This window comes from Struthio camelus, chromosome 7, assembly GCF_040807025.1.
Source record: "Struthio camelus isolate bStrCam1 chromosome 7, bStrCam1.hap1, whole genome shotgun sequence".
NCBI lineage: Eukaryota > Metazoa > Chordata > Aves > Struthioniformes > Struthionidae > Struthio > Struthio camelus.
Window position 1 is genome coordinate 21,350,774 of NC_090948.1, and position 1,124,147 is coordinate 22,474,920.

Genomic DNA, 1,124,147 nt, shown 5'->3' on the forward strand with positions numbered 1-1,124,147 from the left:
ACTGCATATAAGTGACAGCAACAAACACTACAAAGGTTACGTCCATGAAAAACTGATGGGTGACACCTGTAAGTATGGCATCCTTGATGACTTACCTATCTTCTGCCCAATGGATGGCCTGGATAAATACAGCTCATTATTTACCAAGGTTTACTCTTGTATACAAGTCCCTGCATGCCCTGGCCAGTGTCCTTCAGCCAAGCTTAGGGCCATGCTTGCAAGATCCCGGACAACGTGGTCAGCAAGTGAACCCAGAGAACAGCCTTTGGAGATCCATCAGAAGCAGTACAGACACATCCACTCTAAGACTCTGGTCCCTGGGACAGGTCAAGGCCAGGAGACAACTTTTTTTTTTTTTCTAATCAAATTGTATTTGCTTTGCATTCTGAATTGGTTCTTCTTTCAGTTCTTCTGCTTCAGAGTTTTTGTTTATTAAACTCTAACATTCAGTATTGGCCCCAGAGACTACCATTCGCTATAGCGGCAAATCTATTAGGACTCCCCTAGGTATTGAATAGACTGAGTTTTTTTACTGTATACACACAGCTTCTTTACACCCGCACTGTACATGAGCTGATGTCTTAAATAAGATCCAAGACCCATTAAATGAAGGAGCCTATCTGTGCAAAGAAGAGTCCCCAGGAACCTAAACTCGGCCTGTTATATTGCAGCTGGCTCACCCTTGCTCCATCATGCTGGCTGAAGCTATCAGGTTTTGGCAAATGCTTGAGAACCAAGCTGCTGATGTGATCACCAGTCCTTGGCACAACAAGGGATAGAAGCGTCCCTGGGAGTTGTTCCATTTTATTAGAAATATCTCTGTAACAGTGTGCAAGAAATTGGCTGCTGGCAGGGAAGGAAGATCTACAGGAGAAAAAAGCTGATCCTATCTCTCCTTTGAAACATTACTTGTATTTAGAGCTAAACCTAACTGGGTCTGAGCCAGAGGTTTCCCAGGGAGGCCTTCACAGTTACAGCCTAACTGGGATCTAGAAAGGAAATTCAAAATCCCACCCAGAAAGCCAAATACCTAAGTACTTCTGTGAGGCTTAATCCGGGAGTAAACCAGATTAATGTTGCAGCCTGATGTTCAGACAGCTACCACAGGTAACAAGCAGACAGGCATTTGGGGTGGTTTAGCAAACCACAGATTCAGCCCTTTTTGAGGAGCTTTCCCTTAGATTTAGATGAGTCAACTTCATGCACCCCATAGAGCCGTTTATCTGTTTATCCATCAGCAAAGCCCAGGATTTGCCGTACAAGTTTTTACCCCTACCTCCACAATGAGGATGCTCAGGATAGGGCTCACAGCTTGTGTTCAAGCTGGAGGGAAAGAAAGGAGGAAGGTTTCTTACTCATCTCCTTTGTGATCCGTTTGCACCAGCCATCCTGAGCTCCACATTACTGTCTGTCAGCGCAGACGTAGCTGCTGAGCCATCCGCGAGCCTGTTGTGCTCTGCTCATGTTGTTGCTCAGTGCCACATCACCGTGGCTGTCCACTATCGTGTTACCAGAGATGAGATGTGGTTGAGCTGAAGATACAGGTGACACTGTTTGCCCCACAGGAATGAATCACTAGATCTGGACTGAAATTTTCTTTTGAAGTAGTGTTGGCTGGGTTTGATATGTTTTGTCAAAATGTCTTGGTCTGCTGCTCTGCAAAAGAGTCAAGTGTCTAGAGAGCTGCTGAGGCTAGGAGGCTTCTTGTTTATGGGAAAATCTGGAAACATCCCAATTTCTATCCAATTCAGATCAAATCAAGCTTTCTAAAATATCCTTCAGTGAATTAGAAGCTCTACTTTTGCATCAGCTCTATGACTCAGATACCTATTAAAATGCCTTTAGTCACACTCATTTTCTTCTCTCTTTAATTTGGACTGCAATATACCGTTTGCCTGAAAGTGTTTGTGAAAACAGGAAAGGAGTGAACAAATGAGAGTCATCATTATCAATTAGATCTCAGAATTCTATTAACCAGCAAAAAAAAGGAAGAGCCAAGATACTGGAGACACCTTGCTCCTATTCCCACCATGTGGGCAGGCAATTTGGTCTTGATTTCACAGTCTCTGTCTCTAGTCTCCAACTAGAATGATGTCTGCACGGCAGGGTGCGTATATTTAGAGCACAACTTAACAGTGCACATAAGAAAGGAAGTGTTAATCCCTGCTACAGAAGAGAGCTGCATTGGACAGATATTACTTTCATAAATAACTACATCTGTTAAACGTATTGCTCTCTTTCACGTTCTCCCTCCTCCCCTCTATTACTGTCCTCCTTCTTTAGATCAGCCTCTTGCATTTCTGCCAGTAGGATGGAGTATTTTGGGCAGATTCATCTTGGTTTGCTACATGTGGATTGGGAAATTATTATGAAGGGCACCTGCAGCAGAGCCACGAGGCCAGTAAGAAGCAGCAAGGGGCGGTATTGTCTTCAAATAGCCCAGCCTGGCATGATGTCTGGTGTGTGCTGAGCTATTTAACATGGTATATACATCTGTGTGAGTATTAGCTATGGATTAAGAGAGAGTTATCTCATCTAATTTGATTTGGGCTGGATTTAGGATAAGCTGGAATAAAAAGTCCTCACATCAGGATCTCTGTGGGTTTAGCCATAGCCAGATGAACCTTACAGGCTGCCTCCTGCTCAGCTGTGTCAGGCGTGCGTGACCCTAGGCTGGCAATGTTCATCCAGCCAAAGCCCACAGTACACGTGCAGCCACAAGTAAAAGCTCTACTTTACCACTTGGGTCAGATTTGGTTACAGGATGGTCTTACTGTCACGGTGCAAAGCTCAGTTTTGCTGTGCATCCCCAGAAGGAGTGCTTCACAGCACACGACAAATGTGCCATTGCTCTTATACTAGTATCACTGTCACAGGCTGGATGTGGCCAGAAGCTGTCCGAAGATCAGGCTGTTGTTTGGGTTTTCAGATGAGAAGCTTAAACATTGTGAAACATAAACCACATGGCCAGTATCCTACTAAATATCATCAGATAACCCCTCTTAATACATTGCAGGGGGGGCAGATATTGCACACCATTAGACATCCTGGATACCCAGAAGGATATAAAACTGCAGCCTCTTCCCTCTCTCACTTGAAAGCACAGTTAGCAGCAATGATAGCCTCCTATGAGCTGAAAAGCAGCCCATCAGGACTGAGCCAGGCTGCAGAGCAGCTGTGCCCAAAGATACAGTTGGGCCAGCGCAAGAGGGAGCTCTGCAGTGGCTTGGCCAAGGTCGCAACCATGGAGCGCCTGTCTGGGCCTGGACCAGAAACTGCTTTCCCCTCACATAGTCATTCTAGTGATGCTGACATCTTTTTTCCTTACTCCAAACTGAGAATCCTCCCCTCCCCCTAAAAAATTGTAATCTAACAAACTGCAAAGTAATAAACTAACTGGAGCTAATGGAAACATTTCGAGATATTTGAAAACTTTTGTTCCAGTTTCAAAATTTTAATAGCTTTTATTTTTTAAAAAAATCTTTTAAAAAAGACTATTTCAAGCCAAAATAAAAGTTCTAGGACTTTTCACTCTCACACACATGTAAGTGTCAAATGAAGACGGTTCAACAATTTAATTACCCAGGTCAAAAGACAAGTAAAAATAAAAAACCCAGACCACGCATTTTTTACCAGTAGTTTCAGTATGCTTAGAGTATCCTTTTGTTTTCCAGCAAATAAGCTGTTTTACTGGAAAGATCCAGTTGAGGTGTGATTGGGGGATACCGTGCCCAGGGGGCCTTGCTGGGGGCCGATGTGCCCGTGGTCCCAGGGGCAGATTTCTTGCTGGGGTTCAGGGAGTTCCCCAGGGGACAAGATGAGGCGTTTGCTAGGAGGAGCCCGCTGGGGCAGTGCTGCTGGGTAAGAGGCTCAGACCAACTGCCCGCGGGTGCCAAGGTATCCCTGTAGTTAGGCAGGGATGTTTGTTGCTGCTAGAATATTGTTGGGGCCACTTTGCTGTGTCAATAGGTTTTTGGGCTGGTATTTGATCTTGCTTGGTTTATGTTAGGGCTCATCTTGTTGCTAGGGAAGGCAGTTTGCTGTCAGTAGGGTTCAGTGCTGGGGCTGGTTTTGCTGCTAGGTCGGAGCATTAGGGCCAACCCTGTTGCTAGTTTGTTGTCTCAGTTTGATAATGAAGCCAGTCTCATAAAGGGAGGGTGTAAGCAATGGGGTTTCTCCATTTCCCTTTATAGCCCTGGCCAGCACAGCTTGGGAGGGACTGGTAAGCGTTCACTGACTGCACTGTCACTAGCCAGAGGCACCTGTACGTCCACACCAGGGAGATGACTCGCCCTTGCAGCAGGAGGAGATGGGCAGCCGGGGTGGTCCAGGTACATCTAGCCCTCCTGGGCAGGAACAAGGCAAGAGGCAAACATACATCTCCCCTGGGCAGGGGAAAATGTGCAGAGCATGTGGGGAGCCCTGGGGAAAACAGAGCTCTCTTGGGGCAGACCTGGCATGTAACAGGACATGTGGAGCAACAGGTGGGAGAAGCAAAGGACAGCTCAAGGACATGGTTTAGATCACGTCCAAACACTAAAGCATAATATAAATACTATATCTATAGCTATATATAGATCTATAGACATAGCTAGATATAACTATATATAGTCATACATACATGTATGGACATAGTATCAAAAGTAACACTGTTTTATGTTATAATGCAACATGACATTCCCCTTGCATTTTATTCTGACTTTTCCCTTTGGGAAGCTGACAAAGCCACAACTAGTTTGGGTGCCAAACAATTCAGAAACGCTTCCACTTACATTCCTTGGGAAAGGATGGGAGACCTGATCCAGGCAGGCAGTGCTCGCCAGCAGAAACTGCTTCTACCATCAGGCTTTCAGCAAGCTCAGTGCAAAGAAAGGGTCTCTGTTGGGCCAGATCCATTTTGCACCCCCTGCAGCTTATCAAGGCTGGGGACAGAAAGAAGGGTCACTGCTTATCTCAGTCTGTGCTACCTGTGGCCTGGCAGTGTAAGATGATGTATAAGGCCATTCAGCTTACCTGAAATGCTTCATGCCATTGGTGACTGCACTGGCTGTTACTAGTGTAGCAAAAAAAGCAGGGTGCCCACCTTCCTGTGCTTGAGTGCCCCTATTCCCTCCCTATGCTGGTTTTAGGCAATGGGGCAAGCAGGTGACAGAAGAGCCAGCTCTGACAGTGAGCGCCAGCAGGCAGGAGCTCACACACACTGGGGAGCTCCCGGATAAGTTAGAACGGTTAGGACTGTGCAGGCAAACTTGACTTCAGCAAGCCTACCTTTTCAAAGCCTGCCCTTGACTTTGAACATTTTTTGTTTTTTTGTTAATGTTCAATCTTTTTTCGCATTGCTAGAAAGATTTCAGAGCTTGTCCCTGCTTGTCCCCCCTCCTTCTTTCTGAGTGCCTCAAGGCTCAATTTATTCATCTTTGTGGGTGGACTTTGACATGGGAAGGTGCTGAATTCTTAGCACTGTGAGCTGCTTCCCCAAAGGCTTGAGTTAAATCTGCTTTAATAAAAAACATAGAGCTTTAAGCAATTGGGACATAAATGATTTCTCTTCTGCACTATTGAAATGCTGCTTTCTAAGTATGTTCAACAAAATAATAGAAACAACTCTCTAGTTGCCCATAGAGTACCCAAGACCTGACTACCTAATGTAAAAAACCAACATCATGAAAACTTTGAGAATATCAAAAAGAAGCAAAGGATGACCACAGGTCATTTTCAGCCATTCCCTATCCATTTAAACTACGCAATTCCAATATTATCTTTAATATCAGGGAACAGTGGTGAACATAATAGCCAGAATAATCATCTTAAAGACAAAATAAATTAAGCATTGACCTCTGTTGTTATAATGGGCATTGCACATGCACACACAAAAATTCAATTTACTCAAGTGTTCCATGTTCTTTCTATCTCCTATAAGGCTCTGAAGCAGAATTTCCTTAATAAAAATGACTAATGTACGTCAGTTGTTCCAAATTACCCATGTGTACGCTTTCACTAGAGCCCATGTAGTCCATCCCACACAGTATCACCACGCTCTGATGCTGTTTTTAAGTGAAACAGAGGATCAAATTTAGAGTTCTTTATTTACTCAGAAAGGAAACAAAGTATATCCTTCAAATGCAGATATGCAAATCTGTCAGAGTATTTCCAGTAGGCACATAACAATTTTTCTGTTTGTGCTCAGTTATATTCAAAATACGGTAACACTTTCATAGTCAGCAAGGACAGCTTGGTTAGGTGGGGATCAAAGCAAGGAATTTCCAAAGGCAGTTGCCAGCCTGGAGAACAACTGAGCTGAAATTACTTTGACAAGAATCTCAGCTGTGTTTCACAATGTAAAGGACAAGAAGATAAGCTGAAGAGAAGTGTAACACCATCATTGACAGACGTCAGAGATTACATACAGTCTGTAGAGCTGGTTAGCAATGAAAAAGACAAGTTACACCAAATTGCATGCCTGGTTTCTGCCAGATGGATAGGGCAAAGGGAGTGAGACTCCCCAGTTTCCTGCCCTGCATGTTCAGGGGGGAGGAAGGGGTGAAAAGCCTGCAACCAGCACTTTCCTAGCTCCTTTAAGCATGTACCTCCACCGCCACATACATGCACACACTTCTCTGTTCTCAGCTTTCTCTGCTGGCATAACCAAAGATGCAATTACAATGAAAAAGCTGGCTAGAAGTCATTCCAGTATTGTAAAACAAGTCCCATTTATTTTGTTACTAATTAATAAATAATTATTTTGTTGCAAATACAGTTCAATTGATAGACTGTGCCAATGACACACATTGTATTGGACAGATAGTACAGGAGGGGACTGAACAACCAAGGAGGAGTTGATAAAAACCCATATGTCTAGGCCATTTCAACTAAGCTGCACTCACTAAAATAAATCCAGCATTTTGCAGGAAGAAAGAGTTCTTGGGACTGAGGGATGGCTGCTGGACGGCAGCCCAAGTCTGCCATGGGACAATTGGTGGAAGGTGTTGTGGCTGCCTGGAACAGACAGAGGTTCAAAGGGAGGCAATTTTGACCCTAGTGCCAAAGACTAGGGAAGCATGCGCCCCTTGCTGGACTTTGCTTTGCCTCAGTCACATCCACTGCAGAAGAACCACCAAAAGGCAAAAGGCAAAAAAGCCTCAGGGCACCAAAATATGCAGCATGCAAAAAAAGGCAACTTCCAAGAGAAGGGCATCCCTGAAGGTGATGGCCTAAACTCCCTTCCTGCTGTCTTTCTGTGTATGCAAAGATTTGCGGTTTTCTTTCATCCTGGCTGCTGGCTGCTGGCAAGGCCAGAGCTCAGCTTTGCTCCAGATGAGCTTGTCTAGACCTCTTTTCACTCTATGCCTTAACATCACTATCATTTGTGTCATACAACAGTGCTTTTCTACAACTATTTTCATGAATATTGCACATTTCCCATAGCCAAAAAAAAAAAAAAAAAAGATCAATTTACAGCTGTCATTTTGCCTTGTAATGACCTCTTCCATCCCAGATTTCCCATGGCAGCAATTGCAAAAATCAAACAAACAAGAAAAGGGCAAAAAAAAAAAAGGAAAGCCTTTGTTATTTGATGAAGTGTCCTTTGACTTCCTTTTAATGCACAAACATTTTGTGATCATCATCACAAGCATTACTGCTGTCTCACATTGCTATGCAAATGGCCACAACCACAGCATGCCTGTATATAGCTTTAAAAGCTACAGAGCTATTGTTTCCTGAGCAGAGGAAAAGAGTTCTGCTTCATTTGTATGACACCAGCGCGCTCAGCTGACTGAACTAGCCCCAGCTCCATTAGACTCAGTGGACCAGTTTCTTTGCATTCCATTTTACGATCTAGCTTTTTATTGTTACACACATCTATTGTTCTTTTCCTGATCAGATGAACAACATTAGCTTTGCTACAGAGAAGAACCACAGCAAACTACTGCTCTTATTCTTGCTAGACTCTTGATTTAGGATCTCAGGGCAGTAAGGGAAAGCACTAAACATCCTGATGTAACATAAGCCAGTCTAATCTGAAAAATATATAAAAATATATATAGATATAGATATCCTCCTATTTCTGAATATGGCCTAGCAAGGAGTTGGCCAGCAGCATGGTGCAGGCCGGAGACAGGTTTGCTGATGGGTTCACATTCAGGCAGAATCAATACTGGTCCGGGACCTGGAGCAACATTTTTATAGCACAGGCATCATTCATTCCCTGTGGCAAAGTGCTCTAGGGAAAGTTCTGGATACATGACAAGAATAATTTTCATGCTTGTTTTCAAAACTCCCCGGCTCTATGTTTCACTTTGCTACAAACTCTCTAGGCCAAAATTCCCTCTGTGGCACGTACAAGTTTAGAGACTCAGTCCACCTTGAATGTAGCTCCCTCAAGCTAACAGAAATGATTGGCCAAAATAAAGAAGTCTTATTTGAAATATATGTGGTATCCAAGTTAGGACTGGCTTCACTCCAGATCCTCAGGGCTTCAGTTTGCCTTTACCACGAGCAAAAAATACACTCTGCTTTCCTAGCCAACCTAAAAGTAGCATATTGGAGGAAGTCATCCTCCACAGTAAGCGCTTAAGAAGCACCTTGAAAATATGGTGCAGAAGAGTAAGTGTGCACTTCTACAAAACAAACATACTGTTAACCAAGCGCAAAGGATTCAACTTTTTTAAAATGCAGATTTTTGTTTATCAAATTGCCATTTCTTATGTCTGCGCACAGAAATATTGTATCCAGAGTCTTCCCTTGGAAAGTATGCCTTTACGTGTTCTCTGAGAGTCTGCCTGCTACCTTGACTTGTGGCTGTAAAGGGCATTTACACCAAAAAAACCAAAAAGAGGCTTGTGCACTCTGCTGGGATTTTAGATTACATCGGTTGCTTCTAAATCTACCATGGAAAACTTCAATAGATCTGTTTATCTGTACTTTAACAAGTAGATGGCATTTTGCCCTATGCTGTGTAGGCAGTTTTGTTGTATAAAGTGAAAGCAAACAACAAAGTGCAACATGAAGAGGTAGTGTGTCAGTTTGGCAAAACATTTGTGACGTAAAAGAAAAGAAAGGAAAAATATTCATAATGGGAGCCATTTCCCTTACTTTAACAACTTGAAAATATATCCTTGCTCCTGAAACACTCTTGTTTTTCAAATTCTTTTTTCTTTTGTTCAAAATGAGCCCTTTCCCAAGGGAGATTGGATTGCATTTTCTGAATTTCAAGTCAAAGCTGGCTTAGAAATTTAAATGTTTGCAGAACAGGATCAGAGGATAATTCAGGCTGAAAGGGGGCCTCAGGAGGCAACCTCCTGCTCAAGGCAGGGTCAGCTACGAGGTCAGACCATGTTCTTCAGGGCTTTACCCAGTCAGATGTTGAAAACCTCCAAGGATGGAGACTGCACAACAAGTGCTTAACTGAACATGGGCATTTGGGCTGAATGTGACAGAAAACCAAACTAAAGCAGTACAAACCTGTCCTTTTTCACCCCATACCTCTCCCACAAATATCCCTTCCCAGCCACAAAATGGCAAGTTTGACACAACTCTGCACAACAAGTAAAATGGACAACAGCAGATCAGTTAGCAGGTCACATTCAAACGCCACTGAAATCATTGAAGAGATGCCATTAGTGTCTCTTTACCCCTTCTATGGGGAATGTTTCAGTAAATGGCATTGATGAAAGGACGTGCGTGATTTGAACCATATGGGTTCTGCATGTATGGCTGTTGCTAGGGATAGAGGAAGATTGGAAGCTAAGTTCAGGTTAGAGAAGTATGCAAAATGCAAAGCTTTTGTCTGTGTCCTGTGAACAGCCTCAGTCATGGGAAATCAAGTATTTACTGAAAATAACCTCTATCACAAATATTAAAACCTGGGAGGAGGGTGCCTTGTGTCCCATCCCCAATTCATATTTATTAAAAAAAGGCCCTTCCCTTTCTTTTCTGGAAGCCAAGAGTAACTCCACTGAAAATAATCCTGTAAAAATAGCCTTAGATGTGAATTAGGCCCAAAGTCATTAGTATTATTCTTTCTTAGGGCTTCTGCACTTCAGTTTGCATTGGGGAAGACAATACGAAAATGAAACAGAAGAAAGAAAATCGGTACTCCAAATATGGATATTTATAAGCAGGCCATTACATTCAATATTACCATCTTTTCGCCTAGGTTTTCTTATTATGCAGTTTTGGAGAAGGTACCATAAAACAGATGATTAAAAAAGAGCTTAAGCAAGGGTGAGTTAAAGTTTGCTACAGATCCTTCCAAAGAAGTTTCTTTTTTAAAGCCCTTTTCTAGAAATTAATACTTTGAATGTTTTATGTCTTTATTTCTTAAATGACAGAATGCACAAGTCCAAAATCAGGAACAACATTTTTCAGGTTTTGAAATTTAGCTCTGTATTTCACTGGGAGCCTGACCAAAAAAAAAAAAAAAAAAAGAAGAAAGCATTTGAATTATAACAAGCAAAAGTCTTCTCATTCTAACCAAAATATAAATACTGCGATGGGATTTGCTCCTTTTACCAAGATATATCAGGCCAAGTTTTCAAAATGAGTTTAAAGTTGAATTATAAACACCACCAGCTCAGGGGGACCATATTTGGAGACTGTCAATAAAATCAAAGAATTGAGCAGCAACTTAGTGGACACTGCAAAGGTATATGAGAAGTCTTGAGCAGCTGCAATTGCATTCTGGTTCTTAAAGGGTTTTTTTCAATATGAATGTTGCATTGCACTGTGTATCCAGTATACAATCTTCTTGTCAATAACATCTGGGCAATCAATGTGTGCAAAAAATGAATCCTGGGTTGATGGCGTATTTGTAGCCACATACTGTCAATATAGTTTAAAGGCAGTGAGTGAGGAAAGCTCAGTTGATGCAGCATCTGTCCTAATCTCATCGGATAGACAGGATGGTCTCACAGGTTTTACTTTGTGTCACATATCATGCAACACATCTGGGCAAAATAGCACTTGCTTTGGCAATCCCAGGCACCATAATGGCAAAGCAGCAGCAACAGCAAGCAGGTGGCTTCATATTGTCATATGTATTTGTTTAGCTGGCATTGCCCCCTTTGTCTCACTGATGATTTGGAACTCACTCAGTATCACACTTTTTCAGAGTGGTCATCACTTCTCTTCTTGCAATATGTTCAGCTTTCATTTTCCTTTCCACCCAAAGCACAGTGAGATTCAGATATATAGTGTTTTACAAACATCAAATCTTCAGGTGCTTGTGTGTGCATGTGCTTGTCTGAACAGATCTTAAAAATAGTAGGTGGCATATCTTTTAACTTCAGCTTTCAAGATACCCCTTCAGCAGCAAAATCAGCTAAATCAGTGAGGGACACTACATCTGTAGCTGGGGTTGGACTCATGTCCTTTCCTAAGTGAATTTGAGTTTCTTCAGCATATTGACTATGGGAGTAAGAGGCTGGATTAATACAGGGCTGGGTATCTACAGGCTCAACATATCTGCAGACCTGTTGGTGACTTTCAGGAAGTTCTGCTGGCTCTCCTGGTACAGTCTGCATTAACCTGGTAGGTTCAGAGAGCTGAGACGGTGACTTCAGCGCTGCTACAGACGAAGCTGGTAAAGGCAGCACTCTAGGATAGGAGGCATATGGAGAATTTATAATTTCTGAAGAGGGGGGTTGGTATAAGTTCCCTTTTGAGGAAGGGACAGAGACTTGGATATATTTGCCAGTTTCTGGATCATAAAATGTCTTTACATTAACTTCAGCTGGTAAATCAACTACATAGTATTGGCCAGAGTCAGGGTCTTGGAGGAGTTTACGCTGGGTTGAAGAGGGTGAAGGGCTTACTGCTGATGCACCACTGAGTCTTCTTATACTGGTTTCTGTAGGAGTAAAAGCTGAGTGAAGGGCAGGATGGAGAGGAGAATCTCCTGCGGGTGAGGGAAATGCTAGCATTTGCCCAGAATGAGATGGCTCTCTCCCAACAGCAGCTGTATGCTCTGTCTGATGTTTTTTCTGCTGCTCTTCTATTTTCTTTCTCTTGCTTGCCAGCTTTTTGGCTCGCCGCAGAGCCTTTTCTGTTTTCGGTGGCACAGCAGGAGGCTTGCCTGCTGCTCTCTCCCCAAGGCCCCTGAGCTCCAATCTCTCAGCTGCCCCTGCAGAAGCGGAAAGCAGATTCCCCTGCGCTGAATCAAGTCTCTCTTCAGCAGATATATCAGCTTGGCTCTTTAGTGCCATGTTTAGCAAGGCAGGGTTTATAACATCCTCTGCCTCTCTGCAACTAGAAATTGTTGGTTTCTCTGATGGTGAGCTGGTAAGAAGGGAGTGCATCGTGCTGCCTGACCTGGGGCTTGTTACAGCAGAACATGCAAGATTGTCTAACAAAACTGGTGTGCCTTGCATGGGTAGGATGTCCTCTAAAGCTTCATGAGATACAGGAGAATATGCGTAGTCCTCTGACAGAGAGCCTACCACAGGGGAACTTGTCTCCCTAGTGATTATTTTTTTCGCACAAGAGCCACCCTTGCGATTAGATAAAAGATGATTCTTAAAGTAATTAATCTTTCCTTCTGCAGGATAGCTTGGGTTGTTTAGCGCTCGGTTATTTTCTAGACCTAAATCTGGCTGTGTTAACCTGTGTCTTTCCTTCCAGATCTTGGGTTTCTCTTCACTTCCACAAATGCTCTCCTTGTTCTTTTTCCCAGCTTTATTCAATGAACCACAGGTCTCTTCATCTTCTTCCATCAACTTCCCTAATGAAAAGCTCTCTATATCTTCCAAAAGACTGGGGTCCAGCACTGTTGAAGTAGATTCAGGCTCACTGGCATCTATCTTTCTGCTAGCTGCTTCTTCCCTCACGTTCTGTTGCACTCTGAGTCTTGATGACAACCAGTCTAGCTCTGGGACATACAACATATCTGGGCACTGCTTGTTCTCTGCTGTGGGCACAAATCTACTTTGCATTTCCCTATAACTGCTGCTCACTGTATCATCTAAGGAAAAGGACCTGAACAGGGGCAGCTTGACAGCCCTTATTACCTGAGGAGACCTGAATGTGTTATCTTTAATCATGAACATACTGGGTTTGGATGAGCTTGCAGATGGTGGTGTTTGTGGCTCCTCAGATCTCAAGGTGGATGTGTCCTTTATACTGTCCAAAGCGGAATCCATGCTGTTGGCCTCTTCCTTTTTCTCTTTTCTCATTTTCTCTTTCATCAGGCCCCTCTGTTCATTTCCAGTAACCTTACCCTCACTCCTCTCTGCTGAACTAGTACCAGAACTCATACAAGCGTAATATTGCAGTTCATCTTCCCCAATTGCTTTCTCTCTCTCCCTGTGGCTTTTCTTGCTGTCTGCACTCATTTCATTCTTATTCCTCTGGCTTTCTTGAAGGCATCCCTTCTGGATCAGTGGCACCAATGGAAACAGTTCCTCCTGAAAGGGTTGCTCTACTGTGGACACAAAAGACTGCTCGGAAGAACTAGTGCTTCTTTTGCCTTTTATTTCATTGCCAGTTACTAGCACACTGGTTTGGTTATCACTGTAAGGCACATCCTCTGCTGGTGAAAGCTGGTTTGGGAGTGTTTTGAAGGCAAAATTTTCATTATCAGTCTGTCTCTCATTTTCCTCACCTTGGAAACTGAGATTTTGCATTGACTGCCCAGCTGTTTTATATGCATTGTCTCTACTATACGGTTTCAGTGTTGGATAGCACAGACTTTTTCTTAAATCAAGTTCTTTTGATTGATGTCTGAACAAGGGGAAGCTTTCATTATCCCTAGTGTTTTCAACAAGATCTTCATATTTTGAATCACCTTGCTGCAAATTGTCTCTGGTTTGGTAAAGTAAAGGATCTGCTGTTGTTTGGGGTGAACTCATTTCTTCTTTTTCTGCAATCTTTTTGTTACTTTCTTCTTGCAAAGTCGACAGTGAGTCATTCATTTTTACACTCTCTTGTGTGTCATTAGTCTTATTTCTATCCTCCAAGGCCCTTAACAGAGGAGAAGGGGTATAAATGCTTTTAACACGTTTACGGACATCCTTCAAGTTGAATAACAAACTTGTTGCTTTAGATTTGTAACTATCCCGAGATCGGTAATCAATAAACCCACTCTCCTCTTGCTCTCTCCCTGCCACGCTCTCGGTGGGAGGAGGTGTCACTAGGATCAGCCCACTTTCCACAGGGTCTGCCTCTTGTTTTGGTGGTATGATGGGTGTTAAGAGTTCAGTGATGTTGAAAGAGGGACTGCTCGATCCCAGGGTGTTTACCTGTTTAGCCCAAGGAGTTGTGTCCAGGAAAGGTTCAGCCGCAGCGACCTTTTCAGATAGCGAGCATGTCTCGCTGCTGGCCGTGAACGTCTCCTTTGAAGTCTGTCTCCTCTCTGCTTTGCCTTTTGCAATCCTCTGTCTCCTCCATGGCGGACAGGTACTACCTAGGCGGGGACTGAGGGCCTCCTCCTCAGTCAATGCAGCCGGGGGTCCTGGGGCGGGCAGGTCAGGTGCCTGGGAAGGGGGTGAGGGCAAAATGGTCCTGTAGGACACAGACTGGGGTGAGATGGAGGCCTGGGACATAGCAGGGGGGGAAACTGGGACTGGAGGAACAAGAGGGGCTTCAGGGACAGGGGGTGTTGGAGGAGGGCCCTGGTGTGTGTGGATCCTAGAGGGGGGCGGAGGAGGAAGAGCAGCATGAAAATCAGTTCCTGATGGGACTGGGAGAGGGCCCTGAGGTATATATACAGTTGGGAGGGGGACACTGAAAGCAGTTTCTGGTGGAGTTGGCTCAATCTGAAAATCTTTCTCCTGCTTTCTAGCAATAGCGGTCTTGACAGGTGGTAATTTATGTTCACGTGTGCGGGATCCTTTAATAAGTGGTGCTTCTTCAAGGTACATAAAACCTTCTTTTTTTGTTATTTTATCAACAAATTCCTCTTTTTCAGACAGTTTTTTATGATGGACATTCCATGATTCAAAAGCACTGTTCTCACTGTGAAGAAAATTACCTTTTTTGGTTGGCTCATTAACTTTCACACTTCTGTTTTTGACAGCCTTTTTAGAAAAACGGGAGAAATTTGACTTGGCTACTTTTGACATCTCAATCAGCACCGGATAATAACTATCGGGACCACAATAGCTCTGATCGGTTTTATTAGGCCTTTTCTGTGGCTCATGTTTGCCACTGAGACAGTGGCTATCTCGACAAGCATCAGAAAATTCAGAAAGTTCCTTCTGGATGCTTAAAATGGCTGTGTCATCCCAGCAAGCCATATCATTTCCATGATTTAACTTACATTTCTGAAAGCTATTTTTAATGGGCTGCTTACTGCCTACCACGGAACTTCCTGACCCTTGGTTTTCAGTCTTATCAAATGTCTTAATCAGAGAGGACACTTTTGAAACATGTTTATTGTTCCTCGGCCCAGGGGCTGGCAAATTCAGCTTTCTCCTTTCTGTGCCAAGGGTGCTAACTTTAGCAGCCTTTTTCTCCTCCTGAGCACACTTTGGTAACTGCTGGAATGTCGAAGCCCATATTGTATGTTCATTCTTTCTGGCTGTTAGCTTGTTACAGACATTGCTCTTCTTGATGGCATGGTTTAACATCCCTGGGTGAAATTTAGCAGAGAACTGGCGAGTGAAGTCAGGGGAAATGGCAAGATCTGGTTCATTGTAAGAGTCTTCAAGTTCTGCCACACACAAACTTTTGAAAGCCCGGGCTGTGAGGCTGCTCACCTCTCTGTCTGTGTCATCCAGAAGACTCCCAATACTCGAGGAGTCACTATGTCCTTCCGTATGTTTCTTATTTCCCTGCATTGTTCATGAGAGTCATGAACGAATTATCCAAATGACTGTTTTCAGGTGTCAAATAGGCAGGTGACGGTATTGGGTAGTTCCAGCTGTTTGCAATTCACAAGCGTAAAGTGATTCCTCCAGATAGCGCAGCTACACATTGGTTCATCTTATGGAATAGCTGAAGGAAACTTTCTTCCCTGAAAAGCCAAAAATTACAAATTATCGTTTTTATATATTAACCCTATTAGACAAAACGTTTTCTAGATATATCAGTCACTGGCTAATTTGATCCTACATGTATTCTGAACAAAATGTTAGCAATGCAATAAACAACAGAAAAAGCAGTTCAAGTAGTTATCTGTAGATAGCTTCGTTATTGGTTAAGTGCCATTAAAAAAGTGGTCTCACCTCAGAATCTTTATTTGGGCTCTTAAAAAAGGATTTAAGAGCCAGATTTCAAGTACTTCTGTTTATATACCTCCAACCATAAACATTTCCAAGTGTTGTGGATTTGTTTGGCTAACAAGGTTAGCCATTGTTGGTCAGGGAGAATTATGTGTAATAAAAAGGAAGCAAACTAATTTTAAAAAAGAACGTTGCCAAGTACCTTATAGCACAGCACGTCCTGCTGTTTAAAATGAGGGAAAAGGCAGCAAAACTTACTTGGCAACACATCGTAACTATAATTAAAAAGACTGTGTGAAAATTAAAGTTGCCAAAGAAGATTCGATTCTCACGCTTTTGCTAGCCCATGACTGTGGAAAATGAAGTCCGTCACGATGAACCTGCTCGTCTGAGGCTGGAACTTGGCTGTGACAATTACCCTAAGCAGGACTCTTGCTTGAGAAAGCAGAATGGCCCCACAGGTAAGGACGGTTTACTGTACATTAGCATCTTCCAGGCAAATATTGCTGGGGTAAAATCTTTCAGCCGCCCATGTCCAGATACGTTTGGGTTGGTATATTGAAACTGAAGAGGCTGCTAATATCAGCTTAGCCAGCAGAAGGCAGGAGTGCCTAGGGGACTCTAGCAGACCCATTAAAGGAGCATTTGGTTTCAGTTCCAGAAGCGATCAGAGCAAAAGGCAACCTATTCAACACAACTATAAAATATCACAGCCTTCCATTAATCCTTGCATACGATGCAAAGGCAGGGCCCACAGCCCTGTAGTTTTTATCTATTTCCACATCATTCTGAACATAGGATGTGAGGTCCTTGCATGGAACGAGGCTTTACAGGCAAAATAAATCCTTCAGCTGTACTTGAAATATATGCTCTACAACCCCTCAGCATTTACTCTGTAAAATCTTTAGATGCTTATTCTGACACTCAAAGGCTTGAGCAGGCTATTGACTGAACAGTGAGACTCAATTTAAAACTGTATTCAAAAGCCAGCTAAAACCTACTGCATAAGTAAAGTCTGATCTGTATCTCTATTTCCTAGTAGACTGGCACCATTAACTTCTGATGTGCCCAGACTCCAGAGTTCACATCTACAGCAGGCGGAGGTTGTCCCCATCCAGACCTTGGATCCACCCTAGGGCTCAGCAGTGAAATCTAGATCCAGATTTCAGGCCCTCCAGCATCCAAATCCATGATTCCACTTTGGCCTGTCTCAGTGAGACTCTTGGAAATGGCATGCTTTTTTTCCCCAGGATGAGTCAGTGCTGGCCAAAGTATGAAATGTCAGAGGAACTGGGCTTACTCAGCTGAGTTACTCAGACAGCTCTTTCTTCAAATGAAAACATTTCTGACCTTCCTTTTCTATTTAGAAACTCAACCAACCTATTTTTAGATTCAAGTTATCATAGTGAATCTTGATTCTGTCCTCACAGCCATATAATTCAAATGACTTATGCAGAACTATGGCAGATTTACACCTGAAATAAAACAAGCCTAATAGAGTTTCTCTATTTTACTTTGTATTACGATTTTTCAAGAGTGAGTTTCACACACACCCCCATACCCCCACATGCACACTCTGAATATAATCCAGCAAGAAAAAAACAGAATATAAGTGAAAGGCCATCCTAGTCTTGGTAGGATTCTTAACTGTTATATGAGCAGGTAGCACTGGTGCATACCTGCCATGTAATTTTGACTCTCATCTTTAGAACTTCTCCTCATACTTGCATTTCACTTCATCTCTGACCATCTTTAGTGAGGAGGTAAAAATAGTCCAATGATGTAGTCTTGACTGAAGTAGTGTCCTGGGATGTTTTCGACCTTGAGCATTTTTGACCTGAAGCGAGCTCTGCAATTTGAAAACAAAGGCATTTGTTTGTATGAGACGAATATCAGCTAACATACTGTATTTATTTGTTCACATCTTACAGTCATTTTAGGACTGATTTACAGTATTTCTCACCAAGAGACACAGGTATCCAGCGCAGAGTGACAATAACCAGATAATGTGAGGGCTCAGTAGCTTGTGGAGTTCAGTCAGTTGTCACAACTCCAGCAGAGATTAATGGCTGGGTGAGCAATAGTTTCCCAGCAGCCTTCCCACCTGAATGGTGGGTGACATCTCCAGGTTAAAAAGAGGGGTTTTGCTGGATGACTTCTTCCCTACTGCTGTCTGCCTTCCTGCTGTGCCACCCTTCTAGCAGGACTGCAAAGGAAAATGCATGCCTCCACACCACCTGCATAGGACTTCCTACAGAACATGAAGACAGACAGATGTCAATATGCTGGACTGTGAGCTAAACTGGCTGAGGTGTGAAAATCTTTCCTTTTTATTGTCCCTGTTATAAAGGAGAGGAAAGGTGGGCAGCTGGGAGGGTGATGGGCAGTAAACAAAACAACTCTTTTTCAAAGAACCAGAGCCAGAAGATACTAAAAAAAAAGCTTTGCTATGGTGGACACCTGTTGCTGCTGCCCTTCTGCTGTGGAGAATCCCAAGGATTTCAGGCTAGTTTATGTGTCCTTGTGAAACAATATCTACTTCCTGGAGGGAGAACACATAAAGAGAACGTACGAATAGATACAGAAGATTTTCCTGAACCAAGAGACTCCTCTGAGAAAACTTGTTATCATCCTGCAGTATCCAAAGTACATTGGGAAAAGCGGCAACAAGGGCTTACTTGCTGGGACGGTCTCCTACACATCTTCTGGGGATGAACAGGTGTTAGTAAGCTGGCTGTGACTGCTAGTTTAGAGAAAGCCTGTATCACTCAAAGCTTTTTGTGGTCTTTTTAAGATTTCTGATTTAAAAAAAAGTAAAAGCAAAGAAACAGGGAAAAACTCTATCATTGCTTGCAGCCAGGAAGTAAGCATATGAAAAGGGCATCCTCACTGCACAGAGCTGTTCTCAGTTGTCTCCTTGCTCAGAGGTTAAATTAAAATTTTAGTGCTTCTGTGGTACTCCTAACTGTGCAAAGCCAACACCGCAGTGAGAGACCGTGCTGATTATGTTTTGGCTCACTCATCAACGGAGCTGTTGACTAAATTCCAACAGCACAATGCTTATCACTATTTATTGGTGATGATGCCTGAACTAGGAGGAAGCCTGGCTTTCAAATCGCATGGATAGAGGTCTGAAGAAACATCTTGTCCCTTGTAAACTGAGAACATTTGCTGAAAAGTGAGTAGGGTAACAATAAGCATGGAGATGATGATGTAATCTCAGCAGTTATTTTCCTAGACGGAGTCACTATAATAAAAAACACTCAGCATCACTGACTAAAGAAGAATAGTGACCGTCACTGTCTCTGAAATCCCTGTGAAGATCCTTGTCTCGCCTGGCCATAATACTAATACTTGGGTAGTGTAATGTTTCAAGCTGGAAAAACTGTATCTGTACAAGTGTTTAAGGGGCAGATCACTACAAGGACTGTAGGAAAACAGCAGCACTTTAGTGATCTGCCAATCCTTTGTACAGAGATGATGGCAGCTCCTAAACTGTTGAGCAAACTGTTCATAACTGGCTGATGGCAAAGTCACATTTCTCTACCTTTCTGGAGAAGGAAGCAAAGTACAAGGTTCAAACTTAGTTCCGGATTCAGCTAGTTCTACAATCTAGGGGAACTGAGTGTAGTCTATTTTCAAGATGGACAAAAAGCAAGGCTCTTGCATTTGGAACTGCTTGAGAAATGCTGAGAAACACGAGGTGTTTGCAATAGGTATGATCTGATCCAAGCTACTGGAAAAGCTTGCGTGAATGTACAGATTTCAAGAAGCTTAATCAGAAACCAGCCTCCCCTCCCTTTAAAATAGGAGGCTTTTTTCAGTGTCTCTCTTAAGTGCCTAGCAAGTTGTGACGAGGAGGTTAAGTTACAGAGACTATTTCTGGCCTGGCACAGACTGAATGTCAACTTTTTTTCAGTAGACGGGAGCTACAACGAACCAGCAAACTTGGCTGGAGCGTGTGACATCACTGCTGCTGCAATATATAAACGGCTGGTTGGTTCCCCCACCTCCCTTGGGTTGGTATTTGGCTGAAATGTTGTGCCATGAGGCATCACAGTGGCATTTTGGCAGCACCTCTGGGAGTTGCATTGCAGTCTCAAGTCAACAGCACTGCATTCCCCTTGAGGATGGGAAGGAAAGGAGGAGGGAGAGGAGGATTTTTTTTTTTTTAATCTTTGTGAGCTGGTTTCTGCATGTGATGCTCACTGCATGGCAGTCTTCCACAAGGAAGCCCAGAACCTGGAGCTCTGTAGTGACTGCGGCTGAGGTTTGTTTAGCAGCGTGCTTTACTCATCCTTCCACCCACCCTCTACTACAGCTTTGGGCTTTCGGGGGATCGTTATTACAAAGAATAACTAGTGCTTCTTACTCCAGGAAATAGGAAAATCCCAAATGGATTGATGAGTTTTGTGCGTGCATGTGTATTTGTCCGCAACACACACATGTAGGCTCATAATTGAGCGAGAAGACCAGATGAAGTAGACCTGTTCAGCTGTGTGTTGTCCAGTTTAGACAAAGATCACAGCTGACAGCAGCTTCCCCCAGCTCAGTTGGGGCTAGGTCCAGGTGCCCTGTTGGCCATAGCTAGAAAGTCCTGCATGGCAGCAGGTTCACTATGTGAATGGCTGTTGAGTGTGCTGTTGTCAGTTAACAATTGTGTTTGGGGAAATTGAGGCACAAAGGTCTCAGAGAGTTAAAGGTCACCCACTGAGTTCTTGTCAGAGCTGAGAAAAGGAGCCAGAGCTGCCTTACACGAGAAAGAAGACATACCTGTATTCTGGTGCGGAAACATCCTGAACATCCCCATGCTGGACTGCTTGGTGTACAAGGAGCGTATGAGCTGGTCGTACCAGGCTGCATTAGAGCTAAATGCTACCTCCATGCTTCGCATGCACTCTCCAAAGCACATGGATGCAGGGGAGGATGAGAACACCCTTGCCAAGGAGGTGAGCTGCCTGGGAAGGGCAACAGCTGCGCTCCAGCCATATTTCCCTCAACTGTGAAGAAAGGTAATTTCTGGAGTAAGGTAACAATAAGGGGAAAACTATTAGCATAAGTCTCCATGCAGCCATAACAGGCAGCCAAAGTGAACTCTCCTGTTTGGGGAAGAGGAATCACTTTCCTCAAGTACCAATCCCTGCTCCAGCTGGTGGAGGATGGAGAACTGAGCCTGCCCAGCTTAGAGTGAGGATCCCAAATGCTGACAGAAATGACTAGAATAGAACAAGGTGACTTTGACTATTCCAATATCAGATCTTTGATTTTTGCATGGGGCAGCAAGCAACCATGTGTCCAGTCCCCAATCAGCATAGGCTGGGGTCCATTCCCCTCGAAAACTTGGTCCCGCAATTGTGTCTCGGACAGCTTGTCCTCGGCCAGAGAAGAGGAGAGACTGTTCTTGACTTTGGGCCAAATTCTGTTCTCAGTTACATTGGTATAAATCTAGAGCCATTTTATTGACGTCAGTAGAATAACTGAGAACAGAATTGGAGACTCAAAATACATCTACTTCCTAAGCCAACACTGGTGCTTTATTCAGGCTACATAAGTAACTGTAACCATAGTAAAGTGAAATCCAACATCTCTGCAGAGCCAAATCTCACACCCATGTGGCACTGGGACCAACATGTGAAGGAAAGGGATTTGGAACCTATGTAGCATTGCTATGCCACCAAATCATGAACCCTAGATAATTCTGATTTTCTAACCTGCATCACTCACCACTGAAAATGGTAGTGCACTTGGGATAAAATAATTTTGCTCTTTTCTACAATTGTCACTAGAATATCTAGGCCTAAGAACCATGTGTTAGATACTGCATAGTTGCATCCTGGACCAGCAGAGCTGGCTGGAAATCTGAATTGTCATTCTGTAGAGAATATCACCATTTGGAAATGTCCTTTTATGCCTGTGTGCATGATGGGAGGATGTTCTGATTCAGATGCCTTTTGAAATTTCACATGGAATAAAAATTCTGAAGAGAAATTCAGTTCAGAAAACTTTTCCCTTAAGAAATCTTCAGAATTTTTTTCTGAATTTCAAAAATTCATTCAGAATTTTGCACAAGTTCCTTTCATTTTTTTTAATACTTTTACCTTATAGGTCATGAAAAGTAGTGCATAACAAATATCGTAATAGTTAAAATAGTCCCTTCTTATCTTTAAATTAGAAAGGGCACATGCTATTTAACCTAACTGAAACTTTTCATTTTATTTTCTGTGTCAAACAGTGCTTTGATGGTATTGTAATAGAGAGTGTGAGGTTGTTTTGAAATTTCCATAAGTAAATATTGCAAATGATCAAAAAAATGTTTTTTTTGAATGATCTTTTGAGGGGAAATGTTGTCAAAATCAGTATAATTGATAGTGATTTTTTGCTTAATCAAAACAGGTTTTCCTGAAGAAAAGACAGCTGAAGTCATTTTCTCCCAGGGAGCTCTACTGAAGTTGGCATGCGTGTTGCTGGGAGCTGGATCTGGGGCTTCTCAAACTCATAACTCACGGAAGGTCAGTGCAGCTTGGCAGAAGTAATCTAGCTGATGACTGCGTGTTATGCATTCTGCTCTGTGTCTTCTCCCCAAAGGACAGGAACCTCTTCCAGACACCAGCTCGAATGCTTACCTCTTCTGCTCAGCCCACAAAGCTTCAAGCATTGGAAGACAAAGACCTCACGTGAGGAAAAGTGGAAGGAAGACAGATTGCTTGTGACAGCTATGGAGAATCATGGTCAGTCTCTCTACCTTTCCCTTTCTGGTTCAATGGCAAAGACCGAACAGTTACTTCCAACTGCTGTCTGGACTGCCTTTCCCAATGTCCTCCAAATGCCCCATCCTGCCCAGAGGCCTGTTAAGTCTGGAAGAAGGAGATGTCTCTCAGAATGGGTTGTATCTAGACTTAGGCTTTCTTGCATCTCCTGTTTACTCCCTCCATTACCTTAGCCCTACCCACTGCCTCTGAAGAGTCAGTAACATGCAAAAATGATGGAGGAAGTCAAAGGCATAAAGAGCATTACTAATACTGGCAAAGGGCAGGTGCAGCACATGAGAAACAGTAAAACTCTATGAGAATCACGGGGCAAAGGCCTGAAGTCAGCACAGACAAGTGACATTTAAGCAACTGAACCCAAACAGTGCCATTTCTTGGCATTAAATAACTGACTGGAAAAGGCCACCATCTGTAACTAGGTCAGTCATTATATACGGAGATATTTATACAGCTCCCCACTAGTATGGTACATGAGCACCTCGTGGCTATTTATGCTTACAAACTCTCCTGCAAGCAGGATTTCTGTCTCATTTATAGATAAGTAGCAAAGGCCCAGCTACAACTGACTGACTTGCCCAAGATCAAACAAGGCACCTGTGGCAGCATAGGTAACCAAATTATGTATTCTGAGTCCTGCAAGAAGAGCTTAACCTTTGGCAGTTAAGGCAAAAGGTGCCCTCCCGCTTCCTCCATGGGGCATGGTACTTTATCATGAGCCTCTGCAAGAGCAGGGAAGAAGCTTTATGCCATAAAACCCTTCAACTGAGTATGGTGGTGTAGTTTGGCATTACATTATATAGTGAAATCTGTACAGATTTCCAGGTAACATATTGCAAAGACTTCCACTCCTCAAGCTCCTGATACCTTTCTTTGAGATTATGAAGGCTCAAACCTTCCTCACGAGTCTGAGGTGACAACTGACATTGCATTGGTACAGCCCCTCTGCTGAGCACTAACAGGATTTCGGCTTATGATATGGGTTTTCATTTCCTTTCACTCAGTCTGAAGCAAGTCCTAGAGAATGAAAGCTGAGCTTCTGCTTCCCCAGCGGAAGAAAGAAAATTATCTCACAGTAGAAAGGGAGTTGCAGAGTACTGAAGCATTGCAATGGCTAGAGATGAGAGATCACATGGAGGGACAGTAAGAAAAAGGTAAGAAAAAACCACGGACAGGAAAACAAATGTAGTGGCCTGGAGGCCTTGTGAAGGAGCACCCCAAACAATCCCTGCCCTAGTCATGAGAAAATTGTAATGATACCAGCAAGTATGCTAGACGAGCGAGGGACCCTGGGGTACTCTCCCCTGTGATCTACACAAGGAAATCTGCAGCTGACATCCAGCCATGTTGCACTTTCCAAGCTGGGGGATCTGAAACTTTTCACCACTTATGCTGGCCTTCCTTGTTGAATGCTGGGGCATTGGCATCATTGGCATCCCCAGCATGCCAACACCCTCTGTGTTGTCAAGTCCACACTTAGACCATTCAAACTTCTTGACAAGGAAAGTCTGACTCACACCCACTCACACAGGACAGCCTTAGGAACTCACAGGCTTGCAGAAAACAAGTATCATTCTTTCACTGGTAGTCTCACTTGCTTCTTCTGCATCTTTTTAAGAGCTTGGGCAAGTATTTTGCTGATTCTGTTTTCCATTTAAAAAAAAAAAGACCTCAAGTCACTTCTAGGTGCTAGGTTTGCAATAGTTCTAGTGCTTTTATCACCCACTGAAGTCTATGGGATTTAGGGACATGCAATATCCTGAAAGATCTGTCTGATGTTACCATAGAAACCTTTCAGCTATGTCCATCATGACTTGTGAACAATGCAGAACTTTCTAAAGAGATCCTTCAGGACACAGAACATCACAGACTTTTATAAAACAAAACTTGTAACCCAAAATGGACATCAAGATTTGCAGCTAGTGTTTCAAGAGTTCATCCAAAACAGTATGTAACACACTAAAGAATTCTTCCCTTTATCCCCAGAGTCCAGTGCAGCTAGTAGTATCCCTGTGAAACACATATTCGGAAGACATGCCTAAAGACACAACACAGTATCAGAGGATCCAGAATGACGCTTTGAGGAGTGTATCAGCACACGAAAGTCTGTGAGAGGCACAGTGCCTGCAGGCTGCATCCTGTGCCTTGCTGCCCAGGGCCAATCTGCCTTGACTTGCAGCTAAGGCAGTCCCTCTGGGTGCCGGGGTGCAAGTCAGTGAAAAAATTGTCCGTAACTGGATGACAAGAACTCACTTACCCAATCTTAGTTCATCTTCACATGCTCATGTAGCAAAGTCTGAGGCTCCTACCCAGTGAGACTGTCTAAGTCGCTAAAACCAAGCCCTAGTTTAATTTTCTTTACTCCAAATTTGCACCAGAATGAATTCATCAGCTCTAGTCAACCTCTACCAGGTTTACAGTAGATTAAGCCAGGACCAGACATGACACAGAAGGGTCTCATTAGCATGACCTCTTAATAATACCCAACATGATGCAACACAAATCTAGAAAACAGAATTCTAGAGAAACAGAGAGCAGAAACTCTTTACTCTGAATTTTCATGCTATCTGTGCTCTGCTCTAGTAATATCCCTGCAAACATAACCAAATCCCAAAAGCTGAAATGGCCAACAGCTCCTGCCAGCAGATAGGGATATGTACCAGAGCGGGGAAGAGAAGGTGGAGAATTAAGTTTAAAAGGTTTTCTGGCTCAGACTGCAGGAATACAGTTATTTCTTACCTATGTCTTGCTGTAGCTTTCAAGTGCAGTCAAAAGAACTCAGTTCTACCCACCAGGCTGTGCAGCACAGAGGGAAATGCACATTTATACACATGCCAGAGTGTGTGACTCAAACACAGAGCAATCCATTCGCTTAACATCTTTCTCCTGATGACAAAGTGCTCCTCAACCATTTGTGATGACAACAGAGCCATTCCAGCTGAAGGACAAAAGCTGTGGCTTGCCATACTCCTGCCTGCCATCTAGAAGATGGTCATGGGACAGCTACCCCGCCTTGGGAGGACGTTAAGAGGACAGGAAGGGGGGGGGGGCTCCCCTCTTTTCTCCCCCTCTTCCCCTGCAGTTATTATCTCTGGAGGCCACATGACTTTCTCTGTGGGAAGTAAAACCCAGCCAGCAGTCTCCTGAGTGAGAGGGAAGCTCCTTCCAGTCCCCTCTTCAGAGCGCATCAGGGTTCATTTTTTTCCTGGGAAATGAAGGCTTTTTGTTCCTATTCAGGGACTGATTCATGGCTGATTTCATAGTGTGTCCCTGAGGCACTTCCTCATTCTTGTACAGTTAATGCATATGCTAAGGCTTTTCTTGTGATTGTCTGGTAAAGGATATACATAAAAGAGAGAAAGAAAGAATACAGGAGTTCTCGGCAGAAATTGCATCGGTTCCCAAAGAGGCCACCGACCCTGGCTGAACACAGAGTGGCTCAGGTAGCCTCCTCAGAGCCCTCTGCTACCTCAACGATACTGTCACCACAGTGCTTTTCCAGACCTGCAAGGCCCTCTGCAGAGCCCTGCAGATAGGCCATAGCACAGCCCAGAGCCCAGTGCTGTCACAAGCCACTTCATCTTGCCCTCATCCTTCTCCTCACTCTCCCCCACACCCCAAACAGTGAGTCTACCTACCTGTCTACCGCTTCATTCAATTCCCAGGCCTGGTCACAAACCCCTGTAGCTCATTGAATCATTTCTCCGTTTTGGAGAAACATCAGATGTCATCAAAAGTGGGCTAAATTGTACGAAGGTCTAAAATAAAGCTGACAGACAAGCTGAGCAGACCTTAAGGTATGACAGCTTATGCATGATCCAGCTAAAGCTGACAGACAGAGGCACATCTGAGACTGAGGATCTACAGTAGCTGTAAACTGCCAGATACTGCTGTTTGCTAATTCCACGTGTGAAAATGTAGCCAAATGTTAATCACATGCACTTTTTAAAAATACTCTTCCAAAAATTGCATGGATTTTCGCCTCTATCTTGTCTAAGTAGAAAATTAGAGTTAGGTGGTGTTCATGTACCCATCTCTGTCAAAATTCTAGCACAGGTCCCAAAACAGCTTCAGACTTAACGCGTAAGTAACAGGGAAAACATTCCTGAAGCTACAAGGAGGTAGCTAAGTGAGAGCTCAGAATAAAGATGCATCACTATTAGACTGGCTTTGTTCATGGGGCGGTTAGTCTGGCTCTGTTACTAAATGATTTACATTAATCACTACTTGTTAATGCCTTCGTGTACATCATTATTCGCAAGCACAGGAGATGGATGATAGAGAATAATTAAATATCTGCTTTCTATGCTTCTCTAAAGAGGATCATTTAGGAGGGGAATCCAAGGCAGAGGGAAGCCTCCTTTCTGGGGAAAGGTTGTCCTCTGACGGCTTCAGTGCTGCCTCGGTTTCCCTGAGACTGCCAAGGGTCTCAGTGGCACTCGCTGACCATACAGACTTGACAGCCATAAAAACCTGGCAAGCAGTAACATAATCACAAAGCACTAGGCTTAATACACACAAATACATGTAAATGTCTATAGATATGTATGTATAGGTAATCACCTACTCACCCCAAACCCTCCCACCCAAAAACATATGCAATCTAGATTCAGGAGGTTCAGTATATGCCCAAGGGTAAAATTCCCCTACTAGTACACACACACAGCCCCCACCACACTCCCGTTCATCGCACACCTGTCAGCTAGTTCACAGACTGCTGGTCACAAAATGAGACCCTACCCTCAAGCCACGTACACTACCTCTAAAAGCCATGAACTCCCCCAACTGCTCAGAGCAGCCAATGTTGTGTGTGACCTGGCACCCCGGCTGTACACAGTCTAGCGCAATGGAGCCTACAGCTAAAAACCACTTGCAGAATTTGCCTCTGCCAGCAACTTTCTGTATGCATAAACTCAGCTAGACTAGAGAAAGGAAAGGCTAATGCAGCTAAGTGGCATTTTCTTCCGTCCCTGGCTTGCAGGTTTAGCCTGCTTTTTTCCAGCTCTTGGTGGGATTTGCATTTCTATTCGTCTTTTACACAGCTCTAGTAACACAAGCATGGACATCATCAAACCCTGAGCAGAGATAAGACAAACATTTCAGGAAAGCAGAGAGGAATGAAAGGCTACAAGATGAAATTTCCATGAGTTTTTGGTTGGTGATGCAGGGATGCAGTTATAGCTTACCTCCTTCTGGCCGTGGCCTTCAAGTTCACTGGAGACTGCCTGTTATAACTGTTTTCCTAAGTTGGGAATATGCATGTAATTTAAATACTCTCCCAGTGAAAAGCATGGGAGGATGAAAAGATTTAGTTGTTTGCGGGCCCCAATACATGAGCAGTCTTTCATTTGTTAGTATTTCCCACAAGCCTTATCTGTCAGGCATTTAACCAAAGCCATTTGCTTTTTACATGGTCACCTCTCTGAAGAACTGAGGGAAAAGAGTTGCATGGCTTTGATCCCGTTTGGAAAGCTTATTTCTCCTTCTTACCTCTTCTCACTTCTCCTTCTCTCCAGCCTTTCTCTCAGCAATGGCAGAAGATCAGCGAGGGACCCTCTCACTGATACTGTTACAGAGTCAGTACGAATGGGTCACTTTGGCCTGGCGCTAGAACGTTTTTCCCTATTCGGATCTAATTGGATTGCTTGCTCATAGACCATTTGAAAAAACCATAAGCAGTTTGGATTCTCAAGCACCATTTCAATTATTTCTGTGTTTTTACTTTGCTGCTGAGTTTTGCGGTTGGGCTGATAAAACATAGGTCCTTGGGATGGCAGATTAAGAAGTTCTGCAGCAACTGAACTCAGAAAAGCTTATGCCATTTAAGAAATTTTCCAGTGATTAAAATTGGATACAAGTCATAGTCACAGTCATTTATACTGGCCTCTTAGCACTGCCTAGGTATTTAAACTATTCTACTTTTTCAGGCCCTACAGCATACTAATTGCTGCCTATGAAATATTTAAATTGTTCTCTTCCTGTTTGTTCCAAAAAAAGAAATAAAAATGCCTTCAAACTCCTACACAAATCACTAAAGTTTTTAGAAGTATCTTATTTGTAGGCAGTAATATCTGGAAAATAAAATCAATGTATATTTGCTTAAAGTTGCTTACAGCACAATGTGCAGGACAATTAAATGGAGCTTCCTAGTGATTTAATGGGCTTTTTAAAAGATTATACTCCTTCACCAAATAATATAACATTACATATGTCATAAGCAGTAATCACTGCATACAAATCTGCATGTATGTCTCTTTCTATATACAGAATTTCAGACATAACCCTGCATTTTTGAGAGTGGAAAAAGTTGGACAAAATGAAAGGACTTTCCACCTCTAATCACTGAAGAAAAAAATATCAATGCTGTTTGATTCCGTTCATCCAATCAATCACACAGCTGATCCCTGGGTGCAAACACATTCACATACTCAGATACCACCATTCTTAATCATTTCCCTGTTTAAAAATGCCCATACACTTCCCCCTTACCTTCTGTGTTCCAGTTTCCTGATCAGAGACAGTACAGGGCTGAGCTTTCTTCCCTTAAGTTAAAGCCCCAGCACATTTTACAGCAGCCTGCTTACTATTATCACTTCCCATTATTCATGTGTTTCGGACTCTCCTTCTGAACATGGTTATCTTAATAGAAACAATCACTGAAAAACAGGCAAGCAAAAAACAAAGTGGAGCAGCTAACCCAGGAGCCCTCACAGACCTGCCCAGCCAGGTGAAGTGCAGTGAGCAAGGAATCCAAAGTTAGTAAAATGTATTTAAATAGTTATCAGGCAAGGGGAAACCGAACAGAGATCATGGTGGGGAAGAGGCAAACATACGTATTGGAATAACCATGCGGTGTCAAGTAACAGACAGATGAAACAAACAGTCATCAGCTATTTTTACATTCAGATTTGCCATTGGTAATGCTTCAGAGATAACTAATACAGAAAGTAATGTGTGATTGGCTTGCTACTCACAGTGATTCAAACCTTAAAGCACTGCATTTTTGTATCTGCAGGTGGGAGTGAAAATGTTTATTAAGGTCAGCATTAAAAATACAGCATAAAAAGTATGTTCATGAGTAACACATTGCTTTCCTAACGATACCTTTTCATAAATAGCTCATTTCATCATCAAGGCTGGACAAATGTATCCAGTGTTGTTAGAGTAAGGACCCCATTCCAGCTTCCTTCCAAAGCAAACAACACCCGCAGCCATCCTGGGAGGCACATGCCAGCATTGGGTTTCATTGGGCAAACTGCAATAGGATATTCAAAAATAGGGGAAATATGCTGTGAAGTCAGCAAGCTAAGTTTTTGTACAGCAAATATAAACAATGGATTGCATCCTGTGCGATGCTGAGGGCACAGAGCCCCTTACTGAAGTCATGGGGATCTCTCAGGGCTCAGCATCATGCTGGACTCGATCCACAGACTGCAGCAAAATTAAGAGCAGAATCTCTTGTGATTATGGCCCAAATCCTGCTTCCATGTCAGAGCTGGGCTCAGGGTGAGCCCAGTGCTCAGACCCATTTTAAAAAGAGCTGCTAACTATAGTATTACAGCATGAGCGGAGTAACAACCCTCCAGTATCCTCTACAGAGAAGCTCCAACCACCAGAAGGACTGGGATGAACTAATCTTCCCAGTGACCCAGGAGCAGTCTGAGCTCACATCTTCAGAGGGCAACAGCTCATGTTCTCCAAAGCAGCCTTCGGCACCAGATTCCCCTCTGCGATAGGTGCATTGATCACCTCAGCAGGAAGATTCTGCAAAGCCTGTCCTCCCAGACTCCAGCTTTGGACGTCAGGTGCTCGGCTGCTTCTCCTAACTCATCCCAAACCAAACACTGGTCTCGCTGAAGGCCAGGGCACATCTGTTCAGTTCTGGCCCACAGCGGCACATCTCCAACAGCCGCTCGCCTCCTGTGCCTGGGAGAGTGCATACACACTAAGTGCTGGTGCAGGTGTGAGTCGCAGCACCTCTAAGCTGAGCCACCTGTGAGAATAGGTGTAAAATTGGTGCCAAAAAAAAAAAAAAAGACTTCATGATAAAAACAGATAGTGGAAAAGTTGTTTTCAGGCACCCAGTGACAGTAATGTAGGCAAAACTATCTGTATATGTGTGTCTGTCTTTCCCACACATTTCTGAAGAGGGATGGAATGTATTTCTGGAATACTTGTGCTAAAAATAAACCTATCCCTGCTGCCTATGAAAAGAGGCAGGTATAGCCTGGTTTCTGTAAGCCCATGAACTTCTGAACTATTAAGAGGCTGAATCACAACTAAAAAGACCCCTAGGGAAATCGTTATGACTACTGGTGTGGGAAGGGTGGTGGATTGCTTAGAAAATCCAAAACAGGCCTCTCCCACAAAAGCAGCTGGAGTTAATGCTACTACTAATAATGAATATGCTTTTCAGACTCATTTTTGAAAGGGCTCAGACCTTGGGATAAGCACTTCATTTGTTCAAATATGCTGATAATAAGTACTTATATTTGCAAATTCAGTGCTCAGATGAGACTTTTGGATCAGATGGCCTGTCATTAAAATAAAACTACTTCTGGGGGCAAATACTGAATAACACAGGGCAAACACAACCCAGTGGCACATAGATGTTGTTATCCTGCTCCCAGGAAAATTAAAAAGCAAAAATTTCTGCTGCTTCCTTTCAGTGAATGTGGAGCAGTAACATATCACATTGAACTTTTGTAGACAGCGATTTGGACTGAAATTCTAAGTTTACATGAAAAGAGCATACAATTTACACAAACATGCCAATGGAAAATGAAAATATGTATGTATAATGAACTGTAGCTTTTGCAGGTGCACATTTGAAACTTTAAGTGCTTGTGAGGCTGAGAATACAGACTTAGGCAAGAGCAGTAGTTTTTAGCCTTTTTTGATTTGTAACCCATCCCTCCACACTTTCTCCAGGGCAATAAATGGAGTTCAGTCCTACTGAGACAGCCATTTTTTTCCTTTGTTACCTTAGCTGCAAACCCCAAAGAAGTAGTATGCAGACCCAGAGAGGTCAATGGATCACATGCAAAAAGACAGTGGCACATGGAAGCCAGAAAGCGGAATTTATCATAAAGGAAAAGAGGCCGCTTTAGACCATCAGGCAAACAAAGGAAAATGCGTACATTAAATTGCTTTGGTTGTAGAAAGCAAACGGTTTATAATTCTGTTGGCATTAGTAAGCAAAGGGCCTATTTAATAACCCATGAGACCGACATGGCTGTATTGAGTTTTCAGCACTCCTTTGCCCAGCAGAGCAATGCAAGCTCAGTTCTTACCTGGCAGCAACATACTGAATGATTTGTTGACTGCTATCACAGTCAGCACAATAACTTGATTGCTGGGTACCAGAAAGACGAGTGCAGAGCATCACCGGACAGAGTAGCCCCAGGGCTGAACGTACACTACAAAAGAAGTGAACCAAGGACGAGACTACGTCCCACACAGCAGAACACAGCACCTTGGTCTGGTCTACATGGCAGTCACCAAATTCACAGGTAGATGATGCTCAGCCCCACAGGACGTCTTGCAGGCCCTCTGTTTCTCTGGAGGAGTTTTCTAGCACCTGCACATAACCAGGAGTGCAGCAGCACTACAGTGCAGGGCAAGGAGTTACGGCACAAACCAGGCCCTGTCTTCCTGGGCTTGTTTCCCAGCAAGGGGGGGGGCTTCACCTCCCCGTGTCTGGACGGGGAGGTGGAAGTGACAGTCCTGTCCCATTCCTGCAGCATGTCAGCAGCCTGGACCCATTTCCTTTCCATGCTCAAGCTGATCTGAACATGCACCGCATGTGATGATTGAAATGCTCCCGGTTTCTGGGGAAGGGGTGCTACGTTTGTTCTTCCTGTTGCAGTCACTGCATTTCAGACCTTGCCAGAGGAAAAAGAATGCCTGAAAATGAGTTTCTATCTTAAGTTTGGTGTTCTCCTCTAGGACTCAGTGGATGAGTATTTGCATGTTTTCTACTAAGTGTGAAAGCATCACCACTTCCTCCTGCAGCTGAATTTTACGCAAAAGCTCTGGTCAGACCTAACCACCCCCCAACTCCAGCAGACAGCAGAGGCCTGAGGGAGGACAATGCCTCACTATTGCATTAGGTATTTTCTCACCTAAAGAAGAACAATGCCAAAGATGCATATTCTGCGGAGCCATGTCACACCTGGTACGGGGGGGAACGACAAGTAGACTGCTGCCATATTCCTCTCTGTCTGTTTCCTCTTTTGCATCCAGCCTTGAATGAATGATATAAAGCCATCCATATCCAGGTTTAAACCAACTTCTGTCCTGACAGATTGAGCAGAGCAGATGCAGGTGACAACGGAAGGAACCCCTCTTCCTTTGCGGCCGTTCTTCTGCCTTGCTGGACAGGCTGCTCATCCACACCTTCTCTGCAGAGCCTGGGCAACTGGACAAATTCAAGATTCATTCCACAGACTCACTCCAGGGCTACTGCTCTGGGATCACTCCTTGCCAGTAGCTGAGGTTTAGTGGTCCTACCTCCAGGGACTCCTAGCGCTCTGATGAGGAGAGAACTTCTAACTTATGAAGCCTGTAGAGGTTTTTCTGTTTGTCCTTATTCTAAACTGGAATGAAGCCTGGCAAAGTGAAAATTCTCCACAGAAGGAAGCTCTGGAAGAAATTGCAGCATGGATCAAGCCAAAAGAATATTTCCTTGATTTCATCTTTCAGAATTTTATAACGCAGTATTTAATGTAGCAACAAAATTATTTCCAGCCGCCGTCTGAAAATATTAAAAGATACTCTTTTCTCACAAATGAAATCCTATGGTTCTTCTCCAAAATAAGACTTCTTATGAAACCAATGAGCTCTGCTACAGTTCAGCTTTGACTGCATTTGTGATCCCTGGCTGACAATATTTCTACCACTGTCTTTCTTCTCAGCTCTACAAATATGACCTTGCTTGCAATTTTAAAAGAACTTCCTCTCTGCTGCTGCCCTGTCAACAGCACCCAGGCTCAGCTGACCCAGAGATGATTCTTCTAGAGTCCGGCCCTGAACACTCATCTTAAAACTCAGGGAGGTGCCTAGCAGCTGCTCTGCAGGTGGGGGCCTTAGCAGTGCTCTTACAGCTTTTAAAGGCAGAACTTAAACTAGAAGGACTCTGAAGCTGCAGCTAGAGTGACAATTTTGGCAAGGATCAGTCCCAACCGCATCCTATCTTATTTCCCCAAAACTACACTGACTCTGCAGTTAGGATCTAAAGCCTTGCTTTTGTCAGTAAAAGAGCAGCCTTCCATGACGATCAGCCTACCTTGATTGTTTCTGCAGAACCCCAGAAAGGTATTTTTGCAAAGCTCTTTCACTACTGAACACTACCAAGAGCAGGAGACACATGTGGCAGAAAAGAAAGTTACTACAGGAAACGTTTGTACACCAAGAAGACGGCTAACTTATTCTGCAACTAAGGGTTCAACCCTGCAAAGTGCTACACTTCCTGGGCTGAGTTTTCAAAATAGCAGAAATAGCAGAAAACTGCATTAGGTACCTATCTTTCAGTTTACTGCAGATATCTAGCCCTTCAAAGCCATCAGGAATTGTGAGTGAGATCAGCAAGAACTGACAGCACTTTGCATTTTGCAGGAGAGGTTCAGCCTATTCCAGCATTAGGAGATGAAGCAGCCTTTCAATCAAAGGTTAAAAAATGAGCACACTTGTTACAGATCAGATGAGGGAAAAACGCCTGCGAATAGCTTGAGTGATCTAAGAATCAGTCCTCTTTAAAAATGTTATTTAGGAGCCAGCGACATTTAGAGATGTTAAAACAAACGCATTAGGCATTTTATAAACATAACCCTAATCCAAGTTAAGAAAAGAGACTGGTGGAATGCAGAGTTACTGGCCTAGCGTAAATATTTCCTATTTACAAATCACAAAGCGAAAGGGGAGACCACAGGCTAATTAAAATAGCTGGAGAGCAATGATGGGAAACATAAGGCACTATTTTTAGGGAATCATATGAGAGCCTGACCAGCTAGAACTCTAGTCAACTTGGAGGTGTCACATGGCTGCTCTCAGAGTCCTCTGCACGGTATCACTCCACTGAGACAAGCTGAAATAGTCAATATGCTTTCTGTTCCAGCCCCCATGTCCCCCACCCAGATTTCACACAGTACTTTACATTTTATGCAACATGTTGGATGAATTTCCATGAAAGTTTGCACAAGATCATTGCCCTGTCCTGTGCCCAGATTCCTTTGCAACTGAGAGATGGGTTTGGAGAGGAAATTGTGTTATGCTGCAGTACAACTGGTTCTGCAGTTCAAATGCAAGGCTTACCTCCAGATGGGAAGGAGTCAAGCAGAAAAAGATAAAATAGTAGAACTTCTTATAGGCTAATGGGCTTTGCCTGAAGCACGTGGTTTTTCATTTTGTGGTTTGCAGAATAAGCTTGCTCTGGGCCAGGAAGAGGAAACGGTGCAGCATAGCAGAACAAAAGATGAGAGTTTTGTTCCCCAGCACACACTGCAGTTCCAAAACACTTGTGCCTTCTCTCCAAAGTTCATAGTACTGCAGGATGCTTTCAGAAAATGCGAGGATGCAAAATGGCTGTCGGTGTGGATTTGTGCTAGAGCACTGGCAAGCATAAGGGAAAGACCAATTTGGTTTAGGAGAGAGATTTCATCTCAGATGAGAATCAGACAGGGAAGGAATTTAAATTTGCACTTCCTCCTTTCCACATCAACTCTCTCTCTAGCTCAAAACCCTTCCCAGAAAAGGACTACTGTAAACCACTAGAATTTTTGAAAAATATTTCAGCGTTACGTATCTTGGTGATGTTTCAGTGCATGAAAAATAGTACAAGCCACTTCACTGCAGGATTTCAGTCCACTAAACATGAACACCCCCCCCCTCCAAAAAAAAAAAAGAAAAAGAAAACCCATGCCAATGCCATCAGTGCTCACAGCTCTGCTAACACCCAGCAGGCCTGAGAAAAGACTGGGTATCTTGCCCTCCCTAGAGCCTGCCCCTTCTGCCACACTCACTGCCAGGACAGGATGCTGCAGAGCTAGTAAAATGGGTGCTGCTAGGATGCAAGCCACAGCAAAAGAAACTGCCTGTTTCCAATCCGCCAGCAGAATGGTGCACACCAGGTAGCGAGTGACAGCTGGGAAAAGCAACATAGCTTTTGCCTTTTTCCCTTTCCACTGATAGGAGGAATTTTAATACTGTATTTCTAAAATGATATGACTTTAAATCCTGTTGAAGAGGAGTAAATAATCTAAATTTGGCATTCAGTAAAACATGAAACACCAGTGAGAGAATGAGAACTTGATGACCAGCCTTTTAGAAAAAGCCAATTTGTAATTGTTCAGGGTTTTGCTGAATGTCATGAATGGAAGATTAACAGGCAAACAGATGGTGACACAGTGAGATTACCACTGTTAAAGGGAGGAATTCAGGCAAACCTAGAAAAGCCAACAACAGCTAAAAACCTGGTCTGAAAGATAGCAAATGTTCTTCCCTGCAGAACAGCGCTAAATAATGACTGAGAGGAAAGGAGTCAAATGAGGAACAGTGAGAGACTGCTGCAGAAAAGCGAGAAATAGAAGTGCTTTTTACTGCACAAGTCAGTCGCAGCCCCTGTGGCTGCTGCTCACCTTCGTTGCTTGACACAGTCCCAGACTTGGCTGTAAAGCCCTTGGGACAGTCTGATTAGGAAACTGGGTGGATTGGAAATCTATGGAGGGATCATCATCCTTTCTCTGCAGCTGAATTTGCAGTCAGACTGCATCAGAAAACCTCCTGATCCCCAGGCCTGAACTTTAACATCACTGCCCCTTAATGGGAAGGGCCCCGAAGGGTCCCAGGTAATCAGAGTCTACTTCTAGCAGTAAAGTGATTCCTGGGACTGAAACTTACTATACCCAATGTGCTAAAATGGCTACAGTTAATAAACTGACAAATGCAAATAAAATAATTTTTCTTTAATATCATTACATTAAGGAAAGGGCATGTGATTTGAATTATGATGATATAAACCACTGACTTCAAGCGCTCAGTTGTGGATTTTTGAAGGGCTGTAGTGCAATATTCATTAGAAAATTTGTGCTATCAAATCTTTGAATAAAAATATACTAGGAATAAAGAAATAAATATCGTCAGGGTTTTTTTTAATGTCACAACTGGTTTCCTTTAAATTTTACAAAGGCTTTTTAAGCCAAAAAGATAAACATAAACACATAATAGAATGATTACTGGTGAAAGCGCTAATCGTGCAAACATGCACGTGACTAATAATCTTCTGACAGAGTTCAGTGGCCCTTCTCTTAGGAACAAAACTAAGCATGTTGGCAGGATCAGGGTCATAAGCAAATCTGTAACTTCGCTCATACAGATATTGATTTCCGTAGAAGCGCTTACACAATTAATGTAAAGCACAGACTGAAGCATTTAAGCACTGCAAGCTCAAAGCACGTTCTTATTATAAGCTTTTTTGCTAGTGGCATAATGCATTCCTGTTTCAGAATACAGCAGGTGTATCTCCAACCCATTAATAAAATGTCTGTGTATGCTGACGGCCAAAATGAGGGGATAAAGTTTGATGACTCCACTGATGACATTTGAATCGGCGTCATGTCATTTGGGAGCACAAATCCCACTGACTGCAGTATTCCAGCGCTGCTGGAGAACAATAGCCCCTCAGAAGTTTCGACTTCCTTGATGTGTGGAAGCTGAATATTTTGGAAACTGAAACTGACTGCAAGAACAGCCTGGCAGATATGGCTGAGCCAGCTCCAGTCGACAGAAACCCTTCCAGAGACAAGAGTGGGAGCTGGAACATGCTTCAGAGGTAGAGTCTATTTTGCTGTCACAGAAAGGATGTTAATGAGACCTTGGGCTTGTCTTTTTCCAGCCTAGTTGAGCACTACAAGTATGTAACACCTCAGTAAAAAAAACAAACAAGAAACAAAACAAAACAAAAAGTCTCTAAGTCTAAAACCCTACCAACTTTTAGGAAACCAATTCAAGAAGCAACTTCCATGTTATTAATTCAAGACCAGAATGCAGCTCTGATGTATGGTTAATTCTAGAGTTCAGATTCACATTTAACTTTGTACATGGCTCAACTATTTATGTTGGCGTCAATGTCAAAAGTGATACTCACCAAATTGTCTTAGTCTCCTTCAAAAACCATCTGCAAACTCACTGCTTCCACAAAATACTTCAGCTATAATCACACAGTCCATATGTTCACTATTTGAGTTATATTTGCATGCAAAGTCTTTTATCCATTCACTAGATTTTAATAACAGCCATTATATATCTCAGGGGTTTCCATAGTGGCAAGTACCAGAGTAAGGAAGCACCTAAACTAGCACTCAGAATAGAAACTCTTTGAATCCAGGCCCCCGTATGCCTTGTCCTTAGCTTAGGGCAAAAAGAAACAGTGGTCAACTTGAATTAAGTCATTTTGCAAAACACAGAGATTTACACTAGGCAGCTCTATTAAAATGATTTACAAATCTCACCTTCAGTTAAACAGATAAAACATTCTTGTGTAGACATGTTGTTAGATTGAGAGCAACTAAACTGTATGCTCAAGGTCACACTGGAAATCTATGGAAAAGCCAGGAAAAAAAAAGCCATCTCTCTCCTCTTCCAGCATTATGGACTATTCATCAGATTATGCAGAGTCTTAGAAGGGAAACTCTCCAAGGGAGGATTTTCATTAGCACATTCTGCCTTCTCCAAATTACTATGGTATGATCATAAAATGCTTTTGCGCTTTTGTATACCTGCTGGTAGTATTTAGAAAGTGCCTATTACTCTTGAGTTTAGAGCTGCATTAAACAATAATAATTAATAACTTTTGCAATTATGTTCTGCCAACCGAAATCTCATCTTTAGTTTCAACTGGATACATTCATCTGTTTTAAGTTGTTGTCTAGGGTTGCTGTGCGCTATCTAACAGTTGGTATGTTCAATCCCAAAGGTGGCTCTTTGGGAAACTTTGACACTCTATAAATAGAACATATTATTATTATTATTATTATTGGGAGGGGGCAGGACTGCAACAACTCACCCTCAGGGGAGAGAGACACTCAAGAACTCTCATTTCAGCATTTAAGTACATGCATGGTTTGCAATTGGTGACATGAGGGAGAGAAGCTCTAACACACACAAAAATCCCATAAGAGCAAGAAGATGAGATTCAGTGGATGGAATTAATCACACCTAACACTGGCTGTTTAGAAGTTTAAACTGATCATCTAGGCTTCCTTTATCACCCGTGGAGGGTAGTACTCCTCTGGGAATGAGTCAGTTCATCTGTTTTAAATGTCTCTCTTCCAGTAGGAGGAATCGTGGTCTCAAGGTGCCCGGTTTTCTGCATGGGTGGGAGAAGAAGCCTTCCTGAGCAGTCTAGCTTGGGCACCTGGTACTGGGACAGCTGCAGAGAGGTGGCAGGACTCCAGCCCCATGAAAGAGGACTGAAACCTAGCAGTGGCCGAGATCCCTGGAAGGAGGAAATAGAAATAAAGTACACACAAGAGGACAGATGTAAAGAAAGGGAGGATATCAGGGCTCTCCTGCAAAAATAAAGAACAAAGGGAAAACTAAGAGCAACAAAACCTCCCCAGAATTGCCTTTCTGGCTTCTAAGCCTTGTGTGTCTGATCTTATTTCTGTTTATTCCTTGGGAATTCTCTGGCAGAAAATATGAACTGCTTAAGATTTTATAGGATCAGAGCAAAGGAGCCTAAGTGACTTAAGCATTCGCCTCTATGCTCCCTCATTTCAGACTTCCTAAGTCTGACTTGCATGACTTCTTAAGCAAAATACACCAAGCTTTCCGTTTACTTGAGCAGCCCTGTGAGCAGTCCTGCTGTGCTCTCGCTGTCTGCCCTGCTAGCACAAGACAAGCACAGTACCACTGGGCTGCTTTGCCTAAGTTCTTGCTTTCATACCAAAGTGTAATTTCTTGACTACTCCAGCTAAATAGAATTTTAGAGGAAAGCTAAAAAAAAACGAGAGAGGATGGGGCAACTGAAACCACAGGCAGGTTTGAACCAGCCAGGGTGTGACTGATTAGCAACAAGTTTACATAAACAGTGTTACATCTCACTTCCAATACAGGCAGGAAATGCTAAGCCACCCAGAAAGATGAACTGAAGAGATACATACCCAGCCCTCCTCAGAGAGGAAATCTGCCCATCTTGATGCTCTCCTTCCCCACCCTGGCTAGGAGAGGGGCTGTGCGAAATGCTACGCCGCTGCCCAGCGCCCCACGTTGTGAGGGGTGCCGGGCAGTGCTCGCAAGCGATATCCCTGAGGACTGATACTTAACCTGCCTTCACTCACCCCACGGCCTGCCAGCACTTCGCTGCTGCGGGTGTTAGAGCACAGGAACATAGCTCCCCCTCCCACATAATCAGGTGCCTAAAGGGCCTTTCAGGCAGAGCCCATGCTGCTGACAAGAGTGACAAGCAAACACTGCTTTCTCTTAAAAAGACAGGTGCTGTTTTCCAGTTAACTGAGCCTTTAAGTCTGTTTCCTTTCGCTGTTCATTTGACAGCCCTGGAAAGAGTACACGTCCTTGGCTCTCATTGCTGAGCACAAGGGCTGGAGGATGGAGGAGAGGGTGGCAGAGGCTTTGCTCCACTTTGGTAGCTCCCTATGTCTGGAAGCAGTGAGGGGGCTCAGTAGTTACAATGCAGCCCCTCTGGCTGCCCCATCTTAGTGCGTGGGCAGATCTTAACCACTGAACGGCTGCATCAGGCGTAAAATGTGAATGTCTCCCCTGGGGAGCTGGCAATCAACCTCAGCTGACAGTTGCCGCCTGCACAGTAGCACTGGCGGGGCAGGGCACCAGTACTCCTCCACGCTGCCAGCAACTTAGGCTGCTGGTGATGGTGGGGTTCATGCTGAACCGCTTGGAGAGCGCTCTTCTGTCTTATTCCCCTGTCTCTGCTGCAGGGGCAGTACCTGAAGAAGGCAGGCAAACATTTCTGAAGATGTCTGTGGTGAGACATCTGCTGTGAGAAAGCATGGCTGGCCACATAATTGCATTTCACCACAGCAGCTAGGGCATTTGCCCCCTCCCTCCCCATTTCACTTCCCAAACATGCTTCCATAAACACACCATGTGACAACTCCACAGCATCACCTGCAGAGCCTCACTATGCCTCAGATATTCCCCAAAGGCTGATTCTGACTCCCCCAAACCAACATAAGCAATTTGGCTTAACTATACCGCATTCTTCTTCAGAAGAAATCCAACAAATCCAGCAATGCAACCTGCTTGTACCCAGCCATCAGCAATGAGAACACCAACAACCTCTGCTCCTGCTTGTGCCAAGAGTCAGGGAGCTCAACTGTCAGGCAAACGCTCATGCAGCTGGCACCAGGGCTGACAGTCTGACCAGCAACGCCTGAATAGAGGGTGAAAAATGAATAGTTCTAAGAAGTGCCCATCAGCAATCTGGCTTCTAAGCAGTGCTACTAGTTAGAAAATCTTTGGTTAACACTACTAAAGACAAGACTCCCGTCCCACCTAGAGCTGGACATCTGCTACTGAGTGGAAATGCCGGGGTAGAAACTACTTACACAGCTTCAACCCCAGAGTCAGATTTTTTGCAGCCCTCTGGAGAGGCTGCACTGTCCACACCATGGGGACAGGCCACCAAATCCAGGTGGATGCTGGTCCAGTGGTTCAGCCCCATCTTCCTCACAGGAGTCTGGCATCTGTCAGAACGTGTCTCAGCAAGTTAGCCAAAGATAAAGATGCGAAGAGGTCTGTTGTGCACTGATACAACTTGTCTTTGCATCAGGTGACCAGAGTAAACCCCAACCCTCTCCCTCATATAAACCCTATTACTCAGTGTCTCTTAAGAACATCATGAAAATGGACTAGGCTGCATCAAATATCCTGTCTCTGACTGTGACCAGAATTATCTTTCTTCTGGTACTCATTGCATGGCTTGCAGTTCCTGGATTGTGAGAATAAAAAATCATTCCCTGCCAGTTGCCTCTCTTTTGGGCTAAAGAGTCCTACTTATTTAATCTCTCCTCATGGAAGAAGATATTCTGTACCCCTCCGCACTTCTGTTGCCCTCCCTCTGTACCTTCTCCAGTCTACCATTACATCCTTTTTGAGATAAGCATGATTACCATCATACAGCATCCAGCATGGATTTGCACAGAGACACAGTACTACTCTTGATTCCTTTCCCAGTCTTCCGTTTGCCTTTTTGACTGCTGGGCACTAAGCAGACATTTTGGAGGGATGAATCCAGCCCTACCAGCACAGAGAGGCAGACATCAAAGCTGATACAGTAATACAGTTCAGAAAACTGTAGTTGAAAACCTGACTCTTTCTAGTTCTCTACAAAGACAGTCTCTCCAGGGTACTGCATGAGTGCGTTGCACCCACAGCAGAGTCGAGGCCTCAGTAACCCCGGTGCCTGGTGTGGAACATACCTCCCAGCTTAGCATGTCCATGACCTCCTTAACTGCGCACATTCCCAAAGCCTAATACTAACCCTGGCACTAGTCCAAGCACTAATAAAAAACCTTTTTCTTTTTCCTATGTATTTGCCCTTCATTGCCAAGGCCCCACAGACAGGGAGGACTGAACTTGTGCCCAGTAAACTGCATCCAGTGGAAACTGTGCCACAGATGTGGGACTAGTCCTACAAATACTTAAGCACAGAGACAAAGGAAGTCAGATGAGGAAAGTCATTTTGCAGGTACCTGCAGCCTAGCCTGTCACTAGTGATTTAAGGGCTTGATCCTACAAACACTTCAGGGTGTAGCACTCAGTACACTGAGTCAGCCTTTGATGACTCACCTTCCAGGTACAACGTGAAACACGGGCACAGTTGTTTCTAGGCCCACATCTTAGTCCTGGAACCATTTGCAGAGTTAGAATATTTGGTCTAAATTGCATTGAACTGAATCCAATCCTGCTGAATGCTTTTCAGCTACCTGCTGCTGGGTTCTGGGCCACCCAGCTAAGACCAGTAACAACCAGGTCATTTAAGATCTGAGGTGCCATTTTACCAAGTGACTTCTGCCAACGTACAGAGCACTGGGGGATGTGCTGCAGGGACCTCAGCCTGGTACTTCGCATACTCGCTCTGGGACAGGAAGGCATCCAGGTGCACCAGTAGCAGTGCTGTTCAGAGTGAATTAGCTGTGCTGAGTGCCCACGGAGCAGGGGCTGAACTGACTTAGATGGTGGTGTCTGCAGGACTCTGCACCACGCACTGCACAGTGGAGACATGCTGTTGAGAGCTGGAGGCTCACGAGACCCAAGGCCACACATCATGGTAAGACACCGGAGAAAACCTGTGCATAAAAGTTTTTGCATATCTGTCATGCTGCTAATCATTTTAACCAAAGCAAATCATTTTAACAAAACCTGGAACTCCGAAATGCCTTCCATTTGTGGGCTTAATTCAATGTCTTAACAACACTAGAAGGCAGGTTTTTGTGGTCAAATATATTGCCGCATTAATAACCTCAGAATATTATATGAAGCACAAAAAGAAAAGAAAATAATAAATTAACAGAAGAAGCCTGCATGGCACACTAGAGAATTAAAGTGCCATTTTATTACACACACCTCAGAGTTAAAGTTTTAATTTTCTTTTAAAAGATAGCAATATATCATTTTCATCCTCCATGTTCAAAAAAATACTTAGGGAGGATGATTTGTTCTTAGCTGTAATCTATGGGAAAAACAAAACTGTGGTCAAGTGACATTGACCAAACCCCTACAATTTCACTGTGATAATGGAATTATTATTATTGATCTTACTCATTATTGCTCTACTAAAGGACCTTCCTCCAAGGATTCTGGCATACTTTAAATACAAATAAATGAATCTTCCCTAGTCTCTTGTGAGCTGTTATATAGCCCCATTTTACAAAGGTGTTACAAAGGGGGAAACTGAGGCACGGAGGGGTTACTGGCCTTATTTTCACAGGAACCGACTTTGAAACAGTTCCTAGTTAGCGGTTTGACTCAGGTCAAAGCTCCAGTCAGAGGCAGCTCCAGGAATAATTCCATAGCCCCCTATGTCCCTGTCTCGATGTATGGCTGTACATATTCATACAGTACAAGAACAGTGAAGGCTATCACTTGCGGGTTTCACTTGCTCTGCTGAGCCGGCACTGGGGAGTCTTTAAAAGTGGAAAGGCATTCAGAGGCATCTTTTTCTTTTACAAGCTGCAGACATTTGTCTCTTAGCAAAGAAGGTCACCACCCAGGCAAAGAGATCTTGGAGGATATCACCCCAGCACAGTCTCCAAATGGCTCCTCGGTCCAGCAGCTCTCCCCACTGCCTTATTTTGCAGGCCAGCAGGGCTATATTTGGAGACAGGCTGGGGGATATGTTCCCAAGAGCCTCGCATGGAGTAAGTTCAGAGCGTGTTGTCATGATGGACATGCACACGTGTGCCCTAGCGGAGTAGAGGTCAGCCATCATTCATGAATACACGGAAGCCACTTACAGTCTCGTTACAGCATATACTAGTGACACGCGTTCCCCACCCACCCCGCTTTCTCCCAGTAAGCTGCTACATTTTTAATGCCTGCATTAGCTCTCCCATCAATTGACAGCTCCAAGCCTTTCCCTGCGAAGAGCTTCAGTGTGGAAATGCCATGCCATGAAGCTTTCAATCAAATGCCAGATGGCTAAAGATTCTGAGGCAATATTTCAATTCCAGAAGAGGAAGCCTGCCCAGTCAACCCTACACCTTCAATATAATTATTAATTATTTATAGACAACTATAAATGCACCCGGCTCCTGCAGTGCCATTCGTCTTTGGAAAATGCAATTGGTGAAGTCATAGGACTGTGGGTTTTTCTCTTTCAGTGCATCCACATCTAAGGCAAGGTTGCCAGTCCTAATGCCTTTATTGAGTCACAAAATTCACTGTTTAGTGCAGAAATGGCACCTGTGCTAATTTTTACATTTCTTTCAGCACAATAAATGACTCTCTTATTTAAGGAGATGACCGTGCAGTTAAATGGCTTCTACACAAGGCAGTCAGATCCCACTGCCAAAGAAAACACCCAAGTTGCTGGCATTCACAGTTGCAAAAGAAAAGCCTTAAGCTGGATGTGTTGCAAAGGTTAAAAACACCAAGGAAAGTAGAAGGAATCTGCTTTTCCTAAAACCTCATATTTTTAAAGAGACACTGCTGAGTTGTAGTGTTTGGGGCTTGCAATGAAGGATGTGCTCTGTTATGTGATAAAATAGTGTTTCATTAAGTGGCACATGATTTAGTCTGGGAGCAGAAAGTCTCCCAAGGCTCTTAATTGAAACATCACTGACAATTATGGTTTTGTTATCAAAAGTTGACTCGGTTTAGTGAAAATGCCCAGATATGGAGAGACTCGAGGTTGGCCCTTCTCAGGTGGTTCAGTTCTGCGGAGCTACCAGGAATCAGAAGAGGTGCAATCATACTTCTGTCACTGAAGGAAGACACACACACAGTTTGAACACCAATTTAAATCAATTTAGAACACAATTTTGTTAAAACAGATCCCTCCCTTGGTATAGTTACTTTGATTTTAGCTTGACAGCACTATTTTGGCTAAGGGGCTGACTGAAGGAAGAGCAAAGCAGGTCACTCTGAAGCTGCAGCTACACATGCTGTGCTACTTGCTGCCAAGCCAGTCTGGAAGTTAGAGCCCAGCAGTTTTCTGGCTTAATCTTACTGCCCCATCTTCCCCCTCTGGATTTTACTGGCCACTTTCCCCAGCCTGATTCCTCAGCCTGATTCTGCAAAAACCAGTGTAGGTTGAGAGACTTCCTAGTAAGAATTTAAGCTAAACCATATCTTTCTGATAGAAATAGATTAGGGAGAGATCACATACGTAGTTAATATAATTATTACATTAGCAGACCTCAGAGGGCAGCAACTCCCTAGTAAATAAGTAGTGATATGTAGTAACCCATAAGCTATAGAAACTCAGACCTCAGTCTGAGCCCTAAGCTATATGGCTTAAAACTTTGTGTGTTGTTTACATCGGTTCATTCTCCTGCCACAAGCCTTTGTATGTCACACTAAACCTGTAGTCAGATGTGCTCCTCTGGCAAACTGGGTTACAAGTCTATCACCGCCACCATCACCACATGTCAACTGAACCACGTCAGCTAACCTGCTCATTTGTAAGCTTACAGCAAACATGAGGTTAACATGTGTTAGCTTAAATTCCAGTGAAATGAGTGACGTTAAACTCGTTTAAGCTAGGCCAGGCTGACCTTGAGGATGGACATATTTGCATTAGTTTAAACCTTGCTAGCATGCTCAACCATAAATACAAGTGGGAGCTAGGATGCGATGGATTCACCTGCAGCTAGCAGGCACCCTCAGTGCACTTGTTGGTTTTGGTGAACTGTTAACTTGAGCTCTTGGGAGGCACCAGTGGGCTCCCAGAGGTGGAGAGAGATGTTTACTGATAGGGAAAGGGAGCACAGTAAGAGAGATGTGTTGTGAGCTATGGATAGCTGGATGTGATAAGAGAGCTTAAGAAAAAGAATTTTAGTCTTAAACAACAGTTGCATTTGGAATAAGAAATGTGTCTAAAATGCTCTTCTCCACACTGTGGTTCTGCCAAACCTAGCAAGGCACTACAGGGAATTCTAGCTACATGAAGCCTTGGATACTTATCTCCCTTCTACCATTGTGCTCCTTTCCCAACATGGCCTGGCAGCAAGGCACTTCTCCAGGCTGGGGGGATGGGACCTCTGTCACACTGCATGCCTGCAGGGACAGGCTGAGTGGCTCTGCTCCTGCTTGCATGGGCTTCTCAGCCCGGGGCAAGGTCACCCAGGATGTTGGGTGTCCAGGCTACAGGCAAGGGAGAACACACCTCTGCTAAGAGGGATTGGATTTGGCAGGGTAATTTACAAGCTCTGAGGCAAGCTGTATTGTGCTTTGGGGCAAGAAAAGCTGTTTTTTGCTAGCTAACACTGTACTACTGTAGCACCTGTCCTACAGCCCTCCAAGGAGAGTGCACGAGCTTTAAACCTGTCATGCTGGCAGGATACAGCCCTGGTACTGTTTGCAGCTCATGGAAGGCTTATCTCCACCTTTTTCAATGGTGCAAACAGATAGCATCCTTCCTTTCCCTGTCTCCATCTCTTCCTCTTCCACACTCACAGAATTGCTAAAGGGGTAACAAGTGCTCTTGTTCTTTTCCTCTTGGGAGCAAACAAACTGGTTATCTACAATTGCCCAGAAGGAGCACTTTGAACAAATATATTTCAAGTTGTGGGCTGTTTGCTTTGGCATGTTACCATTTATTGTTAGCCTCCAGCACAACAACTGAATGACAAACTGTCAGAAAGAAAATCAGTAAGGAAACCAGCACAAGAGCATTTCCAAAACCAGTTCACTGATACGAGCCTTGAAGAAACTTCTGCTGTAAAGGAATGTTCTGGTAACCCCATCCCCCTACACCCCAGACTGAAGCCTTTCTGCTGAGAGATGACAAAAGCTAAGAAAATGGATCATGAATCCCATCAGCCGAGATACTGACCCATTCTCTATTCAGTCAGCTGAGAAGATAGAAAGACTCTATGGCATTTAAATACAGACAGATGGAGGCAGGGACTTTTACCTTTACAATTCCACACAGGTGGAGAGAATCTCAGGACAACCAGGCAAAGTTCGGACCCTCGGTACCCAATCTTTTCCCCGGGTAATTCTCCCAACTCCAAGAGCATGTTGGGGGGGGTTAGATGGTGATCATGCAACTCCTTTCTTGCACATACCTAATCATTCTGATTTTCAAGTAAATCTCCAGTAACATAAATGCTTGATTTAGGCATAACAGTATGGAAGCAGGCAGATGTTTAGCACACAGCTGGCTGGATGATGTGATAAGGGGAGATGTGCTGTGAGGACACTCCTCTTTGAGAAGGGGTGAGTTAGGGATAGTGCACAAGGAAGGATTGTCTGCCAAAGCAGGAATCCTCAATAAGGCACTTCTGGCTCCTCACTGCCTGGGTCGTTGGGCTGGCACTCTGCAATCCAGTCACTCATTGCTCTCTTGAACTCATACCCTGCAGGCAGCACCAAAGCGAGCAATCAGACCTCAGCCTTTAATCTTAATGCTCACACTCCAAAGTCCTATTTTCAAAAATGATGTGAACACTTAGAGTAAGCCTCAATGAAAATGAACCACTGAAAGTGGCACTAAATCTCTTGGGCATTTTCAACACTGTACCTTGACCTCTGTTTGTGTAATAGGCCAGGTAAACCCTTTTATCCAGTTGTTGACAGTCTGTGTGGAGCACAGCTCCTTGGGCTCCTAGAAGAGGTTCATTTCTGAGCTAGACAAAACCATAACTGACCTGGTCTAGTGTTGGGGAAAGTCCAGCTCCAAGCAGAAGGTTGGGCAAGAGACTTCTTGTGGTTCCTCGCTACCGATTTTCCTATGATTCCTATAGCTTAGGAAGAAAGCGCTGGCAATGACTCCGTCTCAGTCCTTCAGCACAGGAGAACAGTCTTCTCTAGCATCCTTCAGCATGAAGATCCCCAGACTATGTACAACCTACTTTATTTCAGTCTCCACAAATCATGATGAGTCCAGGAGGTAAAATGTGCCAAAAGGTGACAAAAAGACTGTCCTCTCCAAGTCTATCAGGGATTTCAGAAGCAACTGTGAGGTGCACCTAAGTCCATTGTGGTGGTAGAAGACTTTAAGATGTGTAGTCTCTAGACCTAAGCTGGAAAGGGCAGGGCATACCCTTCTCACAGAGGAAAAAAAAAAAGGAGAGAAAGAAAGTATTATTGTTAACAGCTTAGACATTTTTGTTGCATTATCATGGAGTTCAAGACATATTATACGTGTGCTCAGAGGAGTGAGCGAATCTTTGTAAATGCTAATACACTGTAAATAAATAAATGAAGTATTAATCATCACTGTCATCAAACTCTGGGAGAGATCTATCTTTGTATTATTTGGATGAGGCTCCGATTAGTTCAACCCTGCCATTTTTAGAAATTATTAGAGTTTTATAGCAGGTCTGAAACTCTATGCTAGTGAGACTGTGATTTTAATGCATATTAATGGGACAAAGAAGGGAGGGGAAAGGAAGTTGGTGTGATTCCCTTATAGAGCGGAATGCTAAATAAGAAGATTCCAGCTGTGCAACAGGAAAGTTAAAATGGTTTGTTTGGATCATTAATATTGCAATGAAAACTAATTAAACCTAGAACTACAAGGAGGAGCTCATTAGAGATTTGAACATAGGCAGCACTCAGCAGCAGCCTCCAGTTTAGCAGTTTCTTTTATCACACCAAGTGGGATAGCAAGAGTTCATTGAACAGAGGTAGAGACAGTCTGAAGAGCCAGTGGGATATGGCTGCCCAGTCCAGAGACTATAACAGCAAGCAGGTACCCAACTGCTGCCGGCCTCCTTCGGAAAACCCTGCACGAGTTTTGTAGCTCGCTAGACTGAGCCAAGCCCTTTCACCGGGTCTCTGCTCAGATGAAAACCAGTGTGCTCTCTGCTTTCACCTTCAGCTCCAGTCTTGCCTCCTGCAGTGTTATGTCTTTGCCCCTTCTCTGACCTGACGCTCAAAACCTATGGCTTTGTTTAAAATTTCCTTAGCCAAAGACACCTCCCCCCCCGAAAGGCTTCATCCCCAGAAACATCTACTGCGTATCATTGACAACTAGCATATCCCTGCACCCGCTGTGCCCCCCTTGCCCTGGGACTTCACGCTGTATACTTTCAGTGTCACCCCTCAGCTTCATGTTTCCTTTCTTATACCACATCATGCTGCTTTTGCTATAGCCACAGAAGGCATCCCCATCTCTGCTCTGTGAACACCAGCATCCTCCTACAGCTGTTTAATTTGCATCACCTCCAATATTGCCTTTTCCTTCCCCCTTGGCCTCTGAACACCCCAGACCACCCAAAACCCTTCTCACTGCTCCTCACAGAAGTCCAGTGGTACAGGATTATACCAGCTTCTTCTTTAGGCATTTGTCTTGGGAGTGAATACTGATTAGATTGGGCCTCCCTAAATCTGCCTTGCACCCTCAAAGGAAGACTGTTGCTTATCCTGGCTAAGTACTGGTAACAGTGGCTGTGTTTCAGCCCAATAAAGGCTACAAGGATGAAAGGATGACCTCTTAATGCCATTCAGAAAGGACTTTGCAGGGAGGGTCCCCACAAATGGAAGATATAACTGTAGTAGTGTTGTCTGAATACTGGGTTGGGCTCTTGCTGGTGATCTGGAAGAATTTTAAAATACTTAAGTCATAAGGGAAAATATAAGACACTAAACTAGTGACACACTAAACTGTGTTCATGTTACTCAGACTATAATTTTCCTTGGAGAGTTAGGTAACCAAATGCCAATGAAATGTGATAGGATATGAACCCTCACCTCCCTTAATCTCACTGTCAGACCATTTGAACAAGGGGAGTAACCAGAAATGCTGCAATTTTCAAGTCAGAACTCTCCTACCACTACAGAAGGCACTGACTCAGGGGTTTATTAATTTTCCCCATCTTTGGGCTTCAATGGAGTAAATCTTGAACAAAATCTTCTGCTAGAAGACAGGACATCCAAAGGGATTGGCAGGAATAAAAGCTCAGAGAAGGAAAAAATTGATAATTAATAGTGAAGAGCCTGAGAGATGAAAACGGACCCAAGCAAGTCTGCAAGAGATCAGTTCCAGACCAGTCTGCATTTCCAGGCAGGTGTTCAGCAAGGTGTGGACTTCCCTAGATAACCAAGAAGTAGAAAAACACAGAAAGAAATGCTGCAGAGGGAAAAACAAAGTCACTGCAAAATTTGCTTTCAAATATGACATCTAGGCATGAGTCCAATCCAGCCCTACCGACGAAGACCTTCAAAAATGCCTCTGCAGCAGCATTTCAGCGCACGAGGCGCACACAGGCTGTGGGACAACAAAGGATATTCTACACCTTGCAGAGTCAAATCCATTACACATTCCCAGTCTGTGCCAGCAGCCATGGGGAAAAGGGATTTCCATGGAGGCACTAAAGAGATGACAGACGTCGCCTGTACATTTAGCACTGTGCAATGAAACAAGTTGAAATGCTTTGCAGAAAGGCTGCCAAGCAGAGCCCAGAGCTGTATGCTATAGGCAGAAAATAGCCCCAGGGCTAGAGGATTGGCGCCTCCATGAAGACCTTTACCCCTGGCATCCCAGGAGCGGATGGCGGCATTTTATGATATGCATCACCAAAGGGGGATAATTTTGATTTTCTGTGGCCAATGCTTACATAAATAGAGGTGATCTCTTCCTTAGCCCTGCAGTCTCTTTGCTTTGCCCAATGCATCAAGAGACTTGCTGTCCATAGGCAGACTCAAGTTACAGCAAGCCCACAGACAAAGTAAGAGCCCAAATGAGGCAAGAGTATACTTCAGATTGCCCTTGGACACAGGAGCACCAACCTAAATTTAGATGTCTGGATTTACACTGCACCAGGTTTATATGAACCCTGCAAAATTCACCCCAAGAGACCCGAGATAATGTTATCTCTACTATTTCCACATCATCCTTGAGTGAGAAATAGGTTAGTTTGTAATAGTGGCACTTCTCACCCTTATAGATTGGGATCCTGAGGACCTACATTCCACTTTCCATTTTCCCCTTTCTGCTGCTCTCCATCAACCAAAATCCTCAACAGCATAGTTTTGGGATGACAAATATCTGCCCAAGCATGAGTGACTGCAGTAACCTCACATTCCTTTTTCTGCAGTAGCTTGCATAGTATGAATTCACATAGTTCAAAGTCAGCCTTTGAATATTTCACATACTGGTTCTGCTCCTTCCTCCCCAGACATCAACACGTTTAAACCACCCAGCATTGCCTGATGTGTCCGATATAGGCTTGATTGAAAAGAAGAGTGACAAATAAGGAGAAAGAAAACAAGAAATGTGTTATGACCAAGAGCTTGTTTCCTGCAGAGCAACGAACAAAGAACACTACCTTCATATAAGCAATAATCAGTGGCCAACTTGTGTTACATGGGACATTTTTTGTATATCACATATGGGTTTTAAGGAGAACTTCTTCAAACGCATTTATTTCACAAGGTGCTCTGTATAAGGAGAAGAGGGAGAGTGGGGGATTCTCTGCAGGCTAGATATGGATGGGGAATGCAGGGAAATGGTATCTACCTGAATTTGTGGGGATTCAAGGATTTCACGGGAAAGGCAGTTTCTTCTCAGATTGCTCAAAAAATTAATGTTGCCATGCAGGTAGAAGTTAGCAATGTAGCCAAAGTTGAATGCCTTGACTGTCACTTGGTCATGCATAGTGATGATTTTACTAGCAAACGGACTATGCACTGAGATGCTGCTTCTGCTAATTGCCCACCGTTAACACTGCCTCCTTCGGAAAGACCTCAGGTCTGATCATTCAGAAAGAAACAGCACTGGTTAGATTTTCAAATCTAATTTAAGTATCTAAACCCTAATATAGATGTTTAAATTCCTGCTGAAGAAATTAAAATAAAGTTGGTTTATGTAAGTAAACATAAAGTGCTGAACAAAAGCAGAGAGGTCAGTAGAAGCATGTTTGTGTCTCATTTTGGCCACCCAGATTTGGATTTTGGTGCCCTCCTTCTTCATCTGTCCATGAACATTCCTCCACTCACCCTGCATGGCATGCCAGGGTGAGGCAGGCACAGCCCCACCATGCAAAGAGAGGCAGATTTTTGAGGAGCCTCTGCCAGAGGCTGAAAGCCTTCAGCATTCCCCAGCACTATGCCTGTGAGCAAAATGACCGTCTCTGCAGGCAGACAATGTATTAGGGGAACCTGCATGGAAATGAATGATAAATGGCTGTTTTATTTTAACTTGGTGTTCATGAAGATTGTCTAATGACTTCTAGTGCTTTTCAGTGTTCGTTAAATGTAAAAGGAGAAAAATCACATAATTCTAATCCCAAAGCAGGGCAATTGGCTTGTTTATGCCTATTAAATCCCATTAAAGAGGCAATATCTGCTTTGTCTCAAGAGAAGTCCCAGCTTATTTATGCCTAGTGTTAGGGCAAATATTAGTTAGCATCAAAACAGGATGCAGTTAAGTCTAATGTGATGTCACCAGCATGGCTCAAATTATAAACAAAATAAGTGGCAATTACTTTGAGGTAGAACGGCACTGTTTGTTCAAGTGGCTCTGTTTTATGTGCATTCAAAATTTCCTCTTTAACAACAGGATCTCAAGAGGAAAGTACAAAGTATTCATACATTTCAGGAATGTAAGTGTGCTGGTTGGTTTGTAGGAGCCAGTTTCTTTACTATCAGCTAAGAATGGCTGCCTTTGACCAGCAGTCTGACATCACATAATTCCCTTATCCTTTGATACATAACCAAGCCTGGTCAAGATTTTTTTATTATTATTTTTATCATAAAAAATGTGAAAAATTCCAAGCTGAACATTTCTGCTCAGAAACTTATCATGCTTCCTTGTGGAAATTCCATCAGATGCTTCATGTCCCTCTCTCTAACTCACTAGTTAGAAATATATCCCAGGATGTACCAAACCTCTGTTGCGCCAGTGCAATGCATCATACTGTCCTCTGGTTACAGTACGTCATGAGAATACAATTCAGCTGGTGAACCAGCCAAGAGAGGATAACAGGGATATGAACTACCTGAATCACAATTCCTATGAGGCACTGCATCTATATTCCCAAATAGAAACAGCTGGTGTTTTTCAGACATTCATTTATGATAAAACCTCAGTCTTTCCATGTTTTAGACACGTTTTATAGAAAGATTTTTTACACTGAAAACCCTATTTTATGTCAAAGAGCAGTAGAGACAGAAAACTTTCATTCAGACCAATACCCACATTCTCTGGTGGGTCACTTGAAAAAAGCAAACTGTAGATCTTCGGACATAAAAAGATTGACTTCTGTCCAGAACAAAAGCAACAGTAGACTCAAACCTCCATACATTGCCTAGCCATTAAGGCTATAAATTGACTTTGGAAAAGCATCATATACCTATAGTGCTACACACCTGTAGCAGCAGGTACTAGCTATGAGCAGTGTGCTATGATCTTATTTCCTAAAAGAACATATTACTGAATACATCTGTCACTTTTATATTTAGTTATGGCCCTGAATTTCCTAGTCCATCACTGGTTATAAGTTGCCAAGCAGTCATGTCAGCCATGATCACATACCCTTATTCTTATCTTAGTGAAGTTTCAGGTTGAAGATGAGGTAGTCAGACAAACAACAGACAGTTTTCTTCCTAGGAAGCTAGAGAGACATATGTGCAGCTGTGCTCTGATAGGTACATCGGTATTAAGGGGAACTGCTGTAAGCACAATTTTTATGAGAGAAATCGATAATCTCTCATTGAAGGACATAATCATTTACAAAACCCTCTGCCTTCAGAGCCAGATGCCAGATAAATCTTCTGATGCCATGCCTGTGCCACCATTATGATTGAAATAGTAATTAACCATTTAATCACCACACCACAGAGTTGCTTCCCCCATGTTCAACAACCAGCACAGCAAACCACCTTTCTGCCATCTGCAGAGGCCATTCAATGTAGATTCCCTCGGACGAACGTGGGGAGAAGCCAAACAGGAAATCCCCATGTCCTGCCCTCCCCTCCAAAACAATGAGGCTGTTCATTCAAGTGCCTCCCTAGGCAGCAGCTGCTGCAGGGGAAAAAACGGTCTCTCTGGCTGTGGCTCTCTTGATTAACGAAAATGGTTAAACTAAGGCTGGGTTTATCACCACAGAACCCATGCTCAAATTTTGTCCTGATTTAAAAATGCTACAACAGAGGCAGCTTTCTGTCACTACAGTTACACAAGTCACTTAATTATGAAAACAGTTCTATCAGTGTAAAAGTGCTTAATACCCATAAAGCCTCTTTCTTCTGCTTCAAAGGAATAAGATACATGTTTATAAACACGTTTATCCTGTATCAATAGGACAACTGCAGATTTTCCAGGGTAAAAGGGGATATGAGGACTATAGCTAGCCCAGGAGCTTCTCTTTCTTGCTTCCCCACACCGTTGCTGGCAATGCTCTTGTGCCTGTCTTCTCTCCGACTCTTTGATCTGCCAGACATCAACACTAAAAGGCCTGCCACATGATCTAACACAGCACTCATTGCATACGATGTGACTGTGACCATGAGTTGTACACACCGTCTCCTGCATCCCGCTTCTCCCACCATCTCCAAAACTGCACCCTGCCCTATGCAGGACTCAAAGGACCTACTTCATTTTCACACCAGCATTATTAAAATAGAACAACACTTCTGTGCAGACAAGAGCAAAGCATCAAATCGCTTCCACTGTGGCAATCAATAGCAAGAGCAAACCAGTCCACTCTGCCTCCTTCTGCTTCCATTCACATCCCTGGATTCTTCCCTTCAATGCCCAACTGATATTTTAAAAATAAACATTACTATAGATGAGCAATTTATTTTTGTCATCCTCTTATTGCTCACCCTTAAGAGAAAGGATGCTCTAAAGGACCCTCTAGAAACTGTAACTATTCCCAAAACATTAAGAAGCTGCACAATTACAAGTTAACCACATCAAGAAAAGGCAAAGCTTTTTTTCACAGATCACAGGAACTCTCTCTACATTGGGTGACCTATCTTGCTCATTTCACATCCTCCTTTAAATAAGGTAAGTGCTAACTTACTAAAACACAAGTGGTTTAGAAAAACAGTCACAGAACAATTCTGTTCTGGTGCTGTCCCCACAGTACCGTTACTTTCATATCATTTGACTTTCTCATTTCTTTCCTGGGCACTCTTAGCTTTACCATTAAGACAGCTATTTATGTTCATATTTCTGTAACTGTTAGCTAAAGATCATGCTCCATGTCCTGAGTGATACAGAATACAGATGGACAGGAGACACAAGAATACTGAATGGGAATTGGTCATACTTTATCCTTTCTGTCTCCTGCCCTGAATTTTCCTGGGCAGTGCATTTTGCCCCACCACCAAACATGCCACCTGCAAAGAGTGAACATGCAGCCATTTTTGGAGGCTGCTTAGGAACTTTATAAGTTATCATCGTATACTTCAAAGGTATTTTAAGAAACAGCTGGGTGTATGAGAATGTGCAACAATGACAAAGCCAGGCTGCCTGGGATGTTTTGTTCGTGTCATATGAAAACCTGCATAGGAAAAATTCCAGTAATGTTGCCTCAGTAAAGGAACTTATCAACACAGAGCCCTCCAGAGATGGAAAGACACTTGATAATCAGAGGAACAGACAACATCACCCAGCGAGTACTGCAGCTTCTGCTTAGGGTCACCCAACCCTAAATTCACTGCTCAGAGTAAACATCCAAGCTCTTCCCTAAGGACAACTTTCATCCAGCGGGGCTGCGCAGCTCTGTGCGACTGTTTTTTCTTCTGGCATCCTTCCTGCTCCTGTAGCTCCTTTTCCAAATGCTACAGCATCTCTACTGTGAGTTGTAGCATTTCAAAGAATATACAACACATGGAGCAACCTCCTCCACCAGATAGGTCCAAGCAATGAGACAAACACAGTACAAAGATTTTCCTACAGGATGCCGAATGTATGGAAAACCATGTGGTCCCTGAAGAGGGTCCCTTCTTCCCTGAGCACCGACTCTGAACTCCAGCCTGGAGCTCCCTCGTACAGAGAGCAGCTGTCAGCCAAAGCCCACCAAGGAAAACGTACAGACATCGGCTACTTCCATGACCAAACCTAGTTTTTGGATGGAGTTGGACAAACTGGTGAAAGGCACCTGCCTGTGACAGCAGGGGACTGGGCTCAGCAATGCATAAGGGCCCCTTCAGTCCTGCTCCCTCCTGTGGGTTCAGCTGCAGAGGGTGCTGCCTGCACTCACTGGACCTCATCTGCCAACGTAAGGTGCAGCTTTGCTGGGATTAGTACAAGCTTGTTCTGTGCTCAGCACAGGGGTTAGATGATAAATAAGACATGGGCTCAGCACTGAATGATGGGGATAAAGGCATATGCTGAATAACTGCCTCCTTTCTCTGCCCCGTTTGTCGTGTGTATCAGAGGAGGTGAGGATCTGCTCTGAAAGACAGGCAGGAATGGGACAGGGAAGAGGGGACATGGAGGACTGTATAACATGAGAGTATGTTACTAAGGTCTCTGCTGTCATGGATATACGCGTGAGGTAGATATCTTACATCTGAAATTTCACATGATAGCACAAAACAGCATTTACAGAAAGTTTATCTTTGCAATACAGAGTTCTTCTAATTTTATTTTTGGCAATGTTTCCTGGGTTTTTGTTTTTGTTTTTTAATAAAGGCAAAAATATCCAGATCTGGTTCTTTGCCTTTATAATAGCATTTATTCAGGTATCAACAGCCAGGTTAGACTATTGAATTTTCCACACTGTAATTGATATTCTTCTACTCAACACTAGAAATCTGTCCAGGCAGTTGAGAAGGACAGACGGTCAAAAAAAACCTTAACAGGTTATCAATATGGGAGTAGACATATTCTTCAGAATAACCAAGCCAGAAGCACTGCATGTTATTTCCAAGAGGCAGTGTGGATGAGTGGCAGGGATAGAGGTTCTTAATAGTATATTTCCCTACAGTGACGAGGCTCATACAATTGTGGTGTCTTTGTGTATGCATCCGTTTCTCAATCCTCCCCAAAGCATCTGAACTCACTGAACAATTTCAATTAAATTTGAGAGAGGGATAAGATTTTTCCAGTTGGTAATTTTTGTATTAGCCTTCATTTCTTTTCCATTTATTTGTGACTGATTTTTTTAAAAGAAACTTCCCATCCCTGGTCCTCTGAAATGTATTAAAGATAGGTATAATAATCCTTTCAGCAGAAAAAGCAAGTCAGGTCCGATGGTCCCAGCCTGCTACTAAAATGTGGTCTGGTTCAACTGAAAACAAAACAAGATCAAGCTATGAAAACAGATTAGAAAAGAACAGGCAAGACAAACTGCAGCCTCAGTCTCATTGACTATTATTTGCAACCTTGCTGTTGGAAAAACACAAGTCTAATTCCTGGTTTTATCTGTTCCTCCAACTTGGTAAACTTGTGCTCTGTATGTTCCCACACTAATCCTTCCCAGTGACTCATGGACCCTACATCTGAGGCAGGATCCTGACCCCTTTCCTTTCTCCTTAGCTAACTGAAATACTTTCCAGTCACCTCAAGCATGAACACATCCTCCTACTTCTAGGCTTTCATAGCTAACCAAGAGGCCAGCTGGTGGCTTTATGAAAAGCCTAGAAGATTCAATATTATTAATCTTTTAACCTAAATAAACTACTTGATACTAGACAATTTGTCTCCAGCTTTTATAAACATTTTATACAAGAGGGTACAGATGGGAATACTGCTGTCTAGAGACAAGTAAGAGTACAAGTTTCTGCAGAACCATTCCTTTGAGCCGCAGGCTACAAATACTTATGAGGCTATGAACTATATTTAAGGGTCAGTAAAGGTAATCCTAAGTACACACCTATTGGCTTAAGTGCACTATCCTGAGATTGATACCTCCGCTAGAAAATTTTTAGTTCTTCAAAACCAGAAAGGAACTGAAATCCTCCACTCTAAAGCAGAACCTGGACAGTGGGAGATGGGAAAAATCACTGTCATCGATGGTGCTCGCTGTATCCCACCTGGAATCCCAGCACTGTAGGAAATGATAATGAGACACTAGCGGGTGAGGCAAGAAAAATGCTAGGGCTCCTTGCTGCAGTGGCCGTGCACCACAGGGTCCAGATGGGAGAAAGAGGTTTTCAGCTGCTTGTAACACAGCTAGCCCTACACAGATCTTTTTGCTCACACATGAACAGTAAACAAAAACAAAAAAAACCCCCAAAACCTACCTCCCTGACCATAAGATCCCCTCACTAAAAGCCCTGCTATACTATGGGTAGATGCCAAAGCTCTTTAGCAAACCTTTCTCATCCAACTGAACGGCATCATAGCATGGGAAAACACAGGGGACAAGAGGAACCATGAGCGCTCCTGTCTGCACCCAGTCCTGAGCTGCAGAACTGTGTCTGCAGGGAACAACACCAGCAGGTCCCCATGTTCTCAAAGCATGCCTATGGCACAGTGGCAGCAATCTGAAACACAGCTTACAGTAAATTTGACAATTTTCATTCAAATAAGAGATATGCACTTTTCAACTAGATATATTAGCCATGTGGTTTCCTACAAAAAAGCTTAATTTTTCATATCAAATTTGCATACCTACCAGTGCCTCATCGCAGCACATGATGTGCTAGTTGCTCTGTGATGAGCTGAAAGACATAAAGCTTCCCAAAACGATGGACAGACACTTTCCTTCGGCATGGAATAAATTGCTTTCTGCTTCCTTCTGAAAAGGAAAAAATTCCTTTTTTCCTGATGCAACATAACACAGAATCAGTCTAGTTCAGAAATGAAAAAAAGCTTTCTATTCACTGGGGAACAAGCAATAATGGCACATAGATGTAGACCAACTGAATGAATAACCCAAATCCGTCTAGTATGGAAGAAATTAAGCAAGAGATGTACCAAGTCTCAGTAAGTTATAACTTCTGTAAGGGATCCCACAAAATTTGATAAACCTTGTGAGATCAGAGAAAGATCTGGGGCAGGACCTCTGCCAATTGAAAAGACTGCCCAGCTGAGACTTGCACTGCTTTGGCATTTTTCTTTCCTGATGTTGCATGAAAGGGACTTGAATACCTGTGTCCCAAGGCTTTTTTCTTTGTCTCCTTGCACCTCTCTGGTTTGGTGATAGCAGTGAGCTACAGCGTCCCTCAAGTAAAATCAAGAAAATGCATTTTTTAAAATGTACCAACATCTCTGTAACATAGCATGGCCCTTCATATTGAAAAGAAAACAGAGATGGCAGAAAAAAAAAGAAATGAGTAAGACTGAGATGTTGAATGATTTCCCGCAGTATTCCTCAACGTCAAGAGAAGAAAGCACTAAATAGTTGGGGTGGGCGTGTTTCCCTTTATCAACATACCCGACATCTGCGATTCTGTTGCCCACTAAGATGTGGACTCCCTCCCAGTTGTCCCAGCAGCTCAGAGTCCTGACAGAGGAGGAGACTGAGAAAATAGCAGAGGAAGAGCAGCTGTGAGTTTTCAAACATAGTTGCAATTTGTTCCGGATGCCCATAGCAAAAGAACCTCAATTTTTGGCAGTAACCAGCCTGAATATGTTTTCTTTAATTTGTTCTGTGATGTGACGTGACAGATTAATGGAAGGCAGCACATCCACACACGCCGAATCACCCTGAGATCGCCTAAGATGCATTAATATCCATCAAATGGAGTGCATAAGCATTTCATCTTTTTCTTCCTACAGTGACTCCAAGCCTCACTTGGCCACACTCTGACGGCAGGCTTCGAGCCTGAGGCTCAGATCGGACAGCTGCTAATGGACGCAGGAAATAGCCCTTTGCATCAGATCAATGAACCATCTTACTCCATTTTCTGCCTGCAGTAGCCAACACAAGCCTCTCCAGAGGATGCTATCAATGGTTACCTGGAGCGGTCAATCACAGAATACTCTGACCAGCCTGGGAGTTTCTTTTTGATTTTTCACATTGGGATTGACACATATCCCATTGCATGGAAGTTTCCTCTGGTGTTCTCTTCAATTAGGTTGGACTTTCATTATTTAAAGAGCATTTTTTTGGCTGTTTTGTCTTACTGAAATTCTTCATTTCACAGCACTTGCTATGTCTCCCCTTTCAGTCTAGACATATTCTCTCTTTTATTCACGTTGTCTATGGCTCTGCTATGGTTCCTTATACTGTCTCCATGCTGAAAGTGAAAATTGGAATTTCCTCTCCTCTAACTCCTCTGTTTGTTACCATCCCTAAGTCCATGCTAGTAATTTTGCCCTTTAACGGAACCAGTCTCACACATGCAGATAGTCTTCATACAAGTAATTAATCCCAGAGAGAAAACAGGTACAACAATACAAGTAAAAGCTTTGGAGGATATACTCCTAAAGGTATAATACCTTTTAGACTTAAGTAGTATAAATCAGGAGGTCTCCACTGACATGAACTGCGTTACACCAGTTAAAACAAAAGGGGAACAAGCACTTGTACATCCAGTCTTTCAGAATCTTTTAAGAAGATCCCATTGCTGAACCCCCTCCAACTACCCCAGAACCTCACACAAATATAAGCTGCTGCACCAGTCTTTGCTTCGTCCCATTCTGGCCAGGCAGATTCCATTTTTTGCACATAGGGACAAATTGCACAGAGAAACAAAGTTTTCCAGACAGACAGATTTCTTTTGAACCTCAGATGGACGGGAAGAAGAGGCGCTTTAGTATACCTCTAATTACAGCCACCATGACGGTTCATATGTGCAGCGATAGAAATAACCATAAACCTACCTAATCATTACAGTAAAGCAAACAACTCCTCTCTGTATCGTCATACACAGGTACTGGAGTTGCTAATAAACCAGGAAGAGCACTGAGGCACCGGAGGAGCATCTTTCCTATCTCCACAGTTTCTTAAACAACTTTAGAGGCATATTTTTATTAAGTATATGCAAGCCAGATGATCTTAAACCTCAAAAAGAGTCTGTATAATAATTGTGTGCTCTTCTAATGCTCTCCAAAGACCTATTCAGAGTCCATTCTGAAAGACAATAATATATCAAGAACTTCTGCAAACTTCCTCCTAATGAACACATGCCAATTTGAGACCAAGAATTCTGGCCTCGGAGGACAAAATAACCACTGCTCTTAGTCTCTGGGTGTTTTGCTACTTTATTTCAGAGTGATTCAAAATCTAATTAAATTTCTAAACTCTAATGAAATTACAGAAGAAAAATCATTTAGGATTATATTATATACAATTACTCACAGCTGAAAATTACAGTTAGCCCCTTTCACCAGCATATGGTCTCCAGAGAAATCCTTGTTATTCATATAACATATAAATCTGACTACTGCCATTATTTACAGGTCAAAGGTAAAAGCAGAATTAATTAAACATATACATCCTGCCCAGTGGCCAGAGGGCGGGAAGAGGGTAATGGAGAAAAGGCCAATAATGATGACTGTGCTTGAAACCACATTTCCCAGTTTGGTCAAGAATCAGAATAAAACCTACTACAAAATAGGAGTTTATGAAGCCTGGCTTATTCTGATCAGTGCTCTTCCTCATTGATGGTATGCTGTGAATGAGCATAGTGAAGCATCCATAGTCAACAGTGCACAGTCAGCTAGCTGAGCTGCCTCAAGCATTTTGGGAAGAAGTAGTAACAGAACAAATCAGGCAGCTTTAGAGAGTTCAGCCAAATACTCAGATATTTAAATGCTTAGTTGCTTCTCTGACGCACGAGAACCCCCTGAGACCACAGAGCTGGGACTGGAAAAACAAGAGTTGACATTCATGTTATTCCTTCCATCAGAGGTTCTTAGGAACCTTGGAGCATGGGTTCATTTGCCTGTGAATCACATGAGATATGAAAGCACTGGGGTTTCTTATAGGAAGCCTAATATCTTTTCCCCTCATCTGGTCCAGAGATTTTTGTGTGTGTGTGTGTTTTCAATTCCAATATTGGAACAGTACAAGAGCAGCAACAAATTATACGCAGTTTTTATATATATACACACACACACACACTATATATATATATATAATATTGTATAGTATATATAGTATTTAATATATATATATTCACTAATTCACTATATATATATATATATAGTGGGTCAGAGCATCAACAAATACTTTGTCACATCTATCATATTCCATCAGTTCTACCTATGCTCCATATAGCAAAATGACCCTGGAATTAAGATCACTTTGGAGGGTTGATGAGTCATCTTTATTTGTATTTTAGTGCTCCAAGAGCCTTATTTGCATGATAACACCTTATCTTGCTTACTCCCCCCCAAAAAAGGAAAAAAATAGGACATAAAAATGTTCTCACGTATAGCTTGTCAGAGCAACTAAACTTTCGTGAACAGCTTGCTCTTCTGTAGCCATTTTTCAGTCAAGGTGGCCATACACATGCAGTCACCAAAACCCCTTAATATTTACAGTTGGTCCCATTTAAAACAGGCTTCTGGAAGGATGACTTTACAGTTCTAATTTACTCAACAAGACAGACATTTAATCCAGCCTTAAGACGCAGGATCCTTTGGAGACCAGACTGGTCATACATGCCCTTGCCAGCTGGAGGAGAAAGAAATACCCAAGAGTTTTTTCTCATAAAACTTCTCATTCAGGATGTGTGTAAGATTATTTTGACTGGAATATATAAGCATCTACATGAGATGAAGATACCAAGCAGCAAAGGGCTCTTTAGCTCAAGGAGGAAGGCGCATCAAGAGTCAACAAGTACACGTGAAACAGGGACCCTCCAGCCCATGCCCCTCCAGAGGCCTCTATTGCATAAGTGGGGCTCATCTTCTCAAGTTTACCATTCCCGATGGATGGATCTGAAATGATTTGGGAGGGAGGATTTCACTTAGGGGGAAGCACTAATATTTACTTACGTTTTGCTGTCATTCAATTTTGAAACATGTGAACCTGTTTGAAAGCGTGAATTTTCTTGAAGAACAGAAAAATATGTTTTTTGCTGTGGTCCAAACAATAAGCCCGACTCTTATCAGAAGCATCATTTGCCAGTAAGGGCCTGTTTTTTAAAAAAAGCTCCTACTAAGTCTGGGCATTTCTCTAAAGTAGAAGTTGGAAAATGTGGCTTTCTTTTCCAGGGACTGGCTTGCAATACTTTTGCCGCCCATGGCGAGTTTCTTCCAATGTCCTCCTGAAAGAACTAGTTGTGAAACGGAAGTGTTCAGCCAAGTACTCCTTCTTGTAATTCAGAAATGCCACTAGCATCTCTCCAGACATAGGAGGCTTCAGTAGAGACCAATTCACTACAGTAGGATGTTTTCAACTTTGTAAAAATAAACATTGGCATTTAAAGTTATATCAGAAAAAAAAAATAGCTGACTGTTGGCTGTCTGTCTCCACAGAACATTTTCAAGCAGGGAGTTTATTTCTACATTGAACTTAACTTAAACCCAAAAAAGGGAACTTCTGTTTGCAAAGCAAGTACTCAGGATGTGACTGTTGTTTCCTAACATAGCCACGTGACCTGGCCCCCCCTTTTTTTTTAAGATGCCGCAAAAGAGCTAAATCCAGAGAATTTCAGTGAAATCACTCAATTGCCAAAAGCTCAAAATGGTCTTGTTAACAAGCTGGATATCAGTCCTAACAACATTTCTTCTTCTCTTACGTAAGTGATCTATTTTATTGCTTTTCCATCCACTTTGAGAACTTACTTTTTTGATCTCCTGAGGTTGTGAGGTTATTTATTTCTCAGTCAGATTGCATGTATGTTGGTTTAAACTTTATTCTGAACACTGTTCCTTGAAGAAGGAACATTTGTTGAGACAGTGGGGTATTCTGCTGAGCTTTCTAGCTAGTATTTCTTAGCTTTAGTGCTAAAAGATCGGCTCTGTGCAGTCCAAAAGACACCATGAAGTTAAATACCTGCATCTTTACTGGCGAAATGGCAAAGGCTGCTGAGCATCCTGTTTGGCACTGCGTAGGAAACACTATTTTGGTACAGTATAACAGTATATGCTGACAGTATGTTCTGTGTGCGTACTATCTGCAAGTCACTTTTGGTCTCCATGGCTCTCGCCTAGAGGCTCCTGAGTCAGGCTGCTTCTAATGCTTCCCGTTAGCCCAAAGGAGGGCTTTCTCATCCGCACAACTTGCCTCTTACTTCATGGTTACTCACCTGCAGTTTGTGCAGGGAATAAGGGATGCACACAGACAGCAAGGGCCAGCGAGAGTCATATTAACATGGGGACTGAAGGGGAGAACAGACGTGGCAGCAGATACAAACACAGGATTTTACATCCCTTACTGTGGTCTCCGAGAGGTTATGTATGGGGGCAGGCACCCTCTGGTGGCAAGAACCTCATTTTTACCAAATGGACAACTGCCACACCACAATCTTTTCATGCAAAAACTCATAGAAAATCCTTGTCTATCTTTGGGGAATTGCACAAAGGCAGTTTGCCCCACCTTAGGCATGCAGACCAGCTGTTTCAGCTTGCATCTACTGGATATCTGCTCCTGCTTTGGCTTCTGCAAGCTGAACTTTCTGTAGGTCTACAGTAGTGCTCTCTCTTTGTCCTTCTCAAAGTCCACAGAGTAAAAGGACCCAAACAGGTCCTTGCCTTCCCTCTCACAGAGTACACATGGGAATTTGTCTCTCTTTCTCTCTCCTTCTGTTGCTACATCAAGTCCTCTGCACCTTTCCATAGGCACTTCCAACAGTCCGAAGGAGCGGAGACTGTTCCCTACACAGGACAGGGGCATGGGTAACCAGCTTCAGTTCTTACAGATGTGAAGAGAAAGTCAGTAACAATCGTGCCATATGTCCTCATTCTTGTTATTGCGTAGAGAATAAATCGCGCAAGTCCCATTAATGCAATAACATTTGCCCAGAGAAAAGGGATGGATGCAGACTCAAGAGCAGCAAGACATGTTCTACAGCAAAGGCATTTACAAAGGAAACAAGCAAACTGCACTAACATAGCCTATAAGTGTCACATGGAAAGGCGCAAGCAATGCCAAATCTATGGTCTTTCGACGGAAGGGAGCCTTGCAATCAATAGAGCTCAATAAATTCCTATCTCCATATGGGAGTGACTCCTATCCTCGTATATTACTACAGAGAAGGATTTCGCCTTTAATTTGACGACTAAGAAAGGACCCTATTTGCCTGGCTGCTAACACTGCCTATCTTACAAAATTTATGAATAGCTGGGGATTTTGCTGCACTAAAGAGCCAAAACAGCCTTTTCCTAATGATGGCTTTCAGGAATGGTTTCCAAAAGAATCATTTCCTCTAACCTCTTTATTGTCATTGGTGCTCCATATTCAACTCCGGAGTTGCTCAAATACTCACTGTCAGTCTTTTTTCACCTTGACATAGGGCTTTCCCAGATATTTGTTTCCTCATCCACCCATTTGCCGCCCCCAAGGCAAACGGCACAGAACCCCCGGCTGCTGCAATGGCACAAGACCTGCCACTGGCTGCTGTAACAAGAGGGCAGAGGGAGAAATCTGAGAAAATGAAGAAGGGGAAAAATATGTATTTTTACATATACTTTTATTTATATATATATATAAATACATATTTTATAGGCACGTATGTATGTAAGTACCAGATAGAAGTAGAAGGCAGAAGAAGAAAAGGGACAAGGTAAGTGCTGAGCACTGAGAAACACAAGGCACATGTTGTCACTGTTTACCTCTGTAGGTCAGGGCTAGGAATTGTTCACAACACTTATTAAATACAACGGGGGAAATGAGCTATTCCTGCTCCCTGCAGGATCCTACACCCAAAACGTACTCCATGCCACATTTCTCATTGTCATGACCCAAGGACGGGACCCTGCATTAACGCACTTACACAGCACAAACAGAGCAGGAGACTCCTCAGTGTAGCAGTTCCCAGTGCAGGGTACTTAGTTCAGAACCTATTTTCTGCATAACCCTACTCCATACACAGAGAGCCTGAAGAAAACTAGGGCTGCCCAGGGATTCTGATGTATTTATATACCTGTTGATCACCCACTCAGCTGATCCTGCCCTGGCAGAGGTAACCACACTGGCAGAGGATTGTGGTGGGCTGACAAAAGCAAATGCTTCCTCAGCTGTACACCTGGATCCAACATGCCTTGACAAAGCCTGGTTCCTCCTTGGATATGCTGTTATGGAAAATTTGCATTTACTCTTTCCCTGTTTTCTTCCTGACTCTAATGTGAGACCTGGCAGCTCATGTCTCTGCCAATGACACACACACACACCCAAAACATTTCCCAGGCCAGGGGGAGGCACCCCCTGGCATTAATAGCCCTTAATGGTGCTAACTGGCCTCACCTGGGGCCTCCCCAGCTGGAGCAGGGACTGATGGCCCCAGGCTGGGCTGAGGTGGGGCCTGGGGCTGGGCAGGATGGGGCCCAGGGCCACCAAGTCCTTCTGGGCCCTGACAAATTCACAGAAAAACTCACTGTGTAGGTGGAGGGCCCGAAGTCCTGTAACACTAACCGGACATATGAGGGTGCGGCCGCCATTCTCAGCCCTGCGTTCACCAGGCAGCCCGGTTCAGACATGTACCAAGGCTCCTTGTTACACCGCAACACATATAGTAAGGACAACACCATCCGTTTGTGTTACTGTGCAAACTGTGAGTTAACGCACGAGTCAAGCATATGGGAGAGGTGAGAAAGCACCATCAGTTGCCTCAGGACTGTTCAAAAATGATCCACAAGTCACTCAAATACCAGTATCGAATCCATCTGCAAAATTCTTTGACTCAGAAGCAAATATTCTCCAAGTTCAGAGAGTTTATTTAGGAGATAGGATTTATTCTAAACCCAGTATACAGAGAAGAGAGCCAGTCAGAAAGCTGGAAAGGGGGTAGGAGTGCTACAGAGCATTAGCCATCATTTCTAATGGCTCTGTGCTGGGATGTTTGTATATCTCCTCAGGAGATCTAAACTGAAGATGTGGTCTAGATTAAACAGTGATATGCGTGTCCTGTATTTGACCATGTTGATCCATTTCTTTCCACCTAAGGAGAAGCGAAAACAAACAGAAGCTGGCTATTCAACACACGCAGTCCTCAAAAGCAATCGGTATTTAAGCAGCATCCAGTAAATGGTATTAAACCTTAATTAAAACCATATTGAAACTATGAATTGAAAACATTCTCTCTAGTCCTGTGGGCTTTCAGAGATTTCCCTCCCTCCCTTTTTAAAAAGAAACTAGTAATTAAATCCCAATATATTAAACTGACCTACATAAAATATTCCATGTAAAATATTATTTCTGCCATAAAACACATAATCTGTCACTGGTTTAATTCCATTAGAAAGCATACATTAAGGTCTATGTATTATGATCATTAGGATAATAAAAGTAATACAATATCACTTTTATTATGTTTGAATTTAAAACATTCTTCATATGATCACAAAGAATAATTAAGGGGATGGAAGAAAGAGGATTTTTTAAAATTTATAATGAAATAAATTCCTAGACGATAGCTAAGAAATCATTTTTTAATCTGGAAAATCAGGAGCTATGGTTTCACATCCGCTATGTATGACTTTTTTATAATTTCCTTTTCTTGTAACTTTGATTTTGATCATATAGAGTAGTCAGCTTTTGGGAACATATCTGTGATTGGATTCCTTTCCCTATGCTCCAGATTCCCATCTCTGAGCGTCATGGAATGGAATACCTTTCTGCTTGTATGAAATATGTTTCCAGGCATTTTGATTATGAAGAAAGTTTGGGGAAAAAAAGACTTTCAGCTCAGAACTATAGCTCCCAAAATATATTTGGTTTAAAACTCATGATTTTTTAAAATTAGTCTCCAGATTTTTGGAGCTTGACTCATAATCTGTGAAAATTCAGGATTAGAAATGTAACTATGGCCAGGAAATAAAAACAAATCTGTTCTGAGCCACCCAAATTGTCAGACTTTTCTGACATAACAGCAGAAGGCTCAGACCCCGTGCTAAGTTTAAGAGAGATTTTCAGCATTTTGAAAATTAGATTCAAGATGTCTTTCTAAAAGGATACCCCAAAAAGGCTATTTTGTAGCTTTCAGGACTGAAATGATTATGCTTTATGTTTAAAAACAATTATGTTTCTAGCATTCACATTAATGGAAAAATAAGTGAAAACATAGCCCCTCAAAGCCTTAAGAAGACAGAATTATTTCTCAACAAGGAGTGGAGGAGACAGAGAAGAGGGGAGCTAGGAGGGACAAAACTTGACTTACAATGCCTGACAGCTCAGAATTGGGAAAAGTGGATACGTTCAAGGCCTTAAAATTCTGCCTGCATTTTAAACAGATAATACTCTTTCAAAGTTCCCCACCAGAGACTAAAAAGCATATGAAAAGAACAGAACAGCGCTCAGGGACGGACGGGTGCACAGCCGGCACAGTGACACAGGAGCAGATCACCCAGCTCCAGCCAAGATAGGTTTATTAGGCTCTTGTACTGCAAAAGCACAGCGTGGGCCTTTCAGCTTTGCACAACAAGAGCCCTAGTGCAGAGGGACAAATTCCACTCATGTCGATCCGCTGTCAGCCATGACACAGACTTGGACGTGGAAATTATTTCTCTGTTGTCAGCCCAGCAGTAGGTGTGGGAAAGAACTTCACGTTCTGCCTGAAGCATATGCAGGAGACAGCAATTTTGTAGCATGCTGTTTTAAAAAGTAGGGCCCATAGTGGAATTTGAAGCCATCTCATTCTCCGTGTACCTCATACAGCTACGCAAGTTACATCATTTGGAGCCAACTGAAAAGACTCTGATAAAAAGGTCTATGCCCATCACTGAAAAACATTTGAGTGTACATTTTTAGCAGTTTCCTACAATAAGCAAGCACCTCTAAACTTAAACTTGAATCTCCTATCTTTTTTGACTGCTTTTTTTGGTGTGGAAAATTTTGAATTGGTTTCCTTCAAAAAGTGTGTCAGCATTAATTGTTTGTTTCAAAGCCACTCCAATGTGAGAGTCTGCTCACTCCAAGCAGAGGGCAGCACAGCTCAGTAGCTTTGTGGGAAAGGGAAGGGCTGGGAGGGTGGCCTTTTGGTGAACAGGGACCTTGGCATAGGACTCTCAGAAAAGGTCTCTTCCAGCCCATAACTTCTTACTTGCAAGAGGAAAAGACTGCCAGCAATAAACTACTTTTTGAAGACTGCAATTACAGTACAGGCAGGATTAGGTCTCACGTTTTCTGGAGAGGGGTGCTAGGGTGTGCCATATCCTCTCAGCATATCTTACTAGCTTTACTGCATCTATAATCTTTTTCTTGGTTTATAGCAACTTTTCAGCTTCGGGTCTCTTGTATGCAGCTCCCAGGCTTGCAGTGGGGAAACTGTAGAATGGAAACACTACTATCACACCATAAAAATCATGTTTTCACAATTGTCCAAAAATTGGCATGCAGTGCACTCTTCCAGATTCCTAGGATTTCCTTATTAACTTTACTGATAACACTTCACTACTCCAGGGAGCCACAGATCTTTTTTAAGCTTTACCAGGATCAGCCATTCGCCTGGGAACAGTACACTCAGTTTTTAGACCAGGTAAATACAGGGCATTCTATGTGATATCCTAACCGGGCTGCAACATTTCCATTTCAGATTTTTGGAGAGCACAGGTCTATGCCTCTGGAAATTCAGAGGAGGAAATAGGTGAGTTCATGGAGAGATATTCACTTCTAGACAGGAAGAGACACTAGGGGCAAAGAAAACATAACAAAAATGAATGTACTTAGAATGGAATTTTATGTATAGAAGATTATTTGCCTGTTGTGTGTTTGCCTAATGTGGCAGAATCATGCCTTGTGAGTAGGAACTTTAAACGACTTTTGAGTAAATATAATGAGCATAGCGATGGCAGAGGCTGAAACCCCACAGACCTTGAACAGAGGCACCTTTCAGTCCGACAGCTGAAAGCGGACCCTGGGTTGCACATAGTGATGCAGAAATACAATATGGTTTATAAGTTACACTTAAAAATTCTCCTGCCTTCTCCCAGCAAAGACTTAAGGGCAGACTAGTCAGGCACAGCAGGATGGTGAGGACCAGGCTAGGAAGATGAAATTTTGCATATGTGGGTCTGGGAAGCAGGAAACAGGTTGGGAGGATAGAGAGTGGCAAGGGAAATCACTTCGGGGAATATGTAGAGCCCTTGCTCTGAAACTCGGCTGAGGCCTGTATGCACCAAGGGGTAATCCTACTTATGAACATGAAACTGCATTGAGCCCCATAACCACTGGTTCACAAGGCAGTTTCATGGTGTGCAGGGGATGGGAGACTGGTGTGGTATGTGAGGCTTCTCAGTTAGACAGTCTGGCTCTGCGTCAGCAGACCCGTCTGAAGATATGACCTCTCTTTTCAAAAAAGGAGGAGGGATCCATTTGAACCTTGGAATCTTGGTCTTATCACACCTAGAACACAAATAGCTATATTTACTATTTAATGGTGTATATTCACTAGTTTGTTTTCAATCTTTTTCAGATTTCACGTATGTTATCATAGGAGTTACTCTGGGAGCCTTTCTAGCAATTGCTTTTGTAGTAGTAATAATCTGTGTGATCAAAAAACAAATGCTTGACAATGTCTTTGGAGGTAAGAAAAACATTCTCCTGATTTCTGGTCCAGAGATCTAGACATCCTTGTGTTCTGATACAGCAGATTTGAGCTTCACTGCTAGGAAATTTGTACATGCTGCAGCTCTGGTTTTCATCTAGAGAACTGTTTTAAAAGCATCTGAGGTGCTGGAGTCCCTAGAACTGCAGATTCAAATTTTAATATAATCAGCTCAGCTCTTTAGCCTTACAAGAGAAATAGAATTCACTTTAGCTTACTGCTTGGGTATTCTTTTGAATAATTATTTTTTAAAACTTAAACTTTAAACTTCAGGATACGGTACTTAATGAAATTTCCATCAGAGTACATAGTGAAACTCCCTGTAACTTGTTAGTTGTGATTAGGTTCTCAGGTTGCCAGAGGAAAGCTAAAACAAAAAAAAGCTCTTTGATTTAACATCATAACTGGTGGGACCAACACCTACCTTTGCCTCTGGACCAGGGGTTTACAACCAACGGTTCTAGATTCAAACCCCAACTCTTAAAAGTGAAACTGAAAAATGTGCTTCATTTCAGTACAGAGGAGTTAGTGAGAGGCAGAATTTGTCCCAGGGACCTCCCCAGAGGTAGCATTGTTCAATGGTCCTACATCCTCTGCACAGAACTTCTCCCACCTGGCCGACTCCAATGCACTTTACAGAGCGCTGTAAAGCAAATACTGTGATGATTTCTTCCACTGCTGAATTACAACTATTCTCCTCGGAATGAGGAGTAACACAGTAACACTCAACTGCAGTCCAGAGCTAGAAATAAAAAGCATGCCAAATACAATAGCAGCAGATAGGGGTAAATGAGGAAACACAGTGTACTAACGCTTACTGAGGTTTGACCAGAATATCAGAATAAACTGTTCTTTTTTGCAAAAAGAGTCCTGAGACCTTTACTGAAATCAAATCCTTACAGCCTAGGTTTTGCTTTTTGAGAGAGGTCTGTACTTTTGGTAACACATGAAATTTGGATCATAAGGAAATAATAAAACAAAATGGAGCAGAGAGGCAGTATAATGAAATATGAGGGGAAATTATCCCTACTGAAAGAAAAGGGGCTATAATAGAAGAGAGAGTTTGGAGACTGAAAACATTACTCTCTGTATGGCATTTCCATGGTGAATTTTAAAAAGCTGCTTTGCAGCTCCAGTTGCATGCAAAGTGCCAATTCTGTGCAGTCTGACTTTAAAAACAAACAAATTTTCATAAATGTAGCCAGTTTCTACCACAAAAAATGTGACAGAAATTAAACAAAGAAAATGCAGTGAGGGAACCATGCAGACAGGGTGCTACAGCATAGGACTAGGAACTGTCTGGCCATCCACTGTCTCCAGACACATTTGCTTCTGTGACTAGATCTGCATTAATCTTCATGTGACAAATGACAGGTGATTTCCTAACATGCCAGAACTGTCTAACCCTACTAACTCAGCAATGCACCATGACACACAACTTCAATAGCAGTCACAGACTTTTGCTTAGGAAAAAGGAGAGTAGAGTGGTCTTAACCATTAAGGTTGGTGTGAACTAGACCACCTGAGCTCACCCGGTCCAGTACTGCTACTACTAGCTCAGCCTTTCTATCATGATCTGATTCCATGCTACTTGGAGTAAATGCAGTATCCTTTCAAAGGATAATTTTGTAACTTGAACTCCCCAAGTACTCCATGAAGATACCAATGACAATGTAATGCCACTTTCTGTAGGACAAGTGGCTGACGCTTTCTTTACTGGCACTGCACCACGATGCTAATAGGAGACTGCTTCCTCCTAATTCTCATTAAGCATCTGTCCTCATAGTTGTTCCTCATGACACTCTGGGGATGTACCACAAACAAACTCTAAATAGCCAAAATATTAACAAAGATATAATCTTGAAAAAAAATGATGTCAGATATTCCAGCTGGAAGAATTAAGAAAGGCTTTAGGAAGGTTGCATGGCACCACTGATATCAAAGAGTTGGGCCTCATAAAGCATGGCTGGATCTTTAGCCACTTTACCTACTGTAACTAAGTTCTCCTGGTTTCATCCTCACAACTTCTGAATAGGCTTATCACTGATCTGTTCCTGGTTTCTTAACTAACCACATTTTCCTATTCTCTCTTTAGAGTCAGATGGCAAAATGGATAGAAGGTAAGAGTCCTTGCTCCTGGTATTTCCCGAGGTGTAGTGGGACATACAAAACGTAATGTTTAATTGCTCTCTCTCTTTATGCATAATGTTTTACTCACAATTGTTATTTCCATGGTATATAAAATATATATAAGCTTCTGGAGGACCATGATACCTAGTGTATGTAGTGGAGCTGCATGGAAAAAAGAAATTCCATATAACAAAGGATCCTGACATTTCAGAATTAGGAAAGAAATCTCAGCAGACTGAGATTCTTTATGAAATGAAAATCCATTAAACACTTTTGATCTTGATTTTTTAGTTAGTGCCACATATTACAATAGCAAGCTCACAGAAAAAGCATTTTTGAGGGCTGCTAGCCAAAGGCTTTGTTTCAAAGGTGCTGAAGTTGGACATTCTTTGACATTGCCAGAACTTTTCAACATTTTCTCTAAAACAAAGTTTGACTAAATTGACACATTTAACTATACTGACACTTTAGCTTTCAACCAAAATGTGTAATTCAGGTCAAATGGCTTCATCAAAATTTTCCTAAATGCTGTAACTGGATCTCAGTTCTGGCAACTGCCTTCAACCAATCTTACAGAGCTAGGCCATGCATTGGTCATTCCTGCTGGAAGGGATGCATTTTTGCCCTTCACCTTCCTCCCTCCTACCCAGATATGGTGAGCTCCTCCTCCACAGGCACAAGAGACAGTGCTAGACTGCCTAGACAATTGCTGCTCCTCATCTCCTCTGAGGAGCAGGCAGTAGGGTGGAGATGTACAGAAGGGGTCTGCAAGTTGTCTTTTGGATTATGATAACCCACACGTATAGATACTTTTTGCTTTCCTGTAAGACATGTTATAAATGAGTAAAAAAATGCATGAACTAATCAGCATTCTCACGAACTGAAAGCAACACCTGTACCCAATAACCTGAGAAAAGGATCATGGCCTCTGCTGGGGAGGTGGATAGAAGCATTAATGGGCTTGTCCCTATCAGGACCATCCTTCACAGAGGCTAAACACATATAAACACTCAGATGAAGATCAAAACAAGAGCTCTCTACAGAGAACTCTCCCAGCCATGGAGCATCTGTCATTTTCCCAGGGAGACTGTTTCACAGCCTAACACAGCTAATTCTCACAAAATATTTTCTTTCTACTAACACATTGTTCAGTTTGTTCTCCTACGAGAAACTCAAATTTTCAACCTAAAATAAATCAGGACTTTCACGTGGCTAGGAGAAAGAAAAAACATATTTCTACAATGCCAGTAAACTGTTTCTGATGTATTAAGGATAATATAGACACAGAAAGGAAAAACAACAACAAAAAAGATCAAAACCAAAACAGAAAACTCAGAGATTAGAGTCCAGAGGGAAAAGGTCATAAAGGAAGAGACAAAGACAAGAAGAGACATACAAGAAAGTGGATTTATCATCTGCATTTCATCCAAGTTTACTGCTATGATCTATGAAACTGTCCCAGATTAGACTTTGCTTTTCTACCCACCTTGCTGTTTATTATGTATGATATTTTCCTTCACAGGCATTTTGAGCATCTATCATATCATCTTTTCTTCTTTCTGGAGGAAGTGGCTGACTTTGTCATGGTAGCGAAATTTAACATCTTTAATGACGACCTGACCTTTTTGATGATGAGGTGTTCTAATCTACAAGCATTTGCTATAAGGTAGAGAGAAGTCCCCAGTTTCACATTAAAATTCTGGTCTAAAGGCTGGAAACATCACACAACGCACAAACTCTTTCACTCAGAACCACCACCACAGAGCAAGGAGAGAAGCTGCAATCCCACAATGTTTTAGGGCAAAATAATGTATGCTAAAGATTTTTTTTTTCTATTAAGTGGAAGACAACTGGAAATCCAACATCTCTTCTTTAATCAGTTGTACTTTTCAATTCTACTGTGGCAGTGAGTAGTTTACTGACAAATCTTTGTTCTTGTTTACCTCAAGACATCTCCGTATTATCTCCTTGGTGAATCATTAAGGGATTCTGTAGTACAGATGCTAATCTGAGGAAACAATATAGCCTTGTACTGATTTTGAGGAAAAACGACACTGACAGTAGAAATATTACCAGGCCCATAGAAAATGAATTTAAAAATGCGGCTATATCTTAATCCATAGTAGGTTGGTTTGTAGTAAAAAAAAAAGAACTGAATATGTGATCTAATCTTTAGTAACCAAAAAATATACGGCCAATTCCTATGGGCTGCTATAATGATGGAATGGTTTAACCTTGATAAAGCAACACCATAGATGATGCAAACATGTTAATTAGGATCTCAGAACTTACAAAGAGGGTATGATGGGGAAGGTTAATGGTAATACTGACTATGAAGTTATGAAGTGCAGATATCCTTGAGATAGCATCAATTTTAGCACGGAAGTACATATAGCGTACTGTTTTATAAACAGCAACACTGTTCCACATTTCAGAACTAGCTTAACTGTTTTTGCACCATCATTCATCTGTTCTGCAACCCAAGCAACCAACTCACAGAAAATCAAGGGGAGCTAAAGCATGCAGGATCCCAGGTAGTATTTGCTCTTTTCTCCTAGTCTTCCTCAGAGCAGGACCTTTCCATATAGTAACATTTGTGTTGTCGTTATCCTGGCCTTTACCCGACTGCAGTATCTTAAAGGTAGGAACTGGACCTTTATAGTACAGGTAATAGTTGGAGTATATGGGAGTTTTCCATGGGACTCTCAGCAATCCCGGCATCTCCTCTTTGTAGGACTAAACTTGACACAAGGATATGGTTGTATATGCTATGTTTTGGATACCAACAGTGTTAATCTAACTTGTTGAGGATGTCTGTACATCTCTCAAAGGAGATGCATGGGAAGTAGCTCCTCTTCTAAAAAAAAAAAAAATCAAACAAAAAAATCTCCAAACCAAAACCACTAATTCCCTGAAAACAGCACTGAAGTATTAATTGTACTGAGCATTACAAGTGCTGCAGTATTACAAGTACTAAGGAGTCTCCTTAAGAACATCCAAGCTGCATGTTCATTTTTGTCTGATTTATTTTTTCCCATAGGCCAAGGGAATAGTTTCCCATTTATTGAAGTCACTGGAGAGACATGATAATTAGGTCTAAACCAATTTTAACTACTCGCTTCCATTCATAGCATTTTTAGGCCAGAGGCTAGTCCTGGAAAACCCGTTGATGAAGCGAAGCCCACCATCTGAAATTACCTAGTTTGAGACTTACACCAGCCAATCATACACGCAAATGAATACCTGAATCCTTCAGTGATATCTAATAATCAAAATATTACCATTTTAGGACTGGAGAGGAGAACTGGCATATCATCTGCAGATGATTTTCTGCCTGACTAGTGATAATTACTAGTGTTTGTTCAGAAGAAAAGCTTAATCCAACTGATAAAGCACTCAATGAGTTCATGTTCAGCCAGATTTCGCTTTAAATTCCACCCGGTAATTCCCTAGCTGGGACATACGCCGAGTGGGTGTCACCCAGCACAGCACCATCGCTTTCTGTGGAGTCACACAGACTCATACAAGTGGAAGGCCTTGATGCAGACAATCTTCACTTACCTTAGAATCCTGATCAGCTGATACTGAACCTAACCAGGATATGGTAAGATCATGTTTACACTTAAACGAGGAAGCATTTTGATCAGTCTCCGCCTTGATGGTTCCCAAAATACTTGAAAGAAGAGAAGTGTTTCTAGCCCCACATGACATTAGCAGCTCATTGTGAAGTAATTAACAGCATTTCCCGTTTTATTTACTCAGCTATATAACGTTATGATTTAAATAATCAGTTCATAATGGGATGCCCTTAAACTCAATGGGGTATTTACTAATACTTGAGAAGAGTAAGAGATTTGAGGCAGGCTGCTGTCAGCTAACAAAACAGTAATTTAGATGTCAACTGACAATTATTTAATGTCCTTTTTTTTAATTAATAGCTCATGTCAGTTTCAAATGCCATCTTGGCGTAAGCTTGGTAAATTATAATGCCTAAATTTCATGCAAGTTTAATGTATTAATAAAAATGTCTGGGCACATTTAATGTTAGCAATATTTTGAGTTAACTACATGCATGGCAGCCAGATTTATTTTGACAGAAGGAGACAAAGAAAGAGGCATACGGAGGCAAGGGGAAGGATGGAGAGACAGGGACATAGAAGTTTACTAAAAAGAAAAGGTACATATTTTAAACCTGCTGCAATAGCAAAAAGGAATCTATAGCCTGAAAACATCTTGAGCAACAACAAATTACAAAGCTGCCCATGCAGCTCACTGGGTTCCACAGTCACCCATGTAAATCACTCAGCATGAGATCAGGTTTTAAATGCAATGCACAAGTCATTTTGATATTTGAGGGAGAAGAGAAGGAGCTTAGGAGCTGCACAGCCCAGGTGCCAAGCATATCAATGATTGTCTTTTGCTAGCCAGAGTAGCATCTAGATAGTCTCTTGTGTTTTTCCACTAGACTTCTTCCAAGGGACTGACTTCTCTTTCCTTTGCTAGGCTCTGCTGGTGAAACACAGAGTATTCTTGTGAATCAGAGCCTCTTTAGACAAACAGAGGAGGGCTTGGAACTAATTTAAGAGCATCTTTTATGCTTTTTTTCTGCATGGAATCACAACTGCTCAGCTGCATGTCACGGTCCTTGCACCGTTCTCAGCTAATGGAGAACTTCCCTTGGGTTGGAGCAGGCTGTGCCTTTTGGCAGGAAATGCTTTCTTTTTTCCTCATTCTGACCACGGAATATCTGTGCGTTCCAAGCATGAGCAACGCACTGAGCTTGTAACAGCAAATATTTGTAACCAAGGGTAATGCCAGCGGGTAGGTTCTAGCCTGTAACATACTTCTTAAAATACTATAACTGAAAGCAGCTTCCATGGAAGGCAAGTCTCCTTTCTCCCTATGCCCCCATGAAACAGACACAAGAGATCACTCATCAGCAACATATTATATAACGCTGCACATGATGACATTGTGAACTCCCATGTGCGCAAGGGTGCACCAAGAACATGCAGTGACTTCTGGTGTGCTGCCCACAGCCACTGGCATCTCCAGCACAGAGGTATTTCCCTGGGAGATCAGGTCCAGAATGGCACCCTTCATTTTAGCCAGCTCAGTTCCACCTCAGTGGATGGTGCATGCAGTAATGGGCCTGCTGTTCTCTTCCCCGAGCCTCCCTGTTTAACAAAAGCAAATGACAACTGCAGCGTGCAACAGCCATTCTGCATAAATTGACTGGGACTCTCAAGCTACCAGCAAACTGCAAAGGGCCTTCAGCTGAACTAAGTCTGGGAACCCGTGTGAAACGATAACCTTTGAGGCTGAGACAGAGTTCAAAGTCATGGCTCATTTCTTCCACCTAACCTCCCCCTCAGAAGCCAAGGAGAAACAGTCATCTCATTCTGAAAGCCTCCAGTCTCCACGTTGTCTAACTCCAAAAATAGCACTATATATTAAATAGGAGGTGAAATCATCCACTTGGAAAATATAAACATCAGAGATGGATGACACTGCAAAGCCTAGGTTTCGACAAACAAGCGCAAGCTTAAATGTTGAGCTGCAGTTTCTTCCAAGTAGCAGAGCTGCCTCAGGCTACATATCTGAGCCAAGGACCTTTCTCCTAGCATTCGGCCTTGCCTGGGTCTATACCCAGCTGCACTGACAGGTAGAGATAATGAACATAACAGGATCTGATCTAACAATCTCAGAGCCTTCAAAGCAGGTTTAGAGTGAGGCAGAAAGAATACCCTCCCATTTTGGAGAGGAAAGCAGTTCTTAGTTTTGTTTTGATCTACATAACCCAAACTGGTTTATAATACTGTGAGCTTCAGAACGCACCAGCTGCCAAACAGGAAGCCAATCAAGTAGGCATAAGTCATATCACTGATATTATTAGCTGCAAATGAGAGATACAGCTTTTCTAATCAGTGGAGTTTGAACGCTCAAATAAATTTAAGTGGAGACCTAGTTTTGATACTAGGGTACCTGAGAGAGTCACAGGGGGAGTTCTTTGGAAAGTAGGACCAATATTCATGAATTCAAATCCATAAGTAAATACTCATTTAAATAAAAGAGACCTTGTCCTTAGCTGACTCTGTCATAGGAAGAGTAGTGCACAAGGAATAAGGATCAGGATTTACAATGCAGTCTGTGCGGGACACAGGGCTTTGAAATGCATCACATTGACTCAGATATTGCAGAAACTATTCTCATGTAGCATTATACGTTCCCTCTGCACCCAGTGAGGGATACTGTCTCAGCCACTCTACTCTCCATTGAAATCATATCTACTTAAGATGCAAACACATACCACTGCTGTACTATAGGCAAGTTCACAGGCAAAAGTACTTGAAATATCAGGATGTCAAAAATACATCTGCAAAATAAATCTCTTTTTATCCAATTCCTAATCAGAATAACTAAGATATCTTCTCCACAGAAGACTGTTGTACAAAGGGAGCCAGAAACAGTGACTGGTATTGGTTATTCTAAGCCATGCTCTTCCAGATTCACGGAGCTGGCCAAACTGAGTTTCAGTTCTGTGGCTCCTCCGAGCAGGAGCTGTGACCAGTCCAAAGCAACCTTCTTACATACCTTCTTAAAGCATCTGAAAACAGCAGAATTGCAGCATCAAAGGGGAAAAGATTAGCAGTAACCTACACGTATGCCTGTTCTCTCTGACGTTTTAGCAAGCCACAGTAATCTAGGCAGGCCTAACTTCCTCAGGGACACTGAGTGCACCTGTCTTTGTTTTCCTAGAAAAAAAACCTTTCTTTGTCTCCTTTCCCAGGAATACTCTTTTTAAAAAAACTGTGATAGTCAATGACTTTTTCTAGGATCTGGAGAAAATCAGTCATTAGGTTCACCAGAATGTTTGACACCTCTGGAGTCAAAGATTGTAACGTTTTCCTTGAACATCCCTCAGCTATATCCTGAATCATTTATCATGAGCTTTTCTTTTACTTGCCACTCATTTTTCTCCCTTTACAAAGAACCCTTCACAAGGTCTTTCATTCTGCAAGTAACATACTCCACAAACACCCCAATCAACAGGTCAACATACAGTTTTCCTAACTTATTACAGGTTTACAAATAAGGGAAAGCAAAGCCGGCAAAGACACTTAGCCGCTACACTCTAAATAAGCACTGCAGAGAAGGCCTCTGCTTTGCCAGACCAATCAAAAATGTTTTTTCTGTGGCCTGCTTTGACCACATAGGTCCCCCTCTCCTTGGCACCATGACCAAACATCAGCAATAAACAGCTATCGGGGGAGTGGAAGTGGAAGATAACTTGGAGAGCTGCTGAACGCTTAGGCAGAAGCACCAGGGTTTGCACTTCGCTAAGGAGCAGGTACAGCCTGCACGAGGTGACTCCATCCTCCTGACGAGACACCGGAGCAGGCCTGATTCCTCGCTGAACACTGTAGGGATTGGTGGGTGGCTGACAGACAGCAGGCTGTAATCACTGCAGCCACGGTTTGGTAATACAGGTTTTCTCAGTATGCATCCTGGAAACAAGGTTCAATGACAAATCTTTAAAAGCTACCCAAATGCCCTGTGTATGAACAGTCAGAGATGGTCTAAAGGATTCCACATGCATTTGTGTAAATGTAAAGAAATGAGCAAATGCCCTCAGAAATGGCTGTCTCAAATCCCTGCACTGATACATTTGCAGAAACAAAGTGTAAATATTCATTCTGTGTTGAGGCAATAACCACCCACGGACAGAGCAATAAACTGACTTTTCTACCTGGCTCTGTCACTGTCCTGTCTAGCAGAACTTGTTCTTCTGAAAGACCTTCAACATGTTACTTTGTCTCAGGTTACCCTTTTGGTAAAATGAAATTAATCTTTATATAATACACTCAAAACCAAAGACACTAAGCTTTGCACTGCGCTGGGAATACAGCCCTTTAAAAAGCAGCAACACACACACACACACACACACACACACACACACACACACACACACACACACAGAGGCAGTTTTATATATATACATACATATATATTGGCTAGACTTCTAGGGTGAGAGTAATTCATTACACCCCTTTCCAGGATACAGCATACTTCACTCATGCTAGCTACCAGCCTGAAGGGCAGAGCCACACTTCTGGCTATTTTTGCTCCTGCCTGGCCACTCTCCACATGCTCTGGGAAAGCATCTGGCCCAGGATTCCTCTGTGCTCTGGAGAGCTGGGGCTGACTTTGCAGTTGACCTTTTCACAGCTGCCAAACGGAGAGGAATCCTTATTCCTTCCTACTCCTCTGCACAACTGCTTGAGGCTAGTCTTGAATAGCTCTAAATCATTTGATTGTGAGAGTTGGTCCCAGACTGCTGAGTCAGGAGAATGCATTCGTGGCAATATCCAGACACCTGTTGGAGGCAATTCCTTCCACAGCCATCCTGGTCTCTGCTGGCAGTCATGCTGGTGCCACTGATTCCAGCAATAACTGAGTAACCCTACCTTTTCCTGGAGCTGCTGCAAAACAGAAATGCTTCTGAACACTATCTACCCACTTTGCTCCTGCTGAGAGATGCACAGGGGAACTTTGATACTAAATGCCACCGAGTAGGTAGCCTCCTGCCCTCAAAGAGTTCCCGTTTGCTGTTCAGATCCAGCAGCTTCATGCTGACTTGTGCTGGTCAGGAGAAAAGAGAGGTGACAACATGGGATTACCTAGGAATGAAAGTGCTATCACCACTAAAAGATAAATAACTTTAAAACAAAACAAGGCATCCTGAAGCAAGAGGCTCAGAGTGCCACAGGTCTTAACCAGAAAGAAGCGCCACCAAATCAGAGCTCCTGTCTGTGAGTCTAGCTCACAGAATTTCCTGCAGCCCATTTTAGTTTCTGGATAAGTTCACACTAAACAAATGAAAAAGGGAATCTTTAATTTCAGATTCACTCTGGAGCTTTTTCCAGTGACGTCTCAGAACTGAGGATTATTTATAAACCCTCTTTTCAGGTCATGTATATACTCTATCAGACCATTTTCTTTCAATTCTATGGTCTCTTACTTTCCAAGATTTATGCTCTGAAATATCTGTACCAGGTATCAGCAAAGCTAAGTTATTCTTTCTTCTGACTGTTGCTAATAACCAGCCACCTCCACATTCCACCTGGTAGGTACGCTTTACAGCCTAGTGTCATAGAGCAAATAGCAAGCTAAAATAAATGAGCAAGTATCATAGAAAGCAATGCTGACTTTTAGCCCATGGGCTGAAAAAGCTTGGGACTCCCTAAACTATTTCTAAGGGTTTATAGAAGTTAATGAGCTTAAAAGCTCTCGATATGGGTGTAAATTGAGTTTAAAGCCACTTTACAGAGCCCCACAGTTTACATGAAAAATTTGTAAGGACTTGTATATAGAAAAAGACTGAAAACCACTGGCTGAAAAGTAAAGGTTTTTTTTTGTTGTTGTTGTTGTTAAAAAAAAAAAAACCCGACACACTGCCAAATCTGCAGTCATAGAAATGCTTGTGCTGGCACAGGAAAGGAGGAGGGGGCTGGGAGCTGGAGAGAAGGGGAGGAGTATATATTGCCACCTCTTTAGGTGCCAATGCTGCTTTTAAAGTGTCTGTAAACGAGCACCTTTGGGTGAGCTTTCACCTCTACCTGCAGGAGAGCTAAGTGTGAACACTCCTAAGGATGGTACCACCCCCAGACCCAGTCCTGCTCTGTCCTGTCCCACCTGGAGCCTTCCCCTTCCTCCCAGCCCAGCCGCATGTTCTCATCAGGCAGCCACACAGCTCCATGGCCGTGGTAAATGGCCCTGCTGAAAATCTCCATGGTAAAGAAGATTTTTAGGGAAATCAGGCTATTTGAGAGCAGCTAGCACAAGGGAAGTGGTGACGTTTTACAGTCAAGATGGTGGGGAAGGCTGAACCATCCTCTTCCACAGTGGCTGGCACTGTAAACTGTGGAAGAGGAGCCTGAAAACATGAGCAAGAAAGCACCTGTATTTAAGTGACTTACATGATTACATTGGGCCGCATGGAAGAGAGCATCAGCCTCCAGAATAGTCTATTTTACTCCTGTGTCTGCACAGAATTAGAGTTACTTAGGATCAGGCCAGAGGCACACAGGCGCTTGGCAGGGCAGCCACACTGAGAGACAGCAGATCTCTGCCACTTCCTCCTGCCCCAGTACAGGCAGGGGAAGGTGTCAAGTGAGCGTCCTTGAACCTGCTACGTTGCTAGCTCAAATCAGCTTGTGCTGGCCTTGTTCTTTCTTCCGAACTCATTTGGCAGTGGACTGCATGTCCAGTTTAAACTAGAAAGGTGGGAGAATCAGGTCTTAACTGTTTCTTAAGGACGCTAATGGTTACTGCAGTGAATTTCATATTAACAGAAAATTTCAGTATAGCTTTCAAAAAAACACACGACAAATTTTCTCTCAGAGAAGGAAATAAGATTGAGGCAAATACAAGAAACATGTCCCTGCTTGCCAAATCTCCTAAGAGTTCTCTTTTTAGCAAAGTCATCAGAAAACACTTCAGTAGTATCGAAGGAAGGGGACTACGATGAATACAAATTCCCAGTTGAGTCATGAGATCTAATATTAAACAAGTTGAAGGCTGAAAGGCACAGAAAGGTCTTACTTCCAGGCACTGACACTAGATGGAGTAAAATTGAATAGAAGATTCAAGAGCAGTGAAGAAAAGAAAGGAAGAAAAGAAAGAAAGAAAGAAAAGTTCCTGTATTTTGCCAGCTCCTAACCTGATGATGTTGTGAATGTTCATTTTTGATTACTGCTCCTAAAGTCATAATTAATGTCTCACTCTCTATACTTTGCAGGTCAAATATGGGATCAAGTCAGAACAGGTATGTTCCAGAGAAAGGGTGAGTCTGGTGGAGCAGGAAGGGTGGAGTGACAGTAGGAGGTAGACACACAGAGTTGGAGAGTATTTGCAAAACCACATTGACCAGAATAACACAGAGAGGCAAACAGAAAATTCGCCCAGCAATAAGGGCTGTGGGGTTACCCGAGTTCCTAACAGGGTAGGTGCCCAGAGCACCCAGATCTGCCTGCAGCTATGCCACAGACACTCCACATGGCCTGAGGTAAGTCATTTAATAGCCTTGTCCTCCTGATTCCCAGCTGTAAACCTGGAATAAGGTAACTTAAGGCCCAGGCATATTGCAAGGCTCTCTGCTTTATGGCTTGGCTGTACTGCAAGGCCACTACCCCCACATTAGTGGCTGCTCCAAGGAGTAACCTTGCAGCCACGGGATGGATCGAGGAGCTGCTGAGCTGCTCCCTCCCTGTGTGTCAGGGCGATACCAGGGGAGCAGAGGAAACGGTGATGCGTCCTGAGTCTGTAACACTGCTGTAGGATACAAAGACCCCTCTAGAGGTGTTTCTCTCCACTGATTACTGAGGAATCCTAGATAAAATCTAGGAATCTACATTTTAGACAGCTAAGTTCGAAGAGACGAATCCCTTCGTACTTCTAAAGCATTCTAGAAACGTTAACTAACCTTCACAATCTTCAGAGGAAAGCAGATCAGCTAGTACTGTCACCTGCTGGCTACTGGAGAAAAGGAAACCCAGAGGCAAAACCATACAGCAAAGCCACACATCGAGGCAGCTTCAAAGAGGCGGTCAGGCCACATGACTTCCCATTTTCTGCCTCTGCACTGTAAGCAGTCCTCCGAGCAGGATGCTGCCTTAAAACGCACTCACTGCTCACTGCAGGTGGATTCCTACATGGTAGTGAAGAGGGCAGCTGGAAGTCACCACAGCCAGAATCATACTTTTGTTCTGTTAGTTCACTTAGGAAAAACAAATACTCCAAAGATACAAAGAAACATGTAGGAAAAAAAGTTAAGCAAAAGGAACTTCATGAACGTAACTACAGCAGCTCCAATAACAATTTTGTAGATTCCCTGTGATTTTTATCTCTCTGTCTCCTAATTCTACTTTTACAATGATGCTATAGATCATTCCAGGTTAAAAAAAAAAAGCCAGAAGTTACTGTTAACTTGCAATGTTTTTTCTTTTTTCTTTTCAGAGAAGATGTCAACATATCAGGGCAAAAAAGTACAAATGATCAATAATCCTTTTGCAATCGACAGCTACCTGGTCTGAGGATCAATGGAAATCTCTTGTCCACAGGCAGGAATCTCACCAATAACAATTCCTTTGCTTGTTCTGTAATTGAAAGACTGACTGATTACAGGAAGAGTTTATAGTGTATGCTAACTTCAGTCAACTGCACACAAAAAGCCTGCAATCCTCAATACCATGTATAGGAACAAAATGTATGAGGGAAATAGAAAAGACGAGCTCTGCTCATTAATAGGCTCTGTTCAGCCTGGGATAAGTGTATGATTGATTTATAAAATCAATTAAATCCAGAGTAATCAAGAAGCTAGCAGCATATTTCAGCAGCAGAATTCAAAGCCAAACTTATATTTCCTGTAAGGCAAATAATGAATGAAGAGACTCAGAAAATCAGTTATTTGAGGTCAAGCAAAACAAGATTTCTCAAGTTTTTCAGGAAAAATGTTTTGTGTTGATCTAAAAATATTTCATTCACGCTAAAGTGATATCTCTTCTTAGCTTTAGAATTTGCTTCTTTTGTTTAACTTTAGCCTGTGATGCTAATTTCAGTCATTTTAAATGACCTAGGGTAATTTAAAATGAAAAACACTGCTTTGAAATGAAGTTTTAATGTCTTAGTTTTAGAACCTTGAAATCAAAATAGTTTTGTATACCCAAAATAAAGAGTTTCTGGACATCTGAAATGAAACGTTTCATCTGGATGATCTCCAGAGGTCCCTTCCAACCTCAACCCTTCTGTGATTCTGTGATCTCAATGTCCTACAAACAAGCTAAGCTGACATTTCCAAAATCCTCCTATCCCTATTTTTAATATAAACAATTCACAGAATCACAGAATCGTTTAGGTTGGAAGGGACCTCTGCAGATCATCTAGTCCAACCTCCCTGCTCAAGCAGGGACCTCTAGAGCATATTGCCCAGGATCACATCCAGATGGGTTTTGAATATCTCCAGGGAAGGAGACTCCACTACCTCTCTGGGCAACCTGTTCCAATGCTCTGTCACCCTCACAGTGAAGAAGTTTTTCCTCAGGTTCAGATGGAACTTCCTGTGGTTCAGTTTGTGCCCGTTGCCTCTTGTCCTGTTGCTGGGCACCACAGAGAGGAGGCTGGCCTCATCCTCTTGACACTCCCCCTTCAGATACTTGTACACGTTGATGAGATCCCCTCTCAATCTTCTCTTCTCCAGGCTGAACAGGCCCAGCTCTTGCAGTCTTTCTTCATAGGAGAGGTGCTCCAGTCCTCTAATCATCTTTGTAGCCCTAATTCACTAAATTTGATCAGAATGTGTGACTAAATTAAGTCTCCCACCTCCTCCATTCCTGTTTTAGCTTTGTATATTGTTGAATTTGTTTTCATCAAAATTGCTTTGTCTCATTCCAATTTCAAGCCTCTTTCTTACAGCAGGAGTGACAAGAAGAAAAACGATAGCTTTGTCTCAGAATATTTCAAATAGCTTAAATAATTTTAAATTGATTAAATCCATGTTATTTTGTAAACACACCCCAACTTTTACAAAAAGGCTATGGTTTTAGTCTCAGTTAAGAAAATAATTCTACAGATGCAGATTCTTCTTATTCTGTTTGTCCTAAGCCACTTTTTTCAAAAGTTCGGCAATTCACATAAATGCTTTATCATAACAGATATTATCAGCACAAGGTTCAAGAAAAGCAGTACATTTTTTATATTTCAAACCAGGTTTTACTTTCAGCTCCTAAAGACATGGCAGCACACGTCCGCTGTGGGTGCCCTGGGAGCACAGCTGGCACGAATTCCCCGCTGAGCGGCCTCTGCTGTTCTCACTGCTATTCTCAGGAAACCCAGCAGGAACCAGAGGCTTGAAAGACTCAGGTAGTCGGCTTGCACAAAATTAAATAATGTCACAATATCATACGGGCATAGCTGCAATACCATAGCATTGCAGGATGACTCCAAATGGGACATGCTATTTTATTGAATCTCTAGCCAGATCTGAAGACAAGACCAGGAACTGCAAATAAACCTAAACTTTTAGCTCAAGCCGATATCTGTGGGCATGTGGATTTTTTAATCTGTCATCCAGCATCTGTTCCTTGACCAAACCTGTGAGTCAGTTTCTGCTCAGTTACACCAGTCTCAAGTCAAAATAAATTTTTTCCAGTTCTTTGCCACTGTAATATAGCAGAAGTTATTCAACTTAAAAAAAAAAAAAAAGTGAATGCTAAACTGAAGTCCAACCTGGAAGCTGTGTGGCTTAACAAGAAATAATTTGTAAGAAATGTGGAAACCCAGCCCCCACGGAGTAACTTTCAGACTGTGACCAGCCGCAGTTAGCCCTGCCTGCTCGAGGCAGAGCTGATGTGCTGAGCCAGGGGCTCCGGCTCAGCGCACCGTCACATCGTAAGAGCAGACATCTCAAGATTTTGTTTCCATGAAGCATAAGCTACTGTACTAACCTGCTACTGTAACTGAAAGGGTTTTTTCTTTTTTCTGAGCTTGGCAAACCAGGTAATTTTCCAAATGTGAAAAGGAAGGTATATTATTTATTGGGATTATAATTTTCCCTCATATTTTAGACAATAAACTGTGAAGTTTATTTCACAGAAAAGTGATATATGGGAATAATTTGCCTGTATTCCCTAGGTGTCTGTTACCCAGTTCAGTAGCACTGCAGTTCATTAGCAGCATTTGCTAACAGATAAACTAAAGCTGTAATGTGATACTTGTAAGTAATTGTGTATGTGTACATGTGTAAGTGAATAAACCATCTTGTAAGGTATCTGTTAATTGATTTGCTTCCTTTAGTACCATTTTAATTAAGACATGGAACAGAAGAGAGCATGTGGTCAGAGAGGGAAGCTATTACCTTCACTTACTTGCGTGAACAAATATTTCTTTCACATTATTTCAGTACACTACAGGAAATAAAGATGAAAATAAATAAAAAATGGTAAGTTCCAAGCAGTGCAGGGGCAAGACCTGGAGAATTAAAGTTAATAATATTGATCAGGCAAATGCAGTAGGCTGCGGAATAGATTATGAGGTCCCAAAACCTTTATCTGTGTGCCATGGCTCCACGGGTAAGGGAAAAGGACGGGCAGAGATGAAACACAGAGCTGGGGGCAGGGGGCCTGCAGCATCTGTGCTGCTGCTTTTGCGGCCACTGAGAGGTCTGGGCATGCTAGGCAATTGCCAGTTCTGCAAGGGGCTGCTGCGCCAGCAGCAATTAGTGCCCCATAAAGCCTAACCCACAACTGCACAACTGTAGCTGTCAGCCTGGCCCTGCACAGACAAAACATGCCACAGCCGTTTTGCCACCCCACAAAAGTGCCAGTTTTGCCTGCTCTGACAACTGGCTTTATTAGCACCACTTGCAGCATCAGCAGCTCTTGGCTTTGGGCCAAGCCCCACAGCGCTGCTTGGAGATAATTGGTGGTGGAAAACTAGATAAAAGGGGAGCATTTTGGAGGCAGTCAGTCAGAAGAGAAAAGACATTGTTGGAGGGCTCCATTAATTCTTTATGGAGGATACAGCGTGGGCGATCCACAGTCAGCATCCAGGACAGCTCTGCGCTCGCCTATTTGCCTGTCCAACACAGGCTACCTCTGCCCGGCTTCCCAGCAGGGCCGGGGACCCTCAGCAAATCAGGGCTAACTGCTGGAATCACACAGTTGGCTCGGTGCTTACTCACATGGGGATAAATCAGGCAAAATCCCACCGACCTCCATGGAACTGCATGGGTGGAAAAGCAGTCTCTGTGGGAGGACAAGCACGTTTTGCAAATCAGACCTCGCTGATAAGTCTGCTCTGAGAGGTGCAAGTGAAACGAGTCTGGTTCAGCTCCTCCCAGATAGAAAGGATGGCAAATTTCATAACAGTCGAAACATTCTCAGCCTGAATCTTCCTTAGCTTTCTCTTGTCCATAAGAGAAGAATCAGTTCACTTTATTCAAGAGCATTATTTTTCATTTTCTTACAACTACATTTAAACAAATGCAAGAGAAAAAGACCAAAAAAATGCTTTCATTCACCAGCCAAAGATGGGAAATCAGAACCAAAGGAAAATGCATACCTAACAAACCTGGTAACAAAGGGATGTTTATATTCACCTACAAAGAGAAATATAAAGGGACTGTGAAATAAACAAACATCAAATAAGTATAATACTGTATGAACACCAGCCTCGAAATACAAAGTGCCTGTAATTGAAAAAGGAACAAACAGGACCTGTGGAGATGCCAGACTTTTGAAAATTGCATTCATTACACACATACATACAGTGGACATAGAAGAGCCAAGTTAGGACAGTCTAAAAGTCCTTCTGCTCCAACAGCCATTTTGCAACAGCAGCTAATAGCAAACATCTAGAGGAAATCCAGGAACATTTCAAGCACATGCTGATACATCCCCAGAAGACCCTACTGGCCTCCAGCAGACTTCTGCCTAGCACCACTAACCAAAAGTGGTGCTGTTGAATTTAATAGCTTTTGATAGCTTTTAGATAGCTTTTCTTCCATAAACAGAAAATAAGGAATTGATTCCATAGATATTATATATTTATACTTAAAAAACCCACAAGAGCCTTTGCCCTCCCTGGCGCTATGAATTTGCATGGTCCCTACTACCACAGTATGAGAGCAATTTACATACTCCTGAGTGGTAGAAAATGTCCACATTTTATAGAGAGGGGAAACGAGATATGGAGCAGCCAAAGGGCTGTCCCAAAGGCCATAAAGGAAATCTTTAACAGAGCAGATAATACTGACAATGTTTTCCAAATCCAACGTGGAGGACTTTATTGTTATTATTACATTATCATTCTTTAATGCTACCTCCAAAAAAAATGCTGCCTTCGAAATGGTTAGGTGTTCCATATTTCACCTTATTGAACATATATGCTCTTTATTGTCATATTTCAGCTTTTAAACTCTAAACGAACCCTGTACTTTCGCTCGCAACTAGAACAAGCAGGAGTCTCAGCAAAGTCAGTGACATTACACTGGGGTTGACCACTCTGCGGAAGAATAAGTCCCAAACGCTTCACAGGCAAATGGGCGCTGTGCACAGATTCTGTCCTCTCCTCTCCATTCAATTAAAAAATACCTTCCCTCCTACAAGCCACACAGCACTCATAGGAGGCTGGTGAGGTTTCAACTGTATCCCTCACGCCACAGCTGACTGGGGTCTGTCCTGATTCAGGAAATTCACAAGGCCTTTCACTTTATAGATTACGTTCCACTTACTGCTATCAGAAATCCTCCTGAGTCAATGGGCAACTAAAATAATTACCTTTAACCATACTCTTCAATTACTCCACAATACTGAGAGAACACTCACAGGACTGGGACCAGATGTGAACACATTCTGTTGTGACTAAAACTGGATCAGATGTTCCAGTGAATATAAAACACTGAGCATTCACCTCATTTGGGAACAACCCTGGTATTTTTTACACTGCTCAATTTTTAAACTCATCAGAGTATTGCAAGGCAACAAATGAAAACCTGTGGAGAATGTACAAAAGCTCATGTAGGGCTCTCCTTGAAAGAACTGCCTCCTTGAAATTGATATAAAAAACACAAAAAGGCTGCTTCAAGGACAGGCTGCTGCGTGCTGGCAGGGTGAGAGGCACCAACAGCAACCAGCCAAGCTGGGGCCCACAGCTGGGCGAGCTGCTTGGCCAACCTGGCCCTCACACACCACATACCTCCGACAGCTCACCGCCACTGGGACCCTGCTACTTGCCCAGGTCTCTCTTTGGGAGATAATTAGCATCTTTTATCCTGCGGGAGAGCCCCAGACCTCAGGTCTCTAAGGTTACAGGTTTCCAGCAGTTTCCCCTGGGGCTGTCCCTGCAGGAGGTCACTGCCCCTCTCCTGCCAGTGGGCCCAAAGCAGAGCAGGAGCGACTCTTGGGTGCCTTAAGGGGTCCTGGAACAAGGAGTTGATTTTGCATGTTCGGAACGGGTTTGGGGTAGAGGCAGGAATGTAGAGGGGACAAGGGACTTGGCTTGGGGATGCCGGGATAATTGCTTTTTCAAACAAACAAACTGATGATATAAAGGAGAACTAAATACAAAAAAAAGAACTAACTGATGCTGGGGAAGGGAAAAAGGGGAAAAAGACAGGATATGTGAGCTTATAGTCTCCTCAAATCAGTGCTTTAGCTGAGCCTGGAAAAACAGAGAAAGTAGAGTGCTGCGCAAAGTACTGCCAACAATCATTATTTAATCTGAAGTTTTGTACCAATTGATGCTTTACTTGAGACACTAGGTCTTCAAATCATGTAGCTGTAGAACCCCCACTTTAATTTAAAATACTGCTTGTCCTTGAGACTACAGAATAGTTAGAAGCTCTGTCTCTGCCGCATCATAAAGGCTCAGAAACCAGGAAGTCAATAACAATAACTGAAAAAAAAAATTTTTTAATGTGAGGATTATTTTGGGCCTGCTTATGGATTTTGAATGCCAATATTGCAAGCACAAGCTCAGTAAACAATAGGACCATCTCTGCTTACTCCTAGAGAGGCAGTGTCTTTCCCGTGACTGACACCAAGCCCAAGCAGTTAACACCTTACAAAGGGCACAGATTTAGCCCTGCATCTCCTCTCAAAATCACTCCAAGATGCAAGTCAAGAAAAACCCACTGTCAGTACTGTTGTATATTGCTGGGGATTCATGCACAAATGCTCTCCACTGGAGATAGGCAGAGGTGAGTTAGGGGTGTATGGTAGATGAAAAGTATAAATTGACTTGTAAATGCAAATGTCATGTATATACCCAAATATGAGGTGGTACCAATAGTAATAAGTTTGTCCATCCCCTTTTCCATTTTCCCCCACTATATTCTGAGACCTGTCTTAAACTTAGCTGACAAGATTGTTGCCTCAATCCTGCATCCTCTTACAGAAATGATTTCTATGTTGGGTTTCCCTGAGTACTATCGCTGTCATCCAACTACCCCTGCAGCGTATGAATAAATAATTTAGATCAAATTCAAAACATTTTACAAATACTGTTAATGGGACAATAACTGAAATTGAGTTCCTGTTAACACAAACTCCTGCATAGAAGGGGATGCAAATGGGAAAATTTTCTCAAGCCTAAATGATGTAACATTGACAAAGCCAATAAACTAGTGTGTTTTAATTCATTTTGACCACCTACCAGGCTTTTGAAGCAAGATAATGAAAGCAAGTAGCATTATACCCAGAGCTCAAACATTAAGACCACAATTTTAAACCCGTGACCTATGCTTGTCATGAGTCAGACTGAAAGACTGTCAGCTTAGATACTTACAAACTGTGGGGAAAAGCTTTAAATCTGGATCTAAATGAGGAATATTATATTTTGCACTAAAGAACCCGCCTCTGCTTTTAAGACTATAAATAATCAAGTTTCCCAACTGGGATGAGCAGCTTTTTGCTCCTACTGTAAAAATGCTTGTGAAGAACCCATGCTCTCTGTATCTAAACATGTATTTGTCTGTCACAAACTAAGACAACACAAGGCCTGCAGCCTCCGAGTCCCTTTAGAGCCCGGCAACCAAGCCAGGAGCTGGTGGAGATGTCTGTACATCAAAGGCTATGTCCACACTGTCTATGGTTCAGAGGAGGTGAGAGGGGTTTGTGCCTATTCTTCATGTGCTGCACATCGTCCTCCAGCTCAGGGAAGGAGTGACAGTCCCCAGAGGCCCCTTAGCTACGCTACGTTGCAGGGGTTAGACATGCTTCGTATTCAGAGCCATGCACAGCTACAACTGATTTTAATTCTTCCATTGAGTTTAATGAAAACAAGATCAAGCCATGGCTGGACCTTCTGTGTGAGCCATAAATGCCTTTCCTTGACTAAAGAAAAACCAAAAATTAATCACATGCTCTTGATTACTCAGTAACTGAAAATCTGTCACTGACCTAGAGGCATGTGGCCTTTTCAGGCATCTTTCCCAGGAAGATGATGCTATTGATCTGAAATGGATAGAGGCTCAGGGAGTACAGGGGAAAGGACCTAATGGTGGGCTGCTGCTGCTGGATGTCTTCCTCACAGGGAACCACACATGGGTCAGGGTGAGTCCAAAAGCAGTATCAGGCCTCGAAGCAAACAACAGCTGCTAGATCTCTGCTCTCCAGCCTTCCTACTGACTTATTTATTATCTCCTCCTGTGTAATTTGTCATAATCTCTGACTCGTCAGGCCAATTAATCATGCTTCAGAAAAAATGAGATTTCTCACAAGGAGATTATCCGTCTCTGACAAACGAGGGATAATTCAATTAGCTTCCTTTTCTAAACATTTATTAACTGGTTTGGGTAAATTAGTGCATTTTGTAATTTAGCTATAATTTAGGAAGATTTAATATGTCATTAGGCACACCAAATTCTGTATTAATATAACATTATGGCTGAGATCTTAATTGCCCCAGAATCAGGAACTGTACACATAAATGGCCTGATTCCCACATGGAAGAGGCTGATAGGAAGTACACAGGACTCTAGAGGAATTTTCCTTAAAATCCCCTTTTTCATGAATTAAGCACATGCTTAAGGACGCTGCAAAGCAAGATACCTTCTCTGACTTGGGTATGAACTTAAACAATTCAGTCAGAAATAGAAATATTTACATATTTGTTTGCAGAATTTCTACATTCTACAGAATTGTGTTGTATAGATGGGTTTACCTCTCCTCACAGTTTTCAGCTTTCCTCTTTTCCATATTGTAGTTCCCAGGGAAAATCCTACTATCTAACAATAATACCTGACTGTGACCTACCAATTGAGAATCCCTTATCTGTTTCATTCTGGAAGAAAACCTAAAAGGGGATTATGCTTTTTAGTCCTTTAGGACAGTGCCAACTGATACTAATGTAATTCCACTAATGAAATCAATGCAACTTTACACTGAGGGTAAAAATTAGCCTCTTTCATGCTGAGGAAAATCAAAAGCATATCAAGACAACTGAGTTGTGTGGATGTTAAAAGGCATAAGAGGAGAAACAGACGCTGTTTTAAAACAATATTAATTACTTTCCTATAGCAGGGTCATATAGACTTTGTCTACATGGAAAGTGAAGAGCAGACTTGAGTAGAATAATCCCCATGACTTCATGTGCTTTCCATACATGTTGCTGGCTGCAGCCCCACCGTAACTTGGATTCAGAGCATCTTCATTGTTCTTTGGAACAGCTGAACTCAGGATATTCCCTGGTGCACCAGACAGTAATCTGCCTATGACAGATCCTTCCACACCTTATAAATGAAAGCATGGAGCCACCATAAAGTGCTGGGGCTTTTTGGAATCTCTTCTTATAGAGAATTTTGGAGCTCTGGCGAAGGCAGCCTCCTCCCACCAACTTTCAAATACATTGAAAGTTTCAGTTGGGTTTTGGCAGAAGGGCAGAAGCCTCTGAGACAGTTACGCTCCACTAAGCTTCATGAAGACAGGAAGCTACAAAAAGATATTAGTACCATCACTGGTTGAAAGAATTTTGTGAGCATCACCATATTAGACAACAGATAATCCAAATAGGAGATCCTAAAGAACCTGCAGGAAGAGCTTCAGACAGGTGATGACCCCTAATAGACACTGAGGAGCCCACCTCTCAGCTGGACCATCCTACAGAGTAGATCCTGGTATCTAAGAAAGACATAAAATTCCATTGAGGCTTTTCCTAAGGCTGGGGCACTCTCCCGACCTCTCTCATTTATATATTATCTGACACCTAATAATGCTGTAGCCTTATTTAGCTAAAAAGTCAGTCAAATACATGATGCAAATCTGTTGGGAACAGCAGTTCTGCTGCTCACAGACATATTTGTTTACACCTAAAATACACATCTCCCAGCATATGTTGTAGTAAAGCAGCCACAAGTGAAGACAAGCCAGTACAGCCCTTCAGACTGGCACAGCCAATACATGCTGACTCTGTGGTAAACCACATTTAAGAAAATTGAAAGATTTTTGTCACGTGCAGCTGCCTTTCTGACCCCCCAGCTGGAATGACTAGTACCCATTTACAGCTGGGTTGACCAAGAAAAACCTTGAAGAAGCAAGATGTGATTCTCTACCTAGGCTGAAAACACTCATCAAGGGAACTCACACCTCTGGTGCAAAGCCAGGTGTTGTAACCACTCTGCCATCACATCCTCATTTAGGGGAAAAAACATTTCCTTAACTTTATTTTATTTTATGGTTCAGATACTCCAGGAGTCATTAGATGTCATGCTGTTAACTAGTTTAAGTCATAAATTTCTATTATTTGAAATAAACTGTATAAAATGGAGACTTTTTCATGAGTTATTTCAAGCAGCAACAGAAGGGATGGTTCTGCATTCAGCTATACTAGCAGACTAGGAGTAACTTGGTGAAATTACTGCAGGAAAATGCGGTGCAGATAGAAAGACAATACAGCCTATTTATTTTTTAATTTAAAACATTCCTATATTTAACTAGATACACAAACTCAGTAATTATTACCATTAAGGGATCTATCAGGAAAGGATTGCCCTCGAGAAAGCCCAGCTGACCTCAGTGGGAATTTTGCCTGAGTAAACTTCCTATTGAATTGAGCAAGACTACTCATACACTCACGCTCATGAGCACTAGCAGAGCCAAGACCCATCTATGAAAAGCCTTTTATTAACTCTCCAGGGTACCATTAGCTACAGAGGTGAAGCTTTAAAAACTATTGGGACTTCTGTCCCTTCGTGGTCTGTACAGTGTCCATTAACACTCTGCAGACACCTTGGGCTATGGGATACACCAAACTCTCTGCATTTTTCTCCTCCTCAATCCCAATGTGGGGCATAGGAAAGGGGAATGAAAAGGCAAATGTCCAGGGCAAAAAGGAGTGTTCAGCACATGTGTAAAGCTGTGCCTTTAAAAAGTTCGCGTATGAGACATGTAGAACGAAATGTTCAGCTCGACAGGGGCTCCATGCAGAGCAACGCTGGCGAGTCTGGACGTCACAAGTAGAGAGTCTGTCAGACTCCCAGGCTTGGCGTGACCTGAGAGCAAAATATGGTATCAGGAGGGAATCGAACTAGAAAACCATTCTGAAAGAATGAAGAATGGAGTGGGTCAATTCCCCACTAGTGAAAAAACTCTCAGAGAGACCTACACAGTGCTTCACTCCACAGCTACAAATAATGAATGCTATCAGAAGGATATTAGGCAGAAAGTCAATTTATTTCTGATAAAAGTTGGATCTGAAATACTTGAGGTTTTTAATAGTTTTCGATTAACCCAGTCAAGAGCCTAACTATGAAAATAGATTGCAGAAACCCAAGGAGTACTGTGTTCCACGCAAAAATGGAATGTATGAACAAGATTTTTTAATGTACGGGGAATAACAAGATTAAAATACTAAAGAATTTGCAACTGATTTAAGACCTGAAAGTAAGACACACTTTTTTTTGGAGGGAGCAGAAAAGGAGCTGGGAAGGATGGGAATTGACTAACCAAGTCTCTGATAAGAGAACAGTTCTTCATTAGCATCTAAGACAGACAGACAGACAGACACACACACACACACACACACACACACTCACGCAGACACACACATGCACACACACACACACACACACACACACACACCAGAGACATACTAATGGAAGATCCAGAAATAAACTCTGGCAAATCATCTGGAATCTGCCAAGCAAAGGAAGTCACTCAGACTAGGCTGAAGCTTACAGAGTGCAGACTGCTCTGATTCTGTGGCCATGATAGGAAATAAAAAATACTGCAAGTGAAGAAATCAGGACAGGGCCCGCCTATGCTATTCAGAGTCCAAAACATCGGTACGTGACTCGGCACACAAGCCAAAACCATGCCCAGAGTTTAAAAAGATGTGAGAGCCATAATTCTCTACAAGTTTGCAGTCAAGGCTGGGAAGTTCAATAATGGTAACACCAACAGTATAACTTCTGCAGAAATCTGGACAGCATGGCTACAAAACATGATTTGGCTGCCAGCTGTAGGATGCTTACTAATTTTGTCTCTGATGTGCAAGTTAATGTAATGCCAGAAATAGTTATGTTAGCACTACACTGAGGATAACATAGGCCAAAGGCAAGGCCCATTAAAGAACTGTATGAATTAGATGTATGGACAGTTAACAAACTGGAAACAAGACAATTTTCTAAGACTTGGGGAAGAAGGAAAAATTTATTGCTGGTCTTAATATGGCAAGTCTGCTAAAGACAGAGCATCAGAGAAGGATCGACCGAAAAACCTGAGGAAGCTTTGAGGACACCTTTAAGGAAATAAGGAAGCTCTCAAGAGCGCTCAACAGAGTTGAAAGGAAACAATTCCAAGATACAGGCCCCCCAGGAAAGCCACCTTCGCTCTAAAGGAGAGGCTAGCTAGGCCCATTTCTTTAGGAACAGGGAACAAGTGGAAGAACCAGTCCAGTTGGTGAATACCCATCCTGGTTGCTGTAAGGGAGGAAAAGAGACAGAACTTATACAAAGTCCTTGACAGTGCACACTGACATATGTGAAATCATATTATGGCTCAGGGTATTATCCTTTTTAAGTACTTTCACACACTTCATTAATCCATAGAATGTGCAACATTTAAAAATGGAAATACCATAGCTGGAAAGAACTACAGATGTTAGTAATTAGTGGCACATTACTCACATTTCATCATAAAACAGATATGTATATTATTTTAATTATAATGACTAATAGAACATATGCCTTAGACATATATAAAAGCAGAATGTTTTCTGTGCATCAGTGCTTTAAGTATGGTTTTGATTTTATTTACTTTCCTAAGTTTAACACTGGAGAAGAAAAGTATGGTTGTTACATGCGAATAGATCAAAAGAAACAGAGAAAGTCTCCATGTGTTATCAGAAACATGTGTTTTGATGGTAGGCATTTGCAGCTGGCAAGTGGAATGTTATGATCTCCATCTTTACTCAAATTACTCCTTCTAAATGATAATATTTCCTTACCCTTGGGCTGTACCACATATAATTATGGAATATTTTGGAGCCTTCACTGTGTGCTATTACTTTTAAAAGATAGTATCTTGCTCTCCCTTTTTTCCTCTACAAACTTTTTTCTCAGAGTAGTGTTCAAATACACATCTTGAAAATGACTTGCATATGCCATGGCTTGCATTACGGTTATTTACAGAATGGGCATTTTACAGTATAGTTTGCTTTTCTTTTCAGTCAAACTGTTGACTGCCTTTGCACTGACAGTCGGAGAGGAGTTTGTATAAAAAAACATCAAGCTACAAGAGCTGAATCATTGGCACACATTCAACAAGCCACTGATATACCTAATGTGACATTCAGTCAGAATTTAGATGCATTTTCCCACCTAATCTGCTTAATGTTTGAGGTTCCCTAGGCTCATACAGTTTCAGGTACAGAATTCCCTAAAAGATCCGCACGATGTGTACTGCGAATCCTAGAGAAGGAGCCAAGTTCTCTCCCCTTTCCATTTGTGCCTCTACACATGCACAGAGACGCACAAACCTTTGAGCCCCTCCATTAGCTAAAGTCCAACCTCTGAGCGGGACACCCTGCTCAAATCCTGCAGCAACAGCCCTCCCAGCTGGAAGGCCTTTGCTCAGCACCTGCTCTGTATGCCTAGATTTTGATATAATCGCTACTTCAAGTAACAGCGTTGCTTTTCTAAACATAATCTCACAGACCCATAAAACACAACAGAGAGGCAAAATGCCTATGGAGTGATTCTTCCCCTAACCAAAGGAGGATTATTTCAGAGAGCATGAAATGCTTCACCTAAAAGCACTGTATTGAACTCGCAATTACAAGTTTCACCCTCTGACATCCCCCCCTTCCCTATTCCCAAAGTAAAAAGGAGATGAAAGACCTCTATGGAACACCTTCTCAAGACTGCAGTAAATCACTGCAGTGGTAAATTGGAATGTGACACTGCTGTTTCTCAACTGCTGCCCAACAAATCACAACGTGGCAGGAAAAATCCCTGTCCTGCTGCAACTACCAATGGTCAGCAGAGACACGAAGCCAGGGATAACCAGCTCATCAGCATAAGCTGGTTAGTATCAGCACTGCTGTGGTTTTCAGCATTGCCGTTGTAACCTTTGCTGGCAATCTCCCCAAAGTTCTTCACAACTGACCTTTTTTAGAGTTATGCTCACATTGCCATATCGCCTCTCCCATTGCGTTTAGCCATTGCCTACCATTCCCCATCATAACCTTCAACTCCTATCATTAATTATCTTGTATAGACTTTAACCACAGGAGTAGAAGTTTTCTATGCATGGGCTCTCCACCAGAAGTTTTTTTTTTTTAATGGCTGAGCAAATATTAGTCATCTATTTGAAAAACAGGGAGTTTTGCCAGTAAAAGACTTAAAATCAAAACAATAAACTTTTAGTGCCTTCACAGGTGGGAAAGATCATTTGCCATGTTTCCAGGAAACAACCCTGAGTTCAAAATTATCTTGTGCAGTCCTAGATAATCATTCATACAGGTTTTCTGTCATTTAGAAAATGCAGAGAAAAAAACACTTTTTGTACTTGCCGAAAGGAATTTCAGGGATTCTTATTTGTAATTCTGCTCACGTCCCAACTGCCTGCACATACTATTGTTCCATGTAGCCATAGAGCCAGCAAATTAGACAGGACACAAGCAAAATGGATTGTGCTGTTACTTTACATCAAAGTGACTACATTTAATGGGTCAGGATCTCCCCTCTTCCACCAAACAGTGTAAACAATTCTGCACAATTCCAAGGCCTCCTGTTGAAGCTCTAGGAGATATGCAAGTAACTTTGTCTATTGCCTTGTCATATGAGCAGTGGAATGCAAGAAAAAAAAAGACCAGACTGGTTATTTTTTTAAAATATGTAGTGAGAATTTGAGAGTTTATACAAGGTTACCTTTGAGACAGAAGAAATACAACCTAGTTTTGTGATATGGAAACCCTACATCTCACCCATGTGGCCAAAAGAACACTGCTAAGAAAAATGTTTATGTTTGGTTACAGGCTGTATCCAAGCATACGGTATGTACAGTATGCAAAATGTGGCTTCTCATACTCCCTGCAAAGAATCATTTAACAAACAGCACCTGAACTTCTGTACTTTAAAAAATAAAATAGATAAAACATTTATTTTGCTCCTTATTTTTACCTTTAAAGGGATGGAAAAACACACATAATATTCTGCACCCAACAGCCATCTTAAGCAGATGTCTTTAACTTGCTAGAGTATCAGCCTATTTTTCTCTTAAAGGCAGGCACTTATACATCCTCATCTACAACATGCGACAGAATATATCCCAAAATATTTTTGAAATACGAATGACACGAAAGTCAAATATTTTGTTTTTTCAAAGCTGTACCAAAAATTCTTCAGAGAAATTGTCTTAGAAACAGAAGAGAGGTAACTTTTTAAGGAGGTCAGAGAGACCTGACCTGCTGCTGGTGCTTCTTCCTCCACATCCACACAGATCACGGGGGCCCTACACTACAGCACCAAGCCTGTCTGGGCCCCTCTGTTCTACAGAATGCAGATTTGAGGGTTCACCATGTAGATGGTGGGTGGGTTTAGTCTTAAGAGTGGACTCATATTCACATTTAACTGACAGCATAGCCATATGAAGAAGGATTGAGCAAGAAGGAAGAATAAAGGAGAGAAGGGAATTTCTTAGAATAATAATATTGTAACCTCAAGTGATAAGCTGAATCAAAGAAAAATTAGGCTCCCATCCACTTTCTTCCAAATACCCTTAAGTTACTTTTGAAGTTGGGACTTAATCAACACTAGTCACCACTGCTTGAGATCTCCTAGCCAACCAAAGACACCTGACAGCATTACTGTAGAAGTTGTTGAGGAAGAGAGCAGCAGCAGTGAGGAATCCAGAAGCATGAGCAGAGCAGACCACTTTAACCATATGCTTACAATCACAAAGAGCTAGTAGCGTCCATGCTCCACAACTCTGCAGTCTTCAGCTGGAACGATCAGAACATTGTACTCATCCAAAGCATGACCCACAACAAACGAATGCACACTATGAAAATTCATACAGCATGCACAACATACATCTGAAGTAGAAAATTCCTCAGCACCTGGACCATTTATTTTTAATTAATCAATAAAAATGGTTTCACTCCACTGCTGCAGACCTCAAAACATTTTATTAGCACTAACCAACTGGCTTTCATAACAAACCAGCCTAGGAGGCGGGTAAAGAACAAGCAGGGATTGTATCACCTACTGCTAAGTTGCAGCCAGTTGGGTAGAGCAACATGCTGTCCATCAGCTGCATTATTAAGCACTGAGCAGTCTTTCTGTGCACTGTTACCTAAGGACACCTTTGCAAAATAAGTGTCAGGAGCTGTAAAAAGCATATAATTATCCCAGTAGTATGCTGTTAAAGGCCTTGGTCTTAAAAAAAATAACATGAGTTTTTATAATCATAAACAGTTAAAATTGAAAATCTTACACAAAACCAGGACATATCTGCTAACACTGTGTATGATATTAGTTCATTACTTCCCTATTTAACAGGAAACATAACCACGTCTCTCACCCATAATACTTCCTGAAGCTCAAGGGTCCAACTTCTATGCCTTCTGAATCCTATATAGCATGCAAAATTTAACTGCAGCTTGCTGATTAAGCTATTTCTGCTAAAGATCTTTACTGTGAGAATTTGTTAAGAAACAGCAGGTTTTTACTTCTGTTTTAAAGTTTAAAGGATCTGTTTTAAAGCTAATGGCTGCCAAAGTGTAGCAGAACCATTCCTTGCTGTCAACAGAGCAAAAGGCTCTTCCAGGGACATTCCTGAGGTTAGGGAAGGATTCCCTACTTTTCTGACAACAAATTCTGTGCCACGCACTGTGCGGGTACTTTGTTTGCAGTTTGGAATGTTTTAAAAAATGCAAAACAGAGAGATGTAGGATTTATTATCCAAATTTAAGAACAGCAGGAACAGCAGAAGGTCTTGGGGGAGATGATAGACAATGGAGATAGGGGACCAAGATGTTATCTATGGCTGAATAAGACAAAGTAGGTCAGAGACAAAATGTTATTCCTTGGGATGTGAACAGCTTAAATGTCTTTTCTATGACGTGTCCAAGGATTTAGTAATTCTACTAAAGGAGACAGCATAGAGATAGCATAAAATATCACAGAAAATAAGGCCAGAAGGGCTCTTCAGAACTCATTTACTCCAACAGCCTTCTGAAAAGCTGATCAGCTATACTTAAAGCATTCCTGATAGATGCTTCTCCTACCTATTCTTAAAAACCTTCCATAATGAGGACCCCCAGCCTCCCTACTCAAACCCTTTACTCTCATGGTTTGAAAACATTTCCTAATATCTAAATCTTGCTTCCTGCAATTTAGATCCACAGCTTCTCATTCTACTGTCAGTGGACATGGCTGGTTGTTTATTCCCTGTCTTTGCAAAAGCCTTACAATACCTGAAGATTTACTTTGCCTCCCTATCTTGACTGAGAAATCACAGCTTTCCTTTGTTTGCTGATAGATCATGTTTCCTAGAGCTCTGATCATCCTTGCTGGGCTCTCCTCTGGCTCTCCTCAGTTGGTCCATATGTTTTTTTAAGTTTTGAGATGCTCAGAACTCTGCTCTGCTGGATGTCAATCTGGCAGTTACACATACAATGTGTATATAATTATAATCATAATTATGTTGAGTGGAGCAAAATATCACTTCACTCATCTTTCAGAGATGCTGCCAGTTCTATAACCCGGTATGATGTGTGTTTTTTTTCCCCAGTATGGCTAGCACATGGGTCTCAACTGTGAAGTTCAGTTCTTTCAAAGGTGAATTAGCAATTTGACTTGCCAATCAATCAGAAATAAATGGTATCAAGTAAATCAGCATCAAAGGCCCAAACACAGTGAAAAGCCTTGTATAAACCTTCAGAGACCTGAAAAGCATGATGCTGACACTTTGGAATCTCTTATATAGTCTATTCTGTTGATGTAAGGCTGAATCAACAAAACAGTCTTTCCCACACACCAGTCCACAAAGTGTTCAGGGAAAAATACCAGGGTAAATCTTTATTCCAAGCCATATCATTCAGAAGTTCTAGACTGTTATAGTTCAATGTTAATTTGGCCCATTCAAGGTATAGGAAAATCTGAGTATAGAACCAAATTTATTCTATGCTTGGCAACACTGTATCAGTTGGGATTTTAGCTATCTCTAATCACTAAACATTGGTTTATAATTAGGATTCCCTTGGCCATGGGAGCTACCAGCCACTGGATTCTTAAGAAAATCTGGCCATACTTGTCTCCATGACAAGGTTCAGGTAGGCAAGTGGCATCTCTGTACTCTATCTCAATGAGGTGTGGAGACAAGCTGTAGCTGTCCCGATCTGTCCAGGTGAAGAACAGAAGTTCAAAGAGAGACAGCTTATTGCTGCAGACAGGTAGCAATCTCCCACTCATCACTGTGAACAAGCACAGCTCTCCATAGCAGTGTTCCACATATGAAAAAAGCAATCAGCCCTCTTACTCAGTCTTTCAGTGAGAGCTGCAGCCTCACAGAGCCATTTCTCCCAGTGCTACAGTGCAGCCAAAACACCCCATTTGAGCTGTAGCAGAAGTTACTCTGTCCTCCCACTGTATTGCAATGTTGTTATAAGGATAATTCTGCTCACAGCAAACCTTCAGAAGTTTTTGGACACAGATTTGAAGGTGTTAGTAAGACCTCTCAACAGAAGACAGGTTAAGAATAACAGCTGGGGAGGGAGGACGTGACCGCCAAGAGGCTGTGGTTACCTCTCCTCACAGATATGCCTTTGCAGAGAGGCAAAAGGGATTTGCCGTAACAGGGAGTGAGGGGCTCCAAACTCTGCGTGAAAAGGCTGTCTGAGCTGTGTCAGCTGCACTGAGGAGTGCTGAGTAGGCACTTTCCATGTTGGAGCAGACCCGTCCTGACAGGAAGCAAGGCCACATAGGTGCTGCTAAAGCTGCGAAAGCCATATCCTGCGGGTCAGACACTTGGCTTGTGTGCGTAAGCTAAGGGAGCCGCACTGCCTTACAGAGCCATGAGACTGGCCTGTGGGGGAAAGAGAAAAAAGAACTGTACTGCCCGCTCATTTGGGCTTCTAGGATTTTTGGCGCACGGACAAACCGTGACCATCTCAGGTAAGAGGAACGGACAAAGTGGGATAAACATTTTAAAAAAGCAGACAAGTCTCCACCGCTACAAATGAAGGAGGGAGCAATTTCAACAGTGAAATAATGCAAAACATAATTGCAACCTTTCATCCAGGTTGCTGAAGTTCCAGGCTCACTAGCAAACCCTGCCAATCCAGGCACAAAGGAAGTTTATAGATCACCCAGCTGCAGCACAGAGCTTGGAACTGATTTGCATAAAATCATCCAACAGCTCAGCAGCAAATCTGGGAGGTCAGCAGTATGTGCTTCTCCCCAGCTCACTAGCCTGACTAGTGCAGTCTGGTCCATCAGGATTTCCCCAAACACTGGCAAAATATAGAATTATTCAGATACTTTAGCTGCATAACAAATGCAGCTGGCAAAAGAGGTCAGCGGCAAGGGAGAGGCCTGTGCACAGAAGCTCACAGGTTCTGCTCCTAGCTGTGCACAGAGAAAAATCTAAAAGGATAGTGTCACCTGAGCTTATTTATTTAGTGACAGATCTAAAAGAATTTCAGCCTAAAGCACTTTTAAAACCACTTTCTGAAATTTAAAATAAATGACCCTTTAAAAATTAGGAGCATTTTTCATATTCTTATGTTAATGAAGGTATTCTCATCAGGGTAGAAACCAACTGAATAATTTTATAGGAAACAGAGAGCCCACAACAAACAGAAAACTGTCACAGGTACAGAGATCACAAGCTGCAGAACAGGAAGAACAGTTTCTCACTAAATTCGTAGGCATATAAGACTGGAGCAGTCCACCTGGGCCACTGACTGTACTCTCCTATCACAGGCAAAAACATCGTATTAAGCCTCTCCATCAATTGCTCAAGCTTTGTCCCCAAACTCACTAGGGTGCACAATGCAATTAAAGGAATTGATAATGTCACCAGTAACTAGAGTGGCTGCAAAGACACAAATGTTAATACTGTTTCTCGTGGAGCATCTTTAAGCTCTATAGGGCCCAGACACTCACCCAAGATGGTCTTTATTGGTATCTTTACATCAGTATTTTGTGCATACCATTTAAAGATTAGTAGACTGAAGGAATTCATAAGAAAGACACGAGGTGAGGCATGACTGGACCTAACAGAATTATGTAAGAAGGGCTAAAAAGTCCATCCAGCTGAATATCTTTTCTGCAACAGTTGCCTGCAGCAAATACTTTGGAAAAGAGCATTGCAAAAACAGTCATCCTTGGTTTACCTCTCAACCAGCTCAAGGATTTCCTGAGCTAGAGCTTCCACCAGGACCATCAAATTTAATAAATGTTGGTACACTTTTTTGTAGATTTCTCTTTTATTTCTTCTAATTAGCTTAGCTGTTTGATAGGATATTCCTTTGCTAGGTAAAAGGGGGAGGTTTGGATCTGCAGATCTTAATTAGCTCCCCAGGCATTACTTTTAACAACAGGTCTGTTAATTGTTCTATGCATAATACAGACCCCTAATTATCTTACCAGGAATGTTTGTTTGCCCTACTGACACTGTCCCTGAAATAAAAGAACTGCACAACGGCCCAAACAAACCATGCAGTCATGAGGTCCTGTGCGGAGCACCTTTGTTCCCATCCTTGTCTATCAATGGCAGTGCTCAGTTTCATAAGGATCAGACTAACGATGTGCTAAATTTTCTGCGACTCATAAAAGCACACATGTATTATCTTGCCTCATGGACTACTGGGAGAGGCATGGAGCAGCTAGATGATACTAATTGCCCTATCTAGGGAAGCAGGAATGCCAATGAATTTGTATCATCCACACTTCAGGCAAGATGGATACTAAAATCAAGAATAATTACACGTAACTGTCAGTAAAAGCTTTAAGCCTATGTCTCTGGAGATTGGGGGGTCTCAAATGACAAACTCCAGGAGGAGCAAAGGGGAAGGGTAGCAGTAGACTGGCAGGTATGACTATCCTCCTTCCCCAAATGAAATCTTAGCTGAACCCCTTCTGCTGTGGAGAGGCAGTGTTCAGAAACCCCACAGGATGACAGTGCTGAACTAGGAGGGTTAGTAAAGTGGTGATTATGGTCCCATCTTCAGCCACAGCACAGCACAGTAATTCAGCAATTCAAGTCTCCCCAACACCTGTCCAGCAGCAACCTGCACCTAAGCAGCCCAGGCTCCTAGAGCTGTGACTAAGGATTTTGGTCTCCCCCTTAAGGCAGCTGGAGCTCTTAAACTACCGGTCCACCACTAAAACTTCCTCATCCATTTTAGAAGGAAACTGAAAAAGGGTGTAAAACCAATGTCTTTCCCTTTGGAAGAGGTGCCTGCTGCAGGTGAGTACCAGCTCCTCAGAGGAAAGCAGCACTGCAACTCCTTGGTCTTCCCTGTACAGCACAGCACCGCACCTTGTGGCGGCAGACTCCCCATCAAGACCTTCACAGCAAAGCCAATTTGGTTAACTCTCACCCTCTGTCACCCAGTCAAGGTGGTGCTGGCCAGCAAGCTTTAACAAACTTGTTGCCACTGTTTTAAGATTGTTACCACCCTGAGGTATCACTGTAACCCATGCACTGTGACTGCCATCCTCGCTGAAGTTAAGCTGGGTTAGCAGACTGCACATTGAAGAGGCTGGTGCAAGGATACACCATTTTCCACTACCGCTATCACTGTCTTACCTGGCATAGAGATACCCAACAGCTGGATGGCATGACGGCAGAAACAGTACAAAGGAGTCTAGCAGCACATTCATACGTGGGTGCCCTTAGAGAATCTTCATGCAGGAGTTAGACTGAACAGTCCCTTCTAGCTTAGAAACCTAGCATCATTCAGCTAAATAAACACAGTAGCCTTGGGGTGATGCACTTAAGCTGCTGTATCAATTAATTTAGGATTTTTTAAAGAGGGTGACTGCCGGTGGCCAGTAGTTGTGAAGCCACAGTGTACTCCCAACACCAGAGTACTGCGTGTAATGTCCCAGCACAAGCGCCTGAATAGCCTGCAGCATCCATCCCTACGACTGCCGAGGGGTCACTCCTGCCTCCTTGTGCCCAGGCTGCTTCCAGGAGGGCCCATAGAAATGGAGGTAGTTGTTAACTAAAACTGCATGGAAATGGCAATCTTGCTTCAGTTAAGGAGTGGGATGAGGGGAATGGGCATGAGGGCCTGCCAAATTTCAAACGTCTCGAGGAAAGGGGAGGGAAGCGTGACACAGCCTTTCTGTCCCACCATCTGGACCAGCCAGCCGTGGCTGCAGGGCTCTCTATCATCCACAAAGGGCCTTTCCATGCCTACAGCGGGGGAGCATCGCCTTACGATCCTCACAGACCGCTGTCCTCTGGGCAGCATGTGCGGTGCACAGGGGGAGTTAGAGCAGCTACAGACAGAGCAGCTACAGGCGGCAGAGCTGCCTGGGCCCTCTCCGGAGAACGGGCCACAGGCCTGAGCACAGCGAAGAGAAAAGAAAGGGGAAGAAGGCGAGAAAAAGAGGAGGAGAACAGAAGAGGGGGCAGGACGGTGGGAAGAGCAGGGAGGGAAGGAAGAGAGCGGAAAAAAAAAAGGAGGAGAAAGGGGAGGAGATGAAAGGCGAGGGGAGAAGGGAGGATCAGGCGGGAGGAGGAGAGAGGCCGGGGGAGGAGAGGACGGAGGCAGCTCGGCAGAGGGACGGGACGGGACGGGACGGGACGGGACCCCCCGGGCCATGCGCCTCCTGGCCGCGGCGCTGGCCGCCCTCCTGGCCACGGCCCCGGCCCCAGGTAAGCGGCGGCGCGGGGCGCGCAGCGGGCTGCCCCGTCCCGGCCGCCGGGCGGCCCTGCTTCCCCTTCCCTTTCCCCCGCGCATTGCAACGCGCCGCTTTGGCTGGCTGCGCCCGCCCGCCGCCGGCTCCCCGCGACCCCCGGGGCGCGGAGCCCGCCTCCCTCCCAGGCTGCAACCCGCCGCTCGGCGCCCCGCCTCGGAGCAGGGTCGGGGCCGCTCTCCCCCATCCCTCCGCCGCCGCGCAGGGCGGGCGGGGGGAGGCGCGGCCCGGCCCCGGCGGCCGCCCGGGCTCCGCAGGGCTCCGCGCTCGCGGCGGGCCGGGGCTCCGGGGCTGCGCCGCGCCCGCGCAGCGACCCGCCGCTCCCGCCCCGCCGGGCCCGAGCCGTGTCAGCGGCGTCTGTGCACAGCGACCCGACGCACAGCCGCGCTGTCAAACGCACCTTCCCCTTCAGCCGTTTGTGGAAACGTTTCCTCCACGTCCCTCCTTCACCCGGTGGGACAACGCTTAGCTGCTCCGTGCAACTGCTGGCAAAGTTGAGGCAAAGTGGGATTGAGCATAATTTATTTACGGGCGCCTAGATCCCATAGGCATCCTGTGGAAATCGAGCCCCTAGGTTACCTGCAAAAAAATCCCTTAAGACCTTTACGCTTCCAAAATAGCAAAGGTCTATCGGCCACATTGTGTTCTGCAGCTGAAAAACGGACAGAGTCCAGATCTGAACGTCAAGGCACAGTGAGGGTCGGGGGGGTGGGGGTGCCTGCTCGTTCCAGGCTAATAGAAGAATTGGATCTGTCTCTCTTCATCAAAGGGCAGGAGGTGTAGGCAAAGGTCTGGTTCAAGTCCATCTTCAATAAACATAGCTTTCTCAGAGAAGGAGCCTCTGACTTGTAAAAGCTGCAGACGCATTCGTTCAGCTGAAAACAGCTGGCTGCCTTTGGTGATCTTTCTAGCCAGCTCCTAATTATTTTCATTTAAACAAAGGGCTTTGCTTCTTCCTGGCTCATCTGCTCTTCTTACTTTTTAACTGCTGAGAAGTCAAAATTAGGCAGGCTATGACAGTAACACTGTTTCACAGAACAAACTACACACAGATAAAACCCACCCCATATGCTTCTGGATATGCAAATCCAAGATAAGAAGATAACTATGCTGATGACACGCCTCTCCCATCCCTTAGCTATCCCAGCAGGGGCTGAGAAAAAAAGTCCTCTCTTTCTGCAACCCAAAAGCCTGCCTGACAGTACCCATGAAGGAAGGAAGAGGGGCCTATAATCGTAAAGCCAAACTGTAAGCAGCAGTGCACAACAGCAACTCCTCATGTGTGTATTTCCAATGAAATAGCTGGGGTTCATGCACATGAACACAACCACCCGAAAACTTCCAGCTGGACCTAAGGACCCAGTGATAACTACTGGGTAACTGCTGCTGTTCCAGCACAGACGGTTGGGATAGCCCTGGCACGGACAGGTTTCCAGCTGCTGAAAGTGTAATGCTTTAACTCCTGACAGTTGCAATGAAACTGTTCTGCAATGTAACATGGCAGACAACAAGGTCCAGACTTAGCTAATACATAGAATTGAACCAGTATAAGCAGAAGTAGACTATTTTCACAATAGGATTTTTAAAACAGGGTTTAGTTTTAGCATTTCAACTGATACCCCTCCCTGTCTCCCAACAGCATGGCAGGTACCAAAGAAACAAAACAGCTAAAACACTGCAATGGGGGCAATTACATGAGTTGGTTGCAAATACAAGAGACACACATGTTTGATGATTAAGCACACGGCAAAGGAATCCTCAAGTCTTTGACTCACTCTCCTCCCCTTCTCTATAAATAGCTTCCATTTTCAAGCAGAAGCAAGACTAAACTCTTGTGGTGAGCTCCACCTGAGTTGCAACGTCATCTATGCTATCCTAGGAAGGCAGGAGAATAAAAACAGTGATTCCTTGCTTGAGGCACTATTCTGAAGTCTAGAAATTCAGTGCTGTATTGGCACATAAGCCTGTTCTCAAGTTGTGGAGGAGTCTCCTCTCTTGGCAAGGAGCCCATTACATGATTAAACCTCATGCTGGGGCTGAGCCAAAGGCAGCTAAAGACAGAAGAAACATTTCCACTAGTGTCCAGGAACCCTCAATGAGGCTCTTCCTTTCCACATAAGAGGTAGATGACCTGTTCCTCCAACCAGCCACCACTGTTAGTGCTCCAATGGCAGTAGTGGGAGGATAGAGTCAAATGGACACCGTTTTTGTGTTTTATATAAAGCATCACCCCAACCCTGCTCAGCATAAGATGAGATGAGATCATGGTAAAAGAATTAGGAAATAGCCAAAGCTGCACTCATACAGCTGCACCGATCGGAGCCACAGAAGGAAGATAAGCACATGTGATTCTCCTGATCAGTCAGACCTTCAAGCAACTGGCCCTCTGGAGTAAATTGGCTTCCCTACATGAAGGATGCAGAATTTGGCATTTCCTTACAAAAGGGCACATCCCCAGAAGAAAAGCAGAAGTCCTAGGTATAAGATACCAATGTTTATATAAAGTGTAAACAACTCACAAGGGATCAGATGCTCCACAAACCGTGCTGTCTATCGTCTTGCAGAGGCTTCCAACACCAACGTGTCTGAACTCCTCTGTACATTCTCTTATGTACTTTTTGGCACTATGTTCTGCCTAGATTTGAATTAAGCAATGGTGCTTTTGCCTTTTATTTTGGGATACTATTCCACTATCAGTCCTAGCCAGCTTTTTCAAACAAGAAGTTTGCATGTCAGAAAAATGACATAATTGTTTTTCTTAAAAGTTTTCATGATATGTCAGAATTTCAGCAGAAAAAACTTGTTTTTCATTTACCCAAACAGCATGTTTATAAATGATTTATTAAACATTTGTAATAAAAATAAACCCATGAGAATCCCAAAAGTTTTGAAATCCTTAATGAAATTTATTTCTTATTTTCTGACCAGTACAACTTCAAAATTTAATCTTATTTTGATGGCAGAAGCAGCCACCTTATCTTCACATCTGCCTGTAAATCACCAAGGTCATGTAACTCCAGCAAGTAATAACTGAAGTCTCAGGGCTGAAAAGCTTATGGTGATATTCTGCCTTAACTTTTAATTTCAACATCCTGTTCTACTTATGTGCTTTCTACAATCCAGAATGATCTTCTGCTTTGGGACTCACATGAATTGTACACATAAACACACACCACGCACAGATAATTACATCAATAATCTCCCACTCCTACTGGTGTTTTCTTAAAGAAATTTTAAAAAGAAAATCATTCCTCATACAACATATTTCATTTTCTCCTTCATAAAGAAAAAATAGTGACTACTTAGAAAAAGTACACCAATGAGTAGAGCTTTCTGTTGAAGTGATCCAAAATAATTATTATACCATTCATTTTAGAGGGTTCTTCTCTCAAAAAACTGCAATGTAACTTCTTTAAATTAATAGACTTAAGTAAAGTGATGCAATTTATCACTCCATTTCACAGCTTCACTGGAGCCATAAAACTAGCACCTCTTCCTCCAATACTCCTTCAGAAATACATGGAAATACTTCTTGCTTATTTTGAAGATAAGTATATGTTTGTGTTTCAGGAGCTGATGTCAGACAAGAGTTTCTGCCAAAATGCTCATCCTCTTCGTTAACATGTTCCTAGCTTATGTACTGGAAAAGTGTCCAGAAATGAAAATCCATTCTCCCAGATTTGTAATTCTCATTAGTATTTGAGCACAGTATATTCATATAACAGGAAGCTTAATATTCACATTTTAGATGGCATTTCATGCTTTGCAGAGTGTACTGTGGGGAGTGCTTGGTCACTATTGAAATATGGTTCTGTCTAGTGCATGCCAGGAAACTGGTAGATTACACATTACAAGTAATTTAGGGAACACATTGTCACAATATACCATTGGTCAAAAACAGATCAGTCTTTGATATGACTAATAAGAACACTCTTTAAGGTACATCAGATAGGAAATAAAAGTGTTGATTCTCATACCTCAGAAAATCAGTCAAGCATAAATCAACCACGTCAGGAAAGAAAAATCTTTCTGTAACACACAGATACAGACTTCTTTCAACCTTCATCTATACTGCCTCTTGTTAGAAATAAAGCAGAGAGACAAACAGCTGGTCTAAGCTAGCTTCGTGATGCAGAACAGAAAAATAAATAAATGAATGGAAAAATGGGATAACCATTTACCCCAATATAATCTCATGTCATATTTTGTCAGGCACATAATGTCAGATTAAATTGAATTTTAATCAGAAGGACTAATCTGACAGATTTAATCCAGACTTCAGATAATCCTTGGATTATAACAAGGAGACTATTACTTGAAACAGATGATACAGGGAACTGTAAAGTAAGGAGTTGATTTTGGGGAGATACGGAGGTTAGTAGAGAAAACTATCCTTCAAGGATCCATCTGGGGAACAGTATCATTTAAGGTTTGCACTAATGATTTGCACTAATGAAAAGAAATAAATGTGAGCATGCACATTGAAGTTAGGTGACTTTATCAAGTCAGCCTAAGACTGGGATAGCATGTAGGAAAAATAACGAGTAACAAAAATAACCAAGTAACAAAAGTGGAATGGAACTTAGTAAGGCCACGTCATGCACTTGAGGGATTAGTAAGAATTTCTTTGATAAACCAGAAACTGAACCACAAATGTCAAAGGAGGAAAAACACCCAAGTATATTATTTAATTATAAACTAACATACAATCCCATACGAAAAAAATCAAGAAAAGGACAACATAATTCTGGGATATATCAGGCAAGGTCAAATCTAGGAAGTATTATGTCCATTTCACAGGACTTTGAAGAGCTGATTTCTATCTGTAATTCCAGCAACCCACACTAAAACAAACAAACAAACAAACAAAACTCAAACTGGAACCAATGCAGAAAAGGCCTAGGAAGAACAGCGGGGAAGCGGAGAGCCTAATTTACTACAGGAGACTAACAAAGCTTGGCTTCTTTAACTCAGTAAAATGAAGGCTGAGAGACCAGATGATTTTTTTCTATATGGAGTCTGGAAGCAAGTGCCAGAGAGAGAAACACTATTTAAACTTAAAGAGTAAAGTTGGCACAGGAACAAATGGGCATAAACTGGCTGTTAAAACAATTTAGACTAGAAATTCTTAGAAGGATTCAAGTCACTAGCAGAACTGGGTCACGGAACAGCCTTCCAAAGCCATTCTTGGCTCTGTTACTCCAAGCTACCTTTAGATGAAGCTTCTTCAGACTGAGGAAAGATTATGTGATGTCGGGCCTATGACAGCAGGGACATGTCCATTTCAGTCCTATCTTATTATTTAGAGAGAGAAAGAATAGTAGAGCAGACTCATTGGAGAAGGGCCTTACACAATCCTTACCATTCACAGAGGGGCAAAAGGTGTCCACTTCTAAGAGCTCATTAAATTGTTTCACAGTACGCTCGTGCAATCAGTTTATCTGCTGTGGACTTGCATGCTGCGACAGATTACGGAGCTTTTGTGCTGGCATGGAGGATTCTCACAATCCCTATTCTTTCCTTTGCAGATATTTGTGAGGCTTTAAATGTGACAGTCTCTCCAGGACCAACAGTGCGATACGTTGAGGGAGATAATGCTACCCTTTACTGTCACATTTCTCAGAAAAGAAAGACAGACAATTTGCTGGCTGTGCGGTGGGTCTTCGCTGTATCACCTACCCAGGAGTACCTGATGATCAAAATGACTAAGTTTGGGTCTGTCCAGTATTATGGAAATTACACTCACCATTTTCACAAGCAAAGACTTCATCTTCTTAAAGAAAAACATGGAACTATGTACAAATTTCTTATTCTAAGCCTTCAGCAAACAGATCAAGGACATTACATATGCAAAGTCCAAGAAATTGGCAAGCACAGGAATAAGTGGACAGCATGGTCAAATGGCACAGCAGCTACCGAAATAAAAGGTGAGAAATTACTGATTTCAATTACTTCATTTTTCTTGTCCCATGATCTCTTTTCTCCTCTCTGTCAAGTTCATCCATAAGACATTTGAACTTAGGTTATTTTTAATTGTTATCTGTGAATCTGACAAGAAAATCTAATACTCAGTTTCTTTATACACTTTACAATTTAAACATGATTCAGTCCCTAATAAAAAATAAAGAAGTGACAAGACTACTATATTTCTAGAAGATAGTCTATTTCTCTTGCTTTTCACCACAAAGGCAGTAATTAATACTCTTTTACATTCAGCTATGGGTCTGCAGAACTATGCTAGTGGGAATAAACAAATGTCATTATTATTTAAATACAAAGAAACAGAAGCAGAGAGAAATTAACTTATTTTCCAAAGAATATGCAGTGGGTCATCCAGAAATAGAAGCTTTATATTTTAGATCTATGTTTTGCCTCTCAGTAGGTTCATTACTTTTACTTCTAGTCTAGAAGTAATTTGTGAGTAGCATTCCTAGTATCACTTCTGTACTTTTGTTTGTACCACTGTAGTCAGAAAGTAGAGTTGGAGAAGCAGTGACTAGCCCTTTTGTTTTGAACTTTAGATAAACAAATGACCAGAGAGGAATGAAGGTTTCCAAAGGATTCCCCACAGGGCCTACTCTGAAGATAATGCAAGAAAGCAAGTGTGACTGCTTGGTCTGTGGGTCTGGAAATTCAGAGGTCATTCAAACCAAAATTCCTTGCGTTCAGAGGTTCATCCAGCAATCATAGAAGAACTTGTGGGAGGAAACTTCACTTCGTGAAGTTTCCTCCATTGATTCTGATGCTAAATTTATTACTGTGTTTAGACCACAAAGGTTACCCCAGTAGATGGAAATCCTAATCCCACTTATCTAACTTATGTTTTGGGGAAAACGGCCCTAGCTGACCACAGGCCTTTTCAAGATGGATTCAGACACGTATTTATGCAGTCTAAAATCAAAGCACATTCCCTCAAGTGCTAACTGCACTGGTGTCATTAGGGTTTTGGTATCCCTTTTGGATTATATACACAGCAGGGAGATAACAGGTGACTGTAAAAGGCAATCTTTGCGAATGTGTGATCTCCTCTGGATAGCTCTCAGATGTCACAAGCTTTTGCTTTGTTCCATCAGAAGTGCAAAAGCATGTGAAAAACAATATAAAAAAAGATAAATAGCAGCTTTGTTTTCACCAGCAATGTTTAAAACTCCCTTGGTAAATCATGGCATTAACATAAGGTAATTAGGTGGTTATTAGTAGCAATGATGAAAGATACAAATCATAGAGAGCTGAAGTTCAGTTTGGATTAGTAGCAAAGAGCATGGATCAGCTTAAATTTAAACAACAAGAAAAAAATCCTAGTCTATACTCTGTGATCTTACTGGGTCTGCAAAACTTGTCTGGGAAGCCTCCGAGACATTCAAACAGGATTTCCTCTGCTTCCTGTTTGCAGACAGCCAGAAATTATGCAATAAAGCTCTATCCCCTCTGAGTGACAGAGCAGGAACGAGGTCTAAACTGGGATCTCGATCCCCTGTCTGCTTCCTCTAGGGATGAGCCCAGCCCTCCGGCACCCAGATCACAACTCTGCATCAGCTACATTTCTTTGTATAGAAGACTAGGGAGGTGGGACTTTACAGAAAACCTCACCAAACTTCATTAGACTCCTAAATACAAATCACCAAAGCAATTAGTGCCACAGATCAAAAACGCAATCGGGCAGTCGAACCTCATCCATAATCCATAACCTTGTATCCTAAAAAATTAAAGCCTTTTGAATCCATGGGCTGATTTTAAGCAGATGTGACAGAAGCATAAAGTTCTTAAAGATGCCAAGTTTGTACAAGTCATGTGAAATTGACTCGGGGGCCGGAGGAGGAAGGGAGAAAGGCAGAAGATCCCTATTAACTTTCTCATTGAGGGAAAGCTGTGAGCAAAGCAGGTAATTGTTGTTGTTGATCTGCCATGTGGCAGTTACCTCTCATGTCACAGTCAGCACTTAGGGCTCCTGGACATACCACAAGAGAAGGAGAAGGCCAGTACTTAGGTCACTGCGGAGGGGGTAGGTCACTAGGACATGGGACAGAAAATTTATTAGCTTCATATTTCTAAGAACAATTTCTGGTTAGATTTTTGTTGTTGCTTTCACTCTTTTGTTTTAAAATGGAGAAGAGTAAGAGCACTAGAGCCCAACATCTCCTGAACTCAGCCATTTTCCATGTCTAGAGAGCATTAAGTTTTACAAGCACTGACCCCATGGTGGGTGGCTGGACCCAAGACACAGTGGTTCCTCTCAACTACGCAGGGCTATGAAATGAAACTTTACTGTACCCATGATGTAGCCCTGCAGACTTTAGGCATTAGTTTGCTTAATGCTCAGCAGAAGTTCTTCCCTGCTGTTCCTCTTGGCGAGGAACCGGCTCCTCTCCCTATCTCTTTCCCCTTCTCCTCTCTGGATTTGGCCAACTGGAGAGATACAGGAAGTCAAAAAGGAACTGGGAAGAAGGAGGACTGAGCAGTCCACCTGCCTCAGCCTCACATCTTTGGGAAGGGGCAAAAGGGCAGGTGATGGTGGGGAGGGAAGCTAGGGGCTGTAGTCTCAACCCCAAAAGAACTAGTGGTTCAAATGCTCTGCTGGAGGGAGAAGAGGAAGAGAAGCTGAGCCTCACAGCTGTTGTTACTTCCTATGGCATCTGGAATGGGTGGGCAGGGTTAAGTGCTTGGTGCACTGAAGCTTGCAGGCCTACTAGCAGGACTAGAAGGCCACCATACAACCCCAAAGTCTCCTCAAAGGTGGACTACACGTTCACCTCCATCTCAGGCTGACCATCATCTCAGAGAGTACCTTGCTCCAAGCACTGACCTCCTCTCTTCTCCCAGGACCCCATGCTTCTACTTCCTGGGTTGGAGCACACTCAACACTTGCTTCTGTCCCCTCCAGAGGATGTAGTTCCAGCTTCTGTCCTCCCTTCACACATTGCTGGCTCTAGGCACACGCAACTGCCTGTTTTACTCAAAGCAACAGAATTCCCATCGGAAAGCCAGGCTCCTCACTGCAGCTACCACAACAAAAGAGAAGGCTGGATGCCACTGTAAGACATCAAGAGAAAAGACAAAGAGCACACAGAAGAGAGATTTAAGTACCAGTTTTGGGGAAGAAATTCTGAAGATAACTTGAGGAAAGAGAGCCGAGAGAGGGCCAGATCTGGTGCTAGGAGATAAAAGAGAAGCAGTGAAGAAGGAAAGGACTGCCTCATCTGGGGGCTTACACTAAAACATTTCCCCTCAGAGCCTCTGCAGCACACCAGGTAGCCATCTCCAAAAGTAGTATATCAAAAGATAGAGTGGATAGCTAGTGCATTTCTTGCATGAAGGATTTGCAAAATAGACTGACCAATATACCGAAAGAGTGCAGAACAAGTAGCAGGCTCCAGGTGAAAAAAAAAAAAAAGAGAGAGCAAATCAGAGGCAGGGTCACATTTTATTCCTTATTTAGCCAATTCTGTTTTATTTTTTTTCTGCTCGTTTCATAAGCCAGGTCAGCAATTTAAAAAGTGTTTCTTCATACACTGAACAATAGAATTTCTTAAATGTCTGTAGTGGAACATATGGATTTATCTAGAGTGCTTGGAAAAGGAGTGACGTGCCAGGTAAGTGGCAGCAGAATAAAAGGCAATCTAAAATTCCTCTCCCCCTTCCCTCCCCTTGCAAAAAGTCACTCTGCATCATTCATAGCTGCACAGGTTGTTGATAGCTATAACAGAGAAATCTCTCATTGCTCTTCCTAGCTAAAGTCTGGGGTTCAGATCAACGCAGTTATTGCGAAGAAGAAAAATGGTTACTCTACAGTTCAGCCCTTAAATACTGAATTATTTCTTGTTTTCCTGATTTTTACTGCTATTCATGAATACAGAACCAGGGTAGGGACTTGAGACTCATAAATTCATCTTTCTGAAAGTGTCTGGAGAGCTGCATTGCTTCTCTCTGCTTCAAACGTAACCCAAAGCAGAGCAAGACACTTGAGATAAGAAAGGAGGGCAGGCCCACCTGTAGACTAAATATATTGACACAACACCCTGTGAGGATCCAAGGCAAACCTTTGTAAGAAGGGGTATTTCACTTGGATTTAGAATTAGAATAAAGATTCTAGAAGAAATCTGAAAAATTACATATATTTAAAGGCCAAAGCAACTTTTTAACTGCTAAAAATGAAGAACTATTGGAAGAAAAGAACTGACTTAGCTAGCCGTGAATTAATGCACTGTAAGCATAAAGGACTTACTCCACATGGGAGTGAAGGCAACTCTTTTCACAGTAGTGCTAACGACAACAGTTTCCCCAATAGTAACACCTGGGCTTTTCAAGGACATTTCCCTCCACATGCTGTACTTCACATTATGATTAGTTGCACTTTTCATTGCAAAGGAATTTAGTTATGTTACAATTAGTTTCAGGATAAAAAAAAAGGGTGCAATACAACTTGCCTGAAGCATGTATATACTTAAATTATATACTTTTGCTTTATCAAATAAGGTAACAGTATTCAAACACATTACAGACGCTGTCTTATCTAGCGTTTTGTTTCAATGAACACATCTGAAGTTAGGTCCAAAACCAAGATTGGTATCTTTATGCGAAAGTGCCAAACAAATTTCTAACAAGCTTGCACATCAAGTGGATGCAGAAATAGCATTTAGGTCCCTTTTTTGGTTCGCATAGGAGGAGGTGGTCACTGTGTAAGTTAGCAAATTCCAGAGGGAATGGAGAAGGAGTATTTGCACGGGAAACAGGAAAAAACGGGGACAGGTCAGTATGTTGCCTTTGCCTACCACAAAGCATAGCACTATTCTAAGCAAAAGAACTTGCTAAATTATGGCTTAGTTTCTACTATTTACTGCTATTAACTTACATCCAGCTTTTGTTATTTGCTAGCAAGTTTGTTGGTGTGAATTCGTGTGGGCTATAAAGAAGTTGCAAATAAATTTTTTGCAATGCATGTAATTTTTTTCCGTAACTGCTATATGTTTATCTATAAATTTGAGTTACAGGCAATAATTCCTTTTTATTTAATGATGACAGTTAAAAGATCAGCTACATATCTCACCCCCTTTTTGGGGGCTGAATCACCTCTTCAGAAAAGGAGCCTCATTTAATGGAGACGGAGTCCTTACAGTCTTACAGTTCATAGACTCACCTGTGAACTACAGTTCACTACTAGTATTTTCAGAAGGCCCAGCTGAATTTGAACTGCTATAGTTTGCCCCTTTAAAAGCAGTGAATACAAGACATCAAACAGGCTCTATATAAGAAGCGTACTATTAAATCTTCATAGTACAAACAACAGAAATCCATGTCCTGATGTCATCAACAAGTGTCTCTTACTCCAGCCTTGCAACATCTGCACTCTAAGCTAAGTTGGACCTCTTCCCCAAGCCCCATCTTCCACTCAAAGACTTTTCCTGGGCTTGTTTGCTCAATGTTAGCCTAAAATCAAGTTAGTGATCTGCATCATAGTCCAGAACACAATAAAGAAAAGATTATTTGAGGAAAAAGATGTCAGAAAGCTCCCCCACTGCCTTCCTATCACAAAACTCAAAACAATGCCTAGTCTGCTTAGAACAACATGCAGAACCTCCAAAGCATCATTTACACTTGGATGATTCCTCATAGCCCGTTATGCCAGGTACTGTGCATGTCTTAGGAAGATTAATCAGCCCAGCAAAAATCTTACTAGCATCTACAAAATCAAATAAGTAGAGATGATCACAACAGTCTGTCTTATTGGGAAGTTTAAGCATCAATAATTTCTCACAGAACAAATTTTGAATTCCACAAAATATTAGTAGCTTGTGATACTTTCCAGTGGTAAAGATGTTGCAAGATATAGAAATGCAATATTTTTTTTTCAAAATGAACAAAAACCTTTTCTTTCAGAAAAGATATTCCAAAAAGCTTAACAAAAAATCTTCATGTGTGATGTTTTTATGTAACAAACAATAGATTTGTTAAAATACTCACGGTGAACTTCCCTTCACTACTAAATAACTGATTTCCTTATTCCTGAAAGTAGTTCCATATCCACTGTTAAGCCCATACATCACATTCCTACAGGACCCTGCTTAATTATTTTCCTTTCCAGTAAGGCACTGGTTCTTTAATGGTTAGCCACATGAACATCTCTTGGAGGTTCAGACCTCACTGGCGAGCTGGAGAACATCCCCAAACTCCTATTCCATTGCAATGATTGCTAACAAAAAAAGAAAAAAAGTCAGTGGGTTAACGTAAGTCAGATCATCTAATCTGATGTCATCAAACAATGTCAGCCTGCATAAGCAATCCGACTGGGAAAAGCAGAGAGGGGTTTGAACAGTAATCTGGCAATCACAGCATTTGGATCTCAGTTCTAGGTTGCACAGCTGTTATAACATTGACATCCATCCATTTGCCTACAATTCTGTCTTCTGCTCTACTATGTAAAACACAGAGGGCAACCTTGTGCAAAAAACTGCAGCTATTTTCTGTCTCTGAATGAGAATCACAGAACCGCAGAATGGTTGAGGTTGGAAGGGACCTCTGGAGATCATCTAGTCCAACCTCCCTGCTCAAGCAGGGTCCTCTAGAGCGTGTTTCCCAGGATTGCGTCCAGACGGGATTTGAAGCGTCTCCAGGGAAGGAGACTCCACAGCCTCTCTGGGCAACCTGTTCCAGAGCTCTGTCACCCTCCCAGGAAAGGAAATTTTTCCTCACGTTCAGATGGAACTTCCTGTGTTTCAGTTTGTGCCTGTTGCCTCTTGTCCTGTCACTGGACAAGACTGTTCTCACCACGGAGAAGAGACTGGCCCCATCCTCTCGACAGCTCCCCCTCCAGATGCTTGTACACACTGATGAGATTCCCCCCTCAGTCTTCTCTTCTCCAGGCTAAACAGGCCCAGCTCTCGCAGCCTTTCTTCATAGGAAGAGATGCTCCAGTCCATTCAATCATCTTTGGAGCCCTCTGCTGGGCTCTCTCCAGGAGTGCCATGTCTCTCTTGTCCTGGGGAGCCCAGAACCGGACACAGTACTCCAGGGGAGGCCTCACCAGGGCTGAGGAGAGGGGCAGGATCACCTCCCTCCACCTGCTGGCAACACTCTGCCTAATGCACCCCAGGATCCCATTGGCCTTCTTGGCCACAAGGGCACGTTGCTGCCTCATGCTTCACTTGTTGTCCACCAGGACTCCCAGGTCCTTCTCTGCAGAGCTGCTTTCCAGCAGGTCAACCCCCAGGTTCCTCTCTGCCCAGCTCTCCAGCCTGTCCAGGTCCCTCTGAATGGCAGCACAGTCTTCTGGTGTGTTAGCCTCTCCCTCCAGTTTAGTGTCATCAGCCAACTTGCTGAGGGTGCACTCTGTCCCTTCCTCCAGGTCATTGATGAATATATTGAACAAGACTGGGCCCAGGACTGACCCCTGGGGGACACCGCTAGCTACAGGCCTCCAACTTGACTCTGCGCCATTCACCACAATGCTCTGAGCTCGGCCATCCAGCCAGTTCTCAAGCCACCTCACTGTCCACTCGTCTAGCCCACACTTCCTGAGCTTACCTAGGAGGATGTGATGGGAGACAGTATCAAAAGCCTTGCTGAAGTCCAGGTAGACAACATCCACTGCTCTCCCCTCATCTACCCAGCCAGTCATTCCGTCATAGAAGGCTATCAGATTGGTCAAGCATGATTTCCCTTGGGTGAATCCATGCTGACTACTCCTGATCACCTTCCCGTCCTCCAGATGCTTAGTGATGACCTCCAGGAGGAGCTGTTCCATCACCTTTCCAGGGAGGGAGGTGAGGCTGACAGGCCTGTAGTTTCCTGGCTCCTCCTTCTTGCCCTTTTGGAAGACTGGGGTGACATTGGCTTTCTTCCAGTGCTCAGGCACCTCCTGTTCTCCAGGACCTTTCCAAGATGATGGAGAGTGGCCCAGCAACAACATCCATGAGCACCCTCAGCAGTTGTGGGTTCATCCCATCAGGGCCCATGGATTTGTGGATGTCAGGTTTGGATGAATGATCTCTAACTTGATCCTCCTCAACCAAGGGAGAGTCCTCCTTTCTCTAGACTTTCTCTCTTGTCCCCAGGGCCTGGAATTCCTGAGGGCTGGCCTTAGCAGTGAAGACTGAAGCAAAGGCAGCATTCAGCAACTCTGCCTTCTCTGTATCCTTTGTTACCAGGGCACCCGCCCCATTCAGCAGTGGGCCCACGTTTTCCCTAGTCTTCCTTTTGCTATTGATGTATTTGAAGAACCCCTTCTTGTTGTCCTTGACATCCCTTGCCAGATTTAATTCCAACTGGGCTTTAGCCTTCCTTGTCACATCCCTGCACACTCTGACAACGTACTTATATTCCTCCCAAGTGGCCTGTCCCCTTTTCCACATTCTGTTTGCTTCCTTCTTTGTGAGTTTTGCCAGGAGTTCCTTGCTCATCCGTGCAGGTCTCCTGCCCACTTTGCTGGACTTCTTCCTCAGAGGGATGCACTGATCTTGAGCCTGGAGGAGGTGATACTAGACTATTAACCAGCTCTTCTCCCCCCCTCTCCCCCAGGGTCCTACCCCACGAGATTCCCCTAAGTAGGTCCCTGAAGAGGCCAAAGTCAGCTCTCCTGAAGTCCAGCGTTGCAATCCTACTTATTGCCCTGCTCCCTCCTCATAGGATCCTCAACTCCACCATCTCATGGTCACTGCAGCCAAGGCTGCCCCCAACCTTCACCTCTCCAACTAGACCTTCTTTGTTTGTTAGGACAAGGTCTAGCAGCGCACCTCTCCTTGTTGGCATCTCCACCACCTGGGTCAAGAAATTATCCTCAATGCTCTGCAGGAACCTCTTTAACTGTTTGTGCCTAGCTGTGCTGTCTTCCCAACAGATGTCAGGGTGGTTGAAGTTCCCCATGAGAACCAGGGCCTGTGATTGTGAGGCTACTTCCAGCTGTCTGCAGAAGGCCTCACTGATGACTTCTTCCTGATCAGGTGGCCTGTAGTAAACCCCCACAACAGTGTCACTCATTTTACCCTGCCCTTTAATCCTTACCCATAGGCTCTCAACTTGCTCTTCGTCCACCCCGAGGCAGAGCTCCACACGTTCTAGGTGCTCCCTCACATAAAGGGCAACTCCACCACCTCGCCTTCCTGGTCTCTCTCCTAAAAAGCATGTGAGCCATCCATGACAGCATCCCAGTCATGTGAACTATCCCACCTCGTCTCTGTAACTGCAATGAAATCATGGCCCTGCGACCACACACAGATCTCTAACTCTTCCTGCTTATTCCCCATGCTGCATGCATTGGTGTACAGGCATTTCAGAGAGCCAGTCAAGCATGCAAGCTTCCCAGGAGAGGTGCAAGAGGATCCTCCATAGCCACGTCCCATGCTGTCTCCCCTGGCTGCATGCACCCGCTGGAGGCATCCTGACTTGAGTGGTGTTTTACTGAGTACCGTGTCACTATACCATTCCCCTTCCCCCATCTTGCCTAGTTTAAAGCCCTCCTTACCAGGTTGGCCAATCTGTTGGCAAAGACACATGTGCCCTGCTTGGTAAGCTGGATCCCATCTCTCCCCATCAGCTGTTGATCTTCAAACAGGGTTCCATGGTCATAGAAACCAAAACCCTGCTGCCAACCCCAGCGGCGCAGCCAGTTGTTAACTTGGAAAACTCGTCTACTCCTCCTCCCATCCTTTCCCCTCACAGGCAAGACTGAGGAGAAAACGACCTGGGCTCCCAGACCCTTCACCACCATTCCCAGAGCTCTGAAGTCCCGTTTGATGGTTTCCAGTTTGCCTTTCGTGTCATTAGTGCCCACATGGAAGAGCAGCAGAGGGTAGTAGTCTGATGCATGGACAAGCCTTGTCCGTCTTTCCACGACATCTCTTATTCGAGCCCCTGGCAGGCAGCAAACCTCTCTGGACAAGAGGTCAGGTCGGTGCCTCTGTCCCCTGCAGCAGGGAGTCACCCACAACAATCACTCGCCGCTTCTTCCGGGTGTTCCTGCACGGCACAGGGTCTGCCAGGCCAGTTGCCTCCCTTGGAGCCGTGCCCAGCTCCTCCTCAGCTTGGAGGGCGCTAAACTTGTTCTTCAGAGGCAAATCTTGAGGAGGAGCAAGAGCCCTTCTCCTTCTACAAGGAAGGTCACCAGTTTCCAGCCTTCTTCAACAGTGTTACAATGTACTGTTACACACCGTACAGAGCCCTCTGACAACTCTGCTGCAGCGGGGGGTGGGGACTCCTGGAGCTGCGCAGTCTCCATGAATACCCTGTCAATCCCCTGCTCATCTTCTCGGATGCTACGCAGCCTACTGACTTCCTCCTGTAACTCCTTTGATACAACTGATCAACCACAGCACACCTCGCGCAGGAGAGAATGCAGTCCTTCAGTCGGCCATTTTTCTCAGCTATAAAGTTGACCTGGTAGTACTTGAGGTCATGCAGTCTTTCTTCTAACATGTCAGGAAAAAAAAAGTCATAGCAAGGGGAATTACTCCAGCTGAGAACTTAAGCTATATTGCACACAACAGTCAATGGCCGTTCATATAGCAGTGACAGAGCAGTTGACATTAGTCAAGATGTTCGGCCTGGCCTGTTTAGATCCTAGCTCTTAACCAAGGACACTGAGTGTAAGTAGATGTGTTCTGTTTCCCAGCTCAAATATGCATTTTCTGAAGTATTTTTGACAAGCCATATTTTCGTGCAGATAAGCAAGTATTGTACCCACACATCTTTAAAAGGAAAGATATGAAAGGGCAGAACATATAAGCCAACTTTTGAGGGAAGTAACAACAACAACAAAAAAGCTCAGGAGCAGTGCTCTCACTTTAATGGATTATATGGATACTACTGTGGGAACTACAGGGCAGTTCAACCAGTCAAGCCCCTCTGCGAGAGCTCTGGAAGGAAGACAAGCTGGACAAAATCAGAGGCCTACAGAATCAGTCCTGAAGTCGGGGAAATGCTATCATGACTGCAGGGACTGCTTTAGCGCCAAGCATAGCTAGAATGACTTCACTTAAAAAAAAAAGCTGTGCATTATGTGGTTGGCTCCAAGTCAACACTCAGGAAGCCTTCAGTTTTTTTTCTTAACTCCTAAGAGTTTTAGAGAAATAGACTACAGTGCTAAAAAGCCTCTTTAATATATGTAATTACAGGGAAAAATAAATTTCCATTCTCTTGAACAAGAGTTGGTCAGCTGTTCTCTCCAAAGTAGCCCCTTTTGTGATAGAGACACAAATTACAGCCCTAGAGCCAGTTGTTCTTGGTAACTGAGAACAGAGAGTCAGATGAAAACAGCAACATACAGCATTAATGGTAGCTTCTTTCCTGTGATGTTCAGACCTTCCCCACAAAGCTGTTATAGACCTTACAATCACACAAGCACCCTACTCTAGAGCCTAGATTCTTCTGAAGTGTGTTTCTGTCCTCTTTTTGTATTTCAGTGCATTTAACTTTCCAAGATTGAAGAGCCACTCACTGCATCTTCCCAGAATTAGATGCTAACAGAGATGCAGTCTTGCGAGCGATATGGCACTCCTTGTGGATGCCAAACCAGATGAGATTTGCTGGCAGATGGTTTTATAATGACATTTTATAATCAAAGCATTTTGCCAAAAGGTAATTATCCATGAGATAAAGTAAGATCTTGGTGCACTGAAGTCCAAGGCAGAGCTACTATTTACTTCAAGCGGGTCCAACATTTTATGCCACATATTTTCAGTTCTCATCATGTCCTCTTTGTTTTTTGTTTTTTCCCAGTGATTTCACCAAAAGCTTCAGATGATCCCAGTTTCAAGAAAAACCATGAAGCTTGGAAGTTTTTTGAAGGTAAAAATATATCTAGCATTACTGGTTGCACACAAGACAAATGTTAGTTCAGTCCAACGCTACAGTACAACTATTAAGTGCCCCAATCAGGCCTAGTTTTGCTAGTTCCTGTACAAACTCAGGCCTTGCCTCAGAAAGCATTTGACAAAGTACAAAGAGTGCTGGAGAAAGGAGAATATAAGGCTCCTACTGCAGTTTCTCATACATACGTTATAATCAATGGGGAAATAACCCTTGTACAGGAAGGTGCTGAGCATGTCTGAAGCACTCCATGCTCCCAGTAGCCTTAGAAACTGCTCACTGAACACAGTCAGCACTGCAAGAGCATCTTAAAGCTCCCTTGAGTTTCAAGGCAAGCGGTATTTTCTATGTAGATTAGTGAATACCTGTTCCAGAAGACTGAAATGCAAAACCTGCCCCCAGATGGGATTCCCTCCTCCTCCCGCCCCGATACGAAGTGCCAGCAAAACGTGAGCATGGCTGGTTGCAGCCGCTCCGCTGCATTGCCTTTCAGGTGGGAGAGTTCACTTGTAGGCTTGCATCGACTGTGTGGGAAGCCTTGCTGTTTAAACCACAATATACAAACTATATTGTTTTACTGTTGTAAGAAGAGATAGGTTGTAAACGAAACACACGACTGTAGGTCAGGGGTCTAGCTCCAGCATTGCTATTTTCTACAAAGCTTGACCTCTGAGGTTTAGTTTCTTCTTCGTAAAGCAGGAAAGAAGCCAGCACACCTCCCTAAGGACATTTCAAGACATTAATGGGTAGAGCATCCCTAAACAGAGCACTCTAAATAGAGTTCTAGAAAAAGGTAGAAATAAGTCATTACAAATTTCTTCTCCTTTAGTATAAAATATTCTGTCTTGATCTCCAGTGGCAAAACTGCTGTCAGCTTCAGGAGTAATGTGTTAGGCACCTGACTGAAAGCCATAAAAGGGGCATACTGATGCTGTAGGTTGAAAAAGGGAAGGAAAAAAAGTGCGTGGGAAGGGGGAATCAAGCCAGTACTGCTGCCAAAAGAAGCAATCACAGCCTTCCTTTCTCCTTCCCCCACCTCCTTTTTATTTTCATAAAACAGCACAGCTGTTTGAAATGAGGAAATGATCCAGCTGAAGCTCTTTTGCTTTTTCAGTAGCCCCACCAAAAAAACAAAGATCAGCCCTCCTCTCTCCTCCAAGCCCCCCTGTAACTACACTTATTAGCACTTTCAAAGACTACCCAAATTTTAAACTGAGCAGGACAGCATATGAAAGTTTCAAGAAGGTTAAATGACTTCTGAAATGTTACCCTAAATCTTTTGGGCAGGGGTCTGTTTAGGTCCTGTACATAGACCTTTTTTCTGTCCTGTAAGCATGAAGCATACAGCCGCAACGTTGAGTCTAATCTCTGCTTGGCTTTCAGATCTGTATGTGTATGCAGTGTTTGTGTGTTCAATAGGAATCATCAGCGTCCTCCTTTTTACGCTTGTCATTCTCTGTCAATCACTTCTAAACAAGAGGAGATCCACAGGTAAGTAGAATGTCATTCTTGATGACTGTGGGACCCTTGATAGAGAGGGAGAAGGGGAAAAGGAGAATGCAGCAAATGCCGGAAAGAGAAATATCTCCTTGCCTTGATTTTAAATAAAAGCAACAAAATTATTGGTAGGAAAGATCAGTTAATTTCTGCCAGGAAAATGGATTTTTTTCTCCACAAAATAATTAAACAAAGGCACTTTGCTTCTTTTGAATAGCTATTTCACTTTGCAGTTGCATTTGACTTTTCAAAATCTTTCAGCTTTTCATAAATGTAAATCCAAGATTGTTGGAACTTTTTTCATAGAGCAAGCAATGTAACATTAAATTGCATTCTGACTAGATATATTTAACATTTTGCATGAATGACATATATTCTGCTGACATGTTTAGAGGGGCTTCAAGGAGGTTTGCTTCTATTTTGTTTTCTTATCCCTTCTTGAATAGCTGTCAATATTCTGGGGGAAGCTGGAGGGGAGGGAAGGAGCTATTACTTCTCTTGTTTATGGTATTCTTTGGGCCTGAAGTATCATCTCATGATTCAGATGTACATTTTCACAATAATATTTCAAGATCATGGATTGCCATTTCATTCTTCTCTTCCTCAGAGAGGGTTTTTTTCAAAGAGGCTCAAAAAGCAAGGAAGCAGCCCTGTTCTAATCAAAAATGTTATTTCAGATCTGTGAAGTAACCAGCACAAACCCTACTTTCATTTCAGTATAAGAGTGGTTCACGTGAAGACACTGCACATAGTTAAAAGCTGTGAGGATAAGATACCAGCATGCCTAGCAGCCAGCATGTTCAGAGATGGTTCTTACATTTTCTCCTAACAGAAGGTTTGAAAAAGAGTTTGCTTAGTCATTTGTCATATTAATGACAGGAGAGAATCACGGCTTTGTTACCTCTTCAGCACTAACACATGTGCCATGAAGGAACGCGTGTCTCAGACATAGAAGGAAGAAGACATGCAAGACAAAACGCAGATTTATACAGAAGCTTGTGCCTGACCACAACCTTAATTCAGGCTGTGGCTCCATTTTTCTGGTAGCACGCTCAGTAGAGTAACTCTCCTTCTAATGTAACCCAAGAACTCTGCTTGCCAAGAGGAAGAAACAAATTCAGTGTTACTCTTCCTACCCTGCTAAGTGGACAAAAGTTTTGTGCCAGGAGAGTACCCACATTTAAGTATGTTGGTCATAGTGAGTCACCCTGAAGCCACAAGCACTAGATGCTCTGATTTATTCTAGTTGCTCTTTAGCAGACGTTGGGCTGCATTTTGCATCTGGTTATGCTTATTTACACTGGTGTAAGTGCATGAGCAGCTTGGAGAAAAATTCCCTCTTTAGGCTGAACTAACAAAAGTTGAATATAAAAATAATACAGAATACAATATTGAATACATATATACAATATAGAAAAAATATTTTCTTCTGAGTTGCTAAATCCTTTCTTCACTGCCCTGTTACCTGATTAATTGCAGGCCTAACCACATTTTTATTTAGATTCTGAACATCATCCAGTAAACAATGGCAACACAAAACTTACAAATTCAGTGGAAAAATAAGAGAGAAAAGCTTGGCCAAGAGTCACTCAGTATGCAACTGATTAGATTTTTAGGGCAAGACGTTCAGCTAGAACCACCTAATTGAAGTATTTTCCTGAGCCCACATTAATTGGTTCAGCGTTCAGTTAAGCAGTAGGGAATTAAATATTCCTGGAGCAGTCCAGGAAGCAGCCTCAGCGACGGGTGCAGTCTCCACCAGCCCTCTGCTGCTGTTTCTCCCCACAGCTGCTGAGCCAAGGCAGGAAGCTCAGGCCTAAAGCTCTGCCTTAGGCAGCAGCAGTCCTTGGGAGCTATTGTCCCCACTCAGTGACACAGACCCAGAGCACAATGTGACCCTCACTCCTCAGCATTTCTCTAATCCCCTCCAGAGGCGCCATCCAAAGATTATAGTCTCAAGACACCTGCTCTGCCAGCCAATAGCAGCACTCTCTCATTGATACTATTAGTGTAAGGCATCACTCCCCAAAACAGTACTTTCATGCAAGTGTTATGTTACCTTCTCTCTGTCCATGGCATTCTGTATCTCCATCCTGGCCTGCAACAGGCAGATCCTTGTACTTCCTATGAAAAGAGTCTCTAGTGAAATCACAAAGCCCATCCTTCCTTGAGGAGGGGAGCAAAGAAAAAGCACAGCAAAGCAATCATCCTTCAGCCTCACCCGGGCCTTCAACTAGACTCCACATCCAGTCGTCTTCCACTTTCAGATCAAGTGATTATCACACCATCTTCCTCAGAGGGCCTCCAAGAGAAGCCTAGCACTACTGTTCTCCTGGAGTTAGGGACCAAGGGCAACCAAATACATCTCCTCGCTGGACGTATTTCTATCAAAGCTTCTTCCTGAACCTCTCCTGCCACTCAAACCCTGTCACAGGAACACATCTGGAACAAAGCAAAGTGACACCAGCAGCTCCCTCTATTCTCTGCCTCCACCACCTCAGCACCCATCACCCTTACACTACCCCCTCTCAAGCTTCCTCCTGCCCTCTGCTCAGCCTCATCAGCTCTCAGCTTCCTCCCCCATTCCTTCACTCTACCACCACAGGGAGGATCACCTGCCACAACCCCACCTTACACATAGGGAGGAGAGTCAAACACCCAAACAAGCACAGGGGAAAAGCAAGGGAGATCTCTGCCTAACCACCTACAAGGGTAGCCCAGCCTGGGAGAAAACTTACCTCTTACATGAAACTAAGGGTTGGGATTTGCAGCAGATAAGCTGGAGATGATCCCTCTGCAGCGTATGTGTTAAAACATGACCAAACGTGGCTAACTCAGGGCTCCAATGTGAAAAGGGTGAAATGGTCCAGTTCCTCACTGATGAGACTCCCTCAGTTTGAGTGGAACTGCACTGCAGCTGGAGATGGCCCATAGCATACGGCAGCTATGGGACACTAGAAAGCAGCAATGGTTGCAGCTAGTAAACCTTCCGTGGTTTTGATAGAAGCCTGTGCCCATGCTTTTGTTACAGGAGAGGCGGCTCTTCATAATCCCTGGTTCCAAGGCTTGAAGAATCCTCTCTAGGGCAGGGCAACATAACACAGACCTAGAGATGGTCAAAAGTATTCTAATGTTCATGAGCATCATCTCCTTTGCAAAAAAAAATGATAGACTCTTGGCCGAAAAACTAAAGGTCTGAAAACCGAAGTTCCGTGTAAGATTGAAATCTTTTGGATTAAAATCAAAATGGGAGCCAAAGCACCAGTGCCTTAAGTCTCCATTGTCAATGGGATAGGATATTGCAGCTGATTGTATTCCCCCAGAAAGTACCTAGGGCTACTACCAGGAGAAAGCAGCATGTCGTGGAGAACGTATCTGGACAAAGAGCCTGGCTCAAAGAGGAGAAAGAAGGATGGAGCAATGGAATGACTACTCCTGAGTGGTACTGTGGTGCCACTTTGAACAAAGGCAGTTCTGATTTTAGCTAAAATATTTCAACTGCTACTATTTTGCCATTAAAAGCAATGGGAAAATCCTATTTTCTGCCCAGAGAGCTCTGATTACAAGACATAAACAACAACTTTTGATAATTGTTCACTTGGGCTTGAGATTTCTGTAATTTGAAGTTTCCTAGGAACGTCCTCTCTTCTCATCCAGATTTCTTCTTGCTGAACTTGAGGACATTGCCCATTTCTCCAGGATTTTAAGCTATTAACCACCTCAGTTGGAGTAGCCTCCAGTTGCCATAAACTCAAAGCCAATAGTCAGTACCTGTGTAAAGAGAGAGACGGAAATCGTGCCTTGGCCAACTTTGACATGGAGACCTGGCCATGGTGTATTAGCTCCAGCTCTTAGTGCTTTCAACTCCCTTTTTCATTTAGGACTAAAATACAGCCTTTGAGGAGGCTTAGAATTTCCTTAGAATGGGAGAAGTTATGTAAGACCAGATGTGAACATTTTCCTGTACAGATGGGCACAATTATCCAAGTGCAGTGTTGTTTGTTTTTCGTGGTCTTTTAAGGAACGGAGAAAATTAAGAGAGGGGGTCTGTGTTGGACTAGACTTTACATCGTGGCCCAGGGACGCAGCCAATTTTCCTTCTGAGAAATAAGTTGGCAGTAGGTCAATAAGAAGAGTCAGAGTCTCTCCTCCTCCCTGCATTTCTCCACAATAGCCATGCAGCAGGGCTTGGGCTGAACACAGAAGAGGCTAAGCCACAAAAGAGTATCATCATAACACTCGCTCTAAAAGGCTACAGGGAGAAAGCTGCCCTTGCTCAGGGCTACTGATTCAAAACAGCATGAAGGATCTATACAGCTCACATACACACTGTGAGAGACAGGACTGGCCTGAGTAGACCTCTGATCTGATCCAGGGAGGCAATTCCTATATGCCTGAGGCCACAGCCTAGCCCTACATTAGGAACAGCAGTGGCTCCTGTGGGCGAATGGTTTATTTCAGGCTTCTGGAAATAAACAGAGGCACCACAAGGGAAACAAAAGTCTTTAAAGTAAAATTACTAGCCTGCTGTGCTTTTCCTTAGCAAGCTGTCTTTTGGTTGCGCTGACCACTGGCATGTGAGTTGCCCAGCACTTCCACAGCAGATTTTTGATGTTGTTTGGTACATCCACCATTCCCAAGCCTAACTATCTCTTTGAGTTAGGCTTTAATTCACAATATAATATAGTTAGGATTAGAAGCTCTCTCACTGAAACAAGCCGGCATCTCCCCAGTCTCAGGAGCACAGGTTTATCCGCAGTGTCCATTTGTAATTCATAACCTCTGTCAGTGTAAAGCCACATTTTCTGTTTTTGTTTTTCTTTAACAGTGAAGCATTACCTGGTGAAATGCCCCCAGAACAGGTAGGAGATTACATTTCTCTTTACTCTAACCCAAGGCACTAGTTCTGTTGTGGTTTTGCTACGTACAATGAATAAGATGAGTGAAGTTTTCCAAAATGCCTACATGAAGAGTCCCAGGTTCATGACTCATGCCTGAAAGCCAATAGCCATCTCCTTCTGTGCCTGATAAAGGGGATCCACACAGACTATCTAGCTGTAGGTCCTGCAGATGCTTCAGTGACAAACCTTGCCTTCAGGCTCTGAATTACTTTTTGGAGAAGCCTACTTTCATCCTGTGTGGCTTCCTAGGGTTTTCCACCACCTCACCAGATGGTAATGAGTGACCTAAACCATCCTCCTACACAGAATAAACCACAATGTTACTGAGTAATTCCTGCACCCAGGGGGAGAGTAGGGGTAGAAAGCAGATTTTCTAGGCCCAGGTCCATTCCCAGATGAAGATTCTAAGTATGGGAAAGATACTACTTCTGTTGCAGTCATTAGTCATTATGTCTGTTATATTACTGATGGCCAAAAGGTTTGATTTGCATGGTGGAAATTAACTGGTTTCTAACTTAGGACCTTCTTGAGATACCAACTATGCTGGAACTGCAGTAAAAGAAAGATGAGAGTATTTTACAAATAAAAGAGACTAAAGAGGGATGCCTGAAAATAATGCAAAAGAACAGCTGTTTCCCAGTTTGCAGTAACATAAAACGTGCTTCTAGTCTTGCAGTTTAAATCCAGTATCACTAGGTATCACAGATACTATTTCTCAAAGTATTTTTTTAGCATAGATTCTAAGCCAAGCATAGCATGTCCTGGATCCTGAACTAGTGTAATTTTTAGTGTATTCTCATGGAAAAGTCACTCTATTCATTCTAACCAACACTAGGGTGTAAGTGAAGTCACAATAAAGGAACAGAGAGTTCAGGAGAGGCCAGTACAAACTGAAACTTTGATGTTATTCATTGAAAGGTCTATGACCCTGAGCAGCCATTGCACCACACTACAATTTTACAGAGACAGCTCAGCAATTTTCATTTTCCCCTGAATGTTGTTTTTTTCTCCTTCCTTATTAGCTCCTGGGACAAAGCTGATATTAGAAAACAAAAGAGAAAGGGGCAGGGGGAAGGAAATCAAAGTAGATTGATAGAGAACACAAGAAGAGGAGGAAAATGAAACCAGTTGAAAAGATGACTGTCAAAATGGTGAAAAAATAGAGTGTGGCAGCCAGATAAAAACTCACCATATTACACAATTTGCCTCTCTGGGAATATATGTCGTGGTAGTGATACTCCTGCAAACACTAAACACAGTAGACTGAACAGAAGGGGGAAAACAGCCCAATATGGTTTCTTCACTGTAAAATGGAATCTCGGGAAGAAAAAGTAATGCATGACCCTATAAGGATATAAATATGTATTGTATTTTAGCGTGGCAAAATGTCCTAATGAAAGCCCTGATCCTACAAATGCATGTCTGAAGTGCATTGATTTCAGGGCTTTAAAATAAAATACCCCTCAATGTGTTAGCAGTATCATGATTTTTAGTTATTTCACACTCAGTACCTTTTATTTTCCATCCTCTGCTCAAAATATGAACCGTTAAGTCCTTTGAACTTATTAGAATTGTTCCCATGCTTAAAGTTAAGCCTACGCCTAACTACGTTGCTGATGCCCTGATGCAGTGTAAACACGTTTGATCCACAGTTGAAGCAAAATATCTGTTTCTATACATTCTTAGCCCAGGAAGTGCTTCAAGGCATCACAAAACCAGACTCGGAATGCCAAGTAAATAATATATTCTGGCTCACCCAGATGTGCGACTGCTATAGGTAATCCCACTGAAGGGAAGATGTGGTTGTGTGAGGCAGTGCCACTTCTAGGGGAGCAGGATATAGCCCATGTGAATTTGCTCTTCAGTGCGGCCATAGCACCGCACAAGACCAGGGCATCAGGCCCAGCCAAATGTCAGCAGTGTCTCAGCAGTGCCACAGTCAGGCAATGACAACATTTAGAAGTTCAGTGACAGTCTGAGGCATCAGAGGACATGAGAAGCATAAGATGTGCTCATCCATCTGCAAAGCAAAACCTGAGAAATCCTATCAGTGTCCCCAGATCGACCTAGAATCTCAAAAAGTTTCATCAAATCTCATTTATGCCCTTGGCCAAATGGGGGATGCATTTCAAGCTAGCTTCTTTTCACCTGCCTGTTCTTGTAGAAATATTTGTTAGTCTCAGACCTTCAGCACATTCAGACACAAAAGCCACGGTCTAAACGTCCATTAGGCCAAACTGATGAACTAGTTTGTATGATATTCCTGCAACTCAAAATGACTATGCTGTGCAAAACTCAACCTTGATTAGAGAGGCTCAGCTCCAACTCCCTTAGTGATATTTCAAACTCAGAGCAGAATCCAGTTTCAAAATTACATTAATAGTCTAGCGTCTAAGAAATGTCTGTGCTCCCACTGCAGTAATACCTGTGCATCTTAAAATATTTCATGTCTTGACATCATAATGGTGTTTTTACTTAATTGGAATCTAAGGCACAAAGTGCTAAGTGATTTGCCCGAGGTCTCACAGCATGGCCTTAGTAGAAAAGAAAATTAAATTCAGATTTCTTGAGTAGAACAAAGCAAATGGTTGAGTTTTGGTTTACTACTTGCCCAATAACAAATTAAAGAGAAAAATAAGTCAACCAAAAACCATTTCTTTCCCACATTTTAAAAATAAATACCTAAATAAAAAATACAGTTATTTCGGGTCTTCCAAACCGCATAATTCTATTTCCTAGTGTGTGTTTTTTTTTTTTTTTAACTTAAATATCCTCCTTGTTATTATCTCGTTTGTTATTAGATCATTTTGTCAGTTTTCAGAACCAAAAACTCCCAGGAGGTATAGCTTTGAAAATGGGAGTTTTTCTTCTGTCTTTTATTTATTTGTTTTGGCCTGAACTCTTTGGTCATTCAGCAGCGGCTTTTCTGCAGACAAATAATTTGAGGTGAAAAAACCATTCCCCTCTGAAAGTTGTCCGTCTCAATGCCTTGTTGCCACAGTAGTGATCTAACAGCATACAAGCAGATTCTGCCAGACTGAGCCAGATGCGAGTACCCAGCCCTCCCTTGGCTCGTTTACACAGCTCCCCCATTTGGAAGATATCAATGTAGCTCTCAGAACTTGGGTGAATTTTCTGTCATCCCCATACAGGCCCTTGAGGAAAGGGCCTCATCCTTGACCCTACTAAGGATATTAAAGCCCCAAATTACAGGAGTTTGACAGCTCTTGCGACAGTATGGTCCAGAAACACCAGTTGCTACCTCTGGGGAAACTGCTGTTAGCCACCTTCCACAGGTGCTTTTTTCCCTGAACTCCTGCCTTTTTCTTGCTCTCTAAAAATGTATCAGATACTTCCAGAAATGCACAATGTGACACTGTTCAAATACAAGCCAGGAGGCTGGAGGAGGAGCTTGAGATAGAAATGTGACTTTCCTTTTAACCACAGAACAAGACAAGCTCACAAAGATGCAGTGTTTCAGAGCCAAGAAGTCTTCTCTGAGCCTCCTTGTTTGATTTGAGGAGCTCACTTCTGAGACTGCAAGTACAGTTATCCTATCTCCCAGTGTTAGTTAACCCTGCATAGCCCTAGTATTTAAAAGAAAAGTGTAAGGCACAAATACATTTCTCTGTAGCTTCTCTTTCTCAGTGACAAAGCAGGAATAATAACTAATGTAGTGAATTGACACTAAGCCCTTTCTATACTGTGCTTAAAGAAGCAATGTCAGAATAATAATAACTGTAAGCCACACATCTGCCTTAACGACCTTGGATTGTTAAAATTAAAAACATTAAAAAAATTCTCATTCCCTTTTTGGTATTTTTTGTTCTTTGCAGTCTGCTGTGTTTGGGCAATGGAGCTAGGCAGGACAGTTTCATTTCCTGCTGGCTTTAAACAATTTTACTTTCTGATTTTTTATAGTAACAAATGGTTGTTGTGGGATGGGTTCACAACAGTTCAGGCGGACTTTCAAATTACTTTTGAGCAACATAGCATAGTTTACATAATTGACATGATTTATTTATAAATCATGAAAACATTTTACCTTTCAAACACTTAAAGTTTGGCAGCAAACTTATGTTTTGGACTGAATTGGACTGAATACATGCAATACTCAGCAAAATCAGCAAACCACAGTTTTTTAATCTATGCAAGTGTAAATCTAGAGTGATTTCACCAATGGTAGTGACATTCATTTCGACTTACAGCTGTGTAAAATGATAATGTCTGCTAGTTTGCTATTCTTTTGTCGGCAACAGCTGAGACAACTTTCATTAAGACTTTGGCCCACTTTGAGTATTTTGTTCTACTAAGGTAAAACGAATGTTTCAACATTTCAAAGAACCTGGAGAAAAACAACATCCTAGGACAAATGATTTAAAATTCACAAAATTCAGTTGTCAGTATTATTACGATAGAGACCCTGGTGGGATCCCATTGTGTGGTGTAACTCACTCACCAGCATAGAACAGATGGATCTCCAAGACTATATTGCATTAATCACTCCCGGGATGAGCCCATAATCAGATGCATCTCAGTGACAGCTGCTTACAAAGCCACCTCCATCATTTGAGTTATCATAACTGACCACTCACCCCAGCTGTAAGTTAAGATTTCTTTCTTTACCAGTTAAGCCAATACAATTTTACCTCATTAGTTGCAAGCTAAGCGCACCTTACCGCAATCACTTACTGCAGCGCTGCTGATGGACGGTAACTAAATCAAATCACTGCAACCTGAGTGCATATCCAAGCCCTTAAATACTCAAAGCAGGATATACTACCTTAGACTTTGGGAAATGCTAAGGGTAAGAAAACTTTTAGAGGACAATTAACTATAATAATCCAAACACAGAAGCCCTCTTGGATAGGAGTGGGTTTATAACGTAACTGCTGTACTCTTCTCTCACACCTGTTAGTGTTTTTTAGCACAGAGGTCCTGGAGAATGTGAAATACCACAGTTAAGGAACTGGGACACTTTCTCCATTTTATATGCACTGAATGCACTCGCCTCTTTTTAAAAAATTAGCTTTTTCAACTACAGATTTGGAAGCTATCTGAAGGACTGCATCTCACTCAGGGCATGCTGCGCACTCTCCTATCCTGCTGACCATTTGGCCAGTTTTAGCCCAGAAACTGTGTTAAGGTTTCACTTTGCCATGTGCTTCCTGTGTGAGCTTATGCAAATCACTTAACCTGTGTGTGCCTCTGGCCCTCAAGAAAAGAAGGTTACAGCATCATCTTGCAAGCAGCAGTAGGGTCATACATATTTCTAAGGAGCTGATCTCTGAAATGAGTCTTGTTTAAACCTATAAAGACATTTTGCCTTTTCTGTGCCAGGACAGATCAGATAAAATGTTGAGTTTTCAGCCAGGCTGTATAGCTGAAAAAATGCAAGGCTTAGAAATTTCCAAGCTCCTGTAAGAGGCTTTTCTGTATATCCCAGGGTCAAAAAACAAGACCCTGGTCAGAGGCTCTCACAAGGGGACAGTGATATGTTCGTGTGAACTCACAGGGACAAACTATCTTTCCTACCATTGCATTCACTTTTCACTCACACATGGATCTCTGATTTCCAGTTCAGGGGAGACAGTTACCAGCGTGACAAGCATGTCTCCTTTACAGCCCAAGAAAATAAAGAAAAAGAAAGAGAAAGAGAAAGTGGAGCAGCCACCAGCCATCCCAGCAAAAGGTATGAAAAGAGGAGTGCAGAAGTACTTCAAATCCAGAGCATATCTGTGCAGGCACAGTAAAGTGCGGGATGTCAGGACTCCCGCACTGTCACTGACTCTGCCCACGGAGCACCCTGCAGTCACTCTTGTGGGGGAAGAAATGGCTAGCGCCTACTGCTGCGACCAGGCTCTCACCTCTCATTAACTTCAGGTATTTAAAGGTTAAGTCAGCTAGTCCAGGCTAGAGGTCTCAGCTCCCACTATAATCAGTAGAGAGAGAGAGAGGAACCTCTAGCACAACATTCACCCCTCCCAAAGAGAAGATTAAAGTTAAGCGAGATGAAATCTCACATTGGGGATAGACGGGTGAGAGACATCAGCACATTGCACTTTTAAGAAAGGGCAGGTGCACTCATAGGGGTTGTGCAAGCTGAGCAGATAAAGATCAAGCTCTTGAGGACCTCCTTTTCCAAGAGGATTTACAACTGCCTCCAGGAGCAGTCACACAAACTTCTGAGCATGCTTTCTGAGTGCTTCTTACAGAGCTGCCCAACGGGAGAGGGGAAGGAAAGGAACTAAAGGTTTACTGTGCATTAGCTCACAAGTGATCCGTTCTTAAGAAGTGTATTTGCACTGGCTTTTGCACACAAACACCCATGTTTTGCAGCTCAGATTCCTTAGTCTTATGAATTTTTCTAATTCATAAGCCCTGTACTTCACTGTAAAATATGTTATCTGGAATACAGTTAAACTTGGGGATAAATATATGGATTTATTTGCTCCTAATCTGCTATTAATCTGTAATTTATAAATTGCCAATGCATATACTAAAAGTAACAGTGAATTATGATAATATGAAATGATCCCTTAATATTTATTTTCATAGCTCCAATAGCCAATAATTTTCCTAAGCCCAAGCTGTTGAAACCTCAAAGAAAATTGGTCCTGGTAAGTAGTTTTCTATGACATTATTTTCCCCATATTTTTGCTCAACATAATTGCTGTAATGTTGCCAGAATTCTAGGCTCGGAAACTATTAAGTTGGCTTAAAAATCACACAAGCCTTCCTTTTAAGTAATTCCTTTTGAAGTGATGGATTGTCTTGGCCCTTTTCATTTTGAGCGTTAGGTTACACTGGATTATGTTTTCCAGCTTTCTTGCAGTCACTGTGTCTAGAAATTTAGTCTTTTCTTAAATGAAACCTGCCACTGATTCTCACATGCTTCTGGGATCTGTTGCTCTGGGAAAAGTATCAGTTACTGACAGAATCACAACTGTATTGATCACACTCCTTTTGAGATTTTTCAAGCCAGAAATATGGGACCCGAACCTACCCTACAGTGGTGTAAGTCAGCAATAACTGAAGCTACAGGCATAATAGGTATGTGTATAGCTTATATAAGGAAAAGAACTGGCATGGCAGTTTCTGTTTTATATGAGTTTCTGTTTGAAGAATCTCAGGATTTTTGCCAGACAAATCAAATAAATGGACATACCTTTCTCTGCCTCAGAAACCAGTACCTGGCCAAGATAACTGGGGGAATAGAGACAGTTTCATCCCGACTAACTTTAGCTACCTATATAAAGAGGCAGGTCTGCTAAGCTCCCTATATAGTCGATAGAAAGAGAGGTGAGTCAGAGCAGGGAGCCACAGCAGCAGCTCTAAATTGCCTTTTGGGGACCCCTTTTCCCCTCTCTGGCACAGAGAGAGCCCTGGCTGACTAACTTCCCAACTTAGGCTCCTGAGTGAAGGTGGGTGCCTAAAGTTAGGCTGTGAATACCTCAAGCGCCTCTGTGATGGCTTCACTTGCAGATAAGGATTAGAATTGGGAACCAGCCCAACAATAGTCAGTAAATATTCTCTGCCCTTTTAAGCACGGTCAGGGTATAAACTAGGATACCCAGGCACAATGCCAGGTGACTTGGGAACAGCTCAGCTAAAATCTTACGCAATATGGCTGCATGGGTACAGAGCTCACCTCCGCTCCCCCGGTCATGCAGGGATTGCGCCCGGGCCAGCCTCTCCTCACATAGGTCACGTCTCACTAGAGAAAGAGGCAAAGTTTTAAAAGTCCATGAAAATAACCTGTATTCACATAGGTGATTGTGTCAGAAAACAGCTATGCTGAGATTAGAGCACTCACAGTCAGAAGGTGACAGTCACACTTTGCTGGGTGAACACAGCATTAAGCGCTGTGCCCAGGCATCCTGCTACACTAGAAATCATTTAATTTTCAGCCCTCTCATCGGTTAAAGCATTCAGATTCTGCCTGCAGATTAGTAAAGCACATTAACATATGCTGAACTTGAAGCAAATTTGTTTCCAGATGCTTTCTTCTCTCTGGAATAAATCCAGAGATGTGGGCCACAAATAGCTATTTGCTCTTCCCTTCCTGCCATGCAACCCCAGTTCAAACTCTTTGGAGAGCAGCAGGAGAAAAGCCTTTTGAAACAATGAAATCTGCTGTTTCCCTAATGCAACTGATAATCCCCACCCTGTGTGCAGCCAGCAGACTCAGCTTTAATGCCTTGCTGTCGGACTTGAGTCTGGCAGCTGTTTTCCTATTTCACTCTTCTCCCTTTCATATTTCACCTCAGAGTGCACCTGGAGAGACATTGTAGCCTGTAGAAAACACATTATCTACAGGCATGAGTTAGTTTTCCGTCAGAAAATCACCCATGAAATATGATCCAAAGGGTTTTCAAGCCCCAAACTCTCCTAGCAATACTTAAAAGGACAAAGTAAACTAAACTCAAGGCAGTCAGTAAGGCACACGCAGGAGCTGGGTAGGACAATCCTCAGAGCTGTTTGTCATTTGTGTTCCTCTTGCCATTCTCAGAAAAAAATTCCATTTCTCTGCTTTTAAATGACCTTTCAGTGAGAAACCTAAGCTAGCTGAAGTAAAAGAAGTTTCAGCAATGATACAAAATGGTAACAACTACAGAAAAAAAAACCTATCAAATTTATCTAAATGAAACATTCAATTGATTTTAAGCAAACTTGTCTTCCTGTTTTTTTAACTGTCAAAAAATTCTCACGTTTTAAATTTTCAGTCTGCTCGGGGTAGGGGGGAAATGTACCATCATCCTGCCAAATTTCTGCAGGATAAAAAGAACTTATTCCTTCCAACTGTAATAACTATACAGCTGATCATTTTTCATTGGTGGTGCATAGTTACTAGGTAATAATCACTAGAGAGACAGACTTGGACTGTTAAGCTTCTGGACATGTCCTGCAACCCAAGGGCAACCCAAGGAAGGTACCACATCATGGCACAAGGAGAATATTCTAGAAAACCTAGGCAAATTAACTAGACTTTAAGGAAACATTACAAAATAATTCCAGTGTTTGGGGAAAATGTTTGTAATAACCTAAATACCAGCAAAATTATTTCCAGAGGACATGTGCTTCTGGTTTCTTGAAAGATGTTTATAATAAGCTAGAGAATTTCTTTTGTTGTTAACATGCTGGAGTAGGTTGCAGTATAATTTTACAAGAATACAATAACCTGCATAAAATATGGACATAATCTCAATGAAAATTAAAAAACAAAAAAAAGAAAGAAAGAGCCTAATATCAGGTTCAGATCCACAGCTTTGAGTAAAGCCTTTCAAAAACTCTGCTCAAGTCATATTGCTTTTGCTTTAGCCAGAATAACAATTCTATGCTCCCCTTGCTGCAAAAATATTCCCCATCAGTGTCATTCTCTATTAGCATCAATGAGAAATGGATATAGATCAAAAGAGAGAGAGATGCTGAACTGCAAAAAGGGATGGTTTTTATGGCATACAAGAAGTACAGAGAGTCATTAGGAAGATAAAAATTCTAGGGGCCCACAAATTCTGTCTCTAAGGGCTGTTCAGCTATAGCCATAAGTGCTTCGCTTAGTTGGTAGAAACAAAACTTATACTTCCTCAACCAAATTTTCTGGTAAGCCTTTCATTGCCTCCTAGAGATTAGCTGGGGTGGCCCAAGAGTTTCAGCCTTGGAACATCTTCTAAATAAAAAGGTTTCATTGTCTTTTCAAGGCTTGTTACCCATTGCGCAATGCTTACTGGCCCTCTGTGATTTCTGAAGCAGTGTGGTTTCAGTGACCATAGCTGGTCTATTTAGGAGGAACATCCCACTCCTTACAGCTCATGCAGCATAGACAGCAGTGTTCATCTCAGCACGGATTGGATCACTGGGCCTGGAACCACGTGGTTCCTGGGATTTTCCTTTGACGATGCCAATGATGTAAAAGCTGCTTGAGAAAGAGGAAGGGCTTATGGCTATCCAAGACTGAGGCAAATTTTTGGAAGCCATTTTGGTAAATTTGAGTGAGTGCATCTTTCAGGCTTATTCTGCCTCCATGCCTTTTTCAGGCCTCACTTACATATTTTAGGCTGAGATTTGCAAAGCCAGCTCAGAAATCTGGACTCCTAGTGTTCTCACAGATGTAATGGAAACGGGAAGCCCAAACTTCTTTTTGCAGCTTTGAAAACCCCATCCTTTATTACCATTATGGGCTAAGCGCTGACAATGTGCCGAGTGCTAGAGAGTACCTGCCAACACAGTCCCTGCATTGAAAGTACGTATTCTGTAATGAGTAACGTGTCTGAAGGCCTACAGCTTGCAACCATTCATTCAAAGGACAGCCTGTCTGCTCTTGCCATGTCTGTAAGGCTTTGTGTGTTGCTTTGAGCAGGCACCTAACGTGGGTTTGACACCTGTGAAAGTATCTGAGAAGGTCTCATTATGTTCTCCATGTACTTCAGCAAAATTAAGCTTTAAGCTTTACACATTTAGCTCAATATTCTACATCAGCAGAATGCTCCTGACTTCATATTCCTGAATGAAGTAACAAACGCAGAAGCTCCTAAATCTTCGCAGGAGCTTAGGTTTCCCTCACTTAAAACATTCTTTCAACTTTTAGCTTTCAGGAGTCCATTTCCCATCATTCACTAAGCCAACTAGATCCACTGCATGATAGAACCAATGACCTTGGAGTCCTTTTGGAAAGGGAGTTTAGAAGCGTGCGTGAATTGTCTGCAGTCTGATCACTGATTCACAGTTGTGAAATGTAAAGGAGTTGCTTTCAATTTTCGTTTGCTAGGGAATTTGTGCATTCTAAGCTGCACTCTCACCTGCTGTAGTGTATGTTCAGCCTCACGTGAACATGGGAACAAATTTACCCATTGCAAGATCATGCTTCTGAGTTGATTTTTTTCCTGTCCTCTTTTTTTGTGTTATAATTAAGCACTACATCAGTCAAGACAATCTTATATCATACTCATCACTAACCTAGCTAGGAAAGGTAATAGTCTGTTCTATGCATGATTAGTAGAATTTCAGATTATTCTGAACACATAGGTGACACTGGCCCTTTCCTTAAAAAAAAAAAAAAAAAAAAAAGCAAAACACATCTATTTAGTACTTTGTGGGTCCTGGATCCAGGAAGACTCGGGTCTCTCTTCCTCATGGATGATTTGAAATTAAAAGCTATACCAGTCTCTGTTAGAAGAGCTGTTTCCTGCACAATATGTAACAATGTGTGATTTAAGTTCCCAATTTCTCAAGGCATTACTGTTCTCCACAGACTTCAAGTAACCTTGCACATACGATATACAAAGAAGAACTGAACATTTTTTTCTGGACTGCCTGTGATTTTTGACTATTTCCATCCAGTCCACATAATTTATCTTTCTGTCCAGACAAATAACCCGTTTTTGCTCTTCTTAGAATGTAAGAGGTCCATGGGAATACTTCTTTATGAATATCATTTCCACATTCAGGTTGAAACTCAGAACATAACACATTCAAAACTGCTGAATTATGTCTGCTTTCACATTCAGATAACAATCTTTATCTCCAAGGAGGAACAGTTTGTGTAAACACAGAAAGTCTTGTGCTAGAATTGTGCTGAGACTTATGTATCTACAAAACCCCACAGCAGATGATTTGTGTGTGATGTCACATTTGGAGTAACAAAAGTGTCACCAGAAAACTGAAAAACTTTGTTTGCCTCCTTGGGCCTTTTTCGAGGGATAAGAAGAAATCAGCCTGATTTCCAGCAATGTTGGTTTAGTTTAGAATCTAGAAATAACTCTGTAACTGTAGGAAGAATAAAGCAATAGAAAAGGTGAGGATATTCTTCCCCAAAAGCTGTCAAAGCAGGCTGGACAAACATCTGCCAGGTATTTTTAATTCTGTTAAGGAAGAAAGATGTATTAGATCGCCTCTTATATTCATTACCAGCCCTATTATTTCTGCGATTCAGTTTCTTTCTTTAAAACAAAATGATTCAATGGGATTCAGTGAATCATCTCTGTCCCTGACTTTATCATCATAACTTCCGTGGGATTCCATAGTAAAATTTAGCTTAAGAGAGGCTTCAAAAATTGTTATAAACATTTTTCCCAGTGATGAAGGCTTTCCTGTGGAGTGAAAAACAGACATGTTAGTGGAAAGAAACTGTCCTTCTCTTCTTTTTTATTGATAGTGCCACCAAAAATCACACTTCCTACTCCAAGAATTTTCCAATGTCATATTTCTCGGTCTTGGCTGACAGAACACAATGGCTCTCTTGATATTTCAGAACTCTCAATGGCGAGCAGTTGCATTTTGCTCTTCATTTCTAACGGCTAATTCATCTTGCAGTTCTAGCTTCATTTTTTCATGAAGGTCTGCAGAAGTCATTTTTGAAGTTCCTCTCTTCCAGGGGAATCTCTGACTTTCTGCCTCATTATCTGTCCTTGCACATGGCAAGTTGTTCTGTGGCTCACACAGGTGAGGGAGAAATGGTTCAGCCTCCTCCAGCCTTTGATCTTACAGACCCTGCCTGCCTGCCCATTATGCTTTTGGGCAACACTCTGATATGTCATCATTGACCTCTATTAGAGAAGAAAGCAAACCTTTTAATCCTACTTGGCAAACAGAGAGGTCAATAAACAGACTTCTCAGTACTCACATTAGACTCCCTAGGGCTGATTTAGGCTGATATAATTGTCTAAAACAAGTTCCAGAGACTAGGCAGGAGCCACAGATGGAGAAAAGTGCTTTTGTTTTGTCATCTAGGTTTCAGTGTTGGGCCCAGGTGTTTGGGAGCCAGGTGGGCACCAAGCAGCACCAGATGTTTCTCACCATCCCAGGCACCATTAAAAGGCTCTCTGCTCCCCAATGCTTCCCACCTGCTATACAAAGCTTTTGGGTAGGGCAAAGGTCGGCCAGGCATTTCCCTCCAGGGTGGCTATGCTCACCACAAGGCTGTTCAAGACCTGAGATCTCATTAGATCATGCTCCTGCCCCTTCCTAGTGAAGGGCATCCAGCAGGAGACCTAGAATGGCTGCACCACTTCCCTCCAGCTATCCCATCCTGAGAAACTCTGTGTGCAGCTCCTTATTTCCCACTACTGATACAGAAAGGCCTGTCAAGCATCCTTTCCCTATTGCCTTCCTTTCAAAGGTACCAGTGCTCCTGTAATTGCAGTGACACAGGTGAGCAGGAGCTGAGGCATGAGCTAACAACATTGGCTTGCTGGATACATGTCCTTTCTCCAGACTTCATTGGCAGAGAGGTGAACCCACTGTGGCCAAGCCACCAAATATGCTGAATCTTCATTTCAACACGCTTTCACCTTCATCTCTGTAGCTGGCTCCCCCAGCACTGGCCAAGCTGGAAGCCATACTGTACGGTCCCAGACTCCATCCCCTCCCGCAGCTTCCAAAAAATGGCACAGTTTTTTTCTTGCTGACCTAATACATTCACCCACAAGCATGTGCCTGCCAATGAAGGTACAGTTTCAGTTTTTAAGTACTTTTGCAGGATATTCGAGTTAATAAAAATATTATAAAGCTCTGACTGGAACTTTCTTGGAACGTGTATCTCTTAAATCCAGAATATTCAGAGATGACAACACAATTTGGTCTATAGACAATTTTCTTGCCTTGGTGCCTTGTTAAATTCAGTCTGCATCGTATCCCAGACAACTCTTCTCACATGTGATCATGTATACACTGAATTCCATGGCAAATGTCTGCAGCAAGAGTTGCTAAAACATGAAGATTAAACTGAACTGAGAATTGAACCCTTTTTTTGCTTGTTTTTCTTGGTAAACTAGAATCAGGGGGAAAATACTTATTATTTTTCCAGAATTAAAAATTCAGTCATTTTGTCATCTTTATGATAACTGATGAGATCACGAAACAGTGAGTGTGCAGCAATTCGTAAGTGAAAGCTGGCATCAGGTGCTTTTCCAGACAAGCTGAAATTATGAGGCTATTATTTGCCTGTGTAGTCTATTATTACAATCCAAGTTATGAATTTGGATAAAAGTGAATTTAGTTAAAACTTTATGAACTTTCAGTCTGGCAGTGCTCACAGTAAACATCCTCGAGGCCTCCTAGAAATTATCCAGCTAATCCTGGGAAGAGCAAAATTGACATTCCTGTTAATTTTGACACAAAGATCACAGCGTATTTTCATTAAAAAACAACCCTTACAGGTCCTTTCCAGCACCTTATGTATGAGAGACAAAGCCAATTAAAACAAAACTATGTATAACATATTTTTGGGTTTTTTTAATATCATATGATAGATTTTGCAGACTGTTTATTGAGAAATTTTGCTATTAGTGAGCTCTTTCGTATAGTTGCCCATGGGAAGCTCTGTCACCGGAACAAAGTAAAATTAAACTAAAGGAGACCTGGAAGACGAATGATGTTTTTAACAGCCAGGAGATACACTGGAAAATGATGATTCTTGCTAATTTATGTTTCTGCAAAGTATATGGTCCCAAAACCAGAAGAAAATAGATGTGCAAGATAAAGAGTACATCTAGAAATGTCACTTTGGAACAGAACTGTATCTGAAGAAATCATTCAATACCATTTTAGGACAATGATCTAATTTTTCAAAAAGGATATCATAGCCATAGGAATCCCAATGACCTCCTAGGTGGATAGCCAGGATGGGAAGAGAGAGGTGAACAGCCAGTCATCACTATCTTTTCCTCTTCTGTCCTAATATCTGTCCCACCTATAACATTAAAGTCATGCTATTGTTCCAAAAAAGCAGGTGGTGGCAGGATTCCAGGTTTACATTGCCAAAATGCTATCCAACCCAAATGAGAAAAGAAATTGTAGATTTAGTTTTGTTTCCCTGCCTGTTCAAAAAATTGTTTTTGGACAAACAACCAGCAAAATTAAATTAAACATATGGCTGATAAATGAAGTACAGAAGAGCAGATGGAAAAAAACCCTGGCTACCATAGGTACTTTAAAGCAGTGTTGGCTTCCATGGACTGTTATTACACATCCTTTGCTGAAAACTGTATACCCTTCACAATTTTGAACCTCCTGTGTGTTTCCTCATATTTTCAATCATATTATTACATACTAGAAATATGCATAAGGGAAATTATTCTACACATTTTATGGTGTGCTGTTGCTTGTAGCAGTAATTGAAGTACCTTTTCCACTTATGAAAGTACTAATTTTATTTGGTTTTATTGCTTTTCTAGATGCAATTATTTATTTAGTGTGTTTTGGCTTTATTAAATTATGTTTACTATAGGAACATCATAAAAATGTATGAAAGCAACACATCAGCCACTACTGCCCAATGACCTGTTTTGGGGAATCTAGTGTTATTTTTCATATCCAAACATAATAGAATAAAGTAAGAATAAAGAGATAATCTACACTAGAAAACAATGCAATTTTGAGATAATATAATAAAACACCTGGACAATATGATTTCATAAATCTTAGTTCTAAAATTTACATGAGCTGGGCGTTGGGGCAGCTATTTTTGGACACGCAGCATTTTCTACATGGAAACCTAACACAAAATGCAATTAAACGGCAAAGGGGAAAGTATATACAGATTTAGTTTGCCCTGAGCAACTGATTTGTACAAAGCAATGAAATATTTCCACTCCAAAAGATGCACTGGCCTGTACTGGTTTTAGGAAATGTAGAGTCTTACTCTGGCAGCGACCAACAGCGTTTGTAAAGTTTCATGACATTTGTTCTTAGGAGGCTTTTCACATGTAGCATCTCATTCTGTTTGTAGGGTCTGAGTTAACTCCCACTGAAGTTACCAGCAAAATTCCCGATAGCTTCAAACAGAGAACAGATTTTCTATTAAACACTGTGAATAAGATCCTGAATATTTTCAGGTATTACCATTATTGTGTTCAGCCTCAGCTTAGCTCCTCTATTTAGGTTTCGTACTACCTACTAGATAGATGGGCACAGACAGTTATGAAATCTCAAAAGGAGTCTTTAACAAATCAAAAAAGCAAGCAAGTTAAATACCTAGAAACTGAGGGTAGATACATTCAGGCTAGAAAGAAGAGGGGAAGGCTTAATTAAGCATCAGAGCAGTTAACCAGTGTTTTTTCTAACTCCTTAATCCAAAGTTGAGATGGGACAGATATCTTTCTAAACATTGTATCTTAGTTCAGTCTGAACATATAAAGAAAAGAAATATGTGTGATTTTCTTTCTGTGTTACAGATGAGATCAGGTTATGTGACCCATAGCAAGTCCTTTTACATTGTAAGGCCAGAGAATTCCTTGAAAACAGGAACATTTTTGTCTATTTAACGCTGCAGAATTTAATAGTGAATGAGGACCAGAAGCTGAAATCAAATGGGATTACCCATGCAAGGGGGGAAGAGCATGTGAATGATCAAAACCAAAGACTACAATTTTACAGACACCAAGCCCTGAAAATGGCCTTTACTCACATGCACAGATCAAGTGACTTCAGCATTACCCCTTGCATCAGCAGCTGACGAAAGTCTTTCAGGATCAGATCTACAAAGGAGAAAAGAGATTAAATTCATGCTTGAAAAGTGTAAACTGATCCACCCAGAGGGAAACAATCTGAAATGCAGACTGTGAGCAACTGTCAAGGCAAAATGAAAGGATTCCAGAACAGTGCAAAAGACAGGAAGCAGGGGAGCCCAGGGACTGATTTCAGAGGATATTAGATGTTTATCTTTTTAGCCAGAAGACAATGTAATAATTATTCAAACACATTTCAAGGAAACAAGAATCATTCATGTTAAATCAGAAAGGAATAAATAGTAGTAAATAAAACAAAATTACATAAAGGAGATGCTTGGTGTTGAAAAATGTTGATTGTCATTTTCTTCATTATAACAGTTAAGTACCTTATAGAAATCTTTTCTGTTTACAAACTTCAAGTCAGTTTTCAACTCATGACTGGCAAAGTCTTTCTTGAGGATTAAGAGCTTGGTCTCAGAGATGCAACCCTTTCGGTAAGGTATAGTTTTGTGACTGCAACAAATTATATGGCTGAAATGTTTTTTTAAAAGCATGTCCTTTCTAGGTTTAAACCTGAAAACGTAAGTTATATTCACGTAGAGTATGGCACCCAAGAGGATAAGAGAACAAATTTCCCAGTTCTTCACCTGCATAGAGCCTTATTACTTCACCCTTCTTCATCCTTCGGCAGATGAACTGAAATCCATTTCAAGTACTAGGGCCCCACATACACACCCAAAGCAACTCTGTTGCTAGGTTTTCTAAGGTGGGTTTGACACTAACAACTGACTCCAACTGATAAGCCAACACATATATAGGAACATAAGACAGGACCTTCCTCCTCTAAGCCATCCGAGTCTGGATGAGGGCCCAAATAGCAGTAGCTTGCAACACTTGGCAACTGTTCCCTGACCCCCATTAAATTTGTTCGGTAAAACCTCTTGGTAATGTATCTGTTAGTTAGGTATAGTTTTAATTCTAAAACTCAACTAGCATAATATATCAGATGGTGCTGGTGGTATGACCCTTGTTCCAAACTCATCTCATCTACAGCGTGGCAAAAGTGTTAAAATCCCTTCGAGGTGACAGTAACTCAACTCCACCCATTTCTGCTTTGCTCTGCAGACCCTTAACACATTTTTTGATGCTGCTAAGAAACATAAAGGGAGGCACTGTGAGTGAGTGTGATTATAGATGTAACTGTTCCAAGGTTTACACCTGAGAAGCAAATCTGGTATAAGTGTTTTAAATTGTGAAATCTGCAATAACTAAAATTAAATTGGAAAATTTAGGATTAGATTAGAGGAACTGAATAATTTGCTAATACACTTCTTTCAAAATTGTAATATGTGAATTGTCAAAACATTCAATACATAATTTTGAAAAACAGAGAAAAACTGCAAGTGAAGCTAAAAATCCTACTATTCTGTTTTTTTTTATTTCATCTTCTATGAATCAACTCTAATACAAAGTAAACTGATTAATACCAGAGTAGAATTACTATGTGTGAGAGAAGAAGTAAAGCCTCTTCCATAGAATATGTAAGGTGTCTTTTACATTCAGCCATAACAACTTTATAACTGTAATTTGTTGGTTCTGTTTCCTAGCCGAAAATCACAGAGGAGAACTTAACGTATGCTGAACTTGAACTTATGAAGCCAATGCAGGAAGCCAAAGGCATTCCCAGTACAACAGTCTATGCACAGATACTCTTTGAGGAGAACAAGCTGTAACAGATCTCATGCCTGTATAAATGTCCTTTGTCTGTGTTCTATTTAATTCTTGCTGTGCTGTTTATTTATAAAAAATCATACAAATATCCTCATTTGTTTACTTCCATTCATGCGCTTCTATATTTTTATGAGACTTTTAAACAAAATGCCATTGAAAGTAATCATAGAAAAAGCAGCTGGTCTAGAAGTGACATCCCAGAGATATCCTCTGTAGCGTCTGGCCTCCCCTTTTTAAGGGACTAAAGTTCCACCTGGCCAGGAAATTCATCAAATTACTATTGTTTTCCCTATCAGAAAATATTAATTCAGTAAAGCTGAGACTCTTTCACAGCAAAGGAGAAAATTTAATTACTTTTTCTGCATTTTTCCCCTAGAAATAGTTATCAAAGTTTGGTTTTCATATTTTCATTCCAAATTTCTCTTTCCAGATGACATTATATTTAAAAACTTAAGTTACTTTTAGTAAAACTGCTTTTAAGTGCTTGAAATCAAACATTTTAAAATAATCCAAATGAAACATTCCAAGTTAAACCAAATGGATTGCAGGAAGAATAGGGAAATAGATATCAAATATCTAGGGATATAGATATAGCTTAGCAACATTTTCCAGCATTTGGTTTTTTTTTTTTTTTTTTTTAAACTCTGATTTGGAATAGGAAAAAACTGACAGTGAATAAAAAACTTCCACAGAACAAGGACACTACTCCTGGCCTTGCTCGAGATTGGAGCTTCCAAACCTGCAAAAGCTTCCTCCCGTGTCCTACATGACTGAGCCCCTGATTTAGAAGAACAATTACAGAGCTTCCCCTTTAGCTTCAGAGCAGACTCCATAATGTCCTGCTTTCTTGCTTTGGAGTTATTTCTTTGGAAAGACCAGGGCTTGGGAGACAGGGAACTGAGCCTACTGTGAAAGCAGAAAATATTCCTTCCTCTTTCTTCCCCTCAGTCTTTGAGAGGGGATTCTTCCTTTTCTTGTGACATGTTTGAGGAAATGGGCTTTTCTCTGGTGTCCTGCATATGCCCCTTGGGAAGGGCAGCTGGACTGGTGCTTCCAAGCTCCTGAACTTCCAATGCCCAGGTCCCATTAAGGAACAGGGAGACTTAGGCACTTGACTCCTTTCAGCCCTTGGAAAGCTTTAGGCCTTGAGTGACTACGCAGCTGATGGGACATAAAAGCATGGGCTCTTTAGTTCACCATCAAACCCTGATGTTGGGCAAGTGCTAAATCCTCTCCAGGTCAGTTTGGGGTTGGATGGAGCCCCTGGACAATTCAACCTATTTAAAAGTCAGGCCAGTTACTGGGCAGGAGTTAATGTGGATTTTGGAGTAGCATGTGTTGGCCTGTGGCTTTGAAAGTCCTAACCAAGGTGATCCAAGTTGCTTCCTCCTTTGCTAGTTGGGCACTTTTAGGGATACAGCAAAAGGGCAGCAGGGCTCAGTGCACAGCTGGGAACTGTCACAGGAATTGTGTCCTTATCCCCAGTACTGAATGACAGTAGAGGAGAGGAGGGCTGTAGCGACAGGGCAGGGGCAGGCCTCCCACAAAGGGAGAGAGCACACCACTGTCCTTCTGAGGGTTTCACTGGAATATGTTACTTTGTATAAACTGATCTTTTACTTTTTCTTGAATGGGGGTAGAGATTACCTAGCATACGTAAACTGTTATCTTCTAACCATGATGTATAAATGTAAAATGCAGCTGCCTATTTCCATGCTTGTATAAAGTTCCATTGTTGTATAAAAAAGAATTTTAAAAAAAGTTTGTTAGGCTGGTTGTTTTGTACAATACTAATTCCTACTGTAGTCCCTTTTCAAAGTAATTGGTTTCAAACTAAGCCCAGTTTCTATCAACAGGTTTATTGCTAGAGATTATTTGCATTAATAATGTTTGGATTTATGAGCTACCAAGAAAGTTGGTTTTACCTTCTCATTATCCCAGGAGCTTAATCATCCATCAAAATGTCATGGTATCTTTCCTTGTTTTCTGATGGGGTGATGGCCTTTCATGCAAGATCAGTTATTTGACCAAAAAGAAACTGGTGCTGAGAGCTGTCAAACATTCAGGGATCAGTTTTGGAACAACGAGTTTGAACATTCACGGAGAGGACAACATCCCCTCTCCTTCAGACAGCTGTAATGAAGGACTTGGAAAGGTATAAAACATAATAGGTTCTCCTTCCAAATTAGAAATACAATCCTAATACATTAAGTACATCACTATTACATTGAGCTGGTCACTTAGTTGCAAAAACTTTCTAAAGTTAGGTATATAATCATTCCTTTTATATATAATTGGGCATTGCATTCATTGTTTAGAAAAATCCTCTACAGTATGTTTATGCCCAGCATTTTAATGAATATCCTTCTCTGTGTATTAATAGACTACACATTCATGTTTATGTTTGATATCTATTTCCCCAAAATGTTAGTTTATAGAGCTAAATTAATTACCTTTTTGGTGAAAGAAGTCCTCTCAGTTTGTGTAGGATTTATTGCTTGCTAGAGAACGATACGAGGATATGTGTTAATCTCAGACTAAGCACTCAGTAAAATTCAACTAGGTGGGAATTGAGTTTTCCATTCTGCAGAACATTCCATGATTTTAAAATGTTTTCCATTTGTGACTGACCTCAGGCAAAAGCATAATCCTGAAAGGCAACAGAGCAGCTGAGTGAAAGAAGGCCAGAACTACTACTTAGGAGAACACCACATCTTCCTGAGCAGACATTTCCTGAGCCTTTTCTCATGCAGTGTCCACCCAGATTTAATAATTTCAGAGCATATTATTGGAGGAAGAAAAACACTATGCTTCCTTTTCAATGAACCACACATCTTCAACTACCAAAGCAACTGGAAATATTACAGAGAAGAAAATGTCATTGAGTACAATGTGCTTTAATGGGAGAATGCAAGATATTCTGGGTTTAGTGCCTTTTAATAGGAAATACTAAATTCATGACTGTCCTAACTCCCTCTGGCTTCAGCAGAACAGCAACAGAGCTGAATGTGGCCCACTGTTCTCTAACATGACAGAAGCTCCCATGAAGACTCTTAGTATCGTATTCAGCAGCACTTAAGAGTCTGCAGAGTCATGTTATTTTGGTTACTCCTGTTGTAATTGGCAAATCATAGCCTAGTGCTGAAACTTTAACAAATACAGTTCTATTAGCTTCACACCAATTTAGTGTCAGGTTGTTAAATGTTAATATACTACATCCTATAGCTTTAAATAGGCTTAGAGATGCTTACAGCTTTGGTTAGATGCACCTTGTTCCTCCACATTAAATTTTATTACCAGAATCCTCCATCAGCAAATAGGAGTAAACCACATTAGTGTTGTGAGCTGCGTGGGGGTTGATTCTGCTGCCCAAGGAAGGGGTATTTTATTACTCTTTATTACAACTTTCTAATTGATAGGTGTGGTTGGAATGCCATTATCTCTGTACTCACAAACAAATTATTTGTTTTAGAATAATTGTAACATAATCGTGAGGTTCTCTTCATTAAGAAGTTGAAACAACTTGTGTTCTTAGCCAGGGTTTGGCCAAGTTCTGGCACAGCAGGACTCAGACCAGATGGGGTCTCATTTGATGTATGATTTGTATGTCAAATTCTGCTTTCTTGAGAATTTCTCTGAAACTTCTCCAGTGAGTGACATCATAACAATCGTTCTCCCATGTTTCTTGCACTAATCTGAAGTATACTCACTTGGTGTGTTTTGTTCCACACCTGGTACAGCTCCATTTTATCAGCTTGGTTGGGAGCTAGAGTGATGACCGCATGTCAATAGAAGACTCGGAGTTTGTGTTATTCCTCTCAGAAAAAGGGATTCTGAGATGTTAGCTAGTCCATCACCCCATCTCAAGGTTGGACTGACTCAGCCTGACTTAACATGCCTCAACCTGGCAGAGATTGGCGTAATCTGTTCTTAAAAACATGCAGTAATAGGTTTCCGTGCTCTCCCCATGATCTATTTCCACAGCCTGCATTATTCAAAAAGTCAAAGACATTTCCCTTTCTTCTTAACAGACTTTTCCGTATTTGAAAACTGTTAAATCTAGTGAGGGGAAGGCTCAAGAGAGAATTAACCTCCATTCTGTCAGTCTTTCCTCTTGTAAAGATCAAATGATTCCTGAAAATACTTCCTTGGGAAAGATTTACCAGTTAATCCAGAGATTAGTTAATCCCTACATACGGGACCATGGGAATTCGGAGAATGGGAAGGCTGGTAGATGGTTTCCCAGATCCCATTTGGAGCCCAGTCCACAAGAGAAAAAGCCTGATGAAACACCTGCACAAAATATGCTATGGCCCCAACTTCTAGCTCTCAAATATCTCCTCCCTGTCTGCCCCATCTCTGTCAGCCAACCTGGCAGCTGTTGTATATTCCAATACTTCTACTCAGCAGCTAAATACTGAAGCAATGGGCTCCAACAACTGCATAGCAATAGATTGGCCAAGAATCCTATCTGTCCTGCCACCATATTTTGTTAAGTCCCTCCTGTTCATCACCAGCATTGCTGGGGTGTTTGAACCCCTAAGAAACTTTTCAGGCTTTGACCGCCTCAGTCAGATACGCTCTGGAAGCCATTGTCAAATTTTCAGCTTAGCGCTGGTCAGGCTTTCCTTTTAATATATAACACAATCAGTCACTACAACCGCAGTTCTCCCTGCTGGGCAGAACCTGGGACTCTCCTGTTCTTAACAACAGGGAAGTAGGCAACTGCGCAGACAGAGTATCTAGGCAAGCTCACATGGTTTCTACTCCTGGCTAGGGAAAAGCTTTGGTAAAGTTACTTCATACCTCTCAGTGCTTGTTCCTTGTGCCCTTCTTGAACACAAGCAGTTAAGTGAAACTTGGACCCTCCCTCTTGGATTTCAGTTGTTAAAACAAGTTAAAATCCTATCTATCTTGCCTACAGCAACATCTTACCATAAGTAAGGGAATGAGATCTAAGAACCCAGCAACGCTTTACAGCTCTGTACACTGAGGACCCTGCAGGACAGGACCACCTTTGGGGGCTTTTGCCTTCCTATTCTGGGCTGGCATGGTCTTGGGTACAATTCCGAGCAAGTACACTAGGTACCTACAGTATCACATAACAGCCTCTACATCTTCCCTTGAGAAATTAGTCATTGATGCTTTTGAGTTATCCTCAGGAAAGAGGAGGCCTGCAGTAACTTCTCTGGCTGCTAACAGGTCTCTCCTGATACCAGCGGGAAGACACAGCACAGAACAGGGCATCGCACAAATATACAGGGCAAACAAATATGGGAATTGGCAATGGTTGTTATATTCAGACAAGGCAACTGGATATGCATCCTCTCCATGCCATACAAGCAGACAATGATGCTGCTGGATGCTGCTCAGCAGTTCTACACCACTTCCCCCAGCTCCAGTTCTTCCTGCTATGAATAGAAACTAGAAGGAATATTGTACAGCACCATCTGTGAAGGGAGTTTTTACCCAGTCAGCTAAGCAGCTTTACAACCCTTATCCACCACACTGGTCCTGGGAGAGAGAGGCAACTACAGAATCCTAGACTAACTCCTTGGATCAGAGACAATCAACAGGGTTGATAGCCAATCATGCTTACCCTGTATGGCACCTTTATGGCATGAATGGTCTTGTCTTTGCAATGGGGCTCTGCTCTTACTGGAACATGTCCTTCAAATCCCTCACACAGATAGAGCTACACTCACCTCAACCTCCACTTCTTCCTTGCTTACTCTCTTAGAGCAGTCAGAGAACAGAAGGACTCTATCCTGTCAGGGAAGTAACTCAAAAGCCAGAATGAATAAATCAGTGTGCACATGACAACGGCAAATAGCAAAGGCCACTTCTATGTATCACTATAAAAAATAACATTAATTGGGATGCTTTGCAATTTCCTGTACAACCCATAATTAGGTTAGATAAGAAACTAGCAGTGTCTAAGTGCTATAAATGTCTAAATTAAGTTATTTTCAAAGTGCCCGGCACTTTGACATTTGAGAGTTCAGAGTAATTGGGGGTATTGAAATAAAATTGCTTCTGTTATTTAAAAGGTCATTATCTTCTTCGGGTAGATATATGAGGACTATTTTCCACTCCACTGAGCCATTCTATTTGGTACAATTAGAGCTGCTTGAGTAAATTTCTAGCGGGCCTCCTCCCACTTATCACAGTCCCAGCACTGCCTCAGGGAAGGGCCTGCAAATATACAGCCCAAATATGGAGTATATATTCTGCTCATAATCGGGCACTGGAGATCTGAGAGCTACTCAGAGCTTCAATCAGACACCCACAATAAACACCACATTGCTACAACCAGCAAGGCTAAAACTTAGTCCTTAAACCATTCAGGTCAACAAATACCAGGTTACGGGCACAGGCCAGTGTGCTAGGCAGACAAACAATGCTGACAAAGGCTTTGAAGCAAATAAGGATTTCACCTTCCCAGCTAAATTGCCCACAGCCTGGGCAGCAACTCTAGTTATTTCAATAGCAGCACTGAAATCCCTTGAAACATGACACAGGCTCAATGTCACAACAGAGACATGACTGTTGTTTACTTACCAGATCTGCTGCTGTGTGAGTGTGATACTCAAACCAGGCTTCAATAACTACATCTTCACTGCATTTTATTTCAGTCCTTAAGTGCTAGTAAAATAAGGGGGAGTATAAAGACCTAGAAACTGGCTGAGGAGAATTAACTCATTACCATCCCTCCACTGGAGACTGCCATGTCCAGGAGACCCTGGGGAACAGACCATGCACAAGGGGCCAAGGATTACTGTCCCTATTCATTCCACAGAATCACAGAACGGCCAACGTTGGAAAGGACCTCTGGAGATCATCTAGTCCAACCTCCCTGCTCAAGCAGGGTCCTCTAGAGCGTGTTTCCCAGGATTGCGTCCAGACGGGATTTGAAGCGTCTCCAGGGAAGGAGACTCCACAGCCTCTCTGGGCAACCTGTTCCAGAGCTCTGTCACCCTCCCAGGAAAGGAAATTTTTCCTCACGTTCAGATGGAACTTCCCGTGTTTCAGTTTGTGCCTGTTGCCTCTTGTCCTGTCACTGGACAAGACTGTTCTCACCACGGAGAAGAGACTGGCCCCATCCTCTCGACAGCCCCCCTCCAGATGCTTGTACACACTGATGAGATTCCCCCCTCAGTCTTCTCTTCTCCAGGCTAAACAGGCCCAGCTCTCGCAGCCTTTCTTCATAGGAAGAGATGCTCCAGCCCATTCAATCATCTTTGGAGCCCTCTGCTGGGCTCTCTCCAGGAGTGCCATGTCTCTCTTGTCCTGGGGAGCCCAGAACCGGACACAGTACTCCAGGGGAGGCCTCACCAGGGCTGAGGAGAGGGGCAGGATCACCTCCCTCCACCTGCTGGCAACACTCTGCCTAATGCACCCCAGGATCCCATTGGCCTTCTTGGCCACAAGGGCACGTTGCTGCCTCATGCTTCACTTGTTGTCCACCAGGACTCCCAGGTCCTTCTCTGCAGAGCTGCTTTCCAGCAGGTCAACCCCCAGCCTGTCCTGGTGCAGGGGGTTCTTCCTCCCTGGGTGCAGGACCCTGCACTTGCCTTTGTGGAACTTCGGGAGGTTCTTCTCCGCCCACCTCTCCAGCCTGTCCAGGTCCCTCTAGAATGGCAGCGCAGTCTTCTGGTGTGTCAGCCACTCCTCCCAGTTTTTTATCATCAGCAAACTTGCTGAGGGTGCACTCCGTCCCTTCATCCAGGTCACTGATGAATACGTTGAACAAGACTGGACCCAGTACCGACCCCACAGTAGGCCCCCTACAGGCCTCCAACCAAAGACTCTGTGCCATTGATCACAACCCTTAGTGGCTTTTTGTGGTGAACAAAGACAGGAAGCAACTGTAAGCTTCATTATAGGACTATTTTTAGCTGTTACACTTGTTGCTGCTGTTGCAATCATCTGTGCATGCCCTGAGAACGTGTCTTCCTGCTTGAGCATCAGCAAGACTGGTCCAAACAGTCCTTAGAGCCACCAGCAGGTGGGCGTAGGAAAAAGAAATAGCCCAGTCTGGCCTCTGGTGTCCAGGATGAGTTTGCTGGGCAAGCACCTGATAAAAGGAAAGCTTTTTGCTGCAATCTGAATACAAATCAGACAAAAGCCAAGGCAACTGCAATGCCCTTTTTCAGAGTCACTATTCCATGCTAAATGATGCCTCGCTACAGTAGTGGTAGAGAACGCATCCATTTGCCCCTCAGAGTATCTGAGAGAGAACACATGTCGACAGCCCAGACAGGACTGTTCTGAGCTGAACACTCCTGACTAACAAAACCCATGAAAATTTTCCTGCACTAATCCTAACACTTCCAGTGAACCAGAGCACCTTCCAGAAAGGCCCATATCTGAACTCAGAAATGCCAAAGATAGAGATCCCAGTTGGCTCTGTATAAACCACTGGAAGGATTGCTTATCCACCCTGCCAGAGAGCTCTGCTTTATTTCCAGGTGGAGTTTGTCTAGCTTCTCTTCTGCTTTACATCTGAAAGACTAAATCCTTTAGTACCAGGGTGTTTGCAATAGCCAAGTTATTTGTATTGGCAGGTACTCCTGACTCCTCGCAAAACGCTGGAAAATCCCAGCCCTGCCCCCTGGCAAGGTGTGATATATCAGTACTGTCCTCACTGATATGGCTATGGTTCAGGGATGGCCTACGCTAACATTGCCAAGTTGGACATAGCTGTGGTCTGATGTTTGTCCAGGGCTCTCAGGGCTTTGGTGCGTCAGCACGGACAGGGATAGCAGAACCATATCTGGAAGGCATATACGTGGTGCTTATACCAAAAGGTTTTGGTGAGCTTTCCCATCATCGGAGCTGAAATGCAGAAGCTTCCCAGCAGTGCAAACTCCTGCCTCCCTAGGATGACTGGGTTGGATCTGTTTTTTCAGCCTTCCTTAGCAAGCCAGCTGAATCCCCCAATAGCTGTTTTGAAAGGGCCTTTGCAGAAAGCCCCAAATTCTCCTCCCTGCTTGTGGGCAAAGGAGATTTGTACACAGGGGGACAGGAGAGGTTAGCTGACCCTACAACTTTCCCTCTCCACCAAATAGTATTGCCTGTGCCCTAAGGAGCAGGAGAGGGCTGAACTCCAGGTATGGGGGAGAGAGAAGCCATTTTCTACTGCATCAGTCTTCTCCCAGCCCTTTCACAGAGAGGATACTAGACATGGCAACTCCCAGCAGCTTAATGCACATGCTCCACCACAGCATCTGAGCATCCTACCAAAACTGAAGTAGCTATGGCAGCATTACTCTTCCTTGTCCCTCCCGCCCTGGGGACAGCTGTATGAGGAAGAAGTGCAGTCCTCAGAGCCTCCTTCCCAAATAAACAAAACAAGGTGACAACTTCTGACCTGGAACAGGGACAGTTCTCAAGCCTCTGTTGCAGTCATCCACACAGAGATAGCTTCTCTCCCACTGTACACAAGTAAGAGGTCACAACGTTCTCCTCGCAGCAGACTCATCTGGCATCCTCAGCTCCACCCATCCAGCCAGCACACAGCTCACCCTTGGCCCCTTGGATGACTGCTCTGCACTAACAATCCTCCACATGCAGAGGGCCAGCGCTATGCTTAGGTATGAAACATACTGAGTGACCACTGAACACAGGCCCAGCTTTCCCCATCACAAGGCCCACGCTTGCTCAGTGCTCACTGCAGCAAGTATTACCCATAGTCCCCAAGATCCTGATGTACTGCTGAAGCCTGTCTGGTTCCATAGTATTTAACTCTGGTGTAGGGTATGAGGAGGTTCCTTTTTAAGAACTTCATGCAGCAAATTTCTAGGAGAATCCTGAAGCTTGGGAAGAGCTCTGATGACCTGTCATTTAAGGCAAAAAGCACAGGGAAAGTTGTCAGTCCTTCATCAGCCCTGTCCCCTTTCGCATCTCCCCATCAGCCTGACTGACTTCAATGACAGTAATTATGGCGTGCGCACGCCTGAAGACTGACAGTGATAATACAACAATTAGTGTGAGCGCTATGTGATGTGTGTTCGAGTGTATGCAAAAAAAATCACACCAGCTATTTGGCTCAGAGTTGCTTTCAGGTGCACAAGAGAGCTGTGGCAGCCCTGTCTCCCAAGGGCACTGAGCAACAGCCATCGTTGCTACAGGTGCCACCCACCATCCAACACTTGTAACCTCAGCACTGGCATCCATCCACCACCACTTAGCATCCAGCTCATTGGGCTAGGAGTCTCAGACAGGCTAAAAAAATGCCTGAGACTGGATATAAGGTTCCAGACTTTCCTAGTTCATTGCTTTCCAAAAGGAATGAGCTTGTATAAGCAACTGACCCAAAAGGTAAAGAGTATCTTGCAGGATGAGGGAGACAATCAGGACTTTGTAGCACTGTCCACTTCTCCCCCACCATGCCCTGGATGATCTTTCGGCTGCAAGTCTCCTCTAGTCCTTCCTGCTGCCAGATAGCTCCAAGAGTTTGGGATTAGAATGACACTACCTATTTCTCTGAGGTCCTCAAGGTCCCTGTGGTTCACCAGTTTCTCAAGTCCCCTCCTAAGAGCCTAAATAGCAAAGTCAGTTTGTGAAGAGCAGATTGCATCAACACTCCTGAAAACCTGGCTCCTCCTGGGACTAACTACTACGTAAGAGGAGACAAGACGGCCAGGATCAGGTCCAGAGCTTTCCTGGGCTTCTTTTTGAACTCTCTTGGGACGTCCCTCTCCAGAGATGAGGGAAAGATGGGCTGCACTTTCAGGCAGAACAGAGCACATCTCTGCTAATGGTTTTAGCTGACAAGGCCTTCAGATACTTCCCTCGTGACAGCAATATGAAATCCTGAATGAGATGATCTGGTTACCAACTCTCTCTTGCAACAAGCTTTGAGATCCACGTACTTCAAAGTACTTGGGAGCAGCCATACCGACAATCAGGGGAATTCTCCTCTGGGAATTACAGATCTGTTTGCATGGATTTTTCAAAGAAGGCTAGAGCAAATTTTTTTTTAATGAGGATACAAAGGCCCTGCAGTACACAGGCAGCCCTGCAAATATTGCTTCACTAGCCTTTATTAGCCAATAGAAAACTACAGAAATCAGACAGTATTTAATGCTCACTGTAACATTTATAAGACTCCTATTGCCGAACAAGAAAGCAAGATGGTCTGTGCAATAACCAAATAAGTGTGATTAAGGCATTTTAGGGTTTATGGTCCCTGATTAGATTAAACTGATATTTAAAGCCACATAAAGGTTGTGCTGTTCCGTATTTCTCTTCTTAGTTCCCTATAGGGCAGAGTTAAGATTGTGTCTTAATTCTGCATTTTTTTTCCTAATGAGATTGAATTTCTTTTAAGGATAATTCTCACCCTGAGCTACTTACCCCTTGCAAAAGTTGTTTCTGAGATAATTACAACACTGATGATGTTTTTACTGAGCCACTTACTTTCGGTGCAACTCCATCTTTACTGTATTGCTGTGGAATTGCTCTGCTTGCTTAATTTTTGAGCATATTCTAGATGTACCATCTCTATGTTCCACGTGGCCACTAGATAATCAGTATTACATCAGGACGCTCACTGAGTAGGTACCATTACTGCTCCTGAGGGCTGGCAGCCAGCTAGCTCCAGGCCGTCTATGCCTCAGCAAAAGCTGCCTCCACATCTTGAGTTGATAGAATTTCACCGACATTCGTCCTTTACCAAATACGCAAGAGCCCGGCACAAATATAAAAGTAGGTGCTGGCAAGAACTTGCTGCTGCTATCTGTTCAACTGTATTTTAGAAACCTCTCGCAATTACTTCACACCACAGGGACTTGCCTGCAACATGATGATGAGGTGCATTCTATCACCATCCCCCAGGATCTCTGCTCTCCACTGCACCAGATCACAGCTATTAGCTATCACACACACTGGCTACAGCCGGCCTGCGAAATCTGGTAACTGTGACATGCTTACATTTGTGCCTTAATTCTGCCAAGCAAGGAGTGGTGCTTTCAGTACTCACAGTATGTGCTTCTTCCCATAACTTATGACTCAGGGCAAAATCTGGAGCTAAACAGGAGAGAAGAAACTGAGAATTCCTCCATACACTGGAAGACTCCAACAACCTTGAGAGATTATGGTCCCGACCCAGTGCTCTAGAATTCACAGCTTTTCAGCAAAGACCAAAACTCTGTAGGGTAGAGCAGCACAGCAGAACTTGCCCAGGTGCTACATAGATGGCAGTCTCAAAAAGGACTTGTCACTAACCAAAGGTTGGATTCTATTTTCCTTCATACTCGAGGCCACAGTTACATCTGCTGGGTCCACTGGGGTCAGTCAAAGTGGATGGACTCCAAACAGGCCTCTGCCAACTATTATCAGGCTGTGCAATCTGTAAGTGCTATTTGCAATCTTTATGCTTGCAGAAACGAGTGACTCTTCAAACAGGGGGAGGTTTGGGACAGAATCAGAATGGGGGCTGGTGCAGATAGATGATCCCAGCACTGCCCCACACAGCAGTTCACATAATGGGTGGAGAGGGGCTCCTCTGAATGTGAGGAGCAATGCGGTCAATGCCTACTGCACCCGCCTAAAACTATCCATATCCTCATCGAGTAAAGAGGTTGAGAATACATAGCGCTGTTAGCAATTCACATCATAATGATAGTATCACTTTTTTGTTACCAGCATTAACATGCCAGTTCTCAGCACGCTCGTCTCAGAGTTATCTAGCTTCCTCTGGACAGAGCATTGTTGTACAACCAATCACTCCTAATTAGATTTTTCCCCAAGAGGAAATTTCAATTCATTTCTATCTTCTTTTTTTTATATTCTCCCAAATTACAGCTCCTTGAACAAAAGGACAAGCTTGACTCAGGAAAACTTTTAATTCTTAACCTACCAACTTTCATTCATGCATGCACACTCTGGATGTGTTCTGTGCTCCAAAACAACAGTTGGTGCCTCCTATTCCTCCTGAATACGCAAGACACCTGAGGCTGGGTATGATGTGATGAACCTGTCAAATCCATGCACGGCTAGTGTGCAATTACAAGTGGCCTGCTCTTATGTCAAGCAAAGTCAGGCTGATGTCCAGAGCACTGGAGCGGTTAGTCTTGATGCACAGGCTGCAGAGTGGGTGTTGGCTTTAGGAAAGGGAAGATCTGCTATTGACAAAGACAGACTGCATGAAAAGGCTAAAGGAGCAGGTATAGTTAACAAGCTATCAAGAAGCCTCTAGGTAAATGAATATACAGGTAGTCAGCTTCTCCCATAGCTCTGATCACCTTTATGATGCTTTTGCAAAACTGTATTCACAACTGATTATATAGTCACAGTCCAGGTCCTCCTGTCCATGTAGCAAAATCACAGCTTGTTTTTAAGGAATATGGGGAGAAGGAAGAGGAAAGAAGGAATTTAATTAATTTGGTAAAATTCTAGGACAATTGACCTTTCTCAAGCGTCACTTCTTAAGAAAAGGAAAGATGGGCATGGTCACCTCTCTACCATAAGGTTACTTTGACTGCAAAAAAAATGGTCTGTTTGGTCTATTTTTAGTGAATGTTTCCCTGAGCACAGGGAAGGATGACATTTAAGTCGTCAAGTCATACACTCAGAGGTTAGGAAGGAAAACCAGCTAGGTCTTCTGTGTAGACATAATGCAACCTCCTTGTACGCCTGTATCATAAGATTCTAGTCACTACATTTTCCACAGGCAATTACCTCATTCACTGTGGTGGTTAGACAAGAGCTTGAGGAGGGCCATGGCTCAGCACTCTGTAAAGAAGGAAGCTGTTTGCCACAGAAAGTCTTGCTCGTTCAGCAACATAATTCAAAAGAAGAGTCATGAACAAAGCAGGGCCCTCCAGGAAGAAGAAAGTTGATGGTGCAATTAGAGGAAGACCAGTAATCCCCTCTGCATTCTATTCTTGATCCTTCCTAGTGATGCTGGCAAGTATCTTTCTCTGAGGCTTTGGCATGAGCAGTTCTTTGTGTTCCTCAATCTCTGGTTGCCCACAGCACACCAAACCACTCTTGCAGTGTTAAGCACTCCCAGTCCAGTGGAAATCAGGGAATTCTTGTGGCTCTCGCTGCCTGGGGGTGTGTTCAGTGGTATGAACACATGGTCCTTTGTGACCACGATGTTCTTTGCGTTCCCCTAGGCTCTGCCCTGATGTAATCCATGGTGTTCGGGAAGCCACTGTGCCTAAGTGGCTTCTCAGACCTTCTGTTTGTAAGATAAGGTGCTTTATTTCCTTACCAGATCAAGGGAGGAGTTAAGTTATCATCAACACAGTTTCTTCAAATTCTTAGAAAATGTAAAGGAGCTTGATTTTTCACATCAGCTGCATCTCAGTCGGGGACCCAAAGGGCACACAACTTTGTTGGACTACGGTCTCAGCTTTCGTATACTTCAGACCCCCACTTTTACCATGCAGGGTAATTGTGAAGGTAAAGCCTGAAGCACATGCGATATGCTGATATTCCAGAGAGCATCAGTGCAAGGCTAGAAAAGAAGGCAGTGTAAGAGGAGAATTAAAGACGACATTTACCAGCTGTGCCAGATCCTCATCCTCACCCCTTCCACGCATCTTGCCTGCCTTGCTCACCGTGAAAAATCAAGTCAGAGATTAGGTAACCTAAGACTGCGTGGTAACAGATGTTCACAGTGCAGCTGGATGAAGGCACCACCATCAACCTGCAATCGAGTACCTCCTACCCTCCCTTTCTGATCTCAGTAACTTTTTTGAAGGAATGTATACATTTTTCATGCAATATCCCAGGTTCAGGGAAGGAGGAGTGGCAAGAGCAAAGATACTAACATCCTTGGGTGTTGGCAAGAACAAAAATACTGCAACAAATGCACTTTACATCAGCTTGAAGCCTCAGTATTTTCTGATCTCTCAAACTAGAATATGTTAAACTTAATAAGCTATGCTGCTCCTTGGCATCATCAAGACAGTTTTATTTGCTAGCTTGAACTGCGATGTCAAATATAGCATATTATGCCAAATTCAGTATTTAAAATAATCTTTAAAATATAAAAGTTCTCTCAGGACAAATACTGCAAATTCTTATAGCATATGTGCATTGCATTGTCTGTCAGTATCTTTCCCATAACTTTGGAGTCCATTTTCTGATTTCAGCCAGATCTGACTGCAGAGTCAGTCCAACAATTCCTTTGAGATTCATTTCCCCCCATAAGCTTCCTGGTTCCTCTGAATCTTGTGTGCTCTGAAGGGCAATTTTCTCTCCATCCAAAAGGCTGAGAACAAGAGTTCCTGATTATTTCTTCCTACTCATCCACAGACCAACAGCAGATTCTTCCCCAGTCATCACCAACTAGGAGCTTGGAGGAATTTCTTGAGAAAGAAAGGTAGAAAAGAAAAAGAAGAGAACAATGTTTAAGAAAAAGATGTAAATATGATCAAGGCTTTCTCTTGCCTGTGCAACAATTAGGATGATGCTACAATCAAGGCAGCAGGTTATCTTTAGTTTTAAGTCTGAGGAAGAATGATGTCAACTAGACAAAGATTCATACTGCAAAATCCGAACTTGGAATCAGATCCAAACTTCCCCAGAGTTCAATGCGTCAGCTTTGGACAACCTAGCCAGATCTGGAGCTCTAACCTTTCACTGACACTGACCATCTACCAGAGTTAATTAAATCTGCTTGCCAGACTCAGAATTTAGACTTGTTGACTTTGGCTTCAGACACCAAAATCTCTGCTGCCTGCAGTGCCATCAACACAGTGAAACTAAACCCCTCAAACTTTCGCACTTTCCAGGCATATAAGCATCACACCCTGTAAGCGCTCTAACTCTGAGCATCCAGAACATGGGAACCATTTTAGTGACTATCAAAACACCAGCACTTCTGAAAAGTAAGACAGCAGCTGTTTAATAGCACAGCGTCCTGGGGTAGAAGATGAAGACAACTACTACAGCCAGAAGAAACTGCCGGAGTGGGATTTAGTAAACTAAAATGTTGCTGGCTGTGCAAACTGAATACAATTTAACAACAAAGTCCTCTTCTGGCCAAAAACATCTTGTTTACATTTCATTAAGGAGCTGGCATCTCCAGCAACTCCTAGGGTAGTGGTTTTACTATGATGTAGAAACAGGGTAGTAGCTACTTACTCATTTCTGCAACTATTCTGCTCAAAAGCTGTTATTTCTCTTTCAGTGTCCCCTATCCAAGTGCTGACCATCCCCAAACCCTTCACTTAATATAGTTGGCCAGGCCAGCTTCCAGAGCGGCTACATTTGGCCAAGACATAGCCGTTGTACTGAGATTTTAAGAAACAATAGAAATATAAACTTCATAAGATAAATTAATCTGATGATTTAGAACAGACCCGTGGAAACACTGAGGCTGATTTGGTGCCCTCTGCTGGACAAACGCTGCAATGCAAAGGAAAGGACAGTACCTGGATACAGCAAGTGCTGTCACTGCTGGGCTGTTCTTACTTGGTTTTCCAGTCAAGGCAAGGCTGGGATTCAGTTCCCGACAGAGAACAAGATGTTTTCCACACTTGTTACCTGTTGGGTGGTTTAAAAATAAATATTTAGAAAGTGTCTGGGGGCAGCATGGAAGGGATTGTTATTATTTACGGTCAGCAAGTTGTTAAGTTGAGAACAAATATATTTAATCTCAGCCTGTGCTGTTGCAAAATAGGCCCACCCCAATTTAATTTGTGGCTATGATAGTTACATGTGCTGACGTGCGGCTGTATCAATTGTGCGCTAAATTGGATTTGTGTATTATTGCTTTCTAAATTGCATGCCTAGTTCAGCAAAATTGTTCATCAGTTTTCACTGGCTCTATGCTTAATAAGATGCCCCACAATACCTTGCTGCCAGGATATAATACAGCCCATAATTGCCTAGTAAAAAGAAATTACATAAAGCCCTGGTATTATCAACTTATCTAAATCTGCTCATAACAGAACGAATAATTAAATGCTGAGAACATTTCACACACACACACACACAAACGTGCACACACACACACACACACATCCCCCCTCAACAACATAACTCAATCATAGTTACTTCAGTCTTTTTAATGTTTGTGTTTTGTATTAATTTTATTTTCTTTAACGTATAGAATGAGCCGTGGGAATATTTGGCCATTTAAAATAATTCTGAAGCCATCCGAGTAGTTTAGGAAAGCACATCACTGCTCTGATTACACTTCTCTTCTCTTTAAGAAGAAATGGTGTTGCCTTGTATGTGTCTGTGAGAACATGCATCCTTATGCTCCTGTGCAAGAACAGATGTGTGTGTTTGTATACATCAGTGGATACCTGGTCAATACATGTCTTCCTTCATGATCTTCTCTGAAAAAAGTACAAATAGGAGTTTTACTCTGCTGTGCTCCCATGGCCAGTTTTTAAGTCCTAGTTTGGGAAACCATTTAGGAAGACTTAATTTTTAAAAACAGCTAAAATCTCAGTTTGCTCAAAAACATTGCTACACAATTACACTTAAGTAGTTAGCACATGGAAATCTTTGCCACAGGAAGCTGTTAAGGACAGAAATTCAGGAAAACTCTTAAACAAATTGGACATTTGTATATGTAAAAAGAATCTGCAAAATGACTACACCATGCTACATGATTTTTGGAAGGAATGTCCAACCTTGGGCTTAGAGCAATCTCGGATTAAGAGACCAGAATGAAGCTAACAAGTAGTTACCACTGTAGATTGTCTCACATCTGGCACCTGTGATACTCTTGCACCTTCGCTAGAAGCAGCTGGCTCTACGACAGAGAGCAGGATGGGCATCTGGTTTGGCATTTCCAATATGCCTCCGTACATATAAATATTTTCACATAACGATCTAAGCAATGTAGATGCCAAGTTCAATGAACAGCACTTCTGAAGATCTCACTGGTAATGCCCAATTATTGTATAATATCTTTGTATGCAGATGTTACATCTATAGCTCTATCTTTATGCAAATTGTGTGCTTAAAATTGAAGCAATAGAGAATGTGTGTAATGAGGATTACAGCAAATAAGTGGTATAAATTATACATACTAACAACATAATTCCTTCCTTTTATAAAATGTGCTGCGAACAGAAACAAGCTGTGCTATTAGGACGTGCCTTTAAAACTCCCTGGCAGGTTTCAGCTGCTTATTTGTTAGATCAGAGAACTGAGTTCAAGTTGCTTTTATTACCAGTCAGCACCATAGCCCCATTATCTTGTCAGCCTCAGCTCTGCAAGAACTCCAGGACATCAGCTTCAGCTCTGCACAGCTTCCAATAAACAACTCCATGCACCAGGGCCTGCTGCTGCCCTCCCACCACTATGGAAGGCCTCCAATCTCATTCAAGGTGGCGAAGACGACAAAATTCCCTGTCCCAGCCCAGGGTAGGATTTGGCACTGCTCAGGCCAAGACACTTTATTACCAGCCACCAGCAGAGGTGCTAAGGGAAAAGCTTTCTGGAGCCAGGATAGTTCATTTGTTTCATACGTTTACGCAGCAGGGTGATCTATCAAGCTTGACAGAGCCTATGAAGAAGCTTTCAGCTTCATCCAGGCAGGATGTGCCCCAAGGACTGGTGGCTCAAGCTGCTCCTTGTCTCCAAGGTAGAGCAGTGGCTACCCTGTTACTCCAGCTGTTATAGTAACACTGTACCAGTCACGCTGCACCATCTCCCCTTCATATCACTGTGCTCACACACATTCTGCTGCCTCACAAAAGAACAAGCTCTGCGCCACATAGCCACACTTCGGTTCATTGCCAACTCAGTGGTCCTACCTGTGCTGCCTGGTGTTTCCATCGTGCCTCTCTGTGCTTTCAGTCCAGCAGCTTGGCCTAGAGCATTGGTGTATTGAGTCTTCCATAGCTGTGCCAGCAAGGAGGCAAAAAGGTAAAAAGTACGGATTATAACAACGCAGCATGAGAGAGACCTGGCTGCCTGTTTCCCAAAAAGGGTTGGAAATTGGACATTGCATTATCAGAGCAGGACCTGGCAGTTTTGCTCCCTGCGCCGCTGTGCCGCAAGGTGTCACACTGGAGACCTGTATGCAAGGAGCCGGAGGGGTCTCAGGCTGACAAAGCGGTGATGTGCTAACCAGGAGCTCAGCAAGCTCTCCTGCCAGACTGAGGGCAGAGCCAGGAGTGAATTCCTGCTCCTGAGAAAGTACGGCTTAATAAACTGAGTTATGAACTCAGAAACCATGAATTCTGCTGAGTTTTGCTACCAATCTGTGTAAAAGTGAACCTCTGTAAGCGGCTTCCTCACCACTACAACCTCAGTGCCTTCACTTGTAAAATGGAGGTAATAGACACTGAATTCTTTAGGCAATGCACTGAGGTCCACTAACCAGAACTGCTGCAGAACGGCCACGTGCTATTTTTCCCACAAGAAATTGTTCCTCACAGGAGCTCAAACATATTTCTGATGGGTAATGTAATTTTTGCCTTCAAAATAGACCAGAACAAAAAGCATATTTTCAAAACTATTCTTGAGTAGCAGAGATGACTGCTTAAAACTCCTCCCTTCAGGAGGATGAAAGCTGGTAGGAAACAAACCTTTTCCTCCAATTTTCAGCTTTTGCCCTGTGCTGCCTTGTTGAGAAAGGGTTGGTGCTACTAAGAGCACCTTCCACTCCAGTCAGTATGCAAAGTTCTGCCTCTGGTCTACACTGAATTCAGAAAAAGGATTCCCTTCCTTCTCTCCCCTCCATGGAAAACACCTACCCTCACCACTCCATCTGTGCTTCCTGTGACAATGATGCTGCGCGTATCCCAGTCCATCACTTCAGCAAAGCAGCAGCAAACAATTCGGCTTTCTAGGTTGCAGGCAGTATTAATGCTTACAAGAGGCTGGCCATTGACTGTCCACAGGCATAAGGAGGATCCAGCACAAGAGACAATATCACCCTGTAACACAGCAGAAGGTAATGTTTCAAGATGCTACACTCACCCTCCTGCGCTGATTGTAAATTACAGCGTGGCCTAGGCTTAAATTCTTACCTTCGTTTTGCTTCTCAGCAGAAAATTAATGCTAGAGATGGTAAAAAATGACATTTTTTTTCTCATGAAGAATTCTGACATTTTGACATTGTTACCGCGTTATTTTGCTAATCTGAGACAGTTGTTTTGGGTTTCTACAAAGCTTTCTGTGCTGTTCACTGGTGAAAATATTTATTTCAATGTTTCATTTCAATTTTCCAAAACATCCAGAGCAGCTTCCACAGACTTTTTATTACTTTTCTTTTTTTTCAATTTAACAAACCCCAGAAATGTTGTGATAAATAGGTCATGTAAGAAGCGGCTGTAAAAAAATTCATCAAAAATAGTTGAATTAAAAGTATCTGAAACATCCAAGGAATTTTTGTACAGTCTGCTCTTTTATTACATTCTGCTCTTGAGAGACTTAAATGAGATGAACTAGCGCATACAGAAAAACTTTATGCATCAGGGTAAGCCTAATAATAATAATAATAATAATAAAAACAGTATCTGATCAGAAAGTTAAGGCTGTCAGGTACTACTTAGACAATAGATAAGGTTTCCATCTTGGAAAGATAATGGTCTTAGTTTTGGGTGACAACTGTTTTTGCTAACTGACTTCAATATTAAGTCCTATTTTCAAACCCCATAAAACACGAACTACTTAAGTACAACAAGGCATGACCATTCAAACATGCACACATACCAGCAACAGATTCTGATATTTAGATCCCACAACCAGTGGAAGTTGATTGCCTGAATGTTACTTTTTTTAAATTTTATTTTATTTTATAACTGACCTATCAAAGAAGAGTTAAGCAATGCCTCAGCAGGGAAAAGAAATTCAGTTCTGGCTGAACAAATTCCATCCACGTTCATCCAATTCTATTAGATCAGACCATGGGCTTGTCTGCTTTAGTACTGTGGTAGAAGCATCTACGTACCAGGACTACTCTGTGCTTTTTGCCAGTACTGGGAGGCAGTTTCTAAAGGGAGCAGAAAGGTGATACCCTGGCTTCCTCACATGAAATCTAGACTCCCAGTTTCTCCAGGAAGATGCTTTTTCTGACAGAGAACTTCTCAGGATGGATATAGAAAGTAGACACTCAGCAAAGGTGCTGTAGTGCTAACTGCCACAGCTTTGTCATGCAGGCGGGCAGACTAAATCAACCAAATTAGATGATCCCAAGGTACCCTTTTGGTCTTCAACTCTATGAAAAAAACCCAACACTGACACGGAAGTGGGCAATGGAAGCAAAAGAGGAAAGAGGAGGAGAAATAACAGAGTTGTGTAATAGAGCCAAATCAGTAAGATAACTTTTGGTCCAATATATGGAGAATTTCATGCATTTTGTTGAAATTACTCAGTAAGTCTCACTGGAAAAACGGTGATCATCCATAAAACAGAAGAAGCAGGATGACATTTTAAAAGACATACTTTCTTTTGCAGAATTCTTCAAGTCTACAAAGATCTGCAGAACACTGCGCATTCATGCCCACCCTCCCCACAGCAGTCTTGCTGGTCTGGCTGGCATTTAATTACTTTTCTTATTTTGTTCAAAATATCCCAGCTTCAACATCTGCTTTTTGGTTTATGTGCTCTAGCCTTGCCAAAACTAGACTGATTCAAACTAGTAGGGACAATCTGGAGACAGGTCAAACGCAGGCAGTCTGCAGCTATGTCAAAAGATGGGGGGAATCAACATCCTGACTCATGCCAACTGCAAATGCAGCCTTGACATCCACTTTCTACAGCTGGGGAATGGGGGGCCAAAGGAGGCTCTCAATATTGTTCTGCAGTCCCTAGGCACTCACTGCAGCCAAGCAGCCTGTAGAGACACCAAGATCACAACATTCTAGGCTAATCCTGAGGTAAATTCACTGAAGCTAACAGCTTGTTAAGACAAGCAATCAAAAAATTCCCCTTTTTGCCCTCCAAGCAAGCCAAGCCAAGCATGGCAAAGGATTCAAAGGAGAGGCACAGAGAAAACACAAACACAGAAATGAGGCTAGAAAGGTTAACTGCTCTGCTTTGCCCTTAGCTTTCAGTCAGTGGCATACCCCAGGAGAACGCCTACTGATTTACCTAGAGAAAGGGCAGTGTCAAAACCACCCCATCCCTGAGGTGCTGTTAAGAACAGAGACTGTGCAGAGTCAATACCTGGGACAGGTTTTGGGCCAGGCCTAGCACTTGCAAGTCTTGCTGACATACAAATAAACATTCTCTTAAACGAGGACATGGCGTTCACCTGCTTCGCTGCTAAACCTTTGGTGAATTCACAATCCTCCTCTGCCCCTCACAGGGAGCTTAATGTCATCGCATTTTTAGACTGTTTTGCATGTATCCAGTGACCAGCTCTGCATTCAACACGAGCTGTGCTCCCGAAGCAGAAAACATCCTTTGCAACTGAATCTTCCCTCTCCCTTCAGTGCAGGTGCATAGTCTTACCAGGGATTGCACATAAGGAACAGCTACACAGGTAATCCTTAGGGGCAGGAAACGCACAGATCTAAGAATCAAGAGCTGATGCTGTAGTTTTAAATGATCTTATCAAAAACGCACTTTGATCAAGTTCCTAACTGGAATTCCACCCAAACTTTCAACCCTTGATGCAAACTAAAAACTGATCAAACAGAACAGCATCAGCAAAGTCATCCTCTTCTGTCAAAGGCCAGTGTACCCTTAAATTGGCAGCATGCATCTGGTTCAAGTTGACTATCACCGTTCTTCTCCCCTGCCTGATCTGGGGGGCAGAATTCCAAAGATAAACAAGGACAGTGCATTTGAAACATAGTTGCCAATAATTCAAGAGATCAAACTCAGCCACCTTATCTGCATGAGAGCACATGGATGCCCAAGCATTTGGCAAGAATCTGCAGTGTTTTTCAGATCCAGATCAGGGATTAAAACTAACTGAAATCATTAGTTGGAGCAAGCTTTTACAATCCCACTTAGCTTGTAAACTCTTTGGGATAATATTTTATTTTGTGTCTATGTGATACAAACACCATGAGATTGGGATCTATAAATGAAGCTTCTAGATGCTAAAGCAAATGTAAGACCCAATAATCACATAGCAAAGAGCCGCATAAGACTCTTCAGAGGAAAATATATGGTTTAGAAATTCATTTCCTTCAAAACTTTGCTTCAATGCAGAAGAAAACCCAAACATTCTGGATTTTCTGAGAAAACAAAACATGTTGCCAAAAATATCATTCCATGTCAATCAAAATGTTTTACTAAGCACAATGGAACCATTTTGTTTCTATCTTAATGTTATAATGTATATATTAAATAAAAATACATTTCACAATGAAACTTTGAAAGATCCTATTCTGCTAAGGTCAAAAAAATTTTTTTCACGCACAATATATGGACCCTTCCTCTTTTTTTCCTTGAAAAGGAAAGTTTCAGTCACGCTCTCCCACAGTTGTTTTTTTTTTTTTTTTAAAATGAACCTTTCTGTAGAATAGTGTCCAATCATTTCAACTGTCTGCAATCCAATAAGATGGAAAATTGCTTGTGGATCAATCAACAGCCTATTCCTGGCACAGACCATCTCATTTTTGGACAGTCCCAGAAGAGGGGCTACCAGCTGAACAAGCTACTGACAAAGGTGAGCTGGTGTACAAAAAGGAGAGAACCCCATTCCCTTGGGCTCTGGTGCCCACACTCTGCATCAGCTCTCCCATCCATTTCTGAATGCTTGGCACTGCCTGCCTCAACTGACTTTCTAAGGGACCATCGGGACAATCTGCGCTGGCCTGCTGAAGTCACTGGCCATTTTACACTAACCAGGATCCCTGCAACTGCATGATGAGCTGGCATTGAACAGACCATTGAATTCCCACTCCTAGTTACTAGCGATCAGACTGCATGGTTGGTAAAACTCTTGTATGAGACAGTTATTTTGGCATACACTAAGTACAGAATGTCTGCCTGGTTTCTTAACTGCTGTGAACTCAGTATCGCCTCTCTTAGCTCCAATAGTGGATCCAACCTCAAACTGTGCAAGAAGCTAGAATCCAGGTCTTGCGTATAAACAAGAGACAGAATATACAAATACATGAGCAACATTCTTGGGAGGTCGAAGTTCAGGAAAATTCATACCCACAGTGTTTACAGTTATATCCAATAGAGTATTTTCCTATCAGTATGCACGCCATTGTGGCCAGGCACAGACCACAATAGATCTTTCATTTCCACTGTTGGCAAATGAAACCCCAACCACTGCTATTAAAAGCCCCCTCTCTGCTGAGATTAGAAGGGAAAGCAAAACAATAGCATTGCCACTGCAAGGGTATCAGAAAGTTGCCAGCTGAGGTGGCAGACTGTCTAACACATCTCAGCTGACATGGCTCTGCCGCATCAATGTCAGGAGAAATTAATGGAAGCAATAAGGTTATGGGTAAGCCAAATCCAGGAGCTACCAGAGCAATACTTCATGCTCCTTAAATTAAAGAAAGGAGCTTAATCCTGCTGTCTACCTATGCGAAAGATGCTTCTACTTAGCTACTCAGTCTACGATGTTGCTTTTAGTGCTCCTTTCTCATCATTAAGAACACTATTAGCAATCTCTGCAGAAAGAAAAAAAATCAATGCATCAGCCTCTCAGGATGTTTTTATGTTGGAAAGAGCACCCATTAAATTATCATGAAATGTTCATGGATGCATCAGAAGAAAGATGATAAATGAAGATCTTACCGTTGAATCGTTGATGACAACTGCAGAGAGACTTGCCCCATGGGCAGGAAGCTGGGTTATGAACGTTAGCCGGTTCAGGTCCCAAACGATGCAAGTTTTGTCATCAGATCCACTCACAATGATGCTGTAGGTCACAGAGGCAGCGAGGCAGGTCACTGCCTGAGTGTGCCCATACAAAGCCTGGTGGAGACAAATCAACCAATAAACCACAATAGAAGCTGGCTGATTTCCTAGTGAACCACAGTTCTACTGTTATTTGCTTAGTAAGAACAAGCAACCTGATTATTCTTTGGAGAACCAAAAAGATATGAAGCAGAATTCCCAAAGCATCCTGCAGAAGAATCCATGTCCTCAACACAGTTGGGAAAAGCTGAGTCTCCAAGAGGTTAAATGTCTTGTCCCATATTGCACAGGTGGAACAGCTGAACTCTGACCCTCGGCATACATTTCTGACTACTACAATGCTTTGTGCTCTAAACATAGATATGTATTCAGCACAGCTCAACGACATGAAATCACCTTTCACTTCAGTCCATGCAATTTTATAATCAGTAAAATTCATGCTTGCAGACTACTATTTCTCAACATTTAAAAAAATATTTTGAAATAAAACTTATCATGATGTACTTCAGTGACTTTCTCAGACTTCTCCTGTTTTTCTGAACAAATACTAGAATTTTTCCAATTTTAGTTAAAAACAGCATTTGGGGAGAATTTTTACTTTAAAGCCACATATGAATCCCCTTCTCTTTCATCGTTATCCAGCACCCTTTTTTCTGTCCTATATATTGCAGAACGTAAGACCTGCCTAGTTTAATCCAGTCTTGTTTATGCAATTTTATTCAAAAAAAATCTATATTTTTTTAATTAATTTACTCTTTATTATTTTTAATCAATTTAATATTAACGATAGAAACATATCCATGACAATTCTTTTATGCAACATTCTGAAGTGTCAGCAGTATACATTTATGCTACACAGCCACCTATGACAGTACATTCTTTAGGGCAACAGAGAAAAAGTCCTCACAACTTTCTTTAAAAGCCTTAAGGGGCTTGATTTTTAGGTGCCAAGAGGATGGAGCCAGACTCTTCTCCGTGGAGCCCAGTGACAGGACAAGAGGCAATGGGCAGAAACCGATACACAGGAAGTTCCATCTGAACATGAGGAAAAACTGCTTTCCTGAGAGGGTGACTGAACACTGGAACAGGTTGCCCAGAGAGGTAGTGGAATATCCTTCCCTGGAGATATTCAAAACCTGCCTGGACATGATCCTGGGAAATACGCTCTAGAGGACCCTGCTTGAGCAGGGGGTTTGGACTAGATGATCTCCAGAGGTCCCTTCGAACCTCAACCTTCTGTGACTCTGTGCCTTACTGTGAAAAAAAGCAGGTCTACTAGTTTTAATGTTAGTTTTAAGAGTAAATGCATATTCCCTGCTGGCTTTCTCTGCACGGCATAATTCGTACATCTTCAGGGTCTGTCTCAGTTAAGCATGGAGCAAAAGAACCACGCGTCCCAGATGCTTTCTGCAAACACGTGTCTCTCATCCTTCTCCAGTGCATGATTCTCAGACTGAACTCTCGCTGGCTAACACGTGCTGCCACTTGCCAAGGTTATTAGAACAGCATTCCAATGTTAACCTATTGGCCAAGAAGCTGAATCTCAGCAGGCTACATACTACTGAAGGAGAAAGATGATTTTCAGCTTGAGATTTAGTCCTTACAAAAGGACTATCAACTAAAATCCTGGCACAAGATGAACTTTCCAACAGCAGTTTTCAGAGGTCAGAAGCACTCTCAAATGTGCTCTAAAAAGGGAGGCTCAGCACTGATTTTGGAGTGGCTGTGGAACAGCATTTTTGCACAGGGCTAGCCATAACCTAGTAACGCCTGTGCTTGAGAGCAGCACAAGACCTCTGCAAAAAGGGCCGGGAGAAGGCAGGTTCAAGGGCTCCAAATTTCCTCTTCTTCCTCCAAAGCAGGAAACAAAATGTATCCACAGCATCTGTACTGCACAGTCAAGTCAACCTCTTACACAAACTTGAACCAAAACCCTCTCTCTCCTTTTTTCTGAACTCAGAAAGCCATCCCATCTGGCAGTGAAGAGCTTTAAGCGCAGGTCGAGTGTTGACAGAAAGGGCTAGACCTGAGCTCAGCTATAATCTCAGCTTCAATCCACTTGTGTCTCAATGCATATTCAGGCAAAAACACTTGAGTGCTGGTAGCTTCATAAGGCCTTCTCACTATTCCTCTGCAAAGTCTGACAGGTTTTTCCCTCAGTGGAAAAACTACAGCTTACCTACAAAAAGAATCTGCCTGTCTCCAGACAAAATTCACCAACATCAGAAAACAAAAAAGGGTCCAGCTTCACTGCGGCAATGCTCAGACCACGAAAACTGAACTCGAGTTCTGACCATCCAGCTTAACTAACTGGCATGGGCTCAGACATCCTCCCGACCCATCTGCACAGCAGGATATTGCACTCCTTGCCTGGATGCTTCTTCCAACCCATTCAGTGTTTCACTGGGCTCCCAAATTCTGGAGGTTGGTTTGCCCAGATCGCTCTGCTCACAAACAGCAGAAGAACTGGCAAATTGCATGGATCGATACTGAGGCTATTATGCTCAATCTCCTGTGTTCACAAAACTGTGGAAGCAGCCCCTGCTAGAGAGGAAAAAGGGACTTTTTCTGCTGAAATATAGTTTCTGTACTTTACTGCATTCCAAATCAGAATGTCGCAGTCCCATGAGACAGCTGATAAGTGAATACCATCCACTTTACAGCACATCAGCTTTACTTAAGCAAAGCTCACTGTCTCAGGAAAGATGATACAATAGTTCTGTTCAGCAGAAAAAACAGCCAGTATGAAACAGTGAATTACAAGAAAGCAGCATGTAATTCACTGGAAGACATTTAGAACCACAGTTCAAATTTACATCTATGCCAGTCATTAAAAAAAAAAAAAAAAGAAAAAAAAAAGGCGCCTCTGCTAGCAAAGAGAGAAGAAAATAACACAGCATGATCTCACACCACTTTGTGGATTTGGATAATATCTGATTAATCATAGTGGAATACACCAGCAAGGCTGATGCTAGACAGTTAAGGAGAAAGGCATGATATTGTACATAAAAGATAGCCTCTTCAAACAGCTGTCTGAAATTCAATCTGAACGCCGGACCTGAATCATTTTGATGTTCATGAAGATTGCTGCTTAGACTTTTCTCTAGTGCTATTTCTGTGTCCAACATCCTAGTTTGGAATACTAAGCAGCAGGATTGATAGGTCACCACTAAAGATCTTGTCTCCTATTTCTTGCTTCTTCTGAAGCAAGCAGCATTATAAATCTCATAAGGGAGGCGGCTCCAAACAGTTTCCCTCCCAACTTCAAGACAAGAAGTTCACATAAATAAAGTTCTGGATACTGTTCTGGCCTCCCCACTGATACTGAAGTTTTCACGTTGTTAATTACAAATAAAATAGATTTTTGGCTCAGGGTAAGGAAGGCACTGAAATATCTCCCGAATATCCCTCTGGAGCAAATGAACAGACCATGCTTCTAACACTTGGAGACCTTCTTGCTGATCAATGCACCCTTTATAATTTTGCCTAAGAATAACATAACATTTTTTGTCTCTTGATTTGCTAGGAAAGAGTCACATGCTGCCTTATATGGGAGAGGAGTATTTCAGCTTTAACTGCAAAGCTGACTGAGAACTCACCATAACAGAACCAGACAAATCTTGCATGCAACTTGACTTTTGCAAGTGAAATAACATTTATAAGGCTACACAATGACTGCAGATGAGCCTCAAATCAGCAAACACTGAAGGACTTTGAACACTCTGGACACGAGCCACTCCATTTCTGTTGGGTCCACCTCTACACCTCATGGAGTAATAGGTAAACCTTTTACGTTCTGCATTCACGTTGGGAGAAAAGTATCAAGTCGTCCAACTGCCCAGCTGACCCTTCTCCATCAGCTAAGTATAAGTCTAGGAACCTAAAGAGAATGGCATTTTGCAGGGGTGTTCTGAAGATCCTGTCCACCTACTCTAACAACATAAAAAAAACCCTGGAACCATCTCCTGATGACACTGGGTTTTGAAAATAACCTAAAGTTTGACTGCATTGCAAGTGGGGGGAACAGCCTTATCTTCAGTGTTTCTTTGATCATGATAAACTATGGAAATGCTACCAGAGTGAGGGGAAAAAAAAAAAAAAAAGCAGAACATATGAACTATAAGCCACAAGTATAAGGCATGCTATCAGCTCTTGACCTGGTAACAGGTTGTCATTAGTATGACCCCCATCTCTATCATCTTTTTCTGCCTTTTTGAGTCATCTTAACATGTTACCTCTGCCATTCATCTGAGAGAAAGAAATTCTCTGATTTTCATTAAGTTTCTATAGCAAAAAAGCCATAGTACTCACCTGTCTCAAGTTTAGATGTTTCACTTTGTCCTTGACCAAAGAAAGTTCCCATACACATACAACAGAGCTTGTTCCAGATGTGATTATGGTAGTTGCTGAAGGACATACAGCACAGAGGCACTTTCCCCAGTCTGCCATACACTCAAATGTAGTCACATTCTGTATAAGAAAGCAACTTTCAGTCAAATGCTTATCTGGTGACACCATGCATTTATTTATACCAAATGGCAGATTTAGCTTTTAGAATTGTGTCCCCATTTCTTCAAGTCAAGGAAAGAAAAGCTCATCTTATCCAGGCTTTTTATGATCACAGCACCTCAAAGGACGCACATACACACACTATGGTAGCATGCAGCTGTGCAATCCTCCAGGGGCCAAACAGGGAGGATGGGTTAAAGTCAACATCTTAGATCATGTCACAGGAGACCTCAGCTCTGACCCCTCTCCTGCTACAGACGTCCTGTGTAACTTCAGGCAAGTTCATGGTGCCATCATACAGCAGGCAAACATTCAATGTAGACGAGAAAGAAACAGCTGAGGGACTGACTGCACTTTATCGGTGCACGAAGAAGTTTGCCCCACACTCAGCCAAAAGCCACAGTACTAAACTCCACTCTGTGCCAACTGCTCTGCTAGCAGCACCCAAGCTAGCCTAAACTAACCTCGGGTTGGTTACACGTTGCTGCAATCACAGCACAAACATCCCTCCACTCACATTCTGTATCAGCTCCCTACCACAAAATGGGGACAACAGTATGGTGCTAGTGATTGTGAGGAGCCTGGATGCCACAGTGGCAAAAATTATACAACAGACAGAACAATCTGTTACCAATTTACAATGACTGCAACATTTTCTTTTAAGTTCAAGTCCAAAGTCCAGAGGCTACCAATGCTTGCACCAGAGAGGCTTAGGTTGGACTCCCCCTATTGTTTATAGTGACTGTATATTCACAATAAGAGGCTCAGTGACACCCTGAGTTTCCTGGGTTATCACAATATCTTATGGTACTTTGATCTTTGGACCAAAAAAACCCAGCTGCAGAAGCTCCTTTCCTCTTGGTCATCCAGAAGAGAGGAAGCAAGTAATTTACAACTATGGTAGCATCTATGAATTGCTGAGCAATCATTTTTATCTATGATTTTGAAATCAATGAGGAAACGCTAAATGACTTTATAGGGAGCAGAAGCACGCTACACCTCATGGCTTTTTCAAATCCAGAGACTGGGTATGCCTGTAATACACAATGATGGGGCATGCAGAGATACCCAAGCTTATTTCTTCACGAATGATGTGTTCTGCTCCTTCTGGTACCCAGGCTAACTCAGGTGTTTCTACATGTCGTAACACTGTGCCAAACACATCCAAAATCAGTATGTTTGTGGTAGAGAAAGAAACTGAATCCGTCAAATGTTCTAACCAGCAGCATGGTGATATAGACTGTTGATTTCTTACAGCAAAGTAAAAAGAGAATTGACTTTCTAGAACAGGATACATTACTATGTTGAATGAATGCACTGGGCTAAGCATGAGAGCCAGAGGGGAATTGACAGATGGCCCTATCTTAATTCCAACAGAAAGTTCTGCACAATGAAATTTCTAATCAGGGGCCAGAAGACCTTGTATTGCCCTTATATCCTATGAAAGGAGGTTTCTCCTTCATTGTGACAGACAACACAGTCACTGGAAGGAAAATTTGGGATCAGTTAGAGGGGAAATGCCACAGTTTCAGGAGAGATGAATAATTTTTGCTCTGTTGGGATATCCAGCTTGATATTCCTCAAGAAGGCTGACCGTAAGAAAGTTCTATACAGAATCCACTGAAGATTAGGCCCCTCAACAGCCTCTGAAGTGGATGCCTAAACTAGCCAAAGAACCACAATGTACCAGCCATTTCTGGAATGCTTAATCTTTTTCTTATTTACCTTCTCAGATCCATAGTTGCCAAAGCAGCAGGTGAAGTCTTCAAATCCCCAACAGAATGTTTTGTTCCAAAGAGGAGGAATCAAAACTTTGTTTTTCTCAACAGCCAGAATGCCTTTCTCAGTATGAACAATGTGCCCAATGGCTCCCTTGGGAGAGTCTGACGAGAAAGAGAATATATTTAATTCTGTTGTTTCTACAGCATTAATGTAACTTTCCCACTTATGAATCTTGTGCACTGAGGCTGGCAAGACCCACACCTGGGATCAGGGCTGTGGCCAGACCCACAGACAAAAACCACCCTGCAAGTGAGATTCCAGATGGAACAGTGGAAACTCCTCTCTCCAATGGACCATATAAATCCATGCAGCGGGAGTGACCCAATCCAGAGAAGGGGATTTAACAGTGGTGTCATTAAGCTTCCTTTCACGGGCAGACTGCCTTATGCCCTGAACTGCAAAGTATGCAGGGCATGTCAATGACAATCTCTCTGCAGTAGGGCTACGGGAGAAAGATGTGTAATGCTAACCCCACCACCGAGGAACCAAAACGTAGACACACTGCGATTTTCCACGTTTCTTCAGGTTAAGAAAAGTAGCAGACTATGCAAAAGATGAAGAAAGAGAAAACACTTGGAGATCAAGCAACAGGGGTAAAGACAGACTATTTATTTTGCTGCTGAATATAAAGAGAGAATGAGAAGAGAAAATAGGGAGATCTATGTCTTAATTTGACATATTCAGAACTTAGAAGATTTTGGTGTCTTGTAAAAGAAAAAAAAATCTGTTCTGAACTCTACATGAGAAGTTTCAAGATTTCTCATGAGTATTTTCCTGTTTTCAATGCCCTCTTACAATACACACATACACAAATAACAACTGGCAGAAGAGATCTTGACGATACCAACCCGTGTTACAATAAAGGGGTATGATTGTTTTTGTGCTCTTAAAAAATCCAGATTTGGGATTTTGGTCAAAACAGATTTTGGTTAAAAATTCTGCACTTATTAGCTCAGAAAAGGGAGCACAGGACCTGCACCTTTGATTGCAACCGGTGAGAGCTTCACGTTTTGCAGGCTGCTGAGGGATGGAGGAAGAATTCCACTTGAGTGAAGAGACAGCATAGCCTCTTTTCCTGATGAACTTTTCCCCTGGGCATTCCTGGATGGATGTGGTTTAGTGAAGAGCTAGAACAAAGGCATGGCATTGAAAAATACATCTTGGCCTGCCAGACCACGCCGAAGAGACATCTATTTAAAAACTAATTCAGACGCTCAAGACTGTTATACATGAACCTCTTCATTAAAGTAAAATCTTCTTAGGCATTTATTTCACTACACTCCCACTAAACTACCTCCTTTCTTCACAGAGATAGCAAGCTAATCCCCGCGATTCAGTGGAAGAGAGAAAAGTATAGGTGAGACTTTAAACTGCCTTTATGTACTTAATCCCAGCCTGGTGGTTACGCAAGTGACCATACTGAAAAAGCAGAACCCGGATCTGATACTGCTGCTGTTATGATACACAGCAAGAATAGCATAATTAGAGTGTGGAGTCACACACACCTATGTGGGTGTGCACTGATGTAGTATACAATCTGGAGGAGACTATGGCCCAACTTTCAGTAGATTCAAGCAAGAGAAACAGTCTCTGAAACAGGTTTCTTCTCTTGCTTTCCAGTTAAAACATTACAAGATCAGAATAAATTGTCCTCTCTGTTTTCCCTCCTAGAGTCATGATAAAGTGGTACCTGCTTTGGTATCTGTCCAAAGTTGCTGATAAAACCCAGGATAGTGCTCTTAATCAGAGGATCTTTGATGTTGTTGAGGTCCATCTTGTCTCCATAGAAGTAAGGGTGGTAGGTGTTAACTGCCTCCACTGCAGCTGAGCCATGTTGCTTGTGGCCAAAAATTAGATCTATCCAGCGATGGAGGTGGGCACTGACATAGTCACTTTCTAGTGCCTGAAACCAAACAAAGTCAATTCAGTAGAGCGTGTCCATTACAGATGCATCATTACCCTTCATTCCCTGCTGAAGACTTAAATTCTCCGCAGCGCTCTCAGCAAGTGAATCCTCATGCTTTCAGTTCCTTCAGCACCATCATTCACAGCACATTCTCACAAAATGTGACCAAAGAGATGAAGGGTGGAACCCCACAGGAAAAGAAAGGGCAGACTGTAGCATGCCTGTCTTAGCAGACACCAGCAACAATATCCCCAGACACAGCACAGGCCGCATCAGATTCTAGTAAGCAGAGTACAAACACTATCCAGATCCTGGCACATTCTCAGTTTTCCAACACACATTGAAACCTGTGCTACCACGTCTTCACTAGTACTGCTATTGACACAAGATGGGTTAATTGGGCAAAACATTTGCTAGCATCTGACACCACTACTTTGCTCTATAGACAAACCACAGGTGAATTAAGGTATTAGTCTATTTGTAGACACCTGCCTTAGTTATGGACCACACTAAGTGACAGAGATTTCATTTTAGAAGACGTATATAAGTACACACAGGAAAGGGAGATGACTGGCAGAGAGGCTTTAAATCAAGAATCAAGTCTGAAGGGTATGGTAGGAGAAGGTATGTGTCACGAACGGGCAAATGACAGTGTACAGCTTGTAGTGAAATGGCTAGGCGTGCTGCAATTCAAGACAAGCAGAGCAGGACGGAATCCTGCAATAGCAGTGTTGGGGAGTGGCACAACAGCTGTGTATCAAAAGCTTCAAAACTACCTGGGTTTGATCAACAAACATATTTTACAACCCTCACAAGGCTCAGGCAGACAGAATTGCGGCACCCGATTTCCTCACCCTGAAAAAGTTCAAGGTCCCATCTGGACTTTTCTCCCAGCATGAAAAGCGGATAACTTTGCTTGAGTAGGTCTGCCACCCACGCTCACAGGCATATAAATTAATGAAATCAGAACAAACAGTTACCACTGGAGAAGACCGCAGAGACGTGCTAGAAGGGAATATACCTAGCCCAATGTGGGCTCCCTAGAACGCTCCGCATAGAGCGGAAAACTAGGCTTGCAAGACAAGCAAGTTCACGGGCAGTAGACATAAGTCGAGTTGGAACTTTTCCCACCTCCAAGTCTCCTTATCTATAAGGCTTTAGGAAGTGCTATGGCCCCTAACATCACCTGCCTAACCAAATCTTTGGGCATTCCCAAAGGGCCTTGCCCTATGATTCAATCAGCAGTGCTAAGCATTATTAAAAATACTTTTCTATCTCCAAATGATTTGATTCTGCAGTGCTCTCTGATGCTCAGTAAAAGGTCTCCCAGGCAGAGCATCCCACCCAAAGCACAGCAGAAATAAATAAGCTAATGGGAACCAGAACAATGGCTCATTTCACAGAGCAGACACTTAGCCCAATGCAGCTGGTTTAAATGACTCTGCCCACAGCTATAATGATCACAGGGCAGCTCAGAGAACAAGCACGGCACATAATCTGTCCCCTGCAAACAACAAGAAAACACTTATGACCAGATTCAGAACTCATCCTCATTAATAAATCTGTTAATGCATGAATTACAAACTGTAAATTTTGCCTGGTACCACTTCCAGAGCGAAACAAAACCACCAATGGACTGAGCTGCAACTGGGTAGCCACTCAATATTTCACCGAGCACCACGACATTATGCAGCCCAGTCACGGTGGGGAGAACCTGTGGCCAAAGGAGGGAGTAAGAAAATTACTTTACACAGATAAGATTCCTAACTTATTAAACATGAAACAGAGAACTAATCACAGTTTTATCTTACAAACAATTATTTGCTCTCAGATTGCTTAAAGCAATAGCCAGGCTTCAGGATAACGATGACCTGGATCTGTTTTAATTGTCCAAATTCTCTGTGAAGCCTCATAAAAAGGACCATGATACCAGTAACAAGTACATCCAATGTGGCAGGTGATTTCAGCAGAGACAGAAACCCTCCCACTTCAGAGTTTAAGATCACTAACTCTTCAGGGTTAGGATGAAACTTCCTTAGGTAAGCTGATCAACTCTCTTTCCACAGCAAGATTTCTTGCACCCTCTTGTGTACCATCGGGCACTAGCCACTGTTGGAAAGAGGATACCGGACTGAATGTGCTTGAGGTCTGATTGAGTCTATAAATCTGATTTTCCAGTTGTTTTAACTGCTCCTATTTGAGATTTGAATTCTGGCTTTATCAGCTGTGCCTGTACTATCAAACAGTGCAGCTCAGTCTGTAGACCAGAACAGCGGTACAGAGGACCAAGTATGCACATTATGTGCACCTAGGGAGCTTTATGTCAAACTAGCTCTAGTCTACTTCCGCTGGCTGGAGTGCCTTAGGTGCACACGTAGAGCATAGATTTTGGTTTAGTTTCGTCCAAGAAAGAAAAACAGCAGTTGAGTAGAACAGTTCACACAATCTGAGATTGCTCTCCAATGGGAGCAAAATCAGGCTAATCAGGGATGACTGGGAGATTCATTTGAAAAGTGCACCCTGCAAACTACAAGGCTAAGGCAGGATGTGCCCATTGTATCTAACTGCATAGAGCACACGGCGCTATAAACACTTTAAGAAGCGCAGCTCAGTCCTTTACACTCCAAACAATCCACAATAAGAGAAACAATCCAATAAGAGAAAGCATTTCTTCCTACACTTTTCTTTAATAAACATCACTGTAAAATTGCAGCAGCTCTCAGCCATCCACAGCTTGCTTTCTGCAGCACCTCAGTAAGGGGAGGGTGGTGTTATCATCCCGATGTATGGGAAACTAGAAGACAGAGACTAAGTACCTTGGAAGGTCACAGAGAGAGCCTGAGAAAGAGCAGAGAATGGAGCCAGAGGGCCCCAAAATCCACATGCTTTCTTTGCAAGCACTAGGCAATGTCAGGGAATTGTTATGCATTCGACCACAGTGGTCAAAACCTACTTCCAGTGAGTAGCACTGAGCTGCTGACCTGCAAGGGAGGTACTCCCTAGCTCAATTCTTCATTTTAACAGGGACTGTACTTCAACCAGTCAGCCTGCAGTACACACAACACTTATAATAAGGACCTCCCGCATCACTGCGGATACACTGTCCATGGTGATTGGCACTGACCAAAACTCAGGTCTCTTCCTTTCCACCACCTTCCAGTGCAACTAGAGCTCTGAGCCTTTGAATCGCTCCCTAAGAACCTCCAGAGGTGCCCGACTCAATAATACCTATCATTGTGCATATATAGGAGCTCAGGCAGCCTGAACAATCTCTCTGCATCTCAGCTCTCCATCTGGCAAAAACACTGTCTCCTTTCTTCACCCCCTTAGGCTAGTAGATTGCAAACGTGCAGGGGACAGAGTGTTTCTGCCTGTTAGCACTGACTGAAGACTGGAAGTTACACTCCGGGGGAAACTCAGACACTGAATTGTGTTTTCTTTCCAAATCAGAACAAAAAGCCCAACTCTCAAAATTTCTCATGTCTTAATATTCAAAAAAATTAAATTTTAAAATTGGAAAAATTACATCATTTTACTGATAATGAAACTATACACTACACAATATTAACTATAATAGCTGCATCATTAAAATAAAATCTTTTAATTCAGCCTGTAATCTAATATGAATGTTGTAATGAAAAGGTCATTCGAAAATGTTTTGATAACAAAGGCAGAAAGTTGAAGTGACCTACTGAAAGATTTTCTTGGTGCTACTGATACACTCCCATTTCAACCAGACTAGTTTTCCAGAGAAAAACTGTTCCATATGTTTTTTCTTCCCCAGCCAGATCTACACACTGTGTGCTTGTCTGCCTAGTAACACAAGGCTGTGATCTAAGTTACACATCTAACTGAAACGGAAATACAAGTTAAAACAAAGAACAAGAAGATTGATACAGCTTCTGTCAAGGGACTGATTAGGTTCTGAATATGCTGCAAATTCAATGTAGTGGCTTAAGTTACTAAATGGTGCGACAGCACACCACTGAGTCAAGTTACTAGGCATGGAGACATTTGAGACTTACTACTAATAGTAAGCTACTGTTCTCCACACCGCATAGCTTGGAATATCATTAATTCACAAGCTTGTATGTATTAAGGCTACAGACCTGACTCTGGGGAAACTAGTGGTTGGTGACTATTTTCAATCACATTTTTAAAATGAGTGAAAAGAGTATTTTTTTAAAAAGCATATACAAAAGTCAGCCATTTCATTTTTAACTTCAAGTAGGTAAGAGTAGCAAGGTAGAAATTTAACTTCTTTTATACAACAGTTAGCATTTACTGTTCTCACACAGCCTTAAAATGAAGTGTTCAGGTCATGAGTTCACAATAGAGACCAAAGAGTCTCAAGGAAAACAAAAATGAAATACCCAGTACCCTCATTATGTGCTCAATAGTCTCGAAACAGAAACAAAGGCAAGACTACTGCACAAAAAAAAGCACACAGGCTCAGATCACGCCCATGTTTACTCACAGAAGTAACTTGAGCACATGTGAACGAACCCACTGAGTTCAGACTCACTCTTACAATCAATGTTATCCACAAGCCAAAGTGTTTGGTGAATCAGAAACAGAGTATGGGAAGCAGACACTACAAACCACTGAGTCACCTTTAGAATATGCTTTAAAGGATTCTTTCTTTGCAAGATATGCAGATGACCAACACTATCAGCAGCCTGTTTTCTTGAAACAGGTGTCATAGCAGAAAATCATCTTCAGACTGGATTCACAGCCGACACACCAGCTTATGAAGGGCTTTTTTGGAAACATGGATAAAAATGGAATTGCCACACGTGGGACTAAGGCTAGATTACTGACAGCACCCAGGGGGCTGGGGGGAGAAGGAGATGCAAGAAGACACGAGAACAAATAAACCAAACAGATGCATAGGGTATCAAGAGAGAAAGGAGACACATGTAAATATGAGGAGTGCAGTCAGACAGAAATTCAAAAGGTAAGATTCTGGGGAAGGAGATTTATACAGAATGCCAGACAATGAAGATTCTGCCCTCACAGTTGTCTCTGTACTGTCTTGAAAAGAGCTATCAGGGAGGTTAAAAAAGAATGGAATGCAGATTCAGGAGACAGTCCCAGAAGAGTGTAAAAATAATTTGGTACTATGGACAACGACAGAAAGCCCGGGGTCTGAATGCAGCACAGAAGTGCAAAGCAAGGGACATGCAAAAGTAATGGAAACTGCATGGAAGCATGGTGGTTGCTATCAAAGTTTAAGAGAACAGTGGAGGAAAGAATACTTACAGGAGGAGAATATGAGTCTGGCTTTGTTTAAAATGGGGACAAAACGTTAGGCAATCCATAATGAAGGTCAGAGACAGGATTTAGGAACCAGTAGTCGGAGAGAACAACTGAGGAGAGGTTTATTTGCAGACAACAAAACAGAGAAGATAGTTGTAGACACAGGATTGAATGCAATCACCTGCAGAAAGATTAAAGAGAGTGAGACTTGAACCTCCAAAGGCAGGACCCTGCATGGCTTAGTAGAGGTGAGCAGAAGAACCCACTGAGGAAGAAACTGAAGGTACAAGCGACAAACCAGGAGGATGCAATGCCTTGAAACTCATGGGCTATTTGCTTAGTCCTACCAACGCTATATATAATCAACGCACAGTCTTGTATACAGCAACAATCTGCATGACATTCACAAATACTGATTGACTCATCTGTTTTCTTATGGCAGAAAGAGATGATGTAGTTACTTTCAGTAAGGGCTCTGCAGTACAGCCAATTTCCTTATTACCTCTAACAACAACAGAGATCTGCCTCAAGACAGTCAGCTGCAAAGTCTGTGTTTAACTCAACAAACTTGATATGGAATTGCTTTTGCGCTCATTATTAGGTAGTTTCATCTTTGCCAGGTGACTTCTTACAGAAGTAAGACTTTCATTAAGTTGATAGCACTAATTGTAGTAGACCCCTAGACCTTAAAGCTCTTTGCTTGCAGATTGCCAAGGGTGACTTCGTGAAAGGCAGCAAATCGCATTTGATTTTACCCCCCAAATATATCCCCCAAATAAATATAAAACCCCCTCATTTTGCTCCTGGCATGACTCAGAGATGGAGGTAGATAGCTTAAACAAACAGGCAGCTGGTTGGTGATAACATGGAACTGTATACATGTAAAGGCTGTGTGCATGCATGTGTTATGTTCACATGCACTTACAGGCTGAGATAAATCCATGCTGCAGACCTAGATACAAATTCCACCCAGTTTGGAAAGTTGGCCTTGATGTGGGATAAACTGTTCTGCAGACAGGTAGATATGCAAAGTTCAGAACTTGACATGAACTCTGCAAAGGTAGGATGTGTTTGTATCTAACATTTTGGTTTATACCCCAGGCCTTTAGGATTTCATTGTCAGTGACGCCCAGACCATCACAAAACTCGATACTCACTGACCTGTCTGTGCAGGTGAATGAACTGATGGGGATCCCCATCCGCCCAAGGAGGGAGCTGCACATCTCCCAGCACCGTTCCATCCTGCATGCAGCCTGCAGGAATTACAAAGGGAAAATTAGAAACAAGAATCACACACATTGCACATGGGAACAATCTGTCGGAAACAGCGACGTCAAAAGAAATTCAGGTGATTTTCACATAGGCAATTTCAGGTTCTACATGCAATACAGTGTCATAAAATACTGCAGAGGCAATTTCTCCTGGGATTTCTGATCTATTAATAAATCACTAAGAGGATGTTCTAGCAACTATCATTAATACAGTAAAGAAATACACATGCTCTCAGCAAGAACCATTTTAGCCACAACTGCAAACCCAGACAAGACAAAGCTGTTGGCACAACTTTCTTCTTGCACGTGATCCCATGGGCTTAACTGCCAGACACTGCTGCTAAAGCAGTCTCTGGGAAGGACTGCGCTCTCAAGTTCTTTGCAATTTGATTCATTTCTGAAGGTAAGCCTATGTTCCTAAATCAGGGCACGGTATAACAAGCCTGGACAAATTCAAATCTAAATTGAGGCTCAGGTCTGGACTGCAGGTGTCCTCACAGTGTAGCAGTGAGATTCTGCTCTTGGCACTGTCTATCACAAAATCTTTCTGTACGTTTGCTCTCCATCTGTGACTTTCTAATGCCTCTTTTATTTCCCTCTGCTTGGTTTCATTCAGGTCAGTCTCTGGATCTTGATTTCAGCCAGGCTCTGCTACTTGGCCTCCTCTCAAGATAAAACCAACCTGAATCTTTACCACCTTTAACAATGTTTTAACAACCTTTTCCCATCTTGCCATTTCCTTAGTGTAGGTCTCAATTCACTGGAATCTTAAATACAAATGATTTATAGCAAGACCTCAACACCACCGGTTAAGTTGCCTTTGTTGTCATTGATTTAGGAAGATTCTTTATTTGCCCTCTATCTTAATTGTTAACCAGGCAGTGCCCATTGGAATATGAAGCTTTGTATTGAAAATGATGTGGGTTGCCTGTAAAGTGAAGTGCTGTCCACAGTCAGGGCTGTAACACTGCACTGCCTCTTTCTGAATACTGATTTGTCCGAGTTCTCCCTGACTGTCCATCACCAATACAGAAAGGGTCTAGAGGCAGCGTACATTCAGAATGGTTTGGGATACTTCTTGAGGCCAGGGACTACAGATAAGTGCATGAGGACACATGCAGAACTTTTCAAGGTGACAGTGAGGACAGATTTGGCAACTTTAACCACCAGAGCGGTGGATACCAGAAGCTTTTATTCTTGAAGACTTCTGACCACAGGAATCGGTCTTGCATCATTAAAGAGCCTCATCAGTCAGCAAAGTCCAGGGACCAGTTCCCAACACACGATTTGGATCTTTTCTCTTGGCAGCATGCTGGGGAGTGGAAGCGGAGCACTGAAGTTCCTTCTAGCACTTACCAAGTTCAAAGTGGTTGGCATTGGTCAGGAACTCTGGCAAGTAGAAGAATTCAGGAATGAGTTCCCTGACATCACTCATGTTGTCTCTCGATGCTGAGTCCCACGTGCTCTTGACACTGTGAAACATCCTGTCTGCAACATCAAAGCTCCCGCCCTGTGACATGGAGACACGACAGTCAAGCAGACTACAGTGCAAATATTCTCTTAAATATCCAGCAGATGCAGAGTCTTAGCTAATTTTGTAATATGAACCTCATCACATATTTGAGTAGATGATAACTCAAGATCTGACACAGCTCTATTTACCGTGACCCTGTATTAGATGCTGTCTCAGTGCTGACTTGTAGATACACAAAAAGAAAATGCCATAAAGCCTGGAGACCTTATCTAGCTTGTAGTAACACAGGGGCAAGCACAAATGATCCAGGGCAGCTTGAGAATACCAGAGTACTCAACATTAATGTTTCTAGAGGTAACTTGTTCCTTTCATCCCAAAGTCCTTTGCAAGCCGAGGACACAACCTCAGTGTATTTACCTCAGCTGGGACTTAGATAAATAGGTATGTACAACCTTACGTGCAATCCTCTGGGGGGAGAGGGGGAAGCCTTTGAGAAAGTGGCTGAGAGCAAGAGAGAGAGAGAGATACCACTGAAATAACATTAATTGGATTCAGGCAAGCAGCTTGGGCCCAGTGGGCAGATGCCAGCCAGAACGATTCACTCCTCATGGGGAAGAGGGATAATACAAAGAGGGAGTGAAAGGGAATGATATCTGAGTTCAATGCCGAATTGGTATAGGAACAAGGAGAAAAATTGCCTCAAACAGTCCTGAGAGCATTTAAACCTGTTTTAATTTAATGAGAGTCAAGCACTAGCTAATAGTGACCTTCCTAGACTAGGACGTTGCTCTGAATCGAAGCCTTAACTGGAGAAATCAATCAATCAATCAATCACCAACTTAATGAAGGGTATGCCTTAGATTGGAGTCATATTTCCTACAGGATTCTCACTGGGATCTCAGACACTACATGCATTTTTGAAAATCCCATGCTCCTATTTATATAGGGATACCTACATCAAGCACCAACACATTTATTTTAGCATAAAATTACTGTAATAACAGAAATAACTAAATAGATTATCGGTTTTTGGAGATCTATTTCAGCACGAACAAGCTGACTCAGAAGACAACTGCCTTAACTGTGCCAAGTGACAGAACCAAACTGTTTCTCAACATCTAGTGCAGGTACTAGCAGCAGGATAGCTGCCCAATGGCAGCATGCTCACAGGCTAATGTATGTATTTCTCAGTGGGGTTAGTTAACTTGGATTATATGCCATGGGATACAAGACTACATCCCATTGCCAGGGCCCAAGAGAGATTGTCAGAGATAGCATAATTATCTTTAAACAATTCTGCAGTGCAGTATAAATATATGCATGGTTGCTCATCTTCAGTTATTCAATCCTTAAAGCTGCTTCATTAGGTAAGAACAGGCCAGTGGTAGGAACAGAGCCAGTAACGAATGAGGGATGCTCAGGTATTACAGAAAGGAAGGTCATACGGGTATTCGTGAAGACAGAAAGGCTTTATTTTCTGTTTTGCTGTTTTCCTGCCCGTTTACACAAAACGCAGAAGGCTTCTGGGACTGTGAGCCCTATGCCCACTAGTAAATGACACGCCGAGTTCCTGTCACAGGCAAAACAGGAATATCGGAGCAACCAGCAGCTCTGATATAGCTGTTTTACACCAAGTCTGCTAGGTTAAACCTCACAACAGGCCCTTGAACCTTCTTATCAGAAGAGGCTGGAAAACAGCTTATACTGCTAGGAAGAGAAGCTGCTAGACAGAAACGAATGTATCATGCATACTCCCTTGGCTAGTCAGACCACTCCTAAATGAAAAGCTGCAAGTTTGGCTTCATGCACGTGAGCGATGGGTAGATTTTATTTCGCAAGAAAGCATCCTCTCTCGTTGGATTTAAGTATGAGAATTCAAAGACTCTGCAAGACTAGAGGTGACCTGAGCACCTATAGGAAAAAAAAGAAAGCTAAACTTCAGATGACAAAAATCTTTGGGGACAAAATTTAATACAGGATTAAATCCCTCAACTTCTACTTTCTTACATGCAATCTGCTTGCTGTGTGTTGGCACCCATGGACATTAGCCCAAGTAAGGACCAATTTGTAGTCAGGTTCTGTCTATGGCTGACCTCTTGGGAAAACTTGAGAGCCTTTGGTTAGTTTTCTTTCTGCTGCACGTGCTAGGCTAGGAGCACACTGCCCTCTGTACAATGACAGATGAAGCTTTGACCTTCAATCTGTTAAATATAAAAACAGCAGCTAAGCATCCTCACTCTACAAGAAAGGTATCCCACTCCCAGGGATCAGGTGAATCCTGAGCAGTAGCTCTCACATTGGTTTCTGACTGCAAGCATCACTCCCCATATGAAACCCAATACCTGCATGCTTATGATGCAGCTCCTTTGGATATACAACCCCCACTATGCCTGAGAACTGCAGGTCAAGAAATAACCGACCTTTTGCCCTATCTGTTGGTAGGGAGAAAATAAAGTCATGGATAAGGAAGAACAACACAGAAGTCAATAAACCTTAGGTTCTGAAGCCACAGTTCCCTACCTGTCTTTTGAGATAAGACTCCCACCAAAATCCAGCACATCTTCCAGATGGAAAGACCTCACTGCACTTTCCCCCAAGGTGAATTCTGACCAGGCTTTTGGTCCAGCCTCATCTCTAAATGACAATAGAGGGTACTTCCTGCAATACTTCTTTGTGTTTTATGTCCTTCTTCCCTATTCCACTGACAACAGTAGAGCCTTTCCACACTCTCTCAGGGGACTATAAGAGAAAAAGTGGCTAAGATCACATGAGTAAACCTAGTTGGAGTTAATCTGATGCACAGGGTTATCTTGCTCTTGATCATTATTAGGCAGGGAACCTTGGAGTCAAATTCAAATTGAAATTAAAACAGAGTAGAAGGAAGGCTATAAATAAATCAACAGTTAACAAGTATCTCATTGAAGCATATTAAAGGGTCTGTATATTTAATCTGCACACAGCGCGCTGTGTCTGGTGGTGATTGATGCTTTTTCATCTTTTTTTGCAGCTTTTATGAGAGCTGATGGTAATCTCCTGAGAAACAATATGATTTGTAATAAAAAGATTACCTGTATTAAATAAAAATAATATATACATAGGAAATGCTGTTAGCGCGACAAATCTGGTTAAAGATATTACCACCACGAAAAAATGTGATTTTTTCCCTGGCTGTCTAATTCACTTTAGGGAAAAGTAATATCTTTAAAACTTAAACCTGTATTATTTATAAAGGAAGCAATAACTGATTTTCCCATTTCCTATATTAATAAATTTATTTGCATATATTTATATCAGAATTAATGAGTTTTCTCTCTCTATGAATGCAAAAACCGCACTGAAAGGGAAAAGGAGAATCCAGAATTGCTTTTTGCCTTTAGAATGCAAGCCAACATAAACTCTTACAGCTTTCAGTACAGACCTTACTGTGATCAGGGATACTGGTAAAAATAAGCTTTTAAAAACTACAGCTCAGCAGGGTATATACAAAGCAACTAGTCAAAGCGATCTCTGGAGAGAAGTTAGATCTCCCCATGTTTATAGATCTAAGCATCACTGAGTCTTGATGTTGCTTTAAATCCAAAGAGCTCAAAGTGTTTCTCAGAGATGCTTATGAAGGTGCAAAGACTAACCACAGCCCCAGAGATGCTGAGAATTAATTACCGGCATTTGCAGATGGTGCTTAAATGATTGTTCTGGAGTCAGTGATAAAATAAAGGAAAAGAACCCTATTCTTGATAAGTACATCACAGAGAGAAACACCAGGAAGGAAGAAGAGCCTGCTTAGTTGAAACGCAACATTGGCATAAGAACAAACAGGGATAAAATCTGAGGTGAATCAAAAGCAGATGTCACTAACCATCAAGGGCATGAGGTCCTGGAATGCCTTCCAATGGAGATGCTAAGTACAGAAACCCTTGCTGCTTTTAGGTGATGCTGAGACCAGCTCCTGAAAGGAATTTTAGGAGGTTGCTGCCTAAGGGCAGCTGGGGGAACTCACCAAAGCAGAGAGTACCATCCAACATCTGTCCAATGGCCGATATTTCATCCATTCCAGTACAAAAAACAAAGCACATACAGACCTTTCTCCAGAGTCAGATCACAACGTTCTTAAATGAAATGTGAAGTAATAATGTTTTGTAAACTTCTTATATGACGTTTACAGAGAAGACTGTTATAGAGACATTGCTTTCTCACTGCCACCTTCTACGGCTGGGTGCAAATCAATTCTTTGACTCAAAGGAAAAAAGGACAGTATGCCAACATCAATTTCTTACAAGGCATGCACCCAAGTTGTTGCATTTTCTCTTCTTGTGCTTTCGGACTGGCAGTTTGGGGTTGTAACTGTGGCTTTTCCATTTTTTAAGATGCTGTGAAGCTTTCACAGCTCCCATCTCAGCACCCTTCCAAAGGCTTAACTCTAGGAATACTCCTCTTCCAACTTGCTCCTCACTGACCATATGGTTCTAGGGGCTGCTGTTTGCCTGACTGTATCTCCCAGAAAGCAATTCCTAAGCCACTGTAGGACCAGACACCTGCTGAACACGACAGCACGAGCTCAGCTGAAGACGCAGCAACATAAGAGCAAAGGAATAAGAATGAAAGAAGCAGTCAACAGTTTTAGTCAATCTACCTCTAGACAAAATTTTCAGTGCTTCAGGTTTCCGTAGCCTTTGAAGATAACTACCCACAAAGAAGTGTCAGCTACCTGCCAAACACCCATAAACATAGCCACAAAGCAGCCACCCACAGTGGGGACTTGTTATGCATAAGTGTGCCAGTGAGATGGAGCAGCCTGTGTTGTTTACAACAGCAATAGCTGTTCTACAGTCATTCATGACTGCAGCTAACATATGGCTCACAGAGCGTCATGGTAAGCACTGCCTCAGGTGGTTTACTAACCCATCATCTACTGCTAGTAACAGCCAATATCATAGGGCTTATTACTTAATTAGCACAGTGCTTTGTTTGTATTAGTTCATTTAAAAAAAGAAAATAAAAAAAGATCAGAATAACCGAAAAGCACTTAGAGAGCTGTAAGAGACATGGCCAGCCCTCACTGCATGTACAGCAGTCTCTGAGCAGTGGAATATCCTAACCTAGCTACCTCTAACACAGTGCTCCATGAAGATAGGAGGTTTCATCTCAGTGACAGAGGCTAACGTTCAGAGAGGAAGGAAAACATTGTCTAGGTGTTTACATGTCCCAACTCTCACCAAATGCATCACAGGACCAAAACTAAATAACTCTTCTCCCTCAGGAAAAATACACAAACAAAGAAATAAACAAACAAAAAACAGAAAACCAGCAGGAATCAATCCTACTCCCATTAAAATGTTTCCACTGAATTCAACAGATACAGGACAGAGCCTTCAATGAGCCCAGAGTTCACACAGGGTACAGAGAAAAATGTCAAGCGAATTAACCCCCCTTTATTAGCCAGTCACTATCATGTGCTACGTGGCTCATAACAAGAAGCGTAGGAGTGAAGCCAAATGTCTTGCCCCCTTACCTGCAGGGAACAGAAGGTCTGTGTAAACGGCTCCATTCGGACAAGGTAAGATGCCACTATAATTGCTGATGAATAGTGAGTACAGTAATGGCACTGGGCTGACAGGTCTCCTGGAAATTGGACACAAATCAGCTTTCAGTGCAGAATTTCACCATTTCAAGTCCATAACATCCTGTTATCACAACACAATTAAATAGGGAGTAGGTCTTTAAAGCAGATTTCTTCAAAGATCTGTGAGCAAAAGCATACCTTGCATGTTTGCATTTAATGTGCACAATTATCACCATCTCTGTATTCTCTTTTTTTGCCTTGCACATCTCACTTTCTAAAGAAGGTGGCCTTTACCTTTCCAGACCATCCTCCTCCCTGTTAGTCCTAAAAAATATCTTGTCTCCAGAGGTCAATAGCCTCAATGCTCTGTTTCATTTTCTTGCTGTAGCTGTTAGCTAAGTTGCATGCAGCAGTCTTCTCTGCTAGCTAAGTTGCATGCAACAATTTTCTCCAGAGAACACTGATTTTTGCTGCAGCATCTTTTGCCCAAGGGAAGGGGACAGAATGCAGCAGTACAAGACACATAAGAAGGTAGTGCTCTGTGGGAGTCACTTCTCTTTGAATCCTCAACTGCTCTATGTCCAGAAACGAGAGGATTTCCTTGACATGCTGATACTTCAGCCACAGCTTTGGAAAGTCTTTGGATGATCATTTCCAAGGGATTCACCAACATCACCAAGGGCCTGAGGGGACCCACACCTCTGATGTATGAAAGTCTCCTAAATCACTCACCCTCACTCTTCTCCACCTCATTGTAGCGCTGGATGAACTTGCGTTTCCTCTCTGCAGTCTGAGCTCCCATGGGCTTTGACAAGTCCCGAAACGTATGAGGATTAGTAAGGTTTAGAGTCTGAAAAGCAAAACACAGCAAAGGTGGGGTCTAATAATCCCTGGAGGCTCAATCATCACAACTAACTCAGTGACACTGACTGAGGCAAGGCTGCGCTAGGAGTTTCATCTACTCAGGAAGGCCACAGATTCAGTGCTAACAATGCATCCATTTCTAAAACTGGGAAGGGACTATGGTAACAAGAGTGGCAATGAGCGTCACTTAAAGGACAGAATGTTCAAGGAACTTCAAAAACCTGAATAAAGGATCCAGCAAGTTGCACACTGTTCTCAAGGGCTGCCCCTTGCAAGGGCTGCCCCTTGCAAAGCCTGCCTTGTCAGGAGTCCCAGACACCTGCCCCTGACTATCTGCTGAGTGGATGCAGCGGGCCCATAACTAGGAGTGTATTTAATTGATGTTCATCCACCTTACTGAGGCAGAAGGTGTCTCAGCATCCTGACTTGAAGGCAAGGTTATTCTATAAAGGATCAGTCTGGTTCAAACTATATCAATTTTTGAATCTTAGATCTAGACCCCTCTGCTTCAGTGCCATCACTGAACAAGCCTATATATGGTTACTGTCATAGAAAGCAGAGAATACTGCTAAGTAGCAAGCACTAACCTGGGAGTGATAGTCAGCAAGGACCCACGGAAACACAGGATACTGCATGTAGTCATTGTAGCTGCGGCCAGCCAGTGTGTTCAGGTACATGAGGTAATCAAAATTACTGATCTCCCTCTTCTGCCAAAACAAGGAAAGAAAGATTAAAGCTTCCTAACGTCGCTCCTGCAAATCACGTCTCAAAGTCACCCTCAGAGCTCCGTGCTTCCCTTGTTCACCAGGGCAGGAATTACAAACAGTGTAATGAGTCAGCCATTGCCATTCACATCAGCATAATATTTCTTGTACAATAATCCATTCATGAGAATCTCAGTCGTCTTTTTTGGCTCCTCTTCAAACAGGCCATTTGCATTTGTCTATAATCGCCCAGTGCTTTTATATTGCATTTGCATAAAAGAGCGTTTTCTCCCAATTTAAGAGTGAGCAAAATGCATGCAAATTGGTATTGGCATATCCTGGACAACAGCCTGTAGGGAAAAGCTGCACCAAGCGTTACATATAAACATGAGGGAATAGATTTCTTCAATGTGTCTGGGGCCAACAAATCAGGGATACAGGGAGGTAAGTGCAATGGATCTCAGCTCAGCATGACATCTGGGAAATCAGAAGCGGAGCACTGATTTACACGGACAGATGATCTGTGACTAGAGTCATTCAACTAGGTGATCTTCTTTGGGATCAGCTTAAAAATGGGCATAAGATCACACTTGATCTGCCAGACAGCAGCATCATATGTTTCACAGTAGGAGGAGGAGAAACTTCTGCAATAACAAGATGAAAATACTCCTCTATTGGCTCCTCTTGCCAATATCCTCACCTCTAGCAGTGAGAGAATTGCTTAGGCCTTGAAGCGCACGCACACACACAATCTGTGTGCAGACACACAGGTGCCAAATTTATTCTCTTTTCCATATAGAGCCAAGACTTAGTTTACCTGCCACTTCTGGAGCATTGTCTTTTCCCCTCCTGTGTGTTTCCTGTATGGAATAAACATTTCATTGAAATAATCTGCTTCAGAACAATAAGAGAGAGAGTCAACACACTAGTTTTCTGTGCAATGCTCCCCTGGTTCTCATCCTTCAGAAACAAAAGATGGCCTACACTGGGAGAATATTAAGGTTTCATCGTGGACCAAATCATTCCAAAATCAGAGAGTGTCAGTGGTTACGTTAGCGCTAGAGGATACAAGTTTCATTACCTCTTTCAGTAGGAAGCAAGAGATTACGTGATGAGCAGGGATGGTGAATGAAATTATTGCAGTCAGTCACTCCATCTATACTACCTGGAGGTCTGAGCTGCTTGCCAATCTCCTCCACCTAAAGCATGATATTTAATAAAGGAAAAAAGAATGGGGGAGGGGGGGGAAGGTTGGGAGGATGGATTCTGCTTGCCTTAAGACCTTAAGAAACTGCTGCAAACTGTGGTGGTGAAGCCACATGGTCATCTGCAACATTTCAGAAGCTGACCAACAGGCAGACAAGAGACCTGTGCAGCAGAGGCAGCTGGGACAGCAACCTTCTCAGCTGCTCCACTCTAAGCCATGCTGCTCATCAGTTAGTGCTCCCACTCTCATCCCACTGTAGACCTGGAGTGCTAGTGACAGGTACCATTAAGGCAATCTATTTCTATTCTGAAGCCTTATTCTCAAAGGCTTGCACTTTTCTGAAGCTTGGTGAAAATACTGGCTTGAAAACAGAAGCCTCAGTCTCGAGACATATCAAAGATATTATTTTTGCATGAAGTGCTTTGAAACTAATTTGGTTCCAAAAAGTGGGTTGTCATTTTCATGTAATTTTTTTTAAATAATAGGGTAAATACATTTTTCCACTTTCTCAAAACGCAGAGCAACTTTTACTAAGATTTTAAATGAAAAAACAAGCCAGCTGAAGACAGATTCCACATAGGGAAATTGGCTTGAAAATGTGAACATGCCAAAGGTTCTGAGCAAATAAAAGCAACATTTTGACTAGACTGAACTCGAAGGTGTGCCAGTATCTGGATTCTGTAAACCGTGGACTTGCTCTTGTCAATTCCAACAGACTGAACTGAGACAAATGACAGCTTCTGGATTAAAGAAATTTTTGATCTGCCAAAATTAACAGAGTTACTGATATGGTAAGATATAAGTGGTTGCAGGGGATGCTTTTCCTTTCAAGTGTCTGGCTTCAAACTAACTCTAAGGTGCCAGTTCAGAGACAGGGTTTCTAACTTCCTGAAGCGAAGAGAGATCTGTTTGGCCATGGACTATAAAACTGCTACAGGAATAACTAGCTGCAGTCTTGTGCTCTGTACTGGATCACACTAGAAAACCACAAAGCTAGTCTTAAAGCAGCCTCAAAGACCTAAATGGTCTAGGACCACTACAGATTTGCCATACTACTAATTTGCCATAGTAAATTATTGTAAACTAACTCTTATGATTATCTATCATTATTTTACTGCCTATTCACTCCTTGATCACTTAACAGTGTACATTAAGGATAAGCACTAATGGTATAGGTAGCACAGTATTTTATTCCTTGCTTAGACCCCCTCTTCAGAAAAGAGTATGTCTCTGAGGGAGGGATTGTGCAGTCTAGGGAAAAAATCTACTTCACGAACAAACAGTAAAACCCAGGAACAATTCTGTCTCATGGCCTACAACTCTTTGCTTACTTCTCCTGGCTAAGTATATGAGAGGTAACAATTATGATTTTAGCAACCAGGTAACACATAAAACTGTCATTCATATCTGACATGGGAAGATGGCATCTTGACTCTTTGTCCTAAAAATCAATTGATTAGATGATGCTTTCAGTTGCATAACGTAAATCAGGAGAAAGTCCATTGAATAGAATGCAATTAGAGTGGCTTTACACCCCAGTTTTTGAGCCACACGTGGCTCAAGAACACAGAAATTCCAAAGTGGAAACTGTGGATACCATGAGCACTTACTCTTTGCAATACCGCCCCTCTCATCCTAAACGTAGATTCCATGGAGCTTTGCCCCACTGGCCTTCCTAAAGTCTCAGACATTTGCAACTCATACAGGGTATCTCGAATGGAAGGAGCAGCATTCCTGGTGTTGATTGAAGTGTGCTTAGATTAGGGCGTTTGTCACAGAGGGATCAGATTCCTCCCTTCCCACTGGGGCTGACAGACTCCTAAAATTAACATGGGTTGTTTTTGTATTTGTGATAGGTTAGTAGGTAGGGAGTTATGAAATGTATAAACCTGTTCAATCCATCAGCTCTCTAATATTTTAAAACGGGAGCATTTTAAAGGATAGAATTAAAAAAATACACACAGGACTAAACTGACCCAGTCTGTGTGTATGTTATGTGAATACACAAGATATATTGAATTGGGTGTGCTATTATGCTCTATCGGAACTTTTCCTGTTTGTCAAAAGCCTGAAACTGCTAGGGAGGTCCTCTCCAAGGGCTGAAACAATCCTCATTCTTCTGACTTTGGAAGCCACTATGTAACTCAAAGAGGTTGATGAGTTCACCGTGTCGTGATAACGTACAAGGATAAATGCAGTCATACCTCTCTAAAAGCCATCCTTCTGTTTCTCAGGGCACCAGGCAGGATGTCCCCTCCAAGGCCCCAGAGATCTGGAATTCTGCATTCTCCCTTGTCACCTCACAGGAGCTCAGAACATTAACCACACTACAGGCAGCTCAAGCCTATTTCTCCCTTTTCCCAGGCAATCTTTAATCAATGAACATTTCTCCAGCCAACACTTCTCTAGCCAGCACAGCAAAAGCTCAAAGCGTATCAACAACTGCAGCTATACAACATCAGTAAGTGCACCAAAAAAAAAAAAAAAAAAAGGCTCACTGGAAAAAGAAAGGGGAAAAGTACTTTATAAATGTAAATGACTAAACTTCAAGAGGGGGTGCGGCTGTACAAATCCAAGAGAAGTACTTAGGCATCTATCTACTGTAAGGTATTTTTAGGGTGCTAGCCATGACACAGTCTAAGCATGATGTGCACTAATGATGACCCACCTTTAGCTACACTACACATAAGTGATTTATGAATCTTCTCTCTTCCATTATCATCAGACTATGATCTTACTCTTGTGATAGCCAGTGCTCTCTATTTGCTGGAGATAGGTGGACTTCAACCCATTTGGAGATTCGCTACATATAAGAGGATCTCAGAGGATAAGCTTTGCCCCCACTAAAATTAATATAAAATTTCAATGAACCTAATTGGGTTCTTAGATTTCACAATGCTGCTTTCTCTTTTTGTCTTCCGTTCTTCAGACATATTAAGCCTGCAAACCAGGGCCGAGATTCTCCTAAAACAATTTTTCTTAAAGAATCATTGCATTCGCAAAAAATATTATGAGGAAAATCCTCCTCATGGTAAGCCACAAGCCAGGTTCAAACTCTACCGTTAAACAAGGAAAGCAGAGGTCAAGCAGAATGTCAGCCTTCCTTGTGAAGCTCTACAGTCTCTCTCAGACCTCAGGAAATTATCAGATTACTTTTGAGCAAAGGCGCAGGGTCCTTCTTGTTTGAACATACCAGTTTACCTTCCTCAGGTGTTCTTACACTATGCTTCAAGGACAGAGACATAACAACAACATATAAATAAGAATAATGCTAAAGTAGGACCGTACCATGGACATGGTCCATACCTTGTCCTCTCTCCAACTGAGGAACACTACTGCTACATTTCTGTAGGACCCTGTACAAATCATTAGTGTACTTCATTTTAATTCCCAACACAAAGGTTGATAGCATTGTCATACCTCACAACAATGCTCTGAGCTTCATCAGCTTTGTTCAGATCAAATGGCCGCACCCGAACAGGGGAGAAAGAAAGGAATCCCCCACACTTACAGAACACTGTTTGCACCACATGTATTTTCAGGCTTAAATCAGACAAGGGGATAACTTTTTCATTTCACAGCACCCAGACACAATTTAGGTGGTAAAAGAAAAATACCATGTAAATTCAGTTCATTGCTTGAAGTGGGCAGAGCCTCATCTCCAGCTCTGGAATCAGGCAAGCACTTCAGCATTATTGCCCTCTTTAGGTCAATAATATCCTGGACTAGTTGATGGCAAGAGAGGGACCTCAACGTTGTATCGTCTAAGAACAACAATACCTGCCTCAGAACACACAGCTATTTCCCTTCAGTGTTTTTTTTTTTGTTTGTTTTGAAATTATTGCAGCCAGTTACTAAAGGCATAAAGCTTGGTAGCCATAGCCATAGAGATGAATTCCAGTAAATTCACATGGTAGGACAGAAAACTATCTCCCAGAGAGACAGAGCAACAGAAACCAATGGCACTTTTGGAGGATCAGATAGATGAATACAAACTGCAGCTCACACCCTCTGCTGCACTGTTGAATGAACCTTTCCTCCTGTGTCCATATCCATCCAAGCTGGTTCAGGCTAAGAAGGATTATATCATTAAATGTTGTGGCATCTAACATACACATGCAAGTATCTGACACTGCCTTACAGCCAAGTAAAATGAAATAATTAAATGAAATAATGATTAAAATGGACAGCTAAGGCAACAAACAGCTTCTGATAAGGTCTAAATGCTTTTTCTCTCTGCATAAATTGAAAGCTAACACTTGCAGGAACTGCATGCAGTTCGGTTTGTTTCCCTCCCGCCTGAACTTGTATGCTGGAACCAAATATTATGCTAATGATCTCCAAGGACCTAGGATTCCTGTTGCTTAGGAACAAAAGTTTCACAGGCTGCGGAAGGAGAGTTGAACAGAGAGGCATTGTAGCTGAGGAAGTCCTTTTTAGCACTCCTTTTCTCCTACACAGGCACTCACATTCACAATAGTTTCTTGAAGGGCTGCCATTTTCTTTCAAGGAAGAATGTACCGGTCTGTGAAAAGGAAATCGTCCAATACTCCCCCTGCTTACAGGGGTTTGTTTACAAACGGAAAGACTAACACATTACTCAAAGGAGAGAAGACAGAGGGAGACTGCACAGTAACAGACCATGGAGGCTCATTCCACACTCCTGAAAAAACAAGCAGCTTGTGACATCTGTACCTCGGCTTTTAAGTCTTCCTAGCTGCTAGCCGGTAAGATCTTATGCAGGGGGAGAGCCCCACAGAATTGCTTAGATGAAATACTATTTTTGTCTATTCTTGGTGGGCATCAGTTTATAAGTGACTCTGCACTATGTGAGCATAGTGGCTTTGAAGTGATCTAGAAAAGTAAGAAAATTAAGGAAGGAGACTTCTCAGTATCTAGTTGCTCATGGCAGGATTTAGTTTAAATCAGCCTGTTAGCAAGAGACTGCATTTCAGAAAGTCAGTGAATTAATCTCTCTTTCATAATAGGTGGTATCCAACAACAAAGAAATCGTAACAGGCTTGTGAACAGGGAAATAAAATTCTACCCTAGCTGGAAGTGCTTTGCTTCATGGAAAATCATTAGTGGTATCAAAACCTGTTTTAAGATGCACATCTGTTCCTATAAAGGCATCCCATATGTGAATCAGAACATAACCCAGAGAAGTACAGAGCATGTGTAGCTCCACTGGAAAGGGCAAGCCCGCTCTGCAACAGACAGGAAAGGTGTGCCTGTGGCTTCAGGAATACTGCTGCCTGTCATTTCATGTCCACTCCTCAGAGCACATCCTCAGGGCCAATGCTGTCTTAACAAATCTCAGGTGAAATCAGCGCAGAAAGCAAATAGCAGGGTTCAGAATAAAGGCAGAGCAGAGTTCAGAATAAAGGCAGAGCAGAGGGAAAGGCAGCAAGGGAGCAAGAATTAATCCATACAACTTCCAAGAGGAAAAACAAAGGAAACTTTTTTCACCAGTCTAGTTCAAGATGGGATCAGATGGTTCCATCTAGCTTGTGGAGCATGGAGAACCACTGGGAAGGAGATCCTGAGACACCCAAATGGTACTACGGGCAGAAGGCCTGTTCTCTTCCTGCCAGCGCTATGCAGAGAAAGGAGGAAGAAAAGTTCAGGCAGAAGAGACTGCATCAAGGTCAAAATCCATGTTTTTCTGGAACCTAAGCTACTGCGGGTCATGACAGGTCCTTGCGCAACAGCGTAAGTGCATATAAGGAGTAATCTCCAATCCCTCCTTGCTTCAAAGAGACACTGACGGTCCTAGTCCTGATGCTTAAGGATCTGTTCCCTTCCTGCAGTGTTCAGTGACAAACAGCACCAGAGACCTAGATTTTCTATCCTTTTCTGTATCAGGTCAGCCTCAAAGCTCTGTGCTTATGAAATGCTCCTAGAGCTCTAGTTAAGTCTGGGCTTTTAAAAGCCCAATCCAGACCAAAGGTTTTACCAAGTGTGGATAAAAGAGCTTCTAAAAGACAGGTTTCTAGTCAAAGTCCTCCTTAGCAAGACTTTATCATCTAGTAATGCAGCACCCCCACCCTTGGGCAAAGGTTCACCACCAACTCAGAGGCTGAACCTAGGTGGGAGTATTTGAGAAAATAGGTAGAGAGAGCTCCCTCTTGGCATCATCATTCCTCAGGTAATGGGGTACACCTGTACCTCTCCCTCTGCTAGCCCAGGAGATGCATTGTGAGCATGAGATCAAACAGGTATAATTAACATTTACAGCAAGGAGGCTCCTTGGATTCCTGAATTTTTAGTTTCAGTAGCTACAGAACTGGAGCCCTCTTATGCGGAGCTGAAGAAAATGAGACACAGCTAAGTAAGCTCCATTATCTCCAGCTATAGCCTTGTGAAACACTGACAGTTAGTTTACAAGCATGCAGAGACAAGAGACCTATTCATTCCCTTTGAGTTGTCTGGTGTGCTGCACTGTTTCCCACTCCCAACGCTCACCCTCAACTCCAGGCGTGGAAGTGACCTTCTTTGTAAGTTTGAAACCTGCCTCCCACTTTTAACCCAAAGGAAATAGTATTTGGAAAATGTGAGCATTCCCTAGGGACCCATGTTTTCCTGGTCAGTGCATTTTAGAGGTCCAAGGCTAGGATTTTTAAAAATCTAACTTAAGAGAGAGCTGGCCTTACCTTCAGGTGGTTAAATCTCTTTCAAGTCTGGGCATTATACAGTGCATCATACAAAGAGGTCTGTGTTATTCAGGTCTACGTTATTCTGCTGTCTTCAAGGAAATTAAGCTGATCTGTTTGCTTGGATTTCTTAAACCTCTGAAAATCCCAGCTTCAAGCTGTGCAACAACTCAGCAGAGGCCATTGACAGGGAAGTACCCAAAAGGTTAAATTGTCCTGTTATTCCTCAACCAGTGTTCGGCATGCAGCCTTCAACCTTCTACACCAGGCTCCCTCTAGCGTTCCCAGGAACAGATAGCACAAAGTAACACCAGCATTGGGAACCAGCATCAACAGAGAGCTGATTTTTGGCTACCTAGCATTTTTGGATCAAACCAGAGCAACCTTTTTCCCCCTGCATTTTCAATGAAAAGTTAAAGAAAAAAATACTAGGTGTTGAACAAACTGTTTTCTTTCTGAGAGTCTTAAGGATGTCTTATCTTATTTTTGAGCTTAAAAAAAGTAATTATTTTTCTTTGAGGCCCCCTCCTTCACTGACCAAAACACATTGAACTTTTTGGTCAACTTGCTCAACCAGAAAAACAAAGTTCACACAAGAAAAACGTTAGACCCAAAAGTCACCAGTTCACTTCAATTGCTAGAAGTAGGAGGCCCAGAAAGTCTCCTTCCATCCTGCTAAAGCGTTAGGCAGTTCCCTTGCAGGTCTACTTCTTTTGTAGCACGTTAGCTACTCTCTGTTTCCCAGTAAGGGACTTGGAGCATCCCGTATTAGAAGGGCTCTAGCAGCTCCCACGTGGCTGACCTTTACCTTCACAGAACTGCCAACAGGAATTTTGCATCAGCTCCTTAAGATAACAGAGAGTTCAGTTAAACAAACAAACAAAACAAAAAAATTCCATTGTTTTGATCTCCAGAACTTCCTGCACAATCCTGGACAAATTATATGAGCTAACATCCATATGGATAGAGAATTGCTTAATTTTCCACCATCGAGTGCTTCTCTGCCTCAATTCCCCAGCTGCTCTATGGAGAGAAAAGCATGGCTAACGCTCCTGGGGCACTGTAAGGATAAACACAGTAAAGAGTGAGAGGCCTTCAGATATTACAGTGATATGGCCCTCTAAGTACTGGAAAGAGAAAAATGTGGAAGTGACATAGAAAGATTTCACTGTGTTTAAATACTTTTTATAAAAAAAAAAAAAAAAAAAAAAAAGAAAGATTGAATTTTGGAACAGAGACTCAGGGGCTGGTTTCAGTAAAACTGACCCCTTGCCATGCTGCTTCCAGGACTTCCTGAAGCATCTGCCTCATTACAGAAGCCTCCAGGAGGGCAGGGGGTAACTGGCACACATACCCCTTGCTGTTGCATTATTTTTGGCTATGGCATGTAATGGAAAAGCTGAAATGCCTTATCTGTAGCCTGAGCTTCCCCTTCATGTACTTGCACATGATTAATGAGTAGCTAAAAAGCCTGAAGGGTTTGTAACGAGGCTTTTCTAATAGAGAAGTGTACTGTAGACAAATCCGTATTTTGTCCCAAACAATCATTCATCAAAGCTGTGATTTGACTGTTCACAATTAAATGCCAGCGTGCTCGGACCATCCAGAGATTAGCCAGCTGTAACCCATGCTCCTCTCTGCTCTCTGGCTGTGACAGACATTGTCATCCATTTCCAGGAAATCAGCTTATTTCCTTTGTCACTAGTCATAACTATGAGCTGTATTTGCTGACCTTTAATATTAGGGACAGTTTCCCCAATCCTGAGATTACAGTGAACTAGTACTCATATAGGCCTCAATTCAACCAAGTACCTAGCACATGCTTAGCACCAGAATGAGTCAAAAGTCTGACCAGAGCACCTAAACATGTGTTTCGAGGGCAAGGCCCCATCCATCGGTCCCAAAGCATGTGTGGAAACACAGCACAAGGGTGTCCAGAGTGTGTCCTTGAATGCACAGGAGACGCCGACCAAGTCACGGTTTTACAGACCATTAAGCAGCATAACACTGACAGCCTGTTGCAGTCAGCCCTGCAGGCAACGTGTGGACTGTAAGCAGGTCTGGTAAATCTGGGAGCCCACCATGTTTCTGAGGTCCTAGTTCAAACAAAACTCTTTAATTGCTTGCTTTAAATATTTAACTGTTTTTTTTTCCCAGTAGCGTCCAGAGCCCAAATCCTAGGTCTATGAAACAGGATGTTTAACCAACCTATTTGCAGATGCCAGGCCTGTACAGAAAGCAGCCTGCTGATCTGGTAGAATGAGAACAATTTTGGATGGCTCATCTTAGTACAGTCCTAAGGACTGGATTGAGACCCACAATACATTTCATTCAGGTCCTCAAACAGCTAATGGATGATAACACATTTCATTTAGTTTGATTACATGCTGGGCTCCAACCAGTATCTAGAGAGGAAAGACAACAAATTTCTCCTACTTGTAATACTTGTAATTTTACCTTGTAATACTTGCATTGCACTGTAATACACTATTATTTTACTGTGTTATAACACTTACAATGTAGATTATCATAATTTCACTACCTCAAAATACTTCCGGGAAGAGTTACAGTTCCAGGGCTAAAAAGTCCTGACCCAGAAAAAATGACTTCTCAAAAGTCCAGTGGTCACTCATTAATTCCTGATCAAGTCATTATTTTGTTTTGAATTAGGGAGTAACAGCCACTGCTTTCAAAGGCTTCATAATCTGGCACGTGTGTGTGTCCCTCAGTGGAGAAATGGCGAAGGGGAAAGCAAAAGGCCAAAAAGGGAAAAGGATCACCTTGAAAGCTGCCAAAAATTCCATCAGGATCACTTTTGATGGAAGGCGCCGTCTTGACTTAAGCAAGATGGGGATCACCACCTTTCCCAAATGCATTCTGAAACTGGCTGATGTTGATGAACTTGATCTGAGCAGAAACATGTTAAAAAAGATCCCAGACAGCATACAGAAGTTCCAGAAACTGCGCTGGCTGGACCTGCACAGTAACCAGCTTGAGGAGCTGCCCGAGGCAATAGGCATGCTCCAGAACCTCGTCTATCTGAACGTAAGCAACAACAAGTTGACCACCAAAAACCTGCCAGTGGAACTGAACCTCCTCAAGAACCTGCGCACTCTAAACCTTGGCTTGAACCGCCTTGACAACATCCCCACCACCCTTGGGGCCCTGAAGGAACTTAAGGAGGTAAGTCTCTTTGACAACTTCTTGACTGCCATCCCAACCAGTGTGACAAAGCTCCCCAAACTCAAGAAACTGAATGTGAAGCGAAACCCTTTTCCTGATCCTACACAAGAAGAGCATGTTGACTCCATAAAACGCATAGAAACTCTTTACTTAGTGCAAGAGAAAGACCTGTGCTGTTCCTGCCTGAAGATGTGTCAGGATGAAAGGGACAAGCTGAACAAGTTAAAGAACATGATACCCAGCTCCTCAAAGAAGCCGAATTTCCCTTCCCTCCTTACGCCCAATTCCACTGCAAAGGATAACCAAGAACAATGGAGATAAGACGCTAACATCCCTGGTATCTACCAAGGCACTCTGCAGACCAGTCCTGTAAAATCCAGTCCAAGCTAATAAACAGCTGCCCTCCTTCTGCTTCCCTTTTCCTGCAGTTCTCTTCATTTAAAGACTTGCTCAGTTTTAGGAGCAGCAGATCTGCGTGATCTCTAAAACTAAACCCAAAACTATTGAAACAGATGTATACTTGGGAAAAGATGCATCAGAAGGACTATTCCCTAGCATCTAGGCCTGTTCCTACAACACTTTTTGTGGTTTTCTTAGTCTCAGGTGTGGGTGCACGCGTGACTATAAAACACAGTGAACATATCCACTGAAGGGATCTTCTAAAAGCTGTGTTTTTCTAGTAACTCCACTGCTACCACTGAGCTCCACACATTAGTCTCTCATTTTCATAGGGTGAGACGCAACAAAACTAGTCTCAGTGAATACCGTTGGGAGGAAAAGGAACAGACGCTCAGGACTGGCTCAGAGAATCTCAGATAGGTGCCATCGGTGTAGGAACCACGAATCAGTTCCAGTTCATCACAGGCAGCAGTCATAAATGCACTCTCACGTAGGGCTGTTAGGCATAGCAATAACTAAGCAGTGCAATTGCAATGCGCAGAGCTAAACAACTGATGCTCCTGGTTGCTATCAAATATGCTATCACTCTGCATAAGCAAGTTCTAGGGGACTCAGGGGCACGCAGGGCACCACTGTACCTGGGTGTGGTGTTCTCTGAAGTGCACAGCAAGACCGGGACCCCTACCTGTCCTGATAGCATTTTCCCTGCTTCTCAGTATTCCTTCAAAGAAGGTGAACAGGGGAAGAGGGGAAGGAGAAAATTGCTCTTTTGAAGGTTCCTGAGCATATCACTGAGGCAGTGGCTTCCTGTCCCTAATCTCCTCCTTCCAAGACCCAAGTGTCAGCTAGTGAATTGATGATATCAAGTCAAGGGTCCCCACTGTATTTTTAGCTATCTACTTGTACGCATGCATGCACATGTGCGCACCTGAGTGTGCACATTCACTTGCTCAAATCACACCCCTAGAGCAGAGAGTGCTCACAGGCTGGAGACAACAATATACAGATGCAAGCAACAAATCAAAGCAGCCAAGCATGACGCAAGAAGAGGTGCTGGCTGTGGCCGCAGCAACATATGGTGATGGCAGAGATTTAAGTGTATTTAAATGAAGAGCAAAATGCCAGGGGTGAAGTACTCAGCTGTCCAGTAACAGCCCATTATCATTTTTAAATGGCTACGGCAGAGACTGGGAGTCAGAACTCCTGCGTTTTATTCCCAGTGACCAGGAGGAAAAATTGATATGGGGTTTCCCAGAAATGCTATTTCATATCATATGCTACACTGAACAAATCACCTCCTCTTTCCATATCTCAGCTTTGTAGTTCTCAGTGCCGTGTCTGGGCAAAGACCTTAGTCTGGCCTGCCTCCTTGGCTCAGCTAGGGCAGGAAGAGCTGAGATGTTATGAGAGACAGGCATTGCTCCCTAGGTGGGGAAGCAGCCCCTTGTGTTGCCCTTGAATTCTCCTGACTCAGAAGTGGTTCCACAGCATGCAAACAGGGACAAAGTAAACTCATCAGGTTCTCAGTCCTTCAGTTCCCAGAGCGGAGCGTGGTAAAGGGAAGCACGTCACCCAAAACTACTGAACGTACCAGTTAGGTATTTAGGGCATTCATCAGACCTCCAACTTGAAAAGAGTTAGTTATGCAAGTAACTCATGGTTAGCATAGAACATGCTCTCAGTCACATCCCACTTGCTGGAAGAAAGCTTGCTTTTTCCTGCAGTGGTAAATGTGAGTGACAACGAGTTGGAATCTCTACTGCACAGATACTATAAACAGTGCCAAAAAGTCTGTATGTGCGTATCTGTCACTGTCTGCTCTAATCACGCACTAAAGAGGCCATTACACAGATGCATTATGGATTAACTCTCTAACCTCAGCTCACTGACTGTTTCTTTCCCACACTAACCGTGTATATAGAGTTTGCCAATAAAGTCATACTGAGGAAGTAATAATTAGTAATCAACTGTGTGCAGTCAGCTATATAACACATTCCTCATTTCTTCATATTGAGGATGCTGTACAACAGAATGCTTTTCAGAATTTTGGGGATACTTCTGAATCTTTAAAATAGGGGGTACAAATAGGTAAGAGTTTCTAGAAGCTTTTTTAAAAGTACAAACTATTCATACAATTACAGTTTTTATCTACAGATATCCAACGTTTCCTGTGTTTTACCTTATATTCAGGGACTCTTCTGTTATGCCCTTGGACTTCAAAGCAGGTTGGAAAGAACAAAATCTGAAGGAGATACAAAAGAAAACATTACAATCATTTACATGGTTATCCTGTACTATTGCACATTACGTATGTATACAATTTTATATATGCATATAATCTATTAGATAATCTATGTCATGTCCTGACAGCAACGTCCCTCCTGATTGACACCAAAGGATTTCACACCAGGGCAAAGCTGCAAGACAATGCAGCAAAAACAGATATTTAAGAAAGTGCCCACAGGCTGGATAAAAGCAATTTCTTTCCTGAATAGGGCCTTGAATTAATATATAGGGCTGTGACTTCTTGATCTGCAGTAAGGAAAAAAAAATGCAACAAAATAAAGTGCAAATTATTCACTTTATAGTCTTGTATACAAATTCCATCAAACAAGACAAGCACATATGAAATGAATTCCTTCCTAGATTAAAAAAAGTCCTAGTTAAATCCATGCTAAAGATACAAAGTCAGGACCAGAGAGCCAAAATCAGTTTATTCCTAAAGCATTTAATGTCACTTCATGTTTTGGAAGAAAGAAGGAAGAAACCTTTCTTCACACAGTACTGTAAAAGTGAGGTGAAGGCAGCTCACTGATCACAATGAGAAAAAAAAGGGCTACACAGCTGGAGCTGCAATTCCCTGGGATGCAAGGACATACAACACACCACTGGATGCTACAACAGTCATAGAGATGCATTAGCTCCCCTGCCAAATAACGGCTATATAACCCTCCAAAGAATTTACAGCTAAGCAAAAGGAAAGTTTCATAGGTTTGGCTTAAGCATAACCCATTGTAGAAAGAGCCCCTGGGGAAGTACAAGGAAGACATCTAAGACATCTGAAGCCAGGATAAACAAGGTAGTAGACCAGCAGCGTGACCTAGGTGCTTACTTGGTATTAAGAAGTAGCCATTACCTCTTAAACATCTTATTTCGGTCGCTGTCATGGAAGACAAGAAACTTTGAGTAACCATTTCTGAAGAATATTTCCAAGGCAATCTCCTGGAAAGGGAAATAATTTACAGTGTGAGGATCTGTAGAGCAAAACCTGGTACTGCAAGGAGATCATCACTGTCTGCCCAATGCTTCAGGGCTTTATATACAAAGGCCTTGACTTTGTAGCAACCGTGAAGAGTCCACTCAGCACTCTTTGCAGGAAACGGGCCTAACATTCCCATTTCTCATACTGTAGGAATGGTCCTGTTGGGTTGACTAGGAGTTCAAATACTTTTCTGATGCAAAACCAAACTCCAGATGTTGGTCCCATCACCCACCACCTCCTGCCTCTTCTGATGTTTTTTTGCATTGAAATCTCAGTGTCATTTACAAGACACTAGTCACATTAGATTCTAAGTAGGTGAGAAAGCTAATGACACGAAGAGGGGACAATAAATGATGTAATTTTTACAAAGCAACCACCCTTCTTTTTAAATGAATACTGAGCGCTACAGAAACGCCACAACCATTTCTTCTGACTAGGAGAAGTGGAGGAAGAAGAGGAGTTTATGACATTTCTCACTGAAGCTCTAAATAATCAAAGCTGAAACATTTACCCCCTTTTCCCATCACTTCTCCCACACTGTTATGTTGGGCGTCTACATATAATCCTATTATTTACCCAGTGATCAGTTCTTTTTTGCCAAAGGCAGTCAAGTGAAAAAAACTATAAAAGATTTGTAGTGCCAAGGAACCCAGACATGAGTTGCAATCCAAGCATGGCAGATGCAATACAAACCTAGTAGAATAACAATGGCAACTGCCCCACAAGATTCACAAGCACAACATAAAGCAGAGAGGTGATATGAGAGCAGCTATGGCAATAAATAGCTTGCAGAATTTGCTCTGAAGCTTGGCTTTCCAAACCAAGTCTGCTCAGATGCTGCCATTACAGAACCAGGATGTGTGGTATCACAGAACTCTGCTCTGAGCTGGGCTACGTGCATGAACAGGAGATCAATAGGTCCTTTCAAAGACAATTTTTACTCATCTCAATTTTTTCACTTTGGGATACACAAAACATTCCATTTCACTTGTTTTAAAAAAAAAGAAAATGGGTGTGTGTACCCATACACACACACACAAATATATGAACAGTGGCAAGATTCCACGGCCAACTTTGACGACCTCCACAACACTGAGCAAGAGGAAGAGGTGACAGTTCTGTTGCTCAGGCTGCTTATTGGTGATGTGAGAAAATAAGCTTCATGCATTGACTCAGAGCAGGCCTTAAGACTCCTAAGTAGTTGGAGACTGCTCTAACCACTGGAACATACTATATTCTGAAGTAGGTCTTATCTCCTAAAACTGTCCATTTTGCACATATAATTAAATATAAGATAAAACAGAGCTGAGTCGCAAATGACTGCCACACTACATGACATAAGAGCATCATCAGCATAATCTTCTCCACCTTTTGAATTTTATGAATGATTTCTTAATTCTCTGTTGAATCTCAGCCTTCCAAAAATAGATTCTACCTAACAGGTAAAAGTTATGGCTGCTTCAAAATTCCATATTTTTGTCAAACAAAATCTGCAAGTTATTTTTTACCCTATACCAAAATGTTCTAGAACAAGTACAGGCTCTAGTGCTGCAAGGAGCTCCTCCTACAACTCTTCTGTGATTCTCCTCATAGGATTGTCTAAATCAGACAAAGCTAAATAGGTCCAGGGTCACTGCTAACAACTAGCTTTTGGGTAGTGCAGGAGAAAATACAGAGGACTCAAATCCTCTACTCAAACTTACGATTCACAATTGACCCACAGGCACAACCTGGAAGTTATTTCAAAAGACTCAGGGTAAACAGGTTACACATATCTATAGTCCGCTGACATCTATATCTACTGAAGTCTGTGGGAGCTGAGTACTACTGGAAACCAAATACCTGCTGGGAGCTTTGACCAAAACATAGGAAATTGACTCGAAGACTTATTTTCAAAAACACTGAGATAGACTAATGACGTTCTTCACGGTTTTACAACTAATGAGCCAACCACTCCAGAGAGGATGCTTAAACACTCTGATGAATACAGGAAGGAGTTTGTATTATTGAAGGCTAACGAAGCAGCAATGGGAGCAAAGCCATTTTGGGAAACGAGCAAAGAAATCTCAGTAGCCTAAGTAGAAATTGTGCAAGTAGTTCTCAGTCATGTCACAACTCCTGTTGCAGCTTTCACTCACATGACTGATGTTAGTTCCCACCTGCAGAAGAAAGCGCATCAAGTGAATCTCTTTTATGTCATGATATGAATAACGGGAACACCTCTGGTCTCCCACAGCATGATCTTTATGGCATAAGTTGAAGATGAATGGATCACTGATGCTGGAAAAGGAAAAAATAAAAGAAAAACAAATAAGTTTGAAAAGAAAAAGCATCAGGACCCCCCTCATGAACATGCACATCTTTTATAACTTTCTAAAGAACAATAAGAACACTAGGAGATCTGCAAGGTTGAATAATTAACTAATTAAGTAATAATTAAGCCATTAATTACTACTTTAGGTGAGTACATGTTCTCCAAGTGCTATCTACAGCCTAGCCTACAGCGAGCAAGTCCCTTAGAAAAACAACCAGTCCTCGTCCAACTGATCCTTAAGTCACCTGACCAGATTAACTGATACTGGATTTAGTAAGAATCGGATACAGAACAGACAGTCAGGGAGTAAAAACACTGAGTTACTCACTGTCCCACTGGGCTTTGCACATGAACACGCAGTAGGAGCAAAGAGCTAAGTCTGACAGACCCATTTTCAATATTGATCGATATCAATAAATCATGACTCAAAAATGAGAGCAGTGCCAAATATTAATTATGATTCTCTATGTCTTGGAGAAACAAACAAGAACTTATCAGCCAATGATCCGAAAGGCTCTTGTACAGTAATGACTGTTCCATATGAATAAAAGATGGGAGTCAGCCAGAAGGAAACATTAACTCTTTAAAAGAATTGGAAAAGCAGCAATGTATGTGTTGGACTGAGCCCATCATGTCCATGCGTTGGAGCTGAGAGTCCTTGCTGCCCCTCCAAAGCCCACGGACAGGCACCTACAGTTGTTTACACTAAACAGTTCCGCAAAGAGATGGAAAGGATTGCAGTGTTAATTATCCCTCTTGATATCTCCCAAAGTCTGTGTGAGTCCTAAGTTTGCATGTGCCAATACCAAAGTTAACCAAGCAGATCCCCGGGAAGAAAGAACGACTCACCTGGACAAGCAGTGTCGTGTACAGTACACCTCTTCCAGTGGGGATAACACAAAGCACTCACAGATGTAAAAGTGTGCTTTGCCAAAGAGCAGCACACCTTCCAATGCTGTGTGCCCCTGCACAATCGCCACGGAGCATTTGAACGTGACCTAGTATGGAAGCAGAAATATTGAAACCAGGAGTGGGTAACACAGGTGACACGGAGCAAGATGCAATGGTCCAGAAGGATCTATGTTCTGTACCGAAACAGCTGCCATCTTAACTGGCAGGTCTACAGGGATGCAGCCACAAAATAACCACGTGACTGGCAGTGCATGCTTCAGTGGTAGGGGGAGAGTCTCAGGCCGCCCTTCTTCCCCAGTTAATCTCTCCCTTCCCGAGCTACCCAGGGCTGTATAAAGCAACACCACCACAGAACCTGAGGAGCTTGCAAGCATTACAGAAGTTAGTACTACAAAACCCTTTAAGATAGCCAAGTGTGACCCCTAGTATATAAGCAGACAGTTGAAACACTGACAAAAGCAACAACTTGCACAGGATCATACAGAAAAGTAGGGGTGTAGCATGGAATAAACCTCAGCTCTCAGGAGGATGTTAGCTGCAAGTACTGATATCATAACAATAAGGCCTGCTATCATTAGCAAAAGCACCTCATAATGGTAAGTCTTTACATTTCATGGTGGTGAGATGCAAAAAGTTTCACATCTGCACAGCATCTCTCACACCATCCTGTCAGCTTGCATCATCCTTAAGTTAAAGGAAAAATCTCTGCTTTGGAAAACCATTGCAAACTTGCCTCCACATAGGACTTGGATGGTCATGACTTTTAAATGGTAACACTGGGGCATGTACAGACACATGTGCCATGCTCAGACACCAAGCAGCAATGTTTCTGCGACAAACAAAAGGAGGTTTCAAACAGCCATCTGTTTCAAATTTCTTCTTATCTCACACTTGGGATCAGCACTTTTCAGTGGAACTTCACATAAGCCTGGCGAATACCCAGTGGGATCTTCTGCCTCTGGCACAATGACTGAGCAGCCACACACTCAGTTCATTTAAATGGAAGTTTCTTCACATGGGAAGCTGTAGTTGTACATCCTGTTATAACAAATGCACACGCACACACACACGTGTGCGTGAATACACACGTATATATGTTTAGAATACAGAGAAAAGGCAAATACTTTCATACAGATCCCAGTGAAATCTGCTTGAAAAATTCCTGCAAAAGGATTCTGGTGAGTAATAAACAAGGAAAGAATCTCATACTCCAAGTATTTATTTCATCATGGCCAGCTGGATCAACATACAATCAATGGAAATCTCAGTATACAATGGTTTAAATCTCAGTAACACCACGCTCCTTGCATTAGTACTTTTCTTTCCTGTATTATACAGGAGGCCAGTCAAAATATATGAATCTCTGATTCCAGTTATCTTAAAATAACGACTTAGCTAAACATTCTGGAATAGTTAAAAACCTTCCCTGGCATCCTAAGACTGAGCCTAGGTCCCATGTATTTTTTTCCTCCTCTTGAGCCAATTAACTCAGCCCTTAAACCAGAGCAATTTCTAACCTACAGGTAAAACATGCCGGGAATTTTTCAGCAAAAATAGTTCTTCAGTGGTATATGCCAGTTCACAGAAAGTCTTCTTGAGAATTGAACAGTTCTGATAAAGAGAATAAAACCTTTCATCTGGAACAGTTTTGATGGCTGGGAGATGGGGTAGGAAGGAAACAGACCAATACGGAGACTAGAAAAGGCCACTGACTTGGACACTTGTCTGGGTTGTAGAAAACTAAAGCACAAAGTTCCGATTTTAAAATCAAATGGGAATTCATTGAAAAGAGTTGTCCTAACAGCTAGAGGCATGAACATACTCACTTTTCTTGTCTGTTTATTTAATCTTCCATTTATACAGAGCTGAGAAAGAGCTAACAGTCCAGTGGTTAGCGTAGTCAATTGGAAGGACTGAGGTCAACTTATTGCTGTGCCCAATCTGGACCAGGACTTTAAACCAGCATCTTCCATATCCCCAGTGAGGGAGACAGGAGCTAATCACCAGCCTATTAGCCCAGCCTGAGATAGAGCACATTCATTCTCTTCGCAAAAATCCCTTCAAACATTCATACTAATAGATGATGTTAACATTTCCAAAATTGTAAAATACTCCTTTACATACCAAAAAATTGCTTGCTGCCGAGCTCTTCCCTGCAAGTCACGACATTCCTAAGCTACATAAAATCCAGACGTGAGCATAAAATTTTGCAAGCTGAGTCCGTTCCAAATTGCAAGGACCAGAGCGGGAACATACAGAGGAACTAGATCTGAGAGGTGTTTACATGACAGCAGAAGTTTGGTGGTTCAGAAACCTTGAGTAATGTTCTAGGCAGAACTGAGTCACAGGTATGCAAAGTATCAGAAAGTCTATTATTCTCTTAAGACCTCAACGATTTTGACCATCCTCTGCCAAATTTCTTAAGAACAGAAGCCCTGTATTACCTTATGCAAATACAAGAACGGTCCCAGAGTTAGCATTGGTTCTGGTAAATCATGTGAGAGTCCATCTTACCGTGATGAGGTTACAAAGAGTAGGTCTAGTTCTCCTGAGCCTGCATGTCTACTTTGCTTTCTGCCTTTGCTCCTACTTCACTTCATTTCTGGAAACAAACCCAAAATCTTCCTTGCCTCCACTCCAAAATGCACACAGGCTGATATAGGTCAGCTGAAACAGATCTGCACTGTTATGCAAGCTTTTAGTCTTGGATGTCAGAGCAACTTGGTGAAGCTATTATAAGTTTTTTTCTTTTTAGATTCAATTCAGAGTGAAAACTGTATGAAATGGGAACTCAGAAGGGTGATTATTATTTTGATCAATATTTAAAATGGAAATAAATATTAAATACCTTTATAAATAATTGAAATAAAATATTGTTTCTACATTTACAAATTCTTACTGAAAAGCAATCCTTTTCACGAACAAAATGGGGCTTTTATTTTAAAATCCAGTTGTGACGGATTGGGTGGGAACAAAAGGATGGTTTCACTGCAAATACAGAAAAAATCTTGAAGATTTCTAAGGGAAATTTTGAAAAAAAATCTCTCCTCTCTCCTCCCCTTTTCTCCAAATTATTTCTAGGAGGAAGCTAGCATTTTTCAGTCACCTCTCCTGCAGATCCCACGGGAATGCCTGTCTCTGCAGGGACACGCCAACCACAGAACTCTCTGAACTTGAGTGCCTGCACACCGTTGTGTGGTTAGAGATACGTATGCTTGCACTGAGAATACCGAGGAATTCTGCTCACATTAGCAAACCACAGGGCTTCCTGAAGTAATTAAATAGCAGAAAGATCGCTTCTTCCCAAATGGAAGGTAACTGAATGTTGAAACATCAGGCAGCTGTGCAGGATAGATAAATGGACACAGAAAGCTGAGATCCAGACCTCTTAAGAAATTTACCTAAGCAAATCCAGCATTCTGTTCTGCGTGAAAAAGCAGTTTACACAATTTAGCTCTTTAATTCCGGAAGCTTTTTTTATCATTTTGTTTGGTCGCACATATGGATAGCAGGGGCCTCTGGGCAGACAGAAGAAGGAAGGGAAAGATAAAAGCAAAGTGAATGAGAAGAAAGGAGATTCCTGAGTAGAGCTAGGCAGGTAAGTGTAGGTGAAGGAATGGGCAGGGAGGGACAGAGAGGCAGATCAAGAGGGGAGCAGGAAGGTGCTAAGAAAGATACAGCAGAGAAAAACACAGAAAGGCAGGTAGATGATGATCACAGACATGACTCAGTATGGAATATGAAGGGGGAAGAGCAAAGAGCCAGCAGGAATGGCCATAAGGGGCAGCTCAAACCACAAGCATGGTATTGAAAAGCACACAGAATAAAGCTCAGGAGCAGTCAGGTCAGTCTTAAAGCTGTACAGGAGTGGGACTAATACACCAATGAAACTAAAAGCTCTAGCGTGAATTCAGCTCTCCTGTATAACACTGTCCACAGCTTATGTCACTCTGAATAGGAGTGTAAGGCACCAGGCCCAGCAGTTTGACTCTCTAACCATATAGTTGTAGCAATTAGGTAAAGTATTCCAGCGGAAATTCTTCAGCTGCATGGATAGTATGAAACTGCACAATGGGGAGTGCAGGGCAGGAGACAAAGTTGACTGCTGCTAGAAAACAGCACACATAAGACCAAAAGAAAGGCTAGCAGGGGCTGGGAGCAGAAGAGGCAGGCACGGAAGAGCTGGGTAGAGTCTGATGTCATGAAACAGGCTGAACGCCACTAGAAGAAATGCAGCTGATCGGCTAGATACTTTGAAGGAGGCAACAGAAGTCAAACCCTACAGTTCCTGGAGCTTTGTCCTGGATAAAGGAGGCTGCACAACATGCAGTATGGAAGGTCTGCACACCAGCCTGAGAGAGAAAGCATTTCCAGCATAGCATGAGCACTGCAATACCACAGTCTCAGAGCTCTCCACAGAGCTGTATTAGAAACACTGCCCAAGTGAGAAATTCAAACTAGACGTGCCAGAGATCACGCGTACACGTCTGGGAGGCACCAAGGATTGTGAAGGGGGCCTGCTGGTGACCACTGGCATGGTCTGGTACAAGGACTTTAGGACTACACTTGAGGCAGGACTGCGACACACTAATAGGCCTGCAAAATAGAATGGGGTCAGGGGAATGAGAGAAAGCACATACCTCTTTCTCCAAGCTTAAACTCTAAGCCCAAGTATATGCTGCCTCCTGCACTGTCAATTCAGTAACAGTCACCAGTGCCAAATCCATTTCTTCATTTCATGTTATCATCCCCAGGAGCATCAAATATGTCTGCACTATTAGAAATAGCAGAGCCCGTGGGCTGAGTCAGTTCTTCGAATTTGGAGCACAGGGTTCATTTTATTCCAGGTGACTAATAAAGATCTAACAAAGAGGTATATTAAAGAACCTCCACCAGGACAGTCCTGTACCTACAGGGTCTTGAGCTGAAACACCAGTCAGCCTGAAATTACCATAGATTAAATAAAAACTTTCATTTTTTGTTGAAACAGAACACAATCCAGTTCATCAGCTACTAGAATCATTAATCAATGATGTAAAGGTGACATAAAATAATTGAATAATTACCTTCTAAGGTATTGCCTAAGGCCCTGCTTCTCTTGATTGCTCTGTTCATTCAGATGTACGAAGGAATTAAAGCTACAGGCTTGGGGTTTGGGTTTTTTTCCCTCCTCCTCTTATTATTTTTTAGAACAGTTGTTGTTAACTGCATCTAGTTGCATTTAAATGAACAGCCATAAAGGCATACCCACTCTGGAATTCAGGAGCCAGACTTCCAAAGGAATTACATGTCTGAAGAGCTGAATTACAGCTCTTACAGGATTTCTGAAAACAACTCAGGAGGTTAGCCACCTATTCCTACAGATTCTAGCAGGGCAGTATGGCTCCTCCAGGCAAAAATACAATGCAAGAAAATTATAATCACTAAATCATGTCACTAGAGCACACTTCCCCTAGTCACACAGCCTCCTGAGCACAGCATTTTACAGAATGAGGACACTAGAATGGCTACTCCAAGTCCATTCAGAGGTCTATCTCGTACCTCTGTAACGACTATCTCGTATCTCCGTAACAGAAGCTTAAGGAAAGAGCATAAGAAACACGCTATGGATGGAGTGATTTTTACTCTTCATGTAGCCTCTCAGCAACCAGTGGCTTAGGGACTTACTGAATTCAAGCATCTTCCTCATCCTCACTGCCACATCTTGCATTTCTCTATCAACACTCACAGCCCTCTCTAGTCACTTGCTCAGAAAGCAAAAGCTACAAAGGCTTTGTATGGTGCTCATAAAAGGAAGACACTCAGATAACACCATATCAAGAATCACAGAGATAAAACCTCCCACAGTCCCATGCTCTTTCTACCCTTTCTGTTGCGTATCAAGGAATCTCAGATTGCATCAGCTACAAAGGACCTATCAATCAAATTGGGCCAGCGCCATTCAGGGCCACAGAGTTTAAAATGACTCCAAGTACGTGAAACAAAACATGTTGTTTCCACAAGTTTTGCTAGGGAAACAGATACATGTTATCAGTGTAAGTGAGAACCACACAGGTCCAGGCCTCAGTGCCACTCACAAGGCCTTTCCCGCAACGTCTGTTAGTTTACTTGTTGTTAAAGACTCATCTTACTTTGAAACTGTGGCACATGCATCTCATTAATCACTGCTTAAGAATACATGACAGGTTGCTTCATTCCCTCCAGCAGTTCAATGACCACAGGAAATTAAATCCACTTGACCTAGTGGTAGAGGCTCTAGGGTCAAGTTTGGTCATGCCTGAGCTGTCACAAACATCAGTTCAAATTTCTTTTGCTGACTTCAGTGAAACCAATGCAATCATCACAGAGACAGGGACAAGGTCTGTAGTCACAGATTTGCTCTGGAAGATCCAAGATGCGTTCTTTTTTTGCAAGTAGCCAATGAGTCTCCTCCACCTGCCCTCCCTCACAGCACCCACTAGAGCAGAAACCGCATGCAGGAGGTGTTCCTTCAAGTGTGCAGGTATCAGGTTTTAACAAGTTCCCAAATGCTGCAAGAAAATGATATCAGATATTTGGGAGGGAGAAGGGGTGGAAGAAGAAGATTCTTATCTTGTACATGGCCATCGGCACTGGGACTGCTCTTTGTCCTTGCTTTCCATGCTGGAAGCTGCCATCTGTCCCGGCCCATCTCCAGCCTGAGAGGCCCTTAGCTGCTGATAGCATCTGGAAGCCAGTTTTAATAGGATTGTTCTCATACCTCTTGCACACCCCCAGACATCTCTGTCTCACTCCAGGCTCCTCTCAAACAGAAAATGCTGCCAAAAACTAATGTGAGCCTTAAATCTCCCATCAAGTCAGTTCATTCAAGTTCATGCCCTTCCCACAGCTCCCATGACTCTCAGAAATAACGACAGCAAAGTTTGCTTGCTCCCTCCCCTGCTGCATCACTCTACAGAAAGGGACTGTTAGGGGATCAGCTGTGGTAACTTGAGGTGGCAGTCAGGGCCCTGAGGTGGGGCAGGAGCTCTGCAGAGATTCAGACAGCAGCTACAGCCTTACAAGTCAAAGACGTCCTTCATCGAGGTGAACACCAAAGAAACAGCAGTAGGGGTGTGGGTGTGAGTGTGCGTTAGGGAGAGCAGGGCGTAACATGGAGGTATCCAGGAGCACAAAGAGTCATGGCACAAGAGCACATCTAGGAGAGCAGAGATCTGGCTGAAGATGCTCCAGGCTTTGTGCAACACTTACAGCATGACCCTGCCCTTTGCACCTAAGTTGCTCACTGTGCCATGGTGGTGGGGCTGGGAAAGGGGCTCCCAGCAGCCTCTCCACGCCAGCAGAACACCCAGACAAGGCAAGTCACATTAGAAATCATCTGCAATGCCCTGCCTTTCTTTGGGTGCTCTTGTCTGAAAGCACGTTGCAAACCCTTATTAATGCTCAGCACTGCTTCTTCCTGCAGCGGGGCAGCCATTATAGTCCCTGCTCCTGTAGCAAGGAGTTAAAACTGAGGCACAGGGAGGGGAAATGGATCGCCCCAAAGACCTGACTTCCCAACCCCTGCTTTGATCACTCCCTGCCTCGTTGCACTTCAGTACAGGTAGAAGTTCTTTACTGCTGCATCCTTGCATTGGAATAAACCATAACAGCGCTCCTGTGAAAACATCCTGCCTTGGAGTCTTGCGCAGCTAGGAGATATATGTGCAATGCCCCTAAAAACACTGGTTCTGCCAAGTAGATGCAGAGCTGGGCAGCTCCGCCTGTCCCAGATGAAGAACCTTACAGCTGCTCCCTCCTTAAGTTGCACCTACTCTTCAATGAGCAACTTTCTTCCAACCATGCATCCCTCTCCCTCTTTAACTGATTTATGCTAGTCACTTCTATTACTGTCCTTGGCATTTCCTGTGCTCTCCCCAATCCCTCCTCTAAGGAAAGGCATCGTTTCTGCCAGATTTCTGTTAGGCCATGCCTCCTTGTTAACTTCAGATTCATTACCCCAGCTGCCTGGATTTCTTACTGTCTCAAACGACTTGCTGGCAGACAGAGCTTTACTTTCCTCCAAATTTCAGAATTTTTACACCAAAATCAATCCTCAAGCCTTCCACACCTTCTCCATCTGTAACATGCTAACTGCACAGTAACAACTTGGCAGGAGTACTTTAGACTTGTAAAGATCAGAGAAGCAGTCTTGCAGTTGGGGGCTCAGGTTGCAGATACAGGAATCCGATCTCTCTGTGTCTGCTAGTAAGCCAGGGTTATTTAAAGGGCTGGGCTTGACTTTCGGCTGGCAAGTTGATAGATGAGGTCAGGACAGGTTCGTATTTGCATTTCTATTGCACAATTCTTCCAGAGCACACGTTGTGTAACATCACCCGTGTCACACACACAACCTCTCCTTCAACGCTTGTGGCTCCTCTTACCATCCACCTCCTTTTTATGTACCACCGCAGAGCCAAAACACAACAGTGACCTTCTGTACCTTGTATTTCATCAGCACTGCATAAAAGATTTTTGGCTTTTGGATCTGGCACCAGCAGATCGTTGAAAGCTGATGGAGGACTAGGGGAAACTGGTGCAGAGCAGGTAAAGAAATAGGGAAAGAACAGCGCAAAGCCTTGAACGACTGGAAATGACACTACATCTGGAATAAGGTGTCTTCAAAGGAGAAACTAGGGCTCTCTGAGGGAACGAAATATGGCAAGATTGAGAATCCTGAGAACTCGCTACATAGGTAAGGATAATGCGATGGATAGCCCAGGCACAATAGGACTGTGCAGGTGCAGGTGAGACGGGCAAGACAGCAGAAATTATTTGTCAGGAATGCCTAGAAAGGTTTTGTACTCTATTCTGCAAGCAAAATAAAACAAATGACCAGATGATATTAGCACAACAATACCCCACCTGCACCCATGCTCTCCTGATTTAACTTGCTGGAAACAGAAACTAAGCAATAGATAACATCACCAACATTCGATCTATTAACTTCTACAAAAAGCCATCTCACATATCTGAATATGTACAGAAATGCTTATTTAATGGTAATGCAAGAAAACAGCACTGGGTGACATTATAAAGCAACAACCGCTTTCCAGACGAGGGCTGTCCTTGTGTTTCAGAAATCAATCTAGCAGCTGCCAAAGCACTGCAATGACTTCTCAGTTCAGTGCAGTAGGTAAGATGGTTCCGGCTGCCTGGTTAAAGTGCAAACAGCTCACGAGGCAACCATTTACAAGGCAGGACCACAGAGCACTAAGTGAGCGCAGGACAGCTAATGTCACCCCCTACTGCTTTTTTTAATACTTCTGTCAGTTTGGCAACACAGTGACTGCTGCTGGAAAAAAAAACACGCCTGGTGTTTTTGATGGCTTCCCGTGGAGTTACACAGAGAAGAGAAAGACAGCCTGAAGGCTCAGAATGAGATCAGCACATGGAAAACCCGCCTCACATATTCATGCTTGTCTCCTTCTGCTGGGGAGATGTACGTGTGGGGGAAAAGGAGGAGGGGCAAGGGAATGAGTTATGTTGTATAGACATACAGAGTACCAACAGCTCTAATAGGATGAGGAAAACATCATGCTGGAGGACAAGAATGTGATCCTTGGATGCTGGCAAAATGACAAGAAAATTTGGCATTGACATTGAGACATAAAAATAAAATGTTTATTTCTATATCTACATGCAGCCATCAAAGTACTGTGACAGCAAAGTCTGTATGCTTCAAGTCTACTAAGCCTTGCCTTCCACCATGGGATACTAATTCTTGAGCCGACAGGGCAAAGATGCCACTGGAAGAAAAAGGTACACTCCAAAAGATCACAGAACGCGGCCAGGTCTACTCTTTGTGACAACCTCTTACAACCCCAGGGGAAACAGCTTCATGTAGCGTATATCCACCATCAAGGACATGGTTTTCAGTAGTCACTGTGGGGACTATCCAGGCAGTGGAGGACAGGGGGTTTTGAGAAAAAGGATTAAGTTGAGAACACCAGACTGAAATTACCGTCCCTCTAACCGAGCTACTCCCATCTACTCCACAGCTCACAACCTCCCAGTGTTCTTGGACTTGCCTCTTCCTCCTGCTGGGAAGAATCCTAGAAGAAGGGTATCCAGTTCAGTACAAGAGCAAGGAAGTACCAGGAGAGTACCAGTACTGTTTTGACTAGAGGAGATGCTATTGAACCATCAGATAAACAGGACGCAGGGAAGGCCTCTGTGGTTTCAGAGTGAAGAGTCTGCTCACTACTCACAAGGGGCTGGAGAAGTACAAGGCATGAGAAGAGAGAAAGAAAACATTTAAGATCTCTTCCTGCTGAATACCACTTAATGTCACTGAACTAGCACCTAGAGAAAACTGTCACACGTTTCCAGAGACGATAAACAAACTGGATCCAGGCACTGCTCAGGCCATGAAACAGGGTAGGAACCTCAGGTTCTCAGAATTTGCCATGGCTTAGGCAAAACCTGAAGATACTGTCTCTCAGGTACCAGCATCCCTTGGCCACGTACCCGACATCTTTGTGGTTGCTTCAAAGAGTGAGCGTTATACGCTCTTCAAGAACAAGTCTTCATATGAGTTTGAACAGAGGCTGGAAAACTGGAAGTGCTCTAAGGAAACAGGTATTGATGACGCTTACTGTAGACTGAATCCAGCTGATCCAAAATTTAAACTGAACAGATAGGCCTTCACAACCAACTCGCCTTCTAAAATGCTATCTCCCCAGAGAAAAATTTCCAGCACATCTTAGTACCTTTTCACTGTCTGCAAACTCCTGCAATATAATCTGTCTCTCCACACACAGCTCCAAGAAGTCTTCTGAATGGAAACTTTCATGCAGGGCAGGGAAGAACGTTAGCTGGTTACAATCCATTCCCTTCTCATCCATCTCCCTTTCTGCTCCATTTAACGTCAGCTCTCCTATATCAATATAAAAGAGATCACAGTTTTAGTGGCAGCCGGATGACACCAAAAGCATTTGCGATTTAGATTTCATCCAATCTGTTCTACCTTGGGAAATAACACTATTTATCTGCAAAATCCAGGCGAGAGAGAAGTAAAATCTGTGACTGCTACAGAAGGATGTTTCGTTCCGGGAACTAAAAACAGGTCCCTGCATCGTCATAATTTAAATCAAATTCTTATAATCACTGAAGATTCAAATATTTTGACTAAATGAATTTATTCCCATTTTTGCACTGTATTGGGCTGATTATCTAATAATGAAATAATTTAAAAAGAGGCTGTTAAAATACTCAGACCAAAATTAGGAAGAACTAAAAATGGTAGTCTTTTGGGGACATGCACTGAGTAGGACCTCAACAGAACCTAGGGAGAGACCATCCACTGATAACTTGCCCAAGCTGTCCCTCAAGTTTTGCAAATTCACGCAGTACTGTACAGACACACATAGAGTGCAGCCATGATCAGCCTTCTCCTATGCTTATTGATGTAGACTGCAAGCACTTTGATGGGTTTGGGTTTTTAGGTTTGTTCAGAGCACAGAACAATGGATTCCATTCTCAGTTAGTTCCTAGGCCCTATCACAGTAAAAAGGATACAACAGTACTGCACGTCTCCAGTGTGCACTAGAAGCTTGACCTGGAGCAGCCATGGAGACTTAGGCTGACCCTTCCTGAACTCAAAATTTTTTCCTCATATTTTTTTTCTTGTGAAAAAAATAGCAAATTTTCTACCATATTTCACATTTCCAATCATCTTTCATTCTTTTACCATCTCATGTAATGGAAAACCTGGCATTGGAAAATGAAAAATTTTGACATAATGATCATATTTTGAAAAACATGGTTCCACTTTGAACCCTGAAAAACAATACGATATGTTAATTTTCTTTTTGCCTCACTCTCCACTGTTCTATCCACATTCTTGACAGATCAAGATTTCCTATTATGATTTCCCTGAGTCATATATCATCTGGTTTTAAATAGTATTTTAGAAGTAGAACTAAAGCGTCTACAAAAGAAGTGGGGAGCCTGCACTTCTCCTCCTGCAGTTAAGCAGTTTGGGAACTTTCCAGATGCCCAAGGTATCATTTCAAGATAGCTTTTTTACTTCCAGCTCTTTCCAGTGGCAACGTGAGATCAACAAATTCTGAAGTCAGTTGATACATCACCTATAACAATTACATCAGTCTTCTCCAAAAATCTTCAAGTGACCTTTCAAACCAGAACACTGACAGTAAGTTTTTCTCCCTAGCCTAAATTCTAATCCAGAGCTCCATCTGCTCATTCCAACTCTTTCTTTGGCTCTTTGTGTCCACCCCCTTCTATCATGTAATTTAGCCTTAAATTTTCACCTGGATTTTCTTCAGCAGCGAGGGCTGATTCATTTCTGTTTGCTAGGAGAACCTGGAAAGAGAATAGATGTGACCAAGGCGGAATATGTAGACAGGTAAACATAACATAGAACCTTGTTCCAAAGTACAACACAGATTTATAACTATTTTGCAAATAAATGCCTTGGAAATTCAAATATATACATTTGAAAAGACCCAAAGGAACAATTAAAGGTAGGAATCAATTTCAACAATTAAGCAAAAGGGAAGCGACTACTATCTTTCTCAAAGAGGACCCTGAATGAAGCCACTTCCAGAGTGAAAAAAATCACATAACCCTGTCTACAGAAAACCGGCAGAATCCAAAACTTCAATATAAGACTTGAAAATGTCCTTGAGATGGGAACCTCCTGAGAAAAGCACACTAAGTCGTTCAGCTTCCGGCTGAATGAATGCCTAGATCAAACCACTCTTAATTCCCCTTCTTTAATTATCACCAGTTCTAGCAGCACTAATATGCATAAGATGAACAGGACAGTGCAAACTTCTAACTGGATTCTGTTTGGTATATTGGGAAGTGCTGTACCTGTGAAATATTACAAGCAAAAAAGCATTGCATTATACTGCATTATGCTTTCACCTATCTAGGGATATCTCATACCACAAAAGAGGAAAAATCATTCTGTGGCTGCTCAACATATTGCAGGCCCTCCTACTCCCTTGAAAGCAGACGGGTTCGGTGGTTTCCCCACATATGGTGCAGCACGTTGAAAGTCAGGTGATGAGAATCAGAGAAAAGAGGGAGTTCTGAAGTCACTTGCAACAGTTTCAGAATTTGTGCCCCCCCACGCCCCCCCAACACCCCGGCAAGTGCTTCCTACCTCACTCCTCATTTGCCTCGTTGCTGCTCGAGTGCTTGTGTGCTGAATCCTCCTCCTCATTCGTGCAGGCCCTTCATACCAGTCAAGAATCCATCGTGGCTCGAAGGACCGTGATGCATCCCGCCATGGGCCCCTTCTGTAGAAAAGCTGTTCCTCGATTATCATCCAGTCCTTGGCTGCTTTGCTGTAACCACACTGCAGCACCTGCAGGACAGAACCACTTTGTGCTACTCCTGCACACTTCCCTGCTCCTGTCTCCAGGGGTGGCACCACCTCAGTGATCCAAACAGGTCTACCCACCCTGCCAGAAGAGATTGCTCCAGAGGGAGCGCTGCTGACTCAGCAAACAGATCCCACTGACCACTGAAAGAGTACTGTGGGAGATGCCATAAGCCAGACTAAGATACAATGACAAACATGAGCACATAGTAATCTGAAACCTCCTTGAAAATGGCTTTCTTCGTTACATTTCCAACTCAAAAGCAGTGAGCTAGGAAAAGAGTGTCACGGGTGAGCATTCAGATTTACTCACTTCAGGTTTTCCTGGACAATGTTTTGTTAAATGGCAACAAACATGCTCGCTGAAAACACAGTCTGAAAGTGTGAGTCAGAAGTATATGGTCCTCCCTCCAGCATGGCTTTATTTCTACAGGGGAGAGAGGGGGGTCCTTAAAGTATCAATCTAAAGGGAAGAGAAGCATTTCAAAGAATGAAAAACTTGTAGGTCCTGATGGCCAGCGCTGAAACACAAATGTGAGATTTTACTGGCTATGAGCTTGAGCCCTCTTGAAAAATTTTACTAGCTGCTAAAAAAAAAAAAAAAAAAAGGTCAAAGTTCTCATTCATTTCTGCCACTGTAAAAATGGAATAATTCATTTAAAAAAGGTGGGGGGGAAGGAATTCTTGACGATAAAGTGAAGATCTACAATCTGATTCGTGAGTAATGCTCACAAAGCACATCACATTTCAGTGGTGAGGCCAGCAATGAGTACTGTCATTAGCTTTTACCTTTCTTGGGCCAAGAATTCCCACTATGCCCACTACAGGCATTTTATTCATCTCACTTCTGAAATGCCTGATCTCTCGAGGTAGTCCAAAAGACGTGAAAAAGATGCTCTTCCAAATAGTGGTGTCACATGATATTCCCGTTCTTTACCTGTATGTGATTCTTGTACAAAGAAGCATACAGCTCCTGCCCACTTCTTCGGTACCTTTCCATACACGACACAAATCCCTAGAAGAAACATCAGAACACGTACAAATACCAGGTGCTGCAGGTGTAAACTCTGTGAGGGGTAGAAGCAGATATTAGTTGCTCTTATTCTTTTGCAAGAATAATTAAGGAATATAACCTGTGCCTATGAGCTGTCAAGTTCCAGGCGGCACAGTGGTAAGGTAATCATGTAGATTGCTCTCAGGTGTTCTCTTTGCAATTTGCATGCCTTTACCAGTGAGATAAATATATCCGACCTTAACCATAAGTCATCAGTGGAATTGCTCAGAAGGAGAAAGAGAACAGTAAATAAGATTGTAAGGCTCCTTCTTCTGGAAGTGAATTAGTTAGCACTGCAGGTAGCATAGAAGACAATTATCTGATGTAGAGACCCCAAACCGAGGTCAGGATCCAGAGTTTGTAACTATATTCCTGTTCCTTGCTGTATAAACAGAAAGTACAGACAAAAGAATGGTCAGAGTTCCCATTTTGCAGATAGGAAATCAACTGTTTCCAAAAACGTCTTTGATATTTGGGAGCCTAAGTCCACTGGCAACAAGAGAATAAATACACTGCTTAATGGGAATGTGATGCAGAGATCTCTGAGCTAGCTTGTGGAAGCTTGTAGAGCTGCGCCAATGCAAAGAGACACCCAGACTGTTTCTGCTCCACTACACAGCACAGACATGGCCCAAACTCCAGTGCTACTCAGATAGCTCTGGCAATGCACGTCTCCCAAAGCTGTCTGGCAGGACGTTCTGGCCACCTTTCCGTTCAGAACGCATTAGACTCACAGAACAGTGAACCCACATAACAATCAAACATTTCATTTGCTATTTTATTTGAATTAACTTCTCAGGAAAAGAGATTTTGTGCAAGTCTAAGACGCTGAAGAATTGCTGTCAAGAGATTATGAACTGCCCTCCCCATTCTGCCAACAGCTTGTTATATGATCTTCAGCAAGATGTGCAATTGTTCAGAACTTCTACTTCTCCAATCATAAAACAGAGACTACAATACTAACCTCAGAGAGCTACGCAGGCTAAGACCATGAACAAATGCCCAGTGTGGTGGGATCCTTAAATTCGGGGGCTAGGAAAATAAAACGGTTTTGATTTTCCTCTCAACTACTCCACAAAACCAACATTTTTACAGACTTAAGGTGACAAGTTTCACAGTTAAGCCTTTACGTAAAACAAACCAAGAGAGTTTCATCCAGCAATTCCTGTCTGAGCCTGCTTTTTGAAAAGATTTGCAGAAACATTGTGAAACTCAATAGAATCTGTCAGGTGCCAAACTAGCACCACGCACAGAAGAGCAAAACTACACCTAGAATATTCATTATCATACTAATTCCTCAAATCATCTGTTAAACTTAAATCAAAGACAAGCTTCCAGCTTTGAAAAGACTGGGTTGGTTCCCTCTTTCTCCTAGCCATCTATGAACTTCTGGGTCCCAAGGAGACTTGAAGCAAAGCATTTGTTCTCCTTATATTTTTGGCCTGACTAGAGACATAAAGCGTACTGAAAGTCTGTGTGTACAGCTGAAGCACTCAGCAACTGCTAAGTAAGCTAATGGCTTGTTTCATCTTATTGCACAAAGACTGCTGAAGAACCACCTCAGGATTCAGCTCTAACGAGCTCTCTGACTCTCGCAGTACTGTTCTACAGTGTCGTATCTCACACATTTCTATGGCAGTACAAGGATAACTGCTCTGTCCATATCCTCCCCTGCTCTTCACCTGACTACTGACAAAATAGCTCCTGGGGAGAGTTCAGTACCAAAGCCTTCTTATTAACACAGTCACAGGTAAAAATTCTCCTGTTTGACAAGATCTTTCCGGGAGAAAGGTTCTAGCTATCCTATTGCAACTACCAGATGTCATTTTTCATCTTCTGGACATGTTTGCTTTAATATCTTCCAAACAAAAGCTCTCTGGAAAAACAACTATTTTTTCTCCTGAAGGTAATGCACATGGGGTCCTGACTCAGAATGATGCTCCTAACCACTACTGAAATCCAGAGAATTCCAGCAGTCACAGTAATACCCACATAAACCACAAATATCCATTCCATGAGCCCGTCAAACATGTGCAGGGAAGACGCAGCCTTACTTGAAGATGATTCTGAAGTCAGTAAGAGACTGCTGCCCCTTTCCGGGAACTTGCAAAAGGTACATCACAGCTATAAGATGGAAAGAAAAGGAGTCACAGTGGCTGATCATCATCTGCATTGCAAAGAGTCCCACAAGTATCTTTTCCTTTGACAAATTTCTGAGGATTAGTGGTGGCAGGGAAAGCAGAAACTGTTCAGAGGTTATACAAGAGAGGTTACAAAGCGCCCCCACTGCCATGCAAAGGTTCTTGCGCTCACCAGCTTCCCTGAAGGGGCTCTGACAAAGGTCAGTAAATCAGAATGCTGTGAAGAACAGCACCGAGCTGAGCTGGCTATGGAAGTCCCAGCCTCTCACTACCCAAAGCCATGGATCAGATGGGTAACTTTTAAATGCATGGACTTTGTGCCATGCAGGCAGTGATTCCTCAGAGCAAACTGTCTAGCTGCTGCTTGCATTGTGCTATAATTAGGTTAACACGCAAGGTCTACGTGGTATGCTGATTACTGCTGGCTGCCAGCCAGGTCTGTACCCCTACTGTGAAGTCACATTTATTGGTGTTTCCCTGCAGGAAGCTCCTGTTTTACACTGATGAAAGTCATTACATTTTTGTTTGTTTAAAGCATCATTAAACCTGTAATCACAGTTGTGGCCTCACAAAACTATTCCATAATTCATACAAAACTCCCACGAAGACTGACCTAGAAAGCAACGGCATCTCTGTGCTGTTGAGGCAGGCTCAGTACAAGAAGAGAGCCGAGAGCGCAGCTTTATGCGGACATAGGGTAAAAGCCATTCAGAACAGACAACAGATTCCTCCATGTATTAGCAACCACTACAAATACCCACAGGCTGTTCATGCCAGGTCAGCGCTGCCAGCTGTTTCAAAGCTGCTCATAGTTTGTATTTCAGTCGTGGTCACTGATCAGATCCCTAAGGTCAAAACCTACATTGAAAGATTCTCATCAACTTTACTGACCTGTCCCTAAGCCTTTGAAACTCATGCAGGGCCCTAAGAGGGAAAAATTCTGCTAGCCGCTTCTGGTTAACTGAAGACTGACCATTTAGGCTTCTAAATGAGCTTTAGCTAGCCATCTTCAACCAGATAAACATTTCCAAGATGATCACTTCTCCAAGAAAACCATCCGGTTGAAAAATGAAATGAAGAGTTAATAAGATTAGAGATCACTGTAACAAGACAGAGAATAACCAGAACAAAGATATTCAATAAAGACAGAGAATAAATGTTCAGTGAGAATAATTACACTGTACAGTAATGTTTCATGAACAACTAGCATAAAGTTTGCTGTGACCTCCTTACAAATAAAGTTTCTATTTTAAAAATAAAAAACCTGAAATCACACATTGTAATGGTTATCCTTTCAAATGCCAACGCTTTATGCAACAGATAAAATACAACGGTGCCGCACTGTAATATCTATCTTAAACAAGAAGGGATACACTACCTCTGATAATTGTTAATACTGCACGGTATAGTACAAGGTTTAGGTGTCATCTACAGAAAAGTAAGTGTCAGTGCCTGAAATACAACCTGTGTTTTAAGGAAGATCTGATTAAGAGGCTGTGTCGATCCATCTTGACTTCAAAATCTGAGTACGGTACCAGGCTTTCAGTCTTTATTTCACATCCTAGGCACTTATGCTGTAAGTATAACCAGGTCATTTTGCTGCCTCAGATTCCCCAGCCAATATTTATAGCTTGAAAACGTGATGGAATTTACAAGCCATTTCCTTATTAAAAAAGAATGAAAGAATCAAAAACCTTTCCCCTGTTGCTGCATGGAGACCTTACGCAAATAAGAGAGAAAGCGATTAAAACTGGGGAAAGGTAAAACAAGCAAGGAAAAAAACGCTGGCAAACAGACAATATTAACATGCTAAAAAAAAATCCAGGGACTGGATTTCTATAATTTCTTTTAAATAAAGCAACTGAAGGGTTGTTTGAAATAAGAGATGATCAAAAAGAAAAAAAAAGTTAAGAGGGGTGACTTTTAAGTTAACAATTCTCTGTTGAGCTCTGGAATGTTTCAGGCATAATTTTTTTTCCCCCCACTCCTGCAGTCCACAAATATTCAGGCCTGCCATAATAAATTCACATTTCATGATACAGACGCCAGATATGCCACAGATCTTTCCTAAAGAAACATTATGCCATTGGAGCGCCGGGGTTTGAGGCTTTCTTTAGGAAATTACAAACTATGTGTTATATTTCAGAACACCACACACACGTAAGTACATACAGGCTAAAGCTCTTAATAAATAAAAATAAACTTGATAACAAAATAATTTTAGACTTGGAAGAGCCAAAAGGAGGACAGCCCAAGTACACATATCCCTCAAAGTACCAAGTATACTGGCCCAGTCCAAGGAAGTGCATAGTCCCACAGATGAGAGGGAGAATACCCACAGGCTTATTTTGAAGCATACGTTTAAGTCATCTGTTGATGAGGACTAGAACTAGTGACATTACTGATCTGAGCTAAATAAGTATTATAAATATTTATACCTGTATATATAAATGCATACATGGTAAGAGCATTCATACAACACTGCAGCTGTAACAAAAATATCTGTTCTTGTACAGTGCTTTTCATCAGCACATCTCAGAGGTCCTTTTGAAGGAGGTCTTTATTCCTAGCTTATAGATAGGCAAATTAAGACAAGAGAGTTTCTGGAACATCCTGCCACCACAGCTAGGTGGAAAGGGGTTGTGGATGGGGCAAAAACAACCTGAACTGACTTGAAACAGCTTGGTAAGCAGATTAAGAGGATGTACATGGTGATGGTATACAGTAGCGGGGTGGGGGGTGGGGGGGTGGATTTTAAGAATCAATCTAGGAATCCCTTCTAGTTTGACTGCTATATTCCTTGTGCCAGATTGTATTCTAATATAGTTCATTTGACAGATATTAGATCTCACTTTGCTGGAAAAGCCCCTCTCCCTCATTCCTCCCAACCTGGCTTTCACAATTCTGTATGAAAGGTTTTTTAATCAGATCACAGCTATTTACACAATCACTAGGTTTTTAGAAAGGACTCCATGGACACAGCAGAAAAACAGAACAGCAGTTAAGGTTCTCTTAGGGACATAGAAAAAGTACATGTAAATAGCATACATGCTACAGGGGCAAAGAGGCTGTGCACGGCAGAATCAGAGTTGATGGCCCTGAGTCAAGAAATCACATTGTGTTTCAGGATATATTTAGGTGTATACTTACACTTGAGCAATGCAACACTTTTTAGTGATTTCCTATGGTATGTTCACAGAAAATAAATATCAAACCTACTTCCTGTTTATAAAAATCACAGAGATGTCAACAACATAGTTATAACTAGGCTTGATTAATGGGGCCATTTACAGTTATATTTATGAAAGAACAAGAGACTGGGGGTGAAACTACCCCAACATATTATTTCTGGGTCTGATATCCAAAGTAAAAGAGGTTTACAGGTAAAATATGTTTTTAGCGGCCAAGGCTCTGCTTCCGCAGCAGAGTTTAAGTATCAATAACACTGCTTTCTCTTCAGTATCAGACACCTTCTTTTGCAGCTTTTACATACAGAGTCTATTACTGAGAGGGGGGTCAGATTTGCCTTTTATCCCAGCATTTAAGATACAAACACAAAAATATACAATGCAATACTTAGACATTTTAACAGCAGCCACCAAACATGCTTAAAACCTCTGAAGGAGATAAGCGTAAAATTTATTAATAGAAAATGAGAATCGTTAGAATGAGAAAAATCACATGAGATATTAATATAAGCTTGATATTTACACCATTCTTCCCATCTAGAATCAAATAGAAAAGCTGCATTTTTAATGAAACAACACTCTGAGAAAATGTTATTTTACAAAGGGTGAACTGTCCAGTTTTACTCAGTTATATGGTTCCCAGTGGTTCAACATTAAACAGCATCTACCTGCGGTGCCACACTGCCCTTCTTGGCAGCCCCATACCCCAGCTCTGTCCTCTAGTTCGCACCCCCTAGCCAGAGTGAATCTCCTGTTGCCCACAGTGTAACTAGGACAGGCAGGAGACGTTTTCTCACAAAAGAGATCGATGTCTACAGTCACCGTCTAAAACCAAAAATATTCTTAATGGAAAATTCCTAAACCACTGCAACTTAAATAGTTACAGAGCTAGACTGGCAGCAGTATGTTTTGAGTCTGAGCTCTTCTGAGATGGGGAAACTATCTTGTCACATCCACTTCAGTTGTCATACTCACCCAGAGTTTTTTGCTCCCTCCTAACCCAATATTTCCTGTCCTTTTCTGCTAGATCATGGAGAATAGATCAAACCCTTCTTCTTAATCAGCCTCACAAGCAGAAGATTTTACAGTTAGCATGGCTGTTTTACAGAAAAGAATCTGAGTGTTACACCAAATTAGTAGAGCTGACCGAGGTTTCCCCGCTCACCAACCCTGTTGTATTCAGCTAAACAGATAAAGTGGTTACCACCTCCAGCAACAACCAAGCTTTCCACTGCTATTAAATCTAACAGGGATGGTGAATCAGAGGCCAGGTATTCTGCTACCCTATGCAAATGGTAAGCCACCCTTTTTTTTGACCAAACTGCTTTTGAAGTAATTGACTATGCACTGGGAAGCCCATAGGTTCAATTCATAAGAGGAAAAATTGTTTCATGAGTCACCAAGTAATAAACATTAAGCTAAGACAGGTAATGGGTTTTTTTTAAAGCAGCTCAAAGAGCATTTTGTCCTAGTCCCTAGCACGTACTGTCAATATCAAGGGTTGTTTGCAGGCTCTTATGAATCACAACATTGTCATTGCCATGTGGATTTTATTGTTACTTTGCCAAAATTCATTTAGATTTTTCAACAGACTGTAGCTCCAGCAGTTAAGTGTTGCATGTAAGCTTCGTGCCTCAACCCGCCAGGAGGCTAATGCACAGTGCCAACTGCTCCTAAGGATCATGGATGGATTCCTGGCATTGCCAGTTGGCTGGGGAATAGCAAACTTAATGAGAAAAAGTTCCATATTTCAGTGTACCATAAATGCACCCGCACACTGGGGTGGCTTTCAAGAAGATAAACCCAAAGTATGATGTACACATGATGAGACTTTCACATTGTATTTATCAGCTAAACTCACACAGCATAGAAGCAGTTCTACTTCAACAGCAACTATATATAAGTATGTATACATATACATGCACACTCCTATAGCAGCTAATAGAACTAGAAATTAATTCCTGTGAGAACAAGTTAGTCATCTCCTAACAGCAGGGGACACACACAAACACATACACTGGGAGATGAGACATCTTTCTTCTTTATTTCTCTCTGAGAATGACTTCTTTTGTGACTTGAGGCCTCAAGAGGTTGAGTGTTTTATCCGCACTTTCCCCCCTTTAACAGTGTAGGCATTACCTCTTACTTCTAGTGAAGGGTGAAGGTCAGACTTTGGCGTTACTAGGACTAGCAGTGGGGTCCCCTGCTTTCTGACATTTGTTCTTATTCACCACTTCCCTACTTCTATTGAAAAAGATGATCTTCTACGAAGTCCTTCTACAGCTGTATGCAACTTGGGGCTTTATTATATACTGTCTCAACATGTTTATCTTAAAGCCTCACTGGAGTTTTCTGAGTATATTTGAATTATGGCTTTTATTTCAGAAGAATGTACAATTCTAATCCGTTTAGCTGAAGAAAGAATTCTGCAAACCTTAGCGTATCTTTACAGCTCGGAGTCCAAAACACAAAATATTTCTCTTCCCTCACCCTCCAAATTATCAATATTTCCCTAAAATGGCATACATTTAAAGGTGATATCATTACTTTTGGAGCTTTTTAATGCCTGTAAAGCATTCCTGTGTGTACAGATTAAGAGTATGGCTATTCTGCAACAGAAAGTATGAACGGAGCAGATAAATAAAGATAGCTTCGGTGGTGCCTAACAAAGACGAGAACAATAATGAATGAGTAATTCACAAGACTTCAGCACAGGCTAGCTACCTATGCCCTCCTCTAAGAGGAATCTAACTTCATCTGGCAGAGATTTCTAGGACCCCTCCTGATTTCCTGTTCTTTACTTGGACATATTGTCAGGGTAGTTCTAGCTATTTTCAGGTCCCTGCTCTCTCACAGAATTTCATACTCAATTTTCCAGTTGGCACCTGGACTCCCATATGCATTCCATACTGCTCCCTGCATGAAAAGAGACATCATATATAAACCTATAGCCTATACATAAGTAAAGTTCGTCATAACTCTTCTCCTTTAAAAAATGTGCATCCTTTTTCTTCAAAAAAATCAGAATAACCTAATTATTAAAAAATAATAAATAATGATTTTCATATGGGAAAGGGAGGATGAAAATATTTATTTGGCTCAAAGTCTGAAAACAAAAATGAAAATTTGATTCAACCTGAAATGCCATTTAAGGTTTTGGAAACAAACAATCCATATACAAAGCAGTTCAATTCAAATAATTTTCTTCTTATTGTAAACAAAATGTTATGTCAAAATTCCTGTTGAAAAAGGACATACCTGAACCAAAAATTAGGAAAATTATTTTTCTTTCTATATATGTAGCAGAAAGAAAAGTAATTCTGTTTCAGTTGCTAGCAACTGCTTCTAGGGTTTCTCCTGATCCAAATAAGGCTCTGCTTTCATGCACATAAACACTATTCAACTCATTTGGCATGGTCTCTGCTACGTGAAAATAAAACTCTGCAACCAACAGCTCTTGAAAGATGAGAGTTCAATGACAACAGCTTTAAACATTAAACTCCACTGGCTGAAATCCTAGATCTGAGCTTAAAACTGAACCAGACCCAATCTCTAGCTTAAAAAGTAGAAATACAAAACCCATAAAAGATATAGGAAACAGACAAAAGAAAACATCTTTTCACACAATGTGGAATTACATGGAGGGACTTCACTGCCACAGGATGTCAATGAGTCTAAAAATACTGAACATCTCTATCTGAATAGAGTTCACAAAAAGTTTTGGAAGGGATATTACACCTTGTGCTTCAGGTCTTAAGATGATCTGCAACTGATACAATTCAAGGGGGGGAGGGGGGAACTTTGCTAAGAGAATTTTCTTCTCTGCACCACGTTGTCACATACCCTTGGCTGCAGTAACTGGTTTTGGATTTTGCAGGGGGTAGACTGTGGGGTGGCTGACCTGTGAATCTGGTTCAGCCAAACAATTTGTATCCATTATTAAACAACCTTTCTATTCCAACTTCTCTGCAAAAGAGTTATCTTCAATCAATGCATGAAGTATTTCCAAACATTTCAGAAAGTTTGATGATTTGTACTCTATAAATTAGATAATTTCTTACCTAATCTATTGACCTAAGAACTGCATAAAAATACAAAATGCAGAGCTATTGAATTATTTCCTTATGATCATGTAAACAATCTGAAAATGATAAATGAACCTCTCAAATATCTGGTTAAGAGGACATAAACATTTCTTTGTTCAAAGTTAAACTTTTTCCAGCTTGCTACAGAACACTAATTTAGCTTTGGGCCAGTTATTAAACAAGACAATAATATTATAATGGAAATTGTTTAATATACATCATTAATAGCAAAGTGCCTGCTTTCATTCAAGTAAAAAAAAAATGTGTGCTATGAGCAGTTTTGAAATGAATATTTGATTCCAAACTTCCCCTGTGCATTTAATGGCATGCTAATTTACATTTTAATTACTTCCTAAGAAATCAAAGCATTTGTTGACAGTAGAACATAATGTCAACTTCACGGTGCACTGTTGGTAGATGCTTAATGAACTTAATTAGATAATTAGTGATGTTAATTATCCTTCTATTATGAAGATAAAGATGTTACACAAATGATGCACTTCTCAAAGAAATATCATTATATGTTTGCTTGTTTTAACTCCGTTAACTTGAAAAGCTGATAAAAGACTGAGCGATCAGTAAGAAAAATATTTAAATAATAATTATAATTGTGTTTCAAATATCCTCATCTTCATTTCATCCACAGTGAAATGCTATGTTCACCTTGTCCCTTCTGCATCTCAAATGTTCTGCATAAACAAGCAAGTTATTTTGTTCAGCTCATCTCTCCTTTTCATTACCCCACAACCCCACATACTTCCCCACATTAAACACATATTCTCTGCATCTGATGCAGTGGGTCTAGTATAGTTTGAAAAAAACCAGGTTGGTCAGTGTAGCCTTCAGAGTCAATTACTGAAAGGTGCTATAACGATGCAGGAAAGCAGCAGCTGGTAGTTGAAGTACCAGCCCATGATTAAGCACTGGGTTCAGCTGCTAGCTTTGCCACTGACATCTTGGGTGACCATCAGTAAGTCCCTGTAAATTCATGTCAGTCAAGTAGGGATAAAGCTTCTTTCTTACAGGAGAAGTCAAAAAGCCCACTAATTCAGCCTTTTGAACCAAATGATTCAGTGTCCTGGGACCAAGCCTTCTGTGCCCTGACAAGGTTCTTCCAGTTCAACGCTACACAGTTCTTGAAAAGGTTTGTTTAAAACCCTCTAAAACACACACCTTTGCACACAAACATCTGATCCAAGACTCCGTGAATATGATCCAGGCATACTAGTTTTGAATAGGTCATTTCTCCCTCTTACCCCACCACTAGTGCAAACCCACTAAAAATGGTTGCAAAACATGTGAAGCAAGATTAACAGCTAGGAGTGAATGAAGCCCCAGCGCTCTCTCTTGATGAGCTTGCAGGAGTTGGAGTCCTTTCTTAGACAGGACTCAAGCTGATTCTGTATCTATGATACAGTTACTATTTGCACTAGGTAAGTAAGTCCTAGCACTGTACAAAGCACATTAAAAGTCTTTCAAATTTTTTAAATTTTTCTCTGGCTATGAAAAGTGTCATCTATAGTCCTTGATGTAACAAGCGTAAGTGATTTTCCGTAGCAGCAACCCTTTTAGCTTCCAGCCTAAGAGAAAAGCCTCGTGAATAAAACAAACGTCAAGATTTTGAAAAGTAAATTTCCTGTAAATCTAAAAAAATAAGGAAAGTCCTAACAACTTTGAAATAACATCTCATTTGAAACACGTCTCAGTCTGTCTTAGACTTCAAGAGAAGCGTTAATTCCAGGAGATCTGAGACCATGTCCTATATTTCCTCTCGGGAATCTTAAATACACTGGCAGAACTCTGATAGATAACTTTCAAGTGGAGCCTGCCCAAGCAACGTTTGCTGTTACCCTAATCAAGGACATCTGTTGTTACAAAACTGCAGAACTCAAGTGGTCTGTGGTCATACCACCATACTCTTCCTCAGTGATAAGGTAAGGACAAACAACTTGCTCTCCTAAATGAGTTAATGTGCTTGCAGTTTCTTTCGAGCAGGTGCATCAGGACTGCTCACTCATCACTAAAACTAAGAATACAAAAATATCACACTGCACAAAATTAAGAAGAATTTTCAGAAGCAGCTGAAGTGGATTCTGTCTCCATTAGTGACTTAAGTATCAGCCAAGAGGTCTTTCTGAGAGCTCCTGACTTCAGAGAGTTATCTGTCCAGAGGCAAAGGGCTGCTGTTGCTGATACATTAACGCACCCATCTTTTATAGATTTACTTTGGGTTTAACAATCTGGCTGTTGCTTGCAAAAGTAAGAACAAGAGGGCTGTTACTGAAAAGCCAGCTAAGGAAAATGAATCATTTATCTTCTCAGCCATGCCAGGTTTCACACCTAGTATTTTCCACTTTCTAGAGCAACGCTATTAAATGCTTTCTGCCGTTAGCTCTGAGGTGACGTTATTAGAGGGATATGCTTTCCCATTACAAACATTCTGACACTGTCCTAGTCAGTAAATGCCTATTTTCATTTACCAGACCTTAGCTGTAACCCTTAATTAAGCCATTTCTATATTGGCACAGCAGCCCTCCCATCAAGAACCAATCCTGCTTGAGGTAGAGACATTCTTGACGTCCAAGGAGCTTCAGTAAGAATAAGACTGTAAATGAAATCTGCAGAACCTTATCACTGAGTTATAAGCATGAATCCCATTGACTTTTAATGTAACTTGTAACTTTCTTTAATACTGAGAATCCCACCTGATACCTTGCTTGTGAAGTTTATGAACAAAGAGGGTATGGAGGAGCAAGAAATCCATTTCTTTTCTCTTAGATTTTATCTGTTTGAAAAGTGTAGCAAACTCTTTCAAAGACAGGCTGGAGAGAAGAAAGGGGGAGAGGGGAGAAGAATGTTTGGAATTGTAGTTTTGTACCTCCATTGAGAGAAACAATTTATCAGAGCTGTGGAGCTGTCACTCCTTGACATGATAAGGAATAACACCACATGAGTAATGTTTCCTTCAAACCCAGTGCCTTTAATTACAAGCCGCTTCCTTGCAGGAGAAAGACAGAAGATGCAGAAACACCAATTTCATGCACTTGTGCCTGAATAATGTCTCTGTGCTGCCTTTTCCAGATGGCAACCTTTTCAATGGAGGAACTAATGATGTGGGCATATTTAGGGAAAAACCAATAACGGAGTCTTTAACCTTCAACAGCAAAAAGCATGTTGTACAGAATGTTCCTTGGGATACATTTACAAATATCAATTACATTGCTCACTGAGGTGTAATCAGCTGTAATAATCAAAATTAATTTTAAAAAATAATTAAACAGACCCCAGGGCAAATAGTTGATGCTCTTGCAGTATGACATCACAGTCTACATATGTACCTGTGAAGATCTTGCTCTGTAAGCAGCAAAGTGAAGGAATGAGAAAAATGCTCTGGCATGTTGAGAAAAGAACGGTTGCCCAGTAAGGTGCTATCAGACATGTTACTCGAATGTCACAGCCTTCCTGATCAACACACCTGGAACTGAACTAGTGGCTCCTGGGGATAAAGCCACAACGTGCCACAGCTTGAGCTAGAAAGTTAAGACCCCCTAAACTGATGCTGTGACAGACTTATACTGTCTCTTGAACAGCAGAAATCAGCCTGCTGAAGAAATACATTCAGCAGTGCATTAACACTAGAATGCTCAGTGCTGAGGTGTACCATTTAAGCATGGTCTGAAGCTCTGATTATTGTGTCAATGCAGCGTAGCCCTACCCTAAAGCCACTTGCTCTGGCCTCAATGTACTTTAAGAAGTAATTTCTAACTGGTGCTTTTTATTTGCATTCTGAACAAACACCCAAAAATATGGAAAATAGTCCTCTCTCTCTCTCAGCCAAGGAGGGGCTCAAACATGCAAAAGACAGTCCAGCTTTATCCAGTCTCTGTCAAGGAATGCCCAAGAACAGCGGCAGTATGAATGGTGCATAAACTCCAGACCAATCCCTTTTATATAAACACTTGTCTCCCTATCTCTTGAGGCTAAACAAAAATGTGGACCTTTAATCTTCCATATGGAATATAAAAGGAAAAGACAGTACTGTGGGAATACCAGACCCTTTCTCCCATTTCAGCATCTGAAGGACAAGGTTTACATAGTGATGCAAGCCAAAAGCAGCAGCAAAGCCAGCAACTCCTTGCTGTTACTCACATACAGCCACATAAGCAGAAACAAGCACAGGCTGCGTAAGTTTTCCCTTTAAGGGCTATAACCAGGCCTCATGCAAAAAGGCTGCATGAATACATTATGTGCTAAGGCTGCCTACTTAAGTTCTTCAGGTCAAGGATCATTTTTTAGTTCTGCATGTGCATACTGCCTAGCATAAAGCCATTCCTGTTCATGACAGTGGCTCCATTGTTACTACAGCATTACAAATAACAGAGGTTACAGCAGTCAAAGCTATACTAAGCATATCACGCTCAATAAAACATGCACCCTCAGAGTGCCTTCATAGCTGATCTATCACCCTCATTTTACAGCTAGCAGTATAGGGTGTAACAAGACTCAGAAACCTACCAACGTCAAACAAAAGACCATAGCAAATGAGGGCAGTGAATGTGGATCTCTAGACCATTAGGCACCACCACTTCTGTCATCAGAGCCACAGCCTGAAAACAAACATCAGGTTTCTGCTCAGACAAAGAGGGGACACCTATGTGGTTTAATAGCCACTCTCACACTTCACTGTTCTCATCATAAGATGAACACTGCTACCACAAATAGCTCATGAAGGGGGATTTCAGGGTCTTTCAAACCTTCAGTTTATTGCTCTCTGCCTGTTGCATTCTCCAGTCTGCTCACTGTAAAGGTCCATTACCTTATTTCTGGTTTTGATTTTTTTAAAATTAACTTCTTGAATCTCTTATTTAGAAAGCTGATGAAGTTTATGCCAAACTTTAAGCATATTGGAGTTAGTTAGATCTAAAGTTACGGACATGACTATGCACCTTCGCATGCCTGGGCTTCAGTTCCTCAGAAGTAATACAGTTAATAGACTATGTTGACAAGCAAGATTTAAGTCACTAATTTGAGGTGCAAGAACACCACAAACATCATCTAGATGATGTCTGATAACCAGACAAAAACTAATAGCAAATCCAGTAGTAATGCTACAGGCACAGCTTTTGAGCTTCTATTGCTGTTTGATTCCTAAATACAGGGCCAATACACCGCTGCATGCATTCTCTAGCGGAAACACCTACACATGTAGGAAGTCTAAGAGTTGCCCTGCTCCAGACGAGCTATGCAATTGCTCTACTTATGGTCCATCTGTTGGTCTAAAACGATTCCACATCCGTGTCAGCTCCAACAGCAAGGTGCTGAGGTAGACCTAAAACACTCTAGCTGACTAATCAGAGCCATGTAGGTATCTCTGCCAAGTGCTCCTGAGAGTTCCCAACACCTGAACTGGCCTCAGAGTCCAGCAGAGCTTAACTTTGGCTCTACATGTTTGTTACAACATATTCTTACCTCACTGGCTCGAATCACACCTTCAGGCAAACCCTGAGTGAAGTCTTCTGGCCCCTACCATCCAGGAGGTCAGATAAAATCATTCATAATTGTCTTTCCTGGTCTTAAAGTCTAGGAAAGGAGCCTTAACAGCAGTAAGTGCCTGTAATTTCCAAGAGAACATGCCAGAAGACTTACAGAGAAGGTTCTCAAGCCCAGACAAGCTCTCCAGAACTCTTTCAAAAGCTCAGAGCAGGTTACAGAGCCTACAAAGACAAAAAGCAGATTCTACCTCAGTTTTGCATCCCATTTCCTTTGTGGTTCGGCCAGGCATCAACTTAATTGCTGAAGAGAGGCTTTCACTCCATGAATTGTGCTTGCTCTGTGACAGGCCAGGCCCTGCTTTATTCTGGAGAGCTTTCTTTTCAGATGCTGTGGCCCAGAAGAAAGAACAGAAAAGGGGGGGGGGGAGGGGAGAGAGAGAGCATGTAAGACTTGAAGGTGAACCCATGGGGAAGTGCAGAGTTAGTAAATATACTACAAAAGACAACAAAATGACAGAGCCGCACTCCAGCTAGCCTGTCCTTCTATTTATAAGGGAGACATTGAATCAACATGTACTTTTCAAGTCTTTATGTAAAAGCCTCATTAAGGTCTGCCATAGACCAGTATCAAGACATCCACAGCAGCTCTGGATCCTGCAGTGCTGTACACATAGAGATGTCCTTCTTCACCCAAATATCCTCCCTCTAATCAAATTCTCCTATGACATATGACTGTCTGAGGAGATTTTTCTGCCTTGAAGTAAAGCACTAGTCTTAGATCATCACCAGAAGACTAAAGAAGGGCTCGGTCATGATGCAGAAAACATCCTTCTAATCACAATACTGGAGTAGAGAATGAGAATCTGTTTTTTCTAGGAAGCGATGTGCAGAGTAAGAGTACAACCAAGGAATCAACATTATTCTGCCATGCCTTTGTTCGTTGTAGTAAGTGCTCTAGAAAAGAACAGAGACCTATCAAGTGTTGCCAAGCTTTTGTCATCGTTTCTTCCCACAGAGGGGTGATCTCAGTTATCTTCATTTCCCACTCTTTGTCACCTCCTTTTACAGAGAGATCCATCTTGTAAGCGTCCTCCAGAGCCTGCCGCCTCTGAGAAATGAGCTGCTTCCAGATGATTTCTACTGTTCTCAGAATCTCTTGATGAACTAGAAAACAAAGGAAACAGCAAATGAGGAATCATTTTTTTGTGTAAGAAGTCAAGCAGCAGACAAAGCAAAACCATCTCATTTGGAAAAGAAAATCTCATTTAGAACAGCATTGGTCTAGAATAATTGGTGGAGTTACTCCATTTTGCCTGTTAGCTTCATAGGTTCTAAGCCAGTCTATTTAGTCTAAGACAGGAAGCAATAAGACATTTCTTTTGCTGTATTTCAACTCCCTGATTAAAAAGAGCAGGAGTAACAGACGATTCTACCTGGTTCTGCTTTGAAAAATCATCCCATCAGAAGTTTGATGATCTTTAATATCTTACATAGAGTGCTAAAGCACATAAAAGACATTATTTTATATTGACAAATGTCATTACAAACAGTGGGAGGGAGGTAGCCAACTCATCAAACAGTTTAGCATAGCAATAAGTTGTTCTACAAGTAAACGCTGAGCTGTTTTGCTGCCCTGCAAATCAGACCAATTTGGTTGCATTAGCTCCAACTCAAGACACAAAAATTGAGCATCCCTATGCAGTATGGTTTAACCGACAGCCCCCGCACTGAATCCAGCCCAAAAATTCCTCATTCCAACCCACTGTCTTCTCTTAGAATAGCCATATATTTCTTCCTGTGTACAACACAGGCTTCAAGCTCTGTATTGGGTCTTAGAAAAAGGTACTGAGCAGCAAGTAGCACACAGCTGGGCACTGACACTGGCCACCATGGAGAGAAGAGATCCCCAAACTGAGATCTCTCACTTCTGAGATCGTGGGGTCTGAATTTTGGATAAAAATGTGTGATATGAAGACAAATCATTTTTACCACAACTTTCCTCACTCTCTATTCTGTGCTTGCAATACCTATATACTCTGAAGAGGCAGTTAAGCAGCATTTGCACAGCTGCTCTGACGGATGTTTAGGCACTTTCCTGCCGTGTAAGCCCAAGATACAAAGTGTCATAACTCACCATCATCTGGAGTAGGCAGGCTGCCCTTCTCCTCTTCACTGGGAGCAAGAAAAATTTGGTGATATGAAGTGAGTTTGGGTTTTGCATCAACCCCAAAACCTTCTGGATAGCTGTGACAAAGACGACGAGGGCATATGAAGAAAACAGAGCAACACGAGGACAATGAAAAAGCTAAAGGTATTTCTACACATCCACTCCCACTTGATTTATTTATCAGGTCAATATACCCAAGCACCACTGCTTACAGTGATTACATCACATGACACTGCAAGATTTACAGAAAGTAGGTAACTAAATCATTGCCAGTCTAGTTTTCAAAATCAAGGAGCATTCCTCATGATCCCATGGATCCCTCTGTGTTCTATGTGTTTTACCCTTTCACTTCCCCATTAACTTGTATCTGGACAGTGAGCTGGATTGAGAACTGGATGAATGACAGAGCTCAGAGGGTTGTGGTCAGTGGCACAAAGTCTACTTGGAGGCCTGTAGCTAGTGTTGTCCCCCAGGGGTCAGTCCTGGGCCCAGTCTTGTTCAATGTATTCATCAGTGACCTGGAGGAAGGGACGGAGTGCACCCTCAGCAAGTTTGCTGATGATAAAAAACTGGGAGGAGTGGCCGACACACCAGAAGACTGCGCTGCCATTCTAGAGGGACCTGGACAGGCTGGAGAGGTGGGCGGAGAAGAACCTCCCGAAGTTCCACAAAGGCAAGTGCAGGGTCCTGCACCCAGGGAGGAAGAACCCCCTGCACCAGGACAGGCTGGGGGTTGACCTGCTGGAAAGCAGCTCTGCAGAGAAGGACCTGGGAGTCCTGGTGGACAACAAGTGAAGCATGAGGCAGCAACGTGCCCTTGTGGCCAAGAAGGCCAATGGGATCCTGGGGTGCATTAGGCAGAGTGTTGCCAGCAGGTGGAGGGAGGTGATCCTGCCCCTCTCCTCAGCCCTGGTGAGGCCTCCCCTGGAGTACTGTGTCCGGTTCTGGGCTCCCCAGGACAAGAGAGACATGGCACTCCTGGAGAGAGCCCAGCAGAGGGCTCCAAAGATGATTGAAGGGACTGGAGCATCTCTTCCTATGAAGAAAGGCTGCGAGAGCTGGGCCTGTTTAGCCTGGAGAAGAGAAGACTGAGGGGGGATCTCATCAGTGTGTACAAGCATCTGGAGGGGGGCTGTCGAGAGGATGGGGCCAGTCTCTTCTCCGTGGTGAGAACAGTCTTGTCCAGTGACAGGACAAGAGGCAACAGGCACAAACTGAAACACAGGAAGTTCCATCTGAACGTGAGGAAAAATTTCCTTTCCTGGGAGGGTGACAGAGCTCTGGAACAGGTTGCCCAGAGAGGCTGTGGAGTCTCCTTCCCTGGAGACGCTTCAAATCCCGTCTGGACGCAATCCTGGGAAACACGCTCTAGAGGACCCTGCTTGAGCAGGGAGGTTGGACTAGATGATCTCCAGAGGTCCCTTCCAACCTCAACCATTCTGTGTGATTCTGTGTGTGATTCCTTCACACTGCCCTCTTGAATTAGCTGGAGCACAGGTCTGTGCTGATGTAGCCAGAATACATCCAGCTGTGGAAGCCTCTCCTGAGCATCGTTCATGCTGCTTCTTTGCTCTGAATCTCTTCACCAGAGGTGTCCCCCATTATATGGGAAATGCTGGAGATGGGGCCAGCTGGATCTTTGTTCTGACCCACTGACCTTTGTTCTGACCTTAAGAGTATAGGTATTCTTAATATATGATGTTCTTTTAATTGTAACTAGGCACCACTACAGGGGAGAGCAAAATCTCTTGGATAGGCAAAGCTACCTTTTTTACCTTCTGGTTTTTTTTTTTTTAAATATAATAATTCAGATTTCCTGGATTTGCCATGTTTGGCTTTTGGATAACACCAACACTTGCGTATTTTTTTTTTTAATGTTTATAGTGTTGCCGCATACTAGCGATTTTTACCCATCTAAATCATTTTTGTCTGAAAATTATTATGTGACTGCAATAAGAACAATCATGGAGCTGGAAAAGACCTCAGGAAGTGCAGCTCATATCAAATGGGATATTGTATCACTAGATTCAATTTAGACAGAGCAAACTGGAAGTATTCCTGAACCTCTAAGCAGCACAGAAGGTATCCATTGAAACAGCAAGCACAGTTATAGTGAATAAAGCACTGGCCAATTATTTCCTTCTTTTGACAAGAGAGAACTGTCCAAAATGACTCCCCAGCTTACATTACCAAGCATTCTTCTGACACATCACCTATAAGAAAAGCAAAGATATGGGGGCATGGATGTTCTAGCCCTATCCAAGTCAACAGCAAAACTCCCAACAACATCAGCAGGACCACAATTTTGCAGCTCATAGCCAAGTAAAAGTCAAAAGATCCATGCACAGTTTTTTATACGTTTTAAATATACCCACATAAGAATGGCTGCTGGATCAGAATCACCAGCTCACTAAGTTAGCCTATGGCAGATGTCTCAGAGAATGGCCACCTGTGTGCCTGAGGAGTGATTCTAACCCACATTCCGTGAAGAAAGTTTCCAGGCCCTCAGTTCAATAATGGACTTGTGGGTCAACTACCCAGAAGACAGCTCACGTTTGTTCAACTGCAGTTACTACTCTTAAGTGACTAAGCTGATTATGATCTGGAAAATGCTAAACACGCAAAATGGATACATACAAATATTTTGGTTAATGAAGAGCAGCAGTTAAACCTATGTGCAAATTTAAGGGAACTGCTCAGAAAAACATGCAAGCTTGCCTGGGTGTCTCTGACACGACACAGGATTTACAGACCCTTTACGGAAGGGGGTGGGGGGGGGAAAGGAATTGAATGTTATAATACTACTATACTATATTACTACTGTCCCTTGCTTATTATACCCACAAACACAGATACTAACCCACATTTGAGCAACAGAGGTGTAGAAAGTTTTCTGCTCACTAGTGTTTCAGGCAGAAAACAGCCTTCTGACTGAACAACTGTTCATTTCCCCATTCTTGCTGAAAACCAACTCCTTGCTCCCAGAACACCGACCACATTAGTAACCTTTCCCCCCCTCTATACTAAATTAAAAAAATATGAAAGCAAAATATTTGTCACTGTTTTTCATTAGAAAGAAATAAAAAAAAGTATGAGGAAAACGACCATCTTTCCCTAAGTGGCTTCATTCAGCCATGTTAACAGACAGCAAATCTGTGAGGAAGGCTTGTCCAATGCAGGAAGCTGCAGAACAGTGCTTTGAGCCCCAGCGCACCAAGCTCGAAGGCTTTTTACGATACGGTACATCCAAAGCCCTTAGTCTGGCTGAATCCAGCTCAATCTCAACTTCTAGTGTTCCCCAAAACTGAGACTGCCTAATTTGTGTGAAAAAACACGTGCAATTTTCCCTTTGGCACCCAGTGACATACACAACAGCACCCAGACATAAATAAATGTTTACTGAGACTGACTTTTGTACCTGCCCGAATTCAGCTGGCAAAGGCAGTGCATGAGGCAGACGATGAAATTATTATTTGAGTTGTAAGTTGCAAAGATAATGTCCCACTGCTCCTGCAGGACATTGAGAGTGTTCAGGATGTTAAACTGTTCAGGCAGTGACTGCTGTGGTCTGGAGAGGCAGTACAGGATGGCTCGGTTTAGACAGCTGTACAGGGTACTGAGGAAAACTTCCTTTTGAGAAAAGCTGCCTTCTAACACCTGTGAAAACAGCAGAGTACTTGGCTTGCTCAAAGAACATTCTTCTCAAGGATCCACTCCCCTCACTTCATTTAAGCTGCTGCAAACTTATTTTGGCAAAATTCCCCTAACTACCTGCTGGGTACAAATTCAATTTTCCTGTAGTTCTATTGAAATCCTTGGTATTGTGGCAGAGATTAATTTATCCCCATCTGGCAACACGTATATCACCAGTAGACAGTGGCACATGGAAAAGAACTAATTATCCCTTCTTTAAGCTGCACCATCTAGCTCTTACTGTCATTTCAGGCCATTATGTGCTCATGTAAGAAAACAGGATAACCACAATCAAACGGATCGCACCCCCTTTCTGGAGAATTCTGGCATCACAAACTCAGTGTGAAGCAGGGCACATTAAAACGGGTTGATAACCCGCTGGAAAAAAAATCATTTATGTGACTTACAACCACAATCTGTTTGGCAACAAAGAGAAGGATTTGCTTGGGGTCAGCAGCAAACATTCTGCTGTTCAGCTTCTCAATCAGCTTCTGAGCAAAATAAGCAACATTCACTACGGATGTAGATGCAGTTGATTCTGAAGTGCCATGAGGATCACTGCTCCCTGCAGAGGATACAAGAGGGTTGACTATCCCACAGCCAGCTGACATGCAAAAAAACACAGCCATGTGAGGTCTGAGGTTTCTAGGGCTGAGAAAGGGACAGTCTGAGGTCATACTGTCACAGAGGTGGGAAGTGTCTAAGAACACTTTAGGTCTAGCAGATACGTGTTCACCAGTTTCACTGTAAGAACAGAACCAACCACACTACTACATACGATCATGAAGGATCGGTCCAGTTAATGACTGAGAAAGGAAAAAGGCAACAACTAAGTTCCCAGGGTTGTTTCCAGAAGCACTCAAGGGTAAACCTAGGTTTCTTTCCTCTTAAGCACCCCCTCTTTAATCTTCAGAATCTGTTCCCCATAGGTGAAGGGGGAAGGAAGGAGGCGTCTCTCTGGAAACATGGCAACACAAAAGGAGTTTAGGCAACTACTACCAGTTTAGGTCTATAGCAGAACTGAACGGACTGTCCAACCTGCTGAGCTGAGTGTTAGTCAATTACAGCTACACGCCAGACGTCATCTAGCTAATGATCTCATTCTCACCACTCACCTCTTGGTCTTGTTTTCCCCTCACCTTGGCTGGAAACATGGAAGACATCCATAGCAGACAGTAAGACTTTTGTCTGAAAATGTCTCTTCTGCTCACCGGTGGCATCTTCCGGAGAAGCCTGTATAGTCACCATACGTACATTAGCATAGCAGGAAAACAGCCAGGAAATCAGACTCTGAAATTCACTGGCAGCCTTTATCCACGCTAAGCCCTTTGATTTCACTGGACTTCTGGCCTTTTTTTTTTTTTTAAAAAAAAAAAAAAAACAGCCACAGATTCAGAATCAATTAAAGTCTTGCTCAAGAAAGTGAGTAAGTATTCCAGGAGATACCCAGTACAGTCTAGGACAGTTCAGCATGCCCAATATTTTCCTTAAAAACCTAGGTTCCTAGGTGGTTCCCAAGAAATCTTGCCCTCACAGAATTTCAGCTCCTCTTAGCAGGCTCAGGATTCAGGCAGTCAGAAGAGCCATCCTCTGTTTTAAACTCTATTGTGATTAAACCTTGGGAATTTACTATGATGCCTTTAGAGAACTGGTGCTCTGAAAGATGTGAGAGTCTTTAGGGAACTGCCACTCTGCAAGATGATTTAACTTGTAAAATAGCAGTTGCAGTCAAGCTTCTTATATTTGTTGCAATCTGTCTTACAAAACTGAGTCTGGTGAGATCAGAACTCTCATCTGGAACACCCGGATTATTGAGAATTTGGACCTGCAGCCTAACTTTTCCATTCTCCTTGTCTTTAGACTGTGTTGATTGAACCTTTCCAGTGCTTTGTGTAGTTGAAATCCATAATTCAGACTCATCTGTTACAGCTTGTATTAATCTGTTCTAAAAGGGAAAGGAGGGTTGGGCCGAAAGGCAGTTGTTTCTTTTTTTATTTGAGCACTGAGAAGAAAATGTTATCTCAAATCAGCACACAGGAATGGAAATGCTCTGTGTGAAATCTTTTGTTCTCAACAGAATTTAAGGGCTGCTCTAGTGACATGCAGACACTACTAGAGAAAAGGCAATTTTTTTCATGCCTTACTTTAATGTTAAATGCTGCCTGGAAAATGCCATTTGTTGTCTAGGGGTAGCATTTTGTCTTAGTTCACATGAATGCAGAGAAGGCAGAAAAGGAGTCTCCTCCTTGCAGAAAAAGTAGGAATTTCATTCCACTAAGCGCGCTGTCCAGATCTGCCAGGAAGCAATGCATGCTCTCCAAGAGATGTGATCTGGCCTCTCATTCTCATATAAGCCCCCACAGGTAGACTGAGAATAGTATTTTAGAGAACAAGAATTGCTGAAAATGCTGACTAAAGATACCTCTTAGCCATTGTTACCCCTTCTTTCACTAGGTCACTAGTAGGACATCTCCTGTCCTTCCACCCCCAGCACAAAGTAGAGCAACAATGCCCGAGTACTACATGAGAGACCTCAATAAGCAGCTCAAACGGATGCCCTTGTTTGTTCGCTGGGATGTTGAGCAGACTGTCCATCAGGAGGACTCGCATGAAATCCCACACTTGTTTCTTGGCAGGGTGTGGTAGGAGCGAGAGAGATGAAGGATCAACACAGCCCTTCCCTTCAGCAATGGCTGGACCATCAGGAGACAAAAGACCTTCAGAGCCTCCCTGCAGATGCAGACAGACAGCAATGCTTTTTAACCTGTGCTCTCCTATAAGTTGATTTTTCCTCCTAGCTACACATATCTAAGTTGAAGAGCTTTTGCTGGCTCCCATGCACATACCTTGGGTGCTCCAGAGTGGAAGGCAACCATAGCCAAAGTTTTCAAGAAGTCAGGACAGCGCCACACAAGGTCCTGAGTATAACTGTGATAGACCAAATCCAGAAACTGGATAATATTCCGTGGATAGGCAATTTCCCAGGAGGCTTCTGCATCTACAATAGGCTGAACACAGATATGCGCACAACTAGTCAAGGCAGCATTCCTCTCTCACTCGGATGAGCTCATTTTTGCTCCTCTCCAGGTATTCCTAAGCAGCTCAGCAAACATGGCATAGTCACAGAATAGCCAGGGCAGCTAACTCCTAGCTTGCATACTTAGGATATACACTGAGCCAGAAGTCTACAAGCCCAGTCACAAGTGTGACATATCCTCATCACCAAGAATAGGAAAAATGGGTCACACTGTGGACAAGATCCATCTCTGTGTTCAGAGGTCTTGAGCATGAGCCCATTGCAATCCCTGCTACGTACCATAACCATGCCAATAGCTCTACTGATGCTTTCTCTTCCCTGGCCACCGCTCTGCTGAGCAGGGCCTTGTGAGAGGACAGGAAGGTTCTGCTTACACATAAAGATTGCCGCAGACATCCAACACTCTCAGGTAAAGTTGGCAGTTCACGCTGTACTGCCTCTGCTACAACATGCTTACCTTGTCCACAGTGACCTTAACCATTTCCAGTAGCAAAGTGGCTGCCTCTGCACACAACCCGATTTTGAGGACATTCTCTGTAAAGTGGTGCTGCAAGATCCACTGCAGCATAGAGTCAAGATCTCTCTGTAAGGAGAGGAGATATAAATAATTCAAGTCTCTTGAAATATAAAACCATCAACAACAGCTCCCGCTTTCTCCACATCAGCAAAAAAATATATATCCTCTTTACCTCCACCAGCTCTTCCCTCTATTTCTTGCATTTCCTCAGGACAGCACTAATGGATTGCCCTCTTTGAGAGATATCTTTGGCACTACTGGGGAAAAGAACCTTATGGCTTCTAAGGACACGGGGGAAAGTACCCAAATTCACTAATTCGGAGATTTTAATGAGCCTTGACTACATAAGGACAGAGAGGAAAGCGAATCGGAACTACCTTCTCAAGTGCATTAGTTAAATGCCATTCAATCCCTATGTGAACAAGTTTGTTTAGAATGCAAATTTCCTTAAGGCAGAGTTAACTTACTTCATCTTTAAAGTGTGGATGACTAATTTTAACTATCAAAAAAAAAAAAAAACCCACCACAACAATTAGGGTTAACTTGCCTGAGAAATCCGTCACAGACAAGGTCATGGGATGCCAAAGGAGTAAAGTAATGGAAGTTTCTTGCTTGCCCACTATTTTTTCAAGGCCTTACCTTGGCTGTTTCAGGTGGTTCACACTGTGGAGTTGCCAGAAAGAGCCCTGCCACCAGTAAGTAGATCTCAGGGACGTGGACATGCTCAGTCAGGCATGTTTGCAACACAGAAAACCCAAAAATCAAGAAGGAGCTGTTATCAGGTACTGGAGTCTGAGGTTTTAAATTATCTTTAAAGAAGGAAAAAAAAGGGAAGGGGGAAGGAGAACGTTCTGAAGAAGTCTCTTATGAATGACTGCACATCAGAGGATTACTGACCTACCCGACCCCCATCTGTGTGTGTGTCCCAGGCTACTCAGTACTCTGCTAGGCTGCAATCTCAATGGTTCTCATGGTTCTTCTTGAAACTATCAGGTAACAATTTTTCCCATTATCACTTCTCTTACAAGAGACTCTCCCTCAATTCCTCCTCCTTTCTCTTCCCTCTTCCTTACCCACAGGTCTAATTAGTAAAAAGGATGCTGAACAAATCTTAAAGAAACAGAAGGTTTCAAGGCAGAAGCTGACATCCGAACACCTCACAGACTTATTGGCAAGCCTGATTTTCTGCAAGACAAAAAGGCCTTTCTCCCTGTGACTGCCAATCTGAAATGCCAACTACAGCACAGAAAATTTGAAGTACTAGGGCAAACTTGCTCTCGAAGACAATACGGATTCTCGGTCTAATAAGGTCAGTGGGAATTCTCCTATCATCTCTCACAGGAGTTGGATCAAGACCTTTTACCATGTCAGTGTCGTTTTCATAACGCTTTCCCTGCAAGAGCGTGCTTTGGGAACATTATGCCAACACATACCCATTAGAATACCCAACCCTGCAGAGCTGTTTTCCAGCCAGCGCCCAGCCACTATCCCCTCCTTGAATTTTTTCAGCAGGGAACGATTGTGGAGGAAGCACAGAAGTAGCTTGATTCCTAGCACAACTGTGGTGGAGTGCAGGTAGCTCTGGGTGAAGAGCAGAAACCAGTCCGGCCCCAGTGCCAAGAATGTTTCTTCTCGCACCCTGGGACAAACAGGGAAGTAAAAGCATATGAAAGGAGATACGGTAAGAGACAGGTGATTTTATTTAGAATTACTGCTAAGTGATTTAGGTACTCAGGTAGCCGTGGAAAAATCCCAGTTAAAGTTTTACCATAATACAGAATTCTGGAGATTGATATACTCGTGAACACTGTTCAAGCCAGTCTGTTCCCACTCAGTCCAACCTTATACTACTGCTAGGCAAAAAGCTCATGATATGAATGAAGTTCCTTCTGAGAGGATGCATCAGTAACTGACATAACCTACATTACAGACTAGATCTTTCAATCTAATAAATTCAGTATTTTGGTTTAAATTCAGAAGTCCAATATATTTTAAACAAGTAGAAATGCACAGTTAAGGCAGTCAGCAATATGAACTCTGCCTTTCAATTACACAAGGTAGAACTATACAGTAACTATATGTTCATGATTAATATCCCGGGACTTAAGTAATCCCACATTAGACTGAATTGAGTTTCAAGACAACTGTTATTTCTTCTCCCCTTGCAATGTAGAACTAACAGCAATATCTCCGATTTCCTCCTTTGAGGACTTTTCTGAAAACATCCTTTTCCAAAATGGAAATTACTGTGACTCCCAGATAAATCACTGAAAGAAAGCAACTCCAAATCAAATCTGCTGTTACATATCACTTTGTTGACAGTCAAATATTATTAGTGTGTTTAGTGCTGGTCAAACACTGATAAAAAGCAAATCTAGAAGACACAGACACTTACGCATGCCTTCCTAAATTGTTTCTACTTACTCAGAGGACAGATGAAGTTTATCTGAGTGCATTACATCTAACAGCATCTTCAGTAACTGGTTTCGAAGACAGATCGTCTTTCCAGATGTTTGGCTTAAGGCTACAAGTATCAGAAGGTAATGAAGAGTAGTGAAGAGACAAAATGCATGTCTGACAATGCTTTTATGAACAACCTTGTTTGCACCAGATTAGCCCAACAGAAGTACTTGTATCAGTCTTCTGCAGAGTAAAAAGATGCAGACATCAGATTGCGGACACGGGAATTCCTGCTAAAATCAAAAATGATCAGTGCTTACATTTTTCAAAGCCCTATCTTCAGAGTTATTTACAACTCATTTGGACTAAATGTTGAAGAATAATCCATAGGAAACAATCTCAGGTTAATTAGTGAGAGAAACGTAAGCAGGCAATATGAGATGTGCTTTCTAGCTCTGATTTCTATAGTTAAAAACTACAGCTATCAGTGTCTCCTTAATACAGTAGATTGTTTAGATTTGCGATAATCTCAACTGAAAGATCACAGACAATGAAAGAGCCAGCTGACTGGAAGATCTCACACATAAGATAGATATAAACGGGTAGGTATTTTAAAAGGTACAGAGTTCCACATAATTATTCACTACAGCTAGACAACAGCAACAACGTGTTCATATCAACCCTGTCCCAGGATGCCAAGTGAAAATTTATTCCACCTAACGGCCCATGTTGTTGTTTGTGGGACAATTTCAACTTAACAGCCCTTCATCTTAGTGGAAGTCTGTGAAATCCAAAACCGTGTAAGCTCTGGACGAAGCAGTCACAGTACTGCTGGCCTAGTAGGCAGAGAGCGAACAACATGGTAACAACTTACTTAACAGAAGGAAGATCCTGCTATAAACCAGGCTTCCTGGACATATTTAGATCACTGCACTACCCTTTGTGTTAGGGCACTGTGGCAATATGAGTTTTTCCCACAATTTCAGGTCACCTGAATGCAGCCTGTCCCTTGCCAGACCAAGTCATTTGAGGCAGGTCTCTTCCTTCTACTGAAGGCAGAAGCATTATGTTGCATTTAGGGTTCACCATGGCCTGAGGAAGAGGGAAAGCACTTAGCCATCCATCAGAACCCACGTGTCAAAGGTAGCTCCTCACCTTCATCGGGCATCTCAGCTACACCATCCAGGCAAATCAGATTTTCATCCACGGAAGAGGGTTTCAAAGTATAAACAAGGAACAATCCAATCCTTCCAAAGAAAGGGGGAACCAATTTTGATCAGTAGAATGAAAGCTATTAAGTTAGTTACTTTGAGATTACATGCAAATCTCAGCACTCATTAACGATGACTGCTTGAAATTAACGGTTGCAAAAAGAGCCTTGAGATAGGAATGCAAAAGTTCATAAACTAGGAAGCAAATAAAAAGGATATCCATCTACATGTGCAAGTAATATCTGTTCTACAATCAAAAAATATTTATCACATTCATTTTAACTTCTCGGGTTATTAAAGGTCTGTCTACATATACTGAACCATAAGGCTGGGGTGGGGGGGGACAATTCTGAACTCCTTGTGGCTCACTGCGATCAGCACTTGGTTTCTAGGCACACAGGGGACAGCAGAAAAAACACAGCAGCTACTCAGGAAGGAGGACTGGCAACCTCTTTTCACCTTTATTCTGCTTTAACACATTACCTGGTTCTAAGAATTCATGGATTAATGCGACACACACATCTACTGCAACTCCATGACCTCCTGCCCACAAGAAGGGCTTTCTTACAGGACAGAGCATCATCATTCTGCAGGAGCGACCCCACATGCTGCAATTTCCAATAGATGTACCAAAAGTTTGGGACCAGCAGAAACCCCAGCACCTTTCAGCGCTGCTGAGAGCCTGCTATAGTCTCTGCTCTCCTGGAGCTGGAAGGATAGGGTCTGTCATTATCTACATTCCCTTATTAACACTTAAGTGCGTGGTTTGTTCTTAATAGGCAAATAGCAATGAATAAAACATCCCAAAAGTTGCAACTTCCTCATCTTTGGGCCTAACAACCAAACAAATTACCACAGAGCAACAAGTCATCAGATTAAAAAAAAGATGCTCATGCATGCTCTTTCCCACATGGCAAGTTTGATATAACAAATTCAGGTTACTTACAGCTCCATAAAAAAATGGAATAGGCTAACTCACATGCCCCAAGATAGGAACATGCATGCAGACAATTCCACGCAGCAACTGGCAATCAGGAAATTCACATGTCAGCTTATCCCTCACTAACCTCTTAACGTGAAAAGTGCAACTCGTCATCTGTACAGTGCATTTCCTCTAGAGTTAGATGGCAACAGATAACACTGTGTGGCCCTCACTCAGTCTACAGGCTGATGCAGCTAGGCTGAGACTACAAAAGGAGCAGCGTTTACATTCTGTGGAGAGCAAACAAGGATTTAAACTCTCCACTTTGTGAGATCCCACCTAGCACATGCTAATTCTTGAACTGAGATTCAAGAACAAGAAAATATAGTAACTAGGACATAACGGAGGCAAATGGGATTAGGTACATAGTTACCTCCTGGAGCCAGGTTGCAATATTTCCGGGGCTACGACACTTTAGGGGGCAGGCTTTAGTGACGACAAATATTAAGTCCAGACTTTGAGCAGTCCCAGTCATATCAGCGGTACTATTTGTGCTACCACTGTAAGGGTCATCACCTGACCCATGGGGAACCTCATACATAAATACAAGGGTGAATTGAATTCTACGTTGCAAGTATGAGAGAGTATTTTGTCAGCAGGGACCTTGGAGTTGCCAGAGATTTGGGCCTCCTATCAAAAAGGAGGAGGAGAAAGTTCTGCTTGATCTCTCTCCAGCATGGGCAGGAGAACAACTCATCTGCAAACCGAGAAAAATGCTGCAGACTTAGACTTTGAGGTTACCTGAGAATATCCCTCGTGTTAAAATATCCTTGCAACAGATGGGAGAGAATAGTGCAGACCACAGTGACCCTGGAGTTACAGATTTCAGCATCATTGAAGAGGAAAACGAGCTTGGGCACCATTTGCACCTGGTAGGCAACTTCAGCATTCTGATATCCATCTCTGCGTAAAAGCACAGGGACTATTAAAAGCTTTTACTTGAAAGAATCAAATTTGTGAGGTTTCAGCCAAAAGTATTCTCAGGTTGCACTGGCACTTTGCACCTTTGGCTTCTGATGTCGCCTTGGCAACTGATCAAACACTATCAGACAAACTGAATATGTGTCAGCAGTGGAGATCTGAAGACTTCTTTGTGTGTTCACTATCCCCCTCCAGCATCTGTCTTCTCCCCTAGAAACTGCTGCATTCCCATGAGTTCAAAGAAAACAACGTTATTGACTTTTTAAGCAGTGAGTTGGTGGTAATAAAAGCTATTCTTGTAAAACTCAGCAAGAGACAGAGGGCTCTGCATAGAGCCTTCTGGTGCCAAAAAGAAGGAATCTAGCATCCTGCTCTACTCAGCCGCTCTGCCTTACTATGTCTCTTCAGATACATTTCACTATAGTCGAACTGGTTAAGTATATCGTTCTAAAAAGATCTTCCTAGGTTGTATTTTGGTTTTAAATACATCACCATTTATAAAAAGTTTAAAAAAAAAGTTTCATGCTCAAATATTCAGATTTTCTTTTTCCCAGTACATATTTTAACTTTCATTGCACATCACTGGTTCCACGTAACCCAGGTCACCAGGTAGCCTTTCCATCAGATAAGCTTGTTGCACATGCTTCTGATTTAGATGCCAGCTACGTACCTGGAGGACTGCAGGATCTCCACAAGATGAGAAAAAAGAGCAAGGTCAAGATTTTCTGGTGCTGTCATCCAAAGCTGAAAGACAAAGGAAAGCAGAGATTTTACTGTTCTGTTGAGCTGAGGGGACTGTAATCTGTGGCAGAGAAACAGTAACAAGTAGTTTGGGGACAGTAAAATCATGAACTGTCACTTTCATTTGTGTAGACCACTAGGTCATTTTGTTGTGTAAATGTGCATGGATTATATTTTGCTACAACAGTGCACTGTAAAGAAAACTATAAATAATGTTTTTAGTCTGCACCAACTGTTTTTCCTGTCCAGAAAGGAGGAACACAACAGAGCAGCAGGTACATTTTTGGAGGCAAGGAAAGAGAAGTGAAAAGGAAAGGGCAGGTAAAAAGTATATCCACTTCCAGAGTGCATAATTCACATTTGTAGGAAAGAAGGAAGTCAGTCCTGCAGCGTATAGAGCTAACCCAGACCACATTTGAGAAAACTCTCAAATATCCCCAAGTCAGGGAGATTTTATTTCAGACCCAGACCCAATAACTTCCAGCCATCTTGGGTGATACAAATATCACCTAGACGGAGAAATAAGAAAGGGGTAGGGGGACAATGACTGATCTCACTGCTGTGAAAGGCAGGGATATAAAAGCTAAGAAGGAAAAGGAGGAGCTCAGAGTCGCAGACTGCTTCTCACCAAGGGAAGCTGTCCCCAACTAAGCAGTAGGAAGTCTTCTGCCAGCATGAGGAGCTGCTACTCCTGAGCTAGCCCTGAGGAGCATGCGCTTGTGAATTCTGTGGAAACACCCCAAAAACTGCACCAGGGAGCAGCAGGGAGCCACACTGCCTGTGCTCCTCCAGCCATGCCAGGAGCCACCACCTCCCCAGGAGAGCCATGGTGTGGCACATCATCGCACCCTGCTCCACCCCAAACATCCGATCCAGGAGGTGCTACAAACAAACCAAACCTCGTATTATAGACCATCTTTAATAGAGCTAAACCTACAAAGTAATAGCTACAGTTTTACCTCAAAGTTGCAGAGGACATACTGGAATGCACTATAATTCTTGATAACGGAAGACTCAAAGCCAAGTTCAGCTGTGCCCACTAGGGAAAACACTAGCTGTAAAATCCTGTTGTTTAACAGCTGTGTCTTCCTCTTCAAAAGATATGCCAGCAACTGAAAAAAAAGACTATGTAAGTACATGCCAAGTACAAAGCTACATGCTAAATATACTAGACTACATACTAAAATAGAGCACCACCTCTGATTGAATCGAAGGCAGATGCACAGTTTACCTAGCAGCAGTAGTCATACCTGTAGCATACTTCATATATAACTATCATAAAGCAAGTGAAGATTTCAATTCGGGCATAAAGTTTTGAGTGATAAATGAAAGATTAAATTTCTTGAAGGGATTTAACAACTTTGTGGCATTGAAAGGCAGCAAAATACATACCATATTATGCTGAATGGAATCTACCAAAAACATACAAATATAATTGTAAGTAAGCACGTTAGATTCTCTACACTTTGTGGACTTGTATTCTTAGTTGCTTGCAAATGGTGTAGGCTTTAAAAAAAAAAAAAATTGAATTTTGACCTCTTCAAAAGAAATGGATACATTTCTGTGACAATTCCCAATTCTTCAGCTGAGTCTATTTTTGATTATTCAATCAATTTCCAATATATGGAAAAAACACTTAGAAAATCACTACATTTTAAATAGCTTAGGAAGAACAGACATTCATTTGAAAATATGTATTAAGAAATATATTAATACCAAAATAATTTTTATTAGTTGGCTACATTCAGATGTCCGAACAATGAGCAAAACCACTCCACTGCAACATGGTGATCAGTCACACTGAGAGAACACCATGAGCATGGAGCCAAAACGAACAGCCTGCACACAATCTAAAGGCTGACATTCCCCTAGAAAAGCTATTGGGTAAGCAATACTTAGGTATGATAAATATATTCATAGGAATCAGGATAAATTTATGAACAACTCACAAATTGGGAAAATGGAAAGTTTGCAGTCATTACTGAAGCCCTTATTTTAACACAACAGTGTTGTTTGGAACCATCTTTGCTAAAGTGTCTTCTCTGTTACATGAGACTCTGTTTAGCCTATGCAGAATAAACAAAGTCAATGAAACTGAACTGAAACTCCATGTTTCAGCCTTAATCCATCCAATACTACCTACACAGTCAAAACTTTCCCCGGTTCTCTCAAAATCTTGAGCCAACTGAACTCTTAGTCTGCACAGCTTTCAGGCTTGAAAGATGAATTTAGGGCAGACCTAATCAATATATAGCTTGAAATGCAGATAGCACTTATTTACCTCAGCACAATTCCTAATACACAACACTGGAGACTAAGCCACAGCAGTTCCTAGTCAGCTCTACACTGGGCACTCGGCAGAGATTATTCTTAGGCTGGATAAGCCAAGAGGAAGAAGCAAAACATTTGCCTAAGAAGTGGTTTCTTGTAGGAGGGATGAAGTGTGTTGGTAAAAGGTGGAGGATGGGTCACTCACAGATCTGCTGCGCTAGCATTATCAACTGTAGCCTTCTTAATATGGGCAGCATGACACCTTCCATTACTGGATCACATCTGCCCAACAGGCATCTGTCCTCACTTTCCCCATCTGCACATATACTGTTATAGAACCTCCTGGAGATTGTAAGCAAAGAATTTAGAACCCTTTCCCATACACCCATCCCGAAGATCCCATAATTTCCATGGTTACAATTGTTAAGGGCTGACAGCAAGGATATGCTTGGACCATTACCATTAACGGGTTAAGGCTCTCCAAGAGAAAGATTATATCTGGATTGAACAAAGGAGAGAATATCTACCTGGTATCCACCCATGTGCCTCATCAATTTTTCACTCATTGGGCTACTGTTCAGAATGGAGTTCAGGACTTTGACAGCCGCATACATGGTGTGGTCATCACGGGCCATAGCAATGAGACCCAGAAGAATGGCCGGGCCTCCAATAAAGTTCAGGCTAGTAGCTGCTGGTGAGGACTGGAACACTCTCACTCCTAGGAAATTACAGAGGAGTTAGTCAACCAGGAAGTTGCACAGACTAAATGTGTTACTGGACAGAGACAGCCCCAACTCTTAAAGGAAAAAAAAAAAAACAAACCACACACACAAAACATGTAAGTAGAGCTCATTTACCATACTGGCCCACAGCAACCGATCCAATAGTCCGCAAGAAACCTGAGAGGTGTCCAGCAATATTCTTAGCCAGGAAAACTGGAGTTGAACTGTCCCGAGAACTAATCCCCATCTAAAACATAAAAGAGACACCGTAGGAAAAGCTGTGGAAGTATTGGAAAGGCAGAAAGTAATAAGCAAAGATGCTTATTTGTTGGAGATTATTTTATTACTTTTAGACTTTGACAAAGCATATTAAAGCCAGTTTGTTTTTTTTTTTCTCCCCTTCAGAGCTGATTGTTGGGACAAACATCCACCCACCTGAAGTATTCCACAACCCCACCACTTTTGATGTGTCAAGAGTAGGCTTGGTATTGGCAGGAAGGCTAGAATAGCATATGAAAGGTTTATTGTGCAGGCATTAAGGAATAACTAGCTGAAATGAAGCGTTCTTAAACCTGAAAACTATGGCTTCTGCTGCTGTTTCAAGAAAGGCTCTTAACATTGTGTTCACACTGTCCAATCTACTCCTCATCACAGACTACAAGAAAACCATATTTATAATGTAGTTAAGGAATTGGAGGACAAGCTAAAAAAAAAAAAAATCACATAAGGTAAGAAGCTAAGACAAAGTCACAAACTTTCCTAAAGGAAACTGAAAACAAACAACATGAAATGTGTTAAAGATGAATGAGGGGAGCATATGACCTCTTTGGCAATCAGGCGACCATCCACTTCATTGTAGGAACTCTTTATATCTTGGACTGTAGTGAAAGACGAGCATGTGGCATTGATTCCAAAAGAAATTCTCTCTTCTCCCACCAGCAGTATAGAATTATGCTCACTGCTCTGATCCTCATCTAAAACAAAAGAGACCATAAATCTCTCAAGGAAATTTGCATGTTCAGCATGTGAAATAGGAGTGGGGCAGCTGAAAAATAACTGGAAGAAACAAAAATTTAGAAGAGAGATTGATTTCGATTGAGAATCAGAAAAAGGCTTCACCTTTTGCAACCTAGTCCATGGCAGCTTGCCAACATAAACACCAGTGAGAGATATGCTTGGCTCGTCTCCTCTGGTGACTACTCTGTGCAGATCCTACAGCCTCTCCCAACATCTCATGAAGCTTAGAAGAGTCTAGAAAAAAATCTTTCTCTGTCCGCACAATAGAAAAAAACAGTCTGGGCACAGAAAACATTTCAGAGACCCTCCAAGCTACTGAGTGTTTTCCTCATGTGAGGGAAAAAAGAATAAAGAAGCCAAAGTTCAGAGCTTCCAACTCACAACATATGGGAAGCTTCTAAGAAGTACCAGGTTCAGCGGTTTGGTGATTGTATGACATTTTCATATGCTTTTCTTTAAGTAACTTTTTATTTCTGCTTGCACGGCAAGGTAAACAAGGGAAAACAAGATGTATCTTTTTTTTTTGTTTTAATCTCATATATTTGACAAATTCATAGACTGGGAAAACTGTTGATTTATGAAACTGTTTTACTAATGCTAGTGTCATAGCCCTTGAAGGCAAAGAGGATTAGTACTTTTTCCTGCATTTACTAGAAGTAAATGCCCTGAGACTGTCACCTATTTTCCTGCCAGCAGGAGACTGACTTTTGGCTAAAGCTCTACATAGCTGCTGCTATGAGCAAGGAGTAATGATACACTGGTGAGAGAGGGCAAGATAGTGCTGATAGTGCTCTCCACAATAAGAATATAATTCCTGCTTAAGGAATAAACCATAATATTCTGGGGGTTGTACAGATTTTTTTTTTATTTTTTTTTTAAGTCAAAAGTTTATCTGGGTATTTTGATAGAATAGGGAGGCGTTAGGTTAAAAGAAAACTCAAAAACAAACAAACAGCCTGTGATTTCCCTGCATCAGTGCATCAATGGAGTCAGAGAGCCATAACTCATGATAAGTACTAAAGTCCAGCTGCGGAGCCCAGTGTACAGAGGAGAAAAAGTACCCCAGACTTTGTGAAGACTCAACACTTCAAAAATCAGTATTATTTTCATTTTTGGGTTGTATTTTGATATCATCTCTCTTTCAAAAAATCCCTTTTCTGTCTAGAGAGACAGCATTCTGAAGGAGGCCAGTCCTCTCACTCTGCTTCAGGCTGCAGTAACACCAAAAATGGGATTATATTCTGCTCTTTTCAAATGGGAGACAACCATCTCACTTCACCCCTGAGCTCCAGCACAGAGGTGAATGCACTACTTGTTGAACAAACAGTAAGCAATAACCAAAATGTTTTATCTGCTTGTTTAATAACTGAAGCTAACAGTACACTTTAGTTAAAAAGCCTCTTCATTATATGGAATGTAACCTATTCCCCTACCCCTTTTCTCCTACGCTGCAGCATTTGCAGCTAAAGATGTTGCTTCCTCTTCTGCCACGTTTTTCTGTAGCACCATAAATGTAGAATGTCTCAGTTATAAAGCTTCTTCCTGAATGTTTGGCCAACAGAAACTGCCATCTTCCACCTCCCCAAAGATGCGTTAGCTCGCTTCTTTATTCTCTAGGTCTAAAAAAGTCAGGGTTCAACTGCTGCTTGCTTCCTCCCTTTCTTGGCTCAATCTACAGTGTGTTGCAAGATCCTCAGGGCCTCTTACTACAAACTTGTACAAGACTCATTAGAGCAGGGTTCCAGGCCTTTAGGGAGATCTCTAGGTACAGATGGAATATTAACAGCAGATTATAACAGTAAAAAACATGAGCCTGGCAAACAAACAGTGCTGGAGATCAGAGTTGCCACATACCTTGAAGCTGTACTGCTTGGAAATTGCTACAATACTGTGGGCCAAGCTTACTAATCAACTCCACGGTTTCCACAGAGATGGCTTCTTCAAACAAGTACGTAGGGCCAAGGCGCCAGGTCAAAGACGATTTCTGTTTCCAAACTCGAGGAGTAGCTATGTACCCATAGACATCAATAAAGGAAGAGGGTTCCATGGAAATACAGCTACCTGGTAAGGGTTGCAGGTATTGCATCTGCAACAGAGCAAAAATTCACTTTGGAGACTCATTGCATCAGAGGTGTCTTAAAGGGTGGGTCCCTGGAAGGTACTGCCCACCTCCTTCCTTCACAGAAGCCTTGCAATTAGCTGCGCTCAGTGCTTCAGATCAAGCTCAAAGGTGAAAAAAATCCCAGTTCTTTGACAGATTAAAGCTAAGAGGAGAGACTGTCTAGCTTTGCTCTCTTTTTTAAGGGAGTTTCCTCAGAACTGGTGCTGACAAGACAGTAATCTGTCAACGTTCAAAAGCTTGACTTTAACCGAGGCAACATCTTGACAAACACCAGTGAAACCTACTGAACTATAAAGTGCCTTATCCTCTGCTTCAATAAAAAGACATGAAGAGTCAGATGCCTATGCAGGCTCTGGGCATCAACTCCGTTATACTTACCAAGACAGCAAGATTTTAGAGGTATGTGCTTATTGGTTTATGCCTATGCAGCCCTTAGCATAGTAGATCCGCTAGGTGATCCATAAATTAGTCAGCCATAAGTCTATTCTACAAACGTAGCTTAAAACTCCATAGCGAGTTTCTTGGGTTGGTTCCTTGGTCCCTACCATAACAACATGATCATCAACTGCTCTTTAGAAATTGGACTTTCAAAAGCATCAAAACTGTAAGCATTCTCAAAAATTCAAATATACTTTTTTGTTTAAAGAAAATAGTCCAAATCATCTATGTTAACAAAGAAAAACCCTGTCTTGACCTCAGACTTTTTTTCCCTCTCTTCTTAACTTCATAACCCAGACCGCGACTTTCAATACAGGAAGTCAAGTTACAGACCACTCCTTGTACAGGCACCTAGAGAAGAAACAATTTTTGAAGGGTATAGAGTGTCCAAGTGCCTCATTTGGCTTCAGTGAAAGTTCAATGGTTTAGAAAATAGGACCATTTATTTTTGGCATCACAATAAGGACTCAGCCTCCTGACTTGAGTCTACTATTTTACTAGATATAGAGAGCTCTAATAGAAAGTAGCTATAATTCTCTTGGAAGAAAATAAAATATACTGTACTTCAGGGCTTAACTCATCTTCTAACAACTTGCTGTTAGTATGAGAGACTCCTAGCATTTACCTCTCTCTGTCTACTGAGATGTAGAAGGTGGGATTGGTCAGTATTGGGAGACAGGACTTGAAATGGGAATGAATAAATATAATACCTGATGCAGCATCGTAATTCTCCTTCCCTCCCCTCCACCCCACCCTGCCAACAGTAGCTTCTGATATCTGTTAACAACCTTTGGGCAATTCTGATCTGTTAAACAATCTACCCTTCATCGTACATGTCAAGAGGAAGGCTTGCATCATGTCAGAGACCTCAGCAGTGGGACCATCTTTGATTTACTGAAGGCTTGTTTTATTTATTATGAGCCGTTTCACTATACGTTAAACACATTTGCTGTGAATTCTTTAATCAATTGCAATGCTTAGGTCTAGTTTTATTGATAACTTTCAGTCTCATTTGAAGGAAGGCAAATTAAATTAAGTTTTCATTCTTGAAATGGATATAGGTCCCAAAAGGTGTTTAGAAGACAGATCATTTTTCTCAAGTATGGGAAAGAGAATATTTGGAATTAAACAGGTTGCTTTTACTGGGGAAGTATAAAACACACAAGTGAGCTTTGCATGTGTCGAAACTGATTGAAAAATAGGAGCTGGAAGAGACTGAAATTGCAATTAATTAAAGGAGTCTATTAAAAAAACAGCTGCAATAGAAATAGGCTGCATTTTCAGCATTACCAGGATGAAGCATTCAAAGCCTATAAAATAAATCTCAGAAATAATATGAGATTAGCTTCAGAACCACGAGCATGATTATGACGACAGTACTTTTAAACTAGCGGCTCTTCTCATTTGTTTTCTTATCTATCTGAGCCTTTCTTGTGCACGTGGATTGCTTTCCCATGATTTCTCAAGCAGCCTGAGAAATCTGTAATTCATGACTTTCCCATGTCAGAGCTGAGACTCTTACACAACAAGATGACTGCAGGAAGTGGGACATCAGGGGAAAGAGGAGCTACTGCAACACTTGCAAAGAACTTATGAGCTGGTAGGGTTGACATTTACAAATGTCTCCTATCTGAAACCTTCCTCTTTATTTCCTATTAGCTTAGAATAAGTATGATTTTAATGCAAGAGCCATCTCATACACTGAACAACAATGGGTCATGAGGACAATCTGTCCCCAAATGGTTAGAGTGCCTGTGGGAAAGACCACTGACTCATCTGACCACTGAACCGATAGTTGAATGGGTGGCAGCTTGAAAGAAGCCCATGGACAACTAAGATGCTTGAGGAAATTCCATTCATCTTGGGATTCCTGCAAAGGGCTGGCCGGTCACAGAAGCTTATTTTCCCTCTGATCTTCCCTCCATTCCCAGGCCTTACCTCCAAAATTGAGGCTCCCTAGATCACTAATCACCTTTGCAGATTTTAGCCTAAAGCCAAAGTGCCTTCAGTTGTGGGTTTTCTGCTGGATGCACCTTAGTGGAACGTGTGTGTGTATATATGTATGTATATATGTATGTATGCATATTTTTAATAGCTGAGAACGTCTCAAAGTTACTCACTCTTAGGTATAAATAGAGAGATCCTCAAACTAACTAGTCAATTCAGAAAATGTTGGCCTAAGGGCACAACTGCATTTCATGAACATAATCTTAAGTTACTGTAAACTAGGCAACCCTGATTCTCAGATTAGTGTACCCTCTCAAAATTGCCATGGTTATCTGCTAAAAGGAAAAAAAAGAAATAAAAGAAAAAAAATTACTAGTTCAAAGCATCAGTATAAGCTGACATCATGCTTCTGAACAGCCACACAAATATACCCTGATTTGTATGGATTTCTGACTCCATCCAAGCGCAACACTGTGGAACATCTTATGTAAGCAAATCATCATTCTCTAAGGTCTCTTACGTTTACATTGAAAAGATATCGGAAGGTGGTGGGGGGAGGGGTGGAACGAACAGCAAATACTCAGCTGTCAGGCGCAGTTCTACGCAGAGAGCCTTTACCTTAGCGGAGCCAAGCATCTGACCATTTATATACGCTGTCACAACGCAGTTCTTCCTTGCTTCCTTAGCAACTGTCACTGTGAGGTGATACCACTGGCCAGTGACCAGCAGCTTGCCACAACCAAACTGGACCTGCCTTGGAACTAGGGAGTGATTTTGGACCTCGACCTCAGGTTCCATGATGTCTGTAAGAGCAAAAACAGGTGGCAGTCACTGGACAGTTTGGGGTCTTCTGTCTCACCTTCCACTACCTTTGGAATACAACTTTCAAATATGGCACACAGAAGGAACATGATGGGTATAGCATTAGTTGATGCTGTTCCATTCAATGTCTTTGAAACATTCCCTGGAGGCCTACTCTCAGGACCTGAGACTTGGATAACTCCCAAGATGCCTTCATATACAATGAGTTATACTCCCAAATACCACCTGCTAGCTGCCTGTATGCTGTAAAACTAGACTAAACTAGGATAAAGTCGACATATTCTCTGAGAGGAGAAGAACCTCTCAGGATATTCACTGAATTATCTGATACAGAAAGAAATTCCTAGCAAATTCATAAGAAGATAAAATTCCGTATATTTATTTACAGTTTCTATGAAAAGAGGAAAGCTGGGATTTTTAACTTCATCTAAGGGAATCAGAGCACTCACACAATGTAAACTGTGCACGAAAAATCCCAGCTACAATTCCCACTTCATTCCCAATCTCCTCTGCAATGCTGATTCACAAACACAATGAAAGTACCTACTATGCTTGATATGGAGAAAAGGATGAATGTCAAGAAGGAAAAAGAGAGTAATACGCTGGCCTGAGAAAAAACATTCTAAAAATGAGGAGAGAAGACCACCTGTTTCATTATGAAGCTACAGCACTCCAAGACTCTCCTGATCTGCCTACTGCCACATAGAACACGCAGAGGTAAACCGGTTCCTCAAGTCCGGTCCCCATACCTGTGCACAGGCATACAACTGACATTCAGGAGTATTTCTAGAATATCTCCTACAAGTTTTACCACATATTGCAGGCCACAAAATAATTCTCAATGCCTACAGCAAATTTGAAACTGAAATATGACCAAGGATTACAACCATAACAGGCTGCCAGAAGAACACTGAAAAGATGCAAAGCCTCATTAATGTCCTGGGTACTTTTAAAGAGGAATGAAATATTAACAAAAAATTCCAGGTGATCACCGGACACACACAGCCCTGCAGCTTAACTGAGAAAAGCCTTACCGAGTGGCTGGAATTCCACTTCTTCTGTGGAAATGACAAAGGAACGGTCCTGGGGGAAAAAGCTTACTGAAAAGCAGACAAACTCTTGCTCTGTTCTTGACATGTGCCTCACAATAGTGAGGAAACGGAGTGGGTGACTGTTGTGCACCAAACCAAACTTGTTAACCAGAAACCAGCAGGAGAAAGTCAGCCCGGTTGAGGGAGGGAACATTCTGGGGCCTGTAGGGAGGAAGTAAAACAGCAATAAGAAAGCTGATTCACTTGTGCAGACATTAGCAAACTGCTTGCTGTTTTATTTGTAACAAGAAACATGCAAGAACCAACATTAGAGAGGTTTAATTCCTATTCTGTTCTATTAGACTTCACTGCCCACTTTCAGTATCACAGAGACTGCACGTGAGAGTATGCACATGTCTAAGTGAGCTAGGATTGACTGATAAGAAATGAGTACTAGATCTCCATGCCACAGATTTCATCACTTGGGTATCACTGAACTAGAAACGGAAACAAGTTTCCTCAGAGTCCACAAAATTCAGGAAGCAAAAGGTACAGCATGAATAACCATTTCCCAGTTCATCTAACTGAAGATTTCAAAGTACAGGAGAATCCTATCTAATGTTAAGCGATGTAGTTTCTGTTGCTTCCCTGGGAGATTACCCTAAGCTCTGGTGGCTTTCGCTTGTTAAGACTGCTTTCTTCGCAGCCTTTAAATTTATGATGCTAATGCATCATGCTCTTAAGCTGCATCTGATGCTGCATCTTGGTGAGCAGACTGAGTTGTATAGCTCAGAGTTGGACTAGGACACACAGATAGAAGAGTATTGAACCACACAGCTTATTTGCTTCCATTTCTTAAAGCACTGAATGCCTGCAGCAGGGTTGAAAAGTCAGCGCTTTCAGGAGGCTGTAGGTGAGCCAGAGAGTGCTTACCCATGCCGATTCCTCCCGAGACAGACTGCTCGGCACTGGGGCCCATGACAGTGGCCAAGGTAGGGAGGTATAAACACCTACAAAAGCAAGCAATCATCCATTCAGCAGAAAAGTAAAACCATCCCTGAAGGTCACCACTGACCCAATTCTGGGCTCTTCTCACAGGCAAGCCCCTGAAGAATCAAGGCAGCAAAGCAGAGTCAGGCTATCAGCAAACAAGACAGCGACAAACTTTCTCTGGGCCAAACAGGTTGGCAACATGGCTGCAAGGAAGGCAGCAATAGGGCACAAAGCTTGATTAAGTTGAGAGGGGAGCAACTAGTTCCTGTGCCCAGAGTAAGAGCTGCAGAGACACTGCAAAGCAGCTTAGGAGAAAAGCAGTAGCAATACCCATATCCTTCCATGGACATGTCAAACTCCACAAATGATGGAGCCAAAGCAGTGTTGTGGAGCTGGAAGTTTCGTGGTGATGTCATGGAGATCAGGCTCATTGCAGTCTGGAGTGCCAGTGCAGATCCTTTAGACACCCAAGGGGAGCTGCTGAGAGGCACAACTGTCTGAGGAGCAGTTTTACTGTCCACCATGACCACTTCTGAACCTACAAGATCGATACAGTTCATAGCAAGATCAGTGTCTCCAGTGCTTTTTTCAGCCACAGACTGCCCACATTCACTCAGTTCATCACTGCTAAAATACAGCATCAGACATTGGCTCTTCGGCTAACGCACCCGCAGTCTGCAGAAGTCCTCAACAATAAACAAAACGCTGCACTAAAGGAATCTCAGAATAAGAAGCTGGCAGGAGAGATGGAACTTACAAAAGAAATGACAGACAGTCATATTTTCTAAGTTTTCAGGCAGCTATAATCTTCACCTTTAGTAAAGGAGGTTCCTGTCCCCTTGGCTTCACTTTTCTCACGCAGACCACTCAATTGTGCCGTAATGGAAGGGTTACAACCAGCACGTGGGAGTGGATCTGACAAATGACTGCAGAAAACACATAAGGCCCAAATCTGCACCATTCTGCATCAAGTGGCTCAGAGGCATGACAACAGTATAGCTGCGAAATACTATTAATGTAGCCTTACACCCACAAAATTTGCTACAATGGAAAACAGATAGGGATGGAAAATGGCCTACATGAGCAAGGCAGACTTTTAGGAGACCAAAGGAAGTACAATAAGTGGTGCTTTTTAGGGACCTACACCCTATTTCCAGCTATAAACCAAAGAGAAAACGTCGCCCAAACGCAGGAGACACTCCCATTGGTTTGTGAAACACAAACAGGGTTTTTATAACCACTTCCATGTCCAGTCCTGAGAAGTCTGAGCCTATTTCAGCATCTGGATCCAGCACAAGTCTTATGATTTGATCTCTGCTGGTCATTAGATCAGCTCTCAGTTTTGATCAAGAGGGAGCTCTACCCATCTGGCTATGTAGTACCTGCTCTAAAACATTCAGGCATAATCCACCTGCACCAGGACTGGCTTGGAGCAACTCACTGCAACAGCAGTTTCCTTTAATTAACAGACATTTATAGTCCAATCACAGTAGCAGTAACAGGCTGTTCACTGCATGCTTACCTTCATTCCAGGCTGCTTCAGCTGAATCACTCCCTTGACATGAAAGGACCTTGGTCCTGTTTGTACTGGGCCTCACAGCTACTGGTGGAGAACTTCCCAACCAAAGAAATTGCCTAACATAAAAACAAACAAACAAACATCCCACCACCCCCCAAAAACAAATAAATGAGGAAAACAATCAAGTCAGATATTTGGGAGCCACAGCAACTGCGCAAATACAGCTCAGCCCCCAGGAGACCAAATTTTTTTTTTTTTTTAAATTAGAAACCTATTTTATTGGGTTTTTTATTGAAAAAATTTTCCTAGGTTTAAATTTTTCAACAATGCTTAAACAAAAACTAAAGATTTTTAAATATGAAATTCTGTTCCATGTTTAAAAAAATAAACCTTTCAATCTTCCATTGTATATCCAAATCTTATCATCTGCACTCTGATGTCAACCAGGTACTCTCATGACTAGCATTCATTATCATTAAAGGAGAAAGCACATCCTCAAGGCAGGACAACAGACTGAGAAACAAGACTATATTTTCTATTTTGGGGTCTGTCACTGACATGGATAGGGACTAAGAACAAGTCACTTCAACTCTTCATGAATCTGCTTCTCCCTATGAAGACCGAGGGAGAATAACGCTGAAAGCCTTACTTGTTTTGCAATTACTTAATTAGTTACTATTTGAAAAGAGCTTTGTAATCTTGCAGAGATGATGCAGGAGAAGACCACAGACTTGTATGTAATTCAGTAAGTCATTTAAATGTATACCTTGTTATCATTATGCAAGAAAAATTAACTGAGACATACACCTAAATGTCTTGCTGAATCAGATCACCACATGAAGCGTCCAGTTATATATAAGGCAGACTATCAACCTAGTGCAGTGAGATATCGCTAAGCCAAACTACTTCCATTAAATACACTCTGATACCTTAATACATCTGGTTCAATAGCCTGTGAGGCAAGTTTCTCGAAAACCCTAGTGAGGGGCAGATGCAGTGGGTGGCTCTCATTGCGGAGGGCATCCTGACAGGAAGTTATGATAGTGCTCAACAAGCCAGAGCCACACATCACCTGGCGGCTCTTCTCCGACTTCACCAGGGACTGGATATGGTCAGCCACAGCACACTGGATTTCCTGAGAAAGCTGAAACAGAGAGAGCGCCAAGGTCAGCGGGTTGGGATTACAACTGTACATGGCAATCTTGCTTTTGTTTTTTTCTTCTGTAATTGCTGGGTTTCTGGATATAAAAATTTGCCCCAGAAAAGGAGCCTCTAAGATCTGCTTTAAGGGGCTGAAGTGTAACTGCACAGCTATTCCATAAAAGCTCTGCATCTGAACAGTCTGGACATAGCTACATCATAGCTGAGCTCCCCTGCCACAACACTAATGGTAGTGAAAGAGGACAGCAATCAGTCCTCATATAGAAGAGGGGAATACCATCAAAGGCAGGTTATTAAGCTTAAGTCCCAACACCAGCACAGTAACTCAGAACGTATTTAACACAAAGCACACGGGGAGTCACCTTATCTACTCTCTGCTTTAAAAATAATACCTTTAAAGTAAACTCTTATCAACAAAAATCCTGTAACTCTTGCTTAACTTTAAACACTTCTCTGTGTGTTTTGTCAAAGCTTTACTTCACTATTGGTTTTTGATGATCTTAAAGAAGTAACTGAATTCTTATAAATTATCTTTAGAGCAATTTGTTCCAATTTAGCAATGAAGCCCATTCCAATGACCTAGCTAGACTTTACACAAAAGTAACAGGGCATCACAGATTTAATCAGAAATCTTGTTAGGATCAAATGCTCTCCATCTCCAATAACTCTTCGGCTTTCTCATGCATTCTTCCAGGAAACAGTTATCCAAACTTTTAAAGAAAAGAACAATGATGGTGGCAGATATGCAGATCATGACAGAATTTAGAATTGGAATTTGTAATATAAATGAAAAGCAATTTCATCAGATTCAGAATAAGTTAGTGTATTAAGTGCAAAAAGGGATTCAGCTCTCTCATGATATAGACCAAGCTCTGCAGAGCTCAAGACTGTACAGAACAAATTCAAAATCTACCAGCAATTTCTTTTCAATGTGCTCAGCACCCAGAAGTCTCACAGACAACACTTATGACAATATTACTAATACATAACATGTGATGTACACACTCATTTTTGTGAGCACAGTTACTGTTTTTTTATGTCTGAATGGAGAGTTCTTTGGACAGCCTTTTCTTTTATCTCAATGACTGCTCATTCCCAGTGATATAAGCTTGAATGTGTCATTATACACAGAGGCCCTCCCCCAGACTAAAACACACATTATTCTCCTTCCAGGAGAGGCACTTTTCTCTATAGCACATCAAAGTCTTGCTTATAGGTTTTTGGATCTTCTGATTGTTATTTTACTCCATTTTCTACTGGATGTGGGAAAGGCTCTGAATATATAAAAGCATTAACAAACAGAAAAGGATAGAATCTTGGCCAAGTGAAACTACTGGTTACTCCAAAATAAATCCAAGAAAATCATAATGGAATATACAAAATTGATTGTTTTCATTAGCTTAGCAGCTCTGTCAATATCAGCATAGCCTTGTTTTGAATAAATTGTTCTGTTTTCAGGGATCTTAGTTCCAGTAAAATGGGATTTTAGTGAAAATATTAACGGTGACCAGGAAACCAGGATGTGTGTTCCTATATGCATGCATTGATTTTCCTAACACATATTACTTGCACTATAGATCAGGATATTGGAGGTGCAATTACAATGTAGCTGGGCTCACAGCTCCGCCTGAGTCTCAGGACAAAGCATCTTCTACCAATTTGCCCAATCTGCTGAACTAGACCCCAGATTTTTGCTCCTAAGAGTCCACACTTTCAAAACTCAGTAGTTAAATTCATTTCACTCTTCTTCCTCTTCTAAACGATCGTACTATATTTAAGATGAGTAAGTACCTACAATCATTGGCAGTAGGGGTCCATTTCAGATGGATACATTTTTCTTAGGTTTCAGACTGATACAGCAATCATTCTGTGTGCAACTGCAAAAAGTAAACTTATTTTTCAATCTCTGAACACCTCTCACTTGAAAAGCTAGCAGCCATTTATAGAAAATTAGTTCAATTAACTTCCTAACATAACACAGATTTAATTTTATTAATGGGGGGGAAAAAAAAAAAAAATCAAGGCCTAGAGAATAACATTTTCAAAAAGCTCCAGGCAACTCTGGATTTTAAATGCTGCTTTCAAAAGGCAGACAGACCTCCAGGAAACCCATTGGCTCTAGAGAGCTTGGGTCACTTCTGAAAATGAGTTACTCGCATAACTTTTTTTTCTTAGAAATTGTCATTCAGTAATTTATCATGAAATTCCTGAGTTCAGGAAAATAAAACACAGAAAGAGTTCCCAGCTGCAAGCACATTCCCATTCTGTCACAATATTTTGCTAATTTACTCTTATCCACTGGACCTAAGCAAAACATACTTTGTTGACTGTTTGTATAATTGGGTTTTACGATGCTACAATGTAACTGGTTTCCATGTGCTCCTTGCAAGTAAAAAGAAATAAGCACTATGAATTGCGCAAACTCTCTATACTTTTCCAAGAACTTATGTATATAGATAAGGTCTACTTGACTGTCCCACATGACATTGTCTCCATCATGCTTCTCATTTGTTTCTCCTTGGTATAATTTTTGTGTAAGATAAGCCTCAGAGCCTCCCTCACATGAATAACAGGGATAGTAGTATATATTCTCTTGAAGGCAGCACTGGGTCTTCACCATTTGAAGCTAGGCAACAAAATCTCTTCATAATGGTAAGAGCCATTTTGCTAATTCTGGTGGCCTGACAGCTCATTCACCAAACTACATTTAGTTTCACTATGTTTCTTTTCACAGTGTTATCTCAATGCAGTGCCTCTTTCTCCTTTTCCTAAGCTACTGTGCAGTGCTACAACATGATGCCTATCAGCTAAGAGGCAACTGTGCATCACCTTTTAAGTGATATGATATGCATGGACAAAGAAGGTAAAAATGATCTTCTGCATAGCTAGCTTTGGATTCTTAGCAGAGTTCCCATCTCTTCAATCTAAGGTACATTTCCAAGATTTTAGGATATAGAGAGATTGGTCGCTTTCAGAGAGATTGGCTGCCTTTTAGGGAGAGAGCGAACAGCAAGAGAGCACAAATAAAAGGGCAGGCTGTACTGCAGAACACAGAGAAGGAAAATTGCCTCGTCTGCCTGAACAGTGAAAACTCCAAAGCTGTGGTTTGATCAATGAACAAAGAAACTTCTTACTAAAAGCCTCAAAATAACCTTGGGAAAGAATAGAGAGACAGGCAGCACTTTTGCCTAAAAAGAAAAGAAAAGGAAAGAAAAAAAGTTGGTTTGTAATCCAAAGAGGCTCAGCAAAGAAAAATCCTCCAGGTAACAAGGCTGGAGGAAAGCCTTTACAAAAGTGTTCAGGGGAAAGAGTCAAACTTCCCCTTCCAGGCCAGGCTGCAGGACCTGTTGCCAGGCTACTTTCAGCCTGCTCCCTCCCCTCCCACCAGCATGCTGCTCCTTTCCCCCTTCCTCTGTCTCAAAGCCTGAGCAGTGCAACCCAAGCTGGAATGAAGCTCTGGCCAAATACCTGAGGAATTCCTCAATGGGAATGCAATTCCCAAATAGGGCACTGCAGTAATCTAGGAATGCAATATGATATAAACAGTTATATTAGCCATGATAGCAGTAATAAATGTCTAAAGGCAGACACACTTCAAATGACACACAACCTTCTGTGAGCCATATCTAACATGGGCACAAATTTTTTAGGTTTAAAAAGAATTTACTTTTTTGAGAAGTACAACTATTTGGAAAGTGTTATGCTGTTAATATCTACAATATTAACAGAATGAATGATGTGAAGATTTTTCTACCACTGTTCACAAGAAATCCCCAGAAACCAGCAAGAAGGATGATACAGAATTGAAACATGCTTTGGTTCTTCTTTTAAAAGTTCCTGCCTTTCCCTTATCTATCCCTGTTCTATCTATCATTTGTGAAGTCAAATGAGATCTCCTAGAAAAAGCATGACACGCTTAAGAGCTATGCTTCCAAAATACCAGACAGGGACAGGAAGTGTCAGAGGGCAAACTTTTTTCTTTTTAAGGTTTAAAAAAAAAAAAAAAAAAAACCACACACACAACCACAACAACCAAACACACACTTCTGTGAATGTCCTGACTCACACAGGTAAAGTGCATGTTAACCCGTCTCACTTGTACTTAGCTTTTGAAACATACATGCAGTTTGATGGGAACAGGCTTAGTCTGCAGAAGTACCAGATGTATGCATGCATGCAAGCAATATCCTCTAAATACCATTTACTGACTAAAAGACTGCCTCTTGGGGGGTTTTAAGGCTTTTAGCAAATTTTCATATCCTATTTGACATTCAAATGATTTTTGATCATATCTAGGAATGGCAGCAATATACAACCACAAATCTATTCACCGCAGCTTTTAATTGTCATTCTGGATAGTCAGAAGAAAAGACTGAAGTGCAAGACCATCTGCTTTACTGTCTAATAACTGCTTTCGGGTTTGCTGACACACTCAGCGTTACTGCAGGCCGCCACTGCTGGGTCTGATAAAGGTCACCAAGAATCAGCAAATTTGACAGGAAATAGATATTATTTCTGCACATCAGAATCAAAGTACATTAATTTTATTGAGTTCCATTAACGTTTCTGGAAAAGTGGTGCTTTCTCAATGCCATTTCTGTGAAAGTAAAGGATTTGCACATGACCTGGATGGATTTGGGGCGGAGGACAACATACCAATGGCATTAGAAGGTAATAAAGCTTACACACTGAAAAACTTGACCTGGAAAGCACAAAGCATAGGAACACAACAGCGTCTGACATACGCAGATCATTTTAGCTTGGAATGAGAATTTTAACCACACATTTGTAATTTGCTGTAGAGAACAACGGCTAGGAATTAGTCTCCGAGACACAGATTATATTCCTCTCTCCATTACTGACATTACTTTATTCAAGTCACTTTGCTTCTCTGTGCTGTTATTCCTCCATCCTTTTTGTAGCTCATTTGATGATACACTCTTCAGAACACGGGTTAACCCTTACTTACTCAGGACCCACCATAACAAGGTCCCATTTTACCTGGGGCACCCCCATTTACAACAGCAGTACAAAACAAATATCATCAGTAATAATTTCTTGTTGACTGAAAAAAAAGAGAGAAAGAAAGGAAGGCATATGAGTGCATTTAAATACATGACAGTTGGAATTTGTGCTCTAAACTTTCATATTTTTAAGAACACTGCCATCTACTGAAGGTCTGAAAGGCTTATTCCTCTCGTATAGCTCAGCCCTAGAACCAGCTTTAATACAGTCACTTTCTTGATGACTCTCTCATCCAATTAACCATTCTACTTGTTTCTCAGAAGTTAGTTACTGTGTAATTATCAAAGTTTCAATAGTTGCTGGCTTGGTTCTGCTACACAGATTTGGGATATGCCAGCAGTTAGTTACATTCCTACCTTCCACAGTTTTGGATGAATGAACTGGTTATTTCAGTCCTTCTGGTTATACTTCAGTTGTCTTTGAGTACTTTACAGAAGACAGCAGACAGAACATGGACAATTTGCTTGTTCAGAATGGGTGTGTCTAGGAAAGGACTGACACTGCAAAGCAGATACTAAGCTGTTTTGAAAGCTTATGGACCATTAGGCTGAAGGGGACAGATTTTTCTCGTTGCTAGATCCTCTAGTGATGGTTTGAACAATTTCTGTTTGTTCTTTGTCATCATTCATCTGCCTTTAGCAGTTTGTGTAACAGAGATCAGAACTCAACGCACTCAGGACTGCAAAAAAGCCCCACATGCATACAGGGAAAAAACGCTGATTGTTTTGAACCAAATATTGGCTGCCATGTTGCAGATAAAAAAAACACACTACAGGAAAGATAAGATAGTCATCCATGTTTCCCTGGGATTACAAGGAATATGAATGAAGAGGACATGAGTAAATAATGGTGCTTGCATTGCTGGTATATTTGCATATTTGAGTTTCTACAGGCTAACATGGAGAGCAGTATGTGCTGTCTCCGAGTTGGGCACTTTTAGCTACAAGCATAGGCTCAGACAACGAGCGGGCTTCCTGTTAAGGCCCTCCACAACCCATCCACCTCTGTTCCCCAAGTATGTTACACTCGGGCATGTTTTTGGCAGACTTTGGCAAGGTGAAAAGAAAGGCATAAGCTGAGAATAGGGCTGTTTGAAACAGGGATCAGGATGGCAGTTTGTGTGCAACTAGTTTTTAACGCGTTTTTAACGCGTAGGTACATGGAACAGGTATAGTGCCCCTATAAATATCTTCAGCTATACCGCCTGTTGTTTTTTTTTCCTCCCATCACCACTTCCCAGTAGGGCCCACACTGCGTTTTTTTGATCATATACGCACTATCCATGAAGCAACAGCAGTGGCAGAACGGTTCTCAAGAGCAATTCGGCCAAACTGAACAGGATTTTTAAACATTTCCTTAACCAAACATAATTTATTTGAAAGGAGCAGCAGTAACCGCACAGCGGGCTTCTCTTCAGAACTAGTGGCCAGTTGGACGAGAACATGACTTCAGCCAAACAGCGTAACTACTATACTTGTTTTATGATGAAGCTTAGAGGTCAGGACCATGCTGCGTTAAACGGTTCCCCCCACTATATTAGGAACAGAGTTTAAAGTGACAAGTATTCATATTTGGGAACAGAAATTCAAAAGATTCAGTTTCTTGGGCCCAGGTTGACTCTTTGCCTCCAACCTCTCTCTCTCCCCACCCCCCCACTCCCCCCCCATATCAGGAAGCAAAAATCCCAGAATGCTAAAGCCAGGGCAGTTCTCCCTGGATTTCCGTATCGCCTGAGCTACAAAGCACTATGGGAGAGAAGATGAGGGAGGAGTGCAAGAACATTATTGACCTCAGCTCCAAAACAGAAGAGGGGAAGAAGAGGGTTCCCATGAAGGCTCTGGTTTCATTTGGAAATAAACACACGTGTCCTTACGGAAAGGACTGGGTTCACTGCGGCACATCTCCTTTGTGGATGAGAATCACAGGAGACAACAGCCCCTACCCTACCATGATACAACTAAAGAGACTGTCCTGTCACGATTATTTCATTTGTTTTCCCCAGTCATCCCGACAAAGTAAACTGTTCCACTTCAGAAAAACTGAGCTATTTCCCATGCTCCCATCTATTCCTTGTGTCCGAACCCATACTCGGTAGTGAAAGTGGAAACAAAGCATACACTATACTTGTTCCATTGCAACAAGTATCCTGGGACCAAGAACCATGCACTGCATCAGACAAGTACATAAATCCTTAGCCAAACTGATGTCCAAGAGCCTTTGGGTTTTTTTTTTTTTTTTGGCTGAGTACAATGAAATCTGTACTGTTCCCCCGCCAGTGTACTGAGTGAATTTCAGTATCCACATCTGCAAAGAGTAAGCAACTCTCAAAAGTGAAGCCACAGAAAAATAGCAGACTCTGTCTAAATCGTACTCTGATATGTGCAGAGACTCACCTGAGAGTGACCCTCTTTGTACAGCTTCGGCAGCAACCTCACCATAACACAGACAGCGCCTGGGTGCACAATGGCACAGTCTCCCATTTCTGACCTGCAGGAAGAAGACCCGTAAGAGTTTGATATTATCATTAACAGCAGCAAGGAGGGTCAAATCAGTGTTATAGCAGAGTACAGCATTACACTGCTGGCAGTTATCAGGTTCAGCATTAGAAACCAAGGCAACAATGCAGATGACCTGGAACAGCTAGAAGCCTGGAGTAATTATTTGGAGTAATAAAGACAGGATGCAACCTGCTCTTGAGCTCATGTCTCAGGGACCTGCAGATTCAAAATGTGCAACAGCCTCTTTAAATAAACTTTACTTTTGAAGGTACTTGCGGTACAGAAAACAGCCAACAAAAAGTCTCTGATGCATCAGCCCAGAACTAGTGATGTGTTTTCCATTTCCAAGCAGTTTGTAACTTTGGTCAGGCAAGACCCTTAGTACTTTCTAAGCATAATAGGAATAGGCAGAGATGAAATAGTCCTGACGAAATCAAAACGCCACCATTCCCTTCTAAGGGCAGTATTTGCCTAAACCAGTAAAAGAAAGTGGAACATCTGCACTTCCCCACCAATTTTCATTTTTGCCATATGCACGTTCAGGCATAGGAAGGAACTAAGGCATCAAAGTTACCACTGGAAAGATCCACTTATGTCATGACACAGCCTGGATGTTAGATACACCTCCAAGAGGAAGCCACTTCAAAGTGGTAACTCTAGTCTAGGCATTGCAGGCTCAGTGTGTGCCGAGAAACATCGGCATTACTGGGTGCACCACTGAACCGGAGCTGTGATGTGCATTGTCAGAAACGCATCTGGCCCAAACAGATCCCGTGAGGGAAGCAAAGGTAACATTTAACAGCCCTAATTAGACAGAAAGAATAAAGCACAGAGCACTTTACAGGCTGTATAACACAAAGAGACTAAGTAATAGAATGGGCATAAAAAAGCTTTTACAGGGAACCTAAAGGAGAGTAATGTCTGTAATAAACACCTGTTAGCCATTTCCAAGAAGGCTTGGCTGATACATCAGAGCTGCAAGAAATGTGTAGCACACTGCCACACAGTGACAGATAATTCTCCCTGCACCCTCAAGGAAGATACCAAATAGAACTTTCAAAAAAATTGCTCACTTGCTGTATTTTCTGTGTAATGAATCAAAGTTAGATCCGGTAGAAATGCTTACTATGACAGTGACTTTAGTGAGGTCATATCCATTTGTACTTGACATGAATGTGGGAAAGAGCTTTAAAGTGTTAAACAAGAGAAAAGGACACACTATGATATCTCCCCCCCAACCTTCGAGAAAAATCCAGGCTCATCACAATCAACAGAATCAGAATTTCAGTCTATTTTTCCAGCTGTGGCCTTGCTCCCTAAATCAAGTTCATTTTCAGCCTGGGCCCACTGTAATCAAGGAAGTTAGCTACCAACTCCCCAAAATTTTCAATTCATACTGTGAGAATACATTGCCAAGCAGCGTGTCCAGCTTTCCCAACACACAGTGTTTTTCCTAAAGACCTTGTCACTGAAGCAATACAATTACCTCAGAACCTCACAATTTTTCTTTCATATAGAAAAAATTTTATAATTCATGCGATTGTATAGTAAAAGTGCGTGAACTAACTAGACATGAATATCAGAAGGCAAAAAAAGAAAGGAAAGTGAGTCTTTAAAAATAAAAAAGTCTTGAAATGGTTAAGATGTTGCCATAATTATGTTTTCTTATTTTTGAGCACTGCCTGACAGCAGGTTTAGCACTGTGGTGTTCAGCACAGAACAAAGGTGGAAGGAACAGAGTCCCCAACCAGCACCAAACTACACCTCAACGCCCCTGCCAGCACTGGACACTTGTTCTCCTCTCCAAGAATATCATATAAGCCTTCTCTCTGCCCTTCTCCATGGTTTTCTAACACACCTTCATTTTCCAGCTTGCCACAGTACCAAAGCTGTGTTTCCGTGCACTAACTTCTCACCCCTGCAAACATCCTATCTCCTGCACTCCTGCCTCAGGCCATCCACAGCACCACGATACCACTCCATCTACCCCACCACTGTCTCTGTGTGGATCCTAAATCTGCACTGGCTGCTACTTAAAAATAAGGCAAGAGGGCTTTGGGGACCAAATGAGATGCCACAAAGAAGCTGAAGAGCCATTACCACAGTGAGCCTGCGTAACAGCAGCTGCAGCAGCCGTTCTTCCAGGCTGGGCGCAAAGCAGGGCTTCTATCCCAAAGAGAGATCAGCCTCAGTTAACACAGCTTGCGGCAAGCTATCTCTAATCACCAGGAGCTAAAGGAAAAAAAGAGACCCCATCTGTCACAGAAGGTGTTTTAAATATTAACACAGGAGCAGAAACACAGAGGGCTGTTTTTCAGATGGAAATGAAAAGGTCCATTCCCTTGCGGCCCAGCAGCTTGCAGCATCACAGGACAGTGTAGAGGACTAGAACATTACCCAGTAAAAATGCTGTTTTTTCTATGTCTTACTCACAGACTCTTAGGACTACCAGATCACCACCTTTCCTCCTCTTCAGAGGATGTTAACACATGCCACAGGATGGGGCATCACCGGCTGCATATAAGTTCCTACTTTTGAATTATGTAGCCCAAGACTGAAGCCCTTCTTCAGGAAGAAGTCTAAGCACGGAGTACAGCTAAGAGGAAGCTGCACTGGGGGAACCACAGGCTTGCAGGAACTCCGGGAACCTGATTTCTTATTATTTTCAGAAAATTTAGTGACGGAAAAGGATACGGGCTCCGCAGCTCTGAAGACTGCCAGCTCGCCAGTACAAGTTTCTCTACTGTTTTTGCATACACTTGCTGCTAGATTCTCTTTTCTACCGGCATCTCTAGCTAACCTGGCCTCTTTTTGTGCTTCCACACCCTAAAAATCAAGGCAAAATCGTCTCAAGCCAGATACCGTGAACTGGATCCCAATTCACACAATTACATTTTCACAAACGGTATTCACTCAGTTCCTATGCAGCCTCACAGCTCACACCCTAGCAGGAAAAACAACACACAAACCAAACTGAAGTCTTGCTCTATATTTCAGATCCAGTAATCTGGGAAAGGCCTTCTAGTCCAGATATACTCCCTAGAAGCTACCAAAAGGGCAAAGTGCCTCCCCTTGGGAAACCCTTGCTCTCCACTGGATTTGGGGGCAGCCTGCTAACTGCCCTGTCATCCAACCATAGCCATGGCATTACACTGCCTGGCAGCAGAGGACAGAGTCATACCCTTCCTGTCATTGCCACTGATCTGTTCTTTCTTCCCCATCTTCCTGAGCCTCCCTCATACACGTAAACTACAGGCCATGGATTTCCCATGATCACCACCACCCATACACTCTCTGTACACTGCCCCATATCCTCTCAAACAGGCTTAGGAAGATCTACTTTGAAAGGAGTATTCCTTCTGAGCCATCAAGTCCTCTCCCCAGCACTGAGTACCTAAAACATAAGCTTTAGGTGCAACTCAAGGAGCGGTGATAGGACTTCAGCAAACATCTCCATGGCTGGTATCAAGATCAGCTGCCTGAGGAGCAAAGAAATCTACTGCAAGTTTTTACAATTGCTTCAAGCAAGTACAACTATGCCCAGAGATGCTTACTTACTGAGCCTGCCTTAGTGCTGAGGAAGCACAAGTTCTGCTGACCTCAGTGATTGCTAGCCGTGAGTGGGGGACCTAACAGCTTGGTCCTTAAAGCTGGAAAATGACTGAGGAATATTCTAAAATAAGGGTTGAAGGAATCTCACACCAATTTAACCATTTTAACTATAACTCCAACCAGAGACGTTTTTGAGAATAGGACTGGGAGATCCAAGATAAAGCTGCACAAAAAGGCACAGAAGATCTCACGAGGTATGAAATGCAAATAATTCAGAGCTGAGAGCTACACTGATCTCTGGTGCAGCCTTTCCTTCCTGTCATCCTTCATTGTATCAGGCAGGTAACACAACTATTCCTTTTCCAATTTTCTCTATTTCAGCTGTGCGAGTAAAAGAGTGAGCGACTGTGTGTGTGCATATGCACACATATGCATGGGGGAGCATTTAAAATAATTTAGAATAGTTTTCATTTTTAATGTATCAAGTGACTGGAAGCAGTTTTCCACACCATTGAGAAAGTCAAAATTGTTTGGGGAAGGCTCAGGGAGAGACTAAAAGCAAGCTTTCAGTCACAACAACCTTTTCCTTAGAACTTGCTCACCCACTACACGTGCCAGAACCTTCTGAATAACCTGTACAAGTCTCAGGGTGCTGTATCCCACTGCTCCACTGAACAACTTATGTCCCAATGTTTGCCATCATTTGCCTTTCAAAAAAAAAGTTGACCTTTGCTGTCAGGAGGCCTAGAAGCTGGAACTATGTTAGCAATTTGCTTTGTCTAGGCAAGTCATGCCATTCCATGCCTCAGTTTACCACCATATAAAATGCAAATACCAGCCTTACCATTATATTTTCTGTAGCAAATAAGGACTTACTTCTCTTCAGGGTTTCCCCATGGCCTATATGCAGAAGCAGGTAATTTGTTGCCTGGTTTTCTGAAAGTCACAGGATGCTCTTCTTGAGCTTGAGGTTCCTCCTGATTATTTCTTGATGCCTCTTCCACTTCTTGCTTCATCTCCTTGAAGTAGCTCTCCAGATGGAGGGTCCCTTTGACCATGTGATCAAGAAAATTCAGAATCCATATGCAGTTTTTCAGCCACATTGGAAAAGGTTCCGAGGAACAAAAAGCTGCATCCAAGAATTCTGCAAACGTCCTCGTCTTCTCAAGGCCTAGAGGAATTTGCCATTCTCCTTGAGTCCAGAAACAGCCAAGTGTCCCAAGATCCTCTGCCATCTTTTCAAAGAGGCCATTCCTCTGGAAGAAGTTGCTATTGACAGGATCCAGGTGTAGGGCTGCTGTTATCCCTTGAAGCGTGTAGAAAACAAGTTCCAAAATGCAGTTGTGTCCAACTGCTGCCCACAGCCCAGATGGAGGGTCCTGCAATGCACCTTCCATGTCTGAGAGAAGGGACAGGAGCCCATTGAACCCACTGCAAGTTCTGAAAGCTGAATGGCTCTTAGGACTCTCCAGTATCCTTAGCAATGACTACAAACATTAGGAAGAAAGAAGACAAAAGAAGCATTTAAACCAATAGCACACAAAGGAGAAATGAGCTTCAGAATACTTCCAAATTCCAAGTTAATTTAAAAAAAAAAAAACCCAAAAACACAAACTTTCATTGAAATTCCGCTCTTTGGGAAAAAATTGTTGGGCAAAGAAAAGGTTACCACCGCACAATCTTCTTCCTTCTGCCATCCTCCTGTTCCCAATGAGTCAAACATCAGAGATCTAAATATACTGTCTGGAGAAATCCACACAGTCAGCCAGGGAACGGTGCTGACAGGAACCAGCAGAGACGCAAAATTTCCTGCCTTACATAATCTAGTCAGTTTGGCCACAGCTTGTGTTTCAGACCTTTAGCTACCCTCATCTATCTTCTCAAACTCTCTCAACTCTCCAGATTCGCCCTAAATAAATGAAAGCAGAGATTCAACTGTAAGTAATCTCATACAGAAACCAGGAAGAAGGCACAGCTCCAGCCCTGAATACACATGCACAGGCACACTAAACTTGTGCTCTATGGTAAACTTATGACTGAGCGGACCCACTCTAAGAAAAACAGTGAGCCAGCATGGCCCAAAGAATACTGCAAGCAGCAGGCTCTCCTCAAAAGAAAGGCAATAGCAGCTCCCTCTCTCAATAGGGGCAAGTTTAAAGTTTGCACAGCAGTTCAAAGGAAAAAAGCCACAGAGTCACATCCAAAACCAATGAATTCATCAGGTTTCCTGTAACTGCAGTGGGCTTAGAGGAGGTTACAAGTGAATGCTGCTTGATGATATCACACATGCATAGAAAACCTAGCCTATTCCACTTGTAAAATTTTAATGCTATGGGCCTGATTCTGTCCTCGTTCTGAAACGAAACCAGCAAAGCTATTGGTTATAGTGGCGCAAAGTCAAGTCAGTGAGAAGAGAGCTTGTGTCTACTGCATTTGGATTTAATCCTTCACAGGTTTTTGGGATGCTGCACAATCCATTTAATGAAGAAACTGCTCTTTCAGGCATATGGGTCCTTCCAAATTTGAGGTTGTGCCATTTTATTTTGGAAAGGCCTAATTTCACATATAACGTTTCCCCAAAGATACCCAGTGAAAGAGGTTCACTTTGCAGTCTGCTGAAGAGGAAAAGTTCTACCATAAATATCTCTTTGTAACAGGATCCAGGACTATGTTGCCACAACTGGAGGGGGAGGGGGAACTCTATTACCGTCATTCAATTTTGCATGATAACCTATCAAACCAGGCAGAGACTTCTGAACAGGGAGTAAATTTAATAACTCAGAGTTGAAGTTATCAGGATGGCTTTAACACGTTTCAGGGAAGGTCAGCAGTAACCACATCTCCTCCAGCTCTAACTCAGTTACAATTTAATCGCCTATGAGTTAGTATTCCTCTGCCCTGAATCTATAAAACTGATGTCTGCTGGAAACCCCCTAACTCAGTTAACGCTAACAGAATCTATTTCACATTCCATTATTTGTTATTCCTCATAATTGTCCACGTGCCACACTAGAATACAGCAGTGCTAATTGCATTTGGGCTCAGGCTTTAACAGCTAAATATATATTAGCAAATCAATCTGAATTTGTGTGTAACACAATCATAGTCCCAATGGATGTTGATAATAAATTCATCTGCTTACATTATGTTTTAATACAGTTATCATTTGTCAGAATTAGACACTGAAGTTGCATTTATTTTCATATTAGTTTGGACACCATACTCAACTTCTCCATAGATGTTGTTAAAGTTTGTTGTTTCAAAACAAAGCTATAAAGTTTATCACATTTTTTTTTTCCAAGTAATACAGCTCTTTTATCACAGAAGCAGTTGCTACATTGTGCTGAAAGATGAATTCAGTTCACACTTGGTAGAGAAGTTGGAGTGAAATTTTAAGTCATTGCTTAGAATACTGCTGCTTTCTGATCTGATGTTTATAATCTAAACCAAAATAGAGCCCAGGGATTCTTTATTCTCAATAGGTTATGGATCAAGCCTTTTATAAGCACAGTGGAGCTATGAATAAGTCGAATTTCATCCTTCCAACATTCATAGGAACACTTCTCACCCCCACCTCCATATTTCATCCCCACCTCCATATTTCATCCCCAAACTGGTGTATGCAAGAGATTGCCAAATTAAGGACAATAAAGTTCCAATCTTGGAAATCGTATTAGAATCAAGCTGTTCATCTTATGCCTACCTCACCCCTCAATTCAGGACAATCTCACGCCTTTACCTTTTCTCACATCCTTCTTCCAAATTTCTGCTTTCCCTCATATTTGCTTCTCCTTTCATTCTCTGTCATGTTACATGTAACTGCACATGCAACTGTGTCCTAGCATTTGCAATTCCTATTTCTCTGTCCTGTATTACTATTTAAGTCTTCAAAATACTGCACAGTCTGATGTTGAGTGAAGGTACTGGCCACATACACATCACTAAAAATGAAAGAATCCAATTTCCAGAATCAAAAATTGGCTCATAGTTTGTTTCTTCTGCACTTACCTTCTTGGAAAAATACAATGCTGGGGGTGATATTAAGAGCCACTTGACACCAGCCAAGCAGTTTCAAAGAAAACAACAAGCCAAGTGGGAAGCCACATTACCTTCAGCAGATCTAGTTTCAGGCGTAGTTCTCCTTGAGTAGAAGAACAGAGGGCCCCAATAACAATGCTCATATATTCTTCATAGTTGATTACTGAGAGCTGCTCCAAGATGCTGAGAGTAGCACTCCTGTAGCACTCATCATCCAAAAATATCTTGATGTATGGCACCATCCCATAGTCCTTTAAAACAACTGGAGACAAATAAGGTAGCATTTGTTACTTTAACTATCCTTTACTTGTAGTTTTCAGAAGCAGATTTCAGTGTTGGTGTGCAGTGCTACGTTTCTAAAAAAAACGGTAGGAGAAGCAAGGAGAAAAGCTAGTTAAGCTAAAGGTCACAAACTGAAGCACACAAGAACAACTGGGGATGCAATGACTCTTGGTGACCATAGTTTCTGATCAGAGATGACAGCTCTCAGAGATGACCCAATACAATGGGTATGGGAAGAAAAAGGACTCCTAATTATTTTTAAGCTTGCACGCTTTTTCAGTTTTTGAAGGGGACTGTATGATATGGTAGTTTGTGACAATACATTTCTACTGTGTGAGATGCTGCAAATGTGATGATTCTTACATTTGAGAATGAATTAAATGAGAGGACTACAGTATTCAAAAGATTCTTTCGCTCCTGTATTCTATGTTCACAGGATTTCCCATACACATACACCTCTCTTAAGTGTGCCAATACCAAATGCATGAGTATAAATCAGTATGTCTGATCGCATCAAGATTTCTCATAATAGATATCGTAGAAGAAAACCCAGCTAACAGACAATCCATAAAAGTCACATGCATAATTCTGTTTTCCATTGCTAACAGCTAAGTTTGTGTTTTCTGTGTAAACACTTCAGAGGTATCCACACAGATGAGGGGAGTAGAGTGACTACCGGGGTAAGGCTCATTACGAAGATGTGAATGCCTGCAACATTTCTTCCTGGTATAATATAATCATCCCTACACTTGTAGCTTTTCTTCTCCACTTCTGAACAAAGCACAAAGTCAGAAAATTTTCTGGTGCTTCTTAAGATGCACCTCAGCCACTTATCATCAAGTATCACAGAGATAAGAGTCATGTGCCATTTCTTACCAGCGTTTCTCACGGACCCAACAGTAAGGGCAGCCACCATCTTCAGCATCACTGCATTTAATTCCTTCTCAGTGCCTTCTTCCAGGATGGGCGCTTGGGTTCCAGCTGTTAGTGTATTAAAAACAACAATACAATTTATACAAGGCATGTGGCTACATGTAGCTAAAATACCAGAAAAAAGAAAAAAAATTCTCCAGGAAATTCTAGTTCTCTCAAATAGCTATTAAGAGGCTACTCGAAACCCAAAGTGAGCAACAGAATATAGACAGGGCACTGTCTAGGGATTAGGGTCTAGTGTGGGATTAAAAAACACAGGTTTGATTCTATGCTCTGCAACACAGATCTCCTGCATGACTATAGGCAGGATCTGTAATGGCTGTGCCTTCGTTTCCCATCTGTCAAACTGATATGGAGCTTCGAGCTTAGTGATACCTAGTGAAGCTATACAGAAACAAAAGAACATTAAAGATTGTGAGGTGCAAAATGGTAAAATATTTTATCAGTAGGGAGTATGCAAATGCCTAAACTAAAAGTGCAGAGCAGAAACCCCATACATGTTCACAGGTAAACATTTCTAGGATCACATAGTATAAGGTAGGTTATTTTTAGATCTAAAGATCTTGAAGTCTGCAGACTAAATTCCTGGAAACCAAGAGACAAGAATAGTGATCCCTTCAACCAGTACATTCCCACCTGCTTCTCTTCAACTTTGTGTATAAAATTACAAGTCATCCAGTCATTTAATCACTTACTCTGTACAGTTTAGGTCATGAAGTCATCTAATGCAGTGAAATTTATACAAAGGCAGAAGACAGCTCTACACACCAGCTAACTGATATCCAGAAGGTAAGTTTTCAACAACCATTGTATTTATCTTGACGGTATTTAAGTACTTTAGTACAAAACTTTAAGTACTTGGCATTGAAAACGCAAACATAAATTTCCCTGCGGGTAATGGATGTCTGCACTCCGGAACTTACATTGCAATTCACACTTATTCTGTTCCTTGGAATAAACTTATATAAATTATACAATTACATTTGTTACATCAAAAGTTATATCTAGTACTCTGAGAATCTGTTTGGGTCCCTCCCCCTTTACTAATTGACCATTATTCTGAAATTCAGAGGAATTTCCTGCTTGATACAGCCCAGATACTTCTTTCACACATCTAGCTTTCTTTAAAATAGCAGTTAAAAAAACAAAACAAAACAAATCCAAAACACACTTAAGTATGCACGTCTGTACCACAAGTTATCTGTATCCCACAGTTACCACATCAGGACCATGACCTTCCTGTTTTCAGAATATAACTACATCAGATAACAACGGGCAGTGGTAATTGTGGGTAACAGTTGGCCAAAATTCCAGAGATTGCCTTCCATTGTCCGTCCCCAGGAATAAGTGTTATTCTCAGAGAGAATACGCACTGCAGAAAACTGACCACAGAAGACATCTAAGTGACACTTCTGCCTGTTTCTTCCTCTTCTGTGAAGTCGGGGTCCCAGAGAACCACAAACTGATGCCAGTTCATAAATGTGAGCTGGCTGGCACCCCACAGAATAATTTGTAGTACACTGGTGAAGAACAGCCCATGAACTGTTCAGGAAATTTGGCAGAATGACAAAAGAGTTAAGATTTCAGAGAGGACCCAGTCTGGCATAATAAAAACATCCCATGAATTTGAACAGCCTAGGCCAGGTTGCTTCCAGATAAATTCTATCTGCTCAGTATATAAAACTTATAAATCGGTTATGCAAAGAGGTTCATTCATTCCTACTGATCTGTCTGCCTGAACAGTCATTATGAATGCCATAAGTACCTGACTTCCTCAGGATTTTGGCTTGCTTTCTCAAAAGTGCCAGCAGGAGGCCTAAGAGACCAGAGTCACGGAATATATCAGCGAATAGCAGGTCCTTCTTGGTCATGCTGAGAAGGCATCGGAGAGCTGTTAAGGTGCAGAAAGGCACTACATTTTCCTTCACTAAATACTGAACCTTCTTCAAAATTTCATGGGGGATGTAGGATAAGTCTAGCACCACTGACTCCACCAGCTTGAAGAAATGAACCTGCACCGTGTGTGGTTTGAAGTGGATGATGTCAGTAAACTGACTGATAGGTTGTAGTGTCCATTCCAGGAGAAAGAAGTTCACTGCATCCCAGGCCCATATAGTACCAATTGCTGCTAAGATTCTCCTACAGAGGTGCTCATCATTACTTTTCTGGAAAACAGACTGCAGCACCTGAAAAGCCTGGAGGTTTTTCACTGTCATTCCTATGAGATAAAAGCAAGTGAGATATTTTTACAACAATGCTATTTAAGACTCACTGCAAGCACCATTACTATAAAGTTAAATCGTATCTGAGAGTGTAAACATGGGTCACAGACCCAAGGGATGTGACTGGGAGGCATGTCCTCAACCTGGAATCAGTCCCTACAGCTGGCATGGTCAGTTCTCTCTGATGTAGGTACTGTTTAGGTGCCTGCAGCACTAAGCACACAGATCAGCAGATGCTGTCTCATTCTTCTGTGACTCGCCTACATAGCCACATGCATACACTGTACCAGAAGACCGTGTCGGCTGAAAATTAAAGTGTGGTAGTTGTGGGTGTGCAATATTGCCAGAAACTTTTAGTTCAGTTTTTCCACACGTTGTTAGGCAAGTCAGCATGTCCAGAATCTCTGCCAGATATGGGTCGTCTTCACTTTTGTGCAGCCCCTCACATCTAGAAACAAAGGTTGGGACAGTCACATGATCATGCTTCAGTAATACAAACGCTTTCAACACACCACTACATACTGAGCACACAAGAACTACCCATATTACTTCCTCCATCCAAACTATCTTTCTGTCTTTCTGTCTTGCTTCTACGACTTGTTTAATCATCCTACAAATAGTAACCCCACACTGTGGTGCCACATACTGCATCAGAACAAAAATCACAAACTGAAAAAGAAAACTGAAGTGACGATGTAAGAGTCTTCTGAAGAAAAGGAGTATAGTTTGGAATTCATTCCAATTACATGCACATTGAAAAAAAAAGAATAATTCTCTCAAAGAGAGTGCTGTTTTGGTGGATAAAAAAATAAAATTTTGATGAGAGATCAAAAAAATTAAAATAGACCATTCATATGCTTTTTTTGATCCAGGCCAAGATTACACTTCCCAAGAAAAAGCAGATACATGCTTGGTAAAGGATCTGCTAAATGAGGTAACTAATAGAAAAATCTCAACCTTTGAGGAGAGAAAATATTTTTTTAGCCCAGACTTTGTGAATGAGACAAGATGATAGCGTGTCAACGTCTCTTCCGGGTAATGAAATGGTTTGAGCTGTAGCCTAGATTTGCCATAGTTTAGACTGAAGCAAGAGTCTGTCAAATGTCAGAGACAGCTACTTATCATGTTGTCCTGTTCTGTGGTGCTTAAGAGGGAGTTAATTCTTCAGAAAAATGGCAGTATCTGGGTTAGTGGCAGAGCAATAGGCTGACACTGGAAGTTAGGGAAATCACTCAGAAGAAGAAAAAAAACAAAACAAAAAACAAAACATGTTTTGTTTTGTTTCAAACCAATCAAGAAAAAACAGGGCCAGGGCAAATGCTAGGGTCCGTTGTCAGCAGGGAAGAACCATAGTAGCAGGACTATCTTTACATGAAGAACAAATTTCAAGCATCAGAGCAGAGGAAATCTGCTCATAAAAAAGAATTCAGGAAAGAAATTCTCTCTCTCTCTTCTCTCTCTGCCAGCAAACGCTGGGAAGGGAGACAAATCTGAAGCCCTGAAAACCTGCATGCTATTTCTCTCCAGCCTAGTTATACCATTTAAAAAGGAAGGAGGCATTCATAGCCCTTACTGATATAACTTAGCTGTTTATGCCCTTACATGGATACAACTTCATTAGAAGTATTAATCTCTCACAGCTCACTTCTGAGGGAAAGATAGACAAATTATGGTGTCTAAAGAACAAACTGCCAGGAGAAAAAAAAAATGCAAAAAAACCAAACCAGAGACAAACTCTTTTTCTGGCTGTAGGTCAGTAATTTTGCACAGTCCAAAAATCATCACAAAGAACGCTCACCTGTGGACATCATTGGAATCATGATCCAAACTACAATTGTCTAGATTCCAACTACAAGATCACTCTCACAGGCTAAGCCACTGATCGAGAATCAATGCTCTAACAAGCGCTGGACAAGAAAGGCAAAGCCGTTGTGGAAACGACAATGGATCAAGAAGATTCAGAAGCACTCTCCTCATATGATATTAAAAAAAAAAAAAAAAACCACCACCCAGAACAAAGCTGCTAAGTGCTTCTGGGGAAGTGATATAAGGCACAGTTCTGACAGAGCAAACTCAGAGCCTGATTAGACAATGCAAATGACAGTGGGAGTAAAAGATGCTACTTTGTACTTTTGATTAGGATAACTAGTGAGGTTTGGTCCTGCTATGTTCATATTTATCTCAGTTCTGAAGAATTTAACCATTCAGACGTAAGATAAGTTTGGGTTTTTTTTTAAATTATTATTTTATTTTCATTTGTGCAACAAAGAGATCGGCTTTCTCTCCCTAGCTCACTGCTTTCCTGGATTAAGAGTTTACTTAACTGAAATGAGAGTGCAGTGTCTCTGACCTTGATCCCTCCTAATACTAAAAACTGATGAAAAGCCATTGCCTTGTAATTGGTAAGCCCCTGCCCCACCTCTAGACTAACTTCTCCTAAAGTTAATTTCCCTTGTGGTTTCAGAAGGAGAAGTTATGCCCTGCTTCCCCTCCTAAAATAGCAATGCGGTTTGTAGCATCAGGGTCTTTATTACTGGCTTTTTGCATCCACATGGAATTACCTAGGCATTCTACATTTTAAAACAAAATCATACCTTCTGAAAATGAAGTTTTACCATCCTCTAGAAACTCACTAAAAACCTCTATACTTGCCTGAGTAAAATTTTTAGCAGGAGTTGGTAGCCATCATTACTCTCAAACTCTGTTAATAAAGCTGATGATATGGGATACGAGTCTTTCACAAAACACAAGATGATACTAACAGCTTCACACATGTCATGAGGAGGTAAGGCATCAGTCAGTTTAAAGAGATTCTGAATAGATATCTTAATGCAGTCCACAGCTGTGAAAAAAGTTATAGTAAGTATGTAAGGACTGACAGTCAAACAAGTGCAAAGTTACAGTAAAAATGGAACAATATGCTTGAAAAGTTATTTCCCAATAAAATAGAGGCAGTCAACTCTTTTTCTGGAGGAAAAAGGGAGGAGAAAATATGAAAAAAAAAAATCACACTCATAGGCTACACAAAGAACATTTCTTTTTTTTTTTTTCCCTTCAAAAGCATGCACACATTTCCTCGCCTAACCCCTAAAAGCTGATTCAGTCTCAGTAAATGTCCCACCCACCCAGCAAAACTGATAACATAATGAATCCAGCTGTCTTAGTACAAGCTAAGTGGAAGCTGAAATATTTAGTTGTCTTACACTAAGTCAATCATACATTTTGTACAGCGTTCACAGATTAATTCTTTGTTCAATAAGGCATGTGTAATGTGATATGTGTATATACATAAACGTACATAGATATATACATATACACACATATATACATATATTTTTGCTCTGAGCAATGCAATCTAGCCTTACTCATCTAACCTGATGGCCAATCCTCCCAGTAGAGCTTCCAAATTCCTAAACAGTTCACTGCTCTCAGGACTAACTATTATTCCTCAGTCTTTCAGTCTCACCCAGGAAACCCAATTAAAACAAACAAACAAAATCAATCTAAAAAAATACAAAAACTATACTGATGTTTTTCCTTGTAAGAAACTAACGACCTTTACAGTTCTTAGTAACATGAAAATTGCTTACTCTAACATAGCCTAGGAAAAAATGAGGGTATCACTCGGAACCAATTATGACATTTTCCCAAAAGATACAAGACTGAAGATACTGCCAGAGGAACAGCATTTAGTGTTGATGAGGCTTAGACTCAATGTCAAGTCGCATAACTAAAAGTAATACATCTTGCGGTTGCCCACATCAGTGGGACTGGGTGGGACAGGCTCCTGCCTGTAATTTACTTTTCTGCCCCCCACGCACCCCCCCCCCAAAAAAAAAAAAAAATCAGCATCCAGTTTTCTATTAGCACTAAACAATGCTCCTATCTAGAAAGTCAAAAGCCCATACTTTGCAGATGACTGACTACCAGATGATGTAGAGATAAAAGTCTCTCCCCAGGGAGACTCTTCTTGTGAATTCATTCTCAGGGCAAGTATGAGAAAATGAAAAGCCAAATTACTAAACCAAACCTTGGAGGTACACAATGCTGTTTTTGGTCTGAGCCTTTGAAATTGTTCGCAGCACATGGCCTGTGGGTACTTTCCATGAAGGGCTACACTGGTCCCAGAGGGAAGCTGTTGCTATAATTAATGACTGAAGTTTATCAGCTGCCAGAAGTTCCTCCACACCTTGTTCCTCTTTGTATATATTATGCATTATCTGAAAAACAGACAAACATCAACTGCAGTACACACGCCTGCAAATATCTGGGAGAGGTATAAAGATCCACTGGCCAGCAGGTACCCAACCTGACCATAGCTGTACACACCCACCGCAAACCAAAGTAACACAAAACTCTGGGCGAGGTCACTTCAGAGCTCACAGGGGACTGTAGCACCATAGTATCAAAGCCCTCCCAAACACCTAAACACAGGAATAAGTGAATAAAAACTTGATGCTGTAAATCAGGTCTAACTGAAGAACAAAAAAAATCAAAACATAGGTGGTCCCATCCATCACCAGCTTTGGGGAAGTTTAATTGGGGGGAGGGGGGAGGGAATCACAATTTGATACTGATGCCAGAGGAAGGATGGAGTGAAAAGAACAAGTAAAACTACCATTAGGATATTCTAAATGGATTTTTTCCAATTTACAAAGTCACACTATTTTGTTTAACAACAAAATAAAAGCTATAGCAGCGTCATCTCAGATTGGTTCAAATGTCACCAAAGAAAGGACTAAATGTAGGGACTGAAAAGCATTTATAACAAGTATCAGGAGGATGGCAAAATAAAACAGGCACTAGTTCCAATTCAAAGTCTGAGTGAACGTTCTTTGCTCAGGGCAAAGAAACACTCAAAGGAGCATCTCACCTGAACAAGCATCTCCTGAATTTGAGTGTCAGCCTCACTTCTCTCTCCATCATCACTGGCTTTCTTCAGAGGAAAAGTAAAGAAAAGGTACAGGCATTGCATCAGAGCAGCTGGAAGGCCAGATCCAATGATGTTCCACAGAGTCCTCTAAGCAAGGAAAAATCAAAATCAGCCCCTCCAGAAACTGACTGCACTTTCCTTGTGCTGTATGTGCACACTGGTTGCAGTCATGGCACATGAACCAGCTACTTAAGCATTTTATTCTTACAACTGCTCTAGAGCACACAAGCATGGCAACCACATGCCACCACTGTACAAATCCATTTGGTGGAAACAAACACATGGACGGCATGTTGCCAGCTGCTCCCAGGACTTCCTGCCCCAGCTGAATTAGGGCTTTGACAGAGTTACTAAGCACGTCCTGCATTAGAAGGCCTGCAAGAGATAAAGCATCTAATCTGCAAACTAGCAGTTAACTAGCAGTAAGCCCTAGGGCAGAGAGCGCCTTTATCATTAGTTCACTGGAGAGCCTATAGCTATAGATGCTTGCTATGTTAAAAGCACAGGTCTTTGTTCCATCCTTGACACAGCGTAGTGCCAGTTTAGCTATAATGCCTTTATAATTGTATAATATATAATTGTATAATGCCTTTATATTTGTAATCCATTAAGTAACTGCACACACACTTCTAATCATATCTTTATAAATGAAAAAGCACATTCTTTCCATAGGCCTTAGCTTTTCTCTTGGGACTTAGTTTCTGCCCATCTCCACCATGGCCCTGTAAAACTCGCAGAGAAGAGGAAACGTTGCAGCGTGCTTGCTTGGCAGACAACAGCAATAACGACCACCTGAACAGAACAGGCTTGTGACATCAAGTGTTGTGGTAGGCTGTGCTACAAAAAATGGCAACATGTCTTAGACTTGCAAAAAGCGCAAACCTCACCAAGAACTTCATGCTGTGACTACCAAGGTATAATTTTATGGAGCTCTTTCCTGTGACACAGATCATGTCCATTAACAGCTGACAGTAAGATTTCGTTTTCATCTGAATAAGATGGACACAAACTGTTCAGCTCCATGCTGGGGATAACTGCACCCCTTCTACCCCACCAGCAGGCAGTATTGCTGACGCCAGTCAGCATTCAGGGCTGCTGTACAAGCAGAGTTTATGAAATGCTTTGCAGTGCTTCAAAGTAAGAGGCCATCACAATGAAGACTAACTGCAGCATTATCAGACAGAGAGATATCCTTGCTTAGTCATCTCCTTAACATGTAAGCTGGAGTAACAAAGAAAGCCTGAAGAGCAGAGATAGGCTTTGGAGAAAAATCAGAGAAACACTAGAAAAAAGAGCTGCCTATGATCAAAATAAAAAAATGCATCTGACATACCACTACTCCCCTCTTTTTTTAAAAGCCTGGATTGTAAACCTGGTGGGGTGTCCTCTAACTGACTGCATACTCTGAGCACGCTGATGTTCAGAGCACTGGGGATAGAACATACATTATGAGATGTAGATGTTCCACTGCTGGGATTGCTGCTCAACTTTTCAGAACTAAAAAGGAGAAAATAAACCAAACCAAAAAGCCTTTGTAGTCACTTCTCTTACCAAGTCAGTCTGTGAGAGCAGATACACCGATTTCAGGAGCACATGGCCATCTTCCACTTCCCTTTTCTGTTGCAGCAGTTGCTCCAAGGCCAACCGAGCTTCCTCTGTTATCACAAAAACATTAAACTTCAATTCCTTAATGAAAGATGAAAATACCTCATTGATCCTCTCTTAACAGATCTGACAAATTTAACAAAACTATAGTAACAGAAGCATGCTGAAATGAATGGAAGGACTTAAAAGGATCTTGATCCAGCACCAGGCTCGGGCCAGTGAACTAGATGTTTCACAAAGTTACAAGCTTCACCAGGAACACCAGATAAGCTCATCAAGTCTGCCAGCTGACCAATGCAAAGAGCATATGACAGCCAACAGGAAAGCTATGCAGGGCTAGCAGTACTTTTCCCGTTAACAAAGCTTCTCAGAAAAGTAAACGTAACATGCTATTTTACTGTGTTTCTCCAGTATTCTACATTTCCACCTGCAAAGGTTCCAAAACCATGGCCAACATGGCATGCACACAAGACCAGATTTTCAGTGCAACTGTTGAATACCAATGCTAGTTCACAGCGACTAAAAGATCTGAGTTACTACGTTTAGCGTTTTCTGTTCCCCCTTTATTTCCCTCAAGCTAAGTGCGTATTGTAACATGGACGACAGCTGAATAAACAGCACAGCCACAGAACAAGCACACAATGGATGTGGTACATGATCATTACCTGCAGGCTTGCCATTGAGGTGGTTCTTAATCTCTTTCGTCAGAAGTTTGGAAACCTCGCTGGCTAACAGCTGAACGTTGGGAAATACAATTGCTCCAGCAGACTGTTCCCAGGCCTGAAACCCAAGCAGGAGCAACTGTTCAAACGTTTTTTATACAGCATGTCATTGGTGTATTGAGAAGTACTAACACATGTAAACAAATAAACAGAAAGTTAATATTTGCCTCCACAATTCCTTCCCCAACCAGGACCATCAAGCAGTACCATCCTGCCAGAAAGGCAGGAGCCTAGCACCACAGATAGAGGAGTCAACTTGGAACTACCTTTTGAATCATATAACGGACCCGCTAGAGAACACTGATATTATTTCCCCCAATGCATACAATCAAAACAGTGTAAGAGTATGTCATAGCCAGAGCACTGCTAATTATTTGTATGAAAAAGCATGCTAGTCCCTTTCTAAATACAGTATGTACACTCTGTACCCCGAAGAGGTTACATCTGCAGCTGTCTAAAAGTTTTCCAATAAAAGCCTTTTCTTCTTCAGAAACTTGTCTCCCAAAATTGAAGCTCATCATCAGCAAAAAAATGAATTTTCAATTAAGTAGAAATAAAATTTTAAGAAGCATTTTCCAAGTTCAACAACTCACTGCACAGTCTCAGCTACTTAGAGTCTGAAACAGAACTGGAACTGCAGCGCCTTTGGAGCACTGCAACAGATTTGTCACAAAGAAGCCATAATAATACAGGACTACAGCTCCCAGGAGGTACTTTACCACTAAGGCTCTCTTGAAACTGAACTACTTCTTTCAGCTCAAGAAGTTGATTTGACTTGCTGGGGAGGGACCCAAAAAACAACAACAACAAAAATCACAGAACAAAACAAAAATTCCGAGAGATTTTAGTTAAGCATGCCTAAGTTTTCTGCCTTTCAATTCTACCCTTGTCTGGGATGAAAGTAAGGGCCATAAAACTCAGAATTTCTTGCAGGACAGAAATAACTTTTGTTATGAACTAAGGAAATGAAACGAAGTATAGAAGAGGAGCTGAACAGCAGCAACACCCTAGCCCAGAAGGCACTGGATATGCTTTTCCAGCAATTATATGAGTTGATTTAACCCATTTGACTCTGTGGTTAAGAGCCATGTATGCTGCAACGCCAGGAGTGACACTCCTGCCTGGTATATTTACAAACCAGCTTAAATCCTGAATATAGTTCAGTTCCATTATAGAAAAAGCAGCACTTCTGAAGTGTTGAAATTATGACAATGAACATTTACCAGCCCAGGACTTCTAAACATTTCCTAAACTACAACAAGAACCCCTAAACAGGAAGGCATTGTCCTAAATAGCTAGTAAAGGAAAACAATATTTGATTTAAAAATTACTTGTTCAAGAACGGACAAGCAAATCAATGCAGAACCGACAACAGAAGGAACAACAAGACTTGATCTGTGGTTCCCTGCTCTGACCCTGACAAAAAGATTCCCTATTAAATGTTTCTTAGCCCAGACTTCTAAAAATAGTTTAATCTCAAAAGCAACATAAAAGATGCCAGTAGACTAATGCTATCATAGCCAGTTAGTCTCTCTAAGTCAGGTACCATTACTTTTATACCAAACTTCCAACACCACATACACTAGTATATAACTTAGCAACAGTGCTGCAGACACATCCAAAGATCAGGATGGGACACCTTTGTCCCCAGCAACCTTAAAAAGTTCCTTTACAACAGTCTCCTCCTGCAATAAGCTCAATCCAAAAAAATAAAGGTGTAAAGGCCAGATGATGAAAGGAAGGTAACAAAAATAAGGCAATTATTCTCCTAAAACAATCTAGAGGAGACTTCCCATAATACCGGCTACCAAGAAATCAGTGCAACTCTTTGAGCTCTTCTACAAGTATATTTCATTCCTTACCTTTACTTTCAATTGCTTGTTTGTTCTCTGCTCTGAAGGCTGCTCATACACAAGCTGTTTTCCCCCCCCATAAAGTAAGAGTTCTTTTTGCCACACCTGCAATCAGGCAAGCAAAGAATAGCTACAGCAATCAGGACAGCACCTTCTCTTTGCTTCATTAGATGCAGAGCGCACTACACTGACTTTTCTGAAACTACACTTACTTTGGCTGCAAAAGAGTGAAATGCAATCACCCAGTATTCCTGGGTTCGTTTTTAATAAATATTAACAAAATAGATAACTTTTTCAGATGTCAATGAAAAATGATCTTTAGAGAACCTCAGTTGCAGTCACAAGGCCCCTTGGTCACTCTGCATCTGATGCAGAAAGTGGAGGAAGATCTGTAAGGAACAAAAACTGGCTAGGAAAACACAATGACAAGAAATCCACAGCCAGCTTTATACAGAGCGCTGTGTCAGAAGAGCCTACATGGAATCATAGATCCTGCTGCAGCGTGGAGGGGGATGACATATTCCCTTCTGAGCTCCTGAGCCCTTTGTGGAGAGATACTAGCTCAAAAGCCAGCCACGTAATATAACATTCTGATGCTTTTGTCGTTCTAAGGCACCAAGGGGAAAACTACGGAGGTCACATTAAAATGAATCCCAGCCTGGGCCTGAATCACAAGCACATGACTAACATCTTCCTCCAACACCTTTTCCTCCTGCATCCAGAAACATCAGTGAGTTATGAGCCCCCACATCCCAACTGTGCCCCTGGTTAGTGCCTTCTCTCTCCAGCCAGGGTAAAAGCCAAAGCACTCTAAGACAAAAAGACAGAGATGCACTGGCACCTGAGCGATCAAATAAGGAAAGGAAAAAAAACAGGAATGAAAATCCTCCAAGGAGGAAGACTACTTCTGCAGAGGCCCCAGTTAAACAGGAGGCGGCAAGGGACAGCTCCCATAGCTTTACAGCAGGTACAGTTTGAACTGAGATGTGTTTTCCCAGGCCAGACCAGGGGCTTGGCACAAAACAGGAAGCTCTTACATCAAGGGAGTAAAAGTCTTATGGGGAAGGATATGATGACTCAAAGCTAAAGGGCCAGATCCTCCACAACGTACTTTTGAATCTATGAGGCAAGGCCAGAATGCTCTAGCTATATATCTGAATCTAAATGCCTACACAGCAGTGCAAAGCTCCACTGATTCATCTCAGAAAAGGAGAGTGCAAGAATCCATCTCTTAGGACAGAAAAGCAAATGTTAAGCCAATGAGAAATTTGCATCGCCATTTTCAATACATTTTGAAGTCATAATATCTTTCAGGAATTTAAAATTTCCGATTTGTGAGCATTAGCACAACTCAGGAAATCAATTTCCACAAACCCTAACGCATGGGAAGTTTAGCTCTATGGAAGGAAAATGTATGATTGGTTTACATATGCACAAAACAGCCAATGCCTTTGTGACACAGCCTCCCGGGGAATAGCTGCCTTCTTCCCAGATGTCCTAAACTTTATTTTTCCTCAAGTATGATTGAGCATAAATACATGATTTCTTGCCTTGCTGTCTCTAAACTTCATAAAGTTCATAAGACTTCTAGATTTTTGTAGTTTTCTTCATCTTTGTTCAGTGGCAACAGCTTCCTCAGTCCTTTGAACGTTTTGCTCCCAAAAAATGACCTTCCCATGGAAGACATTCTCCCTGTTCATACTTAGTTAATGATCAGCAAATCTGAAGTTATTCTATATAACCTTACCTGGCAATGACCTTCTTATTTCATGTACATCACACAGTAGTTAAAGACCAAATCATGTGAAACATTTGCAATAGAACTCAGAAACTTTAAATCTGAGAATTTCATTTCCATTGAAAATCTGAGGCAGAAAAATCCCAAGAGAAGAATTTCACAAGAAACCCACAGGACACTGCTCACAAAAGAGGAGGAAGTTTGGAGAAAAACTTACCTTCTGCAGCAAACCTATTTTCTTTGGAGTGAATCTATACCTTAAAGCTTTAAGGATGTGTGTTCCCTATGCAGCTCAGAAGAGGAAGGAAGACAGGGGTTCTGGAAATATAATTCCAAGAAAGGAGAAGCAGGTGCCTCCTGCTTCAAGCAAAAGGGCTACACCTCATTGTTATGCTGCGTCAGGGAAAGAACCGCAGTACGCGCGGCAAGCTACTCAAAAGCTAGATCCATGGAAGAAGAAGGTGCCTCTACTGAGAACTGTAACAGTATTAGCGAATTGATCCAACTTTGAAGAGCAGTCTTTGAAGACTGAGGAGGAAACGCTGCCCTCTGCAAAGCCAGGATTTTTGTGAGCTGATAAAGTGGTGGTAAGGTCTGGAAAGCCAAGTCTGTCCCAGCATTTGCAGTGCCATGTGCAAGGAGAGAGAGAGAGGGATTTGTTTCCAGTGACACAAGCACCTATGTGGAAAGCAACACCTCTTCTGTCCAAATATGGGCTTTCGTTCAGGACGGGCACAATTCTATGCAAACAAACTCAGAAGTGAAGAGGAAGCAGTGAAAAGAGAAGCTTTTTTCAGTCATTATATAAAATGTCTGTAGCGCTACTTAGATTAAGTGAGAAGGCTACTTCTGGTCTGAGACTCCAGGCTACGCACTGCTTTTTCAGGCTGTTCATTTTGTCTGCGCTGTCTTTGACCAGGGCAAGCCTGTGCTCAGATATTACAAAGTCTTTGCTGCAGGTGACACCAGGTCCTACCCACTCAATTTGCACTTAATCTGTTTGTATCACACTGACACCACAGGGTGACCTCCTACTGTGCTGTTGACTGGCCCTGGCATCTCTAGCAATTTCATAGCCCTGCACTGCACCAAGACTTGCAAACTTCACAGGTTCATGCTCCATCCAGCTGAGTGAAATGTTCTTTACTATCCAGACATTATTTCTTCTTTATTGTCATGGACACCAAAGATTTCATAGCACTGAGGAGATTTCCCTGCACGCACATTTCAAAATGTCCCTCTCACTTCAGAATGCCCCGGTGTTCCCACACAGATGAAGTGACCATGTCATTAACAACTTCCCCTTCTCCATCTCCCACTAAATTCTTTTCAGAGAACTGGCTCAGCTAGGTGGGGAACAGATGGGTCTGAGTATGGTTACTCAAGAAACATGAAAACTCACAAGTACAGATGGTTGAAATGTGCCATCACTAAAACATGGTTTGACCAAAAAGCAACTTTTATTTTCTTTCTGAAAGACTCACCTAGTGAGAGAATATAAAAACACAGATCAAAATTTTATAGCCCATACATAGCCTGGGTAATTCTGGAGAAAAATAATTATTTCGCACTGAGACATGGCCTAAGTACATTTAAATATATGCCAGGTTTTCTGCTTCTCCCACTAGGCTCTCACACTACCATGCTCTGCCATCGTATCACTGCACCGTCTACCAACCTAAATAGCCCCCTGCACTTTTTCACGCACTTGAGCAAATAGAAGCAACACTCAAGGCTCCCACTCGTGACAAGACTCTCCCAGGACCACCTTCCAGCGTGGCTGTCTCAGAAATCTTTGGCTAATGGGAGCTCTAGGGAATCAAATAGGTGGGGCAGCCTGTTAACTACTGGTCCAAGCCGTGTCCCTGACCCATGGTATGATCTTCATCTTCTCATGCCACAGTTTTCCAATCTGTAACAGAACTTCTCTCTCAAGTACTAAACTTAGACATCAGCACTGTCATTACCCCAAAAATTCCACCTAGAGACTGTAGGTGTGCCTGCATTTGCCTTAGCTGGCTGCATGCCCCAACCACATTACCCCAGGCTGAAACTGCACCCAGTAATAGAAGAGATGAAACACACATGCAGTAACCTCTTCTTATGGTACTCACTTTGAAACATACCTGTTTCATCAGCATATTCCTTGACTCCAAGAATAGTATTTAGCCATTCACGCAAATAAAGTGGTGCTCTCATATACTTTTGTCATGCTAATGTAACAAGTTAGGTAGACGAAAGGAGGACAAGAAACTGCATTTCCCTATCCTCCCAATGGAATAAAAGGGCATATCTCCTAGAAACAGCAATCATGCTGAAGTAACACCGCTGGCCACACAATGCATGCAACCACAGAAATTCAACCGTATCCTCAGCATTCACACCAAAGGCAATAAGGAGAACAAACCTTTAAAAAAAGCGGAAGAAAGTCCAGCAGCCTTCTCTTTTGCTCCTCTGGGATGAGAAATGGGGCCACCTGTTCATACTCCACAAACTGTCTTGCTAAAGTCTCCCACTGGAGAGTATGTCTCTGGGGCAGCTTGTCCTTGCTGCCTACAGCCTGTCCTGGCACTTCTGATTCACCTCCCTCATCAGAGCTTTGCTCTTGCTGTCGTGCTTTGCCAGGTGAATCCTCGAGCTGCCACATGAGCGCTGCTCCTTTGTCCATGCTGAAATCAGGCTTCAAGTTAAAAAAATAAATAAAAATAAAAAAACTCATTATTTATTGGTAGCATTAAACCCCCACCATCCCATTGTCCCATGAAACAAAGCACTGATAGCCTTGAGTGTTGGAGCTGGGGAGTTTAGAAGCATGGAAATGCTGGTAGCTACTATTTCTTCCCCTGCTTCTAATGGCTAAGCACTCTGCTCCTGGACAAGAGTATCACTACCCTTGCAATCACATGAAGGAGCTCTCTCCCACGAGATGGGCCTGCATATGCTACACAACTCATCTGGGCTTTGGAAGGACAAGTTGATAAACCAGGTAGGAAATTTGGGTTCCAGCCCCAACTTTACCACTGAGCCGAATCCTCTCTCTATACTTTAGTCTCACCCATTGTAAAACAGAAATCATAACCATAACCATCATCAGATTTGCAACAGAACAGCACTACTCAAGAGCCAGGCTACACATTGACTGAGCTGCCTGTCTCTGGCAGCGGGGAGGAAGCACTGGCTGGAGACGTTGGCTGGAACGGAAGCTGTGAGAACAAGCCAAGGATTCCACCTGGGTGTGCTGGCCCAGATCGGTAGCAACACTCAGCTCTTCTGCCCTGCAGAAGTACAGCTCTGTTCAAAAGGTAGGTACCCATTTCGTTGATTCTGTAAACTGAGCTGGATATGCCTTTGTGAAGAACGACAGTGCTTTTAGCAGCCTGATTTCCATCAAAATCAAAGGTACTGTGGGACCATCTTGTACTATAGGTAGATAAATCCTTCAGGTATCCTCTTTGCAACCCCAGGTCTTCTCATCTCCTTCTAAGTTCGGAATCCACAGTCTTCTGGGAGGTCACTGACTCAGCTCTGTATCCACAGCAACTCTACTCTACTCTGCTGTAGCCAGCCCTCTGTGACCTCACCCTGCTACTCATAGCCTACATAATCACAACACTTACATCAGTGGAAATCAGGCTTTTCCAGTCTCCCAGTCTCCAACAAAATCAGCCACGTGCTGATTAGAGTCTAGGACGCTGACCGCTCCAAATTCAGGGACAGGACATGCAGAAACTCATAGCATAGACAGGTAGTTGGGGTACTGTCACCAAGCTGAATACAGCTCATTGCTCTACTTGACCAATTTATTGTCTTATAAGAACCTAGAAGAACCTTCAACACATCATTACACTCCCCTCAAAGCACAAATGCAATAGTATACCTCCATTTCTAGGAAACGGATTCTTTCTCTACAGTGGTTCTTTGCTTTCCGTTTTAATGTATCAATGAAAATAACAAAAAGCAGTGTAATTCAGAAACTACGAGCCAGTCCTCCTATACCACCAATACACATACACCTCCCTTCAAAAACAAGCAAAAAAAAAAAAGCAAAAAAAGACTGTTATGAGACAGGTTTAGGGGATACAAACCAACAATAATGCTACATCAGGGATTCTCCGTCTTCACCATCCATCAGCTATGCAGTTTGCTTACTGCTTGCACTCTGCCCATTACAAGCCAGATGAACCAGTTTCACTTCCACGCTCACGCAGCAGCTCCAGGATGAAGAGGGTGACACCACCTTGTCACTGTGCAGCAGAAAACTTGCAGTGAACAGATGGTCCCAGCAGACACCTACCCTGGATGCAAATGCTGATCCTTCACACACCAGTGGATGGGAACCTACTCTACTATAGCCCATACTCCACTCATCATTAGGAGATGGAGACTGATCAAAATCTCCTAGTTCTCCAGGAGCGTCAACCTGAAACTTTCTACCTCAACAACACTCTGGATTTCACTGCTGTTGTTTTAACAGATAATTGAGGAAAACAATATAACCTCATGGGCAGAAAATGTGTGATGACTCTGTCTGCATGGAGTAAACAGGATGACTCTGTTCCTCATGACTGTGTGGGAGGGACATTTGTCATATGTTATACTTAGTCCTGGTACACGCATTGGCCCACTTCAGTCATCATCAAGCTGTACATTGTGCTGGGAAAACCTGGGTAATATTTTATGGGAGTCAGTGTTCACATAGTCACATAGTTCAGAGTCACTCTTTTTTTAAGGAGTGCTGCTGCCACATCCCAAAAGGCATACCCTGCTCCCAAGGGTAACCTCTCACCTCGGAAGCTACTCTGCTAAGCCTAAGCCAATGCTATTAGGAAGAGCATGAAATGTCAGTATTTCTTCCATGTTATGACCTGACTTGGTAAATATCTGTTTTAACAAGTAACCCACGCTCCCACCCAGTCTCTAAATTCACCTTGATCATTTGTGTAAGAATCTCAAAATCCTTTAGAGAAGCAGATATTTTGCAGATGGGGAAACTGAGGCACAGAGCAATTAAAAGAAGTGTTTACAGTTATCTCAGAAGACCAGCAACTGAGCAATCAATGGCACTGCTTGAAGACAGGCAAATGCGTTTATCAACTTTGTCTTTTTCTATTCATCTTTTTCTTGGTAGGCCTTTCTTGCTGATTGTACAACTAAAGTTCAGCAGGGCTGGTCACTCAACAAATTCTCAGGCTATGAAGCCATACAATGAGATCACAGACAGTATTCTCGTATCTTCCCCTCTCCACAGGAACTATTAAAGCCAGATATACACATACACACAAAAATTCATTAATGAGGACTTCATTGTAACAGACTATGTAATCTTTATTTTCCTTTCATGTAGGTCTGGAGATTAAAGATTTCCACACACAATCAGATTTCTTACAACGTGTTTCATTATTTACTCCAGCAGTCTGGACTGCACAAGGCGTATCAGACTAAATAAAATAGCAGACCCGGAACATTAGTCTGTTCTCTGCACTTGCACTATCTGCTTTAAATATTCCTTCTCCTAATGGTTTTTTCTGGGGTCTACAGTTTCATTCGGGCTTCTAAATCCTTTGTACTTTCTATTCCTCTTGGAGCATAATTACACTCCTGGACCAATCAGCACACTACAGACCCAGGATTTGAGAATCTGGTATTAAGGATAGCTTAGATATTTTGAAAAGGTCTAATCTGTTGGCTCCCTATTGCATCCCACCACTTGTCCTGATCCACAGGGTAAATTAAGGGCTTGTTCCAGTTTTGGTATCAGAATGATACCAAAAGTAAAGTCTAAGTAATAAATATTAAAAGAGACAAATTAGTGAAAATATATCAAATAAACCGAATGCTATCATTTGGAAAGTGGTATCAGGCAACAAAGAGGAAGTAAAACTTACTCGCGTATTTTCCCTTTTGTTCTAAATGAAGGCTGTGTGAAATCACACTGCAACGTGGCTAGGCCTTTTCAGACTAGTAAGACAAAAGGGAAGGAAAGCCTGACCAAAGCCGACAGGAGCACAGGCAGAGTGTTGATACTAAGAGCGTACTGGCTGGACAAGCATGATTTTTTTTAGACTCATTTTTAATCAAGAATTAATTGCATTTATGTAGGAATACCTCCCCCACCAGTCCAAATACTGATCCCACCCTTACAGCTACAAAAACCCAATTCGCACCAAGATCAAGAAAGTCACTCATATGTTAAAATTGCTTGTTATCAGGGAAGGGTCTCACAGCAAGATGGCTGACTGAAACACAGTGAAGACTGACAGTAAATTTCATGTTTTGGTCCTCTTTCTACCATTTTTTCCAGATGCATATGGTAATCTAAACCCCAACACTCTGATAACTATCAGAAACACATGGTTCACAGCATCTCAAATTCATTGGGTGATGCCTCTTTGCATTCCCTTCCCCTCCTTGGCAGCCAAGCTAAGCTAGTTCTCTAAACAGTCATGCCAACCAATCATTTTAAATGCACAAAGCAACAGGGACTCCAGTATCTCCCAAGGAAAGCTGTCAGATGCTGTAACCGATACAAGCAGTAGAAGGCATCTACTGTTTTTTTTTTTTTTTTTTTTTTTCCTGTGAACCAGTTTCATCCCACTAATTTTGGCTCTCCTCTACTTCAACCTTTCAGTTTGTCTCCCTCCTTGTGGCTCATACCATTCTGTGCTCACAGGTTGCAATGGCAGTACCTCAGAAACAACACTGTATCAGGCCGTGTCCATTTACTTTTTTTTTTTATCTTTCAGTCTTTCCTAATCACCTTTGTTCTTCTCCCCCTGAGCTCCCTCCGCTCTTCTTAAAATTATTTACACCTTCTAGCCCTACGCTTAATGATCAAACTTGAGATAATATTTCATGAGACAAACCTAAAAAAGAACACCGAAAAGATTTACACTTTGACATCATACTATTTATCATCTCAAATATAAGGACTGCAATGAATTCCAAAAAAGCTACAACATTCAACTCCCTACTTATTCTTGCCAGGTCTATTTGATTGCAAATTCTTTGGGGAAGGGACTGTCTCTTCCCAAGTCCTGGCACAGCACTCTCTACAATAGGGACCTAACCTAGCTGGTGCCTTGAACCAAGCACTGACAAAGTACAAACAGCAGGGGAGTTTTAAAATGCTTGTCAGCTTAGAGAGGGCAGAGTACTGTTTGAAGAACAAGTCTCAGTTCAGTGGGACATAACCCATTTTTTCAGAAGTGTAGCTACCCTGATACAGCTTGTTACAAGGAAGTATGACAACGTTACTACCAAAGGAGTTGCGTTTACAGTAGGGCTTAATATGTTCAAGCATATTTTCATTTTGAGTACATCCCAGTTGGACAAGGCTTCTCTGCAGTACAACCTGGCAAATCATTAATTTCGTCTCAAACATTTAAACGCACTTGGCTTTACTTTTGTTTGAAAAGCTTTTCCATGCAACCCAAAAGTGGCTATAAAACTGAATCAGACTCTCACTCGTCCACTCAATTTTTATTTTGTCCATTTAAAAAAAGTAGCTTCTAAATATCTAATTGGGAACAGTTCCTGCTCTGCTTGCACTGCATGTGCCCCTACTGCAGCCGAGAAACACAGATACTGGAAAAAGTTGCTTTTGAGGTGTGAGCCTGCTGGCAGTGAAATAAAACAATCAACTCAAAAGCAAACATAGAATGCATCTTGCTAGCCATGGACAACATAATTACAGCAAATAAACCCAAAGGAACAAGACCATGGCAATTCTGATCACCCCCAAACAAAAGCTTATGAGACAAGGGCATGCAGTTACACCAAATCGATCAAATCTCCATTAGCAGTAGCAACAGATGTACCCCTTGCACCTGTAATTCTATCATCATCTCCAAAATAAAGGATTCAGGCAAATCTCTGCTCCTTTTTCCTCTTTATGCCATAGTTTGGGGCTAACTTTCACTGACACCTTTGCTGTTTGAAAACAATCCTGTCACAAGAAACCAACTGCAGAATAATACTGCAGCTTCCTTGAACAATTCAAATCTCTCCCTTTTGCTCTCATACCTGCACTCCTAGATTTCAGCAGCTCCTGTTGCGGGCAATAACCATATCCGGAGAAACTGGCTTTACCGCTTCTGTCCTGTTAGGCATCTTGGTGCACCCAGCAGCTCTCACTCTGTTCTTTAAACTTTCCACTGTGAATCACTTGACGAGCTGCTGCACTCATTTCCTGAGGAAAGCAGAAGTGGAGAAGCGCAAATGAACCACATGTTCAGGACCTGCCAGGCATCCAAAGCCACTCAGAGCAATTCAGCTGATGGGCAGGGCTTGCCTCTCCCTGGGTCAAGAGTAACTAAGCAGATTCCCCCATATCATATTCACAAAGAAAAGGTGCCCTTTTTTTTAAATTTAGAGCGTACCAAACTACTAGAGGAATTCACTGCTGCAAAGCTCACGCTCTCTGTGCAGTCTGTGCACACAGAACACGCAACAGCTGAAGTACCTGCCCCAAATGCAGCACTCTTGAACGAAACATATGTGAATACTAAGGTGAATGTTGAGTCCTCGGCCTCCCTATTGAAACAGCTGAGACAGCTGCTCAGGGATCAAGAGGCAGACAAGTACCGTATGCTCCACGAACAACGTAAGGGAGCCTGAATCAGCTAGGGGGTAGGAGGAAGGTTATTCCTCAGTTGTCCGTTTGCTTTTTTGTTCTTTCTAATGACATGTCTGAAAGGCTTTATGATTGCTTTTGAGGGGGAAGTAGGGTTTAAACATTTTTACATAGGAAATTCAGGTGTTTCCTAAACTGCTTCTCCCAGAGAACTTTACGGTGACCTTGAGAATTGGTGGGACTGTGGCACTATGGTGACTGAAATCTGAAAGGATTTTATTCTCAGTGCTCAAAGCCATCTGTATTCTGTCAACATTTACTCAACTTAAATGCCTAAAAGAGTATTCAGGAGAAAAATTAACCTTTCCTTCCAGCTAAACTAGGGCAGTATTCAGAGTGGATGCTCCTGACGCTTCCATAGCTAAAAGCAGCAAGTCTCCAAGTGACGAATTTCACTGTTGGACTGGGTTAGGTTAAGAGAAAGATAGGAAAGTGATTGCCTATACACCACAGGGACCTTTCTCAATGTAGCACACAACACTCTCAGGGGATCGTTCTTATTTCTGACTGTGAAAATGTATTCACTAAAAGGAAAAATCAGTAATAGAGGCAGCAGCAAAACCACAGGGTCAGTTCATCCCTATACAGATTATACCAGAAATTATGCAGCTCCAACTTTGCAGCAAATAGAAATACACCTCTTAGATCCTGAGGAAAATACCCTGCTCCAGGCTGCACAGACAGCAGCCTCAGTTGATCAGGATTTGGAAAGCATTAGCTAAAACTAAGGATATCTACACGGTGCTTTCCAAGCAGACTCAAGCTCATACTCCATGCCAACCACACACAGGGTCGCTCCAGCGAACGTGACACTGAGCCCTCTCTAATGAGCCCAGCTGAGAGCATCACTTTTGGCTGAGCTCAGTGCTGCACCAACATGGCTGCAAGGCCTTTGAGCAGCACTGAGAACATGTAGAGCAAGCTCACACTGCCTGCAAGAGGCTGTGCCAACGTATCCACTACTTTTCTGCCTTAGGCTGTTAAAATATTAGCTGATACTTTCCCAGCCTCAATCTAGCCAAAACCACAGTGGCAGGATGTAGGACAAAAGCACAGAGAGACAGAAGAGCATATCAGTACCACTCCAGAAAGAAAATAATTGTTTTCCCTTTCCTAACTCAAAAATAAGCCTAAATGTTACCACTGGTGCTCCGTTTCCCCTTTTTAGCATCAGTTTAAAACCACAAAACAGAAGGTCATTTGCAGCACCCCCTCCATACTGTCTGATGAGAGGAGTGTATTTCCCAGGAGCTTTCTCCTACCCAGGTGGAGATACACACACACACAACATGCTGTCGGAACTCACAGTCACAGTCACTAGCAGACTTCTAACTCATGCTGCAGAGTAAGGCAGCACTTTTCTTTTTCATTCTGCACTAACTACTAATGGGGCTGAAAGTCCAGAACTTCACCCCCCTCCCACTTCATCTCCGCTTCACTGAAGCGCAACAGCTGTAACCAAATTATTTGTAGCAAAAATAACACAAGGGGTAAAGACAAGCTGATAGCTAATGCAGTAGGAGGCTGTGCTACAACTCCTTTTGTCAGTTTGGGCCATTTATTTAATAGTCCTTTGCACCACACCTCCACCTACAAAAACAGGCAGAACAATCCTGCCTCTTCTAGTCTTCCCTCCCCGCCCCCCCCCCCAGTCTCACATAAAAGCATGTCTCCGACACACTTACCTGTGTGTCTATGCACAGGGCACCTAGTTCAAGGGGACCCTCCTCTTGGTTGAGATTTCTAGGAATTATGCTAACAACCTCCTGGACACGGGAGCTAGCTCTACCAACACAGACCAGAAACCACATTCTAAGTGGATCTTGTATGGCCCAGCGAAGACAAGACTTTCTGCTGAAGCTACTGTACCCAAAGTACCCCAGACGCTCATGGACGATATCTAGTCCGACTTTGGTGCCATTCGGCCTTCATCAATCGACAGAGCAAAGCTCCAAGCTCCCAATCGACGACCTCAAGCTCCAACTACGATGCAGGTACAAGGATTCAAACGAGCAATCTTGACCTTCGGCTCTGCTCTAATCCCCGATATTCCTGTTATATACTGTTATACTCCTGCTATAACTAGTGTGTAACACAGTCAGTACTGGGCTGAACATAGTGCATGCAGAGAACTGTCAGCTCTGAGTCAGTGTTAACAGGCAGGCCTGGAGGGAGAAGACTAGCACTGAAGCTCTGTAGCCATATCCATTACTTCTAGTTTCTCAGAACAGTGTTGACACCGTCCATGTGATATGACCCAGAATTAGTACACTTTTGGAGATGGACAGCAAAAGGAGCTTTCCTTTTCAATAAGTTCTGTACATCCCTCCCAGCTCTGTCAAGAAAGTCACTCTACATAATCTCACACACATACAAGCACCAAAGCTTGTATAATCCAGCATGGCCACACTTCACTGAAGTGAAGGTTTCCTCAGGCTGCTCATGACACCAGAAAGCAGGCCTTTCTCAGTTATATAAACGCAGCAAAGAACTTTAGTAACTAATATAACTAGAAAAAACAAAAGCAATTTCTCCCTGGCTCTCATCCTAGCACAGCTAGCTCCCTCTTCCCAGGCTCAGACACCTTAGCAATCACACTAAGCAACACAGGGCTGCCCGAGGCTGGGAGCTGCAGATAACCACAAGGTCCATCTGTCTTACAGAAGCTTAATTAAAATGGATATAAAGCACTTTATTTGAGCCTGTCTCTTCTTTGCCACTCCATCTTCTACATATAAGTGGAAAAAACCTGTTTCATGCCTTTATAGTATCACCCGCTCCACAGTACCTTGGTTATCTTAGTGGTCCAGGACAACTAGAAGCCATGGCACTTCTCCAGCTTGAGGCTTTTAACCACTGCAGATTTCTCCTGAGAACCAACAACTTGCAGGACATTTCAGTTTCATTAGATTCATCAAATGGCCTGACTACCTATACCCAGAATAAATACGTCCTCTGGAACTTACTGCACAGTTGCCATTGCCCGAGAGGCTAAAAAAGCAGCTGAACTGCAAACACAGATGGGATGGAAGTTCGCAAAGAGGAGGCTGTATTTGTCCCTCCAGCAAGTCTCTCTCCCTGCAGACATAGGAAAGAAAATACAGCTGGCATTGCCCAGACAATACATTCTGCAATGCACATACATTATCTTTGATCTAGAAGAGAAAAAAAAAAAAAAAACACAGGTAAACACAAGTTCCATTCAGCCCTGTAAACTGTTCAAAAGTTGAACCAGCTGCATTTTTCACTCCTAGCTTTTCCTGCTACAATCCAGCTATTTTTTCTCCTAAAAAGAAGTGGACATTGAATGACTTTTCATTTATTTAACAGAACAAAGGGAACTTGTTCTGTTTCAATTCCCCCCACCTCTTTTCAAAGGCAGAAGTGATAGTGAGACTGTAGATAGGCAATGCAAAGTTTTAAACTGTCTCTTCTCTATCGCTTTCAATCACCATCATCTTCTCAGCAAGCCTTCCAATTTGCACAGGAGAAGTCCCCCTCCTGCAGCAGCCCCCCCCCCCCCCCAAAGAAGTGATTCACCTGAAGGAAACAGGCCACCACACGAACGCCCCTGAGCTGTGAGTGGGGCGCTCGCGCCCCGGCCCCAGTGGCCCCGCAGCAGGGCCACACTGCGTCCTGGCCGACATTTCCCGCGCCAGCGGCTAGGCTGCGATTTCTTTACAGTCCCAGCTCTTGGAGTCAAGCGACTTATGGCTCTCCACCTCTCCTGGTTACGTGGAAGAGCTTAACCAACCCAGGAAGGAGACGAAGGAGCGCCGCGCGGCCCTTCCCGGCCCACAGGCCGGTCCCTGCGGGGACTCGCGGGGGGCCCCGTCCCGCCCGCCATTTCAGCCGGGCTTCCTCGGGAGCGGGAGGCGAGAGTCGGCTCCAGGGCGCTGCCCGGCCCCCGACAGAGCCGAGCCGAGCCCCTCGGGCGCCCCCCGCCACCGGGGCGCCCCTCCCGCCGGGCGCAGCTGCCCCTAGCGAGCGGGCGGGGGGGGGGGGGTGCGGGTCCCTCCCCTCACAGCCACGGCCGCCGCCGCGGGGGCTCCTCACTCCGGTGCGGGCGCGGTGCCGGCCGCCGCGAACGCCAGATGGCGGCGGGGGAAGGTGCGTTTCGGCGGCGGCGGCGGTGGTGGTGGTCAGGGCGACCCAGGCGGCAGGGGGGGCGCCTCGGGCCGCTGTCACCCACACGGGGGGGGGGGGGAGGGGGCCGCCAGGGCCAGCGTCGCCGCCCGCCGAGCGGCCTCCTGCCGCGGCGCCGCCGCCACGCTCTGCCACCTGCCAGGAGACTCGCGCATGCGCCTGACGCGCGGGAAACGGGGCCGCCGCTGTCGGTTAAATGGCGCTCCCGGGGCCTGCTGGGGCCCCCCGCCCCGGGCTCCCGGAGGAGGCAGGGCCTTGCGCAGGCATCTGCGGAGCAGGGCCGCGCCGCGCCGGTCGGGGGATTTCAGCCCTGTTGGCAGCGCTACCTGAGGCGCAGGGTTTCCGCCACATAAAATTCTCTTTATTTAGAAGTGTTTCATTAGGAATTAGAACAAAAACCCTCTACCAGCAGAAGTCTGCACATCAAAATGGGATTCTCCTTATAACCTCTGCTGCTGTTTAAACAGGAATCAACAAAAGTAAATCCAGTGGCCTGCGTCTTAAAGGTGTCAGGTCAGAGCAGTGGTTTTCAGCCTTTTCCAGTCTGTGCGATCATGAAGTAGTTCCTACGAACCCTTACGTAGCTAGGGTAAGGCCGTTACTGCTAAACCTGCTTTTCTCTTACCTTTTGTGTGCCCTTTAGAAGCAGTCAGCAGTAGGAAGGAGGGAAAGGCAGACACCATGGATATAGTCACAGATGTACTCTAAAGAATTTTAATCTACTGGTTTTTAATCCTGTGCATAACTAAGTGCCACCAAAGTTATTCTTGAGTTAGTCAAACAATGCCAAAATTAAAGGAAAAAAAAACATATTTAAAATTTGCTTTGTAACAAATAAAACATTTTCTCTTGAAAGCGTCAGCACCAAACATTTTGATCTTGGTACAGTACCTCTTTCTCCATTTTTTCTCCAAAAGAAAACAAAAACTATCAAATCATAAAGCTCCTCTGAGAAGTTGCTGTTCTGATTAAATGCCACCTACCAACTTGAAAAACGTTGGAAAATTTTTAGGCAGCTTGGGTAAACGCTGATCTCCATGCTGGAAGGCATATTAGCCTGATGAGACTGAGGATAGCAACGTGCAAATGCAAGATATAAGGACATGATGTTTTCCCCCTCCTATACCTCAGGTTACCTTTTTACTACTGGACGCGCAGCAAATAATTGTTCTGATGATTTTGAGTTACGTGCAATGAAAGGTCCTGCAGCAAAACATTTACAAAATATGACAAGAAAGACCTGCACGCATAGCGGCCATCAGGAAACAACATTCACAGACACATTCTCAAACAAAAGCACAAAATATAATTACTTACACAGGTATTGCCAAAAAGCTATTTTCTAGGAAGATTTCCCTTCTCGCTTTCTGAAGAATCATCACCAAAACCTCTACAAAGAACATTACTTTCTTAAAGTCTCAGAAATCAGTCCCTGTCCCTTTTTAACACCCCTCTTTGCTCTCTACAAGGACATTGTGTAGCATGCACAGCCTACAACAACTATAATCTTGGAGGGAATAGGGAACCTGAAGTTCAGGTTAAACAAATTAAGCACAATTCTAGCAACACAACTGTGAGAGTAGCCCATTTTCCATCTCTGGCTTCTCTCCTAATGACTATTTTTTCACTTTTCCAGGTTCCAAGTCTATTTATAAACTCCTGCTCTTGACCTTGAACTCCTGTAAGCTGCACTCCCAGAGAGGCTGTGGGTGTCCAGGCTGCTTTCCCCCAGTGATAACCACTCAGGTACCTTCCAACAGCTAATGAGCTTGCTTAATGAGCTGTCACACCCTATTCTTGTCTAAGCCTGGCTTTTCTGCTGTAGTCTTCTAGCTCTCTGAACGAGTCTCATCTGTATTTCCCAGTCTTTACTACTTTACCTATAGAGCTAAAGCTCCTGCTGCACTTGGTTGCTAGCTTTTGCTATGCCATACAAAATTCTAGGCAGAAGCAATGGAGATAGACTGACATAAGCACTATGGTTTTGCATATGTGCAATATGTTCTTGTTTAAAAATAATTCTTGAAGCTGAATAGTTCCTTGAGAAATGGAGTTCCCCTTTTCCTGAGAAAGGACTGCTTTTATGATGTTCAGATGACTCTGTTCTAGGCTGGTAAGTACAGGAAAATCAAACTTTACTTAACTTATAGTCAGATTCTGTATTACTAGTTTCGTTTCTGCTAGGAACTTGGCCTACAAGGATACACAAAATTGCTGCTGCTCAACAGAGACCTAATAATAGAGCTGAAATTAAACCCTACTGCTAAACACATAAAATACTTCGTTAGAGAAGCAAGTCAAGTAACAAGACACCAGTCTTTAACTGCGTGGTCATGTGGTATATTATTATCTCAGTGTATACAGCAAACCTTGAATATACAACTTTCAAATTTGCAGGAGAGGCTGCTACCACATGGAGTAAAGGAAGGACTGGTAACAGAATGCAGTATTTGCCTTGCAGAGAAGCTCACCAAAAGAGGGAAATGCAATAGACTCCTCAGCAGCTCTTTGCCAGATAGGAATCCCTTTTGCTGTGATACCTTCCCAAGGCTGTAGGGCAGCGGCTCAGGGCTGACAGGCCCTGGGACATACACTGGGACTCTGGGGCCTTCTCTTCCTGAAAGAATTGCCTCTCTATAAGTGAAGGAATGTGAATGGCAGGCCTCACGTGGAAGTCTAAGGAGGCTTATGCAGCAGTAAGAGTTTTGTTAAGCTGCGCAAAAACAGGCAAACACCAGTCATGAGGTGTAACTTGATCAATTGTTTCCCTAGCTCAGTATCCCAGTCGCTACACAATACTCTGAGGGATGCATAGCTGCATCTGATTTGAAGGAAGCAGAAGGTTCTTTGGGTCTATCTTGTAAAAATCTGTGACGAAGATATATTCAGGGCGTAATCCACATGGTTTGTGTCTCCTTTGTGCAAGCTATATAGTAACAAATTGATCTCAGAACCTTGGTGCGAACATGGGCGGAGCGACTAGCAGCAATGCAAACTTCATCAGCGAAGTCAGTCCCATGGTCTGTGTTGTATTTTACAGAATTGGAGGAGCAGCTCAGAGGTGGGATCCATCTTACAAGCCATCCTAAATGCGGAGTGACTACTGTGTGATTAAATAAGTAACATGGTCTCTAGGCCAAGTTCTAGTGGTATTTTTATTTCTGTTTAAGAGCTTATCCTTTCCTATTTGTATTAATATTTTTATTTCCATACTCATATTGGAAATACATTCATAAAAATTTCATAATTTTTATTTCTTATTTTCTGCTAAAATGAGAAGAGATAATAAAGACAAACACAAATTCAGAAAGCCCACCTTTCCACCATACAGGCACTCTTGCAAGAGATACTCGGAATTCTTCCTTTTTCACCCAGCTATTTTGTCTATACAGACCACAAATATCCAACTATATTTTACAGCCTTTTAGCACCCTGGCCCTGCTAGACACGACCTGGTTTGTAGGTCTCAGAGGTAACATCAGCAAGGTTCATTCTGAGCAGTTCTGTGTGTTGGCACTTTCCTCTCCGGGTGTCACCAGGTGGCAGTACAACAGAGGGGCTTTCAAAGTCTGCTGTTACACAAAGCAGTAGAAGTTGTGCGTAGCTTCAGGTAGGCAGTTCATTTTCATATCACAATTCCAGCTTCCATCACTTTTCCTCAGTCCATTTTAAATAGTGAGACAGGAGAGTATGTCATGGTATAAAAATACAACTATTTCCTTCCCTGTTTATTTACTTTCTGTGCTTTGAGCCTTTATAGGATTCCATTTTCATACTCCAGCTAAAGCCTCTAGGACCAACAGATTTCAGCTGGGTACCCAGCAGAGAAGCCACTTGGGAAACATTGTTCTGTTGTCACCGTCCCACTTCATGGGCACAGGTCAAAAAGATGTCAGCGTGGAACAGAGCAGATAAATTGTAGATGAAAAATGGAGCTTAGTAGGGAAGCAAGTGACTTATAAATTTTATCAGTTTTGGCAAATAGTTTGAGGAAAAAAAATCAGGGGACTTTTTTAATAGAAGATTTTTTCAATATTTTCAAAATGGAAATAGTTGATGTTTTGTTTTGAGAGAAGCATTTTTCATTTAAACACTAAGCAAAAATTAAAAGGGTAAATAAGACAAAGAGAATATTTTGTCATTTTGGGGGAGTTAACCCATAATGATATTTTTTTTTAAGAGTTATATGGTTGTTTTATCAAAAAAGCCTGTTCACAAAACTGAAGAGTTCAGTTCTGTCTCTGTAAACCCAGTAAGACAGAGTTTTGCAATGTATGTTGTTTCTTTCCCAAGCTGTAAATTCACTGCAGTAATCCAAGCTCAGGAGCTGTCCACCTAATATTTAGAGCCATATATTTTTTGTGATGTAATATTTCTGACTTTTAAATGCAGTATCTCTTTGCAGACTCATTATACTGCAGCAGCAGTGAGTCTGTAAACATGGACAACCTCCACAGGAGATTGTATTTGAGAAGACATTCATATAAATACATGGCTGAATAGTCCAAATAGGTCTGCTCTGCTTGCTAGTGTAGGGACAGGGAGAGGAAATATTTGTCATCTCAGGAAATGGGAATCCTGGTGAAGGAGATGTTGATTATCAGAATTTTAAGACCATTTTTGTCAGGATTTTGTCTGCTCTGAACTGAATGCTGATTTTTAAAAGGCTATGACCCCAAAATGATTTTTTTCCATGAAAATATTGACATTGTTAATTAAAAAAGAAAAATGCTTCATCACACTTTTCAATTACATTTTGATCTAAAAACATTTTCAGGCCACTTTTTTGTTTGCTAAATAAAACTGCTTGTGCTGAACACCCATCTGATAGAGTACTTTTCTTGCATACATTTTGAAACATTTTATCAGGGAGATGAGTATTACTATCTCCATTTTGCAGGCTGGGAAACGGTGACATCACACATTGAAGAGACTTGCCCAAGGCCATAGCGTCAACCAGAGAAAGAACCAGGGATATTACCCAGGCCTCCAAGACCAAGTCCAGTCATTATTAAGCGAACAATTCATTAATAATTACAACTCTACTTTAATTTCATTCTTTTCTCCTCCTTTTCTTAAAATGACTTGAAAAGAAAAAAAGTGGGTTAGTGTTAAAATGACAATACTGTTGAAATTTTTGGCTCACTTCATTTTTCACCCAGCCTCCAGTTTTTACCCTAGTTTCATTTTGAATCAGATCTGCTGAAATGACTATATTTTTCCCTGAGACAGCAGGAGGAGAGATGTTCCTGAGGATGCCAGCCTCTGTCCCCAGTGTCTAAAATATGCATGTGCTGCTCTTTGGCTCCTGCTGCTAAAAGAAAAGGAAAATAATCTACTTTGCAGAGATGGCATTTAAGTTTTAAATAATGCATTTCTGTATCTCCTCTCTGAATCAAGAACTTCATTTCTTCTAGGCCCATGGATGACACAAAGAATAACTGATTGCCTAGGTTTTTGCTTTTTAATGCAGCTGATTCTTGAGGTGCTACAGCTGCTGATTTACAGGTACATTGTGGTCACTGTTCTCGAAGGAGCAGGGCATGTTTCAGGGAGGGGAGGGGAAAGGGATGAAAAAAGGGGAAAAACCAATAGTCTCTCTGAACTCTCTGCATCCCACCTATCCCAAGAATATCGGAGTACCTCATCAAAGAGACAAATTTGTTGCAAGATCTGATAGAGAGTAGACTGATACCAACAGGGTGCTCATATAAGTCTGCAACATATAACTGTAAGCAAAACCATGCAGACAATACAATTGGAATCGAAGACGTGGGTTGGACAGTGTACCTAACTGGGATTTAATTCACATAGCTTCCTTTGATTCGGAAGTTTGTATTTTGTAAGCAAAGCGTGGAACTTCAAAATCCAGTATGAAGTACTCTCGCTGATTTCAAGGACACTATTCCCATGCTTTGTGGGAAGTGGTTGCTCCAGTGCTTTTCTGTATTGAAATCAGAAGTTAAACTCAAGGACATTCAGAATTCATGTCATATAGAGACAATTTGCAAGAGACGCCGCATCCATTTGAGAGAGGCAATGGAGAAGGGAAGGCCCTCAGCTCTTTCCTTGTATGTGTTTTTTTGGGGTTTTTTTGGCAGTTTTGACTGCAGTAGCAGGTCTGTTATGCATGTGATAGTCTGATGAAGCAAGTAGGGCACACTTTGGAGAGAAAGATAACATTTCACTAGATGAGCAGGTGTAGCTGCAGAAAACAGACAGGCTTTCAGATACAGAACCACAGTAATGTTGCCTGGAAGGGTCCTGTGGAGGTTACCTAGCCCAGCCTTCTGTATGAAGCAAGACTATCGTCAAAATTAGACTAGGTTAACAGTGGCTTCGCCTAGCCATCTTGAAAACCTCTGAAGAGGTGTCAAGCTCTGTGGGTGTCTGTCCCACTGTTGTGCTGTCCTGCTGGTAAAAAAGTTGTTCCTAATCTCCAATCTGAACTTGTAAGCCAAAACTTGGGGCCATTGCTTTTTGTTTTACCATCTGTCATTATCACGGAGAGTTTGAGTGCATCATCTTTGAAACTATTCTTCAAGTAGTTGTGAGCTGCTTCTAGATCCTGTACTAGCCTCCTCTTTGCCAGATTAAGCAACCCTGTCTCCCTCAACCCTTTCCTTGCAGGTCATGTGCCCTAGGCCTCCAGCCTGAGCCCTTGTTCAGGTGTGAAACACGCATCACATTTCAAGCCAAGTACATATTGGCAACAATTTGTTTGATTTTACTTAATTATATTACTCAATTTTATCTGACTATGGGACACAAGCTATACTGAGAAGGATTGTCATTCTATTTCAAATTGGAAGGTATCTACCAATCTTGTATGGATAAGAAACAAGTAATTCAAAGCCCTTTGCAATCAACTCCATTTTATGTATGAGAACAGATTCTAACCAAACAAAAAGTTGCAATCTAAACAAACTGAATCTGGATTTCAATTGCGTGCCAAAGTCCAAGGTGATTAAACCTTGGGCTTTGATTCGACCCATCTCGCTGATGAGTAAAAATGTATCAATCAGCTAGTTACAACAAGTCCTTGGCCTGCATATGGAAGCAGAAGATGAGGAGGAGGAAAAACGGATATGCTGTATAGTAATTGGTGGGTGACAGCATGCTCTGTGTGCAGCCTAGGGAAACAGAGATCCGTTCAGTCCTGTCGCCGCCTCCCCCCCCCCCCCACATTCAGCAACTTCACTGGCCCACACGCTCTTCCGTCTCAAACACCCAACGTGTTCCATAGCCTACAGCCATCAACCTTGGTGCCAGCTGATGAATCATATCTTCTGTGAGTGTCCCTGTTGCAATAGCTTATTACAGTTATCTTCTGCATTTAGATGGTGCTTGCCAATTTCAGGTCTCATAGCACTGCATGCAGGTGGATGGGGCCAAATGCCTTGCTTGTGACCATGGCAAATCAGTTGGCATCAGGGCTGGAGGCCTTATCTCTACAACTCTCCTCCAGTTTTCTAACTCCTAGGGCAGAGAGTTGTCACCTTCCTTTATTAGGTGTGTTTAGCAATCAGTGGTAAACACTTACTAGATGGCTTTTCTGCATTCCAAATAGGTGGCAGATGGTTAATAACCACATTTATTCTTAGATTCAGATAAGAGGCAGAGAATAGCTCTTTTCTAGCTATTGATTAGTCAGCTGATCCCCATTTTCTAGACCAATAGAGGATTAGTGCTCTATGGTACACAGTGGCGCTCTACTTAGACCAGCACTAAAATATAGCAGTGAGAGCAATGGTTCCCAGCTAATAGTACCCATCTTGTCATTGGCATCTCAAGCCATCAGAAAGGCCCCTTTAGCCTCAGATCAGTCAGTCCTAGGAGTCTCATTGCCTAGAGCTCAGCAGCTTCCCAAGTCTCTGAGGAATCTGCTCAGCAGGGCTGCCTTTGGCATAGCTCTGGAACAGGAAAGCTTCAGGTCATCAGGGAGCAGCGAAGGCCAGCTGCACTCAAAGTGACTGAAAGCCCAGAGGGACAACACAGGCAGCAGGGCAGGGCCCTCTCCAGCCAGGGTCCAACCCCACAGTACCTAAGCAAGGCAAGCAGGGCAGACCTGGAGAAGGCGGCCAGGTTCACGCAGGAGTCCAGATCATCAAGCAAGTTCAAGATATTGAGACAGATTTAAGGTCAAGTCTGGGAGCCTATCCACTGGTCATGGTCCAGACCAGGTCTGGTGAGGGTAACGGGGAACAAACACAATCCAGTGATCACCAAGCAGGCCCATAGTGCTGAGACAGGTCTGAGGTCAAGGGTGTCAGGGTCTAGATCCTGTTAGGTCTGCAGTCAGTCACAGGTGTGGCTATGGTTAAGCAGGAGACCAGTACTCTTACAGCATATTTCAGGCTAGGGCTGAAAGCCCCCAGCCTGAACTTAAATGGGGTTCCTGGGCCTGTGGGCAGAGGGTGTGGGTGAATACCCCAGGTGAGGCTGGTAAGGGCTATTAAAGAAGGCTATTAGTTCACTTCAGGGGCCTGGCACAGGTTTTTCTAGCCTTTGAGGAGTGAGTGTGGATGTCAGAGCAGCTCTGCTGTTGTCTGTAACCCCACTAGAACACTCTCTGTGCCTCTATATGAGGACTTTCCTGGTATTGTAACCCCTGTATCAGATGCAGTGCTACAGAGAAGTCATGTCCTGTAGCAGCAGGAAGATGTTATTCAGAATTGCTGGTACAAGGACTCATGCTTGGGCTCTGCAAACTGAGGTTCAGCACACAACTTTGGTTGTTGTCAAGGTAGGGAGCTCACCCAGAGGCCTTTTCTGACATCTCTGTCCCAATCTTCTCATCAGGGTATTCTCAAACTCCCCTCAAAGCCACCCTCACCATATAAGATGGAAGAATCGGTATCAGAGAGTTGTCTCCATTTTCCTCAGTTTTACCACCTCTGCACTTACCAATTTCCATTTATTAATGAAATATTGGGCTAAACCAGCTGAGCTGGGCTAAACCAGTAACAAGGTGACTGCATGCTCTAAGGGAGAGACTAAAAGCAAATGCAGTGAACATAAAGCTTTCAAAGAATATTTCTCCTTTCTTCACATCTTTATACTCCTTTAAGTAAAATTACTGCACTGGAATAATTGTCTCCTATAGCTGCCAGATGAACTTCAGTCTACGTTACTTAACTCCTCAGTTTACAATTACTGTCCCTTACGAGTAGTTGAAGCACTCAATATCATTGTCGTTTGGAAGCAGCATCTGAGTCAGATAAAATGTGATACAGGCAGAATAAGGTAAATCAGACGTTACTCAACTTTTTTCCCCTGATACATAACCACAGTCTGCTCTGAGCTCTCTCACCTTTTACGTAATGGCTTTTAATATGGAAGGGTGTATATGTACCCTTCCAGAAAGCATCCTACCAGGTGTGTAGAAGGGGCAGCTGGCAGCGGTGGAGGAGAGATGCAGGAGAAGAGGTGACTTGGGTTGCAGATGAAGCAGCCCTCAGGGGTGACGGTGCATCCCCAGCCCCGCTCCAAGGGCAGGGGAGGGATGTGGTTCTGTGGAGTAGATGCTGTGCATGGGGACACAGTAAAGGCTGTGAAACTAGCAGTGGGGTGGAAAGGGACTGTGAAACTCACAGAGAATAAAGGTAAATACAAGCTACTGAGATCTATTGCCCCAGCTATCCTGATCAATGTATGTAGTTCAGTACACAAGCTTCAGTGACCAAACATCCTTTAGGATCTTATTTCTGCTAAGCACCTGCTAGGTTACCTTTTTATAGGACCTATCCTCAGTGTTTCTTTCAGGAAGCAGTTCTTTAAATTGTCAGAGCAAAGCACTGCAGCCTTCAGTGGAACCACTTACTGTAGGTGATTGTTTTTTTCTCTCCTGGCTGGCTGCTTTTTGTAGCTATTTTTTTCTTCTGACAGATAGTTTCTTTACCCAAGAGAGTGTATATGGGAGACTCAGGTCTGAATTTATTATGTTTAATCTGGGAAAGAAATGGGTAAATTTCAATTTTTTGTTTCTACTTTGAAAGTTGCCTTAAGAAGAATTTAAAAGATTTAAGTCAAAAGAAAACATTTCACACAGGTGAAATGGAATGCTGTTGACACAGAGTACTTTCTTTTCCTTTAACCAAGAAACACTGCAGAATTAGCGTTTAGGGTTGAACTTGGCTGTTGTTTGTTTTGAATGTTTATATTTCGCCCATGAACATGATAATCAGTTATTGATATAGGTCTATGTCGTGCCCTTCCCCAGAGGAGAAAATCAAGCTTTCATGGTAAGTGGCTTAGCAGGATAAAGTGTCTCGAGGTTCCCATGAGATTAAAGAGTTCAGTTATCTTTATCCCTGTTACGGTTTCTGTACATACCTTTTGGCTTCCTGCTCAAACTGCAAAATGATGTGTCTAAACAGCATTATAGCAGCTTTTCTCCATAGAAATCCAAGCCTGACAAGAAAAGCCAAAAACATGGAGAGAGAGGGAGAGGGGTCTGATGACTGTTTTGGAGGAGTGATTTTTAGACTCGAGGACTAAGGTTAGGCAGGAAGTCAGAAGCATAATTTCCCTCAACCCTTGGTCTTGCTGGTTATCCATGCTGGGTCAGGTCAGGACACTGGCTAAGCTTGTCAGCCAAGGGAACACCAGTTAGTTACTCTTCGCCTTGCTGAAGTCTAGGAAGGAAATGCAGGTGATGTGCAGGCAAACTAACTGCAGGAGCCTGCGTGTTCAGAACAAAGACAGTAGTAGTTCAGTCCCACTGGGCTAGACTCAAGCCTCATTGACACATTTGCAGATCTGAGATAGCCACCAGGAACTCAGCAGATTTAGAGTCACTTCTACACAGCTGGTTCCACCTCTCAAGCTCCACACTTTCTTAGCCTTTGCTGAAGCCCACACATTGAGAAGCAGTGTCTCTAAAGGGCCAGGAAACCTCTTGCACTGCTGGAGATACGACTTCATGGCCAGGATTCAGGATCCAAGACATGATAGATCTTCTTGAGAGGGAAGGAAGCTGCCAATCTCAGATGCTTTTGTCAGTGCAATTCAGCAATACAAACTGGCAGGGCGATACTGCAGGGCATGCACTTTGCCAAGGAAGCATTTGCCACCTTTTCTACCTTGTGGAAGGACCTGCTAGGGAAGAGATGGAGGTGGTGAGGAAGAGGGCTATGCTAAGAGCAGCCAGGGCAAGATGGGTCTCTGCTACCCAGTCATATTCGACTTTCATCCAAGTATCTTTTTTTTTTTTTTAAACTATTTAATCAACTATTTGTCCTTCCCACAACTCTTTGCTGAATACAGGCGTTGCCTCCTTCCCAGGGAAAGGCGAGGGAGAGCTTTACAAGGAGTGGTGGGTGTTAAGATGGACCCCTCCCGCCAGGCTGTCAGTGCCGGGAAGAGAGATTTTTCTCCCCTGCCGCGCTGCCTTGCCGAGAGCGGTGGGTCGCTGCTCCCCGACTCCAGCTCTTGCTGCCCTGCGGACCGGCGCCCTCGCTCTTGCTTTTGCTGTGCAGCCGCGTCAGCTGCGCCGGCTCCTCGGCGTGTGCTTGGAGCCCTTTTTCCCCTGGCTCCGGCTTGGAGAGGTCTAGCTCCTGAGCTGATTCTCGCCGAGTCAAAGCGTCTGCTGAGCGCGGCCGCAGGAAGATGCGGCGGGGGAGCGCGGGATGGGCGCTGCTCCCTGGAAGAGGCTTATTAATAACGCTGATGCACGGCCAATTAGCAGCGGGAGCCAGGTCCAGCCCTCGTGTCTGCGCGCTGGTGATTTATCGGCAGTAATTACCGAGGCATTCAGTGCTTAGTTTGGACGGGGAATTAAATCGGGGCCGGATAAATAATGCATTACCGTTTATTTAGCGCGGCGTGAAGCGTCGCCCCCGAGCCAGTGCTGGGAGGGGAGAGAAGTGGCGTTTGGGCGGAGAGCGGCCGGCTGGCGCGGCGCGGCGCGTCGCGGCGCGATGCGCGGGGCAGCGGCCGGCGCCGGGCGCTGAGGGCGGCGGCGGCGGCGGGGCGCCCGGCGGCAGCATGCTGAGCCCCAAGCTGAGGCAGGCGAGGCGAGGTGAGTGCGCCGCTGGCAGCGGGAGGGGGCCGCGGGACCCTGCTGCGGGCAGCGGGCGGGCGAGGCTGCTGCCGCTTGCGACGGCGCGGGGGCGGAATTTAGGAGCTGGCGTTCACCGGCGTGGTCTGTAGTGACAGGGCACAGCAGCTGGGACAAGCCGATCCTTGTACTCTGCCTGGGACTAGAGGGAGTCCCTGTGTCCCTGCTGTGTCCGCTAATGCTGTGTTTCTAACGTTGGCATCATTAGTAAGAGCCTGGAGACAGTTGTGGCAAGTTGACCCGTGGCAGCTTGTGGGGGGGGTGCAGCACTGTGTTCCTCCAGGGCAGGAGGGGGGGAGAGGAGCTTGGTGCGAGCTGTGGGCAAGGACAGAGGAAGGAAGGAAGGAAAACCTGTCCGGGGCTTGCAGCAGCCGCTCAGATAGGTTGCTCAGACCTGCACGGTGCACTAGGTGGTATTTGTAAAGCCATCTGCTCGGGCTGGCCGCAGCCAGTGCCTCTGCTCGGGCTCTCCTGGAGGAGGTGCTCTGGCAGGCGATGCATTGTGTGGTCTCCTGCTGCAGCACCAGGTCCTTGCTTGATGTGTTCATCGAGCGTTGTTGCCATTCGCAGCCGAAGGGTAGTCTTGGAGGGTTATCTTCTTGCCCATCGGAAAGAGAGACTAGAGCAATGTCATTCAGGAGCAAAAGCAGATGCAGTTGGAAGGGCACATAAGGATTAGGTTTTTCTTCAGCTATGCCAACATTATAAAATATGAAATTGTCACTAGTGCTAACTGTTATGATTAGACAGACCCTTCCAGCTGAATGTACTGGACCATACATATGAAAGCTATGTTTCACTCTGAACAGTCCTTAAAATGTCAATAGCCCATCAAATAGCAATGAATATCTTAAAAGGAAGAGGCTTCCTGCCATCTTGAGGTGTCAGGATTGTGCACGTACAATCTCACCCATGCTAAACTCATATGTACTTATTTTTTGGTTAGACAATTTTGTATAAGTTCAGCAGCCGTTATAGGTGCTACCTCTTTGCCGTCCCTCTGCTAAGGGCTGTCTAATCTCCTTCCAGTCTTTCACGTATTTATTATCCAGCATTCCTGTGAGCTCTGACGAGACACAAACAGGCTAAGTGAGGTGACTGAAGTGATACAGGAAGTCTGTGGCAGAGCAAGGACATAGGCTCTTTCACTCCTTCCACTTCTTTCAATCCATCTGGAAGAGACGAAGTTGTATATTAATATATATTCAAGTCTAGTTATGAAACAGATATTATCCTAGATCCCTGTATGTTACTGACGCTCAGGGGACAGACTGTATTGTAGTTTTGTGACTCAGTTACAATTTATAGCAGTATACGTCATTCTCTCAGGGTTTGTTCTGTATTTGGTTTATTAACCGTGCAGTGGTGGGTTTATTTCTGAATAAATTTAGAGCTCATGAAAAGATCTGGCTTGATGGTTTTTGAAACTGTCAGGAATTTTAATACTTTTGCGATATCTTGGCAGAGCACTAGTAACCACTTACAAAAAGTTACCAAGAAGGTCCTAATCCTGCACGGTTCCTTTATAGCTCTTGTTAACAGAAGGTGTAAGCAGGGAGTGCTGAAGGTGCTGAGCACTTCTTGAAGCGCTTGCACGTGCAGTCACCTTGCACGACTGAGTTGAACGTGAAATGGTAGTTCAGGCTCCCTGGCCTCTCCATTAGGATTGTTCATGAAGGTTCAGGCAGTAAAGGGTGGGCAAGCAGAGCGCTGAGAAGGGCTTCAAGCATCTGCTGCTGACAGTGAGTATCAACAGGGACTAGGAATCTGTTGCAGGCTGCTGCGTGAGCTTAGCTGACTTCTCAGAGTAGGAGCAGGCTGTTAGCTCTGTGAGTGAGGATGTAGCTGTGCAGGGGAGGCAGCAGAACTTCTGACCAGAGAGAAGGGAAGGGCTAGGGAAGGATGCTCTGGGTACAGACAGGCATTCATCGAGTATGATGGAAAGCAGCAATAAAGGCAAACCCAAGGATGTTCATATCTTTGATGTAGATTTCCTGTGGTTGAATTACTCAAGCCACCGTGTCTGTACCTCCCACTCTTAGCTTCAGCCTCCCTGCCTCTGTGCGAGTAGGGAAGCTGCATCAGCTGCCCAGCTATTCCCAAAATTCTGCTCAGTATGCACTATGATGTCTTATGCTGTCATTTTTGTTTAACTTATGGATAGTCCTTAAGAAAACTCCTGGGTCTGAAGACATTCAGGCTTTTGTGACTGCTAAGTCTGGACTGGAGCCTGACATCTTGAGTGTAGCTCTTAATATCTGTGAAAGGTATAGCAGAGAACAAAGATATGTTACCTTACTAGAGGTGACTGGCAATGTAATGCAGTCCTTGCCATTCCATCAGCAAGCTCGCATCTGTAACCCAGAAAGAGGGGTTCAGACACCCATTATGTTTTCATAAGACTTAGTAAGGAGTAAAATCTCACAGACTGAAAATCTTAATGTGCATAAATAGGCCTTCTGAAAAATCATTCATCCTGGCTAGGCCTGAATGGGTTTTGCATTATTTTTTCTTCTACAGTGTTTTATGTGCTGTAATTGCCAGAGTCCAGGATTCTGAAATAAGTGACTGCAATGGAAAACATTTCCCGTTTTCACATTTTTTCCTGTCACTTACTGTGATGAGGCACAGAAATATTACTTTCCAGAGTGGAGACGAGATCTTTCAGTATGGAGAGCAGGGAGAGCAGATTTCAGACTACATCCTTTAGTCTCAAGGAATGCATTTTTGCTTCATTGCTTTTAGGATGAAAAGAAAAGAAACCACCCATTTGCTTCTTGACTCGAAAAATCGTAAACAGGCTATACCTAGCCAGTTGCATTTAAACAGACTAGGAAATGGAAGTTCAACTGACTGCAAGGGCACACATTTGTTTTTTAGTAAGCATTATGATGGGATTGCCCTCTATGGCAAGAGATTTAGCCTGCTGACCTGATGTATTCCTTCCAGTATTCCTGTCTTCAGCAAAGTGTATAAGTAGTAAGAATAAACCTCCTGTCCTTTCTGGGACTTTGTACTGATAAGTGTCTAACATTATGGAATTGTCTGCACTTCTCTAGATCTGTTATTTCTCTTTGGCTGCACACTCATGCATACGTTAGAGTAAATTGAAAATTTCCTTCACAGTCATCAGGATTACAGTTTTTTTTTTCTTTTTAATTACAACTTAGAGTCTAGAAAAAATGTCAGGAAATATTTTGGCTAGCTAGCCTACTGCAGGCAAACTGATTTTACCTCAGGTATCCCTCAGCATGACTATAGAAGTGGTGTGTTATTTCCCTCTCTCCTTTTTCTTCCTCTTAAACTTGTCATAATTTAATTTTAATGAAAAGTGGGCCTTAGCATACTTAAAACGTTTCTAAGGATAGTATATAGTAATCTTGATAAGCAGGACTTTAGAGGGTAAAGCATTATTTTATCCCTCTGGGAGTGTGCACATTTACACCGTAAGCTTCAGGTGCTTGCAGTGAGGACAGATAGGTTTTAATATTCAGTGCCTTTGAAATGGTGTCATTGTATTTTTAATGAAAGCATTGTGTCTTTGATTACAGGAGCATGAATACCTTGTTTTTAAACTGCTTTCTTATGGCAGTAAGGATACATGATTGCATTATCTCTCTATCAGTCCCTGTCCAAAAATTTTTGACATGCTTGGCCAAGCATTTCAACCAGATTTGGAAACAGAAAAGGAGTATCAAAATATATTCGGTTTCTACAAGCTCCAAGAAAATTGGCTGGATAGAGGAAAGATACCCGTATCCGTGCACCTGAGGAGGGACTGTCACATAGCACTCAACTGATATAATATCTTCTGAAAGATAATGGCCAACTTGGCTGGCTCATAAGTGCATACATAGGTTCAAGTCAGCCAAAAAAGTAGGGGTTGTGGGAGTGTATTCAGGTGCTGGGGATGTAGGAGGGGCTGAGGATTTGAGGAGGATAAGAGACAGCATCATAGAAGCTTGAGGTACATATTGCAGGAGCTGGGTTTGTACAGCAGAAGCCTACAGGGCAGTAACCAGTGGAAAACCAGGCTTCCTTAATTCTGCAGACTGAAAGCATATTATTTAATACAAAAGCAAAAGAGATTTATGAGAATTACAGTAGTATACTTTGGAATCTACGTTAGCATTGTGAAATGCATACGTACTATGGATGTTAGATCTCTACCATTAGCTGTTTTGCTATGCAGATTCACTCCTACTGCTCTATGGTATTTGTTAGAGCAGACATAGACAAAGTTGTCAGAGTCACAGTATACTTCTGTTCAGAACTGATAATTGTATGTTAATCGGTTACTTAGGTGTCTGACACTTCATTTCTGTAGTATCTTGGAATCTCACAATTCGTAATGGATTTACCTTTACACATGCCATATTTCACAGGTAACGTTTACATTCTGTGGATTAGGAACTGAAAAACCTAGGCCACATAGTAAGTCCAAGGCAGAGCTAGGACTTGAAATGAGTTTCACAAAGTTTAGTGTACTGTGAGAAAATACTGGATTATCCTTTCTGATTCTTAACAGTTTTTCAAGGGCCATTTTCTGTCATCAGAACAAAACTGGCTTCTTAAGAACTGATGAGCTAAGAAGGTCTTGGACATCTAAAAGCATCCCTGCAACTCTATTTCTTGAGCAGATGGAGGGGATCAGGATAATAGGGAGAACATACGGGTATGAAATTGCAGAGGGATGCTTGCAGGAGCTTTTCTTCTGTGCAAGAAACATGGAGTGACTGGGGTCATTTCTGTTGAAATTTCCTGCCTAAAGGAAACAACATTATTAATCACTTCTTTGAGATAGTCTTAATCAGAGCAGAATGCTGTCAGCCAGTCCTGGCTTTCAGTTCTCGTCTAGCCTGAGTTTGCCAGGCCCAGGAATAATCTTTGATGATGATGAATGACATCTAAGGAAAAATGAATCAGACATTTTTAGATCAGTGAAGGTGACCTCTGACTTTGTTAGAAGATGTTGCTTGTTCAAAGCCTTATTTGGCTTGGCCAGTTAATAATCAGTGTCACTGAAACATGTCAGGTCCCAGGAATTTGACCTCATCTGTGAGGCAACCACACTATCCCTAGCAAGCCCACTAGCAGGCATAGATAGTAGGATGGTCTGTGGAACAGGTAGAGCTGAGATGAGACCCAAAAAGGGAACAAAAAACAGTGGTTAAAGGAGATTTAAAAAAAAAAGAAAGTGTGAAACTCAGCTTGTGAATAAAAGGATGCATAAGGGAGAAGAGATTAGGAACAGTGAAATGAATACATTTCATAGAGGTCCAGAGGCAGCCAAACAGTCCTGAGTGCACTCAGACTTCTCTATTTACAGAGGCATCAACCGTCCAGCTCCGGGCTGTTCTCTGAGCCCTCCATGGAGAGGAGGCTGCCTTGTGCACAACAGCAGTTCAGGGCCATTGTATGTGTTTTCCTGTGGTCTGAAAGGAGGACAGGTGGCACCTTTACCCTCAGCTCCTGCTGCAGCAGTGACTTCTCTTACCAGGTGCCAGTGCTGTACTCCCTGCGGGGCAGGCCCTGGAGCTTGGAGGCTGCCCAGTGCAGGAAGCAGCTCCTCAGGTAGTTCCCTTCAAAATCACGCTGTGTAAAGAGCATATTTTTCACTAGCCAGTGAAAGGCAGAAAGAGGAATTCTCCCATATGTCTAGGACCACAAAGAAATAGCAACCCCTTCACCAGGCTGCAGCTCAGCCTCCTGGCTCTGTGAACAGGAGCGCAGGACCTGCACAGCCCCACGCTGCAGCTCGGGTTTGCCGGGCTGGTGTTGCACGCGGCTAGCCCACTGCTTGTGGGAGGCCAGCACCTCCAGCTCACCAGGTGAGTAATAACACTCACCTGTTACTCCTGGAAGCAGAATAAACAGCCCTGGAGCTGTGAACTCCTCCAGACACTTTGCGCAGCCCAAATGAGCCCACCAGCATTGCAAGGGGCACAGCGGCCCTGGGCCAGGGGCAATCAGTGTGACTGGCTGCACCTGACATGGGAGAGCTGCCGTTGAGGAGGAGCCTGGCTGGGAAGAGGAGGCTTGCTGCACCCTTTCCTTAAGTGGGTGTCTCCGCTGGGCAGGAGAGGTGATGTGGAGCTGTGCTCCGCTCTGGAAATGTGTGCAGGTAAAAGGTTGGGGCTAAGTGCTGGCGAATATGGGTTGGTTCATGGCTTGCAGTTTGTGAGCTGGTGTTGGAGGGAGCCTGTGAGGTACTAGGGGAGGAGATCTTGTCTTGTCTGTGGTGTGGGCTTAGGCTCCCTTGTTGCTTTAGGGAAAAGGTAAAGTAAAGCTGCTGACTGGAGTTAAAAATCCTGAGGAAAAGGTATGGGGGTTGCTAAAGGAGGTATGGAGCCTGGTATACTGCGGGGTTAATGGCTCTCTGAAATGGGTGCCCTGAAAGCAGAGGGAAGAAACGTGCCCTGGCTAGAGGGTGATGGGGGGGGGGGGGGTGAACAGGTATGGAGCTGGGTGTCTCTGCTGACTGTGTCCAGCCTTAGGAAGGTGCACAAGGCAGGGAGTTACTTTCCCCCCCACTCAGTTCCAAGTCAGTCTCCTGGCGCTCTGCTATTTTGGTGCAGAGATGTGCAGCAGGGTGAGGGGCGTATCAGCTGTATGCTGTGGTAAACTTGTCTCTTGTCCCAGGGCAGTGGCTGTATGCATGCGCAGAAAGGGCCAGCACACTGATATTTGTGAGGATCCTCCAGAGCGAGGTTTAGCGTCCCACTGTCTTTCTGCAGCGTGTCCCACGAGGAAGGACCTGGGCTGCTCAAAGGTGTAATCTCTCCTCTCTGTGGAGATGGCCATCTATTCTTGCATAGGGTCCATGGTGCTTGCTGAAGTAAGTGCTGCTTTTGGCAGTAGCAGCTTTTTGTCCCTGCCTGGAGGTTCAGGCAGGAAATTGGGCTCCTCGGGGAGAGACCTGCAAACTTTGCAGGCAGAAATCAGTTTAATAGGCACAGGCAATCTGAACTTGAAATAGTGAATCATGGCCTCACCTCCTGGGGAAGGGAAGGGGATGTGAGAAAGAGCAGTAATATTGCCTAAAGGGGAGCTGAACTGCTGGGCAGAGAGCACATGGGAAGGGTATTAAGTATTTAAAAATGTAGAAGCCGTAGACTCTTTAATTATTTGCGAAATACCCACTGAGTGAGTACAGGATGAAACTGGCAGGATTGCTAACTGCACGCTGGAAGCAGTACAAATGTTAGCACCTCTCCCTTCAGGTGAGTAGTCACCTGCTGCTTTTAGTGCCTGTATACATGTATTCCTTTTTATTGCAGGACTACTACCAGAATTACCCTTTTCCTTACTGGCTTTCCCTTTACATTCTTAGAAACTAATAGGGAAGCACAGTAGCATAAATAATTTCATTTTTCTCCAGCTCCCTGCATTATAGGCAGAGGTAGCTTGAGGCAAGCAATGAAGGCCCTCCCACACTGTGAGGAGGGGGAACCCCTTGGTGAGGCTGAAGTATGAGCCATCTGGTGAGCTGAAAGAGGAAAGGATCCCTATTTAAACTCTGCCCAAGCTTGCATGTGTTTAAGGTATTTAAAAACTAACATGGGGGAGAGAAGGCTGCTGCTGATGCCTTCTAATGTGTGTTCCTTCCACAGAGCTTGTGTGTGTGACCCTCTTGCCCCAAAAGAAGTAAAGTAATCTTTATGAAGAGCCAAAGAGAGGAGATATTAGGTTTTTGCTGGATTTGGAAAAAAGTTGCTCATAATGTCCTTCCTCTTACAACGTGCATTTAAGAATTATTTATGCTTCAGTAAGATAGCTGTCCTGTGAACTAGTATAGAAGTTTAAAAGCAAATCTGTGGTTAAGGGGCTAAATGAACAGGAAGAGGAAGCTATCTGCTTGGTTTCAAGGTCAGAACTGATTACCTTGTAGGGGAAAGGATTGGTTTGATGATGATCTCTTTGGCAGAATTATAGGTAAGGGATTTGATGCTCTAATACTTAGCCCTGTACGCACCTCCAGTTTAAGAGAAGTCACTCTTATCTTATTGACTAGTGATACTTTGTTAGTAACACAGCCTAATACTTTGAATTGGGCACATGTATTCAAAGTAAGAATTATATAGGAGTAAGAATTTCTGATTTCCTTCTGTTCTCCAAATCCATATCCCTAGCACTTGGACAAGTCATTTGGTGATCTATTGCACAGGGAAGGAAACAGACACTGGAAAGTTTGCTGTCACCAAAGTGTAGGGTAGGAATGAATATCTGCCTGGTGGGTGATTAAGAGCAACAAGAGAAAGATAACGTGGTTGAATTCGTGGAGGGCTTGCACTGAGAGAGGGTGGGCTGTGTTGTCATTTCAGTCTTACAGCCGGTTGCTGACAAAAGGCCTTGATAAAGTTGTCTGTACCCTTGCTTATTTTTTTTCAGTCCAGAATAATTCTGGGAAATGATATCCCGTGGTAGAAACAGATCTTTGCTCAGTATGTCAGTGTAAGGTACCAGTGATGCTGGTAGTCACTGCAGTCCATAATATGGACCATGTGCTTGACAGATCACAGACGCTATTGCATGTTATAAGCACATGGATGAACAGAGGGTTCTGACTAGCTTGGGTTATTATGCTGCATGGGATTTGTCATATATCTGTAGTGCTGAAGAGCTGCAGTCACAACCAGGACTCCACAGTGCTAGAGATGCTATACAGAATTGGAGCACAGTCCTGGCTCTAATTTAAGTGTTGTCGTTGTCAGCATGTTTTGTTTGCTCCCCAATCCACTGTGGTTGGGAAGACTATTAAAAATGAAGTTTTAAAGCTGTTCCGAATGAGAAGGTTACAAGAGGCCTTTGCTGATTGCAGAGGGTATTCATTCAGTCATCCTCCTGTGAGCAGACTTGACTCACTAAAATAGCGGGAGGCAAACATCGGAGATAACTTTGCCATTTCAGTGACTACCCTCATAGAAAGATCTGAGCTTGTCAGTGAAGTACAGGAGCATATGGCTGGGTATATCAGCAAAGGTAATAACAGTATGGGTGTAGGGAGAAGGCAGTAAGACTTCCCTCTTGTAGCAGCAGCGAACTGTCACTCAGCTCGGTTGCCCGTGGAACTGCAGAGCTCTTCCAGCCCGCAGAAGTGAAGTTTAACGGTGCTTGTCAGGTAGGCAATTCTAGCCAACTGCATGGAGAAGATGGACAGCTTTTTAAGACATGCTGCCAAGGTTCAGTGGGAGTGGAAACCTGGTGCTTGGGCTTGCTAGACAGCATTTATAGTCCAAGTAAAGGGTGGGCATGCTTTCAAGTGGCGTGCTAAACACCTATGAACTAAGTGCTGCTCTGGAAAATCTGCAGTGGATGCCACTGGGAACTATCTGAGGATGGTGCAGATAAGAGACCTGAAAACTAAAATAGTCTTTTGCTGACAACAGACTCCTGTGTTTGGGCTGCCTATGAAAATACTATTTTCCTGATCTTGCAATAATGAAGGATCCAGCAGGCTGTATTTGGGGCTCCGACCCCACTGGTTATAGAGTTTTACTTGCGGTCAGCAAGAAGAAGAGGCAAGAATATTCTTGACTATTGACTTTTTTTCTTCTCTCCAAAAAAGCAGTAAAATGTATTGAATCTCTCTTCTGAGAATGAAGCCAACCTGAATCTGCTGGCTGTTGGTATGGATTAGCAGAAATCTGTAATGGACTAGCCCTCCAGCTCTTATGTGTCCCTTGCAGTGCTTAACAAATAAATAAAGCAAGCGAGTATTACTTGAGTAACTAGAGGTCAATTCATGTTGGAGTGTGTAGCTCTCTAACCTTGCCTGAAGACTACTGAATATTGCCTTGTTGTTCCTGGACTTTTGTGCCAATGTTCAGTGCCATGGTGAAGGCTAGGCTAAATAGCTTGCTTGAAGTATGACCTGCAGATAGCTATGCAAAACTACATAATCGTCATTTTTCTAGGCTAACGTTAGTGGAAGAGCTAGTATTTGGGGGGGGGGGGGGGAAGAGTGAAAGCATGATGAAAAGCAAACCTGAATGGCTGTGCTATGATGTATTTTGTGCACTTTATTTTAGAGAAGCTCATTCTTACTGCTGCATGGTCAGTAGCGAAGCGGCTAATATTGAAAGGAAAGCATAACCAATACACCCCCAGTGTGATACCATGTATTGAGGAATAAAGAGCCAGTAATCAAAGTGCTAAACAAGCTCTATCTTTATTTTTTTTATCCTATCACAGATTTTTTTTTTTTTGTGTTTTCAAGAGTTTCACTTGCCTGTTCTGTATGCATTTTTTTTTTATTTGCCCTATAAGGATGGGGCCATGCTGCTACTTTTGATACACTGGGAACAACAAAACTAGAGGTAGGAAGGGCTAGGTTTAAGACTTAACTCTTTTTGCTGAAGACTTAGTTGTATTAATAGTCTCTTTTACTATAATATCCAAAAGTGTAACCATCTACTGTCTGTCCTAATAGGTGTGTGCTTCTACCCTCAGCCTAAGCTACTAGGGCAGTAGGCAGATCCTGTCCAGTGTCTTCATTTGGCAGTTAGGGGGACGTCTACAGAAGCATCCATTCTGGATCAATGGCATGCTTTTGAAGCAGGCCTCACGATCATTTGTACCTATTGTGCTTTGGTTGGTGTTTTAATGTAGTCCTGAATGCTTCTGCATGAAGTTAAAGGGACTATGTGCTCCATGGTCAGTATACTTTAGTTGTCAATTAATGGAACCAGACTACTAAGACAAATAAAATCCCTGAAATGAGCACTGTGTGGATTTTGAGTCCATGGCACGAGCTGTTCCACCCTACTTGTCTGCTCTGTGTGCTGCACTGCTTTTTAATCCAGGCATAGCAAAATTCCCCTCTTCATCATGGAAGATGCAGACCACTTCATCTGAGTGCTGGCAGTTCTCAGTGGTTTCCCTCAATTCACTGTTTTCAGAATAAGTTATTTCATTTTACTAGGTGGGACATCAGGAACACGGCCTGTTGTAGCAAAAAATCAAGCCATTGCCCTTTCATCATGGGACTTACCTGTGAACTAATGCTGACATGGCTTTGTGTGCTATTGGGCACTCTTGTCTATGGCTGGTTACCTGCAGCATTTAAGGTTTATTGATTGACAGGTGCCCAAAAAACCTCCACGTTCCCAGGGACCCGAGGCAGTAATTCAAATCCTTTTGAAAATGTAAGCTTAAGCTCATGAAATGACTATTCTCTGGAAGTAAGATCTGCTGATGTTCTTGCTGTTGATGACTGCAAAACAAGAGGGCCTGTAAAAAGGCCCCTATATATATTGATATGTGCTACTGTGTACAGGTTACTTGATGCTGTAAAGACAAGATGATCTGTTAACCTATTTCATTAAAACCTTGAACCTTTTTGTCATCTGAAAGGTAACTGAGATTGAAGCTGATTCTTGCGTGCCTTCAGCCTGAATTTAATCGCCCCACTGCCTTGTTCAGGTGTATTACCTGCATACTTCTGCAAAGTAACACTGATCAGTAAAGTGGTTCTTATGGTCACATTGCACAGGTCATTGGAGTATAAAATTATTTGTATGATTCAGTACGTGCCTTATACAGAGCTGATACCATTTGTAAAGTAGTGAAAGGTCATGACAGTTATCTGTCTTCTGAGTAGCATTTAAGATTAACTTCCTCACCTCAGTTATGAGGCAATTGTCCTCAAACTAGTGTGTCCTCAAACTAGGGCAACTTTGTGTGCAGCTTTGCTTGAGGTAATTAGCCCTGGAAAAAGCCTGAGCTTATGGTATGGCAGGGCTACATGCCTTTTGGCAAGTGTAGTACGGCAGTGTCCTGTGGGTGTACTAACCTGCTAGTGAGCAGGAAGTCTTGCTGGGTACTGTAGACATGCCCACCCTTAAAACAAGCTGATGTGCAGAGTTTGTGCAGTCTGGCTTTATTCTTTGGGACCCCTTGTTGCGTGCTGCACATGCAACTTCCTTCTCTTCCCTCGTTGTCGGTGAAGGTGCTGAGTTGCTGTTGCTGTAATGCGATATTAGTTCCTTCAGCCCACGGATGCTGGGTTATATGTAGTCATCCTTCAGGCTGCCTGTTATGCTGGCTGATCTCTGAGCTCTTGTGGCTGGGGCCACTTGCCAGGCCTATACTGGGCTCTGTGAGTATAGTCCCTCTGTTCTGAAGCTGGCTCCCTGAGGCAAAATTTGTTTTGCTCAAGGGTCCTGCTGATTTGTCAGATGCTGTTGTAGCTTGAGCACATCTCTGTGAGTGCTGTGAGAGTGAGCTTCTTGCGTTAGTGCTTTAGAAACCATGGGGTAAGTGGAGGCAGACAGGCACGAAGTTCCTTGATGTACCACTGTCTTATCTGCCAGTGCAGAAGAGATAACAGGCTTTTTGGAAAATAGCATCTTGAAAGCAGGTTCCCCCACCCCCCACTGTTCTTCTTGGAAGCCCTGAGATGAGAGAAGGGATTGTTCTGGAGACAGGGTGAACGAGTCTAGTGTCCTGATCACTCTGGACTCTTTTTGGGGAGGAGTCAGTGCATCTTCTGCTACAGCATGTGGTATGATTTCTTGTCATAGAGTCCTGCAGTCTGGCCTGAATTCTTTGTCTTTCCTCCCTATCCCCTCTCCCCCTTTTTTTCCCCCTCTTACCTTTATTTAACTGTGATCTAAGTTTCTGCCCTGGAAAAGACCTCACCTGAAGGTATTTTACCCTGAATATATAGTCAGCTTCTAATAGCAGTCATTATCCCTGGTCTGATAGGGAAATCATACTAGGCTATATTGAATTTCAGGTTTATGAAGTGGCCTTCAAGAATGCAGCTGTTTTCACTGGAGCTGAGCAGTATCAAGCAAATATTTGTACAGACAGATCCCTTTCTCCATGCTGTCAGAATCTTCTCTTGGCAACATCTGCCTGCTTTGGTATATGTAGTCTGGTATCCCAACCATAATGGAAAATGCAGGTTACTAGAAATGGTGGAAAGACATCTCTAAAGCTAGTTCTCTCCCTGTTTTTTCCTTCAAGTGGACAGTAAGGTGACAAAACTGTTTCCACTGTAATGCGTGTATGGTTTCTCTTGGGAAAGAATAAACAGTTTGCAGATTGTGTAGGATGTTTGCTTTTCCTTTCGGTCCCTTCAAGGATATCTGCTGGGTGGCTATGCAAATCATTTTCCAGAGTAAAATATCCTTTCAGATTCTTACTTTGGTTGAAAGAACAACAAATGAAGGGAAGATCTGTAGGAGAACACAGCATGTCATCTTGGTCCATGTGATGTGCTGAGTAGATAGATGTAGCTTTACTGAACAAAGTTCACAGAGCGCACCCTGCCCTCATGCTAGTGTTTCTGAGCGTGATGCATGTTCTTCAGGTCATAAAATGTGAGCAGCTGCTTGCCTGTGTAGTACCCACTTGGCTACCTCCAGATTCCTCCTATATTTGGCTGTGGGGGAACACTAAGTTACTGCTGGTTTCTTTAAACTGGTATCCTTCTGATTGACCTAAATACATCCTGCCACCAGTCACTTCAAATGTTTTGCCTTTAATTTCTTTATTTATGGTATTTCCAGATGATGACCTCTTAAGTTGTTTTGAGGGAGTATCTTGATTTCATCTGTGTTCACTAGCTGGTGTCTTAGCAATCAGATCTAAACACAAATACAGGTATGTACTAGACACTGAAAACAAGTTTGAAGCAAAATATTTCCTACAATTTGAAAGGATACCCAGTATCCCTTTCTAAGGTGTCTGACTCCTGGGTTTTCAGTGCACCCCTTCTTTAAGGCTAAGTTTGGATAAAATAAAACAGCTGAGAACATTTCTTACAGTATGTGAAGCTACTTCCCTTTGTGGCTAGTACTTTAAACAATGACTGTATCAGAAATAATATCCAGTCTCACTATGTATTAGATTGAAGGAACGGTAGACCGAAGTGCCTTCACTGAAGGGCAGTTTGTCAGCCAGAATCAATTATAATGGCTACATTGATTCAAACTAATTGCCTATGAAATTTCAAAAGATTACAGCTTTAATTGGTGTTGAATTGCATTGACTTTGATTGATCCCCATGTCCCTGGGTTAAGTAGGTTCTCATTGATTGTTCAGACCTGTAGCGGTGTTTGGAGCTCTGAGCAGCAGGAGGAAGGCAGAGGAGATGGTGTAATGTTGCCAGGTAGGAGGACTGTGCTCGAGAAAGGGGGCTGGTATGGGTAGGGGAGGAAGAAGTCTCTATGTGGCTCTGGCCAGCCTTGTAGTGCAGAATAGATGGGATGAGAAAACGGGAATGTGTGTATTGCTGGAAAGCAGGTCTGAGCTGCGGAGGGGAGCAGAGGTCCTCTTGTAGAATGGTGCCCCGTTAGTGGGAGGAGAAGCAGAGAAAACAGAAGAGTCTTAGAGGGCTGAGTTGGGCAGGGACAAAGACTGCTGTCTCTATAAGGAATGACAGTATTGCTCCATCTGCTTTGGTCCATCCGCTCCTTGGAATGACATTTTAAGCTTACTGTTAAAGATATGGTAACCAAGTGTGGGCTTTCAGATAGGGAGCTTGTTTAGTGTAGCCCAGCCGTTCGCACAGCTGGTGCTAACACCCAGCTTTGCTCGTAGTTCCTTCTTTCAGCTTCCTGTAGGTGTGACTTCTGCATGCCAGTGTTGCTTCTAGTCATAAGAGTATTTTCAGCCTCTGATTGTGAAAACTTTATTTTCTTGGCTTTTAATGATCTGTCTTTGCAAAAGACAGACTTGACTCACTTTTACCAGCACCTGTGGGCACTGAGGATGTGGTTCTGCAAGGCCTGTTGGAATTGCACTGTGCCATAATTGATTCTCTGCTTCTGACTGTGTATATCCTGTGGTTGGCATTTCAGCACAGCTATCTGGTGCAAATGGATCCTGACTTTTTTTTTTTTTTCTTCCTTTCTTCTCTCCTGGGGAAAGCTCAAATCCTTTTTACATTGATTTCTGTTTAGGGTATCTGTGTGTGGCTGAATCAATTATCAATTAATGAAAATGTGAAGAGCAAAACCAAACTATCTGGGGCTGTTGAAAAGCTGTTACTGGGTTATAACTCCAGAACACATGAAGTATTTGCTGAGTTGTTGTGAGTCGGATTTATTGATTTGCTTTCTTCCTCATGCTCTGTTGGTTCCAAACTCTGTTATATGGATGAGCACTGTGAATATCTATCTACCATTAAGAGCCAGGGTCTTGATGTACTGGATCAGACTATCAAAGCAGGTATTTTGTTCCCAGTAGCATCAAATACCTGCTACTTAAAAGGCAGACCGTGTTCATCCATGAAAATTTTCTTCTGACCTCTATGCAATCACTGTATTCTGTGAAGCATGCAATATAAACATCAATGCTGTTAATAGCCATAAATAATTCCTCCTTCTAAAAATTTCTATCTGATCTATGCTGTTGACTTACAGATGAGATTTCTAAGCATCTCCATAATAAAATTAACTATTACAGGTGCTGCCACAAACTCTAAGGAAATGGAAAGCTAGGACGGCACGAAGAATCAACAACCATAGCAACTGGGTAACACGTGTGTTGCTTAAAAAACAAACAACAAAAAGCCTCCAGTGGTTGATCACAAAAACCTGAACTCTTCCCTGTAATAAATTATTCCTATTAGCGCTGTGCAAGTAACGTCAAAGGGAGCACGAGGGGAATTATGAGATAACTTACTTATTAGTCCAAAGCATTTGACCTCTCTCATGAGGTCTGCATCAATATAGCTATAGATTTTTACCTAAAATGAAGGTAGTTTGTTTCCAGATATGTAAGTATAATTTCTGCTTGGGGGAAGAGGAGAGGGTTTGTGTAACTATAAGCAAGTGAGGAAAGCTAGACACCACGGGGGCAAGTTACTGTGCGGCCACCAGGCCCCTCTGTGCTGTCACCGCTGTCACAAAGGGGCGGCAAAGCTGTAGCCCCGGGAGCTGCCTGCCCGCCTCAGTTGGGAAGCGGAGGTCCTTCCCGAAGCAGGGCTTCTGGTGCTAGGGGGTTAATAGCCCCGGTGTCATCAAAGAAATGCTGTACTTCCATATGAGAAAGCAAGTTCTTGCTTGTAATAAGGTATGTTGTGGCGGTAGTGCAGGAAGGAGTCCAGCATAAATGTCAGTTTGGTCCTTGTAAAACATGGCTTGGGGACAAGGCAAGGAGGTAATTCCTGCAATGAAATCCTTATGGGCTGCTGTGCTAGAGGCTAAAGTGTGAAAAGTTAGTGTGTTTGTGTGTGCGCGCGCGTGCGTTCTTGTTTTCTAACTACATGTGTATGAAGTAAGGCCCTGCGTTTTGCTGGGGGGACAGACTGTGGCTCGGGGAGCAGTTGGTGGTGGTATATTTCTCTAATCGCCTGCTAGAGGGCACTGTGTTGCCAGACAGGGGTGTAGCACCGTGTGAGCATGTTAGCTTGCTGCAGAAAAGCTGATCTGTGTATAATTTCCAGAAACGAAAATGCCTCAGACTAGCAGGCTAATTAGAGCTTTTAGCTACTTTTGGGCTTATTCTCTAAGCTCACTCACCAGTAGACCAGAGCCTGAGTTTTAAAATGAATTCTCTACTAAGAAACTTCTTTCTGTTTTGGGTATGTAAAAGTAATAGCAATTGAGGAGGACTAGGTTACTTAAGCAAATATTAAGTTTGCTGGAAAAGGTCCCTAATGCAGGACTAATACTTGCTTAAACTGAATTCATACCAAGTTAATTTTAGCTAAAAATAAGGGAAGTACACTTCTGAAAAAGCTATAGCACTGTATCAGTGCTTGTTATAACAATTTTTCAACTTTTTTATTTTTCCTCTTCAAAATTAAAATAACGAACCCATCTTTTTGCAGCAGGAAATAGTTTGAGCTGCAAACTAACTTCTCTTGGTTCGGGCACAAGACAAAATCTGTTGTGCGCACGGTTCTGGTGAGAGCAGCACAGCTTACCTTAAGAGCTTGGGGAAATGGAAGAAGTTCTCTTTTGTGTATTGGACAGGGCTTTTATTGAGTCCTAAAAATTTAAAACACTAATTAGATGATGCCATTTTTCTCTTATAAAACTGGAAAATTATCAGAGGGCAGTCTAACTGCCTGCTGGATGCTTATGAAAGAGGTGAGAAGATTTTTAAGTTAGTGAAAGTGTTTGGCACTATATAAAGTGAAGAACGCTGACCCATTTTGGTAGTGGGTGATGTAGTAACCTTTCAGCTCTGCCCTCTGCTAGATGGAAGTATTTGATGTGTAAAAGAGTTGCTTCTTAATTCCTTTAAGAAGCTGAACATGATGGCCAGAGTGCCAGGTCATGGGGGAGGTTAAAGTAGATTTTTTTAGGACAGAGAACAATGCTTGTTGTTGTTGCTTGTTTTTTGTTTTTTCTCTCGATGGAGAGCCCCCTAAGCGTAATCCAAAGATCTGACTGCAGTTCTTTCTCTGCCCCTCCTTCTATTTCCTATCTTGCCAGCTTATTTCAAGGAAAAGAAGAAATAGGATCAGGTTTAATGTTACTACTGTGATGTTTTTTTCTCTACCTCCATTTTCTTTTTATTTCTTTATTTGGGATATGTTGATTAGTCAGTTCTGTTGCTGTGTGATGATACATTAGGGGCAGAAGCCACAGAGTGAAGTGGTGACATCAAGGACGTGTGTGTTAATTGTAGGAACCTGAAAGGAGCGCTTAGAGGCAGGGGGTTGCTGTCTGCTGTTACAAGCCGAGTTAGCTGTTGTGGGTAGAAAGATAGTGTATCAGAGGAAACTTGCGTGCCTTTCAGCCGCTACAGTTTGCAGCGTGGTTTGTTAGGATAAACCATCACTCATGTACATTTACCTGTACTGGGCTGTAAACTGAGGCCCAGTTAACCTTGGGAATTGTAAACTGTGCTTGAAAGTAGCTGAAAGCACAGAATGTAGCAAATGGAAAGGAACAGGATCGTGTTAGTACTAATGAAAGACAATGATCTGAGATAGTAAATAATAACTGTTATTTCAAGATTCCTCATAAAGCCAAAGGAAGTAGAGATGGTGAAGACTGATTAGATTACCCAGCCTGTCCATTTGAGAGTTCTGGGTTGCTGCCTGCAATATATAATCATTATCTACTACTCTAGACTAGTTTTAAATGACCCAAGCTTCAATACTGTTATTGCAGGAACATGGGAGGAGAAGAGCAGGGAAAGGAAAGGGCAATAGACATCCTACCCAATAGAAATCTTTCCAGAGATTTACCTTGACTTCTCTTTATTTTGTCTGTTCTATTTTTATTGTGGTTTCTTTTCTGCTTCAGGTTGGAAAGCCTTGATGAATGAGGAAGTATGTGTGGGTGGGTGGTTTTGTGTGCTTGTCTTTTCTCCTTCCATTACTTCAGTAACTGTAATAATTGTGGATAGTTATGTTTATTTATGCGAGTTTCTTCCCTTTTTGAGTCTTGCTTAGTTCTGAGTGTCAATCTTTTTCTGTGGCAATTACTTCTGCTGGCTGATTGTAATGGTGGGAGGTGGGAATATTTCCTTTTACTTTCTCCTTCCTTCTTTCGGTCTCTGCTCGCTACACAAACGCATCTTCATTGGGTAAATCTCCCTCAAGGAGAGAGCAGTATCATTATTTCCATGTTGAGATGAAGGGATGTTATGACTTGCCGTAACCAAACCTGATACGAGCAGCGGAGCCTTAGGCAGATATAGGAGATATTGCGTAACCTAGAAGGTCGCTAGCATGGTTAGTACAAAAAAGCTGATATTTGCTTTGTGTTGACTAGCATGAACTAGAATCTGTCTCCTGAAAAGCAAATATATACTGAGATAGAGAGACACCACATACAGTGGTCTGTCTTCATCTGAGAAGGTGTAGAGCAAGTTATTTACTCAATGTATGTTCTCATTCTTATTTCTTTTTTTTTTTTTTTTTTTTTTTTTTTTTTTTTTTTTTAGCACGGTCAAAGAGTTTGGTGATGGGTGAACAGATTGGGCCTCCCTCCAGACCTTCCTCTCCTAATCCGCAAGAACGTATGCTGAAGTGTGGCTGGCTGAAGAAACAAAGGAGCATTATGAAGCACTGGCAGCAGCGGTGGTTTGTTCTGCGTGGGGACCAGCTCCTCTACTACAAGGATGAGGAGGAAACTAAACCTCAGGTACTACTAGTTTGAGAACTGTAGGGCGTATTGGTTGCTACTCCTATGTGGGTTGTGGACACTGCTTTGAGAGCTTGTTCCAATTGCTTCCAGCACTAAGAAGGTTCAAAGGCAAGAAACGCTTCAGGGAGACTTAGCTACCACCCAGGTGAGCGCTTGAGGGAGCATCAGAAGGTATTTATTTGTACACTAGGGCATGCTGAAAAACTCTGAAACAAACAAAATTAGTAATTAACTATGCCTGAAGTTAAACATTTTTCTCAGTAACCAACCAAAGCTTTTATGCATCCCACCAGATAAAAGGCAAGGCCCTTTGTGCAGGCTGTTGTTTACGCAATGCACCCTTAGTTCAGGGAAGAGAGTTTAGTAAGAGCATAGTTCTGTAGGAGAAAAAAGTAGGAACTGCAAGTTATAAGCCTGAGAAAGAAATTACTGTCCCTATCAGAGGTGTAGATAGGCAGAGATGAAGCAGAGTCAAGAAATGAAGCAGGAAGCTTCTTCCAAGTTACCTTATTGCAAAGGAGTTTGAAGACTTCAATGTGTAAGAAGGGTGAAAGATGGTATTACCATGGCCCTGCTTTGGGATAGTGCTTAACTGGTTTGCGGTAGCTGAGTTTGGGGGCTGGCAGTCCTTTCCCTTGACCACGAGCAATTGCTGGAAGCTGCTACCCTCTTATCTCTTGCTAAATATGTTTCTGGCTCACCAAGAGATGCTTCTTTCTGATCTGCTGCTATTTGCAGTCCAGCAATTCTTGTTTGTTATTGAAGAAGGTTCTGAACCAAGCTCAGTACTGAGCTAAGTGTTATTTTTGCTGTACGTAATGGTCATTTTTGCCATATGAGGTCTAAGTGTATATCGTTCTTGTAACTGTGATTAGCATCTGGCAGAGGAAGTTGTGGCAATTTTGCAGTAGCAAATATGGAGCAATTTGTCATATTAGCTGTTATCTCTGTTGGAGAGTACTGGAATCCCTAATATACCATTTTCTTAAGACTTTCCAATACTTCAGCAGTAATCACTTGAGATACTACTTTTATCTGTATGTATCTAGTCCTTCCTTGAATCTTTCTGAATTTTAGCCTTAAAATGCACTTCCTGCAGCAGTGACTTCCCCTGGCCGACTATCCACCGTTGATTGCGAGAGGGTAGGGAAGACTGTTTCCTCTTGCGTTATTTTCTTCTTTTTCCATCCTCCATAAGTAAGGAGCTCTTAGTAGAAGCTATAATTGTCGAGAGGTTCTGTTAAACATCTGAAAGTGGTGAGTCTGTTAAGCAGCTGCTGATTGTTCACAAAAAGCATAATTTAGAAAAAATATTTGACCACTGCATTTCATCTGATTTTTTTTTTTTCCCAGCTTTCTTCCATCTGTGTCTCTTGCTGCTCTTATGCAGCCTGTCTTCATAGTATTTGAGCACCTTTTATCCATTGAGCTGTAATGTTGTTGTATATTATTTCTGTCTCTTCAGTCTGTGTGGCTGATCTTTGGAGGAACTGCAGGCCAGAAGCATGGCTGGTGTTTCACTAGATAATGGCTGGCATTCGTGTAGATGGATGGCCCTAATGCTGTTATGATGCATAGCTCAGTTTTCGATGCATGTATTCTCACAGCAAGTCTTGAGGTACAGTGAGGCTGTCCAGTCCCATTTTCCATATGGGAAACTGAAATACAGAGATGGAGTGACTTGCCCGTGCTTTTATGAAAAGTCCTGAGTGCGAAACTTAATCCGCATCTCCCAAGTGCAAGTCTAGCATTTTAACAACTTTGTTTTTGCTCAGCTTGGACTGTCCTTTCTTTCTGTGCTCAGCAAAGTTTAGATTTGGGAGCTGAGAAGGTGCGCTGCACAAATCCTTCCAACAGATGTACTTGTCCTGCTTGTGTGACAATGGCATAGCCTCAGTGGAAGTAATTTTTATGAATGACAATGAGCGTTCTTTTTAGTAAAATGCACCAGCCCCAGGAGGATTTTGGAGGCCAAGCTTATAGTGTAAGACCTGACGGTATTATTTTGAATGCTAATAAGTGCTTTGGGAATCTTTACACTTGATGTAAATGTCTCCTAGTTTGAAGTTCTAAGGGAATTCCAAATGTGAAGGAATATTGAATATAACATGGAACTGTATTGAAGGAACAAAGTTCCTTTCAGGAAAGTTTTTGCCCTGTTTTGTGAACTGGGATTTATAATCTGCTTTTCTGTCTGCTGAGTGGTAGCTTTGCAGGAGGAAGATGGATTGGAATCTACTACTTTGCTACCACAGCAAATCCAGGAAATCACAAAGTTAATAGCACTGAATAGCACTGAATATTCACTAATCTACAGTATCTGCATTGGCATAATCCTCTCCACAGGAAAAAGTTATAAGCTCCTCTTAAAACTTTTTTTTTAAAGCCATTACCTTCTGGCAAGCCCATGTGAGAGAATGCTGCCCCGCAACTCCTAGCATGAGAAGGAAATGTGTTTTGTTAGAAACTATTTGAATATTCAGCCTCTTAGGTTACAGATTCACTTAAGTCAGTTTCTATTGAAAGAGCATCCATATGAAAAGTGTTTCATTACCCTAGACTGACCTCCAAATTTTAGCATGGTCGTCTGTGAGACTGGAGTTTGACAGGAAGAGCTATGAAGTTCCAGGTTGCTGAGGCAGGAGTGAAAAACCTTGCTTAGTCAGCTGGGGCTCATTATCTCCGAAATAATCCATCCTCAAGCAGACAGAGGTGAGCATCTGCTTAGGGCTGGCTTGTGTGGGTAGGGCATGCGGGTTTTGTTATAAGCCAGCATGCAGGACTTGGGAATGGACTTGTGTGTATTTTATATTACCCTTGGGAGTTATTGCTGCTCTATGCAAATTTTGAGGAGTAAGAATTTAGGCAAGTCTTTGCACTGTCTGTATCTGGAAGGAAGAGTGTGTGACTGAAAGAGTCATTTAGCAGGTTAGGAACAACATGACCTTCTGCAATGGGGGGGGAAAAGTAAAACTGTCCGAGTTTGCCCTCATCAAAATTTTTAGCTTTTACAGAACAGGTAGGATTAAGGGAAGCAGAACTGGTCTTTTAGTCAATTGCGAGAAAAATCTTAGACTACTGTTGCCTTCCAGGGTTGAAAGCAGGGTTTCATAGAAAAAAACATAGGCTGCTATTTCTCACTTTTTATTTACTCAGTGGCACCATGATCCAGTGACCTTATGACATATCACCTGTAAAACTCAAGACTAGAGAGAAGAGGGGAGAGCGAGAGACTAACTGACTGATGTTTGTCTTCTCTATGGTCCCTACCCTGTGATGACACAGCTTGTGCTGCTCCTCTTGTGGGCTGCTTGGATATCTCAATGATATGCATGGCTGTAGCATGCTTTCCTCTTCCTCCTCTGTCCTGTCGTCATCTCTTATTTTGTTTATTCCTGCACTATTTTCCATTTTGTCTACTTAGCCTTGTGAACGACTCCCTGGTTTTGGCCCTGTTGGTTGTAGATAAGTGCAAGGCAAGGGGATGCAAGCGCAGGTCCCATGCTGCAAGAGCCACCCTATCTGCTTACATGTCCGAATAGAGCTTGGAGCTCCTGAGCCCAAGCTCTACAGCTTTCTGGGATTATTTGGTACTACTGTATGCTTTTCTTTGTACTTCACTCCTAGAAATAGTTGGATGGCTTTGTATATAGCTCCCTCTGTCTCTTGCTGATTGGGGCAGACTACTGTAGGGATGCTGCTGCTCTTACAGATGCCAGTCTGGCATGTATCCCAACTCTCATGAAGCTTTTGACAGCAGTCTGTAGCCTTCATTAACAGTTCTCTGTATGTGAAAGCCTTAATCTTGACAGGTGAATGCTATACCGCAAAATGGCGTAAAAAACCAAAAAAATTATATGATTTTTGTACAAGCAGCTGCTAACAAATCACTCTTGTTTCAAGCTTTTATAAATCATGCTGTTTCTAATAGAAACACAGGCAGGAATGACTTCCTGTAGCATAGGAGTATGATTGTGTGTATGTATGTACATGTTTACATAAAACTCCCTCTTATGTTCTGCCTTTTTTGAAGGCTCCTAAATACCACCTGGGCTGAGCCCCTCTCAGGTTGAGATGACAGCTCCAGGAAAATAGGTTTTGGCTCTTCGTGGTTCAGTTCATAGCAGTTTAAAACATAGGATTTCTCTCTTGCAAATCTCTGCAGGCCTTGAACTAGTTGAGGAGAAGGTTGACTGCCTACCTGTAAAGCAGAGTAAACTGCATGTGCTAGTGTGGTGCTGATTTATCCTTGTTTGACTCCTTATGTGAAATGTACAGACCCAAGATATCTTAATGGTTTAATAGGACAGCTGATCACTAAATAAATGGTCCTGGAAATACTATGTATTCCTTTGAAAGGCAGCATGCAGGGAGCTGATGAGAAGCTTGAACTGAAGCAGTCTTCGTTTTGCAAAATGACTGATTTGAGAGATGGGCTCTTATCTGTAGTTAGGATCGCTAGGCTCTATTTCTGGCTCTGCTCTAGTGGCAGAGTTTGAGACCAAAGGGAAGTCTCTTGACTTTTCTGTGCTTCAGTTCCCCACCTGTCATACATAAGGGGAAAATAATTGCTTGTTTTCTGAGACTGGCTGAACCAGCACACACAAATCACATTTAGTTCTTCATTCCTTTCTTCTCTGTTATATCTGTCTGACTAGGATTTAAGACCTATCATTTAGTATGTGCACTGTGGTAAAATGCAGAAACCAATTAGTTCGTTAGGCTGGGCGCTCTGCAGGCATAGGAAATGACAGCCCCTTTCCCAAAGTGCTCCTGCAGTATGTTGCTGCTGCTGCTCTGATGTGAGAAGGAAAAAAAAAAGAAAGCAGGCTGTGCGAAGAGGTAGAGCGTGTTTACTGTTTTCTAAAACACAGAGAATCAGAAGACTCTGACAAGAAAGCGTTTGGAGCAGATGAGTCTTCCCATTGTGAAGAGTTTTGTTCGGTAAATATACTCTGAATATGGCAGAAGATGCAATGTATTGCTTTTTATTGATCTACAGTAAGATATGTATGGCCTTGTAGTGAATATTGTTGAGCTGACTTTAAAGTTTTAAATTCTCCAGCAGCCATAAAGATCACTGCAAAAAAAAAAAAAAAGTAGTTCTCTGTCCTCCCGCTGGTTATGTGCAGTGCTAGAGATTTCACACAGCAAGGTGAAGAACAACAGGTCAGACAATGCTTTTGCAGCTTCATGTCTCTCTGCTGGTTGCTTATAGGACTTGCTGGCTTTTTTACTAGACAGTATGGATTGTAATTGGTTACAGGTATGTGAATGAACTTGAAATACAAGGCTTTGACTCCACTCAAAGAGCTGTGCTGATATTACTGTGGAATTTCCCCTGCCCATTAGGCTGGGTTGTGTAGCCAGGATTGCATGTGCGTGCAGAGAAAACCAACAGAAGGGCCAGGGCAGGTATATTTCTGCACCTTCCCTCCTCCATGCTTATAGACAACTAATTAAAAATCTGGGGAAAGGACTTCACTAACTGAACTAACATATTAAGATGTAATTTTCTGAAAACGGTAGTTTCTGATATACAGCAAGCGCTCCAGTGGTTGAAGGCTAAAATATTTCTTAAATTACATGTCAGAATGGGAAGGAGATAGTTTATTTGCCTGTCTTGGTCTGAATCCTCCTTCGATGTTCCCTTTGGTTGTTTGTGCAGTGCCTATTGCAAAGGAGCTACAGCTGAGAATTTCCACTGCTGCATCACTGCAAAGGTTTTCAAGAGTCTCTGTTGAAGGTGCTTTAACTTGAAATGCTGGCAGATGCGAACTGTCCAGTTTCCCTCAGGTAAATGCTGTGCTTCTTGGAGGGATTTTTGAGTTCAGCTTCACAGGCCCCTTTTTGTGTGTTGCTGGGCTAATATCCGTTTCTTAAAATTCAATGCGTTTCTCTTAAAACAGGCCTCTAGTGAGAAGAGAGTGCTCTGGACCAAGGGTAAATGAGAAGCTGAGGGCATAGAAAGTGTTAGTCTCAACTTGGCACTAAATTCAGCGAAACGTTGCGTTCCTCTGATCCTTCTATATCTACAGCACTGGGGGGACTACAGACCTGGGGTAAGGCTTACAAGAGACGAAGAACTTCATATTCAAGTTCTTCAACATGGCTATAGAGGATTTTTGTGGTATTTGAGCCAAGTGCTTTCTTGGTTGCCATAGTATATTAGGCAGCATATTTCATGCAGTCATTGTTTCGTCTGTCAGGCCTCTAACTAGAGTCCTTGAAGAGAAGGAACATAATTGAATGAGCCAGACAATGTCCCTGTGCTGTTCCTCCTGTTGAGTCAGTGCAGGCACCACAGAGCGACAGACAGCCTGTGTAATACCATCAGCATCCACACACTCATTATAGCCTATTATTAAACTGCTTGCTACAGATATGTGCTTAACTGTTACACATAAATCTCCCTGTACAGCGAGAACTGAAATGTATTTTCCCCTGTGAGCCTGAAGCGTGCATGGTGGATGCATGAGGATGTTGGCAGCATCTTACCTCTTGTATTTACCTTGTCAGAGATTTGACTCCTCATTACAAAGAGGCTAGCCTCATTACATGGAGACTGGAGAGACTTGAACCTTATGATGTAACCTGCTGTTGCTTAACTTAATCCTGAGCCAAGAGCTGGATTTTGGAGCTTTAAGCCAAGCGCTTGGTCTCTGTATGCAGGGTATAGGGAGAGCTGGGCACTTCTGCCCTGTGGTTCATAGGGATGAACACTGAGCGGGGGAGCTGCCTCAGGTAGTCATGAGGAATGTTGAAAAGTTTGTGTGTGTGGTTGGTGGTTGTTGTTGTTTTGGCTCCCCTCCCCATCCCTTTCTGGGACTGGAACTCTATAACTGGACTGCAAGACAGCACTTATCTGTGCCAGGGTGTATGGTTCCCGGATCACAAGGGCTTCCTGTACAGAAAACTCTTCTGTGGCAGTTATGCTGACCATACAGCAGAGGGTACAATCCCTGAGCCCTCTCTTGGAGTTGGATTCTCTGTATCACTGCAAACCATCAGGCTTCAGCTTACACCTGCACTTCTGCCTTCTTCCCTGTGCTCCTTGCTCTCTTCCTGCCTTCAAATAATTCCATCTTTACTCCCAGGTTAACTTTTGGTTGTTAAATTGTGTCACAGCCCTGCTTAAGGGGTGGACCTGCACACTCATGCTGGCTACCTCCTCTTCATGCTGTCCCTAATCTATTTAGATTCAGCTTTTCAGATGGGAGCAGTTGTCTGCAGCTGTATATGGGACTATTGCACTGGACCCTTTCCTGCTGGGTTCCAAAGCTCAAGCTCCAAACGTCAAGGTTTGGAGGCCAGACAAGGCCCTCATTAGCAAATATGACATCTGCCACCTTTACATCTGGTCTTCAGCGGGCTCGTGTAAGTCTGACAGATGGGTTTTAGCAGTCAGGGCAAAGGACAAGACTCCAGAACGCTGTCTTCTGGCTCAGTAGGTTTTGCAGTGTCAGAAGTGAGAAGAAGCCAATGCCTGCTTCAGTTACTAAAGTAGGAGATCTTACCTCGAAGACCAACTGGAATTTCGTCGGGGACGACAAGTCTAAGAATAGTTGAGTCACCGAGACCTTAGTTTATAGTGTCTTTCGGAGTGTTCAGACAGGAAGCTGTATCAAGACTGTGATGTCTTGTGAGGAGGAAAAAGATTCAGCAGCAGTCAATAAGGGCACTAAAAAGTACCCTGGGTGAGAAGAGCTTCCTTAAGGCTCACTTGAAGAGTAGGCCTTTGAAAGGAGAAGCTTGGACCAATGTAAAACTGAACTCCTACTTAGTGTTTCCAAAGATGCTGCAAAGCTCTTTGCTAAAGCCAAAAATTCAATTAAGGGTTCTACAGGGGACTTTACTATACTGAGAATTAAGTTCCCTGCTCCAGCTTTTGTTGCTTGCTGTACACTGATAGTTGTCTTGCGCTGGGGGAATATGGCTGTAAAGAACTGAGAATCAGAGGTAGAGGTGTTTCCTTAAAGGAGAGGAGTCGTATCAGGGGGTTTGGAACATCAAAGTGGAGACCTTCTCAATTTCCTATTTAATATGCAGCTGATGAAAAGAGCAGTACAGCAATATCATATTTTAATAGCTTACTTGGCTAATTAGGCTTTGCCTGGCGGGTGTTTTGTATTTGTGTAACATTGAACAAGTTGTTGCTACTGAATAAAGACTTATTTTTAACAGTCCTAGCAGTGTTAGCCTTTTATCCTCTGAAACTTCTGCAGCAATTGCACCTTTGTATGTCATTTGTACTGCACTAAGCTCTTCATTTCGGGTGTCATGCACGTGCGAATTTTGTTTGGGGGGGGGGGGAATAGATAAGGGGAAAATATTTTTTTTTTTCTTCTATCAACAGTAAATGTGTTGCCTTAAGTTTTTCATTGGGGATGTCACTTTGTATGGGATGATACAGGACCATGTTGCTGACCACTCTTAAACAGTCACAGAAATAGGATTTGCATCTAACTTAAGCAAAGGGCTGCATGCATATGGAACTGTTAGCTTTCGTTTAGATGCCATGGAAGGAAGGGACAATGACCCAAGCAGACTCCTATGACCTAGAATGAACAGTTTTGTCCTTGGCATTTTTTATTTGTTTTAGGTTATGTAGAGATTTTCATCAGTTTATATTTTTCCATAATTTCCTTCAGCCCTAAAGATATTCATGCTTCTTTAAATCTTACTGTTTTCAAGACTGAGCATGGTCTGCAAGCTTGAGTACAAGACCTACATCAATAACTGAACTTTATACTGATTTTTTTTTTTTCTCTGCCTACTTCATTATTTGTACATACTCTGGAAGAGAGTCATACTGTCACTGTTTACCTGACAAAGCTGAATGAGGTTTGTGGGATGCTGGCGTAACAATTCAAGAGAGAAACCCTAAACAACATGTCTTTGTTCGTGGATGTTACATTGTCTACTTTTATGGAAACCTGTGCTTCCAGAGTCTTAGAAGGAATTAATGACGTTCTTCCGTTGGAAATAATGCTGAAAAGAAGGAACTTGGAGAATGGCATGCTTTTGAAGTGGCCTATCCTAGAGTGAAGGGGGTTCTGTGGTCGTCTTCATCACTGCTTGATGCACTGTGTGTGTGCTTGTAATTGCAGCTGCACAGTCTGCTGCACCAGACTGACTTCCCTACTGGAGGGTGAACTCGCAGGTCCTGCTTTGCTTGACTATTTCCTCAGGTGCTTCCTTGAGGAAGAGGGAAAAGGAGGACTGACCTGCAAAGCCCTCTTGATATTCCTAATAATGCTGTCAATATCTGTGGGTTTTTAAAGTAACTCTGGGTTTGGTTCTGCTCCCAGGGCAGGAGGTAGTATAAGTCTCACTGATCTCAAGGGGAAGAGAAGCCACTCTGCAGCTAATTCATTAATCTTTCTTCCAGTATTGGCTGTGTATGGATAAAGGGCTTAAGAGCATCTGCAGTGGGCTTGAATTGTGCACTCCAGAGAACAGCACAGTCTTCTACAGTGTGCTCCAGCCACTGCATTCTAGAGAGGATAATATTATGCTATTTCCATAGCATTTTTAGAACAATGTGTTTGTGTGTGTGTGTTTGTTTAGTTTTAATTCTTTCTTCTCATCCTATATTTCCATTCTTTTCTTGTTATACTTCTGGATTCCCTTCAGCCTGTCTTCTATTCTCAGTGAACCAAAAATCAAAACACAAGACAATAGGACTTTGGGGCAGGGGATGTTGAAAGTTTGGGGGTTTTTTTGTTTGATTTTTAAACCTATTCTTTTGACTTCTTTTTTTTTTTCCCCTTCATTTTAAAACTCACAGCCATCCTAGATAAACCTCTTGGTTTGATTTTGCTGGAGTTCCTTGCTAGACTATTCTTCCTCAGTCTTACCTTTCCCCTGATAGGGGACAGGAGCTGAGCCCTGACACTCTGTTCTGCACCACTGTCTAGAGGTCCTAACAGGGTTAGGGCCACCTCTCTTTTAGTCGCTGGGCAGAGATAGCAACAATATGATCTCTCCATTAAAGCCTCCATAACGGAAAACCCAAAAGGAGAAGTAGGAGTAGCAAGGCAGCTGCCTGTGTAACATGTGGAGGATCATAATGCACTATATAATGTGGTGAATATTATTATTCATTATATGGAATTCCTGGAGATGCCTATTGAGATTGGTAACAGGAATTAACTAGCTGATAAGGTAATGCTTGGGGGTAGCTGGATGCTTTGGCATAGATATGTCTTCCCCCGAAGGGATGGGTGTGTGTTGACAGGTCTCTGTCTTTTCTGACTATCCACAAATTTTCTGAGCGTTTCTTGTCGGTAGAATCTGTGAATCATACTCTGAAGCTTATAGAGCTCCATAAAATGGATATGTTCATTCATCTGTCTTTCTGTATGACTATATCTATACTGTTTTGGACTATATAATTGCAGTAAGAATAAGAAGACTTGAACTGGCCCTGGAAAAAATGGCCTGAAAACCATAGCAGCACAAACTTTCTCATAGGCTGTCCAAACCTGCAAGAGATTCAGAGTTCTTGGTCAACTGGGTAACTCATGCCAAATTCTGTGCCACTGTCCTGCTGTAGCTGACATATCCAAGCTATTTTCTCCTTGTTGCAATTGCATCATCAAAGGCACTGTAAAGCAAATAGCCTAAAGGATCTTCCTAGTTGCTGTCTGATTACATGATGATATTTAAACTTAGGTGTATTGCAGGGATTCATGTTAGTCTGTTTTACTTACAGTGTTTTCAGATTCTGCTGAAGCTCAGACATGCCAGCTCCTTAAACTTTTCCAGTGGTCTAAGAGCAGACCTCTTTCCTAGCACTTGGGATGGAGAAATGGTTGCATAGCAAGTAATTCAACAAATACCAGGATGTTACCAGATCCTAGTAGCTGATGTGCCTGGTCTTATATGATGACATCAGGTGAGGTAACTTAACTTTTCTTGAAACTGAGTGCACCCATGCTCAGTTGTTACACCTTGTTGATGCTGTCCTTGTGTCTGATTCATAGCTCTTACTGGCAGTTGCTAAAATGACACTGCCAGGAGGAAGGCTAGTATTAAGGTTCCTATGGAGCAAGAGAGAGAGATTGAACAGAATTCTGTTGTCCTCAGCACTTCTCAAGTGGATTTCCTCCTTTAAAATATGCAGTAGTCTTTCCTCAACCACTGGCACCCGTGTGTCTGTTCTGACACATCTTGGCTGGAAACATGCAGAGTACATCTGCTGTGATGGCTTTAGATACAACAGTTTTTTCACCCTTCTGTCTCAAATACAATTTACAGATGCAACTTACCCTTTAAAAAAAAAAAAAAAATCCTGTTACTTATACAGCTCTCCTCTCCACCTACCTCCCAAAGATCTTGAACTAACTCTTAAGACTGAATTTCCTTTTGTGGAAGGAGTGGTAGTTACCAGTAGTAAGTAACTAGTAAGTAAAGTGGTAGCTTTATCAGTATTTTATAGATGAAGGAATTGGGGCACGGACAACTTAGTTATTAGCTTGATATAACCCAGCGAACTTGTAGTCAGGTAAGTCCTATGGCACAGCAGATCTGCCTTGTGATCCAAAGTGCCAGTACTGCCATACAGCTTTTACTGAGTGTCCAGTAAAACAACAACAAACAACACATGCAAAGGAGCTCTTCTACAGGTTTGTGCTTGTGTAACTTTGGGGGAAGTTCTTCACAGACATACAGGAAAGCTTTCTTTGTCATTCTGCTTACTGTCCCTGATCTGAGGGTGTAAGACTACAGCTGACTTCAGTTGAGCTATGTGTCTATCCTTAGTCTGCAGTAAATATGAGGCAATTCAACTTCCATCTCTTTCACTGAGACTGAAGCTAAATTGATGGTAAGTCTTCTCCCTCCATGCCGCACAAAGCGAAGATGTTTGCAGAGTATCTCTTAGTCTAATCTTTTCCTGGTTAGCCTCCTCCGTTGTCATCTAGGTCAAGTTTCAGGCAAGGGGAGCAAAGCTGATTTGGAAGTTGTAACAACTGCTGATCCAGAAATCACAGTGAAACTTGTTCATTAGCATGGTAGTTTTTTGCAAAGCCACAGCTGTCCAGAACTGCATACCAAAATACTTCAGTGTAGGTGTGTGTATACTTCTTGCTATGAGTGTCCCAGTGTAGAGTGTTTCTTCATGTATGCTACATTACTAGTTTTGAAAAGGAAAGTAGATTATAGGTTGTTTGATCTATAGGCTCTTTCACATGCATGCTTTTATGGAGAAATGTTTTACCTATCTACCCTCAGGGGAAAGGTGACTTGCAATAACAGATAAGCGCTATGTTTGGCCACTTCTTCCTCAGCTCTTGCAAAAATGCATCACTTGAGGATGGAGGAGGTGTCATGTGAACTAGTCCATAATCTCTAGTTCTGAACTGGTGTAAATTTGGGTCAAGGTCCTGGGTTAGTATGAGCTATTTGATCCTTGGAGTTCAGGATCTGGGATAATTCATTGGCTTAAAGCTGCTGCGGAAGTTTTGTTCCACGTTTAGCAAATTCAAGATGCTGATGTAGTCAATTTAGCCTCATCCTTGGCCTGGGATTCCAAAACGCATACCTGAGGGCAGAGTAGAGCCCCACTTTTTTTCTTACGTTTGTAAGCATTTGTAGCAGTGACTAGGGTGCTGTGTTAAAAGTAAGGGTATAAGACTTAAGATTTGGTGTTCTGCAGCCAAACACGTTGAAGGGTTCAGACAAACGACAGATTTCTCTACGTGTGTCCCATGTCACTGCATTTGTTACCAGATAGCAGTTCCACAAGGAGCCTGGTACAAGTCAGGGCTTCTCAGTTGGTTCTGTTAAGGAAGACAACTTCAGTAATGTCTCTAAGGTATGGACACTTGTCCTCTTAAGGCTCTCCCTCAAAGCACCGAGGCTCCTAAAGAGCGTGAGGTGATGCTGTTAGCAAAAATTGGATTTGAACCTCTGGCTTACTGGAAGCCCTATAACGTATTGCCTGTCCCTTGAACAGTCTGTCTTCTCAGGGATGGCTCCCAAAACCCAAGGGAGGAATAACTTAGTCATGAACTGAGGTTTATTTCTGGGGCATGTTTTGGCATATATCAAGTTAGTACCTGAGGAATTTGAACTTATTTAATCCATTATTAATTTACCTCCAAAGCAAGGTTGCAAGTGCAGTGTGAGTGACTGCTGGGCAAGAACACATCATCTATTTAAATTTAGTAATGTCTTCCTACCAGTGACAGTAGCTGTCAGATTTGATACACCCTCCTTGCTAAGACAGATTGTTTTTGGTACCTTTTCAGTTCTGTTTATTTACAGAGTGCTTTACAGTTTGCCAGAGAGATCAGACAGCTGTGAGCTAGGTACTCCCTTACCCTGTATAAGGGCATTGTCTCCTGATTGGTATGGTATGATAGAAGAGCTCCATGCGGTTCACTGAAGTGTGTAGAGAGAAATGCACAAGAAGCTGATCTGAAAAGCTTTGTGTGTGTATGCACACCCACACCCCCCCCCATAGCTGTGACCTGAAAGTACTTTTCGGAGATAGGCCTATGTTGTAGGCTTTGCTCAATTCCAAACTGCTCAGGAGGGTTTAAAAATGTCATCGATTCAAGTGAGTTTCTTGTATGTGAGGGGCAGGGGTATGCACTGAAGACTAAAATTGCCTCAGTCTACAGCTTTTTTTCTAACTATTTATGGAAGTTGAGGTGAAAATGAAGATTAAGTTCTCTAAATAACTAGCTGCTTTTATTTTTCTTTTCTTATTTTTCACAGGTACAGTCAGCATCCCTCAATTTTCCTTTCTGAAAAATCATTCTTTCTTTTGTTTCTCCTCTTTCTGTAATCGTTTCAGTTTTCATGCTACCAGACCAGCTTGCTACAACTTTATTAGCAGTGCCGTATGAGGTGCATACTCATAAGGGGGAAGTAGCTATGATAATGTGAAATTCATATGAAATGAATTTTTTTTTTAAATGATCTCTGCTACAGAGAGAGCTTGCTCTTCTCTGCCACTTCCTCAAAGCTGGATGAAATAGGAAGAGGAAATAAGTCATCTCCATGAGAGCTTTCTACAGAGTATATGAAATCAATATCTTCTGCAGAGGATTAAAAAGGAAGTGCTTTGCTTTAGGGTGTTAGTTCAGGTAATCTATGGCTCTATAATCTCTCCTAGAGTAAGCTTCTTTGCCCTGGTGTACCAAGCATCTCTTACTGAAGGAGGGCAGGTGACATCACATCATATGTTGTATCAAGCATAATGAAAGTCTGTTCCTCTGGCTTTCACAGAGGAGAATAGTAACCTGAGGAAAGCTGACTACCACTCCTGAATCTCATACTGCAGTGCAGGTTTTGGTCTGATCCTTTGGCTTTGTCAGTGACTTTAATTTCCTGCAGAAAGATGAGCTTTACAAAAAGCTTTAGTTTGACAGCGCTTTTTTTAAAGTCAATTTTAAAAGAAATTATTCACTGGCTCCTGCTGTATTCTGTAAATAAACTTTGAATCTCCTGATCTGCAGGTAGCACTCTACATCTTCGCTATTTCATGCCATTAAATAGCAAAAAACTGGCTTGTATATCCTTGGTCTTTGCCCAGAGTATTTGTGAACTGGCTATATTTATTTACTAAGCTTACTGACTCATGCTGGGGGAGGGAGCCCTCCACAGAAGCAAGAGTTCATTTTTATGAAACGAAGAAACATGACTTGATTTAGAGTCCTGAGTTCTACTTGATTACAAATGTGAGGTTTAAATATCGGTTTACAAACAGGGTTTATGCTCACTTTTTTACTTTGTACTACTGGGCGAGGAAGGCCTAGTTTCTGTTTTGCCTTGACGTACAAGGAGTACCCATTCTGAGATTATCTAGTTCTCTTTAGAGACCTTTTAAGAGTGGACTGTTGTACCTTAAAGGAAGAGAGCTAGAATTGCTGTCTGCTTAACAGTATTCCTTTTTACCAAGTGTTAATAGCTGCTTTATTTTGAAGACCAATTTAAATTTAAGGGGATTACCTGTTCTGACAGAAAACAACAGTTACCAGCTTTCAAGTGATACCTAGGGTTCTGAAAGTCTGATCTGCTGGATGGAATCCACTGATATTGTATTAGTTTTCATTGCTGCATGTACATTTCTAGCTTTTATTGATAAGATAATGACCTGACAATATGCAATTAAAGCTGGGAATGCAAAAACACCAAAATTAGAACTACCTTGAGACCTTTTCTTTAACTAACCTTTTGATTTTTGGGGTCCTTTTCATGACTTCTTGGCGTTCTTGTCATAGGCTATACGGAATTCCCTTCTGGTTTGAGTTGTGCAACTTTGATTCTTTTTCTGTGTGTGAAGCCATCTTCCCCAGGAGTGTTCCATAGATGTCTGAAAGCAGCAAAGTTTTGAACGTCTAATGTGTGCAATATTAACACTAAACCACTTCAGGTTCTATTTCTCATGAAGAAGCTTTCTTAAAGACAAAACAAAAAATTCTGACCCTCTCACTGCCTCTAGCCTTATGCTATCTTCTCTCTTTCTGGGAGAAAGCAGTTCAGCCATGGTAGCAATTGATGGTATCACCTGAATCTTTCAGGATGCTGATAGAGCCATGAGTTGCTGTCTCTGGCCCCTTATGGAGTTTGGCTGAATGGCTCAGGCTGTCATCTGAGTAGTCTCTGTAGCCGATGTTCTGTTTAGCAAAATTTTCCTTTTCTTTCAGATGCTTATTTGTCAAATGTGTCATAAAGAACTTCACAGTAAGGTTCAAAAGAAACCAACCCATCTTTGGTTTTTACGCTAGGCACAAGATTTTTAGTTTTCTCTTTTTAAGCATAAGGAAACAAAATCAAGATAATGATTTCAGCGTTTTCTCAAAGCGAATTCAAAGATATCTAAAGTGACAGCCCCAGCACAAAATCTGACTGAGAATGTATGTTTTTCTGCTTTCTTGATCATTTTTGCTCTTGTTCCGCAGAAGGAACAGGAATACCGTGCACTGTAAAACATTCAGCATACACACAGTGGAGCCATGGTAATTTTGTTTGTGGAGCTTTTATTTCCTGACTTCTTAAAAGTGTCAACACGGGGGTAATGGTGTAGATCTGATGAGTATAAAGAAGTATTTTTGTTGTTCTGTAGGCTAAGACTACCCAAATTCAGGGTCCATTGTGTTCCTACCATGTAAACTCTGCAGTGGCCTAAGCGATGTGATTAACTGGAGCAGAATTTCATGAGCTCTGGATTATTTATTTAATGCACAGAGATTCTCTGCTTTAGAATTATGTTGATCTGGCTTGTCAAGAGGAACTAAATGAAGCTCTATAGCCTGAACCCACTGAGTGATAGCAAACCATGGAAAGGGGCTGTTTTGCCTGTAGTGACATGACAGGCTGCATCCTATCGTATTTTGTCAGGAGCAAATTTGAAGTACTTGTGCAGCTATCAAACTGCAGTAAGCAGATCCTTTCAAAGCTGCAAGTCACTTTAATAGGTTGGGTTGTCAGAATGAGAATTGCAACTTGCAGACTTCATGAATCAGAGCTTATTTCCCAGCTGAAAATATTTTCCAGCTCAAGTGTTACTGCTTTGCTAATTTATACATAATAGTTTGAGTGTTCCATGCTCAAAGAAAAGAGTAAAAGCTTAATTCATTTACATTTAATACTAGCTGGCTCTGTGACTTATTACAGTAATTTCTCTAAATAAAGCCTCCATACAGAAGATGTTTTACTAAGGGGCAAAGGGAAATTATGCCCTAACAGATATAATGAAAAATAAAATTACTGGCTTCTCTGCTCTATGAAGAAGATTGCAAAGGTCATATTATAGGTTGCGTTCTATGAGTTGTAGCCCTGGATTGTGTCTCTCGTGAGACACTGTAATTGTATTACTTAGTAATACAGATCTGGAAGCTGACAAGGAGCATAACTGGGACTGATTTTGATTACCACTGTTATGATGCTCTCATGTCTCTTGAATTTGGTTGTTGCCAAAATGGTTCAGGAGAAGATAGTTTGTATGTGTTTACTAGCAATATTGTGTTGTTTCAGTTGTTAATCTAGCTGCCATTCCAGGGCAGTTTAGTGTGGGAATGGGAATTGCTTCTTACTCTCCTTTTGGCTTGACTGTTGAGCGTCACAAGTCTTATGGCCTTCTGCCTTTTGTATTGAATGTAGGTCCTAAAGAATGTTAGCTGAAAATTCTTCAGAACATCAAAGAGGAAACTAAGAAAGTAAAGAAACAGTGGTGTCCAAATAGTCTCTTTTGCTCCATTCCTATTACTGGACAAGACCTTCCTAGGTTCTTTTTATCTCAATTTCTCCATAGATGATTTTTGCTCAATTTCAGTGAAGATGTTATTCCGCAGATTGACTATGGAAAAAATCCGGAATTTGAAATACATTATGCTGATTACATTTGGGCTCAAAGTGAAATTGAATCTGAATTCTGGCAGTTAGGAAAACTATAATCCCTTGGATTACCAGGCAGCCCTGTTGCCTTGCAAATCTGAATCAGTTGTTCTCTTCAGGTATCTCCCTGGGAGCTTCTGAGTACTGAGAATCTCTGGAGCGCAGGGCATTTTTTTCGGACACCTAAACAGAGATCTAGAAGTACATCTTCAGCCACCTCATATGGCTTGCAAGCTAAAAGCAGAATTGAGAAATCAAAAGGTAAAAGAAGAGGAGATGCGACCTCAGATGAAACTTTAATAGGGATGTTTGACTATGGGAACCAAGGAGAATCACCTATGCATGCTTAGAATATAACTGCTACAGAGGATAGATCAGAAGTGCCCAGTATGAGGGAAAGGAGAGGTGAGACGTGCATGACCAGCTGAGTCTTTTCTTGCTTGGTGGGGCTGGAAAGGAAAAGGACTCAGTGGGAGAGCAGGGCTTAAATTTGCAAAAAGCCTATTGTATTTATTTTCCTTCCTTGTCCTTCTCGTGGCCTTTCCGCCTTCACTGGTGTTTGTGTCCCTTACAGGGTTTCATTCCACTGCAAGGCAATCAGGTGAACGAGCTGCCACCTAATCCTGATGAACCAGGGAAACATCTGTTTGAAATTGCCCCAGGTAGGCCAGCGTTTCCTTGTACTTTGTGCCTAACATCATCCCATTCCCATCAGTTGTCATTAATGATAACTGAACTGCAAGGCTCACTTCACTTCTAAGCATTCTGACACACTAGTCACGTTCTCTAAAAAGAAACAGGATTGCACAGACTGCCTCATGGTTTTTTGTTTTGGAAATGCTGTTGCTGTGGTATCTCATGAAAAGAGTAGTTGAGGTGCGTCATGCCCCTTGCTTTTCTGTTTGGATGGGGCTCCCTGCCTGGACTATGTCACTTACAGTTCTGTGTGATCTCCCAGTTTGATGTGGTTTTCTGGTTGTTATAGCTCATGGGAGAAGCTGTCACACAGAAGAGCCCAGAATATATAGAAAAGAGGCATGCAGTAACTGGATATAATTTCTTTTAGATATACAAGTGCACTTTCCCAATTTGAAAAACTTTAGTCTCCAGATATCTATTCTTTTAAGCTAAAAGCCAAATAAGTTTCCATGGAAAGAAATTAGGGTGAAATTTTGTTAGGCTGAAAATGTAATTATCGGCATAACTTTAATGGAAGACTTTTGATCAGTGTAGCTCCTGCGTTAAGACTTTCTGTGGACTAGCTTGGTAGCTCCAGAATACATTTAGGGTTAGGTTCTGTGCTGCAGTCCAGGAGTAATTGTATTTGCTTCCGTTCAGTTCTGATTGTATCTGAGAGGAGGGAGGCCCTTCCTTGTGCATAGATTTGAAGGTAATATATTTTGGGGGTGGTTCTGGGTGGCAGGATCTGCAGAGGAGAAAGCTGTTGCATCACTAGCAGTGTAAGATAAGAGGACTGAGAAAGATGAACCAGGGTGAGTGTCTTGACACCTGTCTCCCCGTACCTCAAGACCGAGTTCCTGGAAGCAAGGAGGAGACAGAGGTGGCTGGGGTAAAAACTGTGCGAATGCACTGACCGGTCATGCTTTCATTTCACAGCCAGTTTCTCCTGCATGGATTAGCTTTCTCTTTCTTATCGTTATCTGTTTCCCCACAGTGGTGGGGCTGCTGATACAGTAGATTAAAAAAAAAAAAAAAAAAGAGGTAGCCTAACATAATTACAGTTACATGGAATGGATAATGTGGGGCATGTTTGTCCCTTGCAGCTGAATACTGCTGCTGGAGGCAGTATGCTTTTTACCTGTGTGTTTGGGGTCTCTTTCTTGCTGTCTAACCAGGCAGGACTGCAAATGTCTGTTGTACGTTCCTCTTGACATAGTATCAGGCAGTGCAAGAAAAACAGACTGTGCTGGAAGGCTCTCAATTACAACAGTAGACAAGATTTTGCCATAACTTACTGCAACAGCATTCTGTTTGATACACAAGAATCTACTTGGGGAGAAGGGATTTTATTTTTTTCCTCATTATTGCATAGTGTCTGTTATTGCTTCCTTTTTCTTATCCTGTCCTGCACCCTCATAGGCTATGCCCCTCAAACAACAGGGCGTTGGGCTGGCGGCATTGCTTACATGGGAGATCTCTTAGAAACGGGCATTCACTGCCTGAATTGACACACGTGCTTTGATTCGTTTCCCAAAGATCATACACTGTACTACTACAGAAGTACTCCTGTCCTGCGCTGTGAAAGCACTTGTGTTGTTTTGGTGTTATTAACGATCCCGTGTGTTCTAGCAATGATCTGAAATAATTCCACTGGCTGGCTGAATTTTAAGTCTTCTGTAAATTTGAGTTTGCCTTCTGATTCTGGCTGGGTAAATGATCATTCTTCACTTTTTGCCCAACCTGTCAGGTTGTGTTGCTGTAGATTGCAAAGGAATTATGCTGACCTACAAGTGGCTGCCATTTCAGTGGAGTGGGTGAAACAACACTTGTGGCTATTTGGAACCCTTTGGAAAGAGGCTGCCCAAAGGGATGAGGAAAAGGCGATGCTCCACTTGCACCATAATTGTGTGTCCCAGGACATGTCTGTTCAGCTTGTAGTATTGATGTTGTCCTTCTTTGCATTCCTGAGAAAAATTACTCTGTCTTAGTCCTACTGCTATCCTGTCTCCAAAATTCAGGTTTTTTCTTATCTTGTGGAGCTAAAGCCATTCATGTGTGTAGCAAGCTTTGGTTACTACCGAGGGAGCAAATATTGAAAAATGCCAATTGATGAAGAATGTTACTTAAGCACAGATGTCACTGGAGAATGTGGCCTGGGAAGTTCTCTGTTCTGTGATTTTGTTCACAGTATGCTTATTCTAGACTGATTTGGTGTAAGTAGGGTTGTGATGACATTTATTTTTGTTTATCTTTTGAAATAGCTGTGCTTTGTGCAGTGGCCAGCCTGCAGAACACCCACATAGTGAACAGTTCTTAAAAAGGTGATAAATAGGAAGGGGAGCACAAATGACCTTATAGAACTCAAGTCGTTATTTCCCATTTTTCTCTGGGTTGGATGTCTCACCACGATCGTATCCCTGTCTACTTGCACCTCAGTTACAGTTTTCCCACTGTAATGTAGGGCTATACGTGTCTATAGACATAAGAAGATCTTTTTAGTCTCCTTAACCAAGCCGGGTATCCTGTGAAGACCAAGTACATTCCAGAGCTGTAAATACAGACTTGGGATTTTACTGTGTCTGTGGGCTGCAGAGCTCTAACAAATTAAGAAAGCGTGCAGCATTGTTCAAGTGTTTACCAGTATTGAGATCCTTTGGAAACTAATTATTTAGCAATGAGAGAGGCTGAGATCTTTTTTTTTTTTTTTTTTCCTCATCTCCTCGCAAGAAAATGTCCAAAGCTTTCTAAAGTCTGTGTTACCTGTTACTTCCAAAGACCTATTTTGCGATTGATTGCAAAGGTTTCAGCATTTTGATTTCCAGAATAGTTGTTTGGATCTTACCAGCTTTCCTCTGCTGTGGGCTATGTAAAGCTTGGCTGTGGGAGCTGCTCCCTCAGAACGTAGGGACGGAAGTAACAGCATGTCCTGCATTGTAACAGAGCCTGTATTGATTTTCTGCTGAGTAACAAGAACTAATGATGGGCATTGTGTATTATTCATGTTTCATCAAGTTCATTTCTAAGCTGTATAGTGCAGCTGGGAGAAGGGTTAACTAGGGACATGAGAGACTGCAAAACTGTTCTGCAGTCAAACCAGCGCTGTATTTGGTGGCAGGACTTGCTGAAATACCTCCTTTGGCAGAAATGTTCTCTATCTTTTGTCTGGGGGACCTGGCTGAATTTATGGCCCCTTTTTAACCCATTCACTAGCTGTGATGAAGGAAGGCATGAAGTTCTAAATGGAATGACGAAGTAAACCAGACACTTCATCAGCTGATGTCATGTCTTAGGGCCCATGAGTAGGCAGAAGGGGGAAACGTCGTAAAGTTGTTAGGATGGTCTGAAGTCAAGTGCAGAGTTTAATGATTAGGGTTCATCATCATGCAAGGAAGCTGCTGTTTCTGGATGGAAAAAACAAAATCACTGTATGTTGCTTGAGGGAAGAGGCCAGATCTGATGATAGAGAAATTGTATCTGACTGTTGTTACCAGGAGCAGCGGAGTAACAGTGTGTTAGCCTGGGGTCTTAAAGCGCATTTCAGAGTGGGTAGGGCAATGTGTAAGAAGCACAAGGAATGATTTTTGAGAACATCTTGGAGAACTCGGATAGGTTAAGGGCTCCCAAAGTCTCAAAGTGGATGCTTTTAATGCCCTTTGGCAGCTGTCTCTCCAGTTCTGTTCCCTGGTCTCTGCAGCGCTATGAAGTGAGATGCAGAAGTTCCTCTGCCGAACTGGGTACGTTTGGAACTGGAAATTGCCTGCTGAAAATCTCTCTGTTTTTCTTGTTCTTCCTTCATGCCCATTGAATATGTGACAAAATGTTGACAGGGAGCTCTGTGTTGGCACTGCTCCTCACTGAGGTACTGAAATTAAGGAGAGTTCGCTCTTGGAGTTAGTGAGGTTTTCAGAGTTCAGGAAGGGAGAGGTAAAAAGGTTCAAAAGGTAGGAGGTGAAAAGTTTTGGGTTTTTTGATAGGTAGGGCAAAGGTTGTTATAAATCAAGCTGATTGGAGAATAGCTTTTCTTCTTTATGGAGAAGTGGGGACTTTTTAAAAAAAGATTCTGTTATTCAGCCTTCAAATAGATTTGATTTAATCTTTTCATGGAGAAAGAGAAGGGAAAGAAACATGAACAGGAAAATTCCCATGGATTAAGTGGTACCTTTGTTGCTAACATCCTCTCCTGTGATGTGGGAGACCCAAGTCTCTGTTCTACTAGGTTTAGATCAGGAACATGAATGTTGCCTACATACTAGGTGAGCGTACCCTCAGTGACTTCTGGTTATACTGGGAGGGGTGTGTTTGCTTCATTTTTGACTATGAAACTATTCTAGAGTTCTTGTCCAAAGAAAATGTTCCCTTTTGTAGTTTAAAAAACTGGCATGTTCCGATTGAAAGCAGCTTTGCTGAAAAATTTCTGACCAAAACTCGTGTGTCTCTTAATTGCTCCTGACAGCTGCTTCCTCACTGTTGCCTCAGTGCTTTCTGCTGAGGTCAACAGTGACAAGTCTTAGCTAGGTCTTTCTGCAAAAATAAGAGTGCAGTTCTGTGTAAGTGTAATTTGACTGCACTGCAAGCTGCTGCAATCAAATTTCTCCCTTTCCTCTTGGCGGCTTTCCTAATATCCTGTCATATCCTTCACTTAGCTCTTATGACTGTGCAAAAACAGTTTTCAGCCAATCAGACCACAGGCTGATCAAATTAAGTTTACAGTGGAAACTGCACCTTTGCTTTTTGAGTGAGTAACATCAGAGATGTTGCTCTAGTGAGTGCCATTATCAACCCTCTGATTAATGGAACAGTTCACAGCCCTCTTCAGAGCTATTGGTTGAGTCTTTAAGAAGCTTGAGACAGTGGCTGCCTATGTGTGATTCATATTAAAAGATTATTTTCAAAGCGTTAGAAGTTAGAGCTCTGTAGCTTGATTTTTTTTCAATTAATTGTGAAGACTGAGCTCAGTATAGGCAGCTTGCTTTTACACAAGGGGTCTGCATTCAATAAAGTGACTCCTTTGAAGCTGGACTGTTGGTTTGCCTTTTTGCCAGAACTTTTGCTGGGGCAGAATAAAATACCTCACCCAGGAACTTTTTGCAGGGCCTGTGTAAGAGCCATTTCACTTCTCCTTCTTTGTACTATATACCAAGTAGGAAATGAGGAAAGGCAGAACAGGAAAATGAATCTTAACTCATTTGCCACCCTTACAGAGACAGTAGTTGTTGCCTGCTTGTTCTGTAGGGAGTCTGCTGGTGTCATTGGCAGTGCCTTACAGAGAAGAGCATGTAGCAGGACAGACTCATGTTTGAGAACCCTTCTTGTTGCTGCATGTTAGACAGGCTACTCAGGCCAGCAGTTGGAGTGGCAGCTTGTTTGTGTCTTGTCCCAGCAGGGTGAGTGTTACCCGTAAAGCAGTCTGCTCTGCAGTTCTTATCTATGCCCCAGGTGATCAAGACCAATTAAGTTATTTCTGTGGCCTTTCCATCCCACTTCCTGTTGAGATGGTACATAATTAAAATACTTGGAGGGGAAGGTATTAGAAATTCATGCATTAAAAATCATTCCATGCTCTATTATTCAATACAAATTGCAGTTCTAACTAACAGCAGGAAACTGAGTTTGCCACTGTTGATTAAATTTTCTCCTGAAGCTTGCTACTGACAACTGTCTGTGCATATCTGTGTATATCATGACGTTGACATTTGGGATTTGTAGTTTGGTTTCTGGGATTTAGTGCTCAGAATATTGACCAAGGAAATGGCAACAAAGAAAGTAGTGCTGGCTTCTGCTGGAAAGACTTGAGTCAACATGGGTTTCAGTGGCATTGCATTGACTTGCAGGAGAGGACTGATGGTCTTGCTCTTGCAGTGGAAGTGCTATTGTCACTGTCTGATATGTGTTTAACTCTTCTAGATGTCCGGAGTGCAGCTGAGGGTATACAAATGTTTAACTGTCCCTGGCTTTTAGTGCTAGCTGTCTTCTGGAGCATCAGATAGACTTTCCTCATGTTAAAAAAAACAGAAACCTAAAACGCTTTCCCTGAACCATCTTTCCAAGGGAGCACTCAGTGTTGGTAGAACTGCATGCCACCTCTGCAGAGCTGCAGGCTCTGGGAACTGTTCTTTATTATTGCCTTGTAGCTTGGATTGACCTTCAAGGTAATAACATCGTAGCACTGAGATAATGCCAGGTACATCTGCTTGGTTTTTGCCAGCTGCAAGGTCCCTTTTTTTTATGTGCAAGATAAAGGGGGCCTGAATCTCACTGAAAGGATGTATCCTGCGTTTCCAAGCCCCAGTAGGCAAAAATTTGTTGATACTTTGGCAATGTGTTCTGCTGTCTGCTCTTAAAATGTGCTCCATCTATTTTGGAGCACTAGATGGTGCTGGTTCTTTCCACCTTGGCCTTGGAATCTTGCTGTCAGTTATGGCACGTCCTGAATCACTTGAATGTGAATTCATCCTGTAAGAGGAAATTAGCTACCCTTGATGAGACATCAGGGAACAATAAAAAGCAAAACAATAAATGAGAATTCCCTAACAATGCTATTGGCCAGCCTGTGAAGTTAATACTGTGCTCTGTAGACAGAATATAGTATTTCGTGCCTTTCTTTGCATACGATTAAATCCCTGCAGTGAACAATGTAGTCTGTTTGGATCCACACGATCCTGCTGCAAACTTAAGGGAGATGAATGCTTTCAGCTGCAGTCACAGACACCAAAATCAACAGTCTTTGAGAACGTTCACATTCAAATTGTTTGTCTGTTTCATGTTAGGATGAAAACAAGATGTACTTTTTTCTCATGGAAGAACAAAGCACTTCCTATGTGCCTGTGTATACAGTAATGGCCGTGTAGGGAAACCACTTTAACGTAGGCCTCCACTGTTTCAGGTTAACATCCTGACAGGGGGGATACGAGTTATTTTGTGGCATCTGTCTAACTGTTTTCCCCTTTCCCCATTCAGAGTGTGTTAAACATATTTGTCGAAACATATGTATCTTCAGATTTTTCCAGTTTTGATGAACTGATATTTCCGTCTCCCTCCTAGGGGAGGGAGTGGGGCAGGAGGTTGATCAAACTTCTCACTGCACTGCTACTTAGAGATTTGCCTGAAAGACCAAAAGATGCTAATCATCATCCTTAGGGTAACTCCTCCCCTACTCTACTGAAATCCCTTTATCTGACTGAAAAAAAAATTTTTCATGGCCCATCCAGGCTTTGACAACTTCATTTAACATCAACAGAAGTGCCGATGAGTTGTCCGTATTTCTAGACTGGTAATGGAAATTGATTTGAATTAAAAAACTATTGTTTTGGGGGAAGTTAATTAAACCCTGATCTCTTTCATGCAGATGTTGGGCCTAGCAGCTTTCTACAGACAGGCATCTCTTCTTATTGATCTCTCGATCCATCCTCTCTCTGAATATTTGACTTTACTGTGACACTAACAAATACTTCTGAAAAGAGCATGGCCTGGAAAAGGGACTGAAACTTTGCCCTCTGAATTCCCATAACACTGTTGACTCCAGTCATATTGCATGAGTGCACCACTAAAATACACCATTCCCAATGAAGGTTTTCAGACTGCATCCAGACTCCAGTATAGAAAAGTTATTAGACCCTTCTTTCTATCCCAGGGCCATGAGGCTTTCTGATAGTTAAGAATGTTTTGGCTCACCTTATGTCATCAACTGAAAACATCTTGAAGGGCACCAGGAGGCACCTGCATCCTGTAAATTGCTTTTTGCTTTGTGTTTGTGTTTTTTTTTTTTTTCCCCTAGCATACGCAACGCCCAAGGGTTTTGCTTGCATTTGGCAAGCAAAAATCCTGCTTCATGAAATAAACAAGATCCTGTCTTTGTTTCATTAAAAGTGTTTGATCTACCCTAAGTTATACTGTCTACAGCTAGTGCTCTGGGCCTGTGGGCAGATGAAAGTGGGTCTGGAAATGGGCTATGACAGCATGTGTCTTCTGCTGTCCTAGAATTCACAGCTCTGGGAAAAGAGACAAATCTGCATCTGATCCCTGGATAGAAGCCTCATGTCTTGTTGAGATGAATCAACAACTTGGCCTGTAGCACCACAACATGGTGCTGCAAGTAGTCTTTGTCCTTCGTCTGAGAGCGTCATGCCTTAACATGTTATTTTTCACATTGCAGCCTGCTTTCTCAGTAGCACATAGCACACTGGCTTGCAGCAAGAATGCTAGGTTTAATGTCTTCAGTTGCAACAGCATTGAAGATATTGGCCTACTGGGAATAGAGCACGAGGCTTAAGGAGCTTCATAAATAGTTTTTTCTGCTAGTGGAGATCATCAAGACACATACTTTGACTATTCTTGAGCAGTTTTCCTTAACTTGTTGTATTCCTCAAAGTCAAACTTGTCATAATGTTTTGTGCAGCCTCCCCTTTGGGTGTAGAAACGTGACTTTCTAAGACAATGGCATTTTTATTGCTGGGATGTCAAAGGCCAAGTTTATGGGGCATCATTTGGTGCTGGCAGGTTGGCTTTTTAGTGCAAATTAGGTAAGATTTTTGAACTCTTCTTTCTGAGATGGCGTCCCAGAGCAAGCTCTGCAATTGAGCATTCTGTCCTCAGGATAATTTATTAGGCCCGAAGGCATTTGTGGTTAGTAGAGATCTCTTAGCATTCATATTTAAGAACAGTTTTGTTTCATGAAGATATGCCTGTCAAACTGTCAGGGTGATCAGTTGTATACTGGATTCCCTTTATTGCTTGCTAATTTGCCAGAAAATAAATCTTTAGTGCTGTCTTGCTGCTTGGGTATGGCATGGTGCTGTTAGAGTTAAGCAGTCTTCTGCTTCAGAAGCAGCTGTGTTCCCATCTGCAATGAGGATAGATGAGTTCTCCACGTTTTATGCGATGTTTGGGATCCTTCAGGCTACAAAATGCTGCAGTTTGGTGAGTCAGCATGATGAAATAAAATAAGACACATCATATAAGGCAGTGTAGTTCATAGTGCACAGCAGATTTTAGAGGTAGTGAAAGCAAGTATTAGAGGTCGTATCAGCATGAAGAAAGCAAGCATCAAGTTAAAGGGTAAAACATTTGCAGGACAGTAAACTCAACTGAATAACCTCACTGAGGTGAGTGGCTCTCTAAGGGTCTTGTGGGATTGGGCCCTTTATATGAAGTTTATCTGATCTTCCTTGTGCTCTTCAATGGTTAATTCTTATCGCTAGCTGATCTTGCATAGTTTTATTAAATTACAGATGTAATGCATTTCAGCATAATTTGCAGGGTCCTACTGGTCATGTGAGCTGGGAGTGCAGTCTGATTGGCTCACCATTTTCCATCAGTATTCCTAGGGACTGCTTTTCTCTTGACCTTCTGCACTTGAGTTTGCTAGGAGTGTCTACTCAGTGTGCGTGTGTGTGTTGTTTTTTTTTTTAGCTCTTATCTCAAGAGAAGTAAATAAATAAATTTCCAAGGGATGGATGATGTTTCAGGTGCAGGATATTAATGATTGTTTGAAGTTTTTTATTTTTTTAATACTCCATGGATCCTGAAGCTGGCAGTGGATGCGTGTATCTGCTTGTGGAGTTCATGCTGCTTCTATGTTTCATATAATAGCAGGAATAAAGAAAATATCTCTATGATGCTAAACAACATAAAATTTGGGGGACAAGGAGTTGAAACAATGACTCTCCAGTGTGCTTGCTTCACTCTTGCTTTGGTGGTCACAGAACTGCTGTAAATGTCTGCCACGTTTAATATGGCTGGTGGATTTAGTCTATCTTCCTGCCTGCTTCAGGGTGCTGTGGATCAGAGTTCTGTGGTGTGCGGTGGGTGCCGACCATGTGGTGTGTATAAAAAATATGCATACCTTCCCCCCCCCCCCCCCCCCCAACAGGGAACTGCATCAGTCACATTGCATGCCTTGAGAAGAGAGAGGAAAGTGGGATTGATATGTAAACCATGTCAGGATGGCACACAAATGAAACCAACCAGAATACTTGCTCCCCAGAATGCTCCAGAAGGGACTTCTGGATGCTGTTTAATATCCCTTATCTGAAGGAGAGACAGAAAACCATGATCTCCAAAAACACATTAGGTACTGACAAAGCTGTATTGCAGCACTTCTGATGCAATTGAGGTACCTGTTAGTGCTGGTAACTTAACTGCTCAGTTTAATATGCTGACTTGAAAATACCAGCTGGAAATCATTCTAGAGAGCAAAGGTAAGAAAAAGAAAACGTTTCTTTTTCACACAGCCCACACAAAAGTGAAAGGGGAAAGGGACTGCAAAGCTGATAATACACTGCTCCAGCATCCAAAAGGAATTCTGATTGGTAAATTGCTATCTGGGGTGTTTATGAAACCGTTTCTTTGCAAATGATGCACTAATACCAGTTTGAAGTGGCAGCTGGCCCACTGTCGAGCAGCTGTGAGGATTCACATGCAAAACCCTCTCTGTATTTATGTCTGAAATGCTTTAGGGATAACTCGTGTGCTATCAGTGAGAACCAGCTTGCACTGGGCTTTCCAAACTTACAGGGAGCAGGAGGAGGAGGAAATATGGCAAGGACGTATTCCTGGGGTATAACATTTAAGATTCATACTTTGTTAAATAAGTCATCGTGCTGTAAAGGAACTTAAAGTTGCATTGTAAAAGCTTTCCTTAGCCTTCGTGTGCTACTTTAAATATTTCCAAAGCGCTGATTATGTATGATGAGTGGGAGAAGGCTGGAGTACTGAAGTGACTTATGCCTCATTTTAATGATTTTTCAGATTTTTATCCTGCATGTATGCCTGTACTTAGTCTTACCCTTGGGTATGGTCCTATTCACTTGCTTACCCACCAGGTATAGGCCAATGGAGAACTGGCTGGTAAGGTTCTCTTGCGTTATGCAGAAAATTGAGACCAGGTCATCACAAAGGTGATGAGATTTTGTGAGCTCTTCTAACAAAGGACTCTGTAGATTCTCAGACATTGGATTTACGTGTATTGTAGGACAAAGGAGTAATTCTCCTTTCTTGATAGTTGTGTGTTCTGTAGAGAAGTTAATTCCACTGAATTAGAGCAACTTTAACAGAGCCTGTTGATCTGGTTCAATGCCTTTGGCCTAAAGGAGGTGTTATGACAGCTTTGATTGCAACCTAGGTATTAGCCAGCCTGGCTCTATTTCACTTGTCTTATTGGTCTGGGAATAATTTTAACTCCCTCTGCCAGTTACCTAGCTATAGCTGCCCAGTAAGTCAGTTCTTTTCTAAGGTACGTCTAGGTGTATTCTCTGTTGCACAGATTTTATACCATTTAAGTTTTACATTGCACTACATTAGCAGAGCTGAACTGTGCAAGTGAAGAACTCTTAAGCTCGATGTGTTTGTTAATGACACTAGGAATTACATTAGTTTTATTACTCTAGCAGTGTGTTTCTACACGGGTGTAAAATCCCAGATCTTAACGACCGCTCCTTGCAACCATGAACACCTGCAGTGGCTGCATTTTAAACTAAGCTTTTGTTTTATCCTCAAGAGGATTTTTAAGAGGAGCTGAGCATGCTGAGCACTGAGAACACTTCTTGAAGTGTGGCTAATCTGTGTTGAATTTAATGGTGTCATGAACTTTATTATCATAAAGTTAGTATAAATTTTACGGCATCTCTATAGCACCTACCAGTGAGCTCTGCTCAAGATATTGTTGTATAAAACAAAAGCAGTGAAGCAACTAGGATCACAACTATGTTCTGTTTAGTATAACATGTTATGATAAGCATAATTTTCCTGATTTTCTTCAAGCACTCTTTAACTGAAATGAACATGATTTCTCCCATTAGGAAGACAAAGTTCAGGTCACTTGTACTTACAGCTTTCTTTTAGCTGGCTATAAATATTTACTTTCTCAAAGTTTGTGTCTTCCATCTCTGTTCTGGCAGGTGCACAGCCTGGTGCATACACATTCTTTCAAAGTCTGTCTTTGAATCTTAGCCAATGGAGATAGATTAATTTGTAACTGCAGGCTTAGGCAGTGTGCTCTACATCCATAAACCATTGCTCATCTAGCTGAGATCCACTTAAGATGTTGTTGATATCCATGCCCCCACCTGGTACCAGAGATGCTGTAAATCATGCTGAACTCATGAAGCATTTTGTTAGCTCTGGTTTTTGCTTTTAAACACCAGCTGTCTGACACTCATGACAACTCAGAGTGCGGGGGGAGAAGTGGAGATAGTAAAGATTAGAGCTATGAAATCAAAAGAATCCCATGCTTGAAGGGAGTGTCTGTGAGGGCATGAGGAAGAGCTGTGTTATAACCAACCCTGTCGTCTTTGCATTGACAGATAATTGTATGCTCTGTGTTGGCTTCCCTGGATTTGGAGCTGTGGATATAACATGAGGATTTTATCAGTGCACTGGCAGCTGCTAACTTGAGAGATTAAGGGCCTTGTCTGCACTAGGAACCCTGTGCCAGTGTAATTTTGTTAAAGGAAAGCCTGTACTGGTGTAAAGCAGGGAAAGGTTACTTGTTGTAACACAAATACAAGTGTATGCATGGATTAGCAGCCGTCTAGCTGCACTGGTGTGAGAATCCTGCCACTCTGCACAGGCCACAGGTGATCCCCTTTGAGACCCTGTGGTTTGTATATGAGTTGGAGGCTCACAGTGATGTCTTTGGGAGGGTTCAGCAGAAGATCTTTTCCAAGCTAACTTTCCTGTGGTCCCTGTTCAGATCTGCACAGATCTTGAGGGTAGACCATCAATGTCATGGGTTGCTGATACTGCTGAACAAGAAAGGACACGTTTTACTGTGTTAGCTGGCTGTGTGACCCAAATGCAGGAGGAAGTCATCGATGAGGCCTTCTACAGACAGCTGGAAGAAGCCTCACGATCACAGGCCCTGGTTCTCATGGGAGACTTCAACCACCCTGACATCTGTTGGCAAGACAGCACAGCTAGGCACAAACAGTCAAAGAGGTTCCTGCAAAGCATTGAGGATAATTTCTTGACCCAGGTGGTGGAGACGCCAACAAGGAGAGGTGCGATGCTAGACCTTGTCCTAACAAACAAAGAAGGTCTAGTTGGAGAGGTGAAGGTTGGGGGCAGCCTTGGCTGCAGTGACCATGAGATGGTGGAGTTCAGGATCCTGCGAGGAGGGAGCAGGGCAATGAGTAGGATTGCAACGCTGGACTTCAGGAGAGCTGACTTTGGCCTCTTCAGGGACCTACTTAGGGGAATCTCCTGGGGTAGGGCCCTAGAAGGAAGAGGGGTCCAAGAGAGCTGGTTAATATTCAAGCGTCACTTCCTCCAGGCTCAGGATCAGTGCATCCCTCTGAGGAAGAAGTCGAGCAAAGCGGGCAGGAGACCTGCATGGATGAGCAAGGAACTGCTGGCAAAACTCCAGCAGAAGAAGGAAGTGTACAGAATGTGGAAAAGGGGACAGGCCACTTGGGAGGAATATAAGTACGTTGTCAGAGCGTGCAGGGATGCGACAAGGAAGGCTAAGGCCCAGTTGGAATTAAATCTGGCAAGGGATGTCAAGGACAACAAGAAGGGGTTCTTCAAATACATCAATAGCAAAAGGAAGACTAGGGAAAACGTGGGCCCGCTGCTGAATGGGGCGGGTGCCCTGGTGACAAAGGATACAGAGAAGGCAGAGTTATTGAATGCCGCCTTTGCTTCAGTCTTCACTGCTAAGGCCAGTCCTCAGGAATTCCAGACCCTGGAGAAAAGAGAGGAAGTCTGCAGAAAGGAAGACTCTCCCTTGGTGGAGGAGGATCAGGTTAGAGATCTTTTGTCCAAACTTGACATCCACAAATCCATGGGCCCTGATGGGATGCACCCACGAGTGCTGAGGGAGCTGGCGGATGTTATCGCTAGGCCACTCTCCATCATCTTGGAAAGGTCCTGGAGATCAGGAGAGGTGCCTGAGGACTGGAAGAAAGCCAATGTCACCCCAGTCTTCCAAAAGGGCAAGGAGGAGGAGCCAGGAAACTACAGGCCTGTCAGCCTCACCTCCCTCCCTGGAAAGGTGATGGAACAGCTCCTCCTGGAGGTCCTCACTAAGCATCTGGAGGACAAGAAGGTGATCAGGAGTAGTCAGCATGGATTCACCCAAGGGAAATCATGCTTGACCAATCTGATAGCCTTCTATGATGGGGTGACTGGCTGGGTAGATGAGGGCAGAGCAGTGGATGTTGTCTTTCTGGACTTCAGCAAGGCTTTTGACACTGTCTCCCATCACATCCTCCTAGGTAAGCTCAGGAAGTGTGGGCTAGATGAGTGGACGGTGAGGTGGATGGAGAACTGGCTGGATGGCCGAGCTCCGAGGGTTGTGGTGAATGGTGCAGAGTCAAGTTGGAGGCCTGTGGCTAGTGGTGTCCCCCAGGGGTCAGTCCTGGGCCCAGTCTTGTTCAATATATTCATCAATGACCTGGAGGAAGGGACAGAGTGCACCCTCAGCAAGTTGGCTGATGACACTAAACTGGGGGGAGAGGCTAACACACCAGAAGACTGTGCTGCCATTCAGAGGGGCCTGGACAGGCTGGAGAGCTGGGCGGAGAGGAACCTCATGAAGTTCAACAAAGGCAAGTGCAAGGTCCTGCACCTAGGCAGGAATAATTCCATGCACCAGTACAGGCTGGGGGTTGACCTGCTGGAAAGTAGCTCTGCAGAGAAGGACCTGGGAGTGCTGGTGGACAACAAGTTAACCATGAGCCAGCAGTGTGCCCTTGTGGCCAAGAAGGCCAATGGGATCCTAGGGTGCATGAGGCAGAGTGTTGCCAGCAGGTCGAGGGAGGTGATCCTGCCCCTCTATTCAGCCCTGGTGAGGCCTCACCTGGAGTACTGTGTCCAGTTCTGGGCTCCCCAGTACAAGAGAGACATGGCACTCCTGGAGGGAGTCCAGCGGAGGGCTACCAAGATGATTAGAGGGCTGGAGCATCTCTCCTATGAAGAAAGACTGCAAGAGCTGGGCCTGTTCAGCCTGGAGAAGAGAAGATTGAGAGGGGATCTCATCAACGTGTACAAGTATCTGAAGGGGGAGTGTCAAGAGGATGAGGCCAGCCTCTTCTCCGTGGTGCCCAGCAACAGGACAAGAGGCAATGGGCAGAAACTGAACCACAGGAAGTTCCATCTGAACCTGAGAAAAAACTTCTTCACTGTGAGGGTGACAGAGCATTGGAACAGGTTGCCCAGAGAGGTGGTGGAGTCTCCTTCGCTGGAGATATTCAAAAGCCGTCTGGATGTGATCCTGGGCAATATGCTCTAGAGGACCCTGCTTGAGCAGGGAGGTTGGACTAGATGATCTCCAGAGGTCCCTTCCAACCTAAACGATTCTGTGATTCTGTGAATGCATCACAGCAGAGAACAGAGAAAACTGTTGCAAGTGGAACTGTTGTGCCTATGATCATACAAGAGAAATATTCCCTCCTGAGCACCTGTTCTAAAGCTGGTGAGATCTGTGAAGGTGTCACAGATATGGCTGCGCAGCTGTACAGTGGCTGCCTTACTGAAGAGGGGAACACACAGGGGCTGGGGAGGAACAGCAGGAAGGAAATTAGATTCCTGCCCCAGCAGTATGTAGAGGTCACAGCTATTTCCTCTTGGAAAGCACAATTCTGCCTTGAGTTGTAATGCTTACAACATCACAGGGTTCTGCTTTGGTCTCTCAGGAGCTTTGATGAAAATATGCTTAAATTACAGACATGAAGTGATTTCCTAACCAATTGCAGCAATGCATCTGAGGCTGTGGGAGCCCAGCTGTCTTCTCTCTATCTCATACCTTCTCACCACTAAGTTTCTGCACTCAGTGAAGAGCTGTGCTTCTGATCTATGAGCAAAAGCAGATTCTCCCTTCTCTCCTAGAAGCAATGATTCTTGAAAGTTAGTATGTGTAAAAACTTACACTTGTTGGTAGTAGGTTGTAGTCCATGTGCACTGGGATCTGTTAGGAAAGAGTTCCTGTTTTTACAGTGCTATTTGCTCTTATCTGAAAGCATCTTGCACCCCAATAGTTCCACTAACACTATGCTTCACATGTTTGTGTGCTTATCTGGTCTTCCCCTATGGGCTAAGTCAGCATGAATTGTGCAAGAACAGCTATGCATGCATGGCCACTGCTGAGAGAGATGGTGTGCGGTGCAAGGTCTGAAATGCCGATGTCAGCCCACACGCTCGCCTGCTGCTGACAGAAATGAAAGCACAGCAGTAGCCGCTGACCTAGCATTCTCCTTTAGCCAGAGTGCACATTGACTTTCTACCAACAAAAATGGGGCAGTAAAGTTACTGGCTTTGCCAGGAGCAAATGTGAAGGATTCATTACAGAGAAGACTTGCCCATGCACAAGGCTGCCTCTTCAGGGATTTTCATGTTTCCTCAGCACTTCAGTGCCAGAACACCCCAAGGGCTTGCTAATGCCCTTGGGGTAAAGACCCCAAAGAGGGCTACAGTCATATTGCAGGAATTACTTTAGCACTGTGTGGCTAAAGGTGTATAGGAATTTGTAACCTAGCTCTCTTGCAAGAGGAGGGGAAAGGGAAAGGAAGGGAACAGAACTAGTCAAACTCGAATAAGCTTCCATAAACTCAGAGTTCTGTAACTTTTTCTGACCTACACACTGTTGAACAGGACCATGCTATATGTTCTCAAACCTTGTTCCCAGCTCACAAATTAGGTAACATCTGATCTTTTGTGTTTTTAAAATACCTTTTTCTTCTCCCCCGCCCAACTCTCTAACTGACTAGAGTCCTGCTGTAAGCCTGGCGTTGCTAAGGGGAGCGCATAGTTGTATCGTTTAGGGAAAGGCACTGAGCGAATACAAAAAGAATAGTGCCATGCAGTACCTACCCCTCGTATGTTATAGTGATACATCTGCAGTTCTGAGTCATGTTCTTCTGTGCAAATATCTGCCATGAGGAGCAGACTAATGGTAAATTGTGCCTTTTAGATCTCAAAGGTCTGAATCTTCTCTCAGCAGGTTATTTTTTAGACTCTTACCTGCCTGGAGAACTGCATTCTGCAAAAACATTTCCTTCACAGTTTATATTAAAGGCTTTAGAAGAGTTCATTGGAGGGTTGGGCTTTTTTGGAGGGGCTGGGGGTGGTAGGGGGAGGGTAGTTTAAAACTCTGTTATGTGGGGAGGAGGGAGAAGTCTTGAGGGAGGTAGCAATTCTCCTTGTTACTAAATAGTAGTTAAGAAAAGTCTCCAGTCTTAGGCTCTCACAAGAGATGAAATCGGTCTTTCAGGGAGTTAAAATATTTGCAGATATGTGAACTAGGGCTGATCCTAAGGTACTCTTCTACCTAGAATATTTTTGGCAGTGTAATATTACATCTACTGTGTGTCCACATAAAAAGATTACTCAAATAGAGAGGAAGGAGAGAGTCCAGCTGTGGACAAGAAACACGGTCCTGAGTTTCTTAAAGTGCAATCTTGATGTTTCAAAAGTGTAACAGAGACTTTTGTGCTTGCCTAATGAAAAGAGCGGTGGACAGGGCCTTGAAACGACAGGGTTTTCTAAAACGTTGCCCGAGTTCTTTTAGGTATTGAGGCACCAGGAGTAGGTGGCTGCTTTAAGATACACAGCTATGCCAGGTCTTTTCCTGACTTTCTGCAGTTTTGACAGGCACTGGAAAAAAAGCTCATACTCCCTCCCAGAAGGAAAGTCTGATGCAAAAGAGGGCTTTGCTCTCTTCTTAACCTTTGCTGAAGCAATTGATGTTATTTGTTGACTCAGGAGGAGCACACTGCTTATCAGGCAAAAACTGTCTGTGTAGGTGGGAGGATGTTTTATAGTAAGTCTGCAAAGATATCTATGTGGCACAGTAAGCTGCATTGCCACTTGGTTTCAAATTGATGCTCAAATCAGATATCTGCATTAACAGAGGTTTCGATCTCTTTTATGGGGAGCAGATCCTGCCAGAGCTCACTGGAATCACTGAGGCTGGTAGCACCACTTGCTTGGCACTAGGAGGGGATTCTCTGCTTTTGTTTTTCATTTTTTACTTCTATGCTTTGGTGTTTTACTTTGTTGCAAAGCATCTCACTTGTGGCCCCTTTGAAATTATTCTGAGGCAAAAACTTTCCAAGTTTCACACTTTCTACATCTTGCTGCAGCAATTCGGTCCTGTACAGCCCTTCCCCTCTGACCTTTCTCCAGCCTGTTGCTGCACTAACGGAGAGCCACTGGTTTCTCCTACTGTGGCCTGTCAAGCCACTTCTGCTTGATCTGAATTTACCTTGTGTTTTGGTGATCTGGCTGAATCTGACTTCTGAATAATCCAGGCTGAATCTGACTTCTTATAAGAAAACAATCTCCCTATTTTAGGGAGCCTCTTACTTTTGAGAAGTCAGTTATTTACTGATTGAGATCAGTGACTCATAAATCTTTAAATGATACAGAGAATTTCATAGCATCAATAACTTTGCAGTTGAAACAAAAGAAGCAAAACCTTGAAAAATGTAACTCCTGTATTTGGAACACAGGTACGCTCAATATAAATTGTCAGCTTTTCACAAGTGCCTCTGCTTTGAACTGACTGACTCAGATCTGTTCTGTATGAAACAGTTCACCTTTTTTCTTGTTAGTGATTTAAGGTATTGCCGACAGTTAAGTGGTTTGGACCAGTTTATGCCTTTTAGAGGGATTTAAGAGAAAAAAGGAAATTCACTAATCCTTGCTTTTTCTTTAAAAGTATAAGTAGCAGCATTTACCCAGCTCCAGAGATGTGACTCTGGCACCTTTGGGAATCCTAAGAAGCATTTGTCTCCTGGTAATGGAATGAAAAATAAATACCTTTAGCTTTCAGTGAGCTTTCCCATCTGGAATTGAATTGTTGAAATAGAATAACATATCTGCCTACTCTCTTGCAAAGTATTTTCTGAATATAAGTGGTTGACTTAACGAAAACTGAAACCTTTAACTCCGATTCCCAAATTTTCAGCTTGATCCTTGAATAGGAAAGTTCATCATCTCTGTAGCAGTGTTTAGCAGCCAGCTTTCCCTTTCAAAGTAACAGTCAGTACTCTAACATACTTGAAGAAATTGGAGCATGTGTAAACTTTAAATCAAGAATTTCAGATGGAGAAGCTGAGATGTTGGCTGAAAAACAAAGTGCAGAGCCTACTGGTTATTTGGCAAAATTTAGGGGCGCTCAAGCTGCACCCAGAGATTTCATGGGGACCTGTTAAGTACTTGATGCTCTTGAAAGATCAGCCTAATTGCTTAGTACCTGAAATCAAGATTTAGACATTGAATTCTGGGCTCCTGCTTTTGCAAATTGTGGTCTCAAGTTGATATGTGCCGTTTAAGGAGAAGACACGCACCATTACCCATACATCTAAAAGGTCAATGTATTAAGAATTACAGAATCCCACTTTTGCGCAGCTCCTGCTATTTAGAATGAGTTATCTCTCTTTGAGAGCTGAATCTTGTAATGAAACTTATTGCAGATCAAGTGGTTTCTTTTGCTGGAAAACTGCAAACGTCTCCACCTTCCTTATTGTAGGACTAGGCTAATACCCACTTGGAATTTTCCATGTGTGTATAAATATAAATACATTTGTTATATAATTCTTTGGTTCAGTTTGACAGCCCAGACAGGTTCTTGGCTATCTCTGTGAGATTCTTTTGTTCAACCTTAAAGCCTTCAGGAGCAGAGTTTGCGTTTGTATCAGAACCTCGATGCATTAGGGTCTTGGGTGAGTGTTTCTAGCCTTACCTTCATATTTAGGCAAAAGATCTGGAGTTCTATGTTCCTTGCTTCATCAGCTGACTTCTGAGATCATCTGTTTAGGCCTTACAGCATTCAAAAGAGATGCTAAATGGGGTTTAGCCAGACACAGAAGAATCTTGATTTCCCCTTAGGTGACAGGTCAGGCTTTTGCCTGATCCCAGTCATTGTTCAGCAGCCTCAAACTGACTGACCCCCTCCCCCCCCCCCCCCAAGTTGTCTGTCGTATAGCTGTTACTTGCAAGCAGTATTTGGTTTGGCAGTGTATTTGATGACAGACATGTTTGTTGATTTAAGTTTAAAGCAGCAAGATGTGTGCTCGCTAAAGCTAAAATCACAAATGATCTGCAAAGTATGCTGAAGATGTGTAATAAATACATAAAAGCTTATGTTGCTTTTATGGGTTTTTTGAGTCATAAGGTAGTCTTATGAATGCAATAGTGGTTATAATATCTTGGTTTATTAGGGAGAAATAGGTCTCTCTACTTAATCCCATACATCTCAGCAGTAGATTATTCCTGTGTTCCCTCTACCTGCTGCCTTGATGGAATTAACAGTACATGATTCTTTAGTGAGTGGATTTTTTTTTTTTTATAGGGCTTTAATTTTTTTTCAAGGACTTTTCTAGGGCTTTGTGTTTGAATATTTTCATAAGTCTTTTTCAATCTGACAAATATATATCAAAACTACCTACTGAGTGACAACTTCTATTTTTAATGAAGCAGTCTTCAAGAACTGCTGTGATTTGGGTGACCTTTCTATTTTTCCATGAATTTGACAGCATAGATCATTCATGCATATGCAAAGTTTGAATGGGTTTCTGAAAGCTGTCAATATTGACTTGGGTTCATACTGAAGTTGATTATAGTTATTGTTATTATATTGCTGTTAATCCCCAGAGGAGTAAAGTGGGGGGAGTACTAAGTGCTCTTGAAAACTCCACGTTGTGTAGTGATGTTTTCAGGTAATGTCATGTTATGTTCAGGTGATAAGGACATCAGAGGCTCTGCCTGCCTTCTAATCTGAAAATTATTCTTTTAAATACACTGTGGTGGTTATTGCAGTAAGTGAATCTCAACAGCGTTCCCAACGGTTCTCTTTTGTGACCATTTAATTCACTGATATAGTGCAGCATAATCAAAAGGGAAGAGAATAAACTTTGTCAGTTTTCCAGATATCTTGTGACAGTGAAGGGAGTTTAGAATTGTAATGTTTCAGTAATATACATGCAAAATTTATAACATATTTTACTGAAGCTGTCAATTTGCTTGTGTAAAAGATGAATGCGTTTAACCCTACAGCAGCCTCTCTCTGTCAATGTCAGATATGTGGTACTTAGCAGTCCTTACGCTTCTTTAAATGCTTAAATTTCAGCAACTTTTAGGTAGTCTGGTGGGCTGCTCTGAAGTGTGGTACCTAGTAGTAGTCTATCCCCAAGGGACCGACTTGGCTGCCAGGCCAGAACTGCTGGAGAGCAGGATGCTCGCTCCACGCTTTTTATCTACTGCTGGTTGGACAGTGTTGTTAGTAGGTACTTTTGTGAATTTTCCAGGTCTCTGAAATCTTATGCCTACCAGGAGGCTCTTTGGAGTTTGCTTTGTATGAAATGCAGGAGTGTTGCCAGACGTGTCCACCCAGTCAAGCAGATGGTTTACGCATCTCCCCTCTCCTTGCTTCTTGGCGAGAGGGTGATCTTCTTGGAGAAGTATCTGCTGCTGCCTTTTTTTGCAAGGTGAAGTTGGCAGTTTATGCAAAAGATGGATTTCTGAGCAGTTACCTGCTATTGGCATTTCCTGACAAACATACAGCCTCAACAAAGCAATTCTGAGTCCTCTTTCCTCCAGGAGGAACATGCTGGTACCAGCAAAGCAGGAATACCTGCCTCCTTCATAGCACTCCTGTAAGAATTAATCATGAGTTTCCTCTAGCATATTTGGTGGTGATGGGAAAGTTTGTCTTCTGCCCCCTCCATCCTCTACACTGTTTTTGTTGCTGCTAATTAACAAGTGCTCATAATCTGGGGTGGTTCAAATGTACGGTAACAGTTGAATGCTCTGCAGGGGGACGTCTTTGTAGCACGTTATCCTAGTTTTTTTTCTAAACGATGGGGACCCAGTAAACATCTGTCCTTTTCTTCATTCAGTTTCTGCTCTGAAAGTCCACTCTGGGAAAATTAGTTTGATCTTGGGAGACTGGGATACATAGGGGAGCAGAAGCTGCAGATTCTCTTCAGCACTCAGGTTCAGTCCGTTCAGTTGAACTGTATATGATGTTATAGTTTCTTGTTTAACCCCCCCACTCCTCCAAACTTTTAATGCACCCCTCTCCCCTCCCACCCCCACACGCGCTCTCTATAATTCAGTTTGTGCATTGGCCAGTGCTGTAAAAGGGCTCTCTTCTGCAGTGCCTGCCCTGGAAAGACTTTTTCTCATTCAGTCTCTTGCTTGCGACTTTTAAATCTTTGTAGTTGTCCTTAGTTTTGTGAAGGCACCCAGTGTACCTATGAGGTGCTGTATAAAACAAAGCCATGTGTCTGTGCTGCAACACTTGGGTAGGTTGTTGTTGCTTCTGGGCAATGGGTCCTCAATAAACAGAGTCCCTGCTGTTTTAAGTTAATTGCTGAGGGGTCTGGAAAGCAAACATCAAATGATCAGAGACCAGCAGATAGCTGCTCTAGGGATATTGGTTTTTTCCTTATCCCAAAACAAAATTCTTATCTTGTCTTTGTGGCTAGTGATTTAATTAAGTTAATGCAATTAAAAGCAAGTGTTTAAACAAGCCTTCTGAAAACAGCTAGAGCAGTGTTGACCTCTGCAAGAATGCAAGGTCTCCTCCAGCTCTCAGTACTTACCAGCCTCTGGAGAGGCTCCCAGAGATATGCGGCAAAATGTATCCTGGAAAGAGGGAGTGTGCAATAGGACCCTTTCCTCTGCTGATCTAATTTTGCGTGAGGTGAAAAGGCCTTTCTGTTATCTTTCTGTGCACGCTTTAGGGTTTAGACCGGGTGCGCTTGCTGCCCTCCAGCCCTCTGCCAGCAAGCATCTGCCCCCTCACGTGAAGCCGCCCTTTCAGAGAGGGCCAAGCATAGTAAATAAGCTGGGGACGTTTAGCAGGCGGGAGAGCCGTGAAGTGCAGACGTCTGTCCCGAGGCCCCCAAGCTGAGCAGTGGCAGGGCCGAGGTGCAGTGCGGGGCCAGGACTTGCCCCCCAGGGCTCCCGCAGGCAGCAGTGGGCCGGAGGGAGCTGCCGCCTGCGATGGGGCTCGGGTGCTGCAAAGGCTGCAGCAAGGAGCCTGGAGGTAACTACCCACCCTGGCAGTGGCACTGTGGGCACGGAGGCGACCCTACTCCTGCTGCCCTCCTCTGCCCTCCGCGGGGGGAGTGGGGCTGCTGAGGCAATCCACGCCCGGCTGTGGTGTTCCCTGCCGCCTCCACAGAGGGAGGGCAATTGGGGGGGGGGGGCACTTGCCCCCAGGGTTTAGCATTTGGGCAACTTTGAAAGGTGCTGTCATGTCTAAGGTGGTTCACCTAAAAAGAAAAACGTGTCAGTTAAATCTCTGTGGGTATCGTGCTTAAAATGCCTTTCCTCAATAAGTGAGGTTCGGGTTTTTCTTACTGTTGTTTTTTTTTTTTTAAAGATTGTTAATATTATTGCAGAGGTCTTAGCTGACAGACAACTTCTGCCTCTTTTCCTTGTTACGTCCTGAAGGACTTAAATACCTTCTGAAGAGTCAAGCTCCCATGAGCCAAGGAAAGCCTCATACAGGAGGTATTTGGGGCAGATCCAGTGTCACTGGCCACATAAGGATCCTGATCAACTGCTGCCTGCACAGGGGTTGTTGGCTATTCCCGAGGCTGCTCGTGTGCTGGCTCCCCTGTTGGGACCAGCCTCAGACATCCCATTTGGGCAGAAGTTCGTAGTTTAGATTGGGGAGGAGGCTGAAGGACAGGTAATGTGCAAACAGCTTTTGCAGCGGTTGCATGGAATGGCACAAAGGGAACAGCGCAGTCTGGCAGCTTACCTTCAGTGTACCCAGCGTCACAGAATAACTGGGGTTGAAAAGGACTTCTGGAGATCTACTACAACCCCAAAGACGAGCGGGTTTTTTTTGGTTTTGTTTTCAGTTGAACGTGACTTTCTCGTAAGAACAGATTTTGGATTTATTTGAAAAATTAAAATGCGTTTGGAACTCATAAAGTGAACTCTTAAAATGTTCTTACTTTTTGACAGCTGAAAATAATTGTTTTTCAGTAATCAAAGATTTCTCAAAGTTGGAGTCCTGAGAAAGCAGACCAAACTTTAAAGGTTGTTTATTGCGGAAAGCTTTAGGAAAAGAAAAATGCACCTTCATAATTAACTACTGTGACTCTAAAAGTTGTTGCAAATTATTGCATACATTTTGCTTTGATCTCAAAAACAAAATAGATGTATTGGTGGAAATCTAGTGAACGCGAAGCTTCTTTCTGCATCACAGTTGTCAGGATAAGGTATAACAATATACGTAAGCTACATGAAGTAAAGACTGGTGTATAAAAATAAAGCTAAATGAAGAGCAGGCTGATATGAGATGAAACCAATCAGTATCAGCTATATCAGAATGAGGAGTTGACACTTAAGTGTCCCTTTCAGGACAAATACATCAAGAATAGGGAAGGTCAGATCAGGATAACTTGAAATGCATTGTAGCAAAACATGTGTCTAGTATTTCAGTATTCATATTGAATTGATTATCCCCAGACTTGCAAATTGGGACCCAATAAAGGTACCTTACTCTTTCTTCCAAAGACAGGCTCAAAACCTTTGATTAAAAACAACCTTGAACTTTGGTTTGGAAATACTGTGTGGTTTGTTTTGTTTTTTAACCCTTTGAGTAAGGGAGACTTAAACTGGGGATTATCAAAAAACTTTAGTCCTAATTGCTGGCCTAAATCCAGTCACCTCATCTCTTTGAGTGAAATCGTATTTAGAGCGGTTTGAGATCAGATTCTGCCTGCTGATCTCGTAAAGGTGTTGTGAATGTATTCGCTCATATATGGTCACAACCTACAGTACAGCTCTCTTCTTAAGGAATGCGCCTATGAACTGTGAGTATTTCAGCTACCGTATTGCATTTGTGCTCAAAAGAGTGAAGTATGTTTGTGTTAGGTCTGTGCCGCTGGGTAAACCTACCAAGGTTGGTGAAACCCCCTGATTCTCTTCTGACTGAGTACCGGTTAGGCTGTGCTTTGTCTGTGGAGCCACCTGGCCAGCAAACGTCCTGAAATCGCAGTGCATAATATTAACAAATGTTCTGAGGACGTCTTTCAAGTCTACCCCATGAAAGGGCCTGCCATGTTTTTGTCTTGTTTTGAAAATATATTGTCAAGTAACTGTTTTGTAATGGTATAAATCTTTCTTCTGGTAACTGTTGACTCTTTTAACCTGTGCATAAGGCTGAAATTTGTTTTCCAGTGTTCACGTCCCATTGTCTGCATGAAACTTAACAAATCTCAAGTTCAGTGCAGCTTTGCTGTTGATGAATATGATCAGTGAGGCAAAAAGTATGTGCCCTGTCTCTCTGGTCAGTGTCTGTGGGTGAATTGCCTGAAGCACAAATTAGTGATTTGGCTTCTGAATTAGGACCAAATTTATCTTTGTGTGATCCTGCTGAAACTCTCTTTTTCCTTGGTATTTGATTCAGGATCCTTTAGGGGCGTAAGTTTGGACTGCAGATGCTTGGGATTCATAATACCACTTGGAGTTAGGAAACGAATTTTCTGTTCTTTTCTTTTTTTTTTTTTTTCCTTTTTAAAGATATTTCTTCTGTTTCTCTCATGTTTCCAGATTATTTTTCAACCTCCGTAGTCGCTATAAAGACACCTTCTCTAACAAAAGACCAAACTGGGTTATCACTAGGACTACTGAGTAGCTATTGGCTGCAGTCTTAACCACTTGGCTCTCCCATGGGCAGTTTGCTAGGCTGTGCAGTTGTGTGAAGTGCACAATAACACAGCTGTAGCAGTTTAGAGTTGGGCAGTCCCCAGATAAGGAAGCAAGTGTGTAAATACATTTGTGTGCTTGTTATTTTGTACTCTCTCCCTTTTTCCCTGTGAGAAGCTGTTTTTACCTTTGCATGGTGGGACCTAACAGCTGTGACAACAACCTATGTTGGGGCATGAATGTATGTCAGGTTGGTTTATGAAGCAGTATCTCTCGTTTCAGCAAGGTGATTAATTTGCAGTGATAATCATAGTAGCAAAAAGGACTTGGGAGTGTTATGAGAATGTCCTAACTTGTTTATGCAAGCTTTTTAATAGCAGCCGTCGCCTTTGTCCTCTAGGGGCTCAATTAAGCTCCTACAGCACCGAATGTTTTCCTGTCGGACGCTGTCATTACGAAGGTGAAACCTCACTGTGTGCTGTTCCTGTTGCTGCCATAGGGCTGTTGGATCACCCCACTAGTGCAGGTTTGAGCCTTTTGCCTCGGGTTCTGCATTGTGAACTGCATTCGGGGAGCCCTCGCACGGGTAGGGGTCTTGCCCTGGTGCTTGGCCTCCTCGTTGCAGCACCTGTGGCAGCCTCAGCCCGTAGGGCAGTGGGTGAACTGACCTTGGAGATGTTTCTCACTCTTTGAGCTGGTTCAGCAGGTTCAGGCCTAGGAAGGACACTGTGTGATGCTGTATAATGTATTAAGGATGACGTTTGGAGGATGTGTGTTTCAACAAATTTAAAAGAAAAATTTCTTTCATTTTTCTTGCTGAGATACAAAAATTAACTAGAAATTTGGAAAGCTGGGAGGCTTGTTCTTATAAAAAGTATTATCATGAAGTTTCCTGGGCAATTACTGTTGTCTAGAAAATCTTTCCAAGGCTGCTGCTTTCAGTGAGAGCAAACACTAGCCTTTGAACTAATACAGCAGGGCTGTTGCTGCACTATTAGATAGAAAAGTACTGTTAACCTTTATGGTCTCTGTTACCTATGCTCCAAAGAGGAAAGAAATTAACTGATAGCATTTCAAAGGCTCGCTCATGTTCGATCTTTTGTCTGATTCATGGTCTGTGGGTGGGGAGCGAGGGGGTTGTGGTGGTGTTTGATTCATCATCGAAGATATTGGTTGCTAAGTAGAACCAGTCCCAATTCTTTTGTTGAAACACTTTATTAAAAATACTTTTTAATCAAAAGCTGTATTTCTGCAGCTTTTGATTCCTGTAAGTTGGAAAAATAAATTTCAATTCTTAAAAAAAAAAAAAAAAAGTGGTTTATTTCTTCCCATAAGATTAACACTTTGCACCCAGTGGTAGTGCTCAGCACTTTCAATCATTATTGCTACCCAAGGAAGTAAACGTTACTTTGTATTAGCCCTGTCCAAAAATGCATGTGTAATGTGTTAACCAGAGTAGGATACAACCTTCTGGCTTCACCTTTGTAACTGAGGAACAGCAAATATGGGGCTAAAACCAGTAAAGGGGCTGCTGAGTTCCAGCAAAGCAATGAATGACTGCCTGTATATAAAAACAGGGAACTGTGTGAAATAAGGCTATGCAGAGGGCAGCTGCCCAGAGGCTTTCAATGTGTACCAGCTACGCTAGATGAGATGCTTAAGCAGTTCCTTCTTTAGTGAACAGCCTGGGTGCCCCTTCAGTGAACTGCCTTTTATAGGTTAAACTGCCTGCTGTGTTTAATCTGTACACAACCAAAGCTAGTACCTGAAGATTTGATAACATCTGCTGTGTACACAACCTCTGGCTTATATTTACTGTCAACAGGGTCTTGTTACTTGCTGATCTAATTTCAGGCTCTCATAGTGAGAAAGCTCATAAAGGCAGCATGGACCCCTGCAGTGACACTGTTTCTGCACTCTGTTACCATATCACTTACTTGTAACAGGGAAGCTTCTTAAACAGCTTCAAAATGATCGTGTTCTCTCTCCTCCAACTTGTTTTATATACTGTACACTGTCTGTCTATCCATAAGGGCTTTGAGTCTGTCATCCTACCACAGGTAGAACTCCTGGTTGTTCTTGGCAGATGAAAAAGTGCATAAACCAACTATCATTTAATTAAATGTACTGTGGGAAAGGCTTCTTGAAACTAACAGTGCTAACTCTGCAATCCCCCTGTCTAAGGGGTTAATTTTATGAGAATGCTGACTTCATTTCAAAAGTGGGGGGACTCCAGAGGTCTATATCTAGAGAATACTTGCAAACAGCTCCCAGTCCTTGACTCAGCATGGTATGAGTGTCTCGGAGCAGTATCTGGCAGGAAAGAAGGTACAAAAATCCACTTTTGTTAGAACATCTAGCATTTTTTTAGACTATTTCATTAAGATGTCTCAATGGGCTTTGCAAGAGTTGAATTCATTATCCATGTTTTACGATAGGCAAACTGAGGTACAGAGAAGTCAAGTAACTTGTCCAGGAAGCCAGCCGAAGAATCGGTATATGCAGGTTTTGGACTTAATTATCTTTTCCCACAGGCCATCCTGTTAACAGTTATTGCAAAAGTCCTAACTGCTGAGATGCTATTCAGTATTTAATGGTATTTAGATGTTATTCGGTATTTAATACCAATTAGTATGCTGAAATTAGAAGTTCTCTGGCTGCTGGAAAGCAGCTCTGCAGAGAAGGACCTGGGAGGGAGTCCTGGTGGACAAGTCGACCATGAGCCAGCAATGTGCCCTTGTGACCAAGAAGGCCAATGGTATCCTGGGCTGCATTAGGAAGAGGGTTGCCAGCAGGTTGAGGGAGGGGATCATCCCCCTCTACTCAGCCCTGGTGAGGCCACATCTGGAGTGCTGTGTCCACTTCTGGGCTCTTCAGGAATAGGTCATTGAAAGTGATTTTTAACCAAGAAGAGAGCACACCATATAAAACACAGTGGATGCGTGCTGTGCACGTCACCCCACAGCTGCATTGTGTCCTGCAGTTGCCAGATCCCGTGGGAGAAAACGGACAGAGGAGAAGGCAGGAGGTGAGTTGCCATAGCTCCATCCCATGGAGCCAGCCAAGCTGTCCTCTTGCTTTTGTGGGAATTCCTTATCCAAAAAAGCTAGTAATAGGAAGGCAGAACTCAGTGTGCAACCTCTGTCAGAGGTTTTGGCAGTAGCTGTAAATAATTGAGCCTGTTTTTGGGAGGGCTGCATCCTGTAAGAGCAGCACTGATTAATTTCCCTACTGTTGTGGGGGCTGTTGGGGTTGCAGGAGAGGCTCCCTGTGCTCCTGCAGGCTTTGCTGCAAACATATTCTCTGTAAACCTGCTGGGGTGCTGTAGCATCTCAGAGGAGAAGTGAATGTTCACAGTCATGCTATGTTGGTGAGATTAATGAGCTGAGCAAGTGAATTTGGAGGGGAGTTGAGATACGGATGAGATCAACTATTTGAAAATCTCTTTGTGAATTAACTCAGTCTAACAAATCTATAAAAAGGCCATTACCCTTCAGTTCATTAATAACCTGCGACACTGAGCTAGCAATTCAGACCCACGCAGTACCCAGGAGTATGAGGTACAGCTGCTGCTTCCTGGTAATCTCAGCTATGGCTGTTCCTGGCCTTGTGTCTCTGCAGTGTGACCAACTGTGAGAGAAGCTGACTGAGCTCTGCTACTGGTATCATGAGGAGGTGAGAGAAGAACGTCTATATCAAGGAACGCTTCCCCAGATGTTATTTAATGTTTTAGTGTTGGGTCAACAAGAAACACTTTTCCAGTGCAAGTGACTACTGCAGTATCCCAGCAGTCCTGTTTTTATGATGTTGCTAGGATATACAGTGACCCCTTAGCAAACTGCTGCCATCTGTATGAGAAATGAAAGACTCTGCACCACCACATCCTTTTTACACGTGCCCTTATGAATGAGATGCTGTAGAGGTAGCTAGGCTAGAGGGTAAGAGAATCTCAGGAAGACCAATGGTTAGCACACTTATTTGGGAGACGTGAGTTTAGTACCCTGGTCTGGCTCAGTTGTCTTTCTGACCTCAAGCCAGTTTCTTACTCTTGTAGTGCCTCAGTTCCTTGTTTGTGATAATAGCACGTGAGATTGAGAGATTAAATACGTTAAAGACTGTGAAATGCTCAGATACTGTCATAATGGAGACCACACTATCTTAGTCAGTCTGTGATGTTCTATGCTATATGGGTAAGTAGTGTTTTGCTTGTGTGATATGGCATGACAGTCAAATAACGTATTAGGAAATATAGTGGCATACAAGTTACTACTTGTTTTAGCAGAGAATGATAGGCGTGTGCGCGCACACGCTCTCACTCTCGCGCTCTCTCTCTCTCGTTTTTCCCTCCTCCCTCTCCTCTCTGTATATTTGCTATGAAGTGTCATGGCTGTAAATGCAGTCATGCCATTCTGCTCCCTGTCTTTAGTCATTTATTTTTCTCAGAAAAGTTCACTGTGGAGGTGAAAGCTTTCTATGCTTGATGCCTTATCCAAGGGGGATTTGTGCTAAATGCTCTGAGGTTTTGAAAAAATCAGACTAAACACTGGAGAGCAGAAGAATAAAAGTTTTTTTTTTGTTGTTACTAATGTTCTTGTGGTCTTGTTTTGAATATCTAACACTGGCAAGAAACAATCCCTTATTCTGGAGAAGTTTTTTTGACTTCCCTTATCAAGTCTTAAAGTTTCATAAATCAAAATGATCAGATCTTACCATCTGAGCAATATATTTTACATCTGCTTGTTTATGAAGTGAACACCTATGGGTCTGATTTTGCTTAAAATTAGTGACTTTCCCATGGATCAATACAGTGGAGCAGACCTGTAAGGAAAATAATTCTGTATATATAAGTAACTAGTTTAACACTGAAAAATACAAAATAATCCCAGAGAAATAAGGGCAGTTCAGACTTCACAGAACTTCAGTGTGTGAGTGCTGATATGTGGGAAAGCTGACTAACACTCCTAATTGCCTTCCTGTACAATATTCAGGGAACTGAACAGTTCATATAGCTTGTCCTTCCTTGCTTCCCTGCCCCCCCCCCATTTGAGAGTCAGCAAAATAAATGACTGTCTATTCACTTATGCGAAGAAACCACTTACATGTGCTTAAATGTAGGAAGTGCTGAGAACAGGGATAAAAAGTAGGCTTTAGAGGTCTGTTCTTATAAAATCTTTTGGATTTCATTTTTAGTTAAGTTAAACCTTTGAAAATGCTATAGAAGCCGTTATGAGTTGATTGTAGTTGGCTTAGCATCGAGTCATCGGGGGGGATATTTCAAATTTGTTTGTACAATGAAGGAATGATTTTAGTGTAGGTAACTGGAATGGAGCAAAAATTACAAGAGGCTACAAGCATGACTAAGTTGTGGAAAATGAATGGGACACTTAAGAAATAAAGTAGCTTAATAGAATGATGTTTTCCTGAATTATATTGACTGAGTTAACTGCACTTGCTTCTGGGATGGGGCTTTCCTTGTCCTGTGGTAGCCAGTGGACTTGGGACCCCTGTAGGTCCCTCAGTGATGCTCACCAAGGCACTACAGGACTCTAGGAGGAACTAAGCAGGCAGCAGAGGTTTATCCAGTTTGCTTCTCACCATAGTCTGCTGCCTAGGATGCTTTTACCTAAAGCTACGTAAGGTACGAAGGCAGGTGCTAGGGCAAGGGGTACAGAGTGGTCAGTCCCCTAAGGAGAGCACTTGCTGAACCTTCCATTTCGTTGCCTTCTCGTGCTCTGTGGTCTGGGACAACTGGTTTCTTTCCTGTACAGAGGACCTCTTCCTGAGGGTAAAGCACTTAAACACCTCTAAAAAGGTGAGATGAGGGGCTTCAGTCCCCTTGACCAAAGCAGATAGGCCTTTTGTGCCTAGCTTGTGAAGTAAAGCTTTGAAAAATCAGGGGTTTGGTCTTCTGTGTGGGAAAATTTGTATGTGCCAATGTCTGTGTGCCTCGCTAATCAGTCCACTGGGTTAGGTACCCCCCCACCCCCCCCCCCCGAGCCAAGAGTCAGACTGAAGGACAGGGAGAGGCGGAGGGCTCTGGCTGCATCCATCCCTTTTTGTCTGCAGCTCTGGGGAGAAGTCAGATGTGGCACTGTTCCCCACAGCATGTTCTCCTGTAGTTTGTCCAGCCTGGCTGTGAGCAATTCAGGTGACAGGCATCCAGTGTTCCCTTGGGAGGATAAATATGTTCAACCATTGCTGTAGAGAAGAGAATGAGAGGAGTCTAAGGAAATGTGGAGCATCTGCTTAAAAACAGCAGCAATGTGAAGAGGCTTTTAGCTGCTACGGTTGGTGGCTTTACCAGTCTAAGCTGGGCTGCTCCGTGCTTCCTAATTGTGGCAGTGATGTAAAGCTTCACTTTGCTTCCATTTTATGTTGTAATTTACTTCTGATTTGGACCCAGTCTTAGTGTATATATGTGGTAGAGATGGACTTTACTATAGTAGAAAGATGCAAGGAGGGGGTGGGACCTAGCTTTTTCCCTTGGAACAAAGGGGCTTGAGGAGGTGCGAGGCTGCTTAGGCAGCTGTTTGGGGAGCTAGAAGGAGTCCTTGACGCAAGGCTGGTGAGATGCTCTGTGGCTGCTTCTCAGCATCCTGCTTCCGTGTTTACTAATACCAGGCACATGCATTACTAAATCACCCAACAGTATAAGTGTGATTTTGATCCACAGGCCAGATTCAACTGTGCTTGCATCAGTTATGTAGAGCACGCAGTAGTGTTCTTAGTACAAGATACAAGCCTTATGCCTTGTGCCTGCAGACAGTGCCTGATCTGGCATAAAATCTTCAAGAGATTACCCCTTCATAATGTTTTAATAAATCTGAATTTGGCATACTGAATTTTGTACTCCTGTTTTGTACTATACAGCTGGGGTGTTTTTTGAACTAATGGAATGTATCCTAAAACTTGTTTTATCATCTCGCAGGACTACTGGCTGGTGAGTCTTATGGCATCACCATACCAGTCCTCCACACCTCTATCCTTTTGACTGCACACCGTCAAGCCACCCATGTGAATTCATTGTCTTATTAATCAGATCATTCCTCCTATTCAGCGAAACAGCATCCCAAAAGTTTATCCATATTAAACCATTCAACCAAACTAGTGTTTCTGGCATGCTTGGCTAGTTCAGGGAGGGTATGAGTATCCTTTCCTTTCGTTTCTGTGACGCTGTAGGTGAGTGGCAGTCTAGAACTGGGCAATGAGTGTTTGAATACAAGAATGCAAATAAGCCTTTGGAAGTGGTTGACTTCCACTAAGCAAAACTGCAAAGTGCACTCTAATTTCTGGGCATGACTTTGAGGCTGATTTCACATCTGTGGTCTCAAGCTCACATCTTCTGCTCTCAGCACTACTTTCTGAATTACCTAAAACACCAGGAAGATCAGACTTAATTGAAGAAATCTCTGCAGCAGTAGCCCCTCTCTGACAATGGGTAGGATGAAACATGATCAAGGCTTGTTTTTCCTGTCAGTTCAGTTTCCCTGAGCAGAACCTTTGCGGAGCCATTAATTATCCACTTATCTAAGTCTGTTGTTTTCTTTGCCTGAAAATGTAGCAGTTGCTAGACTGGATCTGACCCAAGGTCCATCTGGTCTGGTGTCCTTTCTCTGGCAGTGGCTAGTACCAGATGTCTCTGAAGTGAATGGGCTCTGCAGCAGCAGATGGGAGGTAATCTGCCCCTGCACTAGGTTTCGTCATGTCTTTAACAGCTAGAGATAACTTAACCTCTGGAGAAAGTGGTTTAATAATTCTGTCAGATGTCTGCTGTTATAGCAAAATGATCATTCTCGATGGTCTTGCTAGTGCTAGAAACGTACAATCCCTTTTAATCATAAATTCCTTGCTGTGTTTTCTTCAGTCACGTGTATGTGTTTGTTTTTTGTTTTTTTTTTTTTAAATTTGCAGCCTTTTATCTTCATCAAATGCCTGTTGCTCTTGTATGGTGGCACATGGGGGAACATGCTCCCGTTTCCTTTACTGATGGTAAAGCTGCACCTTACCGGACACATAAACAGGTCCCTAGTTCTCCCATATGCTAAATGGCAGGATGGTGTGTAGCTGTGGATTTTAACAGGAGCTGCTTTTTTTTTTTTTTTTTTTTTTAAATGGGTCTCAGTTCAGCCACTGGCCCTTCCTAGCTCTTCAGGGAAGTCATTAACTTGCTCTTTTTAAAGAGAGCGGTTTTCTTCTTCCTTGAAGGCAGCTAAGCTCCAGGCATGGTGAAAGTGCTGCTTGCTGTCCATCGCTCTTGGAAGGTCCCTGCAGAGCAGCAATCCCTTTTTGTTGCACATGTGCAGCCTGGAAGCATGAGAGACTACATCCTCTGGTCTCTTGTCAGCTGGGGTTCAGTAAAGGTAGCTCCATTACTCTAAACATGTTCTCTGTATTTTACAGAAGGGAAAACTGAGGCATAAAGCAAGTTTGTAACTTGTTCACGACTGTAGAGGCAGCAGAGAGTTCAGCTGGGAATTGAGCCAAGGAGCATGATGTCTCTGGCCTACTAATGGGCAACGCTACTTAAAAGCAAAGTCTCTCTTTTGAGAGTCCTTGATATGTGAGAGCAACTAAGCGTTAGATGATCTGATAACCAGCAAGTTTGAGGAAGAGGCAGCCTCCCTAAGACTGGGCACCATTTAAATGTCATCACCCTCCTGGTGCTTACTTAGACAGGAAGTTTCCCATGAAAAAGTTAAGTCCGTTAAAATAGCAGTGCGGTAAGTCAGCTTGGGGGCAAGGCAAGTGATGCATTCCCAGCCTGCTGTAGCTGACCTGGTGCAATTGAGATACAGTTCTCAGCAGGACCTGTTTTGTTACAAATTCTTACTTGAACGATTACTATACAATTACTGACGAGTTTCCTGGCACAGGCAGCTAGAACAATAACTTTCATTTCCAGAGCTGCATTGCTTGAGACCTCCCACAGCAACGGTAAATTTTCTGCTGTTGCCAAGTGCTCCATTGATTCAGAGCAACATGAAGGCAGAAAATAAATGATTCTTCTCATTACTACAGTGCGTTGCCCAAATTCAGAAATAAATCAGCTGGAGTACTGACCTCATTTATTCCAAATCTTACAGGTGAGGTTACTGAGACCCTGGGCAGTTAAGGGACTGGCCTTCAGAAATCAGAACTCCCACTGAAGTCAGTGGGAGACATGAGGGCACGGCAGCTCTGAAAATCAAGACCTAAGTGACACGCTCAAAGTTGTGCAACTTGCCAGTGACAGAGCATGGGAGAGAACTTGGGATTCCTATCTCTTGGAATGGACCAGCGTTCAGTAGTCTGTCCCTATCCGGCAAAGTATGTGCTTTAATGCAAAGCTGATAGACGTGTTAATGTTGACACCGATTTGCTGGGTGACAACGCAGGTTTGTTTCCTTTTATACCATTGCGGGAAGGAATGCAGAGCCCCAAGAGGAAAAAGGGAATCAGTGGAGGGTTATGCGGACTAATCTAAACAAGTCCCTTTGCTATCGCAGAGAATCAAAAGGTACATAGACTGCTCATTCACAGAGTGAGTGTGTGGGTAAGTTTTGATTCAATTAAATATACTGAGAAAACTCTCCTTATATAGCAGTAATGCTCCAGGCGTCTTGGTGTTCTTTTGTCTTGGAACACTGGGAAAGTTTTACCCTGAAGTGGAAACCTGATTAAATAATTTGCTTTTGTCCAGTTTTTAATTTCCTTCGTACTGTGTATCGAATCCTTTCTAGGTTAAGGTGTAACATAACTCTAAGGACTGATGATTTAATACCACCAGGATAGGTGAAACTCCTTGAAGATAATGCCACTGGGTGAGCTGGATAATGCATTTAAGTATAATTGAAAGAGCAGATATAGATATAGAGGCTTTTATAGCACAGTGCTTTTTACTCCACCCCTTTCCTTTTAGCTACTTGTCCATCAAGGCAATTTTAGAACTGAGCAGAACCAGTGTGCAGGGCAGTGAGATGATCTGTGCATGCAGCTTCTTGATAAAAACCTCTGCTGTTGTTAACCTTCCAAGCAAGCCACAGAGCATTAGGATGCTATGTTCATCACCCCAGGAGGTGGAGTTTGGTTGTCCAAACTTGGGTCATGTAGCAGTACAAAAGATGAGATTTATCTTCTGTCAGTCTCCAGTGAAACCCATCATTAAGTCAACAGTTGCCAGCTATTACTGCTTGGTACCCAGTGAGACAGCCTGGTTTGATGACAGGTTAGGCAGGTGTGCTAGTCTCAGCTGCCAGTGTGTTATCCTCAATGGGGAGTCATGTTTTAATGGTAACTTTCTAAAAGACACTTTCAGCTGTGGCATGGCTAGTGTTCAATATTGACTCTACAGCTTCACGTGAGTTAATGTAAGGGTCGTCACTGAAGCCAGGGATATGAGGCCTGATACTTTGGCTAAAAAAAATAATTAAAAAAATTCTTAGAAAGGAGAATTTCCCTTAATGCATGATTACAGAGGATTTTATTTTCTTGTATAGGTTTCCCCTGAGGGGGAGAGTCAGTCAGTTCTAACATCCTTGTCCAGGGTCAGGATGTTGTTTCCAGTCAGATCTTTGTAATAGTGGTCCCAGGAATCTTCTATTCTGGCAGACCTGTTGTTCTGTTCTAAAACCTAATTGCTAATTGGAATTGATATGAACTAGATAATGGCTTTCGACTGAAGTGTCCATCAGTGCCTAAATCTTTAGGGAGTTTCATAATTACTACCACATGAGTGGACTTGATGTTTTATGAGGTGTGTGCTGAGTTAGTTTTGATTCCCTTATAGAATTCAGCAGACATGGGATCTTTCAGAAATGGCTAAATAATACATTAAAAAAATGTTTTGTCTTATGTGCATTTCAGTGTTTTATGCATCACCAGATGAGGATGAGCCTCAGAAAATGTAGGGGAAGAAACTTAGGCTTGTGAGTCAAGGCAAGGTTGTGATCTCAGCTTATACAGGTTGAAACTGGAAGGGATTTTGAGTCCATGCAAATGAACTAAAAAATGTGAGAGACATAGCAGTTGAAGTCTAGCTTAGAATGCATTATAGGGAGGAGATGCAAGTTTTAAGTCATAAAATTGCCTGTTGCTGCCCTCTAATATAATTACACCCATGAAATTTCCCTATTACACGCATAGCTATTTAGTCTGTACTTAGCATTTCAGACATTAACACCACATCAGCATCGGTGTCATGTTATTCTTTGTGAACCAAATATTTTGGATCATTTTGCTCAGTATGCTGAGGATGGCATAGAACCAGTTTACCACCTAAATCAGCCATGTAAATGGCTTTCCCTTTCACTACCATAGGCATTTCTACACCTTCCGCAATGCATATGCGGCAAGCTCTTGTTGTTAAGCCATTCCACACGTACAGACCTTTAAAGCAGCTATTCTATTTCTACAAATGGTTGTGCGTGCTTAACGTTAGAGCACACTGCTACGTTACCCAGTGAATTGCCCAAAACAAAGGGAAAAGCTTCCTGATGTAACCTCTGCAAACACAAACAGAATATGTGTAAAAATATATGCAAAGGCCCTTGTGTTCCCCTCACTTGGAGGGGACCTTGCTGCAGGATGGTATGGTGACTCTGTTGGGATTGTAGTTTAGAACTTGCCCGCTGGTCCTTGCTCTTGACAGAAGGTCAGATCTGATTGTTTTTAGCAGCTTTATTGTCTTCCATGGATTTGGAAAAATGGTTGGAATTAGCAATGGAGAGTGGCAGCTGCCCTGGCGTTATGCTGTTACCCAAGGGACTGGCTGGATTTTGTGTATGCACATGGCAGCTGTCACACTTTGGTGGACAGGACTGCCACTGCCCCACGGCCAGAGCACTGAGGCTGCTGGTTTCTGGTAGTGATTTTTCTGTAATGTATGTGACAAGGAGATGAAGCTTTGGTGTTGAAACCCAAGTTCTTAGCTTGCTAGTGCCCTGAATAAGTTCAGACACCCGGAACGTATGGTAGTGTTGCCATCAAGATGGGTTGCATAGGATGCAGAAGTCTCCTTATTTAAAGAATTAGTTGTTAAACTACGAACAAAAGTTCTGGAGATCTGCAGTCATTCCAGGAGGTGGATTTTCTTAGCAATACCTGATGAGAGACGAGTTTGCCTGAACTATTCCAAATGAGACTCATGCACAGGCATCTGCGTGTGTGCGCAGTATCCCTCTGGTTCTGAACAATTCCCCTGTGTAGCTAACGGTGGCATTGTGGATGGTGGGAGGGTAGATAGAGAGGAGGAGAACAGCATGCCTTGTTTGAAAGGGAGAATTTTTCAGGTTTAGTTCAAATCTAGTGAGCCCCCTCGAAAGACGTCTCTGAAAACGTAGACCTAGCATTACTCAAGGACTTTGGTCATTGCCCGCAGCCCCATTGTGCTTAGCGCAGTGAGGCATAGGGCAAGGAAACTCCTGATCCGTAAGGCAAATAGGCATGGAATGTGTAAAGGAAGGCTGGAGAGAATGGACAAGTGCTAATGGGCTTCTGCAGGCCCTTAAAATACTTTTAAACTCTGTTGTAGAAATTCATGTTTTTAGCCCAAGTTAAGCCAAGAAGGAGTGTTGAAGAAAAGACTCATGGGAAAGGATAAGTATGTTTCTAGCAATGAATTTTCACCTGAAGGTGTGGATCACCTTGTTGAGCTAATCGGAGGATGTTTAAATTATGGTAAAGGTTAGATCTAGTATGTTCAGACTGACAAATAGGTGTAGCCTTTATATGACAATGAAAGGAGGACTCTACCCTGAGATAGTGTTCCTGTGGTGTTAAATTCCTGTTTGCACTGAGGTTCCTTCCTGTACTGGCTTAAAATCTGCCTAGGCTTCAAATACTATTTCTAACAGACTGGTATCCTCTTAGTTTTCTAACTATATCAAATTATATGAATGTTAGTACTTAGATTCTTTTTTCTGTTGGATTAGCTAAAAACTATGCTGCAGTTGTATTGTCACTTGATATTTGCATTGAGTTACTTCAGTGTATTGTAGTCTGAGAATATTATTAGTGCAGCTCCTATAAAGAAAGTCTTTGGGGGTGCTTTGTTTTTCTGGATCTGGTCCATCATACATTCTTGATTTCCACCTTGTTTCTGGAGGTCCGTAGGAATTTGTTCCTCCTCTCTCCTCTCCATGGTTCACTGAAATCTTGAAATGTCAGTGAGGCCTTCTTTGTATTTCAGGTTTCACAAAAGAGCAGCTACAAAAGAAGTAATATTGACTGAGTCCACAAAAGAAGTAATATTGACTGAGTTTTGTTTTGATAAAAGAATTGTTTGGGAATTGGATGGAATGAGGGGAGCTGGAGTGACACCAGACAGGACACCTGCAAATGTCCTGGTGCTGCAACTCCAGCAGTTCATTTCTTCCTAGCGTCGTGCCGGACTGGCTTGCTGCATCCTAAAGGATGCACCTCATCTTTTGGTAGGACCTAGATCTCCCCTAGATATCTGTCAGGCCTGTCTGGACCTGCAATTTCTGACCCAAAAGTAGAACAGCATAAGTGTTAGTCTGCATGTTGTTCTCATGCTGTTTGTGCTGAAGCTTTCCTACGCTGTGAGCAGGAGGATAGCAGGGCATGTAAGGTTTGCTACTGTAAAGACGTTCCAGTCTTATGGGAGACCTCTAAAACATAACAGTTTTAATATACTTAATGCCCAAACATGAAATAAAGAAGGAAAAGCATGAAGCAGTTATGCTTGTGTTATGTTATTCTCGTCTATTTCATTTTAATTTTCACTGACTCTCCATGATTAAGTCAAAATCCTGCATCTAGTTAATGGGCCTCATTGGGTTATTTACATTGGGTTGCTTTATTTCCCTTTGGTATTCTTGTTATTGAAAGCGCTTTAAGGAAATCAAATGTTATAATACAGCTTTTTAAAGGAAGAAGTTACCACCTACAAACCGTTATATTGTGATTAGTAAAATAAAATTGTAATTAGAAGCAATGTCGTCTTTGTTTGCTCTCAAGTTGAGAAATGTGATAGACTAAGAAGTAGGCACTGTCTAGGACCAGAGGGGTAAATTTTATTTTCCATCTTTTGACCTGACTCAGCCATCTGTAGGCTGCTTAAAGTTGAAGTCATTTGAAGATGTGTCTGTCCCTGCAGCAGTGCCCTTGTTTTCTAATTCCAGTTCTCAAGGGCATGTTGGATTAGCTTGAATAGCTAACGTGTCTAATTTAGGAAACTTGACATTGGATGTTGCTAATACAAAATAGGGTTGGAAACAGCAAGTATGATGTAACCTTTGTGAGCACATAATCATTTTTCTTTTGAAATATATGTCATGAAGGACTTAATGTTCTTGTCATGCCGTTGTTCTTAAAAATCCCCTTCTTTGTGACTATGTAGAGGCTGATGTTGGATTTGGTTCATAGATCCTTGTTTGCAAATGCTCTGCGGCAGAGTAAGCAAGACTGGTAGTTGTGCTCTAGTCTGGCCTCTGTAGTCACATGCGGAGGATGGCCTTCAGTCCCCCGGCTTCCCACTCTTCCAACATCTGTACCCAGCTGCTTGTGTTTTTGCATCTGGCTAAATCTCATTGTGGCAAAAGAGGTAAAAGCAGAGCTTACAAGGGGATGAGCATTAGAAGAGCGTTTACAGCACAGTCACGCTGGGTCAACTGTGAGTATCAAAGGAGGTGGTTTAAATGTGGTTATAAAGAAATAAGGTAGCATGATGTGATCTCAGGTTCCTGGTGTCAGGGACGCTTGCATCAGCCAAAGTGCTGTTACAAATGAGAAGACATCTCTTTCCTGGAGTCATAGAGTATGATTCAGAAAGCTACAGGTTTAATTTGAAAAGAAAAAGGGTAAATGCTACAAATTTTGTGTGCTTACACATTGAGGATGTTAGTGAGCCTTTGTGTGCCAGACCTACAGCCATGCAAAAGTTTCATATCACGAGGTGGACGTTGTGTCCTTAATGGCTGTTGTGTGCTAGGCATTGGTGCCCTGCCGGATGCAGAGTACTGCGTTAGCAGCAGCAAAAACAAAGGCTACATCCTTGGTTTTTTTTTGTTTTTTTGAAAGTGACGTATTTGAGATCCTATATAATAGGAAGAGGTAGTAGAGAGCCTCTGTTTTGTTTCGTAACAGCTGTTCTATTTTTCTTCTGTGCTAACCCAATGATGTGTGTCATGTGTGTCATGCAGAAAGCTGTTTATTGAATATCCAAGGTCATGGTTTGGGCGTTTTTTGAAGGAAAAAGAGCGAGCCCTTTGCCACAAGAGGGAGCACATGAGAAAGGCTAGAAAGAGAAACTGCCTGCGTTGTGACGGTTCTACTCATGTCTTCATTTCAGACCCACAAAGGGACAGGAAGATGTTGGGAGCAAAACTCCTGTCATTATGTGCATACTTATTGGGACGCATGGATGCTAGAGATGAGAAAAGCCCAGCTAAGCCTTGCCTAATCAGAGTTTTGCCTAGTGACTCTTACGTGATTTGTGATTGTATCTCTGCTTGAGATAAACATCGCTAAGATTTTATGAATCAAACTCTCAGGCTAATCCATCCAGTGAGTCAGTCATAGCACTGGGGCCCAGAGAAGGAATAACTTTAATGGTTAGAATTCAGTGTTGTTTATATCTGACTGGCACTCTATTACTAAACCCATTTAACTAAATGGATATTGATTTAGTTAGTTCAATATCAAACCAAGTCATGCCGATGTACTTTTAATGTGCTCTGACTTTAGTTATGCTGAAGGGTGGCATCTATTTAACTGCATTGTTTTTTATGCCAATTTAGTTAAATCTGTGTAAAAGTGAGTATTGACAAGTCGTAAGTGTTTCATAATGGGTTTTTGCATCATAAGCTCATTCCTGTCTCAGTTCAGTCTTTACCTCGTATTCAGCTTTTCACTTGGTCTTCAGTGATGAATATTTTATGGGCTCATTTTAGTTTTGTAAAATCTGCCACAAAACTGACTGAAGAACAGAAATGCTGTTTTGTGCAACATTAATAAGTTCAAGAAATGGCTAACCTAAGGCAGCACCTTTTGCTTTTTGTTTTACTTTTTTTCCTTGCTGCCAATGTGCTGCCGTAATAATGTCTTCATTGCCTAGCCATTTGTGTCTCTCATACAGCAGCATTCAGCGTTTTCGTCTCCCTTTGACAGAGAAGTGTAACAGGGACACCCTCTGGACCACCCCCCCCCCCCCCCCCCCAGACTGCAGGTAACTTGCAGAGTCCGTAAAAGGCCCTTGCAAAAGTTTGTCACGCACAATGCTCAGCTCATCTGAGGTGGGTGGAAAACAAGGCAGCGAGTGGCTGGGCTTGGTGGGGGGGGTACATGTGCCTGTGACAGGGTTTTCCCCTATGGGCCAAGGATGGCGCATGGCACAGAGACCAGAGCAATCTGCATTCTCGCTCCTGGCGCTGTTGATGCCTATTGTGTGGCTGTGAGCACACTGCTCCCTTTGTCTGCCTGCAGCTCCCAGCCTGCCTCTTCTCTACTCTGCTATGATAAGCTCTTCGGGGCATGGACCATCTCTTGTTGTGGTCTAAAGCCATGCACATCTTCATTAGCTACCACTCCCTCCTTAGACTATTTTTAGTTGTTGTTTGTCTTAACCAATTGTTACTTCTGTCTAGTAGACAGTAAGCTCTTTGGCAGAGAGACTGCCAGCTGCATGTTTAGGCAGCACCTAGCACACTGAGGCCCAGACTTGGTGAACAACTTTAGTCACTATTGCGACTAAATTTTCACTACAGCTCTATATTTTAGAGTGATACAGCGCAATGGAGTTATGTTTGTGGCTGAAATTTTTGCTGTGGCATCAGTGTTGGCTCTTTCAGTGACAATGTCATCATCAGTGCATCCCAGGCACTGGTGTACAAACTGCTTAAACGAGAGAGGCAAAGTTTGAGGCATAATTCAAGGGGGCGAGTTGTGCAGTAGCATGCGAATGAACAAGTAAATTCAGTCATTTCCTGAAAACCGAGGAAAAAATTATACTTTCTTTGGCCAAAGTAAAATCCTCCTAGTTTAGGCAGACTTAATTTAATGGCATTATATGCTGTATTTATAGCTTTTTAGAGGTGTCGCGAGAGCCTGAGGTTTCAAAAGATTAATCTAGGGATGCCAAGCATACACCACACAGGCCAGAACGTTTCCCTACCATCCTATTTGTTGGTGGTTCTTCAGATGTGGGCAGGAAGTGGGTCGAGGACTAGAAGAATTATTCTGCTGGTCTTGTCCCTGCTGCACTCTTACCCAGAGGCTCCATAGATCCTTCCTAGCACATGAACAAAGTCAGTCTTTCAGGTGAATAAAATACTAACAACTCTGTAACAAGGGCACATCTAATGGTGTGTTGGAATGTGCAAGGAACACCTGCATTTGAATTTATAGATGCACACCCTATCACAAGAAGAGATGCCAGCTGCCCCTGCCGTGTGACACATTCCTGTCATGTGGTAGGCAGATTTTCAGTTGCATGATGAGAGTTTGGTAGGGGGTACAGTGCTTGAGGGCTTCTAGAGGAGGTGATTTGTCCCATCCTAGGTTAAACGGGTGAGTACCATTGAGTTAGGTTATTTGTGTTATGGCCTTAAACCAGGCAGAAGCCCTGTGAGCTGTTTTGTAGCCCATGAACCTCAGGTAGTTCTCATTTTGAACAGCAGGGCAGACAGGAGACTGCTGGGCCTCCTTGCTGCTGCCCTTGATGCTCCAGGACCTCAGCGCATGCTCAGCAACTGCATTGCCACAAACTGAACCTCACGGTGGAGTTAATAATAGTTGTGTGAGGTAAGGAGGCATGTAGATAAGGAAAATGGCATCATGGTTTCAAGGTGGCCAAGGTGCAGCCTGTGCTTTATAAGCACTGGGATTGTGCTTATACGGCACAAAATATAAGCTGAAGTCTGTAACTGACTGTTCATTTATTTGAATTATGATCCCCTACTCCAAATAAACTAGCCACTTTTTTTTCCACTTGGAAACAGCTGCCTCTTTCTGTGTTAGCTTATGGGAAAATCCAGTATTTGCCTGATCAGAATTAATTCTGAAACTGTTCAGATAGCTGCCCCCATGCAAAGGGCCGCCCTGCAGCCAAGGCGGTAGCAAGGGATTGTGCCAAAGCCTCTGAGGAGTCCCAGCTGTGAGCAAGTGAGAGTGAGCAGTCCCCCAGGACCCTGAGCACTGCCTCCTCCTAGCTGTTGTTCTCTCACAGCTGTGGGAATGCTTAAAAATTATGGACAGCTAGGGAGGAGGGGAAAAAAGATCACTGCGACTTTCAAACCTTTGGCTGAAGGCCAAATACGTTACTGTGGGCAAAGATTCAGCATCGCAACTGCAGCCATGAGAGAGATTCAAAAATGACTGAGGTTTATTTTTAAAGCGTGTTTAATTCTGAGTTTCTTTCTCAGAATATTAAGCTGTCTTTGGCCTGCCAAGGCCCAGTCTGCCCTTTTTCACTCTACTGGCCCTGACCTGGTCTGTCTCATTCATTCCCCTCAGCTGCTATTAATAGAGATCACTTAGTTGTTTGTTTTTCATTCTCTTTCTTTCAGCTATTCCCACTCCACTTTCAGTGCTTGAGGAATATGAGACTGCTTGAGATGGAGATGAGGAAACTGGAGTGAACAGAGGGGTTAGGTGCTGTCTCCAGGAGATGTTTCCCTGCCAGGTTACAATCCTGCTGCTGCCCCCACATTGTAGGGGAGCTTTTAGGGACTTGCTTGCCCTAGTGTTTTTAGGGATAGTTCATGACTGAGATGGCTCAAGCTGGCCTTCTTTAGGTCTCAGTTTGAAGTGCTCTGCCCATGTAATTGCTGTTCTTTTCAGTGCAGATATTCTTTTGAGCGTGGGAGCTGTGAACAGGGGGTATCCAAGGCATGCCAAGTGTCATTTGTTAGGATTTACTGGTGTGCATCCAAAGGATGCTTAGGTTTAGCTCAGCATCATCAAGAACATTACCATTAGAGTTGAATGCAAACATTTTTGGCAAATTAAAAAAAAATTAAGGGAAGGAATTGCGAAGACCAAAATTACTCCCTGGACTGTGCAGATTTGTTGAGTTATTCCAATTAACAAAATGGAATAGACAATTTAAATTTCATTTTAAGATGTTATTTTCTGTATCTTTTTTTTTTTTGGGGGGGGGGGGGTAGGGATAGAGAATTATGTGGATGAAATTTCACCTGGAAGGGACATATTTCAGATCGATGAAGACATTTTTTTTTATTGATCTGGAACTAGATATGGGATTAGAGAGGACTGTTCTGATGAAAAATGTAAAACTGTATTAGTGTCCTGGATCTGTTATTGTGACCCTGTCTACTTGCAAATCTTTGAAACCCCCCTGATTTCAGTACACAGATGAACGCCAACTATGGATGTGGTTGCCTACATTATTGATAAAGGCTGTTATTGTTACACTTGGGCTAGTACTGGTGAAGCTCTATAAATAACAGTAAAAGACTAGCCTAGGAGGGATGGAGGGCCTGAGACCCAGGGTGTGGATCTGTTATGGATGCTCCCTGACATGCTGTGTGCTCATGCTTCCTGCCGAGAGGCGTTTAACACCCTGCATTGCCAGCTCCTAAAGTAGACTGTGCAGCTTAGTAGAGGCAGCCTTATTGCTTCTTGGCTACCCGCAACTCCTGTGTCGGGGTGTTGATGCTGCGAGAGGCACTGTGTGCCAATGTAGGATTGCCACACCTATAGGAATGGAAAGTTGTGTTAGGTTTGCCAGCTACCCTGAAAGCATCTGAACACCAAAGAGACATTAGGATAAAAGGATGTACTTACTTCTCAACAAATATTAACACTCATCTATCTGTATTTTAAATCATTTCTGAGAAGATCCAGATATCTCCTTGCTATTTGCTATTCTTAATAAAGAATTCAGTTTTAGTTTAGCTGTCTGAACAGAAATGTTAACTGTCTCATTAACTTCTGTGACATTGGCCTTTGGGCATGACAAGACAGAGAGCCATCTTCCATCCAGACAGCAGGCAGAACGTGTTTACCACTGTACTGGTACTTATCTGAAAACAAATAATTTGTCTTGTAGAAGATCCATTCCTTCCTGGCTCTGTGGAGTACAGCTATTGACATAGCTCTTAAACTGAAGTATATTTCCATAAAGAGTTTAAAATAGCTGGATTTTATATAAAGATGAGAGGGATGAAAGGAATTGACTGTAAGGATATCTGACTGAGATTAGACATAATGGCAACTAAGTAAGTTTGGGGGTAAACTCTACAAAAGACAGTTTGAGAGAGAAAGAGCAGGGAGAAGAAAACTGATCCAATGAAGCCATAGACATCAGTGGTGAATTTGATTTACACTAAGAGTCTGTTCCCTGTCTTAGAAAGATATTGTGAAGGTAGAATCTACTCAAAAGCAATAAGGCATATAGAAGGAATAAGGCTATGAGAATATGAGATTGGAATAGGTATGGTATTAAATTATCAGTGAGAAGGTGACTCAGAATCTGTTTAGTTATGACCCAAAAGTGAATCTTACTTTTACTAGGAAAATCAGATGAGTTTATTGTGCCCCAATGATTTGTTAATGTTGTGGGAATTGAGCCTTTGAGGGGTTTTTTTTTTTTTTTTTGGTCATAAAGTGGTGCATGTATGTTGTAATGAATGGTTTTAATCAAGTTGATTAGGAAGTATGTGTGCCTCACTGCTAATAACACTAATGCAACTGGAGAGGCTGTGGAGACAAAGAGTTGTTGTTGCTGCGGCTCTGAGTAAGGGCTCCCGGCAGGCACGGAGCAGTGGAGAGAGCTGGGGAAGGTGTTTGGAAGTGGGAAAAGGAGGCAGCGAGCTGGGGAGAAAGATGGATACCACAGTGAATCATTATAGTTCTGTTCTGTTGTTTCCCTGTAGCATTGCATTTAGTATAAGTCCAAAATGCAACCCAATAGCTCATGGTGAGAGAGATCTCACTGGAATGAAAGACCCCAGCAGTGCAGCGTATGATTAATAACATATGAGGGGCTAGCGAGGCCTCTGTCCTTACTGGTGTGGCCGCTGGTGTCCCAGCCCTTTGGCTTTCAGACTATTTTGGAATTTTTTCCAGCTTACTGTTAGCACCATCACCTGTAATGTTTTCACATCCCCTTAAGTCCTTCATCACCTGCTTTTCTTGTTCCCTTTCTTGTCTTCAAGCCATAGAGTACTTTAGGGCAAATACTTTAGATGGCCATGGTATTCTGCTCATGATGAGAGTCAACCTAAACTCTTCCTGCTGGGTATTATCCCTGGTTCAAAGTTTGCATAATGTTCTGTGGATTCCCTCTGGACAGTGTGGCACACGTTAATGCTGAGCTTTAGCTATCAGATCACATCGCAGAAAGCACTATCTTTTACTACGTAAGTGAGTGGATTTGCAGGAAACGTTAGAGAAGTGCAAAATAGCAGTGCAGAAATGTGTACCAATGCAGGATGTATCTTTTGGTGACAGCTCTAGAAACACCTGCTCCATCTGCCTTAGAATAGTGACGTAGCACGCTCAAAAGCAGTAATTCATAAGAAACGATATCTGTGCAGGAGGAAAAAATGGAATTGATTCCAAGTTGCTTAGGTTGTTATGATAGCCTTGTCAAGCTACGTTACCTTGCCTATTGGCTGCGTAATAACAGAACAGCCCCTGACAATTTCACTGGAAACTTGCTTTTTCATAGGTAGTGTTTATAAGATTATGCAGAGCTTTGACTATATAGGAAATCTGGCAAAGACAATTATGGATGCTGTGTTTTCTTAAGGGACTGAGCTTTATTAATTATTTTACAAAGAAAAATTCTGATTCATTTATCAGAAAATTTATAGTATTCAAGCTGGAAGGCTCTAAGTTTGAAGAGATGTTGCATTTTTCATACATTTAAAAAAAAAAAAAAAAAGAAGACCCAGTCTCTGCTTTTAGCACAGAACGAACCTCGTGATTGCCTGTGAAGTCATCATGTCCAGTATCTGCAGTTAAAGGACCTGCGCTCCTCTGTTATGAAATCAACCCTCCAGCCAGGCAGGTACTTGTATGGCTTTGCTTTAAGCTCTGTTCTGTTTGTAAAATCTGTATTTGCTGAGCAAATTGGAGGATTACCATTAGCTTCAGTATTTCTCTATCTGTCTGTCGGTCTTGCTCACTCTTTTTTTTTTTTTTTTTTTTTTTCCTTCCTGTAAAATGGCAAGAAAGATGCCCCAAATTTTTAGGAAAAGCTCTGGGAGTTAGGGAAGGTTCCAGTGGCTGGGTAGGATGCTATTGATTTTAATAACCATCAGAAAGCTGTAAAAGACTGTGTTCTTCATTGTGTATGGTCTTCTGAAATCACTGTTGGGTGTCAGCAAACAGATCTGAAGCGATGAGCTTGAGTGGTGGGGCTGTCTGCATAGTGGAGATATGTCAAGTCCAGGGATGGGATTAAGGTCAGCAGCCGTTGTGTTGCTGTTGCTCTGATACTGTTACAGCCAGACCATTTGTCAACAGCTCTATCTCCAACCCATGCCCCCTGCTGTGGCAGGGGGGACTTGGATCTCCCATCCTGGCCAGAATCCTAGTGACTTTGGTGAAGACTAAAGCTTCGACAGAAAACTACTTTTCATAGAAATTAGGCTTATTTACGGTTTTTATTGAAATCAATTGGTTCGGATCAAAGGAGCAGGGAAAGAGCCCTGGCCATGAGGCAGGGAAAGTGTTGGGCTGGACAAACAACCTGTAACTTTAACAACATGTAGGTGCACAGAGATGTAATTTGTTGGAAGGGAGTCGTTGATATGAGGTCTTCTGCTTCACAGCCTAAACAGTGATTTCTTTGCTGCTTTTCATGCAAATTCCTTCCTAATTAGCCATTCCCTGTAATCTCTCATTGTTGCTAGGATTCATTTTTCCATAACGTATGCATTGTTTTCACCTAATACATTGTTTTTAATAGGCTGGCTCTCCAGTGGCTATTTCTGTCTTTCTAACTTATCTGGGGTCTTTGATCTACTTCTGTCACTGAGGGTTGGTGCACTCTTGCTATCTTCACGTGCTCTTGTACTTTTCTGCTCACAGATCATTGATGAAGATATTATCGAACACTAAATAAAACATTCCAAGATATATTCTCTAGGGAAAGAGAAACACTGGGTGCCTCTGAGTGCAGGAGATGTCTAGATTTTGTTTGCATTAAAATATAACACCTCAAGTACAGCTAAGACTAGAGCCTCCCTCATATTTTTGTGTATTATAGAGATTGAACCTGTACTGAAGAGTTGGCAGACTGAGTCTGTTTCAAGAATACTATGATTTTAGAGTTCCTAGTACCAAAGATGCAGCCCTGTGATAGAAAGCACTGTTCTGATTGGAATTAATTTTGAGGTTTCACTTTTTTGTTTTGTGTGTGTGTGTGTGTTTTTTTTTAAGTACCAAAACAAAAAAAAAACCCAACTACCAAATCTCCCAAGGCTTTATACCAGCAAACTTTATTTCATATTTAGGTATGGCCTGCTTATATCTTTCCAGTTTTTTATTGGATTAGGTAGCTCTTCTCCTGCAGCTGGCACAAAGCTGATGTAAACTCACTGTTGTGTGCTCTGGCTAATTTGACAGAAATGTGATTGGGTCCGTGCCTGATCTAGCTCAGTCATGCCCTGTTGAGAGATTTGGTAGCTTACAGATCCAGTGTAAATTATTTTGGAACCTCTGCCATATTAGGCGAGACAGAAATAAGAAGCTGTCCTCTTCTGCATTTCACATATGGGGAGCTAAGGCAAAGGGAACAAAACTGTGTTCCAGTTCAGTGTTTTACTTGCAGAACTGGCCTTCCTTTCTGACCCTGCTGTTGGCTATTGTGCATCACTTCTCAAGCTCAGTGCTTTGTATGTTGTACTAATGCCTTCTTGAAGGGCCTTTCTGATAGTTTTGTGTCCCTTGGACAGCATTAAGATTCAAAGAAGTTTGAGTTACTGGGGAAAGGAATTTGGGAGCCATGGGATATGATGCTCAACTAAACTCCAGATGTGTTGCCCCTGCTGCATTTCTTTCTTTTGCTGATTTTATAATCTCATCATAGCATTCCAGCCCATTTTGTGGGGCATACTTTGCTCTTTATAAACTAGCACTGTCTCTGGGATTCAGCATGCTTACCATCTTGTTGTTGTTTAGTGATTTGTCTGCTTTCAATTTTTTTTTTGTATTTTTTTGCTTGGAAGAGAGCTCTAGTTCAGGCCAGTAATTACATGGGTCGTTCCTTTTTTGCTCACATGTGAAATATAGAGCATTTATTAGGCTTTAGCTGGAAATACTGCAGTTAATGGGAATGCAAGCTTGCAAGTGTCCAGAAGAACTGACTCTATTGCAAAGGAGAATCGGGATTGATAGTATAAGGTCTAGTACCAAGTACTGGGTCTATCGAGCAAACCAGTGCTATGTGTGCACAGATCGTTATGGCAAAATCAAGAAGCCCAATGATAATGATCACAAGTATTGTGCTAGGCCCTGCAGGCCCCATCAGCGATCCTAGCACTGTACTGTCAGACCCTGCAGTGGGCCAAGTGCCAGGTTGGTCACCCAGAGTTCCCAGGCTAGGAATTAGCCACCACTCATAGAAGTCTGGGGAAAAGGGCTGAGGAAAAAACTAGTGCTTTAGGGGACAGCAGGAAAGAACTGAGAGCTAGTTCAGATGGGATGACAGATGAGAAAGCTTTATTTCCTGCTTACGTGAGCATCTCTTAATGATCAGTCACAGAGATGGTCTCCCTTCGGCAGCCCCCGTGCCCCTCCCCGGTGGTCCTTGACAGATTTTTAGCAAAATCACTTGACTCTTTCCTGCTAGAGCCGAAGAATTCAGGCAGTGGTCAGGGCCAGGCGGGGCACTGGGTCCGTCTCAGGCCAAGTGGCCCGTACTGCCTAGGCTGAGCCAGCTGCTCTGTGTCCCGCAGGCGCCTGGTAGGAAGAATCCCATTCAGAGCAGTTATGTTTTGGCAAAGTTACAGGCAACTGAAAGGAGTCTTACAATGGATAATGCTGGGCAGCCATAGGAGAAAGCAATGTTCCGAGCTCTGCTAGCACAAACTGCTGCATTTAAGCAGTGCAGTTGCACAGAGAAATTCAGGCAATGTCAGTGCTGTGGACACAGCTTCAGGAGATGGGGCTAAACAGCGGCTTCTGTAATGGCTCTTGTAGTTGATGGAATAATGGCCATGAGTAGTGGATATAGGTGGTGCACCGTGATACAGCTGTTCTGCACTGTCAGCTGCTGCACAGCATCCTGTTCTATGTGCGTCAAGATAGGAAATGTTTGCAGCAGTCAAAAACTGAAGCGGTCTCAGCTAATGTACTACTTGCTGTTGCTCTAGTTAGCATGTCAAGAAAGATCTAAGGAGATAAGATGACTCTAGAAATTGTTCTCACACTGCCTGGTTGCAGCAGCATGTTCAGCGCTCCCAAAAATAGCCAGCTGTGGCTCAGAGCCATGAATGGCAGGACTGAAAATGCAAACATCTTAAGGCTCTTCTATGAAGCCGTAAGCAGCTTCTACACTGTAAGCATTTACTGGAGAAATGGGGAAGAAAAAGCAAAGCAAAGAATTTAGATGAAGAGGAAATCTCCTGCTTCCTCTCTCCACCTCAGTACCCTCAAGATGCTGATATTTTGGGGAAGATCATCAAACCCTGCTAGGGAGTCATCAAGGAAACAGTGCCCGCTTCTATCGAGGGTCTGACTTCTCCAGTGAGAACAGATTAGTCATCATCACTCTACTATTAGTATTGAATACCAGAAGCTTTTTCTGCATTCATTATGCATATTGGGAACTGTTTCAGTTCCTCTTCCAGTTGCATCCTGTCCTGAGAATACAACATCTAAATGAGAAAATGGCAAATCTGAAAGTAATGTAGAATAGTGTAAAGCAAAAGTGGCATTTAGGAGGGCATACTGTAAAAGAAAAAAGAGGTACCTGAGTTCCAGATGCTGCTTTGCACGCTTTTTCAGAGTCTGGTGCTCAACAGGCAAAATGAGCGTAACGCTGCTGACTTAGTAGAGTTGTGCTACCTAGAAAGATGTGTTTGTAAGGGGCTGACCTCTTTCATCTGTAAATTTACAATTGGAGCCCTGAGTTTTGTGCCCCAGACCTGACCTGAATCCAGGAGCAGCATGTCTTTCTGTGATGCAACATGACATGACTGGAGATTTGATGGCAGCTTCAAAATCATTTAAAAAATGGCATGTTGTATTGAAATCGCCATCAAAGAACCTTCAGTTATGCAGTCGGAGATGTTTTCTCTCTGGTAGTGAATGTAGTAACCCATTTCCCAGGGTCATCTGTGCATTTTTACTCAACAGACGTATGCCCTCAAGTAGAATAGATTTAGGGCCTTGGTCACCCTCTTGAGCTCCCCTACTCTTTTGCAACAGCCCTCAAAAGGAACACACCAAAATTAGAAGGGTAACAAGGATAGTTTCACGTGTATGGATGCCTTTTGTGCAGGAAGAAACTACCTAGACCATGAAAAGAGATGACTGAGAGGTGGTTAATGTAGAAATATATGTAACTGTCAATGATGTGTACAAAATGAATAGAGAGCAATTATTCAAGACTTCTCATAACACAGTAATTAAGATCACTTGATTAGACTTCAGGTTTAAAGTGAACAAAAGGACTTTTTTTCAGGCAGTCATAATTAAATTGCAAAGCTCGTTCCCATCGGTTATTTTGGAAGCTAAAAACATAAATGGCTTCAGAAGAGGATTAGGCATTCATGGGGAAACAAGTCTGTCAGTAGGTGTTATATAAGCAAATATACACGCACATGTATTACATGCATCAACAAAAACATCGCTCTCTACTTTCCCTGATTCTGTGCTTTTCCCTTATACATCCACAACTGGTCAACTTTGATCTGACCCGATATGGCTCTTCTGTTTTATGGCTTTATTTCTTTGTTTTAACTGAAGTCTTAAGTTTGGTGTACAATGTCATCAAAACTTTAGGTTGTGGGATGTATAGCACATATCCTGAACTAACAGTCTGGTTGCCCCTGATGCTGGAGGTTCAAGGTGATCTAGACTGGGTCTGGTCTTCCAGTAGGTTAGACAAACCCGTGGTATCCGGCCCTTCTGAGTGGGCTCTGTATAGCCTAGCGTGTGGCTTTGGAGTGCCTCCCTGCTCAAGCCCTTTTTGTAACTGCATTATAGTCCATTATATGCTTGGCATAAGTTGTTGATGCCGTTTTACCAAATCTGATCAATAATGAATTCTCTGTCTAAGTATGTCATTCTCGGTCTTTGATGGAACACAGTGATGGAAAAGCATCAGTTTTTAGCAGCTGCAGGGAGCAAATGTCCCTGCTGCAGAGTGGAGTGTTGATGTCTGTAACGGTGCAGCTTGGAGTGTCGGGGCTAAGCATGTTACCTGGATGTTTGTGTGCAAGTGATCAGCAACAAATCATCTTAATTTGTTAGATGTAGATATTTGCATCACATTCACGCATTTCAGAGTTAACGTCTCAGTTCCTGGGTCTTCAAACTATAGGTTCAGGTTGCTTTGTAGCTTTGGGTAAGTGTCACTGCTTTTGAGTCCAGGTGTGTCGGGATGGTTTTCTGCAATGTAATGGGAGCGAGAGACTTGGAGGAGTCAGTGTGCAGTTTGAAGCAAAGAGATTATGAATTCACATGTACATCAATCCCTACAACTACCCTATCCAATGTGAAAGGTGAGGAGACTGTTTCACTCCCTAGAGGTGAAGGAGTAAAGCAAAATAAGGAAAACCCAGACTAGTTATGCCTCTGGACCTGTTTGCACTAAAAGAATGACTAGGATGTTGACAGTCCTTATCAATGAAGCTAGCAGTGTGAAAAGTTTAGCTGGTAGCTGTTGATGGATTGCAATAGTTCACCTCGCAGCACAGTGCAAACGTCTCCTGCTCTCTGTCTCATGCTCTGCAGGGAAAGGGGCTGTTTGAGCCCCTTTAGCCCTGTCAGTTGCAGGGCCATTCCTGAACGGAGGTGAACTTTTAGGGCTCGAACCAGAGACCACTGAGAAAAGAAGCCGTCGTTTTTTGGACTTGCCTACATTCTTACTAGGAAAATAATGATCTCGGGGGAGGAAATCTGGGAAAAGATACTGGTTTAGACTTCCTAGAGAAAATCGAACAGAGAAGCTCAAATCAGCTTTTAGATGAAAAACACACTAGTAAAAAAGGTGAAATATTTTGCGCAAATTGAAATATTTTCAAAGTCTTTAATTTGTGCTGAATTCACAAACTGTTCTGGTCTCTATGAAATAACTTTTTTTTTGCTGACTTTGACTTTCTTCTGGTTCTGTTCTGTTGTGGAGATACGTTCCTGTGGATAGCTGTATAGTTAAATTGCTCTAGTTGCACTAGTCTGAAGCCTGGTATATGTTACATGTTCCAGTATTGGTCAGATGTGAAAACGGATGTGGTCTCTGGTCAACAGTTTTGTTAGCACAAAAGCTCTGTCAACACAGTTATATATCAGTTATCAGTCCTCACATGAGGTTTTTTGCTCAGTGTGAGCTACAGGATAGGTTGTGACAGTAAATCTGCAACTTCATTAGTCTAAGCTGTATACATACAAGACTGCTGCTTCTGCCTATGTACAGGAATCCGTCCAGCATCACTGGGAAAGAGCTCCTGGTATAAATGTAGCTCTGAACTCAGTTACTGGGCCCAAGACTCTCAGCTGCAGTTGTGTAGAGGAAAGAAATGGGGCCAGATCTGAAGCTGAAGATAAGTGAGGAAGGGTTTGCTGATATTGTTAGAGCTGACTGACTTCCACCTGCTGAGAATTTGGCCCAATATCATGACTGTGTTTATTTGCCCTGCTGCGCCTTAAAATAAGAGCAGCTTTTGTTTGACTGAATCAGACTGTGATCTAGTTAGAACAGTTACTGTCATAATCCTCTCTTCTGAAGAGAGGGTGTTTACCTGCTGTCAGCTCTGGAAGAGAGAAAGGGAAAATGGAAAATTAGCTATTGAGTTACTACTCTGAGGAAGAATCATCCAGATGGATCCTGGCCTAAGCTCAAAATGAAAGGAGTGCAGGTCTCAGATGAGCAGCAATGCAACCCTTAAAGAAGGTAGATCCTTGGTTTAGGAGTCTTCTGGGCACTTGCACTGTTTGTTTCCTCTTTCTCTTACATGAAAGAGAAATATGGTGCAGTCCCTCTGTCTGTCTCCCACCCAATGGAGGGAAGTGAAAAGACAAATACTGAAGTCTAGTGTCTTGACACTTCAGCCTGACTGTTGCCTAGAATTCAACTTCCTTTAGAAGCCAGTGAATTACCAAGGCAAAAGTAATGTACTTCAATTAGCTCAAGAAGACTCTGTTTACCCATGTGCTTGGAGCATAGCTCACAACACCCGAGGAAACGGGAAGAAATTGTAATTAAAGCCTTTCTCATTACTGTTGCCTGTGGCTTTCATCCTCTTGATCGCAAACATGAGACATTGCAGTTGTGGCTCTCGGTTTACTGGTGGTGTGAGGATACAGTGAGCAGCTGCGCACTGCTGGAGGTTATTGTCTGGTACTGCAGGCTAAAGACACCCCACAGAACCTGGTGCTGCTTGCTTATATTGCATGTGTGTCTCTGATGTCTGTTCAGCTCCCATGTCCCCGTCCTCATCTGAATCTTCATTATCCTGTTTGGGAGGAGAGCACAGATAACTGTGCTCGACATCTTTTTGCCAGGAGGAGGAGGAGCAAGATTGCACCTATTTCTGGTGCTGAGGAAGTAAGCAAAAGTTCCTTCCGGGGTTTACTATGATTTACCTCATTCTCTTTAACACACTGCCTGTTGCTAAAAGCCATGCTTTGCCTTCAGTTCCAGCAGTAAAAATGTGTCATTGAATCAGTTAGTTGTATTGAAATCTCTTAACAAGGCACTGTAGTTTTACCACTTTGTCCCATTCTGCTTCCTTAGTGCCACAGATACACTTCTGTCCCTGTTTTAGTTGAGGTACCAACATTCATTTCTAAAATGAATTAGGCAAAATGTAGTAAGGCCATTGGGGCCTCCCAGTCAGAGCATTCTGAGCTTTCTTCCTTTGGACAAAGGCTCCTGGGGCTGCAAGCCAGCCCGTGGCCTTGGGAATAGTAGCTCTACACAGAGTTTGAAGAGACGGTCACAGACCCCTTGGTTTTTACATCACGTTCCCTTGGGAGGACACGTGTCTCTGTCGCAGAGTTAATTCTTACTCAAGGTTGTCTCAAATTGTATACAGATGAGGGCAACATCCTTGTTGTAAAATTATGATACTTCCAACCCACTGTGCTGGCCTGCCTTCAATTGTGGGGTCTGCTCTAAGCTGTGGTGAGTAGCCTGCTGCTATTCACTAAGGAGCGTATTTCCCTCATAAATCCCATAGAATCAGTCATATAGAGATAGAGGTTACTGCAGTTTGTAGAACCATGAGACTCGCTCTCAACTAATGGAGTTGCAGTAACTTGAGGATGGCTGGACACTGTGTCCAAGACATGAGCTGGACTAATCTAGGCCGAGGAGTGAGGAGGGGAAACAACCTTTCTTAGTCAGGCGTATTAACAAGGGAACTGTGATCTTTGGTCTTGACCATTCAGAAAATCTGGATCGACTCTCTTGGAGCTTTTCCTTTATGAAGGCTATTTCAGGGTCCTGGCCTCGTTGCCCAGATGGAAGAAACACTGAGGACTGAATTCCCATGCTGTGTCTCATTATGCACGTTCTTCTCCCATTAAAAATCCTTATTCTGAGAACCATGATTATGTGAAATTTGCAGTTTTCATTAATAAAAAGTTTGTACTGTTTATAGATTTAAAATAAGCTGGAAAACAGGATCTGTAAAGTCTCAGAAAACCAGAAGATAAATTATAATGAAAAATTCCTGTAGATTTGAAGCCAGTCTCATGATTTTGGGGAGCTGATTCAGAATTTGTTAATGCCTGGGGTGGTAATGATTCAGAAGCCAGATTCTTTGCAGAGCTGGTTGGCAAACGAAAGTTTCTGTTCCTTTAGAAACATGTCATTTAAAAATGAATCAAGATAAAAATGCCTTCTGGAAACTGGAAACTTTGTGAACTTTACACTCCGTCTTAATCTTTTGTATCGGAGTCTTTCAACACAACACCCCCTTCAGCTTAGGAAGCCCTTGTGAGCAGAATAAAGAAAAACAGAGATATACCAGGGAAATGGTGCCTACTTCTCCTCCTCCTCTGCTTTTTAAACTTGAAGAAAAAAAGTAGGCCAAATTCTGTAGTCAGCATGCAGGTAAATTCCCATCAACTTCAGCGGGAGACTTGGCTCAGCGAGAAATACAGGAGATAGATAGGCTAAAGTTTGCATTCTGTTTTTTAGGAAGTTGATATTGCATATTCACACACTAAAGCCACAGGGCTTTGCAAAGGTGGCCAGTGGAGCAATGAAATCCCTCTAACTCAGTGGGCTTCTGGCATTAATTTCTGCAAATCCTTTCTTCCCTGGAATGTGTTTGCTTGAACGTGACTTTAGCAATACAGCCTGTGCTGTGTGAATATAGCCATAGTGCAGGCATAAACTGTGCAGCTCTTAAAACACACTCTTGCTATGAGACACATGAAGGGTCTTAGTGGTTCTGCAACTGAATCATACCTAGCCCATCAGTGAGTGCCTTAATGAAGCCCTAGTATGTTAATATTACTGCTGCAAAAATAAGCTGTAAAGTTATAGGCAGCTGTGCTAACTAGCTACAAGTGTTTCAAAGCCCAGGCATGAGCTCTGCTTGGCTATCCTGGCCATAGTTAATGATGGCAAGTATGCTGGAAAAATAATTACTGCGCTTGCTTTTAGAGACAATTGCTTGCTCAAGGCAAGTGAGGGGGTGGGATTTATGTGACTATAGTAAAGATATGTAGATGGCATCTTCCCAGAAGAATATTGTAGCCACAGGATCTTTTTAATTGACCTGAAATTCCTTTTTTCTGTAGCTACAGTTTTTTTTATGTGGTCACAGACTAAAATGACCCTACTTGTTTTAGCACAGGCTGAGTTTTAAACCGCTGAAAGGAGAAAAACACAGCTCTTATCAGCCCAGTCAGCAAAATACAGAAATCATGTGCTGATCACTTGGCATGATGAGAAGTCTTTGTGAGCGAGGACCCTGCGTGCGTGCTCCTTCCATTGGACAAAATACAAGCTGGAGGTATGGCGGCAGGCTGGGGCGAGCCTTACTGAAGTCAACTGGGATCCGTCCTGTGTCTGGGCTCACATAGCGCAGCGGCTTTTGCCCAGCATGTGGCCATTATCCCTGTACTCTGACAGGCGCCTGCTCATTTAATACATCAGTCTGCAGAGGCTCGATCCCCTTCCAACCTCAGTCTCGGAGGCTGGGGAGGGAGTGCCTGCTCCTCCATCCTGGCCGCCCTTGACACAGCGTATTGCTGGGTGATGGAGGGCAGCTGCTCCACCTTCCGTTCCTCCTCCTCCTTCTCTACCAGTCCCTGGCATCCCTTGCACTGGAAGGTTATGAGAGCCGTGTAATCTTACTGCGCAAGCAGTTATCAAATGTTAAAGCAGTAAGGTAGAGTCTCCCTGCCTTCTCTTTTTGAGTTTTATGTTAGCCTTGCTCAGGTGGGAAATAACAGCAGAAAGTCCCCCAAGGCGTAATTCATTGGAAAATTCCAACATATGGCCACAACTAATTGCCTTTAATAGAAAGCAGCAATGTTCGTGTCTGTCGTTGGTCACTTCTCTTTTCCTCTAAGGCAGTGAAATCCTCTTGTGCCACAGTAGAGGGAAAAGGAGCCAAAAATCCATATTCGGATCAATCACGTACATTCAGAAAATCCTCACTCTATCCAATACTCTGTTTTGTCTTGTGATGGTTGTAAGTCTCAACCCCTTTCTCCAGCTCCCATCTGTAAAACAGGGGAGATGTTACTTTCTTGGTAAAGCGTTTTGAAACCTCATGCTGAAACTTATTACAGAAGATTCAGTATTAAGAGTCTTGGGTGCTTTTCTTTGCTTTAGTCAGTCTGCTAGTAACAGCAGACTGATTAACAGCATATGCTGCAGTTGGTCTCCGTTTGTGAAATGGGGTCTGAAGCTGGAGGGTTTGGGGCTAACGGAGAAGGGGCCTGATGAGTCTGTATAGATGTGTCTTTGGAGTGATGACATATAGCAGAAAGATGCTTCGGTTTTGTGCGATCCTACTTAACCTAGTCCTTTCTAAAAGCATTATTAAAGGAAGCAGACTTTCGACTGAGTGAATGATAGGTTTGGGGGTGTGGATCCAATTCAGTCTATTCTTGGTGTCTGCAAATTCATCAGGATAGAGATTCTGACCTGATCTCTGTCCTTTCAGATAGCTGATTAAGCAAAGTTATGCCAGAGCAACAGAAATACCAGAGGGTGAAGAATAAACAGTTCCTCCATCATGAGAAGGCAAGCCTTAGGGTCCCTCAAAATAGGCTGAAGCAATAGGGGTGGAGAATGGAAGAGAAAGAGCCTGTGTTTTACTGCCCTGGATTAGAGAGAGAAATGGTTTTTTGCATGGGTCCAAAGTTCTCCTTGTAATCGTAAGCCTAGGAGGAGGGCAACCTCTGCTTTTAGCCCCAGGGGCAGAGGGAGTTGGAAATGAAGCAGAATATAGGGACTGGAGCTAAAAGCAGTAGGTCTGTATGCAAGGTCACCAAAGGGCCAGATTCTTAGGCAGCTGGAAGGGATTGCTGCATTGGTCTGTTTGACACTGTGTTAAACTGGCAGAGAAAGCAATTCCCTTGCGCTGCTGTGGTTTTCCTGGGTATTTTTTTTTAACTTACTGTGAGCAAAAAAGGCAGACTTACCTCAGCAGAAACTCCTGCCTGGCATGTCGTTGTGTGGGGAACATGTCTGTTCAAAAAAGGGGCAAAGAGGAAGCTAAGGAACGAGGGGAAGTTCCAGAGGCTGTTCGGGCTTTATATCCTTCCCCATGTCCCACACAGGGGCAGCAGGGAGGAAGAGGTGACAGGAGGTTCAAGGATGAGCTCTGTTAAGGAACTGCCCAGTTTCTCCTTTGAAATAACCATATTCTAGTATAAATATTTGGGGGTTTTTTTGTAAGGAAAGAGTGGTGGTGCAGCAAAGCCCCCCAAATGTTTCCAGCCATCCACGGAAAGATTTGCCTGGCTATAATTGTGTTAGATCTGGGAGAAAGCTTGTCTTCTCTTAGAAAAGACAGAGGATTAGGATCCAGCATTGCTTCCAGATTAAATATAGTGTAAACAGACTTTAGTTTGGTTCCTTCCCTACTCACGCATCATGGTGTCCCTCAGTCTGTGGGGAGAGATGCGTGCTACGGTTACGTAAAATCTGGTTATGAACAACACAGGTGTAATAGGATGCACGTGCATAACACATGCAGGATTTTTCATCTTCTGAAGCGGAAGTTTTTGGGCTACCTCCAGTGGCAGGACAATAACTAGTTTGGTTCCCTCATCAAAGATCATGTGAACTTTCCAAGTCCAGCCCTCCACCTGCTTCACAGGTGGTAATTTTCTGTGTGGCTGTCTCAGAAGGATTCTTTCTTCACCTCTTTCCTTTCTGATATTCCCCTCTACTCCTTATTGTGTTTAAGTACCCTTTAGCGCCAGAGGTTAACACAAGTAAAATAAACATGAGCTTAGCTTGAAGTTTGCTATGAAAGAGTTGCTTGTGTGTCTGAAAACTTGTCAGTTGATTTCCGAAGCGCATCACTTGTCTAATAAAAAAAACAGAGGCTCAGTTCATTTGGTAGGGTGGTACAGATGCAGCAGCAACGGCATCCTATTGAGCATGACAGGATTTCTGAAGACTAGAGTATGGTAAAGTTTTTCAGATTCAGTCACTGAACGGAGTTTCCTTGAGCACGAAACCTGGTTTTCTTGAATATTTATGTGCTGAAAACAAATGATTCAAGGAAAATCCCTATTACTCACTCTCTGCCTTGTAGAGAGTTATACAGTCTTTATCATAGACTTAAAGAAGAGCAATAGCTTCATTCAGATCTTTTGCTAGTCTAGATAACTGACTGCAAATCCAATCAGTTATGCAATAGGTTAATAAGGTTATTCCTTTCAGGTAACAGGTTTACTTGCATATCAACCTAGTGATGATTTGGTAGCATCACAAAGAGCGCAAGCAGTAAAAACCAAAAGCAGAAACACCCATGGGAATACTAAATCTTTGCTTTTACGTATTTTCCGTGGCAAGTCCCTGAGCTCTTAAAAGAGTGAGTTGCATCTCCTAATCATTACGTATAGGAAGACTTGAGGCACGGAGGAGCTGAAGTGCCATGCTCAAGGCTATATGGCCAAACTTCCAGAATCGTCCCTTGTAATGCAAGATTTGAAGTGGAAGGGGTTGCGTGCCGAAGTGATGCACTGCAGTTGAGTGAATTAGAGGTAGGTGACTGGGAGGAGGTCTGACAGGGATAAATTTACTTGCATTAAATGTAATACCCTTTCTACTTCCATAAAATTAGGACATCAAGTCAATGCCAAACCACCCTAAGTTTTTCAGAGAGGCAGGAGAAGTGACAAGAATAAGGTTGAATTTCCTGATCCCATCACCTTAGCTGACTAAAACCAAAAGATTTTTAGGTGGCCCTTGGTCAGTGTTTTTGGCACTCTGGGGAAAATAACTAGCCATAGTCATGGTACATGGTATGCGAAGCCCGTGGAGTTAAGCATTTGTTCTCTTAGTTCCCACTGCCCAGGAGCCTCCAAAATCTTTATAAAAATAATCACAGCATGCCACTGAGGTATGGTAGTATTGTCACCCCATTTGAAGGACAGGGGAACTGAGGTATGGTGTACTGGAGTGAGAGGGAGCCAACTTTCGAGACTATCTGGACTCAAAATCTCCTGATGTATTCTTTAACTGCTTAGCAAGGCATCCTTTTTCAAAAGTGCATAAGAACAAAGTTAGGGGATAGCCCAGTAATAAGACGTAGGAGGTTTATAACGATACGTTTCCCGCTCTAGACAAGAACTGGTTAATAGAGTCAGGTTTTTTTTTACGTTTTTTCAGACCTGATGGGATTTTTTCTTTCCTTTTCAATGTATTGCTAGTTGCTGTAGCAGCTGAGTAATGCAGAAGTTCTGCCTGAAAAAATGCTTCCTCCTTACGTGATACTGTACATATTGTCATGGAAATTGTCCTCATTTCCCCCGAGCACACTTTAAATAACTCGAACAGCAGTGCTAATGAGCAGAAAGATATCTGCAATCCCCACCGTGCAACTTGACATACTTTATCCGACTCTGAATTCCCCTTGCTCATCACTGAGCGTTTTAAAGATCTGGTATAATAATTTGCTTTCTCTCTTTGGTCCAGTCATTTTGCTCTTAGCACTTGGTAATAAAAGGTCAGCTTTGGCTGAAACCTTAGTATTGCAGCTATGCCGTTTTTTACTGCCAAATATCTTAAGAAAAGCAAGTGTCTCCGAAAGGGTAAGTCATTATATTTTTGGTGCATTTAATGTTGTCTGTTTTACTTTAAATCACGGTAAAGGATTTATTTTGAAATAACAAGCAGTGGGAAGGCGTCTATTCATACTGCCAGTGGGTTAGCACAGATGGTTTTATTATGCTGTTTTTATTTTTGGTTCAAGATACAGTGTATGTTATTATCTTGCATTTTACATTCAGTAAAGCCGACTAAGCGAGAGGATGTTTAACCCTTTAAATATGGAGCATATGTTCTGCACATAGGTGGAATTCCTAATGCAAAACAAAACAGCAAGAGAACCTCTGTGTGTATTTGTTTCTCTGTGTAAGTTAGGTAGGCAGCTGGGTAATGCTCTAGTATTTTTGTTTGTGCTGATAATTTTTTAAAATCTGTATTGAGATGATAACTTAAAACAAATAATACCATGCGAAGAAAAGCATGTTTCCTCTTAGTGTCTTTCCTATACAGGGAGACATGAGTGCATGATTCCACATGGATTTTTAGCTGGCTGCTGTGATGTTTGCTTGAGAATGGTTGTGTGGGCTTTTCCTGGCAATGTAATTGTTCTACCTCCAGGTAGTTATAAAACCCCTTTGCTTCTCGCATTATAAAAATTAACATTACTGTAAAATCCTAGTAGAGAAACACATTAAAAACACGTTCCCTGTATTTTTCTTGATTCATTGCTTGTGCCTTTATTGTGACATTTGTTACCTAGCCAGCAGTCCAAATGTGGGTTTTGCATAGAAGAGAACGGCAGTGATTTCTTGTAACTGGGACCTGCATAAATTCCAGGGGATCTGACTTGCGTACCTAGCTAAGCATTTATATCATGCATTTCCCTAATTCTTTACTTGAATAGAAATTGCTCCTAAGGCATATCTAGAAGGTGGAATTGTAGGTTTTCGCTGAAGGTTTAAAGTTGAAGAAAGGATACTGAACAAACGCGAATTTGCTTTTTTTAAACTAAATCTGTTTCCTACTGGGTTCTATTTAGAAGGGGATTGCACAGCAAGAGCTAACAGTTGTGGTGTGAGAATTAAGTCCGACTGACCCATGGAAAAGTGTGTGCATGTATGCAAATTTACAAAATCATTCAGAAAGTTTAAAGGATGGAATCATATCAAGAAAGTTTGTATTAGAGAGAGGGAGAAAAGATTGAGATTGATTCCTAATTTGCTTTTGTTAAGTTGTTTCTTAGTTTTGTTGTCTCTTATACATGTGCCACTCTAAAAGGGGGTGCAGGATAATTTTTGGTCCCCTCTTTCAGCTCATCTGCTGAGGCCACCTGGCTGACCAGTGTTTCCTTCCCCTATTGTATGGGTCCGAGGAGGAATGTCGCTCTAGACAGGCACCGATTAAAGGGGCCTTCCTTACCCGTGTATGAGGCAGGCATTGCAGGAGAGGGCTGATTCTGCTGCCAGGAAAGATGAAGACTACTCTGGCAGGTGCACCTGAAGATAGATTTGCTCAGCCTAGTGCCCTGATGGCTGTGGCGAGAGCAGGGTGTGTGTGTTCTGCTCAACGCCTGCCTGTTTGCTGGGAGATGCTCCTTGCCTCTCTGTGGTAAGATGCTGTGATTTGTTAGAGACGCAGTGGTCTCTTTAGGCTTGGAGCCCAACTTCAGACATCCAGTTTTAATCTGTCACAGTTTGAGGCTGGGGAGAAATTGCTCACTGCTCAATCACTTGCCCAATTGGGTGGTCCACATTGCTTCTGTGCTGCGACTTGGCATTCCCATCGTTGGGGGCAGAAGCCACGCTGGTGGGAGAGAAGAATAAGCTTCAGGATGCAGCTGATGGGGTATGAGCTGTGGCTGTAGGTCTAGCCCTGGTGGTGCTGCACGTATCAGGAGCTGTCGCCAGTGCCACAGTGGAGAGGCTGTGCTTTGACTGGTCCTGGAGCTCAGCCTTGGCTGAAAGGTTTGCATGTATAGGAAGAAAGCGAAGAGCAAGGAACAGTAGTTTGGTGTCCAGCCTATGGAAGGAAGAGGGGGCTAAGAAGTGACTATTTGCAAACCAGAATCAGCATGGCCGTAATCTGGGCTTTTAGAGATGGCCAAGTCAAGCTCAGCTAACAGCAACCTGTATACGTTCTCAACGAGCCATGGAAATCTTCAGCTAGCCAAACACCCCAAATAGCTTTTCCCTAAGAGCATCTTGCTGTTTTCTGGGCCTAAGAGAGCAGAGCTTGTTGCTTCTTTCAGCCTGTTTCTGCCAAAAACTTTCTGATCTGCAAAATCCGGCCAGCTGTTCAGAATACCTCCTGGTCTAAGCATGGTGCCGTCAGCAGGGCAAGGATCCGGCTCTGTTCAAGTGCCCATTTATCTCTGGGCTAACCCTCCTGTCCTCGCTTCTGGGACAAGGAAGTGCTGAGGCATAAGGGAGAACCGATGTTCCCAGGCAGGAAACGCTGAGGTAGTTGGGTGTCTCTGTGAACTGTTCAGCATCAGTCTGTCACTAATGTTGCTTTGAACAGGCTGAACTCCTGCCAGTTTTTGAGTCTCTTTCCATCCAGTTACTTGAGGCAATCCCTTTTAGCTCCCCTCCAGAAAGCTCTTCGTTTGCAGAGTTTTTACTGTGATCTAAGTAAGGAGGTTTCCGTTCTTCTCTCTAAGTAAATGTGGTTGTTAAAAAGCATTAAATGATTATGGGCTTAGCATCAAAAGTATGGTTGCATAAAAGCCATACTCGCCACAGGCTCCATTGGGTCTGTCCTTGCTTGCTGTTCTCCATGCCTCTGGACAAGGAAGGCGCAAGCCAGCAAGGGCAGTGATGTCTGTGTATGTTCTCTTTCCCACAGCTTTCAAGGGCCTAGGGACAGGAGCTGGGCTGTGGACAAGTTGAGGGCCAGTAATGTTGGTCCTATGGGAAAGAGAAGTCCCCAATTAACGCTCTTGATTCAGCCTTAATGAGGGAACTTGCCCAGATTAATACAGGAAGTGGGCAGCAGAGCTGGCAGCTGGGACTCGGTTCTCCAAGATCTTAAAGCCTGAAGTCCCAGGCAATGCAGGGTTTCACCTCTCAGCCATTTGGACAATTTAGTTCCAAGTTGTATCTGAAGACTGTTGCTCCCCAAGTGAGCTCTACTCTCACCATCCTCCACTTTCTCCCCTACCTGACGCCCAGAGCAGGCTGGGATACTTTTTAGATTAATTTGCTGTTTTTAGGGTGGCTGAGAGAGCTTTCAGGCACCCCTGGCATAAAACAGACAAGCCAAAGCATGATGTTCTCCCTTGCTGTATGTCTTCTGCTTTACAAGCAGTCGTGCCAGAGGGGATTTCCTGCAGGTCTCGTCTTGTGATGCATGCTTAGCCTACTCTGTGACCCTCTGGTGAAACCCACAGCAATGACAGATTCTGGACAGACACAAATAAGGGCTCCCTTATTTCCCCTGTCATCAGTTTTTAAGCACCTTAAGCAAACTTGTTACAGTTATCCCCTTCTCCCCCCCCCCCCCCCCCCAAAATAAGACATCAAAACCACAGAAACCATTTGTTACCTTCTCCAACCTGTCATTAAAACTCACTATTTTCTCATATGCCCTCCTACAATAATATTTCTGTCTTCCTTTGGCTATTCCCTGAGCACTGGCTCAACGGTACTCAAAACTGGGCTGTTAAATGTCATACAGTCAGAATTGTTTCTAATTTGGCAAGTCACCATTGATTTTTCACCTGTCCCTTGATTCTTGGAGGGCGGGGGGACAGGGACATGACTTTCGGCTCCTGTAAAGCCTTTTCCTTTTTAATTCAAAAACATTAATAATGCATGTTTTATTGCCAAGTGGTCCTTGCTTGGCTGCAGCTGTAAATTTACAGGACTTCAAAGCTGGATGATTAAGGAGCAGTTTTAGTTTGTTGCCAGACCAGCCAAACAATCTCAGCTTCAAAGGAGGGGGGTGGTGTTTAATGTTGTGCACTCGCTCTTTGTGTTCTGTAAATGGGGCTGCTGGGGAAAACGCCATGTGCAGCAGACAAGTGATACGGCTGCCACTCCAGGAGGGAGCCTGGTCACTGCTGCTCAGGGAGAGCAGCGCCCACGCAGCAACCTGAGGATCCCTCAAGGCTGCTGATAACGTTCCTTTCGCGTGACACTGAGCTCCAAGCCTTTCCCTCTGTGCTCCCTCTTGTCTGTGCCTGATTGCTTCCCTCCCGGGTGCACTCACACTCTCATTAGGGAAGGTGAGAGAAGCTGCCTCAGAGAAAAGGGAGTGCTCCATCCCTACTGTGCTGTGGCTTGAGGGGCATAGGGGCCAGGACTGGATACGGGGAGGGTACTCTGCACTTATGACAGTCACTTTGAAAAAAAGGCCCCGGTGATTTTGCTTTATGTTAATACTTTGGTCATTTGTACATCACCAGGTCATTTTAGTAGGCCTGAGGAGAAAAGCCTTACAGTGAGCCAGAAAAGGGGGCTGGATAACCATGTTGCTTCTTGAACCACTAAGCATGTTAGTTCTAGAACTGTTTTTCCCACTAGAAATCAATCTTAAAAACTCTGCAGATTAACTCATTCCATACCTTTGGGAAGCATCAAGGGGCAAATGTGTGGCAGTGACGTATTTGGGATCAAAGCAAGGAGTTTGGATAGAGGATGAGCCCGCAGGCAGCCCAGGTCCTGGCTATGTAGTCTGCTTCCTAGAGGAGTTGGAGCCTCCAGGAAGCAGTGTGCTGGACTCCATGGGCCTTGCAAACAGGAAAGGAGCTGGCAGGGCACCGCGGAGATGCGTTTGTCGCTTAGCAAATGACTTCCCTAGCCGTGTGGCTCTGGTGCAAACCACCTTCATCGGTGTTGCTAAAATCCAAGTGGAACTGGAGCTTTATCCAACGAGTATCTAGGCTTTTGTGGGATCCAGGCCGCTCTTTCCACAGGGCTCAGGGGCTCGCCTGCCAGAGAGGCCGGTGCTGCCAAGAAGCATAGTGCTTGAGAGGCAGAGTTGGCCAACACACCACTGTGCTTCTCAATGAGCCATGCGTATGCTGCTGAGAGGAGAGCGGTGACTTCAGCTGAGGCGTTAAAGCTCTCCAAGTGGAGGAGGAGCCAGGCAACCACTGGGAGCGCTGAACCAAGGAACAGCTTTTCAAGACACAATGCCCTCTCCCAATTTCTGATGTGATTTTCCCATTTCCAGTGCACTGCTTTGGTGAGTAAGTGGCCTGCTTTCCATCCTGTGCTGGAGGAGCAGTCTTCATGCTGTTCAGCTTGTTCTGTCTCGTTCCTCACATTATACTTTCTAGGTCTGGCAACTGCCTTTGCAGCTACACACGACAAACCTTACAGTGTTCCCAGCTTTATGAGAATCAATGTTTGATTAAACCAGGGTGCCTGGATGAGGTAGATCTTGTTTTAATTCCCAGCTCTGCTAGTCACTTGCCAATATCATACTAGAAATCATGTAGTCTCTTTGTATCTCAGTTCCCCACTGATATGTAGGAATTTCTCACTGTAGAATTTGAAGGCTATTTTTTTTTTAAATACAGAGAAAGCATTTTCCCAGTAATGCACTATTTAACCTTGCAAAGTCGTTTTAACCTCTCTGTGCCTGTTTCCTCTTGTTTAAAACTGAAACACTAATGTTTAGCTTTAAGTAACTAGCATATTCCAGCAATGCCGCATCTCTATGATTTCTTTTCACTTATTTGTTATTAGCTAATATTTGTTATTATAACACTATTTGTTATTCAGTTATAAACTGAAATTACTGCCATTTGCATATCCTTGTGATAAGTTTGTTAGTAATCATTGTGGTGTTAGTGTTCCTTACCCGAAAAGGGCAATCTAAGCTGTGTTGGATATTTTTAATTGGACAGATAAGTATCAAAATTGGGTTGCAACAAGCTGAGTCTTAGCATAGGGTGTGCAGCATGAAGAGTTCTTTTTACTGTCTGCCTTCTTCTGAGTCAGGCTTCACTCATCTTAAAACTTTAACTTGAACACCTGCAAACAGGAACACTTGAGGCTCAAAGATATTTAACTGTGCATATATAAATATATGTATATGCATGCAAGCTCTTAATAGTCATTTTTATTTAATGCTATCATGGTTAGGTGCCTAGGTCATCTAAGTTAAATTAAACAAGGGAAAAGAAGTATCAAGTCTCCTGTCTGGAAGGGTGGAGTAGCTATCTCTGTTCGGCAAGCACTTGGGGATTGGCTTCAGAGACCGAAGATCAAGTTCCCTCTCAGAAGAGGGACGTTTGCATTGTAAGGCAGTGACCAGACTGACAAAGCAATAGCTTGCTGTTATCTACATGTTCTCGCTTTCACACTGCGGACCATTTAAATAAAAACAATGGTAAAAGGCAGCTTACCGTGCCTTTAGTGCAAGGCCAGTGCAACTATCTGCAGTCACAAGCTGTGCTAGCTTCTAGCTCTGTTGTTATTTCTCCTCATTTTATGTTTGTATGGTCTGTTAGGGACTTTCAAACTTACCTGAGCCCTCTCTATAAAAACGCAGAAGGGAGGAGGAGGCAGTTGGCATCTTTCCCCCTCATCCCCTCTGTTCCCTGACTGGTGTTCAGACAAATCATAAAATCATCATTTTCTTTCCAGCCTTGCAAACCACTAACCCGAATGGTTCTTTCATTTCTAAGCTTTGTCCTCCTGCTCCCTGCATACCACAGCTTCTCTGCAGATACATAATTCATTATCTGGAAAGGCAGTCTTTTAATGTAATATTAAAGAGGCAGCAGCTCAGCAGGTGTCCTCAAGGTAAGGAAGGCAGCATAATGCTGGCAGCAGCTGCTGGCTTCAGGCTTATTGAAATTTCTTTGTTCTGAAGCAGAAGCTGGAAAGCTTTTTAAAACACCACATCATTGGCTGAGCAGATCCTGGTCTACTGGCTGTTATTCTGCCTTTGACCGTGAAGACAAACATTCCTATAACACATGCTGTCTGTGATGGCTGCCTTCAGTTCTGTGCTCTCGGAAGGGAGTAGGCTGAACAGAGGGAGAGAGCTCACAAGGAGAATGGACTTTTTCCTGCTCTAATTCTTCTCGGTGGACAGCTGGGCCAAATGTATCTGCAGGACAGGTCTACCGACATCAGCATTGTCAAAATGGGCTTTTTGCTCCTATAAACATAAAAATACCTGAATACATTGCCTATATAGAGCATTCCAAGCATTGCAGCTGGTATTCCACCAGTCTTACCCAAGCGCTAGATCTTTGTGGCCTAGTTAGATCTAATTTGTGTAGTTGATGCCACACTGGCAACCCTACCACAACTTGCAAGGCTTTAGAGTTCCTTGGGAAAAGAACTTCCTTGTCTATTTCTTTGTTTGGATGTCATTAAAATATACAGATGTGTGGATTTACCTAGAGTCTGTGAATCCTAAACAGATATGTGTAACTGCTCGTGGTAAACCTGCTGCCTCCTTTTGCCTGGTACTTGAATCTGAAATTAGGGAAAGTTCAGTCTCTGACTTATATGGCTTCCAGGTTCTATACTGAGACTTTCCAAAAGGTAATGTTTCTTGCTCTAGAGATAACTGCAGTCTAGTTACAGAGTTTGGCTTGCCAATGTTAAGCATCCATGCTGCAAATACTCTCTCAAGCCGGAAGAAAGTTGCCTGAACACACTTGGTTGCTAAACATGCCCACATGAGGCTTTAGGACTAGCGGGGCATGTTCCCATGGCTCTAAATGTCTCCTGAGCGCTTGTCTCCTTTCCATGCTCCTTTGTGGAAATTCTAGTTTGCCTTGTTAGAAAAGGGAGCTCTTCTGCTATGATTGTGATCTAGCTTTGATCAGCAGCCTTTGCTTGAAGCACAACAAAGACCTGTTTGGCTGTTGGCACTCTTGCAACTCTTGTTTTGGCTGATGTACGGCAAAAGTTGCTGCAAATAGCAAAAGAGCAAAAGATGATTTGGAGGACCTTCTGACAGTGCACTGAAGCCATTAGTAGGTGTCAGTGTGATTTGCTAAGAGACTGTGCAGGCTGCAGGCAGTATAGAGGAAAAGAGATTGCTGATCCAGGTTTTCAAATACCACGTTTTCCCCCCTCTTCTAACTGACTGTTCTCAAGAAAGCCTATCAGCAACAGAGCACTCAGACTACGGTGTCATGCAGATCTAGGAAGACCAGCAGAAGGCCAAGAATTTCTGCATGAAGAAGGTCACTTTACTGGAATTTACCCCAGGCCATGAGAATTGGGATGCGCAGAAGGCAAAGGCAGTACAAGTCCAGAAGCAGGTTGCTGTCGTCCAGAGAAGCTGGACAGCAGCAGGTCAGTGGCTAATTGCTTTGATATTGATGGGCTTTCTGTTCTGTGAGGATGGAAGTTGGCGAAGCAATGCTTGGGGGCAGTCCTACCATGTGTGATGGAAATTGTGAATAGTCCCAAAATACAAATGCGCTTTTACAGGCGGCCATCCTGAACTGTGCTGTGACCACTAATGATGTGCTCCTGAGCTTCACTATCTGACTCTACGGTGTAAAGGTGAATGTTAGCTGGCAGAAGAGACACTGCCTATGCACAGGCCTTTAGGCCTGTCCTGTAGGAGACCTACAGGCATCAAGAAAGGGGTGCTATGGAAGGGTACTTCTGTAGCATTCCAGTATGCAAAAATGGCAACAAGTGCTGCACTCAGGACTTCCTCTGGGAAACCTGTTGGGTCTCAGAGAAGAGCGTTTTGTGCAACTCTTCCCTGAATTTCGATGAGAACAAGTCCACTGGCTGAAGAGGTCTCTCAGGATGAGATATTGTTTACCTAGCAGTCTCTTTTCCTTTCTTGTTTAAATCATATCTAAATCAGCATGCTTTTGAAAAGTGGGGTTACAACTGCTGAAGGTTAACCACTTCAGAGAAACTTTTATGATCTTTCTGATAATGCCATTAACGGGGAGGAGAAAATTGTAATCGCATATGTGTGTCCATTGCCAGTGGGTAGAGAATTGGTTGTTTTAAGCATTGTCCTACTAGCAGCTCACTGGCAATTGTCCTAAGGCACAAAGAAATGAGACGCCTGCTTTTTGCACCAGCACAGCCTCAGTATCATTAGCCATCTGCATCTGTGTTCTGAGTGGCTGCAGTGCTTAGCCCAAGCAAAAAATATAAACTTTCTTTTTTGCTGAACAGCGTTGTTGCCACTGTGAAAAGTAGTAGTAGAAGTGATGTAGTATACACCATCAAGTTTAGAAGATTCATTGGTTAATCTATGAATAGCCAGATAAAACAGGAGGCTGCTATAAGAGTGCTATACTATGCAAACTATAGCAAGACCATAGACTTTGATCAGAATATTCTTGAACTCCTAGGTTTAAGTTTACATCAGTACTACTACCATCAACATTGTCTTGTCGTTAATATCAGCAAAGTTTTATTTTTCCAAGTTTGCCAACATTTTGCAAAGGGCTTACAGTACATATTCTTTTGTGTTTCAACCCCTTTCCTGCATTAATGGGACAAATGGCTTCATTTTTGTGAAAATGAAGTCAGCAAGTATTGAGTCCTTAATGATAGTCCATTTATTTGCTGCTGCCAAAATTGTGCTTGTAAAGCTTCAGTCACTTCACTGAAGAAAATAATGCTTGTAATTGGTTGGCTGGAATTTCTGTAGAACTCTGTGTTCAGTCTGCAAAAGGATCTGAGTCTTTACAGACTCAGCAAAAGGCCTGGTGGCTTCAGCTTAAGCTATAGCAGCTGATGGTTTCACCCTGATTCTACCTAGTTCAAAGTCCAGAGTGTTGGCTAGGATGGCAGGCATGTTCTCTTTTAAAAATACGGTGAGGGACTCTTTAATTTCATGGTGTAGTGTAGGTGCCGGGGAAGAAAATTTAGGCTTATGAGAGGTAAGGAGGAGGAAAAAACGGTTGCAGTGAGACTTATTTAGAAGGCATGAGAACCATTCCACTCCTACCAATGAGTGTTTTTGGAAAATGTGAGCACAACAGTGCTCCCAGAAGAATGTGCAAGCTGTATATTATCTTTCTAGCGTGGATTTGTCAAAGAAAAATGGATCTGATTTTGCCATTCTGATGCTGTGGTAACTAATTTCTCTTTAGGATTTAAGATCTCACTCTACTCTTGTCTTCAGTGTTAAAGAATTGTAAAAATATTTATGAGTTAGAAAATTGTTTGTGATTGCATGGTAATGCATAAAAATCATCCAGTCATTTTTATTCAGCTATTTCAAAGCATGAAAGATCATCGTCTGAGGTCAGGAAGAAATTTCCTCTCTTATAATAGCATGTAAATACAACCATAACTGGAGTATATAATTTGCTACATTGCTCAAAGTGTCTAATGCTTGTCATTTTGGAGAACCGCACTGAGCCGTATGGCCTGCTTTACACAGATGTGCTACTGCTTTATGAGAAAGTTTGTACGTACCCTTGGAATTTTTTTGTACCCTCAGATTCTTAGTTGCCTTGTTTTAGATGTGCCTCCTGCAATGTGCCTTGCAAGGGCAGGCACTCATGTTCCTCTAGCGGGATTGCCTCCGTGCAAGTGTGTGGTTTCTGCTGGGCTGAGAAAATTTCATTTCCTTTTAGTGCAGATCAGACAACAGTGAAATGATCGGTGGGACTTTGCTTAGTGCAGGCAGTTGCAGGCTACATAGCTCTTATATGCTGAGCTTCTTCTAACTTTTTAGATTTGAAATGACTTGGAAAAAGACTGCAAGGGTTGGCTTTCTGGAGTAGAAGAAAGGAGAAGGAGAAGGGAAAGTAGCCTCCTGTTGGTGCTAGGCAGTCTATGTAACACACAGAGGAAAAGGCTGTGCAACTTTTCCTTTCTCCCCTTTTGTCACCTCTGCTTCCCATCACCACCAGAGACTTCAGGTTTTGTTGCAGAGTTTTCCTCCTGTGAAGGGAAGAGATGGCTTGGGGGGGGGGGCATCTATAAAGAGGGACAGAAGTTGTCTTTTTATCGCTCTAAGAAAGACACTGCACAAAGTGAACTGCTCCCCGGGAGCTAGTGACCTGTACTGGACAGATTTTGAAAGGAAGAGTTTACGTGCTGTGTTTGCATGCACCTTAGCTCTGGAGCTCAGGTTTGTGCCAATGGAAGAAGCTGGACCACAAATATCCCTAGACTCCCAGCACCTTCAGATTCTTCTCCAGCAGGAACTTTCTTCCAGGGAGAAGCTAGTGCCAAGGTGCCAGATACCTGTCACTTGGCAGGCAAAACAGTTAGTGTCAGCAGTGGCTGCTTGTTATTCAAGAGGCAATAGCATACCCTAAATTAGCCTGCTTCGTCAGCAAGTATTGTCATAAAAACACAGAGAGCTCCACCAGAGAAGAAGCTGTTGCATCATGATGCCGTTTCTGTCATGACTGAGAGATTTTGAAGTGAACATGTTTGCTCTACACGGTGATCCCCTATCATGAAACGTTATTTGAGTCAAGAGCCATGAGGGTTTAACTGACTTCAGCAAACTGTTGCTGATTTGACAGTCCAATCCCTGAAGCATCTTTGGAGATGATTGGACTATAAGTACTCTAGCATTCACACTCAGGATGAAACACATGAGTCACAGCAGAGGTAAAGTGCTGTCATGCAGCTCCCAGCAATTGCTGTCTTAGCGGTTGCTCCTCAAGTTAATTATTGTTACTCGGTTTCCATTTGGAATGGGGTCTGCTGGCTTCTTACACAGGCTGTGACCATGTCAGAGACGTTTCCTCTCTTGCTGTCATTTAGCAGAAGCTGATGCAAACAAATTCCACAGTATTGACAATCCTTGCAGCTTGTCTATAGGGATCCTATACACAGCTGGGGGTATGTTTCACAGGGTCCTGAAACCTCGCTAGTGAGGGAGCCAGCATGATCTCAGTTAATGGGTGCTTCTTTCATGGAGCAAATTAATTGTGGGCATGAGCTGGAGGGAATGGAGCCTGAGCAGTGTTGGTGCAAGGAAGGTGCTGTGTCCTTGAAAAATTAGTCTGCTTGGTTGCACGTTATGTCTGGGCCCATCCCAACTCTAAAGATTGGGTTACTGCAGTAGAGATGGCCTTCCCATAGTTGTGCATTCAGCTTAGCCAAGGTAAAGCTGTACTTCATGACCACGGTGAGCAGCACATCACTGGCAGCATAATAGTTTACTCTCTGAAGTTTTGAGTCCTTGAAGACAAGAAGGCATGAGAACATTTGAGTGCAATTAGAACAAATGGGTTTTTAATGCCAGAGGTGCAACTTAAAAACAGCTGAACCTTTTTTATTGGAACTTCTCTCAGTTCAGCCTGAGGCAGATAAAGCACATAAAAAATTTCAGCTTAGGTAGACTTAAGCATTGCAAAGTGCTAAGTAATTGAGAGCAGGTTTTATAAGCAGGGGTTTACGGTGGCACTTGTGCACGGTGCTACTTGCTCTTACTTTAAGAGCACTTGAAATTGTCTTTCTCCCTTCCTTTTATGTTTCACCTATTTTGTTTGCTGTGGTTTCTAGAGTGTGAGGTCAATTTATAGCATGTGACAGACCTGGAATATGAACTTGTTCACTATCAAGGTTTTGGTTTATTTGAAGTGATCCACAGAACTGACAAGTTTTTTGGCTTGCTTTTTTGAGTAATAGGTGAGTCTAGAGCAATACTGGCCACACGTATACCAGGACAGGCATCTTCAGACAGGAGTTAAAATGAGTCCAGCTATCCTGCTACAAATTTTATGTATAAAAGAATAAATCAGATCTTCTTTATATCATGTAATTTTGATAATCGTACACTTCATCCTGACAGCTGAAATACAGTGCTAGTCTTATGTTTTTAAGGGTTTTCTGTAGTCTCTGTATCGGTACAAAAAAAGCTGTGCCTCTGTTCATTTTAAGTCTTGTCAAACTTTTTGTATATGAAACCACAGTTTTGAGATGTAAGCTCTGTGGTGCTTCTTTAAAGCAGTTTACGGTATCTGAAACAACAGAAGGTGTATGTGTGTGTGTGCAGTGGGAAAAGAGCAGATCACAGGGTCTTTGGATTAGTTTATAGATAGCAGTGACTTTAGCCTGTTGGCCTGTCTTTGCATCATTCTCTGAGATAAGGTCTAAAATCTGGGATCTCTAATCAGTTAGAGATTCCTGAAAATCCCCTCCAAGGACTGTTAGTTGAAAATTTGATCATCTTCTACTTGTAACTATCACTAAATCTGCTGAGTTTAAAAGTGTTTAAGGGAATTAGGCATTTATATTTGACTTAAAAGTCAATGAGAATCTAGTGCACAGTGTACATCCTGGCTTAAGAAAACATGAACCATGTCAGTTTATGAGCTGGACTTATCCTGTACAATAAAAGGTATTTAAAATTCCACTTTCGCACTGCAACAACCAAATGAAAGCTGAATATGAGAAACTCCTCAAACTGATTACAAACTGTGGAAGTAAAACACCCTTCACCTACACAGGAGCATGTTTCTTTATGCTTTTCTTTAGTAAAAATTGGCATTATGTTGCCCATGGGAACTGGGACAGAATAAAATGATTTTGATCCAAAACTTGTTTCTTTTATTTGCTCTCTGTGTAAAGCTAAACTCCCAAACCTTAATTTTTCTTTATTTTGTAAGCTTTTTTGAATGTGATTGCAAGTTTACTCCCAACTTCCAGACTTTATATATGTATCTCTATGTGTGTGTAGATATATATATATATTTAATCAGGGCAAGCACGCATCATTGTTTACTGCTCAATTTTTTTACGGATCATATCCTCATAGTTCCTGTCAGTTTCCCCTATTTTTATCCCCTGCTCCTTGGCTCTTCAGATTTTTCATACTGCTTTTTGTGTTCTCAGGTAGCCTAAATGGAGCATGTCAAGGCCAGGTTCTTATTCCCAGCCATCTTTCCCTTTTGTTAAAGGATCATCCAGAAAAAAATAGCAGCGAAGAGGTAGAGTTATTGGGTGTACTCAGATTCAAACTCCATGCCTTAGGTGGTAGGTTAATGCAAGACTCGGTTAGGATAGACTGGGTCTATCTCTAGAAGTCATGCTCTTGGAAAGTTTTTGAGGGAGAAGAGAAAGAGGGCTCAGGACAGAGGTTCAGCATTAGCCGGAATCAAAGGCAGTGACTGAGCAATTGAGTTAAGTTTCAAGTGACTATTCCAAGCACTTTCAGTGACCTTCTGCTTGCTCGCTGTTATTTCTTGTGTCTTTTGGTAATCCAAAGATTGAAGCTGCTTTCTTCCAGGTTTACAGAAGATTCCCCTAATGTAGCTGCCCTTAATCTGGGCAGAATTTCTTCACCTCATTTTTCACCTTTTCTTTATTAGCAGTGAGATCTTAGATCTCTGAATCTGATGCTCACCTTTAAGACAGTCACAAAGAGCAGGTCAGGGAAGATGAATCATGTGATTGTTCTTTTCAGCTGTGGGTGCTAGTTTTTGTCCATTTGTCAAGATCTTTGCTGCTGCTTGTCTGCAGTCAAAGGCTTCCTGTCACTACTTGCTTTAGTACTGAGGGCAAACATGTCATTTGGGCCTTAGCATTGCCCATCAGGCACCCCTTTGATAATGCAGCCTTGGAACTGCCATTTGTTTCCACAAGCCATAAATAGCACATGCATGGCTAACAATTTCATCCTACTGAAAACTGCACATTACCATCCACACCAAAGTGGTACAAACAGGTGAATATATAAGCATGCGCATACACACATATATGCAAGCATTTGTAATGGTTTAAATTTTCAGTACTCTCACTGTACTGATGATACACAAGCACATGAGTAAGCCGATTGTGTTGCTTACACAATGAAATGGGGGAAAGACAGACTTACTGTGTGTGTGAGGGAGATTCAAAACATGCAGAATCCTTTAAATCAATTCAAATATTATCCAGTCTGCTGTATTGAAGGTATATTTCGTGCATGAGCATATGTGATCCTATATACATGTTCATGTGCGCATGTGTTACGGAGAGAGGCAAACCTGATTGAAAAGGAAGCTGCTAACCTTCAGCAGAACCTGACAGCAACTTTACTTGAGAATAAAGAAATTCCTCCCTTTATGTGCAATGGGACAGGAACATCTCCTAGCAGGAAGTCCAGTCCTGCTCCCCAGCCTTCACACAAGGAAAGGGGTTCTGAAGCCTGGCTCCATAAATGCCATCCCTTGATGAAGGTCACGCTTGTGTGAATGAAGTTCTAGACATAAGAACAATGCCAAAGTTTCCTCTTTGGAAACAATTTTAGGAAGAGACAGTTGCAGCTGACCTGCTGTTACAAGTTCTTTGAACAGGAGCACAGGGCAAAGCACTTAGATGGCTGCCTATATGCCATCTTTGCTTTGCACTTTCCAGTGAACACATACCAGACTAAGATGGTCCTAAAAGGAAGGCTTGTTCAGTAAATAGGATTTTGAGGTGTTGGATTTTAATTTCTCCTGCTGTTTCTGCACCTGACTGTGGGCAAGTTGCTTATCCCAGTCTTTCAGTGTCTGATCTGCCCTATTCCAGGAGGGAGCCTGGAAGGATGATAGTTATTAAGGATTAGAAGGTGGCATGTTACCCTGAGGTAAATGCCATACAGATGGCGGCAGCAGCAGATGGCTTCGAGGCCATGTGAAATGCAGTTACATGAGCCGTTTGAGCAAACAGCATATAACAGCATCGCTACCAACTTAAACCAGTCTAGGCCTGGAAAAGGAAGCACTAGTGCCCTGGAGCTAGCAGTCTGGAGCTGTTCTGTTCGCTTGAGGCAGAGAGATCTGCCAGTGCATATAAAAGACTTTACAAGGGTACCTAAAGGCAGGGTGGGCAAAGCACCGATGTCTGCTAGGATCTGCAGCTCTTTTGGTGGTGAGCAATAGTAGAACAAGTTCCTGAATCCTTCCAGGTCTTTACTGTATGTACTTGTGTGGTCACTGTCACATTTCACGGTCTTGAAAGTGTTTGCTCTTTCTGTACACCTATGAAGGAAACAACAGTGCTACCCACACGTTTTACAGGTATGGACAGATTCCAGTGTGTCCTGTACAATGATATGCTGGAAGTCTGCAGCAGAGCAGGCAATTGAATGCAGGGGGATCCCCAAGTCATAGGTTAATGCTGAAGCTATTGGATTCTTCTTCTCCAAAGTTAAGCCCCCTGCTTCTCCCACATACATTGAGGTGCTTGCAGTCTGTGTTTGCAAACAGTTTTATTTTTCCTTCAGTCTGGAGCTGGATTTAACTCTGAGCAGAAGGGCTTGAATGTCTGCCCTTGGCAGTCCTCAGCTGAGCAGTGATGGTTTCTGAGGGCCAGTCTTATTTGTACAGGAGCTTGATTAAAGATGTGTGAGAAGTTCTGTTCAAGGGAATGGAAAGCCCTTGTCTGCGTTCAAAATGCTTAGGAGAGTGTTTCTTCCTCTGCCGTGGTGCTGGGTAGCCAGAGCCCTGTTTGATTTACAGAGTGGAAGTAGCGCTTGTGTACTTCAGGGCTAGAATCTAACAGTTATGGTTCTACGGATTTGAGCTCCGTTAGTGAGGGAACTGAAGTCTGACTGCAGCATTTGAAAGCAAACTTCATTTTTCCATGATAGGCAAAATTAAAATTCCATATCCAAATGTTTCCAGACGGAGTGGTTTAAAATTGTTTCCCAGTTCCTAAAGACCAGTGTGTTTGAATTCATATAGTGTTTGCATTGCCGACTCAAATCTGAATCCCAGAAGGAGGTCCTGTTTTGGGTTTGGGCTCAGAAAAGAAAGTAGTTGGAATTTCAGGTTAAATTCTGGACTTCTGAAGAATGTGTGGAGGGGGGTTGTTTGTTTGTTTTTGAAGAAGATCTGAGGTTTTGAATTTAGCTGTTTCTAGTTCTTGTAAATGCTGAGCCTCTCAAAATCTGTTGGCTGATGTGACGACGTAAGGAGACAAGTCTGAACTGTGCCCTTTAGGGAACTCTCTAGTTCTGCTTGTTGCCTCAAGGATGCAGTGAAAGGTGCCAGCAGTGTGGGGAAAGGAACATGGTTAAATTGTCATAAAAGAAAAAAATTGGTTATGGGCCGATCTGCCTGCTCTGCTACTGCATATCGATCCCACGCTGACATATGTGGCTTTCTTTAAGAAGCAATTCTGGAGTGTGTTCTGTTTTCTAAGCTAATATCTATGTGTGGAGTAGTATTTGCTTGTACTCGTGTGACTAGTCACTACTGACTCTCTCACAGGCAGCTTGTGAGATCATGACCTTGCTCCTATTTAAAGTATCAGTGGGGGAAAGCCAACCACAGAGGAGCTGCATATGTAGTTCTTGGCAGAGTCTCAGGCCTAGGTTCTGCAACATGCATAGGAATTTTTTTCCCATCCTGTTTCTCCTTAGTTTTTACTTTTTACAGACTAATAAAAATAGAAATGTTTTTCCCTAGATGTTTGCATGGAAAAGGCTCAAATAAGGCTGAGAAGGTAACTGGCTGGTCCAAAGTCACATCTTAGGGGAAGGGGAGTTGTAGTCAGGTCCCTGTGGGACAGCGATTCAATGGGAAGATGTTGAGGGTGCCACTTCTGTTCAAGTTAAGTTACTACTTCTGTTAAGTGCAATCAGAAGAAGCCTTGATCCTTCTCTGCTTATTACATTCTCTGTGGCAACCTTTGCATGGCTTAGTTCAGCTATTCTGACCACATTTGCAGTCGGTAGTTCATGCTAAGCCAAGATTCTGCTCTCTTCTTGTCCTTTGTAGCTGGGGTTGATGAGACCTCACTTGGGTCCCTTTAAATTAAAGAACAGGGTCTGTGCTGTATCCTGACTGAGTTCAGTTGTTTGCTGGCAGTGAGACTCATACAGCACACGTTTTTTTGACAAGCTGTTTCATTCCTTTGAAGAACTAGCTGGAGTTCAGGCCTTCTCTCTGGGTGAAGATGGTACTGATAAGCCAGGTTCTGAGCTTCTGTCTCTGAGATGTGCTAGAGGCTGTGAAAAAACTCTCTCTTGCCATCATATCTCCTGTAAGGTATTTGGTTGTGGAAGGGCATGGCAATAGGTCTGCAAGGTAAGGCAGTAGATTTAGGCCTGGTGAAGTCTGCTTTCACCTTGAGGCTGAGTATGCTGCTAAAAGAATTAGGCTGTGGCAGGAGTTTCACAAGCTATGATTTCCTACTCTGACACGTAGGTTGCATGAAGGTTCAGGTTTGTCCTTCATGCAGCAGAGTACGATGGAGCATTGATTTACTTGGATGCTGATGGTCAACCAGAAGGATGCACGTCTGACTGCTTGAGGTGAGAGGGGCCAGTGTGTACTACCTAGAGACTGAAATAAAGTGGTGTGTTAGTTATGGGGTGAGCCGACTCCTTTGAGGGCTGGTGCTCAGCTGCCTTTCTGCTTATCTCGTTTTGCTGTAGCACTGAGATCACTAAAACTCTGTCACTCAACCAGGCTTATTAGCAAGTGGGATAAACATGTTTTGAGAGCAAAAGTGGAGAGAGAACCTGGAGAAAGGCCTCCCGTGAATTTGGGCTTTGTAGGCAGAAGGAGGGAGAGTGGGAATTAATGAAGAAATGAGGTTGTGGAGCCTTTGGGCTTGGTAATGCAGAGACATGGTAATCTGTCAAGGCCTCATAGAGCATGCAAAGCAAAACTACAGGTCCAAGTTGCCCTCTGCTCCTACCTCTGGGGTTGTGCATACCAGAGCTGGACCATAGCTTGGTGTTCGGTGCCTACCTCTTGCACCTGTTCTGTTTCATACATCATATGGGATGTAAATCATTTGGTAAGTCCAAAATGGAAGACTGGCTGTGAGGATGATATGAGGGAAGAATCAGAACTGGGATACGTGGAGGGAAAGAAGGCTCTGGCTTTTGTTTCTTAATGCAGCGTGCCTAGGCCCTGGCCCATTGTCTCTGTTTGTTACCAAAATATTGCTTCAGTTTCTCGGTTCAGTAAATTGCTTATTGGAGAGCCACAAAATCCTTCCAGCCAGATCTCATTTTAACCCTTTCGTTTGCAAAACAGAGCATGATCTATGAGTGTGTCTAGGCCAGGAAGTAATTAATAGCGAGAACAAGTACTTCCTTGGCTTGCTGCTTTCCCTGGATTAACTAGGATTTAGGAGGTGCGCAGTCTGTGTACATTCAATCAGTTCCCTAGAAACCACCACATACCAGTGTCTTGCTCTTATCTCTGAACTCCATGAGCAAGAAATCTCGGCCACTCAGCACAAGATTGACAGCTCTCGCTTGTCCAATAGATGCTAAAAACCATGTCAGTGTGGAAATGACAGTGGGACAACAACAAAGACATTATCTCTGTGGCAAAGTCAGAGGCAGTTTCCATGGCGATAGAGAAGCTCTGGGCTACTAGTGATGCAGCTGCTGTGTTGGACGGCCTCGGTAGCCTCTTTACAGAGGCTTCTCCAGTAAAGCTATTATGTGCTTCAGTAGCCCTTGTTAGGTTGTATCCAGCTTTGGGACATAAAATGAGGGATGAGGAGAAGGTTTAAAAGGACTGGAGCACTGAGCTAGAAAGAAAATGGAAATAGAAGGGTGCAGGTGTTGCAAGTCTTGGAGTATCCGTAAATGCCAGATGTATAGGGCAGCTTGAGTGCATCTGATATTCTGGTTGTTGCTTTCCTGTGGTATTGCCTACCAACGTTAACGGCACCTAAAGTTTTTATTTCAAGTAGGAGAGTCAGGTTTATATCCTCAAGTCAACTCCTCTTCAAAGTATTGCTCCTGGGTTGAATCCAAAATCAAATAGGTCTCTCTTTCCATCTTGAGACTAGAAATTTCCAGGGGTTTGGAGAAAATAGGTGATCTTGAGACTTCTGCGTCTCAAGTGCTAACATATCTCACAGTTCCCTTGGCCCTTTCTTTTGGGAAGTACTTGTGCTGAGGCAAGGAGAAGTTATGTGAAATTCTTTTAGAGCTCCTCCTGCAGGGTCTTACAGCCTGTGCTTGCCCTTTGCTTATTGGTGGGACAACAGGCACAATGTCTCCAGATTCCCACATTGGAACCACATGTTTTTTGCATCAGTTTTCATCCTCTGTCCACCTGTGCTTTGTGGAAGCTGCAACACATCTGTTGGAAGCAGGTGTAAAACTGCTCAATTAAAATGATCATTTGATGATTTTGATCCAGACTTGTGGTTTTAAAAATCAGTTGCTCTCTTCTGAGCTAGATGCTAGAGATTTGTGTTCTGTCTTTCAGGTGGTGCAGGAGACCGTGAAAAGATGCCTGTCAATCATGAAGCTTTCCTGCTCATGGCTAATTCCCAGAATGAAATGGAAGATTGGGTAAAAGCCATCCGACGGGTTATATGGGCTCCGTTTGGTGGAGGTATTGCAAATAGCTCACATGCACATAAATTAAAACATTTGCCTCAAGGTAAAACATATTCTTGTGATACTAGGATATGTGTAACACTGTAAAATCATTGAGATGCCTAGATAAGCTCTTGGTTGTCTGGAGTGTTTTACAGAGAGGGGTTTGGGCTTGTTTTTTTGCCAGGGATGGAGAGGAATAGGAGGGGAGGGCATATCTAGACTGTACAACTGACTCACAGTCAGAAGCAGGCAGTGATAACAAACATTGAGCTCTTGCTAGTCCTCAGTGTTTTACAGCTATTTATTATCTGTTCTGTAGGTCTTCCTTATCCGTGTGGATATAAAGGAGTGTGTCTGTTTTTCTCTATTTTCTGCCTCATGGGCAGATGCCCATCTTTAACTTCCATATAGCCAGAGGCAGCAGTGCTTTTCATCTGGCTCTTTTAGGGTCCAGCTGGGAAGAGAGTTGGCTTCAGTGAGTGTGTAGCCTGAAGAACAGCAGCAGGATCAGGCTGAGTGAACACCTGTAAGAAGACAGCTGTTGACAATTCTTGTGTTTAAAACAAACAAAAAATTCGGACTCCCAATATTGATGTTATACTAGAATCTTCAAATTCTCAAGTCAGTAGATTAGATGGGAGGTGTTTTTACAGTTAGGCATAGAGCAGGGGTTCAAAGATATTTTCTGCAGGCTATGCTGCTGATAGAAGCAACTCCTGACTTTGTACTGGACCCTGTACCCTTTGAGTAGCTTGTATGCTACTGATAGGGTTCATGCCATTACATGCAGATAATGGTATCAACCTCTTTTGGGAGGTACAGCTAAAAGTGCCAAATAAGGATTAGGTAGTACTATTACTTTTGCTGAAATGAAGTTACTGTTTTTCCTAGGTCTAGAAAAAAAAAAAGTAACCTTAATGCAGTTGGAGAGACTCGAACACTACAAGGTCACTAAGGAGACCCAATGTTTATTAGTATCTTTTGTCTCGTTTTTTTCATTTAAGTAACTCTTGTGAACTTGAGTCTCTGGTAGCAGTTCCTGGTTTGTCTGCAGAAGATATAATCTCCGCTGGTGATGTAATTTTTTCCTAGGCCCTTCTTTCACTTAGCAGAAAGAGTGTACAGACAAAAGGCAGCTTATACCTGATTCTAAGAGGTCGCATGAAGTGCTGTTGTGCTGTGCGCAGAAAAAGCACTTTTCATTAGTGGAAACCGATCCAACGTGACTTCTCCTCAAATACGAGTATGTGCTTGTTTTGCTTTCCCTCTGAAGTCCAGTCTACAGTGGAGGGTCTTTTATATGCTGAGCCCAGTGCAGGACCCTGAATTTCCTCCTGCAGAAATCTCGGAATCGGTACTTATGGAACCACTTACAGTGGTCCTTATAGTGTGTTTTATAGCTTTGCTATGTGCATCAAATATATGCTGTGAGGAAAAAAGGAGATGCTTACTGACTGCAAGTCGTACAAATGCCAGCAATAGCCGGGCACTTTAGTGCTCCTGTTATCTGTGCAAAAATTTGTTCATGTGTTTTTGTTAATCTCTTTGAGTAGCTCCAGACCAAACATCTTTTTTTAAGAATTGGGAAATTAAATAATTAACAATCCTAAGATTTTTAAAAAGAAAAAAATGAAAATGACATAAAACCAGAGATGGGTTTCTTTTTATTTTTTGTTTCTTTATGAGGGCAGTATTGGGCAAATTAATCTGCTCTTTTTCTCTAACCTTCTTTGCAAAGCTGATGGGTAAAACTGACTCTTTTCTCAATGGGGGCAGATATTCTTATTGGAATCATTTGATTCCAGGAACTGGGGCTCTAAGAACTGTATGAAATATCAAAAACCAGAGAATAAAATTATGAGAGCGTGGGAGTGCAGCAGTATAGGGCAATATAGGGCAGCTGCTGTTCATTGCTGTTTTCAGATGCTACAGGCTTGATCTGGTTCCTGTTGATGTCGGTGTAAAGACTGCTACTGATGTTGATGAGAGCTAGCTTAAGCTCTGTGGAAGAGAATCACTGCAATTTGCAGAGTTGGAAAGAATTGCAATTGTGTATTGAGGTTTTTCCTTTTTCTGCTTTATCTAGCTATGGATAAAAACTACCCAAGAATATGAGTACATCCTGGGCTGTCAGCTTGGCCTGAGCTCTCTGCCCCAATACTCAAATACACCCGTCTAAAGCTGGCACAGTTATATCTGCTCTGCTCTGCCGTCAGAGCTACGCAAACAGATTCTTATGCCGTGGTTTCATGGCTGCTATGAAGTGACTAAAAGTGCTAGCTCCTGTCAGAAGGAGTAGTCTTTTCCCTCTTGTGTCCCCACCACATTTCATTCTGCTAATACTACTGATTATGCAGCTGTGCAGTAGGAAATGATCTGACAGAGAACAGATTTAAAAAAAAAAAAAAAATTAGTTTTTGGGTGGATTGGCTCCCTGGCCCAGCTAACCATGCAGCTGCAGGAGTAGCATTTCCAGCACAACAAGGACAGTGGGGAGACATGATGGGGTGGAGGAGAGCTCACTCGTTCCTTCTGGTCGCAGCCCACACTTAAACTGGCTTAAAAGAACCATGAAACTGCATCCTGAGTCTATTTTCACTTCACCAAGTGTTTATAGGAATCCCAATCACTGAGAAATAATTAAGTCGTTCAAACCTTTGTCTCCAGATGGTTTCAGCAGGTTTGGAGAAGTGATCAAACCCACTCCTCCTCCATAAGCATCAGAGCAGAGCAATTTCTTTGTGTGTGAAATCCCGGCTTAGCTCAAATGTGGGAGGACTGTAAACATAGCTGTCTGTGTTTTAACTGAATAATTTGAACTCTGCTTTGCTACCACTGCTAATTTGAGAGCCAAGTCTTATCTATCGACACTTTTTAATATATGAAGCTGAAGGAATGGGGGGGGGGGGGGGGGAAGGAATTAGAAAGCAGGTTTTGTTATTAGTATGTAAATATCCAGCCCTGGAGAAGGTTGATATGATGTAAAAAAGAATTATGCCAAGATAAAAGGGGAGGTTTGGCCACACTTTTAATCTTTGGTGATATATTGAAGAAAGTTATAAATCAAAAAGGCTGAGGGTATCTTCTTACGTGTTGATGCGGGCACATGAGCTATGCTTAAAGGTGAACAGCAAAGGCTTCTTAAAATGAAATAGAGAACTCCCCAACGCTGCTGAGGATCCCAGATCATTAAAGGAGACACATTTAGGCTTAAAAGCTGTATGGAATGTATGCTTTGAAATACACTTCAAATGCGACCTTAAAATAAAGTCCAGGGGTTCCTAAGTCTTTTGAAGAAGAGCTATCTTGTTTATGGAGAATATGATTTCTAACAAGTCTCCCTGAGTTTCAGGTTCCTGAATTCTTTAGTCTGTCTCATTCCGAGCAAAGAGTTGAAAGTAAGCTATATGTTTTGATTTTATGTCTTTAGGAATAGAGTTTCTTACAATGGCTTGATAAAAGTGTGTTTTGCAGCACGTTCTGATGGAGGGTGATTAAAACTGTTCCCTCTGATCCTTCTTGACTCCACAAGGGACAAATTTTGCTCTTGAGTTTACACCACTGAATCTCATAGAATTTTTCTATTTTTTTTTTTTCTGTATTTACACCTACAAAACTGAGGCAGAGCCTTTACACAGTAGGTCTAAGTACACCCAGGCTGACACATGCATCTAGAATTACACACACCCATCTAGAACTAGCACCTTGCCTTTCTGCTCTACTACCAAGAAAGCCCTTCTGTTTATCTGGAGTGTCAGTGTCCCTTCGTGCCCTACAGTCATGCTGTTCTGTGACAGCTCTTTAATACAATGTGCTCGTAGCAGTGCTACAGCACTTAAAACATAGGACTCCTGGCTGTGAGCTTGGGTGAGAGTGAGACTGCCTGCATCCTCCCAAGGTGGAGGTGTAAAAGCAGTCAGGTGGGGGGAAGGGGTTCATTATCCCCTCTGTAAGTGTGCAGAGAGGCTGCACTCCCAGCCCGAAGAAATATGGCTACTTTTAAGACACTCCTTGCCTTCTATCACCTCTCAATTGGCGTACCTTCTTCATTTTTATCTTGTAGAAAACATAAAACATAATGTACCTGGAACTGAATTTTGTGTCATGAGGTACAAAAGCTGAGTTTTTGCTCTCTGAGTTGAAAGCCAAGAGGTATAGCTCTCTTACAGCTCAGCACATGATCAGGACTGCATGGGGACAGAATCAGTCTGTGTTAGTTTTTGTGTTATGCTTGAGTTTCTTTCCCTCTGTTTACTTATTCATTCTTGCCACAAGCAGTTCCCTGCTCCTCTGCCCGAAATGCATGTCACAGCCTCTTTCTTTCTCCATTATTTTATCCTAATTCTTCTTTCTCCTTATCCTAAGTTTTCATCTGTTCCTTGTGAGGGAGGGGAGGTGAAGCAGTTGAAAGGGGTGTGCATCTTTTAAGCAAACAAAAAGAGCTTTACCCTGAGACGGAGTAAATATTCTGGAAGAGCTCTGTGAGTGATTCCTCTGCTCTGGAGGAATAGTTGCTTTTTAACTGTTGGATTTTAACTGATGGGAAGAAATGTCCACTGGGAAAGCCACTCTACTGTCATTAATTCCAGTCCACTTCTCCATATAGGTAAACCTTGGATACATGTATCCTTTCTATTTCTGCCAGCAGAACGTTGCAGGGAATGTCGTTGCTGGCGTTCTGGGACCATGTCCAGACCATGCCTTGTACTAGAGGAGAGCTGAGAAGTGTCTGTGGTGTAATTCACTCTCCAGGTTTATGTCTTTGCTGGTAATGGAGGGAAAATCCTACATAGGCCTAATTAGGGACCCTCTTTTACATTAGTACGCAGCTTTTAGATAACGTCTGGATGAGAGCAAAACATGACTATTTTGAAGGGTCATATATTGTTCTTAGATGCATGTCCAACAGGATGGTGGACAGTTTAGGAGTAAGGATATTATGCTAGAATTTGGGAATCCAGGATATTATTCCTTATCTGCTACAAACCCTGTGACCCAGGGTGAGTCATTTTACCTGTGTTGTGTCTCAGTTTCTCCACCTGTAAGATGGGGATTTCCCGGTGAGACCATCATGAGCACAGAATCTATTAATGAATTTAAGAGGCTGAGATACCACAGTAATGAAGACTAGGGAGGTGGCTTTTGGCATCTGCTCAGTGTGAAGACAGAGAGGGGGCTCCTGGTCCCTGTCTTGTTAGAGGGTTCCCACAGAGCAGCAGTCTCCAGTGGGATTCCTGGCTGGGCTGTGCAGAGCCTCTTCAGTAGATGGCAGGGCAGACTTCCCTTGCACAGGCTCCTGCAGGTGCGTAGGGAGTGACACCAAGTGTCTGCTGTGCCTGACGTGCTGTTATCGCTGCACAGAGACGGCTGGTGCCTGGCCTAGCTTATCAGTGTTTGCTCTTCAGTGTTGCGTGTGCTGGGAGATGGGCCTGACCAAGGGGAAAGGAAGAGAAAGAGGATGGGGATTATGATTTCAGATACCTGCCTGGAACAGGGGGATGCATGAATCATCTGTGAGGAGGTGCTGGTTTACCTCACGCCCAGCAAAGGTCACCCAGACAGAAGTTGCAGGTGCTCTTCTGGATATAGCAGCTGAAGCGTAGAGCAGAACTGAAGTTGGGAGTGGGTCATACTGCCTTGACTGCTTACAGCAGAGAAGGTTTGAAGTCTGTTGCTGAGATCCGATTAAGTTCGTTCTTCTGACTTATCTCCCTCAGATATGTGTGGGGCCTCCAGTACTGCTCTTCTAACGCATTCTACCATCATGATGCAGCCTTGAGGTAGAGAAAGACTATTGTCCTCGTTTTTTTTAAAGGAGGAATCTGAGTTATTGGGCAATCAAATAACTTGCCCTAGGTCATGCTGACTGTGCAAAAGAGCAGCTCTGAAGTCATCATGCAGCAAGGCAAATAGCAGGGTCACAACCCTGGCCTTCAGAAGAGCAGACTTTGGCCTATTCAGGAACCTGCCTGGAAGAATCTCATGGGATATGGTCCTGGTGAGAAGAGGCATTCAGGAGAGCTGGTTGTTTTTTGAGGGTCACCTACTCCAAGCTCAAGAATGGTCCATCCCAATGCACAGAAAATCAAGCAAAGGTGACAGGGGGCCTGCATGGATGAGCATGGAGCTCCTGACAAAACTCAAACACAAAAAGGAAGCATACAAGAGGGGGAAGCAGGAACAGGTGAACTGGGAGGAATATCTTGACACTATCTGAGCATGCAGGGATGAGGTTAGGAAAGCTAAAGCCTGCCTGGAGTTGAATCTGGTGAGGGATGTGAAGGGCAACAAGAAAGGCTTCTTTAGATGTATCAGCAGAAAAAGGAAGACCAGGGAAAATGTGGCTCCCCTGCTGAGGGTGGCAGGGAACTTGGTGCCAAAGGCCATAGAAAAGGCTGAAAATACTCAATGCCCTCTTTGTCCCAGTCTTTACTGGTAAGACTTGCCTTCGGCAATCCCCAGTGGAAAAGTCTAGAGCAAGGAGTACTTCTCCTCAGGAGAGAAGGATCAGGTTAGGCGACACAAAAAGAAGCTGCTTGTACGCAAGTCCACAGGACCTGATGGGATTCATCCATGAGTGCTGAGGGAGCTGACTGGTGTGTGAGGCCACTCTGGATCACCTTTGAAAGGTCATGGTGACTTGGGGAGGTTCCTGAGGACTGCAAGAAAGCAAATGTCACTCTTATCTTTAAGAAGGGTGAGAAGGAGGATTGGATCTGGGGAAACACAGGCTGGTCAGCCTCATCTCTATCCCTGGAAAGGTGATGGAGCAAATAACCCTGGAAATCATTTCCAGATATATTAAGGACAAGAAGGTGATTGGGAGTAGTCAGCATGGATTTATGAAGAGGAAATCATACTTGACCAACCCGATAGCCTGCTACGATGAGATGACTAGCTTAGTAGATGAGGTGACAGCAGCACGTACTGTTTTTCTTGGCTTTAGCAAGCCTTTTGAAATTGTCTCTCATAATGTCCTAATTGACAAACTGATGAAGTGCAAACTAGATGATTGGATAGTGAGGTGGACTGAAAACCAGCTAAGCTGCCGGGCTTAAAGGGTTGTGATCAGCAGCATGAAGTCCAGCTGGAGGCCAGTCACTAGTGGTGATATTGGGGCCAGTGTTGTTTAATATCTTCATTAATGACCTGAATGATGGAACAGAGTGCACTATTAGCGAGCTTTGAGACTATACTGCAAGGAGTCATTGATAGGTGGTTGTGCTGCTCTTCAGAGGGACCTTGACAGGCTGGAGAAATGGGCCAGTGGGAATCTCATGAAGTTCAACAAAGGCAAATGCAAAGTCATACACCCCTGAGAGAATAATAAACCCATGCACAGAAAAGGACCTCGGGATCCTAGTGGACAACAAATTGAACATGAAGCAGCAATGCACTCTTGCAGCTAAGGCGGCCAGCAGCAGCCTGGGCTGCATCAGGAAGAGCATTGTCAGCAGGTTGAGGGAGGTGATCCTTCCCCTCTACTCAGCACTGGTGAGACACATCTGGAGCGCTGGATCTAATGCTGGGCTCCCAAGTACAAGAATCACAGAATGGTTGAGGTTGGAAGGGACTTCTGGAGATCATCTAGTCCAACCCCCCTGATCAAGCAGGGTCCTCTAGAGCATATTTCCCAGGATCGCATCTGGGCGGGTTTTGAATATCTCCAGGGAAGGAGACTCCACTACCTCTCTGGGCAACCTGTTCCAGTGCTCAGTCACCGTCATAGTAAATAAGTTTTTCCTCATGTTCAGATGGAAATTCCTGTGCTTCAGTTTCTGCCCATTGCCTCTTGTCCTGTCACTGGGCACGAAGAACATGGACATGCTGGAGTGAGTCCAGCAAAAGGCTACGAAGATGATCAAGGGGCTGGAGCCTCTGACATGTGAAAAGAGGCCGAGAGCGTTGTTGTGATTTAGCCTGGAGAAGAGAAAGTTTAGGCGGTCTTATCAGTGCGTATAAATACCTGACAGGGAGTAAAGAATATGGAGCCAAACTCTTCTCAGTGGTGCCCAGTGAAAAGACAGCAGGCAAAGACATGAGCACAAATTTAAATATTGGAAATTCCACTTAAACATAAGAAAAAAAATTGTCGTCTTAAGGGTGATTGAGCACTGGAACAGGTTGCCCAGGGAGGTTGTGGACTCTCCATCTTTGAAGATATTCAGAACCTGTCTAGATGCAGCCCTGAGCAACCTGCTGTAGTTGACCCTGCTTTGAGCTGGGGGGTTGGATTAGGAAATCTCCAGAGGTGCCTTCCAACCTTAGTGATTCTGTGATTCCTCTCTGATCTGTCCTGGAGAGATGAGAAAGACTGCACAGCGTTGAAAGGAGCTCTGGGTCCAGTCTTACTCTGAAAGCATGTGCAGTTCTTGCAACAAAGCAAAATTACAGCATGTGCAGGGCAAAAGATGGGGGTCTGTGCTCCTCAATGACTTTTGAAGAGCCTACCTTGAGAAGTCAGATAGCTGGTCAACTTACATAGAGGATTCATAGTTTTCATCTCACTCCACCTTTAAGCTGCTGGCTGAAGGCTCAAAGTGACAGTACCAGTGCCCAAGCTTAGCTCAGCTCTGAGCGATGACCGTGCAGCAGCCTGACGGTCCAGAGCGAGATGGATATTCTTGGAGTGCTATGTACAGCAGCAGTGTCGGGACTTGTGCAATCAAGAGAGAGGCAGGTCCCCTGCTCCTGGTTTCCAAATCCCCAGGCAGCAGTATTAATTCTGCACTTGCAACGTCGTATCTTCGGCTGGCATTAACAGCTTAGTTCCAGTGGCTTCTGAGTCATGATGCTATTTGACATTAGGTGAATAAATTTTTAGCCTCTAGTCTGTTAGCCTGGGCAGGCCTGAGTGCCAGAGGGCAGGAATCCAGAGCTGGGAAATTATAAACAACTAATCAAGAATCCTTCTCCATGCCTCAATCACGTAGCAGATGGAGAAAAAACACAAGTAGCAAGGACTTCTGTTATATATGCAGGTGAGCGGAGTAAAGCTCTTAGTGGGATTTGCTTGACGAAATATCTTTTGGTTGGGAAATGCTGATTAGTAAAACTGAAGCTTTGCATGGGACTATTTCAATTTGAATGAAACATGCAGTGGGAAAGGTTTCTCAAGCTCACGGTAGAATTCCTAAAACAAGCTCTGCCTGAATTGCTCGTGTATTTCAGAGGTTGTGCAACCGACTAGGATCTAAAATCTATCCACCTTCAAGTCCTTCACTCAAAAAAGTGACTTTGAAAAGGGTCTTGGGAAAGAGATGATTTCAGGAAGATGCAATGGATAAAATTACAAATATAAGGAGGAGTTGAACAGCCATCCAGTTTAAACCAAGCAAAAAAGATTTTTATGCAGTATACAATTAAGTTATGAAATGTATTGTTACAAGATGTTATAGAAGCCAAAGTAATAAATGGGTTGAAAATGGGATTAGATGAGTTCATAGAAGATAAGTCTGTCTGTGCTGTCAAACAAAAGGTCTGGATGGGGTCATTAGCTTCATATACCCTCTATTGCTAAGAGCAGTCCTGCTTTAGATGAAATTATGGCTGGGGCTTGTTCCTTCCTCAGTAGCAGACTAGCATCCCTTTCTCTTCAGCTAGCAAGTGCCACGGAGAGACAATAGTGGCTGTGGGCTTGTTATATTGTTGGTGCCAAGTGCCTGTGGCCCATGGTCTGACCAGCACCTCCTGCTACACTGGTGGTTTTCCAGTGACGCCTTTCTTGTAGTCATTAGCTTCAAGCTTGGTGTTTGAAAGCTGACAAGCTCAAAACGCTGATGGTTCTCACTGCAGGTTCTGGCAACGTATGATTAATGCGACAAACACGTTCTTGTGTTGTTTCTCAACCTCCCGGCAAGTTTTTTAATTTCTCTAGATTATTCCTTTGATGAATGTTATGACAATCTGTGCTTACTAAAGGGGAAAGGTAGGCTGCTCCTTGCAAGTTGTAATGTTAACTGTTTAGGAGCCAAGAGTAAAGAAATTTGCCCTGCCTCTCTTTTCCTATTTCCTTTCTAAGAGTTACTCTTCTACCGCTCATGGTTCTCTTCTCTCCACCATCATCAGGCAATCAGCCTTGCAGTTTCCCCATCCTACCTTCTGAGCTGCTGGTATGGGAAGGGAACATTCAGTCCTTGACCTATGCTGGAAGTGTTCCTGAAAGGCTGGCACATACACTGAAATGTTTTATTCATTTTACAAAGTGGAGCTAAATGCCATCCCCTTTCCAAGCACAGCTAGTCAGGTTCAGTTGCTGCTAGAAGTTACTCCCTGACCTTATGCTTTATGGGTGGCAAAGGTGTAAGTTGCACTTGTTTTCACTGGGACTTCTATTTAGATAGTGGAGGATAAAGGTAAATGTATGGGAATTAGCTAATGGATATTCATCATTGGTTGAGTTTGAGGAAGCAACAAAGTGAAACCTTTTGCAGTTCACCCATTGGTGACTTTTACAATTGGAGGTTACAGATTGACAGAAGTATTTATGGTGGAGTTGATTTGGATAGGAACCCATGCGTTCAACGCTGATTCTTTGGTGATGTTTGTTTGATCCTGTGCCCTAACTTTTAGCTGTCAATCTAGATCACAGGCCCTGCCAGGTTCTGGGCTGGTCAGAAGTCCAGATCTGCAGCAGAAATGAGGATCAGCAGCAGTATTCAGACTCTGTGATCCTTGCATTTGGACGCAAGATTGGAGTTTTAGTCCTTCTCTAGTGCTGAGACTCTGGTGGCAAATATGCTATGTCATAACTATTTTGTATGCACTAACACTCAGAAGTTTTGTAAAGTTTTCTGTGCAGTGGGGAAAGCAATATGCAGCATACCTGGGAGAGAAGTTCTGCCAGTCAGGTGCTTTCTACAGACATAGCTTCATTCAAGTCTATGGAAGGTCTCTGTTAATGACAGGCGTGTGCAAGAGTCGGTAAATAAAAAAGTTCTGCAAAATGTGTTCTTATGTTGTGGGTAGAAAGAAGTTTTCCAGGACACATTTGCTCAGATTACTGCTTGCTACATTAAAAGGCATTTTTTGGTGCTCGTGATGTTTTGTTCTCCAAGTGCTTCTTGTCTTTGTTTAGAAAGAAATAGACCAATAAACGCGTGGGTTTGGCTCTGGATTCAGAATGCTGTGGTTAAGTGATGTTTAGGTCTGTTTATCATCTTTTCTCTGTGAGCAAACAGTTGTAATCTCAATTTAAAGCATAAACTGGGCAGAGTCCACTGCAGGGTAATTCACAATGCTGTCCAATCGGTTCCTTTCCTAGCACGTTTTACAGAGATGGAAAAGCATCACACACAGGTTAGGCTGAATCTATTGTGAGACAAAGATGGACACTGCTATTTGCTAACCTTTCCACCTGGGGTGAGCTGGTTTATCAGTCAGTAAGCAGAAGCCTGTTTATTCTCAAAGGATTTAATTTTAGCAGTAAAGGTTGAGTCCCTAGCCAAGAATAGGAGAAGAATGCGGGGAAATCATTTTATTCAGAGTAGGATCTGTCTGAGGTGTTTGGAGAGGGGAGAAACTGGAAGGGAGATTTTCTGTACAGGGCAATGCTTACTATTGAAGGCTTTCCTGCTAGGTTCAGAGCCCTGTGACTGATCACCTGTAGACATTTCACTGCCAGCTTTTGATGAATAAAAGGAGATGTTCAAGCTGCCTCTGTTTGCCTAGGTTAAGAGATGAGTGTGTTTAAGGCTCAACTTACCTGAAAGTTAAGGAACTTCAACTCTGGTTCTAACTTTGAGACTAGGCCCTTTCTCTCCAAATAGACAAAGCCGTTTCCTGGATCTGAGCATCCGCAGACAAATCCTCTTGAGTATTTCTGTGTATTAGCTAATAGTATGTGTAAGCTGGTGTCTAAAAATACCTGCACCCTATGGGTACTTGCTAGAGCTGTACCAACCGGCAGGTTTGTTCAGAGTTGGGGAGGGATCTTTGAGTTCATGCAGGCTCACCATTCCTGTCTGCTGCAGCCAGATTCAAGACTGAATTTGACCTGAGTTAGATGCCAAGCCTGAAACATTCCTGGATTTTCAGAGGTTGTATGAGCTTCAGTGAACTTCCCAGCCATTCTTGAGGCTTGTAGCGACATGCAGAGGCAGGATCTCTCTCCCTCCTCCAGTACCTGCAGCAGAATAACTGTGGAGGCGCTAGCTCATGAAAGCATTGCTAGGAGCCTTCTCCACACAGTGGCACCGGGGAAGAAAATGTCTCCAGCTCCAAAGCAGGAAGTTCATGTGAGGTTTTCTTGCCAAACAGCTTTAGAAACCTACATTCCCTTTTAGGAAAATAAGAGCAGACCAGACAGCGGTAAACTTTCCTTTCAGCTAAAGAACCTCAGACCGATGGGGGAAGAGGGAGTTCAGTCTCCCTCTGTTACCCCTTCTCCCTTACCAGTTACCCCTTCTGTCCTTGGCACATCTGTAGGAGGAGATCTCCAAGTGGCAATTCTGATGACAGTTTATATGCAGCATGGCTAACACTCTGGACTTTATTGCTAGTCTTGCAGCATCGGGTGTACTTCTGGAGTCTGCAGTCCCTGCAATCCAGTGATTATGTGAGAATCTTGGATTTCATTTGTAAGAAATGTGGTAACAGGAAAAAGCAGGATCCAAGTATGACCGAGAAATTCAAAACACAGAACACAAATTAAATATATATATATATATGTATATATATACACACACACACACACACACAATGTGTATATATATACATTGTGATTTTTATTTCAGTCTCATCATATCTTGTAGCCTAAGTCATGATTTTTAATGTAATGTTTTGAAATGGATTGAGAATTGGTTTCAAATAAGGAGATAAGATGATAATTGCGGAGTGTGTAAATATGCAGCACAACGTTAATTGCCCTCACAGGATACTTATGGCTGCAGAGTTACCATGTGCAGGGAGCAGCTCTGAAGCAGCTGCCATTTTCTGCTTTAATTGTGATGCTCATATGAGCAAGCATGTGCTCCTGCCTTTTCCTCTCACAGAGGATGTATTCCTTCTTTCTTTGGAGAAGAGCTTGCATCCTCTTTGTCATCTCTCTCACAACTCACAGTATTCTTATCATTCATGCTGACGTCTAATCATGCTTTGAATCATGCCGCGGCCTTGGCCACAGAGAAGCTGTGAATTCCTCAGGTTAATTACACTTTGGGCACAAAAGAATCCATTTTAAACAAGCTGACTTTCCATTTCCTTAGATGCCTTTGCGTTCATGTGATTTGAGAGATGGAAAACAGAAATGGAGAACTGAATGGAAGAATAAGAATCTGCATTTGCTATCTCCTGGGCTTCCACCCCAAACATTGAGTCTCAGGCGCCGTAATGTTATTAGCAGACGTGACACATTTTGAGGCATCGTTCCAGGGAACAGTGCCAAGAAACTTTGACGATGTGTCAGACATTCAGAAGGGGATTGGTCCTACTCGCCAGCCAGTGCTGGGGGCAGGCTCTCCCTAACCTGCTGCTTGCTGTGATCACCACGGAGAGAGGATAATAGAAGGATAATGAAGAGTACCTGGTGTCTCATTTGTACCTTCTTTTTAAAGATCTCCATCACTTAGTAAATGTTCTGTAGTGAGCTTTAAGTATTGCCTAGCATATTGTCTGGGCTTCTTGTGTCTAATTCTGAAATGCTAACTCACTATTTGAGAACTGGAGCCTTCAGCCCTGGTTCGGAGAGACAGTCATTTCTTCAGCTTTTGGTCAAAACAGAGGACATGGAGACAGAATTTGATCTCCAGTTTCCTGAGTTGCGGAACAACGCTGTCTCAGTGGCTGGAATCTCAGAACTTGACTACTGGGTCGTTGTCCTCTCTGATGTGCACATGCAAGCTGAGCTACAGTGTAGTTAAGCAACTACACCAGTAGGCCACCACGTTCAGATGAGGGTGGCCTGTATTGTGACCACGGATGTGGTATTTTACTATCAGAAGCACATGAGCAGCTGCAGACAGGGACAAAACTTACTTTTTTCTGCAGAGGGGAACAAAGTTAGCCAGAATTGTTAAAATTCCCCAGAAGCCTGGGGCAAAAAAGGTTCTGACTGGTGACTGCTGCAGATTTGCAGTCACGTGAGCACGTTTTGTAAGTGCGATGAAGGGCTGACCTCTGTATAACTGCATGAGGCAGTGTGTGATTTGTCTCAACTACAGGCCACTTACCCTGAGGGTAGGAACTCTCAGGGTAGCCCTCTCAGTCCGGTCCTGCAGCAAGTCTTAGGGGCTGGTTCACACAGAAGGAACTTTTCGTTCCTTCCCCTACCAGTTATCTAGCTGAGCTATTCATCATCAGGCAAGTTCTCTGTAAAGGGCTAAAGCAAAGGCCATAAGGACAAAAAAGCTGCAGCAGATCAAAGGCTGTGGCTTGTCCTAGGTTGTGTAAAACTTTTGAGCATGTGCCAGAGCTGCAGCGATGTCCTCGAGCCGTGCTAAGGCAAAGGTGGGGGGACGTTCCCCTCCAACTCAAGCTTTCTGCTTCTGGTGCTTTGCAAGCAACTCAAAGGCCAGACCAGGGCACCAGGTTGCCTGCAGCGCAGCTAGCATTGCTTGTATCAGGAAGAGATCCAGAGTGTGGCATGCAGACAGCAACTGTTGCACAGCTCTTCTAGCTATCAGGAATAGATCTGACAAGCAATTAGAGCATGAATATATTACACAGCCGATGGGGGATGCCTTTGTTAAAACTTGTGACCCGTACTTAGCTGCTGTTTACGTTGGCGGCAGCTTCGAGGGTGGGCAAGACCCTACCTGCCTGTCTGTCTTTCTCCCTCTCTCTCCTTCCCCTGGCGGAGGGAGCTGGGGAGCTCTGCATCTCATTGGATATTTCAAATGCTTTCTGCACAAGTCATAATTAATGCCGAGTTGTGGAGCTGAGACCAGATGTGCTGCTGAGATTATCTCCCAGGGCAGATCGGCTGCTCTCCGCTCTGTAGCGCTGGGTGAATGGAAAGTTGCCAGCGCTGGGACTCAGAATGTGTCTGATGCCTGAAGTCAGGACTTTCTTTCTCTGCCGCTCCTGCTGTCTGACGCTGCCTGGTTTCTGCTTGAAGCTCAGCGCCTGTCATGTAGCGGAGTGCTGCACAAGAACAAGAGGTATGAGATGATTTTCCAGAGTTTTTAGTTGTTACGGTTTCCTTTTCCTAGAGAAAAGGCGGACATTTGAGCTGAGACATAGGTATGCTCAGGCAGAGGCTAAATATCTAAATATAGTAGCTGTCTTTATGAACGGGAAAGAGTGAGGAGGGCTCAGCGTGGCCAAAAATAGTCAGATTCCAACTTAGCATGTAATGATGGTTTTGAGGAAGTGCGTTTGTGTTTGTTTTCACCCAGGATATATAAACACGTATATGTGGATGAGAACGAGCATGTCCTAGCATGTGAAGGCTGATCTTTGTGGGGAATGGGCTCAGTATGTGCCAAGTTCTGCCACAGACTCATTTGTGCGACTTTGGGCGAGTTATTTAATCTGATTTGTCTTGGTTCCTGATCATCTGTCACTTCCTTTTCTTTCCCCCGTTCTTGTCTACTTTGTCTAGCTGGATTGTTTAGTTTTTATGGACCAACTGTTATTAGGAACGTGCACCTCCTAGCACTGTGGGACTCCCTTTTCAATTGCTGCTGCAGTAATTGATATAGGATGTGCTTGCAGGGGGACCAGGTGAGAGGAAAGAAGAGAGAGCTACAGGTGTGTGTGCTTTGTGCTGTGAAAGTGTATGCATCTCTGAATGTCTGCCCATGATTTTTTCTCTCTGCTTTCATGTGTGAGAGGGACAGATAAATGGGAGCCTGAGCATGTATGTGGGAAGGTCAGAGCAAAAGCTTACGTGTGCAGGTGAGCACGTACACAGTCTTGTGCATCCATAAACTGTAGGTCTGTGAGGGCGTGCGTAGTGCTGTGCAGCATCATCCAGGTGTGTGCCTGATTATCTTCCTGCACATCTTTGAATGTGTGTATACTAAAATGTAGAGCTGACATAGGTGTTTCTGGACTTTTCCCACTTCAAGCACATACGGAATCCTCTGTCCTCTCTGTGAAGAAAACCTAGTCAAGGACTGACTTTATCATCTGTCTTTAGTTTATTTTGGTTGAAATCAGAGCTCTGATGAGGAAAAATGAAGCAGGGAGCATATATTTTCCTGCCCACTGCATGTCTGGACAGCATAGTTGAATGTATAGGCTTTGTATGCCTGGAGCTGGTGGGTGAGCTATTCGGGCCAGGACAGAGAGCCTGTCTGTGCCTTAGTCAGTACATCGTTTCTGGCTCGTGTTTTCCACAAAGAGCCACCTAAATCTTTAAAGAACAGAGACAGTTTGTTGGAGTGGAGGAAAGAAATTCTTAGCTCTGCTAGCCCCATTTGTTTGGTGTCCGTTGAATCTTTCTGAGATTAAGGATGTGGTTGCAGGCATTTCTTTTTTCCTTTTTTTTTTTTCTTCCCCTCCTGCTTTGAAACCAAACAAAAGCGCCAAGCTCTAGATAAGGATGTAACAAGGAACATTAACCCTTGGTTTGCTAGTAGCTTTTGGCTTTATTTCCAGCCTACTCCTGTCTGGGACTGTGTTTGGATGGCACTTGCTCCCCTTCCCCTGAATGAAGAGCAGGACTGTAATGTGTTCCAGCAGGATCATCGAATGGAGTGAAACACTGCCAAGTTCAGCCTGAGCTACAGGCCCCAGTGATTAAAAACAGGCCTGTGCCTCGAGGAGCCAGCAGATGAGGATGTATGCAACTGGCTCCATGTTTGCTTTTCCTTGCAAAGCAGGGCATTGCCTGCCCAGCAATGCTGTCATAGCCTGCTGGTTTCAGGGATATTTGACCACCTCAGTTTTACAAGCCCTTGCGGGACTCAGCTGAAGTGAGATGACCTTTATAGAGCTAACAGGATACTGTCTCCCCGGTCTGCCCTGTTCAGCCCTGGAGATTGAACTGTGTGAATCTGCTGTGTCTCTTGCCAGCATAGCTGTGTCTGTGAGAGCCCTAATGCTAATCTTCCTGAGGGCAGACTTAGTCAAGGCCCCCCAGCAGATGCCCAGAGGAAAGATTTCTGCCAGCCCTGGACTGTCAGCAGCTCCAACTTGTGTCAGCAGTCCTTTTCCAGCCCCACTGCAAAGATATCCCTGCTCCCCTCTCTTAGTTTACTCTCGCAACCCTAACCCTCATTTCTTCTTCCAAGCCACAGATGAGGTGTACAGCCATTGCACAGATGAACAGTTTCACCAAGCCCAGCTCTCTTGGCATCCCTGCTTGTCTTCGGCAGCCCCCTCCCAGCCCTATTCTAACTGCAGCTTTATGCTTTCTCTCTCTAAAGCCAAATAAACCCTAACCCTAATATTCTTACAGCCAAGAGGTGTAGCAACATGAGCAACAGCTGGGGGGAGGGGTTCTCTGTCTGTGGTTCAGTAGAAAGAAATTAGGGTTAGGGTGGAGAGAAAGAGAAAATGTAGGACTGCAGTGGGAGTGCAGCTGGAAAGGGGCTGCCCAAGGAAAGTTGGGAGCATCAAGGGACCTGGGCTAGGAGAAAGATTTCTTCTAGGCATCGTTTGAGGGGCCAAGACTAAGGCTGCCCAAGAAACTTAGGGTTATGGTCGGGGTTGAGAAAAAGAGAAAACGTAGAGCTGCAGTGTGCGCATGTCTGGAAAGGAACTGCCAAAGGAAAGTGGGGGCTGCATGGAGAGCTAGGCCAGAAGTCTGGTCTGGGCAATTGCTGGAGGACCTTGTTTACAGCCCCATAAAATAATTAGGGTTGAGGCCGAGTGAAAGAGAAAGCAGTTGAAGAGAAAGAGAGTTGAAGAGAAAGAGCTGCAGTTGAAGTGGTGTTGGAAGGGGTCTGCAAAGGGAAATTGGAGCTATCAACAGACTTGGTTTGGGAGAAGCATTTTGTCTGGGCAATGCTTGGGGGCCTTTTCTAGCACTCCCCTGGAAAATTAGGATTCAGGGTTGAGAGAAATAGAAAATGTAGATCTGCAGTTGGAGCTGGGCCATAACGGGGCTGCCAAGAGAGCATCCTGGTCTTTCATTCTGGCGATGGCTGGAGGGCCTTTTTTATGCCTCTGCGGAAACTGGCTAACCTGGAGGGCTGAGTGAGCTCTGCCATGCAGAGCCCTTGAGCGCACGCTGTCGCACAGAAGGGAACCTTGCTTGTGCCAGTCCAGCTCTTTTCACTCATCATATCACGGGGTAGATGAGCTTCTTCCTTACTCATGCCAGTCTTGATTTCATGGCTGTTTCTTCTTGCTACGTATTTGAAATAGTGTGAACACAGAGAGGTGAGCAATACTGTGGAAGAGTATTACAGTGCTTTGGTATCCTCCAGAGACTGATGTTTCTCTCCAGGAGAAAAGGATGCTACCAACCTCCATGCCTGAGAAGGGGGAAAGGATAGGTGTCGCCAGTGGCTGGTTCTGCAGCAGCCACCTAGAGAAAAATGGATGTTGTGTTTGCAGAAGGTCCAACTGCTTCTATTTATGGATCTGAAAGTATGTCACCCTTCCATCTTCATCTGGTAGCTTAAAGTCACATTCCTTAACCTCTGTATCTCCTTTTGGCTGCAGGCAACATGCTGCCCAGGAGTCCTGGACATTGGTTGTACTTACAGGAAGCTACTATGGTTGTGATCCAAGTTGACTGGGCAAGCACAGACTGATGTCACCTGAAATGCATTAGAGCATGGCCAGCCAAGGCTAGAGAAAAGCAGATAAAGTTTCACACTGCAAGTGGAGATTATGCATGCAGTTCTCCTGTGTGTGTGTTCGCGTATGTGTGTGTCTGATTCTGCCTTTCCCCTTGCTTGGGATTAGCTTGGGATAAGTCTGGAGCACCCAAACATGGGCTTCTGGAAGAACATTAATTCTGTGCTCTGTACCTGCAGGGATGCAGAGCACTTACCTTACTTTCCCGGTTTTTCTCCAGATTCACTGTTTGGGAAACAGGGCCATGATTCTACAAGTAGAGATTTGGGAAGACAAGTGTTGCTATGCTGTGATTGCCCTGACATCTACCACAGACCTATGTCCCTAACCCTATATATCTTGCATCAAGAAAAGTAAATACCAAATACCATTTTGAGGAGGAAACCTGGATATGGAGGGTTTTTTTTTTTTTTTTTTCTCTAGAGTGCACAGCTTGGTGTCTGGTCCAAGCTTACTGTAACTAATGCTGAAGGACCTTGGTTTGCATTGGCCCATGGCCCAGCCCAGGATCAAGCGTTCAGTTCAGAGGAAGGGGGAGACAGGGTCATTAGCAGAATAATCTGAAGGAGGTTGGACATGTGCTCCTGCTCAGCCTTTCACAGGTGAGGGACCTGCATTGTACCTTGCAACTCCTATTACTTGAATTATTCTTTTGTGTGTTTGCTATGATAAGCACTTTTGAGTTGCTGGTGGGTCCCCTCATTGGCAGCCTCAGCAGAGAGGACAGGACAAACAGGCTTCACTTTTTCAGCTGCAATCTGGATGGAGACGTTTTCTGAGAAAGTGGGCTGGAAAGGCTGTTCTTTCATGGCCGCCCAGCCTCTGTAAGTGCCCTGGGAGCTCTTGGACAATGCTGAGCCCCACATACTGAATGGTCTTGCTATGCTGCTTTACTCTGCCCCTTAATGACAGTGGGGATTACTTGGTGAGATTAAAAAGCAATCTGTGCAAAAGCAGGAAGAGATTCCCTGCCCCAGAATGTAACTTCAGAGACACACACCTCAGTGAAAATTCATAAACAGATTAGAAACTAGAACTAGTAAAACCTTTACTCTGCAAGAAAACCAGAATTTACAGTGATAAAGATAATGCACTCCCATGCTCCAGGGCATAGTATTTTGCTAGGATAAGAAGGGAATTTCCTTCAAGACTCTTCATGGCTCTCCGGCTCTGATATTGTAATGCAGTTGTGTAGGCTGAAGTGTATGGAAAGGTTCTGTCTTCTGATGTGTCACAAACTGGCAGGGAAAGGACCTTGGACTTTGGATCCTTCTTGCACGCCTCGTTCAGAGAGTTGAAACTGAGGTTGGTGGAAAATTTGTTTCAGCAAGGATTTAGCAGGGTTGGACTGAATACAGAATGCAGGTCTGATTTGATATGATTTATGCCATGGAGGATAGTGAATGGTGGTTAGGAGATTTCCTGGCAGCAGTCTTCAGCCTCCCATGAATATAGCACTAAAATAAAAATGGAAAGTGTGGTTACTTGCAGGAAGGTAAGTAGAGCTTTAAGAAATAAGCAAATTCTCTGCCCTGGTATAAGCATGTGCAAACACAGTGTAACTCCAGTATTGTATACTGCCGTTTTTTCAAACCTGCAGCACTGAGTGCTAAATGCATGATCTAGAGCTCCTTGAAATGAGTAGAAAGTTTCTTGTTGCTCTGAGTGATCTTTGAAAAGAATTTCCTATCTGCTATGGTCTGGCTTTGTCTGAAACTGAGTAGGCTTGGGGATTCTGATACTTGCTGAATATCTCATTTCCAAAATGGGGTTAACTTGGATGATATCCTCCCCGACTCCTCTACGCCTGGTAGGGTGCTACAGTTATGGTTGCAGAACATGTTTCCCAGACTGTGTTTCAGATGGAGCAGTCCCCTAGAGGCATGGATTGAACTAAGACCTCTGGATCTTAAAGCCTGAGCCTTTTCTGTGTTGTATGAAAGGTCTGATGTGTGCCAGTAATGGAGTTCAGCAGCTGGTATGATCAGGAACTCCCAGTTCCCCAAAGAGGGAGCCAGTGCTTCACGCTGGATGATACCTGCTCTAGGTTTGACTTAAGAAAGACCTGTGGCCAGCCTGTGTTTAGACTATCTGGTGCTTCTGATACTTTTGAGGTGCAGGAAGTAAGGCACGCGTTTCAGTAGGAAAGCAATTAATTGCATGTATTTTACTCCCTAAATAAAAATTTTAATTTTTATTTTTTGATTTAAATTAAAGGAGAAATAGAAATCCAACACTTGCAGGATGACGGGGGATTTTAACAACAGCCAGTTCTAATTTTGACGACTATACTCTGTCATGTTAGCAGTCCCGTGGCAGGCTTGCTTATCATCCTACCTGTTGGGCTGCGCAGCTGCAACCTGCGGCTGTTAAAGGATAGCTGTGTCCTAGCTAAGAGGTGGGTGCTTGCAGAAAATGACTGTGTCCCAAAAAGTCAGTGTAGCCTTTGTTTTGGAGTCCTTGGGACAGAAGATGCTATGGAAGTATGATGACTTAATCCATGCATCATCAGTCAGTCAGCACCGCTGCTATAAGCAATGCTGTTTTGCCTTCCTTGGCTATAACCGGTATAAACTGACCTGGGCAGAAGTTAAAGCATTCTTAAGCAGAACAAAATGCTCAGCAGGTAATTCTACTTGCTTTTTAAAATTCTTTTATTCTTTTGAATCTGTCAGAAACTGGATCTTCATGCCAGCTTCACTGGCTGCTTGTGAAACAGTTTCCACTCCCTCATCCTGTGCCCTGTGCGGCAGCTCATGGAAAAGTGCAGCTTACAGCAGAACTTCTCTTTTGCTGTCTGTTGGCAGGGATCTTTGGGCAGCGTTTGGAGGACACGGTACAGTACGAGAGGAAGTATGGCCAGCGGCTGGCCCCGCTGCTGGTGGAACAGTGTGCGGATTTTATTAGGGAGCGAGGTCTTACTGAGGAGGGGCTCTTTCGGATGCCTGGCCAAGCCAACCTTGTCAAAGATCTGCAGGATTCCTTCGACTGTGGAGAGAAGCCCCTCTTTGACAGGTGAGTTGGCATCGCAAATTTCAGGCTAGTTTACCTCTGGCAAGTAAAATCTGACAGGAATGACCTGGAAGTGGCTATTATAGTTAGATGTTCTTTCCACATCATTGTTCCCTTCATTTAAAACACTCTTGGGGGCTTTCTTCGGCACGATGCTGAGTGCTGTGGCCCATGTTCAGCCTAAGTACTTGAGCAGAAGAAGAAACTTGAGCCCAGCAGTCTAGATGGGGCTACTCCAGTGTTTAACTTAAAAACATACTGAAATGCTTTGGTGGACTTGGGTGCAGCATACTCAGCAGCTGATGGATCCGACTATAGTAATGCCTATGACAGAGGTGAACTAGCTGTCTGTCCTCTTTCATGCACTGCATCCTCCCTTCCTCACAGCACATATGCCTGAGGGCAGCACCTTGACCCTTCCCCCTCTTCCTTTGTCACCAGGCTTTAGAGTAGTCACCTGCGTCTCACAAATTTTCCCTGGCTATTATGGGTGCAATGTAGAGAGTTCTCAGCGTGTTACAGCACAGCATTTTCTGACCCCAGAAAGGAAATTCTTGGCCAAAGTGAACTGTTTTGGTGCAGAATTTCAGCAACTGGGATGGAACTAATGGAACTTAAATTCAAAACTGAACGTATCTTGGGTTCCTTTCCATTCTGTTTTGATTTTTCACCAGAACTTTCACCAATTGTTATAAGGGAAAAAATAAAAATGGCATTTTTTTCCCTTATAACAATTTTGATGTTAATCACTCCTTGCCTGGGACAAAGGAATGTTAGCTGCCTTTTGGTCCTTTTGGCCGTGCCAATGTCAGACAGCAGCGAGGGCTGACTGCTCCACAAGGGAAGGCGAGCCAGGAGCTGTAATAACAAGCAATACAATATTGCCCTAATAACAATGCAATAACGAGCTTGTCGGGGCAATGGCACAGGGACCCAGTCCCACAGTACCGAAATGAGGCAAAGCGGGCCGGCCAGACGCAGCCTGCTGACTCCTGGGCAGGTCCGCAGTGATGAGGCAGCTCCAAGGCCAGGCTGGGAAGTCAGTCTGTGGATCAGGGTCTGGGACCAGATCACTAGGGCCTGTGGCCAGGTACAGGCATGGCTGCAACACAGCAGGAGCTGTAGCTCTGGCAGGGGACAGATGGCAGAGGCTCAGCTTAAAATCCACTCCCATGGGACGGGGTTAGCCCTGGCGGAGGCCTCTCTGCAGCGCTGTCTGGGAGCACTCAATCCAAGGTCACCAAAGGAAGGGGACAGCCCTCAGCTGCGTTATCTCCACCTTGGCCCCAGGCCCAGACAGACAGACCTCTAGGAGGGGGGATGCTTTCAGGGCACTTACAGCCAAATCCTGTCCACGCCCTCTAACTAATGTTTTCTCCCTTCTCCCACATGCACCTTCTCCCCAGAGTGAAGGTCAGCGTTGTGCTAACCTAACCAGTCCCTTAAGAAACGGCTCTTGACCCTAACAGACTCCTGAAGTCCAAGGATGTTGGATTCAGGGCCATTGCATAGATCTGGCCTAATCTCTACTACAGGCCCAGGAGTGGGATCAGATCTGGACTTGGAGACCTTGATCCATTTCTTGCCGAATCCCACTAGGACTGCTTTCCTAGTTGACACAGGCAGTGTCTGAACTCAGGTGTTATTGCTGGTAACATCAACCAAGGAGGCTGCTTTCCCCTTGGAGACCTGCAGCCGGTCTCCACCCTGCAGATACGTATCTTCCTGCGTCTGCTGCAGGAGGGGGTAGTACTCCCCTGCATGGGCAGTGCAGTGGTTGCTCTCACCCTGGAAGAATATCCTTAGAGTTTATTGAGAAAATTCTTCTAATTCTTCCCTAGCCTCAGCTTCCAGGCCACCCATCCTTGTTTCTTTGATTCTTAACCACAGTCAATGTTTACTCCCTAACTGGAAACGTCAAATATTTAGAAACGTCTTCATGAAAAAAAAAAAGTTTGAAATTTTCAAATTTTCTTATTTCATCTTTTCTTAAACAAAATCTTTGTTTTTTAACTAAGGGTCTGGATGTTCTTGTTCAGAATTAGAATTGTCTCAAATGATGTGGGGAATGTGTGTTTTCCAAAATAACTCAATACATTCTGGAACAAGAGTATCTACAGAGAGAAGTAATCGGGAATAGCAACTTCCTGATTTCATGTCTCACCTTAGTCTAATCGTAGTAATTTCACTGTGAAGAAAGTCATGAAGATAAACAAACCTCCCCCCAAATTTCTTAATAGAGAAAGTACTGTTATTTGCACTGGTTAAATAGATCAGTGATAAATCTCACCTTTAACTGAAGTGGGGCAGATCTCCAGGAAGGGATGCCTGCCTTTGGGCTAGTTAGTCTGAAATGTCGTGTCACTGAACTGAAGTTTCAGCACAGAATTAGAGCAGGCGAGCACAGGGGTACCGGGGTAGTATGACAATTGAAGACGCCCAGCCCTCTTGCTGAAGCTTCTTCTTGAAGCCATCACCATCACCGCGGCTGGCAGGCCCAGCTCTCTGGCCTTTGATATCTGTAGTCACAATGAATGGCAAAGGAGAGCCAACACCCTGGCTGAGTGAAGTGCTTCTCCTCCTAGCAAGTGTAATTTCTTCTCCGTGTAGCTAACGCTATCCATGTGTGGCCTAGGAAGCATAGGCAAAGGCAATATTTTCTGCAAGTGTGAAATCCATATGTTTGTTTCCAAATCAGGTATAATGAAAGGAATATCCTTTTTTTTTTTTTTAGTTGCAGTCATTGCTTTTAGATGTCTTTTGCATCCACAAGGAACTCAAGTTGGCTTAATTTTCTAAATGAAAATCTCTGTTAGAACTTGCCTGCCCCGTGGTGAATCTCTGTGATGACTGATAATTAAAATATTTATTTTTAAAAGCCAAAGGTCTGGGTCTTAAATGCATATGTAGGTATTTTGAAAAGGCTAGGGTTTGCTGTTTTGGAAGCACCTATGGCAATCTACTCCTACTGTTCCTCTGTGCCACTGACAGGCTGGATTTCACCTGGTCTTGTGGGTGAAACAATAAACTGCAGTCAGTGGACCTGAAGCTGTAGGCTGGGCTCTGCTGCTGAGTGATGGTCACATCAACCATTCATGCCTGAAGCTCCACAATAAAACAATAAAAAAAGCAACCTCATTTGTAAAGTATTTGTGATCAACTGACAAAAACCGCTTTGTAGAACTGCAGTGTTCTCAAATACGATGGAGCTGTTGAATATGAACAGCATTATCAGAATTAGCAGTAAATGGTCAAATATTTGCACGTATTAAAACACTGGCAGTTTTCTACTGTAATTTTTCCTGTTTTATTTTAATGGTTTCTGATATCAGTATGCTTGCCTGTCTACTTCTCTCCTCTCCCAATAACTTGAAAATTATTGGCAAGTTTCAGTAAAATAACAAGGATGAAGTTTCCCAAGAGAATTGTGTCCAAAGTTTTTCATAAGAATAGAATAAAAGCAGAATCTCTGCAAGTACTTTGTCTGTGGAAGGGCTGCTGTGTGAGTTCAGCTCTTAGACTTGAGAATCCACATGCGAAAAGCTCCTTAAAACTGCCTTGACCACAAAATAAACTTCAGTTAGAGCTTGAGATACTTCATAAACTGAAGTGAGACAATGATGAGACACAAATTCATAGAAATTTGGGCTGTCATATTTCTAGGGGTGAGAGACTGAAGGGTCGACTTGTACCTAAGGTGTATTACGCTGCCATTGCGGAGAATGCACTGGGCCACACGGAACGTATAGGGTTTCGTAGGGCGCTGCTGGGAAACCAGTAGCTGTTGCTTATTGAAACATTTAGGCAGTCATGACAATATTACAGCTTTTACCTGTCATTCCTGGGTAGCAGTGATTGTGCTTCTTTGCTAAGAAGACAAAAGAAATTTAGTGTTATGCTTTTGACCTCGATCCAGGAATGTTCGTGAGTCAGTACACTGGGAAATTTTAGTCTCCCCAATTTACCTTTCCACAGTCTGAAGGCAGATAACTTCACTAGGTCCCTGATTGCTGGGCAGAGCTGAGGACTCTCACTCAGGTGGGCTGTGTCTTTTAAGGAGCCCTGTAGAGCTCCTTGTGCCTATATTTTGCAGCAGCAAAGGCAGTGTTTGGCAGAGTTGATTACTTCTCAAAAAAATGCTTTAAAACATACAAAGCAGAAGAGATTCAGCCTTTAGACAGAGGCGAGGATCTGAGGCTCTGTTGCCCCATGGTTACTGCTGTGCTTCTCCCAGAATTCTTTATAGGCTGGCAGGGCAATGGGGAGCAGGCGGGAGCTGGTGACACGATCTGTCTAGATTTCCAGTGGTCTAAACCTTTGAAAAGGTCAACTGCAAAGATCAACAGTTGTACAAGAGAAGACCTGGAATGAGAGAAAGATACTGTCTTGGATGAAAAATCAGCTAGGAAATGGAAAGGGAAGAAAAGGTGCATCTTCATCATGGATCTGACACCCCAACCCAAAAAAGGAGAGAGAAGAGGGGAGAGAAACTTCTGGAGTGGGACAGAAAAGAGAAACTGTGATATCCCAGCATAATGGAATAGTAAATCTCAGATGCCCCAGCTCGGGGGGAGATAATGTGACCTCCCAGCTGGGTAGCTATGCCAAACAGCAACAGAGGGCCTAGGGGAAACAGAGCTTCCTCCATTTTTTTCTGAAGGATCAACCTGTGCACTGGAGAGCCTGGCCTATCAGACACAGAAGTGGATGCTGGCTGGGAGAGCGTGAGGCAGAAGGGATGAGTGAGAGGATCAGAGCTTATACTACCATCTCAAAGCCTGGATCTTTTCGACTGCATAAAGATGCAGAGCTCTGTTGTCAGTGCAACAGCGATCAATCACTGTGTGTTGCCTGGACTGTGTCGCTCGCTTTCCTGATCTGCACTGGCTGAGGAACCTCAGGACCACCATACCTGATGCAGTGCTGTGGGCCTATCCCTTCTGCTGCCTCTATTGTCCCAGATGCCTTCTTATCTTGAGAGAGTGGACGATTTCCCCCATTCCCAGGTAGCCCTTCCTGCCACGTACAGGCATGTGGCAGAACAGCCTCCCTCCATGTGCCTGCTTTGGCCCTCTCCCCAAGAGGGGCCTTCCTGTGCCCCTCCAGAAGGTGGCTAGCCTTAGAGTAGCATGGGTTTCTAAATTTTCTTCTCTCTTCTCTCATTGCAGCAACACAGATGTTCACACTGTGGCGTCCCTCCTGAAGCTTTACCTCCGAGAGCTGCCAGAGCCTGTCATCCCCTTCGCCAAATATGAAGACTTTATTTCTTGTGGACAGCTACTCTCAAAAGACGAGGGAGAGGTCAGTGGTCCTTCTAATCTGCCTCCTGCTACCTTGAAGGTTGTTCCCAAGTCTCAGTGGAGTACAGCTTTCTTCTCACTCTTGAGCTCTGATGTAAAATCAGTGAAGTTTCTGGGAACCTTCCCTTGCATTTTCCTGAAGCTGTGAATCGTGCATTATTATCAGAGGCTCCTGCTTGAAGCAGGAGCTTCTTCAAAGTAAGCCTTGTAGCTCTGTGCTTTCTTCTAAATAAAGCTGTTCTGTAGCATAATCGGTAAGAGATGCAAGGTAGGAGACCTGTGTTCCTTTCCCAGCTCTGCTGTTGACTCATTAGCAAGCTGTATGAAGTTACTCCTTTCTATGTTTTCAGCGCCATAGATCAGAACAGCTTGTTCTGCTTCCCAGAGTTTTTGGTGAATTAGAAGCTGAATTTCTTACAGGAAAGGCACTACAAAAGGACAGACTGTGTTATTATCCCAAACCGGGGGGAAATAATGCTATGAATACCTTGCCAGAACCTTCCTGTGATGTTCTTCTGTTTGGTTTCCAGGCAAGGACAAAAACCTCCAAGTCTGTGCAATCATGGAAATTTTGATTCACCTCTTGGGAGGAGCAGGATAATTTACAATGTGATTGATTGATCTGTTCCATCCGTATTGCTCCCCTCATAGTGATATCTGAGCTCTGACTGCAGGGCACGTTGGCTCTGGTCTACCGTGGGTGGGACTTTGCCACCTTCTAAACAGAGGTTTAAAAAAGTTTATTTTTTATGCCTTATTATGATTGTCAGCTAAAGAAATGCAGACGCCTGAGGGCTTGGAAGTCACAGGGCACGATTCTATCCATATTCTGTGTGTGGCCTCAAGTTGTGTGCTCACGTTTCTCTGTCTTTAGCGGGGGTTGTAAAAACCTGTTCTTTACTGGGAGCCTGCGGTTCACCTTTAAGTTCAAGTGGCAGAAGTCTCTGGGGAAATTCAGTCCTTGATGATGTCCCTACGACCATGCTTGTTTGTGTGCATCGAAGGCAATGTATCTAGTAGAGTCTGTTTTCTGGGGGCAAAAGGCAGGTTTGTTACTGCTTGAGCCTGTCTGTACTCGTGCAATCTATCCTCTAGCCACCTCTGGGATAGCAAATACCTGTATGTGACAAAGTGCAGTACATGTGGATCCTGGATGCAGCCACATCAGTGTGTCAGTGCGCTAGTGCTGTCTCTTAATTAGTGCAGTTATGTGTCTAATAGCTTCAAAACTTGTTCATTTTCTGTCTTAGACTCACTCAAATTCGGCATCTTTGCTGGACACTTGTAAGTGACAGACAGCAGAATGATTGAGCTCACAAGAAACAGCAGTGTTTCTAAGGCAGTGGGGCCAGTTTCCTTTTGGTTGTAAGATGTGCAGAGCAGGACATTTTGGATCTGTAAGCACTATTGCACAAGAGCAGAGACAGTGCCAAGTTGGGCAAGCATAATTGTACATCGCTGCTCAGCTTATTAACTGTAGTTTGCCTGAATTTGCCTGCACAGGCTGCAGCTGTTTGGGAAGCAACATCTGTGTTGGTTTTGTATGAGTGAGGCCAGATTAAAATGATTTGTATTTTTTTTTTTTTTTTGATAGAAAGGTGGTGGGTAGGACTAGATAGCTGAAAGCTTACAAAATATGGTACTGCTGATATCAGAGTTGTCGTGTTAAGCTGCTGTTGTAAATGTAGCCTTTTTTTTTTTTTGTCAGAAAAATTTGGAACCTCAACAAAGGCCCTTAGCTTTTTTGGAAAGGAAGGTGGAGCGTGCACATCAAGGGTGGAGAGGCTGTACGTGCACAGTAGCACATGGAGCAGAATATAGTGCAAAGTCATACCCAGCCTGTAGGGCTTGACTTGCCTCCTCCCATGTGAAAGGTCTCCATGCTCAAAAATGTGGTTTCACTGAAACCATCGTTTTTCAGCAGAGAATGATAACCTTTCAAAATTCAAAGAGAAATCAGAAGTTTCATTTTGAAAGAAAATGCATTGGAATGTATTTGGAAAGAAAATGCAAACTGTTGTTTTAATTTGAAGTTTTGTTTTCATTTTTCACATGGAAGTTTTGCATAAGATATTTAGACTCAAAATGTCACTTTCTTTCAGTTGTGTAAATCCAAAAAATAAAAACAGAATTACTAATGCAAAATAGCAATGCAGATAAAACAGCACCTCATGCTGCTACATTCTGACCAGAGATGGGAATTATGATGATACTAGCTTTGCATGGGCCTACTCCCCATCTGTAGCAAAAAATGTTCCTGCACTGTCCCCAGCTTTCCACTTATTGCTGTTCGTCTTCATTCTGCACCTAACTAGTCTCTGGTGTTGAAATGCAACTAGAATCTTAACAGTCCTTGGACTACACTGAGGCCACCAGGTATCTCAGCAGCACTGCTGCCTTACCAAGACTTAATTCTGATACCAACTGGTAGGGAGGACGAACTGAAAATGAAAACTAGTTTTAGAAAAAGAATGAAGAGATTATCTTGGAAACTCTAAACATTCATTTAAGCCTGAGGTGACTTGTCATGGTTGTATTTTGGCCTGCAGTGCTGCCTATATTCTAGAGATGCACACAGCAACTCTGAGGGCTAAGCATCTGGCTTTGAGTTTTTAAAGAAGGGACTGAATGTGGGTGAAGATCTGAAGTGTTTCTGGTTTTCCAAACCGACTAGAAACTCCCTGTTGGGGCTGATCTGTTAATACACATTGCAAATTCCTTGTTTCTGGGACTGCTCCTTGAAAAGCATGCACCTACGGTTAAGTTAGATGTGCTGCATTTGCAAGGATGTAAGACTTATTATTGCAAAATATCGTAATGATGAATGACAACAGCGCAGTGCCTGCCCTGCTTAGCCTGAGCCATAAGCATTTTCTGTGCAGTTTCTGCCTTACATTTTTCTTTACGCTTGTGCAGTGGTGTTGCTAGGCTTAGACCTCCAGCATCCTCTTGGGCACATGGTTAGTGGGCACAAATCTGTGGCGGAGTTGATAAATGTTCCTGAGATGGCTGCAGAAGGAGAGAAAGCTTTTTTTTAACCTGGCAAGAGTTTGAACCTTGATGTATCTAAGGACACTTTTTGTGTAGTCCTGCAATTGTGATTTCTCAGTGACACAGCATGGATGATAATTTTTAGATCCTTTTTTTGATTTCAGGTCAGGTCTTCTATCTTTAGGTCATGTTTCCAGCTGTTCTGTTCTGTTCCAGCTGTTCTGTTCCAATCTGCTTGCAGTTCCCACTGCAAAGCCCTCTCTCACATCTAATGGAGCAAGGGTATTTTAATTCAGAGCACTTGAAATACAGTGCCAAATGCCATCCTGATTTCTGTATTTGAAATAAATCGGTTCACAGAGGAAAACTCAGGAGAGAATTAGATCTGTAAGCTTGACTGTATCTAGCTCAGAGTCCTCACTATAAGATTGGATGACCTGAGTAACTGACCTCAACTGTCACCTCAATAACAGCTGTCCTTGATTCAGATGTTTTCAGAAGTTCAAAAAAGGGGATTGGTATTTCCAAAAGTGAAAGGTCTTTTACTGGTGGGTTCATTTTTGCCACTCTTTTGAACCTAAGGAATTAAAAAAGACTAATCACTTTTAAGTATCTATCCTTTGAAATTTCAGTTTTTTATCAGTTGGATGACTTTTTTGTGCTGTAAAATTCAGGAGAAGGAAAAAATTGTCTGTGCGTTCAGGGCAATGAGGATGGAGGCAGGAGCAGGGACTGCTGTCTGGGTCTTTCTGACTTGTCTGGACCAGAGAAGTCATGAAGATCTTGCAAGAGGCTGGCCAACAGAAAAACTCTCCCTAACGTCTCTTAATAACTTGGGGAAAGGTTGAAATAAAAGTCCAGACATGGTTCTCTGACTTGGAACCAGCTGTTTCTGCAATTTCTCCATCATTAGTTAGCAATCCAAAGCTCAGTCTTCACAAACACTTCTGGATATCTCATCTTCCCACAAAAAGCTTAGTTGTCTCAAAAAATTAGCAAATCTCCAGAGCAACTGCAAAACCAAAGGGAACAAGCAAATGATACTGGGGCTTTGGAAGGACAACAGTCTTCTGAGTCAGAGGTTTTCATTAGACAATTCAAGTAGCTTGAGGGTTTGAAGTCATTCCTCATGCAGACATCTCATCTCACGTTTTAATGTAACACACTGATGTTATGAAGTATGTTGCAGCTCAAAATGACTGCGAATGGAAGTAAATACATTAAAAAGAGGTAGTTGGATTGGAATGCTGTTAGTTTTTTTTAAAGAAACACTTGCCTCTGCTCAGTTCAGCGTTACTGGAATGTACAGTACACTCTGGATGCCTCAAAATTTCAAATAGGTTGGGTGCTGAAAAGGCAGAAATGCTGGTTCGTTTGTGCTGACTCTCTGAAGACTGGCAGGCCTCGCTAGTTGAAGGCCTTTACAGTAGCCATTAAAATCCACAGAAGACTTTCTACTGATTTTGAGAACTCAATCAAGTTCTGGACATTGGGGTTTCAGTATTTCAGGCTGTGGTTTGACTTCAAGAATTCTGCAGCCTTTTTCTTTTGGACAAAAGATTTTTGGAGGTTGGGGAATAAACCTGCATACTCAGTGAATTGCAGAGTGGGTGGTTTTCCTTTCGTTCTAGACAGCCCAGCTGGCTTTTCTGGTTACTTTCTTTGTCTGTCCTTTGGAATTTTAAATAAAAAATTCCAGCTCTGTTTTTTCAAGCTGGGGAAAGATCCTGGCAATGCCGCATCCCTGGGATAATTTCTGCTGCATGTTGTGCCAATAGCACGCTTACGGAGAGGCTGTTTTGAGACTCTGTGTGGTGTGTACACCAAATGTAGTGATCTGTCTTACTGGGACCAGTGGTTCTAATCCCATGAAAGCAATGAATCATTTTCCTCATACCTCTGCCTCTACTTAGAGGAAGGCAGTAAATCCTCGCAATGCTATTCTTATCATTGCTATCGAGAGCACAGCTGCATGCTAGGACTGCAAACTGGGACTTCTGGATTCTCTCCCAGGTAGTTCTGTTGTTTGAAATGATTCCTTTTGTCTCCCTTGCCTTAGGTTTTTGTGTCCGAAATACAGTGATATATTGTTATTTCCCACCTACACACCCATAACCTAATTCTGGGGCCTGTACACCAACACTTCTGCAGTGTTAGGAGATTCTAGCACGGAAGGTAGCACAGAAGTATAGTGTTGCTATGCACCAAGCATCCTAGGACTTCCTTCAGGCTGGGGGAGGTTGTGCAGCCAGACTACAGGTGGTAGGGTTGGAGAGCTTGGTCAAGTGACATACGCAATGGCTTCACGTAAGTCTGTGGCATATTTGGTTTTTGCAAGCTCTAGAAATGCAATTTGCTGGGTTTTGATGCTCTCAGAGGCTTTCTGCACCAGACTTTAGAACTTTCTGAAACAGAATCAGACACTGTCCCCTGCACCACTGCAAGCAAAAGGAGCTCTGTAAGCAGCAAAGCTCATCCACGTCCTTTGAGCTCAAAGACAGATTATATTACTAGTGTTTCTGAATTTGAGAGTAGAACTCCTCTTCCTCCTGAGAGGTGATGTATCCACTGGGTGGATACACCATTTAAAGGCAGGCTGGGGATGACACAGTATACCCACTCTGGGTCTCTGGAGATCCTCCTAGTGCTACGGTTCATGGGTTTGACTCTGGGAAGAGGACTTTTTAGCACTGGAGTAGAATCATGCATGCTTTGCGTCATTTATATTAATAACTTACTTTCTTGTTTGTTCTGTCACTTAGGGAACCCAGGAACTGGTTAAACAGGTGAAGAATTTGCCCCAAGCCAACTACAACCTTCTCAAATACATATGCAAGTAAGTGAAATTTAATTAACACTTGAAAAAGTCATTTTTTGGAGAACCTCAGTCTAATATGCAAATAATTCACTCTGAAAGTCTGAATATTCAAATATCACTTACACAGAACTTACTGCTCCTATAAAATGTGTGGAGGTGGATGTGCAGCCTGCCTGAAGGAAACTCTTAGTTATCTACAGAGCATCAGCCAAGCAAATTGCATATCACCTGCAGCATTGGCAGCAGGCATTAATGATACTAATGATATTGTTTATTTCAGAAGCACTTGAAGGCCAATAAAGAAAGGCAGCTGTTCCAGGCACTGCACACTTGGAGCATTTACAACCTAAACTGAGTAGGAGATATAGTCAAAATAGCCAGTCTGGCCTCAGCTCTCAGTTGGAAGGGGGTTGGGAATGGCTTCCTCCTGAGGTACCAAGGACTCCTCAGCCTCTGCTGACTCTGCCAATTTTTGCAAAGTGGGCTGAAGAATGGGAGCTGGAATGGACTGTTATCCCTGGATAAAAGGTAGTGAGTTTTATGTTGGTCCCTGGTCTCCGTGGAAGAGTCAGAGTCCTTGTATCCCCAGATGGCATTTGCACATATGTAGCAGGCAGTAGACACCGAGGCTGGCATGAAGCCCACAGCTGATTTAAGAGATGTCAAGCCATTCCCAAGCATACAAGTAGATAGCAGTTATGAAATATTTTCTCTGAATGGTTTCAAAGATTTATGGTGCCTCACTATGTGCGTCAGTGGCCCTTTGTTTTAATAAGTGAGCATCTCAAAACATGAATGGATAATGCAGGGCAATATAATTATACCTATTTCTAAGGAAAGAACTGAGGGTTCTTGGATCTCCGCTCAGTGTCTGCCACAGGACAAAGCTGCTTAAAAAACGGGAATGCCTACAAAAGTCAGGCTGCAAGTATAATTCAAAAAATTGCCAGCCAAGTAGTGCAGAATGACAAGGAGACTTTTTGACTGCCCCAAACCCTCCAGTCATCGAAAGATGAACAATAATTTAGGAAATAAAGTGCAGGCAGAGTGAGACTGTTCAACTTTGAGGCCACTAAGTCTTATTTCCTACTCTTGTAGGTATCCATGTCATACAATCCTTTTCATAACTCCTCATTAAGGCTAATCTCCATTTACAAACACCATTTAGGTGTCTGCTATGCTTTTCTCTTACTATAGCTCTTTTTGGGAGGCTGTTTCAAATTACGAAATATTTAACTGTTAGAAACTTTCTGCTGATGTGCAGCTTATAGATATGGATGGCCAGTCTATCTCCATTTCTTAAGTGCCATCTTTGACTTGCATAGAGTCTTTTTGTTGTGTTGGGATTTGCATAGCTGATGTATTCTCAAGAACTATTTGGGCTTCCTCTTCATCTGTATTTTGCCAGATTCAAGAAACTAAGCTCTTCCCACAGGCTGCTTCTAGGATGAGATGAGTGGAATGTCTTTTTTCTTCTGTTATATCTGTGAGTGGAAACTGGCAGAAACTACCCTGTGTAACTGGAGAATTCCTGTTGAAATTCCTGTATTTTCTTGCCCAGTAGGAAACTAGATTTCTGGTAGGCTGGTACCTTTGGCAGAAACCATCCTGTCTTCTCTGGTTTACGCACAAGGTCGGATTGGGCATTATTACCGAGTGGGTGATCTGCAGTAGTCCTTAGGAGAATTTCAGGTATCAGGATCTTATTGGGGTTGTGTAAACACTGGGCAAAAAGCATTCCTGCCCCAGAAAGCCTGCAGTCTGAAAAGTGAGGCTTACTTGCTTATTCCTCTCTTTCTTTGATTTTTCCGGGGGGGCTTTTCAAGGTTCCTTGATGAAGTTCAGGCTTACTCCAGCGTTAACAAGATGAGTGTCCAGAACCTAGCTACAGTATTTGGACCAAATATATTACGACCCAAAATGGAAGATCCAGTGACCATGATGGAAGGTAGGTACTCTTCTTGTTGTGAGATAACAGAGTCAGCACTTGGAAGCTACAGGAAAATCTGATGTTGAAAGCAGCTATTGGAAGCTGTATCACTTGATTGCACAGTCAGCAACAAGGCAGGCTATCCCTTTTATCACTGCCTGTGAGGGAACGTTATCGCTTTGGTCAGTGTCATCCCCCTCAGCACTGACCTAAGGAGCATCTCTTTGCGACATGGAGATGCTTCTGGCCTATTGTTAGTTATGTGAAACGCTCTTTGAACTTCTGTTTTTAAAATGAAAGCTCAAATATTCTTCAGGAAGATCACGTCTAAGTACCAAACTACTATTATTAGTGCATTTGGGTACATTTATCAGCTTCCTGCAAAGTGAATCCAGTCCACAATGAAAGAAGTATTGTTGTTTTTTCTGTGTGTTTTCTGTGCTGCAGAAGCTATAACTAGCTGTTTTAAAAGAGCTGTCTTCCAAGCAGGCTTTGTATGGGTCAGAACCCAAGGAGTAAGTTGAAATCATCACTGTTAATTGTAGATGTTCTCATACAATGTAAAAAAAAATTCTACTGTATCCATATCCCAGATGTTTGCAAATATATTGATTACTTGAATTTAAAAGCAAAGAATGAAAACCAGACTTGGACTGTTACTGGGCCCTAAATAATTATGGTGTTGCTCTTGGTACACTTGTTATAAAGTGTGTCCTTTTGAGATGTTGGCTTTTATGTGTTTATGGCACCATTAAGGTAGAAGAACAGCCTATTAATGTCAGGATTTGCTGCAGTTGCTTGTTCATTGCATCCTTCTTGTGATAAGATTTCAGGGATGATTAGACTCTAGAGAAATGGGAAGCCCATCAGACGGGATGAGACGGGTCATCCAATAGTGGTTAAAAAAAAATAGTAAGGACCGCTGTGACTGGAAGAAAGAACCCTATACTCTTGTTATGCTTTCTGCACTGCTCTAGCTCAAGTCTGTACTATAGGAAACATGAAGGAAAACCAGTGAGACTGAAAAAAGATGAAACACACAACATCAGACAATGAACCTCACTGCACCAGACACTTAGGACTTGGTCACAGATATGAATGCTCCTTTCCTCTCAAGCATATCGAAAAATCTGAAGTTTGAAAAGTATCTACCTCCATGTGGGTCTGCAAATGGCCAGGGCATGATCTCTGGCTAATGCCAGGTTTGGCGCACAGCCCCACTTCCAGGTGGCACTGGAGCACAACTGCTGTCTTACAAGGTATTTGCAGCAAAATTTGTAGGATCCTGGCGAGCCTGAAAAGAATTGATGGATCCACCCAGCATTTGGCACAGATGGAGATACTGTACACAGGATGTCTGAAATCAGCCCTGGCACTGCTCCTGACCTTGCAGGGGACAGCTGAAGTGGCGTTCAGTGTGACAGAAATCCTCCACAGAAAGCCAGTATTATTGTGCCTTAGAAGCAGTGGTGCCTTTTGCGCCACGCAAGTGACCTCTCAAGTTCACTGAAGTGGCCACTACAGATGTGTGCTCCATGGATGCTCTGATGTAACAGGCCAGGTTCAGAGCGTGTGATGCAACATAGCTGTTAAGCGGCTCGAAGCCTGCCACAGAGGTGTAGGCCATATTATTAAGGGGCGCTTTGAGGTAGTTTGAGGCACAAAAACGTGGATAGCAAAAAAAAAGGGGGTGCAGAGGCAGATGCTGGGGTTACTCAGCATTCCTATAAAGGGGGGAATAATTAAAGCCTCAGTCTATTATGTGATGCTCTGACTTCCCCTAGTGGCCAGCTGGCCTGAGGTTGGTAAGGCTGCTACAGCCTTGGCCAGCAACATGGGTTTTGTTTAATGGGTGCAGATGAAGAGTTTGAGTTCCACTCACCTAGGTCATGGCATGATGCTTTGGTCTGCGGGTCTCCCCTAGTCATTACATAAAAATACAAGAGAGAGTGACCTGACCTAGAACTCTGAATGACCGCAGACCTGAACTGCAGAAAAACTGGGATCCAGTGACTGGAATTTTAGACTTTATCAGTAAAATCATAAGCAGCAGCACTGGTCATGTTTTTACTGTCAGTTTAGGATAAAGGTCTGGTTATATATAAATAATGGAGGAATTGAAAGAACTCTTAATGAGATTTCTTCAGCTTCAGGGTAATATGGAACTTTTAAATCAGTTGATACAGATAAATACTCCCACTTAACAAGAAGCCCTTTAACTGTGTCTGTCTTCAAACTTCAGCAATGAATTTCAAATGGAAATACCTGAAGTAGGACAGTTAAATTGTTGGGAGTGGCCTTCTCTCTGCAGAGGCTTAATTCCCTTTGCACATCCACACACATCAAATGTAAGCTGTAGATGAGCTCAGTACTGCTTGCTATCGGGCTACTTATTCAGAAACCTCGTTATTATATTCAGGTCCTTATTTTGGACCACTGATTATGTTAATCTTATTCTTTATTGTTTTTTTCAGACAATAAGTACACATAATTTCGTATCTGCTCTTGTTAAGGTTTTTCGCATTTGTAGAAAATACTTTGTATTAGGTTTGATAAATGGTATTCTCTGTTAGTCTATAATGGTCTGCTCCACTGCTGAAAAACAGTGGCAACTCATTTCTCTGGATTTATGTAGTTGTAAGTACACTTTCTGTGTGTTTGCTTCTTACGTGTGAATGCAATGAGAAGCTCTTTGTTTAATCCAGTTGGCCATCTTGTGACTCTTCTAGCTGTTCTCTACAGTGAGGTAGTTGTATCTATACTCTTAACATTGACTCTTTTGGGAAACTGATAGTTTTTGGTTTTTTGTTCTTTTTTTTAAAATCTTTGTTGCAGTAGACCAGCCCCTTACGGCATCTTACAGGCTGGTTTTCCAAGTGTACTGAAATCTGTGTTCCTGTAACCCGTGGTTTTTGTTTTGCTGTCGACTCTTAAAAAAAAAATCTATGCTCAGTCATTTTGTGCTTTCTGTGACCTAAACCAGCTTCTACTCTAAAATTCCATGTTTTCCCTTGAGTTCCTTCTGAATGAAACAAAGAGGCTCCTGGAAGAGCCTCTTTTCCTAGTTGCTTTCATTTCTGCATCAAACAAGGTGTCATCAGTGCCTTCCATGAACTTGCGGGGTGGCCTGTGTTCTGTTGTTTTTCTTTCCCAGGAGATGTCTAGGTAGTTGCATTTACATGGCACTCTAACAGATATTTGAAATCTGTGATTTTTCCATCTTGGACTCTATTTCAACACATTTCCTCATGAGTGCTGTTTCATTTCAAACTGCAGAGTGTTTTACTAGAATTGGAAGTGAACAGCAGTCTACAAATAGAGTGATGGTACAAAAAACATCTTTTTCTTCTTGCATGCAGCTGCATGTGTCATACAGATGTCATACTCTCTCCAAATTTCTCTATACACTAAGACCACAGCAAAAGGCCTAAGCTGAAATTTCTGGTCATTTAAAAAACACTAGCTCTGGGCACATTAAGACTGTGAAACAAACAGGGCGCAGTGTAGATAGGCAAGGTATTGGAAACCTGCTGGTTTTAGAAGCTAGTCAAAAAGGGGCTCCATCTCAGCTAATATGTTATCGTGTTCAGGATCCAGCTTGCGTCTCTGTACGGTGCTATGCTGCCCTAGATGGATGCATATGCCAAGGTTGATCCTGACTGTGAACCCCACGCCATGGTGTGGTAGTGACATGCTGTTCTCCGGGTGTCCACCTCAAGGTGTCCTGAAGCAGGCCAATTTATTAATAATCATTGCTGTTGATCATTTGCGCTGTGCCTGGTCAGCTACATTCAGGAGCTGTACTGACACCTGCGTCCCTCACATTGCCCATCTGCAGCAATGGGTACAGTTGTTGTCTCTTGCAGTCCTGAGTGGAAAGGCCCAGAGATCCTGTTTGCCCAGGCCTACTGTAGTGCATGATGCCCACAGGCTGGCCTCACAAGGAGCTCATGTTACCTCTCACAAGCAGGAAACGAATGTCTCAAAAGTCTCTCGTGTCTTACCAAATTCTTGCCTGCCTTTTCTCCCCACAGGCACCTCACTAGTTCAGCACCTGATGACGGTGCTGATAAGTGAACAGGGGCGAATCTTTGCTGTTCCTCAGACAGATGTGCCAGGGAGCCAACTTGAAATCCGACCTGTGCGTCAGCGCAATACTGTGGAGTGGATCTCTGAGGAGGATGGGGAGGACAGCAGGTCAGAAAACAGTGTTTCCAGCCCCGCTGATTTGCCTTCAGGCAATGCTGTGGCAGTAGAGCCCACTCCTGGACCTGTGGTGAAAAACACCCCTCCTGAGCGCAGCGGCAAATTGACTCAGCCTGCTACTAGCCCCAGCAAAAGAGTGCAGACGTTGCCTCCGTGGAAATACTCCTTCCGCCAGCAGGGAGCACGGTCTGTGAGTCCAAAGCTGGGCAGCTCATCCTTAGATATCCCCAACCTCTCCTCTGGTGGGAACTGGTTGATGAATGGACTGTACTCTCTCCGAGGTCACCGCAGGACAGCCTCTGGGGAACGGGTTAAAGACTCGTGCTCTTCCCAGAGACTCTCTACCTATGACAACGTCCCTTCTTCCAGCCTCTCCCTCAGTACACACAGTATGGCCAGCACTACGTGGTCTACATCGTCGTGTGAAATCTCCGTGGTGGACTCAGTCAGCAGCTGCCCAGCCTGTCGGGCCAGCGACTCTTCTGCTTTAAGCTCTCTCAAAACGGAGTGGGTAACTCAGGGCTCTCTGTCTCAGAGCGAGGTCAAGACTGCAGATCTAGAGAACAGCACTGACAGGATTGACGCTTGCAGCAGTAGCAGTGAACAGAGCAACCCTGCTGCTGCTTCCAGAGACTCTGTCAAATGCTCTAGGGCCTTGCAGAGCTTGGTGGTGGAGCTAAAGACAGAACTGAGCAAACAGAGGACTGAGTACGAGACTAGTATCAAAAGGTAATGTCATCTGCAGGGATAAGAAGTCTTCTTTCAGCTTTACGCCTGTTTGAACATGTTGTGGGCTACCAAGGGTACGGGTTGCTCAGATCCCAAGTTTGGGTTTGCGTGACTACCTGTCTCGATCTGGTCTTTCCCCATGGCTCTGTGACTCCAACTTTCCCCTCTTTGCCAAAAGAGAGAATCAAAAAATAGAATTTCCATCACACAGGAAATTCCATTATTTCACTTTCTGGGTTTTCAGTGGAAATAGGAACAGCAGACACGGTCCCAAAGTGTGCTCTCTGCCAGTTTCCTGAGAGAAACAACGCAGCAAACATCTACTGCAGAAGGAGGGAATAGGGGCCTAGGGTGGCCAGGCCCTAACAAGCAACTCTGCTGGCTCTTGCAGGAACAGAGATTGTGTTAAATCAGCCTTAAATTGAGAGTTTCATGCTGCTTTTCCCAAGGGACGCTTTCTTCCAGGAAACTGATTTTGACTCTTCTCCCTTTTTCTGATGGGAGTGCAGCTCAGCTATAACTTTCTGAATAGTCATTTTTGCATTGAACTTCAGAAATCAAAAGCAAGGTTTCTACACATACTTGCAGCATTCATTTGCTTACGCTTACAGCCAGCCACTAACGCAAAGCAACTGCAAGGTGCTGCTTGTACAGCAAATACCTGAACTGTGCAGTTCTTTCCCCACTCTGTTTACTTGTGCAATTGTAACCGCTGGTGCTGTACTTTGAATCTGCACTCAGAAAAATTCCTGGCAGTTTTCAGGAGAGGGTTAGCTGATTTGCTAAGTAATCAGAGGGCAGGGCTGGAGGAAGTAGACAGTGTTAATAGTAACAGTTGTATTAATTCCATTTGTGTGAGCTAGCCGTATTAGGTTTTATGCGTTTGAGTGCTTAACAGAGTGACTCTCAGTGAAGTATGTACATGATGTAAATACAGTTGCTTAAAGGAATTAGGTATGTTCTAATATACAGGCATATGCAAAATTGCATGGCATGTGTTGTATTACAATATAGAAGAGTCATCTTTGGCCTGGGCCCTGTTATACTGGTGCTTAGTACCGGAGAGAGGCAATAGTCCAATTTCTTATAAATAGTTGAGTTTTGGCCAATTTTGTGCATTAAGGCGTTAGTGTTATATTTCTTATATAAATGCTACCACACCATTAATAACATACCTTAATTTCCAACCAGTCTCCCCCACACAGTACCAAGAGTTCATACTAGCATTTGTTGCAGGGCTTGTATAGTACAGCTTTAGACTAAGTTTGTTGCCTCTTTTTTCTTGTTAAAGTAGTTTCTCAAAATCTGTGTTGCAATGCTCTAGTCTGAACTGTGTTCTCTTCCAGTGGGCCAGCTGTTAAGGTAGGAATTTCTATTACTACCTTCCTGCTTTATTTTATGATTTCCTGTGCAGGTGGCTTGCCAGCTTCTGCAGCGTTTTCTGCCTCCTGCCTTGCACTGCTGCGGTATGGGAGGCTGGAAGGAGAATCAGGCCACGTAGCACTTCTGGTTCCCGCCAGGCATCATTTGAGTGGGAGAGAAGCTCTCCCCAGCCTTGTTATGTTTCAAGTAGAAGAGCTGATGAGAACAGCACCAGTTTCTAGACTGGTGTGTGCTGGAAAAAAAAATCTATGAATGAGGATAGTACTACATGGCTAATTTTTTTAAAGATGCCCTGCTGCTGCAGAGGAGGGGAAGGGAGATAAGGGTACGTACCTTGCATTCAAAGCTGATGCACAAGTGCCCTGGAAAGCCTTGTTGCAGGAATACGGTGTAATATACAGAAATGAGACCAGGCTGCAACACCTGGAAATGCATATCTGCACATTCTTACCTGCTCCCTGAGGGAAGAAACGGCTTCCCCATCTCTTATCGGTAAAACTGCTCTAGCGGTCTTCAGCTGTTGACATTGGAGCATCTATGAAGAACTGTTCCTCATTCCTGCCCTTGAGCATTCTCAGCTCTTTCAGCTCTACCACCGCCTTTCACCGTCAGCTGGAAAGGGACATAACAGCACTGTAACCGGAGGGGAGACCTATAAATTGGCCAGGTCTTTCTTACAGTGCAAAATAGCCAAGAGGAAAATGCCTAATGAAATAACATTTTCATAAAAACCAGGCAATGTGCAATCACTGCCTTTATGTATTAAACAGGATGATTCCAGCTGTTCAGGACTACAGCCCTAAGGATCTTACTGGCAAGTCTAAGAAATCCAAGCCAAGTTTTTCAGCTCTCAAAAATCTGCCATATCTTGAGTGCATCTGCAGCCATTTACACGTGCAAAAATATGTTCCTTTGGAGGCAGTATGACAGTCTGCTCCTGTGGAAAGAGGGCAGGAGCTCACCGTAGTAAAGAAGGGAGGCAGCTTAGTATGAAAACATTGGGTTGCCTCGCTAGCTTTATTTTATTGAAGATAATTTAGTCCCCAGAAGTAATAATTAGTTCTTTTACAATTGTACATGTGCTTGTGTGGCTTGCAGAACTCAGTCTGTGTAGCAGGGCATGTGTGAGCTTTTTGTTGGCACACGCAGAAGCAGAGGGAAAGCAAAGTCAGTATCTGCCTGAGGCAGAGGTAAGGAATACTTGCTGATGGAAAAGCTGTTATTTGTCATTATCAAGTGCCCATTGCCTCTTAGTCAGAGGAAGGCAAGTTTTATGGCCTTCCTGTAACCAGTCTGTTCCAGAGCATTTCTCCCTCCATGTTAGTATAATTACCAGGCCTTTTCTCTTGAGTTTCAATAATTCAGGTTCACAACCTAGAACGCTTAAGAAATTGGAAGTATCCTAGAGAGGACTATTATACTCTGTATATAGAAACTCAGTAACTGCTGTGAACCTATGTAATTCAGAAAGTGGACAGCTAGCGTAGGCTGCTGTAGTTGACCCCTAAAATTTAGTGGTAGAAAAATTTAATGGGTAGCTCAGATCTGTAGGCTGTTATAAAAAAAAATGTTGTGGGGGGGGGGGGGTGGGGGAAGCGCTAACAGGTCATAAAAGCCCTGCCTTTTCAGCGAGAGAGGAGCAATCTTTTCCAGACATACTGCACATTTCTGTCTGGCCATCAGTGCAGCTATTGGTCTGCTAGACTTGGGGTGATAAGTGCTTCTGGGTTGGAACAGAATTAGCATCAGAAATATTCATTATCCATCTTTTGGAGGAGGAAAACTGACTGCATAAACTTTGGAACAGTGTTGTAAACTTTGTGACACTGGCAACAGTGTGGTACGTAGCTGTCTGGGAAGGAAGAGTTTCGGGGCATGCATTGCATTCCCCGCATCATAGCTTTTTGCTGGTCACAGAATGGAATTGGGAATTGAGGCCCTTCTGAGACTAGCACAGATGATGGCTAACTAACGTTGTTGTTGTTGTAGCGGAGGCTGTGGCATGTAATTTTTGTGTTCTTCACTCTTTGTAAAAGGACCCCCGTTCACTATTTCACAGGGATGCCAGGCAACTCAGTTTCACATATGGATATTACAGTGCTCAGTGAACCTAAAAGTCTTTTCTTAAAAAGGGGGGGGGGGGGGGGGGGACATTTTCCTAGGAAAAGCCTAACTTTTCAAATTGCCATTTTTGAATTCTCTGGCGATCAGAAATTCCCTTGTGGACATACTCCCTCCTCTGTTTTAGCAGAGGCTGCCTTGCGCTTAGGAAACATGACTGTGGGGAGAGCAACTGATGCCCCTGCTGTGCTCATTTCAAGTCAAGACTTGACCTTTTTTCTTTGATTTCCTTAGAGGAAAGCTCTGACTCTTGCTTTAGAGCTTTGTGCCAGATGAACTATTTAAGGTCTGTTCTTCAGATTCTTCCCGATGTGACAAACGTTACAGAAAAATACCATAAAATGGATTGTGAGGAAGGACTGTGACTTCATTCCTACCTAACTGACCTCCAAGGCAAAGGGGTGTTCCTCTGCACTGGATATCCATACAGGGAAAAACAGTATCAGGATGAAAACAGAGATTAAAAGATTATTTTGGAAGTTACATATTTGAATTCAGCCTAACTGAGGAGTTGCTTTGCATCTATTCAGACATTAGTTTGGTCCCAAAAAGTAAGCATTGTTTTATGAGTCTTAAGCATAGTTCCTCCAAGATACAAAGGAAGTGGGTTCCAGCTTTCAGCAAATCCCTGCCTGATGAAAACTCAACATTAACTACGAAATGGCAATTAGTGCCTTCACTTAAAGACTTCCTCTTATTATGTCAATGATTTTAGCTCTACATTGAACAACTTACTTATACATAGTATAGCTATCATTGCAGTATTTATCCAGCCACTAAAAACGCTCTTTTTTCTTCTCCCTCTCTCTCCCCTCTGGTTTTAAGACTTGAGGAAGCAAGTGCAGACCTGAGGAAACAAGTGGTTAGGTTAGAAGAAGAACTGGACCAAGAACGAAAGAAATACACAATGCTGGAAATAAAGCTGAGGAATTCTGAACGTGCTCGTGAAGATGCTGAGAAGAGAAATCACCTCCTCCAGAAGGAAATGGAAGAGTTTTTTTCAACATTAGGATGTTTAACCTTTGGGAGTCAAAGTGCTAAAGGCCCCAAATAGAAAAAGCTGATGTACAGCAAAGGAAGTTCTATTTCTGGCAAAAACCAGTCTCTATGTGCATTTTGTTCTGTTATACTCGTGTATCATGAGTAATTCTGCAGTGATTGTGCTCTCAGTGCCACTTACTCTGTTGTCTGTCTTTACATGCGCTGTAGTATTTGGGCCAGCTGGAAAAGACTGTGAAATATAATGCTTAAAAGTGTAGATGTCAAATTGCCAAGGAAAAGTGAGCACTCTTTTTTTTTTTTTTTTTTCAATCTACAAGTCCAAAGATACCATTCGCTGTTCCTGTACTGTTGCCATCTTTGGATTTACTGCACCATCCTCTTGCTGGTTCAAGGACAATGGCAAGGTATATTATTTAGGCAAGATGGCTAGAAATAATGGACAGGCTGAGCCTGGAGCTGAGGGTTGCCTATGCTTCTGCCTGGGACAATCACAGTTCTCGTATCTATGTCACCATATTCAACACGGTTTAGTATACGGATTTAATATGTGGAATTTTTCCTCCCCGCTCCCTGCATAAAGTTTGTTCAAGTTTCTCAGCCTGAAAAGTGGCACGAGAATGTTTTACAAACAAAGGCTTACAGTTGAAGATGCTGGAAATTCTGCCAGTTCATTAAAGTTGTCACTTACTTACTTACTGAATAGGTCCAAGTGCTTCACAGAAATGTAACTTATTAAAGTATATGTAATTTGGCCATGCAAACTCCATAAAACTTTAAATATGCATATTTTTTGCCCTAGGTGGTTTTTTTTGAACCAGAAATAGAGCAGTATTAGCCACAAGAATGAATCTCATGAGCTTATACATACTGATCAGACACGAAGGCAGAAGAGTGATTCTTATCAAAACACAGCCAAATAATTACTGAGGGTGTTTTTTTTTTTTTTTAATAGCATAGTTTTTAACTAAGAGAAATCAGCACTTGATCGTGGAAAGGGTGGGACCTACCTTTAACCTTCACAAGACAATTTAGGCTCAGCATCTTTGTCACATCTCTAACGACACTAGATGACTGTCTGTTGTTTGTTAGCTCATGAGGAAGTGGGAAGTGGGGGGGTAAGGAGAATCCCAAAACCCAGCAGCCTAACCTCACTACCTCTACTAAAGGGACAGATGTTATTAGAATGAAGTTGTAATTTCTACTAATTAGCAGTCAGGGCTCACTTCCCTTCAGGGGACCTATCGGAGAAGTTTTGCCTAACATTTGTAGTGCCCTGAGGCACGCAGAACCTGCGCACACAAAATTGTTTCACCAGCTCCATCCTGAACTCTCCTTGGCAGCCTAGCGCTCACAGCAGCATTCATGCCCTTCTGGCCCATGCCTTTGACAACTGAGGCAGCTTGGGACGCCCTAACGAGAAACACGTTTAACTTTCACAACAACATAAGCTGCCTAAAGTATAGACTGTAGTGAAGGTGCTAACTTTGTTTAAGAAAGTATTTTCAGAAATGACCCAGCTTTTTCATGTTTTCTTTCTTACTAGAAAAAAACTATAACTCATTGTCTAGAGATAACCTTAGAAAAGACTTTTCTACATACCAGCAGTACCTTTCACTATTGACTTTCTCATCATCTCAGATAATATTCAGATGTTTGAATATGTAAATATATCTAGCAACTTTGTTCCTACCGTACCTTAATGCTGCTCCTCTCTACAGGGATGCAAACCATTTCAAGTGAGCAAACAAAAAAAAAAAACAAAACCCCACACATTTTTAACTTAATGGTTGCTGGTTAATATAAGGCAGGCAAGGTGGTTAAATAAAGTAAGCATTGTGTATAGGTTAGTTCAGTTTTTTTTTTTTCAAAACATTTTCCCTTCTTCCTGGAATATCCAGCCTTGGTGGCAGGTACCTGACTGTTCACTAGGAGCAGCCTGCCACCTGCAGGCAACAGCATGACCTCCCCCCCCCCCCCAACCTTTTTCTTTTTCTAATTTTATTTTTCTTGCGTTGGAAATGTTTTCAAGTTATTACAACTGGTCCTACAGGAAAGATGATGTATGTCCCATTTAAAACAATACAATTAAGATGATATGTAATGTAAAGAGTGAGCTGTTGTAACAATAATTTTTTTAAGCTAGAACAGCATAGTGCATAGGTAAGATTAAGTACCATGCCAGTACTCACAAAACAAACATTACTATTATAGCGCATAGTATGAACTGGGTTGTAAGTAATTTTCTGCAAGAACTGGAACACCAGGACTGGTAACAAGAGACAGTTTTTAACCATCATCTGGGGCATCTAATCCAAAGTAGTAGCAACCAGGTTAGTGCAATGATGTCCTCTTTTATTTCTACCCCAATGGGTACCCTTTCACCATATCCCTTCTCCTTCGAACTCACACCCCCTTAGACTATTTATATCGCCTTATCTCCTGTAAGTATTTATTAAGCGCAAACTACTCCCTTTATATGTGGCACACTACAAACAATAAGAACTGACCCATGCTGACTGGGAGCCTTAAAAATAAACAAGACAAGAAGAGGGGGGAGCACTAAACGAAACTCTGCTGGCTAATGCTCACAGAAATCAATTGCAGGTGGAATTCTAAATATCCTTTAAGTAAGTATGCCTTTCTTTAAGACCTAGACTACCTATGTGTATGGCAGAATTTGGGGGGGGGGGGGGGGGCAGGGACCGGGACCTCACCTCTCCCAAAGCTTCCCCGCCAAGGCAGATTCATCGATTGGCTATACATCACTACATAATACTTATCTGGCAGCCAAGAGCAAATGCATTCATATTTTCAGTTTCACAAGTCAAACTGTAGCTGCACAAAGCAATTAGTGGAACTAACCTTCTTCCAGGTGACTGTTGTGCTCCAGAAACATCTATTCCTCTTGTTTATGAGGAATAAATTTCAGGTCCTGTCGAAGATGAGGCACTGCAGTAAAGTCTGCAAGAAGTTGTAAACTACCCAATTCATGCCAAGTGCACCACAGTGGGATGTTACCTCTAAAAACAATAACAAAAACATAATGTTCATTTCCTCTCATAAGCAATTATGCAAGAAAGGGACTACACTTGAGCTGCTGCACACAACCTCATGGAACACTATGGCCTTATTTAGAAAAGAAATAGTCTCTTTACTAGCGCTAAGTCCTGTTGCTGAATGCTTTTTTTCCCCTCCTCCCATTCGTTTGCATACTTAATAAATAGATCTGACAAAGCATGCCTAAAAACAAACAAACAAACAAACAAACAAAACCTACACAAATCAAGAATTGCATTTACAGTAGATGAACGATCAACACTTGGTTTGTACAAAGATACTTAGAAACAAAGCTAGCTGGATGAAAAGCTGCCATTAGAGGTGCTGATAGAGTGTCACTACCCAGAACATTCAGGCTGCAGCCAACTGTGTGTTGTGGGTTTTGGTGCAGAACTGCAGTTTAATTTAGCCATGAAAACTAGGCAAGAATTCTCACAGAGTTTTCTCCTTATTTCCTACACGCTTTCACTTATTAGAGACATCAATTTAAAATAATAGCTTTCTTAGCAAGACTGCACAACATACAGGTTTGTTAGTCTTAATCGTAAGGCATGAAGAAAGGCTCCTGGAATCAGGTAGCTACATCTTTACTGTAGCTTCCTGTGCCATCTTCCCAGCCTGGAACATCCTTTCCAGTATTATGTGGGTAAAAAAAGTGGAAGAAATTTTCAGTTAAACCCCCAACACAAGCCTACGCTTGAAAAAAAGCAAAGACAAAGAAAGAGCAGCATTCCAGACTAAGGAAGAACTTCTGTACGTCTCCATGGCGTTCCTAATATGAAAAGGAAAAGTAATAATGATAACTCACTGAATTATCTGCATTTGCCAAAGAGGTCTGTGAAAGCCAGCAGCGCTACAGAGATGTTCAGCTCTCAACCTATAAGCCAGAGCTACTGTCCTTAGATAATCAAAACCGAAGTCACACACAGACAAATCCCTGGCAGAGGTAAGACTGTCTCAGGCCTTGCTATATATTATTAAATTACTTGAAATCAGCTACACACGCTAACAAACATATCTAAACAAAAAGAAAGAGCGTTACTGAGCCTCACCCCGTTCCTAGAAGAGCATCTCATGAATAGCAGGTGAAACAAATCAGGCTGCACTGTAGCACCCATGGTCAAGGTCCCTTCCCCTTAAAAACACACAAGACAACAGAACAGCGTGCAGCCAAACGCAACCCGAGGGCGTGCTGAATTTTTGTTTAAAGACTCCCAGAGACTGCTGGAAGCGGAAGCAATGAAATGCTCGGATTTGGCCCCACGGCAGTGGTCCCAGGGCAGGAAGAGGTCCTGTCACCCAAATTAGCTCTTCAGCACTCAGAAGTCATATCCCTTGAGGCTCCCTCTGACTCAGTTTTGAGAAAGATCTTCCCAAAGGCTGAGTTCCTGTGCCCTCGTTTCATAGGGCAGAAGGCCCATGGCTTACCTCCCTTCTACAACGTTGCGTCTCAGCAGCCGTATTTCCAGGCAAGAAGGCAGGCTAGATTTAGCAGCAAGCAAGAAAGATTGGCTTTCCAGTGGTCTCAAACACACTTGCTGTTTGTTATCAGTCTGTGGCACATCCAAAGCCCACGGGAATGGAGAAATGGAAGAAACATGTCACTTTGCCCACAGGTGAGCCTACACAACTTACAAGACACTTGAATACCATTTAAAAATGGAGGAATTATCAGGAAGGATCGATGCTAATAAAACTCCAGCTGCAGCCTTACTGTGAAATCCATGACATGTTGCTCCAGCCTAGCAATGAAGAAATACTAAGTGCCATTGTGGTCAAACAATTTTTTCCTTTTTTATTTAAAATATCATTGTAACCAATTGACATACTAGATAACAATGTATACATTCCAGTGGTGCACATGTAATGACTTATGGCATGAATGATTAAAAAAACCACAATGTTCTCAGTAATGCCCCACCAACAGCTTATTTGGAGGGAATAAAGGAAAAGCAGAAAAAGGTGTCAAAGGTGGGGAAGAAAAAAAATTACAGTTTTTCCCAATATTTTTAATGGTGTGTCTTCCGCTTCATATTTCTTGGGACAAAACAAAATCAAGAATATACTTCAAAAGGGGCAGGAGGAATGATCACAATAACTAGGGTTTTTTTTTTTTTCCTCGACTTCAGTAATAAAAGTTAAAGAACTCTCAAAAATAGACTAGATATTGGGCCTACAAAAGTAATTCATCTGTATGCAAAGCTTACCAAGAATTATTCCTTTTGTAAAATGTAAAGGATGAGCTGACATTACTAGTAAGCTATTTTTACCTACAAAACCAGACTACAATAATAAAATCACCAATTTACAGCTAACACAATATTCTAGATGTACATTATTGTACACGAGCTATATAATACACATGAACGTCTTACGTGAAATATATAAGAAACATACTTACTGATATTGTCTCAACATTGGCCAATAGGTTTATTTTTCTAAAGGAAGTGTATTTTTTCTATTTCACATTCAGTGTAGTTCCAATAGCAAGGGTTAGCTTTGCTTACGTAAGAAACGTAGAAAGTTTGTGTGAGGTAGTTCGAGAAAACCTAGCTTAAATTTTTAACTGTGAAAGTGGAAACACCATGTGAAGTGATCTGATTCATAACGTGTTTCTGTAATGCAGAAAAATCTAAAGAAGAGGTGAAAGGAGAGAAAGATCACTTACATTATCACTTTTATCCAGTGCCCTTAACTAAAAATAAATCAAGTGAACTGAAAATTTGGACAGGCAGTCTCACCACGTTTTTCCATTAAAACCTTCTTTCTAATCGTAATGCAAAATGCAGACAACTCTGCTTCAACCCCAATCCTCAAACTAAATATGTAGGGCAAAGCAGCTGAACCAAACCATTAATAGGAAAAAAAAAATGTAAGAGCATGAACAAGCTGCTGTCAACAGCAAGTAAAAATGTATCTAGAAACAGTAATTCACTCTTCTCAGCGATACAATAGGATCAAGTATAAACTGGATCTTCTTTCCCACTTTGCCCATATGCTTAATTGACAAATGTTTAATCGCAGATGTTTTGGATTATCGTATGGGTAGGAAACTATCCACTTGTACTAGCTTTTTTGATGGTTTTTTCTTTATCCAGTGTCGAGATGAATGCCATATACATGAATGTAGGAGCATTGGAAACGCATGGAAATGCCTGTCAAGGTGCTTACTTTTTGCTTTCAGTATTTGCTAACTGAATAGCCTCTGCCTTTAAAGAGGCAATCTTCCATAAAACAAACCCTCAGGTCAGTAACATTCTTTTTTAACATTAAGCCAGTAGAGGGTGCCGTTGCCACAACCACCACAAACACATTCACTATATCCTAAGAAGTTTGTGTTTGCATGTGCGTTAATAGCCAATTTATGCTATTATTATATTTGTGTTTAGCAGGAATTCTTATCCAGAAGATGCCATTGCATACATGCAGTAAGGAGCCTCTAAACTAAAAACCAAAGCTGCACACTGCCTACATACGGAGAGGTGCTGTATCTATTCAGCTTAGCAGAATGAATGAAATGGAGCTGGGTGGTCAGGCCAGTCTCAGGCTGTTCAACTGCTCAGTACTGCTTTGGCCCAAACACGCAAACGCACACACAAGAAACTCAGATATGACCCTCCTGTCTTGGATCAACAAAAGACCTCACTGAGCAAAGGTGCAGCACACAGTAACAGTATTAACCTTTTCCTCTCTCCCTCAGTCTATTTAAAAATCTTGAAGTACCTACTTCTACCAAAGGGGAGGAGCAGCCTATTTTGTCTGTTTTGCCCTTGATGCCTGTCACAGCTGACCAGAGAAGGCGGGAATTAATCTTATTATTAATGCTCAACTGTTGACCTCAACTGACATAGGAAATCAGACACAGCTCACTAATTCATTCACTACCAACTTCAATGGATTAGAGTGGCTCTAAAAGTAGGAAGCTGCATGCACTTTAGCAAAGTCTGTTGTTATGAAAATATCTTGGAATCACATAATAAAATAAAGCTCAATAATAATTTAAGAATAAAATTGTACAATGTATTAGATAGTATAATAGCAAACAAAAGAACAATAGATTAAGACAGCTGAACCCTAGCTACCTACCTACCTGTTTAGTATTTGTGACAGTGTACAACTGTTCCTGAAATCATTTCATATTTCAGCAAATAAAATGAGAAGTCAAGAATAGCCTATTGTTGTGATAACTTGGTTACTAGGAACCTAATCTGCTCGTCTTTGAACTTTGGCATCCCTTAATTTGCATAAAATAGAACAAACAGCAAAAAAAGTAACACTCCTAGGAAAATGGTGCCAAAAATGAACTACAGGTTCCAGCATGCAAAGCTCTGACCTTACTGATACAATCCCTTGTACTACCGCTCACTGCTTCACACCAAGGATGGCCCTGGAGAGCCCCACTCATTCATCAGTCCTACCTTAAACGGAAAAAAGCTCAATTCTCCTTACAGCTTATGCATCCAATGAAGTTGCTACTGCTAGCACACAGTGGTGAAAGACTAGACTCAACCTGTATGTTATAAGAAAAAAAGAACAGTATAACTGTTTCACTCAATATTCATTTTAAAGCATATTTTCTTTAGGGCACTGGAAAGCAATACCAACATGATTTTAAAGTATCAAAATATTTCAGTTACCACTGCAATCCAGAGGGGTCCAAAAATCAATTTAAATATGAATGATATTTACCAATTTTTGTTCTTAACAATATTTATAGGCATTAGAAGTAGATTCTGTCAGTATTAACTTAGCCACATTGGGTTAACCAGAATATCATTTGACTTTAATATAAACAATGAAGTACAATTTTTGTACGTCCAAAAATTCTGTCTTAATTCACAGCTTAAAATTTGATAAAAAGTTACAAAATAGACTGTTCTGTTGGTCTCTGTTCAACGTGAGCAGATTTTCTACGTTTCAGTGCTAAACGAATCCAAACACGTCCTGCCTATTCTGAGGTAATATACAATTTGGCAGGATCCTGTAAAAATAATTGCCTTAACAAACGTGGTTTAGAAAGGCAATATTGAAATATCGGATACAAGCGAGGAGAACAAGATTACACACACGTATCACTTACCAACAGTCTAGCCAGGCCAGGAATACAACTGTGCAGCTTATCAATTTAGTCATCTTTGAGACATTATCATTCCTTGTAACCCTGGGTTTTTTTTAAAAAGACATCTGTTAGATATTGAAAGCATTACTATGACTTATATCTTGCTGAAACATACTGTAAAGGCAGATTTTTCTCTTTCAGTAACAACCTCAAGAAGATATTCATTTTAGTCAACAAATTTGTGAGCAAACACAGTGAAGAGCATCGGTCATTCCTGGACGACCTCAACAGCCAGTCATATTATTTGCTTATGCTCTATGCCTGGCAAGACTTCTGTATTATTTTAGGCTCACTTATGTGAGTATCACTAATTTGAATTCCTCTTCATATTCTAATTCACTACACAAAATATGCATTTACACAAGGCAATCAATTATACAGCCTATAGCTTCACTAGAAATCTGCATTTTCTGAAGGAATAAATTCTGAATGATTGTTTAACTCATACATAACTTAAGTCGGTTATACATAAATCATTATGTAATTATAAAATGTAAACAGTTAAAATACTTCTGTGAGGAGCAGCACCATTTTACATGACTGTTTAGTAACTGTTCTACATATTTCAATATATCTTTTGTTTAAAAAGTGTATCGAAATCTGGAGCTTCAGTGCTGAAAACTACTGAATATTTATGACTTGAAATGAACCATTATTAAGATTTCTGCTACATTGGTCTCATGGTGAAGTGAAAGAGATAAATATTATTTTATATAGCACTATTTCCCTCTCCCTTTGGATGGCATATATTGCTCACTTAATGCATCAGCTACAGAAATCTTGCATCCTGAGGTTCTTCGACCACTTAATTGTTTTTAGCAATCAGTTACTTTTGGTGGAGAAAGAATGGCTGAAGTTTTGCCCCTATTGCATTCATATCACTCCTCCTTCTCCCCCAAAATGCACTCACCTTAATACAAACAAACTAACGAGAAACTGAACTCTCACATGCTACATGGAAGTATAGCCACAGCGTACTCATTTTCCCTGTTGGCAGTCTAGACGTCCTGGGTACACTTTGTTTTGTGTGTACAAAGACAGGCTACAGGCTAGAAGTAAACAGTTTATTTGCATTGCAATGTATTATTCATGAAGTATCCTCTCGTTTTATGGTGATCCTAAGATTTGGCATGCCACAATTCTGCAGAAAACATCATGTTCCTTTGTTAGGCTAGATGTTTCTGCAGCTTTGAAGATATGCTTTGCTTTCTTAAGTTCATAAAGCCATTCAGATGAGGTTAATTTGCAAAGAATTGTATATGGTTTCCCTAACAAAATTCACTAATTGCTGCTTTTACTGAAATATTATAGGCAAGCGGCCAAAATAAGAGGATTTTATTCACTGCCAGCACCACAGTAGTACACCCAAAAACTACAGCTGGCTACACTGAATTCTTTCCCCCTCCACCTGGATAAGGACATACGACCAAGCATAAAACTTTGAAGGATATCATGAACAAAACATCTGGAATAAATTCTAATTTAAAAAATTGAAAGCCTATAAAAATCTTAAATAATTCATGACATGATAATGACGACAACATTAACATGTGCTTTGATAAAACAAATCTTACAAATTCAGTAAAAAAAGATCAGCAGCATAACAGTAAAGCAAATATGCAGATTTTAAAACCACAATAAAAATTATCAGGTTTAATATTTTACAGAGTTAATTACAGCAAAAAAAGTGGCTGCTTTTAACACAACTTACAATTTTAAATTACAGCACTTTATGATGAATCCTACAATTATTTTTGAAAAAACACTCAAAAATACCACCAACTCTTAAAGGTGCCCTATCAATGACTAAAAGGACCCCACCCCTCCCTCCCCCCAAAAGACCAAGTAGTCATCTACAGCAACCCAAAGGTCCAGCTGATGTTTCTAGACTGCTGTCTGTATCAGAGGCCAATGTTGGATCTGTTGACATTGAAGACACATCATTTACAGATGAGGATGAAGATGGATGTTGAGAGCCATTGATCACTGCTGCACCTGTGCTATGAGAAACAAAACAGCAAATCAGTTGCAGATACAGTTGCATGGTTCAGTACTTGCATTAGTCTGTCTCCTCCTAATAGTCATTACTTTTCCCTGTTGATCAACAAGTCTGGAGAAACGTGTCTCAATCCATTGTCAAAATAAATACAATTCACAATTCTTTAATGTGGGGCTCAAGCCATGAATGGTATGTCAAGAATGACAGAACTCACAGGATACCTGTTCAATTAATATAAATGTTAATGGCTGAAGGCTAAAAATCACAAGCAGAAACAATACAGCATAAAGCCAGGGCCAAGATATCCTACCAAACGCTAACACCCAAAGCTAAAATATATCTACATATTTCGGTAAAGAAAGAAGGGGCTTTTTTTTTTTTTTCCAGGAGAGCCTCCCACTCAGGCTGGAAACTGACTGGTGCTCAGCCACATTGCTTACATCCAATTGGAGATATGCAGTGTTTTTCCAAGCTCTGGGCTTTTGTGAACTCTGAGTAGAGTCAGCAACAGTTGTCCAGCTCTTGCCACCATTTTTCCAACAGTGGGAAAGGAGTCCTGTCAATGGTCAGTCAATGTTCACATTTTGCTTCAAAATTCAGCAACAGTTTCTTTAAGTGCTTCATAATATTCCTTCTCGTTTAGAACGATTATTCAAGGCTGACAAGCTACAAGTCCTGTTTCATTATTTAACAGATGCAAGTAGTGGTTTTATCATTATGTGACACTGCACCAGCTACAAGTCACACATCTAACTAAGAACAACCAGAATATGCCAATAAAGTACTAGTATAGACCTGGATTCCCCATTCTTGGGGAATGAAATGAAGCGCCAGTTATGTGCGGACAATAATGGAGGAGATGACTAGATTAATAAAAAGAGATACTCCACAAAGTAATGTCAACTCCATTCATACCATTCAAATAAGCATGATCTCAAAGAGAATTCAAGAGCTTACAGGTCATTAAAGAGTCATACTTTGAGTTATATTATTCTTAGATGTCTCAGACAAATTTGCTGCCTCCTGACCTACAACTCAATGTAGCTTTTTGTACTGTGCTTTTATTGTAACCAACCTAAAGGGGCTGGTTGTCCACGTATAACCCCGTTCTTGGTTCTCTCCTCCAGGTCCATGACTTCCTTGTATATCAACTCTGAAATAAAGGGTAGGGAAGGTAGAAAAATGAAATTTGCAAACTCAAAACTCAATGGATAATCAGTCTCTTATTAAAACGTACATTTACATTTCATAGGCTTAATATCATTTGGAATTAGTTTTGAACAACATGCTATTGGCCACAGAAATACTGGAAAAAGAATGACTATAAAGTGATATAACAACGTACAGTTCTCTTCTGTTGGAGCTACGAGGGCCTTGCACTCTTAAGAATGCACTGACATTACTCAAAGTCTCTTTTGTCCAGACTGCTTGGGGACCTGAGGTGAAACCGAGTCATAATGACCAGTTATTATTAGTGGCTTCTTCTGTAGAGATGAACTAGATCAGCAATCTTCAAAGGAACAGGTAGACCACCAGGAACTTCATACGCTGACCGCACACTTAAGAGTCTTCCATTTAGCTAGCAGTAGTCTAACCTACATTGCCAAAACCTGCAGCCCTGTGAATTTATTGTAGCTGCACGTATACGGCTTTATTCCTTCAAGAACCGCTTGTGGAGAGCCAAACTCTTCCCAGATAGGATAAGGGGGACTCAACATACCTTCTCTAAGCAAGTCTTCTACCAGCCTGCAGTGTAAAATCTTCACCTAATAGGCAAGCTGTGCTTTTATAAGCTGTTTATAACAGCACCTCAAAAATCAGAGTTACCTACAAAGGTGATAGGTAATGTTTTGGAAAACAACTGTTTTGGAGAAGAGGTTTCTCAGCTCTGTCAATAATTCTTTCTTATCTCAAAAAACCATTCCACATACTACATCTATTACTTTTTCCACGAGGTAGCAGTCTGAATCTCTGAAAGAAATTCAAAATGTTTACAATTTGACCTGCCTTTTTCTTCTCAAAGATCTTTGCCCAAAGATGGTAACTGACTAAGATAGTCTTGGCAAGTGTCTGCTTCCTTAGGAGAGGCCAGACCACAAGGCACTGGAAAGACGGGAGCAAAAGTCAAAACAAACAAGCCTCAACAGCACTGCCATCCTCCAAACACACATTCACTACTAAATTTTCTCACTAACAACATCTAAAGGTACAGATCACCATGAAGTAGTATATAATTTTTGCATATGAGGAGACACTCTAAACGAACACAGCAACTGCATCCTCTAATTACAGAAGTTCCTCATCCTTTGTAACAAAGGTTACAAGCGCCACTAGAGCACTTTAACTTGAATCATATGCCTTGTGCACTGGTCAGAAGGTTTCTAAGCTAATGGCATCTTATTACCCAGAAGACTTCAGTTATGAACCTACAGAAGTAACAGTAGAAGAATAAAAAAAAAAAGTTAAACGCACTTCATAAGAACTGACTGCCAGACTACTACACTTCTCATGAGGCAAATGACTGTGATGTACAGACAGTTTGAAAGAAAAATTAAGAACTACAACTTTGAGGGCTTGTAGCAGCCTTGTGTCAAAAGTAAAACCCATATCGCTTGAAATACTTTCCCTTTCTTTTAGCAGTATAACTGTGTGTCTTCTGCTTCAAAAGGAAAATAACTTCACTTGGTAAGAGAATGGTGACAGAATTTCCACCATTTTCCCTATCTCTGCCTTTATAATTAAAATTCAGTCTCTAATAGGAAGTGATTTAAAAGCGTGGTAGTACTAGATTTTGCAGCCCTTGTGTCCAAAAGGACACCATCAGCTAATACAATGAAATTCTGTCAAAAATGATCTATGAAACATTTTCCCTACTTGTTTCCCTTTGGGGGAGAAAAGGCTATGCAGGCCTAATATCCTCTCCTAGACTTCTTCAGGATGATGTATTAGACTGCTCCGTGCACTACATTCTTGCTTAAATGCAACATTTATAGCCTGCACAGCTCTCTAGATACACCCCAACTCAATGTTACCACTAATCCTATTTAAAAGTCTTAAACCACTGGGAACTGAAGCATTTGAGACAGAGTAAGAAAACTACCTAAATAAAAAAAAAAAAAAAACTTGCTTATAAACTAACACAGCATGGTTATTGGCTAAAGGCACTGAAATATATATCAGAGAGAGGCTCTCAAGAACGAGCATGTGGCCCCACAGTGGAAAAGCCACACAGCTGCTCTGACCTCAGTGAAAAAAATGTAATTAGCAATTCAGGTATTTGTTCTGCCTTTCACTAAAGAATAACTAGCGCTAATTCTGGAACACACTAAATCCTCTGGTATGCTAAATTACACAATTAAGGACTGCAATAGTCCTTGGAAGGACCTTGGAAGGCATGCTTGCTATCTGCAGACATTTCTAAACAAACAAAACCAAAAAATCTTTTTTTTTTTCCAATGCTTAGCCAAACTATTACAGCAGGGGACAATAAAAAGCAATACGTTTTAGAGCTGGCTATGAAAACTTGCGCTCTTACAGTAGCTTGACCATGTACTTACACAGAGCTCTAACATAAAAACAGTATTTAATTTCTGAAGAACTATCATGTCATAAATTTACTATCTTCTGACTTGTCAGTAGCAACAAAGGAGAAAGCATATGATACAAATAATACACATACTAAAGCTCTCTCTATTAGAAGCAGAGATCTCATTTATCTTAAAAGTAATTTCCACATGTCTTTAAAGCAAGTCCAAGAGATACAGGAGGTTATTACAAGGTTAGGGATTACAATACATCAAAAGCTAACATCATGGTATCAATCAGATAACTGAAGTCAAAGGAGTATCAGCTCCTTAGGATACAGAAACTCTATTCCCACAAATTCTGTGAATAGACACCGGCACTTCAGAGGAAAAAAGGTGGGGGGGGGGGGGGGAGAGAAAATCAGGAACAGAGACTCCTCAGAAGGCTTCAGAGTCTTTCACATAAGTATTCCAGAAAGAAAATATATTCTTTTGTCACCTGGTCTTAATGCACCACAGGAACAGCTAGCAAGCTTTTATGCTTGGGCTGGTATGGAGGTTTAATTTAAAGTAGTCTAGACTAACTCTGTCATGAGCAGGGAAGCTCCGTTTTCTCTTAGCACCAAGACCTCTGCAGCAACACCAAACCTTTGAGAAGCAATTTCAAAATCAAGCACAAAATCTTATGGATGTTCCCTTTATACTGCATAATTTTATAGCTCATGCATGACCAGGAAATACAGACACTAAAACAGTACTGAACATTCACGATCTTGCTCTTGGAGGTAGCAGTCCTATGTCATATGTATGGTCTGTTGCGCATCTCAACCTCAGCTACTTTCCCAGGATCCCACAGGTGACAACCATGAGCATCTCTCACAGCAGCCATGGCCTCACCACCTCATCCCTTACTCACACCCCTCACAGCACCTGCCCTCAAATCCTTCTGTCTGCATTATGTTCAGTACAGTCACTGTTGGTATGCATGCCACTTGAAAACTAATGCTTCTACTTCAGGCCTGCACTGCTCAAACTCCTGAGTCTTTTTCAGCTATAGCAGTTTGTCCAGAAGAGCTACTACCCTCCTTAGAAATGCTGCCTTATGGTTTGCAAAAGGTGGGTAAAAGGAGCAGGTCTACAGTTGAGCTAGCTTAAATTCATTTGACAGAGGTTCAGCACCTTTACTGGGAAATTTTAAAGGGTCTGAAAAATCAAGAGGTTGGGAAGCACTGGTCTTCCTTCCTTGCCTTCCAAGTATTTTAAGTATATATTATTAGGCTGTTCAGCAGAATGTGAACAACAGTAATCCTTGGGCCCCAGCCTACTTTAAAAAGCCTTACTATACTTAAAATGTTATTCTTACCTTTCCATTCTTCTATCGTGTGCTCCCTCTCATCTAACTGCTTATCTGGTATTTTTGGTGGAGGCTGAAAAACAAAACTGACTCGTGATAAAGCAATTAAAAGGGATATGAAAAGAGAATTAAAAAAAATATAAATAAGGTCTTCAGAATATGAATCCAATTTAAAAATATGGTGTCTACCTATTCAAATGTTCTCTCATATGCTTATTTTCTAGATGCTGCTCCATGTTTTACACTTGCTCCAATTAGTACATTTGCTTACATTATCATAATAATTAAAACAGAAGCTGACCAGTCTGCTAAAATAGTTTGCCTGTGCCGCAGTCTCCAGCCCCAAACAACCCTTTACATAGGTTTACCGTTAATTACTAGATTTTCCCTTTAGATTTATAGATCAGCAGAATTCTGACAGTACCGTTTAAATCAAACATCTTTTTCCATTCTCAGTGGGCCATCACCTACTACCTTTCTCTTAAAAAAATAACAAGGCTTTTCTCAGCTTATTTCAATAATCCAGAAATGAGTTTTAGAGAAAAAAATTTAATTAATCCTCCTTTTTTTTAAATTAGTGTCAATAACTTAAACTCAAGATCTTGTACTCAGATTTTGCTGGAACACCTATTTTCTAGTTTACTGCATTTGCTACAACTAATGGAAGTATTTCTCTGGCCCAGAAGTAAACACCTCAGCATTTTATCAAGGGCAATCAACCCACACCGAAACAAGTAAAGCTTAATAAATTATACTTCTGCATCAGAGGTTTTAGATGCATTACTAAATGTCTAACAGGTTATATGCAATTCTACACGAATAAACACACACACACACGGATACAGGTACCTCAGCTGTCTGCAAGTTTGCACCCAGTTCTAATAAATACATCAATCAAAGTCAGTAAATATGATTACAGCTCAAGTTAAGCATCTAATGAAATGTGTAGCTCAGGGAATAATCTTCTTTCAAGCAATTAAATCAAGCATCACAACTCTAAGTTTGCTTTAATACAGTACTTTACTAACTAGAGACCTAAAATAAGAACTTACAGCTTCTGCTTCTGATGGATCATACCAAACATTGATGTATGGGTGCTGCAGGGCTTCATCCACGGAGATTCTTTTAGATGCATCTATAACCAGCATTTTTGATAACAGATCCCTTGCTTGACTTGCTGCAAAAGTGAATTTTTCTATTTAGACTAGTGACATATGTGGGTAATGCTGTAGTTTAAAGCTCATGAGGAGAGATGATCTGTGGTAAACAAATCATGATTTAATATCTAGGCAACCCTCACATAATTTGGAGTTTAGGAACGTGGTCCATATCACAAAAGAAAAACCATACAAAATAGAATAAGATTTTGTGTATTCTATAGAAACACAATAAAAATTTCCATCAAAAATAGTTTCGCAGCAACTGTGCATAATCCTCCTACAAACAAGCAAGGACACACCAACCACACTATTCTTCATATTTACCAAGACTGGGACATAAATTCTAAATAGCAATTAAAAAAAGAAAAAAGGAGCTGGACACCTAATAAAAGAAAATAAGTTAGAAGACAGAATTAAAAAAAATAATAATAATAAGGAGATGGGGAGTAGCGGACACTGATAAAACCTCCTCCTATTAAGCTTTTTTCCTAGCTTCTCCTTTTCTTTCTCTGAACAACAGAGTACAGTAAGTGAGCACCAAATATTCCAATTTTTTAGGCAAACTTACTTGAAAAATATAAATGAGAGAAGGAAAAGGAATCTGCCTATCAAAGTTAAATTAGCAGATCTGAGTGTTAGGCATTTTCAGTCTGTTTTTAATTAAAATGTCGGTGCTGACAGTTTGGAAAACAAGTAATAGGTAAAGAAAGATTGACTGAAAGATGAGGTGGAGTAATTCCAGCTAGGAGAAACAAACCTTCATATGCCAGAAAAGGACAAGAAACAAAACTTAATAAAAGCAAGGGGAAAATATACAAATTAATACCTTGAAGACAAATACTGTGGATATAGACAGCTAAATGTAAGACTAGTAAGTCAGCTGGATGGGATAACATGCCACAGAGCCATCAAGTCATTCCGCTGCAACACCTGATCCTACAAAACTGCAGCTCCGGCACACGCTTATTCTAATTTGTTCGGTTCCCTTTTAGAAAGGGATAAAAGTAGTTCAAATTCATCCAAAAGCTAAAATTATCTCTAAGACGACCGAAAGTGATTGCACGAAGCAATATTGTTTCACCAGATTAGAAGCACAGCGATAACGATTTTGAAGTATTTGAATGATAAATGCTGAAGGAGGAAAGGATTGTTTATGATGATCCAAAAGCATCTATCAATCTGAGTATGCTTTCTATAAGCTTCTCAAGGTATGGCTGAAATTCCTATCCCATTAAATTCTGAAAAATTCAAAGGATACATTAGCATAGGCAAAAGATTTATATACGGCAGAGAGGGCAATCTTGGGGAAGGAGGAGGAAGGGATGGACACAGCCAGTGATATCTTTTCAATACATAATACCTAGTTTGATTAGAGAAAGGCATATTAAGGAAGCTGTATAAACTGCATCTGAGTAAAAACAGATACCCCTTGTGAACAGATACAGAAGCAGAATTTTTAATAATGGGTGATTTCATCTACATCTAACTTCCAAATAAATTCTCTGAGCTTAAATACAGAGATGGAAAGGCAAGTCCTAAACATCTGCAGCTTTTCATTTTCTTGCCATGAATTCTGCTGTGCTGCCAAGCAGGGTATTTGCCACGGTTTTAGCTGGGAAAGAAAACACATACGTCTCACCATGTTTTCAGCGTACACTGCCCCTTCTCAAATCTGCCAGAGGATATCACATCCTTACCTGAAACATAACTCTGCTGGCAGTGCAGCCTTGGCTGGAATAGCGGTGGGCAAGCACCTCCTGTCCCTCTGTAAGTGTAAATTGTTTTTTTCCCTACATAAACTCTAGTTGTCAGCCACAGAATTCGTGGCAAGTTCGAGGACAGCCTATGGAGCAGCTGTCTTCTAGAAGCAGTAAGTCATTTCAGTAACTAAATGGTATCTATGTGTTACAAATATACCAACTTTATTTTCATCTCTGAAGAATGAAGATTGCTCTAGATAGGTTACTTCTAATCCATCCTTCCCCTGCTTTTCTCTGCCAAGTTGGTATCTGTCACTGAGAGGAACATGCGTACTTTTCTTTACAAAGGCACTGCCAGAACAGGAGCTGTTTCAGAGATGAGAAAGCGGAGGTAAGAATACCCCAGCAGCTCCATCCACTCCCATGATATAAATATTGTGACATTTAAACCCTTAGGGAGATGACTTTACAGTGGACAGAAACGAGCTATATTTTTGTTCAATACGACATGGTTTAAAAACTTTTGAAATGTATAACACACAAAAGACAGATCTTACCTTTAAGTTTATTGTGCTCAGAATCAGCTGGGAAAAGGACATCTGGAAAGAGTTTCTCAAAACTATATCCAGCGTACTTAGGTCTGTTCTCCACATAAGTTCGGACTGTTGGCTGTAATTTCTTCATAAATTCAGGGCAGGGTGTTCCTAGCTGCTCTATAACTTTATTCCATTGATCAATATCTAAGGTTATGCAGCTAAGAAAAACAGTGTCTACTATTCAGCTAAAAAGTTATGTTTAAAACATATGAAATATCCAACAGAGATAAAACATAGCAAATTATAATAAAAGACCAGATTCATCATCATTAAGTAGGACGACCTTCTTAAGGGAAAACAGTGAAACCAAGCAAGACTATGAAGAGTAATCAAGCCAACATGAATTTTACTCAAAATCATAAGAATTAGCTGGCAAAGGATATATTTCTGAGAAATGAAGTAAATGGAAAGACTTGCATAATTTATTTAATAAATTCAAAAAAAAATTTTTAAGGAATTCTGGAGAAACACTCACTTTTTGATCTAAACGTATATTACACAATAATCAAGCTATTAAACATCCTTAAGGCCGTTGAGAGAATTACCATGTATAGGTGCCTTGTCCTCGGTTCTAGCCCCGACACCTTAGCCGAGTTCTGGACTCTAACAAGTCAGTAACCTTACACTAACGACATGTAACGCAGAGTGCTGGGGGTCCATAAAGGCTGAAATCTTGTTCTCCGCAGGTCAAAGAGAAATTTATCAAAGATTTCAATGCAGATTTCAAGGATACATAACACACATTTGAAGTGATAAGTTTACAGAACTTGCAGAAGAATCCAATAGATGTTACTAAACATAAAAAAGCCTTGCTTGGCTCAGGAGTTCTTAGCTGCAGGTGGTTAGAAACTGGGGGAGAATGGGGTGAAATTTTAGATACGTTTATCTCACTCATGTACTCTTCCCAAGCGTCTCTTTTTGGCTACTGTCAAGGAGAAGATATTGGGCAGGCTAAACCTTTAGTGTGAGCCAGCAGGCCCTCTCTTACGTTCCTCTGGACTGGACAGTACACCTTTATATAAGGATTTTAAAGCGCTTCTACTGTGATTCAGCACACACTTGAAAAAAGTATTGCCATCGTATAACACTGAGGCTAAACTGAAACTCCATGCTAGCAAAGCAGATTTATAAAGCTAAGCACAGCACAACCAACGCAATGACAGAGCTGTGTGAAGGTAAGGATTCCTTGGATCTCCTCACTCTGCCTCAAAATCTTCACCTCTAAACTATAGTGCATCCAATATTAAGCAATCAACATGCAGCAAAAGCAGGAAAGATTTCTCATGGCATCTAACTGAAACTGGAGTCTAATTTTCAGTAAAACAAGTAAAATACCAAACTCCAATTATACACCCACTACTTTTTGTGAAGATCCAGAGGTTTCAGTTTTATTTGCATGCAAGAGATCCTGTGTTGGTAGTATTGTTAACATGATACAACCTACACAGATACAACCAAGTCATTCAGGGAACAGAAGCACAAAAGTGCCAGATATTTCTGAAAGGTGTTTACAGGATCATTTTTGCATACAAAAATATAGAACTCCAGACTGTAACCATTTAACTGGTTAGGTCGTCTATAAAACACACACACACACACAAAAAACCTGCTAAAGCCCTCAGGTACCAAAAAGGATTAATAAATTATTACATAAAAATGAGCTTCAAAGCAAAAAAACCCAATTGATGTGAATCAGTAAAACACCACCTAAAAAAAAAAAAAAACAAACCTGTCTTAAATGTGACAACATCCAAAAGCAATGATAGACACTATATAAAATTGGGAAAATAAATAAATAAATAAAAGGAAAAAGGAAAAATAAGTCTGTTTGCCCACATGGTATTTTGTTCATCTTGCTAGAGTTTCTTAGTTGCACTCATCTCTAAAGATAGTAATACAAGTTAATGCTACCTGCATCGTTGTTTTGATTTCTGTGGTGTAACTGCAGTCATTGTTGCAACATCTTGGAATGAAAACCACAAACTTGCAAATCGCATTTTGAAAAGGCAGTTTAAAAACAATATTTTAAAAACTACCTTAACCTGGCACTAAATTGCTGCAGTATCTTTTGACCTCTTAAAACTACATCCTAGGCCAAAGGTAAGGATACGATCTGTACCAGGAAATAAAACACCACCTTTGATCATTTCTCCCATGATGCACCCAACTGACCAAATGTCAACTGAAAACAAAATGCAATGATATTAACATAAAAGATAGTTATTAAAATAAAGTAAATAAAAAACATCTAGAGACACACACACACACATGAAGTGATTATAAAAAGCGTGTGTAATGAAAATGAGTGAAGATGAATGTGTGCTAACTACAGGACCAGCAGAGACTATGTCCTACTGCTAGGTGCAGCCTGAATATAAATGAAGTTCTTACCTCAACAATTTTTTTTCTTTTTAAAGTGTATCACAAGAAAAATTCAGGCCCATTTAAGAAAAAGATTGTACAATGTGCATTTTCATGACAGAACATTAATAAAAAGGTTAATCACTTCCTAACTAATCAACCTGCTGCAGCAGCACAAGGATACAGTCCCTTCCTGGAAAGAGGATTTTGTGGCAAACCATTTCGCCCATAATGCACCCCACAGACCATAAATCCACTATGTTTGTAGCACAAAAAGAAGGAAAAGCAAAGCAAACAGTCATTTAAAATTAAAAGAAGCATAACATGATTGCATCCTATATATTGCAGAGACAGCACAGGAAGAAGAGTAAGTCTTTACACTAATCAACGAAACCGCCATATAAACACAGTATATACGGGTTAGCTTTTAACTGTCTCAAGTGAAAGGCAGAAAAAACAGCCTTTCGTTTAACATAGTGCTACAGCAAGAGCAGGGAGGGAGGGAGGGGGAGCGAGGGAGGGAGAGGGAGAGAGGGGGAGAGAGAGAAGCACATGAATCAAGCAGTGTAAAGCTCTTCAAGTTCTGCAGCTTGCAAAGCTAGTGCTGCCAATGAACTAAATTGGGGCAGCAAAGATAAGTACATTTCTTCAAAATAATTCCATTATAGTTGTAGGAATCATTTCAAAAATAGCAAACTAAACTGACCTTTAAAAATACAGCACATCTAAATAGCTTATGCTTTTAGGAACAGAATTAATTAGTTATTACACAAGGATAAAAATTTGCCATCAAGTATTTCCTAAAAGTCAGTTTACCATGCATTCCTCTTTCCCTTTAAATACCAAGCAATCAGTAAAATACAATCAATAAAAAACACTCAGAATTTTAGAGGATCAGTTAAAGACAATATTAGTACGCTGCTATAAGCCTTTTACTTAAAATAATTAGTGTTAAAGTATTTCTCCAGTTATGATCAAATAATATCTTAAACAAAAGAACTTATACAATAAAAATGTTGTACACAGTACATAGTTTCTACATTATCTTAAAATGAATCACTCAGAAGACATACTCAAAGATGCGCAAGTTTACTTTTTATAGGTATGCCAGTTTTTTGCTGTTGCTTTCAGAGATACTGTTGACGGTATGCAAAAGTTTTCCTGAAGCCTTAATGATGAATTTGTACTATTATGAATAATTTTGTTATCAAACACAAGATTAGTATTCCAATGAAGCAGAAAAGAATGAGATCTAAATGAAAACAATTATGTAATAAAAATTGCATGTAAAAGTTGTGAGGGACTTAATTTCAAGCAAACATTGTTGCTTCTTATTGAAAATACGTCTCCCCCTCTTATTTAGAGGTTCCTCTGAAATAGTACCTAAATCATATGATAACAAATCACAGTTGTATACATTAACAGGTCAAAATTAAGGGCCTGGTTCATTTAAAAAACGATTGTCTATATTGTATGATTAAAGGTGGTTTTTCCTTAAAAAATTCTTTTCAGATATTTAAGAAAAGTATACTTTCTTTGACTCAGAGACCCAAAGATACAAGGCCAAGTTTTGAAATTGGCTATTTAAATAAAATTCTAAATATTGACTTTTACACCTGCAAAATAATCTGCTGCCTTCACCAACCACATATACACAAATCTACTGGAAATACTGTGTCCAATGTGAAAAGAATCACTTCTGGAATTGCAGGGAAAATCCTGGGAAGAGCAATAATATGAGTCCAGGATTTTTCTTCATGCATCAGAAGACAAATAAATTGAGAGTCTTAGAAAAACATAAGAAACAACTCCTCTGTTTGCCTTTCAAAACAAACTTGTGGAGTACTGCAGCCTTTTGGTTTGTTGTTTCAATTAAGCAAACAAAACCTGTTTATTTAAAGGTCATTAAAAAAAAATAGAGAAGCTAGAGCTAGAGCTTTTTTTTTTTTTTTTTTTAAATGAAGCTTTTATGAAGCTATGTTTTTATCCACAGAGGACTGCCCCTGTGAAGTCAGCCTATTATAGAAGACTGAGTCTAATCTGAATACAGATTGGAAAAATCTTTTTTAAGGTCTACTCTTAGTAATAAAGAATATATTTTATATTTAAAAACGCTGTTTGACATGAATTTACTATTTTCTGTAACTCCAAGAGAAAAAAAGTCTACATAAAAATGAGGTTGAAACCAAGCGCACGATACCTTAAAGTATTAGTTTTAGAGGGTTTGTGGGTTTCCTAGCCTTGTAATGACTGCTCCCTCAAAATAATGTGCATAACTGCACACAAATCTAAATATGTTAAGGTACAGAAATTACACTAAAAGTACCCAGACAAACCCTTCTGCACTACAGTATCAGATATTAATCATACAATTGTAAGTAGGGTATTTCACTAGTATAGTCTGTGTCTACCAAAACAGCTTTTTCTTGTGTTATTTTAAGAACATTGGTTTTCTGTATTTTAAATTTGGTAGTTTCACTGCAGGGCAAAGGGAGTATTACTTGGGTGCTGTGACCGAGTACAAGCTCTTGAGCTCGCAGGGCTTGGTTTCTTAATGTGATATACCCAAACGTGTTTTATCCTCTTCAGTATCAGAAGTCTACATAGAAGTTAACTCTATCTTCAGTTTGTCTGGGATTTCTGCTAGTTTTAAAATAATTAAAGACTTCATAAATGTATGCTACATGCAAAAAGAGCTCTTCTCTACAGTATATATCTCAATCACCTAAACATATTTTGCTATCCTCTCACATCTTGTTTGAAGAGGAAATTCACAGAGCGCTAAAGCATGATAAAGCTGCCAGATGACCCTGTTCAATTAAACTAAATGTTAATCCCCCTTTAACCGGTTGATAGTTAGCTGTTAATTTTCAAGAACCTTCAATTTAAGTTAAATATGCTAACCTTCAATTCAAATATAGGTTTAAAGGGCTAGAATAAACATCAGTGCTAAGCAGTGGGGACCCTTGCAGGCCCCCGGCTCTTACTCTAAGGGCATCCTTCCCACCTGCCTCACCCCTCTCTGTGACACTACTTCACTGCGCACTGGAGCTGCGCAACAAAAAAACTCAGCAGGCAGCCGTTTCCCACCTAGCCACGGCATGACACATTTGAGAAGAGTAACAGCTGATGTAAATAATCTTTCAATGACCAACCTGGTAACTGCAAGCCAGTCTCCTTCTCAGCACTGACTCATGTTAGCTGGAGAAGACTTCGGTTCTCCTACCAACTAGTACTTGCTGAATGACTCGAACCAACTGAGTCATCCTGTGTTTCATTGTAATTACATAATGTTTTGCTAACAAGCTTACCCTTCGCCTGCTTCAGACATCTCGAACTGCATACTTCAGTTAAAATCAACTAAAGTACATACGGAAATCCAGACTGTCTTCTGACTCAGTTCAGCCAACAAATTTACTTTTTAAGTTCTCCAAAAGCGTCATTCTCTTCTCAGCAACCATGTACTCACATTTTGGGAAGATGCTCTATATTTTTCTTATGAAAGTAAATTTGAATTAATATTCTGCAAAACAGAATTCATTCTTGCTTAAGGAACATGACTGGCCCTAGCACAACAGGGTGCTCTACAACACAATCTATTTCAATCTATTTAACTCCAGTAGTAACCTTAGCAACATTTTAGTGAAGGGAATGCTTCACTCTTCTGCAATTGAAATTTACTTAAATTTTAAGAAAGAAAAACAAACTGGGCAAGCTAAATTGGCAAACTTGAAATTTCTGTCATATCAATTCCTTGCGTAAGGCGCCTGTACGATTCAGACTACAGATTTAGGTTCTTTCATTTCTTGTCTCCTAGCATGGGGTGGGAGGTGGGGGGGGAGCAGGAGGCCTTAGATACAAGTTCTCTGCCAACCTTCGGCAGTTAGAAAAAATAGCCAACTGTGGAGGCCATTTGAAAGAACGTATAGCCCTCTCATGCAGACTAATAATCCAAAGAGAAAACATAAACCATAGCCTCGGGGTGGGGAGGGGGGGAATCTATTCTTACTCCCTTGTGCTAGCTTCTTCCACTGTTACCACCAATAGGAGTTATTCTTCTCAGCTTTCATAAACAAACAAACAAAAAATCAAATCTGTATGCTCCTAACAGCTACAGTTTACATGCAGCTGGCAGTCACTTGCCCTAATGCAAATTTGCAGTTGCCGGAAAAGTTTGCAGTTTATATTGAGAACCTTGAAAAACAGAGTAAAGCCCCAGTTGTGTCAGTAACCTGACGAGCGATACCTCAGATCACCGGGAGCCAGCTCACAAAGCATCACATCGTTTCACAGGGCTTGCAGCAGGTCTAATCAATAGCGGGTCTACAATGCCTCTAGCAAATGGTGACCTTAGTGCACTGCAGCTCCCTGGGATATAAACACTGAGCCAACTGGATGGAAAGCAGTGATAGTGGGTCCATGAAACAGCAGCAGAATGGGGACCACTACAATTGAATTTCAGGAACAGCACGCTACTTCCATTTCCTAAAGGATACTAGGCATGTCATTTGGAGGACGTAATGTACCTGATTATATAACTTTCCCTCAAATGTTATAATCTTCCTCATTTGCTTACATAAGATACTGAGAGAAGAAGGGCCACAGAGTAGGTACAAAGAGAAGGAAAATGTCTGTAAGCAGAGGGACAAAATAAACAATCATCTCTTCTGAAATTTCCTTGGATCTTCTCATGGACCTCAAAGAATCTATGACACTTCATGACAGCACTCTGCATTTTTGTTTAAAGTATATTATTGACTTTTTCTTAAGCGCCATTAACCAAGAACTTAGTGTCACAATTTTAAAGTTGGCCAGATTCAATAAAAGGTAATGCCACAGTGAGTGGCGGCCTGAGCTTGTTCATGTCCGAGTGGCCCATAAGTTCCTTATATCCTGAAAGGTTATATTGAATATAGTCATGTACAATTAAATTTAGGACATACATTTACTAATGAGCAACAGTCACATCCTCATCAGGAATAAAGTCAAGCGAAGGTATATCAAGGCATGTCAACAGATGTTAAGAAAATGTATTTCCAGTTCTTCCTGGATGAAGCATTCTTCCAAGTAGGTTATTTAAAATTTTAAACAAACAAGGCCCTCAATTTCTTCTCTTATTTAAATGCAAACATTTCTAATGTGTTTAGTTAAATAAACAAATCAGTGTAACCAGACTGTGCATTTTAGTCACAGTGCTAATTTATGAAATTTCTACAGGTTGAAAAAAAAACTATTAACATGTAAAGTGTGGTGTGCCAAACAAAAAATAAAGCTGTGCCAAAGAAAGACTATATTTGCTGACCGTTTTCTTTGTATCCCATCCCTAGGATGACCTCTGGTGCTCTGTAGTAACGAGTCACTACATAAGGCGTCATCATAAAACTAGTTCCTGCAGTTCTGGCCAGTCCAAAGTCAAGAATCTTCAAAGTGCAGTCTGACTTTACTACTATATTACTGGGCTTTAAATCCTTTAAAAAGAAACATCATATATGACTGCTAAGACAAGCACAAGTACTCGATGGTTCACATTTTTAACAGATAATACTGCTAACATTAAAACCCACACATTCAACTAGGCTATTTGTATAAGTGCACTGTCTTTTCCCCTTGTATTAATTCATATGCATTCGGCAAACTGTAATTCCTTTATTGTGTTTCTAGATTTATATAACAATTAAAAAAGGAAAACAAACTAGTGTTACAAGATATGTTAGCAATGTCTGAAATAAACTGAGGTTAGTATGAAAAGTTAGCTCTGAGGAAAGAACGAGAAACTCTTCACTGGAACAATAGTTATTACTACAATGCAGATCACAGGTAAAATGGCAATGACTGAACTCACTTGATGCAATAATCATCACAATATAAAAATTATTAAAATCAATACATGATTGTAAAAAGTAAAAGGTTTCTTTGTTATTTGGGGCTGCATTGCCTCTTGTGAACCAATGCAGGTTCTTCTCTGAACAACAAAAAGGAAATCTATGCTCCCAGAGACAGTTTCCTATTTAGGATTTGGTTTACATACATGATAAATTTTGATGACCAAACCCAAAAAAGTGACCAGTGAAAAACCACCAGAAATTAACCTTTTATCTTTACAATAAGAGCTGAAGATGCCCTGATACAGTTTCAGAGCTTTTTAGTTGGAAACTCTGTAGATGTATTCTCCTCACCTGAATATGTTTCAATTTTCTGCTGCCTCTTTTATCCTCTCCCCCTTGCAGGGAGCCTTACAAAGATCCTAAATTCACATTGACACTCATGGCTTTGCAATGTCTACTTACACAGATGCTACACAGGCATACTCAGTCGCCATCTCAGCAGGATCTTACATACATCTGAATGTCACAGAGCAAACATTATCAGCAACTGCAGAACAACTTTGCATTAAAGTGCTTCACAAAATCATTCATAACAGACAGATCATCAGCTCATAAGCTTGGATCCTTTCTGCCTACAACCTATCAACATTAATTAGACACAAAAAATCAAGATCTCACACAGGATTCTACCATTTGATGCAGGCACCTAATTATTATTGCCTGCCTTTCACTATTTCATAAAGGCTTAAAAGTAACTATCTGCAAGACGTACGTCGTTTCCATTTGTACGGTTTGACACGGTTTTCAGCAAGCCCCTCAGAAAGCTAAGAAAGCTGCACAAAAGACAGAAAGGACTCCACAGGAAAGAGTTCTTGAGCAACAGAACTGTAATTGGTAATTAAAGTCTTGCATACTTCTATGTTCACACACACACACACACACTTCCAAATCACACACACAGAGAACTGGCAGACAACTCTGGCTTAAACGATTCTCAAATGCAAGGAAGAAGTTGAAGTATTATAACACATTTCAGCTAATTCATATGCACATTTCTGTTTCTGCTATAATCGTCCTTATTATCAGCTTTATTTTTGCACATTTCCATTATTTGGAGAGTGTTCACTACAGAATCTCAGATGCATGCTCATAATATTAATCATACTTATCCTCCTCAGAGCTGCAGGATTAACACTGAAAATGTTAAGAGAGCTTCCCTTTACAAGAGGAAAAACACCTATGAGAACAAAAAGCAAGGGCTTACAGAGTACTGTCCATCCTTCATTTCAGAACGTTATGTGCTTGTCATGAAGCCTAGGAACATGTTGGAATACAGGAATTTGGAATACAGAACTCCTGTCCTTGAAAATGCTGGAGGCTAGCACTGACTTAAATTGCATTCCAAATTCATCCAGGAAACCAATACCTCCTATGTTTTAAATAAATCAGAACTCAAAAGCTCCTATAAGAGTGATTAAGTTAATTGGGCTATACAAATATATTCAGAACCTATAGCAGAAGATACAGCATCTAACCTTAAACAGTTAAAATACCAATGCCTAAAAATCAGAGATAATTCATGGCAGACTCCCCCTGAAACAGGCAGGGAGGGAGAGGCATCTCTGGATGCTTAAATGGGCTTCTTCAAAAAAAACTTTTTGAAGAAGTCTCTTCCTATAGAAAGATTTGTTATGATAGGCTTCCACAGTTAGGCATCTTTGTTAAGGATTCAGAATTAGGCAGGAGAAAACAAGGTTTCAGAGCCCCCATGCAAGACTAACAACACTCTCTGTCCTTCAACAAGCCAGTGAGGCACGACTCCACAACTCTGATTAGTCATCCTTCTCAGACTGCAAATGGAAATGAATGCATATTTATCTCTAGACTTGCCAGAGATTCCATCGCCACAAAATGCTTTGAACACCGTAAGGTTCATTTATCAACATCTGTTAAAGTCAGCGTAAAGCTATAGCCAAATCTTTATCAATATCAAATCTTCATTCACTAATGTGGAAGCCAAATATGCACTCTACAACTTCTATGCAAAATGGTCTGAAACGCTTTGAATTTGGTCTCCACCTTGCTCCGTGCCTGTACTTTGCTATGGAGAAAACTCATTTCTACAGCAAGTAGTATCCAACAGTACTTACACAGAACGTGGCAGCTTCAGAAATTCAATAAGCTTTAAAAAAAATTACTGAGATGTTGAGATAAAATAGCTATCTGGAAAGCTGAACAACCTACTTAAAAACTACTGACCAAAAAAAGGCTCAAAACTTAAGAGGAGACTCCAGAAGTACATTAGACCAATACCTAGAATGCTCCACAGTCAGCCACAGTAGCACTGTGTTTAAGGAATATAGTTTCAACAAAGTAATTAGCTTTAGTCATTAAGGACAGTGCTGCTGAACGCCCAGAGTGGTATAAAAAGTTACTATTGCAACCACATACATTCCAGGGTAAATACACCCTTTTTCAAGCACATCCCCCTCTTCGTCAGTTTTTTTTTTTTTTTAATTGTTCCACAGGCAGAATAAATTTTGACACTCCGCACCTTTAAATGTAAAGGCATAACACATATTGCAGGTAAATAATAAAATGATTTTGCTAGAACAGACTGAATCTTCTAACAAAGTCTGAAGACGAGCTGTCAGATAAAAATCTATCATGAGGACACGCAAGTGAAATGTATCTGCCCATGTCCTTCAAAAGCATTCATGCATATATATGTTACTATTTACACAGTAAGTGTATCAGTTACCAATCTCATTATAATAGTTTATCCTTAAACTTTGTATTACTGCACACTACAAAACATTTCAAAAACTTCACCCATATTTACAAAGGCAGGCATTCTACCCTCAAAGCTCCTGTCTGTACTTCTACCCAACAACAACTATCAGAATAGTCACTTCTTTTCTAAAAAAGTACAAACATCTCCACGTGTTCATGTTCAAACTGTTCTTGAAGCAAGTGAACTTCTAGAAGCTCCCTCCTACCGCCACTAAAATCCATAGAGAGAGACACTCTTACCTACTCAAACACGTCCATACAACAGGCAATTTTTCCAATCCAAAAAAAGGCCTAGGAAAATCTGTAACGTTAAAACTTGCATACCTAAGTATTCAAGAGACCAGAAAATGTCAAGTTTCATACAAACTTTATTGTATGAAAACAATTTATTTCAAAACCCTTAAACACATGTATACTAGGACACAAAGGGCTGCATAATATCAGTCATGTACAATATAAAACCACAATTGTGATAAGAAACCCAATTTTGGCTAGCATTCCCAGAATAATGCCAGCAGCCCACTGACCTGTCTCAATGACCACATGCAGACCGGGAAACAGGATGCAATACCTGCCATCAGCTAGTACTTCTGCCTACGCCTCCCTCCCCCAGCAAACACAACCATCGCAGGGTAGATTGCACTCGAGCGGGAAGCACGCCTTCACCTTCCCTCCCTGCGCTCTTCTCTGGTAAGCGGCAGCAGATGAGCGCTGGAGCTGGCTGAGCAAAAGGAAACAGCGTTTGGCTGTTCAAATCGTATTCTCTATTCAAACAATCGTCCCAGTTGCCTTGAGGGAAAAACAGCATGCTGAAAAGGAGTGTGATACTGCCGGATCCAACTTGCAGGCTATGCAACAACCCCCAGTGAGGCAGACTACAGGGCAGGCATCACAACATAACACCTGCTGGAGCGATCGCTATCACCTTTCACGATTTACTTTGCTGTCTACAGTCATCCTTGAGGAAGACCACATGGTACTGACTGAGAGGAAAGTATCATGAATGAGTAAGTTTAATGGTTTTTCTGCCTCCTTTCAGAGATGAAAACTTACAAAAACTCTCTACTAAAAAATTATTGCAGTGAAAAAAACTACTTCGTAAAAATACAATTTTATAGATTCCCAAAATAACAGCAAGGATATTTGAAAAGTTATAACTAGGTAATCTCAAGCAATCTTTACGCTAAATATCTACATCTAAGAGATGCTGAACTTGAATAGGAAACCTTAAATTCAGAACTTCCTGACTGGATTGCAACATACATATGCTATTTAAAAGTAGTAGGCAGTTTTGCCTTTAGGCAATGTGAATGAATGCTTTGTGACACGCAGCTGTATGAAAGTTCCACTTACAGGTCTTTATCATGAACTGTTTATCTTGAGATTTCAGAGATGTATTCATTACTCTGCTAGTAAAAGAGGTGAAGTAAAAGGGGCAGTTCTTTCAAAAGATGGAATTTCAGGTTTGGTTACCAAAACAATAAAGGCAGAGAGACTTTCAGATGGTCTTTCCTGCCATGACTACTATAGATAGATCACTACATAAAATTAGAGGAGGTAATGTAACTCACTGTAAAGATTTTCATTTACTTATTTTGTGCAGATTACTATCAAATCCAGGAATAACATAACATTCAAAAGGTTCATTTCAGACTTACAGTGGAATAAAGTAAATCAAATCATTTCTTTTCAGCACTGTTTGTGCTCCTGTTTCTGCTTTTTTCTGGCTCTTTTAAACACTCAAGATAAAATCAGGTACAGTGCAAAACAAACACAGCAAGCTTACTTACCCTATGGATAATTCCAGCTGAGTGAAGATGTTTAATACCACACAGCATTTGATAAAGAAGATATGACATTCGTTCATGGTCTAGCTCCATCTGAATCACTTGGCAGAGATTTGCATCCATGAGCTCCATCACTATGTAACTTAAACAGCAACAAAAGAAGAATAATCAGACAATACTGACATTTTATGGTATTCTTTCACTTGTTCATCTTTCTTTGTGAGTAATTTTAAAGATAATTCTCAGCTTTAGTTCAAATGAGACTTACACGTCTTGAAATTCTTCCAGAGATTTTTGTGGTGTAAACACATTCAGTAGGCCAATTATCTGTAGGAAGGGGGAGAGGAAATATAATTGCACCACACAAGTGGCAAATTTGCAAAGTCAACATTTCAAAATTGATATCCAACATTCTCATTCAAACCTGCTGATCATCTTCACTGAAGCTCAGAGGTGTCCAGGGGCTCAACCAGGTCTCTAACACACTGAAATAGATGCTAATGATTCTAGGAAAAATATCCTCCACAAGTCACATAATCTAAAGGCACTTTGCGTGCATTAGCAAGACAACCTCCAAAGGCTGAAATACAGAGTAGTCAGTTTGTCTTCCCCCTGCCGCCTACTTTCAGTTTGAAGAGACCTGATACATTTTTCCTCATCTATAATATAGATAGATATGTAATTAAGATGAAAATCAGACAAAACCTGCCTAAGAGATACCACTTTGCCACAGACAGAGGTGAAAGCAACAAATTCATCCAAAGACAGAAACAGATTCTTGCAGCTGCATTAGGATATTTTCCAGTTCCTAAGAATGGATGGGAAATGCAGTAATAGGTCAAACTACGGCTCACCATCAAGATCAGGCAGGCTGGCAACAGTTTATCATCATACAAATTATACTGCTAGGTAAAACTTAGTTCAGCAAATCCAAACATAAACCATCTTTGTCCTAGAGAGTATACAGACTTTTTTCAAGTGGCTGCAAGATAGAATATGTCTTCTGTGACTCTCCTTCCCTAAAAGCCAGAGGTCCCTTCCAACCTAATTTTATCTTGTTGAAAGGGTATTAAGAGTGAAGGTGAGGAAGGACAGCATATTTGCCTGTGAAGGAAGAAAAAGTTAAATACCAACATTCTGTAGTCCAACCCTGAGAAATTTATTACTTTTTCTTTCCGCAATTCTGTGCTTTGCTCTACTTTACAGCTTCTCAAGCCTCACAGTTCCTGCTGTCACATTGCAAGGTTCCTAATTCATTCATCATGCATCAGAAAAAAAAGAAAAATCTGCTGCAGTCTCCTTCCTCCTCCGGGTTTAGCAGATGCAACAGAAAGAAGAGGGTAGGTACCCATCATGGTATTTTCATTTGCCAACTGTCTGTAAAATGTAGCAATGTAACACTGACTCCCTTCCTGAGTTTGAAAAGAGTATTTAAAGATTGAGTGAGTATTAAAATTAGGCAACAACAGTTCTTCTGAAAGATCATTCTGTACTTATCACAGAGATAGGGCCATGCTCTGAACACCTCTTCAACCTACAGAAGAGGTCAACCTCTGAAGTCATTCTGAAGATTTTTACAAAGAATGACCTTCTAGTTAATTCTTTAATATCTAAAGCAGGGTCCTGCACTTACGTTTTTGTGATTAACGCACTTCATTAGAACAAGCTCTCTGTAGGCTCTTTTAGCATGAGTTTGGTTCTGAAACGGCCGGCTTAGCTTCTTGATCGCAACATTTCGTTCAAGGATGGCATCATAAGCTGCACTGCAATTAAAATAAAATTATTACATCTCAGTGTCAGGCTCCTCTAAGCTTTGGCAGTTCCCACCTTTTCCAGATACCATGCATCAAGTCTGCAGATAAACCTAAGTTCCAATATTATTCAACTTACGTTCAGGGAGTATAAAAGCAGAGTATGCTGAGCAATTCAGAATTTAGAAAGGTTTCTAAATTCACCTTACTAAAGATACTGAATTCTTTCCACTCATTGGCACTCAAGAACTGACTGCATTTAAAAAAAAAAAAAAAAGTCAAAACACTTCAAACACGAAAAACCATGTTGATTTTTACGTAAAATTTTTACAATTAAAGAGAGGGAGAAGGAAAGGAGAAAAATAGGCTACACAAACCTCCCATATTTTCAGTTACTATGCAGTATGTTTAATATCCTGGTCATAATGGGAGTATCAATGTCAAAATAAGGCTTTCCTAACAATTTTTTGTTTTAACATCTTGATGCCCCTGGCTTTTATTTGATAAAAGGGAAGAACAAAGTTTAGTTTGTAGACTAATGCCAAGACTCTGATATCATTAAGCAACACAGGCTGTTAACTTTAGTTTCCCTTCTTTTAACTGACTGGACAACTCCCATATACATCACATTTTCAAGACAATAAAGCATAGACTTTGTTTCCTGTAAGAGGGAATACGATAGCTGATTACTGTGAAGATTCAGCAAATATTTGTCAGTTACTAAAGAAGTATCAGTAGGGGAAATACTATTTTACTGTCTGTTATCAAGGACAGTATACAAACTTAATGAAGAACGCCTGCCAGTAAAGGGTCAGCATCTAGTGAACTCTACTAGCTACTTTAAAAAACATGTTTTCTTTATCATATACTGGCTTGTATGATTTTTTTTTTAATCATTCAAATCTCTAGTCACTGGGGAAAAAAAGAAGAAATGGGAACAACATTTACTAGTAATTCTTTAGCTTACATTTTCCACTTGCCGGAATTTCCTTCATCTATCCCTAGAAATGGACTATCTTACGAAAGAGTGGCAAAGAGATGGCCAGGAAAAAAAGCCCACGTAGGACTACAGTATCAGTATTTAAATTTCTACACCCCTAGCATGTAACTGTAGCCTCAGAGTCTGTTTCAGTGTTAGATACAACTGAGCCTTTTGGGCATCTACTTCACATTCCTCCAAATCAAGATGGATCAGTTGGGGAAAAAAAAAAAAAGGGGAAAAAAACCCACAAGAATTACACCCCATGTCCTCCAGACATGGCATGACTTAACCACATGAGAACTGCAACTCTTTTCAGGATAATCAGAGTGGTTTAAGCTGAAAAGGTTTCAGTTTCACTGAATGACACTAGCAGTAATTACATGGTCAGTTTTCAGATCACAGCTCTGGGAGGGGCAGTAAATCTGGAAAACAGGCAGTAACATAGATCTGGGAATCAGAGGAACAGTGGAAACATTTAAAGCTTTCGCAGTCATTTCTGTAGCAACTAAACAGACTGCAGTTAAAACAACCGTCCTTGTTCTCATTACATTCACACACATGCAGCCAAAATTCATATTCATTTTCCTGCTGCTGCTGCTACTTACAGAATAAGTAATCCTATTGACAGAAGCTATCACTTCAAAAACACCTCTTTCCAGATTACTGGCCTTCAAGTTTTTCATTTGCACTATGCATACTATTTTATTTTTATCCCAGCTAAAACATAAATATGAATTAAAAATCAAATGTACCACAGATTCTCTAAATACTGATCAAGACAAGATCAAAGCACTAAAGAAGTTACAAGGAAAAGTACGAGAAGATTATGCATTTTCCAATATTTCTTTTTTTTAATGTTTCTTTTGCATTTTTTTTTGCCCTTAGTATTTTATGGTTACAATAAATTGGAAGGTCTGCGAGTTCCAGTACTGTCTACATCCTTACCTTGATCATAAAAGTCTCAAAGAAGCTTAAACTAACGTTTATCTCTGGATAACTTAACTGCATAGGGAACAGACCCTACAAGCAGCTCACCGTCACCAATCTTAAGTCAATTGTACACTCTTCAGTCCACATGGCAGAGCTCTTATTCAAAGAGTTGTATTGTCAAGTCCTATTTTCCTGAGCTGTGTCAGGTTTCACCGACAGTCAGCACCACAAATGCCTACTGACTGGTATCAGAGACCAGTTAGATTATGAAACTGGGTGAACCAAGCCACTAACAAACCATTTCAAGAAGTATCATCTACGGAAGAATCATTTCTAAGCATCAAATATATACAGAGAGTATTTGTAGCTTTTGTTTCGCTGCTAGCAGTATGTCTTAGGATTAAGATTAGTTTCTTTATCCAGGTTTCCCCCCTGTTAATTTATGAGACTCATTACATCTGGTTGAATTTGCACAGAAGGGCTTCAGTTGCAAAGCAGGAAGAGACATAGGTCAAAAAGCAACAGCAAGTGACATCGTTGAGGAAAAAGTGGCTAATGGTTACTACTGCTATTTTTCATACAAAAGGTAGTTCTCCAAACTCCTCCTCTGTAACATATAAAAGTCAAGGCACTTAGAAAATTCTATGAAATGAACCTAAAATTACATTTAAACTTCACAGAAACCTTACCATACTATCCCTTGTGCTCCTGATCCTATCGGTTTTAAGTTTTGATATCGCTTTAATACAGTGAAAGTAGAATCCCCAATTTCAACACTGTAGAAATTGTTGTCACGCTTGCTTCTGCTCATGACGGCAACTTAGCTAGCTTACTTCATCCAAATTTTGCTTCTGACCTGCAAAGAAACAAAATTTGAAAAACTACATATATCAGATAAAAGGAAAAATTCTTTACAATAAGTGGAAGACATTTCCCTCAGAAGTCTCATATGCAAATATATGCTATTTTTCCTGTCTGCAGGAATGAGGTGGCACATATCCGAAACTTTTTTTTAATCCTATCTCATTCTAATCTTGTTTTTTTTTTTTTTTATCCAGTCTTTTATCCTAAGATAGGAGTCTATAACGGGAAGAATAATAGAAAAGTAAAATTAAGTGACTGGAGCAAAAATCCTAAATGGCAACGGACTGAAGAAGGGAGGAAGCTATGTCAGTCACAGATGACATAAGAGTACCGTAATTCCTTTTCACATATATGTGCAGCAAGTGAGCAGGGTTTGGACCAGACACTCTCCAGAGGTCCCTTCCAACCTAAATTATTGTATGACTCTGTAAACATGAAAGTGACAAAACATCAGCATGTCCTCGAGCCACCACAAACATAAAAACATTCTCAGTCACAACTCACAGGGATATCTGTCACTGATGAGGAAACACACACCATCAACCAAGGACAGAAAAGGAGAACTGACCTTGCCAGAAATCTCTTAGGCCAGCTCCCATTCTGCCAGACATCCGGGCAATACCTCTGCAATGATGGAACGCTACAGGGGTCACTAAAACGTTAGGTTTCAAGTTCTCTGGGACACAGCCAGTACCACTGCATGCTGATGTCCAACATTTCCTTCAAAATGACTACCCATAATACAACAGTCAATATATCAAGTGATGTAAAAAGTCCAACTAAAAAGTCAAATCCAGCACAATGAAGTAACACAATAGAGCAAGCTGGGTTTTAGGGAGGGATGTTTTCTCTGTTAACCTAGGGAAAACAAAGCTTTCAAGACTCACTAGTTTAACAATGTATCAAAACCAGGAAAGCCTAACAAAGAAATCTGAAAGATGATAAAGTAGTAATCAGAGAAAGATAGGCTGACAGTATGGAAAAAAGGATGTATATTCCACTAAAAACCTCTTATATTAAAAACAAAAATAAAAATAGTATCTTAACAAACATGCTTGTAGAAGAAAAAATTAAAATTGCATAGTGGCTTTTATTTACTATATCACTTCCTGTTTCCTCAGTGTTAATTGTGCACTTTTAATTCTCTCTTTACATAGGTTTTGGGTGGAGTTAGAACAGACGTTTAGTGGTGCAAATCTTGTTTGTCCAGAACAATAAATTCTTCTTTAAGAGCAACAGCATGCCGTCTTCCTTGGTTATTAACTTAACCAGCATTTTCCCATATTACCCAACTGCTCAAACAGTGCCAGATTCTTAAATTCCGTGTACCACGCCATATATTTGTTTAATTTTGAACACGCTCTGAAAAAGTGAACAATGCAAACATGGCTTCTACAAAAAAGCAAACCCCACAAGGTACGTATTTGGGTGTGTCTGTGAAAACAAATATTCTACAATTAGAATTAAGAATTTTAGAGCTTAGCAAATTCCACTTTCAGCTAGCTAATCTGCATTCATTTCAGCTATGATGATGCAGAAAACGAAAACACTATAAAAATCTAAAAAGGAAACATTTTTAGCTATTTGCAGATTACATAACCAAAAATGAACCACACTTTAACGGGCATCAATCTCAAAGGAAAGGTCTCTTAAACCAGCCCCTTCTGGGAAAAAAAAAAAAAAAAAAACACTGTTAAAAACTGGATCTGTCACAAAGACTTCAAAGGCTTAACTAAATACCAAAGCAGTTTGCATCAGTTCATTAGCAGGTATCGTTACAGCCTTCCTTTTTCAGCTAACAAGGAATGCCTATAAATGGGCAAGAATCCTTGCTAAGCACAAGAAAAAGCTGTGCTACATACAAGCTGTGGATCCACTTTCGTCACAGACGTCCTCACGCATTGCCAAAGCTTTGGAACAAGGAAAAGGTGTCCAATACATACATAATGAGAAAAGAACTGAATTAATAGAAAAAAAATTTGTTGTAGAAGGTATGAAACACACCAAATTTCTGAAAACCAGAAAACAAAAAAAAAAGATAATCATTCACCCAATCTTAAGTCTGTTCATCAGCTGAGAAAAAAAACTATCGAGTTTATCCACTAAGATTGTATTAGTATATAGCAACATTGAACAATGTAGGATTAGCTGGAACAGCTTACCAGAGCTCTGCTGTTTAGTATCAAAATCAAGATAAAGGAATGTTCACTTCACCTAGGATAATTCCTCCAAAATGACTGCAAAAAGGGCCATTCCTCTCCATCTGAGGTTTTCAGATGAATGTTGACACTTTCTCATTTAAAGGTCAACATTTTAAATAGTCTACAAATCCAGGTCTTTAGTTTAATTTCCTTCCAATGCGGTAAACTTCATAGGATCAAAGGGTGAACTAAATGTGGTATAATTTAAGAAAGGGATTTTCAGATGCAGTATTCTCTTTAAAAGTATTCTCTTTAAAAATAACAGGTTTTACATACTTGTGCAAAATTAGGAAAATACACATTAGCTCCAGTTGAACCCTAAAGTATCTTGGTATTTATCCAGTTGGCGCATGATACCCTTCAAGTTCAATAAAGGAACAATATTGAAATAAAATGAGTTCTACAAATTGATACAAGTCCAGTGCTTCAGATTAACTATGATCCTGTCCCACTAGGCTTGTATTCACACAAAACGGGAGCCAAGATTTGCAAAAAGATTGCCACCCTAGCAGAAATGGAGGACTTGCCTGGTTCCTCATTAAGTCTGAGGACCTGGAATTGGGATGGTCTTGTCTGTATGTAGTTTACCTGGCTTCTAATGGTCTGATGTCTTAATGAAACGGTAATAGAAAAATAATCTTGTGAGGAACAGTAAATAGCAGAGGACAGCTGCTGAAGAAAAAGGAACGCACAAATCTACTGCAACCAGAATTTGAAAAATTTCCCAATTTCTTCTCCTAATACAGTGTTCCCCCAAAAATCCCAGTGGTGTTTACTATTATTTAAAAGAGCAACTGTCACAACAGAAGTTAAATTGGGGGAACTAAATTAAATTTCAATGGGTACAGGGATATTTAATTACATCCAACGGCATGAAAGCAGCATTAATATAAAACAGGTAGGCAATTTCAATTCGTATTTTCTGAAATCATGATTGTTATTAAACTCAGTGTTTCTAAGGACACACAGTATTACCAAACTTTTATGATCTTAAAGCTTTGTCATTTGCTACATGTTTAATATTGTAAAACATGCTCATCAGTACGTACTGGGAAACTTGTAATTACTAACTATTTTGTAATTAAAATAGCATTTTAGCATATGCCTGCATGTAAAAAGATCTTTTTATATTTTCACTGAGGAAGGAATATCCTGTGTGTAGTATTTTTCCTGTAATAAAACTTTCACTCCTTTCCAAATACATTAGCTTTGCAGTCACCCAGACAAACCAACTCGGTCTACAGGCAACATCTGCCCTTCTCTGCTCCAAAGATCACAGATAATCATTCGTACAATAAATCTGCACTTCATAATTGAAAAGCCCACAGTCTGGACTCTTAGAGAAGCCATGCTGGTCCTAAAAAAAACAGGTTGTGAAACGAAGTTTTAGTATGTAAATGCTCTCTTTCACTTTAGCCAGCAACCGCATGCCACACGCAGGGAGCACTGCAAAGCTTTAAGGGCTCCTATGATCTCTTTCACCTGCATTCTAGTTTCTCCCAGAGTCAACCTGCCAGGGAAGACAGGGAACCCTCCTCCTAGCCAGAGAGAGAAACTATCAAGGTCCAGCATAGCTTCTGCCTATACGCGAGCACTTGGTGCCAAGATATTTGGCTAAAAGATAGTTTCAGTTGGGACTGCAACACATACAAGGCCAGCCAGCCACCAACCCACGATCCTGCTTGTCCTAGGCCTTAACCTAATTCAGTTCTTTAATGCCTTTTGCTTTAGCCATTTCCACTCTCTGCTGCGCACTGGTGGCAGAAAGCTCACCCCTCTCAAAGAATCATCTCCTCCTTCGTCTGCCTTTCCATACCCATCCCAAAAGACAGACTTACCTAAAGAAGATTTCTCTAAATAAGCTTTTTCAAGCCTCAGAGTAAGCGCAACATGGTTTTGCTCCCCAAAACTGAAATTAGTGAGAGCCAAAGTTTCTTTTCACTGGATTGCCTAAATACACAAAGGAAACATATACTTTAACAAACCAAAACCAAAAATTTTTTTAAATCAACATTTCAAATATTTTAGATCTATTCAAATAGCTATTCATAAACAAACCAAAAATTTTTTTAAATCAACATTTCAAATATTTTAGATCTATTCAAATAGCTATTCATAAACTTTTAAAAGAGAAACTATCCCACCAAATATTCCTAAAGCAAAATATTGTCAGTACACTGCATCATAATTCAGAGCATCTTCCAGAGTTAAAATTAGAAAATCCAAAAAAAATCTGATAAATTTCCCAATCTCAAGAATTATTACATTCTTATCTTAATTCCACACAAATTATAAACTCCTGCTGTCAATGGTTTATTTGCAGTTGTTTATTAAAAAAAAAAAAGTGTTTGAGGGACACGATTCAGTGACAGTCAGATATAATCAATGTGCCTCTACCCTGCTGAAAAATTCACCAACTGATGTCAGTCATGACACTTAGCACTTTAAAAGAGAAGCATCGAGTTCTTTTATAGTATGTTATGTTTTTTTCTATTCTATTTCTGACTTCGTTCTTTACATCTTTCTTCTTTAGGATTTTTTGTTTTGGGTTCTATTTTGACATGAAATATGGTAAGTAACTCTTGCTCATGACAATGATTCTTAAAAAGTGAATACCCACAATTATTATAAGAGATCTAATCTACCTGGACCCTGCCTAACTCCACTGCTACTTTGCTCCACGCTTAACTAGCCTTATAGACTGTGAAACTCAAATATGTCTCAGACCGCTATGTTGCAGCATTTCCAGATCCTAGGAAATGAGTTAAGAGCAAGATTGAGGAGACAGATATTGCAGTACTAAGATTGCTTTCCTGCAGGAATTACTTACAGGAGGAAGTAGCTGAAAATAAAATAAACAGCCCCATTCACACATACAGCAAAGCCAACCGTATCCCGTAAGCCATTGTTTAAGGGAAGGGATAGCTTTCTAAATAAAAAATTTGATGACTTCCTGAGAAACTTCAGGTTAGGCTATATTCCACAATTAAAAGTAGTCAGAACACAGAAGAAAAACAAATATTCGATTAGATCACATTGGAATTATTTTGTATTTCAATATACATCTGTATAGAGCAGCTCTGAAGCCATATTCTACATTTAATGCTTTATCTAAAGAACGAATTGTAGCACCTTGCATCGCAAGGTGCAGTAAAGACAAAAAAAGGTCTACTCTGAAGTGGGATAATCCTGCTTGCCATTACTAGTCAGTGTTGTCAGGCAGCACATTTCAAAACAGGAGAAGGATGAACATACCAAACAGGTTAGCTGAAAAAACAGACATTAGTCTGTTGCCCAGTTAACTTAGTATTGGTAGCACGTCTGAGAAATCTCCATAGAGCCAAACGTATGCTCAAGCACTTGCAACCAGAACCACGGCAGTAGTTGGCTTCCTTTTCCATAATCCAGTAAGTACAAAATTCATGTAAAATTAAAGCATAGGCTTATATTAGCTGAAGCAGAGAAAGAATTCAAACCACTCCAAACCAGTGGATAGGATAGAAAAATGGTAACGAATAAAATGGGAATAGTAATATATGAGAGGGAATGACTGAGGAAGGGAAAAGAAGTGCCAGGAACTGATGCACCAAAGAAGGCAGCACTATGGACTTGTTTCAAGTCCCCTTGTCCTTCTCTCTACCTGCAAAACAATCACCTGCAAAAGGACTGCACTTTTAAAGTTAGACTATAACACTCTTCTACCAAAATCTCTCTTTCTAAACTTCACGCTTATTTTTTGGTACCTTCACTCTCCAAAGGATGTTGAGTCCACTTAGATCACAATCCAAAATCAAAACCGGCGTCTCCTCCAGCATCCTTTTAAAAGTAGTTGTTCTATCAGATAATCATTTAGAATCAAAGAGCGATATAAACCCTAGAGCTCATCTTTCTCTCACTGTTCTCGTTCCTTCTTCTGGATCTTCTTGTTCTGTACATCAAAAACTATCAGCCTCCACTGTCTCAGCAAGATGTATGGTCTATCCCTTCATTTTACAGGCATACTCTTCCAGCATAAAACTGACTGACTTAACTTTGGAAGAAACAGAGCTGGTTCTCAGGAAAGTCATTTCTTGCACATTTTGTACAGTGAGCTATTGTGAAAGATGTAAGGAAGGCACTAGGACATAATGGGGAAGCCCTGACCAGCCCAGCAGAACAGAGATATGCCTTCCCCTCACCCCCAAAGTCTCCAGGATCCCATCTGGCCTTTACAACTTCCACAGCCTCAACCAACCTTAGCATCCCCACCAACCCGTCTTCAAAGTCTCTTGTAACTACTGCATGATTTTTTCTATTGAACATGGAAGAAAAAAATTAAGGCTCTCAGTTTATAAGCAAGTTTACTGCCACTCAGTGCTTTGCTCTGCTCAGCTCGAAATCCTTTGTGCTCACTGCCTGTTCACCTCTTGTGGAAAGTTGAGCTTTTCATCCTGAAGAACTGCCTGGTGCTGCCCAGCTCCGTAACTCCAGCTCCCAGAACAAAGCCAAAAGATCTCATCTTTTCCATCTGCTAATTTACTGATGACTAGTCTTACGAAGTCTAGCTTAAAAGATCCACAATATCAAAAGTCTGAGTCTTCAAATATTAAACTAAGTCTAAATCCAGAATCAGGCAGACTTTCAAGGTTCTTACCCAAAATATCCCAGTAATTACTTTCATTAAAACGTGTTTAAGCTGTATCAGATAAACTAGCCTGCCTGAAAATTGACATTTTTGTTCCATTTTCTAGCAATTTTACAGAAGCACATACAGGAAGAAAGGGAGGATGCAGACTGCAGATTTCCACTATTAGTGAGGAAACTAATAAGAAGTTTGTCCCATTATCTGTGAGCTTGCTAGAATGCTATCACTGTCAGTAAGGGAAGAATCCCATAAAACATTTTGATTTCTTCTCACACATCAGCTAATGTACTTTACCTTGAAAACATCATGCATAAGCCGATTTCAATCCATGGTAGCCTTTTAGCGGCAGCCCACAATTACACAAAACAAGGACACTCTAAAACTGAACCGTGAGATGTTAAGGTGTGGTTTGGCATATTGACTTTCATCAAACATCTCTGGATTCAGTTTTAGAGCACTGATAACCCAGTATAGATCTAAGTGTAGGTTGCCAGTGAAAAGGATGAGTCCTCTGCCCATTCCCTCCTTTACTCTGGAATTAGGACTCATCTGACACCACTGTGTGCTACCTTACAGGGCAAAACTGGCAGAAAACGGGAGGAGGGACTGGGAGAATTTTCCTCATACCTAACTGAATAAATTCCCCAGCTACTTCTATGGGCCATGAAACAGAAAAAGAGCTTTGTGCTGTATATCCAGTGGATCATAGGCTAAGTAGAGGCAGATCAAGTCAGCAACCAGAAGGAAAAAAAAGTATCCTTGATCTAAACTAACTGCTGTGTTTGATGAATTCAGCAAGATCATAGCTGGCACTCTATGGCACTTTTAACTCAGAAGCAAGTGAAATAGAAACTTGATTGATTCTGGTCATATAAGCTGATAGGAAAACAACAGAAAAGTATATTGTCAGGTCACGTCTCAATATTTTATTCACTACTGGCCAAGTAGGTTCCATGCCATCTGCCAATTCCAAAAAACCATTCAGACCTCCATATTAAGTGGTACACACACATTCTGCCTTGGTTGTCCTTATTCTTCAGATTGCTATAGATAGTATTTACCCAAGAAAAGACAATGAAAATGCTGAACAAGGAAATAGCACTATATCCACACACTGACAGTCCCTGGAGAACCCTTAAGACTGTGCGTAATTGCTAGTCTGATTCCACTAAAAGAAACAGAAATTTATGAGTCCTGCAGGAGACTGAGGAAGGTCAACAATTTCCACTTTTTTTGTTTTTTAAATACATTCTATTGAAGTTGTAAAGACATCATAGTACTACAAGGGTAAAAATGTTTGATGCATGGAACGTGTAACTCCTCGAAAAGACATGTAGCATAAATCTTTAAAAGTAAATACTATGGCTAACGTAAGAAGCGTGGCCTTTTTAAATAAGGTTTCACTGACACCCCATTCTCCTTCACAACAAATAATAATGACAATCAACATAAACCAAATTTCTTCATCAAGCTTTACATGAAGCTTATTTAAAACAGTAGTAAGATTTTAGAACAAAAGAAACCTTGTATAACAAAGTTTATATATAAATACACATCTGTCATTCATATCTGTTTAAAGAAAGGCATACACCTTAGCGCTTCTCAACAGGACTGTTCTACCTAAACCTGCTATCTTCAAGATAACTGTATGACAGGAATGGCCAGATGGACTTACACATATATAAAACCAAAAACTCAGAATGCAAAACTATATAAACATTAACAACGTAAAATTTAGTAAATAAAAAACGTTTAGTAAATTTGTCTTTGAAAAATGCATATGTGGATTTTTTCAGAGAGCAGAGATAGATGACTTGCTACTCCTAATAGGCCCCTTTTTTATTTCATGCTGTTTAAATCTATTATCTTTACCACAGGGCAGTGCTATACACAGGTCTCCAATGCAGTACAGCTTCAATTCTAAACAGTACGCTTCCAAACAGGAGTGAACTTGATGTGTTCAAACCAGAGCTGGCATCAGTGCGGTTCAGCTGAGGTTTGTGGCTACATGGAGTTCATGGTACAGATAAGGTTATCAGACCTTCTATATCCATCACAGCACTGGGGCTGCATTTGGGTGATCTATGATTTTGCTTTAAACATCAGTCCAGGCTCATCTGCATCAGGACCCCTGGAAGTTTAGCTGAAACAACAGGCAATTATGAGAACTCTCCCAGACCCAGCAATGTGTCGTATATCAGAGTTAACGACAGCAAGTTCAGCTATCCACAATTAGAACCTAACTGGAAAACTCTGTGCTTTCAACTAAACATCTGAGTATACAGCTCCAGTGCAGCACTACCAACAAATAATATTTTCACGACTATCACACCTGCTAGCCCTCATGTCAATTAGATACCAAGTTTGTGCTTTTTAAATCAAAGATCACTTTAAAAACAACACAGTTACATATAATGTTACTTCTATCACACAATGAACTGAACGCATGCATCCCAGGTATACAGAGGAGAAAAAAAAACAGAGCAGGTCTTATGGAAGAAAGCATCTCTCAGCTTATATAAGTGCACAAAATACTTTTTGACCTCTTCTGCACTCTTTCCTCACTGAAGAGAGCAATAGTTAAGAGGAAAGCTTCAAAGGCTGCATTGTAAACTGACAAAAAGCTTTCATTTCAAAGAGCTGTTTCTCCCTTTCAGAAAAAGAAATGGAACACAAGATATAATTTTCCCAGTAGGGATATGTAAAGAGACTTGCCTGGAACACTAGTAACTTCAAGGGTGGAGAAACATATGCTCTGTACAGCTAAGTCTTTGAGACTGCTCCTTAATTGCGCTTTTATATCTTTACTAGACAACATAAAATGAATATCTAGGTTTCATCCTATGCTGTATTTGGTTATGTAAGCTGTGGTGCTCAATCCTTCCATGTAAGAAATTCTATTTATTCGGTTGGTTCTTGCTGGAGTGAGATGTTGAGATGTTTTCACACCCTAACACCTTGAAATGTAGTAAAACATAAGAAATGAGAAACAACGATTACTAGGAAAAATTAGTGTGTGGAATTTATTAGATTTTGTTTTCATGTTCACGTTCTCTAAACCAACCCTCCCCCCAAGAATGAATTTAAATGGGCTTAGTTAGAAGAAGAAAATTAGGATGCTAAGCCAGCAAACAGTCTCTGAGGCAAGACCTGTCTCAAGCACAACACAAACAGAAACAAAGACAGTGATCTACCTATACACCTTGAAGACTGGGAGCTCCTGGGAACAACTGCTGTACAAGTAAGGAAGCAGATTACCAGAGAGGCTGTCTGAAGTAGAGTGAAAAAAGATTAAAATCATGACAGATAAAGAGATGCAGAAGTGGAAAAAGGCAATACATTGACATCATAATGGCATACGCCACCTATCAATGATGATTCAATAACTTCATTCAGAACACTGCAATTAAAATAAGGAGTCTAATACCACAGAAAATTAATCTTCTGTAGGAATCTAGAGACATATGTAAAGAAAGCCAACAGTATTTCAAATATATGCTAGAAGGCTATTGAAAGCACAACAAATACACAGCGTACATTAAGTTCTTGCATTAATGATTTTTATTTAATGTCTTTGCAAAATTGCAGTTCACACATAGCTCATTTGTATGCATCATGTGTCTGTGAATGCTTGTCTAATTTTCAGCTGTCAAATTTAAAGGCTTCTGGACATCTGTTAAACGGGGTATTGTAAATGAAGCCCATTTTTCACTAAAGCATACAGTTTCTTAAAGGTAATTTCGTAACTCGTTTAGTTTTTCACAAAAGTAACCCGGTTTTATTAATGTTTTCATTTTCAATATTGCCCTCGGAACAGAAAGGTATAATTCAGAATCATTCAAGCTCTGCTAAATGCTAGTACAGATAAAGGATTTGGAAAAAGGAGTTAACACTAGTTGAGTGAACAGTGCAGTAAGGTAGTACTAGACCTCCACAAATGTGAGAGACCTCTGAAAAATCTGAAGCTTATTCTAAACTGAAATATCATCATTGCTGACTGTAGCATTAATTTTCTTAAAATTTTGCAGAGCTTTTAAACAAGTCAGACGGTTATGAGTTGAACAACTTCCAGATGATTACCTAAGCTACTCTTAATGTTGACATATCTTTAATGAGGTCTCTAGATTGTGCATAATTGATACAGAAGTGCCTACCACTTCATCTAATGTACATCTACATTATAGGAGTCCTCTATTTAGCTTATGTCACTCACATGAGGACTGGTATATCACAAAATTTTGAGCTTACAGCTTGATTTTGGGGGCCATTTTATACAGGCAACTATTGAATAAAATCACATATATTGGAGTGATTTTTCTGTAGCACAGGCCAGAAGTGCAGTGCAAGTACATGTCCTAAAAGAAAATCAGATTTTTAACACACTGTTTGTCCGAAAGCCAAACTTCATTACTCACAGATTTAGTAAGCAAAGGTGGACAGAAGACCTCAGTTTTAGTGGAGGACAGACATACTTAGACAGGGAAGATCTCAGTTTTGGTCAAGGACAGAAATACTTAGGCAAGGCAAATCTACATAATGATAACAAGGGCACGTGTAGACTTCTATGTTACGGCTTGCCAACTGCTTTCAAGTTCAAACACAGAAGGACGCCACTTCAGTTTGCCTGAAGACGAGAGATTTAAGACACATTTCAATTTTTTAAACTTTAAGGCTGTTACAATTTACTTTCAGGATTCATTTTCTATGGAAAATTCAAAGCCAGTTTCTTGATTTCCAACAGCCTGTTGAACATTTTGAAATAAATAGATAGTTTTCTTCACTAAAGATAATAATTTCAGAAAAGCTGACATGTTTTCTATAGAAAAATCGATGCAGCTTTAATGAAAAAGCTTTTGAGTATATGCTAGCAAAATGAAACTTAAGAAAATACGATACAATTTTATAGAATACATTCTATAAAAATGAATTTCCTCGCAAACATCACTGCCAGATGGATAAATCTCTCGTGAAAACTAAGAGCCCTCTTTGTTGAACTAACTCTGTTCTCAGCACATGCACTAACTATGCACAGTCCTAAATTAACAAGGCAGGAAATTCATTAACACTAATATTCCACCTTATGGGTTCATATAGTGGCTCTAACCTCATATTGTAGCTGTATCACATGACACTTCCTAGCATGAAGAACACTAGCGAGGCATGCTTTTTCATGTAATCTGAATATTCAAACAGGACCTGTAGTCTGAAGAGTCTATTAAGAAGGGAAGGACATGCAGGAAAATGAACCACTCCCTTCTCCACTTTAAGAGCCTTTGCTTGGCCAGTACACACCACATCAGAGTTTCCATAAAATAATCACCTAATTGAACGGACCACTCCAATGAGCTGAACTTGGTTCTGCCTTCCAAAAATCCCTTAGAGCCCCAGTTAATACAAAGGAGCTGTTTACCACTTAAACAGTACAGGCTTACACAAGAACACTTGCACTCTATTCTGAATTCCAATTCAAACCCGGAGAGTGACCCCTCTCCAATCTAAAATAAAATAAAAAAAGACAATCAAAAAAGATTGAAATGAACACTGGCTTTACTATTAAATACAAAACAACATATATAGTTAGGTTGGTGGCACAACAAGAGGCTCCAAGCAACAGAAGGATTATGCGTTCCCTTTGACAAGACAGATCAACAAATTGCTTAGAAGAGTATTTAGATACAACTGTTACTGTAAGCTAATCTATCTAAAATTTTATTTCTCATTCTAAGCTCTTAAACTGGTAAACAAAAAGGTCTCTTCTGTTTATCAGTTGACAGTATAAATATTCCTAGTAAAATCTAGAATTCTGCTAAATTGAATACTGAAAGTGTTGTGTACAAAAGAGCGTTCCAAGGATCCACTGTCATTTTGTGAAAGAACTACTCCCACAAAACAAGTTTGATATCTAATTTTAGCCTCCAGAACAGACATCTTTCCCCAAATGCCAGGGCTGGTTGGAACAGACAAGTAATCCTATTGACTCGACATCCAGGGAGCTTTCTTATATCACCTACAAATATAAGTAAAAAGACCCTGAGATTCTCAGAGTGGTTTGCGCTTTCACCCAGATTAGTAGTGACCAAATGTAGCAATTCAAGCCGTGCAAACTAAACAAAGACTGAACATGCTGAAGCACACATGGTCACTTCACTGTTCACAGAAAAGCTGCTGCAGATCAGGTACTCTTAACCGCTCTAATTTAGGTTGCCTTCTCAAAACACATACGTCGCTCCAGTCTGCATTGCTTCTGCTCTCTAGTCCCTCTCCACGGAAGTAAGAGTACGCACTACCCATTCCTTATTTCTTTTTTTCCACCTCAAAAATGCTTGCAACACATATTCCAGCAAGTCCAGCTTTAGGGACCAACTTAACCCATCTCCAGCTTCCAGGAGAGGCTTTCATGTGCTTCCTTGCAGCTGAGGCAGCTCCCTGGCCAGCGACTGTCTCCAGAGCTGCTGGAGACCTCCAGTCAGCTCCGCAATAATTCAGAGTTGCTCTTCAGCAGACAACCAGGCACAGACCACTATTCTGTCCACTTGAGAAAATAAGTGAAGCTTTATCTCTAATGTTATTACTCATGTAGAACTTGAGGGGCAGGAAAGGAAAAAACTTCCTCATCGAAACAAAACCAATAACTTTTTTTCTTTAATTACTTCTAATGGGATTCTTTAATTTAAATCATCCCCACCTTAATATTTACACATTTTATGTACTGTAAACTCCCAAGTCAGACATCGTGCTATCCGTTGTACAAAAATAATTTGCAGTGTATTACGAAGGGAAGCAAAATGCTTCCATAAAATTTTACATGTACTGAAATTCAACTTCCAGCTTTAGGGTAGACTATAAGCTATTAAAAGAAAAAATATATACATACAAAAAAGACTATTAAATGCATGTTTCATTCTTCATCTTAATTAAACTGACCTTTTCCTTCTTCTAGTTGCTTTGGTTAGTGACTGCCTTCCTGGAAGAGCCTGCGAGAGCAGTTGCAGCACCAGTGCAGAGCACAGGTGAATAGTATGACTTAAAAGAGCCACCAGCATTTAGGAGCTCGCTTGTTTGTTTTGGATGGAGGATAGGGAGGAGAGAGTTACAACTGGCAGCCAAGCATTTTTCCTGGGAAGAGGAACATACATTTTTCCCGAGCAGAACTCTTCAGTAGCATCTGCTAGTAAACGCAGCCCCCTGAGTGTTGCCTTCTAGCCCTATTTCCTTGTCCCCTCTCGAACAAGGAGACTTCACAGAGGCTGAGGAGGTGTCCTGCTGCGTCACTGACACTAGGCCCCCTCAGGGACTATATTTACAGGGTTAGTCACACAAGCTACAAGCAAAAACTGGAAGCTGGTATGCCTCTGTTCTCTACTATTGCCCCGCCAGAGTTTTCTGAGCAATACCATAGCTTCTAAGCCATAAACAGATGCTTCTACAAAGCAGTGCGTAACTTTAGAAACCCCACCCCAAATGTTTCAGGAGCCATGATAAAAGATTAACAATAAAACCAGGAATACACAACGGTGCTCTAACAGCTCAGTTTCAACATTATGTTTTATGCACTACTACACTACTACTTGAACTCCCTGCATCAAATTACCCTGAAATACTAGGTAGCCAGAAATAATGATCAGCTCAGTCACAGGTTGTTGTCATTAGTGCCAAAATGTAACAGCTGAACTTGAAATTGGGGAAACCTGAACCTGGAGAAAGTGAGCAACACTAAGTAATTTTTGCATTAGGCAACTGTAACTTTAAGCTTTTCCGCTTCCATATTTCAGGTAACTTCAAAGAGGCTGATATAATGTCAGAAGTAACTAATTTTTTAGAGATTACTTAACAGTAAGGAAAAACCTATGACTGACAGCAATAAAATGAAGACTGTAACTAACAGGATAGTGAGCTACTGGCATCTGTCTAGAAATATGTAGTGTACTATCACATCCAAACATGTAGAAAGCCACAAAAACAATTCTTGGTGTTAAGCACTGCTCCAGCTGACCCATTTCCTAACACGGTTTGGCCAGCTGGCAGAGAGCAACCACCGAAGAAGCTCCAGCAGCAATTTCACACCCCGCTCCCTGCGGCGCACAGGCAAGGCCGACACGGCCACTTCACATCAAATTTTCCTCAGAAGTGCAACGCGTGTATTTATGCAAACCAAGTATCAAATAGCAACGTTTCATAAAATGGTTTAAAAACCGGTACTACTGGATAGGGGTGAGCAGCACAAACTTCAACTGCTGAACCTGCATCCAGGATATTTGAGTGCCCTTTACTTAAAAATCAAGAGTAAATTACTACACATACATTTCTAAAGAGAATTCGCATATTGTGAAACATCTCTTTCAAAATATCCAGAATTAGACAGTCAATATAATTTGCTTTGTCTCTAGAGCAAATTTCTTTGTTTTCTTTAATACCCAATCAAATTCAGTTGAGAACTGAATTCTTTACAGTCAGATCCACAGAGACACCATATACTTCACATAAGCAGAAAACTGCAGAGGTAAAGAATAAACACACAAATACAGTAAAGGATTCATAACTGGCACTTAAGTTTTGCAGTTTTGCCATTTCAAAAAAGACATTTTTCTGTTTTGTCCTTAAAGCTCTGATTGAGAGGATTTCATACAATTCACCTTCCCAATCCTGCATCTCAGTTTCTCTCTACACTCTAAAATGTTGTCACATATTACCAATCTGTAAGATATGGCCCTTCCGTTGCAAGAAACACCAGCATAAAGGCATTCACGAAGACATAAGGTACTGTTTGTTAAGGTTAGATGATAAAAGAGATCACCACAAAGCACAGAAAAAGATGCATCAGCCTGCATGTTTCTAGCTCTCCTACACACGCCCACGAAACCTAAAACAGTCAGATCACTGACCCAGAGCGCTTGGCACCAATTCTATCTCCCTTTCATGGTAGTCCTTAAAGCAGCTGGCCACAGAGGAAAATTATACACAGGCTGTTGTTTCGGGCCCTATTTCTATTTCCATGGCAATTAGCTATAATAGCTGTTACGGACACAAGGGGCTCTAACTCTATAATGGGGGAATGTATATGAAGTAAAAACAAAAATAATCAGAAAGCACAAGACAGAGAAGGTAAGTCCAAATGTAGTGCACTGTCTAGAAATCAGATTACTTAGGAAAATATACCCAATAAAATGAAGACAGCTGCTTTGGTCAGAGACCCATATCCTAAAGTGTCACGCAATTCACTATTTAATAACCTGGCTTTTAAAAAACACCACAATTGAAAATGAAGTACTAAATATTTGTTCTGGAAAATAGAGGTGCAATCTTAACAAAAGAAGTTAACCATCCAGTATGCCTAAGAGCTACATAGCCTTCCAACAGTCTGAAGACAAGGAAAACAAGAAGTGTAAATGAATGCACTGTATCAGCTGCATGAAGAAATGTGAAAATTTCTGCCTGTCTATCTACCGTTCCTTCTCTCAACTCCCTTTCCTCTGAGGAAGCATAGAAGTCAGCTGGCATGTGGCAGAGGGGATGAAATCAGAGACTTCTTGAACATCTGTGAATAATAAGCACTCGGTGCTATGCAGATTTCCTGATTTCTAATATATACATTTTTTAAATGAACACCAAGCAATCTGTAGAGAGAGATACCAATATAAGCACTTAAAACATCCTAGAAACTGGACTAGGAGTTACCTAGTTTGAGATTTACCCAAATTTTGAGGCTTATAGTCAATTTTATGGTATTTAAATCAGCCACGGGTACTCAGGCCAGTGACAAATGAGATTTCTGACAATAACCATAAAACCTTCCAGCATTTCTCATAGTCAAGTCAGTTCCTGCAACATGATCAGTAAGTAAACACAGCTGCTCAGGAACACTAGTGTAACTTCCCTCTGCAAAGTGTTTATCTACGCCAATAACCGTTACTTAACATACATATCATCACTAAGTTATAAATCACTTCTGATTTAGTTTATTACAAGGACATTTTGCAACTAGCATTTTGCACAGGTAAGTCCTCTGGAGTTTTGTACTTTGGGTTGTGATAAGGGTTTATCACAGAGATCAATGCTACAGGTTGCACAGTGAAATGATGTATTTGTAATGGAATACAATGCAGAATTTTTCTCTATTCTTAACCAATTTTTTAAAGACACATCAGCAGGGATTTTTAAGATAAATATCTTCCTTTCTGTTTAAAACAGGTTTTAAATTCATATGTCACTATGATGTGACCCAAGAGGCATACAGCTGCGCAATACACAGTATTAAGCAGCCTGTAAACTGGCATTTGTAACCCTAAAGATTCTCACCTTACCTTTCCTCCTATATGTGTGATTATGGGGGGGATTTTGTTTGTTTAACAAACTCCTGAACTGTGACTTTAATTAATCATAAAAAAATTTAACAGGTGTCATTTTTCTGGAACAAGCATTATGAGAGTGAACTGTGCCGTATCTCCAAATACATTATCAGCAAACACTCTGCTGTTCCACATTTCGTAGGACTGTATCTCTGCAGTTTCTTCAGTGTAACATCAGATGAGGATCCACCACAGATGGTTCCATGATGAATCCTACTATCACAATATACAAAATAACACTTTGCCAACTGTCTCTTGCAGGTCAGTTTTGCCACGCAAATCTCAAATCACAGTGGCTCCGCCAAAGAAAACCTGTTTAATTCTACAGTTTGGCAAAGAAGATATTATGACAGCGGATTAAAGACTATTCTTAGAAAAACCTCTTTTGCAGAAATAATAAGATGAGGCAAGGATCTTCCAATTCCTTAATCCTTTTTGAAATAAAAGTATATACAGAAGGACAGTAGACGGGGGAAAAAGTCAAGTTAAATTTTTAAAAAAAGAAGTAAAATATATATATACTAAATTAAACTATAAGAAAGGAAAAATCTTACTGCTTACTGTCCAAAATACAGTTCTGCTTTCTATAGGTTATATTCAGTTTTATGGCGCTGAATTCTTTGTCACTGCAGTAGTTTTTTTACCATGTTGTTAAAATCTGAAATCAGTGAAAATTCAGTGAAGCAAGACTTCAAAAAGCTCTCCCACTTTAAGAAGGAGAAGTGTGCAATTCAACTGTGTAAGAACTGCAATCTGAATACATGCTATAGGAACCAGAAAACAGATTAAAAACCACACTTATGCTGTATCCCTGCCAAATGATTGCTACTACTGTGTTCCTAGGAGTGTTACTCCATATTGGTTTATATACTTCCCTTTCACGCAGAATCATATGTCACGGCCCGTTCAACAAACGCCGGTATTTGAAGATCAGCAGTAATCTAACCTGAAAGTCACGAGCAGAGAGGAAGCTACTGATCTTGGTACTCTTCTGTTTCAGCTAATTACATAAGAGACCATTACTTCTAACCGTACCACAAAAGTGACAAAAGTTTGCCTCAATACACCAGTTCTCTGCCTATCCAGTGACTAGCTGGCAAAGCAGGAATACAGTTTAAATAGGCAAACCATCAGCAAACGAAACCAGTCTAGAAGTAAAATTCCATTCCAGGATTACTCTGGAGGTAGGCTTGATTTTTTTTTTTAGCCTCCTCTTACAGAGGAAGTTGAAGCACATAGCAGCTAAATGTTTTAGCAGATCTAAAGGTTCTCTTATCCTTTTAAAGGACACAAATAAACAAAAGACACCCAGTGACCTACAATAATCATTAAGCAGCAGTAATAAAGGGGACAATAGCTGCAGAAATACACTACAGGAAATGAGGAGTTGTATAGCAACTAGGAAAAAAAAGCTTTTAGATTTCTTAAAAAACTACATTTAAGAAGAATCACATCAATAGTTCCACCAAGAAGAAAAAAATCTTAAAACATTTTAACTTTAAATCCCAGTTACAAAAACTCAGAATCCAATTATGAATGCTAGTTTCACTAATTCATGCATTTATCTTTTAAATATAAGCAGATTAATGGGGCTACCACATCCTGTCTAAAGTATTTGGCATTAAATACTTCAGTAATAAGAGCTTTAGAACGGAACAAAAAGCTCCAAAACATATTGCAAACTCAGCTCTGACAACTCCTTTCGAGATACCCCCTGTAATGCAGTACGGTACTTTACCCAATGATTTATTGGGGGAGGGAGGGCAGCACATTTCAAAATAAAGGCTTTGCTTTCTAGGTAGTTTGCAATATACTAGACAAATCTACAGAATTCACTACTAATGGCAATAAAAGAAGAGTCTGTTCTGTTGTCCGGTTCCTCTTTTTCCCATTAGACTCCAAAAGTGCCTGACAGCCTAGCCCGTTCTAGCAAAAAAAATTCCTAAGATAGAAGTTCTCAAACTAGAGAAGTTTGAGAATTCCCATTCTTTAAACAAGAACAAAAATCCTCAGAAGTCCTGCTATGCATAGTATGCTAGTGCTAGTAACTATGCACACTAGGAGTTGTAACAAGAAAATGTCTAAGAAAAGTAGAAAGAAAGGATTTTGAATAAAATAAGAGGGAGAGAATAAAGTAACTCCAGTCAGATTTAGTTCCCCCCAACCTCAGCTTACATCACTACTGAAGTGCTGTATATTAACATTAACGAAACCCTTGTACATCCAACGTAAGACTGCCAGAAACCGAATCGTCCTTTTTTTTCCGCACCTTGACATATGAGTGGCACAAGAATCTTGTCACTCTTCAATTTAAAAAACAACAAAATAAGCACTACTATTGCTTAACAAGGAGTTTGGCATTGCAGTAACCTTTGAATATGAAAGTCATTCACTGCCGGAAGGTCTGAAACAAAAATTACTGCTCATTAAAAGAGCCACTATCAAATAGAATGATCTGTTACCTCATGTCACCTGAATAGTCCATTTTTTCAGGCACTAAATGAAACAAGTGAACATAGCCCATACACTTCTAATAAAGCTTTTCAAGGATATCAAGTTACTACCCTTTCTGTGCTGAATGCGACCAGTGTGTCATATTTCTCACCTTCCAAAACACTTGCAGAATGAGCAGTTAGTTACGAACCGACTTATGCTGATGAGCATGTCAGTCAAGACATTCACTTTTTTGATGTTTCTGTAGTAAAACATAAGGTTAGGATTAATGTTAGAAACAACATGCATATGTTTATGCCTGAAATCCTATAAGGAAACATAATAACTGAGCTCTGATGCAAACATAGGCATTAAAATTATTAAGTAATACATCCAGGGCTTAAAATGATATGCCCTCCCCAACACTAGATTTTCCCAAGGACTCAATCTTGCAGTAACACAGGAGCAGCTGTATTCATGCATTTAAACTACCTACAGATTCAAACCCCAGGACAGCTACATTTGTAAGAGGCAAAACAACTACTCTGGATTGTCACCTTCTGTTCTGCTCAGCTCCCTGTCCCTAAGATCCCAGATTAGCTTTATTAAGTGGTCAAACGCATAAGAATTAACTGTTACAACAGAGCTAGAGGATGGGGTCTTCTGCAGGCAGCGCAAGCAGAAGAGACAACAGCACAAGCGGATTTATGGACCTGCTAAGGCTGCTTTTCTTTCTCTTACCCTTCTCTCCATTCACAATCCGCTATTATGATCTGCCGGATATCAGGACCAATTTGCTCCATTATGCCATTTCCTGGAGTAACCCTAACTGCAGTTAAGTGTATGAAATCTTCACCCAGTCAGCACATATTCAAAGCCTTGCAGCAGCCACTGCTGCCAACACACTCCTCCTCTACACAGCAGAGGATCCAGACAAACTTCAGCTGGTTACCCAGCCCGTTACTTCAGGCTGTTCCCACAGAGCTCAGTTTTTACGTTCATCACAGTGAACATAAGCATGATAGGTACTATAACCTTTTTTTGTCCTTTATCCTAGCCTGCAAGTACTGTCTGGCCTAGTCATCTGGAAAGCTGAACGCAGGGCAAAAAAAAGGCCAATACTGCCACTAGCAAATTTAAAAGAGGATGCTTATTATGTCTCATGGCTTTTTTTCCCTCTGCAGCTCCTGCTGCAGTCATGGAGAGCCACGTTTATCTACCTCACAGTGCCTTTATTTTGACAGTTTTCATAAGACACTTTGAAAATAAAATTTAAAAAGCCCCAAACAGCAGAATCATAATATGTCTCAAAAGCAACCTCTACAGGCAGTCCACCTGCTCAGAACAGGCAGAGCTTCAAGTTTATATTTAAATCAGATTGCTCAGGGCCTTGCCCAGCTGAAAGTCTCCAAGGACACAGATTCCAGGACCTCTCCAGGCCCCCGCTCCAGGGTATACCTACTCCCCTGAGGGAATGTTTTCCCTTCCCCTCCAGCTAGAATTTCCCTTAATAGGGCTTGGGGCCATTGACTCTTGTCTCTACACCATGCACCTCTGAGAAGAATCATCCCTGCTTAAAGGTGGTTAAAGTCAGCAATTCAAGTCCCCCTTAGCCTTGTCTTCCTCAGGCTGCAAAGCCAGTCCCCCTGTGGCTCCTCCAGCCCCCTCAGCAGCCCGAGGTGGACTCACTCTAGTTTCTCTTTCTGGCACAGGGAGCGTGTGTACATGTGGTCTGCTAGACCGCACTGTAGCTGGAGCCTGGCAGCTGCCCCACAGATAGGAACAGTTGCTTGCTTGAGCCTGTGGGCCTGACTCTTTTCGAATGCAGCCCAGGATGCACTCGGCCTTCAGCTCAGCAGATGCACGGTGCCAACGCCTGTTGAGCTGGTCATCCATCAGCAGCCCCAGGTCCTCCCCTGCAGAAGCCCGCCCTCCCACTCAGCTGCTCCCTGCAGGAGGCCTCGTGACAGCAAAGGGATCGTTTTTATCCCATGCACCTAGCTACAGATGTCCAGCTCTGTGCATGTGTGGGCTATCTCCACAGCTTTGAAACCACGTAAGAAATGAGACATAATGTTTGTTTTTCTTCTTTTCACCCCACACAAAATGCCAGATGGGAGACACTTCAGGTTTTGTTCAGAAGCCTAAAATACAAGTTAAGTGTTTAAGAATGAACCAACACAGGCTACAATCATGGGAACATACATTTTAGCCATACATCATAGTTATTAATTATAGAAGAATAAATAGTGGGTAAAGAGGTTTTCTTACATTCTTTTAAGCTCTGTAATAAACAAAAGTTTGGTATAATTTCATTGTAATTAAATAATCAAAGGTTGCCAAGTATTTTTTTTTTAAATAAAAACTTAAAATCCACAATTGCAGTGATTATGCTTTCTAGCAGCATGGTAGAATTAATGTTTTTCCTTCTTGTTTATTTGAAGTGTAGGAGCTCAGATAGAGTATTTGCTTTGTTTGCAGCACAAATAACCATAAAGTTATCTCAAGTTATATTTTTTTTTTTGCCAGCCACCATTAAGGCATTAGTCTACAATATCCAACTGTGAAAGAGTAATAAGCATCCCGTCTGTTCACATGTCAAGCACCATTTATCCAACAGTAAAAGTGACAATATGGGCAACAAATTTGAGGTTGATTTTAGCATTAAGCTTACAGGCAATTAATTTGAACTGAAATAGAATTGAGCATTAGTTTTTAATCACTTCCCAAGGATAACAGAGGGGGAAAAATACAGATAGCAATACATTCCTTAATTTTAGATACTATTAATTATGAGCTATGAATTTGGTACACCAAAATTATCTTCTCATCACACAAAGAAAAATGCAGGCCTCAAAGAAAAACCTTACAAAATATTTTACAAAACAAAAACAGTTAAGGTAACAGTACTGTACAAACATAGCTGGTTGGACAGTTCTCCACTTTGATCTGATTCAATCTTAGTAAGAGATCTCTTTCCCACAGTTTGATGCCGTCAACTCCAGTCTCTTCCCACGGAGGAGCTCTCACTTCACTCAAAGGTTTTGTAAAATCTATAGCAAAAACACATTGCTATTCACTGATGGCCGTTCTAGAAATAAATGGTCAATGGGAGTACTCCTTAAGTGACAGAGGAAGGAAAAAATCTGTGCAGAGGATTTCCACCTAACAGGAAAGAGACTTGATACCATGTACTTGGTGTGTTCACTGAACACAAACATCAATTCTTACATGAAGGAGAACTTAAGTTACATCTAAAGAGTATCTAGCAATTCTGGTTGAAATAATGAACCTACTGCAAGACAAAGCAGGTATTTTTATTAGTTTGTATTTTGTTTGAAGTGACTTAACTCTTCAATTTCAAGTAATAATTCCCTAATTCCTTAATTAAAGGGTATAAACATACAGTCATTACTACTTATTTCTCATAAACTTCAAATCAGTCTATTGGAAATGTGCCTCCACCAATCACTAAGTCCTGAATTTCTTGACATCATCTTCAAATTCTAAGATAGTTTATTTCTTAAAAATATCAATTACAGTTTAGCAAGAAAGCTACAGTTTTGCCACAAGTACAAACTTTTACAGATGAATGGTACTAACAAAATTCCACTCAATACTTGATAAATATAAACATCTTGGGAAACTGATCAGTGGCTTATGTCTGGAGTACCATGTTTTGCATGAGAAATAGGACAGAAAAAAAGAGAGGGTATTTTAAGGTTTTGATCTGAAAATTTCATCTGTTACTGAGGTAGAGTAAGCTGAATTTAGAAAAATTCTGAACAGTGAATGGGAAGTTGTCTCTACCAACAGGAAAAAAAAAAAAAAAAAACTTAAGAGATAGTTGCTATCCATTTTTCAAGTGCCATAAAAGATAAACTGGTATTTGTAATCCTACATGTAAAATACAGTCCTACAAAAAATTTACATATATGTATATATGTGTGTGTGTGTGTATAAATATATGTATATATAAACCATTTAAATTTTAAAGTAAGATTCAAGACTGGATTACATAAGCACTAAGTAAAGCACAGGCACACCAGGAAAGCACTGCTTCACAAAAGCAGTATTAAAATAAAATAAAATAATAAAAAGGAAGAAAACACAAACAGTTATCAGCACTACAAAGACATATCTTCTGCCTCATTGCTCTACTTCAGTTCATGAACTTTCAACTGTCTACCTTAAGGGTGTTTATTGAAATGACTAATATGGCTAGATCTGGAAAAGGATGTCCATCCAGTGTAAGCTACCAATTTAGAATTGCTCTAGACCAACATTCATCACCAAGCAGGTACTCATCCTAAATCATTTAGCCTTAACAGTGAATTCAAGCAAACAAAATAAGCACCTTGTTTGGAATGCTTTTAGGGAACATCTGCAGAAGGCCCAGTCTATGAACATATCTTCAAACAAGAACCTCTGAATATAGAAGAGGTTTTCCCACTTGCATTACTCCAGCCTTCCAGCAACTACTATTCAACCTGTTGTTTCGTATGTACATCTTTGATAGCAGTCCCTACCTAAGCAGTCTCCTGTCTCCCAACATTGTACCAGTACAGCTATTTGTTCAGACACAAAAGGGAATTAATCAGTCCAACAGGAAGATTTTTCAGTTGTATCAGTCAGTTCCCTGTCTGCTTTGCCACACAGGAGCTGGCAAGAAAGAACAGCAGGGAGAGAAACTGCTCAAGAAAGGTAACCACTGAACATGGAACTATGGTGTTATGTTATAGAAATACAAAAAGTATTATCATTGCTCTGAAAACTCAAAGACTTTATCAACCAACTAATTATCTTCCACTAAAGTCACTATTAAAAAGAATATATGCAAATATAAATGACTATTTCTGTACTTGCATATGGACATATATACACCATGTAACGAAGCAATGCTTAATTAACTATAGTTGATATTTTCACAAGGATAACCAGAAATGGCATTTTTTCAAGTTTAAAAGGGAATCTTCAATTCCATTTGGACAAGTGGATTTGTGAAAAGATCCAAACAGTAGACGTTCAGATTCTCAGTTCAGCAAAATAAAAATTGTTTTCCTGAATCCATGTCCAAACTGTGATGAATTTCACAGCAGGCAAACCGTCTAAATAGTTTAAATTGATTTTTAAGGACAGATCTTTCCATAACATTAACAAAGAAGTTTATTTCCACGGGTTTTGGGTTTAGAACTTTTTTTTAAATGGAAACACTTATGGCAATAAAATACATTCTTATCACTTATTAAAAAGGCAGCTATGAGCAAAACCAGATTAGCCTAATTTGCAAAAAGTGATACAGCAATGAACATTATATACATACTCACAGAAAACTTTTTTCATGGGGAAGAAAAGGGAAGCTTAAGAAACATCATACCGTACTTTTCAGCAGATTATCAGGAAGGATATCTGTTTTAGTCCAGAATATTGGATCAATCCTCAGAAATGAAGGGCTACACACTTACTTTTTATACATCTTTAAACAACAAGCACTCACATGATTTAGGTAGTTGGGAAAGGAAGAAAAAAAAAACCACCCAAACATACAGTGAACAAATAACCAAATAGTATTATAATCTCAAATACTATCCCATTAACTCATGGTTTAAGAATTAGAACAAGCAACAACCACAACTAACCATGTCAGGTAAGTAGCAGGCAGAAAATAAATAAGTGTTTTGGAGTCTCAACAATGGAATTTATTTGCTAATATTTGCATTACAATTGGCTGATACAGCAACTTATCTAAAGGATTTGCAAAGGAGGTTATACTTGCACTCCTATAAAGCCAGCAAAGGCCTAGCTCTCTAAAGAGAATCATTAAAAGTTAAAGACAACAACCAAGAAAACAACCCATACACAAAGGACAGCTCATCTTCTGCCTAGAATGAGTAGTCCCAAACAGTAGGACACAGGACTGTATTGGATCATCTTTTTAATGTTTCTGACCAAGAAGCCTCCATATGGTATATGGTAAACAGCAAGACACTTCATCTGCTTATAGGAGCCACTGGAGCCAAAAAGCTAGGGAAATTCTGCACTAGAAGACAGAGTTAAAATTGCTTTGTCAGAGTTATGACAAAATGTCTTTGTGCAGTCAACTTTGTGCATCCTCTACAACTCCAAAACTCTTTCCCTTCTCCTAACATACTTTTGCCCTATCTGTCTTGAAAGCAGTTAGTACCTGACAATCAACCTGGAATTTGTCTGGTCCCTGTCCTGGCAGTAGAGATTCTGCAGAACTCAGCAATGGGCGTTTATGTGAAAACCACTGAACATCCAGTCACTTGGGGGGTGGAGGAGGGCAGAGGGACTAGCCTATGCTACAAATCTGAAATCAAGTGAAAAAAAAGACAAGATGGCTGTCCTCGTAGACCGAGATCAAGCATGGGACTGTTAAAAATTCAACATACGTTTCTTAGGTATTACTAAAAGAATTAAGAGTCCCTCTTCATTATACCCCAGGAAAGCTCAGATAAGTCAGTGAACTCACTTTGACAGTAGACTTTAACTAGATTTGGCCCAGTGCGTCTTCAGGCTACAGCTGGAACCATTTGTAGGTTATGCTGATATATCTGCAAATACATAGATAAAGTAAGATGCATTTCAAATACTGTCCCATCCTAGGGGTATATTTGTCTGCACCTCTAAAAGCAAGGCTAGCACTCATGTAAATTGAGAGTCCCCCACTAGTCAGTGTCTCCATGCCTGTAAATAAGACCGAGTTGTGATGTAAGCTTGCAAAATTCTCCTCGCAAAACTCTACATGCACGTGCCCTAGGGCAATTAATACTTTCCTTCCACGAGAAGTATAATACCCTCTATATTTACATTATCAGACAGGCCAAAGCGTGCAGGGTTTCTGGATGATCTGAAAGACTTCAGCAAGCCTGTTCTGCAGAGCGCTTAAATTCAAAAAACACACTACACACCTGAATCTGTTACTGTAACTAGGGGAGAATTAACCGAGTGGGGTTCATATTTGTAGCTTATCAGTCATGCCCAGATCAGGCTTCAGCGATGGCACCACTCCACAGAGAGACACATAAAGAAACAGGCTCTGAGAGCAAAGCCAGACGCTGTTAGCGACACAGAGCAACTAAAGGACAAAACAAATTCTGCAGGCAGGCAGCTCACCCCTTTCACCGGAAACATGAAATTAAAAGGCAAAACAATCGGAAGCGCCGCCAGACGCCCCCCAGCCCCCCTGCGGATTTGGGGCGGTCACGCCGTCCCGGAGGAGCGTTTCTTCCCGAGGAGGCACTTCCACAGCAAGGTCGCGGAGCCGCGCTCCCGCGGGGGGCGGTCCCGGCCCCGCAGGCCAACAGGCCGCCGCGCCGCGCCGCGCCGCCCCCCGCGCCCCCGGGGGAGGAGCCCGCGCCGAGCCCCGGCCCCTCCCGGCCGCCAACAAAGAGCCCCCCGCCCCCCCCGTTACCGGGAGACGCCGGGCGCCGAGCGCGGCCCGGCCCGGCCCGGCCCCGGCGGACACGGGCCTGGAGAGCCCCGCGTCGCCTCAGGGCCGGGGGCGCCCCCGCTGCCACAGGCCGAGCGCCGCCCCCGCCGCGGCCTCGCTCCGAAACGTAAACAAAGAGGCCCGGCCCGGCCGCCGCCGCCTCAGTCCCGCTCCCCGCCGCCGCCGTCGCCGCCACCACCACCTCCTCCTCAGCCCCAGCCAGGCCGCCGCCGCCGCCGCCGTCTCGGCCCCGCTCGCCGCCTCCCGCCGCCTGCTCGGCCGCTGAGTAATGAGCCGGGGCCGGGCCGCGCGCACGCTCCGCCCGCCCGGCGCGGCTGCGGCTGCGCCGGCCCCGCCCACGCCGCGGCCTGTCCGCGCCCGCGGGCTCTGCGGCGCCCCCGCTGCCCGCCCGGCTGCCAGCGCCGGCATCGCCAGGGCTCCTCCGCGCCCGCCCTCCCGCAGCAGCCCCTGTCCCGAATTACGCCTCCCCTCCTGCCGGCACTGCCATAAACAACCGCGTTTCGCAGCTCCATGCCGTCCGCACCCCGCCATCGCGCTCCAGCGGCAGTTTTCCTCGTGCCCCCAGACGCCTTGGGCTGCGCTGGCACCGCCGCGGATCCGGGGCCGCGTCTGCCACGCCCGAGCTTTATCTCCTTACTGGGTGTTGTCATATTTTTTTGTTCCGTAGCTGCTCTGGCAATTTTTCCTCTCAGTCTTCAGTGCTGCGTTGCGAGGCTTTGAGTCATCCCTCGCCATCGTCTTTGGCTCTCGCTGCCTGACGCAAGCAGTCGCTCTTTGGTTTTTCTGCGTTTTCTTTGGTATATCATTGTTTGTTCCCCGCCCCGTGTCACTGCGCAGAGACAAAAGGAGGCCAGGCCTCTGAGCACCTTGAAGCCCTATCAACACGTTTGAAGCAAGCCTTTGTATATTTACGCTGCACAGTACAAAAAAGGCTCTTTGACCGGTTTTTAATTAAAATCTGTCAGTCCGGCACACCAAAATCAGACAGTCCACGTTTAATCGATTTGTTAAACATTTAAGTGTCACGTTTTTGAAGATGCCAAGATCACAGTGAGGTCGTCACTGCTAACAGCTTTTACCCTGCTGCATGGCTGTAACAAGCTTAGATTTTCACACCATAAAGGTGGTGCTTCAGAGTATTACAGTTTGGCCCACTATCCTGGCGCTATTAGGAGCTTCACTTCCATAAAGCTGTTGACCTACTACTCATATGCCTGTTTTAGTGAGGTCTCTGCACTCACGTCCTTAAAATTCTCATTTATTTTAGGCAAGCGTATTTTCAATCCATATCTGAGAAGTCGTTCCATTACAGATCCCTGCAGACAGATACACAGCGTTTCCTTTATACCTACAGGAAAAGCTATCGCTTAGACTCCACCCCAGGAGAGAGGCCCCTCTGCATCCCACCAGGCTCTTAAGCGTCTTTCCAAGAGAGAGGAAATCAAGTTTCTCCCACTTCACCTCTGATTATTTTCATGGGGCAGTCTCTGAGTTGAATTAACTCGTGTTTTGCTTTCAGGCTTTTTCTGGTAGGAGTACGTGAGAATACAGTCAGGTGTTGCATTCCCTTCCGTGTTTATTTGTGCCAAAGGCTGGCAGGAAAGGCAATACAAATCCCTGAAATCCACTGGAGGCAAAAAAATTTAATCTGGTTAGGTCATATCCATCTTCATCAGCAGATGAGACTAGCCCTGCCGATTTTGCCTGAAGCAGACCGTGGCACAGGCACGTGTTTCCTTCTGCTGGCAAGCAGACCTCTCTGGTAGCAACCTTTGCTGCTCTGCGTCTCTGCTGCCAGAAACGGGGGGTGGGGGGGTGACACCACGTTCAGCCAGCACAGTTATTTGCAAGGCAAATTCCTTCCTGCGGCTTTAAGGATCACCTATGTTACTCTTAATCTTTTGGGGAGCTATCGTTCCTAATCGTGCTATTTGAGATAAGACTTCACTGAGACTGGCAAGTTTAAAATGGCGTTTTGCTTATGCTATAGGTTTGTCACATATGTTTTTCACTGGACGTTCAAATTCTCATTGAGATTTTACACGTTACAAAGTTGACACTTTAACAGAGATGTATTTATAAGTGAGTTTTTTAAAACTAGCACTCACAGCCATATGTGCCATCAGCATCTATCGCTAGCTTGTATGCAGAGCTGATAAGCAACAGATAATAATGATGCAGAAATTACACAACAAGAGCAGACCAGTGTTGATGCAAAGCACAATGAAGTAGCATTATATATTTTAATATTACACGTTCCATGGACTCCTACATATTTAAAGATTTTATGAAGGAACACAATAAAAGGAAAATAAGGATTTGATATCATAAATCTGCTACTTACTAGTATATCGCCTTTAAAAAATTAAAGACATTACCGATAGGCTGTAAGGTTCCTGTGCTCTATGCAAAAATTTTAAGACATTGAAATAATGCCTCTCTTAATAAGGACAAAATTTCCCTGATTGTGTGAATAATCTGTTTTTTAAAACTAAGTCCCTAAAAAAAATTTTTTTTTTGAGAATGTTATTTAGCATCACCATAGTGTTGTTTTCAAAACTGCTTTGCAGAAGTATTTTCTTGCAAGCATAATGGCTATGTGCAAATATTGAGTATGCCCGGGTGGAGACTCTTTTCTGGATCGTCCTGACTGATATCCAAAAAGATAAGAAAAGTTAGAAACTACAATACAAAACATCAAGCCCAAGGCTATATAATGTAGTCACTTTTGTCCACAAAACATCCATAGTAAAGAATGATGAATTATTTTTGCACCAAAACGGACTAGGATAATTCACAAAGTAAGTGAATGTACTTCAGTTGAATGGGGCTGCAGTGAGAAGACACAGGGTGGTACCTTCTTAAACCACAACAGCTGTTTAAAAGTAAGTATCTGATTATGCCTACAATCATTCTTAGACAAGTTTCTCTTCCTGAGAAGAGAAATAAGATATTCTAGGTATGTGTTGCAACTGTAAGATAACAACATTTAGATAGGCAGGTAAATAGCATGCTCTGAAAAAAGTTTTTTTTTTTTTTTAAGTTATCTTATTTAAAAACATGTATCTGCAAGAATGGACCTTCTAACATTTCTTTTCTTAAGTCATCTTCAATAGAAGACAAAAATTGCATTTCACTGAACTTCCCAGGCTGAACCACCTGTGCAAACATGCAGTCACTGTAATTCTATCATTTATTTGTTTTAGACATGTATATAAATATCATCATTGCATAGACACCTAGCTACCTTTCAGCACTGAAAGATGCCTTCTGGAAATTAATAAACCATAACCATCTCCTCACCTCACTAATTATCTGGCCAAGAAGAGATCAACAAGAATTGTGGGGAGTCAGGGGGCCCAGTTTTTCCACGCTGAGGCTTGATAAGTCACAGCCAGGATCAACATCCACGCCCTGTTATAAAAACAAGTTGATAAATATTGTTTGCTAAGGGCATTATATTTGGAAACAACCCCCAGACTTTATAACATTTTAGAAAATTCCATAAGTAATACAAATGTTTATGTGAAGTAAACAAAACCGTTTGATAATATCTTTACTTCAACAGTTTATCTTTACCATTGGTTGCAATACAAAAGTTGTATTTCACACTAGAAAATGAAATGGACATTTGCTAGAAACTAGTTACAACCAAAAATTCAATTAACTGGCATATTAAAGCCTGAAAAAAGCATACAAAGAAAATGAATGAAGAATCACACCTTCTAACTGTTGATAAATATAGCAGGTGTTTAAATGTTTCATTTTAATAACCCAGTAGATCAAAAGGAAATTAATAAAAGAAACATTTTACCAGCTGGATTTTTTATTTAACTATGTCTTTAAGAGCAAGATGAAATCAGTGTCAAGTAACTAGTTGGAGGGAACTGCATTCCCCCACTGAGTGGAACTGGAAACAGTCACTAATCAGTAAATGCTGATTTATTGTTCGTTCTGCCTGTTAGCAAATAATCATGACTTAGGATTAAGTTTTTTTAATAGTAATCAAAATCAACTGAACAGTTGCTGGCCTTGGCAAAGGTAGCAGAAGGAAAGCAGCCACCACGGGGCACCATGCAACAGGTTATAACCTTGATCATGAGCACAGGGGCCATGTTCATGCATAAGGTATACTTCAGCTCAGAAAAAGAGACATTTCTGTCTGTGTAGTCAACAGACCATGTGTTCTCTGAAATGGCATTAACACTGTTAACCTCTTCTTTGCTGAGCCTGCAAAGGTCTTTCTGAGTGTAAGTCCATTAACAGTCCATTTATATCAGTAGGGTGTACCAAGTAAATTGGCAGCCAAGTATATACAACCAGTTAGACATACTCAGCTGATCAGAAATTGCTAGTGGAGAAAAGTGTAGTTTAACCATGAAGAGACAGTGTTTATGGTATCACAATGCCTCATATTTCTATACACTGATATTAATACAACATAGGGTGTTTTTTATTTATACTGTCACTCAGCTGAAATTTTGCATGGGCAAGGCTTTCATATAATTTAGATAAAAGTTCTTGAGTTTGGCTTTATATGGTGACAACATCGGAGAGTGGGATCCCTGCGCCAGATTCAGGGCTGGATTCTGGTAACGTATTCTAACTATGTCATAGCCAAGTGTTGCTCTGGTTTCTTTACTAGGGAAATATTGATTATAGGTGTGTGTAACTTTGAGTTGTAGAGTTTAATTCCTAAATCCCCCAAACATACTTCTAATTTTTATCTGTGTCACACTCCTGTCTTCCTAAATTATGTACTTAGATGCCTGATCTCCCTTTCCACTGCGGCTGCTTAATGCTGCACCTTATCAATGAAGCCTCTATACTTGGCTTTCTAAGAATAATTCCAGAACAAAGGGCATTTCTAGGCATTCAGAACAAGACCACAGGGACTTTTATATCGGCTGTTTGTCCATCATCATTACAAGAACATCATAGCTGGAAAAGCCCCTGCACCAGACTGAATTCAGCTGCTTGGAACCGGTGGCAGGTGACCAAAATTAGATGACCATTCAGACAACACTTACACAAAACTCAGTGGATTCTGAAGGCCAATTTTCAGCTATGTTCTCTCCAACCAGCATTCAATGGTTTTTTGCTCTGAACTTGCTCGATACATCTTTTTGTTAAAGCAAAGTAAGACTGATCAGGAGCGCACTAATTCTTGTCAGAATTTTTTGATTTCAACTCCTAAATACTAACATATCTCCCATGTTAGATGTATTAAATATTATCTGTGAAGAGAGCTAGAAATGACTTTATTTCAAATGAAATTGGCCAACAGCAATCATCTGACATCCTGTCTAAAAGCTGGTTGAATCTAACCTTCCATATGATGATCCTGATTAAAAAAAAACCAAACAAACTAGTAGCTTCTGAATACAGATTTGAAAAACAACTAAATGTGAAGACCGCAAGCTAAATGGCAGGTAAAGGGACACAGAAAACTTAGTTTTATCTCTTTTGACTTGGTATTTTATTATGCACTGACGAAAGCATTTTGAAGATATTTGTGTGTGTTATGCCTATACTGCAAAATGCCAGGACTTGGAACTAAGCAAACTACACTAGTTACAATAAGCAGGATAATTGCAATAACAAACAATTCCCCTTGAGAGAAATTACACCTCTTTGTGTTAGCTTTGCTGCCTCCACACGACTCTGCACTGTGCAGTACTACCCTATGACCACTTGTGAACACCCATTTTAGGATTTTGAAATGAAGATATATTTTGATCACTTCAGCTGTTGTAGAGAAAAATTATTTTCACTCCGTAAGTAAACTGTCACTCTGATATATACACAAGCATGTCTGAATGTATGCAGGTTTCATAGCAGTGGCCAAGATCAGACTAAAGACAGAATCTCTTTTCCAGTCTTATAACCAGCATTCACTTCACTGCAGGTTTAAATGGCTATTTTTAATGAAACTATTCACAGGATATACCCATGGAATTCTGTTAACATATTCCAGAGTGAAACTTCTTTAAAGGTTTCTTTCTTTCCTCACACTAATGGCCTGAACTCACAGTTCTTAGAGAGTGACTCCATTACAGCCAGTGAGCATTTGGTCATTAAACACTGCCAGTTTGTCCTTTATTTCATGAATTACTTTTTTCACGTTCTCTCTTCTTGAATCATAGGAAGATGCATAGGAAGATGTATCATAGCAATATCGCCCATCATTCAGTTACCTATGGGATCAGCAAAGCTGCAATCAGGTAGCACAAACATGAGCTACTTTTCCAGTTGTGTTTTATTGCCTCATATCGCATCTCAAAAGCAGCAAAACAAGCAAACGAAAATTAGTCTGTTAAAAAAAATCAGATAATCACTTTAAATTGGGTCTTATCAGTTCAGCAGAACTTTAGAAAGATTTAGATCTCTTAGGAGTCTGATCCAGCCTTTGCCAACTATTGCTTTTAAAGAAAACCAGTTATTCTCACCAGTGGCACATCAGAGCTATGCTGTCTTCATGGCTCTCCACACAGGGGTCAGTTCAAATAAACTCCCTTCTTAGTTTAATGTGCTTTGATTAACTTAGGAATTACTTCTTAGAGGGAAACAGGCTGTCCAGATATGTTTGTTCTTCTATTAATTTGAAATTCATTATGTAGATCATTTGCATCTTGCTTACATGTTACATGTCTTTGTTTTTCTTCACAGCTGAGACCAGGGCTACTCAAACCAGATCTGGTGTCTCATGAAGACATTGATGTGAAATAGCTCTGACTGCAAAGACTAGAGCAAGCATATAGACTCACATCCCTATATTACTTTGCTAAGCTAAATATAGATGACTGGATCAATTCCAATCTGCTTAGAAATCACATGGAAATAAGTCTTTAACTTGGGTGTATACTGATTATACAGATGATGCATAGAAGTTTACTATCAGAAGTGGTTAGGTCCTGTTATACGACCTGGGCAGACTTGAAACAAAAAGGAACATTTCCTGATTCTTCAGAAGGCTCAAGCAATCTCCATTTAGCTCTGATTGCTCAAGCAGTTTATGGTCCATGGGACTCTGAAGTACAGTCAAATAGAACTTATGCAAGTATTTCAAGTCATCTCTGCTGGGTGGAAACTCCATCCCTGACCTGTGGCTGCAGTTTTGACAGCCCGTCTCAACTAGCATCAGCTGAGAACTAACTAATAATCATCACCTTTATGTAAACTTTAAGAGCTTCCCACACTTAGCTTCCGTGGGATGAAAAGGCATTAATGTCAGAGAATAATAGGATTCTAACCCTTGCCAATTCTCAGAAAGCTGGGAACACCCTAAGCCTCCATCCAGCAGTTCCTTCACTGGGATAAACAGTCTTTCATCTTGTTAACCTTCTTACAATAGTGGTTCAGTTACATAAACTTTGCCACAATCACATACATCTGTATACAGTAAAGAATTCAATGGGGGAATTGAATGAATTCAGCTGAAGCTTCCACATTACGACAGTCTGTTTTGAGTTTATGAGTCTGCAATACCACTGAGGTTCAGACAGCTATGATGTGAATAATTTTCTAAAATGGCTATATTTTCAAGAGAGAGCTTTTCAGAATACAGAAGGCAACATGAGTCATAATTTGATTTTGATGAATTTGGAACAATTGCTTCCATCAATAGAACCACCACAGAATTGCACCAATGTAGATCAGGTCAGAAGCAGGCCCGTGTTTTCATAAGAAGAATGATTAGGTCTTTCCTCAAAGCAGCGAGCATAAATTATTTAGGCACTTTGATTAGTTAATCAAGTCAACCTTTCCACCTGACGTAATGAGGGCATATTCACACAACACCTTATTTTGAGCAAAATGAGTCAACAAGCCACCCTGTTAACTCCAGAAACACTACTATACATTCACCCACTTAAACCAAATTTTGGCAGCCAGAAACGCACAACTGTAAGTAACTTCGTATCTCTTCCCCAGTCATTACCTGCAGAAGGAACAGGCACAAACTTCTGTGTTGCTTTTTTCCTGTTAGTATGATTGTATTGATGATCAGGCTGAATACATCCCAAAGTGCACGGACACTCAGTTTCACTTTATCCACAATAGCTTTTTACTGATCTGTTGGTATCTGGATACACTGCAAGGATTTTGTTTGGGACCTGAAAGATGAAGAGCAATGTCAGTCCCAGCGATCACATCAGAAGGGTAACCAGATAGTCTCTACCGCACAGTTGCTAAGATTTATCAGAAAATGTTAGCTTGCTGATTTCAAAGTATTTCAGATGCAAGACTTTTTAAACAAGTTTTATTCCTGCCTGGATTCCTGGAAGACTACCTTTCAGATCAGACTCATGACTTCTGGACCAAGACCAAATTTAGAAAAAAAATAGACTTATTTTGCTGCTATGAAAAAAATAGTGCAGTGAAAGGATGAAAACAGATGGGTGACGTGCCCAGTGTGGGAATCAGCATAATGGATCTTTTCAGTACCATCCTGGGATAAGGTAATATTACATTTGTCAGGAGAGAAGGATTAGCAGCAATTGAGCTATGAGGTGATGAAAGCCTAAATATTTTGTTATTTAATTAGATAAGGAAGGCCATAGCTTGTAAATTTTATTCAGAAACATGTACCAAGATCCAGATAAACTGAAAAGGTTGACTTAGGAAGAAGGCCAAGCTGAAGATGAATCCCAGGGGCTTAAGGTAACAGTGGTATAATTCACAGGGACTAAGAAAAAAAACGGAGTGAGAAATGGGGAAATGCAAGGTCTTTTTTTGGCCATGTTAAACTTAAATGACTAGTTGCATGAAGACAGGCAAAGAAAAACTATCTCCTCATTTGGACACGAGGAAAGAAATCTACAGTGGAGATAGCTATGGGGCCTCTGCATTAAGATCGTAGTAGCTGCAATGGCATTTGCAGATCACATTGCTCAGAGACAAAATATAGGGAGAAAAAAGAAAGAGCGACAGATGGAGCTTCAGGGAATCCTTATAGAAAGTTGGTGGGAGAAAGTAAAGGATCCTCCAATTACTCCCCAGAGGAGCACTTATGGGCAAGAACCAGGAGTGGAAAGAGTCTTAAGAGTCCAGGGAAGGATAAGATATCAAGAAGAACATGGATGATAGTATCAGATCAAGCAGTATGAGGATCTGGAGTAAAGATGACTTCAGCTTCTGACGATAAAATAATCTTGACTTGTGGCTACCACAGACATGGACAGCAAAAGAGATGGTTGCCTGATTAGAACATTTTGTTGATGTAGATTTTGGCCTTGTGTGTTACTATATTTTTATTCTATTGCATGAAACTTCTGAGAATCTTTAAAAATAAGCTGCTATCTGCTCTATCTGAATATTAATCATATCAAAAAACAGATATTTGCCATGGCAATACATAACATACATTTTGATAACTTCCTCCTTTTTTTTTTTTAAAGATTTGGAAGTAAATGAACGAATTTGGATTTTTTGAAGGCAGAGGGATTGCTATTCAGCTCACATCAGAGGACAACTGTTTTGAAGACTGAGGGAAGAAAATACGATGTCAAAAGAAACATTGGGAAGAATTAGGAAAAAATGAATGTGAAGATCTTAATAAGTCTAATAGGACTTCCTTTTATTTTTGCTAATGTTTTTTTCACTTCCTTATGCCCAACTCAGATTTGCATCCCCGGGGCTCCCTGCGCTCTGTTCTCAGCACAGCCACACCCTGCCATAATTAACTAGGATTTTTCAGATTGAGCACTATAAAACAAACTAATGAAACTCCTCTTTAAACTTTCAGGTGTTTTTTCCTGGAAGGCAGACCACCGAAATCTTATCTGCAGGTTGACAGAGTCTGAAGGATTTTGCTCACCATACAAGACACTCTCTCTCCCTAGACAGCCACTCTGGGCTTGATGTGTTCCTTCTCCCTGGGCTGGCAGAGGGCTGAAAGTGACATCAGTCTACAGGGCTTTAGACCTAACACTCCTGTGTGCGTCAGGTAATCCAATTGAGGTCTTACATGTCAACAGACCCACAGATTTACACTGAGCCACTTCCTAAAAGCAGACTCTATTACCTGGTGGGTGAGCAGTCAAAAAAAAAAAAAAAAGAAAGAAAAAAAGAATGCAAACAGCTTCAGCAGCCATGACATTGTCCTGAACTCCACACCAGGAGCTGCCAGGCTGGGCTTGCAAGCAGGAGAAGGAACTTCATTGTTTGCTGGCTTAGCCATTTGCCAGACCACACACTGCTTAGTTACAAAGATATAAACAAAGCAGTAGAAAGAGAAAGAAAGAAAGAAGAGAGAACGTGCACGTAAGAAAGCAAGAAACAAAAGCCAAAGCAAGTCCTGAATATGTCTTATATGAATTTTATAACTGTGAAGATCTAAACTGCATTAGGTATTGGGCAAAAATATAGAAGATTTCAGACCAATCTGGATGCAGCATCTGTTCAACTTGTACAGGTATGTTCTTATGTATTTCTCTTAATCTCATTATCAATTAAATAAGCATTAAAGAATTCCTCGTCTTTGCTTTGTACAGCACTAATATTTACTTTTTTCTTACGTTAAAGCAAGAAAAGAAATGAGCTTGTATTAAAAATGGTAATATAGGATCGGTCAGACTGTGCTCTAGAACATCTACGCTCAGTCCCTCCTGCCTTTTCTAGGCGTTAGAAACATTCACCCATAACAGACTTTCACTCATAAAAATTCAAAGTACCTCAGACTGTTTCCTAGTTTCTATTGAAAGAAAAGGAATAGAAACAGTTGAATTAGAAATGGCTGAATTGTTACTGCTCTTATGGCAGGGATAAGTCTTCATTTGTATAATGTAGCTTGCATGATTCTGGAAAAACTGTTTTAAATGCTTCTTATTCATAGATTTGTGTGGAATTATACTTATTTAAAAAAAGCATTGAACTCCAAAGCCAAGAAAGATATGATGTTCTGGAGATAATAGCCTGGGACTAAATAATTTGGACTAGAAATCTGGTTTCCTGATTTATTTGCTGCTACTCTCTCATCCATCTTCAAGCAAGTTTCAGCACTACAGCTTGCTGTTTCTAAAATAAAAACAGGTGTTATTTTATGGAAGTTTGGCATATACTTCATAAGCATTCATGATTTAGAAATTTAGATGGAAACGCTAAAGGAATACAAATAATGGTAATTTACTATTTACATCTAAAGTGCCTCACTAAAGACAGAAAACCACATTGTCCTTGATGATGTGGTAAAAGAAGGCACTGAGACTTTGCTGGGTTATAGAGCTGGTCAGCAGCAGAACCAAGATCAGAACCTTCGGATATCTCCGTGCAGGAAACAAAGGTACAACTGTGACACTTGCAGGACTCACACTACCTTTAGATTACCTATCTTCTGTATTAATAGGCACAGCACAGCAGCACTGACTGCAGTAGGGTTAGCTGCTTGAGAAGCTATGGATAGTCTCTGGGAGGTCTGTATAGCATATGCTAAAATCTTGGCTATTGAGACTTCGGGTTTTCTTTGGCACCTTAGCAAAGTCTGCTCAGGTCCTTCAACATGTGTTGTACTGACACATTCTAATTTCAGCAATAGTGTAGCATTTGATTCCTGATTCCCAGTTCTTATCTATGGAACCAGGCTGTCTCATTGCAGAGAATTATATGTCTAAAAAAGGACACTCTCACAAACATAAAAGAAAAATACTATTATCCCATTTGAGCTCTACTGTCCTATATTTCTGGTGCTGCAGCAGCAGACAATATGTCTCCGAAACTTTAATCTTTGAAACATTTGCATACCAACAACATTAGATTCATTTCACTAGTAAGTTATGCTTTCTTGTAGAATGTACTTTTCATGAAAGATGCATTAAAAAAAAAATCAAAGAATGGCAGTAGTCCTTAATAGATAGAACTCTTCAGATGTTTTTGGGTTTGACCTCAGCCAAAATGGTTGTGATAGGGTGTATAAGCTTAGCAAGAACATAGGACCACTTTATTCTCCGTGGAGTTATCCAGTGAGATGTTTTATACATTTCTACTGAAAGAACATCCATTTGCAAACTGACTGCAGACAGCACAATATTCTCATCTGCAATTCCTAAGTAGGTTCCCACCGAAGTGAAGAGGGAGTCAAAATTTGGCCCTGTAAGCTTGATTCTGTAGAATACTGATTTTTTTCCACGTTTAGCAACAATAACATTTTGGCAGCACTGTGTCTTTGAGAAACAATGTCCATAGATCTTGTTATAAAACCTCATCCATTTTAACACCCTTACCAGTCAGCTCACAGAACTCACTAGAGAGGCATATAACCACACAGTTCAGGATTCAGATTTCACCTCTTTCAAAGATTAGACTTTCAAAAGCTGGTGTTTGCTTAGAGACCTAACCCATGAGAAGTTTACGGTTTCCTAGCAATGAAACTTGGATCTCTTCAGAAATGAAATTTTATTTCTCCTGAATGCTGAATACTTTGTAATAGTCTGGCTAATTCTTCTACTGATTAAAGCGCATGTTTCTAGAACAGAAATAGCACAAATGAATTGGCATTACAGGGTGTAAACATACTATACAATGAAGGCTGTATCATTACAGCTATAACCTCCATGGCATAATCTTTCTAAGGAAAAGTCACATGCTTCAGCAATAAGGCAACACCCTTATGGACTTATCAGTGTTTACAGATTTGGCTCCTCCCATCTACTTTATTTGAACATAAGTTTTTAGTATTTAAGTCAAATTATAAAACTATAAATTTTTACCCCCTATTTCAGAGTTGAATTTCTTACTTCACAGGATTCATATCTCTGTTACAAAGAACATATTCTCTCCAAAATTATAACAATTGTTCAGTGAGTCAGAGTATAAAATTTGTATATTGAAAACATGTGAATAAATCAGTTTGAAATTTAAAATTAGACCTTTCAAAAAAATACCCTTTTCAGACTCTTCAAACTTTATGTAGCTAAAATACAAAGGTATTTTAGAATTCAAATATAGTAGAGTGCACTTAAGCCAAGTAATTAGCCTGCATCCAGCTGTCTATCCAGTTCTGTTTTTATTTCCAGGCAAAAACTATGTTAACATTTTGTTATAGGTGACAGTATATACCACAAACTGACTTTAAATATATTAAAGGGGTACTGCAGTGATCCTAAGCAGCATTATATAAACTCTGAGTTTCCTGTGTAAGCTGGACATGGAAAAATACTCAGGTACACAGCAAGAGCTTCTATATTCCCTAGGTTCTTCCTTTTTTGTTTCTCTAAAACATTCATATAGTTATGATTAAGATATTAGATTTACTTTTATTTCCATATAGTTTTTCTGTATTTCCCCTAAGATTATCAGTAATAGTTATTAGCTTGGTGATAGGAAGAGCATTCCCTTAATTCAATTTTAACAACATTTTAAATTTTTTTCGAGAATTTTTCGATTTTCAGTTTTAAATGTTTTACATGAATATATCTACACAAGTAATATATTTAGTTGTCACTTCTTAGCAATTCATTTCTATACTTTAATTTTCATAACCATATGCTGTATTTTTCTCATATAAGAATACTGTGCGTCAAGCACAAAACATAACCTAAACTAAAATACCCAAACTGTCATCAACACAATAGATGTTGTTAGGCTCTATCCAAAGCTCACACCATTTTCAACTATGATAAATATAACAATTACCGACTGAAACAATCATCTTCTTTCCTCTATAGCCAACTGCATGTTACAGTTTTGTGGACTGTAATGAAAGTCAGATGCAAAACAAAAACAGGCTTAGAGTTCTCACTGATAGACAACTTGGTCCCAGCTTTCAGTGCTTCTTCAATATCTCATAATGACCTAGTGAGTGTAGATCAACACCTCTAAAAGACTCCATATAGCATTGCAAACTACAACACTGGGATTTTTTTTTTTTTTAAAGCAGCAGAAAACCTGCAGCCTTGGGCAACAAAAGATTGTGATCCTCATGTGAAAATTGTTTTTAAGAGTATATACTCTTGAATTGATAGAATTATTTCACTGATCCCAAACTTCTCAGTGAACTCTGTAGAGACCCAGAGCAAGTTTAATATATGTCCTAGCCTATAACCTTGTGCTTCTATAACATGCAAACCCTTCCTTCATACCTTAATATGGTTCTGGCCTTGGATCAGGTTCATGCTCTATGCTGTCCCTCTCACCATGGCAGTGAGTGACTCAGGGAAGTCAGAGCAGCTGGAATTGATGGGAGCATACAATCACACTGCTGGGCTCAGGACAAACCTTTCTGAAACCCTGTAAACTTACTGTAGAATTATCACTGATGATTTCAAAACGGTGGTTCAATCAAAATGTTAACACTAGCCCTATTTTTTAATCCCTCTAATTTGGTAATAAAGTCTGATTTATTGCAGGTTGCCTAAGACAGGCAGGAGGAATTCTCGGATCTAGGTATTTGGAATACTTAGTGTTAAAAAAAAGCAACTGGTTTGCCTTAAATCAAATATTATGTTTTAATTTACTCTTGGTCCTCAATGAATTTTAAGACCCACTTGGTGAAGCTTCTGAACTCCTGTGTCATAAAGTTGCAGAGATACAAATTCATCACTGGGCTACTCCTAAACATAAGGCGTTCAGAGTAGAGTGTTAACAAAAGATGTTAATCTTTGAAGGGTGAAAAAACACAGATGAAACCAAAAGACAGGATAAACAGAGTGATTTTATCTAGATAGGAGCCCTCACCTGTTTTTTGTTAGTCTATGACCTTTCCTACACAGGGTGTATTCAGAAAACATGTTACTTGATACATCAACTCATTGTTCGGCACCTCATGTCAAGAAAAAGGATGTTGCTTAAAAAGTTAGCTAGCCGTTTTTTATCATGAAAGATAATTAGGAATTATCAAATGCATCTGCTAAGCACAATTTCTCCACTGCAGACAAATGGTAGGGAATTACAGAAGTCTTCAGGGAAGACAGAAAATAACAGAGCAGTGAGGACATGGTGGGAACCAGAGCAGGCAATTAGTATGGGGGTGGTGGTGGGAGCAGGACTCACAGAATGTGCACAGCTGAAACAAGGGATCTTCTTAAAAATCAAGCTGTTTATTTCAAATACTATATATGGAAACAATTTAGGTTAATATATGAAATTAAAATAGTTAACATTTACAGAGCTTTCCCTCCCCACTGCATACATAAGAATACTGAACAGAATCTTAGACTCACTGATGTTGATAGCAGCTTGCTATGTTTTGAATGGACCAGGATTTCACCCCAGGTGTGTGAGCTTCCATCCAGATATTTTGCAATACACAAGACAGTATAAGAAAGCAGGATGGGCTGTTCAGTCAGAAGAAAGGCAAGAACTTTGAAAAAACAAAGTTCTTTTACCACCACTTCCTGGTGGTAAAAACAGAAAGGCATTTCTGTTGACATAGAAGCCTTTCCACTTCAAAATTCTTGGTTCTTACACAAGGTCAATCTTTTGTTTTGCTGTTTTTGTTGTCTTTATATACAAAGCTTTTGCCAATGCTTTAGTTTCCAGCTGTCTTTCAAGATGCCCAAACGGAACAAGTGCATTCTTGATTTACTTTAAAACTACACTAAAAACAAACTTGACCCAGTAATTTCAAAACCTAAGCCTGATTCCTCCTTCCTCAGTCTTATTCACTGCTGTGTCCTGTGATCTCCCCTTTTTCATCTGATTTTTCACCACCATCCAGGTAATGGATCAAGACTTTCATTCTATAGAAACCGATTTCATAGGTGAGCCAACTTCCCAGTAAACTGATAGGCTTATATGAAAAGGCTTGTCCTTTATTTAGGAATCTAGATGCCCCAGTGCCCCCTGAGGATATTTGATTTATAACTGTTTGAAAAGGGAAAGTCAGTTACCCTACCCCAAAACAATAGTTTTTAGCTCTTCTGCTTTTATACAGCCAAGAAAGCAGCAAAAGTAAAGGTGAAGGTTGACAAAAGCCAAATTGCTCCCTTACACATTACTAAATAAGATTGCCAAATCTAATAAAGCCAAATTGCACATAAAGTGACCCTGACATATGAAATTAATAATGCTTGATTGTTATTAAGTGCCAAATTCAGCTGCAAAGCTGTAGTTCATTATTTTTCATAATGAACTCTATTACCTTCACTGACCCTAGATTTCAACAACTCTTTGGAGGAAAGGTTGCACACAAGAAACAAAATATACCAAAAGTAGAATGAAATAGATTAAAAAGAAATGTGATAAATACATGGATGTTGGTGGTAGAACAAAGGGTTCTACCTCAGTTTGCTAGGCCTATCTATACAAGCAGCATAGACTGGTTTCTTCCCAGGGAAGGAAAAAAACCACAAAGCACTATTAACTCGAGGAGGTCTATGTAATGAATGAATCTTTGCTGTGAAAATTAGAATGGGGAGAACTCTTTAGGCTGATTTTCCTAGTTAGATGGCACTGGAGATCTCTACCTTCTTCCATAAGAGACAGTGGGAGATTTGTTTTTGACCTCAGAGGCAGCACAATTAGGCCATGGAAGTCCTTTTCTACTTTTCCCAGGCTCAAAAACATTAACCTCCATGTCCTGGCCAAATTCCAGAGTGGGCGATTACATTCTGCTGCCCTAATTTCTCCCCACAGCCTCAATGAGATCAAGCATCTTTTTTTATGTGTATTGGTACTGTAAATAACCAGGTCTCTTCTTGTAAGGTTTCTCCTCCTTACCTCCTATTTTATCTGCTTTGCCTTATCACTTGTAGCTTGTCTGAATGAGGACAGAATTGCTTAGTTCTGGATCACAGATTTTTTTGAACTGAAGGACCATGAATATGTACAGTGATAATACCACTATTACTTTTACTCTCATAACACATATGCAGTCTGGGCTGGCTATGAAAAAATGTATTTTTTCCTACTCATACAATTACATTTTTTGAAGCATCACATCATGCTGATCTTGAAAAACAAAGATCAAAAATACAGCCCACAAATACAAGACTTTTGAGTATATTTAAAAAAATCAATTGTCAATTTGCTTTTAAAGCAAGACAATGCTTAAGCATGAACTCTACAGTGAAATATAACATTAAAGCAATAATTTATGAACTTCAAAAAGACACTGATTTCCATGAGCATATGACCTAATCATTTTTTAAAAGAAATCACATCATTGCTAGCTGAATTCATTTAATTCACACTCGCTATTAATCTGAGATGCAAGTTTTAGACTTAAAAACATTCACCACAAAGCTGAAGCAGCTCAGGTGTAACTGCTGATTTCACTAGCTCCATGAAGCAGAAAGGCCTGGACTCTGGATAGCTGCTTATGAAGTAATTTAAGCTAGTTAGAAACATCAGCACTGAAATCACTTTGTTCATAGAAATACTTCCATTTAAAATGGAAGCTACAGTCCCCCTCCCCTGATACAGACCCAAGTAAAGCTGCAGTAAGCATAGTCTGGTGGATTAGTCTTATAGAGAAGCCACACAGATTCCAGCAGTGGGGATGTGAATTGATTGTTTAGTCCCAGTACTACAGTGTTAAGTGAAATGCTATCACAGTAATTTATTAAGAAAGATGGTGATGGCTTAGATTAAGCAGATTTGTCTGTCTCTTCTAATTAAGGTTAGGTTCTTAAGAAGCTTTACTACCCCTTGAAGCTACACAGACTAAAATTAGGACTCTGGTTCCATTCAAAATGTCACTAGGTTGGTCCATAATCCTGTGGTGATTGCAACAAGCGATCGCTCTTCCCATGTTGATTCCCTGTCTGGAAGCTGTAAGTCAGAACAGAGCCCCATGAAGCAAAGCTTAAGTAATATCTATTAATTAACAACAAGTTGGTCCCACAAAACATTGTAATGGTCTTGCAGTGACCCCTTGAAGACTGCATAATAAATAGGAAACCGGCAAAGAAATCAGCTGTCAAACAGTAAATTCTATTGCAGCCATTTGCTCTCTGCCTGCAATAAGTGGGCTGTGTACAGAGGGTGGAGAAAAGGCTGGGGGTGGGGAAGAGCTGCTTTCAGGTTGTGAGTGAAGTTATTTCATGGTTGCATTTATAGCCGTATACATAATAAAAGTAACATCCTAGGCTCTAGCGTCCTCACTCGGGGGTTTATAGACAATGCTAAAACCACAAAGCAATAGATAGATCACTTCCAACTTTCTCAATGTTCCCCTATTTACACAGCATCCAATGAACCTATGGAACTCACTGTTGCAAGATAATAACAGAAGCATAAACTAATTCTAGAAATGTCTAGCCACGTTGAAGCTTGGATTCAGTCTTCCTTACAGACATGCAGATCTAGAGCAGTTCTACCTAAATCAGTACACTACAAAAGCATGCAACCAGTGAAATGTGAAAGTCACTCATTTATAAATAACAGAATCTTCCTTGACAATATTTAGTATGGTAAGACCTTCTGAGGAAAATAAACCTTGATACTTCAAGTCAGTTTTCAGTTGCCCGGGATTAGGCAAATACTTTTCCCATAGGCATTAAATTATTACTCACTATAGGATATGTTCTTGTAAATGATCTTATGCTGCATTGCAACTGAGACAGAACAGGAGTGCATGGACCAACATTCTTCAGTAGGCCAGGTCTTATGTTCTTGCTCATATAGGACAGTGTGCTGGATACCACTGCATGCTATTCAACAGCACACAGAGAATTATCTTTTAGTTTGGTTCACTGAAACAAAGCAATTTTATAGATATATTAGTATGAATGAACTGCAAGTTCCATGTCTTAGGTATCTGACCAAGAAAAATCTCTCAATGAACTTGGTGAGAGTCTCCAAGCCTTTTGTGATCAGTCTGCTAAGCAATGAATGAAAGAAAAAGCACTCTGTCAGACTATGTTTATAAGTAGAATACTTAGAATTAGAATATTCCATTAGCATATTCTCTCTCTTAGAATATTTCCATTTCTCTCATCTAGCTTCTGCCTAGAAGCAAAAAAAAAAACACAAGAAAAAACACACACAAAAAATCCCCCAAAACACACAACGGATTATGCTTTGTTTATCCCCATCTCATGTTTTTATAGACAAGAGCATCCAATTAAGGAGCAAAATAAATGCCCAACCATTCAGTTGACCACTCAAAGTGAACAGTACAAATTCATGAAGGATCTCCTGAATAGAAGTGATTTGCCCCACGCAATTCTGATTCATTACAAATGAGAAGTAAAAGGGCTGGAAAAGATCATAAAAGTCATTTAGTTCAGCCCCTTTTCTTCACTCTTGCTCAGGTGAAGACATGCATAAACCATACCTACCTTTAGCAATCAAAGCAGGGTGGTGGTTCACAAAGGATTTCTTATTGTGAGAAGAAGTTATAATTGTAGTCACAATGGTTTGAGCAATTCACTGTCCTCTAGCATGCCCAAAATCTGGTTTTTATTGCAGCAGGCATGAGCAGTTCCTGTGTGACACTGGCCGAGGTCCTGTGGGCAAAAGGAAGCCCTTTGGAGGAAGAAGATATATGGGCACTCTTGTACAAGGCCACAGTGCAGCTTCTTGAGGACCTTCACAAAGGTGAGGTGAAAGTTTTCTTATAGTTCTCACCCTTGAAAATTATTTAGGGCATTTTTTTGCCTCAGATTTCCTTCCACTGAGACAAAAAACATTGATGGAAGTAATATCATATTTCTAGTAAAACTGAGAAATTTTTCAGTGCTGCAGCTATAGTTACTGGGATCGCATGCAGACTGCTGCGCCAACATAGAGGTCTTCACACAGTAGTAGTGTTAGTTATCCTTAGATGAATTAATTTCTGATGTGTAATTTGGGGAAAAACTACAGATGGTAAAACAGGACAAAGGAGTCCTTCTTAAAGTCTGAATAACTTATACTCAAAAAGCACAGTGACAGCTAGGATCATTTCCTTCATATATTGACAGTGAGAGCAGGACAGGCAAATCCACATGGCTCCTCATTTAGCTAGTAAGACTTTCATGCTTGATCATAATAATATGACTATCATCCTGGCTAGACAAGTCATTATGATGAATGCTTGTCAGCCAGCCATTGCACAAATGAACAACCTGTCAATTACATTTTGAGAGACAATGGATAATTCTTTTGAGGGGACAATGGGCGAGATGTATTCTTATTTCATATTCTGATTTTTACATGTTTATGAGGTACTGAAAATAAGTGACATAACTCCTGCTATAGCTGGAGGGGAACTTTTTACCAATCAGGTTTTTAATGGATTGGACCACTATAACAGAGTGAATATACAATCAGTTCTCTATAATCTAGGGATTATCTACAGGCAGTACGAATGTGCTAAGGAATACTGTATAAAGACACCCACCCAGACAGATTCAACTCAGGTTAATCAAGGCTTAAGTCAGTGCCAGACACTAAACTAACCCTATGCTCTCCATATCTCTGGTTTCCCCAAAAGACTTGCTGGATGCCTGCTGAACTTAAATAATCAGCCAGTATTCCCTCTGCTGCACCAAATAAGTTTAGGGTATCATGATCAGAAGATGAAAAGTAAAAATAAGTAGGGATGTAAAACCAAGCTGGTTTGTAGTTCAGGTGCAATGCTGCTCAAACATGTCTTCACAGAGCTCAAGTCCAGAAGTGATGCAAAGCGTGACTCATTCTGAAGCTCGGTCCCCAACATTCCAGTTTCTTGGAGGGCAGCAAGGGTGAATTGCCTCTGCTCAGTACCAGCCCAGTTGACTAAGGCTTATCTCTGGCTCAACAATCACTTATTTATAGCCATACTGCTTCTGGAATCAACCTCTTCTCAGGGCCAGTACTGCTGCATTTGTGCTTGATCTAATAAAACCTGCTAGACTCAGTGTCAGTCCGCACCAGCTCGCTATAGCAGTATTTCCAATGACTGGTTAGGCAGGTGTGCTGAACACTTGGCTGGTCAACACTACAGAAGGCCAGGTAACCTTTGCTGAGGCCAAAGTACAAGCTGACAATCTGTTTTCAAATTAGACAAGTTTCCCAGTATGTGGTAGTTATATTTGAGCACAGTACTATGGAAATGGGGAAAAAAACAAAAGAAAAGGCTAATTGATGATTAATTCTTTAGAAAACTAAAGGTCTCAATGACAACTGTTTCAAGACTTATGGACCACTGATATTTGTATCTGGTCCTCTGGGTGTACAAACCTAAGAACATACGAGTTCCCAGCTTAACATTTTTACCCTCTGTTCCATTTCCTGATGTGAAGGTCCCCATGCATAGGAATTAAATAGCCATTTTTAACATGTAATTTTTAAAGTGCTAAAATGCTAAGGCATTTAGATCTTGCCCCTTTTCCTTTGGGGAACTGAATGGTCTCTGTTCTTACTGTCTAGACTGAGGAGTGGTTCAATGGCCTTTTTTTTAAAACTACTTTTTTTCCAGGAATGCCATATCCAAATCATCATAGTTAACACAGTTTTTCCCCTTTCTAAAGGGAAATATCTTAGACCATGCCAGCCTTTATCTTACTTTTTAATGAACATTTTATCCAAATCACTTGGATTCTTTGGTTAAATTCACTTAATACATATATATGAGTGCAGAGTGTTTGCAGAAAATTGTACCTGCTCATGCTTCTACTCCTGCTTCAAACCAGACCAACTTCAATGGATCTCTGTAGGGCTATTTCTTACAAGTACTCAGCATTTTACAAGAAGAAGCTAGCCCATTACTGAGATGCTTTCTAATAGATTTTTTCTGGGAGCAGCAAGGGCCACCTGTTCCCTAAGGGAAGGAGGGCCAGGAGCCAAATACAGTAACAAGGCCAGCAGAGCAGAGGCCTCCCCAGCCAGGGCCCAGTCCCACAGTACCTGAGTGAGGTGAGCAGGGCAGGTACCAGAACAGCAGCCAGGGTCAACCAAGAGTCCAGATCACTACACAAGTTTTTGGTGACAAGGTAGGTCTAAGATCAAGCCAGAAAGTTGAGCCAGGATCAGGCCTGGCAAGGGTAACCAGGGTCAGACACAGCTCCATGATCTCCAGGAAAGCCCACAGCAACAAGGCAAGTCTGAGGTCAAGCCAGGAAGATAGCCCATGGGTCAGGATCAACAAGGCCCACAAGCATAGCTCAGACAGAGCTGGAGACAAACACTTCTACAACATTACCTAGGCAGGACTGAAGATCTCAGGCTGAGCTTAAATGAAGGCACTGGGTGGGTGGGCAGGGGGTGTGGGTTGAGGCCCCAGGTGAGGCTGGAGGCCCCAGGTGAGGGTCATTAAGGCCTGTTAGTGCCATCAAGCTCTGGCAGATTTAGGAGTCTACATTTACCATTTCAAGGCACTTTTGTTTGAAATATTCTTTCTCTCTCTTTTAATAGAACTGATGTGCAGCTGGAAAGCCTGAAATGTGAATAATGCTAAAACATCATGGCTGTTTATAGTGTTGGTAGAACTTTAGGTTTTAGTTTGGATATTTTTTGTATTTGCCTTCTGGTAAAAATTTCCCCCAAATTCAGGGTAGTTGGAAGCAAAACACAGTTGCAAACAAAAACATACTAGATCGTAGCTCTGGGACTTAGGAGGTCTTGTTTCTATTGCTACCTCAGCTTCTGTTATGCTGGCTGACACTGGGCAGTCATCATAGCCTGTCTCTGCATCAGTTTCTTCATCTGTACAATGGGAAGGAAGAGATTCTGACTTCTTGCCACAGTTACCTGGCTTTGTTAGATGAAATGCACTGAAAGAGACTACTAAAATGCAGAGCTGATTGACTATGAGCAGCACATGGAACAAAAAAGCATCACAAGGAGGAGATCTGTTCCACAGTCATGCAATTTAATGGAAGCTAGCTTTAGCTCTTTGGCAAATGCCAGCTTTAGAGTACTCATACTTTGTTGGAAGGAGTGTTTTGCTCTTCTGACATCCTCTCATGTTCTGTATATAAAAACCTAGCAAAAATCACTAGTTAAAAATCTTAATTTAATTCAGAATCTGCATATGCAATGTGATTTCACTTTTTCTTAGGCTTCAGAAGTCCACTGAAGCCAGTATATTGTTTCTATGTGTGAAACGACGTGAGAGAGGGATGAGCTCTTTGACTATCACCGAATACCGGGTGACAAAATCAACCATGCATAAATGAACAATGATTTCACTGACTTCTGAGTATTTCTCCAGGAAACTCCAGTGATGGATTTGGCTACGTGGTTGAGACCCCAGCAAAAGGATTTTCCCAGCACAGTGAATTCAACAGTAACAACTCCATTGCCTTCTTTAACGTTTTTCAGACCCCACCATCTGTGTGATTTGCCCATGGTCAATGCTACTGTCTACTGAAGGAAATTTGTCTTTCCAAAACAATGCATCTCAGTCAGAAGCTGTCCCTTTCAGTGCACCGGAACTGCTCCATGGACAAATTAAAAACAAGCATATCGGACAAACAAAGGTGAGGCATACTGTAAAATAAATCTTGAGAATACATCATGAAGACAAGCTTGTGGGTTTCAATGCAGCATACCAAACATCTACTACCAAACTCCATTTCTAATCACACTAAACAAATTAGGCTACAGTTAGAAAAATTTACATGTAACTTGAAGCTTGTCATTGAATTAGAATGAATGTCAACATCAACATCAATCTTGAACATCAGTTCTCAAGGTCTGCAGAAATGTATTATTTGTAAAGGCCCACAGAAAGGAAGAAAATTTTTATGAACATGAAATTTGACCAGCTACGGTAATTTTAATCCCAGAAGCAGCAGGACTGTAGTATCTACAGAATCAGAGAGTGGAAACTCTCACAGTAAATCTGAAATGTGTTCAGCTTTGTTTAACCATTTAGTTTTCTTCTCCCTGTCAAATGAGTCTCTCTAGCAAGACAGTAAAATACAACAATCAAGTGCTTAAAAGTTTTAAATATCACTAGAACCACATCCGTGCACATCTCCCTCTATCCAGGTAGAAAATACTGTAGTTTCAGACTCCCCACATGATTGAGCACTTCAGATGCTATGCAGAAACACAAAGCTTTGGAACAGACAGCCCTTATTTCAGTAATCCTCTTCCTGGACATAACCCGTAGTCAGCCCCACAGGGAGAGTTACTCCCCAGTGGGCTTCAAAACTGAGAAAGCAGTTCAACTTTATTTTTCCTACTCATGGCTTGTTGCATAGAAGGCAGTCTGGCTCAGCTCCTCACAATGAGCAATTCCCCTTGCATGCTATGTAGTCCATGTATGAAGAGTCACTCTTATACTTTTATATATGTTCCCTCTAGTCTAGTTTAAAAAAAAAAACAACAAAAAACAGTTTCGCCTTTGCCAATCTGTGGCCAAGGACTGTCTCAGTCTGTCTAGCAAGAGGCTTTTCTGTAATTAAGGTTTACTTCATAAAGGGTTTCCTTTTCTGTTTTGACAGATGTTGGTGTATTCCTTAGGAATGACCTTCTACTGGGCAGCAGACTATCAGGTTCCTCCAAACCAGGCCAGTAACACAAGTATTTTTGTTTTCTTTTATTCTGCCTCATGTTGGTAGGTTCAAAGATTGAGAGGCATAATCTGAAGTCTCAGTAACAGGGGTTTTAGGTTTGGACCACTAGAGAGAACACAGCCAGTTGGAAAGCGTGTGTCCAGACTTCCACCAAAAATACCAGTTCATCTAAATCAGAAATTTAGTTAGAATTTATTTAGGCCTCATCTCTTTCTTTTTTTTTTTTTTCCAATTGAAAAGCAGAATTGCTCCTATTAAGATGAAATGTATCTTTCTTGCAAGAGTGAAGAGATTACTTGTTCCAAGACAACAATGAGCTACTTTCTAATAACATATGTAGGGCTAAAAGACAAAAAAAAGTCATATCTGCGTGATTCTGGTGCTGCAAAATATATGCACTTTTTCGAGAGTGGAATATTTTGGTAAAACTCTACCAGTGTCTCTGCTAATTGCAATTTTGTATTTCTTGCTGCTCAGTCCTTCAAAGATTTGTAGCATGTATTTTGCTTCATTTGTGTACCCATGCCATTGATTGCCCATTTCTGATTTGGAAAGCACTAGTTTTTAGTAGACATAACCTCCCTTCCATGGGTATACATGGTCTAAGGGAAAATAAGCTAAATGACTTTTGAAAATTTCTTTGGTCTCTATGGCTACAGTTTTGGCTGGTGTAATCCCTCAACTTTCTGAGGCTAACTCTACCCCATGTCTTGCTTGCATGAATCTTTAAGATGCATAGTCTTAGAAAAGCTGTGGTGCAGCCTGAGCTGCTGGCTATCACCAAGAAGCCCCATACACAGGCTGATAAACCTCCTGTACATGCTGGCTCTTTTCAAGGCCATCCTCCATTCCAGGAGAGGCTCCATTCAGAGTTGTTTTGCTTCCTGTCTGGAATTTTCCCAAAGTCTAAAGAAAGTCAGTGCCCATTTCCCACCCAAGGTGAAAGGCTTTCAGAAATTCCAGTTTACCCAGGACTTCAGATCATTACGAGATGTCATTTAACATTATCTCCATGTTGACTCAGTCCCTTCAGCTGAGCGACCAACTACACGCTCTCTTGCTGACACTATGTGAAGATCTGCCACATAAAAGACTTCCCCCTGAATCAATTCTGGCAGCATGTGAAGCACAGCAGAAGGAATCCTACTTCTTACCAGCAAATGTCTACATAAAGAAAATGGTCCAGCTTGTGCTGGGAAGTGTCAGTGAGGTAGGTACTACTCTTATACTCTAAATATCTCCTTCTCTTTGGTGAGAGAGATGAGCAGTAACTTGTGATACAAGTGAGCAATTGCCTAAAATTAATACTTGTGTCAACTAACAAAGTGAGATTTGATTCTAACCTTCTAAATAGCAAATTGTGTGGGCCTGTGTAAAAGCAAATGAGACAAGAAGCCATCTCAGACCCCTTTTAAACTTCTAGAAAATGATACAAACCCAGCTTTTGCACTCACAGTATCTTCATTCCCTTAGTTAATGCTTAAACAACCATAACCTTTACAGAGACTTCATAGTGGCCAAAGGAATGCGCTTTATACAAGGGAAAAGATTTCCCCATTGCCACTGTGTCTTCAGACTTTCTTTGTGAAATTCAAAGAAACCACATTTACATCATACAGAGAGTTTCATTCATTTTTCTTAACTGGAGCTGAACTTTTAAGATGTAATCAAGCCTGACAATGTGGAGCTTGAGTCTTCTTCAAGAGTTGAGTTCTTCAATATCTGAAATCTCAACATATAATTTTTGTTGATATGCTGAATGAAACTGGAAGAGAACCCATTGCAAATATCTTCTTTTTTCTTTTTCTGTTTTCAACTAGTATTCATTAGTATGTTGAGGTGATCTCTTCCCTTGTACTCGCTAGTACTCTATTTCTCACTGCAACAGAAGGTGTCCCTTCTTTAAGCACGACTAGCATGAAAGCATGAACTCAGCAAACCTCAGTCCTGTTTTGTGTTAATCTGAGAAGATGAAGTTGCTTATACCAAGCAAAGCAGCAGCCTTTGGCAAACTGAGGGCAAGGATCACTTCAGTATAATGGTCTGAAGTCCACATATCATATGACATTGACTTGCAGTACCACTGGCTTCTAGGTAGAACAGGGAGTCACAGAAGACAGCACAGCCTCTCAGCTTAACAGAAGTCATGTGATAAGGAAAAGACTGCACGAAAAAACATTGGACACCTCAGCATTGTCGTCCCGGATGAATTTTCACACAGGTAAGGAAAGACTTCTAATCTGAACTGTCTAATAAAGATGCAAGGGGCCTTTTCTGAGGCTTTCCTGAGCCAGGTGAATTGCTTAACTTCACATTGTGGCAATTATATGTAGTGTTGAATAGGATACTTATCGCTTTAAATGGAAATCACTTCATAATGGAAAAACTCTGAGGCAAGTCAGCAAGATTTGTGTTCCTTATCTCCTCAGAGGATACCAGTCTGAAGCTGCGAAGCAATGATAATGAATCAGCTTGCACATATTCGATTCCTAAAGCAGTTTGCATGAAAACTGTGTATATGAAACATAACTGCTTTTGTACTCTGGGTACTCAAGTGTATTTTCAAAGGTAAAAAGGGGGTTTCTGTGAAGTTATGCTGTTGCCGTTTAAAGAGCATATATTCATCCTTCCTGTTTGATTACTCCAGCAAAAATTAGCGGCTTCTCTTTGATATTTAGTTCCATTTTTCTATTCAAAAGGTATTTTACAAATTCACGCTTGGACTGCTGGCGTGATTTCAAGACACAAGGCCAAATCCTGCTCACTATATAAACAAAGTAGCATACATTAATTTCACATTGCAGTTGACTAAGATGAAGATTTTATTAGTCCTCCCACTAATTCTCTAACTGTAACTTAAATATGGACTTCAGGTTCAGGTAAGTTATTTTTTCTGGCTCTCTAGATCGTGATGTTCACTTCAACAAAAATCTCATTGGAAGGGGAGTTGACTTTTGGCCCAGGTCTGCAGACTTTTTTTGGACATGCTCAACATTAGGCACATAAGCAATCCAGTCCCTATTCAGCAAATCACATATATGTTCCATTCACTTCAGCTGGAATTACACACATGCTTAAATGCCTATGGAATATTTCTGTTAGGTACTATTGGTTGTAAGAAAAGGAGCTGCTTCTGAAAACATACAGACAAACCAAGTCTCAAATGATATTGGCTCAGCCCCTCATTCAGAGACTGAACTTGCAAATTCAAACTGCTGTGAGCTCGTGAAAACTGGACTGCTGCCAAAAGGGGTGGTCCCATCTTCAGCTGCCTATTGGCCACACATTCCTGCCCTTTCCTTTGCACTGGTTCTAGTAAGTATGTATGCGGCATGATCTCTGTGCTTTCTAGGGATTCACAACACATGACTTACACTTGCTTGAGGGCTTTAATGAATCAGTATGTTGATTATATTGAGAATGAAGTGTAATTGTTGAGCTATACATTTCTAGGCAGCATTTCAGTTCATTTCTTTTCTCCTAAAAATGATCACCTTCAGGGATTCTAATAAAGAAAGAGACAATGCAATCAAAGTAAAATTAGGCTGCAACAGAAATGTATACTTCATAATGATTTGGGATGATGCCTTAAAGAAATTTCTGCAGCTGAATCAGGTAGTGGATTGTGTCTTGCACAGTCCACCTAGCACTCAGAAAGAATACTTATTGCTGAAGGTTTTGGGCCTCAGAATATACCGAAAGAGAACTCCTTTCTAGGATACCTGCATTTTGCAACCCTTCAGTTAGGCTTGCAAAATACAATTAATATATTGGACTTGTTTTATTCTGATTGGCCAATGAGCACTATGAGAACTAGTCTGGGTCAGAATTTGATTGTGAAAGGGCAGAGTTAGTAGAATGAAGTTAACAAGCTTTCCTAGGTCCTTAAGGAACTGAAGTTAAGAGTATGACATGGAGATATGGACTAAATAACAGTTAGTTAAGCCAAATAACATTTAATTTATCATGCAAACACATTGATTTAAAATCAAAGTCTCTGATTCACCATATTCCATTCTATTTCCAGACAAAGGGTCCAGATTAATGAATTACAGTCGGTCAACAGAAGATTACAGACAACTCTCTGTGGACTGTAGTGACTCTAATAGTATTTCAGAAAGCACATCTTTGATACTTTCTAACCAGGAACACAGGAGAGGTAAGGTTTTCTTGAAAGACAGTGGTTATAAATTATCAACTCACCTGAGTTGGTAATTTTGTCACCTGAAATGTGAGACTACCCTCATATGGTCATGCAATAGGTACTCCCAGACGCATGTGGTTATGTGACTAGGGAGGTGTATTTGTGTGAGGCTGCAGAGAAGAAAGACCCTTTTACCCTGGGTTCTTTTTTACCTGTGTCCTACTATAAGGACATTCATTCCCTGGCTACCATATAGGACCATCACCTCTTTCTTGCTTTATGCCCCCTTGCTAGATGAAGCTCTTCACAGCAGATTACAGACAAAGCTTGGCTGCGTGTCTCTGGCAGATGGGATCTGGGAACAGGTGAGAGGCCAGGGAGCTGCCCCACATACACACAGGATGGCAACGTCACAGCAAGATGGCAGCATGGAAATTAGCTGAATCTATAAATAATATCAGAGATTTGAATGGTGGGGAGTAATGTTTCTTCAAACAAATTCAAATCTAAGTGGAGTAATACAGAAATCTAGTGGAAAAAACAAACAAATCACTCAGTGTTTTGTTTGTTTTTGCTTTGTCCTAGAGCCATTGTATATTTCCTGGGCTGTGTGTTGTTTTTATTGTGCTAAATGCCAAGTTTCTCCGCTGCTCTTCTGATTTACCTTGTCTGGACATATCTGGAACTTCAGCTCCACTGTCAATCTTTTTATGGCAGGAACAGCATAAAAGCAACTGTTTGGGAGAAGACCTATTCAGTGCAGACACTCTGGTGTACCTCAGTCAGGGTCCTTCCCAGGCCGCTTAAATCACAGTGTAGGAGAAAATTACTGAAGCAAAGAGGGGATTTCAGCAGAGGAGGAGATGATGGCAGCTAAGGAGGAGGAAGGGCGGCACTCCTGTGCCTATGTATCTTCATGCTTATATTGGAATCTGAGTTAGAGATGCCTAGGCAAAGGGTGTTCACGTTGCCTGACAAACTCTCTGTTACCCTAATGTCATGAACTTCTCCCAAAAAGCCAAGTTTACCATGCCAGCTCCCCATCCTCAGACTCCTACTCACGTTTACTCTCCCAGTCCACAGCTGCCCACCTCCCCTCTCCTTTCAACCTTTCTTCCCACTTCCTGGGTCACATCTCCCGAACCTCCAGATGCACACCCAGACGTACACTCACCACCTGCTGCTCCCAGAGCTCTGCCCAGTGCTGGTGACAGTCACTCCAGGGTTTACCTCCTCCTTCTGCCTCCTTTGGTGGCCGTGCTTCTCTCTGCCGCTGAGGCTGGCCAAACACAGCCTCTGCTAGCTCCCCATGCAAAACAAAGTCCTAGCTCCTGCCGTGGCAGGGATTCAAATTTGCCCTGTAAGCATGTGTGGGCTTTTATCCTAGAAATCTATTATGATGCAACAAGACATGCACACTGACAGGTTAGTTCACTGATGTCATAAATAACAGGTAACTGCTGAGTTTCCCCCACTTTTTTCTCACTGGGGAGCATTCGTTTGTGTTTCTGATATCCAGCTGCTGATTTTCATGAAATTTGTAGGAACACGTTACTCACCCTCTTTCAGATTTGACAAGTTCTAAATTTACTGGGCAAAAATGGTAGACAGATAGACAGCACGATCTCAAGGGACTAATTTCCTTAGGAACCATGGCAAAAACTTGGGTGCACACTGCTTGATCAAAAATCTGCCAAGAGTCGATTCATGGAGGAAAAGACAATATATCCAGGGAAAAAGTGTGCACTGTACCCTCTCACCCCTCTACCTGAGGAAAGTGAGGGTACTGGTACAGTTGCTGTTGATAATTCCCTCCTGTCAAAGACTCGCTTTTCTGAAGCCCCAGAATTGCAGTCAACATCAACAGCAATAAAAGCTGCACCTTCTGCAAGACTTGGTGTCAGTCACATACCAAATGGCAGGTAGTGAAGGCAGATGCAGGAGACTGTTTCGAAAGTCCATTTTTTAAAAATCTTGGTCAAAATTTTGACAAAGGCTCATTCCAGTGAATCTGTGCATGTCTCACATTCCACTGAGATAGTGGCAGCTGTAGCTACTCAGCATTTTGTAAAACTGAGCTCTAAAAATACAAGGGAAAAACAGATTGTCTGAACTTGTTTGCCACAGACATACCTTCATTACAAAAATACATTCTTCTCCTAAAAGATATATTACCACCCGGAAGAGCACCATTACCAAGGGAGATCAGTATCCATATCCAGACTGTACTTTGGAAGTTCATTTAATATCTAATAAATTAATCATCTATAGGACCAACTTCTTTGAGAGCCACATGTCAACCTAAAACACTAGGAACGTGTTGGATTTGTAATCAAAGCATGGCAGTCTGGCCACTAAAACTAGCCAACTTGTCCCACTACCATGACAGCTGAGACTGAGAAAGCTACGGGGAATTTTACATCCTTGTCAAAATATATATATACAGATATGTGAAACTTACAGTGTGAGAGGAGAGTTTTGCAGGGCTTTCTCATTAAAAAGGATTATGAACATGTAGTTTCAGAATATAGAACTGAATCTTAACTTTTGTAACTACACCTCATTGTTTGGCTTATCTCACAGTCTCACGTTTTGTCACTACCAAATTACTGAGGAACTAAAAGCTTATCTGCTATAGCACCGACTGCAGCTCGAAAAAGCTGGTTTTTAAATTGTTATTAATTCTTTATAGTTACATATTTGATGTTTGCTGCATATTTTACTAATGTAGAAGTAGATTCCCTAGATTTTTAAATTTCAGTTGGTAATTGTTATACTGGAATTCAATGCTATGTTTTTGTGTTGGAATTCAGAATGAGGTTTTAGGATTTAGTTCATGAACAATTTTTCCAGAAAAATGTTGGTCTAAATGATTCCTTCCCCAGTAGCTCAACTTATCATCTCTATAATTTTGCCTGTGCAAAACTTTGATAGGCGATTCTTTAAATAAGATCAATGAAATGATCCAAGCAAAGAAAAATTTAATCCCTTCCCCTTTCTTTAAAGGCTTTAAAATAGCTTTGCTGCTAGAAAAAATATTCATGGGACTACAGCTTGAATAACCGTTCCTGGTTCTATCTCTAAGTTTCAGCTTTTGCATATTTGGAAGAAGCAATGCCTATTGCTCTCTAGCAGCAGAGCTGATTGAAGGTGAAAAAAATATTCAAATCTTATTTACTAATGATTCAAAAACCATCCCTATATCTCCATCAGATTTTTATGATGTAGAGACATTCACAAAATAGTTAAGTGCCAAATACCAGTGGAATATTTACAAACTGTTTTCATTTCAGTGATTTTATATCCTATTCTGATTAACCAGGGAAGTCATATGACATTTTTTCCCTGATTTTATGCCTGGAGACAGAAGAACAAGGAATATTAAATATAACTTCTGAAGAGCAAAAGCTGTTTCACAAACCCTCCATACATCTATGGAAATAATAGGCATTGTACATATGTAGCTATTCTCCAAACTACGCTCTTGTGTAGTGTTGTGAAAAGGGAATAACAATAACTACAGAACTGGGAATGCTGCTGGTGTAGTATTCACTTAGCCCTATCAAGCAGTCATTTATCATGCCCAAAGAAGGATGCAAGAGAGGAAGTAGCCAGTCAACATTTTCTCCTTGTTGTAATTGTCCCAGGATGTAACGCTGAGTGCTGCTACGATTGCTTCAGTCGTGCTATTTCCTTTATTCATTTCAGGAAGAGTCCCACTAACACACAGGTCATGGGATCCCACCCTCAGCGGGTCAAGGACACAAAGTAGCTACAAACTCTTCATAAACAGGTAATCAAAACATGTATTCCTAAAAGAAGGAAACTTTTTTATTACCTAGTGAAGCATGGGAGATGTAGCACGGCCATGTCTTCATAGGAAAATGCCTGGATCACCATCTGAATCTGTCACCTGTTATCCTAACAGACACTGTTTATGTAGAGCTAGAGTGCACCCAGACTCAGCTTGGCCCCAAGCAAAACTGTCCTAAAGCTTTAGTGAGGGAAATGGAGCCTGGGCCATCAACAATCCCTTCAAAACAAGTGCACCAAAGCCTTCCATTTTCACTCTCTTACCACTGTGTCCTGTCAGATGTCACTGCCCCCTGACGAGCTGGCACAGCTATCACACAGGTCCCCCAGCATGTTTCAGTTCAAATCAGACTGGTGAAAAGCAGCAGCTAAGCTGGCTTACTGTGACTGAAACAGCTGGGAAGCAGCTCTACAGACAGAGTGGAAGGGAAAAATTTGAGGACACAATTTCCATAGAGAGGGAGTGATAAGATCTTATGGACAGTCACTGCCTTCACTGGCATGACACTTTGCAGAGACATATTTGTCTACACTTAGATGTTGGGTAGGATCTGTGTCTTGGACTGTTGTCATACTAGCAGAGACCTGATTTATTCTGCAGTGGTTCTGACAGACCATGTACGTGATCCATAATATTCAGCAGAATTTCCATTTCCATCTCAGTTCTTAAAACGGATTTGCCTCACTTGTTTCAACCTTACTCAGCCCTGCACCATCACTTTACTGAAGAGTTACAGGTAACCCAGGGACATAAGCAGTAAAAAACTCTGGTCTGTCATGAGGATTAGCCTCATTTCAGCCATGGAAGTATATAACAGGAGCCCTGTACACAGACAAGGGAAACTGAGACTTACACAACTGATGCTAACTCCTTCACAAAAGCCAGGTAAACTCCACTCCTGCCAAAAAAGAGTTGTCTAGAGTGTTAGCATAGTGCAGCTGAAATCACGACTGTTTCCAAATAAAGAAGAAATATTAAATAGTTAGCCTCTAGGCATCACAAAGACCAGAATCTCACAGATAAGCACCATGTAATCCCTATGGACATCCCATTTAAATTGAGTTCTTGACCCAGTTAAACGGAGTTTCTTCTTTTAACCATGACACGTGTAATTCAGGCCCACAGGAAATGCTCCATTTAGATCAATTCCCAATTAAATGTGTGCCAAGTAAACTGTTTGAACTTCCTGATAAGTCGGCCACAATGATCTGAACTATGTGAGATACTCCAGTACACCTTGAAAATTCCAACAAGAAGCAATTGCCAGCAGGAAGCAGGACAGTAGCACCTTTTCTGAAGAACTGTCTATCACACACACACATCCACGCATATATATGTATATATATATGCTTATATAGCTGTCTACACACACACACACACACACACACACACACACATATATACACCTGCAATGATATCAATAAGAGAAATTTTATTTTACTACTCTACCACGGGGAGAGAATGTCTTCTTAATACAGAGCCTTGGGTTTTCTGCTCATCACATTTTTATATCCACAAAAGCCACTTTAGGTTGTTTCAGGCATGTTTCTTAGTTAAAAGATCTTTCTGAAGTTGCATTCATGGAAACAGAAATACCTATCTATCTTTATAGACAAAGGAATGCAAGCTACTCCTAGAAACTTTGTTATAAACCTTTTGAAACTCCCTGAATGAATTTCCTAAAGCAACTCCGTAACATGCACAAGAGAAGGATGAAATTTTGGGATAACAAAAAAGCTTCCTTGTGATTTTGCCATTTCTTAAAAATACAATTAACTAAAATCCATGTCAATCTTTCTGTCTCTACCATATAATCAATAAGTCTTTCCTCACTGATGAGTATATACTGTATTACAAGTTTATTCTCAGCATACATTTGTCTGCTCCTGTGGAAGACACCATTACTTTATGGGTTGAAAGTACAATATAAGCACAGTTTTCCGAACTGAGCTCTCACACTAATCTTTCTCTTAATTAAATTGAAAATTCCCTCAGCTCCCAAAGACATTAATTTACTCTAATGGATTAGTATTCAAATGATCTAGTTACCCTTCCTGGAAACATTCTGAATAATGTTGCAAGAAATGTTAGTGTTTTCTGAGGCTTTTTTGTGACCTCAAGGTAGAAAATAGTGACTGAGAAACTGACTCCACCCTGCAGAATTCTCTGAAAGGGCCCGGGCTGAATTCTCTGTCTAGTGGCTTCACCAGACTTAAACCAGCTCGAGCTGGCTCACAGGTACTCCTTTTGCATAAAGGGTGTTTAAGATTTATTTATAAAGGATGTCAGCAAAATTATGCCTGTTGAATTCTTTTCTGTAAAGACAACATCATGTAATAGCTTAAAAATGCTATTGTCCTGGATTTCATAAGATCCTGGTACTCAATTTACCTTAAGATCTTTGTCCTCAACTCCGCGTTGTTTTGGATGCACAACTGGATATATTGCTCACTATGACATCTCCTTTGAAGGTCAGTCAGCGCTGTAAAAGAAATCCCTAGCGGAGCTCAGAAGAACAGCAAACATAACCTGCTGAGTTCAGGCTCCACCTTCTCTGTGTCTACAAAGGACTACACAGCAGCTGCTGCATCACAGAAATGTCTGTTCCAAAGGAAGGAAAAGGTGACTAATGAAAAATGTATAACCTGATTTCAAAATGTAAATATCTCTAATGAAAAACCTCTCATCCAGTTGTCAGCCACCAATGATGTGCATATTGGCTATGGAATAATGTCATTAGATGGGTCTCCTAAAATGACAAACTCCAAATTAGGCACGAGCCAGTTGTGAGAAACAGCTCAGAACTGAAGGCAATGAAAACTCTTGTACATACAGAATAGGCAAAAGATTAGGATTGAATCCTCTGTGACCTACATGTGTGATTTCTGCAAGCAGCAAACACCATATGGAGTGTTTTGATCAACTACCTTGACAGGAACTTCAGCACAGCAAAGAAAGTTACAGAGAGCCTGAACCCAAACCCTTGCTTGTCAGTAGCGATCAAAGGACTTAGATTTGTTTTACAGTGTGTGCCTCGATAGAAAGCATACACTAACAGTGAGTGTGCCAAACCAATGGTTCACCTAAGGGTCTATTTCTAGCTGCTGAGTTGTTGTAGGACATTTTTGTGGTTTTCCTCTCTGTTAAGTGGGAAGGATAATGCTTCTTTGGCAGTCAGATTACAAAAATCCAGAAATAACTGAATCACAGAAAACTCCACAATGCTGCTGCCCATGGTATGCCATCTCTTGTGGAAAACAGAAGGGCCAGGTTTCAGGCTGGTGAGTACTTCCACTTGTGCCAAGCTCACATGCACAGACACACGTGGACTCTTTTGATATTTTATCTAGGTTGTTTTTGTTTGCATAACACTGCTGAAAACAATCCTAGCAATCACATTTCTGTGGAGTGAGGAAAATCACTTCTATTTTAGTTTCCTTTTTCCAGGGCATTTTATTTTTTATGACAGTTTGGCTCTTCAAACAATCTCCCTCCCCAGTTTCAGCGCAAGTGAATCAAACTTGCATGCTCCTTTGCTGCTGCTGCTATCATTATTATATCCGTATTTCAAATTAGTGCCTCTCTCCATTCTCCAGTACTTCACATTCTCTCCCATCTCAAGATGGATCACTGGTAGAACTTTGAGGATCACGAGTTTCAGTTAGATATTCTAAAGAAATCTTTTTATATGTAAGTTTAGTTTTTAATCGTGTTAAAGTTTTTCAATGGAATAGTAATTAAGTTCCTCAAAAGGAGTCCAACAAGTGTTAAGAGAAAGTGTATTGTGAAAGACAGAAAAGAACTAAGGCACAGCATGGCAATCAATGATTTCTTTGCTGTTATTTTTAATACGTCCGTACTAGGATTGTCAGTCATTCACCAGGTCTCAGTTGTGCTAGGTACTGCACAGGCACAGAACAAAAGATATGACAATTTTTATGCTTCTTTGGCCATTCCTCTGGACTGATTGTTTCTAAGATAAACCAACATCACATCCATAGTTCTTTAAAGCTATACAAAATGCTGCAATGGGTCATTTCTAGGCCCTCTCCTCCCTACTTGATGACCCTCTGCCAGGGACTGTATCAAGGGTGGCACAGAACAAGCTGGCTCTGCTGTACTCCCACACTGGAGCAAATGCTCAGAATATGTGCATGACTTCCTAACTCCTCTTTATACCACTGGGAGAATCAGAGGCAGATGCTGCAGGAGACAGGCTTTGGATCTTATTATTCAAGTCTGAGACAGTTCATCATCAAAGCAGGGGTTTATATGTAGAAGAGGAGATATGGGCGGTGTGATACCATACTGTGGAAATTCCTGTGAGAAAGGACTCACCCTCAGCATAGCTATGGATGGAGGAGAGGTAGGAATGGTTGGCCCTGGTATGGGTAAAGTTACAGCTGATTTTCACCAGTGGTGGTCTATGCTATAAGTTTCAATTTTTGCTGTACTCATCATGATTTGATATTATCTTTTTTTCCTTCTCTAAAAAGAAAATATGCTCCTTTCCGTCTGACTGACTGCTGTCATGATGACAACAAGAAGAAAGAAATGGAGTAGAGGTCTCCATGAGTGCATGCATTCCCCTCCCCAAACCCTCCCTCATGACAGAAAATGGCTGTATCCAGCACAGACTGGAGACATTCAAAAACAAACAAACAAACAAAAAACAAACAAAAACAGACAGATGCACAGTACAAAGATATCATGTAGCCATAGCTGCATGCATTACAGAAGGAGTGCACAGAATGTAGGCTCTGGGCTGGACCAGGCTAGAATTAAGAAATTATTGGAAGGGGGCATGTGGTTTACAGGCTGGGTTTTGTCAGATTCATCTATGTTTTTAGATCCTTGCTGCAGACTGAAATGACTGCAGCAGAGAGGGGAACAGGTAAAGGTCTGCAAGTAGTAAGATGTGGATCCTTCCAGCCATTCTCCATGATTTAGTCCTTTGACCCATTTAGATCTTCTTCTTAGAAAATTTATGATTTGTTTCAAAATATTAGTATTATGCTGCCAAAACACAATGTAGGGTTTTGTAACATGAATAAAGAGAGACCAGCAATAAAAATTTAAGACAAAACGGTCAGATGATACAAGGGAGTAAAGGTTTACAGAGGACAGGGCTATAACATTTGAGATTCTTCTACAGTGCACCTTTTTTTTTTTAATTTTGTCTTTTTATCACATCAGGAACTAATCTAATTTGCTATACACTGTTCTGCAGCTGCCAGAGCCTGGTCTTTAAATTATTACTGCTCAAAATAGCAAGCTCTTCTTTATATTGTGTCTTCCTGACATTTATAACTCATGCTTCTGGCTTCTTTGAGAAGGTCTAGCTAGGACTGCCTTTAATCATTTGGTATTCACTGACATTTAATAATTCTGATACTTGACAGAATATCAGCGATTGCCTGCAAAATTGTGTTCATCATGTTGGTGAATTTGAAAAAGTTTCCTGTGCTGGATGTCTGCACCTAGTAATTGTTTGGTGCTTCAAGATTTCCATATCAGTAGCCTGAAAAGGAAGACAGTGTAGTTTAACGTTTAGAACATAGGATTCTTTTTTATTCATAGCTCTGTCACTGACTTACTGTGGTACATAGGAGGGTTACATGTTCTGCACGTCAAACCATGCACTGGCTGTGCGGTTATGCTTAGCATAGTGTTGAACCACAGCCAGTAAGTCCTAGGAAAGGCTGGCTAAATAATATTCTTCACGGGGATGATAAAAGATGTCTTCTCCAGAATTTAATGGAAGCTCTAGAACTTTGACATTTTTCAAATGCAGATCAGTGTTATTCCTTCGAAAAAAATTTGCACAAATTGTCAAACAACTTGTGCTGAAACTTACAAAACAATTAAACTTGAGCTAGATGTTCAGAAAGAAAAAAATCATCTTGTGCTGTTAAGGTTTACTGAAACTAAAGGAAAAGAATACAAGATCTGCTAATAACATGTATCAGGCAACCCTCACCAAAGGGAGCAGAAGCAGTTCTGCAATTTAGTCTGGTTTCCTATGGAAGCCAGGCTTATGACATCACAACGGTGTCTATGTATGTGTGTACATGTCTGTGATTGTCCTCATAGTAGCTTGGGAATCAAATGTTTTTTCAGGCGCATTTGACAAAGGGGAAAAGGTCTCAGAAGAAAGTTTTTATAAGTGTCATGAAAATAGGTGGTTGTAAAGGAAACAGGCCTTGTAAGTGCATTGACAGAAGAAAAGGCTTCAGCATGAGCTCACTCCTAATTGGACCCCAGAAAGTCCACACAGGAGAAACCCCAAACAGAGAGAAGTCTTCAATCAGCGTTCGCATCTTATTAGATATGAAGTCAATTAGCCACAGCATACAGATCAGTGGGAAACAGGTTTCATTGGTACTGGTGTTTGAGATCTTCTTAACATTAAGGAGATGTTTATTAAATCTCTAAATTCCCTCCTCACAGTTTTCAGGTCCAGAATTTATTATTTTGTCTAGTGAACCACCAGTGACCTTACAGCTGCCTGGATCAATTGTGGTAAGTATAACCGTTAAGAGTTTAGGACTAATCTAGTGACCTTTTAGTTGGGGCTCTTTATAAGTTGCATCTCAGTCCCACCCCAGGCTCCTTGTCATGTCTTCCTCCCAAGCCAAGTTGGGGTTCCTGCAGAGATAGTGAGACTCGAAAAGGAGAGCATTTAATTCTCAGTGCTACGTAGCCATCTCTGTTGCTGAGAATGGTGTGAAAAAAGCTTAGTTTATCCTTCTCAGCTAAGAATGCTCACTTTAGTAAGACTTTTGAGAATAAGATTATGCAGCAAGCATGCAATATGACATCTAGAGCCAACATATTGTACTCCTCCAGTTTGCAGGCACATCCTCTACTCTTCATTAAGATAAGTAAAAAGGTGACAGCATATAGCAATAGATATTAAGGTAAAGAAAATCTGAAATTACCCTCAAACCTAGAATGACCCTGGTGATTCTAGAATCTGAGAATGCTCAGCGGTCTTCTTGGGATTCCCTGGGTTTTTGAAAAACTGGAAATGTTTGGGACATTAATTTATGATAAGGGAGGCAAGGAACAGCATAGTGTTGTGACCAATTCCAGCAGGTAGTGTAAGGACAGGAAACTCAGGGGCCTCATTAAAAAAATGCTTTGGAACTTCTGCTTGAACTTGGCACTCATTCTTCACTCTTTGTTACATGTTCTTAGACTAAAAAAGGGAAATCCTATTTGTCCCAAAGGGATCTCAATGTGATTCTGCTCAACGGGCAGTGCCTTGAGGTGAAATGTGACATCAAGTCTAAGGCAAGAGATGTTTTCAACACCGTGGTGGCATATGCAAACTTAGTGGAACATTTCTACTTTGGCTTGGCTTATCTGAAAGGTACTGAGATACAGCTAACTGTTGTACCAGTTCTCTCCTGACAGTGTCTCTGTAGTCACCTTATTAATGAATTTCTCTAAGATCCTGATCCTCACATGGAAGCAGATCCAAAGCTTAAGCAAAAGTAAGGTACATTGGTGTAAATTGCACTGCACTGATGTAAAGCATGTCTACCCTAGGACTGTGTACTAGCACAGCCATGCAGAAAAGGCTCTGGCCCAGCCTTACACTGGAATAATGGCGAGCCCCATTGCTCCAGCAGAAATTCAAGGAAGCACTGCAGTGAGGCAGGCTGACGGTCTTTGCTCCTAGATGTAAGCTGGAGCACAGGCCCAGCTACTTCACCTGTAAGTCCTACGTTTCCCTAACCCCTTTCAGATGGCAAGCACTTCTAAGGCACCTGGAAGAAGCATACCTTGTGTGTAGGGCACAAGGATTGCAGTGGGGTGCAGAACCTGAGTGGTAAGCTGAATGTAAGCCCTTTGAATTCTTCTTGAATGCTTCCGTATATAGCACCCCAATCCAGCATCTAACAACTGTAATACTAAATTGCACACTAAATGTTATCCTAAGTTCTCTGTCAAAGCAATGAGTTAACCCAAGGCACAGGGAAGATGATCTATTGTTTTATTGCTAGTGATGCACTGAATGAACATAGCAGAACTTTGAGCTATTGAAGTATCTCCAGACTTACCACAGAACTTACAATTCTCATTTCAGGTAAAGAGTTTTTCTTTTTGGATGATGAGACCAAACTCTATAAAGTGGCCCCAGAAGGCTGGAATGACCAACCCAAGAAAAAAACCTCCATCATTAATTTCACACTCTTTCTAAGGATAAAATTCTTTGTCAACCACTTTAATGTTATCCAGTAAGTGCATAGTTTTGCTTACTGCAGGAAAAACAGTAGCATTTATCCTGAGTGTTCAGGGCTCCTGCTATGTTCCTAAACTTTTTTGTGTTCCAGGCACAGCTTGACAAGGCATCAGTTTTACCTGCAGCTTCGTAAAGATATTTTAGAAGAGCGGTTATATTGTAACAATGAGACTGCCCTGAAACTTGGTGCTTTGGCTTTACAGGCAGAGCTTGGCAATTACGCTTCTGAGGTAGGGGTAGATAATAATTCTCAAAGATCTCTGTCACCGCTTTTTGCAGCTTTTGCTTGTCATACAGAGTTTAAAGAAGAAATGTGAATAGCATGTAACTTCAGTTAAATCCTTCAGTAATCATACTTCAGATTTAATTTAATTACAAAATTTGCCTGATTATAGAGCAATAATGAGACAGATGAATTTAGCAGGAAATCTGGCAGAAAGGTACCTCCTGAAAGACTCTTGCTACTTCATCATTGATAACTTAGCCAGAAAGAAACTCCAGAAGATCTGTAGAAAATTTCCAAAATGGACACAACTTAAAAGTGCAGAGGGGCTTAAAGAAATTAGAAAACATGGAAGATAAAAATAAAGGAACACTCCAGAATTCACAAAGGCTTTTTGTGTAGGCTCAGATCCATAAGATGTAAAGACAGGAAGGTCACTGATGGTACATCTGAACTAGTTCTCTCAGTTTCATATTGTGCAGAAAATACCCACTGATATTCTCTGCCATATCTTCAGTTGTATAAATCAGAGTAGCTCTATCAATTGAACTCTGAGTGGTCTAGCTTTATAATCAACCAAAGTCTGATTCATCCTGGCATTGGGTCCCCCATCGTATTGATGTACATTGATGCAACTGCAGCTGCCAGCTCTAAATACAAGACTGCACTCATGCCTCTCGGCCCACCTCTTTCCTCCCCTCTGCACAGAGGAGCGGTCTATGCTCTAAGCATTGGGCTCAGCACGGGTGCAAAGGATGCATTTAGCTGTGAGGACACTATCTGCTGTTCCCATCTTCTCTCAGGAAATGTCAGCAGGGTGACTTCAGTGTATCAGTCACCCTGAAAATGGAAATGCACCAATAAGAAAAGTCAAAAAAGAACAAAGTAAAAGCTAACCTTTTTTTTCCCCTCACCACCCCCCGAAGATGCATGGAAAGAGCTATTTTCGTGTTGAGGACTACGTTCCAGCAAGTCGAATAGAGAAAATGACCCTGGCGTACATACAAAGAGAACTTGCTAAACTGCATCGCATAAATCGTTCCCTCTTTGAGGATGAAGCTGAACTAGAATTTTTAAAGGTAACTTGCCACACACCAAACACTTTTTTTTTGTTGTTGTAGAAAGTCCTTCTCTATTTACTGTCTTCTACTCTTTCCTTCTTGTCCAATACAAGATTTTAAACGTAGCAAACAACTTTGGATATCCCACAAAAAATTGAAAATATAACTCTGCTGCACACACTGTCACCCTAAATAGCCTGTATCACATTTAAATATTAGGCTTCCTTTCATAAATAGTTTATAAATCGTTAATGCAAATTTTCAACATGCTTAGGGTTAATGTGTATTTTCATCTACAGATATGTTGTCTGGGTTCTAGATGATTATAAATACACTAATTGATTGTATTAGAGATTATTATAAAGCATGGGAATAAACACCCTCTTGATTTCTAGAACTATAGGAGCTGTTCAGCCATTTTCTAAACATGTAGTGATTATTTGTTTAAAAATATTTGTAAACCCTGGAAGGGAGGGGAGAGTTGTCTGACATATTCTCTCACATGACTATATAGAGTGTCATGATGATATGAGATTTAATTTTTTTTCCTTATTTTCTCATCCTTCTCCCCCAACTTCTCTGTTTTCCATCATATGAAAAATATCAGGAGTTAGAGACTGGATAAATATCAGTAGCCATTTTGCTGCAGTGAGACATACTTTTATTTATAGCATCATTTTAAGCTAGCTGCTTAATTACGTTAGTTTATCATCTAACACTGTTTCTGGAATTGAAGAAAGAGATTGAAGCTTAGACTTAAGGACAGTCCCATCATGCATGGCAAATCCAGTGAAGAAAAGCAGCTTTGTTAGTATCTGTTTCAATGAGTAAGTCTGTAGAAGGAGCCAATGCATCATATAAAGTGAGAAAAACAGCCCCTGTGGCAAGAATATGCAAATGCCAAATATGAAAGGGACTTCAAAATTAAAGCCAAGATTAAGCTAGTGATTATGAATGCCCCAATTTTCAGGACTTCAACATTTTTTCTCTGGATACTTTCTGAAAAATAGATCTTGCTAAAGTGTTTTAATTTGGTCAATGAAAATCTCCATTCACGGTTGAAAAGCCATTTTGAGAACCTGCATTAGCTTCGAAAGAAAGAAATGGATTATAAAAAAACTCACATTGATCTGCAGATCACAAAAGAGGCCAGAAAATCATCCTCATATCCCACTGAGGGACTGTGGGATCTAAGTCACATTTTAATATTTTGTGGCCAAGTGCAGGAGAAAGAAGGATAAGTAATTACATCTAGAGCCTCTGGGTGAGGTTCCTCTAAGTCTCCTCTGCGTGCTGCTACAGGGCAAGGGCAGAAGCTGGCTCCTCAGTCCCTTGCAGTATAATCCTACTTGCCTTTCTCCCAGTAATGAGCGCTGTGCAAAAAAGAAGAAAGAAGTCTTACTCAAGGTCTTTTACTCCAAGTCCGGGATCGGGGGAAATTCTGGGGCAGTAAAATTCCCTCAAAAGTTGTCATCATATTTAAGCTTGACCTTGGGGCACAATTTAACAAATCCTATAACTTAACACTCCTGGCAATGGAAATTTATAATGTCTAATTTTAAAAGATTATAGTGAAGAATGAGTAGGGGTAGGTACCTGAGCTTATTGAAGGCTACGAGCTGCAGCTTCCTTGCTGTTAAGATTTCCAGTTTTTCATTACTACTATGGAAAGGAAAGCACACAAGCCAGTAACAATGTCAGAGTAGAGCTGGCACCAAAGCATTTGCAGTTTTAGAAACATCAGCATATTTACTATACCTCATGTTTTCTGGGTTTGCTCAGGAAAACAACGACAGGAAAGAAAATGGAAAGGAACACGGTTTAACATCAGTCAAGTAGCATTAATCCTGCATAGATTCCTATCTGGAGATCTGCACAAGTGCTAAGTAGCAGTAATACTGAGCACCTCAGTGCCACTATAATGTTTAGATTAGTGTGCAGGAAGCTAAATAATCCTCTTACCTCTTCAAACAAGGTGTGTGGGAAAGTGTTATTTCAACTTTACACATGGAGAATTCATGCCTGGAATGGCTCTATGACTCACCATGTTAGGTAAGGCATTTGATAAGGCAACAGGGATGAAAATTTGGTAAGAGTTTCCGCAGATTTCTAGAGAGAGTGAAAGAATATTCAGTACAGACACCCACAACCATTTCCCCCCCCCACCCCCAATCTACCTTCCCCTCCGCCATGCCTCTTTTTGAATAACGTATAATAATTCACTTTTCCTCTACAAAGGTGATTCAGCAACTTCCTGAATATGGAGTGTTATTCTATAGAGTGTCCCAAGAGAAGAAAACAGCAGGAGGGGACATCATCCTGGGAATCTGTGCCAAAGGCATCATTGTATATGAGGTCAAAAATCACACAAGAATTGCCAGTTTAAGATTCCAGTGGCGTGAAACAGAGAGAATTTCAGCTCATGTGAGTTGGGAAAAAGTGAACCTCTTCTCTACTACTTTATTCCCATTCTGTCTGTCCCTTTTATAAATATCTTGCATTTAGAGCTAGAATTAAACTTATTCTGTACAGACATGTCCATTTTGAAAACAGCCCCAAATCAAGGCTGAATGTGGATGTGAATCCCAAGAATACCAATTCTTAGTGATGTTCAGTTTGGGAATTTTTTACCCATTTCTGGAGGCTTAAGTCAAATGACTGCAAAACTGAACAATATGGTGTTAACTATTACAGGGGCTGTGCTAAACCTCTTTGTAGCATATTCCATACTCATTCCTCTCTCCCCTTTACTTCTCTCTCTCTTCTCCCGTGTTTTCCTTTCTACAGCAGGTCACGGGATCATATCTCTCTCTTTCTACATCTCATTTTTCCCATCCCCATCTCTTTGTATGCTGATGCTCGTTAAGAAACTAATATTGGTGACAAGCTTACAGCCCCTGCAAATTGGTATTCTGCCATGAGAGGTCTAGCAACCAACCACCACACAGTGTTCTTCTCTCCCAACTTGTTTTCCCTCCCAAATAGCCCATTTGAAGATATTTTCATTTTCACATTCCGTTGGTTTAAACATTTTAGCACGTTTAGGGCTAAGTTTTGCCAAGCCTATTAACCTGATCCCAATGCAGCCAATTCTAAAGGCTCTTGATTTAAACATAGGATTGTTAGGATTGAAAGACAGACACTTCACTCTACTTATTTTATGATAGGCATTACTGCACCCAAAAGGCATGCAGCCAGGCATAAATATATCTGGACAAATGAACAAGATTATACAGGTGAACTTTCAGTGCCTCAGTATTACGACTGATATGTTATATAAAACAAGCTATGCATTTTTTTTCCTTCAGAGAAAAAAATTCATGATTGAAAGCAGCTTCAGTGGCAAGAAACACACATTCATTACTGACACAGCAAAGACTTGTAAATATTTACTGGACCTCTGTTCCGCCCAACACAAATTCAATGCGCAGATGAATTCTAGGCAACTTCGGCAAGCTTCATCAGGTGAGCTATAAACGTAGTTCTGTTGTACAGGCCATAGGACAATGTTAGGTTTTATGGGGGAGAGGAGAACTCAAAGAAGAAAAATGGCCCTTAGTTCAGCTGAGAACCAGAGGACCTGCCGCATCAGTTTCACTTGAGCTTCAGTTCCCCACTGCAGAGCGGAAAAACATGCCTCCTACATCACAGTTAAAAATCTGTAAGTCTAAGTTTGTGTTTTTGTGTGTGTGTGTGTGTGTGTGTGTGTGTGTGTGTGTGTGTGTGTATGTGCGTGCGAGTGCGTGTGTGTGTGAGTGCGGGGAGGAGGTGAGTACTCTGGTGATAAACATCATATAGCTAAACTCAGATTTTAAAAAAGCTTGATTATACTTCACTTCAGGAAATCTGCTGGGGATTTTGAAGGAAGAGATCAGATTTATCCCCAGCGTAACTGAGAATTGTTCCACACAAAGAATAACTACAGTGTCCAGATACACTCGAGCAGAATTTAGTCTATTGGATATCTTTGCCTCAGACAAGGTTTCAGCCCTATGGTTCAAACTCAGACCAAAACCACTGAACCACAGGCACATCAGTCACGCTCACTCAACTATGTAGGTGTTAGCTGCTCTTCTCTTCCTCTATGTTTTGCCATGTCTGCAGAAGACCTGACTATTAGCTCCTGAGACTTCAGATTTTTCATAGTTCTTGGATGAGATACTGCCCAACCCAGGACAGTTACATTGCTTTTCTCCTCCCCTGTTCTCAGCATGCTCTGTGAAGATGAGTGAGGATAATTCTGGGGAAACTGAGGCACAAGAGAAAGGAAATAGCCTCAAATGACATAAATCTGCACCACTCTTGACTTCAGTGGAGCAATATGGGTTTTCACCAGCTTAGGACTTGTCCATTGGCTTGAACAGAATCATAATCATCTGCACTCACTGAAAATTTGACCCCATGAGTCACAGCAGAAGAAGAGAATCCAAGCGTCATGCTTTATATCCACTAGGATCCTCCTTCCTCTAGGAAAACTTTAAAATCATTGGCAATGAAGTTATATAATAGGATATAACATGGGACATACAATTCATAGCTTTTTTTTTTTCATTGAAGTTCTTTCACAAAAAATGAAATTTTTCTTGCACAAATTTGTTTCATAATGTGCTACAATGACACTTACGTTCAAGGCACCTTCTTTATTAGGGCTCCTGTAGTTTCTAACAAAGCTTAGTGGAACTGTGATTTGCAGCATACAAATGAGTCCTAATAGTGAATTTAAAGGACTGTACAAGATGATAAGACTCCTTCTGCATGAGCCAACAGGAAAACTCTCTTCCTTCTGCTGCCCAGTGCAGATGCATACACCACAATCTCTTCAAAATTTGCTAGCAACCCCCAACTTTGAATATCACCATGGCAACTCTCAGATTGTGCTAATAATATGGACAGTTAACCCTTCTGCTGCCTTCACAAACACCTCCAACCAAAATCACTGAGGAAAGAGGGAGCCCAGGCTTAATGCTGTAAAAAGTAATGTTCTAAAAGTTGGATTCAGACTAGTATCTGTTAGGGAAAGACATTGGAGGTCAGCTGTATTCTTTAATTCTGTAAGCAGAATTAAAGCCCATATTTGTGTTACCCCGTGCCAAGCAGGTTCTCGTTTCACTTAGACATGTCCCCAGTTGCCTGCTGTCCCTGTCCCCTTCAAATCTCCTCACGGGGTGCTCCCCCCCATCAAATGAGAATCTAAATAAATGACCAATGCCTCCTCCAGCATTACGTTATTTCAGAGAAATAAAATCTTTTGAGATGAATAATGCTGTGGATTCATATATTGCAGGGCCCAGATGGCATTAAGAAAGTAGCAGATTACGCACAGATGTGGCAAATGGGATACCGAACACTGCCACCAGGGTGGTACCCCACTCAAACTCACTTGTCCAAATCACTCAGCTCAAACGGCCAGCTCCTTGGCCCCTCTCTGATCTTAGGAGAATGTGTGTTTGTAGTGCTCCTCTCTCCTCAGACATACCCGTGTTGGAGTGGTGGGCCTGTGAAGGGTGGGAAACCACCAACCTGGCTGATTCAGTCTCTAATAGACAGAACTTTCTCCATACACTGAATTTTTACCCAACATACTTTAGAGAGATAGTCAGGTTTAAATTATATATGGCTGTACATTTCATCTGTCTTTGTGAAAAGTGAATTTGCAGTATAATTCACAGAAATGAAATCTAAATACAGAATAAATATTCCTATTCCTATGAAATAAATGGATTGAAAACAGGGCTTTCAATCCAGGGCCTAGATATCCTCAATGATACCAGAACAAATGTATCTGTGACGTCAGTCTTATTGCTGGCATGTTGAAAAGGTTAGACAGAGGCAGCTGTGAACTTTAAAAGATGGGATGATGTCAGTAGATTTATCTTGTCTTCCTCCCCCAATTTCCCTTTTTATTCAGAGGACAGTAAATTTATGGAAATAGATAAATCAAATTCTGCATATGCAACTCAGCATGAACACCTTGCCCTGATTCAGAGACTGTCTCGATCAGAGAATGTGCTGTATGGGACAAACCTGGAAAACCTTTCTGCTGAGATGATGAGCAAATCTTGTGATAACCTCAGTGTGGAAACCAGCAACAGGACTAGAGACAAAAGTAATCTCGACAGGTAGGTTTGGGTTTTTTTCTAAATGTCTAAGAATATTCAGCAACAGACTATATCATTGCAAATTTCTTAGGTAAGCTGTGAGGTGCCAGACATTTTTCTGCAGTATTTACTGTGGTCACACCAAAAGGCTCAGTCAGGACTGGGCCTCCATTGTGCCAGCAACAGTGCAAACACAGGCAGGAAGCTGACAATCTACCACGCAAGAATTTGAAAAAGAGTTGACGTTTAAATTTGTACCGGATTCAGGAATGAACCACTTACTGGGATATAGAGAAGGATAAAAATAAGGCAGAACAAAAGTAAAGTTTGTAATGTATGTGTACCTTCTCTGGAAGAGGCAGTATATAAACTGAATGCAGGGTGGAAGCTGTTTTGGACCAGGTCTTCCCTAATAGATTCCCTGGTCTAAAGGTGCAAACACAGAAAACTGTATAAGAATTTCTCTCTTTTCATTCACATCGGTATATTCATCAGAGCGTAGGTGGTTACCATAGCTGCAAACAGTTTTCAAGGCTTTTGATGAATTCTAATGCCTTTTAGAGTGCTATGAAGTACAACAGAGCCAAGAAGAACATGAACTACCAGGAAAACTTTCAGTATTGTCTAAATGGACAGCAGGACTAACTGACTCATGCTGCGACTATGCTGTGCTTTCCTGCTGCCTGCACTCAGCTCAGAGAACAATACAGGGGGGAGCACTCACCATGTGAGGGGTCTAATGGCAGCTGAATGTGGAAGCAAATGCTTGCAAGGATGTGCTGTCCCCTACAATGAAATGTGGCCCACAGATGAGAAGACCTGCTGAAAGGCTATAAATGTGTGCATTTCCCACTTGGCTCTGACAGACTAATGACAATGAAGAGTGCCGAATACCATTGTTGATTTGTTATTGTAATTCGGTCTTCATTTGCTCCCCTGCAGATCTACATCAGGACTATCCCAATCAGAAATGCACATCAATATGAATGGAAAGCAAAGGAGTTATGACTACCTCTCTATCCATTCAACTCAGAACACTATCAGCAGTGAGTATAATAATCATGAAGGGAGATGGTACTCTTCCATATTTATTGATTCACTGGCAGAAGACCAAAATATATTCTATTTACAGATCAAAGAATAACCTTTTGCCACTTGTAGTCCTGGGAATTGACCCAGGACTGAGCAAGACAAGTTGTTTTCTTCCCTTTCACTCCTCCTTTCCATCAGGATCAGTGGTAAGGGACTTGATGATCAAGTTTTTCCACCAATGATGCCTAATATTTGGTTTGCCTTTGAGATCCTCAATTCATTAAATGATACATGAGACAAAACATGTTCTAGCTCCCTCCTCTGTGCTTGTGTTTGCATGACACAACTAACTGGAATAAGAAGCACAAGACACCTCATTTTCTTACAGAAGCTAGTTGCTTGGTATCGAACGAACACAGGTAACAGATCTATGGCATACGAAGCTGAGATTATTTGTCCAGTTCCTTTTAAAGTTAGAACTGTACTTGTACACACAGTGTACACACTGTGGCAATTGCACAGTACTAAATAGTGTTGCACTACGAAAGCCATTATCATAATCAGTGCTGATGGGGTTATAATTACATAGCCAAGAGGGCTCTGCAGAGCCCACTGACCCTACGACAAGAGTTTCCAAAGGAATGTATAAGAGGTTTTGTTTCCAAATTCCCCTCATGTTCAATGGGCATTGGGTGCCTGACTCTTTAAAGATCATATTCTTAACAAGACTGAAGTGTACTCTCCCAGAAATGATAGACAGAATATAGGAGGTGCTTACACTGCTACTGTGCTTTCCTCTTCTACATATATTCTGTTCTAAAGAAAGGGAATTTCCAAACACTTGTTTGAGCTTCCTTCCTGAACTAAATTAATTCAGAAGTAATGGTAATGTTGAAAAGAAGGATAAAATATATATTCAATTTTTAAAGCCCCAATTGTGCATATTACATGAATCTCCTGTCTCCCTGCACTCATCTGCATTTATTCTAGCTGTTTTGTTTCTGCAGCGCCTGGATCACCAGTCCAAAGGGAACTTTTGCTAAGTGGTCTAGAAAGAGAAATCATTTGTGTCACCCTGAAACGCGACCCTAAGAATGGCTTTGGTAAGTAATGAGCATGAATGTGATGTTTGTTACTAGGAGTGTCAGATCCTGGTGCTAACGCTGATACTTGCTGATAGAAGCTGAGCAAGACTATATCTTTCACCTAATTTATTCTTCTTGTAGAATGAGACAACCAATCTTTGCAAAGGACTTGGTATTTCCAAGAGTGAAAAGGACAAAGCACATAAATCAAGACTACAGTTTTTTCAGAGGATTAACTAAGGCCATAGATACCAAGTGGATTAACTGTTAAGTGTAGAACGAAAGGAACGAGGTCTAGTTTTGCATCTGAAATACATACACAGTGTATATATACAGTGATTTTATCTACGTCAGACCTTACACATGGGGAGCTAGTGTTCTGCAAACCTTTTACATATTGCCCATGCGGGTGCAAAATGCATATGCAGCTTAACATGAATGTTTCCTGACTTTCGGATTCTTATCTGGGTAACATTTTTGTTATATAATACACTATCATGCTGTATCCTCTTCTAGTGGATGAGTTCAGAGCGCTATCAAGTTCCACTGCTGACCAATAACACAGTTAAACATCAAATTCCTAAACGATAGAGGTTTGAGCGGAAAATGTTGATTTCAAACTCAACTATTCTACCAGTGAAAAGAATTTTTGCAATATGCAGAGTATTCTGAGGTAGTATACTGAAATTAAACTACTTTTAGTTTTCTTAGATACCTCTTGCATGACCATTAGCATTCCTCATGGCCTACCTTAGGCCTAGGCCTAGGCCTCCTGTACCACATGATGTAAAACAATGTTTTAACTTACCTAATGAGCTTTTATACTGTGTTCCTCCTGTAGGTGTCATAGCAATTTCTAAGGTCCACAGGTTCACATGGGTTATGCTTCTTGTAGCAAAGTAGTTGGAATCTTCTGAAGTCCCAACTCAGGAAAGTATTCTTATTGAGAAATTATATTTAAATACAAGTCTCCAGCATGCTTAAATTAAAGTGTGAGTTTAAAGCTCTCCCAAATCAGTACCTTGATGCCATGCAAATCAGAGCTCCCCATTCCCCAGACCACACATAAAATGTATGCTGCTGGATTAAAATGCTTTTGTCCTCCTAAGGTTCATCTTTTCTAATACTGCCAGTGTCTCTGCCTTCTCATGCTATCTCGTTTTTGCAGGTTTTGTAATTATTGGAGGAGAAAATGTAGGAAAATTAGACCTTGGTATCTTTATCGCTTCAATTATTCCTGGGGGACCGGCAGATAGAGCTGGAAATATCAAACCAGGTCATTGTCCTCAGTTTTTAATTAGAATTAAAATACTTTCATGGTTTAAAGTTAGCTACTCTGGATTTATTTCCCTATTCTGATGTGTTTTGTCTTGTTTTTATCCTTTTTTAAGGGGGAAGACTCATCTCTGTGAATAACATTAGTCTTGAGGGTGTTTCGTTTAATACTGCAGTTAAAATTATACAGAATTCTCCTGATGAAGTGGAATTGATCATCTCTCAGCCCAAAGGTACAAAGGCAAATGTCTCTGCCTGGCTGTGAAATACTAACAGTTAACTCTGGACACTGGTATTTATTAGCCATTGGGATGTAGTAGTACTTCCTTACCACTCAGTGCCAGTTTAAAAAGCATAGGTTAGTAGTGAGAAAAGGCAACTTCTAGTGGGTATTATGGGATCTCTGTCCTACAGTCAATGTGAAAAAAATCTGATGCATTATGGGCTTTATCCTGCACTGCTGAATACAATGGGAATTTTGGCATTGCTCTCTGTGACAGAATTAGTTCTACAGTACAGCTCTTAGTCATTGTTATTGTTACAGTTCTCTGCACTGATGAAGGAAATACATTTCTCCGTACACACAATAGCAGTGCTAACTTTTACAATGACTAACTCATTTTGCGGATCTCAGATTTCACATAATAATAATTGCCTTCAAATTTACTTATTTATTTGCATTCAGCAATGTTTCATTTTGCAGACATTTATGAAGAAGGATTAAATGAAGAAAAGAGTCTATCAAGAGGGAACAGCACTAGTGGATCCGAGATCTCTTGTGTAGACAGTGGGAGAAAAAAGATTCAAGATTGTCATACTGCTCCCTCCAAAGAACAGGACATAAATATAGATGAACTAGAGAAGGCTCTTTCCTGGAATTTAGCACCAAAATTGGGCCCGAGGATTCCAGTTCTTTCAGTTGACAGCCTGGATGTGGAGGTAACTGATATCTTGATGCTGTTCAGTAACGTTATGCCCATCGTGTGTCTTAACAACATGCTTCCTGTATTAAGAATAGAAAGTAACGGAGAAGATGAAAGGAGGAAAAAAGGAAGAAAACCTTGGAAGATGTTGCTTGTTATATTAAATTTGAAATGTCAAAATGATGCCTGTGTCTAGAACAGAGTCAAAATAGAGGGGAAACTCTTCCGTAGAATGTTATTAAAAATTCTCCTCCCTTTTCCAGTGGAGGTACAAAATTTTGATTATTTTCTTGCAAGCTCAAGGATCTCAACCGGTACATTTTGTGCCTGAGTCTGTACTATTAGACAGCCTCCCTATCTACCCTCCACTTACGAACACTGAGACAAATTAGATTCTGAGCAACACTAGTGTAAGCTTGGAATAATGCCAGGGTACTACTGCCAATGGTGCTACTCCAGGCTTACAATGACAGCAGGATCAAACCCTTTATACCTTCTAGAAAATCTTTTTTTTTTTTTTTTTTTGCTGATGCTGTAGCCTCATTAGTGTTTATATTCTTGAGACAGGAAGCCGACTCCTCGCACTTACCATCTCCGGCTGAAACCAACTCAAATGAAACCTATGCTGTGGAGCTTGTCAAAGAAGATGGGACTTTTGGAATCAGTGTGACTGCAAGTGTTACTGTTAATCTTTCAGTGTGTCCTTCAAACTCTTATATGACCAAGAAGTGAACAGGGAAATGTATATCTGTGCAACAATAGTAGATAAAAGGCTGTTAGCAAGAACTGGTAGCATGTGTTTCAAATCAGTCTTTGACTGATTGACAGAGTAAGGGTAAAGCAGTGACTGCTTGTCTCCAGTTCTGACCAGAAGAGTTTTTAAAAATATGCTGGCAAAAAGCTCATGGCGCTACATGGCCTTTTCACCCTGATTTGATTTGAGACCAAGACCTAATGCTGAAAGCAGAGTTTTGTCAGGGAGGGATACAGCCAGTGCCTCCAGAAAATGCAATGATGCAAAGAAACCCCTCAGTCATGACTGGTTTGGCTGCTTCCAGAGGGCTCCTGCAAGTCAAAGGCTGTGCCTCCCCTCCAGAGCATGGGCTCAGGCACTGGCCTGCAATCCCAGGCACTGTCTGGTTGCACGGCTTTGGCCTATGCCAGCTAGCACAGTGCTGGGATAGCCCTGGCCGGGAATGTTCTCAGCAGGCAACGTAACACAAGTCACCCTATGCCGGGGGGGAGAAAGTTCAGTTATGTGGGCGCTCAAGCTATACCATGACTCCTGCTCTGAAGGCCAGAGAAAGGGCTTGGGACAATTTTATTACTAATACAAGGAAATACCATTCTCCTTATATTCAGAGGGCCAGAGAAGGCCACATTTGAAGAATATTTCTCTGTTCTGGCTATGGAGGTTGAATCTATCCCTACAGGCTGAGGGGTCTTTTCAGTCCATGCTGAAATGGAGTGGGAGGCAACAGCCATTTCAGTGTTTGCAGAAGAAATGGAGGGCTGTTTTTTTCATCTGGAATTGCCTAAGGGATGTAGACGGACAGAATGATGTTCTTAGGTTAGTCTGCAATTCCCCTGTGCTGAAGGTTCTTGAGCAACTACATGAGTTCAGGTCCATGCTTCATATGTGGTTTGAAAGGCTAATAAATGCTGAATGCATATTGCATATTTTAGAAGCTGGGCTGACTTAAAGGGGTAATCATATCATTACATTAGCATGGGGAAATATTTATGAATGTTTATTAAATATGTTTATACAGCCACATAGAAATGTGCTGTGTTTTACTGAGAAAATAAAACATGATTTCTGCCTGGGGAAATACATTACAACTAGACAGGATATTGGAATGACATCCTCTTTCAGTTTTTTCCTATATATATATTTTTTTAAATGTAATATCTGTTCATATGTATCGGGCATACATAATATATGTATGCCTGGCAAGGCATACATAAGTTGCTTTGATTTTTATCACAAGTCTCTACTCTAAGCTGTGGACATATGTTTTGCAGGGTGGAATTAACACTAGTGTGCGTCACGGTGGAATATACGTGAAGTCAATTATTCCCAGGGGACCAGCAGATAAGGATGGACAAATAAAAATAGGTAATATATTTGACAATAAAACTTTGGGCTACACAGCTTAGTGGGGAATGCTTGCCACAGGACAATGAAACACGTTTGGCATACAAGGGCATACATCTCTGAAACATAAAATACACAGTCCTTCATTCCTCAGCCTGCCACTGTAGTGTATTTAGATAACCCACTGGAAAAAGACAGGAATCTCATACCAACATTGTACAGTTCCTCACAGTAGCTGCACATCAGGCTAGTGATGCTCAGATATCTGATGTCAGTATTGATGTGATAACCAGACACCACCACTGCATGTATTCACAGAATACCTTGGTATGACTTAGGTGCTAGGTATAGAATATTGTACACTATGCAGTAATGTTTTTAGATAAAGCAACATAATTTTACACACATAAGTGTGAAGATCTAATGCACAGGGGTAGCTTCGCAGTTGATACCCAATGAATTTGAACATCAATGCAATTTGCCTCATTTTTTTTTGTTTCAGGGGATCGTCTGCTAGAAGTAGATGGAATCAGCCTCTGTGGTATCACACACAAGCAGGCTGTGGAAAGACTTAAGAAATCTGGCCAGGTTTGTATAATGGCAGAACAGAATGAGATGACGGGTATGGTACGGTGCACTCGGTATGAAGCACAGTAGCAGACGTGGGCCAAAAGGAATCCCCCCCACCTTTCTCCTAATGAAAAGTAAAAATATTAGGGTTCACTGTGCACTGTATAAATATTTACCTTTGGGACGTGTTTACCCTTTTTAGGTTGCCAAGCTTGTTCTAGAAAGGGGACACCACCGACTGGCAGAGCTGTGCCTGACTGCTAAGGACAGAAAGGAGGACCAACGCACAGCTGTTCCTGTGGCAACATCCTTCACAGACGGTACCAAAGACTACTCCTTTGTGACAGATGGTAAGAGATAAAAAAGGGACTCTGGCTGACTTTCTCTGACTGTACTTCTTACAATGCGCAAGAAAGGAATGAATGAAAATAATTCCATGAACTTTCTGTGGGTTGGAAGGAAAACTGCACGCTGAACAAATACAAGACAATGTGTGTTATTAACAGCATCATCAAAAATTAATTCTGAACAAAATATTTCTGAAGTACAGTTACAGTTGATAGATATAGCTAATTCAGAAATCACTCCCACTCAATTTATCCTAAGCTCCCGCTAGATTTATTCTAAGCATAAATACTACGTCTCTCAGCCTTGATGAGATGGGGCTGGCAGGAGGGGTCCCTTTCTCTGCTCTCACAGCACTCTCATGTGGGAAGCAGCCAGGTTATTGATGCTGGTTAACTGGCTAGTGCAGCTGCTGGTGCTGTGCAAAAGATGTAGCTAGGGTGAATTGCTGCCCCATAGACTGGACTGGGGAGTGCTTTCACTTCATTTTCTTAAAGGCATTCAGTGACTCAGACATCACTTCCATTGAATTTATCCAACAAATAAATGCTGTATCTCGTAGTGGGTGGCTGACTCGTAATCCCTAATCTGCCCCACCAGTTCCTATGAGAAAGCTGCTGCTCTTCACTGTCCTGAGCAGAACACGGTTCACAGCTCCAAGAATAGTATTTGGGAAAGGGCTGGTCCCTTGATCTTGCCAGAAAAAAACGGTGGCTCTGATTCTAGCTTCTGCTGGTTTGTGCAGCACCTGAATTAATACCAGGCAGCTACAAAATACAGAGACCTACTAAATACATACAGGGGAAAGTCTGAAAAGGATAGCATTGGAACGTTTTTATGTCAGTACAGAATGCTTCTTCCCTTATGGGCTTGTGCCAGACAGTATAAAGCCTGGGAACACATGGTGGAATAGAATTCATTTCACACCATTCTGCCTATGTGAATTCTAGGGCTCCCATAAGTTAAAGGAACACTAAAACTTTATTTTGTTATTAGTATCAGTAGGTCTACCTTTGCAGTATGCAGGGAAAGAGTCTGCTGAGGCTATAATTTACATTATCACTTTAAGGGGTACATATGCCATGCAGCCCACTCTTTTTCCAATCCCTCCTTTGAACAGATAATACATTTGAAGTCAAATTGACAAAGAATTCTGGGGGCCTTGGCTTCAGTTTTCTGCAAATGGAAAGAGATGCCTGTGAACACCTTGGAGGAGCTATTGTCAGGATCAAAAGACTGTTTCCAGGGCAGCCAGCTGAAGAGAATGGAGAAATTGAAGTCGGAGACATCATTTTAGCAGTGAATGGGAAACCTATTCAAGGACTTTTGTATCAGGTACCAGGCAGTGCTATCAAAGGGCTTCCTGCTGGGTAACATATTAATTAAGTTTAAATGCAGTTTCATCTCATTGTCTTTATAATCACCAGAAGGGGTCAGAACTTGCTTGTAATGACTTTGATTTTTATGTAGAATTCCTCTGTAGAATTCTTATGTAGAATTTCCTTCTTAACAGAATTCTTACAGAGAATTTTCTTTCATTATTTAATTTCCAGCTTTTCACTAGTGATGCACAAAATCTATTGGTAGATGCACACCACTTGTTAATTAGTTGGAATCTTTGTTACTCTTATGCATAATTAAAACATTTTTCCCTGTGGTCATGTGTGCTCTGTAATGTGATGCTAAATACCATGCCCCAGATTCTAATTTCCACCAGGTAAGTAAGCGTACAGTAACTTCTTTGCCTGGAATAAGTCATTCTATATTTACCCTAAGACAACAAATCCAAAACTAGCTCCTTTTTACCATTTATTTTTCCATCATAATCTTTTCACCTTATGAAAGTTCCTAAGAGATAGTGCTGTATATGAATATGCATTGAATAGGTATAATTGTTAATGAACAGGAATGATGAAAACATCATGCACTTTTCCTACTGAAAGGCTATTTGTGTTGTTAAATGGCTAAGGCAAAAGACAAGGTGCTGTGAGCCCCAGACAGCTTGGGGGCTGCAGTCATGTGCCTTATTCCTCTTTTGGCTTGGAGAAGAAGTCTGTCCTTGCCAGCACCATCTTGCTCTCTGTTGTACTGCCTTTTTACTCAGTTTGTGCAGAGGGACACATAGGATGCTTTTGCCTTTAGGATTTTTTTCCTCTAGATAAAATGTTTCATCTATCACTACAGTTGAAAGCCAAATGCTACTGAATAAATGCTACTTTCAGGAGGGGCTTTGAGAAAGACTCCCTTTGGTTAAGACAATATGGCAGTCTGTGGGGCTATGCTAATATAACCGGCTAAAGATCTGTCCCTGTCATATGCAATTTGAATGTGTTTGTCTGAAAATTCTGATTTTCTTCAAGAAAATAAAGATATTATTTTAAAGCTGGATGTGTATTGTTGGAACATGAGTTTGTAAACAGGACTGATTTTATCTTAGATACACATCCACATAAATATTATGATCCACTCAGATACAACAACCATATAGTAGTGAATTCTGGCTCGCAGATACTGCTGAAAGGCACGAATACTATGAATTTAGCATTCACATAAAAATTGTCTCCACCCCAGTTAGTAAAAAGGCACATGCTTTGGATTGGGATCAAATGTCTTCTACAAGAACTCTCATATTCCTTCTACCTGCTTAGGATGTCCTCCACTTGTTGAGAGGGGCTCCCCCAGAAGTCACACTTCTTCTCTGCAGACCACCAGAAGGTGTTCTTCCAGAAATAGAGCCAAGTGCCCTGGTAAGACAAAGCTTCTATCCTAAATTTACTTCTGTAAACCTGGAAAACTACTATTACATTTGCTAGCCAGCCTTGAACAAGACCACCTTCCCTTTTCTCCAAGGCACTCTATTATGTTCCTTTCCCTTCTCAGCTGCATCTCCCTCTCTGGAGTTCAACTGCTACTTCCTTAGCAACCACAGTAGTAGAAAAGTGACAGATGTGAAACACTGTGTATCCCAGTTCTACAGCTTTTGAATTGCAGCGCTATTATTGGGATGAAGTAGCATGTACCCAAGCAGATCTTCAAGTGATGCTGCTAAAATGCTCTACTGGATTCTAAACCAGATACTTAAGATAGTCTCAAATGCAGCTCTTCATGTTGTAACCTGCAGGTTTGAGGAAACTATGTGAAAGAGAAATAAATAAAGAACTTTTCCTATCCAGGCTGCCTTTTACTAAACTTAACTAAGTGAAATAATAGTTTCAGCTGGTTATTTAGCTTGTTTTTGATAGTTAGCAGAGTCAGCAGAAAAGCTAGAAACTGTGGCGGCTGCAGAGAATAAAGCATGTCCTTTCACGGTTTTGATTAAAAAAGTGACATTAGGTAGGCTAGCCATTATTATTCCTCATTCTTGAATACAATTCATAGACACGTGCATAAGTACTCCCATCCTGAATATGCATTTGCAGTACTCTTGCTCCACGCAGGATGGCCTGCTTCTGGTTCCTGTCCCACCATAGCTGCAGTCAGACAGAAAGTCAGCTGCAGGTAGACAGAAATGATTGTCAGGACCATTTCTAGAGAATAAAAATGTCTTCTGTTGCTCTCCTACAATGTGCACGATAACATTTAGGTGGCTTTTTTGATTTCTATGGTCAGTTACACAGGATATTAGAAGCCACTTTTACACACTGCAGAGAGTATAGGCATAAAGTTGAGGCACAGCATGAAAAGAAATGAAAAGGGGTCTCTCCTAGCGAAGAATTCACTAAGAAAAAAGTGAATTTCTGTGGTAGTTCCCTGGATGGAATTCCTGAAGAATGAAGAAGATGATCATAAAGGCAAAACAATTATGTACTTAGCCAGTACCTCCCTCTATTTCTTCCTCCCTTCCAGCTACTGCTTGATTTTTTTCCTATTAAGAAGCCTGTTGATATCTTCTTTTGTTCTTAAAGGAAGGAAGATGGGAAAGAATGAGTTCTTAATAAAAAAAGGAATTATACTAACCCTTCTATTATTTTGATAGACTCCAGCACCATCGCCAATTAAGGAATTTGTAGCAGGGATACCAGCCAGTCCAGAGATGGGAAATAGTTTGGATCAGTCTACCAGTGACAGAGGTAGCCCCTCTCCAGAACTGGAAGACTGTCTGGATTCTCCAGTGCCAGCAGATTTCAGTGAGCCTCCTGAAGAGGACAACTCAAATTATGAAGAGCAAGAAGTAGAGACTCAAGAGAAGCCCATACAGACCCTTATGCCTCCCAGGGAAAGTTATAAACACTTTTGGAAGTTTCATCACGAAGCTGTCAGTTCTGAAATGTTCCAGTCCCTAGAGGAAGAAGTGAGGCAGAACTGCTACTCACCATGTGAATTTGGATGGGCCAAAGGGTAAGAAATAATGAAATCTGCTCTGCAGTCTTTCCTTTGGCTGTTACACTTCTGAAAGTGATTTGCTAAGGTTTAAATACAGAGCTGTCTGCTTCTAACCACTCCTAATTCCTGAACATTTTGATTTACCAGCCTTTTCTGACTAACCTAATCCACTGTCTCTATTTACTCGCATCGTCTTATTGGAACTGGGTGTAAGTCTGCATTAAAAGACAATTGTATGAATGCTGCACTACTGTAATCAACTTTACTGTTCACCTGAATCTGGTTGCAGTCTGAAGTGGAAAGACTCATGTTGGCCTTAATAGGCATCAAAGCTTTTCCTACTTATTGTATGATCTTTTAATTTCAAAATTTTCAGAGGAAATAAAAAAAATAACCTCAGAAAACAAGCTGTGATCAAGGAGGAAAAACAATTTCTGGCTTTCGGAAACCAGTCGAAGCCTTGAGCCAGAAAAATTATACAATAAAATATATTACGGAGACTCAGCCTCCTTTTACACTCTGTTGAATGTATCAGACACCGGACAACAGAACACCCACCAATTCCATTTTAATGATCTTTCCTAGTGCAAAAGATTTTATATTATCAGAACAGAAAGGGTTAGTGGAGAGACAAGGTAAAGATCTTCCTTTAGGAAGGACCAATTTCACTTACAGCTTTATTAATTTTCTCAAGAAACTTTCTTCTATTTTTCACATAGTCATTTGATATCCCTTTGTGACTCTTGACGTTCACCGAGCACAGAACCAGATAGTCACAGATTCCAGTTTCTGGGGAGCCACAGCACTAGGTGACTGCAAGTCTAGTGGAAGCATAACTGCAATCCATACTTTTATCTCCTCTTACTCATGAGTGAAGATCCTGCTTGCACATGTGTTTCTCTACTGCTGAGATTAAAACCAGCAGAAATACGTCTATAGCAAACATACTTGCCAAGAGATATAGTTTCATCAAAACTAAGTTTCGTGTGGGAAAATATCAGTTCCAAGAAAAATTTTGGATTCTTCCCAGGAAGGAAGTTCTGAAATAAATGTTTTTGTTTGGCATAGTCTCAGTATAATTTGGTTTCAGCTTTTGCATTTTCAAAAGGCAGCCAGAGCAGTTTAACAAAATATGCATGTGAAATAGTATGTTAGATGTCACCTCACCTTAAATGATCCTTCTGGCTAAAACAGGTAAATAAACAAAAGCAGAAGGAAATAGGCATTAATCAAAGAGAAGTATCCCTTTTTTTCCTTCAAATTGCTCAAAACTTCTCATGCAAAGGTGGAAATTTTCTGATATGAATTTCAAAAATTTTCTACTCAGTGTTTCACATGGAAAATCCTCTTCCCTCTTCTGCTCATTGCCACCAAAAAGAACCTTTAAAAAAATGTTTCACAAAACTTTACCCCATAGTTTTGTCCTGGAAGTCCAGGGGCAGAGGTCACCAGACACAGACTCCAAAAGACGAACTTGACCAGGCCAGTGGAGCTTGTGTATGGGCCTACAGGACCAAGACTCATATATTTCCTCTAGTGACGCAGAGATGGGCTCTAACTGCCATCAGTGCTATGGTTAAGCCGCTGCTTGGCTCATTGCCTTGAGCTTGTGTAGCTCTGCCAAACACCTTCCATGCCCTTGAACATCAATCAGCACTTCACTGGCACGTGACAGTTTCTGTGACATCCTCAGTGACTGAGGTCCATTGAGCCTCATTGGTCTTTTATTTCCCTTGTCTTCTAAAGAAAAGAATAGACTGTATTTGCTGTTATCCTTAAAAATTTCATTTAATCATCCTCGTCCTCTTCCAGAGTATTGTAAGCATCTGTTGTCCTGCTTAGCAATATTTCAGTTAAGACTGATATGAAGAAAACAGACACTTTTCAGTAAAAATGTGTTTCAAGCATTTCTGTTAGCTTTAATGGTAAGTTTAATGACTGTAACAGTATCAATTAACTAAAGACAACAGCCAAAACATAGCATTAAACAGAACACATACGATTACACAGTCTGGACTTGAACCTCAAAAATGCTGAACTCTGTCTCCAGTAGAGTGGAATAAGTTAAATAATAATTTTACTGTAATTAAGTGAATACATCCATTCATTTCAGTAGGACAACTCTTGTGCTTCAAGTCAAGCATATGTTTTCCTGCTTTGCTGGCCTAGCATCAAAGTAGCAAGTGCTTCTCTATATGCTCTTCCTACACTTTGTTAACTTTATTAACTTTACTATAATGTGAAAACCCGAAATCATAATTATGCAGATAAGTATACCATAAAAGCAGGCCTATGTACACAGAAGCCAGCACTTATGAAAACTGGGAAGCTAGAATTAAGATCCCCTAAAGAGGTGGCCCAGATTTCTAGGCAACTGAGGTTCAGCTGTTCCCATCCAGGACCAATATACCTTGCCATTATGGAGTGCATCTGGTCTTTGTATTTGAAGTTCAATTTTTTTTCAAAAGGAAGATAAAGAGAAGGGTTGAATAAAAACAGCCTTCCAAGGGAATTTAGGACTAGAAATATAAAATGATTCCTGTCTCTTCATGTTACCATGAACAGAACGGTAGCAGCCAGTAACGTGGCTGGCTTCCCTTTCTCAAGAAGAAAAAGGTAATTATGAAAACTGAAGTACTGTAATATTCATACTGCTTACCAGATAAGTTAATTAAGTTGTTTATGGCAGATGAAAGAATTTACAGTAGGGGTCTAAGAATTGTCCAATTAGTCTTTTAAAATAACAACAATGCACTATCACCTTAAAAAAAGTGTGCAAAATTTTGCAAAGACTGTTTTCAAATTCTGAAATCTTTTTATCTTTTTACTAGCATTGCAAAATATTGATTTTTTATTTATTTATTTTATAGTAACACTAAGAGGACTCAGTCAGCAACTTAATACTGTAACTATTGCTTCAGTTAAAATTAAAGTAAGGTAGTGCACAAGCAGTAGAGATTTCAGCAGCCACATAGTAAAGCATATGGAAGGAAAGCCCAGCCCTGCAATCTTTTTATTTTGCAGCCCTGTATTTAGTAAGAGTGATGATGACCTATCCAAAACAAATTGCATGCCTGAAATTCTCTCTCTAACCCCTATTGATGAAGAGTATCTCACCATCAGCTCAACATCTGTGACCTCACTTTCACGAGGAGGAAGCTCTGAGAGATTGTCCTCAACCACAGCCACTCCGCAACCATGTGTTTGTAGCCCTTTCTCATCATCCCTACCTCCTAGAGCGCCACGTGACAGTGACAATGAATGGGAAGATTTGGAGGAACAGGAGGAAGAGGAGAAAGCAGAAAAGGAGGATTGCTCTAGGGTATGTGGATAGGCACCAGATCATTAACAGGTAGACCATGACAGGGGAGAAGAAACAACTCAAGTGTGGCAGTTCTTAGAAACATTAATTGTGACTCATTAACCATGTAATTTCTGCATGGCTTTTCTTACTTTCCTGAAAAGTCTGAACCTGTGAGCAAAGCAGACCTTTCTCTATGCCCAACTCTCCAGAATTCTTTACCATTTCCCTTAAAGTCACCTCCCTTTTCGGCCATCTTGCTATTTCTTCAACTTGCCAGTATTCTACATTCTTATTCCCAGCATACGTAGGCCCACACCCCATCCTGCTCTCTAGTAACATCTGAAATAAACTGCAGTCAGCTACTTGGGTTTTTTTTTTTTTCATATTTTAAACCCATGTGCAAAACCACTCTGTTACAATGTTGTAATGTCCTGATAAGAAAGTATTATCCCTGTACTAATTACTCTTCAAAATATAGGGCTCAGTCCTGCCAAAAGCTGAACATTTTCCATTCCTGCTGCACTAATGAGCTCTGAATTCCTACTAATCTGGGTGCACCGAGGGCAAAATTTATGTCCTGATCATTTCCCCCAGTGGAAAAGCAATAGGAATAACAACAACACTTTATTGTAACACTTGTCAGCCTAGAAGACCCCAAGACTTTCTCTTTATGTTTTAAATACTAAAATTCCAGTCCCAGATGGCATTCTGTGCCCTACTAGGCCCTATCAATCCATCACCTCTAAACTCCACTAGGTATAAGGAAGTAAAATGAATTCAGAAATTACTGCAGTAAAAAATCAGAGATCCTTACATATGCTGCTTATTTGTACCATGTGAAGATCTGATTTCAATTTGTATATAAAACATAATGGAAGATGCTAATAAAGCAACAGAAAAGCCCACATCAAACACATCTTGTGCTTCATTTAATAGGAAACAGAGATCTGTGTGACTTTGAGAAGGTCAGAGAACAATGGTTATGGATTCTCAGTGGTTTTCAACAAACTGGACAACTGCCTGTATGTTGATGAGCTCTTGAATGAGCCTGCCCTGTCTGACGGAAGACTGAGAAGGGGAGACAGAATCATTATGGTACAGTAATCCTTTGAATTTAAAAGGAGGAGAAAATATTTGCAGATCAATGCCATTTGGCCTAGGTATTTTTAATTTTATCATTGTAGGAACTAGTTTATCACATGCTTATGCATGGAAGTGCAAATGAATCAAATTAGTATCATTCTGCTAACTTTAGTAAGACAAATTTCAGACTGAATAGCTCGTATACCTATGCAAATTATATGTATCTAGCAGTAATGCAAGACAGCTGACACAGTAACTGCTTTCCCACTTAAATGAAATCAGCCAAATTAATGTATCAAGAAAGGCGACCTACAAAGGATGCAGGAATTATGTCCTTTGTAAGATATGAACAAAGCCTACTTTAAGGTCCATCTTCATTTGTTGCATCATCAAGACTTTTCTTCCTTGTTTTTTGCTATGGGATTTTGAGTTCCAAGAAAAAAAGATACACTTTTATGAAAACTGTGTATTCAGGAAAACAAAAATTCAAAAAAGAAATCTTACTGCACTCTTAACTGTTGCATTCACTGACATTAAGTGTCACAGCAAAGCATTCATATGAAAGCGAAAATTACTTCAAGTTCACGTGTGTATTTTTGCAGGAGATGTTGAGGAGAAATATATGATGGTCAGTGAGATCTATGACACGACTTTAACGGTTTGTCTTTTAGGTGAATGGAGTTGATGTTACACCATTACCATGCAACGAAGCCCTGACTTTACTGCACAGCTCTCCTCCTGATCTGCACCTTGTAGTTGGCCGTGCTGACAGTGATCTGTGTCCCTCCATTAGGCCAGATGAGCTTCCTGAAATTACTCTTACAAAAGGTGCCAATGGACAACTAGGTGTGTGGTAAAGACAATGCATAGTTTCTTGGACAGAGATTGTGTTCGTGGTAAGATGATCATAAGCAACTGTGGCCTTGGACCGCTATGATCCTGACAGACCTCGACACTTTTATGCTGTCCTCCTTCACCATGACCCATGAATAGAGAGCTTTATTTTGGGCAGGATCTTAAAAGGAAGGCTATTATCTCTTGTTAGATCAGTGAAGATAGCTGGAAAAAAATATTTTTTGTATTATTACCCCATGAGCTGAAGTTTATGGCAGATCTCCAGTTTCATATTTTCATTACACTAAAATACAGATAATTAGTTGTCCAAAGATGTTAGTAGTTAGGTGATGATGTCTACTATTTGCTGAGATGCATAAAGATATACTAGATAAAAAAGGACCAAGTTTGAGAAGGATGAGCCACTGGTTAGGGCAATAGTCTGCAATTTAAATAAACTCTTCTTAATCCCTGATTTACGACAGATAACCTGAGTTTGTCACTGAAGATATGTCTGCATTGTGCAATAGATGCCATGCGAGAAGTCCCCACAGTATGAATATCTTGCTATTTCTACACAATGCAGCAAGTGCTGTGCACAGATAAAACTGCAGACCCAGGAAATAGTATAGCTATATTTGCTCAGGTCCAGCAACCTGTTTCCATTACAGAAACTAGCTGGCTTGGAGATAGCTTGAGTATCATTGCACAATACTGTTTGGTGCCGGATAGACATCTCCTTAGTTTTCATGTGCCTCAGTTCCCTATTTAGCAATGGTATTAATATTGTTTCCCTACATCACAGGTGACCAAGGAGAAATGCTCTAAACACTACAAGGCACTTAGATAGTGTGGTAATGAGGGAGGTACTGCTAAGCAAATAAGAGTCTTACTCAAATGGCTGTTCAACAGCAGGTGAAATACAGTCCTACGGAATAGCTGAAATGTTCAGATGGGCAATACTGTTAAGTTTTTTCCATGTTTTTTAACACCTAATTGCATTTCACTCTCCCAGCCAAAGCTCTAATACGTGGTCTCACTGGAGCAAGATTGTTTATAATGTTGGTGCCTTGTTCAGTCTATCCCCCAATGATCCATGTCTATTCAATTAGGCTATATCTCACTGACAGGGAAATTCAGAACACACTACCACAAAGATGTTTCGTCTGCATTACTCTAGGCTTGAAGCTGACAGGAGGAGCTGGAAGCAAGTTACAAGGTATTTATGTACTAGAGATAGTGCCTGGCTCTCCTGCCAGTGTGGAAGGTAGCCTGCAGCCCCGAGATCAGATTCTGTACATCTGTGGACTGTGGACTGAGGGCATCAGCCTGGATGATGCCGTGAGAGTGTGTGAAGCTGCCACTCAGAGCGTCCGAATCAAAGCAACAAGGTAAATCCAACTCTTTCGGCCCTTTTAGAAAGGAAAGGGGTAAGGTTTAAAAAAAAAAAAAAAAGTAAATAACTTTACGTGTAGGGTAGAAGCAGAGCATAGTCAATCTCAATCCTAACTGTAAAACAGGTCTCTAACTTTTATATCAACAAATCAAACAGGAAAAACAAGAAAAACAACAAGAAAAGTGCAGTAATTCAAAGGTCTGAAGGTTGTGACCTCACGGGTAGCATCCATAAGATAATTTAACTTCTTGTAATTATAGCTAACGCAGAAGAATATGGGTATAGGGTGAGCATAGGTGCACTCATATAGCACGAATAAGTACAGTCAAGCTTCATGCTTCATCATCCAAAAACAAATGTGCACCCTTTAACTGCGAGGTAGGCCACCGTTTTCAGATCTCCTTTTGCCCAAGAATGAGAAATCCTCTGCTTCGTATTTCCACCTCTAGTTCCAAACACCTCCGTATGTTTTTAGATTCACAATTATAGGCAAGCAACTGCCTCTCTCTGCAACCTCTGAGTTACTTTCAACAGCCAAATGTTTTGGAAAGGTGTTGAAAACGCAGCATCTAATCTGCAGCATGTAACACAAAGTTCGTCCCAGGGTTGATCAACACCTGCAGTTAAGAATTGCCTTCATCAGGTCTTGACTGCGCTTTAGATTTATTTTGTTTCTTAGTCTGATAGAGCATCAGCAGAGGTTCTGGACTGATACACAGAAACAGCTGCTGCAGATCTTAGAAGAACAGTCAAACAGTAACACAAAAGCATGCAAATAGCTAAGTTACATAGCTACAGATAGTGACAGTTTCTGTCACAGCAAGCTTAAAGTAGTTCAACAAACTTTTATCAATGTTTTATTAATTACTTGCACTGTGGAAGCAGCTGGAGAAACTGCAGCCTGATTATGCTTATTGCTGTATAAGCACTTTGTAGGCAACAGACCCTGATCTTAAGAATTTGCAATCTAAGGAGACAAACAGAAAGAGGGTAAAGGAAATTGCAAATTCTCACTCCCATTTAATAGAGGGGAAACTGAAGCTGAATTCCACAAAATAAACCACAAAGCAGTTTTGTACTGGGACAGATGTTATAAAATGTTCTTTCTCAAACCCATGTAATTAAAATATTTTATTGGAGGCAAAAATAGATAAATATTTCATATATTGATATAATGCTTTTAAAAAAAAAGCAATTAAGAATAACAAAATAATGGAAGTACAACCATGATTTATACAATTGACCTTTATAAAATAGCTTTCATATGTGCTTTACAAAGCATGCAGGTCTTAATGGTCCAACTATTTCACTTTTTCTGCCCCCAGAAATGGCAATCCAGTGGTTCCTATAGAGCAGGAAAACAGTAAGTAATGCTAATATTTTTGTTCTTGAGTTCAGAACTTACTTCTGATTTTGGAAATAAACACAAAGTACTGATTCATTACATTAAAAAAATTACTAACAGACTGCAACTTGGCACTTGATATTTCTGTTGTACTAAGGGTCTGAAGAAAATTAGCTAGTTCTGCACAGATAGAAAATGTAGAGGTCTCTGTAAAAAAAATTATTTACTTAATTTCACCCCTATTTGTATCTTTCATAGTTTCTGGTTTTTTGAATTTGCTGTTATGAAATGAGACTTTTATGTGGGCATATTTTCAATGTCTGTTTTGATTATAACTAATTTGTAAGGTTTTTTTTCCAGTATTTTTGAGCCACACTTTAATATGACACCACTACTTAATCATCTAGACCAAATTTTTAAACTGATGTCAATACATCTACAGAAAATCACAGGCAGTATCAATATCTCTTAATTAATATAACAGCATTCCTATCAAGGGATTATACTTATTATAAATGTAAATATATACTATACATATTTCTCAAGACACTTCCAAAACAGGTTACCAGCCACCATCCACCTCTGATACAAATGTATTAACAGTTCAATGGTGCAGTTCCCTGCCGCCCTTTCTCTTTTATAATAAAGAATTCTCGCCTTCGTAAAGTACTTTAAAAATCTATAGTAATTTGTGTTTGGTGCTCTGTTTGCTATTATCTCTGATAGATTTATCTATAAATCTGTAAAAATTTGCTATTAAGGAGGTATGCCTTCATTTTGTATATTCTCTTAGTTACAAAAATATAAACTAAAATTGCAGCTACAACACAGAGCTTTTTTTTAAACTAACTACAGAATGCTCATTGTTTTCTATAATTCATAGATTAGAAGTACTTTGTGGGAGGCAACTAACATTATCAAAAAAAAAAAAAAAAAGATAAAGCAAAACTCAAAACTGAAGAATCCAAAAGTGCGCTTTGTCCTCACACATATCCAGCCCTGTGGACACTAATATACTCTGTTTCTTCCCCTACTTGATCATTGCCACATGCCTATAAGGACTCAGCCTGGCTTTTGATTGCTGTCACAATTTTAAAAAATACCAGTGATTGAGATGCAAATATCTCTGCAGTTTATGAAAGAATTATTTATATCACTGTGCAAATAGAGAAACTTAATCATGCCATTCTAAGTGTCTCATACTACTTCACAGAGTGTCAATATTAGATATGAGCTGAGAATAAAGGAGCCTTTATGCTTTATTTAATAATCTAAGCTCTGAGTTTATGTTCCCTTGTGTACGTGAAGCTTAGTGGGAGGACTGCCAGTTAAAACAAACCTAAATATATGTTTTTAGGGCCACCTGCTGAGACAGAGAAAGCCAGTGTGTATCTCTCAAATGAAAACCTGAATCCACAAGAACAGCATCTACCCCGTCAACATGGTAAGGAGCTTATTTGGCACTTTTCCACTGGACTCTGTACAATCTTGTGCCACCTCTTCAAAAGAAAATAAGGTCTGTAGGTGGTACTGGCAGTACACGGGAAAGATTAATTATTAGTAAGCAAAACTGCCTCCCTTGGAGTATCACAGAACGTTCATATGTTACCTGTTGTCCAGCTGCTGTCTTTGACCCTGCAACATGCAGCTTTTAAAGGTAAGTTTGGAAACTGCTCCCTGGGATGTAAAAAAGCTCTGCAGAGACAACATGCAGAAAGCTCAGCTCACAGTTCAGGAGTGTAGCAGGCTAAACAAAGCATATAAGCTCACAGGAAGTTTTTTGCATTCTTTTACATGTCGAATATGAAATGTTTTCTGATGTCTCTAAATATTATGATTCAGTGCTATATTATAAAACATTTTCCTAGTAGAACTATGTAAAAACCGTTGCTGCTTTTTCACAGAGAAACGTTTGGAGGAAGCAAATTGTGGTGCTGAGCAAAACACTTCCGATTCCCCAGAGCATAAGGTAAGTGACAATCTAATCAACTGTGAGATCCGGTCCATCAACTAAAGTGATCTAGATGGAGTGAAATTTTTTCAATAGTAGTATTTCATGTATTTCCTTCATTTTTGGAAATGTGGACGTAACGCATTTGGGACACATCTTGTGAAGTGTGGAATTGCCTCTGACTAGAATTCCCTCACTAGAATGTGCTGAACATTTTCCGGGGTCAGACCCTCCTATAGTTGTTTTCAGTGTATAATACCACTATCTTACCAGCTTAGTAATACAAGCATGACTCATATGACCTAACCCCTCCATTAGGTCTTAATGTTCCTCTTAGTAGGAACCCTAATTTAGAAAGAAAGTAGCACAGAAAACATAAGATATAATGGCACAGCATGGGATTCTAGGAAAAATAAGTGTAACTGTAATCATGAAATATTTTCACAGCAAAGTCAAAACAATTCTTGAAACCTGTGCTTTACGTTTCATTATGGGATTCTCAGATGGGACATTTGAAGAAAGGGTAAAATCATTCCAAACCCTTGGAGTATTACACAATGTTGACATAAACTCAAATGGTTTGAATTTACAATTATTGATGACTGATGGCATTTTAGAAATGATGGATACCTAAAATAGACCGTTGTGTTCTTCGAAAAAAGCACCTTTCACACTCAACATACAACAATTCCGGTTTCCTACAAGTGCAAAAATGGCTTTCATTTGTGCAAATATGTGGAAATGAATGTTACATGGAATCAAAATTGCCCACTTTGGGACTGAAATTTCATGGCAATAGATTTCCTAGTTTTCCGTTGATAGTGGTTTGCAGGAAAGGGCTGTTAAAATTAGACCTCCATCCTGGCAGTAAAATTGGAACAATCTTCTCAGTTCTGATTAAATTACCACTATTACTGCTTCTTTCACATCATTTAATCTATGATGGTTTATCTGTTCAACTCAAATAATTTTTAAGGACAACACTTGGACCATTGCAACTGGCCATGCAGCAAATCACAAACATGTCTAGGTTACTGCTATTTCTGACATCCTACTTGACCCTAAAAAAGCAGCGGATTGTAGGGCTGAATAGAGTGCTAAAGCCAAATATATATGTTGGAGTTGCCAAAGTTAAGATTTTCATTATAGAACAGTGAAGGAATGTGATGTGTTACTGTTGTGCTAAAGATAAAAGCAACTTGTTTGTCAATGAAGATGATATAGTCAACGTATTATAAAAGGATTACAGAAGTACACGTTTCCTTGCTTTTAAGGGTTTATCTTCTCCTTCTAGCAATTATTAAAAAAAATGGAAATATATATGTAATATTTTCCTTTTGATACATATATGCAGCTGCTGTGTTAATCACTGGAAGCTCTACATGTCTATTCAAGACAAGAACGTATCCTATAATTTACATCAGCCAATGAGGACTGTGAAGCACACTGGCATTCTTTGGGATTAAAAATACAAATAAAACACAGCCCTGAATAAACTCCACTTTAGACTGTGTCCTCTTGCATTATAGGACTTTATAATTAAGATTGAGTTGGAAAAAGCAGAAAATGGGAGCCTAGGATTTGCACTGGTAGGTGGAAGAAATGGCAGGGCTATCCTAATAAAAGCCATCAGCCCGGACAGCATTGCAGATCTAGATGGGAGGCTTCAAGTTGGTGACATCTTGCTGAAGGTAATGCTTGTTCTTCATTGTTTTGGCCCATCTTTTCTCTAACTACTGTGGCTCTACAGTGAGCGCTCTGTTCAGTGTGACGGCTGTGCAGATTAAAGATTTGAGGCTGCTTGACACAGTGACATGTAGAAGAAAGTGTCTCTAGACTCCTGCGGGTGAGAAGGGTGGTCTGGGGCTCCCCTTGCATACACTTCAGCTTCCTGCAGTCCTGAGACTCTCCAGAGCTACTCTGCATGGGAACCACCCTGCCACGCTAGCAAAAATTTGGAATCAAAGAAATGCAGCTTCATTTCCTACTTCTTTCACATTGCCTTACTGGGCAGATGCAGAGGGTGCACAAAGAGTAGGAATAAAAGGAAGCTTGAAGAAAAGAGAGGAGACTGTGAACATATTAATCTGCGTATCAGGATAAGACTTCTGCTCTCTTGCTTTTTGCGGAAGGAAACCTAGCTCCATGAGCAGGAAGAAGACTGTAGGGCACCCCAAGACATAAGCAGACCCAGATCAGGAGGGCAAGCAGTGAAGTACAACTATTCTGCAGTGTAGCTGTGCCCAGCAAGGACTCCACATGAAAATCAGGGGAGCGAGAGCTAGCTGACCACAGCGTGCATACAATAGCAGACCAGCAGGAGAGTGGGAGGAACCTATCACAGGTACCAGTCAGGTAGTATCAAGACAGCCAAAAAGCACAGGGGTTAGGGCTTTTGAACCTTTATTCATAATCTTTCTGTCCTAATCACCTTTAAACTGCAAATCACTTTTTGTACCCTAAATTATTTTTTTCTCCCCCCCGTTTCCCCTTTCAAGAGGTTCAATATTTTGTTGTTTTGTTTTCTATTTTTCATTTACTTCCTTCTCTCCTCCCTTTCCCTGAGGAGCGGAGGGAAATGATGTCCTCTTAGTGTGCCATAAAGCACAGACTATACTTCTGTTGTGCACTGCTGGCAATCATGGTATAAAAAAGTAGAGCGGAGAGGATCAAACGAGTTACTAAAATGGAAGAGAATGAGAACACATGAACTGCAGAGAAGATGTGTAAAACATGCTCAGTGCTGAGATATGTAATAGCCTTCTGTTATAGGAACCTGGAGGTACATGTCATTGTGTTTTTCAGGTGAATGAGACTTTAGTGTCTGGTCTGCCACGCCAAACTGTTATAGATCTGCTACGCAAGGCTCGAGGCACTGTTCAGCTCACGGTCTGCCGAAGCGTGGCTTTGCATTGGGCTTTTTCAGGCAACCAGAGCAATAATACACCTTCCTCTCAAAACACAAAAGCACAGTCTGGTAAGCAGCTGCATCCACTCAGTACATGTTAAAAGTGGGATCACGATGCCTGGGCTCGGTTTTAATTTCACTAACTTTACAGTTACTCCTAATTCATAGCTGTAAATACAAGTAAGTTCTTTACCCTGCCTTACAGCACAGACCAAGCCATGCAAGATTTAGGATCACAGGGGATGCCCAAGTGTGATTTTAAACCTTGGAATGGTGGAGACAAAGCTGTGGGACCCTCAGAGACACTCTTAACTTAGCTTGTGTTTTTAGGTCATGATGGTTCCGAGTTTGCACTGATTTTATCCAGTTCTGTAGAACTTACTGATAAAAATCACAACCAGTTCCTGACCCAACTGCTAAAATCCATTTCCCACAAATTTCATATCCCAGGGCTGCTACTTTACCTTCTGGAAGCGCTATGACCTGTGATCTGCCTGGCAGACAGGTCCTCTCCCTTCTGTGTCTGCTCATGCTCAAAGCTAGAAGCCTCTGCTCCCAGGCTGATTGCTATTAGTTTGAGAGCACACCCTCCTACACAGGCAGTGCTCAGAGAGCTGACTATCTCTAATTAAAGAAATGCAAAATTTAAATATTTATTAAATCTGGGAGTAGGAGCAGGGGCAGACTATTACCAAAAGATGATGGATTTATAGTCCTCAGTATTCTATTTCTTTGAACACAGAATTATTTCCTACAATGTGGAGAAGCTTCAATAGGAAGAACAGAGGATTCCTCCTTAAAATCCCTTCTAGCCTACTTGTTAGAAATTGGGAGCTTTGTTTCAAATCTCCTCAGGCAAGAAGTCACTGTCATTGAGATCTGTTTTCTCCCCAGCTGACTGGAGAGAGATGCACAGGTGACTGTGGGTTTTGGATATATTTAACAGCAAACACTTATGCATCTAGTCAACTTCACTGATGCAAACTTACCTGCCTAGCTATTCTAGGTAATTCTGTGGTTAGGCAGCAGCTGACTGTAAGGTTCAAGGATATCAAATATGGCATATTTAAATTTTCCTATTTCTTTTTCAGTGATTTGCAATTGACTTTTCAACCAATCTTTTACCATAATGCCTTAAAGCCTCTTTCTGTAAGGCTGAGAGAACTGTTCAGCTCCAGCCTGGAAGGAGAATGCTCGCTTCCCCATCCCAGCTCCAGTTTAATTGTTGGGATAAGTGAGGCAGAAGAGGGAAAGGCAGCCAGGTACAAAAAGGCTGACCGAAGTTCTGGCTCCACTAAAGGGCGTAGCAAAATGGCTTTGGTGAGACTAGGCTTTCCTCCAGCTGTGCAAATTCAAAGGACTAGCTGCAGTGACATTTATTTGGGCCTTGCATGACGCTGGTGAATTACACAGTTGCTGGGAAGTTCTAACTGTTTTCCTGAACCAGTAAAACCCAATGGTATTATGGAAGGATTGGCACTGAAGTAAATCTATACTATTTGTCCCTCATCACTGTAGAGGCATGATTTGGGTTTGGAAGGGCAGATTTAAATTCTATTATGGATTTTTTTATGACTCTTAATGATACAGGTGGCTCCTTCAGTGCACCTTCTGGTCAACTAAATTATGCTGGCTTCTTGAATGGTGATATGTGCCATTTGTGCTTTTCTGCCCCTCCCAGAGCAACCAGAAAAGGAATATTTCCTTCCAGTTTCTGTTCCTGTATCTCAATTCCTCTTCCAAGACCGAAGTCCCCTGGTGTGGGCTGCACAGAAGAAATGGATTTATATTTTCATGCTTTAGAGGTATTTTACTTGGATTTTATTTTCTTGTATTCAGATGACCACAGTGCTGAGGGAAGCCTAGGAGCTCACCCTGTCTTCAGTTTCAAGGAAGAAGAGGAATCCAACCAGATATGCAGCCAGGTAAAATTTGAATCAGACTTCTAGAAGTTATCAGGCAATGTACTTGTATGTTTGTTGACAGAAAGGGTTTGGTGCAATGCAGGCAAGCGAATTTAGAGCCACACCTTGTTAGTGAAAAAAGATTAGCTTGAGGAAAGTGTGCTGCAATCACTGGAGCTGGTAACATTTGAATGAGTCAGGGATTCCACTGAGATAAGAGCATATGATTAGTACAACATACATATTAAATTGGGGGGGAGGGGGAGCAGGGAAAGGAAGGTTGCACAAGCAATGCGAGTTCTAGTGCTATATAATTTTGGAATGAATGATTTATCAATTTTACCGTTCTTTTAGTACTTTAAAATGTAATATACTTCAAAAGAATATTATTCACCTATCTTCCTATTAATATTCATAACTCTAAGGCTCTCAAACTTCTTCAAATTGGGTTATGTTTTTAAATCTTAGTAAGGCCTGCAAAACACTCCACATTCAAATTTTACAGCCTCTATCCTTTCTGAGTTATACAACTGTGAAACAACTCTTCAGAAAGTGTGATAAGTACGTCTTTTTCATCTCCAGAGCTAAAAAAGGCCCCAAACCCTGCCTCAACCAATGCTAATGAAACTAGAAAAAGGGAAATGGAGGAAATCCTTGAAAGGAATAAGCTACGAAAACCTTTAAGAGGGATCTATTGAGATAGTTTTTAGTACGCAGTTGGAATGAATGTTGGAAATAAACTGTTAGAGACTGGTAAAAAATCATATCAAGACAAGGTTACGTCCATGATCTAACAAAGAAGAACGTCAAAGAAATCAGAAGTGGGAATTTCTACTAAGGTTACAGGTTCCTTATTAGACTCCAGAGTTAGCAAGGCATTAATACACCCTCTTAGTTTTAAGCAGGTGATTAAGTCTACCTAGTTCAGCAAAGGATATGCCTAACTTTAAGCTCATGCCTAAATTTTTTGCTGAATTGGTTCCCTAAACTCTCTATTCTTCATTATTTTCAGCTTGCCTTTAGCTCTGTCTTCTATGAATAGGAACTATTTGCACTTTACTTTACAGAGCACAGCTGCCATCCACTCCAGACATGTAGTCTTGGAAAACGACAAGCTACCAGGAAATAAAAAAAAAAAAAAACCTCCAAACAGATTCATAAAAGCAGCAGTAAAAAATCTTTCCTCAGCAAAAAGAAAACAAAAACCCATATAGCATTCTCCAACCACTGTGGTCAGTATATGCAGAAACTGGATAAATTAATTCATGGTTAAATGTGCACCCATGAATCCCCCTCTTCTAATGGAGAAATATAAGTATGAAAGTAAGAAAGTAACATATAAGCAGCAGCTACTGTAATGATTCTTTGGAGCATTCAATAGTTTATATTGTGTAACATGCTGGGGTGGTTTTCTGAGTGCATTAGGAATATTAAGCAGGGAAAGAAGAAGAACAACTCCAGTCCGAGCTAAAATTTAAATAATTATCTGTCAAATGTTACAGTTGAGAAGGAGTCACTTCCATACACTACAGGCAGATGTCCTGCATCATAATCTAAATGCACCATCCAGTTATTATTCTCTAGTACTGAAAAACAGCCACCAGTACTATTGCTTCTACTCCCATCTGGAGGGCAATCAAGCTTCTGCCTTCTCTGTTGAGTGTTTCTTCTGCAGAGCAGCTGCACCCTGTTTCTAACAGCTGGCACCGTTGTGTCTGGGATAAAAAATGAAATTATTACCAACAATTCCAGCTCAAACACTGGTGCTTTCTGCTGCCAAGAGTTGGGAGGTAAAGAGCAGATTGTGGATCATGACTCCTGTGTCTGCACTTTCTTTATGAGATCAGAGAGGATATAATTAACATGAACCTTTTCAAAGTTCACCCATGCATGCCAGCTTGTACAGAGATTTCTGAAAACTGCATTGTTATGAAGCTCACAAATACAGCTAATGGGGCTTTTTACTCCTAGTAGATCCTGCAGTGCTGAGTCAGTTATGTACTTTCTTCTCAAAGCGGAGGCTATTCTTTACATCTTCCCTTTCCTTCTTGGGTGAAGGACACATTTTTGTCAGATAATAAAAAAGAATACTGATGGAAATACCTATATTGTTTATGTTTCCTTTTACTGATTTTTCACAGCTTTTTCTTATTTTATACCTACAGAATCCCAAAAGTAAACACAATTCCCTTTTGCAAGATCAGCTGGCTGGACAAGAATATCAAGATATTACCAGTAAGAACGCAGACAGGTAAGTCCTTCAGATATAGTAAAAATTATCAACATAAATATTATGGATAGGTTATTCTTTTATTTCCAGAGCTATACTAATATGGTATGCAAACACACTCAGATGTCCCAAATTATATATACATAGTTCTATTGAAATGCAGCTCCATCTGCAGAAAGAGCTGCTAAACAACTTTCATGCAACAGCTAAGAGAAACGAGACAAAAGCTTTTAGGCATATGCATATAGAAAATCTCTTGTTTTCTTAATGGTCTTCATGGCTTGGTTCTCAGGACCACTGCGTTCTGCTCCCACTGATGCCACTGGTAGGGTTGAATTCTAGTCTGGAAGCTAGCCAGTCAGAAAACAAAAATAATTTACTGTAACAAAAGTAACCAGTGATAAGGAATAACTAGCAAATATAAAAATATTGTGGTCATGAGAAAAACCTTGAGGGCTTGTACACAGTGAATGTGTGTACAACACAGTTCAGAAGTGTAACTGCAACTCATGCAGACATGCCTTTCAACTTGCTAGCCGAGAAAGTGCAAGAAGAGCTGTGGCAGCCCAGCTGCGCTCGAGGTGAGCAGGCTCCCCATGGGTTTTGTGTCTGAAGCACGTCCTGCAGCCTGTTCTGGGCCCTCTGCTCCTACGGCTGTAATAATACTGATGTTGGACCCCAGGCATCTGAGGACCAAGAGAATTTGAGGACGTCACTCCAAAGAAAGTATCTGGGTGCACAGTACAAGAAAAGAAGAATCTTACTTAGAGTTTTAAATATACAGTACAAGGGGCAATCAAAGAATAATGCGGTACTGATAAGATATGGGCAGTTTGTTTATTGCTATGATACAGAATACGTGAAATATATGATTATTTTCTTTATGATTTATATTCCTTTTTAAATGGAAAAAAGGTTATAAATGCTTACATTTAAAACTTAAAATTCTGTAAGAACAGTAATAGTCAGCCAATCAATTAGGGAAGAAAATCTTCCCTAACTTACTTGCATACAGAGACCAAGTTTGAAAGAAGTCTTGGGAGCATTTGGAAGTGAGAACATCCATATGAAAATAGGTTCAATGCCACTAGCTACTATCTCATCACTAATACAAAATTATCTTGATCTATACCAGGTAATCAGGTATGATCACTATTAAATTACCTTACATATAAGCAAATATATCTATTGCTAATACTAAGTTATTTTATCCTATATAAGGATAATAAGTATCTCTCCTGGTTGTTTTGCAATTAAGCTAACTTTCTGACCCCCACCCTGTGGTCTGAATTTTTACCTCTAGTATTTTCAGGTAGTTCTACTTTCTACTTGCAAAAGCTTTAGCTAACTTGAACATGCACAGCCTGCAACAAAGCTGCTATTTATACTGTTCTCTTATTCTCCCTCTTAAGGCTGCCTTTTTCTATTTCTTACATTATGTATTATAATCCTATATAGGAGAGGATTATATAAGATTGTAATATGGTCAAGCCTCTAAGAACTAAGAGCAAATGTTAGCTGTGCAGGGTATTGGATTTGGCTAGTACAGGCATATTTGGCCCATTCTGCATACATTACAATTGTATTCTGGACTGTAGACATGCCTTCAACCAAAAACATTTTTGAGGGCTCTATAATTCTCTAAATAGTTCAGGTAACATTATTGAGTGGGGCCTATTTACCTATGACAATCTCACAGTTTTTCATACATGACCCTATTTTTCAATTATTTATAACTATGACAAACTTCACTTTAAACATAGTTTTTGGCAGCTTTTTATACAAACCATCTTCTCAGCTTTTTGAAAAAACAGCCTATACAGATAATGGTAGTTTTAAACTAACTATATTTGCAAACGCTACCCCAGACAAAAAGATACAATTAATCCTTGAGCTTACAGTCTTCCAAGTTCACAACAATTCTGGAAAATAATTGTTCAAGAAAGTTAAAAGCAACTGTGAACAGATTAAAACCAAAACGTTCACACAGGCCAGATTATCACAGATTATGCCTCTTCCAGTAAAACCATTCAGCTAACCTTGTTTTATAGATATGCAGAGTGCGAAGGCTACACAAGAAGAGAGAGTCAGCAGTCGGAATCAGACAGCTGGAACAATGAAGAGGAGGATACACCCTGGAGGATTTCCTTTCTACCTAGAAGTAACTGTGCAAAAATTCTCGTTTCCCTAATGTAACAGGCCAGCCCCCCAGTACACGTACAGTGAGATGAACGCTAATCCCTTGTATACAAGCTAAGGATCTGGTCTTTGTGTCTTAACTGTGGCCACTTGGGAAACAGTTTTCACCTCTGATGCACACCAGACCTCAGCAGGTAGAAGGCCAACCTCAGGAGCTCCCAAACTCCTTTGGAGAACCGCTAGAAGGAGGAACATGAGACTGAATGTTAGTTCACAGACTCCAGGAAGGGCAGCCCTGCTGGCCACCACCTCCTCACCACCCCTGTGAGAACCACGATCACAGGCTTCACTGTCAAAAATATGGGCAACTTTTCCCTGAGCTAACGAAGAAACTCTGTCTGTTTTTAGCAGATCTCTGATCAAAGCCAGATAAACAGAGATTACATATCATGTCACGTATTATGTCCTTCTTCAAAGGGAAAAAAATCTCTGAATACATTGACTGTATTTGATTAGGTGTACAAACTGAGCAAGGAAGAGGAAAAGAAGGTTGCTGAATTAGTTTGAGCAGTATCACGATACTTTTTCAAATCATGCACTATTAGATAGGGCAAAGAAATGATACATTGGTTCAGTGACTGAACTAAATAATAAACATTGCATTTTGGGTCAGAAGCAAATTTGTGGGAAGATTTCAGTGCATAATTAAAAAACTGAAATTCTTAATTTGTCCCAAAATGAATAAAACAAAAGCAGATGGATTATCTTACAAGAGATACAGAAAATAGACCTAGATGTGGTAGAAGGCCGGTTCCATATATGAAAGACAATGTCAAAGAAGGCATTGAGAATTAATGCAATAAATTTCAGGAACATACTACAAAATGTGTTTGTTATCACTGGATATAATAGGTCCTTGAAATCATTCTTCTCTTCTCTTCCTTACTGTTCTCTACAACTCCTCAAAAAAGTAAAGGCTTATATAAACATGTAGAACGAAAGGGTCATACTCTATTTCAAGACTCTGTTCCTACAGTCACTGTATTTCACTTCATATAATAATTTCATTAAATCCTCTAGAACTGATGTACTTAAACATATGCAGAAGCATTTTCATAGATCAAGTGCTAAAACTTCTCAGAGATCTCAGACGAGCATTTACAGAAGGAAATTGCCTAGTCACTCCTAAGGGAAATTCAGCTGCTTCTGCACCAAACGAGAGAATTATTTGTAAAAGGGATCATACTGAAGATGCTGCCATATCCCATAAATTCCCTGAAATACAGGTCTCTTCTGCTTCTTCTTGGTCTGTGGAAGTAATGACTTGCTGGTAGCTTTTATCAGAGGTAAATTAGAGCCCTCCCCCTCACGCTGCCAAGCTGTGCTGGCTAGGAAACACACAAGATGATGTATCTTTTATTAGTTGCTCAATGTTTTTTTTTTTTTTTCACTTGACCTGGAACACAGCACTAAATTAACGCTTACTGTGAACTAACGTATGTATACCTGAGAGTGCAGCTGCATAAAGGCACCTATAGGATTCTTAATCAGTTTTCACCATGATTAGTCTATATCACTCTCTTGATCCAAAATACTAAGGAAGGCTTCTTCTATTAATTACATGGAAAGTCCATTAATTAAAAACTGCAAACATAGTGATCAACCACAACAGTTTTTCTGCCAACATAACAGCAACATGACTAGAGGCTTTTGTCATATGGAAGTAATTTACCTGGAATATGATTACAGTCCTTTAACGAGGCCACCTTACCCAGGAGGTGGAAATAGGGGACTAGAAAGGGTTTTCAGTAACTGCCCTGATGTCATACAGACATAAGAGCAATGACATTATAGGAGGAGGTGAACCTACAGGGAGTCAGGCTCAAGCTCTAGCTGCAAAACTGTGGTCATTTAGAAGCTGTTAATTTCCTACTGCCAGACCTGCGATGACCCAAAAGCCCAAGTCTGGTGTACCTGTGGTAAAAGGAAAAGGAGAAGAATGGGATGTAGCCCACTCTCAGTTGACTAGTTCATAGAAAACCCTTACACTTGTGAGGGCTACAGAAAGTGAATAGAAGGGGTTTAGGCAAGACCAACGCAAGTCGTCACCCAAGACAAAAACATAGCAAATACAACATTTATGTAGTGGAGTAGCAATGACATCTTCCACTAAGAAAACAGAGAGCATTGCTCCTTGTCTTCAGCCTATAGCAAAGCTGTAGAACCGACCATACAGGCTTTCTCTGAGAAAACTGAAATTTTATTCTTTGCTAACAATAGCCTATGACCGTAAAAACAAATTCCATACTACCTCTGCCTTGAGCCAGTATTTTTACCAAAGGCACTACTGTTTTACTCTTCATAGTAACAGAAATTGGTAATATGCTTTTTTTTTTCAATTGCTCCAAAAGTGATATTTCTGGAGATTTAAGTGTTTATCCATATTTTTAATCTGTCAAGTTCTGGGCCAGGATGAGCTGATTATTAAACTGAATTCTAGCTTTGGTGCATGAAAGATACTTCATCTCTTGGTCTTGAGGGGGAGTGTGAGGTAAAATGAAGAGAACAGAAGATATTTTCTGACTGCAGGGAGGAGGAATTTACAGTGATTATTCCTAGCAGTGAGATGTGACAATACTCACTTTCAGGGAACTGTTGGAAGCATAAGGGTGATTTACTGTAAAGATACGGTCAGAGTTTCCTACACCAATATAAACTAATGTTAAAGTTTACAATTCTGTAAGAACATTTTATTTAGATTAGACTCTATTTAGAAACTGTGTAAGGCCAGAAGTTCCAGTAGTTAGATCCACCTTCAAATACCACAAAACTTGGTGCTGTTTGGATACACGGTACTGACTTATTCTTTTTTCTACTGTGAACATAACAAAGCCAAAAATATTTCCTGTGTTTCACTACCACAATATAAGTAAAAAAATGTACTTAAATATTGCAGTCCTCTGTTTTTTTAAAGTCAAAGCTATGCACTGTGAATAATAATTATTAAAAACTTTTCTGTTCTTTTTGTTAATGCATAGGCAGAACTTTTGTTTCCGAGGATGAGCTGACTCAGTTAATTAACTTTAAACCCTCACTGACTGGAGCAGGTCCAAGGACTGGCATCAGAGGTCTTATTCGAGGTCTTCAGCTGCAGATTGAGAACCAAGAGGTCTTAAAAGAGTTTATGGTAAAGTGTGATTTCTGTTTAAGATCTGAGTTTTTAGCAAAGCTAAGAAAGTGATTTTTATTAGCATTCCACATGCCATATGGGAGATCTATTTGTGTGTCTTTACTGACTCCACTTTTTCAGAGAATTATTCCAGCTAGAATGGGGCTTCCACTCTGTGCTTTTTGGGGTATGCTGTATTTGGATCTCTCTTTACAGACGGGTCAGGCTTACACTGTTTCTTGTCCAAAGATCTTGCCGTAGATTAACTTTTCTCACATAGATTAACTTTTTTCTATTACCTCCCTCAGTTCTGCTGAAATTAAGCCTAAGAAGTATTCTAGAGGTTGCAACAGAGCAAGGAATCCGTGCTGCTAGGAATTCACTAGTTGAAGCATTTACTTGATGAAAGGAAACACACATTTCACATGATGCTCAAGTGATCCATGGAATACATTGCCACAAGATGCTATTAAGGTCAGGAACCTTGTGGGACTAAAACAGAAAATAAAAAGAATAAAATAATTCCATAGATAATGAAAATACACAGTTACATCTGATGGCATATAAATTATGAAAAATGTAAAATTATAAAAACATATAAGCTATATTGTTTCAGGATATAAATAAGTACTCAGGATGGGGGGTTATCAGTAAACTTACCAAAGAACAGATTATTTCATAATTCTTTAACACAGTACTGGAATTTCCTTTAATGGATGTACTCAGCACCAGAATAGATTGCTCCCATTTTTCCATAGTAATCATAATTTTATCAGTTCTTTTCTGCCTCTGACATTCTGAATACAAAATCCCATCAGCTCAAATGTACAAGATTTGTTAACTTTCCCCAAAGCTCAAGGGCTTCCATACCATTACTGATGCAGCATAAGATGCTATGAGCTAAGTCATGAGTCTGCTCAGAAAACATAAGGATCTAACAGGAAAAGCACTGAAGTGCCAAAGGCAATGGGTATTTTATTCAAGTAAAAGCTGTAGGAACTGATGAAGATGTGAAAGAACTGTCACGTGTTTCATGCTGTATACACTGTACAGAGGCACAATGTGCTGGCTGAGCATGGTGCAAGTTAGTACAATGCATATGAAGAGGTAAAAGAGAGGAAGAAAACTGAAGGTAACTCAAATGAAAATCAAATGAAATGTCACGAAGTGTAAATGGAATTAACTTATACTTTCCAGCTCCCTGACTTCACTGCATCCTGTTCCCCTAGATCTGCTATGAAACACTTTTGACCATACAATTTGCACTTAACATCTTTGGTGTTGTTCCCTATATCCATCATTTCCTCTGTCACTGAAAAGTATCTGCTGACATTTGCTATCTGTTACCAGTGCTACAACTGGCAATTTAGTTAGCATGCTGTTGATCAGGAATGCTGACTTTTAGCCAAGACTCTATTATAAACATCTATTTTACAGTAGTACACACTAGGGATCTTTAATAACCAGCACTGAGGATGTGAGTTGGAAACTTCATTTGAATAGCCCAGAAATTTTGTGCACGTTGAAGAAAATACAATGCAATTGAACTCCTGGCCTAAAAGTTTAGAGCATGTTGTAATGATTTGCTACTGCAAGAATTCTGTTTACTGATCCTGGGTCACATAAATCAGTAAGTTTGCTTACTAACTCTGTAGGTTCTCTGTAATGTGAGCAACATGGATTGACTATTTCTCTTTGATCTAGGCTTTAGAACATGTAAAACCAACAGACGACTGCAGAACTGGCAAAGCACCAGAAAACTGTGAAAAAAACAGATATCGAGATATTCTTCCATGTAAGTATGCACAGTAATAAGACATACACACACATTCAGTGGACGAAGACATGGGAAACCAGAAAAACAGCTATAAGACTGAGTTGTAGGAGGCAAATCTAACCTATCCTGAGCCACAGAGAGCTCCACTAACAATGAAATGTGTGAGATTTTTCCAAAAGAGGTGAGGTTGGACTTGGGAGTTTATGTAAGGATGTCTGTGTTGCACAATATGTAACTTTCTGAAGCTTCATCCTCCACAAGGCAGGACTTGGTCTAGTAGGGGGCCACCTATCTTAGTGTTTCCTTCCCTCTTTCTCAGAGACATTGATCTACTATATTTCTGTGAGGAAATGTAACTTGAACTGTAATAGCAGTTCTTTAAATCTATTTAAATCTACAGTTACATCTACTGCTTGGAACACAATGGAATTCTGGAAAGCATAGTGGAAATCATAGAGTTATGTAGCTCTCGAAAAGCTACAAGATTCTTTCAGAAGTATTTGAAAGCATAATATCCAACCTGATCTTTCGGCTGTTCGACTCTGATCTGATTCTAAGCCAGAAAAAAGTTTCACCACTGATAAGAAGTAATTTTAGAAGGAAGACTTGAATCCAAGAGCTGAATGATCGCTGTTAACAAGGATCTCCAAAACCCCATTTCCAATGTACTGCCAAGCTATTCCCTAGAGGTATCATGACAGCAAGAGAACGCTTTCCTTTTGGACCCTTGAAGTCTTTCTAAACAGCAGCAGCAGGATTACGCATGCAAAATTTGTAACACAGTCACCTCTGTATATTAGTGTACAGTATAGATTCTTGGGATTTCCTCTTTTATAAAACTAATATCCAGTGACAATGGTCCCATGCCATATATGAATAGCAGTGCGGGATACGCTATTTTGAATGAACGCCGAAGGCTTGTCAGAGGGTAGTGGAAGTACCTTAAGAGAAATTCAGCTGCAGTGAACCATACAATGTACATACAGTGCAGGAATTCCTATTAGCAGTGATTGATACTAATGCTGCTATCCAAATGTATTTTAAAAACCAGAGACAGTATTTTACTGCTAGAGGCTCAGGTTCCCCATCTCTTAGATCCTAGGTGCGGCAGAACTCTGTTTCAGATCTACAGCTTAAAAAGCAACTTTCTGTTTCTGTGCAGATGATAAGACGCGAGTTCCTCTTGGAGAAAACAATGGCTACATTAACGCAAGTTACATCAGAATGAAAGTTGGAGAAGAGGAACATTTCTACATTATAACCCAAGGGCCTCTGCCTTCCACCATACCTGATTTCTGGCAAATGGTTTGGGAGAATGAATCAGATGTGATTGCCATGATGACAAAAGAAGTGGAGCTAGGAAAAGTCAAATGTCATCGATACTGGCCTGAACCTCCACATGAATCTATAGACCTGGATAACTTCCATCTCAGGCTAGGCAGTTACCAGATATTGGAATACTTTGTAATTAGAGTAATAGAAGTGATCAACAAGCAGGTACGTTGAGTATAGTTAATATTTTTGTAGATCAAGAAATTGTTTACATGAATAAATATTGAGATTATTGTTTGTTTCTTGTGTCATATTTGCTGGGTATTTTTTAGAAATGTGAACATCTGAATAACAGGCACGAACTTAGGGTAAATGGGATGCTTCCTCTTTGCTCATTGCGCAAGCAGAGGATCCAATATTATACACTTTTGGACAAGAATGTTCAAAAACTAGTTCTTTAATAGTCACAGAATCAGTGTGCTCAGTATTTTGCAGAATTGCTTATCATTCTTATCAAATTACATTGTTAGTAAAGGCTGCCAGAATGGCCTCCTATTCTGTAACCGTGAGTGGAAGGAAAGAGGGGGAGAAGGTAGTTTTCATTCCAGGATTTAGAAAGAATGACACTTCTTTCATTCATGAAAAGACATGAATGCACATGAACCTACAAATCTGACAACATATTAAACACCTAACAAATCTACTTGTAAGAACACAGAAATTGGAACAACTGGAAGCCCATTAGTCTTAGCTCAGTAGTACGTCAAAATTCAGAGCTACTTCAGCAGGACAGATTAGTTTATGGAATTCTTAAAGATTCTAACTCGTTCCAGACTAACTTGATTCTTTTTCCATCAAGAAAACAATTTTTCTATACAAAAAAAACCAAAACAAAACAGATCCAAGTCACTGAGTGCAAAGCACACGAAAGCACTTGATATGGGTCTACCTAAGAAATGATTAAGATGGGAAGATTGGCCATTATATGTGATTGAGTTCTTACCTTGTTTCAATAAACATGTTATTTTTGCTACGTTTGTCTCAGACCAGGATCAATTTTTTTTTTTACTTCAGCAGAAACTCATGCATGCATTCAAATAGTTCTTTTGCATTGAGCTTAATATGGCTTGGCTGGCTGGTCACAAGAAACATTGTCCTAGGAAAAGTTCCAAAGATCCGTTCTATTAATGATGCTTTTTTATTGTCTCTACTTTATACATTATTCTTGTAAACATTACTCTTTTATATCTGACTTACAATAGCACTTATCATCTTATTATCATGGCTATCCTATCAATACTGTTCCATTAGTACAGCTTAACATTAGCTACAGAAACAATTTTAGTAAACAGCACTGGCATGTCCTAGTTTTACAAATATCTTTGTTTCCTTTCCAACAAATAAGATAACTACAGCCTTTTGGGGCAACAAAGCAACTTCAGTATCTCATCCAAAATTATATCTAGCAAATTTCTCAGGCCTATGGGTTCTGAGAGTGCATTTCTGCAATCCTAAAAGAAACCTTAAAACCCATCTGCTTATTTCCCTCCCAACCTCAGCCCACAGAGGCATAACAGGGCTCCTGGGAGTCATTGCTAACCTTCTCTCTGTGCATCTATCTTTTAGGGTATTTGCCTTGCAGCTTCACAGCCTTTCTATGAGTAAGTAGCTCACAGAATCAGAAAGTTTCCTCAACCCTGACAAGAAAATGGCTCTAACTCACTGAATGTCTGTGCTGTCTAAAGGTCATTTTGTTTCCTTAAGCCGCACTGACTGGAACTTTATCAGGAAGGCTTCAGTCCTAAAAGCTCCTGAATTCTTGTGTGTTGTCTTCAGTTATCTAAACAACCATTTTGCAGAAGAGTTAGTGGATAGACTGAGGTCTTTATAATATAAGTCTTTTTCAGAATATGACAACACTTAGCTTTTTTTGACGAAAACACTGGGGAAAAAGCAAAAGTGCCTTCCGCTCTTGTTTGTATTCATTTTTTTGGTTGACTTTATATAACTAGGTTACTAATATTTCAGTCAATACATGTTTCTGATCTTTCTCTTCCAGACAGAAGAGAAGCGCAGTATAAGTCACTTGCAATTTACCACTTGGCCAGACCACGGTACTCCCCAACTGGCTGAGCAGCTTGTAAAATTTATTTGTTACATGAGAAAAGCTCACAAGACAGGAGGACCTGTTGTTGCTCACTGCAGTGCTGGGATTGGAAGAAGTGGAGTTTTGCTGTGTGTTGAAGTTTTGCTGAGCTATATAGAAAAAGATCTATGTGTAAGTATCAAACAAGTCCTTGTGAAGTACTGCAACGTATTATGTACTACAAACCAGTATGTACGTTAACAATATGTGTGGGTGTCTTAGACCAGAATAGTTCCTGGTAGAATTCACCCTAAAAAAATGGAATAAGCCCTGCTTTTGTTGTTTTGAACAACAGAGATAATAATTAAAAATACATCATTTGTAAAAGAACTGAGTCATAGCTTTCCCATCAGGACATGTTTAAACCTTTCTTTTTAACTTGGACGTCAACAAAATAAAAACTGTTCTCTCCTGATAGTTCAACATCAAGCAGATAGTGAGAGACCTGAGACATCAGCGTTTTGGCATGATTCAAACTAAGGTAAGCTATCAATATTCAAACTGACCTATGATTTTAAAAAGCCCAATTCATGGTACACATCCACATGCTTTGGTAAATCAGGGGCTTAAAGTATAATTTTAGCTCCCTCACTTGAGGAAAACGACACCTTTCTATGCAAGTGGTGTATAGATTCAAATATAAAAATTCTGTCCCTTAGTAAATAACTGAAGTAAAAAACAGCGAAATAACCTTTGGTGTAGCTTACAGGCACTTGAAATTCAGTGCAAAACAGCAATATAGTACAGGTACAGCGCCACTTTTTTCTTTTAGGCAAAAAGAAAGGCAAATAACAGGGATTACAAACAAAACAGGTAAGTTCTCATAAGTGCTACCCTGCAAAATTGCAACCTTCAGTTGAGTTCTGAGCTCTACTGCTGAGCTATCATCTCAGTAAACCCATCTATTTAGCCAAACCTGCCCCCGCATAGAGTTTTCATATAGCAAAAGACAAGATGAGTTTAGCTGAACTTTGAGCAAATAGGAGGTGTGAAGAAATGCAGGATAAGGCTGGGCTAGGTGATGTAGATGCCACTAGGTGTTCCCCTTTCTTCATGCAGACAAAAATTTAAGCACATGCTTGGATGTATCTTTCTTCAGGATAATAACTGAACATTAGCCTAAGCTTAAGCCTATAGATAACCTCCTTTGACCTCCATGAGACTTGAGCACATGCTTACAGGTACTTCGTTGAATAAGAAAGCGTTCCTGAACTTTTATGAGTGATGGAACAAAAAGAACAAGAATGTCCTTAAGTTGTACCCACATTGCAAAGTTGATGATGTTATAAGCAGCACTTCAGTCGGTTCATTGTTCTTTGTCTAATAAGTTGAATGTCATTGGGTATTTCACATTGGTGCCTCTGTATACAGGAACAGTATTTATTCTGTTATGAAGTCGTGCTGAAAGTCCTTCAAAACATTCAAGCCATGGACCTCTACTGACTGCGATAAGACTCTTCCCTGTTGCTACTATTCATGGACTCCCTGGGACCACTCAACGATTGCTCTAAAGGGATGCTAGCCCAGGAGAGAGAAGTGTTGTACTACATGCTCTGTTAGATTACTCTGATTTTTAAATCATTTTTAAACTTTGCTTAACATGCCCTAGCTAAGTTTAATTTAAATCTTGGCTTGTAGTTTGGAGAAACATCCGGAACTGCAACACTACTGTTAATTTACTCTGGACAACTTGAGAGTTCTCTGTAACAACATATTAGTTGTTAGGAAGATATTTTTGGACTATGATGAGGCGAAGGCAGCGTCTGGATTTAGCTTTACTGTCCAAATGGCAGCTAAAAAGATCTAAGATTCCGTTGGTGTTTGTTGCAGATTAGTTGTCCCTTACATGTAGTTGTATACTTTTGGCTCCTGGACTGCAAATCAGAATTTCCTATTGTAGTTATGCTTTTGTGTAAAAAGACTCAGTTTGTTTACCTCTGGTTGCTTGAACAGTGTAGAATCATTTCCAGGCATCACTCTAGCACAGGAATTTATACTGCCATCACTGAAAATCTTAAATCAAGAGACTGACAAAAAGATAGGACACCCCAAGCCCCTAGCTAGAGTTCTTCCAAGCAGGAAGAGAGTCCTCGCAATTGGAAGGAATGCTCATTTTCTTCCAGTGATAGAAACAGCTGTGGGCAGTGTTAGTATTCTTTCATTGTGCATTCATGTAAAAAGGACTGCAACACTAAACCAGATGAAATAACTGTGTATGTGTGTGTATTGTGGCACACATTTACATTTCTTCTTCCCTTGATCATTTCCATTGATTAACTATCATGTTATTATTATCTAGAATCTGGTCCAGTTTATGAAAAGTCCCAATGGTTTCAGTAGGGGCGGAATCAGATCTTTACATTAGAGTAAATAACTCTCTGTACAGTTTATTTCCCTTGCAAAAAGTGTTTCAGTTTGTGTGAGTTTGAATTTGAGCAGATATCTACTGTTTTCCCAACTGTCTGCCCCTGTGAAATTTAAAACTAAATTAAACTCTAAAAGGCTCTCTGGTGTCTCCTACAGGGAGGTTCACTGAGGGGTTTCATTTGTCCAGGTTCATAAAACTGTCTATTTCTATAGTACTTCTAATTCCTTTATCTAGAAGGTGATATATATGGAAGTGGAATTATTAGATATGCATTGGAAGAATAACTTTCAAACATAGGAAATGGTAACAGCATTTATTTAACTAAACTGTACATATTTTTAAAAATTCCTTGATTTCAAGAAAGGAGAAAATATTAATAGGCTTTTGACTATAAAACTACAGTATAGACAGGAAAATAAAATAGCTGTTTCTTTTCATTATGAATGAAAATGAGAGGTTTATGATTCAGAAAGAATGAGGCATTAAAACAAAATCAGAATTATGACTTTTAGAAAAAGCCTCTGTAATACAATTATAATTAAGGCCAAGGGCCACTTTTGGCTTTCTGCCCTCTGTCTGCTGGAAGTCAGGAAAAACTGCAAGTAGGATTTATGTGAGCCAGATGCTAATTTCAATCACACTGATGGAGATCCAGAGTAACCCTAAATCAGTGGAGTAACTCTGGACTTACATTGGTGTAAATATAAGCAGAATCCAATGTTTTGTCTTAAATTAATTGAATTTGAGCCTTCTAGAAAGCATTATTCTCTCTACATTATGAATTTACTATATTTACGTTGCATATAAAGGACTATTTGCACAATTTTGTCAAGCATCATCAGCCAAATTTTTGTTCATAACTTTGTTACCTCCATTTGGTATTTGGCCTTTCACTTTGATTTTATTTATTGTACATGTACTGCTATGCAAAATAACACTGCACACTAATGCACAATTCACTTTTTGTACCACAACAACTTTAAAAAGCTTCTCAGTGAAAATATTCCTGGACTCTATGCAAAGATGGTTTTTTTCTGTGGTTTAGAACGAGCATTTTGGATTTGGAAGACAGTTTTGTGGCACTGTTTGTTCCTCCAGGTTTTTGCATCATCTTTGCAGCTGTTTGACAGAAGTGTTTCTCGTTTTACATGGATATTAAAAAGATTTCTGAAAACACACTGGATTGGGTTTCATTTCATTTCTTTGTATGAAATAGCTGTTGTAATACTTAACCAAACAGTAGGAGCTCTGGGGAAAAATAATCTTTTACTAATAGGGACTTATATTTAAACTTCCCCTATGGACAGCTTGGTCATGATGGTACCTTTTGTGCATTCCCAGATACCACTGACCCTGGTCAAACACAGTCAGACTATGCACTGTTGATCTGAGACGTTCTGCCATATCCCATCTTCTTATACTATAGGAGTATAATAATTACATGCTTTTAAACAAATGCTGTGGTTATGAGTCTCACCTTGACATCCTCACTCAAATGGAGCTTTGTTTTGGATTAGGCCTACACCTTTATATAGATCTAGTCCTTTTAGGCTATGGTGCTGCTAGCAGAGTGAGATAAAATAGGACTGTTTGTTCAGTTATTTTGTAATCTGTTACATAACAAAGATACTTTAGTCCATAGAAAATCTCAGAGCCTCTCAAACCAACTTTGAGAAGAGCCCAATAGATGCAATTTACCACCTGCTTTGTGACAGGCCCTCCATCTGTCCCTGCTCGCAGTCCAGGGGTGATCCTACAGAGAAGTCTCTCAGCCCACAGCCTGGAAACATTTTAAGAAAACTGCAGACTTGCAAGGGGCGATTAGCTCTGTGCCTGTCTGAAGCAAAAGGTTAGCCACCTCCATACTAGCGCTACTCAGGAACTCTGCTGCTGACAGTCAGTCTAGACAGCAGATAAATTTTGAGGAGGGAAGGACTGAAATGTCAGACAGCATCTTTCTACAACAGATACCATGGTTGGAGAAATAAGCAATGAGTCACCAGAAAGTGCTTTGCAGATGTGGCTGCTGTACCTGGTCTCTTGGGGAAAGTAAGGAACAATTTCTCCTCAGCTTCCCTTTCTTAAGGTAGGAGTGAGGAACTCAGTTTCTAGCTCTGCTGCAGATCTCCTGAATAAGCCAAATCACTTCACTTTTTATGCTTCTTAAACAGGATGCTCTGCATCTCATGGGTGTCTTCTTTTACACTACATTACTGTGAGATCTCATGTTCTTTATAGACTGGGCCATTGAACTTCAAGTGTAGATAAACTCAGAACAACACCTAGAAGACTGCTAAGACTCATTTCAGCATAGGAAATTTAATTTGTAAGGGGATCTCCTTTTCCAAATTTAAGTATTCATATCAAGAGATTTAAATCTATTATTTATTTACAGTAAAATCTAGGGTGCAGTTAGCTGATTTTGGGGTGGGGGAGAGGTACAGCCAACACAGCTATGTACACTTATGTCCTTCAGCTGCTCAGCTGTCCTATACAGTTATGTTTTACCAGCTGACAAATCCCAGACTGCCTAAGACCTGACTCTGCTGAGCTGTTTTGTACTTTAAGTTCATATCTGAACTCAAATTAGCATCTCTCGGCCATCCATCTCTCAGGGCCTGATACGTGTTCTAAGATCATGCACTCACTGAGCCTAATGCAAAAAGCTTAGAAAATTTTGGCTTTGGCTTTCTTCTTTAAGAAGATGTCTTTGATGACTGCTCTCTAGTTAACATTCTCTCTATAGGAAAAGATATAAAGAACAACTCTGAAACAAAGCCACTGTAGATAAGCAGGCATATGAAAAGTATATTTCTGGGGGAGAATGAATGCTCGAATTCTTATATAAAGAGGCCTCTGATGCTAGCAGTGCTTAGGCACTGCTCATGGTTCTACAGATCTATTTGCATGTTGCCAATTGAACTTACTATAAACCTGTGGTCCAGCTGTACCTCCCTGAGATATATGCTTACACAGGTAAGGAAAGAACTGAGTCTTTGGTATGTGTAAAATTCTAAGCACAAATCTGTAGCCAGCCTTGGAAAAGAACCTCTGATGAATAGCCACAGCACTATTTCTGAGCCAACTGCTTTTAAAAATGCTGATTAGAAGTGCAAAGCAGAGATGGCTTTGGTAATCAGCTGTATTTTATCAGGAAGAAATGCAGTAGACCATACTTACACTCCCCTCTAATTCAGGAATCCATATTTTTTCTAAATAAGAAACAACAGACTTGCTTTATTTCTAGTAATTCTCTGAAAGGTTTTCCAACGTACAGCTGTGATTCACAACACACCTGTCACTCTCCACATGCCTTTGGGTGAAATATCACATTGTTCATAATTCAGTCTTGTGGGTTTCTTGTCATCTAAATGAATAGCACTGCTGCCCATATAAATGTGATTTAATAGCTATAGTTATCATTTGCTGTATTCATCTTCAGGTTCAGAAACTAGGAACAATCATTACACTTAGGTATACTGACAATAGAAAAGAACTAGCTTGGGCTTTGATTCATGAGCGCAGGTTGATGAAGACAATTAAGGCTGACATGCTGTATGAGAAACTGCAAAGACTGAAATACAGGCAGAAATTCACTCCAGGCACCCTTGCAACAGGGACAGCAACATCCAGTAATGAGGTGCCATTGACAGATTGGTCCGGCATTATCCTAAATCACAGCAGCTGCATCCACCAGTTCGTGATTCAGAACATACACACAATTTTCCCCCAAACAGCACAAATGAGAGTCCCACTTCTGCGATCTTTACTCACAGAAAACTCCCATGAATATCAAGGCTCATTGATATCCATTCACATGTAACAAGGGATAATTCATTCCTTAAAAATCTCACACTAAGTAAACAAGTCAGACTAAAACAAAAAGAAAGGAGGATCTACTGACCCATTTTGGAGATGGGGAAATGAGGCAGGGGTTGGTGATTTGTCCAAGGAAATGGACAGAGAGTTTGTGGAAAATCTGGGAACTAAACACAGATGATATGAACTGTGGCTCTGTGTCTAATCAGGAAAATACTTTTCCTCTGTCAGAAAATAGAAGCATATTGCTCTGGCCCATTTCTGATGTGATGTCATTTAGCATATAAAGTGGACTGACTTGCAAACATCCTAACATGCAAGAGAGATATCATGGTACAGAACTTCACCCTGTGCCTGCAGTCACACTGCTTGCTTCAAAAGTGGCACTGGGATCACTGTTTGTAGTCCTGAATCCTGTTCCCATACCACCTAGTCACTGATCAGGACAAGCTGCAGTACAAATGCAAACAAAAAGGACAAATCTGTTGGAAGCAGTGCCTGTCCTAACAAGCACTCAAAACAAGTAAACATCTGCTAGTCCTCAGATTCATACTGCAGGGCAAAACCTTGCCAGTGATCCTTGATGTTGAGAGAGCAGCTCTATCCATGGAATGGCATGTCTTGTCCTCGCAGACTGGGGAAATGACTGTTTTACTGCTGTTGGGACTGCTGCTAAGATTTTTGCATCTAACATTTTATCTCAGTTCTAAAGCAAATACAAGGACAACCACCTCAGAGCTATTAAGTTACAAAATGACCCATCAGTAGGAGGAAAATGGTGTTGCCATTTTTTCCTTTAACACCTTAACAGATTTCCACAGATTCAGGACTGCACCTTGTTCATGGCTCTGTGTCACCAGCATTCCTCCAACAGCAAGACACCTGAAAATCTCCACCCAAGCCAGAATGGGAGCTCTTGGCTACAGCATCGTTGTCAGGCTTGAATGACTGACTTTTAGAGGCACCAGCTTGTATTTCTAAAACTTGCATGACTTAAATTAGGCTTCCTTCTTACTTTCTTAGACAATCAGAGAGGCTAGTCAGTAACTGTTCTCTGTCTTCCCACTTAAAGTTTAAGGCCTTGCTTACCAACCAAGTCTTGCGTGATGGCGTAAACACAGTATATGTAACTGCCACCAGTATTACAAAATAACAGCTAGCAAATACCGCCACCTATGGGCAAATCACTAGTGCTACAAGATTAATTGCAATTAGTCGCTTGCGTCCTTGGACCGGAACTACTCAATTAACTTTCACTGACGTTCACTCGACAGCTTTACCAAGATGTGCCGGGCCAGAGGGAGTGCTCTCGCTCCAGATCTGCCTGGCCAGGCAAGTGCTGCATGCTGCATGCTGTTACAAACTGTTCAGGCATCCTGCAGCTGGTCCTAGAGATCCTAAAATAATGAAATACTGCATCTACCTCAGGAAAGGGCAGATACCACTTGTCTAGGATTTTGACAGGCTCTGCCCAGATCTCAAGCAAAGCCTAACTCATGCCTAAGCCTGCTTCTTGATCTGAAAGCAGGCATGCCTGAGGGACAGTGAGCTTTTAGAGATCCTGCTCTGAGTTTTAGAGCTATTTAGCTTGCTCATTAAACCATTCAAAAACAAAAAGCGGCTAAAATGCCTGAGAGCAGTACACCCCCAACCAGGCGAGAGACACAATGGGGACTATACAGTAGCTGTCCAGCACCCCAGCTCATTACACAACCTAGCAATTAACCAGTGTTGCCTACCCGCTCTCCCCTCCCAGCGTTTCTTCTCTTGAGAGATGACAAGTCCTTCTCCTCCTTCCAGTTCAGCCCCCTTGGAAAGGAGCCCTAGCAACTGTAGGCTTTCCTTTCCCACCACATTGCTGTAAAAAAGCTCCTATTTCCCTGACCATTTCCTTCATGGCTGAAGTAGATTTACCCCAGGCAAAGCACCAGCTGCAGTACCTCTTGGTCCATTCAGTCCACCTGCCAATAGTTCCCAAGGCAGAAAGGACGTGCTGTGAGCTTGCTTAATGCCAGCATCCTTGGATGAGTGACAAGGACACTATGGGAAATACTGAACATTAGGAAAATGTAGCTATAGCAACACCAGTAGTCACAAAGCAAATCCCCACCACGAGTGCAGGGAAACTGCCGTTATTGTATACAGGAAAGTGCTGACAAAGCAGGAACTGGAGCTAGAGCATCAGAACAGAGTGTGCCTGGCCTGCAGTCTTGCCATCAATAGCATCACACACAAAAACACACCTATGGCAGACAGAAACTTAGCTCCATCTTTAATCATACACCTTTGGAAATGCTGGGTGAGATAACAGCTCCAGAACTGTTGATTATTTGCAGGGAAATCCCAAACCTCGCTCAGTTGGCTCCACATTTTACAGTGAGTTTAGCACCATGTCAGCAAAGGAACCACTTAATGATTACACAGTCACAGGAATCTGAAGGCTGCCATTATGCAAGAGGCAAGAACAAAACCTTGCTTTCTCAGTAAACTATCTTGCCTCCCTCTGCATTTATCTTCTTCATTGAAACCAGGCAAAATTTGCAGATGTGTATTCAACAGGAAAAAGAGGCAGTGCTTTCTGATTTTATTGGGATTCTGGTTTAAATAACTGAATGACTGTTGGGAATTTTCAACTTTCAGGAGATAAAAGAGAAACATAGTTTTTCATTATTTAACTTGGAATAGCGCTAAACAGATTCCTCCAGAACTCCTGCATTCTTCTCTTCACCACATTTAGAACTAACTGTAAGACAAGCTCCTTAATGTTATCATGCTTCATTTTCCTTGTCTACCATCTTACAGGAGATACAGGAGTTATAGGTAATGCTTGCAAAATGTCAAGGAAGTACTCAGGGGAAAGATGATGCAAAGCACCAAATATTCTTCATGCTTGCACTCTTCAGTTACCGTACATTCACCAGCATTACTGGTATGTGTGTTAGGATACATATAGGAAGCATCTGGCTCTGTTATTACGAAATCTGTAAATATAAGGGAAATAAGTATTTCATATAAATGTGAGCTATTTCCATTCCACTTACCTGTCTCCTGGAAAGGAGGAGGATTTTGCTAAATTTATCATTTGAGCAGCAAGTAAGACCAAAGTGGTTATTTCACAGCTAGAAATCCTATCAGTACCATCTAACTTGAGCCATTTTAGCACAGATTAAGTATCCTTCCTTTTGCTTGACAGCAATTTTAGATCAAAAGATCTAAAACTTCCCATAATCAGAATCCAGATAAAGCCTTGGATGCCAGCAGCAGTGGGCTGACCACACCTCTCAGCTCAATACAAATGCTTAGCTCCTTCTTAGCAACACTGCCCCAGGCAACAGCATCTCCTTCCACAGTGCTCCATGCCAGCTCCTGCTGAGATTTTCAATCTCATGGAGACTTCTCCACCTACTCCCCCTCTCATCAACATTCACTCAGATCCTAAACTAAGAGTGTGGGTGGCTGCTGGGTTATGTTCTTCTGCCAGATTTGTCAGCAGCTCAAAAGGCCAGGTTCAATTATCCAACAGCTCCTCTTGGGGACTTATGTAACACTGGTTTGAGCTCTATCAAAGGATTTGGTGAAACTCAATTATCTCCTTCAGTACTGAGAAGGACACAGAATAAGCAGGAAACACCACCAACAAGTACATATGCTAACAATATCCATTAGATGAAACTTTCCCTCCTTCCTCTTCGGCAACGGTTCTTCCCTCTTAGTTGTCTGGTTAATAGGGCAACATGTTCTCACACCAGCCACCAGCCCACTTCTGACACTGTACCTTTACTCATAGTTTGGCATAAAGTCCTTGAGGGATCCAAAGCGCAGCAAAGCTGTCTCCAGTTGGTCAAGATCACATTGGTTGAGGGCCTGCAGCCCATCCAAAACGATTACAGCCCTGGGCAGGGAAACTCCTGTTGTCCACTCTAGTCCTGGTCAGGGCAGCTGAAATAATGTGCTTACCCAAGACTAAATTCTAAAGACTCTGTCTAGCTTGCTATATTAAAAGCTTAAGGTCTGTCCAAGTAGCTTTAGGTTGATGCCCTATGCTCACAATGCCCATGCAGATACCCATTAACTAGCTCACGGGAAGGGACACATCCCTGTGTAGCTGTGTGCTTGTGTGTACATGAAACTAGGGCTAGCAAACTCCTAGGAGAAGGGGTGCTGACAATGGCCTGTCAGAGGGGGAAACCACCTTGTGAGGATAGGCGTGACGGGCCCACTGGAGTGAATTAGGTCACCTAATGCTGTCATAAACAATAGGACCATAGCTCATTCCATAGCAGGCAGTCTCCTGCAGGGAGGCTTTTGGAGAACTGGTTCTGCCAATAAGGTTACCAGCAGTGATATTACAAACTATGACATCATTGCAGACAGGAGCTGGCATGTGAAGGGATGCAGAGGTCTGAGGAGCTCAGTGCAAGCAACCTGAAGCCTCAGAGTGAAAATCTTTCCTCAGGTAGCTCAGAGGAGATCTGCTTTGGACTTGATGGATTTCGTCCCAAAAATCTGCTTTGTCCTCCCTTCCTTACTGAAGGATGAAACGGTAAATAGGTTGCAGCAATGGCTTTGTGTTTGTTAAAACTTACCAGTGACTTTAAAGACCCAGTTCAGGCTCCTTTAAGGGGGCTGAATTTCAGGAGGTGCTGTGTATCTACATGCTGGACTCCCAGTAGCTGTTGGATCTAGTGTAGCCTTCACAATCAGTTATGAAAACTTTGACCATCGTTTTACTGATTTCCTCCTTCTACATCCAGTCTTTCTCATTCCATTACAAATCCTAGAAAAGGACAAAGGAGAAAAGATCAGTAACATTTCAGACTTCCACTTTTCTTACAAGCCTCTCAAAACCTTCCGCTAACCTAAGGCAGGAAATCCTTCGACTTTCACTTTTTTGGGGAACACACTGCTCCAACATCTAGTAGACACAGGGAGAAAATTTTTTCTTTGTTGGGTATTAATTGGCCCCTCTTAGGAAGCTGCAAGAATGCTATGCACAGCTACTTCCAAAAAGTGCACTTGCAAAAAATGGGAGAGCAAGGCAACAGAATTCTTTTAATTCTAGAATTAAAAAGACCGAGGGAAAAAAAGAAAAAGGAAAAATCCCCTCATCTGCATCTGCATGCAGACCCAATGGGATGATTCATTTTAACTTCTAGCAACACATTACCACTTTCCTTATCAGTATTAGCATGAATATAACATTAACTAACTTCGCTGTACTTCTCTTCAATGAAGCTTTATGCTCACTGTCAGACCCATTCCTATTCCAAACACTGGGCGCACATATCCAGATCTGACGGTTTACAAGTGGGCTGCTTAATTTACCACAGTGATACTTTCCAGGTTAAGGTGCCTACATGCAGAGTTCAAGACTCAATGGAGATCGGCATATACCACTGGCACCTGGCACTGCCTGATGAAGAGATGTGACCTGGACCATTTGCTGTTTATATTGGTGTTCTAAAAGGATGATATTTACATTTCGCAAAAATTCATTGCCAAATTCGGACAGGAGTGCTTGAATTTTTACTGTGCTTCACTCATTGCCGTAGCATGGCAGATTCAGAAAGCTTGACTACACCAGCCATCCAACCGGGACAGAAATGGAAGAGGATGGCTCTAAAGTCCACTCAGGCAGTGGCTGCAGTGGTGACCATTAATAACTCAGCCTCTGCCAAATGTCACCCTAGCTGTTCTTCTATGATTTCAACATAGCTTTGTGTGGCAAATCTCTCTACAATGCACGTGTGTAAACTGGGAACGGTTCTGTTCAGTGCAATGGGGCCAAAACTGGGTCCACACTTTTGTATTAGAGTAGTATGTAACAGCCCTTCCAATTCATCTCGTACCTCAGATTTCAGCTCTGCTATATCTCATCAGAATTATAACGTTTTTGATACCTAAAATACAGTGATCCTTATGCACCCTTGTGGCATAATGTTGTGATTCTGTGTTCTTGTGATTTTGAGTATAAAATCAATAGAAATTTCTCATAGCTGTTGGCCTGTTTTTTGTGGGAAGATATTTTACATTTGTTTCATAAGGTATTTGGTAGTCAATGGGAACTGCAAATTTCTTTTGAAAATCACATTTTCTGATACTAATGAACTTTTTTGTGCTAGAAAGAAAAACACTTCAGCAAAGCCCAGGAAAGATTTTTCTGTCCTTAATTTTCCACTGGAAAACTGGAAACCCCCAAATTTTAATTTCTTTAAGGTTATATTTTCTTAAGATTTTCATAGCTTCAGTCCTGAGAGAATTCCTGTCCTGAAGAAAAGCTCACACAGTGCAGAAGAGAGAAGGTGGCAGAGAACGGCAGCAAAAGACTTGTGATCCTTCCAGTTCCCACCAGATGTCACCAAGCTCTCATGGATCTCTGGAGTCGGACAGCAGGAGCCTCCTGCCTGAGTGCCAATGAAGTACAGTGTCTTTCTCTTTTAGAAAGAGAGTAAGATAAAATGGCTAGCCTAAGGAGCTGAGGACAGAGCCTTTCTTTGCGTCAGTGGATCAAGTACTGCTTGATCGATCGATACAGAACCAAAGCGGTTGGGATCTCACTGCGCTTAGGTAGCTTAATCTGAATGGAGTCAGTCTCCCTCCACTTCCTACTAGGGAACACTACCACTACAGCTCTTCCACTGTCTTCTACCTGAAACACCTGGCAGAGCAGGTAGGAAGTACAGGGATAAAATGCACAAGAAGAAAGTTTGTGTTACTACTCCACAGACTAGGGACTCTGAAATGAAGTGGCCCGCCTGAAATCGCATAGGAAGTCAAGAGCTAAACTGGGCACTGAGGCCAGCTTTCCATACCCATCTTGCAGAACGCTTGCCAATAAGCATCCTGCTTTTCAAGGCAGTGGTTCTTTTCTGAGTTTTACTGAGCGCTGAGCATTGTGGTCTCTTGCACAGCATAAATGCCTGAGGTCTCACTACTCAAATATGTGTGTTCCCCAAGAATGAGCTGGCTTGCCAAGAGGCTCTCCTCAATGCATCCCAGTAGGCAGAATAGCACTCTTAAGGCTCTGCCATCAGAGGAAATGTTTAGTCTCAAAGAGATTAGATGCGCAGACTAAGTAAGATGAATAGAAGTTGACAAATATCCAAGATGTATGTTTGAGAATGAAGAGGCCAAACTGGAAATGAATGGATTTTAATGAGAGAAGGAAAGGAAATTCACCATGAATTGCAGACATCTATTGTCCCAAAAGGGCATTGTTCCCCGTGGTCACAGAACAAATATAAAAGGCACACATTCCACGAGGCATTGTTGGGCCTGGCTTGACAATGGCAGCTTGGGCTTGTATAGCACCTTTCACGGAGGGCCTCAAACCATTTCTCTCCTGAGAGGCTGGTAGCATTATTTGTGGCTTCTTATAGACACTAAAGTATACACTGAGACAAAGTGACTTGGCCAGTGCCTCATGGCAAACAACTCGCAGAGGCTGGGAAAGTGAATCCTGATAAGTGTAAATGAACCTCTGGCCTAGTGCCTTGCTCCTGTAACCACACTGCTAGGAAAGCATGGCAGTTGGTCTCTATTGCGTCAGCTCTCACAAATGACGTTGTAACAAAGAGCTCCTTGTCCATAATGGCAAGGACCTGTCTGTCCTGGATAGCTGGGAATACAATGCATGTTGCTCCATGCAGTGTACAAACCAGCCAAAGACATGCAGAAGAACGAACATCTCCACAGCGTAGCTTTACTCTTCAGTGCCCTGATAAGGCAACGAAAGTCACAAGGTGATTCAGCTCAGGAATAAGTCTTACTCATCAGTTCTGTGACTCATCAGGTAACCTTAGTCTTGTCTCCTGCTCACTGCTGTCATCAGTGTTACACCCTCCTCCTGGCCTGCCAACAATAGTACCCAATCCAGAATTGGAATCTCCTTATTTTAAGGGGTGAGTTGTCTATAAGACTTGCATATATCTTTTAAAAATAGCTCATGATTGCAGACAGAAGATGCAGAAACCATTCACTGCCCTATGGTTTCCTCTTCTGCTCCCAAGAGGGATAGGGGAACTACAATCCCAGGTTGGGGTTTCTCTCCACTGCTTTTTGAACCTCCATGCTGAAATACGATAGTTACACTTATCTCAATGCCTTCTCTTCTTCTGGGAGTTCCTGTTTTTCCTCAGCAGGGCCAATGACTAAATACAGTGTCAGAGCATTTCCTCAGAGCATCTTACTTTGACACAGTTACACAGAAACACCCAACATTTAAAAGGCAAGGCAGTCAATGCAATCCCTCCTCTTCTGTTATTAGAATCAAATTCCCCTTTTCTTCTTCCCATCATCACTCAGTTGTCATGCATGTCCATGACAAACCCTACTTAATACACATGTCAATGGGAAGTGACTGTGGGAACTGTTACCTTGGAAGCAAAAACCTCTGCCACGTACAGAATGCTGCTTCTCTCCTCCACTACAGAGAGACATGATCACAAATGACACAGTGAATTTGCTCACATGCCAGCCAGCCTTGTTCAGTTTGTGATGCAGCCCATGCTGTTGAATCTCCACTGCTTTTGGTACCCAAATTAGCTAGGTTTAGTAATTTGAATAGCTAGTAGCTTTTTTACAGCTAGCTGAGTTGCAATTACATCCAATGCTGATATAGACTTAAAGAGCCAACTGAGCCTTTTGCCTTTTAATTGTTCTGTCACTAGCAGGAAATTTTCCATATTTAGGGCTATCTGCCTGAGAGTCGGAAAGAATTCAAGCCAAAAAGCAAAGGGTGGCAGGAGTGTGATCAGCTGAATACTAATTTCTGATCTAAGATGCCTGTATTTTTCTTCTGACTCTTCTTGCCCTACTTCCCCATTCAAGATTGTCCTATGTCTCATGTGTTAATTACAGCTGGTCATTTTTTCTCCTTTAGATGATGGGAAAAGGATGAAAAAAAATCAACTTGAATTGAAAAAATCAATTCAATTGATGAATTTCAAAATGTATCTGAAAAGTCAAAACCTCTTCGGTTTCCCGAAATCTAGACAAAACTGCAGAGGGCTCCAGGAAGAATTCTTGTTTCCAAGTAGTTCAATAAGCAGTTTGAGCTAGGAATTACTTTAATTCTTCTCTAAAGAAGCTCCCTTAGAGGACAACTGATCTTGAATGGTTCTGCTGCAGTACAAATAAGAGAGAATGGACAGAAATCTATTTCACCTATTTCACTACCATGTCATACTCCCAGAAATAGGTGCACCCACAATAGCTCAGCTTTAGTAACTTTGGCATTGCTGTAGAGGCTACCCTGCCTGTTGCCTGGCCCTCTGCAAAGCAACACTGCACATAACATCCTGAGAAAGCACATGGAGATATCTGGCTCCTCAACTGCATCAATGGACCTTGTTTGCTGGTGTGCACTTCCCTGACTGAGAAATTGAAATCAGTCTCACAGAAGCTGATCACAGAAATCTCCCTGAAGATTAGCTGAAGGGTTGTGGTTTCTCCTAATCATGCAGTCCCTACAGGGATATTTGCATTCCAGTTTGATTTTAAAATATTGCTATTGGAAAATATTTCCATATGCAGTGGCTAATTACTTTCTCTCTTCGAAGGAAAATCTTATTTTTGTTACAAATGCACTACCTTCAACTCTTAGCTTCAGGGGATGGCAGAAAGGGTTACTGAGGCCAAGGAATATCCTGTAATACCTACAGTACTGTTCTTGTCATGATTTTTTCATATTAGCCCTTGGTTATAAATAATTGATAATTAGGGTTTAACATAGTTTGGTCTCCTATTGATGCATAAGTGAAGATGAAGAAGACTATGACAAATTTGTTGGTGACAATTCTCTGAGCCTTGCTTTCTATAAGGTTCAGTGTTACTGGCACGAAATGACTGAAAATGAGAGAGGAACCTCCTCAAAATTTTAAGATTCATTTAAAAGTAAATGTTTATTTTCCAGTGAGATGTTGGGTTGATAGTGCAGTTGCTTTGGATAACAGGTTCAGACTTTCTTCCCCAGTGACCAACAGTGATAACTTTGTAAGCACATGACTCCAGGAGCTGATTTTTTAAGGAAAATAACAAATGTTGTGAAACTTGCCTTAAAAATCACAAGAGTCAGTGGTGCTGAAGATTCCTAAATGGTTCCAAATGGAACTATAAGCAGGCCACGGATTGTGGCAATGTTTCCTGCTGATACCAAAAAGTCCAGAGAAATCCACCACAAAAAGAGAGAGAGAGAGAGGGAGAGAGAGGGAGGGAGAGAGAGAGCGGGGGAGAGAGAGAAAGAGAAAGAGAGGTATAAACAGAAGTATGAACTGGGATTATGTCTTTGGAAGGAAACACAGGCAGGAAAGGGGCCATCGTGCTCTTCCGGAGACTGCTATTCTGGGTGATGAGAGGCACTGTGGGGCGCACATTGCTTCAATTTTGACACAGCAATTGTGACCATCTCAAATGAAATGCACAATACAGACAAATCCCCTCACCCAGACCCACAGTTTAGGATGAACAAGTATTTAGTATTTTAGGAACAACACTGCTACTCTGTTTCCTGCTCATTCCCTCCTGTACTCTGACGCACTTAAAAGCCAGAATCCTATGGACCACACCTCTGTCCAGATTGTAGCTCAGCTGCCTCTTCCAGCACAAAAGCATACTGAACTCTGACCATCCCTCTGTGGCTCATCTTATCTGTAGGAACATCACTCCAGCTGGGACATTTGGCAAACTTAAAGCAGCAGCACAGTACTGGAAGTGAGAAAGGCAATGCTGAGAAATTAAGTCATTTGGTGCCTGAGCACAGCTGGCTGCCTCCACATCCCTGAAAGGACTAGGGCTTGGGGGAGGGGGATAAATTGCTTGTTTCAAACTATCCTTATCAACTCGACATTTCATTTAAATTGTACTTAGCACCTGCCTCCAATTACCTGACTTCAAGGTCTGTGCATGACAGAAGCTGGGGCTCTGATTAAATCCATGCTTCGTATTAGCAAGCCATTAAGCTAAATGAAAGCTCGGTGCTCCTTTGAAGGAGATCATTTGTCTTCATTAAAAGTGGCCATCCTTGATTGCCTTGACAGGAGCATCTCCCTCCAAGATAACAAGGACTGTTATTGTTGAGAGGTAAAATAATGTATTGCAGTCCCCTGGAGAGTGATTTGTATTTATTAATGTTCTCACAAATTACTGTACCCTGATTAACATGTGACTGTGACAGGCGGCAGGGGTGTGCTGCTCATCATGGCCATTCACGCAGGCCACTGTCTTTCCTCAGATTACTAGATAGTAACAGAATGGAAGGAGGCTACCTCTTGCCCTTAAATGATGTCCCAGGTCTGTCAGAGAATAATGAACAGAGACTTAGCCAGGTTGGGAAAATCTGGCTAAACACATCTCTAGCCAGGTGCTAATCTCCAATCCAGATACAGAAAACTACACAAAAGTCATCTTCTTTGCTAGTAATATATATAGTGAAAAAATATATAATATTATTCATATATTTAGAGAGAGAGAGAGAGGGGCAGAGAGTAATATAATATGTAATGCTCCATATCCTCATTGTGGTGAACCAACCTTACCGTGCTTTACACTGGAGATCCTACTTTAGTGTTGGGGAAGCTGAGGTAGAGAAAAGTAAACTGACTTTGTCAGTGTTACTGGGAGGCTAGGAGAAGAGCCAGGTAAAAAATTCAGGTCTTCTGAACCACTAGCCCCACTGTTTGACACACTGAGAACATATCCCACGACATTTTACTTTTGTGACAATCAAAAGCAAACTAGGATTAGTGTAATGTGTTTTCCCACAATATCGTAAGTAAACCATCTCCAGAGGTCCTGTGCATGGATGAGAGGAAGCATACAGGAGGTTTAGTAACAGATAAATAACAATAATATCTGTTACAGTGGGATTGTGTGCTAACCTGTCTCCAGGCTCCAGCTTCAGGTTTCTTTCATCCAGCCCCCCAAAAATCAGAGACTACAGTTTGGGACAACAGCCGGTTCTGGCTAAAATAAGCTCATTGCATATCCTGAACTTACTTAATGTATGCTTCAGTGTGCCAATTCACTTTTTTGGAGGAAAAATAGTTGCAGACAAACACTTCTTGTCTCAGTGTCCAAAAAGATGCCTGATCAGAAATTAGGAATGCGTCTGAATTGCTAGTCTCATCTGTATATCAGACTTCTATTAGTTTCACAGAGTTCAAATAAGGAAGTTTGATTCAGCCCGCTATGAATGAAGGAGCCACAGTGCAGGGAGACATTGAAAGAAGACAGAACTTTACAATAAACTCAAAAGAGATTTTCCATCGAGGCTTCAGGATGCAGCTAGCTCCTGTTGTTTTTATTAGATTTCTAAGTTAGAGGATCTAACAGTCTAGGATCGTGTTACTAGCTCTCCCTAAATCCAGAACCAAACTGAGCTGTTGATGCAGTGACAGAGGTTTGCAAAAGCCCTAACTGAATTCATGTTTTGAGTGCTCTAAAGCAGAGATGGGAACTTTCCAAGTAGACAAGCTTCACAGCCAGTTATGGAGGCAGCAGAAGGCAAGGTTTGTCAGGTAAATGCAACTATGTCCATCAACTGAGTAGAGGCCAGTATCATCCAAATGAGCAAAGGCAGCCACATCGCAGAGCATACAAGAATTCTGGTCACACAATACATGGCTCCAATCATACAGTATGACATATCCTGCCATAGGATAGGACTTTCAAGTGGGGCCATCACATGCCTGTCTGTAGGATATTCTTTCGGTCATATCAAAGGAAAAGTGAAGCAGGCACTCAGCTGGCAGAACAATTCATTTAGTCTCTCAGCTCTGTCTCTAGAGCTGAGAAATGTCCAGGAAAGAGAGAAGTTGCAGTGGCCTGCGGGCTGAACAAACAGCTCTTGCAGACGCAAGCTCCATATTGCTCTAAACTTTGGATCTCCAATTTGGCACATTTTCTCCATTCTATCAGTACACACTTACACAGTCATTTGTTTAGAACTGATTTGCCAGCGACATTAGCCAGATGAAGCAGCAGAGGATGTGAACTTCAAATTCTTCAAATATCTCTTCAAAATTGTCCTCCATGAAGAACTCCACAAAACACTGGGCGCTGTTCAGAGAGCTCAAATGTCCTTGCCTATGTTGTAAGGATGCCACTGTGCCAGTTCGCAGAGTCTGAGTTTGTTACAGCCATCCCTTCTGAGTATGACTCAAATCCATTAAGCCTAGCAGCTCAGAAGCTGGTGATCAAATTACCTGTCACACTGGCTATGAAAACAGCCAGCACTCTGCAGCTACTGTTTATTACACAGATCCTTACTGTTTTCATCTCACCTTGTACATCTTTTCTTGTGTTTTACTTATCTCTTGTTTCACAAGTGATACATAGATGCCATACAGAACTACCTGCAGCATTTCCAGCAGAAGAGTTTCACTGTCATCTGCTGACTTCAACAAAATGAGTAACACATGAAAAATACTGGGGGGGGGGAGTGCACCTTACTCCATGACAACTTTTAAATTAATGAGTTTTGACTTCATAATTTGTATTAATTTCATCCAACGCATGCAACACATAGATGCGTTTGGGTGAATAGATACATGAAATAATTTATTTAAATGTTTTCTTACAAAAATAAAGCATATTTATTGTCCTATAATGACATTTTCTATCATTTTCTTTCTCTGGGAATTTTTGAAACGTAACCCAAGCAGCACCTAGCAGAACAGGCCACTGAACTTCTATCACAGCACACATATGTGAACATGTTTCTACTGTAAATATTAACAGAAGATGTGATAAGGAAAGGCAAAGTACATACTGAAAGGAATATAGACCGCATCCTCATACTGTATTTTACCCTCCCATCAGAGCTCTTTGGCCTAAGACAGTGATACAACTGACAGGTCAGCAAGAGTAGAGAAAAAGTTTGACCTACTCAGATGTGGCCTGTCAGTGCCTAAGAGCAAGCTCTCTGCTCGCACAAATTGCCTGGCTTCCTCACAACCCTTCATGAGCAAAGTAAAACTTGTCATCTCTCTTCAATGTGTGGCTGAGAACATCAGCCACTTATCAGAAGCCGGGTGATCTGGCAAAGGCACGTTTGTTGGGACGCAACGATCATGCGGCTTTGATCACGTCTGCCCCATTAAAAACGGGGTAGTGCTGCATATCCTGAGAGTCTCTCCACGCCACACAATCCTAGATTTCTCTCCTCTGACCTTGAAGTCTTTATTTAGTCCATTACACCAACCCTTTGTCATTTCCTTTCAGTCCAGGAATCCTTTGGTATCCTGCCCTGTTATCTCCAAGGCAAATACGAATAGGGGTCTTGATGATTAGATACATAGTGCAGAAAACAGATGTGAGGGGATGCAAAGTGTATACATTATGGACAATATTACAACAACATCTTTAATCCCTTAATGAGGGCACTTTGTCAGGGTAAGGAAAGATAGACAAGGGATTTTGCTGCTGTATACACAGCCCCCAAAATGCTCTTAAACTAACAAACTTAACCAACATCATGACACAATCTTACCCCTTATCTTTACACTTCATGAAACTTATGCTAATTTTAAAAGTTTTAAAAGTTTTTAGACATGCCGTTTTTATTTCCATGCAAGGGTTCTCTTTCCTATATTAATATATTTTGTCCGCGACATTAACAGCAACATACAGGAAGAGCATTAAAGAGCAAGACAGTTAAGAACAGCTGAAACCTACACATCTTTCTCAAGCATTTTGGACAATGCTTTTCATGATAAGCACACAAAAGCTGTCACGACCTGGCCTGATCCTATGTTTGGAAAGCATCCACGTGCTGCGTAGATTTGCTTGAGAAGTTTACACGTGTCCAGTTACAAAGAAGGTGAGTTCTAAGGAGCCGAGGGCTTGACATTGTATTACCTCCTAGAGCTGTAGGTGGATGCCTGCTAATCCTGTAACACATCTAGTCCCTTCTAGGGAGCAGGCCTGATTCCTGGCCATGATCAGAAGCAGCATGTGAGGGGCTTGTCTTGTGGTACTATGGCAGTTCTGCCTCCAGAGCTAGATGGAAATCATCAAGCATCTTATTCCAATACCTGAGACACTCCACAGTTCAGGTTATATTTGATATTAAAACAGTGGGAAGAAAGTGGGGAGAAAGGAGGAGGCTTGGTGTGAAGTATTTTTCCCTGTTGCTACCTAGACTCGGGTTATGATAAGATGTTTGCTTTTTTCCTCCTCTCTCTTCCAAGTTATATATTTAATATGTATAACAGAATTTAGCACCAGTATGTCTATGGCTGTTTGATCATACTTGCTCTTATCTCGGGTGTTATCTTACAAATCAGCAGTTATATTCTTCTCCCCTTAAATACAGCAGCAGCTGCTGTCAGAGATGGCTACAGAGGCCTATGGCAGCAGGATGAATTCTGCTCTTGGCTTGACTTGAATAAATCCAGAGGGACTCCGGAGTTAATCCAGATTCTCCCGCAGAATATTAGGTCAGAATCTGGTTTACAGAGCTTTCTGTGATTCCTCTGTAATGGGCAGCTGTTTAAGTAAACAAGAGAAGATTGTGAGCGATTAAGACACACAAAATTTTTAAGGAGATGGCATTTTAGCTGCACTTGGGCTTCATGCTTATAGGTATAGGACACCTGACGTGCTGCTGGACAAAAGATGCAAAAAATACTGGAGGAGAGAAAACAGTAGCTCTTGCTCTGTGTACCAAGTTAATAACATAAGTCAGTATACTAATCTATGCAATTGGTCAGGACACTGAGGCTAAATAAAGCACTTAAATTTCCTTGAACCTGCAGAGCAGAACTATCGTTATTCCTCTCCATGTAAATGTAAAGGGCCAGACATGGAAAAGGTAAAGAGTTGTGTCTCCTCAGTACATTGCTCAGCATCATCGATCTGGCAAAGAGAAGGGAGGCAGCTATTCAGAAAAAAATGGCTGGTGAAGTTTAATGACCATTTAGTGTAAAAGAGAAAAATACACAGCCATTGCTTCCCCTTTGAGCAACGATCTCCTTCCAGCCTTGGCCTCCACAGCTTTGTGCCGTACCTTTCTCAAGATACGCTGCAACCTGCCGATCCTAATCTTATATGGAGAGGGTGGGCTAAACATTGGGAAAGTAACCAAAAAGACTGGCTGCCTATCTGGTTCACAACGAAACCATCTTATTCTGAACCTGTGAACACAGGACTACCAGGGGGCACCCAGACCATCAAGTCCAGCTGTAAACAACCAAGCAACAACTGAGCTGGCAGTTATAGGCAGGCTCTTTTGCAAGATTTCCAGAACTTCCAGCATCTGGCTGGGCCAGAAAACCCCAGCCTGCGCTGTGGAGCATTAGCACAGTACTTCCATTTCAGACTCCAGCTGGAACTAAGAGCTATAGAGACAGCCATGAAAAAAAATCACTTTCAACAAAAAAGGGACCCCTTGAACAAGCTTTTTTGAGATGCCAAGATGAGCCACAGAATCCATTTGAGCAGAGACTGTTTCAAGCAGAACAGAACTGCAGAGCCTGGAGTCTGGGTGAAACGCTGGCAGGTAGCGGATTGCTCTGTCATGGCACTGTCGAACAGGGAAAGGCACTAGTATTCACTAATTTTTCTTTGTAGTACGAAAAGTCTTCATTATAGCATGCAATCTTTGTTTGTGGAATCCTCTTCTATATGCATTATGCTGTCTGCTGTCACAACAATTACTTAGGATCACTGTGCCAAGCAGCTCCCATCAGGGCTGGGACTTCACTGCGATGGGTGCTGTGCAGTTCCTGCCTTTTAAAATTAATATAAGAAACATCTTAAGAGATCTGATTTTATAGATGTTTGCTCTGGAGATGACAAAACCCTAGTTCCAAACGTGTTTTAAGCTTAAAATAAAATTTTCTCTTACTTCATCTGAAGAAAACTAAGAAAAAAGAGCTAGGAAAAAAAACCCACTAATATTCAATTCACATTTGAGGAGGTGATTAAGGTCAGTCCTGCATCACTCAGCATACTCCTTTCTGTTGCTAACATAGGGATTGCCAGTTACTCCTCTAAGCCAAAGTGCAATTCCTTTGTGTGAAGGGTTCAATTTCCCTGTTCCCTATTCTTCCTGACACATAGTGATGAGAGTCGAAGTATTAAAAAATTCAAATTCTAGAAGTTCAAGCCAGAGATTTCAACCCTGTCTATATTTCATCAGCATCTTAGTGAACTCAGTGGTAAGCTGCAAGCCCTTAGCAGCTGTTCAGACCAGAAAGAGAAACAAAAAAACAGTCCAACCATTTGTACTATTTTACATACAATGCGAAATAATCAATTTCTAAGGATATCCCATGTGTTTTACACATAGTCAAGTGGTTGTTCTGGGTAGTGCCTGGTCATGTATTTTGAAGTACATGAGCCAGTGCTTTCTTTATATCAGTTCACACCAGATCAAGATCTGGCCTTTTTTTCCTATGCTGAACCCATACACCATGTGGAACCAAAATGTAATTGTACAAAATTCTCCTTTTATTCTAGTCAAAAGGGGATTTACAAATCTCAGAATAGGAAGCCTTTTTCACCTGTGGTTTTCAAAAATCTTCACCCTTTGGTCTTCTTCCAATTCATTTCAAATGGCATGAGGGAATAAACAGGCATTAGCCAGTCAGCCCCATTTCACGGCTTTGATCAGTTTGTAAATGAACTTCAAGCCAGCTAATCATTCCCTGAGTGGGGAAGCTCAGCATCAGTAATGATGAATGCCTATATTTTGTGACAAGGTCTATTTCCATCTGTGCTGAGACTTCCTAACAGCACACATGTGGCAACTTGTGCACCACTGCATAATGAACTGGATTGGAGAAATTGAAAAGCTTTTCATTCCTTCTATATAGAAAGTGGGCACAATGCCAGGCCTGGGATAAGGAAAGGTGCCAAGTTTTCAGAATCTTGTCATGATTCACTACTGCTAAAAACGAACATGTGCAGAGGCATACGTATATACGTGCGCATGTACAGACAACACACTCTGCACTTTCTCACTTTTATTCAAAGTGGCCAAATTCTGGACTTATCTAAGTCTACTTTTAATTCTTCTCAAAGTCTACTTTTTGAGGGAAGAAAAGGAGAAGTTTTTTCCTTCCTCCAAAACCTTGCATTGCACAGAAGTGGGTCAATAGCACCTGTTTCTAAATCCTACAAAGCAGCCATAGCCTAATACACATTGTCTACAATTTCATGGGACTCAACGGAAAGAATTACATTGGTACTAATGGAAAGCAAAGATTGTTGTGTGATCAGGAACAGAATCTAAATTTAATTCCAGGTTTCCTCACACTGACTTTGTCATTCATGCATAGATACATAGACGATTTCCTTTTCCTCCAAAGTATTTGGACATATCCCTGCACTAAAGCTACACCATGGTTGGGGAAAAACTTGGAACTTCACTAGTCATCAGCATGGGCCCAGGTATGCTCCACATTAAGAAGACAAGCTAATCACTGCGTTCTGTGTGTGTAGAAAAGCTCACCCCTGTGTTCATGAAGGGAAAATGGACTCGATAATAAGCAGCCCAAGTTTGACCTGCGGTATGTCTGTGTCATACTGAGCTGCAAATATCCTAGGTCTTGGTAATACATAAAATCTAGCTAAGTTAAAAAGCTTGCTGTGCTTTAACCTGCTTACTGGTCTGCATTTTGTCAGGCAGTCTTGCAACTGCCTGTACAGCCTTAGGGATGTCTACACCATAAAATGCAGCTAAGATCATGCAAGCTGGTGCTTCTAGATGATGCAGCGGAATGCCTACATTAACATAGGCTGCCATACAAATGTACTTTGGCTAAGAAGGCTATCACTCAGCAGGATAGTTAGCTTAACAGAGTGTCACTTTCAAGTAGCTTTATTGCTTCCAGTCTCTGGAGCTAGTTGATGCGTTACAAGGTTGGGATATCTCTATAGAGAGTAGCACAGCACTGTGTGAGATAAATACACATCCCTCTGAGTTTCACAGCTGTAAAGCAAAAAGATTGTCTATTTGGGATACTAGGTGTTACTGAGATACAATTGCTAAATGATGAATTTAATCTAGACTTGCATCCATGCAACAGAACTCAGAATTTGGCTATCATGTTCCATTGGAGAAAGATCAGTTTAGACTCTCTGAAAATTATAACCACACCAAGCTCAGTTGAGTCCCACTTGATTTACTCCACTGTGAGAGGGGCATTAATTAAATTGCATGCAGATCTGGGAGTGCTGTACAGCAGTGACAGACATTTAAGGGCTCTCTCTGCTTAAGAGTACTGCTTCTCTCTGTATGTTTGGAACCAACAGTGGTACAATCAGTCCCTCACATTAGACAGAACAAATATTTCCCTTTATTCCTGGTTAATAATACTTCTTAAAGAACTGCAGTAAAAAGAAAGTGCAGGACTATGTGGCAAAACACAGAGAAGGTGCTAACTGAGCAAAGAGAGCTGGGCTTGCAGAGTGAAGCAGCAGCGATTCTCAGCAGCATATGGAACTCTCATAACTGCAAAGCATCAACGTAAACAAACAAAACCCATTCTAACCTTTGCTGTGAAAAAAAAAATACTTCCAACTATGCTGGGGACAGGAGAAGGGGAAGCAGATGGGTGGGACCCCAGCCAGAGTGTCTTTTCCTTTTAAAATTTGTTGCCCATGTCAGCATCGGACTAGCCAGGGGTACTGTTCAGGGCAGACCTTACTAATTACTGTTCAGTAGGTGGCAGATCATAGTGCCCACAACTGCAGTTGTCACTGTGCCATCAATCATCTCACTTCATCCACTTGCCAGGCAGCAGCGTTTATATGAAGAAAGCAGGCACAAGCTATGCATACATATCTATGATGACCTACAGGGGCTGCCCTGGTCATCTGATTCTCTTGGACTCTTCACCCTGCGATTTTTGGTGGCCTAAGAAGAGCAGCCTCCTTCCACTCAATTTTGTTCTTGAAGCTGTTGGATCTTACTCTCTTCAGGAGATGACATACCTTGCTGACTTGCTGGATTAGCATGATAAGCTGTCATTCACATAAACTTATACTGCTCATATAGCAAATATTCTTCCACAACACCACGATCCATAGGAGGAAGCCAAAGCAAACGGAAACTCTAAATACCATTGTTGAGTTAAGGTTTCCATTTGGCTGTGTAAGTGGCATGTTTATTTAAAGAAATGAAAATGCCCCCTCCCCCCTAAAAAAAACACAGATGGAAAAAGAAGTCATGCCAATCTATATTGATGAAAACCATGTTCCGATACTTCGGGGAAAAAGCTCCGGAACAGTTTACACAAAAGAAAATATTAGCTCGGTGTTTTCTGGCCAAGTCAGTGGCAGCTTGGGTTATCTGCAGCAACTGTGCCAGTAAGACATGGCCAGAGAAGTGCCAGGCTTTCCCAGTCTGCTAGTTCATAAACATCATTCTGGTCAGGAATATTGATTCTTCATTCGTTTATGCCAGGGTCTCTTTGCTTAGCCCTTCTGCTTTCCACATGGCAAATGGTTTCTGCAAATGATGCATTCTGATACAATTCCAGGATCAAGTCTCAATGCAATACCTGCTTCAAGCCAGCGTTCCACACTGGACTGGAGTTTAATTGGACTTCATGAGTAAACATTACTGTGACCCTGCTAGGCATGCTAGAGGAAACACCCAAAGACAGCCTGTCACACTACAGCAAATGGCCCTATTTTTTTTTCTGTAGTAATTGTTTACTCTGTTGCAGGAACAAAACTAATACAATATTCTAATGAGGGCTCGGCTGCTTGGGTGAGGGTAGGCATCTTGGAGATAAAGTACAGAGCCATAAGATATGGATGGCAGGGAGATTCCAGTTTTCAACTTCTTTATCAAGCCCAATCCAAACTCTGTTTTGTGAGAGATTTACCCATTCCTTGCAGATCAGATGGGATGAAGAATGAATTTTGCATTGCCTGAAAACTCAGACCTTGGGAAATATTTGTTGTGTTCACCTTTTTTATCGCTCCTTGTTGTCCTTCCAGTTCTCAGCATGTTTTTCTGCTGTGTTCCAGGAACAACAAGAAAATCCTCCCATAGCATACTCAGAGCATGAAAGTTTCCATTCTTGTAACCTAGCCCCATAAAGCCCAGAAAAAAACAAGCTGGTGTGACCAACTATTTCCTTGAAATTTACAGAGGGCTGCTTAGGTTCTGGTAAGCAGCTTCTTAACACAAGTTTCTCGTTGACTGATGATGATGAACAACATCATATTCAACTTTGTTCTTTGTCTTAAGGCACACACATGCTACTGTTGAAGACTGCTGCTTTTAGTCTCCCTAAACACCATCATGTCCAGATTCCAACACTTTCACCTCTGTTGCTGAAACAGGACTGTGGGACAGACTTTTTTTTGTGCACAGTACTGCAGTACTGTTTCAGCAATACAGTTAGTCTCTCTTAATGACAGGTCATAGGGAGGCAAAGGATGACAGAACAGCTTGCTAAAATCAGCTGCCTTATCACAGCATATACACTGAATATAATCCAGTTTGCACCCTTCTTGACTCTTTGCTTCACTTTTAATTTGGTAAGAACAAACTTAAATTTCCAACTGGAACTGAATCTTCTTTCAGGTCCCTTCTGTTCTGGAATTATTTTATTTCTTTAGCTTCAAATACAACTGCTTTTATAACCTGAGTGGGAGTAACAGGACCCACCTGCTGTGGCTGCCTAGATAAGTTAAGAGGGAGCTATGCCTCTCCTTAGTTTTGACTAAGTTGTCTTATACCACTGTCTATATGGACTTGAACATTACACTGAGATCAAGATGTAAAGTGCTTTAACAACACAGGGATTTCACTATTCTGCATAGAAAAGGAAGGCTGATCCATTCCAAAACATTATTTCTTCTCTTTCCTTGTATTTTGCAGAGCATTTTTGGAAATCTGCACATAGGAAGAAAGCAGAACATGAGTAACCCATCAAAGTGATAGAATAGAAATAATTTTGGTCTGTGACCACAAAAAGATACATAACACATCTTTAGGAGATCTTATGCCAAGAGATACGTGTTTGAGAACAAAGCAAAGTCACTGGGCTTTTTACAGGTTTGAAGCAGAACCTGTAAAATCTATGGGTACTGCAGACCCCACAGTGAAAACATAAAGGAGGAATCTCATGTGGTTCTTCTGGAGAGAGAATTATTACTTATCTCACAAATAAAGAAAGAAAAAGCGTCATGACATTTTAAGCAGATACACAGAACTGATAATAGCATCATAGCACTGGACAGAAGACAGAGACACAATAAGCAGGCTTATTTTTATTCCTTTTAACTTATTAAAAGCTATCCAAACAATGGCATGGTAACCTTGATTTTTTTTTTTTTAATAGCAATGTAAGTGGAGTATGAAAATTTAAAGCCAAACAGGCGGAGGAAGAGAAAGGTCATTAAGAAAGAACAGGCAGTGGACTAAGGAATAAGAGTAGTAAGATGCAAATTAAGAGGGGATTCTGGAAGATTTCTGTGCCTAATCTATTTCCTCATACATACAAGCTATTTGAAATTCTCATAGACATCCATTGCACCCAAAGGTAAGAATAGCAGTGGAGTGCTCAGGTTTCTCACATCATCGCAGAGGACCAAACAGCACGTTCTGCTAGTCTTCTGGCTATTACCTGAGAATTATTTTCTGATATTTCTTCCCCGGTAGTGCTGAGGTGATACTCACATGCTTTCTGTCTTTTCTGACAGCAACAGAGTCCAGTTATGTTTAACTCACATTCCAGTAAGAGCAAATACAGAGCTTTTCACTGCTGCTACAGAATATAAAATTGTATCACTTGAGAAGCCCAAACCTAACCTTTTCTTAATCTTTCATTCTGTAATGCAGCCATGAAGAAAGGTGGTACTGACTAGAGGTTAATTTGCTGTTCATAGAGCATTGACCAGCTCTATCCACAGATCATGGACACTCTTACAGCTTTGTTGAAATGCTTTCATTAGTTTCTAAGTTACCTGAATCTGTGTAAGTATATTCTAATAAGACAGCTTTAGAAGCCTTTTCTACCCTTAAATATGAAAAATGTTGAATACATAGGTGTAGGTTTATTTGGAAGTTCCATAATTACTTTTATTTGATCTTCTGAAAAACTGAATAATGCAAAATGGAAATTACTAGGAACGTTAAGAAAAAATAACATGGAAAATACAAACTAGCATTTGAACAACCTCTTGAAACAGCATGATACAGCTTTTATCTCATTAAAGTGGATGTTGTTGGTACTGTTGCACAATCTGGCATAACTGTGGGATTCACCGCTTAGGCATTCTCCAGTTTACATGGCAGAATCTCTCGACATGTCGCAGCAAGGAAACAGAGATGGATACTTGCTGCCCAGTATGCCAGTGGCGCCTCTCTCCAGTCCAGACTTTAGGTGTTTTAACTCCCTTTAGGAAGCAGGATTTCAACCTTCCTCCTCACTCTGTGTTACTGTGTAGCTTAACGGATTTTGCTGAGTATCTCACAGGTGAGTAGAAAACACCTTTTTTAGACACAGCTTGATTTGCATTGTGTAGGGAGTCTAATCGCCTAACTCAGGGCTGTAATTCCATGTTATCACTTGGCATCCAAGTTAGACTGTGTAACACTTTAGTGTTAGCTGAGTCATCCTGAGGAATGACCTGTCTCAAACTGCCTCAGTTCTCCATCTGTGCAATGGGTATGTGTACAGTATTATAGTATTAACCTGCACTACAGTATTACCTAACATCACATGAGAGAATAAAAGCATTAAAAACTGTGAGATGATTATGCTGCAAGGGAATAGAGCTACATAAATGCCTTCAGGAGGTGACAACCATACTGAAAAATGGCTATCGGTTTACCAGCCCATAAGGTATCTGCTGGCAGAGAAGAAGGGGGAATATTTGTTTTTCCAATGTTTCTGCTTTTCATTTCTCCAGATCTCCCTAGTATTTCCATTTACTGCTTTCAGTACAAAGTTCATTAACATCTGCCTGGAAATCTTTGTGGTTGCTGTTTTGCTGGTGTTCAAAAGCACTTTCCATTCTTGTCAACTGGTTTATATAATTGAAGGCAGCCGGCCATTCAGGTGGTAGAATATAACACACTCCTGCCACAGCTTCCTTTTTCATGCTCCTTCCTCCCAGCTTTGTTTTGCAAGTGCTGATCTGTTTCAGCTTGCATCTGGGATTTCTTTCTTTATAGGCTATGGCTAACACATGTTTTTCTCCAACTGGGAACTGGATGTGTCTTTGCTAATGTCACTCAGATGCTGACTTACTCCTACATGAAGATCTCTTGGATTTTCTCCAAAGCAGCATGGTTATCATCATCTCAAGTCACTTTTTACGTAGTCCTGGGTAGGTCCTCTGCTGGTAAAAGCCATATAGCTCCACAGATTTCAGCAAACTGATACATACTCAGCTAGAGGAAATTGGTAGCTGTACTTCCCTTGCTTCACCCACCTTCTTACTTTTCCCCATAAGCTGCTGAATGGTAAATCCAGACCGTATATGGGAGGGGGAAAAAAACCCAGCAGAAGCACATTTCTGCTTATTTATTCTGAAAGAAAGGAAGCATTAAGATTAAAAAGAAAATCTAAGTTAGAGAGAGAAAGAAAATTAACCTGCCTCCCCCCTCATCCTGCTTCATGAGATGTGAGCTGGGGCTGTCAATGAAATTCAGTGGCTTGTGACATAAATCTAAAGAGAGATTATTGCATGCAATGCATAGTCAGATGTCAGCGTTCACTGCTGCAGGGGGGCACAGAGCTAAGCACCGAGACAGGGTTTTTAAATGGCTAGACATAACCACAGTGATGTGGTCTGAGAAAAAGAGGATAATCAAATTTCATGCTTGAGGACATGAGCTGATTATTTTCTGAACCGGGAAGGTTACCACACCCTATGCACCTCCCAGCCTTCTGCTGGGTGCTTTACAGAAGCTTCAGTTCCACTCTCCAGTTAGAGAGGAGACACTAATTTAAAGCGGAGGAGCAAAATGTGATCAGCCATGGCATCATCTGAGGACAAACCAGGTATGATGTTCTAAAGGTTGCTCATATTTTCTTCATGAAACAATTTTGCTGGAAAACAACGGCACTTTGGGAGTAAAAACCCAAAACCGTGTGCAAGTGTGGCTCATCTTTTTTCTAATTTTATTTTTCTTTTTGATGTCAAATTTTGTTTTGAAATAAAATTTTTATGTATGAAGTACAGACAATTCAAAAGATCAAAGTGAAGCAACATTGTTAAATGACTGAAGTAATATTTCAAGAATCTAATTTTATTTTTTCCAGTTGTAGAAATTTTCTAGATTTCACTTTTTCATCGAGTAAGATGAGAAAATTATAGTAAATTCCTGGTTTTCTTGTGGGATAGAAAAACAAAGCTTCCCATCTTGTTTCTGTTACTGGGAGAATATAAGTACATCTATTCACTGACACACTACAGAGATATGAGGAAACAGGGCTAAGGCTTCAACATCTTTGTCAGCTACCAGCAGACCAGACTGTCACATAGGGAGATGGAGGTAGAGCAACTGTAACACTCCTCATCCAAAGAGGTAAAATTGCTCCTGGATTAGGAGTAGGATTCTTATTGAAAGTCAGTATTTTTGCAAAAGAGTTGGGTCAAAAAACATTCTTCTGTCATATATAATTTCAACTAGTCCTAGAAAGATGGCAGCATCCCTGTTAAGGACCCTGACTCACAAACATACAGACAAATTTAAGTAAGAGCCAGAGCTGTCCCACTTATCTGTTTCTCAGACGTATATACTGCAGGTATAGCTGAGCAGACAGGAATCAGATGAAATCCTGAATCACTACAGATTATAGCTTGGCATATCAAAGAAACCAGCACAGATTTTGGTTTTGCTCGGCATATCACGCTGTGCCGTGGGACAATACAGCTGATGTTTCAGGCTCAGCTAAGCTACTCAGACACTGGGATAAGCATTCTCCAGTGGAGCAGCAAGGAAGACAGCTGCGGGTAATAGTCTCCATAGCCTATGGCAAGGAGTCAGAACACCCCATGATTTGCTGTAAGTCACTGAGAAGAAGGATCTGGTAGACTTGGAAAACTGAAACCTACTCTTCTGGGAAGTTCAAAGCCAACTTCCTTCTTTTGACTTTAAAATAAAAAATGTTGCCCAATTTCCCTGCTCATTTCCTGTGGAAAAAATCAGGTATTAATCTTTATAAATCAATGTGTATAACAGCTAAAGGAGATAAGAGCAGCAAGTCATTTTTTTAGAAGAATTAGACTGTCATAAAGATGCTAGCTGCTGACATGCAATGTCAGAGCAGGGCTTGCAGGCTTTTCCATGGCAAGCATGTCTCCTTTAATAAGTGCCAGTGAAACAAAAGGAGGTTATTTTTAATATCTGGAATATTTCTCAGGTTCTGTTCTGAATCACTTTGAACTTGAGAGGCAGCAACCTCTTGCAAGGTTTCAACCATGATCAAAAAAGGCTAATCAGGAAGTTGCGAGCAGTTTTCATTTCAAAGTATTTGAAGGGGTCTGCACCACGATTTTGACTCTGCCTAAGAAAATCTAGTAAAACACTAGAACATCTTGTAAAAGTTCCAGAGAAATGCCTGTCGTTCAGTTTAGCATTCCTCATGCGCTGCCCTCCAAGTTCCTAATTGTGTTCTGTCCCCATAGTCTGTCACAGTGTTTCTGCAACCTCCAGCCTCTGCAGGAACAAGGAGTTCGAGTCCAGCTCTCAGGGACTCCAGCAGAGGCTGGAAAGGGTTGATCGTGGGTCTAGCTGTCACTAAGTTCTATTTCACATAAATAAAATCTGTATTGACATTTAATCACTACTGAGGTGAATAGAGTTGATTTGTTTTCCCCAAAGCCTCTTCTGGGTAAAGTCAGAATTTCCGAAATTTTTGTTATTTGGACAAGAGAAGTGGCAAATTGCATGATCCTTCTCATCTTTATGTGCCAGGAAAGGATCTTGGTGAGAGAAAGGAAAGGAGACATCTGTGGTAAACATGGTTTGGAACAAGCTTCTGCTAAGAGCCTCTGGCAAGAGATGAGAGCCTTCCACCACAATATCATTATTTCCAGTTAACGAATTCAGTTTTCATGACTGCTCTCAAGAGACCACTGTCCTGCTACCATGAATCACCAGCATCACTGAAAGACCTTCTGCAAGTCCGCTCCTTGCATTCAAGCAGAAAATAGGCTTCATTAGCCACTCTCCATGTCAAACCCTGTAGCACAAGAAATGTAAGGCTTACCCGATTACTTGCTGCAAGTACCTCAAAAGCACAGCTTTCTTCCCCTTCCCTCTTTAATTTTTCCCCTTCAATTAGGAGCTGCATTAGGAGCCCACAGATCATTGTCCCTTGGGTAAACGCTCTGTAAATGTATACAATAAATCTTCACTGTAGACTTAAGACTTTAACTCACAGTTGCCCCCACACTGGATTTGTGTTTGCGCACTAGTGTGGTAATCAGCTTAAGCTAACAGACTAAAAGGGGGAACCCTGACTGATTAGGAAGGTCCCAGAGGTGATGAGCTAGCTGCACATAATTTGCACAAAGTGAACTAGTCAGAGTTGATACAGAAACTCTGCTCTGGAGACCAGATCAGAAGACTGCATTATGTATTCACATGGCCCTTTCCTCAAGGGATCCCCCTTTTCATCTCTCTCTAAACCTCACAGACTCCGTTATTCTTTTCTCTTCCCATGCAGTCTTTATTTCTTGTCTCCTTCTCTTTTCCTCCCACCTAAAGACTTTCCTCTGCTTCCCATGATGTGTCTTCTCTTCTAAACTTCTTCAGCAACAGCTTTTTGCTTCTCTTCCCACTCCAACTCTGCACTGAGAGCTCACATCTGTTCCTTCCAAGGCCTCATTAGTTGCCTGAATAGCAACCATTTTTTCTTTTTTCTCTCACACACTCACATAACATTACAGAAGTCTTGCTCTGTCCATGAAACCTAAATCAAATTTCTGTGCTTTTCCTCTCCTTCTGGGTCTGTTCTGTCCTGGGCCCAGTGATCCTGTCTGAGTGATGGGAAGCTGCTGCTGCTGTACCCAGTCTTTTCCTTCCTTAGTAGTTATGTTTGGGAAGCGATGACTAACAAAGAGTTGCCAGAAAGGGAGAGGAACTAGGGCAGATGCCCTCCTTACATTCCTTTTTCTTCTTTACTCTGCATTTGAAGGACATATCCTGTGCCATTTGGAAACCGATCTGTAACCACTTGTAAATGTTCCTGGCAAGGTCAAGGGGTACATGCTATACTTTTCACCTAGACGAACTAACAGGTGAGGGAGACAAGATGTTCCAACTTCTAGATACATGCTTGTTTTCAGCTCCTTCCAGAACTGATATGGGGAGCTGGCATCACACTTAGCTTTCAGTCCCCACAGAACCTCTCCTGATGCAAAGAGACGCAGCAAGGCAGCCACACGGCTTTGTTCATTTCTCTTTTATCAGTCTCTGTCATAAACCCTTCCCATTCCCCAAACAATTGAACACACAGAATTTCATCTAAGGTTTTCTGCCCCTCCAGAAGGCTCTGCTCTCTCCACACTCTCCTACAGAGTCACAGACTGAGGTTCCCCTGGGTCAACTGCCAGTCCTGAGAAGTATTGTGGGCCTCGTATGGTAGTTGATTTCAGCTGTGGTAGGGAAGCAGGGAGAGAGAGTGACTTGGCTTCTTGGGTTCCTAGAGACCCACCAGAAAGCATAAGAGAAGGGCTCTTCCATAAGAGTGCTTTGGATATTCTTTAAAATATAAGCAGCTTTCAGTCAGGAAAACTAAAATGAGTTTTTTGAGTTTGTTTTGCAAAAAGTACAGAGTATTTTATTTTGTCAAAGTGCCTTAAAACATTTCAAAGCTCTCTCTGCTACCATAAGATGTATTCATCTTTGTACTCTAACTCCCATTTTCTCTGTGATTTCAATAAAGTATTTCAGGTAAGATCAAGCAGGGAAAAACATGAAACATTTTCATTTCTGAATGCATAAATGTTTTGACTGGAACAATGACATTTTCAAATAAAATTTTTTCAGAATTATCATAATGCAGTGCATCTTTTTCAGCTTTTCATCCCATTTTGGAGTGAAATGCAGTGTTAGCCTTTTCAGCTAGTTTTTAGAACAAGGCACTGTGACTAAATAATCAGACACAGAACACATTTTCTCTCTTTTGTTTTTAAACCCTTCTATAAAATTTACCAAAAAGATTCATATTATGGGCTGAGGACAATGTGAAAATTGAAGTATACATTTGTATCCCAGAGAAACAGCACACTGATCAGGTAAAGTACACACTCATATCTGCATATTTTTCAGCGAGCACTCTGGAAATTCAGTCGTATTAAAGCAACAGTAAGAGTTGGGGTTTTTTTAACAGACTAAGCCAATACTTAATCAACATTTTACCACTGAGGCACTAGATTGGGCTGTTGCAGGCCTGTTCTTTCTCAGAACGAGATTCACCAATGCTTCTGAACAGCCCACAGTCCCTAAAGCAGCTATCCTCATACTATCCTTGCTTGTCAAGGGAATACTGAACCCATGCTGGAGATATGAAGCAATCTGCCTCCTGTTTGAAGCTGAACTCCTCTCTTTGGTATCCAAGCCAGGCACCACTCATAATTACATCCTTTCTATTATGAACAGATTTCAACCTCCAAAATTCTTTATCTGGCAAGTTTTATCCACTTCTAAAAAAAAATTAGAAATCTCTTCAGTATGTAGGTGAAAACATTTATGTGTTTTTTGTTAATTGTTGTGATCTAAGCACCAAGATACTGAGATTCTCTTCTATAAGAGAATGATCACCGTGAATCATGCAACCCCCGTCAAGAGCTGGGATATGATGCAAGTGGAAACATAATATGTCCCCTCCTTATCTGTGCATCCTCTCACCTGGCCTTGATAACACCTATTTTGCATTTTGAGGGCAGCTCATAAATACACTCATGGTGAAGAGCCTAAAGCAGGCAGGGGTTGCTACAGCTGAGTCTTCAGCTGTAGGTTCAGTAGAGGGAGCTGTTTTACAGGCTGAGGAGAGCAGAGGTTGGGATTCCTACGTTGGTAGGTACAAAGAAGCATTTTCAGAACGGAGTGCATCAATTATTCCCTTTGACAGCTGCATCATTTCTATTGTTCCAGAATATCTGGACTATTAGTACCTCCAGGTGTAATTAAGCACTGATTTCTGTTGAATATTAATGCCTTACTCTTGCACCAGTACATAACACATACAATGAAAAATCAGAGTAAGGAAGTGTTCTTATTTCTTTGGGCTTTTTCCTGCAAGTGAACCTCTAATGTAGAAGTATCTGATACTCTAGATACCAGGTGTCTGATACCAACCCAGAGATGCTCAGCATCTTTAAAGGATGGAATAGCTAGCTGACTGTGCTACACAATGAGGGGAGGTTCTGCAGGTGTTTTCTTGACCATGGGAACCCTTCCTACAGGCAAGGGCCCACACTTTGTGAGAAGCTGTAGAAAGATGTAAATATGCTGCAAGCATGCACATTTTATGGCTAGATAGGAGGGGAGCTTATGTAACCAACTATTGCACAGATGCAGCTCAGAGCCCACCGCAATTACAGAAGCATACTTCTCCACCTGATCACCATTTAACTTAAAGGCCATGTGTTTGAGAAAATGGACTTTTTCTGTTCTCAGGACTATAATACCCCTGGAAATGTGAGAGGACAGAAAGAGGAGGATACAGCCTCTGGCAGAAAGGAAGGGCTTGCAAGGAGCTCCTGTTCGACACATTGCAATTGATCTGCAAAAGCAAGAAGGTGAGAGAACTTCAGTATTTAAAAGAGAGGAAATGCCTCCAGTGTCGAAGTTATACATGGGATCCTCTAGCCTTTCTTTCTCTGATGTGCTAATTTTATTTGGGTTCCCTATTTCCTCACGCTGCAGGAAAAAATAAAAAAGAGTCTCTTGTAGAAACTGGAGGAAAAAATGTCTTACTGCTTCTTTCAAAGAATGTTGCAAGGCTTTCTGCATAGTAACGTTATCAAACACTAAAGGCCACCAGTGATAAGGGGTTCTTTGGTAAAGTAGGGTAGGTTAGGTACCAGAAAGCAAAGTGTATAATGTGGCTTGCTTATTAGACATGTGGGGATCAGCCTTTTTCCACTATCTACATATATGGCAAATCAGAGATAAGTGGACTTTGTTGCAAGCAGTTTGTTAAGAACAATGGCCCTATCCTGGTCCATTCATATACCGCACAGTTGATGCTATTAAACAATGATGTGATCAACTGATAATAATCAGCCCTTGGATAAAAAAGCAATGGGATTAAGCCAAGACAGAAGCAAAACAGAAAGAAATTCTGGGAATAGCTGGGGAGACATTCTTCTTTGTTGAGGTATTGCTACCTCAGCATCCTCTTAGTCTCCTCTCCTGCTTCTGGGTGCCAAAATAGCAGCAATGGCCAAAAGCACTTTCTATATTTACTGAGCTGGCTGGTAGGATGTATCTTTCTTCCTGGAACGAGTCATAGGACAATAAACCAAGATTTTGTCTGCACTGCTGTAATATCTGTGACCAATTGCACAGGGGCCACCCAGGGGCTCCAGCTGAATCAACAGCACATAGCAACTTGCCTCTTTCGTGGTAAGGGAAAGCCAGATGACAACACATTGCAGTGGGGCTTCTGGTTACATATTGGTACAACGGACCCACTTAAAGGCCCTGGCATTGATCGTAAAGGGCTCAATAAGTTAGCTATTTACTGACAGCTAATGATAATAGCTATCTGTAAAAATGATCAGACTCTGTACAGGAAGAAAGAGCTAAAATAGGATTCTAGCATTGGCTTTCTTAGAGGTCATGAGGGTCCAAAGATGTTATGGTCTGTTCTGTGATGAACTGGAACCATACAAAAATTCTAGGTTAGGGATCCTATCAACTACTATGAAGAAGAGATATGTGAGAGCTGAAAGGACTTCTGTTAGCAAGACCATAGCATCTGCTAATTTAGATTAAATTCTGCAATATTTTTAGTCTGAAACAGGTATGGGGGAAAAAACTTCAGGATATTTGAAACAGTTTGGATTTGACTTTTTTTTTAAAAATGATAAGTTTTCTCATTTTTCACTTTTAAAAAGTGTTACTTTTCAAATTGACCTAAAGGGTTAAATACTTCCAACCAAATTAAGAGATTTCAAAAAAAAAAAAAACATTATTTGCACCCGTTTACTGCATGGCCTCTGCGCAGTGGATGTTCAGAATATGGTTTGCTTCTCTCCCCACCTTTCCTGACCTGTTCTTGCAATTTATGGCATTTCCCTCCACTGACTGTGAGCCTGGTACCAGAAATCCATGTACTTCCTGCTTCTTTGCCACCTACAAACAAGGTGAACCACAGAAATCTCCATGTTCACAAAATTAATATGAAATAAATTTGGCTGATCACATATTTTTCTAATAGCTTTTTGGCTTAGTTGCTTTGGGCAGAATTATGAAACAAAAACGGCAGACCCAAGCTGAAATGACTAATTGCTGGGCTGTTTAGCCTGATTCCCATCTCAGGCTGGTGTAAATCTGGAGTGACTCCAGTGGAGTCCAAGAACCAGCTCCAGGGACACTACACAGATGCAGCTGGCAAAGCACAATGGTGCACTTACTGGTTTTGGGCCGCCTGGATTCTCCAACCCTGTGAGCTAAAAGAAAACAGAAAAGCTGGGCAGGCTGCACATAGTTTCCTAGCAGTCACCTACATTATTGAGATGCTGTTCAAAGATAACAAATCCCTAGCCAAAGGTCTTCCAGTTTGACAGGCATCAGAGAACTCAAGAGATGAAGATGACCCACCAGTCAATTCACCTGGTTTCCCCTACAAAACAGCTGCAGAAGCCTCACACAGTGGAACCCTCCTGACCTTTTTCAAAGGACTACTGCATAGCCTAATAGCTCTTCCTTTTTAATAAAATCCTGTGCACTCTGATTTGGCAGCTAACATCCTACTAGTATTTAGAGGCCAGTCATCCGAAACTTCACTCAGTTTCTAAACTACTTACATATTTAGGTGGTATAATCATTCCCCTCCAGATGAGTGAGAATTTCTACCTGTAGATGCCCTTCTCTCATTGTTCCCATTTGTCTTTAAAGACAGCTTCTCAATATTTTTTAAAATAATTATTGTTTTGCTAATGTGCAGCCTGGAGCAGAGGCTCAAGTTCTATAGAATATCTCAATGTATTACATAAATCAATCTCTGTTCAGCAAAACATGTCAACATATGCTTTAACTGTAAGCATTCACTCAAAACCTCTGCAGAGCAGAAATGGACTGCTGGAACAGGGCCTGCCTGTGGTGTTGTGTATACAGTTTCTGTGATATAGACAGTTCTAGTATGGTCCCTAGTAATTCAAGGTGATTCATTTCACACCAGAGCCTTACTGTTAATACTCCAGGCTTCCACAAGAGAAAAACATTAACAGTGCCATCTAGATTTAACACAATATTTAAGAACAAGCAGCAGGTCAGAACATATCCTTGCAAAGCCTTGTGGACCATTTCTTCTTTTAGCCTTAGTTAGTTTTTCTACTCTGAGGCATAGCCAATGCATGCTGCCCTTTTGCCTGCTCATCTGCTGGCACTGCAAGGAGAGCATTAAGGCTTGAAAGCCCCTGCCATATTGCGGTGCCATGCACACATAGCAGATGCATGAAGTGGAAAGTCTTTTGTAGCCACACACATGTACAGTGCTCTGTGAAGTGTAAGGTCTGAATGAGGTGTGTGTGGTCCTAGAATATAAGGGGACCAAAAAAAGGAGAAGATACCCATCCTGGAATGCACTACAAGAACTGTAAGGAATTCTGCTCACAGTATCTCTGCAAGGCAGATGAACATAACTTTGACTTGACCAAGCTGGCTCGGTTAATGTTACATAAATAATCCACAGCAGAACTAAGAATAAGCACATGAATCCCTATTTGTCTGCTTACATGTGCAGCTGTCATATAGTAAATACAAATAAGCATGTATTCATACATTTATGTATGTGAATGTATATGGGAAATGTATATGTAAATGCATAGAGAAAACACTGAGGTGGCGGTCAAGTGCATTACACAGTACATCAAGCATCAACAGATAACATGGAAAAAATGGGAGTCTTTGGACTTGACTCTAATATGATTCTTGCTCTCTCTGTGTGTATCCTCTAGACCCATCAGTTTGTCTGCAATGGGATGTTTCCAGCTGCCAGGACAACCGACAGCCAGCCTCAGCGCTCCCAGGACTCCCGGGGCAGGCAGGCTCCTGAGAGGGCTGTGCCGCAGTACAGGGACCCAACCAAAGGCCCCTTCAGTTAAATCATGGAGGATGGCCTCCTCCTGGCCTCTCATCCTGCACTCCACCACCTTAGAGCCAGCAGTTAAAAAAAAAAAAAAAAAACAAGCCAAACCACTGTAATAGTGAATGTTATTATTATGGTGTTTGGGGTAGCTAAACTATGTTACAGTGGTGGTAGACGGAGGGAAACAAGGGAAACACATCCCGTTCATATAAAATATCTCCAGAAGAAGAGCTGAAAAACAACCATCTAATCCATGTTTTGCTCCTTGTGTTGGGAAATTTTTCATAGAAACTTTTTTGTCAAAATCTCAAATGCAGCATTGTTCCGACTGTTCTGAAAATCCAACAGATTTCAGAAACATCCATTTGGACTGTTTGGAAGGAAAAAGATTGACATTTTTCTTCCTCCCCCCATTCAAAACTTTTTTCAACTAGAAGAAACACTTGGTCTGAAAGGTAATTTCATTTCACAAAATTAATTTTAAAAATCTTAGAAGATGAAATACATTATTTGCTTCTAAAAAAATCCCCCCTTATTAAGTGAAGTTAGAAAAAATGCCAGGGGGGCAAAACAGATTTCGATTTCGGTTCATGGAAAAAAACCCCAAAATCCACAGGCCCAAACAAGTTACTTGATTTGAACACCTCTCATTTCTTACTGCAGTGTCCTACAGCCCAGTTTTCTGAATAGGTAACTGGGTTTCTCTAGTAGGTAGCACGCTGTTCTTGCTGCTGTCGTGCATTAATGCTGGCAGAACTGAACCCTGAGAACTGTATTTTATAAGTGGATCTTTATATTAGATCTCTGTGAAACCACAGAATCCCTTTCCCTTCCAGGGCTCAATAAACAGCTTAGTAAAGGTTTTGACTATCTATTTCATTTAATTATATATCCCTTGATTTATGGTCCAGGAAAGGCTGTAAATGAGAACATCACATTTGCAATCCAACCTCAAAATGTTTTCAAAATGAGCAACAGAAATCCTCTCACATGAAGTCTTACAAAACAATCCCCTGGGGAACCACATGCAGTGCAGCCTAGTTAGTTTCTGTGTTTACCGAACAGGAGAGATGAATGGCTGACTTTGATTTTTTCATAGGTGTGCAAATAAGGAGCATTAGACCTGCTTATCCTGAAGTGTTTACCTTCATTTGTCAGTGTTGGGAGCAGAACACGTGGCTCTGTGCCCCAGGGGAGGCATGCGCCAGGAGATGTAAGGCTGAGTTAATGTGGCTTGGCAGGACTACATGGTATCAGAAAGGCTGAAGAGGGGAGACTGTCAATTAACAGAGTAGGCACTAAAAGTCATAAAAATGATTTTCTAGATGCTCAGACATCAGAGTCTCCAATGAGCATGTAAAACAACAGCAACAACAAAGAGAGGCAAAAAACCCAAGGAAGTCCAGACCAAAACCCTGCTCCCAGCACGCCTGAATTTTGGGGATGTTACATCCAAAACCTGCCTGAGGCTCCAAATTTACCAAGTGACCTGTTATATTAATAGTGGTTGAATGTCCACCCCTAAGCTTTGTGTTTACGTTACTGTAAGTGTTCAAAGCATGTGACTATGTATCATCAGCAGTGGCATACAAAGTAGCCGCCTATCTGGAATCCCCTCCACCTGACTTCCTCCATAAAATATTCGATTAATTTATAGCTGTGAAATGCTCTTAGCATGCATCAGAAACAAAGCTACAATTCCCATACCCAGATCTGTAGCAAAGCACATTATGCACTCTCATGACATCCCAACTTCATAGCTGGCTGAATAAAACGCCAGATAGGAATAATCTCAAATAATTAATCTCATAACCAGCAATTCTAAGGAAAGCTCTGCAATATGGGAGCTAAACATGAAGACACAGTCCTGCAGGATACCTTATCTTGCATTATCCAAGTCAAATTTTTTTTCATAGATGAGCTGACTTTAAAACCACGTGGGACTATTATGATCATCTATTCTGTCTTATACCATCTGGTTAAGCTGTAGTATATCTTTTGAAGTTAGTGTGGGTATCTTTCTAAAAACCTGCTAGTGACAGAAACTTCAACATACTTCTGATAAGTTATTGTATTAGTGAATTATATTTTGCTATATAAACTGGTAACATGTTTTTTTACCAACAGATTAAGACAGAAATCTCTCCTTCTTTTTGGTGTTTTATTTTCACTTAGATAAGATTTTGAGCTCCTTAAGCCTTTTGATCTAAGGCAGGTGCTCTAGACCTTCAATCACACTTTCCAAACTGCAAAGGATTTGAAAAAGGGACATGATATCCTGGAAGGAATCAGCACAAGAGCTAAGTCATAGTTTGAACTGGTCAATCAGTTTATAACTTTTTCAGTTAGAAATGTTTTGGTGGGCGTTACTGATTCACCCTTATGCAGTGCAGCGGTTGAGATGAAACTTTCATCTGGAACTTCAGGTCCAGCAGGGAATTTCTGATCAAACTGAGAAAGGAGCCTGCAGCACAGGCAATGGTCTATAAGTGGGCAGTCACACAGAATTTTCTCCTCTGTGACAAACACATTGAGGATGTGAACATGGGTCTCACAAGTCCCTGTTAAGTTTTTCTGGTAAGATATTTTAGAATGCTCTATTTGCATTCTAAAACGCAATGCATGATAAAAATAGAATAAGAAATATTCTAGCTATTTCTAATGAAATGGAATTCTTATTTGCTGATCAGCTCCAGATATTTCAGTGAAGGTTTATTTAGGTTTATAAACAGAGGCAATGAACTTCACTCATCCTGCTTGCCACTCCTGTGATTATATTCTGGCAGCAAACCAAGTTTTAAAAGAGAAAGTTTAAAACAACTTTCAACTGCAAAGGTTTTCTCAACAAATTTTTTTATGCCTCTTTCTAAAACTCAAATGCTATGTTTCCATTTCGTCATTCTGAACTGAATCATGAGACTCTTTGTACAGTGTGTCCACTTCCACATCTCTCCCAGAAAGGATGAAGAATCTTATCATTTCCATACTGGCTCACTTACCCTTAGTCTGACAGGAAAACTTCAACCCTTTTCATATGGCTTATGAAATCTGGGCAGCAAGTACAGAACAGAGGCCAGGGAGTGTGATGGCAGTATTAACCTGCCTGAAGTGCCGAGCAGCTCAGCAGATTGAATTTTGTGCAGAGGCAGGCTTTGTACATGGCAGCCTAAAGATGCAGGCACCCTGCCTCTGTTCTCAGAGGCTCTGTATAAATTGCCTTTTGTTAAGCTTATAGTTAAGATTAATTCAGCTGAATGAACTACCAGCTTACTGGGTCTTCATTTGATGGGTAAATTCCAAAATTGGGCAAGTAATTAGAATATTTTACCCCCTACAATTTAATATATTCCTAAAGTTCAAAGAACTCTCATATTAATAAAATCTATTGCTGATATTAAAGCTATTTCCCATTTATTTAAATGCTTTTTAATCAGATATAGAGGGAAAATTACCAATTTAAGCCATTGGCTACTCTGAGATAGGAAAATTTCCATTTTACCATTCCCTTAGTACCAGCCACTGCTGGGAAAAGGGCCTAGCCACTAGAAGCAAGCTCTTTTTGGTCCTTGGATTCATACTGCCTTTCTGCATAAAAACAGCTGGGTCTAAAATCCAGTTGTCATCTTTTTTTCCTGCTTCATAAAAGGACCTAAAACCTTCATTGGAGCTAGGCTCTTAGGCTGTGCTGATGCTCTGGAAGTGCAAAGGTCAGGACTTCATCTCTCCCACTCCTGACAACAATGAGAAAACTGAGAGATTACCTCCTTCCTGGCATACCTGTATAACAGCATGAGCAATTTAGTCTAAAATGGCCTTTTCTTTCAAAGCAGCAGTGGTAATAATATCAGGTGCCTTTAAAAGCACAATGCTATTTCAAGTGAATGTCATTCATCACTGATTCTCATATTTTGACATAAAAAATAACAAGGACAACAAAAGCACACAATCTGTCACAAGACTTACAAGTTGCAGAGTTGGCTTCCAGCTCTTGCAGTGGATGAAAAAACATTTTCAGAAGTCCAGGAGACAAAGAAAACAAACTCCAAACTTCCTGTTTTATCAGCCCTATGGTTCTTTTGGTTGTCATGAAAAGCCAATTTCCTGCTTTTTCATGGTCTAACTCATCATTTTTGGATGCCAGTATTTGACATCATCAAAAGACTAGTAAGGAATGCAAAAATGCACTCAAGATATTTCTTGCTTGTTGAACCTTGGTGCACCTTAGAGAGGTCATCCTCCCCATCCCTGTTATTTTAGATGCTCTCCTACACCCCTGACTGTGCTGCTTGTTACCTCTTTGGCTGAATCAGCTGCCTAATGAATTTGCTAGGAAACATCAGAATAGGTTGGCCCCCTGGGAATATGCTGGACTCTGGCATGCTATTCCAAAATTCCTCCCTCAATCACTTTCCAAATATGCTTTTCAACAGACTGAGGACTCTACTTTGTCCAACAGCCTATTAGGTTCCATGTACTGCAAAGAGATTTTACACAGACTGCTAACATCTCTAGCTCAGTCTGTTTTGTTGGTAGGCCATGCCAAAGGGGGAGGGGGGAAGCACTTAAAGACTTGTTATAATACCTTTCTCTTCCCCTCACCAAGTTCTGCAACTTTGAAATAGCTTGTTCAAATAGCATCCAATTTGGTCAAATTATCAACTGCCTACAGCCCACTCATGCCAAATTTAAAACTCAACAGAGGAAGAGAGAGAGTGATTTAGCAGAGATACCAGTAAAGACTGGGTATGTAGAGGGAAGCAAATTTTGTCCTCAGAGTATTTCTTACTGTTCCATAATGCAGGTCTACTGATAAGAGTGTAAGATCGTGAGTTAGATTTTCAGCATGGTATTCATTCAGTTCTGAGTGATCATTATTCTGCCCCACCCAGTAGGGTGCACCCAGTTCCACTAGGTTACCTTCTTGAAGACAGCAAGAGACTGCAAGACGCACGGAGGGAGGCAGTATTGACTCCATTTTACATATGGGTAATGAAAAGACAAGGAGGCTAAGTGAATTATCCACTGTCACTGAAGGAACAGAATGAAACCTGGATCTATTGAAGCCTATGTCTGAGCTTTATCTGAGCCTCATCTGCTTTCTATGCCATTTACATTCTCTCCTTCCTATATATCAGTGTTTCTAAAGCAATGTTTCTAAATCTCCTGATGAGGTCTAGCAAATTAGAACTAGCAAAACAGAACCTATTCTTATTTATGCTACAAAGAAAGCACATAAAATCAAATGCATTTACAAAAAGAATAGAAAATTTTACATGCAGATAGTGAAGAAACTACAAGCATTTTTCATATTGCCTATTAATTTACTTTTTTAGAAGTCAGTGTGCTTATTTTTGTGGCAATTGTAAGGCTTGCATGAGCTGAAACTTTATTATAGTTTCCAGAGGGATGAATCCACTCCCTTTTTGACCCTAGAAATATCTGTATCCTAACAACTACACAAAACAATAGTGAAGTGTGACTAAACGTGAATGGCAATGTACTGCTGACAAGCTCTGACGATTAACATTTTTCTTTCTGTTTAACTCAGCAGGCGAAAGGCAGCTAACAGAAGCCGTCTGCTGTTATGAGCACTCACAAGAATTTCATTGTGCACAAGCAAAAGAAAATGAGGGCAATTCTCTTTGAGAATGCTACTTTCTAGGTTTTCATTATTTCTTTACAGATTAATTGTGGATAAATGCAAATAGCATATTTGGAAACAGGGCACTTTCTGCTGTCGAGTTCTTTGAAGCCTGCAACCCAAGCAGGTGAAATAATTGAGACATACAAGGCCAACATCTGCTGTGCAATTGTGCTAATATCATTAGTTTTGCCATGGTGTTACTAAAATAAGAATTTAGTCCTTTTATAGCTTAATTGATCACATTTAGATGATAGGTGAAATTTGAATGCAATGGGAGAGCTTCTGCAGGGGCCAAGAGTGACTCCTCCTCACACTTGTACATAGCCTTATCACTAACTGCTTTCCTGAACCCCCTTCAAGTATGGCGGGGTATGAGGAGGCAGAGAACTCAGCTCAACTCCTTTCTGGGTGAAGTTACCAGCTACTCTGCTGTTGTATAAAAGGTAGGTCCAACCCTGCCTGCAGTTGTGTTTTAAAAGAAAACAATGAACCCTGTTCAGTTCTCCGCAAAAAGAGTTGTAGGTGCCTATGTACAGGAGATGATACTTGGCACTGGATCCTGAATGGATGGAAGAACCTATGTGTTGACCAGAATACGAACCTGCATTTCAGAGAGAGCTCTGTGCTTAGCATTTCCAAGTGGATACTCTGCGTGGCTTCCTGCTCATTGTGCTGGTTGCTTTGACTCCCATTCTGAGACACCTACCTTAGTCTCTATATTGTACCAGGAGCCTTGGCACTTAACTTCAGATTCTGGATTCCACTGAGGGGACACGGCCCTTACAGTTTAGTGAGTCTAACATCTTGCTTTTGGCCATGCAAGTCAGGAAATTCCTTCTGTGCCTTGACCTACTATAATTGATGAGACTAGTGATCCTTTATTACTGCCCTCTGCAATGTTGCAGGCTCAGTCCATGAAAAGCATTCTAGACAAGTAATCAGCTAATAAAGGGGCATTCTAAACATACTGTTACCCATTTCCCTGGCTACACATACAGTGGAAATCAGATTAAACTAAACCTTTAGCTGCTGTAAATCAATGTTACCACTGAAATCTGTGCAGACTGGGTACACCTGATGAGGAGCTGGCCATTATTTTAAGAGAGAAATTAAGGCTGCACAGCAATGCTCACCTATAAGAGAGCCTCTTCTTGTTAAATGTCGCATCGTAGTTCCTTGGATTGTTACCGGAGGGTTCTATGGTACTTAAATATAAAAGGGCAATTCTCAAGTAGAAAAATTAAAATAAAGAAAAGTGAAATCCATGCTCAGTGAATTATGGAGAGTCCGTGAAGGGCAGTAAGTGTGAGAATCCAATCCCTGCTCATAGAAAGAGCCCTACTGTATGTTCCTACAAATATTGACATTTGAAATCCAAAGCACATGTGATGCATTAGTGTGAAACAGGGATTACATACATGCTGCTCTCTGCCCTGCAGTTCAGGAAAAGTCCTTATGTAATGAAGAACTGAAAGACTTATGAGAGAATCCAATGGACTGTTATCGTGTAAAAATACCAGCGCTCTCCAAAGTCAACTCACAGTTGCTCAAATGTATGCCGGTATGTGTTTTGTTTTCCAACAGGCCTGAGAGAGAAGGAGCTCCATTCATGTCAGACCCTGTTAATCTCATACCTACAGCTCGGTGTGTGTGAATGAAACAGTGACTTGGAAAAGCCACTGCTTTTCTTTCCAGTCAATTCTCAAACATATAAAACCTACCGCAGGAGATCCAAACACACTCAAACAATAACAGGCAATTTTGCCAATTACAGAAACTACTTGTAGGCAATAAGAAGGGAACTTTTCATCCAACTAGGGGCTCTGATTTTGGGTGTTGGAAAATTAAGAATGATTTCTTGATGCTTCCTTCGTAAGTTTCATAATAGCCATCTGAATCCTGTAAGTTTTAATCATACGCTGCACAAATGCTGGGAGCAATTCTTAAATCAACAACAAAACAAGCAAAATATAACAACAGAGCTCAGAGCTTGTGCAGTCCCAATGTGTTATGGGTAAAAATATTATTTTAATGGGCACAGAAAGAATAGGACCCAGCTCAGATTTCTTTATGGGCAAGACTCAGTGCTCTTTTTGAACACTTCAACTAAACAAAGTTCCCATTAACTTAACAGTAGCTCAATAAAAGTCGTTAATTGCATAGGAAGTGCTAAATAGAAGCTACAAAAAGACTTTCATATTCATTTCAGATATATTCTGAAAGATATCCAATTTCAGATATAGCAAATCCTCACCTCCAACATTTTGAGATATCTTTGGCATCACGTCTATACCATGCCCTCTCCCACATGTTAAAATCCCACTGCCTCTAAAATATATGACAGCTATAGGAATAAGACCTTTAGTTTTGAGAATTTTCCAGAAATTGCATATTGGGCTCTGTTTGAGACATCTATTAAGACATGATTTGTATTGTCACTTGCAAAGTTTAATACAGTGCATAATTGCTTATCAGTACAGCAGAATGTTTTAATCCATTTTGTTTCTGTAACCAAGCTAGCAGGACCTATCTGTGCTTCCGGAACACCTAAGCCTCAGTGATATGGTGTTGGTATAGAAAAATAATAGGATGCCTGGGATAATGGGGCTTCTGACACAGTGAGCGAATAGTGGAGTCAGCAGTACAAGAGGTTTATATCTGCCTTCATTTATTTACAGAGTGAAAGCCCTCCAAAGAGATACTCCTCACAGTATGTGCCAATAAACCTAAGTTACGAAAGCCTAGGCTAGCTCTTACATCTTCTCTTAGGCTGTGTGCTCTGGCCTCAGACTAAGTATCTCCTCTTCCACCCATATATTCTATCAGTCAGTACTGACCATACAACCTGGGTTGTCAGCAGCCCACACATATTCAGACTGATGCTTTGTCCTACCATTAGAGTACCTGAGACAAATTACTCACCCGCCTTCTGCCACAATTAACAAAGTTGTGTCTTATAGATAGCAATAATGATCTGTATATAAAGATCAAAGAGATTCCAGATCATGCTGTGAACTCACCTGGTAGTGTGTCATACATTCCAGAAATCCCAGGCCTGTTTCTCTCCTTGAAACAGTATGAATGAAGAAAAGATTTACCCAGACCTTCATGTATACTTTATGGATGATCCCCTATTTAAGTCCTATATCTCTGCTCTCTTTTGAGAAAGCTTAGAGATAGAAATTCAGCGAGAAAGATATATTGGGTTTGTTGTGCTTTCTTTGAAGAGTCAGGGTGGAAAATCTCCTGTGTCTGTCTGCATTTCTAAATGGCTTTTGTGAAGGTCAGGATACTATTTGTAACTCAACATGTGTGTTCCTGTTGCACTAGATCACAGTGATACCATAACAACTTACTGTGGCTAGAACAGATGTCTGCTCCTTCGGGTGGGAAATTTTCAAAAGGAAAGGGGGAGAGGCAATTAAATTTGCATGCAGCTACAACTAAATTTTAATGGGATTTGAATATCTAAATCTCCTAGCCCATTGTGGAAATATCCTTACAAAAAAAGTAGGCTTAGGGAGACAATTTGGGTTCAGACTGAATACTTCAGGTTTGGAGACTGTGAGATGACATTTGTGTGGAATGGGAGGAATACTTTGAGTGTTGGCAGAAAATGTCAGACTTCCAGTACATTCGAGCTGCCCAAGCCTGCTCCAATGCCTGAAGCAGGTCCAAGAAAATTGTGGTCAAACTTCAGCAAAAAGATAAAAAGTGGCACAAGCACAAGAAGGAGAAAATGACTAAAACTCTATATACAGATGGCTGTAGAAGGTTTTCCTCACTGCCAACTTACTTTCTCTAAGTTAGTAACATTTGTAAATGTACTGCAGATGTCTGATCATGTCTTCTTAGGAGAGGAACTTACTATATGCTTGTTGTTACCAAGATCAAAACTAAGCACACCATGCCTGAAGACATCAAGGCCTACATTGGTAGAAACTTTAAGAAGTAACTCTGGGTTTCATTCTCCTTCCCCATAAACCACCAACTTCCTCATTAATGGTCCTGACAACTGTTTTTACATTTGATTGGATTTCCAAAGAGAGACTTATTTTAAATGTCTGCAAATAGTTCAAAAGCAGAGGGCACAAAACTGCAGGATGGCATGAGCCATTCCATACATTCAACATTTCTCCTACTGCAATAACATCCACATTTTGGAAAATTTCCACATAGAAATTTTATTATTTAGAACAAAATTTACTATGCTTTTAACTACCAGTGTCCAAGAGTATCAAGCACTTCTCTTGAGGACTGCTCTGAAACATTGGTTTGACAAAAAAAAACTACTGGAGACGTTTCACAGTAAGTCCTCGTCTTGACAAAGGACTCTCCAGGTAAGTTTATATAGCTTCCTTACACAAGTAGTCATAGTTGTCTGAAAGCCTCATCTCGGGCTCCCTGGAAGTTGCACAGAATTTCAGGTCTTGCTTAAAGTAGAGTATGCCAGAAAGTAAGACTGAAGGAAAGGAATGATCAGACTAGAAAGTAACCAGCTTTGATTTAACAGCAAAAGGCAATTGTAAACTGAAGAGAACTCTCTATTACAGCTGGCTTATTCTACAAAGCACAAGAATTTTATACTCCTCATAATTTGCCTTGGATATTCACATTCATCTAACTGTTTCTGAAAACCTAGTAAACTTTAAGTCTCCATGACATCTGTGCCAATGAGTTCTTCAGATCAATCACCTGCTACATAATTTTTAATGTGTTGACTTTCAGTTCTTGCTTTCAAAAAGTGTTCAATGTATTTCTGCTAACTTCTTCCCTAAACTTCTGCCAGGCCTTTTCTTCCTCACTGCCTCTTGAAATTTACCAGTTCGAGGTCTTTAAAGGAAAACCTATACTGCTTTTGGTGGCTTGTGCTTGAGTTTGCAGAAGCTTCTTGTCTGGCTTGTTACATCTGAATTGTCTAACAACAGGATAAAAATTAATCATGAGTCAAGTCTGTGCCCAGCACTTTAGTTTCTTTACAGTCAGTGGGTTCATTCCCAGACTAGAGCTGGAATGAGAACTAAATTATAGCTCACATGGACAACTGGGTCAAAATCTTGCCCCAAGCTAGCATGATATTATAGCCATAGTTTCAGTCTGTCTGAATACAGAAGAGTCTCCTGCCTTGTAAGAATAATTATTGTCAAAAATATATTTAAATAACCAACATCTGTGAGTAAACATAATCTGTTGTGGAACAACAGATGAGCAGAAAAAGCAGGAAAAGCTCTCTGAATGATTTTTTCGAAGTTCCTGACTAGTCTAGTACCAGATAAAAGTACAAAGAAAACCTGAGAGGCTTGGAAAGGATAGCGTAGGAAGACCTCTCAACAAATACTTAGAGACAGACAGAACTCTGGGAGGAGTAGACTCCTGCAGCAGCAGGGAGAAAAATACTGTTGAGCAGAAGTACTTGGAGAGTGGAATAAGCAAAGCAGGTTAACAAGAAGCAAAGCAGCTTACGGTCTGGGACACCACTGGGAGAGAATCCGACTGGCAAGCCAGAGAACACACACACAGAGGGACAATTCTCAGGGACACCTGACAGGTCTCGAGTGTGGAACACAGTTACTTGTGGATTTAAAGAATAGGTGTTTCTGAATAGGAACAGTGAAATATTTAGCTCACAAAATCTACCTTGTTCCTTCCGCTACCAAGCCCTCCACAAGGTCCAAGCAGCCCTCCTCTTCCCCTCAGCACCAAGATGCTCTTCTACATCACCTCCGGCATTTTGTATATTTGGGCATCACTTAAGAGTTTCCTTTGACTGACCCACAGCCTTCAGGGCTAGATGGCTCTTCTCCAGCCTACAAAAAAGGGATATTCAGTGAGTGCCTGGTGATTACTTTATTAATAGTGGGCAGGGGTGTTCGCTGTGGCTACTGCAATATAGATTTTTTGCAGACAGGCTCACCACTTGCCTCCCATGCTCACTCTGCTCTAACAGGAAGCACTCCAGCCTTATTGCTGCCACTGCCACCAGCTAGCTACTCTAGCTGGGTGGCCCTACAACTTCCAGGAACTTGGTGCCTGTAGCTAGGGAAAGCCCAGGTTTCCTAGCTACAGCACTGAAGGCTTTCAGTTGCAGTAGAGCTGGCAGGAGTACTTCCTGCTCTGGCTGCTGCAAGATGGGCTGAACATCCTTTTGCCCTTATAAGACACAGAGACAATTGCAGTGCACTGGGCAGCTCACCAGTCAAAGAGTTTTCAAGCCAGGATCTGAGTGGGAGCTGACAGTAGAAAGGGCAGCAGAGGCTCGCATGATTGGTAAAGCCCACCCTTTCTGAATCCACGCACATGCCTAAGAAAACTCTGTGGAAAACAAACTGTGGTGCTGACTTTGTCTATGAAAAACAGCAAGGCCTCAACCATGCTGATGTCCTCTGTGAAAAAATATTGAATCAATTAGTGACCATAACTTTTTCAATAGCTTCCAAACAGCAAAACATATTTTAGCATAAATAAAAATCCACTCTCTTTATTGAATTCTTATATGGCAAGTTGCTGTGAGGAAGGAATTCTCAGCAGCACAATCCTCAGGCTATACCCTTACGGTAAGGGTTTGCTCCCATAAGCAGGGGGAAACGTTGTCAGCAGATGGGGCACAGAATAGAGAACTGTGACGCTACAGTTGTAGGCATTGCTAAGTGGGTGTCAGTTAGACTTCATTTATGACAAGAGGATGAATGTATTCATTCCACATGGTAGCTCTATAGACTAGGATTTTGTCCCCTGGCACTCCTAGGTAAGTTTTCAGAAATTCACTATAATCTGGCTTCAGTTTTCCTTTCTAGGTCAAAAATCAGAAGTAAGTCACATGGTACTCTAGCCCTTCAACATGATTTCTGATAGGCCGCCTTCTCTCTTGGCACTAACGCTCTATGGCCTCTGTAGTGTTTTTTTTTTTTCTAGGAACTTTCAGGCTTCTCCATTTATTTGGATTCCAACCAAAGCATTAAATATATAACAGCAAAGGTCGATCCTCTTTCTTCCACCCTAATACCTATCCAGAAGGCAAATTCTTTCCTGATTTTGTTCCTCAGTTGTACTGCTGTCTCTTCTGGGGAAAAGAGCCATCTATCTTCCTAAAGTCCCACTCAGTAACGCTTCAGTTACTGTAAACTTTCATTTTCGTTAGCAGGCTTCTAATCTCCAATTTTGCAAGGCCTGTAAAAGTCTCAGCTGAGGAAACAGTTAATCTCTCAATTAACCCCATAATGTCAGACAGAATACAGGATAGATACACACGCGCGCGCACACACACACATGTGCGTGCACACACACGCGCACACACAGAGCACAGCTGGAGCATGGGAGATTTAATTTGCATTTTTTAAGTATTCTGAAATCTCCAAAACAAAGATCACTTTTCATATGTGATTTTTCACCCTAAGGTGTACAAGGTGACCAGTAATCATCTTATACACATCAGGCACATAGTGCCTTACATTTTTCAGGATACTTACAAAGCTTTGCCAAAATTAACTGTTAGAGCTGAAATTTTACATGCTAAATGTCTGCCAGAGCGTTGTTATTATTATTATTATTTTTCACCACACTGTGGCGAAATAGGTTAGCTGCTTCCAAGAATGAAATTAGATGGGCAATGTTATTTTCTGTGCGTTAAACATATTCTCACAACTTTTTTCTTCAGAGAGTTCTACTGCAACAGGGATTTGAAATTTAAATAAGTTGCTCTTATGTCAGAAATGAGCTTTCTGCCTTCCCACTAAAAACTGTTTGCATTTGGCCAACTCTTAAGTCATAGGGGTAAAAAATATAGGTTTGCATATACTCAGTAGTGTGGTAAAGCTTGGCAGCTAAATTCTACACTGAGGATATTTAAAATGAGGGCTTCAGGGGCTGATCAGGGCTTTCCCTGCAACTTCTGTTCCAGTCTGCTGGCTAAAGCATCAAATTTGAGATTATGTGAAATGTTCCTCTTTTACTTGAAGGCTTAATGATGCCCAGGCTTCATGGAACAGAAAGCAGCCTCATTCACATATGAAGAAACAAGAAAAAAATTTGACTACCTGGTACTAGAAATGTGTCACAAGACAAGGACATATTGGCAAGGTAAGCAGGAGAAAGGAGACTGGACAAGGAGTAGTGGAGGGAACGGTGATGATGACGATGCAGGGATGGGAAGGCAAGAGTTGGAAAGTACATCAGGGAAGATCTCACACACACAGAGATAAACAAGAAAGAAGTATATACAATCAAAGATTTCCTCAACTCGCTATTCCTTCGATATCAGCAAGCACTCTCAGTGTTGGCTATTTGATGTGATGGAGCTTCTGAGTTTTTCAGGTTTCATTGTTGTTACTGTTGTTCACAAAATGCCATAGATATTCAGAGAAAGCCTACATCTAGTACCCAAGCACTGCACAGACAACCGTCAGGGAAGGACGCTGAGGCCCGGCTTAGACCTTGTGCTGGCCTACCTCTAAGTGGCTTTGCTGTACGTTTGTGTATCTGCTTTCGTGAAGGATATGAGCATTTGCCCAAAGGAACTGGAATAATGAGCATAACAATGGCAATTCCAGTAAACAATATTCAGCTGATTTCCACTGAGATGACAGCTAAATTTTAGAAAAGAGCTATGGAAATTTAGGCCAGTTAAAAGATGCTACTGGTTCCTACACCTAGTCTTTCTACGGCTAAATGCAAAAGGTGTGCAACAGACACAGGAGGCCCACAGGATCCAAGAGCTTCCAATTGAGTCTTTTCAATTACCCTACTGCTGCCCAAAAAAAGTAAGAATCAGTTGAACGCTTTAGTTCAACAATTCTGTGCAGTGCACTTTCCAAGTGTCATTACAGAGCACGCTGTACCATGGCCGGTATTAACTCACTCCTGTAAGGAACCCCTAACAATGCAATGCCTGATCAAACAAAACGAAAGATGTAGAAAAATGAATAGGCTGGGCCCCTTCCTTCAGACCCCTCTGTTCCCCACCAGTGTCATTCCAACAATGGCAGCTGGGATACTGCTAATTTAGAACAGAAATAACGCAGCAGAAAATCAAGAATGAATTCAGAGTAACCAGTTTTATAATTCCTTCACTCCTGATCCCTCCCCTAACCTTCACCTACCTCACCCTAAAATTTCTTGCTATTTCTCAATCTAAACTTTCAGACTATTCAATGTTCTCAAAATTATGAAGTTCTATAGATATAACAGCAGCCAAAAATATCATAACTACCAAAATCACAGTGTAGAATTACACCGAATCTTCCACATGTAGTGTATAAAAGGTATACAAGTGCTTAATAACCCCATGGGATATCCAGGATATCATGGTTTAAAGAATATTCATCTGAAAATTATGTGAATGTACTGGATACTGCACTGGAGTGAAAACTGTTTGTTTGTCTTTATCTGTCTTTACTTTGTGATTTATATATTTCAAGTTTTTATAAAAGTGTTTGTGCATGCCTCTAACTAAAAATTTTCTTCTCAGTTGCACGGAGCAAGCTTATTTTAATACAGCAAAATACTTAGTAAAAAAAGGGGACCATCAGTATTAGATCAGTACGTATCTTCTATTGCCTATATTCCAGGCATAGTCCCTTAATGGTTTTCCTTTAAGTTATGTTCATCCTTCTGTTTTTTGTCCCATAAAGCTCATAAAGTTTGAACACCCTAATGTTCAACACTTGACTTAACCACTCGCTGTGGCAGTCTCCCGGCACACCTGCTGCCCTGTGCTCACATTTAGTAGGCTCAAACCCTGGATGCATAGATACCCGACTTGTTTTCTAGAAGCTTGTTACTTGGACATGATTCTGACAAACCGGAATGTCAGCCCAGGTTTTTTGGCAGCGTGCCTCCGTCTTCTGTTTCAGTAAGAGGCCTTCACTTTCCCAAGCTTCTTGTCCCACTGGTAGTTTTATAAAAAAGCTCAGCAGGTCCCTGGAAGTTCACAAAGCCTTCTTCATTCATAAACAAGCTGCTTGCGAGCCCCTGAACAGAATGGCTCTATCCGTGACGTCTGATTGACCTTCAGGAACCGTACACATGACAGAAAAAATAATAATAATAAAAAAGGGGGCAGAAAGTTTAAGGAAATAGACAAATGAAGAACAAGGAGCCCATCAGTGTGTTAGTAATGTGGTGAATGTGAGAATTAAAGATATAAATATCATGATGGGCTGTATTTGCATTGCCACAGTCTGGTTAAAAGAAAGAACCCCAGAGCTAGGAACCGACACCACTTGCATCCCTAATGGCTTCTATATAAAAATTGTCATTTTCTTTGTATGATTAAAATAAAGACCATCGGCAAAGTAAACTCTTCCTTTCTACATGTTTCTTTTAGTGAATCTACTGCTCATAGAAGATGCCAGATTAACAAGTCTGGAGACAGAGGTCTTCTGTCTGCAGAATAGGTACAACACAAGCTGTGGCAGGGAGAGGATCTCTGCCACACACACAGCCCACTAAGACCCAGGAGACCACCCCAAGAGGGAAAGGCGTACTCGATCCTTGGCCTCTTTACCGACAGCAGCAGCCTGGGAGCCAATCAGTGCCATTTGCTAGCGCAAGTTTCAGACGATCTGGAGTCCGATCGCTTGCAAGGAGCGTGAGGTTAACAGTTCATTTAGCACCATTTTCTACTGCACATGTTCTGACACCTGCTTTTGAGAGTAAAAGGCTTGTCATTTCTGTGCTCTCCTGCATGAGTCATTCAAACAATCTCACAGCTAGTTACTCAGTGAGTCACCATTCCCTGGCCTCTCTTTGCTCATCTACCCCCAAACCAATCACCCTCCATCCTACTTTGAATCAGAGAAACAAGACCTTTCAGAACAATCTCAACTTTGTTTTCTCCTCCCCAGCAACCTCATCTGCTCTCTATCTCCTTCACACTGGAATCTTTGCCCCTTCTTTTTCCTCCCAGTTGGTACTTTGCTTATCTTCCAGTGCTGCCATTCACTCCAGGGGTATCTCAACAGGGCAGCAAGGGATTTCTTGGCTTTGAGTTGATCACAGCTGATCAGCACACTCTCTTCTTCAGTGAATCCCACACCTACACATTTCAGGCTGTACATTTTGAATGTCAGAGCTTGTAACAACTCCTTTCTCCCCTCCATACTGCCTCCTGGCTCTCCTTGGCAACAGTTGATGACATTGCTGTGACCTTCACAGTGCAAAGTCTGTGATGGCAGCTGCTGCTGGAGTAGAATAATCAAGCAGAGGATAAGTGAGCTCTAGTCCCTCCATCCTATCCCATCCCAAGCACCTGCTCTGCGATATTGGGTAGAGGAGAAGGTATCGTGTTACCTCTTTTCTCCCATCTACCAATGTGTGGCAGTACCAGAAATGATGCTATGAACTTTCATTTTATGTCAAATTCCAATATTTTGAGGGACCTGATGACTTACATGACTGACAATGGAACAGAGTTCAGCCCTGGCTAAGGGTAATCAAAAGCTAGTGTCATGTTCTGGCTGTAGGTGGCCTTATCTTAGATGAACTTCTGCACCCTGGGCAGTTTCCAGATGCTGAGTGTCCAGCAGTTTGAAAAAGCATCATCATTTTGGGTAGCATAGCTGACAGCTCTCCTTCAAGATGCCTGCCAGTGAATTTTGTCATGGAAACTGAATTAAATTTTATTACACTGGAATTAGTCACTCCAATTTAATACTGAGTCACGTAGGGAAAATGCTGGCATTTCCTAAGCTCTAAGTGCTTTGTGGGTAAACCAAGGACTTTCATCTTCAGGAATGTGAATCCGGTAAGTTTTGGCAGTGCTCTCTTCATGAGAAAATTATCTTCCAGGCCCTGAAGGACATATGCAAGGTCAGGTGGCAAGTCACTGGAAGCAGTCAGAGAGGCACTCACAATGACTCAGATCATGGTCCTCTAACAGTCTAGCCTCGTCACTATCACTGTGAGCACAATTAATTTCTTCAGGAGTATCCAGATAAACAAGCTATGGGTTGCTGCTGTTGGAGTCGATTTAAGCCAACATGCAGCTGGCCTAAGATGGCTAATATGTACCCAAGTACGTTCTCTGGCACTAATGTCAACTGGCATGGAAGAGTCCTCATCCATGCTATTAGATTCATGTACCCCTGTAACAGGGTGGCCACATCCAAACTGTTTATTGTAAATTGCTAACTCCTGAAACATGCCCAGGAATTGTGTAGGAGATTCCTAGCTAATGGAAGCAAACTGTGCCAGGAACTTTTCCTACAATCTAATAGTATAGATAAGTGAGCTCCAGTGCTGAGGAATGTCCCTGTCACTTTATTTTATTAGGAGATGAAGCCGACGAGGATCATTTTTATTGCTAGCTTTGTTGGGCTGAGTTACTACTAGCAAAAAAGGCAACGTAAAGAAATTTTCCCACTATATATACACAGCTCCCGGGTACTTGAACTTGTTCCTTCTACTGTTACAGAGATTTCTTGGAGATATCCAAGAATGTAATCATCTTCAGTCTAGAGTCACATGAAACAAGGTCTTTATCACCATCCTTGTTGTGTCTTTGGCTTAAGACCTACCAGCTTCACATAGGTCCTCATAATTAGCTTCTCTCTACGAACACAGATCCTTTATCATCAGAAATGAATCAAGCCCCTCTAAACTGGTAACTACAGTATGTAGTTTTTCAGTAAGTGTATTCTCCCTTGAATCCATATGATCATCAGTGGGATTTCTGAATGCAAGTTGAAGGTAGAAACTAAAAAGGAAGTATGAAAATAGTCTTTTAATGAGGCAACAAAAATCTCATTTTGAGATCACTTCTGAGATTTAAAAAAAGTATTTATATTCTGCACTGGAACAAAATAAAAAATGTTCAAAGGTGTTCAGCAAATGAAAGCACTGCAGCTGCATAAACAAAGAAAATTGTTGGGAGTGGGAAGAAGGGCAGAGAATGAACTTGCAGAAGCCAGCAATAATGGATCATCAATTTCTGTAGATATCAAGCAAGACTCTCACAGAGTGAGACAATTCCTTCTGGCAATTCCTTGCTTTAAGCTTGGCCCTTCTCTCTGAAGTGAGTGTCTAATAAGGCAGCACACTGCAATTGTCAGTTCACTCCCCTCTGCTTGCAGATCACATTTTGTTCTTAAGAGCTAGTAAAGCCCAGAATTCAGGCAGATCCCTACCAGGGGGAACGCTGCATAATTTGCTCTGCAAGTCCAATTGGAACAATTATTGCTTTGATGACCAAGTAGGGAGCTCACAGAAATCCCTCAGCTAGGCTGCTGGCTTCTCTGATGTCAGCAAAAAACACCTGGACATCACCTCCTTGGTTAACAGAAGGCGTCCAGAATCGGTTTTTCCCAAAAAGGCTCAGCACCACACAGAATCCTTGCCAGCATGAATGCTTGTCAGAATTAAAAGCATTCCTCCCGTTGCACTTTTTCCTGTTTTTAGCACCCAGTTACACCAAACTTCAGCTAGATCTGGTAACCCTTCCCTGCAGCCACATTTGATGATATTCTCATGTCTTTTAATCATCCGGTAGAGATAATAATGCTTTATTATTCACATACACGAAACTAAACTGATTTGAAACTGAACTGATTTTCACTAATATGCCTCCAATGTCATATAACAGAAAGACAAATGAAGCCTGGTCTAATTGCCTGACTCCCCAGAGACAGTGACAGGTTTCCATCCAAACATAACCTGGAATCCCAAGAAATTATGATTTCTTTTCTCTTCAACAACAGGTGATTATAGCAAGCTCCCTGATACACAGAGTCATCAGCTTGGATATCACAAGGTACAAAGTCTTGGTAACAGACCTCTAAACTCTTTTTGTAGGTGCCAAACACCAGAAGATATCACACATAAAGTCTGAGAAGCCATTTAAATTCTGGAGCATCTTGACTGCACACAGAATAAGCTGGTAGATATACAGCTACTCACAGCCAGGACATCAATATTTAAACTCTTCTTTCCACTTACTGTTTTACAAATTCATTTTCTGCTACTTTTGGTTGGGACACTTAAGGCCCTGCCACTTACAGAGCTGGTTTTATACTTGACTGGAGATCGCTTTGTAGTTTCTTAGCATTTTTGACTAAAATAAGAAGGATATAAAAGTGGCTCAGAGTATAATGAAGGTGCCTATGTAACGGGTAATGTTACATGAAAGTGGAGATCACCTATACAGGCAGTGTACCAACACCTACTAACTGGTGCATCACTCAAAAAGACTTGCCATTCCTTCCAATCTTCTAGAAAGCCTTCAGAGGTTTTCAGAGTATTCACTCTGCAATGCATTTTTCAATTATAGTGATCCACCACCTGCAGCCTCAGAGCTACTGAGTTTTATAGTCTTGTCTCCAGATCAGAGGGTTAAGAAATGCCCTGCAGGTCCATATGTAACTACATAGAGCAAAGACTGCGCTTGAGTGTTGTCAAAGAGCTTTTCCCTCTCTTTGTGGTGATGCACTCCCAAGATTTTCTCTTCTTCGGGAATGTGAGATAAATTAATTATTTAAGACCTCAGCACATTTGGACAAAATTAACTAGCACTCTGACCTGATCAGTTTGCCATTTATACATTTGCGGATCAGAACACGTACATTACTACATCCAAATAAGAACACAAAGAGAATAGATGATGAAGAATGCAACTGTCTTAAAGAGAATTTGAAAACTCTCATTAAGGCTAATAATACCTGCCTGCTTTTATGCACATCTTACATGACTGTATTTGGTAAGAACTTCAGTTTTACTGATTGTGAATGGTACTGTTTTGCTTTTAAAACGTGTTTTTTCTGTTTTTTGAATTACCAAACACATTTCAAATCTTTTCTATGATTCAGATCTCCTTTTGAATTCTAGGCTTTGACCTTTACCTGTTGGAACTATCATCTCAGCTGCCTGGGAACAAAGACCAGACTCACCTCTGTGATTTTTCCAGATGTTCAGCAGTAAGAACTCTACAATTTTTTAGCTTTTCAAATGCAACCTTCATAGCTCTCTGATGTTTTCTAGCAGGGGTTATGTACACATCTGCTCTAATGTTAACTTCCTATCTCTCCTTCTCTCCCCCCTTCCTCTCCTGGACAATCAGAAAAAATACAAAGGTCATGAACCTCACTGCAAGCATCTCTTCCTGCTTCTTGTGTGGTTTTCACCCTGACCTTGATACTCTTTTCTGTTTCCCCAGTGGCACCTCACACCACCCCCTTGTGCTTCCTTAAGAACAGGATCAACAGAAGGAGGGAAAGAAAGCCTGACAATTAGAAACATACCCTAAGATTTCCTGCTTCTAATGCCTGTTGCAAAGGGGCTGCTGTTTTTCAGTTAACAGAGAGTAAAACAAGAGAAAATTAATGAGCTTGGCAAATTGAGGACAAATTGAATAAAATGGGGCCAAATTCATCCCTGATGTCTTTTCTTTGAGGGCAACAGAGAGATAAATTTGTCTTGCTCTATTTTTAAAAGGTGCAAGTGAGCATGCCTTCTTCCAAACCATCCAGTCATTTGGTTCATGAATGTATTGTAACTAATTATTGTTATTTCATTCACATAGACGATACGATAGAGAGCAGAAATAGCATGATTAAAAGGGAATGGGTCAGAGAATATGCCCCTGCCACTGAATAGTTACATGACCTCAAACAAGTCACTTTAGCTCTCTGTGCCTTTGGATATCCCTGACCTAGATCAGCCACTTAACGCAAACTCTTCCAGGAAGATACCATCTCTCAATTACACTTAAGCAGTTTTTAGAATTTTCTGCTTACTGACTGGATCTAAGTGAATGGCTGTTACAGTGAAATACGTAATGTCAGATTCACTACAAAACTAGAAGGAGGGCATTTGCACAGTGTTCAGATGCAAAAAGTGCTATGTAATGCATTCAGCGCAAGAGGCACTGACAATATTATCAGTAAACTTACTTGGCTTTAGGAGAGAAATGCTTTTGGCTTGGAATAATTACAAAGCTTATACATGCAAATATCTGGAAAGTCCAACAGAGTTTCCAGGGAATAACTAATTTTCATTAGTTCCTATTTAAATTTTAAACATCATTTTATCCAAGTTACATGTAAATGAAAAGCCTTAAATCACGTGTGGAAGAATGTAGATAAACACTTCTCAGCAACAAAATCAAATGAAGCAACGATTGCCGTAGTATGACCTAGGTGGAACATTTGCAAGCAGTATGCACAGAACTGGCTATTCACATGGTTCTGGCAGTCCTTCCTAGTTTCCTGCTGCTAAATTACACTAAGAGAATCTAAAAATACTTTCTTAACATCCCCACCTCCTGCAAGGAATTACTGTGGTTGCCACAAGAACATTACTTGATCACCATGGGGCAGGAAAAGGATTTGGTACAATCATGAACAAGCTATCCATGTAACCCCCTTTGCGGTCCTAGTCCAGCCTGCTGTCTCTACGCAGCCAAATACGTAGCCCCTCTGTTTAAGTTACATAAGGTGTTAGGTAAGATGGAGTGTGATGAGGGCTAGCACATTTTTAATCTTCCCAGTGATGTCAGCAGTGCTGAAGTTTGCCAGAGTTGCATAGCTGGGATTATAGGAAGTAAGCTACGCAGAGCATGGACTGTTTTTTTAGTTTTCTTTTTCTGTAATAACTCCAGTCTTCAGGGTCTGAGTTTTAATTGTGGCTCCTTCAGTGCTACTGTAATACAGCATTATTATATGTCCGCTGAAATACAGACATACTAAGAGATGAACACACAAAGCCACAGTACCCCAACAGTTTGACTACTACATTATTTTGATGTCAAAACAAAGGAAGGTGTGGCTATATCCTCTGTTTCTGAATTTGCTGATGATACATTTACCCATGACATGCAAGTTGCTGGAACAATATTCACTGATATAATTCTGAGTAAAAAATACCAAACCTCTGTTTAGGTTGGTTATTCGGTTTCCTGACTTAAACACACTTGCCAAATTGTCATTTTTTTAATTGTGTAAAGATAAATTAGCAACCTGAAATCCACAGATTCATATCACAAGCCAGACATTCCACTCCGTGATGTCTGCAGCAATCCCAGAGCTATGATTCAGCTACAACAGACTCTGAGAAATAGCCCATCTTAATGTAGGCATCCCATCTTTAAAGTGGATCAGATCCTGTTTGGATCCACTTGGAAACATGCTTAATTCAGAGCCTTACTTGTTAGAAATTGGTCAATGGAACCAGATCAATTTACATTTAATGAGGAGCTTATCCAGCAAAATGTCTTCCTTGGGGACTGTAGGAAGGCACATGCACGTGTCAGCATGACAGTGTGAATACATACACTATTTCTTGTTTCTGTGTCTTGCAACTTTCCCTTTCATGGCTCTTCTAGTTACTAAACAAAGACTGTGCATATTCCTCTGTATTCCGGGACTTTTGCGCATATTCCTCTGTATTCTGGGACTCACATGGTCAGACCTGAGCATGCTTTTCTTGCTCAGGATGCCTTATTTATTTTTAACAAGTCTCTTACCAAGCACTAACCTTGCCTGAGGAATAGGACAGAGGTTAAAAGGCCGGATTACTTTGCTCCAAGAGGGGAGGGGGCTGGCACTGTCCATGGGGGCCTCATGGCTCCCATTGTTCCAGGGAGCAGCACTGTGCAGTGGAAGTGAGAGGAATGCGCTGCACAGCGCCTGGAAAATACGTGCATCGTTCATATGCTGGGGTTAACTGGAGAATTCCAACGACATAATTTAAGGTTTGCAATTCTGAAGGAGGTCTAAGAGATCTGGATGGCCAATTCTTATTTAAGTTAATGGGAGCAGTGTGTCACAGCTTTAAAAATCCCAGCCTGGGATCTGCTGATCTATTCTTCAGCTCAGTAGATACTCCTGAAATGTAAGGGCTGCACTGTGGGCTTTAGATTACACTACTGCTTAAGCTAAGGATGAGGGGAGCACAGCTGGTAAGATATCCTGACAGTTTCTCGAGGGTATTAATAGGAAGACTTGACTATGCTCCAGTCACCCTGAAAGGAATACTTCCAGGGAAAACATGCGAGGCTTCATGGTTATGCAATACACTTATTTCGGTGATCTAGGATCTGTGACTCCACCACCTCTGACACCAGATATCCCCCACGCAGGCAAGATGGACAAGGACAGTTAACACTGTCAAATCCTGGAAAGAGAGAGCAAAGTTCTGGCTGAAGCTAGTTCAAAAGCTAGTTCAAAATCAGAGTAAACGACCTAAACTTTTAATTTCCTCAAGACTGCAAATAGTAAGCCTGGCACACAGTTGAGCTCTCATCATCTCCACGAATGGTTCAGGTATGTTGGTGAATTAGAGATTCCAAAACTGAGAGAACTTGGGTGCTAATGTAATGGTCTATCATGACTTTAACGCTTTTTAAATTGTGACCCTAAAAAGATGTGCAAGGCAAAGGCATGCATCTGGGCCATTAACTATGAATGTTCAGGCAGTTTAGCCATGCTTTTCATGGGTTGTCCAGTCCAGGTTTTAAAACATATCTGGACATCTCAGTGGGAGCTAGATACCTTGATAACTTTAGCAGTATAAGTCTACATCCTTGCTCTGTATGTCTGCCTTGCAAGCAAGTCTGTTTCTTTCCCAGTGCCTGGATTGCTGTTCCTCAGCACAGCAATGGTGATCTTGCTGGAAAAAATGAAGTTTAGCAGCATTTACGTAGCAACTGATCAGAACTTCTTGACTCACTTGACTCACAGAGATTGGAGCTCCCCTTCCTCATAATTCCTTACACTTCGGAACTTTCTGAGCATGTCACGAGAGTCTCCTGATACCCTAATCCCATTTTATTGACACTTTTGTTTTTATCTAATGGAGATAACTTTCCTTTCATGGGTGTGGCTGGAGCATGACCATGTTGTTACTCAGAGGCTGGCTCAGAAACTCACAGAGAAAACCTCTCAAGTTACTGCTGTTGGAGTCAGTCAAGGCTGTAAAATAGCCAGTGCTGAGAGTACATTGTCACTGTCTCTTCCTAGCTCTGACGCTGCCTGGTTATAAGTTTGCAAAGTAGTCTCAGGGAAACCAAATTTGCCTATTTGTAAAATATGGCTGTTAATAATTATATACATCACAGGTATTAAGTTTACCAACTTAATAACACTTGGTGGATGCTTTGAGGTTCTTGATTTATAAGTTTATTTGTTCCTTCTAACTTGGTGCAGCTGGGATCTGCCAATCTGTGTCTGGATCCAACCTCAAGACAAATCCGCCAACTCGCTATTATAACATGCCTTTGCTGGCCTCCAGCAGGCTCCATGTCTGTTGTTCAGACTCCTCTACACTGGCTCTGAGCATCCTCACTGTTGCTATATCCTCTGCAGTGGGAACCACAGAAAAGATTTGCAGGAGGGATTGCACTGAGCCCATGCATGCTGAAGGCTTCCCCACACTGATGGAAAGCAGTAATAAGGACTGTGTGCCTGCTGCATTTCTACAGCAGAACAAAGGGAGTGGAGAGGAGATGGATATTAGTCCGTTTTTGAAATTAATTTTAACACCTTTCTTGTTCTGTTACCCTTCTTTACTCAAACTCTGGTGTTTTCACTTGATATCAGAAGAATAAGAACACTTAGAACCCTTTGCTAATAGACAACGAAATGTAAATTATGTGCACTTGGAAACTTTCTAAACCAAAGGCATCTTTTGGACTGAATTAAAAAGCAAGGTACCCTCATCTAAGATGTAGCAACATGCAGCTATTGACTTCTCTATTAAGAACATATTGTCATAATGCCTATGGAGCTGAAAGCCAGATGTGCTATACTGCTGCAATGCCTAATTTCTCAATTCTGTTTCATCAACGCACTGTGCAGCAGAATGCTGGGAACCTGGAATTAATAAACTAAGGGTTACTATTAATGTAAAAGATCTAGAAGCTTTATTGAAGACATCTACTCTGGCTGGGCATCTACTAAATGCTAATTTACATACACATATTCTTGTATCTTGATGTGGAAGGTCTCACGCAAATTCTGAAGACCTAATCTGGCCTTGGTTAGGATGAGGTCATTAGAAGGTACTGTGCCATGTAAAACTCTCAGTTTCTCAAAATGTGTGTGCATGTGAGAGAGAGAGAAAAACATACACTTATGTCAAATTGATTAATGTGATCTAATACTCTGATACAGATATATATCATTATGTACATACATAGATATGAATATGTAGCTAATAAATCTTACATGACTATACATGTATTATTTAGCTTAAGTCTATGCAAAAGTATCCTCACAGTGAAACTAATAAAGAAGGGGGAAAATACTTTCTTTTGGATGGTATTTTTGGATGGCATTTTTATGACTAAAGCGTGTCGATTAATTTTCAAAAAAATTAAAAGCCTTTTCATGAAAAAGTTATTTCTGACAAAAAAAGTTGCATTTTTGTATGAAAATGATAACCTCACTACTTTTAGGTATGACACTTTTTGGGTGAGATATACCAGGGAAACTAAAAAGAACTACTTGGTTTTTCTACCTAAGCATTACACGGTATGATGCTCTTTGCCATATGAGGGAAAAGAAGCTGTATCAGCATGCAGCCCACTCACTGCATTATGAATAAAGTTGCATCCAGCCAGGGCTTGCACAGTGCTTCATAAGGGAGTGATAAGTCCTAGGTGGAATTCTATGGCTGCTTTACGCAGGAGGTTGGGTGGCATAACTACAATGATCTGTTCTAACTTCAAAAAAACAAACCCTGGGAATCAGTAGTTCTCAGTTTGTAAATAAAGAGATGGCTGCTCTTTAAGAACAAAGAAGAGAAATGACTGCTTAGAGTCATGCAGCAGATCTGTAGAAGATGGGTAGGCGAAGTCTAGCTGAATGATTCCTGTCTGACTATGTCGCTCCTTGTTGCCTTCAAAGTGAAACATGACAGAATTAAAACAACTGGTGGGAAAACAACTGCCTTTATTATAGTTCATGCTAAGTCAAATGTTTGATTTTCTTTCATTTTTAGCAAGTTTCAAAGGCTGCCATTATCACTGGTGGTTCAGCACAGTTCTATACAATTCCAATTCTTTTTTTTTTTACTTTTGGCATTAGTTATGGTCAGGAAGACTGTATCTTTATAGAAATTAATTGGCATTGGAAAGGTGCAATGCCCCTGACCGCAGTCTCCACCTTTGGTCTCGCTGTGGCAATTTTCATATCATTATACAGTCAAGAGACAGCTAACTGTACTGTAGTCCCATAGGAACTCCCACGCAAAGATCTCAATCCAGCATAAAGAAAGTGAAATTCTAACTAAGAATGCTGTTCTGGTATACGAAGATGCTCATTTTAGGACCTGGGCCGAGCTACTTCATAGACTACATGGAGAAGCTCACTAAAGTTAGTTCCTGTGTTTGAGACTAGGTGGAATAGATGAAATTGGCTCAGGGCTAGCTTAAATATTGTGCAACATTTGTATCCCACTGCACCTCTGCCAAATGATGGCTAATTCTTGAGCAGTTGCTCTCCACAGGCTTGAATTTCACCCTGAATCTCACTTCAGAAGTAATGAAAGTCACTTGGGGGGAATAAGGGGGACCTCAGGAGAGAAAGTGAAAAGAGAGAAGAAGGACCCCCAGGAGAGACTGACTCACGGTCTAAGTGCTGGCTGAAAAAAATGTTGCTTTAACGATTTGGATAGTCTCTTCTTCAACCAAGCATCTTGTTCCCATAAGAAGCTATCTATAGACTATAACCATCTGATCTCAGCTGACATGTAGGTTGTTCCATGATGCGTAGTACTCTTTCCCAGCCAGAGACAACATTATTTTGCTTACCATACACGCCTCTAGAGCTGTAAAACAATCTGAGTCTCCACAGTGCATTTCAGCATTGCTGCCTTTTCAGAAGAAACTTTCTTCTTCCACTCCAGCTGCAGCCTGGTGAGTACCTATATAACATAGGCATTGTGCCCTGCAAATAGAGAACAAAACAAACTTTGAGGTTCCTTTAGACTAACAAAACCATTTCTTCCTTCTAGCACATGGCTGTGCATAGATTCCCATTCTGCAACTGATATTTATTGATCTAGATTCATACGATCCAAGAAAAGCTTGACTGCTTTGCCTTGTGGTAAAATTATAAGGGAAAAAATTGGAATGGGGGGAGAAGGGAGGAGGAAAGCCAAGCTTTTATAACTCTTTGTAAACCTGGTTTATGTGAGCCTGGCCAACTCAGGGTCTAAATGATCTGTTACGCTTAAGAAGTGGATGTGAAAGGCAGCTCTGTTGCTCAGCTGCTGGTGCCTCACAGAATCAAAACATTTCTGCTGAGCTACAATTTAAACAGTCATACTCCAACTAATTATGGGAAGCAGCCCCTGTGAGGAAGTATGCTTTCCTTCTTAAAGCACTTTACCTTCAGCAAGTAAACAGTCCTAAGTGTAATATTAAAAGCACTAAAGTTTATGTGCATTTTTATTTTGTGCTAATAGAGCAATTAAAATTGCGCACCATCCGCAATCTGCATTTTCATTCTAAAGAGGTTTGAATACTTTCTTGTGGATTCAGGTCTGATTGGCGCGTCCCTACCTGGCAGGAGAATGCAGGCCTCTCCTGCCTTTGCGCTTTCATTAACGTAACAGTGAATTCTTGCGGATGGGCTAGTTCCTCTGCTACAATCAGCTTCTGCTCAAATGGTCAGACTGTAATTCTCTGTTACTGTGTCTGGCTCCGGCACAAGACTCCAAGGAATAATCTAGCAGCTGAGCACACTGTGCTTCTCATCCCTCCTCCTGCCTCTAATCTGCTCCTTGGCCTCCCACTATCATATCTCCTGTGCTTTCACTCATCCTCACAGACTGCAGAAACCTGAGTAAAACAAGAATCTCCAAAATATTAAACCACATCTAGTCCCAATCTTCTCTAAGACTATCCATCTTCTTCCTTCTCTATCCTCACAGAATCCAAGTGTCAGTGTATCTGGAAAATAGTAAAGCCATCCTCTTAGAAATGAGTAGATTTTCTGGCAGGGCTGAATAGACCATGGGAAAGAAGAGACTTGTGCTGGGAATCAGGTAAAATATCCAGAGAAATGTTTGTGAGTACAAGAAACCTGTATGTGTGGTGGGGAGAAGAGGGAACATTTACTCCTTTCCAGTGGGTCTATGCAAAGAATTGCCAAGCATAATGTGAGCGAGAATAGATCTGCATTTGCCAAAAGATCCATCCAAACAAAGGGAGAAAATTTGTCAAGATTTTCAGCTCCTACTTAGCTCCCGTTACACACAGATTCTTGGAAAAGCTCATTGTCTTGATTTTAGCTATATGCCTAAATAGGTGCCTGGCCCTCAAAAATCTGGCCTCATTTCTGGATACAGAAGCCTTAAAATTCTGAGAGGAGTTCTTTCAAAGATGTGTCTCAAGGGCTAAAAGTGAATTTGAAATGAGATACGGCTCTTATTCAGCTTCTCTGCAAAGAATCTATCCATCATGGGAAAGAAAATGGAAGGAAGGTCTGGAAGTCAAAAAAGACTAGAAGAATTAATTCAAGCTTTTTGTTTCAAACTTCACGTAGGTTAGAGTTTGATAAGCTTTGGGCTAAGGCTCAAAACTAAGGTGATGCTGTCCTTACTGGCCCTCTGCTGATGTTCAGAGAAACAACACAGAACACAGCAGAGCAAGACAAGACACACTCCCAGGATGCTTTATGACTGGAACAAACTTCTGAGGCTGCTAGTGGATTTTTCTTATCTCAGGGTCTTCACCTTAAGACTTCCAGATTTGCAAACTGGAAGATATGCTTTACTCAAGCACAAAAGCTAATGCATCAGTAACCAAATGAGATTCTCTAGCCTATGTTACACCGGCTATCAGGCTAGATGATCTAACAGTCTCTCCTGGCCTTAAAATCTGTGAATCTAGAATTACACACTACTATAAAATGTGCGTAAGGGACGGGAGAAGAGAGGCCAAAGAATTACAAAGAGTATTTATAAGCCTGCTACAGTCATCACTAATGTACATATAATTGGCAAAGCATTTACATCAGAGGCCAGTTGTAACACACATGTTTATTGAAGGCTTGCACGTTTCATTATAACTGAATTACTGAACATATCTAAGCCATTTATAGTGAACTGTGGCAAGCCCTAAAATAAAGTAAACACATGTGCAGGGGTTATTGATGTGGTATGGCTGTTCTGATATTTAAAGGCATTGTAAATGATTTGCAAGGCATTTAATAACAGTGACCTACATTTATGTAGCGCCTTTTATCCTGAGATATCCCAAAAATTCTGTAGAAACTGTACAGCCTGCCACTGCATTACTCCAGTGTGACACCAGTGGGACTCTTCTGAAGCCAGCTGAGTTACAGTGCCATCATGCTGGAGTAAGAATGTAGCTAGTCCAGTCTTGCAAATACGAATGGTGGGATGAAGGGGAAAAAGGAGAAGTTGTTTTACAGGTTTCACAGAATCTGAGTCCTTAATAGTCACTGCATCATCTAGTCTGAGCTTTCATATTATTGAGAACAACAAATTCTACCTAAACACCCCTGCAATGAGCTCAAATGGCTTTAGTTAGACTAAAACTACTTCTGTCTAAGCATTCTAGTGGTAAACAAAACTATGTAAAAACTCACCTGTTGATTAGAATGGAATAAACCACAATCACTCAAATTAGTAGACAACACCCACTTACACCAATTTACCTTGACCTGCATCTGTGCACCTTGGAAACTTGGAAGTCTTACTAGACTCGGGCAAAGTACAAAAGAAATCCTGCTGCAACTGGTTCCTGAGGAACTTCATCAGCAGAGAATGGATTAGCAGAGATGAATCCAGACAATCTTAGAATATAATCTACTCTCCGTGCTACACTGGAGGCAAAACCCACTAATATCCTTCCAAATTTGATTAAGAAAGATAAATTCATAGCTCCCTATCTGGCAATTTGATTCATCCTGACCACACAAGCAATCTGTCTAATGGTATAGGTATGCTGCAGATGGAAAGCGTGACTTAGAGCACTGGAAGACATGGCCCAGACCAGAAATTTAGATAGCACAGGTAATAATATCAATGAGGCCACAGTAGTATAGACATCAGCAACATATATATATACATAAGGTCTCTGCTGGACCTACACAGCCGTCTTTAAAACTATGTCAATATTTTTTTACTACTTTTGTTACCTGACCTAGCTATATTAAAATCAATGCAGGTAGCCCATGCTTATTGAAGCATTGACACAGTCTAATAAAAAGGATTCCATTTTGGAGAACCAGTCACCTCACTTATTGCCCTATTTCCAGCAGTAGTAAATAACTGATGTGCCAGAGAAAGGCAAAATTTGCCCACTTTGCACTCCTGGAACATACCTAAAAAGCTGTGCAGTGAATAGATTTCTTTCAAACCCCTAATGAAAGCAACAAGTTAAAACTTTGAAGCACGAGATTTGGTCACGATCTTTACTTTAATACTGGGTTTAAAGACTTTCGAGCATGTTGATGACAACATGGGTAACCCTCTTCTCTTGAAGGTGCACAAAGGAAATGATGAACGAGAGGATTTGAAAGTACTGATGTTTCGATGCTAGAAGGAGTCACTATATTAATCCAGTCAGAAGGTCCTCTATCTTTCTTCAAACACCCACATATAGTTATAAGGATTTGCTGCAAACATTCGATTAAAGTACATTTTTAAAAAAAAACATGAAAACACATTTTGAAGATTTCAAATAACGATGAATCCCCTAGGAAGCTGTCCTCATGTTTAATTATTATTATTATTACTAAAAACTGCTCATCTCTTTTTCAAGGTTCACTTTACTTAATTTTGGCTTTCCAGACAAGGGATCACACTAGCCCTTTGCTACCATGAGCTGCTGACTTTCCTCCGTCATATCATTTTTTATATATGTATTTAAATGTTGGCAATAATAAAATCATCCTTCAGCCTCCTTTGCTGACAAGACGAATTACATGACATACAGATGGAATACAAACTTATTCTACGCTATACTTCAAGTCCATCAGACATGACTCAGCTTTGATCTAAATTTGTCTAGTTCAAAACAGAGATGCTTTGCTTAAGCAAATAAGCCCACTGAAAGACTGAACACTGTTCATAATTTCATTACAGGGTCACACATTTGCCCACTTTTTGAAAGTGGGCCCTCCTGCATAGACGGAGGGGAAAATGGGGTGTGTTAACCACACATACCATCCATACATCTGGTTCAGCTATGGCTTTCAGGCCAGATCTGGCTTGCATCTGAGCAGCCTGGAAAACAGGCAGAGGATCTGGCATCTTTCCGTACATGTCTGAGCATAAACACCCTCAGCTGCAACTCTCAAACCTGAAATCATAAGTTTGCCTCCCAATAATCTCCTTCTTACGCATTCTTCTTGGAAGTAGGGATATCAAAATTGTTCTCATCAATGTCATGCACAGGAACAAGACAACTTTTCTATGACTGTTTGATATTTCCATTTCATGGCCTTTTTACTCTCTTGCAAGGATCACATTCTCCCCCTCTTACTTTCACCACTGCACTGAGAGCTCTTGCTGGGATGATTATAACATCACACACCTCTGAATTGCTAAGACAAAGTCTCACAGCATGGGGAGATACCTTGTCTTCTTAGTGTGCAGTCCTAAAATGCAGTTTGTTGGCAGAATACATGCCCAGACGATTCAGATCACTCTCTGACAGTAACCTGCCTTTTTCCTATTTATTCTTTCATTAATCTTTATTAGCCAACTATCATTCAAGACTCCATTTTCTTATGTAGTCTGTTGAAGAAAATATTAAATGGCATTGGAGCAAAAAATCAATCTGTTGGGACCCTTCCTAGAAACACCTAAATCTTTAATAACTTTCTCTTAACAACTAAATGAGATTTGCTGGTGATATAGCTTTTATTAAACCTATTTAATTCCAAGCAATAACAATCTGGGTCAACAGGACTGTTCAGCCCTGGTCTCCACCTGTGTCTTAGGGAAGGAAATACCTCTGAGCAGGGAGGGAGCTCCCACGCGCTCCACTAAGTCCTCGGATTCAATGATCAGAAGATGAGGACTGGACGGGGAGCAGGTAGAGGGACATTACAGAGAACACCTATGCTGGAATGCAGTCAAAGCCTGCTAGTACTAAGTTAAAAACCCTGGAGAAAATGCAAGTGTGCTATATCAGAGCACTGTTTTGATCAAATAGACCAGCAATCATATCAAGAAGAGATAATAGGTTGGCTTAACAAGGCAGGCTGTACATGAAGCTGCACTACCGGCATGCTACTAGAATTCCAAACTAACTACGCCATTATTTTCAGTAAAACTGACATGCAGCTATACTGCTTTGTAGTTTTTTAGCTTTCCTCTTAATCATCTTTAAATAGCGGAACTATGTTGGCAATCCTCCAGTCTTCTGGAATTCCTCAGTTTTCCAAAATTTGCTAAACACCTGTCCCACCCACTGTATAGCCCAGATACATTCTCTTTCAGTGCCAACAATGATACACCTTTGGCAAGGCAAGGAGGACTACCTCTTTTAAACCAAGCTACAATGTGGTAAGCCACACTGGGCCTGAAGCAAAAACCCAGGACTCACATTCCTGAAATGGCATGATGGCATCTTTAACTGACAGTAAGTGGTTAGAATATAATTTTAGAGCTTTTCTGAAAAATGTTAACTCTAGCAGTACAAAGTCCATACAGCTCAGGCCTCTAATGCATCAACGCTCCTTCTTAGGACAAGAAGGATTTTTCTCTCAAGATCCTCAAATCAAGCACTAGTACTCATTACACTTAGTTTCTGAGACTATTGTGTGATAACATAACATGACTATTGGTATATAGAGACCTGATGATGAAAATGGAACTCCAAACTTGTGCATTTTCCCAAACTTTCTGAAACTAATAAAAGATATTACCTCTTCCTTCAAGCTATACTTCTCATATTATTAGGCCATCACCACTACAATCCCATTACTAATGTAGTCTGCAGTCTGCTGTACTGCTCTGATTGCATACTGCTGAACTTTATTACTAATTAGTGCATATTCTCAAATTATAACCAAAAAAAGTCAGTATTGTGGACAAAACAATGGAGTCTTATGTAAGAGAGAAGGCAGATGACTAAAGGCCCCTCTGCTTGCATACTGTGAAGACCTTTATTATGCGACATTTGTAAGGAGGTTTCCCCTCTCACTCATCCCAGGGAAAATCCTAGGGGAGGCAACATAGTTGTAGTTGCAGAAGGTTCTTTCATCATACTTTTAGGGAAAGACTGGAGACTTTCTGTGTTGTGTTTTTTTGAAACTGGTCATTCCATAGACCTCTTTAGATCACACTGTCACAAACATTTTCACTGGCATGACCAAGAGGGCTGTGATATCCAGCAGGGGGATAAGAAAAAGCAGCTGATAGATGGCAGGCAGGCTTGGCAGGGACAGGACCCTTACACTGACTCAGCTGCAAAAGGATTTGTAAAATGGAACTGCAACCTGAGGAACCTGCTAAACAATAATGACAAATCAATGACAGACTGGAGACGTTCTTAGAGAAACACTTTCTCTGGTGCCAAAGCCAGTTTAAGAAGTTCCTGCCCTCCTCGGCACCTGCTAACTCTTTTCCTCTCCCTCCAGCATTGTCAGTTTGATCACTGAAATGTGTCAGATTAAATGGAAACTTTTAACCTTGTTATAAATCTGGTTTATGGAGTGGCTGCACAAACTGTTGTGATAAAAGTGAAGGAGAGAAATGGATAAGTAGAGAATGACGGCACAGGGACAAAAAGAGGGGCTGGGGTGAAAGAGGCAGTGGGCAGTGGGTACCTGAACTATGTAATGCTACCAATGCCAAATACCCATCTCCTGAGCTTTGGTACATTGTTTAATATCATACTTCACTGGTATCTTCTGATCCAAGGTTTGCTAGATATCAGCAGGGAAACTCCCACTGAGTTCAACGGTCTTTCAATTAGGCCCCATTAAAGTGAGTATTTCGTGATGTGAATTTTATCCCTGTCCGGATAAAAGGTTTTATATTTAAAGAAACAAAACACTACTTAGAAAACATTCAGATTCTCCAGAATGTGTATCGATCTAAGCATTGCTGTTTTTATTGTCACATATTGTGCTATTTTACCTTTAAATTTCAATTTTTGTCTCTCAATTTTATACTGCTACCCATAGATGCAGCATATAGATTCACGCCATTTTACAGCTGCCTCACACAGACGATGAAATCTCAAACACACTTGTTTAGACTAAGATCTTGTTTATTCTGGACTATGATGACCAAATACACTCTGTGAACTAATGTGATTAGCTGGGCCAAGCTGATTAGGAAAGAAGAATGTCAAGAATCCCTCTTCCAGATGTTGCCTGCTTTGCTGAGAACCTTCTCCAGCGGGCAGATGGTTCCCAAGCTCCACCTAACTTCACATAGATGGAGAAACTTCCAAGATATAAAATTAAGGAGCCAGAAGGAGGGGCAGGAGCAGGCAAAGACTGCCTTAGATGTGTTCACACTTAACTGAATTAATGTTTACTGATACAATGGAACCTAAAGAGGCAACCACATCGTTTTAATGCGTTAGACCTGCAGACCTTTGACTCTTTTATGGTTAATTAGCCTTTAGCTTAAGAAAGCCCCCAGGTCACAGAACTTCCATCAGCTCTGAATTCAAAGCTTTGCCCTCTCTCACCCTGGCAGTTTACAATGTAATGATGATTGATATCCAGATGAAAGCATTAGCTGGGGCCTGTCCTTTTGCATTGTGGTGGAAAAGAGGTGTAATGATCTATAGCTGCAATGGTTTCAGAAACCATTTTAGTTAATTGTGACCTTAATTACCACTTAAGCAGGCTTTCACCACATTGATTTTATACTGCTTTATACTGCAGCTGGTTAAAAATTAACCCTAAAATCTTAGCTTCATTTTGCAAGGCTTCTGTCCTCTTGTTTCCTAAAAAGCCCCTGGTAAATATGGGCTCATCCATAAACTCAAGTAAAAAGAAAGCAAAATCCCTTTTAACAGCCACAGATCTCCACTCTGAGAAGATATGGGCCAAATACATATCTGCTATAAAAGTTATCCTCAAATGATCAAACACCATACATCTGGTTAGCAAGCAGTATGTGAGCTAGATTCCCACCTAAACTAAGGCTTTTCTGCTTAGCCCCAGGAACAAAGGGCAGCTTTAAAACACCCCAGACAAGTAGCAGCAGAAGCTGTTGGCATGGGATACTGCAAGTATACAGGAGCAAAGTGGCTGGCTTTATTGGCCTTTAGAGCATAGAGATCAGGTCGGCAGAGTATTTGGAACAGGAAGCACCATACTTCCCCTTAACAAGTCCAGCCTTCGCTAGATCACATAAAAAATTTGGTATGATATCTCTGTAGAGACAAAAAAGTGAGAAAGGATCATAAAGACAAGTTATCCTTCTCCTTGACAATGACAAGATATCCCATCCTCCAGAGGGTAAAGAGATCTCTCTGGAGCAGGCCAAGCTGCAGGGGTGAGAAAGATGGGGTTTTACCAATCTGCACACTTTGCATACAGGGTAATGCTCGAAATATTGCTAAATTAAATGCTAGATCAGGACTGAACCTACGGTCAAACTCAAACTTGTCTTATATCCTCTGCGTTGGGACACAAACTTTTTCTGAGAGAGAAAACTCTGGCCTATACTGCCTTGCTGTGCAGGCCCAGGTGTGCAGTGGGGAGGAGGCACAGTGAGCCCATTCCACATCTGCTCTTACAGTTTAGCCAATGTGAATCGACAAGGTATCACAGGGTCCTTCCCAAAGGAGCCTTAAAACTGTCATTCACTAGAGGTGATCAGTATTTGTACACAGCTTGTGCTCTCATGGGAATGCTGAGGCTCTCCACAGAGCCACAGGTATTCCATATCCAGGCAGTTTGGACTGGGGAGTCCGCTGACCTCTGGCCAGCTCCCTAGTCCAGCTGACTACAATGTGCTGTAGACATCACTTAGCTCCTGTGCAGGAGATAACAGAAGGCCTACGTACCAGATAAGTCCATAGTACCTCTCATTTCTTAGCTTTAATGTGATCCACGACTCTTAAATTTTGGCTGTAAACCACCCCAAAACCTTCTATCTTATGCTGATAGCATTTTGCAACTGGGACAGGTGGCTCTCCCAGGTTATACGCTAAGGACCAGACATTAGGTTCACTCTCAGCTGTAGCCTGCTCACAGTAAACTACACAAAGGCCTCATATTCCCCATGTATGGCCAGAAGGAGAAACAGTTTAAGCAGAAGGAATCATACAAATGTTCAGCTTACTAACACGCCAAGAACTGTAAGCTACATTCCCAGAAAACTTTTTAGCATGGCGGAGAGTGTGGAAGCAAGGAAACAAGGACGGAAAGAAGAAACAATTTTTGTAGGTAGCTGCTGCTCACTGCTAGATATATTATATGGGCATTGATCATCCAAGCTAACTCTGTAGCAAGGACATGCTCCAGTTGGTGCAAGGATCTGTACGTGCATTTTCACCAGAGCCTTGACCAGCTTTAATATTTGTTCCATAGAACAAAGCATGCTTTGGGCTTGCACTCAGTGAGTTCTGCATGATCCTTTTGCCACCTGTGTTTTAAGGAAAGCACTTTCTGTTCTGTTTTATTCCACCTGACACTGATCTCCACATGGAGACAGTCTGTGAGACAGAACAGCTGTTTGCTCTCAGGACGAGGCCTTTGTCAGCCATTATTTGGGTGCAGCTGCATGCCAGCGCTTGCAGCTGATAATGCTTTTAACTCCCATCCTAACTTTCAAACATTTCAACATTTCACTTCCCACTATCCCCTTCTACTGTATTTTCTGCTTTCTTTTAACTTAGCTTTAGAAATCTTCCTCTTTAGGGGCCTGAAGCAAAATTTGTGATCCTGCCATGCATCGTTGCAAAATTGATGATGTGGTTTGAACAGACACCCATGAGATTAAAAATTGTGGGTGCTCTTGTCAGGGGGCTCTTGACTCTGCAAGGTGCAGTGCCTTTGAAGCCTAACACCTTTGTGGATTTAGCTTGCGATACTCAAATTCGCTGGAATTTTGCTCTGTTGTGTGTGTAGTTCCTTCCAACCAAGTACAGCAACAACCAAAAATTATCAGCACTTTCCTCAAACTCTCAGAGGTGCTTAAACCTTAAAGAGACAATTTCCTGTGTCACAGCTATCCTAAAATAATGAATGATTTCTATAAAGCTGATCTAAACAGGCAACCCAGGCCAAGAAAGCTTCTGGTAAAACTACCACAGAGATAGACACAGAAGGTATTTTGCTGTTATTCCCTTGGGCTTCCTTAGGCTCCCTCAATACAGGGATCTATCCGGTGTCCAATAGAAAATGACCCAATGAAAAGAATGTTTCAGCAAAAGTCCCTTTGCATCTTGCTGGTGGAACCCCATTCATAGAACGTGTGTTTCTGTCCCTCTCTAGTAATAGTTCACGTGGAACAGCTTCCAAATTGCCGTCTCTTCAAAAGAATTAAACTAGCCCTCACCTAAAGGAGTAGATGTGCACACGTTTGGATATACAGGTCCTCATTTCAATTCCTGGAAAAAACTACAGGTTTCTTTCCCGACCTGCCAGAAGACACTGATGTCATCTTGCTCTTCTGTTTCTAAGTTAAAAGTGATCCACTTAGTGCTTTTGCTTCCTGGAGTCAGCCAGGGACCCCAAAGCAGATACATATAGATTAAACTGCCTTTATATTGGAAATGTTTCTATTTAAAATGTAGTTTTCGGTTAGAGTGTTCTCACATGTGCCATTCCACATAAAAGAGGGAAAGCTTTGATATTCCCCTTCTTGAAACACATCACCATGCACTTCCATAATCCCAGCACAAAACTGCTAAAGTTAAACCAGCCCCCTAGCCTCTGTATTGTTTGATTATTGACACATGCAGTGATTCTGAAATCTGCTTGTGACTTTATCTGGCTGGGATGAAGAACAGATTTTCTTAAATTCTTGGTGACAGAAGCAAAAGAAGGATAAAGGAGAGGTTATTTTCCATCAAAAATTTTACTTGCCTAAAAAAAAAAAAATCTCCTCAAAGCAATGTGATCTCTCGGAGGAACACTGCTCCATTCTTCATTCAAACACCCTTTAACTCCACCCCAGCAAGATAGAATCATATTAGCTAGCTAAGGACTCTGAAGATACTGATCAGATCGTTTTAAATTTCAGTAAGGCTAAGCTGGGAAAGGTTAAGATGCACTCCTCTGCAAAATAAGTAGAACAAGTTTACTGCCAGGGCAGCTGAAAAGCTACCCTTAATGGTGATAACGCTGTATTGATTAAAACTGCCACTTTGATGAAGCAACTTTTTTTTTCATGTGATCCGTCTGCTCTGGGCTGGAAAGGTAATGCCAAAGGAACACACTTGGCAGTTGGAAAAATATTCCATGAATATAGGAAACATTCAGCAGAAGGAGAGAGAAGGGGGTGATTGAAACCAGATGAAGCCAGCTCGTGATCACAGCTTCCACTGCTGAATAACTAAGTTGATGTAAAACTGCCAGGCATTCCCTCTGCCATGCAAGAAACCCCAAGGAACGACCAGGCCTTTGTCTTCTGACACCCGCAGCAGTGAGGAAATTATCGACTGATACGAGGTCCACAGTATCCATCGCTCCCTTTGGCCCTGCTGATGAATATGTATCACCACTCCCAGACATGGGCCAATTATCAGGAAGTCATTATGCTAGAAGCCCTGTGGATTGCAGATCAGCAACCCTCCCAAGGCTAACCATGTCTATATATTAGGATTTTCTATGCTTTGGATGCCACACAGGGGAAATACCCCTCAGCAAAAGCTGAGGCATAAATCAGATGCAGCTGCCCTTATGTGTTTATTACTGATCCCAGTGTGTTTATCTGATCCCAGTAGAATTAACAGAATTAACACTGGAGAGAAACTCAGCAGTTTGTTTTTTTCCCCCCTACATTCTGCTGCTGTAATTGGTCTTGGGGGTGTCACTTCCTCTCCCTGCGCTGCAGCGGCTGCATTGACCAACCAAACAAACTAGTGTCTCTCACTGAGACTCTCGTGGCCAGTACCATAGTCTTGAGGGTGAGATACAGACAAGCTTTGGAACTTCCTCCTGCAATAGGACAGCAAAAATCAGACATCCAGCTGATTCAGAAGACTACAGGACCATACCCACAAAAATCACTATTCTATACCGTATCTACTACCGAGATGAAAATTTTGAGACAACAGAAAGAATTTCTTGCAATATCTTAAAATGGCATCAGAAGGAACACGCAAAGGACAACAAAATGTCCTGAAGAGCCATATTTATGACTTTTCCATCAATCAGCTGGAGTCATCAGCACTCTACAAAGTTTTCTTTTAGTACTAAACAAAGAGCAATTTGAAAAAAAAAAAAGCAATAATGGCTGAAATGCTCCTCGGTGTCTTCCCTGTAGAGAGTCGGCTGAGAACATTCCCAAACCTTGTTGACTTACTTCCCACTGCAGTTTTAAGGAGGCAGAAAGCATATCCTCACAGTTGTCATGCTGATAATCTTGTAAACAAAACATGACTAAAGTACAGAAATTCAGAATTCTAAATACTATTGGCACCAACCTCTAATAATGACATGCTTTACCTCAATATTAACCTAAACAACAAAGTAAGTTATGTAAATTTGATCACCTTGTTAACCAATGTTGATTAGCAAGGTAATTCCATCCATTAGCAACATGTAATCAAGACAGCAATTCCAAGCACAATGAAATAAAGGGACAGCCATCTTCATTCCTGCTTTTTCTTCCTAGCAAGTTTTCAGCTAGAGACAACTTCAACTTTTAATATTTCAAAGCAAAACTTTGCTGTTTTAGGCTTTATTGAGGTGCTTCAAAATGTCAACCGAATTGTATCTAGACACACTGAACAGCCCAGAAGTAAGTAAATGCAATTCATAATGCAGACCACACAAGGGAGCATACAGATGGAAGATGAAAAGGTCAAAATGATAACAGTTTCGTGAATTATAAACAATAACTTCCTTATTTCAATAAAATAAAACAAAAGTACAATTACCAAAGTGCTATGTTCTGAGAAGGTCAGCCTGGACGTCAGGTTTTATCTAATGGTGTCCTAAGAGCTTCTGCTAATAATCAGAAACTCATTGAAAAATGGTCATACAGGGTGAGTCACTCTGCTGAAGCCCACCTGCTCCATGGTCTACAATCATGTCTCCCTCTATTGGATGATGGATTAAAAGGAGAATGTGCTGTAAAAGCTGACTGACATTTTTGGTTTAAAAGTTTTTACAGATGGAAAACAATTTTTCAACTGAATACATATTTTCCCTGTCAAACGTCAAGTTGCGGTCAACATTTTTCATTTAATATTTGCTGCTTTTCTTTCAGCCTGGAAAGTGCTTGAAAGATGAAGAAGGCAAGAGGAAAAGGACAGCAAGAGAGGCAAAGGGCTCGTATTCCTGCACCTCCCACTAGGGGACAAGGGCAGTCCCTGTAACTGATAGACACCAGCGGCTACTTCACTTGTGCACACCTGAAAAAGAGAAATGCTTCCCCCCATCCCAGCTTTCTGGCTACAAGACAGAAACAAGCTGTGCCATCCAAGGAAGCAATATGTTACACTCTCCTCTGGTCAACTGCCACCATCAACTGCACATCCAACAAACAACCGTGTGCACTTGCAGAAGGTAGACTTGCCGGGGCAGCTAATAAGATGGCAGATGAAGCAAATGAACAAGTCCAGGAGGTGTTCAGGGGAAGGCTGCTGGAAGTTGCATGGCTAAAAATGCCTGGTCTTTTTGCACTCTGATATTCTGTTTATTTGTCCTTACTAACCACTGTGGGTGGAGGAGTGAGGGCAGATGCTCATACTCCACTAAAAATCCCCTCTTGAGTCTCAAAAACATCTGGTTTGTTTGCTGCAAGAACTTATTTATTTATTTATTTACTTTAAAATACACAGGATATTGAACCAGCATGAGGAGTGGGAAAATGAGATGCAACCAAGCACTTCAAGCTAAATCCCATGAGATGGACACAGTAAGTGCTCCAATCTGTACAAAGACCATATTTATTTAGCCTCTACCTCCTCAGTCTCCAACAGGAAAGGCAGAGGATGGCAATCCAGTGTTGGGAGGCATTCGAGAGATGATCAGAGTCTTTTTTGTAAGCAGATGCTGCAACTTCTGTATCAATAGCAATTTATTATGTTAAATTAGTCTCAGGTATGTCAAAAGAAAAACACAGAAACCCAAGGATGAGAAGTCCTTCTTAGTATTCCTTCCGGAAACTGAAGGATAAGGCACAGAAGTTACCCTAGGCTAAAATAAGAGGGACAACTTCCAGCACTCTTATGGGATTTCTGGGAACAAGAAACATACTTTGGAGATAGGAAAACTTACTGGCTTACCTAATTCATCTCCATATTAATACAGAACTACACAAACCTCTAATATATTCTCCAAGGTGAACCTCCTTGGCTGGAATGTGCGTGGAACTGATTGATTGGTATTTTTGTGTGTTTATATTATTCCCATAAAAGAATTTGCTACAGCATGGACAAAAGGCTATTAAATCAATTTTCACAGTTCTGAGAGCTTTTTCCATTTGAGGCAGAAAGAATTTGCAATCTCCTCAACACCACTAAAACCAGGATGTAGGAATCCCAACTTGCACACCTACAAAACAGACACCCCAAAGACCTCTTTTGAAAGTCTCCCCCTTAGTTTCTCTGAGCCTTAGTTTCTCCGTATGGGTTGTTTGTTATGTTAACAACCTTTCAGCTGTACAGGAGTACGTCACAGGCATGTCCCATTCCTGTGATGTAGGGTGCTACTACCAGGTCAGGTCAGGTCACAGGTGGCTGCCTCATACTCATGGTTCCCTGGTGACAACAAAGTTTGCACCTGAGACGCAGTGATGACGGATTTGGCTTTGCTCGATGTCATGACTGAAACAGGAAAGAGGAAATCCCCACCCCATCCCTTTTTTCCTCTTATTTTCCTCTCTCTCTCCTGCTTGCAAAACAAATCAGCTTGCAAAAGATCTAGAAAAACTAATTTCTTCCTGCGGGTGACAAGCAATGGAATAATTTGTGTTAGCATAACAAATGGATAAACCAGATAGTGAATACAATACACTGATTCATTTACATTCAGATATCCCTGACATCAGCGGCAACACTCCCCTTAAATGTCTATGGCAGCAATGTGGATCTCAGCTGCTGAGGCAAACAGACAGTAAGCTTAGGAGTGAGGAAGAGCAACATCTCTCAAAAGTGAGAAGACTCATGAAAAAATTACAAGGAGAGCTTTTACAAAAAGGGACTGATGTTCCATAAAGAAGGTGACGCAATATTTCACATCAAGGGTAGCACTGCAGAACTGATCGGATGACGTACTCCAACAAAACTTTTTCCTCCAAACTTGCTGATTTAGTCAGATTCAAATATTTTGAATAAACAGTTTTGTTTCTAGTCCCTGAAGGTTTCCCTGTTACTTCAGGACAATAGTTTCTAAAAACGCAAATTATTTTACAAAATGAAAATTCAGTTTCAAAGACAGATTTATTGCTGGCAAGTCAAGCATGCTAAGATCGTAAGTCAGGAACTTATAACCCTACCATTTAATCCTGAGAGTCTTAAAACAGTGAGATTAAATATAGAATTTTCTTTTAATTAATTTAGTTTTGAGCTTTGAGTTTTCAGTATTCAATGGGGTCAAGCTGTGTCACGTATTTCTCCGTAACTAGAAGAGAAGGATGTTATCTAAAACAACTAAAGTGCAATTTCATATGGCTGGGAGCTAAAGAAAGACACCAATAATCTTGACACTTGCGAAACAAATAATGAAACTATTCAATTCCACAGAAATAAGATGCATCCAGAGAGCTGTGCAAGAGTGCATAAACGCAAAAGCAAGTGCTCCTCCAAGCCAGACAGTGATGCTGAATCGGCCTGTGCCCAAACCTTACCTCACTCTCACAACCATGCAGCGGCTTCCTCTGCCCCAGCCCCAGGACAGGCTCCGTTCCCAAGAACCTTCTGAGGGGAACAAAGTCCGATGCCTCATGGTGTTGTGAACAATATGCAAATAACAGGAGTCTCTCTTGCAATGTGCCAAGTACATTCTTCCTATTATCGCTGCATGTGAAAAGAATAGGCTGATACTTCCAGCCAGTCAGTTTTGTTTTACATTAATAAAACAAAAAAGCTACAAAGAACAATATTAATGCCTCTTGGAAAAAAAGAACAGCATTCTTTACTTTCAATAGAGTGTACGTACATTATTTTTACTATGGGATTTAGAAAATTTGACCCATCTGGATGCCTGTCTATCTCTTAAAAATCGTAGTGACTAAATACGCAGCTGTTTCAGCACATGGAAAGAGACTTTCATTGGTGCAAGATCTGGCCTTACTCTGATTCATCAGTGCTTTCCTGGAAGGACTGTTCAGTCAAGATTATGAAATAACTTTTGAAGTACTGCCTTGCTACTGATCTATGTTCATGATTTCATAAAGCATTTAATTTAGGTGAGCTCAGAATTTAAGTATAGGACTCTAACAGAGAGGTAAGCCAGCATACAGATATGGAGTACCGCTGGCAAAACGCAAGGCTGCCTCTAAAAGATATTGGTGCTAGGCCAAAGGAGCCACCTCTGCCACACGAGCCAGTTTGATCAGTTTAAAGTAGCAGATTCTTACAACTCATAGGGTCAGGAACTACCACTCCTAGGCAGTATGCCCAGAAATAGACCCAGGGAAAGCAGCTGCCTACGACTCTTTGCCTTCCTGCTTCTGTTCTTCCTACTTCCTGCACTATAGACATTGCATATGCCCTGCTCAAGGTTACTGGTAGTAACATTTAATTGTTACTTGGGTCTGCTAAGTAGGTGTGGACTCTACTGTGCTAGGCTCTGCACATATACATAGCAAGAGAGGGATCCAAATCTAAAGAGCTTTCTGTCTCCACAGATGAGCCACACCACACAGTGAGAAAGGAGAGCAGCACACAAAAAGAAATGGGCTGAAAAAGAGGGCAGAAGGAACATCAGGGATCAAAGCATTCCCTGGTGTCGACCAGCAGGGCTCTATGTGGCAGGAACTCAAAGCAGTCCCCTGCCCTGATACATACTCCACGAATCACACGAGGACTGTCCTGTGGGGCCTGCAACCGTTCAGATCTTGAGGCCTCCTGTTCCCACTGTGGCTTTGGGCTGAGCTGCTGTGCACTGCCTTAGTGGTCCTCAGATAGACAGAGGAAATCTTTACAAACACTTAGGACTAGCAGCCTGGCTGGGCAGAGTCCAGGCAGAGATTGCCTATCTGCCACCTTCTTGCCACAGGTCTGAAATTCTCTCTGGAAGGCTAGGACAAGGATCATTTCAGAGAGAGTTACCCTGGAAAGGACAGCCTTAGTCCTACATGCTTCATAAACTGTTGCCAAAATTTTCTTAAACTTGTCCATCAAAAGCTGGTTGTTTTCTTGCAACTGAAACCATCTGAACCTCTTTACCAGGAGGAGAAGGTGAGTAAGTCAGAGGGAGAGAGAAGTCCTCATTACCTTGAATCTCAACTCAGGCACAAACCACAAAAAATAATACACCACTGAACTTAAAGGCAACACATCCCAATGTAAATATTGGTATTTTGCAGTACATAAAGTAGCTATTGAGAGATGAATAGCAAGGGGAACAAATTCAGAGGCCAAGCAAGTTAACAGACATTGAAGGGGCCTGATTTAACCCTCCCTTATATTGTTACAAGCTCCCTTAATTTCATGGGACTAACTCTTAATTCATATCAGACACAGCAGAATCAGCACAGAGCTCTAAGCCTGAACTAATATTCTAGATGTCTCACAGGCTGTCTCCTCAACAGGTGTACACCAATAAAACCCCACTGAAGCAAGGGTAACGTTTCCAGCTGGTGTAAATCAGCAAGACAGCACTGACATCACTGCTGATTTACACTGAAATGGAGGACCTGTGCGTACATATTTCAAATTCTTGATGTTTTCCTTTTGCTGAAACAGAATCCGTTCAGTTGCAGGACCTTGGAGGACAGAGACAGAGGAAAGTATTTTAAGCTCTCCCTTTTGTTCTGATGCATTGTACAAAAGTGTCTCTGTTTGTTTTATTGGTCTCTAAGGAGTTTTCTTTTTTTTTTTCAGAACAGCAGGCAAGTGTTGGGGGAAGGGATATGTAATTAAAGTAAAACATTAAAATGTCACGTAGCAATTAAAAAATAAAGAGCCGCTGTGCTGTTTGACGGTGTTTTTCCACATATGCAAGCCAGGCAATCACTGGCATATCCAAGTCTGACCTTTGGAAAAACAGAATCCCCCTCGTCTCCTGTACTGCCTGCAGCCCCACTAGAAAAACCAACAAAAAACCAAAACAAAGTAAAACAAAGAACATGCGACCACCTGCGTCCATAAGTAGAGATACTGATCATTCCGAATGCAAAGACATGCATCTTTTTGTTGTGACAAATTTGGGGGAAAGGAAGAAAAATATTTTATTAACTTAGTAATGTGGAGTTTCCACCGCTAATGTAGTACAAGATAATAGGGAATGAACAGCAGCCCATTGTTTGAGAGCAGAATGGAGCCCTGTATGGAAGCACTGCTGGATTCTATACGTCACGGATGGGAGGGAGGACTGACAGCCTGCATTTCGGGGGGATGTGGTTCTTTTAGCTTTGTTGGTCTTGTGTACAGGTCACTGAGTCACACCCAAACACACGCACACAAGCATACACTCACACAGAAGTGCACTGCAGCACTGACAGTCTTTCAGGGCTGGAAGGCAACTTGTGTAAGTTGAAAGTTTAATGAGGGCCAACACAAAGCTAACAAGGTTTTCATACAGTGGCTAACAAAAAACAGGATTCAGGGAGACTGTGTTTGGTGCCAAGATGTTTGTTTTAATATTAACAAGGGCTGAATTCAGGCAATAAAAGACAAGGAGGAAAACAATATCTTCTAAAAATGCTGAAAGCCAAGCAGTTTAATATGTTTCAAACAATATATGTGTTTAAATGAGACAACTTTTTTAGAATAAGAAAGAAAATCCATGAGTACCAAGCAGAAACAAGTGGTTACCAACACAAAAATGTCTAAATGTGCTAAATTATCTTTTCTGTCCTACATATCTTTAACATCCGAGATGATAGTATTTGCGGTGGAGTGATTTTTACTACAACAACACAGATCCTCCAGGAGTGTCAGGCAACATTTGCACAGAGGTCAGGGTAAGATTGCTTAATAAATGTCCTTTTTAGTATTACTGAGGATCTGGACCTATGAGACTAACCCACTGCCTAGTTAAGCCAAAAATTACATACATCCCTAGGACCAGGCTTTTTTTTTGAGGATTTTAGGATCTAGTCTTAGGGCTTTAAGATATACCAATGACGGATGACCTACCAAGGGATTAGACCACACTACACCAATAATAGGTGCAAAGGTTGACAAGGATGGCGAGAGGTATGATACAATGACCATCGGAGGAGAGAATAAATAGATTACGACTCTCTAAGTTGGAAAAGATATGACTGAGGATAGACATGCTAGAAGTCTGTATAATCACGAATGATGTGGAAAAGGCAAATAGGGAATAAGTATTTTCTTTTTTTATAGCATAAAACTTGGAGGCCCCCCCAATGAAATTACAAGTCTACAGATTTAAAATAAATCAAGGAAATGCCTTTCTACATAGTACATAATTCAGTAGTGAAACACACTGCTGCAGGATCTTACGGAGGTCAGGAGCATTAATGAGTCTGAAAAAAGGATACACTTATCAACGGAAGATACATATCAGCTAATAAACATGATAGCCTGGGTGCAATCTTTCACTCAGGAGGTCCTTAAATTCCTGACAACTAGAAGCTGTGATGATCTAAAAGGGTAACGTTTATCTCGTGCTTGCTCTGCTTTTTATATTCTTAAAATCAAAACTGCTGCCCCTGCACCTCATGAATGTAGTAATTAGGAAGAGCAGCAGCAGCTATTCTTTCTATTGCTCTCCTGATTCCAACCCCACAGAAGTACATGTGATACCAATGTGTAACTCCAGTGAGTTAACTGTGATGAACACCAGAATGGGAAAAGCAAATTCAAGCTCTGCATTTTGCTTTCTCATGCTCTAATGGAAGATCTCCTGAGTTTATTTTTCCAAGCTGAAGCCTTCGGAAATATACCAAATGAGCTAGAATTTGTTGTTTGAAGAGGTATCAAACAAAGTACAAAGAATGGCTCTCATCTTGCCCAAAATGTTTATGTATGAACTTTAAAAAGTCCTGTTATCAGAACCCAAATGAAAATCCAACAAATTTTCAGGCAGGCAAACACACAAGCACACAGTAAGCTTCTCATTCTGAGGCTGCTCTGTTGATTTTGTGCATATTACAATACCACGAATTATGGAAAACCACAGGAAAACTTGGAAGTTACAAATTCAATGCACTGTTCCATATTTTGTTTTAATCTGGCCAGCTTTTTCATCAGGCTGAAGAAAAGTTCAAACTGAAATTTGAACTGGTATGACCTGTAACCCTAAATTCATCTAAAGTCCCACACTGTTCGTATTGTATTCTGCATTCACTCAAATTCTATCAGTTCTGGTTTACCATCTAATTTGAAATACACAGTTTCAGATTCTCAAATGAATCAAATCTTCATGGCAACACGATTTACAGTAGCTAAGCATCTGGTCAGCAGATAACCAGAGACTGTTCTTCTTCCTTCCTTCCTTCCTTTCCTGCTCCCTGGTCAAAGGCAGATAAACAGGTAAGTAGACAGACACCTGGAAAGGTACTACCAGTCTTCTCACTGTTTTAATGCTTTGCTTTAATCTATAATTTGATTACAAAACTATGTAATTTCTATCTTCTTATATGGATGTGACAGCTGGAAACTAACAAGGTACTGACAGATGTTTAAATGCCTTTGAAAATAAATGCCCTAGGAAAATACCAGGGATTAAATGGAATGAATTTAAATCACATTCTTAGATTAGTCTGAGTTCAGTAAGCTTTTATTTCTACAATTATCATACAAAGAAAATGGAAATATCTAGGACATGTTAGAAGTGAATCCAGATCATCTGCCACAGCTGACATGCCATTAGGCAACTGAAAAATGTGTAAAAGGACATGACTGAAAGAATCAGTCCCCTGAACAAGACACAGAAAGAGAAAACTTTGGGGATCTACCAACATATGAGCAGCAATCTAGAGTAAAGGGAAATAACAAGGATTTTCTCCTGCCTATCTGATAACATAGTAAAAATTAGATTTATAGTCTATGGAATATAAAACTGCATTCAGAAAAAGGAATTCCACATGGGAATTTTTTTTTTAACAAAAGCTAACGCACTTTAAATTTACATCTTATTCAGAAATGATTCCATGTAGACAAGTCTTAGGCTGTAAGTTTTACACTGTCCTTTTTGCATATTTTTTTGATCTTGGCACAGGACAGGCCTGGTTTATGACGGAGATATGTAGATCCTAATACAGTGAATAAACATCAGTTCAGTGCATTTCCCTTTCCTTTGTTTTTAAGAGATACAACATTGTTCTTCATTTTCTGGCCTAAGCTGTTGTACAGTGTCACTATTCTGTTGCACTTGATCCTAAGTCAGAAGTGACTTCCAAATTTGACGAGTTCTGAAAATCATCAGCCTAAGTTAGTGATTTTATCTGCCATGCTTAAACAGGATCTAGCAGAAAATACAGATACAGAGTTAGAAACATCTCTGTTATGCAGTCTAGTTTTATTTTTATATGTCCTACAGATTCCAAATGTCTAAGAACCTAGAAAACATACAGCAAAATAGTTCCATAGCTCTGTAGACAGAGTTGTTAAAACTGAGAGACATTTTGCTTTATTATCTAGCAATGCAACCATCTTCAGTAACACTGAGAAGCAGCAGTCGCATTCCTTCAAGTACAGTGGTTTGCTGTTTGAAAACGATTGCTTTCCAGCAGACCGATTACTCCATCCTTCCTTTTAATCCCAAACAGGGAGACAGTTGCTGACTCTATGGGCAGGAGATTTAGAAGGAAGAAAAGGAAAGACTTCTGAACAGCATGGAACTGACCTGCTCGAACTCACTGCCCCAAAAGGTCACTGAGTGAGATTAACTGTGGCTAGTACCAATGAAAGGCTTGGATCATTTTATGGCCATTCACATGTTTAGCCATGCTAGGCAGAGGTAATGACTGCAGTAACCAACCAAGCTTCAGGACATAAACTTCTGTCTGTGTGGTGCATTTGCCATGGAATTACTTGCCAAAATGGGATTCTTTCTTTTTCCCTCTCTCCCACCTCATAAAGTTTTGAATAATTATCCATCTACATTAACTGTCATCCAGATCTTTCTCTAATGGTGGGCATCAGTCCCTGCCAGAAACACTGGACCCAATTTCTTCAGACTGTGTGGCTTCTCCAGTTTGAGACTTTCCAGTATAACACTAACAGTGACAATGCACCTGCGGGCCCGGTAGAGACTGCAGAAGAACTGCACCCAGAGCACACTTGAATCCTGAACAGTTTGCAACCCATGTAACCTTTGAAACAAATATATCACAGTCTTGCAAAAGGTTACATCACATTTTCCAGTATAATGGTCTCCAAAATTTTTTGTCACTGTGCTCTGTCAGAATTTCTCTCTGCCCCACCCTTCCCATCCAAGTCTTCATTGGAAACACAACAAAGGTGATGTAGTTCCACAAATCAGCTACAGACCTATTTATCATTGTCTTATGGACCACCAATGGTCCATAAACCACAGTTTTGGAATTGCTGGCCTAAAGCATCACAGAAAAGCTAGGAAATAGCAACTAAATTATCTGTGGATTTAAATCATGAGAATAATAGTTTTGGCAAATCTCACTCTTTTTTTTTCTTTCTGTCCATAAATTATCTACCAACAAATTGTGACTTAGATTAGCTTATTTATTATTCACAATTGCTGGACAAATAGAATCCACATGTCTCTACAATTTGTTAGGGTAAAACATCTTGATCCCAATTTCTCTGCTAATGTTGTGAACTAGAGCCATCACTGTGTCACTTTGAGAAGGTAAAGAATCTGTTTAAATCAGAGCTTTGTGCTGATGGTCAGTCTCTGACAGCTTTATAGGAAAATCCCTGTCAATAGTTATTTTCCATCTTTTACTGTAGGGAAACAGAGGTAGAACGGTTTGATATGAAGACTGTTTGCCTACTGAACTGATGAACAATTTGTCCATTAAATGACTTGCGTACTGGGAATCAATGTCAGACATGAAACTACCATACACGAGATCCTCTTGGTTTTCAATTCCATACTTACATATCTAAGACAACTGCCTTGCAATTGTTCATTTTTAAAATTGGGATTTATGACCACAATTCCATGTTCCACTAGCAACTAACTAGATATCACACCTGCTCAAAAAGATTGTTTTCTGCCTAAGATAATTGTTATAGTAAAGATGAAACATACTCTGATTATTTAGAGGGCGGTAAATTACAAGCTGTCATAGTTTTGTCTAGTTTTGTGTTAGCAGTCATAATACTTTGTATATTATGCCTTCTTTCATTGCAGCTTCTCAGCATATTCTGGAAATATCTTGACTACTTAGCCGTATTTTCATATTAATGGAAATCTGAGTGCCAGTCACTTGTAAATATGTTCCATGTGCCAGATTTTTGCTCTCATGCATAGGAATGTTACGGTCATTGCCCCAATGCATCTATGCAACAACTCAATCCCTTAAGCGGGGCTAGGATTTAATCCTTAGCGAGGAATTGGGAAAGAAGAGCCAGAAAAAGGAGAAAAAGGATTCTAGCAAATGAAAGAGTATTCAGTAAGATAGGTCCTGGTCCTATTTTACTAACTCTTTCTGGGTCTGTGATAAGATGCTGTAGTCTTGGTTCACGTTACTTTACATTACAATACTCCGTTCCTCACCCAGTTTGGTACAAGTAAACAGCCCAGAAAATGGAAAATAAAAGGCCACTTAGTCATAAAAGATATTTCAAACATCCCATAATATGTGACCACACAAAAATTATTGACCATAGCAGAAAATGGCCCTGTAAATTTTCCAAACATTTTCTATGGCTCTAGATGAAAAAAAAAAAAAAAGAAAGTTTTGAAATTGTTGTAGTGTTTTGGGTTTTTTTTTTAAATACAATTCCGTAGTTTCCCTTCCGGCAGAAAATTGAAATATGTGAGCCCAAAAGGTTTTCGGTATTTATTTAAATGAGTGGGTTATTATTATAACAAGCTCTGGTGATATGGGATAGCAAGAAGACTGTTTGGTTATTTGAATTTTGATTACAGGATAAACATTTTTATGAAATCTTGCAAGCTGTTCTTGGAGCTATATTGTCACTTTTTTGTTTAAGTTTTATTCTCTAATTTCTTGGCTGACAGTAATTGCAATAAAAAGAGCTGGGAATTAGCCTGAGAAGAGCCAGTGTCAGGTTGAAAATCAAGACATATTACTTTATGGTATCACCAAATGATACGGGAGCTTTGTAACGCTAAGAACTGCAGAGACACACAGTGAGAATCCTGGTACCAAAGAACTTTGTGTAAGTCAGGGAGAAGGCACACAGCAGAGCGGGGAATAGAGGCCTCATCTCCTGACACTTGGCTCAGCGCTCTTCCCCCTGGCCTATCTCAAATGATCCCTTTCTCCCATCTTCAAATTTCCTTCTCTGGTTTTTCACGAGAGCACTGGCACTGCCACACTGGAGCAGCCCAGGTTCAAATTAGTCCAATAGGCTCTTTCTAGTAGCAGTCAATGCCACATGTTTCAAAGAGGCATTTTGATCCTGAATCTCTTCTTATTAAAAGTGATAAAATTTAAGAACTAGATTCTGCTGGGCATTCTTCTGTGCCTTTTTGCTGCCTCTTTATTCTGTTTGCTTCTTTCCCACTTCAGCTCCAAAGCAAGCTACAAAAACGTGAGCTGTTGCAGTTTCCGTTTGATGACTGATAAAAGAATGGCCAATGCTCTAGTACAGTATCCTCTAAGCATTTCCTATTGTGTCCCTCTCTACTTATAACCTGTAGGAACTGAGTTCCTGGAGGCTGGCGGAGCAGCTGAGCTCCCAGGTGCGTGCCTGCTGCCATTCCCACACAAAGGGTCAGCTTCGAGGGAAGATTTTGGACAAATTCAAGTTTTGCTTTCTGAGTTATTTTCCAGATTCCCTCTGTACCCAAGAAGGTCAGTAACTTATTTTTATATTTAAATGACGTGAGATTTTAGCAGGACTTGAAAGCAAATGGTTACTGCTAGATTTGTTACAATCACAAGAAACTGCAATATATTTGGTTTGCCTAACTGCAATGAATCACATTTTAAAAAGAAAAGAAAGAAAAAATAGACAAAGATAAACCATCTATAGATGGTATCAGCTTTCAGAAAATACTAAGTCTGCATTGGATTGGTATTAGTAATTTAGTTTAAATTAAATGCACATTCACTGCAAAGAGGTAAAACTGCACTATGGCAGATGATCTCCATAGTCTTCCTGAGTCCTCCTGAGCCACAAAGATCCTTGGTCATGCAACTCTTACCAGTGGTGGTTATATAACATGTTGTTCAACATGTTCAAATTTTAAAATATTCCCTACTTGGCATATGCATTTCAGTATTGCCACACACAGGCATTTTAAAAGTAATGAGGCACTGATTCAGCTAGAAGCAATAAGGTGTGATCAGGTATTAGGAAATTTTTCTGTGATCTAACCAGTTACTTTATGTGTGTCTGTGTTTCCCCAGTAACGAAACCGAGATAATAGCACTGCTCTGCACCCTCGGGGTCTGCTGGGGCTGAAAGTCCTAGAGACTGTGCTGGTCAGGGAGCACAGCTACAAGGATCAGCTAATAGCCTCAGAGAATTCAGATACGCTTCTTGTTTTAAAAGGGTAACTGAGGTAAAACCATACAATACTGCATTTGGGACTGGCCTCAGATCTGAAAGATGGCACCTTTGTCCACCAGTACTTCGTAATCAATATTCACCTCCATCTACAGAGGGAGACCTCTGTGTGGTTCTTCCTGCCCTCTAGAAATTTTGCAAACCCAGCTCTGGCCTTCCTGGATGCATCTACAGTTCTTCTCATCACAAACAGTAACAACAAAAAAGCTGCAGTCACAGAGCTTTGTTGTATCTTCCTGCGCCCTGTTAGGATGCACAGGGTTCCTGGTGTCCTTTGAAAGCATGGTGTACGGATTAGCTACATCAGCACACGAAGGTCTTTACACCCACTCAAAAAAGGAATGAGGTTTGGGAGGGATTCTTTGTTATATTTTAAAAGACCTGCACTGTCACTGTCTAGGCTTACTGGGCACCTATTCCATTTCAGTGCATCACAACAATTTAACTTAATGTATCAATACAGATGAAAGCTCTCTAAACAATACACCATCAACAGGACATTCTAATTTCAGGCTCAATGCTTCTGGAAGAATTTGATATTCCTGTTAAGCTCATCTTCCTAGGCACAGTGCTCTAAAGGACTGCTCGCTGCAGCCAAAGTGAAGGTAAAAGGACCATTCTGTTATTTTAAAAATATTTTGTTGGCTTAGCAAAAAAATCTCACTTCTTGTTCTTTTCCATTATTTTATGTTACATTACATTACTTTATGTTACATTATGTTATTTTCAGTCCTTTAACTCCTGGAGAGTTGAGGGGGGAAACAACAAGAAGAGCAATAAGAAAAAGTAAAAAGTTTTTTTTTTTCCCTACAAGAATGTTTATTAAAATAAAACAACAGCAAAAGTCTACAGGCTCTACATCAAATAAAAACAGCAATATTCATTTCTTTCAGTTTCGTGGGACATATGCACTATTGTTTATAGCTAAAAATATTCCAAATGGCACTTCAGAGCTTGCTATTCTTTTGACATTTCCTGTCACAGAGACTAGGACCAAGAAAATGGATTGCTATAGGTCCCCCAAACATAAATGATGTGATACAAACGGGACCCATGCATGCCTATGCTTAAGCACTAAATTCCCTGAAACACAACTAAGCAAGGCCCAATCAGTTCAGTAAAATGGACATTGAAATCAGTGGCAACATTTCTATCAATTTAAGCAGCCAGACATTGGTTAATTAGAGTCATTCCATAAAATTTTTCAGAGTTAAACTAGGGCCTGTTTTTCTCAGTATTGAAAATGTAACAATATCTGAATATTTCTCACAAGCAAAGGCTCTGAAATATTTTTCAAAAGGCAGGAAGTTAATTCTTGGATAATCTGAGATTGGTGAAGTTGGATTTTATCTTTAAGGTATACTTTTAAATACAGTCCTTCTACTCATGGACTTGATGAGGTATGACAGGAAAGATTTTTTTTTTCTAGGACCATCAGAAGCAGCCACACCATGAGGGGCTCTAATAAGAGTCAGTATTCAACAAAGCAGAGCGTTGTTACTTTAGATTTCATAATATATTGAGAACATGGACGCAGAAAATAGAAATATATAGGACCTTCTTCTTCTTCAGCTCAGGTTCAGTGATGAAGGTTTACCATGCCAAAATGACATGCTTGACTGGTGTTTCCCAGGAACTCTGTATAATTTCTGCAGTATAAATTGTCCAACTCTACAAAATTTCATACAGCCAATTAAGGATTCTACATTTTACACGTTTTCTCCAACACTCTATGAAACCTGTAAGCTGATGTTCCTATTCCAGGAATCTGTTGCAGAAGCATCATTTCCACTGTTGATACTAACACCATGGTTTTGACAACTCTTTTTTGCTAGAATTTCACACCTAAACTTGGAGCCAAAGTTCTTCTGTTGCTCCTGAGAAGACAAGCTTGAAAATAAATGCTTTGCCCTTCTTTAGGACCTTCTGATCTGAGTGCAAAGACATTTCTGAGATCTCACACGGGCAGGGATTGTTACCCTATTTTTATGAAAGGGCAAAGAGAGTTGGATTTGGGGAGTCTAAGAAGCAAATGTGCTCAAGTCTTAGTACTGCTGCAAACTCTGTGTGACCTTGGGAAGTCACCTAGACCTACAATTTCAGAAGTACTAGTTCTTCAGTTCTGCAAGAAAATCATCTTGAAGCACCTAAAATGTTCTTTTCAGAAGGTAAATAGCACTGACAAGCCTTGAGAAGAAGTCAGCCCCTAAACAGACATCTCCAATTAAAACTACACAGGAAGGCACCCAAAATCACCAGTTATTTTTAAAAAGTTAGTTCTCTGTTTTTCTGTTTCTTGATTGTAAAATCAAGAAAGATATAAATCATAGGTATGTTTTACTGAAAACATACAAATCAGATAGAGGCAACAGGAGTCATGTAAGTACTTGAACAGACAATTAAGCCACAAGGACATTCAGTTCTACACCCAAGTTACACAAAGCGGAGCAGAAATCCAAACTGGCTGGCTACTGTTTGCCTGAGTTCTAGTGCTGTTTCCACTGCTGAATTACAGCTTCTTTGCCATTTCATGGTACAAAGAATTGCGTTTTGCCCTTTCCTTTCAGCTGTACTGAGCTTTGAGTAAGGATGAGTTGGTTTTGGTTCCCCCCTTATTGATGATAAAAAGTGGTGTTACTAAAGCTAATTAATAATCCTCAGCTATCAGCGCTAAAACCACCATGAAAAAAATGAACATTAGTTCTTTTAAAGCAAAGTCTGACTTTTATGAGTTTACCTTGTACTAAAATTAAAAGTGTCTTGAGTGCATTGAGTTTTCAACTTGGAAGAGGTACTTATATGTAAAAACACAGCTTTTTTAATGCACTTATATTCTGGTTTTAATGCACTTATATTCTGTTAACATTTAACAGTGTGAAGCAGTGAAATGCCCTCTAGTTTTTAGGCAACCTTGCAAAACATATTTTCCAAAACAAATACAGAAAATATGCAATCAATTTGTGTTTCTTTGTGCCATATCATGTCATTTTAATTTTTCAGTTCTGCTTTTATTGTGATTCCAGGAAACATAAAATAATCAATATCACAGTTATATGGTCAATCATACTGTGGCTATTAGTAGCATTATCTGTAGAACTGACCACTAGAAAGGACACTTAGGCCTGAGACTAACACCCAGATCAAATACCTAATGAGGGAACCCCTTGGGTGAAAAAAACAAGATTCCCTTGACTGCCAGGGGAGTTGGAAGCCTTTGAATTCAGTGGCTGTTCCCCAATCAGAGAGTATACTCAGAGAGTCATCTCCATGTTTTTATGGGAGTCACTTTGTTTGGATTACACCAAAGCAGTGTGAATTATTCTGTCCTGCTAGTCCTGAGACTGGGACATCACTATATAGTGGAGTTGGTTATTCTAGTACAGACAGCAAGGGGGGCAGACTCTAGCGTGGTGCCTATGGCTGTCTGTAAGAGCACTGCAAGCTCCTCCATGAGCAGAGCACAGGCTTTGGGGTAGCTGTAGACTGTCCCACTGGCAACCGTCAAGATACAAGACTGAAACTATGCTGCAGTGACATGATACCAAATCTCCTCTCATGATCTTTTCCTGTGGTTTCCTTTAAAAAAGATTTTTTCTTTTCCAGTTGGATATATACTCAAATCAATACTCTGAAAAGAGAGTGTCTGCCTGAGATTTCATAAAAAACAACTGAGAGAGATGTATGAAATGGCTCCCTTCCTCATAATGGAAAGTTAATTCTTCTGGTAAATCCTGCAGCTGCTTTGCTGTTCAGATTACAGGTAGAGTCTTGACACGCTGACTTCACAGAGTATCTCTCATTGACTTTCATGGAAACACCATTTTGCCCCTAGTAGTTGGACAGGACGACAGACAAATACATTCTAAAACACATATGCAAAATGAGAAAGTTCAACACTACAGCACCTCTGTATTTACTACATTCAGTGACCTTCGCAAATTCAAAGCAATAGCATTCATAGCATCTAAACCACCACCTTTCTGCAAACAATATGCATTATGAATTCAAATCCATGTTCTTATTTCCTTTCAAGCTGCTCAGCATGTATCCTACAGACTGGGACAAAAGTTCCTTAATATAATTAATTATAGGACCAGAATCCAAATCATCCAAATTTGGTAAAACAAGCTATTAGATCTGGCTATCTTACTCTGGAGGAGGGAGCTGAGAAATAATAGCACTCTGCTACACAACAATTGGACTCTTTCTTCTGCTAGTGCAGTATCTCATTTCTTTCTCTCTTTTTCTTTGAATACTGGCAATGCTCTATCTTGTGGTTGCTTTAATTTCTGCTTTGAATGCTTTCCTCCCAGCTAAACTGGCAAGCTTTCGGGTTTGCTTTGTTTTGTTCTTGTTTAAATGGTGGATTGGAAACTTCCAGATGTCAATATTCTAGTAAAATTTTATCTTGGAACAGCCCTTCCTAACACGCACTTCAAAGGCTCACACACACTGACCTGATTTTTTCCAATGCTGATTTACATTGCAGTCCCCCGGGTGGAGAAGGTACCACCAGAACAGAACAGCCAGATACTGGCCTGATAGTCTGCCTGTTGCCAATACTGCCTTTTATAAACATCAGTTTACCATAGCGAAGGAGGTCCCTAGGCAATCTGGTCCAGAACTCTACCTTCAGCTGTGGCCTATGCCAAATGCTTCAGAAGAAGGCAGAAAGTCCTGGTCATGGCCAGTTGTACAAGACTGGAGGTGGTGGAAGGGAATTAAATTCCATGTATCTTACAGGGGATCAGCATATATCTCTGAGCAGCAGATCTGATATTCCTTTAAATTCTGTGACCTACCCTAGCTAGTATCACTAGAAATATTACTGTCTAAATGAATAATGCCCCTTCTCCCAGATCTCGCTCAGCTATACACTGAAGCCCAGAAGGCAATTAAAGTACTGTGTCAATCACAGAATCACAGAATCACAGAATCGTTTAGGTTGGAAGGGACCTCTGGAGATCATCTAGTCCCACCTCCCTGCTCGAGGAGGGTCCTCTAGAGCATATTGCCCAGGATCACATCCAGACGGGTTTTGAATATCTCCAGTGAAGGAGACTCCACTACCTCTCTGGGCAACCTGTTCCAATGCTCTGTCACCCTCACAGTGAAGAAGTTTTTTCTCAGGTTCAGATGGAACTTCCTGTGGTTCAGTTTCTGCCCGTTGCCTCTTGTCCTGTTGCTGGGCACCACGGAGAAGAGGCTGGCCTCATCCTCTTGACACTCCCCCTTCAGATACTTGTACACGTTTATGAGATCGCCTCTCAATCTTCTCTTCTCCAGGCTGAACAGGCCCAGCTCTTGCAGTCTTTCTTCAGAGGAGAGGTGCTCCAGCCCTCTAATCATCTTGGTAGCCCTCCGCTGGACTCTCTCCTGGAGTGCCATGTCTCTCTTGTCCTGGGGAGCCCAGAACTGGACACAGTACTCCAGGGGAGGCCTCACCAGGGCTGAGGAGAGGGGCAGGATCATCTCCCTCGACCTGCTGGCAACACTCTGCCTCATGCACCCCAGCACACCATTGGCCTTCTTGGCCACAAGGGCACACTGCTGCCTCATGCTTAACTTGTTGTCCACCAGCACTCCCAGGTCCTTCTCTGCAGAGCTACTTTCCAGCAGGTCAACCCCCAGCCTGTACTGCTGCATGGGGTTATTCCTCCTTAGGTGCAGGACCTTGCACTTGCCGTTGTTGAACTTCACGAGGTTCCTCTCCGCCCAGCTCTCCAGCCTGTCCAGGTCCCTCTGAATGGCAGCACAGTCTTCTGGTGTGTTAGCCTCTCCCCCCAGTTTAGTATCATCAGCAAAATGCTATTCAAACCAGAGCTGTAATTCTGTGTCTTCATGGGCAGTGAGGGATGGCTATTTGTGCCTCAGAGTAGGAATAACAGGAGACAGTTTCTAGTCCTGTTTCTCATGCCTTACCTTTCTCAGCTTTGTTCACCACCACCTACGGTCTGTTTAGACAAGCAGTGATGAATCATTGGCACAGATGTTAAGGTTAGCATGAATGCAGATAAAGCTGTTATCAGTAACAGTGAGCTAAAAGATTTTTAAAATAAATTTGACCCTAAACATTAGATAAGGCATCACCACTGGTCTAATGTTAGGGTCAAAGTTAGGCTTACCGTTTGGGACTGCAGGAGCTAAAAACATATTTGTTTTGCTCAGGTTGCTATGGAGAGAAGGTTAACATGCTGGCTGGCAGCTGTGCAGCAAATGGCTTATTTTTAATCCTAAAGTGAGTATGAGCTATTCTTAATTACGGGGTTAGGGCTGAGGTTAAGTTAGGGTTAAGGACAACAAAGGTTGAAGAGCCAGTCACCAGACCTGAAAGACTGGCAGGATGAGATGAACACTAGTGCTGCCAGGGGGAATGTTTTTAATGTTTTATGTAGCAGATTTCAGTTATTTGATAATAGCTTATTTTGGAGTAGGAATCAGGGCTTGGACGAGCAGTGACTGAAGATATCAATTAGTAGATGGATTTCTCCATGTCTAGATAGCTAGGAATAGAGTTTTAATGGTCTGGGACTCAGTCGATAGTTACTTCTCTTGTGCTTATGGCCATTGGTTTGCGATAGCAAGGAGTGAAGAGTTTTTATCACTGAATCCTGCGTAGAAGAGGTCTAGCACTGGCACAATGAATGTCTCAGGATGAAGAAGCAGGAGCAGAACACAGGGCTTCTGGCAGCTAATCTCTTTCCCTGGCCAGTAGGCCTTCAGGCTGAAATCTTTCTCCGCCCTTTCTCCATATAGATTGAACTCCACTCTTATTTTCAGTGCATCCTGGGAAACATATTGGTAACAGTGAAGGAGGATTGAAGAAGGATGGCAGGCTGTATATGTGCTGGAAGAAGGATTTTGTCTCTTTTCTCCTTTACTCTCCTGTGAATAAGCAGACTGTCAAATCAGTACAAAATTCACTTAAAGACAAACAAACTAGATGGAAACATGAATTCCTCTCTGTACACAGTCCAAATTCATGGGGCCCTCTTACAGTATCACATACCCTACAGATTCCACCCCTAAAGACCAGAGTCACGTTTTTAAATAAGCTAAGAGCCTGATCATGATCACACAGCATCTTCACATCAGAGGAAGATCATTGTATCAAGTCAGCTGGTGAAAATCAGCATAATAACAGCTTCACTGAAACTAAGACAACGTGCATAAATCATGATATATTCCAGTGACTACACTAGTGAAGTCAGTGGAGTATACCCACCACTTCTAGCTCACAATCACACGAGACTGGAATCAGACCACACTGTAAATCCTCTTAGCAGAGAACAGACATATTATGTATTCTGTAAAAGAGATGGAGGAGTTCCATAGCATGGGAGAGCAAATGTCAACAGAAATGAGTTTCCAAATTTACGAGAATGCTGAACAGTTGGGAATACTGCTTTCAGCAAAACTTTAAGCTCAGTAAAGTTGATGATAAGAAACTGAGATTTTTTTTTTAAAGAAGGTAATATTTTATAATATTGGTGGTATTTTTTTCTAACAAAAAAAGTAACTGAATGCAAATTTTAAAATACAGTATAAATGAATTCCTATTAAAGGATTGAAATAATAATAATGGAACTGACCAGAGGGAAATTGACTGCCAGACATTATCCTGAGCCACAACATAAATTATGTTGAAATATAATTACAAATACAATAATAAACTGGCTTTCATAAAAAAGTCACAAATTTCTAAGGAATTAATTACAGTGATGAGAAAATAATTCATGTAATGATCTCCATAAAGGCCATTCCCATGCAAAATAGGAATATTTAGGCAGTAGGCTACATAAGCAGTATCCGATTGCTTATGTACTACAAGTAATATATTTGTCCCTTCTCCCAGGAAAAATATTTAGAAAGAAATAAATAGCTGATTGAATCTTTCTTGATTCATGTTAGTGTTCACTTTGAGTGTGCTCCAACCTTCTCGCTTTGCCATCTTTAAGAGCCATCCCTGACTTTTCTGATGTAACAATGCATATAGTAACTGGTACCTGTTGTGATAGTGACTCAGACCCATGGGAAGAATGTACCAAATCCACCTGAGCAGTCTAAAATAAATGGTACATAAAGCCATGATAATTTTTGCTCAAGAATCAGTTGTTTCCAGTTTGTGCTTTCCCTTCCTCAAATCTGCAATTCCTGACAATGTCGCTCTGAATCACCTCCTAAAATCTCTGTACAAATAGTATTTCTTGTAGGGAATGTCTTAAAGGAAAGAGTAGTTCTTTGGGGTCTCCATTATCCATACTTTTTTGTAACAGTACAATTTCATCTATATTAAAGAGATGGGACTATCTGCATTTCTATGGCCTCACTACCTACATGTTCTGAGACCAGAGGTCTGTTAGCCTGAGCACTGTACAGACATTAAGTAGAGTTTCTGTCCCCATAAAGTTATTATGCAAATACACATGCACACTAAAGAAATATCATCAGATATAAATACACTTCAATGGTAACTGAACAGAACTAATTTGATTATAGTTGTGCACTGAGTCTACTACAAACCCAGGAATATAAACACAGCCAGCAGCCAGGCTCTAGCAATCCCCAGACCAGCGTTTAAACCACAAAGCCAAAGTGCCTTTTGCCAAACAAAAGCGACGCAGACCTGTGGATTTTCCATATAAGGTCAGAGGGTCCAGTGGCACCCTAACTTTAGCTCTGTAAAACCTACACTTTCACAGAAAGCTGAAGTTTTTGATGAAGTGTTGTGCTGCATGTACCTGTTGTATGCAAAAGCAAAGATCGCTTTGGTGGCATCAAGTTACGTTATGGTACGGCAGCCAAACCCTCATTCCTAACACATACTGGGAGTGGATCATTTTAAAGACTGCAGGTATAGCACATGGACAGAACAGTGGTGGTTTTTTTCTGGGCTTTCACTTTCACTGATCTCCTGAAATGCCAACTATCCCTCAGTAGCTTATTCAGACAGGTTCTTTCTCGTCTTCCCTTGCATCAGACACTGACTGCTTTATGCCTATGGAGGATGGATCTGAAAAAAATAATTAACTTCTGGTTTCTCTGCTGTCTAACAGTTAGGGCTGGTTGTGAATGTAATCATATTTTCTTGTCCCAAATATGGGACAGCAGGAGGTTTTACAGAGTTATCATCTATGACATGACTTTTCATTAGGTTCCCCACTTTGAGAGTCAGGCTGTTGGGAAGTGATTTTATCTGCAAAATTAATGTTGCCTGCTTATTGAAAAATATGTATTATGTCCCTGGGTGCATTTTTTATTGCAGTCTCTTACTGAGTTTTTGCATAATTTAGAAGAGTTGATGGAAAGAACAAATCATTGCCATGCAGATGACTGAGATGAAAACCCCATCACTGTGCCATGCTGACACAATTTAGCCTGTACAAGTAGTCAGTTCCCGTTACAGTCAAAGGGAGTTGTGCGGTAAAAAGCCCACTGCAAACCCTTGAAATTGTGTCCATTAATGTTTTACAAATGCCTGCAGCCACAAATGAGTCTTTCTTTCTCATTACACCTTCATATCTTTATCCAGCAGCCAGCTGTTTCTTTTGCTCGTCAAATTAGTCATTGCAGAGGCAAAGTATGTACCCTTCAGGCATTCACAGCAGCTGACACTGCTTAGTACTTAACAGGCTTCTCATTGGCAAATTTTAAAATGGTTTGCAAATATCATCAGCTCCACTGAGAGGTGAAGTGACTTGTCCAACGTTATCTTGTGAACTAAGAACAGAACTCAGCTTCCTGTTGGACTTTGAAATTACCGAGCCTTTAGAATACCTGATACCTTTGAATCACTGCATTAGTAAACATTCATTTTGCCATTCCTTGTAAATTCAAATTAATATGTGAAAACTGGCAATGCAGTATACTTTCCTGTGGATCTCATACAGTTTCCAAACATTTACAATTTTATTCCATTGCCTTCATGAACTTACACAAGCCTTTTGCTTCACAGCTGTACCCAGTTGCAAAACATACAGCTTTAGAGAGTATGAATGATAAAGATGGATGCTTTGGACATCCTTACCATACTGTTAGAATACATTTACCTGGGTTAACACATGTACACAATGAAGCTACCTCCATGCTAGTAAACTAAGCAGGGTTAGGATAGAGGCTCAAGCACTGGCATACAACCATTCCTACTACTGAATTATCAGCATGCTCGCTGGCGTGATTTTGGCTCATATAAGACACTCTCTAAGGCAATGCCCAGGCACGGTTTTGGAAGATTTTCATGACATTCATGTGAAGTAAGGCAACGCCACTGTACCTGTTTGCAATACTAACTAACCATGTGTGCATACAGTAGGAAAATACCTAATGAATGCAACACACATTTTGTGCTACATTTCAACAATTTTGGGATAACATTATTTTGCAAAGTAGATTGAGAAGACTCTTTTTCATCAATGATCATCTTAGGCTTCTCTCTTTCACAGAAGTATCACTGAATCCACAGGAACTAAATGTGTAAGGAAATGTGTGCCATCAAGAATAGGACTTCTGCAGTCAGCCCTTATATGACTTGCCTTGATTACAAAATATACCATAAGATTCATCCTCTGTAATGGTGACAGTTTTTCCAGATTGTCCCACCAAGAGCTATTTCTGCCTAATACACCTATAAGGCTTACTTTTGTGCTGTGCAGACTAACGGGTACATTTATGCTGTTTTTTCAGAAAAAATATGACTTTTTTTTTTTTAAGTTTGCATTTACCATTATCATATCTTACACAGGACCTGAGGAAAAAAATCTCCACAAAACTGAGTCATAAGCTGTTGTGTAGCAAATGCAAGAACACCACTGGTCTTCACAAGCATGCCAGGTTTGATTCTCAAGCCAGACTAACAGAAGACAAGCACTAAATCCTGCATTTCAGGACCTAAATTTGTACTTAGGTATTTAAATATCAGACATAGGCCCTCAGTTTTGGAATTTGACTCTGGATGTTCTCTGTGGTTCAATGCCTATTTGTAGGAAAAACAACATGTCTGCCTTCATCTGCTTGATTCGACAGCTGTTGCCCTCTGACAGTCACCTCACGGAACTGTACGTAAAGGGAATGAGGCCAGGAGTACTGATTGCTTGGGCTGGTACCTCATGCACTATTCAGCGTTTGGATTAAGTTAGTCCTACTCAGATTGAATAAACCTAAAACAGAGGTGTTGATGAGTTTAAAGGGAAAGGACACAGGAAAAGACTGAATATTGAATGATGATGATAGATGGTAACTTTCTTAGGGGTGTTTTTTAACCATAATCTTGTCACTGCTCTGTTATAACGGGATCCTACCTAAGTTTTATCAACAGAGTTGAGAACAAGAGCTGGGGTAAGTGACAGCAAGAACCTCCTTAACTTGCTGTGCCACAAGGAAACAAATTCATGAAATTATATCCTAAGAGCATAGTATTAGAAAAGACAAAAGGGAAAATGGACAGGTTTGGCAGAGCATGAGTTTAAGTGCTTTCCATACCATAAGGGTGAGCTTAACTATATGGTTTTCTATTCAGCCTTATTCCTGCTGCTAACTAGCAGTATCGCAGTGACTGCGTATATGTGGTCTTAGTACTGGAGATGTACACTCTAGTCCTTGTTATCCAAATTATTTTTCAAATTGTTGTTAATGAACTCCTCGTTAATGAACTCCATTTTCAGAGGTGATGCTGACTGGTCTGAGCTTTCACTGACTGCAGGGGGGCTAATGGGTTTCTGCATATCTGTGAAGGTCTGCTTTAATATATAGCTGGCTCGATTCTTAGTGTCTGGCTGTAAAACCCACTGTACTGTAGAGACGTTTCAGCCAGCTTTTAAACTAGCTTGAACTCCTGCGCAGCACAGCTTGCTAAATCTTTCCTGATGCTTCCTTGTACTAAGCCGTACAATTTGTAGTTGTTTCTCCCTTGCTCACCTTTTGACAGGCACCATTTTAGCAAAAGCCACAAAATTATTAGCTTTATACAAGTACAGACTCTCAGGCTAGTAGGTGAAAAATGTTCCCAATACATTCTCCTTCCCTAGAACAACTGTGCTCTTAGGAAGCAATGAAAGATCACTAGTCACTTGATAACCACCAAGTGAAAACACAACAGAAGACATTACGTATTATTTCAGAGAGCAATTAGATTGAATTATTAAGAAAGAATAGACTTCACCATGGGAAACTGCCTCTTCTAGGGAGATTTATGGCCAGCTTATGTTTTAATGGTAATTCATTTACATGGTAATGCAGATTTATTTAAGTTACAGAGTGATTACAGTTATTAGATACAGATGTGGTGCTTGTTGGCCAGATGCAGGGGAACAGTTCATATTCTGTCCTGAGTACTCTCCACAACCAGACCATTCCTGTTTTCACCACATCCCAGTGTGGCTGAATGCACAGGACCCTTGTGAGTGAGGCTTACTTTGATATTCTATTTTACTGAGGTGCATGTGTTAAGCTGCACATATGTGCATACTCACCCTCCACATGCTAAAACATAGCCTATACTTTCTGTAACAGCAAGAATGCCTTGTTCCTATGGCCCAAAGGCTCTGTACCAGCTGACACATTAGTGATTGAAATGCATGGGCTTTTTACAGCCACCTCGGTTGTGTATTCTGTTAAATTTTTTTGAGGTGAGTTTGTTTTATCTGTTTGACTTACTTAAGATAATTATCAGCATCCCTTTGCAATATCCCTTTGGATATATGCCTTTTGAAAATCTGCTTTGCTTAAGTAGCATCCCTGCAAGGCATTTATGATGTTTTTCACTCCTTAAGTAAAAATTTGTTCATCAGAGTAAATCTGTTGACTGTTAGCTGCAAGTTTGGGAGCCAACCTCTTTTTTTGTTTTAATCATCGACTATATATCCTCTCCTATTATAATTCTGGACCCAGTTTTACATCAAGAGAAATGCAGATTGCTATGCTTTGATTTCTTAACTATAATAGCTGATGCAGAGGAAATCAACAGCGTTTTTAGACAGTGCTGATAATCAAAATTTGATAGCTGTAGTACAGGAGTACTTTCTGCCTAACATAAAAGAATATATGTATACCACACCCATTAAAATATATTACTTACAATTGTCATTCTAGCTACAGACTAATTTGTACTAATGAATTTTATAACTAGAAGATCCAGGATCCTCATAGCTTGTTTCATGAAACATGAGTAAGCTAGCAGACAAATGCCAATACAGTAAACCTCAAAAAGTGCCTGTGACTTAGATAACTCATCCATCATTATCCTTATAGAAATATGACCTTGATATATAGGATGGAGGAAACCAAAGCATAGGTGACATGCTATGAGGAGTATAGCAGTAGCTATGACAGTTATGTAACAACTTCTTCAAACCACTTTTCAAAACTATTTTCTGGTATGAAGCATGCAGAAAACTGCCACATTCTGTCACTGGTGTTAACCCTTAATTTGTCACACCCCATCCTTCTCAATATTGCAGCACTTGGGCTTGTAAACCACTCCTCTAAAGATCTGTGATTGACCACATCCACACAGAACCTATCAAGTAAAGGCTGAGCTTGATTCAAGCTCCTTCAGGTTCACACAGTATGAATAGTAAACAAAAGAAGTACTCTGAGAGCCCATACTCTTCTCTGACCATTAGACATCACTGCCTTTCAAGTGATTTTTAATCAATTCATGTCTCCAGAGCTATTCAGTCCAGTAATCTATCCAAGTGTATAGAAAAAAATCCACTCAACAAAATGCATTTTACAAGAGAAAATCCCAATCGCCAGCTAGTAATCATTTGTTAGACTTTGTTCCTTTGCGTAGCGGTGGTTGGATTCCTTTGCTCACAAACGTCTTTCATTATTTCCCCTCAAAGGCATTCATTTCAGGGAAAGAGAAAAATAATAAATTTAACTTCAGTTCCAAGCTATCTGTGACAAATACACTGTGACATTTGATTCTCCTTGTCTTTTTGATGCCATTTCTAAACAAATATTGATGACTTGTCATAGCACGGCTATAGCCAGAAATGTTTTCACCCCAAAATTCGGATTTTGAAATAAAACATGATGAGCAATAGAAAAGACATATTTTCCCAGTGGCTTTCAGTTTTCACAAGTACTTACATCTTTTTATTCTACGACTGTTATGGATGGGACAAGCTTAAGTAAGGACAGAAGGGGGTCATGCTTCTAGTTTCTATAAAGGAAGTAAATAGAAATGATAATAGAAAACATGCAGAGAGGTTTGCTGTGATCTTACACTCCACCGAAAACAAGATCAGATCGGATCTTCTTACACCTTAAGCACACACTCAGACTTTGGGGGAGTTCCTAGCTTTTGGCCAGGTCTCAACTTTGTGGCTTTCTGTCAAAGCTAGGATTTTTATAATAGCCTAAGGCTGAATCCCACTGAAGTCAGTACAAAACTAACTGAATAAAATTCTTTGGTCTTTGTTAAACAGGAGGTCAAATTAGATGGCCCCTACAGGCCTTGACACGTGTGAAGCTACGACTTTGTGGGTCTTCTGAAAATCCTTGATTTTCTCTATACTGAGCCCAGGCACTGAAATTCGGAGAAAGTTTGAATCTCAACTTAAAACTTGAATTTTTTGTCCATCTCTGCAGCCTACAGACAAATGCTTGGTATGCTCCTCTCCGTAAAATGTAGAGTATACACAGGGAAGCATATTAATTATGGGAGATAAAAGTATGTATGCAGAGAGATGGGCATTACTGCTACCTGGGAAGAGCAGTGTGTAATCTATGCCAACAGTGAAAACAACAGGTAAGTTGCACTCGTATCTGTTTGGCAGGCATGCTACATGCAACCCATGCTGTGCTACATGCTGTGCCATGTGTGTGCTACACGCTGTGCTACTAGTAAACTGGGACTGATGAAGCAAAATTCCATCATACTTAGTGTTCTTCTCCTCCAACACTAGCACAATAAATGTTAGTAGATACCATTTCAGAAGCATTGGCCTTTGCAGTTTTTCACCGCTACGCAAACAATTTACAGTGTGACCACTCTGCATAAAAATTATTTCATGCAGAAAACCTTTCATTCACAAGTCAAACACCTCTTGAGTCAAGAAGTACCAAGAGCTGAAGCCTTCTCTAACATTATCTAAGTAGAAATTATATGCCCTGCTGCTTAAGTGTTTAAATATCTATATTAATAGGTAGAGCATCAGTATCTGGGTAATTTGAGCCCAGTATTTTGTCCAAATCTGTATCTTTGCTGGAGTTTAATCTTATTAATGACTTAGAAATATCAATCTAAGTGAAGATGCTCCTGATAGATCTCTACAGAGATGTGTTCAAACCACCTCTGACAAAAAGCAATTTTCTTCCTTACAGACTGGACGGCAATGATGCTTAAGTACATCAGAATGCATAACACAGCCATCAGTGGTTCATAGTTTACTGATCCAAGCCCTGAATTGATGTCAATAGTTTACACTTGGAAACTGTTAAAAATATGTCAGCGTTTGCCCAGTGCATAAAATCCAATACAGGTACCTAGGCTGGATCTCTGCAGTAGGGAGATGAGCAAAGGCAAGAAAGTGCCCACAGGCACATGTGAATGGACACACAAACTTAACATATAGTAAGAAAGGAAGTCTTCCAGAAATACAGGTCTACAGAAAACCTATTCTGAAAAATGATATTGCTAATGCTCCCCAACCACTTACGCTGAGGTTACATGAGCAAATTAAGTCGATCTAAGTGTGGGCTGCCACTGAGAGAGATGCTTGTGTGGTTGCATGGTAATTTGGGTCAGGGAACTAATCCAACTGAAAAACCCACCTCCTCCTTCTGCGAAAGGAAGCTTTCATCCAGTTCCCGGATTCGGCTCCCTGCGCAGCCACACAAGCACAAGTGTCGGCACAAAGGCAAATAGAGCAATTTGGGTGTCAGCTGCTTGGTGTTTTAAAATTCTTTCCCTCTAATGACTTGTTCCTATTATTAAACAAGCTGTTTTGCACAGGCTGCTTTGCCAGTTTCTTCACTGATACATTTCCTGCAGGAAAGAACGGCAGGTATTGAGCTACGTAAATCAAACTCAATTCAGTCTGCTGGTTGGTATTCAGGGTGAAGTAGCTTAAGTGCAAGAAGGGAAAAACTACTGGATTCCAACTAGAAGTACAAATTCATGAGCTAATAGTTGAGAGATGCACTCAGAAAGACAAGAATGGGGACAAAGGGACAGCTAGCTGCATAACTTCTAAAAAGGCCTATTAGCATTGCCAAGACAGGAGGTCTGCACTGATGATATTAAATCATTAGGAAGCTGAACTAGCACACACTACAAAAAAAGGCCACTGACCAGTGATTAAGTGGCCAGCCCAGCTGCCTGGAAACGGCAGGGTGTGGCTGGAGATTAATGACATGTTTCATAAAATATTATCTTTTTTTAATCAAAATATTTGGAGCTCTGCAGCTTGATAGGAAATGAGATTAACTTTTCATGAAAATATTTATGAAAAAATATTTATTTTCATCAGATCATATCACCGTTTTCTCAGTAGTTGTGAATACAAGCCAGGGACAAGCTGGCTGGAAGAGCAGTCCAGCAAGAAGAAGGTTTGTAACATGTTTATCAAAATCCTAAGCCTCCACTCTCCTGAAAGGAAGATTTATTCATTATCACTCATGGGAATTCAACAGTGGTAGGAATTTATTAGACAAACATGTGACTGTGAGTATGGCACTGAACAGGGAGTCAGAAGACAGGGATAAATCCTATCACTCTATCATTAGGTGACGAAACTATACTGATTTCAACGAGGCCAGGGCTCTGCCTTAGATTTTAATTCCAGTTCTGCAACTGCATCCCTGTATGACAGCGGGTAAGTTCCACCTCTTTGTGCCCCTCAGTCTCCTCATTTGCTTGTCTAGCCTGGATGTACTGTGAATTCAGAGGGCCGAGGCTGTTTCTTGCAACAAATCTATCAGTTACTGCCATACAGGGTTCAGATTTAAGATGAGTGCTCTAAAGTACCATTGCAATATAAAAAGAAGTGACTATAGATCCGTCCTTGAGAACAAGTTTTGCTAACTTTGGGCAGTTTCTTCTGTAACTTTCTTCCGATTGTGGCTTACTTACGTGCCCTTCATGCTTTCGCTGCACGCCATGCTCTTTAGCACATGTTTCAGCATCATGTTTTTTCTGGAAAAGTTTGTTTATTGCTGGCATGGATACTGAGCTGGTAGGTGAATATTTACATTGGCATCAATGGATATCACTTCTTAAGAGGGTTTTCATTACAGCAAAATAACTTTCCAAAAGCTTAATCCTCCCAGTATGCTGTCAATTTGCTGCTACACACACAGTCTCCAGCAAGGCACTAGAAAAGAACTTCCGGGATCTGAACAGAAAGGAAACTTCCCAAAGGATTAATGATTCAGAACCAAATTCTTAATCACAGTCCTTGAAATCTGACATTTCAAAGCAGTTTTCACATTTCATGTTACATGCTCTCTTTACGCTCTTGGAAAACATGTTTTTCTAATTGAGGGCTATTGTGAAATGTAATGAGCAGCAGAGAATTTTTCATTTGTAATACAAAAGGAGAAGTATGGACTGGTGTGTACAGGAGAAGACAGGATATTAGAACTAAGGTCGCACAAACAACTTTTTGTTGTTGTTCCCTGGCTTTTCTGAAATACCAAGAACAAATCGGTCTCAAGTCAATCACAAACCAACATTTTTACTAATTGAAAAGCTGAAAGGAAACAACATTTCAGGTCATATGGAGCGTCTTCTCTCCAAAACAAAACGTCGTAGTTAGATTTGAGGAATAATAATATTTTTCTTCATTTAAAAAACAAATTAAGGGACATTTCAAAAGGTAAAGGAATTTAGTTCTGAAAAATGGAAACTTCATTTCAGGGAAGTTAAAACAGAAAATTTAATTACTTGAATGCTGGAGTGCAGCACTGCAAACGAGTAGAGAGGTGAGGTTGAAGAAAGTTTTTTTTCAAAATGCAAATCTGCACAATATTCAGCTGAAATATTCTTCCATCTCTTACGTCAGCTTAAGCAGGGGTTGTCACTGAAAGAGCAGACAGTACCGAGCTATGAGGTTCAATCCTAGTTCTGCAATTGACTTGCAGAAAGTTGTTAGGGAGAGTGACCCTCTGGGCCTAATGTATGGCTGTCCTGCAGCCGCAGGAACTCCTGACTGACAGGCGCTCTGTGCCGAGCCAGAGGTAAGGGGAGCTAGGCGGGCTGCAATGAGCGTCTCTCTAACTTAGCCTGAGTCCCTTCAAGGCTCTGGGTAGCTAGGCATAAACTTAAGCATACTGATATGGGAAAAGAGGGCAAGTACTATATCTTTCATAAGCTACATTTTGCCACAGTTGAAAGACGAGTTACATCATCTGTGCCCTCATTTACTCATTTGGTAACACTTTATTTATATTGTGCCAAACACTACATCAGAGACCGGATATCACAACCTGCAGTAGGACAGGCTTAATTTTTGTGTGGAGCATTGAGATCCTCAGGAGCAATACATTCATAAATTTGTAGTACATTTAAATAAAAAACATTACAGTTTATGTCACATACCAAGATCAAAAAGCATCTAATCCATAACAGTTCTGTACAGAGGTGTTAGTCTTTGAGCCTGGAAATGGCAGAAGCTCTTACGTAGGCAGAGACAGAGAATTTAGAACATCACAAATTTATTTGTTTCTCAAGCTGCTCTTAGATTCAAAATGGGGTCTTCCCATGAAATACCCTTAATTTGGATGAAATCAATTCTGGACTGATGAATCAGGGTAAATGCTCTAACACAGGCACAATCAAAAGATCCTACGGCGTTCCTATGACTACTTAGTGTGAACGCCAAACAATGCAGACATTCCAGTTTTGAGCTATCAGAAGTTGTCTAGGAAGTATCAAATCTGAGCTACAGATACAACTGACACTATCAGAAACCCCAGCTGTAATTGCAGTGTGTTCATTAGAAAGGCTGCATAATTATCTGGAGTCCAGTCCACCAAGATTCATCCGCAAAATGGACTACTGGCAAACACACATTGATTTCTCCAAGGAAAGCCTTGCAAAGCCTACCTTTGTTTTCCTGGGCTTGCACAAACTTATCTCAGGATAGCTGGATCATCATATAACTGCTTTGCTGTTAAGACAGGTTCCTTTAGCTATTCCTGTGTTATCCTGCATCCCTGAATTACGTTTCACAGACACCCTAAAATGTGTTAGATGTGCTGTATTTATTCATGCTTTCTTGTCATGCTGTTCCCTGTTTAAAGTCAGACACATGGAGGATAAATGACATAGCTAGAGTTACACCATACATTAGTTGCAGAACTGAGACTAGCATCCAGGCCATTGCCCTGAAAGCCCTTATTGATGTACAAATCACGGACAATGCTGTTTCTCACCTAGGTAACGAGAACATAACTGTGCTGCAGAGGCACAGTGAATATGTGGAAGGAGCCTTTCTTCTATGATGTTTGGGGACCAGCTGCGTGTATGTGGATTTTAAAAGGTACAACAGCTGTAGGGTTTGCAACCCTCTTCCCAAGATCTTTATAGCATCCCACATTCTGAGAATTGGCACGTGACAAATACTACAGTAAAATAAAGGCCAAGTGTCACTTTTCTAGTGAGGACGGCTCTATAGTCCCCTCTTTAAAAGGAAAGGAAAGGCGCAATGTAAAGAAGTATCCTTTTTCCCTATGAAACTGCCTGCCTTGATGCCTTTGTTAGATGCTTCTAGGACTGAGATCATTTAAAAATACCAAGGTGAATTTGATCAGTAACAAGAACCAAAGCTATGCGAGTTACATCACAGAGATATTTTTCTTAGCTGACACCAACTGGAGGGGAAATGCAGTCTACTGCCTGGATACCTAATATTCTTTACGCCTTTGCTAGAGATGTATGGTTTTGACAGCTGCAGAAGTTAAAAGGGCTATTACCACTAATTATCAGGTATTAAACAAGATTATGCTTGTAAAATAATATCGGTGGAGCTGAGAGTGAACAAAGAACTTAGATGTTTTGTCTATTTGTTTTAAAGGTCCCAGGGTGAGTGGGTGGTCCAGTGTTCGAAAGACTGCATGACAAGATTCAATTCAGTCATTAACCTTGAAAATTCAAGCAGAGGCGGGTGGTCGCTGATCAAATGAAAATGGAGAAAAAGCATAGGTGAGAGGCAAGTCTGTGGAACAGTGCGTGGGATATTTTGTAGAACAGTTTTTTCAGAATTCATTTGAACTCCAGGAGGGAAGAACGGGCATGGAACCTGGCTGGCTTACATTAGTCAGCTCATCTTCTCAGGTGCTCTAAAACCAGTGGAAAAATAAAGCTACCTAAAGAGAGAAAGTGATTACACAAGTTAGAGCACCAAATGAAACAGAACCTCTGCTACTTATAAACTATTCTGAAGAACAGATTACAATTTCATTACTCTGGTACCCAGAAGCTCATGGTGTGCTAGGTGCTAAACAGAAACTATTACTACCATCCAGAGCCTGTAATCTTAGTGAGCAAAGTGAGCACAGGAAAGATTCTCTACCTGGAGAACAGCAGGATAAAGAGATTAAATGATTTCCCTAGGATTACACAATGAGTATATGATGAAGCTTGGAATAGTACAGTCTTGTCTAATGTCCTTATCAGGGCTGAATGCAGCACACCAGGAATGAAGGGACAGACCAGCCTTCCCCCTGAGACTGCATTCACCCATATATCTTGTGTGCATAAAGTGTGGTTCCTAGGTGTGAGGGAGAGAATCTTCTATGAATTAAACCAGATGCTTTTGACTTTTCCAATTGCTTCAGGGTATAAAAGTAAACACTTCAGCTCTGTTTCGTCTGCCAGCATCTGTAGACCCAATACCTCAGAATATTTAAATAAATGTTGAACTTCACAGATGGAGGCAATCACAAACCTCACTTAACTGTTCTCCACCTCCACATTCACTTGTGGGAAAGGACACTAGCAAATGGAATTGTGCACCTTGAATATTCACCTCTTCCCAGGGCTTAGATTTGTTGGTAAGATGGACTGAAACATAAATCCCAGTCTAAGCTTCTCCCTTGGGCTTAACTGCTCTATGTGTTTTCTTGTCAGGCTTTTTCATCCAAGCCTCCAGTTGCTTCTGCCTTAGAAACACTACCCACAGCAATGTGAAGAAGTCTCCTGCATTTTAAAAACAGCATGGAATAAACTTGCTCAGCTGATATCTAGCTTTTGCAGGGGTCAAGGATACCTTTCCCACAAAAAGAGGAACAACAGTAAGAAACAAAATTACCTCCATGTTTTTTTTCAGCATGAATGCTCTTGGAGTTGGGATTCACTTCAGAGTGTGTGAGGAAGCTTTGGAAAGCAGGGAATGGCTCTTTATTTCATCCTAAATTGGCTCTCCACCACAACCACCACCAAGTAGTTATGAGAGTTTGTGCTTTGAACAAGAGAAGCCAAAATTCTGGAAAACTCAAGAATTCACGATTCAAGCTGATTCCTTTTTAAACTTCCATGAAGCTCTGGGAGGGATGCTCAGCCCTTTGTGCCTTTTAAATTCATCACCATCGTGGTTACAACAGCCTGGAAGAAATATCTGGAAATGGAAGGACTGGAAGTGATCTGACATTTGTTAGAGAAGAAAGTCTTTCAGCTGTCCTTCTCCACGTAGTACCAGGTCAATGTTCTGTCTTTAGCATCGTTCTCACAAGGAGTGGGAAGGAAATTCAAGATGAATTGTGGACAATTTAGTAAGAATGCCCCCAGTACATACTACTGAAGCAAGCGTGCTGGTACTGGTATAGCTATTATTTGTACTGTAGTAGTGTCTAAGAATCCCAGGGAGGTACTGGATTTTCCTGTGTTAGGGGCTGTACTTCTGTTTCCCCCTCTTTTCTTGCCAACAAACTCACCACGCCCACTCGGGGAAGAAGGTGGAGGCACTGCGTGAGCCTTTTTAACACTCAGGCCAAGATGAGGGATGGGGGATGTCTCCAGCTAGGAAATGGCCATGTCTGAAAGTCGGGAGAAACTGAGCTGAGCACAAGATGTTTATTCTCCAAGTGAAACCGGCAAGCGTTTTGCTGCCTGCCAGTTCCACTCACGTGCAAATATTTCTGGCATTTTCTGTGGGAAGCAGCTTTGCAGTTGTGAAAAAAGCAGCTTTGATGACTGATTGGAACGGCCTTTACCACCTGGCAGGGCAATTTCAGGGGCCAGGAGCCTTTGGGAAATACGCTGCAGGACTTGATCTTTAGCTCCTCAACAGCATATGGTTTTGTATGGCAACATGTTACAGCCTCCATCAGTCACCAGTGATACAGCCTCACTCCCATAGCGTTTCCAGGAGCGGTTGCCTTTCACTTGTACGAGCGCTAAGTTCCTTGACTTCACAAATAGAAGGTTATGTTCAGAAGGAGTCTGAGATCTACTCCTGCAATAAGCTGTTTGTGGCAGATCCCTTTATCCACAAGAAAAGGTACTGACTTCAAGGGGACAGACCATGTTACTGGGCTTAGTACGAGACAGTAAAAATCTGTGTTGAACAGAATGTCAGACCAGATCATTCCACCTTGCTTGCCTGAAAAACTGATGGATGATGAATGTACAAAGACGGTTCCAATCCAAGAACAAAAGTAAACCATGCATAAAGTGTACCAAGATCTAAGCTTAAATTAGTACACTCTTCTTTCAGAATCAAATGCCTTAGAATTCATACGGAAGCTTTTGGACTTGAAGCAACTTACTATGTTTAACTTCAGTCAAACATGACACATTTTCCCTAAATGGGCCTAAAGATTATGAACGGCTCAAGAAATAAAAATTATAAATTCATAGCATTCTGCACCTTCTCCAAGCTTTTTCTGTCTCATAGTTATTTTAGTGGTCAGGTTTAGATCAGCAACAACAATTTACAGGATTTTCTTTTTTATTCAGGGCTTTTTTATTTGCCAAAAATCCCAGCAGAAAAATATGCAGATTTACAAAAATTAAAAAATAGAAAGAAATTGGAAAATAAATCCTGAACATCAACAATGTTTTAGGGGGTTAAACATTTTGGTTGATGACTCTTCACTTAAATTCTTTTCCAATCAAATCAAATTTTTTTCATGAATATTCTCAATGGGAGGAAAAGCTAGTTTTCATTCCACGAATTTCATGAAATAATCTTGAGCAACTGCACAGTTCTTATTTATTTGTACAGTTTGTTAGGTACTTGAATGACAGGTACGAGGTGAACACTGTAGCAATGAAGACAGTATGTAAAGGCAGGACGTAACCTGCCAATACACAAGTCAGAAGTGAAATTGAAAAATGGTGAAGCGAATTTACCAAGCAGTGAATTCCAGCTTTTCTCTCCAACCAGATGTTGGGTATGTCCAGATGAATAGGTGCAGACAGTTGCGATTTTACTCTACTACACTTCACACAAGCCACATGTCAGCCAGCTCTATTCAAAAGCCATGTAACCAGATGAACATGGCACTGAGCCGGAGCTAATATTCCTTGCCTTTCAGCACATGTCTTCTGAACTGGATTTCTTCTCATATCGGGCAGGCTCAAAACATGGGCAAAGCAAAGGCACAACTGCCTTCATTCACACACCAAAGCACCTCCAAAGAATAATCATTTCTGTGCAGTTTCCAAATGGGAATGCTGTGATGCATTATGATGAAATGTCTTTTGAAGACAAAAAAAATTCAGGATAAAATACATTTCAGTACAAACTCCAGTTATGCCAAAGAACATTCCACCCCACTTAAAATGCCTCATCCTCCTTAGCTTCTTAAATGCATATTGTCAAAATCAACAACAATCTGCATATATTTAGCTTTCTGAAATAACACTCCTGATGTGAATATGTCTCACTGAGAAATCCTGAGTAGTTCTACTTGTATTCCATTACGTGAATTACCATGGTAAAAATTTTGACGAATTTTGTTTTTTCTAACACATACGTGAAATTCTAGGAAACAAAACTAACTGTGTTGACCATCTCAACATAAATTTATCTATACGGTGTCTTAGATCCTGGATTGAATTTCTGGCCTAATGCACACTCGCTCGTGTGGGTGGCTGGATGGATAAGTGACCCTGTCTCAAATCCTTCCTCTGCTTGATCTGAATCACTAACTTAAAGCTAGGTCTCATGCCAGAGGAGAAGCCAAGGCATGTAGCCTAGCATGGCTAAAAGGATTCCTAACATGGCAGTTTGTAACAGTTCCTTATGAATCTACGAGTCGAGAGTGAAGGTAACACAGCATTCATTCGAGTTATCTGGAAAACTCATGCTATCATAAATGAGAATAGATAAGCTGCCCACTAACAACTTAGCCCTCAGATAGGAACACTATACCAACAGTTAGCTTACTGGGTGTTTTTTCTTTGGGGTCTAGACCCGCAAGGAAAAATGTCCAGAAAAAATATGCAAGAACAACAGAGCAAAAATGTCTATTAGACATTCAGAGTAAGTATGAAAATACTGACTTATGAAGGTCAAATTTCTTTTTTCAATTACTTGTTTTTTAAAAGTAAAGTTTCAGTGTGGAGATGTCATACAGTAATAGTATGATACTGAAAGTAATGTATTATATATACTGAAAACTATCCTAACAAAATATATGAAATACAGATGTGGAATCAGCATGAAAATGGAATTTGACTGCCACAAAATGTTGGTGTCACTCAAACCTAGACGGGAAAACTGTGTCTGACTTGAAGTCGATTTCAGGAATTTCATTTGCACCTCAGCTTTCTCCTACACGATATCTCTCATGGATCTCAAGGAGTTTTATATCCATTCTTTCCATCTTCCTACACCACTAGGAGGTAAGGGAGCATTATTATCCCTGTTTTACACATGGCGGACTTGGACACAAAGAGGATGAATGAGTCACTCAGTATCACACAGTAGTGCAGAGATGGAGCCTAGAACCCCATCCAGGAGCCCCAACTCCGAGCATCCTATTCTAACCACGTGACTGAATTCCTTCTTGTCATACCAACTGAAAGGATGGAAGCCAATTAGCCACCTGTTTCATTGTTTGGCATTTTCAAGACATCTGATGTGTGCTAAGCGGAGCAATGACCTTCACACATGCAGGACCTCCTGCTACTCAAGAAAGGCAGAAGTTTCACACATGACCGGGATCTTTCACTGTGTAAAATACAGATTGTACACATTCCAGACTTCTGTTTGTATTAAACAAATGTTTTGACTGCGAGCACTGATTCTACTTCACCTCTGTTGTTTCTGATTTCCTATTGCTATTTCCTTTCTTTCCACTCCTCTTCCTCTTCCAACACTGGTGCCAACACACTGACCACACACACACAGGTCATGGCTGCTAGCAGCCAACTGGCAGGTGGTGGATATTTTTCTTGCAGCATATGTGTGTGCGGATGACTGCTCTCGCTGTGTGACTGACTCGGTTGCTGGCAGTGCTTTTGGCTGGAGTATGCTCTCTCTGGCATTATTTTAGTTCCAGACATTTGATGGGTTGACTCTACTGCTTTGTTCTCCCAGATATTATTTTTCAGCATATCCTAATTTTTCAGCCTGAAACAGTCATGGCTGTGTGGGTTTCTTCTGATGATATTTGCATAGCTCTGGGCCTTTCTGTCACTTTATAGAGCTGTGCAGGGAACTGTGGTACGTGGGTATCTGTGTGTGTATTCACGAAACGCATGTTCATGGTTGCCCACCTCCCACATCCTGTACAGGAATTTCTGTCTGTGTGTGCACATGCGCATGCATGGGCCTATGCCCTTCTGCTTCTGTAAGCATGCCTGTGCCTATACGCATGTATGTGTCTGTTTGCACAGTCTGCATACACCTGAATATGTGTGTTTCTCAGTGTGAGGGGATGTGCAGCCTTCTGTGTACTGCATACTTTTAGTTTATGCAGAAAATCCTACTTTAAAAGTATAACTAAAGTTGCAAAGTCAAATAGCAGTTATTAAAAAAATACTATAATTCAGTTTGCCTGCTCATCCTTAATTCTGGATCTGTGCATGTATATCTGCTGACACAATCTAAAATCTCATCTTCTTGAACATTGCTTGTCTATATATTTCTAATTATTCAGTACTCAAAACAGGTCTGCTCCAGGAAGGTTGCTTAGTAAAGGAGTCTCCTGCCTTATTTTCTGCAGAAGCTGGTAGTTTTGCAGTAGATGAGGCAGATGATTGCAAAAGGAAGTGTCTCTGGATACTTGGTCCAGCCTGTCTCATCCCTCTGGACTTTCCATTCCAGTCTTTCTATCCTAAACTCAGTCTCCTTGCCTAGTTCTTCATTCTTTCTTGATCTCAAGCTCATTTTCCAGCCATTCCCAGTTGTCTCTACCTCTCCATCTCTTTTCTTTCCAAACTAGCCTCAGTCTCTCAGCAAAGTTCCTAATCCAATTTATCTCCGTTTTGCCTTCTTTGCTAATGTGTGCAACATTCTTGCAATGGGCAATGTTTGACAATCTTAAACATAGGCAATTGCCCAGCATATAAGAATAAAAGTAGATGTCTATTACTCTCATTATAAGCAGCTCAAGACTCCTGTAATGCCTAGAGGATTAACATCACTTCTCTGTTTTCGAGTGAGCTAATAAAGTTCTATAGACGCTCAGAAGTAATAATGATTCAACAGAGTACGTGAAAAGCAGTGGCATAGATATATCATGATATATTCAAATAGTAGTGAATGTTTTTGAAGTGAAACAGGACACACAACAGCAAGGAATATTCCTGAAGTGTTTTGTTACAAAATCAAGTATTATTTTCTAGGACTTAAACTTTGCATGTGTTAAGATCTCTAATTCTTGCCGGCAACATATTTCTGTCGAATGATTAAAATGATATATATAGATACATGGTGCTAGTAAAATGGTGACATCAGTCAGCAAGAGATACATTTGGATGCATACTGTGTGCTATCTGATGAGAGGAAGACAGAAGAAAAAAGTAATCCTTACTTCCGTAACCACAGCCAGACTGGTCAGGAAAACATCCTCGAGATGTCATCACAGCTCCACCTCACAGTCACAGTGAAAAGACAGGAAAGCATGGTAGGTAGGAGCAAAATAGCAAAAGAGTCTTATCTACAGAAGCAAAGTCAACTGCCAGAGTGAGATCAGGTAAATACAGTCCATGGCATATCGTATACACACAGGTAGGCAATGACCTCCAAGTGCTGATCTATGCAGTCAGGGACTGCAAGCATTCAGCCCAACCCACTGTTTGTCTTAAAGATGGTCAAGGGCCATAGCATTTATTTAGAGAATACACTCACACACTTCACGGTCTAGTCTGACGGTCTAGTCCCCACTACTATTTGACTAACAAGAATCTTTTTCAAAATCAATGTCAGTTTTGGATATGCCAGACCTAGAGTTAGATGCTCTCAGTACACACTTGTAGTCACCCAATAACAGTAAGCCGTTTCCAGAAATCTTCCACTCATCAGTCTCACGGAAGGAATGAGGACACATGCAACGCATTATAACTGGCAAGACAACTATAGCCAGCCAGTACAGTTATACTGGCAAGTGACTTTCTGTGCTAAGTACATGCTTCACTGGGGAAAGCGTTACCGGATAAGCTAGACCAATGCCATTTAAAGAAACATTCAGACTCTTTACTAGGGTGGGGTTTTTTTTTTTTCAAATAGGAAATTATGATGTTTACTCTGGAACATTTTTTAGAAATTATTCCTGTTCCTATACTACTACAAACCCATATATGTTTTCCTACTACTACATAGTCATTTTTCTTTATCCAAGAAAGTATACTGGAAATAGAATTGTGCAGAATAGAATATAATTTCATTTTCATTGCTAAAACAATAGATTTCATTTTCTATTCAAGATTTGTTATTGTGATTCCTGCTGCACTAATTACTAATAATTTCTGGAATCAGAAAAAATACCATGTGAATCATATAACTAACTGCCCCAATCAGAAACATCATCCATTCAAAATTAGAAACTGGATGCATATAAATTAACTATTTCCACTAAGTTCTTGTTTTTTATGCGTATGCTTTCTAATAGCTCAATTTCTGGTAACAGTAGCAAAAGGTAAACATGAAAATGCATTGACTATGTCTTAATTAGATCTCAATTCTAATATCCAATAACTATTTTTGTAATTTCCACCATTATCAGTTGGCTATAAGTGACACATATGTACAACAGAAAGATCAGTTAACTCATATTTCTGAAGTACTTTCTGATTCTAGTGCTAAAATATTTTTGTGCAAATTGTCATTACTTGTGTTATGTTATATTTTTTTAAAGAGAAGATCTTTTTACTCAACTTGCTCCAGCAGGACAAATTTGGATTAGCTCCAACTTAAAATGCAGGAAAATTTTAACATATGTCCACAAAATTTCCTGTCTTTATTTTACTTCAGCCAGTTGGCCAAAAATGAGTATAAAAGTAGCAAAAAACATTATTGATCCATTTTTTCATGCTGGTTTGAAATTTTAATGGAATTTATTTCAGAAATTAAAACTTCTGAAATTTCTAGCCAATCTAGACTTGATGGCTAGAGGCAGAATTTTCAATCCACAGAAGACAAGTAACCATAACAGTTTCTCTCACTCACATCTTCCCAGTGTGTCGCCTGCTGCTTTAGAGGCAAACCTCCTAATGGCAAAGGCTGAGCATTCAGTCTCCTTCGATCACCTGCTGGCCTCTCTGATGCCATAGGGTTATTTAATTACTATTATTATTAATTTGTACTGAAGTAGGATCTTGTGGGACCCCACTATATACATACAGTCCCTGCCCCAAAGAGTTTACAGTTGAACTGTAAGATAACTACACTTCTGATCCCTTACATACATATGATCCCTTACATACCTGTCTCTTACCAAGAGACACACTTCTGTCCCTCCTGAGCTATTTGTTAGCTTCCTCGGGGCTCCAGAATCACCTTAGTTATAAAGTCTGATGCAGCCTGCTCAGGAGCTGTGATCTACAAGGGATTTGCAAAGCTTCCTTTTTTCATTCTGAATGACATTCAGAACATATTTCATTTTAATTTATAAAACATTTACAAACTTTTAAAAGGCCAACACAAAACATTGCAATTATTTCAAAGTAAAATGTTTTAGGTTGTTTTAATTAATAAAAACTAGAAATTGAAAACCCAGCTCTGCACTGTTCTGTATTTGAGTCGCTCCATACAAACTACAAAAGATCAGGCACATAATTAAGTAATTTGCTGAGCTAAAGCCTTGTCATCTAAAGCTAACTGAAATCAACAAAGGGATTTTCCACAGGCTTCAGTGAGTTCTGCATCTGACCCCAAATGATTGAACTGCATCTTTTTGCAAACAAAGTGCAGCTAGAGGATAGGAGGACATATGTAGTACATATTACAGACTTCAAAGAGAGAAAAATATTGCAAAAATGAACTATAAAACTTCTTATTCCACAGTCTAAAATATTTTGTATAGAATATATTTAAAAGAATGGTGAAAAATTAAAATGACACACTGGATAAAAGGATACTTTGTCCCAAGGGCAAGTTCTGTAGTGATCAATTATATCTTAAATTGCAGGAAGGAAATTAACTAACTTGATGGAAAGCACCATATTGCAATAAAAGATATCACATACAGATGAACAGGAATCAAGAATGCTATTTATTTGAAACAGCAAGTATAATATACTGTACCTCTACACCTCCTGATGGAATATTTCTAAACAGGCTACCCATATTTTGCAGCATGACTGCACTTTGATTTATAGAGCCAAAGTAAATGATATGCTTCGCCAATAAAAATTCCTTGCAAAGGCAGCTTTTTCCATTTCATTTTAAAGTGAATATGAAAAGAAACACAGAGGCTTTTTTTAACAAACATTGCTATGTGAAATGTATGATCCAGGTTTGGAAGTATGTTTGTATATATGTATGCGGGTATTTTCTGTTTTGAAATAGAATATTCTGATACAGGAAAGATGACAAATCACTTTACATACAGGAAAGACGACAAATCACTTTACATTTATCCAGAGAGCACAAACAGAACTACCTGACAGAAGGAGGAAAACAGTCAATGTAAGTAGTTTGCTGGATTATTTTACAAGTGAATGAAATCTCCTCAGTAGTTTTGCATATAGTTAATATTACACAGGCGACACAACCACTAAGAGGTGCCCACTGTGCGAGCTGCTCTGCAAGTGATAGTAGATGGTAGGCAGTTGATAGATGTAACACACACCAAATCATGCATTGTGTGTCATGAAAAGGCTACAATACATGACTCATTGATGGTATTTGCATTTTTAGCGTATGTTTAACTTCTATTTCTCTTTCAGTACCATCGGTTAGGCAGGGAAAATAGAAACTGAATGATCACCAACACATTAGGTAGCTGTAGCCCTTCCCACACCATCAGGGATGCTCACTTGATCCAATTTTAGGCAACTAGCTCAGCTACCTGCGTTAAGAGACGGTGGTGGAACGCATCTCCCCCTTTATCGCAAAAATAAAGATGCATATCCAAGTCAGAACTATTCACTTTACATTTCCTGGTAAAACCACAGTTCCTAACAATACTTAGTATGTGAAAGGGGAAGGAGAGAAGACAACTGTTCAAGAGCACTGAAAGAACCAAAGGAACAGATGATACAATAATGTTTTTATAAGATTTTTCTCTACTTTTTTGTGATCTCTATTCAATTTTGTCACTAGACCTACATGCAGAATTAAGCTGATTAGACCTCCTACTAGGGATGGCACAGTATTACAGTTACTCTGATGTGAAATCTCAGAATCAATCTCTACTTCCTGACAAACAAAACGAGCAACTCTTTCCTCCCCGCCATTAAGCAAGGACACCTTTCTTTGAGGAATCACTATCTAGGAAGCTGTTCCTATCTAGGAAGCTCCCTCTCTTCCCTTCCTAAGCTGGAAGCTTTTAAAATCTGCCTGCTGGGACCCCAGTCACCTGTGCTTACTTGTCTTGCCGAGGAAGGCCAGCTGCCATTCTTGAACCTCTAAAGGGCCATATGCCCTGTCACTAGGAGGATTTTCTTCCCTGTTCATCACTGTAATGATGAATCACTTTTCACTACAGTAAAGGAGAGATTATTTAACAGTGATCTGTAATATGTTTTCAGTGACGTTTATTGTAGCTCCCTTGTGCTGCAAAAGATCCTGTGACATATGGGTCATGAAGCAGAATCCTTCAGCTTATCAGTTCCCTTTGGGACAGTTTGCTAGCATTCTTATTTCTTTTTAGGGGATAAGGAGAAAGAGCGAGTGACATTTCTTTGGCAATGATAAGTGACCCTGTGATGAGCTTGTGTTCTGTGAGTCCACAGTGCAAGCAGTACTAAATGCAGGCTGTCAGCAGGAAGATGAATGTAGAAAAGAACCATCTTTGGGGATCGGGTACCACTAACCAGCCCTGGAATGCCTTGTGGTAAATACATTCCTTCTCAATGCATCACTCATCAATGTGTTTATTCCAGGTCTGGATCATGCTGCCATAACTCCGCAACGGCTTTCAAGAGCTTATAAAACATATGAGCAAATTAAATGAAGGCAGTAAATAATAATAAAATACTTTATATTTCCAAATCACTTTGATCCTAGAGCTCACAAGGAATCCAATTATAATCATATTTAGGCATGAAATAACATGGATTAGCAGCTAGTAAGACTTTCCAAAATTCCTAATATAGGTACTACCATTCTTCTGAAAATGCCATTAGGTACATATACATCTGCATCCCAAGACACCTAAACACCTTTGTTATAAACAATACAAGCACATAGGTGCTCCAGTACATTTAAGTTGCCTTATAAGTTCCAGTTTAGTAGAAATTTAATACCTTTTAATTTGCAAAGTCCCTACTGAAATAGCAAAACAAAAACAAATGTAAGCTTTGAGTAATGTGTTCATCCATTTCATTAAGAACTGCCTGTTGAAATAAGGATTTTAGAATCCCCTCATACCTGGTTTTCACTGAATTATCATACTTTCTAACTTCTCTTTCTAAAAGCCGAAAGAGATGCTGGCAAGTGTCCCCACAAAGCACTCTGTCTTACATTCACATGCACTGAAGAGTCAATGCTGTCCCTGGCCTATCCTAAGAAACTGCTCTCCATATTCTGCATCATCTTCACCATTTTCTTTCACCTGCTTGTCCCTCTGGCCAGCTCCAATATTAGAGTCCCTACCAGCTTTGAAACCACAACGCCCTATCATGTTCTCTGCAACACACACATCCTTGGGAGTAATGTTAAGTCTCATTTTTACAGTATTTAGTGATCTGTAGGTCTCATGGGCTGCAGCTACAGTGAAATCTGAATTGCTGCTATACTCAACTTCCCTTGGACTGCAGCCTGGATCCACCTCCACGTTCCTGTAACTGAAGATGCCAGCACCACTGTTTAATGCACCATTCTCCACTCAAACTTTAGGGTGTTGGCAACTACAATCCTAGTTCCTTTCTTTACTGCATTCTTTCCTTTACTCTTTTCTGAAACTCTTCATCCTTCACTCCAGAGCAGTGCTACTTTTTCTATCACAGTGTCTTTCAAAACACATTTTCTAACGATCTCTATTCTCACCTTCAGTCTCTGTACAAGCTACCATCTTGTTTCCTGAAGGAGTTAACCAGTGGGTGTGAATTCCAGAACTGCCACTGTGTTGAGAGCTTTGAAGCTAAATAAAACATACCCCAAATGAAGATTATGTTTACACAGAAAGGAACCAAAATGATAAAAGTGGGTAGGGAAGATATGAAAAGCACTGTATTAAGCTGGCCTTTGTTATTTAGTATTTCCTAGGGACTCACACTGCACATAATACAGAGTTGCTACTGAGTGCGGAAATGAGCCGTGGCAAGTTTTTAACGTGCTTTGTTATGCTTTAATAGTCAAACCCATTAAACTATAAAAACGTAACGATGTGCATAAAAACTTGACACTCCTCACTAAAGATAGGGCCGCTGGAAGCTGCCTCTGCTCCAGCACAGCCCTGCTGGGCCACTTTACTAGCTCTCTGACTCCCAGCTCTGGGACACAGTGGCACCGCGGCTGCTTTCAGCTCCTATGGAAGGAGCCGGACCTACCAAAAAAACAAAGAAATAAAGGCTTAGAGCATGGTTTGCCTGCAAACTTTTACTGCCTGCTGCAGCTCTTTCCAATTTCGGAACACATTGCTTCACCACCTCACAGCTGCCTCACTGAGCAGAAGCACGGGGCTTAGGCCTGGTGGAGCCAGAAGTCTACTCTGCAGTCTCTGCCCATCTCACTAGGACTACTTTATTAGATAAAGCCTATTTCTGCAGTGAGGCCCTGGGATATACTAGAATGCTGGCAACAAAGGTCTAGTGTGTCTGTTCTAACCTATACAAGCTGTTACATATCATCATCTTAGTATCAAAATGCCATCCAATGGTTTACTGAGCACCAGAGTTCAGATATGTCATATATTTGCTTTTGTGTTACTTCCTGAAGGGAAAAAGTATTAGCAAAAGAATCTTTTCTCTAGGTAGAGAAGTTTCTTCTTTGTCTGGGGTTTATATATAAAAACCCTAGTGCAATGATACAAGTGATCTCTTTATTTATGTCAAATAAATTGCACTACGTCTTGAAAATGCACCTTGCATTTATAGCAAAAGCTGGTGAGGATTTCAGTAGTCCTCAGTTACCCAGAGGATTCTTTCTACAGCTGTAGATAGCTTTGAAGAAACTTTTCTTTCCTGAAATCCCCAGAAGGTAACATGCTGTGAAAGACTTGCAGTTGAATGTTTATTAAATTGATTTTAAATTAAACATTGAAAGTCAAACGGATACTGATTGGGAGATGTAAGGAAAGTGTCCATAAGACTATCACTAACAATCAGCAGTTGCTAGTTTGCTTAGTAAATCACTTAATTTACCGTTACTTAATTATCTAATATTTAAAGCAAATTACTCAATTAACATAACAATTGCTAATTAACTTAGCAGTTTTGAGATCCCCTCTTTTCATGTAAGCCACGGGGAACTTATTCCACACTTCAAAATCCTTCTAAAGCAGCTCCTGTCCAACAAAGAAGTCACCCTGAATTTGCCAGCTGCTCATGATGACAGATCACAAAGAAAATAGGCAGAGGAAAAAGCCAGGTGAAGAACTGAAATCAGATTTAACATGTTATTTGATCTGCACAGCTTTTGAAATATCTCTTAAACTAAGAAGCCAATAATTTTGCAACAGAAGATCTAGATCTTACTGAAGATCTAGAGTTGACAGAGCAATTTATGTGGCTCTTTGTACCACGCTACATTTGGTGTCTTCAGTTTTTCCATCTGCAAAATGATGCATAGGAAGATGCGCAGGCCTGGGAAGAACACCAGGAGGTCATCCATTCCCTTCCCCTGCCCCACGGCAGGTTCCATCCTACCTAATCATTTGTCACACGTTTGTCTTTTGCGTTCATAAAAAGCTCCAGCTACTAAAATTCACATCTATTCTAGTGCTTCAGAGTCTTTCAGTAAAGAAGTTCTGTTAGCCTTCTCAATGACAGGAAATCAAGCATATTTGACATAGCTATTCTGCACTGCAAATGTTACGTTTTTGAAATTGCACAGGCATCCTTTTGAATCTAATAAAATTTGGAATATGGGACAAAAAGAAGGACACTGAACATTATTAATGCAGACAAGTAGTTTCAATCTAACTTTCCATTCTGGAAAGAACGATTTTAAAGTAACAGCCAGTAAAAATAATAGGAGTCTTTTTATTGAATTAAATGTGGATTTGCTCCCTGCATTTCTTATTTTCTTACATTAGGTGTTTAAAAAATGTAGTTTTTATGCCTGTATGCCTTAGAAATGAGCAGACGTTACAGGTATTTGTGAGTCAGCCTAACAGTTTACTGTGTTGTAGTCACAAGTTGACTGCGCACCTCTCTGAATGCTCCCTTCCCACCCGTCCCCAGCAGCAGCGCAGAACAGGTGGGCCAGGGCATCCCAGTGAGCTGGCAGGAGCTTACCAGTGCTCATGCAGAAAGTGGGAATAGCTATTTGATGTGGAAATTGCTAGCATGTAGAAAACATGAACCCACAACACCATTATGTGTAAATAAAGGGATTGCCATGCCAGATTAGATCAGCAGTCCATTTAATCCAACACCAGCCAACCTGTCTACTAACGATAGCAGATTTTTCAGTATCTGTTTGTTCTTTTTGCTCCACTGATTTGTTGCTCAGCTGAAAAAGTTGTAATGGAAGAACAAATTTGCAGAGTAGAAATTTACAAAAGTCGCACGCAATTATATTTCTAAGTATTGAAAAAATCTGATTCACAGTTCACAGCTTCATGGTTCTGCCTTTCTGATATTTATCTACAAGCTTTTTAATTTATTTGATATAAAACAGTTCCAAGTGAGCCTTATGGAATCTCTGAGATTTCTCCTTTCCATGGAAAAAAATCCCTCTGCACAGAGTTTGCTGGAAAGAGTGGGTAAGTGTTCACGTTGTGTCATCCTTATAGATCAAGGGTATTTTTGAATTTATAAAATAAATATGACAAGAACAGGCCTGAGTACACTTAGGGGTATATCTATGTTTAAAATGGGGGGGGGGGAGACAACTTCACATTTACAACTGTAAACATCAAAGGTAAGATGCCAGATGACAGGAATTAGTCTGATACTACACTTAGAATCATGTTCCTATTTTCTCCAGTCAAATATTTCAACCTATTCTCCGTTGCAATTGGCACCTTACTAATAGCTTGAGAGTTATATAATGTTAATGAAAAGTTAGTGTGAGACTGAAGAACAAAGCATTTTATTTCAAAGCTTAATTTTTCAATTTACAGGGAATGAGAACCTCAGTGGGTTTCAAATGATGATTTATGGTTGCTATTCTGGCATGATCCCTTTCTAAGCAAGCTGAGATCAATCATAACAAGAATTTAACAACTGACAGGACCAACTTCATCGTGGGTGCAACTCCAAGGTTAATGTAGTGACATTACATTTTGGACCACAAACTTAGTATGGCATGAAAACAGAAAATACCCCCTTAGCATTGTTTTACAACAAGCAAAATGCCCACTTGGACCCAAGCTATGCAGCAGTGATTTGTGGAGCCAGTTAATACACAGTGTGTGAATCCTGTTTAATACTAGGGATTCTGTTTATGAAAATCAGAACATGAACTCCATTTTGAGCTCTGGTCACCTCCTCTGTTGTTTTTTTATTCATATTGAACATAATACGGGGATGACAACCTGAATGACTGTCTTTCAAAGGGAAACCTTCCAGTTGAATGGTGAAAGCCTCAGAAAAACTACTGTTCTGCACCCACCCACTCACAATCAACTCTTCTGAAGGCTGCAAGGCAGAAGAATGGGAATTGCTCAGCAAGAGGAGAGAGATGTTGGCACCTCCCTTCAAAAGCGCTAGACCTGAGAAAAAGAGAAAGGAACATATGGATAAAAGAAGATATGGGCACAAGAAGAGCCACAGCTGGAGGAATTCATTCTGTTTAATTGCCAAAATGCCTGAGGAGGTAGGTAAATGCTTACACAGAATAAGAAATAGGAAAACAGACTTAACGGATTCAGAAGCAAGGCAGGAAAAGGCAATAGCTCTCACTGGACCAACAAGTAGAGTTGGAAAATTTAAACCTTCAGCCTCCCCATGCTAGTTGATCTAATACAAAGTACTACCTCTACCCTCAAACCTTGCCTTGACTACATCCTTCAATCATCATGGCCACTGTGTGATTAGCACTGATTCGGAGCAAAGCCACGTAAGGATCCTGTACTCCTAAAAGCATTCCGACCTATTCCCAAAGACTCCCCAACTGGGGTATGGAATCATAGTTCCTGTTGTCTGGAAATAGATCTTTCTTGCAGAAGTTTAACTAAAGGGTTTGTATGCTTGAAAACCTGACAAAACATGTGAATCTCTTTGCTTTCCATAGTCCTGTATTTTCGGGCATTTACAGGAATGAAGGGGAGAATGTCAGCACGTATCCAAAGAAAGAGAGAACTAAGACCACATACATTTCTCTGAAGAGGGAAACAGAGAGCATGTTCTCCAGAAAGATGACAAAGAGGCCTAGGCAAAACAATATTCCTGCATTCTATAGAGACCATAAGAAGTTTAAGATGTAACGTAGATTTACTGTATTTGGCTCAAACACAGAAGCCTAAAGAGTTTTTATTGGGGTAAAATGCCCTAGCACATTGGCCATACTTAGTGTTATAGTTCTTTTTACTGGTATAAATTATGATCCTTTCCATTAATAGTACTATAGAATTTGAGGAACTAAAGCTCTGCAGATCATTTGGTTCTTCATCTTGCCTCAAGGCAGGTAAAAATAAAATGTTTAAATGCCTAAATACTTGCAACATCTTCAGTCTCAAAATACTTATTACATTTGAACCTAAACCAGCATCCAATTACGTCAATGGGAAAGACGCCACTGATTTCAGTCAGGCTTTAGTACATTCATACTTGCCTTTATTCATTACTGCAATGCTACCCCTTCTGGGAAAAGCATGTGAACTGCTTACTGTAGCACAGAAACCATACTACAGTTCAGAGAAGTAAAAAATGGCAGTCTCTGAATCCACAGCAGAACTAAAACCCAAAATAGCTGAAATACAAGTAACATGTAAATTCAAATTTAAATATTAATAACAATTTAATTCTTGTTGTGAGTTACTTACAAGTTCTTACTTGTAATTAAGACAGCATGAATCCCTAATACAGCTGTTACGGCCCAGGTGAGAGCTGTCAGCACCAAGTTCAGCTCACTGGGCCAGGTTCTTCCACAAGCCCTGTGTAGGAGGTCAGATAAAGTTATTATAATGGTCGTTCTGTGTCTTCTAAAGTTACGAATATGCAGGCTGGAAACACAGAGGCTACCTAACAGAGCTACTCACTGAGAAAATGCTATGGGATCTTAAGCGATCCCAACTGTCACCTTAAAGACATGATAACGTCCCACAGGAACCACAGAGCAATGGGTTCCCCTTGACTTAGGGGCACGCTTGCCACCTGCTGGTCAGCAGCTGCTCATCATGCTTCTAAGATACTACCCCAACATTTGTCTAATCTAGTCCACTATGTGCAGAAACCTTTCTGCATTATCAGCATAATATATCTTCCTCTCATTTGCAGCATAACTCAGAAGGCAAGAAAATCCTGGAGAGATATCAATCCAATCTGCAAGAAGATCTTTGCAAAGCCAGCTGTGGTCATGGATGGCTCCCAGCTGCTGCTGCCTTTTTCCCCCCTGCTTCCACAACCTTGAAATTCCACTTGTAATCAGGAGTCGGAAGATGCATATTACAGCTGGCCATCCCACCACTGACGCCGTGTATATAATGGTACAGTGTAGCCTCACAAGCCTCCCTATTCATCTCTCATCCCCACTCGTTCTCTTGCAAAGCACTAGTGTTTACACTGGCAACTGTTGCTCAGCAGGTATCGATCTTGCCTGTTAAGTGCATCAGGCTGAGCTCTGAACTTGTGCTGAACACTGACCTCAGTGAGAGCCTTTGCTGCCTAGGAAACAAGCTGAGTAAAAGGACAGGGAATGCAAAGCCCTATAGGTTGCTGGCTAGAACTTAAAGACTTGTGCCTAGAGTTGGTTGAAATATTTCCTTAAAATTGCTTTTCAACAGGAAATTAGATTTAAACCCTCCCCTCCTTTCTTCCCCCAGTTAACTGTCTACTTTTGCTGCGGCCACAATCCAAGAGCTTTGATTTGTTTTGTGCTCTCTCTCTCTCCTGCATGGTCTGCAGCTCCTCTCTCCTGCAGAAGAAAAGGCTATATATCCCAAGAAACGCAACAGCCAGGTACTTATGTTGCATCCTTTCACAGTAAGGAGACTTCTTACAGACTGCAATGGGACCCACTGCAGTTCAGATAAGGTCCACAGCAATGTTACCAACATGGATGAGCTGGGTCTTCAACCAATTTAATTCATGATTGGAATTTCCACTGAAAAAGCTTGCTTTCCTTTCCCAATAGGAAAAAATAGCTAGCCTTTTTTTTCACCAGATGACGCTATGTGTTGATGCCTGGGACACCAAATTCTAAGTGCTTACTTTAAAAAAAAAAAAAAAAGGCCTCGTATTTCACACCAGTGCCCAATAACATCACAGAATTACTACCTCCACTGATACTAGTTGACATCTTTGCTAGGTTACACTGCCAAGATGAAGGGATTGCTCTTAGTGACCTAGGCATGGATAAAATCCTCCAGAAGAGACTGGAGGCTTGTGGGTAGCAGCAGAATGGGAGAAGCTTGTCTAATTGTCTATGCTATCCTTACTACAAGCATAAACAGCGGACCTCAAGGCAGAAACACAAGTCTGTACCTCCAAACAGATAGCCCTGTCATAAACACCATCTTTTCTAAGGGTCTTCAAATATGGAAGAATAAATCCTGAACTCCCAGTGAGACAATACTTGAAAGCAGAGATACTCATGACATTTTTGTTTCCATAGGGATAGGGATTAATAAGCCCCTACCCGCTATATGCAAACTGCATGATGAGAAAGTAGAGTTAGAATCCAGCCCTGCAAAATGCTCATCCGGAGGTTGAACAGTGCCATGCACCATCATACTCCAATGAAACTAATGCAAGAGGAAGGTGCTCTCAACCTCACACAACCAGTTTCTTAAGAGTGAAATTCATCTCTGCTACCTCTCAGATAGCTGATTAGACTTCTATAGTCAATGAAAAGCAACAAGCACTTACAAAGCATGACCCATATAAATACTTTGAACCTCTACTGTAGGATGGGGCAAATTATGATAAACAAATTACAGTTTCCCCCACTGACTACAAAGGCAGCCTGTCGTGACTGGGTCAGATGTGGGTGTTTGAAATTTGAACATATGAATACTTTTACTTGCGACTTACTATAGGTTACAAGGTGCACTGGTTTTGCCTGGGCCCATGGGCAGGGCCTAGGAGGTAGAGGCCTTCAGTGAGGCTGCTCAGTTAAGGCCTACTGGTGCACTCAGGGCCCTGACAAAACTAATTATAGAGCCGACTTTTACTGCTGTCAGTATTCATTCATTTATTGTATTTATGAACACCTAGGCTTTGGGAAAGCACTCATAAGCCATACTAAACAAGCAATCCTTAGGTACTCAAAAACCCCTTCATCTAGCAATATAAATGCATTTCACACATGCATTTGTATATCCTCACAACACATACATGAAGTAAAGATTATCAGAACCATTTTACAGGTGTAAAGGCACAGAATATTTTCTTTCATTTGCCAAAGAGACCACCGCAAATCCTAGTCTGATATCGTGCATTATAAGGTCCTAGCAGCAGCCAAAGAAAGTCAGCAGAAGATGGAAACTGAGCCTGTGTATCTTGGTTCCCTGTTCCTTACTTTTTGTTATTATAACCATTGATAGTGTGGTAGCATGTAAACAGAGCCAATTCTTGCTTCTTAGTAGTATAGACAAAATAAATTTTGTCATTAAAGTTAAAGGATTGGGAACCTGGCAGGCAGAAAGGGGGTTTGTGCCACAGATAGGAAAATTAGAAAGTGTGGATCCAGAATGCAAATCCAAAGTGAGAGCTTGCTCTTGAGTTGATGGGAGGGGCTGGGACCGCAAGCGCTGTTTCCTGAGAGGCAAAGCTTTCCCTGCCAACAGTCGCCATCGCCTTATATGCCCAAACTCTTCTTTCAACATTAAGATGCTTCCAGGGCTCTGCATCAACTCAGATCATTCTACTTGCTGTAACACCTCAACCACAGTATCCCACTTTATGTCCTTTTTTTGTATCAAAATAATTTCACTATTGTTCAGAAAGACTAAACAAAACACACAAGCCTTTCTACTCACAATATATCATTCTTCTTGTCACTCCATGCGATTTTTGATGGAATGAGAAAAGGGTTTTAGAGTTCTGTTAGTTAGTTCTATGAGAACTTGCAGCCCGCTATATTTCATTCAGTTAATTTATAATTAACATGTTCTGTACTCAAGGAATGGTCTTATATGGTCCTAGGAAATTGTATAGCATTATATATAGCAAGACGTTTTTGTGAGTGAGAAATAAATGAGCTGTCCTACCATACATAGTAACCAGAAATTTGGAATGAAGCCCAAATTCAGTAATAATTTATGTTTTATCAACTTCCCTGGAGTTTTAACCTTCATTATCCCTGCTACTACTTTACTATTAAAAAGAAAGTCAGACAAAATTATTTCAATATATATTTTAGAGTTCTATACCTAAAAGGGCGTTAATAAGTTATTTTACTGTAGAACAAAAAGAACAGATTCCCTTCCAGGTCCCCCATGTCCCCTTTGATATATTTCCTACATCTATGTTCTACAACAAAACACAAGCACAGGTCACAATAGTTGCTTTGTATAGATGTCTCTAATTCCATATGAAAACATTGTTTGTTTTTTTCATATATAATCTGTTATTAATGGTGTATAACACTGTTTACATGGTGATGATTTTAGTAGAAAGCTTAGATCTGCAGTTTAAAATCTTGGATGCATTGTTCTAACTATACGGAGACTTTCTCCAAGTCCTGGCTTGCAAAGCTTTGACTTGAGCTATTTAAGAAGAAGAAGAAAAAAGAGTCTACTTGGCAAGAGCTTTAATTAGCAGAAATTTCCATGCTAGGAATATTATTCTGCATGAGCAGAAATTGCATAGCTCTTGCCTCTAGATGCCTTAGAGATGCCATTGATTGGCCATATTCAGAACAGGGGAATTATGTGACCCAGTGCTAATTTGAATTCCTTTACCAAACACATTTTTATTTCATCATCTCAGCTGCATAAAAGAGTCAAAGTACCAGAGCTTTAAAGACTCTGAATTCCTGCTGTTCTGCAATAAAATAAGGCAAGAAATATTAGCCATCCCTGGTTGATTCTTTAATTCTTTCCCAACAATGTCAAAGTATCAGTGTCCTACAGGTTTTAGTGCAGGTTAAAGACTGATACAAAGTGTATGCTTGAATAGGAATTTGGAGTGAGTTAAGGGGAGAGAGAACATTTTAATGGGACATTGGTCCAAAATAGCCCAGCTTGTTCCTACCTCCTGCTGCCTCTTCCTCCTTTTCACAGGACCTTGATTGTATAGAAACAGTACAGACAAAAACCACAAACAACAAAAGGTTCGCTCACACCCCCAGCGGAGGTCATGAGCATGCTACCATGGAGAAAAAAAAAAAAAGCATCAAAGGATGGTCTGGCTTATTTATAAGCAAAGAGTAATTAATGGGAGGTTTGATACTTTAGCAACTTATGTTTGGGCAAATTTGTATTTGCAAATTGTTCATTTCATACATTCAAGGGGCACAGAGCAACGTGGCCTGCTGCTAATTTTAAAAATGAATCAAACCTTTCTTTGCCATGATCCAAAAACTACAAACTTGTGGTTCAGAGGCTTTCAATAGTATCTGCTCAGATTTGACACTCCAAGGTTAGAAAATCACAAAAGAGTTGTGTTATACACCGCAACAGTAGCTTTTTCCAACAATTTTTCAATTATTGCATTGTGTACTCTCCAAGAAAAGTAACTGTCTTGGCTACCAGAGGACAAGCTCGAAAAAAGAGGCAGAATGAACAAATTTACTTAAAATATACCACTCACCCTTACAGGTTATCTTTAAAACTGCTATTCATTATAACAGCATTTATATCCACTGGGTGACTATAAACAATGATTCTGAACTACCTGTGCCACGTGATGAATAAGCACAACATGCACCACTCACTTTTAAATCAACCCTCGACGACCTAAGCTATCTAAATCCTTCAGAAATTCACCTCGGTATTCTCCTCCTTCAGATCACACATGGAAGTACCCCAGTGACGAAAGTCCACCCTGCGCAGCCCCTTTAACCCCTACTATTTAAGTATCTGCTTGGAATTATCGGTGACCCTTGCTGCACCCCTGGCTAGTTCACACTGGCTCTTCCAGAGCACAGATCTGCCGGGGACTTTGCTCTCCTCCAGGGTCCTTGCAACAAACCCTGTTTAAAGCATTGCCTTTCTGGGAAGGCACCGCCAGCGCTGCTGCTCCAAACGGAAAAATCCCTTCCACTCCTTCTGCACGCATGTGTGCAACCTTTCCTCCTCATGCTCTCCCTGCCACTCGTCCGCTCGCCCGTCCTCCTGTCCTTTCCCACTGCCTGCCTCTCCCGCTACCCCCGTTTTCTATTTCCTTTCATCTTCTAGAAACGGTTTCCTCGCCCCCGCCCCACTGGCGCACACAGCCAAGGTGCCGTCCTGCAGCAGCGCTCGCTGCCCCGGCGGCGGCGGTGACATGTGTCTCCAATCAGCGGCTGAGCGCTAATTAATTTAGAACCTTTCCCCGCTACGCTTTAAAGAGCGGGGAAGCCCCAGCTTGGAGGAATGCAGCGTCCCCTCCTGCGAGCTCCCCCAGCACCCAGAGCCCCTCAGCCCGCCCGGCCCTGCTCCCGCTCCGCCGCCCCCGGGCCGGAGCTCCTCGCCCCGCAGGCGAGGGGATTGGCCCGGCGGCGGCGGCATCAGCAGCAGCGGCGGGGGGGGCCGCCCCCACCCCACCCCGCCGGCCGCCCGGCCCCGCCGCCGCCCCCTCGCCCCGGTGCGGCAGGGCCAACCGGGAGACCCAGAGGCAGGCAGCGCCCGAGCTGCCGCCGCGCCGCCCCGCGCCCGGCTGTCCCGCTGCGCTCCGCTGCTTCCCTGCGGCCCCCGCAGCATCGCCGATGGCCGCCCGCCTGACCTGCTGCCTCCTGCTGTGGGCCGTGGGCCATGGGGGCTGCCGCTCGCCGGCGGGGGAGGGTGCCGGCAGCCAGCCCCGCTGCCCCGCCGAGCCGCCGCCTGCCCGCGGCTTGGCCTCCCCCGGCCGCCGCCCCCGCGGGGGCTCTTCCCCGTCGCCCGCGCTGGGCAGCATCGCTCAGGACATGGTAGCTGTCCACATGCTTAAGCTCTACGAGAAGTACAACCGGGAAGGGAGCCGGCCCGGCGACGGCAACACGGTCCGCAGCTTCAAAGCCAGGCCAGGTAAGAGCACCCGGGCGGGAGCGGGGGGCGCCTTTAGCCCCTTCGCTTCCTTTTCGCCTGAAAACGACGGGCTTCCCCCGCGCTTGTCCGTGACTGCGGGGGCGTCGCGCTGCTGCAGGGGTCCGCGCAGCCGGGTGAAGGCTGGAGGACCCCTACTACCACCGACACGTACGCGGTGTCTCCCCTCCGCGTCGCCTTCGTAGACGCCCTCCCCTCCCCCGAGAATATTTGCAACAAGACAGCGTCTCTCTCTCTCCAGAAGGCCTCTCCCTTGCTGTGGGTGCAAGCCATCAGCACAGGAAGCGCTTTCCCCAGTGCGCGTCGCCCTCGGTCGAAAGATCTTTCCTGAGATACTTTGAGCACAAAACTAGCAGCGGTTGCTGCTCCAGCCTTAGGTCCTCTCACCCCGGCTCTTCTCACGCTTTCAGAAGCTGCTGCTACGAACAGTGCCGCCTACGGGACCGTCTAAGACTGCTCGGGATCTTAAATCCGTTGCACTGCTTAAACCTGAAGAGATGGCTCTCTGACCTCCCTCTCCTTCGTTTTCCTTGCTTTGATATGAGGGTGTGAGAGTAGATATGCTCCGTCAAAAACGCATGTTCATTATACACTTGGTACTTCAAAGTGATAGATGAGTTTTGCTTAGCTAATGCTTTTAAAACTCGTTATCCTTTGCCATAGAAATTCAAAATGCATCATTTCTGAGAAATGCCTTCCTCCTCTGGTTAACTTCTAGAAATTGTAACTCGAATCTTAGTTATTAAACTAAGAATCATAGCTCCCGGAATATCATTTTTGTTACATTTCCAGAAGCTGTCATTTTTATAAGCATATTTGATAAATGAATTCAAAATTTGCTCTTATCAGCTTCATTCTTACATTTAAGATCTAATGTGTAAAATACAATGCAACATCACAGCATTTACTAGTAAATGGTTACTATAACATTGCACATGAAATCACATCCTCTCGTGCACCTCGATTTCTATGTAAAATATAATGTTAAAGTCTTTTTTTAAAAAAAAAAAAAAAAGAGGAGGAGCAAATGAGTCCATGGAAGAGTATGTGGCTAATGAAAATATCTAGAAGTCTATCAGGATTTAAAGCAAAGCCAGATACATGAGAAGGAATTAAATCCTCATGCTTTAGATCATTAACTGGCCACTAATAGGGGTTAGGAAGGAACTTCCACTGTGGGTAAGTTATTCCATGACCTCTTCCTCCTATTCTTACTTTCTTGTGAACCAGCTGATAATGGCTGCTACCTGAACAAGGCCCTGAACCACAAATCTGTTTTGGTAGGAAAACAAGAATTTTTATCTTTCTTTACTTGTTCAGTAGATTAATGAAAAATGACTTAGGCATAAGCAGTTAAGTTATATCTTAAAACACTGAACTAGCATGCCATTTAAACAACAGTTTTTCTTGCCCACAGATACACTGCTCTGAATAGTTACAGATCAGTACTATTTTGCTTACCTTGTAGTTCATAAAATCAAGGCATAGACACCTGCAAGTAACTCCTCTAGGGTTGGGCAGTGGAAATAAAGCACACCCTTGTCCAAAACTTGCATCTCCTGTTTCCCATCTGTGTACCTGCTCTGCTAGATCCCACCTCTCCCCAGTAGCATGGCATGAACGCAGAAGCTCCTCTGCTGTGTTCCCTTGTTATAATAACAATAAATGTTATTTCCTTGCATCTCATCAAACTATGGATGAGCAGTCTGAAATGAACCACAGAACAATACAAGATGAAAGGGAGCAGGGGAAGAACAACAGTATCTGGCATTACGTTTTGCTTTCTGTATCTCCTCCAAGAAATTCTAGCGTTCTTGTGCCTTAGAGGAGAAATCCACCATGTTCTTTTAGCAACATATGTGGAATGTCTGTTCCTTATAAAATACAGATGATACTTCTGATATTATTGAGATAAGCAAAACAGGCTAATGTCTATAATTTCCTTTTCATTATCCGAAGCAATGGATTTTTGTTTTGTTTTTTCACACCCACCCACCCTTCAGAAGATCTGTAAGGCTCTACGTTCTGTGCTGCACACTTAAAGCCATTTGTAACAGGACACTCAAGTACTGTTGTTTGCCAAAACAAGTGCTCCAAAATGGGGAAATGTCAGTCCCAAGTTATTTTGCTCCTCTGTCATGCGCTATTGAGGTCTCCTTAATTACACAACTGTATTGCCATTTAGCCCTTGTAGGATCTATACATCTTTTACATGGCATAAAGAGTTGACTATGGAGGAGAAATATTACATAGTAATCCAGTCAATGTAGAATATCAATTATGTGCCACATAAACTTTGCATATGGTCCAAGCTGTAGCTTTCTCATGTTTTTCTAACAGTACTAAACACTTCAGGAGGAGTGGTCCACAAACACCTAATCAGTTCCTCTTAACTCCCCTCCATAGGTGTTCACAAGAGATGGTTATTTCTCAGATAATGAGCTGACATGAAAAACGCACTTGACAAATTAGTTCATAGTCTTTTTATCTTGGCTGCTTCCTAGTTTTCAGGTAACTGTATCTTCAAAAAATAGCACCAATTGACTGAAGTTACATGGTCATGTTGTAACTGGCTTTGGACGTTGTCACATTTGTTCACTTATCAAGTTATTGTCCAGCATCATCTGGGTGTCTGAGATGGAGGAATTAGCCTTCGTAGCAGCATTCAGCTATACAAGCCATAAGGTTTCATCTCCCTGTAAATTGCCTCCTACGCCTCAGATTCATTCCCTGAACACTATCCCTCCTCTGTACTAAATGAGGCAAAGGCCTCAGTGAATGGGAGAAAATAAGCAGATATTTAATTAAGACTGCATCATAATGCATTATATGCAAGAAAGGCAAATCAGGATTACCTGGGGAACTGTAATTCTGACCTCTAGAGCCTTACAGTTGCTTTAACATAATTTCATAGATTAAAACATTTAAAATTAATTCTTGGCATATTTTTCCACACAAATGTGTATCATCAGCATATCATGTAAATCTGCATTGTTAACCTTCACTTACTGCAATGCTATAGTCTCTTATGTGGATTATCTATTAAAGCCTAGCACTTTCTTTCCCTGGCAACTTGCCTGTCTTTTCTCTACCCACCTCTTGCATGTATCCTCCAGAAATCTTGCCTGTATTCCTAACTTGAAGCTGTCTACAGTGACCAAAGGTAGATATAATCACTAAAAATATTAATAGCTTTAATGCATACAACTTACATAGCTGAACTTGGAGCAGACCTAAAAAAAAGTAACAGTTCTCAGTTTACAAATTGGTAAAAGCCTGAGTGACCTGACGAAATCTGATACATGTGACTAAGCTCCATCTAAAACTCAAGTCTCCTCAGTTCCTAAAAAACTCATACTTCTAGGCTCTTGGCTTTTCAGCAGCTACAGCTTCACAAGAACCTATTCTCTCCTGCAAAGAATCTTGGCTTTTGAGGGGTTCATTTCATTTTGGAATACAGAACAAATTTAGATAAATTAAAATTCCCTTTCTATGAACCATCATTTCAAATTCTCTTCACATTTGAAGCCCTGGGACTCTGGTGCCTTTACCCAGTGCCTTTACCCAGTGATGAATATGCCCAAAAGTCACATCTATAAAACTGATGGTGCTGGGAGCATAACTTCATCTGGAACTTGGCATGCACTACTAATAATAATAAATAGATTTCAATTGCACACAGAGCTCATGTAGGGAGAGGCAGTGGATAGACTTTTTTCTTTTTTAAACATGTCTTCCGAAATGCACAAACATCAACAACAGCCTGGTGTTCTAAAGGAAATACTACGATTATTCTTCTATTTGGTCTGGAAAGTAGTCTAGCAGCATAGAAATGCTTGCTCTTGTGCAATTTCTAGACTCCAAAGACTTGAGTCAAATCTAAACTCTAAGTTTTTCATGGTCTCAGCATCTGTGCCTAAGACTACAGTTGATCAAAAGGGAGTGGTTTGACAGAAATCCTATCCTGAACTGATAGAAACAAGTAGGTTCCCAAGGAACCCTGCTCCTGTTAGCCTCCCTGCCACCTATGAAAATGGTATGTGGGTACCTGTATCAGTGCAGGTGGTTCCACTTCACTGCATCAGGAAAAAAATATAGATGGTGTAAATTTACTGGTGACATGGACATTGCCAACTTGAACACTGGTACTTTCAGACTGTGTATGTAGGCCAGGCATTGATGAACATCCTAACCTACTGTGGTTTTGTCCGAATGATGGTTCCAGCCAACAGACATCTGAACTGGAAGACAGGAAGCACCAATTTAGTTGAGATGTGGTACTACTAATTTTCACCTTTCAGATGAAACTGCGCTTAAAAGGAAGAACATTCTGACAGGTGGCAGTTAACAGGACTGCCTTTTTGTAGTTAGCTGCCAACATTTCTGTGGTTCATCATCAACAGTACATGTAAAAAGAAACCTAAGCTCCTCTGGAAAGACTGGCTGTTGGAGGTTGCCAGAGAATTTCTCTGCTGCCAGAGAATTTCCAGGTATGTCAAGAAGGGTTGCCAGAGGGTTTGTCCGTTTAACTAAAGGTGTAAACTTACCCACTGAAGTCCTTTAATGACTTCTAAGTACCAGACTAAGCTTGAGAGAACAGGAGTCATTTCCTGGTTCTCCCACCACTTTCCTGTATATTCATTCTTCAGCAAGTCATCCACTCTTTTTTTTCCTGTGCCTCCTATTGAGCCGTAAAATGAGGCGAGTAATCTTCCTTTTGTTCATTATGAAGAACGGATTTTTGTCAGGGACTGTCTGCTATGGCACATATAGCATATATGTGTTCTCACTTAAGGCTGATGTGATACCACGGATGCCACACACACAGTGAAGTTCAAAGAACAAGAGAGGTGCTGTCAAAAACTAACATCAATAAAGAGATGATGGCTCTATCTAGGGATCCTATCTGTACTAGTGCCAAAGGAAAAACTATGTTTAAGAAGTGCTGCCAACATCATTTGTTCTCTGAAACACAAAATTGGTGACTCTCAACATGGACAAAAATACCTAGATGATTACCTCAGGCCTTACAGCAGGGGCATTTCACTTGTCCCAAAAGAAGTTTGGACTCCTTGTAGTTAGACTACTCTGAGGCTCTTCCATAGCTCAACAGACTTAAATGAGAAAATCAGTCTAAATGTTCCCCTTCCCATCATGTTAATTATACTCTGACATGCTCTAATCCTCTCTAGTGAATGATATAGATCTGGAGGTAAGCATAGATGTGAAATAAGTTTAGCACTTAAATAAGCCTGGGATACTTGTTTGTTTTTTGTTTTTAAACAAACACCAAACAAAACAAAACAACCCTTGGGTGCCAAATATGCTGTGAAGGTTTTCTGATTCTGGGATTACATTTTAACTAACTAAGAGGGGTTTCTACAGTTTGAATAAGCCTAGAGTAAACAGTTATTACTATAAATTTGTTCCTGTTCCTTGAAGATGGGGCAGATATAACCTGGGTACAAATTGTTCAATTAGCTAAAAAGATGCTATATCCAATAGTTTGAATTGTAAGAGTCAGCTCCTATTGCATAGCAATAGACTTCAAGCAGATCAAAACATGTCTTAAAAGCAAAGTAGGTTTCACAATGCTTTGAACAAAGCTCCTAAATGATGTATATAGAAAGGAGGGTTGCTCTTTAGGGTTACAGCCTCCAAAATCTGGGGGGAAATGCTTATTTCCAGCTACCTTGTGATACGTCTCTCATATGTACGTTACTTCCCACAATGAATTTCATATGCTGTTGGGCAGTCAGTCAGCACCCAGTGATCTTCCAGAAATCTCTGCAGTCAACTTCAGATTAGACTATCTTGAATATTGATTGTAAAGTTGGTTTTCAGCTAATTTACTGAGAAGGGATTTGAAAGATTCAGGTACAATTCTGAGCTCTGCCAAGGGCAAGTTGTACAGCCTCAGCCTTTCTGAGCTTGACTTCGTTATTAATGGAATAGAAGCAAGGATTCTTTTCTTGACTGTTTGGACTGAAAGCCAGTCTGAAACTGAAATCTCTGGGCAGAGATTTATCCTTTACGTATTCAGAAGTTGTGCAGCATGTTGGACACTCCTGATGCTATTGTAATACTGCTATTAGAGATTGATTTTTCTTCCTCTTATTCACCACAGTTTTAAGCTAAAGTAACTCCAATGAGCTCACTATACTACCTAGTCTGAAGTGGGTAAGTGAAAAGTAAAGTTTGTTGATCCACTTATTTAGCAATAGGTGGTTTGACTACCATTTTTGGTCTCATGTATTTATCTGTTTTTCTTGCTCTCTCGTAGAATTCTTGGCCCAAAAGCCCTTGTACTGTTTCAATCTGACATCAATGCAGGATTCAGAGATGATCCTTGCAGCCACGTTCCACTTCTACACTGACAAACGCCCCCGGCACCGTGAAGCGTTTTGTAAGCGGTCCAAGAACTCATCCTGCCGCCTCCTTCTCCTGCCTCAGATCTTGCGGCTCAACATCATTTTCCAAAGCATTCCCCAGAACTCTGCCTATGGACTAGTGAAAGGGAACATCACTGTGTTTCTTCAAAGACGAGGGGCTTGGCATGCAAAGGACATTTCACATATCATAAAAGAATCAAAACGGGTGGGAGAGCTCATTCTCTGTGCTGAGCTTGATTCTGGAGAGAAATACCAGGGTTTCCCTGAACTGGTTGCCAGTCATTTGCCTTATATACTGGTTTATGCCAATGATCTTGCAATCTCTGAACCAAATAGTGTAGCAGTCACCCTACAGCGTTATGACCCATTTCCTTCCAATGATGGGGACCCAAATCTATCCCCAAATGCTTCTACTGATACGCGAGTGAGGAGGGATACATACCCCTCTAGCTCTGTTCAGAACAATGAGTTGCCAGAAGTAGAATACAACAAATACAGTAAACATGATATATGGGAGAATGCCTACAAGTCCTTGAAACCAAAAGCCTCACGCAAAGATCGAAGGAGAAAAGGGCAAGAAAATACAGAAACACTCTCAAAATCTCAGGTGCTAAATTTTGATGAGAAAACAATGAAGAAAGCAAGGCGAAAACAATGGAATGAGCCGAGGATTTGTTCAAGAAGATACATGAAAGTTGACTTTGCTGATATTGGCTGGAATGAATGGATCATATCTCCAAAATCCTTTGATGCCTACTACTGTGCAGGAGCATGTGAATTTCCAATGCCCAAGGTAGTATGCCTTTTCACTGTTGTTAACCTGCAAACATAGTCTAATAGATCTACTGTTTTAACTATCCAACTACTTTGCTAGTTACATTTAACCTTCTTCACTGTGTTCTGATGCTTTGCTCAGCCCAGATAATTTGAGCAATATCTTTTCTGTCAGCTTATGCATCAGAGAGCAGAAAAGATTCCAAGTTATCCTTAAGTGGAGTCTGAAAAATGAGAAAAATAACTGTCTCACATTTACTCTACTATTTCTTATTTTATATGTTGAAACTGCAACATAAAGACTTACGCAGCTTATTAAAATACAATCACACACACTAAACTATCAAGCTACTCTGGTGCAATAGCAGAAGCACACTCTTATATGCTAATAATGAAACAAACTACCATATCATAGTATATCCAAATTCCACTGGAAAAGCCTCATGGCAAAAATGCAGAGTAGCAATACTGAAGTATTTCTAATTAAAAAAAAAAAAAACTAACTGCTTTTCACTTTCAGAAAAAGAATGTTAGTTAAACTGACATTTGTGTCTCAAAATTCCCTGGCACTTTCTTAATTTATTAAATTCTTAAATTGAGACAATGTTGTTTGAATCAAAAAAAGTTGCTTTTATATATATATATCAGAAAATGCCAAATAGCTGTCTATTGCACTCTGGTTAATTCTAGTGTTTTGAATTCCTCCTATAGAAGCAGTGTGATATTTGCTAGCAAAGAGACAGACGGAAGTCTTGCTTTAGTGGAATTCTGCAGTAGCAAACTCCCCGTTCACTTGCCCTATGGCAAGAAGTAGAAATTTTGACTATCCCAAGTAGAACAATCCTCATTTTGTAGGACTTTCAGATAATGGGTGTAGAGGGAGGGTATGAAGCATTGTATAACCTGCATGTTCAGAAACTCGTATATAATTATTTTGCATTTATATCTGCAAATGGTCTGGTTATTCGTTCAACTGCCATTTTTGCATGTGGACATTTAATCTGCCTATAAATAACAGACTGTGCTTTACAGCAGAGAAACTCAAAACTTTGAGGCAGGAATCAGCTTTCTATAGAGAGAGACTGACGTATGTTTATACTGAAATCAGGAGTATGATTGCAGGAAGAGTTGGTAGTTTAAGTCCAGAAACAGTAGAAGTCCAGACTTCAGGGCAAGGTACACAAATCTACCCAGGCCACATATATTCTTGAGTAGCTGGTCAGTGCTGAAGTCTGTGTTGATAAGACTTAGCTATTGATAATACAAACTAGTAAAAGCTGGTGCTGGCTTACATGAAATTTCACTTTTTGGATGCAGCATAAAGATATCATATGACACAAAGACTACTTAACGTGCCCAAAACAAAACCGATCTGGCAATGCGAGTCATGTGCCATAGACTCACAACCTATTTCACCACTCATAAACACCAAAGCAAAAAAAAAAAAAAAAGGGAGAGAGATTTTGAATATATATGACTTATTGTGAGCAAAACAGTATGATACAGGAAAGCTGAAAGAACCAAAAGAGATTAGATTTTTTTTAGTTGGACTAATAAGAAATAATATATATATTATATTGCAAATTTAAGTAACACTTACAGGTAAGAAATTAAATGTTCTAGAATGTAGATTCTCTTGTAAACTAAAAGCTCTTATTTTAGTTCTCATTTTTACACTATATTTGTTTTATAGAGAAATTAATGTAGCTGCACTAGCATCTTGGTGCCAAAAACTCAGAACATTTTATAATCAAATCACAGATGCACAGATCTGGAGATTTTTGGTTTGACTGTCTAGTTGGGTTTGCTTTGGAAGAGGTTTACTATTGTTAGTTTGTAACTTCTACTTCTAAGAGAACATAATCCTAAAATATACAGGCGGATTCACAATTGTAACTTTTAAATATGACTGTCTTCAATTGAACAATGCCTAGGACATTAGCATACTTGAATAAAGGCTTTAGCTATCCAGGTCAGTGTATGAAAATTGCTAAATATTGTGGAGGGAGAAATAGTCTTTGTTCTTGTAAATATACCGGGGCATTAAACACTTGATCACCTCAAAAACCCTAAGTCAGGAAAGCACATACATGATCTTGGTAGTCGTTAAGTCAAAGGCCAGATTGAGGCTATTCATGAAGACTTAAGTCTATGCTAGTCAACCTGTGATGGGCAACACATAAGTTGTTATTAATAGGCAAGACTAAGCGCTCTTAAAAACAATGATCTTAAAAACAAGATATTCTTTTATATCTTAAAAACAAGATATTCTCTTTTAACTGTGGAGACAGAATTGCACTTATACACTTAGGATGTTAAGAATCATGAAATCATAAAATTTTTGTAATATCACTTCATCAGTTCGCACATCTACTACCTGAATAACTGCAATTCTTAATCTACACACAAAACAGCTCCAGTAAAATTTTGTCATGGCAAGTTCATTTACTTTACTGCCTTATTCCCTGAACTGTGAGGGAGAAGACTAGCTTATATGGTTCATAAATGGTTGGCTGCACTGCTGCGCTTGCCAAATAAATGCTAGTTCTAGGTATGGATTTACTGAGGTAGAAATAGATGGCGATAGGCACAAGGGAGAGGAAGTGCTAGACATACTTAATGATCCTCTACCTTCATTACCATCTCCTGGTGTGGCTAATGTTTCTGCATCGTATTATACTGTCATCTGGCAATGCAGCACCTTCCGTTTGTCACCGTAAGGAATAGTTAGCTCTACCCCACAATTCCATAGATGGATTTTGATAGCATGGATATCTGGCTGCTAGGACTGAGCTCCACCAACCAGAGAGGGTAAAGTATGTTTACCCAGAAAGTTTAAAGTGAATTGCTAATTAAGACAATCTAAATCATTCAAGCAGGTAGATGCTGTTGCTTAGCTAATAGATCTGTTAAATAGCTTTTGACTTATTCCTGGAAACAGTTAGGCTACAGCAGCCCAGGGTTTGCCCTGTAAAATTATCCATGACTTCTTTACTCCTGAATATGAGAATAGGCTCTAAGGGCTTCATGCATCTAACTTTTCTATGAAGTCATCTTCTTCAGAGAAGATCTGTATACGAAATACTATCTTGAGACATCAGTGTCTTCCAGATGTGAGGGTATATTACTGATATCACCTCCAGGACTGTGGCTTTGTCAAGATAACCTCTGTTCTCAGCTGCTATAAGATTATTGCTGCATTAGTTTGAATAGTGTTTAGCTGACTTCTGCTGCTATGTCAGGACTCTGGTTCAGTGTCCATAAGCATCACTGGGAAACCAGTATTTTGAAATGTCCCTTCTCTGACCTACATTCATTAGAACACTCTTGATTTTGTCCTAAGGGAGTCTCAGTTCATGAGCTTCATTTTGAGTGTAGTGTTCAAACCTGAAAATAAAACTTTCCTGAAGCTAGAAAGTGTTGCTTATTAAGATGTGGGGGAGGGTGCTTTTTGCAAGGCAAATTTCATGATAAAAAACCACATGTTTTAAAAGGAATGGAAAAGCCAGGAAGAAGGGGAGGAGCTATGGTTTTCAAACCTGCTGTTTAGCTGCTTTTCAACTCCAATCACACCTTCTGTTTTCTGAGGCCCAAACTGTTCCTGAACTAGGATTGTCCTGAAGGTGAGGTAAGAGCAGAATCTGCTCTGCTGTATAGAACTTAATAGATGCCATTTAAGACATTACAACTGTCCTAGCACCATCACTACTGGGCATTCAACTCATTCCTGCAAGCTTACCACTGTAACACCTTGGTATGAAGGCTAGTGTGAAGCCTAGCCCAAGATCACTGAGCACTCAGGCCGAGCTTCCAGAGCAGCTGGAAACTTCTGGCCGGATGTGGGATGGGTGTGCTGTCCAGCTCTGCTGCAGAGGTAGGGCTCAGGCAGTCAGATCCTGTACTGAGCAACAGTCCATAATAAGCAGTGTCGTCTATGAGCGCTGTTGAGCATAGTGTCTACAGACTTTAAGGCAACAGAAACCTAATTAGTGCAGTCGCCTTGGTAGCCTGATTTACTCAGGCTGGATTATTCTGGACTGGTTTCAGGGGTGACAGCTTCCTGTGCTAGACCTGCCTCACATCTATTTGCTCCTTGCAGATATGTCAGACTGTATAGCTGGAGAACATCCTAGTGGGATCTTCTGCAGGTTCCTACTCAAGAATCCTGTAAGCCAGTAAGCAGGACTGAGGGCAATGATAGCCATCCCTTGCATGGGGTCAGCAAATTCTCTTGGAGTAACACATTAAGATCTGTAGCTGTTTCAAATAACACTCAAATAATAAAGGAGTTAGGAAGATTTCAGGAGTTTTTCATAATGGTTAAACAAGAGCTAGATTCTAGAAGCTCCATTTACTTGAATTTCCAAAGTCTGCAGCTGCTTATACACCTGTAAGTTACTTTTGTCTCCCTCTCGCTGTCCAGGTTTTCTGACACGGGCAGTGTGGGTAGGAGGCTATTTCTACTTCACATGGCAGCTGTGAGGCTAATTCACTGCTGCTTGTTCGTGGACAATATTGAAATCTAAAGATGAAGGGTGGCATAAGAGAGGAAGCTACTGCTAATTATGCCAAGATACTCTAAATATGAAAAGGCACTTTCCAGGATAGGTCATTTGTTGGAATTTGGATATAAGGATGCTCTCTTGAAGCCCCAGAGGATCAAGACTGGATTTCACAGTTTGATCTTGTAATGGTTCAAATGAGCACTTTCTTTAGTTCAGGAACCTCTGAAAGCTTCAGCAGTGATCAAGGTCTGATTCTGATTTTCTGACATGATCTTACACTTCAAGCAAGTACACCAAAATTGAATTATCCTAAAAAATGTCTCCTTTATGAAACCTAGACACTGTGTAACTTTCCACATTGAAAGTAAAAGTCAGGTGTTTTTCATAAGCACAATTCTTGTAATTTGAAAAGTAGGGAAGATATAAGAAACATTAACTCTTCTCACTTAAAGTATCTGCTTCCATGTCGAAGTGTGTGAAGTCCCTATTTGTTGTTCCACCTGAGATGCAGCTACAGATATGTTCTGATAGCAGTGAAAGATTTCATGTGTCTTGTATACCAAATCTGTGCAGACAACACCTGAAATTGTAGCAAAAAGCCTGATATGATCAATACAGGTTTGACTACCTATTACTGCACTCACTTGCTGAGACAATATTCAAGCATGATGACTGAACAGAAGCGACTGCAGCTTCAGCCTCAGTTGTGTGTTGCAACGTGCAACTGGAGCATATGCACTCCATACTATGCTGAGGCAACGGCAAAGAAAGACGGTGACTCCTCCACCTTTACCAGTAAAGCTGTGCTTGATGGTACATAGCTCAAGCAACAGAATTGGTGAAAACTGTTTAGTACTACTCAGTTGCTCAGACTACAAGGGTCAAGTGTAGCTTTTGAATAAATGCTAAAAATATAGGACTACCATTTAACTATTAAATAGCATATACTATTTATATAATCTTAACACTCCTTTTCTTATTCTCAATGTTCTTATACCTAAAAATCTCCATTCTGTCCTCTTCTCAAATATTTTTCCTTGTGTTGTTCTACTGCATACAAAAATCAATGGCAGAAGAAGGTGGCTCAGTATTCTGAACAGTAACAGCTGTTAAGCTGTTGTGAGCTCTCACTTTATATGCCTCCTGCCCTCCCAGCTTTTTGTTTTCTTCTCCCACTGTGAGGCTTGTTAGAACTTAAAAAAAAAAAAAAAAAAGCCCAGCAAGAAAGGCAGAGGGAAGCAGACAAACTACACATTTGTCATGGAGGTATGATGAGAACGGGTCTGTGAGGTTGCTTGATAATTTTAGGGTAACTCCCCCCTGTGGACACTGTTCCAGAAGCCCTGCTACATTAGAATTACTCTTTTAATATACAGTGGTTATTCCAGGAAAAAGTAACTAATTCTAGGTTAGTGAACATGAGAAGAATTACTCCTGGACTACATGAATAGTTATTTTGGAAAGAATTACAATGAACAATTTTCCCAGTCAGAGGGTGAGAAGACAAGAGATAACACTGTACGATGGAGAAGCACGCCCCACCTTAGCCATTTTCTCCTGCATGCCTGCCTCCAGAGTTTAATAAGTGCAGTCATGGACACTCTCCTCGGTTTTTCTAGGCTACTGAATGCTGGCTATGCCACCAGTGCCCTCCTCTGGTATTTACGAAGGCAGCACAAAGAGTACAAAATATCTGATAGATGCCTCCTGGGCAGGCAAGCTGGAAATGGGAGGGACTGACTGTGTTGCGCAGCCCTGTGGCTCATACAAGTATATTCACTTTTTTGAGAAACAAAAAATCATAATGTTGTCATTTTCCAAGCCTATTTGGGAAAGTGACTTCTCATAGATGAAGCAATAACTACTTCCTTCTATGTTGCAGATTGTCCGGCCATCAAACCATGCTACAATCCAGAGCATCGTAAAAGCAGTGGGCATCATTCCCGGCATTCCAGAGCCCTGCTGCGTTCCTGACAAAATGAACTCACTCAGTGTCCTCTTCTTAGATGAGAACAAAAACGTGGTTTTAAAGGTATATCCCAACATGTCAGTTGACACCTGTGCCTGCCGATAAGTTCATGCAAACACATCTTTAACAAGACCTAAATATCCTGCCCGACTACACTGAGAAAGTTGTGAATGGGAAATAAATCCACTGTTGTTAATGAGCAGATGCAAGCCTACAACTTCTACAGACAGCATGCAGAGAGACTAAAGCAGCACACCTGCTCACCTGGAAGGATATGTCTTAATATCGTCATTTGTCTTACAAAATTAACAGTGATTCACCTTCCAGGAAATCAATACTCTACAATTTCTTCTTAACCCATCTAGCTGAGAAACATGGTATATAGTGCAGAAATTTAAACGTAAAGTTTTCCATAATCAAAGGACTAAAATATGTTTTTATATGCTATTTTTCTATTTTATCTCCTCAGTTAACCAAGAAGATGGGAAGTGAACTTGCAAAGGCAGGCTTATTCTAGAATACCATTTGTGTACACAAATCAAAACTTTTTGCCTAAAACACTCATACTCTTAATCTGTATATTTATACTGAAAATGCTGTAATAAAGGGCTTAATATGTATATTTTCTTCAAGATTCAAGTGTAGTGTACTGTATAAGCTTTTACATATACAGTATGTTAATATAACCATTTTCGGTTACCCTTCCCTAATATATAATTTGTTCTACAAAAGACACATGTAATATCCCACACTCTTGGTTTGCTGGATGATTTCAGGTTGTTAAACATATATTCTCTGAGTAACACATACTATATAGTAATATGTTGAAATACTAAAAACAAAATAACTAAGATTTATATTTTTGTAAATTATACTTTATATCCTCTAGATTGTTACATGCTTTTAACAAAAGCTAATAAATTAAAGGTACAGTAGTATCTAAATATAGTTGAAATGTCTTTCTATAATCCACTTGGTTACATTCTGTTAATTAGATGGAAACATGTAAATGCATGTTAAGCTTGTCATAATGAACATCAATAGATTAAAGCCAGAAGGGAATATTTTGCTCATCTAGACTGACCTCCCACACAGCACAGATCAAAGAGCCTTGCCCAGTAGTTTCTGCATCATGGCTGAAACCTCTGTTTTGAGCTTGGGAATATCTTTGAAAAAAAGGCATACATTTGCCTTTAAAGATTTCAAGTGACAGAATATCTCTACTGGACTACAAGTAGTCATTCTAATAGTTAGTCATCTTTGTTAAAATGTAGCGGCTTACTCCTAGCCTGAATTTGTTGAGCTTTAGCTTCAATTCACTTGATCTTACTCTAACCTATTGCTATTAGGTCCCTTTTGTCTAATATTCAAAATACTTTCTCTGCGTATTTTTAATATATACAGCAGGCTCAGATTACATCTTGGCAAAGAATTAATAGGTACTTTGATTTCTTACTATTCCAAGCCTCAAAATAATTCCTCATGGCTCTTTTCTGAACTCGTTCCAAAACTTTAACTCTTTTTTTCCCAATAATGAACATCATAACGGGGCACAATATTCGGCAGTGGTTCCATTTATAGAAATGGAAATAAATCTGCTTCCCTCCATCTCATGTATAATCCTCTCTTGATACAACCTTGATAGCGCTCTTAACTACAGCGCTCTCCTAAGAGCTCGCGTTCCGTTACTGTGACTGTTATTTATCTTTCTCGGTGTTATCGCATGCCAGGACAAACTGACCATGCTCTCTTCCGTTTTCATTAACCTGTTGTACAATAGCATAAGACAACTAGGAGCAGAACAAACTACTGAAGTCTGTGAGGCAGGACAAAGTGCAAGATGCGGAGAGTTTACCCCTCAAGGGGCAGTCTAACCTTTTGCACTATCTTGCCCGATTAAATTTGTGTTGCTTAGGAGAACGATACTATACACACTACCTTCTGATGTGAATGACTTCATTGTGAAGGCTCCTGTCCTGCTAAGGCCCTAGGTAACTTCTGCCACCGATATTCCATTTTTATGTGGTAAAGATTCCCAGCCAGCAGAGGTGTGTAAATGTGGCACTTCTTGCTAAATCACTTAAAATCAAGATTCAGTGTGTACGGACTTATCTGTCTGCACAGCCACTCTGTCCACAGTTCTTCATACTTCCTCCTAAACACCTCTCAATAAGTAGATAGCTCTGAGGCACCTTGTAGTAACTGCCAGTTAGAGAAAGGAAAGAAAGGGCATAGATCCAGGTAGGCATTTCTTCTTCTCCCAAATCACTAGTGATTTGCAAAGGAACTACTGGGACAGAGCTTTGTGTACTGCTGCTATTAAAGATCTCCCTTGCAAGGTCTTGAGTTCTTTTCATAGTTACAGAGTAAACTAAGGCTGAAAGAGTTAATACTAATGCATAAGTTAAAAAGTTCTCAGAAATTCATCATTTATTCCTAGGGTACACCCATAAGTATAAAACTTTCTTAATTTTAAACCATTGTCATTTCTGTCCCTGTGAATATTTACCTTTTCTGCAGGATAGTTTTCCTTCCATTTAACATCAGCTCTGAATAGAATTAGCCTAGTGTAATAGTCCGGTCTATTGCATTTTGTTTTCTTTAGGGAATCTTTTTTTAAATTCCGAACTACTCCTTGAGTATATCGTTGCTTTCCAAGATGTGCTGAGGCAAGCGGTTAGGAAAGAGAGATACCATCCCCTGATCTGTTATAAGGCCTATAGGATGTAAGGGAAAACGCTGCTCCTACACACAATAGGGAACCTATAAAACCCCTAAAGGTGTAGTCCGCATTTAAAAGTATTGTTGGCATAACTATGTCATTTAGCATGGGGAAAGTAAAATTATACCCATAAGTGGCATAGCTATTCCAGCTTCCCCTATTACACAAGCAAGACAATTCTCTTATTTGCAACGTTTATTTTATCTGGAGAAACAATGTAATTTAGAGAAGCAAAATAAACTCTCATGTTTGTTACTAGGTAGGTTTTCTGGTTTAGCTGTACTGGTCAATCCTTTGATGTGGGCAAGGCCTTAACCACTATTTGTTTAGAAGTGGCTATTACTTCCTGGGGCTTTGATATTTAGATGTCTAATCTGTGCCTTTACAGAAGGAACCTTCGCATTTAATTCATTTAATTGTTTTTAAAATGGCACAAATGCAGTTGCAAGACAGTGATATTCTTCTAACAGCTCTTCTGATTCCTAGGAGCATCCTATAAACCGTTCCACTCAATGTGCAAGTTACTAGGTAAAGTTACTATGGACAAACACTTAATTAACAAGTCAGAAAAATTCCACTAAATAATCCTAAAAGAATTGAGGGTATATTAATATGGGATGATTAAAGACGGAAAAAACAGGAAAACAGCTGATACTAACCAGCAAAGTATTATGGAAAACTGTTTTTCTAACACAAAATCTCTTTAATTCTTAGAGGTCCCAGTTTAATTGCTAGAGGTAACTGCAATAGCTAGAATGTACTCAGGTTTTTGTGGAATATTTTGACCCAGCTGTACAAGGGAGCATAATTAAAATCCAGATCACTGGACAATATTCATATATTTGTGTATCACATGAATTAAGAACTGTCTCACTGCCAAATGTCAAAGAGCAGCTTTCAAAAGGGAACTGTCACCGAATAAAGCTGCTCACTGAAGAGTTTCTGCAAAGATGACAGTTGGCCTGAGACTATTTGACAGCTTCATATATGAACTGGAAGTCAATATATAATAACCCAAATAGTATTTGCAGAAGACACTGTTTAGGAGAGAGGTATTTGTATAGAGCACTTGATCAGGCTGCATTCTAGTTAATCAAAATTCATTTTAAGGTAGACAAATGCAGAGCGTGGTACCTAGGCACACGGAATGGAGGCTGTTCCTACCGAACAGGAGACTATGCCCTTGAAAGCCATAATTCTTTAAACAATTTGGGTGGGTATTTTGGACTTACAGCACAATATGAGACTCCAGGGTGATGCTATATAAAGAGAGTTAATGAAGGCATTGAAAAGATAAACAGTAGAGTAGTAAACCACAGAAGGAATGGAGATTTCATTTCTACACGTGGCACTGGTGGAGTGTCACTAGAAAACTATGTATAGCCCTAGAGCTCACCTTTTCAAAAAAATACTGAAACTCTAGAAGAGACACAAAAACAGCAAGAAAAACAGAGAAAATGTCTTATAGCACATGACTTAAAAAATACAATCTCTTTATCTTATCGGAAAGCAAACGGAGAAGCAACTTGATTATCGGGTACAAGTACTCTGATAGGGAGAAAATGCCAGCACTATGGAGCTCCTTAAGCTGGCAGAAAAGTTACAAGAACTAGTGCCTAGAAGGTGAAGCCAGGCACAGTGAAATAGTAAGTGAAGCACCATTTTTTCTAAGTGACAGTGAAAATCTTCTAGAATAAGTGCCAAGAAATGTGAAGAAATCTTCCATTTTTGCAACACCTGCACATAAATCCTAGAGACCTTTACAAAAGTTATGCTTTAGCCAAACAAAAGTAATTGGTAGGAAATTACTTTGGTAGAGGTAGGAAATACAAAGTCCTTGAGAGAAATATAACAATCTTGCTATTCAGGAGATTAGGATCAATGCCAAATAGCCCTTCTAACCTTACACCATAGAAACATAGTTAACCAGAATCTGGGATCCCAGTTGTCACCTGAACAGACACAGGAGTATTTCAGTAGCATGGGCTCACTTTAAGCACTCTGTATGCACTCCTGGAAAACTGGAGAAGAATGGACGAGTGCTGAGACAGGACAAAATCTTTTCTGTATCTTTGCAACGAGGTATTTTTGTAACGTAAGAGCTCATAATACCATTCTAATCTCCTAGCACATACACAATGTGGATTTGGCTGTACTTCCCATCCACCAAAGGAATCAAACTGCAAATGGACAAGCCTGCAAACAACATGAAGCAAACTTGACACAAAACAGATATTTCACTGTGTACAAATAATAGCTCTTTGCTGATAAACGGAGAGAAATTTTAAGGTTGTTTGTATTGTTGTGAGATCACGTCTTGCTGAATCACAGGTCTCCATCAAATGGTTGGGGATTTTGCAATGGTAGGTGAAGGGACTGTAACAGAGATTTGTGAGGTGTTATTCACTAACAGCTGATAGACTAATTTTGTTCTGAACCTCGATTTTCTAGTCTTGATGAAAACAGTGTAATCCTCCACGTCCCTAAGAAAGCTTCTCCCTGGGTTGGCAAGGAAATGGTAAAGGAGTGTAATTAAGCAATGATGACCCCAAAGTGAAATGTGAATTCTTTACAATATACAATGTCTTTCCCACCAGCCATATGTGTTTGTCAGATGTTTATAGAATCTTCATTAACTAAGAGCTTTGCTAGATAACAGAAGCTGAAGCATGGCATCAATGACTCAGATAAGGGCAAGTGTACAACCAATCTGCTTGACAACTGACAAGAGGCTGGGGTTTGAAGCAGACTGCAAAAAGAATTCAAGAAAGTGATTTGCAAAGGGTGCACCAGTTTTTTGCCTTCTATCTACCTCCCTCTGTCTGTAATGAAACAAGAGTTTTAATCACCTACAATTTCATTGTCCTCTTGTCTCTTCATCAGAAAGTAAATACAGAAGAAATGCACTATTTTGGGGTACTGGCTGCACTGTCTGTTTTCAACATCATTGCCTGTTTGACAAGAGGCAAGCCTTTGAAAGATTGGGACAAGTTACCAGCTATGGAAAAGTCTGATGCACACTTTCATGATCCTGGGGAAGTGGAAGATGAGACCCATTTCGACTTTAAATCTTTCCTGGAGAATATGAAGACAGATTTACTAAGGAGTTTGAATTTATCAAGGGTCCCTTCACAAGAGAAGACCAAAGAAGAACCACCACAGTTCATGATTGATTTATACAACAGATATGCTGCAGACAAGTCTTCCATCCCTGCATCCAATATCGTGAGGAGCTTCAGTACTGAAGGTAGGAGATGTCCTAAAAATGTAGACTAGAATTTTTAAAGATGTATGTAAGCAGTAGGTACTCAGATTCCTTTGCAATTCAGAGGGATTTGACTTCCTAACTCCCACAGATTCTTTAGAAAGAAAATAGATTAAAATCTTGGATTGTAGTCTTGCTCCACAGTTCCTTTCGATCTTTGATAAATCAATTATCTTTAGTTTTCTTCTTTGGTATTTTTATCATACAATATCCCTTTCTCAAATGCATCAACTGAGACACTGCACTGAGTAACAAGGTTTAGATGAATTGTGTGTCCCAAAGCTAGAGATTTGTGACTGAGTTTTAAAGTTAGAATGGTGATTTTGATCATCTATTACCGAGAATTTCACACTAGAGAGCTCTCCTTTCTGGTGAGTTCCTCTCATCCTTTATAAACACCCCATTCAACTGTGGAATGTGTCCCTGGATCCAAACAAGGAACACTAGTGCTCCCCTAAAATTCTCGTGTCTGCAGATTTAGATGGAAAGGGGTTTTCAAGCTTGTCTCAACTGAAAAAAAGAAAAAAAATTTAGATCTCTGTCTGTATAACATAAAAAAAATTAAAGCTCCATCACAAGAAGCAATAAAAAAAGTTTTAAGTAAATGCAAACCTTTCGATAGAAATGAAATATGGAGAATCAAAGCTCCTGTTTATTTAAAAAACAGACATATACAAGCAACAGCACTATGGTGATCTCCACGTTTCCAAATTAGTGGCCCCAATCCTGAACTGGAAAGAAATCCTAACAGAACAAACTAGCGTACCGTTTCCATATCCCACTCTCCTCTCAGACTGCTTTAGTGGGTAAACACTGCGAAGAAGTGTCAACATTAGACAGTTGAAATTGCCCTAAAGCCTAATGATAGTTGAGTAATTGTCTTACAATGACCATCAAATAGCCATCAGTCAGTAATGATTTTTAAACACTACCAATCTGATCTTCTAGCAAAAGTCTGCCTCTCCCAAGGCAGAATTGCTGGTAGTGCATATACCTTTGGAGAAAAATACCCTGCATAAGCCCAGGGAGTCTGGCTTGGAACTCAATGGAACCTAGACATGAAAGACTGTTTATCACCAAGTCCCACTTTAGTCCCTGAAGCTTCAAATTCAGGTTTTTCAAAAGCTTTTCTACTTCCTCTAACTCCCAGTAATCCAAGCTGCTTTCAAAGTTATTGGAAGAGAACAACAAAGGCCTCAGAACAGCTAATACTCAGAAAGAGACACTTAAACACATACTATACTTCTCTGTACTGGGGGATCCTTCTCCATCGGGAGGGCAATTCATCCAATAGCATGGTGATAAACGAGGAAAATTTATAGCTTTGTTAGGATTTCTTCCAGTTAAAATCTCTTTAGAAAACTGCTAAATCTGACTATTCCCCAGATGCCTTATTTATGTACCTTCTACTGACCAGGGCCCCCCATAGCTTGTTCTGGGCAGACTCTTCATGTTCCCCTCCACTCATCTTCATGCTCACTTGACAATGCAGACATGGTGAAAACACTTCCAACACCAGGGACTTCCGTTTGGACTTTCCACTCCCTACCCCTGAAACCCTGGCCAGAAGCCAGTATTTTGGTTTTTTTTAATGCTGAGTAGCCCTGGTCTTGTTTTACTCGCCAAATACATCCTGCATCTTTCAAGAATAAGTTACTTGAGCAGTCAGAAGCACTGTAACCACGTTTTAATTTTCCGTTGCAGATGTTGTTTCTTTAGCTTCACCAGAAGAAAATCCATTTCAGAAACACATCTTGCTCTTCAACATCTCTATTCCGCGATATGAGGAAATCACCAGAGCTGAACTGAGAATTTTTATCTCCTGTCACAGGGAAGTTGGGTCTCTCTCTAGACTGGAAGGTAACATGGTCATTTACGATGTTCTAGATGGAGAGCACTGGGAAAATCCAGAAAGTACCAAATCTTTCCTTGTCTCCCAGGATATCCAGGAGTGTGGCTGGGAGATGTTTGAAGTGTCCAGCGCTGTGAAAAGATGGGTCAGGGCAGATAAACTGAAGACTAAAAACAAGCTGGAAGTTGTTATAGAGAGTAAAGCTCTGGGTGGTTTCACTTGCGGGAAGTTGGATATCAGTGTTACCCCTGACACTAAAAATCTGCCCCTGTTAATAGTGTTCTCCAATGATCGCAGCAATGGGACAAAAGAGACCAAAGTGGAGCTCCGGGAGATGATTGTTCATGAACAAGGAAGTGTGCTAAAGCAATTAGCAAAGAATAATACTCCGCCTGAAGAAGGAGAGGAAAAAGCCTTTGCTGGGACCCACCAGCATTCCTCCAGAAGCAAGAGAAGCATCAGAGCCAACCACTGCCGGAGAACTTCCCTCCACGTGAACTTTGAAGAGATTGGCTGGGATTCCTGGATCATTGCGCCCAAAGATTATGAGGCTTTTGAGTGTAAAGGAGGGTGCTTCTTCCCTTTGACAGATAATGTTACCCCAACAAAACATGCTATTGTCCAGACTCTGGTGCACCTCCAAAACCCAAAGAAAGCTTCCAAGGCCTGTTGCGTTCCAACCAAATTGGATTCAATCTCCATTCTTTACAAGGATGATGCTGGGGTGCCTACTTTGATATATAACTATGAAGGGATGAAAGTGGCAGAATGTGGTTGCAGGTAGTATACAAGGCAGCATCTCTGAGAATAAGAACAGACCCTTTTCTGCTCTATGTAAATCTGTACATTAGTGATGTAAATGAAAATCCTTGCAAACAAGGTTTGGGGCAGGGCAGGAGGCTGGTAGTTGTTGCTGCTGCTTGTTTTAAAGGAAAACTGATGTTTAAAGAATGGCAATCATTGTAAATACCTATTATATATAATGGCAAAGTGAATTAAAATATTGTTGAGATTGAAAGAAATATACATTATTTGATAGCAGACAGCGATACAATCTGAATAGCTTATATTGTACTTTTCTGTTAAATCAGTTCCACTCAGGTCACAAACTAAAGGATTTTCAAAGCAGACTGTGGGATCTAGGATGTACTGTAAATGTTTCATAGGTATTGAAATGTAATTCTCTTAGCCAGCTCTGACATTTTCAACCTCTGTAAAACTCAGTAAACTGAATTTATGGTGCATGGTAAAGCCAGGGGCCTAAATTCTGCAAGTATTTTCTCATGTCAGTAATCTCAGAGACTTTTACAGATCATTTTAATGCAGATTATTTACTTCTATAAGTGAAGGTTTGCAGTATTCAAAACAGTTGAGACTCTTGATTCTATTTCATTCCTGAGTTTCCTTCTGTGGGTAGCAGGTGCCTTGGTTTCAGCTTTCTTATCCTCAATGTCCCTATTTTTACCCCTTTATGGCACATACTTGAATGATAAGAAGTGCAGCCTTCCGCTTCTAAGACACTGTTTCCTAGGAGGAACAGCAGCCCTTATCTCTGCACAAAGATAAAGAGCCACTTTGACCTACAGCATATTCTTAGTATTTCTTTGCAAGAACATGCAGTCAAACAATGTTCAGCCTTCGAAGCTGCATCCTAACAACAGTGGGGGCTGGCAGTGCTCAGCACTTGTAAAGAAACAGGCTGCTTATTTAGAGGCCTAAATATGGCCTTCGGAGCCTGATATCTGGCTCCCCATTTTTTAATTTCTTCTTAGGAGAAGCTTTATTTTACATACAAAACTGATTTTTGCCTTAGAAATTTGGGAACAACTGAAAACTCCTATCTGTGTTCTGCAAGACATATACTGCAGTAAGGGAAATACGCTATCATACAATAGTCTTGCTGACTTCTGTTGTATTTTCACCAACCAAGGACCCCATCCTTCCTGCAATTAAAGAAAACTTCCTTTGATTTTAATGCAAGTTTCGACTGTACAAGAACAGATGAAGCAGTTTGCGTTGGCTACCAGTGATAAGTGTAGATGCTGTACAATGCAATCATATTGCATCTCAAAAAAAAAAAAATCAGAGAAGATTTTTGATCCAAACCCACAACAAACTACGCATCTGTTCAAAATGGTGAAGAATACTGATGAGGCAAAAATCTGAACAGTAGCTTAATATATAGCAAGCAACATGATTTAAGTGGTACATATGTTTTAAATTAGACCAGCCTGTGGGCAAGATGAATTCATTTGACATGAACAGTTCAGCTTGAAATCTAATATGCAGTTTATTTACTATTGTTAACTTAATATAGAGCAATTCGCAGGTGAGTGTGAGCAAGGCAGTTGCAATTCCATCAAGAACTCCTGGTGATATCATAAGCCATGAGAACAAAGCACAATTCACCAGAATCCTTAGCCTCATTTATAGCCTTTTTGTTCAGAACTGGGCTGCAATTGGATCAGATCAAAGATCTGGGTCCATGCAAACCCCATCCATCCATAACTGCCAGTCATTAACTTCTTAAGCTTTTAGTGACAGGTCCTCTTATTTTACCCCTCCCCACTGGCTTCTGTCATCTTCTTACAGTTGTTACCATGCTTTCCCCCCCCTTCAGAACCACTTGTATTCTCTTCCTGTTTCACTGATGTCTTGTGAGCTCATGATATTTTGCCATAATTCCCCCTCTTCTTTGAGTAACAGAAACAACCAAACAAGCACTCGGCACGGTCACATTTGAAAAGTTATTCACTCATATGCCAAGGTAATTGTAGCTGTGTGCCCTTAAGTCATCTAAACACAAGGTCCTAGTTATATTCTGACTTCACTGAATACAGGACTTTGTCCGTAATCACTTGAAAAGGTGGAGAAAGGGAAACACCAGTCCCCACATGTTCACAGAGGGAAATTCTCAGGAATCAATGTTTCTTTTTTCCACGCTCTGTAGTCAAATGTTGATCTTTATTTCCCAAGCTTACATGGAGGAAGAAAAAAACAATTTTGGTTCAAAAATTCATATCCCAGCTCTGCTATCAGAATTCCAGAGAAGCTCTACAGATCCCTTCCCAGACTGCAGTACAAATCCCTTTTATATTTCAACAAAAAGAAAATCCAACTGCTCTTCCATCCAGCTCTAATGATCACATTCCCACAGGCTTAACATTTTGGTTGGTACAGCAGTAAAATGAAACATGAATCTTTCCATAGGGTGATGATCAGGGTCAAGAGGAAATGGGAACCCAATAGTGAGTACAGATACTACCTACAGCATGGCTGAGCTTTGTGCCAAATTGATGTTTGGTTTAGCAGCTTGATTTATGTAGCTCTGACCATCTGACTTTAAACAATTGCTTAAGTTCCTTATGTCTCATAGTTTAACCATGTGTCTTTGGGACACAAAGAATCAGCCAAGTGGCCAAGAAGTGCTAGAATTACACAGGTGGCAAAGAACAAGCAAAACACCTTGCCCCCTCTGCCCCACTTCAAGCCAGGCCCCATCAGACACTGAGAAAAGCCTCTCACATCACTGGATTCTCAGTGTTGACTAGCAGCTTGCTGCTACTAAGGAGCAGGTTGGGACTTGTGTATTGTCCACCAGATGTAAAGTTAAAAATGAAACATCCTTGTTTAACGCCAAGACATGACTGGAGTATGCCGTTATACTCAGGGCTGGTTAGCTGTATATCCACCCTGTAACGTCAGAATCACCAGCTGACCCCACAGCCAATTTTAAGGCTGCCCTATAGCACTTCAGTCCTAGTATATATTATCAAGCTAATGAAAGCCAGTCAGGACATATAACCACTGTTAGTTTACATAGCTTCCCATCTTGTCTGTGTACACAGCAGGCACAATATCCTCTGACCCAATCCACTGCTCTGTGTCACGTCCAAGCACAGAATAGTGGATGCCACTTATCAACAACACAACATCAATCAATCACTGGCAGTCAAAAGACCACCATTTCTGATATTCTTTGTCACAGGTTGAGAGCCAATGACAGCATGGAAATCTGAAATTTTATAGCAGTTCAGCAGTCTGGAGGTATTCAGCTAGTATCTGCTCTGATATCTTTTAACTGGGAAGATCTTGACAACACAGAAATGCTGACTCTGGAACTGCCAATTCAAAAAATTCAAAATAACAAGTTTCAGATACCCTCTCAGAGGGGCTTATCTCAGACACAGCTGTGCACTAACACAGTTACACTGCTCCCAGACCACAGCTGAGACTCCTCCAGCCTCCTCAGAGCCTGGCCAGTATAACCACATAGCATGTGGGTCCATGTCCACATATAAAGTTAATTCCAGGAGGTATCAACCCCTCACAACAGCTCCCCATCTGCAGCAATGAATCAGAGTTTATTACTACAGAGCAAACTGGAAGGGTACAGAAGGAAACACAGAGCAAACTCATAAAGCCAACAAGCCACAAAAGAACAGCCTTGTCTGCTAGGCAAGACCCCATCCTCAAAGAGCTGAACAACAGCTCTCTCAGACCCCTCTAGCTGCTCCGAAAGGCGAACAAGACACTGGATCAGTCTTCACCACCTCCCTTCTCCCAAAGTTAACTCCCTGACTTACCATTTGTTGTCTGTTTAGTATAGACAAAACCAGGGCAGCTCCCTCTGAAGCACCTTGAGAGTGCGGCTCTCAGAAAGCCCTGTTAGTTTGTCTGTGGGGAAGGAGGCTCTAGCTGGAGTCAAATCTTCTCCATGCTGCCTCTGTGCTGCCCGAGGCCTCCATGCTGCCTCATAGCCATCTTTGGGCTCTCTTCAGCCTTCAGGAATATCTCTAGCGCTCTCCCATCTCCGGGTGGCCTCAGCACCATCTCTGGGCTGCCTGCAGCCTCCACGGGGCCTCAGCACCATCTCCAGGCTGCCTGTGGCCTCAGCACCGTCTCTGGGCTATATGCAACCTCAGTATCATCTCTGGGCTGCCTGCGGCCTCCACATGGCTTCAGCACCATCCCTGGGCTGTGTGTGGCCTCCGCACAGCCTCAGCGCCATCTCTGGACTGCCTGCAGCCTCCACACAGCCTCAGCACTGTCTCTGGGCTGCCTGCAGCCTCAGCACCATCTCTGGACTGCCTGTGGCCTCCATGCGGCCTCAGCACCATTCTGGGCTGCCTGCAGCCTCCATGAGCAGCCTCAGCACCATCTCTGGTTGTGTGTGGTCTATTGAGGCCTCAGCACCATCTCTGGCTGCATGCGGCCTGTGTGTGGCCTCAGCACCAGCTCTGGGCTGCCTGCAGCCTCCGTGAGGCCTCAGCGCTGTCTCTGGCTGTGTGTGGCCTCAGCACCGGCTCTGGTTGTGTGCAGTCCTGTGCAGCCTCAGCACCATCTCTGAGCTGCCTGCAGCCTCTATGCGCAGCCTCAGCACCGTCTCTAGTTGTGTGCAGTCCTGTGCGGCCTCAGCACCGTCTCTGGCTGCCTGCAGCCTCTGTGTGGCCTCAGCACTAGCTCTGGGCTGCCTGCAGCCTTCATGAAGCCTCAGCACTGTCTCCGGCTGTGTGCGGCCTCCATGTGGCCTCAGCACCAGCTCTGGGCTGCCTGCAGCCTCTGTGAGGTCTCAGCACTGTCCTAGTCTGCCTGTGACCTCCACGCGCAGCCTCAGGACCATCTCTGGCTGTGTGCAGGCTCTGCACAGCCTCAGTGCCGGCTCTGGGCTGTCTGCCACCCCTGGGAGGCTCAGCACTGTCTCTGGCTGTGCGTGGCCTCCGTGTGGCCTCAGCACTGGCTCTGGGCTGCCTGCGGCCTCCGTGTGGCCTCAGCTCCGGTTCTGTGCTGCCTGCGGCCTCCGTGTGGCCTCAGCGCCAGCTCCGGCTGTGTGCGGCCTCCGTGAGGCCTCAGCACCCGCTCCGGATGTGCGGCCTCTCCGCCGCCCCCGCTCCCCGTGCCCTCGGCAGCGGCGTTGCCTGTTCCGCCCGCGCTGCCCCCACAGCCTCCGGCCCCGGCCCTGCCCTGGCGGCTGGGGGCCGCCGAGCACAGCGCCCTCTGCTGCCCCCCGCCGCCCCCGCACCTTCCAGTGTTTGCCATCGCCTGCCCGCGGGCCCCGAGCCGTGCGTGGGGGCACCGTTTCCTTTAAGGGCTTCTCCCTTAAAGCTGCCTCTGGATCGTCAGCCGTGCCCAGCTCCCTCTCTGAGTTGTTAGTTTAGTATTTACTCCATACCACACCGGCTCTGTGGTGATTTTTTGGGTCAGGACGCATACTAGTACACATACGCTTTGTGCCAGCAGACAAGAACCCCTTGCAAGGGGTACAAAACCGAGCAGGGAAAGGGGCTTCTTGAGGTTGCCTTTGCGGAATTACAAATGTAGTCCGAGCAGCCATCTTGCCAGGCTCATCTGGTGCAGTTCATTCATCTCTTTGTAGGCCAGCAGGAAGAGCAAAGCCTTGTTATGTTTAGGGCAACAACATTTTGAAGTAAATGCCCCCAGCCCTCACAAAACCTGACCTGCGCAGTCCTTTCCTCCTCCCCGCCCCCACCCCCACAAACGTTACCCACCAGCTGCTGCCCTGCTGTGGCAGCCACCCTCCCTGCTGGTGAGCAACTCGGAGCTTGCTCACCAGCTCCACCAAGGTGGCTCTGAGGTGGCTCCCTCACCACCAGGCCCTTGCTGCCAGGCTGCCTTCGCCGGCCTGCCCAGCTGCCCCACACGCCCTGGATCTCCACAGCTGCCACCAGACGTCAGCCGGGGCGTGCGAGCAGCGTGCTAAAGCAGCAGGAGCTGAAAGCCCCCCAGAAGAACAGCTGCAAAACATCCCTGGGGAACAAGACAGTTTAAGATGCCGACGGCGGGTCTGCCAGGGCGCCCTGAGCACTTTCACCCTGCGTCAGCACAGCGGATAGCAAAACCAGGACGTGTCCGACCCGGCGTCGGAGCCGGCTGGGTTTCGGCAGCGCACTCGTTGGGCACTGGTTTGGCGGCAGCCGTTCGCGAGGCTTGGCAGCTGAGCAGAGGCTACTGTGAGTTACTGCAATTCCCGTTGTTTCTAATAATATGCTAAGGGAAGGAGACCACTTGATGCAGTATTTAATAGTCACTGTTTATTACTGGCTCACTCGACTGTGGTGCACCACACTGAACACGCAGGTAGGTCCACCAGGAACGTAGGATCTAGGGGATACAGGCAATACAACCCAAGCGCATAATATCCCAATTCTCCAAGGACCGCATATCATAAAGAGTGAATTTCCCCTTTCTGTTGAGAAATTACTTGCCAAAATTCAAAACTATGTTCCTAAATTACTTCAGGCTGGATAGCTGCAATGCGTTTATCCAAAGCCCTCATGAATCCTTTGCTTACCTAGAATATGGCAGTTGATCTGCTTAGCAGAGTTGGTCAATGGCAGTTTATTACAGCTGTAGTCTGCGCGCTGTGATAACTTCCCACCTGCTCCTGATTGAAGCATGAATCCTGGCTGAAACTGGAGCTGTTTCAGCAATGGAATGTACATTTTCCACTCTCATCCCCCATTTTGCAATAAAAATATAAATTATTCTCTCATTCTTTTCTTCCTTTTCTCTTTCTTTGGTCACTGTAAAAAGAGAAGGAAAAGGAAGAAAGGGAAAAGAAAGACAAGGAAAGGCAAGGCAAGACAAGGCAAAGCAAGGAAGGGAGAAAGGAAAAAGATAAAGAAGGAATATTAATAAAAGGAAATCAAAATCCAGCACATTTTAGATTTAAGTTTTCCTCATGAAAAATGTAATCATTATTCATTTGCAGTGCCATTTTGATTTTCATAAAATGGACAGCTTACAGGATTAAAAAAAGTTTTGAAAGAAAACTTCAAACAGCTTTAATTTTGATCCATACAAGTTGTACAGCATAAGAACTAAAAGCCTTAGGGACTCCCCATACACCACTAGGGGAAGAGATTTTGCTGGAAAAGACCTACCCTTACTTTTTTTAGCCTAAGTATTATAAAGTAATCTAAAGGAGATATTATTGTTCATTACTGGTATTACCAAGGGGCCTAGAAAGGCCTCGTCTGGGACAAGGTTCCCCTTGTGCCAAACACTGCAAGAACAGGAACAGAAAAGACAGTCTTAGGCCATTCCAACACAATCCAGTCATGCCTGGTGCAGACAGCCATGAGGTAGCACTGACCCAGACTTGTACATCTATAAAAGGCAGTGGAGGTTTGTCTAGAAATACTTACCGAATCCTGGAAGCATTAAATTTTTCATGAGCATAGTCCTGTGCTTGAGCTCACAAACCCTGCCTCTCGGTATTTGGGAGCCCACCTGATCTTTCCTCAGAACTGACCAACCCTTCCCTCTGTCTGGTGATAGCTTTAAAACATTGTCCCATTTTTGGTATTTAGTTTGGTGCCATGGCACTTTATATTTCTGTAATTTGTCCATTTAACCATTTTTCATTTTTGTAGTGTCATGAAAACAAACATTACCTTTACATAAACTGTAATTCTTACATATAATTTAAAAGACAGCTGCATTAAGAGGCTGTTTTAAAACCGAAAGTAGTTTGTTTCCAGATTTCCCCATTATCCCACTAATACAGCTTCTGAACTCAAAAAATCATTTCCAAATGAAATGATTTTTCAGAGCAGTGAAAAAACTGCTCTTGGTGCCACCTTCAGGTGGGCCTCTTGCTACTGCAGTTTATCAGCGCTCAAACTGGTCTACCTGACCCTGGTTAGGGAGTGAAGAGATTGCCCACGCGGGATAACAGCAGCAGTAGTGCAGGAGTTGCACAATATTTAATCTCGCTGCGGTGGAAGTTTTTGAACATGTGGGCTGTGAAATGCAGACCACGCATACAGACTAGTCTGGGACAGATAAAAGAAAATACCTCTTTCCTGAATATGTGAGAGGTTCATATGTACAGGAAGTCAGAAAATGTAATACTTCTGGATAGATTTTAAAGGAACATAAATTTTATGAACCATAAAAGCTATAGCTGAGCCTGAGAAATTGAGTTCAGCTCAAAATTAAGATCAAAATCAGAATTTGGGTTGGGTTATATTAGAAATTAGACTTGACTGTAGAGTTACATTGTGAATCTGGATACTGAGGGTTCAGTGAACAGACTTTGCATTAAACAATGTATTTGAGGAAAATGAAAGTTATATCTAACATGAAAGGAGAAAGTACATTGTTATTCCCCAAAGCTTGAAGTATCCACACCACATAAGGAAGGATTCTCACCTTCTAACACTATCGAGTATAAAGAATTACAAAGGTAACAGTGGGTGATACAGGTCCCATTGGATTCAGGGCAAGAGAAGTCACAGACCAGTGAACAGATCCAGCATGGAAAAATAGTATTCCACTGTTCTAGTTTTAAAGTCATGCATGTTAGGAAAAGCATTTATTTTACATTTACGTTGTAAAAATAGTTCTATTTTGGTGTGCTCGTGACAAAGTGCAATAGCAATAGACGTGAGGGAGAATATGTATTTGAACTTGAGAAATAAATTGAGCTGTGAAGTATTGCCCTATCTTGGCTTTTCCTGGCTAAAACTAATCATAATCCTGGATATATTTCTCAAAAGCCTAGCTTCATAAAAATCTCAGCTACATACCTTCTGGTATGAAAATCTTTAGAACATGATACAATGCACAATAAATGTTAGGAAAACAGAGAAAAAATATATTTTGTTAATCTCATGATTTTACGCCATCACAATTTGGCAGGGAAGGGCTAATTTATTATTTTTAACCCCCAGAAAAGGCAATATTGGAGAACATTGTGTATCTAGGGAAATACTCCCTTAAGTCCCAGAAAAAAATGATCAAATAATGATTTAACAGTAGATAAATATAGCTTATTTAGATATGAAAGGCAATTATCCGGCACATTTTCTGATCAAAAATGCTCAGTGCTTGTAACTATCTCATTTCTGAGTATGATCATCATAGTTATTCTTCTATGCCTCTTAAATTCATAGTGAAATGAGGTGACTGTCAACCTCCTTTTCACAGCAATTTGAAAGTGAGGTAATCTGAGTAATCCTCTGTCATTTCAAGTTATATTAATTTATCTTCTAAAAGCAGAAAGTAGCAGAGCAGAATACAGTGAAAAAGAAGGCCTTTCCTCTAAAAAATATTTTTAAAAGATTTGCTGTGATTTAAATAGCAAAAAGAAGTTAGTCATGAAATCCAGAAACTTTGAATTTCTCCAGTTTTGAAGATAAGTAATTTAACCTTATTTCCACCATTATCCACATACTTTGTAAACATTGTAGTATAAATATAGGACTCCATTATGTACTGTGTACTGAAGGATTAAAAAAGAAAGTACTATAAACACTCTATAAACATGCAATGTCATTATTTTTCCTGCACTGTAAAGGTGCATGCTTAAAGCTACTCTACAGACAGACAGAAAGAGAGATCCATTCTGACATATTCTTAAGGATATGGATTATTGTACTTTTTTTCCTGATTCCTGTCACAATGGATCCATTTTGTGACCCTCCTCCATGGCTCTTGGGCATGCCCTCCTCCAGCACCAGCAGGAATAAAAGGAAGAAAAAGATGAGAAACAGGAAAAGAGGACCCCTGAAACAGCCCAGCCCCCTAACCCAGCAGGCAAAATATCTAACCCTTTTATGTTTGCACATTTGTATTTCATTGTTTCAGATCATACATACTTTTGTCTTGGTCATCATGTTTTGTTTTCTATCATAACAATATTATTTAATCTATATCTTCCCTTTGAAGTTAATTTAAAGATGCCAAAACAGAAAAAAACAATTGCCGATAGTGAATTGAGGCTACAAAGTTAAGCACTGGAGGAGTGGGAAATGTTAGAAAGAAAATTGTCTGTGCATCATCCCCCTCTTGATTGTATGCATTAATTACACAATCACAGTGCGTAAAGGTTTTATTCCAAAAGTCCCCTGCCTTAGTCAGTGCATAGAGTGCGTAATGCTTAAGAATTAAGTTGGGGCTCTGTGAAGTGCCATCTAATTTATTGAACTGGTTCTCCTAACATACACTGTAGTATGAGCAAGTATGGTAGCGGCATGTGGAGACTATCTGAGCTTGGAAGTAAAGGTAGGGTATATGGTAAACCTTAATGTAGTAGGAGAGATTCCCTGACCTAAAAACTTTAAAAAATAGATTGGAGAACCACAGGTAGGAAGGCAATAGAAATTAATGCCCAAAGTCATTTCAATATTGTAGTGGCAAAGCTAGAAATAGATCCCAGGTCTTCCGAGGCCCTGTCCTCTCCCTTGGCCACACTAGGAATGTGTGCAGGGATTTATGCAGCTCTGGCAGTAAATCCTTTCATTAAAAGGTCAACTTCTTCTGGACAAAACTTCTGCTGGAGAGTTTTTGTTCCAGCTAGGCAATGTCAGATCATTCTTTGCAGGAGGAAAGCAAGAAGAGTAATTCAAGTCGGTGATAATGCCCTGGAGTTAGCTCTGTGACAGATATCACACATTGCAACAGCCCCCCAAAATGAAAGGAAGCTGCAGAGAATCTGAAACTCCCTGTGTCTCTACCTATCAGGCACCCAGAAGGTCGCTCTGGCACACTCAGAGCTGATGTCCAGCCTAATTACTTATTTATACATTATCAACAACAATTTCTACTATATTATGGTTCTCTTCTTCGACAAGGAAAGTGGCTACATTTTTTAAAGTAGGGTTTTTTTTTTTTTACAGATAATAGCACAGTCTTGTTACTAGAGATACCTGTGATTATAATGCCACGTTTTACAGCTTTAGCTACAGAGCAATACTTCCTCTAATGGATTCTTAGAACAATTTCATTGTTCTTCCCTTTGTTGGGTTTTTTCTTTAGCACAATACCAACAAAGCCACCATGCACGAATGTGGGAATCATCATAACATCTAAGTGGCACGCTTTCTTCTTTTTTTTTAAAAAAATCATTTCCTATCACTTTGAATAACTACCACATACCCGGAATTTTGTAAGCCAACTGGAAACAACACAAAAGGCTAAACTGCTTAAATTGCTCATGAGGCCTCCAGCACTTACATTCACCACTGTACAGATTATCTTTCTTTGATTTAGGTTGGCACATCTTGGAGCACCACTGTCATGATACTCTAAGCCTGCGTGCAATGTGTTTATAGCAGGACCAAAGCCCTGAATAAGGAAACACCCAACTGATGTCCTGAAAGCCTTATGCTGATGAGAACGGATTTTCTGCAGGATTACAGACATATTGGATTTGCTTTCTTTCTTCTCTTAGCCCTTTTCTGATGCCCTCATCATTTTAGTATCCTACACATTAGAGTCTTCTAGATGTAGGACTCGCACCAGTGCTGTTGTCCTCAGTTTAGATGGGAGGAAACTGAGGCAACCGGAGACTAAGCAGTTTTGCCATCAGTCATGCAGGAAACCCTGTGGAAGAACAAAAAATTGGATGTTCATGTTTCTGGGTAACAGTGGAAACTCTGAGCCACCCTCCTCCAACATGAGAACAGTCTCTCTCATAGTATTTTAGTCTCCTAGTAGTGAATTCTCGGATGAAAAGACTAAAACCAAAAGCTTACCTTGCAAATGTCTTCAAAGCCCCAGAATATGGATTCATTTCTGAACACACGCCAAGGTTCAGTGAGTTCACTTACTGCCAGATATGATGAGTAATTTAACAGAAAAAAATGAAAGCAAAAGTTGTTCATAAAATGTAAGAAACGTTCTAGATCAGAACTTGGGTTAGGTTCCCTCTAGAATGGAGTCTTACGTCTGACAGTAACCAGCAGTGATGATCAAGGGAAGAGTAAAAGCCTCAGTGTAACTGGTCTTTGCTGTAGCGTAACATTCCAGCTTCTGGCCTCCATCCATGTAGGAACTCCCTAAGCCTGAGACTGCATCTGGACTGAAGCATAAATGAATCAATCCTCCATGAATTTGTCCAAATAAATGCCCATGTACTTTTGGCATCCGCTAATCCTGTAACAACAAGTTTCAGAAATTAATTATGCATTGTATGAAAAAATGCTTCCTCTTGTTTGTTTTAAACCTGCTATCTAATAATTTCATTGAGTTTCTTTAGTGATTGTGTTTGAAAGACTGCTGAATAATTGTTCTCTATATAACTTCTCTACCTGATTTATGGTATTAAGAACATCTACCTGATGCCTCTTTATTTGGTTTGTTCAGCAACAATTTATTGTTTTGAAAACCAAAAATTAAACTTCAAATAGTTTTCTCTGCAGAAAGCTTATACAGTGGTTGAGATTTTCTGAGTTAAAAAAAAAAATCGTGTGAATGTTTAATTTTCCATCCTTTGTACATTTACATATACCCAGATAGAAATTAACCATGGGATGAAGTAGCACCTGTATATATGGACTAGGCTAATCGTATATAGACGTGTTAAAAGAAGGAGCTTCATGAAACTCCTTTACTGCTACTACTGAATAACCCAGAAAGAGAACTGCACTAAACTTTGCTGATGTGAGTGGCTGATTTGTATTTCAGGCCTCACTCCATGACACCTACGGAGTGTGCCCAGCCAAGTTAGACCATCTTTAGACTCTCCTTTCCACATATATTCATATGCAGAAACAAATGGCATTTTGAAAGCGATATAAAAGCATGCTCTTCCCAGCTTCCCTACTCTATTCTTGTAGCTACCTCCAGCAAGCAGAATGGCTGAGGGAGCAACTCATTTCAAACTTAAAGCCAGAATCTCTTCTTGTACGGCTTTGGCGTGTCATACTGGAGTGCTGAATGCTGACAATTCACATGGGTACAGCCTGCAGCTGCATCCTACATTTACTGATCCTCTTTCAAATTCTTGATACAACAGAGTCTCAAATATATTGTGGGCAGAAGAACACTCCCCCACCCCCCACGTTCTATTTTGGTATATTGAGCCTAAAGTCTATTGGCTGGGAGCTGTCATCAGACATGACCATATGTTACTCAATGGTATTACAAGTAAATCCTGATTGAGTGCAAATTATGAAGATTAAAGTCACCTCAGATTTAGCTGCCTTATGTTGAGGCAAATGAATTTCAAAGTCCTGTTTAAAATGCTGGCAATTCTCAGCCCGGAAATTAACAGGTTGTCATTACCTTAGATTTTATGAGCTGTTCCAAGTGTCTGGAGTTTCACGTTTGGAGCCCTTAGTTATAGAATGTAAGAACAACCCTTTGCAGTCTACGAACTAAAATATACCAAAGATATTGTATTATAAACAACACTTGAAAAATTATTGAGAATTGACACAGAATGTCAAGAAGTTGCAGAAGAATCTCCTGCTATTACCTTTTATAAATGATGTAAAAGCCTGAATGATTACTGTTGTAATTGTGGTTAAAATCAAACAGTTTTGCATTTAAGCAATACACTGTCAGGATAAGCCAGGACCACTTTATAACAGGCAATGAGGTACCTTTTGAAAACAATTAACCACCAGAAAGTATCTGCTTGATGACTGAAGTTTATTACTGTTTCATAAGAGGTTTGTAAGGTGGCATGAAGCTGAACTTCATCTATTGGTGCACTTCAGCTGATGCACTCCATTTTAATGAGATTAAAGGTTTAATGAAGATAAAAGATTTTTATCTCTTCAGTGCACCTGGATTCAACACTGGGATTTCAGTGTGATTCACAGACAGAGAGGTTCAGCAGAGAGCTATGTTCATCTTGATCAATAAGAACTTCTGACTTCTTTCCTAAGTACAATTTATTTTCTATTCCGTAGAGATACAAAATGATCAGGATGCATTTCTTGCTATTTTCAGCCCTGATTGTGTGCGGCATGTCTACTGAGAAAATCTTTCAGCCAACTCTAGTGCTGGACATGGCTAAAGTCCTTCTGGATAACTACTGCTATCCTGAAAACCTGGTGGGGATGCAAGAAGCCATTGAACAAGCCATCAAGAGTGGAGAGATCCTGGACATCTCAGATCCTAAAACACTGGCCAGTGTCTTGACAGCTGGAGTGCAGGGTGCTTTGAATGACCCAAGACTGGTGATCTCCTATGAGCCGTTGCCTCATGCAGCTCCCAAACAAGAAGCTGAGGCTTCCCCCACTCGTGAACAACTGCTGAGTCTTGTTGAGCATGTGGTCATGTATGACAAGCTGGTGGGCAATGTTGGCTACCTGAGGATTGATTATATCATAGGCCAAGAAGTTGTGCAGAAGGTTGGTGCTTTTCTGGTGGACAAGGTGTGGAAGACACTGATAGACACCTCTGCATTAGTGATAGATCTTCGTTACAGCACTGGAGGACAGATCTCTGGCCTCCCCTTCATCATCTCATACTTGCATGAAGCAGACAAGGTGCTGCACGTTGAGACTGTATATAATCGGCCTTCCAATGCCACCACAGAGATATGGACTCTGCCAAAGGTGTTGGGAGAGAGGTACAGCAAGGACAAGGATGTCATTGTTTTGATCAGCCGCCACACCACAGGAGTGGCTGAAGACGTGGCGTACATCCTCAAGCATATGCACAGAGCTATCACTGTTGGGGAAAAAACAGCTGGAGGCTCACTGGACATCCAGAAGTTGCGTATTGGCCCCTCTAATTTCTATCTAATGGTTCCTGTGTCACGATCTGTGAGCCCCCTGAGTGGAGGTGGGCAGAGCTGGGAAGTGAGTGGGGTGATGCCATGTGTGGCTACTGAGGCAGACCAAGCCTTGCAGAAATCCCTAGACATCCTGGCAGTACGCAGAGCAGTGCCTGGCACCCTAAGCCGACTCACAGGCATATTAAAGGACAATTACAGTTTAGTGGAGCGGGTGCCAGTGCTGCTGCAGCACCTCACCACCTTTGACTTCTCTTCTGTGCAGTCAGCAGAGGATCTGGCCACCAAGCTCAACAGTGAGATGCAGACCTTATCTGAGGATCCCCGCCTGCTGGTCCGAATCATGATGCCGGGTGAAGCTGTTAGTCCGCCTGCTGAGAAGCCAGTTGCAGTGGCAGCCAACCTACCCGATAACGAGCAGCTGCTGCATGCCTTGGTGGATACCGTCTTCAAGGTGTCAGTGTTGCCAGGCAATGTGGGCTACATGCGCTTTGATGAGTTTGCTGATGCTTCTGTGCTGGCTAAGCTGGGACCCTACATTGTACATGAAGTATGGGAGCCCCTCCAAAATACAGAAAATTTGATCATGGACCTGCGCTACAACCCTGGAGGCCCATCCTCCTCTGCTGTGCCTCTGCTACTGTCCTATTTCCAAGATCCTGCTGCTGGCCCTGTCCACCTCTTCACAACCTACGATAGGCGCACCAACCACACACAGGAGCACAACAGCCAGGCAGAACTGCTGGGCCAGCCCTATGGGGCTCAACGTGGCATCTACCTGCTCACCAGCCACCACACTGCTACAGCTGCTGAGGAGTTCGCTTACCTCATGCAGTCCCTGGGCCGTGCTACACTGATCGGTGAGATCACAGCAGGCAGCCTGTCACACACCCGCACCTTCCCTCTGCTGCAGCCTGAGCAGGGAATAACTCGTGGCCTGACCATCACAGTACCTGTCATCACCTTCGTTGACAACCACGGGGAAAGCTGGATGGGTGGAGGAGTTGTGCCTGACTCCATTGTATTAGCTGAGGATGCGCTGCAGAAGGCTGAAGAGGTGCTGGCTTTCCACAGGATTATGGGGGTACTTGTAGAGGCTACTGGGCAACTCCTAGAGGCTCACTATGCCATCCCAGAAGTGGCTGGGAAGGCAAGTGTTATGCTCAGCACTAAACAGGCCCAAGGAGGTTATCGGTCAGCTGTAGACTTTGAGACATTGGCTTCTCAGCTTACCAGTGACTTGCAGGAGGCCTCAGGGGACCATCGGCTTCACATCTTCCACAGCCATGTGGAACCAACCCCAGAAGAACAGCTCCCTAACCTGATTCCCAGCCCTGAGGAGCTGGGCTATATCATTGAGGCTCTCTTCAAAATAGATGTATTGCCAGGCAACCTGGGCTACCTTCGCTTTGATATGATGGCTGAGGCAGAAACAGTGAAGGCTATTGGACCCCAGCTGGTGCAGATGGTATGGAACAAGCTGGTGGACACAGATGCCATGATCATTGACATGCGGTACAACACAGGTGGCTACTCCACTGCCATCCCAATCTTTTGTTCCTACTTCTTTGAGCCTGAGCCTCGGCAACACCTCTACACTGTTTTTGATCGCAGCACCTCCCGCAGCACAGAGGTGTGGACTCTTCCGCAAGTCACTGGCGAGAGATATGGCTCCCTCAAGGACATCTACATCCTAACAAGCCACATGAGTGGCTCAGCAGCTGAAGCTTTCACTCGCTCTATGAAGGATCTACGCCGGGCCACAGTTATTGGTGAGCCCACAGTGGGTGGTTCCCTCTCAGTGGGCATTTATCGTGTTGGCAACAGCTCCCTGTACGCCTCCATCCCCAGCCAAGTGGTGCTCAGCCCAGTCACTGGCAAAGTATGGAGTGTGTCTGGGGTGGAGCCACATATCACTATCCAGGCCAGTGAAGCCATGGCTGTAGCTCAGCACATTGCCAACCTGCGTGCACAGGTGCCACAGATGTTGCAAACTGTGGGGAAGCTTGTAGCAGACAATTATGCCTTTGTGGACATTGGGACTGTTATAGCATCCAAGTTTGCCAAGCTCATCAATAAAGACAATTATAAAAGAATTAACTCGGAAGAGGAGCTGGCCAGGAAGGTGACTGCTGACTTGCAAGCTCTCTCGGATGATGAGCACCTGAAAATACTCTACATCCCTGAACACGCCAAGGACAGCATCCCAGGGATCATGCCAAAACAGGTACAGTTCTCTCATACCCAGACATAGTGATGCCAGCTAGAATGGGAGCACTGAGTCAGGTAGCTCACCAAACTTCTAGCCTGTATCATCAACTCACCACAATTTACCTGTACCCACTAGAGAAGCCAGTGCTTCAATAGGTTTTGGAGACTGAACTCTGTTGGACACTTAGGCAAGTCAGGGTAGCAGCTTGTAGTAGATGTAGATGGTCGCTCTGGATGCATGTATTTTAGGGGCTACACACTTCAGACTGTGAGTCTCTCTCAGTAGCCATCTGCCACAAACAAAGATTCTGACATGGGGCTTCACTGTTATGGGGAAGATACTTCATCATCTCTGTGATCCCCACTCTCTCAGTACAATCGCTTTTCAGCAAATTAATGCAGAAACCCACTGCTACTGAGTTTGTAATTTGAGAAAAAATTCGTTGATCTAGATTAAATACATATACCCACAAAAAATACAGCCACATACTTTTAAATGGATTGTTATATATAAAATTGCCGTGCCTGACTTCTGATTCTATTACAACAGAGTAACAGGCAGCCCTTTGGTACTGACAATAGAAAGCTGCTCTGATTCAATCTCTTCGTTAGCATCAGGCTGTTTCCCAGTGACCTAGAAATACTTTGGAAGAAGTACCTGGGTGGAAGTTGGGTGACCCCACGGGAGAAACTGATTTTTAATAATCTACCTCTGCCCTTGCTGTGTGGTTTGTGTAACAGTCTGTGCTTTGTTCTGAGACTGGCTACTTATACACCGGTCTTCCTTGGCAGTCTTTCTTGTTCATTGTTGTACTGGAGGGAGCTCCCAGGAGCACTTGTTAAAATTCCACCTTCAAATTAAAGGGAGGGTTAGGATAACGTGATCCCTGCCTTGGATGGAGTTAGCTCCTTTTCGGCTACTGCTCTGGCATGGCTATCAGAGACTTCTTACCCCAGGGACTCATAAAATTACTTTCTGAAGAGCATGAATTTGCCTTTGCAATGACCAGATTGTACCAAGTGTCAGGTAACTATTAAATGTTTCCTGGGGGAGGAAATCTGTGGGCTTCTATCCTCTGAAGTCTTTGGCATGCAATATTTAAAGTGGACCAGACCTTTGTGGCATTATCTCCAACACTAAGGTCAAGGATAGGGTCTAAGCATTTCCGGGGTGTGGGGGGGGGGAGGCATTTTTTCACGTTTGTTAGCCTAGACACTCTGGCCCCATTCTCGGCTGTAAGCATAAAATGTGTTTAAATTGAAATAATTAATTAAAGGCTTTTTCTATTCCATCACTCTCTTTCCCTCCCACATTTATTGAGGTTTCTGACAGACCTCCCTGCTAAATTATTAGCAACACATCAGTAATGTTACACCGTAATTTCTCTATAGGCACCATCCTGCAAATCAGTCATCCATTTTCACTGAAGGCTGTTAGTGGATATTGTTAACTATTTTTACTTGGCTTAAACCTTGAATGTTGAGAACAGGATGTACAGGACAAAAATCTTGTTTTTCTCATGACATGTGAAATTCTGATGTTGATAGAGCTAGTGGGGAAAAGCCATTATGCTAATTAATGTCTCTGTTTACCTCAGTTCTCTGTCAAGCAAAATGATTGGAGGAGGCCAGGGAATACATCCATAAGAAGGAAGTTACATGAGTGTGGATGAAAGTAGGAAAAAAAAAATCTGAACTGTCAAGGGGGAATGCTGTATAAACAGCATGAATCTGTTATGAGCCTAGGGTAGCAACCAAAGAACTATGTGTTCCCTCAGGAGGGGGCGAGACAAGAGGGTAGTGTTAAGACATTTTAAGGGGAAAGAGGATGAAAAAGGATAAGGATGAAAGAGGATAAGAAATGCAAGTAACGGCTTTTCCTTGTGGAGAAAGAAGAAAATTCACCTGCCACACAGAGCTCTGGAATGGCAAAAGGATCTTGATTCCCTCTCCCTTTTTTCATAGTCTCTCTGTCTCTCCTTGACTCCCATTACAGGGTAATTGCTTCTGCTTTGCTTTTGCAGAGGCAAGAGGAATGCTTTCTGTGCATCATTTTGGGAATCCCCAGTGCCAATGTCCCAGACAGCACATGCCTCAAGATAACGGTGAAGTTACATGATGGCACTAATTACATTTGTAAATTCATCTTTTTTTTTTACAGTCCCATACTTTGACATAGTGGTTCTTTTAGTCTATATCCGCTTTGTTCACTTTTATTATCACATTAGAGCTAGTTTTCCTCTTGCACTGCCAACCTTCCAAGCCACTCCATACCTTGACAGCGGGATTTTCTTGATAATGACCTTGACAGAGAAGCAGATCCAACACAATTAAATGGAAGTGATGATGAATAACTGCAAGAGTGATGGGATGGGACATAGGAAACAGAGAAGTGAAATGCCTGTAGACCTTTGCATCTGCTACAGTGGAATAGCTGCTGAAGCATTGTACAGGATAGTGAATATGTCTCCTCTGTGACAGGAGCAAGGTCAACGCTAGCTGGATTTCTCTGCTGCATAAATGCTGCTTTCTAAAGTCAGACTTCCCAGAGGCTAATCTTGTAGATGCTGTTAGTGGTCTGGAAAATAGCCTTTTGCTTGTAAGGCAGAGTTCTGTAAATTTGCTGATGCCCAGTTCAATAATCCCTGCTGCTTATTCTTCTGCCTGCCTCTCTCTCCCTCCAGTCATACCTTCCCTTTCCATACTGAAAAATTTGAACTAATGTATATCGCAGTACTGTAGATTACCTATGGAAGAACCGCTTGCCCGATTTTGGCAAATGTGATATGTCAGTTTCAAGTGACAAGAGTGTCCCTGAGTGACTCTTTAGGCCCCTTGATGCTGCCCAAAGACTTTTAATGCAGTCTTAACATCTAAGGGAATTTTTGTCTTAATGTTTTGGACATGCAGCTGAAAATGATGAATGGTATCTCTCTTCATGGCACTTTACATTACTAGTAAAAGATAAGAAAGGGATCCTTTATAAAGAGAAGTTGTTTTGCATTTGAAGTCTCCTGTTTCCCAAATATTATATATGTATACCAGAGTATTATCCTTGCTGTCAGAGACAATAGAGTTACAAACACTTCACTAGAACTGAATGTAGTTTCCTTATGTCCCATCATTAATGAGTGAAATCAAAATTCTCAGCTTCAAAGTGTCAAGATAGAAAAATTGCATTGATACATACAGTACGTCTACTGCTGACAGGTGAAAAGAAGGTGTTGTGGATGGTTTGCAGTTCGTACTTGCTCTTATATTTGGTACAGAGAAGAAAACGTTACTGTGTTAATCACCTTTGTTTTTCTTTTCTAGTACATTTCATCTTATAATTCTGATACACAAGCACAATGCAGCTACTTTTGCTGCATTGGTTGCCATAATCCCACCAGAGATCTGTTTTTCCTCATTTTTTTTCCACTGTTATTGTTACAGGAGATGTGTCTATTAGTTTTACGGATTTTACATGGATTTTGGATGGAACCCAAGATTTAGCTAAGAGTCGTGTTTTCAAATTTTCCTTTCAAATGTAGTCTTCCAAGGGCATTGACTAGGAAATAACAGTGCTTTAAATTTTTGCTCACTGGCTTGTAATGAGCACGTTAAAAGCTCTCTTAAAAGCAGGCCAACATGCTCGTGTGCAGTGTCGCCCTCTGCGGTGTGAAAGCACAGCTTCTCCCTCTGCGCTCCTTCAGTGGGGACTCAGAGCTTAAATAACCCCTTGTAATCACTTCCAGAGCACTATCCCAGAGGGTTTGAGTTTTGGTTATGGTAACATCCCATCCTGGCTGTCTTAGTACACTGGAGGACAAGATTAGGGTTCAAAGCTACAATTCTGGAAAAGCTGGAGAGGTGACCTGTAAAAAGCAGGCTGAGGCTGAATAAGAACACATGCAAGGTTCTTAGACAGTTTCTGTAGTGAGAACGATTGGCTGTACAACTCTGGAAGGAGAACAGCTTGTTTAGAAGGAATCCTGTAGAAAAGTTTATGGGTGCTTTGGTGTGCACAAGCTGAACAGAGTCTCAAATTGTTGCAGTAAAAAATAATCATCATACTGGGGCAGATAAGCAGGAATATAATCAGTAAGACATGTGAAGTCTTCTGCTCTATTCAGCTCTAAAGAAGCCTGAGTTGGAGTGTACTGTACCCAGTCTTGGACACTTCATTTCTGGAAAGATGTGGCTCAACTGGAGAGCGTCCAGAAAAGAGGAAGAGTAAAGAGAAGACCAAAAAAGAGTCACTTGAAAAAGTTGAAAGGATATGAGTTGTTTATTCCAGAGAAAACTGAGAGGAGATGTGAAAACAGTCTTCAAATACGGAAGAGGCTGTTTCAGATACGAAGAAATACGATTCTGTTCCCATCTCCATGGTGGTTAGGCCAAGAAGTAATGCACTTACACTGTAGAAAGTAGTGAACTTAAACTGTTTATGCTAGATGTTAGGAACATCTTTGTAATAGTTAGGATAGTGACGTACTGGACTGGATTGCCTGGAGAAGAACACGGAATCCCCATCACTGCAGGTTTTAAGAGCAAGTGAGACTCAGCTGTCAGGAGCAGCATGGGTATAGTTGATCCTGCCTTGAGACAGGGAGATAACTTAAGATGGACCTTTCCATTCCAGCCTCTGAGGGTGTGGATGGAACTCGAATGTTATTCTAAGAAAGAAAGGAGGAACCAGTCTCAGAATTTGCAGTGGCACAAAGGTATTGGCTGTTTTTTTTTTTTTTTGACAGCTTGGAGTTGACAACACTAGCAACTTCAGTGGAGATCAGAGTTACATTGTGGTGATCAGCCCAAAATTAGCTATGAAAAGACCCTTTCCATCTAAATAGACAAAAGAACTTAGAAGAGGGAGAAGGGAGAAAAGAGAGGCACAATTGGGAAAGTGGTTTGCCCAAGGTTGGGAGGGCTATGTCAGTGGCAAAGCAAGTGATAAAACCCCACACATGAGTCCTAGGGCAGCGTTCTAGGTCCTATTTTGTGTCACGTGACCTTTTCCAGTTAGGCTACTCACATGTGGAAAGAGACTGCAGAAAAGGACTGGAGACCCTATACAGTTAACTAGTAGCAACTCCTTCTTGGCTTACGTGGTGTTAGCTTGGAGGTCCCTTAGTCTAGCCACACTGCTTATAGTGTTTTTCTTACTAAGGCACCTGAGGGTTTATATTTAACAATCAAGTCATTTGTATGTAAACACTGCCTAACTAAGTAGCATGATCTTACTCTCAGCTGCATCCTGTCACAGTCTGTCCTTGGCCTGCAAACAGAGCCCTGCTTTCCAAAAGGAAGAATGCTGCTGCTCTCTGGAGCTAGACTTACCCCCTTACATGGCACAGGGCCCATGTGTCACTGTCACAAACCTGCAATTGTACAGTACAGTAACTCTCTACTGTCAGTCTCAGCCTCCTCCCCTCTTTTGCTTAAAAATTAGGAGGCTTTTTTTTTCTTTTTTGGAAATCAGATTCTGCGCACTTTTCATTTGACTTCTGGTCCTAGAGCCTTTAGAGTAGGTGTATTTTCATACCTCCTCCTACAGCCATGAAGGTTTTTCGGAGATCCTCATATATTCATTTTACCTTAAAAGAGCTGAGCCTTTAAGGGCAAACTAGCCATGTCAAGACCTGTAACAAATTTGCAAGAGTTAGCAACACTGCTGACAAGTATCCAAGTCCTCAATGGACAAAGATTTGATGCAGCACTGTAAAAGAACAAGTAGGAAAAAAACTCACATTACCAGACATACATAGAAAGGTTACTCTTAATCAACATGTTTATGGGTATGCATATAGCATTTATTTTTGGAGACAGAGATAAGAAACCTGTGCGTTCAGTTAAAATATTATTGCTAAGTGGCTGATAGTAACACATTCCATTTTATTTGTAGATATTACCAATGAGTGATGTTTTTTTCTCCTGAGGGGACCAGTACTTCTGAACTACATATAAGCTCTGTCAGAACCATGCAACGCATGCTAGATATTTTCTTCAAAACTGTGATTTGTCGATCAAAGTACTTTGGCAGATCAAGCAGCATTGCTGTCACTGGGAAGTGGATTGGAAATGACAAACCCAACAGTGTTGAACTGATATGTCTACAGTCCAGATGCAGTGGTTATTTTCACAAGGTGCAGTGAGAAAGAAGAGTATAGAAAAGAACTCTAACTAGAGTTCACTCTCACCATCTTGTTAACAAGTAGTGGCAAACAGGGCTTTTGAATTAGTCTTTGAAATCCTGGCATGCAGCAGGTACCAAACGATGATGAATGATCCTCCTTCTTTAGTGACAGAGGTGTCTGTGGCAGGACTGCAGACCCCAGACCAGGGCACAACATGTGTAGCAGGAGGCTGCCTGACTTCCCTACAACCAACCACAGGAGGCCTAAATGCCTCACAAGTTCTGCAGTGTGTTGCAGGTTGGGAGACCACTTTTAGCAGGCAGCTCCCTGCCCACTCTTTGCTCTCTCTCCTGTAAGCCGACTGTGGATAATCTGAGCCTGAGCTATGGCAGCAGGCAACTGCTGATTAAGATGCAAGTATAAAATTTTCACAGCAACCATGAATCATGCAGGCCAAATTGCTGAAAGTCACATATAGAATATATACCCTGATCTTAAGCTGAAAGAGAACCTTCCCATTTCAGACACGTGCATGCAAAGCATCTAAGTCTGGCAACAGGAGCAGACTATGTCTCCAATGCATATAGGGGTTACTGGGATAACTTTATTAGATGGCTACACATTGCTATTAAAAAAAGTCTACAGTTTAATAACACCCAGATAAACAAGATGAAATTGATCACAGACGAACATGTGAGGTTCCAGGCATGCGGCCACCTTGTAAGAGTTTTAACACATGGCTAGCACAGGGGTTTCCTAGCACATGCCCAACATGTGAGGCTCCTTCCACCACAGGAACTGGCTCTTTAACGGGGACTGGGGCCAGTCTCACCTGTAACCAGCAGCTGTTTGTCAGCTGAGGCTGATCAAGACATTATAAAAACCCTAAGTGACTTATTTAGAAAGAACTGCTAAAGGAAACAAGTGGGCGAGGGGGGGGGGGAGGGAGGGAGAAGTGACAGCAGGGCAGGCCTGGAGTGATGGCAAAGTGTATGTGTAGGCTCTTGCAGCCTTCTTTGGTTGAAGGAAGTTTTTTTCTTTATTTTGCATAATAAACTGAGCCCTGACCAGAAAGGGCCTGATCCAGGTTCTGGGCATGCTATTGATGCACCCTATACTGGGCAAGCAGTGCAGCAGCTAACATTAACCAAAGTCTAATATGCAAAAATCTTAATTCATGATCATTTCAAGATACTCTTTAAACTCGGTCACATTCTTAACGTATGTCCCACCTGGACTAAACTTGACCCATGTGATTCCTTTCAAATCTTGTGCCAAGCTGTCTATGCCAGCAAATGATTTATTTTGTTTTTCTAAACTCTTTCAGATCCCTTCCCCAGAAGCATTTGAAGATCTGATTAAATTTTCATTCCACACGAATGTCTTTGAAAACAACATTGGCTATCTGAGATTCGATATGTTTGGAGACTATGAACTTCTAACCCAGGTGTCCGACCTACTGGTAGAGCATGTTTGGAAGAAAATTGTTCATACAGATGCATTAATCCTAGACTTGAGGTAAACCTTTGAATGGCAAATAACCAAGGTCCTTTTAAAATAGCATTTTATTTGTAACAGTGAATTAGCTTTACATGGTTTGCTGTCCTGTTTACAGGCTAACGTTGCTGGGATTAAATGAGAAAAGGAAAACAGCCAAGGAAAATAATAACAGTCTGGAAGCATATCTCAAGAGAAATTGTACCATCACTTGAGATGTTTAGAACTAAATAGGTAAATCTAGGGAATATGTTGCAGAATGCAGTCCTAAACCTCACATCTGTTTTCTTTCTCTAATTTCTTTCTAATCTGCCTCTGCATGTGCCTTGTATTAATTATATATATATATGGCTTAATTAAATCTTTTGCTACAGGCAACGGTCAAGTGATTGAACAGTCAAAAATAAGATCACACATAGTGCTGTGTTACAGCATCGAGTTTGCCATACCTGCAGTGCTAAATTATGTTGTAGTATCAGCCCTGTACAGAATAATCCTTGTGCACAGAGTACAAAGGTGGCTTAAAAGCACCATTGTCTCAAAGGTACTGTGACACTCCTAGACCCTGCTGCAGCAAGCTACAGTACCATATCCCTGCTGCTGACTTAGGAGTCTGCTAGACTCTCCAGTGTGTCAACAATGTTTCAAAGTCTTATGAGCCAGAAGATGGCATTTGTTATGTTGCTAGCTATCAAAACGAATGAATATCACAGGTACGCATTTCCGATACAGTATTCACATAAAAGTCATTCTCTTGTTTTGGTCCAGAGCTACTGTTTGTGAGCCCAAACATTACAAATATTAATTAAAGAAAATAAGGCCTTTGTAAGAGCTAGTTTTTAATGTTAAAAAATCTCCTGTCCTTTACCATCATGGGGCTCACAATATTTGGTAATCTTCTTAATTTTCATCTGGGATTTGTAGCATGTGCAAGAAAAGATGAACACAGTGATAAGTGTGGAGAGAGGAAGCTTACCATGTGAGCACAGATGAGGTAAGGCAGCAGCCACCCAAGCCCACCCATGACTGAATTCAGATTCAGCAAAGTCATCCTCACCTTCCAACAGACCTGGAGTTTGACTGGGACTTTTCTCTTTCTTGTTCCCATCCTTCCCAGGCTAGAACTCACACCAGGGCCAGGGGTAACAAAACAGCAAAAGGTAAAATCATGCCCCAGGCACCAAATGGCCTCATTATAGCTCTTCTCCTGGGTTGCTTTGCTTTCTATTTTTAATATATTTCCAGCCTTTTGAGAAAGCAGAGTGGAGTGCATGCAAAAAACCTCAGTCTCTGAAGTCATATAAAAAGTACCCTAAACATATTATCTTTTGAGATTGTCTCTAAACAATCTCATGATTTTGAGGGGAAACTGATAACTTCAGGATCCTTTACTTAGGATTAATCATAATGCATTAATGCCTTTCACCTTAGAAGTTTCTGTCCTTGGAGCAGCTGGGCCACTCATGAGCTTCGTATTTGTAACCATCACAGCATGGAGAACAGATGCTGATAAGCTAAACAGCTTCTCCAGTGTCACTCAAGAAGTCTGTAGTGAAGGAAGTACTTGCCCCCAGGAACTAAACTAAAACTCTGACAATTGTACAGTTGTTCCTACTGACTGAGATTTCTGCAGTTTCAGCGTCCTAGATGCAAGAGACTCCCCGGAAAAGCTCATCAGCATTGCTCTATTACTATTATGTTGTCAAAATGTTTCTTGTCTTTGTCATCATCCTTGTGTCTTTCTCTTGACCACAAGTTTGATAATCTGAAGAGGCCTCTAAACTGATATCCACAGATGATGGAAATATTTGACATTTGTTTTCCCTTCAAAATCTTGTAGACTTCATTGACTCAAGACTATGTGAGACATGCACTGTAGGGCAAGCAGCTGCTCTGTCATCTTGCTGCTTGGCTTCACTCTGGCTACATAGTTTTTTAATCTCTACCATCCAGCCAGCTGCCCTAGATTGGTCTGCACTATAACTGAGGGTACATGGAGTCCCAAAAAGGTACCTTATTGACCTCCTGCCTTTTTAAAAGTATGTCAGGACACTATGTTCTTGGCTCTGTCTGGCAGTCAAATTAATCCTGCTGGAGGGGGGGTGACTACAGCAGGAACAGAGCAAGTTTCAGTTCTCCTCCACCCTACCCAGCTTGATGCCACTGACAGAGGAGGAAGGACCCAGCTTGGGCACTGACAATAATTCAGCAGATCTCTACCCTTCAACCTTGTTCAGAGCCAGCTTCTTTGTCCATCTTAGCCATCCAGGTAGCTGGCTGCTTGCCACACACTTCGGCAGTGGCAATGGCAGCTGCAGCAAGCTGGGCGCTGCTACGTCTTGCTGTCTCCTGTGCTATGCAGGCAGTAGGACCTTGTGGCAGCACAGCGCTATCCAGGCACGCTAGAGGCCTATTTCAGCTCTAGCCAGGCACAGTGTGAATCCAGCGTACAGCTCCCAAACGTTGCAAAATAAAGAGGTTGCTTCACTGTTTGGGGCAGAGGCCCCTCCTGGATTTTTTAAATGCTTTCCTGAAGGTGAAGCAACTTTTTTTGCCTTTGTCTGCGCCAGGCACTCCTAACATCAACTGCAGGAGAGTGCTATGCAGTCTGCTGCTAATGAGCGAAGTACAAACATTTCCAGTGCCATATGAACTCTATGTTAGAAATAACATACATAAAAAATAATTTGGTATTCCATCGTGCACATTCATAGCAGACGGTTCTCTGATGACCCTTGGTCACTTCAGTGACTTTAATCTTCAGAGGCTGATCTGAAATTAACCTGCAACCAAAGTTTTCATTCATGACTCTCATAAATGAAGTAAATAAAACAATCTTTAGGCACAAAGAGAAATAGCCTGATCTTATAAGGTGCCAAACACTAATGGTTTTCATTGTGTGCAGCATGAAATAAGAATGTTTGTCAGTTCCACAGACCTACTTTGCTTAAACTAGGATCTAGGATCTACATTTAAATACCAAGGTTTAGATGTTTGCTCGTACTGCCTCTGTCAGTAACAGGATGGGTTATTGAAAGTAGAATTGCAAGAATCTAATGTTTCTCTGCAAATAAAGATTCTGAGATTACTTGCTGATTTTTTTCAGGCTGGGTCAAAAAAAAAAAAAAGCCATTCAGTTTTACTTTTGTGTTCATAGTCAGTTGTGGACAATTCCAATCCCAGCTTCTTAGATGGGATTTTGTTTTTGTGATAAAGGTGCAAATGCTGCAAGGGGAGAACGTCCTCTGTAAATGTAGCCAAATGTAGCCATTAGCCCTTCAGTGTGGTTGTTAAGCAACAAAACTTGGAAGGCAGATTTGCTGTCTGCCACAAATTTTCATTTGTTTCCTTAATATTTTTTAATTTTTGAAAAGGTACAATATTGGAGGCCCTACCACTTCCATAGCAATTCTATGCTCATACTTCTTCGATGAAGGACAGCGACTTCTCTTGGACAAAGTTTACAACAGACCCAGTGACTCAATTAAGGAAATACAGACACAGCCACGGCTCAAAGGTAAACCACAGTTTCTTCTAAGAATTTCTTTTAATTTCAGGTGTTCTTGTTTGTGCATTTCAGAGCGAGCTATTAGACGCTATAACTCATCTGGCGAAAGCACTTGCCACTATTAGCTCAAGCTATGCAGACAATGTAAAAACAAAAATCTGCATCTTAGTTATGTCCCTCAGTGCCACCTATAAATATCAGTTTGTGGCTCCTATGAATGCGGTATATTAGACACTGTGGTTTGTAAACTGGCCCCAGAAGTTTAGCTGAAAACAGTGTACAGCCGTTACGGTGTTGCTTTTAAAAGCTGTCAAAATTAAAAACAATTCCTGTACTGCTTTAACTCCTAGTAACAAAGAGTCTCTTCCAATACTTACATGCAGTTTTTTATGTAGTTCCTCATTCCTGCCCATGCGATCCATCAGACACTATCTCAGTAGATGAAAACACACACAATAGCCCAATTTATCTAGAGAATGAAAGAACAAAAGGGGAGCCCTATAAACTCTGCACATCTGAGTGTGTTCAGAGCATTCAGCAATGTGTTACCTACCCTGCTGTCCATGTAAGTTGAAGGGATGCTACAACATTCAGAAACAGACCTCTTCAGCACTCATAAATTGCAGTTACAGTGCTAACCAATCTTAAATGCTGGCTTTAATTCTACTCCCCCTTAAAGCTAAAACAAGACTGAAAGAGGTGTCACAACAGTGTCTGCAATTATTGGTTTGGAGCAGCCTGAAATGCTTAACCTTTGTGGCATGCTGCAGGGTCCATCTATTTCCCCAGGCAGTGAGAGGTGAGCTGTGCTAAGGGAGTGTGATTACTATGGACACTTTCCAGTTCCCATCAAAGAGAACAGGCAGAGTCCTATTAACCTCAAAGGAGCTGGTTGTGGTACTACATTATATATATCTACTGTGAAGAGGGTCTTCTAATGGATATATGTCTACGGTGAAATGAGAAGGCAAAAGATGATATAAAAATGAATTACCATGATATTGGCCCCTCTCTAACAGTTTAGTATGAGAATTAAATGTTGTATGGTAAGTTACTTGAAGAACTAGATTTTTAAAGCAGTTCAGAATTAGATTTCAGGTGATCAGGTCCCATTTATGACACATTGGCCGCATTTTCAAAGGATCTCAGCTCTTGAAAAGTATCCAGTGTGTACAGATATATTGAAAATCAGGTGCAAGAAAACCCCTATTCCTATCAGCAGGTTTTTGTAAGAGAATAAGATAACTTGGCTGAGATCCCAATAATGAATGGGTGTTTGTTGAAGGGCTTGGACAAAAGCAATGTAACAGCTTCCATTAATAGACTGTAATAAGCCTGTGGGAAACCTCAATTGTAATTTCACAAAATGCCGCCTTGCTTTGTTCGCAGGCCACGCACTGCAGCCAGGTTCCTAGAGCAGGGGTGAGGGTGAAGTGGAAGATGCCTCGAGCTGAGCTTTGAGTATTCCTGCTGAGGTAGTGGAAGAGGTTGCTTCCCTCACCTTCCTATTCCACTTCTCTGATGGGGTCTGGAGTTCCTGTAAAAATCAAAGCCACAGAAGAGTCAGCAGCAGTAAACATGAGCTGGCTTCCCAGCTGCCGGAGCTCATGACCAGAAACTGGTGAGACAAGAGCACCAGACAGGGTAACAGGCTTATTTACAACATAGTGGCTGGGCTAGTGTAAAAAAGTGTTTTAATACCATCATAGGTATGAAACAAAATTTCAAACTTATACGGTTGCTAATAGCAGGTAGGGAACAAAGCATTTTGTATCTTGGTTTTTCTTGTTCCACGATGCAAATGGATCTCTGAAAATGGATGTGTTTTGTGATGCTCTTTGTCTTTTCTGGCAGGGGAGAGGTATGGTTCTCAGAAAGGGCTAATAATCCTCACCAGTTCTGTGACAGCTGGGGCTGCAGAGGAGTTTGTGTACATAATGAAGAGACTGGGCAGAGCTTTCATCATTGGGGAACAGACCAGTGGTGGCTGCCATTCCCCACAGACGTATGAAGTAGATGGAAACAATCTGTACATCACCATCCCCACCTCCAGATCAGTCATCTCTGGAGAGAGCACTTCTTGGGAAGGGAAAGGGGTGCCGCCTCACATGGAAGCACCAGCTGAAACAGCACTCATCAAAGCAAAGGAGATACTCAACGCTCACTTGCACAGCTCTAGATAGCCCAATGGGGGGACGTGCTTCTAGAAGAAAGGTAGGCTGTAATTTTCAGTCGAGTCTAAAGGACTTAGGCACTCAGGAGCTGGACTGATAAAGGGTTTGGGAATCCAGAGTAGGATTTACCCATAATTTAGATGACTAATGCAAAATTGAGATCCAGAAAATCTCACTCTGTGTGTGTGTGTGTGTGTGTGTGTGTGTGTGTGTTCGTGCATGCGCATGTGAGGGGATGGGCAGGCTACAGGTGTTCCTCCTTGTTTTATCTCTCTAGCTCGATAAACTATGGGTTGTTTACTGCAGAGGGGCTCAACTCCAACAGGAGATGTGGCAAGGCCCTTCTGCTACCCAGAATAATTCACATGCCTTGGGAATGGCACTCTTCTGGATAGCAGCAAAAGTAGATTTGAGTTCCCAACAGCTAAGGGAGGCCTCACACCAGAGTCCCATTTCTTGTGTGAGTTTTCTAGTAACCAAGTTCTTAGGGGAAGATAAGCAAAAATACTGCTGCTATCACTCAGTTCTTTGCAGCTGCCTGTCTTCAGGGGAAAGGAACCCACCTCCCAAAACACAAATCCTAGAGAGGAGGGGAAACTTCAGTTCGATCTCTATGATCAGTGGCTCCCTGAAGATAGCTCTAGGTGACCTGCTCTTCAACATGTTGCATTTTTAACTGTGTTCTGAGGAACCAGATCTTTCTGGACATTGTTGAGAGACTTGGGTAATTCACTGGTGTGTCTGGATTCCTCTCCTGTGGTCAGATGTAAATGTTAGTTATTGCAGTGTCTATTTTTTAAGATTAAGCTTCAAAACAGAGATTTCCTTAGGTCCCATTGAAAATCCCAGCTGTCAATATTGAAGGCATGTGAACCACCCCGAAGCATGTATGCAAAAGTAAAAAAGGCACCTCTTCTCCTTTGGAAAATGTGTACATTTACTTTTCTAAGTCTGAAGGAAGAATTAACAATAGTTGGGAGGTTATGCTTTCCAAACTGGAACAGCTAAGTCTCTTCTCCATTTCATCATTTAGATGTATCAAAATCTGCCAGGCTTGCCCAGTCTCCTGGTATTTCTTAGATGCATCTCTGCCTCTCCCCTAGCATCTGCCAGAGGGATGGGGAATGGGCAGGAGAAAGGCAGTGCATTGACTCTGTCACTCAGTTCAACAGAGTTAGTGACAAGAATCATATGTTTTTAGTTAGGGTTAAAAACAGATTGTTATATGCCCTGCTCCAAAGACAAGAAGAAAACAGAGAAATATCCTCTGCTCTCTGATAACAAAATGATTATTGACAGTCTATTCCAGGGCAACTGATAGGGTTTTCGACATGAGCCTAATTAATGCACAACGTTCTCTTTCTTGCAATGCATATCTCTGTACATTTGTATTTGTAATCATTGAGAAATGCATATAACTCTAAACTAGGTCTCAACATTTGCCATCTCTGTAAAATAAACAGCTGTAAGACACCTAAATTAGGAAACTGGTCCCCCCAGATTTCACCAGTTAGAGTATGTAAGGGTTACAAATTGCTCTTTGCTAGCTCATTTGTGTGTTACTACCTTTTTTTTTAAAAAAAAAAAAACATGTTTAAACATCTGACTACATCTTTTTCAGTATTTACAGGAAAATAATTTTAACAACTAAATAGACTTTCCATCTTTTTTACTACTTGTTTATCTTTCCAATTACACTCAGTGCAATCGCTAACCTGGACTGAATCATTTTCATATTCTGATTTTTATGCAGTAGTCAGATGTTGAATTTCTCAGTGTTGTGGAAAATATTTAAATGAATTAAAGCTCATGCAGAATTTTGTGTAAAGTGATATAAAAAACGAAGAATATTAAAGCTATTTAATCTGGTAAAGACTAGAGTAGTCAATGAATTAGTAAAGTAAACAACATTAACATACATATTCTACTGTTTTTTAAGCCTCTTTAATATCTAAGTGATTCAGATATACTGCTTTTGTTTTCCTAAAGACAATCTGTTGTGCTGTCATGTAGAAACAATAGTAGTCATTAAACCTAACATTTACAAACCTCAGCCATCCATTCAAGGACCAAAAGCTATACCATATGGGCACAAATAGGAAATAATTTCTTCCCTTAAGTAATACAATAAGTACTTATGAATAATAAGTATGTTTAGAAATTGGAATCCAGTTCGGAAAAGAAAAAAAAAGCAGATGCATTTGCTGGCGAGTCCATTTGCAATCAATAGTGCTGTTAGTTCTCTGAAGTAACACCAAATTCATTTTCACTGGAAAGTTAATGTGCAACGTTGACAAACTCTATTAAGTAACAAAATATTATTTACAATTTCACTGGCTAATCTGTATTGAAACTATCAGGTTTAACAAAGGCCAAAGAAACAATTTTTTTACCTCTGTTACTAACTGTTATGTCACATTTATTCTTGTCCCAGTGAACTTAGAACCTTCTCATGGTATAGTGTAAACTGTGTTAGATTGTGTTTTTTGCTCACAGAAGACTAGAGTCACAGGAAACCTCTTGTCTGAAGACACTGAAAAGATCAGCTTTCTTATTTCAGAGAGGTAAAGATAGCAAGCAGGACAGATGAACTGCATCATATTCTACATTGCTGTATTACAGTGAAGCTGAAAGGAGACAAATTCAGAACTGTCACACTTCCTGCACGGCCTGCAGGACTCACTGAGGCAAGTGGCACTTAAGTAAATAGGATTGTACTATTTAGAAGGACCAAACACTTCTAGAACATCTGGAATTATGAAAGGTAACTAAGAGGTTTCCATAGAATCTAAATCTGCAATTTCAGAGCTTAAGTTGTTCTCTATCTTCTATGTCATCAGGAAGGAACTTTTTTCTCCCACAGCTGCTTTCTTCATGGATCTTCCACCTCCTTCCACAGTGTCAAGGGAGATGTAGATGCTGAGCTGTACGTCCCACTAATTTGGCTCTGCCTGGCATTTTTCATGTTTCTAGTGACCACTGAAACTGTCAGCTTGAGCAGACCAGACCCCTTCATAAAAAACTTACCAAACCATACCAACAGACCTCACCAAACTACTGACAGTAATTGCATAGAAAATTGCACTGCAGTGAAAGACGAGAACAGATCACAAAATTAGATTCTTCCAGAATGAAAGTTATGGAAAATCCATGGTTCGTGGTTTAAATTAGCAAGACAGACAGAAGTTGACTTGGGGATGGACTAAGGAATTTCTGAAGTGCCCTCCCAACCCTTTACTGATCAGGAAACGTGCTGAAACTGCCATCCTTTTCTCTTCTGGTTCCAGAGCTGTGCCAGTCCCACACTTTCTGGATAAAGATGGACATTAAACAGCTTATCGCACAATTTCCATACCATTCTACCTAGAACACCTTCCTCACAGTTAATTCCAACCAAGTTCCTTTCAAAGAGGGGGGAAGAAAGAAGCTGGTGTACCAGGCCCCCTAACAATATGATATTTCTCCTTTTGGATTTCACAGAACTCTGACCAAGCAATGGCAGCCAGTTTATTCATTTGTTGCTACACACTGATGCGTTCTTGCTCTCTTGAGATTGTTGCTAATTGCAGTCTTCCCTGAGCACACCACACAACATGCCCACTGATTTTCAAACTTGTCTATAGACCTGTGGGAACCCACAGACTGCATCTAAGGAATTAGTGAAAGCTGACCAAGAAAAGCAAGTTCATGTATACTCTTCAGCAACTTATCTGAGTGCAGTTGCTATGGAGGAGTGCATCTTCACTGCAGAAAGTTCAGGAGTCCATGAGTGAATAAATATCCTAATCTGGCACTCCATATCTTCCATATCCATAAACTCACATCCCAGAAACACAGCCTGAACAGCTCAGCTTCACAGCATTGTGTTATCTCCCATTTAACTGATCCAGAAACAGATACTGTGAGAAACTCAGTGGATTGGTCAAAACAACACAAGTGGTTGCTAGCAAAGTCAGGAAAAGAACATGTCAGCTGGCTTTCAAATTATCTCCTTTTCCTATTTAAAAAAACAAATTCCTATTCTTTTTCTTTTTTCTTTTTTTCTTTGTAGAAAAAGCATAGATTCCTGCAGTAAAATCGCAGTGTTGCACTGGGACTGAATGCAGTCCTTCATGCATTCCTAAGTCCCTTCATTTCTTCAAGAACCCCCTGCTTTACTGGTAGAGTGCCTTTCCTCCAGCAGGATTTCCTTTCATCTGCACCAATTTAAATGTTCAGACTTCTAGACATGAGGAAAAAATGCTTCCAGCATGACTCAATTATAGGAAGTTTGTTTTTCTTTGTCTCATTAGGCTTCCTTCTGCCTGTGCAATACTTGGTTCACTTGGCTTTAATACCAACACTTTGATTTAAAGAAATAAAATCTCCAAAATTTTGGTATAAGCCCACTGGCTTATGTAACCCAGCTAAGATGAGACACTAAGTTAAGAATGAGACACATGAAAGACATGCTCCCTGCCTGCACAAGAGGCTTTACACAAAAGCTCATTTTACACATAAGGAGTCAAGTTGTGGTTCTGCTGCTCTCTGTGCCGTTTTACTCTGATGTCAACACATATGTAACTGGCAACAGAAGGTTACATCGCTGAGTGGTGTGTGTAAACAGGTCTTAGTTCACATAACACTTTAGTTCTGAATATAAGAATCAATTTATTCACTCAGTCTTTATGCCATTGGCCACCTGCGAACAAGCAAGGGCAATACAGCACACATTTGCCTACTCTGTGATTTCTGTGTTCCAAGAGGAAAACTGCAGTCTTTATATGCTAGGACTGAACTGCACTGCCCCTGCAACTGGAGGAGGTGAGGACAGTATCAGAAATAAAGCTGATTAAAAACCTCTCCTCTTTGTTTTTGGACTTTAAATCAGATCTGTCACTTTTCATAAGTGGTTCTCTTGCCTCTCTTTGTACAGACGGCATTTATACAGTGCTTGTCATCAAAGTAACCAAGTGGCTATGGCTAAGATATTCCCACAAAGGAACTGGGTAAGAGTTCATTTTTTTCCCAAAGAAAACAGCTTCATGACATAAAGGAAAGCCATCCCTACCTGTAGCCTTGTTGTTTGCTTAAGTCGCAGCCAATGAGCAGAGTGAACCATTTAATTCTTGGAGAGAACTCTGAGGAGGTGGATCTAACATGCTTTTTGGAGGAGGTTTTTGAGATTCAGTAGCTGTTTTTCTTCTATCATTGGCTGATTTTTCGTACCTTCTCAAAATCACTTACACAAGCACAAAATCAGTGAAAACACGTAACCAGTCAGATTTGTTCTGATGTAAATGATGTCCCAGGTGTAGCACACTGAAAAACTAGGCCTTTGGAGTAGGACTGAAGCAATGCTCCTACATAATATTGGGGAGCATTGCACTGGTCATTCCTCTTTCCAGAAGAAATCTAAAGTTAAGTTTCTAACCGTACCAATCTTAAAAAATATGGCATCTTTTAACAAGCACAAAATAATATTTTGCTGCAATGGTACCAAAAAACCTTTAGTCTTATTTATACTGGGCCAGACTGATCATAAAGTCATGGATGTTAATCAGGAGTAATAACATGGAATTATTCTGGATTTGCACTGGAATAAGTGAGATCACAATCTGGCCTAAACTACTAATGGGAACTATAACCCTAACCACATATGCATGCAGTTACACCATGGTGTTCTTCATTACACTTTATGGACACTGACTTCACATTAAACTGGCTGGCACCCAGATAAAACCAGATGGAGTTAAATTTGGCCCATAAAACCTTGCCATAAATAAATTCCTTACACAGTAAATGTTATTAGACAGAAAATAGAGATGGAAAGATTAGGAGGAAACCACATCATCCCCTACTCAATGCAAGTTTGTTCCCTGTGCTACATGTTTCAAAGCTTTTGTTCACTTTGGTTTTTAATGACTCCAGTGAAAGAGCTTCCACCACTGACCTTGGAAAGCTGTGTTACAATCCAACCAAACTTCCAGTCTCAATTTATGTCTTCTCAACTCTAAGGCATAATGCAACAGTTTCATCACTTTATGTTGGGAAGAAAAGCTGGGGGAAGCAGCCGGCCTTCGGCCTGAAATAAGCCAGATGTTTATGCTAATAGGAAACAGCCATATATTAATGTTCAACATTAACTGAAAACATTTGGAAAAAATACAGTCTCCTGATTTATAGAAATCTCCCAATAGATGACAATGAGTGTAATATGTTGATCCCAACTGACAGCCTAGCACTCTAAGGCTTTTTTGTCACTCAGATGTGTTTACCTGCTGTCTGATACTTCCATTCTCAACCCTGAGGTCATCATGGGAACTCTAAGAAAACTTCTGTCCAGCGTGCAGCAGACATACACTGGACCATATCATCAGCATGATGGAAAATAATAAGAGCATTTTGCCATGTCCTATACAAATCTATAGGATACCTTTAGGTGGGCAATGGGTAGTTTCTAATCATTCTCTATCTGACACGCAATAATAGAAAATGAGGTTCAGAGGCAGGCCACAAAAACAACAACCAGCCTTGAAAAATACCATACAAGAGAGAGACAAATGCTCACCTTGAAGAAATCACTGTCATAAGCTATCAAGAGCAAGTCCCTAAGTGGATTTAAAAAGTAATGAAAGGATAATTAGATGAGCTGCAGTAACAATAGACAGGGTTGGGTTTTGGTTTTGTTTTTTTTTCTCCAGAGTGATATAAGCTCATCTGCTTCTGAGACTAAGCAGAATACAAACCAATGGAGGCAAGAGAAAAAAAATTCCTATGGACAGGCTACAGAGAGACCTCAGCACTCTCTTTAGAAAAAGCTGGAAATGGCCAATGGTAGAAACCTGATGATAGATGAGATGATCTCATCCAAAGCAATTCATATATGTTTGTGTCATTTTTTGAAGGACACTCTTCTTGTAGGTGCTAGCAGAACAGAGCCTATCATCCAGAACTAATCTGTGCAGATTCCATCTATCAGTACCTAACAGTAACTCAAACACTCTAGTCACTTTCTTTAGTGTATATATATTTAAAAAAAAGGCCAAACTCTGCCCCTATTGGATATGCTCATCAGAGTCACACAGATCTTGTGAGTACACCTCAGAGCAGAATTTGTGCTTGCTGTCTACATAATAACGTTGACAACAGGTCACATTTTGATCCAGATCCAGGTTGATTTGTTTTTTTAAAAGATATTTCAAAAGTGGTAGAGCCTAGAACAGAACTCAGATGTACTGATTTACAAATCACATCCTCTTTGGCTGTGCATTCATCTGTTGTTGCCAATCGCAAATCTCAGATAAAGTCTGAACTGTAACTCCTTTCCAAGGCCAAGGAGATAATGAGATATAAGGTTTTCCCTCAGAGTCACAGATCTGATCAAGTGTGCTGATCCAGCTAATGTAATAGAGTAAGAGTCTGCCAAAGGTGCCAGAAAAGAGTTACTTCTTTTCTTTCAGCACACAAGCACTGCACTTTTTTCAGTGAGGATGTTGCTACTTCTATATTTACATTGTATTGCACAGGCACCAGCAAATCAAATACAAACAAATTCTGTCTGCAAAACAATGACTTTGCTTCCAACTCTTTGCAAATTAATGTGCATTTGTTCCACTATTTTATTTCCTCAAAAATAGGTTGACAAGGGCTAGGTTGAGTTTTCAGAACTTACAACCCACTCAGACTCTTGTAAACATTATATATATTTTTGCGAAGCATCTATTATAAATTATTGTAAACAGTGATGTCCTGTAAGAAATTAATGTAAACACAAAAAGAAATGGATACAAATGAATTATGTTCCCCTTCTTTACCCAACCTGCCCAGTCTCTTGGTGAGATCTGCCTGCACAGCTCTAATTATGAGAAGTCATGTGCCGAGATAAATGATGGCGTTCTCGGAAGTACTCGTGACATATTGGGCATGTTAGCTTCTCCTCCCGTCTCCTCTTGCACTGGGATTCAGTTGAGGAATATTCTTTTTTGTGGTGTGACCGCATGTGGAAGACTAAATCGGATGTCATGCGAAAAGACAGGTTGCATTTGGCACACCAGTTCTGGGCAGCCACTCCAAACGATGTAAAGGTGGGGGGAAGGAGAGTCAGGGAGGAGGAGGAGGAAGAGGAGGAAGAACTGGCGGTTGTGTTTTGTAACTGTCCTCCTGTTTGTTTGGGCCACAGTTCTGAGGTATATGGGAAAACATTGCTCCGAGTGATGCTTGTCTGTAGCATCTGAGAGTTACACAAATCACTGACAAAGAACTTGGAATTCAGGAGAGTGCTGCAGCACATGATGTCTGCAGTGGCAATGAGGCCGGACAGCTCCCCCAGGCTCTTTGCTGAGTCGTTCATGGGATGAGAAGAATTTACTGTAGCTCTTTCTGCTAGACGCTTACTGGGTTTGCTGAAAGCACTCTTCTGTTCTCCTCGGGCTCTGGTGGGCCATACAAAGGAGAATGCACTGCCGGAGGAGTTAAGCAACACTTCCTTTGACACCTGCTCTTTACCAAGTGGGACCGGGCCATCTTCCTGTTCTGACTCCTTGGGTCTCTCATTCCTCAATTTGTCCTTCATCCTCCTGACCTCAGTGAAAGCACTCTGCTTCTGCTCTAAAGCATCCTTCTTAGCTGACTGCCTCCCTGAACTAAGCTTCCAGAAAGAACCAGCCAATGCATGCTCTCCTCCAGTCTCTTCCTTGCCCCCACAGATATGTTCTTCGCTCAGATTATTGGTTTTCTCCAACAACACAGTTTTCCTGCTCCTATTATTCTCAATCTCCTCTGATTTTGCTCTCCTCTCTCCTGTGAGACCATGTGCATCATCTTTTCGAGTTGCCATTTTGACCTCTAGATCCCTTGCCAGGCTGTGGAAATTTGTGGTTTGCTCAGCTAAGCTGCCTTTTGCAGTCTTTGGGTCCTGGAATTTTCTCCATAGCAGGGCACTCTTCTCTGAGACACACAGGAAGCGGACATGGGAGAGATAGGAATGCTCACATTTAAAGACTCGGTTGCATTCTTGGCATCTCAGCTCTGCAGAAACAGACAACAGATGTTCAGTTTTGCAAAGTCAGAATCACGGGCAGAGCCTGACCACAGCCATTGCCACGGATAAAAACCAGAAGCATCTCTAGTGTCATACAAGACTACATAGGATAAAACTAATGCCAATGCAGAATCAGGCCCCTTGCTGCTATGGAAAATGACTCACCCATATTTGCCTCCACATGCTACTTGCAGAAATGCTTTCATTTACATTCTTAGGCCATGTTTGTATCAGATAAACTTGCCAGTACACCACAGTCTAGATAAAAGCTTATGAACTTTATGGTAGTTCAAAGTCTGAACCTAGATTTCAGCCTGCATTTTGCAGGTAAGTCACTAACTTTTAATACAGGCTGAACATCAAACTCTATATACCCATGTAATCTACAAGGTGTTCTAAAGCTCGACACAAAGATTTTGGCATAAGCCTCTATTTTCTGCAGAGGATACTCTGGAAGTTTAATACTTTTTTACAAATCATCTGTCAACAATGCCTGAAGCCCTTACTCATGCTCACTTGGCAAACTGCTATATATCTCAGGGCACCGATGTCTGTGGCACAGGAAATAATGTTCTAAGTCAGGCAATGCCAGTGATGGACAGGAAGAATGGGGAAGGTGCACTGACATACCATCTCCTGCTGGCCTGCAGAGATATACTGCGTCTCTGATTCATTGGGATGATTGATTACCCATGAACAGAAAGGACACAATTCAGTGACCAAGAGGCATATGGCACATCTTAACTTTTGGAAACAGCATTCATGCTACTGTGTTCCATAACACACTGCAGTTTATAAACGTGAATGATGCCAGATGCACCTGGAGCCTGGGATACATAGGAAAGTTCCTGCCTTGGCTGGGTAAACTACAACATCCTACTCTATAGGTTCAGCACAGCTTAGATCTCTTCCCAAACTATAGAGACTGAGCTTTTTATATCAAAATAAGACTGTTGACTTTGGTGGGAGATTATACCTACCGGTTTAGAGTCATGAGTCTATATAAAGTGTTTCCTGTGTAGTTAACTCTTTGCACTGGTAAATTTATAGGGTTATATAGTCAATCTCAGACTGACATAGTGTGTCTACACAGAAGCTATGCAGAGTATGCTGAAATCAGTCAAAAATGATTTAGTGGGCTCCTGCCATGAATGCATCTATACTAATTTACAGGCAAGTACATTACCTTATAAATCTACCAACCCAAGCTCTATGTAAGTTGTGTTTAAATCAACCAAAAAGATCATGTAAAGTGTTTTGTTCCAGTTTTGCTTTGTCTCTCTGTAATCTTGAACTGTATTCTTTTTACAATAGCTAAGTCAATTTCTTTTAGAGCAATAAATTCCTAATAACATCTCAGAATGAAAACCATGCACTTTTCCTTGCTCCTACTGTGTTTCAGGCTAAATAGACAGACTGTGCTGTATGAAGTAGTGCTTGGGTTGTTACATATTTTATAGCCTTGCTCAGTTACAAGATTAAAGCTGATCATTAGCCTATATCTGACTCCCCAAGGAGCTAAAAAAGGCATATTTCCAACTGATATGTTAGGGTTTTAGGAGCCCAAGGGAGTCAGGTACAGGATGTTCCTTACACAGCTTTAAAAATTCCAGCATTAATCTCTAGCGCTCTATCCTCTGTTGGGAAGTAACAACAAAAATGGCATTGAGAACTGCGTATGTGTTCTTGTTCTACGACTCCGGCTCAATCTCCAAGGTAGAAAGTCTTTCATCTTAGCTGACCAGCTAGTGTCAGATGGGCTTTATTTTCTTTTATGACAGGAACACCTCATACTAAAGACATTGTAGACTCACTTCAGTCCTCAGTGACCCCTGCACAACCACCAATTTCGTACTTACCATTTTGGAGACTCCATGTTTTTATCTCATTGAAACCCAGGAGGCTGGAAAGCTCCTCATCATACCAGACCAGGAGCTCCTCATTTTTGTTGATTTTCCTGGTGGAGCGATAATATAACTGGCTGTTTTTTAAGTATGCTTCCAAGTTCTGCTCCTTGCTATTGGCAGCTGCTTGAACAAGTCTCATCCAAGGCAGTCCTGTGGGACTGTGCACTGATGTAATGTCCACCTGTGAGACAAGATGCAAAAAAGGGAAGTTTCTGGTCCTGGGATGCAGAACAAAGAGATTTACTTTGAATTCATGTGCAAAGCCTGGTCTCTGCCTCATACAGAGCCAGTATGCCAAAGCCATGAGCCCAGTTCTCACACAGGAGTGATCAAATCCAAAGTTGTCATAGAGAGAAGGCCTCTCCCATGTCAACACTGAACGTGCTCACCTACCTTCTGCAGATTCAGTGCTGATCATAGCCAAGGGACTAACCCAGCAGCCGTGTTGGGGCCAAGTGCACGTACAGTGCTGGAGAAAACTAGGGAGTGGATGTGTGAAAGTAACAAGACTAAGAGACAAAGATGAATGGGAGTTCTGGGAATACACTTGAGTGGGAGGGAGAAGAAGATACTGATCTTCACAGGCAACCTGCTCTGGCCTGGCACTTCCAGGGCCGGTGAACTGGCCCATCTCCAGCCCTTTCATGGCAAGAATGCCAGCCTCTTCCTGCTGGGGGCTGTCTAATGAGTCTTCACCAGGTGTGGCTCACAGAGGATTGCTCCTCTCTAAGTAGGGATTTTGTTCCTATGGAGAAATGGGATATGAATCAGGAAAGGCAAAAGTGTCGCAGTCCAATGGGTGTGAGATGTGCAGGCCCCTGGAACAGTGCTGTGTGAGCCCAGACAGAGCACACACTCTGGCCTGAGGCACGTGGGGTGTTTCATACCACTGACATGAGAGGATATGAATCAGAAGGTGTAAGAGTAATTTTAATTATTTGATTCAAAACAACAAGGAGGCAACATCTGCATATACAATTGTTTGGCTAGATCACATAAATATTAGATTTTAATAAATACAGCCAGGAAGCACTTATACAAAGCCTTTCATTTTTCAGAAATAAAATTATGTATTCATATTCCAGCATTCGATAAACAGTTTAACTTCATTTCAAGGCATCCAAAAAGACAAGAACTCACCAGAAGAATACTACTCATTTAATTTCTTCTGAGAGTAATGAGGACTTGATTTACTTTCAGTATATATTCATTAAGACATCTCAAACAGATTAAGTTTAAAAAAGGTACTTAGTTTGCAAAGCTGGGCACCCAAAAGTTAAAAAATTAATATTAACTCTACTGCTCAAATTAAATTTCCCTTTTGTGTATATGTTACAACATAGTCCTCAGTCACATACCCTCCTTTCTCCACTGGACTTCTGAGTCATTTAGTCACAGGTTGACCATGCTCTGGAAATAGTATAACCGTATAATATAATAATATAACCATTTGTTTTTGTCTTCCTCATTCAATGTGTGGCTCCCATCTTATTTACTTTATTGCATTTGCTCTGCATAGGGAATGATTAACCTCTTTATAAGTTTTTCCTTGGTGCTTAGCACAGCAGACCTATGTCCTCTGCAGTATTTGAAAGATGGGGAAGATCTTTGTAGCTCAGAGGCAGCAACACAGGGCGATCAAGGGCAACATTTACACATATAAAAACTAATTTTTGAAGCACTAAGTCATTGTTTTGAAAGGAAGAAGTTGGAAAATGAAAAATGTCTATTGACAAGCATGATCTAAATTTCACCCCAAGCAATGTATAGCTCTTTGTTTTCCACTAATTGCAGGGCAGCCATTCACTGGTGTTTTGTATCAGAAACAGTATTTTGGCTATTTCTTTTTCTGTTTTTAACTCCCTCCGACTATTACCTACCTACCATGCAAAAGTACGATTGTATTAGTAGCTTGAACACAAGAATGAAACATTAAGATGCCATTAGTATAAGAGTTAATTAGGATAAAAGAGAAAACAAATTAGCATGCCCTGCAACTGGTTCTCTCTAAACGCCATGGTAATTAACAATGATTGGATTGAGAAATACAAAAGTCTGACAGCGACACAAGCACACCCACCCACACACGCAGTGGTTGCAACTAATAGCTATGACAGAGGCTGTCATTTATTAGTGTCTATGTTTCAGAAATACCAAGCACCCACCCGGAGCTCTAAGCAAAGTCAAAGGGAACACCACTCCTCTGGGAACCAGACCTTCAGAGAAAGAGCTGAAAATACTTACAGAGTTATGCAGGGAGTTAAAAAGGATAGATCATAAGACCTGGGTGCAGCCAACTAAAAGCCTCTGCCAGCTTTAGTTTTTGCCTGTGTAAAGAGATGCTACAAGTCCTGCAAGTCCATCCTCTCCTTGACAGGTCAGTCCTTTAGATGAATCTCTTGTATCCATAGATGAAGGAAAGGCTTCAGGGCCCAGTGGGCTCAATCACAGCTGTGCTTTAAGGAGATCTGGCTTCCTTGATAGAAGCTGGAGGAGAAGGGAGAGCAAAAGGCTCTTCCTTGGAACCTGAAGGCCAAACCCACCGGAAGCTGTAAGGGGCAGAGAAGCTCAGTGGGAGACACTGGTTTATAAGGGGCTGGCTTGCTTTGCTGGAGGAAACGGTTGGCTGGAATAAGCCACGTGTGCCCATGGCTGCCAAGGCATTTTCTTTGATCAATGGCACAAATTGACCCAAGGAACTCAAATTAGGGTCTCCAAGTGGATGAAAAAAAAACATACAGAATACCCTTTTGGACTAAACATAACAGTCCAAGATGAGGCAGCCCTGGCTGGAAGTAATGTTCCCTGAAGTCTTGCAAGATTGTTGCTGAACTAGGATGAACATGAACCTCAGCTGCAGAGATTTCACATGCCAGATCATTCCTATGTGTACCCTGTTTGTACCACAGCCAGCATATCAAAGTCCATTTATTGTTTTGCCCCTCAGAACTGTGACAATATTATGGTATCATGATAGTACCAGTTGTCTACACACAGAGTTAGGAGCTTAGCACCAGTTTCTGAATTCTGGAAGGTTTAGCAAACAGGATATGGGACTGAGGATCACATCTGAAACAGTTATTTGCACAGAATTTCATGTATTTACTGCCAAAAGACAGAACCAACTAATGCATCTGATTTCATGGCTGCATAACCACTACTTAGCTCAAATGTAGCGAAGCACAAAAGCCATGCCTCTCAAGGGCCACCCCAATGGACAAACCCTTAGAGGCTCCTCCTTGATTCTGCAATCATTCCAAAACTCCTAGGAAAAATACAGAAATATTCCAGAAATACAATCTCATTCCACGAGGGATCTTCCTCTGATGGGCTTCCAGTTCACCTGGGTTCTGGTAACGCTGTCCAAGCAAGCAAACTTTTATCAGAGACCCCAACGAATACTCAGCCAAGCCCTGAAGCCTCCTCTTCTCTTTCTAAACCTGCTTAAAGCAAAAGTCTTAGACAGGTAACTAACGATGAACAACTGCATCTCCCTTTCCTTATCCCACGTTCTCCTTTGGATTTATCTCCTCGCAGAGCACAGAAATCTTAGGAGAATCTAGACCCTTCCCAGGTTCTCCCATGCGATGGTATGTGTGGGAAAATTGCTTGCCTCATGCTGTAAAGCACCAACTCTCTGTCTCCATGTAGACCAATGATTCCTAAAATGCACTCCAAGACCCAGAAGAATAAGTTAAGAGCTCAGCAGGAGAAATATGCCTCATTGCAATGTTATTGCTAGAGAATGTATTGCTAGGGAATGTATTGCTAGGTAACAAAAAGCTTGGGAACCAGAGCTGGAGAAAGAGTTAACAATCTGCACTCACTCCATCACCATCCTTGGGTTTCTGACTTTCCCTACACGATGATTCCTTTTGCTCCACAGACCTAGCTCTATGGCTTTGTCCACAGCAATTGAAAAGAGCACCTGCACACAGGCAGACATATCTGAGGTAACTTCAGCAAATTCATGTACTAATAGCAATAAGTTGGGGCTGCCTGAAGATTGTGTGGACTAGTTGCTAACTGTTAGCTTGCTGATATCTTACACAGTTCATACAACCTGTGCTGAAATCCCTGTTGCCGCAATTTCACTCTTACGGATAACTGAGCAAATTGTATTACAGCTTGCTCAGATCTGTCTACAAATGCTGCAAATGCAATACTTGCTTGAAACAGTGCAACGCCACACTTCCCTCTTTGTTCTCCCAGGGCTGTCACACCTCACTGTAAGCCTTCTTTGTCCTTTGGTTGTAAGGAGGAAACAGGAGCATGAAGATCCTAAACTATTTGTTCCTCTTTCCTCCTATTCCTGGTCAGTGCTGAAGCAGATCATCAGTCATCAGCATAGAAGTAAGACTTTGCATTCTTCCTGGAAAGGAAACAGCTCTCACTGAGGTCCCTCCAATCTACAGCTCATAAATCAGAAAGGTACTGGGCTACTTTTCTCATTTGAAGGAGCTGTTAGTTGTGCTGAACAAAACAAAAATCTACCCCTTGACAATGTTACCTGCTGAGGGAGGACATAGCTCTTTCTAAAATGTTTGACATTAAAAGCTGCTTTCTCCTACCTTAAATACATAATGGATGTTCCTTCTATCAGAGCATTTGAGAGCAATAAAAGCTACAGTGTCCAGTAGGGTGTTCTGGAGCATGCACGGTCCAAAAATAACTTCTTTGGGAATGTCTTGGGTGGTATGAACAGTAGCCAAAATATCTGGAAAATGGTGATGCAGGAGTTTGTTGTCACTTGTCCAAAGGAATTTAGGCAAGGACGTAAGTTCCATCGTAAACCTGTAAAATAAACAAGAAATCACATTTGGAATACAAATGGAAATGGCAGGGGGCGTCACTGCTAACAATATAAAGACATTCAGGAACTGTAGGTGAATTGTTAGAGAATGCTAAGATGTTGTTGGTTATGGAGTTCACAGCTTTATTAACATTCAGTTCAGAAGGAGAAAACTGACTTTGCACTAAACCAAAGCTTAGGTTTGTAAACAAGTCAGTTTCTCTTCTCTGGAATAGTCGAACACTTCAGAGTTCATCTGCTTCTGCCCTGCTGCTCTTCAGAGCCAAGAACAAGAAGTTTTGGGCACAGTAAGCAAAATTTACAATCAATGGAAGTCAGAATATTCTTGTTTAGCATATTCCCAGATACCCTTTTTATTTATTACTGGTAGTTTGGAGAGGTGTGAAGGAAGGTGGAGAAGCAGAACAAAAATAGCAATGTGTTTCGATTTAGCATGGCAACATCAGTCTAGGTTCTGCTTAGGCAGTTACAAAACCAGGAATAGCCTGAGTCTTGAGTTTATTCAGCCTCACCCCACAAAATCTCTGGGGAGTGATAAAAGGTAATTTCATCCCAACTCCATATTTATGTGAGATCTTACTTATCTGCTGTTGTTAGGAAGATCAATCAGACTGTGTTTCATTCCATGGTGATACTTCTTGCGTAATGTTGGTGGAGATTGCTGTACTTAGGGGTTGTATTTTCTTGCCCTTTATCTTGCCTTTATCATGTAAAATAATATCACATTTTTCAGAGCAGAGATGATCTCTCCAGTATTGTGAGCCTCAGTCTGGGAACTCTACATGCAGTGAAGAGGCAGGTTTGAGTTATTTGTCATTCTAAGCTTCTCTAGGTTTTTAATAAAGATATTGCCATCTCCAGCTCCCAGCTGGAGGTCATGGAAAAACCCTCATTTATGCCATCAAGAGCTGGATCAGGTCCATTAGGCAGAGAAAATTGAAGAGAACAGCAACAAGCCCTGAAGAGGCTTTAGCCTAATAAATACTGAGATAAAAGGGCTGAAGATCCAGTCTAATCTTTCTCACTCTCTGCCAAGAGAATTGATTTGTTACTCTGTGGCTCATGACTTAAACTGAAATGATATAAAGTGCTCAGGAGAGTTGCACTGATTTAACTAAATCAGTTTCTAAATCAGTGTAGTTAATTCAGTATAATTTCCTCTGGTAGGCAAGGGCTAGGTCCTTACTCTGAAAATATTGAAATACATGGTTACTTATGCAGTAAGTAATAAACCTCTGAAAGATAAAGACCTAAAACAGATAAGCAATAGAAAGCCGGGGGCAGGGGGGGAAGAAAGGGCATAAAAAAGTCAGAAGACTTGCTAGAGATTAGTACCTGAGAGAAGGATATAACGGTCACTGCCTTCTGTTAATAATTAATTTTATTGCATGGTTACAAATAGTCTCCTAGAGTTCTTGTTTGTGTGAGAATAAAATGATGACTTGTACGTGTATATATGTTCATACAATATATAGGATTTACCTAAGTATATACAACATATTCACATATATGTTAGTGTTTCCATTTAAACTACACTGACTTTTAATAAATGGGAACAGTAGAGTCATACTCATTTTTAAATAATACCAAAAATAAAAACTCCAAACCAATATAAAATAAAGTTGGCTTCTACAATGTTTCAATGCTTCCAAACAGGGAAAAAAAAAAAAAAAAAGGAAATAAGTTGTAACCTGGGCCAGTTCCTTCCTCTAAAGAAGTTACATCCAGGAAATTCCTAATGTCTTCTAACATTATTTTACTTATCCACTTATGACCCTAGAAGGCAATTCCTGTCACTGAGATTTCCATTTCTGTGAAATTCATCCTAATTTCTATCTGCAAACTAGCAGAGTGTTGTACCTTGGCTACACGGGTGTCAGTCCTCAGGAAAAAAAATCCAGGGCCCTCAAAGCTGAATTTGCAATGAGAAAGGAGTCACAAATGCTGGATTTGAGCACATACATTTCTCTAAGAAAAGGGGTGGGCACTCCCTGTTTGCAGTCAATCTCCTCCTCCAGAATTATTAGCCTAAGCACGGATACTAGGGTCCAAAGAAGCTGCACTCACTTCCAGGTAGCTGCTGTTGCCTGGTACCTGCCTCTATTTCAGCATCTTTCAAAGGGCTCTCATAAACCCAGCAACCATGTCTTGCAGAGACTGAAGCCGTGCAGCTGCCAAGAAAAGGAGCGCGAATTATGTGTAACAGCACCACCTAGTGATTTCTGCCACAATGCACGTCCCCAAACAAAGATTCACAAAGAGGGAAGGCAGGCTTTAGCACTGTTGCCCCACTCTCTTTTTGATTCCTGCAAGGCGGGTTCTGAAACCACCAGGGCCCAACTCTGTACCCACCTCCAACCTGGACAGCTTTTCTGAGCCTATTGGTTAAAGTGAGTATACCAACAGCTCTCAAATATGTGTGCACTGCTAGGTATGCTGCATGCCCCCCTTCCCAAAATCCTGAATACAGAAGAGCTTCCACACTTTCAAAGGCAAGGGCAGGAAATAATGCCCCAGACATAGAAATCTCTATGTTATTCACTGTCCCGCAGGAGTGCCTGCAGGGTAGTCCCCTCTTCTGTGCAGGGGAAGGGAAGCTACCGCTCCTCATTAGAAGCATTGCCCCAAGGCAAAGGCAGCTGGCCGCCTCTTCCGCAGCAGCTAAATCACTGTACACACACCTTCAGTTCCACTGAATCCTTCTAGATCGATGGAACAGGGGGGAATGGAGCCTAATAAGGAATGTCTTATATTTCTGAATAGCACATCTTCTCTGTATCCCAGTCCAAGCATCCCTCAAAGTCTATATGCCATTTTAGCTTCCTTGTTTCTAAGTGGTTTGTGAATTAGTTTAAGATCAGTGACAGACAAAAGAAATCCTTCAAACCTATGGACATAAATGCCAGAGTCTTAAAGTGACAGCTATGGTTGCATCCCTCTCTTGCACAGAAGGATCAGCTTTGTGAAGAGCTGCAAAAAAGATGTACTGTATATACACAGCAAAGGGGCTTGTTACAGTAAGCCTTGTGTCAGAAACTTTCAACATGGGAAGATCCAACTATTGACAGGTCAAATAATTTGTCCCATGCCCCATCTAGTGCACATCTCAGCATAACAGTGTCCTGAGACAAAGTGACAGCAGGACAAGTCCCTGGTGCTGCTCGCTTGCTGCATCATCACAGCTTCTGAGCACCTGCCCAGCATTATTTGCTTTTCCTGTGAGTGGTGCGTCCTCTGTCCCTCTCTGCTCAGACAGGACGATAGTGCTTGCCCCACAGGTACTGGTTTTTTGATAGAATCTGGTCAGGGTGGTGCTGAGGAGGGAGCGTAATTTAAATTTAGTGTGCTTTTTTGCAACAGACAAGGCAGGCTGAAGATATGCTGCTGGTAGTTGCAGAGTAATGATAATGTGCAACATCTTTAATACCTGGAAAAGGGTGAATCTTATCCACAGTGTCAAAATAGCACGTGAGAAAGCTCTTCCCCCTGTGTGGGCAAGCTTCACACTTGTGTTACACAGGCAGAGCTCATGAGCGGAGGGGTAACAGCAGGCAAGCATGGCTGTGCTACTTCAAAAATGGAGCTGCCAGCTCTGCAAAGGGCTGTGCTGCATCCTGTGGGCTTTCTGACTTGGGCCACCATTAGCCCAGAGCCCTCTGTTGCAAAATGTAGGTTCATCCACAGAACTGTCCTGCTTCCTGCATAGATGATGGGTTCACAGGGTTTCTGATACTTAAGAGAGGAACTCCCAGCCACAGTCTTGACCTGTGAGAACTGAAGATACTGACTTCCTTGAAAATAAGGTTTGAGTCTTGAAAAATTATTTGAGAGAAGAGAGAGAAACTAAATTGATTTACCTTCTGAATCCTCTCGTGGAGAAAAGGAAGCTCAGCAGAGGAAATGAAGGGAGATAAAAGGATCAAGCACTGCAGGAGTAAGAGAGGAAGAGGAGACAACTACCTATGTTAAGTATCTAAGTATTACTTTTTTAATGGTTGTTCCTAGTAGAGAAACGAACCAGTTCTCATGGCACTTTTTTTATAAGTTTAATAACACAGATTTTACCTTTGTCCTATTTATCTGGAGCCAGGTTTCAGATTTTGGTAACCTCTTCAATGAAACCTCCTTTTTAAAAGCATACCTAAAAATGAGAAGCAAAGATCCAAATGGTCCAGTTCAAATATGATAAAGTTAAAACAAGCCTGAAGATTTCCCGCAAGCTTTCGCTTTTGCTACTTGAACAGCTGTCAACGTAAAGGAGGTCAGCAGGGTTGAGAAAGCAAGAACAGTGAAAGGACTTGCCATGGGTGGCAATGGTGGTGTCAGAAGACACATAAAGATGCTATTTCAGCAAGGCTCAGGGAAGCTTAGTGTTGTCCCAAGCCTAAATCTGCCCTGCGCTCTTCCCCTAGTAAGTCCAGTGAAATACTCATGTCAGTGACACTTTGCAGGAGTAAATCTTAACAGCAGATGGGCAGGAGGAGATTGCCCAGGGCCTAATCAGCTTGGTTCTTTTCCGTTCTCCCACCACTCACTGCAAGTTCAGAGATAGCCAAGGAGCGGCTGTGTGCAAGGTCAAGTCTGACTGCTGTCCAAAGGACATCTGCGAGATTCTCCAGGGAGGGTGAGCAGGTCTGCGGCTACCCTCCAGCAGAGTGCAATGCAAGAGAGTTGCTCCCTAAGAGTCAGTGCAACCTGATAGCACCAACACACAGCTTAACATTGCCAATGCATAGCACCATGTACAGCACTTGCAACAGAGAAATGAGCTTGATGCTAGAACAAAGAACAAAGTAAGATCACTTATAAAGGGGACAGAATATAAACCTGAAATACACCTACCTCTGAATTTGGTAGAAGTTTGATTCGAGTCTAGACTAACCTCTGCATGTTTTTCCTCTGATTACAATCCAAGGCCAAAACTTCAGCCGCAGTCAAGAATGCCTGATTTTTGCAAAATTCTCCTTATTTTTCAGAGACCTCAGACTTGAACCTGAATGGAAAGTCTATAATAACCCCTGAACCCAGTACTTGAGCTCATTTAAATCTAAATCAGATCCAACTGAAATCTCTCATCTTTGCCAACAGTCCTCATGGCCTAAGGAAAGTCATAATCATTAAGCATCTATAAATGGAGTCATAATGAAAAATGGAGAAGATATACTAGAATGAGTGACATTTTTCTTTGACAGAATGAAGCAGGTGAATTGCTCACATTCTTCATAGTGAGCAAAAGGACAGAGAAAATTAGCATAACAATGATTTCTCCAAGACTTTGCCAAATTGATTTTTTTTCCCTTAGATTTCCCGGAACTCCTGAGGTTAGTATCAGAACTTCATCTTCCTTAGCTCAACTTCCTATTAGACCTACAGCTCTTACAGTGCATTTAACTACTCCTGTCTCTATCTCCCTGGCATACTTACATGCGCAAACGTCTGCAAATGCTTAGAACTACATGGTTCCCACTAACTGTTTCAGCCCTTATTTTCCCAAGCTGAGCCCACCACCCCCCTTCTTGCTCTTAGCCTGCCCTTCAGACAACAACCTCTCCAGCTCTCTCCAGCTCTTAACCACTCTGGTACTAAAGCATCTACAATTGCAATCCCCACTCTTTCAATAACCTAGGAATCCCCATAGGTGTTTTCCAGTGCTGTCAGGTCAAGCACCTCAAGTTTTCCCAGTGATGCCATTTTTTTTGTAGAGTTCTCACTTTCATGTGTGATAGCAAAACAATTAATTTTTCCAAAGGAAATACAGAATATAGTTGCTTATGTTACTTGTTTTCATTAAACAAGGAAAAAATCATGACCGGAATGGTAGGTGTGGATTTCTGTGTGGAAGGGTCTTCTGCTCACAGTGATATACCAGCAGCTGCCTTTGATTTCAGCGACAGCAGAGGCTTCATATAGAACTTTTAAAATGAGTCTGGACACAAGAAACTGCCTGAAGAGATGGGATTTCCACCATATTTGGAGGGTATTAACCTGTCTGGTGGCACTGTGCGAGGAGAACTCTGCACAATGTCTCAGAGCTTCTGTTCAGGAAATTGGAGTGGGACAGAGTAAGCAAGGCAATTTTTTGCTTTTACTGTGCTAAAAAAAGAGGACTTGATGCAATTTCATTTAATATATAGGTAAAGACACACTATATCAGTTACACCTGTCTTTATGTTACTGATTTCCACATTTTGCCTACCTGTACTCCCATTGCTTACAGATTCCCTAGCTGTCTTGCACATCGAACTCACTCTTCTGCTACATAGCTAAGTTTATAGAAGTCTGTCACATGCCTCTTTGTGAAGGTCATAGCTTCAGCAGTGTATCACGTAGGCAATGATATGCTTGCCTGAAACTGCCAATGCTTGGAGTGCTATTGCCTCCTGGAGACAATGGCCTCCAGGCAACATAATCCTGCCGTTCTCTCTCATGTTCTGCATAAGCAGTTCCTATCCCTTTGGGCTCACCCACACATATGTCTCTGAAAGGGTGAAATAAAATTAATATTTATAGTGTATTAGTAGCGCATTAGACTCAGATCACCTGTTAGACGATGGGTATTCTCCATATTCTATTTGTCACAGATGCGAATTCTTCTTATGGATAGGTTTAGGGATTTGCTGTTTTATGGACTCTTCATCCCCCAGAGAGTATCTGATACACATACACCATGTCCTTGAGTGATAGATTTTGCATCTTGATTTCTGAGATATGTGACAGATCTGTCAAACAGCAAGTACCTATAGGCAGGCAACTCCCTATGGATTATGCAATGGTGATGTTTCATCAACAAGCATATGAAATAGGATGGTGCTCACCACAATTGCTCCCAGCCTGCCTGTTTCCAGAAGCAGCACACAAACTGTTAGTGAAAAGGGTTCAACCTGATGACTTCGGGATAGTCTATACCAAATCTCTTACAATACAAACTATGATCCTTGAGACTGGTTTTGCTAACACTAATCTAGAGGGTTTAGACACCCCCGCTCTTCACCTGCTACATTTCAGTGTAATGTAGCATTTAACTCTAGCAGGCTCCTTAGAGGACATAGCTCCAATACTTTGGCTTACCCATATCGATGTGTGGCTCTTCAGAAAACCTCTGTGAACCCATGCAGTTAATAGAATGACCTGATTAAAACACAATCCGCTTTCAGCTCTTCTTTACTAAGACCCTTTCTGAGTGGTTTCCCATGTTTCTCTATGAAGACTAGTAGCCCTACTGGAATTAGTGTGCCTTTTAGCAGTGTAAGATACTACTTAACTTGCCTGGAAGTTTGTGCTCAGTACGCATGTGTGTGACTGAGTTTTCACACAATTGTGACATCTCAGGTTTGGCCCAGAACATCTTTATTACCTAAGTTAACGTTCTTAAACTCTTGCAGAAAAGGTAGTGGCAGACTTAGCAACTGAGCCTAACAGAGCTTAAAGCAACACCTACTCTAAGCCTGTAGGTGTATCTCTCTAATGTGAGTACTGGAAAAACTGACCACTTTCTAACGAGCTTTTCAGAAGGAAAGAACAACATGTATGAGTTGGCACTTTTGATCACAAGAGGCTTTGCAAGCATGAACAGATAATGCAAACAAGGTTAACAAGAGTTGTCCCTTCTTCCACTAGGATTACAGGAGGTGGGAATGGTTGACACCCAATCCCCTCCCCATCCTTCTGCTTAGGTCTCCTCAAAATCTTGAATTTCCGGCTCTCCACTTCCTCTGGATCACAACTGGATCCCCTGAAACAAGCTAGGAAGGTATTGGTTCCTATTCAGCGGGCTGCAATCTACATCTCTGGTTGTATAAAACCTGCTCCCTGCCCTTTGCCTGCTTTCTGGCTCCAGCTGCTGACCCAGGTGGTAGAAGTAGTGACTGCCTCACCAGCAGCTGGGAAGCATGCACATCTGTTTGGTTCAGAAATACCAAACATCCCCAATCCTGAGGCAGTTCTATGTGTACCTATCCCATTCTATAGTACAACAGTCTACTGTGCATATTAGGAAACAACTCAACTGCTGAAATACTTAGCAGCTCTCTTATGTTCCTGAATGCTCTTCCAAGCTAGAACCCTATAGATATCTTACTCCCCCCTCTCCCTCCTCTTTTCATAGTTCTTGCATTTCATCCCATTTGCACTAACTAGGGTTAAAATTTGTGCCTTCCTGAAAATTTTTTATGCAGCTCCCTCAGATTTGAGAAAAAGCATTTCTAGGGAGATGAAGTGAGAGAAAGGCATTGGAGCAATTCTGAATTAATTTTCAGATCCCTAATTTTATACTATATGACCTTCAGATGTCACTGCAAGCTCTCCTAAGAAATTTCTGGAAATGCCCAATACAGAAAGACCAATTTGAGCAAGGACTCCTGTGCTTCTGTTTTCCTCGGATTTGAACCAATTCTCCTTGTCACAGAGACCATGTTGAACCTTAGCACTGCTCCTCACTTCTTGATAGTGATAAAAGGGATTGTAGCCTTGCTTAATATTATGATTGACTTTGACAGTGGGAAGATAATAACTGAACCGCCTTTGCAAAAAGGGAAAATTTCAGCAGAACTTAATACTAGTTCTAATGCTAATGCTTAGTGCTAGCTCAGCACTTTAAACTTGTAAATGGAAGGGAATAATAAAAATTGTTTCTCTTAATTTGAAAATAAAAATTCCAGTAGCTTCTTCAATTTTACTTGTATGTTCCATTTTAACGGTGGCTTAATTTGCATACAGTGATACTCCTTTCAAAGCAATAATGGAAAAAAACCAAAAGTTACTCATAAAAACTGTTGAATGTTTGACTCTGAGAAGCATCATCCTACTCTCCCCGACCACTCATACATCTACTCCGGCCTTTCTCCAGATGAAGGATTAACTTAAACAGTATAGCCCTGCATTTGCCATGTCAACAGAACTGAAAGAACACTTTAAACACGGGAACCATCATGTCTTTCACCTTTTAACTTACTCCTCTGTACTCAAATGTGTGAAAGTGTTTGCCCTGAAGCACATAACCTGTGACTTCCTGCCAACGCACTCCTGTGGCCACTGCCAAAACTCCCTTTGATTTCAATAGGAGGTCTGTCGGACTGAAGAATCCATGATCAGACATGCAGTGTCACACACAATAAACTACAGCTAGTAAAGGAATTGAGTTGATGCAGACAGAGCGCTTCTGTCTGCAGCATTTATTATTCTCTGTTGTTATAAGGAACTAAAGATTCATATGCATGAAGGAAATCTCAAGGGAATCAGCAGTGGAAAAGTGAGACAATCCACTTTCTAACTTTTACATTTTTCCTTCCTTTTGTACAAAGATTTCTTCTGTTTTTATTCGAGTTATGTACTGCAAAGGAAAAGAATCCAAGCTAAAGCTGAAAGAAAGGCAAGAAGTTAAAAGAAAGGGATGGAGAATTCTTGTTTTAAAATATAAAATAACTAATCCCCAACCCCCCAAAATAACTCGTGAAACAAACCGCAATCTGTTTTCTAAATCCATTAAATTACAAGCTGAGCAGATCCTTTTAAAGCATAGAATGTCTAAACAAGCCATGTCCTTTAGCTCATTGCTACTGCAAAATAAAATTTCTGTGCTTCCGTTTGGACTCAGGTTCGTGAGCCGTTCCTTTCAGGATTGAGGTAGGTTCTCTATACTGTATACCCTTGAAAAGCTCATGTACATGAATAAAATTGTACAAGTGTATGTGGAGAGGACAGGGAAATACAGCCATGCACTGCCATTCCCAGCTAGTTTGGGTTGAACAAAGTCAGCTGAAGATTTGCCCACCTCAGACAGTCATCATATCGCAAGCAGAGTATGTAAAAGTCTAGTATTACCTTGGAAGGGAAAGAATCGCTGCTGATTTTAAGAAAGAAAACTAGTTATGTGTCCTTTATTTCTGAATCTCAACTTGAGCCCCCAGGTCACCTCTGAGAACTAGCCTATAGGCTGTATTCCTCCCCTCCAATATGGCGGCAAATTTGGATCCAAGAGAAGAAAGAGGTCAGCAGATCCAAAGAAAGCCCATTACATTAGTGCCAATATGCCACTTCAAATAAATTGGGAATGAACTTGCCTGACGCATGACAATGTTTTTTCTTTGCCATTTCAGCTGTCCCCAGCTTCTCTTCTTCATACCTTCCTTTGCAGCAGCTGCACAACTCTGGCTTGGCAAGCTCCTAAAAAGAGTATCTAGAAACAGGGAAAATCACTGCCTAGCATCCCCTGAAAAGAACATGAGATGAGTGAAGAGCCTCATGTCTATTTCGAGCTTTCAGAAACTGGCCCTTTTTGGAGTGCGAGTCCAATCTGAAAGTTTTACTGTGAATCAGACATCTCCAAACTCTGGGGTGCTCACGATTATGCTTTTATATCATCATAATATCTACAGAGCAGTTCTCCAAGGCTTACAATTTAAAGGCTTTGTGGTCTTCAGACTGTCTTCCATCACCTGAAATCCACAGTGCATGCAATGCAAGCTGACAGCTTTTGATGAACCATCATTATATCTTGGCTGGATACCCAGCCTAGTGAATCATGAAGCTGCCAAATCTTTTTATTATGAACAGTCTCTCAGACTTCAGTGGCAATAATGAAGAAGACAGACCTAAAATCCCTGCTTGGAAATGAGTAAATACCTCAAGCACCACATCTGCCTTAAGCAAGTCTTGTGAAATATAGGAGCTATTGGGAGGTGTGGAGTAAAAGAAAAGCTTCCGAGGTTCTTCCTTTTTCCTCTGAGGACAGGGACAGCTGAAGCGGGATCTCTCCTGAGGCACGGCAGCTGCTCCACAGACATGCAAAGCTGCCACTTCGAAGTAGATGCAGATTGCATCTATGCTCCCAAAACCACCACAAGGATGGAATTTCCATTCTTTACCTGAAGCCCAGGAATGAAATGTCTGAGATTTAGCATCAGACCTACCCTGATGAGGAAATAACTGAGACTTGAACAAGTGCCAAGAAAGTAATGTATCTTATCCCCACTGACTTTCAAATGGGAACTCAGTGTTTAACTTCCCTAAGGTATTTAGAAAATTATGCAACAAAAGCGCCTATCTACTACCAATATCTTCCAAGACTGGTAATGGGATAGGCAGGAGTAGAATGGAGTATCTCACATAACAGGAAAGCTAATACGGATTCGCTGGCATGTGTCACTCGACGGTATCTGCATAGCTCCACCTGGAGCCTTCTTTGAACTAGCAGAGCTTGTAGTAAACCAGTGATTTTAAATCTGGTTGAACATGAATTGGCCCTGCACAGAATCACTCATGTCCCTGTCTCACACCTCTCAGTGCTCCAGATACAAAAAACGCAGTGCAGGCACTAGGAGTGCCCTCGATGTTTCAAGCTGGACAATAAGCAATGGTGAATAATATGCTGTCCTGATTAGAAAGGATAAAATCCATTCATCCTTGGCTACCCCGCTGGCTCAGAGAGACTAGGTCTAGGAATTTGGGTCCATGTTGCATAAAAGGTCACTACTCCTTTCCAGTTAGGTTGGCCCCAGATGCAAAAATATTACTTTCATCTGGCACTACATCTGATCTAATGTACAAGCTAGTACCATCAGGGTCCAATTCATTCCAAAGTCAGATAATTCACCTATGGATAAGGGAGAGTTGACTATAGCTCTATACTCTGCTGTTTTTTAAAGAACTAATTTGCGTGTGCAGGGCACTGTACTTAAGGGCTGACTTCTCACTGGCCCACTGCTTTTCCATCTAATGGAAGCATTACCTTTATCTAATACTTCTGCTCTTGTGGTTTCAAGGCCTAAGACCTAAAAGTACTGTTCCTGTGGAATACAGGCAGTATGTTGTAACTCTCCAGCCAGGTTTGAGGATTTTATTATATTAACAGACTGTGAATGTTACAAATTAACAAAATTTCAGCTGCAAAAAATTTCAGTGTGTGCATCATGCGTATTCCAGACCTGAATTGCACTGGCAGACATCTCAGTGACTTGGTCTAGTTTCTGCTCCCACTGTTTTGGCATTGATCACCCTTCAGAAATAAACATAATGCCCAAAAAATGTCACTGGAGTTTTGAAATTTACAGGGAACAACCAGGAAGGGAGGGAAGATAGATGTAAAAATTCCTCTACTTTTCTCACACACAATAACAGCTTACACCAAACGTGCATTTTAAAGTAGCAGAGTTTTTTGGAGGCAAAAGAACTATGCAAACTTATCGTCTGTCAACAGACTGCAAGAAAGTTTCTTGTCACTTGTATGCGTGTATCCACTTACAGGAAAATCCTTGTTTGATTCATGTAATTAGAAGAGACATAGGCCCCTGGCCATGGTAGTTCAGAAGTTTTTTTCCAGTATAAATACACAGCAGTGCAGCAGTTCTGATATACCTGTCAGGCATAGCTGCTGAGCCCGCCAGTCCCATTTGCTCTCGTGCTACCATAGGCGCCACACTAAGATCATAAATGTGCTGTCACACAGCTGACTGCTCTGTCCCCAATCCATGCACGTGATCTGCAGAATTTCTTCCTGCAGCTCGGTCCCCTCCATCTCCCTAGCTGGTCACCTCCGTGGGACAGGAGCTGGCTGTGGCCAGGCAAAGCACCTCTTGGCTGGGTGAGCATCCCGCCTCCCGCCCTGCCGCCCTCTGCTTCAGTGCCGTTTCACTGCTCTCTTTTCATCTTCAAACTACCAAAGGCACAAAATCGGCACAGAAAGGATTGCTAAGAACAGCATTTCCAGTGCGAACACATTTGTTCTCACACAGATTTGTGCACTCGTTCATTCACATAAGCATCCAAGCCGACAAAAACCACCATTCCCTAAGACTAGCCACAGCAAAGTGAAAAACAACCAGCCAAACAACCAACCAGCCCATGATCCAAACACAATTAGACAGAAACAAAATTTGTTATCTAGTGAAAATAGTCACAAATCATTTTTCCTCTCTATTCATCTAACTCAAATTGAGCACTCCTTTTCTGAAATTAAAAGAAATTATTTTATCTGACTGATTTTCAAGTTATATAAAGTACGTTTGCATTTAACAGTCCTGCTATTTATTTTTGGTAGCTCTTGATTTTAAAAAAAAGTGAAAGCTGTTCAAATGTTTCTTTCAGAAGGGCGTGTGTATATTTGTATGCTTATTTATATACATATATACATGTATGTATATATATACACACACACACACACAGAAATATTCATAAGTATACATACAGCTATATAAACTTTTGCATTCTTGTGTGTTTATCATGTGTATTTGAAGAAAAAGGATATTTTAAGACTGATAGCACTCATTTTCACATGGTTAATACTGGAAATTTCTCCAGCAGTATTAAGGAACATTAACTTACATTAATGTTATTTACATTAATGCTAAACGTCAACTAACAGCAAGTAGCTGAGTTGAATAACAGTATGTAATGTGAAAATGCGGTGAACAACATAAACCACTGATTTTACACTACAGTGAAGCAAAAAAACCTTTCAATGGCAAGTGCGTTTTGTGAATTAAAATAGGTCCAACATAAAATAATTTGTTTTCCAATAAAATTGTTTGTTCTCTGACCTGATTTACTAATATCACGTGCAAGTAACGTATGACTGTGCTGTAGGAAAATTATATTAACTGGTTCACATCATTACAGATCTGAAAATACATGCATGTAACATTCTACGCAAGTAATGTTCTTTACATGGAATTTATTTTTGTATTTTCTCACCTGGTTAAATTACATTCAGATAAAAGGAGCTAAAGGAATATTTTGACTTTTTATTAATATTTATATGACAATAAAGCTAATTCTTCTTTTCTGAAATATGATATTTCTATATAGGATTTCTGCCAAGCAGTTTTGCTTTGCTTTGAAATACTGGAAGCTGCTTAAATCCCAGAAAAATTTGCTTTCTCAAACAGTGACTTATGCTTTGACATAGTTCTACACACTGAAGAATGAAAAAATAAATCTTGATTTTCATCTCTCCATCTTCCCATTGCCTAAATAAATCCCCCTCGCTAGTACCAACTATATTTAAAAATGGTAATGAGCGGTCAAGCAGCACATTTAGCATTTTTTAAAAGCTGGAAATAAGGGATAGCTCCTGAGCAACAATTAATTTTTGAATACTGAATCTAATGTTTGACTGCCACTGTTTTTATTTAAGAAAGAATAACTGTATTAAAATACGGAATTATTTAAAAACCATGCCTTCCATCAAGACTACTGTCAGCTCTTTCAACTAGTACCTGCTTGATTACAGAATAAAGACATTAAAACGCTTCAAACAGTTGTACTGAACTTCATTGGTATGGAAACCTTTCCATGGAAGGATCTGCGAACGTAAAGACCAACGTGACATTTTTAAATGACAGCGAATGCAGTTTCTGACTTGACCAGTAAAAATGCCCGTTAAGGAATATGGACATCATTATACTAGGTAGCAGTGAATACCGAATAAAAGCGTGAGGCATTTCCAAGAAAGTTCACCACCGCTCCCAAAGGGGAGCGTGGGATCGCCCGGCTGCTCGGATCGCCCGCGGGGGAGCGAGGAGAGCCGCGACAGCCGAGGAGGGAGCTGCCGCCGGGGAGGCGTCGGCGGCCCCGGGGGAAGCGGCGGAGCCGGCGGCCGGCACCGGCCGCCCGGCTGGACGGCGACACCCGGGAGCCGCCTCCCCCCTCGCCGCCCGGCGCGGCCCCTCCTGCCCGGTCCCGCTCACCTGTGCTGCCGCCCCGCTCCGGCTCTCCGCCGCGCTCCCCTGGGCCACGCTGTCCCGCGTGGGGCGCCCGGCGAGGCCCCGTCGCGCTGCGGAGGGAGCAGCCCCTTCCCTGCGTGTCCGCTGCTCCCGTCTCCCCGCCGACCCTGAGCCCAGCGCCGGGGCCGCCCGGCCCCCAGAGACGGCGCGGCGCGGCGCGGCGCGGCTCGGCTCGATAGGGGACGGCACAGCTAAGCACGGCTCGGCTCGGCTCGGCACCCTCCGCCCCGCGACGGCTCCCGCCCAGAGCGGAGCCCCGGGACCGCCTCCCGCGGCGGCCGCCCCGGCCCGGCCCCGGCGCCGCCGAGCCCCCCGCGGCTCCCCCGCCCCCGCCCCTGCCGGCAGCCCCGGGGCCGCCCTGCCCCTGGCAGCGCCTCGAGCCGCCGCGAGCTGCGGCTGCTCGGGCTGCAGCGAGGGGGTGCTCAGGCGGTGCACGGGATTCCCCCTTTTAACGCACTTTAAAAAGGGGAGTTCCTTTTAAAGTTAAAAAAAAAAAAAAAAGCTCTACACGCGCACACACACACGCACACACACACGCACACACACCCACCTCTAAACCCTTCTTCCCTGCCGTCCTTTGCAGCCTCTGACAGAACACTTTTGATTTATACAGCTATTCTGGGAGCTGCGGATACTGAGAAAATGGCTTAAAATGAAAATTACTGCTTCGCAGGAAGTACTCGCGGGATACAAATTATGAATCTGTGTGAGATATCAAGCGATTTGTGGCACAGCTGGTATGTAGAATATAAACATCAAGCATCTTGTCATAATCAAATATTCCCTAAATCTGGACTAGCAACATTGCTTTTGAAAGATGTCGTTCCATATAAATGCCTTTAACGCCTGGTAGAAAATTCTTATGAACATGTTGACAAATGAAATAGCCCGGGTTATTTGATTAGTGTCCATGTAATCTGAATATTGGTTTGTATTGGAAAAAGAAACGTCAACCCTTTAATGTTTTTGAAAGGATGGATTTTCGCTACAATTAAAGAGTAATCTTATACCAATAAAGAGAGTGAATCATGCGCTGCATGTGCTGTATTAAAGGGATTAAAGAGGGAATAAAGTCAAGAGTTTGTGTCTTCTTCAAAAATTAAGATCAGGCAGAATAATCGATGTTAAACAGATAATGGGGATTGGTGGCTACCCCAAGCACCGTGCAAGGTCTGCATCCTATGGCCCAGTTGGGGCGGGCTTCTGGGCCCCTGGGATCTCTCACTGCGTCTTTGGGAACGTTTTCTGACTCGGGGTGCAGATGTCAGCAAAGCAAGATTAACAGTTCCCACTGCAGTTCATAACTCAACTATGTATATTTTTGCAGCCTCTAGGCAAACAGAGATACAAAGCGTACGAAAGGGATAATTAGATGTTTTCACCTGCCTTACAGAGCACAGATCACCTTACGGACTGTGCCTTATGGAGTGGGGACAACCTGTGCGTCCCAGGGCGAGATCCACATCCCGCGGTCCGTGCAGCGGGCTGGGTTTTACTTCGAGCAGTGCCCGAGCAAAGGAGCCCGGCGCCCTCAGCTCTGCAGGTCCGCCAGGCCTGACCCCGGCCCCGACCACGGCCCCGACTCGGCCTGACCTGCCCGGCCCGGGGGCACCCTGGCACCCTCCCTCCCCGCTCCCAGTCGCTCAGACAAAGCACTAGACAGTTCCCCCCCAACACCGCCGGTTTCGGACCTGTCAGGCTTGCCCGGTGCATGTGACAGCCACTGGAGGGTCTCTGCGCAAATACCTACCAAATCCTCTCTGCTGCGAGACCGAGCGTGGGAAGCCGCGACGCGGCTCTGCAGAGTGACCACAAGCCCGCGGCGCGCTCAGCCCAGCGCCAGCGGTGCCGGCGCGGACCGGGGGCAGCAGCCGCCGGCCCCGAGCTCCCCGCGGATCTGCGGCTCAGCACGAAACGCCGCAGTCACCTGTCAGCGCTAATCGTGCTGTTATCAGTGCCTTCGCTTATGCCCAAGAAGTCCTAAAACATGCCCCTCTGCCGGGACCGCGTATCCCTGAGCCCCTCTGGAGAAGGCAGGTCAGCCAGTCCGATCCCTTCGCAGAGGAAGATGAGCAACGAAATTAATGATTTGCTAGCGACCGGAGCAGAAGAGCAATGCACATTATCAGAAAACAGCACGCAGTGAACGTATTTTTCCTTTTAATATCTATTTTATTCTACTTTAGAGAATCTGGCATGTTATTTTACATAACAACCGGATATCCATCCTGCACAGAGGGAATCTGAAGCTATTAGCATCGATATTTCCTCCTGCAAGGCCGCGGCCCCGGTAGGTCAGTGTCCGGGGGAGGACAGGCTGCTCCTGGCACAGGATAAGGTGTGGCTGCTCCTGGCACGGGCTAAGGTGCGTGGCCGGGGCGCTGCGCCGGGGCCGCGGAGCTGTGCCGGGAAATGTGCGCGCTGCGGACACTAGTGGGCACCAGCGAGGCCGAAGCCCGGCGGGGCGGGAGAAAGGGGGGGATCCTGCTGCCCAGCAGCCGCTTGCTCATTTTTTGTGAATGTCAACACAGAGGATGTGGGTTTCTTGTATTTCTCCATGATCTAAGTAATCGCTGGGGCTGAACTGGCCAACGCACAGAAACCTTTAAAGTGGTTGCTAGCTCACGCAGTGCATTCAACTTTTATCCGTACGTAGTTTAAACTGGGCAAGTGGCTGAAAACCAGTGGACCCTCTAATCTTTTCTTGATAACACCCCTACTGCCACGGCGCTTTGATGCGTCCGAGCCCAGAACGGGACAGAAACGGGGAGCTGAGCCGGAGACGCTTTCTCTGCGGTTTCCAACTCACAGACGGCACCCTTCCCCGTGCAAAGCACGCGAGGGGCTGCTGGGGGGGCGCCGGGGACGCCCGCCGGCGCCGCCGGAGAAGGGCCCTGAGCAGCCAGCGCAGGCGGGCCGCGTCCACGCGTGTCTGCGGCGCGCATGGGCAGATGGAAAGGGCCTCGGGGAGCCGGGGGGCAGCCCGCCGCCTCCGGATGGGGCTGCACACTGGCCGCGGAGCCGGCCGGGCCGGGACAGAGCTGCCTTATGCTGCGGGGAAACACCCACGCGGGACACACACAAACACGGTCTCTCTCCCCTCCCCCTCCCCCTTCACCGGCTGTTCCGGGGAAGGGTGTCCCTTTTTGCTGTTGGCACGTGAAAGGGCCCCTGGCTTTCAGCCCCTCCCGGAGCCCCCTCCCCACCGCTCGGCTCCCGGCTGAGGGCGAGGCTTTCGGGGGCCGCCGCTGGGGCAGCGCGCCAGCAAGCCCCACGGCAGAGGGCCCTGGCTTCATTCCCTCGACCTTGAGTCATGTTCATGAGCCTCCCCCCAAGAAACGGAGGGCAATGTCTAGTCCCAAGTCTGTCATGCAAAGTGACTCCGCTCGCATCCCTCCTCGTGGCTCTTTTCATTAATTAGAGGCCGTAACGGGTGTGGGGGAGGGGGAAGGGCTGGGAGCTAGTAATTATTCCAACTTTGGAGACAGCATCCAGATGATATGCGGGGGCTGGGTTCGCTCTTCAGGGCACTGCTTCGTAACCTGTGTGTATCGGGCGGGGGGGATGATCCTGCAAAGTCTCCCTTGAGAGATGCCGTTTCACCGTTACTCGCCGCCTGCAGGATGTGTGCAGACACCACACTCCAGTGTGAGTAAACCAAGTTTTTACCGCGAAAACAAAACTATTTAATGTGGCATGAGGGAGGCGTGAAAACATGTGCTTAACCTCCCCCTTCCCGCCCCCCCCCCCAGGCAATTTCCTGGACAAGCGCTCCAGACCCCCGCAACTCAAGCCTGCACCAGCCTCCCTCCGACCCCCCGGATTTGTCACAGGCTTTTGCAACGCCGTTCGCCACTGCTGGGGCTTGGGGAGCACATCCCTGCCACCCTGCTCCTGCCCCCGACGTATCGCACGAGGCGCCGGTGCGCGGCTGGGGCTCGGACCCCGGCGGCCGCGCTGGCCCGGGAGCCGGGCGCGGAGCCCCGGGCGCGGAGCCGCGTCCGCGCCGCAGCCGCGCACCGGCGGCAGGACGGCCCCGCTCGCTGCAGCCTCTAGCCTTTCCCCCCTCCGGTCTCCCGGAACAGGAAAGTCCCGGTTCAGCTTTCCCCCATAAGATCCTGCCTCCGCCCGCGGCTCTCCTCCCTCTGCCCCTGCCCGCGCTGGTCGCTGCAGAGCGCGCTCCTCTCCGCGCCGACCCGGCCCGAGCCGCTGTGGGCTGCCGCGGCCGCGCAGGCGGCGGGGCATGGGGACGGGGCGCCGGCGGCCCTCCGCCCGGGCCCAGCCCCGAGCCGTGCCCCCGCCCTGAGCTCGCAGGGCTGAGCCCAGAGCCTAAAGTTACTTGGGTTTTTTGGTTTTTGTTTGCTTCGGGTTTTTTTGTTTGTTTGTTTTTTTTTCCTTGGCGCTTCCGAAGAGGCTGTAAAATCTGCCGGGAGAGAAAGAGACGGGGGGAGGAGGAAGATTTAGGGAAGAAAAAAAAATGGCGAGTTGCAGGAGCAGCGTGGAGAAAGCAGCATTTTTGTGCTGCTTCTTGCTGGCAGCCGTGAGCTTAACCTCCTGCGCCCGGGCGAAGGAGGAGGAAGAGCAAGAAAAGCAGCGCTCCTGCCACGGTGCCTTTGATCTCTACTTCGTCCTGGATAAGTAAGTGACAGTCACATTTAAAAACGTTTATTCACCCTTCACTGCCTTCTTGCAGCGGCAGGGACGTCGCCTCCCCCGCCCTCCTCCCGGTGCCAGACCCGACGGCGGGGCAGCCGCCGTGCGTGTAGCTCCCCGGACGGGCGCCTTTCCCAAGTGCGACATTTAGGGGAGCCCCGGGCTTTACCCCGGGTTAGTGCTACGTGCTGCCCCGGGAAATCGGGTCCCCCTCGGGTTGCAGTGCATGGTGTGTGTACGGGCTGGGAGCTTGGGTGTGAGGTGATGCTGATCGGTGCTCCCAGCGCTTCTGGAGCTTAGTGTAAAAACTCTGGCTAAGCTTAAAGAGGAATTTAGCTATGCTAGGGTTCAGTTTGTGCAGATCTAACTAAGGCTAAGACTAGTGTTGGTAGGCAATGACTAGTATTTTACAGGCTCACTGTAAGGTTTTATAAAACCTGTTTTTTTTTCTGATTAACTTCTTCAGAATTGCCTAAACCTGTGTTTTGGATGTGTCTGTCAAAATATGTTGGCAAATACTTTTTTTTTTTTTTTAATACCATGTTATCCTAATTTAGATATGGCCGGAGGGCATGGTTACGTTCACATTTGTAGTCATGTTATAGCAAGTGTTAGCAGAGTCTGTGGTAAACTGGTACACCCACAAGTATTTCTCAGAAGGCAAAAACTTCTGTTTCTCCTGGTGCTTGGACCTGTGCTGGCAGCCAAGGGTTAAACTTGAGAAGTAAATTGTTGGCCTCCCACGCACGGTCAGTGTGATAGTTGTGTTATCCCATATATCCTGGGTAATGCATTAGATGAGATTATGAAAGACTGGAGCCTTTTCTTTGTTACTCTTGCCCAAAAGCCAGGTATAAGTCTTCATTGTTCCATTTCCCAGCTGGGAGGACTGTTGGCTCCATCAGGCCTTTGCACAGCCTGCTTGAGGCAAACAGCCGCCCTCACTCAGGGGTCAGTGTATTCCCTTATTCAAGAAGGAGAAAGAAGTGCCATTAGTAGCCATTCTGTTCTGAGAGCAGAAGGATCTGAAAACGACCTAAGGCATTCTCCATTTCTAAAGATGCAGGGATGCGCTCTGTGTGGTGGTTTTGGTTGGTCGATTGGTTGTTTTTTTCTCTCCACTAAGAACTTCTTTCTGAATGCCCCTTCGAGCTTGCCTAGGAGGAGCTCTGGAGGGACTAGTGCTAGGTGCTCACATTCATACCTGGCCCTCCCTGACTGATGCTGCCCGCTGGCTATATTAAATTTGCAGTAACAATGAGTAACAGTGATTGTGATAAGGGTTGTTTCTGTGACATGGCGTCTGTTTTTTTACGGTGTGGTTTCTGTATTTAAAATGTCATTGTGTACCTTCAGAAATCAGAACGCTGCCCTTTTATGCTGCTTCTCATCTGTAGATCACAAACCACTTTACTGAGGCAATTGATATCATTACTTGTGCCATATTTGGGTAAAGTGAGGCAGAGAAGAGAATGATTTGCTCAGAGTTACTGATGTATCAAGAAATAGAAAGTTGTTTGTGTAATTAAGTTCCTCTTCAGTATGGGGGATATGAAATCATATGCTTTCTTTTAGCTGACTACAGGTCTCATACCTTGGTTTGGGCACTGTCTACTCTGTATGTTGATCTCACTGCAGACTCAACTGGATTAAGGTTGGAGTAAAAGTGTACGCTTAGGTTCCAGTGGGAAAATTCTTTGACGTCAGTCACAAACTGAGTCTTTATAACCTTCAAGAGGTTTAAAGAGGAACTCTGGTAAGAAAACTGCAGTAGAATTTGTTTGGCCCTTTAGGTGGTTTTAGAATCTGCTCTGCCTCTGTTGAAGTCAGTGGCAAAGCTGCTTTTGGCCTCAATGAGATTGCATTACAATCCATATGGGTAGTGTTAGAGCGCCAGATCTTACGATCCATAGGTCCCTTGTTGTTCTCCTGCTGTAACAGTATGCACATGGCACTCGGGAGGGTGTACTTGCTGGCTGAGGCTGTATTTAGTCCCAGCTATATTTGGTGTGACATCTGGCACAGCACAGGGAGGCTTTCTGATGGCAGGGAGGACTGATTTAGTAGATAGACTCTGGATCTTGGGATAGCTCATTGGAAGAAATTAGATAACCCATTCAAGTTCAGAAGGGTCAGGATATTCCTAGTAGGCAGAAGGCAAGAAGCCAGTTAGAAGCAGCTGATCAAATCTGAAAATGCATGGATACATATTTGAGGAACAGATTTGTGCCGATGCGTATCTGGGAAGAATTCTGACACGAATTTCTAGTGGAGAATCCCCAGAAAAAAACAACGCTATATACCACAAAATGTCCCCACGTGTCCTGGGGATTGCTGCCCGTCACTGATGCCTTGCCAGTGTGCAGTTAGATGCATTCAGTCTTAATTAGATGTGTAATGATGGGATTGAAGTATTGCCTCTATGAATACTCCAGGCCTCAGTCCTATGACCCTGTAGTGCTCTCTTTAGCTGAATGACAGGCCCTGTCTATAAAGTCGGCCTGGGTAAACCAAATTGACTTTAAATCTGCTCTGCTTTGCTCCCCCACAGAAAGATGTAGTCACACATTGGTAGGAGGCAAATTGGAAGAAGGCAACAAACCTTCCTCTTTATGCATGCAAGTGCTGTGTGTTACTGCAATGACTTTACTGAGGCATGATTTTCATTCTGCCAGGCAAAGTCTGTGGGGATCTAATCCTGCAGGCATCATCCAGCAGAGGGAAAAGATCATCTGCTGGTGAAGTTATTGGTATAATATATATGGTGCCAATTAGAAGAAACAACTCACGGGATTCTTACAGTTTTTCTCTTCCTGAAGTTGACTGCAGCCCTTTATATTAACTCCATGGGATAGGCGATATCAGAGCAGGGGAACTAAGCTTTGGATGTCCAAGAAGGTGGCATGGTGTAAAGGAAAAGCAGCGTGGGTGGGAGGGTGACCTGCCACCGTTCTCCTCAGAATTGTCTGACCATGTTAGAGCCACGCTGGGCCTGCCTTGTCTCTGGGAATGCTGAAATGAGCAAATCTCTTGAAGCTACGCGAGACGGACGTTTGCTGGCTGCGGAGGCGGCTGCCTGCAGTCTGCAATCTTGTGCTGTCTGTATGTCACAATTTACCAGTTACACAGGCTTGAGCCCATGCAGAGATGTGAAAGAAGACTACAAAGTGTTACCCCGAAACAGCAGCATAGTCTTCTGTTTGCAGCTGAGTCGATGGTAGCCATCTCTCCAATGGCATATGGTCAGATAAGGTCACACATGATAGCAAAGGTCTCATGTTCACCTCTAAGCAAGTATAGCCCTTAAGTTCAGCATAATGGCTAGCTAAGTATTTTTCACTTGCTTTGGTTGCTTCACTTGGTTTGATTGTCCAGGTGCATGAATAAGGGTTTATCTTTTTTTGTTTTTGTTGTTTTGGGGTTTTTTTTTTTGAGTCCCATCCGGAACTACTGAGGACAGGTCCTCCTAGGGGTTTGATTGCTTGACTTTATTCAGGTCTTGCAGTGACATCTTCATGCTTGAGTATGTAAATATCTCCCTTTCATCTCAGTGTTGCTGTTAACATCCAGCTGTTGTTTGTAATCATGTTTAAATATACTTGCACAGCAAAAAGATGACTGACCTCTAGTGTTTTCTAATTATAGTAGTGCCTGGTAGCATCGTTCTGATTGTTTATTGGTACAACAACTCTAAGCCTGTATTTTAAAAGGGTTTCAAACTCTGCCATGAGTATCTGCTCCTGGCAATGCTTGGCACAACAGAACTGAGCTGCAGAGCTGTCTATATTTTGTATTCACCAAATAAGAAGGAATTCCTTTGATTATTTTTGGACTGTGTGACAGGATGGGAAATGAGGAAAAAAAGGATATGAGATTCTCAAAAGTATTTTTGCATTTTTCCTTCTGAGATGTTTGCTAAAAAACCATTCATCCTTTGAGTAAAAATGAGCTGCACAGCCTTGGGAAAATGTTTTCTTTTCTTCTTTTTCCACAGCACAGACCATGGCAGTGCAAATGTCTTGAGTAAAGCCGTGGCTGATTTTCGTTTAGAGCAGTGATTCGTAACTTTTTCCTTTTTGGGGGCAGGAGGCGTACGGCTGGCCTAACTGCCCTTTCTCCCCTCCTCATCTTCCCTTGGATTTTTGGGTGTTCCCTCATGTCTCTTGGGCCCACAGCAGTATTGCCTTTCACGTCAGTCTTGTTCCTTCTCCTCCTGTGCTCCCAAAAGCATCCCTGCCAATGGTAACTTTGGTGAAGAGGTTAATAAATGTGGCGAGCCAAGCCTCCGAGCTTGGCATCTGCTTTGCAGCTGCCTCCCTTTAACCTTGCTAAGCCTCACTCTAGAGGTGAAGTCCTCCAGTAGGGAGCTGGTGGGGAAGAGTGTTACTGGGAATGAGCCACACTGCCCCATCTTCTGCCTGTTTTTTTTCTGTCTGAACTTCCCCTTGAAGAGCCAGTTGTTGGCAGGGAGGGGGAAAATGGCTTGAAACTCGCTCGTTTACTTTGTGCAGGCCAGAAAGCCATCAGAACAAAAGGTCTTTTGGAAACTGGTATTCTGGACCAGCTTTATCATTTCAAGGTAACTACAGTGCATTCTTAATCTCCAGATACCTTGGTTTTACACAATGTGCTTTACGTAAAGCAAACGAACAAAAGAGTTTGGTAAAGATCTTAATGCATTTCCCCCCAAACAGCAAGAAAAGCATGATTTCCTTTCCGATGATATGAGTGAATTTAGTGCTCATGAGTGTCATGAATTAAAAGAACAAGTGAGAGTGAGAAGATGTGGAGGAGGTTTTGGCAATAGGCTTTCACCATGGACCTCTGCCTTTCGCCCCGCGCTGGCATCATTCTGGTCCGAGAGCACTGGGGCAGAGTCTGGCTCTGCGGGAGCTTCTGCAGCTTCCCTTGCCGTGGTGCCTGCACTGACTGCCATTCGGGCACTGGCATAGTGCCCTGTGCCAGGAGCGGGGAGCCTGCCTCACAGTGCTGTTGCAGGTGGAAATCAGATCGCTCACTGAGGTAGCTGCCTGAGCGTGTCACCTAACTTAAACGCTTTTGAAAATCTCATATTTTACTCCTGACTGAAAACACTGATGAGGTCTCTTTTCGATAAGCAAGAATATCTACCTACTGCAGTCAGACTTCAATTCATCATGACATTTAGGACCTGATGCAGGCAAACTACCTCTCAAGATTGACAGGACCCATTCATTGTCTGAATAAAAGTAGCAACGTTTTTCCTTAAGATTTCATTGATTATGCTACACTTCTGTTTTTAAAAATGGCTGTGTCTGCCTTCCTCTTTTTGCCTTTTTTCTCCCCTATATAACCTAACCACATCATTTATGTGACACCTCTTTGTATTCTCCAAATGCCTGAAAGCAATTATCTTTACTGTTTTCAAAACATAATCTGTTGGGATTTTGCCTATCCATCTTTCTTTCTTGTGGTTGTATTGCAGCCAGTGCTGGGTTGTTTTTTTTTTTTAATATATATAAACAGGTACAACTCTTTGGAATGTTTCAAAGCAAATTTCTACTCAACTTCAGACATACCTATGTTATTGGAACCAGGCTTTATTTGTTTGTATTTTGTCTGATATTATTCTTCCAGATTTGCCTTTTGGCAGGAAAAAGTTTCAGGAAAACCAATCTTCCTCCCCCTCCTACTGCAAGAAAAAAAATGCTTTAAAAAACACGACACAAAGCTAATGGGTAGTGCTCATTTGACGTAAAATGTGCACAGTTAACAGGGGAAGAAAAAGCTATGGCAGCTTGTCATTTGCAATCTATTTATGCATGTAACTAAATCTGATTTATTTGGGGCTTGAGCCAAGGAAGTAAACCGTAAGATTCCCACTGAGCTCAGATTTTGATTTGCACGCGCTCAGTGACTGAGAATTTCGTTACTTCTTTGCCTGAGCTTGCAGGCTGGGTGCCGGAGTGCAGCACGAGGCGGGTTTGTGCGAGGCGTAGTCGGACTGAACCTTTTCATCTCAAGTGGTGAGAAGATGAAGCGACTCCTGTGAGTTAATGCACAGCCCAGTGGTCTGATTTCCCCGCTCTGGATATCTGTTGCACCTTGTGTGTTGCCAGGTGGCCCCGATGGAGGGCTCTTGATTGTGCCGTAGTTGTGCCGAACTGGATCAGGCTATGGAGACTGGGTCTGCCAGGCCTTGTGCTGCCAAGAGCAGCTCCAAGGCTTTACAGGGAGATCTGGAGTGGCTGGCTTTTTTTCATTTTGTAATATGCTCTTTTGGTGGCTGGGGATGTAGCAAGAGCTGTAACACAAGATATGTTGTACCCGTGGCTAGATGATTTACTTAGGAGCACTGGGCAATGTTGGAGGGATGACTTACAGCAGTCAATTGTGTTGCTGCAGAATTTGTTAGTAGGAGAAAAGCAATCTTTAAAAGAAGGAAGGTTTTGGTCTTAAAAACTCTTGGATTCAAATACTTTGAGTCCTATGCTCAGGGTGCTGGCCTCAGACAAAGAAATCTGTGTTCCAGTCACTCCTCTGTCTTTGCCTCCCCATTCCAGTCCTTGTCTTGTCCTTTAATGTTGTAAGTACTTTGAAGCAAGGACTATCTCAGACCACGTTTCCAGTTGCCTTTGGAGCAAATAATATAAAATAGTCCTTCCTTGCCTGCATGAATCACCCACAGAAGGTCTCTTCCATGCTCGCAAGCAGCATTGTTTCGGAGGAGGATTCTTGTCACTTTGCATGCTCTACTGGCTCAGAAGAAGGCATCAGAGGGATGGATGAACACGCGCGTGCATGTCTGAAACCACAACAAACTAGATGCCCCAGGCTTTGCTTTTATTGCAGAGCCATTATTAGCCATGTGCAAGAATGCTGCTGTCTACAATGTGATTGTGGCCGCAAAGAGCTTCTCCAAATAACAACAGCAAATTCCCTGTTTCTGAGCAATGGGCTCTATATTGGGCCACTATTAGCCAAGGGGGGTTTAGAGACTTATAGGGCCCAACAAATTCAATGAGTGTTTTAATCCCCTGACACTGCACTCAAAATGATCCCACCATCATTAAATAATAAGGTACTATAGTAATAAGCTTGTCTCTTGCTCCAGGATCACTCTTGGAATTGCTGCCTTTGGTTGTGGGTCTTTCTGCATCAGTAAGAGACAGGCAAATGTGTGTGTTGCGGGGGAGTGGGAGAAGGGGGGAGCTCCTCATCTTTAAGGCTTTCACCTTCTACTTTCCCACTTTCAGCAGTGAAGAAAGCCTTTGGATCCTGCTATAATCTCTCTATGTACATGTGACAATAAAAATATTTACTGTCTGGGCAGCACTGGGACATTAACCTTCACTGCTAAGCTGCAGGCACAGTATGTATTGCACCTTGTTGAGCTCTGTAAGCTCCTCAGTGAATTTAGCTTTGACTCTCTGATGTCCCAGGGCTGATTCCTTAGAACAGACCCCTCTGTCTTTGTCTGCTGAAGTAACTGGGCTGCGAGTGACCCCCCGTATGCCTGTGTGCCTGTGTTATGCTGCTTGGCTTCTCTGGACTCCAGCTGCCACTGCCTCGGGAGGCTGGCTATGAAACCAGGGAAGGAGTCCAGCCAGCCTCACGCCTTGTTTTCTCTGGAACAGCAGTGAAATCCCTAAGATTGGGGTGAGCATGACTCTAACAACATGCTCACCAGTTTTTACACTGACATAAAGCTCCGTTGACTTGAAAGGAGTCCCTCCGCAGTAAGCGGAGCAGAATCAAGCCTTGCACATCACATCACTTCCTTCCACCCCCGGGAATACTTACTGACCTCTTCTCCCTCCCGTCAAGCGGTAGCACTGTGAAATTCAGGAACACAGCAGCAGGAGCAGCAGCTGCTTCCCAGAGCCGGGTCCCGAGGAGGCAGGGAGCACATTCTTTCCTATGTTGTGGTTTGCTGACTCTTCTCTTTGTCTCCCGGGCAATAGGGACAGAGCTCGTGGAGCTGGGAGCATGCTTACAAGAAATGGCTGCTGTGGGTTTTTCACTTCAGCTGGGCCTCACTCTTATCCCGATTATGTAGGTATGAACCTGGGGAAATTCTGTTGTTTCACTGAACTTGCTCAGATTCATCCCGGCGGAGCTGGCGGCAGAAACTATCCCTGAAATGTTTTCTGCGGCATTCTGGCTGCCCACAGCAGCTGTTTGTTGCTTTGCATTTTCCTTTGCCACGAGAGTTATGTAACCTCTGAGAACTGAATCCTCATCTTCCTGCTTGACTGTGAAAGGCCCTTAAACTGGTTTTAAGCTGTGCGTCATTATCTGCAGAGGTCTTTGGCTTGTGGGGCTTGATACTTCCCAGTGAGCTACAGGGAGGATCAGTCTGACGGGAGCGAGGAGAAGCCCAGGGCGCAGCTGTGTGGCAGCTGCTGCCGTGACCCATGTGAGGAGCTGAACCAGGTAGCTGCCCACTGAAAAGCAGGAAACCTCCAAAGCCTGAGCCGGTAAGAGAGGTCCATCTGTAACAATGTCCTCTCTTCAGACAGCCACAGCACTGGCTTAGTGGATCCGCTAGTTTGAATCTCCATGGCAGGAAATTTAAGGCTTTCCTGGTTGATTGCTTCCCCCTCCTTACTGGTGGGGGTGGAAGAATGTGTCTCAGACCCAGTGTTTTTCTGCATAGCGCTGATCTTTTCCAGGCTTGATTTGTATCTCTCCTCACTGTTCAGAGGGCTCAGCACTTCCTCTGAAATCTTACAGGAGTGTATCATTTGGGGCACAAACAGGCCAGGCACTGAATCTATTTGGTTGTTTACTGATGGGGCAACATGCCAGCCTCATCCAAGGTTCTTATTAGCAGCAGTATGCTGATTAACGGGAGTAATTTTTTCTTAGCCGTTTTAAGGTTCTAATGGAAGCAACGAAAGCACCAAACCTGCTCTAGAAGTCACGCTGTGCGATGTTCAGGGATAAGCTGTGGTATGGAGCATCGCTGAAAGACCCTGTGCTTTCTCTAGGGTCAGGAACTGCAGAACTGAAAATGAGTATGGCTTTCAATTATTGAATATGGTCAGGTACAAGTTTACAGTACATTTTGAGGGTTTTAAGTCACAGCCTTCCACTTGCCAAGGAGAACCATAAAAGCCACCTTGACCCTTCCAGCCGCAAAGTGCAGCAAGTTAGTGTACGCTACCAGCAAAAGTGATTCTGTGGCATGAAAGGTAAGATCCTAGAAGCAGTGAAATGCCTCAGTATCTTCTCTTTCTGTGGGTTTTGGGGACACTATTGATAGTAGTGGGCAGCTTAGTACATAGTTTAGCAAACACTTTGTTACTGTACATTTTTGTTTATTCTCCCATTAAAGCCACTGTTGATGGTGGTGCTGCATCAGACCTCTGTGGCAGCAGATGAGGCTATGTTAAAACAAACCCCAGAAAGCCTCCAAAATGTATATGTAACAGTAAATAAAAACATTTTCCACAAAGAGGGATATGGTGGGGTGGGGATTGGGGGGGGGAAATCAGGTCCTTACACAATCCAGGCCTTCCCGATCCCCAATCCGCCCCAACTGGTTTTCATAAGCAGCATTACGTCACCGGCCTCAGCCGCGCTCCAGCATCGTTTGCAGCAGGAGATGACACGCCTGGGCTTTGAGGGCTGTGGTGGGGCAAGTGACTGCCTGTTAACTCAGTGCTGAACGCTTCACTGGCGCTCTCTGTATGGGCTTTTTAAACAGCTGAATTTTCTTGCTAGCATTTCTGTCTGGCTTTGATGACACTTTCCAGCTGATAGACCAGGAACGAACGATATTTGGGCACAGAATTCCTTCTAGTGGCTAATCAGACCCGCTTCCAGTCTGAAGTACCTCTGCTCAGCAGGGCTGTAGCTCTGTGATGTGGAGCCGGTCTTTGAGAGCACAACAGATATCTTGTGAGGACTCATACATGACAGAAATCTCCTTAGCTGTTCAGAGGTAGGCACCTGTGGATTTACCACAACCTCTTCTAGCTACTCTTATTTTCAGTCACGCGGGTCTCTCTCTTTCCGAGAGAGTCTTTCGTGTAAGAGTACGTGGAAATGTATGGTTTTAAGGTTATGTGTGCATTTGCGCTCTAAAAGTCTTCGTTTTGCCCCCTCATTGGCTTATGATTGTCTTAAATTTTTAAAAAAAGAAATTGAATGAAAAAATAATTCAGACAGTTCTAAGAAGGTACTGGAAATGATGATTTTTTGCTCTTATAAAGAAAGTTCCTTGCTACCATCCTTCCTGGATTGCATCAGTGCCTCTGTAGTTGGCAATAGAAATTTGATATCTCATCCAAAATAAATCAGCATTTTCCAAGTAAGAAGCTGTGGCTATTCTCTGTGGGGAAGTAACCCCACTGGAAATTGCAGGAATGGGACTTAAGTGGAATGGCAAGCTCAGAATGAAACTAGAAGTGACAACTCCAGGAAAAAAAAAAAAGGAACTGTAATTGCACCTTGAATAGATCCAGGAAAAATCTATCTGAGTTTAACCAATTCAGAGATTTAGTCTGGGACTTTCAGAAGAACCCAGGGGAATTGCAGGTTCTGCACTGCCTTGGATCCCTTTGAAAAAGCAGCCCTGAAAGTATACCCCTCATATATGTGTGGAGTATTTCTTAATGATGAAAAAGGGACTTATTTGCTAGTAGTATTGCCATTTTTCATGGGCACTATTCACAAGTGTATAAACATGTATCGTCTATTGCCTCACATGTAAATGCGAGGCTGCACAGATCCAGACCCTTGGTGTGAGCGGTCCCCAGTGCTGTTACTCTCACTGCCTGCCAATGTGATCGCTCTTTGATAACCAGTTTCTTCTGTGAATGACTCACCAGTTCTTGAGAAGAAAAGGCACGTGAGCCCAATGTTGCGCAAGTGGCCTCCTTCTAGCCTGAGTACTTCAAGGATCCCTTTATGGTCGGTGTCTCTGTCCTTCCACATCCCTCTGCCCCACCAGCACCGATGCAGGGCAGGCAGGGCTGTATTGCATCGCACACGTGGGCTTGTATTCCCCGATCTGTTCCCTGGCACCCGCAGGGCTATGTGGAAAGCCCATAGAGGAGATGAGGACTGGCACAGGACAGTATTTTCACTCCTCTTTTCATGCATTTACACAGAGCAATGTCTAAAGGCAGTTAGAGGAAACCTCAGGTAGAAATGCAATGCTTTTTGCTTTACAGTGGTTGCGCTGGAGAAGTATTTTAGTTGTTCTGTGTCTAAGCCCTGTGACCTTTCTGCACATGGGGTTTTATTTATCTGTCTGCCCATCTCTGCTTCTGCTGAAGGCACAGGGTGCATGAGTTTGCCCGCAAGAAAGGCGAAAGAGCTGTTCTTTGGCCATGTGTGTTAGCAACACCAGACCCTGAGGGAGCGCTCCGAAAACCATTGATGGCTCATGCTTTGTGGCTTGTGTAATAGCTTAGAAGTGTATGGCACAGACCTGCCCCATGAAAATCACCCAGCATTTACTGTAGAGCTGCTGTGTGCAAGTTCCGCAGCGAACTGAGTGCTGCTGTGCGAGTCCCTAAGATGTAAGCTCTAAACAGAGAAGAAAAGGGAAGTGCTAGTAGTGCAATTCATAGATTGGGAATGGGAGCACAAGCATATAAAGTTTGTGCAGGTAAGTGAGTTGCCCAAGTTTTCTCAAGAAGTCTGTAACAGAGCCAGGGATTGACTTTCCAGAAAGCTGGTCCGGTGTGTTAGCTATTAGCATGGCCTTTCCCTTCTGAATTACTTCAAAAGCTTTCTCTTTTGAAACAAACAGTAATTCATGGAAACATTCACCCACACATGCTGGGAGAGTAGATCAGTCAAGACTTTCTGTGTGGCTGCAAGAGCAGAGCTGTGCTCTAGGAAAATAAATAATCTGTTAGCAGATGATTTAGCAAAATCAAATAAAATGAATTAAACTAGAAGAAAATATTTACATTTTTATGTTATAAAAGGAGCAAAACCAGATGGGAGCACATCTCCTGAATGTGTTTTAAAATTTTATGGTAAGCCACTTCGGACCTATTTCTGCTCCCAGTTGTGGGTTTTTTCATGGTTATTCCTGTTGTTACAGCTCCAAGCACAGTTACATTAGAAGCCTTAAGAGAGTTACACGCTTGGTCTCCATAGACCTTTACTGAAGTTGTGTCTTTATCCACCTTTAGAATATCCTAGCCTAAAAGTTCAGAGCGATACAGCAGTTCACTGTGGAATAAGATTAACATAATCGATTATATTTTGCACACAGGTCTGGAAGCGTCAGGAACCATTGGATGGAGATTTACTCTTTTGTGGAAAGCCTGGCTGAGAAATTCATAAGGTAAAGTTTTCTTGGGATGAGAGTTTAACTATATGTGTGTGTACGTATACATATATATATATATGTATGCATACGTGTGTGTGTATAGATATATATATAAAAATATATATTTATATATATTCATTGCTTCTTAGCAAATGAAATTTACTAAAGTAATGTGTGTGTGACATGGATCTGGCTTGTTCTTCTATTTCAGTCCAATGCTGCGCATGTCTTTCATTGTTTTTTCCTCACGAGGCACCACGGTCATGAAATTAACAGAAAACAGGCAAGTACTTCCCAGCTGTCACCCAGAAATGCCCTCCGTCCCTCCTCGCCCAAACACCGAGTGGCCACAAAGCTGGGCTCTGGAGCTCGGTGGCAGCCTTCAGTGCGGCGCCAGCTGAGGCACTGATGGAAATTCTTCCCACGGGTTTGCAATTGGAAGAGGATTTAGGAGGCTTTTTGGTCTCCCATTAACACTGTTTTCAGCCTTTTAGGAAAAAAGCAGCATTGAGCTCTCTGCTCTTTCTAGCGGTATTTCAGAGAGAAGCTGCAGTTCCAGTTGAGGATCCATATTCATGGATCCAACCCCTGGTTGTACTGTGCGTACTTATAAAAGAAGGTGGTTTGGAGCAGTCCTGAAAGCCCTCCCAGCCCTCGCCCCTTGGGGCTCTGGGGCTTCGTCCCAAGCCGGAGACCCCATGGGAGTCATGGATTTCCACTGGCTCTGCTGAGCTTTGGCTCAGGCCCTGTTTTGCAGCTCAGTGAAAAAGCTCGGCCTTGTTTACTCTTCCTAGATGGATTTGCTGTTTGCAAGGTGAAAAGTAGACAGCATCCTTGTGGCAATATGTTGAACCTGGTATTAAAATGTTCCCTGATCTAAACCTCTGTTCTCTGCATGGCTTTCCATGTGTGCCTTTTCAGCTTATTTTATGCTTATTTTACATTTGGAAAGGGTAAACGTCTTTCTTGCCCTAAGGACATCCCTCATCCCAGCCCCAAATCTTAAATTTTACTGTCACTCCGTATAGATGTCTATTTCCTCTCTAACTGTGGTTTCACCATCCAAAATGCCCAGTTGCGAAAGGGAGCTTAGACAGGCTGCCACTATTATTCATAAAAAAAAAAAAAAATCCCACAACATCTAAGGCTGATGTCTGGGTTTCCTGCATGTTGCCTGTTGAGTATTTGTTTCATACTATTGTTGTCTTATTTGTATTCCAGCAATATCTGAAAACTTTGCTGAGGATCAGGGTCTTTTAGTGATCAGCTTGGGGAAAATAAATGTTAATTTCCCAGAATGATCCTCTTGGCTTAAGGGGATTTATTTGTGGAGTAAGAAGCTACACGTTGGCACTCATGGTATTAAAGTCTCTCTATTGCCAGGGAGCAATCTGCGCCCAAGTTGCTTATGAATGGGAAGGAAGGTTGATCAACCCTGGTCTAGGACAGGAAACTCTTAGCCTTCCCATCCTATTTGCATACCTTCTGGCCTCTGACTTTTTAATGGAAAAGTCCTGATCCCAGCTGTCCTGAAGATTGTTTGAATCATGAGTTTTTATTTGTCTCATTATCATGACAGGGCCATCAGCTTTTAAATCCTCATTCCATCTGCAGTTTGTCAGAGTTTATATTTGGCATTTGTTTTAATTCAGTCTTATTCCTGTTGACAGTATACCAGGAGGAGGGAGGGCCAGAACTGCACCCTTAAAATGCATTTACCCTGATATTGTTTCCTATGTCCAGTTCTGCGCTCCCATCGGTGCTTGGCTGATCGCAAAATTGTGTTTTTGAAGCATCTTAACTTTACCAATCCTTTAGCTTGTGTGTATACACTCTGTGCAATTTATTGAGGGGGTTCATAATCTAGCTGTATTACAGGAATGTCTCAAAGCAACAAAAAAGGACTTTTAATAAAATTACTTTCCCCGATTTTCTTCTATTTTTTTTTATCCAAAGGGAAGCCATAAGACGAGGGCTCGAGATTCTTCAGTATGAAGTGCCTGGAGGAGACACATTCATGCATGAAGGATTTAAAAGGGTACATATCACAGTGCCTCCTTTTCTTTGATTTATGCTTATAAACTTTGCTTTGTTTGCTGCTGCTGTACTTAAGGGTTAACGACGTTCTATGCTTTGTTGCAGGCAAATGAACAGATTTACCATGAAACCTATGGAGGTAAGCATCCTATGACACTGATATTTTGTATCTGCATTGGAAAGACAGGGTGGTAGAGTTTTTTTATATGACCTGCAGTAAACTCACTGAGAGCAGAGCTGGAGAAGGAGCTGGTGTTGCATAATTGTTACATTCCATTTGCACTACAGTCCGGCTTTTGCATGGGTGATTCATGGTTTATTAAGACCAGAGAAGACCGTTGCGATCACAGATCTGACCCAGCGCAGAGCACAAACCAAAGCATTGCAGCCAGAACTGCCTGTGCTGCACCCGGAGGACAGGAATACCAGGATTTTCAGGCATCATTGTATCTTGAGACGCTCAGCCTTGTCTGTCTCATGCACCCAAGTTCTCATTCAGTTTGGTGCTGGTATGACCAGCTGGAGATCTTGCATCAGTATGAATGATTTGAGCCCCTCATTGTGTAAATTTTCCCTAAATTTCAAGAGAAGAATATATTTGTGTGGGTTTTTTTCTTTCCTGTATAAAAAGAAGGCCTGACTAGTTAATCTGAATACTTGCTGCCTGGTTTATAACTTGGGGTCAGGTTGTTCTCATTTGTGGGCTGATGGTTTCTTTGGCAGATCCAGAAATGGGTCAATGCCTTTAATAAGAGTAACTTGTGGGTGTGGAGTCTTCAGCAGCAACTCTCTTGTGTGACATCTCAGGCATTTCTGCCAAAAAGAGTTCTGAAGAGTCCAATTGAAAATTGTTTTACCTCTCCATAACAGATAGCTTAGAGAATAGTTCATTTGTTGTTAGCTGATTATGAAAGAAAAAGCAGCAAATGAGATCTGAATTTATAAAATAAAACATCAGGAAAGAAACAAGTGTTCAAAACAAAGCAAAATAAAAAAGAGCCCCAATATTGCAGCTTTTTTCAAGCATCCTGAACAGAAAAAATGAGGAGTACAGGAATCAAAGCTCCCCCCAACCCTTTTCCAGTTGCAGGTCACTTTTTAAGGCTTTACGTCTGTGTCTGATGTGACATGGGAAGAACTGCATGGCATAAGAAACCTGTCAGAACTCATCAGTCTTTAGGTTCAGACAGTATGGGGAAAGACACTTGAAATTGTAACAAATTATTTTGAAAAAATAACAACTGCTTCCCTTAAAGTAAGATGTATGTATATTAGCTGCTTTGCTTAAAAACTGTATTGAAGCAGAGTGGTTGATTGAACCATAGTTTGCGTATTAATTGGCATTAATTTTATTAATGTTTTGTATTTTTCTAGGTAATATTGTGCTATATACTGCATTACTTATGTAGCTATCCAGAGTCTATCCAGTCTTTTCGTTTAAGCTTAGGTGGGACATAAGACGGCTTGTCAGTGCTAAGCAAGACAGAGCTGATCTAGCATTTTGCACACAGAAATTTCACACAGAATTTCCATGAATGTCACTGGCTGTTCTTGTAGCTCAAGAAATGTAGGACTGAACCCTGCATGGAAGCAACCTTTCCTGCCATGTTCAGTAGGGTTGCTCCTTGAAAACTTACTGGAGAAGCAGGTGGGATGGCAGGAACATTTCTTTCACAGAGATCTCCCCTGCTGGTACTCTTTGGTATTTCTGGGCATGCGTTTTGTAGAGGAGTGGGGAAGGGGAGTGGGGCAGACCTTTCCTTTGGAGAGCCTTTCTTTCATTTCTCCATGCAAAGGGTCTAGGTGTAATCTCAGGTAGAAAGGAGGAGTGACCTGCAGGTGCTGCTTTACACTGAAGAGTGAAGTTTGTGCATGGACCTGGGTAGAGCAGTCCTCCTTTGGTGGTGTTTGTACAATGAAGATGCGCAGGTTTTGGTGTATTGCATGCTCTTACGCATCTGACCTTCAGCTGGGGTAGATTAGTGCATCTCCAATGAGGATGATACAAATCAAGCTAAGGATCTGGCCTTGTGGTTCTGTTTATTTGTCAGCAAAAGACATGCAACCCCTCACACTTATTGTTTCGGTACTGAATCTTGTGTCATCCGTATGCAGTCTAACTGTGTTAACTATCGTCCATCTAGGGGTTCGAACGGCTAGTGTGATTATTGCTCTGACGGATGGAGAATTGCAAGATGTTCAGTTTTATTATGCAGAACAAGAAGTAAGTCACCTTCACATTCACCCAAACTGGTTTATGTCAAACATGTAAGCATTTGCTGTTGGCTCCACTGCTTATATGGCTTTGTATTTAAATTTACTTATTTATTTATTTATTTTTACATTTAGGCCAACAGAGCGAGAAGCTTTGGGGCTATTGTTTACTGTGTTGGAGTGAAAGATTTCAATGAAACTCAGGTAATTTTGAATCTGGTTTGCTTGCTTGGTTCTTGTTCTGTTTTTCTGTTATGCTCCTGCACAAGTAACAGCATCAGATGAAGGCATTTATTTAATTACTTAAGGCATAAATCATTTCATGTCAGTATGATGTCTTTTAGCAAGTATGAAACGGCCCAGTTTTATCCACTGTAATTTTATTTTCCTCCTGATTTATGATTGTCTTTCTTTGCAGCTGTCAACAATTGCTGACAGCATCGATCATGTTTTCCCAGTAACAGGAGGCTTTTATGCCCTAAGAGGAACCATTGATTCAGTAAGTTGGGTATTTTGAGACCTAGAGAAGGACACTCTTTCCTGCATTAATAAAGTGTAGTTAAAAATGGTTATCAAAAATGCCATTATCTCAATCTTCTAGATTCTCAAGAAATCTTGCATTGAGATCCTAGCGGCTGAACCATCGAGCGTTTGTGCAGGGGGTAAGTTTGTACAGTAGCGTGAGGAGGCAAATAGATGACAGTGATGAAATGTCAGTAGCGACCTGATATAGTATCAGAGCTGAAGCCCATGGATGTGTTGGGAAGCCCCCTGAGGCAGCGCGTGAAGCCCCGTGTGTCCCCTCTCAGCTCAGGAATGAGCTTGCACAGATATACATGTAGCCTCCCCTGCTGAATGTCCCTTGGAGAATTAACTGAGGAGCGTTTCAGGAGTTACAAATACCGTTTTTTAAAATATCCAAGAAAAACAGGAGCCAAAATGATATAAGGTGTATTGCCAAAGATATCTTACTGTCTAAAGGTAATTTGCTCACAAATTCCTGGAAGGATTATGTTTTTTGGACTTACTAGGACCTGTCACCAGTTAGAAAAGGATTTTGCAAAACATTCAGAGAAGTTTCAGGTTTAGTGACCCAGGTATAATAAACTGCCTAGGCCAAGATACCTGACGCATTTTCCAAAGTGTTCGTGTTTTGCTTGTTTGCAATAAAAACACTGTTAGTGGCCATGGTGAATGTGCAGAATCCCCAGAGGAGCTGTTGATAATTTCATGCCTTTCATGTTTAGTATATTTAACTTGTGTTTGTTCTGGTTTATGTTAGCAATTCATTTTGCTTGATTTTTGCCTGTATAAAAGACTACTGCAGCAGAGTAAGAGTGCCACCATAAGTTTGCTGGAAGGTATGGTTTACAGCATGGTTATTTAGAGCTGATGTTCCTGTCTCATGTTCATTTCCTTATACGTTACAAAAATGAGCACATATAAATAAAACAGCAATGATGCATGAAAGCTGACCTTGAGCACTCAGATCAAAATAGGAGATTCAGGGAAAATCTAAAAATTCACAGAGAAGAGAAATTGTTCGCTCTTCATTTCTGCATGTCGGCCACGCTATGACCTTACCCTGAATATTTAAATGTAAAATGAAATATCACAGTGTCTTTCAAATTATTCCTAAAATATAGTTCTGGAGTAGACTTTGTCGTAAAATCTTATCTGTGAGCAATTAAAAAAGGAAAAAAAATGCTTTTAAAGATCTCCTTGTAGAGTTAATCAAAAATAAAGAAGAAATTTTAAAACTATGACATTTCAAAGCTTTTTTAAATCATAGGATTAAATTTTTTTTCACTTTCTTATTATATACCAGACAATTTCTTTTGTGCAACATCTTACTGCAAGTTTTCTCATTTAGCAAAAATTGCTTTTAGCTAAATGGAAATGCCTATAAATGCTCCAATAGTGATTTCAGTGATTTCTTAAAATTGTTTACAATGTTATGAATATGTCATTGAAAGGCATTGTTTGAAAAGATTTTTCAATTTGAAAATCTGAAATGATTTTTCAAAAATCTTAGAAAACATAAATCAGGAGAAGATTTACTTTTTAAAAATGGACAAGTTTCAGCAATAAGAACAAAATTTTCCTTTGAGAAAAAGGATCAACTTAATTTCTGATTCATGCATTTTATCTTTTGCTCACCTTGCTAAGTAGCTAGTCAGTGACAAGCATAATTAAAATGCACAGGTACATGTAAAATAATTTCTTCTTCTTCAAGATCTTTTTTTTTTTTTCCATCACTTGCACCTATAAAAGTTTTCCAGTCTATTTGTGGCTTTCAGATGAGATTAGTGCAAATACTATATCTTAACAGCCCAATCCAGTTTCTGGGTATTGCTGCTGATTCAGCAAGATACCTAGGCACCTGCTGAGCTGAAATGCTGCAGTTTGCTCTGTCCCTGCTCAGTGTCGCTGAAACACCAGCGCCCAAGGGCTTAGTGCTGGTGTAACCGAAGGCTTGCTAATAGCAGTGAGGAACTTTAAAATAGGAGGAAGCCACAAGTGCACGTCTGTGAATGGTGCGGACTGTCAGTGTGGGCTAAATGGTCTTTAACACCAATGGTCAGGCCTGTAATAGTTTTTACCATGAGCCTTGTCCTGCCAGCCTTTTTCTGAAATGAACTCCTGCAAGAAGTTTTAACGGTGTGAGGCTTCAAATATTTACCCTTGTGCTTGACTCTGTTAACCTGAGTAAGCCCATTTACTTCAGCATAGCCAGAGGTTCATCTCTACAGCTGTATACACCACTGTCTCCTGGAGGGAGTCTCCTTGGATTGGAAAACTTTTCTTGTGGTAGTGTGAATCAGGGTCCTGAATCCAAGTCACTGGACTATATTCAAATGTAGTTCGACTCTAAATGTAATATGTTTTATGTAGTTTATTATTCAAGCTTCAATACGGAAGAGTACTGAAGCATATGGAGTCAGCTAAGAATTTTAATATATTTTAAGTTTAGGTGATGAATTTAGTTGAATAATAGATAAGAAATACCATATGGTTCTTGAATGCTCTATATAAATGTATATATTGTACACTTAGAGCTAGCTGAAAATTGGAGCATGACTTTTCTGGAAATGCAGTGTTCCCCTCCTCTTTTTTTCTAAGTTAAGAATGTTATTAGCATTTAGGAAAATATGTAATTGAAATTTGCATTTCAAAATGGTGATGAAAAATATCAAAACGTCAACCTGTGTGTAAAATCAGGATCAGCTCTGACATTTGTCTATAGAGAGGGTATATATGTAAAATACATCGAGTGCTTGTCTATACATATGCCTATATTTCTCTCTATATACGTGTGCATGAGGGAATATGCTCCTGACTTTAGATTTTAGGAAGAGGGCCATACATCATGACATTCCCCTGCAAAGCAGGTTGCTTTTTTACAGCCTTAAAATGTGGATCTGTCTGTCCATTTTGTATGAAACTCATCTAAGTAAGGAGGTGATGATCAGTTTGGATTCTGTTGAGCATTATTACTATTTTTTTAGTAATCTGATAAAAGAGTGTTACTCAGTTGTGTTACTCAGTGGAAACCAGTCTTAACTGGGAGTTAGAACAGACTCTGACCCACTCATTGTAATCATTCTTGCAACTCATAATTACCTCTGTGTTGGTAATTCATGGTGATCTCAGCTTCATTTTTGATTTGACAGAGCTTTAATAGATCGCTGATGAAACTACTTCCATGCAGTTGTAGCTGAATTATGACAGCTCCAATTGGGACACTGGCTCTGTATGATGAAGCTATCTGGCGAGTCCGCTTACAAATTGATCTAGTTGAGTTATGACAGTTATCTGATGCTTAATGCTTTTTGACCCTGCAAATTTGTAGTCGCTAATGTGGAGAAACGTACTTAGGTCCTTTCTCTTCCTTCTGATTTAAAGTGACCAAGACATGCAGCCTGTAAACAGGCTATCAGTGTAGAACTGGAGGTGCCTCCTATCCCATTTGACAGCATCATTGCTTTGATTATGCTTACGGTACACAGATGTGATTGAAAGGTCTTGCTGGATGTGGCATCCTAGTGGCCACATCAACTACCAGGTGTGGATGCAAGCCGTCAGCTTCTCATCAGAGTCACAGAAGCGGAGCCGACAGCACAGCCAGCGCACACCAGCTTCAACCTACCATCTCGCTGCCAGCACTGCCCGGTTGTTTCCGTGCTGACCTTTTTCCCTTCGCTGTCTTGTCAAAAGCTACAATCTACGATCTGACAATAACTAAGGAAGAAAAGGACGCAGCCAGAGCCAGGGCGCAAAATTAAATAGAATTAGCCATTTCAACAGACCATCATCTGGAACATATTAATGCTCCAGAGCATTTGAAGGGGCAGACTTCTTAATAGCAACAACCAAATCCAGTACCAGCTATTCATATTTTTGTGCAAGCCTACTATTGAAACTGTATTGTCAGTTTGTGCTGGCAGACAGGCTATTGCAAAGGAGATGTTCTCCTTTCACAACTGACTGTGCAGAGTGGTGGTGACAGTGAAAAGAAGGGCAGGAGAAATAAATTGTCTTGACAAGACTAAAGTTCTGGATGCAGCTTTTATCTTGGATGTTCTGTGCTGAAAGTCTTTTATTTGCTGCATCTTTTTAAAGCCACTGAAATAGCTAACAATTAGGCCTTTGGCTGTTGCCTTTTAAGACCATTATTTCAGGGGAGGAAAAAAATTATGTATTTTATTTCAGCAAGCTGCTTTTGTATGAAACTGAGAGACAAAAAAAAAAAAAAGACCATCTTAGTTGGGTAGTTATGTTGCTTTGGAGTAGGCTGGCTAAAAAATTCCAGTGCAATGCGCAGTTGCAACCAAATAGTTCTGGTAGGTGAACATCAGCCAAGCTTGCACTCGGGGCCAGCCATTGCTGTCAGCTCTGCTGGTGGAAAAGGGATGCTGATCAAGAATAACTCTCAGGATGTCAGTTGAGTGAAATGTGGAGTGGCTCAAGGCATGAATCAGACTTGGAGCAGCTCCAGATTTATACTGGAGTAAGAAGCAGCCGAGTTTGCCATACAATCCACTTTTATTTGTTTAAAGAAGTGCACACCCCTCCCCCCAATGGGAACCAGGAAGTATGACCCTTCCCTTAATAAACGGGCCAAATTTTGATATTAGTTTTGCGCACTTGGCTCTTGGCATGCTCATTGAGGTCTTGAATCCGCTCGTCCGTCTTCAGCAAAGTGCCAAAGCATGTGTTTCACTTTAATATGCACTGCAGCAGACGTTTTCTTTTTCCCTCCCAAACTATCTTTTCAGATACCCCCCCTTCCCTGCAGCCTCCGCTGCTTCAGAGCGTTGCTCTAAGGACAAGTTACCAAGAGGAAAACTGGAGCGTGGGTTTCCAGGGCTTGATCACATCTTCTCTTGCGCATGCCCATGCCCTGTTTGCCCTGAGTGCTAAGTTGCATTAGACTTTGATGTAGTGAGACTATGTTTTTGGCAAGAACAAGCTGTTTGTATGGAAAAGTTAAAGCAGCGCTTCACATCCTCATGTTAACTTGCCTTGCAGTAACTTGACTGTGCAGAGCAGGCAGACTAAGCTTAATATGTATTTCATACACCTTTGGGCCTCATATTGTGTTATCCAGTAACAGTCCTTCATCCAAAGCATACAAATTCTATGGCAGGGCATCATATGAAATGATGTCAAGAGCTAGCTCTCCCTTATGTCACTATAAATTAGGTACTGCTCCCCTCAATCCTACCAGAGTTGTTTTCCTCTCATTTATAGTGTTTTGGCCTGCGTATAAGTGATAATGCATGTGGACTTGTTTGTAGTTTTAGCTGTTGCTAGTTGAGAATTTCTCTGCAGTTTATTCCAATTTTCATCTCTGTAACTTGAAGATTAACTATTCCCAGGGTATTGTGCTGGTGTTTAATTGATGTGAGAAGAGAGTCAGGCCTCAAATGCTGCTCAGAAGTGAGCCCTGTGGAGGAACTGCATTCAGCTACAGTATAGGATTTCTGTATAAGAGTGTAGCCTGTTTTTGGCTTTGTCTTGCTGTGTGGTGTGGGGTCTCAGCTGGCTTCTTGCATGTAGCATGGGAGAGAGATTCAAAAAAGGACAAATTCATAATGTGTCTTTCCACCTGCCTGCATTGAAGATGATAGCTCTGTGGTCAGTGTAGCAGCTGTGCTGTATTTGGTGACCTAGAAGGAAATTCCCATTGCCTCTTCCCCCTCCAGCTACCTCTTGTGTCCGGCTTGGCAGTTCTGGGCTGGCTACAAGAGGAGGCCTTCTCCTGTGGCTGTACGGGATGGCAACTGTAACGCTGTGTCAGGATCACCTCTGCATAATACAACGGGAGGAGTGGCAGATGGCTGTATTGTTCTGCTATCAGAGAACTAAGGAGAAATGTTATTCATACAGTTTTCAAAGTTCACTGTAAAGAAGCTGAGAAACAAGTCAGGTTTCTTAATATCTTCTTCTATCTTCTTTCTTAAATTACCTTTCCCACTTCTTATGTATCTTGACTACATGGACTGCAAGTGTGGCTTCATAATTGACATAACTCAGCTGGTGCTACCACCACTTGTAATGTCTCTACCCGCTCCCTCCACCTGCGCGTTTCTATTCCTAGCAGGTGTTCAACCAGCCAGATAACCTTACCAATCTCGCTGGCAACAGAGGGTTATTTTTCAGGTGCGTGAACAAGATCATTGTACAATAGCACGGTCAGCGGTGGCAGCAGAGGGAGGGGATGTGCAGCTGGGATCTCACTTCTGAGATTCTGACATTCCCAGATTGGCCTTCCCAGGTGTCAAACTGCTTTATCAATAGAAAAACTATTGAAAGCTTGTCTGAAAAGTCTGAGGAGGCTTTTGCTGCTTGAGTGAACAAATTGCAGTTCCTTATCATAGTAACAACAGAAATCCCAGGTGTCCCCCTTCCCTGATCAGGGCCGAGGCAGCAGAAATTTGGGAGCAGCTGAGCAAGCACTTGTTCTCTGGCCAGTGGGCAGCTGGAGCAGGTCTGATGTGCCAGGTCTCTTCCTGTGCCTTGGGTTGTTTCTGCCTCTGGGATAGGGACCACAAAGGAAGAGCATGAAGAAAATGGCAGCTCCTAATTCCTTAGTGACTCCCACGTGCAGCAGATGTTAGCACTGACGTGCACTGGCTCAGCTGTTGCATGGGCAAAGATTGTGTTACCCTAGGGCTGGTACCAGATGCAAAGCCTTCCTCTCTGATTCACCAGGAGGTGTGTGTGTGTGGGGGGGGGGGGGGTCCAACTTTCTCTTTGTTTTCCAGAATGAGCTCCTGCTGAGATCCTGCCAGGGAGATTAGGGAGAAGATTGGTGTGCATGGTTAGCAAGGGTGTCTGGCCTGAAAGCAGAGGAGGAACCATGAGATGACATGAGCCGAGTTAGGCTCACAGTATTACCATGCCATCTTTAATTAAGGTGCTGAGGCCCTGTGAGATGCTGTAGGAGCAACCTTGAGACGAATGCTACTCTGAAGTGCCAGCACTACTACGGCACTCTGGGCCATTGCTGTTGCATATTGTGAGAATCAGTATGAATCTTTTCATTTGGACATTGGGCAGAAAGCAGCCATAGTCACATTGTATTTCGGATCACTCTGGAAAGAAATGCTATGTTAGAGGGATAAAGTTAGCTTTTTTTCATAACTCTTTCTTATTTATCCTTACAGAATCCTTTCAAGTTGTGGTAAGAGGCAATGGCTTTTATCACGCAAGAAATATCGACCAGGTACTCTGCAGCTTCAAGCTCAATGACAGCCTTACTATCAGTAAGTTTCCAAGCTGGTGAGAGCTAGTGCCCCATGCGGTGATGTCACCTCGTGGGACACAGCCCACCTCCCACCCAAGGTGGGGATGCAACATTGCACTGGATGTGGGGGAGCTGGGTAGGAAACTATGCCTAGCAGAAGCTTGAATTCCATCCCTGTTCAATCCTGCGGCCTGTGGGCGTTGCTTTGTGAGGGCTTATGGGGGACATTCTGTTGCACAGTGAGTTGTGGCCTTATTGTAATGGTTCAGATGGGTGATGGATACAGCCAGTGGGGACTGGGTATCAGGTTTTAAGGGGGAGGAATAAAATCGCTCCCTATTCCCTTGTTTATCACCAGTTTAAAAAAAAACAAACAATACTGTTATGATCTTCTGGTGATATATTCAAACTGAGTCAGGAGATGCTCGCCATAGAGCAGGGCCCTTCTGTGCCTGGTCAGTTGCTCTGTGACGCAAGTCCCTGGTCTCATCATAGGGAGCTTGTAACGCGGACACTCACTGAAGCTGCTGTGCTAAACAGAGGCTTTTGTTTGGTGTCTCAGCAGCCAGGCAAAGGACTGAAAGGCCAAAAAAGATTGAGTGTCGAATTTTTCAGCAGTCTCTTATTCCCAAGTAGCAGTGTATGTCTGGCAGGGTAAAGCACGGTGTGGGGAGGGGAACTTTGCTCTTTTTCTGTATACGCTACCCTTGTTGGCTGAGCACAGTAGGGGCTTTTATACGCTGTCGCGGTCAGTCTGGTGCCTTCCCTAGCAGTGAATTCACTTTCAAGAAGGAGCATATGAATTGCTCCTTCATTTCCTATCCTGGCTGCCTACACGGAGGCTACATTAAATAAACTCTGGTGGTCTCATTCTCATTCCAGTTACAGATGCCCTCTGCCAGAGGTTTGTTTCTTGTGGTTTACCAGGTAGCCAGACTTCAGGCTTTTTCTTCGTTGTCCCTATTCTAAAGGCACCTTGACTGGATTTTGTATGGGGAGTGCTAGGGCTGACCTGCATTTGAAAGTACAGAAGAGGAAAACTACCCTGAGTCCACATCTTGTCCATGCTTTGTTTTCCTTGGATTAGGTCTGCAACAGCTGCAATCTAAAATTATGATGAGAGACTAATCTGTGCTGGCCAACTTTTTGCCCCCAGGTTGGCCCTAAATTCACCAGTATAACTTCCCTGCTTTAGCAGGGATGAAGATGTAGAAATTAGTTTTGTCTTCATGTGTGGTTGGGTGGGTGAAGCACGAAGCAGCAAGGGAGAACTCTTATGTTTTGTTGCTTGAATTTACCTGACTTGAGACTTGACTGCTCTTTCTGTTCAGGGAAAAATAATCAAGTACACATAAGCTAATAGTTTTTACCCACCCTAAATTCACATAGGGTGGACTCTTGTGGACCTGCTGGCTGGGTTGACTCCTCACTGTCTTTCTCTGGACATGTACCTTAGCTGCTTTGCTGGGCCATTCAGAGCTCAGCTGTAGTCACAGCAGTGACCTGCTCTGCTCTCATACCTCAACCACACACTTCTAGTGGGATGTACCACTAAAAGGTACAACGGAAGACCATTGCAGGACCTCCCCTCTGCGTTCTGGGGATTCGCCTTTGTGGATGTGAGTTTAGAAAGCAATAGCAAGGGTAAGCACTGCTGACCCTTGGAGCAGCAGAATGCAAGGAGGTAGCAAAGCACCCATTGCCTTGCTTTTGGCTCTGCCTATACCGGCCCCCTGGAAAACAGGACTGGTTGCAGGCACTGCTGCTGCAGAGGGAAATCTGGGAATGGGAGAGGCAGCAGCTACTGCAGGATGGGTCCTTGTGGTAACAGCAGTCCTAGCCCCACTCTGCCTGTCTCCCATGTATGACCCTCTATGGCTTTTCCTCCCTGGTCTCTCCACTTTAGCTTCTCCCCTTCTGTGTCCTTCCTTTTCTCTGGGCACAGACAACTCAGCCTTTGTCTCTCCTCTTTTTGCATGTATTTGGAGGTGTATAGAGTGCAATTTTGCCTGTGTGTCTGAGAAGTCTTGAGCCACCCCTGGGGTCAGAGTATTTGATATGAGTAAAGTTTAGGTGCACTTTTCAGATAGACAAGAGGAGTGTTACAGAGCCAAGTACTGGGATAACTGTTCCTGTTGATACCAGTATAACATTAGCAGGCTAGAAATACCACAGCTAGGAAATGGAAGAATATTGCTGTCCCTGACAGCAGTTATCAGCCATTTTGAAGCCAACTTTGAGTAACCGGTACCACTGGGTAATGCTGACCCTTGCCCATATGCTGAATTCATCTGTGGCCCTCACTGAGGTCAGTACTTCTCCAAGGGGTGGCCTGCTTGAGACATTTTCTGCTTTACATCCCTGACAGTAATTTTCATTTCTTTTCAGATGAAAAGCCGACCGTTGTTCATGATACTTATTTGCTTTGTCCTGCCCCAGTGATAGAAGATGCTGGACAGTAAGTATTGTTTTCCAGCAAATGTTAAGAGAGAGGGGATTTCTAGATGAGGAAGTCGTTACTAAGCCAGAGGCTCAGAGTTTTGCCCAAAGTGCCCAACTAAGAAGACTTACTTGTGATAGGAATAGAGCTATCCCTTATGTGCCAAATCCCCTCCTGGTATGAGAAAGAATAGCCCCACGCTGGGCTGGGTCTTTGGCACAGCTTAATCAAAGGCCCTTTTGGTTCACGTCCCCATATTGTGACCATGCAGTGCTGAGAGTGAAGCTGGCATGAATGGTGCTGTGGTGCCGGTGTGGGGGTTTTTTGTTTTGTTTTTTTGTTTTTGTTTTTTTAAAGCTCTCTGGTGCTCTCAGCCAGTCTAGTACCCTCAGTGGAGCAGTGCTGGACAGGGCACACCATGCAAGAGGTGGAGGGGGTCAATACCTGTGTATGTGGTTCCCTGGGGGGTTGTGGGGAGTATTGCAGCCACATATATTATTGTAGCTAAAGGAGGAAAAAGATGGTCTTAAAAACTTAAAGTCCCACATCAACTGGGCCACAATCATCCTTGCTTCCTTGTGACCATGTCTTACTGTCTGTAGAGATGCAGATGTCTGCAATGTGTTGCTGTGCATCTCATTCTGCTTTAATGGATGCTGGTGGATGTTAGGATTGCCCCTTCTGTTGCATCCTGCCCAGGGCTTCAAATCTGCAGCAAGAACTGCAATGCAGCAAGGTGTTACTGTGCTGCATCTCCACAACTTCCGAGCTCCACCTGGAAGAGATTTCCTGATAGGACATCTTGGAAGTCCTATCCAGGTCTGGTCCAGTCCAGGTGGTGTTCTGAGGCTGTCAGCTTTGAATTGACTTGGAGAAACTAGAGTAATAAGAAAAGTCAGGAGGAGTATGTTCTGGATGCTAATGGGGAAAATGGGAAGAAGAATTTTGAATGCACACATGTGATTTCTCCTGTGTTCCTTGCTCCCATTTTTCAGACCAAAAGTTGATTGAATTCTAAGCAAACTCTTCATTTTGATTAAAAAGAAAAGAGATACTTGATTTAAATTCCTTTGCTGCTGTTGTAGATGTTATTTCCTGTTTTTTGCCTTGCTCTGCTCTTGCTAGTATTGGCATTTTTCAGCTGTTTTAATCTCCCAGACTCCTGAGTGAGATGGCACAAGGCCCTGACTTCCACCATGGTGATCTTTGGTCTTCTGGGTGCTTACATATGTATTGAGGGTGAGGTGGGAATGCTGTACTTGTAGGTAATTGTAGGGAGGAAAGTTTAAGTAAAGCCACAAAGAGACAGCTTAGAACAGCTGCCAGGGTGGTGTAAATTCTCAGGCCCCTTCTATAATACTGGAGAATGACTGGAGCCAGATTATGCTTTAATTTCACTGACATTTCAGTGTTCTTCCCTGACCTCTGCGGAGGTACTCTGGCTTTACCTGGTTATAAAAGGAAACACAGTCTGTCTCTTTAAGCTGCAGAAGGTGGGCTTGTCGGGGGGAAGCAAAACCTTAAAGAAGTTTCTTGTGCTATCTAGGCTAGTATTGCAAATGTCTGAGACTACATTATGACTCACTGTCCTAGTGCCCTTTGCCCCAGGTGGGATGAAGCCTGTTTTAAAAAGAGCGTATGCCCCAGCTCAATTAAGCCAACATAAAAAGGCTGGCTCCTGGGCAAGCAAAGAGACAAAGGCAGGTAAGCACCTGGAGCCATGAAACTGCCTTGACTCAGCAGGACATGTTACCCATGCGTGTTCATGAGCCAATGGCTAAAACACAGCTGGAATAAAGGGAACAATGGTTATAAAGATGACACTAAAAATAAGTGTGTCTGTTTGTGCTTTAGGGTGGTTTTCCTACAAGTCAGCATGAACAACGGGCTAACATTCATCTCCAGCTCTGTCAGCATCACCAGCACACAATGTGTAAGTAATTGCAATGGGGCTTGACAGAGAAACCATGAGATCTTGGAAAGAGACGGCTGCTCTTCAGGCAAAACCTTCTTGAAAGAGCATGAGCTCTCTACGGCTTCTGCATCAGAGTTATTGACTGGATCCTAGGAAACCTTTGAAAAATAACTAGAGCCGGTTAAGATTAAATTATTATTGATGATGGATGGATTATTGAATAAGCAATTACAACCAAAGATTCCCTGCCTATTCCTGTCCCAGGGAAGAGAGATCTTCACATCTAGGATGTTACTAGAAGGGAATCCGTGAAAACCAGGGGATGAGCGTCAGGAAGCAGCACCCTGTAGAGCATTAGGATCCACTATGGGATCTAAGGTGGAAGATGTAACTGTTAGGGCTTGGATGCAGGAGGGTCATAGCATGCAAGAGCCTCTCAACTGTCATGGTTATTTTTTGCTCGGAGCTTACAGCATTGGTTCTTAGACCTCCTCAGTTTGCCTCCGCTGTAAGGTGTTTTTGCAGTTTTAATGGCAGGAGGTGGTTGCTTCTCTTGCTGTCATGGGGGAAGACTCAGAGGAGTTCAAAGCCTCAGATCCTGGGATGAGCTTCTTGTTAATGGGCCATCCTACAGCCTAGCCAAGGGAGTGCGTGCTGCTGGGGGGAAGTGATGGCTGTGACACGTGTTGCTCTGAGGTGATGTCAAAAGACAACCTAGGCCCAGGAAGAGGGTCAGGGATCGACAGCTAGAGGTGATCCTGTAACAAAATCTGGTTTTAGAATCAAATAATCAATATGAAGAAGCTGGCTATTTGTAGATAAGCAGTCATCTTCCTTGCCTTGGGCTAAGAATAGGTGACACCCGTAGCTGGTGTGAGTTAGCATCATTACGTTATCATTTATTAGTACCGGAAGATTTGGCCCTGTGCGTATGGACTACAAAAAGCTTGCCAAAGTACCTAATGCCAAGCATTTTGTATCAAAGTTGAGCTTTTTTATTAAAAGGATTTTTGTAGCCTACACGAAATGCTGTCATACTGGTTTGTAGTCACTGTTGCCCTTTTTGACAGCTGCAGAGCAGAAGGGCAAGAATGAGGATAAAAAGACAGCAATGGTAACTTGCAAATTTGATTTTCTGATGTTTCCAGCAATGAAGCTGGGAAATGTCACACTAGATTGAAACAGTCCAGGGTATGGGGACTCGGAATTTATCAGAGATGTTTTTACTGCTTCACCTGATTTTATAAATTCTTCCTCCAAGTTTTCTACACAGAAAACTGACATTTTCACATTTTACAGCCCTCTTCTACCTTAGGTACAATGAAACCTTTTTAGTCTGCAGTGAAACACAAGTGTTAACTGGTGCATTCAGTTACCCATACATCATTTATTTCTAATGGGGACTGAAGTCTTAGCCCTAGTTGGGGTCCCTACAGGCCAGAGCGTGGATGGAGGAGGCTTTCATCACAGTTGCCTTGGGATAAAGAGAGAAATCCAATCTCCAATCCTGTCAATCCGGCACAACTTTTGACCAGCTCTTGTAGATTGAATATGAAAGAGGCAAGGGGCCTGATTCTCAGCTGTACAAACCAGGGTGGCTCGCTCCAGTCACATCCCACAGACGGGGAGGTTGGCAGCTCGGTTTCCAAGTTTGTCCTTAATCTCTCACATTCTGCTCTTTTTGTTTTAGAGACTCCCTCCGTTTCCTTTTCTCTCCTATTTGCTTTTCTGTGAGCGGCAGGCAGCTGGCCTGCTCCACTCTGCTCCCCAGCTGGCTCTTCTGTCCTTTTTTTACAGTGAGTATCTTCTCCTGACTTTACTCCTGTGTAATTCCTGTGCTCATTGCTGCTCAGCTGCATGAAGCCTGCTGTTTCCTTTTCTAAGTCCAGTTTCACTACAACGCTGTGTGTACTTGATCGTTGGAAGAGGACTTTTTAGCTTACGGTTGCCAGCAGCTGCTAGGCTGCTGTGGGCAAACGTCTCAGCAATTTATACGAGCACTTAGCATGGGAAAAGCAACTCCTGGGAATAAAGACTACAAAACAAGCAGGTAATGTCTGTTTGGAGTAACAGTAGTGGTGATATGTGCATCTGCTGTTCATATACAGCATCAGCGCTGTGCTTGGATTTGTTTTTAAAGGAGGGCAGGAATATGTCCTAAAGTTCAGCTTGATTTTTTTTTTTTTTAACTCAGCCTTTTCTCAACAAACTGACTTCACCAGGAATTCACATCTCCCAAGCGTCTGCTTTCCAGATACATTAGCACTGCATGAGGGCATGGGAGGGACAGAAAGGGGGGTTGCAGTACTGAGCTGCAGCTGGGCAGTGTCTTCTCACAGGACTCCATGGAGCAGGAGGCTGTGCACAAGTCGCAGGGCTCCACCTCGGCTTTCTCAGCTCCATGACCAGATGAGTGAGGTGAGCTAGACAGCACATCCCAGAATGGGTCAATTTGTTGCATCTGTAACAAGAAGTCACAGAGCAGCAGAGAGGTGATGCTGTGCTGTGGACGTGCGGGATTCTGGCCTGTGTGGGTAGAAGAGGGGGTAACAACCCTGACTGTATTGGTCACATGTTGAATGTGTCAATACCGACAGCTCTGAGATCTGGCCTGAGGAAGAACTAGGTACCACTCCAGTCAGTCACTCAGGATCTCACCCAGACTTTGCAAAACTCTGGTCAGCTGGTACTATCTTTTCACTCTCAGTCTCTTCTCTATCTGAGGGGGAAACAGATCCACTTGGACCAATAAGGGGAACTGCTGTTATAAGGAGGAGCTAAGCATGAATTTGTGTTGTCTGATGGGAATTCAGCAAGTAGTTTTCAGATTTAACAAGGTGAATCTCATGGACTGTATCCTCCATAAATCTTCCTTGGAATTTGCTTTCTTTCTACCCATCCTTCCACCTATCCTTATTCCAAAATCTCTCATAGCTTTCTTCCTAGCCAGTGGGCTATTCCCTGTAGCCTGATTCACAGACCTTTCTTCAAGCTGTTTTTACCTCTTCCCAGTCCCAGGCCATTCTCCAGTTTGCTATCCTGTTTTTCCTGTTCTCTGCTACCCCTGCTGCTGAAATGAACCTCTTCTCAAACTCGGAAAATCCGCTGTTGAAGAGTTTTCTTTTGACAATATAAATGAAATGGCTGGAGCGTGGGAGCTAATCTTAACATCACCCAGAGTCCAGTGCAGTCCAGGGAAACTGCATGTCCCAGCCTACTGCTCTACCTCCGTTTCAAATGTTTAATTTTCCAAAAAGCTGTGTGTTCACTGTGTTCTGCTGCCAAGCAGCATATGAACACCTACTTTACTCTAGTTGTCAGGGCGATACCCAGAGTCAGCACATCTTTTGAACACATTGACATGAAATGTTCCAGGTGGGAAAGAATCCATTAAGATTTACCCAGGAAAATCAAAGCTCAGGTCTTCTTTTGTTGCCTGGCTACCCTGAAAAGCTAATCTCAAGTGTTACAGAGGCTATTTTTGAAATAAAATCTTTTAAAATAAAATCTGGACTCAGTTGTGAGTGTAGACACTGACCACCTGGTCCTAGAGTCCTACTGTTCTCTGCAGGGAAATGGATTATAAGGATTAGGAAAGGTTAAAGCCATGACTACAGCGTGGTATAAAAAAAACGGAACCAGTTCCAGGCAAGGTTACCCAGGAATCAGCAGCATTACAAACTGGTGTGCGTAAGCATTCAGTTTGGGTTTGCGTACGCAGTTTGGGTCGCGATGCAGTGCGGAGAGGTTTGTGAGCTGATGAGGCTGAGCTGATGAGCTTGCTCTGCTGTGTGAGGTTGACATGCTAACGTGCTCCACCATGCCCATGATTTGAGTATCAGCATTTGTATGTTTTGCATCTCTAGCAATGAAGGGTTACTCTGCACACTTGAGAGTCTGTGACCACGTGGCTTGAAATGCCCCTTGGACAATATTAAGGGACCTGTCAGCCCTGATTTGGGAATGGCTCATATACAAGTTTAGGACCCTTGAATCTAGAGGGCTATAGGCATACCGTAAATTCCTTTGCTAACAGGAGGTGCTTCCCTGAATCACAGCTTCAGATACAGGTTGGTGGCACTAGATACTGATGTGACCCTAGCGATAGTGGTGTTTGACTGCACAATCTACCTGCAAACTCACAGAGAGGAAAACATGGTTCACCTTAATTGTGTGACTTAAGGGCACCTGCCTTGTTTTTTTTTGTTTGTTTGTTTTTGGATGTGTTGAGTAATCGTCTTGTTTGCAGCTGACTGGGACGATCCTTTTCATTGCTCTCCTGATTCTCTTTCTGCTGCTGGCTCTGGCTGCTCTTTGGTGGTTCTGGCCTCTTTGCTGCACAGTGGTAAGTACAGAATTTTATTCATTTGACTTTGTTTCTTCTCTTCTCTGCCTAAGGCCTGAGTTAAAGTGCTGGACTGAGCAGTTAACTTAGGGTTTTTTTGGTGTGTGTGTCTGTTGTAAGGCCCTGATACAGTGAAGTGCTTAAAGCACTTGTTTAAGTCACTGTGGTCCAGATTTTTTGAAAGTTACAAAGTCTAAGTGATTTTGACAATGACTGAGAAGTGTAAGTTTTAAGTGATTTCAGGCAGGGTTTTCAGCATGCAGATATTGTTAAAAGACTGGCCATTTGGAGCTTGTGGACAAGTCTCCAGTGAGTAGCAGAAAGTTATGAAGAGAAGCTGTTGTCAGTCAAGCTGCTCCGTAATCGGATGTCAGGTAGCTGCAACAGTGTAGTGCTGAACCCAAGACGTGGGAGTTGTTACCTTACTTTTAGCAAGAAGCAAAACCTATCATGCTGCTTCTCATTTCTTCGCATAGCACTGGACAAAGTGGCTTGAGTCTGCAGGGTGCCATGGATTCTGTATTGCATTTCGTTATGCCACACAGACAAGATCTAAATCTTATATGTCAGTGTAGTGTAGGGTGCTAAGTACACCTGCTGTTATTGACAAAGAAATCAGCTATCTAGATAATTTGAAATTTGCACCATAGGGTGAACTGATGCTTAAATATCATCACGAGTCACATGCTGCAATTTCTTTGGGCCTTTTTAAAAACATCTGTAAAATGCTATTGCTTTCACATTATTTGTTAAGCATTCAAGTCATAGGATTATATGTGGAGTTAAAAGTTCTGGGCACCTCACAGAGGCCAGTTAGCAGCTGATAGGCCTTGAGCCCTGATCTCTTTACTAACACGAACATTGATATCAGTGTGAGTAACTAGTCTGCTGCCTCTGTTCAGATTTCATGCTGCTGTGTGCCATGAGTGATCACAATCATTTCAGTGAGGCTTCTCACAGGATTGATGCTTTGCACAGTCAAGTCCGGTGTTTGCAGAAGGGAATAGTAAATGAAATCAATATGTGTCATGGTGGAGGTGATTGGATTGCACGTGCGAGAGAGCCTTGACATGCTTCTGTCCTTCTTCCTGCCGCTGCCTGAGCTTGGCCTGAGTTTCTGTAGCTCCTACAGAACAGGCTTTGAAATCTGCTGAGGAAGAGCATAGTGCTAATAATATGTGCATATGTTGTTATTGCCCTTTTTAGATACAAGAGCTGGGTTTTTTTTTAATTCTTGGAAGCTGCAGATTGAGTGAATATTTTGTACTAGCTTGATAATCAAACGGCATATTTAAGGCAGAGCTCCCAGAATATGAAGCTACTTAATGAGGTGCTTCTTGATTAATTGGGTAGTTCAATGTGTAGATTTAGCTTCTTGTCTACATTTATTTTATGCTTGTTGAAAAGGAGTGGGACTAATGGAAGGATTGAATGTGCAGAGGCGGAGCAGGGCAACCGGTCTGTGAAGTGAGTGGGGAAGCGGAGAGGATGCAGCGCTGAGAAATGGGTGAACCCTGCCATTAACTCAAATTTATCCTATTCGTTATGTATCCCAGGTGATCAAGGAGCCGCCTCCACCACCACCTCCAGAGCCTGTAAGTATGCTATTTTTGAGCTGTCACAGTGTCTGCAGCCGCTGTAGTGTATGATTCTGCCCAGGAAGGTCAGTGCTGTAGGTGTCATAATGACACCTTGAAGGCAGTGAGAGGAAGTCTCTTGGGCCAGGACAGTTATTTCTGCCTTCTGGCTACTGTATATGCATATAGTGAGACTATTTCCATCCACAGAGAAAATAGTTACATAACTCAGAAGTTCACAGCCCTGCAGTTCGTATGGTATTTTGTTCCTTCTGCTGCACATCAAGTAGGTGCGTGTGAAAACCTTTGTTTCTTGAAAACACAGTAAAACCAGCGTGCTGGAGGCCATCCCTCCTCTGGTAAAGCTGCCGTGCTCTCAGCAGGAGCTTTGCCTGGGTCAGGAACGAGGGATGGAGCCTGGTGGCTGGAACAAAGGGCGACGAAAGCCACAGTCCTGTGGCTTTGGTGCAGGAGTGGGAGACGGGAGCCTGCCCTGGCTGCGCTTCTGCTGCAGAGTGACCTTTTGGCAGGACATTCAGCCTTTCTTCACCTAAGCTTTGAGCTTCTTTGAGGCAGGGTAGTATTTAGCTTTTTGGGACAGTAACACGCAGGGGCCTTAAACCTTGGCAGAGGTATCACTGTGCTATTTTGATAAAAGCAATAGTAACAAATGTATCTCCAGAGTAAACTCACGCCTGCCTGTATTCCTTTCCCAGACGCAGACAGTTAACCGATGGAAAAATACTTGCCTAACCCACAAGAGAAGTTTAAAGTTTGCTGCTAACTTGCTGTAACTTGGCATGAATATCAGGAGGCAACCACAGCTGCTGTTTTGAGGTTGCCAGAGGCCACCACTACTGTCTCTGTGATCCTGTTGTTTATCCTGGGCAGCAGTACTGTGACAATTTTGCTGTAGAATATGCACCAAAAATCATACCTCTTTGTGGGTGATTAGTGTTGTCGTGAAGCATGCAATTGCAGCCATACAGTGTTTGAGGGAGGTTTCAGAGTGCCTCACGCCCGTGGAGCAGAATTCCCAGATGCTTTGGGATTGTTCTCGTCAGCAGAGATTTTAAGTCAGCTCACAGTCTCTTTGACAGCATTTAAGCTTCCAGAAATAACACAGAATACAGATGTTATCCATCCATTTACTTGGCCATGTCTTTTCCACTATGGATGGTTGCTTTATTATATATAACACTAGCCTCCTAGGATACTGCAACCTTCCCTTTCGCTAATGTAGTCTGATATTGCTATTATTAAACTGAATGTAGTTATCTTAAAAAAACAAACAAACAAACAAAAACAAAAAAACCACTTGTTCTAAACCACAATCATTAGCTTTCCATCATTTTTAAAAATCTATGTGGTGGCTGTTGATATTCTGTATGTGGCTGTATGCGTTCAGTGTAGAGAACACTTGGTATAAATTCATTTTTGAATGGACAAGTATAAGCCATCCCTGTTAACTGTATGCTGTCGGACAGACTGCTACGGTTGGGCTTGTCAGCAGCAAAGGTTGTTAGATGTGAAGACTTGAAATTTATATTATAGCCCATGGAAGAGGCAGGGTATTATAAATAGTGCTTAAGTTCACAATGAAGTGAACCACAAATTAAATAAGGCAGTTGATGTAATTCACGAGACACTGTCTTAAAAGTGGCACAAAATGGGAAAAAATGGGGTTGTTTATTTTTTTTTATGCTCCTCCAAAACAAATTCATGCCTTCCTAATAATGTATATTTTCCTGGCTTTAAACCTCCTGCCCCCTTACCAGTAATGGAATTATCAACTCTAGTCTTGCCTGGTCATATTAAAGAATGTGTTGGAGGAATTGACCCATGAACTGAGAGATCAGATGTCACTGAATAACTTATGGAGATACCTTTTCTCCATAGCATAATCTAACAGTTAAGTAATAATAAAAAAAGCATTTTTTTAAAGTTGTTATTGGCTTTTGGACTCTCAATTCTTTTCACATTCTAATAAAAACACATAGGACGACTTTGGAAAAAATGTCACCCAGTAATCTGATAATAATTTGTGCCCTTTTCTAGTATTTGGATTTGTCTTCTCTTCTCACAGAGAAAAACCAGGTCATTTCAGGCAAAGTATTTCTAGAATCATACTTACATTGATGAAAATTAATAGAGGGCACTGTGCGTGGCCAGTCCAAGAGCAGCACACAAATTAGTGTATGAGGTGTAGGTGGGGTGGTTGTTGTTTTTGGTTTTCTTAAGAGCATGAGGAAAGGAAGTGGTATGGTAGGAGTCTCACCGGGCCCCTTCCTCAGCTATGGCCATCGTTGGGGCCGGCAGGGAGAGCGTCATGGTGCGGCCATCGGCTGCGTTCACTCGGTGTAATGCCAGGGAGCCTGCGAAGCTTCAGTCGCTTCTGGGGCTGGGGACGTGTTCCCAAGGTGGTCGAACCAGAAACGTTTGCTAGCTTTTAGCTAAGCAAGAAAAGAACGAGGAACCCAAAGTAAAACCCTGAATCAGACTCTCCCACGTTCCAGAAAAAAATCTGCAGTCTTTATAATTGCAGGGCAAAAACTCTGGATCTGAGCTTCCTGAAAACTTGGAGATATTCCAGTCTCAGTCCCAGTTCCAAGCTGTACAGCTTGAGCGAGTCTCTACAAAGCATCAAGCAGCGCAGAGTAACTGGTTACAGCTGCCACGAAAAAGGGCTTGACGCACATGTTCGAAAACTCACAATAGTAGCTTTTTTCCCTATTAGGTGACATTAAGTTCTGAAAGCACAATTAATAAATGATTTCTTTGGGTAAACTGATTGCCATGTTTTCTGCATAGTGTAGTGGCAAGCCAGAATAATGTACAATTCATCTCTGCTTTGCCTTCCCTTAAAAGTCAGTTGTGATTTTGAAGCTGAATGCATATTTAACTAAATAAAAGCAGCCTGAAGAGGGGAACAGGCAATCCTCTTTGGCTTCTCTAGTTAAAATTGCAGCTGCAGAGACAAGAGACTTTTGTTTGTTATCAGCACAAAAGTGTAATACACAAAGCCAAGTATCCAAGGATCGGACCGTAGGATGCTCACTTGTTTTCCATAGCTTATGCCATTTATAATGGATATGCGAGAACAGCAGCAATATCTCCCTGTCTTTCCTATAGGAATCAGATGATGAAGATGGATTGCCAAAGAAGAAGTGGCCAACTGTGGATGCATCTTATTACGGAGGCCGAGGTGTTGGTGGAATTAAGAGGATGGAGGTATTCGGCTTGGGTTTTTTTTTTTTGCTGTTGTAAAAATCAGAGCATTTAATTGTAAATGTTATTGTAAATTTAATTGTAAATGTTAGCAATACATTTCTTTAGCAATACATAAGGTTTCTGCTCTGATGGAATAGAGACTGGGATTTAATTTGGGCCTGTCCACCTGATTGCACCTGCCAACCAAGCAGACAGACATGAAGCTGCCATCATTTGTGTCCATAATTGAGTCTAGCGTTATTAGCAGGAGCAAATTAACAAGTTCAGAAATGGGATAAGCACCAAAAGAAGTTTTAATTTACTGGATCAGATCCTTCACTGGTGCAGTGGGGTCCAGTTCTCTTGACTCAAGCAGAGTTAAGCAAATTTTGAGCATTTGAGGGTGCAGTGAACTCTGTGCCTGGCTGGAAGCAATTGGTTTTGAGAACTAAAACCAGTGATTTTTCAATTGAGCATTAACTCCTAATGCACTAAAAATCTGCCTGGGGAAAATTTCACTTTTGATCCTCCGTGGTGACATTGGCCAATAAATCAAATCCTACCCTGGGACTCATGCACAAGCCAGACTTGATGTGTGAAGTGAGGTATTATTGTGAAAGAAATTTGCCTTGTGCTATCGTATGGCTTGTGTGTTCCAGTGGATAATGCTGTAATCAGCTGCTAACACCTGTAAGTCAGCATAACATAAATCAGTTTAGATAAAATAAATCAGTTTAGTATTCTCAGCTGTGGTTAATATAACTATGAGGCAGGGAACGGGCACTCATTTATGTCAGCTGAGGTAATGGTGTCTTTCAGGGATGTCACACCAGAAACTCCCATTAGATCTAAAGAGTAGCTGAGGGAGTTACACTGGTATAAGGCAAACAAGGATCTGGACCAAACTGGGGCTAGCAGAGAGAAAGTAGTTGTTTCTCTGCAAGTCTGCGGTTGACATACTGTATTTTAATACTCCTGCACCGTTTGCCTCTAGAGAATTTCATTCTTGATGCTGAGTAGCTGAGCAGCCCCATGGGTCATACGCTGCCCTCGAATGCAGGAACATGTCTCCTTGAGACTGAGTCAGATCCAAAAAGCAGAATTTCAGGACAAAATAGTTAATGTATAGTATATGAGGATAAAGCTACCATCCTCTTGTGCGGTTATGCTAGGTCTTCTTTAGAGGAGCTGTTTTTAGCAGTAGCAGCGCAACAAGTTTGAGGGCTGGAGCTCTTAAGAAGCTTTTCAAATACTTGTCCACTGACCTTATTTTCGCTTTTGAACTAAATAACAGGAGCTCCTTAGGGCTAGCTGTAAAAACAGCTTTTATTCAACTAGTGCTGCTGCCCTCTTTTTGAAAGAGACGGTGGGAAGTATATTACAGCTGTGTCCTACCAGAGCAGAGTGCTTCAGCTTTCACTTGGAAACGGAGGTTAACCTGTCCTGGATGTTGTGACTCTCTCCAGGATCTCATGTTACCAGACAATGCAAATGCTGATAGTGTAGGCTGATTTTGAGAGAGAATATTTGACTCTTAAATGCATTTCTCAGATTACAGTGAGAGTTTGGTGCCTTCATGAATTTGGCTTCATGTCCGGTAGCATTTGGGTCATCTACTGGGTGCTAGGTTAATATTTGTGAAAACCACATGCCGGTAGGGACCGCTGAAGTGTTTTTACTTACAACATGCTCTCCCGACTTCAGGTGCGATGGGGAGACAAAGGATCAACAGAGGAAGGAGCAAAACTGGAGAAGCCCAAAAATGCTGTTATTAAGTTGCCAGAGCAGGAATATGAGCCATGGGAACCCAAGCCAAAAAAGCCTCACATGAGAAAACCCCCTTCCCAGCGGAAATGGTACACACCAATCAAGGTAATGTCTACCCCTCAGTTTTACAGCACGTCTCTCATGTCACGTGTGTTACTACATCCTGTGACCTCAGCACACCCTGTCTTATCGTGGCGGGGGGAGAGCCTATTTAGAAAAATGGGCAGGAGCCCTGAAATTTGCCCATTTGCTGGAACATCTGTTTCACCAGGCCCTGCAGTGCATCACTTATGGGGGGGGGGAAGCGTGGCAGAAGGGTTGGAGGGTGGAAGCAGAGATCTTCCTCCCTATTCTCACCTCTTCTTTTTGGGTACTTTTGAACAGACAAATTTGGGATATATGATACTGCAATCTACTGGGGCCCCTGTTTCAAGGCAGTGCCCATTGAAGACAGCACACACAGAGGTTCAGATGGAGCCTGCCCTCCTTGCTGTGTTTGCACTGTGATGACGGCCTTGGGTTGGGATTCAGTTCTGTTCCCTTCCAGTTCAGCCACAAGACATAGCATTTGATTTTGGGCAAGTCACTCAGCCTCTATGTGCTTTTTCATCCTTATTTCTCCCATGTCATTATAGTATCTGATGTCTCCCTGTCTCTGAGGTATGTATCCTCACACAACCCTTGAGAAATAGGGCAGTGCTGTTATCTCCGCTTGCAGACAGGGAAGCTAAAGGCCGAGTGCAGGCCACGTGAGTGACGTGCCATGCTCCACCAGGAAGCTGGTGGCAGCGCCCCAGACCAGTGCTTTATGCACACAGGGATAAGGCTGGGTCCATCCCTCCCCTCCCCCCCCCCTTCCCTGGCTGCCTTGCAGGTAGGTTTAGCAGTACTTCCATTTACTGACTGGAAAATACCGGTGACTTTTGAAAGCCTATGTGGGTAGCTTGGTAGGTAGTCTTTTAGCTGTTTATCCACACTGTGTTTCATCTCCAGTCAGTACAGTAGACAGATTTTTATTATCTTACCTTTTGCAAACATATCACCTTTCAAACTGTACCTGTTAGGGAGGGTGTTCACATGAAGCTACAGTCATCCTTTGTGTGACCCAAGCAGGGTGGATTTGGCCATGTGTGTCACGTGCACATTACCCACCAGGGGCTTGGCTCTGGCTGTCCGGACAGGCAGTATGCAGAGGGCTGAGGGCACAGCAGCAAGTTATATGCAGACAGTTTAATACAGAAAGGTTTGGTCAAGTCAGTTGTCATTTAATCTCTGTTATTATCTCAAGCCTTTTTGGTCATGTCATATGTTTTTGATTCCAGGGCAAGCTTGATGCGCTATGGGCTCTGGTTCGACGAGGCTATGATCAAGTCTCTCTTATGAGACCGCAGCCGGGGGATAAGGTAAGGCGTCACAGACGTGCAGTCATGTCGCTTCTCTGTTAGCAGCAGCAGTGTGCTCTTCCAGCCTCCCAACCCCTGCCCTGCTGATTTGTTTGTTGTTGTTGTGCTTGTGTGTGTGTGTGTGTGTGTGTGCGCGCGTAAAGCTGTCTTGTTCCATCTTACCCTAAGGCTAAAAATTTATCACCAAATCCAGAGATCTCAAAATGAGCTTAAATGTTTGCTGTGGTGTCTATTTGTCCCAAAAAGTCAACAAGAACGTTTCCACTGAGATGATTGGAGCAGACTAGGGTAGAAGTGGGAAGCTGCAGCAGTGTACAAGCATCTTTTCATCACTATAGGTTCTTTGCCTTGCTTTCCTCGGCACAAATGTGTGGGAATCAAAGGATGGATTCTTTGTTTATGGGTTATTTTGGTTTTCATTTTAATATATGGTAGTAGTTTCACAATGCTAAATATCCTTCCTAGCCAACTGCAAAAAGCACTTTGCAGACTTAACAGTAGAGTTAAGTGGTTGCTAATAAGAGAAATAGTGAAATGTGCAGGTGATGAAGAAACAAATTCTAACAAATTTAACAGAGAATAGAGTTTCTGCAGAATTCCATGCAGAGCCACATTTCTCTGTTATATCCTGTATTTAGGCAGAGTTTTTAGTGCCTTGATAAATTCTGTTGGCCAAAATATAGATCAGGAGTGTGGCCTGGAAGATGCTGGAGCCAGGTGGCAGTCCTGGCCTGTAGGCTCCCAAAGGGTAGTTTCTAGAGCGTCTCGTTGGCTTCAGTTTCACTGTAGAATTAGGAATGATTTTTTTTGTTGTTGTTGTTTGCAAGAGTAGTCTATGAAAAGTGATAGGGGATTCCTCATGGGAACGGCAGGGAGTTTGTCCGCATCTCTCTGAGCTATGCACATGTCTGCCTGCACTCTGCCTCTGGGTTACTTACAATAGCTCAGTTAGGAGCTCTCTCACTGTTTCCCCATGTGAGCCTGGCACCATTACAGCTGTGTGCATTTTGTTATTCTGGGGGAACCACTCTCTGAGAATTGCTGCTTTGAACTGTTTCACCTTCAAATTTGGCTTCCTGCAGTGGAGCTTTGAAGCAGGAGAATCAAGCAAAGAGGGAGCTATTCTTCTCCCTCCCACTATTCCATACCCCCTCTCTGGCCAGAATCCGTACGTTTCATTACTCTTGCTCTCAGGGGAAGGGGCCATGTTACAGAGCTACAGCAGTAGGGGTCATAAAGGGCTTTTCTGGGGTGAGAGTGGTGCACAGGCCTTGTCTAGCTGGATGAATTTCTGTCTTAATAACAGACTTGGAAGGTAGCTCTGATCAGCTTCGTTTCGGGCAAGTGAGTTGAATCCCTCTGGCTTTTTTGGCAAAATACTGCTGTGGCATTTGGCTAATTATTAGCCAAGCACCTCAGCTTCAGTATTTAAGTGTCTTCCATTTTGCTTTTGGTGTATAAAGGAATTGGGGGAACAAACTCAGCTTCCTATGTGACTTTGTAAAACGATCTTTTAACTTGTTTTATTAAGCTGCATTTTCCTAGGCAGCTGTGCTCGAGACACCTTATTTACTTTTTAAGCACGATCTAGAGCTTCTGAATAGGCTCTTTAGGCCCAGCTGTATTTTGATAGCACTAACATTGTATAATATGAACCTATCCTCTGCCTTTCACTCGCTTGGTTGGTACATTTCTATCGCTGCAGAGCACAAGAGAGCCTCTGTTAGTCAGAGCGGTCAAGAAACATGCAGGGGGCTGGCTCCGAACAGGGATCCTCAGTTACTTTCCTCCCAGCTCTGCTGTGGGGAGGAGAAGGGACTAAAAAGGGGCTATGTAAACAGACCAAGCTGAAGGATTGTTGTATTAGGGCGAATATTAGAAAATCAAACATACATCTGGGAAAAAGGGCGGAAAGAAACCTATTGAGTCACACTGGGTAGGAGAATAGGATAACCTCTGTCCCCTGGTCTGTGAAACTAGCTAACGCCAAAGAATATTGAGAGCGAAGCAAGAAAGGGACTAGCCATCACTCTGTTGTGGAAATAAAGGGCAGCACAGTCCTGTATTTCATGGAGAAAGCTAACACAGAAAAGAGCAAAGTTATACATTGTTTGGTTGACTTTTCTAGTAGCAATCCCACAGCCCCAAATTGTCCCTTTCTGAGCTAGGCACTTGCTGGTGGAATGTGTAAATATGTCTGTACAGCCATACCTACTTAGGTGTGTACACACACACGCGTGTGGTTCCTGGTCTGAAGAATGGGGAAATGCAGTCAGTGATATGAGCAGTTACCCTAGACCTGTAACGCTACCCGAGGTATGTACCTCCAGACCTGGAAATCCAGCTGCGCGGGGCTGGAGGAGGCCCGGCACTGGGGGGGGGGTGGTATGCGCAGGGCAAGCATCAGCCTGACCGTGCCAGCCCAGGAGGAGCCCAGGTCACTCACGTACAGATGTGCTGACAGCAGTAAAGGCATTTTTGTTTGTGAGCGTAGTTATGGAAGTAGAGCGCGGCATACCCAGTGTGTGGCGCTCTTCCCAAGCTCGGCCCTCTGGAGGCCAGTGACCGTGTGGGTATCTTGGAGAGGTGGGCTGCTTTTGCTTTGTGGGTTTGTTTTGGTTTGGAAGAGTGGGGGGGATTCTCTATTTTGGTTTAAGATTGTTTGTTTGTTTGTTTTTGTTTTTGGTTTGTTTTTAAGGTAATTTTGTAGTCATCTTGGGTTGTTCAGGAAAACTTAAATCTCAGGAGGCAAAAAGAACACACGGTTGTGTTTTGGGAGTGACGCTTGCGTTTGTAGCTCAGAAAATTCCTATTATTTTGGATTTCCAGAAATCAGTCAAATTATTATTTTTGAATTTGCAAGGAGTATCAGTGATGCAGGATGTTTCTCACTGGGACTGGAAAATGTTAACTCTGGTGAGTTATCCTAGTGTGTTCCATAATTTACCTCATTTTTTGGAAAAAAGAAATGTTTATTTTGCACTTAAATTACTTCATCTGTGCTTGTGTTATCTTTTTGTAGCCATTGGGGATAATTATGGCAAACCGTTTTTTCTGCATAATGTAAATACAGATTATAGTGAAAGAACATTCGTAGTAAAGGGAGCAAATTTTTTTCACAAGGCTTTTGGGGCAAGGGAAATATGACAAAGAAAATTCTTTTTGATATTAAAACTTGTTTTAAAAGCTATTTCTAAAAGTGTTATTTTTGTTATCATTTGAAAAAGAGGGATTAGATTTGGGTTTTTTCTTCCGGAAAGAAATGAAAAATACTGATAGAAAGCCTTTTCCCTTGACATTTTTAATGGGAAACAAAATATGTTAATGTTTTTAGTTGGTTCATTGGTATCTCTCATTTTGTTACAGTTAGATGTTCTTCTGACCTGTTTAGCATCTTTCTGCACAACCCAGCCCTCTTCTCCTTGGCCCTGCAGAACACACAGGGAATGCAACATTGCCACCCCAAGCGCTCAGAACATCTGGCTTCTTCCCCCCCAGTCACTGAATGCTATTGAAAATGATACTGTTCATATTTTTTGAGTCTTAATGTGGTGCAACCCACTCCAAAGAGTGTGTGAGTGCCTTGCAGGGAAAATTCAGGAATTTCAGAGCCCCTGCCTTTCCTGGCCTGAGCAGGTCCCAGTGCTTTCCGGGCCACATCAGGGAGATGCTAGGAAAGAGATCCTGGGGTGGATGACCCAGTGGTATTACTCAGGATTGTATTAGCATATATGCTTTTTGGAACTGGCTATTTAAAGAAACTTGGGCAAGCAGAAGCTCTGGTGTCCCTTCTCCTGGGAGCTGTGCCCACAGTGTCTGGCTTGGCTCTGTAGACAGCTCCTCCTCTTTGTCTCCGTTCAGCGTCATGTCATGGCCCCACTACTGACATTGGCTATTATAAGTTTGTCAGTAGAGGGTAAGAGCCAACCCCCATTGTGAAGCCTACCCTGTCTGTAGGTCCCTGGGATCAGAGTTTGGGCAAGGGAGTTCTAGAGTCACCTCAGCGCACAGCTGGTGCTGTCTGGGGAGATGAACGTGGTTCACCCTGCTGGTGCCAAGCGGTGGCTGGGTGAGCTGGGCTGCTCTGCTGAGCCCTGTGCAGGCAGAGCCTGGCCGTCCGCTGGACAGCTGTGTAGTGAGAAGGAGTTTGAGCAGTTCCTACCTTCGGAGTGGGAGACCTGAGGTCGCTCCTCCCCAGCCATTTCTCATGTGCTGCGAGTGAGCAGAGGGCAGGAGGAAGGAGAGGCCTCCTCCAAGTTCACAGGGAGGAACTCTTGGCCACCTTGGCCCGCTCCAGAGGACCACACTCACTCAACTTCTGCAGGTCATCCATGGCAGGAGCATCTATTCCACAAGGATGGGACAGCAGGGGGTAAACACACACTTAGCACTACTCCGTCATTACCAGACAGGCTTCTGTTTGTGGTTTGCTGTTTGCTGAGCTGTCCAATAGCATCAGCATAGAAGCAAATGGATAAAAAGAGCTAGCAGCTCTGCCACTGACTGCGGTCCTTGCAGTAATGTACAAAGATGAAGCCTTAATAGGGGATTGTGCTATTGCTGCGCTGTTGGGTCTAAGGATAATTCTAGTTCATCCTAAGGCTGCTACTCTTCCCTTCCTCCCCCAGCAATTGGGGCTTAGGGAACCAACAGTCACTGTGTTGGTATTATAAAGGGATTGACAACTCTGTGGGTAAGACTCTGCTCATCCGGCAACAGTGAGCCCATCAGAGGGACCATATGGTTTGGTGAGCAGCATGTTGCTCAGATTACCTAGGCCCTTCTCTTTGCTATGTTTGGAGCTTCCGCTGTCACTCTTGTTTGGTGTCCTCCCTTACCAAGGGTAGCTTTGACACACTCACCTATGATGGCTCTTCAGCTGAAAAGTGCAGCATCAGGTCTGAGTTTTACATTGGCCTGAGTAGACTCAGAGAACATGGACAGATACTAAAGCTCCTCAGTCTTCTGGGAATGCATTTAGGAGACTCCCACTACTGAGTGAGTGTGTGGTTGGTTCCTCTGTATGCTCTCCTTAAAGCAGTACCGGTTGTGCTGATATGGGATGGAGGGGGTCTCGTTTGACATTTTCACAGAAGTATGGCATTATTAGTTATCCTTGATAAAGGAGACTGGTCACCAAGGAGAAATTCACTCAACACCTAACCCTTCAGATGGTGCAGCTGCAGGAACACAGCCTTGTAGTAGCTGTGGTGCCAAGGCTATTTGTGGGTTGAGCAGGACCAGCCTCATTGACAACCTTTTCCCTGCTCACCTCTGGGGTGCAGGGGTGTTCTGAGCTTGCAGGGGGCTAGTGTGGAGGCTAGAGTTTGGAAAATGCTCGTACGTGGCTCTCTTGCACATATTGAAATAGCCTATAGAAACCACAGCAGCTAGTGGGGAGTGGGTGAGAGGCTAAGTTAGAGGCTCAGGCAGATTCTCAGCAGTCTCTGCAAAAGGGAACTTTCAAGCCACTCCTCTTGGCCTCATGGATCAAAACTGGGGCTGTTACTGACACCAACAAGTAAGCTGTAAAAGCTCCAATTTGTGTGGAGAGGAAGGTGAGGTGCTTCTCTCAAATGATCTGCTTAGTTGCTGCTTTCAGCAAATCTGTTCCATTTTGCATTTCAGCACATACTCTCACAGGAAATTCTTGGAGGCTTGGTTTACCGAAAACCTCAGCTTAAAAAAAAAAGACATTTTTTTTTTCCCCCAGCAGAATTGCTCTTGTTTACTTTAAGCATTAGAAAGTGATCTCGTTTTTTGTCACTGAAAATTACCTGCAAAGAGAGTGAGAGCATGCACCTGGATTTTGCTGTTACCACAATCCTGCATGCCCATGGGACTTAGAAATAAGCAATGCTTTACCAGTACTATCCTGTAGCAGGCACTTGCAAAGATCTTCTCTGAGAAGGGGGCTAGAAGCAAATTTTTTTTACAATAGTCTGAAAGATGACATTAGCCTTGGTTTTTTTTTTTTTTTTTTCCTCCTTTCCCGAAACTGGAGGGAAAAAGGCTGATGCGCAGCCAAAAATTTAGGACTAGGAACTCCTGGTCATACTGGGAGCCAGGAATTCTAGGTTAATTCAAGTCCTCACCATAGATTCACTCTGTGACTTTGAATAAGTTGCAGAAGCTGGAGTTTTAAATGCTGTCTCCTGTAGTCAGGAGAACATGAGTATTTGGGTTCCTTATTCTGTGGGTCCTTTTCAAAGATATCACTCTTATGTTAGTGTGTGTGTTAGTGCTCAGCAGATCGGATCACCCTCAAATTTGGAGTCACTATAATGTTGACCTTGACCCCTGTGTGCCTCAGTTTTCCCAACTGCAGAATAATCATGAGAACACAGTACTTAACCTTTCTTACAGCTGTGAGGTTTAATTAATGCCTGCCAAGCACATGGGATCCCTCAGATGAAAGGTGGGACACCAAGAAGATAGATTATTAATGACTAGTAATTATTTCCTGGCTGCTGCCCACAGGTGGTCAGCAGTTTGACTACAGCCCACAGGGATGGCAGCAGCTGCCTGTCACTCCTCGCTAGCTGCCCACGTACCAGCGCTATTAGGAGCTCATGCTAATTACTTCTTTTCAAGACCGAGGCCTTTAATAGGCATCCCTGCCACTTGCTTGGAGATGTGTTGTAATTGCCCAAGTAGTAATTGGCAGAGCTACAGGGGGTGCTGGAGAAGCAGCACTGTGCTCCTTCAGAGTGCATTCATCAGAGACCTCTGCCTGGTGCTGGGGCTTTTCTCCCTTTGCTTAGCCTTTCTGGAGCCAATTACCTTCATAAACTGCTGAAAAATTAAAGAGACAGGGGACAGTGCCTGCCACAGTAGGTGATCTCAGTTTGTCACTTTCAGTGAAAATGAGACACATGTAGCACCCGTGTAACTGGTTTTTTTTGTTTATTTTCTTCCTGTGAAGGAGACGAGTATGTGTAAGGCTCAGTCCTACTATAATAGGCACAGTATGGGGAAAAAAAAAGCTCCCTGGTGAGGGGCCAGTGCCCGAATACACAGTTCCCAGGATGTGCCGAGCACTGCAGCTGGAAATGTGTAATCAGTGACTAATGAGTTTCCTGTCCTGCAAGAAGCCCGCATACTGGCATTACCTCTCACTTGTGCTAGGATCATGTTATTTCGGACGTGAAAGAAGAATCCACAAATGGGCTTTTTGGACAGATGCTACCTATCTGCCCCTGGGTGGAATTAGCAGTGTGTCCGCGTCTTTGCAAGCCAGAGGTAAGAGCAACCACAAGAGGCTCTTCTGAAGGATGGCAGCAAACCCTAGGGCTGGTGCTGCTTAACATGGGCTGCAGGACAGAAGCCAGTGGAATTGGGAAATGAAGAAGGATTGGCCTTGTGGTTTAAGACAGTGAGCTGTGACTTTGGAGACCCTGGCTATAACCTCTGTAAGTCACTTCACTTCTGTTGTACTATAGTTCCCCACTGATTAACAGTAGATTCTGGGAGAACAGTAAATTCTGGGAGAGTGAGACTGTGCTTCTAGGAGGATTGTGAAGGCTTCGGAGATGGGCCCCCTGTTCAGTAGACAGGGAGCTCTCCCACTATTCTTAAAATATATGTACCAATTCAGTACTTAGGGTTTTTTTTTTCCCATGGTAAAGGAGCAGGTTCAGCAGATCTCATTTTCAGTGTTTACAGGGAACAGGACTTTGGGATAAGAGCTGGTGACTTAGACCCTTGCTAACTGTGATCTCGATACGGTATGCCTCAAGGGGATAGGTTCTTTCATGTCATTATTGCAGGCTTCCAGGTAGGACTGCATTGCTGCTCTACAACTGAACTTAAGAGTATGATGTGTCTAAGCTATGCAGGCCTAGTTGGGAATCTGTTGACTACCTTTGGGCTTAGGAGGAAGCCTACAACTGAAGGTATATATTTTTGAAAAGACAAACGCACAAATAGAAGTGCAGTTGCATACTAGGACTGCATGTAGAGATCCAGGAGGCACATGGAGACAAATGCTGTGGCCAATACGTTTACTGGTTTCTTGGCCGCACCCTTGGGTCAATGCTAAATAGCCTTGTTTCTTTTGGACTGCTGGGAGCTGTGCAGCCTGCATTTCCTTCTGAGTTGCATAGCAGTCCAGAGCTTAACCTAACCAGCCTTCCCTAGTTCTCTGCTTACATACTACTACTAGTAATTGCACAAGAGGCCATTTACCTGAATTCAGAATTAGTAATGCTGTGACTTCCCTAAGGCTGTCTTAGCTCTAGAAATAAAATGCACTATGCAAGATCTGGGTATTATTGCTATTATTCATACTAAGTTTATTGTCCTGAATGTTAATTAACTAAAGATCAAAAGATATTGTATCTACTTCCTACAGAGGACTTGTAATTCTGGATGTCTCTGTTCTTGTATAAACTACTGTGGTTCATGTTGTGGTACTGGAAGAAAACACAAATCGATCACTGTGTCTGCTGTTGTATGTGTGTAACAGAAGGATGTTACCCAACCTGAAGAGCTTATGATCTATGCCCATTAAGTTACTTAAGATCATGCTGATGTTTATATTCAAAGCAAGATTAAAATCCTCCAGTTTTATGTGCCGGTTTTAGCTTCAGAAGTGCACAGGAACCCCTGCTGGACTTACAAGAGTGTTGTGCCATTGTTTGTGGCAAATTCTTTAGTGGTTTCTGCTGCAATTTAAGATCTTTCTGCCTTCTTTTTTTGCATGTGAAAATATTGCTTCTTTTCTTCTCCTTTTGGGGTTTCTTCTAGGGAATGTAATCACCTAAGTAGAAACTTCAGTCTTCACTGGCTGGTAACTTTCAGGTGTGAGCTCTATGAAACTTTCAAAGTGAAACCTGCAAGAGTGGTGTCCCACCTTACAGCTCTAAAGGCTGGGCTCTTGGAGCAGAGCAGAGCTTCGAGGATCAATGAAAGAAGGTATACTTGTTTCTTTTTGCAGCTGGGAGACTGCTCCCTGTTGATGGTAGGCTGAGGGAAGTGGCAGTGGGGTGCTCATAAAAAAAAAAAAAAAAATTGCCGCTTCAAAACCCAGAGCTGGTACCACATGGGCTGGTTAAACTGTGTAGGGCAAACATGTTAGGGATATATTTGCATAGAGTGGTAGATCTCTATAGTGTACTTGAAATGGGAAGGAGAGTTCAATGCCAGGTCTTGAATGCTTGAATTGCTTCCCTGGTGTATTAGTTCTTAGACATAATAAAGCAGTTGTGCCCCAAGGAGCTCTTCCACTCAACTTAACGTAAAAGCTTTTGGGGGAAGGAGCGGTTTTCTGTGCTTTATGAATATGTCAGCACTGTTATTGAACTGAACGAGTCTTATCCGAAGAGAGCAAAGTCCTTGTGAGATAGCCAAAGAGAGGAACGTGAGAACTGTGGGTTTATCTTCTGCTTGGTCTAGGTAGCAGGAGAACCACTTCAGGCTCAGTCACCCACAGAGGGGTTGGGCATACTTGTATCTCAGTTTACAGACTTCAACACAGAGGGAAAGGAGCAAAGAGGCAGCTTGTCTGTGTGATGGGCCAAGATCTTATGTTTTTGACTGAGGCAAGGAAAAATAAACGTTTTCACCAGAACTCTCTTGAGAGCCTCCAGCATTACCCTATACCCTAGGCATAAAGAGCCTTGTGCTCTTCCTCTGTGCACACCACAATCCCAACTTGCTCCTGAAGAGACAAACAATTCTCTCTGGAAAGCGCGATGACACTTAATTGCAGTTTGAGCAAGATCAGTTATGGTCCTTTGTGGCTTCCTTTGCTTCTTCCACAGCAAGCTGCCAATACCTCAAGGCTAGGCCTGTTGCACCCAGAAAATGTTTGTTTCTCTTGTTGCTATGCTCTGAAAACATCCCCCTTCTAGGTGATGTACAAATGCAAACTCATTTTGCCTGAAAATGCTAAGGGAAAGAGAAAATTTTTTGCAAACCAACCGCTGTATTTTGTATTTTTGTTTTTTCTTGAACCACACTCTCGTTTGGTCAGCATTCAAGTGTGGAAATGTATGGTGCTGTGGTCAAAACAAGGGATGTGAATCATGAGTCCTGAACTTGTAAATGCCAGTTCTGTTTCCAAGTTGCTGGATGACCTTGGGTAGATGACATGACCTGGTAGTGTCTCTCCTCACTTCCTTCCCACTGAGAGCCTGATCCAGAAAAGCTAGCAGCAAAGGATGGTGGTACGTTGTGCTTTATGAGTATAAGCTTAGGTTAGACTCCAGAAAGATATTTCTATCAGTTTTGGATGGGGTTTACTCTAGGGTAGCTGTAATTTGAGATCAGTGGTGAACATAAAGTATGACCGATAGACTTTAGCTTTCTTTATACTCGTTGTCTACTATTTATGTCTACTATACTATTTATGTTCTTTTTGCTACTTTGGCTTTTTTAGGGCTCAGAATAAACAGGCTTTGTTATGGATCTGCACTGTGAGTTACTTCAGCCACAGTCTCAGCAAGGTCCAAGACATGTGATGTTTTGTGCATTCCTGCAGGAGATCTTGTGATTCTGGCCAATCTTTCAGGAGGTGTCTGTAGCCCATTGCTGCAGTTGCCTGCTAAGGCCAGGCTGGAAACAGCGTGCAGCTCCCTGCTGAAGCGAGCTTGATGGAAATTACTTGAGTAGCCCTGTCTTCATGACTATTGGATTCTCTGTGTCACCGGCTGCCTTGTCCTTTCCTCATGTGCCTGTGCTGGAAATGTGGCAGTAGGTGTGTTAGAACTACATTGTAGGGATGTGCTCTGGAGGAGGTTTATTTTGCTGAAGGGTCTAGCTTAAAAGGCAGATTCCCTTGGCTGAGCTAGTCCTTCCTCAGTTTCCTCAATATTGACTGATCTCTCCAGGGTTAAGTACTGGGAACCCACTTCTCTTCAGTGTATGCCTGCACTGGACTTTTAAAGTAAAAGACTAGTGTGCTCCAGAGGATCTATCCCTAATTTTAAGCAGTGATATGCACAGTCATGTGTGAACTGTGGGGTAGTGTCTGCAGATGTGCACGTCTTGGGAACTGATCAGTACTTGATTGTGTTCAAATCTCAGTATTCCGATTGAAGAAGCTATGTAGCCAGGGATATTGCAGCTGTTAACCTTACTGCAGAAGAGATCCTATCTGTATTGCTGTTTCATAGTAGAACTGGATAGCATTTTCCAGATAAGCAGGTTTGGGCCAAAAGAAAAAGAGTTATTTAGTTTATCTGTATATATTTTTGCATGTTGGTGAAATTAGTTAAACTGGAAAAAGTACTCTTTAAAAAGTCTCAATGTTTTCAATTTTTGCTTTGAAGCACTTCAAATTTACCTATTCTGTCCAAAGCTCAGAGAAAAGGTGTGTTTCAAATTGAACAAAATATTTGATTCAAGCCCAAGTGAAATTTATTTTGACTTTTCTTTTTAATCTGAAAAATGAAAACTTTCTGTTGTTGACTTCTCCCTTGACCAGCAAGTGAACCAAAAGATGACTTTTCTTGCTGCTGTAGTGTGTGGTGCTTGCCATCATAGCCTGGCCTGTTCATGAGTTTGCCCTGGTAACCTACCTTTGTCAGCCCCTGAGGGATTCCTTGAACTGGGTTATCACACACTCTGAGACAAAAGAAGAGTTTCTGTGCTCTCTCCTCCCTTCCCCGCCCCTTAAACCCTTCTTCCTCAGCTATTTGGCTGCCATAACTGGGGTGTATGGGTTTCTCCTAAGCTTCTGAAGGGTTTCTTCTCACAGTCCCTTTACCAAGTGAGGCAGAGCCCCAAGTCCTCTCTTAGACAGGAGACTTGGAAACAACAGGAATAAGCGTCTTCTTGAAGATCACACAGAAAACTTCTGTGGCAGAGTGCGAGATTGAATCAAATTCCTTGCCCTGAGCAGCACTCCAAGTGCTGACCTACTAGCCTACTTGACTATCCTGTTCTCCATCCCTCCCTCACCAGGCTACGAATCCCCTGGCCTGGTGAGCTTGACCTGTACCTGAACTTGCCTATTGACATAACTTTCCTTCTGGTGTGTGTGTGTGTGTTGTTTTTTTTTTCCTTTGGCTTGTCTTCAACTTTGTTTTTTAGCTATTTACCTTATTTCCACCCTGCCACGATCATGACTGCATTTTCCAACACGAGAAAACATCAGAGAGTCTACAGGAAAGGGCTGTTTGATGTTAACATAGACAGAGGTCTGTGTGTTCAGCACAAGTCTCGTGGGGTGTCTGCTCGGAGAGCTGAAGTAACATATTGTTCGTGTCGAGGGGGCCAGAAGCGCTGGCAGTTCCTTCTCTGCCATGCCGTTGCTGGCGGACAAAGCCCATGAGCTCTTGGTGCTCCCCTTCACCTCTTCAAGAGGGGCTCACGCATCTCTGCTCCCGGTTTGGCTTTATGGGCAGTGGTATGGGCAAGCTTCAACATCATCATAGTATTAAAGATGCAACCAAGTGCCACCATGGCTAGGGACACTTTTATATCTCAGGGCGTTAATTTTGGCCATGTCTAGGCTAGGCCAACAAGTTGTACTTTTAAATGTGTCAGTAACCCAAGGCATTGCTTAGCTGTGCCTCACTGTTGCCTTGTGCTCTGCTCTTAGTCTGTATGCAACTGTCATCTCTTGTTTGCTACTTAGGCATCAGGTTTTTTTTGAAGCTGGAACTAACTTTCTGTGCTGTGTTTCTCTGGTGCTTCACGCAGTGAGCCTGCGACTGGGGCTTGTGGGTGGCTTAGTTCTATTGATAGAGGAAGAGAAAAGGCATGAGAGTTGCTTTAGAAAGTGTTCTTGCGGACCCTGTGAAGGATCCACGTGTGCCTTTGGTGCTACACTTCTAAATATCACTGCCCCTTCCTATATCAGGGCACGTGTCCTGCTTAAAATCATACTGTGTGATGCTTTTAAAGCTCAGTTCAATTCCTGCTGCAGCGTGAAGCATGTTCAGGGGGCCCAGTAGGTCATGCATCTTGGCAGTACGGCATCGCGCGCACTGGGCGGTAAACAGTTTGCTGCTGCCTCTGGGATGATCCTTGTGCATTTGCATTCATCTCTCTGTAATTTTCTATTTGAACTCTCAGGTGTACCTAGGGCCATTATAGGGCCCCCACTGTGACGGTATGTGAGGGATTCATAACCCCCAATGTAGTGATTTTCCTCCCCTCCAATAACTCAGTAACTCCATGATAAAAGGAGGGACTGGAAGTGATCTCAGTTTACCTGTAAAGGGGCCAGATAATACACGGTTAAAGAAAGGGATGAACTGAATTTCCTTTTTAAAAAGTAGTGCTAAAGAAAACAATAATTATATTCTCATTGTTGGATACTAATACTTTATTTAGTGGACCTAAATTTTAAAATTCTTCTCTCTTCAATCAATGCCTTTTTCTCTTAGCTGTTCCTAGTTTTGGATTGCCATCGTTTTAGGTGTTAATTCTGAGCTGCCAAATAGATCCCAAGAAAATAATTATTGACAAGGAAAGACTTATTAAACTTGAAAATATTTAAAGAGCTGAACTCTAGACTCACATGCAAACAAATATTTTATGGTGATTATAATTAATGTTTTGATTGACACCTAATAACTGAAAATGGATATATAAAAAAATGAATTGCAAATTAACGAACTAAGTCATTAACAAAGCGTAAACTACAATATGATGATTATGATGATTAATATTAAATAATATAACTGTAAACACAAATGATGTATTTACTGAAAGCATGGCCAGCTGCCAAACTGCTGCTATAGGAATCTCTCACATTTCCAGTACTTTATCCTTCAGCACAAAAGCAATGTCTCAGTTGCAAATGTAAGAGTAAAAGTTAGTAAAAGGTATTTGGATATGCCTGAAAACCAGGCAGGCTTGGGTTTTATGTGACAAACTGTTTCAGTGGCTTACTAATTTCTAGCCTGTATGCTGCAGGGTAATCAGTGCAATTCCCAGGAAATCAGTGAAGGTTTTAATGAGCCGTGACATGTTCAGCACACAGGCAGCACGAAGCAAGGCAGTGCGAGGAAGCGTTTGGTGAAGGTTGATTCATGTAGATCCTGGCTCCTTAGGAGCCAGCTGCTAATCCTGATACCAGCCCAAGGAACCTGAACAGTGAGAGCTCTACGTCTCCTTGGATCAGTTCTTTCTCTTTAAAATTACTGTATCCATAATCTGCCTCATTCATAAATAAATCTGGTAAGCAAGCTTCTCATACTGTTGCTGTTTTAGGATACTCAGTTTAGGTACATCTGCTAAAATTATTTTGTTCTTCTAATCACTGTCCTCTGAATTTTCCAAGATTTCAGCTTTCACAAAAGTCAAAGTGGACGTGACCCAAACTTGTTGACCACAAAAGCTTTGATACTCCATTGGTTTCTGGGTGGTTGGATCAAAACCTTCACTCAGCTGAACTGATTCTGACTTTCTGTATAGGCTAGCTCTCAAATATCTTCTTTTGCCTTGTGGTTTGAAGTTTCATTATTAGTTTTATTTCTATTACACCTTTTGATTTGTAGATAGCATAAAAGGTTAACTCTGTTCTTTTGAGTTGTAGAACTCCATTTTCACATTGAACTACCAACAGATTTTTAGGCAGTGAAGCTAAATGCTGACAAACCATGCTTATAGCAAACCGTAGCAGAATCATCCTAGATAAAAGCCAGTGATGTTGATAAAATGAAACTGGGGAGAAATTTGACTCCAGTCATTTGACCCTGAAGACATTATATTAATCTCAGATTATTTCAGTGCCCTAAAATTAATACGTTTGGGAGCTACTTTGATTTTTTTTTTTTTTTTTTGGTGGTCCAGTGTTTTGGACCACTATGTGAAGAACCCTAAAATTTCTTTGTATTTCAGAGTGCTCAAACTTTAGAGGAATTATTTTATTTTAATTCATTCTAAAATTTAAAGATAAGTATCATATTCCTGCGAAGTCAAAGGCCAAGAGAAATTACAGTGAAAATTTAAGTGAAGCCAGTTCTTCCTCAGTCAAGTGTCCTTCTCTGGTAGTTAGAATTGCCGCACTGAGATTCCATAAGCAAAAGTTACAGTGAACAGAAACTGAGGCAAAATTTGTAAGGGGAAGGATATATTTTATTAGGTCAACTAATACTGCTGAAACAAAGAAACAAACAGGCTTTTGTGTGCACAAATACTCTGGCATGCACAGAGGTGAGGCTGAATTTGATTTTTGTTAAACAAATTCCAGGATGTGCATTAAAAAGAATGGAGCAAGGTGACAGCTACTGGCAGATGCGGTGGATTTTTAAAATTCTTTTTGCTGAAGTGCTCTTGGTGTCTTGGGTGAAGAGGCTTGCTGCCCATGGCACTGTCTTTGAATTGCCTGGTTTCCTTGAAGAGAGTTGTTCCTTTCTATTGAGGACTTGCTGAGTAGCAGATACGAAAAATTTTTCGGGAACAAGTGCTGGGGAAAGATGTACTGAGCATTATGATGAAAATAGCCTAGAAATAAGTTGTAGAGGTTTTCAAGAAGTTCCTCCCTTCCTTCCCGCCTTAAACCACACACAAAAACACATCCTAGGTGGTCGAGCAGGCATTGCCTAGAAGTACAAAGTGCCTGAATTACACATGTGATCATTACACTGGGATAAAAGCTGGACTCAGGGCAGGGGCAGATCCTGCTGCTTCAGTATTTGTACCTTTTGAAAAGCCAATTTGGCAAGCGGCGTAGCAAGAGCCTAACAAGTGGATGGACATATGGGGAGGCAAAATAATTGTGCAGCAGGGAGAGTGTGCAGATGTGAGCTGGAGGGAGGGCGTACCTCCATATGGTGCTGCGCTGACCTTCAGGCAGTGCCTGAATGACAGTACGCGGCGCGGGTCACGCCGACGGGGGATGCTGCGCCGTGTGCGGGGCCAAAACCGGGCAGGACTGGATTTACGCAGATCATCTGCTTCCTAGAAAACAATAAAGCAGCTACTGACAGCTGTTGTGCCCAAGATCACTGTGGCATTACTGCGTCTTGCAACACAGACACTTTCCCTAAGAGACTTCGTGCGCACCATCCTTCAGGAGAAAATAATACTGTTGCCGCTGATAAGTGGTGGTGGCTCTCAATCTGTGTTAATCACTTGTGTTGATTAGCGTGGTGAGAGCATAGGGTGCAGGATACCTTTGGAATAATATCTTAGTATTTCTGTCCGTGTTTTACACAGTTTAAGTGAATTTATGTGCATCTGGGGAGGAAATTACTTAATGCTTTCAAACAGAGTATTAAAAATCCTGTGCTTACTTTAAGAAACAGAATGATTATTTGAGAAACTTGCGTGTGTGTTTCTTTTTTTTTTTTTTTAATTAACCCCAGAGGAGTGTGCGTTAAAGCAGAATAGATGTGACATTCTCTTATAAGGAATGCTATGAGCACAGAGCTTTAGTCTTCAACCTGGAAATCTTTTGAAGAAAGACACTAGATAAGTTCAAAGTACAGCTTGTGATTTATAATCATTTGCAACTCCCTCTCCCTATTGGCTGTTAATCCTAACACTAGCTAAGAGTTCGGCCTTGATTTATTAATGGCTGCGTGAAGTGCTCTGAAGAATTTACTCCAGTATTCACCAGTAAGTTGTTGATAAATGAGATTGGAGGCTAACACCAATAATCTTTTGTGGGGAAGTGTCACTTCATATACATCGATCATCTAAGCCTCTATCTGTCAGACTCTCCCAATGCAACCGTATTTTTCATGACACAATGCAGCGCATGGCCTTTAAATTACCCATCTGTCTGACAAATCAGTGAGTGTGGCAGAAACTGGCAGCAGTTTGACGTCGCCTATCACTTTAACTGAAGTGAAAGTAATGCAAACAGATTTATGGGATCCCCTTTGATTATAGACTATGAATATATTTGAGATTGATGGTTGGGGCAAAAGTACCAGCATTGAGTTTGTACCTTTACATTTACTATGAGGGAGATTGTTCTGTTTTATAGCTTCTTTTTCTTTTTCTGTTCCCCTTATTTAGGCCCTCCTCTGAATACCATCATCAATTTTTTTATTTATTTTTTGTCCTGGATGATTAGTTAGCTCCTCTAAATTCATAGCCTTAGAAATATCAAGGCTGAGTTTTCTTAAATGTTATTTGCAGAATAGCTGCTAAACAATTCTGTAGTGTTCACTGCAGAGGAATCAATACTGCTGACTTTCCCAGGTAGCCTAAAGTGTACTTTGAATAAAAGGGAATGTAGCAGAAGACAAACGGCTGCTTTGTACAGACAGGGATGGCTCCTCACTGCAGCTGTGGCGCAGGGCTTGCGTCCTGTGACAGAGCAGAGCAAAGCACTGGCTTGACTTCTGACCTGATGGTTCATCTTTGTTGCAGAAGTAACCAGGATCTTACTTGACTTTTGCTCCGTGATGCCTCCATACACAGATGCTCTAGCCCCAATATAGTGTTGCTTTGAACCTGGTTCATAAGCTAAGACCTCTGTAGCAAGCTCACCCCTTTAGGAAGGGGATTTTATCCTTCTTTTTGAGGCAGCTGTTTGAGAGTAGTGGTAAATTTATGATGGTGGAAGCTGGGACTGAGAACTGCTGAGTAAGTCTCCTGTACGGGCAGCAACATATCCATTCAACAGCTCTTGACTGCAGCTGAGTTCTTGGTGCTCTGCACCATCCAATCCAAGTAAGTGGCAGGGTGGTACCCTTTGGATGTTAGTACACTTGTTGAATTGTTTTCTGAGCTTTCTGGAGCTTTCACAAGCATCTCTTGATATGTAGCAGAAATAGCTCCGTTTGCCTTTCTTCAGAGGGGTCATAAACTTAAGTGATGTACTTATTTTTAAGGAACGGTTTTCATAAACAAAGCTACAGGCACCGGAAGTCACTTAATAAAGCACATAGTTGTGGTGTGAGCTGTCATGGCTTTTACCTGGATTCCAGGGGAACTTGTGATGTGAGGGGTTGCCACAGAAACTCAGCCCTTTCCCAGAACACCTTCAGACTTTCTTTGTGCCAGGCAGCACTGAGCTAGCAGCAATTTTCTGTTACTGGTGTGGGGACTTGTATCTCCATGTTATTGCAGCCATTCGAAGTTGCAGAGATCAGTCTGGAGCTGCTTAACCCTGAGGGAAACTTTTCTAAATCTGGAGTCCCGCTCCTTTGCTTTACCTGGAGGATGCTGGCATAACTCTGGGCTGAATCAGGTTTGTTGTTTCCAGTGGGCAACCTAAGCCTCTGCCCAGCGCATGGCTATGCAGGTCTCTTTAAACAGTGTAAGGAAGGTGCCGTCTAGGACAGATACCAAACAACATTTTTCCTTTTCCCCATCTATTGTTTGTGCTGGAAAGAAACAAACAGGTCACATTCTCCTCTATGCTAAACTGCAGAGAGCATTTTTTATTAGGGTGATTTTTGCGTGGAACAAAGCCGACCTGCTGCACAGAGGGAAGGGGTGATGGCAAATGGAGTTCATCACTAACAGACAGACACTTCCCAGCCCACAGTCACTTATTTGGAAACTACATCCCAGCAGAGATGAGCAAAAATACAGCCGTTGCATATGCTTTTGGATAAGTAGATGGGAGCTGTGGATAACCCTTCAGATACAGAATAGCACTGATCTGTGAAATGCTGCTGTATTTAAAAAAAAAAAAAAAAAAGGGGGGGGGAGGAGGGGGAATTGAGACTGGTGGGATTAGCTGATTCATCAGGTGTTTGAAGGCTCCACTAAAGGGGCTGTTGGCAGTGTTACTCCTGAGTTTTTCAGACAGCCTTCCTCTCCAGCCTTTATATGTGATGATGAAAGGCCTTTCTGACTTTCAGGTGCACAGGCTTCTGCTAACGTGACACGTGGCATGTTAGTCATGTTGTTGTATAATGTCTTCTTCCATCTCTGCTGTGCAAGGAGATGGAGACGGTGGTGCCAAGCATTGCATTTGCACACGCAAGCTTTTGTGTGTGGAGGATCTCATGCGCGCCTCCACAGCAACAGCAGGATGCTTTGTAACAAAACCTAGCGGCCTTGGGGAGGAACAAGTAGAGCCGACAGCAGAGATCTAAGTACCTGACCGGGGTTGCTATGTAGGATTTGAAGTGCCCAGCAGCCTCTGGCTGCTCCCCCCAGGAAAGGCTAGGTGGACCCAGGGTGTATCTGTCCCTCTATCTGTCTGGAACCTGGCTAATGAAACCTCTGCAAAGCTGTGTTTTGGTTGAAGGAAGCTCTGATGTGTTTGCATTGAGTCCCTGGTTGAGTAGGACATCCCCAGGGCTTGCTCTTATTTCAAACCAAGGCTTCTCCTGCTTAAAATCTCCACCTGCAGTTCTCCTACCACATCCTACCTGCTTGCATCCTGCCTCTATTCCAAAATTGGAGAGCCCAAGTCCCACACCTTGTTCGTATTTGTGGGAACAACAGAGAAGCCACATCTACCTTTGGAGCACAGAACGTACTATGCCAGTCTGGTGTTTGCAGTGTGGACATCACGTAGACTAGCATCGTTGTGGAAAGGAAAGCTACAGATGGAGCTACAGACTCCGTCTGTAGTAGTATTGTTCCACTGATATAGTTCTGTCTCTGCTATGAGGTTTTTTCCTTGTCAGTCAGGGATCTTGCCAAGACTGGCAGGGCTCTGTTGTGAAGTTGTGGCTTTAGTCTCATTCTGCATAGCTCCAGTAGCAGAGCAGAGGGCAAACGTGAGCAATGTCACACTGGGCTCCCTTTTTGCTTAAACCAGTCCTAGGCTATTATTTATAGGCAGCAACTCTGAAACCCAAGGAAAGCGTTGCCTTCTAGTGTTGACCTTTAATACAGCATGGTCTGAATGTCATGTCTAGGACCCAGGGAGTGATACTGGATGAAAATCTCTAAGTGCAGTCTGACCCTTCTGCTTACAGCCCCTTTGGCTAATTGCTAATGAGTCAAAACAGACTTTTGTAATGAATAATGACTTTTTCTTTATCTCCAGGGAAGATGCATAAACTTCACTCGTGTGAAATCAGATGGGACCTCTGCTCCTTACAGCCCACCTCCGAAGCTTCCAAGGCGTGATGATATTCCTCTTAACAATGCTCCGAGAAGTCCTTCTCCTCCTGTGTCTCTGCAGCCTCCTTCTAGGCAGCCGCCTCCTGGACCACCCCCATCCCGAGCCCCTCCTGGACCTCCCCCCTCACGTCCGCCCCCCCAGCCCATTGCTTAGAGTGTGGCAAAACCCTGATTGACAAAACATGTCTCTTTGCTGAACACAGCATATTTATTGAGTATTGGTTTACAGTTAAAGATATCAGAATTTGTTGCTGGTCAGCAAAAAAAAAAAGAAGAAAAAAAAAAAAAGGAAAATTGCCAAGTGTCAATTTTAATGTATGAATATATTTATACCACACTTGCTGAGTAAACATTCAGTGGATAGATTCAGAGCTATGGGAAATAGAAACAAACCAAAATGATCATCTAGATACAGTTGCAGCTTTAGTATGTATACATCTGAAGATCTTTTTACATATGACATTTGTCTGACTTGGTATGTCAGATCATACACTAATAACTTTAGCCAGATACATGCGCATCAGTTGTTTTGGTAGCTGTCACCTGCAAGTTTGTTTAACATAGTTCATTGAAGAATTTGCTTTTTTTTCTCCCAACAGTACTGCATCCAGATGTTAACATGGAGCAATAATTGCAAAGATAACTTTCTGCCCTTGATTCTGCAGGTGGAATTTCCATGAAAATTTAAATTAATGAGGTAAAATGAGATTATGTGCCAATGATCTAGCTTTAATAGTCTGTCATAGAGGAGTATCTTTTTGTCCTGAGGAAAATCAGTATTGAACCTGCTATCTCTGTGTATAGTTCATAGAGTAGTTATTGAAAGTCAGATGTTAGTTCTAGAAATCCAAACCCTGAACAAGACCTGGGTTTACATTTGTCCAAATTTCAGTAGCATTTAGAGCAAAATATTTTGGGTCAGTGTTCAGTTTTCATTTGCACAAAACATGCTCCAAAATGGAAGAAAAACATATGTAACTTAAGCATGACTGCTACCATATGCAAACAGCACCTGTTTTATATATATATATATATCAGGAGCATACAGGAATCAATTCCATTGCCATTTAATCATTGAGAATTTTCCTTCTGATTTCTTGATCCTCTTGTGGTTCAAATATGAACCCCCCAATGAATATCTTTCTTTAGATAGCCCAGATCCCACTAACATGTAACCTTGCAGTCTACCTGTGGAAGAGGGTGACACAGAGTGTTGTGTCAATGTTAACTTTTCCCCTGTTCTCTGTGATGTTTGGCTGGGGGCCTCCCAAACATTGGGACTACTTGCTGATGATCTTAATTGTGTGCCATGCAAAAGTGATGTGAGCACCCACATAGAGGTGGGAATTTATGACGCGGGACTGTGGGACAGCCCATGAATTGTGTTTGCTAAGTGACACCTGAGTGGGTTGCACCCAGATCATTCCCTAGTGAATCAGAGTAACACCCAAGCTTGTTTTTTTTCTCTTCTCACCAATTAGATGGTATTGGAGAGGGTGGCTGCAGCTCTGTGTGCTGGTTAGCAGTGTCACTTGACTGTGTTACTAGGACAGTTGTAGAAACTTTGTCTATGCTGTGTTACGACACAGCATTTACTTATCTCTCCATCTCTGTGTAGGTGTGGGTGTACAGCACATCACGCTAGTTATTGGCATGTAACTCAAAGATAAAACACTAATTGTATCATGCAGTTACTCCAGGTTTAAGGCCTCTTCATGCTGTTGCTACAGGAATATGAAGTTGTGCTGGTACAGATAGGAATCAGGCTTACTACTTCCACTGGAAGTCCCATGTGCAGAATGCAATACCAAGCTCTCATCAGTCTATGCTGATCGCTGTGACATGCCGCGTGTATGCAGCTGGGGCTGTTAAAGATTAAATTCAGAAGAACCACAGAGTCTCCTCCTCCTCCTCTTACGCTGCTCTGCTCTCTTGAGTTATGCTCTTACCTCATGTATATTGGTGCAGGTAGTGGAATCACACTCACTGGTGCCAGCTGGCCTTGGAGCTGTTCTTGATTAAGGCCTGGGCCAGCAAAGCACTTCTGCATGCGTTAAAATGTCCTGCAGGTCAAGAGGAAAACATCCTTATGCCCAAGTACTTTGCTGACCTGTGACTTCTTCGTGATCGGAAAGGATAATTGGGATGTACTCAGCCCTATCCTCATTCTTTTTAGTCACTTGAACGGGGTCTGCATAATCTGGTCCATAAGAATGGATTTCTGTTGGGAGGAGAAGTGTGTGTTTTTGTGCGGGAACCGTGTAGGTTTCTCTTTGGTTTCTCTTCCTTTACAAAATTTGCTCGGAGAGTAGCACTCCCATGAATGGAAAGGCCTTTTGCAGCCAGTGCAACACTTGGTCAGTCATCACTTGCTTATCTCTATTCCTTTCATTCGAAAGGTTAAAACTAAAATGCGTCCAGTTTTTCATTGCAGTTCTGCTGAAGCTCCGCTTCTGACACCAGTGAAAGTAACTGGATTGTTCCAGGGAGGGGACAGGGACCTGGACGTGGGGGAAGGTGCTTTGCAAGCAGAGATCATTATCTCATCTTATTGTGATCATATGGAAGCCTACATAAAATAAACTTGCTAGGTCTGAGCCCTGTTCTCATGCATGCATGCAGTTGACCCTGACAGTCTCTCATGTTGGCAATCTAAGAAAAATTAGGCAATAAATTCTAGCCAGGAATTGAGGTGGCAGAGGGTAATAAATCCCCCTGCCAGGGTAAAAAATGTCTTATGAGATTCAGCTGCCTGTAGGAATAGGCAGACCTCTGCTATATCTGTGCTATATGTATGTATAGAATACCATCTTAGATGCCAAGTCTTTCATCAGCAGGCAGGGATGGGTTTGACACAATGGTGAAGCTCACAAATGGTGGTAAGGAGCCAGTAACACAAAGCGAAAATTTGTTTACAAAATTAGTAACTGCTAATAAAGTTGAATTGATGGATCAAGAGTAAACTTGAGCAAATGAAAAAAAGCCTGTAGGCCAGCTTCTGTCTTGTCTTGGTCCTGTGTGGTTCTCAAGGGGAGTCAGTAGAGACCTCTTGCTGCAGATTTGCACTGTTGTTAAATGCAAATGCAAATCTCACCTTCAGTGAGAATAGAGGTGTTGACTTGGGAAGGGCTTGTCACAATCAAACATTCAGCGTGCCTGTTGTTTCTAGTTGAGGTGAATTTTCTTCTTTTCTAGAATATGTCTTATCTTGCAGAGATAGCAGTTACTAACAATTTCTGTGTAACTTGTTAAGTACAGCAGAGGCAGTAAGTAATGTGATTTGGGGTTCCAGGTAATTAGGTCCATATATGATAGAGTAGGAAGCACCGCAGAGTTGAAAATTACGTTCGGTGTAAATGGAGCTTTCAGCATCCTCACTATACGAAATTAGGCAGCTGGTGTATAACTCAAGTTTTTCCTGCAGCTTCTGCAATGGGAGCACTGCAGGTTTAGGTTATAGTCTGTAGGTAAAGTGGGAAGAAGAGAAAGTGAAACAGACTGACTTGCCTTTGCAAAGTGAGTGGGGCAGTGAATACACTGCACTGGCTACAGAAAGGCCTTCTGGCTTTGTAAACGTGTGTCCGTTTGTAGTGATCTCAGGCACTATAACAATGCAAAGGAGAAACTGGTGGCTATTGTATAGTCTACTGAGCTTGATCCTCACCTGGTGTAAATTAACATAGGCCAACCAAAGTCAAGGCTAGCGTCTGTCAGCTGAGGACTGGCTCATAATAAATGAAGGGACAAAATCCCTCTAACTGGCTCGATGTTTGAATGTGTTTGTTTTGGTATGCTTGTCGGCCAGTTGTGATTACAATAGTTGCACTGCTAAAAAATGTTCTCATGTGGGATTATTCCCCGGTATTTTCAAGCTCATAAGCGTCATTTGAAACCTGCAGAAAGTTAGTATCTAATGTTTTGCCTCATCCAAGTGAAAAACAAGGATTCGGGGGACCTTTGGCTCACACTTAGCACAAATGTGAAAAGACACAAGGTGCAAAGCAGCAGGGAGCAAAAACCCCATGTGATTAAAGCTGATACAGAACCACATTGATCAAAGCATGTTCATGGCCATCTTTCAACCTCAGTGCATGTATTGCCATCTGTGGGAGTTGGCTGCAGAGCAGACGGCCCCTGTTAAAAGGAGAAGAAAAAAAAAGAATCAGCTCCTCATCTGAATGAGCGCGTATAACAGTGAATGACATTATTTCATGAACTGTACCAGTTCAAATGCATGTGCACCTGGTGCTCCTAATGCTTTTTACTCCTGTTGGTCTTTAGACAACATGATCAGTAATAGGCTTTCTCTCTTAAATGTTTGCTGTTTTGATTGTTGTTATTTTGTTTTTGTTTTTGTTTTAAAAACACAACATTTCACTGAGAAAACAGCCCTACTTCTGTAAATATAGAGTTTAATTTGGAGGAGACAGCACACTTCTGGATGTTACTGCTGGACAGTTATTTATTAAAAGGGGCTTAAGGTGAATAAATACAGGCGGCTCAGGATACATGCATGCAAGTGTGATAATGCAGCATAGCATTTTCAGTTCTCTGTAGTTTTGGGGGAAGGGGAATTTTAGGGTCATCCTAGTATGTTTAGAAGTTTGTTACTGATCTGATACTTTTGAATAATGCAGTAGAGATTTGTAACATTTAAGTGCTTGAACAGATGTGTAGATTATGATAGATTTTCATTTCGGGGGGTAGTGGAGGAAAAACTTTTTTTAGTTTTTAAAGGAAAAAAAACGTACTGTACTAAACTTTTCTAGAAAATGTTTATATTTTCAGAAATAGTGGGGATGTGGGCTCATAGGCAGCCAGGGCATGGAGATGAGGGACAGAGGAAGCAGTTAGATTATTGAAGGTCAAGGAAGTTTTACATGGGGGTATGGGTTTGTTACTGGTACATGTGGTACAAGTTTCTGTAACTAACATGCAGCTTCCATGTTATAGTTGTATAACCTTTATGCATTTTAAGCGCCTGCTCCATTTTTCTGAGAAAACCTTGCAAATGTAATACCTGCATGAAAATGTGGGAGGTGTAGCCAACGTCTTATAATCCAACATAATGTAGTCTTAATGGATTCAAAATGAACAATAAAAATACTTACTGGTTAAATATTACAGAGAATTTCATTCTAAGGGTCATTTTGAGAGGGCACAAGAGTGTTTGAAACCTGTTTCTCATTAGCTCAGCCATCCTATGGTCAGAAGGAGAACATGGAGTCGGGCTGCCAGAGTTGCTACTGACTCATTACTTGACTCGGGACAGGGTACGTTGTGTGCCTCAGTTTCCCTGTTTCTAGCATGAGAATTTCAATCCTTGCTTATTCAAAAGGAAGGTATCATTTGTTGGAAACCCCTTTTGATCTCAGGTAACTGGGTAGAAACGCTGAGTAATTTCCACTGGAGTTGGTGCTCGAACATTGCTTAATACACGGGGCAGGATCTGAGCAGTATTGCTACTATCTTGAAGACTTAAGAACAGAATAGAAACAACACGTAGAAGCAACAAAGTAAAAAGCCAAGCAAGATGAGATGCTGGAGCTTGTCTTTAGCAAGGAGCAAGTTCTATGGCCAATCCTACAGCTATAAAATCATTGGAGACACCAGGCACTAACCAAGGTCTGGATATCATCTGTACTTAAACACAATTACTGATTTTTAGGAGTCTTGCCTGCAGGACACAGGACTTGATCCTAAAATCCCTTCTCACTCATGTTCCCTGAAGCTATTTTTTCCTCCCTGCCTGCTGGGAATGCTTCCTCTGTATCTCTTTGAGCTTGATTTTGGAAGGCGAGGGGAAGAGGGTGGCCTGGTGGAAACATATTGCAAGCAAGGAGGTCAGGAAGGGTAAGCCACAAAAATCCCCAACCCTAGCAGGCTGCAATTATGGGCAGTCAAGGCTGTTGCAAAGCTGCTGAGCTGTGCTTTGTGCGCAGTCTGTGCAGCATGGCAGCCGCAGCCCCATGGGCAAGGGGAGAGGGAGCTGGTCCTTGCACATGTGCAGCCTGCCGAGCCCATGGGAGCCCTGCCCGGGAGGGGCCACGAGTCACAGTGGCACTAAGGACTTCAGCCACTTCCTTCACAGCTGGAGAGGGAAAAAGGCTTCTCTTGCTTTGCTGCTAGCAAAAGACTGTGCATGGGGGTAACTGCACTTTTGATCCAATCCCGCTTCGCCTTCCTGCATCTGTGAAAGCAGCACAGAGCTGGCAGCCGGCTGGGAATAGGGGGCTCTCTGGGCCAGGCCAGAGTCCTATTCCTATCCGTGACTCCTCTGCTTTATAAAGGAGCTGAGATGGGAAAGGTCAGTCAAGCGCAGGTTCGTGTCCCTCTAGAGCCTGACTCTGCTTTCTGCAAATATGGTGGGCACTGATTTGGGAGTCTGGTTGCTGCATCATGTCCTCATGTCAAAGCTGAGGCAGGTGGTGGCTGAGCCTGGCACCCACCTCCCTCTGGCTGCTCCCACTTGTGATGTAGTTAATGGGAGCTGATAGCCTTTGCCCTCGGGAGCTGTGTTCCTCCTTCCATGGGACCTGGGATCTTTGTCCCTGACAAAGAGCTGGATGCTCTCATACTCTTCTGATCAAGCTGACAACAAGACAATACTCACCCAGAATGGTTTTGTGGCCTTCGCTCTTTTTTGTTACTCCATCTGGTCCTTACGGGAAAGGCAGGCTAGGGCTCTCCAAAGAGATCAGATAAACAAAAGCTGTCCTGGAGCCAAGGCTCTGGGCATTTTTGTTCTGCGTTAACAAAAACCCGACACTGGCTGCAGCTGTGGCTAGTTAGGATTATGCATGCTTGAGACAACAGAATTCAGATATGACCTGAACTTCCCCAGAGACTGGGAATGTGCAGATCTGGGGCTGTGGTTACGGGCAGGTCTATAAATAGCTGGTAATGCTGATTTAGCACCTTTCATCAAACGTACTTTACAGTCTCAGGAGTGGCATTTATATGTGAACATATATACCAGTATGCCCTGTTTGGCTGCATGGGAGTCTGGCTGCATGAATTTTACTGGCTTCAGCATCTGGGTCAGGGACTGAAAAAATGCCCCTTCCCCCGTCCTCCCATTCCTCTAGAAACCACAGGCAGAGTATGTTGCCTGTGCTCAAGTTGTCTTGATCTTTATTGTGGGAGCTTTGGCCCTTGGTTTAAGACTTTCCTCAGACTTCAGTGATTTTTGTGGCACAGTTCCCCTCTCCCTGCATGCTGATCATTTCCCTGCTCCCCGTTATTGCAAAGGAGGGTACCCTGGAAGTCTCCTAGCCAAGTATGACTCTGATTTCTGACTGCAGCTTGGGAGAACTGTTCAGACCCCAAAGATGAGATGAAAGAGCCCTGCAAGAAAGGAGGAATGCAGGGAAATCCTATGGAAAGGATTTGCCTGTGTCACCTAAATAGAGAAATGTTTCCTGATAAGCTTTCAGAGATGCAGCGCTGGCATGCATGGATAAATACTTCATTAAAGGTCCTTAGATAACCCCAAAAGGTTGCTCTGCAAAAGAGTTCATGCAGCAAGCTCTCCTCATGCCAGTTTATCACTTCCACGTAACAACTAAGTTGCCCTTTTTCCATGCTGGTGGCCTCCTGCATCTTGCTGAATCTTTGGGACGTGATTCTTGGGTGCAGATTGTCTGTTCCTACATGACAGAAATAGCGGCCCTGCAGAAATGTCTTAGACCCTGTGACCCCAGAAGGTCCACATTAGAGGTGTAGTTTTTCCCTCTGATGGCAAGAATGGCTGGGTTTACAGCCTGAGTCTTCACAGAGGACAAAGAAGAACGTAGTATACAGGACACATGCACGTGTAATGAATATGCATGCATTTGGCACCGGTTACTAAATAAAATTTCCTTTTCCTTAGAGATTGTGGTTGGTGCATTGTTCAGGTAAAATGCTAAAGATACTGAAATATTTCCTAGCCTCCCTTTCTTCAGTACATAGGAAGATGTTTTGAGCTTAAAGCAGGAGTCCCAAGATTCCCCCTCTGACTATATGTGGCTTTTCAAACCATGGACTTTATCTTTCCAGGCTGACTTCCTTTGCTTTTGGCTAGTCCAGACTTGAGTAGTCTCTTCATTTTTTTGCCTCCCTCTCTAAAAATAGACTTCTCTTTTCTCATGACTGAAGCTTCTTGTGTTCCTGAGAATCTATACAGTGTGCCCAAGTCATATGGCTTGGTGGACTGGCAGCAACATCTTTGTTCACACTCTTCTCTGAAGGTTTTTCACTTTTAAATCCTACTTCCTTGAAAAAGCAGAGAATTCATCCCACCTAGGATATGGTTTCTGTTAATCTCCAACTACAGGTCTGTATGGGCTTCATGTGTTCGGATAAATGACATTCAAAAGCACTTTGAGATCAATGGCTGGAAGGTACCAAACCAGCTTGGGTGGTGAAAAACTGGAGGTCCTAAGCCAAGTGTGGACAGATTGCCATGCCTGTCATTCTTGGCAAGTGCTGCCTTGCAGATCACAAGCAGAAGTACTCCTTGGACTGGGACCATCTAGGGATCATTGCCAGAGATGACTGCAACAGGAAGGCTTTAGTACAGCTGAAGTACTGGAGTGGTACAAGGACTGATTTTCATCCTTGGTGTCAGCATGGGAAGCTCAGCTGTGCATGGGCTCTGGGTTCACAGCAGAGCATAGAGCTAGCAGGGCTGGAGCTTGCGGCAGCTCCTTGTCAGGGCACACAAGGGCTGGCTTCTCCACAAGGGAAGGTGAGCTGTGATCCAGGCACGATGATTAGGCTGGTGAGAGCAGCCACCTCACAGCAGTAGTCCTCTTCTAGGGAACAAGTTGGCATGGAGAAATTGCAGATGTCCACAGGCGCTGGAGTTTCCCAACCCTCTGACTATTTTTGCTGATTCTAATGGTTTCTATGTCACTGAAGACTCACAGGTCAAAATAGGAAGTAGCCCATTTCCCTCACTGTCATGTTCAGGAACTGAGGAGCAGGTTAGCCTCTAATGCCAGTCCGCTGAACCCAGCACCACTGAGGGAAGAGCAGGCAGGATGTTGTCCTGGATGGGCTCAGACAGCAGCTCCACCATGGTCTCCTAAGAGGTGTATCTGGAAGGTGAGTTTTCTGCATCCTCCTTGAATCCTGTTGTACTCCTTTGCCCTAGAGGTGTACACGTGGTGATGGTCTGTTCTCTGACAGCCTGATCCAGAGCCTGCTGGTACCACAAGTGGCTCTGAGGAGTTGATTGAGCAACACCATGTTCACTGGGTCTGTTATTCCCACCCTCTGGGTTCACCAACTCTGCAGTGTCATTTTTGAGGGTGGCAGGGCCAGTGTCAAGCCTTTCCTTCCCTCTCGTGATGCTACCACAGCAGAGCCAGGCCTCAGCATTGCTCAGGCATTGTTCACCTCAAGCCACAAGTGCTTCCAGCTCGCCACTTGGGAGTGGGGAGCTGTGACAGCTTTGACAACCAGTCTCCCCACTGCCATGTGGGCAGGCAGTGAGACATGGGCGTTGCTGTAGGAGACAGTGCTGAGGGAGTCAGGATGGTTCCTGAACACTACTGCTGGCTCTGGCTGTGATTTAGTTTGGGGCTTTGCCTGTGTCCCTGCCCTCTGTTTTGTGCCTCAACTTCCCTAGCTGGAAGGCCCGAGCTCAGCTCCAGATGTTTTAACCATACATCTCAGCACTCCTGGCCAGGCAGTTTCTGCAGCTGCAGCTATGGTAGCTCCTCTCACACTGAGCAGATACCAGCTTTTCTCTCTGAGTACCTTTGCAACTCTCCTTGTAGTAGAGGGAAGAGGCAGGACAGGTCCCAGTGCTGGCCATGAGCATGATACATGTCTGAATTTAAGTATATTTGATAAGTCATGAGAGGCCTCAATTCAACAGCAGGAAATAAGTGTAAAAAATAGCCCGTCAATGTGTTTGCATCTGAGCAAAGTGCATGATGTTTCTCTGGCAGGAGCCAGTTCCAGCATACCCTTGCCTAACCAGCTGTTGGAGCACATGCATACGGAGGGCAAGATGTGAAGAAACATTTGCCCCCATCAGTCTGCTGCTTTCCCTCTCTCCCCAGTCAGTGGCCTGAAGGAAGGGGTTGAAACTACCATGGAGGCCATGCTCTGAATAGAGTTCTCTGAAGCCCCAGGGTGGAAAGGGCTCTGTAACCATCCCAGCTTTGCTGTACTGCTGTCACCCGGCTGGGCATCGCCATGAGAGGTGGGGACTGGAGTCCCTGCCCTATAGCCCCTGCATAGAGCAAGGCCCCAGCTGCAGCCTCCAGACCTTCCCTGCACCCTCTGCTGAGGGGGAAAAATCTCCCTCCACCCCCAACATTTCGTCCTGCCTTAAGAGGGGTCTGGCAATACACTGCATAGCATTTCGCCCTTCTTGCTGCCCGTGGGAATCCTGAGCCTCTGGGTGCTGATGGCAAGGAAATAGTGAATGTATGTTTCTCCCATTAAGGCTGAAAGAACCTTTCAGAGCACAGCTAGGGCTAGGAGAGCTTCCTCAGAGCGAAAGCTGCTGTAAGACACACATCAGTGCCAATCAGGAGATGCTCCTTGAGCACAGTCCCTTGGTGGGGCTGTCACCTGCAGGAAAGGAGGCTGCTGCACACCTGTCCTGAGGGGCCTGGGCATGGGGGTGGCGGGAGGATGTCATTGCACATGGCACTACCCCAGACTGGCCATTTGGACTGCAGCTCCCTGGCAGCGTACAGTGTTCTGGCAGAGGCAGTGCAAGGCTCTCCAGGGCTGAGGAGGGGGATGGCAGCTTTGGTGGATGGGGAGGCAGGACAGGTTGAAGTGTGGGACCTTCCCAAAGCTCCCAGCTGTGCCAATCCTTACTCTGGACAGCCTCTTCACACCTGTGGTGAGTAGCCATGGGCATGTGGCCAGTGATCTCTGTGTCACACAGATACAAAACCAGGGTGTGACCGCTCTGAAGAGCCGTATATTTATCACCAATCACTCCCTTGGAGAGTTTCTTTCTCAGAGCATGGCTGTGTGTGCCCTGGAGTGTTTCCAGGGGGCTGCAGTAGCCCAGGTCTGCTCCAGAGCAGGGGACTGTGGTGGCCTTGGGTTGGCCTGGCTAGGACTGCCACTGGAGGGCAGGACATGACAACCTATTTCCCATGGTGAAGCAGGAGCCCTGGCAGGCTGAGATTTCTTCAAAACAGACCAAGAATCAGCATTTTTTTTTTTTTTAATCCATTTAAAGCTGTTTTTGCTATGGAAACCCTGGTTAAACTGGCAGTTCCAGCCCCAATAATAGCCTCTTCTACCGCCCACAAAGTGAACTTGCTGCCTTCTGACCTACCAAGGAGCATCTGTCTCTCTGTACAACTTGTGGGCCACGTGGCTGCCCTTCGCTCACTTGTCCTCCTGCCTTTCACCCCCGACCAGCATCAGGCTGGAGATGTCCCAGCCACCACAAGGCTGGCATGCTTGGCTGGGGCTTGCATAGTTACTGAGCAGGGGGCAGCCCGCTGCAGGAAATACCTGCTGGCTCTGTGAGGTCAGGTTGCTTTTGTCCAGTGTTGCATGCCTGTAATCTCAGGAGGGAGTTTATGCAGATACGTAGCTATGTGATTGAAATATTTCACATAGACACACACATAGACACACACTCACATTAGGAGAGCGAACTGACTTTTGACAGGAAAATTGGAAATGGGAACTGTCAAAGTCCTCTTGGATAAGTTTTCGTGTGTTTCCTGGTTACCATCAATTAGTGGTTCAATCGGTACCTATGCCGCTCACTGCCCAGATACCAAAAGCCCGTATGACCGGAATTAGATATGGTTTACTTTGAAAAACCAAGCCTCCGGCAACTGCTGATCTCACACAATTTCTGCAGCAATGCAGTGCTCAGCGGTGGAGAAGACTAGTGTTTCCTAGCCTACTGGCCAGCAGCATCGCTTATTATGCAAAACTTGATCTCCCAGTAAAAGTGGTGTGATGGGTAGGGGTGCTTGCTGACGTTCTGTTCTTGGCCCAGGAAGAGTTCAGCATTTCTGAGGCATTTGACAGCAGAACTGCAGTTAGGTAACTGTATCCTAGTAATTCAGCTGCTCTGTGTGCTCTGTTCCCACTGCAGTCTGAACCAGGAAGGCAGCTTGGAGCAGGCTGTACTGCTGCCTCCCTTCCTCTGTCCATCACTCCTAGATCTGCCTTGGCTGTTCCCTCCTAAGCAATTCCCTTAGCCCTTGCCATAAGTTATTCCCTCCTTCATGGCTTTTTCCTCCCCCTTCCTCAGAGCCTCTCCTTCCTCGGCTGTGTCTCTGCCACTGGCAGCCCCTGCATGGTGCCAAGGTGTCAGCGTGGCAGCGCTCTTGAGCCTGTGCTGTGCGCCACACTGCACTTTTCATGTGGGTGCACACACTGCTGAGCTGCGACGTGATCGCTATATTGATATTAAAGACCCACAGATTAATTCTGAAACATAGGCTGAGTAAAATCGTCCAGACTCACAAGCCCTGGCTGTCAGTTCACTTCTGTTCTTGAGCCTATCTGTGGATGTACGAGCCAGTCACAAGAATTCCACATTTGAAACGTTCCACCCTTGTTTATTACCTTTGCAATGAACATTAGTGCTGAAAAGAGCTCCAGATTTGGAGTATAAGGTAGTCTTTTGGGGATATGAATGAATGCTTTGTGCCATTTTGCAATTGAGATGCTGCGTGCTGCAAGTTTGGCTCTTGGCAGAGCTCGTTTTAATTTCTTGCTCTCTCCATGCCTCTGAACACATCCTCTCTGGTTTGACTCAATGGACTTTGATTACCTTAGTATCTTGCAGGGGCTGGTCTTAGTCTATCAACTCCACACTAAGGATGGCAGAGGTTCCCAGGAAAAAAAACACTTTAACATTTGGAAGAAGTTCAACTAACACAGCTAGACCACAGCCCTCAACTTCAGGTGACCTGTCGGTTTTAACAGCACTATTGCTATTTTTAATGAGTTTGGTGCAAAAGTCTAGCCTGTTATAAGCTTATTTGCACTGCTATCAGTTCTTGTTGCTACAAAAATAATTTGTGAAATATGTTACTTTTTCTCCAGAAAGCAACAGCCTTTGTGTAAGCACACAATAAAATGCAAAAATAAAACCAACGATTCATATGTCCAGTACTTTTGCATTCTCCAGTGCGTCCCAGAAACTGGCCTCTCGCTGTGGCCGGGAGGGGGAGGCACTGGATGTGTAAGTACCCATGTTACCGTGAGAACTGGCTCAGGGACCCATCTCTACCTTGAAAAACAAGTTGGCACAGGCAGTATCTCATTTGTCTAAGCCTTGCCGCTGCCCATGAAGACGGGTGAGTAGTCATGTAAAGGGTACCTAATGGTCTGCTTAGGTGACAAAGATCATGGTTACTTGAACAGAGACTGAACGTCATGACCCTGAGAGAGGAAAGCAAAACTTTTTGTGCCTTTGCTTCTATTTCCCATTGTCAAGATTTTGAGACACAAATGCCTTTGCTATGCTCGCCAGGATGCCTCAAGGTCCCTCAGCAGAGTCACCATGATTTTGCAGAAGTGAGAGGGAGACCAGAAGTTAACCAAGAGGCCTTCTGGTATGGCTCAGCACTCACCACAGTCATTGGGAGTGCTTTCACTGGTTCTACTAGTGACTGAGGGAACTTGGAAAAAACTCTCCATCTGAACTGGAAGTTTTTTATAATATTTCAGTTTATGTCTTTTTCCTTCAATGAAAATACTATGTGTCCTATTAGTCTGTGAGCTTTTTAAAGCAGGGATTGCTCTTTGCCTCCCTACTTGTACAAACTCAACAGGGACATGGTCCAAAGTGGAGAGTTTCAGGCATGTGATACAGACAGTACTACCATGTTGTTCCACTGACTGTGCCACTAAGCAACTATAAGTTGTCATTCCTATCCTAGCCCAACCAGTAGCTAGTATCTATGGGGACGGCTCCAGGATGCTGTCTTCATTGTAGCTTGGCATCTGTCATGTCCCTGTCAGACTCCAAACAGTAAAGGGTGTGTTGCTACCTTGCTACTTCTTTGAAGGCTGAGTAGCTAGATTTCGGAGACATCTAGGGGTTTATTCTCTTCCCCCTTAGACTATTCTGTGTACTGCCTTCTGCATTACAGGGCCACTTTGAGCAGCAGGACAGTCTTTAATTGTATACAAACGCCAGTACTGACCATCAAGGACTAAATAAAAAATATTTCCCGTGGAGGTAGGTGAGGACATTTCACATACAAGCATCCAAAGGCTTCTTGCACGTTGTGTTGCACCCACTGCTGGCGTTCAGATTCCTGGAATCTGTCATGTCCCTGTCAGACCCAAGTGAGCATCTTTTGTCCATTTTGATTCAGAAAACGCTTTCTTTGTTGGCCTTTGGGGTTAAACAAGAGCAGCAAATGCCAGCTTTGTTGTTAGTGCGACTACCAAAAATTCCTTGACGTCAACACTAGAGCAAGAAAGGAATGAATAGAGAAAAATGCTGCAGCCAGAACCAGACAGAAAAGGGAGCAGAGACAGAGCAAGCCAAGGTGATATGCTTTGCTTTGCTTTGCTTTGCTTGTGTTTGTGTTTCACCCTGGCCATCCCATCTGCAGCAGATAGGCTCTGCATGTCAAAGGTGCTCTGTAAAGTTGAAGTCGGCACACCCTTTAGTAACCTGCACAAACCCGTCTGTGCAATCCCAAGCAGTGTCAACTGTCCCTGCTGATCTCAGGCCTTGTCCTCCTGAGTTATGAGGTGCTGGGTGGCATCAAGCCCGAGTATTTACTCTGCTGCTGCCTCTGTGATTGAACATCCCCCAAAATATGTAGATGAAAATTTGCTCCTATGATACTGGGCACAAAGCTGCTTGCAATAATTAAGGAAATCCGGAAAGTGAAGCTGAGCTAGTAATTTTCAAAAAAAAAAATCCTATTTTTGGATCAGTTTCATCATGTATGATGGTTCAAAGGCAAGAGAGGAAGGGACAGGGTAAGCAGTGAGCTGCCAGATATGTGAGTGTAATTTTTTAGGCTGTAGTGGCTTTATTTTTGCATTACAGATGCTCTCATTGCTCAAAATGACTGCCTTCTCCATCTGTTTTCTTCCGCCAGCCCACACCTCTTGCACAAACAGACAGTAACTTTTTGTTTGGGTTGGCCTGCCAGCAAATTTACACAGCCCTCTCATATAATGATCTGATTTCAGGTGCTGATGAGCAAATTAGTAGAGAGAAGGGCATTTGCTCTTTAGAACCATGGCAGCTGGCATTCATTTAAATAATTAAAAAAAAAAGGATAAAAAGAAGTAGCAGAAGAAGGTAATGCCTTGTCTCTAGACTTGTTTCCCCAGTGGTTTAATATCTGCAGGATGAGAGTAGCATAGCTTGCACAGTGCAGGTTTGCAAACCAGGTAGAAGCCATGAAAGCTGCTGGCGCAAGAGGCTCATAAGCCATTGAAAGGTAGGGTACAGTATTGCTGATAGTGGGGACAGCGGTTTGTAAGCAAGGAGGTAACATCCAATCCTGGAAAGCATAGGACTGGGGGAGGTGTTAAGAGTTTAGTGTTGTGTAAAAGAAGATCTTGCGCTTTCCTGAATTGGGTCCTTGTCAGAGCTACAGTTCTCTGTGGTATTACTTACAGGCTGAACTGGAGAAAATTGCTCATCTCTTGGCTCTGCAACAGAATACCTTTCTCCTATTCGGTCTGAGGAATGTGCTCTAATTTTCTGAACTTTAACTTGTCTTATTTATACTCATGGTCAGATTATCAGTTTGCACAAAGGTATCTCTGTGCGTTACTTCCCTAGTGATTAAACTCCTGATTTGAAAAAAAAAAAAAACAAACAGATTAAAGCTTTTGGGTAAAATTCTAGGCCTGCTCTGCTGTTCTTGTCTTGCCTGATACAGTTTTAGTAAAAGGCAAAGCCATGGAGTAAGTAAAATTGCTGAACAGCTGAGACCCTATTTTGCATAAGCTCTCATGTTTGAAAGCAGCCAGCTTGTGGCCTGAAACTTTCCAGGCATGGGGCCAGACTGTGTTAACCCACAGATGAGAAAGGGGACACAGTGGACTGCCTCAGTGCCCTAGGAGTCTTTAGTTACCTCAGTCTAAATTAAAGTGTACTTTGAACTGCTCTCTTCCTAGCTAAACAGAGCAGTCAGAGTTTAATAGATGGTAAAAGATTCCTGATTCAATGCTAGTAAAGCATCTTCCTAAGGTTATCAGCTCATTTTAGTCTTTAAGTCTTTATGGATTTGAACAAGGTAGAATAATCCCCACTCTTGCCAGATGACAGCCGAGCAAAAGCTCACTCAGCTGGGCATGTCAGGAGGAGCGAGAGCTCTCCAAGAGCCAGCTGGGGGCAGCAGTAAGTGACTGGGGACGAGACCAGAGAAAATCTCTCTTGTGGCGATGCTTTGGGGGTGGCTCTTCTCACAGTGCAATTGACCCACTGCCTAGGTAACCCTTTTGCAAATAACTGAGATGCGATTGTATTTTGTGGAGTACCAAAGTACTCCAGAGTGTGGGTAGTTAGGATCACTGTCTGAGTCAAATTTTAACTACCCTAATGTGATGCCGGGGCAGAGTCTTTATTGACAGTCTTACTAGTGAGTTTGGAGGTTGCTTTCTAAGACTAATATCTGTGATGCAGAAATGACTTCTCGGTTGTGGCAGGGAGGCTTGGGAGAATCCATTCATTATCTCCTGTCTGTCTTCAAATTTTTGCATATTCCTGAAGGTAATCACTGGATTACAGGTGAGGCTGCACCTCACTCAGCTTACTGGTGCTGTACAGGCTGTGTGTATATCTCTGGTACATAGTAAAGTGCGGGAACCACAGACAAGCACAGCATATATGTTAAAGGAGGGCCAAGATGCACAGCAAAGATCAGTCTGTTTATGTTAAGCTGAGCTGAGGATGCCTGCTGCTCTGCCCTGTATTAAGGCTGCCCAGCATTGCTCTGAGCCTCACTGCACTGAAGCTTCATTCATCAGGTGCTGAGGCAATGATGGAGTAATATTCACTACTCACATGAGAGATTTTTTTAATAACATGATATAGCACGATGAATATGGAGGAGCAGGAATCAGTTCAGAACAGCACCACTGCACTTGGATGAGGATTGCTCAGTGTTCAGTTTCTCCAGCCCTTACCTTGCCCATCCATACAGATTTCTTAAAATCTGGCCACCATTTCTCCACAGTGAACTCTAATTCTCCTGTTAAAATCTCCTACGGGTATCCCTTTGCAGTCTTTTTAGTTCATGCTGGCAAAAATGACTCCTTGGACTTTCTCCCGTTTTCTGTCTAGCTTGGTCTCTGCTCCCCTCTGTGACTTACAGCTGCTTGCTGTAACTGCAATTTTCTGTCTAGAAGGGCTTCTTTGTCCTTACAGTCCTCAAGAAAACTGACCTCTGTGGCAGGCTGACCTAATTAAATCCCAGTGCAGGGAAAAGGCATGTGAAACCAGCCAGGCAGAGCCGTGGGATCCAGCAAAACAAGCCCCCTGCTCTATCTTGCTTTTATCTGGGAGGATGGGGATGGAGGACTGCTCCTGAGCTGTTTCTGCTGTGTGCTGACCATGACCCTGCCCCTTAAACATGAGAAGCCAATGCAGGCTCTAGCTGCATACTGACTGTGCCAAGGTGATGCCTCCTCCTTCCACAAGTGTTTTTGCAATCAAATTGCCCTTTCCATATGATGGGTGTGTTTTGGGGCGGAGGAGCTGGCACAGCTAGTTCCAATGGGAATAAGTAGGGCAGTTTCCCAGGCTGTGGGGGATCTTGCTGGGTTAAGTGGAGAACCAGTGTGTGGGAAGGCAGTAAGAGAGGTTCATACTCTGGCATTTACCCAGGGCCCCACATGGATCTTTAGCTGGGAGAGGGGATGGAGAGAGGACAAAGTTCCTCTATAGCAAGGGTTAAGATTAGAGCTGGTGGGAACGTTTCCACCAGGGCAGTTTTCCTTTAAAAATAAATAAATAAATGCTGGCACGAGTGAATTCTGACAAAAGTCTAGACAGGAAAATCTTGCTACAGCCCTAAGATATTTCAGCTGATTTCACATGAACACTTATCCAAATTAAAGTATTAAGAGCTGTTCAGCTCTTTTTAAAACAAACACAAAAAAGGAGTAAAAAATAATAATTCAGTCCACTGCTGAACCTTAACGTAAAACAGCAGCTAGTGCAAAGTCCTGTGATAACCTTGTTAAGGATGGCATCACTAAAAGTAGTGAACCCTAAATGTACTAGTCCTATGTTAGCCTAGATATGCTTCCTTCCACGTGTCATGCCTGTTCAGCCAAGGGACGGTGAGGTTTCAAGTCTCTGTGTACTGTCTGCTCCTTTACTGAGCTTTACCACGAGATGTGGGACTTTCTTTGTAGGCCTTGTTGAAGGAAGGGAAACTGGGCAGAGTTTGTAAAGTTTTAGTGTCCTGCTTTGCTGTCATCCAGACTGGCTGAGAGAACCTGTCCTTAATAATGAGAGTGGCCTGTTATGTTGTGGCAGAACTCACTGAGTCTCAGTGGAGTTTTATTCTGGGAAATTACCTGGTTAGAATTTGCATGTTGTGTCAGTGCCAGAGGCTAAAATGCGGGGGCGAGGGCAGTGGGGCTCAGTGGAAAAATTAAAACATACTTTAGTCAACTGAGGTTGAATGTAGGGCTCTTCACAAGGGAAGCCTGTTCTATTAAGCAATTTGACCTCTCCCTGTGATGAGATCATATGTGAAAAACAGGTCGAGCCATGTCTGAGGGTGTTGCCCTGTGGATTTTGTAGATAAAGGTGGCTTATACCTGTGTGTTCCCAGCCCGAGGAAGCCAGTTACGCCTGCAGTTTCCAAAGGGAATAAGCCTCTTGTGAGAAGCACAGTTATTCTAATTTCCTTGCGGTGAGTTTATTGGAAAGAACTTTTCTTTCTTCCCTCCTTCTCCCCCTCGTCTTATCATGAGTTGTGATACATGTGGTTTTATTCATTAACAGGCCCAGAAAGAACTACTGAGACAGCAATGGCGTGGTGGAAGGGCTGGGTAAGTAGAGGAAATATCAAAGACAGATCCCTTTGTTTTGGCACCATCCTGAGATAACATATGAATTGCATTGGTCACTGTGTGGAAATGAAGTACTTCCCTTTAGAAATCTGCCAGACCTAGTTGCTGATTATCTGACTATAAAATAGTTTTAAAGCACTTCCAAAACTTTGATTAAGGGAGGTATTAACATGCTTACTGGCTTTAGGAAAATGACCGGACTCTTCCCAGTTCTTCGGCTGAGCAGGGTACGGAAGAGCAGGGTACGGAAGAGTGTTTGTGTGCAGCGGTGTGGACTTGGACACCCGATGGGCTTGCAGAAACACTGTGCGTGCTCCCTCTTGGGTTCCTGTGGCTTTGGGCAGTCCATAGCCCGAGGTGCTCGCAGGGCGCCCTGAGCAACTTCAGCAGCACGCAGAGCGAGGAGGAGGACGCGGTGCCTGGGGCGACGCGTAGCTCTGCCGACATTGGTGGCAGCACTCCTGTTAGCGAACGTGGGAGGCCAGGACTGGGGGACTTTCTCTCTGCAAGCTAAGGCCTAGCAGACACCTGCTGTGTGTGAAGGAGTCATGATGGGAAAGTCATATTTCCCAGCCCCGCCACCTGCCCAGCAGCACTGCCAGCACTGCACAGGCTTTGTCTTTGTTGCTTTTGTCTCGTTTGTGGAATGATTAGTCCCAGGGCCCACCTTCTTGCTGTAAAGATGGTTTTATGTTTCAGCAGCTCGTACAAGCAGTAAAACTGCAGTGAGGCTGATGCGCCAGAGGACTTGGCGGCTGATCCATTTCCCAGCTGTGGCACGGGGAGCCTGGGCGTAGACAGCTGGCTGAGCGAGCAGCCTCAGCGTTTTGCTTGTGTGTGCCAGGATGCTCCCAAGACTAGCTCAGGAGCTCTAAGCCCAGGGAGTTTAGGAGAGATGTTCTGCGGTGTATTATATTACTGCAGGTGCAATATTCCCTTGTGGAGTGAGAACCACTTCACATGGACTTGATCATTTATCAGGCTCTCAGTTATAATTCTGCCACAGAGAGGAGTGGGAACTGAAAACCAACCCAACAAACTTGAAAAGTCTCAAGCTGCTCTCTATTTTCCAGGTCTTGTATAGAAGAACTTTTCCTAATATCAGAATATGTCATGATTTTTTTTTAAAGAATATTTGGAATTCTAATCTTCCTTTTTCTTTTCTCCCTCTGCCTCTCTATTTCCTTTTGGAAGCTTAGTGTAATAAAACAGGTTTTACCCAGAGTATGGAGGAAGACTCGCTTTAGCTTTTGCTTTTTTTTCCCTTGTTTTGTTTTGTGCAAAGCTGGAAATAGTCTGAAAACTTAAGAGTGAAAAAAGTAGAAGGAGGAAAGTCCTTGAAAGCTTGAGAAATCTTTTATCTATTGGTGCTGTAGGGGGTGGAGGTGTGGACAGAACAGGAGAGGACAAAGAAAGGGTGGTAAAAACATTTATTTTGTGACTTCCAAATTCTCAGTGAAAATTACAATTCAAAACTGAACAAAATAAAAAATGTGATTTATTTTTAAACTTTCCACAGAAAAAAGAGTAAACCCAGCTACCCCTCCTGAATTTCAGATTTTCAATAAAATACACTTTAGATTTGAAAATATTTTTATAGGAAAATTTTTATTCCCCTCCCCTTCATTCATAAGTTAAAGCTTTTCAGAGCAACAGCTGTAAGGTACATTGATTTCCACTACTTTCCTGCCAATTATTCATCCTCACATGACAGTTGCACAGATGCTTTGAGTAGTTTCAGTCAGGTAATTATAAGATCAATTCATCTGGAAAGGAGGCCAAACTGAACAGGGTTTCTGTGGTACCTTTACTGAGACAATTACATACGCAAAGAGAATGAGGTGTAGGACGTGAGTTATGAGTGAGCTACTTGAGCCAGGATGGGCTGTAAGTGTTTATTGGAATTAGTTTAAAAAAAAAAAATCTATTGTTTGGTTTGTTTCCACCTACTCCAGACCTGTGTGTAAATGAAAGCTCAGCTTTGCACTCCCTCTTTCCCTGAGTTACCGGGCACAGATCCAGAGCATTTCTTCGGCACAGGCTCTTGTGTGTAGCTAGGGAGGATTGTCTAACTTTTTGCTTTTCAGAGCAAAATTAGAGGGTTAGGTGTAACGTGTCCACGCCTCTTTCTCCGCAGCTCCTCCCTGCCAGTGGTAGGGTGTGGTGGCCCATGAGTCTGTCCCCACGCTGATGTAAAGCTGCAAACAGAGGAGTGCTTCCAGATCCTTCTGTGTTTGAACACATCATCCTCTCTTGTTGGTGGTCATTGCCTTTTAGTTGCTTGTGACTGCCCCGAGAGCTTGGCTGACATGCAGGCATGTGCTAGCTGTGTCTGCCAGCAGAGCACTGGGCAAGGACACCTGGGCTTGCACAGAGTCATCCTGAGCCTCAGTTCATGCCTCAGCTGTGGTGCTAAGCTGGACCTAGCATTTTTTGGCCATATGTTCAGGAGTGTCTAGCGTTAATCTTGCAGACTGTCATTAAAAACAGGAATGCGGATCCTGAAGGGAAGTTTCACAAGCTCTTCTACCTGGCAATGATTGCTTGAAGGCTAGCTTGGAAAGGTTTTTTCTCTAGGGACAATTTTTTTCTGGGGAGAACTTGGATGACCTAGTAAGACTCTAGGGAAAAGGGGTAGGGGCCTATTTCACACAGGAAATAAGAGCAGAAGGGATTTGCACCAGAGCAGGAGACTGCTGAGTAGCACTCAGTGGCCCATAACATGACACATTTATGAGTATAGTAGTTTCCTGGGATGTTTTAGAGCCTTCTACTGCTAAAAAAGTTAAAATGTGCTCCTTATTGGAATGAAGTGCTAATGACTTTTATGAATTCAACCGCTCATGTACTTCCATGCTGACAGGACCTTATTGTTAGATATATGTCAATATATCCAAGCCATCCCCTTGACTAAAAGCTTTGGTTAAACTAAAGCTCTTAAGCTTGGGTTCAGGCTGTTGGCACCACTCTCTTGGTGGTGATCAGAGACTTTCTGTCCTAGGACTTTGGAGTTTGGAAGTTTCTTAGTGGTCTGTCTGGGTGATTTCTGTAGAGTTAGTCCTCAGGACATGAGGAGAACGTTAAACCCATGCTTCTCCAGGTGGGTCTGTTCCTTCAAAATAGCACTGCTCCTGGCCCAAATCCTTCCAAGCAGAGATGCTTGCTTCTGTGAAATTAGTTGTACCCAAATGAAGCAGCAGCAGAATAAAGCTGCCACCTTGAAAAATGATTTGTGAGAGCACAACTGTGCTGTGAAGTGGAAAAGGCTGTGTGTAAAATTACCTTGTGCCAAAATAGTGGTAATGCGGTTGCTAATAGTTATACGATGATATAGCATACATGCTCCGAAGCATTGCTTTTAAGGGGCAAACAGGAAAGTCCAGCCTCTGCAGCCTATTCTACTTTTTCTGTTGGGACCACCTGCACTTAGACCGTCACAAGAGGTAAGTCATGTTCTACTGCTTTGCATTTCACATTTCAGTCAGGAGCCACAGGCCAGTACAGCCAAAGAGAGGTAGGAAACTTGCATTCTGCTTGGAGCTTTGCCCTGTCAGGTCACTGTGAAGCAACCCCTGCACTTCCCTGTGCCTTCTCCAAGTGTAGGCCAGGGATAATAACCCTTATTTCCTTTCCAGAATACTCTTCCTTCAGCTAATGAAAAGCAGCAGAGAAAAGCCCTGAATTCTTGTTCTTTCAGAGTGAAGTGGAGGGCAGGTCCGTAACAGGTGCTTTCAGCTTTGACCCCAAGCCTGATGCTCAGACTCTGTACAAAGCCATGAAAGGGCTTGGTAAGTTGACTTCATATAATATCAACCACATGTGTAAATTCTTGTGTGTTGAGCTTAAAATAACCCAGTTGAAAGCCCTTCCTTAAGAAAATTGCGGCCAGAGATGTCATGTTTTTATGTGGAAAATTCAAAATTAAAGCTTCCTCAAGAAATAGTTAAATTTCTACATCATGAAGGCAGTGAATTAAGGAAGGCTAGCTGAGTACTTGAATCCAAGTCTGGGACTAGTCTCAACTTATTCTGTGCAGTGTTAATGGCTTATTGTTGTTCTCCCTAGGTACTGATGAGCAAGCTATAATTGATGTCCTAACCAAGAGGAGCAATATGCAGCGTCAACAGATTGCCAAATCCTTCAAGGCACAGTTTGGAAAGGTTCTCCCAAAACAATATTTAGTCACTATTTCACTGCATGTAGGATGTAGCAGATACAGTCCATCCTGCAAGCATAGTTCAAATAATATTCAGGTCTTCTGGAAATATGTAGATTGATATTTGATTATAAGGCCTGGGGCAAATGTGTCGAACTATACTTTGGTGGAAAACCTGGCTTTCCTCCAAGACTGTCGTTTTCCTGAAAACAGCATTTTTGACTAGAAATGTTTTTTAAAATCTACTTTGACTTAAAGCATAAGTTTATGTTGCTTTTGAAACTATAACAAAAGTATCTCTTTCTAAGTGTCGTTTCGATTAAAAATTTAGTTTGAGGCCTTTTTAAATTACCCCAAAAAATCAGCTTAAGAACTTATTTCATTACTTTTTTTTTTTTTTTAGGAAATTTTGAGAAGGAAAAGAAACTGTAGTTATTGAAAACCATGTTTTTCTGTGGCTACCTTTCTGGCTTGGATAAAATCTTATTTTTATCAGGAAACTTTCTGTGCTGCAAACTTTTCCACCATCCCTTTTGTGGATCCAGTTGTATGAGAGTCACAGTTAAACACAAAATGGGAGACATGATAGGAAAGAGTAATATAGGCTCTTGGGTCATCACAGGAAGAGGAGTCTTCAAAGACCCTTGAAGGGGGTCGGGGGCATCATGTAAGGGCCTGACAGTGCAGGGCAGTGAAGAGATCCTTTGAAGTTTTTTTTTTTATAATTATGTCATGCGTGTTTAACAGGATCTGATTGAAAGCTTGAAGTCTGAACTGAGTGGCACGTTTGAGAGGCTCATTGTAGCTCTCATGTACCCCCCAATCAAGTATGATGCCAAGGAGCTTTATGATGCCATGAAGGTGAGTTGCTTGCATGCTGCTTATTAAGTAATAGCATAGCTCCAGTGCTAATTTTTGTACTTGTGCTTGTTAATGCAAGTGGTAGTAACTGGAGTGTTGTGTGATATAGTTTCTCAGAAGGCTACTGTTAATAACAAACTATATAGTTAATTGTTCTATTAAAGCCCACTTGTGGTGGGAAATGCTACGTTAATATTTAGAGCTACCTGTGGATTTTTGTGCATATCTCAGAGTTTGGGGAAGGCAGCAGCAGAACTAAACTCTTAGCTTTGGCAAAGAATAACCATCCACAAATGCCAGTTTCCAGCTAAATACTTCTTCACTGCTTTCTGCAGTGCCTGCTGTGTATGGAGGTCAATGACCTCAGGCCAGAATTGCTGCCCTGACATCCCATGTGAGAAGTGAAGCCTTTAAGAAATCATTAAGTGGTGACGAGAGGGCCAGGTGGGTGTTGGCTGGATGCTACCTATTGATGCAGTACCTTTTAAAATCACAGATTTAGAGAGGTCTATGAAAATGGTACAAAGATATATTGACTGGGCAAGACTTGCTCTCCCGATAACACTGCCTGTCATCAATGACCCAGATCCAAAAATGCATCATACAAGGGCATGGTTGCATAAAATCATCCTGTAAAAATTGTGCACCTCAGTAAACAAATCTGTGCACAAACCAAATGTGTCCCAAGCTTTCATCCTGACAGTTTTCCACAACTCAGCACACAGCCTAACACTTTGCTGCCATCGAACTCCTCATTTGATGATCCTTCTCTAGCAATAGATTTCACTGCATGAAGAGATTATCTTCCTCCTCTTTTGTTTCTCCACTATGTTTTCAATTAAAGGGCGTGGGAACAAGCGAAGGTACCATCATAGAGATCCTGGCATCACGGACAAAAGCGCAGATCAAAGAGATAATCAAAGCGTACAAAGAAGGTAAATTGCCTGAGATTCTGCTTTGTGTGATCAGAGCAATGTGGCTGCCTCATTGCACGGTAGGAACAACCTTACTTGCTAGCTCTGTCAGCAGCCAAATGGGATTTTAAAATTAAGAGGTACAGATGAACTCTGCTTTCAGCCTGGCAAACAGAATATGGCTATGATGAGTGAATCTGAAAATCCCTTTCTACCTTTCCATTCAGCTGGTGGAAAAGGTCAGCAAATCACAAATTTGGTTCAACTGGGAAGCACAGACTATTTTCAGTGTACAGACAAAAATGTAGCTACTCACTTAACTTTATTTCTCCACCTTAAATATACTGTAGGTGGGAATCTGTCAAATATGTGCCTGCACCTATCTGACAACTCTTTGATCCCTTAAACTACATCTCTAGCATAAAGTATAGGATTATGCCTTTGATATCAATGGAGCAAGCGGTATACTCAGCCACAGATCAAAATGCCTGTCTGGGTATCACTGAGCGTGTGGGCTGATCTCAGCCCTGGGTCTTTTCCTAGTGACTTTCTTGGCTGACATCAGGCTTTTGTTTGTCCTTGGGTGGCTGATGACATCCTGACCTTGTCATTCAAGTAACAAATCCTCTTTCTCTTGTCCTTCTTTTCCTTGTGTAGAATATGATTCTAATCTGGAAGAAGACATAAAATCAGAAACAAGTGGCTATTTTGAACAGATTCTAGTTTGCCTTCTTCAGGTAATGTTAGAACAGAGAAATGAGGATCTAAAGATCTTAACGTTTTCCTCTTCCTTCTTGGGGAAGCCATGAGCAGGGTCAATGCGGTCATGGTTACCAGATAAACTGTAAAGACAATGTGCTACTTGACTGGTTTTCTGTTTTCTGCTTCAGAGTGACAGAGGCAGGGAACCCCCCATTCCCTTAGCAACAGTAAGAGAGCTGGAAACTTTCTGTCAGCGCTGCTATGAGGAGCCACCTCACTTTTTCATATGCATAAATATACTCATTACAGTCCTTACAATCTCCTGTGGTGTTAGCAATTAATGCCCCCAGTTAAATTTAACCCTATTCCAGATTCTTCCCCCACAATGCTGAGAGTTCATTGAGATGCATTTACTCTACTGAATCTTTCAGCAGCAGAATAATCTAGCAACTTCTTTGCTCCAATCATGTGAATGATTTCAATGCATTTCAGTCAAGGAGTTAGCTCTTGTGTTTTTTGAAACATTAGTGCTCAAGTACTCTGCAGAAATAGATAGCTGAGAAGGGAAATGCATCTCTGTCTAGAACATACTTTGTGATTCTTATAAGCAAGACACTTCACAAAAGCAAACGGTTAGCTTTCTTTTTCTTCTCCTAGGGTGAGAGGGACAATGCCACTCTTTATGTGGACACAGCACTGGCTCTCCAGGATGCAGAGGTACTCTCAAATGCCTGTGATCGGTGATATGCCTGGATCTCAGTTATCTTAAATTTCAGAGTGTTTGGGCAACAAAAACCCGGTCAGCAGGGGGCTGGAGCCGTGGCGGTCTGGAGAGGGGGCCTCCTTCAAGCGCATACAGCTTGGGGATCTTCAGTTTTGCCTGCACTGTTGAGTCTTGCCACTCCATAGAGGAGTGATCAGAGCTGGGCTCAGGGTCAGCTGCTTTCAACATGTGGAAGTACATGGATATGGTGGAGTGGAATCACTAAGAATGGAGAGAACCCTCAAGAGCATCACTGGCTGCTCCAGCTGCTGCAGATGGGATGGAAAGGGAGAAGAAGGTCACTGCCCAGTTTCACTAGAAGACGCAGTCAAGAATTTATACATTGAATCATTCTAGGAGAGTTTAGCTCATGTGATGTTTTAGGTTATTTCAACCTCCTTTAGCCAAGCAGTACCTTATGCCACACTCCATTTCTTTAGCAACTGCATGTGCACAACATCCCTAGTAACCATGCACGTTAAATTGCAGGCTCTCTTTGCTGCTGGGGAGAAGATACGGGGCACGCATGAGATGCAGTTCATTACCATTCTGTGCACAAGGAGTGCCACACACTTGCTGAAAGGTATGGAGCAGAGCACCCACTCACAAGTCTCTGAAATGAGAAGTCATCCTACCCAAAAAGAAGGGGCAGGGCTACAGAAGGCAAAGGCTGGTCGTCAGAACTCAGCACCTAAGTCTATGTCCTAATCCTTGGCTGTTCAGAGTGCCTAAGAGCTGTCAGTAGCTTTGAAAATTTGTGAAGACTTGGCACCACTGAAATTAGGCTGCTTACACCTAGGAGTCCTGATACTGTAGTGATGGCTAGATGGTATAGCTTTTCTTATAAATCCCAGGAGACAGAGATGGTCCCTTTCTAACCAGGCAAGATCATGTGATGGATGGACCTGTGATTCCTTAGCCATGTGTTCCTCTGGGAAAAATTACTGACAAAGTGAAGGATTACCTTCTCGCCTCAGACTCTTGAGGCAGTGCAAGAGTCCAAGGCTCTGGCTAACAGGTTTTGTTATGTAGGCTGGGTCTAAGCACGTCAAGTAATGTGTAAGTCAACTGGAGCTAAATCAAACTGGTGATAAATTAGGTGTGCCTAATTTTTCAAGCTGAGAGAGCTTTCTAGGCCCTGGAGGCCCGCTCCCCCTTATGTTTTCAAATTTAATCTCAAAGAATCACTTAGAAAACAAAAAAGTGGCCTCTAGTCTTTGCCTTCCTCAGCCTTTAAGAACTGAATTTCAAGCTGTCTTTGTCTGGATGCAACCAACTTTTGGGACGTACTTTATTGCCAAGCAAATGAATCTGTGGTTTCCTCTGTACTGAGGCAGCCTATGAGTAACAGTTTATTTTTAAAACTTGAATGTACTTGTTGCAGCTAATATGTTTTGAATATGGAGAGCAGGCCTGCGTTGTGAAGGTTGTATCCATCTGTCTAATCTGTAGTGCTGCCTTTTGCAGAAGCATCAGAGAGTTAATGTTTAGGGAATTGATCTTGAATTCTGTGGAAACTTAAGTATGATGCTCATTGCATTACAAAGCTCTTCTTCTTTGCCTGTTTAAAAGTTAGAAATTGAAATTGAAGTCTATGGTTCCGAACCCCAGAATATTCTGAGTGTACAAGGGAAACAACGGCAACTCTGTTGCTGATGTTTTGTTAATGTGGGAATTCAAATATCTTAGAATCTGCACCTGTGTTCTGCTTGTCTTTTCTGAGTTGTTTTTTAAATGTGGTTGGAATGATTCTTCCCAAGCTGTTGTCATTATGAAGTCCAAGGGCCGTGAGCAGCATAGTGCTAGATTTGATCTGATTTTATTTTGGTTCCTGAGGCCAGAGACACAAACAAACACAAGAGCAAATGGAAGAGCTGTGCCTACCCTTCTGTAGCTTGCTTCAGTTTGGTGGTTAAACAGGGATGAAGAGTCAGATTTCCAAATAAATGTGAAATTACTGAACTTACATTTTCAAAAGAAGACAGGGAATTAAGCCCCTCCGTTCTGTTAGTCACTCTGTCCACATGCAGTTATTTACTGCTTTCTCAGGATTTAGTGAATGTTGCTGCCCACTTTTGTAGCTTATTTCGGAGCATGACTAAAACTTACTGAAGTTAGTGAAAATGTGGCCACTGCTTTAGGTTGCTCTGGAGGGGTTTGTGTTTCCTTATCTCTACCCAAGCAGTACCCTTAAATATTAGGTGCAAAATGCCTGAGCAGTTGCTTGGTGAAGATTTAAAGTGCCTTGTATTTCAAACAGTATTTGAAGAATACCAGAAACTTGCCAATAAAAGCATAGAAGACACTATCAAGAGCGAAACTAATGGTTCACTAGAGGATGCCATGCTGGCTATTGGTAAGAGCTGCTATACTTCCCTTTCTCTTGTTTGGATCTGTCATCTTTTCTCCTGCAGCAGTTGGATGTGGGATGGGTCTACTTTATTAAGCTAGCTGGTGGGAAGTGAAGGGTACTACTTAGGTAAAATAAACTACGATCTGAGGGAAGGACTGAATTAACGGAAAGCAGGTTGAATCTTTATCTTGTGCTGCTCTGGGCTGGGATTAGCACTGATACTTACTGAGCCTTTTCATATACCTAGTGAAGTGCACAAGGAGCATCCACTGCTACTTTGCAGAGAGGTTGTACTATGCTTTAAAGGTAAGACTCTTTATTACAACACACTTGTTACTTACTGGACATAACTGTAACCTGACTTCCACCAATAGAAATCAGAAAAGCCAAAGTTTTGATGAAATCCAGCAATGTTATTGCTATTGTTGCAAGTAACAGCAAATTCCCTTCAGAAATCTTAAGTAGAAAAGTACCTTTTAGTCTTGAGAAACCGAAAGAATATGGCTTTTCTGAATTAGGAGGCCATAAGCAACTCAGTCCCACCTTCTGCTATGTGGACAAGACTTCTGGAAGAGGCTTTCCTAGGATGTTCATCATGGTGGAGTTTTGCCCATGATGTTAATTTAGTGGACTGGGCAACAATGTTTTCTTTCTAGGGAGCAGTTCTCTCAAAGGCAGTATAAAATGAGAGTTCCACATGGCAAGACATGAGACAGCTGTGTAGTGCATTTTGGGCCAACTGCACCCATGCGTGTAACTTTTAACCCAGATATAAAAGATGCCAGTTGTCCCAACTTTTTGGAAGGCTGAGACAACTAATTGCTTTTATAATTCTCCAGAAGTTTTTTGTTATTGATATGAGCTTGATGTTCCTGTGAGTGAAAGATTGTACAACACTGAATCCAGGTGTTGCGTGGGTGGTGCTGGGGAAAGGCAGTACGTATTCAGTCCCCACTTCCAGCTCTGTAGCATGTTTGCTTTTGCATTTGATATGTGCAAAGACTCACGGTGCAATTCCATGCATGGCTTTTGGTGCCAACAGCAGATCCAAGAAAAGTAGATATGCTGCAGAAAGTATGCTGAATGACATTTGAAAACTGACTCCTCCTGTCCTCAACCAGTTTATGTCAGCTTATCGCTTGAACACCCACAGGCACTGTAGACTGATAAATCTATTATTCTAGGGAGCTGGCACCGATGATGGGACTCTTATAAGGGTGATTGTTTCTCGAAGTGAAGTTGACTTAAATCTTATAAAAGCTGAGTTCAAGAGGATTGCAGGACAGTCCCTCTCCAGCATGATTCTGGTAAGCATCATGTTAATATGATCGTTCCTAGTATTTGTATGTGTTCCTAACTTGTGAGACGCTCTCGTGGTTGTTTTTAGTAAAAAATATTTCTGCAAAGATCATAACTTTCCTCCTTCATTAAGCCTATTAAAATCTCCTCCTTGAGAGATATATGTGCCTGAAGCATGAGTCACATTGTGTGTTCTGGATGTGACTTGGGCAAAGCCAAACCTGAGGAGAAAGAGCTTCAGGCTTCTCATTGACCAGACTGCACCTGTGCACTTTATGATCTCCTAGATGAATCTAGATTCGTTTAATTCTTACTGTCGCTTCCTTCCCACATGGCTGTGCTGTTTCCTCTTCTCTCTGCTGTCCCGAACTCCTTCAAGCTAGTGCCACATCAGTTAAAGCAGCTGTGGTTATTTATATTAAACTAATTTACCCCATACAAAGGCTTGGTCCATACAGTGGTGAGACAGGTCTAGAAACTGAACCCTGCCAAAGTTTATTGTAACTTTTGGGGTTTGAGTTTCAGCTCTGAGTGAATGATCCTTCTCTAGCAGAAAGCCATGCTGCCTAATAGGGCTAAAATGCTGGTTTTTATAATCTGTCATAAGGAATCTGGTTTATTCCTTTTCCCCAGTGCATATGGCACAGAAGTTCTATCCTTAGTAGTTCCCGTGGGAAGTCTCATTCTGTAATGAAGGCCCTTTCTTCTAATTGACCCTGTCAGTGTCTGTCATGTTGATTAATGATCAATCTTCAAAGGTCTGTATGGAATATTCTTTCCTTCTGAGAAGTGGAAATGCCTTTACACCTGTCACCACAAAATAGTCGAAGGGAGCAAAATGTTCATCTCATATTATTGTAGTGCTTTTCTAGATGAAAATAACCATATTTATGGTTCTCTTAAAAAAAAAAAAAAAAATCATGTGTTGGGGCTAACTACACTGCCCTTTCCCTTCCTCTGAGGGAAAGAACAATACAAGGATACGCAGGGGAGTTAAATCTGAACGCTACAGGCTTGGTTGCTCTCATTCATGCTGACTTTGTCTGGGCCTCTCTGCAAGATGTAGCCCTGATCAATTGCTCACCTGGATTCCAAAGAAAAGAATTAGACTTGATAAATATTATTTCAGGTGGCAGCTACAGGACTCATTTCTCTATTCTCTTTGATGGTGTGTCAGCTGGCAATAACTCTGCTGAAGTCTGTTTTGCTCTTTGCAAAGCCCTTTTTCTGTGTGGATGTATCTCATGGACTAACAAAGGCAGCCCTCGAGGCACTCGGAGGGACTTCCACGCTCACCTTTTTTTATTTGTGTCCCCCTATCAGGATGACACAAGTGGCGATTACAAGACAGCCTTGCTGAATCTCTGTGGCAGTGATGACTGACAAAATCTAAGAGGAAGATATTGAAATGGATACAGAGAAAAAATTATCTGTGAATAAGTATCTGAAAATGTACATCTAGAAAATCTTTCCATCGAGCCAAGTGGAAAACATGATCAGATTAGAGGTCAAGACTTCCAAAGCTTCCTAAGGGTGGTGGATGCTCAGTACCCATTAAAAGCTCCTTGCTTCCCTAACAGTTTTAGAAGCATTTCTGTTTGATTTTTGTTTCTGTTTTGCTCTGTTCAATTTCCCTTACCTTTTAATGCACTGTGAAGGGTGTCACTTGGACATGAAATTTTCTTCAAGTCATGGAGTCCTCTTTAGGGGGTTTCAACACCTGAACAACCCTACAAGGCTTTGACTGTCCAGAAGCCTTGATACTAGAACTAGCTGGTATAGCACCTACTGTTTGATCCTGGTAGGGTGGGTCCTGAAAAAAGAGTCCCAGCTATTAACAGAGCTTTAGGACATGGGTCAGAACAGAGAATTCATACCTGGGGTGCCTGGTTTGACCTTTCATTGTATGACTTCAGCAGGGGCTGTCGTGGATGGAGTGAGGAGGAGTGATGCACTTCATTTGGTAGAGAGAAGCAGCAATGTTTTATTGATTTAACAAAGTACAATTGTGAATAAGACAGCTACTTAACAAGGGTCGAATGGCATGGTTCACCCAGGTAATTTACTGTGTGGAGGACAGGGTCAGGTGAAAGCGTCAAGAAGGCCTTCCTGTTGAGTCACGAGGTTCAAAATGGACCCGAGGGATCCAATCCTAGTCCCAGACTTGGTCAGTGGTTTATGTCTAAGGATACATACTCACACAGCAAGGAGACCCTCCCCTTGAGTCATAAGGTTCAGAAAGAACCTGAGTGGATCCAATCCACGTCCCAGACTGAGTCAATGGTTTGTCTCAGGATTGTATACACAATCACTCAGAGGTATAGCCTAGCAAAGCTTGCAAAGTAGATGTCAGGGAGACCCAGGTTTGTCCCTAAGGATTATGCGCATAATCTATCAGAGAGGTAATTAAAGTTACAAAGTTTTAGCATGCTATCAGTGTCACTTACTGAGGATGTCACAGGTGATGAATCTCTTGATCAAGGACTAAACTTGAGAGGTGTCCCTGCTCAAGAGGAGGTTGGGTGGCCTGCCACTGTGCAGGAGAGCTCAATGGGCCCTGACCACCTGCTATTTATGGGAGTAAGATGATTGACTCATAGTCATATTAACATACTAGATGGTGCTCAGTTAGCCCTGCTGCAGGTGCATTTGCATATAAGATGGGTGCATGCTCAGTTAGCCCTTTTCCAGGTGCTGTTTACGGGGAGGTGATGTTTAGGCTGAAGGGGAAGAACAGCACATGGCGGGGGGAAGGAGCGCACAATCACAGGGGCTCAGCAAAGAGCACAGAAGCAAACTGGCTGTAAGTGTATGAAAGTTAAAAGCGATGTGGCTGATTTTCCTCTTGCTTGTGTAGATCTATTTTCAGGGAAATCTGCAAGCTCAGTTTATGACATCAATATCAGACTGCGGGAAGGTCAAAACTGGGCCAGGTGATTTGTTTTTGGTGAATACAGATATCTGTTCTTGGGGGTAGTCCTGTTTCTCCTAGATAGTGACTCCACAGATGTCAGGTGACTACCTTGGATGTCTCCCCCCCCCCCCCCCCCGTGACTGCCCCTACCATGTGCTGAGTATGTACAGCTCTGAATTTGGGCAGTGATGCAGTGATAATAGGATGAAATGTTTTGAGAAGCTCAGGTCTGCCTTGATGAGTGGTGCATTCTGCTGCTCCCTCCATGGTCAGAGCAACTCATTTAAATATGTATTTATGAAAAGCCAGTATGTTCAGCACGGTAATTTTTCTGTTTGAGTGGGTAGCTTTGCTGGCAAAGGCCTGGTTCCCCCCTTGCACTGCCGAGTTGAGCAGAGACCGGTGCAGTGAGGGTGGAGAGTACAAAAAGTCTTAGTGAATCCAGACCTGTTGGGAGGGATATCTGTATCCCTCAGCTGGACTTGAAGTGGGAAATGCGCCACACTCTTGGCTCTTTTAAGTGCTTGTGTTTTCAGCGATACCCCCATTTCTCACCTAGACTCAAACTGAAGACATTTCTCCAGACTGAGCGTCAAAGGGAGGTTCTTCACTTAATCCTTGGGGGAATGTTGGCCAACAAGATGCCCCCAGTCAGAGGTTGTCCTGCTCCCAATGGGCTGCCAGGCCAACATGGCTCAGCCTGCAGCACCCTGAAGCCCAAGCTGGAGAGATGCTGGTGTCCTGCCTGCGCCGTGTAGGCCTCTCTAGGGCTTCTCCCAGGGCTGAGCCCTGAGTGCCTCCACCCTGCTCCACTCCCGCCTGTTGGGATCTGCCAAACGCCCTCTTGCCACTGAAACACTTAGGGTTAAGCAACCTTTAGGTGGGGTGCCCATAGTAAACTCATGCTCCTGGGCATGTTCGATGAGGCTCACCCAAGCCTCCCAATGCACAGTAGAGTTAGGGCTTTGTGGCAGCACATTTCTGACTCACCAGACTTGGTTTTGTATTTCATTCATCCACTTGCCACATCTTGCCTGAACAAGCGGTTCTGGCACAGGGATAGACTTCATTATGAGCTCCCTGGCAGTGTCTCATACAGTGATACCCTGCTATTAAACTGAGGCTGACCAGGACTGAAAGACAGCTGAGGTAAGGTGAGAATTATGATTAGCAGGAAGATTTATTTGGAGGAAGAAAGACATTTTTTGTTCAAATGGGGATGATAAGGATCTTTCTGGCTTTAAAAAAAAAAAAAAAAATCAGTAAATAAAATGGAGGTTTTATCTAGGAGAAATAAATTTTTGTTGCAAGTAGCGATCATAAGAATTTTTCTGGCTTTAAAACCTCCTTTTTCAGTAAATAAAATTGAAGTTTTGGCTAAAAAAGTAATAATTTAAAATAATAATTTAAATCAAAATACAAAAATTATCACTAAAATCTCAGTGTTTTCAGCTATGCTTTTCATTGTTCTCTTTTACAGATTACATGCCCTTTTTGCTGAAAGTCTCTCCTTCCCTGCAAAATCAGAAAGCTTCCTATGCAAATGTATGTTTTTAAGGGACAAAATGTTTTTCTCCTGGGAAAACATTAACTCAGGTTGAGCAATAAATGTCTTGGTTGCTTCTGCCGAATGCCTAGATATTTGGTTATTTTTACAGAGATTAGCAAAAGAGAAAATGGCCTTCATTTATTTCTGAACTTCCTAATAGCTTTATGTTTTTTCTGTCTACACTGATTCTATTCTTCTTTTTTTTCCCCCTGCTACTAAGTCTATCATCCTGCATAACCTAACTCTTTCTGAATTATTTTTAATCCATCAGGCCTCTCTGCAGGATGTCAGTGCTGCTATTACATTATCACAATTGAGACACAAAGTCCATTACCATATGGGATCTCACTGCTAGAGGAAAATGACCTTAGGTCTCTTGAATCGCAGGTTAATACCCCAAACACGGGTCTGGCCTTCCTCGGGAGAACAGTTATTTTCTCTGTCACAGATTAGGCAAAGTTTGGCCTGGCCACCTCTGAAAGGGCAGCAGTATAGGCATGTTTGGTACCCTTGCTAACATGAGGACTGAGCCAAGAGGCCTTGTGTGTCCTCAGCTCACTCTTCCAGCAGCAGTCCCAGGAGGCTGACCAGTGACGTGGGCACAATGGCTTGAGGGATGGATACCTCTTGGTACCTGAGTTTGACTCTTCTCACCATGTGCCACAGCTAGATCACAGCTCAGCACCCACGAGCCTGCCGTGGACATGTTTCCACAGCCTCAGTGTTTTGAGTGGTCTGGTGGGACTTCCCTCGGGGTGAAGGAAGTGAAGAACAGCACAAGCCAGATTATGCATGAAAGGAAAAAATAGAGCTATGCGCTAGAAGCATTTTTCTTCAGAGGTGAGTAAGAATTGGGTCCCCCCAAGCATAAATGTATCTGCACTGGCAGGGGGTGTTACTTTTCCTAGGTTACTCTGCCCTTTAGTGGTCCCTTCTGCCTATTGCCATCTGTTGCTGTTGCTCCCACAAGTTCAGTGTGGGGAAGAGGTGTGGGGATGACCTCTTCCTCCCCTGTTGCAGCAAGGAGCTCATGGAAAGTCACCCTTGGGGCAGGGGCTGGCAGGTAAAAGGAGGTGGGCATCTATCCTTGCTCCTTGAGCTTGGCTGGGCAAGAAGAAACTCCCAAGCACACGTATCCTCCTGGAGCAAGGGTAGCTGCTCTAAGGAGGGGGATGCTGAGTCACACACCCACCCAGTGGCACGGCCAGGCCACGCAGAAGTAAAACCTGCTGCTCTCTTAAGTCCCAAACAGCCGTGTGAAACAAGGACCCTTCCCCTTCTGCACTGTGGTGGCTGCCCCATTGCACGCTCAAGCCTGCGCCTGCAATGCGGAGATGTTACTCCCTGTTAGACCAGTGGCAATTACAGTGCTGTTGTCTGTACCCCAAGCTGCTGCTGCGGAGCTGTAGGACTGATTCCTGACAGAGTGCATTTCCTTCATTTGAGGCCTCTTTGCCCTGTGCCTGATGCAGCTCTGATAAGTATTTTGGCACTTTTTTGTGCATTACTCTTTTAAAGAGAAGGTGTCAGATGCTTTGCCAGTACAGCGCCCTCCCTGGTGCTTCCAGCTGAGCGTTTCTGCAAAATTTGGGGTAGGATTTTCAAAAAGCTCATGGGGGAGTCAAATGCACAAATCTCCATGACTGTCAGGTTTGTGTGACTCATGAAAGGGGTTGGATCATAACTGTGTGTGGGGCTAGCTATCTTTCCCAATGGGACAAAGGTGTGGAAGAGGACCAGGAGATAGCAAGGCAGCAGTGTGGGTGCTCTCCAGTTGTTGCATGTAAAATGATATCTCAGTTCTGCAAGGATTCACACAGCGCCACAGGGGCTCTGAAGGGGTGTCAAGGTCTAGACCCAGCCTCGGGACCAGCCTGTCCTCATGCTTCTGCACCACAGCCTGCTGGTGGTTTCAGTGCCTTAGGGACAACAGGGATATGTCAGTCATCCTAATTTGGTAGGCATGGCCTGCTCCAGGCATCAAAGGACAAGAATCACATGTGTCTTGTGCTTGCCAGGTGACCTACTTGACTTTTTAGGAGAGCATCTTGTTCTCTTTGACCCTGATGATCAGCCTTCCCCTAATTTTCTTAAGAGCGGGTTCAGGCTCTGCTTTCTAAACAGAGAAGTGCCAGATCTTGCTGCTGGGAGGAGGATGTGTAGGATGGTTGCTGCAGAGAAAACTGTGCTTACACCACCATCTTGTGGAAGAGCGCTCTGCCTGCAGCCCAGCAGGCGAGAAGGCCTGGCTCTGAGGAGTGATGCTTGCAGGCCAGATGGGGATGGGATATTGAAATGGGCTTGAAAAGCTTGCCCGTGCCCTCCCCAAGGCCATGGTCACCCGTCTGCTGAAGAAGGAGAATAAGCAGCTACTGCATCCTGCTCTCTTTTCCTTCTTATTGGCTTTATAATAGTGCCCAAATAAGTCACGGGCCAGGGCTCCAGCAGGAGAGAAGCAGGACAAGCACGGGACAGTAAGATTTGGTCTCCTTTAAGCAATGTGTGCCTTCCCTCTTGGTAGTTTTGAATGGGTGCATTCCCTGACAAGGTCCCCTTCTTGTCCCTGCCCCTCTGATCTAGGGACTGATTTTCACCCTGCAGATGCTCACTTTCACTGTGCCCCATCCTGGCTGTGCAGAAATGCTCTCTTTTGACCAGAGCTGTGCGATGAGGCTTTAGTGCAAGTACAAGCTTAGGATGTTAGTTAGGAAAGGCCAAATGGGAACTTGTAACCTCCTGAGCAAGTAGCATGAACGATTCATGCAGATGTATCCCCACAAGGTCTGTGTTGCCAGAGACTGGATAGACATTGAGTGAGGAGTGATCCTGGCTTTGAGGGATCTCATATCTGAATAGGGAAGCCAGGCAAAAGTTCTATTCTGAGGTGTTATGGTGCACCATTGCCTGCTGATTTCAGTGAAAGACTTGTGGCTTAAATTGTCTTGGAGCTCCTGTACTTGGTTATTCTGGCCAGAGGTTGTCTTTCCTTGTTGGGTTTGTCTGGACTTGGCACAGTGGGCTGGAGAGAGAGCTGCTTCGGTGTTACTGGTCTACTGATTTATGGATTACAGGCTGACAGGCGTAGGGTGACTTTCCCATAGGCTGACAAAAGTTTGGTTGTTGGAGGAACAACTGAGGGAAGCCAGTTCTATTGGTACAATTGCTGGGAAACAAAACAATTGTAAAACATCAATAAAGATTTCATTACATATTGATTGCTGCTAAAATGTTCCCTGGGTGAACAGGTGCTTTAATAAAGCAGAATCAATTCCTAAACTGTTCCAACTAGTCTTTTCCAAATGCAAATATTTACTCAGGGCCTTTCTTTTCATTCACAGTTTAATTAACATGATTTTATTGCACAAAAATCGAGATAAACACTGAGCAGAGCAAAATGCAGTACAGACTCCAACGGGGGCACTGTAACAAATGCCCAGCACCAGTGTGGGCCTTTTGCCACTTGTCCACCAGCCACCTTCCTTCTGAGTTGGTCTCCTGTCCTGCAGGAAGATCTGCGTGCATGAAGTCAGAGCAGGGAGTCTCCAGGAGCTGCTTTAAAGCTGCCTTGCTGCGCCTCCTAGGGTAGCTGGTCTGTGTCATATGACAGAAAGCGCACGCCTGCCTAGCAGGAGCTGGTGCCAGCCAGCTAGTGTGTGTGTTTGGCGGGGAGGAGAGGTTGTGGGTGCTTGAGCTCTCTGCTAACCTCATACCTGGGTATAAGCGTTAATAGTTGAGTCAAACTGCTGTGTTCTGGATACCCAGGAAAATTAACAAAAATCAGTTCAAAATATGATTCCACTGCACATAAATTAAAACATGTTCAACTCCCAAAGGCTCCCATTCAGGAAAAAAATGATTTTAAATAGGTGTAGCTTAATCTTCCCAACATCCCAGTGGAGATGTGGCCTGAAAAACAGAAGACTGACAACAGGATCCTGAGTCAGTGGCCAGCCAGAGGCAAGCAGAGGCTCTGCAGAAGAGTGTTCTCACTGCTGTAACTTCTGAGGAGAAGAAGAAAGTATTGGATGCGCCTGGCTTCATTTGGATTTCTATTTTGCAACAATTTGAGGTTGTTTTTGTATAAAATACAGTGAAGTATTTGAACTGAGTATAGCAAAATGCCGTTACTGCTGTTGGGAAATGAAGTAAGAGAACAGGAGATACCTTAGTTGGGCAAAGTGTTTTTCCCATCTCTCCACACCTAACAATGTTTTCCTGAGGAAGGACCATTTGAGAAGGCTCTTCAGTCTCCCTGGTTCCCTATGGGTTCCCTAGCAGTGCATGGAGGCACTCAGAGTGTTGCATGGTGTTGAACTGGTCCCTGGGGGGCACTGACAAGGCCCCCACATATGGCTGCAGGGCTGTCAGTGGGCACTGCGGGATCTGGGAGGAAGCCCAGGCAACATTCCCCTTCAGAGCAGAGGGTGGATTTTCCAAAACGCAGGACTGTGCCAGTGCCAGGAAGCACACCACTGTGGGGTCCAGCAGAGGGAGGAGGAGGTGGGTTGTGCTAACGTGGACTATTGCGTTAGCTCTTCTGGGTCAGTCTGAAGGGAGGACTGAAGGGAACGCATCCTGCACGCTTGGCAGATGGGAGCCCTTCTGAATGGGAGCAACTGTTTATTATTGTTGTTAAATTAATAAAATTAAATGAATGTTGGTTTATTAATGTACTGTGCTGTGGTGGGGAAATGCTGCCTGTCACAGGCATCCGGGTGAGATTACATAGTCACCTAGAGTTGTGGCTTTTCACCTGGCTTTCCTGAAGAGCCTTATGTTGCTGGCAAGATGGCCATCTGATGACAAAGCTGCAGAGCTTTCTGATGAGGGCTTATTAGGTGGTATCTCCCTTGTAGGGAATATAAGCCCTAATACTGAACTGTAAGATGCAAAAGTGGAACTGTGTCAAAGACATAATACATGTTCCTTCAACTTCCCCTGAACACAAATGCCTTAACTGAGTCTGGAGACTCTTTGCTCCTTTAGTGGTTGGGATCAACAAGTGCAGTGCATCCTTGTGCTGAGCTATCACAGCAGGACAGAGCTGCTGTCTGACGCAGCACAGTGACCTCTTCTGCTTCAGACCGCATGTAAACAAGAAGGTCACTCCAGTTCTGTGTTATTCCCATCAATGCTGGGCTAGAATTAGCTGTCACTCAGTCTTATGGTATCGTACATTTGAATTTAAAGGACTTGTCCCTGAGTTTCTAAGAAAATATCAGTAGAGCACTTATCGTTTACTAAAAACCTTGTGTTAAACTGCAGAAAAAAAGCAGTGTTTTTTTTGATTTATAGCTGACTGTCCTCCCGGAAGATAACAGATACAGGCATCGTTGGGGAGCTGGGCTCCTGTCTGTTTGGAGGAAAGTATGATTTGTTCGAGATGTGCTTCTGTTTTCCCCATATTCCTTCCTGTTCCAAATCTCTATTAGCTGCAGTGCATCTGCATCGTGCCTAGGGCTGCCTGTGTCTGTTAAAGGCTTAGGACTGGCATTTCTGACCAAAAGTTGTGGGCTTGAGACCTGCGGGTGTCATTTATAGAGGAGTTCAAGTCTTCCAAAGACTTCATCCCATAATACTCAGTATTTCTTTGAAACTGGAAGAATGTATATAGTGATATTTGTCTACTGACACGTATCATACGGATACTTTCAAGTGGTTTTATAATCCTGAGAAATGTTTGATGCATTACCAGCTGGATAGAAGTACTTTTTGCAAAAGAAATGCAGGTTTCTGTAAACTGTCTACATGCAGGAATTTAACATTTGGTGAAATAAATAGTTCTGGATCACACAGAGGAACCAGTACTGTTCTCTCAGTGGTAATGAGCAACAGGATATGTTGTAGGCACAATATTATTAATAAATAGTGAGCAATGCAATACAAATCTGTAATTTGATTTAGGATTTCAGCTGAAATTGCTCTTTGGGGTTATAAATGACAGTGAGCTTTGAAATTGAGTTACAGTCCAAACAGGAACTGAGTCATGTGTAACAATGTTCTACAGAAACATAGGATCACAGTTAAGACCAGGCAAAATGTTAATGACAATAGTATATTCACTGAAAAATAGCATTTTGGGAACAAAATGAAATTTGGCTGAATTTAAAAATGAATGTCAGATGAAAAAAATAGGGAAAACTAAAAGTCAACATTACCATGTATTGATTTCAAAATGGCAATTTTATTTTAAAAATTGACTCAAGCTGAAAAACAATTGTTAAAAGGTTTCATTAATCTGAAACTGAAACATGACATTTTGGATGGGAGCAAGTTGAATGTTCCAGTTGGCCTCAGAATGGATTTTTTTTTGCTTTGCTAAATTTCTCCTAAATTTCTATTTTAGTTTAAACCAGCCAACCCCAGGTTCCCCCTCAGCTCTTTGGCGACTGAACTGGAAGATCCCTTATTCTTTTAGCCATAATAAAAGCTGATATTTTTCATGAGAGGGGGAAGATTTCATTGCTTTAAACTTCATTAACAGTCTTATTTCTCAAACAGAAAAGAGGAGTGTTGTGGGAGTTAAAATGCCTCTGAGATTAAATAGGAAAAGTAGATCACAGAAAACATAGACAAGAAAAAAGAAGGAAGAATACAGCTGATATAAACTTCTAACTTTGTCAGAACTTTCTGATCACAGGTTATGAAGCACATTACACTCACCAAACAGCTCTTCTACCTTCCTGTGTTAGTCACTTACCCTTTCCTTTCCAGAGTTTCCAGGTTTTTCACCTTAATCTTATTTCATTACTCTGCTAGGAAGCATCTGTGACAAAAATATTAATGTAAGAAATATTAAGACATACTCAACTTTCTAGTTTGCAATAGAAAAGTAATAAAAGGGCTGTGCAGAAACTTATCCACACTCTGTGCTGAATGACTACAAACACAGCTTATTGTTTAGAGGAATTTTATTATCTGTTTAGTAACATTTTTTTCTAACATACAATAATAGAATATACGTTCAATACTCCGGTATCCTGGACTCAATAAAGATGCCTTACTAAATAAACAGAGCTACTGCTTCGCCTGAGATTGCATCATTCATTCTTATTAATTCAAGAAATTACAGTTTAAATACAAGATCTCATGGTTGTCCCCATGCAGCCACCATCTCAGCCTTAGCTCTCTCCTTGCAGGCAAGGCAAAAAAAGGGTCTTAGAGTCCCACACGCATGGAGTATTAATGGCTGAGTCTAGGGCTCAAATGAAGAATGTCCTGCCGCATTTGAAAAATCACTATATTAATCCACTTATTCTTCAGTGCTTCTCCTGCCTCTGGGACTGAGAGGAAATCCCCGCACAAGGCAGTTTTCTGCTGTGCAGACATGCTAGGTCTATAGTTCTAAGCCAGAGCTCTGTTGCACTAAGTAATGTGCTAACTGTGAAAGCCAGGTAGAGACAGACCTGTACGTCCTGGGACTGTCTGTAATGAGGCTAAATGGATTAATTTCAGGAAAGTGTTCAGATGCTGTGGTATAATCTGTTAAATAAATAGGATTTTCAAGCAGTAAAGCAGAAGATCAGATTCTTTTAAAGCATCAGATATTACCCGCAGTGAGAAACTGATGATCCAATATGATATTGGATTTGTCTATACCCTTTAGCTTGCAAGCATTGAACTAAATCTCTAGTTCACGTCGCTTCCTCTTCAGATCATCCTGTAAGAAATCCACAGTCATATTATTATTTTGTGTGTGTGTGTGCATGCCAAGTATTCTGGAAAAGTTTATCAGACAACCTAGGACACTGAAATCCAGGCTAACTTGCTGCTTTCTTTTTCTGGTGGAGAACAGAGAGAGAAGGCTTTTGTAAAACTAGCCAAACACTAGATAGACGTTACTGCTTTTTTTCCAGTTCTTTGGTGAACTTTTCCGATCATTGTAATCATAGGTCATAACCACTTTGTTAAATGTTTCAGTGACAGTAAACACAGCAAAAGTAATTGTCTAGAAAATATTATGCCTTAAAGCTCTTGCACTAGGTTAGTAAGATTGTGGTTAAAAACCGTGGCATTTGGATGACCTTCCTTTTGCTATTCTTCCAGCTAATACTAATACTCAATTCTAATATAAATAGAGGCAAACATTAATGATAATAAACTTTCAACCTCTATCACTCACTTTTTATAGCTAGGTTGATACTTGAGGCATCCAGTGCAATTTAAAAGGCAATAAATTGAAACAAACTCACTCCATTTTGTGGGCAGTCTATGAACTCTTTTAATTTGGTGTCATATTTATCTGGGGAGAATTAGATTATCCTATTCATTAGATGCAGAGGCTGGTGATGAATGGAACAACATTCCACATCAATGGCATTAATTGAATCCTCACAAGCACAGATAATATCCCTGCAGGAAACAGGAGAAGATGGAAAAGTTCTCCAAAGCAGGTCTGCAAATATTTCAGTTAAAAGAGAGCGCTACTGGATAGCCACGATTGTTGGCAGCAGTTGAATGCTTTTCATTTTTTTGTGAGACTACGTAAAGAGTAGTTATAGTATGCAGTCTCTAGGCATACGATCATGATCAGATCCCCATGGTGCTGACACTGTACAAGTGCATGCTAAGGGACAGCTTCTGCTCCAAGGCAGAGTTTAAATAGAAAGATCACACACACTGGGAGACATATGATAGACTTAGCCACAGGAAAAATAGGTGGTTTAGGATGTGGTTTCATGATACAGTTTAGTTGCTGCGGTAGCTACCTGCTGCCCTAGCACACTTGTGCCACTTTCTTTTCTCTGGCACTTACCTAACTCTGTGATAAGCTGGTCCTGGGGGCCAAACTGGCAGAGAAAAGCTCTTAATATTTGTAGCCTGAAGCTTTCAAGGGGTAGCTTGAGCCAATTGAAAAGCTTGCTGATGGTGAAAGAATGCTGTCCCACCCCTCTTCCCCACTCCCATCCCCATACTCTTACCTGTCACTAGTCCCAGGCCCCCTCTTGATCACATGATGACCATAGTCAACTTGCTAAAACAGCAGAAAACTGCCTTAGCCGCTTTTTTTCCAAGGTAGTGAATTGTATTTACTTACCACGAGATCAGAGCCAAGGCAAGGGAGGGATTCCCCTCTGCTGGCAGGGAGCTCTTAATTCGGGTCAGCAATAACAAACCTGTCTCTTTCCTTTCCTACCTGCTTGGATCCGTGACTTGGCCAGGTCATAAGGCCGCCGGTACCACGACAAGGGAAGCAATGGGAGCAGACAGTGGACGGCAGGGGAAGCAGGGCTGTTGGACTGTGACATTGCACTCACAGGTGCTTTGGAAAATGAGATTTCAGTTCTTATTCTGCCCAGCAGCCGTAGGAAACTTTTCCAAAATGTCTTGTCCAGGATCACCCACAGCATCTGTGGCAGAACCAGGGAGAGAGCATGGCTCTCCCGAGACCCATGTTGGTGCCATAAGTGAATCTTTTGCCTCAGAGGAAATTTGCCTTATTTCAAAAGCAAGCCATAATCCAAAAGACTGTCAGACCTTTCAGTAAAACAGCTGTAAGCCTCAGGTTCATAACCAGACCCAGAAGATTTTCTCCTAGCTCGTGAGGAGGACATGCTTGGGTCTATGGGGAGTTTCTTGGGCCAGCATCATTCTTTCAGGGAACTTGTCCTGCTGATGGAGCCATAAGCCAGTGTCAGTTAATGAGGGTATAATGTAGTGTTCAAAAATGAACATAAGCTATCTGATTCATGCCAGTCCTCTTCCTATTGGGAAGCTGTTTGTTATGAATAAGTTACTTTTTTGCCTTTGTGATAGGCACAAAGCAGCCTGAGACATTGATAGCCTTAAGGTGCGAAGAGGGCTAGAATCCAAACTTCATTAAATTCTGAATTTCCTAGTTGCTTCCTATGGAAAAGCTTCTGCTTTTGCACAGTCCAATGGCAAAAAGCAGTGTGTTGGGGTGAAGTGGGTTGAAGCCAGGCTACTTGGGTGTACGGGGCCCCCAGGGATCCCTGGTGTGATCCATGCAGCCTATCCCCACATGTTCCTACTGAACCCTTTCAAACACTGCTGATGTCCTTCCTATCCTGGAGCCTGGAGGCAAAGGACAGGTGTCCGCAGCTCTCTGTTCACAAGGGCAGTGCTCCTGGGGGAATTCAGGGACTACAGCTGCAGGGGATTTTTCTTGAATGTTTTGAATACATGCTTCAAACTGTCCCAGAGGGTAAATGAGAGGGATAAGGCAGCACATGTTAGGAATGATGATTACTCATGCAAATGGGAGATGCTGGAGTAACAAGTTAGGAATGCTAATTACCCTGAGCTCTCCTGTGGCATGTCTTTTGCCAGGGGCAGGAGGGTGGGAAGGCAGTAGCACTGTCCTTGTTTCACTGAGGCAGAAATTGAGGCGAGTGGATTGCTCAGGGTCAGCAGTGGAGCAGGGTTTAGAGCGAGGTTTGTCAGAGCCCCAGGGAAATCGCCCACCTGGGAGCTCCACCTCTTCTTTCTGCGCGTGCTGGGCTACTTTTCATTCTGACCTCCTCTTTCAATACTTCAGTCCTGAGAAAGTGATCTCAGCCAAGGTCTTGAAGAGGTTAAAGCAGTAATAGCCACGGAGAGAGCAACATGAGCATCTATAAAACTAACCATTTCAGGGCACTAATTTCATCAGCAAGCTAATTGCAAATATTGTATCTAAGAACATTTCCAGCCATCTGCAGGAAGGGAATGTCATAGTGCTTGAAAGGCATCATGTATTTATGATTATGTCTTGCTGATAAATAAATCTAATGCTGTGAGGTTTGGCTGTCATGATGATAAACCATGTAGAACAAACATCTCTCAGTGTTAGCTGGAAGCTTTTACATAACCCCTTTATTGCGGTATCTGAATGCTTCCTAGTGTGTAAGTGTTTGTCCTCCCAGCACTTCAGTTACATTTGATCTCTGTTTTGGAGAATGGGACCAGGTGAACATGGGGATTACTACCTACAGAAGGGTTTGGCTGTGCCTGCTGTCACACAGCAAACCTATGAGGAGGCTGCGAGGAACAAAAGCCAAGTTTCCAAGGTCCAAGATTGGTACTCTGCCTACTATTTCTCCCTCTTTTTAGTGCATCCAGCTAAATATTTGCAGTCACTAACCAACTTTCCTCAGAATTAGTCCTAAGCTGACAGGAGGGTCAAAGGGACCAAGAACAGGTAGTTCTGCATCCGCTCTCCAGAGCAGGAACAGCAGCAATGTGAGGACAGTGGAAGTTTGTGCTCTCACTGTCCCTGCACTCTCTGTATTTTGGGTAAATTAAAATTCTCACTAGGGCTTTTGACAGACAGTCTGCTGGAAAGTAAGTGGATTTTTATAAAGCATATAGGACAGAATTCACCATGTGGTACAGCTTGCTTAGTCCTTTATGTTCTTTGACTCAGGTAATGGAGTCTGATCTCTAAAGGAAAGTGCTCCATTGCTGGGTGGAGTGGTGGCAAGATCTGCTTTTCTCTCTACTTGGAATCTGCTTTGAGAGGTTTATTGCTCCCTGGGAACCAAGTTTTGATGTTTGGACTGAGTCTCACATAACACTCAAATAATCTCTGTTTGTAACCACCTCTGTTCAAGGACTTGTGTATAATGTATAAATAAAACTCGTTATGCTTAGATTTTTTTGTCCAGTGCAAAGGTGACCTGAAGGACCCTGACATGTGATGCCACCGGACTAGGTGGCAATACTACAAATAACCTGCAAGATTATGCACGCTCCCCTCCCGCCGCCAGCCAAGGCCAGTGAAACGAAGCAGCAGTGACAGCACAACCTTGCAACACCAAATAGCTGTATCTCTGCGTATAGCCTGTGCTGTCTGTGGATCACCAGCCAAGGAACTGAGAGTTTAACAACACCATAGGCCCTATTTTGCAAGAGCCAGTAGCCTTTTAAGGAGAAGCCAAAACTATTTTTAAAAATATGTGTTTGTGAATCAGTTAAATGAACAAGGCTGTCAGCTTTTACAGCAGCCCTTTACAACAGTTGTAACAACGATCAGTGGGATACTTCCCTTGCCTCAAGACCACTGGAGACACCATATTCTGAAGTCTCAAAAGTTTGTGCTGGGACTGACATCCTGCCAAGCACAGCAACATTTCTGTCCTCAGGACAGGGTGAAGTTATTACATGTGGGTTTAAGGCTAAATAATCCCAGGGGTCAGGACATTTAGACTGAACTTGCAACATAGCTCTTAAAATTTTTCCTATTTTCCTCTAGAGTAAGCCAGTTTTAAAAACACACTCATGTTTCTTGTTAATTTTAATTAATCTCTGGCAAATCGCTAGCTGGGTCCTGCTTTTCCTACAGCTTGTGTTATATGTCTGCCCACATAAACATACACAGCACCAGACTTGGACTTCTAAAGCCCTAAAAGACTTGCATGTGGATACCAGGTCACAGTCCTAAGCATGGTTTCCCACCTCCCTTGCTTGGGGTTCCTGTGTGTGATTGCCTGGGGCAGGGGCTGGACAGCTTCTTGCCTGCAGCACAGGATTTGCTTCAGCTTCTGCTCTGACAAAGTCCAGGCTACGCGACCAGCAGATCCTGGCCTTGTCTGGGTACACAAGATGACTTTTTTTTTTTTTTTAACTGCTTAATGCTTAAAAGCATCTTCTAGCCTTTCATGCCCCTACCCTATACAGTTGCTGTAGTGGTAATATTTTTGTCACAGCACATAGCAAGACCCCATTTTCCAAAGATGTGTAAGCCAGGCAGGAAAATTCACCTCATATTTTGAAGCTCTTACAATACAGCAGAATACTAGACAGGGTCTGCACAATGTCTTCTACCAAATAATAATGGAAATATTTTGCTTTGCTTGTGCTCAAAACTGATCACAGTGTTTGGCTTTTTATTTTAAGATTTTATATGTATATATGAATGCAGATATATACTCTCATATATACACACACACACACACACATATATAACTTTCAGCTGCAATTAGATGCTTGGGTTACCATTTAGCTTTTTTTGCCATTAAATTAGATACTTATACTCAACTGTTTTTCTTGAGCTAACCTGGCTTGGGTGGAAGTGAACACAGTACGAAATCAGACTCAAGCTGCTGTGGCCACTGCAGGCCTTTGCTTCTCTCTCTGCTGTCCTGGGACACTGGGAGGCAGTGGGCTGACCTGCTCTCTGAATTCTTCACCAGCGAATTGTGTGAAAACTCCCAGCTCAGTCTAGGTGCTGGGAAAGACTCCAGAGAAGGCATTACAAGAGTAGGAGCATTCTTGATGGTCTAGTCTTTGTCCATGCAACAAGAGTGGTAGTGTTAGGAGTAAAAAAAAACTTCACTCTTTTGACCGTGAGACAAAAAGTCTCCTGAAGGAACAACCTCCCGGTTCACATTAATTGTGGATAGCATTCTTCTTCAGGTTGCTACTAAATTATAAGGTAGCATGCCTTTGAAAATGAAATCCTGATTTATGGACTAAATTTTCAGCAGTTGTGGAATCACTTAGGAATGGAAATTTGAGCACACTTCAACTTATGGTAGATGGAAAATGACTAGTATTTTGACAACAAAAGTAACCTATAGCACAGATGCACTTGAACTTGTTCATGCCTAGGCTCCCAATTTGGGTTGCCACAGTGAAACAAAGAAGAAAATAACCTGCTAACTAGATGAACTTCTGGATGGTTCAAAACTGGATAGGCCTGGGTGGTAACTGGGCTTTGGCCCAGCTCCCTCTAATTCAGCCAAATGTTAATTCCCAAAGGCTGGGCAAGTTCTGAGTGCCTGGAAATAGGCTTTTGAAAATAAAACTCTTGCAGCTGCCACTTCATCTATCATAACCTTAGCCCTGCTTTCAAGATTGTTGTGAGGCTTTATTAATGTTTGCAAAGGATAGCCCCATGATTGCAGAAAGTAGCTTCTTAAGTATGATGCACTGTTATTATCTTTAATACCCAAATAAATGATAAAATCAGGAAGCAGATTGATTGCGGTTTATTGGTAAGAACTGAATATAAAATCATCAGCTGAGACATTAGGGCATGGAGAAATGAGCAAACCAGACTCCATGCAATTCCAATCTAAGATAATTAAACCTGGATGTTAATTGCTAGGAAAGGTCTCAGAAAACTTCCTCCCCACCTGTGTTATTGCATGGGCTGGACTTTGGCTTTTCAGTCTGCTGAGGAAGGTGAGTCTGAAAACAGGCTAGCAAAGCAAAGTAGCATAGCCTTTACTGCAGAATCTTGTTACATTTCCCCATAGAATAATTATTAGTGATGATCAAATGACAAGTGAAATTTCTTCAATGTTCTTAAGTTCTCTGTTCTCAGGTGTTTATCATGCCTGGAAATATTTGGCTGGTGATTTGGAAACTTCCAGGACTGGTTCTATCTAAATAGGAATTCTTTCTGAAAAACAAAGAAATCCCCTTCACTTTTTCAGGGGAGAAAAAAAATGTAGTGATTGCTGTGCTGTTGCTGTGAACTGCTGGAAGACTCTAGTCTTTAGCAAGTTCCTGGGAAAAAAAGAGGGCTAACTAAGTCAGTGCTACCTTGGAGAAATTTGCCCACAGGTGGCCTCTGCAAAAGAGTTATTTTTATTGTCTATGCATTGCAGAAAGATATGTCAAGGTCACGGAAAGTTTTGTGAATTGGCAGAGTGGGCTAAAGGAGGAAGACTGAGACAAGACTGGGAGTGTCCTTGAGATGCTAGACAGGCTGATGCCTCAGTTGCCTGGCATCAGATGGGGCTGTAAGGGCTAGTCCATAGCTATTACCAGCTATTGCACCAGGTAAACTCTTCCACCAGCTAACCAGGTTTTTATCTTAAAGGTAATGGTTAGGAGATGCTGCAATCAAAAACCTTCTAACTTGCACCCCTACATTACCTTGTTTTCATGCTAATGTTGTGCTCTCCCTTAGGTAGCTTTTCTTTCTCTCTGATGTTGTCTGCCCAAGGCAGGTACAAACTGTAATCGCAGGCTAAACAGCCAAGCTCTTTATGTACCTTCTTGGTACATAGGCTGGCTCTTTCTCTGATCCTATTAATCTTGCTTTTCAGCTGTCCTTGTTTCTGCAGATCTTTCCTCAAAGTGGATAATCAGAGCTATATATTGAATTCTGCATGAAGGCATTGCACAATGCTGTTTCTATTATCAAAATATTGCAAACGTTACTCTGTAGGAAGAAACTGCAATCTCCTCATGAGGAGAGATGTACAGTGTTGCTCGAGATATTTCCTGGAATAATGATTTGAGGTGAGCTTTGATTTTTTTTTTTTTTTTTTCTTTTCACTGAAAATTTACTAGCTGGTCTTGGTGGCTGAGTTCATATGTATTCACTCAGGTTTTTATCAGCTGACAATTCTCAGCCTGTGAGCTTCATGTTGACTCCCTATCACTTACAGGCAAAAAAGTCATTCTCCTAACTAACAATGTTTGTTCAGATCCATCTATCCTGCTCCTGTTACTTAGTAGTGATTACTTAACATCTTCTCTGTGGTGCTATGTTGTATAGGACAGAAAATAAAAAAAATAAAAAAATAAAAAGGCCAAGATGTTCCATGGAGAAACTGAGCCAGCAGAATACAATTATGCAAGCTGGAATGTGAATGGTGTCCAAAACACACAGCAGGAATTCCCCTTGGCACAGTAGTGTTCAAGGAGGAGGAAAAAAAAAAAAAAAACCTGTACATAACTACAGGGTCAGGGTCTCAGCTTTACAGCTCACTGGAAAAGATGGATTAGCTAGTTTTTTCATGCTAGTACTTACACCTGACTATATCAGGCCTCTTCTTGTGCTATACTTGCCTCAGTGTTATAAGCTGAGAAATGTCCAATGGTATATTAATGCTGTTGGACTGGGGTGTTTTTATAGAGCTTATAAAGTAAAAGATCAACATAGGGCTTTTTTTTTTTTTTCTCCATTCAGTGTGGAACCTAAACCTTTATGTTATGGGCTGTTATAGATGCGTGCACCCATGACTGTATACAGCAATTATAAATAGTACATCACTTCTGCTAAGAGCAGTTGCAATATTCAGCCCAAATTGCAGGCTAAATGCCTTCTGCCAGTGCAGACAATGTTATCATTAGGCAGTATGCTGCAGTATTTTTCATTTCCTGCCCTGAAAGACTGCTTAGTTCTACTGAACATTTTTAAACAGATGTAGCGTTTCATTTGAAAGCTGGTTGTACTTCAATTCTGGATGAAGTGGTTCCTGTAAATAAGGCTTGCAAAATGCTTTCTATCTGAACAAAACCACGGGCCAGTTTTTATTACATGCTATTATTATAATTATAGGATCTTCTGCTTAATCAGGATGTGCTTAATTAGGATAGCCATTTAATTGGGACATCTCCCAAGGAACCAATTTAACTTAATGATATTAGTGCTATCTAATCAGGGCAGCTTAGGAGAAAAATTGCTCTTAAAAAACAAGACCCCAACGGAAGAAAAGATAAGTTGACACTTTGCCTTTTTGGTATACCCAGTCCATCCCCTGAAGATTCAGATTGCAGCATGGCTCAAGTGGTTGTGGAGTCAATCTTCTTAAAACCACAGAAAGCAAGTGCTGTCCTGCTGTTGTGAAAGCGCCAGGCATCACGTAGGCTACTGCTAGCAGCTGCCATGTCATCATACCAGGATGCCCTGGCAAAGGAGGCCTGTGAACTTCATATTGTGCCCAACAGGAAAAGAGTGTCTAATTAATACAAATGACAATGCTGAAAATATAATCACACTTTAATCACAAAAAAATCATCAAGGATCTTAAAATTTGTAACTTGATGCTTTATTTTAAAAGTAGAGCTTTTCAAAGACAGATTCCCACTGAAACTGTTGGTCATTGGACTTCTGTTTGTACCTTAACAAAAAAGCCTCCCTTCTACATATAGCTTTCATTTTGAAAAGAATCATGTTATGTTTATACATTCAGTATTTTGCGTTTAAATAAAACCACCAACTGAAGTTGTTTGGTGGTGCTGTATGGAAACACAGAACGATGCAAGTTAGGGATATACCTCAATAAGAGGTTCAGAGGGACTATTTTCAATGATCAGAATTAAGAATGTCTTGACTTGAATGATGCAGTGAGCTAATGTGATCCCAGATGGGCAAAATGAGCCTGTAACTGAACTAGTGCTGAATTCAGAGTTTCAAACAGCAGTGAGAAACTTAGAGGAGACAGACCTCTAGTTGCTGCAAATCAGTGATGTACCATCACCATCTGTGCAGGTGTACTGATCTACACGTGATGAAGACTGTGGCCTAAGACAGTAAGATGAAGTAGTGATGCATTTGCTTGTGCAAGGTTCTAACCACACTCCCCTGAATGAGTGTGAAGCGAATCCACAGAGTGAGGGTTTAGTTTGGTGGGATGTTGCCTTCAGTGTTGGAACTTGTTTAAGAAATTCTAGCGCCCAATATTCACCCCCTGCTGCTTGTTCCCTGCTGCACGTCACTGCCCCTTAGTTGCACTGATATAACTATTTATGGTTATTTATTTACAGCATCAACTGGACGAATGATACAACAAGGTTAAAATTAGCCACTTTGCATTTCTTGGATTTTTTTCCATTTTTTTGAATGTAACTTTCAAATGCATATCAGTTCAGCTTCCAGTTCCTAGCTCTGCTGGGATGCAGTATCACAGCTTGTGGGATGATGAAGTAGTAGATGGGAGGAAAGCAGGAAAGAGAACAGCACAGACCCTGAATCCAGCATATTGTATAATTGCACACTGACTTACCTGTGTCCTGCTGAAAGTAGGAATGACTGTCATCTGATATTAATTAATTAGAAAAAAAACTGGTTTCTATCTTCAGCTAGCTGTACCTCTTGGGTACCCTATGTATGGGTGTAGGCAGAGCACACAGAAGCAGTTACACTTTCTTTAGCGTAGCTGAGAAGGTTTAATGGTTAACCAAATAAAAACTAAAATTGCATGAGAGCATATGCAGTAAGCTCTGCATAGCTATGTGCTCCTCAGGGGCTGGAGGGCTCATTAGTGCTACAGAGCCTGCAAAAAGAGAACTCATTCAAACTAAGTTAATCACAAAATCAAGTGACTACCCAAAAAGGGGGATTGTTCTAATTGTGTCACTGCCCATCCTTATTCAGGTCACCTTGTGCAGCCCCATCTGCTTTTGAGTGCTCTTGCTCCCTGCATGTATTCTGGGCTGAAGATGCTGAGGCTGCAGCTCTCAGATTCAGGTAAGGTTAAGGTAGAAGCTGGCTTGTTTGTTAGTGCAGGGCTGGGTTCAACACGTGCTTGGTTACAGACTCTCTGTGTAATAGTGGCATGTCACCTTGGAGATGAATTTACAGTTGGATTTAGATGGAGTTTAGGCACCTAAATCCCAGAACAGGATCCTCAGGGCTCTTCCTAATGTTAAGCACTGCCATGCTGTGCCGCTTCCTTGGTCCACCTGAAATCCTGCTGGGGCCATGTCCAGACCCCCCTCAGTCCCATCACTGCCAATCAGGCTGTCACCTTCCCAGTCCCCACTGTTCTCTGCAGACCAGATGTTTCCCAGCCTGTGTCTCCCAAAGGGCTGGCTTTATAGGTGTATATCAACAGCAAGGGGAAGGCAACACCCTTTCCCTACACGCTTGTGCAGCTGCCGAGTAGCTGATGCACAGGCAGTGTGTGCGAGACCCTACTGTGCTACTCCGCGGGGTCTGCAGCAGGGGAGCGGCACAGCTGTAGCACAGGTAGACAAACAAAAAAATCCTGATTGTCAGAACAGTGTCCTTCAGATCTCTGAAAAGAAAAAGGTAAGGTGTAGACTTGCTGCTTGGGTGTTTTTTTGTTTAGCACATACTGTTCCCAGGAGTTAACTGTACGTACATGGTTATGGTCTCATGGCTAAGACCAGGTGTTCTCTGCTGCTCATCAGTGTCTCTGACTGTGTGCGCACAAGCACAAACAACAAAATACAAGACATACAAGAAGACATCCCTGCATGTGCTTGTGGCAAGTAGGAAAAGGTGCTTCTGGGCCCAGTGAGGTCCACATTGGTATGTTCCAGTAGCTGGAAATCTAGTTCTCTGCAGCCATCTACACTTAACTTCTGTGTATCACGAGAGCATTAGGAGGCCTAGAACTCACTGCAGGAGGTGCCACTCTCTTCATCCCATGTTTTCCGCTTGAATTGTGACTGCACAAAGCACTGTAGTCCTGCACAGGTGGGCACTTGTGCCCACGGCTGCAGGGACGGGATGTTGTTGCTCTGTTTCCCTGTTCAGCTCTGGCACCCCTCTCACAGCCCAACCCTGCTATCAATATCAGTTTTTTTCCCTCTTAATTTAATGCCTAATGAGGAGAAATTACAGTAATGGGTGCAAAACTTAAATATTTGCATGTTATTTATATTATCTCTTTATCCTGGTTTCCATTTACATCTTGTATCTCTGTCTGCTTTTACTTTTTTTATGTTGAGAAAAGCAACATGTAGGCCAGATCATTAGCTGAGCCCAGTTGTTGCCCATTTATTGTATTGCTGAATTGGGCTGACTGACTTCAGTTTCTTATGTCTTTTTTTTCTTTATTGTCAACTTTTTTTTCTGTTTAAGTTTTCAAAAACATAGTTTAAGCCTTCCATGGCCTATTAATTTTCTGGCTATAAAAGCAAGCAGGGTTGATTAGATAGAACCGAATCAAATCGGTTGGTATTAGTTATAATTTCTATTATGACAGTGACAAAATATTCAGTAGGCTGAGTATTGCAGGGGAAATTTGCACTGCCACAAGATAATGCAGACAGAGGCCCAGAAGAGGCACAATCTACCGTGGCAAGGTGTGCAGAACAAAGGAGGAGATGGGGGAGTAGTGGTGGGACTTATCCAACATCAAACACTAAGTCATGAGCAGTGCCAGGAATAGGTGCAATGTCTTTTGAACTGCCCTAGCCTACATTGTCTCTTGGAGCTTTGAGTTTGTGGGTAATCTCATTCACATAGCTGCCAGTTCTAAACTTTTCTCCCCCCCCCCCCCCCCCCCCCCTGGAAAAAAGACAAGAAAAGTAAGTTTGCTCTCAGAATGGTGGCCTCCAGAAGGCTGTTGTAAACCAGTTCAGAAACGAGCTGATATTCAGATACGCAAGCAGTAGTATATCTGTGGGAAAACTTACCCTTTTCTGAAATGTTCTGTGGAGCACAAAGCGCAGCGGGCGTCTGATCTTTTAGCAAGGTCTCCAGCTATTGTTGTCATGCCAGTAAGGATATGTGGGAGTGTGTCCTGCACTTGCTGTAAGAAAAACTTGCAGTTGTTTCTAGTCAAGAATAGTCCAACCACAATATCTGCTTGGATGTATCAAACCTGACCAAGAGCGTGGGGAGGAGTTCTTAGTTTAATGTCAAAAGTGTCTGAGGTGCAATTATTTGATAGAATTTACCCTTTTCCAGGGACCGAGGGGACGATAGCTCCCTCTCTGGCACTTCCAGCAAGGAATAGGTATTAACACCACCATCTTCACAGAACCTCTCTTCTATCAAGGTTGCAAAGATGTACATGCCATGAAATGCAGTTAGTTAAAATGTGAAAATCAGGTTAGTGATTTTTCTCTTCCAGGAAGGTTGAAATTGCTGAGTGGAATGGGATGCTTCTGATTGAGATAAAGCCCCTTTCTGTTTCCTCTTAAGGAGAAGGACAAGTAAAAGACTCAGAAGTATTACACATGTTTAGGGTTCCCAGACAATATCTGTAATTTTTTTTATTAACAATTATTAACAATTAGTAGTTATTAACAATTAGTGCGTGTTACCACAGGATGCAATGTGGCTATTTTTTCCTAACAGGACTGTGATTTGTAAACCTCCATTAAAATAATTGACTGCATTTTCCTCAATAGTTATTATAATTGCTGCTTTAAAAAAGTTTGATTTACAAAAAAAAAAAAAATATTCCTGAGAGTTGTTACTACTTATTGGCATCTTATTTATTTCTATTTAGCTATAGAAGGGAATACTCAACGTTGTTGGCTCTTAGCATAAAATGAGAGGTTGCCACTGATAAGCACACTTAAAATAAGCACCACAGTGCATATTTTCATTCCCTACCAGTAATAATAGATTACTGAGACCAAAATGAACACAGCTGGTCCAGTCGATGGCTGAATCATAGCAACAGCATCAATTAATTTTGTTTCCAGGTCTAAAAAAAACCCTGATACTTTACGTAATCCCCTAGACACAAGACGTTCAATGTGAACAACTTAAGTCTGTTTCTTACGCTCATTTACCCTCTCTGCACACACGCAGATGCTTGCTGCTATCTCTTTGGTAATGACTTCTATTTGTAAAAATTGATATTGAGTTTAAGATAGTAGTAATAAAGGCACATTCCTTCTTGTTATACTTAAGAGAAGCTTATTAGCTGTTCTGTAGTGCACTAAACCGTATCATTTATTTACAATCCATCACAACAGTGCATTCATTTCTGCTTTACAGTCTTTATCATTATCTTACTGCTTCTTGATGTGCTTTATTTCCAGTGAAGCTAACTGCCAACCTAGAACACATTGCATAGTAGGAAGTCTAAAACTAAGCAACTTCTGTTGGGGCATAATTATGGTCAGGTAAACAATTTGTGTTCAACCTTTTTGCTGAATGAGGGACTGTTTCTCATACTTGCAAACTGTTTCTTTGGAAGTTCTTAGAGTTTTATGATGAATATTTTAATATGTGTAGTGTACTTGTTACCCAGTGGCTCAGATTCCTGAGAAATAATGGAGGTATAAGATTCATCTTCTATATATTAGTCTTCAAATGTTTCACATATTACTGTCCTGATTATTTGTGGTTTGTGGAAAACTGTTTTCAGTGAGCACCGATTAATTTGAAGCATAAAGCCTCATATTGTCCTCACTTAAAGCTCAACCTCTTCAAAATCCTGAATCTGTCTACTTTGCCATGCACAGAATTGATCATGTACTAGATCAGGCCTTTTTTAGCAAATATAATGCCTGTTGCTCTGAATATGGGCGAAATATTGCCTTTTGTTTCAGCCGGATGGGTTCCCCCCTTCCTTCCCACAAACAGCAGGATGCTTCCGTGCCTGGCCTTTTGTGAGTAACTCACCCAGACGTGGAACCCAATTACCCTTATTTCATAGACTATTGCTGAGGGAGAGGAACTAGATTAGCAGTTTGCAGGTTTAGTAATTCCTTTTGCTCTGCTAGTGAAGGTTAGCTTGCCTGGTGTGAAGCTGTGCATATCTGTGTGTGTTGTGTCAGGTGCTCTGTGGGACTTCTGTGATGCCTTGTGGAAATGCGGATTATTATGAAGGGACACCTTACAATCAGCAACAGTTTAGCTGCATGGCTTATGAATGGAGTTAGGTACAAGCTGAACTTTAAACAAAATTGGTGTAGCTCAATGACTTAATCAGCTTTAAAAATCTTAGTAACAATGCTAGCCAACATCTGTTGTCTTCTGAATGCTGTGAAATTTCCCCAAAACCAAGGCCAGAGGATACATGCATGTTATGCTCCTGAAGCAGCCTCTGTATTTGCCATCAATTTAAACAAAACTCTCTGCTTGACTGTACTAGTTTGCTGTGCATTTAGCATACTTGCTGAGGAGACCAGAACCTTCCAGTATTTTTCAGACGTCTTCTCTGCTGTGAATGCAGTATATTTCTGAAATTGGTTACACTAACAGAGATTGGCCTTTAGGACATCAGGATTTTTTTTTTTATATAACCTGCCTTGAAGTGAAATAAATACTTGGTACATGGTAGTTACTTTTAGTCATTAAGTCAGCCTATCGAGTAGATAAACCAATAGTCATTGCTGCATTATGCCTGTAATACTGTATAAGTACATTCTGCTTGCAGTCCTTCTGTGATAAAATGGAATTAAGACAAATATTTATGAATGATGGAGTGTTTGCCCAGTAGCTGTTGACAGGGAGGCTTTGTATTCCCGTAGTCTGGATAGGGGACATAGTAATTCATGAACGAAAGTTATTGTATTCCAAGTATACAGCTGCTTTTACTTGGGATTTAAATGACAAAACTTAGTCCTATATTTACGAGTTAAAGTGCAAGTTTCATGTTCTGCATGCCATCGTAGCTTTTGATTGATGAAAGCTATATTTCTACTGCCAGGTGTTACACCTTGAAGCTAATAGAATTAGGCTGCATTAGCATCTCTGATATTCTGCTAAATAATATGCATCTATATTACTGTTACTATGTCACCATGTCTAACACAACCCACCATATTTTGCCAATAGGTAGAAAAACTTGCAGTGCTCTATTTTCTGCGTACTATGACTAAATTTTTTTGTTAGATGTTTTTAAGTATTATGGCCAGTAGTCTGTATTATGGTTGCTACTGAACAAAGCATTTTCTACCATACAGGATGAAAACTGTAGCACTATTTAACTGTTATTTTTTTCAATACAAATGGATTGACTGGTGGGGTCTTATCAATTTTAGCCCAACAGAAAGCACTGAAGTTTAGTATCATACTGAATTTCCATCACATAATCCCTATGCTGCTACTGGGCTTCATGTTTGCTAAACACTTATTGAAAGGATAGAAAAACAGCTCTGATGGAGGCCTAATGAGCACTATCTGGCAGGAAAAGGCATTATACAAAAATATAAGTCTTGGTCTTACCCTACTTACACTTCCTGAGTTCAAAGCGGTGACTTTGTAAAACGAACTGAGATAGTGCGGGAAGCTCATAAAAGCTACATGGATGTTGGTGTTTATAAAATGTAAACCCAGATTACCCATGGTGCTAAGCAACAACAATGTGCTATATCTCCGAAAATCAGACCAGTTTTTCTTGAAGAAATGGGCCTGTAAAAGGAAGGTCAGATGTACGTGTGAGAAGCTACATATGTCAAAGAAAACTATTGGCAAGAAAGAATTCTTAGTGAGTCCTTAGGTTACGATGTCTTAATTTGGAGCGAGCTGCATAGATTAACACACTTGGTACATGCGATCTGCATCTGAAAGCAGCAGGCCTTGGCCTTGGCCCTGCTGGGAACAGCCCTCCTGGGCAGACCCCGCTGGACTGCTGTTGCGGCATCCTCACCAGCTGCCTGTGATAATGCCATTGCATCTGTGCCCCGCAGCAGTATGGCAGGCCGCGAGCAGATGTCGCTACTGCTCTTCTTCCCTGCGTGTGTCGATGTAATAAACATAGTCGGGTTAGAGCACAACCTGTGGTCATCTCCAGTACCTTGTCTGCCTTTGTGTAGGGCCAGTTACCCAGCTCAGAGTACACTCGTTCTTTTGACCCAGTCAAAGCATTTCTGAGGTTCAGTAAAACTTTGATACTGGCAACCTTAGTTTTCTGGTTGGGTTTCTGGTTATAGTTCATGATGTATGTTGTGTAGGGCCAAGTGTCCTGTGAAATCCAGGCAAGTTCGTGAAGGTGAGCCGAGTCCTGGAATGAGAAAATTCAAATGTCCCATGCTGAATTTCTGATACCTAGCCTGTCTTCTCAGTTGGCTGTACTGCACCATCGTTTGTCCTGAGGAATGATACATCAAGTTATTACTCCTTCATGTATCAGAGGCCCTTATTGTATGATATAATCTTGTTTTCTCCTGACTGTCCCTAGCTGAGAACTTACTCAAATATACTTTACAGTGTAAATAGTACTATGCCATTTTATAGAAGCAGGCACAAATATACTTTACAGTGTAAATAGTACTATGCCATTTTATAGAAGCAGGCACAGAGAAATGAAGTAACATAGGCAATGTTGTTTTATTTGTTATTAAATTTCCCAAGGTGTGCCACTTAACATCAAAGGAGTAATTGCTTTCTTGCTTTGAAGATCTTACTGTGTTCTTACAACATGTCACAAGGTAGGATCATGAAAAGGCTTTTAAAAAAGAAAAGTTAGGGTAAGGTCTTAAGAATCTGGTGAACTTAGGATTCACATAATACCTCCTGCATATTTCCTCCACATACCTCCTGTAATTCAGTGGCAGAACTTTGTAAAGAGCGTATTTAAAAGCATCACTGCAGTACAGCAAACACATTTTCCCCTTTTATAAATATATATAAGAAGGATCAAACTTTGTATGTAAGCTATTTCTGCCCTGTTACCATTTGCTGGGACTAAAGAAATGGAGCCTCTCTTCATCACATTAAAGTCTCTCAAAGCAACAAAAGTATTTGTTTCAACAGACATGTAGGCTGTAATTTCCTCCAGTCTTGTGCCTTTGCCTTCAAAGGGAACAGTTGCTAGAATGGTTCTTAAAAACTAATAGCTTAGTATCTTCTACTGCATTTGTGCACAGCTACATGCTTAGCCTTATAAGTCTTTATGTCTGCACATGATGAAGTGGTGGTAAAGGCACCTTCCCTGTGTCTGTGACAGAAGGATTCCCAGGGTGTAAATAGGTAGGGCTTACACATAGCATAGACATTTAGCCCTTTGGAGCTTAACTTTTTTTGGACTTACTCTAAAGTTTATATTTAGTTACCTAGGAAACTTTGGAGGTTGAAACACATGTGTCTCTGGATGGTATGTAAGGGGATGAATAGGCAGCAGCTGGTTAGGACTTCTGATGACCTGAATTTTGCAGTTAGATGTTTGGGTGGGGTTTGGTGGATTTTAAAGCCTAAATCTTTTAGTTTATCTGGACAAAAATCCATTAGCCTCAAACAGTACTTGATTCCAAGCTTGACACTTCCTTTAGTCACTAGAGGAAGATAAATCCCTGTTTGCGTCAGTTTGGGTTATTTTAATGTTGTATCTGCTTGCTTCACATACGCGCTTGTGATCATGGGTGTACATGGCCACATGAACTACAGTTCAAAGAAGGCACACTCAGCTGATGTTTTTACCCTTTTCAGGAATAGCTGGGACTTGATGTACAACACACATACAGTATGTCAGAAATCAGCTGTTAGAGCTAGGTAATTTCTCTGTCAAAAAGTTTTCACTTACAGCTAGTGAGAAAAACACATTCATGGAAGCAAAAATTTCGAGGGTAATTGCAAACAGCAGTGTTTTAAATGGAAGCAAAGTAGTATATTTAAGATTACAGAGCAGATAATCTCTTATGTTCATGCTTCGCGGAGTATTTTTACTATAGCTTGACATGCATCTTGATTAAATGTGGAATTGTAACAAGTACAGGAGATGGGTGGAATTACTTAAGGCTAATTGGGTGAAATTCACCCCTAAATACAAAGACATCACAAAGTTGAAGTAGTATTTAAGCCTTCAAATACAACATAATTCATGTATAAATCAAGTTGATTAGGAGGAGTTAATGTATTCGGTACTACTCAGCACCACGTGGTTGTATTAACTTTGTTTTCAGTTACAGTAGCCAATTTTAAACTAGAACTGTATGTAAGAAAAAATGAGTCCTCTTGGTCTGTGTTTCTAATGGGCTCAGTCTCCAGTTTAGAAATTACTTTGCATACAAATGAATCAAGAAAACCAAATCCTCATCATAACTGTAACAAGTAACAATAAAAAACAAAGCAGAAATCCATTAGAAAGATGCATAAATATCTTGCCAGGTAGTTTGGGGAAGATGCAAAAGGTAATCACATATGAACCCTCTTACTGAGGTATACAGGTTCTGCACAGAATCAGAAGGGCGGCAGCCTCAGCTTTTCCATTAATACCCTGAACACAAGAATTCAAGGCCTAAACCTGAAACTCTGTACCAGAGTGTACCCAGCTCATGAGAAGCAATTTACTCCCATTTATGTCAAAGGATATGATCTCCAGCTTGCTGATGGCTTTTACTACTTTATAGCATAAGATTTTGCTCTTGTCTTCAGACGCTCTGTCCAACATCCATATGGACTGTCAGACTGCAGCATGGAAAGGATTTTTCCCTCACGTGATTACCTACCAGTCCATCTAATCAGAGAGCTTCTAGCCTAAGGGATTTCTAGCTTTCTGCACAGCTACACGTTGGATAGCTTCAACCCTAGGCAAATCTATTGACTATGGGTAAGGACAGCTTATTATAGCACAATTCAATTAGAAGGGACCTCAGGTGGTCATCGAGTTCAGTCTTGTGCTAGGGTTAGCTTAACAACACGGACAGAAGATGATTCCATATATCTTTAGTACTGACCTACTACATTTTGAATTAAGATGCTGGTCATCTTTTTATGCTTATGGGGTGTTTTTTTTGTTTTGTTTGTTTTTGTTTTTTTTAATCACTTCAGTATGACCTTCTTGAGAGTGCCTGCTTCTTGGTTTCTTAGCAGTCATTGAGCAATGTCTCAGGCTCCAGAAGTTTGTCATATTGTTCTTTTCTGAAGAAAAATGAGCTTATCATTTGTAGGTTTTGTGGACAAAGTCTAAAAATACCACAGATGTGGGTGGTGGTGGGGAAGCATGACCCTCATTTCAGTAGAGCGACTGATAACACATCTTATTTACATGTAGCTTGGATTTAAGATGTGTGTCTCCACCTGACCTGGATTCCACTTGCGTATTTTTGTTGACCTTTAATTGATTAGTCAGAGTTTCAGCACCTCTGTTGCTGATGCCAGCAGGTGGGAGTGGTATCTGACATTTGGTTTTACTTTAACAGGAAACTGAAAGCCTCCATGCCTAAGTTTGTTTCTTTAGGAGTGCAACCACTCCTAAAAACTAACATTTCTAGAGGCATTTCTCCTCATGCCTATTTTGGTCTTCTAAATGGTGTACTCCTGAATCAGAGTACTAAAAAGCATTTCACTGTTGAAGTAGAAATAACACCTTGCTACTAAGGCCTGGAACAACTCCAGTAATCCAGCCATCTTGTATTATCATGGCATGCATTTTTAGCACGTGGAGCTTTGTGACTGACAGCAGCAGGAATCATGAAGTCAACCAGACTGAGTTATCACATAGATCTGCAACTGTCTTTTGTCTGCTTATAAACTATGCTCAGCATCATCTCGAAGTATTTTAAAAGTCTAAGCCACGGGGTAACATTTTCATTTGCCACCATTCCTCAATAAGTAACTGTCGTCTTTAAGTAACAGGATCATTGTTCTGTGACCCTACAGAGATAGACATTGCAAACAGGCATCCAGTTGTTTGATGTGAACTACATCTGCTGAAAGATTAGTGTTACCTAACAAGCTGTGAGAGTCAACAAAGCACAAAGTTTGCTATATTTACACATCTCTGTTCCACTGGTCTGTCAACACTGGCTAAATATCTTACTAATACTGAAAAATGGAAGAGAATCTGGGTAGCTGAGCAGTGCGCTGGGCAGCCTTGCAGCGCCAAAACTGAAAGTCTGGGATTCTGCCTCAGTCACGACGGAGATGTGAGCTTAGCTGATGAACCCAGTGTCAGTCTGTGTGCATCCACACCTTAGTTACTGAGCTGTTAGAGCAGCCCAATCTTCTCAATAGCTATCTGTACCACTTCAGTGACGTGAACAACTTGTGCATCATAGGAACCACCGTGTATGTTTACAAACTTCCTTTGCCCGTTCTTCCAAAAATCCAGCAGTAATGGGCTCCTGTTCATATCACAGCTATAGCATCATCAGTTGCTTTTTATGCTGACAGGTGATAATTGGTTTGTGGTGTGCTCCACGCATCCATCTGTAAATGTTTACTGCCTGCTAGATAGAATTATGTCTGCAGCTCAACATCAGTGAGCCCTTTGAGATTTCAGTCTGCATAGTGGATAAAGGTAAATGATCATATTCTTCCATTGATGCAGTTACTGAATTATGCTGGCAGTTCAGAATCAGTGACTTCACTTCTTTTTTGAAGTTGCTATTTAGGAAACCATAGATAACAGGGTTGACACAGGTGGAAGCCATGGCTACCAGGTGGCACAATGAGAAGATCAGATTGTGGTGGCAAGGTGAAATGATTTTGTAATTCCAGTCCACAATAGTGTTGAAAACATGCAGTGGTAACCAGCAAACAGCAAAGGCAGCAACCATGGATGCTAACAAAATGTTTATGCTTCTCAGCTGAACTGCTCGGTTGCTGTATTCGCTTTTCTCAAACATGTCCTTTCTCTTCTGCAGACGTAAGTAGATACGCAGATAGCAAACCATAATGAAGAAAAGAGGGATGCAGTATTGCAAGAGCAGCAAAGTGGTGGTGTAGATAAGTCTGTGCTGCTCAGAAGGCCACGAGTCAATGCATATGGCCTTGTCAGTGGAAAAATTCATGATGTACGAGAGCTGCTCATACAAATCATTAGACAAAATGGACGTGGTCAGAAAGGGCAGGGACATGAGGCATGCTAAAGTCCAAATGACTCCAATTCCTAGATAGGCTTGGGAGATACTTGGCCTCCAGCCAGTTGGATTTATGATGAGCTGATGCCTTTCCAAAGCAATAAGGACAAGGGAAAGAATTGACACTGTCACAGATGTGCACTGAATGAAGGAGGTCATTTTGCACATGACCTCCCCAAATATCCAGTAGTCCATCATGGTGTAAACAATGGTGAAAGGCAGGCAGACAAGACCCATAAACAAGTCTGAAATGATTAAGTTGGAAATGAGGATGTTGGTGACATTGGCCTTTTCCTTCTGCCTGGCTATGACGGCAATAAGACAGATGTTTCCCACAATGCCTAGGACAGTTTCCAAGCTGTAAGAAGTGACCAGAAAGACAGTAAGGTCAGTGATGTTCCTGCACTGATTTGAAAGGTGTGTGGGGAAGCTTCGGTTTGAGCTCCAGTTCTTACTGTTCATGAAGGGAAAACCATCATTAACAACCCTGGACTTATTCATCCTGGACCCCAAAAGATTATCCAAAAAGGTGATAATGAAATAGAATCTGGGTCTTCTGGAGCTGGCTCTAGAAATGTTTCATCTGTTTTGTTCAGCTGCAGAGGATCTGATTATGTCTGCAAAGGAAAGGAAAAAAGAATGCTAAATTAAGCAACAGTAGATAAGTCAAAGGGGTAGTGTGTAGGGGAGTGAGACAGGGAAGTGAGTACCAATGATTCTGTGAAAAAAAGACATGCCTTCCTTTCACTTATTGTATTGGACCATAAAATGGAGTTATTTGCTGGCTTTGGTTCTTACTGTCCTTAAGTCAGTGCAACTCTATTGCAATATACTTATATTGAGATTACCCCATGATTTTAAGAACATCTGAACTTCATCATTTATCTCAGTGCAGTATCTTGAACATCACTAATATAGTAGAGTGGCACTTCAAGACAGCTGAGCTGAATTACAGTAAGGAATAAAAATTATATGTAATTCTGGATTTGCAAGGTTCCGATCCAAAAAGTGGGCAGAAGGTACTGGGTCAGGCTGCATTTAGCTTCATGCAAGCTAAACATCAAGGTGAAAGCTAAGGCATAGGAGCTGCATAAAGCTGACATAGAAATATCTTAGGTGAGTTAATCTGTGAATTGAATTTACAATTGCAACCAGAACACTCAGCATTTGCTTGAGACAGAAAAACTTAGGCTCAGATCCTCAGCAGTGATAACATGGATCAGTTTCGAAAAAGTGTGAAATGATTCAGAATCAGTTCCACATTTTTCTGCTGCTTTGCAGCTGCAATAGCTCACGGGAACTGCAGTCCAACTCCCTTGCTTCTCCTTTCTAGATGAGCTCCTGTGCCCAAAGGGCACTGATGTGGGAGGCCAATGTAGTCATCACAGGATTTGCCAGAAATATATTCCAGTCTCCTGATTTTGGCCATAAGAGTCGGTGATTTCAACAGCCTCACTTAATTTCTTGTCAAAAGTTTATTGATTCTCCCCCAGCATAATTTTACTTTTGGCAGCTTTTAATGAAGAGAATTCAAAGGTTGCAATAACCTGGATTAGTGACTTACTATTTCTGCACAGGCAGATTGGTCTGCTTCCTAGCACCTGCTGCAGCCCCTGAGCTGGGCTTTTCAATGAAGTCTCAGGCAGTTGAGTCCACAGAGTTATTAGGAGCCAGATGCTTTTGGAAATCTTGGCTGTAGGATTGACTGGACTCTACCAGTGGGCCCCTGGGAGACTGTTATAATCAGCCTCTGTCACCCCTTCTTCCCAGATTCTTTTTCCCTTCTGTACAGGGGGAGGATATCCTCTTTCCCTTTCCTTATGAGTTTCCTGGTGCAGGGCTCCTTCCTTCAACTAAGCACCAGAATCTGCTTATGTAGATGGTTGTTCTTTGCCTTGGCAGGTCTGCTCTGTAATCCTCCCTCTTGGTCTTGTGCTTTTCCAAGGAATGGAGAAAAACATCTAACCCTGCCGGCAGCTCTCCTCAGGTCAGAGGCAGCTACATGGAGTATGAAGGCTTGTAATGTGCGGTGTAAACGAACACTTGGGAACAACACTATTTACCCATTGCATGAGTCTTTTCTCAGCAGTAAAATGCTACTCAAACAAGTTTGTGAGGTTGCAATGAACTTCTCAGGGTTTCAGAAAAACAAGTGTTCAACATATTAATACATAAATCAAATGGTATAGTGAGCTTATTGATGTTTGAGTAGTGTTTATTGCTGAGCAACTATATACATAAAGGTAACCAATACTATACGGAAAAGGGTCTACCATGCTAGGCTTTTTGGTTTATCTCATTTTTTGTTTTTATGATTTGTACTGTCTGCTTCTCGATGATTTTATTGTCAGTTCCTGAGAGGCAACAACAGTGTATAGTAAATAAATGGGTGTTCTGGGACTGTTTTGCTTGATCAGCGAAAATTAGTATAGTCAGTTCTTTTGCTGCTTTGTCAGGCCTGTTGATATATCTGTAATATATTGGTACCTATCCGTCAGAGACGATCACACAAGTAAGATGTTAATATTTTCTTTCTCTTGATCTTTCTTTTCCTCAGTAGTTTAAACCTTGAATAATAATTCAAAGACGGCAAAGGAAATTTTTCCAAAAAGTGGGCATAGGTATGACTGTTTCTGTCCACTCACTTTTGTGGTGTTCCTTACCCAGGGTTAACAGACTTTTTTTTTTTTTTTTTTCCTTCCTTGGAACAAAAAGGAAAGGCAAAGACTGTGTGTGATTGCATTGTCATATAGGGGGTGGGTCAGTGCAAAGAAGAGCCTGTTTCAGCTCGTTCAGTGTGAAAATGGTGACAGAGTCGAAAACTAGCAACCGGCTTTTGATGAGTGCTGGCCTGTGGGGATGCTGCAAAGGGATCAGAGACCTGCAATATTGTATGGTACTAGTTGAAGGATCTTGGTCTTGGCATTTGGACAGGATGAAGAGGCTCTGCTGTTGTTCAACACATGGGCTTTGTACCACAGTTCCAGCATGTATCCTTAGCTACAGTATCCTGGACAACAAGCGCATGCTCCTCTTTTTTTGCTTGAAAAATGTGTGCTGAGTTATTCCAAGCAGCTGTGCCTAATGGGCTAAGCCTTCACCAGGATCTCAGACTCTTTTGGATGTGCTGAGGGGTCAGTAATGACAACTGGTAACACTGAAACAAGAATACAATGTAGTGGAGCCACCCAAAAGTAGAAGCCAGAGTCCACCATTATGAGGGGAGTGTTCCTAAAAGCAATGCCAAAGGCAGAGTGGCTGTTAGGTGTGTGGCAGATGTGGTGGGGGTAAGGAATGTCTCAGAAGGTCTGGAATGCATTATTTTGGGTTCACTGTCTTTTAATACTTTGCGTTACTTGCAAGACAGCTGTCAAGCATTTCCTAGACGTCCATTCTCCAGTACTGCTCAGAGGTGAATAATGTATTATCACTCTGTTATCACAAATAAGGGGACTGAGACACAGAAGAACTAAACAGCTGATGTCTCACTGCGTCTCAAGTGAATCTGTGGTGTGCTCTGCAGGTACTTATAACTGCCTGCCAGCTTGATGTCTTTGCAAAAGTCAGAGCCCAGATCACCTGGGTCCGTGGTTCTCTATATCTCACAACTGTAATATAAGAAGCAGAAAAATTCGATTCTAGAAAAATAAAAGTTATGGTGAGCTTATATTTATGCCTCCTTTTGTGGTATCCTTAGATGGCAGATTCTCAGGGTCAATCATTGGCCAATCCTGTACCATCTTGAAGTGTTTCCCATTTGGTTTGATCTACATTAAGAGCCAGTAGTAAGCAACGTATTTTTATTCTGTTCAGGTATTTGAATGAAATGTTAATTAATGTACTGAAGCAAAAAGACAGAGGAAAAAGTGTGTTTAGCTCCTTGCCAGATCAAAGATCTGTTGATTAGGCAGTGAAATATAGCTAAAACCATATATCTAAGCTGACAGAACAGCCTTTGTCTCCAGAGAGTGAAACAATATTTACTTGCTTTGTAGAAGTAACAAGCCTACCTCCTAAATCAGTTTGGAGAAGGAGCTTGGAGGAAGAGGTGGATAAGTGGGTTTTTTTTGCCTTGGTTTTTTTCCTTTTTCTCTTCCTTTTTTCATCTGAGGAAAGAGTAAGCCTGTTCAGAACTCAATCAACTTCAAGAAAGAGATCAATTATAAAAGCTAACGTGCAGACTGAGATAGTTTCTCTAAAAGGTCAGTATCACAAAAATCTGCAGCCAGTTAGCTGGACAGAGAAGGAGAAAGTGAAGGAGCTTTAAAATTTAGTCTTGGTGTAAGTTAAATTCTTTATCTATGTCTCTTAGAGATGTTAATCACAGTGTTGCCTGTGCTGGAAGCAAGGAAATAGAGCAGAGGAGGTTTGAAGGTATGTGTCTTACTGAATGACATAGTCTTTTAAACTTTAAACTGAGTGGTTTTTTGGGCGTGTTTTTTTTTTTTTTTTTTGGTCTCAAAAGAAAAACGCCCATCAGTGGTCAACTCCGAAGCCTTGTCCCAAATGGCCATCCTGTGTTTTCCAGAAAAATTCCACATAGAGAAGGGAATCCTATAGAGACTACAAACATACTGTTTGTATGTTCAGGGAAGAAAACGAAACCTTCAGTGTGTTTCAAGGAGATTTCTAGGCAGTGAGCGGTTCCAGGTGGTGAGTGCACAACTGCCCTTTTAGAGACCTCTGGACTTGAAGGTGTCTTATGAAAACTTCTAGAAAAATTGCTTCCTAGAGCAGGAAAACAAGGAATTTCTGCTGATACAGTACTGATATGGTGTGTGCTAACTGATAAAAGACAGGTTGGTCTTGTAAAGCTAATCTTTCCGCCCTCGCTGAAATAAAAAGCCAGGAATCAAAAGCTAGAGCTGCGATGGACACTGTGTATCGTTTTTTCACTATAGACATAAGTAGAAGAAAATAGTATGTCTGTAGTACTTGTCTTTATCTGGTACCCAGAAGCAATTGCTTTGTTAGGCTTAGTACCTTAACCAGTAGCTCAAGCCTTGTTTACTATTTTCATCCAGTAAGTCTTCCTGAGAGAAGCAATTCTCATAAACAAGAAGCGAGTGTATGACTGTTATTTAAAAAGCTATGGGAATTATTTGGAGTAAAGCAGCTATAGGCTGCTTATAGCCTCTTAGAAACAAATGAGCAATGGAGAGGCTTGACAGGACTCTAAAGATTTATATTGCGTGTATTAACTGAGCTGCCTGATGACTGACTAATAGTGGTACCTTCTTTTTGCCTGCGGTGACGTTATCTCAGGATAAATTGCAGGATTTGCCCTGTTTGACCTTCTATCTGGGAGAAAGGTTAGTAACCTGTTGGATATCATTAGAGGTTCCTGGGAAGGCAACACTTAATCAGAAAAGAATACCTATCACTGTGTATGAACAGTCATCCCACAGCAATTTTAAATCTGTGAGGGATCTGGTACAATGAAATTTAATGGTGGACTTTTTGTTCTTCTTGATCTTTGTTAAACTGCATATGTCCCAAAACTATTGTGAGTGACTGTCCTAGGTCATCCAAAAAGCTAATACTATCTATTTCTAAAATGTGCATAATCATGCATGCATAAGCTTATACCACAAGCTGTATGTATTAATATATTTCAAGGCTATAACACTGACAGCTGGTATAAAAACCCATGAAAGTGGGTATTTTTTTTCCCCTCTCATATCTATACATTTTCAGAAGGAAACCATGTAGGAGGTTTGAGCTTGTGACATGGGTCTCTGATCTGCAGAAATCAGGAAAGTTTTACAAAACCACCTACACTGAATTTTTATTTTCTGGCTAAGTTCATGACATCCTTATGAAAGATGCGGATCTCGTTCACAAAGGTAAAATGTGACTAGCAGGTCAGCAGGCTGGAGAAGGGTAGTAAATCTCCAAACCCCTTAACGGTAAAGGCCATTGTGAATTGCCTCGTACCCAAGAGGAAAAGATATAGGTTTGGTCATTCAGAAAGGTGATCTTTATCCAAGGATGTGGGAAATCCATAAATTGTTATAATGGGCATCTTAGCAGGCAGCCAGCTAGGGTAACTGGAGAGTGATGCGGTGAATACTGGTAGAAACTGGATTGGGTTAGGAAAGTGGAGGTCTTGGGGCCAGGAAAGGAGTGTTTTCCAGTCACCAGTGATAACCTGGAAGGCTTTTTGCATGCAGCAAGGTGACAGGGAGCACATCTGAACCCTGAAAATCCTCAGTAAGTTTGCAATCTCCCTCTTACCGCCCTGCAGGGCTCCAAGGCTGTGCTCCCTGTTTACTAGGCTCAGGTGTTCTGTGGCATGTCCCACTGCATGCACCTGTTAAAAATGGGATAACTGTTTGGTGGAACATGATAGTTGAGTGCACTCAGACTATTTGTGAACTCTTCCCCAAATTTGCTGAATAGTTCCAGGGTGACTTTCACTTTTTGTGCTTTAGCTGGGAACTCCAAAAGCACAAAGAACACCCTTTCTTCGTACGCCAGAAAACCTAATGGGAAGGGAACACTTCTTGGAGCTGAGAGATTTCCTTCCAATCCCTGATCTGAACTAGATGGATTTGAGAGTTGAATGCAATATCTTTCATAACCTAGATAATCACTAATTCCATTGGGTTAAATCAGTGTCGGGTATTGTCATTATCCTGTACATTGGTTCAAGCCATTTGGTCTTACTAAAAACACCTCAGAAATGAATTAAACTTATTCTGTTTCCAATGGAATAAAATATTTCATTTATACCAAAATCACTTTTTAAAAAATCTGCAAACGCTTTCTTCCCTTAAAAAAACAAAAATAAAAAAAAAACACAAAACCCCCAAAAAACCCTCAAAACCATCCTTTTCATGTTTTGGTTCAGGCACTGACCAGCAAAGCAATTGTTTGCAAAGCCCTAATCAAAAGCTGAATTGTAAACAGTAAAGCGTTTATTAAGGTCTCCCTTGTTTTCATAACCCTTTTTGCTAAATTAGTACCATAATAAGCATTATATTTATTAATAGTAATATTTAAAAACTAATTGAGAATAGGTCTTTCTGTGCTTAGTGCTGCACAGATCCAGAGCAGCAAAGTCTCTGCCTAAAGACCTTAGAAGGTGGACAAGGGTTAGGGAAAGAGCTAAAAAATATACAAACAGAACAAAGAATTTATTATTGTTTTTTCCTTGCTTTGTGATTCAGAGCCCATTACTTACAGTGGATTTTGGATCAGGTTCACTTCACGTTTTTGCCTTTGTTTCTGCATCGTTTCTAAACCCTAAAGAAATCCACGCCATTCTCATGGAACTGAAGGACTGTGCAAGAATTCTCTGCTTCTAGGAATCCAACCTGTTTAAAGCCTTCTAACCCATGGCTTCTCTTGAATTTAAACTTCATGTCTCTGTCAGCACCAATAGATCAATTTTTAAATTTAAATGCTAATTGAAGGCTTCTTATTACCTCCTGCTTACCTTAATTGTTAAATGAATGAAGAATCATATCATATAAAGCATTTTGGGACTCTCTTTTAAAACTTACTTTTTAAAACTGTACTAATACATTAGCCACTCAGTAACTCTGCTTTAAATGTTTCTCCCATATCATTCTTGTCTCAGCTCTTAAATGAAAGTTTTAGGAGAATCCTTAGTTAACATTTTCTGATCAGAAATCAGAGTCAGTTATCCAAAGATCTGAGCGAAAAGTGAATAAATAATTATGGCATCAGCTGTCAGCCACTCAAGTGAAAGCTGAATAGATTTTTATAACCAGAAGTGATGACTCTAATAGGTAGATCTGAGCTACCATAAAGTTTAAACAAAATTTAGAAAATTCTTACCTGTTATTGATTGAGAAAATTACTGCTGTTGCTGCACATTCATGTCTTGGAAGAATGAAAGAATGTTGTAGCAGCAAAGTAAGATCTTCTGTGTCTCAGCAATTCAGAAGAGAAGCTCTTTGCTGTTTCTGTAGGTAATTTGGATGGCATCTCTCTCCCTCTCCCCCCCCCCTCTCCCCCTCCTTCCCTCCCTCCCTCCAACTTAGCCAATGAATTCTGCTTTATGCTTATGGACTGACTTTAAAGTTCTGGCTCCCTCTGCTGTTTATATAAATGTATAAATTCTACAGATACTTAAGATGAACAGCAGCTTCAGGAAAGAGCTATGAAACTGTTTGAAGTATAACATACGCCCATGCCGCACGCGTGTACATGTGAGTGGCATGCACGCTAAAGCAAAGGAATGAAACAAGGGAATAGACCCTAATTCTGCTCTCCTTGTTGAGGCAAAGTTTCTGCAGGACTCGGAAGCTTTGCTCATGTGTATAAGCAGGTTACCAGTATCGGTTTTCTCAGTTTTTCCAGTCCACTACAGACTAGCATCGGAAATTTATTTTAGAAGAATCCAGGCTTCAATCTTAAATATCCAGGCTGTGAAAGTGCAAGAGGTACAGTGTTATTCAGGTAAAGAACTCAGAAATGTTAGGGCCTTGAGAAATTTAAAAAAAAATAGGAGAAAAAAGGTTTATAGAAGTGCCAGTTCTCGTTGATTCTTCCCCTTGTTCTTTCTCAGGAAAACCCAAGGCAGAAATCAGAGTTGCTAATATTTCTCTTGGCTTGAGAAAAGATGAACAAGCAGAGTATTTCAAAGAGCTATTTCGGGTGTTTATTTAAGCCAGCCTTTTAGCTATGGTTGACTACTTAACAAGTGCAGTAGTTGCTGCTATTTTGGGGCCCTTCTGAAGGCATGATGAGTAGTTGTAGCTAATATGCATTTTCATATGTAGGCACGTAGTGCATCAACAAAAAACAAACATTTCAGTAGTAACTAAACTAAGAGTGAGAAGTTATTCATTTGCACTGTATTATTTCTTCCTTTTTTTTTTTTTTAATACCAGCTATAAGAGGAGGTGTGGCTGCCTAGGTTCTTAGCTGACAGCTTTCATCATTAGAAAAATAATAAAATCGGAAGCATGCATATTTAAGGTCTTTCTATGGCATTTTGGCATTTCTAGTGTCTTATGATACTGAGAAGCGTGAAAATGGAATCTGTGTGATGAGTGGTGAAACTTAGAGTTGACCTTAGTTACTAGTTCTTTCCTGTGGGAGTGCTTGAGTTGCTCCTTATTTTGTACTTATTTTTCCTAGCCTCATTTTCAGCTAGTTTTATTTACCATCTTGTCTGAACCACTACCCTGTATCCCAGCATTCCCCTTTTGCACATGCTCCTCAGAAGACCTTTCTCATCTGCTTAGGGAAGGGGGCACAAAGAGTCTGTGCTTCCAGCTGAGAAGGCAGCAACCCACACAGATCTTGAGTCTCCTGCCAGCTCCTGAGGAAGTAGAGGCTATCTTACTGGAGCCAGAAAAGCTGAAACGATTTATTTAGCTGGCCTGTTCACTTCTGTTTCTTCCCTAATTTATTTATCATATGTTTACTTGTTCTGCTGTTCAAAACATTAAAGAAAGGGGATGGGAACCACTAGGACATAGACTGTCCTTTTACAGGAGAACAATTTGATTTGCCGAGCTGTTCTTTCTGTCTCCTCAGCTTGCAGCACTCTTTAGCCGGCCTAATCTCCACACCTTCCAAAGAGTTACAGATATGCTGTGTCACTTTTATTCTCCCAATTCAGACCTTTGGGTAGAGCCTGCAATAGCAAATTAGCATCTACTCTCATCTTAAAGTCAATAGAGAGCAGCTGCAGCACTGTTCCTGAAAGACTGCTCAGGCCTCTGCAGCCCACAGATCAGGAAATGACCTAACTGGGATTACTTTGCTATGGTATCTGGGACTTCCTTCTTGATGGATCTTTAGATGAACAGCGGTATCAAGGTCTTGAGCATTTTCTGGTGATGTGAGCAGGGATACTTTAGAGCTCGGTTGCATGTATGTTCTTTCTGCTCCCTATCCAAGCTGCAGGGAGAAAATGTGCACTATTAACAAGCTGATGGGAGAGCAACATTTGTGCGAGTCCAGCCCTGCACTAGTTTTTGCAGCTAGGACTTGCATTCAGTAACTACTGTGTGTAAGCCAAGATATGCTATGGGGCCAGAGCTGCCATGTAGCAGCTGTGCTAACTGCAGCATAGTGGGGACAATACTGGAGCTAGCTTGGATTGTGAACAGCTGCAGCAAGACAAATATGAAAATATCTGCTTTCTTATTCAGATGGGTCTTACTTGGTTCAGCCCCCCTGCTGAACACATACTGGTATCTGAGCTGGCTAGTTTGAAGCTGGTTGTTAGATGATGGAACGGCTCATCCTAGAGGCCATCTCTAAGCATGTGGAGGACGAGAAGGTGAATCAGGAGTAGTCAGCATGGATTCACCAAAGGGAGCTCATGAATAACCAACATGATAGCCTTCTATGATGGAATGACTGGCTGAGTAGATGAGGGGAGAGCAGTGGATGTTGTCTACCTGGACTTCAGCAAGGCTTTTAACAGTGTCTCCCATAACATCCTCATAGGGAAGCCCAGGAATTGCAGGTTGGATGAGTGGACAGTGAGCTGGATTGAGAACTGGCTAGATGGCAGGGCTGAGAGGGTTGTGGTCAGTGGCGCAGAGTCTAGTTGGAGGCCTGTATTTAGCAATGTCCCCTAGGGGTCAGTATTGGGTCCAGTCTTGATCAACATAGTCATCAGTGACCTAGATAAAGGCACAGAGTGCACTCTCAGCAAGTTTGCTGATGATACAAAACTGGGAGGAGTGACTGACACACCAGAAGACTGTGCTGCCATTCAGAGGGACCTGGACAGGCTGGAGAGATGGGCAGAGAGGAACATCCCGAAGTTCCACAAAGGCAAGTGTAGGGTCCTGCACCTAGGGAGGAATAACCCCATGCAGCAGTACAGGCTGGGGGTTGACCTGCTGGAAAGCAGCTCTGCAGAGAAGGACCTGGGAGTGCTGGTGGACAACAAGTTAAGCATGAGGCAGCAGTGTGCCCTTGTGGCCAAGAAGGCCAATGGGATCCTGGGGTGCATGAGGCAGAGTGTTGCCAGCAGGTGGAGGGAGGTGATCCTGCCCCTCTCCTCAGCCCTGGTGAGGCCTCCCCTGGAGTACTGTGTCCGGTTCTGGGCTCCCCAGGACAAGAGAGACATGGCACTCCTGGAGAGAGCCCAGCAGAGGGCTCCAAAGATGATTGAAGGGACTGGAGCATCTCATATATGAGGAAAGGCTGAGAGAGCTGGGCCTGTTTAGCCTGGCCTGGAGAAGAGAAGACTGAGGGGGGAATCTCATCAATGTGTACAAGTATCTGAAAGGAAGGTGTCAAGAGGATGGGGCCAGCCTCTTCTCCGTGGTGCCCAGCAACAGGACAAGAGGCAACGGGCAGAAACTGAACCACAGGAAGTTCCATCTGAACACGAAGAAAAACTTCTTGGCTGTGAGGGTGACAGAGCACTGGAACAGGATGCCCAGAGAGGTAGTGGAGTCTCCTTCTCTGGAGATATTCAAAAGCCGTTTGGACACAATTGTGGGTAATGTGCTCTAGAGGACCCTGCTTGAGCAGGGAGGTTGGAGTAGATATGTGGATAGTGTCTATGAGGATCCTGGCCTGCTAAGGCTTTTGGCAAATGCACAAGCAATATTTGTGTGAGGGTGCATGATGGTGGAAATTCCTTTATGTACAGAACACTTGCAATTGGGAAGCAACATGTAAATACAGTAAAGCCAGCTATTGCAAGTCATGTGCTGGTCACACTGGGTGTTCCTGTTCATATCAGTAGATTTGCATCAATTTTTAGCAGCCAATGGACTAGCCCCTGTTTGCTGTTGACAGGGAATGTGTCAAAGAACTGGTAGCTGGCATGGCATGGAGCCTGTCCTGCTACCCATGGAGTGATAAGAACACGTGTTCGGATTTTCTGTCCACAGCACATGTTCCTGTTACAGGCAGGTGCTTGGGAACTGTCCTTTTCCCCTCTGTAGTTTGTCTCCATAGAGTCCAAATGTATTATGTAATATGTAATAATCTGTTCCAAGGGGGTACAGATACATGGGAAATAGTCCTCTTTGCACTGGCCAAAGAACACCTTTCTGCAAGAGATTAGTGACAGCAAGGCCCCTACCAAGAAACTTATGGCCTGCAATTAAATATTTCCCTGGGAGAGAGGGGGATTGTCATAGCTCTAGGATTATAACTGCACCCTCGATGCTTTGAGGGTCTCCTTCAGGGCTCTTGTGTCAGGCTTCTAGCCAATACAATAGTCAGGCTTCATGGATGGAGCCCCAAGGCTGTGGGGTAACTGTTGTCTGCAGGTTGTTCATGCATAACAGTGGGCAGGATCCAAGTTCACACCTTCACTTACTTTGGCTTATTTGTGTGCTTTTATTCTTAGCCTGTAAAGCAAAAGCAGGGCAGTCAGAAATTTCCATAGCTGGACAAACTGTCTTATTGACCCTCAGCAAGTGGAAAAGTGAAGGCTCCTCCAGTGTCTGCCACTGGCAAGTTGAAAGGGGCATAGCCAGTCTCAGTCATTACTACCCTTTGCCTTCCAAGAAGGCACTGGGGAATACTGTCTTAGGTAGTTGGTACTAAGGCATTGTAATTAATCCTGAGGGGAATAGATTTAAGGAACTACAATTGTATTTCTCATTTCCCTTCTTGAGACTACCCTTCTAGAAATGACTTTCTAGTAATGCCTGGAAGTATGGATGGATTTTCTTCTAAACAGTGTTAAGCTATTTTCCTTAGTAAGCTTTTCTACTTGCATGCTTTCACACTGCACTCGAAAATCAGGCATGTGACTGTATTTTTTCACAGCAGATATTAAAAAGAAGTTGGTGTTTCCATCAGCTAAAATAATTAATTGTAGTAAACTTCAGCAAGGTAGTCAAAGGAGAAAGGCAGAGGAAGAAAACACCTATACTATTACTGTTGAATAAGCTGAACACACTCAAATGATTTGTCTGGGCTTGTTAAGTTGCATAGCTTTCATTATAATTGCTTTTTATGTTGTCTAAATATAGGATATTTTTCATAAAAGCTACTTTAATGGACTTTGTACGAGGCACAGTATAGTGCCTGAAGTCTACTGTCTAAACATGCTTTCTAGTCTAGGTTTTCTGTACAAACAGCTTTCATGAGGCTGTTTGTCATTGGACTTTGAACCAAATAAGATTATTGCAGGAAATTCTACCCCAGTATGGGGGGCTACAGAACTACTTACATGGTATTTTTTTGCAATAAGTTGGACTCTCAGGCAGGGGTTTGCCTTTTTTGTTATATACCACTCATCTCCTGGAAAATATGCTTCCTTGTGCATTTGCACTAATGGATTGAGCTGCACAAGGCACTAGGGTGAGGTGAGGCTTTCAAAGGGCTCTCTTCTGCTTTATTTCATCCCATTCTTCTAGTAAACATGTCCATGGGAGAAATGTCATGTGAGTGTGATACCATAATGAATCTGTCCGTCTGGCAGGTTTGTATAACACCTGTTATTTTAAAAGCAAATGATTTCCAGATCAATAATTAGCTTTGCAACCATGTTCTTTACAGACACAGTAAATTTTTCTGCTTTCTACAAGACCACTCAGTGACTACTTGAAAAGAAAAGCAGTTATTTGCTGTTTGTGCAAATTTATTTAACTCTGGATCCCAGTACAAACCAAATCAAAAAATTATCTGTGGTAAAGCTTGTTTTCAAATGTGTGTATAATATGACAAGCCACCTAGTGACAGAGGTGAGACAGATGTGGAACGGTTAGAGCTATGAAAGAGTGTGAGAAGAATTCTTTCCTCCTGAAGCCATGTTGCTTTGCTGCTTTCCTCTAACTGAGAGGCCCAGAACCCATTCATCTTCTAGGGGAGAAGCGGAAGAGGAGAAACACATGAGATGGTCTTAACCAACTCCATTGTAGACTTTGCAGCTTATGTCCGGATTGGTCTTTTTCACCACTCGGATGGAGCAGCTTTTCTTGTGGAACAGACCAACACAGTTCACTTTGTCATACTTCTTGGGGATTGAAACTCTGTCATGGAGAAAGGCAAAAAGAAAATCAGGAGCCAAGACATGGATTAGGAAAAGGATGCTTACTGGGCCACAGCTATCCTGGGGCACGCTACATCATGGATTGATTTGACTCACAGTTTCCATTAATTACAAGTGCTATGGACTATCGTAAGAGGAATATAGAGCTCTGGTGATGATTGTTAACAGGTAAAGTGGTTCCCCAATATGCAGTTCTTACCAGTCATTCTGTTAGAGACTGGCATAAATTCCCGCATAGAGACAAAATGGAGACCACCTTGGGCTTCCCCATTTTGACTAAGGCTATCTTGAGAAGAACAAACCATTTCAAGAGTGCTGAATTGCCCCTATGGGAATACCTGCTGGCTGAGCCTCTTTTCAGTACAGGCAAGCTGCCTCCCTCTTTCTGCTAGGGAAGGCCAGGAATATTTCTCACCAAGGGTTCCCTATGTTGTATCCTTCCTAACTGATCTTTTACGGGTCCCTTCCTCCTTTACCTCAAGAAGAATTTTCCAGCCCTCAGGGGAGATAATCCATTCACACCAGCATATTCTGGAAGGCACAGCTCTCCTCCATGTGTCACCTCCCATCCATGAGGCAGGAATTTGCAAGAAGAATTAGAAACGCAAATTCTCAGAATATGGCCCGTGTGTCCTGTTTTGTGAAGTGGGAAGGGTGGGCTTTTGTCAGTGGTGAACAGTACTGGCCTGATCACATGCTTGCAGGCAGACCCCTGTCCTAGTGCAGAGCGCAGAAGCCCACATGTATGTGTTTCAGGATGTTTAGGGGTCCAGAGACAAGCTGCTAATTAGGAGGAGGAAGAAAACTAAGCCTAAAGGGAATCATAGACCCAGTTAGTGTCAAAAATAAAAGAAAGGCTGATGAGGAAGAGCTGTGTGCTTGAAAGACCTTGGCTGTATTTCATTTTGTTTCACCGCAAAGAAGTCTAGGGACTGAGTAGATCATTTTGTTTGGTCATGATTGGAACTGACTGGGAAACAGGAAGACAAATTTTTCTCAAGTGTGTATGAAGTTGCAATGCACGCTTTTGTTGAGGCTTTTTAAGTCTGAACATCTCAATTTGTTTCTGAATAAACAAACACAAATCTGGGGAAACTTACAGGCTGCAGCAGATCATTGCAGTCATCTTACACCTACATTGGTAGCAATGTTCAGTCTTCCATGCAGCACCAAAGACATACAGGTTTCCATTTGAAAGGCATCCTACATGCACACATCAGAGAACAATAGCCAGTAGATCAATATGAACATGTACAAACAGACATAGACCACAGTCTTAGTTTGTGGACTGGTAATCAAAGCACTGATTTCCATAGAGTTACAGCAGGGAAGAATCTGACTCAGGGTTTTGCAGAAAGCATGCAATGTCTTTGCTCCTGAAGCATGCGTGAGTGTATGATATGGCATGAAAAAATGGTAGCAGCCATGTACCAGGGAAATACTATTCTGCCATTGCAATGTGTCCGAGAAAAGCCTTAGCTTAGAGCTAGAGTAGGATCTTTCTGCTCTTTTTCATACTCAACACAGAAGTCTAGACTGCAATTTCTGTCTCTCCCTCTTCCTCCCAAATTTTGCTTAGACTTCAACTTGTTCTGCTAAACTGAATTTAAACACTAGTTGTGTTATCTTTACTTTGATTTTAATGTCAGGTATCTCGGGTTAGTCAACACTGCTTAAACGTACATGTTTTTTGGCATGTAGGCATAGCTTTCTGCTATGCCTGAGGGTATCAGCCCTGAGGGTATAACTGTTGTAAAGGATAGTGTCTCCATCTACTCAGAGATGCCTCCAGATGGTTTGATACCTGAGTATGCAAGTTTTTGGATCTTTCCTCAACACAGAATGAATTATATTATTCCAGCATTTCTAAGAAAATTAGGTTCTGAACCTCTGGACTATTGTCTCGAGGATGATTAGTATATTTTCCATTCTTACCATATTTGCTGGATGGTCGAAAGTAACAGTGGGCATCACATAGAGTCCTTGAGAGGAGAAGGATCAGGCAGAAGACCAGCAAGTATTTCTGGAAGATAGACAGGAGGCTTTCTTTAAAATAAGTTTTGAGGGTTTTTTTAGGTAGTCTAGTAGAATAACTCAATGGCATAGAATTAAGGACAAGTCTTACTATTCCCATGAAACTCAGAATAAAAAACACTCCTAGTACATATGTGCACACACACACACACACACACACACACACAATATAAGCTTCTGACTTACCATACTTGCATGGACTGCTCACATTTCATAATGAGGGGTAGTGTGTATTTATATATAGTGAGGAAACAATGGTCAATGCAAAGGGGGGGGGGGGTGATGAAAATGTGAGCACCACTGGTGCCAATGGACACTCTAACCTGTTCCGATCATCGATCAGAAGATGTAGCTTCAAGAGGTTTTGCAAAGGCAGGTTTTGTGCACTGACATACATCAGGATCTTGATCTCCGCTATGCTGGTGTAAATCTGAAGAAACTCCAGTGGATACACTAGTTACTCCACATCAGCACTGGTGTTAGCAGAAGAATTTGACCCCCAGAAAGCTACGCCTTCAGAATTGGCAGGCTGTCAAGAAACAGTGGGGAAAGGGCACATGGTAAGCAAGGTGGCAGTGCACTATTGTTCAGCTGACCTGCCACAAGGAGATCACCCCAAGTATAGAACAGGTCATTCATACAGTGCAGTGGTGTGGAGAGTCCACTGTTCTAAGACTGATTTATTGTAATTTCAATTATTTTATGAGAGATATATTATTTTGTCCAAATTTAGTGACCTGTGGGAACTAGCTGTAGAGTTTTGTATCTCTCCGTTGTTCATCCAAAGCCAAGCCTTGAGCATTAAGCCAGACCTCCATGACCAGAGAGCACCTTTTCAGCAGCAAAAGTGAGATGAGCAGTGCACAATCTCAGTCCAGAAGCAAGCGTAGGAGTCAGGATGCTTATCACTCTTGGCTCCCTTCCTGGCAGCAACAATGGTGATGCCAAAGGTTGAGGGAGGCAAGGAAAGTGAGATCCCAGTTCTCTTTCACCAAATACATGTCCTGCCTCTAACACAGCTGCAATCAGAAGCCTTGCAGTGTTGGCTCTGGTGGCCACGAGAACATTTTTTTTCAGGGCACATCTGGCCACAGGTATCTAAGTCTTTGTGCAATTAGACTGTTACAGTACATAGTACTTGAAGCTGCACCAGATAACCAACCAGAAAAACTAGTACAGATCCTAGCTTTTGTCTGTGGCTGTGTCAGAGGCTGTAGGGATCCACTGCTTTGCTGAATTGGAACATAGGCATAACAAGTTAAAAGAGTTACCAGAGGATTTCCAGCTGAATGAATTGCAGTAATCCAATTAGCATGGGCTCTCCAGCATACCTAGGTTTAGTTAGATACCCTGATTGGTGTGGCTGAACTCACTGAATTTCACTGATTTACAGACACCTAAAGGAAGTGAAGCCGCACTACAAGCAGTTTTTGGATAAAAGTTGCACTGGTGGAGTGAGCCCTATCTTTTGAGGAGTCCAGTAAAGAGAGGGTTGTGGAAGAAGTGGTTACTGTTTTTTGTGACAGAAGATTTAATTAATGTAACTTTTTCTTCTTCTTTCATTCCTTCTTCTCCCTTTTTTTTCAAGCAGGAAGTTTTAGAACTTTTACTACGGTTTGTTTTTAATCTTGCAATGCAGGTATCAGTTTTGTGTTATTCTTACAGTTTTGTAGATTATGCTCTGTGTGTATGGTTCTGCTCTAGGAAACAGTTCTGGTATCTGATGAAATGCCTTGAGGAAAAATCTCTCTCGTGACACTTCTTAGTTGTAGTACACTGCATTTAATGTGTTGGGGCAAGGAAGGGATTTGTTTGTTTCACATGTTAATTCTAATGGAGAGGTATAAGAAAATGAACAAACTTCTGACAAGAATGATTTCCTCAAAGTAACTTCATTGTTAGCTGTTAGAATAAATAAGGTGAAAGCATAATGTAATTCTTAAACTACTAAGCCTTTAAATATGTGATCTGAATTGCTTTTATTTTAATTAACCATCTGATTAAGGTCTACAGGCCAATCTCACTTCTGGCCTGTCCCTGCTGTAACACTCGATACCTCTTGCACTGCTTCTTGTGGAGGTAAGTGCAATAAGAGTATAGTTGTAAGGAAATGTAACAAGCAACTTCTGACTCAGAGGCTAAGGTGCATTCTAAGTTGCCCTCTTAATCAAGTGCATCTTAGAGAGAAATAACTATATTAATGAATTTCTTATAACTTTTGCTACATCTCAGGAAGCTGAATGTGTAAAAACATATGTGTAAATAGGAAATTGAAGTGCAGTATGAGTGAGGCTACTGTTGTCAGAAATGTCTGGTAGTTCTGGCTTCTTAACCAGACATGTCCTAAAGCATGCTGTATACTTTTTTTCCTTTTAAAAAAAATAAGGTAGCTTAAGGCATCTTGGACTGCAGACTTGCAAACAAAGGGACCAAATGCTTTCGAAAGTCTGCAGTCTTGAAGGAGCTGTCTATGGGATTAGTAACAGAGCAGAGTTTGAACCTGCCTCGCTGTCCACGCTCCTGCTGACTTGCTCAGAAGCCTCTTCTTGAGACAAGCAAAGTTTTACAGGTCAAACAAGTAACAAAGGAGTTAAGAGGATTCTCTGCTGCACAAATGCAAGTGACTGTTACCTTCTGGAGCTGCTGTGTTAAGCACATATCCTCTGGGGTGCCCATTTGTTATGGGAAGGTTGAGTTGCCCTAGCCTGGCTTGCCTAGCAGGTGGCTGGGAAGGAGAGCAATGTGAAGTACCCCTGAGACTTGGCGGGACCACTGCAACTCGCTGCCCTCCTTGTGTATCTTATCCCTGGGGATATGTGGTGTTAGGAGGGCTTTCGGCCCAGCTCCAGATGAACTCTGACCTAAGGCAAACAAACTTCTCCGTCTGGCCGTGGGGGTTCGGCAGCAGTTAATGTATGGGTCTCCTCAGCTTGAGGTCTGTGAAGCGATGAGAGGAATGGTCAGCACTGCCTGGCCCTGTTTATCTAGCTGCTGCGTCTGTCGGGGAGGTTGCCAAACTAAATTGGTCGCAAACTAAACTGCTAATATAGCAGCTTGACTAAAGTGGTGATGATGTGCAAAGCCGAGAAGGCAGTTCTGCCCTGGGAAGCCTTTGCTTATTAGAAGTTTTCTGGATATCCTGAGGAGAGCCCTAGAGTAGAAAGGCCTGGGCCCTGCTTTCCTTCCTCAGCTGTTGAACCAGAGGATGCCCAGGCGGCAGCTCTGATGGGTGGAAGGGGACATGAAATCTATAATTCAGCTAAAACTTGCTGACATTGAAAATATCTCTTTACCAGCCTGTGACTTCAGACTTGTTTTACTGGTTGTCTGTCACTCCACTTGCATTCTGTGATTTAAAACTCCATCAATGTACTATTTCTTTGTTAAAGACAATGGTTGAACTTCAGAATTTGATTAAAGCACATAAATAAATATGACCTGGCTCCAAAATGGTTCATATCAGTGTAGTTTAAAGAGAATCTAGGTGGTGAAATTGATGTTTATTCTGGCTCTGATAAAGGATTTCCTCCATTTCTAGCAGAAGTCATGAGAGTGAGTTGAGAGGTAAGCCAAGGCTTAGCTTGTGCAACCTTAGGGAAGTCAAACGGACTTCATGAAATCTGACTCTACCTACTAGACTCTACAAATCTGACTTTGATCTTGTCAGTGAGAATGTAGTTTGCTGCTTATTAGAGGTGCAGCAGCATTGGTATGGCTACCACTTGTAGCAGATGGTACTATCTTCCCTCCAGAGGAGGGATTCAGCATTGACTTCCTGATGCTTTTATGTTATGCAGGTGTATCCTGCTCAAATACTCTCCTTAACTGAAATTAAACAGAGACAATTTTCTATTAACTCTCCCTTTTTTCCCCTATCAGTTCACGTGGCTATAAATCTGTGGACAGAGTAGTGTGTGTAACTTGGTGTTTTATAGCCTAAGAGCCTACTCCCTTTTGTCTAGCTTGGCTTTTTCTCTGAACACTCTCCCCTTCCAGCAATAGTTCTCTAACTGCTCAATAGTTTCTCTAACTGCTGTTCATGCAGAAGTCTTGACTTATTCTTTAAACTGCTCAGCAAGGTGACCTAAAACATGATGTGATGTAACATCTCCCACACTTTTCTTGGTGGGAGTTAGCTATTGCTTTTTCTTCCTTCAGTAGGGAAAAGGAGGAAGATTAGATCTGAATCCGCAAAAGTTTTTAATCCCAAGGTCCCACTTGCTTTCGGGAGGATTTGGCACTTGCACAAATCCTGAGTCTGGCTCTAGAATAGCCCCTTCTCACTTTCGTGGTTATGCTGCACTCCTGGCGTCTCTGCTCTTTCCTCCCCGTCTCCTGGAGAGTGCATTGCAAAGCGCAAGGGAGCGTGCCCAGCGAATTGCAGCCAGGACGAACATTTGCACATGCCTGCAAGCTGGCATGATATGGACAGACAGTTGATGGCAATGCCTGAATGGAAGTGCCTCTGGGTGACCGCTTAGTGATGGATGAACTGGGCTCTATCTGGCTGGAATAGCAGTGTGTGTTTCCCTGTTGGATAGGACAACCAATACAGGAGGCATAGCCTTATTTTTATTGGATCTGTTACTATCTTTGGCATAATCTAGTTTGAATGACCATACAAGGGATTAACTCTAGCCTAGGCTTGTCATGGAAAGCTTGCATGTGCCAGTGATATCAAAGTGCAGAGGGAAGAGAAAAACAGACTTAAATAGTTTTTCCTCTCCCTCTGACCTAGTAAGTGAGAGCTCTGCCTTCCTTCAGTAGAGGAGACCTGGAGGTAGCTGGCCACTGCAACCTCTCACCTTCATACGGAGGAGTGTCTTGCCCCATTTCTCAAAAGGGGGTTAGGAGGGACTGTAGCTGCTCGTGGTCCTCTGGAGCTTGCCTGGGCTTTGTTCCTCTCTTCACAAAGATAAGAGTTACTTGAACCTGTGAAGTGCAGCTCCTCTTCCCAGGGGGGTGGGATTACAGCTGTTGTCTATGGCTGCCGGTGCAGGTGGAGCTGTCAGTGAACTCTGTGGGAGCCTGTAATGGCAGCTCTAGGAAGATAACCTTGACCTAGAGAAAGCCTTTAGCCTCTTGGGTAGAACCCTCTCTGTATGTGACAAGCGATGGCTTTGGCACCACTATAAAGTACTCCTAAAATGGCTGGACTTCAAAAAGCCTTCTTTTTCCCTAATGCTACCAGCCCTAATTTCCTCTCCCTCTTTGCTCTTGCACAAGCCTCTTCTACTCTAGCCAAAATCCAAAGGAGAAGAGAGTTACTCCCAGGCTGAGTCTCCTTCCTCTGCACTGGTGCTAGGCAATGAGGCATTCTGATATTTTATTTCGTGACACTGGATCAGGAAGCTGAAACACCTTAATGCTGTCTATTAGTTTGACACCTCCAGACACTTTGGTATCTGTCAGCTTTCTTGTCTTTACCAAATGCTGAAGATCTAGGGAAATTCTTGTCTTTTGTCTGACTAGAAACTGACACAATCCAATGACTGGGTGTGCTCTGGCCAGAGCTGCATCCTCAGCTCAGCTCCTCTCTGAATATCAGGTAGGTGGAGGTGGCCAAAAGCAAATTGCGAATGAAACTCTTTCAGGCAAGAAGCTAAAGTAACATAAGCACTCATTAACCGTGTTAAAAGCTGTCTGCTAGGTGATGTCTAGTTAGGAACAGAAGGTCATGGATTTCATGTTACTTAATACCTCTACTTGTGTACAGCACGAGTCTATCCTGTAGATTTCCCCTCTTGTCCCCTTCAGACCCATTCATCCAATGACAGTTCTGGCTTATCTTCAGCTATTCCTGAAAATACACCTTTCTTGCTAAGGACAGTCTTGCTAGGACTAGGACTGCAGGAAGCCCTGAGGCAGGATGGATATCTACCTGATGATTTGCCATCAGAAGACAATGATCTTCACTGATACCAAAGAGACAATAACTGTGCATGAGTTGAAGGAGCTGGTAGAGGAAATACCGAAGAGGCCACCAGAGGAGCAGTGGCTTTACAAAGATCAACAGCTGCTGGATGATGGTGATAAGACTTTGCTAGACTGTAGTTTAAGCAGCCATAGCTTCCTCACGTGCCTGCCATAGTAGGCTTGGCTTTGTTGAAACCTGGGCAATGGCTCCTTTGAGCTATTGTGCATTGACCTCTTCTCAAGCAGCTGAGAGCTACCAGATATCATGAGGTCACAGGACTCTGTTAGCAGCTCTACTGAGCAAGCGTTATGCTAAGACCAACATCTTCTGTCCTGCCTCTTGGAGAAAGGATGTTGGTCTTGCATGTTTATGTATCCTCCTTCTATCCACAGACCTCTAAATGTGCCTACCTGACTGATAAAGCATTGTAATTCAGTTGCGTAATGTCAGTGTGCTGTAGTGCCCATAGAACTGTTTCCTGGGATTCTTCACTCAAAGTTGTACTGAGTGGTTATGTGCTGCTGCGAGCAGTTGTTTCTCTGCCTTGGCTTCCCTAAGTAGTGTTTCTGAGGACTTTGGCTGGAAATCTTGGGGGAGCGGAGTGCGGAAGGAACTTCTAGTTGAGATTGTTGCAAAACATTCAGAAACACTATAACTTTAAGGTCTGAGCAAAGGGCAAACAGAGCTTGTTACCTCAAAGTTAAGGGACGCTGCACTAATACAATACACAACAAGGAACTACTAAAGCTGACGTTAAGTACAGTTACTGGCATGAAGAAAACTCTTCCCCAGTTAATAGGAAATTCCTAATGCTTTGAAAACCCCTTTCTGATGTTTACCTTCTCCATCCCTGGAAGTCAAGAAAAATGCAGTGAAAAATGAAGTGTAACTAGAAATGCAAAGAATAGAACTGCAGTTTTTGAGGAAAGGTTTGTAAGAAAGGACAATATTGTTACCACAGGCTTTAAAGCACGAAGTATGTCCTGTCAATGCTATTACTGTCAAGAAAGCTTATGAAGTTGCTTCCGTTCCATTACAAAATTGATCCCAGCTTTGTATTTTCTATGATCCATCCTCTCTAATTCAGAATTAGTGTTAGATGTTTCCACTTCATCCCTAAGAATGACTTCAAGCTGTCTGGCCTGACTGAACACATACTACTCTGCTCCAAGGGGCAAATTCTTATCTTTGTTAACATAGAACAAAAGCAGAGCAAGAAAAGGTGCTAATGTATTTATTCTCTGAATGAAGCTTTAAAATAGTATTGCTACGAAGTTTTCACTCTCTTAATCAAAAGTAATTCAGGCAAGCCAGACTATGTCCAGCTTCACAAAAAAACACTCTAGAACTACCCAGTCCTGTCCATGATATTTGCCTGGAGGCTTCTCCCTGTGTTTCAGACTACAGACACTTCTAAGATGCTGCTTACGTTTCTAAACCTCACTGGAGCAAATAGAAACAGAAGCTCAAGTCTACCAGCAGAATCAGGATCTAGGTTTTCATGTTCTCCAAAGCTCTTGCTTGTCCAGCTAGTAGTCCTTCCAGCACAAAAGCACTATGGCAGAACCAGGATGCCACCTAGTGACTTTAGTAGCTTTTTTTTTTTTTTTAAATAAAAGAGTTCTGCAGCTGACAATCATCTCTGCTTATGAATAAGCTGTACTAATATAACTGGAATTGTAGAGCAATCTGCCCTATCAATTGCCTGATACTTCCACCAAAGCTTACTGGAAAACGTAGGTTGTCTCTGAAATTCTTGGCTACAGCTGTAGCTGTGTGAGGAAAAACTGGCAGAGAATATCAGAGTATGACACTGGCATGCCCTTCCCTATGTCTGATGTAATTTTGGTTGTTCTGACTTTCGAACCTTCTTTCTTCTTACTGAAGAGAGATTTAGAAACCATAACCGGAAAAAGGTCGAGAGAGGTGTTGAGGAGAAATATCAACTTGTCAACAGAAATGATATTCTAAAAATACAAGCCTGGGGCCGGTCATGCAGCCTAACCAGACATTGAACTTCTGGGCGTTATACTCACAAAAAAGTCTCTGCCAGGGCTCAGTAATGTTACAGAGTTGATTTCTTATCGAATGCAGTTGTATCAGTAAATCACTTACTGTTCATATTGGAGAACAGTACTTCAAATGTTTTTCAATGAACTTGCTCAATAGTTTGCCTTACAGTCCTAAGCACAGTCAAATATTACAGATAGCAGCAAACAACTGAGTTAGAAAAAGAGGCTGTTAAATAATCCAGTCTGTAACTTCAGCGGTCTAAAGCCTTTTACCTGAGTAAACAACACACCAGCCAGATCCCTGCTTGCTTTCCCTGTTTTTTTTTTTGGTGCATCTTTTTGTCCAGTAGCAGGGCAAGAACAGGAGAGCACCTCAGTAAAATAAGCTCTTGCAGCCTCTGGGATTTTTGGTCCTCAAGCAGGATATGGAGGAACTAAGGAGTAGTGCATTTGGAGACATCAAGCAAGTCCCAAGAAAGGAATTGAAAGTGCCTCAGTGAGCTGCTATGCTCTGATGAGAGTACAGCTAGGATCATAGCACTGCAGGGCAGCAATGCTGCTCCCAGGTCCTGAGCTGGTATCTGCACTTAGCACAGCAGACTGCGGCGCGTTCTGCTTTCTACTGCTTGGACAATAAACTATTTCACAGTCTCTGAGCCTTTATAGTCTTATAGTTTCTATAGTGCTTTTTTTTTTTTGTCTCTGTAGATTGGCCTCACCTTTGGCAGGCCAGGATGGCAGTAGGAGAAGCCCTTGGAACTGCAGTGGAAAGAAAAATACTTGTGTGTTTTGAAAGGAGTTATCATCTTGTAGTGGCAAAGGACTGCAGTTTATCAGTGCTCCATAACAGAGACCTCCATGAATTATTGTTATGCAAAAATACTGAAGCTCTGGAGAAGCATAAAAAGCGTGGGTCAGTGGCTGAGACTTTTGTGCTGAAGGAAATGAAATGTCAAAACAATTTGAGGGGTGGGGAGGAGCGTTAAAGTAACCAAATCCTGCTGTGCATTTTAGATTGGTCATGTAACTTCTGTGTTCTAGAATTTCCTGCACATAGCTATGATAAAGTGAATTAAGTTGCTCTAAAATAAACTGTAGCTTGGTCTAAGGAAGCATGCATGCAGTAGATTTGAACAGATGCTTTCAGACTTTCGAAAAGTGCCAAGGTAAATTTTTCTGCATACCACTGGAAGAGTTAACTAAGAGCAAATTGAACAAACTAAATTGTCATAAACTGAATTCATCTATGTTTAGAAAAAAAAAAAACATGAAGTAGAATGTGAGCGGCAAATCTCTTGACTTCTCTAGTATGCATAATGTAAATGAGATAAGCACACTCTTTGTTTATGATTGTTTTAGCTGGATTTGATTTTTCAGACTGGGGCAAAAGTCATAACAAACAAAACATGAATGGGTGCTGAACTGTTAGGTCTTGGGTGATAAAACAGTCTTTAATACAAAAACAAATTATGGCACATATATTCTGGTGCTGGGTCTGGCAACGAATGGGTTTAAAAGACTCTGTATTTGGCATTATACGTCATTATTAGGGCTAGAAGAGTGCTTTACCTGTGATCAAAAGGCTTGCCTTGAAAAAAATTACTGGGGGTGAAGGCACCAGCGTCAGCTATCTGAAACTTCCCCTCTTCTCTAGCAGGGCTGGTGGGAGTACTGCGGGCTGTGGGCCCAAACTGAGGGATGGAAACCAGTGAAAGAGAGCACACAACCTCTTCAGCTCTGCCCAGAGCTTGTTGGCCTCCTCAGGGTTTGTAAAGTCTCTTTTAAACCTTTTATGTGGCAGGATAATTGAGGAACCTGACTCTCATGTAAATATTTCTTCTCTCAGCCATGTGGAGCCAGTATTGCTACAGGAAAGCTTTCAGGGGAGTTTTCTTGTTTGTTTTTTTTGGGTCTTTTTGTTTTGCAAGAAAGGACAAAGGACTACAGCTCTGTGTGTTGAAGTAGTGAAATGCCAAGTTAAAATATCACTTGGCAAAAGTGGGAAGAGCAACGGAAAGTATTGGGTGATCTGTCTCTGCTTTCTCAATTTTGAGAGTTTTGCCATCCTCCCCTAGCTAGTCTCTTTGCTACGGAAAGAGGTCAACTCCCTGCTGTACTTTTGGTATTTGAAACTAGATGCAATAGGTAACATCATCTGCTTCAAGTTTTGAAAAGGAAAGAGAGGAGAGGGGAACAGACTGCTCTGTGAAGACTTTTTGGATTACACAGGAAGTTAATTTTTGGATTACACAGGAAGTTAATTTTTCCTTCTACATAGTAGACATGGTAGATCCACACATCATGCAAGACTGGACAGGTGGTAGAGAAGGGTACTTGGAAGGTTTTAAAATGTGATAAAATAGGCCTGGATCATGTAGGATGAGCACCAGTAAAGCTGGCTTTCGTGGGATTTGGATGCTTAAGTCTATTTAGCCTTAAGGAGGAAAGCAAATCTTTGGTCAGAGCTTATATGAGACTTCATGTTCTCTGCGGACCCACCTTAGAACTGAATCCGGAAATCTTTTTCATACAGAAAGGCATCCATGCTGGTACCTTGCCCGTATCATCTCCTTTGGAGGAAACTCCAGCTAGCAACCCTAGAATACCTAAGCTCTATGGTACAGTATTTCCTCAGAAAGTATTTCTGAGTCCTCTGGCCTCAAACCTGGAGTGCTGGAATCTGTGCTGGTCTCGTCATAGGATGCCTTCAAATATGCTTTCCCTTAGCGCAGACAAGCAAGGTAAATGGGCTTATGATCCCAGTCTGAATGGGGGCAGTGTCTCCCAAGCAACGTCTCTGAATGTGGATAGATTTTTTTTGTGAATGGGAGGTCCTGAGCTTTCCAAGCAGGTGAGGGAGCGGGAAGCAGAAACAGAAGAGGGAAGCTAGTGTCCTTGCTTGCAGTCGCGCTCAGCCAAAATTCTCTTGAGAAACATAAGCCTGTGCTTTATGGTGGGTGAACTGGGTTTGTATATGCAAATGTGTGGGCTCAGTCCCAAAACAGTTCTAACACAACTTCAGCATCTTTGGCAGGTGCTAAAAGGACAGGGGCCTGCCATTCAGCACAGTGAGTTGGACCAGACCATTGGAAAACAAAGTTTTGGTGCTGGAATAAGGAAAGGGGTTGCAAGAAGCAAGGAGGAAACTAGCAGCATGCACTGGATCATAGCAAACTGGGAACTGGAATCTGAGGTAAAGGCAGATTCATAGCGCAGGAATGAACTTAATAAGACGACTGGTGCCTCTGTGGGTAGGGCTGAAATTGCTAAGACATAAATTATGCTTTATGTCTTTATGCTATATACAAAACAGTAAGACTGTTACACGAGCCCAAAAATGACCTTTGTGCACCCTTACCTCTGACCATACTCCATTCTCCTATGGCAAATCAGAATGGCCTCACAAATACCACGCTCTTCTGGGAGGCAAACTCTCTTGCACCTCTCTGGACACTGGGACAGGCGATGAGTCCGATCATATTCCCTGCTGTAAACAGCAAGGCTCGCGTCTGAAAATATGAATCCTGTCTCTGCACTGATGGTGACCCTAAGTCATAGGTTAGAATAAGTGGAGTGTTTTTTAAACTTCCTGTCATGCCCTTGATGCCTGGGTAGAGTTCATCTGAAATAACTCAGTTATTGCTGAGTTGTATTGCTCCCAGCCTTTGGATAATTTTCAGGCATTACTTGATGGGACGCTTTGTCTTCTTTTACTCTGAGAAGAGTGCAAACTGACAAACTTAGCCACACAGTGAGAAGCTCGAGGGTAAATTGATTTCAGGAGATTTCATTTTGTTTCAGAGGTCAAATCATGATTTGCAGCAGAACAGAAAAGATGGATGAAAAAGAAAGAAGAAAGTCAAGCTATCAAACTAGATGACCAGCAGGATTGTGGCTGCATGAACACGGTGATCTGGGCTTAAACAGAGAAAAGAAGAAAGTAGCAGATTTAGTGATGCAGAAAAGGAATTAACTGAGGAGGGGAGGAAGATAAGAGGAAGGAGAAAAATGGCCTCTTTATTTGGCAGATTGCCCAGAACTCAATCTCTTGTATACAGAGACTATAAACTCAAGCTTGAACTTCAGTCAAAGGCATGACACAACTCTATACTGATCAACACTTTGTTTAGGCCATGGTACTACAGAAAAGGAATAACCTAGTAGTTCAGAAGCAGGTGTACTGTAGTGCAGAAAATATCTGCTTTACTGAGAAAGTCTATACCACAGACTTCAAAGATGTCATCAGAATTCATCTAGTGTTTTATTATTAGTCTTTTTTTACTCTCTAGTTTGTAGTCTTCCTGAATATCATTTTAAACTGGATCTTATTTTTAACTGGTCCTGTGAAATAGTCACTAAGGGACATCTGATCAAGACAGAAACTATTCATGTGCCTAAATAGCTGGTTACAAAACTTGTTCCAAAACGCATTATACTCGCATAAATATGCTACAGAAAAGTCCCTGTAGTTTCCAAATATGAGTAGGTGTTCTCAGGAAAACCTAATTCAAAAACCCAATTTTAGGTGAGTTTGGGTGTAAACTACAAAATAAGCCAGTGTTGTAACAGACTAATTGTCAAGCTAGTTCTGGTAAGTACTTAATGATCAAAATCACACTCACTAAAAATAATGAGAGAAGAGGTATTTTGGGTGTTGGGCTCTGGAACTCCACATACAGCATCTTTCTGGATTTAACAAGAGCATCAACTCAGTTGCAACCCAGTCTTGCATATGCTCCTGGCAGCCTACTGACAGCTGCAGACTCTCTGATCTGGAACACATGATCTCTACCTGTAGTGTTGCAGTTTTTTTGTGGTGGTTCTAGAAAGGAGGAAGAGAGAGAAGCAGCACATGTCATGCAGAAGCCCCTTACCTTTTTCCCAGTAGACATATTGCTACCACTCAATCTTGATATAAGCACCTTACGGTCTGTGAGACACCTCTACGCTATTTGCGCAGAGGCATAAGCAGCTTTGTCTTGTACGGTGTCTCTAAAGTACATTACTGGAGGTTCTCTTCCAAGAGGGCATGTGGCCAGCAGTGTAGGAAAAGGGGCACTAATGGGATTCTTTTCTGGAAAGGAGAAAGGGAATCGGAGAGGGAGTGAATTGCTGGAGTGCAATTCCCGGGGTCCTGTGCTGCTCACCAGAGCATGCATGGTCAGGGTAGTGCTGACACAAGCTGCAGGACTTGCCTTGCCACCGCAGACAGCAAGGCAGTGCTTGTGTCCCCACTGACGAGGTGTATGCTTGTTCCATAGTTTGGGACAAGAAGATGTGGAAGCTGTAACATGTCCTTTTCTGTTATGGTGAAACAAGAGTATGGTGACATAGGATGCTCATAGTCACTTGTGGAAAGAAGTACCTGAACAAATGTACCCATAAAGATTATGAAGCAGTGCCCTGAGGGAGAGCTTATACTGGCATGTGTATCCCACTCAGTTATTGTTTGTGGATTTGTTGAGTCTCTTCTCTGTTTAAACCCAGATCACTGTGTTCATACAACCACAATCCTGCTGGTCATCTAGTTTGATAGCTTGAATTTCTTATGGGTTATTTTGAATAAAGGGCCCTTTCTTCTGCCCACACCCCAGGCTGAAGACTGGGTGTGCTGTGCTATGAGTGCAATGAGAGGGTAATGCTGGATGGCTCCAGCAGTCCATACATTGGATAGGCAGACATCTGTCCAGGGAACTAAGTTTAAGGGATCAGCATATAAGCCACTGTCCTAGAAAAGAGTTTTCAAATAGACTTTTTTAAGCTGCTTTTCATTAATTTTGCATGCTTTTAGGAACATTGATTCTTGTAAGTTTCCTTCCTCAAAGAAGAAAATAAGGGACCCATTAAGTCACATAAATTTCTCATTTTTCATTTGATTTTATTTGTAACTTTAATATACAGTGTGCAGATAACAGAACATACTCCCTGGCACTGAAGTGTGACTGGAGAAGAATTAAAATTAACAGTTACTGATGATGCTTTAAAAAAAAAATCACTTTTGGTTTCTGATCTCAAGCAAGGAGCAAGTCAGCTCCTCCTTCATGGAGAAGCAGAAGGCAGAGAAACGGGAAATCTTTTGCGAGTAGATACAGCTCTCAGTTTTATCAAGCATCAAGTTTGGGGAGTAGATTTCACCCAAATGCTGCATATTGCAATGTTTTTGAATTTGAGAGAGAGAGAACCCTTGAAATGAGGGGGGAAAAAAAGAAAATATCCTCCAAATCCACAATCCTTTTCTGTTAGCCCACCCATTCAAAGACTGGGCATTCTTTTGAGTGATCAGCTTTCTCCACTACGTTGTAACTGCAGGTCAACTTGTTGAAAATACTCTCACATTTCTCACTGTCGTAAGTGACTGGTGTCATATAGCTGTCATTGGGAAAAGAAAGACAGATGATGAGAGCAAGAAGTAAACAGCTTCCATTGGAGACAGTATGTACACTTTTAATAGGAAGAGGCTGTACTGGGGGCAAGATGAGGTGATTGCTCTGGAGCAGAAAAGGGAGCTTCAGCAAATGTACTTAGTCTGCCACTGAAGTGGGATGAGCAAAGAGCTGTAGTTTACTGATCTGGTTACACCTGAGGAATGTTTATTGTGTTTATTTGCTACTCCAGTATCAATAACGTCATTGCCATGTCTCTTCAGCTACACTATGGATGGGAATTGCATGACTGCCTGGGTGGGACTATGGTAAAAATTACAGTCAAGCCTATATATCCTGAGGTGCTGCTTAGAGAGAAGAGAGCAGCAACATACGGCATTGTGAAGATCTAGACCAGAAGGGGTAGAAAACTCTTAAGCAAATAAGTGTTCTCACTTGAGTCAGGACTTCATCTGAAACTTTTGCCCCGAGAATATTTAACTTTTTATTTTTTTGGTAAATCAATAATTTTTTTTAACATAATTTATATTTGTCAGGAACTTCTTACATGCTCAGGGATGTTGATGTTGGGTTAATACATAGCATAATAAATATGGTATGGAGTGAGAGAAGTGTTCTGGTCATTTCTCAGGGACCTTTGAGTAAAGGGAAGTGCTTTGTGCTGTGTCAGAGTAGCAGAGGAGAACTCCACTGCCAACCTGAACTCACCTGGTGCAGCAGCCAATTCCTTCCCTGGAACAGGAGCAGTCCATGCAGTCCTTGGTCTTCCATTGGGAGCCAAATTTATGCAGCTTTCCCTCAAAGTCGGTGCAGCCTGAAAACAGAGTGTATGAGCAGCCTTCAGTTGCAGAGCAATTGCACTAACAACGCTATCGTCTGTACAAGCAGGCTGGGATCTTTGTAGGCCTTTTACATTAACATCCCTATGTGGTAAACACAGAGGGTCCCCAGCAGAGCAGGACTACTACTACACTCCTACATGGATAAGGGTATCTTGGGCCCCTCCGTTTCTTGTGGCTCTTGGCAGCATCAGCTTTCCTGGTGCAGTTCATCTTTAGATGCAGGAATTGGAGCGCTCAGCAGAAAGCAAATTAGGCAGAGATCTGATCAGAAGTAAGAAAAGGCTTTGACCTTCCCCCCTCTCATTAACACCAACTGTTGCTGACTTGTTATTTAGAGCAAGACTAATTCTTCCTAGAAAAGTCTTCCCAGTCTTCAATTGCAGGAAGAAGGCATATAGAGGATGTAAAGTACCTGCCCAGTGGTCCATGTAGATTCCCTAACTGCGTGATGGGGAAAACAAGATTTTAGGAGGACAGGGCAAAAGGGAGTGGAGGGTTTTGGTACTCTAGGTTCTGTCTTTAGTTATATGTTCTGTGTTGGGCAGGGGAGTCTTCTAATATACTTTAGGCCCTAGTACACATCAGCTCCTTTTGCGTCCAAATAATTGCAAACTGCTTTTGAGCAGTTATTCTGCTCTAGCTCCTCTCATACGCAGTCTGATAGACTAGCTGTGTTCTGGAAGAGCTGTCCCAGGCTCAAGGGCAGCAGCAATTCTGTTCTTAAGAACTCTCCTTGGAATAGGGAGACAACTAATGAGGATATTGATCAGTGTGCTGTACCACTCATAACGCCCTGCTGTACGCACATGCATGCTTTCTCCCCGCTCCCATCCTCCCTTCTCTGTCTTTCCAAATATGCTGGTTTTGAACTGCAAATGTAATGCATTGAGTAGCTGCCATAGTAAAAACAGAATTATGACTTCATGCAGATGGATAAGCTAACCTTATGCTACCTCCCTGGACAAAATCCACTTGCAATTCAGCCTCTGTGACGTTCCTCAAATAAGCTCTTCCCCTTTATAACATATTATAAATTCAGTGCTCTCTATATCCCCCCCCACCCCACTTTCCCATGGTTTATTCCCATTGTTACCACTTTTTTCTAACTTGTGATAAATTGGAGAAATCAATTCATCAAACATCCAAATCAAGTCCATCCTTGCTTGTGGTGATGTCTATCAGGTTGAAGACAGTTGACTTCTTACCTAGGATTGCATGACCAAACTTCCCTGTCTTCATTGGAACCCTGAGGCAAGATGCATTAGATAATGTCACACTAATGGCAAGAACAAGAAGGCAGGCCAAGAAGGTTTTCTGAAGAATAAAGCAGAGTTAACATGAACACAAAAGTAACTATTGAAACATCTTGATGCTACCGCCTTTAGAAATAGAAAAGTTACCTTGTGGTTTTGAATCAAAATTCAATTGTCTTTTGTAGCTTAGACACGTTAACATACAACCAGGAATACTGAACCATTTAGGCGGAGTCTTTGCAACCTACAGTTGGTCCAAGTCAGGTAGCTACATTCCCACCTATTTAACAGCTTGTGCCTTTTAGTTCTGGAAATTCCCAGTTCAGTGCCTATCAGATCACTCAAGATAGTTCTCGTTGGTATGCAGTACATGGTCCTCAGCAATGCAAGTCTCCTGGTCTAAACACATTATGCTTTCTTCAAACTACTCGTTATGTATGGCACTAGCTATATCTGCAGAAGCCTGTTCACCAAAAAATTTGGTCATGTTTGTTTTGCCCAAACATACTCTGCTGGTAAACACAGTTTTGCTGGAAAGTTGTCATTTTGTGAGCCACATTTACATGTATGTTACTGTTTGGGTTTTTTATTGTTGGCCAGTTTTGTTGTTGGCTCAGGAGACTGCCAACTCTTCAGGACTGGAAATGGGGAAGACAGCTGGCTTTACCAGCTTCTGGGCCTCTGATTCTTTGCAGAAGAAGATAGGTGAAGTCTGTGTAGCTGGGATCAGTGAGAGAATGGAAGAGGCAGAGCATCATTTTTGTGGGGGAGGAAGAGAAGAACAGTCTGTCTTTCCAAGCTGTTAAAACAGAGCATTGCCTGAGACAGGACTGGTAGACTCAGCTCTGTGAAAGTAGCCTGTCCAAGGAGTGGATTCCACTCTTCCCTTCCCTTCCCTTCCCTTCCCTTTTCTTATAATGACACTGCTGAAGTGATTTGGATGTCCAGAAATTTTATTGTTTAGCATATCTCTATTTCATATCTATCATCTTAAAGATGGTGGGGGAGGACAAACCAGCATTTAATTCTGTAGAGGAGAGATTAAAAACCACTGGCTAGTTTAATAGATGTTCCTCTAGGGGCGAGATAAAGGAAAATAAACTGACTTGAGCACTGAAAACAACGGATTTCATTGGAAGGCAGCAAATCTACAAGGCAATAGATGGTGTTATCATACAAATCATGTAATCAGTGCTCCAGTACCATTGACAACAAAACATGACTAGGAGCATCTAATCACTCTAGGCTAGTCAAGTACAGCATATTAACATATTTTCCATATTCATAACCCGTCCTCCTCATTCCTAGCTTCCCCTATAGACCAAATACATCATGGAAAGGGTGAGGAGGTCCTGCTACAGGAAAAGATCATGGAATAAATTAGGTCAGAAGAGATCTCTGGATGTCACTTAGTCCAGCTCCTTGTTCTGGAGCCAGATAGCAGGATTTCAGCATACAGCTGCACCTGCCTGCTAGAATGGGACTAGTTCCAGATATCAGCCTGTTATATCTTTAGGGGCTGTCTCTGAGGTTTGGAAAGGTTGGACTAAACAGTAAGTGTTAGATCAAGGTTTTAAACATGTCTCACTCAAATATTTTCTATTCGTGAAAGAAGGAAACAAGATACTAGAATCCTGTGACATAAATTTTCCTGTGGGGAGAGTTTAGCTGTATTTGAGCTGAAAAATGACTGAAAAAGGCAAGATAACATTTCTGAGTTTAACTAAATGTTCAGGTGTTATCCAAACTTTTCAGAAAAATTCAGGTCAGTTCCAGGCTGAGACACCACAGCTGCTTTCTGCTAGTAAAGAGGTTACACCCAAACATTACAAGAAAGTGAAAAGAGGAGATTGTAATAAAAGCCTCAGCTGGGGTCCTATTGGACAGCTCCTGCCATACAAATTCTGCTATCTCTTACCCAAGGTTCTTGCCTGCCTGTCCTTAAGTATCTGACTTTTGTTCTCAAAACACAGAGCTTCTACTATCTCTGACTTATTTAGATCTACAAATGCTCAAACAGAGCATTCGTAGATCTAAATAACTCAGAGATAGAGCCTCTCTTAAAATCTCTAGCAGCATACCATGTCTCTAACAATATAAAATGCAAGGACTCACCATTCTTGCAGGATTAAAAGGCTTCCAGTAAGGAGGCAGCCTGCAGGAAGCTGATCTTCTTGGAGGACTTATATAGAGAGGGAATTTGTGGTACCATTCCTTGAGCAAACTGAACATATATGAATAACTCCAATAAGGTTTTTGCCAAATGACCTCATATGGGTGAGCATTATTAAAATGAGCCAATTATAAACAGGAAGGTTTGGTCCTGAAAGGCAAGGAAGAAATAGGTGTGGCTTCTGTACACCAGAACTGGAAGGCAAATATGGGAGGTACTTAAAAGGAATTTCAAGCCTGGAGGGAATTTTTAACACTCAAGCTGAGAAGCTCTTTAGAGACTGTGTCGTTGTACTTGTTACTCTCACCAAAATTTGTAGGCTCAGTTTGAACCATCTAGCTTTTAAAAGAGGCTAGCTTTGAGCTATCTCCTAGCTTTTTTTTGTTCATCAGCCGAAAATGAAAGAAGGCTTTTATGGGAAAGGAGTGGTGGTTGTAAGGGTTATATGGAAGATAGGATCTCTATGGAGAGAAGCTGGCATCTCTACGCCCTTAGAAAAGGGTACCGGAAAACCATTCTCCTCCTTGTTCAGTTTTCCACTATGTAGAGCACCTGTATGCTCAAGCCCTCCTTGAGTGTAAAAAAGGGCATTGTATACTTTCTCCTTTTATCTTTGTAGCCAGAGAAGAATGGCCCTTTCTGCAAAGACCATGTCTCAAGGACAGGTGCTGTTTCCAAAGGCTTAGGACAGTAGCTTTACAGCAAGGGACTCAAGTACAGTTCCCTGTTGCTTAGCTTCGATGAGGTTAGTTTAAGTATTGAAAACTGTGTGGCGCTGGTAACAATAAGCCCATCGTAGTCTGGTTGTCTAATTGTGTTGCCTTCTTGTTTGGTTTGGCAGTTCACATTGAACTCCACGCTGAGGTGACTACCTCACCTCTTTTACCCAAACTACTCAGTTGAGAGTTAGTTCAGGATATCCGCTTGAGAAAGCCAGTAATATTGCAACTCACATCACAGAGTGACCACAACTCGTGGAGTCAACCTTAGCTGGCTTTCAACTCAGTAGGTTTGAGAATAGCTACCACAGTGTGAAGAGACATTTCTTTCATAACTTTTTTTTGGCTTTTCTTCAATTGCCAGGTATTTTTTCAGGGCAGGAGATAAGAACTTAAGTGTTTGCAGGTGTTAATAGGTTTGATAGGCTGATTCTGGGCAGTTTTATCACTAAAAATTGGGTTTGGCAAAGCTTATATGTGCACTGTCCTGAAACAGGAGAGGACAGACAATACAGCCATATGGTTTACTCTCTTGACACCTAGTCACTGATAAATCAGCAGGACGTGTCAGCCTGTGAGCACAGGCACCGGGAATGCCCTTACTGACTTCAACAGAGTCCAAACGTCCACTTTGGATCTTTTAAAAGCATGCATGAAACTGATTAGCAGCATGATTGTGGCTTGAGATATTGTTGCTCCCTGATCTAAGGAAGCGTACTAGCTGTGCATGTCCGCTACTGCTTTTTGTATCCTTTACATGGTGTACATGGTTTACATTCACGCTTTGGCTGTGAATGCTATGGGAGGCACCTTTGAGTCGTCTGCCAGGTGTTGGCTCCCTCATGTCTTCAGAGGTAATGTGCAGTAAGTATTCCATAATTAGTTTGGAATAAAAGGACCATCAAATTACACGGCCTTAATTCTGTAAAAATATTAAAATACATGGTAATCTCTGAGCTTATCTGGAAAACGTTTTCCTCTCATGTCATGATTCCCAGATAAAGGAACGATAAGAGACATAGCAAGATAAGAAGACCTAAAAGGCTTGGGAATACCACGTTGTGTTTGCAAGGAGGCTACATTTCTCTCTGTCGTGTGGACACCACTAGGGAAGGTAGCCACAGGTACTATAGCAGCAAGGTCAAAAACCTGAACGCAGCAAAACAGAATGATTAAGAGTTACAGAGCTGGCCAAAAAGAGGTTTCCAATTTATGGGAAATGCAATATTTCCTAAACGTCTAATATTCAGCTCAAACCATAAAGGAACAAAAAGATCTTGGAAATCTTCAGTGAGCCAGAAAAATTTATTCCAGAAATGAGAAGACATAGGGATTCCAAACACAGCTTGTTATTCAAACCCTGTGTTTGATTAAGCCAATGAAGACCATAAGCCTGTGAAAAGGTAAAGACTTTTCGATGGAGCTGTGACTGAAGGAGTTAGCCATTGAACGTGTGGAGAGTGGGGATGTTGCTGTAGTTCTTACCGTTGGTGCTCCTGGCTTGTTGAACTTATGTGGTGGGTAAGTTCACATGGTGAACTGACAGTGCGTTCTGCTCTAGCTGCACCGACTTTGGTAACAGTCCTTGGTCTTTCACGTGGTACCAAATTTGTGCAGTATTCTGTTTTTAACACAACCTGCACATGCATGCATAAAATGAAAGGAAATCTTCCTACTTAACTTTAGACTATTAAGTAAATTAATTAGAACAACCATTTCTGAGCTTTGGGAAGGCTTACGTAATTCTGTTTGTGTTCCACCTATTCAGTTTTATTTAGAGAGCACAACCTTGTTTCCTTTTTCTAAACCTGTTAGTCACTGATTCCAAGAAGATAAAACTTAGTGGTTGGATGTTACTGCTGCACAGACTCAGAACAGACCATGGCAGGGACACAGCCACAGAATGCCTCAGTCAAATCAATGGCGTATCTTGGCTGCTGGGATCTTTTCCCTGTTCTGTTCTTGTCTGTTGTTTTCCACTGTAATATATAAAATCCTCTTTCTCACGTATTTATCTTCTCTCCCCCATTTCTTGTTCTGCAGCCTTTTAGTCAGCTCCTGATGGGCGACAACTAGAACAGAACAATCTAAGGGGAGCTGTTGTGGCTCTTATCTCTGGCACGTTTCACCAGAATTGTGCCTGAGCTGGTTAATTCATAATAACAGTATGCATTGCGTGATTATGTCAAGAAGCCAAAGGCAAGGAGGAAACCAAGGAAACAGTTCTGTAAAAGAGAGACAAGGTCTGTGGCAAGATCTGGGAAGTATTTTAACAGTTACGGGAGAGTATTTATGCTGGAACCAGTGCTTTCTGCTCTTTGAGAAGGAAAAAGTGAATTGCAGCAGCTGAGATGGTAGGACTCAGGGCAAAACTGTAGATCTGTGAAAGTGGTTATACGAGGCAGTTCTTGCCTCTCTTCCACCCATGTGTCTTGCCCCTTCTTATGAATTTACACACCTTGAACAAAAACTGCTGCCTGTTCTGCAAAGCTTGCAGTTACTGAATTCTGTCCCTGCTCATGGATGTAACTATATTGGAAAATCTTTTAATCAGCATAATAAACCTCACTGAGAGTAATAAAAAGAATACTGGAAGGGGAATGCATGTTGGAATAACAAAGATATGCAAAGCACTAATAACAGTAGTGTGTGTGTGTGTGTGTGTGTGTTTTCCATCTGCAACTTGAGTGCATGATTCTCAATACTGTTAGTCTGCAGAGCTATTGCAGGGCTCCCTTCTTTCCAAAGGTGAAAATATCAATCAATAGAGTTTGTGTTTAAAATTATAGTTATCAGCAAATAATTAAATGGGGAACATGAGAACTTTCATTTCCAAAGGCTGTTTTGGGAAAACAAAACATTTGGGGAATGACATGATTAAATCAATGAATGAAAGTCAAATTAAAAAAAATACATATGCAAATGTTTGTACTGGAAAAAAATGAACTGACTTGAGTTCTGGCCCTACAGATTTCCTTCAGCTTTGTAGGAAGCAATTTTACAGAAATGTTATTGCCTGGCATCCAGCCTGCAGTGTGGAGAATTTTAAAAGGCTAAGAATGTAATAGCAATGCTCGCAAAATGCTTTGATGTTTTTTTTCCCCAAAAGAGGTATCTCAAATGAAGCCATAAAAAAGTTTAAAACAATATTCATGGGCAAATTCCCAAAAACAAAGCCAGAGAAAACATACCACATTACATCTTTTTTATTGTACTGGTGGCTCACAGAGCTTGAGGCAGGTCTTTCTGAGAAGCAAGTACCCCTGCTGGATAAGTACAGTCTGATAAGTTATTCTGGACCAAGTGAGGATTCCTGTCCTAAGAATGCTCAACAGGGCCATTTGCAACCTTGTACTTTTACCAGACAATAGACTTACTAAGACCATGAAGTGTCATTAAACAATTCGTTTACCCTGGAAGGTATGTTTGTTTTCAAACCAGATAAAAGTTAACAGCAAACAGTTTTGGTTTGGTTTGTTTTTTTTTTATACTCAATCCTGGAGCAAAGAGGCAACATCAAAGCAGCATTTTATAGGGTATTGTAATCTGACCTCCTATATGTGGGCAGTTTTTGCTGAGTGGGAAATTTGATTTAGAAGACCATCAGTGGCTGGACTTCTGTCCCCAGTGATAGACAGAAGACCAGAATTTAGTTTAGAAACATGGGGATTTGGGAGGTCCCAGATAGGGGCTTTGCATGTAGAGGGTTTGGGGTGTCCTTGGCAGCAGGTTCTAAGGCAGGGCCGGGAGGAGAAAGCTGGTATAAGGGCATAGCATGGCTGCTGCAAGTGAAACAGAGGCAGGAGAAGACTTGCTATCTCAGCAGTGTCGAGTATTCTCATGGTCTCCTGCCAGGGAGCGGGGGGAGGAACAAGGGAAAAGAAGTTAATGTTCCAGTACAGAGTGCAAGAGGTGGCAAGGCAGAACAGCAGTGGCACCCAGCATTGCCCACACTACACCAAAAGGTTACCCTTAAGTAACGACCACTGCGGTGCAGAGTGGATTAATTCACTGTGCAGCATGTTTTTCTTCCCTTTTCCATGTGAAAATCCTAGCCAACCATTGGCTATTTGTTACTTTGTCTATTCACAAGGCAGGGAGTTAACCTCCCTGATTTCCATTCCAATGTATGTAGGATTCGGTAGAAGCCCATGTTTGAGGTCCCTAGGGGGAAACTCTTTCACTGTTCCAATGACTATGCTACCAACCTGGGGGAGCTGTTCTCGGCATATTACGTGGGACTCCAGCACTTGGCTGTGATGGTTTGTAACTTGTCCCTGCAGCCTACCTTGGCAGTTAGAAGGGGTTTTCCCCCTCTCCACTATTTTGGAGGCTCTTCAGTATCCTATTGCTCCTAGCAGCTTCTAGCTGACCAGGTATTTGAAGCAAAGGCTTCTGGGTTTACCATTTTTCCTTCCAGAAGATAGAGCTTGGAGAAATAGATGGAAAGTGCCAATCAACATTCATATCTTGTTAGAGGTGGAAAATGAGACCACCTCCCTGACTGCAGATGTCATGAACTAGCTCCCACCAAAATGAATAGGACTGTTGGAGGGGAGATGGCCTTGGCAAGTGGGTACCTGGCCTTGGGCTGATCTAGGAGTTGCCTTTTAGAGGGGTGGCAAGTTGTGAAAGAAAACTGAGCACTTCTCTCTGCAACCCTTTCTACCTCTTCATGTTGAGAGCAAAACTGAAGTCAGGCTATGAGCCAGAGAAAACATGTTTGTCTGTACTCAGCAGACACTCTTAGTGCCCTAGGGCAAGAAGGATGTAGTAGGAAGACAATGGGCCAAAAATCTGATTTTTGCTAAATAACCTGTACACCTGTGCTTTGTTTACTATGTAATAGAAAGGTGTGTTGAGGACTGACAGCTTGTATAAATGATGCCTTAACATGACTCCCAGGTAATTACTTTGTAACTTTAAGGCTCATGCTTTTGGCTGGGGTGGTGGGAGATGATAGGCTTAACTTAGCAGATGAGGTTTTTTTCTGGATCTTGGCAGTAGGTAGTGCATCTGTGTGTCCAGCTCTGACAAAGAAGTGATGGTCTGCATCCCAAAAGCATCTTTTGAGCTAGTTAAGACTGTGCTAGATTCTCTTCCTACTCCAGAGATTTCCAGTGTCTGATAAGCAGGATCCAGTTGACTGTGGTGGTCACAGTCAACAAAGTGTTGAAAGACCATCTCAGAAAAATTGTGATTTAAAGGAGGAGATATCCTGGTAGAGGGAATCTGGTCCAGTGACATTCTCCCCTCCCCAGACTGCTGTGTTCCTGGAGTGGGAGCTATTATGCAGCATGCTTGAAGAGGTGTATCCCTTCCCAATGATGATGGATTTTGTCACCAGGGAAAATATATGGCTGCTCTGATGCTTGATTAGAAGAGAACCTGCAAAGCGTGGGAGAGGCTTGTGCCAGGGCACTGGTATATAGTGTGTCAGAGTAGCGAGGTGATGAATGCATTCCTCTCTCAAAGAAAGAAGCTTGAAGTTCCCCAGTGTTGTTATATAAAAAGAAAAACTGTTATGAAGGGCTTCTGGGTTGGGCTTTCTCTGGATTTATTTTACTTAACAAAGCTCAGTGATGCCAATGCCAGTAATAACAGAAATGACACATTGTATCTGATTCTTCTAACTCAGTATACCAGATAGATAATTAGGAGATTAAAAGTAAGCTGCTGAAGTACTCTCCCTTAGAAGATCTCCCATGTCTTAGAACATCTCTCTCGTGGCAAAGCATCTGTAGGAAAGGAAGAAACTCCACAACGCGGAGAGGTTGGAGCAGGTCTGTTGTTAACCCACACGAGAATAGACAAAACACTCCTTTGAGGGGTCATCCTTCTGCACCACATCATAATTGCAGCTTTCCTTGTTGAAGACTACTTTACATTTCTCTTTGTTGTAACCAACAGGAGTATGAAAGCTGTCATTGGCAAAGAACAAGTGTTAGATTGAGAGCAAATATTCAATAATTCAGTGGTTCCGTGATTATACCTTGAACAACTGCTGAGTGAGATGTCTCTGAAACTACAACTAAGAACAGATAGCTAGTCTGAGTGCTGCACTGACCCAGCTAGATCGTTTCCAGGGCTTCAGCTGGTGTCTTGCTGCACTGGGCTGTGTAGATGTACCAGTTTGCTCAGAGCTAGCATAGGGATTTATAGCACAGCACTTCAGTGCGACATAAAATATTCTTGGGACCATGTTTCTCTCTCCTCTATTAATTTTTCATTATTGCTAGTTTGCCTAGTTAGAGTGTGGTTTCTGTTTCCTGATAGGAGGGGTGTTACCTGAGCAAAGGCAATGATCGTGATCAAGCCATTTTTCACTCTTTGAGAAGGTAGGATGAAAGAAAAGTAGAATGTTAGAGTGAGTTGTCTCAGAGCAGAGCCCTTCTCACTCTACAGTCTCCTTGTTTAGTGGAGAAAAGCATCTCCAGACAGTGATTCTGATCGTTATGGGCCCTCACGAGTGGCCTCATGCTAAGTATCTAGCAGTATGAATTCCTTCCGGCCCCCGCTTTCCCTGCCAAGGAAAGACTTCATTGCAGTGCGAGAGGAGTTTGCTGCTGGCTTAAAGGTAAAGCTAAGTATCAATGGAACGTGTCTGGAAGGGCTTGATCATTCACAGGAGGTAGGAAGTGAGCTAAGGAGAACATAGCCAGGGATTTAGGTGATCAGGAGCCATATGTGTTTTGCTGCAGCTCTGTGACATAGATGAGGAAAGGCTCTCTTGAGCCTTTAGGAGCTCATTTATTCTCAACAGATGTGAACCCACGGTCTTCCTACGGGCAATGGTCCCAATGAGAAGTTCAGACTTACAGGGTGCAGCAACGCATTGCATCTCTGCTACAGCTGCATCTGTAGCAATTTTCTGTCCTTGAGATTTCTCCAAAGGGGTATAGTTTTCCATCCAGGATACAGCCTGCACAATACAGCAGCAAAAAAAAAGTTATTTAAGCCTCCATGTAAAGGCTGACAAGTTTTAAAATAGCTGTGAGTCTCCTGGAAATTCTCTGTCTTGATAATGGTAAAGTAGAACTCGTTCTGTTCTCCTGGCTGCTACTTGGACCCTTTTGAGAGCCTGACCCTGTTTCCTCTTCGTTTCTTAGAGATTGTTTCAGTGTGACAGATCTGGGGTGGATCGTTTCAGTGTGACAGATCTGGGGTGGAAGTGAGCAACCAAGCGGGCAGGGCTGCTATCTGATGTCGCAATGTATTTGGAAGTACCCTCAGCTCCACTAGCAGCTCCGTGTGCTGAACAGCAGAACTAATATTGCTGCAACTACAGCCAGGGAAACTGGATGCTGGAACCTCCTGTTCAGGTCTTTCTGATATCTTCCCCCCCTCCCTAATGTTTCAGGCCCTTCCTGGCAGTTCCTCATAGAGCTCAGCCAATTCAGAACTTTCCCTGTTCTTACCTTCGTCAGATTCCCCTGGCCTGTTTATTTTCTGAAAACAGTACGCATCACCCAGTGCCACTATGATGCTCGTTGCAAGAAGGAAAGCCAGAAAGCCCTTCTGTAAGAGAGAGACACAGCTCATTGCATACATTTAATTCCTCTTTGATTATCTTTGTTTTGAAAAACACATGGAGACATTGTAAAAGGGACCTCCTAGATATTTCATTGCATTGATGGCTTTTCCCTTAGATGGGAAGAGACAAAACAATGTAACATAAATGTGTTTGCAATATCACTTTGTGTTAAGGCCCAATCTCTAGTAAAATCACAAAGAGCCTCAATACTAGTATACACTTGAAAGCCATATCAGACACTATATCAGTGCTTTATTTAGTGCCTTCAAGTTAGATTTAGCTATTTCTCCTGCAAATCGCTGTCTGTGTAGCATCTCATTGTTTTGCAAGGATCTGGGTTTCCTAAAGATATAATGGTTTTGGATCTTGCTATTCCTTAGTCAGGGCCCTAACTTTTAAGCACGGCAGTTTCACCAGATCTGACAGTGGAGTGGAGATCTCGGACCGAATTACATTCCAGCAAGTTTTGTGAAATGGTGACTGGGTAGTGAAGAGAGACACGAATTAGTGTCTTAGGGCAGAATTCCAGAACTGTATATTCTGCTTAGAAGCACGTGAACCATCTTGTCAAATTGTGCACACATAGGTTTGGACATGCCACAGTATATCCTTTGCCTTGCCTGGCGGTGGCAACAGCTAAACATCTTTAAGAGCTCTTAGGAGATGTTAGCTTGGACCTGCTGAACATCCAGGACTTCACTGAAAACGCCTTTGTGATTTTGTATGGGCTATTATGCCAGAGTAGTGGGATTGAAGAAGCATGAGAGAGCACAGGATTATTTTGATTCTTTCCTCAAGAGGGACAGCTTCAGGCAAAAGTTTAGGAATGGCCGGAGACTGAGAATGAGTGGAGGAACTTGTTTAAATTTTCTTGCTATCATTTGCAGATTAGCACAAAAGCATTGTAAAATAAATAGATCTTTCCAGGTACTGTTCTGAACAGCAGAGGCTGTTACTTCTTGAAAGTGTGGTTAAAAGTAGCAGTGAAAGTCTTTGTTTCCAGAAACAACTTTCCTGCCTACCTTGGGTGACTTGAACCACGAATGTCAAAAGACAGTGAAAGGTTCAGAAACTTAGGGAGATGGTGAGCCAAGGTGAATTTCCTGTCTGCTGTGGAAGATGCTTGCTATTTTAATCCCTGAAACACTGCATTGCTAGAGGGTGGAGGGATATTTATGGTATAGTGAAAGGGAGGATAAAGGGACTACGGAATAGTCTGGGGAGGGTGGAATGCTCTGTGTCCATAGTGGTTCTGTACTTCGGAGTTACTGAGGCTTTGGGGTTGAATGGAGCCAGTTGCCATGCTCAGCACCATAGCCAGAAAGATAGAAGTCAACAAGAGAGACAAACTCTTAAAACATATCATTCCATGATATCAGGCCAAAGCAAAATTGTCTAAGTAACTCCTGTACTGCGAAGTTATGGGAGAGCACATAATATTGCAGCCTATCTCTGCTAAGCCTCTGCATGCATTTGGCATGGATCTGTAAGACTGCCTGCTATGCTGCTGCCTGGGGCTTCGGGAGTTCAAGGGATCCTGGCCTTCCACAGAGGATCTTGACGTGCTTGGGATACTGCTTGCTGTATGTTAGCTGCCCTGAGTATGCTGGGTTTGGGGGTGACCTTCCTCCACACTGGTTCAGCTGTTTGCAACAGCACAGGCCAGGTCTGCCAGAGGTCTTACTGTTGTCACTCATGCCTTTACAGCAACAACTAGAATCCTTCTCTTTGCCCTCGGCTGCCTACTGTGAATGTTTTATCGTTTGTTTGCTCTAATGTTTGTCCTTCTCTTGCTATTACTAAACATGCCAGTCAGCTGAACTTGGACATGCTCCTCTGTCTAAAGAGCAAAGTTTTGGATCTTCCACTGAATCAACACAGAAAGAGAAGGGGAGGTCCATGGTGTAATCTGTGTCTGAACTGGCCTTATGCTGGAACAACCAAAGGATACATCAGCTAAGTAACAGTTATTTAGCAGAAAAAGGGCCCACATGTAAGTAAGCTGAGTCCAGAGGGTATCACAGCAGTAAGAAAGCACTGGCAGAATCAGTATCCTTCATCAAAAATGGGAGAGATTATTACTCTTACACTAATGCCAAGAAATCTTAGTTAAACCTCAAGGCTGTGTTGTTCTAGGCTTTCCACTAACGAAGTACTCAAATAAATGTTTTTTTTGCTTCATATATTTCGCTCCCTTAGGAAGGAGATGTCATCAGTCATCTCGCAGAACAAAATCTTCCAAATTGGATTCAATAGCCTTTGAAAGTGAATGAGTTAATGCGGAATGAGACACCAGGTCACCTTGTCCAGCCAAGCATTGTCTATCTGAGTATAGACAACCACACAGGAAAGTTTAAGCAGAGAAATAAGTACATGATAATTTCTCAATTTATTTACAAATCTATGTATGTTACAGAAATTACCACCTCTTTTGTAAAACTTATCCCATTCCTGAGATTGTCATCAAAGGTAACATTTAATAACTGTACGTGTTGGGATTATGTGGGCATAAATTAGCAAAAACTAGGTGACAGGGTTTTGTGTATCTATTTAGCAGTGCCTAACTGAATCAGATTCTGCAAACACGTTTGGAAGCTTGAAGAGCTGAATCAGGACATCTCTTGATATATCGAAAGAGAAATACAGACAGAATACACTGTGCAATATATATTTCATTGTACGGGTACTGTATTTTATATGTATTTCACATCTACAGCTCTTGAAAGCATGCTCCTAAAAGTTTACAAAATTGCAAAGACTTTCACAAAGGAAGCATTTCTGAAAAAAGGATAACAGCAGGTAAAGGATCCAGAGGTATCTTTGTATAGCTTCTTGCAAACAATTACAAACCAAAGAGCAAAATTCACTGTCAGCTTCATAAATGTCTCATTTTCTTTGCATCTTCTAGCAGTTTTTTAATAAAACATAGTCACATTGAATAAATGTGTAATTACGTGATTCTCTTGAATACCCTTCTCTTGCAGTTTTAACGCAAATACCTTAAAAATATCTAAAATATTGACTTACCATTGTACAACGTGTGGATTCCAAAGCACTCCAAGTCTCCGGATGAACTCTGCAAGTGCTTTAGGTAGAATCTACAAGCAGATAGTCTACGGTGCCTTTATATTGAGCAATTCAAGTCTGTAAAAATAGCTTGCTCAGCTCAAATGCAGTTATGTTGAAATTTCTGAGGAAATCACTGACATCTGGCCAGCTGGTTATGAGAAAGTGTTTGATTCTGTAGAGCACTGACCCAGGCAAAGGGTTGAACTAGGGACTCTCTATTCCTTGTAAACCTTATGATTAGACTAAATACCTTTCTGATGAAATTCAAGTACTGACAGGCTTTCAAGGTAAGCTGGCATAGAGAGCTGTAGGCAGTATTATATGGTTGGTAGGTTGCCTTATTAGTCCAGGGGATTTTTAGCTTTGGTGGGAATGCTGATCATTTCTTCTTTCAGTGGACTGGGACATGCTTAGAGTGGGAAAGTAGGAGCTTGGAGACCTTTTGCCAGATCTCTGATGTATACTCATATTTAATGCTACATTTTGTTACTTGGTCATTTTCAGTATCAAAACCTCTTAACATTCAGATCTTAGTCAAAGCTGAATCACTATCACAGCTGTACTTTTCCTCAACTAAAATAAATAATTCCTCCCATGTCCAACACCTTTTGTTCCTGTAGGACTTTTCAGGCTTTGGTTTGAGTGGCTGTGATAGAATATGTAATCACTTTTATACATGCAAAATGCTTTCACAAGCATTGATATATCTCGGAGTGCTAATCAAATACTTTACTTTCTCCTGCTCCTGCAACCTCAGTGCTCCTTTTCAGAACAAGATCAATAAACTATAGCCCTGCCCATGTTTCAACGACAAATGCTCCATTACAGATGCTGACAACTAATTGGAAATTCATTCCCATGGGACACTCAACAGCTACAGAAGTTTGGCATTTCACTTTAAGATCACTTTTAGAAAATTTGGACAAATAAAGACAAGAAAATTATGTTTTATTATAAGCCAAATAATTGTGGGCTTATTTGTTCTGAGAGTAAATTAAACAATTCACAGAATGGCTGTAAATACTTTGGAGTGGTGGAAAGGAATGTTGTCATTCATTTCCTCCTGTGTACAGTGTATATCTGAGTACTAACAATAATTTAGGTTTTGGATGTATTCATTCTCAAGAATTCAGCAGGAGCAAAAAAAATAAGTACATCAGGTAATATATTTCCATGATCTTCTTGGAGGAAACGCTGAGGCTGAAGCCTGTGCAGTTTTGATTATTATTGAGTAAGAAATACATAATTCATTAAAAGTTTCTAAGTGTTCCATTTTACAGACTTCACAGCTGATTCTTTTTTTCCTGTTCTGATATAATCACCACATGTTTTAACACTTTCATTTTATGAAAATCATGTTTAGATCATTGAGAAAATTCAATAGTTTCATTTTTCATCCTTTGCTCCCTGCATACTACTTAAAGAAGTCTTGTATTATCAAAATCTTCTTTCATCTGTGCTTATAGACTGTCAGATGTTCTCTCAGATGAAACACAGTGTTTTTAGTCTTCAACAGTTTAGCATAGACTTCATTCTTGTAACCCATTTCTGAGCAGTCCCAATTTGATAGTTTCTCATTTTAAATCTGAATATATAACAAGGGACAAAAGTCTGCCTATTCTGTGGAAGTGACCCCAGACACTATCAGTGGAGATAATGCCTCCTTTCATCTATAAGTACTTCCCTGTATATACTGGGAAGATCTGCAGACTGATCTACTGTCCTAGGCACCAAATATCTGGGTGCTCAACATTTGCTTTCCATCCCTAAATCCTTTTGAGGGCTACTGTTGTTGAAACGGATTTTATATTTTACAAAATTCACGGATTCCCTTTGAAACCTATTTGTCCTGTTACAGCATTCAAAAAGATGCCAATATATGCATTTGATGTTCTGAGAATTAGCAGTAAGGGATGCCATTATATATTGGCTCCCACTAACTACTGATTCTCCTAGTCTATGCCTACATTCTTGCTTACAGATGTGAAGTTTTTATACTTAGTCATCTTTAAAATATGGATTATGAAAGCGCAGTTTGCTTCCAATCAAGATGACCTGACATAGCCATTATCTTTCACATTAAGCATCAATTGCAAACTCAATCACCAATGATTTTATATTTTCTCCTGGATCACTTGATATAGGTGTTCCACACAAGTGTAGAGAAAGTATAGACCATGCATACCAACCTATGGCTTGCCGTCTCTGAATGCAAGACTCTACTGATGATCAGAAAACATTTTTAAGGCTTTGTTGGTATGATGATCACTAGAGATTTCATTCTTAGTGTTTACCTAGTTTCCCACCTGAATGCTGCTAAACGTGTCAGGTCTCTTTCAGCTTCTTATGAAGCCCTTTCTCTGAAGTGTTGAGAAACTATGTTGTCTCAACTGTATTGAGATCTGGGGAAATCCCTGAAAAGGTCTTTCTGTTCGGACACCATGGTATTTTCTTTTTAGTACTTAGAAGCACTTTTCTTGAACCTTCCTACTGATAGCTTATGTTCTTTCTGTGCATTTCTGCAGCGAGGACAATGATCTTTCCCAAACAAAGGCTTAGCTACTTTATAGGGGTGGGACCTATGCTTGTCACCTAGAAACACCTTTCTGGTTCTCCCATTTAGACTGAAAAAAATGTACATGGGTTGAGGTAAGGTAACTCATGGTTTTCTACGTCTGCAGGACTCTGTCCTGCTCCTGGGACACAACAACTGGATGGATATTGTGAACAAGAAATTGGCTTGTGGACATGTATTATATCAGTTCCTAGTACAGAGGTTAAAAGAGAAGGAGGTTTGAAGAAGTGCCTGATAATATAACAGGTACAATGCCAAATGTGCTACTAAAACATGCAACATAAGTGACCTCAAGGGCTCAAAAAACAGAAAGCTATCTTTAAAATCTAGAATTTTTTTAAAATAATATTTTGGGTGTGGGGAAGAGGAAATCATTAGGGATTTTTTAGCCTATGCAATTCATGTTTTCTAGCTTCCCTTTACAATCACAGAGACTGGAAAATGGACATTTTAAAGTTCAAAAGTGACTCCAGGTCTTCAAGGAAAATGCAAATGCCATAGCATATTTTATAAATATACAAGAGCTTTCAGTACTGAAGACACAGCTAGCAACAAGGACTTATCTCTGGAGGGAGGATTAAACCCAGCGCTTCTTCCCTGTGAACCCAGTGGTTGGTTTTGATTTAGAGCACTTGTCTTACCCAAGCAGGCTCTTTGCGAGTACAGATGTGGGGGCCTGAACAAGGCAAAATCCCGAGCTCATAACTGAGCCAGATGTCAAAACAGCAATAATCTATTTCATTTCTGAATGATATGGAGCCCCAGTTGTGTGATGCAATGTGGCTTATTAGTGTCAGTGTCTAATGTACATCTCTGAGCTGCTGAGCTCATGAAAAGTTTGTGTTGTCTATCAAAGCTTTGCTAATATTCAGGAGTCTGGAATATCCTCACGTGGAACAAAAGGATCTCCTGAATACCAGTCCCTACCTTGTCCCCCCAGCTGACAAATGGTTATTTTCAGAAGAAACTGTTTATCCAGTCTGTGGCAAAACCTATTCAAACTCTCAGTTGCCTTTGTCTGGAGCTGGCTGGACAAGCAAGTCTCCCAGCCCACCCAGCCCACCTTGTGGGGCTGGAACAGCAAGCAATGCTCACAAGCTGGCTAACTACAGTGCAAAGCAACAAAAAGAAGTTAAATTCACCTTCTCTGAGGGGTGTGTTAAATCTTATTGGGTTTATCTGGAGTGATGGAAAGGAAAGTGATGCCATTTATCCTTGCCCTGCCCCCACAGTCCTGGCAATTTGCAGCTCAAGTCAATCTGTTGTTATCAGGCCTTTTATGATGTATGTCTATAGAGCTAGAGAGAGACAGAAAAGCCTCATTCTTCTGGTTTCACTTCCAGTCCATTTAAAAAGTTCCTCATTAAATTGATGTAAAACCCAGTGTGAATGCTCTTCTTATATTTTAAGCCTAGCATAGTTTAGGCTGATATAAACTTACCATAGTTTATGTACGTTCTCTCTCAGCTAACAGAGACTCATTTTAAGTCTAAATGAGTTTGCACTGGCTTCAGTAAACTAATTTCATGTCACTACTTGTAAACTAATGCAATTCTGACTATAAACAAGAGTTTAGAATTATATTCTTGGAGGGAAACACAGTATTACAACCTACTCTACTAGATATGCTACTGTTCTGGTCAAAAGAAGCCACTTCTGTGAAGCAAAGTTGACATATATTCTGCAGCAGCAGACCATCAGCAGCAGTTAAGAAGGTGTGATGCTGCAGTGGCTTTAGAGGCAATGCTGTTCCTACAAGGAAGGATTCTCTCAGCATGACTATACACACACAGGACCTAGCAGGAATTCTTTGACAGGGCTCTAGAATTACTTTGCAGCTTTTATGCCCTTTGCAGCTGCCTTCAGCTGTTCATTTAAGTATGTACAAATGCTGATGTTTCCAGTTTCAAATAAAAAGGCATATACCTTCCCCTCCTTTTGAAATTAAAAAAAAATGTTAACAATACAAATGTTCTGATTTTCCATTACAAAAAAACTGTCCCTTTCAGATCCTGCACAGCCAGAAGGCAGACGTCCTTGTAGGTGGGTTAATACTTGGCAGGAGAACAAGTATTTTGCAACGTTGACTGCTAATTCCAATAAATGCAGATAAATATTTGCTTGGAAATCACATAGATAAGTAAAGTTTATATACATAGGAAATAGAATTATTAGCTCTAATAGATTCAAAGCCCACTGAAGAACGTTGGAAACCTCCTGTTGACTTCTGCAGTCTTCGGATTAGATCTCAGGACTTGAATCAAGCAAAGCACTTGAATATATACTTTGCTTTAAACATGTGAGTAGTTTCATTGCCCACAGTGGAGCCACTCCTTGTTCTCAAACACATGCTGGCAGACAGCTTCATTGAGCCAAACTTAAAACACACACTGAGAGTCATCCTGTTTCTGGATTGCCTTATCAACTGTGATATATCAATTAGTATGGAGAGTGTTATTTCTTGACCTGCTTACAAAAGAGAGAGGACAGCATTATTATTTCTTGTTTCAAAGTCTTGCTAACAAGTGAAAGGGAAAACCATAGGACTGTGATTCAGGACCTTTTTTCCCCTCTTGATTTTAATATTGACTTGATAACATGGTTTTGGATGGCTCCATTAAGCATGTCAGGGATTATGTGTTTCAGAGATTATTACATGACATCCCCATAGATAGAACCCATTATTCACCTTCCCCCACTCCACCTTCCCCCATACACCAGACGTTCCTACCCCACTCCACAGAGAACCAGTTGCAGGGTAATGGTCACCCTCTAAGACCATGGTTTTATTAGGAGAGGTGAACTTTGGGGATCAAAGAAAGCTCTAATCTATACAGGAAAAACGATGAGCCAACAGTTAAGTCAAGTGTTTGCAAGGATTTTCCAGGATCTTTTAGAACATTAGCATAAGTTCTAAACTGGATTTTTTTTTTAGTTCCTTTATGATTTCTAATTACCCAAAATGAGTTTATGTTGAACTAAAAAGGAAATCTGTCATTCAGCCATCTTGAGTTTTTTCCTGCTTGCATGACAACATATTCCAGTAAGAAATATTTGTTTCCTTTAACTCAACAAGCAACAAGCTCTTGTAAATAAGGTTGTGTAATTATAGTCTGCTTATTTTTAACACATGGATTATAATTAATTTTTTTATAGGAAAGGTGAACTGATTTTGAGTCCCCTCAGAAAAACACACTGATAGATAAGTGATGTGTTCTGTCATTTCTATCTGCAGTAGAAATGTTACTAATACCAAAGGCAGAAGTAAAAAACAAGAAACCCTCCAAAGTAAGAAAAACATACAGTCTGAATAAACTACACGAGATATTGTCTGGACCTTCTGCAGGTTAGGCACCACAAACAAGCCAGTGGAAAGAAGAAAGAACTTTTCAAGGGCCCTTCTCCAGTTTCTTGAGGGTAGGAATTTAATCCTGTGTAATGATTCTTCATTCTTTTTGCACTGAGAAAAAACAAATTGCACCAAAAGTCAGCTATTTGAAGAAGCTTACCTAAGAAAACATAATACTGGGATGCCTAGTAAATCTATAACCTTCTTTCCTAACTCATTGTGGACTAACCAGCTGTACCACCAGGAGATGCTGGCACAGGGAGATGACTGTAGGTTCAGGCCTATATCATACCTGTTCTGAAAGTCCTTCCATATTTTCCAGCATAACTCTAGCACGAGCTTTGTGAGCACTGTATAACTTCAAAGCACATATTTGCCTCAGCAGCTATCCACTTATTTGGAGCATAGCTGTGGCACTAGAGTGATATAGGCAGTCCTTTGTGGTAACTTCACAGTTCCCTGTTACTTGTGCTTTCCAGCGCTCCTGCAAGCTTCCTTCATTGGCACCTTCAACCTACAAGCTGGGTGTTACATGTGATTCACAAGGAAAACAGCTCAGGTTCATCATGGTATTCCAAGACACCAACACAGCCCTACTGGCTTCGACCTGCTCACATGGTCCCTGCCAACTCCTGAATGCCGGATGAACTGATAGTCACGGTATTTTGAGCTGTGAAGCAGGGGTATGTCTCTGAGAATACTAAAAAGCACAATTTTGAGTGAAACACTGAGAGTGCTGATAATTCTAGTGCTGTTTTAAGGTAACTTGCTTAACTGAGTTTTGTCAGACTGGATTGCAGCGTTGGGCATTCAACCCTGAAGCAACACTACTGAGAAGCAGAAGAGGTTAACTAGGGGTTCAGCTTCATACTCCTGTTACAACAGACTGTAAGATAGCCTTGCCTGTGCTCTGGACACTGAAACCACTATTTACCATGACCTAATTATTCTTCCAGAGGACTTAATTTCAGGGAAGAAAGGGTAGAGGAGGCTTTCTTGGGGACTTCTAAGGTATGGCTGTTACTATGATGTATCAGCCAGCAGTGAATCCCAAACAGCAGGCAGAAGTACCTGTGGATGTTCGAGATTCCTGTGCCAGTCTAGTGGCTGCACATTTGTACTTCCTTCTGGCTATAGACACTCCTTTCTACAGTGTGTATGAGACACTGAGGCATTTTCAAGCCCTGACTTCACCAGCCTGCTCCAAGTGCTAGTGGCCTGCAGACCGTGCAGGTGCTGGAACCCACCCCTTGGCTGCTGGGGAGTTCTGATATTTGCAGGGTATGCATAGCCCCATCTCACTCCACACTGGCACCATGGCACACAACACATTTGCATAAGAGTGTCAGGGAAAATGAAGAACAATGCATGAACTGTATTGGCTTTTTTCTTGCATGACAGGGAAGCTTGTCTTTTTATTGTACTTTGAATATTTCTTTTGTTTGCATCCTGTTCTAAAATTACAAAAACATGTTTGCTTTGTGTTAGCTATAAGAAAGCTGGCTATGGTATTCTCTTTTCTTTTTTTCCTTGTAAACATTTGTGAGTTTAACCAAGCGCTGTGTCTGTTTAAGCTTTTTGTCAACCCACAGATAAAAACAACAAATAATTTTACCGAGGCAGCAATATGGCATCTCATTTCTCTGGATTATCAAGAAGAGAGAATTACATTTTAATTTAAATTTAATTTCATATAAAAACCCTACATCTTTGTTCACTATAAGCTGTGAATTCTTCAGGGACAAACAGTCATAGCAACTTAGCAACCACTTCATCCAAATAGCTTAAAAAAAAAGTAAAAGAGAAAAATCAGACCCCTCTAATAATCCTGTACCAATGCAGAATATTTCATGCTATTTCATAATCTGCCTAGCACGTGTGTTAGAAAATACTCTGTCTCTAATATAGTCACATATATCCTGAAAGTGAATGGGTATAGCATATCTAAAGGCTCCCTTGAAGGCTGGCCATGTTTATGGGGATGTTTTCTGGACAAAGAAATCTCCTACTTGGTTTGAGAGAAGTCAGGATCCATTCCAAACGAAAACATTTGCCATTAGCTCTGCGAGAGTTGTACAGAGCGAGTAGGCTGTGTTCATACATACCAAGGGCACAGTATTGGCCTCTAAATGATTTTCAAGGTTGCATTATCTTGCCTTGAGCCTTCCACTGCCATTCTGCAGCTGCTGAAAGTCCTGTGCAGTCCCATGGGCCTTTTAAGGTTATTGTGGACAGCACTGAGGACCAAGTCCGTTGGAAGGAATAGGTGTCCACTTGTGCAAGAGTGCAAATATCAGATTTCCTCTTTTGCTTTGCTCATACTTCTTGTGCTGATGTTCACAGATGTTTTCCTGTAAACATAAAGAATAAGCTTTCTGGTTAACATAACTTACACTTAATGTGGTGATTCAGAAGTACTACTGTGCTCTTTGGTCTCGATAAGTGCCTCAAGCATCCTGATGTAGATAAGTTGGATAAATAAATAAATTCCTTGTAATAATATCAAGGGCTATTCCAAACTGACTGTGTTTGCAATGAGTAACTTAGTTACTGACTGAAAGAACACATGATTTTATTGTCATTTCCTTTCTCGTTAATTCACTTATAATAAAGAACATATGGAACACAATAGTATGAGAGCTTTTTTAATCCATTGGAAAAAATGAATTAGTGAGAAAATGGGAAGTTACAGTGGGTGTTTGACCTGTAAAGGCCCAAGGATAATTTGCTCTGAATCCCAGTGTGCTGATTTGCACTACTGCTCAACTTAGTGCTTTCTCTTCCTATTTCTCTCCTCTGACAACCTCAGGGTACAGCTACCTTGAAGATTAGCTCTACTTGAAAAGAATTATTTCTGGAATGATAAGAAATGGAAGAGAAAAAAAAAAGAATAATTCACTTGTACTCTAAAATGGTTTAAAACATACCTATTGCTAGGGCTTCCATTGTAAAGCCATTATTTGTAATAGTATTTTATTTCTTCCAACAAATACTGGAACTCTGGTGTGGATTTATTAAGCTTAATTGTATTTAAATCACATGAAATTTTACCTGACCTATGGACTGTGTAAGAACTGAACAAAAATATGAAGATTTGGGCCATCTCTACTTGCAAGACTCTGAGCAACTTCATACCCTATTGTAACGTTCCACTGGTGAATGCTGTTGTGCCACATACATGTTAACCAGTCTAGCGATTCCTGCTGCCCTGGACTTCATTCCTTATGTATAGTAGGGTCCTCTATTTAAAGTGATGAACAGTCTCTCAGTCAGGGGACCTCTGAAGCAGTTGCAGTGGTTGAAGCTACCTCTCAGCTCCTTCTTAGTGTCCTTCTGCTGGGCGTTGCTGTCCTCACAACTTGCAGAAGGGACAGGGTGAACATTCCTTATCCATCTGAGAGCAAACTCAGCCAGCTTAGCTCAAACCACCTTCGCCAGTGCTATAAACTAAGCTCACTGATTTAGGACCGAAGAGGGTAATGAGCGCTCAGACAAATCCTCTGCACCTCCTAGTCTGCTGGGTTTGGTTATTTCCAGCAGGAGTTGGTAACATCTTCAGTTGGAATAGTCATGTACAGAAGAGGTTGTGTGTCTGTGCCTTTATGAACACTTCTGCTCTCAAGCAGATGCAGCATTAGGGCTTATGGACCATCGGGCGTGAGTGAAGCAGTTCAGCTGAGCAGGAAGGGCTAATATGGGAATAATTGCATATGCTCAGCAACTATCCTAAAGGGCAATGGAGATGCTTCCACCATGAAAGCAGGACATCGGCCTTCGGGTTCAAGCCCTGGTGAATCTGTTTTGCCAGATTAGGGCAATAACATTTTGGACAGGGTATCTGGAATCTCAGCTCCCTTTCATAAGTTAAAACAAGGGCCAGATGTTCAAACAAGCGCCCAGCTTTCTTTACTGCTTAGGCAGTGGGGCCTCAGTTGGTTTAACAATGCAGCACGTGTCTGTGTGCTGAGCCCTCATAAATATTCCGTCCCCCTTAGGCTTTGCAAAGATTTCCTCTCTCGAGGTCGATGTACTATATGCAGTATTAGCTGTGTGGGGCTGGATCTTTGGATGCTTGGTGGCCATTACAGGCTGTTGGTGCCTCTCTGTTTTGCCCATGTCCCTGCCGTAGGTACCATAACGATGACAGATATCAGTAGGAGAGGCTGATCACTAGGTGCAATCATCCTTGTCTGTACATGGGTGTATATTAGCCTTGCGGAAACACAGTTTGTGATTTGCTCTGAGACTTGGGAGGCGTACTGTGAGCTCCCGAGGCGTGAAAGGCTGGTTTGCTCTCAGCTTCGGAACTGGTGTCCGCAACGTGCCACAGCCCTGCGTGGCGGTGGCATGACGGACTGAGGCATGCATGCACGCAGGCAAGCTCCCCACAGGCGGCTGGCAGGCAGGCAGGTAGTAGCGCGACACAGGTTGAAACTGCAGGTCCCACTCTGACCACCCTTGAAGCCCGCAGCGCTCAGCGCCCCTCAGCAGCGCAGCCGGCCTCGCAGCCCCGAAACCACAACCCGACTCCGCCGTAGCTGCACGACGATGAACTTGTGCCAGCACCAACGCAGACCCCAGACCCCTAGTGCCCGGCCCTCACCCGGCACTGCCCGCCCCGAGCCCGGCGCCGCCCCCCAGCGCCGCCCCCCCACGCGCGGCCCGGCACTGCGGCGCCCCCTGCCGCCCCGGCCGGGCGCAGGCCGGGCGGTGCGGCGGGTCACGTGACCGGGCCCAGCTGACTGCCGGGCGGGCGGCGCCGCGTATGGCGCCGGCGGGCAGCGCGGCCTGCGGTGATGGTGAGTGCGGGCCGGGCCGGGCCGGGCCGGGCCTCGGCTCCTCAGCCTTGCCCTCCTCACTCCCCTTCTCCCGCAGATGAACGGGGCGCAGGACGCGGCGGAGCCGGCGCCGGCCTGGGAGCGGCCGTGGTCGCTGGAGGAGATCCGTAAGGGCAGTCAGAGCTGGTCCTTGGCCTCGGACGCCGGGGTGAGCGGCGCGGCCGGGGCCGGGGCCGGGCGGGGCTCGGCGGCGGCGGCGACGCGCAGGTGCTGGTGCGCGGGGGCAGCTCCGTCCGCGGCCCCCCGCGGCGGCGCCCCGCCTGCCGGGGCGGGGGAGCCGAGCGGCTCCGCGGCCTCCGCGGGCCGGGCGCGGCTCAGGGGCAACGGGGCGAGATGGGACTTGGTGCTGGGGCGAGCCGCTCCAGGCTAAACCGCCTTCAGTCTGGTGCTCAGCTGGAGCGCGTGGCGCAGTCTGCCTGTACCATGAGAGCTGCTCCTAGAAAGGAACTGGGTATTGACCTGCTTTCGTATGTTGTGAACAGCTTCTGCATTTCCTGCAAGAGTTCTCCCAGCAAACCATTTCCAGGACTCATGAAATCAAAAAGCAAGTAGATGGATTGATTAGTGAAACAAAAGCCACAGACTGTCGCCTTCATAACGTCTTCAATGACTTTCTTATGTTATCCAATACACAGTTCATAGAGAACGTGAGTATACTCGTGTGTGGCATCAAGCTCATACTTCAGGCATTGGTGTTGCCCCTTCCTGTGATGTAGAAAAGCGACTTGTCTTTGTATGCTGATGTGTGTGGACTTTGTGGCAAGTCTGATGTTAGTTTAGAGATGAAATGGCTTTTAATTGCTTTCTGTTAAAAGGTCTCCCAATTTCTGCTAGAGTAATGCACTGTTCAAGATGTGCAGATTCCTTTTTGCCTCTTCTGAGGTATCTTCCTTCTAGTTTGTATATGACTTGGAAATCAGGTTTTTTTGCTGTTTTATTTGCTTATTTTTGTTGAGGTCTGTGGGACGCCTTGGTGTGTCTTTGCAAATGGCATAAACGTAGCAGGTGTACCTTAGCTACCTAAATGTAGGGAATGTTATACAATACTGCAGGGTTTGCCCACTTTTTTTTTTCTTTTGCTAAAAGTCTTTGCAAAAGACCATACTCAAGGTGTTGGGTGGCAGGCAGCTGTCTGTTATATCTGGTCACGATGGGCATATCTGTTGGTTACTGCTCCCATGTTGCAAATATTGCTATTTTGGGAAGGCAAAAGCTAGAAGTGAAAGGTCTGTTATGACATTGCATCAATAAGAACGCGTGTATAATGAAAATGTAGAGCTTTATTTGTTTTCCAGATTTTTTTTTTACAGTATTGTGAGTTTTATTAGGTATTTTGATTTGATCAGCATTGTTCTTAGGTAGGTGTATCTCCTATGAAACCATGGTCCTAAAATTGGAAAGATGCTAGCAGAAGACAAGAGAATGGAAGTCTGTGTCTCTAGTATTTTTTTCAGTGCTGCAGCGTCTCTCCTAGCCTGCCTTTGCTGTTCAGCATTGTGATCCTGCTGAGGACAATGGGTACCAAATGTCTTACATTTTGGGCGCTTCACGCTGTTTATTCCCAAATTTAAGCCCATAGAAATGCCCCTGCCCCCCCCATTTCTAATTCTCAATTTGGTTCGATATTAGCAATCTGTCTCTTCCCAGAGGATAACTGCCACCTGTATTTGAAAGACTTGGATTCAAATGTGCAGGTTCGAGGGGAGCTTTTTGTTCCCTTATATTGTAGCTGCTGCTAAGAGAGCTTCAAAGGAGCTGGGGGAGGGATCATCAGAACAAACTGAAGGCTGAGGGAGGCTGTGACCTTTCTCCCTAAGTATAGGAGAAGAGTGAACGCTAAGGAAGAAGAGCTACTGAAAACGCAAGAACCTAAAGGAGCAGACTGGTCATGACTAAGCTTAAGCTTGACTTTGAAAGCTTCAAGAATAGCTTTATGTTAGGGGGTTAAAACAACTTTTTTTTCTTTATTTTTTTAATTATGTTCGGATCAGTCTATGAACAGGATTAAATGGTCAACTTGTCTTCCACTACCATGGTCGGGTCACGCTTGTGGTCTTGTATTACCTCTCTTGGGTTGAGAGAATAGCTGATGGTAACTCCAGAAGGATGAGTTTAATGCATGAAAGAGGCTTTGAAGATGCTTGGCGTGATACATGGTTTTTGATTTTTTGTTTGGATGGGGTTTTTTGGTTGTTTTTTTTTTTTGAAATGTGTAATGGATTATTGTGCTACTTACTTGCTTATTAATAGTATAATATTAATAGTGTTTTGTACTTTATGGGTGGTACCCATGGTTTAGCCTCTGTGGCAGTATGTTGTTCTTACTTAAATTAATTTTGCTTACGTTTGTAGAGAGTATATGATGAAGAAGTGGAAGAGCCTATTCCCAAAGCTGATGTTGGAGACAAAGCAGAGCAGGTAGTTAACTTAAGCTGCTGTGAATGCTAGCATTATATTTGCAACTGTTGTCTACCTTCTTATTTTCAAACTTCTTTTGCAGATGCTTACAGCTTATGAACCAAACTGTTTCCTTTCTCCTTGAAATCTTTCTCTTGGACAGTGCATATTATTCAACCATAAAGCTGATGGTAACATTGAAGGCTACTATGCTGTATTATCATCTACTTGGACTCCCCCCACCTGATCTTGTGCCTAGTAGGCAAGACTTATTGCTGTTTAAAAACTGAAGGATCTTTTTAGTAAGAGGATTGAGGCCTCTGACCATCTAACAAATTCAGAGGTAGTGAATAGGAAAAGCAGAATCTGACTGCAATTCCCAGGGATATAAACTTGGAGAGCTTTTTTAAATATCGTACAGTCTAGGTGTTTTATACCATAAAGATTCCCTTGGTAGGCTGGGAGCACAAATAGGACAGTTCTGTGCTGATGCAGATGCTTAGAACATCTCTGTTTCTGGGTTTAATAAAGAAGAATTAAATGAAACAAAAGTTGTGAAGGTATTTTTCTTATGTGTAGTGAAACTGCTGTCATCATACTGATTTGAAGTTAAATTTTTGAATGCATGCTGTAGCGGGACTGAGTTTGAGCGAAATGTAATAAGAATGTGTTGTTGCTGTTACTAAAGGAAAAGACCCGGGAGCAGAAAGAAGCTGATCTGATCCCCAAAATCCAAGAAGCAGTGAATTATGGGTTGCAAGTTCTGGACAGTGCATTTGAGCAGCTAGACATCAAAGCAGGCAACTCTGACTCAGAAGAGGAAGAAAGTAATGAAAGGGTGGAACTGATACTTGAGCCAAAGGTACAGAGACCTGTTCTTGTTGGGAGCATTGGGTTTGTGTTGTGCTGGACTTGTCTTCACTGCTGTCAACAGTATCACTGTACTAGTATAAAACTAATACTAGCTACCTCAAAAAAAGGATTTGATGACTGTATGGGAAATAGAAGTACGCCATGTTGAGTGATTTCTCGTGTAGCTTGCTTGCTTTGTGGTTGGATTGGCATTAAGGCACTCCTAAAGCGAGTTAGTTCAGTGGCAGAAAAATTGGAAAGGGAAGCCTGAATTTTGGGTGGAATGGAACCTTGAAGTTTCATGCTTTTTAGGTAGAAACCATATACTCCTAAGTGGTTTTTATTGTCCCAGTAGTTAAGAACACTAGGTGCGCAATTTAGGAGAAGTCTGATGCCTGCCAATCTGTGCGAGGATATTCAGCTGTCTTATGGCACATAAGAAACATGTTGGAACCACACAAATAGAAATAGCCTGATCTTTGACAATACTAAGAAGGAATAAATCTCAGCTGGCCTACTCAGTTGCACCCTGGCTTGCATGTGTCTGGTGGGTCTCTCCTGAATCGGGCTCATATCTTCCTTACGTTGAAATAAGGGTTGCAAGACTGAATTGGCAATGTAAAGGTCTTTTTGACATCTAGAAAGAGCTCATGTTGTCTCTTTCCAGGATCTCTATATTGACAGGCCTTTACCTTACTTAATTGGCTCTCAGCAGTTCATGGAACAAGATGATGTTGGTTTGGGAGATCTCTCTAGCGAAGGTGTGTGTGGCATTACCTTTTATTTCTATGGGAGTAACTTGTTCCAAATCTGAGACTTTGGTCTGTTGTAACTGAATAGCTTGGGCTATACTGCATAGTGTTCTTGCATATTTAAATGCATACTGTAATTAACCAGGGGAAAATGTGCACCATGCTGTAGCAGCCTCTCCCACCTGATGCATGTAGCATGTTGTCAGTAACGAGTGCTCTGTGTTCGAAAAACAAAGCACTGAAATTTCATCAGCCTCCAAACTTCTTTCAAACCAATCTGTTCTCCACCTTATTTGTAGTTCTCTTCACAAAGCCTCTGAAGTCACAGTAGGTATGTTTGGTGACCAGAGAGCTTCATATGCAAATGTGATGTTTGACATCTTAACTTTTAACTTAAACTTCTGTTCTGTTAACTCTTCTGTTTTTCTTTTAAACAGAAGGGTCAGTAGATAGTGATCGTGGAAGTGTAATTGACAGTGAAGAGAAGGATGAAGAGGTAAGTGATGGAGAACTGCTCTGGAGAAATGCTACTTTTCATAAGCATTTGTGAGTTTTTGGTTATGTGAAGCCATTAGCTACTTTGCTTTTTCAATATTTTCTTGGGACTCTACCGGAACAGTGTCTATTCCCTATATATTTCCCATAACTATTCTTATGAAGAATAATTTTTTTTTTTCTGTAGCCTTTCAGAGGAGCAGTAAAGGTATTGTCTCTAACTGCTGTCTATACCAAAGAATCTTACTGAAATTTTTTATTCCAGTCTAACTTGTTTTAGTGAAGCAAATCAGTTGCTTATCAGGAATTGCAGCTATGGAAAAAAATATCTCTTGTAAATTATGGTGACAAAGAACGGGATGGAAAATAGTGAGAACAAGTTTAAAGGTTTAACAGGTGTCGGTGATACGCCTCCAGGCATTGCCTCACAAAATCTGCTACATTGGACTGTGTTTTGCCTGTTTTGACTGTAATGTCTCTGCTTTTTAACTGATACTACGGGAGCACTCCCCTTTTCCTGAGGAATTTGTTCTTGGTATCTTTTCTCAATTAAAATTAAATCACTTTTGAGTTACTCAAATGCCATTTCAGACAGAGCTCTTGCTTTTTGCTGACTCAATGATGTTTTAGCCAGCTCTGTTCATAGAAGATGGTCGTGATAGGGAAAACAATTGCTTGATTAGGCTGCAACAAAGTGACCTGAATGTCCAAACCTAAGCTAGTTGAGAGCTTGCAAGCCCTCTTCCTTAGCCACCGGACATGGCAATGTGTGATATTTGTCATTGGATCTGTTATGTTCCAGGAATCGGATGATGAATTTGGAAATCCTAGTGAAGATGACCACAAGACGGTACGGTCATATACCCTGGCGCAACCTGAAAGATTTTTTTTTTACTTGTGACACAGTGAGGACACAGGAAAGAGGAGATAAGAATTTTAGACAACTATCTATTAAAAGACCAGGTTAAACCTGATTTGTATAACTTCGGCTAGGTTGTCCTCACCAGATTGCACTGCATTATCAGACTGAACCTGGGCTGGGCGTAAAGAGACGTTTGCAAGCCAGGTGGGATGACATTGCCTGATGTCCTGTTTCCTCATAAATAACTTTGGAGCCATCAGAGGTCAAAGAACCTACCCCAAGGCAACTAGGCTCCTGTGGTATTATTGTATCTATAATTAAAATTCTAGACTTTCGGGGCAGGAAGTAAGGAACAGTGAGCATGTATTTTCTCTCATTCTGCTATCCACATTAAGGCTAGCTCAAGACTATATCGTTTTTCTTTGGGTTCTTTTTGTTTGTTTTTGTACCAGCTGAGCTCAGCATTCCTGAGTTAAGGCTAACTACTAGGCCTTTAGAGGAGAGCCCTTAGTTAGGTAAGGGAAGCTGTGCTGCCAAAGCCCTTCCAGCTTGTATATGCTGGCAGTGCACTGCTGGTGAGGAGTTCCTTAGTGCCCTAGGTTGTGTCCCTGATCCAGAAGTGTTCAGTGGCACAGCACGGGGATATGCTGGAGCATAGAGCAAGTTGCTTGGAGCTAGAGGCACTCTCTCCTTACCTCAAAGGTTGTGAAGTACCCCAAATTGGCTGAATGTTCCCCTCCTCTCAATAAGTTTGCTCTGAATATCTTATCCAAGCAGATGGAGTTTTGTGCTTGTGTCTTTGTATGCCAACTTCAGGAGAACACAATCGGGTATAATTATTTCTTAGAGGCCAGCACTGATAAGTGATGAAGATGATGATGATGGCTGTGATCTCTTTGATTCTGAAAAAGAGGAAGATGAGGATGGAGACTTAGATGAAACCACAAGGCCTGTAAGTATTTGTTGCTGCCCTGAGAGGGGAGATTTAACTTCCCTCATGAAAGATATCTGACTTTAGTGTGATTATAATGATAGCTCTGAGTGACCTGGGATGGGATCTTTTAGAGAAGGCCTGTAAGGATCTTGTATGGTATGACTGTTCAGTCATTGTGCCTCTAAACTAGAGGACTCCTGCACCCCAAGCTTGCATCAAAGCTGTCTTTAAAGGTCACTAAAAATTACCTGTTGCATTTGCCTATGGTAAATACTTCCAGCTTGCCTAGCTCCTGAAATGGGAAGATGCTTGAGCGTTATGGGATCATAAGCGATTAAAAATGGCTTGTTTTTCTTGATGCATGCGTAATCTCTTAATTATCTTCTTAATGCAAAGCTGTGTTGCCTCTTCGTTCAAAGTCTAGGCAGGAAATTGCACAGATGAGGCAGTAGAATATAGTATTTGTAATTGCAACTGTGCAATGGGAAGGGAAGTACTTGATGAGCATGTTAAGACAGACCCTTTATCTTGTCCAAAAAAAAAAGTGCTGTGGCATGAAGTCCCTTTCTTTATATCTGGTCTGAACCAGCACTCCTATGTGCAGTAATCAGCCTGAAGGGATAAGCTGGAAGTGTGGAGGGGTAATGATTTTTTTTCTGGGAACTCTACCTCTATTCCTGGGAATCTATCAGATTTGTTGGTTTAGATGACTAAGTGTTTGGAGCTTAAGAATCTTCATTTCATCTGTACACCATTTTATTCCTCACCAAGTTGTTAACAGGTTGGCATATAAGAAATATGGTGGTCTTTGTTTCCCCTCTCCACCCTAGGAAAAGAAAAGGCCAACATCCTTTGCAGATGAACTGGCAGCCCGAATCAAAGGAGAAGTACCAGTCAAACAGGATGAAGAGCGGTCGTGTAAGTTAACTCTTCAGTTGCAGTATATGCTTGTGAGATAGTAGGGGACTCCTGAATGTGCTGATCAGGAGATTCTGTGTGATAGTATGTGAAGTTGCACAGATCTGTTATTTGTGCCTGTATGAGATGAAAGCCCAAAAAGAGGGATTAAAGTCTGTAGTTATAATACACACAATTTTGTGCTATAAGAAAGCTTTTTGGCCATAACTTAGAGGAACAAACTGGAGTTCGCTAGGAGTTATAGTGGAAAACTCGTTGATTTGGTGAGACAAATCAGTCCCCAAACACATACTATTGGAAAGGAGTTTTCTCCAACCTGATTCTCCCTCAGCATGTAGAACTGCATGTTTTGCCCATGTGTACATTCTCCCTTTTTCAGTATTTGAAAGCCACTGGTCACTGTAGTCTCTTTTCTTGAGCTCTAAAGCAGAAAACCTGCCAAGAAATAACTTGATGTTCTCTTCTTTTCTTTTCATTTCTTCTTTGTGGATTAAATATATTGCATTTTGAGGAATTTTCCTTGCTAGCGTTCTCAGTGATATTTTAGCCTAAGTATTTTATTTATCTTTACTTGGCTTTCAAACAAGGAATGACCTATTTCAAGTTGTGCAGCAAAACAGCAGTTGCATGTAGCTGTCTGAAATTGAGTTGGCAAGTGTTCGTGAGCCTGCTTTTGACCTGTAGCTTAGCATGAACAGTCAAGAACAGTGTGTGTTTGTTCTTGCTCAGTTAAAACAATCAAGTTAGATTTGTGGGTATCAGAGTATAAAAGCTACCAGCTTACTGCTTTGTTCAGCTATGGGGGAATCTTCTGTCCATTGAAATAACCTTGTGAGGGTAAAAAGAGAGGGAATAAAACTCTCTCTTCACCTTCTTAGGTAGCTGAATCAGCCCTAACATGTCTTAAGCCATTTGAGATGCTCAAAGATTCGGTATATCTTGTGCAGGACCTGTACCATCTGGAGTGCTGCATTACCCTCAGGCATCTCAAATTACACTTGTCTGTGTGTGGGCAACTGTGTTGAACCCTTAGTGTCTGACAGAATGATGCAAACACATTTCTAAGTGCCAATTTTGGAAGCTGAGCTTCATAGGATTGCTTCAGTAGGCTGATACATAGGAAAACATGTAGATTGCCATGGTTTGGTTATTTTTAGATTCTTCTTACCATGGATTGATCACAGGTCACAAGTAAAGATGCGCTATTTTGTTTGTGCTTTGAACTTTTTTTTCTTAAAGCCCTATCGTCAGAGACCAAAACAAGGAAAAAATTGAAAGAAAAGAAGGAAGTTAAAGTTCCATCGGATGGTAGGATTTCATTCTTTTTGCTTCTCAATTGCTGGCTGAATTGTAAAGAACTGCTTGGGAAAGTGCAGCATATACTGTAGAAACTGTGTGGGCTATCACCAGGCACCCTTCAGGGTGAGTGTACACAAATCCTAGGTTGTGTTCTGCTTGTAAAGCAAGGTCAGAAACGGGCATAGGGAGAGCTTCTCCTCAGATGTGGTCTTGTGGACCAACCACGTGCAGAGAAGCTGCTGTAACAAAGTGGGGTGTGTCATGTTTATAAGAGCAAGTATTTATTTTGGTTGTCTCTTAATCCCCTTTCCTGCAACTGGATCAGTCCCACCACAGCTCCTGGCTCTTGTGCTTTCTAGATGACGAAGATGATATCTTCAAGCCTCCCAAGCTGACTGATGAAGACTTCACACCTTTCAGTTCCAGAGGTGGCCTCTTCAGTGGTGGGACAGGCCTCTTTGATGATGAGGAGGTGAGAACGCTGGAGAGGGTGGCAATGGAGATACCTATGCCCCCCCCCCCCAAAAAAAAAAACCCAACACATGCACAAGCAAACAAAACCTACACAGATTCCTGCCTTTGGAAGCTAGGGAGAGAAAACAACGCTAGGTAGCATTCAAGCATATTGGGGTAGTGTAGCTTTTGAGTTGGAAAAAGAGCTAAACAAGTAAGCTACTTGTATGTGTAGGGGTCTTGTTTGTTTGTTTGTTTTGTTGTTTTTTGGGGGGGGGTTGTTTTTTTCGGGTTTTTTTTGGTTTTTGGGGGGTTTTTTGGTGTGTTTTTTAGCACAAAGTCATCTCTTCTGTGATGGCCCTGATAGAGATGCTAGTATGGTCCTAGCATTACGTTAGGGAGGTTCTGATTCTGGCAGAGCGTACTCAGCTCATCACTTTTTCCTACATAGATAAACCAGAAACCGTGCAATCTGTTTCTGTGCAAACAAGATTTCTTTTAAAATGTCTGTGAGAATACTGAATCTTGTCTTTCTTTCTCCTTGAGTTTGGGAGATGGTTGAGGGGGAAGAGAACACAATGTCCTTCCTATCTTATCTTTCACAGACTGCATCTGGACAGTGATGCTGTTGGATTTCTCTGTTCTGTTCTTGAAAGGCCCTGAGAGCAATAATGTTATACTCTATCTTCTAGCTGTTTTACAGTTGCAGGATTACCTGCACTGGCAAGGAAAGTTTACCTTAAGCTTACTCTGGTGCGATATATCTATAGCTGACTTGATGAGGAAACAACACAAAGTGCATCTTTGTCCTTTTATTAGCATCACAGTTCTTCCAGTCTGTGCTGGACAATCCATCGTTTGTTTTTTCAGGTGAAGGGAGAAGGAAACCAAATATGGTGGGTACCTAATAAATTTTAAGAATCTGACAGCAAAATTATAAAAGAAATAACTGCCTCTGACTTCATCATGCAGCTGATATTAATAATTGTCAGGCTTGATTGAGAATGGCAGCCACACTGCTGACTTTGCAGGATGTTGTGTTCCTAATTACAACTACAGCAACTACAGGAACAGAAGTCAAGTGTTCCTTGGAACTGAGGCTGTTACCATGTGAAATTTGAAAGGAAACCTCATGTACTACTGACCTCAAGCTTAACGTGCTAATCTGCTGGAATATATCCAGTAAGCACCAGACAAGGGCATAGCATGAAGGGAAAAGAACAGCTGTATGCAACACTTCCTGCTCAAATATATCCTTTGTTGGAAAATATTAACGTGCTTCCTTTATGACAGATTTGTCTATGATAGTTGCCTGCCTGCATACTTTTTTTTTTTTTAATAACTTGAAAGCTGATCAGCTAGGAGGGCTAAATTTATCTTCAATTACCTTGTAGAGTAGAAGAGGCCTCACTTATAGAAGGCAGCCACAGTAGGTCAACCAACAGATAGTAAATGATGAATGCGCAGTAACTCACCAACATCACTGCCACCGTTCTCCCTTTCTCCTCATGCTTCCTAAGTATTACTGCTCTTTTTTCACAAAGCTTTGTAAGAAGACATGTGCTTTGAGTCTCCAGGGAGCTCACTTAAAAAGTTTCTTATTCAGCCTCCTTAGGAGGAAAACTTTTGAGAAACTGAGTGGTCAGTACTTGTTGGATTTGCAGGTTACCTGGAAATCCAGGCTGTGCTTCTCGGAGATTCAGCTGAGTTATCAGCACAGGGCAACTGCAACGTGGGCACAAAACCTGAGGAGCAGCCCCTCAATTTCTCTTGGGCTTGAACGTAGAAAGAATGTCTTGGTTTGTTTCAGCTGCAGTTGTGTGTGCTGTAAGGGTTGTTTGCTGTGTATGTGTGTGGGAGCAAACCCATGCCACTTTCCTGTGCTGGTTCTCAAGGACTTTTGTGGGAGTGTGTTGTCTTATATTATTCAAGAGTATTGCATATCCCTGCACCATACTAGTGTCTCGGAGTCTCCCTGACAACAATATAAATCACTCTTCTTGTGCATAATAAGATCAGGAGTATTTTTATATTTGTCCTGACTTGAAATCTTCCTTTGAACCTTACTGGATAGCTTAAATAGGAAAGCTTGGAAGAGTGTATATAACCAGAATCTAACAAATAAAACATCATTCCTTCTCTGCAGTGAGCTGACTATCCTTTAATTTACATTGATTGTTAATCTAAATTGTAGAGGGTAGAAAGCTGCTACTCTGAGTATGTGCACTCAAGTGAACGCTTGCTTGAGTAGCTAGGTTTAAGTCTATATATGCAGACATCCTTCTAAGAAGGGAGTGGTGGTTACCTCCCCTGTCTTAGCTTGAAGTGGATATTTTAGGTGTAAAAACTGACATTTCTGCTGCTTGTTACAATTGACAAATTCATTGCTTTTTTTCCCTACCCTTTGCATCTTCATCTGCAATCAGAGTGATCTTTTTGCTGAAGCACCGAAACGAGAAGAATCAAAAGAGCAAGAGGAGCAAGTTCCAATAAATGAAGGTAAGAACCAGTTTTTGCTTCCTATAGTCCTGTATATGCTGTGCTTTATCACACCTAGCAGCTAGTGTTTTGTTTCCAAAGTAGTAAGTGTAGGGAAGCAATTGTTCTCTATCAGGACTGGGGAATAGAGGAGAGTTGCCAACATCTGTTTTCCTTGAATTTTAAACATAAGTGTTTGTTCACTATGATCTCTCTCTTGCAAACCTTCTCTCCTGGAGTTGAAAAGATGTCCTTACATGTTGCCAGAGCTTATTGCAGGCGCTGAGTTCCTGTTGCTGAGGAGTACTTTGCAGGCTCTCAGTGGTGGGTTTAAGCAGGGGCAAGATTTCTTCTACTAGATTAATGCATGTTTAAGTTGCACATTAGCTGCATGTAGACTCCTAAGGAATCTGATACATACACACACACATTCTGTACCACAGCTGCTTTTGCTGAAGGATTGTACTTGTTGAACTTTCAGGTATGGGCTGGGATTAAATTGCTTAATGCTTTGGAGGTGTTAGAAGTGTGAATGTGAACTCTTGTAAATAATGCTGTTCTGTAGATGTATATCATATGTATAAGCTTCAGTGTCATAGGCAAGCTTTAACTGAACATAAACAGCTAGACTGTTCTGATATATGTCTGCAAAACCAGTAGTTCAAGACGAGTGTCTAAAGACTTCTGGGCTGTTGACCAAAAAAACGGACCTCAGAAGACTTCTCAGATTGTTCTTTCTATGGTAGAATTCTGAAGGCTTTGACAGCATAAAGCAAATGCCTCCATCTTTAAGTTCTTGGTTTGTGTTGTACTTCCTGTGATTTCAGCATCCTCCACAAAGTCCTTAAAGAAAGTTCCTGCAGGTGCAGTGTGTCTGTTCCCAGGTATGATTCATTCAATAGCAAATCGCTTCATGCACCAAACGCTCTTGTCTTTAAACTGTACTGAGGAGTTCTTAAAGAAGAAAAATATCAAAATACAGTAACTCTGTATTGCTGAATCATGCACTTAATGACAAATACAGGTGCTTCTACCATGCTAAGCCTAATCTGCAGCATGCTTTATGGATAATAAGGCTTCTGTCAGAGCTCTGGGAGTAGATATCATTGACGGCAGATATTAGCTTCTGTCAGCTTCCAGTGTTATGCTAGTTTACTCCTAAGGATGTGTGTTACTTGAATTGATGTTATGTTGTTTAAATGTCCAGTATACACAGTCACAGTTGTGTCACACTTGTTTTTTCTGGTTTTGGTTAGGAAGATCTCCCTACATGGGGAAGGGAGCAGGTCTACAATTTGCAGCTAAAATGTTTGTGCTGAGAAGCCTGTTCCTTATCCGATTTGAAGCTGAGCAACCAAAAGAAACATATGTCCCCAGTCATTTTGAATCTCCCGCATTGCAGTAACTTTTGTCTCTCTGTAGAGTCTTTTATTGATTAATATGAATTACCTCACCTTTTAAGTTTTGTCCTCTATTAAGAAAGGTCAATTTTAAGATGATGACTGGTTAACTGGGCCCTCAGTCAGCACATTTCTTAGAGTAGGAAGGATACAAATACAGCCATTTTGCTCCAGGATCAAAGACAAGTATCAGCAATGATTGTTCTACATAGTTATAAAACTTGGTAGAAAACTTTGAAATGGCAAATTGAGAGTTTTTTGACCTTTGTTTTTTCTTGGAGGTACTGCTGCATAAGCAGTGAATTTCACATAATTCTGATACTGTGTATTATTCTAGTTCATCAGTGATTAAGTTATACGTAGCATTTGTTCAGTATTCAGTTGTTCCCTTGAGTAAATTGTAGACAACAGACTAAAGTCACCAGAGAGAGATCAAGACTGAGACTCATCTGCTATTCAAACTTGCTTGATGAACAAATTTCCAGTGAACGGTTTGTTTAGGAACTTGAGAATGTTTAATAATAAACTAACCAAAATCTGTGGCTGTGTTACTGTAAATCCTGTGGCACTTTGTAACTAGCTGAGAGTTTTTTGTTTTTTTATTTGTTTGTTTTAAATAATAACTGCTGCTGTGAATGCTCAAAATTCATGCAATCTGCTGACTTTAACCAAACAGCAGCTGTTCTACTCTTTCTAGCAGCCTTTCAATTAAAGTCTTTTTTGCTCACCATTCCCAAACATCTAAAAACATCTATAAATAAGGAATAAAAAGACAGGCTGCTGATTTTATCCAAATGTCTAAAAATCTGTTTGCAGACAGTCTACCCAGATTATATGTATCACTGAAGCAAATCATTTTCACACCAGATGCAGAGCAAGTGGCTGCTGTCAGGTTGCTCCATCTTGATCACTGCTGTGTCTGAATCCTGTTGGCAGGAATTTCAGGGCCAAGCAGCCTCACACTGCAGTAATAGTGGTTTTGCATGACAAGTACTCCTCTTTAGGAGAACTTGGTCACCTGTCCTCCCCTCTCCTCAAACATCTTGCCATTTTTATTTGTCAACACTGACACGGCTTACTGGTTTGTAAGGTAGGATTCTGGTTTGGGAAGTCCATCCAGACCACAGTGTGGGGACCGATCGGTCTTCTAGCTTTAACACAGAACCTAGCTGATGATCCTAGGGAAGACAAACAGGTTTGAGGAAGAAGTGATTGCATTATGAGTGAGTGACTGTTGTCTCTGACTTGGCTTTATCAGGAAGTGTGTAGCTAGTGCTTTTGGTAAGGCAGTGTTTCAGGAGTGCATTTAAAAGTTGCTGTGATGAACTCTATCTTCCTGGCTCCAGTTACTGAGGCATGAGTGTGGCTTTCTGGAAACTCCTGCAATGACATCTTGGGGGGGGGTTCCCCCATCTGACCTGCAGGTGGGAGCGATGTGTTTAATTCCTCTGTAATTGTGGAAAACAACAAGAAGCCTCTGGCACGGAGTACAGAGAAGGCCCCCAAACAGCCTGGGAAAGTTGCTCTGTTTGATGACGATGATGACTTCTTTGTGGCAACCAAGAAGCCTCCAGATTCAGGTACCTCCGTGTGTGTGTGGTGGAAAGTTAAACATCAAAGGTCATCAAAATTCAAACTGATAGGAACCACTGAGTTACAAAATTCATACCTGGCACTTTGTGTTACTGCTTATGCTCTCCTACTCTTATTTAACCTTTCTATCTCTTGTTATTGGTACTTCTGCCTGTGTGAGGTTTTTTTTTTTTTTTTCTTCCTCTTTTGATGGCAGTTTTGGGGGGGGGGGGTTTGAGTAGCAAAAACCACTCTTCCACAGACAGAGTGGTGTGGGGTTGGCTTATTTATACATGGTATCCACTGACCTTTCTCTCTTTGGAGGCTCCTTCTACTTCTAAGACAGTATCTAAAGCAGGGAAACGATAAAGGCTTTATTCAGACAGTTTTGAGTTGGTGTGCTCAGCACTCCATATTGGCAGGCTCCAGATCTTTAGAGATACTAAGCTGATGAGAAATGCTGTGTTCAGGGACTTGGAGGTGCTAACTGACTACAGCCCTGCTTTTATGGACTGCATTGTCTGTTACCAGTGCTGTCAGGTAAGTGGTATTTCACTTTGTAAGCTTACCTAGCTTTTTCTCTTCAAGATCTAAGTTGGTCACCTTTAAAAACGGAGCATGGTATCTTTCAGAACTTGGGTATCTTGTCTCAGTCAGTGGTGGCTGTTCTGTTCTAGTCATTCCCTGTTTGTTTTGTTTCTTAATGCAGTCAAGTCCACATCTGATCTATTTGACGACGACGAAGAAGGCGACTTATTCAAGGAAAAAACTGTTGTTCCTCCTGTGGCTGCCAGTACAACTAAAGAAGCAGAAAGCCACAAGGAGACAGCCATGGAAAAAAAGGTAATAGTATAGAAATTGATCTTATGGCTACTGTTCTAGGAAAAAGTTACTGCTTTTTTTGCAGCTGAAGTAGTCTTTCTCTGTAGAACAATGTGGGAGTGCCATATTAGAGAGGCAGAACTAGGTTCATTGGGTCTTCCATGGGCAGACAGTTCCAGGGGTTCTTAAGTGTGCTTTGCTTCTCAAATTCTGAGTTTCTTAAAGGTTTTCTGTGGCTGGTCAGTGACTGGAGGAGTCTCACGGAGACAGGACTTCAGTGATAGCAACATAATAAATCTCTGTTAATAAAAATCATTCATTACATTCATGGCTGAAATGAATGTCCATCTGACTTGAGAACCTTTGGAGGCATGGCTGTGTGCTGCACATACTGTGTTGGTACTTGCACTGACCACAAGCTGGTAACAGCTTAACTGGTAATTTGTTGCTTGTGTATGGTGTGGGGGAGGAGGGTAGGTGTCACAGTTCTACCTAATATATACAATACTTCATGAATACTCAAAAAGGTGTTCTTCACCTTAAAGCTATTGAATTGTAGAATATTCCAGATGCTGTTCTGAGTATGTAGAGTTAGAGACCCTCCTAACGCCAACTCCACTCTTCCTTTCCAGAACAGTGTCTTGAGGAAAGTGATAATTCTTGTTTCTATATCAGAGATTGTATATGTTCGCTGTGTGTGTATCTATCTATATATATATATATTAAAAATACACAATGTATAGTTTGTGTGTAATAGGTATATATATGTATTTTCACTGTCCAAGGATTGTATGAATGTAAGGAGCTACATAATGAGAGGGGACTCTTTTCCCCTCCAAACTGGTAAGCGTACAGTACTGGGGATGTCTAATGCAAATTGCTGTAGGACTTTCTCCTTATTGTCCCATGAGCAGCATCTGCGTATATGACCTAAAGCCACCTTCTACTTCTGGTGCAATGCAAGAGTAACTGTTGTCATGGAGCAGAAGTGGTAATGGGAGGGTTGTCCAATGCCATTGCTTCTGCTTCCATTCAGAAGACCTTTGGGAGGCTGGGAAGGTTTTCTTTTAACCTCATAGCACTTGGCTTTCCTCCAAGAAAGGATGAGAACTGATTCAGCAGCACCACCCCTGCTCTCTGAGGGAGTGAGGGCTGTTTTATATTCCAGGCTTGCTGACAGTAATGCTCAGGTCTGGAATCTTTCTGGCAACATAACTGGTGGCAGGCTTGGGCTGTGCAGTGCTAATACAGGAAACTCTGGTTGGCACAAACTGTCTTACTCCTTTACAGAATACAACTTTTTAAAGGAGTCATTTTCCTTAAACTTACCAGGGGGTCTGGCATGAGTTGCTGTATAGGCTTCCTGTTGAGAAGGATGGTGGGGGAGGAGAGACCTATGGGCTTTCTTGGAATAGCCGTTGCATAGCTCTGATCACACTGGAGGAGCTCACTCATAACATAGGTGTTGAGCTTCCAGCCCGCTGATAACAAGCTCATGTCCTGTTTCTTCCACTGTTGAGCACTGCTGGCAGTGCTCCTCCTAGAGACAAAGGATCGTGTGATTTGCCTGCCCTTATTCATTCTAAATGTGTGTTCGTGCTGTGCCTTATTTATTTATTTATTTTTACTTATTCAAAAGAGTCAACTATCTTCAACTGAGGACTTCAAGCCTTTAGCTGAAACAACTCCCAAAAAACAGAGGGGCCTCTTCTCTGATGAGGAAGATTCTGAAGTGAGTATCTCTAATAAATCCCTGCAGAATTCCTTAGGATCTGGGTTGCTCTGACTTTGCTGGTATTTGGGGACTCCTTGTTTATTTGTAGGATTGGGAACTTTGACACTCAAGCTTCTGCTCCCAGCCTTCCTGAAAGTTCCTGCTTGCTCCAAGAGTAAAATTTCTGAGAACTTTTTCCCCAACGTTAGAAACCTAACCTTGTGTGGTACCCACACAGGCATAAATTGAAATCTTGAAGAGGTAAGAACAGCCAATCAAAAGCAACAATCATGGAAGACTGTGTTTAATCTTGTGTTCTTGGCATCGAGCTAGCAACTAATTGCAAAGCTGAGGGAAACCCCTGTGGAGTTGCAGGTGGTCAGTACATCTGAATTGGATAATCTTTCCCCACTTCATGGACACAATGAACACTTTTTTTTTTTCTAAAGGGAAAACATGAATGTCACATTTAGAATTCTAAAAAACAGATAGCATTGCTTTGCCAAGTGACACTTCTTTGGTTTGAGCAGGACTTGTTTTCATCAACTAAAACCGTGAAATCTAAAGCAACACCTCTCTCCACCAACAAGCCCATGGCAAAAGCTCCACTCTCCTTATTTGATGATGATGAAGAGGTAAGTGCCACTTCCTGATACTGGCTATGTATGTGAATCTTCCTGAATAGCCTGTTACAAATGCAGCAGAAAATATTCAAACACAAATTTAAAACACTAAGAGCTTATAACTGAAGCTCTTTAAATTTAGAGTGCTAAATCTACCTTCTAATATCGTGTAGCAGCTCTGTGCATGAGGACAGCATACTGTGAGAGAAAGTGGATACTCTTCTAGATTCTTAATGTCTCTTTAGAATTTTGCTGTTGGTGCATCTCATCTCTGGACTTAAACTAAGGAGATGATCTCTGTGATATGGCTAGAGAACACTGAGCTATAGAACTGATATGGTCTTGGAGAAGCTGTTTTATCCTGTCCTGGGGTACCTAGCCGTGTGGAATACTTCTTGCTTCACCTCTGTAATGGCTGGTGAATTCCTTTTTTCTCGAGTTTCATTGCGTAAGAATCACAGCTTCTAGCGCAGCAAGTGAGATCAGAGCACAGGTCATGCAAGGAGCTTTGCAAACCTGGATTAGTATCTTTTGGACTCGCTTCTCTCTCCAACGCACCGCACCCTTCAGAGAACTTTCAACTCTAGACTTTCAGTCTTCAGGAGGAGTTAATTTGTGCTATAGTCATAACCTGAGGCAAAAAGGAGATCTGTTCAGAGCTATGAGATCTGGGACTTCAGAAAACTTGAGGGATAAAAGTGTATGTGGGGGAGAGGCTGTTTTGATTTTTGTTGTTTTCCAAGAGGGGGCTGCTTCCAGCTCATCTCCCTTCTGAGAAGGGACCATTTGCAGATGCAGCTGGCAGCATAGTGAAACATTCTGCAACGTGGACAGGCTCTCTGGTATCTGCGGAGGAGGTTCTGTTATGGAACTGAAGTGCAAGTTGTATGGAGAAAAGCATAAATAGAAATGTTAGGTGGTGAACGCAGCATCTACTTGTATATGTTTTTGATAGCCGTACAATAATCTTGCATGAGTGTGTTCAGGTGAAAAGCCTTGATTGTTGTCCAATAGTAGTGGTTCAGTTTCCCTTTTCCCATCCTCTCAGAATGGGATTAATTCCCTATCTCATTACATAAATGCAGAAACTGTGCTCCATTGTTTTAGTGCTGTGCAACAGAATTGCTGGGTAGTTTCTGGCTGCTAGTCAAGCCTTGTGGTGGAGAATCTGTGGGCCAAAACCGGGCTGTGTTATTAGAGGTTTCTGGTCTATCAAGTACTGTGTGTTTTAGTCCCTGTACCACAGTACTGCATCACACTTAACTGTATTCAGAAAGGGTTCAGGAAACACTGCTTCTCTGCCCAACTCATCTCAGAAGTGAATGGCAACACTGTCTTGCATGCTGATGTCTTCTCAGTGAGCTTTCCATCTTGACTTTTTTTTTTATTTTTATTTTTTAGGATCTCTTTGGTGTGGTGACTGCCAAGAAGCAACAGGCAAAACCCCTGGAAGAGAAAGCAAAACAGTCCGAGCCACTCAAGAAAGCCTCCAGCTTATTGTTCAGCAGTGATGAGGAGGTACTGAAGAGAGATTTGCTTGAAAGGGGTTACTAGGCTTTATAATGGGCAAACTACAGAACTATTGAGACAGGAACCAGCACTAGAACCACACAGTGAAACTGTTTTGTGTCCACATGCTGCGCTTGCTTTATTCTTGTGACTTGTTTCTACCTGAGGAAGCTGTCTCATGCTTGGTTCAAAATTACTCAGGATCTGACTAACAAGATGTCATGTGGAAGGGATAATCAGTATTTTCCATGTAACTTACAGAAAAATGAATAACAAATGGAGGAAGCTTCTGCCAGCAAACCTGACTTTACTAAATTAATAATTGCTTGGTATTAATAATAAAATAATTAATACAAGAGGAAAATGGGTTTGCTCCCTCGTATTGCTTTTATTACTGTGGTGAAAGTTTAGAAGTTCTAGCTAGGTAAGCCTTTGGAAGGCTGGAGATGGGGAAAATTAAACATGACCAGTCTCTGGAAGAATAATCATGCATCTACTAGGAAGGGATTAGGTGCTGTCCTGCAACTTAATTAAAAGGCAGGGGCACTGAGTAATTAAAAACTTGACTGGAAAGTCTTGGAATTAACTCATATCAATAGTATCCAGAACTTTCCACCAAAAAAAAAAAAATTGCTCTTTTGCTTGGACTTCGTTTTAGTATCTGTCCTGTAACTGCTTTTTTTTTTACTAGATAATAGTACCCTTAGATAAAGCAAGGCATTAATTTCTATCTTCATGTAAAATAAAGCAAGCCCAAACCAGTCCCTTTCAGAAAGGGAAGAAAGTGAGGAAAGAGGCAAACCAGTTGAAGTGCTGGGAATAGGAAAACCTGTCAGCTAGAAAACTCTCTCGGCCCCAGAAATATTTCTTCCTAATATAGATTTTTTTACTTGCTCGATAAGTAGGTTTGATTAAATGTTAGCTCCAGAGAAAAAAGTACTGCTAAAAGTTGATTAAACTAGGAAATGCAGCTTCATGCTCACTAGTAATGGTGTGTGTTGTGCTTCTCCATGCATCACACTTCAATTGTTTAAATGGCACAGACCAGCAGTGACTTTACTCCTGCAATTCTGATCTCAATTCTAGAGAGCAATTATAATAGGAAAGTGTATGTACCCTGTTTTATGGCACTAATGTCAAGTGCCAAAAGGAGGCTAGGCCCTCTGTAAAGCTTGAGCAGCGTAAGACCAGAGTTGCTAATAGAAAGGCAGGAAACCAGCAGAGGGATGCAAGAACTGCCAATGTGCTGAAATGTTTTTGCTTGTAGAGATGATGTGAAAGTGGCTTTGACCAAGATGAAAGGAACTTATTTTCCTTATTTTGAAGGACCACTGGAATGTCTCCAAGCCAGCTAAGCTTCCTTCTGATGATGACCGAAAAGAGGACCTTGCAAAACCAGCCAGCACCATCAGTCAGGCTAAAGCTGTGAAGAAGATGAGCCTCTTTGAGGAAGACGATGAGGAGGATTTATTTGCAATCACTAAAGAGAGGTGAAAACCTCTGATGGGGAAAAAGTTTGTCAGAACAGCCTAGCATTGCCCTCAAAACCTGACAGAGCCAGGCACATTACAAGTGTTCTCCCTTGTTACTGCTGCTGAGAAAGAAGTAGAGATGCGTGAGTGGGAACAGGCTGGTCTGGACTCTTTCACTTCTTTTGTATCTGTGTGGTGGCTGTTTTTCCTCACCACTGTCAAATTGGGCTCGTCATTTCACTGCCTCCAACGAGGAATTCTGCCTGACCCCTTTTCGTCCCCGTTTCTGCAGAGGGTTGTGCAGGGGAGGTAGGAGGATGGTAGGATTGCTGCGAAGTGAGGAGTCCCTTACCTAGGGCCTGTCCTTGCAAATGACAGCCCTAAGTTATACTATTGAAATGAATGCAGTGCATGGCTTCTGAAACTCTTGCATTGATCTTCAACTTTTCTCCTCTCCTTCTCCCTCACTACAGCCAAAGAAAGCCACAGAAAGTATCACTGCTGTTTGAAGATGATGCTATTAATGGAGAATCACTCTTCAGCTCCCAATCAGCGCTACTTCCTTCAGCTGCTAAGGCTGCAGTGGTACCTCCCCCTTTCTTTTAAAACCAACGTGGAACATTAATCAGTCTTTTCATAGTGTAACTTCCTTGCTAGGTACTGAGAGTAGGCCCAACTTGTTTTAGACAATGGTAGTTCTAGAAAACCTGAAATGGGATCAGGGCAGACTGAACTCATGCATGCGAAACCTCTCGCTAGTCTTAGCCTAATGGAGATTTCAAAATCTCCTTGGTTGCTGCCCCCAGATTTGTTCAGCTTACGCTAAAAGCCCTTGCTGAGGATGTTCTGAGAACTCTCAACTGTAAAGTGCCACTAGAAGGGACAGACTTAACCTTTTGTGTGACCTCAACCTAAGCTGACTATTCAAATATGTCAACAGAGGGCCAGTAAAAGCCTGTAGAAGGTGTTTATGCTGTTCTGTTTCTTACAAGCTCAGCCCGTAGTGTACTGCCTGTCTGGTGGTCCTCTGGAATAGGAGGAATGCTAAATTTAATACAGTTGTATCTGTGGTGAGACTCTGACCCGCCCCCCCCCCCCCCAATCTTGCCTTTCTGGTTACCAGGAAAACAATTGTCATAGCCCATAAACATTCTTCCTGCCCTTGCCCTTTTCAGGTTGGGTCAAATGTGGCCTTGGGAACAGAAAAAGAACGACCCAAGCCACAGTCTAGCTACTGGCAGTCACAGGAGACAGTGCAGTAACCTGGACAAGATTTCCAGAACATCCACTCTAAGCCTGAAAACGCTTCCTGGCACTCTTTAACCAGACTTAAGGGCCTATAGTACTAAAAATTGAAACTCACGAATTGGAATGTCCCATGGGAATAAAGTAGGAGAGAGAAAGCATGTTGCCAGTGTTCTAGACCCCTGCAAATGGCAAGCTAAGAACTTGCTGTTCCACAGGACTGTTTTCTTCTTGTACGTCCACCAATTTTTTGTCAACATCATTCTCAATTTTGTAGGAGAAAGTAAAACCAGCACAAGCACCACCTTTCTTTAATGAAGAAGAAAAGGAGAAAAAGGAAGATGTGCCAGATGCAGCGAAGTCTAAACAGGTAGAAGATGCACTGTGGTGTTTAGATGAGCCTGGAGCAGTTCCTGTGTCTGGAGGAGCAGACATTGCAAGGCAGCAGACAAAGGCAAAAGTGAGATTTTTCTTATGTTAATCAGAAACTTGGCAAAGGTTCATCTTAAAAATCTCTTCACTGCTTTGCGATAGAATTCTTTTTCTGGACTGCCTCTCCTATTGCTAAGGAGAAAAAACTTGGTCTCCCTGCTGCAAAACCACTTGTTGGCCCGCCAGCCAGTGAGCCAACCAGCAAGTTGAATAAATGACACTTAAAAGTTGTTTCCCAGTTGACATAGACAGGAGTTGGGTTTTCCTTTTTTTGCAGACTCAGTGGGGTAACTTTTATTTACATGCACAGATCTTTCCTTCTAAAAACGAAACAGCCTACACTAATGTGTAGGCTTTGCATCTGATGAATGTAAATGAATGTAAAAGCTGAGGAACTGTGGCTCTCAGAGTTGTGAATTTCTTCTGGGCAGCAGTGTTTACCAAATGAAATGAGTGCGTTATGGAAAAAGCTTCAGCAGAACTTACTTTTGTGCATGCTTCTAAGTGATTGTTGGGAAATTACCAGCTGATGAATTTCCAGGGTACTGTTATCATGCTTTATGCTTTCTTGAGTGCCCTTGGGGTTCAGATAGTGTTGCCCACTCTGAAGAATCCCAAATTGCATTAACTAGGTACATCAGAGATAACAGCAAAGCTGCTGAATGCAGCTTTGGGCAGCAGATGCAACCTGGTATATATATGGGGAGGAAACCTTACGCAGCAAGCTACTTTTCCACAGCACTATGGTGTAGGATACAAGAGGAAACCTGTATTTCCATCAGAACTATAAAGTGTGTTCCCTTCTGTATCTGTTGTAGCGTCTCTTGGATACCTACATGTTACTATTCTGTCTGCTTAGGAAAAATGAATCGAATTTGTCTGCTGTGGTACTAGATTGCAGAACTCTGACAACTGCTGGTATTTAACCAAGGAAACAGCATTTTTGGGCAACCCTGAGCTAAATTTCAGCCTCTGTGTGTGATGTGGTTTTTTGTTTGTTTTTTAACTATAGTTGGAGCCTTTTGCAGCAACGTCCTTGGAGCGAGTCAGTAATTCAGATCTGTTTGCCACGTCGCCACCAGCTCTGGAGAAAAATGTCAAGACCCAGACTAAAACAGTTTTAAGCTTGTTTGAGGAGGAGGAAGAAGAGAGAGTGGAAGATGATGATGGCATTAAAAATACACAGAAAAAAATTGGTGTGGTGAGTCTAGGGAAGTTCTGGAATACTAGGAAATAGTGTTTCTGCCTCTCTACCTCTTCTTTTCTAGGGGAGCTCTTGTTTTTTTCTTCCCCCCCTCTTCATGCCATACAGAGTAGTCTTTCTCCATTTCTGAACTTCCAAACTATATGGGTGAGAAATGGTGCCTGCCCTTCCCTGTGATCCTGAATCTCTTTGTCTGTAAACTTTTCCTACTAAGTCTAAAACATTTTAGTGTGTGCTGGTACAAAAAAAAATCTGTACTGATGTTTGTGTAGTTGCTTGATGTCTGCAGGGTAACTCGTTCTCCAGTTACCTTTCAAGGTCAGAGGAGCTAGAAAGTAGAAAGATGTGGAGTTTGAAGTCTTGTGCTTTATAACTTTTCTCTCTCTCTTTTTTTTCCCCTTTCTTTTCCTTCCCCTTCTCCATATTCTGGCTTTCCTGAACTAGTATATGTCATTAAGAGGTGGGCTTTGAATCTTCAGCTGTGATATCCTTGGATCCGTGGCAATGTTCTTATTCAAATGCGGACGCACAAAAAATTTGTTCAAGTAAACTTGAAGTCATGTCTAAAAGCGCGTACTAAATGCTACAGTATACTATAAGGTTCTGTCACAATATTGTAAAGTAATGTAAGTTGTCAGCCCTAAAGGCCCTACACACTCTGTTCAGAAATCCCTGGAGCTGAATAAAATAGATAGCTCTTAATAGAGAAAAATCCCTGTTTCTAGCTGCCTCTGAGATAAAACAGATTATTAGCATGTACACTCATTTACCTGTTGTGCATGTATCCTGTGATTTTTGGGGCACATTGCAAGATGGTCGCAAGAAGCTGTGTCTGTCCCATGAACTGAGGAAAACTCAAGTCCTTTCAAAGCCTTCCTGGAAAGCGTTCAGCCGTGGAGTCACTGAACCCCCCCCCCCCCCCCACACACACATCCCTAGAGGCATAAATGGTAAATAGTAGAGGCAGGTTCTCAGGCCAGCGGAGGGCTCTAATTAAAACTTTACGTTCTGGTTAACAGGTCCTTTTGATGAAAAGATTGTAATACAAGCATTTATATGGTATGTTTTGCAAATTCAGTCAAACTGAAAAATACAACTGATGGTTAAAGTTGTATTTGCATTACTAGGGTTGTAATGTAGCCTTAGGTGAATTGCAGGTCTGCCTTATCGCTAGCCAAATAAGCCTGTGAACTAGATGCCTTCCTTAAGGAGGGGGTTTCTTACTGTGTGGACCTGTCTTCTCTCCTTCCAGCCTTCTGAGAAAGGCACCCATCCCAAAAGCACTGGAGTTTTTCAAGATGAAGAGCTGCTTTTCAGTCACAAGCTTCAGAAAGACAATGATCCAGATGTTGACCTCTTTGCCAGCCCCAAGAAATCCACGGTGAGTTCAAAACTCTCCTCTGAACCTGTTTGAAAACAGTCTTTGAAGTGTGCAGCTTGTGAAGCTTCCAATAGTCCTTCTTTAGACGCTGCTTAAAGGTCACTGATCTCTAGGGAGGGCCAAGTGCTAAAATCAGTTTAGGCATTGCAGGCAGCAGGAGATGTGGTTTTGATCCTTGACACATCTTTTTTCCCCTTTTGTCTTTTCAGTCTGTAAACCATATTGTGAAGCCATCATCTGGAGGAGGGCTTTTTGGGGATGACGATGAGGATGATCTCTTCAGTACTGCTAAAACAAAGCCTCTGGTATCTGCTCCTCTACTGTAAATAGCTTCTGTAAAAGACTTTGGAAAGAAGTGTGTGGAAGGGATTTTTTTCCATATGTATTCCTGCAAGAGATGATTTCATTTAATGAACAAATCTTGTCTTTTTTGGGGGGGGGGGGAGAGAAAAGAAATGGCTGTTGCGACCCTGAAAACATAGGAAGCAAACAGATGCAGTAGATTTCCCAAAGAAGGGATGGGAGAACTGGATTATTCCCTTCCTCCTTGTATGTCACGGGGACTAGCTGAGGTGTAAGAGATCACACTTGAGCAGAAATCAGAGTGGTAGAATTGTATATGTATTGTTCAGGGTCTGTTTGGTTTTATAGATGGTGATTTCCTGGAGGTGGGAAAACTTCAGCTTACTCTGCTCCAGAGGGCAATTAAATTCTTTAGGGTTGGTGTGCAGTGTGGGAAGGGTAGCAATAAACGCAAACCTGCAGTCTCCCTTACCAGGTTACAAATAGCTAATAACTATCAACCAGGTTAAAAGGTCGTAAAAGGTTATCCTCTCATTGAGGCATTAAATGATTGTGTGGCCCTCTTCGTCCGCTGCAAAGTGAAGTAGCTTGAACCACTTCTACAGTAGTTCAAATGAACCTGTTCTAATTCCTGCTGTATTAGGCTGGCTATATAGTTACCCTCTCAGGAGTGAGGACTGTAGCAGTTTCTTCCACTCCATCTCTTTCCCTGTACCAGCTACTTCTTCAAGGTATAGCTATGCTTTCAGCAAAAACTCCTGGGATTCACATACTTCCCTATTACTGAGAAGTCTCCTGGAGTAGATTTAGATTTGTTGTTGTTGTTTTCCAAAACAAAGTTTAGAGCTACCTAGACAGTTCTACCGGGTTTATAAAGATAACAAGGGGAGACATCTGTTTCTTCAAAACAACCTCTTCTACTGCAAAAAGCCAGGGAGTAAGTGTTGGTGTTTGGGGTTTTTTTTTTTTTTTCACTTCCTTCAAAAGGCTTAATGGGTTGTGTAAGAAATTCTGATTGTGTATCCAGTGCAAGAGACCCAGGTCATTAGCTTGGGGTAGAATGTTGATCTTTGGAACAGAACTTGTAATTGCCTGGCAACATAAATCTAGAAAAATCAGGCTAACTTCCTTACAGACTATGTATGGCTCACTTTCCTTTCTACTTCAATTCTTTTGGCTAACAATAATAATAATAATCCAATAATTAATACATGAGCCCAGATTTTTAGATGCAGTCCCTTTACAGAAGAAATTTAAATCTCCATTGTAAGGCTGTCCATCTTTCATAGTGTTTGTGCTCATCCAGGCACAGATTCCAGATCTTGGCAAATGAAATCTCAGTTTCACGTAGGCAGTGTGACTTGCTTGTGAGTCATACAGGCCTGAGCTTTGGTTGATTACTTACATCATTACATTGATTTAATTTAAGGCAGTAATGTGATATTGAAATGCTCCTGATTGTTTTTAGAGAGTGAGCAGCTAATGAGAGTGAGTAATGAACCAGCGTGCATTATAGATGGTCTAAGCTCAAAGTTCTAACATGTGTTCTGAACTGCTACCCTAATTGTATTTAGAATTTAACTAAAATGAAGCAAACTTTTCCTTTAACGTAACCCAACTTCCAACTGCACACATAAATAGAAAACTGGCAATAGTTTATGGAAGTTTCCTCTTTGCGGATTGTGGAAAGGGTGGCTTTAAGTAATGAGGGTTTAGCAGTTGTATTTGGAGCCTGCTGGCTTGAAAATTTAGAAATAGCTTTCCTTAGCTAGCTTTGTGCTTTTTTCCAGCTGCCCTGTGTACAAGAAATGTATATGTATTTGGAAGTTTATCCAAACTCATTTTATGTATCATTAGCATAGACAAAGAAGGCTGGGGTAGGCCAAAAGTGGGGGAAGGGACAGCCCCTTTTCATTACAAAGCCAATACGCAATGACTCTGCAATGCAGAGTCAAAAGGTGTGGGTAGTGTTCTGTGCAGGTGAAAGTGAGATCGTAAAAACCTTTGTTTGTTCTTTATGTCCTGCAGACCATACCTTTCCCCTATTCATATTGACTTCTGGTCTTAAATGTTTTCAGAAAATACCAGAGAAGAAAACAGTTGTTAAGCCCAGTGCTAGCCCTTTTTTGGAAAGCAGTAACCTTCTGCAAAATGCTTCAAGTGCCAAACAAGATGAAGTTCTGAAGGCAGAAACCACAGAGGTGAGTACCTGAATCTTGTGCCTTGAACAACATGCACAGAAAAGGGTCATGCATTGTGTTGTTTTAAATAAGTCTCCTGAAAAGATGAAAATGCCTGGGCTTATTGTTTGCAAAGCTGCAGAAATGCAGCAACGTGTGACCAAACTTGTCTCTGCTTATCAGCAGGTGCACTGTTATCTACAAGAGGTTTAAATGCTATTGAGACAGTGTTTTATTCACTGCCCACTCACTTAAATGAGAGCAAAGTGCAAGGCAGTGAAGAGTTAGGTATCAGGTTCAGTATGATGGAAAATGAGGCATGATTTGACCCCTTGCTCATTCTTCTCTGAAGCACCAGTGTATTTGTTGGAGTGGATGTGATCTTTAAATGACAGGTACACTTTCTCAGAAGGGAGTTCTTGGCACATAGCAAAGATCTGTGCTTATTGAAAATCTTGTATTGGAGGCTTTACGATGAGCAAACAAGACTCCTACTCCTGATCTCAATCTTGAGCAACACATTTCTGGGAAAGGCAGCTTGGATGTCAATTCTAGCTTGTGCCTCATCAGAGCTGTTTGTTTTTTCATTATATTTTTTTCTCCCCTAGACTGAGGAACACAGGGTTAGTCTGTAGAACTGGGAATTAGCCGGTCTTCACTTGAAGTGCTGTCCTCCTTGACATAGAGAACCATGCTATTCTTCCCTTTTTCCTTACCACCAGTGGTCTGGTATGAGAGTGACCTCAGCTTGTCTGAGGTTCAGCTGAATCCCTCAAGCATGTAACTATGCTATCAAAGCCTCCCAAAACAGTGTCTGAACAGTGTCTGGTTTCCAAATACCTAGTTACCTCAACCTAGCTGAGGGAGCTCTGAGCAGACAGTCACACTCATGGCAGTACAGCCCAGCTCAGAGCCACAGTGAATCACATATCTGTGGAGAGCAAGTCCTGGAAGAACACCTTAGCTAGTTTGGCTTATCCTCTAGTCCTAGAATTGATCAACGTCTTCAGGCCACACAGCTGCTCTTGCTCATTTAGTCTGCTGGTCTAACTTCTGGCGCTGATGGCCTGCTCCTTGTAGGGGAGCTCTCCTATCGCTGAAGCTGTGTTTTCCTTGCAGGTTGAGCAATCCAACTTTGTAGCCCCCTTCGCTTTTGCATGGGTTTCCTTGAAGTCTGAGGCCCTATTATAGGCAGTTACAAAGAGAAATGGCAGTCATAACATGAACTGACAGTGTGGCCTCAGAGGGTCTTAGGAGGGGATAAGAAAAGTGTGTGGCTGTCATGATTTGATTCAACTAGAGGAGAGTGCCACAAGGCACCTGGAGAAGATTGAAATTGTAGGGTTGCTGTGGCAAAGCACAATACTGGGTAGAAGGAGAAGGGAGTGAAAAAGCCATAATGAATATGGGGAACATCACCTGCAAAGGAAGTTTCGTGGGGGATTGAGAAGAAGTGACTGTAGCTCTGGCAGTTGAATATGTGTTAACAACAAGGTGTCTTCAGAAGAAATTGGTGAGCAGTGAACTATTTTCTTTCTATAGATGTATTAAAATGTGAACTATGGTGTGGTTGAAGATGCTGGTATCAACTTGTTTATCTGATGTTTAATGCAGTGTAATTTTATGCAGAAATTTACAGGTCCTGTTCCCATTAAAACCAAAGAGCCCTCATCTCGGATTGGAAAGCTACAAGTAATCACTTTATTGGCATTTTGACTTCCAAAAAAAAAATCTTCCTCGCCTTACTGATGGCTCTCTCTGAAACAATCTTTTTGCTTCTTTATCATACTCTTGCGATTTTTTTTTTCCAGATGACTTATTGTCTGTTGTTACTTTTTCTGTATTGCATGTTCAGTGTTTTATTCCCTTCCCCCCTACCCCCTTCAAACCTGACTCTGCACTATTTAACTCTGTGTTTGGGGGGGAGAAAGGGTGGGCTGCTCTCTGACCTACTATTCTTCTCAGCACTATTTTAAGTATGTCCAAAGATTTTGGGGGGGAGGTTCCTTTTCTGCCATGAACAAGCTAATAACTGTCGTTATTACCATATCACTCTAATATCAGAACTGTTCTTGTCAGAACTGTTCTTGTCCTCAGACAGGACACTGAGCTACATGGGTGTCTGGTCTGATGTACTGTGGCTGTTCTTAGAGCTCTCATACAGAATAGTAGTGCTGAGCTCTCCACAGACTTAGTGAGAAAGAGGACATGGGAAACACAGTGAGTAGGTGTGAGAGAGGCCAGGCACTTTTAGGAGCCGAACTTGAACGCCTAAATGCACTAGCTCTTGCTGCTTCTCTGGGGCCGTGCTTCTCTAGAGCAGCATTAACATCGTGTTTTTCTTTTGTGTCTGTATGCGTGTGTTTTCTTTCTGTCTGTTTTGTAGGCTAACTTAGCCATTAACCCTGCAGCCTTGCTTCCTGGTGCAATGCCTAAGGTCTCCAGCGTTAAGTCCCCCCTGCCAGATTTGGAGACACCATTACACGAACCCAGCAATGTACAGAATAGCGAAAGCTTCTGTGCTGCAGGAAACAATGAAGAACTCGGTGTGAGCTTTGATCAGCCTATGCAAGCGGATACCTTGCACAGTGCCAATAAGGTAACCTCAGTATTTAGTAGGATACAAAAGGGGATTGAAAATACAAATCTGTCTGTCTTCTTGGAGGAGCTTGTGTTTTGGTATGCAAGTTCCTATGTGTGGTCTATCTGACCGTAAATGTAGTTGTGGAAGTTCAATCCTTCCCCTCTCCTGACCACTAAAGAGAAAGTCAAGTTTATTATGTTGTTAGCTCTGTAAAGGGCTTATGCACACGCTTTGTTCAGTAACTTTTTAAAGAACAGCTGTGCGTTCCCTAAATACAGTGGTTTTCACTATAGTTTGTAGGTCTTTTAGCATAATATCTTGTTCTTTTCCATTCTAGGCAGGAGACACCAGTCTAAAAACCAAAAAGAAGGGGTCTCTCTAGGCCAACTATAAAATCCACTGTGGACAGCTACTGTGGCAAGATATCAAGAACACATCAATGCTATAGGTTGAGCTGTACCTAGTAAAAATGTCATGCTGTCCTAAATTGTCACTCCTAATCCTTTTTCAAGCAACAAGGGTGTGGGGTTTTTTTGTTTTGTTTTTTTTTTTGTCACTGCTTTTAACATGATGGATCTCTACCTCCTGGCTCACTAGTTTTCCATTCATACTCTTTATTTTATTGACTGCAGAAGGCATTCTACTTTGACTGCAGAAGGCATTCTACTTAAGGATTTAATAGTTCTTTAAAAAAGATTGAATCATGTAGTTAAGATTTTGTCTGGGTTCTATAATTTTATGAATCTCCTGGGCTGAGAATAGTGATTTGAACAAGGTAATTGAGGGCCTTAACATTGATCCTTTCTTCCCTCAGTGCTGCTGGGGCTGTTCATTACTAGAGGAGAAGCAGAGATAATTTGGGAAGATGCAGCAGCTGTCACCATAATGGATGACATGACCCCTTTGTGTCAAATGGGTTTGGAGCTTCTGCATCAGATTAACGCATTACCATGTAGGAACCCTTATTTCCAATAGTAGCACGTTTGGCACAACAAAATCCTCTATCGTAATACTTTTAAATAGATAGGCTCGCAAAAGCATAGAGCTACAGCAGCATCCAGTCAACCTTGAATTTTCATTTTAGTACAGCAATGTTGCAGGTTTGCACGCAGAAATAGTCTGGGAAGAAGCATTGTAGAAACTATACAGTGAATGTTTTTTGTGGCTCAGACTACACATTCTAATTTTGGCACGTTGTTTCTTGAATCTTTCAGTTCTGAGTTAAAATGTGAATGTATGCAGCCAAACATGTTTTTTTTTCCCCAAAGGCTGGATCAAAGCAACCCACCCAGTATTCTGTCTCTGCTTTCAAAGCACGGTGCATGGATCAGGGGACTGGGCTTCCAAGTATCTCCCTTCCATCCTCGTTTTCCTGGCTTTCTGAAGTGCCTTGATTAATATAGCCCCCCCCACCCTGAAAGCAGATGTGCTGCTAAAACGATTGTGACAAAAGAGCATAGTTCCTCTAAGCTGAGTTGCAACACATCCATCTAGGTTGTCCTTCAATTCCAACACAGCAATTGGTGAAAGGGGAAAGAAGGTTGTACTGTTCTGCTTCCTGCCTCTCTGAATACCCCTGCCCATGTTGGGTATGGTAGAGGCTATAATGAAAATTTGCAGGAGGGCTGCTCTAAAAGCAGCAAAGGAATGAACTGCAGCTGGCTACACATAAAACGAAATTAAATTGAAAATGTTATATTCTGTCCAGCTCATGACTAATGTACTGCAGGAGCAGAAGCCCCTAGAATAGCATGCTGTCAGACTGAGGTATTACCTAGAGCTGAGGGACTAGTGCCTTGCTGACCTGTGCTGTGACTCTGTAATTGATTTGCTGTTGCTTTTGCACCCCAATTCTGCCCACTGTGAAATGACCAGAGGGCAGCAAATCAAAAGCTGCAGACTTCAAGGTTCCACTTGTCTCATCTCCCCCCTTTCTGAAAGATAGGGAGAAAGGGATGATGCTGAGCTGATGACGCATGGAGCCTGCTGCTTCCTCTGAAGCTACAGCAGTGTCCGTTCAGCTTTACTTGCTCAGCATTCCTAGCTGAGCTCTTGTTTAAATGTACATGTAGCTGTTCAAATTACTTAAACCTAAAGCTATGAGCAGATCTGGGAGTTAATCCAGTTTCAGTAATGTGCTAGTATGAAATGGGTAATGCATGTTAACTTGCAGTGATGTGAAGGCAAATGGAAATATTACAAGTGAACATAACATGAATTTTAACCTATCTTCTGCAAAGTGTGTTTTTTTTTTTCCTTGTGCGTAACAGTGTTCTGCTTTCACTCCGTGCTTGCAGACCAGGATCAAGATTACGGGAAAACGGAGACCTCCTAGCAGAACAGCCCGACGTCTAGCTGCCCAAGAGTCAGGTGAGAGTGAGGAGGTGGACAGTGCTAAGGAATTGCAGTCCTCACTACCAAAACAGAGGTCGGCAGTAGTGACCATAAAGGAGCCCCTTGCTACTGAACCGGAGTCCAAGGAAAATGGCTTTCTCTCTGGCTTGTCGATACCAGCTCATGGCAGCATTCTCTCTGTTGGGACAGACAAACGCCTTTCTTCAGAATCCACAGACCAAGGGGATGATCTGTTTGAATCAGAAGACCTTTTTGCAAGCAGCTCAGCATCCAGACCAGCTGCACGATCAAAGACGAGGGAGGGAATGGCAGAGAGTTTGGCTAAAAAACCTGTCAAGGACAGAGAGGAAAAACCTGTTCTGTCTGTTCTGGATGATCAGGACAGCGATGATCTCTTCCAGTCTGTACAGCACAAGTCTTTGAAGAAAAATAGCCCTATTCCCTTCTTAGAGGAGGAGGAGGAAGATTCTCTCTTTACCTGTCAGAAAACTGGAAAGAAGGAGCTGAAACCTGCTGTCCAGCAAGGTGTTGACCCTACTGCCCAAGATATCTTTGAGGTAATGGTTGAGGCTTGGTAGAAGGAGTTGGGGGAAAGCCTGCCAGGGTCCTATGCAGGATCTGCTGCTTAGGCGCAGGTTGAATGGAGACTGCTGAGTAGGATGGGCTGTACAGGATAGGCCTTGAAGGTAAAATACAAGATGTACTCTGCTACGGGGCAGTAGAAACCCTTTGGCTTGAATGTTTACCTCTTTAATAGCAAGAGTGGAATTAAAGGTGGGGCCTTAACACAGAGCAGGTGTGTCAATGGATGTGCTGTGACAATGTACCTAAGAATATTGCCTTCTTCAGACTAGTAAAGGACTTAGTTCTCTTCTGTTACTTGCCTTTTCAATGCCCAGCAGCACAAATAGCTTTTTTTAAAACAGGAATAAAGTTAGCAGACTGGGGAGTTGGTACAAGCTTCTGTGTGCTGTATTCAATCTGTGCAGTCTCACAGTAAGGCATGTCTGTGGGGCCCACCATGGGGAGAAGGAGTCGAACTTCTCAGGTTTGAGATGCCTAGGCTGTGAAATCTTCTCAACATCTCAGCTGCTGCGTACAGCTCAACTTGACTGTTCTGTTGGAGCACGTTGGGTACTGATGATCTCCCTATGCTTTGTTCTAAGGATGATATATTTGCTACTGAGGCAATTAAACCAACAAACAAAGCAAAAGAAAAAATGCCAGACGCTAACCTGTTTGATGATAACATTGATATTTTTGCGGATCTCACTGTAAAACCAAAAGAAAAGAAGACCAAGAAAAAGGTGGAACAAAAGTCCATATTTGATGATGATATGGGTAAGTGTTTAATATCTTGGTACTAACTTTGTAATACTGCCCCTGAGTTAAGTTCATCAAAGATGTTGTAGAACACTTTGCGTTCTTTTAATACTTCAGCCACTCTGAAGTCTCTGGCCATCTTTAGATTTTAACCTCTGATGAGGACTTCCTAGACTTGTAGAACTAGCAGAGTATTTACATGCTTCATGAGAGAGTGTATAAAATTGTTCTGAGAGGAGGAAGAGGTTAATTCCTACAGTGTTTTTCTCACCTTAGGAAATTAGAAAATGAGTATTTCTTCTATGTGGAGAAGGAGACTAATCTCCTGTTGTCATGGCCTTAAGAAATACAGTCTTCATTCCAATTTCAATGCTGTTTCTTGTATTTTATTTTCAGGTGAATCACTGATGTGCTTAAATTAACACCTCTTTTCCTTTCCCCTCCCCCCCTTTACTGTTACATTGACTGTCATGGAGTCCCATAAGATTTTGTTTACATCTGTGTACATCCAGAGCAACTTGCAAATACTACACTAGAGAGCAAAAGTTGGCCCTTTATCTAGACCTTAGTGACAATTTTCTTCTTGAGAACAATAAATTTGAGAAGAGACTACCATTTCTCTTAGTCAAGAAAGCAGCATATGGTAATATGAAGTAGTGAAAAGTATGCTCCTTTCTTGCTGTCCGTCAGTGGAGGTATCGGAAGCCATATAATCCTTTGATTGTGTCTTGTTTGTTCTCAGGCTCCTCACACTTGTAGCTCTCCGAGGGGATTCCACATTTTTATTTTAGAAAAATGTCCCCTTTACCCTAGCTTTAATTCCTGTCAGGCTTTGTTCTTTCTGACTATGCATATTGAATCCGATGTATTACTGTTTTGCTTGGGCTGCTGTTAAGTGTCCAATGTAATGGAATGACCTGGCTAAAATCGCTAAAAGTGTTAGAAAGCTTGCCAGAAAATGAACGTTTTGAGATTTCAAAAATCTTCTGCTCTGAAAAATAAGACTTACACTTCTGCGGACAAGCTATTTGAAATATGTATTGGGTCAATAGAAATATTTTGTTTTAATCCTTCACTTTTTTTCCTGTAGATTATAGCAAACAAAAGAACTTTATGAACAGCTGCCCCCTTCCAAACACTTCTGCACAAAAATCCAGAACTTCATGTTGAAAAAACAGTCGGAGAGTGTCATTTGAAAATAAATTTGAAAATTAGTCCCAACAGATCGCTTGTACCTCCACTTTTGACATATATTATAGTGCTACAGCTCATTGTTTGGTGCCTTATCTGATGATGTTACCTGCAGCAGTGTTTAAGGAATGGCTCCCCTTCCTGCACCCTGATCTGATTGACTTCATGTTCCCCTATACCATTGACTGTTTTTGTGATGCAGCCACGTGTAAGCAGCTTCTTAGTGCCCCAAGGTATGGGGGTCCAAAACACTAGCAGAAGCATAGGGAAATTGAGGAGGAAGGTGAAGTGAGGATGCCATGCTGGCAGCAGAGGTAAGATTGGCACTTGCCTACCTTTAGGTTAAGGGTTGGCTTTGGTAATTATGGTGGCACCTTACCAAGGCTGCATATTGCTATCTTAGGAGCCCCATTCTGCTGCACATAAAACAGTAACTGGATGCCCTTTAAGGAGGAAGGGGAAGGCTACAGGCTGCTTGCTTTCTGTGTCCTACCACACCTTCTAGTCGTTATTTAGTACATTTGTGTCAGTTCTTTGAAAGCTGCCACCACAAACCTATTTTGTGAGTCTTTGTCCTCCTAGCCTCATCTCTCAAGTTCTTCAAACACTGATGTTCCAGATCAGAGGGATGTTATCTGGAACTTGCCAAGTGGAATTCAGTGTGGAGATTTAACTTATTAATGCTTGTCAGATGCTCAGACATGTTATAAAATATGAAGTATTTATTCTGCTCAACTGAGAAGAAAAAATATTCTTGATTTGACTTACAGCTACCAGCTCCCACGTATGTTTTTACAAATACATCTAGAATTGCAAGCAGCAGGAAAGCATTTGTTTATCACAGAATGTCCTTGGCACATGCTGCTGTGTGCTGGAGACTTCTCTATGCAATGTTACTTCTGTTTGGCAATCACTTCCCTTTAATAGCTATCTTTTTTTCTTTTTTTCTTTCCTAGATGATATCTTCTCTAGCAGTCCAGTCAAGATACCCACTCCCAAACGCCGATCTTCTCAGGCAGCCTCGGACATGAAATCTGAAAGCAAGGCACTGAGCACGTTTGATGACCCACTGAATGCCTTTGGAGGCCAGTAGCCAAAGTGGGGTTGTTGCAGAGAGGAGGCCTTCTTTATGTCCTGTCCAGTACTAATACTCTGAATTATCTAATACAATAGAGCTGAAATGAGATGGCTGTGGTTATTTAAATTACAGGCTACTCATTTTACGTGGTTAGTATCTTCTTGTACTGAGTCTAACTGGGCTTAACAATATAGTAAAAAAAAAAAAAACAAAAGAAAAACCAACAACAACTACTCCAGCAGTAACCTCCTGCTATCCTGTTTCCGTGGTGCCCAGATGGATATAGCCTGTGCAATACCCGCAATGAAGTAATCTATTATACAAAGTATAGTTTGTTTTATTGAACAGATCTACAAAGAGAATCATTGATATTGCTAAATAGTAAATGGAATCTGTTTAAACCAGATCTGGCTGTATGTCTTGCTTCCTTCTTTACCACTTGCTGAGGACATCTGCATCGTGACTTGAAAACAAGTAAAACCACTACCGTGCTGTGCCTAGGTCAGTTGTCAGTCTATTGTGCTAATGTTCCTGTAAGACTGAGCCCTGCTATCGGGGACAGTTCTTCCTTCTATGTTATAAAGTAGTTAGGCTAGATATTTTGTACTGGCAACTAATGCAGTCTATAAAACAACGTTTAATACTTCTCTGCTAGAAAAAGTATGACAGAAGAGCACCTAGTACTACACAAAGACGATAGAAGTCTAATGTTGTCTTCTGTTTAAGTTGCACCAAAATTCCATGTACAATGTTTTCCAAGGAGTCCATCTGTACTGGGCATGCTTGGTCACTTCCTAGTTAATGCAGAGACTCACTTGTGCCCGTGGGCTTGGTTCACCTCTTACTGTCCATTTTCCTTTCTTATCTGTTACAGTTTTATCGTGAGCTGTTAACAGCTCGTCATTATTTTGTGGAATCTTATTATCTAGTGTGTTTAGCTAAACTCTCTTGCTTCCCCTATTTTCCCATGTTTTTGAATTTTGCCATTAAACATACTTAATGTCAAGTGGTAGGCACTTGCTCATCTGCATGCATACAAGCAGAGCGAATGTATAGATAGAGAAGGATCAAACGTTTCTGTTGTTTCTGTTATCTTACCAGTGGCTGCCTGCAATTCTGTCTTTAAAACTAGGCTGTTATTATGATAACAATGTACTACTTAATTGTTTGACTGAACATGCTGCTTGTTCTACTTTTTGTGAATTTAAAGCAGATGCTCAGAAGACCTCTTTGAGAGCAGTTCACGCTGTTGCTCAAGCCATTGTTCTGAGATAGCTGCTTCAGTCCCTCCTACTTCTGGAGTTAGCTTTACTTTATCAAATTTGCTAAATATTACAGGCTAAGCGTTTAGCAGTATTCAGGATAAAGCTGAGGGGAAGGTTGGGAGTGGTAAAGAGGCATCATATATTGATTTGCACCTTAGGTATGCAATGGCAATGATTCATGTTGGGTGGGGGGGAGGATAACTGGAGAGTAGCAGCTTGGAGAGGAACGTGGGAGACTTTTGCAAATAGGTGTCTATAGTGAGAACTCTTGTGCTTTATAGGCATTACATCTGCTGCTTATGTCTCATAAAAGACTTGAATTGCCTCTTTACTCCTTTCTTCTGTGCTTAAAAAGTCTTCAAAGACATCTTGGGGGAGAATAGAAAAAGAGATGGTGAATTCTCCTTTCTTTTCTCCATCCTTCTTTCTTAGCCCTTTACATTAATAACTTGTATTAGCATTGCAAAGAGTGCCAGTCACAAGCCAAGAACCCTGGGGACCAAAAGCTGTTGGAGTAGAAGAAAGCAAGCTCCTGTCTTTTAAAAGAGTTTAAGAAAAAAACTTTAATGTGAAAGTTCAGGAGAAAAGAGGCCTTGATAGGAACTTGCACTATATCATAGATGAAAACCTTTCCTTCTCAATCTTATTTTAAGTGGCATATATTAAAGTTGCCATATTAAAATGTGTGGTCCTCTGTTAACTCCCCTTGACATATTGTAAATCCTAGTCTAGGCACTCCACTCTTTTTTTTTTTTTTTTGGGGGGGGGAAGTGTCTGAGCAGTGTTTTACTGAGGTTGTGACCTGATGCTTTTTTACCAACTTTTTAGACACTGCTGTAATTATTTAACGTTTGATAAACCATGGCTGTTTTTTCTTGGAAGAGCAGGACACATCTTAGACTCCAATACTTGCTGTGTGTATTTGTTTAAAAAAAAAAAAAAAACACCATTAAATTTGTTTGGTGTGTTTTAAGTGAGCATGAAGCCCAACAACTAGCATAACTGTGTAATGCTTGCATAATTTAAATCCTGAATTGAGAAGTTAAGCAGTTAGTTTAATTAGCACCTTTTAATAAACCAGACTTGTTTTATTTGACATTTCCTCAGAAGAACAATCTGCTGACCATGATCGTGCTAGGAAAGAACTACTGGCAGTAGCTATGCTGCTTTAATACCTGCAGCATTTTTGCATACACACTAGTGAGCCTTGTGTGGCTTCTGCAGCTGAAAAAGGAAATATGCTCAACCGAAAGAAGAGAGGGTTGATCTGCCTGCTTTGAGGCAGTAGTTTTGTTGCGGTTTCTATAATTTTGTGTCGAGGTGGGGCTACCTGATGCAAGGGCCTGTGGCTTACACAGACACCCTTGCCTCCTCCTGTGTGGTAGTGCAGCTTCTGTTTTTCCTAGTGTCTTTCCTTGCTGAGGATTTATGCCTGAGTCTTTCAGAACTACAAGTGTTTGAGTGGTTTTTTTTCTTGTTCATCTTCAGCAATGTATAGCTCTTGAGTACCTAGCTGCTCCTTGAAAATGAGGAAGGTGCTTTATAAAAGTTTGGCTTGCATTATAAGCTGCATGATGGCTTTTTAGCAGTACTGAAGCATAAAAATTCTTCAGAAATGGGAATCGAAGCAGCTGTCATCTGCGCCTCCTTAGTGATGCTTATTTAGGTGGTGTTTAGTGGATGAGTGAAACGCACTCGCAGCTCTGGCAGGGGCTTTCAGACCAACTGTTTGACCCAAGCCCACCGCTGAAACGCAGCGCGCGTCGGTCAGGCCAGCTCTGTAAGGGGTTCCTGCTGTTGGCTTTTGCTAACTGAAGCCAGGGAGCAGGTTTTGCTGTGCCAGCACCAGCAGTCGAGGGAAGGGGAGGCTGCAGGGCCCGGCAGCGCCCAAGGCCCCAGCCTCACCTCTTCCTGCTGTGCTGTGGGCAAGGTGGCAGGAGGTGCCTTTTTCTTTGGGGGGGGGGTGTCTAAATCACAGCAGAATTTGAGGTACAAACGATGTTTTTGCAAATCTCCCTACTGTGCTGGCATGGTGCGACTTTGCTCTGCACCGCCCAACCCTGCCCTTCGTCTCTTTCCACTCTTGTGCCTTATGACATGGCCGCCATAAGCACCGCCCCCCCACTACATGTCCCGGGAGACACTGCGGCCGGGGGGCGGGGGGGGGCGTGTTGTCACGTGACTTCTGCAGCCGGGGGGGGGAGGTACTGCATCCGGGTCCTTCCGCGAGTGCCCGCCCCTCCCCCCCGCGTCTTAACGACCACAACAAGCGAAATCAACGCGCTGAGGCCGGCAGGACACCCATCCCTGATGACTCCATGGAGCACCGCCCATCGAGAGAGCTGATTGGGCGGGCAGCATGAGAACAGCCGTCGCATTGGTCGGTGGTAGGACGGCCGGCGGTGATGTCATAAAGGCTTGGTAGGCGCGGGGGCCGCCGGGGGGAGAGTGATAGTGGCGGCGCTGCTGGTGGCGGCGCGGGCGGCTGTCGGGCCCCACCCCTCTCCGGAGGCGGCGGCGGCGGCTCCTGCTCCGCCGGGGCTGCCGGGCTCCCTGAGGCGGGCTGCGCGGGGCGGCAGGGGGTCTTATCTCCCCGTGAGCCCCGCGCGGGCCCGGCGGCAGCAGCAGCAAGTGAGGTGAGTCCTCCCCCGCCCGGCGCGGGGCGGCTCGGTGGCCTGCGGGCCGGGGAGGAGGGGCGCTTCCTTCTTTCCCTCGCCCGCCCCCCTCCCCCCCCCCCCCCCCGGCGAGGCTGCCTCCTCTGAGGGAAGGGGCAGCATGCTCCTGGGGGTGAGGCGGGTGGGAGGGAGGGTGACTGGCCCGGGCGGCGATGCGGCGGCGCGGGGGAGCTGCTCTCGCTCCTTTGTTTGCGGCGCCAGGGTCCTGTTCACTGTGAGGGGCCGGGCGGGGCCGGCGGGGGCCGCGGCCGCCAGGGCTGGGAGCGCGACGCTGCTGAGGGGCGCCAGCAAAGCCTCTGCCCTTTTCCAAGCCCGGGCGGTCCTTGTGTTTCTGGTCCTGTCTGCGGGGAATTTTCCTTAATCGTGACCGTGCTGAGGGTTCAGCCCTCGTCAGGAGGCTTTGGGGATTAATTTCGCGGGTCAGGTGATGTCGATCGTGGAAAAAATAAAAAGAGAAATCCTCCTTGAAGCTTGAGTTTTAAAACTACGATGTTGCTAGTACTGTTTGTAGCTATCTGTTGCACAGGCTACATACCAATCTGCTGTTTTTTAACAACCATCTTATTTTTTCATCAAGAATAACCTGAAGCTCTCTTCGAAGTTGTATTCTGAGGTTGCTAGACTATGCTTGCTTGCTTTACAGGTGAAAAGTCCAAAACATGAACAGCAATACACCATACCTGTCCTCAAAGCTGACTTGGCTAGAAGTGGAGCATAGTTCCCTAACGCATCCTCTGGCAAGGAAGTTGTAATGGCCAACAAGAAAGAGCCTCCTTTTTTCAATGAAGATAACTTTGGACCATTTCACTACAAACTTCCTTTCTATGAAACTATGGAGCTCTTCATTGAAACGCTTACAGGCACGTGCTTTGAACTGCGAGTGTCTCCCTTTGAAACAGTCATTTCTGTGAAAGCTAAAATTCAAAGATTGGAAGGTACTGTTCTCTCTTTTATATCAGCTTAAACGTTGTCAGATTAGAGGAAGTCTTAATTTACAAATGATAACTATAATCATGCTAAAATCAAACCAGGTAACTTAAATGATTTATGCGGTATTAACTATAAGCTAGTACTCAGTTTATGATTTAGGCTTAATTGGAATTTATGTTTTTCCATTTTTTCTTTTCCTGTTATTTTGTGTATAATTGTTAAGATAAATCTCAATAAATCTGTAGTAAGTCGTTACTTGTGTTTACGTTGCATGGGAGATGCTATTTTCTGTGTTTAAAAGATTATCTGGGATATAGTTGTTTATCTGGGATTGAGTTGTTTATCAACTAGTCAAAGTTCTTCAAGCCTAGGCTGTAAAGTTGACTCTTGCCATATGTCTATGCTGCAGCTGTTTGGGCATGCTTGTGCTGTGACTGTTTCTACTTGGGTTAGCCAGTTAAGCCTAGTTTGGTTTACCTGTAATACTGTAATTACAGGAATAACTGTAGTGCAGGCAAATCCAAAGATGGCATGAAGTTACTGATGATAATTTTGTTTAGGTGAGTGCTGTTGTTCTGGCAGATGTCTATCTGAGCAGTGCTTGGTCTAAAAGTGATAAACTTGGTATGTCTTGCAAAGTGCAAACATCCTTAGAGTTATGAGGGCAGCCCTGATACTAACACAAGGAAAAAAGATGTGGATTAGTCCTCTTTCACCCCTTTCCTTCCATAGTAGGAATGACCCTGTGTAGGAAACGTGCTTTGAAGTATGTATGTATACAAGTTCCTTTGCTACTTTGCAGCAGTGCATCTTCTCTGACTTTGCAGGAGTTAGACAGCTGTGTTACTGTGTGAGCTGAGAGTACAGGGCTTGGTAATTTCCAGAAAAGGGATCCTCTCCTTCCCCAGTATACCTCTATGTGTTTATTGTGCTCCCACGTGTGCGGAAGTTGCCGTCCGGGAGATGTAACATGCGTTAGATTAGAATCTTAAAGGCTCTCCTCCTTTTAGGAAAACCTGCACTCAGGCACTGAAGCCTGGAGTTGTGCAGCAATAGCTGTGTGTTAGTCTTAGAACATACAAATATTGCAGCAATATGGGGGACTTCTCAAAGGTTGTATATTAGAAGCGTCACCTGGAGATGGCTAGAGTTTGCCCCAGTGTAGCTATATGGACATGCTTTTGCTTCTGGTAGACAGGGCAGTAGTTAAATACGAATCAGAGAACGTGTCGAGGTGCTCCTGGGTGCTAGGTGTGAAATACAAAAAGGAAAGGTGTTGTGTCATGGTTCCCCCCTTCCCCTGCGCTGATCTTGACTCCGTGGCTGAGTATAGTGGTGATGGCATGTTAACTAAGAGTGGAACATAGGCAATTTAGTACAGGAGAATGCAGATTATATGGACAGTGTAGAGTACAGATGAGGAATGAATTTTAAGGGCGGTAAGAAGAGACCAGTCTAAAGATGTGAGGAATCTGAATTTCTGTAGTCCAAAACAGGAGAGTGCAAATAGGTATACTGAAATATGCCTATAGCCTGTTATTATGGGCTAGGTGTGCCAAGTTTATGAGCGCATCATAATTCATAATAAGACCAGCTAGTACTGAAGTTGCAATATTGCTTATTAGGAATTTGGTTCACATGATATAATTCTTAGGATGATGAACTAATAGCTTAGATGCCTGCTATGTAAGCTTAAGTATATTTCATTAAAACATAAAATGTGAAGAGTTCACTGGTGCTTATCATTTACTTGACAAAAGTCAATTGGAATACCTTGATGGTCCGAAACAGAGTTAAAAGATCTGTAATGTCCTAGTTAATATGATATATAAGGGGCAGAGTGGTGCTTTCTCTATTGAAATTGGATTGGTGAGCTATGCATGTGCGTCTGAAGGGGATGGTCACACAATGGCAAACTCATTTTACGTTGTATTTGAGGCTGGTATTGCATATAAAAATAAACAACTTTTCAGTAACAACGTTCCTGTTATAGTGCCCAAGTTCAAGGAATTAATCACTCACATGGATGGAAAATCCAAAGTAATTTTGTGGCTGTAGTATAGCATGAAAGGCAAAAAGCTTACTTCCGTTTCTGCTGCCTTTTTTTTTTTTTTAAACTTTTTGTTATTATATTATGTCAACTTTTATGAGGTGTGAACTTCTCCCATTTAAACTATTCCTCTGGCTAGACAATGGGAGAGCAAGAACCTCACACTGCCAGGAGAATATATAGGGCCCTTGGTATGCTTATTACCTCGGTGGACTGATCTGTGTGTTGAAGATAATAGTATGCAAGCACACAAAATGAAAAATTATGGGGAAAATGATTAAATGTACCACTTGAGATCTCTGAGAACAAAATCTAGAATTGTAGCAGAAGTTAACAGATTTATTCAGAAGGTCTGGGCTCAGTCAACAATACCTCTAATTGTAAGGGACTGATAGTAAAACCAAATCAAGAGGAACTGATCTTTGCGTACAGCTGGAATATCAAAAGCTGTAGACGGTCTAAACTATAATAAGAAAAAATAATATTAATGGCACACAAGGAATTCTGAATACTTCTGATATTGTTTGTCATTCTTACTACCTCTTTAATGATCTGATGTGGAAAGAGAGTTTTAGACCGCTCTAGTAGGCGTTGGTATCTCACTAAGCAAGAGCTCTAGATCCTTCCAGTTTGTTTCAGCAAAGACTATGGATAACCCTTTTGTAAGGGGGCTCTAGCACATAGGAAAATTCTGAGCAAGTTTGCTTGTAAATTGAAGCTAAAACAGATCTGATGTGTGCTAGGATCAGATCCAGGCATTTGTCCTCGGACATGTTCTATAGTAACAAACACCATGTACTCAGTTTGCAAATTCATGTGTGTTATAATTCTGCCTTGGAGCCACCTAGAATAAATTGCGCTTCTACTCAGATCCACTGAATGAGCCTGTGTAAATGCTACATCGGAGAAGAACCAACTTCCTTAGTCTCTGATACCAGTGGCCTAAAAACTAGAATATTCTCAGTCAGCAGCAGAACGTACTATTGCCAGCAGTGCTACTTGCTCACTTAATTTTACTTGTTGTTGGCTATTTGTATGTTAAAACAGATAGTCTGTTGATGATCATGAATAGGATGGTACCTCGGTTTCAGAGTGGAGAATGAGATTTTTTTTTCACATGTGAAATAGCAGAATTTCATTGAAAAGTAAATCACTTTTTAAATTTTATTTTGAATAATAAACACTGCCCCTTCCTCGAGTGATCTCGTGTTGCTTGCTACATTGCAAAAGTCTTTGTGGCTGCTGTGCTGGAGGAGTTTAGGTTTCTTCTCTTGGAAACAAAAGTTGTTATAATTTTTCTAGAATGAACATCGGAATTGGACAGACAGTATACTAGTTTTGGTTAATTCATTGATCTGTCGAAGGATCAAAGGATCTGTCATGGAAACATGTCTGGTCAGTCATACAGGATTGAGTCTCAGGGAAGGAGATGGGGCTTGGTTTGTTTTATTTATTAATTTTTACTTGTGGGAATTGATTTACGTGGAGTGTTAAGGCCTTTGTTCACGTAGCTGGTTTTAAAATAGGAAAAAACATGAGATAGTCATGATATTTTTTTTCAGTGACTGCTTGGAACCGGACTGTGATCTATGTATGTGAACATCTTCCTTTTTACCTCTAAATTCGGGAGTTTTCTTGTTCTTGTCTTATAGTGAAGGGGACAAATGAGCTAGCTTTCAGAGTTGTTCTTAATTTTTAATGCTTGTGTTTAGTTCAAGAGAGAAGAACAGATGCAATAATCTGTGTGTGTGTGTGTGTTTTTTAATGTGTATGTACTCTCAGTTCCTGGTGAGAGTTGTTATTTTTCTTTGATCTGTTTGCTTTCATTATGTTGCTGCCTATCTGACCCTTTGCACTTCTTCCCTAGTGTAGCTAGCTTGTGGGACAAAATGAAGAGGAGCAGCCCAACCTCTGTGTAAGCAGGAACAGAAAGTGAACTCTTAAGAGGCTTTCCAGCAACTGTATTGGTTGAAAGATGACTAAATTGAGTTTGAATTTTGACTTTGAAGTTTGTGCTGTTTTAAATATAGCCTTTTGTATTTGTCCACAACACAAAATAAAGGTTGTTCTGAAATCTGCTTAGGGTTAAACTCAACCACATCAGTTTCTCCAGTGAGCCCACTTAGCGTGCCAGAAGGGTAACTAAAGCAATGAAGCTTAGGGGTAGATCTGGTAATCTAATTCAAGAAGAGGATAAGATCCCTGCTCTATTCCCCTTCCCACAAATTTTAGTAGGTCAGATTGTGTATTGAAACAGCTGTAGATGTGCTGACAGTCTGAAAAAAAAATCTCCAGTCCTCCTATAGCCTTAGCTGGGTAGCCCATTTCCATTTGAACATTGAGCTGTAGCTTATTGCTCTATTCTTCTCTCTTCTTGGTCATGATTTAGAGTAGACCAGTGATACAGTGGTATGCTGCTTAAGGAGAGGGATGCCACAGAGGTATCTTGCACTTCTCATTGTTGCCAATTTTATGTACTGATTCCATGTGTAAATGTTTCCAGGAAAGGCTCAGTATAATACAGAAAAGGGACAACTGACACACATTTTTCTTGTGCATGAACCTATAAAGCACATACTATTTCATCTGTATATAAATAAAGAATTCTTAGAAAGCAGCTCAAAAAGGAATTGGTGATAATGGCTTGTCTGGTTCCCATTACAGCCAAGACACTACAAGGGAAGGTTTTGTTTGTTTGTTTGTTTGTTTGTTTTTCAAAAGGAGAAAAGAGAGCTGTTCCTCTTCCCCTTAACCTTAATGTTTTTTGGTGATCAAAGGTCTCTTCCTTTCATAACTGCTGTGGTTTATAGTCTGTCTAAAAATTGGAGAATAGCGACCTTTTATTAAAAATGTGTAAAGGTCTGGTGTGGTACCATCTTATGCTTATTCTCTTTAATGTGTATTAGGTCTGTATTTAAGTGAGTTGACTGTGTAGGCAAAAAGAAACAGAGGTAATCATTAGGTAGAGGTAGATTTTTTTTTTTTTTTTAATAAGGAGCAAATACTGTCGATATACTTGCTTCCTTTAAATGAAAGATCATCATGCCAAAACTGTCCCCAAACTTATAAGTTGAAAAATGAGTATTATTGCGTATGTGTAATAGTATTCTGATGGTATAAAAGCACAGAGCAAAGTAGAAAGCAAAGTAGTCCTTTCAGTGTTTGCTGTACAGAGTTTGCCTAACTACTTACGGCGTTATGTTAGACAACTGAACTGTACAGGTTCTGGACTAAACGGTCCGGATAAACACTTTGAGTTGTCACCACTGCACTAGAGCTGCCACCAGCATTTCTTAATGGAACGTTGTCTTTACTGCGAGTAATGCAAAATATCAGCCCGGGATAAATTATTCAGCAAGTCTGTAGTTAGAGGTTTTATCCTGTTCTTATCAGCAGACAGAAAACTCTAAGGTATAGATAACAGGAAAAAGCTCTTTTACATTTACCAGGCAAGCGAGTAAGGGTTGCTTCTGGCTTAACTGAACACTTTCACAAACTCCATGTTGAGCTAAAAGATGGAGCTCCACGTAGGAGCACCAGCCTGCTAGAAACCTTAACTTTGATCTTAATAACTATTCAGGAGGTTGGGTATCCTTTCTGAAGTGCCAGTCCTTGTCCTATTTCCTTCCTTCTCCTGCTACCCCCTTTTCTCCTCTCCCTGTACTCAAGAGTTCTTTTTAAGAAAAACAAAAAAAACAAATATCCCCAAAGCCCTCCCACCAAACTTCAGTTTTAATCTCTTGTTTTGTTTTGTTTTTGGTTAGGTATTCCTGTCTCTCAGCAGCACTTAATTTGGAATAATATGGAACTGAAGGATGACTACTGTTTGAATGATTATAAGTAAGTATAGAAAAGTATAGAATAAGACTGCAACAAATGTTTCTAAATGATTGTTAACATAGGCAATAGAAAATGCTACAAAGTTTTATTTATTTATTGCCATTTACAGCATTTCAGAAGGCTGCACTTTGAAGTTAGTTCTGGCTATGCGAGGTGGACCTATTAACACTAGAAGAGGTAGGTGTTAATTCAGTTTAAAATAATGTATTCATGGAACAGTTATGACTGTGAAGAGATTTCTTGCTAAGCATTTTGGCTGGGCAGACTTCAGTGCAGAATTAATTGGAACTTTTAAAAATCTGGTTAGTAAGTGTCAGGCATTGTTTTAGTTTGATGATAAACTTGGTTATATGGTTCATCCATAGAGGAATGAAAGCATAAAGCAGAGAAATTCCCTTGGTGTTTTCACTTGGAAAGCACTTGGCATATCTTTTAGGCTGAGCATTACCATCGTAAGGTGAGCTGAGCTTTCAAAAGCAATCAAAACATGCCTAACGTTTGAGTGCTTTCATGTAATGAAATCTCAGTTGTAACAGTGCCCTAAGTATCATCTAACAAAAGTAGTTTTGTAAAACAATGCATATTTAAAACTGTATAAAATTTTAAGATGCATTATTGTAAGATAGTTATGTTAATCTTTGTTTCACGAGAATTCATTACCCTAAGAGCACTGATTGTCATTGGGCAGGAGCTACTATTAGAATAGTTCGATCTCTGAAAAGTTTACTGTAAATATTTAACTCTTCTTTCTGAAGAAGCTCCTGGTAGGAGTCCCAAGCGCTCTTAGTAAAAGAATAAAGGGATCTGTTCGCTTAGTGTAGCAATGTGTTGGGGAATTATTTCCTCTGTGTAAAATTAGAGGAGTGAACTAAACATTTTTTTTCTGATCTCAGAGTGGGAGAATTACCCAAATTGAGGCAGTTTACAAAAAAAAAATAATACAAGTTTTAATTAGTATGGTAATCCTGATTTTATTTTGGACCCATTCCTCTGACTTCCAGACAAACTCACCTCTAAAATAAGGTGTAATGATGATTTTATAACCTATACTTAGTGAACTGGAGGTCTTCTAACTTGTTCTATGTTCTGTTCCCCATCTTTTACTTCTCTACAGTAGTGCTCAAGAGGTACAGCTAGAAGTGTGTCCTATAGTCACCAACATAGAGAACACTTCTCCATTCAGTTTTTGGCAGTTAGGGAGAAGCATGACCTGGTAATCTTACCAGACTCATTGTTTAGTAACTGAACTGATGTATTAGGCTATCTGTTCTTCCATTTCTTTCTCTCCGCCCTATGCAATTATTGGCAGGATAGCTTTTCCTAAAGTGACATCCCATACGTTAAGGGACCAAAGAAAGGAGAGTAGTAACATGAAGGTGAGGAGGAGCAGCTAGTTTAGCATTAGAAATTACCTGGATTCCTTAAATCTTCAGGTTCAGGTTTGTATTTCTGTCACTTCAGTCAGTGTCTCCTGTAGGTAGGACTTAAAAATACCACTGAGCTGTCTCCTGAATACACAATGTCATAATTGGGTCTTCTATTCTGTAGCTTTCCTGAATGGTTTGGTAGCTGCTACTAAATTTCTTAAGTCTCTTACATCCTTCAGAAATGCTGAAAAGTGGAAGGCGGTTCAGAGTAGCTCTGGAATAGATTTTAATGTCTGATCAGGTGAATGAATGGGTGTTTTTAGAATACGGGGTTATTAGAAAAACAGTCCCATAGCAGTAAGCATTTAGATTTCTTTATTTACAAAGACTTTGTGTAATTCCTTGGAATTTATTTGTTACTAAAGAATTTCCTGAAGCGTACAGATGTAAATGTGTCAGAGAGGGAACTTCAGCTGGATGTTTTATGTATGCATGGCTAAGCATCTGAGTTGGATTTAGAGAATGCTACTTGCAGAGCAGCAAGAATGTTTGAAAGGGGCTGTTACACGTTGAATCTTTGATTGCTGTTGTCTTCTAGAAGACTGGCCTATTGGCGTGATGCTTTTGTATCATTGCTGTAGTTACCTTTAGACATAGTCAGAAATCTGAGGGTTTTTCCCTTGGGAGAGCAGGAAGTACAGAACTTTAAAGTTGATATAATTTGAATTTATTCTCTTTTTTTTTTTTCCTCTTTGTAGTTCCTGTGGAAGACCCTATTAGGGAAATGGCTGAATATATGGATCCCAGTAGAGATGAGATCTGGGAGAAGGGGCCATCCAACAAACAAGTTACCTTTTTAGTATATCGAGAAGGAGATCAGTTGAATTTCTTCCGTGTGGTAGACCGAGGAGATGGCACTTTAACACCATTATCTGAGTCTTTGAGGTAAAGCTGGTTTCAATCCATATATTTTTCTTCAAAAGGGGAATGCTGTAAAACTTTCAGCTAATAAATATTGACTTTATCAAAAGAATATATGGAGGCTTGGAGGAATAGTTCCTGAAGGACTACCAAAACGCTGTAGCTGGGTGGCCTAACTGTTCGGTAGGCTTTGTGGTCAGTGGTCGTTTTGACTGCCTCCTGTCACTGTATGTGTCACTACAAAGTGAGATAAAGCTGACCTAGTCACTTGAGACAATTCTTAACATCCCAATCCATCCTCAAAGGGAACATTTCCCAAGAGAGTCAGTTTGGCGGTATAAGGATATTAGAAATGTTAATTAAGTACTTTTTCCATCTTAAGGTACTTGCTTAGTTTTATAAACGTTTCTCTCTTCCCAGCCCAAGCTTACTTTTTCATATGGGTATGACTTCACCAAAGGATTAGTCAGGAAGGTAGTAGATTGGCAGTGCAAAATCCTGTCACAGTTTGCTGGAAGATGCAGAGGAGCTGCTCAGAATTATTACTACTAGCCTTTGGACATAACTAGGTCTCAGATTAGCTACTGTTGAGGCATGAAACTTGCCTGAGAATCACTGTCACAGAATTAAAGTACTGTTATCAGAAGGGCAAGTCTGTCACTTAAATTACTACCCTTTAATGAAGTGTGGTCTGGGTCATTTCTTTAAGCTCTTGCAAGTGTTAAAAACTATTAAAAACTTATTAGGTTCTGTATACTGCAGCTTTTGGGTAGGCTTTTTTCCCCCCAGAAAAACTTAGTATTTATACTATTGTAAGGAAGGGAGTTTTGGTATTCTAGGGTCTAGCTGCTTTTTCCTCCCAAGACTTGCACTGTTTGAAATAGGTATTCTTGTTCCTGTTTGCAAAATGAAAGCAAGGGCCTTCTACTAGGTCAATATTTGGTAGGTTTTTCTAGTTAATCCTTGCTTCTTTCCGTAGGGATTAGCATACGGACTGCTTTTTTGGCCTGTTGCTTCCCTTCCTCCTCCCCCACCGAAATGCTCACAGAAGAATTGATCTATACTCACATCCTAATGGAAGTGATGTTTACAGGCTATTGAAGTATCAGAGTTGAATTCTGAAACAGTGAATAGAAAGAGCTAGTGTCCAGTAGACAATTATTGGAGGGAAAGAGGAGGAAAGCTGCAAGTATGTCAGAGCCGTCATTTTATCTTTCAGCACCGATATTCTTCTACAGTAAATAGCCACGTATGGAATTGTATGCAGATTTGAAAGAGAGGGGAAAAAACATAATCAGTAGGAACTGAGCACGGTGTTGCTACGTTGGCCTAGACAGGCTTCTGGGAAGAAGAGCAGGCGACTGTAATTCCTTTTCTCACTAGTATCCTGACTTTGCCAAATTGTTCATTCATTGCTTTAAACGGAAAGAATCCCAAAACCAGTCCAAAGAGCTAAGACTGAGGATGTTATACTGCAAGAAGTTGTCAGAAGGAGCTTGAACTTTCATTTGTCAGTATAGTGGCCTCCCTGATACCTGCCCAGCCGTTCAAATTCTTGGGTTTATTGAGTTTTATTTGCATTTAAAATGAGCATGGACGATTGTCTGAAATTCTTAGTATTTCTCAGGTTCTCCTAGTCTGTAGATTAAATAGTAATTTACTTGGGATTGGCTAAACGTAGCAAACCAAAGGAATAAGCCACACTGATTTGGCTCTTGCAAGGACATCTTGGTAAGCCTTCAAAGTACAACAGTGTATGTAAAAGTCAAAGTATATTCTCCTTATGAAATGTTGTCATTGTTCAGAAGATCCAGTTAGGCTGGAAGCCTGCTGAGTTGAATGCATTCAGCTTGAACCACCTCTCTTCTTCCACATTTTCTATGGGAGTTCAGTTACAGGCTTTTCTACTAGGGCAGCCAATAGCTTTGGGGAAAAAAATATTTATTTTTATGGCTAATAATAATAAAACCTTACCAGGTCAGACTCTGTGGGAAATGGAAAAAGTGACAAAGGGAAGAGGGAATGGAAGTGAATCAGACCTCCTTTCCAATTGAGCTTTATACAGAAAGGCTGTGAATCACCCTTGGGATACTAGCATTTTTCGCACTGACGATTAAGAGTGTTTATACGTGTGGGTGTACTGGTGACTGAGCAATTTGAAGCACTCATTTATCGGCTTTTCTCATATTGCTCGAGCGTGGAGCAGGATTCAGTTACCTCAGTTTAGAAGTGGGCCGTTCATTTGAGTTATGTTTTATAACTGTCTAGACCGTTTTATGTTGTCTGTGGTTAAGTTAATGGTTAAAACATGACAAAGTGTAAATATATACTGTGATTATTTTCTCTGTATTAGAAGAAAATTGCTGAAGCTGTGGTAGAGCTGTGGTAGAGCAGGCACTAGCAACAAGATAGAGTGTTTCAACAAGCTACTGATTGTCTTTCAAGCGTGCATTTTACAGGCCAGATCTTGGGAACATTCACAATTATGGACAATACAATTCTAAACAAACACAATTTCAGTTTGAAATCTTCTCTTTGAAAAATGAGCTAAAAGCATCATCATGAGCAAAGTTCCCTGTCCCAATTTTCATGACTTCACAATCACAATCCAGTTAAACTCCTTTATTAATCCATTTTTGAAGTTCTTGCCTCCTATTTAGCCAGAAAATGTAAGAAAAATAGCAACATTGTTTTTGCATAAAGGAAAAAAAAAAAGGGAATGTTATTCCTCCTTTTTGTTTTCTATTTTTGCCTTAAGGGAAGGGGACTGCAAAGAATTATTTTCAGTTGATCATGACTTTTAAGTGTTTGTAGAGTTAAAATTCTGAAGCGATTTTCTAGTGCTGAATCTTTACTAGGAGAGGTGTAATATGCATGCTGGCTGTCCCTGTACGGAGCTGTTCAGTTCCTGGTAAGAAACTACCCAACTACTATGCAGTCTTGCTTTGAATTTGCTGCCATTTTATTCTTAAAGATCTATATCCTAGCTACCTTGCCTTCTGAACTTTGCTACGTTTTAAGAGATGAATTTGGAGAGTCAGTGAAAAAATACTGACTCTTGACTAAGGGCAGCAGAGTATTTCCAAGAACCAGGTAAGATGTCAGCTTTAATTAGTGATCACAGAACCGAGATCTGTTATACAAAGACAAGATTTTATATAGTTTCTTATAATTACAGGAGATGTAGCTTTGTATGGTTTTTTTGGAACTGACTTTCTCAGGGCACTTAGTTCTTCCTTTGTCTCTTTTAGAAAGAAGAAACTTCTGTTAAATCTTCTAAGACATTTGTATGAACAAAAGGGAATTGCCTAACTGTCACAATTTTTAGGTGCTGACAGCATAATGGGAGAATTAAAACACTTTTTAAAAAGTACTATACACAATGTTGAAAATTCATCAATTTGTAGTGAGTTGGACAGTTTTACAAGTTCTTTCATATCACTGTCAAATGTTGGACTTGTGTTACTGAATAATGCTTGATAGGAAAAACAAGTCAGATACTAAATTTAAAACATTGTCTTTTTCCATTCTGTGTTCTAACAGAATGCAAAAAGTCAGTGTGGTGCTATAAATTTCCAGTGATTGAGTTAAAATATTTTGTCTTTGAATCTGTTTATTTTTTCCGAATGTTGAGACTCTTTGGAAATCTAAACTGATCCTTTTTTATTTATTTTTTTTTTTTATTTTGAAAAGGAGAAATAGAATATCACATCCACATGGGTGACCCCTCCATTTCCATTTATGGTGAGAACACCCCTCAGGATGGATAGAAATTTGGACTTTCCTTCCATGCCAGTGTCTGGTTAATTGGAAATCTGATCAGCTTGTTGTCTGAGTCACACTGTTAACAGCTTTGGCCATACCTTCAGGAGACACTTGTGGAACTGGATATTGCCTCTGTGGGGAAAATATATAGTGAGTGTAAACCAACTGTATATAGCATAACGACTTCCCAAAAATTGGGCTATGCTCTGATTTCAGCATCGTCACTTTGTATGAGTGCTCTAATAAGGAATGTTTTATGTTCTAAAATAAATGGATTTGAAATGTCTTTGCACATGGTTTTACATAATGCTTTGTCAACAGATCAACTACGGATTTGGCTTTCTAGTTGTGAGAATACTCTACATTGAAAACATAATAAAGTTTCTTGATCAGAGGGTAAAAACTTTCTTTTTTATTTTCAGTGGTGGTTCAGTTTATAACTTATATGCTGATGATGAAGACGAAACAGAGGCATCACCTTCTGGCCAACAGATTATTGAGAATTCAATTACTATGAATAAAATGAAGCTGCTCAAGGCAAAGATGGAGAACATGAATCTGAGTAAAAAGGTGAAGCTGTAGGTTCAGTTCTTCTGTTATCAAATGACCTGCACTTTCCTGGTACCGGTCTTGCTAAAAAACAGATCAATTACTTTTTGGCTACTCTCTTGGGAAGTGGAGTGATAAAGGATGAATGATTTTATTGTCTGTCATTTAACATCGTGGACATCACTGTGTAAATGTTCTTCTGCTGTGGGACATTGACTTTTCTTGGATCTCTCTCTCAGCATTCAAAGAATTCACTAGTTGTCCTGGATTTATTTTGTTTTCCGGTGCTTTAAGTAGCAGTGTTGTGCAATACTGATCTGGTAAAATCAATAATATGCTCTTAAATGACACTTCATTAGAGATAATGTAACTGGAAGACCTATAAACTTAAATATAAGAATGAAATCACCTAGTAGATGAAGCATTAGGCTGATGTTCAGGAGATCTGGATTAAACTTAACTGAGAGATTTAGTAAGATTTTTTTAATAGCTGTGTCTTGGTTCCTATGTCTATGTGTAAAGCAAAGATGTTATACTTCCTGTCTTTAATCGTTATCTTGTCTGAGACAACTCTTCTGAACAGCCTTAGTGTTCTGGCTTCCCTTTTCCTCTGATAGGTGGCGTATTTACTAAAAAATAATTTTTTCTAATTATCATCTTTGATTGTAATATGCGGCTGTTGGGGTGAAGTTTTAATGGCTAGTACCAGATGAGGTAACAGAATAAATAACTTGATGGGGCTTTCCGTCCTTAAACTTTCTGAAATGCTAGGACTGTCATCAGAGTCAAGTCTTTGAGTATGACCATAGTGAAAATACTAACTGCTTTTTTTCCCTCTTCTTTTCTTTTTTTTCCCCCTCTTTCTCTGTTTTCCTTCCTTTTTTTTTTTTTTTTTCCCTCTTATAGCCTAAGAAAACTGTCAAGGCGAAACCTCGTCCTCCAGTGGTTCCTCGACCATCTAGTAGTTCAGTGTCTGCTGCTGCTCGTCACAGGTTTTTAAGAGTGCTCCCCCATATTGGACAGTCCTGTCTACCTCCTCCTGGGAATTCATATCCTTCAGAGTCTTCCCAGAATGCGCTTTCAGCTTTGGCTACTTTGGCCACTGCTGGTATAACAATGCCATCTACAACTAATGGCTTTCTTAAGGAAGATGACACCTGGCAGAGCACCTCTTGGTCTCAGTCGGTTAGTAGCATTAGGTTACCACCGAAAATATCTCGTGTCGAACTAGAAAATACAAAAATACCGACAAATAGTATTCTGACTCCTGCTTCATCTCTGCCTACAAATTCAGAAAAATCATCTGAAAATGTGACCTCTACAAGTGAGAAGGATTCTATTCTTTATGCAAATCTATCAAGTTTAGAACCATGTGGAACAGAAGAACAGCTTCTACCTGAAACTGATGCTTTTGCTTTGTTAACAGAAGCAAGCACCACTGAAAAGTATAGTGAGATATATGGCATAGGAAAGGTGAACCCAGAACTTGGACTGTCTGATAGGGATGAAGAGTCTAAGGTTGTAGAACAGCATAGAAAACCTATTAGTAAAGTGCTGAGCACTGCAGCAATGGAGGCTGGGCTTCTCAGTACTCATGAATTAAGTCCTCAGAAGAATACACTTTTATCACCTCTTAGGTATTCAGCACAAGTGGCACATCACAGCTCTCTGAAACCGCAAACACAACCTAAATGCTTTGAGGTTGGTAACTTGAGATCTGCAGCTCCTCCAAACGTGCTCCGGTCTTTGGAAGTTCGCAGTATAGCAGATTCCTCTTTTTCTAGGACTACTAAATTTCGTGGCATGAAGGTAGATTCACTTGGCAAAAGACCTGATGTAATTTCTGAAGTGGAGCCTAGGGACATTACAGATATGGCTAACAAAGCATCCAAAGAACCTGCAAGTTCTATTAATAACTTAGGATTTCTAGCTTCGCTGGCCCGAAGTGCAAGCAGGGAGAACTTGCAGAATTCCTGTGGGACAGGCAGGTTTTGGACTTCTGGTATTGCACTGCCTACAAACCTTCAGCGTTTTCAGGAAGAAAGCTTTAGGAAAACTGCTCCCCCAAATGAAGCTGCTGAATACGTTCTAGTGAGTACTAACACTTGCGAAGAAATTGCGTTTTTCCTGTTTTTTCTGGTTCTGGCATTACGAGAGCCATGTATTTCTGGTGCATGTGTCTCTTTAGGGAATGCGGTTGGGGTGAGGAGCAGACTTAAATCCCTTATACTTTGGAACTGTTTTTCTAAATTGCTGTTGATATCTCTGACTGCATATTTATATAAATGGGTCCTAGAAACAATTTTTCCAAAGAATTAAAGCGATTGTTTAGTTCACAACCAAAATTCTTAGTTTTTGCAATGATGCTAGTAGAATTATGAGTATTTGTTTGAAATGTCATCTTATTCCTGCTGCTCGTTAGTTGTCACTTGTTCTAAAGTTTGCACTGTGACTGGCACCATATGTGCCTAACTTCAGGCTTCTAAGGTACTATGTTGTTTTGATATGTTGTTAAGTATGGGGAGACTATTAAATAGTCATTTTGAGCACGACTTTATATTGTTGAATTTTAAGTTATTTTACAAAAGTTGTCTTGGACTCCCTTCGTAGGTACGTTGACTGATTAAAACATTGGTTTCAAACAAGCTGGTACCAGACTGCCTAATCTTTTATTTAATTCCCATCTGCTAGTAATTTCCATGTGGAAATTTTCTTATTTTTTTTTCTTTTTAAGCCTGCACATGGGCTTGGAATGAATGGAAGTGTTGCAGCTGTAGGGAAAAGAGTAGGTAAGTAATGTAACTTAATAATTGAAGATGACTCTTAAGCCTTTCTTGATTTATCAAATACAGAGGGCAATAATCATATCGTTGCAAGGTATATGTATTTTGAAGTCATTGCTTTACTATGTTTTTTTAGCATAGTATCAACCTTTTATAGCTTAAGCAGTTCTTTAATATACAGATTCCATCCTGATCTTAGGTAGACTTTACTGTGACTGTCTTCCTAGCTTTTATTATTAATAGTTAGTCAATCCTACATATCACCCATAAAAATAAACGTGACATTCTGCTCTGAAGCCTCTATAAGGTGAGTTCTGTGAATACTTTTGTGTATACTAAAATCAGAGGGACTGCTTTCATTATTGATACTGTCTTTAAGGCTGAAGTCTGAGCGTAAAGAATTTGACAAAAGGAAAGCAGGGAGGATGCAGTAAAGGCAGTGATGCTGAAGATTACTAATATAGTTTCAATTTTTTCCCTAGTTCTTGGGGCACATGTTGTTCTTCCTACCCAAGGCCTGTTAACTGTGGAGTGCTTAGCACTTGACATCTACTGAAAATGGATGTGTTGGCCTAAACGAGAGTTTCTTATGTGTTAATTCTTTCGGGAAGAGTGAAACTTCAATCTAAGTACTTCTAAAACTCTTAATCCATGTAAGTTGCGTTATAGCCTGAAACAACCAGGTTAGATGTTAGGGAAAGGGAAGAAGAGTATTGCCAGCTAGTGTTATTTCAATTGAACATAAGTCTAGGCCATATTAACTCTCTAAGAATGCAGTACGTAATACAGGGGCTGTAGCTTCTGCCTCTTTCCTGGAAGATACTTTTTCAAGCAGTGGCCAAGAAAATAACTTTCCTGGCGGTGTTCAAAAGCATGTTTAAGAAAAGCTGTAATGTATTTGCTGAGTCTTCACAAGGTTCCACCCCGCTCCACACCCCAGTGTGCATGTGTTGCCTTGGTAAACACAGTGATTTGCTTGTCTTCTGCATCTTCTGAAAGCCCTTTTCTTGGCTCATTTATGTCAACAGATGACTATGGACTCTAGGTCTTGCAATCTTTTCCACAGTGGGCCAGTCATCCTAGGCAGTGAGAACGTTGCTTCAACCGTGGGATGGTTGAAGTATTGCTGGTTTGGTAATGTTCAGAACTCAAGCCTAAGTCCAAAGGCAGTGCCTAACGTCTGTAGGCAGTTCCAAGAGGCCTGGCTTACCACGGCAGTTACTGAAGACGGTGGCCAAAAGCATCTGCTAAGGATTCTCAGCAGGATCAGCCTGTTTTCTCCTTCACGCACTTGACTTGCAGTTTGCAGACTTTCTTCTTTCTGCATGGCTTTAGGAAAGGAGGCATGCGTTCCAGGATCTTAAGGTCCAGATATAGAGAATTGGCTAGAAGATGGATTTTCCTGACATAGCAACTGCAACAGCAAAATTGATACAATTGTAATGGTTTAAGAGCAAAAGCTGTTAAAATAGTGATTTCTGTCTTCCTTTCACAACTGAGGGTGCAGCTTTGAATTAGCAATCAGCCTTAATAAGCAGGTCTGTCCGTACCTACTCCATGGCAAACAAGGTAATACCATAATAGCCTTACCTGCATTGTGGGGAAGCCCACCTTTCTATAATCTGCTTTGTTTCGGTGGTCTTCAGATTAGACAGAAGTGTATTTTCCAAAAAGTTCCAGACGTCAAAACAACAAAGTAGATGTCATTATATTGTGCAGGCTTTTGGAAGAAAGGTGGTTGGTAGTGATCTCCTGTATAGCTGGCCAAAGGAAAAATAAGTTTGTCATCTAAGGTTTTGATTTATTTATAATTACTTTCTTTTGTAATTGCTGTAGGGCCTGTCAATATGAGAACAGATATATTATTTATATGTTTAGGTATGGCCCACGGTGGGGACGGTCTTCAGCCTCTGTTGTCTTTACAAATTGCATCAGCTGATGCTTTGGAAATAGTATGCTTTTAGATTGTTTTGATAGCCTGGACAAACATTGTCTGGAAGTCAATGTTTGGCAGTGATGGCTGTAACGTGAAATGACTGTCTGGTGTTACTGTTCAACGTAGCCTGCTGTATCTCAGCTGAGAAATGACTTACTGGGGCCGAAGGTGTGCTGGGTAAAGAACTCTTCTCAACTCAGGAGGTTGTTTTTCTGGGAGCTTCCTGACAGTATAGTGGTAGAAGCACTGAAAAAAACAGTTGAGAGGATGTGCTGCTTATTTTCAGTGTCCTATGGTATGGTAAGGATGAATGATCAAGTTGTGGACTAAGGGCTGCTTTGTGGAGAAGGAGGGAAGCTGCCTTTTCTTTACATGCCCTCTAAAGATAAAGGGAGAGCCAAGAGTTATAGGGCCAAAAAAAAAAAGTAAAATATTTTTTTGTCAAGTACAGAACTCTGAGGAACACCTGCAAAGTGCATTATGAAAGGACATAGCTAAATAGAGGCCTTTAGTCTAATTATGTGCTTTTCTTGCATTACAGAGTGCTAGCAAGATTTTAAAATGTTGCTGTATTTGTTTGGCAAACTTGAGTTAACTAGCTACTGAATTTACTAGACACTAGGTACTTGAATGCTTAATTGATTTTTCTGGAAAGCCGTTGTCTGCAGTGCTTTACCAGTCACGTTATGTATTTCTATTTTGCATTTATAAAGAGCATTAGGAGATGTTTCTTGACGACTTTTGTAACTTCTCGCTAATGTGAACTATTAACAGTTGTCAAAAACGTGTCCAAGTCCCACATTCTGCTGCCTCTTCCAAAGGTGGTGTTAGGCTTGAGGTGCATTTTCTCTTTTGGCTTTTGGGCCCCCCTTCACCGCCTTTAGGCCTGGGGGACCCACTTGAAGTATCCTAAGAAATGCAAAATGAATCTAGATTTCAGAAGATAACATTTAACTAGTTTCTGGTCAGGAATAAATAAAATGTCTTTGTTGTCTCTCTACCTCTGAAAGCAGGTGAAGCAATCCATCTTCCACCTGTGAATGGCTCAATTCAATCAAAAAAGAAAATTACAAAGCATTGCTTTCTTTGTGGCAAGAAAACTGGATTGGCAACCAGCTATGAGTGCAGGTAGGCTGAGTATATTACCAGCTGTTATTTAAAATGGATAGCTGGGTTAACCAAAAGATTTACTATGCTGTATGGTATTCCTTAAGCGTAACAATCAAAAGGCAGCTTTCAAAAAAAGTTGAAAATTGTTTGTCGTTCTCAGTTCAGTAAAGCTCCAAGAAGCAAAATTCGGGAATGTTGTACCTGTTCTGCTGTTGAGGTGTACGTTGTCCCAGAAAAATCAAGAAGTGAGAGGTATCAGGAAATAGTGAACATTTTTAAAAAAAAAGAGAAAAAGAAAAAAGTAATATAAAAGACTAGTGTGGGGAGAACTTGTTAAAGGTTGAGGAACTTTGCAGAACATGAATCTGTAGGAATTTGAGGAAAAACTTTTTTGTTACAGTTTTTTTAGGAAAACCTACCTCAGATTAGGCTCTGTCATTACATGGCTGCACAGTCTGTGATTGCCTCTTATGAATTTTTATTATTGATCAATGTGTTCCAGTTCTTGTGACACTGCAGTCACCTTTGAGCTTCTAGAGCACCTCAAAAGCAGAACTGAGTGTACTGGTCCCCCAAATCATGGCTTGCTGGCAACTTACTGTCCTTGAGTCCTGCTGCAGTTGGTGGTCACTGGAGATTAAAAAATACATATATTTTCCCTTTTCTCAAAGTACAGTATTTCCACAGCATGTTCTTTTTCTTGGTATCATTTCCTGTGAGCTAATAAAGGTTAGGAACTGCTGCACTGAGAGCTATATTTGAAACCGATCTGGGTTAATGTCGGTCATCAGCAAAATGAACGAGACCCTGCCATTGGAGAATTGTGATGGAGAGTTGCAGGGTGAGGAACTGCCTCGTTACCGACTCTGATTTTTTTTGTAGCAATTCTGGACATTACATGCTTCTCTGCTGAACAAATAGCTATGAGTTTTTTCTAGAAATAATCAAAGCAGGTTTCTTAAGGTTAAAAATGAAGCACAGAAAAGGGGGAAAATCATGCATCTCCAAGAATAGCATTCGTTTTAGTTTCAAAAGGAGCAACCATATAACCTTTTACTAGAATGGAGCATCAACCAAGTAAGAAATACAGCTGTAAGAGAGAGCCAACAATTACAGGACCAAGAACCAAAGTAAATCAAATTTGTTACCAGATACACAAGCCTCAGGAACAGCTGCGAAGTTTTATAAAGCCAGATAGATAAATAGAGGATTATTATAGTCTATAATGTGACAGTAATTTGCATGAGCTATTGTCAACCTGTTTGAAGAGAATTTTGATTCCGAGTTACGTCATTGCTTTACTGGCAAGAAGCAACTTTGTCAAATGACTTCAGGCAACAGGACACTAATATTAGTCTCCTCTTCAAGCACTTGTTCGGATCAGGTACAATGTATATATTGTCCTTTCCTCTTGTTAGGAGTTGTATCTGTGGTGAGTTGTCAAATTGGAAGGTGAAATCATAATCTTAACTCAATGAATTTGCAACTGATACTGGAGAGATGCACCCTTATTCAGTCATGGAGGATAATAGTCATGTTCCCTAGAATTAGTTCATCTGTCTTCACAGCTGACTAAATCTATAATTACTAATCTGAGTTTATTTCAGGCAGAAATCAGTGCTGAGCTGAACATCTGTCTTGTTGCCTTAAATGATGTGGGTTTTTTAATTAAAACACGTTATGTGGATTTCACTTATTTTGGGTCTGTGTATTTGCCCACTGAATTCTGCCTACTGGTGTTGTGTGAGATCTTTTTTTTTTTTTTTTTTTTTTTTAAAAAAAAAAAAAGCCAGCAACAAAGCAAGCCCATCGTTCTTCACTTATAACTGCTTGTAATCCTGGTTAGCTGATTCTAGGAGTTCCGGTCTTGCTTAGCGTCCTAGCTGAAGAGACCATTGGGTCAGAACTGCACCATTCAGTGACAAAAATGTCATTGTGATTACCCCACCAGTTAATGTTAGCAGTCGAGGATGATTAGAATCCAAAGAGTTAGGTTGAATAAACAAGATGTGATTAAGCCAAAAGGCTCCCAGCATGTCAGAGAGATAAAAGCTTGTAACATCTAATATTCTTGATTCTTCAGATGTGGAAACAACTTCTGTGCAACTCACCGCTATGCAGAGACTCACACCTGCACCTACGACTATAAGAGTGCAGGGCGAAGGTATTTGCAGGAGACCAATCCCGTCGTTAGTGCACCAAAGCTTCCCAAAATCTAACATGGTTGTGCTACATGTGGCCGTTCTGCCATTGAAGAATTGTATTGCATTCAGAGAAGCACTTGCTTAAACTGCATAATTTTGCCCTGCTCCACTTCTAAAGATTTGCCAAGTAACAAAAGCACATGAGGATGCATCCTGTTGAAGAATAATGTGAACACTACTGCAGTTAACACTTTTCTTCTTTAGCGAACGGAAAGTTAAAGATAGTTTTTAAAAACTTACACTATGATTTAACTGTTACTGCACGTCTTGTGTTAAGTGTTTTATATTTGGAAAGCTATTTCACTAGACAAGTCTTTAAAAGATGCACTTTACTAACTTTATTTACTGTATAACCAGACTTGAGGGAGTTCTGTAATAAGGGTGTCATGTAATGTCTTCTGTACTCTTGCGTTTTTTGTCCATTGCGTGGGATTTTTAAGTTATTTCGCTAGAAAAATTCTTCCCTCCTCTTTCTTTAAACAGCCTGTTGAGATCTTCAAGGGGTAGTGCGTTCTGTCCCTCTGTTCCATTCAGATTGGTGTTCATTCACTGTATATCCATTCTGAAAATAACATATCATGTTAATCACACTTTCTTAAAATAATACTATTTATAGGGCAAGTTTTTTTAAATAGAAAATTTCCCCTTTGTTGCCATTAAATATAAGGAACGATTTATTTTAACTTTTTTTGTAATCCTAGATTTTTTTAAGACTTCACAACTTGGTTTGTTAAGATGTTGAATGCTGTTACTGGAAGAAATTCTAATAAATATTAAATTTTATTCTGGTCTATGCTCTTACAATAAATGCACAAAATAACTTCCTATTTTACAGCAGGCTCCCAATTAAGATTTAGATTTTGTTATTTGGGGGGAGGGGAGGGGGGATTTTTGTTTTTCGAAAGCATTGACTAGTCTCTGCTCCCACTGAAGTCAGTGGTAAAACTCCCACCCACTTCATTAGGAACAGTGTGACCAGTACTATGGGCTTTGAATAAACCTTCTGAAGTCTTGCAGATGTGCCAGCAAAGGCAAAATGGGTGTTCAGCAAATGGCATGTATTAACCTGTAGCCGTTATCATCTCCAGCTGATACTGTACAAGAGCAGTTCAGTACTTGCTTAAGGGAGCATGTAGCTGTTGGAGAAAGTGGTGTTGGAGGAATAACAATTGAAAAACCTTTCATTCCCTTAAGCTTATAAAGCCTCCAGAGGAGATATACTGCCTGAGGTGTTCTATTATAAGTACACTTTAAAACAAAACTCTGCATTGCCTCTAAACACTTAACTGTTATGTTACTTCTAAATTGAAAACCTTGCTGCAGTTTATCCCCCTTTTTGCCAGATTCCCCAACTGTTTTGTTGGTTGTGGTATTAAAACGTTGTATGCTGTATTCCAGCTGGAGAATAGCAGCTGATGTACGTGGCAGTTAAAAGTTGGGCCAATAAAAGGAAGAAGATCTGCTGAAGATAAACTAGTAACTTAAAGAATTCTCATCCTTAGAGAAAAATCTCTTTTGGGTAGGCCATTGCAACTTCTTAAACCCCTTGGGATTTTCAGTGATGTCTCTAATGCCTGTAGTTTTTATTGCATCTCCAATACAGGTGACAATAGGGAAAAAATAAGAAATGGGGCAAACATGGCAATGATCTTCCAGCCGCTTGTGATTTGTGGCTCATCAGCTTTCTAAGCCAGAGAGGTATTGATGTCTTTGAAGACACAGTAGGCTCTTGTAGGAAGTGGAATTAATATAATATAGGCTCTCGAATTTAATCTCTATTTGTTGAGTATAATTGACTGGAAATTATTTTGCAGAGCATTAGAGTGGTTGTACTAAAATTTTACTAAACTGTATTATTGAAATTTGTGTCAGAAAGTGTCCAAGTTGAATCTCTACTTGATTTGTAACTTTTCCTTTCTATATATGTATAATTCTACTCTGAAGTGTGCAACCATATTTTTCAGAGAATATAGTCTAGTAATCTATAATGTCTGTGCATGTAGCTTATCACTTTTATTATACCTCATTTTTATTATACCCGATACAGGCATTTCTTATACATATTCCTTCAGGTTTTGTTCTGATCTCCAGTACTGTATTACAGATGCTGCTATTTTCAGAAAATAGAACAGCCCTAAGAGCACTTAGATGTGTAATTAACTGTTTTAGTTGCTAATTTATATGCTAGAAGGTTTTTGACAAATCCTATGTTAGACTGTGCTATGGGTTAATTACTGTTTACTGTGTAAACCTACCTTAGCGATTTGGTTTTCTGAGTGTTAGTTCTCTGTGGTGCTGTGCATCTGCTGCAGACAAATGTTTAGCTTTTGTGCATTTGTTCACATAATTAGACTGTATCATAAAGCATTTACATAGTGGAAGTTTAACACTGACTTTAGTGTGTGCTCTTCTACTTTTCTTTTGCATGATTTCTCTTTTTTTAATGTTATCTGAGGAGCTGTGAGGAGGTTTAACCAGGCTGATCTGTTGTTGAATGATCTCCAGGATTCTTGTGTAAAGTTGATAAGCTCCACACAGGTGTTAAGTGTTCTCCAATCTTGAATAAAAGATTTCCTTTCTCTGAAATCTAATTAGAAGGCAGCAGCAATAAAACCTGCCTGCTTGCAATGCCCATCTCTATTCTGCTTTCAGTCCCCTGGGATGTAATTGCACTAGTGCCTTCTATTAACATACTTCAGTAGTAGATAAGGTTAGAATTGTTAGTTTTTTATATTACGAAAAGGAAGTATTTCTATCTTTTTTTAGACATCATGATAAACACCGATTTCTTTTCAGGTACTTTCAACTTCATAATGGGGGTGCTGTCTCCTGCGTATGACTTGTGGGTTAGAGCTGCCTGTACTACTGCTTGGTCATGTTTTTCCAAATTTTGTATTACTCAAGTTCACCTTGAACTGCCTTTGAGATTTTCTGTGGTGTCTGTGTTAGCACTGAGCCACTCTCTGCTGATGTTAGGACATCTGTGTGACGAGGAAAGCCATGTGTAGCCCTAAGACAATTGTGTGAGCCTGTACTATTTCTGATTACTATAGTTTTTACCTTGATTTTAGTTGGGGGTTGTCTTGCAATGTTTGCCAGTTTGCCATGGTTTAAGTGCTGGAGGAGAAAGAATGAAAGTAAGTAATTTTTTTCTGTAGTTTTTTTTCCTGTAAATATGATGATTTAAAAAAAAAAAAAAAGAGGATCTGCTTAATATGGAGATGATCTTAGGCTGCTTCTTGAGAAGTGGGTGTGTTAGAGCCTTAGAGCTATTGGGATTCTGTGCGCAATAACACTTTGTTTTTAATGTGTAAAACTCTAATTCTTCACTTTCTCAACAGATATTTCCTAAAACAGCTTTCCGTTTTCTTTAGCTGCTTTCAATTTCTAGTTTATATTTGGTGTTTCCAAAGTTAGTTACATGTACCATTGAATGTTGCAGGCTTATCTGTGCATGAGTAAAGGGATATTCCTTTTCACAGCATTATTTTATAATCTCCTTTTCCCTACACTCAGTGAGCAAACACACAGATGAAAGATTTTGCATGCAAAACTTTTCAGTTAATCAGAAATGTTCTCTCTACCTTTTTTGCCAGAAAAGAGTGATTGTGTAAAAGATAACGGGTCATTTCAACTATGGCACATTATGGTACAGGAGAGGCCACTAGATATCAGTAGAGAAACCAGCCTGAGAGCAGATTGAGGATAAACGAGTCAAATATACCTACAAAACAGGGACAGAACATTCTATTTCTAATGATACTTGGACTGTTACTATTTATGACCTATTTTATATTCCTAATTGTCTTTATTTCCTCAGCAGTGAAACAGAGATTCCCTTATTTATTAGGTAGCTGTCTTGAACAACGTAGCTCGGCAAGCTGATCTTTATCCTTCTTCCCCCATCGCTCTGTTTACTGTAACGTGGATGTTTGCCTTACTTTTCTCTTGATGACAGTCTACCACTCCCTTTTTATTAGAGTTTACAGCAACAGGCTCAAGATGGGGATCCTCTGCTTTAGCTTTAGCTCTTGCCATTAGCTCTTGGGACCCTCTGAGATCCCATAGGATTCTTGAGGCGTCTCTGTTTGATAAGAGTTTCCCTAAGGTGATTGCGTGGTTAATTGAAAAGTTGCACTTCAAAGCCTTCAAAACTCTTTCATGACTGATATGCTAGATTTTCTCTATGTTCGTCCTTCAAAAGGAGAAACCATGTCATCCAGCCGTATGGATTGGCTCCTTGAGCTGAATCCTTTCCTGCAGCTAATTTCTGTGAATAAGAAGCCCAATTGTAACAAGTTGCTCTTGGAGCTACTGGCTGCATCTTACTAGACTGGTTCAAAGGCAGCTGTTTCAAAGCAGTCAAATATGTCAAAATGAACACACAATTTAAGAAAACTGCAGAATCCAGTGTGCGTCTTGCCTTACCAATACGTGAATCTCTGTCCATACCTTAGGTAACCAGTCCTCCTCCCTGCCCCACGCATGCTCCATGAGTGGGAGGCTGTGTGTTTCCAGGCTCTTCTGTGTGTCATCTGCCTCCATCTTTTTCATCAGAATGAATCCATATATAAGCTAGTATGTTTAGGTTTCTTTATCAATCTTGTCAGTGCAACCATGTAACTTTGACTCTTATTTCTTTTATGGCCATAGTGTGCATATTTGATGGAAAGTATTTTAGCTCCCATTTTGCCTTTCCTATTTAACGTTCTTTATAAAAAGCTTTACTATCCCTGCATAACCAGCTGTTTAAAAGCGTACGTACAGAAGGTGGTATAAAAGAGGAAAACAACTATTACTGTAACAGTCTTCTCAGAGTGAAGTGGACTTGAGTTTAGTCTGTTGGCACTGGCTAATTTGAAGGAATTTGGGCTGGCAATGTTCAGTGTAAGACTGGTTTCATTTGTTCTTCAGTCTCTTACTAGAGTGAGGCTTGTTTAGTAATTTGCTTTTTTTTTTTTTTTTTTTTAGAAATTATTATAAGCATCAGTCTGCCAAAGAACTGCATTTAAAACTGCAGTCCACTGATCTGAAGTGTAACTTTTCTCTTAAATGTGGGCTTTCTGGCAGAGAACCTGCTGAGGTGCTAGCTTTCTATGTGAAGCTGCAGAGGGGAGACACCAGGGGGCAGCGGATGCATTAAAAATTGGGGTAAGTTTTGGTTGGGAGTGATAATAAGATTTACAAAGCAAACTAGATATGGAAAACAGTGTGTGTGGGGGGGGTTGTTTCTTTATCTTCAGTAACTCTTATTCAGCTTGGTCTGAACAGATCTGAGGATGTCAGCAATAGTGTGCATTTCTTGTCTTCGCCTTATTCTGAATTTTTTCACAAAAATTTAGTGGAAGGATGCTGCAAAAATACATGCTTTTATGCAGGGTGAGGTTTTTTTTGGTTTTATTTCTTTGTTTAATAATGAAAATTGTTAAGTAATCTTAACATGTGGGAAAAGAGAGCCGCCCTCTATTCTTCCCCACCCACCCCAGAAGTGTGAATTTCAGTGGGGTCTGCTAGGTAATGGATGCTGGATAGCTGGATGCTATATGCACAGTAAGAAATATTACCTGTCCCCCTATCTGCAATGGTGTAAAGAGATAAATATTGCTATCTATGCTTTACGAATAGAGCATTAGGATATGAAAGAATAAACTCAGTGGTATATGTGGAGTGTGTACAAACAACTGCTCAAACTGGTCCCCCTTATTACTTGTCCTTTCTGGCCTTGCCATTTGAGAAGATTGACAGGTCTTCAGCAATAGAAATTTACAACTAAACCACCTTCTAAGGCTGCTTTCGATTCTTTTTAATCCAGTCATCAGTGGAGCCAATTACTATATATCATTACATAATGATTATGTATTCTGATCACAGCTGGATGATGAATTGTTAATGAAATTAAGTGTCCTGCCCAATATCAGAAATTCAAAACGATACCTAATCACTAAAACAGTTTGATTTACGTGGTACGTGATTAAGAGGGTTAAAGAGTTGGAAATAAAAACACTAAACTTGCCTAAAAGAAAAAATAAGGGTTTCAAAATGCCTTATTCTTTCTCCTCTGTGTGTGTGTGTGTGTGTGTGTGTGGTTTGTTTGTTTGTTTGTTTTTTTTAAACAAAGGAGTAGGATTTTAAAAAATCCCGAAGGAAGAGTGAAGTTTCTTCTTTCCTTTCCCCATAGAGTGCATGTGCAGACAGTAAACTGAAATTGTTTGAACACTAGACCTTGGATTTATTTTGTATGAACTCAGTTTGTACTGATGTCAAGTGCTAGAACTTTATCTTTGGTTCTAAATGTGATGTTGAGAGTGAGAGTTGGATGACAGCATTTCTTAGCGTTGCCTGTGTTGTCAATCAGCATAGGTCGTTTAGTGGGAACACAGGACTCACTAAATTAGGTGGATCAACTTGAGAGCTGTTCAGTCCAGCATCTGTCTCCAAGAGTGGCTGGTAACAGATACTTTGGAGGAAGACTCGGGAATTCTTCAGTAACCGAGTGTGTAGTAACCTGTTTTCAACACTGGGTCTTATCTCCAGTGCTAGTGATGGGTCTGAATTATGAGAAACTTAATATCCCTGCATACAATATGATATTCATTTGAATGTTTATAAAGATGTAATGCTATTCTTAAATCTTGATAAATTCAGTCTCAGTTACTAATTAAGATGTGAGTTTCACAGCCTAATTATATGTAGTGTGAAAAGCATTTTATTTCACTGTAGTTTTGAATTTTCTAACATTTTTTCATAGTGTTATAAGAAAGGGAGAACAGTGTCTCTGGAATGTTCAATATGTTCTGTATTTGTATCCCACTTCCTCTTATTCATCTCCTTTTTATGGTAACAATTCCAGTCTCTTCACTGTCTTTATTGTTCCAGGGCCTTAATCGTGCTCATTGTGCTTCTCTGAATCTTCTCTAGTTTTGCAGGATGCTTACAGAGATCCCTCTGTCTTAAGTTCTCTGGTTCCCATCTTTCTGTGATGCGTGTTTAGCGTTAAGTTGCTTAAGGTTGTGACTGTCACTTACTAGGTATTGGTACAATGGAAGCCTCTAAAAATGTGAATTAAATAACACCTGTAAAATAGGAAATATGCCCAGAGTTCTTTAGAGAGATGTTCTGTAGAAATGCTTAGTGTTATTTGTCTGTCTGTCCTCTCTGGACAGGATGCAGATGGAATTGGTGAGAGCCTGAGGAGAAAATGTAGCAAAGCTCTGTAAGGAGAACATCTAGCTGAGAAGTTCAGCACAATCCTTAACATATGAAGAAGATATTGTCTGGATTCTGTTATGCAGAAACAGGCTACCTATTGTTATGCCTTTGCTGTGCCTGGGTGTTGGATGAATGCAATCTGGCTTTTGCAGTGGGAGAGAGATCTGAAAATTCGACTGCTAGGTGGTAGCTCAGCAAGGAAAGGACAAATGTCTTTCCTCCTCTACATCTCTGAGCTTGGAAGGAGCGAGTTACATAATTCTGTACACTCCTCAGGAGTCTGAACTGCACACCTAGAAGTGCAAAAAGATGGATCCTCTTGTCTAAGCTTGTTCAGTAGAGGATGAAACTTTTTTTGCTTTTTGCAAAGTAAAGGAGAGAAACAGGGAGCTGTAGTCTCAGCTGCAGCACCACCTGACCTTTGGAGATGCATCAGTTCTCTCTGAGCTTCACTTTTTTTCCCTGAGTGTTGTAGATATCGTGCCTTGCGCAAACATTAAATTTGCTGGTCTGCAAAGAAGGGACTAAGGTGCAGACTTTTCCTTTTATCTAGATGCTAGATGACTTACAGTGCTATAGCCCTTAACCAAGTGTGACATTGCTGATCAGGTTGCCCTAGAACTGTATCTGAAGAACTAGGTCGTATCTAGAGAAATTACCCTAAAAGGTCAATTTGTTACATTTGCCAATATTTTCATTGGTTTTGAAACTTGGTAATGAGGAAATACCTGTTAATACCTCTATATAGAGCCTGGGTTAGGCTCTATGACTGCAAAAGCTTATCTGCTCTGAAACACATTCAAAGCTGTGTCCAATCTTGTCAGTCTTCAAAAGCACTCTCATGTGACTGTAAGGACTTGCTGAAGTCTGCTTGGGTGTGTAGCTGTATGTCTGTTTGTCTTGCACTATGTGAGATTAAACCTGTTGCATGTAAGGCTGGCTGCAGTCATTGACTACGGACTACACAATGTGCATTGGTCTTTCATCGCTGTATTGGGAGACAGTTTACAATTTGGTTTGCAGGCAGGAATGCTTTTTTTTTCTTGTTCTCCAAAGGAGACCTTAATGGCTAATGCCACTCTATTTCAGAAATGACTTTCAAAAGATCTCATCCTAATGACTTTCCAAGCTTAGGTTTTAGTAAAATGTATTACTGTACTGCTAATTTATAGCTTGCATCTGACACCTAAGAAAATCTGGTAAGTTTCAGGCACTAGGAAGTGTGCTTTTTAAAATGTCTGCAAAGCTCCTGCTTGGAGCTCTGTCAGTGTTTTTATTAATGGTGATACAAGCTGTGAATCTGGTGCTTTTCTGGGTAAAGCTGCACACCAGTCTTGGTTTAAACAGGCTCTGAGTGGTGTGTTCTGCCAGGTCACTGCTTGCCAATCATCAAGAATGGAACTCACGTAGACAAATTAATCAAAGAAAGAAAAAAATTGATTTTGCAGCAACTGCAGCTCTCTGGGTCTATTGCTTGTGTATGTTTTATGAGTAGCCACACTTCTGCACTTCCTTCTTCTCTCTTACCTCACAAACAGAGGCTCAGTGCTTTTGATGCTGTGCAATGCTTTATTTTAGAGTTCAATATGTAGTATTTTTCAGGTGCCTGCCATGCAATTCTCGTGCATGATCTAATTTCTCCTTATGTTCAGTTCTTAAATTGTTGCCATTTACTAGGGCAGAACATAGTCTTCAAACCGTGAGTATCTTTCAGGCATCACGTCTCAACGTTCTTGGTATTACAGCATTGATTTTTCTGGACTGGTGAAGAAATGAAGTGGCAGCTGTTTCTTTACTGTTCTAGAGGAAATTAGGAGGACACTAACTTTTTGTATTCTTGAAAAAATGCCAGCAAATAATTTCCCTCTTAAATTGATGATAGAGATGCATCTAATTCTCTTGATGCTCTAGGGGAGAAAATGGCAAGAGGTATTCCCACCTATCCTAGAAAGGAAGCTAAAGCTGATGCTGTGTGCAGCACATTGACAACAGGTTTTAAGGAACTCCAGATCCTATAAAGGTAAGTACCTTCCCCCGCCTCCCCGTTCAGAACCTGAGATCATCTCTGTATGAATGAAAAACTGTCAGGAAGGATATAGCCTTTATTTATATTTCCTTCCATCTTCCTGCTTGGATTCACATCAATTCCTTTCACCTTCCCCTGATGTTCCTCTTTTTTTCCATCTCTTATCAGAATCTATTTTACTCATCTAGCACAAGTAGAAAGCAGCAGAGCAATAATGCAGAAAAGAGTGAATTTTGGGCTCATCTTCAATAAAACAAGGGTCTTCAGAGAACTTCTGGAGAAATTCCCCTGCTCTCTGCCAGTTGTCTACATATGAGAGAGTCAACAGATGGGGAAACACACGATATGCAGGTGGAAGGAGGTAGAGCAGCTGAGCAGAACTGGAGAGAAACTAGCAAAGAAAAAGGCTTAGGAGCACGTCCTGTCCTGTCTGTGTACATGTCGTATTTGTGCATGCAAGCACATATACAGAGGAAGGCTTGCATGTTCCTAGCAGCCTAATGGGGCACCGTCTGGATATAGTTTCCTGGTCATCAGGCTTACATTCTTTTCTTTAACTTCCTGCTATCTAGGTTAACAGATCTCCTGTTCTATGGCCTATTTTTTTCCTCCTTTACATTTAAGGCTAATAGCTGCAGATACATATGCATGTGAAATGAATGAGTATGTACGCACTTGAGTGCATGAAGATGCTTGACCTACCTATGCTTTGCAAGGGGCTCTTTGGGGATGAGGTGACTAGAAGGATTTAGGGGAACTACAGTTTCCCATCAACACCTCGTATTAGTGTGATAGACTGTCATTTTGCATCCCCTGCAATATGTCTGGGGCTGCTTCCAGCCCTGAATATGTAATGGTTATTCTAATTACAGTGATTTAATGTTACATGCTGTTGTATAAAAAGTTGCACGAAAACGTTGCACTTTCTTAGGATGATTACATAGGAGACTGGTACAGCTCATTAAAAATATGGTGGAAAACGTTTTAATTAATATTAGGGAACAGATTTTTCTCCCAAAATCTGGTTACCCAAACCATTGTGGAATTCTGAAGTGATCCCCTAAACTATTGTGATGTTGCTATGGAAATATGCAGGCGCTTAGACTGAAATTGTGGAAGAAAAAGATGATTTCTTATAATCTGAGAAGAATGAGTGATGCTTGTCCACCTAAGAACTGCTATAGGTATTGTCATAACTAAAGGCAGAAAAGAAGGCAGAGTTGTACAACATATGCATTTTTTTTAACATTAGTTTCTGCCCCATAAGACTTTTCAGGTCTTCCCACTGAGAGGAGTATTTCTGAAAAGCAGAGTCTTAATAACTAGATATTAGAAATCTGTGCTGTTCCTGGAGAGAATTGGAGTCTGCTGTGCCCAGAGATACTTCTCCCATTGTGACTTAAAATATATATGAATATATATTATTATACATACTATATATGTGTGTGTGTGTGTGTGTATAGTTGGTGGCAAGTGTTTATAAAGGCCACGTGCATGTGCTCACAGTCCAGATCCTGTGTGCTGGGCACGGGGACAAGTCTTTATGCAGACCCATCAGTATCTTCAGCCAAACATGACATGTGTTTCTAGGCATATATTATGGAAAAACCATAGCAAATCAACAGATGTTCTGTTTCCATAATTTTTTTTAAGTCCCTGTACTTCCTACTGGGATTGTCAGTGGCAAGCAGTAGAATTAAAGGTGTCTATGTGATTAATGCCCTTTAGTTTAAAATTATTCTTTCTTCCATATTTTTAAGTTAATCACAAATTTTGGTGGAAAAGATCTGCAAAGCCTTAGGTTTGCATTTTCTTCTGAGGGCTGTCGGCCATGCCGAGAGGATGTCCCACAATAGTGCACCTCAGCATCAAGGCATTGATCCTTACTCTGCAGTGCAGTGTTCACAGTTGTAGTGGTGGCTTATTGTAGCTCCTTTCATTTTGGGCCTAAGCATTAGTCGTTCTGGCTCCTGTTCCGTCTACCTCGTCTGGAAAATCTGCCCTCTGTGCAAATGCATTTCTGTGTAATTTCTGCTTCTGTTTAAACTGTGTCTGCAGGCCCCTTTCCTAGTTTGACATATTGTACTTTGTGTTAAGCTATACTGTGCCCACAGTGAGATACAATCCTAGCCTGAAAAATAATCCAAAAACAAACAAACAAGAAAAGGGGCCGAGAGTATGGAGGGGAAGAAGAGTCACTGAGATTTCACTTTGGCCTCAAAGTAAGCTAGCAGTACAACTGAGATTGGAAGCTGAATCTCTCTTCAAGTCAGTGTTACAGTAGACTGTCTATAAACAGCATATGATTATCATCATATATTCACATTTCCTTACTCTGTCTTAGGAAACAGATTATATCCCTTTATGAGTATCTGTTTTTTTTTTGTTTTTTTTTGTTTTTTTAAACTTAAGACTACATAGGATTTAAGAGATACCCCCTGCTCCTCCCAGGAAGACACTGTGTACTCTGTAGGTGGCCCTTCTCACTCCTTCACTACTGAAGTATGCCTGGTGGAAAGAAAAGGTGTCCGAACTCTGAAAAGTAGTGAATTTCAGCCTAGCCTCTTTATGCCCTAAAAATCTATTGTAACGTGTCTAAATGTAGGGTGTGGTTGTACCCTGCACCAGGAGGAGTTACCTTATTTTATATCTTTTTCTCGCTGTTCTCCAAGGGTAAGTGTAATCTCCCTGGAGTCCTGTAAATTATTGATGTAAGTGCAGACTTGGGAGATGAAGAACTTTGACCAATGATTTGACCAAGATTCAATGAATGAACTTGCATGTTAAGTCAGGAGCTTTACTTGTTTTCTGTCTATTTTTTTTTTCTTGTAATTGTATCTGCTTTCTTGGCTGTGTTGCACTGACAGTAAAAGTTTAGCAATACTGCTTTTCTTCCTGTTCTTTTTCACTTATTCCCAAGTGTGATACCATTTGCTGGGTGGAGGAAATCCCTTCCTTAGTATTTTCTCCTATAACTCTCATTTTACTTTTTTCCCCTGTATAGTTCACCTCTATAGTACAGTTTTCCTATTCCAGTATATCTCGGCAAATCTGTTTTGCTCGGTTTCATCTTTGGGAAATCGCTATGGCTTACTTCATACAAAACGGAAGCGTAAAATAGCCTTAGAGAGTATGGCACTCAGATATAGCTCTGGGGCAAACTTTATTTAGCATCCTTTTAGTACTTGAACCTTTTCTTTCTCTTGCAAAATCTCCTGCTGATAAATCAGTATGTGCAGGCGAGTAACTTATACAAAACACCTTCATCGCCATTTTCAGGCTTATACCATACATTAACAAAAAAGGGGGGGGGGCATCTCACCAAGTTAGTTTAGGTCTTCCCCCCCCCCCCCCCAATTTTTCTGAAGAGCAAGCTAGTTCCCCTCTCAGAAATGAAATCAGCAGCACTTAAATTTGTGGTAGGAGGTGGCTAGCATTAACCATGAGAGCAAAGCTCCGGACACGCAGCGATCACTGGCTTTATTGCTAGATTTTTCACCCTTCTACCTCAGGTAAGTCACTTCCCTTCTCTTGTACTCAGCTTTCGCACTTCTGAACGTGGGAGAAACCTTCCTCTTTCTCCTTTCCAGCTGCACACAGCTCCTCAGCCCCTGATGTTACCAGCTGTGAAGACGTGTAGGGTTTTTTTGGTTGAAGGTGCCCAGGAAGATCAGGGACGCTGTGGTAACGTAGCCTTATGCTGGCACAAACGTTAACACCGTGCGTGTTTCCCGCGT

At 41.9% G+C, this 1,124,147-nt stretch overlaps 19 protein-coding genes across 99 annotated transcripts; 12 read left to right on the plus strand and 7 right to left on the minus strand.

The window, feature by feature from the left end:
* Positions 1-9,686: 9,686 nt before the first annotated feature.
* On the minus strand, positions 9,687-137,950 carry C7H10orf71 (chromosome 7 C10orf71 homolog). Of its 16 annotated transcripts, none has more exons than XM_068950149.1 (5): positions 40,081-40,289; positions 29,411-33,565; positions 18,121-18,408; positions 17,837-18,006; positions 9,687-15,949 (listed from the first exon to the last, which is right to left on the minus strand). In XM_068950149.1, the coding sequence occupies exon 5, from the start codon at positions 15,771-15,773 to the stop codon at positions 11,292-11,294; it is 4,482 nt and encodes a 1,493-aa protein (XP_068806250.1). In that variant the 5' UTR covers positions 15,774-15,949; positions 17,837-18,006; positions 18,121-18,408; positions 29,411-33,565; positions 40,081-40,289; the 3' UTR covers positions 9,687-11,291. The 16 variants fall into 16 exon arrangements, with proteins under 16 accessions (XP_068806250.1, XP_068806251.1, XP_068806258.1 ...); XM_068950150.1 differs by lacking the exon at positions 40,081-40,289 and adding an exon at positions 34,209-35,149; XM_068950157.1 differs by lacking the exons at positions 18,121-18,408; positions 29,411-33,565; positions 40,081-40,289 and adding exons at positions 48,271-48,666; positions 63,414-64,021.
* TMEM273 (transmembrane protein 273) lies at positions 64,024-88,079 on the plus strand. 3 transcript variants are annotated; one of them, XM_068950200.1, is made up of 7 exons: positions 64,024-64,159; positions 70,112-70,162; positions 70,991-71,101; positions 73,218-73,242; positions 74,775-74,918; positions 84,054-84,080; positions 85,271-88,079. In XM_068950200.1, the coding sequence occupies exons 1-7, from the start codon at positions 64,105-64,107 to the stop codon at positions 85,314-85,316; spliced, it is 459 nt and encodes a 152-aa protein (XP_068806301.1). In that variant the 5' UTR covers positions 64,024-64,104; the 3' UTR covers positions 85,317-88,079. The 3 variants fall into 3 exon arrangements, with proteins under 3 accessions (XP_068806301.1, XP_068806303.1, XP_068806302.1); XM_068950202.1 differs by lacking the exon at positions 74,775-74,918; XM_068950201.1 differs by lacking the exons at positions 84,054-84,080; positions 85,271-88,079 and adding an exon at positions 80,470-84,047.
* On the plus strand, positions 108,007-165,322 carry VSTM4 (V-set and transmembrane domain containing 4). Its single transcript, XM_068950198.1, has 8 exons — positions 108,007-108,144; positions 113,714-114,112; positions 125,892-125,960; positions 127,365-127,472; positions 132,307-132,340; positions 137,959-138,071; positions 138,938-138,999; positions 150,435-165,322. The coding sequence occupies exons 1-8, from the start codon at positions 108,090-108,092 to the stop codon at positions 150,558-150,560; spliced, it is 966 nt and encodes a 321-aa protein (XP_068806299.1). The 5' UTR covers positions 108,007-108,089; the 3' UTR covers positions 150,561-165,322.
* Positions 165,323-165,463: 141 nt separating this feature from the next.
* On the minus strand, positions 165,464-316,753 carry WDFY4 (WDFY family member 4). Of its 8 annotated transcripts, XM_068950143.1 has the most exons (64): positions 316,448-316,539; positions 313,050-313,215; positions 309,113-309,271; positions 307,435-307,707; positions 301,380-301,494; positions 300,661-300,764; positions 299,050-299,196; positions 298,207-298,396; positions 296,829-297,018; positions 294,464-294,624; positions 293,720-294,172; positions 291,898-292,002; positions 290,811-291,001; positions 287,578-288,188; positions 283,045-283,138; positions 275,395-275,609; positions 274,469-274,581; positions 273,277-273,484; positions 272,887-272,963; positions 271,957-272,175; positions 270,719-270,903; positions 267,448-267,679; positions 265,399-265,550; positions 264,712-264,823; positions 264,382-264,572; positions 262,543-262,695; positions 261,513-261,586; positions 260,663-260,824; positions 258,884-258,975; positions 257,753-257,852; positions 256,762-256,967; positions 255,968-256,137; positions 255,269-255,394; positions 254,621-254,782; positions 254,307-254,504; positions 252,890-253,007; positions 252,182-252,339; positions 251,500-251,738; positions 248,049-248,158; positions 246,887-247,078; positions 246,163-246,302; positions 230,892-230,969; positions 229,736-229,939; positions 228,876-228,927; positions 227,313-227,479; positions 216,520-216,668; positions 215,495-215,636; positions 213,231-213,316; positions 212,274-212,336; positions 199,470-199,512; positions 198,536-198,655; positions 197,817-197,934; positions 197,034-197,143; positions 191,407-191,560; positions 189,941-190,032; positions 183,305-183,517; positions 182,588-182,741; positions 181,558-181,715; positions 179,635-179,793; positions 175,201-175,380; positions 170,241-170,423; positions 169,296-169,383; positions 166,953-167,064; positions 165,464-165,884 (listed from the first exon to the last, which is right to left on the minus strand). In XM_068950143.1, the coding sequence occupies exons 4-64, from the start codon at positions 307,693-307,695 to the stop codon at positions 165,818-165,820; spliced, it is 9,618 nt and encodes a 3,205-aa protein (XP_068806244.1). In that variant the 5' UTR covers positions 307,696-307,707; positions 309,113-309,271; positions 313,050-313,215; positions 316,448-316,539; the 3' UTR covers positions 165,464-165,817. The 8 variants fall into 8 exon arrangements, 7 of the variants coding, with proteins under 7 accessions (XP_068806244.1, XP_068806242.1, XP_068806246.1 ...); XM_068950141.1 differs by lacking the exon at positions 309,113-309,271; XM_068950145.1 differs by lacking the exon at positions 309,113-309,271 and having other exon boundaries at positions 252,914-253,007; positions 316,448-316,538.
* Positions 199,576-221,346, plus strand: LRRC18 (leucine rich repeat containing 18). 2 transcript variants are annotated; one of them, XM_009677851.2, is made up of 3 exons: positions 199,576-204,586; positions 209,183-209,695; positions 219,664-221,346. In XM_009677851.2, the coding sequence occupies exons 2-3, from the start codon at positions 209,249-209,251 to the stop codon at positions 219,751-219,753; spliced, it is 537 nt and encodes a 178-aa protein (XP_009676146.1). In that variant the 5' UTR covers positions 199,576-204,586; positions 209,183-209,248; the 3' UTR covers positions 219,754-221,346. The 2 variants fall into 2 exon arrangements, with proteins under 2 accessions (XP_009676146.1, XP_009676145.1); XM_009677850.2 differs by lacking the exon at positions 219,664-221,346 and having other exon boundaries at positions 199,580-204,586; positions 209,183-212,249.
* A 903-nt stretch (positions 316,754-317,656) lies between the features above and the next one.
* Positions 317,657-494,218, plus strand: ARHGAP22 (Rho GTPase activating protein 22). 18 transcript variants are annotated; one of them, XM_068950169.1, is made up of 11 exons: positions 317,657-317,769; positions 319,442-319,551; positions 348,725-348,924; positions 366,854-366,941; positions 448,971-449,099; positions 470,587-470,794; positions 475,960-476,092; positions 481,845-481,918; positions 483,727-483,848; positions 487,865-488,765; positions 493,095-494,218. In XM_068950169.1, the coding sequence occupies exons 3-11, from the start codon at positions 348,745-348,747 to the stop codon at positions 493,321-493,323; spliced, it is 2,064 nt and encodes a 687-aa protein (XP_068806270.1). In that variant the 5' UTR covers positions 317,657-317,769; positions 319,442-319,551; positions 348,725-348,744; the 3' UTR covers positions 493,324-494,218. The 18 variants fall into 18 exon arrangements, with proteins under 18 accessions (XP_068806270.1, XP_068806268.1, XP_068806277.1 ...); XM_068950167.1 differs by having other exon boundaries at positions 317,705-317,769; positions 448,971-449,147; XM_068950176.1 differs by lacking the exon at positions 366,854-366,941 and having other exon boundaries at positions 317,705-317,769.
* Positions 494,219-501,089: 6,871 nt separating this feature from the next.
* MAPK8 (mitogen-activated protein kinase 8) lies at positions 501,090-556,946 on the minus strand. 22 transcript variants are annotated; one of them, XM_009677868.2, is made up of 15 exons: positions 556,789-556,946; positions 555,171-555,252; positions 548,850-548,939; positions 533,113-533,224; positions 528,899-529,065; positions 526,180-526,309; positions 524,815-524,873; positions 524,550-524,688; positions 519,444-519,609; positions 514,326-514,397; positions 511,742-511,924; positions 509,377-509,501; positions 508,334-508,397; positions 504,522-504,599; positions 501,090-503,442 (listed from the first exon to the last, which is right to left on the minus strand). In XM_009677868.2, exons 5-15 carry the CDS (start codon positions 529,018-529,020, stop codon positions 503,297-503,299), a joined length of 1,284 nt encoding a protein of 427 aa, XP_009676163.1. In that variant the 5' UTR covers positions 529,021-529,065; positions 533,113-533,224; positions 548,850-548,939; positions 555,171-555,252; positions 556,789-556,946; the 3' UTR covers positions 501,090-503,296. The 22 variants fall into 22 exon arrangements, with proteins under 22 accessions (XP_009676163.1, XP_068806295.1, XP_068806283.1 ...); XM_068950194.1 differs by lacking the exons at positions 514,326-514,397; positions 556,789-556,946 and adding exons at positions 513,891-513,962; positions 556,333-556,454 and having other exon boundaries at positions 501,090-503,447; XM_068950182.1 differs by lacking the exon at positions 556,789-556,946 and adding an exon at positions 556,333-556,453.
* Positions 556,947-566,430: 9,484 nt separating this feature from the next.
* On the plus strand, positions 566,431-646,754 carry FRMPD2 (FERM and PDZ domain containing 2). 5 transcript variants are annotated; one of them, XM_068950203.1, is made up of 47 exons: positions 566,431-566,565; positions 575,499-575,627; positions 579,315-579,472; positions 580,445-580,510; positions 581,541-581,726; positions 582,611-582,737; positions 584,544-584,675; positions 588,369-588,453; positions 590,946-591,096; positions 594,925-594,996; positions 595,675-595,849; positions 596,570-596,720; positions 596,817-596,955; positions 597,875-598,027; positions 600,248-600,433; positions 601,318-601,474; positions 603,918-604,128; positions 605,050-605,153; positions 606,147-606,242; positions 607,393-607,500; positions 607,616-607,732; positions 608,203-608,438; positions 608,990-609,094; positions 610,448-610,541; positions 611,023-611,108; positions 611,293-611,440; positions 612,556-612,770; positions 614,084-614,182; positions 615,412-615,773; positions 618,783-619,080; positions 619,999-620,157; positions 620,817-620,991; positions 622,160-622,370; positions 623,701-623,738; positions 625,078-625,164; positions 625,625-625,689; positions 627,201-627,362; positions 628,477-628,648; positions 630,419-630,504; positions 632,649-632,734; positions 634,765-634,874; positions 637,891-638,039; positions 639,726-639,816; positions 640,961-641,295; positions 643,130-643,348; positions 643,635-643,697; positions 644,588-646,754. In XM_068950203.1, exons 2-47 carry the CDS (start codon positions 575,504-575,506, stop codon positions 644,657-644,659), a joined length of 6,621 nt encoding a protein of 2,206 aa, XP_068806304.1. In that variant the 5' UTR covers positions 566,431-566,565; positions 575,499-575,503; the 3' UTR covers positions 644,660-646,754. The 5 variants fall into 5 exon arrangements, with proteins under 5 accessions (XP_068806304.1, XP_068806305.1, XP_068806309.1 ...); XM_068950204.1 differs by having other exon boundaries at positions 618,882-619,080; XM_068950208.1 differs by having other exon boundaries at positions 618,996-619,080.
* Positions 646,755-780,735: 133,981 nt separating this feature from the next.
* GDF10 (growth differentiation factor 10) lies at positions 780,736-795,748 on the plus strand. The gene is made up of 3 exons (XM_009677926.2): positions 780,736-781,146; positions 787,448-788,349; positions 794,718-795,748. The coding sequence occupies exons 1-3, from the start codon at positions 780,849-780,851 to the stop codon at positions 794,907-794,909; spliced, it is 1,392 nt and encodes a 463-aa protein (XP_009676221.2). The 5' UTR covers positions 780,736-780,848; the 3' UTR covers positions 794,910-795,748.
* Positions 795,749-797,775: 2,027 nt separating this feature from the next.
* On the plus strand, positions 797,776-804,011 carry GDF2 (growth differentiation factor 2). The gene is made up of 2 exons (XM_009677874.2): positions 797,776-800,773; positions 802,496-804,011. The coding sequence occupies exons 1-2, from the start codon at positions 800,428-800,430 to the stop codon at positions 803,425-803,427; spliced, it is 1,278 nt and encodes a 425-aa protein (XP_009676169.1). The 5' UTR covers positions 797,776-800,427; the 3' UTR covers positions 803,428-804,011.
* Positions 804,012-817,318: 13,307 nt separating this feature from the next.
* On the plus strand, positions 817,319-835,196 carry RBP3 (retinol binding protein 3). Its single transcript, XM_009677875.2, has 4 exons — positions 817,319-820,366; positions 827,797-827,987; positions 831,341-831,483; positions 833,329-835,196. Exons 1-4 carry the CDS (start codon positions 817,319-817,321, stop codon positions 833,655-833,657), a joined length of 3,711 nt encoding a protein of 1,236 aa, XP_009676170.2. The 3' UTR covers positions 833,658-835,196.
* Positions 835,197-841,225: 6,029 nt separating this feature from the next.
* Positions 841,226-864,297, minus strand: ZNF488 (zinc finger protein 488). 2 transcript variants are annotated; one of them, XM_068950210.1, is made up of 5 exons: positions 864,072-864,294; positions 853,456-853,531; positions 849,149-849,371; positions 844,530-844,758; positions 841,226-842,657 (listed from the first exon to the last, which is right to left on the minus strand). In XM_068950210.1, exons 3-5 carry the CDS (start codon positions 849,362-849,364, stop codon positions 841,486-841,488), a joined length of 1,617 nt encoding a protein of 538 aa, XP_068806311.1. In that variant the 5' UTR covers positions 849,365-849,371; positions 853,456-853,531; positions 864,072-864,294; the 3' UTR covers positions 841,226-841,485. The 2 variants fall into 2 exon arrangements, with proteins under 2 accessions (XP_068806311.1, XP_068806312.1); XM_068950211.1 differs by lacking the exon at positions 853,456-853,531 and having other exon boundaries at positions 864,072-864,297.
* A 3,963-nt stretch (positions 864,298-868,260) lies between these two features.
* Positions 868,261-929,820, plus strand: ANTXRL (ANTXR like). 2 transcript variants are annotated; one of them, XM_009677879.2, is made up of 18 exons: positions 868,261-868,745; positions 880,981-881,052; positions 881,249-881,320; positions 882,994-883,075; positions 883,180-883,213; positions 885,219-885,298; positions 885,424-885,492; positions 885,707-885,787; positions 885,890-885,950; positions 892,962-893,060; positions 895,430-895,499; positions 897,336-897,414; positions 901,646-901,741; positions 903,298-903,336; positions 906,451-906,549; positions 908,233-908,400; positions 909,618-909,698; positions 929,563-929,820. In XM_009677879.2, exons 1-18 carry the CDS (start codon positions 868,585-868,587, stop codon positions 929,791-929,793), a joined length of 1,674 nt encoding a protein of 557 aa, XP_009676174.1. In that variant the 5' UTR covers positions 868,261-868,584; the 3' UTR covers positions 929,794-929,820. The 2 variants fall into 2 exon arrangements, with proteins under 2 accessions (XP_009676174.1, XP_068806314.1); XM_068950213.1 differs by lacking the exon at positions 881,249-881,320 and having other exon boundaries at positions 868,442-868,745.
* A 15,150-nt stretch (positions 929,821-944,970) lies between these two features.
* Positions 944,971-964,230, plus strand: ANXA8L1 (annexin A8 like 1). Its single transcript, XM_009677882.2, has 14 exons — positions 944,971-945,046; positions 948,370-948,481; positions 948,574-948,620; positions 952,339-952,429; positions 952,707-952,801; positions 953,545-953,658; positions 954,503-954,593; positions 955,230-955,309; positions 955,932-955,991; positions 956,527-956,620; positions 958,298-958,393; positions 958,638-958,696; positions 959,575-959,697; positions 961,013-964,230. The coding sequence occupies exons 3-14, from the start codon at positions 948,600-948,602 to the stop codon at positions 961,070-961,072; spliced, it is 984 nt and encodes a 327-aa protein (XP_009676177.1). The 5' UTR covers positions 944,971-945,046; positions 948,370-948,481; positions 948,574-948,599; the 3' UTR covers positions 961,073-964,230.
* A 27,023-nt stretch (positions 964,231-991,253) lies between these two features.
* Positions 991,254-1,001,225, minus strand: LOC104146017 (neuropeptide Y receptor type 4-2-like). The gene is made up of 2 exons (XM_009677884.2): positions 1,001,101-1,001,225; positions 991,254-993,911 (listed from the first exon to the last, which is right to left on the minus strand). Exon 2 carries the CDS (start codon positions 993,793-993,795, stop codon positions 992,662-992,664), a length of 1,134 nt encoding a protein of 377 aa, XP_009676179.2. The 5' UTR covers positions 993,796-993,911; positions 1,001,101-1,001,225; the 3' UTR covers positions 991,254-992,661.
* Positions 1,001,226-1,023,074: 21,849 nt separating this feature from the next.
* On the minus strand, positions 1,023,075-1,027,965 carry LOC138067811 (beta-microseminoprotein-like). Its single transcript, XM_068950214.1, has 4 exons — positions 1,027,811-1,027,965; positions 1,025,648-1,025,756; positions 1,024,309-1,024,414; positions 1,023,075-1,023,586 (listed from the first exon to the last, which is right to left on the minus strand). The coding sequence occupies exons 1-4, from the start codon at positions 1,027,925-1,027,927 to the stop codon at positions 1,023,457-1,023,459; spliced, it is 462 nt and encodes a 153-aa protein (XP_068806315.1). The 5' UTR covers positions 1,027,928-1,027,965; the 3' UTR covers positions 1,023,075-1,023,456.
* A 6,162-nt stretch (positions 1,027,966-1,034,127) lies between these two features.
* On the minus strand, positions 1,034,128-1,039,275 carry LOC104146018 (beta-microseminoprotein). 2 transcript variants are annotated; one of them, XM_009677885.2, is made up of 4 exons: positions 1,039,149-1,039,275; positions 1,036,006-1,036,105; positions 1,035,407-1,035,509; positions 1,034,128-1,034,508 (listed from the first exon to the last, which is right to left on the minus strand). In XM_009677885.2, the coding sequence occupies exons 1-4, from the start codon at positions 1,039,149-1,039,151 to the stop codon at positions 1,034,379-1,034,381; spliced, it is 336 nt and encodes a 111-aa protein (XP_009676180.1). In that variant the 5' UTR covers positions 1,039,152-1,039,275; the 3' UTR covers positions 1,034,128-1,034,378. The 2 variants fall into 2 exon arrangements, with proteins under 2 accessions (XP_009676180.1, XP_068806316.1); XM_068950215.1 differs by lacking the exon at positions 1,039,149-1,039,275 and having other exon boundaries at positions 1,036,006-1,036,144.
* Positions 1,039,276-1,049,814: 10,539 nt separating this feature from the next.
* Positions 1,049,815-1,086,186, plus strand: LOC104146054 (WASH complex subunit 2A). Of its 7 annotated transcripts, XM_068950216.1 has the most exons (31): positions 1,049,815-1,049,913; positions 1,049,990-1,050,100; positions 1,050,435-1,050,599; positions 1,052,305-1,052,370; positions 1,053,038-1,053,211; positions 1,053,869-1,053,962; positions 1,054,391-1,054,449; positions 1,055,251-1,055,298; positions 1,056,158-1,056,262; positions 1,057,075-1,057,162; positions 1,058,402-1,058,470; positions 1,058,821-1,058,933; positions 1,061,341-1,061,413; positions 1,062,220-1,062,276; positions 1,064,217-1,064,372; positions 1,065,074-1,065,207; positions 1,066,826-1,066,918; positions 1,067,431-1,067,535; positions 1,068,925-1,069,041; positions 1,070,359-1,070,522; positions 1,070,978-1,071,089; positions 1,072,027-1,072,209; positions 1,073,194-1,073,382; positions 1,074,638-1,074,766; positions 1,074,976-1,075,071; positions 1,077,148-1,077,270; positions 1,078,879-1,078,941; positions 1,079,636-1,079,848; positions 1,082,131-1,082,745; positions 1,083,355-1,083,529; positions 1,085,659-1,086,186. In XM_068950216.1, the coding sequence occupies exons 1-31, from the start codon at positions 1,049,911-1,049,913 to the stop codon at positions 1,085,793-1,085,795; spliced, it is 4,029 nt and encodes a 1,342-aa protein (XP_068806317.1). In that variant the 5' UTR covers positions 1,049,815-1,049,910; the 3' UTR covers positions 1,085,796-1,086,186. The 7 variants fall into 7 exon arrangements, with proteins under 7 accessions (XP_068806317.1, XP_068806320.1, XP_068806319.1 ...); XM_068950219.1 differs by lacking the exon at positions 1,078,879-1,078,941; XM_068950218.1 differs by lacking the exon at positions 1,062,220-1,062,276.
* Positions 1,086,187-1,089,251: 3,065 nt separating this feature from the next.
* Positions 1,089,252-1,111,958, plus strand: ZFAND4 (zinc finger AN1-type containing 4). 5 transcript variants are annotated; one of them, XM_068950225.1, is made up of 10 exons: positions 1,089,252-1,089,425; positions 1,090,364-1,090,655; positions 1,096,465-1,096,540; positions 1,096,650-1,096,717; positions 1,098,666-1,098,852; positions 1,103,016-1,103,163; positions 1,104,049-1,105,233; positions 1,105,877-1,105,931; positions 1,108,872-1,108,989; positions 1,111,055-1,111,958. In XM_068950225.1, the coding sequence occupies exons 2-10, from the start codon at positions 1,090,472-1,090,474 to the stop codon at positions 1,111,188-1,111,190; spliced, it is 2,157 nt and encodes a 718-aa protein (XP_068806326.1). In that variant the 5' UTR covers positions 1,089,252-1,089,425; positions 1,090,364-1,090,471; the 3' UTR covers positions 1,111,191-1,111,958. The 5 variants fall into 5 exon arrangements, with proteins under 5 accessions (XP_068806326.1, XP_068806327.1, XP_068806325.1 ...); XM_068950226.1 differs by lacking the exon at positions 1,089,252-1,089,425 and adding an exon at positions 1,089,448-1,089,466; XM_068950224.1 differs by lacking the exon at positions 1,089,252-1,089,425 and adding an exon at positions 1,089,469-1,089,681.
* The last annotated feature ends 12,189 nt before the right edge of the window (positions 1,111,959-1,124,147 follow it).

What these genes read in the sequence shown, in the direction of transcription:
- ZNF488 (XM_068950211.1), bottom strand. Translation starts at nt 849,364, where the DNA reads ATGGAACTTACGTCCTTGCCTAAATTCCTTTGGACAAGTGACAACAAA. An exon ending in ACATCCATTATGTATTTAAG is followed by an intron (nt 844,759 to 849,148) that starts GTAGGAGAAAGC and finishes CTTGTCTCACAG; the next exon opens with GTGGACATTACATCAGTGCA. An exon ending in AACATGGAGTCTCCAAAATG is followed by an intron (nt 842,658 to 844,529) that starts GTAAGTACGAAA and finishes CTGTTTCTGCAG; the next exon opens with AGCTGAGATGCCAAGAATGC.
- ANTXRL (XM_009677879.2), top strand. Translation starts at nt 868,585, where the DNA reads ATGGCGAGTTGCAGGAGCAGCGTGGAGAAAGCAGCATTTTTGTGCTGC. An exon ending in ATGAAATTAACAGAAAACAG is followed by an intron (nt 881,321 to 882,993) that starts GCAAGTACTTCC and finishes TTTTATCCAAAG; the next exon opens with GGAAGCCATAAGACGAGGGC. An exon ending in GTGATAGAAGATGCTGGACA is followed by an intron (nt 895,500 to 897,335) that starts GTAAGTATTGTT and finishes TTTGTGCTTTAG; the next exon opens with GGTGGTTTTCCTACAAGTCA.
- FRMPD2 (XM_068950203.1), top strand. Translation starts at nt 575,504, where the DNA reads ATGAGCAGTTCCTGTGTGACACTGGCCGAGGTCCTGTGGGCAAAAGGA. An exon ending in CCGGATGAATTTTCACACAG is followed by an intron (nt 582,738 to 584,543) that starts GTAAGGAAAGAC and finishes TTCTATTTCCAG; the next exon opens with ACAAAGGGTCCAGATTAATG. An exon ending in TTGGCATGATTCAAACTAAG is followed by an intron (nt 643,698 to 644,587) that starts GTAAGCTATCAA and finishes CTCTGTATACAG; the next exon opens with GAACAGTATTTATTCTGTTA.
- LOC104146018 (XM_068950215.1), bottom strand. Translation starts at nt 1,036,138, where the DNA reads ATGTATGCAATGAGCTGTGTCTCTCTCTTACAGAAGGGCTTTCTGGCT. An exon ending in GCCAGGGGAATCTGACGAAG is followed by an intron (nt 1,035,510 to 1,036,005) that starts GTAAGAACAGGG and finishes TGTATTGTGCAG; the next exon opens with GCTGTATCCTGGATGGAAAA. An exon ending in GCAATGCGTTGCTGCACCCT is followed by an intron (nt 1,034,509 to 1,035,406) that starts GTAAGTCTGAAC and finishes TGCCAATGACAG; the next exon opens with CTTTCATACTCCTGTTGGTT.
- LOC104146017 (XM_009677884.2), bottom strand. Translation starts at nt 993,795, where the DNA reads ATGAATAAGTCCAGGGTTGTTAATGATGGTTTTCCCTTCATGAACAGT.
- ZFAND4 (XM_068950225.1), top strand. Translation starts at nt 1,090,472, where the DNA reads ATGGCCAACAAGAAAGAGCCTCCTTTTTTCAATGAAGATAACTTTGGA. An exon ending in ACATGAATCTGAGTAAAAAG is followed by an intron (nt 1,103,164 to 1,104,048) that starts GTGAAGCTGTAG and finishes TCCCTCTTATAG; the next exon opens with CCTAAGAAAACTGTCAAGGC. An exon ending in GCAACCAGCTATGAGTGCAG is followed by an intron (nt 1,108,990 to 1,111,054) that starts GTAGGCTGAGTA and finishes TTGATTCTTCAG; the next exon opens with ATGTGGAAACAACTTCTGTG.
- TMEM273 (XM_068950200.1), top strand. Translation starts at nt 64,105, where the DNA reads ATGGTCTTGTTAACAAGCTGGATATCAGTCCTAACAACATTTCTTCTT. An exon ending in AACATTTCTTCTTCTCTTAC is followed by an intron (nt 64,160 to 70,111) that starts GTAAGTGATCTA and finishes TTTCCATTTCAG; the next exon opens with ATTTTTGGAGAGCACAGGTC. An exon ending in CTACAAGCATTTGCTATAAG is followed by an intron (nt 74,919 to 84,053) that starts GTAGAGAGAAGT and finishes TATACTTTGCAG; the next exon opens with GTCAAATATGGGATCAAGTC.
- ARHGAP22 (XM_009677857.2), top strand. Translation starts at nt 329,436, where the DNA reads ATGGGCGCTGCTCCCTGGAAGAGGCTTATTAATAACGCTGATGCACGG. An exon ending in CTTCTCAAATACATATGCAA is followed by an intron (nt 481,919 to 483,726) that starts GTAAGTGAAATT and finishes GGGCTTTTCAAG; the next exon opens with GTTCCTTGATGAAGTTCAGG. An exon ending in TACGAGACTAGTATCAAAAG is followed by an intron (nt 488,766 to 493,094) that starts GTAATGTCATCT and finishes TCTGGTTTTAAG; the next exon opens with ACTTGAGGAAGCAAGTGCAG.
- LRRC18 (XM_009677850.2), top strand. Translation starts at nt 209,249, where the DNA reads ATGGCGAAGGGGAAAGCAAAAGGCCAAAAAGGGAAAAGGATCACCTTG.
- MAPK8 (XM_009677868.2), bottom strand. Translation starts at nt 529,020, where the DNA reads ATGAGCAGAAGCAAGCGTGACAACAATTTCTACAGTGTTGAAATTGGG. An exon ending in CAGCTGGAATTATCCATAGG is followed by an intron (nt 519,610 to 524,549) that starts GTAAGTAAGCTT and finishes TTCTTTTTAAAG; the next exon opens with GATTTAAAGCCCAGTAATAT. An exon ending in TGAGCACAATAAACTTAAAG is followed by an intron (nt 509,502 to 511,741) that starts GTAAGATCTGTC and finishes TCACTTTTGCAG; the next exon opens with CAAGTCAAGCAAGGGATCTG.
- VSTM4 (XM_068950198.1), top strand. Translation starts at nt 108,090, where the DNA reads ATGCGCCTCCTGGCCGCGGCGCTGGCCGCCCTCCTGGCCACGGCCCCG. An exon ending in AAACAAGAGGAGATCCACAG is followed by an intron (nt 127,473 to 132,306) that starts GTAAGTAGAATG and finishes TTTCTTTAACAG; the next exon opens with TGAAGCATTACCTGGTGAAA. An exon ending in CTCAAAGAAAATTGGTCCTG is followed by an intron (nt 139,000 to 150,434) that starts GTAAGTAGTTTT and finishes TCTGTTTCCTAG; the next exon opens with CCGAAAATCACAGAGGAGAA.
- WDFY4 (XM_068950141.1), bottom strand. Translation starts at nt 307,695, where the DNA reads ATGGACAAAGGAGCAGCGCTCATGTGGCAGCTCGAGGATTCACCTGGC. An exon ending in TGGGTCCGTGAGAAACGCTG is followed by an intron (nt 291,002 to 291,897) that starts GTAAGAAATGGC and finishes ATTTGTCTCCAG; the next exon opens with TTGTTTTAAAGGACTATGGG. An exon ending in AACCACCTGAAACAGCCAAG is followed by an intron (nt 255,395 to 255,967) that starts GTAAGGCCTTGA and finishes CTCTCCTTACAG; the next exon opens with AGAGATCTTGACTCTATGCT.
- LOC104146054 (XM_068950216.1), top strand. An exon ending in AACTGATACTTGAGCCAAAG is followed by an intron (nt 1,053,212 to 1,053,868) that starts GTACAGAGACCT and finishes GTCTCTTTCCAG; the next exon opens with GATCTCTATATTGACAGGCC. An exon ending in GCCTCTTTGATGATGAGGAG is followed by an intron (nt 1,058,934 to 1,061,340) that starts GTGAGAACGCTG and finishes ATCTGCAATCAG; the next exon opens with AGTGATCTTTTTGCTGAAGC.
- LOC138067811 (XM_068950214.1), bottom strand. Translation starts at nt 1,027,927, where the DNA reads ATGTTCAGTTTGCTCAAGGAATGGTACCACAAATTCCCTCTCTATATA. An exon ending in GTTTGGTCATGCAATCCTAG is followed by an intron (nt 1,024,415 to 1,025,647) that starts GTAAGAAGTCAA and finishes CTCTGTTTTCAG; the next exon opens with GCTGCACCGACTTTGAGGGA. An exon ending in GGAATTGGCTGCTGCACCAG is followed by an intron (nt 1,023,587 to 1,024,308) that starts GTGAGTTCAGGT and finishes TCCCAATGACAG; the next exon opens with CTATATGACACCAGTCACTT.
- GDF2 (XM_009677874.2), top strand. Translation starts at nt 800,428, where the DNA reads ATGCACTATTTTGGGGTACTGGCTGCACTGTCTGTTTTCAACATCATT. An exon ending in GAGGAGCTTCAGTACTGAAG is followed by an intron (nt 800,774 to 802,495) that starts GTAGGAGATGTC and finishes TTTCCGTTGCAG; the next exon opens with ATGTTGTTTCTTTAGCTTCA.
- RBP3 (XM_009677875.2), top strand. Translation starts at nt 817,319, where the DNA reads ATGATCAGGATGCATTTCTTGCTATTTTCAGCCCTGATTGTGTGCGGC. An exon ending in CAGGGATCATGCCAAAACAG is followed by an intron (nt 820,367 to 827,796) that starts GTACAGTTCTCT and finishes AAACTCTTTCAG; the next exon opens with ATCCCTTCCCCAGAAGCATT. An exon ending in GCATTAATCCTAGACTTGAG is followed by an intron (nt 827,988 to 831,340) that starts GTAAACCTTTGA and finishes ATTTTTGAAAAG; the next exon opens with GTACAATATTGGAGGCCCTA.
- C7H10orf71 (XM_068950163.1), bottom strand. Translation starts at nt 15,773, where the DNA reads ATGCAGGGAAATAAGAAACATACGGAAGGACATAGTGACTCCTCGAGT.
- GDF10 (XM_009677926.2), top strand. Translation starts at nt 780,849, where the DNA reads ATGGCCGCCCGCCTGACCTGCTGCCTCCTGCTGTGGGCCGTGGGCCAT. An exon ending in CAGCTTCAAAGCCAGGCCAG is followed by an intron (nt 781,147 to 787,447) that starts GTAAGAGCACCC and finishes GCTCTCTCGTAG; the next exon opens with AATTCTTGGCCCAAAAGCCC. An exon ending in GTGAATTTCCAATGCCCAAG is followed by an intron (nt 788,350 to 794,717) that starts GTAGTATGCCTT and finishes TCTATGTTGCAG; the next exon opens with ATTGTCCGGCCATCAAACCA.
- ANXA8L1 (XM_009677882.2), top strand. Translation starts at nt 948,600, where the DNA reads ATGGCGTGGTGGAAGGGCTGG. An exon ending in CAAAGCCATGAAAGGGCTTG is followed by an intron (nt 952,430 to 952,706) that starts GTAAGTTGACTT and finishes TGTTCTCCCTAG; the next exon opens with GTACTGATGAGCAAGCTATA. An exon ending in TGCCACACACTTGCTGAAAG is followed by an intron (nt 956,621 to 958,297) that starts GTATGGAGCAGA and finishes TATTTCAAACAG; the next exon opens with TATTTGAAGAATACCAGAAA.